The sequence below is a fragment of the Typha angustifolia genome, chromosome 15, assembly GCF_048772165.1.
Source record: "Typha angustifolia cultivar Huaian chromosome 15, ASM4877216v1, whole genome shotgun sequence".
NCBI classification, from domain to species: Eukaryota; Viridiplantae; Streptophyta; class Magnoliopsida; order Poales; family Typhaceae; genus Typha; species Typha angustifolia.
The window spans coordinates 2,722,293-3,651,609 of record NC_133253.1 but is presented as its reverse complement, the minus strand read 5'-3'; the positions used below and the strand labels follow the sequence as shown (position 1 = coordinate 3,651,609).

Below are 929,317 nucleotides of genomic sequence, written 5' to 3'. Positions count from 1 at the left end.
CCACCATCTGCGTGCATCCATCGCACCGGCGTAGACTCGTGCCGTCGTGCGACCTCTCCGGCCGGAGGAACAACGTCATGATGTGGCCGGACAAGGTGGCTTGGGGAGGGGATTCGGCGCAAAGGAAATGTAGATCGAAATCGCAGGAGTGGCAGCGGTAGCGGGCTCCTGTGCCGTGGAGATAGCAGCCGTTGCAGATGTAGTTGCGTCCATCGTCTGTGGGGATTAAGATGTGTCTTTGATCATGAAGGAAGTGGGTTATGTTTTGCCTCGCCATGTTCGTCGATCTCTCTCGAGATTAATTGATTCCCTTCCTTAAGCTTGAATGTGCAAAGAAGAAAGGGGAGATAGTTACGTATATATAGAGAGCCATAACAATGGTAGGAATCTACGGACGTAAGAAAGAGGAGATAGCTACATAGTTGACGTTTACTTTTTCACTCGGTAGTCTTTTGTACATGTATACAAACAAATTCATTACTCTCATTGCAGACCATTCTTCCATTGACCATGTCGTAGATGGATTTATTTATATATGGATTTAAATAAAATCAATATAATTAGTTACAACCAGTAACAGAATTTTGTAAATTAAAAAAAAAAAAACAGTAACGAGATGCGATTAGTTTCCAACCAAATCAAACCGACAACCTCCCAGTAACAAGAATAAGGGGTCACTTCAACAAGTCGCGTGAACAACTTTATTACTTCACTTTTGTATGAAAGATCATCTAGTAATGTCGGAGGTAATTAAGGTGCAACTTGAAGTAGGTGTCGGCCCCACAACTCTGCATTAATTTTAAAAAGAAAAGATTAGCTATATTAATACTCATTAGATGGGTAAGGACACAATATTGAAGTAAATTGAAAGTATAGGTGAAAATTCCCTACCCAACCCTAGTGGAACTGTGGAAGTCTGAGTTGCAATTATATGATATATTATTATTATTGAAAGCTTATTCATATCAAATATCTTTTGAGAACTTTTTTCTTTTTGATATATATCCACCTATTGAACTACGAGAAATATCTCACTTGACCCTTTTGATTAGAATTTTATTATTTATTTATGTTTATAAGTTGTCATGTGATATTCACGTGACAACTAATAACCAAAATTTTCTTATATGGATGTGATAACTTAAAATATATTTTTATAATAACTAAAATACCATTAAATAGTTAATTATAATCTTTTCCCTTTCTCTAATGCTAGCTGATGGATTCTTACCATTTTCTCTCAAAGTTTGCTCACCCTACCCCACCCCACCCTCTTCTCCTATCTTTTTAACCTTCCACCTTCGTAGCATCTTCAAATTATTCTAAAAAAGATGCATCTTCAATCACTCACCTTCGTGGCATCTTCAAATTATTCTAAAAAGGACAACATCTTCAATTACTAATCTTCATGCCATCTCTAATTCCTCGTAATATTCTCATTATCGCACTCCCCCTTCAATGTCACAGAATTAAAGATTCCTATCAAATGTTCTATCACTATCATCTTTCTCACCATCGAATCTATTGTAAGAAAATACTGAAGATTCAATCTAAATATTTGAGAACAAATTTATAACCCTTTTAGAGCAAGCAATAAGAATATAATTCATAGATCAGAGAGGAAGAGATGGTTCATAAATTAGAGAGAAAGAGATGTTGGGTGAAAGCAACTCACAGTGCCTCCTTTCCAAGGTCGAACTCTGGCTTAGAATCCAAAGAATACAAATTAAATATATATATATAATTAGTTAGTTAGTTCATCTCACTTTGATGTTTATTTTTTGTCTGGTTGATTAAATGCCGCACTTTCTGTTATAGGTTTGTCCACATGCTATATAATCATTTAGTAATAATGGAAGATTATTGATGTAACGTGTCTTACATGTATACTATTAACCGGAGAAGGAACTACTTAATTATCTGCTTAAGGTAATGGCGTTTACTTCTTTTTTATTTTTCTCGGTAAGGAAATTCCACGAACTATAATAGTGTGTCACATACTGTCTATTTCTCAGTTGACATTCTCTTTTATATTACATCAGCTTGTCTAACTCTCCTTGTACGTTATAAATAGTCTGTTTATTGTTTTAGTTTACTGCAAAGTAAAGGTTAATTTGGTGTTAGATTGTTCTACCACAGAATTGTTAACTGGAACGAATATTGTGTAACATTAACTCCTAAACTCATCCTTATCATCAAATACTTTCTTTGGTACGATTAGAGATCATCTAATCTTTGGAGTTTGGAGTAAGATGATCAACACTTTGCGACGGACACAAATCTCCATATAGAAATTAAGAGATCATTTTGATGAATCGCTCCTGCTCTCAAACATCAGAATTTCTCTTTACAAATGTAACACCAACCATATCATTTCGAACCATCTATTAATAACATATATATATATATAGGCCTTTTATTAAAAAAACACAACATCCCGTGAACATTGGAACAGGGATCGAACAACATCAATACCCCAATATTATTTTACTGAAACCAAACTTTGGTGCCAAATTAAACGTACGTAGAATATCACACAATCAAACACTGACGGAAGAAACGATCAACTTGAAAGTAGATGCTCTCTGTGTGTTCCACCACGAATTATTTAGAATGCATCTCTGCATTAATTCAAGGAAAAATGATTATAGCTACGTTAATATTAATTTAAACTGTAAGGGCACAATGAATAAGTAAATTAAAAGATTTATTATACAGAAAACGCATAAAATTTTCAGTTAATATTCAAGAGGAAGAAAAAAAAAGCATGAGATGTAGGAAGAAGTACTAACATATGTCGTCGGAGGGGAATCCAAAGATCTTCAATCCATATGTGAACATCTTCTTTAGAAAAGTTCCTAACCCTCTTTCGTTGTAGTCGCCAAAGCCCATCTCTCCATCAACCTGTGCCTGTTTCACCAGTTTAACAAAGCAAGATGGGTGCAGGTCAAAGTTACCAGCTTCCGTGTGGTAGAACATCCCTTCCACCATCTGCATGCATCCATCGCACCGCCGGAGACTCGTGCCGTCGTGCGACCTCTCCGGCTGCGGGATCAACGTCATGCTGAGGTGAGGTTGGCTGTCGGACGTGGGCCCGTCCGTAGAGCTGCGGTCTTGAGATTGGCCATCGGACGAGCGGATTACGGTAGGGCAAACGGCGCAAAGGAGATGGAGATCGAAGTCGCATAACTTGCAGCAGTAGTGATCTCCTTTGCCGGGTAGGTAGCAGCCGTTGCAAGTGTATTCTTTTCCATTGTCAGTGGAGGTTAAGACGTGGTCTGGATGGAGGAAGTGGGTTATGTTTTCCTTGATATCCATCTCTCTCCACGTCTCTCTTTCTCAGTCTATTTGTGTTTGTGTGTGCAATGTGCATGGAAGAGAGGGATTGTACCTACATATATATATAGATAGATAGATAGATTTTGAGAATCTGATAACGTATGCTAGGTACCGTAGCACGTGGATTGGATGAATGAAGTATAAAGAGGTTGTAAATAGTTACATATTTTATTTCTTTTCAAAAAACAATAAGAGATATAAGGTGGATATAAGGTGGAATGGCACGCACTTAGATCCTTCCAAAGTCAAATTATTCCTTTGATTGGCACATTTATGTCGCCCTTAATACAAGATAATAATGTGGATTTTATATAAGCATGTAGTAATACAATAAGGTTGAAGTAGAGTCCGTTATGTCTATACTAATTATTTAAGCTTTGTTAGTTTCAACGATATTCAAAGATTTTTCTCAGAATCTTTGCGTCATTGGAAATTTTTTAGATACCTTGTGCTGACGAAAGTGAAGCCTTATTGTATTAATTCCTTCTAAAGTTTGGTGTTAAGGAATTATAGGTATATCTTTTAGCTACTTCATCCGTGTCCTCTGTTACAGCGAGCATTAGGTTTTACCGTTGGATAATTCATCGAATAGAAGATGGTAATTATCTATAAACAATTAACAACAATCATGGCCAAGCTTTTGTGAATCTCAAATGTGTGTGTGTGTGTGCGCGTGTGTATATATATATATATATTGATTTGGCTATATGTGAATTATTTTCCTCTAGCTATGTTTTGCATGACAATATCTATTACGACCGAGTCAACTACAAAAAATTAATGTTAATTTGATTCATTGAATTAAATTTGTACATAACCCAATAGAACTAGTATTGTGTTGCTATAAAGAAGTTTAGAAGTGGTGGTCCCTGATTTTGAACTATTAACAAGTCACAAGCTGGTTATCCAAATTAATACTATATATGATCATGTAAAGCATATATAACTTGCTCATGGTATCTGAAATTTTTCAGATTTTTTATCATTATATCCGGTAAGAACCTAAAATATTATTACTAAATACTTATATTAAATCGATATATAGTTTTTCATATTAATGAAGTAAAATAATTTAGTATAGACATAATGCCAACTTGAAGTGGATAGTTTATCGATCGATAAAAGAAAAAGTAAATTTCAATATGCCAGTTTGTCGATTTGATCCCATAGTTTGATTTGCTATGAATAACAACACATCACTCCCCATATCTTTGTCACTTATCGTTGACTTAATCATATATAATGAAGAACATTAAAGAAGGTTAATATCTTTGCGCACTTTGGTTTAAGTTACGTGTCTAACCGGCGCTATTTTTTGGCCATGGTTTAGATAGTTAAACTAGGCTTAGGCTAAAAAAAATGTGATGTTTAATTATAATTAGATTAATAAAAGTTAAAAAAAATAATTTTAGAGGAAAATAGGCGATATATAAAATTAATAGACTAAAATGCCCTTTAACTTTAATAATGATACTTATTTTGGATTAAATATTAAAGATAGTACTCCTTGTGGGCTCTATTAGATTTTCGGGCTTACAAGTATTGTCAGCTGGGTTTTTTTTTTTTTTCTTAAGGCTACCAAATATTTATAGGAAAGTATAGAGTGAGGTTTTGCGTGCTTGTAAGTACTTATTTATATTTTCTTTCTCCTTTTTTACCTTTGAACTTTGCTTAAATATATATATATATATATAATCTTTAGTTACTGAATATGATTAGGGATCCCACGAATCAAATTGACTCTCTTAACTCAATCCCAATCTACCTTGATGTCTAACTCACCAAATGTTTATAGTAGATAGACTAATTAACCAAGTCTTCTGCTAGAATATAAATAGTAAAAAGTATTAGCTTTCATCCTATTAAAATTTTAGAGTAATTAGTATATTAATATAGTATGTACCGGTGGAAAAATATGGGTATTTCAATATATTTCCCGACAAACAGAAGACAGTAAAACCTACGAAAACACATATGGGTTCGGGGAAGGGATCCCCCGAATATTAAACCAGGTCGAAAGATGAAGCTGTCGACGGACAAATACTGAAGGATTGTGCTCTTTCATGGCCACTGGGACAGCAAGAATCTCGTCCAGAACCGCAGGAGCAGTGGAGGTGGAACCAGCAGGATCCGGGATTAAGGCACTGGAAGGTTACTCAGATTGGTGGCCTGCTTCCATAATGACATCTCCAGAACTGACAGCCGATTCGTCGCCCCGATCATCGCTAAAAAAAATCTTACCCAAAAAAAACCACTCTTGTATTCGTAAGGTGAGCAATACGGTCCTATTTGATCTCGTCTTCGATCAATACGAAGGAAGAGAGCCGAGATTAACTACTACATTGCTTTCGACGTTTGAGAATATATGTAATCCAATTAATTATATAATGCAATAGAGAGGTGGCGTATGTTGTCGTGTTGATGTGCACTTCTTTCTCGCAAGTAGGGGAATGCACGCACTTAGATCATTTCAAAGTTCAAATTATTCCAATAATTGTTACAGCTATTTCATCCCTAATACAAAATAATAATGTGGATTTTATATAAGCATGTTGTAGTACTATAAGATTGAAGCAGCGTGCTTTATGTATATACTAATTAATTAAGCTTTGTTAGTTTCAAAGATTTTTCTCAGAATCTTTGCGTCATTGGAAAGTTTTTAAATACCTTGTGCTGACGCAAGTTAAGCCTTGTTGTATTAATTCCTTCTGATGTTTGGTGTTAAGGAATTATAGATAAATCTTTAACTACAGCGTGCACAAAGATTTTACCGTTGGAAATTTTTTCTAATAGAAGATGGTAATTATCGATAACAAACTAACAATAATCATGACCAAGCTTTTGTGACATATCTTATATGTGAATAATTTTCCTCTTGACAATATATATTACGATCAGATCAGCTACAGAAATTGGTTTTCATTTAGTTTATTGAGAACCATTATTTTCTAGCTATAAAGATTTTTAGAAGTTGTGGCCGTCGATTTTTTTTGACCAACTCACAGGGTGAGTTTTATTTAATATGAGTTGAGAATGACTTTTGTCCAGTTTTGGCCCTTACAAGGAAAAGAAGAAGAAGTAGAAGAAAATGAAGTGGGCTTTCGACCGGGTTGTTGAATTTCATTCATAGTGATAAGTCTTGCTGGGCCTGATCTACCTTTTTAGTCCCTTTCAGGAGTGCTTTTGATCGCTATTAGTTTGCAACATTTGATTACTATGATGGCTAACCATCAACAAAGTACATGGATTCATAATCTATGTCAATACGAGTTACAATAACCAGCCACTAATTATAAAACAAGCCTTCTTGCCAACGAAAGAAAATAATACATCTTCCTGCAGCAAACGGGCGGTGCCAAACTTAACCGTAGATCACACAACATAACACTGTCGGAAGTACGACCAACCTGAAAGTAGATGCTCTGAGTGTATACCACAACTCCCCTCCCCGCAAACGAATTATTAAAATGATCCTCTGCATTAATTCAACCAAACAAAATGATTAGCAATGTATATGCATGTCTATCTCCAATTATTAACGGTAATTAAGAAAAAAGATATTATATGAAAAAAGTGAATAGATGAAGTAAATATTCTCACAGGAGAGATGATAAGGTGGAGATTACAGAGAAGATATCCAGCGCAGTCATGCTGAATTGACAAAGCTTCCACAATCCACTTCCTATTCCTCTCTCCTGGTACAACAATTCCTTCCCCTCCTGTGCCTCTTTCGCCAGTTTAACAAAGCAAACTGGGTGGAGGTCAAGATTACCATTTTCCAAGTGGTAGAACATCCCTTCCACCATCTCCAAGCATCCATCGCACCGCCGTAGACTCCCGCCGCCTTGCGATCTCTCGGGCCGGGGGATCAGCTTCATGCGGTTGTTGGATGAGGGGGCTGCGGTGAGGCTGCGGTGGTTTGATTGGCCCCCGGACAAGGGGATTTCGTTAGGGCATAGGGCGCAAAGGAAATGGAGATCGAAGTCGCACACGTCGCAGCGGTACCGTACTCCTTTGCCGGGGAGGCAGCATCCATTGCAGGCGTAGTCGTATCCGTTGTTTGTGGATTTTAAGGGATGCTGATGGAGGAAATGAGTAATGTTTTGCTTTACCACGTCCATCTCTCTCTCTCTCTCCGGACTCCGACTCCTGAGCCTGTCTATGTTTGTGTATGCAAAGAAGAAAGGGAGATCTATACATATAGCGGGATAACAATTACTAGGTACGGTAGCATATGGATTGGCGACTTGGTCGTAGTTTTTTTTTAACAACTTGACTTGGTTGGAGTTAATCGAAAAAAGAGTTATGTGGTGGAGTTTATACTCGAGTTAACCTTTAGTTTTTTTCTCGTCCGGAAATGCCACTTGCTCGGTCGCTTCTCCTTTCTCGATCCTTTCTTCAGTGGAATAGGTCATTAAATTTTCAGAAATTTATGCTTGCTTTACGCGTATACAATTAGTCCTTTTTTAGTCTCATTAATATTCATAGATGTTTTCTTTGGAATTCTTACAGAAGTTCAAATAAGAAAACATCTGCACAATTTTAATAACACAGATAACTTAATTTGTAAATATTAGAAATATGAGGTGTAAATTTCAGGTAGGTGAAATGGCAGGGTATTGCACACAAAATTTTCTAAAATATTACATTGATCACATAATAAGCTGCAAGCATGCAAATGAGAAGTCGGTGTTGTTTTTTTAAGAAGACGGAGAAGTCAATTTTGTTTGTTTTAGAAGACTGAGAAGTCATCGTTGTTTGTTTTAGAAGACTGAGAAGTCATCGTTGTTTGTTTTAGAAGACTGAGAAGTCATCGTTGTTTAGGAATGCAACTTGTAGAGAGCAATTAATTGAAATGAATCTACTGACAACCTTTTATGGGAAAAAATGACTTGAAAGGAGTACTTCTTGGAATTTAATGATTTATTTCTTATTCTACCAATATCCAACTTCAATTAGCAATTGGAATCCTAGTCCTATTTTTTACGTCGATTAGAATCGATAGTTAGAGAATAACGAATTAAAAGATAATCATGACCAAACTTTTGTGGATATCAAGTATATGCATGTAAATTAATTATTTTCCTCTAGCTATGTTTGTCTTGACATCATATAATTACGACCAGGTCAACTACAATAATTGGTCTTAATTTGGTTTGTTGAGAACTATTATTTTCTTGCTTTAAGGAATTTTTGAACTACTCACAAGGTGACAAACGAGGGAAGGAATGAGATGAAAGTAGGGGGTGAGAAAGAAATCTCGGATAAAATTCTGCCCCATCAGATTTCATATCTGAGTTCTATTTGATATGATCGAGTTGAGATTTTCTTTTTCATTGGTCTTAGATATCCAAATTTGTGTTGTGCAGCAGAAACTCATCCTCAATCAAATACTAACAATCTCAGTGGAATAGTAATTAACAAATATAATTCAAATTAAAAAAATTTAGAAATTAATTTAACCATAAATAAGTAACTCGAAATACATGTAATCACATAGGAAAAAGAGAGAGACGTAAATTTTTATAAGATTTGGTGATGTGCTTATATTCACGAGCGATATAAAATTTTAATATGCTAATCTAATATAAATATAAAGAATTTTTTCTCTCCAATTTCTCTAAAATATAATAGAGAATAGCTCTCATAAAGTGCTCTCCGCATATAAAAGTTCCATATTTTTTTTCTTACAAAATGCCCACACAAGCTTTAAACCTAATATTTGTATTTATAGAGGTAACTTAGAGGAGAAGAAAATCACGGCCGTTCAAATAGATGCCGTTCAAATAGATAGATGATGCTCGAACGTTCGTGCATTGTCGGTAATCCATTTCGCAAGCTGTTCGAACATGTGGACGACGCTCGAACACCGGTGCATCATTGGAAACTCGTTCAAACACCTTTCGAATATTATGCCATTTTAAATTCTCAATTAATCCAACATTCAAATGGATAAATGTCGTTCGAACGCCAGTATGTAAATCTAGAACGATAGTAATTGTAATGTCGACCCGTTTCGGCTCCTAAAAAACAGAAAAGACAAGAAAGAAGTGGGAGAGCCTTCTTGAACTTGAGCTTTCAAGTGCAGCTAATCTGATTGAGATTCCGGCAAGGGGAGGACTTTTATGGTCTATAATACAAGAAATTCTTATTTTTTCTAAGCTAGATAGTTTTTCAATATCTGACCAGTGGTCCTTTCAATTCCATAATCTGGTAGTAGTTGTCTCTCTCCTCCGCTAAACTTCTATACATATTATTTATTTTCTTACAAAATTGAGATTTCTTTCCAGATCAAATCCCGGTGTCCTTTGAATTTTTATTCTATTAGATTTATGAAAAAAATCTCCATAGATAAGATTTATTCTTTGGATTCCCAGGAAGACCTTACTGATCTCTTCTCTTAGGATTTCTCGGAGTATTGCTCTATTAGGTCTTATTTGGTTTGAGGTTAAGTTTCAAATTTGATTAGTTAATTTTATTTTTTAGTCTTAACTTTTTTAGAAATATAGGCACATAAATGATCGTCTTATTACCCCATTTGAGCAAACTTATGAAACCAAAAAAGAAACAATAAAAGAAATAATGAAAACATAATTAATTAGATCACTTAATTTTGGATTTATGTAAATGATAGTGTAGACATCTTAATTATTACATATATAGTCGAATTATTAAAATCAATATAAATTAATCGAACAAATTAGCCCAACCGAGCATGCTGTTAGAGATGATTATGATAGATTTTCATCATATATTCTAACACATGCAATCTTTCATATATCCCAAAAAATAGTTTTTGTTACCGTTTTGTCAACACAATCAGAACGACTGCACAGCAAGTAAAGCAGGTAACAAGTCCTGTGTTTGTCATTAATCCGTGATATATACCGATACGTGGACAAAATATAAGCATTTAGCAATACCAACGAATTGTTGAATATAATACACTATTTAACTAGTCTGTTGTTCTTTAATTAGATCAATAGATTAATTTTTAGGAATGTTCTCTCAAAATATCCATATACGCACACCCGGTAAGCTACACGAGACAGGCCAGCAAGCTAGCTAACTCCTTAATTCGCAATGAAAAATTTAGCGTATTGGATATCTGGATGTATAGTTAGAAAACAAGTTTTTTATTGATCAAATATAATGAGTTTTACGGATGAAACATGCACCGTACGTGGAGTTGGAAGGATACTATACACTTATCGTATAAAAATTAGCTTGTTTAAGAAAATTTGCAAGAACATTAACTCATAGGATTATGTAGAGATTATGAGCACGCTTTCAACAACTGGTATCATTGTACACAAAATAATTTTGCGGAAATGATTTTATTGCTTCAATTATTAAGTCATGCAAAGCTTATTAACGAGTTAACAAATCACAATTAAGATATGCATGTGTCGATCACTCATGTTGGAAGTAACAAGGTAAAATCCCAGCTTGAAAGTAGATGAGTTGTGTATGCGCGCTCCACGTACGCAAGATCATGCTTCTGCAGGATCTTCTTCTTCTCCTCTGTATTAATTCAACCGACAAATCTTTAACTAGATGAGATATATATATATATATATATAAGACATAGCAACAATTTCACAGTTAATTCCACTCTCGAAATTAAGCGGTACTTTTGTGGCGATATTCAAGTAAGTAATAAAATGAAAAGTGATAGATTAAGTAATCTCACATGAGATCTGCAACGTCGATGTCAATACCAACGGCACTAACAAGTGCCTGCACTCCAAGTGAGAGGGCCATGGTGCCCAATATCCTTCCTATTCCTCCTACCCCACCCCGATTGGGGGCATTTTGTGCAGCCTGAACATTTCGTACCTGTGCCTGTGGCTGTGCTACCTGATTGGCAAGGCAATCAGGATGCAGGTCAAAGTCGCAAACGTTGCAGCGGTAGCGCGCTCCATGGCCGGGGAGGTTGCAACCATCACACCTGTACCTGTATTCATTGTCGTGCAGGACTAAGGGGTGATTTGGATGGAGGGGGTGGGATATCTGATTGAGTTTGCCCATCTCTCCCTCTCTCTCTCTCTCTCTCTCTCTCTCTCTCTCTCTCTCTCTCTCTCTCTCTCTCTCTCTCTCTCTCTCTCTCTCTCTCTCTCTCTCTCTCTCTCTCTCTGGGCCTAGCTAGTTTGATGTTTGTTTGAGTACAGGAGGCAACAAGAGAAGAAGGCGGCTATATATAGACACAGCACTGGCGACCTGGTGTCTGGCGTCTGGCGGTGAATAGCTAGCTCGTGAGTATTAATTTCTTGTAAAGAGTAATTAATAGTAGGATAATTTATATTTTAGAATATAGTGGTTGTGTTATTAACATTACGTCGTGATCGAGTGATTTGTAGTCCGACACTTCTTTTTTATTATAATTTTCATATTACATTGTAGTTTAATTAACTTATCCTAATCAATTTTCATATTGCATTGTATTCGACGAGTTAAATTCGAAAATTATAGGCATTAAAGAGGTTTTAAATTGTAAATAACTTAAATACGTTGTTAATTACAATATTAGAAGTGTGCAGGGTGTTACTGAAAATTTCCATTAATAGTGAGAAGGTTAATTAATAAGACGTGCAAGCCAATGTTGTTTTTCTTTGAGAAGTCAATGAGAAGCCAATGTTGTTTAGGAATGCAACTTGTAAAATGCAAATAATTCAAATGAATCTTCGTTAAGATAATGACGTTGAAATTATTTAATAACACCATTTGACCCTCGTCATGTAACGCAAGATAACCCTCGGGCCATTAATATGATTCTTGAATACTAGCAACAAACTAGCAACAAGCTAGGCCACACAAGTTGGCATGTTCTCCGACAAATTATTTTCAGTAAAACTATTTAAGTGCTGTTTGGTTTCTTATATTTTGGATATGTGAAATGCAACTTATAGATATTAAAATATATTTCTTCACCAGAAAGATAAAAAAGGAAAACTCAGGATTTGTTGTGCCAAATGGAAAATGTTAACGAAAGCGAAAGTAAAACCTTCGACACCGAATATAATAAATGGAATAATGATAACAAAATTCAACTAATTTAGAAAAAACTTAAATATGATGTTAATAGTAGAGGAATAATAATCAACTGCTTCTAATCAAGTATTAGATACCATAATACAAGTAATTTCGAAGAATAGAATTAATAAAGATAATAAAAAAAGAATTATAAGATTTACGTGGTTCAATAATGTGCCTATATTTATAAGCAAAGTAATTTTTAATTTATTATGCAAATCTATAACTATAAAGAGTTTTCTCAATTCTAATATCCTTCGATATAATAGTGGCTAGTTCTTTTGATTTTTCTCTTAAGTATAAAATCATAAAATCTCAACTTTAGTATTTCGAATACTCTTAGGGCCGTTCGAACGCTATTAGTACAGTAAAATAAAATGCTTGATTTAAACTAAATTTCAACATGAATTTCTTAATTATATTATTTTTTATTTAAAATTATTGATGCATCATTTTTAAACACATAAAACCAAACTAGCTCTTAGTTGTTTTTTATTTAAAATGATATATATTTTATTATCATAGAGTTTTTAAATTATATATTATTTGGATAAGCTTTGAAAATTATATAATTTTTTTAACAATTCAAAAAAGATAAAATATATGCTAGCTTTTGTACATCTAGTTGTTACAAAACTATACCCATTGCAATTAATTCATATGAATCTTCGTTAACAAATGCTAGGTACGGTAGCACATGGATTAGTGTCTTGGTCGTATATATATATTTTTTAAAACAACTTGACTTAGTTAGAGCTAATCGAAGAAAGAGTTTATTTTAAAAACTTTTTTTGAAAGAATGGAACAAAGAGTTATGTGGTTGAGTTTATACTCGAGTTGACCTTTTGATTTTGGTCGTCGGGAATGCCACCCACTCAGTCGCTTCTCTTTTCTCCTTTCTTTCAGTGGAAAAAGTCTATAATTTTTTCAGAAATGCTTGATTTACGAATATACAATTAAATCTATTTTAGTCTCATTAAAATTCATAGACATTTTCTTTAGAATTCTTGCACCTACGGAAAGTTCCGATACAAAAACATCCGCACATATTTAATAAGATAAAAAGCTTAATTTGTAAATGTTAAACATATAATAAGGTATAAACTGCAGATGGGTGAAAAGGGAGGGTATTGCATGCAAATTCTTTTTTCTAAATTACTTTGATCACATAAGAAGCTGCAAGCCTGAAAATGAGAAGTCAATGTTGTTGTTTCTATTTTAAGACGAATGAGAAGTCATTGCTGTTTGTCTCAGAAGAATGAGAGGTCATTGTTGTTTAGGAGTCCAACTAGTAAAAGGCAATTAATTGAAATGAATCTTCGTTAAGATAAAGGGGTTGAATTTAATTATTAATAACACCATTTGATCCTGATCATGTGAGTGGGCTATTGGTACAACACTATTTATATGATTTTTGAGTCGAGCTAGCAACAAACTACGAAATACTTTACTAAAAATATTTAGGTGTTCTTTAACGAGTTGCAAGCGACAACGTATATGATTCGATTGGTTTTCTGTTAAATTAAGGCACATAGTTCTACTGAAAAACCTCGTGCAGTTGCACCCTCTATGCGCCACATAGATTAATCGCTGATTAAAAACCGATGCATCTCTGCAATGCTGATTTAAAACTAAAAAGAATTTGAATTAGGACATAATAAAGTAAATAAGGAGAGCATGCATAAGATCAAAAGTATGAGAGGATGCAAGTAATCTCACATGATGCTTGATATATCTATGCCGGAGGAAGCGGTCAACATTTGCGTCCCAAACGACATTAGAAGCTTGGTCAACTCACAGTTATCGTCTCCTCCTCTATTCTGTTTATTGAAACCATTGGCTCCCTTGTGCAATAGTAGCAGTAGTCTGAGCTAGTTGAGCTTGTGCTAGCTGACTATAAAGACATACTGGATGCAAGCTATAACATTACAAGTTCCACAGTGGTAGAACAATCCTTCTACTACAAGAAGGCAGACGTTGTACCCGAGTGCAATGCTCGGGCCGAAGAAGGAGACTTCGCTAGGGGACATTGCGCATTGGTAGTGAATGTCGAAGTCGAAGACGTCGCTCCGACGTCTGGAAGGCAACAGCCATCGCAGACGTAGTTTTGTAGGTTGTTTCTTAGGGCTAAGGGATGGGTCCTATTGAGGTAGTGGGTGATGTTGTGGTTTACACCCATTGCCTATATGTGTTTAATTGTGTGCAACGGGGAAGGGGATAGACTTTTTTTTTTCTCTTTGATTTAAGAAAGAGTAATATATGCAGATATATAGCTTAAGAAATATAAGAAAGAGTTGCTCGGTCCTTTCTTTTCTTTGTTGCATATCATTGTCTATATTTTATACTTATTGCAATATTGCAAAAGACCTTCTCCACCTTACTTTATCAAAAGAAAATTAGTATTTCTGAGAATTTTGCTACTAAATAAAGAGTAGGGTGTGATTTGTCAAAAGGAGGAAGGTTTTACAATATGAACAAGATGTAGGTGGTGATACGCAGAAGGAGCTAGCAAAAAGAGTACGGAGGCATATGAATGTTAGGCACGTACACGATTGGTTGGTGCATAATCTGTTATTCTTTTATAGCTAACTAAATCCTTCGCCATTACGAACCTCTTTTTAGAAGGAAATAGTGTTTATATTCTAAAAAAATGGACTTTAATCACGTACACGGTACGCCCAGAAATCTAGAATCATTCTCTCATAAGTTGGTGAGACCCAAGAAAATTACATACGTACATCACTTTGGAAAATGAAACAACATATCAAATCACAACATATAGCAACTTCCTGTCAAATTAATCGCGAATAAGGCTCCCTAAAACTTATGTAAAGACTTGCAAGCAGGTCTGATGCTTTACTTTAGTTCTTAATTATTTGAAGGTCGGTGCCAAGAGAAATACAGGTCACAGTTTATCTATTCACTCGCAAAGTAGTTGCCGTTTTTGTATGTGCCACACGCGTGATCCACTAATTACATTATATTATATATTTAGTAGGTTGCCTAAAATATCAGCAAATAATTCCGAAGCCACTGACATGGCAAAGAAATTACTAATCTGAGGTTGAGGCTGTGGCCATGGCTGTGGCTGTGGCTGTGGCTGTGGCTGCGGCCATGGCTGTGACCATAGCTGTGGCTGTGGCTGTGGCCACGGCTGTGGCTGTGACCACGGCTGTGGTTGTGGCCATGGCTGTGGCTGTGGCTGTGACCACGGCTGTGGTTGTGGCCATGGTTGTGGCTGTGGCTGTGACCATGGCTGTGGCTGTGGTTGTGGCCATGGGCATGGCCATGGCTGTGGCTGTAGCTGTGGTTGTGGCCATGGGCATGGGCATGACCATGACTGTGGCTGTGGCTGTGCTCCCTGATTGCCAAGGCAACCAGGATGCAGGTTAAAGTCACAATCCCCACAGTGATAGAACATCCCTTCCACCGTTTGCTCTTTAGACCATATCTCTCTCTCTCTCTCTCTCTCTGTCTCCTGTGGGTGCGCGCGCGCGCGCCTAAGAGAAGAGAAAAGAAGAGATATATATAGAAAGATTTTGCCGAAGAACGAAGAAGGAATGTGAATCGGCACTTCGCACATAGATTTCGTCCAAGTTCCGGGTTATATAATTTTATAGAGATTCTCTTCCGTTCAATAGAATTAATTCTTTATCAATCAATTTGATGAAGATCTAACTGTTAAGATCTTTAAGGGTATAATAGGAATGAAAGATATTATCGGTTCGATAGGTAAATTTTTTTAGATATATAATCTTGCACATTATTTTTTAATAATTATATTATTTTAATATTTTATTAAGTAAAAGACATATATATCATTAACTGAGAGTAATGTATATATATCAAAATAAGGATATTGATATCTTTTATAATTAACTTGATAAAAATTTAATTACATTTTATCTTTTTAATTATTTTTTATTATTTACATATATCTCCCATTAGTTTAAAATTGATTTAAATTAAATTTTAATAGATAGAGAATTATATTTAAACTGAAGTTTATCTTCAAATAATCAAATTTAAATTATTTAATATTAAATGATATCTCCTATAATTAAGGTATAATTATATTTAAGAGAGAAATCTTAATGGAAGAAAAAAAAAGTGTAGAGCGCTTCTTCCATACTATAAAGTTAATTGTTTATCAATCACTTTGATAAAGATCTAATTGTTAAGATCTTTAAGGGTATAACAAGAAAATTGGGAAGTTAAGCACACGTAATTATTCTTAACTAATATACTCTTTTTCTTACGTAATGTGGATTTGGAACCGATACTAAAAAATCGGTACTAGATATAAAAACTGGTTATTATAGCCATTGAATTAAGATTATAATTTTTAAAATTACATTAAAGTATTTGCCAATTTAATAAGGTTGAAAATGACGAGGTCTACAAGACCGAAGCTAGTAGAATTTTCATATTTCGTAGGTACGCTGCTTAGCTTAATTAGTTTAATTAGTTTATTCTGGTCTGAATCCTATTCCTTGTCCTATTTTTCACATCGATCACAATGGATAGTTAGAGACTGAATCAACCAACGCATTTATGCAAGATCGAAGCTAGTGGAATTAACCTTATTTGTTCTTTTAGTTAGAATCGTTTGGATTGGATTTATATAGACTCTACCAAGTAAAACTAAGCATGGCATTTAGTAATTTAGCATGTATGACTGAATCAACCAACGCCAAGGCTAAGAACTGTTTCCAAAAGCATTAGAAGATGTTATATGATCACTTTTTAAGGGAATTAAAGGTTTGACATTTATCTCTTTTGTATAATATATATTACTTCCTTAGCCAAACAACCTAATTTATTATGTAGAATTTTTGTTTATAAAAGCCACAGTACTGTTACTTGATCTTACTCTCAATGAGACCCATAGTTTCTTTGGAATATATAAATCTCTAAACGATACTATAACCTTGGGCTCCAACCTCCAAGTCTAAGATTAGCTTCACCATTGATTTCTTCTTCTAATTTTACGGGATAATTGTGTTAAATATTTGGGATTGGCTACATGAATTTTATCTTCCACACACACACACACACACACACACACATATATATATATATATATAAAGAGAGAGAGAGAGAGAGAGAGAGAGAGAGAGAGAGAGAGAGAGAGAGATTAAGGGTCACTATAGAATCAACTATTAAAATGGTTCCTAACTTGGGTCAATTAATAAATTTTAAAAGTAACAAATGCTATACAGAAGTAGAACTAGTTTGTCTCAATAAAATTTTCAGATTATCTTATAGTAGAACGCTAACAACGTCAGTCTCGGTCCGATACGAGATAAGCACGCTAGCTGGATTGCATTTAATTTCAGTCCTTTGATATTAGTTTATTTCTCGGTTACATATTTATTGAACCTATATAATGAATTCAAAAGAAGTTGCACAAAGTAAACCCTACCCTAACAACGTACACTACACGAATTGACCTAGTTTTAGCATTTACTGTGCTATTCATATTAGCAATAAAACCAGATAGCAATGATTTATATATAGAATTACAGGTAAAAATACAACATATGAGCATCTACCAAGCTAACTATTGATAATAGAAAGTAGGGCAAACTAAATTTTAACTCCATATGGTTAGGCCTAAATTTGTTTCATCCTTATAATTTTATTTCTATTATTTTTTAACAGTTATATTTAAATTAAAATTATTTTTATCGTATTTAATCCATCTATGAGTTAAATTTAAAAACATTTACTAGATACCAAATTGTATAGGATTTGATAAGCTTCTCAATACTATTAAGGAAAGGGTAAGATGTGATTTGTTAAAATGAGGAGAGGGTTTTGCAACAGGAATAAAATGTAGGTGTGGTGATAAGACATCGATAAATATATTATATATGTAATCAAGAACTATTGTGGGAAATTGCACCTGGTGAGTTAGAAGTAATCATCATACGTGGACGCGTTATAAACGTTTAGTAATAATAAAGAAGAATAAACTACAAATTACCTCCCGTAGTTATACTTAACATTTAAACTTTCATTTGTAGACTTATATAAAATTGTTAACTTTTTAATACAAGATTTTTTTTTTAAAAGAAACTATTAGAGCAAAGTTTCCATCATATAAAATATTAAAATGTTAGAATTGCTCTTTATCTTTCTATTATATCTACTGACAATATTTTATTCTTTAAATTTAAAATAAATAAACTTTTAATATCTTCTATCCTCTCTGATATAAAATTATAATTCTCAAATCTTAATTAATATCTAACTATTATAATATACATCTTATTAAATATATAATTACGAAAGAAAATTTTTTTTAGTCATCTTAAAAGTATGAGTAAAATTTATATTTACTCAAACAATAGAACTATATTATATATAGGGGTATTATGATAATTCATATTCTTTGTTAGTTTAGATGAAAAATTAATAGTTCAGCATAGTGATACAAATAAAAATTGAAAATAATTCATAATTTACCCATTAAAGAATTATTTGAAACTATTAAGGAATATAGTATGCTATTTAATCTGTTAATCTTGAGAATTTCTTTCGTGCAATAGAGTTAATTCTTTATCAATCAATTTAATAAAGATCTAACGGTTAAAATCTTTAAGGATATAATAAGAACGAAAGATATTACCGGTTTAGTAGGTAATTTTTTTTAGATATATAATTTTGCACATTATTTTTTAACAATTATATTATCTTAATATTTTATTAAGTAAAAAATATATATATCATTAACTGAGAGTAATTTATATATATATATATCAAAATAACGGTATTGATGTCTTTTATAATTAACTTATAAAAATTTAATTACATTTTATCTTTTTTATTAATTTTTTATTTACATATATCTCCCATTAATTTAAGATTGATTTAAATTAAATTTTAATAGATAGAGATATAATTATATTTAAATTAAAGTTTATCTCTAAATAATAAAATTTAAATTATTTAATATTAAATAATATCTTTTATAATTAAGGTATAATTATATTTAAGAGAGAAATTTTAACGGATGAAAAAAATCGTGTAGAACGCTTCTTCGGTACCGTAAAGTTAATTATTTAAAAATCTAATGATTAAGATCTTTAAGGGTATAATAAGAAAATTAAAAAGTTAGGCACATATAATTAAATCTTTTTAACTAATATTCTCTCTCTTTTTTTAAGTAATATGGTATCGGATATGAAAACTGACGATTATAACCGTTAGATTCGTAGGAGGAAATAGTGTTTAAATTCTAGAAATAAAAGAACTTTAATCACACACAAGCTTGGTACACCCAGAAACATTCTCTCACTCATAACTTGGTGAGACCCATGAAAATCACATGGGTTCATCACCTTGGAAAAATGAAAGTACGAAACAACAAACCCCGCGAATAAGGCTCCCTCAAACTAGGAGACAACTTTGCTTTCTCCGTCGTTGTAAAGACTTGCAAGCAGGCCTGATGCTTCGCTTAATTATTTGAAGACAGAAGCCGGCGCCAAGAGAAACACAGATCATACAGTTTATATATCCACTCACTTACCAAGTAGTTGCCGTCTTTGTATGTCCTAGTTGACACACACGATCGAGTTATTCAGGAATTGGGTCCATTAATTTTCTCTGCAATTCAATTGCCAAACGAATATTCAGAGACATATAAGGAAACGAAGAATTAGAAAATGGTATGTTAATTTATCCGATCAGTTGCTAAATAGTTTTCTCTTAAATGAAAAAGGTTTTGTCACCAGGAGCTAAGGAAGGACAAAAAGATTAGAGAAAGGAAAACAAAACTAAGGACTAGATTAATTAAAAAAAGTTCCAAGAAATGAAGCAATTAATTAATTACTCACAGTAAATCAATTATTTCGACACCGATTGCAGTAGCAACTAGTTGCGCACCCACTGAGAAGGCAAAGTTGCCCAATATCTTTCCTACTCCTCTGCTCCTGTTCCGGTCATTAGGGTTATATTGTGCAGCCTGAGAATTTTGTACCACAACCTGTGGCAGTGCTACCTGGTTGCCAATGCAACCAGGATGGAGGTTAAAGTTACAAGGCCCGCAGTTGTAGAACATCCCTTCCACCGCTTGCCCGCAGCCGCCGCAGAACCGTCGTCCCGGGCCCCAAGACAGTCTCGTCGGGCACAGGAGCAACATCATGTAGTGCTGCGGGTGGCGGAAGGAGTAGACTTGCGGGGTGGCCAGAGCACACTGCCGATCAATGTCGAAGTCACATTTACTGCAACGGTACCGCCCTCCGACGCCTGGGAGTATGCACGCATCACAGGTGTACACGTGACTATTGTCGTCCCATACTATTTTGTGATTTGAATGGAGGAAGTGGTTCATCTTATTCTTTAGGCCTCTCTCTGTCTGTCTCTCTCTCTCTCTCTCTAGCTCTTGGCCTATCTCTGCAAGACATGGGAACAGAAGAGGAGAGATACATATATATATAGAGAGAGAGATTTTGCCAAAGAAGGAAGAAGGAATGTGGTTTGGCACGTAGTACATAGAGTTTGATCGAGTTCAGAGTTATATAATTTTATGAAGTAGAAAACGCCGAGGTCGATCTACAAGTACGTACGCTGCTTAATTTAATTTCTTTATTCTGGTTTAATTCCTATCCCTTGTCCTAATTTTTTACATCAATAGTTAGAGACTCGCAAAAATCTTAATATTCGAGGTCCTCGACTTAACTTGATTCGTTCTTTTAGTTAGGATCGTGTGGATTAGATTTATATATATAGTATTAGTCTCTACCAAGTAAAACAACGAATGGGCATTATATAAATTTAGCATGTAGGACTGAATCAACCAATGCCAAGGTTAAAGTTCATTATATATCTTTTGTGTAATATATATTAATTACTTCCTTAACCAAACTAGCCGATTTAAAATGGAGAATTTCTCTTCTTCTATCTTTACGGGATAATTGTGTTAAATATTTGAGATTGGTTATGTATATATATATATATATGACTTAAAGGCCGCTACCGAATCAACTATATATTAAAATGGTTCCAAACTTGGCCTAATTAATAAATTTTAAAAGTAGCAAATACTTTACAGAAAGTAGAACTAGTTTGTCTCAATAAAATTTTCAGAATGTCTAGTAGAGTGCCAGCAACGTCAGTCTCGGTCCGATCGAGATAAGCACGCTAACTAGATCGCATTTAATTCCACTCCTTTGATGTTAGTTTATTTCTCGATTAGAACATAAATAATGAATTAAAAAGAAGTAGTAGCTGTGGCATTGATAAGATATGTAACTTCACAAATTGCACAAAGTAAACCCTAATAACGTATACAACACGAATTGACCTAGTTATAGTATTTATGAATGCTATTATATTAGATTCAACAAGGATAGCAACTGGGATGTCCAAAATCGGTATATTTTCGCTGGATTTTTGTAATATATCAGCAATAAAACCAGATAGCAATGATTTATATATAAGAGCTACCGTATTTATTGATAATAGAAAAACAATTATCTCGGCCCAAACTCATGCATCTTGGGCCTCGCCTCGGATCCTAAAGTTGGACAATGGACCTGGAATTATCTAGGCTTTTGGAGTTGGATCTAACAACCATTTTAGTTATCATATTAAATATGTCTAAAATATAAAAATAAAAATAAGTGAGCATCTATAGAAGTGGCCATATTGTGTCATTACTCATTCGGCATCTTGAAACATGCAGTTAACTAAGAAGAGTGGCGTTTAAGTTGACATAAAATGATAGTATAATATAATTGCTTACGAAATATCTTGTGCATTCAAGTCATGCAATGCAATGTTAATATCAATATTCATCCTATGCTATAAGTAAGGTCTGTTTTACAGAGAAAAGAGCATTCACGTCTCCTTCAAAAGTCCAAGAGGCAGCCCTTAATAAGTGAGGGGGCCACACCCAAATTCACCAAGTTCCAATGCCACAAAAGTAAGAGGAGCTAGAAAGAGAGAGAGAGAGAGAGAGAGAGAGAGAGAGAGAGAGAGAAAAGCAAAGAAAGTGACGCATGTCTTTTGTTGACATTTGACAATATAGAAAGATAGCTTTAAGATGGGCAAGTGGGACATATATAGGTCCTTCACCTTCTCTCCCATGGCAGCCTAAGAGGTGAGGTTTTGGCTATGAGTAGCGCCAGGTTAGAGAAGCCATGGAGGAAAGAAGCATGGGACTGTGTTAATTGGTGGATGTTGGAATAGGAGAGACAAAGGGGGAGGGAATAAAGAAGCGGCATGGATAAAGATTAAAATGTTTTGAGAGATTGGATGTTGATTGAGAGAGAGAGAGTGAGAGAGAGAGAGACGCCAATTAAAGTCTGATAGATAATGTATATGTGCATATCAATACGATGCACATACATGCCTTGGAACTGCTGCTCTTTTGCTCCCTTTTATTGTCCTTAGCAAACTACTCAGAATGCACTGCAGGATTCGATTCTCTTGGTAAACTTTTTCTTTCTTTCCCAGGGGAGAGAGAGAGAATAAAAGAGCTTTCTTTTCCTTTTCTCTAACATACAATGTGCATAAGTTTTGGATTGAGATTTTTATGCAGCCTATATATCTAGATTTTAAAAAGTTATTAAATGATCCAAAAAGAAAAGGTTAGTATGAACTCTGAGAGCAATTAAGAGAGACGTTTTGATTGATAGAAACTGGCAGGGACGTGGACTAGATTGCGTGATCTAATAAGAGGATAGGATCCCATTGACTCGATCTACGTGCTATATCAATGCACCTGCCACGTCCTACGTCGGCAGGATTATAAATCGGTGATGGGAAAGCCATTTACGGCAGCAAACGACGAGGTATTGACTAAACTAACCTTCCTTATAAAATTCTATTTTTCTAAAATAAAATTGCTAATAAGTTTAGCATTTTTCTATCAAATAAAATATTAAACATTTTTATTACAAGGTACTAAAATAATTAACTTGTAACTAAAATATTGAAAAATTAGGGAGGGATAGTTTGGTCAAAATACTCGCAAAATGACTGGTATGGGAATCCCACATCCCGGAAGAGGACAAGAAGTGATCCGTTTTGGGAAGCGGGGAAGAGCTCTTGGGTTTTCCATTTATGGCACGCAAAATGAGGCCATAAACGTCTAAAAATCCATGAGGAGAGCTGCAATGAAAACCACTGTGGTGTTAGGACGCTTCACAAGACGACAACCCTGGGTGGAGGAAGCCCCTCGTTCACTCGGCAGCTTTTCCTTTTCCATTTCCATTTTAGGGTACGCAAGAGTTGACACCAAAGGAACTGCTCTACTAATTGCATCAATCTTCGTGCCCCCATGGAATTCATGTGGAGGAGAAATATTGTGAACATTTTCTTTTAAGATCATCATATAATAGGAGTGACGATGATATTCCGAGGAAAAAAAAAATACGATTAAGAGAGATAAAATAACAACTTAGAACAACTTATATTATTAACTGCGAACCATTACATGTTGGGGCAAAATTGTTAGTGGTGGGTAAACATGTATGTGTTCTCTAGTAACACAGGAACTGAGAAAAAGCCATCACATCCCTCTTCCTCCTCATGGCCTTTTTCTCACTCGTTCCACAGTGCAAACATAGGAATGGGATGAACCAAAGGAATGCCAGTCGTCCGAGCAGCCGCCGCAGCCATCCGATTAATGCCTCCAACCTCATTACCTCTAATGCTACCCTCTCCAACTTCATACTTCATGGGGTAGCAGAATGTCTCATTCTTGCTATCCAAAGAGTTTGGATTACTAGTTATGGATTGTGAAACAAGCGTCGCACCATCAACTAGTGTAGAATCTGGAGCTGGATCACTAGATTTAGAGCTCCAAAGCATCTCGGATAAGTAATCACTACACTCGCCACCACCTGCTTCTCTGACGGCAGGATCGGGTGGCTGGGGGTGGCTACGCTCAGAGGCAGCAGTGGGCGAACGCTTGGCGAGATCACTTGCAATGAGATGGGTGCTCGAGCAAATGCGTTTCACATCGTACCTACTGATGTCGAAGTTGGTCACGGCATTGACGCCTCGGAACTTGATTGCTGCGATGTCATAAGCTTCTGCAGCTTCCTCTTGAGTGCCTGCATGCAGCCACATAAATAATATATTAATATTTTCCTGCTAAGCATTAGTGATGAGAACAAGGGATCCGTGCATTTGTGACGAGAAAGTAGTGAAGAGACGAGCATTGACAATAATAAATAAATGTCGCACCCTTACTTCCCTCGGGAAAGGCAGCATTAATGTTTACTTGTTACCAATACTAATGCAAACATGCGAGGATTACCAGTATTTGACTATGAGGCAAGACATATCTTGCAAGCAGATTTACATTTAAAAGTATTATAGTGACTGCATGATATAGCTAGAGATACTCACTGAACGTGCCGAGGTATAAGTCCTTGTTTCCGGCCACTCTACCTATTCTAGCTTGCCATCTTCCATGTTGGTGATGCCTGTGGACCAAAACAACAAGCAATGTCAGGGTGAGAGAGGGGAAGAAGCAGGTATGGGATGAGCGTTCATGATAAAAGCTGCGTAGGAGTAAATAATGTCCAGGTTCCAATGCTAATGTTAGGGCTACGACAGGACCTCGTCACCCCTCTGTACATAGATGCTCCTCTAGAGAAACCGCTGCTTTTCCTGAAAAGCCAAAACGACAGATGTATGTATGAGCAAATATAAACAAAATAATAATTTTCTTTCTCATAAATCGACAATTGCTACCAAATTCAAGCAACAACTACGAGCAAAATGGTAAGGCCAAACCTTCTCAGGTGGGCTACAAATTCCTGCCTGCTCATATGCTTCATCTCTTCTAACTCTTTCCCATAGTTGGTTAGCTGAGTAAAGAGGTGACATAACAGTGATAAGGAACAAGGAGGGTGTAAGGGAACGGCATGATATTTATTTTTCCTTTTAGTTTAGCTCGAGATAGTACTAATAGACTCAACGTACTGGAAAATTTATGTGAGTTGTTGGACCCCAGTACTTGAGTGCAGCCAAATCATAGGCTCTTGCCGCCTTCTCCTCCTTGTCATAACCACCTTTTTACAGACAAAGCACATGAAAAACGCGTCAGTAGATAATTATAAACACAAAAGCTAAATGACATGCTCTTTAGCTGGAGCAGAAATATATTAGAACAAGATTCTAGAGCCACACAATCAATTACCTAGATAAACTGCTCCAATGAAGTGGTAGGCGATTAACAGTTTCATAACAAAAGGCAACTTACTGTTAGTAAACTTCAAACATAAACAGAATTTATTAAGAAAATACAGCAAACTGATTAATTATAATAAACAGTTCATATTTCCTACATCACCTTGCCTTCCTTTTCTTGTTTGCCCTTCCTTCCTACAACTGTTATCCCACAAATGAGCCTCATATCTTCCAGTCCATCTATGCCTACAATAACCAAATTATATCGGTAACAATTCTGAAGAGATTAATTCATCAACGAAAGAAAGCTCCAACCAATGTATTTATCAACCTTGTGACCCCCCTATACTGGGAAGTCCTTTGACCAAAGGTCTCGATGGATCTCCGAGGGACCGGTTCACGCATAGACGACTTTGCACTCAGTTGCGCGGTACCATCGCCACACACCCGGGACGACACACCCGGTACTACTCCACAGGATCCGGATTGCAAGCCAGGGCTCATTGAAAGGGTTAGAGATTGGATCTCACTTGGCTGGGCCAGTTGCTTCTCCGGCACATACAGGTTTTGCCGGAGCCAAGACTTGATACCAGATATAGAGGTGGAACCATCTATTCCCACATTGTACATGGTATTAGGAGTTGGACTTGGGGTGTGGTTGGGGTTGGTTAAGAAGAATTCAGGCTTCAGGTTGTTGGCATCCTGGAATGAGTGGTTGGGGTGGTGAAAGGACTGCATGAACTGATATGGGTTGTGGACTTCTTCCTCTGCAGGGCTAAAGGAAGGAGGCATGTTAACATTGATTCCAGGACCACCATGGCCCTGGTAGTACATACTATGGAAGTCAGAGATGGTTTGATGCTGGCTTTGGTTGTCTTCATTGCTGCTCCCAGAGTACCCACCCAAGAAATCTTCAAGCTTGGGCCCATTGAGTCCCTGGTTTGAGCTGGTGGGTTCTGTGCCCATGGCACTTCCATACCTCCATTCTACCAAAAAAGCAACGAAATATAATTTACAATCATTAAGGGAGGACCAAGACCGATAGAACTGCTGCACACTATGCAGATACTCATACAAGAACAAGTCAAAAAAGGAAAAAAGGAAAAAAGGAAAAAAGGAAAAAGAGTTGAAGTAGGCATAAGAGAACATCTCCGAGAGAGCTAATGAAAGTATAAAGACCAATTAACTCTTAACATGCTTCAGATTCCAAATTATTAAATTGAGGTCTGCACTATAGTACGCAAAACAAAACAAACAAACAGAAAAAGAAAAATTTTCATGCAAGTTGCATCAGAAGGGTTGTACACAATATAGGTGTGCGAAGAACCTAAAAGAGCAACGAACAATTCATTTCCTTGAAACCCCTTCGAAGAAAGTTATGTAGAAAATTAAAGCTCTTAATCAATACCTCTGAAGAGATACAAATAAATACTGGAGAGCCGTATTATGTGGTTACAAAAAAAGGGATGGATTAGAAACCATTACAACTACCAAATGGGTTGTAAAAAACAAGTAATTTTAGACAAAAATGATTAGAGCATGCACAAAATTACAAAAGAAAAACAAAATCCAGCAAGAAAAAGGAACAAAGGCAACTTCTTTAGTACCTGCATGACCATGAGGAGCATGAGGAGTCCTGAAAGTTGGTTCCATGAGGCAAATAGAGCCATCAGATCGCAAGGGCATAGCATCAAGAGGAGCGGAACCAAATCCCACTTCCCCATCAACCTCTCCTCCAACTCCCAAACCCTCCTCGCTGCAGCAGGAGGAGCTCTCCGCTCTGCTAGAGGACAGGGAGAAGCCAAGCCAGCTATTCATATCCATCTCATATGAAGGTGTGGGGAGGCCTTAAAAGAAACAACCCAAAAACCAAGGAAGAGATGATGAGCAATCTCTATACTGGGATTTTGGGATCTCAAACTCCAAAGCTCCAAGATTTGCTTCCTTCCTTCCCTTGAGAAACCCAAGAACGAGGAGGTGGAGAGGAATTAACCAGGCATCATGGGCTTGGCCTTCTGTGTCCAATTTATATATGGTCGGAAATATAAACAAATGATCTCTCTCTCACTCTCTCTCACTCTCTCTCTCTCTCTCTGCCACAGAGACTTGGGCTAGCTTTTGGTTCCTGCATCTTGGGTTTCGCTCCCATAGCCCATTTCAGATACCGTCTTGTAGGTTGTAGCAGCAGGCAGCAAAGGAAACTGCTCTCGTCCCGCTTTCCAACGTGGTTTACAATTTGAAATATAGAATCTTCTCAGGTGCTTCAAGAGTTCTATGCAAATTATATAGAACTCATTGCTTTAAATCCATAATGTCAGTAAAAATAATGTACTTGTTTTAGCAATTAATCACGTGAAACAATATCTAAGTTAATCAATCATTAGTTTCCTCATGACACAACTAAAGATCAGTAAAAATAATTGCAAGGTTTTTTTGGCCTTTTACATGACATGTCATGCTTGGCCCATTTTTGGTTCCTCACTGTGAAGGGGAGGGTGTAATTTGTGAATAGCCTCCAGTTTCCACCAAGCGGGAAAAAGTGGCCCTCAGGGAAAAGCGGCGACAAGTTTCACATCACACGGTCTCTGATAACTCCTTAACCCTGATAAAGTAATATACTATTCAAGAAAAGTGATACCTGATAAAATATGGTTTACCTATATACAAAAGACATTTGTTTCACTATGCATATTCTTTTTTTCTTTTTGTAACTCGTAAACGGGTGATGCGTAAGTAGATTTGGTTAGTTTTGTTAACTTTTTTTTTTAAAAGAAAAAGAGTAATACTTCAAAATCGAGACTATTTGATTTCTCATGCAAATGACTCATAAATCATATTAAAGGAATGGGAAAAATGACACGTAAAAGAATTCTACCTCCACTCTTCCAGGGAAACAGAGGGGAAATATGCCCTTCTCTTTCAGTAGCAGCTACGTTCAGGAGGATATGCAAAAGAGCCTGCAGCATGAAGACACACCTAGATGCTTAAAAGTTGACTTTCCTCTAGCATCTTCAAAACCATTTAAAAGAAATATGGACTCGTTGTAGTTTATTCGTAACGCATGGTACCAATAATGCATATATGGACAATCAGAAAAGGAGCCATGGTGCAATACCAAAATAGATAGATACTATTGTTTTAGAAATGCAGTAGCAGGAATAACCTGAGTTCAAAGTTCAAACCAGCTTGTACTTCATGCTGCAATTTCAGAATTTCTGTCAATCTGTTTGAACTTTCAATCTTTCTGTCCAAAAATTTGAAACTGTATATGTTCAGCATGGGCATTAGGCTGAAGAGAAATAATCATCATGGCCTCAAACAGCCTTGAAGGTTGTTTTCTAGACATCTGATCCAGCAGAATGTAAAACATGATAAACATCACATTAACAGTTATAGTACATGAGGTGCTAACTGGAACAGCCTGCTATTCGATCTTCAGATTCCATCACATTAAAGCATTTGTATGATGTGCAGATACACTATCAAACATATGAACCAAAAAAAATGCTGACAAGAAAAAGATGATGGCCACATGTACAAAAGTTCTGAAAGGGTTAGCTTCAACATTCACCATCATAATGAAATTGTAAGCTTCCAGTAATACGCATCAACTTATCTTTGTGCTGCTGCAGTGACTAGAATCCTGTAACCATGAGTTCCTTAATATCTTTACAGTACAAAGGCTTACACATTACAATGCATAAAGTTTCAAGCTTCTTCTTTGTCTTTTTATTCAGTCATTCATTTTAACTTTGACCGTACGGTATCTCTTGGACATATCTCAGGCCACATTGTATTTCCATATTCTATTTCCACCAATTCCAACATTTGACATATGTTCAGTTTACTCTGTTTTCCGCAGAGTATGTACTGCACGATCCAAATTCAGAATACAATATATTTTAAATCTTTACTCAGCAGATAATAAGGATAAACTGTTCAACATACACAACAATTCATCATAGGGAAGATATGAAAGTATTGCAGTCGCTTGATGATGCACATCATGATGATATAACATTTAATGATTCTTTTTTGAGAGGGAACATGTAATGGCATTCTTATTGCTATCTATTGGTCGATCAAATGTGCATTCTGTGGCAGGTTTTCTGATCAATTATTACAATTTTTGAATTGTGGGACCAATTTAAATTCTCTCATCTATAAGTCCACTATGTGTTTTGGGAGGGTGTTTCAATCAAATGCGGTGCAGTGGAATAATAACATAAGAAGAGTGTAAATTAGAGCAGATAGGAGCAACATGAGAAAACTGGAACTGAGACAAGAAAAAAAACCAAGGACTAGTTGAAAGTTGAAACCTTGCCCACTGATGCTTTTGGCTAGTAAGGTTCTCGAGATCATAAGATCCCTTCTCACTTCTGATGAAGATGAAAAACACTCTTTTAATCTGCTGTGAGAGTTTCTGAAGCTGAGTCCGGAAGTATAATCTTTGGAAGGAAAGAAGGTAGATGGTAGCGGTGAGTGGACAGTGGCAGCTGAATCTTCAGTAACAGCAGCTTTAGCAACATCTTCAGTTCTTTGAATGAAAAAGGAATGTGTTCCTGGATTACCAGCCTGTAGTTTATTCCTTTAATAAAACACAAAGTTGTTGATACAGATTAATGATGGTTTTCAATCAAGTCAGACATCAGAGGATGAGATGACTAAAAATTTAACATAAATTTTCCCAGTGGAAAGAAAAGTTAAGCATAACTAGATATAAATGCAATATTCTCCCAATCATCTGACTATAAATGAGAATTTTAAAAAAGGATTGCTCACTTTAGTTTTGAAAGACTAAGCGCCACCATGCTTTTTCCATCCAAAATTCACAATTTTAGTGACTTTTATGATGAAGACGCCCCTGTTGAAAGAGCAACTTTTGCAACCACAGGTACGTTTGCTCTTCTAGAGGGTATATACTTGCAACCGAACTTTGAAGTTATCCAGGGGCTTTGTATATGATCACCGTGGTCATTACAGGGCCCCCTCATGCATCTCTTAGTAAATCTTTCACTAAGAGCAAATACTGAAGAATGATAGACATGATATAACCATATCAACTACCAGTTCTATTGAAGCTTTATCTAAAATATGCACATCTGAAAGATCGAATCTTTAACTCATCGCTAACTAGATCTTACTAAGCTTCTTTTCCACATTATATCAATGTAAATACAATAAATTCAAGAAATATCCAATCGAGTGCAAGATGATTATGCCTCTTAACAGCCTAACTCTATGAACAGTCCTCGAAGACCATATTAAGCACTTCATAGACAGCCTCCAAATCTTTTAGGTGATCAAACTATAGGTAGAATCTCTAAATGGACAGAAAAGCAATGCTCGTAGCGTCCTAAATATTCAGATAAAGTTATCGAATACCAATCCATCCACATAGAAAGAAACTTAAAAGGACGACCGAATCAAAATAATATTGAAACAGGTTAGGTTACATTTCTCGATCGGAAAAGATCCAAACATTTAGGCCCCAAACACGAAATTGATACACGCAACCTAGTAATTATCCGAACATATTCACCTGCGAGGAACAGAGGAGGAGGCACGCCGACATTTCTCCGCAACATTTATCGAGTGATCGCCGACGAGAGTGGAAATAGGACGGACGGGCGGACGGACGAACGAACGAGAAATAAAAAAGTATTAAGATTCGAATCTTACGGGTGGATGTTTGTAAGGATTCAACTGCAATTTTAGAGGGTGAAAAAAAGATGAGAGGACTCCACCTGCAAATAACCCAAAATACAGGTAGTGATATGTAAAAAGTCGGAAGGTTGATATTAGGACAATAATAAAGGATTATTGGTTGGTTCGACAAATAACAACGCATATGGTATTAAGTATTAACAAAGAGGGATGAGGTGTCCTGAGTCCTTTAAGTAGAGTAAGTCCTGATATGCAAATATGTTAAAGAGGCAAAAAAAAAGTTGTAGGCGATGACGTGCAAATAAACCCCCCAAAAAATAATAGCTGGTAATGAATGGAGAACAGCATTCTATCCGCGAGGTTAGTGTTGTAACCTCTTCTCCCGCGATCGGATCGTTTGCAGAACTGAATGCAGTAGAATGCTAGTACCCAATCAAAAGATGCCACAGCCTGTCATCTTTGCAAAAAAAAAATACTGCAATCGGAGCTGTATGCGACCAATTCACTCTTTTGATGCCAGTCTGGCATTTTCTCTCTCTCTCATCCACGTATAAAAGCAACGTGTACCATCTCGTCCTCAATGTTTTGGGGGGCATTGAGAAGGGACGAAGACCGAGCTGGAGGAGAGGAAAAGAGAATAAACCAAGGGATAGTTACACCCTATTCCTCCTCTCTCTCGATTCCTCGTATTCCTATTCTTCTCCATCTGAAAGAGATGAGCCTGTTCGGCTTAGGAAACAGGTCTGTGTTCTTCTCCCGCACTCGATTCGTCCACTTTGTCGTACGTACCTTCCTTGCTCCGGCTTTGAGATATATATATATATATTTATTTATATTTGTTTCCTTCCAATTTTTGGTTGTCTTGATCTGGATAGTTGGAGAATTGGATGATGACTAAAGTTGGATCTTTTCTTTAATGACAAGATTATTGAAAAAAGTGATCTTTTTTATTCAACTCCATTGATGCGTTCTTCTCGTTCTATTCAATTGGTTGTTGATTTTGACTTATTCTATAACTTCCATGTGTTTGATGCCATCGTTGGTTGCTGGAATTTGTGAGCAGGAACCAGAAGACGTTTCGTCCCAAGAAGAATGCGCCTTCAGGGAATAAGGTCGCTTGTCCATTCTGAAATTGATTGGTGATACGTAGTTTTCTGTTCCTGTTTACCGTCTTTGTTGTTGACTATGAAAGGATTTGTATTACCTAGAGAATTTATTCTAAACAATGTGAGTTTGGTCAAGGTGCCGTTGTTTCATCTCATAAATAGAATTTAAAGGTCTACTGGTATTAAAATGGTGTTTCACATATAGATGGCCGTGTGTTTATGGGCAAATCTAGTAGGATTTTATGCTCCAGGGAAAGATTAATATTTTTCTTTAATATTTAGCTGGTGAATTTTTTTTACTTCTCATATTTCTTGTTCAGAGTTCTTGGTTGATAGATGATAAATATAATCATGGATTCGTACTTCATGAATTTTCAACTGAGCTAGGCCTATTAGATTCCTTCGCTGCACTCATTCCATAAACTTCCTGGGCCTATTGCTTTCTCCATAGGGTTATTGATACCAGGCCTAGTCAAACAGAGTGATACAATAAGCTTTGAAAATTTAGTTACTATTCAGGTTTCAAACCAAATCATCTGAATTGGGGGGATCAATGCACCATCTAAATTGCGTCTACGCAATTATTTCATATGCTACAACACTACATGATAAAAAGAGGGCATTCTTTCGGAAGGTTCTTAGTCATTTGTCAATGACTAAGATGGATGCTACCGGGGAATGAGCTCTAGCGAACGTCGATTCATGGATCAGTTTTATTTTAACTTCATAGATTGGAAGAAAAATACGTTATCTGATAGCTTAGACAATAGGTTTCTATGTCATATACTTAGTGTCTTGGATTAAAATTTTTTTCTGTTTATCACCAAGCAGGGTGCTCAGCTGAAAAGGCATATTGATGCTACCTTGGGTAGTGGGAACTTAAGGGAGGCTGTTCGGTTGCCTACTGGAGAGGATCTTAATGAATGGTTGGCTGTCAATAGTAATTCTCTGACCCTGATTTGTTATCAGTAGAATAGCGTATTTGCTACTGATAGATAAAATTATAACCATTTGATCATTCTCTGTTCTTGACATTCCCTATTGATAAAATATTCATGTATTGATACCTTTCTGTTTGCAATTTTCTCAGCCGTTGACTTCTTCAATCAAGTGAATATTTTGTATGGTACTCTAATGGAGTTTTGCACTCCAACTACCTGCCCAATGATGTCAGCAGGACCAAAGTATCTTTCTTTCAACCACTACCATAACACCTCTAGTTTGCTCGTTATGGAATTGATAACTGTGTGTTCTCTAACAAGGGGGGGCTTGACAGGTTTGAATATAGATGGGCTGATGGGGTTCAGATAAAAAAACCTATAGAGGTTTCTGCACCAAAGTATGTCGAGTATTTGATGGACTGGATTGAATCTCAGCTTGATGATGAATCTATATTTCCTCAAAAACTTGGTACTCCAAAATAAAATGGTCTTTACATACTAAAATAATCATTTGTCCTCTAATGCATTTCATGTTTTACTTACCGAAGTATACTTCTACAGGTTCACCTTTTCCTCCAAACTTCCGAGAAGTTGTTAAGACAATCTTTAAGCGTCTCTTTCGTGTATATGCTCACATCTACCACTCTCATTTTCAGAAGATTGTGAGCCTCAAAGAAGAAGCCCATCTTAATACCTGTTTCAAGCATTTCACATTCTTTACATGGGTAAAGTCTCAATCTTGTTTGAACTGATGTCTGATGTTTACATACTTCATGTTCAGCAACTTTTTGTTCTTTCCGTGCATTTTATTACTTCATCTATATAAATCTGATCTTTTGTCGGGGATCTTTTTTCTTTTTGGGTATATTATGATCAATCACCCTTCTTAAAATTAGGACACATTTTACCAAGTGTACTGATAGGGTTGTCCGGCACAGAATTACTTGTGTAACCCCCTTTAATTGAGCCATGATGCTCTTAGATTTCCATTTGAAATACCAGTTTATATGATGAACTAACCCAGATAAACTCTTTAACATGATAATTCAAAGAGATTTAATTGCTTGTAAGGCGCTCACAATCATTCAAAGAGATTTTTGCATGATGATTATCCCCTAATCAGTTTCTTTTGTCACTCTGCACCTAATAAGAAGAAAACTAGTTCCAGACATGCTTCTCACTATATTATCTGAACTCTATAACGTGGTAATTTGAAATGTTATCGCTCCTGGACACTCTTTGGTGATAAACATTATCTTGCTGTTATATTATGCCATGTTTATGCTATTCTTTTCATAGAAAAAACAAATCACATATGTAGGAGAAGATTACCCTAATTATAAAAAAGAGAGAAAATGCTAGTGTCCCAAACAGTTGTTTGTTTGATCAATTATATATATATATATACTGCAGTAATAACTGACGTGATTTTAAGAAACTACACTTTTGACAGTAAGTACCTTCTGATATGGGCAAAATATATTACATTGTGTTGGCTCAACCATTTGACTCTTCTTTGCTGGTCCTGCATGCAGGAATTTCGACTGATCGAGAAAGCAGAGCTTGCGCCACTTAATGACCTGATTGAGTCCATTATCCTTGCATACTAAGGACTCATGGCATTGTAGAGAGGATTTTGAAAAAACAATAAAAAAAAATTGGAGAAGGTTTTTGGATATAGAGAGGGCTTTAAAACAAGGGGGTTGTCAAGATAGAATTGATTGTTCCTTTCTTCTAATTTCTTATTTACAGGTCTTGTGGTCCTGAATGATTAGGTGAGATAATTAAACTATTGTCGGTCATTGTGCTGCCTATGCAACTTTATAGGGGTGCTTATCTCGCAATGTTTCTGATTGTGGAACATCTTTTTTTCACAACTTGAATAGTTGTCGCATTTAACATCTCCCTTATTGTACAAATGAATGCCCGAGTGGAAAGAATAATATGAGCACCTTGAACTGCCAGTGGAGAGAATTACAGCAACATTAAAAGACATTTGGCAGCTATAATAATAAAGAACCAACTTGCATCTAGTTTTCTCACCAAAAGGAAGAAAGAAAACGACACATCTAACTCCTATGCAATGACTTACATGATCTCATGTGTGACAACTGACTCCCCTAGATTTCGTCATCACTTTCTTCGGGGGATCAAAATTACAGCTTTATTCTGTGAAGAATGGTATGGAAGTAACAGAACCTACATTCAACAAATTGTTTCAGAAGGAAAGCAGCCTGAATTGTGACAGGGAACCATGAAACCGGATACTGCTTAAAGTGGCTGGCAGATGGATAAAAAAGAATTGTGTTCTTTTGATTAGATCCTGTTTTACTGTAATAGTAACATATGGTAACTTAATGTTTTTTCTGCAGAAAATTCACCAAGGGCCTTTAAGACGGGCATCAAAGAATGGCTTCCAACTGTCTCATGTTTGGGTCCAAGTCTTCAAGCTTATCTTCATTTCCGTAGCTTGGTATCCTGTATGCATCTGCAATTGCCTTTCCTTTATCCAGGACTGCTGATGGCACAGTTTGCAAGAGGCTGCAATAACAGGAAACTATTAGTATTTGGAGCTTATTTGCTTTCGTTAGAAGGATTAAGAGCTAGAGAGTTGGTCTAAAAAGAACTTATGTTGCTCATGCTTCCTATCATTCCAGATAACTTTAAATCTTTAACGATTGAATTCTTTGGCACGGTAAAATTGCAAAGGTTGCAGTTAAGAACATAGTGCCCATAGTTTTAGTTCCAGATTTTCTTTTCTTATTAGAAAAGGATCAGCAAAGAGAAATCTGCGAGTTGACTCTATCAGTACTTATCCAAAGCCCCCATAGCAGTCCTAATCTTGCTCCTCATAGATTCAACTGATGCTGTTGGGTCTTTCCTTGATGCACGAAGCAGCAGTGAATCGAGATCCTCCAAGGCTCTAGAGAAGGGCATAGGATTTTAGTAGTGATAGTCAGCCAAATAAACTGCATCATATCTTGTACAAAGTATGATATGTGTACCTTAGGCATTGATCGACAGCATCCGAAGCAACTTTCCCTTTACCATCATCAGTAGCATACTGTGCCACCTATAATTCCGAAGATAATGTTCAAGAAGGAACTCAGGTCATAAATTACTGCCACAGCAAATGAAACATGAGTAAGAATCATTTCAGCTAGATCCAATTTTGTGCATAAATTACCGTCAAGGAATTTATTTATGTTATATAATGCATTACATTAAGCTCAAAAGAGAAACTAGTTTTCAGTCAACGAACGCATCAACATGAGACACTGGATGTGGTAAATGAAACACTGGTCACACTAGGTAAACCAGAAGCAACGCAAGCTTTGAACTCACATTTTCTGTAAATGTCTTGACCTTGATTTCTATTTGCAATCATTCTCCATCTAACTCCAGTCCCCATACCAATTTATCCTCTAATGGTGGGAAGGGGGACTGGAATCTCCACCCCTATAGTTAGGCTCAGAAAATCCATCAACAATTCATCAAGCAAACATATTTAATGGCTGCTCAATCTGAACTTTTATGAGAAAATAACAGTTCTTCCATACCACATCTAATCTCACTTATTGTGGAATCATCCTATGTTTATGCACCACAGACATGAATCACTTTCCTAACCACATGAAACCTCAGGATCTGTTACTGCATAAATGTTGATTGACAAAGCTAGCCATTGAACATTTAGCCCCCAATTTCTTTAGGATTATCTTTTTCCCTCTTCTACATTAGAATCACTATTCAAATAATTTCACACATAAACCCAACTGCTCAATTATAATTATAATTTTACTCATAATTTCACTCAAGTTAATTAAAAAATCTTTTCTTTTCTCTCCTACCACATTCCACAAACTAAAAGTTTCCCTCAATTTTCTTGCTTATCTCCTCTCTTCCTCTTTTTAAGAAAGAAAAAGAAAATACATTTAAGATTTAAGTGCCTTGGTTACAAAAAGGCCCAAAGAAATGATAATACTTTAATATAGATTTATATCTCAAATTAAAGATATTTGAGTTAATTTTCACTCTTATTTGTATTTTTACCTAAACTTTATATCACATCAAAGGTAATTATTGTATTTGTATCACTATTCTAGATTAAAAACAAATATTGGAATACCTTACTATATATTAGATGTACAATTTTAAGAGTAAAAATCTAGAATAACTACTTTAGATTTTTCCTTTATCTGAAAGCAAACGGGCCTTAAGTTTTAAGGATTGTCAGATCCAAAGGCCTTCATGCCAAAACCTCTCTTCCAACCTAGAGTCGTTTTCAACAATACTGCCTATTTACTCCCATCTTATATATCTTGGCTATAGTAATACATTGTATCTATTATGAAATGTCTGTAAATACTTACTGCTCGAATATTTACACGCAGAGATGCTGCTGGACCAGAACGGAGCAAGGATCTGCTTTCCTCATACTTTGGCAGCTCAAGTTCCAAAGATTTCTCTGTACATAAGTAGGACAAATTATATCTATGCAAAAGATTCAGAATAGAAGTGATTAATGATAAGTAATATTAGAGGTAAACATTCTTAGGTGAACAAATGCTTAGGAAAAATGTATTACTGGACATATACGGCATGCTTGAATGATGGTAATTTAATTTGTCAAACTAATATAAAACCACTCTAGGTCTTTCTAACATATAAAAGTGAACTTATGAGTAATGATCATTTACAAGGATTTTTGTTTTGTGATGCTTAAGGAGGATGTCCACTTAGGAGATCTGAAGCAATCACAGCACTCAATGAGGAAGTCTATATTTTCACATAGCTAATATGCGATGATCCACTCTCTTTCCTTTATAAAGGGGATATAATTAAAATAAGTATTCCAACATAAAAGAAGTATAAGCATAATGACATTCAACAGTTTTTTCTGGTAAATGCTCTATGTCTGAAAACCAGAACTGATATAAGAAAACATGAGAGGAATTCACTGGGATGGATGGCAGAGTGCTCTCTATGCTTAAAACAATAGTTCACTCTTGTCTACAGGGACTTTATGGCATTGACCATCAGAATCCTTTAATATTGTCACTAAAATGATTCTCCTTTTCTTTTTCCTCACTTATTTATCAGAATTGTTAGTGTCCTGGTCCAACCAGTATATAGTAGGCTAACATCCATCCCTTATGACTGCTTCAACAATTGCATTTATTCCTTGTGCAACAACTCCCAGAGCTCAATTCCACTGTCAATCTTGACATGAAATGATACTACCCTTACTAAGAAGGACTGTATGCCAAGGTAATCAGAACATCTAACGGATTGATTAGCCATGTCATGCTAATGAGTTCCACTCCAGTCAAGAGTCTAATAATCGGAAAATTAGTTCAGAGATTCCATATATTAGCCTTGTCTGCTTAGATGGTTAGAAGGTTTTGATGCTCTGAATGATGTTTCCAGCAAAATTTTCAGCTTTAATTCGACGCATGTAGCTCCGTAAAAACTTATTCCAAAAATATTCTAAAAGAAAATTACGGCGAAAGATCATCTGTCATTACCTAGATCTTCGAATTGTGCTTGAGTCAAAAGCACGGGAGGGACATATGCTTCCAGGGGCTCCAGCTTTTTCCTGATAAAAATAATTAATCACAAAAGTAGCCTATACTCATCAACAATAATTAAATAAACAATTTTTTTCCTACACGAGGGATTTAACTGTGACATTGCAAATAAAGGATTTAATATATGGCATCAACATAAACTATACTCTTTAACTCTTAGAGTATAGTTTCCTTCTGAAATAAATAATAATAGCGCTCTCTGTTTCCATTTCTTCTATCCTACGCCAACTTTACCAAATTAGTAGCTTCAGCTTTCGATTCTTTGGGTAATAATTCCATAGTATGGCATCTCATCATTATCTCAGATGTAAACATCTATACTAGAGATGAGGGAGCGAGGTGGTGAGGTTACCGCTTCACATATTTGTCGAAGGGATTGCCCGCATTGGCGCCTGCGCCGAGATGAAGGAAAGATGTGAACCATCGGATTCAGATCTAGCGGCGAGTAAAGAATAAGGGGAGAGAGAGAACGTACGATCGGGGTGTGTGGACGAAGCACCCAGGAGGAGGAGAAGGGCGATGGAAGTCGACCGCCTGGTGCTCTCACCGCGGGGCTCCGGGGGAAGCGAAGGCGACGACCTTACGTGGATTCGGCGGCGGCGATTCGAGGTGGGGAGGTGCGGAAGGGCGCGCCGGTGAGACGAGCCGCGGAGGACGGTGACGCGCGCGGTGAGCAGAGATGACATAGGAAGGGAGAGCTTTCAAGGGAACCGCGGATGGAAAGAGGAGGAAGCCTCATCCTTTTCTACTAAATTAGTGGTCTTCTCGTGAGTGAAATTGTCATTTAACACCTTGTGTTCCGATGAAATTGTTTTCCAAGAAGTAAATGTTGAGATATCCCGAATAGAGGGGCTTTTCTATAAATCCGAGTCCACCCATTGCAATAGTCAATAGTGGCCGAGGATTTCTCCTGGATAGGTTCAGGGCCAACCGCCACAGCTTTGGATAACACGTCGGCGCGAGAGCTTGCTCTGCCCAAAGCCTTCTCTCCCATGGCCCAAGCACTCGTCGCCTCCTCTCCACCTCGGTTTTCCTACTTAGGTCACTCTCTCTCTCTCTCTTTCTACAGTAATCTCACGTTGTGGTACTCGGATGCTAAATGTGCTCTCTATGCTTGCAGAAAGGATCGCGGTGAAGTCTACTCGATCTCGCGCTTTTCCTATAATTCGCCCCTCCTCTGATACCTACGTCCTCGCTTCTTCCTTCAAGCGTGGCTCTCCCCACGGTAACTCTCTTCCGTGATACTCTTTGCTTCTAGTCTCATCTAATCCATGCGATGTTGCGAGTATCTTCCAATTATGCAGTATAATTGTCTATATTGCTTAAGATTGAAGCTTTTTCCCTATAAAGTTTGAATTTTAGCGTATTTATCACTTAGCTGAAGTTGACTTCTATTTTTCCAATAAATTTTGTGTTCTGGGTGCTAACCCTGTATTTGACGAATTGGCTTCGGATATATATATATATATATATATATATATATATATATATATATATATATATATATCACTATCTTCTTGCTTTTGTGTATCGTATCTTCTTCTAAAAAAAAGGAAAAGGATCATCTTTTGATTCCACGAAGATAGTACTTGCCTGTACTCAATGGGGATATACAATTGATGGTACTTCCTGTAGAATTTGTATTCTTATAAATGGAATGTGTGATTAACAATTTAGGACCTTAGGATGACCTTGAGTATTGCACGAATATTTAATTCGGTTTGTGGGAAATGTTCTTTTACTATTGAGAGCAGTGGAAAAATAATTATTTGTCCATTTGATCTTATTATTCATGAATGCTATTGTTTTAGATGATTCCTTCCAAATTTGAGGAGTCCCAAGCTTGGTGGAGATATGTTTGTCCTTTGGGAGTGTTTGCTTCTGTATGATGGTAGTTTCTATGTTATGTGTCAAGGATTACATCCTAATGGTAGTCATGAGCGACTTAAGTGTCATATATGGAATTGGTACATCCAAAATTTTCTTCCAATTATGATTAATACTTGAGTTGATAATTAATGATGCAAATGTAATTTCAGAATAGAATTCAATATTGACTCCTCAGAATAATAACCCAAGTTCCTTTTAGTGTGTTAGCTTTCCATCTGGTTATAGTCTTATCTGTCTGGATGTAAATTTAAGCAACAATGATTGCTTAATCCATAGTGTTCTTCAGTTTTTATGTTGAGGTTCCAGTGCAACAATTTGTTTGTAAGCTGCATAATCACATCCTGAAAGCATTTTACGAGATGGTATTGAGATACATTTTACTAGCCTAAAGTCTATAAATAAGCAACATAGCCTAGGACTAGAATTTCTCTCCAGTGTTTTTCATGGAACTTAATTGCTCCATTTTCCTTGATCTTATCTTAGGTGAACCTAGAATTTCTTTTAATTGTGACATAATGCATAGAATTGACAAATGAACTAATGCATGTATTCAATACATGCTGAAGTATTTTGGTCATTGTGTAGTTGAATTCTAAATTGACTACCTCTATGGTAATCAGAATTTTAATGTCTTTGACGTTAACCTGTTCCTGAAGAAGTCTAGCATCATTACATATATGAAACATATTTTTTGTATTAACAAAATGACAACAACAGCCAAGCCATTTATTGCAGCTATCTGGGTTGGTTATATTTATCATTTTTTCTTTAGTCAGCTATACATGCTGACTTTCTTGTATTTGATGTATTATTTACTGATCTCATTTATGTAGAGCAATAAAGATAAATCCTCTGTTAGCAATAAAGTATGATCTAAGTCAATTTTGACACCTATTTTCTTTGGATGCAGTCTTTTGGATTACTTCCACCAGAAGGGAAATTGAAAGCCCATCAGTATCTGCTTCCATAAGGTGCCAGCAGACTACAAAGGAGAATAATGGACTAGATGTATGGCTAGGCCGCCTTGCAATGGTTGGGTTTGCAACAGCAATAACTGTTGAAATTGCTACTGGGAAAGGACTACTAGAGGTACAGGATTTATGAGATCCTACACTTTCTGTGTCATTGCGAAAGCACAATCTTTAAACTTATATTTTGAAACAGATTTACAGCTCATAATATTGACAAACTTCATGTTGTAACTTTTTTTTTTCTTTAGTATAAGTGGATTCTGCATTCCATAGTATCTTCTTTCTTAATATCTTAGGAACCCAATTTTCTGTTTGTTTGAGCAGAATGTCAGCAATCTCTGCAAAATGATTATTTCATTAACTGTTTCAGTAAGATCACTGTCATTTAACATTTGACTAAAACAAATAAACTCTTCTCTAGAAGATCTGCTGTTCGGATATGTGGAATAAGTGAACTTGGTTATCTCCTGGCAGCACTTCTTAATGAGAACTTATTTTTCTAATCTGTTTCTGCTTAATACTTCATAGTAATATCTGGTATTTAGTTTTACATCCTTTATCTGCTTTGAGTGATATAGTGATCCACTTTAGTTTCTCTAATCTCATAAGAGCATAGTACGATATTTATCTGCTAAGAAACTATAAACAACTTGTTTTGCAGAATTTCGGGTTTGCAACACCGATACCGACACTTGCTTTGATCGTTACAGCATTAGTTGGAGTTCTGACAGCAATTTTTATCTTCCAGTCTGCTTCACGAGATTGATAGTTTCTGAAGTGTATATGCTTTCCTGGTCTCAGTCTATGACAAACAGGTTTTTTCATGTCAATGTGATTATTGATTTATGACAACATAATGGAGCAGTTAGTAATTGTAACATTGACGAAGAGCTCTCTTTCTGGAAAAAAAGAAAAGCATTGATGGAATTTTGGGTCTAATACATTCTGTGCTGTTGTATTTCGCATATTGTGCGTAAACTAGGGCTGTCAAAAAAACTCATTGGCTCATAAGCTCATGAGCTCGATTGCTCGAGATCTAAATGAGCTGAGTTGAGCTATATTTTTTAGCTCGAAATTTAGTCAAATCGAGTCTAGCTAAAGTCAGCTCTATTTGAATATACTTGATATATTAGATTTATATATATATATATATATATATATATATATAATTAGATGTATAATTTTTTAGCAGCACAATTAATTAAAGCTGTTTATTTTTAGCTAGTTGAATATATGGCTCTATAGTCTTATATTGAAAAATTGATAGGGTAAATATGCCCTTATAGGTATTATTCCCGCTAAAATGGCTTTGGTGGATTAGCAGAGTGTGTTTATTTGGTTTTGAATTGAGTTGGTCGAGTGAATTTGAGCTAGCTTGATATCTAAACGAGTCGAGTCAAGCCCAGGCTAAAATTTAATTAGTTTTGAGCTGGGCTGAGCTATGCACAAGCTTGTTCAAGCCTGACTTATTTATACCCTTAGCCTAAACTATATAAGAAATACCAAATAGAAAACAATAGAAGACATAAGATTTATCCGAAAATTTCTAAATAGAGAAAAACAACCATATTGCGGAACTTGCAGAAGATTATTGGACATCCAGTTCTTATTACAGCACAATCAAATCTATGGACATCTCGTTTTCTAGGAATGTACATAGAGAATGGTGGAATAATATCGTTTCCAACCAAAAACTAGATTTTATGTGATAAATAAGTAGCCTTTTCCAATGTGCCAAGAATTCAAGCAATATTTAAATCCTAAACTAAAATAAACTCTTCAAAAGTGAACCAACTCAGGCTCAAACTGCGACGTGCATGCATGCGCGTTGCGACGGAATTAGTTCACGTACGTCGCCGTTTGCAAGCTGTGCAATATATGTCCGAATGAGACTATGGGATTTCTGTATCATTGTAATTAGTTGGGGCAGGTTGCCGGGAGGGAGGCTGTGTTTCCTGGCGATGACCGCGGTGATAGGCACTGAAAAGTTGGACGGCGAGGAGGAGGGTACAAATTAAGAAATATGGTTAATTGTTCCTACTTAATTATTAGGCTATTCATGTATTGGACAATTAAGATTTTAGCAATATAGTAAGATCTAATAAGTGAGAGAGTACAAATTAAGTAAGGAGAATAATGGACCAATTAAGAAATATGGTTCGATTTGATCAGAAGCAATGTGTATATATATATACATGCATCAAAGAATATTAATTATAATACACAATTAATAATGAAAAGAATGAAGAAATCAACAAGAAGTACAATGAATCTCACTATGAGATGTCAATGCTAATGTGGTCGTTTTTAGCTTCTTTATCAGCTACGATAAGATTCCTACAAACTGGGCATGACGCCGAAACCACGCCCAACCACTGGTCGATGCAGTCGTCGTGAAACGTGTGCTTGCATCTCGGCATCACTTTCACCTCTTCTCCTCCTCCCATTTCATCTAAACAAATCGCGCATATCTCCCCCTCCCCCTCCCCCTCGCGGAAATACACCGTCACCGGGATCTTCTCCACGCGCCAGAGATCCCTTTCGGCCAATTCCACCGCGATGAGAATCTCATCCCAGGGAATAGAGTCGAAGATCACGTCGCCGGACGCAAGAAGTCTTCGACGATTCTGGCGACGACGTCGAAGGCGGCGGCAGATTGATACAAGGAGTAGGACCATAGCAAAGATACCGATGCATCCTAAGACGGCGACGATGATGAGGAAGGCGTTGAGCTCCGAGTAGGAGGCGGAATAGTCTGTGGCTGTCGTCGGCGGATGAATGGAAAGGAAAGAACTCCGAGAGAAGTAGCAGCCATGAGTATGAGAAGAGCAACAAAGGAGGAGGACAAACAAAAAAACGAGAGGAAGAGAGCGAAGGAGCAGAGCAACAAGAAACAAACAAAAACAGGGGAGCAACAGAGCGGAGGTCGAGTGTAGTTGTAGGACAAACGCGTTCCTTTTATAGCAGTGGCGACTGGCGACTGTCCGAGTCCTAGTGGGAGTAGTACGTAGGAGTTATATACGGAGTCGTAGATCTTATACGGTTTTTTCTTATATATAAAAAAACACGGTATGAAATTTAAATTTCTTTAAAAAAATAACGGTATGAAGTTTAAATTTAAATGACAAAAGAAGATAAAAATATTTACGTGCAAATTCTTAAATGAAGAAAAGTGACAGGATAGAACACTCTATTCAATTCAAATGCTAGTACAATCACTCATGGAACTCACTACTAATACAAATTTCTAATCCAAAGTTCAAACATTAATTTTTCATTTGAAATTTTGTGTAATTAGCTAGATGGGCGAAGTCTCGAATATAAGTTTCATTTATGCCAACAGAGTAAATCTTAAATTTGAAAATAGATTGCCATTTTAATGCATGTCTCAGTGCTTCGGTAGATATAGTAGTTTGTATATATATATATATATGCAAAGAGAAGTGTCTCCAAAAGTATATCTATGGAAATTAACAAGGAAGAAAAGAGAGTAGTGGAGTAATACAAACTAGAATTTTATATTAAGATAACATTTAATTTTTAATACATAAGTAAAAGCACATAAATTTACTCCTTTCCTAAGTGATCGACATGGGTGTTCAAACGGATAAAAGATCACTTGGATGGAATTCCTAATACATCGTCCGAACGCGTCAACTATGGGATGCTCGTATAGCCATGAGAGGGAACTTTGCAGAAAATAGTGAAGTATAAACTTCCTATGCTGTTGGAATAATGGAGGTAGATGAGTTATGAGATCCTACGCTCCTGGGCCATTGCAATACCACATATTTTTAAACTTCCTATGCTGTTGGAATACCACAATGTGGATGGAAAGAAGAAGATGCCGGGGAGGACACCATCCTAGGAAAGAGAATAGAAAGAAGTGGAGGATGGCAAATATAAAAGGATACAGAAATTCTCCAAAGTGAAACTTATGTATTCCACTACAAATTTTACATGACATATTTATATATAATAATATAATCATAAGATCATTGAATATAAAGAATATATATATTGTATTTTAATTATTTATGAGCCCGAAAGTTAAATATAGGCTGGACAAAGGATCAATCTTTCCTAGATACAAAGACACTTATGCTCCACTGAATTTTTTTAGCTGCTTAATCTAGGCTTCAAATCCATATGCGTCGCTGAACAATTGTTCTGAACTAAACGCCGTCAAAACTTGCATCAATCCGTTGTGTTACTGAGTTGTTCTTTAAGCTAACCGCACTGCTAAGTCATCAACCGAATCGAGCCAAATCACTAAATAATTTCTTCATAATATTTTTTGAGGTTGGAATCAAACCTATGACCTCCTTGGTCATGAGGAAAGTACCTACTAATTCTATTAGAGTTGGTTAGGATCTTACTGTATTATTGAGAGAAGAAAAATATACAGAGGAGTTCTTTCTAAAAAGAACTATACATATGAGTTGGGGTTCAAAGAATGCCTCAAAAGACAATTGGGAGAAGAAAAAGAAGAAAGGGTTTCATTTCTTCCAAATCTCGGAAAGCGAGTCTCATAAGTTGGTGGACATTCGGGCTTGCCTCCTTTTCCACAAGAATCACCAGAATAATTTGAATAGGGTGGTTGGTGGCCTGCTAAAGCCTTGGCCGCAACAATAATGTTGTGTTCGCTGAGAAGACCAGTAATTATAGAGAATGCTGGTGAATAGGGAGGCAATCCCAAAGCAAGAAGAAAGGAGTCCCATATGAGCCTCCGCAAGTTGCACTACAAAAGGAGGTGTTTAGGGATTCCAGTATCTCTCTACAAAGGGTATAAGGAAAAGGGCTCGGCAATCCTTTTCCTAGCTCTACACATCTTCTCACCAGATATAGAAGTAGATCACACTCGTGCACATTTCTAAAGAGAGTCGTATTTAGGTGCTATTTACGGATAAAGAAGAGTTAATTCGTAATTTGTACTAATCAAATGAGGCCTTTATTTAGTCGGGTATGATAAGATGATTATAGATTTATAATCCAATAGAGAATAGCAGTGGCTCTAGGAAATTAAGAGACGAGTTGTTATATAGATACGCAAAGCAAGTGCCGCATCCTAGATGTAGACCTCCCAATCTTTCTCGTAGTCGTCGCAGAGTATTGGGTAACTTCCCGAGTAGAGGGAGTATACGAGTTGAACATTTTCCTTTTCTTTTTTTTATTGGTTCGACAGCTATTAGGATTAGGATGGAAATCTAATCCGACACAATTAATGTATATGCAAAAAGGCAAAAGAAATCCATGGATAAATTGCCACAAATCAGTAGCACTTCAGATGTTAATCTTGTATAAAATACAATAAAGCAAAGGATACAACCAAAATTAAAGATTAACTATATACAATTCTCGAACAGATAAGTTAAAGAATTAACCAAGAACAAGTTACTCTTCTATCTGTCTGTCTGTCTCTGTCTGTCTGTGTCTCTGAAGGAAAAAGAGTACCGTTTGTGGCTATTTTATCTGTTAACATTAGAGTGCTAACTAATATAAACCTCCAAATATGCATAATTAGACACAGTTCTGGCTTTACTACCACTATCTTCTTTGACTGGAATCAGCATCTACAATGCTGTACCTCGTTTGCTCTTGGGAATTCAAGAGAACATTGTCCACAATCCAGCCTGCTGCTCGGAGTTCTTCCTTCAAGTCCTTTATATCTCCATATGCACGAGTTTTACTTTCAGCAACAACATTAAACCAGTCAGCTAAGATTTGGTCTTCATTGACTGTGTCTTCTGAGAAGCACTTCCAGGTGGTCTTGCTCTCATGCAATGACCTCCTGATGAGACATGCCTGTCGCAGAAAATATAACAACGGTCAATGTACTAGTGAAATATAGTCAAGTTAATCACTTGTTATTCTTCTATGCAGATGAGAACTAAGTCAACTAAATTCTGCCTAAACTATGATTACCTGCAACAGGCCAATAATGATATCCGAGGAAACCGCCTTTTCCCGTAAACAAAGAACGATCTCCTAGCAAATCAAGAAAATTTAGCATCTCTTTTCGAAGAAAAAAGAACATTAAGCTTCATGGTGACTAATATTTGTAAAATTCAAATAGGGGGTTTCTGTGTAACAAACTTGTTTTCGTCTTAATCCCTTGTAAGATCTCTCCATGCAAATAAAATAAAGATCTTCAGCACGTAAGGCTTGCAAAGTAAGAAGTGGCACCACAGACGACGAATACTTCAGATCAAGACACCCAATTCTGATTGGCCATAACTTGCTTCCTGATCCAAACCTTATTAATCATCTGTAACTTCCGTCACTGGTTTTCTCTCGATTAATATGTAGCATAGGATGAGGATATAGTACAATATTATGCAGAGAAATCTCACCTTTCCGTCTAAAGATATCGATGCCTTCCCTGCCACTAACCTCTGCAGGTGATGGGACATATCTTGAATGAATCCATGTATCAAGTATTATCTCCAATCTATCCTGATAAAATAGTAGAAACATGAGAAACAGAGTTGAGAGAGAGAGAGAGAAGATTGCAAACAACTATCCTGCAAATGCATTCTAATTATCTGGCAAAGTCAAGTGAGCAAAGGAGTAGACCACAGACCTTGGTTAATGTTTGCAGATGTACAAACTTGAGTCCATTGAAAATAGCAAATAAATCCATAGCTGCAAAAATAGGGTACACAACGAACGGAAGACCTGCTTGAAAACTTAAAGGCAATTACAGAATGTCAATTGCTATCAATAACCGTAAGGTTAAGAGAAAAAGGTAACACAAGCAACAACAACATGAAATGCAGTCATAACAATACTAAGTAGATTAGCAAAAATATATAAGAATATAGGAAAATACAAGATTGGATTCAACTAAATGAATTTCAAACTTAAAAAGGAAATTTCTGTATAATTGTACCACTTAACATCTGTATTTATTCAGCATTCACAAGCAAAGAACATATGAGATTTCCTTCAGATAGAAATTTCCTGATCTTCCTATTCTCTTATTAACAAATTAATCATTTGATAATATACTGCAAAACTACCTCTTGCTGTACCCAACTGGAAAATCCATACAACAAGAGCTATCTTTGTTCCCTTCAGGTAGCAAGTATTTTCACATATAGGAGACCATTCAATAGTTCCACAGGATTGCATAAGCCTGAATTGCAGCAAATAAATTAAACCACTTTATCCACCAATCTGGCCTTACTTAGTATACTCCAATACTCCATATCTCTCACCTACACTGCCTTGGCAGGAATACACCACAAAACATGAAGAAGATGTTGCCAAGATTTGTCTTTAAGAACTCGGGACTAACTTTTACAAGGTTAATGGCAGATGAAAAACTAGCCGATATGTTTCTCTTTTGTATAATTCCAAGAACCCTGAATTCTGAGTTGTGATTCACAGTTCTACCAACCATTTTATTAAAAAAATTGCTTGGTGTAAGAGGTGTTACTCAGATGGTATTTGCCAGATTTACATGTGATTTGCCAGATTAGACTACAGCAAAATTGCAAAACAAAGTTCAAAAAGGAAGTACCTTTGGTTACTCTTGCAGATCAAATTTAACAATGCAGCAAGCAAGAGGCCCAGATTATCAAAACAAACAGTTTGAATCTGTAAGAGAGATATGAAAGGCTTATTAAATAGAACAAAATAAAATACTTAGTAGCACATAAGAATAAGTTGTTGACCTGAGATTTTGCAGAAACTTCACCCAGGTTATCAGCAATAGCAAAGCTCCGATGAACTGCTGACTACAGAAAAATAGATATATTTGGCTTTTAAAAGGGACGTACAGCAAACTAGTGATTTCAATTTTGTAGGTCAAGAGTCTAAAGTTCAATATCTTTTATTTTTTCAGAATTAGGGAAAGAAGGAAGTTGAGGCAATCCTTTGTTTAAAGTTCTTAATACCAGGAATGATGTATGAATAGAGGCAGAGAGCCGAAGCAAATGTAGAATAATAACAGATTTTGCCATAATGTACAAAAATTGTCAACCATAACACCACTAAACTCTAGTTCCAACTATTTGTGTTGACTATAAGGATCCTTTTTCTCCATGTAATGATCAACTTTCCTAGATTTATTGACAACTTCTTATACTAGCTGTATAGCTACCTAATGTGAAACCAATCTCCCCCTCAATTCAATCTAGAACAATCTGTTGAAAGATATAGTGCCACAACCAGAGTTATTCGATGTATGCAAAAGGTTTAGCTATATTAGAAAAATTGAAAGTTCGATCTCTTGTTTTTGGTACTGGTTAACTAATCCAGTGTTAATCAATAAAAAAAAAGGTACAGTAAATACTGCAGATATAAAGTACGTTCCACTTGAATGTCAACATGGTAGGTATGAAAGAAAAGTATAGAGACAACAGAAATAATCTATAAACTCTCAAACACTAAAGAAACAATTTAACAATAAGAAGATTTAATAAGTTTAATTACTTACACCAGTTGCAAGGTAGGCAGCACGACTAATAGATTTGGCAACATTGGCTAGAGATGCAAGAAGCAAAAAGTACTTGGGAAAGACAGGTGTCAACAATTCCACCCCAATACTCAAGCTAAACAGAACAGATGTTGAGAACCTCACTCTCTGCACAAAATGAAATTGCCAATTTAGGTCAACTGACTACTTAACGAACAAAAAAAGAGAAAATCACAAGCAAATCTCAAACAAACAAAGACCTTTAAATTTGTATCAAAGGTGGATCCAAGGCTGGCAGTATATATGCATCTACTAAGACGTCCAAGACCATCTTTTAGTACCCAATTCAATGCAGCTGCAGATGCAAACGAACGAGAGTAGCCAATTCCTATTGCTCGGAACATTGCCTACCGCAAATTGCCCCACTTAGACAATAAAAGAGGGGAAAAGAACATATAAAATACTTAGATAATTTAGAATGAAACAATCTCATGATAATAAGCTTAAAGTAAGGCCACTTGTCAACTACAAGGAGTACGACATCAATTTTTTTGTGAAGAGGGTAAAATGGGATCAGATACTTTTGTGACCCCTGTTACTCAAGGAATGTAATAAAGAGGAGATGACCCAAAAGTTTTCAGGACATTCCGATATCTAGGTACAACCCATAGAATTATAAGTTTGCATTAACAAGCAGATAAATATATTCTTATATATTTTACCACCTTTATGGATCCGACATATGCCCCAACCTAAAAACCTCGGAATATTACGGCCAGGTCAACGTTTACTTTCTTTACATCTAAAAATACAAAATCTTGCAAATGATAAGGTCGAGTACAAACAAAGATACAGCTTTTCCTTAACCTATCAAACTATCTACAAGAAAGGAGAAACCAATCTAAAATATACCTGTGTGGCTAGAACCTGTAGAGAGGAGCTAAAGATTCTATGAATTAGCTTCCACTTCAGATAACACATATAATTTTCCTGAACTTGCCGCGGAACTAACAAATCCCGGACAGCCTTGGACAAAATCTCAAACAGCCGACGAAACTCATTAAAGTCGCCAAATTTATAAATCTCTTCTTGATCGAATACAACAAGGCGGAGCCTGGCGCCATCCCAGAAGTACCGAGAAGCCTTTCCAGACCTGTGGATGACGACGGGGAGCTCGACGGGGCTGAGGGCATCGCATCTATCGATCTCCCCTAGCTTAAATGGGCAGTTAACCTTCAGAGGATTGGAAAGGATTGGATCTTTGGGGAAAGAGGTGGAATTTAGCCTATGGATTTTGGAACGGGAAACTAGGTTTCGCTCTCGATGCTCCCATGGCGATTCAGGAAAGCTAGAGAGGAAACTGAGCCGAGAGGCAAATTGCATGGAAAAAAATTTGCTTAAATCGATCGAGAAAACTTGGCCTCAAAATTATATTCTCGGAGTAGTTTCTTAACCCTAAACCCTAGCCGTGTGCGAGATATTTCGGATGGGGCCGGTGAACGGCGCCCCCATCCACTTTCTCCCGCCTCGATGTCCGAGTTCGGTAAATCGGATAAAGGAAACTCATGGCGATGGATAAGGACTTAAGGAGGGTCTTGCATTTAATTATACTTTCATTTTTAATGTCCAATACTGTAATAAAAATATCCATATTGAGAGGGAAATATTTTTTTTTTTAAAATTGATTTCAATTGGGATTTTGTTCTTGGGCCGGCTCATCACAGAAAAGCCCATAAAGCCCAGTCCAAGAAATAGATAGATAAGAGATTTTATGCTTCTTGCCACTCCACTCCACTCTAAAAGCCCCGAGCTTCCCATCCACCACCGTTGGAGAAACCAAAGAAAGATGGCGTTCCCTCTCTCTTCTACTCCACCCCCTTCTAAAACTCCCACCTTTCCCACTTCTTTCTCCTCTCCCAATCTCCTTCCACTCTCCTCCTCTTCCTCCTCCTCTCTCCTCTCCCCATGGAAGACGAATAAGAACAAGAAGTCTCACCTCACCAGAACCCAACCCCTCTCCTTCCTCTCCCCATTCCAATCCAAATCATCCACCTTCTCCTCTCCACTTTCTCAACCACGCAAAGTCTCTCTCCGAGAACCACTTCCTCAAACCACACCGAATCCATCTCCGGAACCCTCCCAAGACCAAGAGTCCCGACCCACAACCCAGAAGCCCGATGCCACCTTCAAGAATTCCATCTGGGTCAACCCCAATAGCCCGCGAGCCGCGCGCCTCCGCCGGCAGTCCTCCGATACCCGATACGGCCGCCTCGTCAAGCTCGCCGAATCCCTCAACTCCTGCGAGCCGGCTGAGCTCGCGGTTTCGGGCGTCCTCGCCGATTTGGGTGTTGACTCAACTGAGCAAGACGCTGTGATCATCCTCAACAACATGGAGAACTCTGAGAACGCTTTTCTCGCGCTCCGGTGGTTCCAGAAGAATGTTAAGCTCAACAAGGAGGTAATTCTCTTTAATGTGACCTTTAAAGTGTTAAGGAAATGTAGGAACTGGGATGGGGTGGAGTCCCTTTGGAAAGAGATGTTGGAGAAGGGTGTTGGGCCAGATAACGTTACCTTCTCTACCGTAATCAGTTGCGCGCGCCTCTGTAATCTACCGTCTAAGGCGGTGGAGTGGTTCGAGAAGATGCCCGATTTTGGGTGCAGCCCGGATGATGTTTCCTACTCAGCAATGATTGATGCTTATGGGCGGTCGGGCAATTTGGAGATGGCCCTCGGATTGTATGACCGCGCTCGGAAGGAAAAATGGCGACTTGATCATGTTACATTTGCCACTGTCATAAGAGTTTATAGTACTTCAGGAAATTTTGATGGGGCATTGAATGTGTATGAGGAGATGAAGGCTCTAGGTGTGAAGCCAAACTTGGTCATTTACAATACATTGTTGGATGCCATGGGCAGGGCTGGAAGGCCATGGCAAGTGAAAACTATTCATAAGGAGATGATCAATAAGGGGTTGTTGCCCAATAAGTCCACATATGCTGCACTTCTACGGGCATATAGCAAGGTTCGGTATGCTGAAGATGCATTGACCATATACAGGCAGATGAAGGAGAAGGGGATGGTGCTAAATGTTATCTTGTATAATATGCTCCTATCGATGTGTGCTGATATTGGTTCCGTTGATGAGGCTGCAGAGTTATTTGAAGAGATGAAGGGGTTAGAGGATGGTAGTAGACCTGATAGTTGGAGTTACTCGTCCTTGATCACTGCCTACTCTTGTAGCGGTGATGTTTCAGAGGCAGAAAGCTTGTTGAATGAGATGTTAGAAGCTGGTTTCCAACCCAATATCTTTGTGCTTACATCTCTTATTCAGTGCTATGGGAAAGCTAAACGTACTGATGATGTGGTAAGAGCATTCGACAAGCTCCTGGAATTGGGTATTTCACCTGATGACCGATTCTGTGGCTGTCTCCTGAATGTGCTGACTCAGACTTCACCAGAAGAATTAGTGAAGGTGATTGGCTGTATTGAGAGAGCTAATTCTCAGTTGGGTTCTTTTGTCAAGCTACTGATTAATGAGGGTAACAGCAATGAGGCAATGAAAGAAGGAGCGGAAGAGCTCTTCAACAACATCAGTGATGAGGTGAAAAAGGCTTATTGTAATTGTCTGATAGATCTCTGTGTAAACCTCAATCAAATGGAAAGAGCATGTGTGCTCTTGGACCTAGGTTTACGGCTTGAGATATATGCAGCTCTTCAATCGAAATCTTCAACTCAATGGTCTTTACATGTGAGAAGTCTCTCGCTTGGAGCAGCTCTAACTGCTCTGCATGTTTGGGTGAATGATTTGACGAAGGCCTTACAAAATGGGGAGGAATTGCCTCCACTACTTGGAATCCATACAGGGCATGGGAAACATAAATACTCAGACAAAGGGTTAGCATCTACATTTTTGTCTCATCTTAGGGAAATAAATGCACCATTTTATGAGGCTCCTGATAAGGCTGGGTGGTTTCTGACAACAAATGTTGCTGCTAAGTCATGGTTTGAGGCAAAAAGTTCTTCCGAGTTAGTTGCTGCTTAGACTACCTATGGACATCTATGAGGAGAATTTTTTCTCAGTTAGTCAAATATATTTTTCATCATCTTACACATATCAGGGATTCTGTCTCCTTAGTTCAGTTTTGGTGCATAATGCTAGTTGTTGGCTATTTGACTCTTGTTATACTTTCTTATTTGTTATGTTATTCGGTATATTCTTACTTACAGTTGCCTTCTTTGTCATAATGTTCTTTCAATATAACCCTGCTGTAGCCAAATTTTTGTCAATCTTTTCTTGAAGTGTACACATTTCTATAGGACCTTAAATATGCAGGTAGAGTTGAACTACAACTTGTGTTGTGGAAGTTTTGGACCTGTTTATGGCAGCAGATTGCTGCATTAGTCTGTATATATTTTACTTAGATCTAAATGGTTACAAAGATGATTCATAATTTTTACTTTCTAGTGATACCTTCAGCTTAACGACAGGACACAGACTTGCATAATTGCTGTTTTGGCTTGGGAAAACTTTCCACAATTTTTTAGTATTACATTTTATCTGGGATAAGCATAATTATAGGATTTTCTACATACTTCTACTTCTGGTGTGTTGATTGGTGATTTTTCTACCAAGGAGAACATCGTCCAAACGGTATAGCACTACTTGCTCAAATCTTAATTCTTGAATACTATTTCATAGAATCCTTCTCTTTGATTTTATCTCCTCTTAATACATATGTCAGCATCATAATCTGTATGGGCAATACTTGTAGTTCGATTAAGGTCACAGTATCAGATTTTCGGCACACCTGTCAAAACTTGTTGTGCCTCTTAAACATCAAACATAATGAATTTTACTGTGATCAATGAATCATAGACTGCTGGTGCTTTTAAATAAATTTGTGATGCAGTTCATCATTTTCTATAATCATATGCTCTGTTGCTTTGCTTGAAAATCAGGAACAAAGAAGTTTGTCATGAACTCTTCAATTTTCACCTTGATATGTCTGATCCCTTTTTCAGTCAACTTTTCTTCCATAAATTTTCAAAATCCAAACAAATACCAGATTTGTCAATTCCAAAGTCGTCACAATTCTATACATAGAGAATGCACCTCAGGTCCTCAGTTCACAATAATGGCAGGAACATATAGCAAGGGGGATCATTTGTACCCACTGCTAACCACCTGACTCAAGGCACAATTTAAAGCATGCTCCAACATTTGAAATTTCCAAACAGAAGATGCAATATGTTACATAAATCTTGCTATATTTCTAGCAAAACCTTATCAAATTCTCATTTAACAACTCCGGTGTACACTCTCGAGTATACGATAAATGTAGGAAAAAAGATAAATGAATGGCAAATTGGCACCAAAAGGTTCTGCAAAATTAAGGGTTGTGAGAGTCCAATAATTTCCAATTTCTAAACCAGCTAAATGGCAACAGAACTTACAAATCTCCAATAGATAAGAGAATCACAAGTACAATCATGAATTTGCTGTGTCAGCCAAGTCGAGAAACAGAGAATTTTAGGCTCTCTAGATGATCACCATGTGTCTAAGAATAGTAGCCAGCCTTTTAACCACAGAATGAATAACCCGCCATATATCCATCTGCTCAGCAATTTGCTTGCACACTGCAATTCTTCTCTTCTTAGTTTTCACCATTTTCATTTGAAGATATAGAAGACCAAATATAGATGAAGACAGCATGCACATTCGTGCAAGTAGGTTAATCAAACTCTTTTAAGGATTATGGAGGAACTCCAGGCCAGTAGCAGTTGGGGTTAAGCCATGATCAGCCAAATATTGATCATTGAAGAACTTGCTTAGATGCCTCATCCCACTGTCGCACAGGATGGTCGCAATTGTGTGGCCTGGACCCAAAGCCCATGCTAGTCTCACAGCCCCAACACAATTCATGGCTGAAGAACTCCCAACAAATAACCCATCATTTCTCAGAAGGAACCTGAGATTAATTTTGCAAGAAGATAATTAAAATTAGTATGAATTAAACATGACGGTGCAATAAAAAAAGTTCATAGTCGTTATCTCAAAAGGTAACAGTCAACAGGCCAAGGAGTCAGGCGAAGCTCAATGTGAACTTAATAATGTTACATGAAAACTACTTTATTTCTTATAACATTGTAAGACTTAATGAGACCACAGTAAAAGCCATGGGTAATTGCTGTAAGCATTTGAGAAAATCATGATTAGAAATTAAGAATTAATTAACGCCCTCCTTGGCTCATTAATCCATACTAAGATCCCTCAAGTTTGTGGCAAGCTTTTCACTAACTATCACTGATGATACAAAAGTTCAGATTAAGGACCTGGACATTTCAACAGCTTCCTTATCTGTTCCTCGATAAGCTCCATCCAGCTCAGCCATCATAAAGTTCTTTGTCAATCTGTTTATTCCAATTCCTTCAGTTATAGTATCAAAAGGGTTCTTCAGCCTTCGGCCTTCAGCCTCCTCCTTAGTATACATGACACCTCTTGTGACTTTATTGAATAGACCAGACCCGGGTGGGTCAATAAGGAAGCATTTGATGTTTGGATTCTTTTCCTGAAAAATATCTAAAGAAGTTGAGGAATGTCTAGAGGACTACTCTTTTGACAGAAATCTAGATGTAAAAATTACAGTCAGCAAACGCGAGTACCTTGAGAAATCGTGAAACTCCAGCAACAGTCCCACCTGTACCAGCAGCAGCAATAAAGGCATGCAAGGTTCCTTCAGTTTGTTCCCATATCTCAGGACCAGTCCATTCATAGTGGGCACGATAGTTCGCTAGGTTTTCAAACTGATCAGCAAAGAAACCCCCTCTACAGTTGGTAGAGGAGATGGGATGAAATTCTCCTTTCTGTGGCATATCACCATTGATGTGTACTGATCCATTGTCTTCCATTTTATTTGCTTCTCCTTGCGTTGTTGCTAAGTTAGTCATCTCTGATGCCCTCCTCCTTGCAATATTAACATAGTGGTCCTTGTGTGTGATGGCAACTGGCCGAACTCTTTCTACAGTAGCTCCAACAGCCTCGAGTATTTGAGACTGGAAAATATTATTTTAACCTAAGAATACATGTACAGAAATGCAAGATTACAAAAACAAAACTATCTGTAGTCTATATTGATTGTCCAGATAGTCTAGTTAAATTTCTAATAGATTTCTTACAATATTAATGCCATCCTTATGGCTGAATTCCTAGGTCAGCAAGTTTATGGAGGATGCCTTCACAAAATTATAGGTCCAAGATAAACACAGAACAACCAAGTATGCATCAATTGCTAGGCACAAATATTCTTGAAGTGGGAAAACTGAGTATGGAAAAGTATCCTGAATTGACAATATCATAGGCACTAACAATAATAAAGCTGTTATCTAGTGTGTTTACTTGAGAATTTACCAACCTGCTACTCTATTTACAACTAAATTTATGGTTGCTGCCCTTATTCCTTCACTCAGTAAGTAATATACGATAGCTGGCAACCACTCAAAGAAACATGTCAGAAGGCATATAAATTCTAGCAACACCTAAAATTATGAGCCATACTCTAATTATGATGTTTTAACAGCTATTCATCTCTTTGAGGACACAATAATCCCTCAATGAAACAAAAAAACATCACCTTAATTACCAAAAGGTAGGTGGTCTAAGTCAACAAAAGTTGCACTTCTAGAGGAATTAGCTACTGCGTAGATATACGGTGAGGAGATAAGCTTTTGCATCACATGGTAAGCCAGTCTCCGAGAATGCCTAGTTTGAAGAAATGGGATCTTCTAATTTAGTAATTTAGCAGCTGTTACACTGAAACTCTTTGTTCATAAAGAGATCATCTTTGCACCATTGTCAGATATTATAAGAAAATTATTAGGGAACTCAGAATACTACCTTAAGATAACGAAAAAAATTCATTTACCTTCTCAATGGCAGCATCGTCCGGAATAACTACATGGCATTTGCATCCAAATGCTGGAGCAACTGTAGCCAAGCTAATAGCGGTGCTTCCAGCACTTCCCTCCGTCACCACACCACCTTGGACAAGCTCTCCAGATTCTAAAGCCTAAAAAGAACCACATATTTAGCCTGATACGTGTATTTGAAAAGCCAAAGGGGGCTAGAATTTAAATATTAAAACCACAAAATGAGAAACTATACATCCAAAGTTTCCATCAGCTCAGAAATCAAAACATGGCAATACAAATAACAAGCTCGCATCCAATTTTGAGCTGTTTTGTAACCAACATTACCAATTCAAAGCAAATGAAGCAAATCAACAAAAGAAATAGGAGATGGGTCCACCACCTCTTCTATAATTTTAACCGCCACGCGATCTTTCACACTCCCGCCAGGGTTCAAAAACTCAGCTTTCCCAAGAATCTGAAACAAAATAGCAAAAAATGTCACGAATTAAACAAAAAAAAGTTCAGGCGGGTTCGTTTCAAATCTTCTCGTAGATTGTCAAATATCAAGAAAAATCCCCTCTTTTAAGCGGGCAAAAGTAAGAAAAACCATGTTGAGGAAGATATCAACTTTCCGTACCTCGCATCCAGTGGCATCAGAGAGGCTATTGATTCTGATGAGAGGAGTGTTGCCGATGGCCTCGACGAGGCCCTTCCTCTTCCTGCTCTTCTTAGAGACTTTGCGAGCTTTTTTCCACGGAAGCTTCGAGATCTTGTTGTGTAGAAGGTAGTAGGAGAAGGCGATGGAGAGCGCAGCGGTGACGGCGGCAGCGACGGCTCTAGTAGCCGCCTTCGCGCCCCCCATCCCTCCCGATTGCTCTAGTCTGCTTGGATTTCTTTCCTTTTAAGACGGTACTTTTCCTTTTATAACCCTCCCAAAGTTAATTATTTGATATTTGCATGTTACCCCATTCAAGATCCAGAAATTACGAGTACAGTTAGAAATAGCCTTCTTTCATATAGAATGACTCTTTCTCGGATACAATATATCTAATATATTAATCGATTACGCGAGCTCATGCACCCAAAGCAATAATCATATCACATTAATTATTTATCAGACAAAGTCTAAGACATTTAAAAGGATATAGAAACCAAGGAAAAGTTCCATTATAAGATTAATTACAAAGAGAAGCTACATAAATAACACACGCACACATGCAAAAAGGTAATTAAAAGCTCATTAGTTTCTTAAGTACGTATAAACAAACTCATCTTTAGCTCTCTCCCTCCCTCTCTCTCTCTCTCTCTCTCTCTCACAGTTTAGCCTCAGTATAAGCATATTGCCTCTGGATAGAAACCTGCTTACAATTGATCAGGCCACAAGAAGGTTCCCATCGCATAGGCCCTCTTCTCTTCAAGAGATCCATTAAGGACCAATCCATACTCCTTTAGCAGCAAATCCAACCTCCACTCTTCCATCTTTTGGTAGTCTTCCTTCTTGTAACGGGGGTAATGGAGTGGCATTTGGAACCCTTCAAAGCTCAAAGTATGGTCCTTTTTTATCACTGGGCATTCACCTCCTCCTCCTACACAGCTAACCACATTCACCTTTGTGTCAGTTACTATTTGGATACTCGTTGCAGGAAAGAACCATCGAAGAGCCATCTCTCTCTCTCCCTCTCCCCCTCGCTCCCTTCAATTAGTTTACTTAATTAAGATTAGAGTGGAGGTTGTGGGGGCTATTTATAGGCTAAGAGAAGCAAATAAGCATGACTCAACCAGAACATGTACATGGCTTACACGCATGTAACAATAGATATAGCCACGTATATCATCATCATTGCCCATTTATGATGGGTTTGCATAAGTCTTCTGCTTAGTTGCCTTGTGATCAGGGAAACCATCTCGATGGCAACTATCACTATTCTAGCATTAGCTTTGCAATAAAAGTGCGGTAATTTCTGGGTTATTCTTACGTGAGCCAGATGTCTACTGATGGCATTAATTTTGAATGTTGCGTATGAGGTTAACTAGATGTGATGCTCAACTAATTTGTATTTCTTGGCTCAAATTGAATCCAGCAGACATAGAACACTACTATCAAGATAAACCACTAACTAGATTATGCCTATAGAATATGTAGACATCAAACTATATATGGCATCGTCTTATAATATTGTTAAAAAACATAATATAATACTAAGCACATAGGCAGCTTTTTATAGGTTCCGTGACTGGTTTTATGTGCTAATTTGATCATAATCATAATTATTTTGTCGTCAACATTTTTACCAAGGATATATTTAGTTGCTAAAAAGTAAAGTTCACTAAAATAGATCATTTTAATAAGATTATTCTATTTTACAAAAAGAAAGCTAATTTTATTAGATAAGAAAGTCATTTTTTTAATTTATTATTGTAATGAGGCATACAAAATTAGAGAAATTCTTTAAAGTGAACGATTTCTTTCTCTAATTTTTAGCAACTAATCACCTCTTAAAAGTAGAAACAATTAGTTTATGCAGATAATAGAAGAGCTGGCCCTCTATCTAAGTATTTAGATATATATGTTTTGATGAAGCTAAAGCTATTAACCACTTAAAGATACAAAAGAGAACGTATGGAACACTAATAAGCTGATAACCACTTAATATCTTTGTTTGCTGGCTTTTCCTCTCGTGGATTTTTGTCTTTAATTGAATAGAATTTCTTATGGAGTTTGTGCTAGGAGTCAGTCCTCTCATCATCAATAGCAGAGCGATCTACCCAATTTCAGACCAGTTTAGTTTATAAACATGATTAGGTATTGGTTGCCATGTCTCTAGCTACTCGTATCAATTAAACGTACGATTCTTAAGAGTGCATGAGCATGCAGTGTACGTAAATAATATCATACACCGTCTAACGTTGCATGCACTGTTTCTTTGAGTATATTTCCAGCCATTAATTAAACGAATTCATTGCCGTCCATCCATCATTTAAGTAGCAATACTGGCTAGCAATTGGTACTGAAGTAGTAGCACGTACTAAGCACCGAAACTTACACGTTTTGCATCGAAGTAAGCCGTGGCCATCAATCTCAAAGAACCCAAGGTCGATCGAATTTGGCTGAAGTGGAAATTATTAATTTATTTATTTTTAGGTTTTCCTTTTAACATAGCTTCCATCAATATTCCTTGCAATTGTATACTTAAATTCGTTTTCCGAAGTAGTTTCTCCACTTCAATAGATCTAGGATATTGTGCGTATCTAAAGATCAAGTTCCAACCAATCATGGTGGATATATAGAGAACAGTACTATTTCGGACACGAGGCATTATCCACTTTTACGAGTGAGGTAAAGAAAGAAAGAAAAACTACCAATTTACTCGTTCTATCATCCATAAAAAGGGGAAAAGAAAATCATCTATTGGAAAAGTTAAATACTTAAGTTCGAAATAATTCGACTAATTATTGCAGCACGATTGTTAAAGAGTCAAAGTTCGATTCCATGGTCCCCTCGCGGCCTCGCTAGTCGCTACCCCCTTCCTCCCACCAACGTACAATCGTTAGCACGTGCTCGGTATCGACGGCCGAGATGGTCCCACCTTTGTCACACTTATCATTTATTAAACGGTCCGCATCTTTCCACGTTTCACCTTTCGATGCGTTGCGAGTGTCAAGATCCAATGGTCTCGGCTGTTCTCTCTTCCATCTCCTCTCTCTCTCTCTCTCTCTCCCAACTCCTCTCTCTCTTGGTCACAGACTCACTGCTCTCTACTATCTACTCTCTACTCTCAACTATCAACTCTCTACTATCGCTTCGGTTTTCCCTTCTTGGTTTCTTTCTAATTTGCCTTCTATTCACTATCTCGATGGAATAGACGAGTGTTGTCGGAGTTCTTTTGCAGTCCGAGAGGTGTCTCCTTTGTCATAAATCTCATCTTGTTATCTCCCAAACAAGCTCAGGAATCTCGATTTCCCATCTGGGTATCCGTCAAAACTTCGAAATCTGTCGGAAAGGAGCGATCTTGATCGATGGCGGACTCGGATAACGAATCCGGCGGCCCGAACAACAGCAATGCCGGGGGGAATGGCGACTTCTCGTCCCCCCGAGAGCAAGACCGCTTCCTCCCGATCGCGAACGTGAGCAGGATCATGAAGAAGGCCCTCCCGGCCAACGCGAAGATCTCCAAGGACGCGAAGGAGACGGTGCAGGAATGCGTCTCCGAGTTCATAAGCTTCGTCACAGGGGAGGCCTCCGATAAGTGTCAGAGGGAGAAGCGCAAGACCGTCAATGGCGATGACCTCCTCTGGGCCATGGCCACTCTTGGATTCGAGGAGTACGTTGAGCCTCTCAAGGTCTATCTCCAAAAGTTTCGAGAGACGGAGGGGGAGAAGGGGACCTCTTCTTTGCAGTCCAAGGAAAGCGGCGATGGCGGCGGCGGAGGGATGTATGGTGGTGGTATGATGATGGGGCAGCAGATGTACGGGTCTCCGCCATCTTCATCATCACCATATCAACATCAGATAGCAATGGGTGGAAAGAGTAACTCTTCATCTTCTTCTGCAGGGGTTGGAAGGCAAGGTAGAGTATGATGTTAACTCTGTCCATATATTGTCTACTTCCTTTAGCTTTGTATCGAATTTCTCAATGTAATAGTAGATGATGGTTGGATTTAGTAGTCACTTAAGTTGAAATTGCTGTATTTGATTTGGGCTACTGAGAGAAACAACATTTGTTTTGAATCCTAACTTCTTGTTATTATTCATGATTTCAGTTCTTGATGTCAAGATCTTACCTTCAGCTTATCTGAAAGCTCAAAATTAACAAAGCCTGAAGCTTTAATACTTCGTTATCGGATCAGATCGTTTAAGATTCTTTCTTCTTCTTCTTCTTCTTCTTCTTTTTTCTTTTTTTTTTCTTTTGCATGATTGGAGCAGTTAGTGCTAGTGGAAGCTTTTTACCATGATCTTGGAGAGAAACTTCTTGATGGTGCTAGTGAGGAATAAGTGGAGCAATTCCATTGGTTCCAAAGAAATGTGGGGCCGTTTGCAATTCTGTATCTCTTTCTGCCTACAAAAGGTCCACTTGTCCCAATAATACACCACTTGAATAGGATCCAAGGGACAAGTAGTAGATTACCCAACCTAGTAGTGGGAAATTAGATAACTATATTTCTTATTTCATCCTTCCTTCTTCATTATAAATGAATTAAAGCATCTTTTTCACACAATGTTGTTTGTTTATTAAACCATAAGATTAACTCTCTAGATGATTAATAACTTCTTCAAGACTCGTCCTTAATTAGTTACAGGGTGTAAACTAAGCCATCGTTAAAGACAATTGTTATGCTTTAAATTTTTATTCATCGTCGCAACTTCTAATAAAATATAGGTAAATAGTAACATAGCACATGCATCTATGCCAAAAGGAAGCAGCTTCATCATGGAGAGGCTCCATTTGAAGGAATACCCGGTGGAACTGGAAAGCCAGGAAACATAGGATTTGGAGGGAAGGGAAAAGTAGGGAAGGGAAATGCCGGCGGCGACGGTTGAAAAGGCAACGATGGCTGAAATGGATTTGGTGGGAAAAAGGATGGTGGTTGTAAGGGATTTGTTGGAATTGGAGGGAATGACAACGCAGGCTGTTCTCCCTTCTGGTTACAGAGTTCTGGCTGTGTTAATGGCTTAAATGTAAACAACCCAGCAGAGTATACATGGACTCCATTCCTTCTCGCCTTGTGACGGAGTCCGTTAGTCATCGGAGGCGATGCTACCGAGCAGTATGGATCGCTGCTTTTGATCAACTTCACTGAGCAAGTTTTGATGATCACTTCAAGCGGAAGGTGAACTCTGAACTCGCCGCGCCGGTTGGTTAACACTTCCTTTTGGAAGGCATCTCCACATTTGATCCCCACTGCAGCACCTGTGCATGGTGGATCAAAAGTTTTGTATATCTCATGTGTTTGATATATAGATGGTTATAATGTAGAGGAAATGAGAGAGAGCTAGCTGATCAACCTGAGATGAAGCGGCTGGTCTTGGAGAAGTCTTGCAGGAAGCAAGTGTCGCAGTATACAGTTCCTACCACCATTGCAGATGGGCGGTGATTCTTGTCACGGTGATTGTGATGAGCAGCAGAGGAGCAATGGAAGAAGTAACATAGTAAGAGGATTACTAAACAACGGGTCGTCATAGTAGTAGCCATCTTGGACATGGTAATTGAGAGACAGCCTTACTGGTACTTTTATAGTGTTGTGTAAAGAGTAGTTATACTTACATTTACTACTTGTCTTCTTTTATTGTTGGAGGTCATGAGTCATGAGACTCAAAGAAGCACTTATGTCGATCATATGAGTAACAAGTTAACAACGACCAACTGCGAACGAACAAAGAGGAGTGAATGGAGCTGCTTGGGTTTATCCCAAAGGGAGTTAAAAAAGAGGAGTAGAAAGGAGATCTAGGCGAAGGATTGGAAATGCTTCCCTTTGCTTGGCTTTATTAGTTCACGAGAATAAGGACAGAGTTCTTCTCATGGATGTCTGGCTCACTCAAATTATATAACCTTTAAGAAAAATAAAACCAATCCAAAATAGGTACATCCTTTTGATTCATTTAGTTTAATTATCTAAAACTAACCTTATCACGAAGCTATAGCTGAATTTTAATCTGAAAGATTAAGAATTTAGAGCAACACCCGGGAAACAGAGAATTTAATTTTTATACCGTCAGGGTGGGAAATGAAAAAATTTATTTAACCCTCAAGCAAAAACACATAATAGTGAGGCCTATGAGCTATTTAAATGTTTCAGAATGACACTTCTATCCAAAATTGACGTGTGACCAATATTTACTCTAATTGGTGCTGAAATTATTTTTAATCTTCCTTCTTAACTTACATTAATATATCTATACTTCTTTTTTAATCCCAATCTTTGTCAATCTTTTTTTCCTTTCATCTCCTTCTAATATTTTTCCTCCTAATTATGCCCACTATGATAATTTATTACTCTTTTTCCTCACAAACTCTCTAACCAATTGCAAGTTCTTTCTCATATTGCTTTAAATTTCACTTCTTCAATTCAATTTCTCCTAATCTCTATTAAACGCTTCCGTTTATCTAGAGTCTGTGCATAAGGATAGAGGATGATTTCATAAAATAGTAATTTTTATTTGTTATTACTAAAATAAATTATTTATTTTACCGATGACTAGGAATTATGTTGTATTAATATTTTTTTTATTTGAAATAAAATAGATGAGATAGATATTAAGAACAAATTAATAATTGATATGGTACATCATGTAATTTTGATAAATAATATTTATATTTTAAATAAAATTATTATGATATTTAGTTTTTATTTTAAAAATAAAAATATATATATATAATAAGAGAAAAAGTTATTAGGCATAAATAGAGGATTAATTTCGTAAAATTAACGCGTAAACTCCTAGAAATTATAATATCAGAGAATCTAATTAATATCATTTTTTTAACTTAATAAATATAATTGATGGTAGATTATTAGGTCATATGAAGTATAGTTTTGCTCGTTTTTCACAAATGAGCAGGTGAAAGCGTAGCGACGACGCATAGGATCAAAACCGCGACCCTTTGGCCTCCACTTCGACCATCAAATCTCTTAGAAGAGCTTTCTCCATTCCGATTCTTCTCCTCCTTTTCATCTCTATTGGTACTGTTTTCTCGTTTTCGTCGACCGAATTAATCACTCGAAGGATCTATTCGATTCGTTTCTTTGGGCTGTCGGAAGATCTTGTTCCCTTTCGGATGGATTTCCTTTGGATTTCGACAGCAAAGAGTCAAATCTAAAAATAGGAAAAGACACTAAAAAAGGGAGGATAATTTGCCGTTGGGCTTTATCCTCCTCCTTGTCCTTGATCCGTTTTTAGGCTAAAAGTATATTTCTGGTGGGTGTTGCGAGCACTGGAGATTTTTTCTGGGAAAAAGGGATGATCTTTCCTTGTCATCGTCGGTGAATTAAGGTAAGAAGCATTCTTTTGGATGTTTTGGAAGTTTTTTCCATTCGTAATTTTTTAAACAGCAATCAAGTTCTATAGGGAGAAAACGTTGCCGCTTTTAGGCGTGCAAATTTTGGCATATCCTTCCTATCATTTTTACGAAGATATTGTTACATGGCATAAGATAATAAGAGTGTTCTGTATAGTTGGCTTGCTGCATTGGGATTGGATCATTGGACGAGTGTTTTGAGAGCAGTTTTGAATAAAGCTGGGACTATGGGATCTATTTGCTCCTGCTTGCAAGCAGAAGATTTTCAAGAACACGCATATTCCAATGCTTCAATCTATAGCCGCTGTGTCTGCCTCAGATGTCTTATACAACAACTGATTCATGCGGTATGTCTTATGTTCTTTCTTCCTATATAGCATATACTTGTTATGTTGGAAATTAGGAAAATTTCCTATCCTGGTGAAAGGAATATAATCATTTGATTTTTCGGTTTCTTTATTTTATTTTGGTACGGCAGTTATTAATTTGATTTCATGATCTTAATACAATGGCAAAATATGCTTGGCTGCAACTTGACTATTGGAGATGGCATGGACTTTACGCCTTAGCATACATCATGTTTACCTAGCAGTTATAATGAGAACTCCATAAAATATCATGATTCATAATTTTAAAACAGTAAAAGCTGTTAAAACTTGTAGAATTCTGAAATTCACTTTGGTCGGAGTAAGACATATGACAAACATCATCCTCCAGCCATTTTCTGATTAGTATGCAACACCTAGCTGTTTCTTCAATGGCATTATGTTGCAGTGCTGATTCATTACTTTCTGTCTAGTTCTTATTACTGGTTATGATCCCATAAGACCTATCAAATGACCATTCAAAAATTTTCTCTACCCAGTTTCAGTGTGATAATTTATCAATCAAAAACATTTCTACATATCTACATTACACTTTGATGGATGTATAGATATTTCCTATAAGACCATGTAAAGTCTTTTTGCTGAAAAATGATGTGCTGCTTTAGACCCTTCTTGCTATGCTTGGTTTTGGCTGCCTCAAATGTTGTTCGAAATCATCTTGGTGCCATAAAGTCAGACTCAGCTACTATCTAGCATTCTAGATTATTGTGCCTTGCCATCAGATCATGTGGTTAGTGCAAGTGAGTCTTCTTTATAGGTTGATGTTCTCCTATGTTATTATTCTAGATACATTTTGTTTCTAGTACATGGTATTCTTCTTTAAATTATTGACATCTTTGACTTATTTACTTACCTTTTGCGACTTGTATAGTTATATTACTTCATGTTAATTTAGCTTATATGTTTTAGGCATGTTGGATCATATGCTGGTTACTGCATGCCTAGAAATTTAACTTTCCTACTGTAGTCAATCTTGTAAATTCTTGATTTAATAGTGTAAAACTGTCACATATCTATGAAGCCTGCTTTGTCTCAAGGCCACTTGCCATGGTGTCAGAGATCAGCTGACTGCCATAAGCAGATAAGCATTCCTTATTATCCACCAAATACATGCCTAGTCCTTTTGGAAAAATGGGGAAATCTCTGTCTTTAAATCCTTCTTAACAATGTTTTGAATTTTTTTATGTTAGATCTGCCCTAGAAGTATAATGGAAGTTACATCCCTATCATGGATGATGATTAAAATTTCTTGATTTTATTTAATTACGTTATGGTAGGGGCTGGTCTTAACATGCTTGATTCTACTATTTTGTAATCCATTAATCTATAGGAATAAGCCCTTTTCATTCCAGTTCAATTTGCATCTTGGCTTTAACCTTTGCAGTACAATTCTCTATTTCAAAGTGGAGGGGTGCAAGCTGTTTCTCCTTCTGTACAGGAGACAGCTCCTCTTGCTTCAGTTGGAAGTTCTATGTGTGATACATACCGTTCTCCCCCAAGACCTTTGTCTTACGATGATCCTAGATTCTCAAGACTACAACCTGATGGGGTTGTATCAAGGTGCCACAAGTCCTCAGGCCATCTCCATGAGGAATCTCAACCACTTAGAACTAATACTGATATTGAAGTAGAATCAGAGAGTTCAACAAAAAAGTGCATTGGGTATAATTATGATGCAGAAACCAAACTACGCTGCCATGAGTTTCCTTTGAAGCAGGCAACAAAATTCACTAAAGGTGTTACATACTACTTTCCATCATCTGAGGATGAAGATGTGTGCCCGACATGTCTTGAAGGTAGATGTTATGATTTATGAATCTTTCAACTGATTCTATTAGGTAGGTCTTATCCGATATTTGAAAGAGAGCAATTCTTAGTGGATAGCTCTGTTCTAATGGTCAACTATTTCTTTTTTCTATTATGTACGTAGTAGTTTTATGCTTATTGGAGTATACCGATAATGATTTCATTTTGCAGAATATATTCCTGAAAATCCCAGAATAATAATGCAGTGCTCTCACCATTTTCACCTTGGTTGTATATATGAGTGGATGGAAAGAAGTGAAGCCTGTCCAGTTTGTGGGAAGGTGACCGATCTGGCAGTGTTCATGACTGTCCCTCAACTTTTTATTGCATTTAACTATTTGCAGTGATATTGATTATCCTCATGTTTTTCAATATAAGTTGGTGAGTAAAAGCTAGTCTTGTGTAGGGAATGAGTTAACCCAGTTTGAAAGTATCATTTATTAATATTTAATAGTCTTTGACATACAAGTTGGCCAATGACCAAGGGAAAAGTATTTCCATGACTGTCAAAATAATCGACTTGGCTCGAGCTTGTCTTGATAAAGCTCGATCAAGCTTAGCTCGAAAATAGGTTGTGCTGAGCTTGATCTCGAATCGGCTCAATTATGCTCGAATATGTATTGTTGCTTGTAGTTTTTTAAGACAATTATATTTATTGCTTGTAATTTATATTTTAGTAATATTTATATCTTTATAGTTGAATTAGATTTTATTTCAAGCATGATTCAAATTTGATTCAAGCCTAAATCAATTCAAGCTTGCTCAGGCTCAAAATTGGCTTAAACTGATAAAGCTTGAAATTGCTAATTGAGCAGTTTGTTTAAGCTCAAGTTTAAAATAAGCTCAAAATTGGCCTATTTCAATTCAAGCTTGATCACAGAGCCATACTCAAAATTAATTTCAACCAAGCTTGATTAGAGTTGGGCTCGATCAAACTCGGCTTGTTTACACCCCTATTTCCATGTTAGTACCATGTAACTATGGTTGGTGGTCTAAATCACTTAATGTCTTTGAGATATTGCATTTTCATTGAAAGAAATTGTAATTGATAGGTATTTTTAACTGCATACTTTGACTTTAGAAAACATCCTTCATCCTAAGCATAAGACTAATGACACAGAATCTGTTTATCAATTGCATGGTCATATTGATTCATAGTACTGTGTTCTCTGTTGCTAATTTCTGCTAAGTTATGCCCTTAACTTGAAAAGTTTATATCTAACACGAACAAAACATACTGTAGAAGAGATATTTTAGCAATTAGGAGGGCAGGATTTATGCAACTTCTCTCTAATTGCTGGGTGTTTTTGTTTTCTTTGGTTCAAACCCATGATAAAATGTTCGGACTTCAAGATATGTCCTTACATGTACCATATGATACTGTAGAGCACTGTCAGCAGGAAGGATAAATTTGAATCCTGATTGATCTGATAGGCCAACTTGGACCAATTTTTCGATCTGGATTAACATGTTTCTGAAATACCTGAAGGTATTGTGATGGTGGACTGAGATTGTTCTGGTCAATGACGACCTGGGGAGGAAAAGTTTATAGTACATCACTGGAGTATAATATCTAGGAATTAGGTGATGAGGAAAATGGGAAGAAGTCAAATAGTGCATAGAACTAGAGTATGGATGGTATTGTGATGGTGGACTGAGATCTGGATTAACATGATTCTGAAATACCTGAAGGTATTGTGATGGTGGACTGAGATCTGGATTAACATGTTTCTGAAATACCTGAAGGTATTGTGATGGTGGACTGAGATCTGGATTAACATGTTTCTGAAATACCTGAAGGTATTGTGATGATGGACTGAGGTTGATCTGGCCTATGACAACCTGGGGAAGAAAAATTTATAGTACATCACTGGAGTATAATATGTAGGAATTAGGTGATGAGGAAAATGGGAAGAAGTTGAAATAGTGCATAGAACTAGAGTATGGAAGGAGGGATCGAAACCTAGGTTACTCAATTCATCAAGTAGAGTTGATTGGAAAGATCCAAGGCGCTTGTGTATTACATTGATCCTGAACTATATGTACTTGAAATTTGCACACATATTGCATTTATCAAATCCTACAATGACAGGGAGCCCATGCACTTTTGCATCCTAGATAAACTGTTAAGATTCAGCATTTATATAATAGAAAAATACTTCTTAATGGTATTTCATTAACGGAGAAAAGAAAAAGTGACTTTTTTTCTTCTCATAGTAGCTGATTAATTTTGTTTCTCATTTGCAAGGGTTGGTGTTGCTCCTTTAATTATGTACCTTTTAATTTGTCTTAACAGAAGATGGTGTTTAGCGAAACAACTTGATGTGCCGTCTGATATCCGTGTCTTCCTCATGGATACTCTGATAAATTTTAGCTGTAAATTTGTAAATACAGGTAAGTTATCATACTTTGTCTGCTGCTTATGTACATACTGTAAGTATTTCTTGAGAGTTTTTTCTTGTCTGTGTACTCAATTCGAATTGAATGCATATATGCAAGGCATCATGTTGCTATCACTTATTGGAAATGTTCTCGTTCTGCTTCCTTTTGCCTCCGCTACAGGAGGCACACATATTTCTGTGAATCATTGATATTATGGAGTTTCCCAGATGTCCAGATTTTATTGTTATTATTATTGAGAAATTGGTGAAAAATACTAGATACATATTAATACAGGTGTTTTTTTAGAGAAATAAAGAAAAGGCTGATTCTTTATTTTCAACCGATCTGGTGAAATAAATCCAACCAATTTGGGAAGACGTGGTATTGTAGTTGATTATTAGCATCATCCTGGTCACTTGATCGACGGATCATATGGTTCATTGTCATGAAACCCAAGATACAGTGTTCTCTTTGCAAATATTCAAAGATATGATTAACTATAACAAGTAACTTTAATTGTGGGAGATCCCCTTACATGGAAGATAAGATTATGCCTGACTACGTTGGACTGAGTCTAATCTATTAACTTAAAGCTGGAAGAATTGAAATAAGAAAGTAGTTTACAATGCCATGCATATTCCGAAGCTAATAAAACCATGCCAAAGAAATACCACTATTAACAAGAGTACTCATAATGAAATATATTAAAAGTATCCTTATACAACTTTGGGAACCGCGAACAATATTCATTCATACATGATAAGGCTTCGACCCAAGTGGAATACAGTCAGGTGACACAGTATCATTTCCCTGGAACATCCCCTCGAACTCCGAACCCAGTCACGTCATTCCTCGCAGAGAATTGAAGAAAAACGGAACCAATCCAAGTTACGGCAGGGAGATGATGGCAATCTACATATGTTAGATATTTGGATAGTCTTGAGCGACTACTAGAAGAGCTGCAGATATAAAAACCTTTTAGAATAGCTGGGTCTCTCTATGTGGTTAGGAAAAGTTTCGTCTACTCATCTGCAGAAGTATAACGAAACACCCAAGTGGGCAAATTGTTGCTGTTAGTCGGGGCAAGGGGCTGCCCAAATTCTGACTCTTCTAATGACCCTCTTATTTGATAATTTCTGCATACAAGTAAGAAAATTATCAACTTCAATGACACTTCTCTCTCATGATTATTTGTACAGTAGAGAATCGATGATGCTAAAAGAAAACAAAAGACTACAATTTTGAGGCGATGCTGCATTTACCTGCATTGGTTCCTCCTGAACAATTCTATTTTCTATTTCCATACAATTAGCTAACATCTACGACCTCCTTTATATTGGCAGCTGCAGGCTCGAGGATGTATTTCTGCAGCTTATTTTGCACACTAAATGTTTCGTATTCAAATTCCGTTTATATACGAAGCTAGTGGTGAAGATTTCAACAATCACATAGTGCATAACTATATTTAATGTCTTCAGTCGCCTATGCGACCACAACAATTCAACCAATATCGGTGTATTAAGCAGAATTCTACTGAGAAGGTGATCTAGCATGCGTTGGCAGTTCATAACAGAAGAGAGAGTATATGATCAAAACAAAAGCTTTCTAAAATGATAAAATCATTAATTCTGAGGCCTGAATGATGGATTTTTGCCGCAATCCACCTTTGGTCATAATAACCTTTCATTGTGATGAATTTTGACAGGAAACATATCATTATTTGGGATGCTAAACCTCCTCCACTTCTGAATTTGTCTTAGATTGCTTTGCTATTCAGATTAGAATTATTTTCCTTTTCAAATACAGATATCTCCAAATGATTTTACTTTTATTTATTATCTTTTGAATGGACAAGAATATCATATTTTAATCTTGGATCCTTCGAGTAGATAGAATTTATTCGTTTTTCCCTACATCAAAATTCAACTATTAATTAGTCTATTTAGAGTTTCTTATCCACCCTTACTAAAAACAGGACGAAAATCTTTTGTAACAATAACTACAATTTTGTTTCAAATAAAAAAAGAAAATTTAACCCCAAAAAAAGGAAAAAGGAAAAGAAGTTCTCCTTTTCCTTCCTATGCACACAGCGTCGACGGGTGTAACACCAAACTCTATTACGAGTGATCTAAAACTCATGTAAAGGGAAAATTTGCCCATATTCTTTGAGAGCTCTTTGGTCATTCTCCAAAGAGTGTGATAGAGATTTCTAACCATTCCTTCGTGATGTCCAGAGAGGATTTTTTTTTTCTTTTTTAGAACTTGGGTTCTAACAAGAGAGAAAGAGAAAGAAAGGGCATGAGAGCTTGAGTTTCGGTATCCTTAGGTTAAAGAGTGATTATTGATGGTCAAAGTTTTGAGCGTGATCATCTTGCTTGGCAATTGAGAAGAAAGTAGCATTGTCTCATTTGGTGAGGAATCTCTTTTTATTGTTGTAATTTTCAAAAAGGTAACTCAAATACTCTCTTTGTAAACTTTCTCCAATTGATAGCGGATATAAAGTTAGTAGATAGTGGATATAATTGTCTATAGACCGTGGATGTAGCTCGTATTTGGGTGAACCACGTAAATCTTGTGTTGTGGTAGTGTCATGCTTCTCTATTACTATTTTTTTTTCAATTATTATGCATTTAGTGTAAATTTTGGGTGTTTATTTGGAATTAGTTTGTTAATAATATTGTGATAAGCCTAATCTAAGTAGGCTGAAGATAAATAAATCTCTTTTTTTCTTCACAAATTGGTACCAGAGCTCAAATGTTTGCATACTTAATTGTGGAAGATGGTTACTCATAGGTTTGAGATGGAGAAGTTTGATGGCAAGAAAGATTGAGTTATAAAAGTTAAATATGCATGATTTGTTAGTTTATTGAGAGCAACACAAGGCTTTCAATAGCAAGAAAAAAAGCCAAAATCTATGCCGGATAATGATTGGGAAAAGCTTGACTTGAAAAAAATCACTTACAAATTTTATATTTTTTTAAGATAAATTTGTATTCCTTAAAAATGAAGGATGGTACGAAGATCTCAGAGCACTCGAATGAGTTTAACAACATCATTTATCAATTACAGAGCATTGGAGTGAAGATTGATGATGAAGACAAAGGCGGTCACTTTCCTTCATATATTATCGGATTCATATGATAATCTTGTCACTATTTTGAGTTATAATACTTAGTTTGTAGTACTATTCCTATGGATGAGCTTTGGAAGAAGACATCTTTGAGTATTTCAGTTGAAACTAAAGATGAGACACTAATGATAAGAGGAAGATCATTTGGTAAGGGAAACTCGTCAAGAAGTCAATCAAGAGGCTAATCTAAAGCTCAGTCCAAGTCTAGGGGGCCTAATAAAAAATGTGTATGTTGGTTTTTTTTTGGAAAAGTGAGTCATATAAAAAGAGATTATCTAAATAGGAAAGCTTTGGGTTCTTCTAGTTTTGAATAGTGAAACCAAAGATGAAGTTAATCAAGTAGAAGAGTCAACATCGAATTTCATAGAAGAATAGGTTTTAATGGCAGCTTACAACCCTATATACAATCAAAATTAGGTACTCAATAGTGGATCTACACATCATATGTGTCCACATTAATCATAGTTCATCACCTACAAGGCATGTGAAGGTGGAAATGTTTCTATGAGATAAAATTCTACAAGGAAGGTGGCCAATATTGGTTCTATATCTTTGAGAATGTTTGATGCCCTATTAGAAAGATCGAAGATGTTTTGCATGTATCGGAATTGAAGAAAATTTTAATATCTCTCTCATCTCTTGATATAGATGGTTACAAATTTACTGGAAGTGCAAAGCAAATAAGTAAGTTCAACCTTCGTTGGCCTTAAAGTACTAGAAACTCACCAGAGTGGAGTTATTAAAGTTTCTAAAGAAGCTCTAGTAGTAATGAAGGAAGTCAGGGTTGAAAACTTATATAAATTATTGGGAAGCACTATTATTTAATGACGAGGACCCGACATTGAAGGATTTAAACCAAGATTTCCAAATGGATAGGATAGGGTATTAGTATATTGGAGACATAGTTTAAATGTGATAATTTAAATGTGGTAATGCAAAATGAAGAACTTTCTTTCTGATTATGGGGTATTAGTATATCGGAGACATAGTTTAAATGTGATAATTTAAATGTGGTAATGCAAAATGAAGAACTTTCTTTCTGATTATGGTATCAAAGATTAGGTCAGATGAGTGAGAAGAGTATGGATGTCCTGATGAAAAAGAAGTTTGATTTCTATGCTTAAATATGGGGAATCTGAACTATGTGAGCATTGTATTTATGGAAAACATACAAGTAGACGCATACTTGATTATATTCACTAGGAAGTGTGGGGTCCTCCGATGGCTTTTTATGGTGGTGCACTTTATATTGTGAATTTCATTGATGATTTCCCAAGAAAGGTGTGGATCAAAACTCTCAATCTAAGGGTGATTTGTTCTATGCTTTTAGGAACTTTACGATGAAAGTAGGGAATCTATGGGTTGAAGCATCAAGATCCTTCAAAAGAATAATAGTGGAAAGTTTACATCTATGGAATTTGAGAAATTGCAAAGAAGAGGGAATTACAAAACACTGTACCAACGCCTACATTCCTTAAAGAAATGGCGTGATCGAGAGGATGAACCACACTCTTATGGAGCGTGTTCGATGTATGTTAAGCAATGCCAACCTAGAGTAAGAGCTATGACAGAAGTTATATCGATGACTTGTTATCTTGTTAACCATTCTCCTTTGGTTGTGTTAGAGATGAAGTCTCCAAATAAGGTTTGGTATGAAGGTGTATCTTTGTAGGCTAAGCAATGCCAACCTAGAGTAAGAGCTATGACAAAAGTTATATCGATGACTTGTTATCTTGTTAACCATTCTCCTTTGGTTGTGTTAGAGATGAAGTCTCCAAATAAGGTTTGGTATGAAGGTGTATCTTTGTAGGCTAAGCAATGCCAACCTAGAGTAAGAGCTATGGCGGAAGCCGCATCAATGACTTGTTATCATGTTAATCATTCTCCTTTGGTTGCCTTAGAGATGAAGTCTCCAAATGAGATTTGGTATGGAGGTGTATCTTTGTATGCTATAGCAAAGGTGTAAAAGGTTATAGGCTGTGGGATCCAAATACAAAGAAGATAATCACAAGCAGGATTTATATTTTATTAAGTCCTTTGTACTAACAAAAGATGTTAAAGAAAAAGGTAACAATCAAGAAGAATAAAATATATCTTAAGATTTTGATGCTCACCAAGAATTGCATTCTTCAAGTAGCCTTTTGATCACACTTCAATAGATATTACTGAGCATGACGAAGAAAATGAAGATGATCAAGAAAATAATGATGAGAATGAAGGACCTAGCCAATCTACTCCACTCGTACGACGTTCTCTAAGAGAAGCTCATGCTCTCAAGTGGCATCAAGACTATATAGATCCTATTACTTTGCGTGCTTTAGTTATTAGAGATAAAATGCAATATTATGTATTGAAGCTACAAAGAGGGATGATTTTAGTCATTGGAGAAGAGCTATGGAGGAAGATTTGAGACTTGGTTGAGTTATTGAAAGGTAGAAAATAATTGATTGCAAATGGGTGTTTAAGACAAAGAAAAGGTCAGATGGAAAGCTTGAAAGATCTAAAACAAGAATGGTAGCAAAGAGATTTTCTCAAAAGTAAGATATTGATTTTGATGAGATTTTGCACCGATGGTTAAGTTGGTTTCTATTCGTTTGGTTCTTTCATTGGTTGCTATGCATGACCTTTAATTGAAATAAATAGATGTAGAAACGTTATTTTTACATAAGGGGCTCTAAGAAAAAGTATACATACAACCATAAGGTTACAATGAGAAAAGAAATGAATGATTAGTTTGCAAGTTGAAAAGATCATTATATGAACTCAAACAAGCTTCAAGACAATATTACAAAATATTTGATATGTTTATGACGTATCTTGGCTACAAAAGAAATACGTATGATCATTGTATATACTTCAAGTTCTTTCTTTTTTTCTCTTCTAGGGCTTGGGTTTTAACAAAAGAGAAAGAAAGAGGGAAAAGAGCTTGGGTTTGTGTTTCCTTAGATCAAAGAGAGATTATTGGTACTCAAGATCCTGAGGACCAATCATCTTACTTCGCTATTGAGGAGATGGTGGTTTTGTCTCATTTGGTGAAGAATCTCTTCTCATTCTTGTAATCTCTAAGAAGGTAACCTTAAATACCCTATTTATAAATTTTTTTCTTGTTGATAGTGGATATGCTTATCGATAGACCGTGGATGTAGCCCAAATTTGGGTGAACCATGCAAATCTTGTGTTACTATAGTGTCATATTTTTCTATTGCTATTCTCTTCCAATTATTATGCGTTGACTGTAAATTTTAGATGTTTATTTGGAATTGGAATGTTCATGGTATTGTGACAAGCCCAATCTAAATAAGGTTGAATATAAAGAAATCATTTTCTTTCTTAACAAACTCTTTCTATAAAGAGATCTTTTTCTTTCTTAACAAACTCTTTGGTGTGATTCTGATGAACCAGAGTGAGTCAGGTAGTTATCATTTTTCATCTAATTTGTTATTTCCCATTCTTCTTTTGTTATTCTATTTCTTTTCTACCTATCGTTTCCTTTGATATGTTTTCTAGTCTATTTTCTAAGTTTTTTCATTATTAAACTCTATATTTATTTCTCTTATCTTTGATTTTTTATTTCTTGAATCATTTTATTTTGTTATATCCGTCCTACATTAGTGTGGTATCATAACTATCATCCAACACTATTGTGCCAAATGAAACATATCATATCTTTTATTATCGATTTCCTTGTTAAACTAAATCTAAGGTCAAACACTACTTTTTAAGTTTGTTCTATTCACTAAAAAAAATTTGCTATCTAGGAAGGTTAGAGAGAGCTCTGCTAGGGTTTGGTGCTTTCTTCTTCCCTCACCCAATCTCCACCGCCTCCAACAGCCTTTTCCTCCTGTCCCCTCTACCTAAGCGGAAGGGAGAGTGCTTATTTCTCCTCTTGTGGGCTTCTCCTCTCGCCAAGAGGGCTCCTCTATCGTCTTCAACGGTGTATCTCCTCTCCCCTCCGCTTAGCTAAGCGCTAGGCGGAGGGGAGAACGATTCTCTTCTCTTTAATGGGTTTGCTAGCTCCCCTGCCCTCTTTCTCTCTTCTTCCCTCTCCTCTTTCCTCTCTCGTCCTACCCCTTTTCTTCCATGTTACCACCACTCGCAGATGACCTTCTCTCCCCGAATCCCTTGCTACTCTTTTGCATTGCCATTGCCGGAGCCAAGCATCATTGATCTCGCCTCGATCCCCCTTCGGCCCTCCTTGTTGCTTTGAATTGGGCAGAGTATTGTGGATCTCGTCAAAGCCTCTCCCTACCTGCAACAGCTGCTGGGCCGATTTCTACACGTTCACGCCCTGCTCCATGTCTAGTGCGCCTACCCTGCTTCTGACTTGCCTCTTTGCTTCCAATTTCGTTGCATCGCTTCTTGCTCCGTTGCCTCCTGCTCCACTGTTTCCTTCTCCACCGCGCCTCCTCCAACTCCACCGCCCCGTTTCCAGCTCTGCCAGCGGCTTAGATTTGTCATGGATTTGTCGTATTGAGGCTCTTTTCTTTTCTAAAATTAATTGCCCTATGAGGTTGTATTAATGATGTGTTAGGCAGATCGACTACCCTCCTCTACTTCCTTTTTTTCCTTTCTTTGCTTTTAGTTCTGGTTTCTCAAGATTTTTCAAATGGGGTTTTTTAAGTGATTTATTGTTAAAGTCAGTAAACTCTGTCATTGATGAGCCTGAATTTTTGTCTGAGTTTACTCCTTATAAAGTGCTCAGTTTGCTAAGACTCATGCTATTCTTCGTGTAGTGCTGCCGGCTAGCTGAGCGGGAGCCTTACTTCTAGAGTGTTTGTTCTATTTCCTCTGTATTATTATTCTTGAGTGTTTGTTAAGATACATGCTTTAATTATTATTCAGTCTGTAATATAACCAAGTGTGGGGCTTATTCCTAGGACTTTCATCCTATCTTCCTTCTCTCTCTTTGTATCACTTGTAATTGGTTGTCTGAATTGAATGATATGATCAATCTACGGACTTTCTTTTAAAAATAAAAAAAATTTATTCTTTATTTACTCAATTGCATTAATATACCCGGTCTTAAATCTCCTTGTTCCAAATAAATTCTAAGATACATATTCTGGCAAGTTTCAGGACATTCTTTTCTAACAGTGAGGTTTGGAATTTCTTTCCCAATACTGACTCTTGTAATTAAAGCTAAATTCCTATTGGATATATACAAGAATATTTTTTGCTACTCCCTTAATACGGTTCTCCATCTTAGTCCTAGTAGAATTAGCATTATCTTCCACATGCTTTCCATGATCATATACAACAACAGATCGGATGTGAGTTTAACTCCACCTGAGGCTGGTCGCTTCGGTGTCAAAAGCATGTCTAATATCTTTTGGTCATTTATGAATCTGATTTAATCCACCTCTACAGGAATCCAAGTCAATCTCTCTTCTTCAAACAAGTATTTAAGAGAGCAAAATCCAAAATCATGTCCCTTATATCATTCTTTTTTGTTTATATGCAAGGCCTCCATGTACTCTCACATCCTTCACTTTCATATATAACTGTTCAAATCAACTCCTATATAAATTTTCTCACAATCTAGCATTATTCAAATTTCATCTATATCTTCCTAATACTCTTGCTTTATATGGTCGGCTAATCCTACTTGAATGATGCATAGCCACAAATTATTAAAATAAATAAATATTACTTTTCCCAACAGAAATTATTCAATCCTTACGCTATTTACATCTATAGTTTTGGACAAGAATCATCACAAAGGACAAGAACTTGAAAGTAAATCATAGGTCCTCACTGTTCAATAAATTGCAAAACATTGCAGTAAACTGTAAACCACGAAACTTGGTTGAAGAAGTATAACCTGATGTTTAGACTGGGGAGTGAGTCCGCAGTGGTGAAGGTAGGAGGTGAAAAAGTGTATGACTGAGTTTGTCTTTGCTGCTCCCAGTTGGACTGCTGGGCCAGAGCTTTAGTCTTATCATTTCCAATGAGCTATATATATGGAAACCAGAAAAAGTTAATGAGAAACATGGCTTTATCTGACAACCTAAGAGATCTGCGATTCTGTATAAAAGCAGAAACTTTACCTTCTCCAGAATGCTAATTTGCTCCAGCAGAGACCTCTCCTATATAAAGAAAATAATGGTAATATGACAAACTTCAGAAGAGAATAATTCTTGGGGATGGTTCTTAACAATGGTTGGGCAGCATGAATGAACCTCCAATAGTGGGGCCATACACTGCCCGTGCCTATTAGGCAGTGACATATTATGATCCTCATCTGTCTACGTGCTTATTTAGAACATAGCAGTACGCTCAATCATCTAAGATACGTTTCAATGCTGAAGCCAAACATGAAAGCTTATGAATCAATAATTTGTTGATTTTAATGATATATATGCTTGTGTGCGTTTGTCAATCTATACAACGTTTAAGCTAAAAATCTAAATTATTCAATTGAGAAAGTACAAGCCAAGTATTTCAAGATTGTTGAAATATTCTCTAATAGTTGAAACTACTTGAAATTCTGGACCAAAAAAAAGAGTTAAATATGAGGATCTCATGAAGTTCCTATGTGTTATTTTCATGACTAAATAAAAGTAAGCAGACACGGAGGAACTAAAGAAAAGTTCACAAATATGCAACATGAAGTGAAATACTGATTCTCATATACAAAAGCTCATGGCATATTTCATCATTAAGGTGCCCATTGATAAATCATGTAACTCAAAAATGAGACCTGCAGAAACTAAAAGGTTGAAGGTTTTAGTGCCTCCGGTCTAGTTTTGCTCCAGATTGTGCTCCAGTGAGGATCTTTGACATACCAATTACATATCACTGCTATTCTTGAAAATTCCCCACTAACTAAAAAGATGATGTACAGCAGTCAATCCAACAATATAAGATAGGATATTAGACTACCATCTCAAACTATAAGTTTAAAAGTATATATGATACAGATAGAATCACAATCATGCAAAAGATTTTCTTTAGAAAGTGGCTTGCCTTGTTTAGAAGCTCAGCAATTGACTCAAACAAAAGTTGATTCTGCAAGGGAGATTGCATATGATTAGTAATACAGGTGTATCACACAAACTGATCACAAAAGGCAATCTCAAAGTATGTAAAAAATCATCCAAAGCAATAAAATAGCCATTCTTGACTCAGGATCCGATCTACTCAGCAAAATAAAACCGGGAGCAGTATCCAGGTAGGATAATAGTTAAGAATTAAAAGTAGTTGATTCACCTTTCTTGATCTTATACGTCTCAAAGCAGTGTCAAGCCGTAGCTCCAGTTGCTGCACTTCTTTCAGTTTGAAGGAGTCATGTTGTTGTCCCATCGAATGCCTAGAGTTCACACAGAAAAGCAACCAAAAATAGTATACTATCCATCCTTTGGTAACTTTGGGCTGTGAACTATGGTCGACATTTACCTTGGTCTTATTTGTGAAGTATCAACCTTTGGATTCAGTTTGCAATATTTATTGCAACAGATCTGTAGAAGATTCAGCAAGATGGAAATATCTTATTAGTTTAAGTGATGTGGAAACTTGAGACAGTTCAAACATAAAGGTCTCCACCCTCTACTAGAAATGCTATTTTCAACCTGAGATTTAGGATTCTCTTCCGAGATGGCTCTTTCTGCATATGAGCGCTGCTGGTAACATTCCAGAATCTTTTCCATTCTGTGAAAGATATCAAATTAAGATGGCTCTTCCTAAGCTTATCATCCAAATTAAGATGAATTATATTTAACATTCCATGAATAGGATGTTAAAAAGTGGAAATGAGTGAGAAGGAATAAGAATTCTGATATCACGAAATAGCTTTAAATGTTGCTATATTCTTCACATGTTAGCTCTCCTGCTCTCTTCCTAGTATCATGAAATAGCTTTGGGTGTTTGGGCTCATAAAAAAATACTAACGAATCCCGTGATCCATATATTTCTACTTCTCTAGGTCATATGACTCTTCCATGCATGATCAGTGATATGATTTGCTATCTAATTTACCATTATTCATGATGGGATCATACTACACAGCCTTAAACTCATCTTCACTTTTGCTTGTGAAAGCTTTTCTGCTGCAGGTTTACTGTAGAACAAATCTTCTTTACCCATACTAATTCAACTATGATGCAAATTAACAGGAGGAAAAAGAGGGATAAGTTATAAAATTGAGGAGGCGGAGAATGATGTCATGCCTGTTACGGTCCAAGCATTAATAGAAGAGAAGACAAAATATAATAAGAAAAGAAAGAAAAGATGGCAAGAGATGTTTGATGTTATAATACAATAAAGTAATTCTGTGCTCCAATACTCGAGGAGAACGCAGTGGTATACAATAGTAGGAGAAAAGGAAAAAAAGACCACTAATATAAGGAGGCAGCGCAGAGGATCGTCTTTAGAAATGAAAAGATGATTCTCAAGGAAAAGCATATCAGCTAGAAGGATTCAATAAATATGAACATGTTGGCCAACAACCTCCAACTATATCATTCTTCAATCATTTATGTCATCAATTTGTATGATTGAAAGGGATCGGACCACAAGGCCACGAGGCCTTCAAATAGATATAATTTGTAATTGATATTAGAAAACTAAGGGAGCGGAACGCTGAATATAATTGCCCCAAGGCCTAAACTTTCTCATCTATAACCAATGCTGCTTATCACGAATTATATTTTAGATAGACACGATAAGAAGTGTTTACAAAATGTGAAACATGAATTCTTACTGCCAAAGAACTACATATAATCACATTAAAATACGTAAGGTTTCATAATGGTATATAAGTAAAATTTAAACTTGTATTGAACTATAATTTTGAAAGTATCATCTGAACATAAAAATCCTAATATTCTGTAAACCTACTTAGTCAAATCAATGGAAGCTATAAAAATCATAGAAAGTACCAATTGCAAAATCAATGCTTTTAGTTCGATGAAACAAACATGTAGAACAGGAATTGGTGCTTAGCATGCAAACAAACAAATTCTATAATACAACATACAAATGGAGAGAGGGGAAAAGAAAAACAAACAGCGACTGGGAACCTTAATCCAATACTTGCGATAGTGACGCTTAGTCAATCTCAGAAACAAACAAACACGTCAACTATAGTATTATTTCTAATCAATAACAAATTAAAACTGAGAAAAAGATCAAACAATCCGTTTTTTTCTCTATATTATCTTGTAAAATAACTATATTTGATCCTTAAAAGGAGTAAACCCTCGCTAAATCGTTCATTAATGCATCAATACAGTTCGCAAGAATAACTAATGTGTGATTATTTCATATCCTCTACGTTTTAAGACTATTACTTAATTATTATGAGTAATTTAAGTTTCTCATTAATCTATATATGGTCATGTATTTAAATTAAAAAATAAATACATAAAGTTTGGTTTTGACTCTCACCTAAATTATTGCTGAAGTTTATTTCAATCATTGGATAATAATTTAAGTCCCTTACAATGAGAAAAAAAAAAGATTTTGCCGAGGTCATTTATAATTTTGGATAGAATTTATAGAAATAAGTATTATTTTATTATTTATTAATCATGAATATATGTACAACTTAGCTGGTGTTGGTAACCTTTAATGTTTAGCAATTTAAATGCCTTATATGAGGTAAACTTATTCTTTTTTGTTCTTGTAAGCCATTTGATAGCTTTGCGTCGTAAGGAAAAAAAAATCCAGGCTCCGCCCAGACGAGGAGGACCAATTTTTTGGTAAAATCTTAGAAATTTGCGCTTGTTCTTTTCTTACATGGGTCTTCACAATTAGGAGACGCCCAAAACTATAATTTTGAACAAAATAATACTCTAGAAGAACTTGCCCATTAATGCAATGCTTGATCGAGCATGATAGGTTGAAGGAGTAGGTAAGCCGTAAGCAAGCTTAGCTTCATAATTCTGAGTAGCGCGGACGGAAGATTTAGACTATATCAAAAGATCATTCATCATAACCGTGTCCGGCGGTCGGTGGACTCACCGAGAAACAAGGAGAAGTAATTAAAAACACGAAATAATGTACGTATCCCGGAGAAGGTAAGATATTGGCGAGACGTGAGGGCAGGTACGATCAGAAAGGAGGAAGAGCTGCACCGCGGAGAAAAATTCAAGAAAAAATCTAAAAAGGATGGGGAAAATAAAAGATTAAAAAAAAAAAAGTTGGTGGCATCGGTCGTATCGATTTGAAAGCAAGTAAACTTTTTTAAGAGAGAGAAAGAAAGAAAAGAAAACAAGTAAAACTTGCGTATGATGCCATGTGTATACGGATGAGCATGAGGGACAGAGGGGGAAACCCGACAAAGTCGAAGTGACGACGAGGGTACTGTGAGGGTACGATATCGTACTACAGTATTGTTTCAGGAAAGATCTCTACCATTCTTTCACGGCAAAGATTTAAAAAGAAATCCGAGGCGAAATTATCATGAAGCGCGAAAGATTGAGATCAGATGAGTAGGAGAGATGTGCCTGGATCCGGTGGAGTACTCGTAGCGCTTGCCCATGGGGGAGAAGACGATGACGGCCACCTCGGCGTCGCAGAGCACGGAGATCTCGTGCGCCTTCTTGAATAGCCCCGATCGACGCTTCGAGAACGTCACTTGGCGATTGATCTTGTTCTCGATCCGCTTCAGCTGCACCCTTCCCCTCCCCATCTCCCTCCTTCTTCTCCCAACGAAAATCCTAAACCCTAAACACTAAACCCTAAACCCTAAACACTAGTAGCTTCGCGGCAAGAAAGAAAGAAACCATGGAAGGCGATGGTAAGCTTTCGATCTCGAGAGGAAGTGGAGTGAGGCAAGCGGGTTCGGACAAAACCTAATCGGCTGCCCACTTTATGAAGGAAATTAACGGGACTAGGAGGGACAGGTGGCGATAGTTGGATTAGGTTGTCTTTGGCGGTGTTGCCGTTATGCCCCTCTTTGGCTCTTTATTGGTGATCGGGTCATACGAGGTCTCCGCTTTTGCTTTAATTGCGCACATACGTCCACTCCATTTTTATTTTTTTTTCTTCAATTAATTAATTAATTCATTCATTCATTTTTCTTTTCTTTTGTCTTTTAATCAATATTATGAATTCCAATGGATACTACTACACCCTCGAATTCTATTACTTATTATTATTATTTCCTAAAAAACATCACTGACTTTTATAAAAAAAAAAAATATATATATATATATTTCATTTAACACCTCAAAAGATGAAACTTTCCATCTTATTCAAGGTTATATTCTTAAAAATTTATAAGTTAACTCTCAACAATACCCATAATAAGCTCGGTGATCTCTTTGTAAACTCTATGAATTTTCTTCTCGGTATTTTTCTCCTCCTACTTCCCTGTTCTCTCTTTCGATAATATAATCGAGCTTAGACCACTTTTCACAGCAACAAATAAAATAGAAAAAGAAGACATATGTAATGGTTTTACTATAATCGTCATATATATTTTTTTTATTTAAATCCTTTCTTCTTATTTTTTATATTTAAAATTTTATATTATATCTATGTCGATTGATATTGGGTGATTTGCATAAAAAATATAATTGAGTTTTCATTTTTGTCACTTAACCTGTTTTGGTTTTTCTTTTCAAGTTAGTAATTTACTACCACTTAGACTATTTGTACTCATCTTCTACTTCTTTCATCTCTCACTCCTTTCTTTTTTTTTTTATACAGTATTCATATGATAGCTTAGGATAATTCGTATAGTAAATGTAAGAACGAAAAAAAAAAGGTTACTCTACTATTTTTCTTCTATCTCTCACTCCTCATTCTCCAAATTCTATCTTTTTGTTCTTATATTTAAAACAAGTCTATACAAAGCATACCAAACAAATAAAATATTAATGTATATATTCTGTTCAATATATCTCTCCTTAAAGTTATGCATTTGAGATATTTTATATAACTCTGCAATCCACAATCATATATTTTCATTTCATTACTATCATTCTGTCTTTGTAAATAGACAAGACTTTAATTCTAATTTATAATAACTAAATAACTATGTATTACAAAATTATTCAATTAATATGAATTTTGTAAGATAACATCCAATTGTTAAGGTTTCAGAACCATTTATTTGTCTCTACTTTAAAAGTATTCATCTTTCTAATCTCATCTCTAATATTTTTTACACCAGTATTTAGATATCTTTTGGAAGTAAAATTATACTATATGTTAGTAATGATGAAACAAGTATTTAAAATTTTGAATATGGTAGCACCTATCTCATTCCTCCTCCTCCTCCCATTTACAACTGTAATTCATAATATTTTATCTAATTCACAGTTATTTTTATACAATTCGTAATTATATTTACACAATTTATAATTATTTTTATATTAAATATTCTTTTATTGCTAATATTTATATATAATTTAAGTACTAAAATACATAATGTAAGTATAAATATATTGTAATTGAACTAATATTCATATGTTTAATTGGAACGTATTGCATAATTTAAGTAGGAAGTATAGGTAAGAAGATGAGTGCTATTCTTATTCTCTTCTCCACTCACTTCATCATCCATCTTTACGAGAGGAATGTCAATTTTTGAAGCAGGAGAAGATAACGAGGAGGAGGAATGAAAGATAGAAGAAGCCGAAGAAAAATATCGTAATATTTTCTTATGGGAATCCTATAGTATCACATCAGCATTTAAGCGAAGCACTCAAATTATAGAAGGAAAGAAAAAACAAATATATGACTAACAAGTGAAAACTAAAACAGATCTACGTGAGAAAATCACGTAAAAAGTGCAAATCACCGGTGGGCATTCAAATTATTCTCTGGAGAAACGTAATTATTTTGTGATGATCGATAATAGTAGAACGGTATGATGCGAATAGTAGTATGCTAATTTAATATTCTTTTGTAAAAGGCAAGGCCTTTTTATAGAAAGCATGATAAGGTAAGATTGGAATAATAAAAAGCCCATGGTGTAAAGAGTGCGAAAAGAAATTCCCTAATTTGAAGGCATTTGGTCAAAACCTCTGCCACACTACACTGCCTGATACCATCTCCTTTTCTCCTCTGTCGGAAAGCAACTATCCGACTACGGACCCTGAAAAAGTTGTGGCTCCAAAGAAATGGCTACAGTACCTAAGATCTCGAATATATCGTCACGACTTTTTATTAATTTATTAATTTATTTATTAAAAACCCTCAAAAAGTTGCATCCGTTTCGAAATAATCTAATATAAAATTAAATTAATCTGTGTATACTATTTCGCCACCCGTAGCCGGCCGAGATAACGTTCTAATGTCAAATGTGCGATGCGCCAAATTGACCAGTTTTAAGGCATGATAATGAAACGTCGACAACCCAAATATAGCAATGTTTTCCTTTCTTCTTACTGCATTCCCACCCTTTTCAGCGTGTGGTTATCGTGGCTTGCATAACTATTTTTCGTCGAATATGGTACCTTCCACTTTTGATCATGTGATATCGAATATTTCGCAGCTATCTTTACATTGACCAATGAACCTCTGCAGGCCGAGAGCCAGTATAGAGAGGCCAATCTTCTCAGAAAACAGATATCGAAGTGGACTCACAAGGCTTTTACCAAACTTCTACACCGTTGCTAGGAATTTGTTTCATTTAATTTCATGTTTCTCCTTTGACTTTGTGCATGCCCAGCAAGAGTTTTTTTTATCTCTTCTTATTTATTTTATTTTAACTAGGCTGTTGTGTGTAGATATCGCATCTCTGATGTCTAATATGTTTTGGTTCCCATTTTGAAGTAAAAGAGAAATCTCCTAGCTATCGGAAGAATATGAAACATACCGCAACAATTAACCAAGGTAGGCGGCCTCTACCCAAGGCTAAAAGAAAATCTAGCAAACATCTAAAAAGTTGGAAAGCATTCAGATGCTTTTCAAGGAGGGAAAAAGCCTCTTTGAACAAAGCTTTAAGACAAAGGATACCACAAATATTTTGGTGGAACAAAGCTCTTGATATAGAGGTTAAAAAAGTCATGCTCATGCATCTAACAATGTAAGGCCTGTTAAAGCAAACTGAGTAATAAGAAGGTTAAAAAAGAAACAACAATTTCGCACGCTTAAGTTATCAACTTGAGATCAGCCTTTATTAACTGGTCTAACCAATCTGAGGCTGATCGGCATAAACCACTCCGTTAAAAATTTATGATCGCAGAAGCAATGTTTTATCAGGTGAAATAGAACATAGTAGTGCACAGTAAAGCAATTCTGTCATATAACATGTATAAAGAACATGTTTATGTGCTGTTATGTATCCCATAAATAGTTGGCATAGAAGATAACAGTATAGACAAAAAAATTCCCACAATCAGGTCTTCTGTTGATATGCTGTGACGATTAAGGTTCAGTTTCAGCTCATTAAACTTCTTTCCTTTGTTACGGCTCAATGTTTCTCCACCTTTCTATACCTAAGCTAACAAGATATGTGCATGCTGCATCACAACAATAAATTTCAGAGTACGACCAGCTTCCCCATTACTTCAAAGACAACTCTTGTAAACCCCCTGCAGCAACAGCAGCGCTAAGGTTACCTCCAGCAAGAGCACTTTATTTGGAGTCAAAAATGGAAAAGGGGAAACGGAAGAAAGAAAAATCATCTATCATTATATATATATATATATATATATATATATATATATATATATATATATATATATATATAAAATACATTTCTAAAAGAAAAGATGAAGCATTCTTCTTAGCTTGCAAATCAGAACTATGGTTTCAATTCAGTAATCTAACAAAGAAAAGAGTATCCATACATGAGTCACAAACATATGGTTGGGGTCACAATAGTTCCACCTTAACAAATTAAACATTCAGAGAAGTTCTCACAAATTGCAGCAATCTAGCAAAGACAAAATATTGACCTTATCTCAACAACTTTACTTGGGAATCACAGAACAATTACTTTATGCGACTGACCATGATAAACAAGGTTTGATGACATAAAGTGTCCCCAATGAAGGCAAAATATCATAAGTTCAGACAGGATGAGTGCAGCGTTTAACTACACTAGAGGAGAAAGTAGGCAGATTATAAAGGTAGCCTCAGAAGACTATATCGCAACATTATCCAACTTGGTGTGCTAATTTTCTAAAGTAACTGTACAAAATTATTTCTAATAATCTCAATACTGCCCCCACTAGAAAAATAAGGGGGAATATAATCATCTATACTGAAAAATGTCATATCAGCTTTACGTAGTCACTTGGTAATAAACTAATAATCATACTATTAAACCAAGCGGAAAGAACTGAATGATCCAGCAATCATCAATCTGAAATACTATGCTGACATGATCATGATTTCAAGTAGATGCAAAAGAATAGCATGCTGTATTTATACCACTAGTTTGTCATTGCTTTGCATATGCGATCTCATGCTCATTAATGTGAGGATACATTTTTAGTGTCAATAGGCACAAGTTTACAAATTCTTTCTAGAGAGAAGTGAGAAACTGCTCCAGAGCTGCCATGAGCTTAGACAACAAAATCAATAAGGTATCCCTACTGACCTATCAAAAGATCTTCTAATTTTTGTGGCAAGGGCCTCTCATCCCCAATTGAACTTTCCTAATAATTGATTTAACACCACAGGAAACACACCTTAAGCTAAAGTGAAAAGCCTAAAACTAGTTATATAGTATACATCAGGAATTGTTTGTCTTGATGTCATCAGCTGTAGTAGTGGCAGATATACCATCACATCTACAAAATAAAGAGGCTCAGCATCAACGATACACACCAAATGGACGCATTAGATTTCAAGGTTAATCTGATCAATCATCAGGGTGTGGCAAGAAAGAATATTTCACACATACATTAGTTTCGCATGTATGAATTCCAATTTTATGGGCAAGTCCAAGAACCTTTCCTTTTCTCTTTTATGTAAGAGTGACCACAATTAGGTTAAAAAAGAACAATTCTTTCAAGGGGAACTAGAGTGGACCTTAAAGTCGTGCACGCTTTGTACCGTTAAGCAGCCTATGAAAGCTTTGAGCACTCAGGACATGGCATGCGGCCCTTAGATTGACATTTGGCGCACATTATTGATGGTGCAGGCTTGCTTCCCTCCCCAAGTGATTCAAAAAAATCATCTAGCATGCTGAAACCATAAACTCCTTTCTTGATTGATCCCACTCCTTTGCACTGTGAGCAGGCTATCATTCTAAGATCACCACACTTCTTACACATACCAAGGGACCTGGAACAATACTGTCATATATATATATCACTTTCCAGCATCTGAATAAAATCTCAATATGAAGATAATTTCATATGCTGCATATTATGCATCTTAGCCTTTCACAATTGCTATTACCCAAAAAAAACAGAACTCTTATGATCAACTTACACAAAGATATTGTAATTAATAAAGCAAAGATCAAATAATTATAAAGCATGTAATACTTCTTCAGCACAGAGCAGTACACAGATGTAAAAGTTTCTGTTCCAATCACACAAATAATCATCGTGCTGTGTACAATAAACTACCCAATTGAAGTTCTGATGATTCCAACACTTTAATGTTTGTGGGGGGTTAAACTAAGTTTCTAGAAGCATAACACAAGTAATACACCAACAATTTTCCTTGCAATTTATCACAGTAGGGTAGCAATATAGATGATAGAATAAGAATAAATATGTCGATAGAACGAAAGATCTTGACATTGAACAAGAATAATGAAATGAGGAGAAGAGAAAAGAGGTGGGATTGACCTCCTTTGAGAGGCGGAGATGAAGGCGTCCACTTTTGGGGCAGCGATGGTGGCACACAGCAGGAGCGCACCCACTCCAAACCCAGCTAACTCACTGGATGTGATGCTCTCCATCCTCCGATTCCAAACCCTCTCCGACTAAAGCTGCAACGAAGAAGCGACGGATACCTCTGCGTGAGAAGTGAGAGGAGAAGATAAGGAGCGCGCAATTATTTTTTGCACCGCCCAAAGTGACCACAAACTGTGACTACCCCATCCCGGCCCACTAGAACCCACGAATCTTGGACTCGGGCTTTGCGCTGAGCCCAATTACAAGTAATTACCAAATAAATGGTAGGGTGAGTATTGTCTCGCGGAGTCTGCAACGTGTTGCTCTTAGTCGCCGTATTGTTTTGCTATACATATATATAAATATTATATATATGGTCGCACTGCGGCAAATTAAGTCATCAATCGTAGTCGGCAACAGGCGCGATAGCGTTGCCGACTTCCTTCAAAAAGAGGCTTTGCTGTGTCTTGCTACTCTCCAATCAATCAAATATGTGTAAGAAGACGCATGTATTCTTCCCTTCGCCATATCCCATATAGAATAGCCTCCTATAGATCGACGTACTCTCAACTTTCAATAACCATTTGTTCGTGAAGGATTCATGAAAAATGTTTGGGATGATATTTTGCACGTACAATCATCAACCGTGGTCTTGCAAGGCCAGTAACTACAGCGAGTTCCTCTACTATGTGTAGCATGTGATAATGGCATTCTTCATGAATGTGTAGCAACAGCCAACAATCCTTGATAATTGCGAAGACTTACCGACAATCTAACTGATGGTGGAGAACTGGTTGCTGTACTCTTATGTGTTTATATGTTGAAATTAACCTGTTTATAACTCGAATTTGATTACATTAAATCCAAACTTATTTAAATACCGAGTCCCTTCATAGGAACTTGTTTTGTAGAAAGGAAGTTAGGCTTTCTCCCTTGTGACGGTGAGACGTTATAGACTTATAGGTGGCTTGGTACACTTCTGGCCATTATCTTCCCTTGTTTGTTTTCTTCTTAGCTTTCTATACGGTTGATCTTGCTATGTATACTTCTTAAAGATCTATAGTGGTCACGAAGAAACTTTAGGTAACTAGCTATAGGTATTTGTATTTGGGTGATCATTTTTACCTAAATCTTGTACGCCTTCTGGGCTTGCTACTTATTATGGCTTGTGCCATTGTGGGGCAATTACAATTTATCTCCCTTTTTATCTGTGTATTAAGTTAATAGTCCTATTTGGTATCACCATAGAATGGTATGCCTACAGGTGTTTCATATATATATATATATACCTACAATCATCAATCTGCATGCACGCTTGCATTTGTGTAGTAGCAATGTAGCATCTACCTGGAACACCCTTAATTAATAACTTGAAAATACTATTATACAGATATCATAGATTAATTGTTCATATTAGAGGGAGGGAACTTCCCATCAACAAGCAAAATTCACACACTAATTCAAAACGCCTGATATATCTTCCAACCTAGTCCTTGCGCTCCTTTTGCTTGAACACATCAAAACCTTCAACTCTCAGGGAATTACCTCTTTCCTGCACCACCGAATTTAAGTATAAAGCCATTGCCCATATATAATTGTAAATTTGTCTAACGCTATAAATATTCGATCATTTTGAGTACTTACATGTGGAAGGGACAATGATCTTATAGCTGTGTTGTCAGAACTTGAAACAGTCGATGAGCAGCGAGGATCGCACTTAGCCCACTAATATAATTAGTTGACGAACATAAAATATTTAAAGTATAAGGTTACCTCTATGACATAAGTACAAATTAGAACACTGAAGACAAAATTCATATGATATATCTTACATTCTTTGCAGCCATACTGAAAGCCTCTCTATGAGGAATATCAGGTTTAGCGGCTTTGATTCGCTGTATTTCCTCCCTGTCATGCATGTTAAATTCTCAGATTAAGGAGCCATACACAATTTAGATCAACTGTAGTATCTACCTAGTATGGTTCATTTTTTTTGTAAGAATAACCAGAGTTGTAAGTTGCTTTGACCAAGATTATACGTAATGGTTTAAACGAATCAAGCTTAATTGAGTGAAGTGATTATCAATCTTGATTAGAAATCAATTTTGAGTCTGAATTTATAATCAAGCTTGAATTGATTCAATTTCAATTCCAGCCAATTTTTGCCTTGAGACTAAATGAGCCGATCTATTATATTGCAGATTCAAGCCTGAATTGAATTAGATCAAGCTTGATTAAATAATTTGTCTGCAAAAAATTTGAACTAAAAAAACATAGATATTACAAAAAAAAAAAAAAACCTAGCTAATAAGTAACAATATAATTAATTAAATGTACACTAGACCAATATTTTCTATTATAGTTATAACATGGTTAAAAAGTATAGCCCTGGTGTAATTAAAATTATGAACTTTTAGATCTTGAGATCTAAAAGTTCATTTTAATTATATATATAATATTTTTTTTTATTCTTATCGAGGCGAGATCGATTAAGCTCGGATTGAAAGCCTAGTTCAGCTCAATTTTGAGCCATGCTTGATCAAGCCTTAGCAAGCTAAACTCGGGCAAAGCTCGAGCTGACTCGATTATTTTGATAGCCCTTATCATATATTTCTTTCAAGTTTTTAAGCCGTGTCTTAGGTACTTTGCGAAATAGTTAAATGCTTCTTAGATGTACTTGCTGGAATAAAGATTGAAGGAGTACCAATATCATGTAAAACAAATTATATTATAGCTGCACACCTGCTGAATTCATGCATTTAACTAAGCAGAAACTATTGTTCCTTCTCTTCTCTATGTTAGAAAATTATGGAAGCAGGTTAAGTAAGAACTTGCTCAAAGTGACATGCTTCATAAATAGACTTATACTTTCTGATTTAACTAACTTCAGCTGATATTATTTCATTTATGTATATTTTTGGCATGTCCTATATTCAGAAGATAATAGGATGTGGAAATGAAATACAGATATGAACAGAGGAGATTTAAATGGAAAGATCAAAATGCTAGCATATGAGAATTAATATGCATTTGATCACGAATGCTTCACTTATAGGATGCCATGAAAAAATTCATGACATTAACTAGGAGAGCACACTGTTAGGGACTCAAATGCTCATTGTTTGTTGTCTTGGATTCAGATTTTTACGTTGTTAACACCCTTCAACACCTATTTGTGGTTGAGGGTTCAAAACACAATAGAACAACTTGTTCTTCTTCAAAACTAGTGTTTGTTTAACACAACATAGAAGTCGTGTCATGTAATTTTGAGAATGGATTTATCATATTACTCATGATTAGTGTAATGTTATAATATGTTTGTACTTTTTGTGAAGGATGAGCATACTTTATCTGAACCAATTAAGAACTGAAACAAAGTTTCCTTGTCCTGTGTGACATAAAGCTAGCCAAGAACATCATGATTATTTCATTTAGAGGAGAACTGATAGGCATATGGTCGTCAAGGTAAAAGGTAATTTAAATTATTGAATTGATTACCATCTATCTGAAGAATCCGCTTTAATCTCCAAGGGAAAATTACATACTTTTATAAACCTTAGATTTCTTAGATTTATCCTATTTGATTGGTAAATGCACAAGGAGACCCATTCAAGAACAATAAGAATTAAGGTATATATAAGGCAACTGCAAGATATAGGTGCCATTATATCATGTTATATTGGATATATTAATTGGACTGCAATATATACTAATGAAAAGAATACTAATTCCATATGCAAAATGCCAATACTCAAATAAACATAATTTATACCAATTAATATAGCAATTCCGGAAAATGAATTATTTCTATGTTAAGATCTACGAGCTCCAAAGTAAATTAGGAGAAAATAAAGAAAGAAATTATATGCCTAACTAGAACTGGAAATTATATTTTGCATGATAAGGTTGGTAGGAGGGCTACATATACATTTGCCACAGTGCTCTAGGTTTAGTGTATCTCCTCATAGACTGCTAAATTGAGGTTTGCGTGGGCTATCTTACTTAGGTCTGGTTAAAAGTTGAGCTCATTAAATTAAATGCATTTCTCTATAACAGCTTAGAAATCAAATAGTCATTAATTAATGCATAGCTTACTTCATGAAGCGGTTGTAAGCAGAGGGAAGTCGATGTTTCTTTTCTGGAGCTGCCATCAAGGAATAAACCAATATTAATTAGGAGAGGAAAAAGAAATAAAAATAAATGGATGGTGAAGAAGTAGAGACTTAGGCATATATACATATATATAGACACACAAGAACATAAGTTCCATACGTTTCACAACAAAGGGTTGTTTCGGTGTTCCTTCTTCATTCAGACTCACTGAGAATGGTGGAGAAGGTTGGATTCTCCTACAATCGTTGCAGGGACCCTGATTCAAGAAAGAAGGAGATCGCTTAGAAATTAGAAAAGTTCTTGGTCATAGTCTCGCTCACTAATGTAAGATATAAGTTACGCTTTGGAAGAATTTTTGACATTTAACATAGTGTTAAAGAAAGAGATCTTGATTCAAGAAGAAGTTATTGGCAAAGAAATTAGAAATCTCTAGGGACTATGCTTTTCAAGAGCTTCATTTAATGTAGTGTAATGGCAAGAGTATATAAAAGTACAAGTTCAAAAGCATCCACTCATCTCATTCAAACTTCATGTCTTCTTCGAAGTGATTAAATAGAAAAAGATAAAATAAAAGTTGATCACCATCCTTAACAACTTTAATCTTTTGAAGAACATCATTACAAAGCATGGATCTTCCTGGAAAAGTGTTGAAGGATAAATCAAATGTAAAGAAGGGAAAGAATATGGAGGACAACTAGTAGACCTACAAGTCTAGCATACACTAGCGCAATTGCCAATAAAAAATTTATCTTTTGGATTGTTGATAAAATCTATATTCCATGAAGTTCTTGAATCTAACTTTTTTCAAGAAGCTCAACAACAAGCAAATTAGAAGAAGTGCTTTCTAGTGGGGGGGGGGGGGGGGAGAGAGAGAGAGAGAGAGAGAGAGAGAGAGAGAGAGAGAGAGAGAGAGAGAGAGAGAGAGGAACCTGAAACCCCATCTGATCATTCTGATGGTCAGTAGGGCAAAGGGCTTGCAACATTGGTCGAGGGCTCAAAAAGGAGAGATTGTTGCAATGCCCACATTTCACAGTCACAGTGTCCATCAACCTCTTGCATGGAACTCCAACCTGCAGCTACCCAAAGAAACCGTCACTAAACGGCGTTCAAATTAATAATCTAAAACTTGGCAGTCAGTTGCAACTTCACTTATATCATTATATCTCCTCATGAAATTTTCACTAGTTAATCGATCGTTGTACTCCATTGCTTTCACATGGTAAAGAATAGGAGGATATGGAACTGACAACAATCCATCCAACCATTTCTTTTCTATGAGAAGGAGGAAATAGGAAAGATATATACACTTTACATAAGTACTCAATTGATTATTCTCCTATTCAGATAGGTCAACATAGAGTCAAAGGAAAAGAAAGGGGAAGATATATAGGACATAACTCATCCATCAAGCAGAAGTAGGATATGCTACAACTTGCATGGACAAGACACTATGCAAAAAACAACATATATGATCAAGTGCATATATAATCCTCTGAAACAAGTAAGATACATCAAAAGTGTTCTATCTCCAACCATAACAAAGCCCCCTCCTTCTCTATCTTAGACTATATATATATATATATATATATATATATATATCAAACTCTTCGAACTACGTTTACTTGAGGAGATTACCGCAAGAACGGTGTTGCAGTAGGTGCAACGAACATAGCACAAGTGCTCAGAAGGAGAAACTAGATCCATGAGGAGGAGTTTGGAGGATGAGGAGAAGGAGAAGAGAGGAGAAGCGAGAGCTATTCGCTAGTGGTGGCCCTCTTATGTCTAAGGAAGAGATGTCCCAAGAGAAATGGACACCATGGGTAGGGTTTCTATATATCATAGCAATAATGCCCACACATGGGGTCATACGGACGAGCCAACCCTTAGCTGGCTACAAACAACCTAAAGCATACGGCCTAGCTACCACTTTAGTTCCTCGATCACCATATAATTATATTTGTTTGTTTTTTCTTTAAAGACTACAAGGAACGTGTACACATAGGTTAATTAATTTAGATATAGTTTACTAGCTAGCAAAGAGACATGACCACATTGCTCTTGATTAATTTCCAATTTACAAGATCGATCTTTGCATATGGTTGATCGAACAAGTCGTGATGCATGCACATCATGGGGTGGTAGGTCTGTCTGTCCGAATGACTAAAGTTAGGCTGCTTTCGTTGTATGATAGAATGTTTATCCAAAAGAGGCAGGCCAAGCGAACTTTTGTTGTGAAGACTTTTAATTGGAATCAACGATTTGAATGGCTTGGAGTGTGGCATGGAATTAGATCGACGTGGGTAGTAGGGCCTCAAGTGAACAAAAACAATAAATAAATAAATAAAAACAATATTGATCAAGAGGGGTGGACTTTGGTTCCCTTGCTAGTTTATGGGCTTTGTCTTGTCGCCTTTTGACTCATAAACCCAAGCTTGTACCTCATATTGTTAGTAAAAATATTTGAAATTTTTTGTGAAAGTTTATTGAGCTAAAGATTGAGTTACACTCTTTCGTATGTGACAGTACATCCAGCACAAACAGTTTCAATACTTCGACTCTTTGTGGTCCTACATGTAAGGTTAAGCAGCACAACTGTATATACATATTATAATAGATCAAGCTAATTAACTTTGTATAAAATTATTTTCACAACATGGTACCAAAGCTTTGTTTTTGCAAGACATCTTGCATTCAGTTCTTCATTTATGCATGACAAGTCTAATCTTATATACCATCATTTTAAAATATTGTTAATTGGTGCACAAGGTTTTTCTTTTTATTTGCAAATTAACTTTCTCTTATCTGTAAATTATATTCAAATTTTAATAGTGTGGCCAATGTACATAACTTTATTAGACACGTCTTTCTATTTTAGGCGAGGTGTGATTAAATTATCTCCCATCTTTACTTACCAAAATGTACATAAACTTCTTATTCGCATTTAAGACAACCTCCTATGCAAGTAAAAGTTCCACGCAGTCAAGGATGTAGAAACTCTCATCCCTACTGATCAATAACTTCTTTCTTTCTCATGTATAATATATTTCCTTTGAGAACATATGGATGAGAAGGAAAATAGAGGAATAGGCCAATAGGGTTGGGCGGAGTTTTTAATTCACTTTGAAACTTAAATTTGAATCTATGAGAGATTTGCTACATCAATTTCAACTCAGCAAAACTAGTAAATCATGCAACTTCTTTTAAATACAAGTCATTTTTTCATTTCAACGACTTATGTATAAATTTAAATAAATTGTTAAATCGTAAGGAATGCGGCGACTTATATTTAAAAATTGATGTTAGATTCAATGATTTCTTAAGATATAAATCGTGCTAGGAAACTAATTTCAATAAAAAAAATTCATATTTTAGAAGTTACTGTTTATTCAACGGTTTCCTTATCTTTTCTGAATTTGACCTTAGTGATAAAGTGCAGTAACGCTTTTAAAAAAGAAGATATTTTATAAATCGCACTCTACATCTTATCTATTTTGTGATTTTTATCCGATCTTTGACGATTTTGTAAACCGACTCCGCTTTTTTTTTACTATAATTCTCGTTTAATACTCTAATATTATTTTAACTTGCTGATGTCAACCAACTTATCAAAATACTCTCGCTATTATTTTTCCTCATCTTTGCTCTGAAGAAGATATGAGTAATCTAGGTATGTATAAATTATTTTATATATTATAATAAAATATTATACTATTAAAATTAATAACAAAGAGTATTAAATGAAAAGTAAAAGAAAAAAGTAGGGGTGGAATTAGAAAAGTTTTAAAGACAAAATTTAAATTATAAAATAGATAAAATATATGGTTTGATTTATAAATTTTATATCAAAAAAAATTAAATAGGGATAGTTTGGTCAAAAACTGCGGTGTGGGAGTGCTAAAAACTCGGACAACGAGATGTGATCAATAGGAGGGAAGGGATCACAGGTCGCTATCGGAGAGAGAGAGAGGTGTCAATTCTCAATACTCACTAGTGTGATGTGACGATTCCTCGGTTTCCATTAAGAGAAAAAGAACCCCTCCGTACTTTTCCACCCTCCCTCTTCCCCTCTTCGTATAAAAACCTTGCCTTTTACCAACACTATTGCGAGCTACCCCACCCTCCCTATCCATCTATTACTCCTCCACCATTCTTCTTCCTCTTCTTTTCTCTCTCTTTCTCTCTCTTTCTCTCTCTTTCTCTCTCTCTAGACAATTAGGCATGGAGCTAAGGGCTAATAGTGGTAGACCGTAGTGTTTAAAGGATGGGCGGAGTTTGTCACCTTTAACGGATTTGGGCACAATCATTAGAACCAAGGGAGTACTCACTGTCTCCCATTCTGGGAAAGATTTAGTTGATTGGACAAGCCTAGATCAGAGGAGGTGTAAATTTTTGCCCTCAAAGATCCCAACCCGGATCTATCTATCTATCCACTTATATTAGCTTCTTGGGAATGGAGTCCATTGACCAACATGGCCGCTGTTCTCCTACTCTTATAGCCTCTGCTCACTTGCTATATATAATTCCAAATGGTTCGAATCCAATCCGGTCGGTACCTTTGGGGGCTCCAGAGAAGCTAGAGACACTGAAATATTAATTCCACCATGCAGTGGATCCTCCCTCCCTCCCTCCCTCCCTCCCTCTCGCCATGCGTATCGTGATTCGTAATTCCGATACTTCTACTCATTTATTTATCACAGACTTTATCTCATCCAACCACAAGTTCGAATTTCGAATCAAACTTTGTCATTTCAATTTATTTCTTTTGGTGATAGAAAGTACGTAAGTGTAGTTCCTTTTCTTTTCTATGTTTTGTTTGATACGAGTTAATTCAACGGTAATAATAATATCTTCCGCGTCTTCTAAAGTTTGTATTTCATTCGAGACAAAACGAGGCAAGAAACTAGATTTTTTATGCAAGTCTGAAACAAAAGTAGTTGTAATTCTTTTGCTGCATGATGTGGTTTATATCTGGGGACTAAGATTTCCTCGCTTTATAGCTACTTGGCTAAGAGAAGTGGCTCTCAAAAGTGTGATTTCTCTAAATTAACACTACGAAAGTATGGATAGTTTTTTAGTAGATCAAAAGCCTGCATATTAATTATAGGTTAGATTAAAAAAAAAATCTGGCTCTGGTAGATATATAAATAGGATAATGGAGTTAACCTTTCTGAAAAATTAATGGACCCACTGTGAGTCAATATCATAGTTAATCTTTCTTGACTAAAGCTGAGAAAGGCTAACTATTATATTTGTAACAGTGTATTAAAGAGAATAAGTTTAATGGTTGTTGTTGTTGTACTTTCGACATGTGACCCACCATGTAAGGCTGCATTTGTTTGGATGTAGAATTACTGGGAATAAATTATCCTCAGCTTATATGTTTCACTGGTCAAACAGTAAGGATAGTTCTATATATCTTTTGTATGAAACTACTCATCTCAACATAAAAGGATAGAAGATCTTCTTTGTTCTTTCAAAATGCCAAATTTGTCCATATAAGCAAGAGGCGGCCATGGCCTGCTCTAAACTTTTAAAAATAATAGTGATTTTACTATTTGGTCTCTCGTTATAAAACACTATGATCAATTCTTTATGTGGATGAATATCATCGATGCCACTTTGGGCATGTTTCATGTGAATTCCAATTAAAGTACCAACGTAAAATGTACCATGACCTCCATTTTTTTTTTAATTTTATTTTTATTTTTTTTAAAAAAACTTGTTCTCTATCTATCTCACTGTGTGTGTTTTTTTGTGTGTGTGTGTGGTCAAAAACAAGTTCGACAGATGGGATTGGTTCGCAGGAGAAGAGAGATGGAGGAGATGCAAAGGCAAAAGCCCCCAGCCAAGGAAGTACTACCAAAGCCACTTAGATGATAAAAGACCCCACAGCTGATCTCTGACAAACCACCAAGGATCACTTGGGTGGAGGCGACGAACAAGTGGACACTCAGAAAGATCCATGAAGGAGGAGGAGGAGGAGTGTGCAGAATAGTATGGCCCATATCTGAGGACAAATCTTTTTGTTTTGGAAGAGACCACCATTGATGCAGCCTTGACACATGCATGCACCACATTGATTCACTTGTACTACTTTGTTGGAGTTGGATATGAATCTGGATATGTATATATATATATATATATATATATATATCTTAGGCTCAATAAAAGAGGAGGAGATCTATCATTTATTTTATTTTTTATTTATTTTTTATGGGAAAATTTTCAAATAACATTGTACACTGTTGTTATTCTATGAATAACATTTAATTTTCTTGTCAAACAAACAGTACTCCGGAAGCTAAATTATCTTTCAAACAAACAAAAAAAAAAAAGAACATATCTATGTCCTTTTTCCTCTCTTGACAGAGTTAAAATAACGGTAGGTTTAAACACTACAAATAGCTCAAGAATAAAATGCTCATCATATAATCACTAAAAATAAACTTAATTAATTCAAGAAATTTCCCTTTTTTTAAAAAAAAGAAAAAATTCAAAAGAAGTGGAGGAGGTAGGAGTACAATTTGGGTGGAATTCCAAGCTTGATTTGTGATAGGACTCCAGTTGGTTTAATTATTGCAGGCTTCAGTAACTTTACACTTTGGTTTTCTAAGAGGTGTGAGGTTTGATGGTGGCCTAGTCGTAGATTGTGGTTGGACCACTTGATGGTGTGGACCCAAATTAATGGAGATGGATTCATCCAGTGAGTGAGTTGGAGACTCAGACTCAACAAACAGTTGCTCTTGTACAAGTAGGACCTCTAACTGTGCTCCTCCCTGATTAGTAACAGTTGTTGCTTTGTCCACTATCACTAAGGTTTTGCAGTAGTTGAGAGGTTCTTCTAGGAACTCGTTCAAATTAACAACACCATATATAATTGTCTACTTTTTCTTTTTAACCTCATTTCTTCTTCTTCTACATCTCCAGAAAATCAGAATTAACAAACATGAGAGGAAATAGAAAGGAAAAAAAAAAATCTCTTATATTACATCGCCAAGATTAGTGAATTATCTCATTCCTTAGTTTTGAATATATGAGATTAGTGTTTTAGCGATTTAATTTGATTTCTATGTTGTTGTTCAAAAGGTGTTATTTGTAATTTTTTTACAAAAAATAAATAAAAAGAAGAGATGAATGTGGAAATTGTTCAAATAGTGAGCACCAGTAGCATGCATTCATGTTAAACAGTTGGAATTTCGTAACAATTGGATTCAAATTGGATCTTTACTGGAACCAGATCTGGATCCAATAGAGCTATTGGATTCAAATTGGGTCCGACCGAAATGGAAGATGAAATCCGGATCATATTAGTGGGCCGGGTTCGCTGCTAGAATGCATGCCCGGCCCTATATAATGGCTACCTCCCGCTCAGTATAGCAAGAACGTACGCTTGAATCTCCAACGTGCGCCTGCCTTTGGATTAGGGTTTCATTCGTGGCGCCAAAGGGGTGATTCAGTTCGGATTTTTACGTGTAAGGTGATCCTCCGATGCGGTTCGCAATCCGAGCTGCTCCGCCTCTCCATCTATGGCGGAAATCGTCAAGATTGAATCTTTCCGTCTCCATCTCCTTTGTCTCGTCCTCTGCTCAGTTCGATACAGGGGACGTTGGAGAGATGCTTGGAGGCCACAGTATCATCAAGGAAGGGGAAGTGGAGATCCTTATGAACTCCACCAATAGCGTTTTCTACAACAAAGCCCAGGTTTTGGGTCCCCCATTCATGTTCATCGTTTCTTTTTTATGGTTCGTTTTCTGTTATTATGGGTCGTAGGGAGGAAGCCCGTTTTTAGTCTTGGTTTCTCTTTGGTGAATTTTGTTTGCGCATTTTTGTTTTGCCTTTGTTGCTTTGTCGATTGATTATATTGGATATGTTGATAAGCTGTTTCAAATTGCAATTTTACTTTGTTTATGGCGGCACTTGTGTGGTTGGATGATTAAAGATTGGATACATGCATCGCTACGATGAGAAGAACAATGCTCGATAAGTTGGTCTTCCTGTAACGTAGCAGTCGAACCTGAAATTGTGAATTCAATGGGAGAAATAGCGGGGGTTGTTCTGAAATTGAGGTGGCATCTTCGGCTGACATATGTCTAACCGTGCTTTGAGAAATATAGCAATTTCCAGAGATTATTTGGCCATTCTTCACCTCCTGAATTCAGCTTAAGTAGCACAACCTTATTGATCTCCTTCAAACTATTGCGATCACCCGTTTATTCTTAAATGTACTCAACAAATATAATAAAAAGAAAAGGTGCGTTATGTAACAGGACCTATCACAAGAATTTTTTTTTTATTAGGACGATAACTCTGAAAGCTAAGAGTCTTACATGATAATATAAGCTAAATTCATCATTTGTTTTGGTTCTTTTAGATTGACTTAATGCACAATTAAAAAAACTGAATCTTACTATATGTGTTTTTCGATGGGTGATGCAGGGGATTGACCAAAGCCTGAACATATTTTGCAAAAATAGTATTTCTCTTTAAAATTGTTATCCTCATTGCAAAGGCAAGGATAATCAATAAAAATAAGACTCTTGTAGAGAGAGTTTGGGGATATTGCAGCACTCATTACTAGGTCTCCTCCATTTTAAGAAGGCCTTCCAAATCATGGGGATACTTTTTGCGAAGTCCTATTTTGGTTTTTCTCTTTCTTTATTCACTCATGTTACTGTTCTGCTTGTCATTCAACTAACCTATGAGTCTGTTAGGCCATAGTGTTTCTGCAGTACTCATGGAGCATTACCTTTTTAACCTAACCAAGGTGTAATTATGTTCAGGTTAACAACCGAGATTTGTCCATTTCTGTTTTGAGAAATTTTATATCAAAACGCAGTGAAGAACATGCTGCCATGTTAAGAAAAAAAGTTGGTTCAGAACCTAAGGTGTGTGACTGCACTTCTGATGAACCTGTACCACAGGATCTACACAGTATTGAACATGAAAAACCAGATGGAGATTGTGAAATGAAGCTAAATCAATGTCTAGAAGAATCCAGTCCCATGTTGGAAGGATCACATGATGTTTCCTTGAGACCGGAAGGGAAAATCAAGGCACCCAGAGTTCTTGAGGTGCATCCTGAATTCTGTTTCAGTTTCTTTTGTGGCATTTAGCATTTTCTAGTATATGGTATTCGTAGTATTCCTCTTTGGTCTTTTGAGGAAATCATAATTCATTGTATAAGTATCAGCAAGTATTAACTTTACAACTTGGAAATCCTTTTCATGAGTTTGTAGGCTCTGGCTGCTTCGGGATTAAGAGCTCTGAGATATGCTTGTGAAGTAGATGGAATTGGGGAGGTCGTAGCTTTGGACAATGATGAAGGTATACTAATATATTTTATTCATTAGGGCTTTGTATATGAGGGAATATTCAATACTCTAAGGATAAGGATAGCATATTTGATTAGATGCTGAACCACATTACTTGGTTAACTGCAGTTGCTATAGAAGCTTGCAAGAAAAATATACAACTTAATGGCTCTCTTGTTTCTTCAAAGGTGGTAGCACATGTGGCTGATGCTCGAGTTTACATGCTCACCCACCCAAAAGAATTTGATGTGGTACTGTTTCTGTACTCAGACAGGCATCTTAGTTTCTTTTAAGCCGCAACCTGATAGTTGTTAAATCAGGTTGATCTTGATCCCTATGGATCACCTGCTGCATTCTTGGACTCAGCAGTTCAGACAGTAGCAGATGGTGGCTTGTTAATGTGCTCAGCTACTGATATGGCAGTGCTCGCTGGAGGCAATGGAGGCGTTTGCTTTTCCAAGTGAGTTTTGTGATTCATGTGTTAAAACTTATGCAGGTACGGTTCTTACCCATTGAAAGGAAAATATTGCCATGAGATGGCTTTGAGGATACTCCTTGCCTGCATTGAGGTAATTCTTTGCACATCTCATATCTGTTTTTCCCATCTTAATGATATACCTTCTGTCAGTTATAATTTTTTCAATTTATCATAATGCAGAGCCATGCAAATCGTTATAAGCGCTACATTGTTCCCATCCTTTCCATACAAATGGATTTTTATGTCCGAGTTTTTGTGCGCATCTTCACGTTTGTTTCCTGTCGCCTTATGACTTACATGACTGTTCCTTTAAAAGAGAAGGATATATTTTTTTTAGCAGCACATGATGTTCATTTTTTAATATATATATATGTTTTATTTTCATTGTATAACTATATAAGTGGTGCTGGTGGATTCATATGCAGTTCAGCTAGTGCAATGAAAAGGTCTCCTCTTAAACTGTCATATGTGTACCAGTGTGTTGGTTGTGATTCGTTTTATCTGCAAAATGTAGGAAGAACTGTTTCTAAGGTATTCTCCTGGTTTATCTCTTGTTCTTATTGGTAGATAGCCTGTTTCTGTATGTCTTGCTTTCAATTTCTTTCCTTCTTTCATATAAATTCAATCCCATATACCTTTTCTTCCTGATTTATTTAGGGACATAAGAATAACAGCGAGAGATATGCACCTGGTCTCGGTCCTGCTGTACCTCAAGAGTGCAGTGATTGTGGAAAGAAATTTAACATGGGTGGGCCTATATGGTCTGCTCCTATTCATGATCAAGAATGGGTAGCTTCCATCTTATCGAGTGTTGAAGCTATGAAGGACAGGTATCCAGCATATGAGAGAATTTCAGCTGTACTTACAGCAGTATCAGAGGTATTTGATATAATCCTGCTCCTCATCCTACTGCTCAACAGTATGCTATGTGTTGTTGCTGACTTGCATCCCTTTTTTAGTTTGTCAATTCTATTTTTCACTTTTTTGTTTTACAAAAAAATTGTTGTCTATTTTAATTTATCATTCAATTGAGTAAAGACATTTTTACATGCTATAATCATTTGTTATAGTTCTTTGCTGGTCAAATGCGGTTTCTGCTTAACAGTTTAATCACCTTTTCTTCCTATGAAGTATGGTTACCGGTTATCGGAAAATGTTCAATAATTAATGAGCAGTTTTTCGCTTTTCTTCTTCATTAAATCATCCTTGCATCTTATTGTCAACAGATATATCAGGAGAAAGTTTTGATTTTCAAAGGAGAATCATTACTAACCCCAAAGCACAATTCTTTTGTATAATTTCAAAGGAGATAACGAAGCTTAGATCTTTTAGAAATATTTAATATGCACTTTCTATATGCAATGAGATATTAATAAATAATGGTGTGGCAGTTATCTCTCTCATGATCCTGAACTTGATAGTTAAACATTTGTAGGAGTTACCTGATGCCCCTCTGTTTGTCAGTCTTCACAACTTGTGTGCCACACTAAAGTGTGCCTGTCCCACCATTGCTATGTTGCGTTCAGCAGTGATAAATGCTGGCTATCGCATTTCAGGCACCCATGTAAATCCACTAGGGCTCAAATCTGATGCCCCTATGAATGTCATTTGGGACATCATGCGCTGCTGGGTAGTTTATCTTCTCGTCTGCTTCTATTGTTTCCTTTTTTAATGTTTGTGATGCCTAATTATGTCTTGTTGGTGTCGGTGTGTTCTTTTTATAGGTCAAAATTCATCCGGTGAAATCTCGAGAAGCAAATCAATCAGGAAGTGTGATCCTTTCCAAAGAACCGATAGTGCAAGTATGCTTCATATTCTCTAATTGATGGAATTACTCAGATAAAACTAATTATTAGCATAGATGCTGTTCGAACATCCATAATACACTATTCACTGATAAAGCTAGTGAATTGTGGGATTAGTTAATGGAACGATGCAAAAGGATTTTTAACGGATTAGAAGTCGATCAAATTTCCCCTTTTTAATGAGCTTCTTAGATAGAGCGGTGATTTTAGTCTTGGCTCTATCGTAATCTACTAAAATTTCACTGTTTGTTGAGTTTTCGTATTAGAACTTCTATGACAACAACAATAATTTTAGGCCTCGTTTACTTTTGAAATAAAGTCAATTCTAGAAGAGGTATGCATCCGTGTTTGTTATTCTCAAAATGAGATCTTTATTTTAGAAATAATTATTCTCATATTCACTTATATTCTAGAATTAAAGTTTAATAATACCTTTGATGTGATATAAAGTGAAAGTAAAGATAGAAAAAAATATTTTATTTTTTATAAAATTATTATAAATATTTTTTGATTTGATATAAAATAAGTTGATGGGATAAATATCAAGGGTAAATTAGTAATTATGTAAGTGCGTGGTATAAGATAATATTTGATGAATAATGTTTGTATTATAGGCTATTATGATGTTTAGTTGTTATTCTAGAATAAGAAAAAAAAATTATTCCTAAAGTGAACGAGGGCTTAGGCTTTTGTGGTCTATATTCAATTTCCTTTTTCAACCTTGGCTTCAAAATGATAAGTAGAAGCTTTCACTGTCTAAGGTAGTAAAAGGTTGAGCACGTCCGATGAAAAGCTCATTTTGACGCACAGTTGATTCCTACTAGAAAAGTCCATGCAAAAGTTGAGCAGAAAGTTCTGTATTACTGGTGTTTACGTTGCCTGATCAATGCAACATCAAGATTTTATTGTGTCAACTGCTGATTGGATTAGTCTCACATCTCCTAATGATGAAACTGTCTAATTCTTGACTGTTTGGTCTCAATTTGTCTTGCAGGCAAATTTTTCCGAAGCAGTGGAACGTCTCAGAAAAAGACAAGCTAAGAAGGCTCCACGGTTCCTCCCAAATCCTGAAAAGAATTGGGGCCCTAAGAGTAAGGCAGGCAGGCAAGTGAAAAGCAATCACCAGCCCGTGGTTGGGCCTCATAATCTCAATGAGCTAGCTTAGGCATGAACGGAAAAATGGAGCACCTGAAGGTGATCTCATGCGAGTCAAAGTTCGACAAAAGGAAAATGATTATGCTGCCTATTTCGTGATGGCAAGATATAATTATTGTCGATTGGTTTAGAATCGCAGGTGCCTTTTTGATATTTGAAGGCTAATTACAATCATCTGAGTACCGCAAACCGATGGGGCTGTTGGTGTTTAGCATACCAGAGCAGCAAAAGTCCAAGGTTGAGGCAAAGGCGGTTTAACTAATTCAAGCTTTTGACAGCTGAGTTAGACTTCTGCAGAACAAAGAAAAAAGCTGGCATATCTGTAGGTCTTTTGTTATACAAACAAGTGAAGATTTATTCTCACAAACAGTTGAGGATGTTCACCATTACTTTTCCATTTTTAATTTCAAATTTGGAATTACCATCTGTAAATTTGTTTTGCTGTAAGTCTATTTGGCACGTCTTCAGGAAAAAGAAAAAACTTCCTTGATTCAACGTTTAGCATTGAAGTCTTTATTACGATGAAAATGTTCATGATTTTAAGAGTTTCCATGTAACAAAGTCGTTGTAGTATAGTGGTGAGTATTCCCGCCTGTCACGCGGGTGACCCGGGTTCGATCCCCGGCAACGGCGTTTAATCCTTTTTCAAAATTTTGACTTGGTCGTTTTTCTTTTCGAATCATAGTTTTATCTTTTGAAAAGGAAACTATTTGTCCTTTTACCTTTTGAGGAAATATTCATGTTGCTACAGTAGAAATTACTTGCCAATAATAACTACTTCCTCCACAAATGAACGGCTGCCAGCGAACGAGATGAAGCCCATCAGGCCATCTGACGTGATTTGGCACTCTCGCAAGCTTCAAACAAAAGCCTATCCCATGACCCAGAGGAAATCCTAATGCATGTTCGACATTAGGAAGCTACTGCAAAATAGATATTAGTATCAGAACACACAGATGTCTTATTCTAATTCCAAAGTAAGGACATATAGCATTCATCCATATGGAAAAGAAAAATAAAATCTTAATGAAGTGTTCCCAGAAAATAAGTTATCAGTAGTGTTACATAAAATGAAAGCTTATACTATTGAGTGTTCCGAGAAAATAAGTTATCAGTAGTGTTACATAAAATGAAAGCTTATACTATGGATTCAACCGCAACTTAGTCTACTTCGCCTTCACTGGTCCCTTGGCAGGTTCAGCAGCAGCAGCGGCGCCAGAATTTTCAGAAGGGTTGAGCTCATCCCACGCCTCGATCCATGTCACCATGGCATCTGCGAGCTTGTTGAAGTAAGTGTCCACCTTCCCTAGCTCTGATCTCACCTTCTTGGATAGCTCTATGTAGCACTTTTGCACAGTGTCGCACTCCTTTGGGAGCTTCGCAGACTGGAAGAAGGGGATCAGCTCCTCTTGCCAGTAAATCCCATTGTACTCCTTCTTGAGGTTCACAAATGGATTGCTTGCCTTGCTATGCCAGATGTATGGCAGGCCTGTCTTGATGCCCAAACCCAAATGATCGCAAATGACCTACAATACAACCATTTCATCAATTTATTGTATGCTTACAAGTTCAATTTCTGTTGATAATTAGCCCACCAACCATGTAAAGAAAAAATAAGAAGATATTGCTCTATACCATTGGTGAATTTTTCATTGCATATGGTAGCCATCATATATGATGTTTAGGTGTGAACTGAAAGTATGGAGGGCATTATGAATTTTTCATTGCATATAGTAGCCATCATATGATGTTTAGGTGTGAACTGAAAGTATGGAGGGCATTATGAATATTTGGTCCAAACAAAGATGGATGAAACTTATTTTTCTGTGTATGGAGTTACCTCCACTGTTATGACATAAACAAAAGGAAAATGCCATGAAGGCAAAGACATTATGACTGACCTTGGTGCACCAACCAGCCCACATATCATCATAGCGGCCAATAGGCTGACCATCACCCATAAGCCCAAAGTACATTGCAGGACCAATGAGCTCACGGTCAAATGCCAGATTCATCCCGCACATTGGAAACAATGTTCCTTTTGGGATTGTGAGGACTGCATCGACATACCTGATGTCCAAAATTAATGTATTATAAGAGTGAAACAATAGTCCTTGTCAAAAAACCTTCCATGTTGAGATCCTTTACCTGGTATTCCTCTCACGAGGTTTGACGAGTTGCGTGGGTGCATCATAGTCTGGAATGTTAAGCCAAAGGCCATGAGAAACAGCAGTTGAGGCGCCTTCCCGAAGACTGAAAGGATACCCACGAACAAAATCGGCACCTTCGCGGTAAGGATCATATAGAGTGTTGAAGAAAAACGGAGTAGAAGGGCTAAGGAGGTTTTTTATGTGCTGCTCAAGTGCATTGATCTCCTTGCCAGATGGGTCTTTTGCGACCTATTCAAGAAAAAGTATCATTGCTGAACAAACTAATTCAAACACAGCCCAATTGAGAGAACTTGATCAGTAATTCACTAGGCATAAGAGAAGTTTTGAGACAAAAGCAACAAAGTAGGACAGAAGTGTCATGGCTAAACAAGTAACAAGAAAGCATATAAGTTGATGATAAGTCTAACATATTATATGAGACTACCATTCCCTTTGTCAAAAGCTAGGAATTTATTTTATAGATATCCCCGCACATTCATTATAAAACTTAACCCCACAGGAATTTGGTTCCAGATTCACAAAGTTAGGATGTAGTTCCAGCTAAACAGACCTTACATGGCAACAAACAAATGATAGAAAATAATTAAACTTCAAAAAAAGAATTAGAAAGTCGACCCATTGTTTAAGATAAAAAAATGCTGGTAATACAAAAGCAATTGGAACTTATGCAGCAGATTTAACCACATACCACAAAGGCCACAATCTAGATCTGCTAAATAATTAAATAAATACAGCAATTGAATGATTTCATAAATAACATGCAAGGATGACATTCTTCATTGGACCAGAATACACCTAAATCTAGCTTGATTGTGAAAAGGCCACTCACATTAGATAATCTTGGTAGACTAATGAAGCATTAAGTCAGGATTAAAATGCAAGGATCTAAAATTTATAATCAGCACTGCAGGACTTGTAAACCTAACTACAGCACTTAGAACCAAACACAAGAAAATATTAGAGACAACAAAAGCATGAGAATCCAAAAGTCTAAGTCAAAGAAGGCAAAGATTCACACCAACTCTAGTAGCATGCTTGATAATGAATTTCAAAGAAAGCTTTTTGCTACATAAATGACTATAGTATGCGACTCATTGTACCACATAGCAGATCAAAAGCAATGTGAAAAATGACTTCCAGGATATCATCACGATCAAATTACATCTTTCTTGGAAAATTACCAGAAATAAATGGTATTTAAGAACTAGGAAAGCGACATTGCAGGAAAATGAATCAATACTAACGACAGAAGTTGTAGAACAGAAATTCCATGGCACGATTACACCCCCTCAAATGTATCTAATCTAACCGATTGAAATCATTCAAACTTCTTGCAGCAAATCGAAAACCTTCAGCTCTATGAATTCTTTTTTTTTTTTTTTTCCATTTCCTCCATCCCAGAACTCAGAATCCAGAAAATGTAAAAGGATGAACAATACAGTAAACTTTTCCGGGATGAAACCATCGAGTACAAATGCACTTATTCGAGAGAGAAAAGAAAAGAATTCCTCGAACAGAGAAAGCTAAGAAGATCCCTCCTTTTTCTCCACCCCGACTTCTTCAACCAAGGAAAGCCAAAACCCAGATCCAAAATCCCCTAATTCCCAAAATCCAAATCAGAAAGCACAAGTCAAGCCATAAAAATCAAATCTTGGAGACAAGTTGCAGAGGCAGAGATCAATCAACTCACGAAGCAGTCATCGTCGATGGTATAGATGTACTTCTTCTTCGACACCATGTACCCAAAACACCGGCAGGCAGAATCCTTAAAGGAGATGCAGGAGGCCTTGGGCCCAAGGATCCGGTTGATATCGTTGCGATTGTAGAGCTCGTAATCAAACCCCTCGGGCACCTTAATCGTCCTCGTGGGGTCACCATCTTGTACGATGATGAGGTGGTAGGGCTGGAAGAACGGCCTCCACATCTCCAAGAAATCGAGGTTTCTAATGGTCGGGATCACGATGTCCAACTCATCCTTCAGCAACGGAGTGCTCGGGATCGAACTCCCACCCATTGCGGTGGTGGCGTTGGCAGTTGGAGCGAGGTAGGAAGAGAAGCGCGACGAGAGGAGAGATCTGAGATGGGAGAAGAGAGAGACGAGGAAGGACGACGAAGGAGAGAACAGAACGCGACTATAACTGTATAAGTTGAATAGTCAGCGGAGAAGGCAACGGGAAACGGATTCTGTGACAGTTGGGAATCTGGGAGGTGACAGGACCTCTTGGGAATTAAAGGATGAGATCACAGCCGTTGGTTTACCCGCCATCATCGGATCACGTGGCCCGCGTGTGAAGCCGGTTTTGCCGGATAGAAAGCTCGATAAGTTCTCTGTGTTTGTCGCCACCTTAAGCATCCTTCCCTGTATGCTTACCGCATCTAAAGAAGCTGGAACGGGGTTCACTTGGACTGTTGTTCTGTTCATCTGTTCAATTCATGTCCAATTTAAGAAAATTGAGTCTATTTGGGTCCGACTCGATTTGAAAATCTATTTAGACTTAATTTGATTCAGTTTGGTCCGGCCCAGATCTCGTGATCAACTCATACATTTCATAGAAAATAATACAACAGTTTTAATAAAAAAGAAATTTTAATTGGTCCACGATTTCCAAAGCTGATTAATAATAGGATGATGGTGGGAAACTGGGAATGCAACAGCTGAGCTGACGTGGAAGAAGACCTTCACTTTCGAGATCAACGAAGACCGGCATCCTATAATATTTGAACAGAACAACGGATGTCTAACATCGTAACATTTCAGTCCCTCTTGGGTCAAATTGGTCCTTACAGCTATGAGAAGAGAGAGAGAGGTAGAGAGTAAAATTGAAGAGAGAGAGAGAGAGAGAGAGAGGTATGACAAAAGATAATCCCATTGTTTGCTTGATTCCGCTCCAAAACAAAGGTGTCCTGGCATTCTTCACTTGTTACTTGTTAGTGAAACCATCTACGTATTGTGAAGGAGGATATGGCATTAGTTATCCCAGATTCTGATATGTAGACCATTGGGTGCTTCAACTCTTGGAAACTTTAGCAATTTGCCCCGTCCAACTTCTTTCCATCTGCAATAATGAACCATAATTCATTGATTGCAGCAAATTTGTTCAATTGTATCTCTCTTTATTCCATTACTTAGTGTATCTTCCAATCTTAACTTTCCATTTTCTTTTGATGCACACAATGAGTACGTAAGAAAGGTACAGATCAAATAAACTAAAACCCACCTGTATCTAGTCACAAAGTAGTGAAGAAAGACAGCAATTTGCACTGTTCCCAACTCTTTTCCTGGACATAGCCTACCACCTCCGCCAAATGCCATGAAGTACTGGTGGGACTCCAAGTTCTTTTCCTGCATTTTTGTTGCAGAGTAGATGAATCATTTGAACTACAACTCTGACCAATATAAATACGTCTTCAACAGTTTGAAGTTTGAACTTTGAACAAGTTATTGGCTAGTGAATGAGAAGGAGAGGCTTAAACAATTTACAGCAGTAAAGCTCAACTACTCACTCACCATCCATCTGCAAGGATTGAAATTGAGAGGTTCTGGATGCATAAATGCATCATAGTTGATCTCCCTAGTGTAAACATAGATCTTCCACCCTTTAGGTATAACAAATCCTGGTAGAAAAGGATGAAATTACTGAATCTGAAAGGTTTCTCTTGTATAAGATGAAGATGATATTACAACAAAGTATTCCAAATAATTCACTTAGAGTGCTTAAACCAACCGTTCATTTCCATATCTTGAGTTGTTTTCCTCAGTAAGCCATTCACTACAGTGGCCAATCTGAGTGTTTCAAGGATTACCTGTAACAAGATCATGCCCATATACTATGAGTAAATTCATTGCCTACATTGCGGCCTAATTCAAACATGAAACTGAAATCATCAACTCACCGCACGAGTAAAATTCATCGACTTGTAATCCTCCCAGTCTATTGCATCCTCTGGCAACTTCTTCTTTCTAATTCCCATATGCTCATTCTTGAAGTTGAAGCACTCAGTTAGTTAACACCAAGAAAAGAAAAGAAGAGAAAGGCTGAAAATTTACTAGGCTTACAATTGTATTAGACTCACCCTCAGTTCTTTTAGAAAACTTGGATGATCATGGAGATATTTGACAGACATCATTGATGTAATCGAAACAGTTTCGAACCCTGAATAGACAAGAGTGATGATTAGATCAATGATCTGCTCATCAGTAAGTTTTGCATGTGCATTGTCATCCTTTCTCAAGAGGGCATCAAGCATGTCACCGTTGGATCTTTGAGAAGTTCTTCGATCATAAATTATTTTCTTCAATATATTGACAATCTTTCTTCTTGCCTGAAAAACATCCATTAGACACAAATTCAAAAATGCAGGAATAAGACTAGGACAGTTTGCAGGAATAACATTACCTGGATGCCCTGATAATAACTGGTGCCTGGAAAATTTATGGGCAATGAGAGGCTTCCTAATACAAGCTTCATGATCTCTGATTTGAGTGTTCCAGCAAGTGGACTGCTATCAATGTCAACAATTTGCTTAAGAATTGAAAACAGCCACATCTGCAGAAAACTAACACAAGTTCAAAGTCAAATTTTCTAGGTTACAAAATTTTGTTTCTCTAGTTAGTTTCTAAAAGTGGGAACTTCTTTTCTCTTCCTGTCTTGATTATATTAATAACATCTAGTAATAGAGCATTTAACCAAATGTCTTATTCAGTTGGGTGGATCGGAGATTTCATTGACCTCTTTCATCTTTTCTTGGATATCAATCACCTGGCCATCCCAGTTGTTGATGAAAGATCTTGTGAATTCATCAATCTTTGAGAGGAGTTGGTCTCTTATCATGGTGGGACTAATAAGACCGAGCATACAACTCCTCATTGCCTTGTGAAGGGAACCATGTATGGCAGCAATGTTCCATTTTCCCAAAATGTCCAACATGGATTGTGGGTAGCCAGGAATGAGGCCCATGCTTTCGTTCATGATGATGGATCTGTTGAGCTCTGGATCCATGCATATAACTGTAGGACATCCCAGTATATGTGTCTTGAATATATTCCCATATCTGAGACAGCCAAAAATTACAAAGAGAACATTGAAATGAAGTATGATGCAAAGAATCATAAGGAAAATTAGAGAGATGGAATATGAAAGAATTGTAAAAATGGTGCAGAAGTATGATTACTATAATAGCATAAAAGGACTTAGAGAACCATTTAATCCTCCTAAACAAATGCCTAAATATGGATTGATAAGACAGAAAGAAAGTCCTAGATTGGTCTACAAGGATTCACCATTTTCACAAGGATATTGTCCAAGCATAAAAGGACATCGAAAACTATTTCATCTACATAGGCAAGTGCCTTCAATATGACTGACAAAAAAAGGGGTCTAATCACAAATAATGTATCAAAAAAAAAATCACCTTTTACATAAGGATTATGGTTCTATGTATTATAACTTAAATAGAAATATCAAACCACATATCGCCATTTTACAATTAATAGAAACACCATATCACCAATTAACACAAACAAATAAAGTAGCAGGAGGAGAGAGAAGGAAAAATAAGCAGGACGAAAGAAGACACATTCGTTCCATGCTAGTTCTTAAGGAGATATGAACAAAAATGCAGTCAATCTGACATCTCAAAAAAGAACTGCAGTCAATCCTATAAACAACATCCAACAGTAAGTACAACATGAAAACAGTATTTGCACATAGGAACTATTCCTTTTTCACACCCCAAGAGAACTACAACTTCCTCCTCCCAGCAATATTTTCTCATAAGGACAACATAAATGTTAATTCTGAAAGGGAAGCAGGAAAGCCAACATTCATATTAATAATACAAACGCAGTATCTACTGGCACACTGAATCCATGACAAACAGGAACAAGTTCTACAGTGTCTACCAGTAGATTCTCACCTAGCTCTTTGTTTCTTCATAAAGTTTGGACCTTGCTTCAGAAACTCTGTTGTCTCACCAAACAGTGGCCACCCCATAGTTCCTGGAGGCAGTCCCTTCTTCCTGTACTTCACATCATTCCATCTCAAGAAAACACTGCAAACTATCATGAACCCAATGGCCATCCCCAATACTACCCCCAAGTCCACCATTTTATTCACCTAAAAAGGGATCTCAACTCACCTCACAATGCCCAGGAATAAAATGGGTTGTACATGCTTCTCTCTAGTCTGAGATGCATGTCTGCCTAGTATTTATAGCACTCTGTACTCCACAAGTTGTTATTGTGAGGGAGAGTACCTACCCCAAAATCCAAGATATCTACAACTAATAACAGTAAGATTCATGCCCTATTTGGGTCCACCATAAAAATGGTAAGGTTTTAAATTTTTATCAGCAAGCCAGTAGGCTAATATAATACAATGGACACATATCACTCAATATATTATTAGGCGCTGTAAATCGGCACATATGACCGCGCTAAATCTCAGCCTTTTTCAGAAAAGCATCAAGTCTCAGAGAAGTTATTCTAGATGGTGATGCTAGGATTTGAACCTAGAATCCTCAACCTAATTGGCAGTCAATATGATATGTTGAAGAATCTATGTTGCCATATTTGTTTTAGATATCGGTTTGGTGCATCACATGCCACCTTCAGAGATTAGCAATAAAAAGCAAGTCTAGCTACCTTTGCAGATAGATATGCTTAATAAATAGCATATATTTGATGCATGTGCATTTAGAGAGTATCCAAGAGAACCTTGCGTATCTCAGCAAATCTAACACAAAACACACACACACACACACACACACACACACACACACACACACACACACACACACACACACACACACATATGTATATATACTGCAAGAATGCAAGCTTATCTCGAGTGCAGATACCTATATTTTGCAGAAGAAAGATACATTAATTTATTAAATACTAAGATAAAAAAAAGTTACTTGATGATCAAATAGTGCCAAATTCATAAGTGCATCAACTCCAATTGAAGGAAAATAAATTCAGGAGCCATATGGCCACAAAGCATATCCATCATCTTTTGAGAACTAAATTAGGTATACATATAAAAGATCTTATGATATTATACAGCTGGTACAAACTGTCTCAAAGTCTGCATATTTTCAACATATGAGAACTTATGTCTGTAAATTTGAGATAAGAAGTTGACGAGATGAGCAATGAAGTCAGTGGAATAAGATATGGACAACTAAGTGCTACACCAGAAGCTCCATAGAAAAATGCACCCCATACATACATAATCACTAAACAGGCTTTAATCTCATCACATCGATCACAAATCAACAATAGCCATTCCAAGTAGGAGCAAGTCACTAGATCACTTCTATCATTCTACTCTTGCTCTGGGACTGGAAGAGAGAGAGAGAGAGAGAGAGAGATGCCCCCCCAAATAAAAGGAGATGTACTTTATATTTTTATGGACCATATTATTAAACCCTAGAGAGTAGAGAAGAGCACATGGGTGTTGGGCCCCAAATGGAGTAGGCCTACACACCTGAGGTGAGGGTGTGGGTGTTGTCCGAGGCCTGGGCCAAATCGGTCGGCTAAGTGATGCGGTCGGATCCACCTTTACGTCGTTGTCACTCGGCTTTTGACCCGGTTCGACTCTGCAAGTGGGCTCAGGTGGTCCAAACGCAACCCAGATCTGAACATGATCCAGCCCAAGTGGGTGGGTGGGCCCAATTTGACCCAAACCAACTCTGACATGAACCAGACTTAGATCAGGAATCTCAAATCTCCAGTCTCCAGTCTCCAATCTCCAATCCAATCTCTCATCCATCCAACTCCCAGTACAAAAGGGGTCATCTACTTTTCTTGGGTCATATGGACACCTGTCACTGTCTTTTCTTTTCTTTTCTTTTCTTTTTTTCCTTTTTTGCTTGTAATTAAGAATTACATTCATATCACCTTTTATTCATCATCATTCCTACACATACTTCTCCAAGAGAAGAGAAAAGAAAGAAAAAGAAAATAAATTACAAGTGCATTACTACATGAGATAGTATGACAGTGATAAGCTTGTTCAATTATTTATCGCTGCTGCGAGAGAAGAAGCTGTTGATGGAAGGCATGATCTCAGGAGGACGGTGGCCGAGGAACTTGCGAAGCCTATGCTGGCTGTATCTTTGTGCTTCATCTGCATTGTCTAGGATTGCAGTGGTTCGATGAGCCTTCTTGATTCTAAAATTGTACACCAACAGATTATTATTAGTACTATTATTATTGTTATTAAAAGTGACAAGGTTTTAAGAATGAATTGAAGAAATAAAAAAATATATATATATATATAACAGTATATAGAAACTTTCATTGTAGTAATGCACTTTATTTATGATATCTGTATGAAATTTACCAGAAACTAATAAAGCTACACATACTTGCATCCTAAAAGACTTGCCATAGCATCATATTATTGAACCATTATTAAACTGCTTAGGATAATATCAAGCAAGTACTTATAAAGATCCACACAAAAATTCAGCCAGTAGAAATAGATTCAAGGATGTCTAAAAAGAGCTGCAAACCTGACATCAGGATTCAGGAAAGCATTTCTAGTGAGCTGAAACAAGCACATGCTTGTCGCAAAGGTCATGGCAGCCAACAGTGGATATACCTGAAAATTTGGACCACAAAATGATCACACACAACTCCTTTTATATCATCAGAAGGAAGAAGAGATAACCTACATCTGGTTTCAACCAAACACCCATCCTTAGTTTGCACTGAACTTTCTGAAACTTCTCTTTCTGCAGGCCTGCAACTACGTTTGTTATGCATGCGAATTTGTACATATGTTGCATATATATGTATATATATATATAGTGGGACTAACTTGTAAGTAAAATTAAGAAGGCATTGGTTTTCCAGTGGGCTTAAATTTGATACATACAATCTGAGAATAGTCAAAACCAGGAGCTGGCCTGCTGTTTTGGTCCCATTTCTTATAAGGTCAACCAGTTTCTTCCAACTTTGGCCATCTCCCATAAGTGTTGACATTCTATAGTTCAATATAATGTTCCTCAAGAGCTGCTCAGTTATAGATTCCACATGGAAAAGGATAGAATCTATGAAGCTGTATGCTTTAAATAAGTAAACTCTCTTCCTCAATGGGTAGGAGCCACTTAGCATTAAAATTAAGCAGCGAAAATATCATACCGGGTCGCATGATCTCTGTGATTGTTGTGTACACGCTTAAGGAATGCTTAAGTTATCTCCAGGAGTATAGTTATGCATAATATAATTAATTATCTGATGCAAGCTACCATAGTTTTCTTTGGTATTTGTTTAGTACTTTGCTGGCCAATTGCACATGTTTATCAAACTAATCTTAATGGATATAGGCAATTCTCTGGGTGCTCCTTATTAATTTTCTGAATGCTGTACCTTAATATTTGGTGACCCATTTCCAATAAACAGCTATATGTAGCAGCTAGTATACATCATGAAGTTATTATTTGCAGATATAAATTAATGACAGTTCAAAAACAAATGCAAGTAGGGCTTAGAGAAATTGAGAACCTCAACCCTGGCCAGCTTAAGAAGGCAAAGGGCCAGGACTAAGTAATAAGGACTCACAAACAATCTTTTGCATATTTAATAAACACTATGAATTGAACAATGATAAAGGGATTTAGTTCTGGATCTCCTGCATAAAAAAAGAAGTGTAAGAGCTTTCTATCCTGTTCTGACCTGGACAACCCCTTAGCCCTTCATTCTTTTAGGAGAATAAAGTTATATTTCCCCCTTAATGTTTTCCTAACACCTCCAATAATATAGAGAAGAGTCCAAGAATACACTCCACAGCAACAGATTTACAGCAGGCATTCAGATCAGAGCTGCAGAACAACTTACTGAACTACAAATTAAAACATCTTTTCAATCCAAAATGGTTACCCGTAGGTTTTACTACATCTATAAATTGCTGCGGAAATTCGCCATTGCATGTAGAAAAATTCATATCGCTCCGTTAATGCTTCTGTGAAGTTGAGACACAAATGATGGTGCGAGGGCTTAAAAGTTAATCACATCATAGTGGAGAATAGTTGCAGGAACCACATAATGTCAATTACACCGACAAGTACTTAATCACTGTTTCTTGTGCAGCTTTTGTCATATAATGCTAATAGCAAGTGCAGTTAATCTGAAATTGTTGCATCGTGCTACAGAAAACCACAAAAATTATCTAGCACCGATTTCCTCTAAAGTCCAATACATCAAATCCTATTGCATGTGAATTGAAGTCAACAACCAAACAAATCATAAATGGAAACACATAAAGTGAACTATATTGTAATAGTAACTCTCCAGTAAACATCTGAGAAGTGGAGTGAAAACATTACTGTACAACACAATGCAATCTGGTGGAACTGAGTGCAACAGACCTGATTATGTTTTTCTAAATAACTCAATTTTGAAAAAAAAAAAGGTTGCCTTACTTTACTAAACATAAATGAGCAAGAATGTTAAAGCTGTCCAAAAAGCAATAATATGGAGGATTAAGGGGCCCATCAACCGAGGGCTAGCATTTGGTAGCCATGGATATGCATCTGGAGGAGGCATGACACAGTTATCACCGTTGAAGTACACACGCCTTGGGAAGGCCCATCCTTTCTGGAAACTGAAGGTCAATGGGTCCTTCTTGAATAAGAGTTCTGATTGTACATTTCCATATGGTCCAGCTTCCATAAGTAAGTCATTATAGAACTTAGTACCCCAGAGCATTGCAGTATCATCTGCAGCAAAACAAAGGTGCACGAAATTGAGAACCATGTCTTTTTTTCTGTTTAGTAGTTAAAGGAATAGAGATGTTCACTCAAAAGAAAAAGAAGGAAGCAGAAAATGTCATGAGAGAGAGAGAGAGAGATGGTTGAGATAACTCACTTATAGTTCCATAAGGGGTCAACGACTTGTAGTTGAAGCTAAAAATCCGAGTAAGATTGTCAAAATTAGGGTGTTGGACGACTAAGTTCCACTGTGTGTAATTCATCCTGTAGTTAAAATTTGTTATTGTGATTTTCACCCGCCAATACTCTTTGTAATTGAGCTTAACATGCCAATGCACTCTAATTGGGCACATATGAGATGTGCACTGGACTAGAGGTGTGAAGGTGCTCTTGCCAGGACCATTGATAGCAGAAGCTAAATAAGGTGAATCACCCCTGTGATAGTACAGTATACCATAATAAGCCACTAAATAAACAGAAGAAAAAAATCATGACAGAGAGAATTCGATTAGGAATAGAACTCACTCGACACAGCTTCCTGGTTGAGTAATATTATTTTGGCAGCCACAGGTGCATTTTGGGCAATTAACTATTGTGTCATTGTAGAAAGACGAAAGCGAGACACAACATGTAGGACTCTTCTGAGAAAGAAACTGGGAATATGTACATGTAACATTCCATGTCACTGCAGAAACAAAAGAAGTTTTGTCACCGAAAGAGAAAACAGAGTTTGCTGATATGGTGAATCAACATTAATTAATTTGACTACCAGAATCACATTTCATGATAGTACTTCTATGCAGAAATCCCTGTAATTAAATACTAAATATTATCTATGCCTTTCAAACTGCAAAAACACTTTACAAAGTACTTGATCTTGTTTTGTGAAGTAATGGTAAATTTCTTGGATGCAGGGGAAAGGGGCTCTTAGGCTCTAGAATTTGAAAATGAAAAAAGAAAATTCAGTCAGTAACTTACTAAGGGCTTGAGTTGTTCTCCTTCCATCTTGCGAGACAAATTTGCTGGGTTTGACAACCTTCGCAATTCCACATGTATACCCTGGTCCTGGAGCTTTAAGGGTGAAGTTTTTTGGCACACGCACGGTCTTGTTGGTAGTCCCTGCTTGACCCACACTGAGCTGGAATGAACTTGCAGCATTCGCTGGATCTTGAACCCATGAACTAATAACTCCCCCTTTGCAGCAATTCGCTATTTGCATGTTATATGGAGTTCCTGGGAGTAGATCAACAATTGTAGGATCCCTCTTACAGCAGTGTGGGATGTTTCCTTTAAATTTCGAGCAATCGCCTTGCTCTGTAGCCTGTCCTCCAACCATGGACCAGATGACCTCCTTCTTTGCCCATTTCCATCCTAGAATCCACCCTGGCGCTTGGATGTGTCGATATTGTTGGTAATTGTACATTGTCACAACCGCCTGAAAAAGGAAAAATTATTCACCTATCAAACGAGATTTTCCTTGCTGAATCAGAATCAATATAATAGTGATGATCAACTTTGCATAATACTCTATTCAGAAAGAAAAAGAAAGAAAACATAGCAGTCGTGATGGTTTTCAATTGAATCAGATAAACCCAGACATGTCCATAGATTCAATAGTATGAATATCCCATGATTTGGAGATCTAGCATCTCTTTCAAGCGCCAGGATTGAATACTTACCACATAACCATCTGGAGTCCACTGCATAATATCCCATTTGATTGTTATGTTTCCATTTGGATCAAGTGAATCATATGCTTCTGCACAAAGAAAAGATAAAATTTTAACAAGTATAATATACATACATCTAATACCAACACAAGAATACTAAGTCGCATTCTTTCTAAGACATATTACTCCAAATCTTAAATTATTTCAAATCAAAATCCCTTACTTTCCCGTGATCCTGAAATTAGAGATTTAATTTGACCAAAATGTTTTCAACTTGGAAAAGAAAATAGTCTCAGAGTGTTATTTTTAGTGACTCCTCAAATTGACACGTTTTTATCAGATTATGGTGAAAGGTTTCTCTGAATTAATTGATTATCTATTTCAGTCTCCGGAAGCACATCATCTTGAAGAAACTGGACGAAATAATTATGAATGCCCAATGTTCATCTCTTGAAATGTTAATAGAATAAATAAGCAATCGTTCTTTCCCCAATTAATAAAGAAATCTCCAATGATAAACTTAAAAAACATCATTGCAAAGAAATGTTCATTCTGAACTCAACAAACGATGTATCAGCGAAATTCTATTTTGCAAAGGATCTTTTTAAGAAAAAAAAAAACTTTCTGAGTTCTTTCCAAATCATTCGAACTTTTGAAACCCCAGAGATAATGTCCTTCAAAACCCACACTAAAAAAACAAATCCAATCAAACGATACATTCCGCAAAACACCAACTCCTCAAAATCAAAATTTTCATAAGAACAGGAAATAACTCTGACCTGCTGCTGGAGTCAGAGAGCAAAAGACCAGAAATAATCCGAAGGAAATGGCCAAAGGTGCGAGCTTTACGGTCGATCTTCTCATGGCGGAGGATGAGAAGCTTGGCAAAATTCCCAGCATTGATTTCCACTGCAGCAGTAGGAAGAGGAGGAAGAAACACACGACTTATTCTTCTCCTTGCGCGTGAGAGAGAGAGAGAGAGAGAGAGAGAGAAAGGGGTGATCTGGAAATAAGACTTTAGGGAGTTATAGTTATATACGCTGCAATATGAATCCATGGGTGGTTTCTAGAACTAGAGCCTCACACTAAAGGCTCACAAATTTCCTAACTTCTGCTGGAATTTTATTAATCTCTGTGCAATCTATGAGGCCACCTGATAGCTAGAATCCAAGGACAGGACCAAGCCAATAGACAATAGTAATAGTAAAAGTAGAAATACCGCTGTCACTTCTTTATACTATTTTCATAGAGGGAGAATGTCTATTGGCCATGCTTTGCTTTGCAATCTTTGTGCTACTTTAGCAATTAGCACCCAAAAAAAACACAAAGAAAAAAAAGAAATGGGGAGTTTTTGCATTTACGCCCCTCAGAGTTCTTTATTTACATGCACACATACAAATCAAGTTACAAGACAAAATTCTTTTGTTCTTTTCGGTCAGACCACTTAAGATTGCGATTGCAATCTCTCAACTCACAACTGTTCGAAGTACAAATCTTGGGCTGGCAATGGCCTCCCACCAATTCCAGCTTCCCTACCAACCAACGCAATTTTAATTAATTAACCTTAGCCCCCCAAAAAATTATTATATTTATATCATCAACATCATTATTATTTGTTAGGAGTTCTTCTAGGCCTTCTCTTTGTCTCATTCATTTTTAATGATTAGAAAATCATTTATTAAACACAAATAAAAGTTTTCCTCTAATCCATCTCTATCATTTGGTAGGTCCCCAGTTGGGTATCAATTAGATTACTTCCATGATTAAGTCAAACTCTAATAAAGTTATAAAAGGATTTCTTGGTTTTCTTTGGTTTTAATTATTATATACCATCATGGTGACCACTCCTAGTTTTATTCCACATCAATTAAATGCAGCAATTCGAATTTCCTATAAATAAGCTCAAAACTTAGGATGCCAAGTATATAGTTTTGCCCATACGTATGGTGGTGCTTCGTGACTACCAGCAAGGATACAGCTAAGTTGTACAAACGTCGGCCTTCCTTCTTGACTCTGCTAAGGAGGTTACGAGTATATTAAATATTTAGAGGGGTCTTTTTGCGAATAACCACCCTCCGTTTTATATGCGCAAACCTGACTGTTTCTTATAGACGTAGGTGGTTTAGTATTTAATACTTAAATTCCTTTTCTATTGGGTTAGTAATGATATTTTACCTATATTCAAAGATTACAAGTTATGAAATGAACATTATATGGACCTGAACATTTGACATGGAGGAGTTGATAGTAGTACACAGATCCTGATCTGTAGGAAGATATAGGATATGAACCAAGTCAAATTACACATGCCAGATGAATCTGTCACCCTGATGAGCTACTGGTTGTAATAGAGACTGCTGAAGTTCTTGATCCTAATAATACCTCAGTTTATGCCGCGAAAGTGATGAAGATTATCATATTTAGAAATGTATTAGCATATGTCCTGAATTCTCTACACAAAAGAAATAACTCCCTTTGAATCCACTCTTTGACTCTGGACTGCAAAAATGAAGGTCCTGAAGCCTTGCCAAATATGACTGTTACATTCTAGCATTGATTCCCTCTGTCACACAGGGAAAGGCAAAAGAGACATCTCAAATTAAGCCCATCAATCTACATACAACCCTGATTTATCGCAAACGGACGCTTTACAGTAAGTGCTCAGCATGCCCATGGCCATCATCAATGGTCCCAAGAGCCGAGGCAGCTGGGTTATCCAAGAACCACACCAACTTTCCATCGGTCGGCTGTACCATACGAGCAGGTAAAGATGCAGAGGCATCGGCGATTTCACTGCTGTCGGCGATAGCAAGACGGACCGCCATTGCTTTGTCTTCACCTGTTACTGTTATGGCAACATTAGATGCTGAGTTGATCACAGGCAGTGTGAAGGTAATCCTCTCAGGTGGCGGCTTCGGCGAGTCAGTGATGTAGGTAACCCACTCTTCTTTCAACTCCAGAGCTGGATGGTTGGGGAATAGAGATGCCACATGGCCATCAGGGCCCATGCTGAGGAGAATGAGATCAAACTTGGGGCAGTCGTTACTCTCTGAGACACCTACAGTTCGGATCTTCACTAGTTGGCGGATAGCAAATTCATACTCTCCTGCTGCATCCTCCACCGTGACATTATCATTGATGGAGCAAACATGACTATTAAGAATAGATACCTGGAAAAATTAACATCCAGAAATATTCAGGGCTAGTGGTAAAAGTAGATGCCACTAACGATAATCTACTAGATATAGATAGAGTTGCCAGGCTTAGGCACTAGTGTTTCATAAAAGCACCAACTTGTTTGACCTTCTGATTAAACAATGAAATTACGGCACCAGAATATGCTGCCATAAAGGGATAAATAATCATAGTGTTATCCCAGTGGGAATCAACAACTAAATAATCAGTGTTACTTAGCAGTCATTATTACTAAATATAAGTAAATCTCTGGAATATTCTATAACTTTCACTGAATGCTGCCATTTTACAATAACAGGAGAAGTTAGGAGCCTAGGACAAGCTGGAACTCTGTTCATCTGTTGAAAATACTATAGTTATAGCCATTAGAAATTCTTTCCAAAACAATCAGAGAAAACAGAAAAAATAATAAACAACGATGACAAATCTCATGGATCAAAGGGTGCTTCTCCATGGATGTAAAAGAAGAGATATAGGGAGCAAAGCAGGATTCTACATCACTTCAGCTTGAGAGAACTCAAGAATATCTATGTCTAGCTTCATATGAGACGAAAGCATGACAGCAGGCTCAAGAATTCTATAGGGAAAACAACAGAGAAATAAGAAAAGAAATTTCTCTGGATCCAAGTAATTCAGTATAGCAAAATCAAGACTAAGATTAGCAGAATGTTAGTGGTCACAACTACTTGAAACTAGTTGCATGATACATGTATCCTCTAAAATCTTTACATTACATATCCCACTCTTTGTTGGTCTTCCGTCGGTCCTCCCCACTCTTGGAACCTTCAATTTAAAGCACTAGTATCTGTCAGATGTATCTAAGCCATTTAAACAATAATCATGTGATTTATTCCCAGAGAAAACAATAGCAACTACCTTTCACAAGTGTTGGCCTATAAGTGTGAAAGATCTAAGAAGCGGATAATTATAAAGACAGACCAGATTTATAATCTCACTAATTTTTCATTTTCTTTTACTTAATTGGATATCTGAAGTCTCTCACAGAACAATGATCCATAACAATGCAATAGTGATAATAGATATATGCCTAAACTTACATTGCCTACCAAGGAAAGCAAATGTTCTATGCTTATATACCTTGGAAAGAAATCCATCCTTTGTTAGTTTGTAGTTACTTTCCACATGATTCTTTGCCACAGCACGCTCATCAGCCCAGAAGATATACCATTTTGTCCAATCCACTGTCTTGTTGTAAGGAGCTTCACAGAGTTTCCTGGATAGAAAAATAAGTTGAACTTGAAATCCTGATGTATTGGATCATAACAAGAAATTGCAGTCTGAAGAACAGGTTATGAGAATTTATGTATGAGCACATGGAATGTTATAGACGAGTTAATAGATTAAAGTTTACCCCAATAAACTGATAAGTGACCTTCCAGATAAAGCAATAGTAAAACATCCCCTATCCTTTACGGAAATCTCCGAGAGTTGTGAGATGTACTCAGCCAAGTCAGTTGCCAGTTCATCTGAACTTTCGAAAATTCTTAATTCACTTGTTTTCTTAGTCTCAGCAGAAGCAGCCATTCCTTTGCACCCCTGCTTTTGTCCTCAAGTCGTGTTATTGATGTCTAAAATGCTCCTACATATGGAGAAGTAAAATCAATAAAAAAAAGTCTGAAGCTTTCTGCAGTAAAATTCTTCTTTCGAGGCTTCTTTGAAGAAACAACCAGCCATGATCTAAAATTAGAAATGTAGTTCTTTCCAATGGCAATAGTGTACTATATGGGCATCAATCTCTATAGTCTTAGATTCTAACATTACTGCAAAATAGAAAAGATGGTTAAGCATAAGCATACTCCCTTCACTAATTAAACATACAAGCAAGAAAGAAGCAGTTTTAATTAATGCATGATCATGTCCTGAACACTGGAACAACCAGAAAACATGATATTCTTTGTCAAGAAAGAAAAAGAAAAAGGAAATTTATCTGATATCATCTGACAATCTGGAAAGAGAAAATAGTATGGAGAAGAGGAGAGGAGAATTTTTCCAAGAATGCTCAATAAAGATTTCCTTCACAAAGTGCACTTGAAAAATATAGCAAACAAGATGTGCCTCTGGCATTACTAACAAGACAAGAGATGCATAACCATAGACTCTCCCTTGGAAAGAATGAAGAGGGTGATTCAGAATGATTTAACTCATGTTAAAATGACAAGTAAACTCAATCGACGAGAAACAAGTTAAAAGATGCATAATGATATATCTCCCTTGGAAAGAACAAAAAGAGTGATTCAGAATGATCTAACTCATGTTAAAATGACAAGTAAACCAGAAGATGAAGAGAACCTACAGCTATTGCACACACAGCTCAGCTTACTACGATAATCTCGCAACAAAAGATTGCTGGGCTCACATATTTTCAGGACTGATACTGTACAAGGCATATGCTGAATCAGTTATAGGACTAATCAGATTTAGCAAGACTAAGAGAAAGATTACAAACTTAGGTGTCATCTTAATAAATTGTCACATGCACAAATTATAGCACTTCTCATTTTGCAGGAAAAGAAAAACGAACTGCAATAATCACTAACAATCTGCAGATACTGGAGAAGATCAGAATGAGAAATACAGAAAGATTTGCGCTACATGTTATAAGTAAAAAAACAAACCATAATTATCTGATATATCTTTCAGAAGGAAAAGCTAGCAAAGAATCAACTTTAATCTTTAGCATGCAAAACAAATTGCAGATCACAAAGGAAATCTTTTCATCTGTGACTCTCTGCTAAAAAAAGAAAATAAAAGAAACTTGACAAACTTTTTAACAAAAAACCCAAAGCATAAAAGTTTGTATCAGTATGATTCTGCAGGAACATTTCAGAAGATGTTAAAAGAGACAATTCCACAACAGTGGATCAGATAGTCTTCTTTCTATGTAATATCCAATATCTACACGCTTGTTCAAGGATAAAGTATCTTAAATTTACTGCAGAAAAAAAAAATGCAAATCTAGACCATACTGCAGAAAGGAAAAGGCAAAATTAATGTCAGCAACCAAAGCTTAAGATAGTTACAGAACATATCAAAAATCATATTAAATGACTCTAATTCAGAATATTGTGCCAAGAAGAAGATTTAATAGTAGCCTAAGTGAAGCTTACCAAAACAACTGTTCCAGGACAATGAAAAAAGAAGGGGAAAAAAGCTTCTCTTTCTAAGGAGAAATAAAACCATCTTCGAACATACCTCATCACACAAAGCAAGCTAGCTGCCAAATTTATCTGAATCCTTCCTTAAACCTCAAAATATGAGGAATATAATGATTTGGCATGCATGCTATGAAGTTGGACAACTGAAGCAAGAGGAAAATAATAAGCATATTCCTACATCGAAATGGTTTATCATCCAATCTCAAAATCCAGGCAAACAAAAAGAAACCAGACTATCATAGTCCTGGAGCCGCATACCTATTTTTAGGAAGGAAAAAGGATAAAAAAGAACCAATTTGGAACAAAAGGAAAAACAAAGAAACAAAAGGTAACTTGTCAGTAAAAGCTCGACAGCCATCATTTTAGTTGGGACCAATTCAATGATTCCAAACTTTTTATTAAAGAACGCAAAAATTTATGAAAAGTTGAAACCCATAAGTTCCTACATGCATAAAAGAAATGAAGTGCGAAAATGTGAAGAAGGTCACAGAAAGTCATTGATTTACAACAAAAGCTGTTACAATCGGGAGAAGAAGACAAAGATCAAATCCCATCTCATATTACCTTCGAATTCAAGAGAACAAAGCAAACCCAGATCCCAAAACAGTCTCATCTCCTCATAATGCCTTCAAATCCGAGCATACTCCAAAGATTTCCCGTCCACGGCATAAGAAATCAAGAACCAGTTGGCAAAAACTTCAATTCCGGCAAAACAAAGCAGGCCCAGATCCCACTACCATCTGGGCTTGGCACTCCATTATAAAGAACGGAACCCAACAGAGGAAAAGAATAAAACGAAGGGATAAGAAGGAAGATAAAGGCAAAGAAACCCGAATTAAAATAAAGCAAAACTCACGAGGTTAGAGCCGATGGGCAGCAGCGAAGGCCGAGACGAGACCAAAACCGGAGGTGGGTGACATCACGCGAGCTTAATCTAATCCAATCCCGAGCATTAAATTAATCTCCTTTGCGCATGCTCCAGCTGCACACACGTGCGCCTGCGATCCTTACCAGACCCAGAATAGAATAAACCGAAGAATAGAAACAAGAATAACAAACCTCTTATTCTCTCACTATTCCTCCTTCCATCTCTAGTCTCTCTCCAAGACTCCACCTTTCTTTTTCCCGTATACTTCCTCTCCAATGTTTCATATGTAGAGCCGCATCCAGGACTGCAGACACTCTCTCTCCAGGAAGAGGAGAGGAGCGAGAGATTGGAAAACGACAATGACACCTGTACAAATTGGATGGTGACAAGTGGGCTAATCGAACTGTTGTTCCCCAAAGCAATCCAAAAGTCCCACATTTTCCAAAGTGGGGAGTTGCATTGTCTTTAAGCCAAACACCAACCACCTCACCTTTTGCTTCTCTTTTCATATATTTCCTTTATTCTGGTTAAATAATTGCTATGCTTATCTCTTGCTCTTTTTCTGTTAATCAAACTTATCTCTTGCTCAGATAATACCAGTTTACACTAGTGGATAACACTTGCTTGTTTGCTGGATTTTAAAAAAAAAACAGAGATAGTGGATAAAATGTTAATATACTGATTAATTTAGATAGAGTTGGTAAAAGTATTTTAAAACTTTAGGTGATGATTTATCCACTGTAAGATTATCGAATATCATAGTTTATTGTTTGATATAGATTTATTATGCTCTGCCCCTTTTATTCCCCTGTTTCACATGCATAGATTGCAAACTAAAACTTTTATGTGGATATAGTTCGAGTTATTGTATACTTGGCTAAAGTTATGATGATATGAGAGGGAGAAAATTGTCTTCAATGAACTGCTGTCTATCTGGCCTTCATTTTGTCTTCAATGAACTAAAAAGATCTGGGCGTTTGAGAACAAGGCAGAGCACGAGAATAGAAATGTGAAGCTCTCCTTTTAGTGTCTCTTTCTAGATCTATCTGAGTCATCGCTTTCCCTGCTTTTAATCAACAGCGATATGGACGAATATAATAAACACCACAAATTGGAGTTGTGCAATTACGAAATAGATTGAATGTGGTGAAGATCTTAGGCTTGTCTGAAATTATGTTGTTTCCCATCAGTAGTTAATAATAAAAAGAAATTCCTTTTTCTTTCTTTCTTTTTTATGTAAAATAGATACTAAAAAGTGAGAAGAGGAAGATGAGTATAGAATTATTTTTGAATCACTGCAAAGAAAATTGTCATCCATTAAATAGCATTCATCTCATGAAAAGAAACACTTGCATGGCCCATATCCTTAGTACAATGTACATATCTGTCCAGAAGTGATCACCCAAAAGCTCTAAACTTCTTAAAATCAATACTTACTCTCATCATTCTCCAAGCAATATGATTAGAAGCAAATTTAGAGGAAAGAGAATGACAATATATTCGAAAAACATTAGTCCTCCTGCTTATGTATGATTCAACTGTAGAAATTAGGTAGACTCTATCTCAACAATAGGCTAAAGAATGATGAAGAGAGAGAAGGACTAGTGACCATTGATTCAGATAGCAGCAGTGAAACCTCAAGCGAATCTATTAATGTTGATTGGTACACTTGATGCCCTCACAAGGCCCACTTTGCCTGTTCCCTTGTTTTTGGTTGATGACCTGAACAATTCATGCACCACCTTGGCTACTATTATACTTTACTAACTTATAATATATATTCCAAGTATATTTCTCAAGACTAAAATAACTTATAAGATAACAAACTTAGAATAACTATGACACTAACCATCAAGCTATCCATCTATTAATCCAATTGTTGGCTTCTTTATATTCCCTTTCATATCTCCTGCTTAAAATTGCAACCTTTTCATCACATAGCCCACACTCTGTTCCTATGTACCTTTGTGTCTTCATAACCCACTTAATTCCTGGTCAGGAATGTAACTATCTTGGTGTCATGTCACCCATCATTTTCTGGCTTCTCCTGCCTCCACCACTGAAATCGAAATCAGTATCCTATCAAGGGGAAACAAAGGAATCTCATCCTCCAATGCCCACTTTGTATAATTAGGAGAGTAAAAGAGGTTGGTGTGGTGGTAGGCAGGCCAATAAAATCAATGCCCACATCATGCAAACATGAAGAGAGCTCCCATCTTGGGTCTCAACAATCAAATGTTACAAACTCAATAGTGGGTGAGAGGGGGCCCAGTGTCAATCAATTAGTGAGAGGTAGTTTTACTTACCCTCTTTCCCTTTAAAAAGTCTAATGGTCATCACCTTTCATTCTTCATAAGAATGTATTCTTGGTAAGCAACCAAGTGGGTCTAACGAAAAGCCCAAGTGAAGGACATTAAACAACATAATTACTATGGGCAATATCACTTGTGGGTGTAATATGTTATCTTGCAAAATATAGTTGTTATGATTAGGAAACTTTCAATAGTGATAATGCCAAGTCAGAATTAACCAGAGGCATGACTACTAACAAGTTGCTCATTGATTCTGATTCCCATAATTGTGATGTTGATATTAAGAGAATAGCTTTTGTGGTGGATGCCACTGTTGTTAAGTGGAATGGCTATTCTTGGCATATGATACAAAATTTGAGAATTTTCATGTACTTGATAGAATAGAACAGTTTTCACCTTTGTTTTTCATGTGGGAGAAGCTAACTTGCAGTAATCATCTTCACAAAGGAAAAGAAAAAATTACATAGCCTTTGTCACTGAATGCATCAATCCTAAAAAAGAACAAAAAAAGGTTCATATTGATTTCTTCTATGTAAATTATTCTCGTTAGATAAATAGTTCTCCTAATTATTCCTGTTCTCATGCCCTGCCTTTTTCTTCTATACTTTCTTCCATGATTGTTCATCTACATATTCTTTTCAGCAGATTTTTCAACCTCATGAATAATTCATTGTTCACATTTCGCTAATTTCCAGTTGTAGCCAGTTGGTCTCAAGTAATTTCACTGATTAACTGAGGAAAAAAGAAAGATCAGAAAGGAAAGCTATCAAGAGAGTAGAATTCTACGAATAGAAGGCTTCTTGTTTTATAAATCAGAGACTTTTGATTTTGATTACTTGCTTCTGAAAAGGATATGGAGTTTATGGTAGGTAGGTTGTCAATGAACAAAAGTTTGTATGGTCTATGGAATCAACTTAATTCAACTAACTTTGAACAAAAATGACGATGACTTGTTTGTCGGAACCAAGAATTTCCAACATATGTAAAATAAGGTTGAATAGTTGACATCTTAATATATATAATTAGCCCCTATTTCTCAAAGAAGACAATGCACCTAATTAGTCTTAAAATGCTATATAATGAACATTCTCAGAATCATGGCAGAAGTACCATGGAGAAGTAATATCAAATGGATGCCATCTCTCTTTGCAAATCTTTTGATTGATTTCTTATATATAATGAGAAGAGGAAAGTCGGTCGGATTAAGCCCTAAAAAAAAATTAAGGAACACCAATAGTACTCAAAACACATGCATTCTGATGATTTAAATATGAATTATATTATTGATTGTGAGGTTCTGATATGGAATTAGTTGATTAAAATTCCCCTTCCCATGTATTGGGCCATAGAGCTTCAATCATGTTCATACTAGCAAACAACAGATGAATTGGTTGCCTACCAAAGTGAGGGAACCTTATCAGGACCATCTCACTATGATATGTAAAGATTCCAAGTAGTGCAACTTTTTCATCCATTATGCCATTATGTTTTCAGATTAGAATTGGGCTTCAAAGGATATGCTAAGAATATGCTGCAGAATCTGATTAGCCAACAATATATATTAAAACTTCCTAATGCTTTACTTGGTTGAATTTTGTTAAGAATATCAATGAATTGGGTTTAAGCATAAGTGCTACAAGCCTAGAATAAATGATATCAAGCTCGGCTTACGTTCTTTGTGGACATGGTAATAATGGAACTCTAAGCAAATTTCAGAATTTAAAAATGTAATTAAGTTCAGTCAATAAATATATGAAGACAGAACGAACATAGATGACTAAACTTCTGCTATATATGTTAGCCATAGATATATGATGAGAAACAAAGTTTACATATAATTGACATTGGAAGGATGCTGCAAAAGCTAGCAACTCCACACTTCCACCCTCTTTTGGGCCTTGAGCTTCAAATTATGGACCTTGGGCCTTGTTATTTTCACCATTGGAAGCCTTATGTACTATGTAAAAGATAAAAGAGCAATACAATGTCTAGATTACCATAATGACATAAATATATCTTCTAACATGATCATATATTCCTAATATAATTAGTCTTTCTCTGTTTTATGATACATCTTCTCCAGACTACCTCAAATGAATGGCACATGCAGAGAAAGTTCAAAAGGACATCAAAGATTTGACTCTAAATCAATGTGCCAAGTCTCATTAGTTTATTGATCCTAGTCAATTAAGTACTCTTGTCCTGGAAAAGAAAAACTAATGATGGAGACTATATATGATATCAGACAACAGTTCTACCAGTACTTTCTACCAAAATATTCAAACCACAATAGTTGTCTGTTTCTCTCTGTTCTATCTTCCCATTACAGAGGAGAATCTTATTTACTAATAGGTCAATTCTCTAATGATTAGGTTATAAGTAGTCATAGTGGACTTCCCAAAACTTCCTTGAAGTGTCCGGGCACTACCTATCTTGGATTCACTCTACTTTCTTGGAAATCTCTAATTTTACCTAAAAAAGTTCCCTTCTGAAGACCTCAAGTCTTGGAGAAAGCAACCATATGATTAATTTCTCTAAATCACTCAGCAGAGAGTAATCAATCGAGTCACCATCGATGCTTATTATTTTACAACATCATGATGGTGAGGTTATGTCAGTAGAAAGTTAATATTGAAGTAGAAATTTCCAATTCCATGCTCTTTCTTAATTAAATGCACTTAAAATATCTCTGAATGGATTTTTATTCTCAAGATTCTTCATGCATCCAAGAGAACTAGGAAAAGATGAAAGAAAACATCGTTTCTGAACAACGAATGTAATATAGCTATTAAACTATAAACATGAGACGGCGCTAGCTTTTGCATGTCAGCGATCATAATTGAGTAATAGAGAGTAAAAATAATAATTCTGAAGAAAGTATCAAGGATTTGGAATTACTCAGAGATTGACGAGTTTTCTCTTCTATACTTTGTTTGACTTCTTTTTCTCTAACCAAATTGAGCAAAACAACTTCTACAGTAGCCACCATACTAGTAGATTATAGTCTATCTATGAGGGATTGAAAAAATAAAAAAGAATACACCAGATGATTACATTTACACCATACAGAGGCTAAGCAATCAAACAGGATCTGTGCTACAGATTAAGTACATCTTATAAATGTGTCGAAGACGACAATCAAGAACTTGATGTCATATATTAATTATCACCGAATCTTGCAAACTAGGCATGTCCCAGGGTTCCAAAAGTAAGCAAGGACTTGATTCTTGACTCCTTTACAAGTGGATGATTGCCAAAGCTGATTTGTTCACATGCTTTAGAGTTATCATATCTTATGCACTGTTCCTAAAAGTTGGCCATCCTTCTTCCACATCCCCAAGCTTTAAGGGCTAAGTGAAGTAGATAGCAGCCACCATGATTTATGCAAAGGCAAAACTATGTTTATATCCCTATGAGCTTTTCTTCAAGGCCTATTTAATTTTCACCTGCATTACAAGTGGCTATTGCACTATCGAGAAAAAGAGGGTATATATGAGTCAGATGGTTATTAAATAGTAGCATTAACTTCACAATTGTTGACCATTGTAAGGAGCTTGATATGGAAAGTGGTGATCAAATAATGCTGTCCCCCTCCTTAACTGTTCATGTGCACCCAGGAAACAATATAAATTCCTTCAACTTTCTCAGTAATTAGACTGGTCAAAAGCAGCAAGACAGCAAGAGATTCTCTAGGATCTATTCATCTTTTATTTCTACCCACAGGACAAGAGGAATCCAATGGTGATGTAAGAGACCAGGAGCAACTAGGGACAGTTGTTAAAAGAGCAAGTGAAGTGATCAGGAGGAGCCCAAGTTGCACTGGTTCTGAAGAATATCCCCTCACAACCATGTAGATTTATATATCCTTTTCCTCTTTGGAGAGAAAAGGTAGCGAGCTTTATAGAGTCACATATATTCTAGGTGAGAATTGGATCTTAGGAAAAAGAGATCAGCATGACCCTGGAACATATCACTGTGACATTGTGTTCTTATTGGTCAATCATTTGGTGGAGTTGTACTAGAGTGCAGATCATAGGAAACCTAGGGACTAGTTGGACTGCAAGCTTTAGATAAAAGCATGAAGGTGACTAAGAGAGAGGCATGTGAGAGAATAAAGAAGAGCATATCATGATAAGAGTTGATCACGATTGAAGATGTGCATCAGAAAAGGAGCAAAAGCCATTGGACAACTTTTTATGTGCCTTAGCGACATCTCACAACAAACAGAGATGGATGCTCTGTGGAGAGCTTGGAAGACATAAAGTTTGCAGATGACATAGCTATATATCTACTATCTCTTTGTGAAGATATTTCTGACCATCTCTTCCTCTTCAAACTAATTAAAAAGAAAATGAAAAAAAGTAAAGAGAGAATTGCACATAGATTTTTTTTGGTGGTCAGGCAAATTCTCCCAAAGTCCACAAACCAGAGCAGTCCTTTCAGTATTCTTGGAAACAAAATTGAACATTATGCCTGTCATTAGGGTTATATCTTATCTTTATTATTGAGATTCAGACTAGGAGTAATGGAAGATCTCAGATATACCTTTTTATCATAAGTGGTCGGTTCAGTTTATTCTCCTTCTAAAATATTCGTTTCAACTTTTACGAACTTTAATTGAAGGATCGGTTTTGATGCGGAAAAAATTAAACTGAGATGCAATGTTATCATTTGCATATCTAGTGAAGAACTGCAAGGTAGTGAATAATGAATCAGAGTATACAATTTTCAAAGCATGAAGAAAGAAATGGACTGCCAAAAGGTGTCTACAAAATATATACATAATAACTAGCCATTTATAACCAAACCCACGAGAAGAGCAACTCTTACAGAAACAGATAGATAGTATTTAACTTTTCCCTATTTACAAGCACATCTAATCTAGACTTAAAGCACTGATATGAACTTAAAAGCACTAAAACTCTAAGGCAAACTCCTACCTACAAACAAAGTCACAAAATGATGGAGATAGGATGTACATGCAAGAGAGTATCTCCAAACACCAAAAGCTATTATCACATGTTCTTCAGTCTGAGAAGTAGCTAGAACTCGAGTCTTGGCACAGCTTTACAAACCAAAGGGCTCTTCATCTCAAGAGACATCTTTAAACACTCTGAGAGATCCACACCTCTCTCTGAAGGCATCCATTTGAAGCTCTGCAGCAGTTGTGCCAGCCAAAGGTGGACAGTAGCCAATCCCATTGCCTTACCAGGGCAGACCCTCCTCCCGGCCCCGAACGGTGCCAACCGGAGGTCGGAGCCCATGATGCTCACATCCTCTAACATGAACCTCTCTGGCTTGAATTCGGTCGGCTCCGACCAAATAGACTCGTCGTGGGTTATCGCCCACATGTTCACCATCGCCGTGGTCCCTGCGGGGATGAGGTGATTCCCGACGTGCGCGTCGTGGATGGCGAGGCGAGCCCATGAGAGGAGTGGGCCAGGAGGGTGCATTCGGAGAGATTCTTTTACGATTGATTGAATGTAAAGAAGGTTCCAAATATCGGTATCGGATACAGGGCGGCGGTTACCGACAACCGCATCGATCTCGGCCTGCGCTTTCGATTGGATGTCTGGGTGTAGGACCATTCTGGCCATGATCCATTCCAGCAGTATTGCTACTGTATCAGTCCCCCTGAATATCATTTCCTACACAATAGCGATGCAAAGTATATACATATATATATAAGCCAGCTTCTAAATACATATATAGCAAATGTTGTAACAATTGACAAAAGACAGCTACAGACAAGTACTAATGAGTCATAAGAACAAAGAGGATGGTTGCACAGGAAGGCTTAATTATATAGCAGGAAGAAATTATAAATGAGATAGAGAAATATACCCAAAGAACAGCCACCATATCAGCATCGGTGAGCTTCTCCTCCTTCTCCAAATCAAGCAAAACATCCACAAAATCGCCAATCCCATCATTTCCCACAACACCACTTGCCCTCCTGTTCCTGTGCTCCTCGATAATCCTCCCAACAAAGACATTAACCCTTTTAACCAAGTTCTTACACCTTCTTCTCACTCCTTGCAAGTCTAACCACCCAAGAACAGGGAAGTGGTCACTCCAATTGAACACCCCGAGCAGCTCATACCCTTCACTGACCATCCTCTCCAATTCCACTCCTTCCCCACTCCCAAAATCGAATCTTTTTCCAAATACACTCATCATGACATTGTTCAAGGATCCAAAATGAAGCACTTTTTTAATTTCAACCTTCCCATCTCTCCCCATTAAGACTTTAATATCTCCAACCATCTGCTCCCCGATCGCGCGACGCAGCTCGCCGAAGCCGGCAATTCTCCGAGGGCTGAACAAGTGAGTTGCGGATATCCTCCTTAGATTTCTCCAGTATTCTCCAAAAGGAGCAAAACCCATAGCTCTGTGGAAGAGGAGCTCGTAGGCGGATTCCTTGATCGGCCGGTCGGCGAAGGCCGAGCTGTTTAGTATCTCCTTGGCCGTGTCGGGGTGGCTGGCCACGATGAAACGAGTGAATCCAACGGAGAAGGCCATCAAAGGGATTGCTTTCATTGACTTAGCCAAATTGGCCAGAGCACGATGGGCGGCGTTGCCCGAGAGGGCGCAGAGTATGCCGGGTGGGCCGGGGATAGACCTCTGAGACTTGGATAAAGCCCAAGCTATCCCTCCAGGATAGAACACGAAGAGGGATAAGAGAAGAAGGAATAAGGCAAGGATTGGAGAAAGGAAGGTGTTTGGTAGGAAAACGATGAAGAAAGCAGAGTCGAGGGCAGAGGAAGCCATTGGAGATGGATTGGGAAGAGGTTTCGAGGATATGGGTTTGTGTGAAGAGCTTGGCTTCGAGGGATTGGAAGTGGAAAGGAACGATCTTGGTGGAAGATGTGAGGGAGGTCGTAGGTGAGAGGCGAGGGAAGAAGGGCGTGAGAGTAGCTGTTATATAGGAGGAGGTTGGGGAACAGGAAGGGTGATGGGGTTGTTTTTTGAAAATTTAACGTCGCTTCTTTCTTTAATCCCGGTTAAAAAGAATAACTTATTAGTAATGGAAATATAGTTTGAGATATATGCTCCTATTGCATCAAAGCTCATTATAAAAAAAAAAAAAAGAGGGTCTTTTTTGCATATTTCGACCCACGTTAATACGTTTATAGTCTTAAAAGATATAACTTCTTTTATTAGCGGCAAATATAGGTGCTGATGTGCTAAAAAGGCCCTGTGAATATTCCGTCTTCTCGTAGGGTCGAGAGACCTACGAGCCGAGCCAGCTCACGCCGCAGAGCTAATCATTCCACAATCCGTGCGGGTGACCACGTGGCGCCACGGGGGAGGCCGCCGTAGATACGGCACCTGCGAACTCGCAGTCCCCGAGGTCTGCCCGCCGCCCTCTCTCACGCTCCGATCGAGGGGGTAACGGTACAACACGTATCGGACGGCCGAGATCACATCACGTGGTGGGCCTCACAGGCGCCGCTATCTCCGTCACCGTCGCCTCGCCGTTAGGTCGGCCTGTGCGTCCGTATGTAGGGTGGTCCCCTCCCCCGCGGCGAAGGGGGGCTGACGAAGCTCCTAGAAAAGAGGGTCAAATGACCCCACAGCCGTCGGATTTAGATATGGTCCACGCCGTACGAGGCACTAAATAGACGGTGATTAAGGCTGGTATACGGAGACGAGAAAGCAAGGGAAGGGGACCAAAATTAAAATTAAAATTATATTTTATTATTTAGTATATGCGTACAAAAAACTTTGGCTAGCTAATAAAATATCCAGTGGATATGCATGATCGGAAGGAAGAACCACTTACTGCGTGGAAGTGGGATAAGTGTCAGAATAAACTTGTGAGCACTTCCAATTATCTCAACTACTTATCCAGATCGATCCTGCCTTGTTCTGGTGTGACAAAAGGGGTCCTACGTAGTAAAGAGCAAGCTCATGCATGGGGACTCATGCATGTGTGTTAGTAGTAAGTAGAAATAGCAATAGCAATAGTAATGTACCACGAGTTGCACAGTTTAAAACACCATACATAGCTTGCTAGCAAAGTTAAAATTTACCATGGCATGTGCTGCGATCTTATGGAGATCAAAGTGGGATCTCACCATGTTTTTGTTATCCACACACGTGAACTCCATTAACAAACACAAAGCCAAGTACTCTTTTTTAATTATTATAACCCAGTTAAGCTCACAAGTGGTACCCTATTGCACAACCTTGTGCAGTCTTTAGTTTGGACCCATTTGGTGCATGCCTGAGCAAGACTGGAACCCTAACTCTGGAGTGCAGAGAAGTGCAGGCCTAGTAGGGTTACCACTAAGCTAGGTTATGGCCTTATGGGGATGAGGAGGAAGGACTAAGGACCCCATGGATGGATGCATGTAATTAGCTAGCTATGGGTGATGGCATCGAGAAGCGTGCTGGTCCTTTTCTGAGGCAACTCCTATATATTGCAGGTAGTCAGTCTTGTCGCACAAATGATTTGATTGAACGTAGTGACCTTTCAATGCCTCCATAAATTTTCTCCAGACAAACATAGTTCAGACGAGGTACAATTCCGTCGTTTAATGTCTCGTTTGCTTCTTTTGTCGTTCACACACACACACACACACACAGATAGAGAGAGAGAGAGAGGAAGGTGGTATCCATGGAGCTAGCTATCTAACCATGAGTTACATCTTATCGCAATATTGTACGTCGCATGTAACCATGATGATGAGTAGATTTGAAGGGGAGAGAGAGAGAGAGAGAGAGAGAGAGAGAGAGAGAGAGAGAGAGAGAGAGAGAGAGAGAGAGAGAGAGAGAGAGAGAGGGGAGTAGTTCGATTTGGATCATGAATCTGTGATCGATGTGGAGTTAGTTAGCTCACCTTCTCATCTTCTTCTAAAAAGAAGGGTAGAGTCCTGGTGCATCGGCTCAGATCGATCCTCTTCAATATGCCATTCACTAAATTGTCGTTGCTCGATTTAAACTCAAATAATTTTCAGACATGATAATTACTACTAGCCTGTCATAAACTTAGGTTATAGCTTTGATCCCACTTGCTCAGAGTTGTCAAATACTCGGAATGAAGTCGTCTTCCTCCTTTTTCACTCTTGCCGGAAACTTCAGCTATTATGATCACTTCAACCAAACCAAATGGCCCAGCCTAGACTCAATATATTTTATAAGACCAAAGACTACTCTTAATTTGATCTAAAATGGAAGGCTTGGGCCTGTTAAGGAGCTATGGGGATGGACTCGAAAGGCCCTGGCAGAATCCAAATGTGATGGATAATTTACTTCTAATCCAGCAGTACTTTTCTAATTCCTTTTCTTTAATTAATTAAAGTCCTAATTCATGTGGAGTGTTTGACCGTAAAGTGGACCCACATCTAGAAGAGTTGACCCAGACTGGTCTTCGTTTGTCTAACACTTCTAATTTAATCTCTAACCGGGGGATTAAACTATCTATTAGCACGAGGGGTTTCCTTCCAAAGTCATGCAATATAAAACAATTCAACTGAAGACTAATTACCCATCTCCTCCAATCCAGTGAATGTTAGATTAAATGGATTTTTGCACATAACCACCTACATTTCGACCTTTTTAAAAGGAACTCCCCAATGCTTACATATCTATAAATCAGCTCCTTTTATCGGAATATTTGCAAACTACAACCTCCAGTTTAAGAATGTCTATTTCATTTTTCCTTATTTTTAATTTTTCATAAAATAAGTGGTCTTTTTACAAGAAAGAGCTTAAAAAAACAGAGGGAGGAAGGATATTTTGATAATAAAATATACTCTAAAATATTCCTCAGGAGGTGGTTAAGTGGTTTTATGCAATTAGAATAAGATATATGAATAATTAGTTAAGTGGTTTCATTTGCATGTCCTCTATCCTTTTGGATACATATTAATATTTTTTACCCTCCGAAAAAAATATCAAAATAATTATTTTATCATCAATTTTTCTTTTTCTTTTTTTCTCTAAGATAAAATAAAATGCTTCTTGTAGAACCTAAAATTAATTACATAACACTCATATATATATATATATATATTTTGTTTTTAATTAATAAATAATGCATTTTAAATATATCTTTATAGTTAAAAGGTTCATATGAAGATGGGGCAATAATTATGGAGTTTAAATATAATTATTTTTAAAATATAGGTGCTTTCTAATGAGTTGTTGATCAAATTAAACGTCGTTAGAACTTCATTATATACATAGTTTGGTCAAAAACTCGTTCCTTTACGGAGCCCCGAATACCCGCCGCCCCAAATTGAAAATTCGTGGTCGCTCTTGGGAGTCAAACATCGGAAAACATCGAGTCTTCTGGATTAGGGCAGATTGGGCCTTGGGCGAGCAGCCCTTCGGAGTGATTGGATCCTCTCCAGTCTCGGATCGTGTGAAACGAGGGGAGTGCTGGATTAAGTATAGATCCATGTAGCCAGAATCCGAAGTTCTTCTCACTGTCGCCCTCTTCTAGTTCTTGGATTGCTTACACCCCAGTGGAGGAAGTAACCCGATTTTGATCCATTTATTTCAATGTTTTAGCCGATGTTGGTAAGCTGTCAAATCTTGATTCCTAATAAGAAAACTGTGAAGGATTCGATCTTGTTGGATTTTTTATTTTATTTTAAAGATCATAGCTACTATCTTTGTTGATTGTTTCGTATTCGTGTCGATCATGAAAAGATTGTGCGTTTTTATTTTCTAGGTAGGAACAATTAACTTTAGATCCACAATATAACTCATGGTTGGATGTTTATATAAGTCAACTATCCTTTGCTAATTCTTGAGCCATGGTGTTGATTTGTGCACGTTAGAATTGTGTAAGAGATGTCAATTTCGTGCTGTTATTAAGTTAATAGTGAGTTATGTTTCTATGGATATTGCTTGCTGCTTGCTTTCCTATTTGGTAAAATTTCTTATTTTGTTGATGTAGATTTGAAGGGTTTAAAGAGCTGACTTGTTTTTTTTTTTTTAAATTTAATTCTGTTCATTTAGTGACTCTCTTCTCATGGTGCAGCACATCATATAGGCAATGAGGATCTGATACAGCTGCAGCCTGTGTCTCAAGATAGATAGAATCTGAAAGAATCGAAGGATTTAGAGGTATGGTTTGAGATACTAATGCCACTATTTTGATGCTGTTGACTTGATCAAGTGAGTGTAGTCTTGATGTTTCTTTTTCTGTATGTCAAATACCAGATGCGCTTGTGACATTTTCCTACACTGAAGTCACATAAACCTGTATATGCGTGCAGGCTTCTAGAACTTAGGGTTTATAAATTTCTTTAGGAACACCTTTTCTCTTCCTCTTATTTTTCTTCTCTGTTTCAAGAAATTTATATATCTGGAAGATTAAAATGCTCCATTTGTTATCTTTCATGTCCTGCATGCCTACAACTACATCCCTCTTTTTCCTCCCGTCCCTTCATGCATAAAGATCGTCGTCCCATTCCGTCAGATGACAAGTTAAGACTCCTCTAGTCTGTTTCAAGGTATTGATTTGCAAAATTAGTCATATTAGGATCTTTAGGGTGGCTATTCGGTTGCTTCCTTTCCTGTTTCTTTCAAGAAATGTTTATGAATGATTTTCGTGTGTTAGACAATTGAATCAATACCGTGTATCTTTATGTTTGTTACGTTTGGATATACATGAACATAGAGCTTGAAGCAAGAGGTAACAAAATCCATGGACTAGAAAGGTGTCTGCTGGTATCCTGTCCTATTTACTGGAAGCATCTATTTCCATATGTGTGACTGATCTTTCTAAGCTTTCTTTCGAGCTCCTTTCCAATTTTCTTTTTAGTGCTGGCAATTTCATTTCAAGCAGGGTCATTAGAGTAAAACCAGGGGCTAAAAGATTGTTCAAATTAGCATGCACAGGGTTAATCTGCACAATGTTTTGCCCGTCCATGTTCTCGAATTCAACATGCTTCACCATTAAATTAGTGGAGATTCAGTGACACTATCTTCCAAACTCCAACAGATAGAAATAGCTAAGTTAGTTCTTCATATCAATCATAGGTTTATACAACTGGGAGAGTCAATTTTTCCTAAATTTGTTTTTATAAAGAGTTAAAGACGATAATTGGTTGATAGGGTGTATTGCTTTAATCGTGATCTGAAGAGGACCAAATTTTTGGATATTCTGCCTTCTGACTTTGCTTAGGGGTATTTTCGATGATGAAGTTCGCCGTAGATATAATTACCGAGTACTCGGAAAACAAAAGCAATTATTTGCTCTTTCCTAAATTTTTTGGCTCTGGAAATCATGTCTATTCTTAGACATGCTGTTTTGAGGCTTTAATTTAGTCACATAGCTTTCTCTATAGTAACCAAGGATTTGAGTTTCGGCCGATCCCGAGTGGGATCGGCCGAAACGGATCGGGATCGGCTAAGCAGGCAGCAGTCAGCAGCAGTAGAGAGAGAGGGAGAGAGAGAGTGAGGGAGAGAGAGGAAGGGAGAGAAAAGGAGAGAGAGAGGGAAAGAGCAAGAGAGAGAGTGAGAGAGAGAGGAAAGATTAAAAAAAATGGGGCATGAGAGAGAGAAAATGGAAGAGAGAGTGTGGGAGAGGGAAAGATTAAAAAATAAAGGTGAGAAAGAAAGAGAGAAAAAGATAAAAAAAAGAATGTGGGAGAGAATGAATAGAAAAGAAGAGAAGGAGAAAAAGATATTTTTACTTTTTAGGCTTTATATGTGAGTAATTATTATTTCTTATTTTCTTATAATTTTTTCTAAATTTTTAGAAATTTCTCTAACATTTTTAATAATATTTAGAATTTTATTTAATTAAAATAATCCGATCCGATACAGGCAGCCGATACGGCCGATACGACCGATACAGTTGATACGTATCGTTTTTTCGGACGGCCGATCCCGATCCCGATATCGATTTTTGGAACCTTGATAGTAACTAGTTTGGGAATACAGAAGATCCAGGACACAGCTAGTTTTATTAGCTTGTCCCTAGTAGTGTTTGTTTCTTTGCAAATTAAATCATTGTTTGTCTGATATAGATGATTTAAGGGCATGTATTGTCGCATCATGTTTAACTTCTTTATCTGTTCTGTGAGACCGACAAAGATTATAAGAGACTAGAACAAACAAGTTGTACTTTAGAATGACCTCTATCTTGTAATATGGCACTTTCATTGCATTTCCTTTGAAGCCAAGAAATTTCCTTCTCTTTTCTGCAGATGTCTAACATTTCCGAGACCTCCAAAGACAATGCTTCTGCTAACTTAAATGATGTAAATTCCTCATTGAGAACTGGAAGGTCATGGAATCAAATTCTTGAAATCTTAACGCAGCAAGCTTCAGTCTATGGTGTAGCTGCTGGGTACTGCTTATCAGCATCACTGCTATCCATAATCAATAAATGGGCAGTCATGAAATTTCCATACCCAGGTGCCTTGACAGCCTTGCAATATTTCACTAGTGTACTTGGTGTTCTGATATGCGGGTGGCTAAAGCTTGTGGAGCATGACCCTCTAAACCTCAGGACCATGTGGAAGTTCTTACCTGCTGCTGTAATGTTTTACCTTTCGATCTTCACAAACAGCGAACTCCTCCTCCATGCCAACGTGGATACATTCATTGTGTTCCGCTCTGCTGTTCCCATTTTTGTAGCTGTTGGAGAGACATTATATCTTCATCAGCCATGGCCTGCACTTAAAACATGGCTTTCCCTTGCCACTATCTTTGGAGGCAGTGTGATCTATGTTCTTACCGATTACCAGTTTACTGTCACTGCCTACATCTGGGCTGTAGCTTATCTTGCAAGCATGTCAGTAGATTTTGTGTACATTAAGCATGTTGTCATGACCATTGGGCTTAACACATGGGGCCTTGTTCTGTACAACAACCTGGAGGCACTGATGTTGTTCCCACTCGAGCTGTTTATAATGGGAGAGATGAAGAAGATAAAGCACGATAGCTCTAGTGTATCAAACTGGTATTCTTTTGATGTGGTTCTGCCTGTCGGTCTGTCATGCTTGTTCGGTTTGTCCATATCCTTCTTTGGATTCTCTTGTAGACGTGCAATCTCAGCAACAGGCTTCACAGTGCTCGGTATAGTGAACAAGCTCCTAACAGTTGTAATTAATTTGATTATCTGGGACAAACATGCTTCCTTTGTAGGCACCATAGGGCTCTTAATATGTATGTCCGGTGGGGTTCTCTATCAACAGTCTACTGCCAAACCTAAGGCACCCAAGGTTGAAGAGAAGGCTGAAATTGAAGATGAGGAGCAGCAGATGTTACTGCAAATGCAGTCTAGCTCAGATACTCAAGAAAATGTCATGGCTTCAGAAGTGCCAAAATGAGATTTGTCATTTGTAGTTTGCCTTATCATGACATAATGATTGAAAAGTTATTTATTTGGTATTCTTTCAGACATTAAACCCCAGTCTGCAAGTTTAACTGTAGAAGATACTGTTGAAGGTTCGACTATAAAACTTAAAACTTGAAAATTATTCTCTATTAGCACATCACAGGAGAATGTGACATCAATTAATTTGATCTAGTTGTGGCAGAGATGTATACTCCTCTATTTGTTAGGTTGTTTCAGTAGACAATATGATTCTCAAATATATGCATTTTAGATATTTATATACAGGAGTCTGGATACCAGATTGTGAGTCAAAATCTTAATTTCTTTTCCTACATACTAATGTACTTTTTTAAGTAGGAGAACAATAAGCTAAATTTTCATGATGTTTTAGATAATGAATGACTTTCTATCAGTACTTATGTCTCTGGTTCGTATATGTTCTTGAAGTTCATATTTCTCTTGAATTTAGGATATAATCGAGCTCATGCATGTCTTACTAGAGAAAGAGAAGGTCAATTTCGATTTATGTAACAAGCCTGTTGGATGTGTCTACCACACTGCGTGGAAGACATCAGGATATGGATTCAATGAAGTGGTTTTGGATATGCATTTTCTTGTTTAATGGAGAAACAAGGAAGAGAAAGACTAATATTCATGAGATATATTTTAATATATATTAGGCTATTTGCTTTAAAAAAACTCTTAAGTTTTGATAATAGCAAGGCTAAATTGTGAATACATGGCTATAGAAATATATACATCTAGTATAGAGAAAAGATATACTTAGTTTCTAATAACTCAAATTTACTGTTACCAAAATTTAAAGGCTTTTTAATGTAAATGTCCCATTGTATACTATCTTCATAGATACTAAATTTGTAGCAATGAACAACCATTTTCTTGTCAATAGTTCTCATGAGAATAAGGTATCCGAACACCAATACAGATTCAAGAAAGACGGGCAATCCTCAGTTCCTGTTACACAAACTCAGATATGGAAGTTGAATCAGACACATAATATCCTAACTTACTCTACCCATATTATCCAGCATAATGAACACTAGTTAATCTTGGAAATCTTGAGGGAAATAAGAAATTTATCAAAGTCCCAACAAAGACAATATATAATCTGGACCAGAGAACTATTCCACATATTTAAACAGAGTACACGACAAGAACGAATATTACTCGTCTCACTGTCAGTAACTTTTGAGTCACAAGGAACCCCATATAGCCGCTTCCCACAAGAAGCTACACAATGCATAACCAAAGACTTTAACCAACTACATTTGAAACATGCTTTTCCTCCAAAGGGAAAACGGCAAGCCCCTTCTTACATCAATTGTTGCCACCGCCAAAAAGGTAGCCAAGGGAAGAACCACCACCAGGTGCAGCGTGAACCTTGGTGGAAGGTCGATCCTGCAGAACAAGAAACTTTTATTAGCATTCCAAAGTGAGGGCAGGCAATAAGACTTGCTAACAAATATGGCTTATGCTGGTGGGGATATTTGTGCCCGTATAAGGTGAAGGGTTAGGAGATGTGCTAGGCATCAACATTCTCCTCTCTATCTACGGTCAACAATAATAATTACTCCTGTAGTGACAAGAAGGTCTTGCCATGTTTGTGCACACATTTCAATTTTTCTAGGATCGGAGTCACAATAAAAATCCAGCCAATTTGGGTTTTGTCTCAGCATACGGTGATCAATTTAAGCAATTCTTACCATTAAGTTAAAGAGAATTAAACAAAATGTAAGGAAAAAAACCACCACATATCAGCAGGAACTACAGGAGTTACATTTACAGTACATGTGCATAAATGAAGGCACAAGGAACACAACATCTATCTCAATCACAGTCCCAAGTGGTTTATATTCTTCAGATAAATACTGGCCTCATCTGGTACTACAAAAATTAGAAAACTTTGTCGACACAAGGTTTTACATCACTAACATAAATATCAAGAGCTTGCAACTTTAGAAGAGATCCTATCACTATGCTAACATCAACCATTGGGTACGACTAAGGATATGTAAACACTAACAGGCTGGAGTGAAATGCAAAGTCATGCTAGCGGTAGTTCTTTTAGTAATGTATAACAATACAATGTTCATATGCCTATCTTTTGGATAAAGGATCCATCAATCACATGTCAAAGATTTTGTTTGTACTTTGTACTTTCCAATGTTCGAGCCTATATATGAAAAGCAGAAATAGATGGAAGAATATAGTTCAGCAAAAAGCTATTACTCAGAGGATTTAGGATGACATAATGGTCAAATTGTAAAAGAAACTGTACTGAATACTGATGTAGCACTAGAGATGAAGAGCTTGCCTCCTAGATGGAGGTGCATATTGCATGTCGAACAGAAAGCATCTAGGACACACAGGTAGCATGGAGAATTCCCAGCATTGAACAAAAAAAGTTCATACCGTAATAAAATTGCCACTGTTCTGACCATCAACCCGGTGATAGTTGTTTGCCTTGCTGCAAGGTATGCCTGCTGGAATCTGCTTGGCATTATCAACCGGTGGTGGTGGAGCAGGTTTTTGAACTGGTGCAGGATTATCAGCTGATTTGGGAGCTTCACCACTCCCAAAAAGATAGCCCAAAGAACTTTGGCCTCCTCCACTACTCACACCACGACCCATCTTATAAAAGTTCGACTTGAGAAGCTTAAAGCTGAGGAAAACCAAATGTCAGAAGTGAAGGACATTGGTTATGCGGTCCAGTAGATTACTCTAACTAATTAATTTCAGTTTGTGTTGTTTCCAAAGAAGTACAATGAAATTAGACCTAACATAACAGTAACATGTGGATCTAAGAATATGAAAGTTGCTTGTTGAAGCAAGCTTTATCTTTGACGCAATACCCACAACCTGCACCTGCTTCAATGTCCCATAACAGTAACTTGCCTACGACACATCACCTATTACATTGCTTGAACTGGATCTCCACAAAAGCTCACGGAAATTTCTCTTGAAATAGAATTAAAGAGGTTTTTCCATCTTGTCATTTTAAACAAATGTAAATATATTTGCAAACAGTAAATGGCATTTGACTTTGCATTAAGATCAAGACTAGAATTCTCTTTTATTCTTAAAGATTTTACTCCAGCCATTCCATTTTAACCAAACACGCTATAGCGATCACTGGCAAAATAAAACTACTAACAAAATCCAAAATGGTTAATCAGAACACCCGACTCTACGAGGATCTGGCGAGATTTAAACCACATCAGAGATGCACAATGTAGCTAGATCAAATCCACGCGAAATGCCACAACGGATAGCCAGATCGGAGACAAGTAACATCACGAGAACAGCAATCTCGCATCCGCGAGTCGCGATCGCCCAAATTTTTACAAAACAGAAAAAAATAAATTCTAAGAACGCCGTTTCTAGCCCGATTGTAACGAGATCGAACGGGGGAAAAAAAAGAAGCACGAGAGACGCGAAGGAAAACGATGAATGCAAGCATCACAAGCACAGATCTAGGTTTCACAAATAAAAGCATACCTCTGATCGGATCGGGGAGGAGAAGGGAAGAGATCGGACGAGAGAGAAAAGGGCTTCTTATCTCAGTACTTTATGATGAAGCCGAGCACGAAATGGGGAAGGAAAATAAATAAATAAATAAATAAATTTTAAAAAAAGAATATCACATGATGAACGGTGTTAAGAGCGGGGTCCACAACCACCGAACGGTCGGTGATTACGCCAGGATGTGATGTTGGATTGATACGGACCGTCGGATGGACGTTCAAAAGTAGTGGAATCGCATGATTGGTTTCATGTCTGGTCCCCCCCGTGGTCACGTTATTTGTGTGGATAGAATATTAGATTAATTATTTTGGGCTTGACAAGGGTTATTTTACCTCAGTTTATTTATTAACTAAATTTAATAAGTGGAGAGCTTCATCAAAGCTAACTAACTGCTCATGAATAGCGCAATTAATAACGTGATTAAAAGCTTAAGCTAACTACAGCCGTATTTAATGGCATGATTAATGTTCGAATTGATGGTGATGCGACCGGCTACTTAACTAAGAGGGTAGAATCTAAACTTGCTTAGCAAATAGTAATCACCTAAAGACCGGCATATAATTGGGTCAGTTTTTAATAATTTATTTCTCTCCATTTGAATTTTTTTTTCCGATTAAAAAATGTCACTGGTCGTCACTTAATCAAGTTTATATTTTTAGAATTATTCTGCCCTTATTTAATTAAGATAAAAGAAAGAGGGAAAAAGAATCAAGGGTAAGATAGTCCCACAACACCGACACATAAATAAAAGATTTATACGAAATTCAATTGTATAATTAAACTTTTATTTTATAATTTCTCAAGCTGCATCCACCATTTGATCTATTTTTCATGACTAAGACTTCTCAACTATTATTTATTTTATTATCTGTAATAATATTTATATTATTTTTTTAGAGATAATTACAGTAAGGCTCTCTAAATATGGCTCATTTCTAAGTGCACCCTTTTATTTTTCTTTTACTACACATTGATATCTTAACTATGAAAAATCTCACACGTGTTAATAAAAAATATTAAATAACTATTTTATATTTAATTTTTCTTTTTTTCTCTCTCTCTAACATAATGGTAAAATTATTCCCCGAGAGTGTAAAATTAATTGCGCGTTATTTTTTAATAAAAAAATTAATATTCCGGAGGTTTTGTATAGTTTCAAATGTCACTGTGTAGTAGAAAATAAATGAGGGGTCTATATAGAAATTTTCATTAGTTAGAGGGATCTTAGTGTAATTATCGCTTCTTATCACCTCTTCCGCATTCTAAAACCCAACCCTTCCCTCTCTTTTCTTCGCCGGAGAGAGCAACGAATGCGATAGGCGAGGAGGAGCTCTTCTAGGGCTTAGATTATGTCCATTCTTTGAAAACTTAATTCCTTAATACGTCGAGTTCGGAAAACCCTAGACTTTCTCGTTGGAACCCGCTGATACTTTACCAATCGCGGAGGTCTCTGCTGTCTAGGAGGATATTTTCTCAATTCTGTGGATAAAGGTGCATTCTTCCCTATTAGATTTGATACAGTTAGGTTGAGACTTTCAACGGAATTTGTGTTTCTTCCCTCATCTTTTGAATCGCATGCAGTGGGAAAGTTAGGATGCTGTGTTTGGCTTGCTTTGAGCTAACTGATGTTCTTTCTATTGGATTATTTGTGTTGAATTGGCTCTTTGATCTGAAAACAAAGTTTGTTGGCGGCTCCTTTGTTTGGCGGTAGCTGTAGGACGGACAATTTTAGTGCTTTTCTTTTAGAATCTTGATGTTTGTCAAGAGGGCTGCTTGTTTTTGGATTTTCTTGTAGTGGATTCTTTTGCGTTTCTGTCATTTGTGATAGTAGTAGAATTGATAAAATTTAGTGTTTTCCCTTACAATCCTGATAGTCATATATAAGCAGTGGATTTGTAGACTCTTATATATCCTTTCTAACAACTCATTGATTATAGTGTGTAACTCCTGAATTCATATGGTTTGGTAAATCTTGGAAAACCTAACAGCTGAAAATTGGGTGATTATAAACCATATGGGAAGATTGTTAGTATTGTGGATTGAAGAAGATCGCAAGTGAGATGTATGACCGAAGTAAATATGCTTCTCAATATTATGGGCAAGGTAGTCCTCCATGTGGCCCTGCCACCGCACCTCATCCTCCATTTCCACAAGGCCCTTCTGGCCACCTTTCTCAGTTCCAGCAGGGACTTCTTGTGCCGCATCTTTCAGAGATTCTGCGCGGAGCTCCACCACATCCACCAATCCGGCAAGTTCCACTTGACCCACCTCCCTTTCCCTATCAGCATGGCCTACCTGCTCCACCAGCGCTGCTACCTTTGCACCTCCCACCTCAGAGGCCAATGAGCATGGGTCAGCCTTATTCCTTCATTCAGCCTGGACCTTCGTACCCACTATCCATGTCAAGGAACAATGCTAACTATGTAGGACAAGGTCTGCAACCAATGCCGCCACCTCCAAGTGCATTTCCGTTTCAGTCGTTCCCCTTTCACCAAGAATCTCTGTATAGAATTCGTAGCCCTCCCCCTTGTGGGGTTCATCATGTGCATGTCCATCCTGCTCCTTCTCCCCCAAGTTTTGCCTCAATAGCTCCTGACATCTTTATGCCTTTCAGAAATGCTTCTCTTCGAAATACACATCCACCATCCCTTCCTCCTATTCCCCCTCCTCCGTCTCAGCCTCCATTTTCTCCTCCACCCCTCCTGCCATCACCTAATATTTCAGTTGTTGCTCCGAAGACACCATCTGCTGATAACAGGATCAGCAGTGACATTCGTGATACTTTGGTTGACCTTGTCCAGTCAACTAATAATACGCCACTAGGTGCTAGTTCTCATGTTGAAGTGGATGGCACTAAAGCAAAGGTCCCTGTGGCGATTGGAGAAGCATGGGAAGGCCTTCCTTCTCCTCGACCTAAGCCAGTTGAAGAAGTGGTTCAGTTGAAATGCTGTGCCAGTTCATCGCAAAAATTGGACCTGATTTTGATAACTTTGCTCGTGCAAAGGAGGTCAACAATCCCCAGTTCTCTTTCTTGTTTGAAGGTGAACCTGGGAGCGCTGCTGCTATTGCGCATGAGTATTTCCTGTGGGTCAAAAAGAAATGTTGTTTAGAAGATACCAAGAATAATGAATGCATTGCCAGAATCACCAATAACAGTCACTTCACCAAAAGCCCTTAATTGTGAAAATAAGGAAGGAGATACTCCACGCGCTGTCTCAAATATAGGAGGGTGAGTATCATCTTCTATAACTTGGAAACTTTGAGGTTCCTACTAAGCTTTAATGAAACTAGATAGTCAAATATTAGACATCTAATATTCGTCGTAGGCCTGGTTTTCCAGCAATAAACATGTGTGGTTGAATTCTCTGACTATGCTGTACTGGCAAAATGCATGGTTATGAGATTTTGTTTTTTCATTTTCTGTATGTTTTTGTGTAATTTTGAAATATAAAACTTGTAGTTGATTACTTTTAAAGAGTTTAAGTTGTTTGTTCCCTCTGTGCTGTTGTTCACATTAATAGCTACCAATGCATGCAAAAGTTCTGTGTAACCTATAAGTTGGGTGAGCTTGATGAGTTTTTGTTTTTGTATCTATCGATACGTGGCTAAGTCATGGCAAATATGAACATAGAGAGGTATATATACTTTATTTTACTTTGAAAGCCATGCATTATGCTAGTCACCTTCCACATTCTAGTTTCTACAACACTTGATCTATGTAGCACTCAATTGAAGTGTTGCAAATCATGCATACTTGATTTGCCTAGCGATCAATTGAAGTGTTGCAAATGGCTCCAGGATAAGGAAAAAAGCAAGTCATGCACTCTTAGCAAACTCAGTATCCCTCCCTTCCCATTTTTGCATTGGTTTTCAATTATCCTTTGAATTCATATGCTTCGATGAAAATTATTACTTTGTTTTATTTAATTGAACTGCCATTCTTGCAATAATTGAAGTTCAATTGGAGGATTTTAAAGTTCTCATTATCATACCAATTATCTTTGCTACTGTAAATCATTAGGATAGCATACCAAGAAAATATTGACTTGCAGCTGGAGAAGTGTCTGTATGGATTTGCAGTATCACTTTCTTTTAGTTGATTTTAGTTAATTGACTGCAAACTTCTTGAAATAACTGAATCATGTCCGGACTCTGCAAGTTATCAACATTAGTTACACTCGTAGTTTCAAAGCTTATGAATGTTGGAAGTAGTTATTGGTGGAAACTTTCATATAGATATGTATTAATTTGCTTTTTTCTGGGTTGTCTGTGCAATAAGCTGTAATGTACCTAATTCTTATTGATTTTATGATATTTGGATATTATTAGTTTCTAATAATATTCACTTTTCTAGCATGGATAATTTTCTTCTAATAACTTCCAAGTCTTGCTGTATCCTGTCTAGTGTACTTCAGTCTTTTTTAAAGACTCATAGCAGATAGATAGTATCGTTTAAACTTGTTGACCCAACTGTCTAACTTATATAACTAGTTTGCCTACGAGTTCACGAACCATTAGAAAAAGAAAAAAAAAACATTGGATTGCACAAGCTTGGAGTTGGGAATGCTTGGAGCCTTGGAAGCATGAAATTTGTGAAAATTTGTGAAAGGCTAAGGCAAAAGGATGAGGGTCCATGGGCACTACTAGATCACTAAGAAATTAGCTCAAATTTGTCCCTCTACTGAAGGAGTAAACTAATGAAGCAAGAGAATGTCAGTGTTAGATAGAGTAATAGAAAGAAATCGTATACCCAAGTTTGATCGCTAATAAATAGCTCCTTCCTTGGGGCTAATAATTGGGCCGGGCTGGAGCCCAACCACCTTATGGGCCTTTAGGTAAGCTTAGTTTGTGCCTGGGATAATGGAGGAGGCGGGGGGGAGTTAAGAAGAGAGAAATATTCCGTCAATTTTATCCACTGTCAAAAGTATTTTTATTGTCATAATAAATCTAATCCAATCTACAAATATTTTATTTCATTTTATTCCTCCCAACTCCCAAGAGGCATCGACTGTTTGATTCATTTTCGACGGCTAAGATTTCCCCAGCATTAGTTCTAACTTCATATCCGAAACGCTACTCCATATCATTCTCTTTCCGACCACTTCCGCCTTCTAAAAACCATACTCTTCCATTCCTTTCTCTTCGCCGGTGATAGCAACGAGTACGAGAGACGGAGACGAGGACGAGCTCTTCTGGGATTTAGCTTTTATCCATCCTTGGAAACCCTAATTCCTTAACAAATCTAGTGCGAAACCCTCCACTTTCTCCTTGGCATCTGCGGGCTCTTAACCGATTGCGGCGGTCTTTCTGCTGTCGGAGAGGATCTTTCCCAATTTCCGCCGATAAAGGTGCATTCTTCGTTTTAGATTTGATACGGTTAGGTAGGGACCTGCTGTGGAGTTTGTGTTTCTTGCCCTATCTTTTGAATCGGATGCGGTGGGAAAGTTAGGGTTTTGTATTCCCCTTGTTTTGTGCTAAATAATGTTCTTTCTATTGGATCCTTTGTGGTGAATTGGTTCTTTGATCGGAAAACAAGGTTTGTGGGCCTCTCCTTTATTTGGCGGTAGTTGTAGAATGGATAATTTTAGTGCTTCTCTTTTAGAATCTTGATGTTTGTCAGACCTCCTTGTTATTGGATTTCTTGTAGTGGATTCTTTGGCATTTCTTTCATTTGATGATAGTTGTTGAATTGATAAATTTAATTTCTTTCCTTACAATCCTGAAAGTCATTTATAAGTAGTGGATTTTTATAGACTCTTATATTCTTTCTAAGAACTCATTGATTATCGTGTGAAACTCCTGAATTCATATGGTTTGATTAAATCATGGAAAACCTAGCAGCTGAAAATTGGATGATGTAAACTGTGTAGGAAGATTGTCAGTTGTGTGGACTGAGGAAGACTTCAAGTGAGATGTATGAGCAAAGTAACTACGCTTCTCAATATCATGGGCAAAGTAATCCTCCACGTGGCCCTGCTGCCCCACCCCATCCTCCATTTTCACAAGGCCCACCTGGCCACCTTGCTCAGTTTCCACCGGGAGTTCCTGTGCCGCCCCCTTCGGAGATTCAGCACGGAGCTCCACCACATCCACCAATTCAGCAAGCTCCACCACCTCCCTTTCCCTATCAGCGTGGCCTACCTGCTCCACCGGCGCAGCAACCCTTTCACCTCCCTACTCAGGGGCCAATGAGCATGGGTCAGCCTTATTCATTTACTCAGCCTGGCCCTTCGTACCCACCATCCATGTCAGGGAACAACAATGCTAACCATGTAACACAAGGTCTGCAGCCAATGCCACCACCTCCTAGAGTATTTCCATCTCAGTCTTTGCCCCCTCCACCAAGACAATCTCTGTATAGGATTCCACATCCTCCCCCTCCTGCTCCTCCAAGTTTTGCCTCAATAACTCCTGCCCCATTTATGCCTTTGGGAAACACTTCTGTTCGAGATACACACCCACCATCCATTCCTCCTCCTCCCCCTCCCCCTCCTCTACCTCCATCTTCTCCCCCACCCCTCCCGCCATCACCACCTCCACCAGCCTCGCCAGCACCAAATATATCAGTTGTTACTTCAAAGACACCATCTGCTGATAACAGGGTTGGCATTGACATTGTTGTTGCTTCAATTGATCCTCTCCAACCAACTAATAGTATGCCACCTGGTGGTACTTCTCATGTTGAAGTGGATGACACTAAAGCGAAGGTCTCTGTGGGGGTTCGAGAAGCATGCGAAGGGCTTCCGTCTCCTCCACCCAAGCCAGTTGAAGAAGAAGTGGTTAGGAATATTGAAGTGTTGTGCCAGTTCATTGCAAAAGTTGGACCTGATTTTGAGAACTTTGCTCGTACAAAAGAGGTTGGCAATCCCCAATTCTCTTTTTTGTTTGGAGGTAAACCTGGGAGTGCTGCTGCTATTGCACGTGAGTATTTCCAGTGGGTCAAAAGGAAATATTGTTTAGAACCAAATTTGAGTCAAGATCCAAAGGACAGTGCATTGCCAGAACCACCAATAACAGAGTCTTCACCAAAAGCCCTTAAATTTGAAAAGAAGGAAGACGGGACTTCACCCACAGTCTCAGATATGGATATGGAGGGTGAGTATCATGTTTTTCCTTAAAGTTTGAAACTGTGAGGTTCACACTATGCATTAAGGAAGCTAGATAGTCAAATATTAGACATCTAATACTCAATGAAGGCCTGGTTTTCCAGCGATAAACATATGCATTACATTTTTCTGACTAAGCTGTAGTGGTAACATGCAGGGTTATGAGATATTTGTTTTCTATTTTGTGCATGTTTTTTTGTGTAAATTCTGAAATATCAAACTTTTAGTTTATTACTTTTAAAGTTAAAGTTGTTTGTTCAGATTAATAGCTACTTTTTCGTGCAAAAATCCTCTCTGTACTCCTATAAGTTGGATGAGCTGGATAAGTCTTTGTATGCATCAATATGTGGCTAAGTCATGGCAAATATGAACATAGAGAGGTAAATCTACTATGAAAGCCATGCATTTTCCAATTATGCAAATCTCTTTCCATTGTCTAGTTTCGACAGTACTTGATCTGTGTAGCACTGAATTGAATTGTTGCAAATGATTCCAGGATAAGGCAAATTATGCATACTTGATTTGTCTAGCGTCAATTGAAGTTTTGCAAATGATTCCAGGTTAAGGAAAAAACAATCAGTCACTTTTAGCAAACTCACTGTTCCTCCCTTCTTCCTGTTTATGCAGTGGTTTTCTATCATATTTAAATTAATCATCGTTTATTCATATACTTCAATGTATATTATTATTATTATGACGTTGTTTTTATAAACTGTTGAGTGGGATTTCAAAGTTCTTGGTCTCTATAGTGGCAACCATAAAGAGTGTCAATTAAGATGGTTGTGGTTGTAACTTGTAAAGGAAATATGGATGTGGATCTGGACAATGTAGATTAGTGACCTTGGTGATGTGTATCAATAACATATAAATATTTTTAGAGGATACTCAAATGAAAGCAACTTATGCTGTCCTGGATACAGATAAATTATGCAGGTACCCTCTATACCTGTAAATGTGCTAGGACCATAACATCTCTTAGATTAAAATGCTTGCAAGAAGATAAAAGTACCAGAAAAAGCTCTGAACATGATTTCTTCAGCTCACAACATGCTTGGAAGCAAATAAAATAAGAAACTTCTTCTTTTATTCTTTGATTGTTTGGGAAACATGCTTTTTGTAGATGCTAGCAATTCTTGTCTTGTCCTTAATAATGCTGACTTACTTGTGCCTCTTTCTGCCTGTTGTCATGTTGCTAAGAGGACTGGTAAGTGGTAACTTTAGGCAATCCATTTGTGTTGTTTGTGTGGTTTATTTTATGTTTACCTGTTGTCATTTGGGCTTAGATCATTTCATGTTACTAGGTAGTTTGCCTATGCTTAAAGTCCTTGATCCATTTTCCTAACTATCACCACTCATCTCATTTTGACTTGGTCATTATATATTTACTTTTGTGGCATTACATTCAGATGACAATAATTCATCATTCATGGAAGATGTTAGCCCAGAGAGATCCCCACCTGCTACTGCTGAGTTGGATTTAGATGGTAGTGTGCAGCACTCTGTTAGACAACTTCATGATGTTTCAAGCATAGTCAATGTATCACCGGTTGCTGGTTCTGGTAAGGTTACGGAAAGTCCCAAGATGTTTGTGAAAGACAGAAGCCCATTCCGACTTATCCAAGGATATGCTTCAGATGACAGTGGAGAAGACAAGAGAGAATATGCTAGTAATATCCGCAATGTCACAGCTTCGACATTTGCTGTAGAAAGCATATTGGACTCTCATAGAGATAAGGAACCTGAATATTGCTTGAATTTTGGTGCAAAAGCTGTTACAAGTACTGATACTGGAACAGAACTCCAAGGTTGTTCTGGCAAATCTTCAATCAAGCCAAGTGAAGCTTCTCATTGTGGTAATTCTTCCCCAAGAAAATCCACATCGCCAATTGTCGGTTCTACTCGTGATGCATTACATAATGTCAACTTTCCTGGTGCTGATGAGCAAGATAATGAAGGACTACATGATAGGGTAGGATCAAAGATCCTGCTGGACAGTGACACCGTAGAAGGTGGGAGGATGGATGTTAACAGTCAAGTTAAACGACTTCAGCCTGAGGAAGCACAGGGTCCAGCTATACCTATTTTGGATGAGTTCGGCCGATTAGTTAGAGAAGGTTTCAGTGACAGTGAGTCTGACGAGATGCAATATAGCAAAAGACATGTTAAAAAGGGAAAGACTAGGAGTGGCAGTCGATCACCTCAAGAAAGTCGATGGAGGCAGAAGAGCCGCAGTCCTAGGAAGAGGTACAAGCGGAGTCGATCAAGCAGGTTTGACTGTACTGTTTGGTACATCTTTCTTTTGGTTAATTATATAATTCATTCATGGTTCCTTTGGTTCACATGTCATCTGTCAGCTCATATTCATATTAAACTGCAACTTTTGGAATTCTAAGCATGTATTATATGTCAGTTCATCACCTAGGAGGAGCAAGTCACCACCAACTTTTAGGCGGACTAATGCATATGCAAAACGTGAACGAGAACCACCATCAGACTGTTTCAACTTTATTCGAGGCAGGTGCTTCCGTGGAGCATCTTGTCGATTTCTCCATCGTGATGCAGGTCAGCGTAGGGACAGAAAGCAACATTATCGAGACTTTCATCAAAATTCAGTTGACTATGATATGCATGGAGCAACACAGGCCCGTGAAACACGGGATGAAGTCAGCCCCAAGAAAAGTAAGGACATACTTCGTAATCAGAGATTTACAGCTGGCTTTGAAAAAGATGATGCATCAAGCACACAGAACATTTCTAGGGAAGGGAGCTCGAAAGATCAGATATCAAAAGAAATAGTCAGTCAGACAGAAAAAATGCAGCAAGTTGAAAAGTTGAAGGATTCACCTAGTATTAGTTGTAAGAAGGAAGAAAGAACTCTGCTTTTGTTGGACTCTTCCCAGCCTCTACCTTCTGACAATCTGCCGGTTCAGTCTATTCCTGCTCGTAAGTTGGAAACTTTGTTCAATGGAAATGATCTAGGAGAACTTAGCCAAGGTGTCCAGCATTCTCAAGCAGCTTCCACCTCTATATCAGGTCTTCCAAATGTGCAAAATTTGGTTCCTGCAGCTCAACCATCTTCAGATCAAGCCCCACGACCTCAGGCAAATCAAGGAGAAAGCCCTTTCGCAAGGAGTGGCCCCATGGCCCAGCCATCTGATCAACCTATCCATTCCACAGAGGTTCCAGTATCCGGTTCTTTAGTTCCAGTTGTCAGTTCTCAGCCATCTCACCAAGTACTTCATGGGCATCTTCCTCTGTTGCCTTCTGATAATGTAAGTGCTGCACCATTTGCTGCAGAACACCTTAGAGAGAACTTCATACCACCTTCTACTAGTTATCATCCTCATCCTTCTCCCTCTGTCATGCTTCAACCTCAACATCCATCCATAGGTAGTGATTACCATTCTCAGAATGTGCATCCTTTAAGCCAAAATTTACCCAATTTTCCTTCACCACCACAGCAACCACCACCACCCTCACTTCTGACAGGACTATCAGGCAGGCCTTCGCCTTCCTTCCATGTAGAATATCCTCGATCGCAGTTTGAACCCTTGCCATCTGGAAATTTTGCACAGAACATGACGAGGCCATATCATCCAGCGGAGCTTTCTCTTTCGCATCAGTATCCCTCACAAATGGATGACGTTAATCGCACTTTAACTGTTGGAAGTCAGCAGAATCCACCATTCTCTAGGGAAGAGTGGTTCTTACGCCATCCTGTTCCTGAAGGTCCAAGAATCATGTCAGATACTCTGCTGAGCGGATCTCATATTCATCATCAATCTTCTCTTCGCGAAAATGCTCGAATCTCGTTACCTGTCGATGGGCCTAGTTCTTTTTCCCATGGTAACATTTTGCAACCCTCTTTACCTTTCCCAGGGGCTCCTGTCCAAAATGGGTCTCAATCTCTTTTGGGGGACTGTCTGCCATCGAGGTTTCTCCAGAGGGAGGAATTCTCTTCTGTCAGGGGTTTGCCTTATTCACAACAGCAAACTTCCTATGGCCTGCAACGTCCTCCAAGCAGTACTTCTACTTCTGGGCATGGTATTTCTGATCCCTCTTTCCAGGGATTCCCAGCAGGTTTTGGAGAAAGCAATTTGCCACATCATGTGTCTGATATTGGTGTACCTAAATCATCCATCACAACCCGCTACAATCCATTTGCATCTACCTTTGAACAGACTCCTTCAAGCTTAAAGATTACTTCCAGCATTCCTGGACAAGGAAATGTTCTAGAGTACAACATGAAATATGATTTGTCCCTCAGTTCAGGCCATGGTCTAGTTGGTGGTCCTGGTTCAAGAGTAGCAGCCATATCACCCGATCTGGGACAATCCCTAGGGCATTTACTGCCTGCTGTGCAGCAGCAGTTTTCTGTGGAGCCTGCTTCTGGTCTCCCATATGATCCGCTATTTGACAGCATTGAACCATCTACTAGCCTAATTAAGAAGTTGGATGTTTGTCAAGAGCAAAACCTACGCAATAGTGATGCGGGCAACATGTCAAAACTGAGCAGTTTGCCTAGACCTGTAGATATTGAAAACAGCAGTAAGGAGAAAGGTGGGATGCTTGCTGAATCTGAAGCTGATGAACTTGGAGAGGGGGCTACTGATGTTGAAGTTGGTGTGGTGGAGAATGCAAGTCCTCAGCCTGATGCAAATGATTGGAGCCCAGATATCCCAGGTGATGTTGGGAACTTGGCAGCAGGCAACATTGAGATTGATCAAGTTAGATCATCTGGAAAGAGTAAGAAGAGCAAGGACTCGAGATCGGCGAAAATATTCAAGAATGCCATTGCAAGTTTTGTGAAGGAAGTTCTTAAGCCTTCATGGAGACAGGGGAACATGAGCAAAGAGGCTTTCAAGACAATCGTGAAGAAAACAGTTGACAAGGTTTATGATTCAGCACATCACATTCCAAAATCACAAGCCAAGATCACTCAGTATGTTGAGTCAGCTGAGCGAAAAATCACCAAATTAGTGATGGTATGTTTACTTTACCTCTAAACATTGTTATCTAATTTGCACCTAATTCTTCTATCAAAAAAGAAAAAATGCACCTAATTCCTTTTACCTTTTCTTTTGCATATTCTATTTTGACATAATATGTGAGCTTATAATGATGTATCTTTCCAGCATGCATTTCTTTTTCCTAACGTAATGATGTGACATTTTGGTTTCAGCATGTGCTTTTACTCTAACTTTGGAAAGTAACATTCTGCTGCAGGGTGGAAACCTAGACAAATTGAGTTTTTCTTTTATTATAGAACTCGCAATTTAAACCTTTTTTTTTGCATAAATGATTAAATTCTTGAAAAAAATCTTGATTTGCAGATTCAAATGGGGTTTGATCAAGTAATACATCTTGTTAATGATAGTTGTTTAGCTAAATATTTGAGGAGAATTTTTCTTCTATACACCAGCCAAGGCAAACATTTTTCTCTTTTATTCAGGTCCAAGATGTTTCTTTTTTTTTTTTTAAAGGAAACAGGTAGATTTTATAGATTTACCATTGCAATCAGAAAAAGCTCTGTTAGCGTCAGAGACTAAAAGCTTCAAAAGCCCCTTACGTGTTTGAAATTGTTTAGTGAGAGAGTTAACATCGTTAACCATACTATCAATAGTCCAAGATGTTTCCAATATACTAGATTGTATTTTCATTCATTAACCTTTATTTTTTTGTCTCAGGGCTACGTCGATAAGTACGTCAAGATGTAGCTGATCATTTATGTTAGAGTACAATATGGTTCAACCTCATTTCCCCTTGTGTCAGCCATCTTGCTGCTCTCAGGGCATGATCACTCACTATTATTGATGGCTCTCAGGGCATGATCACTCGCCATTATTGATGGCGACAAAACAAGGTGTGAATTTGGACAGCTATTAGGTGATACCACGGATCAGCTGAATTCTTATATCCTCTCCAGCAGTTTTCAAAGCAACATAAATGTGTTAAATATGACAATATCTGTGGATTGTGATTGCTTTTCTTGACTAATAGGCTTATAGCTGTCGCATCACCAATTCTTGGTAAGTGATTGTAAAGTATGGTTAGTTTCTTTACTGTAATTCTATTCGTTGTTTCATTTTCCTTGTGGGAGGTTTATATTACAGAGAAGATGATGTCGGGAAAACATAGAGTAGAATAACTTGGTAACAGGTTATATTATTTGTTTCAGATCTCAGGCTTTTAGCAGGCATGGAGTTATCCTCCTTGAAGCATGATTAGGAATGCCTGTTCTTCACTACTGTTGAAGCCAGATAATCTAAAGCTAATGTCTTCTTTTCATAATAGCATTTCTCTCCAGTAATGAAATATTTGATGTATAACCAAGCTTATATCACATAATTTAACCTGGAGCGATTACAGTGTCGAACAGCAAAGAGTATGGTTACTCGAAACATACCTTATCTAAATTCCCTCTTCTGAATGAATAATTGTGGATTTAATTAATTTAGGATGATGTTCTCATGAGATGTAATGTCCAGGGAAGATAAATGTGGCAATATTACTAGTAGCTAGCTGGTTTTTTTTAGTTAGAAAGATTCTATTGTTCTATAATGAAGTGTTAACCATGTGGTCAAAGCTGTACTTAAATATTAAGGAATAAAGATGTGTAAAAAGACAAATTGAGTTTGAAATAGAACATCTGCAATGTTTTTTCTTTTCTTTTATTTTCCCTATTCCTCTTTTTTTCTCTTTTCTTAGCCTTGTTTTCAATGAGCCTGGCCCTGGCTGGGTGGGTTTTATCCTATTATATGCCTCCGGAGTCCAGAGCCTTCGGCTGGTTCCCATCCGCCCTCGACTAAATTTGTCACTCATTCATTGTGAGCCCCTCGATTTCATGCTAACTTATCAACACTTTGAAGGGTGTGCAACGTTTCCCTACTTGATAATGTGTTTATTCTTTTTTAGTCTTTTTCTATTTTCTATATATTTCCGTGAAGCTGCTCATTTCACTGATTAGCTTCGTCTACTTCATTAGGAAGACGAGAATTGAGTTAAAGTGAATCGGGTCGGTCATGCAAGTTCGATCCGATCCGATACGATCCGACCCGCTTCACTTAAGCAAACTCCGCCCATCGTCCTCCTCCCCGCAGAGATTTTGCAGTCAAAACCCTAAACGACGGCCACTAGGACATAACTTTCATGCTCTCTCCCTTTCCCTGGTACTCGTCTCTTCTCTTCTCTTCTCTTTTCATCTCTCTTGCTAATTGCTTAGATGCTGGTCTTCTACAAATGTGCAAAGTCGAAGATAACTTCGAACATAGATGTATCATTTTACTTCAAGTAAAGATTCAATTTTTTTTTCTTCATAATTGTAGTCTAGCCTAGGTTTTTCATATGGTTAAGTTACGATGGTTTATATCTAGCAGTTTATTGTGGGCAAAGTTAGAATTTTTCAGAAAAAAAGAAAAACCAGTTTACATGTCTTTTTAAGATGACCACAAAATGTAACTGGTTGAATGAATACATATGTCAAATTTTAGTTACTCCCTTCTAATATATGCTGTTTAACTGCTCTCTTTGCAGATGAAATAGTAGTAATTTATTTATGCATATATATATATATATATAAATAGTCAAGGATCTCAACATGGATGAGAGAAGCAAAAGAGAATGTCAGGAGGCTACCTTATAACATATAGACAGTGTGAGGATACGACAGAGAAAAACATGGGGAAAGTAAAGGAGAAAATATTTACTGCAGTGCAGAAAGGAGAAAATCTTGGCAGCTCATTGCATCCTAATGGAACTGTGTCTGGGAAGAATGATAAAGAACGTAATATTGGTCAAAGTATTATTTCTGATATCTCTTCTTCAGTAGTAATTGCTGATCCAGTCTCGGTAGATAGCAATTACTGTGAAGCCTCTAATGAATATGATATTGTACTGGCAAATGAAGGATCTTTGCCCCAGAGCACGGGTCTGCAGAAAAGTAATATGTCCCATGATTCCCTGTCCAACTCAGAGAAGAGTCAAAATTTCGGTTATAAGAAGCGTAGAAGATGTAGGAGAAGAGGAAAAAAGAATTCCTCAATTATCTTCTCGGCAGCTCCAGTAATAAATCAAAGCAACACTTTAGTCGAAAGTTCTTCACCAACAGATGAGATCGAAGAAAATATTTTTGCAGAAGGTGCTTGTGCTAATTCAAATAGAAGTGATATAACTCCTGTGGTAACTTCACTTTCAGGTAGTGTAGAACATTCTTGTTCCAGGAAGCAGAAGAAACTGGATAGGAGGAAATTTGTTGAAAATAATAAGGTTGATTCTAAGCTGATAGATAAGAACTCAAGTTGTTGTGAGTTTAAAGATGAACAAGTCAAAAAAGATTTACCTTGTACTTCACAAATTGTTGCTGAGATTTCTGTAAAAGCAGCAACACCAGAGAAAGTACGGAAAAGGGTGAGAAAAAAGAAAGTGAAACACCTCCAAGAAAGAATTAACCATGATCAAAGTTCGTCAGGAGATCTACAAGTTCGTCCTGCAGAAGAAAGAAGTAAGTTAATTACTACTGATAATAGACAGCAACAAGCAGTTGCAGATTGCTATATGGAGCATGTTTTGTCATCGGAACTGCTCATGAATCAAGAAAAGAAGCTGACATTGCATGTGTCGCCAGAAAGACCATTGATAAGCTATCAGAGGAAGAAGTTGCTTATACTTGATCTTAATGGGGTGCTTGCTGATGTTATCCTAGATTTTCGAAAACTTCTTAAAGCACCTAAATATATTGACAAGAAAGCAGGTGAGCATTCACTATGAATTTTAACATGTATAATAAATTAATTTCTCCTTCAACAAATGTACATAGTCATTGACACAGTTATCTTCTATTCTTCTCTTTTAGTTTTCAAGAGGCCGTTCTGTGATGAATTTCTGAAATTCTGCTTTGAGAAATTTAATATAGGTATCTGGTCTTCAAGGAAAAGGTATCTCTCCAAATTAGTGTTTCACTAATATATTTCCCAACTTATTATCTTTCTTCTCTCTCACAGGTAAGCTTCTTAGCAGCTACCCCATAGTAGTTTTTTAGATACTTCCTCTCATTTGTTGCTCAGTATTTTTTCTCATTTCCCATTAGTGATGCAATACAAAATCTTTTGCAGAAAAAATGTCGATTATCTTGTTGATTATCTGATGGGGGATATGAAGCATCATTTATTATTTTGTTGGGTAAGTGCTTTCCATAACTAATCTTGCAATCAATATCTCATAGGATGAATAATAATATCTGAGGCTCTCTGAATATAATGTTCTAGTCAGTCTTCAGCGCTCCATTTTGATTCTAGCATTTATTCTGCTAGGTAGGTCATTCAGCAATTAGGAAGATGGATCTTAACAGAACAGAATAAGAACAACAGGGAATGGCTTTTATGTTACTTGGTTCTTTGATTTTTTTTTTCTTTATTATACCTTAGTAAATGCTTTGAGCAAATTTTTGATGTGGAGCATATCGTTAATGTGGTTGTATAGAGAGTATCTGTGGAGGGCTTTAAAGTTGCCTGGGTCTACATAGCTGGCAAGTGTCCATTCAGTGAACAATGCTATGCTTATCTTCCTATGGTTGTACAGAGCAGTGAGCAGTATCATGCTAATGGTTTTCCAATAAAATAATTGAGGACTTATATTTATCCATGGTGGAGGGGCTAGCTGAACCACTTGACTTTTGGTAATCTAAGCCACCCTATTAGGTAGGTCACTGTGACTCCCGACTTGTCTTTGGAAATGCTGCTAGTCCCTCTGTTGCGCTGTTGTTTCTACACCAAATGCGCTGTTGTTTCTACTCCAAATGCTTGAACGTTGATTCAAGATTTACAGTCAATTGTAAAATCCTTCAGAAGTTTTGGTGAATGCTTCTCAAGTTTGAGTTGTCTGACTTTTTGTCGGAAAATGGCTTGGATGATGATGATACAAAAAAACATGGCTACTATCTAAAATATCCTCGTCCTGACAATGTGTCATCCCTCTGCCAACTTTAGCCTAGTGCTTTGATATTGTGAGGTTGATGATCAGCTCTTGTTGTTTTTATTTTCTTTTAAGACTTTCTTCTTTTATTCTATTAGAGAGAGTTTCTATTTTTTACTCTGTATGTCTCATATTAGTAATAATGTATTCTGGTTCATACAAATTATTGTCCACAGGATCAATCCAAATGCACTATTACCGGCTTTAACACTGTAGAGAATGTTCATAAGCCATTGGTGCTTAAGGAAATGAGGAAACTTTGGAACAAAGATGAACATGATCTTCCATGGGAAAAAGGAGAATACTCACCATTGAATACACTGCTGGTTGATGATTCTCCTTACAAGGCCCTCCGCAATCCTGTAAATGTCTAATTCTTGCTCTTCTTTTGCTTTAGAAAATGGCTTCATTTTTTGGGATGACATATGTGATACTTCATATTTATCCTTTTCTAAATATTTTTCAGCCACACACGGCTATCTTCCCCTACCCTTTCCATTACAGTGATGAAGATGACCATGCTTTAGGTAAGTTTGACTTCTGTTTTTGATATTTCATTCTAGCTTTAATGAGTAACCTTTTGCAACTTAATTGAATTATGTTTTTCAATTTGGTAATAATGGGCTTTAGTGTGTCCTGCGTATGTAATTTGTGTGCACTCTATTATAACGGAATGCGCATTAGTTATAGAAAGTATATGCACTCAGTTTTCAAAAGTCCAATATTACCAATTAAAAAAAAAATAACTGCAATTAAATTGCAAAAGACTTCATTACGAAATTTAGAGTTTCACACTTTATTTTACAAGCAGGATTAGGAGGAGAATTTCAAGTCTATCTGGAACAACTATCTATGGCTGACGATGTCCAAAAGTATGTCGAAACACACCCATTTGGCCAGCGGTCTATCACAACTGCAAATCCATCATGGAGGTTCTACCAACAGATTATTGAAAAGGTCGATAGTTCTTTTGTATCAACATGTTGATGGAAGTAAGGGTGCATAGCTGAAATAAGTTTTGAAGTTAATGATATTAATTTGACGAGCAAGGGGCTGAGGAATGAATCCACGGATGAAGAAAGTGAATTAATTTGTAAGTACAACTTATCACCATATTACCAATAGGCAGTCCAGTTCTCTTTTATATTTTTGATTATTTGTTTATCTGATAAACTCTTAAGTTTTTACAGCTTCTTTTGATCTTTGTTCCTGTTGCAGGTCTATGGTCGTATCAAGCTTCATAGCTGGTTTTGCAGCTTGACAGTGTTATTGTCGGATAGTTCACCTTGTAAAGGAATGTATTCTATCTTTTGTGCAAGAGGAGAGGATTCATCAATCATCATCAGTAGTTTTTCCGCTGTTATTCACTTCGGCAGTAATCTTAATGCTGAGTGAAAGGAGACGTGTGCTCTGATGTTAAAATCTTTCAAACGAAATGTACAGTACCAGTGGATTCTCTTCATGGTATTTTGCCAAATGAACTGAAACTTGGTTCTGTCTCTTATTGGGTGCCCAATGTCTTCATTAATCAAAATATAATAACGGTATTGCTCGCGATTGATTTCTATGCAGAATTGATGCACATGAGTGACAAATATAATTCAGCTTATAATCAGATATCTTGGATTTGTTGCTGGTGGCTGTAACCTTATCCTGTTAGTTAGATACATGAAATGATTCATTTTCTTAATAGTGATAGGTACACTTTCTTAATGGCTTGGAGGCTGCGGTGTAAACATATTCATCCACACTGAGGACTCACCGAACAGGAACAAGGTCAGTTCGATGTACTATCAGAAGATTAGTGGTTGTTTTATTTCTTCTTCTTGGTTAGCTACCTTGATCAAGTTCAAAGGAGACAGTGACTAGAAGACACGGATACAATTGCCATATTAAATACATGCAGGACTTAAGTAGTAGAAAAGGGACCATAACAACGATGCTGTGCTCCATAGGGAGAAAGATGACCCAAAAAGAAAAGAAAGAAAAAAAAAAACTGAAAAGCCTACTGGACTATATATGCTTTTCCTCCAGTCCTTCATGGTCCTATGCAGTATTCCAACCTTTATATGTGCATGTACACAAATCTACTACATATATAAATAAATGATGGTTGTACACTTGTACATTTTACGTTCTAATCATCATGTCTAGCTGTGTACTAGTAAATTCTGTAACAGCAGCTAACGTTACATTTATTGTCTGTACCAGAAACCCGATCAGTATTATCTCAGTGGAGTGCACGGAATGTACAAAAAAATATCGTACCTGATGACGAAATGAGAGAAAATTATATGTGACATGCAAATATCTTATTTACATATATATATATATATATATATATATATATATATATATATATATATATATCATTTGAAGGGAGGTTCTGGGACACTACACTTCCAATATTGAAGTGGTTATACCATCTTGTGTCTAAGCTTGGCAAAACCTTTCACAATGTCAGACATTGGTTGGGAGAGCATGGATGACATCTGCTTGAGAGAATTCTAGATGGATATAGGTTGAAAATTCTATGTACTTAATATAAATTTTTATTAATTTTAAACTAAATTTTATGTATTTGTTATGAATTTTTATTAACTTTACTATCATATGGCATCTCTCTCGCTGTCTAAACAAAATTATGAAGAAAAGTATATGAGGAAAGCTTGTTTCAATCTTGTAGTGTAGAAAACTAAGAGAGGATTACACCGAATAGAGACGGTGAGAGAGGTGCCATGTTGCTACATTTAAGAAATTCTCAAAATAGAAAATTTTGATCACCTATTCTCTTTAGCGAACGGGTAAGATAAGCATCGCACTACAATAACTTGTATATAGACGCTCTCTTAAGACTCTCATCCACAATATCTAATTTGATCACAAGGAAATGTTAAAATTCAAATTTTTATTGTCTTATGTTCAATATCATTCTCCTTAAAAGATTAGAGGAAAAAAATATATCAAACTCCTTATCGTAGTTGACCATCTTAGAAAATGAAAACATCTATCGCTACTCTCGAATAGTCTGAAAATATTTGGCACTTATACAATATATATTCATGCAAGAAAACAAAATTAATTTCATGTACATCATGAATTAAATGCAAAGATATACATAACAGATTTCCAAAGAGCTACACCTTCTTTGCATCTTAAAATAACAGAGAGTCATCAGATAAGCCTGAACTTACTTGTTTGATATAAAAATTCTTGCCTTCCTGTTAAACTTTAAGCAATATTTTTCCTAATATTTGGATAAAAAGAAGCTGGTAAGCAAGGCAAATATGTGCCTTCATGTATGCTCGAAGTCGATGGGTTGCATACTTGCATAGTCTCGAAGATCAAACTAGACTTACTTCCATACCGGATTTGCACAAACATGAGAAAGGAACTAGGTGTCACTGTTTTGCAGATATGTGGTGCATATTTATGCCTATCAAATTGATATAAGTTGTCAATTTTTTTCTCACTATGAGCAACTTTTTCGCGCAACCACCTTCTTATTGCAAAGGAAAGCTGATCTTTCCTTGACCTAGATACTTTACTTTTGGTGTTGACAGAATAGTCATGAACAGAGCATCAAAACTATATAATTGTAAGGATATCTGTTTTGATGACATCTGAATTAGAAATGCATAATAATTTGCTACTGACAAACTCCAGCAATAAGCAAAGTAGGAAGTGAGCAAGTAAAGATGCTATCAGTTCATATATGCTTGACTTTCTAAATATTTAGGAAGCAATGAATTGTCTCAACCTTTTGCTTTCAGTTGTTGACAGAAGCAATGTTTTGTCTCCCTTCGCTTTCGGTTGTTAACAGACTACTACATTATATGAACTAAATCAGCTACTATGTGCAGTACCAAATTGAGTAAATAACTTGGGAATTAGTATTCACAAAATTGAAAGAATAAACCAAGATCTGGATGGTCCAAACTGTTGTCCTAAAGCTAAAAGTCAAGGAAAAAGAATCGATGCAGATTTATTGAAGATATAGATGTACATATTTACAGGCATGTTCAGCAAACAGTTCAGCACGATTCGATGTCGAATGTGTCACGCATCCTGTTGAGGTACAATATAGCCTAGGGACCAACTCAAGATCTTTAATAGATTCTCCAAATTCTCCAATGGCAGAGGACCACACAACTTGTAGTACTTCTTTGTGTAGGAGACTTTGTATGTAGGAAAAATACTAATGAAATCAGATGCAACTAATACATTGTTGTGATCAGATAAAGGCATAAAGAAGATCTTCTCTGATATGTAATGCATCTTCCATTGAGATGCTCTATCTAGACTGTCTCATTTCCTGATACTTGAAGGCTTCACCATCTAATTCTTCTCACTGAAGAAGGTAAAGAGTTACTTTCATTAAAGCAAAGCCTTCTGAAGCACAAATGGGATGCAATTTTTGGAGGGCCTGTCTGGAGTTGGCATATTGGCCTCAACCTCAAGGTGGTGTCATATTGCAAGATTCGTACGATTGAAGTTAGGTAATTTTAGGAGACTTTCTTCAGGTTCTAACAACTGCTCACTATTCTTCAGCTCTTTGATTAGTGCCTCAAAAGAATAAGCCAACTTGCTGCATGTACTATCATCTATTTCTTATCACTCATCTAGAATGAAAGTCCTTTAGCAACGAAATTTAGTGTACCTTCTATGTCTCTTGCACCACTTGAACTTTTCAGCATAACAACTATCATTATTAGCCTGATGAATAAAAATAACTCAATCTTCAAGTGATATTCGTGTAGGCAAGCTATCAGACCTCATTAGACAACAATATATACTATATTCCTCTTCAATTAAAGCAATCAGTCAAAGTAGTAATAGAAAAGGATAAGGATAGATTCTTAGAGATTGTATAGCTTCTCTCTCTAAGCCTCTTTTTTATTCTCTCTCTCTTTCTTTCTCTCTCTATTTGAGTATGTGGGTGTATTAGGAGAGAGATGAGTAAGAAGAAGTGATATCCAGCTATGCATGGCTATTCCAAGGTGAATAGACCATGAATTAAAAAGAGATGGTAAAGTAGTTTTGTTTGTATATATCATGAGATTGAATGCTTATCATAAGCTAATAAAGATGTTAATATTTTCGATATATAAATTAAACAACTGACTCAACACTACTATTAAGGAACAGACAATGATATCCTTTAATCATGCGTTCAAGATATTAAACTCATGATCTTTGTCATGAACTTAACTACAGTGGAGTTCATTAGTGGATTCATATTTACGAATAATTTTAGTCAATTTTTTTAAATTATTACTATTTTTACATATATATATATATATATATATATATATATATATATATATATATATATATATATATATATATATATATTTACTGTATACATCCTTGTGGCACAGATGTCTATATATATATTTTTAAAATTCAACTAGAATTATCCTACTTCGATCGGTTCATAGAAAAAACATCGAAAGTCCGGCCAGTATTTATATAAAAAGAAGATGGCAATCATTGATTAGATTGGACAACATTCTTATCAAGCAGTGTTCTTATCCATTTGGGCCGCCCACCCAATAGGCAACACGTGGCGGTCGCCTCGTCTCCATCGAGCTGCGACGTAATCGAACAGCGACGTGTCCGGCAAGAGTATCCAGAGCGAGGATCTCCGTGCGACCGCGACAACCCACTGGGACCGCCCCCACCCGTCCATCTCGCCCTGCCCTTTGCCCGACACGTACCCCCCTTCTCCTCGCAAGTTGGCCACCCGGGTGAGCTGTCGTGGGACCCTCCCTCCTACCGTCCGGGCCTTGTCTTCGTGCTTTTTGTTGGATACGTGGAGCCACGGCAGCTCCCCGAGGAGAAAAAGGTCCGCAAGTTGGAGCCACGTGGCTTGGTCGCCCCCCACCCTATCCGGAGTTCCCGACGGTCGCCGTCCTACCCAGTACTCCCACTTTCGCGTTTGGATAGCCGGGCCGAGCCGATGGAAGAACCGTCGACATGGCAAAATCGGCAATACTGGGGTTAGAAGGAATCCGATACATCAAATACCTATTATGACCTTTCGAAAGATCTCCTCCGTTCATTTCTCCTTCTTCTTTCTTTCCCCCCTCAGATATATGGAAGGACGTCACGGGGGCACCTGCAGGAGAGCACCTGAGACCACCTATCGCCAGGAGCTTGTCAATTGGTGCCACGTATACCCACTACGACCGGAGCCAAAGCCGTCTGCTCTGCAGGAAGTTGGCGGCGCGCCAATGGATCCGGGTCCGAAATTGCAATCATGGACACGTGAGGCAACGTGAACACGTGGCGGAAAGGAATCGCTCGCTTTCCACGAAAAGGGTTATTTTGGCAATTAAAAAAAAATAAAAGCGAAATTGATTAAGAAAACACCATGGTGTTTATTATCCTGTATGTATACCTTTAGTATTTTACTTTTTAGTGTCATTTACACTATAACCCCTGCAATTTTCTTTTTATTGTTATTTACACCTTACCTAATGGGTATTTCTTATTCAAACGTCTACATAGGTATCTTGACTTAACTAACATAATAGAAAATATTACGTTAATTTTTTAAAATAATAAATACCTAAATTTATCCCTCATCCCTCCTGTTCACCCCCTCTAGTTGTCATCGAAGGCTCCTCGAGCAAAAACATTATGACGTTGGCGGAGACTCTAATGGCATCGATGGTAATTGGACGACGAGGTGGTGCTGTACCATCATTGAAAACAAGAAGGAGATGGATTCCCTCCTCTAGCAAAGGAAAGAAGATGAAGGAGCAATCACACGACCCTAGTCTCAACGAGGTAAACTTTATTTTCTCTACAGAGGGCGAAGAGCATGCTAGGGACTTCTTTTGTATGGCGCAGTGCGCTAGACCAACAGCAATGCTGGTCTTAAATTAACACTCGAATAGTGCTAACGACAACTATGAGAGATTTGTTCACCTTGCATAAAAACAAGTTAAGAAAGACGACAACATCATGCTCTAGAAATAAAAGGTCAAGATAGGAGTGAAGGTTGATGAATGGGCTGACGGTACCCGATAGTTGTGATGCAGAGGTGGTTTTCCAAATTGTGTTTCTCAAGGAGGCAAAACTCAAGCTCGAGAACCAAATTTCGGATCATTTCATCAAAATACTCTACAGTGATGCAAAAGAGGAGGAGACGATAGAGAAAGCTGATGTTGAACCAACTACGTCGATGCTTTGGGTGGGTGCATCCTCGTGGCACCTAAGTGAATAGGGTCGTTAGGGTCATATTCACACTAAATTGGGCACAATGGGTGATTGTGTTTGATGGAGTAGTACCTCATTTTTCTTTTCATTCAAACTTTGTAGCAATGGCACTTTGGTCATTTTACACATACGGTTAAAGTTAATTTAAAATGAAATACTTTTTACGATTAAATCTAAAATACGGGATCAAACGTTAAAGGTACGGTGTTAACCATAATAAAAGCAGAAAAGGCCGTGTGTTTTGAATCAATTTTTCTATAAAAAAAATAAAGGTACTAAAAAGAGCACCTCTCTTCTTGCCCTGCTCGGCTCTGCTCGGCTCCACAATTAATGTCTTCTTCTCTTTCGATTTGGGCTTGTGGGTTCTCTTCGATAGATGTGATAAGCAAACTGAGAGCAAAATCTTTCAAAAAAATGAGGTTTTTGTTTCTCTTGATCAATTCATCTTAAAGTTCTTCTCCTGTTATGTTTCGCAATTTTTCTTTAAATTTCTTGTCGAATATTGAATTTTGGACGGAAATGGCATCTGGGTTTCTTCGAAATTTAAGAAAAGATGGAGGAATCGGTTGAACTTCCTCTGATTCAGTTCCTAATTCACGTATTTATATGATGGAGGAAGAGACAATGGAGGGAAACAAAAGGTGCTCAAAGGATCTACTGCAGCGGTTTGCTAGTAATAGTTGCTCCGATGTGCGACCTGAGACCACCGACGTCGATTCCGATGAGATCGAGCTTAGCCTTGGTCTTTCTCTTGGTGGGTGCTATGGTGTAGACCCAAATGGGAAGAAGATGGTTAGGTCGTCATCAATCGCTTCCCTCTTACCATTCCGGGGCGGGGGCGGGAGTGAGTTCTCGGGAACCGCCAGCTCACTCGTGAGGACGAGTTCTTTGCCGGCGGAGGCCGAAGAGATGATGATGATGAGGAAGAGGAAGGAGATGCAGAGCTTGAAGAGGTTGGAGGCCAAGAGGAAAAGATCGGAGAGGAGGAATTCTATCAAGTCTGGGTTGGCGAAAGAGAAAACGGACGAGGAGATGGATAGTGAGCAGAATTCCGGATGCCTGCAGCTCCTGGGTGGCAATCGAATTGGAGGACGCATGAATTGTATCCATCCTAATGGACTTCGCCGGTTGGCATCGGCATCGGCATCTACTCTGGTTGTGGATGGCTTGCCACCAATCTCTCAGGGTTCAATTGGCTCGCAGGGGAGTAGCTCGGCCATCGGCGTGCTTGACTTTGGAAACCGAGCGACGAGAGGTATCTGCTCTTATCTTCCTTATTTAATTGGTGACAAGTAATTTCTTGTTAACGTTAAATCAAGATGTGTAGATTAGGCTACGGTATCTCCATGGTAGGAATTAAGTTTGTCTAATAGTTTTGGTGAATTGGATCATGTTGATACTGTTGTTCATATATATTTAATTCTTAGAGGAATGCATCTGAATTAAATGCTGAAGTGAGTCCCTTGCTTCTGAATCTAGAAGACTTTGGAGCTGAATGCCTCTTTTAAATTTATTGAAGGTAGATAGATGTCTTTTTGTACTGAATGCAGTGATTGTAGGATCTAGAGATTAACAACTTCATTCACTGTTGGTTGTCTGCCTTCTAGGAGGCTTTAAGCATCTACCCTGCAATTTACCTAAACTTCCTTACTAATGGCGACCCAATTTCCATTATACTTTGATTAGTTCAGTATATAGAAATCACACAGCTAGTTCATCTTTTAGTGATACGAGAGTTTTGTCGTTTATTCTTTGATACTGTGGGAATGTGGGTGCAAAAAAATTTCCATGTCATACCGGTCCGATCCTGATCTTTATTTTTTAGAACTGCCTAGTGGATTGACTCCAATGCAATGGACTTATCATTTCAACCTTCAACTCTTAATTGTTCTTAATGTTAGGCTTTGACTCGGCAATGACAAATTGACAAGTGCTTCCACGCTAAAATGAGAATTCAGATCAACAGAGTTGAAGCAATTTTGTATTTTTTCTGCGTCATGGTTTGAATGAGCAATGGCATGTCGTTTGACGATGATGTCTTTGAACCACCTCGCATTTAAGTTAGATGGATTATATCAAATGTGTCACTATAATGGTTAGATAATAGTTGCTTATAAAGGAAATAAATATTTCGATAGTCGAAAAAACTAATCTCGAGATTGAGCCTATAGGGGCCGTTCGAACGCCTTAACACTTCTTCTGCTCTCAAGCGTTTGAACACCCTCAAGACCGTTTGAATGCCCGACGGCAAGAAACCCTAGTTTAAGTGTTTTATCTTATATTAAGCAATGAGATTTGAATCTGTTCGATCTTATTACCTAGTCTAGTTGAATCAGAAAGTTACCTATAAATAGATATGGTATGCACCTGATTAGTCATCTTGAATTATTGAATTATTTTCACAAGATTATCTCCTCCTCCTTGTTGGACTACCTCCAAGCCGTGAAAGCCCTAGCTTTTACCTAGGTCGACCACCGCTGCCTACCTCCTTGTCCGGTCGCAATAAGAAACGGCTCTAATTTTTCTTTATCACTTCGCAACTAATTACACCAATTTCCACCATTGTCATCTACACCACTTTGCCATAACCCTAAGCCATTCACCACCACGCTTCTTTGGCCTCCCTTTTCCAAAATCTATCCCGATAGATTTGTTCTCCATTCTGTATCTATCTCACTCACAAACGCACTCGACTATCTAACTATTTGATCTCGAGATATATCTTTAACTTCAAAGATCCACGATAACTCTAACTTTCTTCTCATGAGTCAGAATCCAATTCCATTTTCGAATTTAGACTCGTAATGATCGTGGAGCTAGGAAGGTGATTGTTACGGTCGTTAATGGTTGCTGTGGATTTTTATTGTTTTGTCATTTCACCTGCCAGATATTTAAAAGAAGTCAGAATTAAACCAAAATAAAATGTTTACTTATTCCCTTTCCCAAATCCTAATGATTCAATCTTTTGTATTTCAGGAATTGATACCAGTGGATTTACCAGTTGCGCAGAAGCAAAGATCCCCTACACTGTTCAATCTTTACCTGAACATACCAATCATAGAGTACCGGCATTACCTCCTATAGCACTGAATTGTGATAGAGGGGAGAAAGATCCAATAACAAAGATTGCAGAAAGAGGCAGTAGCACTGGAGAGGTGGAGAAGAACATAATGGAAGAGATGCCTTGTGTCTCCACCAAGGGAGAAGGTCCTAATGGGAGGAGGATTGAAGGATTCCTCTATCAATTCCAGAAAGGGAAAGAGGTGAGAATAGTTTGTGTCTGCCATGGCAAGTTTCTCACTCCGGCCGAGTTTGTGAACCACGCCGGAGGTGGAGATGTGGCCCATCCTCTCAGGCACATTGTTGTCAACCCTTCTCCATCTGCCTTCTTGTAGTCTTGATCTGGAACAATACTAGTCTTATCTTCACTTCTTTTTTCCTTGCCATAGATGAGCTGGCTTTCCTTGTTTTAAGGAGTACAAGGTGCCATTCTTCGTTAGAGAAGATTTGGAGGTCTCGTCTTAGTTCAGTTATATGCCTACTGAGCTTGTTTAAAGTAGAAATATTTGATTGAATGGTTTTGGCAAGCATACCAAACCTCTGAATGGTGTATTAATTTATAGAACTTTGTACAACTAAAGAAATTAAGTTAGAAATACAAACATCATGCAATTATTCAGACAATCCAAGCTACTACACATAAAGAAAAAGCAAAATTATTTCAAAACATTTCAAACCCAAAAATGTTTTTAACTTCTAGAAACTTTGGTGAGTTATCACTTAGACTGAGTGACATTATATATAAAGATTTATCTGATAAATTCTCAGGTAAAGAGGACTGTGCCTACTATATTTCACAAAAATGGCAAAAGCTAATGAAATCCAGATCTGAGTTTTACAATGAAAGCTACTATCTAGAGGTAAAAGTTCTGACTACAGTGAAGGATCAGCGGGTAAGTTTACATTAAGAGGCAGGACTTAAGATTAGGAGACAGATAACTTTGCAATATCTTCCAGCAGATATCTTGCTTCAGCAGAGTAGTCTAATGATGCTTGGCTCCTCACTGTTATCCTTTGTCGCTTCTCATTCATGTACTCATTCTGAGTAACGCTGACTCTAAATAGATGAGGAGCCCAGGTTGCTTCTTTCAATTTGAATTGATATTTCTCATCACCTTCCTGACACATTAAGAAATTTGGTAAGATAAGATCTGAGATTTAGATATTAAAGAAGTTGCTGGATGTGCAAACTAATTAAGACGAGCTAGAATGATTTAATAGTTACACTGCATGATTTATGCTATGTAAGCCTAGAATAATACCACCAAAAAGTTTTGGGATGCCTTACGTCTGTCTTTATTCTATCAAGCTCATCAGCAGTGCAACCAATAATCTTCTCTGCTTGCTCATTGAAAACTGAAAGCCAAGCTTCTCCTGTGGGGTCTGAAACCTTGACAACCATTATGTATCTGCAAGCACCAACACAGAATTTAGTACTGTAATGTTAGAAATTTTTCCTTAGCAATATGATACCCTAAATTTTGCTTTAGTTCATCTTAATTACCTCAGTGAGCATTGATCACAGTTCTTCTGGCATCCTTCACACCAGTATCCAGATCCAACAGCTTCAGTCACCTTCTTGTTGCAGGTATTGCAAGCTCTATACCACATTGTTTGATCGGTTCTAATGAGGCTTATGTACACATTTATACTGAAGAAGACAGGCTGGCCACATAAACTAGCTTAGAGGATTTCCAAGTATATAGAATTATGAAGCAAATATATCAAAGGGCATGGCTTCTAAAAGACATAAAGCAGTACCTTATCCTGACCCAAGGTAGGATTACTAGTAATCTGGGATAGAAATACTCTATCAGAATACATGGACCTTAAACCGGACTTTGAAGAAGGAAGGGCCATATCTGAACCAACAGATGCCATGGAAGTACCTCTGCCTTCAGAATCATACCTGTTAGACAAAATAGAAAGACTAAAATTCAGAATTTTGTTGTGTTCCTTGTGAGGAAGAAAAATTGCAAGACAGGAACTTGAATTTCACCATGATTTAAGCTTCTTTGATTCAGGTAAATCTGGGTTAATCAGAACTGTGCTTTTGCTTAAAGATGATAGTGACACTCCTACGAAACAATTTTTGGATTACAAACTTCACTGAAGATAGTTGGTATGCAATTCAGAATAGTAACAAGTTGATTCTATGTTATGAGGTCAACATACCTTGGAATTCTCCTACTTTTAGGCTCTTGATAGCTACTACAGGAGCAGTGTCAACCATCTCCAACAGCTCCTGGCCAATATTTGTGGCAAGATCATTCCACAGGGAGATTGTAACAGTCTTGTTCCTGACACACAGATTCAATTGCTTCAGAAGATAATTTAATATGATATCAATGAGGTTAAAAGCAAAGTGAAAACCCAACTTACGAATCATCTGCAACAGTAATGTCGCGCTTTGGGATTGTATCATTGTTGCTCTTCCTCCGGACACTTAGAGTTGGGGACACATTTTGAACAACGCCAATGATGTCTGAGGGCAGAAACATATACGATATTTACACTTATAGTAAGCAAAAGGAACAAGTTATGGCACAAGAAAATTAGGTATATAAGCTTTACCTACAAGCTCCCTGCCATTAACATATGAGCCCAGCCGGTCAATCTTCACAAAGTTAAATTTTGTTTCAGGCACAAAAGTTTCTCCATCAGCCTCTTCAATTATAGCATTTTCATTTAATGTCATCTCATAATCATTTGGGACAGTCCTGAACTGTTTATTTGCAACCCTGAGTGATCCTTTTGAAATGTAGTAAACCTTTCCCAATTCAAATTTAGTGTAGAATTTGTTTGCAGCTTCATTAAACATGGTAGCTTGTATCTGGGTACCCTGAGAATAAGAAAGGAAGTTGCTGTAAGTCACAAATACAGCTTAAAGTACATGATATAATCCAATCATATACATCTTGATGATTGGAATACAGCTAATTGAACTCAGATAACAAAGCACTTTAAAAGATGACACGTACATCCTCATCTGTCAATTCTACATTGAAGACATGTCCTTCGCCTCTGGCATTCCTATATGACCTCAGATTACCTTTATTTGTGAGCCGCACCTTTATAGTCCAATTGCCTTGATAGGGATTCAAGGAAACAAGAGGATGAACTCTTCTTGTCATTGCCAATCTTGCAGCAGGAGCAGCACTGAAGGTACAAAAATACAACAATATTAAGAAATGCCTGACAAGCTTTAAACAAAATATGCAAATTAAGAAACATTAAAGAAGTTCCTAGTGCTCCTAATCAACATGATTATCAACACAAATTTCCACTGACAGTACTGTTGTAAAATAAGAATGGAAAACTCCGCTAGTAAATCAACAGATCCTTACTTTCCATGCTGCTCATTGACAATCTGTGCTGCAGACTTTAAAAGTACCTCCTGCTTAGGCTTCAACACAATTCCAGGCTCCTCTTTCTTCACTTCGCTCTTTATCTCAGTCTCAAGTGAAGGTGTAACAATCTCACATTTTGTCACAATTAAAGCCCTGATACATTGTTAAACGATATCATCTTTAGTAAAGGTAGTTCAGGAACTAAATCAAATTACTATGAGAAATTTGAACTTGAACTTGAGCATTACTTTTCAGGTTGATTTGGAATGGCATTGCAGGTGTAGTCAAGGATGCGAATGAGCCCCAGGTTTTGAAGGTTTCCTGAATTGATCTCAGTGGCAAAGTGGGTAGGAAGCATTGCCTTTAGCTTCAACTTCCCATCACTAGCCATGAATCTGCAAATTAAAAAAATAAAAATAAAAAAGTATATTATGCAATTAGCTTCTTGATTTGGTTCCCAAATTAAGTTAGTAAACGAAATGCTAAAATGGGTTGTTCATGTAGCACGGAAGGAGCTGTGCATGTTATAAGTATTTTGATCCATTCCAAAATGTCCATATTGAGGGGAATGTATAGAGAGGAAAATCGATTATGACAAAATAGTAGAATGTCAATAATCATTTAAATTTGAAAACAAAATCTTGAAAGAAGAAGAAAATCATTGTTGGAATAACAGCCTATTTGAGGCTAATAGCAAACAATCACATCATAAACAACACCTTTTACAAACACCTAATATGCATACGTCCGTACCCCTCCTAAACAAGTCTTGACAACCACATTGCCGTTTATTCCCCTCAACTCTCTCAAAAAACTTCTCGCACTTCAGAGAAAAATCGGATTTCGGCCCTACTGCTAATACCAAGGCATGTGCCTAACTTTATTTCGGTCAGAAATAGTTGGATCTTTCATCAAAACAGATACAGATTTAGTTGGTATTCAATGAAATCTAATTGGAGTCACTGAAATAATAGACGCCAAAATCTGATCAGGAGTAAATAAACAGCGAAGGACGAAAAGGCCAGGATAGGAAGAGCTCACGTGAATCGGGTGGTGCTGCTCCCGATAGGCTTCAGATCGACGACCTGGACGACGATCTCCGGGATCTCAGATGACGAGTCGGGCGATGGGTTCGCAAGGATCAAGGAGACAGCTCCGGGCGTCAACGACTTCTCCATCCTTCACGATCAAACAACGGAGGAAATAGATGCGGAAAGGAGATATCGAGAGATAACGAAAGTATGTAGATCTATAATGAGAGGGGAAAGATTAAAAAGAGCTCTCTTTTTTATAGCTCTTGGCAATGGTTTCGGCGGGAGAGACCATTCGAGCTCTTTTACCGCGTGTTTTCTCTTAAAAGGACTTTTTGGTTTCAAATTTTTGGGGGGGATTTCCGTACTATCCAGAAGACGCGGGAGTTTCCAGATTTCGAGACATTTTAGCGCCAAATTTGACGGTTAGCGCTGCGCTAAATGGGCCGTATCTGCCAAGTGGATTGGGCCCAGATGGATGTCTAAATCCATTTATCCCTCAATCTCAGCCGTCCATTAAGAATATACTACTCCAAAGTGTCTAATTAGTTTTTCTGTTCTTCTTCTTTGCAGCCTTTCAGCATTGCTGATTCTTGTGATTATGTCTAATTATCTAGACAATAAAAATTAATCCATTTTTTCAATGCTTACCTTTTTATTGCTCAATTTTTTTAATTTTACAGTTCTGTTTCTTATATTTAGAAATACATATGCATTAAGAAATATATATGTATTTCTAGATGTTATATATAGATAAACAAATAGATTGTTTGGTCGATTGTATTTTATAATGTTGTATTTGTTAAACACATGTCTGATTTATTATATTTTAAAATATATTTGATAAATAAGTATTTAGTTCTATTTCTTAGAATCAAAACACTCCAGCTATATTCTCTAATTAAAAGAAAATCAAATTTCAATTGAAAATAGAGAAGAGAATGAGCGCTAAAAGACTAGATATGAGTCTAACCAATTTTTTAATTTGATACATCAAACTAAACAATGATTTTTTTCGATTAGACATTGTATCTATTAATGCAGTATTTATAAAAACCTCCAACCAAAAAACCCATGAATATTATTAAACAATAAACATAAGCAAAGACTAGGCACAAAGAGCAGTCACAACATTCAAACATCTCAATCTAAACTACAATCACTAGAACCTGCAAATATATTACACCACTCTGTGATCTCAGTCTTCACAAAAACCAAAAACAAGAACAAACAAGACTTTCTACATTAACCACACCTAGATACATGAAGCCACACATCAGACCGAGAGCAAAGCTTAACCTCCAAAAAGGCCCACTTCCTGTGTAAATACCATGTATTAAATCATTAATCCCATGATTAGTACAAGAAGATCTCAAAGAAATACCTCGGACTTGGATGAGCTCTTTGTTTCCGTGGGGAGACTACTTCCATGCCGAGTTCTAGAGCGAAGACTCTTTGAAACAGGGGAAATGATCAGGTCCGTTGGGCTCCTGTACCTATAACCATGCAATTGCATTCATTTGAACAGTGGATAGTACCTGTTATTAATACAAAACACAACCCTTTCTTCCAACTTAAGCTACATATCTAACCTCTCTGGGAATTTAAACAACTTGGGGATCTGAAGGAGAACAGGGGTGACTGCTGTTTTCCCCCCACCATCTCTTCTCAGGCCTGTAGATGGCTTCTCATTAATTGGAATCCTTGGAGGAGTTTGTTCGTTGATGGAAGGAGAGAGCTCCTTATCCATTACAAGCAGTAGAGGAATAAGAAATAAGAAGGGTTAGAGTGCGTGGAAGAGCATAATAGATGAGGAGGTGATTATACCAATATAAAGGATTACTTATCTGACCGTTGGAGTGCGTGCGCAACGGTCGACTTCGTTGCTTTCGAACACTCATACTTGTTTTAAATCAGTCAAAGGATACAGAAAAATAAATAAAAATAAAGTTGAGATGTGGTGTTGATATTGGAAATGATCGGAATAACTATAACGATATCTCATATTGTTGTTATAGTTACAAACAGAGGGATAAGTACTGATGGCTAAAATAAATTAAAAATATCGGATAAGATGGTATTTAATTATCTTACCTAAATTAAGGAGTAAAGATAATTACATTGATTTCATTGCTATTTACCTAAATTAATGTACATAAGTATACTTTTTTTTCTATTTGGAAGAAATATAGGAAATAAATGTATAACTAAGTATTACCTACAATTTTATTTCATAACTATTATATTATCTTCCAATGGTTAATTCTCGACCAATTATTAATTTTTAAACTTAATCATCATAATTTAAATAGTATAAATATTATTATCGCAAGTAGTATAATCTCATGTCAAAGTATTTTTCATTATAAACATATTATAGGCACATTATGTTGTTCGACTTGAATCTAAACAAGAGTATATCATCATAAGTAGCACATAAATAAGTATTCTAATTGAAACCTAGGATAAAGATATCCACAAGAAAATTTTGAAATAACTCACTTATTTTACACAACCAAACCAAACGGCCGACTAAATCTAGAACTTCTAAAATTCTCTCTACTTTAATTGTCATTTTACTTTGATCATTTTTAGCGGCTCTAAAATTTATTTCACTCCTATTTTTCCAGAAGGAAAAGAAAAATTAAGTATAAATTTGTTATTAAGGTGTTAATATACTAAATTTTATTATTTTTAAAACATAGATATTAAGTAGTTAAGAAAGTCAAAACAGTATATAAATATAAATAAATAAAGGAATCTATGCAATATTGAACAATAGTTTTGAGGCTTAATCACACTTACACCTTTTAAACTATAGCTAACATCATAATAAACACATGCAGTTAAAAAAACACTACAACAATACCCGCTAAATTAATCGGACATTGCTCGTGGTTTACATTAGAATTATAACAAATATGTCATTATAATAAATAAATAATAACATATCTCATTAATTCAAAATCTTTATATAGACAGGGAGACAAGAGTAATATATTATTTTTTATTAATACCGTCTGCTTCGTTAGCGTATACCTCGAGGGGTGTTAATGTAATTAAACTTAGTTTTAACTCTCAACAAGTTTGAAGTTTGTCTCGAGTAGTGCCTACCAATTTTGTTCCTGAGGAACAACACAACTCAACCCTTGCAAAAATATCTTCCGCACCGAAAAAAATCCACGCTACCATCCAACGGCCTCCGTGCTTTCTCATAAACGACGGACGGATTAGATTTCATTCGGAGCGCTATAAGTAACCCCCGCCGTCATATCCTAAACCCTCTCTTACCAAATCGCGAGGGTTTTGGCCGACTGGTTATTTGGAAGGGGACGAGAGCTGAGAGGTTTCTTCCACTTTGGTAGTGCTCTAAAACCCTAACCCTAGCTCTAATCGGTTATGCTTTCCGATCTCTATCAACTACTCTTTTTTATTCGTTCGTCTTTCTCCGAGAAATGATTCGTTTTTGCTACGAAAGCCTAGCAGTGTTGCAAGTTGCCTTCTCTGTTTCTTAGGTTGGAATCAAGCTCTCTGATGTTGCTAGTAGTTTATTTTCTGGTTTAGTCTTTGGGTTGTGATTGTTTAAGCTTTTTGTTGCCTGATTTCGTGAGTCATTTTCGTTCTGCGTTGGATCCGCTATTGGCTTTTGTGTGTTGTTCGCGAAGTAATGTGCGGAAGGCATCTTTGATTGGAAGCGATCCGCTTCTCGTTGACCACATTTGTTTTCATATCCACCGGCTGAGATGAAGAAACTAAATGACAACTATATATTATATTTTGGGTTCAGTGTTAATGTACTTATGAAGTTGGTTAGTATTGTTACTTGTCATCGTAGGGTAGGTTGTTAGATGATATTATATCTGATGTTGGTCTGTTTACATTGTTAATTTGTGAATTATTTTAGGTTTGTTTGGATGACACCATTTTCAGATCTTATTGAACGCTAAATCCATACAGAGCAAGATTACTCTGCTTTTTTTTGTCTATCTTCTAATTGAATCTGTATATGAGATTCTCTGCATATCTAAAATAATATCTCCTTGTCATTTATAATGCTATACATGTCTAACTGAGCATGCTTTTTCAGGAAAAAGTATATATGTTTAACTTATTCTGCAGAGAAATTTTTATACATTGGGTTCATGATTTATGAAATTGAATGAGACAGAGATCATTTGGTTGCAGGTTCTGCAATGGCATTCGCCAATAAAATTGGGAACCTTCTTAAGCAAGCTGCAACTTCTAATCCATCGGTATACCAAGCAATAAGATGCATGTCATCGTCAAAGCTCTTTGTTGGAGGTCCGCATTCTCTCTCTTGGCATCTCTATTTTGCTAGTCTTAGCTGCATATTTGATTTAATTCTGACATCCTTGAAACCTCCTTTCTAGGTCTCTCATATGGCACAGATGACCAGAGTCTAAGAGAAGCCTTTACCAACTACGGTGAAGTTGTTGAAGGTGGGGTATCCTTTTTCTTCTTGGGGCCTAAATTTATTTGAATTTATGTTTTAACATATATGTTTATCTATTCAGCTAGAGTTATCCTTGACCGAGAGACTGGAAGGTCAAGGGGGTTTGGTTTTATAACTTACACAACCAGTGAAGAGGCCTCAGCTGCCATTACTGCCATGGATGGAAAGGTATTGACCTCCTTTAGGCTTTAGCTTCCTGGATATTGGTTGATTGTATGATTGGTATGATTTTGCATCAGTAGCTTCAGTGCAATTGTTACCTTGGTGAATAGCTTTGTTACTGGTATTATTTTGTTGCATTTAAGACCAAGGTCTTCAAGAGCTAGTTTTGTTATCTGAAGTGCATGGTCTAGAAGGTATTAGAGTTCGAAGTTATACTCTTGCCAAATTGTCATGCGAGTTTTTAGGTTGATTAGGTGTTTCATCAATCTAGATGTGGCAAGGAAGTTCTAAGTCATGATTTGTTGCAAGACCAGTATGCTTCGCTGACTGTAGTACACTTATATAAGACTTACAAGTTCTAATTTAGGGGATTATTCACTGAATTTACCCTCCATTTGGCTGTGAAATTCAGTGTATTTCACATGATTAAAACAACCGAATTTACCCTCCAATATGGATGGCTTACTGAAAGTTAGTAAGGCTTAAATTTGTTGGTTTCTTGGTGCATTTGTTATACTGATATTGCTACCATATATACGGTTGCGAATGAACCGCTATCAAAATCTCATCATGGTTGAGCACTACTAAGAATTTACACAAGCTTGAAGTATATGTTGGTGATTGCATACGGCAGGGGGACCTCTCTTATCACATGTGTTTCTTAAAAGTGATCATTTGTAGGCTCTTGTTGGGAATTTACCTGAATCTTGATTATTCTTTTGGTGCCATTGGCACCCCATTCATCGTTCTGTGAAAATTTGTTCTTGCTTGCATATTGCATCCTCTTATTTTGTTGTGATATAGTAATGTAATATGACAAACAAAAGCAGGTTTCCGTTCTGGCACATTGTATGTGTGGAGGCATGTGTACTTTTGATGAATTGCGTCATGATGGAAACTTCTTTTCTTGTGCACTTGTTTGGATGTGGCGTTTCATATTTGAATCAGTATATCTATTCATCTTTCGCAATGTATAGGATCTTCATGGCCGGATGGTTAGAGTTAACCACGCCAATGATCGAGCTGGTGGATTTCGTGGTGGTTATGGTGGTGGAGGTGGATATGGTGGTGGCGGTGGTGGTGGATATGGTGGCGGCGGTTATGGTGGAGGTGGCGGGTATGGTGGTGGAGGAGGCTATGGCGGCGGCGGCGGCAGTTATGGTGGCGACAACTACAACAGTGGAGGTGGTGGGAGCGGGAGTTATGGCGGTAGCACTGGTGGGAACTATGGTGTTGCTCCAGGTGGCGGTAGTGATAGCTTTGTCAATAGTGCTCCCGGTGATGGCTTCACTGGCGGTGGCAGCGCATCTGGCTATGCTGGTGGAGCAGCTACAGGCTTTAGCGCAAAGGATGATCAATTTGGCAGCAACATTGACAAAAACCAGGGCAATGCTCAGGATGACCTGTTGGAAGATGACTTCAAGGATGAAGATGATCAACCTGATGGTTACGCCAACAAAAGAGGTTGATGTGCTCCATCAGAGAATCAAATCTCTATTAGTTACTGGCTGCTACTGATAGTGTGCCAGTGTTGTGTGTTACGATTCTGGGCTTGTATGTTGAAGTAAAAACAGAGCTTATTAGAAAACAATCTTAAACTGCTATTTTGCAGGCTATCTTAGCTTTCCATTGGATTAGTGCTGCAAATCATCTGACAGTTATACAATTTTTATGCAAGCTGCAAAGTTTCTTTAGATTATTTGGTCCATGTTATATTGTTGAAAGAAGGTAAGATCCTTGGCCGTGCTATCTCATTGAAGAATTCTTATGCATGATATAAACTCGTTATGACCCATTTTATGGATAGATGAGTAAGTACTAATTATTTTATCCAGTCTCTTCTCTCGTCAATCCTGGTGCCGGCAGGCAATAATTGTTCATTTGTTCTTGGTGCCTTCTTGTTAACTGATAGGTGCATTTCTATGGTCATTAGCTCATTAGTTTTCAGAAAAGGCCAAGTAAGACTCAATTCTAACCCTCCTGACAACTGAGATATCAGAGCAAGTGACTTCCAGCCAAAAGCAGTAATTGGCAGCAGTCTATTCTATTCCAAGTCTTGATTCTTTCTGCGTGAAAACTGCTGCTAAACTAGGAACAATCAGCATCCCGACACGACAGGCGTTTAGTGGATGCTTTCCACATCATTTTAGAATTTAGACCAATGCAAGCAAAGGGGTTAGCTTTGGAGAAAAATACTTGGTCATACATTCAAGGTAGAGTACTATACGTAGTGCGCGTAGAATAATCTCTTGTTGGTCATTGACTGAGTCTTGACAATTCTAGAAGTGTTGTTATAAGTGGATAGTGTGTTGGAGCTCCATTCAGTTTATCCCTAGACGTGCATCATTGAACAGGATTTGCTGCTGTGCTACTACATGATATGTGAAGAAGCAATTCTAGTTTATACTCTTGGGAGATATTAAAATGGTAGACATGTAATGATATGGTAATGGTAATGTTAGTGGTGCTCACAGTTTATGCAAGCAACTCTTGCATGGATGATTACACTATGAGTGGCAGCAGCGATGAGAACTATGACGGTGACGACAAGTATTATATCAGGCAGTGACTCTGGCAATGATAGCAAAGAAGGATCTACGTGCAGGTCTATGTATATGATAGTAAGGAAAAGTAAAACAACTGGACACAAGCTGGAATAGCTCAGTTGGTTAGAGCGTGTGGCTGTTAACCACAAGGTCGGAGGTTCAAGCCCTCCTTCTAGCGTTTGTTTAATTACTAATTTTTTTGGGGGGTCTATTTGGAGGATTTTAAACTCTAGTTAAATCTGCTAATATTGCGAGATGAGTCGTACTAGTTTACTACCAACCATCACACCAGGCGAGACCTCTGTCTAGAAACTATGCATCCTATCCACAAGTCACAGCTAGCGAGTCTGACTGAAACTACGAATATTGATGCACCTCCGAGTAAAAACTTAAACCTTTTCTGGGCAAGAGATCGCCATGTTATGTAGCTTTGCATCTTCTGTACCCACACAGTATCATAGGGCAATGTTTTCGGACAAGAACAAAAGGTCCCTTCAGGACAAGTGCAGAATTTTAACTCATAATTGTGCCGACACAAATGGGTGGAGAACACACAGGAGAAGGAAATAAAATATACCAGAAATTTGTTGCATCAAATGTGCAAGTTTCCATCAACACATTATGTGTACCATTCACTGAAGTCGTTCAACAAACTGGCATAAATTGAACACCGTTGTATCATCGGAATATTTATTATAAGCTCAACAAGAAAAGTTTGTTCAGAAGGGGGAAAGATCTGGCTTGGTGAAAGCAAGATGCGCAATTCAATGTTTATCCGGTGAGGGCAGACGCTCCTGATATGATTTCAGTCAGCTCCGTAGTGATCGATGCTTGACGGGTCCTTCAAAAAAGAAATTGCAAAAGGAACAGATTAGTTATATTATAATTTGCACTACTGGCACATTAGAGATTAAGTTAGTGGTGGTGGTGGTTGGAGGAAGGAGAGAGACAGACCTGTTGTAAGTAAGTGTGAGCCGATCGAGCATTTCACCAGCATTTCTGCTAGAACTGTCCATGGCAGACATTCGTGCTCCCAGCTCGCTACATCCATTTTCAAGTGCAGCATTAAACAGAACCTGCAACCAGAAAAAGTTTCAAGAAAATTATTCAGACAACAAGTGAAAAGCCTCGCATGAAAGAATAAGATCATCTAAATAACCAGAATGACATATAACTGCATAAAATTTAAATAAGAAAAGCTGTTATTGTGTGAAAACAATTGCCTAACGGTATATTGTTGAATACAGAACACATTTATTCCAGTGCAAGGAAATCATATTCCTGTACAGGAAGGATGTGAAATATAAATGCCAAAAACAAAGATAAGAAGCTTACACAAGAAAACTGGAACTCAGCCAGGTTCTGAAGCACTTCTGATTTTGTCTCACCCCCTTCAATTTCATACAAATCTAGATCACCCAGCTTCCCCCCAGCTTCTGACTCTTTCTCCACAACCTGCCCACAAAAAGACAAATTGGAAAAGAAACCTCTAAATATATTAAAAAAGATCTTCCGGGTTGAGGGCATGGGATGCCAATAGCGTGAAGGAACAAATACTCACCTCAGGAGATAATATTGTTGAAACTGTGGGCACAAATGAGACGACAGAATGGAACTTGTTGAAAACAATCCTTATCGCATCAAACTCAACATTTTTCAAAATATCATCTGCCAGTACAGAAATCTGAAACATAGACAGAGAAAGAGCTATAAGTTGAAGGATCATAAAAAGTTTACCAAAAAAGTTGTTGGGATGGCTAGCATAACAAAGTTTAACTGTCCAAGTCAGTATAAATTTTCAATATCGACAACAACCATGATCACATCACTGTATTGTTATAGTGACTATTCTTTGAAAATAATAACTCTTAATTCACCTTATCATTGCAGCTAGAAAAGATACAGTATCTACCTTATAACTCCTTGAAAGTAATAACTCTTAATTCATCTTGCCATTATGCATCTATAAAAGATACAACATCTAACTTCTTAACTCCCAATGTTCTAAAAGGCAACCATGAAATGCTGGAAATCAAGGGGGCGAATAGTGCATATCCATTATGCGGATGCATATGCATTTGACATTTAACAGCAATTAGATACTTAGATTGATAATTGTAAGGCAAAGCAAGACAGAAATCAGAAGGGATAAAAGATCTTGAAAAGTAATATGGAAGATAGACTGACACATCTTTCTATAGGACTTCTCTGTATGTCTTGTAAAAAGTTGTAGTAAAGAAAATTGAGATGCTATAGGACCAGAAAATTATTTTCCGGTTATGTGGGGTCTGGTGCAAACCCCAATGTGGCTGCCTAGGCAGATAAGTGGACCACTACTTGGAACAATGATAACTCAGTTAGACTATTTCTTCTTCAGAAATTCAGCTATCAAGACCTAGAACCATGATTGTAGAATGGCTGAACCTGGAACCTGGAAACATAACTAGGGTCCAAAAACCTGGAAGTCATGTCCCATTACAAGCTGCAAGGAGAGCTTTTCTGTATCTTAATCAAATGAAATTAGTCCTACAAACATGTTAAGCAATAGATAGCAGAAATTATTTTTGTTAAACGAGGTAAGGAAAATTTGTTCTTCAAACAACAAGGTTATCAAAATACGATATACACCAAATTACAATATATAAAGCACTCACTAACAAGCATGTTTTTTAATTACATAAAATCACATGATGATTAAAAAAAGGATCTATCCTTTCAAGTTTCAAATGGCATTATTATTGCCAGAAATGAAACTGACCTGCGTATAGTTAATAGGATTTTTCTGCAACTCGGTTATACTCATCTCAATGCTGTTCTTTGAGTCACGAACCATTTGGACCTTGCCCTTTTCTCCTAATATGACATATTTTGTTTCCTTTTCTGCACCTGATGGCAAGAAATGTGCACAATTTAAGGCTTAAAGCTTCATAATGGTGATGAAGTTTTCCTGTTGTGCATCCATAAACAAGAGAGTACCAGAAGTGAGCTTCCTAAGAGCCTTGCTGACTTTTACTGATGTTGAATTGATGCCCCCGCAAAGCCCCTTGTCAGAGGAAATAGTCACAATAACATTCTTCTTCACATCAATGCCTGACATTTGCATCAGCACATGAAACACACAACACGTAAAATAGTGGAAATGTGGGCATATTCAAATAAACTCCCATGGTCCAAGTGGATCATAATATTACTCCTATTATTGTAGAATACTGAACTCCAGCAAATTGCCTTTTCACCCAACAATATAGACCCTACTATTGTAGAATAGAGAAGTCTAGCAATATAAATCCCATGTTTGGTTGGAAATATCTAGTGGAGAAACCTCCCCAGCACCTCGAACTTCTAAATAGCCTATGGTGAGCTTAGTTCCAGGAGCATGTTGGAACTGAAAAATAATAAATCTAAGTACATACCAGGAGTATCCCCAAGAAGTGCAATGAACGGCTGCCACAAGCCACGCGAATTTTCAGTTCTTACTTGAACTGCACGTAGCTTTGATGCTGCCACCATTTTCATTGCCTTTGTGATCTTTTGGATGTTCTTAACACTCTTCATCCGATTTCTGACTGCATCGTGATAAGCACACAAGGAAAAAATACCAGGTAAATTAGTAATATTAAATTATTGATGTTATTCAGAGTGGAGGATGAAAACCTTTTACCTATTTGAGTTGAAACTGACCGTGCACCAAGCGGAGCCAACTCTCTGTTGATTAAAATAGATCATGTTCGTGTAAGCAAGGGAAAAAATTCCATGCATTAAATAGGGGACCCCATGCTTAAAACAGTATTTTTAACATTGTTCAAGGAAGTCAAAACTAGTTAATATCTTAGATATTTAAAAGAAGGCAATAAAGGAAGAGTATTTCGGACTTGAAACTCTTATGTTTTGCAGAGAAGAGTATCATCTAAAAATGAAAGGAATAGTGGTGTTTTGCATAGAGAATATGTTGGACACTACCCAAGGAAAATCTATATTAGTAATGTTGCATCCCAACCAATATTAACAGGATCCCAATTTAAGAGGTAGCAAATTAACAATGCTAAAATCTCTTGAGGAAACTGTCTCTGTGCATTACACCCTTCCTTGAACATTACATATATTAGCTATACACCCTTCCTTGTCCGTTACATATCCATGATTTGCTTCATTCTGCAGAGGTACATACCAAAAATTTATAACAACAGAAAACCTATGTACCAGTTATTAGGTGGGGTCTGCTAATTGATTCTTGTTTAATCATTTAGCTCCTTGATTGATATGAGAATTTTCATTTAGAATATTTCCAGCTCCTTTTACCATTTCCAAAAGCAGAAGTTCGTGGTCATATGGACTATGTCATCATTACCAAAGAAACCAAACCCATACAAAATGATGTTTATTTACCTATTCATTTGAGTTATGACCTAGCTTGCCAAGGAAAGTAAGGAACTTCACATCCTAACCTTCCATGATGCAGCTTATTTTCACAAAATTCTCATTTTAGCTACAGCCTTATATTGGCCAGCAATTTGTGCCAGAGAGCATAATTGGTATATAGTCCTTCAGCCAGATTTAAGGATAAGGTACTTAAGATGCCGCAATGGATGTATCTATTGAAAGGAGAAACTATTATCACTTGCTCTGACCATTTCACAGTACATAATATTGCACGATGAGTCAATTTTATACACGCATAGAGCAAATAATGACATAACCTAGCATTCCTAATGTTATTCTAGGAAAAGCAAATGAATAAATCGTATATTTCAAAATTTCCATATAAATACGAAAAAAACGTCATCTGATGCCCGAAACAAAAACACCCGATCTTACCACGCTTGAATGCACTGAGACTACTCTAATTCGTGTAACGTTCAAAAGAATCTACATTTGGGGAGAAAAAGAATCGATTGAGTTTTCTAAAAGTTACAAGATCCATTGGTTTCACAAATCTCCTTAAATATTTTAGTTAGATCCGACTCGGAGATCCATTTCTAGGAGTAATCTACTTGGTACGCAATGGATCGACATTAAGACCGAATGACAACCCCTACTTACTCGGGAGAGATCGCGGAGCGCGCGGCGTTCGAAGCAATAGGGGAGAGGAGAAACCTCCTCCCTTCCCTCCTCAGAGCTACCATCGCCATCGCTTCTTCCTCTCGTTCGAAGAGCCCTTCTTCCCACAAACCCTAGATTCCGCCTGCCTTCGGTCCAGTGAGCGTAAGCGAAATAGACTAATTAACGTTGTTCCCTTTTTCTTTCTCCCTCCCTCCACTGTATTGGGATGGGTTTATTACATTTGACCCAGAAATACATAATATTACAATCACCCCCTTCTTTTTATCATTCAAGAGGGCCTGTAAATATGACTAAGCTATACTTCAAGCTAACGGAGTCATCAACCATGACGAATTATTAAATCAAGTCATCAAATTATTAAATAATTATTTTTATAATATATTATTTAAAATTTAAGTGACCGAATTTAATAAATATAATTTAATAATTTTAAATATCTTACTAAATAGATAAAAAAATATTTAGTCACGGTTTAAAAACTATTTTGGTTTGTTCTTAGTTGCTAAGACAAGAATTTGAGATCGAACATATATAAATTTTGACGGGATTTTTTGTAATTCAATTATATTAATAATTTAATGAATTTTGGTGTGCAATAAATTATGTATTTTATTATAATAAAGTATGTATTTTTTTTCTACAAAATAAATACACTTAGTTTAATTTTATATGCTAAATTGAAAGATTAAATACAATTAAAATTGCAAAAGCACCGCCATTAACATTTTTTGTACCGTCTTGTAGCCACTCGTCGAACTGGCCGAGCAAAGAGTGACAACGGAACCCTCTTTCTTGCTGAGCACTCCTTTTCCTCTCCAATCTCCTGTGGGCTGTGGCTACCGAAAGGAGATCCCCGTATAAGCGCATATCCCACCCACCAAAATGGCACTCGTTTCAAAACTCCCAAGCTCACAAACCCTAGTATCCGAAATCTAGGAAGACGAGAGAGAGAGAGAGAGAGAGAGAGAGAGAGAGAGAGAGAGAGAGAGAGAGAGAGAGAATGAAATCAACGTCCATCGCGGTGGTTTCTTCCTCGTCTCCTGACGCGGTAGGAGATCCGAGGACGAATCGATCGTCCAGCCGCTCTCCCGCGAACTTTTTCGGTAAGTAGTACTCTCTTTGCTGTAGTCATCGTGGTCGGTTTTTCTAGTGCTTCAGCGATTTCTTGGAAGTTGGTGATGATCACCGCTCTGCTGTTGTTTAGCCCCGCTCATCTGCAATTAGTTGATACTCAGAATGTTGAAATTTACAATAGGAATGATTTTGCCGCTGAGACCATTGTTATCTGCTATTGTTATAGTCTCAATTTGTTTCTTTTATTAACTGGAAGTTTTGATGCAGTATGGAGGGAGTTCGTATGGGGAGCAATTGCGGGGGCATGTGGAGAAGGAATGATGCACCCAATCGATACTGTGAAAACACGACTCCAGAGCCAGGCCGTGATTACTGGAACTCAGGTGTGTGTGTGTGTGTGTGTGCGCGTGTCTACTTTGTTTTCAATGCACTTATTATTTCTTACATTGGAGGCAATTATTCTTGTTATCATGCTATTCTGTTAATGTCTTAATCAGTAGCGAATACTCTGAGGTCAGATTCCTTGGCTTAAAGTTAATGCAAACACTGAAGTATTACTTCAGACATGATGCATTTTTCTTATGTTTTAACCAGGCTCAGAAGAACATATTGCAGATGGTCAGGACAGTCTGGGCTGCGGATGGTTTAAAAGGTATGCCCTTTACTTAACTGTAATTTTTAGTTCAATCGATAATACACTGTCATAGTATAAATTATTAAATATTATCATATGAAAGTGTATCTTGGGATGTTCAAGTAAAGCTTCTCAGACCACAAAAGATCTTGTATGTAATTCTTCTTTTGCTCCTCTTTCCTTTAAATTCATCTATTTTAGGATTTTATCGAGGGATTGCTCCTGGAGTGACTGGGTCTCTTGCAACTGGGGCAACGTATTTTGGTGTCATTGAGTCGACCAAAAATTGGCTGGAGGAAGTTAATCCCAATCTTAGTGGCCATTGGTCTCATTTCATTGCAGGAGCAATTGGTGAGCAAGAATTTCATGCTATCTGAAGCTTACCTAATCATATTGTCAAATTCTTTCATGCTCTTCTTGTGATTTTGAAATATTTCGTGTAGTCTGTATGTATATATATGTATGTATGTATTTTGGTGGATCAGCTGGAAATATCTTTATCTTTTCTCTATTTTCTTTTCTAGGAGACACACTTGGGTCTATTGTCTATGTGCCATGTGAAGTCATGAAACAGCGGATGCAAGTCCAAGGCACCAGAGACTCTTGGATGTCAGCCATAACAAAAGGAAGCATATCCCAGAAGCCTGGGACGCATATGTATGGATATTATGCTGGCATGTTCCAAGCAGGCCACTCAATTTGGAAGGAACAAGGTCCAAAAGGATTATATGCTGGGTAAGTTCTCTCATACTTTTTTTCACAGTTTTAATGGACATTCTTTACTCTTTAATTTGGTCCTATATTAGTTCCATGGTTTCCTTTGCAGTTGTTCATGTTACAAATGCAGAACCTGCTTGTTTGTCTATATTCAGCAACTCATAAATGTTTACTATTTTAACTTATAGATGTTACACTTGAATAGATTAAGACCCTTTTACAAAGTGCATGGTTTGTGACAAACAATTAATTTTGTTTTTAAAAGGTGCGATTGCTGATCACATTATGCATAAACAAAATACTTCTTTAGTTATTATTTCCAGTCTAAACAAAAAAAGCCCATTTATGAAGTTCATCATGGTGACAGATAGATTTTTGTTTTTGTTTTTAAGGTGTGATTGTTGATCACATTATGCATAAGCACTAAGCCCATTCAATTTTGCCTTTTGGATGAATTAGTTTTCCTACAATAAAGGCCTTCCATTTTCCTAGGGTTACCCACTTCTATGCGGGATAATGGGGGGAAAGGCTATTTCACCTTGGTTATCCTAAAAGTGAGCCTTAGACCATAAGGCATGACCCCAAGCTGGTAATGCCTATGACATCTAAAGTTATTTTTATTTTCATAGGCATGGTTTCTTTTTTAAGAGATTAATTGTATCAATGGATGTCTAATTACTATCTCACTTTTCATGCTGGCTATATTACAGATATTGGTCTACACTAGCTAGGGATGTGCCTTTTGCAGGGCTGATGGTATGTTCTGTTGTGCTTTGTTACTTATCTTTATTTTTGTATCTTTTCCTTCTTGTAATAGAAATTTTGGTTTTCTTTCTGGTGTATCTTTTCCATTACATGGATGCATGAGTTTCCTGATCTATAATGATGAATTTAGCCTTATTAAGGAGGTGCCTGCCACTGGTTTCTCTCTGGGCAGAGCACTTAGACATTTAACTTTGACTAAGAGGAAGTCCACAGGGAGGAATTCCTGCGGCCTTGCCCCAAATATCTGGTCTTATTACCCATCTTAGATTTCTCAGTTACAATTGGCTTTGCTATAATATGATTTTATACAAAGTTCCTAGCCAAAATTGTTGCAGCTAAGAGTTGTATGCTAATGCATTATGCTCACTGTCATTTTTTCTTCTCGACCTTTTTGTTGTATTCCCCATCTGACATTTTTTAACATAACCGTATTCAATTTTTAGATTTATCTATGGCAAGTACTATATTTTAATCAAGGTTCACAATATCAATTTTCACCATCTTTGTATAATTCATCCTTTTGAGTTACTCTTGTTCTTTAACATCTTGAATTGATTCCTTATTTTGCCCCTTTTACTGATGCACGTTATGGTCTTTACAATATCCAAACCATACTTTTGTTGTTTCTCTTATTATAGGCTTATTGCCATATGATACTATACACAACTTGTCACAGCTTCAGCATTTTTTTTGCCTTTTTCCTCCATGGCCATCCCAGCATGCTTAGGGTTTTACTGGTATCGAACATGTATTCATTTAATATGAATCCTAAATCATGTTTCTCAAGTTTAGATTCTGACGTATATCTTTTTGGATTCGTAGGTCACTGTTTATGAAGCACTGAAGGATTTGTCAGAGTATGGAAAGCAAAGATATCGACTGAATAGGGAATTCCACCTGAATAGTTCCATTGAAGGACTGCTTTTAGGAGGATTAGCGGGTGGTAAGTACTGCTCTTGAATATTGAACTAAACTATGTAATGGCAGCTTCTCACTTGTGTTAGAAACGACAAATATATTCCCTCTGCTCTTTGCAGTCTTGCAGATCATTGTCTTATATATTAGTAACTGTTGCAATTGTTCTATAGGTTTTAGTGCATATGTTACAACTCCGTTGGATGTTATCAAGACAAGATTACAAGTACAAGGATCCACCATTAGGTACAATACTTTGTTCTCAAGCTAAGCCTACTAACTAGCCTTTAGATCTTTTCCTCCTATGATTGAAGTCTTTTTTCTTTGATAAACCCTATCTTCTGTTTGTTCCCCATCTTTATCTGGTTGGTTGATGTGTCGGGGAAAGTCATGCAATGATTCTTGAGTATCTTGAACAATCAACAACTCTTGATTGGAAATGGCTTCTGACATAGTATTGCTTTGTCAGATATGATGGCTGGCTTGATGCTCTAAGAAAGATTTGGGCTGCTGAGGGCTTGAATGGTATGTTCAAAGGCAGTGTGCCGAGAATAATATGGTACGTGCCAGCCTCTGCCGTCACTTTTATGGCAGTGGAGTTCCTCAGGGATCATTTCAATGAGAAGTTGAATACTGAAATCCGTGAAGTCACTAGCTTATCGATAGATACAAGCTCTAAAGTGCAAGAAGCATCTTAAGTTCTTTTCGCAGATGGATTCCTCAGAGGGTTCAACCATCATGAACTTCTGATGGTTACATCAATTTTTCCCATTGAGGGTTAAAGCTTGTCACCGAAATTTGATATATGAAATGCAAATTCATCCCAGCATGACTGTGTGATGTAAAGTAGAATATCCTAACTTGATTAGAGGATTTGAGACATTTTGTCATGTTTGATGCAATGAAGAGATGTCTTAAAGAGTATGGCTTCCATGACCAATTGTGGCGGATAAATTTCGAAATGTCGGCTACCGTTTAATTTTACATTTTTGTGAAGGATAGAAATGTGGTTTCTTATTTCACCTGAAGTAAGCTGTCCACATCATCAATCTTAATGAGCCTATTTGATGGGCAGTTTTCTTGATGTCAGATGGCGAAAATATGAATAATGTCTAGTTAATCTGAATTGTTTTTGATATTAAAATGGTTGGGCTAAGTTGCAGGTGGTAATACGTATTTGATAGTCAAATTGCATGCAAATAAACAAAAAGAAATTGCATATAAAATCCGTCATATTACTACCTCGAAACAATTGAATGGAAATTGATCGACTCTAAGAAGTCGGCATCCAACTTGATGTTTGAGAAAGCCTGCGACGATTCTGTTAGAACTTCCGCGTGGAAGCGGAAGGAATTCGGCTTCGTTCGCGAAGTCTACCGTCGTAAGCCTAAACAAGCGCCATCATCACTCGTTAGCGCACCATGGAGCTCGACGAGATAGGAGATGGAGAGCCAAACCCTAATGCTCGCTCGCCTTCTACTCCAACTCCATGGATCACGATCGAGGAATGGAGTGGATCCTCCTCTACGAAGCTCTCGCGCACGGCTGTCCTCACCGCCACCCCCTCCTCGCTGGCTCGACACAGGTCTCTCTCTCTCTCTCTCTCTCTCTCTCTCTCTCTCTCTCTCTCTCTCTCTCTCTCTCTCTCTCTCTCTCTCTCTCTCTCTCTCTCTCTCTCCTTTGTCGGATTTCCTCGTTCCCTGATAGATTTCTAGTCTTCCAGGTATGGGAGCCGATGGAAGCAGATATGGAGCAACATTATTGGGGCCTTCGTCCCGGAGGTAAGACCTAGATGCTCTGTTTTCATGACTCTATCTAGAATTCGAAGTTAAACCGGTTTTTTTTTTTAATCGATTGCCTGTCTTCTTATCTCATGTTTAAGCTACTATGGAGACTTAACTTGATGAAAAAGTTCGTATCTAGTATGCGGTGGTAAATATTAGATAATGAGTTGGGAGTTGGAAAAAAATATGCAGTTTATAGGTTTGTGTCAAAATAAGGTACATAACTTTTCTATTAATCTATTGATAGGGCTTTCCAGGCAGTGTGACTCCGGATTACGTTCCATTCCAAATATGGGATTCCTTGCAGGTAGTGGATTAGCTGGTAATATATGTCTGTTTTTTTGTGCCTGATATGATTCCTTTACTAATAATTGTGTTATTTGTTTTAGGGGCTGTCAACTTACATACGCGCCATGCTGTCTACCCAAGTAAGTCCTAATTTGAGGTCTCTGGCATCATGGTTTCGATTGATCTTGTAAATGATTCGTGGTGTAAGCTGGCACTAGGCTCTTCTGAGTGCAATTGGAGTTGGTGAAAAATCTGCTACTGTCATTGGTGCTACTTTTCAGGTATAATTTCGTTGTCCAGAGATGATCTTGGTGATAACTTTAAAAGCTGTATCTATCTTTTGATTTACTGTTAATGCTTCTGACAATATTTGTATGCTTGACATGAAGTTTGAGCTATCAAACAATCACATGTTAATCCTCCCGATTATGATGTTTATTTTTTTAATGACTTGCTGCCATCATGTTAGTTTTGTGAAAATACGAGGGATAGGTGTTGTAATTGAGTTTAAGGGATGAGTGAATTTGAATATTTGATGAAGCTTAATGCTTGAGAGGATTGTTTTCTTTTTGGGTTAGAAAATATAAAATTTGAGTTGAGTGACTTCTAACTAAATGCTTTTAAATCCAATCAATTTTAGATGACAAAACGAAGTTAGCTCATTCAGGTTAAGAAGACTTGCATTTTGACTGAGAAAGAACAAGACTACTGAAGAAGGCAATTGGGAATCATTTGAAAATAGAGGTAGAAAAATAGAACCTAAATAACCAACCCAAGGTAATTGCATTTTAATCAGGAAGTGCAAACAGTTTATTGATTTTCCCTAATAAAATAAAATCCTAATTGAAGCTCACTAAAGGAGAACCATCCTGAGTTTTAAACAAAGAGAAAGAGGAACGGGACCTAAAGGGCATTCTTATGGTAATTTAGAAGTCCATAGCATATCCCTTTCCTGTGTTTTCTATAACTCTTGTATCCCCTATATATCCGGCACCATAATATCAATGTCAATGGTTGCTGGCTCACTAACACCACATTCACACTTCGAAAAGGTAAATTTGATTAGTGAACTGCATTAATGTATTGGCCTTACAATTTTCTAGCACTGAAATGGAGGTGGTTAAACTAGTTATCAAACAAACTAGGTTTGCTGACCATGATTCTGTAATCTGAATACCTTATAATAGCATATTATCTGCCTTTTCACATTATTCTATCACTCATCTTTTTTGAAGATATCACACCTATTAGTGATGCTACCTTTTGTTTGTCCTAGTTAGTAATTTATTGTTAAATGGAACATTTTAACAGTGGTTCTTGAGGGATTTCACTGGGATGCTTGGGGGCATCTTGTTCACCTTTTACCAGGTACTCTGAGCACTTTGTGCTATTTTGCCCCTTACGTAACATTCTTATTGCATTTGGGAACAATGCTTTACATCATTTAGCATCTTAATAGAAATTTATTCTTGGTTTACATCTTCTTTCTTAATTAAATGTTATTATTTTCTATAGGGGTCTAATCTTGATAGCAATGCAAAGATGTGGCGTCTAGTTGCAGATTTTATGAATGACCTTGGTAATGTTCCTCATGTCATTCCTTTAATCCTCCATTACATATGTACATACTGACTTTTTTATTTCTTAATGTGCATATCTTTAGGATTTAGAAGGTGTTGGCTTTTAAAAGTTATATAGTACTCTTCATCACTGGGTTTTCCAAATCTAATTTGCAACGTCTATTGTTGTTTCTGCAGGAATGCTGATGGACCTTCTATCTCCTTTGTTTCCTTCAGCTTTGATTTTAATAATGTGCTTAGGAAGCTTGTCTAGATCATTCAGTAAGTTCAATGCTATTTTAAAAATGTTGAAGACGCTAATTAGTTAAATAAAGAGTACTTGTAAACTACACTTTGGGGTGTGGAATTTGAAGGATAGCATGCTCTGTTGTGAAATTTGGTGAACTATATAAAGTTATGACCATGATCACTGTTCCAATGCAAGTGCTGAGGAAGGCCTGTATTCTTTCCATATTGCCTCTCGGTAGCAAAGTTATGAGAACATATTGTTGACCTCTGCTAACCTTGGGAGGTTTTTTTACACTGAGGAGCAGTATTTTTTGCACAGTACATCTCACTAACATATGGTTTTTTACACATAGACATTCTGTCAACATATTGGATACTTCCAGCACATCTCACTCTTGAATTATGCAATATGCTTGAAAGATGCGTAGCTTGAAATGAGTTGCGGTAGTGTGGACTCTAAAGACTGTTTTTCTTTTTAGAGAAAATGTTTATCAACTATCATAGTTGTAAATACAAGTGATGGAAAAGAATCGTATATTTTTCATCATTTAAGTAAAGTTCTGAATATTAACCTTACCTTACATGATAATTTTTCCATTTTTCGCTATATATGGCATCGTTAATTAAAATAGATTCTAAAAGATTATGAGGTATATAGTTATATTAATATCTAATTATACATGTCCTTGAAATGTTATTCCTTTTCTTGTTGCCAAATTTGTCATGCACCCCCCTAATTTGACACTAATGTTGTTATCCATGATTCCATTCAATACTGCATTTTATTATCTTTGGCTATAAGACATAATCCCCTGTAGCTTTTATTAAATGTCATAGTTGTGTTCTTTCTTGCACATGTACTTGAATATCTACCTAAAGCCCTACCTAACCAGAAAATTGATCTCTTGTCTAGTCCTCTTAGATATGGGTATAAGTATACTGCTTAAGTCTCACTCAAGGGAAGTCTAGTGACAAGTTTTGCATTTTATTAGATTTGTCTGAGATGAATTCTTTCCTCTAGTATTTCAACTTTCATTGCATGTCTTGCTTAGCTGGTGTTGCTAGTGGAGCAACCAGGGCAGCATTAACTCAACATTTCTCCCTTCAGAGTAATGCAGCAGATATCTCTGCGAAGGTACTGCAGACATTTTCAATACATAGTGATTCTTTATGAATTTTAACTGCAGAAATATGAATTTCCAAAGTTGTGATAGGAGGGCAGCCAAGAGACAGTTGCGACAATGATGGGGATGATACTGGGAATGCTATTAACTCATATTACCAGAGGGCACCCTCTGGCTGTGTGGTTTTCATTTCTTTCTCTTACCATATTCCATATGTATGGTGAGTATGGCTCCTGTATAGTTAAGAAGTCTTAAGTTTCAGTTTATGGTACTTTTGATAATTGAATCCAGCTGTTAAATTTTACCTTTGTCCTGAAGAAAGCATGTTAACAAGCTCCATTCTTGTGCAGCAAAAGAAGTTCTTTAACACCCTCTTATTGTTCTTTTTTCTGTCCCTTTTCAGCAAATTATAAGGCTGTGCTGTGCCTTTCACTGACTACATTAAACCATGAGAGAAGCTCCATTCTATTGCAGTACTTCATGCAGAGTGGCCAAGGTGATCATTGGGTTTCTCCTAGTTTGTATTTGTACTTTGTATGGGAGATAGTGTTATCTCATTTATAAATAGTGGGCAAAATGTATACTTCATATGGATTGGCTTAGATCATTACTCACTATGATCTGTACACCACTGCTTGTTCCATGATTCTTGACTTCTATTGCTATCTTATGATGAAAGTTGCGGTAAAAATGTTTTATGAACTTTGAGTCTGATCTCCAGTTTTATGAAAGTTCCTCCGTACAATCTGATACAGAATTATCAATTTGAAACTCATAGCATAGTGTTTCCCAGTTCTCACACCAGAACAGGTTTCTAGGAGAGAGAGTGTCTTTCCTTTCTGGGCCACCTGGCGAAGATTAATTAAAAGAAAGCTACTGCATGAGCATGTACACTTGGGTGCTAAAGCTTCTGCACTTACGCATACTGATATGTGAGTTCTTTACTTCTCATAGAACTTTGTAGTGATTCTCGATATTTGATGTCAGTGAGATTTGAACCGTCACGATAGCACTAATCTCAAATTGATATTTGACAGAATGGAGCTTTCTGGATCAGCAAGATCGCAATATAAAAATGGTATAATCTGCTTTTCTTTGTATTATGAATTTTATGATTATTTTTAATTTTGTTTTTTACTGCCTGTTCCAGATAATTATCTCTTATTGGAAAAGCGTGGGGGCATTCACATTTTCATCCATAAGCAGGCCACTCCTGATGATATTTTGAAGTCCTTCATTCATGCACTTGTTATTACAAGTCTCATGGATAAGAGCAAATCTTTGCATACAGAGAGCCATATATGGATAGATGAACATTATCCTGTTTTCATTGCAAAGGTATTGTTACATGTTTGACATGCACTCCCACTTCAATGGATAGAACACTAAGCTACAAGAATTAGAATATGAACAAGATGAAATTGTAGTAAAATTCTTTGGTATGGATGCATGAACTTTTTATCTAATTGATCTCTTTTGCCCTGTTTACAGCTGCGGTCTACAGGATGGGGAACTGAACGGCTACTATCACGATCAATTGTTTGCAGGGCACACTGGGTTCATGACACCATGAATGATAAGTTCAAATAAGCCTTAAAGGAAGTACATTAATTTTTATACATACCATAAGATAAATTTTCAAATAAGATGCTTAGTATTTATAGAAGGTCAAGGTACCCAGTATTTTTGTAGAAGGGAGAATAGCGTTATTTATGCCAAAGAGAAATTTTTCAACACTATTCTTGCATGGCTTCAAAGTGGTATGTGTAGAAACTCATGATACAGTTCCAATTGAAGGGGCATCCATGATTGGATTTTCAACAGAATAGCAGAAAATCATAAAATCAACAAATAAAACTTTAGGTTAAGATAAAGCATTTGATAATAGGTGAGTATACTTGTCATAAATTTCATAGGCAAAATGTGATTTCGGCACCGCAATATTTGGAATTAAGCTCATCTATTTATCTGGAGTAATCTGGTAGAGAATTTTACAGAAAGAGCACATTTCTTTTCAATGCTTCGAGAATATATTATCTTCTTGTAACAAAAATGATAGATGTACACCAAAAAGCAGTTTATTGTCTACCTTGTGACTGCATGAGTGTGCTCATCATTGCTTTTAGTTATTCATAGAAAGTTGAAATGCTACTACTTTTGCCAGCAAAGCAGCAATATTTCTGAGTTCCAATCAGTTTCAACGAAATAAAAGTGCAGTCGTTTTGAGAATATTGATGCTATTACTTGATGCATTTATGTTCAGAAATGAGTAGCCCTCGTTACTTATGAAATAAGTTTTATTTAGCTTGTGCATCTATGTTCAGAAATGGGTAACCATCGTTTACTTATGAAATAAGAAGTTTTATTTTAGTATAAATTTTCTTATACTAGTATACTAAGTAAATAGTTACTAATTTCAATACTATATAATTAACCTACTCTTCTTCTCTCCCCTTATCTTTCATCCAATGTTTGTATATTTATCAATTATTCTTAAAAACATCACTTAAATCGGCCATCATTTAATCACCTTTTCTCTCTCTCTCTCTCGCTCTCAACCACTCATCCATCCATTATAAAGTATTAACTTGCTAAATTATTCTTATAACTTTATCACATTAAATATAATTATTATATACTGTACTGGTTTATGGAGAAACGGAAGAATCTCTTATACTAAAAGTAAGCCTTTGTTTACTAGTACTAAAAGTTAGTATAGTTATATTGGTATTGAACTGATTCTGCAAAAGTGAACGTATATACGGGCACATTTTGCTCTTTACAGGGTTGTCTCATCCCACTCCTGAAAGTCTCCACGCAACAAGAAGCACAAGCAAAAAAAGAGGTAGAACACATAATGATGTGCGTGGAGTTGGAAGAGATATACCCAACTTATCCAAGTCAACCAAGAAATTTACAAGCTAGCAAACTGGGTGAAGAGATGATGACAAAGAAGAAAAGAAATTAAAAATGGAAAGATAAGTATTCCCTGTGATGTCCAAATAGTTGAAGCTACTGATTACCGAACAGTGAGGAACGACATACTCCAGTATTCAGTGTTTGCTAACTGAGAGCCAATCCGAGATTAATATTCACACTGGTCTACTTTGTCAAATATATTCAAACTGGTCTACAGATTTCCTAAATAAATCCTAATTTACGGGGCAAATAACCAATCAAATAAGTATTTGAACTGTATTTTAATCAACAAGTATCTCTAATAAGTTGTTCCTCACTCTATTTATAGACAAAATAAATTTCTGCCAGTGCACATCCCCACAATTTCCAAAAGAAATGTACTTGATGAATAATAATAATAATAATAATAATGTTGTCGGTGCCTTCAATCATCAGGTGGCTATAACTTCCTAGTAGTGGCATCCTTTATGTATTCAAAAGCTTCCTCTTCACTTAGTTGCTTCCCTTCCACCAGTCCTCTGACTAGTGTACTTGTATATGATTTCGAGGGAGCAGAAATAGGTATTTCACCAGATTTAAACCGCTCAATATCTGATAAAGGACAGCTGCAAAATGAAAAAGTGATTCAGATCAGATGATATACAGCGAGGCTAAAAGAAACCATAAACATCAACATATCCACTTGCGACAATTATAATATAATCACACAAAGAAAAGAGTTTCTCAATAAACCCTATCTACTTGTTTGCACTTTGCAGATGATCAAATAATTCCCATAATCTCTTTTACCTCGCTTTAGAAGGAGAAATATAACCAGCTACATCATGATAAGGCAGGCAAAAGACAGCAAGAAATGATACTATAGTACTAAGAACTGCTGCGACAGCAGACCACTAAAGTGTAAGAAATGATTCCCATCACTGAACGATTATATAGCACTGGAAAAGTATTTTGAAAGAGGCAAGGATAAATGCTAGAGGAGAAAGGAAAAGGTGTTCACTTTGCAAAGGTAGTAGGCCAGGTCAAGGATGGCTGTGCGTGTTGATCGATATTTGCCATGCCAATAGTGGCACGACACTTGGCACAGTGCGCCAATGGCACAACTCCATGCAGAGCCGTGCCGATTCAACACATGTGGAGCATTTTATTTTTTAATTATTTTTTGCTATTTTCATCAATCATCATTAAATCAACTTTAATTCTAGTACATGTTCAATAATCATATCATATTATAGGAGAATTATAAAACTTTTATTTATATGAAGATTATGTGAAATGTACCAACAAGCAATACTATCAACAGATGAGTTTTAAAAATTATCGATAGTATTTTTTTTTATAAATATTATCGATAGTATTTAGTGCAACATTCTCATGTTATTCTTATGGCGGCAAATGAAGTTTTTAATTCTCCTTATTATGCTACGTTCAACTAAATATTAGTTTTAAACTTTCAATTATTAAAATTTTTTACAAATCACACTCTATATTTTACCTATTTTGTGATTCATACTCCGTCCTTAAGGATTTTGTAAACTGACGCTTTCTTTTCTTCTATAATTCTCATTAGCACCCTAAGTTAACTTTGACGGTATTAGAAAAAAAAATTATGTTTGATCCATCTCATTTTCAAATCTGAATAGGATCTGGCACGAAACTTTAGAAAAAGATTTCGAAAGTTATAACCGTCGAATCAATGTGAAATTTTGATATATTATAGCCCTGGGAAAGAGCTTTCCAACAAATCTAATTTCAGAAAAATCGGACAGTGGGATCTCAAGATATCGTCAGATAAATAGATAAACATCAAGGAGTCCATCTATGGATCCGTGAATGGAGGCACGAGATTTTAGGTATATGATAGAGGTGGTAGACCGACGATAATGGGGTGGTACCGGTGAGTAAGGTGATGATGGTGAAATTATGAATGATGGAAAGGTTAGGATAAGGTAGAGAGATTTGAAAAAGGGGAAGTGAGCCACCCTTAAAGGACTAGGGTGAATGGCCGGTCGAGAGAGGCTAAAAGTGGCGGACCGAAGAATGAGGGAACTAGAGAGAAGAATATTAAGGCAAAACCTAATTCATTCAATAATGACTCCTTGGTTGCTATCCACACCTTTAGAGGCTAACCAAACAATTAAAAAATAACAATTATTAACCCTAAAAACAGTGGATTTTTGTTGACCGCAATCGAACGGAGTCCAACGTGTTCGAACGCACTAAAAGCGTTCTCTGTCGATGCGAACCTGATGCAGGCGTTCGAACGCGCCCGATTGCGTTTGAACGCACATTTCGCGTTCTCTGTTTTTGTGAACCTGATGCAGATGTTCGCAAACGTATTCGAACGCACCCACCCGTATTCGAACGCGACCTACAGAAAACTTATTTTTCTCTAAAATAAAATACTAAAACAACAATAAAAAACACCCTTAAAGTATATCCATGCTCAAGACATCGGTAAAGTCCGAATCATATCAATTACCCTTATCTTCTTCATCATATTTCTCTCTTCCCAAAAAAGAATAAGACAGAGGAGGACAAAAGGGGAAGTTGGGGAAGGAGATAGGTGGGGAAGATGGGGGAGAGATAGAAAATGAAAAAAAACAGGGGTATTTTAGTAATTTAATCAATATTAATTAGTCAAAATAACGTCAGGATGTTAAATACAAATTATATGAAAAAATGAGGAGTCGGGTTACAAAATTCACAAAGATAAAATGCAAATCATACAATAAGTAAAACGTAGGGTGTAATCTATAAAAATTCCTAATTATTAAACTATAATCAATTAATATTATGCGTTAAATGTTATTATATGTTCAATTATATTATGAGTATTTAATCATACTATGAAGTATCCAATAATTAATATGAATTTTAATAAATGTATTCAATCATATTATATGTTGAATAATATTTATATTTAAATATTATTTTATCTTTAATAAAATGTATAAATATAATCTAACGATAAAACACTATAATGTAGGTTTTAATACACATATTTAGATCAAAAACTATAGATTGACATGTTGAACACTAAAAAATATATCTAAGTATCATAAATTTTTTATTAAAAATATTATAAATGCTATTGACATGTAGTGGCGTGCTGACCAGCACGTGCCATGGCCATTGTTGGGCTAGGTACTATGAACAAGTCAGATCTCATGCAGCACTATCAATCCAATACTTATCTACAGCCATTGTATGGGCTGTGCTGCATTTGGAGGGCCACTATGAGCAAGTTGTATTAGTAATCGAGATAATAGAAACAGTTTATATCATCATCATTATCCAACATTATTGTCACCAATAATGGTCAGCTAGAGAGCAACTCAGAAAACAGAAAAGTTTGAGAAAGCTTCTGATGTCAAAGCATAATCTGGCAAGAGATGAACTTACAATTAAAGGTATAAACTAACAACAGTAAAGTACAATCTAAGAGAGGTAAAATTACCTACATATCTAGGGTAAGAGTCAGTCTCATGCAACTAAGATGCAAGGAATTAAAGTCACTGTGAACCACAAATTCAAGGATTCAACTAATGAAGTAAACTATCTTAAAATACAGCTTTAAGCTTTTTGAAGCCAATTGAAGAAATTTCAGACATCACATTAGATTCTTCAATCACCTGCATCTTAACCTACAAATTCAAGCTATTATGTCTTTGATCAATACAAGATGACCCAAAAAGTGCATAGAAGACAGAAGCTTTTATACATTTCATATGAAAAAAGATACATTGAAAATAGATTACATGAGTAATATCCTAGATGTGGTGCATTAGACTTGTGTGCAAACAAATAGGTGGACAAACCAACAATGTGAAACATACCTCATGGTCAAAATGGGAAGGTTATCCTCCTTTCCGAGATAAAGGACATTAGAATACCAGCCACCCTGTAATAAAAGGTTAGATCCAACACAGCTGATGTAATAAAAGGTTAGATCCCTCATGTCTAAACAGTGTTGAAAACAATGCAAATTTATTTGCATGACAAATAATCAAGCTACACACTTAGAGAAAAAATAATAGATAAATGGGAAAAGAAGAAAATGCTAAAACCTAAGCTTCCAAACAAACAGGTACACAGTTCGAAAGCGAAGCAGTAAAGCATGTTTTCCCAGAAAGAGCTATCCTGAATTCAAGAGAGTATAAGGAAGAAAATGCTAAAACCTAAGCTTCCAAACAAACAGGTACACAGTTCGAAACTAAAGCAGTAAAAGCATGTTTTTCCCAGAAATACCTATCCTGAATTCAAGAGAGTATAAGGATGAAATTTAAAAAAGAAGCCCAGAAAAGAACATGGTACATTATCGTATCAGTAGTTAGGGAATGCAATGGCGGGGAAGTTACAATTCACGTCATTGAGGATGCTCTTTATCATGACATTTTTTCAGGTGGAAAACCAAGATGCATTAATTTAAAGTGCCAAATAGATAGCGAAGTACCTTCAGAGCCTGAAGGATCAATGACTTGTTTTCTGAGACATAATTTAGCTCAGATAAGCCCAACAAGGGAGAAAGAATCTGCTGACCTATGATGTCCTTTTCCACCAAGTTATTCTCTTGAAACAATAAATCATTGAACTGCTCAAGCCTGTCAACGAATTGTCAAAGTAATGTAAGCTGTTGAATTTTGCACCCCTTAATCAGCAAGAAGCATTTCGCAACAAAGTAATGTATCAACATAGCATACGTTATCTTATACAAGCACATATGAGCCTTGTCACTGCTGCAACTGTCAGGATGAAGAAAAGCAACACCTCCATTACCCCATGTTCGAGTAGAGGATCTGCCAAAGAACAATCTACGAGGCACAGTTTTCCAGATGACATCTTTTGGTAGACTTGTATCACGTGATCCATAACAAGGTGCACTCATACCTTCAACCTGTTATAAGAATGGAAATGACATTTTATAAGGTTATGCATGAGAACCATCCGAAGACTTTCCAAATTCTGCAATTAAGATTACAGCATATGCCTATAATTGTTCACATACCACGAACATTAACTTTATTCAGATACTGACAAGCACAAAGTATAATCATAACTCTACCCTCCCCCTTGTAAAGTAAAGCAACTTATGTGACAGAATGAAAATTAGAAAATTATAAACTGAAAGATCCGACTTGTTAACCTCATATTAGAGCACAAAGGACCAAGAAGAAAAAGGAAAGCTTAAAGGTTGTTAGCTTTTAGCATAATGACTTAAAAAAGAGGCTCATATGCATACCTTTCCACCTTTAATATAGCAGAGAAATCTTGCTTTCCACATATTTGACCCATAAGTGGCATACCATATGTCAATTTCTGATAAAATCGTCCTCCAAGGAGCACAATCATTGACAATCTCACAAGATGGTGGCTCGGATGCACTATGGCGTGCTTCATTAATGTTCAACTTTGAAAGTGTTAGGCTTAGACTATCCCCAGCAACCTCAGCAATATGAATGGAAGGAGCTGTGCTAGAGGGTTCTTCGTCATTCTCGACATCAGACCCAGAACTGGAGTAATTCAGCTGAAATTTCAAAATGCACAAGCTCTGTAAGGATAAGATTTTTTTTTTAAAAAAAAAATTAGAAATGAAAGCATTTGGTTAAGAAAACGAGTGATCAAAAATCTCGGAGCACAAAACTAGGTTCATACTTCTAAGTCTAAGTGGGACCCTGCTAAAACGAAGTATCTGGATGTCCGCTAATAATCTGTGCAGAATTTAAAGCACTAATTGCTTAAGGTGCCGCTTCCAAGCAAACTTTAAATGTTGAAGCATGACAAAGATCATGATGCAAGATGAAGCCTTTGAGATAATTTCAGTTTCATCGATTTCCTAGAAGGGACACCACAGAAAAAAAAACTCATTTTTTGTTACCAGAAGAACAACTAAGGGACAAGAACCAACTGGAAAACAATTTCATGATGATGAAGGTAAAAAAAAGGGCTGGAAACTGAACTATAATACTGGTTTTATTGAAGAATCTACACGAAATAGAGTCAGTTTCTTGCCCATGGGTAGATACTCGAGCTTGGTGCCACACTATAATGGTGAACAACTGGATAAGAATCAAGGCATATTTCTTAAAACTATTCCCCAAACATTTGGATGACATATACGTGCACATGCCGAATGCAAACCAACATGCACAACATGTATTGAGAAAATTATCTGTTGAAATAAGATTTCAGAAAAACAAAAATAAAAGATAACAATTTTCCATAATTCTCAAACTTATATAAACAACTGCAAACAAAAACTCAAACAAAACCAAAAACATGAAATCTAGGAGGATAGTCACTTCACCTCAAGTGGGCAATAGCTTCTACAACTAGTAAATAACTTTTGGGGCAATTCACCAGTCAGTACAGGCCAATATTGCTTTAATTCATGACGTACCTAGACCAAAGCAGCCAGAGAATAGAAGGCATGATTATCTGTGGATAAATAAAATAGAAGGAACAACCTAAAAGTGAGACTAGCAAGAAATAAAGTACCATTTGTATGACTCGCCATGTGGACTCAAAGGGTTGCAACTCGAATGATCCCTGAGAGGGTTTTTCTCCCAATAGAACTTTTACACAAGCAAGAACAGAATTTGCTATAGATTTGAAATTGTAACCCCCTTCAAGGGCCATTACTATCTTCCCTCGAGCAAATTCTGTCAACTTCACAAGTAAAGAAGACAACGAAGTCATAAGAACCAGAAATGTGAATTCAATTAGCCTCAGAACTTAGATGCTAACTTATCACAGTAAACTATTTGAGAGATGAAATTTTGCAATATTGTATATCTGAAGTCCAGAGATGGCACATTAACTACACAAATAAACCATTTATGTACTTCTACTAATTCTTCTGGTGAAGCATTTCTAACTTAAAATATCTGGTATAGAAGAATACATACTAAAAACTGATTTTGTATTCTTGGAAGATTACATATAACGGAGAAGAACTAGTACAGGAAGTTAAAAACTCCCAACCTTTTTCAACATAATTGCATATCCATATGGTGTAACGCAACAACCACCAAGTGGGTCTCCAATGGCTGTTAAGAAGCAAATGACAAAACTAAGAGAAAATAAATAGATAACCAAGAGATAAAGATCTACATTACTAATAATGCATCTGGAAAAGGGAAAGACAAATTTCCAACTTCAGATTAGCTAGATTGCTAAGTCATTATGCTTATTTCGCCTTTTGCCTCCATAGTTCACATATAAAGTTTAGTGCAATGGCTAAACCAACTGTAAGCCTGACCTTTCAACTTGAAAAATGTAAGATAGCTGAAGTTTACACAGTCACAAGTTAATTAGCAATATAACTAATTCAGAAAAAACAGAAACAGCCTTTCACTGGTAAGAAATCAAAAGCCCAAGTAACTGGAAAGAAACCACCCTAATCAATTCTAAATATAATATCCGCATTCAGAAGTGCATGCATGATGTCAACTCTAGACTAAGGCACTAGTGGAATAATTAATGGTGGAATCAGATATAACAGTTGATAAAATAGGATGCCAGAACAGAAGAAAAGAGTTCATGTTTTTTGTTTTATTTTGTTTGATTTCATGAGAAAACCGCTAATTAACAATATTGAAATTTGAAAGTCAAAAGGGAACCTGAATCAAATCCAGCAGATATCAGAATTATATCAGGACCGTAAGCCTTGACAACAGGAATCAGTACATGGTCCCAGACAGCAATATAATCTACATCACCGTATTGTGCATGTTCCCAAGGAACATTGATGTTATATCCTTGACCTGGTCCTTCCCCAATCATATGGTGAGATCCATCCCCACCAGCTGGATAGAAGCTACCAGAATCAAATCTGCAACATGAAGATTACAAATAACACAAGCTGTCCTTTTTTGGCCCAGCTATTACTTATTATAATGCTACATGTTCACATAATGAGATTCAAGATTTACTCAAATGATAGCTGACTAGCCTAAAAGATAGGTCAATTACTTTTAAACTATCAGCCAGCTTGAACTTTTGAATGCAAACATATACAAAAGGAACACGCCAACCTCAACAAAAGTGGTAACAATTAAATCTAACAATATTCAGAAACATAAAAATGACAAGTAAAAAGCCAGCTAACAGATAGATCAATTAAACCTAACAAGTAAAAAGATAGGTCAATTACTTTTAAACTATCAGCCAGCTTGAACTTTTGAATGCAAACATATACAAAAGGAACACGCCAACCTCAACAAAAGTGGTAACAATTAAACCTAACGATATTCAGAAACATAAAAATGACAAGTAAAAAGCCAGCTAACATTATGAATTAATAAATAAACAAGCTGATGTGTTAGTAGGAAACCAGAAAAATGTAATAAAAGAGTTTGCAGAAACTTCAGAATCAGATGTTTCAAGAATGTGGTTCTTAAAGTGTTGCCTGGATATTCTTCAAACTTGTGGAAATAGAATAAAAAGAAATTGATGGGCAATAAGAACCATTCATGTATACAAAGAGGTAGGGCCTATAAGGTCATCTTGTTCTAGTCTTTTGCTCATGACAACTTTAGTCCTTCGCCACCTTCTAATATACTAATATTATAGTCTTTCACTCATGACAATTATGGTCTATTGGTCTGCCTTCCCTCACACTCCAATACTAATAGGAAAATGAGCAATTAATTTATGCCTCTCCAATATCCAGTAAGTTGTAGTATTGCTCATATGCTTGACACCATGATCCAAAGTAAGAAGAAATAAAAATAACATGCATGATACAAGAAAATGACTAAAATGAAAAAATTAGAAATAAACTACACAATACCTGTGAACAGAAAAGTACAATACACGAGGGTCATTATAAAACATTTTCTGAGTGCCATTGCCATGATGAATATCCCAATCCACAATCAGTATCTTCTTTATACATAATTCTGGCTGTAAAAAGAAGCAAGAAATAAATGTACCTTCAATTTTCAAAAGATAATCTTACAAGAAGAGAAAATATGATTATTGAAGTTATATAATTGTTTTTATTCTTATAAGGTAAACAGTTCTATGTAAAAATAATGACAACTTGTTTTGCTGCAAAATACTTAAACAGAGAACTAGCAGTTTACCCTCTCATTCAGAAGAAAACTAGCGGCAATTGCCACATTGTTAAAGAGGCAAAAACCCATAGCTTTGTTATGTTCTGCATGATGTCCAGGAGGCCTAACTATAGCAACCCCAGAACTCAAATCCCCACTGGCAACCTTCTCAGATATCTAATCAGAGATCGCAAAACATTAAATTTAAAAAACCCTTCATTAACTACCTCAGTTTATAGACTGCTGATTTATTGATCGATTTACCTCAATAACAGAGCCCGCAGCCAGGAAAGAAGATTCAGAAGAGCCCTCGTTAAAGTATATAGAACTGAAACTTGAAGCGATCCTTCTTCTACGTATAGTATCAAACTCTCTTGAGCTGATAGACCTGATCAACTTGATGTGGCTTTGGCTATGAACAGATGCTATATATCTATCTTCAGCTTCCTTAGCCTTCATAACCACGCACCTAAAAAGGAACAACTCATAAAAAAAAGTACCTTTTAATTAAACAAACACTGGTAATTGAGCGCATAGCTAGCAGCGAGAGAAATATAACCCCAGATTTCTCAAACACCTCACGTCCCTCAAGATCGATAATTAGGGTATCTAAGCCATATCACGAAACCTAATTCTTAAAGAGAGAGAGAGAGAGGGAGAGAGAGACCTCTGAGAGATCCCCTCGGACTCGAGCTTCCGCCAAATTGCTCGGATCCTTTCCGGGTTCTCCGGGTGGTCCTCCCCGTTCGGCGTCGCGTGGTTACACATCCTCTCGTCGTACAGGAGGCCGACCGGCGGCAGCCGGGTAGTCTCCGGCGTATCCGCCATTAGCAACGAGGGTTAACCTCCGAAGGAAAGCGAGATAGAAATTAAAAAGAGAGTAAGCAGGAAAGGGTAAATAGAAGTGCGATTGCATGCGATAGTCTAAAAGGAGCAATTTTACTCTTCTTTCTACTTTTCTTTTTCCAGCGCGGTACCGGTACGAATGTTTTTGAAAATTTCGAATTGGGGATTCTTTTCTCCTTTTCTTTTTCGGACATCTAAAATTAAAAAGCTTTTCTATTTTGCATGATATAAATTTTATTTTTATTTTGCACAACAAATTAATGTAATTATGCATCACCGAATTTCTATGGTTGTATATGTGAATCCTATATTTAGTGCTGCAAGTAGAAACATTTCAAAATATAGATGATGTGTATACAAAAGAAAATCTTATTTTAGTTTTCAGTTCAAACAACTCAAACCTACCAAATTATATGTTATCTTAAATTTCAGGTTCATCTATAATTTTATTCATATTTTATTATTTATTTGTAAACTATTTTGATTACCCTAAATAAGTGTACATAAAAATTATGTTTGATTACTAAACTATAAATAAATGTAATAAAATTCTTGCTTAGAAAATATACATAACTTTATTATACTGTCTATTTATAATAAAATTTTGTGTATAATTTATGCAACGTTTAACTAAGAATACAAATAAGTATTTGATTACAAGAAGAATTTAAGAGGAACCTAATGCTAAACATCGCGAATTAAAATGATATTAGAGTGAAGACTCTTTAGTTCAATTAATCAGACGCATTGTCGTTTAAACTATAAAACTTCCATCCAAGTCTAATTCTAGGCTAATTAAGATATAGCTTAGAAACAGAAGTATTAGAATATAAAATATAAAATGCTACTATTTTCATAGTTTAGCATTTTGGAGTAGTGTGAGTTAACAATATCCATCCCATCCCATCTATACCAATTATGCTACGCAAATTGAAGGCAATCAGTTGGATTACACAAGGGAAAACATCTTATAAATTAAGCATTATGCGAATGACTGTTAAGAAAAGGCAAAACTTGAACACATTTTGTTAATAAAAAAGCTGCACATGCTTCTAGTCATTCCACAGTGCCGTACAAAAATAGTGAAATAGCTGCCTTTTAGAGTTCATCAGAAAAATGTCAGCTTCTAAGTTGAAGTTCATTAATGTGTAGTAATCTATTCATAATGATAGAGTCAACAAATTTTTCCTGAGAAGAATGTTTATCTACTCACTGTTGCTTGATGTATGCCGGTGTCAACCAATTGTGTTTAAAAACCTGCCACACCTGGAAGGCATAAAATAATTCTTCTCCGACTCTACGTTTAGGGAGTCGTTGGATGGATGCATTTGCATTTCCTAGATCATAGGCTCTTAACTCAGTGAGGCAAAGTTATATTTCAAAATGCACGAGATAACTGGCAAATATCGGAATACTTGAGATCAAGTTAATTGCCAGCTTTGATGAAATTTATATGCAGCGAAATTGTTAAAACCTACAATTGTGCCACAGAAATTTACAGAGTCAAACTGGAAAGTGCAAAATGCAAATGAGCTGAATGTAACTCACAAGATGGCTGGTTCTACGTAAACCGTTTGATAGCTCCACAGAAGTCCAATCTAATTTGATGGAAGTGTTAATTGACTTGAGATGTTATAGAGCATTATCCTCCACCAAAAGAACTGTACACTGAACAGATTTGCATGCTACTATATCTATAGAGTAAATTTTCTAGGTCAGTATCGTATTTACTTTGAGGGTCATAGTTTTAAATAGAGATCATCCCCACAGCCATCCTGCTCAAGGACGTCCTTTGAAATTGATGAGACCCACGCACTCCCATTCTTCACATATTGTGGTCTCGACAAGCTAAGTTCCGGACAGACATCTTGCCTCTCTGTGCTGATCTTGATTTCATGATCCTTTGCAGCCACCTCAGGAAAAAGGGGGAGTGCCACAGTGCCTGCAGACTGTAGTGCCTGATCAGGATTGCTAAATGGGCTGTCATAACAACAGGACACCAAAGACAGTTGCTCACTCTGCCTTCGCATGTTGCAAATACCTTCATGCTCATTTACATTTGATTCCTTTGAAGTCATTGTCTGGCTTTCTGTTACTGTCTTTGTTCTTTCTTGACTAGTTGATTTATTTGATTGGGATGGCTGTGCAGGGCTTGGCAATGGAGTGTCATAATGTGCTGAGACTAAAGATATTTGTTTATCCATTAAGTTTGGTGTGCTATGGTGCACCGCCTTGTACCTCCCTTCATCTTCTTTGGAGTTTGCTTTATCAGGAACTATTATCTTGCTCACTTGAACTTCATCCATGGTGCCCTGGTTAATCATATGTCCTTCCAGTTTGGTTACCTTGTCAACTAATCTATTAATGCTGCCTGTCGTTCTATTCTCCATCCAGTTAGTCTCATATGACAATTCCGGTTTACCTACATCAGAAATCCTGCTAACTTCCATCTTTCCTCCTTTTGGTGTTGCGTCTGCACAGAGACAGCGAACTACAGTCTCTGTTTTGGGCAGTTCTCTGTAACCTGCATGATTTGTTGCCTTGGAGAATTCACTTTCTTGCCTTTCTTGTGAGAAAAAAAAATGTAATCAGTGATACAGATTCACCAAGTTTACCGTGCTTTTCAGGAAAAAGGTTGTTAGATGAACACTTATTTCCCTTTGCAGATATAGATGGAGTTTTCATACTTATCATGGGTGGATTAGTATCTTGGAGAACTTGTTCATCGGAGGTAATGCCTCTCTTCTTTTTAACTGAGGGACCCAAACCACCCGTGAAGTTCTTCACAGGCTTGTTGAGATGATCTGCTGCCTGCTCATAAGAATGCAGCCCTAAACTCAGAAGAGAACATATATTTTAACTTATCATGCACCAAAGTTTACACATTATGCATGTATCAGTCTCTATTTGGGCAAACACTTTCCTAGCATAATATGCTTATTACACCTGATATCTGTCAGTTAAAAAGATCTTTTTTGTTCTAGACCTTCCCTTCTAATTTACAACAACTGGATACTGCAGGTTCCAGCTAAATTGCAGTTAAGAAAATGTGAAATTTTTCAGCAGATCATGTTATGATAGTCCATTTGTTATATGTTCTATGCATCAGATACTAAAGCAGTTTCTTCTAATATAGGTTGCTTGAGAATGCATGAGTTTGAAATTATAAACAACTGGGTGGTTGTTCCATCTTACCCAAATTCACACTTCATGATTTTGCCTAGATTTTTGTTTTCCTAAAGAATGTAAAATTGATGCTAGCAAGATGTTAAGAAATTAACTTTGTTTGGTTCTGATATACATTGTTGGTCCATTACCTATCAATTTAAACTTTGTGGTCAAGTATAGCCTAGATGTCACGTCACGAGTTCAAAGTTTAACCTTAAGAAATTAACTTTGTTTGGTTCTGATATACATTGTTGGTCCATTACCTATCAATTTAAACTTTGTGGTCAAGTATAGCCTAGATGTCACGTCACGAGTTCAAAGTTTAACCCTCACTAATTCGAATTAATTCATAGTTTCCATTATCTATTCTATTTTGATGTTCATGGACCACACATCCTCTTATTTATCATCCAACTCATGTGCGGTATACACAGGTTACACATGGGCATGTTAGGTATGATATTCATTGTTGGCCCAATACTTATAAGCATAACTTTTGGGGTGAATTGGTTAACTAACAAACTCTAAAGGACCTCAAGGAATTAAACTGTGATCCATAATGTTTATAGGATAAATTGATTGATCATACTAGTGGTTAAAACTAGATAAATAGAAGATACATATGTAGATAGCAAACAGCACTATATACTTGATCATTTCTGTGGTTAAGACTAGAAAAATAGCAGATCTCTATAATCCATGAACAGCACTATGTACTTGAAAACGTTAATATCTACTGCCAATTGATCAAGAAAATAGCAAGGAAATAGAGGCAAGATAGAAAGTATAAAGAAGAGATAAAAATTAACAAGCTGTGTTGATTCTATCAAACCAAAATAGGTTTGCACAAGCAGAAGCTCAATGAGTCCAGTGGTTTTGCACCTGAGGATGCTTTGGTTGCATTTCCCTTGCTTTTGGAGCAGCTCCTACAAAGTACCCTCCACCCTTCACAGATAGTCTGTTGTTTTCTAGTGTAAACAGATGTTGACTGTTAAATTTGACAGACGAGCCACTCACCTGCTTCATAGTTGGGGTTTTAAAAAACCCAGGTGGAACCTCTGTGTCAATTAGCTTTGACAACTTTTTCTTCAAGGAAAACCTGTCCACAGATTGTTTTACGTGATTTACATCACTTGAAATTGGTTTAGAAAAGCCAGGAGGAGCATCTTTAGCAAAGCCAGGTGGACCATCAAGTCTTTGTATTGGTTTATCAACCCTTTGTATCTCTCGGTCCCCTAGCACATCAATTTTCATGTCTACTTCCTCAGACATGCCTTGAAGGAATGCACTTGATTGAAGACAGCTGTTGATTTTCATATTAATAGATGGTTTGCAGGATGGAGATTGCTCCTGTTTATCTTGATTCTTCTTCTTACATCTTTGAAATAGACCCCATAAGTAAATTTGTCCATCTATACCTGTTGCAAACATCAATAATATTAGTCCAACCTCATATTTTAAGTCCTTTTAGACAGAGTCCTACCATCATAGCAAATTTTGAGAGAAATTTTTTTTGAAGAGATAGAGCTTTGAAGTATGAGCATGTTGGGCATAAAATTCAAGTCTATCTGCAGTTAAAGGTTATTGCACAAATTGTAATAGATTTGAACTTGTACTTATCCATCAAATGAAATTCGTGAGCTTGTGATTCTGCGATTCGAACTGTGAAGCACATAAGATTCAGGTCCGTCTGCAGTTAAAGGCTATTGCATGAATAACAAATTGCAAGACTATTTATTAACAACAAAAGACGAGCAGTTCATCATATGCAACTATATGCTAGTGAACAGGACAAAAATGAAAATAAAGCTTAAAGAAAACTTAGAAAATCAACTTCCAATTGGTAACTTGAGAAAATTGAAAATATCTAAACAATTAGGAGAAACTGTAAAAAGAAGAATTTCCTTATTCTTCATAATAAGTATTAACTGCAGAAAAAAGAGAAGCTTAGTTTTGTAAAAAAACTTACATTGAAAATCTGCTGGAAGTACATTAGATGAATATATCAGCAACCTGATATTGCTCATATAAGCCTGCATAGCACAATCACGTGAAGAAATCCTCTCCAGGAAACGGATGTACTTCTCTTTGTACCTATAATGTAAGTATACTTAATATTTTAAGAAAGAAAAAATACTGCATATCAAACGTGAACAAAGATAAATGAAGCACCACATTGTACAGAGTGGCCACTAGAGAGTTAATATAGTGGCTGTTTCTTAGATTTGAGAAGCGGATACTCAAGCCTTACAGCAGAGAGGAACTTATCCAGCAGCAATGGTCTTCAGCTCCCGATAGTAGAATCTAGGATAAAGTTTGGATACAGTATCAGGTGACTATCACATACCTAGCAAGTGCACATGAGAAGTATATCCCAATGTCAGCATAGTCGGGTGGATCTAACTTGAATATCTTTGGCCAGGAATCATGGCGAGGTACAATCTCCAGCTTTAACTTTTGAGGAAGTTGTTTTGAAGCTTCATATACTTTGGGCAAAACTTGTCGAGGGAAATGGGCTTGAATTCCATCGAAAATCTGGTTCACGACATCAACAAATTCAAAGGTCCCCCTACAAACAATAAAACACTAATTGTTGAGAAATGTAACTAACAAGAAATTGTACAAAGGTAAGAAGCATACTGCTCCCATATATTTGCACATGTGAAGTTTAAATGTAAACAAGTAAATCTGTAGGAAATACATAAATGGCTAGATTAAAGGAAATGTTCCGCATATCCTCCCGAGACGTACATTAGCAAAATCAAGCTTGCACTTATTACATGCATGTAGACGTGATCATTGGGCCCGACCCACCCAATTTTACCCAGGCTAAGCTAGCCAAAACTCAATTTGGGCCCGGCCTGACCCAAGCCAGAAATAACAATTGGCAGGACGAGCTAGGCCTTGGCCTGCCTACTCAGCCCATTATGCTCACCCGCGACCCGACCCATCAATGCCTTTGCTATTGTTATTTAGTCCCACATCATAAATTTGTGGCATTGAAGACTAGTATATAATTATTTTCTAAGGACAGTTAGAAAAGACATTTGATAAGCCCTTTATGCTCAGCTCATTAGTAATATTGCTTAAACAGTTTTAATATGCCTTGTTACGCTCAGTTTGTTGCGTCTGGCCCAAGCCTGTTATCTCACGGGCTAGTGGACAGTAATGACTTGGATTTTTACACCCTGGCCTAAACCAGCCAGGCTCAAGTGACTCGCGTGTGAGTTGTTCGAGGTCAGCCTGGTAAACCCGAAGAGTCCAACCCAAATCCAGCCCAACCCTATCTTGGCTTATCCGATGATCACCTCTATATGTATGAAAGATGAACTACATTTAATGCTTTGAGATTAATGTTTCTTCAGTTGATTTCAATCATGTATTAGTGTTGTAATCCCAGTTCAACTGTTCTACAAATTATAATCTTGATCTGTGGAAGTCCTTGAATATATGATCTCTAATGATTCTTCAAGTCTTATAAAAAGTACTAAACTGAATTCCAAAAATATCAACAAGATAACTTCTTTCACCACAATGTACCACAAGCCTAGTCAAGGAATTGAAAGTTAAAATGCCCTAATATGGTTCATGCAAGATGTCTTTAGTAGTACAAACAAGTCCAAAAATGAACTGCAGAATATGGCAGGAACATCAAAGAGACGAGGCAGGTTGCCTAAACTTGGCCTACCTCCATTATCAATAGCACACATTCAGATAGTAATGACTAACGACCACCAGAAGGTTAAAAAACATTACAGATCAGATTTCTCCAGAAATAAGCTATCGTAAACCTGATTTACATGAAATTTTAGGTGAATTGTTTCTTACTTCCAACAGAATTCTGGAGCAGGGCTACTAGAAAGCTTTTCACTTGGATATATTATTAATGTCGCCGGCAAATCCATTTGTTGGCGAACAGGGCCTTTAGATTGAACATAGGAATTAATGATGGTACCTGTCAAAAGCATCCGTGTATACTTCTCGTTATCATAGACGAAGAAAGTATGTTCAACTTCCAAACATCTCTAACAATCTGAACCATTTCATATTTAAACATTGGTAAAGAAGATGGTTTCCGAAGCACCATGGTTTATGGAATTGAAATAAGTTACCAAGTATTAAGGCCTGGTAAAACCGATGACAAAAGTGGAATAAGGCAGTAAATACATTTATGCATTTACTTCAATATCAATTTTTGAAAAGAAATAAATTGTGGTTTATTTGTTAAAGCTGCAAAATATGTAAATAAATTGCATGCTAACATCAATTTATTGAGAGGAAAGTTATTCACCAGAGAGGAATCATAAGTGTTACCGACAATTACAATAGGCTCCAATACAGAAAAGAAACAAAAAGAAAAGCACACAAAAACATCCTCTCTCCAACTGGATGGAAGGAAGCCTATCTTTGATATAAATATTTAACCATTTCAAATAAGTTCGACATCGTTGGCACAAGGGATCATGCTGTGCAGAAGCATGTAAGGGAATGCCAACTCTAATTTTTTGCTTCTCTGCTAATAAAATTAGAGTGAATAGTCCTTAAATGTGTATCTAGTATTTACCAACCCTATACTTGTCAGGATCTGATATAATTGGATAAGCAAGCCAAATATATTGAAGCAGTCTTTGTCCTGGGACAACACAAAGATGAGGCACAGCATTTCATATTGAATCTGTTTGTGAAGAATGTTAGAAAAAGAAAACATGGGGATAACATGTCATATATTAAGTGGCAAGAAACCACGTTGATTTTCCTACTTGAATTTCAACTCTTACTGGAGTGTTGTAAAGTCAAATCACTGTATTAAATAGTCTCTTCAATAGGATCTCCATCAATAGTGAATTAAGGGTTCACTCTACTTAATCTAAAAAATAAATTAGGAAGCAGATGGAAGTAATGGATGTATATGTTTATTAAGGACAAAAGAGCAAGATGCTTTCTTAGCCAATAAAGAACATGCGCATGCCTACAGCTCTAGGAGTGGTTTTGTTCCTTATTCCACAATCATGTGCAAACGTGGTGAATCAAGAAGCTAAGAACCTTTTGGTGTAGATTTTGTTGCATTTCAAGAAAGAAAACCTTTGTTGCTAAAAGGCGATAAAACTACGGTGGTATCTTTTTTGAATGTGAAGAATGGAAAAGATAAAGGAGAAAACTACCAATTAGATGAAAGCATTTCTAATCATACAAGGAAGATTATTTGTCTGAAAATTTTCATACCTGCAGATTTGTTCTTTTGTATCTTTACTTCATTATTTTTGCTAATATGTTCAGTTGATACAATTCTTCTTGGGGAAGGGAGTACTTTAGCATAAAAAGATCCCATATTTGGCTGGGTAAGCAGTGGAGATCTTGAACGAGGTGATGTTGACATAGCAGCTGATGTGTTTTGTGAACAAGAAGGAACTCTGGCAATAGTCCCATCACTTTGATGCCATGATGCACCTAACTTAGTTCTTTTACAAAATGACTTCCCTCGGGTCAAGAAAGAAACTTCTTCAGAAGGAATAAACTTCACTTTCGCATTTTCAACTATCTTTGAAGTCTTACGAGATATTAGCTGCATTGAATGCTTATCAGGAGAGACTGCAAATGGAAATTTTGCCTCCTTGTTAACACTTGAGGAAAACAAAGGATTTGAGGTTCCAATTAGCTGATCTTCACAACCATTAATCAATACAGGACTTCTCCCGTGCTTCACATTAGAGAATTTGTTGGTTCCTTCTGTATTGAATGTATTGTCATCACGAGACATTCTTTTCTTTGACAGATGCTGAATCTTTCCCCCATAAAGTGGGGCATTTAGTAGGCACTCACCACAATGCCATACATCAGGAATTACAAAACTTTGATTCTGCGTGCAATAGCTGAAAATACGAAATAACTTATACTTAGCAGATAACAAGAAATAATGAAATGTTAAAAGTTGCATATAATCAAATCCCAGAGTAAAAGGATGGATGCTTAAATTTTGATCAAATTCCTTTGACTAGTCTGTAACAACCCACAGTCAATACAAAAGGAATGCCTATTTGACCAGTGGTGGTAACTTTTTGTAAATTTTTGTCTGCCAGTGCTAGTCTTGTTCTGTTGCTTCTAGCAGATTACATAATACATAAACGAATTCAGTCAATAAAAAAGGAATGTCAACTTGACCAGTATTGGTAAATGGTAATTTTTTTTTTCTTTTGAAATTTAATTGTCTGCTGGGTTCTAGCCTTGTTCTGTTGGTTCCAGCAGATTACATAACACATGAAAGGAAGGGGCTCTAGAATTAGATGATTTTAGAAAAGAAATAGAATTTACAATCTAGAAAGATTTCTCGTACACCCAAAAAGAAAAAGAATTGCTCATATACTCAATGTGCGCTGATACAGTTTTCAGTTTCAAACTTTCATAATATTTGGAGAAACTTTCATATTAGGATAATACTAGTTTTTTTTTTCTTGTTCAGTTTGGTGAGATACACATTGGTTAGTACATTGTCTTTTGAAATCTTATACAATTTGAAAAGCCTTCTGTTTAGTTTAACATGCCTATAATCTAGACTCCAGACTACGAGAAATAAGGAGATACAGATCACAAGAATGTCACATAAACACAAGGGGGCTTACATATGTTCAGAAGCCTTCTTGCATCGGTAACAAGTTATTATGTCTTCTAGAAAACCAATATTGCCACAAATATCACAAACTTTATCCTGCAACAGTAAAAGATTGTCAGAAGATAACAGGAGCAACTCAAATGAAATATCAGATAAGAGAAGAAGATCAAGGAGCACATTTTAACATAGAATACCAGCACATACAAGTACAAACTTCAGTAAATGTTTGCCTTAGAGAATCATAGAACAATTGACAAAGTGAAATTTTTTCATTACATGCTCTGACAGTTAGAATGGAGAAGCTACAATCGTATGAATCCAATTTTCTTTCAGTAATGGTACAATTTCAACATAGTAAGAAAGTTGTGGTCATCACAGCCTTTTTCAATATTTAAATTTTAAAGAGCATTTCGTACAAGGTGCCAAAGTCAGTCTTTTGTAAAGCTGGTAGGTTTTGAACAACATATATATACAGGATGAATTTCTGCAGTTCAAGTTCAACAAGAGATATTTCACAGTTCAAAATTAGCTCTTTACAGTATCCACACACAACAATCAGTTAACTTCTTATTGGTACACTATCTGGTCTCCAATCAATATCGCAGACCATCTGAAATTCCAAACCAATTTGATTGCATACTTGCACCAACTTTTCTAATAGGTGATATTTCCCATTTGTCAGCACAGTCCTACAATCACTTTTTTCTAGCAAAATTACTTATCCATCTCAATATCAATGTCAACGGTTCTTATATTTTCTGATCTCAAATCCAATCACCTCTTTTATCAAAATGTTGCTTCCTCTGCTCAAAGTTACACAACATAAAGCATTGTTTGCCTTGTTATTTTCTGATAAATACTTCTTTGATTTATCTATACAACTTTAGTTTTTACATATGACATTGTGTATCCTTCTGGTTGAACAATTGATCCAAGGTAATGAAACAATCAATCTGGTGTTGTGACTTGTGTCCATCAAATATAACCTGTCTTTACAATGGTGTCAAGTTTTACTTATGTTTCATTTCATATGATCAACCAAACTTAACTGTCTAAATCTCCGATTCTTATATTTTAACCATTTTTAACATAGAATTCTTATTCTAGTCTTATCAAACTAAAATGATTTTTACCAAATACAACCATTACAGAGCCTGTCTATTACTATGTCTAGCATGCGCAGCAATCATGCAGGCCCTGATATAATCATGTGGCCCATTATATACAAACAAATCTTTCTCCCTGAGTGCAACGCACACAAAGTATACTTCTAGACTAAAGAAAAGGAAAGAAAGAAATAACAAAGGAAAATAGAGTAACAAACGCTCACATACCTTACTAACCATTATCCAATCTCTTCAAATAATAGTAAACATGCAAAAACCAGATTAACAGAAAACCTACTTCGTGCTGCCGAATATGACAAACTAAGTGCAAAGAGAAATATTTTCGGATCATTTATTAGAGGTAAACAGTCACAATCGAAGCTTCTCACATCATTCCAAACTACAAACGCAAAGAGAAATATAAATAGAATCGAAATTAACTCACAATACATCGTTAAAGGTTAAAACCAAAAACTTATATTCAAGTAAGAACACGAAAGAGAGAAGAAAAAAAATCCAAAGGAAAATTTAATCAAAGCTAAGCTCTCTCTCTCTCTCTTTCTCTCACCGTCTTCCTCTTTGCATCGCTCATCTTAAGAGAGGAAACGATATTATGTGGTGAAAAGAGATAGTATTCCAAGGCAAACTCCGCTAGGGTTTCAAGCGGCGGCTCTCGCGTCCGCGACTAATGCAGAGCACTTCAATGGCCACTGGAGACTGAAGAGAGGAAGAAGAGAGAGGAACGCTCTGTTTCCTAATACTAGAGCGGGAGGCCTTCCGCTTTTGGTACACTGATACTTGCCACTATTAAGCTTTGCATATATATCCTTCTAAAACCCTTTATTTATGTTTATACTCTCATAAATTCGATAATGACATAAATGTTTTAGTGAACTTTTACCTAACCCGAGATATAATTTTTCTCGTCCTTAAAAAAAATACAGAATAAAATTAATAAATCCCTTATGCCTTTTCTGTAAATAATATTTTTGTGTTAAATAGCCAATTATATATATATATATATATATATATACACATCCAAGTATCAAACTGAGAAGGGCGTAAACGTGAATAAGGAACTTTGGTAGGGTGCACTCGCAAAAACACCCTTATTTAATCATTTGGGATTTGATCAGGTGGATCTTATTTGATTATTAAACATCCTACGACGAGAAGGCTGAGATTAATCAGAAAAGACACGGCGAAGCAACCTTTTTATAGCTATGAATTCCTGCTGAAGAAATCTTGATTTGGTAAGTGATATCTATTAATGGAGATTGTCGATGCTAATTACAGTTTTAAAATTATAAGTTAAAATGCTTTGGTCCAACTTTCTTAGTGCAAAAAATGGTCATCATTTTGAAGAGCCTATAGAAAATGAAAAAAGAATGAACATGATGAACAGGAGCTTTTATAATTTAATTTGTATATAAAATTATATACATTCTTTGCTATAGAAATATCCGTATAAAATTTTATATACTAAATTTAAAAACTAAATACAATTAAATTACAAAAGCACCACTTGAATGGTGATGATTACGAATACAATGAATGAGGTTTGAAACCAAAAGGGTAAAGTTTAGCAACCATTCACTAGTTTATACACAAGAAATAGCTTTCAAATTCACAATACAATGGCTATCAATGTGTTAGATGATATGATAACTTCTTTTATATTCTATTCCAATGTCTTCCTCTGCCCAGATGAAGCCATGAGGACTATCACAGCAACGATAAACATAAACAGCATGCTCACAAGTAACACATAGGTCTTCCTCGATGATCTCCTATACTCTCCAAAAAGGAGTATGCCCCAGAATGTGCTTATGAGTGGCAATGCCTGACTCACAACAGCAAAAGATTGGAAAAGAATACTATTAGAAACTCTCACTAGATAGTTTCCTCATGTAAAGCCTGAGGTACGAGTGGTGTTTTGCTATCAAAGCATAAGAAAAGATCTTCTTGAAAAGAAAAAACTAATGTCTGTCGATATATAGGAGATCGTCCATGGAGTTATGCTATACTTTCCTTGTGCACAGGAGATGCCATTGCTTGAGAAACTAGTAATATTTTGAAAAGCAAGAACTACTAGTAACAAACCTGGACAGAATCAGCAGCAGCATATCCAGCAGCCTGCCCACCCATGAACTGAAAACCATTTCCGAGTCCACAAACCAGCCCTGCAAAAAGTGCAAATTCTCTGCCATTCCAGTCCTTCAGATAAGCTTTAATGGATGATCTTGGTAACCCAAGAACTGGGTTGTAAAGGAACCAGATATTTAGACCGACTCCGATGATGAAACAGGAGATTGAGAAGTAGAAGAATGCAGTGTAGACCACTAAATGAGGGACCCCTTCTTTCAAGGTGTGCAACTGATCGTTAGTAGCCAAGTTGAATGCTGGGGAGAAGAGCGAGAAGCAAATGCCTGCACAAAACGCTATGGAAAGACCTAAGAATGCGTCACTGCCTAGCACCTGTATGTCGAAACTGTCTCCAGATCAGTTTTACAAGATGTATTCGGTGACACGAGGGGGAATTACTAAGAATTCTAGTCTGAATTTTATATATCCGCTGACCTTAATTGATCGTCTGTTCTCAAGTTGAACTAGGAATTCTGCAGTTCCAGCTTCTTCAGTCTGAACATTGAGACTGTAATCGGTGCCATTAGGAGCTCCATCCTCCAAGAACCCTCCTATCTCTGAATTGGTGAGGAAAGAAGAAAAAGAGCTTTCAGTGGACTCACTAGTAAACTTAACGCATGAAAAAACTATATAGTACCTTCATATAGAACATATTTGCTGCCATCATGATTCCCCTTGGTCCTGCAAATGGTTCCACATCATGACTCACAGTAAAGCTCAGAGAAAATGAAATCAATGTGTAGCTTTTATTGTTAACTATCATAAGTATAGCCTATAGAAGTTCTCTTAATGCAGATGACAAGAGCCATCAGTAAAGCATGAAAGAGACAGATGAGACCAAGTAGCAAATAGTCACAGATTTTGTACTGCTGAAGAGCCTTCTAAGCCCAAAATATCAATCTGAAGAAACAGGTATGGATGCAATAAAGCACAGAGGGAAAGATCAGGCATTGCATCGCAGGAGATAAATTGAGAGGATGTCAGTTAATGATTGGACATGAGCACCATGCCAAAGCAGATTGTTTATCAAAGGAGATAGCAACAATATTTTGGATGACGGACAAACGTTTCTCTAATATCAAAATGAAACTAAAGGAAAAAAAAAACAGTAATACATAGCCAAACCGATATTTGAAACTAAAGATGCTGTCACAGTTGTTCGTTCTTTGTTTTACAATCTTTACTCACAGCTAAGCAATAAAACTGTCTTGTGTTTTTATCTTTAGTTCCAGTATGCAACAGAAGTGGGAATGGGATGGGTAAAAAGGATACCAAAATGTACACTTAGAGTTACTTGAGGAACCACTTAGTTTCTTTTCATTATCAGCAGAAATTGATGAGTGTACAGCAGAGCCAAGACAAACTGCAACTAGAAAGCATCCAACTCCTGGGAAAAGAATCTCAGCTTTATTGATGCGGTTGTCTAGGAAATAGTTCACGGTCGTGCCTGAAAATTTTTAGAGAAGACAGAATTGTAAGATTAAGGCTTTCCTTTAGGATGGTGGCCACCCATTAGACTCCTCAAAGCTAAAAGCAAGGAGGAAGATATGGAAAGCAGGAGATAATTCGACTTGAAAAGAAAGAACACAACATAATTTTATTCATCATTAGAAAATGTCTATTCTAAAATCACGAGAAGACAAATTCTAATGAGATGAGCTGTTATAAATCAAGGAACGTTTATGGCATCCACCCATCAATATACAAATAAAGAGGTTTCCAAGCTAATAAATTGGAAAAACTAATATAATGACATTTTGTTCCTTCTGAGCTGCTATTTTTACTGTCCAACAAGTGGTAGTATCTCTGTAACATACTTGAAGCATAATAGTTAATCATAATCATGTGATGCCCATATCTGAAGAATAAATATTTATTTGTATTTAAGTACATAGCAAGCAAATAGAAGGACCTCAAAGGAATAGATGACCAAAGATTGAAACTTATACCTATAACAACAGTTATACTTGCAGTGATAATCTCTGTTACTGAAAGACCGAGAAATGCCAAAGCATACTGAGTAGCAAGATTCCCGAGGCTGAGAAAAACTCCACCTGCCAATGCAAACAAGACTGAAGGCCAGTTGTCCTTCATTCGGCATCCAAATATAAATTAGTTAGTACAATTAGCGATCAACATGATATGAGGTTCTGCAGGGCCCAAAATCATATGCCTCCCTTTTGCTCAAGCTACTCTCCTCACTTCAAGAATATCTAAAAACCAAATATCATCACCTTAATGAAATGAATCAAGCGCTAAATAGTGAAGAAAAAAAGACTAACCTGAGTAAGCTGAGTGAAGAAATTTGGCATATCAGTTTTGCTGTCTCCAATTTGACCAACTGTCAAAGCAATGAGAACAGCAACCAAGAGATTTGTGATGGAGTAGTCAAGATAAGTATGCTGAGGAAGCCGACCTCTGCGTTCCAAGAGAGTCAGAAATGCAGGCCAAGTGCCCAAGAAGAAAAGTGAAGCAAGCATCAGTGCAATGGCGCCGCCTTTATCTTCTACAACATACATCTTGAGCACTAGTCCAGTATTTAAGGTAAGTCTTCAAACACTTATTGTAGAGAACTCATAGGCTGTTTGTTGTCTCTCAATCTGCATTACAAGCTCAAGTTATCAAAGATACATTCTTTCTAGCAGCAGCTAAAGCAAGTAAGCATAAATTTATTCATGCCAGAAGTTAAAAATCCCTTCTATAGCAACTGAACTACCAACAGAGTACATGAGAATCTTCAAGTTCCATCATTCAAATATTCTTTATCCTCTTTTATTCTTCTGTCTTTCCTGTTTTCCGCTATAAAAAATTCAGCACATTACATAGTTCTTTTCTCTGTTGAAAAGAAGAAGGGATCAACAGAGGATAGGAACCAAGCAATAAAGAGGCCATAACAAGACATCAGGATAGAACTTAGCAATCACTACCTCCAATTGGTAAAAATACGCATAACTTTGAACTTTCCTTTCGAGTTTTTAATCAAAATTTCAACGAATAACTTAGAGCGACCTCATTAACATGAGAAAAAGATCTGAAGAACACTCAACACAGTCATTATATAAAAGACAAAAAAAATTGTGAAGGAATAAGCACCTTATGAAAAGAAAGAAAGTCAACCATGCTGAAGTATAAAAAACACAAAGAAACAAGTAGAGAAGCAACCTTGACTTATATCCTCCGAATTCTCAGGAAAAGAAATATACTAAATTGGTATACTAAATTGTCTCGCTTGAATAATACCCTTCTAGCTCAAAGGTGATTTGGCACATATATCCTTCTTCCTCCATTAGGACAGGCAAATCTGGGAGGGAGAAAGCCTAACTAGCCAAAAGAAAGAAGGCTAACAACTACTTGGCAAGATACAAACTTCACAAAAGAAATTTTTTCATTGAGTAGAATCCTAAAAAGGAACAAAGAGAGTAAATAATTAAGCAGCATAAGTCGCATATACTTGAGCCAAAAGCCTCTCCTTTTGCAATGAAAAGCGACCTCTCGAACTTAAACATGAATCAAATTGAGGGGAAACGTACATAGAAGTTTCAAAATACCAACGAAGAACAGTCCTCGGTATTTTGCCTAATTGCCTGCCACTTGGTTAAAGACCCATCTAAATCTCTGTGGCTTTTGGATCGACTCTCGTGAATTATGAAAGGAAACTACGAGGAATTGCTGAGATTAGAGAACCAAAATACCCAATGGCTTTATTAATATGGGATTGGAGGAGGATTATAAATTTGGGTTCCAAAGGCTCGAGGAGAAATTGGAAGAAGATCTCTGACACGCGAGTATGTGCCGACAAATTACGTGTGAAGAAATCCATCGATAATCCTCAGCCACGGGTTTAGGAATAGAACGCAGCTAGGAGACGTTGAGAATTCTTTTCACCTCTTGGCCACTAGGATCAAGCCACATCGTTTGCTGCAGCGAATACCTACAGCGGGGTTGTAGACGATCTTTAACATTTATATGATATACCAACTGGTACTTTTTGTTGTTATTGCAAATATACCAATTGGTATAAAAAGACCATTTATAATTGAGTCCCATTACTGAAAACTTCCTTCTAATAACGTATTAGCAAATCTACCTTTCATCTCTTAGGTCGTTTTTCGCAAAGAAATCGAACCCATTTCATCTCTCATACATGGTTGCATCTTCCTGTAAGTCGATTCGACTATACTGCTTTACGATTTTGACTATTTCCAATTCTCAACCGTCTTAATTTAATCTAATTCCCCCCTCAACAATGCTGCACAATGCGATAAAAGGAATATATTCCTCTGCAATAAAGCCAAATTTCTATGGTAGCGTGGGTGGGTTGTTAAACCTTGTCATAGACACCACTATCCTGTGAGTTAGAACATGCAAAAGATGCAACACTTTCTCTGGACACGTATTTAAGAAACAATAGAAAATGGGGAGGAAAAAAGATATAAAAAATTCATCACTCCCAAGCAACTTTCTCAAATAAAGAAAAAATAATTTATAGTCCACATGTCCCTGGGGAAATGGGCCTGAAGAACTTGGCAAACAGAGAAGATCATAGCTTGAAGCTTCGTGAAGAAGACTAAAAAAATAATAGATCACAGAAGGAGGCATGGCAACTCAGACGGAACATATGATGTACTAATAAACTAAACCATCGACATCATAAAGAACAGTTCATTAGCCTAAAAGTAAGAATAAGAAAGAAAAATAGAGAGAGAAAAAGAAGGACAAGTGTCCAGTCAAAGAAAGAGACAGCCAGCCGCCCAGCCCAGCCCAGCCCACCCTGCCGATATTACACCACAACCCACCACCACAAGGAATCAAGAACCACTTTTCCCCTCTCCATCTCTCTCACTAAAAAGCACCAAACCTAAGTGGAGAATGGAGAATAGAGAATGGAGAATGGAGAATGTGTCAACCTGTGGAAGTAGAGAACCCCAGTTATGACCACCAAAATGCTTTCCCTTCCTTTAGCCTTTTCTTTTCCCCCCTTAAGATCAAGCCTTGAACAAAGCCAGGAATAGGAAGAAGGTTAGGAAGAGAGAGCTCATCATCCTGGCCTTTGGAGGCAGGCCTCCATGGCTTCCATCATAGCTGGTGGTGCCCGCGGGGCCAAGTCCTAAGACTCCTCCACTCCCTGTGGTGCCGGTTGGGGTGAAGGTGCTGGGTGTCCCTGTGGTTGGGGTGGTGCTGGGGGTCCCTGTGGATGGGGTGGTGCTTGGAGTACTTGATGATGTCCCTGCAGCACTGGAACAGACCAGAGGAAGACGAGAGGAGATAGAAAGACAAGGGTTTAGATCAAAAGTTGGAGAATATAATCAGTTTGCATTTGAAAATTAGAAAAAGTTGAGCAAGATAATAAGGAAAAAAAAAGCAGTGGACTTAGCAACTAAAAAGAGATTCATAAACCTGGGAGTTGCTGGATAGGTGCAACCAGATGAACCTGCAAAGAACAGTAAAAGAGAGTTGAGTTACTACTCCTCAAGTATAGTTTTCCTTGCTACAAAGTGATGGAGAAAAAAAAAATGAGAGAAGAGGGCTACTTGGGTCTGTAGAGGAGAGTGTTGCTGTGCCTGTGAAGTCACAAGCCCCTTGGGTTTGGCCTTTCCTCTGATAATAGCTATTGACAGCATAAGAACAGTGGGCAACCACTGTGTTGGGATTGTAGCAAGCCCCATTTTGAATTATAGGAGTGCAGTCAGCCCCAGCTCCACAAGCATAGTCCAGCGTTTTTTGGAGAGCAGCAGTGTTCTGATCAGGTTTACAAACACACCAGGCAGCATCTTCCAAGAAAAGAAGAAGAAACTTTTCAGTTCATCACCAAAATCAATCCTTAACTTTTCACCTAATCTAAAAGGAAAATATATATCTATATATAGTGATGCAAACCAAAATCATCTACTTTTTTTCTCAACTTCTTTTTTTCTCCCCTTTTAAAGCACCAACATGAAATCCCAGCAAGACCAGCAAATAAAATCCCAAACAGAAAAAGATTGAAGGAGGGCAGCCTTTTGTTTAGACCCACCTCCCGTGAAGGGTGTACAGATTTTTGCACCCATTTACATTTAAGATATGGCTTTACATACAGGCAAAGGGAAAGAAAAATAACTATGTGAACTCAAATGAGGAAAATGATAAAAAGGATCGGTACCCAACTCAGAGTACACCATCAAAAATCATTTATATGAGGCAGAAGCAAGAACTCACCAGAACCACCAATGGTGGCAAACATGAGAACGAAGAGCACCAAAAGACCCATGAGCCAAAACTCAGAGAGAGAGAGAGAGAGAGAGAGAGAGAGAGAGAGAGGAAGGAGATGGGATGCAAAACAAATCTTTCTGGAGAGGTGTATAACCAAAGTTTAGAGAGAGAGAGAGAGAGGCCCAAGGTCGGTTTGAGTACTCTTTTGACACTAATAATATTGAAGTGGTGATGTAGATGTGCATGGGTAGAGATGGCTGTCTCCATCTGCTGCTTCTCTGATCTTTTCCCTTTTTTTTTACACACTATTTTACTATTTCCTCTTTTCCCACCCTCTCTCCCATTGTCGAGAGTTGAGCCCAACTTTGTTTTCTTGGGTTGTGGTGGCATTTACAAATTACAAACGGTCCTAAACCCAGGTATGGGGTTTGGCCAAGGTTAAGTCTTATCCACCTTTGCTATGGTTTGGTTTGGTAGGGCCCAATATATCTCTCCCATTTTACTAATAGTTTTTATAATTAATTACATTTATTTTTTTATTTAACATATAAAATAAGTGTTTATACTTTTCATACAGTCGATATATATATTATTATAATAAAAATTATAAAAATTTATATATACAGTATACACTAAATTTCATTTTTTCTAAATAAACAATTAAATAATAAAAGCTCTCTTTTTACTATAAGATATTTTATTTTTAATATCTTAAAAACACTATATTTTAATTTTCATTCGTAGGATGGGGACAAATATAAAGTATGCTAAATAAATAAGTAAATAATCATACATTTTTAATCTATTTGAGCTTGATATTTTTTGTTACCCATGCAACCCCACAAATATAGTTTTTGACCAAAGCAGCACTCCAAATTTTATGCACATAATAATATAGATTAAATTGGCTAATTATTATTATTTTTTGTTAGAAAAATGCTGAATTTATTAACGACTCATCTTATAATTAAATGCTAATCAATTTAGCATTTAGCATTTCACTTGTCTCACGTTATGAATGCTCAATTGGTAAAAAGTATATCATTTTTTAATTAAGTTTACACACAGTCTAGGAGAGAGCTAGTCTACTCAAAAACTCTGCAATTAGATCTCATCCCAATTTAAAGTAGAAATTAAAAAACACCACAGAATGTTCTCAGTTAATGTACTGTAGTGGGTCCTTGGTGAGCTAATATAAAATAAATTCATGACTAATTTATTTTAAAATTTAAATATAAAATTATATGTGTTTAAAAACTACTGACTATATTAATTATACATATATATAACTCTTTTAAAGTTAGACAATCCTTTAGACAATTTAAAATTTATATATATGTTGTTAATTATTGATTGAATAGCTAATTTAGTCAAAACTTAATTATAAAGAGTAAAATCCAGAAGAAAGGCACATGGCCACGTTAAATTTAGCTCACGAGCTCCAATTTTATAACACATGTTCTTCCCAGGTACCTCCACGAAGAAAAGGTAGAGAAGAATCTACCCAATTATTGGAGTTATTTTTTGTAACTACGTGCCATAGTTATTGATCAATCTGCTGTTGGCGGTAAATAATTATTACCGTCTTATTGTTATTAGAGATTTTTATAAATAACGTCCTATATTTTATTTATTTTATGTTTCATACTTCAATTTTTTATAATTTTATAATTTAATTTATTTGTTTTCTCTTATAATTCTTATTTAACATCTTAATATTATTTTGACTAACTAATGTCAACCAAGTTATAAAAATACCTCCACCATTACACCTCATATTTTATATCACTTCATTATTTTTCTTTTCACCTACTTTTTCCACTATTACTATCACGTCACCACCGTCGCTGTCGTTCCTATCACCTTTCCTCGTCTTCTCTTTAAAATAAAAAAAGACGAGTAATTTTAGATGTTTATAAATTATTTTATATATTATAACGTAATATTTATTTTTTAATACTGTCTAAATTAATTAAGGATGCTAAATAAAAATTATAAGAAAAAAAAGAGTCCGAATATAAAATCCTCAATAATAAAGTTTGAATTATAAAATATATAAAATATAGAGTCTGATTTATAAAAAAAAACATTTATTATTATTTTAAATTATTTACTAAAAAAACTATTAATTTATACTACTTAAATATATATATATATATATCAGTAAATTTAAGTTAGACAAATTACTGACAGGAAGTCTTTCTTAAAGCTAGTAAATAAAAATTAATTTAATATCAGGTTTTATGTCTGTAAATTTAAAAGACATAACTAATGCTGCGTTGGCATAATAATTCGAACTAAAAACTCTTGTTGTTTTTCCGAGCACGTGTCTCATATGAAAACAATAAAAAATTATAACTAATTTAGAAGAAAATATATAGGAAAAAAATACACTAACTGTTATTTTTAAATTGGACTGCTACACCAAACTCATGTTGATTGTTCTTTCTCTATGCATAAAAAGAGAAACTTAAATTTATAAACACTATAAAATTCTAAATATATATATATATATATATATATATTTTATAAAATAGTAATAGAGTTTAGTGAAAATTACCGTAAAATAATAGTAAATCGCTTGACTAGCCAACTTAGCAAAACTTAATCTTCTTTTCTAATGATATTTAACGAATAGTTTAGAAATTATAGTATAACAAAAAATAATTATAGAGATGGTTCTACAAGACAGCAGTATATGCAAAGCTCCAAAGGGTTTTAATAGAGTTCATTTATTGAAAGGTACTACAGAATCTTTTTAATTGCAGACAGTGGCCCCCATGGAACTTTAATAATAGACCTACCCCAAAAGCTAATAAAGGAGGAGGAATAATCTACTTTCCATCCGAGAGATTAGTCTCCATATGTAGGAAAGAGAACTTTATTATAGAGCTCAATGCTTAGCTAGCTCAAAATTATTCCTTTATGCATGGATTTGTCTAAGTGTTACTGGAACTGATCACAGTAGTCAAATAGGGAGGCAGTAATGCAACTCTCCTTTTGTTCTTTCCAAGAGAAAGAAAAAGCAATGAATGGCACCAGAAAAAGCCTGTGATATTGGTAATTTCATAAATAATAATTCTTATATTTTATTTTTAATTGCTATATATATATATATAATTAGATTGTTCAATAGTTTATCTTCTATATAAATCACTGAATAATTTAGTAATTTTTTGGGCAACTTATGACATGAAAGTTAAGCTAGTTAAAAACAAGCTTTTTTTTTTTTTATAATAATTCTGATGGGTAGACTAGAATGATAAATAATTTTTAAGACTAATTTCAGTCAATGCTATGCTTTTGAGGCAAAAATTGGTAGTGCCTGGGCTTATTAAAAGGAAGCTCAAACAATGTCTTTCTATTTTATGGGCCGGCCCGTCGATTCGGCCATCGCGAGGCCCAAAACTCATGTCCGAAGGCTATAAAAGCCACGGTCGACTTCCATTTCCCAGGAACTCCGAACTCCGAACTCCGTAGCTTCGGAGAGGAGCAAATACGAGAATTCCCTTCCCAGTATACTCCCAGGGGAAAGAAAAATTCTAGGGTTTTAGAGCTACACCAAGATAAACCCTGGCTGGATTATAGGGTTTTCACAGGTCGGATTTGCAAAGATGATGACTCCATTGCCTCGCCTGACGAGCTCCCTCAGAGGCCACTACGACATCGATCAGGCGTATCTCCATCGCAAATCCATCTTGCGAGGCCTCAATTCGAGGAGGTTTGCTGGGATCCCCGTCCTTTTCTATTTGCAATGCCTTTAATGTTTTGGTTAACCGGTTTTTGTATTTCGTTAGATCGAGCGATGATTCGGAGCTCGCCCGTAAATTAGTGCCTTCTTGGGATGAAGGTAGAATTTACTTCATTCTTGTAGACTATTGTCTCGTTTTGTTTACCTTTCCGGTATTTATGATTGTTAAATATTGTGTCCTTGAATTTACTTTTGATGCTGAATGTATGAAAGATGCCTAGGATGTTCAAGCCGTTAGGATTGTAGGAACGAGGAGCTCGCTGTTCCAGTTTGATTTAAATCCATTTTTTGGTTACCTTTGCAAATTCAATATTAAATGGCAAGGGTTTGATATATAGAATTATGGATTTCCTTTCCATCTCTTGCTATCAGTCTCGTTGGCTGTACTACTGATTCTGAACAAGCTTGGCCTGCTAATGTCTCCATAGCAGATAATTGAGTCGCGTGGATGTTACGAATCAGATTTGGACTGATTCGGACGTAAAAAAATTATAAAAATTTAGGTGGTAGTAGCTTCGTAAGTTAGGATTCTAATGGTTCTAGTTTTATATAAATTGGAAGTCGGGATGAAAAATTAAAAATAAAACAGTGGAGATAGGTTAGAATAGGATAGAACAATAATTAACCGACGTTGCGACGGTCGTCGGAGGGTGGCGGACGGCTAAGGGTGATGGTGGACAACCGTATAGTAGGGTGGTTGTTAGAGGAAGGTGGTGGCTGGGGTTTGAAAGCGTTGGAAATTCTACGGTTATGATATACTTCTAGAAATATAAAACGATCTAATGACTACAATAAAAGATAAGGGCGAAAATAATAACTTGACTAAACTTGGATTTCTTTAATGATAATTATCAAGACATGTTCACCCCTATTTATAAGACTAAAATATTTAGCGGATTGGATCCACATACAGATTATCTAATATATTTGAAATTTAAAACAATAAGATAAGGCTAAGTAACTAACTTGATTCGACTCGACTTAACCTATATGATCGGATCGTAATAGTAGAACTTTAACAAGTAACATAGTGAATCTGTGTTATTGTACATTGGATGTGATAGTTATACTTTGTTTACTTGATTGTAAGGGGCTGAAACTAAAAGGATAAGTAGATGTGTCTCTTCATGTAACTATTAATGTTTTGACAGTATTTCGTTGACAAAAAGTTGCCGACAGGATACCTAGGGTTCTGTGTTGTTGCCTTTGCTAAGTTGGTAATCATATTTTTATCAACAATATCGTCATCTTAGAAGCTTAAGAAAGACTTCTTTATTTGATTTAAAAATGAATTACAGTTAGTTTGTTCTTTTGTTTTTGGTCCTTGTTCTTGTGGCCTTGAAAGAATAAGCAATTTTCAGCATCCAGTTGCCTTTTTTTTTTCCTGTGAAATTGATCTCATGTGTGGTCTTAGCAGCATGTTCAGTTTGGTTTAACAATGTATAGTATTCAATAGACTTGATTATTTTGAGATGCTTCTATAACTATCATTGTGGCCTTTTTTTTAAAAAAATTTAAGTTTATTCAGACTTGAACCTCCGAATGGCAATTTTCATCTTGTATGTAGTTGGCAATTTAATAGTAACGACATTCTTTTATGCTGTCTCAGTAATAAGTGAAGAGTAACAGATTTGTCTTTTGACAGTTATGACAAGTTTATATTTTACCTGTATGTCTTTTTCTATTACTATTATTACAACTACTACTATTGTTATATTATTATTGTTATTATTATTCATTCATTCAGATCTAATACTAATGTATTTATTTTCTGATGCAGCTACAAGTGAAGTGCGTCAAGCATATAAACAATTTCTCGGTGCTGTAGTGGAGTTAATTAATGATGAGGTAGTCTCAGAAGAATTCTCTGAGGTGGCCAAAACTGTGTATGATCTATTTAATGACCTTGACATGGAAAGTGATGCCACTAAGAGGCTTATTGAGAAAAGGTAATCAAATCTTTAGCAATTGAGATTGAAAACCTCTAGATTCTATTATCTGTTGGCCCTTAGTTAGCTTTATATAAGATGCTGTTTATTAGTAATTTCGATATTTCTGTATTCAAACTTCATTACATTCAGGTATAAAATTCCAACCTTGGCACAATTCTAGGCCTGGTTTTTTGTTCTCCTAGATGCTGAAACTGATTTCTGTTTCAAACTTACAGTTTCTACTGATGCAGTCTATGGAGTGTGGATATTTACTCATTCTACTCTGTTGTGCAGGGGTGAGCTGCAAAGGCTTGTAGGTTACAACGTACCTGACTCTAGTCTACAGAAAGTAGCTTCTTTAGCTCAGAGGCTTTTTTCTTTGCAACACACAGACAATGAGGCCGTATTTATTCAGGAAACTGTTAAAGACAGAAGTCAAGACAGTTCTTGTGAATTTGGTGCCAACTTTACTTTCAAAGCTCCTTCCCGTTTTCTTGTTGATGTGTCATTTAATGATGACATATCCTTAGGCAATGTCAATTCTTCTACTAAATTTCGTGCTGAGCACTATGATGGTTGTATGGTGTCTGTAAGTCACAATTTGGTCAACAACAGTGGCACGGTGAATTTGAGATGGCTGAAGGATGCATGCCATATGATAGTGGAGGGGGGTAGTTCACAGCTTTCAGGAGATGAACTTGCAATGGCCTTGTGCAGGGTGCTTCTTTCCAGTAAAGCTGGCGACGAGGTATTGCTAGTTTGTTATTTCATACTGCATGAAACATACTACTTTTTCTATTTATTAATTCTAATTACTAAAAACTTCCATGATGAAGATTGCTGCTGATTTATTGGACCTGGTTGGTGATGGTGCCTTTGAAATGGTACAAGATATATTGTCGGTAAGTAAAAAGAAGATACTAAATATCTCATAGGCTTTTTACATTTTGTTGAGGAATCCAATGTGTTTAGTATTTGGCTTACTTTGTGTTTGTTTGCAGAAGCTTTTCAAATTGATTTTGTTGGTTGTTAAGATTTGTATCATAAGCTGACATAGTAATTTCTTCTTTCCTTTTTATTTTAAAATTTTTAGGAGAAGTTACATTTCACCCATTTTGATTAGGTCTAAATTTACTTCAACCCCTTATAGTTTCATTTGTGTCATCTTATCCCATTGTAGTCTACACTAAAGTGCAATCGTTATTTTTCTTCATCATATTTGACTAAACCATATATCAAATAAATTTTTTTATTATAGACAAAGTTGTAGAGAATTGAATAAGCTTTTGAAAAACATCTAAAATAATATCGGTTAGATTTTAGATAACAAAGATATGACAAATATTATATATATATATATATTTCAGTATTATTTTAGAGACATTAAAAATCTTATCAAATTTTATACAATTTTGTCTCCAATGAATATAGTGTGACACAATAATTGTATAATTTCCTTTATTTTTAACATCATTTATCATTTATAGTGTATCTTAGATTCTCTTCTTTAATATTTACATTGTGCAATGATTGTGTTCTCCTAGACAAATGCTACTGTTTCAAGTCCACGCTATCTATTTAAACCATTTAAAACAATTCTGATATGTGCCTGGTAAAGTTCGAATTTCATTCTACCGTCTTCTCTAATTAATATCTCATCTGTACATGTTCCAAATCCTTTTAGTTTATTTAAGTTTTAATTTTGACAATCAAGTCCCACCTCAACCTTTTATTTTGGATTTTTCTATATTAATTTCCCTTTGCCTGTAACTGAACGTCTATTCAGTAATCTGCAAGTTTTTGACCTTTTTTTTTTAACTCTTATGTAGCTTGACGTGTGTGTATAGCTGTCTTTTCCTATTTGGTCTAGATCCTAAATACTAATTGAGCAACACTTCTTTCTGGGTCTTAATGGATCTTTTCTTGCAGAGGCCCTTAAGATCTTAGGTGTTTTTTACTTTTTATTTGTTTCTATGCTAGATGCTATTGTACCTCATATATGCCTTATAGTATGCACTCACTTTTACTCTAGCTTCCTTTTTATAGTACACTTTGACCTTTGGTATCCCCTTAAATCTGATCCTTTGCCTTTTATAGCACCGCAAAGATTTAGTTGATGCCATTCAACATGGGTTGCTTATACTGAAATCTGAGAAAATATCTTCAAGCAGTCAACCAAGGATGCCAAGTTATGGCACACAGGTATCCTTTGTGTTTATGTTGCTATAAATACTGCTGGTAATCTTAACCTTAAGTTGCGTCCTCCAGGTTACTGTACAAACAGAAAGTGAAAAGCAAATTGATAAACTTCGGCGGAAAGAGGAAAAACGTAGCAAACGTGGGGCAGAGTATGGCAGCCTGGATGATTTTGCTGCTGACAGTTTTTCATCTCTTCTTCTAGCAAGTGAGAGAAAGCAACCTTTGGATGATTTGATTGGGACAGGGGAAGGGCCAAATTATCTGTTAGTAAATGCTCTTCCTCAAGGAACAATGAGACTGCATAAAAAAGGCTATGAAGAAGTCAGAATTCCGCCAACTCCCACTGCTGCAATGAAACCTGATGAGAGACTGGTACTTCTCTGATATGTACTTAATGTTATAAACCTATATTGATATTGTGTGATTTGGTGACACGATCAACCTAAAATGCGCTTGTAATTACTTTATTGCACTTGTTCCAGAATTGGTTAACTGTTCACCATCTATTGGAACTATGTCAAACTGTCCTAAGAATTTTTTTGATGAAAAATTCTATATAAAGAGCGCTCAAATTTGTTGATTGGCCTCCAGTATGTAAAATGAGCAACTTAATTGCTTTTTGTTGCCATACATCGGGAGTCTGGACTATGAAATCTGATATTTTTGTAAGGTTTCTTCTTGTTGCTTTCTGTTCTTTTGTTTTTAGCTGCAATTTGGTGCATAGTTTTTTTTTTGCAGGCCACTTGTTTGGTGATGCTTTTCTTTCTTTTATGTTTTTACTGAAATTTTACCCAAGGTTTGACTATGGTAGGACTATTTAATTTTTTTTTTTATCTATTAGAAACAAATGTTTTCATGTAGTTATACCCTTTCCTTGTATAAGGAATTTTTGGTATCTTTTCTAGAAAACATGAGCCGACACTGAAATATTTACTTTGCCTGATTACTGCTTGATACTCCATTCATAATGCACCCATTTCCTTAACTTTGCTCTTGCAGGTATCTGCACAAATTTCTGGAGGACTTGCATCAGTCTGACATACACTTAAGAAGAATTTATGAATTCTTCCTTTGTGCCTTCTTAATTTTGATATATGTAAAAAAGACTTGGATGAAGAGGATATTATCTTATTTTTAGAGCATCATTGCTCATAAAAGAGTTCTAATACTGTGAACCATTTTTTTTTTTCTGAAATATCACTTTCCTGAAATACTTAAATTGGATACATCTCGATAAACTTACGTGATTGGGTCACAGTTTACAACATATGATATTGCTTCTATTTTTAAAGCACAAAGGTTAATGTTTTATTTTCTTATATTACATGACATGGACAAAGAGGATATTGTCTTATTTTGGAGCTAAAAGTGTTCTAATGCTGTGAACTATTTTTTTTTCCCTGAAATATCACTTTTCAGAAATACTCAAAATGGATACATCTCGATAATATTACACGATTGGCTCACCGGTTTACAACATATGATATTGCTTCTATTTTTAAAGCACAGAGGTTAATGTTTCTAAGTTTATCTTTGGTTGCTTCTTTTTAGATTGAGATAAGGGAATTAGATGACTTTGCTCAAGCTGCTTTCGAGGGATACAAATCCCTCAACCGCATTCAGAGTCGTATATTTCACTCAACATATTATACAAACGAGAATATTCTGGTAACTATATTTTGAATCCTGTTCTTGCACATAATGTGACGTTAGTCCTATTTTGTTGGATGTGCAAATAGAAGAAACTCATCCTTATATTAATTTTACGAAATTTTTTTGCAGGTTTGTGCACCAACTGGTGCTGGGAAGACAAACATTGCGATGATTGCTGTTCTTCATGAGGTAGAAATTCGCAAGAAAACTTTGATAGTTATAGTGGTGCATTAATTTATTTGTGAGCAAATTCTTGAGTTTCTCTCAAGGCTTCTTGAGAAGTTCCTGTATGTTAGTTTTTCTTATTTTTTAGATTCAGCACTACCACACTCTAGTAATATGGTGCCAATTGCAGATTAAACAACACTTGAGGGATGGCATTTTGCATAAAGAAGAATTCAAAATTGTATATGTTGCTCCAATGAAGGTACTGTTTTTGTTTTTTTTCATCTTATGTTGACACTAATCATTACCTATTTACTATTAGGATGCTCATCATGTTCATGTCATAGGCATTAGCAGCAGAGGTAACATCTGCATTCAGTCGTCGCCTGTCTCCCTTGAATCTGGTTGTCAAAGAACTTACTGGGGACATGCAGCTGTCCAAGAATGAGCTCGAAGAAACCCAGGTCTGTGCATTTCTTTTATTTGGTTATGGTGTTCTGCAGTTTCATTATTATTTTGCCTCATTTCTTCGGTACTCAGATGATAGTGACTACTCCTGAAAAATGGGATGTTATTACTCGCAAAAGCAGTGACATGTCATTGTCAATGCTGGTTAAACTTCTTATTATTGATGAAGTACACCTGTTGAATGATGATAGAGGCCCGGTAATAGAGGCGCTGGTTGCCCGGACTCTCCGACAGGTAAGTGTATCGTTAATTTTGTAGCTATTTTCTCTTTGTTTACTACATGTTATAAGCTTGGTATATCTTGATGAGTAATTGTGGTAATAAATTCTAATACTGCCTTTTGAGAGTCCATTTTCTGATTGCATGACTTTGTTTGTTTGACAATGTTCTATCTTTGATGAAGCACTTTGACTATGTGCATTTAGTTCAAACCAATGCTTGGAAAATTGGGATCGTGATCGGCCTATCGAAAAAACGATACGTATCGGTAGTCCAAATTAGATTGGATTTTTTTAATTACGTAAAATTTTAAATATTATTTTAAAATATAGATTTTTTTTAAAAAAATTAGAAAATATGATAAAAAAAAATTATTATTCACATATGAGCCCTAAAAGTTAAACAAAAGTACTAATTTACTTAAAAGTTAAAACTTCAATGAATACTGAGCTGGCTTTCGTAAATCTTTGTGGTTGTCGTCATCATAATCACCATAAGTTTGTAAATAATGATGTCTAGATTCTAATGCTCTAAAGAGAATTGCATCATATCTTTAAAGTTTCACCTAAACTTTGATCTTTAAGTTTCATATTTTTAATTTGTGTAGATTACTCTACTGCGTATAATCTCATCTTTATATAGCATTATGCTTTCGAATGCTAAAAACTGAGTGGCAAATCTAATGAAACCGAGCCTGATAATCTTTCTACCACCAATTATTTGCCTAAGTACATTAAGAACCAAATAATGATTATATATAAAGTTGTGTCAAACTATGATCTTTATGTTCAGGATCTTTAACAATATCTTCCAACATGAGATCAAGATAATATGCAGCACATGACATCAAATATAAATGTTGTCTTTTATCATAAGCAATTATCCAGTAGTCTTATAATTTGTCCCATTATCAATAACAACTTGGATTTTTTTTTTCACCAATTTATTTTACTACCTTATTTATCAATTGAAAAATATAATTTGCACTTTTAAAATTAGCAGAAGCATTCATAAACTTTAAAAATATTGTCCCCATGCTTGAGTACACTAGGAAATTAATTATATTTCTTCTGTTCTGTGTACAACCAAATTCGCCCCAATACTATTTATAACTCTCAATATAAGTGTGAATCTCATTTACCTCTGAGTCAAAAATATCAAGATATTTAGTAGCAATATCTTTTGAATTTAGGAGGTGGAACACCAGGCCTTACTGATTGTATAGTATCCACCATGGTGTGATAATAAGGGCTATTAACTACCAACGATGGCCGTGCCTGTGGCACGGACTGTGCCGACCATCGGTCGGCACGGCACGGCACGTGCCGCGGCACTTGCTGGCCGTGCTGTAAGAAGAGCAAAAAAAAAAGAGATACTTACCTTCACCGTCGCCGCTGGTCGCTCTTTGATCGTCGTCGCCGCCGCCGTCGGGTGCCCTAGCCTGAAGGAGAAGGAGAGACCAAGAGAGAGAGAGAGATTGGTTAAACTTAGGTTGCGGATCCGGATCCCCGACGGCGACGGTGATCGGCAATGAATAGCTCGACAACGAGCGTCGGAACTATTAGGAGGGGTGCCGTGCGTCACCTCTCGTGCCATGTGCCGGTACGCCACTGGCACGGCCATTCATGTTAGCTACATTGAAAGGAATATGATTGCAGAAATTTTTTTTTAAGATAACCATATCAATATGTTTCTTTGCATTTTTATCCCTTTAAGAGTTGTCTTGATAGTAGTCCGTGTAAGATCTTATCTTTTTCTCTAAAGATATGTATTCATCAGTCTAATATTTTCAAACTTTGCTGTAAAGTCTATAACACCAGGAGTCCTAGAACTACTATCCTCATATTCTTTCTCTATGCATATGAACTGATCTAAATTTTTGAAAGCTACCACTAGATCCACCATTATTTTTTCTCATTTTCTTCTCTCTTTGTATATTTCTGCATTTTTTCATTGTCCTCTTCATCATCCTCCCCATTCTGCTTATTACTATTATCATTAATATTTTTATGGATATACATCAATTTTTAATAAATTATTGACTCTCTTCTTTGTGCAGTTTGTTTATCCTTTTTTTGTTTATTAGATGAGCCAATATTTCTTTTTTGATTTCCAAACTAATTTAAGTGTAAGCCGCTATATTTTTTTGCTTCTAACCAAATGTTCTTTAAGATGACTGACACCGTCACTCATTTTCTTTCCACATCAGTTGTATATGATACACCTTTTGTCTTGGTTAAGAGCGATGCAATGTTGCCAACCGATGTCATTATCTTGTGATTTTTTTTTTTGGAGCCATTTTAATTTTAATGTAAACACTTAAACAGATATCAAATTAAAAACATAAATTGTAATTTAGAAAATTAAAAATACAATTTCAGCAAATTAAATAATTCAGCAAATATTTAATCTCAATTTCAGAAAATTAAATAATTCAGAAGAAAATTGAAATACAAATTTAGCAAATATTTAATCTCAATTTCAGCAAATTAAATAATTCAAAAAGTAATTAAAGGTATAATTTCACAAATTAAATAATTCAGCAAATGCTTAATTAAAAGAAAAATAAAATCTCCTTGACCCAAAAAGAACATATTAGAGAGAGAGAGAGAGTGAGAAAAAAAAAGTGAAAAATTATGGTGCAATGAAAGAGAAGAAGAAAGAGAGAAGAAAAAGAGAGTAAAAGAAATTTAAAAATTGAGAGAAAAAATGTAATAAAATTATATACCAGAGTTCGTTGGAATTCGTCGAAGAAAGATTTGCGCCGCCGGAGTTTGTCGAAGCGAGATCTCTCCGTTAGAATGTGAGAAAGTGATAAAAAAGGAGAAAGGAATGAAAGAGAGAGTGAGAAAAAAAGAGTAAAGAGAAAGAGAAGGAGAGTTGGCTTGTTGATGTCCCCGGGTTGAATCAATGGATCTGACCTGGTTTAATCAAAACCAGCCGATCCGAGCCATTTGACTGGGGCCGATCCGATGAATCGTGGTTCAAACAGTTATAATACATCATTATGGGTTTTGAAACTATGTATGCATGATAGTTGTGCTATTCAGCTGTATATCTGCTTAGGCAGTTAATTTGATGTTTGAGCTTCAAAGCTTTCTCGGGTTGCAAACTAAGTGCATTCCACCAGGAGGCATTTATTTATTGTTGCTTTGTAGTCAGCATTTATCCTGTCTGGTCTTTAAGTGGACAATACCCCAAAAAGGTGGTAAGACATATGATGCAAATCCAATTGTACCATTATTTCTATGTTTTCTGTCTGTGAACATGAATATTGATACTGGTATAGGACGAATATGACACAATATTGATATGTTGCTATCCCAAAATCTTGAAAAACAAAGAGTCTAATCATGTCTCTAATTTCTTGTGATTCTTTATCTAGCTGTTTTTCAATGTTGCCATCTACTATTATCATACTGCTTGTGCTTATCTGGTTCTATAATCCTGCAATTTAAGCCCTGTTTTCTTTGAAAAGCTGCTGCCTTGGCTGTGTTTGATACACCATACAAAACTCTGACAGGTTGAGTCGACCCAATCAATGATACGCATTGTTGGCCTATCTGCTACACTACCCAATTATTTAGAGGTAATTCGCCCAAATAGAGATCACATGTCTAGTTTTATAATTAGTACTTATTATTTATCACTTGTTCCACATCCCGCTGACATTTTCATGATCAGGTTGCACAATTTTTGCGGGTTAATACAGAAAGTGGGCTATTCTTTTTTGACTCAACTTACCGTCCCGTTCCTCTAGCCCAACAATACATTGGGATTAGCGAGAAGGACTATGGTAGAAAACTTGAAATGTTCAACAATATATGCTATGAGAAGGTCTTATCTGGTCACTTAAGGTGATGCTTGCTGATTCCTATATTAATGCCTGAGATGACATTGTTGCATATGGACCCCTTTTCTTTAGGTTGCAGATTCAGTTAAACAAGGACATCAGGCTATGGTTTTTGTTCATTCACGCAAGGACACAGGGAAAACTGCCAGAACACTGGTAATTGTTTTCAATTTCAAAGCAGAAATTTATTACCTAATATCTATATGATCACTTTTTCATTCATTTGCCTGAATTGTGCAACTAAACTACTGTTTTTGTGTTTCTTGAACATGATTTGAAGCTCAAAGCTAGTATTAAGCGCCATTTTTAATACCCAATTCATTGTTTCTCTTTTAAATTTGAATCTTTTGAATTATCTTCAATATCTAATGCTTTTAATTAATATGAAAACTGTTTGCCCTATTAACTGCATAACTCTTTTCATCAGATATTTTCAACTTTTAGATGAACTTTCATTGTTAAATTATTGTTGTGCATAATGGTCTGCAAAGCTAGTATTCTTGCTGAGTAGCCTTAGATCTGTAGAACTTTATGGTCTTTCTTAGATCATTTTGTTTGTTTCCAAAAATTGTTTTTGTATGTTCATCTGCATATGTAATGATGCTATACGTAAATCTATGAACCATACTTGATCTTGTACGAAAATTGCTTGCTAAATCTCTATAAGAGTAGCATATTTATGGAAATTGTCTCAGAAAGCCAAACTATAGTTCTGTATTTCCATTTGCATTGTCCTTCTCAATGAAATTTGACTCGAATTTGTCTCTCTGTATTGTTGATGCAGATTGAGACAGCAGTAAAATCTGGGGAATTGGAATTATTTTTAAATGATAAGCATCCGCAGTATTCTCTAATTAAGGTGTGTTTCATTGCTGCAAGTTTTTTTTTGGAAGAACTTCGATGTGAGGATTTAGGTTATTGACACAATTTTGTTGTTTCAGAAAGAAGTTCATAAGTCCAGAAATCGAGAACTTGTTGATTTCTTTGAATCTGGATTTGGCATTCACCATGCAGGGATGCTACGTTCTGACAGAGGCTTAACTGAGCGCTTATTTTCTGATGGTTTGTTGAAGGTAGGCTTCCTTCCATTCTTATTTACAACGTTTTTTACAAGACTCATATTGGTTTTTCTGTTCTAGGTCCTTGTTTGTACTGCAACATTGGCTTGGGGAGTAAATTTACCTGCTCATACAGTTGTCATCAAGGTCAGTTAAATCTGTGAAGTTGTGGCAACATGAGCATAGCAGTAATTGAAGCAGTTTTTACTTGTTTTCTGGACCATTTGGTCAATGATTTGCCATTTAATTTGCTGATAATGTTTGTCAAGAAACAGTTTGTGCACCTTTCAATTAATTTATACTATCACTATGATTCGAATGTGATAATAATTTGGATTTTCTAGGTGTATATCCTGCTGATGCGAGATATGGTTGTTATTTTTTTTAATGCAAAATGCCAGTACTTATGTTTTCGTTATGCTGTTGAAACCTTAATACCCTCCCAACATATGTTCTTAGGATGTTTTGTAAGTCATTTTTTTATCTGCAACACAGGGTACACAAATATATGATCCTAAGGCTGGTGGATGGCGGGACTTGGGCATGCTTGATGTAATGCAGGTAAATTTTGGAACTTCTGTGCCATCACTTTCAGTGAGTAAATAACTCACAAAGGACAGATCTGTTGCTAACTTTGTAATCCATTCTGTATTAGATATTTGGACGTGCTGGAAGGCCGCAGTTTGACAAAAGTGGTGAAGGCATTATAATCACTACTCACGACAAATTGGCTTATTACTTAAGATTGTTGACAAGCCAACTCCCGATAGAAAGCCAGGTGACAGATTTGTCTTACTGCCAAATGCCAAGAATAATCACTTAAAAACTGTGGTTACTCAAACAATCATGAAGCATAATCAAGGGCCATGGCTTCTAATTACTAAAGGACAAAATGTTTTTTTATTGTCTAACCTTTAACTGAATGCTTCTACCATTTGTCTTCCCGTCTCACTTGTGGAGTATTATATGCTTTTGGTTGAACATGTCTGAAGCATTTTAGTTTATTTTGCCATATCCTTAGTTTGTTCCTCCTTTATTAGCTATCATGTAGTTTCTCTCTTAAAATGCTTCTTATCTTGTCAATATTCTTCGACGAAGCACGGCTGGTTTTATAACTTCATCTATATTTGTAATAACCTAATAGGTTATATAGGATTATGCTATCCAATGAACAATTGTCTACTCAATGTAGGATTGTGCCCTCTAATGAACAACAGTGTACTCTTAATACTTGTTTTGTTTTTTGCACTTTTTTTAACAATAACCTTAGGTGTATTACGCATATTAAATCAAATGCGATTTTGTCTTTCTGCATGTACCGACCAACACCATGATACATATTCACCTTTTCATATAGTTTTGCAAATCAAGTAAAGTCGCATGAACAGACTTAGTTTACCTCATTCAATAACTTTCAGGCTCTAATGTTTCTTTCCTCAATTCAAAGTTGAGGTTTTTCTTTATTTTAGTCCCATTAATCAAAATAAGAGTGGGAGAAGGGGAGAAGAAAATATTGTCTTCATATACTCTTTAGTTTTGACCATGGCTGATGCAAACGGTTAAGAATTTAATTTCACTCTCTAGGGCAATCATATATTCATATCGTAATTGGGGATACTTTTTCACTTGGTTGTAGACATAATGTGCTGTTGCACATCCTAGCGTTGGAGAACAGTGGTCGCAAGTGGCAACTTGTATTGACATGCCATAGTTGCACACTGAAACATTAGTTTGTGGTGGTTGTGGGCCTGTGGCAGGTGGAAGGTGAGGGAATGAGGCAATCAGCTTAGCATAGGAAGGGGACAGGAGAGGAAGAAGGGTTAGTACTGAATAGTAAATAGGTAAAAAGGAGATCAACAATTGGGTGCTATAAGCCTAAATAGATGGGGTTCAACCCAAGGCAAATACTGTCTAAATAAACTCACACCTACATAGTTGACTGGGTCCATTTTCTTCATTAAATGTCTCAGTGGGTGTCCAATTTTTTTATATCAATAGATTTTCCTTTTAATTCCCACTCTGCATTTAAATTTCCTTTGGATGCTAACAGGTACTTGTCCAGTTGTCCTTGTCAGTCTTTTCATCTCCTAGCACACAACTTATAGAAGTGTGAAAGTACCACAGCCTCATGTACCATTAATTACTTTGTCTCCTAAACTCTTAGAGTTCTCACTAAGGCACATACAAGTCTGTCTGTCTTATTGGCATATCTGAGTCTCAGGCTGAAATATAGTCATCTTCTAATACCTGTAAGATGTAGTTTGCAGGACGTTGGGAGTCTAAAGGAGGGAGGATGTACACAAACTCACCCTCATTTTCTTTAATCTTTTAATGCCTGTCACATGTGGTTTGAAGGTGTTTTCTAATAATATCGATGTTGAAATACTCAAATTCCATTTCTGTTTGTGGAGAAAGCTGTAGATTTTGGACTTTTGTCTGTTTGTAACTGTTTTGGCCCTTTTGGGTCTGATTATGGAATTCTGTTTCCATCTTTCTTATAAATAAAGAGTCAAGTTTCTTGAAACTCAAAAGTTCAGACCCCATATGTTGCCCTCCTGATTGATAGAGTTGGCTTGGAGTGGTAGGTTGTGTATATATCACAGTGCACAGTTGAGTGCTATGTTGCAAGTCCGATAAGGGAGATGGACAGAATGAGGGTTTGACTTTGTGAAGAGACACATGGCCAACATTAGGGCCTGAGATGCCAGAATTGGCTCAAACCTGTTGGTATAGACCAAAATTGATCAGCTTTTTGATACTGGTTTAGGAGAGGCACTTACCAAAGCCTTGTTGAAATGGGCCAGGTTAACTGAAACTTGAAACCACGATTGATATATAAATTGCTCATCTATTTCTTGCAGAGTATCTCTATGTTCTCTCAATCCTCATGCATACTTGAAGAGGGCAAACTGCAAGTAATCTGCATACATCAAACAGATGCTTGACAATTCAGATGATTGAATATTCTGCCTTTTTTACTTTGTTCCACATTTGTGTTTTGTGTGGTTTTTCTTGACATCTTTAATAAATTTCCAAATTTTGTTCCAACCTTTTTTGATTTCTTTACTGTTACCTTGCAAATCTTTATTTGACTGCTAGCTAATACATCTGAACAGGAAGACTGAAGGATAATTAATGCATTGTTTAATATCATATTAAAGTTGTCTGAATCATTTTAAACTTGCTAGCTGTTTAGGTTCTTTTGTGCTTAAGTGCTTGTCATTGATTTGTTGATTATTTTCTTTTACAGTTCATTGGCTCATTGAAAGACAATTTGAATGCTGAGGTGGCGTTAGGTACAGTCACAAATGTGAAGGAAGCTTGTGCTTGGCTTGGATATACATACTTATTCATAAGGATGAAGACAAATCCTTTGGTATATGGGATAGCATGGGAGGAGGTATTACAATGTTGCAGCCCTTTTTGAGCCTTTTTATGCATCTAGTTCAATATTAGCTTGCTTTGATTTATAAAAGGCATCCATGTATGTACTATGTATTTTTGTATTTGTGGAAGGAATTCACAAACAAGGAATGCAGCATTATGAATGGTTCTTTTCTTACTAGCCTGGCCAATGAGTGAGTTTATTTGGGCATCTGAAGCTTATTCTCATGTAGTTGGGAAAAGGACCTGTGTTTCTTTCTTGACATTGTGGATGGAGTTTTGATTAGTTAATGTTTTTGAATAAGCTTTTGGAAAATCAGTGCTCAGTGTTCTAAATTATGATAGAGAAAACTGAAGTGTAGCTGTTTTATTGTTGGTAAGCCGTGTATTATCGTGAGTACGTTAAAATTTCTGAGTAGATTATTATGTCCAATATTGATCACTTCTTATTCTGAAGGGAAACAGTTTTAGTATATGTTTCTTCTGTTCCTTTCGTTTTTGTTCTATTCTCTTTCTTGTTGCGACCCTTTGCCATTCTAGCTGAACATGAATTTTCTTAATTAAACTCAATTTAATTTCCTAAAGGTTCCCCTTTGTGATATTTCTTTTCTGATTTCCTGTCTTTTATCCTTTCTATACATCTCTGTAATTCTAATTCCTTTCTCTATTCTCAGAAGCATATTTATATCAATTTCTGGAAGCAATCCCGATCTGCTATTTATTTGATAATCTTGCAAAGCTATCATTTATTTTTCTCACTGTTTTCTTACTGTTGTATTTCTGGATGCCAAGTTTCATTTTTAAATAGCAGAGGTGGTGATTTCATGCTTAATAATTGGGTCATTTTTTTGCATCATTTCAATAGACTACATTGTATCAACTATCAAGTCCTACAGCAGGTTGCAATACCAATACCAATTTTACACGCCAAGGAGACCAATTCATAGATTGTATACATATCCTAATGATTCATATTGTCTTGTTGCACTGTATTACAGTTGTGCTAACTTACTCTGACACTGCAGTCTCTTATGGATTTTCAGGTTATTGGTGATCCTTCCTTGTCTTCCAAGCAAAGATCTCTTATAATTGATGCTGCACGTGCCCTTGACAAGGCAAAAATGATGCGATATGACGAGAAAAGTGGCAACTTTTACTGCACAGAACTTGGTCGGATAGCAAGCCACTTTTACCTCCAGTATTCTAGTGTAGAAACTTACAATGAGATGCTTAGGCGCCACATGAGTGATAGTGAAGTAAACGATACTTTTTCCTGTTTGGTTGTGTGTTTCTACTTTCTAAAATTGCTCCTTAATGTTGCCATATTATGATATTATCTATGTATTCTGGTTCAGGTGATCAACATGGTGGCTCATTCCTCTGAATTTGAAAATATTGTTGTTAGAGAGGAAGAACAAGATGAACTTGAAACTTTATCCAGAATGGCATGTCCACTAGAAGTTAAGGGTGGAACAACTGACAAGCATGGGAAGATTTCAATTCTCATTCAGGTCCTTCCTGTTAAGGGCGTGTTATCCTTTGTTTCTTTCACTTTTCTATAAGATTCTAAGATGTACTTTATTCTCATTTCACAGGTGCGCATTTCACGTGCTTCAATGGAAAGCTTCTCTTTAATTTCTGATGCAGCATATATTAGTGCAAGCTTGGCTCGTATTATGCGTGCATTATTCGAAATTTGCTTGCGTAGAGGGTGGTGTGAAATGTCATCTTTCATGTTGGAATACTGCAAGGCTGTGGACCGCCAAATTTGGCCCCACCAGCATCCTCTTAGGCAATTCGACAGAGACCTTTCACAAGAGGTTTATCAAGAACTTTTATCCTTCTTTTTGTATTTCATAATTCCCCTTTTTGGACTGTTAGTGACTTGGTGATACAAAGAATTTTGTTTTCAGATACTGAGGAAACTTGAGGAAAGAGGTGCTAATTTGGATCGCCTTTTCGAAATGGAGGAGAAAGACATTGGTGCTTTGATTCGTTATGCTCCTGGAGGAAAGGTAGTCTTTCTAGTATAATAATGTTATCAGTACATGCATTTTTCAATCCATAGGTAGTGTTGACTAATGGATTTCATATTTTCTGTCCCTGGAAGTTGGTCAAACAATATCTAGGATACTTCCCACACATCAACTTATCTGCTACTGTAAGCCCAATTACCAGAACTGTTCTTAGAGTAAGTTATGATTCTTGAGTAAGATTCTCAAAGGTTGATGTGATCTCAGTTATTGTGATTCAAGACTTTTCTCCACTTACACCATGCTTTATTATATATTTAGGTGGATCTTCTCATAACGCCTGATTTTGTTTGGAAGGATCGCTTCCATGGGACCTCTGAACGTTGGTGGATTCTTGTTGAGGTGTCATTATGATTTAACCAGTTATATCTTTTCTGCTGTCTGATTTATCTATATCACTGAACTTAATATTATAACTTGTTTTCAGATCATTCCTGTTCCTTGCCAGCTTCATCCTTCAAACATTTGTAGTTATAGTTATTTAAGATTTTCTGTGTCTACATGATTGTGTGCTTGTAATACATTGATGATCTGGTACAGCACTCTGAGTTATGAGGTACAAAAGATTTTGTAGATTATGCATTCATTAGACGTGTTACAATCCAGAATGACACTGGATAACACTTCTGTTACAACTGCAGACACGTTGGTTACTGCTTGGTAATGTTAATGGTTCTCAGATGATTCATCATTGTCAGGTTTTAGTACTCTATATGAATGTGTTCTTGTATATATGAGTACTTAATGGATCCAATCAATGGGCTTATGTTGTAAAAAGTTTTTTAGGTAATATAATCAGCAGGTGAGATGCACTCCATCCTGATGTTGTTTTACACAGATAATTCAGTACTGTTTTTAGTTTTGGTTCCCTTTGGTATAATAAAGAAGAATTGTTTCTAGTTATCTTACAAGTTAATATTCTGAGCTATATTTGTTTATAAAGCTCATATAGAGTTTATGTGGAGCTTATGAGTGAACGTGACTTTTGTCTCAAAGAAAAGGAGCTATGGTGAAAATGTACACAAGTTTGTATCATCCATCGCAAAGGTGTAGAGTCTGTAAACATAGCTTTCTAACAAGAGGTCTCATTCAATGCAAACTACTTTGTCAGTGTACATAGCAACAAAATTTCACATACAGTGGTATTGATATTCTTAAACCAGCAGTACATTACAGAAATAGTTGGGTAGCTGGTCAAGATTGGCTACTACAGCTGTTAGATAAGTCTCCATTGAATCATCAAAATTTTGACACTCAAAATAAATGAGATAAGATTGTAAGAGTTTCACCTTTTTCTTTTCACATTATCATTTGCAATTTGAAAATATAACATCATAATCACTAGAGTAGGTCCAACCATGCAAATATTCATGAAAAAGATGATTACAATCTTTGAACTACCTATTGTGTTGGTAGATTGAGTGAGATCTGTTTGGAGGACAAGGTGATGATGCTCAATTGTCAAGAGTTACCACGACCCACAAGAAGCAATCTAATGCATAGCAGTTGACTGCTTAACTGACCTACAAAGAGGCGGGTGGCAAATCTCATTGTGCAATTAAGTTTACTGAAAGCCATGCAGTTATTCTTTGGCATAACTACTAATTATATATATTACAATTTTACCTTTCATATAAATGTTTATAGTCTGATGTAAAATATATATGGGGTATAATGATGGCCCTTCTATTTGAAAAGTTATTTGATCAGTTTTCTCTTTTTGTGCAGGATTCTGAAAATGACCACATTTACCATTCAGAGCTTTTCACGTTGACAAAGAGAAAGGCAAGAGGAGAATCTCAAAAGATCTCTTTTACTATACCAATATTTGAGCCACATCCACCACAATACTATCTTCGTGCCATTTCGGATTCCTGGTTACAAGCAGAGACACTTTTTACTGTTTCTTTTCATAACCTTATGTTGCCAGAGGTAAATATGAGACATTCATTTTAGTTTCTTATTTTTTTCCGTCATCATCTGCTATCTACTAATTGTTGCAACGTACAGACACAAATATCACATACTGAACTTTTAGATTTGCAACCTCTGCCTGTGAGTTCTCTTGGGAATAAAGCTTTTGAAGATCTGTACAGATTTTCACATTTCAATCCTATCCAAACACAAGTCTGGTGCTCCAACTCCATTTATTCTGAAGTTATTTTTCTATCTATATATTTTTCTGCTTTTTCTTGCACAATGAGTGACGTGTTCTCTTCACCTTCTGCAGACTTTTCATGTCCTGTATCACTCAGGTAATAACGTTCTCCTCGGAGCTCCAACAGGAAGTGGGAAAACTATATCTGCTGAGCTAGCAATGCTTCATCTTTTCAACACACAACCTGACATGAAGGTCACTTGTCTTGTAGTTAAATCTTGAGCTCATAAGGCATAAGGCTCTTTTATTGAGCTATCATGACTTTCAGGTTGTTTACATTGCCCCTCTAAAGTCTATTGTTCGGGAAAGAATGAATGATTGGAGAAAGCGGCTCGTCTCTCTGCTTGGAAAGAAGATGGTACAATTATAACATTCTTGCCTCTGGGTGATATGAGATGTCAAACACATGTTAATAAATCTATAACAATGATTGTCAGGTTGAGATGACTGGTGACTACACTCCAGATCTTATGGCTTTACTGTCAGCTGACATTATAATATCTACTCCTGAAAAATGGGATGGTATTAGTCGTAATTGGCATAGTCGAAGCTATGTGATGAAGGTGAGAAAACCTTTATTCCGTTGTTATCCTCTGTTGAAACGTCAAGTATTTGTCCTCCCGTCATTCTAATGATATTTATAAATTATTATAACTTTCTTGAGCTGCTTAGAACATAATAAGCTTATTCATAGGTTGGACTCATGATATTGGATGAGATACATCTTTTGGGAGCTGATCGTGGACCTATTCTTGAGGTACTATCTTGGGAACCTGATTGCATTTGGATCTCTGTGAACATGCAAGTTCTATAATTATATATCACCCAGTTGAAATTTTGCCTTGTAAATACCTGAGAACCAGTGTACACCTATTTTAGTAGCGTATGTTGGATCTATTCTTGATTTATTCCTGCTGGGATTGAAAATTCTGCACTCACAAGCTTGACAACTGTCAGGCTTAGTTCACCTTAATGAAGTTTCATTGTCCTTGGGATAAATATTGCTGTCCTTTTTTTTCCACCGAACCTACCATCCTGCATTACTGTGCTGGCCAGGACAGGTAGTGTTCATGACACGCTCTTTATGGAACCTTCTATGACAGCCTTTTAGGTGGGTAATAAATGTTGCCTAGATTTTAAGTTGTTTGAATATTGTGTAGATTCACTTAAGCGGATCATATTTGGATCATATCTATGAACTAGATGATCTGCTTAAGTCAATTGCTGATCATCTTCTGTGACTAGGGAGTTGGAATTAATCTACTCCCATAATTTCAAACAGAGATTTTAAGGAGGATTAAATTGATAAAATTATTAACAGCTTGATGTTCTTACGGATGCCATCGGTATGTAGCTTATGACTGTACATTTGCCAAGTGTAGGCACAGCACTGACTAACCACAGCATATAATCTCTTTTGGTAGAGCTCATACATAATACAACTATGTGAAATAAGATAGGAGGAACCCCTTTTCTCATTTTTAGTGTCATGTCTCAAATTTCTGACTTTGCATTTATCCGTTTACATCCTATGTTGTACTCTACCTGCTTGTCACCTTCTGCTTATATAATCCAGCATGTATTTGCAGGTTATTGTATCCAGAATGAGATACATATCCTCACAGACGGAGCGGCCTGTACGATTTGTAGGTCTATCAACAGCATTAGCTAATGCCCGGTACATTTACCATTAGATTTGCTCTTTTTAGAATCTGTACTTGTTAGATGGATCCTTCTTGCTCGTTTCATGTTTTCCTTCTCCTTTTCTGTGCCTGCAAATCCATCATGATGAAGGACAATTCCTAACATAACAGTCCACTGCAAGTGTGGCACCTAGCATGGTCCTTAAATGTTGAAAATGTAAAATCTATGTAATTTCTTCCAAGACTTTGGTTGTCTCTGTTTTTTTTAACAAGAGATCCTGTTAGAGAATAAAAGGCTTATATTGTTTGGTAATTCACAATGGTTGTTGAGTTGTGCTCTTTGCTTAATCATCCTCTAATTCAGACCTGCTGTATGCTTATGAGTAACATTGAATCAATTGCTAAGACAATCATTTAAATATTTAATGCTAATAGATCAATCTAAGAGAACATAAACAAACTTAAAGTGATAAAAACATGAATTAAAATAAATACTAAAGCATGTGATTAGAGAGCAATTGTCTAAGTCTCTTAACAAAAGATCATGATGGCACCTGATAATGAAATATTTTAATAGCCTATACTGTAGATATGTTTAACTACCATCAATGTGAACATCAAAGAGTCTACCACATCTTTCTTGCTATTCTGTCTGCTATCTTTGGTGGTTTGAAAATAAAAAAGGTTCACTTCTTGTTAATAGTCCAGAAGTTTGAGTTGAAACTTAGAAGTCCTTTGGAGTTTGCACATTGCTTGGAGCCTACTGGTTTTTTGAGGGAGCTTATATACAGAATAGCCCTGTTTACAGAAGTACAAAAAATTTAGAGAATGCAGGGAGATTATCCAGCATCCATCCCTTTGAACTCTTTCAGCACATATAAGCGCATTATCTGTAAAGGGAAATAGAATGAAATATATATAGATGGTGAAAGAAGCTTAGGGTTTCTAACTCATAAATTCCTACTTGATTGAATTGAGTGCATAACAGAAGTGCAAATTACCTGACTAACAGAAGTGCACAACTCAATTATAACTTTAGGAGCTTCAATGGATGGTTATGGACTTGAATCTTGAGGAGTTATATCTAACATATCATGTATGACATACTGTATCAACAGTGCTATATCCTTTGTAGTTAGTTTTCTTATACCAGGAATAGAAGGCTATATGTCTTACTGCATCCCTCTCATATTGCTTGTAGCTTTTGTTCTAGATTCAGATAGAACAATTTGTAGCGATATGTTATTGATTTGGATAGCGGTGCCTGAATATTATAAGTTAATAACTTCCTGTCTTCTCTTAAACCCATAAGTGATCCTTCATCATGATGTTTCAGTGATTTGGCTGAATGGTTGGGTGTTGGAGACAGTGGGCTCTTCAATTTCAAGCCTAGTGTGAGGCCTGTACCTCTTGAAGTTCACATTCAGGTATGTGCATATATTCTCCTGTTAATGTTGGCATAGACAATGGCTTGATAAACCTGTAGCTAGTTCACAGAGAAAAATGGATGGCACACTTCTTCTGTTGGCATATTAACCCGTCGAATTATGTGAACGAGCTCTTCTAAGACCTTTTCTCTTCTCTTCTTTCTTTTGTTGTTCTTCTTGATATTACCAGTTTGCTAGTCATCTGAAGTTTTACCCTATTTGTTGCAGGTTAGTAAGTGTAAAAATTTACATTCCTTGTCTGACATCACACAAATAATGGATTTGCATGGTCCATTCACCTGAAATCTTTCTTCTAGTATATATAGAGTAAGAGATTATATATCTTGATATATTGATCAATCATTGATAATGCAGATGGTCTAAACATTGGACATCATACTTCAGCTTTTCTTTTAATACTTGCACTTTCTCCAGTTCTTTGAAATTTTTTGGTGTGGGAGATTTATCTTTTCTTTTTGAAATTTTTTGGTATGGGAGATTTATCTTTTCTTTCTTTATGTTTATGCTTTATTGCATTACATTATGGAGAAGTCCATTCTCGTCAGGATCAATCCATGTCCTACCATAATGCCTGGCGAACCAGGCTTGCTTAGCTTACCAAGCTAAAACTTCAAATGAAATGTGCTTGATACGTCATTATATTTCTAGCAAACTTCTTGAGTTCACATCAACATAATGTTCTGGTTTATGAACAGGGATATCCAGGAAAGTTTTACTGCCCCAGAATGAATAGCATGAACAAGCCTGCATATGCTGCCATATGTACGCATTCACCTGCAAAACCAGTTCTTATTTTTGTTTCATCTCGCCGCCAGACAAGGCTGACCGCACTTGATCTTATTCAGGTATGATATTGCCTGAGGTTTAAGCCACACAATATAGCTTCTAAGTTGGTATTAGCACCTATTAATTTTTACGTCAACTGCAGCTTGCTGCCTCAGATGAAAATCCCAGGCAGTTCTTGAATATGCCAGAGAATTCCCTCGAAATGGTTCTTTCACAAGTTACTGATAATAACCTGAGGCATACTCTGCAGTTCGGAATTGGACTGCACCATGCAGGATTAAATGATAGAGATAGATCCTTGGTTGAGGAACTTTTTTCAAATAACAAGATCCAGGTGCTTGTTCTTCTGTCAAACTAGCCATCACATACTTACTGATCCTAAATTTTTACTGGCAACCTCTGTTGTAAAAATAGTGCGAAAATATATTAACCGAGAACACGCCTAATAATATATTTGCAAATTATTGTGTGTTTAACAGATACTGGTGTGTACTAGTACATTGGCATGGGGGGTAAACCTTCCAGCTCATCTTGTAATCATTAAGGTGAGGTACCAATAAGCCTTGCTGATCGTTGGTGTCCATTTTCCAAACTCTAATTTTTGGATTTGTTTGATGGTTGTAGGGAACTGAATACTACGATGGCAAAGCAAAAAGATATGTTGATTTTCCTATTACAGATATACTGCAAATGATGGGTCGTGCAGGACGACCACAGTATGACCAGCATGGAAAAGCTGTTATTCTTGTTCATGAACCAAAAAAGAGCTTTTACAAGAAGGTGAGTAGGATAAAGTGGTATTGAGGCATTTCTTAATTAAAACTTCAAATGACATTCTATGTTATTGTGAATGGCAGTTTCTTTATGAACCATTTCCTGTTGAAAGTAGCCTAAGGGAGCATCTACATGATCACATAAATGCGGAGATCGTTTCTGGCACAATCCGTCATAAGGAGGACGCAGTTCATTACCTTTCATGGACCTATCTATTTCGTCGTTTGGTATGAATTCTTGCTAATATTTTTTGAGATGTTCTCTTAAGTTTTTAAAACTTTTTAGCTGCTTACACAACTGATAAGTGACGAGGTCTACTAATTCTAGTGTCATCTTTTAACTGATTAACAAGAGAAAGGACATATCAGTTGAAATCTAACTCAGGGTTTTAGGGTGGAGGATGCTGGCACTTCTAGGTTCAAATCAAGTTGGAAGCGGTCATTACTCATAAGGCAATATCTGTTCTAGTGAACGCTGGTTTTGTGAGTGACCTTTTAGATAACATGACAAGCTGATAACTTCTTACTAATTAGTTCCACCTGTCCCATTAAAAACTATGTGTGATATGTGTAACTGCAATAATCTGATACAATTCGGATTTCACCGATATCGTTTCGAGCATGGATACACTTTAGGGGTGTCTTTGTTTTGTGTTTTAGTATTTAATTCTTAAAAAATAAGTTTTCTGTATTTCGCGTTTAAACGCAGGTGGAGTGTATTCAAACGCGCTTGTGAACGTCTGCATTAGGTTCGCACATCCAGAGAGTGCGAAATGTGCGTTCGAACGCGTTTGCGAACGCCTGCATCGTGTTCGCACATACAGAGAATGCAAAATATACGTTCGAACACGATCAGGTGCGTTCGAACGCGGTCGGTAAAATCTACTGTTTTAGGGTTAATAATTATCATTTTTGAATTGTTGGATTAGCCTCTAAAGGTGTAGATGACAACCATGGAATCATTATTGAATGAATTGTCTCCTTCGTCTTCTTCTCTCCCGTTCTCTCGTTCTTCGGTGTCACCACTTCTAGCCTCCCTCGACCGGCCAATCACCCTAGTCCTTTAAGGGCGGCCCATTCCTCCCCCTTCTTTCAATCTATCCATCACTTTGTCCTAACCTTTCCATCACCCATAACCCTTCCACCACCACTTATTCACCGGCGCTACCCCGCTAACGCCGGTCCACCAACCTCCACCATCACCAAGAATTTTATGCCTCCATCCACGGATCCTAAAACAGGCTTCTCAACGTTCGTCCACTAATCAGACAATATTTCGAGATCCCAACATCAGATTTGCCTGAAACTTGATTTGTTGGAAAGCTTTTTTCCGGGACTATAATATATCAAAATTTCACGTCGATCCGACAACGACATCTTTCAGGATCTATTTCCAAAGTTCCGTATCAGATCCTATCCATATCTGAAAATCGGAATAGATCAAGCGTTGGCCAAAAGGGGAGATTGTATCATAATCTATAAGGTTTATTGCTCTTCTCCCACTTACAAAAAAAAATCATTTAGATTGTCCCAGTCAGTGGTTATGATGATCCTGATATCAATCTATTAAATGATTCAAGATATATATTTTTCTTCCTAATAAAATTTTCTTAGATGATTCAAGATATATACAAGAGCAGTATAAGACAACTTGGAGGTTTATAGCATACTAATGAGAAGTTAACATTTGATCATGCACAGTAATAGTCAAGAGCTCTCATCAGATCTAATCTATGGCAGACATGTGTTAGTTGTATTGGCAAAGGCAGTCTTTTGTAAATAAACAAGATAAAGAAACCTTTTTTAATTGATGAGCTTTTCAGATTAACTTTTGTAAAACTTTCCTCCACCAGGTGGATCTTTATCAAGAAATGAGCCACATCATATGATCTTTTATGCTCTTCTACTGCAATTATTTGTGTGATACTGCATTATTTAATGAAATGTAAATGTAATAGAGATTCTATTGTCATTTGATATTTTGATCTAGCCCAATAAAGTTGATGAAAGTTTGAATAAAGGTAGCTCAAATATCTTGACTTGATTCTATGTTGTCTATTACTATAGCTTATATAGTTTTTGGTTCTATTTAGAAGTAGTCCATTTTTAATATATTTTGCTTGATTCGTTTTCCTCACATGAATTGAACTCATCATGTTATGATTAAACTTTATATCCTAAATCATAAAGAAGCTAGTCTTAGGTAAATTCTGTTGAATCAGCTATTGCACACATGAGAGTTATGCTGATCTATCGGATCTGCTCTATAAGTCTATATAACATGTTTGATTCCAAAAAATTTCTCAGTGAGGTTTTAAACCTTTCTATTGAAATTAAAAAATTATACATGCTGTTTTTATATATAATCCATAAAAAATGAAATGTACCATGTAGTGCTTTTAGCCTATTATTTATGTGTTCTGTGAACTTATCAGATTCAAAATTCTGTTATCAGGAAAATTCTACAATTGGGAAACATTCTCTGGTGTCATGCAGGAACATCATGTACCTATAATTTGAGGAAAATTTGACAAAAGGAAGCTCGATTGTTCTATTGAATAATTGATGCTTTATTTTCTAAATCGCTGGGAATTAGAAAGCCATGAAGTGATAAATTAGTGTGGTTACCATGAGAATGTTGAATGTTCAGATGATGACTTGCGTTATTCTAGAGGTTGGAATAACAAGTGAAGAAGTAGCACAATTAGTAGTAGCCAAAAACTATTTGGGGATAATTTACTTTTGACTCTCTGACCTATCACCTTTTTTCACTCTCTGAACTATTATTTGGTGATAAAGATTCCATGAATTATTGAAAATATTTCAAATACCCCTTTTGTTAGGTTTTGATTACTTTGTTCTATCCATAAGGTGTCATGTACTACTCACATAACAACTATATGCCATGTTTACCTCATATATGCATGTACAAGTCACGTGCAAGTTAAAAGAGAATTTTAAGTGGACAAGAATATCCTTACCTTGTTAAATAAAATTCTTCCCTTCAATCCAAGCTGCAGTTTCCCACCCTCTTCTCCAACTAGCTGCATCTCACCCCTCTCGCTTGTGCCTCCTCACTCGAGATCCTCTCGGCCTTCTTCCTGTGAGCTTGACAGCAATGGTGCTGCGTCTGGCCGCACTTCCATCAAAGACCTTGAAGATGGAGGGGTGGCGCTTGAGGAGGGACAAAAAGTTCCATTTTTGAACGAACCCCACCTCCTCGTCACTTCCTCCTTGGTAGAAGCCAACACCTCATAAGCATGGAAGTGGAGGCTCTGTGAGTAAAACTTAGGCAGCGTAACCCTTGCCAAAAGCTCTGCAATCTTTATCTCAACCCAAAGAAGGTAAGAAAACCCATGATCATTAAACTAGCCTCTTTGTTCTAGCCCAAGGCAAAAAGCAATTGAAATGAGAGCATCAAAAGAAGAGCTCTTAAGAGACCACCAGCTTCAAAGGTGACCAACATGAAGAAAGTGAAGGGAGAAGTAGATCTAAGCTGGGCTCCTTGGAAATCACACAAGGTCTGGTCCCCTCTCCCTTCCAAAGGACAGGTTTTAATACTGGAGCATATATAAAGAAGAGATCAGATGCAATCTGGAAGGTTCTTATGAAGAAAACAATAGCTCCTAAGTCACGGAGGAGGATGGAACAATTCTTGTGGGAGGAGATTAGAGAACGGAGGCAGAGGAGGATAGATTTCTTGGAGAGGTCCATGGCCTTGTCGAGCTTTGGCACGCTGTGGTAGATCTTCTCGGGATGCTGGACTCAGCTTGAGGAGAAGGACATGACCATGGATCAGAAGGCTGAGATTTTGGGGAGTGGGGAGAAAGGTTTTACTTAGAACTAATCAAATTTGGCTTAGCAATAATTTCTAATTGTCTACAACATTCTTTTGGCCAGAGCTAATCAAGCTTTGCTTAGAACTAATCTCGAACCAAGCATTAATGCTATGCTTTGGAATAGTACATGATTAAATTTTGTTTTCGGGCTTTGGCTTTATGATATATAGGGTACGAGGGCAATAAAGGAATTTATAAAGAAAATAAAATTTTATTTTAGTAGCTAACCTACTTAACCCTCTATCCATTATAAGCGGAGGGATAATTTGGTCATTTTATCTTTTTTGTCTATTGCATTTGCGTCAGGCAGTGAGACATAATTCAATATTTCAGGAGGTCTTTGTGTATTAAAAAATAGTTTAAATTAGGTATGTGGAGAAGGGTGGGAGGTCAAAAGAGAATTATCCTAATTATTTAAGTATCTTTTAGTAGTTCAATTTTGGTAAAAGGTGCCAGAATGAAAATAAAGCCCAAGAAAGGACTTGGGACAACAAAGGTAAAGAATATGATTCTTTTGTTTACAGAAATTCTTACCACATCAAGCTGATAAAGTGTATATATAGTTCACCTTAAGAAATGGATATCCTACTCTATGGTAAGTGAAGCAATTCCAATTGATGCTTGTTTTATCAATTATTTGTAAAAGATATATGTGCTACTTTAACAGGTTGCCAATCCAGCTTATTACGGGTTAGAGGACACTGAGGATTATGTTTTGAATTCGTACCTATCAAGGTAAATACTTGATAACTTAAATGAATACTGTTTTACTCTGTTATCATATTTTATGCTGCAATAATTGATCTTTTCCAAATAAACAGGTTAGTGGAAACTACATTTGAGGACCTTGAGGACAGTGGATGCATAAAGATGAGTGACAATTCTGTAGAGCCTTTGATGTTAGGTTCAATTGCGTCCCAATATTACCTCAGTTACAGGACAGTGTCGATGTTTGGGTCAAACATTGGACCATATACTTCAATTGAAGTAAGTAAAACCGTTGCATGATGTACCTCTAAAAGTTTTTCCCCTCTTTCTTGAATTGACAAAAAATTATTGAACTAACATTATTAATGTTTCTAGGTTTTCTTGAACATTCTTTCTGCTGCCTCTGAATTTGACGAACTTCCTGTACGGCATAATGAGGTAATTTTTGCTCTTAGGCTTACCCTTTTCTTTGCAACAACTTTTTGTTTCTTATATAGAGAGTTTACTTTGTAATTATGTATGCCTAAGCATAGGATCAATTTTAGTAGCAAATTTCTATCTTCTTTTGCTCTCGCTTTGTGTGGGTATAGAGGATAGACATTTTAATACTTGGTTCATTCATGTTTACCTTGGCAAGCGACCTTAAAATACTGTCCAGACATGATAGTTGTTTCATTCATTAATCCATTCAAAACTTTCTTAAATTCTGACCTACATTACACTTCTGTAGGCTCATGTCAGAGAGAAATAATATAAGAAAATCAGACAAGAATATATTCTATCAACTCACATAAGATTCTAGAACTTGTATATTTGTATCTTATTCTCTTCATGGGTTTGCTGCAACTTCCCTTGGTAATTCATGTTATTTACGCTCTCAGGAAAATATGAATAAAGGATTATCTGAGAAGGTTCCTTTTCTGGTTGATGAGCACCGCCTTGATGATCCACATGTGAAAGCAAATTTACTCTTCCAGGTCATTTCTAGGACCTGTTTTGGTGTTGTTCATCAGCTCTTCAAATACGACACCAATAATTCTTGTTTCTTATAATTCATACCAATAATTCTTGTTTCTTATAATTCATTAAGTACTAACTACTCTTTCAATTGCAGGCACACTTTTCTGGGACAGAATTACCTATCAGTGATTATGTAACTGACTTGAAATCCGTTCTTGATCAAAGTATACGTATCATACAGGCTATGATTGACATATCTGCCAACAGTGGATGGTTTTCTAGCACGATGACTTGTATGCATCTTCTGCAAATGGTCATGCAGGTATAGTTTTTTGTATCTATTTCTTTCTTTGCTGGTGCATTTCTCTCATTGGGATAAGTGAATTTTGAAATATTGCTTGTGAAATCACAACCATGATAAGGTCAGCATCATAAAACCTGAATAAATTAGTTGCTAAGATGTAATATTAATGTTCGGACTCAAAAAGGTGCAACATGGATTATGTGCGTCAAAGTTGATGAAACTCTGATAGTGAATTATCTCATAGTAATCCTACACCAAAAAGGATGATTCCGTGATTATATGAATAGGTGATCTAGGAGTAATCATCTGAAGTTTGATGTTTATGAGTGGCAAGATCTTAGCCTTCCAATGCGCACGCTTCTACACAGCAAAGGCATCTAGAGGAAACCAGACTAGTGTTGTAACAGTGATCTCCATGAAATAAGAGATAGTTTCAGATGGAAAGGTAACTAAGAGACCAGCCAAGATGACTGGTAAAATATGTGATTGCAACATCTCTGATGTAATTGAGCTCAAGTACATATATACCTATTTGCTTGTATTCTAGTATATATTCAAATAAGCGTTAGTGTGAAGATGATAGTGATGGCGCAGGTAATGTAAGATTAGAGAAGCATCTAGGATGCAAGCTGATTTAGGTAGATGAATATGGTACTACATAAAATTATGATAATTCTAGATATGACAAATGTGTTAATTCAGGCTATATGTACAGAACATTGGTGAAGTGGTGGTATACATAAATCAAGCAATTCTGAAGGTTACAGCAAACAGAGAAGGTCAAAAACTTGATATTAGCAAAAAATGCTATGAGATCTGGAATAAAAAAATGTGCAATTAAATGCACAAGTTTGAAGCAACTTGAAGAGGGTTACCAGATCCTCTATCAAAAGAAAGGATACACACATTTGCTGAGTATAAGAGAAGATGGACATAATGAGTGACCAGAAAAAGAAGGATGGTCGACGAGATCTTACAGCATAAATAAGAAATGTCTGAGATTTTTAATTCGGTCTTCAATGAGAGAAGATGGAGACACGGAGTCATATCCAAAGAAACCTAGAAGGTTATTGGTATATCGCAATAGCAAAAGAATAAATGCAACAGGAATGCTCAAACACTTCATGGTGGCATCAATTTAGACATTGTATAGAATTGAACATATCTAAGGACCTGATTTTAAAGAGACAAGTGGGATGTTCATTTTGCATGACCTCTAAGAAGTGGGATCTTTTTCATGAGTCTTCTTTTATTGTACTATTGTAGGTATCAATAGCTAGCTTGCTGTTAGCTCACCAATTATTATATAAGTTTAAGACATTAACAGAATGGTAGTTTTAGTCTTTTGTATTCCAAGATTCCCTCTCACTTTTACCTCAAGGAATGTTAACTTTTTAAGAGGTCCAACAAGTGAATTTGAATTAAATGGCTGGACTTTTTAAATGACAGATAGGCTTGGAGGGATTCGAATTAGGGAGCTCCTACTGTTATATCAGAATAGCTCACTAGTTACTCTACAAGTTTAAGCTATTAAAGAATGGTAGTTTTAATCTTTTATACTCTTAATACTTGTGATTTGCAATGATTGCCTACATGAAGTAATTACATTTGTATACATAGGAGTGGTGGCATTCTGATATTCATTTTTATTTTCCTTGTTTTCAGGGCTTATGGTTTGAGAGAGATTCATCTTTATGGATGTTACCATGCATGAATGATGATCTTCTAAGTCATCTCAACAAAGTAGGCATATTCACAGTGCCCGACTTGTTAGTTCTCCCTTATGCAAATTTGCAAAGGTTGCTCCAACCATTTTCTGCCTCTGAGTTGTACAAGGTACCACTTTGGCTCGTTGCTTCATTAGTTCAATCATTATTCAATTGTTACCATTGACCCTCGTAATATCAGATATAGCTTCCAATTTCATTGATGTGTAGATTTTGTAACATATCTTTATGAAGCTCTCTTGTGCAATAGAACAAACATTTGGTTCAATGACGAAGTGGGACGAGTAAGGCGGAAGCTAGCTACTTGCTTGTTAAAGGTGCTTGCCAAATCCTGGATTTTTTCGGGTTTCGGTACTTCTTCGTTTTCTAAAAAAGGCTCCAGATGAGCTTCATTTCCTTCAAGCGAGTCATCGGTCCGGAGGAAAGAAAAGGTCTTAATCTAGGACAAGAAAAAGAAAGAAAATAGAAAAATTGTTCGATCCTTGAGGCTATTAGGTGGTTGCCACCATTAGAATGGTCCATCTGGAGTTTTCCAATCGCTCCTAGCATATAGTCGAAAATTTATGAGGTTGCTTAATCCAAGCCCGGGCCCATTTTGATAGAACTGCAAACTGAAGTCACTACATGCTTGAGTTTTAACATCTATTTTGTCATAATAATAGGCTAAGTTTCTTTTATCAGATATGTTGCGAACCAATGTCTTGGATGCTTCACAAGCTTTACTGCCTGGTTGTAGAAGAAAAGATTTTCATATGGCACCCGTTCTATTGTTATTCATGACTAGCAACAATAGCCTTGGTCTAAAGAGATATGATGCTCATGTGATGTTCAAGTTGAAATACTCGTCTTCAAATACACGTATCCCTCACATAGTTTTCACATGACCCGTTGATTAGTGTTTCTATGCAATATGTAAGATAAAAATTCAAAATTTTTGTAAATAACTCAGGCAAAAATAAACTCAAAATATCACAAGCCACAACACCTAGAATATATATCAATACACCTCATTTGATACAAATGCCCACACATAGGGCATAATTAATTTAGCTTATTTACGAGAATAAAATAAATAACGGAATTATAAGTAATTCTCATTAGCTCCTCCACAAACATTGGGATTATCTACTAATTTGAAAGCATTTTTATCAAATTGTGATGATAATAAAGCCCACCAAGTATACATCTCAACAGTCTAAAAATAGTATACAGAAGAATACAAAATTATATATATATACTAACCATGAACAAAATGGTGCATCCGTATAACATGTCCATTATGTCCATAACTATAATTCACATTAATAATAGAACATTTGATATGCATCACTATAAATTATCAAATCTTTTATCTCAGACTCACGCAAAGCCACAACTATAAGCAACATCAAAAGACTCACGCAAAGCCTATTTAAGCAACACCCATCGAGGAGAGAAGACATAATAGTAGTATCATCATGCCTATTACCTGGCAAATAGCTGACTGATTGTCTGTCATTGCAGACTAAAGATTTCAATCGTAGACTCCATTATCATCACATGGGTTAACATCACATTATGATGCTATCCACTCAAACCCTTGGCTCAATATCATTGCACCACCTATGCGAAAAGCATGAGCCACCGCTTAACGTCACTCTCATTTTGCATCATTGAGTATTGTTGGATTTATAACCCTTACCTTTCAATAATAGTTTGAAGATCATCTAGTATCTAATCTCTGTACTCGAAAATGTCATGCCTACTCAAACCGGTGTATGCAGTGCTTGATAGTCCCTTTCTAATTTCACAACTTAAAGCATTATCCAATATAAATATAGGTACTATATATAATTTGTCCCTTGACCTTGGCCTGAGTGAGTAAAAGGGCATTGTCGAGATAGGATTTAACTACATGGTGATACGTGTAGGTGATATGTGTAAGTGATACAGTGACCAACATCATCAAGCAGTAAATAAACATAATCATATTGACTAGCAACAAATATCTGCACATCCATAAAATGAATGTGATGAAATCATAAAGTAAAACATTCTCTCATTATTTACACTATTCTTAGACTACGGAGTATTCATGCTTTCTAATTAACTAGTTCTAACTGCACCACAGGATTATCATCATAAGTAATGTATTTACTATGATAATGAATATAATAGAAGTATAAGTGTGAACTTATTTGAAACTAATGATAGCCTCTATAGGTTTGGGTAGGTCCACCTAAGAATTCTTATATTTATTGCTTAGGTAAAATTGATATAGTAATATAACAATTAGATACGTTATTAAGAGTAATTTGTATAAATATCATCATGTTCACTGTTTCACTAATTATTATCAATTTATAGCAAATAAGATATCATTTAAGGGCTCAAGTTGACCTAGTTAAGTAAATAAAAATGACTAAAATAAAATAAATTACAATTAACCCACTTGGGCTAGCTCAAGGCCCAAAGCAATGGGTTGGGTTGCAACGAACCCGAAGTCTAGAATACTACCGCACAAAGTTGGGCCTAAAGTCCAAATCAACTGAGACTATCACTTTGGCTGGGTCGCAACCCAACCTAAGCTAGACTTGGGCTGGGCTACTTGCTGCCCAACCTACCACTTGGGTTGGGCAACACCCAATCCACTTCACTCTCAATAGGAAACTAGTCAAGAAAGGGGTAGGAGGTGGTTGTTGGCGATCACAGCATCCAAGTTAGCCAAGCTAGCAGATTCTCATTGGTCGGGTAAGAAAGCACAAGGCAACAGCCCGATCGAATGTGAAATAGGGGTCTCACGTCAGAGAGAAGAAGCTCAATGATGAGGGAGGGAGGAGTCCAGTGATTTTTGCCGTCGGTGGCCAGCAGACAATATCAAACCCATCCCCACTGCCACAACATCCCTTGGGAGGAGAAGAATGGCTGAGAAAGGTGGTCGATGACGCTCAAAGCCTACTCCATTGCTGGTAGTCATGGAGATAACTCACCATGCAACCCAAGCCACAAGGGCATCACAGAACAACATCAATGCTTTCGTCATATGAAAGGGATGGTCGTCAATCAGACTACGGGACAGTGGGGACAGTTGGATTCACCCTGAAGGTCGACGGCGAGAGGCTATGGGGTGTAGCCTCCATTGAACGTCTCAAGTACCCAAAAAGGGTACCCAAGGAAAGAGGACAATGAGGGGAACTTTCCCGATCCGTCATGGGAAAACACTAGATCATCAACCGGTCAATTTTTTGACAAGAATGAAAAGTAAAGAAGAATGGGAAAAAATGGTGGAGGAGTTGCTCATGTGTATTCAAATTTTAAGTTGTTCCTTTTCTTGCTAAGAGGAGGTTCTGATGCCTGTTTGTCTATATATGGTGGAATACAGATGACAACTAGGCTTTTCATGTGTTCTCCTTAGACTTTTGCAGAAGAGTTGAAGCGGCTAAATTCCCTAGGATGGTCAAACCTAATAAGTTGTTTTCCTACTTTTGATGCTTTCTTCTCCTTATGGCTATTTCTGTAACCTATTTCAAGGGTTGAGTGTCACATCCCAACTTGGGAACACGATGGTCGCAAATCTCTAGGGTAAAACTCAGAGAATTACGAAACTACACGATGATCAAATCGTAAGTGAAGGTTAACACAATAGAAAAGTATGCTCGCTCTTGAGAGTTCTCTTTGGGAACACGATGGTCGCAAATCTCTAGGATAAAACTCAGAGAATTACGAAACTACACGATGATCAAATCGTAAGTGAAGGTTAACACGATAGAAAAGTATGCTCGCTCTTGAGAGTTCTCTTCGGAGCTAGACTCTTACCAAATAATTTACTCTACTAGGATTATATCTATTGACAAAAATCAATACGTGATACATATAGTGGTAGAAAATGAAGCTTAATGATATAATCTATCTTATAAATAAATAATTTTCTTACCTCTTGCTTCATTTCAAAGTTCAATACATGTGAATGATAAAACATTTATAATATCTCAAATTGAATAAATCAGTTTACAAGAATAGATATCTAGCAAAAGTGTATTATTATGAAAACTCGTCAAAAGCAATAAATATGTCATATTCTCATCGATGAATATTTTGACCAGTGGCCACATTGCATTATTAATTACTATATGGTTGGGATTTTTCTAGATTATTGATCCGATTAGGGTCACAGTATGCACCTTTGAAGTTTCTTACTAACTTTTTCGCTAGCCATTGAATAAGATTAGAGTCAACATAGATAAAAAAATCTAGGATCTTTCTTATAATCCCGTGAGAGTCCTTTCATAGCATGCCGTGACATTACATTCTAAGAAACTTCTCCCTAAACTTCTTAAAAATCTGGGTATTGGATGTCACTTTTATTAATATTTTTATGCTGATTCATTTTGAATTTCAGATATGATAATTTCTCTACTATCAAGATTCTCAATTTTTTTAATGCATTTTTTGTATCAATTATCCATAAATCATAGCGTCAAAACTTTCTAAAATATATATATTTCAATTCTTTATAAGTCATGTATAGAGGACATGAATAAACAATAATATAATATTTAGTCCTATAAAATTCTCATCTCATAATTACTATTTCAATATTTTTTTTTTCTGAAAATTTTAAATCTGATTTTTCTATAAAATGCATGTAATATTGACATATGGAATTCTTCAATGAAAACTCTTAAATAAGAAGTTTCTTAATCTCCTATGCATGTGACAGAAATTCTTATGTCACTAACTTGCATATTATAAAATCAATCTAGTCGAATATTCTTTCATAATTTTTATACTTAATGCAATATTATTTAGAATGATAAAAGAAATTTAAGAAAATATGAGTAAGAACTTGCCTTGATTGTTTAATCCCAAAATTTAATTTTTGAATCTTAATCATAGTTTGCACGAGTTTTGAGATGTTCCACTATTTTCTTCTTCTCTCTTCTATTTTTCTTTTGCTTTTCTTTTTTCCTTTTCTCCATTTTCTCACTCTAGTATACTATACTCCTTATTCTCTTTCTTTTTCCTATCTCTCCTCTCTTTTTCTATCTCGGGCATGTCATTATAGCTACAGTGTCAACCTCTTACTCTCTTAAACACTCACTCTAGGGTTTAGTTTAATCTAACCTTTACCCTCCTTTAATAGATAAAAAAAATAAAAATAATCCTAATAAGATGGGATTCTAATCTCTTCCTTTACTTAAATTGATATATCATCGATGATGAATTTTGATCAAATCTAAACTATAAGGACCGTAGGATAGAATTGTATCTTCTAATCCAAATCCTGATAAGTAAATGATAGAATTAAATCTCTCATTATCTAAGCCTTCGTCTACTTCAGGAATAACTTTTTTCTTATTCTAAAATACAACTCTTTATTTTAAAATAACAGCTAAATATCATAATAATCATATTCTAGAATACAAATATTATTTATCAAAATTATATTTTATACCACACACTAATCAGATTACTAATTCACATATGATATCTATCTTATTAACCTACTTTATATTAAATCAAAAGGTATTCCTGGTAATTTCATAAAAACACAAAACACAATTTCTCCATATCTTCTTTCACGTTATATCACATTAAAAATAATTATTGCATTTTTATTCTAAACCACAAGTGAACATAGGAATAGTTATCTTTAGAATGAAGACCTTATTTTGAGAATAACAAAGAGGAATAATTTTTTTAGAATTGATCTTGTCTTTAAAGCAAATAAGGCATAAATGATTATCTCCAATTTTTATCTATTTATTTATGTTATAAATTTTGGGTTTGTCACATTGAGTTTTGGCTTTCTTTGCATGCACTTATGCATATACATCCTATGTAGGTTAAAAGTAGGCTAAGAAAAGGCTACATAGAATGATTTTATGTGCTGTTTGTACTTTATCTAATGTGAAAAAGATACTTAGTTGACCAATATATTGCACTCGTCTGTCTTTTCAAGATTTTGTTTTACTCACTTCGGCAGGTGGAATAACACCGCTGACTGTCCGTTGAATTTACGTTTTAATTAATATGTATGGTGTGATAGTTCTATTTATTTTTCTTTAGTTTCTTAGTGGGAATTATGAGGAAAAATTGAGATTGCATAGGTTTGTTAGAGTAAATCTGAAGATGTGCCCTTCTTTTCTGAGTTCCAACTATGAGAATCTCAATAAACATTCTGATCTTATGTAACTTTTTTTCTTTTGAGAAATCATTTAGCAAATTGAATTATTTATAATGCATATTAAATTTCCTCTTCCTGATATGTGCTTGGTTAATTACGTGTTATTATGAGTCTTGTTACTCTTATGATGATGCTCAACATATTTGCCTTTTTGCACTATGCCTTTATTTTGGCAGGATCTACAATACTTTCCACGTATACAATTGAAGGTGAGACTTCAAAACAAAGATGCCGGAGTATCAAAATCTCCAGTTCTTAGCATTAAATTGGAACAGACTAACTCTAGGCGTTCAACATCAAGAGCATTTGCTCCTAGATTTCCCAAGGTAAAGGCATTTTTTTTATTTCTATTCGCAGACAAAATGTAGTTGCTGTTCAAAGCATTAACCTCTCAAATCCATGATAGAAAGTTTGCTACACAGTTATTAGTCTTACTTTTGGCCAAAGCCTATCTGGAACTGCTCAAGCTTTAGTAATTTCGGTGCTTTCAGCAGTTATCAGTGTTTCCATGGTTTTTCCAGTTCACACTCTCAACCCAGTTGGCTAACTTTTTACTAAAGAAAGATATTGTAATTCATGAAAATGGAAATGAAACTCTAAATTTAACATATTCCAGTTTATAAGTATCTATCAGCTGAAACTACTAAAGAAAAGAAAATGTTACTGCAAAACTGTTGGACTCATCTCCATTCTGGTGAAATATAATATGGGACCAATAATTTAGACACTCGCTATTTAAGGGAAGTTCCTGGAATCAAATGAACACTTTGGTTGGAAGAGTAATATTTTACTAATCTGTTAGTTGGAAACTGGAGAACTGTTAATATAGCGACCTAGTGTAAATGTTCAATAGAAATTAGTTCAACCTAGAGATAGTGCTATGTCCTTCTATCCTGCAAGAAATATTCATGTTCATTGCAACCTTTGAATCGTGGGATGGACTTTAAATGCTTTGCTAAGAAGTAAAAGGAAAATTTATCTATATCCTTTACTTTGGGTCTGGGCATTAGTTGTCTGGAAAAGTAAATATGCAATTCAAATTCTTGTAATTTTGTATTCCTTGCAACTTATATATACTTATTCCAATTTAGCATTTGTGTACTTCTATCTAATAATATATTTGATTTCTGTATCCTCAGGTTAAAGAGGAAGCCTGGTGGCTAGTTTTGGGGAATGTTAACAACTCAGAACTGTATGCTCTGAAAAGAATAAGTTTCTCAGAACGCTTGGTTACTCAAATAGAATTACCACAAACACCGATCAATCTCCAGGTGAGGATTCCCTTGCTTCTTGCAAGCTTTAGGTACTTCTACTTTTCGCTGTAAGTTGAAAGACAATTAAGTATATTTTCTTCCCATTTACTTGGAGATAATTAAGTATAACCCAATTCACTGGGTTTTCCAGTTGGCTTAACCTTAAGCAGGCTTGGAATGGCAAATTCAAGGCAACTTATGAATAAGACAGCACTTCTGTTTTGTCTTGATGGCTACAACCTATCTTCAATTTACATGTAGATAAATTTGATACATCATAATTTTATTAATGGCCTGACATCTATCTTTGATTTTCTGCTTCAGGAAACAAAGTTGATACTAGTATCAGACTGTTATCTTGGATTTGAACAGGAGCGTTCCCTTGGAAAATTCAGTTGAGTTAACATGTGTGCTATAAGACCAGAAGGAATGCAAGAGGTAGGAACCTGAAAAAGAGAGCAATGGTGGGCAAAGTAATTGGTAGTGAGGTGCTTGTTCTCATTTCAGTGTAAAATAGCCGTTTTACAAGAAGCGGATGATCGGTTCAGGCTGTTTCCTCCAAGTTACAGCTGTAGACAGTGATCAGTGGATCACTGCTGCGAATAATGATCTGGTGCATCTTCTTGAGAAATACTATATGGTAGTTTGATAGATACATAAAAAAATTTGTTTGGAAAATGCATTTCAACATCAGCTTATTGGAAGAATTATGTAGCCTGAGAAGTGGTTGATGACATGGATATACCGCATCTGATCCAATGAAAGGTTCTAAGTTATTGGACCCAAAAAAGTGCAGTCGATTTCATGCTACTTTGCTTCAACTTCTGAAAATGTACAAGTACAAGTTGTTCAGCCGCCGATGTTGATGGTCTTTTTTTCTTTTTTGATAAAAACTCAATGTTGATATTCTTAATTATATATTGAAGGAATTTTCTGTGTATCACCTCTTTGTTATGTTCTTAATTTTAGTAAGCCACTGTATTCTCTCAAAAAGTTTTAGTAAGCTACTATAAAGTATAATTGTTTCCTGAATAATTGCACTAAAACTGACTTTCCATAGCTGTAAGAAATTTCCGTCCTGTGATCTCGCTGCTCTTCTAGAGCTCTCCTCTCCTCTCTCTCTCTCTCTCTCTCTCTCTCTCTCTCTCTCTCTCTCTCTCTATTACATTTGTGTGTAATTCATGAATGTAATAAAACTATAAAGAAGACCAAAGATACAATCAAGTTCTGTTACAGAAAAGGAAAAAAAAGCTACAATAAAGTTTCACAAGATGATAAGATATACAGCAGAATAATATAAGCTCACATGAACATCACTCTTTATAGCCATACAGCAACCCAAGGAAGAACTGCATCCTTCCACAGAACTATCACCTCCTCCAATCTTGAGACTAATTGCTAACACACATTTGAGGTTCCGTGAGATTCATGTGAACAAGATTCTAAGTGAAACGATTAAAGATATAGAGCGTATGCACCAAAGACCGAGTTCTGATGCATCAAGAGATGGAATGCCTTCGGTCCTTCGGCGGTTTCGACCGTGTCTTGGTAGGCTTTACGCTGTCTAACCTCAGGAATGGATTAAGGCGTCCGAGCTTTTTAGACACAGAGCTAATGAACGACTTCTTTGGCAATGGAGGCTTATCTGCAGATGTTAAATTTGCTGAAGGATTTCCTAAGTCGGTTACCTGCATTTTCATCCTCAGTAGCTCCACTTTCAGGCCATCGTTCTCTCTTTGCAACCGCGAGAGCTCATCGCTGTCGTGTCTCGTTGCATAAGAATTTCCTCTATAGGACAGTGCAGGTGAGTCGCCGCCGGTGTAGTTGAAGGTGAAGTTTCCGTTCGTCGTGTCTCGAAGGCGCCGCTGCTCGCAATAAAGCACTTGAACTACTGTCTGCACTGGTAGCCTATCATTCTGAGCTGCATGGGCACAAGCTTCTCTAGATAGCCTCTGGCAGTCCATCAAGTTGCACACCCTTTTCCTCTCCATGTCACTCAAAGATGGATGTGCCTGTGAGTGTTAAAAAGCAACAGTATTAACTGACAAACAGTAACTGCCAACTAACTCCTAGAATTAGCACACCTCAACTAATATCCGAACATAAGTGAAGAGCAACTTAGAATTAGAAGAGCCACGTACTAATCAGAAATACAGAGAAAGGAATACAGAAGATTTCAATGAGATGAGGATGAACTGCACCTTCAGGTATATGTCAATTGCTCTGTACATGCCATCTTCAGTAATCCTTGCTTGTTCTGGAATCAATTCGCCGAGGCTGATGAACTTTTCGACGGTCAACTTCTGGTCAGATGCTATCTCTGCTAGGTAGCTCTCCATTAGCCTTCCAACCTGCTCAATATCACTAGGTGGAGGAGAGATGTAGTCGTCGTCGGTATTATAGCCCAACCGACGTCCTTCCAGCTCGTGATCGAGGTAGTTTGTCAAGATCCGCTGAACTGTATCGACATCGAACACCGCTTCAGAGTTCGAGGAGAAGGAAGGGATCAGTAGATCATCTAACACAGCTTGTCCTAGTTGGAAGGCCATTCTTTTCTCCAGATCAAGTCTGCAAGCTACAGTTGTCTCGAGATATAGTGCTGCTCTTAGAAGCATGGATAGGAAGCTAACTGACATTGCGTTCATTTCCCTTGGCAAGAGGCTCACAATGGTCTCAAGGATTATTCTTTTCTCATGCTCTTGCTTTGGCTCAATTTTCTTCCCTCCTCTTCCAAATATGTCCTGCATTAAGGTTACCGGAATCAAACGCAAAGCAAATGTGAAATAAAGCATTGAATTCTCAAGTTGGTCTCTTGTGTCATCATAATCTGTTGATTGTTTAACAAACTGGTCCTGGCTTCTCAAGATCATCTAATTAATTGTCTGCAGCATCCTCAGATAGTCAAATAGTATATTTCATCAATAGAGCACTTCACAGTATTAGTAGACAAAATTTAGAACTTGAAAAGGAGGAGGCCAAGAAATGATTGTGGCTCACCAGACCTCTCAGAGATTTCTGCACATAGAGCATAATTACTGGTCCAAGAGCATACTCTTTACAACCTCTTGCCTTCATAGCAATGATAACTCTTTGAAATGTATCGATTCTTAACACCGTTAGTTCCTCGGCCCACCAATGCACAATTGCTTTTGGCTGCGATGCTGATGAAGAACTCATGCTGTCATGGCTATTTTCAGCCCTCAAGGATAAATAGAACTGGCTCTCACTGCTGGTTATATATGACACTGCATCAATGCACCTATTGACTAATTTTATCTTCTCGGCCATGGGAAGAAGGTTCTCAGACTTGTGTAGAACGGTGACGGCGCCTGAGAGGTTCATCAATGCTACTTCCTCCAGATAGGCTTCAGTTGTACTTATCAAGTTCCCAACTTCATAATCCTCAGTCATTTCGAGGTACTCAGCCGCGCAACGGAGCATAGCGACATTCTCTATATTGATCTCAAAGTTCAAACCATAGCAGAATTTTGCTACAAGCTCAAATGCTTGAGCACCACCAGGAACATCTGGGATTTCGATTAGTGAGATTGTTGAGTCACTGGCTTCAGAGATCAGCTTCTTTATATAGCCACATTTGGAAGCCAAAGGGGACTGCAAGAAAAAGATTACGTTTCATTAGAAGTGCTTTAGAGTCACCCAATTGAATCATGTATATGTGCTTGCATTGTAAGTTGGAAATACTCACTTTCTACCTATTTGAAGTCTATGTGCTTGTTTTGTTTCATAAGAATATTAAAGCTCAAGCAATTCTGCCTTTTTATGTTTGAATTACCTTGTGTAAACTGAAGCTGGATTCTCCAGCTTGAACTTTGATGTCACTGGGAATGTCTTGTGAACAAATCCTACACAAAACAACCAAGAAAAGTAGAAATTACTGTAAAGTCTTACACAATAATACTATGTTTATATCTTTTCTCTATCTCAATATATAAATGGACATCCATCTATTCAAGTAGTGCGTGAATAAATATTTGACACTCAATCCACCTCTTTCTATCTCTTGTTAAGAGAACCTCTCCCTCATGAAGAAGTTAATTCTATCAAATTTTCCAACCAAACAAGCAAACAGCTCAATTGAACTAGTATGTCAGAACCCAAAAGAGAGGGCGTAGGATAAATCCTAGCAACACCCATTTCAGAACCCAAATGATATATGAACCAGGAAAAGAAAAGGAGGAGGAGGAAAAGCTCAAGAGATGAAGAAAAGACCATTCACTGGTTCTCTTCATAGCAGAGGAAAGGAGCTGCTGCTTCTTCTTCAGTATTGGTGAAGTCACCGGATCAACTCCAAACATTCCTGCAGCTAAAGAAGCTCTCTCTCTCTCTCTACCTTCCTCTTCCTCTCTTCTTTATCATGAACATGTCTCCATCACAAGGCAGAGAGCCAGTAGTTTGTGAGAGGAGCAGAGGGAGGAGTTCTGGATTAACATGCCAACTGATGACACTGAAGGATGTGGTGATGGATGGTTCAAAGCAGTAGCATTTGACATTAAAAAAAGTTCAGAATCTCATATTTTTCTTTGTGTATTTTCCAAATATTATATTATTTTTCTAACTGTTAGGTGATGTATAGAAAATGTTAGTAGAAAAGACAAGGTTTCACTTAAATTCTACACTATGAACAGCCAATTCAAATTCTACATATCTATTAGAAATCTAGTATGAATACATGACATATATATGATAGACTTGTTAAAAGAATATGATGTTTTAAAAAGTGTAGGAATAAACATTATAATTGAAAGTGCAGAATAGATTCAACTAAGTCTATCTTAATTTTTTATTTTTTTTAATCACACATAAAATACTAATTAAATCAATGTCTTACATATAAAAAGAGAAGATGCTAAACATATTAGTGTTCTCACTTCTTAAATAAAACATCAATAAATTTATTCAAACAAACCCTATTTAGTATTAATTCAGGAGTTGTCTATTTCAATAAGAAAAGATTTGAAAGAAGCCTGGATTGGTTAAAAACTAGTCTCCTCTCCTCCAAGTTACTTTGCAAATACTCTTAGACATGTATGTCTTTACACCATTACAATAGTAAAATCCAGTGGTAAAAGCATTTACTACTGGTAATAGACAGTGAAAGAAAGTTGCACACATTATTATTCCACAGCCTTTATGATGGAAATTGGAGCACAGGCCATTTCAGCTGATAGCACAATCATTTGGAAACATTGCATCATATGAAAAGCAACTAGTAAATCTGGAAAAAATAAAAAACACTCCATATTTTAATTTCTATTAGCATTCTTATTTAATTATACAGATATTTATTATTCGACCACTATATTTTATTTAAAATATTGCTAAAAGAATACCATGAATTAGTTTTACCTTAACAACTAATTGAATAGAGAATTTCCTATTATTTTCAAAATGAACAATTAAAATACACCTTAGTGGACTTTAAAAACTATTTTCTGTTTGCTTTTACATTAACCTAAAAAGACTTATTTAAGGGCATTAAGATTATTATATATCTATAATTATTTAACCCATCTATACGGTAACTAACTGTTAAGAACAACGCAAAGAAAACTAACGGCCAGACATTTTTGAGACATTTAAATAAAATATAAGTTAAATGATAAATATTCATTAGTACGATGTGAATAATAATAAAAACAAAGATAAGGCATTTTTTTTTATCAAATTTCTTAATAATTAACAGCGGATACTAACGAAGACATCAAATCTAGATTAGGCAGTGGATTATGCCTCTAAATATTAAAAGAGATAATTAAAAGGAAACCCAAAAAAAAAAGAAAAAGGACCACACTAATTAGTTTGGATACATCATTGGATTGGATAAAGGAGCGAAAACACAGCCACACATTTTAAAGAACTCATTGAGCAATTTGTTCTACTCCAAGGCAAGAGTGGACAAGCCCTTGATGGAGTATAAGTTTGTTCTTTTCTTGGAAAAAGATGAAGGGAATTTTGTTGCTTAATTTCCTATTCTTTTCCGCTACGTCGTTTAGTTGAACAAAATCTACGAACAATTCTACTGGGACTTTTGAGCTAAGTAGTGACAATGAAATTGAGCAGAAACTGGGGCCAAAATCCAGATACAAACGTTCAGATTACATGTGGACTAGTAGCTTATTACAATGATCTATCCACTGTTGGTGAATAAATTCTCTACCCAAAACTTTGATACACAAACCATCACTGGTCTCAAAGTAGAATCTGAGGATAATCCAAATCCTGGACCCAGAGCCCATTTATTGGAAGAAAAGAATGTACACCCAGGGGCAGATATCATAAGATTGGTGTCGGTTGAATTGGCCAACGATTTCCTATAAGAAAATAAATTTAATAGGAATCTTTTATCTATTTATTTTTAATTTCGAACCCAAAGTTGGTATGTGTTTATCCCAGTTTACAGCCTCTCTCTTTTAACTATTTTTAATTCAATCTGTACATTTGAATCACTCTTCTAAATATTTAAGAAAAATTGTATTTCAATTTTAAATTTTTTCCATAGTATTTGATAGTATTAATTATTGACTAATTTCTTCCGTCGTAAGATTATATTTATATAATGAAAGTATTCCTTCCACTAAAAAGAAAATACTATTCACCCGTGATGGAGACTAATAGTTACACTTTAATTTAGAATATAGGGAGGGTTTAAATCCTTAAATTGAAAACACATGATGATTTATACAATTGGGTCAATTGACGGGAATTAAGTGTAATATCCCGTAATATTTATCATTGACTTTGGAAAAGAAAACCACCACAACTAAGATGCTTTCTATGAAAAATGCCAATTTAGAAGATGAAATAATCCATGAAAATGTTCGAGTCCTGGGTTCCTCAGTACCAGATTTTACATTCATGAGCAAAGGCAGCCATCCCCACTACTGTAAGCAAGGCTTGGAAGAAAAATAGATGTCACAGTACAACAATATTGGCATGCTGTTTTTCTCCATTGATGCGATTGCTTAGTTACAATCGAGTACACCTCATGCAAAGGCCATCCAATGCAATACAGGACACTGGGACCAGATGCTTCTTGGTATATATCGGAAACCAGCTCCAGACACTGGAATCACGGACGCAATCAAGCAGAATCCGACAAGATAAATATCAGAAACAACTACTTTTGAGCTGTGATTGCCATCTGAAAAAAGCATATATTGAGGATCTGAACATGTTCAGCTTCGCTAAGCTGTTTATAATTTTGTTCCAAAAAAAAGTGAAGCTGAAACTTAAAAATGACCCACCTGAGTTTCTACAGACACTCTCAACAATCAAGTTTCGTGGTCTTAACTTAACAAAATAACAATAATAAATAAATAAACAAACAGTCACTGCCTCTGGGCATGTGACTGACATATTAAGCATATACTCTTCATCCCTAGCAGTATAAGGTACTTCAAAACTGAAATTGCTGTGTGTTTTCAGCTGTTTCCTCAGACGGCCTGTCCCAGATTTCTGTGAAATCAGCAAGAAGCAGAACCAAACATTATCAATCACAATAAATGCCGTAGAATGTACTAGTATAGTTCTGACTTTTCTACAAGTTATGTACTAACCAAGTGATGAATGAAACAAGAGAGGATGAATTTCAGATGACATTTTATATGAGTATGATTGCATGGAATTTACCTCTCTGGAACATCTGACAAAATTAAAAGATAAAAGTCCAGTAATTTGCAAATTGATTTCCTCTAAAATTAGAGGTCAGATGATAAAAGTTAGAAGATATGATTTTAGCATCTTCTAAACCTATGGGAAGTTTCTCTTTTCTTCAGATAATATATAAATCAAAGTATTAGTAAGTGCTTCTTAACGTACCTTAATTTCAAGGTGCATGTTGGTACCTCAAGGAAATGAGAAAATTGCATATATAGAGTGACTATTGTCCCAACTAACGAGTTGGTTGTTATATTTGGTCACACACAATCAGTCGGTTGCTATCTTTTCCACACTTGGTTTCTCTAAGCTTGCCATGTACGTGATATATATTGTCCAAAGAAATGAGAATGAGTTGCTCACCAATGGCTGAAAAGAAAAGAAAAAGGTTGAAAATAGTAGTAACGTAGTAACATTGTTTAATTTGATATAAGCATATACCTAAACAGCAACATGAATATCAGAAGTTACCTGCAGACGAACAGGGATAAATCTGAAAGTTATAAAATCACACATGGGCCAGTAAACAAGCCCACTTTTGAATGTGGGTATCAAATCCCTTTTCAACCTGGCAATGATCTCACTGGTGGTCTCACCTGTGCTTGACTCCACAAGAATCAGAGCATGGAAACATGCTGATAAACAATAACAACAGCAACAACAATAGAAAGAAGGGTGCTTTAAATGAGCACGAAACCTTGACATAAAAAAATTGCAACTACTACCCTGGAAAGACATCAGCATGGGTGCTGTTGTTTTGTTCCTTTCTTTATTTAGTGCTATCTGAAGAATGGAACTAGGTATGGATTATCACATCCATAGACCATATCCTGCAGATACTAACATATATTTATCAACTTCCAGCAACATGAAATTATCAGACATAATCCAGAGAACTTTGATGGAACAATAAACATCTTGTCTTGTTGGCTTATTTTCCTCCATAGTTAAAGGAAGGGGAATAGGAGGCCAACTTTGCATTCATTGTATGATAAAAATATATGGTTATTCATGTATATCTCAAAGAAAAACTCGAAAGGGAAGAAGCCAAACTATCTTATCATCTATACGGTTTAGAATGCCTGTGTAGTATTAGAAGAAGAAGAGAAAAGCTCACTCCCTAAGTAGTAGACTGACATTTACAATAATTTTTTTATTAAAGCATGATGAATACAAATGCTAACAAGAAGCAAGATATTCAACTTCTATATTACAAGGAAATAGATAGATTAGTAAAAGAAAAATCAATAACCACTTGGAGATAATTTATTCGTGTTAAAGCAACAGCCTACCGAGATTCCACTCATAAATTCCAAAACATGACTATCAGCACATGCATACAACCTAATTAAAAAATTATTATTAATCTGAACTATTTTCCTGCTTATGTGACAATGATGAAAAGCAATAGTACCTTGTAATACAGCATTGAAAGAGAAGAAAATTGTTGTCATTATAGGACCATAAATGGTTTGCCCAATAGCCATCTTCTTGAAAGTAGTGTATACATCGCGTTTTGGAAGAACTTTTGACACAAAATTAAACCATAGGTGCAATGAGGGTCCTGAAATCAGCACCCCATAACTAGCCATACGCATTGTTCTCATCCAGTCAAGAGAATAATCGGACTCCCATGAGATAATCTGACAAAAAAAATATACCATTTATTTTGGCAACACAATTAGATAATCCAGTCAGAAAGGAGAATTTAGAATGAGCACTATTACATTCAACACATTGATTCTGAAATAAACAGATTATAGGATGAGGAGAAATTCTAACAATTCAGCAGATATTATATTTCTATCAGAATGTGCATTCATATTCGGTACACCTTAGACTCCTTTTGTATCACGTGCCTAAGCAAAGTGGAATTCAGAAGGACATCTAGCAGATCCAAGCATCATGTGCATTAAGATCTCTCCTCTGCGTTCTCTCCAGCTCCACGTAAGCTAAAAAATGGGAAAAAAAAGAAAAGAAACCTACTACTATGGTTAAAGACAGCCTAAAATTGGTTTTGGCGATCTAGAAAATTGCACAGTTTTGACCATTGAGTTGAGGAATTCCATTAATTTTGAGTTAGCCTGCAATAAGTATGTCCGAATCATAACAACTAAAAATAGAAATTCCATGCACGTAGTGCCTACTTTTCACCAACATCCTCCAATACAATAATATAAGCAGCGAAAATTCCTATAAAAGTTTACTTTTTTCCTGACCTCCTTTCATTCAAATATATATCCACCATTCCATAATCTGATAATCCAATTTACCCGTATCCCCCAGCAAAACTGTGTTATTTCCCGATAACATAAGAATTCGATTTTTACCACACAAAAAAAGTGATATTTAGAGGCTCACGAACCTGGGACGAGACGTCTGCAGCGGTAAAGATAGCCCCAGCGGTGAGGCTCTTCGTGAGAACTGGCCGCGCTTCGATCATGCCGAGGTACCACCCCACGAATCCATTCCTAGTAGCAACCGCGGCCAAAGAGGAAGAAGACGCGGAAGAGGACAAAATGGACGACGACGACGAGGAGGAACTCTTGAACTTGGAAGAGAGGAGGTGGGATTTGACGTAGGATCTCGAGAGCGGCAAAGCCGACGGCGTCGAGATCGAATCGGAGAGGCGAGAGCGGGAATGATGGTGGAGGACAACGAGGAGATCACGAGCTCGCACGCCACCATTGATGAGAAAGTTGCGGCTCATGGCTTCGATTTCTTCTTCTCTGCTTTCCTCCTCCGAGTAGTTCTCTCGCTTTTTGCTTTCGTTTTGGTTCCTAATTTCTTGGGAAGCAGGTGGCCCTCGGACCGACCTAGGATTAGGGATTTGACTTGCGAGTTCTTTTTTTTTTCTTTCTTTCTGTTTTAGGTGCCCGCTCACCGAATATTGTAACAGATAGATGAGTTACAAATTTTATTTATAAAACTAGGTGAGATTTCTAGTCTATTTGATCCATTTTTAATATTATATTATAAAAATTAAAATATAGATATAAAAATTGTTCAATAAATATTATTGTAAATTATACATGTATTCGTCTGTAAAAATTATTGTAGCGTTCATGTGAACCAAAACTTAATAATTAGTGCATAAATAAATTTATAACTCACTTAGTTGGGTAAGTTGTTTAGTATGCACACTTAGAACAGTCAAAAACTCCTTTGACTAACTTGCTGAGTAAGCTAGTACTAGTCAACACGTGTCAGGCGGATGCTAAATTTAAGAAGAACATAACCCCAAATTCAAAATGAAGGTTTCCAAATCAAAGCTTCTAGATTAAGAACACGTTCAACTTTTTTCTTTTTTTTTTCTTTTTCGTGTTTGATATTTCCCAATTCACTTAAATTCAAAACTAATTTAACCATAAGATTGACTTGATTTTAGAAATTTATCGAAAATACCATGTTTTATATTTTATTTATCATAATAATTTACTAGGAATATTCTATTAAAACTTAATTAATAATGGCATTTTTGAATATTTATTTTTAAGATGTTTTTTCTAACATAATATATATGATTAGATAATTCAAGTGGTGCACTTTCCTATTCTATTTTCTTGAAGGGGGTAAAAGTGATACGAAGTAATAATCAAGTGGTTAAAATATAATTTACTTATATTATTAAGAAATTTTGTGAAAATTACCTTGCCTTTTTGCTTTTATTATCATTTGCACACTGTTATATGACTCGTGTATTTTGTCTAAAGGTCTCGGAACACATGTTTTGTATCGAGCTAAGGTAGTTTATTTGTAGAGATTATGGTGGATGATTAGGTAATAGAATCGGAGGAGATGATTGGATATGAAGAATGGAAGCTAAATGAATAATGGAGATGATGATAGCGTAAGATAGATCTAATACATAAAGGAGAAGAAGAGGGAATAAATAATACGATGCTGGAGAGAAAGAGAGTTGATTGATAAAAAGAGATGAGCTAGTTGATGGCTAAGATTTAAGGGAGAAGGGAGATGATTGTAGGCCCTACTATACTAGGGGGATCGACAGTCAATAAGGAAGGAGTTGGCATCAGTTTGACAACATCGGCCTTGGATTGAGAAAAATGAGAAAGAAGATCGAGACGATAGATAAGAATGTTAGAATAGGAAGAAAGTAGAAAATAATAATAGTCTTTAATAATCTTAAAAATGATTGCCTTTCATAATTTTAGATGCCAGCTAAAAGCTCAAAATCATTCAAATTAATCATAAGCAAGATGACTTCAGCTTCGAATGTTTCAAACGCATCCTCTAAACTCTAAGGCCTCATTTAGTTCGTGCTTAAAGAGATAATTTTATGCACCTCTTTTAAATATAAAGTAGATACATGTATAACTTTATTCACATTTTATTATTTTTTAATATAAAAACATAATTATTACCTTAAATAAGTTTATGTAAAAAATTGTGTTTGATTACTAACTATGATAATTATATTAATTGTACTAAATTTTTTATTTATTGTGATAAAATTTTGTTCATATCTTGTCAAACGATTTACCTAATATAATGTTTAACCAAAATATAAAATATATGTCAATAAATATTTGGTTGTATAATATATCTAAGGGATTTATAATTTATAAATAAGTATCCTTATGTACGAATCAAACACTAAATCTGCACTCTTGAGTTTGCGAATGCTACTAGACGACTTTCAAACACTGTTAGACAATGGCTGCTCTCAATTTGGGGCGTTCGGATAGTGTTGGACGAGCGTTTGAATGCTTCGACAAAGATCGTAATCTAAGTAAATGTTTGAACGCCTCAATATTTTGCGTTAAGATAACAAAAGTAAATAAATCATGCGAATGATAAATATCAGTATTTTAAGATATTTATCAATAAATTTTTGTCTCATATAAAATAAGGTATATTTTATTATACTATTGTATTTGTGTATAATATTGGATAGCTTTTAAATTATTTTTAACAATTTATACAAGTAAAAAAAGGATTTTTTTTAATTTAAAATTATGTTTTAACTATGATTAGTTAGGTTTAACTAATGGAATATGATTTTTGAAAGAACATAGCAATTTTGGTAGTAATTATGATATTTTAAAGAATGTAGTATTAATTATAATATTTTAAAAAATTTCGGTGACAAATATATAAATATTATTTATTTATTAATTTTATTTTATTTAGGAAGCGAAAGTAAATACCGAGCTATAGTTAATGACCCAACTGCACCCAAACTCTGGGCTCGAACTCGATACGTCCTCTCACGTGACGCATTTCCCGCACGTGCGAAGCACCATCTATATTTATCAGCGTCCACCTCCCTCCCTCTCTCTCTTCAAGAAAAACCGAGAGGGTCTCACCGTCGAATACCTTCCGGACGCCATGGATCCATCCATCATGAAGCTTCTTGAAGACGATGAGGTCCCCCTATCACTTCTATCGCGTTTTTTTCGTTTCCCCAATGCGATCGGATTCGGATTTGGTCAGTGATGGTTTGCCCTAAGTGTTTGTGATTCTTTGGGTGTAGGACGAGAGCTTGCATTCTGGCGCGGATGTGGAGGCATTCACTGCCGCGCTGAATCGGGACATCGGAGGGGATGCTGCCTCCATCTCCCAGCCGTTTGATGCCGATGGTCAGTAGCCAGCAAGAATTTCTGATCGGGATTCTGATAAACTTGTATTACCTGAGTATGATTTGTTGGTTTGTTCTCGTTTCAGAAAACTTTGAATTATTTTGACATGAACTGTTCGGAGATCTTGTGGTTTCTGGATTTCATGAGAAATTGGTAGAATTTTCATTAGGGCGAAGAAAGTTGTCGTCTTTTCTTTAAAATAAGGAGAAATACTAAATTATATTACTTGAGAGTTGCTTTGAGATGATTCAATGCTACTTATTTGTATGGTGATTATTGCAGAAAGTTGTTTTGCCAGATTTATATGTAGCAAGATTGCTCCATGAGCTTTAAGGGTAAAATCATGAAGTGCTGAGAACACTGGGAAGTGTTGTCTGTGATCTACTTTAGGTTTCCTCTTGTTGAGCTACAGAATTATATGGTAGTTTCACACACTTATTCAACTACTAGCTCACTAAAATTTCTATCTATTTCGTAGAACTCTCCAAGTATTTATGTACAAATTGAGGGTAGGTTCTTCTTGCTCGTGATTCTAGCAGTAATTTTGTTTGCAACCTATCTGAGGAAAGAGAATGCAAGTGAGAAACCATGATTATTTAAGTTTTTCCCAAGTTTTCTATTAAACAAGGGAGACCCAGCCTTCCGCAGCATCTTGCACTCCTTCCTTTTGGGAGGCCAATTCTTGATTCTGTGGTAATTAATGATCTGCTGTTATCTTATTTGTTCCTACCTCCTTTTCAGTTGGAAGTGGATGTCATGAAATATTTGTAGTAGCACACTGTAGGTAGATATTTTTTTTATTTGGTTGTATGTTATCTTTGCTTAATAGGTATTGATTTTTTCCGAACTAAGTGATTGCACTTTTAAATATGAAACCAGTGGTCTTCACTATGATAGATATAACAACAAATAGAGTTCATTCAAAAGCATTTTTTGACATCTTACAAGCTATTGAAAAGTGCCTTTCTGCAAGGGAACTTTGCACCAGAAATTACAGAATTTGCTTTGAAGCATTTTTGTAATATCAAGCTGTGAAAGATTTGCAAAACAAGGTATAAACTAGACATATTAGATATTTAGGATTGTGTTGCCATGAACTGAAGAATAGGGGTGTAAACGAGCCGAGCTTGAGCGAGCCGGCTCAGGCTCAGACTCGGCTTGAAATTACTTTCGAGCTTCATAATTTTACTCAAGGGCTCGAGTTGAGCTGAACCGAGCTTGAGTTAAGCCCAAGCAAAGCCTGAACTTGATTAGATGATGAGATGATGGCGGCGTGGACGATAGCGGCATGGATAGTGGTTTGCCGAAGGAGTCGGAGACGGATGGAGGAAGAGGCGACGATGAGGAGATGGTGAATGAAGGAGGAGGAGGAAGCCGATGGAGTGGACAAGGAGGAGGCCAATGGAGGAGGAGAAGGAGGTCAACGGAGAAGAGGACCTGACGCCATGGTGGTGGCTTGCCGATGGAGGCCGACGGAGAGGGAGGAGGTGGCGGCGTGTGAGGTGAGGCTATGAGTGGTGATTGGGTGGATGAGGGTGAGGGTGAGGGTGAGGGTGAGGGTGAGGGTGATGGCCTAATGGGTGAGGATGGGGAAGGTGACGTGATGGAGGAAGGTGAAGTGATGGGTAAGGGTGGGATAGGTGAGGGTGGGTGAGGGTGATGAATGACTTACAGGTGAGGGTGAGGATGGGTTAGTGAGGGACATGTGGCAATATTTCTTTATGCCACGTGTTCTTAGTTATAGCTAGGCATGCTATTGAGCCTATCAAGTCGAGCCTAAGTGAGTCGGCTCTAGCTTAGGCTCGGCTTGATATTAATTTCGAGCCTGTTACAACGGCTCGGGCTCGGCTCAGCTCTGACCGAGCCGAGTCGGATTCAAGCTTCACTCGAGCTGAGCCCGAGCCACTCGTCAAACCTGATAGCCCTACTGAAGAACAACAATGTACATGTCATAAGTGACCTTCCTTGGCATTTCAGTGCCATAAAATAAGACATCTTTAAAGTCCCTTTTAGTTAGATTTAGAATCTCAATATCATGGCACTCTTCTGATTTAAAGTCTGCTTATGCAAATTTATTATGCACCTTTAGCCTTGAACTTATGCCCAATGTTGGTTTTGTCTCTATTCATAAATGTCTGTAGATAAAATCACTGAAAAGCAAAGAATCTTTTGTTTGACATGTAAATATCTAGTGAAAACAAATGTAACAGTAAATTTTTCTTGGAGTTGTATCTACTGCATGTTTTGCTTCAAGATGTCATCAAGTGTGTTGTCACACAACTCTTAGCACTTTTTCTTGTTATCATGGATCTTCACACGGTTTCAGCAGGTGTTTTATCGCAAGGTAGCAGTTCTGCCTCAAAACAAGCACTAGGACAATGGCAAGCTTCTAGCAAGGAAGGAAATAATGACCAACAAAGCCAACAAAAAGAACAGCAAGATATGCTTTCCATGGAGCAGCGCTTATCCCAAGCACAGCTAATACAGCAAGGCAATTGCCAATCAGATCAATTTCAACAAGGTAACAACCAATCAGAGTATGATCAGCTGCAGTTACAACAAGAGCAGTCTCAGTCTCATCAGCAGCAACAGACAGAAAGAAATTCCGAATTTGTAGACAAAGAAAAGTCTACCATTTCTGAGCAAAGTCCTCTTGGCTCAAAACAGGAAATTAGTCCCTCTTCTGAAGGTCAGCAGCAGCATATGCAGCAGTTGAGTGGTCAAGAAGCAGCTGCTGCTAACCAAGCAAGCAATGCTGTAAAGCGGATGAAAGCTGCACCAACAATACCATTCCACATGCTAATTCCAATCTTGCGCCCTCATCTTGACAAAGATAGATCAATGCAGCTTCAGGCTATATTTACTAAACTAAGGGTGGGAGTTTCAACCTGTGTATTCTTGATTTTTATGCTCAAGTTCTTGGTGGAGGCATAGTTGGTTTTTATTAAAGTTTTGGACTGGAAACTAACTTGGCATATGTGGCTATCATTTGCAGAAATTAGGAATATGTTGACTAAATACATCATTTTGAGATTTTTGTCAATGCAAAAGAAAAAAAGAAAGAAGGAACAGAAAAGAAGAAAATTGTACCGCCTCCATTTAGGCAGAACAAACTATGAAACTAAAGAAGCAGTTTATGAATATCTAAAAAGTTTTAGTGAATTTCATTAGTACTAATACTCTTTTCACCTATTATTGACTTCTGAGATAATCATAATAATGATGTCCATATGTTTGAAGTGAAAGTGTTCGACTGCTTTTGACTATAAAAAATTGAATTGTAATTACTTTTTTCAGAGTAATGAAGTCAGCAAAGAGGACTTTTTAAGGGTCATAAGGAATATTGTTGGGGACCAGATGCTTAGACAGGCAGCTCATAAAGTCCAAATGCAGGCAAGTGGTTGCACATTTTATTGATCATTGTGATTTGTGAGTTGGGAAATATGGTCATTTATTTTCTGTTTCTTTCAACTATCGCCCTTGGTTGGTACACAAGATAAATGCTGTTGCCTGTGATAGATGCAACATGCATGCTTGTTAATTATCACATGCAAATCCTCTTTGTAACGTGCCTATTTTCGAACTTTGTTGGCAGCTTCAAGCTCAGGCTGCACGGAATGCACAGGCAATTCCAAATCAATATCCAACACAAGCCTCCTCTCAGCAGCTTTCATCCAGTGGGTCTAGGCAGTTTACTGAACCACAAATGTTTCCACAACCTGAGTCATCAACTCAGATTCAGAAAGGCCTCAGGTAATCTTCGAGTGAGCTCTGAACCTGCTTCAACATTTCAGAATTCAGATGCACACTGACAAAACTTTTCTTAATTTTATGGAAACACTAGCCAGAAGCCTCAGGAACTTGAGAGTATGTCAGATGGTAAAGGTTTGCATGCTGCGCAAAATTATCCAGTCGGCAGTAATGTAGTCAATCCAGAGAGAGAAATCTCGATGATCTCAACTCAAGCAGTCAACAAACAGCAACAGCACCCACCGCTTCCACAACCATCTCTCTCAATGTATGGAACTGGTAACTTTCATGCCCATATGTATCCTAAGACAGTAGGTCCTTCAACAACTGCTCTTAAACCACACGGTCAAGATTCACATACAAGGCAAATTCCAGATACCCAAGGAGTTGTTTCGACACCAGTTGGGGCAGTTCAGCCATTAAATGCAATGAATGTGCGGAAGTATGAAATGCAAAATGCCTCGAATGATACCAAAAGACTACATGGTGGCTCTTTGCCTAGCCAATCAGCACTGCAACAGAATCCAGTTGCATGGCAGTTACCGGGGTCCAAGGAACAGAAAACTAGTGCTTTCCCACTAACAGCTCACGTGAAACCAGAAGTTGTTGATCAGCCTGCTGAAGCTTCGCATAAATCTCAATTCATGGGTCGAGAGGGCTCTTCATTTGGTTCATTGCACCTAAAACAAATGAATTCCACTCCTGGTTCTATGAAGGATGAAACTTTAGAAAAACAGTCATCTAGAATGGGTTCTACTTCTGCAAGCATGACTGTGGCAAGTCATAATTCTAGTCCTCTAGCAACCCAAGGTGAATCAAGCATGCAGGTTAGCACTTTCAATCTCAACAGTAGGATGTGATTCATCCATTAAATTACAAGAGTAAAGTATCGTGTCTCTATGAGTTAAAATTGTTAGCTACATGAGAGAAAAATAGAAAGAAGAAGGAACAATATTATGGATGTCAACATTCTTGCATTTATTGCTATACACTATTAACTCTAATTCCTACTTCCTTTTCTTGTTATCTACTTGGAATCATGTAGTCAGCTGTACAAAGTTAAAGAGCATGAAAAAAAAAATTAACCAATATTTATTGTTATGGGACCAAAAGCCAAAATTTTAACCAATATTTATTGTTATGGGAACAAATGCAGTTTGTAAGGCCATTGAACAAGTATCCTCAACTAGAACCATTTTTAAGACAGTTTTTTCCATGGCTAGCACCATGAGTAATGTATAGCAAACCAATTCCTTATAGTCCAGGCACTCTCATCATATGAAATGGGATGAACGTCCAATTAGGGAAACTTGGAAGAAGAGCTGGGCTAAATAAACAACAGACTTGTACAAAGCCAAATGAACATTTAGCTGTTGATGTGTATGCTAGTTGATAATAGAATAAAAACAAACAAAAATTCGTGATTCATTTCCATCTAATAATAAATTTCCTTTTTGATTGGAGGGATTTATATGTTTTGTCAGTCGGCAGAAGATATTGTTTTTTCTGTTAACTTGTTTTCTATCCTTTTCTATCTTGGCGTTTCCATGATTAAGACTTTATATATATATATATATCATTCTTTTAGATATTCCTACTTTCTTCGTGAATACATGAAATGATACTAATTCCAGTTTATCAAAACTAGTTGGACATTTTTGCATCCCTGCTTACTGTAATCCTGAAGTGTAAGTATATATAACTATCTATTTATGTGACGAAAGATCTTAGCGGTAATTTTCTATAAGTTCTTCTTTTTGACTTGTCAATGAACCCTCTGCATATATTTTTCTGTTGTTGTGATAAATTATGGAAACTTAAATATCTGTTCTTTATAGAGTGTCTCATATTAATAGTTTAATAGTTGCATAGTTGCAATGGATAAAACAAAGTAAATCTTGTTTCAAGAAGTGCTGATCTTCTCTCTTAATGCAGCATCGCAATATGTGCTAGGAGCCTAGAAGCACACTCATTTTGTTAGACAGTAACCATTGACTTCCATTGGCTACATATAAGTTTATAACTGATACTCTGTTTCCAATGTTAAATCAGATACACACTCAAATTTCATCTACCATGCCAACACCTCTTGCTGGCTCTACTATGAAAACTCCCCAAAAGAAACCATCTGTTGGCCAGAAGAAACCATTTGAAGCACTAGGCACTTCACCACCAGTGTCAAGGTTTTAGCCTCATGCCCTCCGCCTATGGCAGTTTGATTCATATTTGCACAATATTTAATCTTGCTTTTGATCTGTTGTTTACTTCTGCAATTTGGTTACCAGTAACAAAAAACAGAAGACATCTGGAGCTTTTCCTGACCAAAGCATTGAACAACTAAATGATGTTACGGCTGTTAGTGGCGTTAATCTGAGGGTACTATATTTCATTTTTTGAACTCTTGTGTTTGTTTATACATATGTTCTGTTAATTTGTCACTCACCTGGTACCTTGACATGATAGGAAGAAGAAGAGCAACTATTATCTGCCCCCAAGGAAGAGAGCCGAGCTTCAGAAGCTACTCGACGGGTTGTACAAGAAGAAGAAGAAAGGCTGATTCTGCAGAAAGGTCCCCTTCAGAAAAAACTAGCAGAAATCAGTTACTGACCTTTTAACCTCAGTCATCCTCATTTTCCTTTATAATGTAAATCTTTATTAAGCTAATTTTAAAATATAGCATATTTTTAAACTCTAAGTGGTGCTTATGGCAGTGTCGAAATGTCATCTAAAAGGTATAAGCAGTGACGTGGAGCGTTGCCTCTCGATGGTGAGATACTATTAAGGAGATTCCATATTAAAGTTGTTTTTATTACCAGTTTGCTGATCTAACTCAAGTCGATTCTTCAGTGTGTAGAGGAGCGTTTACATGGACTGATCAGTCATCTAATAAGACTGTCAAAACAGGTGAATGTCTTGTCATGATTAATTTGGCTTGTTTTCAATATCGCGTGAGATCTTCTAACTGTGTTCTTTTTTGGGATCGCAGAGGGTTGATATTGAGAAATCAGGGCATCGAATTGTTGTCACGTCAGATATTCGGCGTCAGATTTTGATGATAAATGGAAAAGCAAAGGAAGAGTGGGATAAAAAGCAGGCTGAGGAAGCTGGAAAGCTTCGGAAACAAAATGAAGTGAGTAGTTTTCTAGCTGTTCTATGGTGAAATTTTGACAATTTTTATACGTATAATTCAATCTCTCTTGTTCTTCTACCGAATCGACCTTCACTTTATTCAATAATTTTATATGTTGAATTTCTGAGCCGGTTTGTTAATCTTGTCACTAACTTTCAGACAGTATTAGAATGCTTCTATCTGAACATTACATCTTACAGAACATTAAACTATGTTAAGTAGCTAGACAACAGCACGGTTGAAAGCTTTACTAAACTATTTGAGTTAATGCATGCAGACATGTTGATTAGACAGCATGGGAGATTATGGAGGTGTATGTCCAATGTAATTGACAGCTAACAATACAAAATTGAAATTAGGGAGTAACTTTGAGTAAAATAACTAGTTTTAGTAAATCTCTGTGCAAAATTAAGGCCATCAGTGGACTTGTATACCAGGATGGTGTACTCATAATTTTGTGGTCAACGAAATTTCTCGAGTCTACATGTTTGTGGAATTAGTAGTTGATATTCTAGCAACAGATATGCTAGCTTAACCACAGTGTACTCATCCGAACTTTCCCATTAGCATGTCTGAAGTGAACGCATTGATGTCCCACACAATTTTCACTCTCATTTGGAATCAGATTAAACACAGGAAAATGATATCCTACTTGAAAATTAATGGAAATCAATTCTGGATAGCATTGAGCAGTTGGTGAACCATACTATGTCCTCTTTTAGGCTATATAGGAATCAGTTTCATCATAGGGTTCATAATTTGACATTCTTGTTATGCAAGTGCAAGATGTGTAATTGTGTATGATCTACATGATTAATCAGCTTTGCTATTTGTACCTGCAGGCAGAGGGTAATGGAGGAGGAGATTCAGATAAAGACAAGGATGAAGGTCGCTCCAAGAATGTCAAGGTAACCATGTTTTGAGCACTCTTACATTTATATACTCTTGATGATGATTTTTACAAATACAGGTAAATAAGGAGGAAGACGATAAAATGAGGACGACTGCTGCAAATGTTGCTGCTCGAGCTGCTGTTGGAGGAGATGATATGCTGTCAAAGTGGCAACTCATGGCTGAACAGGCTAGACAGAAACGTGAAGGACTTGATGGGGCTTCTAGTTCCCAATCAGGTAAAGCAACAAATCGCAAGCCTTTACCAAGCTTTGGAAGGAGTTCAAGGGAACACCATGAAGCTGAAAAGAAAGGCCACTCTGCAGCTCATGGATTTGGTAGGCGCAATAAGTCTTGTCCTTTAACTTTCTTTTGTCCTTTTCTTTTTCTCATATGAGGTTTATTGCACTGCTGCTGTCACCAGTAGAGTGTGATCTCAGTAGCTCCGATATTTTCTGTTTGTCTGTTAATCTATATGTGGTTTGTTCTGCATCTTTGCTTGGGAGATCCCGTATGATGGTTCATCTTTGATGATCACAAGGATAGAAAATGATAAAATATATCCTAACTCTACTTTGCTTTGTCTGATGCCAATGTGCTACAGTCAGGCTGTACAGCAATAACCATAAACAATCTGCATATGGACAACTTTACTACTAGGCTGAGCAAGACATATATGATGATTAGCTACTTTAACTACACAGTATGTTTACATCTTTGCAATTCATTTTTGGTTCTTCCAGTAACTTGAAACTAAATGATCGTTGTTAAGTTGCAATTCCATGCTAACTTCCATGCTATATACTTGAATATCTCCAAATGGCACTTTTCCTCACTCCTGAAGAATTTGCATCCTTCTCCTTTGGTACGAGATTCTTTTGCTTGTCCAAATTTCAAATATTTATAAAGATACTTAGCATTAGCTCATATGTGGCAGCATATGTGCCTGCCTCTGTGCTACATTGGCGCCACCATCTTCTACTTATGTTCAATGGGATGCTGCCACAGGTACAGAAAAAATATATTACAGCGGGGATTTTGAAATCCTTTATTCAGAAAATAAAAGGCATTATTCAACATAGATTACCATGTGATGCATTTGATGCTGCTGGGCTGCTTAACTTTGTTTTACATTTCATGAAATCAAGAAGGACAGCACATCGTTGTCCCAAGTTTATGCATCTTGCTATTTATTACAAGTTTATAGGCGGTAATTTACTGACAAGTATTATTTTCAACTTCCATGTGCTAGGGGGCATGAGAAGGTCTGGGAGGAGCACCATGGCAATGCCTCATTTAAAAGTCGCACGCAGCATTTCGGTCAAGGATGTGATTACAGTCCTTGAAAGGGAGCCTCAGATGGCAAAATCACCTCTGATCTACCGCTTATATGAGAGATTACCTGGGGATCCTGCTGCAGAGTAGCTTGGGGAGACACATCTTGAATCTTGCAAGCTAGCATGTCTGTGAGATGATCAGATCAACTCAGTTGTTTCAAGTGAAGAGTATGGTCAATATGGATATCGTCTACCTTGAGTTTGTGAATCCAAATCCTCAACAATTGAAGAGATGAAGGCAGATTTACTTTGTACATCTTGTCGATTCATTTTCCTTTTTTTTTTCTTTTCTTGCACATCATATTCAAGATGTTGTTACCTCTTGTAAACATACTATTTTGTATCTTCATGTATTTGTTGTGGTTAAGGAGTTTCCTTTAATATTGACTGTTAAAATTTTTTCCTTCTGAGTTGAGCCAAGTAGCCAACAAACCTTAAGATGAACTGAGGTTAATCTGAGGTACATGATGTATGATAAGCCTTGTCAGTTCTGTATTTCTTTCTAGGTAAACTCCTAGTGTAATCTTTTGTCAAAACAGAGATGATATTCCAATCCAAAGGACCAAGCAGTTGCCAATCTGTTGACAATTCTCTTGGCCACCATGATTTCTTAGCTCTCTCAGTTCATGCCATGCGTCAGTTATGTCTGTTGGTCACTCATCCCTATTTCAGTTATAGTCAACTTGATTTTGTGATTGGACTTCTCTAACTTCTCTAATTAGAAAGGAATGGATTGAAGACTAGCAAGCAGCCCAAAACCAGGCTTCAGGCTGAATTTATTCTATTAATAATTTACTATATCACAATTGATAATTTTGAGACTGTAGTTAAGCAATCCATTAAACAATAGTCTGATTAAGATCTATGCAAATCAATCTCTCAATTTTGTGCATAATTTATCTAAAAACCCCTTTGTTAGTTTTCATCACAGAAACTAATCCAGAGTGCCTTTTCACATAGTTATTGGAAAAGAAAAGGAGAAAGAAAAAGGGTGGATGGACCAAAACAAATAGTTGGTTCAAACCAGAAATAATAGAAAAAAGTAGGGTGGAAATGAAAAATGTTCAAAGGCCAATATCTGAAGGACAGATAAGAGAAACAAAAAAAATCAAAGGTAAGCGAAGGAATCCGTCTCGCTCTCGATTCCGTGGGCCGCGAAAGCCCACGGCCAACTGATTCTCTTCTCTCTCTTCACTCTTCACTCTTCTCCAATAGCAGTTTCAGCTACAAGCCTATTAGCCGATCCAAAAGTTTCGCGGATAGGAGGGGGATCCTCTCGATCACCAGAGATCACCGTTGCGGCGTCGGCGGTGAGATCTGAGACTATGTCGAAGGCTCGGGTGTATGCCGACATCAACGTGCATCGGCCCAAGGAGTACTGGGACTACGAATCCCTCACCGTCCAGTGGGGGTAAGAATCTACCATCTTCGGATTTTGGAACCCTAGCACTAATCCTAATTCTACTCTTCGATTTTCCTTTTTATTTATGCTCCGGTTCTGGTTTGATCTCTATGGTCGATATGTTTAATCTCTTTTCGGGTTTTAGGATGTATTTGGTGTGAAGCATAGACCTGGTGTTTTCGTTCAAGATGAGTCAAGTTATCTATAGAAGCCCTTGATTCAACCTGTTGATTAACCTAGTGAAGTACTATTGAACTGACTTAGTTTTAGATTTTACATAAATCCATCGGTCCAAGAAAACGTTATGACAGCCTTACTTGAATATTGATCTCCTTTGAGACCCTTCCTGCTTCGGCTATGCTATGTACTTTGACCACCTTATATTTACATACTAGTTCATGACAAGTGCCATTGTAGGACATATCAATTATCGTTCTATTATTTTAGATCATGGCATGTGGCAAATATTGATCTCGTTCTTTCTAAAGCTCTACGAGCCCATAGTTTTGACTCTCTTAGTTGTGTATATTCACTATTGGGTATACAGGAGATCCTGTAAATATCCATGATTACAGTTTTAACTCTCATAGTTGTGTATATTCACTATTGAGTATATAGGAGTACTTGCAAATATCCATTACTACCTTATTAGTTAGACATTCTTGTTTGCTGCATATGTATTTCAGGTCCTTCACGTTGTCTTAAAAGGATATTTTAATAACCTTCTTGGACCTGAAATTGAGAGAATCTATGATTTAAATAGCATCCCTATAGCTATTCAGATTATTCGATTGGTGCAAGTGTCCATATTTTATAAGCTTAAACCATCTGTGGTACCCACTACAATATTGTTGTCATTAGAGGAAGGACACCATTCTGCAGTAACTCTCAAAGTGTCAATTCCTAGTATATGGAGCTTTCTCATTATTGGGAATTAGTGCGAACTTGTTGAGTTTAAAAGATCATATAGAGTGATTTATAGGACCCTTTTAAGATAACATTAGATTGACATGAGTTAAAGGGACATTACCTCTCAAGCATGCACAATGTATTTACGTTTTTATGATCCTCTTGTTGTGTTTTCTGCATAGTCTAGCAACTTACATCATCACTGTATTTCTAATTTCTAGAAATCGGGTTGGATACTTACTTGAATATATCAATACTCTAGCATTCACAAGCTACTAGATCAACCATGCCCAGTATTGAGGCAAGACCAGATTAACATCCTTTAATTGAAGGAATGAAAGTTCTAGCAGTCTCTCATTATCTTGTGGTGTAAAAGTTGATATTATAGTACTGATCTTCGCAACACTATTAATAACAATGTCTTCCTTGCATTATGTGATTTTCTTTTTCACTTTGGAAAAATATTCATATGCTTGTTTCTATGATTCTGCATGCGTGTTAAATAATCTATAGTGGTGGTCCCTGTGAGTTAATTTCTTTTCATTGACCGAGATGAAATTGTCAATTTTCAGTGCTGTAGTTATCGAGCTTCTCAAGATCTTTACCTGTCCCATGCATACTGAGGATTGAGGATCTTTGCTTGCCCCATGCACAATTGAACAATATATTTATATATATTGACAACAAAGTGTTTCATTAGAAACCAAACATGTCACCTCTCATTAGAGAAGGTGATCTAAAATGTTAGAGCTTTGATTGAAACAGCATAGACCATAGTACAATTGCGCAATACTAATCTTGTTCATTTTATACACAGATTTTTTTAATAAGTAAAAAATATATTTTCAATTATAGCTTGTGATCTTATGGTACACTTGTGTTACTTTTACATAGTAATTTCTCTTTTTGAGCAGCTACAGAATTGCATAAATATCTGGATGTTATAGTGAACAGTCACAAATTTCATGAACAAGCTTGCTTGTTAGCTAAAGTTGTCAGTGAGATACTCTACTATATCTTTAGCTATTCTGATTGTTCTCTTGTTTTTTTGGTCTGTTAGATAGAGATTATGCAAATTATGTGAATTAGTTATGAAAACCATGGTATTTTCAGTCACTTGTTTCAATATTCTTTTCTCAGTGAACAGGATGACTATGAGGTCGTACGGAAGGTAGGAAGAGGTAAATACAGTGAAGTCTTTGAAGGCATAAATGTAACAAATAATGAGCGGTGCATCATTAAGATCCTAAAGCCTGTTAAGAAAAAGAAGGTACTTTTCTGTAAAGGATAAAAGAATTGCTTTAGTTCCTTCTCTTTTTCCTTGTTACGTTTACTGATAGCACATACTTGTTTGATGAATTGATGATTATAGATTTCACATACTGAATTACAGGTAGATTGAGGAAGGAGTAGGGTAGATGCTTATTGGTCCAAATATGATGAAATAGTTTCAATATGTCAAACCAGTTAGTCTATCCTTATCTCAACTTCTTAGAACAACATGAAATCCTCAGTTTAAGAATAAATTTTTTTTCCTAGAAAACAATTATAGAATGCCAAATGAAGTGAAAGATATCATAAGTGGCCTTGTCTTTCCAAAAACATGTTTTTTGTCCTATGCATGAAATATGTTCAGCTAAATAGTAAATACACAGTGCAAATTAGAACACATTTAAAGGAAAATTGTTACATTAACTCCTTTGGTTTTCTTTGCAAGTGAGAAAGATGTCTAGCTCAATTTTTCTGACAAGATGTTTGGCCTCTAAAGTATCTTAGGATCATTGAGATGAGATGTGACATGTGAAAGAGGACTAGAAAGCAGAAATCTATTTTCATATTGTAAACCTTCTACCAATAAGTGTGTTTTGCATTCTTTTGTCAGTAAGGACTCTAGTACTGGGAAGCTGAAATATTTTCATCTTTTCAGCAGTATGGCTGAATATATTTCAGAACTTTTGTTCTTATAGTTCCTCATTCAAGGATGATTTTGATATTTGTGAATCCCTTTAACGTCCTAGTTGATGATATATCTTCTACATAACACTAAATGATATGATGTTGTTATATTTTACTCTCAAAATGAAGTTACTGGTACTTCCTAACAGTGTAATCCGTCAACTGTCTCAATGAATAGGAATGAATTCTGGAAACTTTTTGTTTAGCTGATCTTCTTATGTTCTCACCTAGTGATTCATTATTGGGATTTGCAGATAAAGAGGGAGATAAAGATACTTCAGAACCTTTGTGGTGGTCCCAATGTCGTCAAACTTCTTGACATTGTCAGGGATCAGCATTCCAAAACGCCTAGCTTGATATTTGAATATGTAAACAGTACAGATTTTAAAGTTCTGTACCCAACATTGACAGATTATGACATACGCTACTACATTTATGAACTTCTTAAGGTACGGTGCTACTTGCTTTTGATTATTTTTTGTCACCCTAATATACTTTGTTTTTAAGCAATACTATGGCATCCTCACAAATATTATTGCTCTCTATATTTGGGTGGCTTGAAGTTAGGTTTTATAGATTTTCAGGCTGTATTATCACCCAAAACAAAACTATACAGTACTTCTTTCTTGCAAATGAGCTTATATGATCAAAGCATTTGTAAGGAATGGGATTTCGCTGGTGCTTTTTCTCAATTTTAAGCAGTTAAATGAAATCTCATAAGCATAAATTGAGATTCTTTTTTTTTTCCTGAATTTTGGCATTAGACAGTTTGGAATTTTTAACATGCTAATTTACTTCTTCTTTTTGATAGTTTGCCCCTAATATAATTTCAGGCACTAGATTACTGTCATTCACAAGGAATCATGCATCGAGACGTCAAGCCTCATAATGTCATGATTGATCATGAACTAAGAAAACTCCGTTTAATAGATTGGGGACTGGCTGAGTTCTATCATCCTGGCAAAGAATACAATGTTCGTGTTGCTTCAAGGCAAGTTTTGTTTTGGGGTTTTTCTTGTGCTTACATGCTTGTTATTTCATTATTATCAGCACTTTCTAGATTGAAGTGACATATTTTTGAGTTAATGGCATTAATGAATTTGATGGCTTTTATGGTGTTCTCATGAAAGAGAGACTTTAATCTACTTCATTGCTCTTCTGAAAGAGAGACACGACCTAGTTCTATTATCTAGTTTTGTGACAATTCTTCTAAGAATGTTGAAGAGCCGAGCCAGCATGAGCTGATGAGTGGCCACTCAAGATTGGCTTTTAATCCTCAATTTTTCTATAACCTTCTTTCTGAAAAATGCCCTATGTTACTTTATTAAGCAAATGAGTGATTAGATTTTCATCTTATACATAGTTAATTTAAATCGTTGTGTTCCTTTTTCATCTGTTTGTACTTTGTGTTCTTTTAATAGATCAAAGCAGCTTCCTGTTTGAAAAGTCGCCAACTTTTGCTTTCTTCTAGACTGTTTCATGTTTTGGGGTTTTGAAGAGGATTTTTCCTTCCTTGAGGTAGGTACTAGGTGGTCCGACCTGCTGACTTGCCAGAAAGGTCATAACTTGGTGGCTCTTCAATGTAATCTTAGTAGGAATCTAGCATGGATGAATACCAACCTGCTATGAGATTCACAGCTGATGATAAATTTATTTGAATCTTTATGTAGATCCTCCATTTGAATTGCTCTAGAATCTAGATAATTGACATCACATGATGGATCTCTTATTCAATACAAACATTCTCTCCTCTAATTTCATTACTGCGATGCCATCTAATGGCTAACCCAAACTTTTGGAAGTCCCAGTGATGGAATCTGGAACTGGCAATATCAGTCCTTTAATTGAGCAAAGTTCGCATTGAATCTATATTGACGATTTTCTTCTATCCTGCATCTTAGAATGCAAGTAGCACACTCATTCTTATTTTACGTATATAAGTGTTCATTTTCTTTTTGTTTTTGAATCTGGAACTGGCAATATCAGTTCTTTAATTGGGCAAAGTTCACATTGAATCTATATTGACGATTTTCTTCTATCCTGCATCTTAGAATGCAAGTAGCACACTCATTCTTATTTTACGTATATAAGTGTTCATTTTCTTTTTGTTTTTGACTTTTTGTTATCCAGATATTTCAAGGGACCTGAACTCCTGGTTGATCTACAAGATTATGACTACTCCTTGGACATGTGGAGTCTTGGTTGCATGTTTGCTGGAATGGTAACATTCTTCTTCTGCTTTTCAAGGAAAATATTGCTATTTTGATGTGATTTTAGTGAATATTTAACTCAAAATCCTTATGTTGCTCTATTTTGCTTAATGCCTTCAAAATAAAACTGGGTCCACTTCTTTGTTGTTGGTTTGCAGATATTTCGCAAGGAACCCTTTTTCTATGGCCATGACAATCATGACCAGCTTGTTAAAATCGCAAAGGTAAGTAGAAGATTAGCTTTTTGTTTCTGGATGGAGTTAGTGCATTCAGGTCATGATGTGTTTGAAGCTATTTTGGAATTTTTGGAACTTCAATTCTCCTAACTTCTCATATGAGAACTTGGCATGTTAATGGCCCAAACTATATAAGAAATATTTCTGCAACTTGTATTTTGACTGCCTCAAGCTTTGATTGTTGAGCTATGTTTTCACTCCTTTGAAAGTTTTTTGTCAAGTGGTTTGTGTATTAAACTACTACTTGTGTAGCATGGATGATTTAAAATTACATTTGCTTGTCAAGTTTTCGAGGTACTTGTTGCACTGAATTAAATGATTGTCTGAACATTGGTTTTTTAATTCTCTAGGTGCTTGGAACAGATGAACTATATTCTTATTTAAGTAAATATCGGTTAGAGCTTGATCCTCAGCTTGAAGCTCTTGTTGGAAGGTAATATTTAGATCCATTCTGACTGTTCTTTTTACTCCTATGATATCTGAGTCGTATAACACTATAGCCTTGTTTCTGTGAAGTACTTAAGTCAAATGCTTTAAAGATAAGTTTTTAAGTGATTTATTGTTGTGCTTGTTACATGCTGCAGGCACAGCAGGAAACCTTGGTCTAAATTCATTAATGCGGACAATCAGCATCTTGTTTCTCCAGAGGTTCTCTTTCCTTTAAAGCTTTTTTATGAATTTTATTGTTATTAGTTATTCAGGAGGGTCTTGTTGTCTCTGATCAACATCACGAGTGCTTACTATTGTTGTTAACTTGTTATTACTTAATTACTGCATTCAGGCAATAGATTTTCTGGATAAACTTCTTCGCTATGATCACCAGGATAGGCTCACAGCACGAGAAGCGATGGTAACTTTTGAACCTCTACTCAGTATGGTGATATCCTATTCCGTTATATTGTACTTTTTGTGACCGAGACTCAACTAAGCTTAAAGTATCCCTCGATAGATATAGTAAGTAACAACATATTTACATTAAAAATGTTACTTTATGTTGAATAGCGATAACAACATAATCAATTAGTTCAGTGGTATTAGTGTCCTCAATCAGTGTCTCAGGTGCATCAATATCACCAAACCAGCAGGCAGGTCATTTTATTAGCTATTGTGGCTTTGCAGCAACTATGCAGACGAAGTTCCTGGTCCATGTTCTCTTTTGGTTTGGGTTCATACAAGTGAACAGAGAAATTTTGACCTTCATAAAGAGACCTGACAATAGCAAGGGACTCAATATTTTCAGGACTGTTGACAAGTAGTCTTTTACGTTATTAGATTCATATTCTCTCACATTTTCTGAGTGACCAATAGTAGTCGTGCTAAAAGAATTCCAACGTTTTCTAAACCCTTTATCCCATATCGACTTTCTTCCTTTTATGCAGGCACATCCATACTTCCTTCAAGTGAGAGCAGCAGAAAACAGCAGGATGCGTACCTAATAGGGAAGGTGCAGAAAATTGAAGTTGTATTATGCCATAGATGGTGATATTTATTTGGGTACTTAATTTATCTGAGCAATGTTCCTTCAGCAACACCATTGACCTCTGATGATTCGGTTACTCTATAAGCATAAGCACTCTTTTTTCTTTTCTTTTCTTTTCTTTTCTTTTCTTTTTCCCATGTGTTCTTGTTTAAAATTTCTTAATATGAATTCTCCTGTTCTGTTGGCTGCTGGGTGAGAGTCCTGAAATTTAAAGATGTCTTCTTTGTCAGTGTAAAGGGGTCAAAATATAGCTAATGTTTATCGAGAAAGAGTGAAGGTTGTTGAGGTAAGGCTGTTCTCGTATGATTTCATTAGAAATCGAGCAATTGCTTCATGAGATTAAATCTTACTGGAATTGCTATCAGTGGGTTGTTCACTGTAGCCTGGTGATGGAAGATCTCTGTTACTAAGCTTAAGGTGTAAGTGGTGTTGGAGAAACAAAACAGGAGACTAAGAGCAGGATGGCGTCTCATATTAACTTTTGCTTGATACCAGTGGTTGTTCCAACGAGACAGGCAAGGACATAACCCCTTTTCTGCAAAAATGTGTTTCACCTCCCACAGAAACAGTCATTACCCAAATCTTCTGGATTGCAAAAAACTCTACCGAAACTTTACTGATTGTGATTAACACATGAAAGAATACAAAAGATGAACCTTAAGCATCTGATTTTGCAACATGCAGTTTAACAGATATATATATATATATATATATAAGCTCATCAATCTTCTTACATTATATTCAAGTTATGTAGTCCATAAATAGATTGGCTAGTAACATTAAATACCGGTATTTCTTACTGCCAAGATTCTATATCCTCTCAGCAAGTTCTCTACAACCACATTGATAGGATTTCTTATAGATACTACTTCAGTATTAGTAGACGCTCTCAACATCCAAAGTCATAAGGAACTAATCCTTGAAGTTCCGGTCCATTGAGTCTGCTGTTGTTTTCGAAGCTGAAATGCCAGAAAAAGAGAGAAAAAAAAACATGTTCAGATACATTAATCAAATACAACTGGGATTCTTTTTTTTTTTTTCTGAAGTATGAAAATTGTATGGCTAGTAAGAGTAGCAGTAACTATGCCTACTTTATTTCATTTAGATCTTCTCACAGAAAGAAAATTTTGGAAATGAGACAATGTAGGGCACTCTAGACTGTAGCTAAACATGCCCTTCTCAGTCCATGAGGACAATTCTACAAGTCAGTAGACTATGATAAGAACAGGACATCAAAGTCATATGCAATTGAATGGAAACTTGTAAACTAGGCATGTGATGAATAGTATTTGGACATACATCTTCGTTAATTGAATTTTCTCATATCAAGATAAACCAACAGCAGAAAGTTACAGATTTATGACTGATCTTATTTTAACGATTAGCTGACCGAGATCCATTCTTCAGCATAGGATGGAATGAAAGCAATGGGTTCTTAATTAACATTGCATTAAGAGCCATCATTCTTTACAAGTGATAAGAACAGAAATCATGACATTAGCCTACATCAAAGGGATAGATAGTACCCTGGAAATAGGAAGAATGACATCTAACAGAGCACAGCAAATAGTACAAAACAAATTGCTCATGCATAATTATGCCACACCATGAAAAGTGACAATTTCTTTAGCTTCAACTTTCAATTAAGTGAGAGGAAACAATAAATTATAGCTAGCATTTTCTACGACAAGGTGGTTAATGCCCAAGATATGGGTAATAGTATCTACGTATGCCTATACAACAGTAATGATAAGAAATACTAATATTTTAACTCTTTCTTTTTATTGCTCTATCAACAGACAACAGTGATTTGATCCCTCTTACCCTTTCACTAGGCTGAAATATAATCTCTAGGATATGATAGCCTAAAACGAATCTTCAAAATATCTAAAAATTATCATATATAGATGGGTGTCTGCCATTACCTTTGAGGGGGGAAAGTGGAAAATGGGCCATCAATTGGAATGGTTCCGCAAAGATCGTTATTCGAAAGATCACTGAAAAAGTTGAAGACAATCTTTTAGTACCAATGCATACACAATCAAAGGAATAAGAAGGAGATTCAAGTCCAGCATTAACTTACATGACTTTGAGGTTCGAGAGTGAGGCTAGCTCTCTTGGAATGGATCCCTTTAGCTTATTGTTGTTCAGACGCCTTGTGTGAACAAGAAGAAGAAAGCATATAAGCAAACATCTTCAAATCAAATTTGACAGTAAAGTGGGGGGGGGGGAAAAGACTTGTTAGACTTTGATGGCTTACAGGAATCTAAGGGACTTCAATTTAGCAAATGACTTTGGAATCTGCCCTTCAAGATGGTTCCCATACAAGTCCATGCTTATTAAGTTCTTCAAATTACCCAATTCCTCCGGAATTTTCCCTTCAAAGTTGTTCCTGTACAGCTCCCTGCGAATTTTAACCCCTGCCCATAATCAAAATCCCATCTTTTGACCAGGAAAAAGGAAAAAGAAAACATCATAACAACAGAAAGAAAGGAGAAGATATGGATAAATTTTTTTTACAGATATTGGAGGTGCTGCAGTCGACCAAGCTCAGGGCCAAGAGGGCCAGAGATATTAGAATTCCCCAAATCCCTGCGACCAAAACCATAAAAAGTGTTCAACCTTTTACAACTGAAGAAGGCTAAAAAGGAGAACGATCCGAGGGGAGAAATAGGGAAAATTAGGGGTTTACAGGCGAATTACACGGTTGCGATCATCGCAGGTGACATGGAACCAGGTGCAGGGGTTGACGAGGGTGGGGTCCCAGCTCTGGAGCACGTTGGTTGGATCCGAAAGCTTCGTGCGGAGCGCGTGCAAAGCCTCCCCTGCGAATTTGGGTTCGCGACCCGTCAACCAATTGAATCGAAATCGAAAAGCAGAACACATCTCTCTCTCTTTCTCTTCTTTCACAAAGAAAAAGGAAGAGGGCAGTCGAAAGTGATACCTTCGGAGTTGGTGGAGATAACCGGAGACGCCGCGAGGAGGAAGAGGACGAAGGAGAAGGGGAGCAGAGACAAAGACGCCATTAGAATCTTGCAAGAGAAAGAGAGAAACGGAAGAGCTTGTTCTGGGAATGGTGGTGGGATGGCAAGGAGGAGTAGTTAATGGTCAAAAAGGAGAGAGCTTTTTTCTTTAGTGGAAGTCAGCAGTCAAACAGGACGGAAGCGAGGCGAGACAAAGCGAGGCGCCTTCGTCGTTGGCGTGGGGTTTGGTTCGCCCCTGTAGTGTGGGGCCCACTCTACTAGAGAGAGAGAGAGAGAGGAGAGAGAGAGAATTCCGAGACATGGTCAGAGACTCAGGGTGGGGGTGAGTTACGGAGAGGGAAAGAAGGTTCGGTGTGAAAGAGTTGAATTATATCATACGGTTAAAGAGTACATTGGAATGTACTCTAAAATGTTGTTAATCACTAGGACAGTGTACATTGGTTTTAGTACATTAATAATTAAAAGAAATAGAAGTACTATCCTTTCTTAATAATATCTTGTTAATTATTACTATTATTATTATTATTATTATTAAAACCAGTACTAAACTTGCTTTTATTTCACTCATGCTAAATTTGGTCCTGAGAATAGTTTGTGTAATATTGTTCCTTGTCTTATTTAGTCACAGAGCTACGCCAACCAGTACTAAACTTGCCAGCATTTAATAAATTAGAATTTTGCTAGATAAGAGACCGAATCGTCTTCTAAGTTTAATTGTTTTTATGTTTGACGAGTTAATATTTTTGTTCTTATTTTTTTAGGTGTATATTATGATCTATATGAGTTTTTTTTACTGTGAGATTAGATTTTTTTTCTAGAAAACCTTAGATTTCTACTATTAGATTGCAGTTATAATATATGAAAAATAAAATAGTGAGGATTACAAATAAGGGTATAACAGTCAGTCATTTGACACTACTATCACTACCTTGTTTCTGATTGATTCTGAGGTCTCTTAATGTGGGAGAAAACAAAGTCTTCTATCATCATCATGTCACTTTGTATGATTTATTTCTTTGTCCCCCTCTTTCTTTCATCGATTCCTTCTCAATTTGATCATCTTTGAAAAGAGAGAAGATCGCCATAAAGGACTTGGAAAGTTAGATGGGCTAGGATTTTTGGGATGCAAGTGTCTTCACGAGCCAACTTTGTCCACTGATAGTTATTTGCAGGCGTTAATCCATGCAAGTACCTGAAATTTGCAAGCCATGTTTATCCAATAATTAGAACACCAATATTACTATGAATCTAATGATATCTGATTTCTTATCCACTTGCTTGCTACCCATTTCTCTCCTCTTATGAGAGATCGCCTGCCAAAAACAAAGAAAAGATTCAACTTATAATCTATGACATCAATCAACTAGAAAGGAAAAGGTTAGGAAAAAAAAATGAGGATAGAAACTTATAAGGTATCACCTGAACATGTTAGTCAATTAAGCTAAAATTAACGTTCCGCTATTAAGATAAGAACATTAAGTTGTTGTGCAGGCTTATCTAAGAGTAATTCATGCTTGCTTCTTCATTCATCATTTTTCCAACTACAAAAAAAACTACTCAAATCGAGCGTTAAAGAGAAGTAGAAGGTTGTAATATAATTAGAAAAAATAATATGAAAAAGAGTAGATCGTATATAGTTATCATATTAATCTTCAAGTAATCTAACCTTAGATGGTATACGGATTGCCCATGCTTACACTGCGGCATGACAGTTCTTGGTTGGAAGATCATATAGGCAAAGACATGCTGTGATCAAACCAGTAAGTGATTATGACTCACCAATTTCACAAAAGAAAGCTCCACATTTTAACTTTTAAAGAGTGTTGAGTCACTTTCAAAAAAATAAAACTAAATTATCATCATTTTCTTCGTTTAAGACACCGGTTCAGTGTAAAGCTATCATTTTGTAGTAAAGGAAATCATGGTGGCAATTACAAACTATCTGAAATGGAAGACTGCATCTACAGAGGAATAAAAAAGAAAAGAAAAAACAAAACCACAAGTTACTAAAAGAGCTCAAAAGAGAAGGTGCATACTTCGGCAATTGTTCAGTTCACTAACATTGAATAAAATAGAAGACCATCCCCTTGTTTTGGTTTCACCATTAAACCAATACAAATGTGTTAGTCATAGCCAATATCCATATTTAAACCATTCTGCAAGAGATGTTCTGAAGTAGATTTCTATGCTGTCAGCAATTGAAGTTATGTTGCAATAATACACCTTTATGAAATTTGATCAACACGTAATGTTTCTTCGCTCTAGCAACAATATATAAAAATGATAAAATATGTTATATTGAGCAACACTAGATTTATTCCCAAAAAATAGAAGTCTAAGAGATAATGTATTATTGAGCCAAACTGCTTATTGAGCCAAATAGCATATATCAGTATTGACTGGAAACATAAAAATCTCAATACCCCAAACTTTCAATTGATACAGCTCAAGTTCTGCACATCAATAGCTAACTCACTACAGGTAGTCAAGTCAAGCTACAATAATTATCACTATTTTGATAGTACCGTTTGGTGTAAGCTATGTTAAGTTAAATGGTAAGAATCAATATGAAGATAAAACACAACAGAAGGAGATGTTCACTTTAATTAAGTGTGCACCCTGTTGCTCTTCTGTGGAATTTTATGTCAACCAGATGTCTAACGAGAAGCTAAACAAGAGGAAAAATGATCTTATAAATAGCTACAGTATGCCCACTTGTTCAGAAACATCTGTATGGGTCGTGAATTGGGAAGGGTTGAGGTGATTGGAAAATATGAAGTCTAACAAGTAACTATTTCCTTAGAAACAAGAAAATCCTTCAAACTCAACAAGCTGTAAGCAGTATACCTCCCCATGATCTCTTGGAATCATGGTAATCTTTGCAATCTTCTCCTCAACCTGGCCTAGGACTCTAGATAAATCTTCAGATGCCCGGATAAATGTTCCCGAACTGTCGCCAAAGCAGATTTACTAGAGGAGCCCCATGCGGCATTGCTTGTACTCCGAATTCTTCTGGATTCCCCACCATGACCGCCGTCGTTGTAGGATTCCTAAAAGGGGAAAAAAGAGGCGAGAGCAGGGCCGAAGAACCCAACGAGGAAGAAGGTAGAGCAGTAGAGGAGCACGTACAAAATGTCGATCTTTTCCCTCCAGAATGAGATCCAAACAAGTAATCTCTCTCTCTCTAGAGACGGTCAAGAGTTAAGAGACGAAACCGACTCCTCTCATAGAACCAACTCTACTGCTCAAAGTAATTATCACAATGGGTCAGTTTAGAGAACTACTTAGAGGAAGCATTTTCCTTATAAAGATGGTCCTGTTTTGATAATTAATATTCAGATTGGTTGATTTTAAGAGGGAATACATTGAATATCTTGGTCAAGATTTTGCCATGTCTATTCCCAAAATACAAAGGTGCCTAGTTTGACAAACATTATTGTCGACAGCCATTCCATTCCAGATCGAACGAATTGTCTCATCTCATATTAGATTCGGAGATTTAATTTACTGAAACCAATGCATGTGATTAGCCAATGAAAGATATACTATTATAAGAAGATAAGAAATCTCTATCACCTTCAAAAACAAATCAACCTTATTCCAATTTAGACACACTTATTCTTACTAAGGATTAGCTAATGATTCCCCTCCATATCCTTTGTGAGGAGTGCCACTGCCAAAGCCAATGCCGCCGCCGACACCACCACCACCTGAACCATATCCGCCGCCAAACCCCGAGCCGACGCCTGAGCCGAAACCGAACCCGCCGCCGCCGAAACTACCTCCATACCCAAAACTAGCACCACCATTGCCGCCGCCAACACCTCCACCGAAGCTTCCTCCACTGCCAAATCCCAATCCATAGCCATTTGAGAGTAGACTATCTAAAGATTGGTGTTCTTTCTCCACTTTTCCATGGTTCTCATAGGATAGCATTCTTCCTAGCACTCTAGCTTCCACTGGTACGTAGCTAATGAGCCCAATATAAAGGAAGAGGAGAGGCAGAGAAGCAACTCTAAACCCTGACATAATTAGCTAGCGTTATGTAATTAGAAGTACTTTAGATACGATGATCGAGTATTAATGATCTGGGGGAATAATTTATAGCTGAAATTTGAACAGGCTACGTGCATGCATGGGATTGCCTTGGTATTTTGTTTTGTGATCGATCCAAATTGTGTGAAGGGAGACACGAAGAATGCGTTAGTTTGAACGCAGAGTAGTAGTTGTGGAGCGAGAAAGGCGTGGATAAAGAAGAGTTTTTGAGGGGAGAAGAAAGGAAGTGCTTTGATGGGTATTATACACAAATATCAATATTAGAAGGGCGTGAGTGCAAAAAAGGATCACATTCATAAACTTGGAGTGTAGACTATTCAAGAATATTCAAAAGGGCATTTTTGTCCTCTTAGATGTTTCAAATTGCAAGCGCTAGAGGCTTCGACACGAAAAATATTAGAAGAGAATAATGAAATTTTGAGGGGTAAATATGCAAAGTATATCGTACGATATTTCTACACGCGGCGTATTATAACTTTTCATACGCAAACCGACTTATCCAACGCTGGCAGTATTTTTGACCAAAATAATCCGTTTTTAACTTTTTTTTAATCATTTCGGTCCAGTAATAAGTAAATTTATTCAACAGTATCAGTAAAATATTAAGCGTCGTTTGCTCTAAGTTTAGAGATCCTCTTAAATTAATTTTTTTTATATTTAATTAAATTTATTTTAAAAAAAATAAATAAAATTAATTAATTAAGTTCAGAACTTAATCTCAAATTAAATAAGACCTAAAATTATCATTCACTTTTTTATTATTAAGTAAAAGCACTAAATAATTCGATAATTTCTTTTTGAAGGACAGACCAAAATAGTTGGTCAAAAAAGAAAAAAGGAAAAAGAAGACCAAAAATAGATTTTTTTGGTAATAACATTGATAGTTAACCAGAGGCTCTGGTTAAGGATACTACGCCGGTCTTATCCCGAGAATGCCAGTCGTCGCATCGTTCGCCGCTACCCCAAAATCGTTTCTTCCTCCTGTGCCCAAATAGTAGAAGGGAAGAGCGAAGAGGAAGGAGACGGAGACCAAAGGAAAGCATCGATTTGGATGACCAGCGCTTCCGAGCTCTTCTACAACTGGAGGTCTCGCAGGTTATCGGATCCGGATCCGGATCCGAATCCGTTAAGGGTTGGCCAGTTCGTCTCCGATCGCGACCAGGATCTCCGCCGCAACCGGCGCCGTCGCGGCCGCCTTCGTCGCAGAGAGGACGGGACCGCTGCTACCGGTCGATCGCATGTCGGGACGCCGCAGAGTCGCTACGTTTGCCACCACGGGTCCCAAACTGTAAGGATATGGAGATCGAACCTCTGAACCTAGGCAATAGATGTTTTAATGCTTAAAGTTGTCTCCTTTTGTGCGTTTAGGATTAGATTTTTAGTGAACGTGAACTCGCAAAGAAAGATCAAGGCTTTGGTTGTTCGTATTCTAGGGAAATCGGTTGAATTGGATAAAAGATGTTCCTTTATGTACGATCGGTTTTGTATAAACATGCCATACTGTACCATCCGCTAGGATAAGATATTTTCTTCTTGGTTTTTAGGGAATAGATGCTCCTTGTTCCTGTCATTGGGGGGATAAGTTAAGGAAGTCCATGAGGATATCGAGTTCCAGTCATTGGAACTGTTATTGCGGACCAAAAAGAGAACTATTATTAGATTTATGTTCCCTAAAGAAACTGGCCACCCACTTTTCCCCAGCAATCTCAGTCTCAAATAGGTTTATTTGATTGAAGAGTACCATTTTATGAGATTTGTGGAATTCTTTTGCTATAATTTGCAGGAATCAACTCTGGTAATTTGGTATTGGCTCGTTTGCTCTTAATATTCGCATATTAGATTGCTTTAAAGCCATAGATTAGTAATGCAAGACAAATATATACTAACAATAGTGTAAATTGTTCCATTCTGGAAGCACCTTTCACTATTTGGCAATTGCTATTTACTTCGGCATTTTAGATCTCTGTGGTGCTTTATGGACACCTTTAGCTGCATGAACTCGTGGTTGTCATGCCTGGATAATTTAAGAGATGCTCTTTGCTTTTGTTCAGAACTAATTTTAGTTGATTTCCCTGTATCTTCAAGCAAAAAGTTTTTCTAATGGAGTTGTACATACAGAATCTTGTTGAAGTTTTAACATAGTTATATGTTTATTATATTTTTCCCACTAAGGAATTGTTGATTTAGCATTAGCGAGGGTCAAGCATCCTATTCTGTGGAGAAAGTATATGTAGATGTACTAGTGTGGTTGAAATCCTTCAGTTGCTACTTCCGTTCCATGAGCTAAATTTTTTCCTTGCTTTTAGTACAGAATTATCCTCTCTGTTTTGTGCGTTATAAACAAGTGAAGTATTGCATTAGTACTCTCAAATATATAGGTACTATCTGCCATATACATATTTTCTCACAGATCATTTTTTTATAGTGACTGTAGAGAAAGATCAATAATGATTTTAGTCTATATTTCCTGGAGGAGTCAATTTTACTTCAGTTTGGGTATTTTCAGATAAGGGAATCGGCTCCGATAGATATCGATGATGCTAGTGGATCTGGCGCAGGCACTAGCAGCAGCAATGAAATTACAAATGGAGTTGACAGATTGAGGTTATATAGGACTGATAGACTTCCTGGTGCTGTGCAACAGGCAAGGGCACGACTTTTAGAAAGACTAAGAGGCATTTCTCTTGCTGGAAGCAGGTTTGCTTTATTAGCGGCCTAGACATGTATTAATATGCCAAACAATCTTTATCAGTCAATTTCATAATTTTTCCAAAATTCCCAGAACTTGACATTTATTTGGCTTCTATTTTCTACATTTTTGTATTTTTGACAACTGTCATCTGTTGCCAGGCGTACTACTTCAGCTTCGCGCATCTCTTGGGATGATTTTGCAGGCACCGATGTCTTTAGAGTTATTAACATTGGGAACTGGGAAACTGAGAGAAACTGGTATGGATCAAGTTCACCATTTGAGAACCCAATTGACGACTCAGAAGAAGCCTTATTTGTCCGAGATGACAGCAACAAGAGGCCTCCAGGTCTCAGCAAGGAAGCTCTCGAGAGTCTAGAGGTAGAAGTTTTCCAATCTGCAGAAGAGGATGATGAAGTTACAATGGCATCACCTGAGTGTTCCATATGCCTTGAGAAATTCTACAAGGGGGTTGTGCTGATGAGGCTGTGTTGTGGCCATAGATTCCATCCTTCATGCCTAACCCCATGGTTGCGCAGATGTGGAGACTGCCCATACTGTCGTACATGTATATGATCTCCATTCTGTGGTTGAGCTGCTGCTAATTCTGTTCTCATACTTTTGAGTACTAAGCAATTTGTAATTAGCTGCAAATCCATGTTATGTGCAATGGGTGCTGGGAGCCTGTAGTCTGTACTGGTTTGCGTTACATGCAACTTGGTACTTTTGGCATGTTAGATTTATCTTTAGGTTATGATGTTCAATTTAATTCATTAGCTTTTCTATAAATAGTTTGGTGTGTTCTGCCCTTGAATCACATTTGATGGAACAAGAAATTTACCGTGCTATTTCTAGCAAATTTCGGTAGTAGCTATATGATTTGTATGGGTGCTTTGTATGATACTGTGATTCGTTTTTTGCCTTGTGCCAGTTTCTGAATATGTCAGATTCTTGTTCTTGGTTCTGCTACATGTTTCAGTTTTTCACCTCAATTTAAGGTCACATATGGAGCTTTGGTGGTTAGTAACACTGAACAGTTGTTTTATACAAGCTACTTCTTGAAGAGACAAACTGAGAGAACTGAAAGTCTGAAACACACACACACGCACACTCTCGCCCGCTGCTTAAATGTTGCTATGCTGCCATATCTTTCCTTGCTTAAATGTGGACTCCTCTTCCTCCTTTGCACAATATGAGATCTTTCTCATGCAATTATGATCAATCATGGAAAAGATCTTTTTTCATCTGTTAAAAGTTTCTGCACTCAACCTGAATTATTTTTCTTATCTTTTTTTTTGTTGCTGCTATGCTAAGACTTAGCTTCTTAAATAGGGTGATAAAAGAGGCAATGATATATATGAATTTATATATATGAGAGAGAGAGGGAGAGATGGAAAAGACCTGGATCCATCAAAACGGTGATATGTACCCCATAATCCGAGCAGAGAAGGAACAAATAGCTTCATTATATTAAGTGGGTCCTTCATCTTTATAATGGCTTTATTGGCCCAAAGGATAACAAAGGCATCCCCTCTACAACTTACCTTGTCTACTCCTCTGAGTAGGAAGCATCCTCCTCCTCCTCCCTGTGCTTCCACTCACTTACCCATCTAAAAAGTGAACAAAAAGAAGAAGAAGAAGAAGAAAAAAAAAAAACTACAATAGATTTTGTTGCAATTTCTCCACATGGCCCATATATACAAAAATATGATTCCTAATCATATAAGCTCGATGTTCTCTGGGTGTTACCAATGAGATCCGGCTTTCTTCAATGGAGATTTCTCTTCTTTATTTTTCTTTATTGCATACAACTTTGACAGATGTTAGTTCGGGAACCCAACTAAAGCATCCTCGTGCCAGTGGGCAGTGGCCATTGGCTAAGATCATCAGTTTAACTGCTCGAGTACTTGCCCACCAATTTCTCTTGGGCTTCTTTATTAACTACTAAAACGAAGACCTTTTTATGCCAAAATAAATAAAGCCCTTGTTTTGGAGGACCACATCCACAAGCCCTTTTGCTCTCTCAGTCATGCCTTTGGAAATTACCTTTTTGTGAGGTGGAGAAGCACTCTAAAGGAAGGGGAGGAGGGAGGAAGAAGCAATGAGGATGCTTAAGAAACAAAGTCATGGCAGCTAACAAGATTAGCATAATAAACAAGGGAATGTTTAGTATCTAAGCGCCGCAACTTTAGACTAAAACCTCACGCGAATTGCAGGATGAATCATGGCCTCAATTGTTTTGAGTTTGGTTGCACATCTTTATGCAAAAAGAAAATATCTTTTCTCAACTTCTTAGATTATAATTACATTACATAGCTCTACTTAGCTTAGTGGTCCTAATCCTACTCTTAGGGCATTCTTAGCATGCATCTAAAACTAATGTTATGTGATCATGATAAATCTCAACTATCTGAGTCATTCTTTAATATTATGAATTGAGATTCAGTACGAGCCAACCACACACGTGCACGAATCAAACCTATCTTGCCGATTAAATTTGCTTAAAATTCTATTTATTTATATTTATGTTTCTAAGTGCAATAGATGTCATGGAATGTGCTCACTAACTAATTTGTTAGCAATTGTATATTTATTGTAATAATTATTTATATAATATGAGAATTGTTCATGAATTGTTCAACACCCATAATTACCTAGTAACCTTAAACAAACAAAAGTAGCAGCAGTGCAGTACATGCCATTGCCACCCCCATGGAACTCCCCTGTAACCTACGGTAGTAAAAACCTTTTCCATCTCATCCATCAAAAGCCGCATCCTCGCATCTTATTGCATCACCCAAGTTTGAATCCGCTTCGCGTTCTCATGCGCGGCTAGGTGTCAGTATATCATCACCTCTTGTAATATTCTTTCTCTGAGCAAATTAAGGAAGAAGTAGAAATTAATTAAGCTAGTAGCCATGGAAGACTGCACTACCGGAAAGACGAAGAAGAAGGCCACCGTCTCAAAGAAGAGCGCTACCAGCTGCTACTATTGCTGCTTCTTTTGCTCGGCAAAGGAACCAAACGCCCAAATCCGACGCGCCGCCCTCGCAGCCTTCTTCCGTGACATGCCGTGCCGCGACGACGACGAGTCCGGCGTCCTCGTTCTGAGCTCCATCTGGCACGCCGCCATGACCGACCCGGACGATCCCGAGCTCCCGTCCGTCGGCGTCCTCCGCTGCATGTCCCTTCTCCTCTCTAAGTCGCTCGCCGACCCCGGCTTCCTTCGCCGCCGACAGAACGTCTACATTCCCTACTACGCCGCCCACATCCTCGGCTCATACACCATCCGCTGCCCCTCCCTCGCGGCCCTCGCCGTCGAGTCCGGGGCCGTGCAGCCCCTCGTCGGCGTGCTCCGCGCCGGAGCGATGACGTGGGTCGAGCAGCGGGTGGCGGTGCGCGCGTTGGGCCACATCGCGAGCTACGACGAGACGTTCCCCGACGTCGCCCGGCACGCCAAGGAGGTCGTCCCGCTCGCGATGCGCGTCGCGACGAGCTGCATCGGCGTGGTCTACTCCGAGTTCGTGATATTGCCGCCGGCGAGGAGGGAGAGGTACCACAGCGAGTTACTAACCCGAGGACTCGGAGGAGTCGAGATGGAGAACAAGAAGGCGGAGGAGTGGGCGAGCCAGCTCCAATGCTGGTCGCTCTACCTCCTGAGCTGCTTCGCTTGCAGAGACTTCTCTTACCACCAACTAATCTGCCAAGATCTTCACTTCTTGAAAGATTTATGCCACATGTGGGGAGGCCTCGCCAACGGCGATTCTCCGGCGGGGGTCGGACTAATGCGGCTGCTCTGCCGGAGTAGCATCGGCCGCGACGCCGTCGCCGGGTGCCGCGAGGTCGTCCAGAGCCTCTGCAACTTGACAAGATCGTCGGACGATTGGCAATACATGGGCGTCGACTGCCTCTTGTTGCTTCTAGAAGATTCCGGAACTAGGCGGCGGGTGATCGACCTCGCCGCGCCCTGCCTCGTCGACCTCGCCGAGCTCCACCGCCTCGGAAGTCGTGAGAACCTAGGCGAGGCCATCACCAGTGCACTACTCGTTAATCTCGATGATGCTGTAGTCGAATTGGGTCTCGAAGCTAAGAAAGCCATCAAAAGCTTATGGGATCTTAAAGTAGAGAGGAAGCAAAGAGAGGAGACCATGTCAACCGAGGAATCCACCAAGAAGGAATCATTAGCTAGAGCAAAGAAGCAACAAGGGAATAAAAAGTTCTCCTTGGGCGACGTAGAAGGAGCCACGCTATCGTACACAGAAGCATTAGAGATATGTCCTCTGAATCAAAGAAAGCAAAGGGTGGTGCTCTACAGCAACAGAGCCCAATGCCGGCTTCTCCTCCGCCAGCCGGATGCCGCGATCGGGGACGCCACGCGGGCCCTCGCGCTCGCCAGCCCCGCGAACCGGCACGCGAAGAGCTTGTGGAGGAGGTCTCAGGCGTACGACATGAAAGGGATGGCGAAGGAGAGCTTAATGGATTGCCTCGTGTTCGTTAAGCTCAGGTGGTTGAACGAAGGAGAAGAGGAGAGGCAAGAGAAGGTGCCGTACTACGTCGTTAGGATGATTAACAAGCAGATGAGTGCAGTTGGTATTTTCGCTACCGCGACGTTACGTGAACCAAATGTTGAGGAAGAGGAGATGAATATTGGATTAATGCCGACTTCTGTCTCGGGTAAGCCTTTTGCTGTACTAACGTCGTTGCCGACTTTAATAGTACTGTTATTCACTTGTGTTAATCTACGGTGCAGGCGTAGGATTGCCGACTATTGTAGAAGAGCCAACGCTGAGGAGCATTCGAGTAGGAGGAAGGAGGAGACTCACGTGAATATTATTACATTCTTCGTCGTCGTTGTTGTTAATTTTGATGTGTTATAAATTTTGATTAACTTTGCAAACTTAGAGAGGTTGCACGAAAATTAGAGATTCACAAACTTGATGTTAATTAAAGAAGTAAAAGGCGAAATATTTTGTCCCAGAAAAAGTAGAGATCAGAGGAGCCCTTTCCGTGTTCTATTTTGGGAAAGTAGCCACTAACATTTGCTCCTCCCGATCCCACTCAAGGAGTCAATTTAATATGGTAATTGTTCCACTTAAGGCATCCAGCGAATCTTTTATCATCAAAGACTAAAAACTATCCTAGGCTCGAGAGAGGCCTACATAAATCTTAGTTAATTAATTAGTAGATTAGGACGTAGTTAGCCATGATCATATCTTTTAATTGTCCATTAGCGGTGCCTTGCCTTCCAAAGTAGTCTACTTACATCATGCTCTAGTCCGACCGTGAGCTCCTCTCTCTCTCTTGGGCCCTGGGTGAGTTCGTTGTGGGCCGTTTATGAATCTAGGATAAGGGATACTGTTGGACTGGGCTGGATTGTCCCAGGACTTCCTTCCAGATTCATAGTTGGGGCTCTGTTTGGCGTATTCCAATTGGCCGTAAAACTCGGACTACGTCTTTTACAAAGCGGCCAAGAAGCAATGTTAGCTTGTAATCAATTGGTATACAGCTCTTTTGTTTTTGTTTTTGTTTTTATTAAGAAAGAAATCATAATCATCTTGTCTAAAATCTATCTCAGATTATTATTTTTTTGTTTGTTTTTTTTAGGAAAAAAAAAAAACAGCTTCAAAGCGTAGTGCCGTTGGAGGGTGGTAAAATCTTTTGAAGTACTGGAAGTAGATCTAACGCATGGGAATATAAAAGTAGAATGTGTCCGAGTACAAACAAGCCTCTCCTGTCTCACAAGAAAAGAATCCAAAGGGAATGTAATGTGTGATGATGCTACAAAGGATGATGGGAACCGACCACCATGAACAACAAAGCAGACAAACGGAGAAACGAGAGATCTAAGACAGCTGACAGATATCAAATGATTTAATACACGTCACGAGCTTGCTCGGATCTAAGCCACCATGGCAACGGCTAGCAGTAGGCCCCAGCCAACCATCATGCTTCCCGCCATGGCCCCCACCTTCGCTGCACCGTTCTGCCACACCAAAACAAAAAAACGTACAGGATTAGTTAAAGCCCACCGTGACTGTAATTATGATCAATTTATCGAATATGTTTGGAGGAGTGAGTAAACTATCAGAATGTGACAGTGGATAAAAACGAGACGCTTGCAGTTGGGAGGTTTATAACATCGTTCGTTTTTTTTAATCAACAATTCCTATTTACTATTATTTTAGAACAGGATTCTCTTCTAAATGAATGTTTTAAGTCTTTGAAAGCAATTTGATAAAAATCGCTTTGACGAAGCGCCGCTTATTCTAAAAACTATACTAGCGGAATAGAATGTCTTTTAAACCGAAACAATATTTTATTCAATCTAAATTATTTTTTTGAATCAGCCAATTATAAAACTATGATTTATTTTTTTGCTACCCATGGCAGATTGGTCAAAGCCTCGTGTAATAATAAACATGGTAGCATAATTTAGGCTTAATTTTTTCGACTTTAATTAACCCTTGTCGCTTTAGCAAATCCTACTCATGTGACCCCCTCACCCCAGCAGCGAGCATTTCGCCGGAACAGCGCAGGTTAGCGTACATTAGCGAAACGAAACTTAGGCGAGAGAGCGAGAGAGAGAGAGAGTTACAAACCGTTTCGTCAGCGGCGACGCTCGTCGGAGAGGGCGACTCCACGGATGCGGAAGGCACCTCGGCGGCAGGAGCCGGAGGGCTGGCCGGCGCGCTCGCGGTCTTCTTCTTCTTCTTCTTCTTTGCCGGTGCAGACTTCTTCGGCGACGGCGCAGGCACCTCCGCCGGGATCGGAGGAGCGGCGGTGGGCACCGGCGACGCTGGCACCGGAGCAGCCGGGGCCAACAGGGGCGGAGGAAGCGCTGGCGCCTGCGCTGGCGGTGACGTCACTGCGACAGGAGACGCCGGGGGGGATGCCGTCACCGGAGCGGTGGCCGGAGGGCTGGCCTTGGTGCGGGGTGCCGTAACCGGAGCGGTGGCCGGAGGGATGGCCTTGGTGGGGGGTGCCACGACTGGCGCGGGAGAGGCTGGGGTCGTTATCGGGGAGGCGGCGGGCGCGGAGGAGGAGGACGCCGGGGTAGTTGTCGGGGCGGCGGCAGGGGGGGAGGAGGAGGAGGAGACTGGGGTAGTTGTCGGGGAAGCGGCGGGGGACTGGGCGATGGCGTTGGAGAAGACAAAGAAGAGGAGAGCAACGGAGAGGAGAAGAGCTTTGAACTCCATTGTAGAGGGGGCGAATAACCGAGTGGAATTGTGGAGTGGATAGCGGAGAGTGGAGTGGGGATAAATAGAGGAATCGGGATAGGGGGGAGGCGACGATAGGAATAAGAGGCGCCCTCACCCTGCCACAGTCTGGCAAAGTGGGGCCCACGGAGTGTGGGGGTAACTATCACGGATTCCAGTTCACATTTTGAGCCCATTGGGCTGTTAATAGTCTTTGAGGTGGGCCGGAACTTATCACCGCCAATGGATAGGCCCCATCTGTCTCTTGCCGTTGGGAATATTTCCATAGGTACAATCTTATTACCCACTTACCAGTCTTCAAATTTTAAAATTTATACACACGTCCAGTAACACTAAAGTTGTGGGGGACTAAATCTCATAATGCCATCACAAATTACCAGATAGTTTTATTTTTTATTTTTTAATTTTAATAGGAGGTGGTATAAAATTCATTTACATAGAGTAATAATATTGATAGATGACTCACTGTTGCACGTGAAGTTTATGATGAAATGGGCTCCATATACAGCTAATGATGTCTGCCGAGGATTTGCTAAGCTGCAGTCATTATAAATTATACTCTACTATATAAGCACTAATTGTGCGTTAATTTTATCAACTGTCACGTTACTATATAACTTACATATAGTTGGATGAAATTAACTCAGCTTGTTCTTGAGAAATATTAGGTAAAATACACAGAGTCTAACTCTAAAAGTCACTGTGGTTTCAATTGATCTCTCTAAAACATTCACACAAAAGAATAAGACAAACGATCTGTTCATCAATAGGGGTGGGTAATGTATATGTCGAAGAGAGTACAACAAAAGAGTCCTTTTTCTTTCTTTTTTGCAAGAGAAAATTAGTACAACCATCAAAGACGAGACACGGAAATATGCAACTTATTGCTGTCAAGGTGGGTCCACTTCGCACTAAAGCTTTTGCCTCAACGGTCATATTGCCAGCATTCTTCTTCTTCTTCTTACCGTTGGGAAATTTCTTTGCGTGTCCTTCTGTTGCTGCATTGCAAGGGAATAAATGTTACGGATGAGTAAAATATTTAACGTCAACTCTAATTATTAATTATTCCGTTCCGTGCTTAAAATGAATTTTATTATTATTATTATTAATAAATCATAAGATTATATATATAGGTTAGATAAAGAATAATCTTCTCTAAATATAAAGATATTAGTTAAAATTTAATAGAATTAAACTAAATACTCATCGAACCGTTGAATTAGAAGGACTATATATCACTGTAGTTGGTTGGTGCTTGAATGGAAGTTAGTCAGTACGATGTTTCTTTAAGCCTCTCTGCTTTGAAGACTAATAAATATTTAACAACTTTTCTCAAGATTTATATGTATTTATGTGGATGCCCGCCTGCCCATCCAACAATTCTGAAGTGTAAATTTGAGTCCTTGATGATAACTTTTCATCGTCCTCGTGAATTATTTCGAGATCAAGTATTGAGGGGTATGTTATGTCAATAACTATTTGTATGATGAGATGTGTAAAATAATAAAAGTAAAAATAGGGGGTGTTTTGTATAAATGTCTATATATATCTATTTTTTTGTTAAGAAGAGATAGAGGTGGCAAATTAATTATAAAGGTAAAAGTAGGGGGTGTTTTTGATAAACGTCTATTTGATGATAAGGTCGCATGGCCGTCACCAATCACAAATCACAAGACTGCCTTTCTAATAGATCCGACGGTCGAGATCCCGTGTTGTCATTCTGATATACCCTCCTCTCTCCGGATCGTTTCGAGTACTCCAGGCTTCTCTCTCGCTTCCCTCGTCTCAAACTCAAACCCTAACCCGAACCCTAGTCTCTGGCTCTCTGCTTCGGCGCCAGAGGTGTGAACATGGAGGCGTTGAGGTGCTCCGCCGCATTCCTCGCCGTCGATTCGGCGGCTGCCGCGCTTGTCCGACGAGCTCCCTTCTTCTTCCCCAGTGGACTTAGCGCGAGGAGGGCGTCGTCCGGGGTGGCCCTTCGCGTGGCGGCGGCGAGGACCACGGTGGCGGAGGCGGCCGGGAAGAGGCCGCCGAGGGGCATCACAAAGCCTCGACCTATCTCTCCCGAGCTGCAAGCGTTGGTGGGTGTGAAGGAAATACCGAGGACCCAAGCTTTGAAGCTGATATGGGCTTATATCAAGGAGAATAATCTCCAGGTTTTCTTCCTATTTCTCCTCTTTTTATTTCTTTTCGGTTTGACTTTCGAGGTTTTATTGCTCTGGTGTTCGTAGTATCTGTTAATAAATATATCCACCGGAAACAACTGAACTCGTTCATTTACATGCATGCTTGTTGCAAATGACATCATTTGTCTTGCTTACAACAAGAAAAATTACTCTTTTGACTATTCCAAGCCCAAACTATTCCAGACGAACAGAACCAGGGATACAGTAAAAGTCTGGTTTATTGATACGAATAGAATAACTCTCTTATCTAGATCGAAGTTGAGACTTTTGGACTAAAATTTAGGTTAGAAGACGAGGCTTGCATCGTTTATACTTCGATAAACTAGTTGCATTCTTATATGTTGTTGATACATGTTGGATATGGTTTGGAGCTTCCTGAGATACTTCTTTGAAGAGTCAACTTTTCTAGGGCTGTAGGGCGAATATAAGAATAAATAATACAACGTCCACATATCTATCGTATCATATATCTTGGTTTCTCGGGGCAAAAATTCTATGATTTTAAAGGTTGTATTGATTTTGGGAGCTTTGGTTTACAAGACAACCTCAGTGATAGAAGCATCTTTAACATTGATTAAATTAATGAGAGGATTGGGAACTTCTACCATTGGTATTATTATGTATGTGAGGGATTTTACTTTATGATGAAGGATGAAATTTTTAATCCTTTACAAGATGAGTGTTTAATATTGGAACTTGATATTTGGATCTTATTGGTGGTTATTTGTGGATTTTGAAGATGCTAAACATTAAATCTAGTTGTGTCAAACAAAATGCAAGAAATACTCCAACTACTACAAAATAAGCATCATATTACATGTGATTTTGTCTATTCTCTTACCAAATTGTAATTCTTCAAGGTTGTCTTTTTTATATGTTTTGAGGGCATCACCTAGTGTTAGTGCAGTTAGGCTCAGCAATGTCCACATTGCTGTTGTTAGTTCAACTCATAGCTCTTTAAAATAGGGTAAGGCAAGTACATCTTGCCCTCTCATGATTGGCAGGAGCCAAGTGCTCTATGATGTTCTCTTAGACATTGGATATATATGAAACTGTCTCTTCTTACCTGTGTCTTATCATTGAGATCAGTTACCAGAATTCAAGCATGTTCTCACTTACCATGCAATTATTTTACATGCTAAGTCATTCTACAATCTGATTGCAGTTTAATTGAGATGCCCAGTTTTCTCCTAGTAGACTAATTTTGTTTCTGCTTGTTCTAACTATTTCTTTTGCTTTTGGTTGAAACAGGATCCAGAGAACAAAAAGATAATAGTCTGTGATGAAAAGCTGAAGAAAATACTTGGAGGAAGAGATCGTGTTGGGTTTCTTGAAATCTCAGGGTTGCTTAACCCTCATTTTCAAAAATGACAAAATGCTTGTGACTGTTAACTATAAGTAAAACATATGACAGTTGATGCTGCATTATCTAGTGTTATCTTCTTCATGAGCTGCACAAGAATGGCTTGAATTCTTTTGTCATGTATCTGCTGCAGAAGTGAAAGGTCTAATTCAGTCTTACTTTTTGAGCGGTTAGCTTTCTCTAACAATTTCTAGTGTTATTCTATCTTTCTTTCATCTATAAGAGTTCTTAATTATCTATCCGTGTGGCTAGCCCTGTTCACTCAACTTAGAGAATTTTACATTGCATTTGAAATTTGATGACAGAAACAAGCTAAGGCAGCTGTTTTGCTCAAAGTTTCACATTCAAATGATCCAAAGACCTGGCTGTAGACCTGCAGTTATATTCAGAGATGTGGTCTAACTTCTTTGTCCACATTATTCTTTTAGGTCATATTCTCATGGATGTTTTCTTATAGCATCCTTAGTCGTCTGTCTTCATTTGTTGAGCAAGTGTTCTGATATGGAATCTATTTTATCATTATGACCAAGAAAGCTACTCCTATGCTGTATAAATATATGGTCAGACTCACTATTTTGGGCAATGGTCCTACTAATATGGTTGGGTTTATGGAATACTGGAACTAGGCCTTCCTGACATCTACATTGTTTACTGGGCTTCCCCCTGCTGTCTTTCCCATGTACTCTTGTGGGAAACTAATCAATAATCTCGTGAACACTTAAATGGGGAATCATAAATGTATAAATAATTGCATCCAGGAAGACCAGGGAAGAACATAGTCTCATGCTAGGGAAAAGGAGTTATTCCCTAGTACTACTTCAACGAATCTTTATTTTTCTAGGGTTCCAGATTTGCCTAGCTGATCACTTGATATTCTTTTATATGTTGGTAATATGAATTATAATTTGTTGGAAAGTTTTGCTTGTTGACACATCTCTTGGTAAACCTTGTAAGAAAATTTGCAGAGCAAATATGGCATGTAAATGTCCTAATTAGTTTGTGTGTTTCTTTGCTAGTCTCTGGTTTCATTATGAAGGGAATGGGATGGTCCAGCCTTGAACAATTATAAAGACCAATCAGTGGCTAAAATTTGAAGGTCTTATCTAGTAACTCCTACTGTTTGAGTTGATTGTATGCTTTTGCTCTCTTCACATGCCTTGGTGTAATTGTTCTTTGGATACCATTTCTGATTTTTGTCATCAATCAAATGTAGGAAAGATACTTTCTCAGTGAAGTATATGTTTGTCTCTTTAACCAGCAATTGAAGTAGCTACAAAGAACTGAATAATTACTATGCGTGGGGCCATGCTAGTCAGAATAGTTTTGTTGGGTTTTGCAGTAGAATGTCGCAATTCTTTGATCTGGTACTGGCTCAGGGAACAAAACCACTGCTGTTGGTTAAAAAAAGAAGACTGACCAGAAGATGGAATCTTATTACAAGAATAATTCTGCAGCTTTGGTAAAGTAAGATTAGATAATACTCACTCTTCTCAAGTGGATTTTTAGAGACCTGGAATTAATTGGCAATGCAATGCATGTAGAATAGATCAGGCATGAGAGAGATCTCACAAACCAAAACATAGCATCAGGCAGTACAGAACCAATCAAATAGGAAACAATTCACTGCAATGTATGTGATGAAAAACCGCACGATGGCCATCAAACTGTCATTTCTTAGCTGTAGTGATGCTTTAACCTACCCTAACCAAAACAATGCAGTGGTCTTGTGTCCTTGGTAAGTAAAGGAGAATAAACTCTGGAAAAGAGATACCACCATTCCCATCTCTCTACCTAATGAATGAGCTGCATTGAATTTGCTAGCAATCACGTGTGAGGTATTGTCAACAACAAGTTAGAGGAGAGAGTGTTTCAGGATGTAGACTTCAATTAGAACTATGCAGAGAAAAGAAGATAAATGTAAGCATAAAATGTGATGGGGAAATAACCCATTTGTTTCTCATTAGAACTTGCAAGCTAGGGCCTCTGACGTCTGAGAGCTTTAAATAATCATGATTCTATCAACAGAATCCATTGCCAAACACCTACAGACTACTTCAGAATCAATCTCTCCTAACTTGGACCACACATTGAGTCAGATCAAATCAGATGGGAAACTACTACGAAGAAATGAAAGAACTACACTTCAACCCTCCAAATGATCTTATCACAACGATCATCCTGTGCTTTTCCCACTGCTGCAACTTTTGCTCTGTGAATCATTGTGCTGGTCCTTGCTTTTATTCCATGAGGCGTCTTGCAAGATTCGGCAGCTGGCCCATGCCTTACATCAGCTGGAGGAATGAAGCAATCCATGGAGAGGCCAGGAACATTGAAGGCCACCTCTTCAATAGTCCACACCTCCTCCATCCTAGTCTTAGTATGGCTCATGGCCATCTCTCCAAATCTGAAGAGTGTTACAACTGAGTGACCTGAATGAGCTATCATTACACCGTCAATGGGAAGGTAGTTATCAAGGAAGGAGCTAATGGTGGTCTCCCAGTACACTGCGTCGCCACCAGAGTTGGATTGTATTCGGGTTAAGTGTGAGTCCTCTATCTGGACTAGTAGACCTGTCCGCTGATTAAAGTAGCCGAAGAGGACATGTCGGATGATCTCAGCCGGGCCTTCACTTCTAGATTTGAGTGTCTGTGGATCTGCAGAGAGCTTGAGGATGAAGCAATCCTCCCCATTAACCTTCTTCTCTCCAATGCATTTTGAATTGGCAAACATGCTTGCTGTGGTTAGTGGATCAATGCCCTGCTCAAACAGATTATTAGAAGTAAAGAGAGAACCATTGTCTCAGTGTAATCAACTGTTGCAATGTCTACTTCTTTAAAAGTTATACACCCTCTAAAGTTGATATCCGATTGAATGCATAAACAATCTTGCATTTCTGTGTGTTTATACCACAAAATCCTTTTTCTTTGGGTGAATAACTCTGAGGCTGCTTTCTTTTTATAATTAATAATCAAAAGCTATGATTTTCCTAAGAGAAGTATATACCCACAAACGAGAATTTAGAGGGATATAAACACAAAGATCAAGTTGGGTAATTTTGACCAACATAGGCATCATATCTCTTGATATATACCAGAATAGGATTCCAATGATGCTCAAAGTGAAGTCTTTTCACCCTTTCAAAAGCAGTTCTAAGCATATTCTACTTCTGAAGTGCTATCCTGGATGTGTTCAAACTTTTACTGCAGATTGAACTTTTAAAATTGCAAGAGCCTCCCAGTTATTCTCTCACATTTTCTACCTAGTTCAATAAATATTTTGTTGTCATATATCTATTCAGGTAAATTTATTGTAAGGTATACCTGGTACTGTCAAAATACACGGATAAAAGGTTTTAGAGCACACATAAGTAAACAAATATAGTGTCATATAGATGCAAGCAAAGAACTCATTAATAAGCTACACACCTGGAGGGCACGTCGGAGGGGCCGAGAGGGGCCTTTGGCGGCATGGGCACCGAGCCAAGGAGTATGGCGCCACACGAGCTCGCCATTAGAGCCAGCATGGACCTTACTACCACCCACAGCGAGCTCCACGTACCACATATCGGGGTTCATCTGCCAAAGCACAAATCCTCCGGACTCGACATTTCTCGACAAGCTTTTCCGGCTCTTGACCACCTTGGTTGCCGTCTCAAATTCAGAGGCGATCATTGTCACCTTCCCCATGACATAGGCGTTGCGGATGGAGCTCTGCAGTTTTAGACCCCCAGTTGATGCCATGTACTGCTGCAGTATATAGTGCGCAGACGAGGTTTCCTAGAGAAAACGAAGGAATGATCATTAGCTACATCGACTGACGTATGGGTAAGAGAAGGATCCGGAGATATATGGTCAAAATCCCATTTTTGGGACTGAAAGAGTAGCTCTACTGAAACACGGGTAATGAAGAGAACCATTGGAAATGAGCTTTGGATGCATCAAATCTCATCTCGGGGACAGGGGTGGGCGCAATGGCAGTTCCAATTGAAACATGGCTAATGGAGAGAACCATCGGAAAAGAGAGAACAGTGCACCAAAAATTTCTAACTTGGGAAGTAAAGAGGAGGTTTTGCTTACAATGGGGGTGTCTTTGATGCAGAGACGAGCGAGGTGGTCGCCGGAGCTTACGTGAACGGGGGCGAGTGGTGCACCCATGACCCCAAGCAAGAGGCGGAGATCGGATTTGCCGCAGGAGGAAGACACGGACGGCGCACGATAGAGCTGCCCACGGACCCAGTTGCCCCACCCTTCTCTCCGGCGCTCCTCGCCAGCGACGATGTCGTCAGCCACGGCGCAGGTGCCGGGCCCCTCCATGAGCGGCGCCAAGGCCTCCCCAATGGGGCGAAGGCTTCCGGATCTCGTGATGAGTTGCTCCGGGAGATAGCCAAGGGGGTGGTTTCGCAGGTGGGCGCCCCTCATTCCCCGCGGCGGCGGTGGAAGCGGCGTGGCCGCGGCCGCCATCGCCGGAGACGGGCTTCTTGATTGGCTCCTCGCTCTCGACCTCGCGGGAGATAAACCCCTTATTACCTCCTCCTTTAATGTAGAGAAGAACCCTTGCTTCTTCTTCTTCTCCATACCAAACAAAAAGGAAACAGAGGAGGAGATGGAGAAGAAGAGGCAGCTACTTCAAGAAAGTGGAGAAGAAGAAGAAGAAGAAGAAGAAGAGGAAGAAGAAGAAGGAGAGGGGCTAGAGATGCTCATGCCATGGTAAAACTGTTACTAAACAAAATGGGCTTTAATGTAAAGTTCAAGTGTAACGTTAGAGTAGCTATGGAGGGAGACAAGAGAATGTAGTGCGAGAGGGACTAATATGTAAATATCTTTCATTAGAGGGAAGATGAAGGGGAATTGGGAAAGAAAGAGGGAGCAGGAAAGACAGCGCCTTTTTCTCCTGAAAAGAAGAAGATATAATAATTTAGTGCTTTCTTATTGGCTTGGAAAAAAATATCTTCTTTGCTCATACGCCCCTTTCAAAGTTGATATTTAAATATGAGCCCCCTTGTTATTCACATAACCAGCCTCTTAGTTACTCTAAGTTAAATCTGAATATTTAATAGAAAAAAGATAAAAAAATATCCTTAACTAAAAGAAATATTTGGTTACTAGAATAAATATATTTTTATCTTTCTATTGATATATATATATATATAGATATATAATTAAATAAATATCGGTTATATACTTTACTCCCTCATCTTTAATTTATATCTCGTAACCATCCTCTACTTATTATTATAATATTTTCATCAAAATTAAAGGTGCCATGCGCTAAACGTTCAAAACTATTTAAGAAATAAATTGAAACTAAAAAAAAAATAGAGAGAAATTATTGTTTTTTTGTGTAAATTATTGTTTAACAAAAATAATTATTATTTAGTTTTCTATTAGTTATAAGTACGACGGAGTAGGGAGATAAAAGTAATTTAAACAAATTATGCAGAGTAAAATATATTTAACTAAAAAAGTAACAGAGAAACACGACAAGGAGGCGAGAAGGGCGGAGATTTCTGAGTTAATTAATTTCTAATGGTTAATTAACGTACAGCTTAACTAAAAGCAGGAGATCACAACGGCCAAAGCTTGATCAGACGGCTCAGGATGTCAGACAGTAAAAGCCAAGCAGAAAGCATTTCTTGTGACAATGATGTCACAGAGGTTACGTAATTATCAGAGACATTCTTCTTGGATGCTTTCCAACTCCATCACGACCGTCCAATTAGTATCTGATGTTAATCACCGAGTATTTGGTGGCGATCATATGTATATGTTCATAACCACCGTTGATAAACTTTGGGAATAACAATAACCTTATTTTAAAATAACTCTTATTATTTTAGTGTAATAACTTAACTTATTATAGTATAATAATCTATTATTCTCTCTCATTTATTCATATAATTTTTAAAAAATAATTTAATAATAACTTATTATTAAAATTTCTTATCTTTTTTCTTTTGAAAATAGTTATGTTATATAAATATTTGTATTATATTCGTACCGTCATGTATTGTCGACATAAAAAATAATTATAATTTTAATATATGTTTATTATTACTACTATTTTACACGAAATTAATGATGTTTTTATTGTTTAGTATAAAACATCATTAATTTTTTAATATAATAAATTCACTGTTCTATAATAATTTGATATCAACTTTATGCCATATCAAATATAATTATTATATCTTATATCAGTATTTAACTAAATTATGTAATAATTTATACTGGTATTAGTTATCTTCTTTTAGTATTAAAAATTATAACTGTAACAACCCAATCCACCAAAAAAAAAAAAAAAAAATTCATGGGCACGACGCGACCGGCCACACTGTGGCCGGCCTCGTGCCCATGCCAGTTGCTCATGCAGCTTGGTGGGGCGCCACGCGCCTGCGGCCGCTGCCGCAGCCAACTGGCTGCGGCCAGCTGGCCGCGGTGGGCCCCGGCGGGCCCCGACGCCGCCACTACTCCTCCTCCACCGCCTTCCCTCTCTCTCTCTTTAAATCTCTCTCTATCTCTCTCTCTCTCTCGAGGCTCTCTCTCTCTCTCTCTCTCTCTCGCCGAGGCCGGTCGTCGCCGTCGCCACCTCCACGAGCGCCGGTGAGCTCCTCTCTCTCTCTCTCTCTCTCTCTCTCTCTCTCTCTCTCTTCTCTGCCCGCGGGTGGGCTTGTCGGAGCCGAGCCACCGGCGAGAGGCCGGCCGCTGGCTGGCCAGCCGCGGCCGGTGCCCTCCCCGTCGGCCCGGGTCCGCAACCGCCTCCCTCACCTCCCCTCTTTCTTCTCTTTCTCTTCTGTTCTTCTTCTTCTTCTTCTTCTTCCTCTTCTTCTTCTTCTTCTTTCTTTCCTTCTTTCTTTCTTTTTCTCCTTCTTCCTCAGCTCCTCTTTTCTCTTTCTGCACAGTGTTGGGCTCGGCCCAGCACTGTAGCAGACAGTGCTGGGCCGAGCCCAGCACTGATGGCAGTTGTAATTAAATTATTAATTAATTAGTTTATTTATGTTATTTATTTAAGTATTTTGCTTCTTAATTAATGCAAATAGATTATTTAGACATTAACTATTTTAATAATATTATATATCCTTCAATGTAATTTTATTAATGATAATTTTTATAATTAATGATTAATTAGGCATAAATATAGGTAATACTTATATTTATTTATTTACTTACTTATATGTATATTAGATTAATAGATAAATTTGTAAATTATAATTATTAGATTTATATTCTAATATTCTTATGATATACATTTTTTAAGTAATTCTATTAATTTATTATACATTATTATTTTGTAACAAAGAAGATAATGGCTACATAGTCCCTAATTAATCAAGATATAATTTAATTATAATTAGGTTTTTATCTATATTTATATTTTATTTATAATAAAAATCTAGCCAATTATAAAAATAAGTAGAAATTCTAAAATCTAATAAATCATCATATTTTACTCGAACGGATTATAATGGGATAAACAACTAACTTTATGTTACTTAAACATTTTCAGACGATCCTGAACCCTTTATTTGAGACCCCGTGGACCTTGCTAGCGATGAGTGTCACTCGGTTACCTGACGGACGTGAGAGATGCGTGGTTTGTATCTTCTGATCAGACGGTGAGTAGTCTTATCCCCTAGATCCCTTTCTCAAATTAGGATTTATTATATATTATGTACATGCATGTTTTGGCCTCCAGCATGATTATATGACTTTATATAGAGATGATTTCAGTCGAGCATATATTTTATTATGCATTTGATTAGACTGATCTGGGATATGAGTACATTGGTGATATATAGAGATGATTGGAGATGATTATGCTGTTATGATTTTATGTCGAGATGATTTCTAGTATGAGTGTGCATGTGATAGACTAGCGAGAATATGTATGTGTTAGATACATGGTTGGAGACTACATTGCAGCATTTTTCTCTTGATTCCTGTTCCACTTAAATTCCTATTATGCATTGACTCGTTATTGTACTGGATATATGCATATGATCTGTCATTTAAAAAGAAAGCATGAAATATGATTGATAGGATAGTTGATAGAAAGCGTGGGGATACCCGAGTAGGCGCCAGGGTTAGGGGTGCCTGGATTGATGATTATGGTCGCTGATATGCGATATCTCGTGGCCCATGTCCGAGGTCAGTTGAGTCTGTGCGCACAGACAATCGGACACATGCCGTTCGCCAAGGCATATGTGGCGAGTTATCCTCACGAGGTTTCTATCAACTATGTGGGGTGCCCGGTCTGGATGGATGTTGATACCCTTAGCGGATGGCAGGGTATGGTTATATTTGAGATACTCCTTGCGGATGGCAGAGTATGCTCGGAGTCTTTGGGCATGATGTTAAGACCGGGTACCGGGTGTTGACTGTGCACAGTGGTCTAGTATGATGATATTATACCGAGATGTCGGTGATGATCGTGATGTTGAGAAATGCATATGATTTCATTATCATTCGGTTACCTGATTATCGAGTGGTCAATATGCATTATATATGGTTGCATTTGATATCATAGCATAGTCATGATCGGCATGCATCATGTGTCATATTTGAGAGAGAGTTATGATGATAGATGACATGGAGATTTGTTTACTCATGATCGAGGATTATATACTTTTATCAGTTTTGACGTGTTATCTACTTTTCATTTATATATTATTGAGGATACATCCATATACTCATTCATGACATGATATTCTGATTCATATTATCCAGTACATGATTTACTCTCTGTTTGGCATCACTGATTCGGGGTAAGGTCTATTCACTGAGCCTTTTGCTCATGACTCTCTTTATTTCTTTTCTAACCCCCTCAGATATGTGGTACGTGATAGCGACTTGAGAAGATATTTTAGAGTGATGATGAGGTGAGCTATAGATGCGAGATGGCATAGATAATAGTTTATATAGAAATTGAGTTGTACCAGTATTTGATATTTGTACTCTTTTGTATTAGATGATGATTTGTATAATACAGGTCGAATCATAGTGTACTCTTGTATCAGTTGTTTAGTTGTATCTTGATGGTTTGTTGTGGCCTGTGTGGGTCCTGCCAGATTATGTAGCGGTCTAGTGTGTATTATTGTGTATTTTGATATTCATATGTTAACAGGTTTATTTGGTTAAGAGTATGATTTATTTGGTGATGGATTATGTGATCATGGATATGTTAGCAGGTGTTATTTGATGATGTCATGATTGTATGTGCACAGGAGTGTATCTGTGCGTGACGGGCCCCGCCCGACCTGTCGCGTGCGCCGCGCGTGCCGTGTGGGCGCGTGAGCGTGCACGTGCCCGTGCCGGGCGGGGGCGTTACAATAACAAATATTTTAGAATTAACCTTATTTGATGTGTGAACAAGGCCAACATGAATTAGGTTAAATTGCTCCCAAAACACTCCAATTCTAATATTCATAATTGAGGTCTTAATAACATTTATTTATTTTATGTTTTGTTTTAAAACTTTTAACCATATCTTGATCAATTTAGTAGACGGCTAACTAATTACTTTGAAACCCAAAGTTATCAACTCAGGTATTCTTCTAACAAACATCGAGATTCCTAAGAATTTAAGATTATTTAGATCTATTGGAAACAGAAGACAATTCAAGTCTAAACTCTATATATAGATGAGAGAGTTGTTTTCGACTAAACTAGTCATGTTCTAAATTTTATTTAGTAATACCGATTGCTTTTTAAATTTATTATCAAAACGAGCCTATTTCACTCATGTCCTATAAAGAATGTTATCAAAATAAACATTTTTATATAAAAATTTAAGCAGTTGAAATATTAAGTTAAATAGATTCTTATAAATAAAAATGCCGAACTAGTCAACGGTTGAATAAAACGTAATGGGTAATTAAAACTACAGTAAAATAGATATATTTTGATAATAGGATTGAGGGCAAATCTAAAATAAAATCTATGGCCGCGGGAGTCTCTCGAGAGGTAGCCCCCACTCCGCATCAATGGTTATCTTGGTCTTGGTCAAAGATAAAGAGTGATGTCCTAAGCGTTAGTCTTAGCAAGGGAGCGATGGGATGAAGACTAATTACAATATGAAGTATACTTTTCTTAGTAAATCCTAATTATTGACAGTATTTTGATGAGATGTTTATCTGGTGACATGACTCCCAGAGTCCCAGTGTTTCGGATGGTGGTCTAAGATGCGCAAAACGCATCGCTCTCGGTGTGCTTCTCTGGAGCAGTCATTTCCACAAACAGGTGGAGTGTACGAGCAGTGATGTGTCCCTCGCACTTATCCAAACTGCAGCGAAACTTTCGCAACGCGGGCGATACTCTGCATCTATTCCACTTCTCTTCTCTACCCTCCTAATCCCTCTCTGACCGAATCCTTTGCTCAATCGCGAGGGGCAGGAGATGGCTTGCGATCTCTCGGAGCTGGAATCCAGGTAGTTCCGCACATTTTCATCTCTTTCTGATCGATTCGAATGAACCGTGTTCTTGAGTCGTTGGTCTCTATTGTTTTTATCTGATGCCATGTATTTGTCAAACGGGTTCTAGATTAACTCGCATTTGACCGTTTCTTTTCAAGATTGCGCGATTTCATGAGTCGGGCAATCGTGAAATTGTTTCCGCTGCCAGTGTATAAATGTAAGATGAAACTTGAAGTTGGATAATTTTGCATGCGGTTGTGGAGTTTTAAAAGAAGGGAATTTCTGTGAAAAAGAAAAAATGATTAGGTGTTCGATGCATGGAGCAAATTTCTACTGCTTTTCGTACCTCTGAAATATGGATCGTGTTGTACAAATAATGAATTATGTTGTTGAACTTTCACGTGACTATTATAGTATGAAGGGAAAATCTGGATTTGCAAGGAAATCTATGCCGAGATAAATTTGAATATTTCTCTAGTTAGTAAATTTCTAAAAATATGGGTAATTTATGTTTTCAATATGATATGATGATTTACTTGATGCACCTTGTTAATCATGTTGCTCTAACAGTTTGAATACGTTCCTTGGTTGTCATTCAGTGTCTAATGTAGATTTGACATCGTTTATTCTTGGCAATTCATGGTTTTAGGTTTTAACCTGAACTTCAATTAATTTTGAATTTTGTATTACTTTTGAAAAGGTACCTGAATGCATGTATGAAGCAGGAGGTTCTTCCAAACTCATTTATCTTATCCAGCTTGCTGAAGGTAATTTTCAGTCATACCAATCCACAGATATATATTTTGATTGAGCAATTTTATTCTTGCTCTCTCTCTCTTCTATTTATCATGTGGTTGTTCAGTTACAATTATACTCAAGCAGATCAACATTGACAAAAATTGGGAAATTATGCTCATATATTGTCCATGAAACTGTGTCATTACTTAGTTGGTAGCTAGGATGAGATTTTAAGATAATTATTATCATCATCATCTTTTATCCTTTTTGCAATAGTACGTGGTTAGATAGAATATAATTGGTGCGATCCAAGCTGCTTGATACTAAATTGATGTGATCCAACTAGCTTTGGTACCAAATTGATGCCATCTAATTAGCTATAATACCAAATTAATGTGATCCGACTAGAAGCGGTATGGTTGCCAAGGATGAAACTATACGAGAGGTAGAGAAAGCTAAGACAAGGAGAGACAAAGGGAGAGAAGTCAGAGATAAATGGAGAGAAGTCAGAGACAAAAGAGAAGATTAGGGTCAAGAAAAATAGAGAGATAGAGAGCGATTGAAGAAAAGAATAATCTATTCGATAATTTAATGATTGCCTAAGATACAAGTCATAAGACCCTATTTATAGGAAATATATTAAAGAGTCCTAAGATAACTAAAACTAAATAAGAAATAAACTAATAAGCTTATCTAACCCAGTCTCCATATCTCTCTCGGATTAGATTACGGTTTTGCCTCAGATAGAATCCGAATATGAACAAAGTCCAAATATCAAAAATGTATATCATGATATCACTGATCTAGTTTCTCTAGTTTCATATTTTTTTAGACGTCGTATGAATATTTGCTGATAAATTTTCTTGAACTGCGTTGAGTCGTTGACTATAAATTTGTGCAATTTAGGGACTTGGACTAATTCAGACTTGAATCATAGCAATATCATGAAGTTGATAAGGCTTCTTGGAAAAATTAACTCTCCTAGATTTTCTATTATTGTGCCATCGAATGTTTATAAATTTGTGCCTTATTTCTAAACCAAAAGAACAAACCAAGATTGGGGCTTGTCGCCTTGCAGTGAAATTATAATCAAGTTTTCCTGTTTTGGTCGATCCCAATCCTAACCTGTTGACCGGTTTTGGTGGGATATCGTCCAAATCAACCAACCTCAATCAGTGTTAGACCTGTTTCGGCTGGATCGACCAGAACCACTCAATATGGGTTAGTAAAATAGTTAGATGGATCTAATTTGAAACTGAACAGGGACATCAATGGATGATGTCCCCATGTCTTTGTAGCTCCCACGTACTTTCTCTCTCTTTTCCATACTCCACCCTAGCAAAGTCCTCTCTGTAGGTCTTTTGAAGTAGATGAGCTCCCGATGGATTGATGACACCTCACTCTGACGACCTCGAATGAATCTTTTTTAACATCCTCACTCTCTCTATCTAGTGATAATACGGAGTTCCTGTTTTGGGTTTAGAAAAAACAAAACTTTTTGAAATTTTGGTCGGTTTCAAAGCATTGGTTTGTTTCGTTTCAGTCATTTATTTAAAAATGGAAATTCAAAGAGAGGCATACAAAATTCTAAAAAGTAGCAGAGGAAAATATCAAATGTAAATAAGTTTACTGTTAGCGATCAGCATTTAAGAGAAACTAATGTGGATGTTACCAAATTTATTGTCATTACCATTGTTATCATAGTTTAAAATAAATTTAGGCCATATTGTGCATGTTACCAAATGTATCTCATGTGATGCTAGGAGTAATTAATGCAATGCTACACAACATATTTACTTACTGCCATTAGTAGGAAAATAAAGCGATTATAAAGAATGATCTTACGACTAAATAGGAGTAATTACAGCTGCTATTATGTCCGTTTTGATAGAGTACAAAGATTTTGGTGGCATTTATAATTTTTTGAAAGTTTTTAGCGGCAATTATGTAAAAATACCATCCTTTTATTATTTTAATTATTTTAAGGAATTTTCCTTTTAATTTTTTTTTGAAATTTTATATAATTAGAAAATAGTCTGATACCGGTACATTTTTTTTCGGACGGTCGATCTCAATCTCTATTCCGATACTCCAAACTATATTTAGGAAGCCATATTGCCGGTAAATTACTTACCTTAATTGCAATATAAGCTTGTGAAACTTAGAAGCAACCCCACAAAATTTTCTCTCCACGTGTAAGGAGTCTTAGGCAAAGGACAAAGATGACAACTTACAATAGTATGATGTCAGAAGTTGTCTTCATATTTAATGAATAATTAATCTTAAAGGCTACACAAACAGAGAAACCCAATCATCTTGATTTCACAATGAAGGCATATTTTATATTACTTGAAAAAACCCCTAGACACACGTATGTATCTAAATACTAGGCAATGATATCGCTCGTTCGCTTAAGTAAAAGTCCGAAGAAATATTAAGAATGAAAGCAGAGATGAACGCCAAGATTTTAACGTGGAAAAACCCAAAACGGAAAAAAAACCACGGATCTAAACTCGGATCAAAACCAATCACTATGATAGTAGCAGTTACAAGACTGACTCATAAAACAACACGTCGATCCAAACGACTTTGTTCCTCTCAGTCTTGATCGCTAGAATCCACGATTCACTGCTTCTTGTGATTGAAGTCCAATCTCAGTAGCCCTCGAGATTGATCTTTCGTCTAGATAGCCCTTAAGACGAAAGATTAAATTCTTGTAGATGAAAAGAACCTTGTTCGTTGAAGAACCGATGTAGCCTCAAGAAGTCTCCTTTAATAATCTTCTTCAACCACCCTAGAGATAGGGTTTCATAATCCTTATATATGATCTTCAAGATAGAGTCAAATTCGAGTCTTATCCGTACTCATAATCTTTAAGATAGAGCCAAATCCGAGTCTTATCCGTACTCATGATCTTTAAGGTAGAGCCAAATCCGAATCTTATCCATACTCACGAAAGTCCAAGATTTTCAAACTTCGTTGGTATGACTTGATCTCATAAAGTTTGCTTCAATAATTTTGCAATTCTTCAAATCAGAGATTTTCTAGACTTGTGTAAAGCTCATATACATGTAAAAAGTACACTTAGAATATTTTGTACACAGTTGCCAACAATTAAAAACCTAACATTACTCTTTGCGGTAATTCAGCTGTTGGCATACATAGCAGGCTGCATAAACTTATGATTTCAGAACAGGAAGATTGACTAAAGCCTGTAAAGTGGGAAGGTAGGACTTGCAACCAGTTCGTATAAAATTGTATCTACATCTGCAGGACACACCATACTGGGTCTTCTCTTTATTATTATTGCCTTATTTTTTGTTTTCATGATTCTTGGTCTTCTCAATACTAATTAATTCTTATAGCTTTTACTAGGACCAGTATCTGCAATTAGTTATTTCTTATCGAAGAAAGTTAAGCTGTAAGGCACCTAGTGGAGAAGTGATTGAAATTCTTGCATGTGAATCATTCAGTTCTTGACTTAAAATTTGATCCTCTTCCGCTCTGCATTTTTGAAGCTTAAATGGGCTATTTTAGCCTATTATACTTATATCATATCAAATTTTTTGTTAATTTATATGCATACTTTTAACAGATAGGGGAGTTGATTTTCAGAGAGTCTTGGTTTTAACAACTGAAAGAATAGAGATGCACCAAGGGATGATTGTATGAAAGTGAATAAGAGCTAATTATAGCCTGAATATCACAAGCTAGATCAGATTTACCAAGACTCCATGGTAGATATCTTGTTGCCACATGTTGGACTATAGCAATATGTAGGACAACAGTTTGCAAAATTATTCAGAGTCTATTATGTAGCCAGATAGAGAAAATAAATTGCTTGTGTCTTCTATAAATTCACTGCCATTTGTAACTTATGTAAGTATTACTGTTCAGATAGTGGCGCTGAATTTTCAAAGGTGCTATTATTTCACTTGCTGTTCATCTTTTTTATCTTATGCTTGGTAATATATTGATATAACGTCATATTTTCAGGTGAAGCATCAAAAGTTGCAGCTGGGGCATTGCTGTCTGGAAATTTTTATCGATCAATTGATCTGTTCTGATTTGCCTCCACTTATAGATGCTTTATCAGGGAGTAGTTTGTCTGATATTGACGCAGTTGATTTATATCAAAAATCATCTAATATCTCGTTAGATGGAGAATATGTTCTATCCCTGCTCAATGCAATCAACAGGAAACTTAGGATTGTTGATCTCATGGACTGGTCATTCTGGAAAGATATTTTGCGGTATGGTGATTCCCCCTTTTGTGGTTGCAACTATTCTTCTCAAGTTCTCAGTTTATGTTTAGTTCCTTTAAATTATTAGCCAATTCTGATCATAATAATATGTTCCATCTGTGCTTCTAGAAGTTGTCCTGATATCCTTACTTTTATTGTGATAGTTCTCTATGTAATCACTCCCTTGTCATTCACTTTTCTTGTAGTGATATTTGCCAGAACGGTACACCATGCTGCATATTGAACTTGTGCTTCTCTCCCATTCGCAAGCTCAATTTGACTGGAAAGTTCATGCAGTTGCACACCCTTAACCTGGATTTCAGTGTTCATTTGACCAGTTTCCATGTAAGCTGTTTTAACAACATGCCAAATCTAATGCAGCTTTCTATGTGTGAAACCAGAGTGGCCAATCTCTGGACAACAAGTGCATCACTTTCAAAGCTGCATTCATTGGTGGAACTCCGTTTCCAGAGTTGCTTGTGTTGCTATGATACTGGGCCTTGCTCTACAGCACGTGAGAGAGAAATTGCCAATGCATGTGAAAAATGTCGTTCTTGGAAGCTACATCATCAATCGCATGCTGCACTACCATCCGTAACCAATGAGAACTCTTTCCTGCAAAGTATACAACTAAATAGCATTGATGGTGCTTCAGTTGATGAATACTCTAATGATGATTCTTTTAGAAATAATAAATTGCATCGAAGTGTTACTGGATCCTCAGAGGAATATGGCTTAGAACTCTCAAGTGGTGTCCGAAGTACAAGTGGCTGGCCAGAAATTTCAAATGATAATTGTGCTGAATTAGATGGGCATACCAATTCAGGGATTACAGAAATCCAATCTGAAAATACTTTCTCACATACTGGTCCTTCCCCTGAATCTGCAAGCATCCAGCTACTTGAGGAAGTATGTTCTAGAAGAATAAATGTGCTCGAACGTATGGACAGCACTAGCAGGGCTGCTGATGCAACTCTTGGTGAAATCCACAATCATGTCAGCCATACAGGTTGTATTAACAAAGATTCAAATGACATGATAAACTTGGGAAGTGTTACACGAACTTCAGATATTGGTCCAAGAAAGCATGTTTCTCACCATCCTTCACCTATTTGTTTTGAGAAATATTATCGGGAATTTATGATATCTTCATTGCCACATTTGAAAGTATTAGATAATATTCCTATCAAGAATGTGGAGAAGGATAAAGCAGCAATTATTTTCAAGAACTATTACGAGTATAGACCATATAACAGACAGCAGAAAGAGAGTGTTACTAGTATCCTAAAGAGGCGTGAATTGCAAGCTGCTCCTTGGCACTCTTTTCGAACAAAGAAACAATATCATAGAGAAAGTCAACATTCATTCTCCAGGTCCCTTTCTGCTGCTAAAGTAAGTTCTTCTGTACGTCCGCATTTACATCCGCTTTCCAACTTTAGAGGTGGTCTCGGGGGAGACATTAAGAGCTTTCGTCCACGACAATTTGAATACCACCCTACAAACCCTAGCCTCATGGTCTTTGGAACATTGGATGGGGAGCTTGTTGTTATCAATCATGAAAGTGAGAAACTTATTGGTTATCTTCCATCCGTTGAAGCACTTCATAGCATTTTAGGACTTTGTTGGCTTAAAAAGCATCCATCCAAGGTATGTGTCAACTGCAGAAAAGAGTTGGTTCCAACCTCCTTAGTTAATTTAAAGATATGCAAGTTTATTCTGTTCTCTGTATTTTTTTCTCTGCTAAAACACCTTAACCTATTTAATAACTGGCAAATTGTTGATATTCTTACCTATAGTATTTCCCCATTACTTGATTTTTCTGATCACAATTTTGGTTTTTGCTGATGACGACAGCTTATTTCTGGTTCAGATAATGGTTCTCTGAGAATGTATGATGTTAGTCGAATGCCATCAACAGTGACCGATCGTTATGGCAGCACAGATGCTTCTATCCATTCATTCGATGAATTTGAGCAGTTGACGTCCGTTCATGTAAACTCAACTGATGAATATTTCCTTGCTAGTGGATTCTCAAAGCATGTAGCTCTGTACGACATCACCACTGGAAGGCGTCTTCAAATCTTCAAGGATCTTCATAACGAGCATATTAATGTTGTTAAGTTTGCTCACCATTCCCCAACATTATTTGCCACTGCATCCTTTGATAAACGCATTAGGATGTGGGATTTGAGGCAAGGAACATCACGACCTTGTTATACTGCTTGCAACTCAAAAGGAAATGTAATGGTGTGTTTTTCTCCTGATGATCAATATTTACTGTCATCAGCCGTTGATAATGAGGTACCACAGTAACCAGCACTACATAAAGAATGTTTTGCTCATGTAGGCTGATTGTATCTTAACAGGTTTATATTTCAGGTTAAGCAATTGTTAGCTATAGATGGAAGACTTCACATGTCGTTTAACATTGCTTCTGTGGGAAATGCTCAAAATTATACCCGATCATACTACATGAATGGAAGGGACTACATTATCAGTGGAAGTTGCGAAGAGAATGTTGTTCGAATTTGCTGTGCTCAAACTGGTAGGCGTCTAAGAGATGTTATGCTGGAGGTAATTACTAGGAAACTTTAGCTGGGAATCTACTCATTCATAATTTTAGACAACTTCTATAGGTGGCTCTTTTACATTATAATGTGCACAACTTAATAGCCGACTTTCTACAGATTGGTGAATATTTGTCACATCATAAGAAAATCCCAACTGTTAAAAATTTACTATCTATTACAGAAAAATACATTTGTTATTTCAGAACAGTTCACTATTTGCACTTTTAAGCTTCAAAAGGCATGTGCGTAAATATCGAGCATCATACTGTCACACCCCAATTTACTGATATGACTGACAGTGTAGCTGAATGCCTTGCTTGTAATGGAGAAGATAACAATTTTGTTGGTAAAAATATTTGAAGTAAAATTTGTGTACCTAATGTGTATTCTGTGCATCACATGCCTATGCACATTATGCACATTTTTATCTTTTTCTCTTTAAGAAGAGAGAGTGACCTTAACCTCTTATGCCATTGATTTCAACTTCCTGAACTGAACCTTAATTAGAAATTCATTGTTAAAATATATGTGGTGGATTCAACATCTTTACTATGTTTCTGTCTTGTCTACTTCAATGGAAATATGCTTTTTTGTTTGCAGGGCAGAGGCTCGAGAAGCTCTATGTTTGTGCAGTCTTTGAGGGGTGATCCATTCAGGGTGAGAAAGTTTTTTACACTGCATGTTATGTAGATTCACACTCATAGAATATTTACCTCATTCTATTACTTGCAAATTATTGATTTAGTTACTTTTACCATGATTTTGGTTACTTGCAGTTATTTGATTGACTTTACAGCCTTCAGATTTTTACCTTCTTTTAGGAGCTCAGTAGCTAATAAATTTGAATTAAAAATGCGCTGTTGTTGGTAGCTAACAGCTATGTACCTTAAATGTTGGCCATTCACCTGATCGTGTATCAGGTCCTTCTTTCGAATGGTTTTGGGTCTAGGCACATTTGCCAGTTTAGCAGCATTATTGGTACTTATCTTTTTAGGAGCATTATTAGTACTTACGCTGGCTGCTTATGGATGACTGGTTATTTAAAAATGTAGGAAATATATGTCATACCTATTCTTGTTCTTTCTTTTCTGCAGGATTTTCATATGAGTGTGCTAGCAGCATACTGGCACCCATTCACTAAATCTGAGATCATAAAGGTACTCATTTTCCCTTCCAATTTTCTGATATCCAATTTCTATAAGCTTATCTACATATGGTCTTGTTCTATTGAACTGCACATACTTGGAATTACTTATGCAGGTAGATTTATTACAATCCGATGAATGTACTGAAGAAGATTCACATCCACGGCCCCAGCAGACCTCATCTGTTATGGGGGGTTGATCGTTCTCGTCCTACCATCTCTATAAAAAACTTGTCATATATTTAGTTGTAGTATCTCTCATTAACTCATAGGTAGCTGTTATCATGTAAATGCGTTGCTATATATGTTGTTGATACTAGTATGGTGAAGTGTTGCTGTATATCGGCTTCGGTTTGGGTTGGTAGTGTTAGAGGTAGTGCAAGTTCTTAGTGTTGTTAATAGTAGGTAATAAAACTGTTGTTCTTGTAGAGTGAAATGGAGAGCTAAAACTTTGTAGTATGGACTATGGTCTATGGATGATTTTTGTTGCTTCTTGTAGTTCTTATCTTTTCGATTAAGGATGTGTTTGATTGTCAAAAAGTGGAGTTTATGTTTTACTTCAGTAATGTGACTCTCTTTTTGTTAGAAAGTGAAGTAAGTTTTAGTAAGTAGTTAGCAAATCACTTTTTTTAAATTACTTTTCACAACCGAACATAAAAATAAAAATAAAACTAAAAGATTTAAAAACGAGTACTTTCTTTCTCCATCTTTTAGCAACTAAATATTTTTGAATATAGTAATACACTTCAAATTTTTATGTTATCCTTTTTCTCTACTTGGTTTTGTTGCTACCTCTCTCTCCCAGTTGGCTCGAGCTAATTTAACTCTGGAGCAGAAAATCTAATTGAAGTTTACTGACAACTTATAAGTAAATATTAATCCATGCTCTAGTATGTCAGATTAACTCCTGGTGGTATCTGGAGCAGAAACAAAACAATACAAGCCTCGTTAATTTTCCTTGAAGATAATTCAGATAACCTACGACACATATCAAGAGGACCTAAAAATTTCATTTCATTGAAACTTGTATCTGTCTTTTAATAGAGGTATAATATATTGAAACATCCATTTGCAAGCTCTGAATTCATCATATCAAACTACGTTAGGTAACTTAAAACCCTGTTGTATAGCCAGCTCTTGATGTGGTCTTCCTCTTCTTTTTGAGCTTGTGTCAGGGCAGTAATATGCTTCAGGGTGGATGTGAGTTCAGAATAATCTGAATGTCTCCTTGCTTCAACAACTATTGAGTTACAATGGTTGGAGTTCTTGCTCTGCAACAGGAGCATCCACTGGCATGTATGTACCTGGACTTCTGGCTCTTTTTCTCGAGATGTACCATATGAGGAGGGCCGAGAAACTGGATACTGCAGCTACCAAAGTTCCAACAATGATAGCAACTAAATGTTGTTGCAACCATGTCCTGCACAAATATCCATCTTGAATTAATGCGAGATTTTTTTTAAAAAATAAGCATTAACATTAATTCACCTGACAAACAACAACAGATCCGAAGATGGAGAGGATGCTGAGTACCATATAATGAATTCCTCAAAAAAGTTAACAGCGGAAAAGATCAAGTTCATACCATATGCAAATCTTAATAGCATTCTGGAGTTTTAGCTCATAAATAGTAACTGATACTATCAGTCAAAAAAGGGATCCTAAATTCATTATATATCTGTGCCAGAAGACAGATGCTATAGCTTCTGATGCAATTCAATATGATTTGGCAAGAAAGGTTCTCTGTCAAATGGACCTTCAAGCTAACTCAAACCACATAAATAAGAACCAACTGCCAATGAAGAGAATTCTATACAGAAACTTCGATATCAGCAACATAAGAATTGTTCTCAAAAAGGATTAAAGGATCAGTTCTTTATTTAGACCAGTTGCATTCATTTGTCTGCAAATTATGAGTTGCGAGAAAAATATAACTTGTAGTTCTACCAGTTCAGACATCACGATCAGCAACAGTGGAGGTTATAAAAGGGAATTGAAGTTGGGGAAACAATTGAAAAGTAATTTATGATGTCAGGCATAGGAAGTGGTTTGAAATTCTGATGGCTTCTCTACCTTGCTCCAATTAGCATTTTGGTAAAGATGGAACAAAGAAACTTCAACCGTCAACATTAACAGCATTCCAATACCTTCTTGACAGAGGCTCAACATTCCATTCAACCAACTGATAACCCCCAAAATTTTCAGGAAGGCGAACACGGTGTTCAGTTAACCGAGATATGATTCCCTGCATAAAACCAGGCTGCTCATAAATCTTCGACACCAAAAATCAGAAGGTGGTGATTTAAATTTTCAAAAAAAGAAAGAAAGAATGATGCTAAAATTAACATTACCATCACTGTCGTATTTGCAATGACTTTAGATGATTCCTCAGGAAAAATAGCCCATCTTATCAGTGTATGATTTCCTTCACTTGTAATATTCATTGAATGAACCTATAAACTTACATTCCTGTGTCATCTTATACATAAAAGTATAAACAAGTTCCACAACTGACAAAATGAAGTTTGCCTACTTAGAAATATCTTGGAGATATGACATTGTGGGAGGTCCTATCTACCAATTAAATGACATGATCATTTCTTAAAGGAATGCTGCATTATCATGATCAAAGATGTACAATATAGATATAGTAATGGAATCATTTCTGCAGAATTCAATGGAACAAGATTTACTCTACCTGATGTGGATCAATCTCTAGATCATGGGCTATAAGCTTAGCTAGTTCTGTGATGTGGGGCATCAGATTTAAGTATGTAATATTCATCGACATATCAAATGTTATGAGCCCAACTTGGTATTGACCTGCAAAGAAACAAGATAAGCGAAAGCCTTTCCATGGTTAAAGCATACTTCCTGAACATACCTTAACAAACTTATTATATCACATAGAATAAGAAAGGCAGAAAAATATATGACTAACGCTTTCTAAAAGAACTCTGATACAGAATCAAAGTGATAATTTTGTTCTAGAAGGAATCTTTTCCACTTATTCTATCATATGTAAGAACTACAATAACGATCAGACTCCTTGTTTCCCTCATTATGGATCAGGTACATGAGTGAATCTTTCTTATTGTAGGTTTCAGCCTTGACCAATGAGTTTTGGCCTTGGTGAATAAATTTTGGCATGAAGTTCCAATTTTGGCCCAAACTTCAAACCATGTCCCATGCCATGGTTATTTTAACATAACCAACGGGGTAAGTCGAAGATACATCAAGTGTATCAAGAAAAAGGAATCATGTACAAGTGGCAACTGACAAAATCTTAGATCTCTTTGTATGTGACTTGGCTTAAATTTTAACACAGGAAGATGAAATAGACTAAGTTATTTGTAGTTATACATATCATAAACCTGGTAGAACAGACTCCTGTGCTCCATTAGGAGATAAAGCTGGTGACATATCTATGGTTGAATTTGTATCAGAGAAAGATGAAGGTGCTGGTGAAGGTGCTCCACTGATATGCAGTCTCCCCCACAACTCAGAGCAGTTGGTTTTCCAAAATCCAATCCTTTCGTTCTGGCGATCATACATTACCAGAGTATTGCGTACAATAATTCCTGTGAAGCCAAATGTGAATCCGGTAAGTTGCACTTTTAAGCATAACGCATTCAAACAATAACAGGATTGATGAAAACAGAGCAGGATAAATCTGCTGTCACTGGCAACATATAGCAGAGTCGATACTTTGATGATATAGCTATTATTGATCAAGAAAGAGTGCATAGGCAAAACCATACTAGGATATGTTTAACAAGCTACAATATGAGCTCAGCTTCATACCCCCTAAAAGTGTTGTTGGATCTTTTCCGTTTTGAAAGACTCCCAGGCAATAGGCACCTCGAACCTTTGAATGCTTCACAAATGACATCAGTTAAAAAAAAAGGAAGAAAAACATTTTGTCAGAAATGAGGGGGGAAAGATGAACGTTGAGTCAGAAAAATTAGTTGGAGAACAGCAAATAATACAGCAAAATGGAAGACACTGCCAACGACAGAAATCAAAACTTTGGGTGACTGTATATGGATTCTTTTCCTCCCCATATGGTAAGGTAATATCATGATAATACATAGATGAGTCAACTGATGGCATTTGCTATTATGATTACAATAACTATCACACTAACAAATGCTTACTTGGAACAAGTAATTTTCAGGCGAAAGTGACAGCTTTTGTCCATTCCCGAATACCATGTCAACATTTGGAAATGTCTTTGATAGTTGGGAGACATCACTGAAAGCAATTCAATTTAGGACTATGAAGTGAAGGCCTAATAGAGCAAAAGGTATGTCTAGAATCATGGACAAGTTTTCAAAAGGTATTACCTTCCAGCACCAGCAAAGCAGATATCTTTATAATTTGGATCTGGACCACGAATTTTCTTAAGAGAATGCAGCTCACTTGTTATCTGTAAAACAACAAAATGCATCTGTTAACGTGTAGCTGTTATTAGATAATCGACAATACTATAGAATAAATGGACAAAATCTTACAGCATCTCTAAATGCTACAAAAGCATGTTCTGGTAGATATACATATGTGGTTCCACTGTCCAACACGGTTCCATGCTTTCTATCAAAGATCCTCGGATCTAACCGCAATGCCTTTCCAGCCACATGTATTTCCTTTAACTCAATGTTGTAGTAGGGACTGTCGTCATGCCGAGAAAAGGAGTAAATTTCGGGAATGAGTTATATGTACTTCAAAGGAAAACCTTTCTTGCATGATTACCTGCATCATACCTGCGGACTGGGTTTGAGCGAGAAAACACCATGCCAGAAGGTGAAGAGATTCCACCAAGAACCATCGCACCCCCACCAAAATTCATTCCACCATAACATAAAGAGAACGAATCGCTTATTATGCCCTTATCAACAAGCTGATCCATTATACTTAGTTGACCACGGCCCAATCCCATAATTCCATCAGCATGCTGGCTAAACAAATCACCAGTTTCAGAATTCTCACAGCCAAAAACAGCACGCTGAGGCATAAGTGCACTTTCTTTGCCAAATGATACAATGTCCTCTCCTAGCACCCCACTACTTGAGCTCATTTCAGCATATTGCCTCTCATAAATACATTGGTTTTTCTCAGTATCACAAGTACAAGCAACGTGGCACTTTACCGGATTGTATGTGCTTGACAAATCTGGCTGGAATCTTGGGTCCTGTACATCAACCAAACTATGCATTAACATGATATATAGTTCTTTTTGTGCGTTAAAAAATACCAGAAATTATAATATACATAGTTCGTGGTAAAATCACATATAATATTTCTTTATTTTCCAGATATCATGAAAAGCTAACGTTTTTATCAGACAGTTCCTTTCAACTCATCTGGGAACATAACTTACGCTGGATACAGCATAACGTCACATTCACAAAGAACTGCTTAAGTTGGAAGCATGCACCACGAAAATAGGATCATATGCATTAGTAGCCCTGAATTACTAGGTTGAATCTCAAAATACAGTAATTCCAAGACAGGAACTTTAATAAGAAAATTTTCCGCATTTGATTCCACGAAAATTTCCGAGCTAGATCCCTTTTCTTCCTAGTTAATTAAAGACATCAAATTACAAGGCCTTTACCTGGTGATTGCCACACTGGTCGCACGATGAGCACGGGACGTACGTCACGGTGCTTCCGGAATCCACAATTAGCGCGAATTCTTGCGGCGGCGTCCCGATGTAAAGCCTTGTAGTATAATACCTAAAGCAAGAGGAAAAAAACAAAACAAAAACAAACTAAAATTTATATCTTTCCTGAAAAAAATTGTCGATATAAAATCAAAGGGTAATCATACCCGTTGGTGAGGAGATCGTCGTAGAGCCTCATGTGAGCGTTCGGGTGGGACTGGAGATGACGTCGGCGGAGGAGGTGGCTCGCGGCGGCATGTCGCCGCGATGAGTTCACTGATGGGAGGAGGAGCGGGAGCACGAGCGGTGGGTTAACGCCGCCGTCGAGGAGTTGGGGAGATCCATCTATGACACCGGCGAGGAGGAGGACGAGGAAGGCGGCGGCCGTGAGCTGGTCCCTCTCTCGCGCCATGAGAGAGGGAGAAAGGTGCGGGAGGTCGCATAAGGGGGAAGTCCCCGAGAGGTAATTATGGAGTCGTTAACACGATCGAATGTGGGTCCCACTTTCAACCCAACCGATGATGCGGTCATTTTTCCTACACGAACGTGACCACCGGATCCACGAGGAGCTTCGATACTTGGGAAACGCTTTTGGTATTTCCATTTAATTAATTACTCTACCTCGATTAATTAATTATGGGGATCGTTTGCTTCCATTTCATACATAATATTATTTTCCAAATAATAAAAAGTTCAAATTATTTTCCCCCCGAAGTAAAATAAAACCACCAAATCCAAAGCTTCTGCCCTACTTTTCTTTTTCTTTAGATTAAAATTTCTTTTTCGAATTTTAACCAATGGCGGTCTCCTTCCTTCTTCCCTCCTGTCCTCACCCTTTCTCACGCTAAAACCCCAACCCTTCTTCTTCTTCTTCTTCCCTTTAATCGCATAGAGTCAATTCCATTAGCAGCGTAAGAGTAAAGCAACAATGGCGGACAAAGAGAACACCACCGTTCGCCTCACTCGTGCGGCGGCAGCTAAGAAGCGAGCCACCTCCTCTTCTTCCCCTTCCCTTCCCCTTGACCAAATCCCAACCAAGAGGAAGCGCAAAGCCTTAAGCGAGCTGACAAACCTATCAAACCTTGCCCCTGTTCCTAACCGGCCTCCTCCTTCCAAACCCAGAACCAGATCAAAGGCAAAGGAGGAGGAGACGGCAGCGGAAGTTGCCCGAAAGGAGGCTTCTTTGGCTCGCAGCACCTCCGATTTTGCTACTTGTTCTCGTTTGGATGATCCCCAGATGTGCTCCCACTATGCCGCTGATATATACCACTACCTTCGATCCATGGAGGTGAGTATTTGGATTCTGGTTCGCAGAGTTGGCATCTTTTGATCCGATTCCATTTTTTCCCCTCTTGTGTTAATTTAATTGGGCTGCCGTTGTCTATGATGGACTCTTTACTCTTTAGGTGGAGGCAAAGAGGAGGCCGGCGGAAAATTATATTGAGAAAGTTCAGAAGGATATCACAGCTTCCATGAGAGCAACTTTGGTGGATTGGTTGGTGGAGGTGGCGGAGGAGTACAAGCTTCTCGCTGATACGCTTTATCTAACGATCTCATATGTCGATAGGTTTCTCTCGGCGAATGCTCTCGGTCGGCAAAAGCTGCAGCTTCTTGGTGTTTCCTGCATGCTTGTAGCCTCGTAGGTGCCAAAATTCTCGTTCTTTTATTTGGACTTCAGTTTTGTTCTCCTCGCAAGCTTAGCCAAGTCATTGATATGGTTTTTATCCTTTTGAGATGCAGAAAGTATGAAGAAATTATCCCTCCTAATGTGGAAGATTTCTGCTATATAACTGACAATACTTACACCAAGCAAGAGGTACTAGTTCTCGCCCTTTGCTAGTAAATACATTAGCATTTCCTGGTCATGTGAATAAATAAATTTTTTGTCTATGTCTGTGATTTTAGGTGGTGAAGATGGAGTCAGACGTACTAAAATTTCTTCATTTTGAGATGGGTAACCCCACCGTCAAGACTTTTCTTAGGTATAATTTCCATATCAATGTAAGGGTGCATTTCTTTCATATGCCGTGTAGATTAATAAATTGTAGTATAGTAAATTTTCTGAAATAAATTGTATAATAAATTGTTTGTCAATGTATTTGCCTGTAAATAAAACTGCCCCATGATAGTCTATGTATGTCTTATTGTTTACCGCTATCCTTTTGTAGGAGATTCACAAGGGCTGGTCAAGGTTGCAAAGTAAGTTGGCCTACAATTTTGTCTATGCAGAAAGTTGGATACTTAATCATATAATTGAAATATTTCTCCTGGTCTTGGTTTTCAAATGAATCAATGAACTTCTTGCAGTATCCCAATTTACAGTTGGAATTCCTGAGCAATTACCTTGCTGAATTAAGTTTGGTGGACAATGGCTGTGTTCACTTCTTGCCATCAGTAATAGCTGCTTCTGCTGTGTTTATTGCCAGATTCACCATCAGTCCAAAGGCCCATCCTTGGGTAAGAAGGTTTTTGAGTGGTTGAATTCCCATTTTGAATATATCTACTGCTTCATGATTGATGATAGCTTTTCCGTTTTTTTTCCCCTTTTTTCAGAGCTCGTCACTTCAAAGTCAGACAGGCTATAGGGTTACTGAGCTTAGGGACTGCATACATGCATTACATGATTTGCAGTTGAATAAAAAGTGGTCCTCTTTAACCGCCATCAGGGAAAAATACAAGCAGCATAGCGTAAGTAGATATTTCTATGTAGAATATTGTTCCTAACCTCTTTCCTTATTTTTTGTTGCTTTAAATCCATTTTCCTTTGGCTGAAATCCATTTGTTACTATTTTGACAGTTCAAATATGTGTCGAACTTGCTGTCCCCCTCAAAGATACCTGCATCTTTTCTAAAAGACTTCAGAAGATCAAAAGCGTGAGGACTTTTGTGACATTTTGCAGATAATGGCAGGGATGACAGTTAATTAGGGTATAGAAAAGCTGATATTTGGAAATGGAATTACCATGTAACTATCTCCTTCACAATAGAAAGTTTTGAAGGTCTTTGCCTAAATCTGACTTTTCTATCTCATTTTGAAGATGAAATATGGATAAATGGATATGATATTCTGGTGAAGCAGTTAGTAGACAACTAATACCTTTTGTAAGAAAAAGGAAAGTTGATGGAGATATAGAACTAATACCATAAATTCCATTAGGCTTTTGAAGAAATTTATATCTTCGGAAAAACTTCAAAGTTTAAATTTCCCACTGATGAGTGAAAGATCTCTAGGCATGTTACTTGTATATATACATTTCAAATTAAAGAAAAAGTTGTCTACTTAAATTCCGTCTGATTTTATTATACAAGGCAGGCTGAAGTGCTTTTGTTTCAAGGAACAAACTTCTCAGAATTTGCATGCATTTGTGCTGACTTTGAGTAATATTTCCTCAATGCTTCTCTGCTATTTTGATGAGCTTAGTATTGATGATGGCACATGTGGTCCAATATATTTAGAATTTAAGTGATGTTCAATGAGCCAATTTGCCAAGCAATTATGACGTCAAACTAATAGTAATGACTTATCTTCTGTCAAGGTTCTCATTTTCTTGGTAGTATCCAATGTAATTAACTTTATTCCCCAGATAATGACTATAGTCATGTCACGATATGCTCGAGGTGGAAACAACACAGCAAGAGCTGATTGAAGATAAGTATAATGTACTAATTTTTTATCTTTGCAATGCAAACTTAGTAAAGAAAGCATGATCCAATTTCTGCACTCCAAGATGTTGATATATTAAGATGGGCAACAATGTGGAATTTGTGGAAACTTGTAATTATGCAGAAATAGATATAAAAGATATTGCTGCTTGCTGATTGCTTCAGGAGTAAGAGCAGAGGTATGTGGGTAGGGTATCTCTCTTGATTGTTTCTATATGAAATAGGTGGCATTACTTTCTGGTAATATGAAGTAGGCATGGAAGCTCAAATTTCACCTATCATTTTAGTCATTTAATAGGAAAAGAGGGATTATAGTTCTATTCTTTACCAAGTAATAAGAGAAAATATATTCCATAAGAAAAAGAGTAGAAGAACAGGCCCATAGTTTAGATTATAGTTACAGTATTATGAAAGTAACATATGACTGTTTGTTGCATTACAAGATTTTGGCAGTAATTGCTACAGCTCAGTTAAAAAATGGTAAAGTATTGGCTTTGCAATTCAAATCAATTTTCTGTTCATCTGAATCAAAGATACAAGTGTAGAAAGGTATTGGAATGTCAAGCAGTGGATAGGGAAGAAGCATTGTGGAGGCATTAGTGAAGCTATGTAAAAAGATGTCATTTGCCTCTCGACCTACTTAACATCCCTGAACACATACAATTTTGTCCTTGGGTGCTTTTGAATGAAGTGTGTGTATAGATATGCTTGTGCTTCTTTCAGCAAAAGCTTCATGACTGAAACCAGTTGCTGCACCACTGGTGCTCCATTATGGTTGCCGAAGTACTATATTATCTTCAGAACAATGTCAAATGCAGTGAAGATGACATTTTTCTGAAGATAATTTGGTATTCCACCAACCATAATTCAGGTAAGCTTGCAGTGGTTCTCTAAGTTAAAGAGGAGAAATATTTTTAGTTGTGAAGTCTTTCTAGAATGTATTCATGTTTATATATTATGTTTGTTTGAAGGCATTTATGAGACATGGCAGTGCGAAATTGGTCTGGATTAGCAAGTAACAACAACCTACAGACTTCCAATTCGTATTTCACTAAATATTAATTTCCTGCAAGCAGAAATCAGCTTCCATTTGTTGCACTTGAATCCAAAATGGGCTGATGAATGAATCTGAGATAAACAGAGAATGCACCTGCCTGCATGAGGAAATAGCTTATCATGGCTGGAAGATCAACTAAAGCCGAAGATTCAAATCGAGTTCTTGCTGTTCTGCTTGTTTCTCCCACTTCTGAGGATTTATCTGAAAGCTTCCTGGCCATGTTGAATATTCTGCTCGTTCCATCGTGAACGGTGTTGATGCCAATTTCATGTTAGGGGTGATGCTGTTGAATCTTGCCACCATAACTGCACCTCTCTCTGTGTTTGCCTTGTGAACACCTGAATGAGGATGAACTCTTAGAGATTGGAGGAGACTAGCATTAAGAGGACTCATCATCATTGTCTGTGACTGATGAGGCCTCTTTGCTGCACCCCTCTCCCTCTTGTGGGCATTCTGATGCCCCCCGAGAGCCTGCGAGCTGAAGAACTTTCTCATACAGAAGTTGCAGGAGAATGTTTTGTGTGGAGCTGGTTTGGGCTGGTGATTTGATGTGCTCTCTGCAGTTTGCCTACCAAGACTCAGGTTCAACCATGGTCCCGAACCATTTTCATGGACTTCACCACCTTCATAGCCATTGGCATGGTCCCTTGACTTGTGGTTGCTTCCTTCTATCTCTCTCATTTCCTCAGTTTCCATTTACAGCACTCAGATTATGTTACTGGGCGAAGGAAAGGATGTGCAAGAGAATTGGGCTCTCAGAGGAGGTAGACTAAAGGAATTCAGGCTTGCTGCTAGTGTGGTGTCTTGCCTTAAAAAGAAGTAGAAGGAGGTTAAATGTGGGAATAATTGCAAGGAGCAACTAATCAGTAAGAGTTGGAAGAGCCATGGATACTTATCCCCTTCCCCTAGTAATGGCCCACATTGTAGTGGTTGTTATTCCGTGAGCAATTCCTTTGTCATGTTTTACTGCTTGCATATACCATTTCTCAGATTCCTTTTATCTTTTTCCTCAATAAGTCACACCCACTTTTCATGGCTATATTCTATGATCAATAATACAAGGTTGACAATGTAACAGCAAGTTCCATCATTCATCACATCTGTACCTTCCCTTCTCTTTTCATGACAATGGCGTATTACGTTTTGCTTGTGTGCAATATCTAAGTAGGTTCCACTGTTAGTGTAACAAAGGTACTTCTAGTTGCAAGAATATGAATCCTTATCTGAAAGAGAATTTCCTTTTTCTTCTTTCCTTATATCCTACTCCCCCCTTATTCCTCTGTATGAGGCTTGCGCTATCATGATTTTGTTTGATAACTAGGATGCTACTTTTTATCTATGAAAGGAGAGTAGATTAATTACATTAATGAAAAGCCTAACATTAGGTCATCCCACTGTTCTGACTGCTTGACAAGCCCTGATGCAGCCCACTGAGTTGAGTGGAGATGCCATTTCCAAATTGTTATTGCCGGTTTCTCCAGTTCAGGGTCCCAGAAACATACCAATAATGTTGATAAAGCTCAGAGTGAGGTGGGTCTTGCACTAATCTTCACCTAAAGGGTTGCTATTTCAGTGGAATATCTTGCAGGTATTGCCATGGGGCTTTGCAGGATCATACTGCAGTGGAAGATGCCTCAGGAGTCAGGAGCTGTTGGCTTTGGAAACACCCGTACTTTGTATGTAGTTTATGGACAGGACTGTGCAGAAGACAATGAATAGTTCAGTTACCCTGGAAAGCCCAGCAAACTTGTTGCTGCTTTCTGGTGACTGGTGGTGCCAGCTTTGATGTTGATATTTCTAGTGGATTGGTGAGTCAGTCTGATATAGAGAATAGCATTGTTTCTCATCCATATCTTCTCCAAAAGTATGCTGGGGATATTGACATGAATGATGCCGGTACAAAATCTTGTCTGAGTTTAAAACGCAATCCTCTGCATCAGGTCCAATCTCTGCCGCACCCCACCAATCTAATAATGCCTGTTGATGGCATCCAAAGATTGCGTTAGGTTACAGAAGATAATTTTTTTATTAGCAATGTGCTGCAATTGCTTGTCTGATGTGGTGTCTCTTATCTGGCAAGCTTTTTTCTCTACAAGTTCCTTTATTAAATAGACCACTATAGCTGTTTGACTCGACACTTTTACAGTTTCTGGTACTTCTAGTTACACACACAGTTGTAATCATTAGCAAGTAGATGATGGTTATTTAAGCACCATTTAGGAGAAAAAACGGAGAGAACAATATAAGAAATAGTGCTCTGTCTATTCCTTTGAACCTTTCTCATATTTGAGTTGAACTGGAACCAATCTTATGTTGTTGGAATAGGATTATAGGACTTTGGGTGATGATGATGGTAATGATCCTTTTGTTCTGCAACCAAGTGGGGGTGGGGGACATTAATTATGCAATGGGAGATGCCAATTAGCTTTTGACTGAAACTCTGTTCCACTCTAATCAGATATCATTGTAGGATGAATGACATAGAGAGGAAGTAGGACAGAGTGAACTGCTTCCTAGTACTGATTCTAGGAGTTTTTGATGCTGTTGAGAATATTTTGGAACTATGAAATTTATCTTCTAGTTTTCACAAAAGCAATCAACTTGACAGTCCTGTCCCCACCTTTGGAATATTTTCCTCAAAGTGTCCTGGTGACCACAAGGCTCTTTTGTCAATTTGATAGATGCCCATGAGCAGAAACAATCTAGATCCAATCTAATGACCCAGTGTGGTGGAAAAAAAGAGAGCAAAGGGAGGTTCTTGCATAAAGCCATGCTTCAGACTATTGGCAGGGGTTTTAGCATCCAAGGATTGTCATCCTATTAATAGCTCTTGGATCTTTCTCGGGGGAAGAGAGTGGAAAAATATCTCTTCTTTTGGATAGCTTCTCATCTGTTGATGATTTGTACCTGACATACTTGACAACTAGGTGACTGCATAAATTGTGTTCATGACCCCATTCTCATTGCAATTTGACCACCATGTAGTTGTCAGGGTATCCGAATAGTTTCACTAATTTTAGTGTAAGTTGGCCTTACCAGACACAGTATAATTATTCATCAACACTGACAGACTTGTCCTGAGGGCCACCTGAACTGAAATTTTTTCAACTCTTCCAAAAGAAAAGGTTCAAGAAAATTAGGATTTGCAGGAACTTTTTCTGTTCGCCAAAAACAACTGTGAGCAGCACTGAGCAGACAATGAATCTCCACCAAGTGCTACTTGTCCTATCCCTTATATATCTGTGATCTGATGAGCACTACAAGCATGAGGCACCACCAACATCCTCAATTGTAAGCGTAGATCAAGCAAATAAAGATGACAGAAAGATATGGCGAAAGAGAATATCCATGGAATACCCTAGCGAACGAAACATTATCTCAAAGAAAACCTTAGAACTGTGCAATAGTATCAGTCTTTTTTTAAAAAACTTAAGTCTTCATTACTCCTGTATTGTGCCTTTTCTGGCAGAAGAACAATCGCCGAATATCCATAGACTACATTTATGAACGGAGAAATATATCAAAGAAAGAAAAAGTTGAAGCATATAGGAAAGAAAAAGTTAACACCACCTTTAAGTGGCACCTATGGCTCCAGGATAGTGATGCTAGTTATTTGTTCATCTAACGTGACATCTACCTGTCGACAAAAGCTTACTACATGTCAAACAATACAATTAGTACATCTCCAGCAACTTTACCAGAACTTAACTAACAGTAGGAGAAAGAAATACATCTTTCATTTTGGGTATCAATCTGTGGAAGTAACAAGAATGTCTCAAAAATCTCAAACATTTCACAAGCCAGGATATGGCATGACAGATGAATAACAAAAACAAGTTCATATTCGAATCGAGGAGTTTTTCCTTACTATTATATGAGAATATTATAAAATAATCTCCTCTTGCACACTGATATTGAGGGTCTTATTTGGGAGGACAATGCTTTTGACCACCACAACTTCATCTTCAACTGCCACAGATTCACCTGCAGTAAGCAGAGAATGTCAATTTGTTGCAGAGACATGAATCAGATTCTCTTCCAAAGGTGCATTCGTGGGTTTGACCCAACAATAAAAGTAGAATAATAGCAAAGGTGAACTCCTACCAAGGATCGTAATTCCAAGTTTGGCATTGTAGTCTTCCTCCCCCTGAAAAATTGAAATTAAAATTTCAAGGCAACACCAGAACCAATATAATGGATGAACGACCTGCACTTATATGGATATGCTAACTAGACAGTCTATAACTTACTCTAACTTGAAGGGAGTGCTCCAATGAAACAGAGATAAAACATATAGGTTTATGACATAAAACTTTTTAACTCTAGAATTCACGATGTTCTTGTCGCACAGACTGAAAGCCAATCTGGATGAGAAATGAGAAGCTCAGTCAAAGAGATAAACAACCAGCTTATGTTGCGAGACTATAGCATCATAATACCTGGCGTACATCTTGCTTCTTGTGATTGAAAGCTAACAGAATTAAGCAAAAGAATAGCTAGCAAGCCACTAAATTAACTCACTAACGATAGTTTTGCAAATAGACAAACATTAGCACCCAGATAGATCTTTAGACTTCTGAATGATGCTCTTCTGATCCTCAACATGAAATGGAAGAAAAGGGAACAAAAATAAGCTTGCCTGTACACGAGACCACTTCCCTATAGATGATTTCCACCCAATGATAGAATGTACGACAACAGCATTTTCCTGTCACAACAAGAATTATTAATACCATGCCTTGAGAAAAGAGTTCATTACTCCTTATGAATGCTAAAACGTACACACCTTTATTTCAACATCATCTAGAATGATACAGCTGATGAGCCTTGCACCAGCACCAATACGAGCATTTGCTGATATAGAGACATTGGGTCCAATCTGTTCGATGAAACCTCTAAATTAGATATTAAAAATGCAGCCCTTGGAAAATATCAAATGCTTAATAATGGTACCTTTAACGAAAAAGGGGAAAAAGAAATAAGTGAACTGTACCAAAAGCTAGTATGCATTCAGAGATAGGTGAATTGGAACCAACTGACTCAATGACAAACTAAATGGTTTTACAAGCTTGCAGATTTAGGAAGTACTTTTCAGAAAGAAAAAGAGAAGTACCTTCGCACTTGGATGCACTTTTGCTGATGGATGAATGTAGACATCACCGATAATGGTGGGATTTTTTGTGCCACCTCCTGCTGCTAAAAGATGAGGAGAGGTCATGCGAAATTGTGCAAGATACAGGGCGGAGCATTTCAAAGACATCCTGAGGATGGATGCGTCACTGGGTATTAATAATCCGACAGATAGAAGAAAAAAAACAGACCAATACCAAGGAAAATTTTTACCCTGGAGTCTTGATCTGTTCCCAGAAGTCAACTGTCTCATATGTATAAAGTTTTTTCTTTCCTGCAAGAGGAGATAAGATATCCTGATCCAACCTGACATAGTCTACAGGAAGAGGCCTGCCAAAAATTAATATCAGCACAGACGTTTTCAGAAAAGGACCCACTAGTAGAGTTATAAGGTAGTTCATATAGTAAGTTCCCCAGATTACTTAGAACTGCTTTATGCAAAAGATTTAATTCATAGAGAATGATAAGACAAATTAGACAGCAACATCTTTAAGTGCATTTTCAGTTAAAAGAGCCACAATAAGATCAATAGGGGAAGCAACATTTCAATTCACAGCATTATAATCACCCATCAAACAAACATCAGCAAACCAAAAATCACGCTGTCAAATATTAGTTCATGAGTGAAGCCAAAGTCATGCTATGTTGATATGTTCTATGTTTCCCTCTCATGATTATCAAATTGATGACAATCTTGGAAACTTTTTATTTTTACTGTAAATTTAGGACATTTGCCATTCTGACTCGTCAATTTGTGGTGTTCATTCATTTTTCTTTAGCAGAAAGTGGAAATTAGACCCAAGTTAAAAATGCAATATGCAATCCTGTTGTGCATCTAGAAAAAATTATGAGTTACAGAAAAAAATAGACATACTTTGTTGCTGATTGGAGAGCTTGAAAGCTGGTCACACGCTGCAAATTAGCTGAAATATCACCAATGAAAGGGAATTAGATTTGTTTCTTATGAATATATATGATGTTGATAGACAAAGAGGCAGAAGAATAGACAACATAGGAAATTATCCTATTCAATGTGAACATTGTCAAAAACAGAGTCAGAAATATCTAAATCGAATTTGGTTCAGATGTTATCTGTAAGGGAGGAATTTATGATAGAAGCCCATGAAAAAAGTGTGGTGATTAAGATGAACTGTCAAAGAGACACTTAACCAATCCTCTGGAGTACAAAAAAATTAGCTGAAATATCACCAATGAAAGGGAATTAGATTTGTTTCTTATGAATATATATGATGTTGATAGACAAAGAGGCAGAAGAATAGATAACATAGGAAATTATCCTATTCAATGTGAACATTGTCAAAAACAGAGTCAGAAATATCTAAATCGAATTTGGTTCAGATGTTATCTGTAAGGGAGGAATTTATGATAGAAGCCCATGAAAAAAGTGTGGTGATTAAGATGAACTGTCAAAGAGACACTTAACCAATCCTCTGGAGTATAAAAAAATTAGCTGAAATATCACCATTGAAAGAGAATTAGATTTGTTTCTTATGAATATATATGATGTTGATAGACAAAGAGGCAGAAGAATAGACAACATAGGAAACTATCCTATTCAATGTGAACATTGTCAAAAACAGAGTCAGAAATATCAAGCATTAAGCACTGACACCATCAATGATATCTAAATCAAATTTGGTTCAGATGTTATCTGTAAGGGAGGAATTTATGATAGAAGCCCATGAAAAAAGCGTGGTGATTAAGATGAACTGTCAAAGAGACACTTAACCAATCCTCTGGAGTATAAAAAACATGGGATAGCGAAATGGAACTCCAATAATACTTTTCCAGAAAAGGTACTTGATGATTAGCAACACTAGGAGACAAATCAAAATTGATAAAATTATTGTTGAATAAGCTAAAATTGCTACATGGTTTTTATCTACCTCTCTCTTTTCGTTGCTTCACCACATCCTCGATAGCATTAAAGATATCTGGTGTAAACATATAAACACCACAGTTTATGCGATCACTTACCTACATACAAGGAAACCAAGACAGCATTAGTTTATCGGAAAGAAGCCAAATTCAAAGTTAAGATTGGAATATAAATAAAAAGGAAGCTGCGTGATCATGAAGCTGCATACTGACAAAAGTTTCTGGTTTCTCCGTATAGTGCAGTAGTTCATGTGTGACAGGATCAGCCACCAATTCACCGAACTGGCTTGCTAACTCAGCTGATACCTGAGCAAATCATACAGACTGAATATGTCATCCATGCAGCACATGTGGATGTAACTAAGGAGATCGTGCATAAGAACTTATCAAAATATTCTGCAGCAGCGTGTTTCACCTTTATCACTAATATCGTACCCATTCCAGCATATCTTTTATGGGCCTCTGCAACCATGAAGCGTAGAAGAGTATTAATATCAGTACTCACCAAGAAGATACCTAATAGAGGGTCCTGCAACATAACTAATGCTAAAATATAACATAGCCTAATTTTCTGTAAGATATCAAAATCACTTTCATCATGGTTTGCCACAGGTCACTAAAGCTAGTTTTATGCATTAATTCTTGTTCATCAGTATGTATATCATCTCCTTGCCATTTTGCAGATGAGATTGACATAATTCTCCCTTGAAGTTGACAAGGTCAGATCATGCTATTGGCCTTTCACCATCTAAGTGTTCAGTCTTATCCCATAAATAATATGTCTGGATGAGGAAATTATTTCACATAAAAATTTATGGAGGTAAGATACATTGAGACAGATCCCACGGGTGCAAATAAACAGCTGAATTTGATTTAGAAATCTGCACTAAAATACTCACCAAGCATATCCGGAAGGGGGAAGCTACAACAAACATCACAATTCAGCAATACTATATGAGACTGCACAACCAAAAGTAAAGTTCATCTGAGAAGTCCAGATAATTCCTGGATAGTGCAAGTTACAACTCAACATGTAGTAGTTTATCAAATGATGTCCTAACTTTTGTCATCACACTACTTTTGCTTTATAAAATCATTTTCCAAAACCCTTTTTTTTAATAGAGGAGTGACTACAGTGAGGAAAGCAAGATGTCGAACCGGATTATCTTCCATTATGTGATCTCTAAATCTGTAAAGTCCTCCTGCTGAGCCATGCGGCTTGTCTTCCCTCAAGTACCTAATGCAACAATCAAGCACGAAAACAAATATATCAAAGAAGAGAGTTATCTAATCTTACCAAGCCAAAAATAAACACATCAAAAGAATGTACCGAACAGGGACTTTGAGCTCATTGGAGATGGAAGACATATAAAGTGAAAATTCTTTCTCCTCATAGAATCCAACAAGATATATCTGTGCCAAATTCGGGATCTACAGCATTCCAGTCAACAAATAAGCATTCTAATATTAAGAAAGGAAAAAAAATGTTAAAGGAAAGAATCTGATATGATCCCTTAACTGATTCTCTTAGCTGACTATAATTGTGTCAATAGCTATGTTAAAGAAAAGAATACAATATGAACTGATTCTATTAGCCAGCTATGATTGTGTTAATAGACATATGTATATGGTAGGATTTAAATCTTAGGCCATGAATTGTGGATCTAATGCATACACATCCTGTATGAAGCATGTAACCTGACTCATTGAATGATGTCAAGAAAATCTTCTTCACATTCAAATTCTCTTGATGGTATCAGAGCAAAAGCTCTTGGAGGCCTAGAATCCTACACAAACCCAATACCCCATGGCAAGTGACAAAGAGCGAAATCTTGCTAAACATGGCAGACCTCCGTCTTCTTCGAGAGTCCCAGAACCATGGGAGAATCACAACCATCCTTTATTTCTCCATCATTCATATAAACCCGGTGCAGTACTCGTGTCACAACTGTTGATAGAAGACAATTATAAAACATGGACTCAATCTATGAGCATGGCATTGACAATCAAAAACAAGAAAGGGTTTGTAGACATTCATAGGCCAATTATTAGGCTTGAAGAACAACAACAGTGGGATCTCTGCAACACTTTGGTCAAGACATAGCTGTTAGGATCAATGTCGAAGGACATATCTAGTAGCGTGATTCACTGCAAAGATGCAACGGGTACGTGGCTCGAGTTGCAGGAGTGCTTTTCCCATACAAATACTGTTCAACTATTCAACATATAATATAGAATCCATGGTTGTGAGCAAGGCACTGGCTCAGTCACGTCCTTCTTCACCAAACACAAGAGTCTCTGAGATGAGAGAGATGCACATTGTGAGATTTCGCCTTGTAGCTGTGACGTAGCTAAAGAGATCAAGGTGTATATGGAGAACCAGAAGGACATGAAGTTCTTAATAGGCCTCAATGATGATTATGCTGCAATCCGAAGCAACACAGTGGCAATAGATCCATTGCCAAGTGTGAATAAGGCATATGCAATGGCATTGCACCATGAAAAGTAAGCAGAGGCTTTGAATGGAAGGACAATTGCTTAACCGGAGGTGGCAGCTTATCAAACTAGTTGTATCAACACACTACAACAAAATGGTATCGTCGAACGCAAACACAGGCACCTGCTCAACGTTGCTCGAGCGATTCTTTTTCAAACTTACCTAAGCATTTTTAGGAGATGCCATACTTCAGCATACCTCACTAATAGGACTCCCACACCAATTTTTCAAGGCAAAACCCCATTTGATAAGCTTTTTCAAACTTACGAGTCTTCGGTTGCTTGTGTTTCATGTCAACTCACCCTTCCAAATCCACAGAATTTGACCCGCATCCCACTAAATATCTCTTCATAGGTTATCCTCACGGTCAAAAAGGTTATCGAGTTTATGACCCAGCAGAAAAAAAGTCTTTGTTTCTAGAGATGTATTTTTTGAAGACACTTTCCCATTCAGGTCCAACTCTCACTCGACTTCTCTAATTGATGTGCCTATCTTTCAACCCCAAACACAGTAACACTCATATGATATTGAATTCTTAGTCCCACCACTTTCCAACTCTAGAGTCCCACTACTTAAACGTGCACGACTAGATCCATCTTCCACTACTAACTCACCAATTTATCCACTAGTGAGTCCCCTACACCATTGCTTCTGCCATCACAACCACCAATTCAAACAGCAGAACCACCTGCCTTACCTACATACCCTCCCATAGTAGTAACATCATCCTCACCACCATGCAGGTCGACATACCCTACTAAGACACCGGCCTTCTTGCAGGAGTTTCATGTTGAGGCAGCCCTCCCTTCAAGACCTACACCATCACCATCACCAGACATAGGTATAGTTCACTTATTTTCACAAGTCTTATCCTATGATCACCTTTCTCATAATCATAGAGCTTTCACCACTAAACTTTCTATTTAGAAAGAACCTACTTCATACTCACAGGCTGTCCAAGTCCCACAATGGAGAGAAGCCATGCATAAATAGATTGAAGCTCTTCAAGCAAATCGCACTTGGAGTTTGGTTCTTCTACCATCTCATAAACAACCAATTGGTTGCAAGTGGGTGTATAAGCCCAAACTGAATCCAGATGGGTAAATTGATTGTTACAAAGCGAGGTTGGTGGCTAAGAGTTACAATCAAGTTGATGGGGTTGATTATAGAGAAACATTTGCACTAGTTGCCAAGTTAACGATGGTACGAGTGCTTCTTAGCCTTGCAAGGTTGCAAGGCTAAGAAGTATATATGAAGCTCCCACCTGATTTCGGACGAAGGGGGAGACTCGAGTCTGCAAACTTCACAAATCCATTTACGGTTTGAAGCAAGCCTCACGACAGTGGTTTCTTAAACTATCAACAGCCTTCAAATTAGTTGGATTTCACCAATCTTGATCGGACTATTCATTGTTCGTCCGAAATCATTCGAGTAGAGTCACGGGATTACTGGTTTACGTTGATGATGTGATATTGGCAGGAAACAATTTGGAAGACATCATTGATACTAAGCAATTTCTTTCAAGCCAGTTCGAACTAAAGGGCATGGACAACTAAAATACTATGCCTTGGAAATTTCTAAAGACAGTGGTTTACTTAGTGCTAAACCCTCACATTTCCCAATTGATCAAAACTTATCATTAACACAAACGAGTGGTGAATTATTGCATGATCCATCCCAATATCAAAGACTTGTAGGGCGGCTAATATACCTCACAATTACAAGACCAGACCTTGCGTACGTTGTTCACATACTAAGTCAGTTCATGGACAAGCCTAGACAACCTCATCTTGAAGCTGCACACAAGGTCTTGCAGTACATCAAACTCACACCTAGACAAGGGATTCTTTTACCTTCCAAAGGACCACTAAAACTGAAAACATTTTGTGATGCTGATTGGGCTCGCTGTAACGACACAAGAAAATCTCTGACTAGATATTGCATCCTACTTTGACTGTGACAACCAGGCAGCTATACATATAGCTTCGAACCCATTTTTCATGAGTGCCCGAAATATATGGAGATTGATTGTCATGTGGTTCATAACGTAGAAAGGGGTAATTAAGACGGCATACATCCGAACCAGTGATCAACCAGCAGACTTATTCACCAAGCCATTGAGTTCGACACAATTTGAGGCATTGCTCAGCAAGTTGAATGTAATCAATATACATTCGAACTTGAGGGGGAGTGTTAAACAAAAGAATCTGATATGATCCTTTAACTGATTCTGTTAGCTAACTATAATTGTGTCAATAGCTATGTTAAAGGAGAGAATACAATATGATCTCTTAACTGATTCTGTTAGCCAGCTATGATTGTGTTAATAGCTGTTAATAGACATCTGTATATAGTAGGATTTAAATCTTAGGCCATGAATTGTGGATCTAATGCGTACACATCCTGTATAAAGCATGTAACCTGATTCATTGAATGATATCAAGAAAATCTTCTTCACATTCAAATTATCTTGAAAGAAAATATAATCCGACGAAATTCCTCAAGGAATTAGCCGTTCATTTAGCTATAGCTAGATTACATACTCTTCGGCACGCAGATATGGGGTGATGCACCATTGGCTGCCCCGCCAATGGAAACAAGGGCTTTGGAACATTCAAGGACAGGGGACGAAACCGGGTCCCTGCATCAAAAGAAGCAACAATAGCCAAAAAAAACAAGAAAACCCATCAGAAAAATCCCATTTTGAGAAGAAGGCCACGCTTAAATTTGAGGAAAAAAGGAAGAAAATAAAAAATTCCATACCCTTTGTTGGCCCACCGACCATGATCACAGCAACCACCTTTCCTTCCGAGATCCCCATACTTCTTAGCACTTTTTATAGAGCGACTAGGCCGAGAGAAGAAATCTAACAAGGCAAGGAGGAAAAGGGGAAGAGATCCCAATCCAGGATTAGGTCAATGCAGTGGGGATTGGTGAGGGATGAAAGAGGAGTCAACAGAGAGGAACGCAGGGGCAGGAGCATGTCATGTTTTTTCTCTAGGAGAGTGTAGCATTAGCATATATGGACAAGCTTCCAAGCAGACGATGGGTGGTGGGGTCTCTCTCAAACTCTCAATTCACTTCCAAGTTCCAAGCACGTCGTTTTGTGAACCATGGGGACGTGATGTAAACGTGATCCTGCTGAGGTTGTAAGTTGACCGATATTATTAACTTGTTTCTATACATCATCACCACTGCAATACTGGAGCGCACCCAGATACGGGTCTGCCCGCTTTTAACTTCTATATGGGAATGGACTAGCCTTTGTGTTCAATTAATTATTATTAGCTTATCGATTATCTATCGATAATAAAAATTTATTTATATTATATCGTTTGACTTGGGCCATCCGGTGGACTAGCTGATCTGACTATGCCCAACTATTCTTTACAAAACCAAGAAGTATTTATTATTATTAATTTTTATTCATTATAATTTTTTATTTGATATTGGAGTCAATCTCAAGAACTCATATTTCAAATCGCCCCTCCCTCCCCTTCCCTTTCCCCCTCCCTCCCCTAAGTCCTAAGATCTCGTCGTCTATGGCGGAAGACCTCAGAGATTCCTAACCTCAAGGCGGCGGAGAAGACCTCTCCACACCTCAGTCCGCCTCCACCGAAGCCTCCGACCGGCGCCTCCGCCGAGAGCCCGAGCTTCCTCTTCAACATGTGGCCGGCCGACGCCGCGGACGCGCGAGGCCTGATCTGCCGCCTCGTGGAAATCCTAGCATCTGCTTCCCCGTTCACCAAGCGTTAGCCACTTCCTCCGCTGCCATCGTCGGATACGACTCCGTGGATGAGTGGATCGAGATAGTCCAGGTCTACTCCAAGAAAGTACGCCATTGCGTGCTCGAGTTCGCTAAGGCGAGGGCTTCCAAGTCCTTCGGGGGGGATCGGAAGTGGCATCTGAATCGCCGGCTGTTTGATTGATGCTGCCTCAATCGCATATAGTATAAAGAGACTTATACTGAAATAAACTTACCCTTATTTCGCAAGTCCTCCGATGAGATTGCCCTTATCCCCGGGTTAAGAGTAGAATCACCTTCGAGAGTTTTTTTACCTAACTAACCCCTTTTTCTATTTTATTTTTACCAAAACGGTCCTCAAATTTATTATTAAATAGATTTAATTCACTGTAGTCCTAAAAAAATTCTAAATTAATTAGCATTTTTAAATTTTTTTCCTAACCGCTTAAAAATTAAGTTAAAAGACTTTATATACATAAAATGCAGATTAGTTTAGCTTTTAGAACCAGATAAAAACGTTAGACTGATTCGTATTTTTTACTTAAGAATAAAATATTAATTAGTTAAGTATTTTTATTAAAGCTATAATAAATTAAAACCTATTTAATAATAAATTTAAGAAGTAATTTATTTCGGTAAAAAAATAATATAATTTACCAATTTTTACCACCAAAAGAAAAAATTAACACTCTTTTATTTACAATCATATTCTAATGATACGAGTTACATCCATAAAAATCCTTTTTTCCTCATAATAATGGCTTAAGATACCGTAATCCCTTATAATTATTGGCAGACCTTTTTCTCTTGAATTTCATTTAACACTACTTAACACTAGGAAAATAAAAATATATAAAAACTTACATTTTAAAGAAAATAATATTATATTTATTATATTAATTATGGTGGTTTGTATAGAATATACGTCAACTTTTTTTTTTAATTTACTTTTAATTTTATCCTCGTTAAATTAAATGGTGAAGAGAGAAAATTCACAGTAAAACTGTAAATAAGAAAACAAAGTATTCAATAACTGTAAAATTCATAATAAAATTATGAAATATAATTAATTTTTTATTTAAATTTATTAATTACGGACGCTTCGATTGCTTGGCCGGTTCCACGTGGAACTTGAAAGAAAGTAACAAAGAAATATCACTTGAAGGAAAATTAAAACAGGCTAAGTGATAAAAATAAAAATTAAATGTATTTTTGGTGCAAATCACTATTAATTAAATTTGCAAAAAAATTCCATTTCCATTTTCATGAAAAGAGAAAACTATATAAATATTTCGAGCCCCTTAGCCCTTGTCATCCGTCGTCCCCTCCTTGTGAGAATAGTGATCAGTTCAGGCGACAGCCGGCAGCCGCCGGATCCGGTTCCGCAATAAGCCCGTTCGTCTCTCCCTCTCTCTCTCTCTCTATGTGTGTATATATCTTTGTTTGATCCCCTTCTTTTTCCTTTTGCTTCAAATCATCGATGGCTACTTCTTTCGTTCTTTATGTTGTTTTGGTGATCCATATGACCTTCTCGGGAATGGGATTGCGATTTTCTTGTGGAAATCCCGAGTGAATTTTTCTTGCTCTGTTCGGTTAATTTAGTAATCGAAATTATAATAGCAACGGAATACTGATAAGAACTCTTGTTCGTCTCTGTTTCGCGAGGCATAATTAGATCATATTTAAGTAGGGAATTGGAAAACCGCAGCAGTCCTCTGAGCCGGTCTCGCAGCTTGGGCTGTGTTTTAATTTTCTTTTTTTCTGTTTACTTTGTGTGTCCTTTGCGCTTGTTACAATGCTTTTTCGCCGAGTTTTGGGACTTATTCAAATTATCTCCCCCCCTTTTATCATGTATAAAACTTGTAAACATCTATTTGAAGGAATGAAATATCTCACCTATGGGTTTTTCGTAAAAAAAAAAGAACAGTGCAAAATTTGTTCCTCAATTGTAGTGGGTAAATTTAATACTTCGGAAGTAGGTTTTGATGTATGGAGACCAACACATGAGGATGCTAATGCGGCTATTATAAAAAGGCTAGTTGTTTATTAGAATGTCTTCTTTGCATAAAGTCGTAAGTACTTCACATGAGCTCTTTGTCTTGCAGATTGTTATCTTGCCATTGAAAGGCTTCTCCATTTGGGTCTTTATCTTGGCAGAATGGTTTCATTTGAGATGAATGATCGGAAAAGTATGATTTCTATGCCTATTTCATGTCACAGTATATTTTCTGTTAAAGTTGTAGATGATACAGGGTATGCTCCCTTTGAAACATTCCAACTGTTGTTTCGATGCCTGACACTTCTTTTAGTTGAGACTAATGAGTAAAGATTTTGGATTTTTTTCCTTTAAGTTTTTAAATTACTTGCCTTAAATTTGAGTGCTAGTTTACAAGTATTCTTTTTGCAATTTTCCTATTTGTACTGCACTATAATTCTTCAAAATTAATCCAATCCTGCAGGCCATCCCAATTTGAAATTAACATAGTTTTTTGCCTGTTTAGCACTCCTAATTTACCTATATAGCTTAATTATTTGGCATCAACTTCCATCTTCTCTATTTGTAGCAGTAGATCAGGTCAAAACTATTTTATCTTTTAATGACAACAAGAATTGGCATTGTAAAATCTACTTAGAGATCCACTTAGAAATCTCCAAGATGTAATATCGGATCCCTTTTGTCTCCTCATTTCCTGGAGAACTTTGGACTGCGATTTAAAATTTAAAGTTTAGTACTGCCACAGAAAAGCAGATAGATGTTGACTGAACATATATATCCTAAATATGTTTGAAGTTTTGGTTTCGGTTTTGACTCCTAGAAAAGATGAATGTTTTAGTTTGAAATAAAATGTTCTTAGCCTATTGTGGTTGAAAATAAATGTCAAAATACAAAATCTTGATATTTTTTATCTTAATCAATGAGCTTTGACTTTAGTTTTCACTAAGTTTTTTGGCAGTTATTGTTCTGTCTTGATGAAACTTCAAACTATTTCCTAACTCAAGATCTTTAAATTTCATTGACCTAGAGCTATGAAAAGATACTTCGATAACAACCCATTTGCTTATATTGAAGGATTTGATCTTGTTTGTATGAGGTGTGACTCTCTTTAAGCACTCAAAGTATTGTAACGTCTGAGGCATAAGATTTCAGCCACCAAAATGCTACATGTGTTCCTTTAAATCCAAGACAGAAAAGTAGCTATATGTTAATTTCTAAACTGACACCTGTTTTGAAGTTTTCTTTTCTTTTTTTGGTCGGAACTTCTTTTACTCTCTAAGCTGTTCTGGATGTTCCACATTTAAATCTTACATTATCCTTTTTCTTTTCTTTTTTCTCTTGACTTCTCTATGAGGTGGTCTGATTCTGTAGGAGCATTCTTGACAATTACAATGCAAAGGTTCCCAGGTTTTATTATTTTTTACCATTTCCTTGGTTAAGTATAACTAACTATGAGACTTTATCTGGATCAGAAATTGGCCTAGGCCTGACAGGGTTCGGAATATTTTTCTCATTCCTGGGCATCATTTTCTTCTTTGATAAGGGATTTCTAGCCATGGGAAATGTAAGTTTTTCCCCCCTTAATATCATGCATTCTATTTCCATTTGTGACTCGTAGTTTTGTAAAGACAGTGAATGATATTGAAGATTTCTTACTTATGGATTATATCAGATACTCTTTCTCTCAGGTGTGATGTTGACCATCGGACTGAAGTCCACAATGCAATTCTTCATTAAGCCTAAGAATTACAAGGTGCGCTCACCATTAAAGCTCAATCTACCAGTAATTTTATTTTCCTTTCTTCTGCCCTAATGTTTTGCTGGTTTACAGGGTACTATCTCCTTTGGAGCAGGATTCTTTCTGATCCTGATTGGATGGCCTGTTGTTGGCATGATACTGGAGTCATATGGCTTCATTGTGCTCTTCAGGTTAGTGTCCTTTTGTTTTCTTATCCTTTTTTTTTTTCTCAATGATGACTCTGTTGGTTGATTTTGAGTATCGCCATTGCTTCAAAGGTTAAACATGTTCTCCTGTATGTGAATATCTTCACGTCGGTTTCTGATGTTGATTCATGTGTTATACATTACTAATGTTCTTCCTTTGAATCGGCCCCTTGATATACTTCGCAGTGGTTTCTGGCCAACACTTGCAGTTTTCTTGCAAAGGATTCCTGTCCTTGGTTGGATATTCCAGCAGCCATTTGTGACATCGGTATGCCAATTCACCAAAGCTTGTCCATTTGTTGACTTGATATTATATTAACCTAATAGCTCTCATTTTAAGGGTTGCATGATGAAACTCACATATCTGTGAGTTCTTTTGCTAGACTAATTTTCGTTTATTCTCCATTTCCTTTCATGCAGTTCTTAGATCGCTACAGAGGGAAACGAGTGCCAGTCTAGTTGCAGTTCTGTTGCTACAAAGTTGATGCGCATACTATACACAGGGTTGTGATAAGATAGCAATCAACCTTTTGGGTCTCAATCTCTCAGACCGTTGTATCATATTTGATTGTATGTTCACCTATTAACAAGATCATTCTTTCTAAGATGGCCTCTTATTGGGAGTGAATGAGATAAATAAGGTTAAGCTTATCTCTGAGTTTTTAACCAAACTAGAGGCTTTTTTTTTTACAAAAATAGACTGCTCAAATTTATTACCAAACGGGGTCTAATTTATTGTAGTCTTAACAAAAAAGACTAAACTAATCAAAGTTTAGCATTTTTATCGCTGAACAATTTTTTTTTAACCGCTGAAAGATTAAATTAAAAATTTATATATATATAAAATGCTAATCAGTTTAGCATTTTAGAACCAACCATTTTTGTTTAAGGATAAAATGTTGATTAGTTCAATGTTTTTGTTAGGACTACGATAAATTAAACTTTATTTGGTAATAAATTTAAAGAGTAATCTAATTTTGTATGAAAAAAAAATTAGAACAGGGTTAGTTTGGTAAAAAAAACTCCTTTTTATCTCTTTGCCTAGTTGTTTGTTGCCGTCTGGACTGAGTCAGCTTCCAATCAAGAAAAGTTAACCAAGAGTTTAGAAAGGTTTTATTTGTCTCTCTTGCTACACTTGGCTCCTTGTGGAGCAACACTTGAATTGTTACGTGAGCAAAATTTGTTTATTAATTAGTTTACTGAGAGAGAAAGGGAAGTGGGCAGAGTGCAGTTGAAATCACTATTTATGCATCAGTTAGTTTATTGAATTGATGTTTGCTCTGCAGATGCTAAACCCAGTCTTCTCAAATCCACTATCCTCAAATCTCAAGTGGCATAGGCATGACAATGATCTTGATTCGCTAATTTCTTGTGAAGATGGTGGATTTTACTTGAGAATTTCTCATTTCATTCAGGTCCATTATGCACTGTTATAACATTTTAAAAGAAAAACTGACTTTGATCATTCAAAATAAGCATGTTGTTAGATGGAAACCTAATAGTTATGCAACATCGAAGCATTATATATTTTACGATAAGAAATTACAGAGGAAAAGAAGAAGCATATACATGGAGATTTCAGCTTTAAGAACATTCAAGAGGGACCAAGTAGGAACGAAAATTGGCATTATAATATTACACCAACCGATAATAAGTATACCTTATCTTTGGCAAGATGTTCAAAGGAGTTGAACTCATATCAAACAAAAGGTTCTGACTCACCTTCAACTATTCTCTATGAAGTTCCCATTTACATATACATGACAGCACTAGAAAAAGAAAAATAAAAGAACTCATAAGCTGCCTTCACAAAAATAAAATCTCCCTAGTTTGGAACCACTGATAAAACCTTGGGCATGTTGTATGAAGTCATATGACATTAAAATACAGCAGTTCTCTGGGGATTTTGGGAGTAAACAATCAGATGGAAATACAGGGAAACTATAGCTGCGCTGAACGGCCAACGGGATTGCAAAAGAAATCATAACTTCCTGAGAACAGAAACTTGGTGTGGCAACATGGTCTTAATTTCATTTATTAGTGCAATTTGATGCAGCAACTGGCTAATTCTCTGCAGAATATATAAAGATTGAGCAAATATTAATTTCTAACACCAATAAAACTCAAGAAGAGTGCATAATGTAAAGAATCAAAAGCTGGAAACTTCAATTCTATTCAGCGACAGACTGTCTCAAAGAGTTAAAAATGAGAATGGAATAAATATAGATGAACGTGGCCTTTGACTGACACTAGTCAATGGTTGGAACTTCCCCATAAAAAAAAAAAGGCAAAGCATGGAATTGTCGTGCGTAGCATACGTAACAAATGAAATATAGCATGCTAAGATTGATGGGTATAATTTAGTTAAACAGAACCTTACAAGAATAAGCATAAGAAAGATAAAGGTAATTTAGAAGAAGAACCAAATCATCAGCACCCTTCTTCTGTGTTCAGTCAAGTTAGAAATTGCATAGAGATATGTGTAAATAGTAGAATCTCTGCCATTGCATAATCAAAATAAAATGGGACTCAGAGTGCAATGGCAGCTAACAAACAACAACCAGAATGAATAAGAACATTTATGAATGCATCTATCCATCTCCCCACTAATAGAGGATATATATGCCTATAAACAATATATGTTTTCCCTAGCCAAATGAGATATCTCACTATAGTTGCCTTCACCACAAGATTCATGTATATCACCATGTTCGTAGTGCTAGCACAAGTAGCAGCCTCACAGATGTTAGAAGATTTTGAAGCAAAGCCTCAGAAACTAAATGCTCATATATGGATTTGTGACATCAAGATGCAAGAAAACAAAGTAAAGAAAACCACAAACAATCTGAAGAAAACCTGTACTGCTTTGTTAAATCTTGCTCAACTTAAAGGAATGGAGAACATTATAGATAATAAAATCACGACATAACATGTATAACATGTACCCTATTTTCCAAGCATATGCCAATAATCATAGAGATGCAAGCACAAACTAACACAAGCATGTTTACAGACTCAGGATTATGGATTCTAAGTCAGTAATTTACTCTATGCCAAAAGCATAGAATCACATGAATTCGACACTAAAAAGTATGGCCGATATAGATCAAATTATGAAACAATTTCTTTTGTAACTCAGTAAATAACTTGTTATCTACTTGAATTGCCCATAGACAGAACCACAGAGGTAATAATATAAACCTACCTGTTTCTATAAGAAAATTGCAAATTCTATGATAGTTAAATCCCTCCCAAATGATACTCTATGCCAAAATTAACTAGATTTCTCTTTAGCTCCATAATCAACTCCTTATATGCAAACAAACAAAGAGAATAAGCACTTGCTTATATGCAAACAACTGCAAAGCCCAGTTGGCCTAAAAGCCAATTCAATATATACGTGGTAAGGTTCTTAACTTCTTATACCAAGGATGAGTATATTTTCAGACTAGTGGCATAAATTTCATGAATTCTGACATATGTTAGGACACCCATAATAAGATTAATATCAGTAGTCCAGTAGCTTTCCTAAGAATATCACAAGATACAACTACTACTGTTTCTAATTCTCAGATAAAATTTTCATAAGGGACTATCCGACATTATTGCAATAAAGATTAAAAAACTAGATAGAAAGAAGCTCAGTTGAAAAGGCTATAATTCAAGGAACAATTTTCCAAAACCAAACTCTTACTTTTGTGGGTGAAAAGAGAAGGTAGATAAGAGAGAGACTTACTATAGCTTACAAAAGGAGTCTGCAAAAGAACTCAAATTCCCGGGTGCAGGGTTAAGATGTAATACAATTTCTCATTCATCTGAATACTGTATAATGAGAAATTTCAGCAGTAACGTATATTCTAGTCTAATAACCATATCTTATTATGACATGCAAGTATGTAAACTGAAGTCCAATTACTCTTGAGTAACCATTATGCCCTCTACAACATGAAAATTGTCCATTATGCCATTAGAAACACTGGAAAATCATCATAATGATTAGTGAACAAGAATGAAATGTCTAATAATCTTCTAGATACAACGATACCCACCCATCAAGAGAACAAAAGCTCCAATCTACCTTGTCTCTCAAAATTGAAACTTTCAGCATGTTACCATAAAGTCAACTAGCGCAAGGATCTCTAGAGATCGTGAATATTGACGAAGATTGATGCTTCTGGGCGGATGTGAAAGCTTTTAGCCTTTGTGTGCAATTTAGCGACTTGCTGTTATGTAATATGGACTATATTTTGTTGATGTGGTTGGTTCTGGTTGTAGTTTGGTGGTTTATTTTGGTGTCAGGATGTTAATTAGGACCCTAATGGTCCATGAACGGTTATTTTGTCTGTTTAGACAGTTTGTTTTGCTGAGACTTCCTTGTGGAAAGGGGTCTGTTTCAAGTTTCATAAGGGCTGCGGCCTGTTGGTCAAAAAGCATGTTACCAAAAGAAGTTATACAAAAGCAGACATCCTATTCGAATTACAAAACCAAGCAGAAGTAAAATTACGCGAAAAAAAACGATAAATAATGGTTAGCAAGTCGCACCTGATCCTTCTCTTGAAGTAGAAGTAGCAGTAGATCCCTCTCCCGCCGGTCCCTTCGTCTCATATACATCATTATCCCCAACCCAGCCAACACAGACAGCGACCAAATCCCACCTGCTATTACTCCTCCCGCTCCTCCACAAAAAGGCATCTTGGACTGGATAACCTCCATTCCGGAGTCCAAAATTCTCCTCGCCGAATCCGATAACCTCCTCTGCAACCGAAAGGTTCTCTCCACCACTGCCTCCTTCTCCTCCTCCACCACTTCGCTCCACCGAGGGGAATAGGGCTCCCCGTCAGCTTCTTGAAGAGATCGAGGGGTAAGGTCTTGATTCGGATCGGGATGGAGATGGAGCCCCTCGTGTAGACTGGGAGGGAAGATGGCGCAATCGTCGAAGCTCCCGCCCCCACCGACGCCGGCGCTGACGTCGGCCACAACCTCCCATCCCCTCCCGCTCTCCTCCCACACGGGCGGCGTCGCCGGCGGCGCCACCGCCTCCCACCCGTCCCCCGCCACAGAGCTTGTGCCCGCGCCGGCAAATGGAAACGGCGAGGCCTTTCCGTCCTCGCCGCCGTCCATCGCCTGCAAGGATGCTACGGATCGGAGCTTGTAGACGACGTGGGGGTTGGTTGATGTCGGGGGAATTAAGACGAGCGGGTGGAGAAAAGGGTGTGGGGTGGGGATTATTTTTTCCATGGAATTTTGATTGCGTTCTTTTTGGCAACTCAACCGAGGATAATTGGCCTTTTATTTTATTTTATTTTATCTTAATCTACTTTTTTTTTTTATATGAGATGAGTGATACTTCTATTTCTATGTCTTTTTTTTTATGAGGCTGCAAATAAAACGAGATTTTGAGGTCCTTTTTTATGTTCAGATGAGATTAGGATGTTTCTTCCTATTAAAGGAGTTAGAAAATAATATTCATACATATAAGGGGTGAAATGTAAATGTAACAAACATCAATTGGACCTGAATGTAGTCAAGGGGAGGGGTTTTGACTTCAAACTCTTCAATCTGTTCGTAAAACCCTAATCTCAATCCACGAACGCGGGGAAGACAAACAATGGACGACAAACGTCTCCGGCAAGAGAAGATCCAAAAGTTTGAGGATTTTGTCGACCGCCGCCTCAAGCCCGACCTCGTCAAGGCCATCGCCGAGAGGTACTTCTTTAATCCCGCATCGAACCATTCATTGTGACCGGGAGATCTTTTTCCCTTATATTTTGATCCCATCCTCTCTTTCATCAGGGATAAGGTCTTCCAGCAGCAGAAAGTCTTGTATCCTTTTCAGTTGAATTCGCTTCTTCGATTTCGGTATGTAGTGATTTGGATTTGTTTACTTAAACTGTCTTGGTGTTGAGATAATAGCTTGGATCTCAAGAGTAACATCGAGAAGTTGGAGAAGAATGGGGTGACTAGCCTTCGCTCGATGGTTAATCTCGGGTCTGAAGTTTACATGCAAGCCGACGTGTAAAGCTCTGAACTTTATCTCATTCATCTCTAGATGTTGTTGTTCTTCGGAATATGGTGGTATCTATTTCTGATTGCTTTGCATTTATCATGCAACATGAGAATTTCTTATATTGTCTGCGATAAATGGATCTCTTTTCATAAATTTTTTTTTCTTTTGCGGAATCTCTATTCACTCTTTTGCAGAATTATCTGTATAATTTGCTCTGCAAATCGATTACTTTGTTGAATTTGTTCGGCAAAAATATCATTGTTGGATCAGTATAATAGCTCTGTGTACTGCATAAAAATTGTTTAATTTTCTTTCCAGGATTCAATTGTTTGTCTTTTAATTGAATTAAGTATGCCATTTTGAGTTTTCTGCTCTATGGTCATTTATGCAGGCCTGATACACGCCACATATTTGTAGATATCGGTATGGGTTTTCACGTGGAGTTCACTTGGTCGGAGGCACTGGAGTTCATATCAGTGAGGGAAGCAAGGTTGACCAGGTGATGAAACCTTCACAAGTGTACAATATATTGTTTCATAAGTGAGGCATTGTTTATTACCGTATATCTCTCGAGTATGGAGGAGCAAAATATGTGCACAGATGTGTGCATGTGTGTTTGGGCTTGTTGCTTTTAAATATACTGCAATAGCATCTCTGTTTATCTTCTTCTACTTCACAAATTGAGTGTTCGTTTGTGTGTTATGACAGACAAATAGAGGAGTATACACATCTTGTTGCAAACATCAAGGCTCAAATCAAGTTGGTAAGTACTAAAGAAGAGTTCCTTTTCTTTCTTTGTTTGTTTTGCTAAGTGCTCGAGTATTGTGATTCCTCGGTAATGCTAAATGTGGTATTTTCTCAATTCACTATTAACTAGAAACATCGTAAGATTTATCTGTTCTTCTGTTTTAAGCACATCCAGTTATCCACATTGTGCATTTGAACTATCATGTTATTCTTAGGAGTATGGAAATGATTAAATGAGGTGAAGAACCTCACTTTTAATTATTTGTTAACCAAGCATTGTCAAGTATCAACAAGAAATGGAACAAGATAGTAATAATACAGAAAATCCAACTTGACATCATTGCAATCTAGTCTTCAGACTATGTGCATCATAAATTTTATATGATCAGCTTTATTTTGCCATACATTGTCTACATTTGGTGTTAATATTGGTAGTGTTCTGTTTGTTCAGTATGTCATACAATAAACTTTTACCATCATTAGATTTTCTGAGCTCCACACTTAACTACGAACATTGCTTTCAGGTGTGTGAAGGTATCCGCGAATTACTTCAGATACCAGCAGAATGATCATTCCTTTCAATGACTTTGCCTTGCTAGTTCCATAATCTTGGCAAGCAATTGTTAAGACCTTATGGGAATGGAAAAGCTGATGAAGTTGATAAAGTTTTTTTATTAACCTTAAACCTTTATATGGTGGAAATGCGTACCTCAAGTTATTATGATTAGACTCCCAGCACATCTGTAAATTTTGTAGAATTATGTGACATCTACGCCACAAAGAATACTGATGTACCAATATGAGCATATGAATTGAATACGTTTGTTGGTATTTTTCCATTGCTGCTACTCAGTTATTCAACCATTAGTGCTTCTCTTCATTTTGTACAGTTTGTGCTCTTCTTATTCTTTTCTGTAAGCTTGGTAATATTAGGCATAATATATGGTGATGGTAAGGCCTATCAATCTGCAGCCCTGTGGTGCAAAGTTGCATAGACCATAGTATCTGCAGTTACAGTATAAGTTTGAAACATTAAGATAGAAATGAGCAAAATACTGACATAGAGTGGCCTACAGAATTTCTATCAGCAATTCTGAACTTGGCAAAGAACTTTATTGATCTAAGAATGATAATGCATGAGGATAACGAATCCAATTCACATTGTAAAAGACTTGCATTTATGAGCTATTTCACCGAATACTTCAATTGCTAAGACACAATCCTGATTAAGCCACAAATAGGGTACAAATGAAGCAAGAGAGAACAATTAATAGGAGTATGTACATTGCCACCTGGTACATTAAGACAACCATTTACACCAGATGATAGTTGAACAATTTAACCAATATCAGAAACTCCTTTCTTAGATATCCTCTTTGAGAACCACATCCAGCTTCAAACCAGAAATATTCCATGTCACTAGAGAACCAGCAGCCAGACATGGCCATTTGTGAACTTCACTCCAATCTGAAGGAAGCGGAAACTTAAAAATTCTTACACATGATCTAATACTAGAGAAGCCTACCCTTAGTTAAAAAGCCAGAGGATGATGCCTTCAGATCAGCTGCTACCTCACTTTGGTGAGAGTTGAGGACAATGCTCGCCCAGTTGGATGATCTGTGGACAATTCGCGAAGGGATGCGATCACTGTCTTCACCCCCAGATGCCTCATACCCATCACTCGTTGACCTTGAAAGCTGAATCCCTTTTTGTGGAGTGGTTCCTGGGACTGCAAGAGACGTGAGCCCCTGTACTTCTTCAGTTCCAGATGAGATGCGGTATGGATGGAGATCAGGCGAGTCCAAACTACTATCTGGCGAAGAAGCTATGTTCCCAGTGGATGATGCAGTTCTACCTGGTCGAAAAGCACTCCTCGCTTCTAGCTGCAGAGGTGCTAAGTTAGCAGATGTCTCTGGCGCCAGGATACTGCCATTGCTGCGAGTAGCAGCAGCAGTTATTTTTGCAAGGGACTCCCGAGAAAGATCAGCAGTCATCCTTCCTCTTTTGGTAGCTCGCCTCTTATTATCAGGTCTTGAAATAATCCGACCACTAGTACTTCCGTAGCTACTGTCTGTTTCCTGCCCGGGTGGCAGATCTTGTCTTGCGATTGGCTGAAGAACTCTGGATTTCTTTCTTGCCCGTGCAGCAGCTTTTGAAACTTCTTCTGCATTCAGACGAGCCAGTGTCCAAGGGCTTATTTTTACAGTCGCTACACCTTTCCTTCTCATTCCATCATCTTCTCTTGATTTCTTGTCAATAGAATGTAGAGACATTGCAATCTCTGGAGGAACAACATCATACTATACCAAAATGAAAAGCCTTGTTAATGCCCCCAGATAAAGAAAGATAAAATGGACAGGTAATATATGCTTACAATGTTTGAACTTTAACAACTGACTATAGTATTTTCTACCTTCCCTACTCTTTATCTCTTCTACCTAATAGGTCCAACATTGCAATATAGGGCAAATCCTATTTCTCCTACATTAGATTATAATAATCATACATGGCCTCTTCAGCCAAATTTTGTACCAGGTAGGATTTTCAGTGAGTTTGACTTCTTGAAGTGAGCCTTTCTACTTGCAATAATTAGCAAGTCGAAGCGTTTTGTCAAAACTTGGCTTAACTCATAGGTTATTGATTAAATTATCAAAACTAGCTGAGAAAAGGGCTTAAAGATATACAAGATGGTGTTTTAGCGACACTATAGCCTTTTCCCCTTCCCAGATTTAGCCCAGATTTAGTGATGTTAGTAACAAATTGTGTACTGATGGTAAACCATAATTTTCTTCTATATTGTCCAGATTTGTCTCAGCAATTTCCATGGTTTATTTATCTCGGTGAAGTATTATTATTAAGAAATAGAAAAGGCAAGCATACATGTATGCCGGATCCTCAAGGAACAATCGTCAGATGTAGTGATGTTAGTAACAAATTGTGTAGCGATGGTAAACCATAATTTTCTTCTATATCGTCCGGAGTTGTCTTGGCAATTTCCATGGTTTATTTATCTCGATGAAGTATTATTATTAAGAAATAGAAAAGGCAAGCATACATGTATACCTGATCCTCAAGGAACAATCGGGGAGGAGTGCACCACGAACCGCGGCGAAATGCACTGAAAGAACTAGCACTGCTAAGTCCAGTGAGAGAGCTCACTGGAGACATCCTCGGACTTTGCTGGCCGCCGTCTTGTTCCTCTTGCTCTCTCAATGCGATGATGTAATCATATGTACTGATTCCCTATGTGTGCATGCAAGTAATTAGACTTAGGTTCTTAGATCTTGGGTGGAAAAGAAAATGTTGATAGCTTGAAAATGCACATTATCAAACTAGAAATATATCCTATGGTAACTGGAGGTAAATTGCCACGCTTCTATATATTGAATGCTGCTACTCCTAGACAAGTTCACGACTTCATTCACACAATGGCCAAAATGAAAATCACATTGCAGACAAAATTGTTGACTCTTAATACAAACAACAAGGGCAGCAAGAACAATAAAGGCCGTCTTTAGTCCCACCTATTCTGTCACCAGCTAAACAAATCCTTTCTCATTCAGGTTTTATTTAAGGAATATTGACAATTTGATGTATTGAAAAATGACTAATACTTACCTTCTTAATGAGAAGGATGTGAAAGAAGAAAAGTTGAGCAAGTGGTAGTGTCGCAATCATTGCTAGGAAAGTGCAGGATGCCTGCAAATATGAAGTCACAGTATGAAATAAGTGACTGAAATTCTCAGTGAATAACTAATTGAAAATTTTCTTCCAACTTCTAAAATTTAATTTGGTATGTGCAAACTGGTGTAATTGACATTTTGCAGCCAATACAGTTCATGCTGTCCTGAGGCTAGCAACACAAAATGTAACGGCAATTATGCAAGATATTTGCTGCAACCTTCTCCCGTTGCTAGAAAGGCTGCTTCCATGACTTACACCCACGAACACATGATCCGGAAAGTGTTACCATCAGCAATTGATATGCTCTTTTGATTTAGATAAAATACTAGATGAATACAATAAATTTGTATGAGCAAAAGGAACTCACCACCACAATAACAAAAGGCACCAAAGAGAAGCTGCTTCCTAACTTTAAGACGATCTCCACAGAGAATTTCCTTCGCTCCAGGAAACAGCGAATCAGCACAAGCACTCCTATCGACCACTGGAGAATAAGCTGGCCCAAGGTGCACAAACCACGGAGACCTGTCAATGATCAACCAGAATGAAAAGGACCTAGAATAAAAATGCTTCCTACATTTCCTGACTACCAGGTCTACATGGACAATAAAATGTTTAATGGTGGATTTCCAAATGGGGACTGAAAACCAATGTGTAGGCTGATATAAGGACGACAGAGTTTGGCCATCAAGTATTGCATATGCACTAACCTATACATCTTTTAACACTCTAAATTATAGGAGCTGATATGCTTACCAAGACAACTGCAGAAACCATGAGGATGAAAAACCTTCTATAGTTTGTCCTTCCTATACAATTGTTCAGCCACTGTAAAAGTCCAAGGAAGCAGAACATGATAATCGTGATGGACTAAATCATGAAAAGAGAAGGGACAAAATGAACAACATATCTTACTCTGCAATGATGATCAAAGCCATCAACACATTTGTCACAAACTCTGCAATGCTTACTGAACTTCAACACCTACATGTTGTCCAATCATTTATAGTTTAGATTTTACACCCATATCCAACTGGAAGAGCAACAAATATTTCTTATATAATAAGTATGCCACTTATATAGAATGATGCTTGAAGAAGAATATTCCTAAGCTACATATCAGTTAAGATCATCTGGCATGACCAAGGTGGATACCTCCACTTCGCACAGGCTGCAAAAAAACATGCCTTCTTCACTCTTCTGCTCAGAAGACTGGTCATGCGGGCGGCACCAATTACATATCGAAGGGCGGCACCAGAAAAGCAGAGGTGCCAATAAATTACTACTGCAACAAGATGAGTTATTGCCTTTATGTAATTTCTTGCTAGCTGCAACAGTGCTGACACCCTCATGTGCTGGCTTTTCTCTAGTCATTCCATCGTGTAGTTCACTATCTGAAACTTCTTGTCTGGATCCCTCATTATGATTTTGTTTCACGTTTTCATCTACTTTCCCATACTTCTTTGATTTGAAAACCCCTGGGTCCCCAGGATCTGCGGCAGCACACCAGATATACAAAAGGAAGACAAATGTAACCTGACAAAGAAAACCTGTATCAGTACTTGTGTATGTTGCGGATGAAAATTTAAGCAAGGAGACTTCATTCATAGTTTGAACTACTTGCATAGTGAAATTCTATAAAGACTTCATAAGATTTCTCATTACAAGGACAGCAAATATTCAATTTCACAAAGGCAATACGGGTTAATTGTTTAGACTCCCCACATTATCATAAATGAAATGTCAATACTCGATTAATTGATAAATCTTGTAAATATCAAGGATTCCAGATTTTTTTCCCTCGAAGAAGATAAGTTTCAAAAATGTCGATCATTTTCCATCCTACCCAATGTAATTTGTTAGACTTAGTATAAAAATTCATTAAAGAATATTTTATGCATTTAAATGGTAAGAATCTGATGGATAGATTGCAACTTCGTCTTTTTATTTTGGGGTGGGGGGGGGTCTGGGTCTTCACTTGAATTGTTCAGCAATGTACAAGTGAATTATATGAGTCTCAACATCAAGCCATCCATCAAAGTATATAACCTGAAAATTGCATGATGGGAGCACACATACAGGTAAAAATTATAGAAAAATCTGCTGTTCCATCGCATTTTCCATGTGTGAAAAATTTACAAAGAAATCCAGGAAAGCACCAAAAGGACTTGAGATAAACCCACTTCTAAGAACTATCTATCAGATTATGCTCAACTCCAGAAATGCCCACAAGTCCCAACCTATGAACTAAAAGTAAAGGAAGGAAGCAAAATAAGCAGTAACTAATGTCAATAAAATGGCTCACCAGAGGAGTATAGAGACCCATCACCACATACTGAAACAGCTTCGTTCCAACAAAGGGCACAAAGAACACATAGAAAGAAAACCCCAATGCCAGGAAAACAGCTATAGCCACCACCTGTACACATTAATAAAGAAGAAATGAGACTTCCACCAAAATATAAAAGGAAGGCAGAGGCTGCAAAAGGCAAACCTGGAGAGGATGGTAAGGAAGCTGCCATCCATGCTTCCTCATTTCCAACAAATGGCAATGCCCAGAACCGTTGAGACCCAAGATATGGAGAAAGATCAAGAACCAACTAGAGGCCCACCAGGAGTAAGAAGGAAAAAAAAAAATGGATCTTTCTTTCTCTTTTCGCTCTGTTTCTTCTCAGAAAATGGAATCAGAGCTGCAAGCTCAGCAACCACAGCATTTGGCAGAGGGAGGAGATTAGTAAGGTAGGGTTGGAGGAGACAAAAGGATTAGGATTGAGCGACAGGGGGAAAGATGGGAGTAGGGAGATGGTGAGGGACCCCTTTCCCTTTGTTGAAGAGCCATCAATCCAGTGAGGCAAAGATTTATGGGGAAAGGTGGTGAGGTGGTTGGGCTTTCTCTTGTCCTGTGGACATTTTCTTTTACCAAGGGACTAGAAAAGATTTGGTTAGGATCAGTAGACAAGGCTGGTAGCTAGCTTTCTATTATTTCTACCCTTCCATTATAATAATATAATCACCAATTGTCAATTGATCCCCTCCCTGTTCATGCTCACATAAAAAGAAATTTTTGGGCCTTTCATTTTCAGGTGAGGTAGTATCACATGGAGGAGAGATTTGATGGATCTTGAAATTAACAAACCCAAGACCAATAACTTTAAGGTGTTCTTCTTACAGCTGGTAAACTAATCATAAATTAAATAAAAAGACTAGCTATTCTCATTATATAAGTTAGAAAACTAGTATTAGTAGAATCTTACCAATAAACTACAATTGTTGGCCTAATAATTTTTGAGGTGTTGCTAATCAGAGAAAGAATGAATCTAAAGGATATAATTGCCGCTGCCTATCCCTAAATATCATAAGTTCATATTCCTGATCACTACATTTCTTTAGATGTTGTCATCCTGTATTAAAAAACCTCTGCATGTCAAGTAATGGTATGTTGGCATCTCAAATTTTCATAACAAAATTTGGTGTCTTTCTCACATAGCACCTAGTGGACTCCTCTGATTGGTCTCTGCCATATTTTTTGACCTAAAAGAGAGTAGGATGGTAATGGCAAAATGACAAACCCATCACTACAAATTTTCCTTTCTCTAGAAAAGAGATAAGCCTTGGTATGAGAGAGCTGTAGGCTTGAGCAATAGCTAGCTTAAGGGGGGGCTTAATTTGCTTTCCATTGGTCAAACTATAGGGCATAATTAAGTGGGCCTACCTGCTTACCTTTTAATCATGCAGACCCAACAAAATAACCTGTGATTATGGAAATTGATAGCTACTTCTCATAGTCCTTTGCAAATATACTCAAAAAATTATTTATGGGGAGAAGACACTCTTCTCAATGAGCTAGAATTTAACTAATGGAGTTGGGGAAGGGGGGGTATGAGAACCTCTTCTATCTGTTTCTTTGCAGTGAGCTGCATCTTGGTGCTTTAAAAGGTGAGGCCCTGAAATTACTAGAGATGCCCTTGAGAATGACCTCCTAGTCTTTGTTTTGTTTTCTTGGAGGAAATAGAAAGGTGGGCTTAGGAAGGAGCTCACAACAAAAGACTTGACTTGCCAGTGGTGCTCTTATGGTCCATTTTTTTTTTCTTTTCTTATTCTCTGGGAATGCTTGAGATGATCACAAGCAAGTAGGAAGATGAAGTTGGGTAGTTTGGGGAAGTAAGAGCAAGAAAGAAATGCTTGTATCTTGTACTGAGCTCTGGGCCTCTGGCAAGGTCTCTGCACCCACATTTAATGTCATTTGGACACTGCTTGGCTGTCCCTAGTCCCCACAAAGATCTCTCTCCCTCTCTCTCTCTCTCTCTCTCTCTTTCTACACCTACTACTAAATTTTGTTTCTTTTTAAACAATTCCAAGCTTTTCTATGAGAGAGAGAGAGACAGAGAGATTGGTGTTTTACAGAGATGGGCTAGATGCTTACCTTTTATCATGTCACATGCAAGGGACAATTGGAACTGTCTTTAATTAATTTTTACCGGACATTAGTATATGTCTTCTTGTGAGCTCACTTCTCTTATCCATGTAAAAGGGAAAGAGTGACACCAGGCATTCGATCTCTTCTCATTGTCTCATGCTTTGTTCCCTCCTCACTTTCCTTGATCATCACCATCCTATCTCACCAAAACATGGTGAGAGAGAGAGACACCAAGCTAAAGTTATTAATACCTAATGGCACGCCTTCTTGATGTGCAGAAAGCTACTCAAGTGTACAAATAATTATTCTCATGTATCGCTCGCATGCGTTATCTACCTTTCAAGAAGAGGAGAGCCATGTGATGCAGCAACCTAAAGTTTATTCTATTACTTGTGAACTGGATCTTGGATGTCCCTTTGTAATTCTAGGATCATCATTTGAAGATGGTAGAAAGTTGGCACTCGTAATATGTCAAACAACTTATAAGACAGTAATCAACTAATGACCACGACAAGGCATGGTTCAGCTCGACAATTCAAGTGCCAAGTAAAAATGGGTGTTTGGAAATATTATTTTGGATTTATAAGGTATTCCTCTGTTCCATTCATACTATGTTTATTTGAATCCTTTCTTATGGATTAGAGCTCGTCAGTTGAAAGCTTAGAAGACGCCAATGTAAATTGCCAATGCTGAAAATAAGGTGCAGATCATACATAGTAAGGCCAAAACATAGGGTGTGAGAATGAGATTTCCGCTTGTTTCACTTTGTTTGTAGAAAATTAAAAAATAGTCAGCTACTCGCAGACATTCTTTTATCTTCTCTAATGATTATGATAAATATAGACGGGCTAAAGAAGTGAAATTAATAGATATTAGAAAGAAAAAAAAAAACCTGAGAAGGTAGCCGCTATATGCAGTGTTACTTAGAGAGAATAAAATCCTCACGAGAACAAAATCTGTGTGGGCGAAACAACATCTGAGGCAGCATTGATACGAGCAGGAACAATCATTAACAACCTCAGTCGAAACCAGAGAATCCAGAAAGAAGAAAATAATGAGAAGAGAAAGTGCCATTGACTTTGAGAAGCAACATAACAGCAGTTGCTGAAGCAGAGCAGTAATGATCCTGTTCGTTTTTCCAGCATCATTGGGAAATTAAACAACGACAACAAACAGATGCACTAAAGAGCACCTACATCTCAGCTTTACAACTACATTTAATAGATATTGATGTTCGTTCTTGGATTACAAGTTGACATCGATACATGCTTATACAATTCGCCCCTATTGTACATTTTCCAACCTATTCCTCACCATACAAAAATGAATATGAAAAAGAAGATTGAAAATAAAATTAACAGATTTACAAAAAGAATCAAAGGAACCGCTATGTTAGTTCTGTACAGACACTAGAGCAGGGAATCATTGGCCTTAAGCATGGATTGTGGGCCCACAATATCTGTTGATAATAAAAAAAAAAAAAGAGTGAAATAAGCAAAGTAGCAAAAAGACTTCCCTAGAAAGCTTGACAGTTGCCAAAGATATAATAACTGACCATGAAAACATTTCGTGTAGATATCCCGATGTCGTTCTGCAGCACAGTGGGATCCAGCTTTGTCATCCCCGAGTCCTGGTTAAATCTTGGGCTGCTGAACAATTTATGAGTGCACCGACGCTCCAGGCAGACACAGATAAAAAAAATTGTATGCCAAGGTTAGCGAGTTAGAGATCATCTAACATCTTTTGCTCGCAAATTTGTAGATTTGGCCTTCTCTAGCGTTTGCTTCAGCTGTCGACTTGGACTGACTGCCTTTGAATCCTATATAAATTAATGAATGATGGATGAGAAACTGAGAATATTGTGGACTCACAATCAGTAGAAATTACAAGAACATGTCAAAGATAAGAAGTAGTTGTCTAACTTGTTTACTCCCGGGGTTTGAAGCTTTTGCTTTTTCCGCTTCAGCTTCTTTCTGGGCTTTTTTCTTCTCAAGCTCAACCTGCTTACAATTCTCCTGATGCGCCCGCCGAAACATTGATACAAAATTCAGAAGAGTAGAAATAACTGCAATTATTTGTGACAATAATCAGATCCATATATATATGTATATACGCAAAGTAAACTGGTGACAACCAAATGAAAATTTATTCCACAGGCATAATTTGAGGTCTAAGGCATGCAATTTGCAAAGGGAAGTGGGAGCTTAAACAGTAGGACATAATGGGAAACAAATAGTTTTCTTCTGTTCAAGAAACTGTCACAAACCATTACATATTTCAGATCATTAGACAAAAAATTGAAATGCATGTCACAGAGGCATCTTAATTATGCAAATGCTATAAAGAAGATCACTACTACACATCAATCCTTCTGCCTGTGGTACAAAAGAACCAGTTACAACCTCATTCTTGCTATCCTTATCTTAACTTTGATCTCAAATATCAAATTACCAGTTTAACCTCTCTTTTTTAAATGTATAACTATTACCGCTCTCTTTTATTATTTATGTACGTGTATTCTTGAGTTAAATACCAATTTCTCCTTGTATCTTTACATTGAAGGCGTCACTTTGTTCAATGATAAAGCCCTGGCACAGTCGACATGAAACTGGTTCAACTCATAGAAACAACCACCCTATAAGGGTAGCAACAAGGTTGGGTCACACGGGCAGTGTCAGATTGACAATATAGTATTAGACCTATCACACCAACCTGAACCCGACATGATTAATAAAAAAGTTGGGGTACTAGACTGAGAATTGCCAGTTTGCCACCATTACTTTCTAGCAATGGTGTAAAGTTGCTTGACCTTGCCATCTCAGAGCCCATATTAGAAGGCCAGCATGCATTAGAACCCAAAGCCAAATGCTAAAGTTAATTAAAATAGGTTTATTGATCTCAAGCCGACAACATAATTGAACTCTAGCTAAAGAATAATGAGAGGGGAAGCAAATCTACAGTGAAGTATATAATAGAGTACAAAATAACTGACTACATATTTGAGTATAATAAACATGTAAAGGAAACTTTATCAAAGAATAGATTGATAAAATATTATCAAATTCTGCATACTTACCCTGTTCAAAAGGACATCTTGCAGGGTCTTCGCCAAAATATAAGGCAAGTGCATCTGCATTTCTACCCTGTTAGCCACTTAGCAAGTAAGAAACACATAACAAACAACCGAAAAGTATGTGTGATCAATCAGATATGAGCAGAGGACAATTAATAGCATACCACTGCAGTATAAAGTGATGACAGTGATTGTACTTCAGCTCCAGCAACAGCAGTAAACTCCATCAATGTCTGGACATTAAAAAGTTATTCAAATGCTGAAGGACAAGGCCAAACAGACCAAAACGACAGCAAGAAACTACAACAGAAGGCCAAATAACATATGCCAAACAAAGTTCAGGATTAAACTTTTAGAAGAACACACGTGAGTACAATTAAAACTCAATCACCATCATTAACATCAATCATAACTAGCATATACAGAGCTCAATTATTAGTAATGGAGGAACTCTAAGCCTCATTCGTCAGAAAGGAAAACGAAAAAAAAAAAATCAACCCTAATTATAAGTACTGACTAGTGACTACATCCAACTGCATGCCAAGATGGAAAAAAAAAATTCTGTAGAAACATTAACAAAGGAATCAGTCACACTATTTGTTATACATCTTGTATCAACTATGCTAAGATTAATGACAGGACACAAACAGAAAGAGGAAAATAAGATAGATTAAACTTTGGAGAGGTCCGAACTGAAAAGTCATCATCTTCAAAGCCTTTTCCCAAAAGTCTTGCGTTGGCTAGACAAAATTTTGAAGTTGAAAAGGCTCCAAAAGACATGAAAATTTTCTATGGCCAATTGACAATAGAGTATTAGAGTACAGTAATTTTGTGTCTGGCTTCTGACAAAGGATATTTGAAGCAACTGCAATTTAGGCTTACATAAAAGTAATCTTTCATTAACATGGATTTGTAGATGGACAAAACTGATAATTTTTAGTTTTTTTACTCGACAATTGTTTCCAGATCCTGTCTACTGTTTGTCTACCAAAATTGAGATTCTAGTTAAGTTCAAATCCAATCATGTTAAGATCAGTGGATATCATATCATACCTACTTCAGATATAATGCAAGCAGATTTCAAATAAAATCAATAAATAATAAGCATGCTATGATGATAACACAAATCAAAGCTAGAGGCTCTGCCTTGCAAAAAATTTCTGACACTGGGCCATCATTTTCTGAAGCTTTGAGTTCCAGCTCAACCTTTTCCAGCCCTTTCACAATAGCTTGCATTTCTTCTGCCAATAACTTCAGTTGTATCTGCACAAAAGAAACTTTCATGCACCATAAAATTTGCATACTACAAATTCAACAGAAGAAGTGCCTAAAAGATCTCAAACCTTTGATGCAGCTTCTAAGCTACTAAGATCCTCATGAAAGTCCAGAAGATGTGATGACCTTGAAGCAAGGACCTGATTAACAACTCATTTTTAGAAGGATAAAAAGAAAACAACATCTCATAGGTATCCAGAAAGAAGATTTAACTTGGCAAATCGTACAGAGAGGGAGAGATAATCTCCAGTCAGAGGTCCCAGAGCAGCTTCTCCTTAATAGATATTGCTGAAGCATGAAATTCGCTTTTAAATCCATTTATCAACCAATCTAGTACTTAAAAGTTAAAAAGTCCCTTTCTAAGGTGCTTGTTCACTCGCACTAGCATCTAATGTACTTGATCACTTTTGCATCCTTTCTCAAACAGCTATTCAATATTAAATTGCCACTATTTCAACAACCATTTGCTTTCCTATGTCCATCTTACATCACATTCTTCACTTTCTGCTAGAAGAGTCTTCAACCTAAAATTATACTTTGTTGTATGTGCCTCACAGATGAAAAGAACTCCTGAACCAAAATTTATTATCTTCTCCTATGCCATCTTTTCAGGTATATAGAATTTTGGAGAAGCACTCCATGGTAATGTGGACTTAAACAGAACAACAATCAAGAAATAAAACCTTCTAACTAGTGACTACTAAGTTACATTAATATGATCCAACGCAGGCCCCTCTCTTGATTGATTTTTTTCAGTCCAGACATTCCACTCCGATATGTCATCAAGACTTCTCAAGATAACTACTTATGCTAAATATATAAATGACCATAATTGAAAATTGTTCTTTGATATTTCCACAATAAAAAAAAGTTCTAAACAGATTCCCTTAACTAGATTAACAATAAAATTCTAAATGTACAATGTACTGAACCCAAAAAAAAAAGAGCAATCTTATTAGCATGCAGCATCAAAAAAATGTATCTCATGGGAAATTCCAGGCTCGTGTCTTCATATTAACTGGATCAGATATGCCACTTTACAATTATATGAAGCATTAAACAAATACAGACATACACATAAAAAAGAAGAGCTTTTGCATATTTCAACCTACATTACTGGCTTATGGAGGAACACAATAGCAATTCAACTCCTCCCTTTTACAGATAATTTTCTAAAAAACTCATGATTTGCTACCTTAGTTTAGGATTTTTTTTTAAAATATTTCTCTCTTTTAACTTAAATGCTATTCCTTTAAGAAGGAAACTGCAGGTGACAGTTGGGGAACTGAGTGGCTGCCTCTGCCCCAATCTTAGCATTTATGGCTTCAGGACATGTTTGGCACTTGGAACCAGGGCGCATCAGAAAGAATATCAATCAGCATTTGCGAGGCCTTATTAGCAGTCTATTTATTGCACCATGCCACACAATTCCAACGGCAGTTTTGATTTTTGTGTGAGAAATACCAGCATTTCAGATTTAAACATATAGATACTACAGAAGAGATCTACAAATATAAATAAGGAGAAAAATGAGCACAAAAATTACATTATGTGACACAAAACAGATAATAAGGTCTTCAATACATAATATAAAATGTAGAGAATTATATTCTTAAATGTAATATTGTAAAGTTTCTCTATTTATATGGGGAAAAAAAAGTAAATGTTATTTAAACAGTTTTAGATAACAATTTCCATACGTAGTATTACATTTCCTGCAAATTACCTGTTATTTGAATATTTTATATAATGCTCAGTACAAAAAGTAAACAAAAAGGGATTTATAACCTGAACAAGGTGTTTAAGTAAAATGAAACTCAATTTCTCCATGAGAGGATTGGGTGACGTAGCAAAAGCAAACACAACTTCAATGAATCAGCATCACCCAACATAATCTAACCAAACTAAGGACTGAATGATACTGACTAACTAGACAGACATCGATTGATGCATGCATCAGCCAACAGAATTGCATTGATTTATACTGACTTCCAAATGCCCTTAAAAAAAGGGTATTTTAGTCAATATAGAAAAATATTCCCAGGATGTCTGTCCCAAACTAAAGAGTAAAGATGACAAAGGACAGTTGGTATATTGCAAAATATCCTAAACATCAATTAGCAAATGTGCAAAAGAAGGTTCTCTTCAACAGCCAATTGTATAGGCGGTAACATGTAAAAACCCTAAAAAGGACCAAAAAGTAAAAGACAGTTGCATCATACCTTACACAAATAGTGCATTAGTGTCATCTTATTATTGGTACCACGAGTATCTGTAAGTTTTAGAAGGCTGTCCAGGCGGAAGCCGATGGCAGATCCTGCCAATTAAACCATAAACTAACTTAATGGAGAAATATATACAAGAGAAAATCCTCGAGCCTCTAACTAGACAAAAGTAACACCATCACAGTATGTGGAAAATTATTATATGACTAAATTCATTTAAAAAGAGATGCCTAGTTTGCCTTCATGTAAAGTAACATATAAATATATTCAACTTGAAAACAACTGGTTGGGAGTGATCAAAGTTGCTTTGTCTGCAAAGATAATAATAGACAAATATATCAATAAAAATAAAGCCAACTGGCTGGGAGAAGTTGCAATTGAATGTCTTTAAATAGAGAATCCTTAAAATTTTGGAAAAAAAAAAGTCTCCCTGAAAAGCTAATGACCAATGTAGGTGCAAGAAGACTATAATAGGAATGTGGTCAAGTTGCTTGACTTGATATCTAAGACGAGAATGAAAAGTCAGTCAAGCACATAACAGTCACAACATATTAAATGTGCCAAGTATTGAGGAATGAGACCACTCTGCAAAACCTCAGTTCAAATAATCATGTTTGTCAATGCTATGTTCTGCTAGTCAAACATTTCTTAACACTTGGGTCCGTCAACATCTTTTAACTCTCTCATGCAGAATCATGAAAAAGAACATTTATCATTTACAGTCAAGACAATTTGCAAGGTTCCTTCCAACTAAGAATACATATTAAATGTTACCAAAATAAGAAAAATCAGCAAAAATAGTGACTTTCTTAAAAGTTGGTATGAGCCTCTACATTTTGCGGTTTGTGAAATATCCATCTTACCAGTTACCACTACTTCCGGTGTTATATTTTGCCACTGAAAAGTATATATTTAGATGGTTTTTATTTTCACATATAATCCCTCTTTATGCATAAGTTGCAAGATAAGATCCACATCATGTCCAGCATCCTGAAAGGCCCTTAATATAACTTTTAAGTGATTTGCGATTACATAACTAATCATCTTCCATCAATCTTATTCCTTTCTTCCCTTGATTCAAGAAGAGATAAATGCCAATCTAACACTGAATTAGATAGAGAAGAAAAGTAACAGAATTAGCAGCTTAACGCAAATTACTAGGTATGATGTTCTTATTCCTATCATTTCATTCTAACAACACAATAACCTTTTTCATTCCATAGGAAACTGTCACTGAGTTTTATATAGTTCTCAAATAGTAGTACAAAAACTCATAAACCTTCATTCTTATTGTTTCTCCAAAAAGCATTATGTATCACATGTATCAAGTTTTAGCCTCACTACAGTAATTAATGATCAATGCCACTTACCACTTACAAAAGACCATTTTCTCTACTAATGAATAGTCATATAATAGACAATATTCAATCAAGGTGAAAAGAACCATGTATGGATAGTTTTGGGGTAGATGATGCGTCATTACCTCTTGCAGTTCCCTGGTTTAATGTGTTCCCAAGATGCAGAATTTTCTTCAAAATTTCCTTGAGTTTGACAGAATTGCGGATCTGACAAGTCATGCATTAGATGGATAAACAAGAAGAGCAAGAAAAGTGTGATTTGTTTGAAATATACCTGCTCACATGTGGAATCTACAATGTTCAAATTCTTTCTAAGATCTGAAACCTGTAAAATGGGAAGAAAGCATGTCATAAATCTACAAGTACGACTTGTGCAAACATAGGATCACGGAATAAAAGAGCATACAACCTGCGACCCGAATTGAATCTTGAATGAGAATACTCGTAGCTTAGATTCCACCCGAGGAACTTTCATCAATTCTAAGAAAAACTGCATCATTGAAAGCATCAAGATGCACGTGTTAATAGTGTCAAACTTAATCAGAAATAAACCTAGCTACCTAATTTTATCCATGTATATACACTAATGTAGAACATGTCATGTTTACTCATATAACATTATATACTGTTGAAAGTGCAACTTACCTGCTCACATTTACCCAGGTTTTCCTTGTTGCCTGTGTAGTTCTACAACCAAAAATGAAGAATAAGATGACAAGAATTTAAAGTGAAATAAACAAACAAAATAATTAACATAAATATATGAACCTTGAGAAGTTCCATTTCTTCTTTGGTTGGGCAGAACTTTATAAGGTTTTCCACTTGATCAACATCCAAAATAGAATCATCCAATGCAAGAGCAGCACTCTTTAAGGAAAAAATGCAATTACTAGAATCAGTTAAAACTTCAACAAGAGCAAGCATCCAGTGAAAACTTTCAATATTTAATTTGTTTCATGCTAGTATATTAAAGCTGATAATCAATGTGCAAACAAAAATTACCAGAGTCTAGCTTCTAAGAGCAAGCACATACATACATATGCATGCACTGTTGGGAAGGATTTATTTCCTACCATCCACTTCAGGGGAAAGAAGAGAACCATCAGTAGCAACATAGATGGCTTTGGAGTTCCATAATTGCCCCCAAACAGTGCTTCATTTCTAGTACTAATTGAGGGTGTTCCTTACCCTTCAACCTAGCCTTCCAAATTTGGGAGGTCCAGATGAGAACAATAAACTATCAATGACTTATACTTCAGTAATTTTTTAATTTACTCTCACCATCAAGATAATATTATATAAAATCAACCAGCTTATTTGGGGATTGCTTTAAGAAAGATGAATTAGCTGGACCTTATAGAAGTTCTAAGAAACAAGGTTCCTGTACAACCTGATAAAATATTCATGGAGTAGAAGTACAAAAGTATGATATCACTCAAATCTCTCATATTCATGTTTCAAGTCAAAACCTACCTTTCCAAAAAAAAATATATATTATAATTCCACAACAATAAACACCATACATTTCGATACAACACTAAACAGTAAACAAAAAAGGCATCAGTATGTCGTGTTCATCAAAAAGAATGGCATGCAAATGCAATAGACAAAAAGATGAAAATGATTTTTAAAGAGTGATTTAGTATGAAAGACTATCATGATATTTCCTTGTTTTTAGATGGTACTCACAAAAAGACCACTTCAAGGCAAAAGAAGCCAAAGGCTTCATGGCCAGCATCGAGGCCTTAAAAATCTTTGATCTAGCAAGTAGCCCATGCCTTATGTGCCATATTAGCCAAACACCCTAAGCTCATCTAGGACGCCCAGTGCAAGATCCTTGAATCAAATCTCTTAAATTATAGCGATATGGTTCATAAATGTATTCGAATGGATTTAATGCAGTAAAGGACCGTTGAAGTTTGGATTTGCATCTAGAGTTGGGTTGCAGAGAGAGGGGACGTGGGAGACATTGGGCAAAATCTTTATTGGGAATCCATCTACTGCATGCTTCTTCCCCCTGTAGCAGCAGACCTATACCATGGCCCTTGTCGATTGATATACTCCACAATGCAAACCAAAGATAGTGTTTGTTTCTATATTAGTTTTCTTGCTTTCTGTCTAATTCACTTCATCTAGAATCCTATAATGTACAGTTTGTTGACAAAGATAGTGGTGGGGTTGCATGGAAGTTCCAGATCAGCAAGTAAGTGTTCTCAGCCATTGACATGGATTCACCTTTGTGGCACTCTAAGGACATGAATCTCAACAGGAAGATTTGTCATTCATAGCAGGATATTCAAAACTCAAAAGCTTCCTAAGAAATTGATGTTTACTCAAAAGTTAAAAATTGATGTTCCGTGATTATAAATATAGAGGCAATTGCCTCCTTCACTAGCCGATGTCAACCCCAACATGATAAGTGCATAATATGTTCAATTTGTTGAGTCATGTTAAGGTAATTTTTATATAAAGCCATGTATACTATTATGACATATATTACAAACGTACACACTTTAAATCTTTAATAACACCTCTTCACCATCCTTAATGGTGTCAGGGCTACCAATATAACTTTACACTTCACAACAGCTGTAATAACTAATAAGAATCCATTCCTTATAGGTGTTGGATCTTAGAAAACTCATAAGGAATAAGGATAAATGAGAAAGTTCAATCTAGACAATAAGTAGCATTCAAAATTTAGTGAAATTTGGTCATTAAAAGGACATAAAATCTAAAAATGAAAAACCAAAACCAAAATAATTTTACTAACATGCTGAAAAAAACTTCTCCTATGGCTCCTGACTTCACATATCTAGCATATCCACCTCCAACAAGATGTGCAGACTTGCAGTTTTGCAAATGCCACATCACCATCCCCCAAATGGTCACCTCCAAAGATTCCAGAACCACCAGAGTATCATCAGCATAGAGATCCTCATCCTAGTCAATAGGCATTCTCAGGACTATGCTCACCATAGGAACACAACTTAACCTTCACTAAAAACTTCCACAAGTCCTTCTTAATCACCTCACTCCCATTAAAGTACCCAACACTCTCCTCATTACTTCTACATCCACTGCACCCTTCCACTTGACTTATTAATCATTGTCATTCAACCTTCATGGTTTCCGCTTCCCATAATCCCACCTTTACCATCATACTCAACCAACCAAATATCACATCCATGCTCAGTCATCCATTTCACCGTTCTGTGATCCTATCAATCCAGTGATGCATAAAATTAGGACAAATATCAAGTTACAACAACCAGACCAGCTAGGGATGAAAACAAGTCGGATTAACTCCAATCCGACCCGCTATATGACCCGACTCGAATCGAATTCAAATAAAAAATTTCTATTTGATTCAGATACGGATAAAACTTTAAAAAAAAATTCGGATACAGATTCAAATGCGGGTCGAATATATTTTTCGGATTTGGATACAGATATCGGATATCCGTTTACCCGCATATTTTTTTTTAATGATTTACAATTTTTAGTTTGCTTATTAAATAGTAAATATTAATATTGTTACTAATAATGCGTTATATATTATTTATAGAGATTAATATTCTCTAATTTTACATATTTGACATCCAAATATTTTTTTGTTATAAAACTCTTAATATTTTTGTGTTAATTTCATCTAAATAAAATATTATAATTCTTTTAAATTTAATCAATATCCGTTTAAGATCCGATCCTCTATTCGAAAATTATCCGTATCCGTTTAGTTAGGATATAATTTTAAATTTTGTTATCCGTCTAATATCCATATCTGAATCCGTATCCGGACTAAACCTATAAATTCAAATATGGATTGAGCACTATCAAATCTGTATCTGATTCGTTTTCACCCTTAAGGCCTGCTCTACATGCACATAATCTCATAACTCTTGTGCATTTTAAATTGAATTTTGGGTGGGTCAAACTCCAATCTGGCCCACCACCTCTCTTATTAGCCCCTTCCTCAAAACGTCCATAGCAGTATAGCACCAAATCATTTCCATCGCAAGCCCCATGATTATTTGTTGCCATCGCAACCTATCATCTTAACCATGATTGTCACTGGTTGATTTCTAGCATGTTTCTTGTCTTAATCTATCAATTTTTTTGCTTTCTCTAGATCGGGCCAATTATTGTCTACTTTTTCAATGAAAGAAGCACGACAAGTTCACAGGCCATGTTAACTCAATACAATGCTTTGACATTTATACACCAACTCATTTGATGAAAATGAATGTTTTACAACATAATGTTGTGCTATACAAAGTCTAGACATGTAATGGTTACTCCGAGATGTTAAGAAGTAGATCCTATAGCTTATGAAATCATTTAGATGATTAACTGAAATACAAAGATTAAGAGTTCATTTCTATATGAACAGACAAATGTGTAGCAGTTGAGACACAGTGAGACAGTTTTGTTTTATACTCTGGTAAACAAATTCTTAGATCATACCTACAGTTTTGACTTATACTCTAGTAAACAAATTCTTAGTGCATACCTCTATTACTTGTCAAAGAAAGTCATGTATAGCACTTAAATACATTCTAAAGCAGTTGTACAAAGATACATTCCAGCACATATAAAATAAAATGAAGTGTTGCTTTGGGCGCATTAAAAGATGATAATCAGAGCTTACCATCAAATCAGAAAGTGGCATCTTGACCTTTGTCAGCATGATTTCAGTGTTATTGGCCCGCCTTAAGTCAATCTATGTGCAATACAATTGAAAAATAATTAAGATTAGATATTCTTGTTCAAACATTAAACAGAAGATGCAAGAAATAAATTGTAGTTTCAGTTGAAAGTTGAAACTAAATGTTCGCTTGGTTTACAACTTGCATTTATACATTGTATAACTCAATGCTATTTTTTAAAAAAAATAGCATCTATACACCATAAATTATCATCAGAGTGATCAATTCCATAAAAACTAAAAAGAAATCATTTTTAGTCTACTGCATAGCACCATGAACCAATTTCACTTTAAGTATTGTATAATATCAGGAGTGGTTTTTCGAAAGCTAATGGAAATGGAAGTCATAAGCTCCCATTTGTTACTTATCAACCTAACCAGGATTCTAGGACCTCCTTGCCGTCTTCTTTACGTCTAATAATGGCAAAGATTTCAATTTTAAACATCTTCCACAGACCCACAAGCCAAAGACTCACTCTTCCACCATTCAATTTGGCATACCCCAAACCCATTCTGCTTCTTGCCCCATCAAAGTGACTTTCGTGACTCATGAACCCTGGTTAAACACCTCTAATATTTAAAAACTCTTCCCAAATCGTTGAAACTTTTGACTTCAACATATGAGGTACATATTGAACCAAAATTAGCAGGACAATACAAGAAAATAATGAAGGAAGAAAGCAGTTGCTGGATCCATAGAAATCTCACACATATTCAATATTCAAGTACAATTACATCTGATAAACTTTCTTATGTATAGAACTGTAGATGAACAAAAATATCTAAAATATATGTCCCTATGGAGTGCCATGGCCTGCAGTACTTGTCAATGTCCATTCTACATTTCCACTTCATCACCAGGAATCTCTTCATACGTGGAATGATATCAATCAGCAGGTTAGTGTTGATGCTGGAGTATATTGTAACAGATCTTAATTTGCACCCTTTGAAGTTATGACTTAACAACTTCATTTGGAGTTAATAGGAATTTATCATGACTACTAATTTAAGCGGACTTAATGAGATGTCAGGAACAATTACATATATTCAGCTCACCTTCAATGCAGTTAGCATCTAAAGCTATTGAGATATTGTCCATTTGTCCTCACATAATCTCATTGAAGACTCATTCTAACACCATCTCTTACCACTCCTGCAGCCTGCACTAACTACGGCAATATATGATCTCACTTTACTGGATCTACAGGAATGTTTTAATCCTTGGAAGCAAGCTTAGTAAAGCATTGAACCACATTTGTTAAAGAAGATCAGTCTTGCTGAGTTCCAATTGCATAACCTAACAATATCAATCTTGTTCTCTGATTTATACTGCTATTTGCCTCTATAACATTGGCCCAACAACGACAAAGGTTTTAATGCTTCCACCCAATCATCTATGTCCATATAATGGTTGCTGCAGCAACATTTGACCACCTATGACCAAGTTCTCATGGGATGGGCTCACAGATAGTACTGTGGGTCGTTACCCACCAAATGACACAAATGATCACCAACTATCAATATCAAACACAATATCTTGTGGAATCAGGGGATGATGAGAAGAAGATGCAAGAAAACCTCTTTCTTGCTCTCTTATCTATCTTGTTTGCAAAGTTTAGCTCCATGGTTCCCGAAGCTAAGTACCATAAAGTATATTTAAACTACCAGATAAGGCATTCAAAAAGGACCCACATAACATAGAGGCTTTACTTGAAATTATAGTTCCAATAAATGAGGAAGAAAAATTGCATGTCCAGAAGAGTAAACTTTACTAGTCCTAGGTCCTTACCAGGTGAACTTTATCTGATTTGGATCCCAGAGATTTCCGACGCCCATCAGACTTAGAGCCATCATCAGATTTTGGAACAACAGCTGGGAAAAGACTTTCAAGTTCTGACACATCAAATTCTGAAGCACTGCAGGATAATTTGTGCAACAATAATAAGTTTGATGACAATAACTAATTAATAAGCTGACAGCATGAAGCACATGAAAATTAGTCAGATGCATGAATGAACCTTCCAATATGACTGGAAAAATGGACAGTCAGGATAGAAAAGTAGAGGATCCTTGAATGTTCATGTTCATGTTCATGGACTTGTTACACATGTCATGCTGATGTACGCTTAAAAAATATGTTGATGGTACCTGGTGGCATCATCAGATTTTTGTAGTTCTGCCCATAAGCTTCCTTGAACAGCTCTTGTTACTTTTACCCAATGTAATGGCTTCAATGATGATCTACGAGGTGTTGAAGCAGACATACCAGGAGCTCTTATAAGGCCACGCCCTCTTCCACTAGAGTTTGGTGGCAAGCCTCCAGAGACACCTGTTGAGCCTGCTGGAGGAGGCAGAGGAGCACCAGGTGCCCTTGGTGGGGCTGGTGGACCAGGTGCACGACCACCCGGAGGAGGCGGTGGAGGAGGGGCACCAGGACGTCCTCCGGGAGGAGGCGGTGGAGGAGGGGCACCAGGACGTCCTCCGGGAGGAGGCGGTGGAGGAGGGGCACCAGGACGTCCTCCAGGAGGAGGCGGTGGAGGAGGGGCACGTGCTCCAAGGGGAGGTGGCGGAGGAGGGGCACCGAGACGTGCTCCAGGGGGAGGCGGCGGAGGAGGGGCAGCGATGCGTGCTCCTGGAGGAGGCGGCGGAGAAAGGGCACTAGCACGTGCACCGGGAGGTGGTGGCGGAGGAGGGGCACCAGCACGTGCTCCAAGAGATGGTGCTGGTGGCGGAGGAGGGGCATCAACACATGATCCACGAGGAGGTGGTGGTGGTGGTGGAGGAGGAGCACTGACACGTGATCCAAGAGGTGGTGGTGGTGGTGGTGGTGGTGGTGGAGGTGCGCCAACACGTGATGCAAGAGGTGGTGGTGGTGGAGGAGGAGGGGCACCAGTATGTGCTGCCAGAGGTGGTGTTGGTGGAGAAGGGGCACCAAAACATGCTCTAGGAGGTGGGGGAGAGGCACCAACTCGCACGCTAGGGGTAGGCGATGGTGATGGTGGAGGACCTAAATGTGACGCAAGAGGGGGTGGAGGTGGAGGAGGTGGAGGTGGAGGACCAACACGGCCAGAAGGAGGTTGTGGTGGGGGTGGAGGACCGCCATGAATAGGAGGAGGGAAAATATTCCTTTTGGCAAATATTTCTAAGAAAGAAGGTGAGGGAGATGGGCCATTGGTAGTTGCTACTGGGCCTAAATATTCTACTCCTGTCCTTGACATCGGTGGAGGTGGAGGTGGAGGTGGAGGTGGAGGTGGAGGTGGTGATGGTGATGGTGGCGGTGGTGGTGGTGGCGGCGGCGGTCTTGAAGATAGAGGTGGAGGAGGTGGTGGAGGTCGAGATCCAAATGTAGAAGAATTCAATGATATACCAACAGAAGGAGGTGGAGGTGGAGGTGGAGGTGGAGGTGGAGGCGGAGGTGGAGGTGGCAGCTTTGAAGTAGCTTGAATTTGAGAGGGTGGTTTCTGCAACAATGGCCATGTAAATGGTGAATCAGATGGTACTGCTGGTGACAAGGAAGTTTCGGTCCTATCAGTAAGAGTTCCACAAGCCTCTACACTTTCACTGACATCACTACCTTCACGAACTGCAGAAATCGCAAGAGCAGCAGGCGAACTGTTATATCTAGATGGAGGATGAGATGGCCTATGCACAGAAGTAGCATCAGATTCTTTTTTTGGTGAGATCCACCTTGGTATTGTCTTCAAATTTGCTGGTCTTGTCTGATCACCCAAAGATTCCTGATGCTTAATCTTTTGTTTAGGAATGACTGGTTCAGGAAGTATACTTGTTGATAGTTTCTTTGACATAGGCGGCAAAGATCTTTCAGGAGCCTGTTTTCGTGTATCATTTACTGTCTTCTGATTGATAGTTTTGTCTTCTATTTTATTTTGCAGAACAATCCGATCTGTATCACGACGAGAAAAATGAGTGTCTCGCTTGAACTTCGTCTCATATTCTGTATCAGGGATCAGTATCTTTTGACTCCTGTCATTCATGATAGATTTCTTCCTGGAAACGACTTCTGTCGAACTGAGGTTGGAGTCAATTTGTTCGGGTTTGCAATTGTCATCAGCTAAAATGGATTTTTCTAACTTGTGACTCATATCATCAAATGTGTTCATTTTCTGATTAATTATGTGATCCGCATTCTTCTCAAGTTTGCAGGGTTCACAAGTACATTTCTCTTCATGTACAATACCTTTCATCTCCTGCTTGATGTTTCTCACTTCTACTATATTCTTCTCCTCATAGGTGACCATGTTATCCAGAGTGATTGACTTTTCAGTAATTTTGTTATCATCACCATTAGTGGCAGTAGCATGTGATATTCTACTCTCCTTCATACCTGGCATGCATGAAGTACCCAATCTGTTTTCGTGGTAAGGTTTTACTCTTTCTTGACTAGTATCACTTTCTATATAATTGTTGTGATTAAGGGCTTCGAATTTGTGCGTCGCAGCTTCTGCAAAGCTGATAGACCTCAAGTTGGGAGATTTGTTATCCAAGCTAGATCTCTTTGTAAGTACATTGTTGTAAATGTTTGATCTGAAATCATTATTGTCTGCTATGCTTTTCAATTGATCTCGCTGCTTTAGAGCTTCTAACTTGTGACTAGGGTCACCCACAGTATCAACATTTTGCGAAAAAATGCTCACTGCATCATGTAGGTAACTACCACGTTTAAATATTTTTTTCACTTCGTGAATGGGAGTAGCTTGCACCATTATATCCTGCTTAGCAATGCCTTTTTTATCACTGATGTACTGCTCTGTCATTGTCCTCTCTAAAATATTCTTCTCCTCTTCTGCATCACCGTCATCCAAAACAAATGTTTTTTCAGCAACTAAAATTTTATCTTCTTTGGCATTTTCACCATCTAATTTGATCTCCGCTGGATCTTCCATATTTGGACATTTTAAGTTGACCCTTGTAGCATCCATAGAAATTAACTTCTGGGTGATTATACTTTTCAAAACATCTTCAGTGTTAATGGTTTCTAACCTTCTTGTTTCATCAGTCACATGGATATCTAAGATGTCTGTTTTGGGATTCTCATCACCAGGCAAAATCTTGTCTTGAAGAAGATGAGTGTCTGTATCCTTTTTACCATCCTGCCAATCAGGGTTGACAAAAATTTCTTCAGCCTCATAAAATTCTTCTGCTGCATCTGTGGAAGCAACCTCTGTATCGTCCCCGTCATCAGCTAACTCTTCTGTGGTGGTATCAGATTCAAAAGCATCGAAGTCTGAAAAGATTACCTGATTCGGGCATGAATCTCCTTTCAAATTGCAGATATGTGAGAAAAATAAAGTTGAACATAAGAGAAACAACCGCCTACCTCAGCTTTGAAATCCTTCGGAAACTGGTCTTTGGAATTCCAGACAACATCAATTTCATCACGATTTAAAATAAGAACATTAGACTGAATAAACGCCGTGTTGAACATGACTTTAAACATAGTCTCTTCATGTTCAAAATCCTCATCCAAGTGAATACACTCAATGACCACATCCCCTTGAACACGACAACGGGCACTAACTTTCATTAATCTAGTCTCTACCTGCATTAGCTAACCAAGAATTAGATTTATCATTCATATACCTAAAACTTTAGTTCCAAGGGGTAAGTAATACCTGTCTATAGTTTCGAATGTGTTTCTTGTTCTTTGGTGTCTCAAAAAGAACCTTTGAACTTCTATTTGCAGGGTTCAATGGGTCTTGACCATGTATGCGAACCATAGGCCTGCAACCCCCTTCACCACCAAAATTCGGAGTAACTCTCAGAATCACAGACTCTAAAGTGAAGGGTGTATCTCTAGGAGGCCAATCTAACCCACTGCCTCGTTGCAATATGTATTGTAGATATCTTATATGAGATGATTGCGGATTTAGTGGTGACAAAAGATGAAGAAGCTCCTTTGGTGCTTGTCTATACACCATCTCCAGAGTCTTTTGCTCCCCATTGTACTGTTTCCGATATAGGAGCAATCCTGCTAGCATGAATGCGAGCACAGGCCATCCCCCCCTTTCACAATGCATTAGCAACACATTATGTTGCCCTTCCAATGATAGCCAGCTCTCACTTGATTTCAAGAAATGGTGGATCATCTCCAGAGGAAGCAAAGGACACCCTTCATATTGCTGCGGGTAGTCCATAACCGTCATATCATATTCTGATAAAATATCTGAAATCTGGCTCCTCTTACCCCCTTCCCTAAAGTTGAACACCATGAACGAGGCATCTGGATGGTAGTCCTGTAATTGTGTGACAATGCCAGTGAGGTAGTCTCTGTACTCATCCTCTTTCAATACTTCAGTCGAGAAGCAACAGTCAAACACTGCGTTAACAAAGCAAATTATTATGGTATTACAAAAAACAGATATATGTGAACCTTTGCGACATCAAAAGCCAACAAAAATCAACAAATTGCATTCTCCTCCTCACCTCAAATAGTTAGAATGATAAGCAAGAAGATAAAATCACAAACAGCAATAGCAACAGGAAGACAACTCTTTTACTAAATTTAGCTTTCCTTTTATGAAGGGGGAAAAAAGCTACTTTAGACTTGAGAAATCGGCAGAATGCAATGACTCTCGCAACATCATAATATAAAACCAAATTCCACAGCTGGATTCATGGAAATAACACAACCAACATTCCGAGGAAGCTTAAGCAACTTCTTCAGAACACCTCAATTTTCCGAAAAGAAGCAGATAAACGACTAAATACCACAATTTGACTGTGCAGAGTCACCAAATTTACACTGGATTGTCACCGCCAAGGACCTCCAATCACGCTAAAACTCAACAAATCAACCGCGAAACCATCACAATTCTCCCAATTCCACCATTACAGACGATCTAACAGGAAAAAAAAACGAAAGGGATAAATCAAAACCAAATCACTTTACCGTAGACCCGCTCCGAGATCTCCAGCAGCCGATCCGGCGGCTTCCGGTAGAACAGCCTCCTAAAGAGCGCCATCCACCGAAGCCGCCACCGCCGTCGCCTACTCCGATCAGATCGAAACCCCTGTCCTCAAATTGCCACAGATCGTGCTCCGTCGCGACAAGAAGCGACAAGGGATCGTTTTCCCGGACCAAGAACGAATCCACCGATCACGAACTAGGACAAGTAAACCGAGATGCACCGATCTTGATCGCTAGGGTTCGAAGGAGATGGGAGGGGAGAAAGAGGATGGATATGGATCGATAACGTAGTAGCTCGCTCTCTCTCTCTCCTCTTCTCTTCTCTTCTCTTCGCTCTTTTTTCTTCTCTCTCTTCTTTGAGTTGGACTGAGATTAGAAGAGGGGTAGACCTGGAACTCGGCGTTTGCGAGCGGTATCACTTTTTTACTTGGGCGTGACGTTAACATAAAACGAACGGGTAGGATTATATCTCTCCGTTCGAACGGACGGCGGATGGTTATTTACCGCATAGGAAATTCGTACGGGCGGTTTATATGGACGTTGTTAGATACGTGGATGCGAGAGAGAAAGTGACCGCACGTCGGACAGCAGCGAATCCAAATCGGGGGAGCGAAATGGCGGTGACGGGACCCCGAGGAAACCTCCAAAGAATATAGGCGGAGTAGTGGGAGGAATGGTCGGTAACCGCTCTGTCCGCGACTTGGTGCACTCGGGGGTGTGCTTACCTCTTGATACCATCACCTCTCCCTATAGTACCCGACTTGTAGCTCAGGCTAACTAATCATGAATAATACTTATTTTTTAAAATAACAAAACGTAGAAATATTCAAATTATGGAATTTGAATTTGAATTTGAATTGAAGTTGTTGTACTTCATTACGATTTGCCAAACTTAGATTATAACAATAAATTTTAGTATAAAACTCTCAATCGAGCTATTGAGACACCTCAACTCTTGGACTCATAAATTCCTAATTTATTTAGAAAGTAATATTTGTGTATATGGTCGCAATAATCAACTGCAATTCAAAATATATATATTTGTTTTGCTAAGTTTACTATATGCACTATTATATGTTTTGCGAAGAATTTTAAGAGAATATATATATATATATATATATTTAGAATCATGAGGATTGAGCTTAAATTAGACCATTAGAAGACCAACCATACATCCATTAGATCGCCAACGTTATTTAACAGGTCAGATACAGCTTAGATAGGGTGGGGGGGACAACCCAAGTGTACACCAAACCTAGACTTTGTACATGCATGCATGCATGCATGATGCATGTGCCCATCCTTATTAGTAGATGATAGTGATATATAACATCAGCACAAATGTCATCAAACCTGATCATAGAAAGAAAAAAGGTTATTCTTGTGATTAGGCCTAAATTTATTTTACCCTCTAAAATTTTATTGTAATCAAATTTTAAATTATATATATATATTATTTATAATATTTATTTTTGAAAATATAATTGATATTAGTAAATTTATTGAAAAACTTATACGATATTTATTGAAGGCTTGATGTACAGGACCCATGATTAGTTCCTATAGCTAAAATATATCTAGCTATGGAAAATTGGAGACATGCATTTAATGTGATGATGCTGCCTGAGCTAGTAGCTTCATGCATGTGAGGGACAATAAGTTTTATATAGGACACCTCTATGATTTGTATCCTTATATCTCAAAGCTCTGCATCTCAAATCCTTAAGCATGGAGAACGAGTGAGCTAATCGGTCTCAAAGTTAGGATTAATGAAACGGCAAAAATAGAGTTGGGAATTGCAAACTTGCTTTAAGCCCAATTTGATATCGACTCAAATATAATGGTAATATGATAAACTTAAGGGCAAATTATAGTTTATCGTATGTAATCTAGCTTAATTTTAATTTATCTACTTTAAATTTAAACACTTAATTTTTATAAGTTAGGACCATTTATCCATATATTTTTTTAAAAATAAACTATGATTTGTTAAGTCTTTTATCACATAATTACTGGTTAACTAGCCGTTACAAGTTGATATGAACAAAACCACAAAAGAATAAATTATAATTCTCCTAAATTCAATTGAACCATAAGTAGCAGCTCGGAAAATACTTGAACTTATTCCGTAATCAAGCAAATTGATCTGGAACAAAATTATAAGCCAAACAAAGGACGATAATTGATGAAGAACGACAAATTGCGACAGTGGTCTCTTCTGAAAAAGATAAAGGCGGCACAAATTATGGAAAAGGCGAACCAATCGAGCGACAAGAGGGAGGACAAGAGCTTATCCATCCTTACTCATGGCATCATAGCAGGGTCCTATTTTTCTATCTACGGGAGCACGAAAAGGACTGCGTGGTCCACCCCGTTGTAAGAAGAAGGGTAAAGGAGGGCGTGCAGAATTCCCACTGCTGGCTGTCGAAGTATGCTCACGAGATAGGAGGTCAGGGCAATCGAAGTCCATGTCTAAAAGTTGAGAAAAGGGAGCTCCTTTTTGCTATATAATTGCGTATTATACAAAAGGGAGGCATGGCGTTCTCAGTCATCACAGCCATTTCCCCCTTTTGTTTGTCCTCGGGATTGGAATGAAAAGAACATGTATGGATTGCATAAGGCCAGGTAGCAGGACTAGAATCCAAGATAAAACCCCCGAGATGCATTTCACGTATATCGATCATGTTGATGCAATATTCCTTCCTACACTTGGGAATCCAATGAACTTGCACGCATTTTTAAAACAGAGAACATGTGCAGGAAAAAAAAATTCTATGTAACGTAGACGAACATGAAGAGCAACGAATGGAATGAACAGTCTTGAATTCTAGACATCATAAGCCCGATCTTACTAGACGAGTGTTGGGCCCTTTTTGCCCATTTAAACCACTTGACCGTGAACTTTTGGCGCCAACTTGTGAAGGAGGAGGAGGAGGAGTTGGTTTACTATGTGATATTGTTGCAAGATCACTTCTCCGAGCTCTCAAGGGAGAAGTCATCGTTGTGCTGTCGCTACTACCACGTAGTCGAACGACCGGTGATCGCATGGATGCCTCTGTGCGTACTCCAGGAGACGGCGGCGGCGCTGCAGCCCCTCCCCGCACTGGCGTCGCCGCACGACCGGGCTTCGATGCATTTGAAGAGAACTTAGGAGTTGGTGGCAATACGGGAGGAGGGAGTGATCTTCCTTTTATAGTTGGAGTGGAAGACATGGAGGGAGAAACACGTAGCCTCGACGGAGGCGGTGCAAGGACCGGAGGGGCTTTCGTTGATGTTCTTGGAGATATAGGTAGAGGGGTAGGTGGGAGTTTCTTGGTTATCCCGTGTAGCTTGAGAGGAGTGGATGATCTGGGATTGGTGGGTGTTCCTCCAAGTCTAGTTGGGGAAGTAGGAGGTGATGGAGTTGGAGGTTGAGGCACACAAGAGGCATCAGATGATGGCGGTTGCAGCTTGGAAGCTGGAGGTCTTACTCTGTTAGAAGTTAGAGGAGTCTTTTTTGCTTGACCAACTTCACTACCTCTATCATTGGCTCTGTTTGTTTGGACCTTCCCAAGCACTGCCTTCCCTTTTGTTTGTAATTTTGTGTGATCTGTAACAGGTTCATGCTTGCTAATCTTCCTCTTTGATATGACTGGAATTTGGGGCATGAAGGTAGTCTGCTTCTTTGAATGGGGAAAAGGTCTTCTGTGTGTTTGTTCTGCTACCTCAGTTACTGTCTGATGATTGCTTGATTCTTCAACCACATGGATATCTGATTCAAGATTTTGATCATCACCAGGTGGCATTTCGATTGGAACTGTTTGAGTTTCTGGGTCTCTTCTACTATCCAATCCATCTGAGTGATTTGAAAGCTCTTCGGCGTCGAAGAACTCATCTGTTCTTTCTGTGGAGATATGATCCCGCTTCTTGTTTTCAATGTGTTCAGCTAATATTTCTGTAGTGGTGTCTGTGGAAGCATTGTCCTGCTTCTCGTTCACAATGTTTTGATCGGCTAATACTTCTATATTTACTGCAGAAATGTGATCTTCTTTTTTCTCCTCAGTCTGATCAACTAATGCTTCTGCAATTGTGTTGGATTCAACGGCGTCGAACTCCGAAAGGAACACCTGGTTCAAGCATGAATCTCCTCTCAATTCAGTGAGACATTACAAACTATTACTACTTTGTAATGGGAGCAGGTAACTACCTCAGCTTTAAAATCCTCCGGAAACTGGTGTTTGCATCTCCATGCAACGTCAATTTCATCACGGGCAAGCGTCAAGAGGTTAGATCGAACAAACGCAGTGTTGAACATGAATCTGAACATCCTCTCCTCGCCCTCCAGATCATGATCTACATGGAGGCACTCAATGATCACATCTCCTTGAATATGGCAGTAGGTGTCAATTTTCATCACTATACTCCCTGCCTGCATTAACGTCACAAAGAATGACAACCCAGTGCATCAAACAAACAAAAGCTTTTTGAAAACAATGGCAGTAAGCAATACCTGGCTGTAGTGCTTTAGGTTCTTCTTAGTCTTTGGCGTCGCGAAAAGTACCTTCAAAGCTTTGTTACTCGGGGCTAGCGGGTCGCGACCATGTATGCGGATCATCGGCCTACATCCCCCTTCACCATCAAAATTTGGAATAGCTCTCAGTATCAAACAATCCAAGATCAAAGATGCATCTTCTGAAGGCCAATTTGCACCACTGCCTAGCTTAGTAATGTAGTCTAAATATCTCTGCTGAGTAGGTTGTGGATTCAAAGGGTAGAAGAGATGGAGAAGCTCCTTTGATGCATGCTTATACACCATCTCCAACGTCCGTTGCTCCACGGTATGCTGTTTCCTGTAAAGGAGCAGAGCAGCAAGCATGAAGGCAAGCGAAGGCCAACCCCCGGTCTCGCAGTGCATTAGCAACCGACTCCGTTGGCCGTCAAATGACAGCCACCTCTCACACGGCCGCAGGAAGTCATGGATAATCACCTCCAGAGGAAGGATTGGAAAGCGGTGGTATTGCCGCGGATAATCCATGACCGTCACGTTGAACTCGGACAAAATGCCCAAATCTTGGCTTCTCTCATCCCCTTCCATTGTGTTGACCACCATGAAAGAGGCATCTGGAAAGTGGTCTTTTAGCTGGGCGAAGGCTCTGACCATGTAGTCCCTGTGCTCTTCTTCTCCTAAAATTTCCGTAGATAAGCAACAATTGAACACTGCAAGCAAACCAAAATTGGAAACCAATTAGGAAATACTTATAGATGTTGTCCAAAAGAAGAAGACTATCGGCCTGATTCAACTCATTGGAACGAACTAATCAAGAAAGCGGAGGTGATACCTTATCGCCCTACGATCATTCGTATTTACTATCATCAAATTTAGCAATCGATACCGGTTTGAAAGCATTTTAAGAGCCAAAAGAACTTTACCGTGCACCCTATCGGAGAGCTCGAAGAGCCCATCGAGCGGCTTCCGCGAGAAGAGCTTCCGCAACAGAGCCATCGACGCGGGTATAACACCAATTCCAACCGATCAATATGCTTAAAAATCCAACACCATCTCGATCGACATTCGAGAGTCCTTCTGTCTTCCTCTTAGCTTGTAATTTTTGCGGGAAATCGAGGCGCCATCGTCATGCGAGGCATCACCATCACCTCGTAGCTTGGCGCGTGTTTAGATGGAGGGACTGGATTTGCTGTCGCGGATCGAACGAACGGATGGGAGATGTTTGGGTGACGAGGAGGAGGGGGATGACGTGCAGGGATTGAACTTGAACTTGAACTTGAAGGCCAGTTCCATTCGTGGCGGGACCGGGAACGCAAGGCACGAAGGCAAACATAACAGCGATGTTAGGAGGAAAATAAAATTAATAAATAAGATCCAGACATAGCATAGCAAATTTGTAGGATTTTTCTACAGGATGGGTTTACAAATAGGGATTTTTATATAATTGGGACTGGGGTATTTGAAAACTTGTTCAAAATATCGTAATTGGCTTAATTCTTGACGCTCGTTCGAAACTACCATGATAGTTAATTATTAGATAAATTATTATCAAAGTTTAAATAAAAATAATAATAAGTTTAGAGTGCAAAATATTTATTAACAATTTTTATCCCAGATCATATGAAATATATTTCATTTTAGTACAGTACTTGATATAATGTTAGATAACTTTTAAACTGTTCTTAATAATTTATGTAAGTTAAAATAGTCTCTCTTTTTCAGATCTGTTATTTATAAAATTTTGAAAGATGTAGCGACAATTATGATGTTTTAAATATTTTTGATAGTAATTATAAACCATTTTAATATTTTCAAAGGGAATTAGTCAATCTGTTTAGATAGTATCATAAGAAAGGTCCTACCATGACAGCAGAAAAAAAAAGGGGGGGAAGAAAAGAAGAAAACTACTTTAATTATGTTAAAAATTCTCCTCCTCCAAGTTTCTGACTGGCAATTGCCCAGCTGCACTAAATGTATTCAAATTGCTTATTTGGAATATATTAAAGACGAACTTGGCTGCACTATCACCTTTTAATTTTGTTATCTTCTCTCCACTCTGCAGTCAATTACTAATTATGCATTCAAATTATAGCATAAAACACCTGCTGCAAGCCTACAAACCTATACATTTCTGAGAAGAGAACAACCTGATGAGATATTACAAGAGTATATGGAAGCTAAAACAGACAATAAAAGAAAAGATTCCTACGGGGCATGTTAACTAAAGCAACAAAAATTATCATAAACCCACATAGTTTAGCAAGCATCTCGTTTGATCAAGGAAACCATCTTAAATGGATTGTTTCTCTTTAGGCAGGTCACAATAAAATGTGAAAAGCTAGTCGTCCACAGTAGCATTATAGACGAGAGATGAGAGATTACTTGGCACAAGCACCAAATAGTAAAAGGTTGTTCACAGCCATGAGCACAGAAGCTCAAACTTGAGCAATGTAAAATGCCAGTTGAATTTGTTAGCCCAGCATGCAGTCATCACTGTCTTGATCGATGTATTATAGCTATTATCCATAGATCTTCTCAGGAAGTATGAAATGGCTTCAACATCCTCTTACTGTATAAGGATAAAGCTACTTTGGGCCAATGTCTTTCAGTGCATAGATCTGATCTGCAAAACCACCTTTAACGGGTGTTGCATACAAAATTATAGTTAAAAAGATTAACCTAACAGATATATTCATCTAAGGATAAAAGCAATTAACAGATACAATATACTTCTGCTAACTAACCTAAGTCTCATCAGTTGGGAGCCTAAGATCATACTTGGTGTTTCCATTTTCAGCCAGCAAACTTCACCTGCCACATTTGACAAAGAACAAGATATATATCCAAACATATTAATCAGCAATAGGCAATACAAATGAGATGGTACTCTCTAAGCCGACGTCCTACGGTATTACTGAATACAGATACTGACATCTAGCTTTCCGCAATTGGAAGATCTATGCCTTTTCTTGTATCTGTTAGATCAGAAATCCTGAGGACAAACTTGGCAGAGCTTCATAGTTTTTCTGCGCCTGCTCCAGCCACAACAACGAACAATTTGGTTGCATTGTTCCTTGTGTTGCTTTGGAGGTAACAAGAGAACATCGCATTGTGGAATTTTTGGAAGCACATCTGCCAAAATGATTCAATGCAGCAAAAGGATCTCTTCCCGTCGCATAAGATAGAAATATCTGTCTTGCTTCAGAACTACTCAGAGCAATCATGGCATTCTGTGAAGAATACAGTTCTCTCCATTTGCTTCAACATGGAAGTGCCGAATCCTTGCCACCACACTTATCACGACATGTTGACAATACTCAGAATAATATCTGAAAAGACAAACTCTGAGTGCTTTCTTATTCCCTACTGACTGAAACAAGCTCACCAGCATCACTTGGCTAGCCCTTATCTATGATCTCCTCAAATTCTTGTCTATGGTACAACCAAATGACAAAAAACTAGCAAACATTACCACATTTAGACCAACCTTAAGGAAGCTATTAGATTGTTTGCCAGAGTCAACATCCTGATCCCCCAAAAAAACTCTTCCAACTGAATATAATAGCTCATCCATAAAACACAACCAAAGAACTTCCACACAAATGGCCAGCTCTAGGATGCCCAACAACTGTTCAATTTCAAGGACATTTCTGTTAATGATCTTTCAGATATACGCATGGCCAAAGTAACAGGCGATATGCAGGTTGACAATTTTTGTAGGGCTCTATAGCGTCATTTCTGCACAGCTCCCTGGGCTCTGATTTCTCTCCACCATAGAATTCAGATGGTTAACTTGGATAGATTGTAATGGTCATCAAATGCACTTGCCAAAATCCAAATTGCTCACGTATTGAGATATTGGTAACATGGCTTACTAATTCAGAGAACCACATTATAATCTCCCCTTGCTAGTTTAAACAAGAATTGTAGTTGAAATAAGAATTGCACCAAAAGAGCACATTTCACTTGAAAAGTTACCTCCTTCCATTAAAACAACAAATGCGAGGAAATCCACAGAGAGAGAAAGCAAACCCTAATTCTCTCCAATTATTCACCTTCATAAAAACAAACTAATCGAAACGAACAAATCAAAATCCAAACTTTTCGAACCCAACAAGGTCAGAGACCAGAAAGAAAACATCCCGAGTCGAAAGCAGGTAAGAATCACACCGGCGCCTCCTTTCCCCTAGGCTTCTCGAACACCACCACAACGGCGGTCGGGGGAGACGCCGGAAGCCGAGAGGAGAAGCTGCGGTACCGGAGATCTTCAGCCGGTGCGGCGCCGTCACCCTCGTCAAAGTTGAGGGCGTAGCTTAGCGGGTCGTACCCGAACTCAGAGGAGTGACGCCGGCGGTGGTGGCGGCCTCCAGATTTGGAGGTCCGGCACCGCAGCTCCGCCAGATCGTGTGGCTTGCAACGAAGCCACGCGGAGGGTGATCGGATCAGCGAGGTCGCCGACGATGGGGTGCGGTCACCGCCGTCCACGACGTCGGCGGGGGAGCGGAAGCAGGACGAGAAGCAGATGGGGGAGTGCAGGGTTTGGTGCTTTGGTTTCACAGGAGGAGGAGGCGAGGAGGGTAAGCGATGATCGTACTCCATCCTCCCATATATGATAAGGAGGAGCTCCATGGGATTTCAAATCTAATATAATAACAATATCTGAGCACCTGCCAATTTTCAAACTTAGAAATTTTTTTAAAAAATAAATCAAAACTCATATTTTCAAAATAAGAAATGTATTTATCGTCGATCGCTATTTGATATTTGTTTTGTAAATTAAGAGAAAACATGGACTTATTTGTGAAATATATATATAATATATATCAACTAAAGAACTTCTTCGAGATTGTTTATCGCCTTCAGTAGTCCTTAATATAGATTAGATAATGTTTGAAAAACTTACAAAAGGATCATTTTTATTATATGGTATACTGGAAGATTAAAACATACCATGGATTTTTTTTTTGAAAAAATAATAATAAATTGATGGAATCCAACATGAAACAGATGCTCTTTTGTTTTTATGTTGTTCAAAATAGCTCATATATATATAGCAATAGATTAATCGCCGAGGGGTTTTTACTTAATTATATTTAATTTTTTTTATTTGTATAATAAATTCTAGTATGCATCGTAAAATATAAATTATATGCACTTTATTATAATATATCATGGATAGAAAATATACAGACTTAATTTTATATATTAAATTAAAAAAATTAAATATAATTAAATTACAAAAGCTCCTGATCACAGAGGACATGCCCTTTTGTTTGATATATTCAGGATCTGTAAATGGCAATCCTCTTGCCCTGTATGTTTAACTCTGATGATATCCAGAATAAGTGGTTAGAAATAGTTAAACAATTCTCTGAAAATAATAGCTCTGTGGTCGATCTCAAGAAACAGTAAATATCTTTCATTGTGACCTGTAGAAAATTTTAACTCAAAACACATGGTAGAGGGCAAATTAAGCCCAGACAACATTTACAGCACCTTAATTCAACTTGTAATATACTGAGAAAACTGCTATACTTATCAACCTCTTTAAAGTAGTTATCACAGAGTACAGATATCTAACATCTAAATTTGAGTAGCAGAGAAATTACCAGCTTGGTTTCTCTGCCTACTGCATCGCCTAGTTGTCCTTCCCCACAACATGATGCTCCTTTCAGTGATCTCTGTTTCAGTATGAGTAGGCTGTGGTGCTGGTGGACTAACAAGTATTTCGGAAACAGTGACAGCCAAACTTCTTGGTCGCCGCCTCCCCCTTGTTTGGCAACTGGACTTATTTCGCCCCCTCCCCCGCATTGCTGATGCTTTCTGCCAAGACTTGCCTGATTCTCTCATCAGCCCTCCAAGACTTTGAAGATCCTCATTCACTTCATGCCTTGACAGTGTTGCAAGGCCTGGCAGGATATCTTTCTGGAAATCCTTACGCTGCCTTCTTTTCCTCGCTTTGCCCCTCCGAGACATGGTTAGAAGCAATGCAGCACTGTGACTATCTGCATCTTTCCAATTCTCCTGCTCCCTATGTTTGCACATGTATTCATCTGCCTTCATTTCTTCTAGATTCAACGTCATTGCCTCAAAAATATCCAATCCATTGTTGTATAAAGGTTCCAATCCATCACCACCTCCGAATTTTGGTACCCCAATATTCTCTGCATTTGATGTGGCAACCTCAGCGAACCACTGCAAGGAAACGCATGATGATGGGACCAGTGAACTGCAGGTCATATTATCATCTGCTTGGCTGCAAGCATCCAAGGACAAGGAAACAATAGACTCTGCTGCTACTCTAAGAGTTGTATCATGAGAAAATCCAGAGTCTCCTAAGCCATATTTTGTGCTTAAAGATACATCGATGGTTTTATTATGCATTTTCCCTATGATCTCACTCCGCGAGAATATTCTATCTTCTTTCCATCCATCAGCTGGTGCTTCTAGGTCAATGCCATAGACTTCTGGGGTAATACACAGTAGTGAATGTGATGATGGAGAGTTCTCATCTCCACAAATTGGATCATTTTCATCCATTGGCACCATGGAGTTCAAATTTATATCATTCCAAAAAGCTACATTAGTGGCTTTAGCATTTTTTCCTCTTACACTGGACTTTGTATGACCAGCTAAATATTGTTCCTGATATAAAAATGAATGCAAGCCATGATCTCTTTGAAAAGGAAATCCGAGAAATGCTCCATTAGGTTCAACAGATGTTCCACTCCTTTCTACAATGCTGTCCTTGACATGCAATGATGATAGGGAAAGCTGCCGAACAGATAAGGATGAACCTTTTGTCCTATCTTCTTTTCTTGCACACTTAGGAACCAAGTTATCATAGTTTGACATCAACGGTTGATTGTTCTCTGGGAAGCCCACATTCATATGAGAAGCAAGTTCATTTTTGCCAACAGATTCAGTGGATACTGGATTTGTTCTCGGTAAGTGCAATCCTTTTGATGCTTCAGCATATTTCCCCAATTCACCCAGTAGCGTAATGAAGCCATTTCGGGGTTCATTTGAAACATGTTGATTCCAATTAACACCATTCATAGACTGCAAATCAGTGCATTTTGAATTCTTTAAGTGCTTCTGCATGTCAAGATTTCCAGAGTTCTCATTTATCGAAGCATTACATTTCATACTGATTTCTTGCTTCTCAAGGGTGAACGGTGGATATCTTAAATGCATCGAAGAATTGGATTCCAAATTCTGACCATTTGGACAGGACTTGTTTCCAGATTGTCTGTCAAACCTAATATTGTCATTCATCTGTAGCTCTTCACAAGCAGAGCCAGAGTTCTGAATAATTGCTCTTGTCCTCTTGCCTTGTGCCTTTATTAGTGCAGATCTCTCAAAGCATGGAAGTGCCTGAACTGCAATTGGTATGTGACTTATGCTATTCACTCGCTTTCTCTGAGATGAAATCGGTGCCGAAGCAGTAAGGTGATCCGTCAATTTATGATCTGGCACTTCTGAATGTAAAACTGACTTAACAAGTTGTGGACTTCTTCCTGACATTTCAACCAATTTAGTTTCTCTCTCCATAAGACGTGTATCTGTTTTCTCCTGATCATCTAAATGAATTCCATGGGATTTCTTGAGCTTCAGTTGTATTGGTTCAAATGACAATGGAATTTTCTCACTGGAGGGAGCAGAACTTAAGTCACCCACAGCTTGACTTTGGCCTGTAGAGGTAGCAGTGGATAAAGTGTATCAACACTACAAGCATAATCGATTAGCAGACTTCAAATTAAAAATAAGAGCAAGAAAGGGACTAACATAACAGTGTACACTACAACATACTATATTGTGAAAGAGACTGAATAAAGTTGGATATTGGATAATCTAATGCTAAAGTTCTTAATATGCTGTGACAGGTTATATATGAACTGACCTACAGCAGCTCCAAGAAAGCAATCGCATCAAGACATGAGTCCCGCAACTTAAGTTAACCAGCCAAATAGAAGATAATAATTTTAAAAGAGGATTGATTTTTTATATTCTTCTCTCAACAGAACTCATTACTAAATTAAAATGTCCAGGAAAATTTCTGTTCTTAGTACAGTGTAAATAGTTAAATTACTTACATACATACCTTCCATCCAAACCATTCTGCTAAGAATCAAGCACAAATAAGTACTAAGAAAAAGTTTGGTAGAGTGTACTTGTTCCACCATGTTCAGTTAAATAAGACTTACTGGCTTACAACTGCTTCACAGTATTCCTAAGCATCAAAACAACAGCAATAATTTATTCCCAAGCCCTTCGGAAATTCATCTAGTCAATATAATATCAATTTTCCTTCTTTACCCAAACCATCATTTTCTTTTTACCATGGTTGCATGTCAATCCTGAGAAGAAAGTACCCTTTAGAAGCAAATTGTACATAAATAACTGATAAGAAGGGGCAGCCATGGTTAACCGAGTCAAATTATTTACTGATATATAACATATTCCAAAATTTCAATGATAACAAGGCACCAGCACCTGAAATGAAGATCCAGAGAAGGAATATCCGCAGATGAATTCTAGTATCAAGTATTTATAATTTATATGTAGATATAGAGAAGGAAATGGACAGATGGAATTGTTGAGAGAGAAATTATTGGTCCACCAGGAGATAGTTAAAGACAGATATCTGATGTGCTTTCAAAATAGAACTGCTTAGCAACTAAAAGTAAAAAGCATGAACCACGCTCAAAAATTATAATCAACAAGCAATTATGTTACTGGTCAAGAGATTTCCTGATTTCAAATTAAAACACTGGCAAGTTGAACATGATAACGCAACCGACATTAAAAATCAGATCAACTTTGATAAGACAACGAGATCGACTTAAAGATGACTCACAAATATTACCAAAAATGGCAACAGAAATCTTACATGCATCATTATATAAGAGTGACCCTTTCTGTTTTACTTTCTGCTTATCTTGATGTGAAAGTTTTGTGCTAGTTAGTTCATCTCTCTCTCTGGCTGTAAAGAAATCCATGTGCAGTAGACATTTGTTTGGCTTTATTTCTAGCGGCCCTCCAGTTTCGGCACTATGGGTTTGTATTACATCAAAATGAGAAAAATATGATCTTTCTGGTATTTCACCATGCAAATCTTCAGAAGGTTCATTTAGATCTGCCAACCTGTGGATGGACAGATCATGTCTTGGACACTTATCTGATTGTAAACTGCCTTGTCTAGAACTAGAATTCTCACCAGTGGCAAGAGTCAATTGCACGGCTTTTTCAGGCTCACTACAAATAATGTTGAGAGGATCAGGGGACCTACTCAGCGACGTGCTGACAGTACCATTTTCTGTTTTATCTGCATCCTCACATTCAATATATACATCAGCAGGAAGATGAAGGTCAAACATTTTCTTTGGGATCTTATTGCTATTACAATTGAACAATCTGTCATCATTTAGAGATCCCCTAGCTTCATTTCGAACTGAGCTGCATTGTAGGTTCTCTTGCTTTAGAAAGTTTAATGGTGTCCTCTTCTCATCAGTACCTGTCATTGCTGCACCATTGTAAGATGTACTCGCTACAACTAAACGAAGAATATTCTGCTTGTCAAAATTATAAGCTGGCAATTGAGATGAAAACATACTTGTCTGATATGTACAAGCTGGTACAGATCTGCACAGCTGCTTCCCGATAAGCTCATCCATCAGGCCCCTTTGTATTTTGTAAAGACGATGGAGTTCGTACACCTGAATTATAGAACAAGAATATGTTGTTGAAAATCTGGATTAACAACCAGTGACCTTATAATCATTCAGTGGCCCCAAGTTTCTCTAGCGATAGATGCTCCAATTGAATTAATTTATTATCAAAAAATGAAAAGAAATTTCCCTTTACTAAAATTTGTATTACAATATTATCTATTATATGTGATGAAAATCTTAACTGAGAAATGTGTGTTTACCTGTCTCCTGAATATAGCTTCATGCTCAAGCATTGTTTTCCTCAACATTTCCTTATGATAACCTGAATATCCATTTGTTGGCCTTAGTTCACGGTCGTGGTACACCTGTCCATCAAATGTTTTATCCTCATAGTAAAGAGACCAATTATTACTCATGTTCTCATTTAGATCCCTCATTGGATGAAACACTGAGAAGTAGCTTTCACAATCCACTTTGGTTGCCATTCCTGTGATCCAAGACAAAAGAAACATGCAGTAAGTAGTTAGAGAGAGTAAGTATAATAACAGAAATAGTGAGAAGGAAGCAATTGAACAACCCAAGACAGTAATATTACAATGATCAATTATTAATGAGAAGGAGATAAAAGATAATAAAGTAGCTACAGCTAACCCAGAAGCACAAGAACCCCATAGGACAACCTGATAATAAGGGAGTCAATGGCCAGGACCAGCTGCTATATCATTCACTTGGAAATGTCATTAAGTCCATCCCAGGAGCGAATGTCATAAAATCCATCCCAAGAGACCACAGAATTGTGCTTCTCAACTCTTGTATCTCAAAAGAACCTGCCATCAGGAAATGCACGCCAAAAATGCCATCATGCATGGGCATAGAAATTTAGCACAAAAATACTGCAATATTAATAATAGAACAAGTATTAATGCGCATGCCACTGCGTCCAGATATAGATGAGCATAAATCAGTTAAACTACACAGGCTATCGAGACTTTAAGATTTAGTCAGTGTAACTGCAGATGGCCATATGTTTGTTGTCATCAAACCATCTAAAAGTTAAAATCATTAAATCTGAATGTTGTTTACTCATTCTAATAATCAAGTAAGGGTTAAATAAACAATAATGTCAAAGAAAAGTAGACTAGATGTAATTAGTCAAATACTTCATAAGTAGGTTAAAATAACTTTGGAACTTTGAATTGCATAACTGAAATGTAAACCCTGCATTGAATTTCCATGTTAATTGCGTCACTATTAATTACGAATCACACTTTGAACCATAACAACACTGCAAGTCTGGAAGAACAGTCAAAATGGAGTGTCACAATATCAAGTTTGGAACTCATACATTTGGACTAGTATAAAAGGAATTGATTAAACATCCTCAACAGAAAATCCCAAAAGTTGAACTGATTGACAACATAGATCAAACTTGACGAACTTGGAAGCAGGTCAACAGAAAAAGCATAATTAGATTTAGTCTTCGCAAGAATCCAGCGAAGATCTCCTTGCATTTCAAGCAAGAGATGGAGGCATTATTCTAGATATTGAAGAACAGATCAAAATGGGGTTCCGAGATGATAAAAAAGACAAGTTAACTCATTCTTCCCCGTTCAGAAGACTAAGAAGAACTTAGAAGCGGTGAGGAAATAGTAGATGAACAAACACTAAAAGTATCTTCTTGTGTAGGAGAAGAGGAGTTCTGATCATTCGAATCGTAAGATAAAGTTAGATATCAACTCTAAAGTGACATTTCACCCAACACGCGATTCTAATAATAAGTGGTATACTTTGATTTCTTAAACCTTAATCGAGAAGCTGAACAGATCGAATAAAATAACCGTATAATGAAGGGTCAAAGAAAAAGATCTCACGCCTCAAACAACAAAGCAGCAGCAATAAAGTGGACATCAACCCATGAAACTTCAATAGAACAAAGTATATCAATCCACAAAGTAAGAAAGTCTAATAAATTAAACAAGTGAAAAAAGGAAAAAAAATAAAGGAGACACCCCACAACCAAAATCACATCTTTACTCCAAATATTACAGGACAAACACACCCAAATCCATAAACAACATAGACAAGCAAGATGAGCACAAAGAAGAAAATTTACCCCGACCGACCCAACTCCCCTCTCCATCATCCAGAGCTGCTGCATCCAAAACAAAAGGAAACCAGCAAACAAATTGTTCGAGTGCCGGCAGAAGCCAAACTAGTACGGGTTGCAGTGCTCGTAGTAAGCAAAAGTAGAAAAGAGAGAGACGAAAACAGCAATAAATATGAGACTAAGGAGCAGTAATGGAGATGTAATGGGTCATGGGTGCGCATCAAGGGCGTGGAGATCGTCATGAGATTGGGAGATTCGATCTCCGCAGTGACAGGAAAGTTGTCAACATCCAATCTTCTCTCTCCAACTCCATTTGATTTCTTTTTCTCCCTTCCAATACGATATATTCCTTTGTTTGGTACTTGGAAGCTTGTAAGGATTCACAAACGTAGCAGGGATGCAAGAATTTGGTGCGTTTAGCAGGCACTTGGCAGACCTTGATTCGCTACACTACACACCAACTAAAATTAATTTAAAAAAACAAAACAAAAATTTAAAAAAAAAAAAAAACCCCCCTCCTCCTTTTATTCAATCAACAACATTTTGAATGATATCTCTGACCAATCACAGCAACTTTCCACAACAAAGATGCTTCTTTTTTTTCTTCCCCTTTTTTTTTTTTTTTTTTTTCTGTTCCTATAAAAATGAGTTTAAAAAGTTATTATTACTTCTCCCTCATGGTACAAGGTTTTAGGCAAGACAATGGGGCCTACTTGTTCCTTGTAACAACAGTTCTAGGAATGGCATGACCCATGTGCCCTCCCTCTCTCCACTCAAAACCTTGGATTAGAATCTACTATGAAAGTACTTGTTCTAATCCCTCAACATTTCCTATTAATTAATTCAAGTGTCTAAAGATTAGGTCTGCTGCTTAATAAATATTTGTTAGGTGGGTTAGCTTTGTGATTAATTGTAAATTGTGGTCATATAGTAGTAGTCCACACAGTACATTTGCCCATTGATTGCATGGCCCAACATAGGAGCCCTATTTATAATTCCTTTTAGTACATAGAGTCCCATGGAGATCATGACATATATGTCAAGCTCCATTGTTGTGAAAGGAAACTAGGGCTTATAAATAGGCTGGCAATCTACTACTATTGTGCTCTTATTGCATGAAACAGGAGACTTGCAGCTCTTTTCTGACATCACTGCTCACCATTATCATATAAGAGGGTGGTGGTGGTGGGGTGGTCAATTAAAGACACTACCATGGCATTGCATATGATTCAACTCCACTGTGATTCTTAATATATATAATTATATGAAACAAGTAAAATTTTTGATTCATCAGATTATTACTGTAAAAGCTTAAACTGTTATCGATCAAACGATGATGATCGATGGTTTATTATATTCACCACACTTTTTTTCCGCCGACGAGGCCGGAGATCTCCTCCCACAGCTCACCGCGGGCGGAGGCGAGCCCGATTACGCTCGGGCTGCAGGCCGCCATCTTCCATAGCCCGGCCCATATCTCCTCCCTCAGCTGACCCATTTCCCACCCACAGTACCCATCAAAGAATCTAAACTCCCCCACGCCAACCAAATCCCTGTTAACCATCTCAGCAGCACAACCCACGCTCTCTTTAGTCCCATAATACAAACCCTTCATCACCTCCTCAAACACCCCACTCTTCCCAACCTTGTCCTCCTCCTCCCCCTCCTCCTCCTCAACCCCTCGTGGGCCCACTAAGAAAAGGCCCTCCTCCAATGGCCCGCCGAAGAACAACGGACGGCCGGAGAACGTGCCGTCGACGTCGAGATCCGTGGACCGGGCCTCCTTGATGGACATCAACGACGGCCTGTTTAGGATGAGCCCGGTTGGGCCCAATGGGCCTGTGGAGAGGAGGAGGATCACTGTGCGTTCGAATATGTGAACTCCATCAAGCTTCTCTGTTGCTATTAGGAGGCATCCCTTCTCAGGTTCGTATACAGGGTGAGCCCATCTATCCGGCACAGATGGCGGGGCCGGAGTTGAGAGGACCGACGCTTGCTCGCCGGCGACGAGCCTCGCTCGGAAGGATCGCCAGTCCGGTGACTGAGATTGGAGGCTGCAACCTGGTATTTATCGGACGTAGTCACTGGAAAAGATTAGCGCAGAGAGAGAAAAAGAGCGAAATATTACCCATAAAAAAGCTATAGAGGGAGTTTGTGACTTCTAATCACTCACAGGAGATTTGGTTGAGTCTTTTCTTAGCGGGGGAGGTGGAGGGGAAGCTGGGTGAGACTTTGTTGAAGGATTTAGAGGTAGAGAAACAGGAGGCCTCCATTGTTTGATCTCTGCGTCGGCTTTTTAGCTTCGGTGGTTTGCGGAGGAGGATGGTGGGATAGAAAGAGGGAGGAGTTATAAGAGTAGACTCTTTAAAGCTAGACCACAAGAGCGTTATCCAACATGGATGGGATCCTTTTCGTCTTTGTGACATGAGACCAAGTTATGACGTGAAAGGTGGCACCTTTGCAAGGTTCCACGTTGTGAGAGCTGGTGGCCGTGGTTGATCGGTTGTTGACTATGTGTATGTGACTTGTAGTCTGAGAAAATCACCATCAGAAATAAAAATTTAGTACCAGAAGCAAATTAAATGTATGTATAGAAGATGTGAATCAAAAAGTTATTTATATATTATTAATGTTTTTTCTATCTGCACGTACATAAAACTATATAACGATTTTTATATGCGTGTATAAATTATATTAAATCAAAAGGCAATTAATATTATATAATTTGGTCTATTATTTGGTCGCAGTCTTGCAATGGTCAAAACTTAGATCTCAGTGCAAACGATGAGGTGGGATTTCCGTACCCAAGAGATGCGGACGGTTGATCATACGACTGGTGCCTTTTGTGAGTTAATCAGGACCGTCCGAATGATATGCTGACACGAATCTAGCTCATCTCCATTCTGATATGGATAAGCCTTTGTCTGAAGTAGATCCTCTGCTGGTACGGTAGTCGGTTGCAGGAAATATCGTGCAATCTTTTACGTGGAAGCTCTTGATAGGCTCTTCATTGTTTTGAATGACTTGGTAGCCAGTTTCTTGCAATCGGGAGTCCTTGGCATCCCTTTATTGGCTAGGAGATCATAAGAAGATTTGATCGACCAACTTTACATGCAGGCTAAGTATGGGTTGCTGCACCCATGGTTGATCCCGAAGAGCAAAAATCCATCCTGGATGTGGAGGGCGCTAACAAAAACCGCCAAGCAGCTCAGAACGGGCTGCAGAGTACTGATAGGGAACGGGCGACACACGAGTGCCGCCTACGACCCCTGGCTGCACGAGATCCCCTGGTGCAGGCAGCCGAAGGAATGGGCGAATGCAGTCATGGAAGAAAATCTGCGCATGGTGGATATCACCAACGGCAGGCAATGGACCACGGCGAGACTAACTAGGGAGGCCGGAGCTGAGATGGCTTATAAAATAGCAACATTCCCCATGGGTGCCGCCACCAGTGAGGACAGATGGATCTGGTGGCCGCACCCAAGGGGAACCCCAACGGTTAAAGCCATATACTACTCTCTTCTTCCTCAGAGTGACCAACGATGGGAAGGCTGGAGAAACCTCTGGCGGCTTCCGGTCGCCCCGCGGATCAGAGTCTTCTGCTGGAAACTTCTGTGGGGTAGGCTCCCAACGAGTGCTTACCTCCACTATATCCATGTGGGTGCCGAGGAACGATGCGCAATGTGCGGGTTGTTTCCGGAAACGACCGACCATCTCATGTTTACGTGTAGATACAGTCGAGAGGTGTGGGAGCTACTGCGTTCCAGTGAAGGGGTGGAGACAGCGTTGATAGACCAAGACTGGATCACGAGAGAGTGGTGTACAACCAAAGAGAATGATCGCCGGATCAAAGGGAAGATTGCCTGCACGCTGTGGGCTCTATGGAAAAGTAGAAACGAAGTGGTGTTTGGCCGGAAGAGGAGGACGGAGCTAGCAGTGGTCCGATCTGCCGTCGCGATGGCGGAGGAGTATGGGCTCAAGACAAAAGAGAAGCCTGGGAAGACAAGGATGAGGAGGAAGAGATGGGAACCACCGGACCCGGGCTGGACTAAAGCCAACACAGACGGATCGTTCAAGCCAGGCGCATACCAAGGAGGTGCAGCGACAATCCTCCGAAATGCTGAAGGGGAGCTAGTCCAGGCGGCATGGGAGCCGTGCCCGGGCGACTCGGCGTTGCAAACCGAGCTCTGGGCCATCAGAATGGCCCTGCAGGTGGCGAGCAGAGAAAGCAGTTTGGTGATAGAAACGGACTGCTCGGAGGCCATCAGATGCATGCAGCAGGTGGACCACTGTCCATGGCGAGTCCGCAATCTGGCGCAGGAGTGCGCGGAGCTAGCAAAAGAATTCGTGGAAGTCAGGCTTTCCCACGTAGGGAGGGAAGCCAATGCAGTGGCAGACTGGGCAGCAGCGAAGGCGAGGGTGGCCTCTGGCTACTGCTACGCAGAGCGGCTAAGCCAGGTTCCATCTGAGCTGTGTAATCTTCTAACTGTCGACGCGGCAATGCCTCGACCGTCTATTAATATATAGCTGGTCACAGCTCTTTGGCTTTCAAAAAAAAAACTTTACATGGATAGGGATTCTATTCATTGTACACCCTCTTTTATGTGCCAAAGTAAGAATTTTGGACATATCATTGCAATTAATGCACAAGTTCATACACTGGAGGCATGTCATTGGAAAAAAAAACAATTTCAGTTGGTCCAAGGAACTTGGATATTCCAGAAAATAAATATGACTACAATTTCATACTGGACATTCAGACAACAAATATGACTACAATTTCATATTGAGAATCTTCCCTAGAGGTACATAACTGAAATGCTTCCTACCACCAACTGAATCACTTCTTTCTGCATATGGAGTAAGACTAGAACCGCCCGAGTTACTGCCCGGCGGTTGAGATGCTGAAGGCTTGTCATAGATCATATTTTCGGATCTCTTGGCAGAGTGCTCCCTTAGAAGTTCTGAATTAGCTCTTCTTTGCATTTGCTCCTCCTTTCTCCGGTTCCTCAGTTGGTCTTCAATTGCAGCTTTAGCTTTCTCAGCCAATTCAGCTCTCCTCGTTGTTGCTTCTAGATAGATTCTCAACTCACTAATTTCAGCATTAGCAGCTTCTAGCTCTTCCTTTAACTTATCAACCTCCATTTTATTTCCAAGTAACTCGCTTTCATCTTCGAATGGTAAGTATATTACTTCATCACTCTTTTCTGACTTCTGAATTAATGATTCATACTCTTCTCTAGATATTTTGATAACAGAACAGGAACTGGTTGGACCAGAAACCAGGTCTATTCCTTCACCATTTATTATGGGTTCCCCACCATCAATCTCCACCTCAGCCTCAGTATCGTTTCTTAAAAGTTTCAGTCTTTGGGTTTCGTTCTTGGCTATCTCAGCTTCCACCGCTATTTGCTGCACAGCAAGATACAAACCAGCCTGAGAACTCATATATCTTGCTTCTGCTGCCTCAGCAGCTGCAATTCTAGCCCTGCTTTTGTGTAGTTCAGATTTCAGTGTTGCAATTTCGACTTGCAATTCTAGCTCTCTTTTCATGGTCTCAGACACCTCATCACTCACGTCCTGTACTTTACTTGTAAGTACTTCAATTTGGGAATTCAAATCAGTTATTTTCTCTCTTGCGCTTTGTAGTTCTTCCTTCATTCTTTTAACATCATCTTTCAAAGTGACAATGTGTGCCGCTTGCTCACAATTTTCTTTTTCCTTCATTTCAATCTCCAAATGAAGTTGGGCCAAATTATCGATGACATCGGAAGCAATTCTTAAAGATGATACGTAAAATTCTTTCACTTGCTTTAGTTCTGATTGATAATAGTCTACTTGTATCATTTTGTCCAATACCTCATTCTCCAAACCATCCATTATATCCAACTGTCTTTTCATCATATGTAATTTCTCATGGAACTGGATCACTGCCTCAGAGGCAACCTGTAGTTCTGCTTCCATCCCTTGAAAAAAAGCAGACCTCTTTTCTTCTGCTTCAATAGCTTTCAAGCTAGACGAAAGAATGGCTTCATTGAGCTCCGAGATATATATGACAAGCTCCTTGGTTTTCTTCTTTTCCCTTTTCATCGACCCAACTTGTTTCAGTGCAGTATAGTTTGATTCCTTGGCAGCAGCAAGTTCAGTTTTCATAAGAATCAGCTCCTCTTTCAAAGTCTTGCACTCATCCACAATACATAGGTAGTCCTTTTGGTTCTCACTTTCCAATATCTGTCTACCATATTCAAGTTTAGCTTTGTAGTGTTGAGCTTCGAAGTATTCCGCCGCATACTTGTCCCTCTCAGCTGCGGCATTCTTCAGCTGGGTTGACAATTCCTCAATTGTATTACGATAGACTTCAAGCTCTATAATGGCCTGCATTTCTGATGATTCTTTTACTTGGAGCTGCAGTTTGCAATCTGCCAGTTCCTTCAATAAGATGTCTAGCTTCTTCTCCTTCACTTCCTATTAATTGAGGTAAAAAATATCAGGTAAGAAATTCAAATTATACGGTCCATAGGCTCTTCTACTCTAATCTATGCTCCAAAAGATAGATCTCTAACATATTACCGCTTTGCTGGATGAGCTGCATTTGTTCTGATCAGTTTTCTGCTCAAATAAAGATAACGAAGCTTGTACTGATTCAAATGGCTTCGTATCTATCTCAGCCATCCCTTATCTCCAGTTAAATTATCCCTCCTAGCATTATAAAAGGAACCATTAACATGCTTACATCATAAACAAGTATTGATATTGGAGTCACTTTAGTGTTGCTTCAACATGAGATTATACCTGTCAATAGTGCAAAGATAGTCTAAAAGTGTTGGCCCTTCAGTTGAATTAATAAATTGGAGCTCTTATAATTTATAAAGACAGCAGACTATGAACCAAAATTATGTTTAGATAACAATATAAAAATTTAGACACACTTATCATAACTCATCAAACACATAAGAATATCTATGTATAGGCTCCTGGAGAACCCAAACAAGCATGAATGCAGGCATGCATGCCCTTCTCTTAGAATTAACCCATATAAAGACAACAAAACAAATTGAAATAAGTTTATCCTGTTCGAGTGAATCCAAATGCACAAGCAGCTGACATTAGCATGATATACGACTCTTATTGATCATTATATAGTCTTGATATTATAATCCGACATCTCACTTTAGAAACCCACAAAAGAAGATAAATTTACAACAACAAAATAATAACTCTTCTTAGGAAAAACAAGCGCCCTAGTTAGCAAGTAAATTTTGATATTTCGAATCAATAATACAAAACCACCACGCCAAACAGGGGGAGAAGGAAGAAAAACATAAAAGAGGAGCAATCTTTATATCGATTAATCGGCCATAAAAAAAACGAGAATTACACAAGAAACCAATTCTAACCTAGCTTTCCTCGCAAAAAGAGAACTCGACACCCAAATTCGCCGACAACACCGATGGAAGCGAGAGATGAATCAATCGACGGGTTTCCGATCCGTTTCGGGACCTGAAATCGATATAAATATCTAGCAGGAAACTTGAGATAAGAGGCATCATCGTGACAAACGAGAAAAGCCTCGGATTGAAGCATCTTGGAAGGAGTCCTCTTCGTTCTCTTCGTTTCTCGCGAGATCGTCGCGATCGAAGAAGGTTACGAGGTCGGAGCCACCAAAGAGTCGTTTTTGCGCTCTCTCTCTCTATGCCGCGGAAAGCTGTATAGAATTCATCTAACAGTTTGATCACTAAAAGTCGGACAAAAATACAGAAGCAATTTAGGCCCCATCGAGCTTTTTAGCTGTCTAGTCTAGACTTCAAGTCATATGCGTCGCCGAACAATTGCTTCGAATCAAACGCCGCCGAGACCTGCTCCAAGCCATTGCGTTGCCAAGCTGTTCTTCCAAACTAGCCACACTGCCAAGCCATTAATCGAATCGAGCTAAACCACCAACTACCAACCACCAAACAATTTCTCCACCATATTATTTAGAGTTGAAGTTGAACTCATGACCTCCTTGGTCATGAGCAAGATACCTACCAAAGAGGTTATGAGTTGGTTGGTGACATAGTATTGTATTGGATCTTACTCATATAAAAAGAATAATTAGAAGCTCTTACAGCCCAATAAGAGGCCATTTACATTAAAATAAAACATCTACCATAGGTTTTAATAACAGCTTTTGAAAATAATTGACATAAGAAATATGTACACTGAATCATTTTTACTATTTTAAAAGCTATAAGTTATTTGTTTGGGGGAGTAAATGCTCTTCTAATAAGAACCCCATTTTTAAAGAAAAGAGGAAATATATTAACTTCGTTGGTTAGTTGGCGATAAAACATTGAATCAACTTAACTAGAAACTAACCGTCTCACTTACACTTATACTTCAGAGTCTTATCTCAAGTCAATCGGCAACCCAGTGTTTAACTTTACAGTTATAAACATTATATATTTATGTCCTAGTAGAAGTGAATTCAACTCAATCCACACATTATTGAGGCCTATATTTGAGAGACAAAAAAAGAGTTTTCTTCGTTGCTCCAGGTTTCAACCTGCTCATAAACGAGCTGTTGGTATTCATCTTAAACCACTCATGTAGTGGTAGTTCCCAATGAATGAATTGTTGGTTAAAGGAATTGGATTTTATACTTTTTCTAAATCTTCCCCCTCACTCAGAAGCTTATGCCTCTTTCAACTTCCATAACTGCCAAACGATCGCAGTGATAAAAGTTCTTATCCGGGCTTTTGATTTATTCCATAGATCCTCTCTTTCATGTTATCATAATCCATTATCCCATAGTTCCTAAAAGTTAAGACCCATCTAAAGCCTACATAAGAAATAAATCAGACCAGAATAAGAGGTTATTCGAGATAAACCTGACTTTATTCTAAGCAAGTGACAGACTGAAATAAGAAAACACAGTATAAGAGTTTATCTGAATATCTTTATGCCAGGTTTAGCTCAATAACCAATTTGTCCCCTCAAATATTAAATCCTTCCACTTTCTTTTATTTTCTTCTCTATAATATACTTATATTTTAGAAAAAAATTATTATAATATTTAGCTGTTATTTTATAATTAAAAAAATTATATTTTAAAATAAAAATTTTATTCCTAAAATGAACCGAGAATTAAGAGTATATTTATTTAGTGAATAATTTTTTGACATGGCATGATTATTTGTGATGCAATTTGTTAGTATATTATTTATATTATCTAAATTATGATGAAATAATTAATTCACACCTCGTCTTTTAATATTTTATAACTAAAATCATCGTCTTTCTACTATTCTATCATCTTTTTTTGTCTTCATCTCTATCACGTTCTCTCGTCTTCTCTCTCGTTATCTTCTTCGTCTTTTACTTATTCTATGGAAAGACGAGAGAAGATATAAAGATAAAGAAGACATAAATTATTTAAATATTTTATAAAATATTTAATATATTATAATAAAAATATTTTTTGTGGTATAGTTCACGATTAACCCAACATTTTAAAAATAAATTGTAAGAAAAAGAAAGAGTCGGATTGAAATAATCAAAGCCTGACTGAATTAAATTTATTTTTAGTTAAAAATTCTAAAATTAACCACAGAAAGATAATATAATAGTTGTAAAATAAATTACAGTTTGCATTTATTTTCCAACCTAATTTATGTCATTTTAGAAAAATAAAAATACTTATTGACCTTAAAAATAGAAAAATTCCAATAATGTCAACTCGACCATTTTTATTAATTATCTTAACTATCACAATCAAACGCCATCTTATCCTATTTTCTAATCCTTTTTGTCCAATCAAATTCTTAAAACAATTTAATAAAATGTTTTTATTTCGGATTGGAATTAATCAAAAAATTTAAGCAAATTTATTTTGTTTTGCTTAACTCGTCACCAAACAACCCAATTATTTGGGACTATAATCCACGCTAATCTTGCATTGGGAGTATCAGTACATCATTACATGGGAGTGAATAAGAAATATCTCCAGATAGGAGGGGGTAACGGAAAATTTCCATCGAAGGCGTTACGCACCGGCAACTTCCTTAATCCTCTCTCTCTCTATCTCTCTCCCCATCCGTTTCAGTTCCTTTTATTCTTTTCTTAATTCTCTTCGCTGAGTCGTTCTCTTCCTCAATCCTTTCCGAATCCCTAATTGTTTACATCTATCCCTCAATCGCTGATCTCGAGATTCCCATCGAATCCCACGTCGCCCAAAAGCTCGGATTACTCCCCGGCCTCCTAGATAGCCGCTACATTTGGCTAGGGTTTTGCTTTTGTACTCTCCTTCTCCTTAGGGTTTTCGCTCTTGGGGGAGTTTTGGCTTGCGAGAAAGGGGAGAACTTGATATTTGTTGGATTTGGATTGTCTAGGTTACTGATTCAGTTCTTTGTTGTGGTAATTAGTAGAGATTTGAGAATGCCGTAAGCTTGGATCTTTTTGAAGTGGGAAATTTTAATCTTTGTTTCAGGTACTGGGTGGTGTTGAACGCTGGTTTCTTGATGTTGAGGGCTGTAGGAAAAGTTGTTCTTTGCGTTGCTTCTTAGTGGTAGTGCGGGCTTTCTGTTGAAAAAAGAAATGATCTTTGGATTTAACTAAGTGGCAAAGAGACTGAAATTCTGAGAATTTTTGCTCTTTTTTTTTTGTTAGAGAAGTGGGGAAGAGGAGGAGGCACTTGAGACGCCACGGCCACGACACAGTACCTTTGCATGGGCCCGCATGAAGGCTGGACGCTGCCGGGTGGCCCAATTCCCAATGGGCTCTTGCCCAACGAAGTGGGAAGTCTTACCCGTGTTCTTGATGAAGAGAGATGGGAAATGGCGGAAGGGAGGATCGCAGAGCTAATTTCTCGCATTCAGCCAAACCAACCTTCTGAGGAACGCAGGAAAGCTGTTGCTAACTATGTCCAGCGGCTTATACTGAAGTGCTTTTCTTGTGAGGTAGGTTTGCCTCCTTACCCTATGCATGTTATTGTATCCGCATGATAGTTGTTCAAAGGACGAGGAAGTTGTAGTTATACTTTTAATTTTTATATGCTATCTAAAAAAATAGTAATGTATGCGTCATATACTTTGTTTGAAGCAGCTTTATCTTAGTATTTTCCTTTCCTGGAGGAGCTAAATGTTGTTTTCTTTTCTAGGATATTACACCCGAACAAGTTCAATATTTTTTTAAAAAAAAACTAATATTTGATTCATAAGACACATTTGTTTTACTTGTTGGTGAGCATTCATTATATTAAGCTGATTAGCATTCAAATAGTTCATCCATCTTTATGAGGGCATATGGAATCCAAATAAATATTTCCATTGGTATGTGTTAAGCATTATAATATTTGTGAAGTTGTACACCTATCTAGAATTGCTTTTGAGTCACTCACTCGAGAACCTTTTTGATTTGCTGGATGGCTGGATACCTTTCAACTTCATTCAGAAGGGTTTAGTATTAGAACATCTCAAATGTGGTGCTGGCATAAGAAACATAGGTTGAGCATAAAACTTTACACTTTGATGATATTATTCTACAATATGATTAAATGCCAACATTAATTAACAAGCCAATTAGAAGGTCAGTATTGCCTAAGAGTGTATGAATGATATTGATATCTAAAATTGTTTCAACCAGTAATTTTTAACTAAGATGTTATATTTGATTATGATTGATTACAGTCAATAAGCTACAATTAATTATATTAGGAGAATGTATGGTAACATTATTGAAAACAAGGATCCAGATCTCATTTTCGGTCACTGTACTCAGAACTAAAATTTTGCTGTTATTCAGATTGTTTTGATGGGTTTGTTTTACATCTTTATTGTAATAAATGTGTGAATAATGATGTAAATTCAAAATATTATTAAAAGCTTAAAATGAAAAAGATAAAATAGACAAAAAGTATAAATTTTATAACTTTTTAATGGGGTGCCTGTACCACCTAAATCATGATCTGGTTTGCACGGAATACAATTTTGACAAAATACAGCTTTTCCTAATGTGACTATTTCTAAATTTTTTGCAAAAAAAAAAAGAAAACCTGAATAGGATTGAGCATAGTACTTCTGCACTTCACTTAATGCCTCTATAGTAACTCATCAGAAGCTTCCGTTGATAAGATAATTTTGATGCTTCTTCAAAATTATCTAATCTTAATGCTGTGGTTTCAGGTTTTCACATTTGGTTCTGTACCTCTGAAGACATATTTACCTGATGGAGACATTGACTTGACTGCATTTAGTAATAATAATGACTTGAAGGATACATGGGCCAATGAGGTACGGGATGCGCTACAGAATGAAGAGAAGAATGAAAATGCTGAATTTCATGTCAAAGAAGTTCAGTACATTCAGGCAGAGGTATGCGTTATTACACATGTGTCCTGCATTACATTGATGTCACAAAACTGTATATTGTTTAGCTTCATTCATACTTTATCCATGCATAATTGCTTGTATTTTGTGAAGCCAAACCTGCTTAATTGATTCTGCTAAATTTCCTTTTCAGTGTGGTATCTAGTGAGATTTTTGTACATATGCCATTTAATAGTTGTGCATTCTGTTGATATGTTTAGACTAAATTTTTGGACACTCCAGTCTGTATGAGTTGTTATTACTTATTGGTAAAGCTGTGAATGGAATTAAACTGTCAAATGGTGTCTATGCTAAATAATCTTCCGCATGATTATTTCAGCTAACAATTAATTGCCCCTGAACATGATTACAACAATGTTCATCTACTGCTAGCATTAGCTCTGGGTAAACATCAAATTACAAAGAAAACTTAGTAAAGCTTGGTTGAGTTATCTGTTTGGGTGTCTGCTACATGTTGTGTATCATATGATCTGATGAAATTAGAGCTGAATTTTATGGAAAGCCTTTTTGGAAGATAAAAGTTTAAAAAGGACGCCATGCCTTAGTAGAGCATGTAGTCATCCTCTTTGAAAAATAGGAACATAGGTAAAAAAATGTTGTTTTAATTTAACAAGATTACCAACGCTTGATTTTGTTATTAATGACAAGTCCCTGTTCAACAAATGGATGACCTCTTTTGTGTGATGTTTGCCTTTTTAATATATTGAATGTTGCTGAACCACAATCAGGACTGAAATTTTTACACATCTAGGTTAATGGGAAATTTTACTAGAATACTAAATAACATGATTAAAATTCACAACCACAATAAATGACACGAACAAATTATCAATTTCACAACAAGTTCAACTAAACAACAAAAAGAGCCCTCTTATGGCCTTCTTCACAATCTTGCAGGGGAGATTTATCTAACGATAAATTATTATCCGAATTATCATCAAGCCCTAGTTCAACATCATCCTTGTCTTTTATTTCCTCATCGGACCGGATATATTGCTCATCTAGAGAAATAGAAGAAGCGTTGCAAATAGTAGCTTGAGTAGCTTTACTGCTCCTCTTTGATGTTAAATATTTTTCGACGCTTGATACTTATGCCACCATCTCTCAAGTTAACTTTTCACTTGGAAAGATCTCTTGCTTTAAAGGATTATTATCCAACCAATCCATTGCATTATTTGTCTTTTGAAGTAACAAGATTCTTCGCCTTCGCTATTTTTCAATCTTTCATTCTTGTATTAAGTTGCAAATAAACTAGATCATTCGACCTCTTCACTTGTAATCTATTTCCCCTCTTTGAATGAATATGACCAAATGAATATAATTAAAATTCATTAACTAGATTTAACAACTTAATCAATACAATGATATATTATCCATTCAAATTAGCTTTAATTTCTTTCACATTTAGAGAAGTTACATATTAAATTAAGAATCTTAATCGCTATATTTTTCCAAATAGGGGGCATCAGCTTCATATGCACTTTATTAATGAGTTAATAAGTAATTAATATAAGAGTTGAAAGTAACTTAATAATGTACGTAAGAGTAAAAGACATGCTTTACTATATATGTTAATAATTACCTGCGTTGAATTTATCATTATTAACTTCTGACGATCTCCTAAAATTTCTAGTAGTATCCGTATATGCTTTCATCCTCATATTTGTAACGTGGACTTGAATATATTGAAAGTTTCCAAGACAATTAAAAACACCATCAATTACATTTAATTCATTCTCTATTTCATCACAATTTCTATTAAAGTAGTATTGATTTAAGTAATATGCAGCAGTGTGGAGATGTGTATTAAACTTTCTATTAACATGGTAGTCCATTGCATTGAGAAACGGCTTAGAAGAAGTCTTATTATTATTGAAAATATTTTCCATTTCTTTCTCATCTTTCGACTCACTATCTATGAATCCTATTGGTGGCTTTCTTTTATCATTTCCTTCTTGACATTTAAGGAATGCACACTTATACTTAATTGCTAATGAAGTAATAAGACATGACTCTAAAATTGATTGAGGATAGTAGAATAAGCTCTCTTTCGTTTAGTAGTTTTTAACCATCTGCATATTAAATATTCGTCAGAAGTAAACTTACGCCTTAATTCTTTTCTTTCTCCAGAATACTATACAATGTAAGAAAAAAAGGAGCAAATATTGTAATTTTGGGGCTCATGACCTCTGTTTTTTGTGTGTGAATCGACGTATAATTTTTAAATGTCTTGTGATGGCCATAAATGAAGACTGTCATTTCCTTCCCATGTTTAATTGAACTTTTAATTAATCCTTCCTTGGATATCCTCTTCAACATCAAATATATATAATGGGGATCATAAGACGTTCAATATATGTGGGGATATATGTTTTGGCAATCATGCAACAACCAAATTAGCAGCAACATTATTAGTCACAACTTGAATAACATTCTCCTCTTTTATTTCTTTGATACCATCAACAATAATATTATGGATCTATTCATCAGTATGTCGTCTTTAGAGCAATCAACAAAACATAGAAAGCTAACTCTCCCCTAACAACTAACACAAAAGTTTAATGTTCTAGAAAGCACGCGACTAGTGTGTAGTGTCTAAGGGTTCATGGTGTGAGTTTGATGTTTTTAGGTATAGATTGAATTTTAAGTAGCAGACACGATTAATTTCTTCACTATGGTTCGAGAGTACAAATTAAGAAAATGAAGAGAATAATTTAATTATCATTGTTGTGCTCAAAGTGGTAAAATTAGCTGCCATTTTATCTGCTATAGTTGACTGCTACATGTTATAGAGACTGCCTATCCCAAATACCTCTTCAACCCGCTATGGCTATAGCATAGCCTTAGAGGGCAAAACCAAGGTGGCCACCATAACCTTTTTTTAAGAGCACCGCATAAATTTATAATGCTTCTTTTTTTTAATTTGTCCAAGTGTTAGTCAAAATTGAGCAACCATTTTTCTTCCATGCAACTATAATTCTCTAAATCATTATTTATTTTGGCCACTTCCTTTTTTAAAAGTGGCTCTTGCAACTTATACATAGATAATGTTTAATTGCTTCCGTTAATACATAAAATGATTTATCGTTAACGACATTAAACGGATGGCACACTTGTAACCCATTGAGCTAAGTAATTCATTATATTGCTTTCTCTCTCTTTTTTTGTGTACAAAAGTATATTTTATGTTCGTTTGTACCATCTTTACTCGCTCTCTAACTGTAATTTTTAGATTAATAGAGGTGAATTTATTTATAGGACCATTACTCTTTAATCTTTTACTTCCAACATCTTAAATTTCTAGTGCTTGTTTGGTTTGAGGCCAAGCCCCGAACTTGGTTAATTGGTCTCATTTTTAGTCTTGATTTTTTAAGAGTGAATTTAACTTGGTTAGGTATAAAAAAAAATAAAAAATTGTTTAGTTATTGAACTAGGATAGTAGTCCCTGAACCGACTCTCCTCGAACTCAAACCAAACGGGCTTGTTTAGGGACCCTCTATGAACTCAAACCAAACATGCTCTAAATCTTCTCTCTCTCTCTCTCTCCAATTATGTTTACTTCTATCCTTAATTATGTTGTCCCTTTTGATTTCTTTTTCCTTTACTTTTGATTCTCCTTTAGATGTTTCTTTCTTGATATGATCTTCGCACAAAATCTATATTTTAGTGTTGACATCATTCCTATTAGTAAGCTAACCATATTTCCATCCTAGATCAGTGGAGTCAACAAGCATAAAATATTTAAATGAAGTTGATCTAACAACATACGTTGTTTGAGAGAAATTAGTAGCAATATTTGTATATGAAATTCGGCAAAAGCCGCAAAAACACAAATGAATTTATTCACATTTCAAATTCATAACCTCAAAGTAGAATTTTATTTTTATAAGATAAATAATAGAACTCAGTCACTGCTAATTTTATTAAATTCCAACTCGCTGGTAATTAAATCCACAATTTGCAGTCACTTCTAATGTGCTAATTTAATTAAATATTAACTTACAGAGAGTAATGACATACATGTGGACACAAGGTTGGGACACTTATTAGTGATTTTCTTTTTTTGTTCGATAAAAAGAGTTGAGTCAGTGACCATGAGAACCTTTTAGTTTCTATTAGAACCTATCTTCTCTTACATACTAGCAGAGATTTCTAGTGGCCATGAGAGCTTTTATAGTAATAATTACTCTTTAGGTTAGCCATTGCCCCCTAAAGCATCACCCAATTTGAGAAGAAAGTAAAAAACCTATGCCTATTAAACTAGGAAGTGGAAGAAGAAAAGAAACAGAGAGTGAAAGGGAAGAAAGAGGAAGAAATATTGGATTTGAATTTATTGTCGTCTGCTTCCCGCCACTTAGGAGACAATCGAGAGAGGGAGAGCAATGGGTTTCAGTTATGGCTCATTGATTCATACCGAGAGAAGGGAGGAAACAATTGTTGACTTTTTTTTTGTGTAAATTTTTTTATAATTGGTTAGTTGCTCTCATAAGTAAATTCGACCTGTTAAGACACGACTTGGCGGTCCACCAAGAATGTCAAGCCGATGTGCCGCCTCACCAAGGTGGCCTCCTCCATCAAAACCATGATTAGGAGTAGTCAAAACCTAGGTTATGTGGAACTTAGGATAAAGAAGGTGAAAAAGCTAGGAATGATAGAGAGCTTGCACTTCATGCAGCTAAAGAATAGTGTGGGATAGTTGACCCTAGACTTTTTAAGGTTTCTTGATAATGATTAATGTGACTGTTATTGATTATGCAAGTGTGACAAAAAAAATCTAATGCCTAAGTAGGAATTTAGAGGTAGTTTTTAATAGAAAAAATCATAGTTCCCAGTTTCAGCCGATCCCGATCCTGGCCGAAACCAGCCGGTTGGTTGGTTTCAGTGTTGCAGCAGCAGCAAGCAGCTATTAGAGAGAGAGAGAGGGAAAGATAAAAAGAAAGAGAGTGAGGGAGAGAGAGTGTGTGTGAGTATGAGTGAGGGAGAGAGAGGGAAAGATAAAAAGAAAGAGAGAGTGAGGGAGAGAGTGGGATACCTCAGGCTAATAGTTAGAGGAATAGGAAAGAAGAGAGGGAGGAAGAGAGGTTTTTACTTATTAAGCTTTATATGTGAGTAATTATTATTTTTTATTTTCTTATAATTTTTTTTAAACTTTTAAAAATTTCTTAACATTTTTAAATAATATTTAGAATTTTATTTAATAAAAATAGTCCGATCTGATACAGATGGTCGATAATACGGCTGATACGTATCGTTTTTTCGGACAGCTGATTCCGATCTTGATACTGATTTTTGGAACCTTGAAAAAAATTGATGATGTATTGCCTAATGTTATCATCAGTTTAAGGAGGTCTAAGGTTCACATTTCATGGCTTTATTATGACTGAGTTCAGATCTATAGTTCCATCACAAGGAAGTATGTTTATGTGAACAAAATTAATTTTGTTTACAATTTTTTGTGTGGTGTTTCAACAATGGAATGTTTTAGTGAGCAACAAAGAAGGGACTAGTGTTAAGTCAACAAAAAAGTGTTTAAGACCGACATGAAGAAACACAAAGTAGTGCCCCTGGATCATCTTAATAAAAGATACAGTGATAAGATCCTCCTTTTCACCTAAAATATAGTCTATCCTGCCAAGAAGCCTCTAGATGCTGCGACAAGCAATTTTCTCTGTAACTGTTAACTTGGTTGTGGCCACCATATGAGTTAAAAGAGAAGAGGGTGGAAATTTTTGGCAGACCATTAGGATATCTCCTAAAAACATAACTATATGAATTCTCATAATAGAGATTTAAGAATATTAGAAAGTGATATGAAATGAAACCGAACATCAGCAACCCTTAGATGATGGTACGATGGTTTTGCAACAAACCTCATTTTGTGTATTTGTTCTTTTAAGCTTTCAACTCCTATCAGATCAGCAGTTCTCCTCTCATTTTCTTTATTATTTGCGCCTATTCTTTATTTATTTATTTATGTTAAGATCTATTGATTTATCTGGATTTTCAGAACATTTGTTGAACTTGTTGATTCCCAGCCGTTTTATATTTCTTCTTTGCAGGTGAAAATAATAAAGTGTCTTGTAGAAAACATTGTTGTAGACATTTCCTTTAATCAAGTTGGTGGGTTATGTACGCTTTGTTTCCTTGAAGAGGTGGGTGGTGCTTCAGTATATTCTATGAGATTGTTTAGTTAGCTTAGTAGCTATTGTTTTGTTATGCTGCATGAAACATTTATTGATAAGTATGCTTTTCTGTAGATGGACAGTTTAATAAACCAAAATCATTTATTCAAGCGGAGTATTATACTGATCAAGGCCTGGTGTTACTATGAGAGTCGTATACTTGGTGCTCATCATGGACTTATATCTACTTACGCTTTGGAGACTTTGGTTCTTTACATCTTTCATGTTTTTAACAATCAATTATCTGGACCTCTTGAGGTAAGTTTTGCCTTTTGCCTTCTACTCTTATACCATTTGACATTGATAATCAATTTTCATTTGATAACATTGTTGTGCAATGGCAGGTATTATATCGTTTTCTAGAGTTTTTCAGCAACTTTGATTGGGAGAACTTCTGTGTTAGCCTTTGGGGCCCAGTTACTATTAGTTCCCTCCCACATATGATTGGTAACTTTGTCGTCATAGCATAATACTACTATTGGAGCAAATATTATTTATAACTTTTCTTTTCATAACTACACTTTAAACTTCTTGCAGCGGTGCCACCTCGAAGGGATGGTGGTGATGTTTTGCTCAGTAAACCTTTTCTTGATGCATGCAGTTCAGTATATGCTGTTACACCTGGTGCTCTTGAAAACCAGGGCCAACCTTTTGTTTTAAAGCATTTCAATGTCATTGATCCTTTGCGTACAAACAACAATCTTGGACGCAGTGTCAGTAAAGGTATTTTACTTGGTATCCATTTAAAGTGGTTTTTGGGTTGATGTTACAACTTACAAGGGGCAGTTCTCTTGATCTTTTTTCCCTTGGTATTATACTATCATGATTTTCTGATTCGAGGAAACTTTTAGCTTCTACTCTGTTCATTTGCTAATAGCTTGTGAAATTCAGCAGAAACAATCTTTGGTATGAAATGAAACTGAAAATTGAATTTGGTTGTCTGGCCAAGTAGGTGAACGAAATCTTTTTAGTTTTTATTACTTCTGAAAACATCAGTGACTAATTTTCTAGTCTTTAATTTCAATAATTGAATATAGGTAATTTCCTGATTATTCTTGATCTTATTGCTGAGATAACCTGAACTTCTATTGTACTCTTGCAAACCCATTTTGATTGGAAATTCCTTGGATGATGATGATACTAGATATTCAAAGTCTTTTGTCACAGTTATATAATTATTTTCTAATCATTCTCCATGATCTTTTCCTGCTACTTATTTTAGTCGATGCTATTTTTAATTCTCTATCACAGTTCACAATCTATCTTGCAAATGCCCTTTTGCTTGCAAGTAATTCCTGAGATAAGCTTTGTTAGTTTTTTCAATGTTAACAGTTCCTTTATTCGGCTGTTTGGTCAGAGGAAAACCTTATATGAAGCTAAATTTATGAGTTATGTTATGAGCAAATAAATTGTTGTCTCTCTGTTTTGGGCTTGATCGTTTTTCTTATCACATGGATTAATAAATCTTAAATCCACTATTGTCGTTTAAAAATAAGTGTGTCACATAATTGTATTTTCAATAGTAATTCTTTGCATTATTCTTTAGGACAATTTCTAGAAGATAATGCTAATATGAGTTTCTCCACAAGATTTCTTATGATGATGATTCACATTTATGTTGTAACTAGCACTGGTCTCAAAAATTTGTTGCTATAGCATGCATTTGTTTCTGCAGCTGCGGTTTTTGTCACATTGAGTTTCTTTCAATAATTTATGTTAGGAGATTCCCATGTTGTTGATTGTCAGTAGTCAGTACTGTTTATATAAAGTCAATCCTTCTCATGAATGTTTTTGGTGCTTGCACTTTATGTTGGGTTCTTCTGCATGTTACTTTGACTTCTTTGTGCAGCATGTAATTGTGCTTTTCTTTCGTTCCAAATACTTCTCAAATAATAACTATGACACTTTTGATAGCACACATACACATGTGTATTGAGTTTACTTCTATATTTTTGTTAGGTAATTTCTTCAGAATACGCAGTGCTTTTACATTTGGAGCCAAAAGATTGGCTAGGCTACTTGAATGTGCGAAAGAAGACGTAATTGATGAAGTGAATCAATTTTTTATGAACACATGGGAAAGACATGGTAGTGGTAATCGCCCTGATGCTCCTGTACCAAATTTTCTATACGTACAACCTCAAAAGAATGTCCCTGTTGAAGAATTGAAAAATTTTAGAGCCACTGCAAGCATTAAGAAAAAGAATGTAAATCATTTATTGCATGTCGATCATGAAAAGCTGGCTGAGGGAGTTGGTGATTATTGTCACTCCACTTCTCAAGCCCCTGACAAACTTAGCCGACACCCTCAGGATTTATGTAGGGCAAGTAGTCCTTCAGTCAATTGTACTCATAGCCAGAAACTATATGGCATGCAGATAAACTCCAGTGTCTCTGATCAGCTTGAAAGAAGCAACAGCTCTAGTGGATCTGTAAAGAGTGAAAGAGGCCAGAGAACATCAAATTCAAACCACTCTGTGAATGACAGCAATGGGAAGAACAGGTCCCAATTTGTGCGGACACAATCCAGTCCTGAACTGAGAGATTCATCTGGTGATGTGTTGTCTCATATCAGGCGCAATAAAGTGGTAGAAGCAACAAAATATTCAAAGTTTGATTACAGTAGCAAAAGAAAAAACTTGGGTTCAGTGGTCCTTGGTAGTCAAAGTACAAAAGCTTCTTTGGATGATCCAATGTCAACAACTTCCTCCAATCCAAGCCTTAAAGCTGCTTCTGATACTAATAGTGTTTCAAATAGTTATCAGGATGATCTTGGTTTTGCTTCTATGAGAGAAGAGCTTGCTTCTGTTTCTGAGGCATTGGAGATGCAACATGAGATGATTGAGGAGGAGCAGGATTTGGTCAATCTAATGGCATCTGCTAATTTGCATAATTTCAATGGACAGGTAAAATTGCCAATACATATGGCTTCTCATGATCTACCTGTATCTAATTTGATAGGTTCAGTTAGTCATGCCCACAGAAATTTGGCAGGAATTCTTCCCAGTAATATGCCCCTCATTGGACCTCCCTGGGCATCCAGCATTCCGTTCTCACAAGGTTTCCTTTCACCACCTATGATCCATTACTTCCACACAGTTGGTCCTAGTTCAGACCGCGATGGAAAAGTTGAATCTATCGATGAGAATTCTTCTGCAAACGAACCATATCAAGAGGAGGGTGACCACTTCCAAGAACATGATGCTGTATTGGCCAAAGGATATAACTCGGGAGAGGAAAATCATCTGATTCATAATTTTGATGGCAAACAGCAGTCATACTCTAGTGGCCTCAGCTTTGCTTCTTTAACAGGTGACAATAATTCTGGTGCCTTAGGTGAGCCTAAGTTTGGTAGTGAGGATGGAGAATCTGTTAGAGGAGACTATTCTGATATCTTCCAAAATCAAGCGAGTGGAGGGACATATGACAAATGTAACACAACAAGTCCAAATTTGAGGCTTTCCCCTGTAACGCAGGCTAGCTCTTTGAGGAGAAAATCTTCCTACCAAAGTTCCAGGAATGGATCTACTGGAAAAATCTCCAGGTCATCAAGGGAGAAATGGGGGAAAAAACCAGCCAAGTTGTCAGATCCAACTAGTTTATATGGCAAATCAAGGAGGCAGCCTGAATGTACATCTGAACATATTTCTGCAGAAGATGATGATGACACTAGAGACTGTGTTTCTATATCAACCATGGGAAGTGACATGCCGGACAGAGTAGCAGGATCTGCATCTGTTGCTTCTGCACATTTGAGAAGACATCATGTACCTGATTATGAACCAGCACATATAAGTGGATCAGATTCAATGATTCCAATTGCACCGGATCATCTCAATTCCTCTAGGCAGAGGGTAGTGGATAACTCTGGGGTGGCTCCCATAACATTTGTTCCTACAGGACCGCCAGTACCATTCTTTGTGCTTCCATTTGGTAATTTTGCATCTGATACAGGGAATTCCGATGGATCAGCAAGTCAGTTTGACAGAAATGCAAGACTTCATCATCATTCAGTAAATCTTGCAGATCATAATTTTGATTTATTTGATAATCTTGATCATCCTGACATTCGAAGTAGTTCAACAGCATCAAGAACTGGTGCTTCAGAGTCCTCAGATGAATATAAGTCTGACATTTTGAATGGGGACCTTGCTCGCCATCGGCATAGTCTGTTGTATGGGAGATTCTGCCAAAACACACATTATCATGGCCCTTTTACCATTATGGTGCAACCTACATTCTTGCAGGATCAGATTCCATTGGATAGTCCTGGAAGACCGCTTTCAGGCAATGTCAACTTAACCCAAGTGATGGGCCATGGCCAACGGCTTGTTCCTATGATGCCTCTCCAACCTGGTTCTGAAAGAGCTTCTGGTGTTATCCAACAATATGGAGAGGACGCACCAAGATATCGTGTTGGCACTGGAACGTATTTACCAAATCCTGTAAGAGCATATGTGATCACGTTTGCATTTTTTTTTTCTAGAGAAGGTGATTGTAGGTATTCAAATCTTAGTCGTCACCTTCTTTCTGGGTTTTGACACTCTTCTTAAATGTGCCTAGGCTTTCCTCTGCTAGAGCAGTTTAATCTGGTGCATCAGGAGGATAAAATGTGTTTTTGAGCAGTTTTTCCTCGTACTTGGGTGGAGGACATGTGTATTTGATGGTCAAGTGAATTGAAAGTGATTGTCTCCATTATTACTTCAGTATTAAGGAGTCATGTAGATTTTCAGTGATCATCATATATGGTCTAAACTGAAGGAGAAAATTTTGGTTGAGACTTAAGACGCAAAGTTATATTGTGTTCTTTGCTTTGGTTGATAGAGAGTATGTAGGCTAATTATAGGCTAGGCCTTGGGGTTAGCCTCCTCGATACATAAGTTAGATAAATGAACCAACCTTCTTGAATAATTGGCTATAAATGAGCTAAATTATGAGTCATAACGGGCCAAAGCAAGCGCACACAAATGTAATCCATTTTAATTTATTCTATGAAGAAATTTGTGATTATAAGTGCTCAAACTCATGACTTTTTTCCACGGGCGGGTAGTGCAGTGGTGGTCATATGTTATATGGTTTTTACTTTTTAATGTACAGTTCTTTAAGAAAATGTTTTTAATACTGGAGTGTTTGGAAGCATGAACAGGAAAACAACAACTGAAAAAAGAATGTTGAGATGGATCAATGGTGTCATTAAGAAAAGATGGAAAAAATTATCAACTCTATGCGTCAGAATTGGATCTGTCTCAATCCAGAATAAGTGTGAGAAATTGTTTTTATTTGAACATGTCTGTTGGAGATCATATTGCATATCTTTAAGATAACTGGTTTACTTCCTTCAAGTGTAAGATGAGAGATGTATAGAAATAGCAAGAAGGAACTAAATAATCCTGTTGCTCAGAATGGCTTTTTACAACATAAAACTGAAAGAATAGGAATGAATGACAATTCGTTAGGATATACTGTTGTTCTTTCAGTTGTGGTGGCTTTCTACAATTACCATATGTTGCATTACTAGTTTTTATTTATTAATAATGTTATTTTCTCAATATACAATAATGAACCTTTTGATTTTCTTTGAAAGTCAGTACTTCCAATTAATTTAATTCAGGCAGCTGATTCTTTTGGCCGTTATTTTCTGCACAGAAGGTTCAATCAAGTATGAGAAACTACAGAGGGAATTTTAATGGCAACAGGAGCGATCGTGGAGATAAAGAAGGAAACTGGACCAACCCAAAACAGCGAGTTACTGGCCGCAGCCATGGGCGTAATCAGGCTGATAGGCCAAACAACTTGCGGCCTAACAGACTGACTGGAGCTGAAAATCAAGCTGATAAACAATGGCAGTCATATAGAAACGAGCCACACAGGCGTGAGCCACGAGCTTCATACCCAGTTCAGTATAGTTCATTTGGGCCGATAAGCTCAACTCATAGCCCTGTTAACAATTCATATGGCATGTATCCACCTGCTCCCACAAGTTCAAATGGTGTCGGTCCACCTGGGCCTGCAGGTCCTCCTGTTATCATGGTGTACCCATTTGATCAAGGTATCAGCTATTGCTTCACTGCTGAACCTCTTGAATTAGGTTTACTAAGACAAGTTTGTCCATCAGATCTCAAAGATGTACGGCGGCCCGATGGTGAGATTCTGTTTAATGGGGTGTACGAGCAAAGATATGGCTCTTACCAAGGTGGGTCTTCACGCTCTTCGCCTGATCAGCCATCATCACCTCGGATACGAAGGTACTATTAATTTCTCTTGCAATTTCTCTATTTGTTCTATATCCTTCTCTTAGTCAATTTATGTTTGAGGGGTAAATAATTTAAACTGGTACAAATAAGGAACTCCCTTAGCATGAGCTCGACTTTTTAGAAGGTTGTTGCTGATGGTGCATATCGACATGATGTTTATCACATGCTTTGCCAGATATGTGAAAAGACTTAACTGTTACATTTCCATGAGATAATGAATTTTTGGAAGTTGAGAAATTTAGCATTTTCAAATAGTAATTAAGTGATCATGTCATAAGTCATTGTGAATCAACTTTAAAGATAACGTTTGTTTCCGAAGATGTTAGTCCAAAGATAAAGAAACATCGGTAGTTTCAGTTACATACTATAGCCTGATTTTGTAAATTTAGGATTTTATTTAAACATTGAATGCACTATTGTTCAAGTCCTTGAATAAATGATACTGGATTTATTATTTTGGGAAGTGTTCCGCAAACCTTGTTTCTCCCGGAATATTAAGCTATTTGTCAATGTAATGATAAAAGGGCACTTCCAACTTATCTTCTTAAATTGACAGCGTTAACTCCTAAAAGTTGAGGTTTATTTATTAACTTCTGTGTCTATTATTTACCAAAATTATTTTTCATTGGATATTGACGATTCTGCTAATGAAATTACATCAGCTGGCATGTGTGCTGGTGAGACACCAACCTTTATATGGTTGTGTATTCATTTATTTAATGTACTTACATTACATACTTTCTTCGAACGTCCTGCAAATAATTGCCTGAATGTGCTTCTGTTTCCTTACAGAGCATAAAATATGTAGGCACTTGTAAAGCAAATATTGGCAATAAAAAATTAAGTAGCACAGTACCACAATAGGAATTGGGGTGTTTCCAGTTGCCAGATACCCTGTTCAATAGGAGCACGAAACACTGTGTAAATTTTCACATCATTAATCTCAAGGAATTATCATTTGTAACATGATGATTTAACACTTTAAGCATTTTGCTATGAGATGATAATGGTGATGAAAATTATTTGCTGACAAATCTTCTGGCTAATTCTTCTTATTCTTAAAGAAAAACTTGATTTTCTTGCAGCTAACATTACTCCCAATAAATGTTCTGTCCTACCTGTAGCAATATTTAAGCACCTTCGTGTTGCCAGTTTTCTTATTTAATGTCCATATTGATATCTCCTTTGGTAAATTAGGGTTTGCATCTGCCCTTTTTCCTCTTTGCTGTTATTTAATGGATGTGATTATTCTTCTGTAGCAGTACTGTAGATTTTATATAGTGCTGAGTACTGGCTTGCTATTTGTTCACCATCATTTATCAGTTTAACTTTAGTTTGCTTCTATAAAAGATGATAAATGCCTTGATATAAGTAGGGTCTAGAAAAGTAGAAAACTCAGATCTTCTTGACCTTCAGATCTAAGTTAGCAGAATATCGTTGATTATGCATATGATACTAAAGTCTGAAGCAATACTGGTTCAATAGTACATGGTGCTTGGCATCGTTTAATGTGTGATAAAGTTGATTATGTTCCCTAATTTTACTTGTTAGTGCAGGTAGATAAAGACAAGGACCTGTTATGCTCTTGATGTTGCATTGTTGTAGTTCTTGAGCTCTTGAGCTACACCTCTGCACTGGAGCTCATGACTTGGTTATTCCAGTTCGAGTTAGGGCCGGAATGGACCTATCTAATACCCCATGCACTTGAATGAAAAACTTACAAAAAGGAGATTAAGCGGAGGGTCCGAAAAAATCACTTCCTGAAGATCTGAAGCCAAGGGAGCTATGCAATATCATAGTGAGCTAGCCTTTTGCTTTTGCTGATATTACTGGAAGAGTGGGTGAGCTCTGCAAATCCTCGTACAGATTCAGCTGAAAGAGGAGGAAAAATGAGACCATGGTGCAGTCACAGGAATGTGATGCTATCCATTTCCATATATCTGCTTCCAAGACGAAGATCCCGGCTGCATTAGCGGTGAACAAATTTTAGCACAAGATCAAAGGGCAAGTTGCAGGCTGAACCATGCCTTAGATCAATGGTGCTTTGAACTGTGTAAGAAATATGTTGTAGTTGAATAAATATAAGTTGTTATTCCTTTTGTGAGAAATTGAAGAAAGAAAGGATGTTAAGGAGAAAGGTGGGCTTATATGTTGGAGGAACACCAAATCAACCACCTTAAAGTTCTTCCAAGTGCTATTGTTATAAGATTTTTGACTCTTTCAAATCAGTTAGCTAGTGCTGTACTTCTTTAGCCTACTGGTGAATGAATCAGCTAGATTCACTCTTGTGTTGTTGTACTACATCATTAGAATGGCATACTGCAGGTCAAGTTCACCAAGACCCTTGAGTAGAATCTTCGAATTAAATGGTGTTCATCTCCCTAACACCGATTGAAATCGATGTTATACATGGGTAAATTAAATTGGGGTGTCTCATTAGATGTGTATTAATGTATTAATTATATATATCACCATTTGCTTAGGTTAGTTGGGTTCGGATCAGGTCATCGTAATTCTATTTATTAAACGGGTTAGAATATCTAAATATAAATAAGTTATTTAAGTTTTATAGACATCTAAATAGTGTATATTTACAAGATTGTGCATCTGATTACCATTTGCAATTAAGCTTTAAAGATGGCATTCCAAATCTTACCTGGGCCTGGCTCATTTAAATAAACGGATAGGAAGTTTAAGATTGAGACCAATCTTATTGATCGTATCACTCAAACTACTGCAAGAAGATAAATGATCAGATCGCTCAGACTTCCTCTCAATCTGAAATCGAACAAGAACAACCATCTCCACCAAATCCACTCTTCGCCTAAACAAGACATGAGTCAAATCCCCGCCCACTTGGGCACCAACACACCCTTCACAGTCTCTTCATTCCAAAAGCTCGTAGACCTCTCCCTCTCCTCATCTGGGCTCACTTCAATCCCCCTTCTCTTCACCCAATTCAAGCACCTCATCAATCTAGACCTATGCAATTCTTTGATCCGGACTAGTGCCAGCTCAAACAACCATCTACGTTCGATTCTCGTGTATACCCACATGACCAAGATAGCCATTACACCGGATCTCTCCACTTTCCCTTCCCTCCTCAAGTCCGTGGCGCAGTTGATCCTTCCTGGCATTGGAATTCCGGTCCATGGATGCATTGCAAAGATGGGTTTTGGCGCTGATGTTGTCGTGAACACGGCTCTCGTTAGCATGTACTGTAGTTTTGCTAGTGTCAGTGATGGACGGCGGGTGTTTGATGAAATGCCTGAGAGGAACTCGGTTTCTTGGAATGCGATGATTACCGGGTATGTTCATAACAGGGAATTCAAGGAAGCCCACGCTTTGTTTTCTAGGATGTTGGTTTCTGGTTTTGAGTTGGGCGAGGTCACGATGGTCAGTGCCCTTTCGGCATGCGCACATTTAGGAGCTCTGAATCAGGGGGTCTGGATTCATAACTACATCAAGAATAACGGCTTGAGATTTAATGTGTTTGTGGGTACTGCTCTAATCGACATGTATATGAAGTGCGGTGAGGTGGATGAGGCTGTAAATGCTTTTCAGGCTATGAGAGTAAAGAACGTCTTCTCATGGAATGCTTTGATATCCGGTTTTGCGATCAATGGGAGAGGATTATCTGCCATGATGGCTTTCGATGCAATGGCTAGGGTGAAAGTCAAGCCTGATCAGGTGACAATTTTAGCAATTCTAAGTGCTTGTTGTCATCAAGGGTTGGTTGATGAAGGAAGAAGGATTTTCATCAACATGGAGAGGGAATATGGGTTGGTGCCAAGGATTGAGCATTATGGTTGCATGATTGATCTACTTGGCCGAGCGGGTTCTTTGGAAGAAGCTTATGAGCTCGTACAGACAATGCCAAGAGAGCCTGATGCAGTCATTTGGAGGTCATTGCTCACTGCTTGTAGGATCCATCGGAACACCCAGTTGGGGGAGGTTGCAGCAAGGAAGCTTCTAGAACTAGAGCCTGATAACGGAGAGAATTATATTCTGCTATCAAATGTTTTAGCACGGGATAGGAGGTGGGCCGGAGTTGGAAAGGTAAGGAAGATGATGAGCCAACGAGGAATAGAGAAAGTTCCTGGTTGCAGCTCAATTGAGGTTGACAATGTGGTTTATGAATTCACGGTCACTGATCAATTTGAGAAGCAATTTGCTGAGATTTACAAAATGCTGGATCATATGAAGAGAGAACTAAGGTCAGCTGGTTATGTCGTGGATACCGAGATGGCCTCTTATGATTTGGAGGAAGAGGAGACGGAGAATTCTCTGATGCACCATAGCGAGAAACTTGCACTTGCCTTTGGACTGCTAAGAACTCCTCATGGTTCAGTTATAAGGATAGTCAAGAACTTAAGAGTGTGCAATGACTGCCATTCCTTTTTCAAGCTTGTTTCAGAGGTCTATCAGAGAAAACTTGTTGTTCGCGATCGAACCCGGTTTCATCATTTCAGTGATGGCATCTGCTCATGCAGAGATTACTGGTGATTCGCAGTTCGATTTCCTTTCACATGATTTTGTTTGCACCGAAAGATAGAGCGCAAAGCCAGTTAAACCAAACTGAGCGAGTTGCCTAACAATATTCATGCAGATAGGTTTTCCATCCCATACCATGTAAAAGAGCCAATTCATGAGGCAGAGACTATGCAATTTTTGCGAGCCAAGCTGCTGTTTGACAAGGTTGACAAGAAAATGGAGGTTCTTCATCAAGGGTTCCCATAAAAAAATAAAATTAAAGTGTAAGTTGTTCATAAAAACCAATGATTCGTCAACTGTTTAATCCATTAAGGAAGCATCACACTGAAGTTGATTACTATTTTTTTTTTCCCCGGAATTGAATTTTAATAAATTTTATGCAGAACCATCTTAGAATATGCAGATTATATCAAGCACACTTTTCTTTTTCCAACATGTCATGTTCATCTTCTAAGTTCTAACCACATATCTGCAGACTGTCGGTGGCATCCATCTTGAAATCCGTCGTGGAAACCTAAGAATCCATTGAAGAAAATATCAAGGGAGATCTATCGGCATCAAGACAGATGGCATTTAAGGTGCTTCTTGGATCGTTATGTAATTCCACACATGGATATTTTTCATAGCCTTATAAAGAAGCACAAGACACCAACACAAATCCACAACCACCTCTCTTCCTTATCATCATCTCCTTTTGATCCCGAAATCCTTATCCTTCCACCGTACAAATCCCTAAACCCTTTCAAAACTACAAGGCCTCTCTTCCAAGAGTTCAGCTTGATTCCTGTATAAAACCCTTCCAAGTATCCAACAACCTCATAACCACCCCAACTGTTCAATTATGGAATCCAACGCCGACGCGAAGAAGCCTCAATCCTCTGCAACCGACCTCTTCTCCAGTGCCAAGGTGGTGGCAGAGGCTGCCGCGTCAGCCTTCCGCCACGACCCTGGCAACGTTGACAAGGGCAACGCAGCCAACGCCGCCGCCGACCTCCTCCACTCCGCGTCTCACTATGCGAAACTCGAGGAGAAAGGCTTAGGCACGTACGTAGAGAAGGCCGAGGATTTCCTCCGCGGTGATAAGCCTGCCAACTCATCCGCAACTGCCGCTGCTGCCGGCGAGGCAACTCAGTCTGAGAAGAAGGAGAGTGGATTTGGAGACTACATGGGAATGGCTCAAGGTTTGATGAAGAAGCAAAGTGGAGAGCATGGTAGTGGAGAGGAGAAGTCTGAGAAGAAGGAGAGTGGCTTTGGAGGCTACATGGGAATGGCTCAAGGTTTGATGAAGAAGCAAAGTGGAGAGCATGGTAGTGGAGAGGAGAAGTCTGAGAAGAAGGAGAGTGGCTTTGGAGACTACATGGGAATGGCTCAAGGTTTGATGAAGAAGCAAAGTGGAGAGCATGGTAGTGGAGAGGAGAAGTCTGAGAAGAAGGAGAGTGGCTTTGGAGACTACATGGAAATGGCTCAAGGTTTGATCAAGAAGCACAGTGGAGAGCATGGCAGCGGAGAGGAGGAGAAGAAGTCCGAGGGCGGCGCCGGCGGTGTAGGGGACTACATGAAGATGGCTGAAGGGTTCTTGAAGAAGAATTGAGCTACTGAAGTGTTGGGTTCTTTCTCTTCATGCAAGTAGATGGTGTTTTGTTGTGCTTTTGTTAGTATGGTAGGAGATATGATGACAGGATGTGTAATGCTTTGTTATGTCTGATTAAGCTTTGGAATTTTCTTTTCCTCTTTTGTTTGTTTAAAGTCTTGAGTCGTGGCTTGTATGGGTTTGATGTTAATGAATAAATGAGTCAGAACCTTGAAGTCAAGGAAGAACTTTGTTGGGTAAGTTTTGTGGCATATCTTGACTAACTTTATTCTTATTCTTTGATTCTGATAAGGAAATAATAATAATAATAATAATAATAATAATTAAAAGCTCATTCCACAATGTCATGTCATTTTGAGTTCCAAAGGATGTTTAACCGAGTAGATTTCCACTCGCATTTAAGTGATCAAATATGCAACATATGGTGGAATGATAATTGTTCAATAACAGAAAAGAAGTCTTGCCTTCTCGTCCAGTTGAGCTTCATCTGCTGTCTCAAGTTCGAAAACATCGGATCTTAACATCTTTCACAGTTCTTCATCATCTCATACCTTCTCCTCTCATCGCATTTCAGTTCTATTTTTGACGGATTCGGACAAAGAAATTGACATTAGGGCTGGTGATGGAACCAAATTTATTCCTCATGGTAGAAGGAAAATATAATACAGCAGAGAGATCAGCCAGGTATTTTTAGTCATCACTATCAATGGATGATGGCATGAGGTGTTTGGCATTAGATGGACCAAATAATAGCTCCAAGCAAAATTCTGAGCCACATATTGATTTGCCTCTGATCCCAACTTTATCCAAATCACGAAGTGTGAACTGCATGTGAGAAATTACTTCAATCAAATTTGAAGTATTTGAAAAAGTAAATTGCAGTGGCAGAAATTACAGAGAAATCAAATTATACAATCTGCGGAGCAGAAGGCTTCTTATGCATGACATTTTTTATGTAATTTCTATATGGGTGTTTATGAAGCATGGAAAGGACCTGGTCTTACGCTAGACCAAGAGATCTCTAGTTCTATGTACACAAGGATCATACCTGCATCAAACAACTTCTGATGAAAGCCGAATTGAAACATAGATAGAAGAGACGCCCGCCGATCATTTTCTCATAAAAGATAATTCGCAAATCTCCAACCATCTGAAATGAATGAAACAGAACTTTAGTGCAAATTAGGAAGATATGAGTCTGAAAGAGAAGTGAATTGTATTTTAAATGTTTACCTGCAAAGGTTTTTCGAAATAGTAGTCGAGACATTTTTTCTGGTATATGGCTGAACATTCTGTATCCATTTGCACTACGATGCGAGGGCACTCTCCTTCCCCTTTATCCCCGTCAGTGTCATTCTCATTGAAGGAAAAATAATACCTTGGACTGCTTGGCCTAGGATAACCTTGCCTAATCTGCCTGCAACAACCTTTTGCAATTTCTACTGATGCATGACAGAGTTGATGGGGAACCTAAGAAAAAAGGGAACCATACAAACATTGAGTAAAATTGGCAACAGAGAGATTCATAAGCGTGTACAGTTTAATATCATATATTTCTCTGGATACTGATCATAATTGGCCCAAGTTGCAGATACTTTTTCTTGTTTTCCTGTTTGACTCGGGCCATTGGAGAAAAGCAGGACTGAATTGATTTGAATCAAAAGATCACCACAAATTTCTTGTTAATAAATTTAGAAAAATATGATTTTAAGATGTTGCATTTAATTTAGTCACCTCTTGTAATTCGGCAACTACAAAGAATACTGAGGTGATTCCCACAACGTCATAAAGGCGAATTCGTCGCAGTTCTCTCCTGATTGGCTGAGGCATATTAACAACAGGAGGCCCACTGCCTTCTGAGTAACCTAGGATTTTAGACCAATAATGAACATAGCGACGTTGGCTTGGTATTGAGACCTGTCCACCAAACCTCATTAGATACTGGAAAGATAACAAAGAACAGTAAAGTTGACTACAGAAAAGAAAAGGTAGCAATGGTGTCCGAAAGTTAAACCAAATGAAGCCAACTGGAATTTCTTAATATTTCTGCATCCATTTCAGGGGGTCATAAGTATGCTCTCAACATTTCTAGGTATAGTTCTTTTTTCTTTTTCTTTTTTTGAATGGTCAGAAAAAGCATGCTAAAGAATATAAACCTGTGCCTGCAATACCCATGTTATTTCACAGACGCAAGCAAATGCAGAAAATACTGTCCTATAACTGGGATTGTCCTAGAGGATCTCTCTTCATTTACTGATTGTGTGCATGCGTATGTATCTGTGTATCTGTTCTTTGTAAGCAAACTGGTTGTGCGTGTGGTTTTCCTGTCTTCATAAGTAAACAGACACTAGCCAGATCTAAACAGAAGAAATATAAAGATTTATCAACTACATTTATGTGTAGAGACAACTAGTAATTCTAGCATCTGTTGTAGCAAAGCTATACGCGAAGTTGTGGATATGATACATACCCCATGATTGTTAGTAGTCCTTCTAGTTGCATAAAGACGAAGAGCCTCATCTGCTGTCATGCCTCTGTAAACAAGATAAGCGCATACCATCAAGCCTGTTCGTCCTTTGCCAGCCTAAAGGATATGTTCAAAAGGATGAAATCAATATTAAGCAACATATACATGAGGAAACAAAACTTCAAGTTGATTACTTTAATAGTACACACTACTTTGCATCAGTCAGAAGAAAGTGTTGGGACAGAAAAGTTAGAACCAAATAAACGAACAAAGCATGATATAAGGATATACCATACAATGGATAACTGCAACATTTTGTGGATCATGGGAAAGCCATGAATATACACTTTCACAAAAGATCTTGATCAGTGATAATGGTGGAACATGGTTGTCATCAAAAGGGAAAAAATCCACACGTCCATGAAAATTTGACGGGTCATAGGTTTCTTCTGCACATAGGTTGTAGACCTACAAAAGCAACTGTAATATATAGTAAATCGATAAAATTGACGAGATAAAGTGTAGCAATGGATGTCAAGTCTTCAACATGCCAACATAGGGAGATAAATTGTAAGCTTAGAGGTCTTGCTAGGGAGATAAATTGTAAGCTTAGAGGTCTTGCTTGAATTGTTACCTTGTAGCGACCTGGATGTCTCATGTCTAACACATCCTTGACCTGCCACATAGGATTTCGATACATGGCGCGCATGTGCTCTGCAGGGTATGACATAGCCAACAAATGGGGTGTGATATATGACATATCCAGATCATATCCCCCGACCAGCATTCTCCTCCTCCGTTTTGAGACGATGCTTCGAAGATAGAAAAATTTGGCAAGGTAATTAAGAAGCTCATTGTGGCCTTTGGGGGCTGCCACATCTTTTACCTTTCCAGGCCCTTGCTTTGAGAATCTCAACCCCATTATCTTCAGCCGAGTGCAGAAGGAAACTTATTTCTGGGACTCTAGCTATACTTGCAGCTCCAGAATTAAGAAAAAGGAATTACAGTTCAAAGTTCAGCATCTCTTGTGGTCTTTTCTGGAACCAATCCACCAAGAGGATATGTTCACCACCTCATGTCAAATTCCAATGGTTTACTGCGTCATTTTCCCCTTCATTGTGCAAATATCCACTCCTTAGATTCTATTACTGACATGACGAAACTTGCAAATTTTAATTCCTCTATAAGATGGAATCCTCTTCGTTGTTATTGATATTGTTAACAAGATCTCTTGTCACTTATATAACAAGAAAGAAAAAAAAAAATCATCCTCATGGAAGACAAGCATCGCAAAGAACCTCTCAATAAATACATCCTTCATTTTCATTTTAGTTCCAACAAATTAACACCATCTACATTGCCAAAAAGTTGTTCTTCAACTATTCTGACCTTATTCTACCAAAAGATCCGAATTCTTTTTTCAGGCAAGCAGTGGAATTATCGTTTTCTATCTCATCTACCTGACAGGTTTAGTGTGTGACATAGAAAGGAGAGCTTCACTCACCTAGAGATCCCGAGTTCCGAGCTCTGAAAGTTTCAATTTTGAAACTTCTCCAGATGATGCTGAACAAAAAGGAGCCGCATTCAAGGGTACCACCTTTCCCTGAGTGCTCAAACCGAGCACCTAGGGTGTGGAATTGGCCAAATTGCAATCCTAGGGAGCTCAATTCCCACAGAAGAAGAGAGAAACCACGATAAGGTGAGGTAAAAAGGGCTAAAAGTTGTCCTAAAGCTATACTTGGAACGACGATTAGCGCCATTCTCTCCGCCCTATTCGGGAGAGAACAATGGCGAGAATACAGGCGAGGGGAAACACGAAGGCCGCAGAGCCGGGGTTTAAATAGGAAAATAATTAGCATATAACACCCTTCATTTAAGTTTATTTATAGTTATGAAACCTTCACTTTTCATGTTTCACGAATAGAACCCCATATTTTCTTTCTCTTCTCCTTTTCCTTTTAACGAGTTTATGCCGGATAAATTCCAAACAGTTTATCCCGTTTTCTTATCCCATATTTTAGGTGGGATTAAAGAACAAGATTAGGATCAGGTTGGAGTTATGCCATCTTAGAAAAAAGAGTAATTTGCCTAAATATATTATATTTTATAATATATTAAAATTTCTTTATAATGAAACAATTTTAGTATGGAATGTCTCTATGGGATACTATTTGTGATATATTTGTATTATTTTATCGTGAAAATGATAATAAAATTACAGTTTATATTTAATTTCTCAAACTTAATAAGATTTCCTATTTTTCTCAAAAATAAAAAAAATTATAAATATCTTTTTTTAATCAAAACTAAGGAAATGATAAGAAGATCAACTTGATTATTTTTACTCTTTTATCCCTACTGTTATAAACTCTATTCTTATATCTTTTTTTTTTTTCAACCAAATACCGTCTAATTCGTGATAATCTCTATTTTATTTCAATCCCAATTTTTCTTATAGTTCAACCAAACGGGCTCTTATGGTCGGACATATAAATAGTGAAACTGAAAGGCTCGTATCGTAAAATTCCTATAAACATTGGGTGATGGAGAGCAGAGCAAGTTCACTGAGGCAAAACAACAAACATGTTAGCTTCGGTTATTACGCGCTCTATCCCTTCTCCGGACCTCTCGACTCTGCTTCTCAGGGGGAATGGGAGGCAGTTCCAGCGCACACGGGCGAAGAAACTAGAAAATCCGGGAGAGGCCTCTAAAATGGACGGACCCATCTCTTCTTTTAGGGTTTCAAAGACCTTTCTTGCCAAATCCGCAGTTGCTGTCTTTGGCCTGGGATTCCTTGATGCTGGGTAAGGCTTGTGAATTTATCTAATACACAATCTCTAGTCCTTCTTGATCATTGCAGGATGACAGTTTAAGGACTTGATTGAGAAATTCATCTGCGTAATATCATATATGTTGGATGCAAGAAGTTTCTTCCTTTCTTTTAGAGCAAATTGTGGTTAGCTTCATTTGATGTTATATTATTAACTTTCATGGGTTATATGAGGATGAGTAGGTAATGTGTCAAGAATGAAGGGATTCCTAGTGATGCATTCAGCTTACTAGGGCCTCCACTATCCTGATAGACTTAATGATATTATTAAAAAGAACAGGGTACTAGTTGGACATAGTTTCGAAAGTATATAATAAACGGGGCATGGGATACATGAAGTTTTTATAATCTTCCAATTTCAATAGTATTTACTATAAAAATTTGAGATCATTCAGAGGTATATAAACTTACTTTTCAAGGTTCTTACACGGTCATTTGATGGTAAATAGTATCTTCTTTTGTAGCTTTTTTCCTGTTACCGGCACTAAATGGAAAATCTCATTCAATGATCATTTTGTATATCGCTCTGTGGATCATTGAGAGCTATGTAAAAGGAAATATTTGTCTAGTTTCTCTATAGATTGATCCGAGCTCTCTGCATTGCACATACATTTCTCTTAATCATTACATCCTTCTACTAACCATCAACGATATGTACAACCTAGTGTGCTGTAACTCTTCTTACATCTTGGGAGATTGTCTGCTAATACACAATAGATTATATTGACTATAAATTAGCCGGTCTTCTTGTCGCTATCTGTATGTAATATCTTATACAAATCTTTCTCAAATGAAGGGCTATTCCATTTTTTGCAACTTTGGGAGTGCTAATGTTCTCTGCATTGTGCTGTTAGTCTGACGTTCGTCATCTTCCTCATACAATCATAAACCTCCATCTCCTAGCTCTCCTTCAAAAGTGATGTAAGAAAGAAATTTTTGTGGACAGTCTCTTAGTTGTCTTTTCTGGATGCTCATTTCTATTCAATTTATTTTCTGCATTCCCGTCATGACTTATGCAGGCTTTTCACAATAAAGTATTCAATAAGAGGCAGGAAAATATCGGATTTTATTTCATTTCAACCCTTATTTTCTGGACTTTACAGCATATGTTATTTCTCTTAACTTTGGAAATCTAGAAGGTTTAAATTTCTGAGTTTTTCATGTATAGATATAGTGGCGACTGGTCTCGGATAGGCGTCATTTCAAAAGAGAGTGAAGAGCTATTAAAGGTAGCAGCATATTTTGTCATACCTTTCTGTCTATTTATTGCATTTTCACTTTCTGAAGAAGACAAGGTTCCATAGTCGAGAGGTTTCTTCAATGTATGAAAGCCTGTAAAATTTGCGCCATCCTTGTACTAGATCCTACCAATCACTTTGTCAATGTATTCTGAAGCTCTAACAGAACGGTGTTCGGTAAAGATATTTGAACAGACTTCACAGGTTTTAATGATAAAACCTTCACTACGTTGCATATTTAGTTAACAAAGATTGACTCCGCACTTGCATCTTTGCTATGGAAATTGTATTGTATAAGTTGTATTGGAAGCAAACTGAGAAACCAGTACTGTGATGCATCTGCATCTGAAAACTATAACAGGTATGCAAAGATTTGTTGCTGAAAATTCCTTTCTAAGCAATTAGTGGACTGTGGAGCCTGAAGGATATAGAAATTTTTCCTATGTGGGATATGAACTAGTCATGCTGTTCCTTGAAGATTAAGTTGTGACATTCTCTATGTTCACAATACTATCTAAACCTTTAACATTTGGTTTAAGTCCAGACAGAGTCTGATCCAAATTGCAACTCATCTACATGCTTAGTGCAATATGAAGTACTTGAAAAGGCATTTTGGAATTTGGGCCTCATGTTGCATGTGGGCGCTAGGTTAAATTTCTTTCACTATATGAAGAGTATCCAATATGACACGGTTCCTTTCTCCAGGAGAGTACATTAGTCACTCTCCTCGCATCTCAGGACCTTGCCAATCAAACGAGAATAACTAATTCCATTTAAATTGTCATGATTCTCCTCTCATGTTCTTATATCATGTACTTGCATGCATGTTACATGCCATTTGTGATTGCTTGAAAAGTATTCACTAGATTTCTACTTCATTCTTTATGCATGTCAGCTAGCTCAAAGCGAGTGTAATCCAATGTTAGATCTTCTAGATATTTCATTTTCCCACCTTGAGTTGAATTTTTTTTTTCCCCTCCATTCTTTTACTAAAAGATAGATTATTTATATACTCTTTTTCTCAACTGCATATTATTTATTAGAAACCTCAAATTTGAATTTGAAAATTCTATATACAACATAAGCCCTTTTTGGCTTTGTTCATATTTTTGTTACAACAACGTATATAAAGCTTTGGCATAGAAACTGTATCTTTATGTGGGAAATGATTTTAAACGATTTTTGAAAATTACTTGGGATAAAACAGGCATAGATATCCGAAATAACACACAATTATCGCTAGATTTCTTGTAGTGCTTTGTTTGTATAATAGAAGAAAAAAGATTGAGCCTAATTTAAACCAAATAGAGATCAAGTTGAGAATAATTTCTCTCCTACAGCTCAGCTCAAATTCTTAGATGGGGATTTGGGTTAGACCTGATGAATTGCAAATAAAACAATGACATCTTAATTATCTTCATTCCTTCTTGTTTTCGCATCATTGTCGCAGAGCAGAGAGGAATATTAAGTCGAAAACAGATGTGATTTCAAGGAAAGAGCAAGGAGAATGGCTTGGAATTGTTTGGCTTTTAGTAGAACAGTACAATTGCAAGTAGGCAACTCATTCTGTAGGTTGGTCCATTGCAAGGCATAACCAGTGGAGGCCATTCCAGTCTCTATAATCTTGTAGGGCATCAGCAAGGATTTGGCTTTGTATGGTTTTGATGTTTCCAAATATTTGGCATGAGTTGTTATTTTTTTTTTCCTTCTGTTATTCACACCATGATGCTTGTTAATGCAAAGATGTATGGCACTGTCACTACCAGAATCTTCAGCTTCTCCTTATCAGTTATATTCTTCAGATATTGTAGCTTGTGGACATAAAAAAATATGGAAGAATTGAAGTTTTAGATGCTCCTGGTGGCTTAATGATCAAAGTGAAGAAGGATAGGTTTGTAGTGATTCTACAAATCTAATGGATGGATTTAGCATTTAATTGAGTTGCATTCTGATGTGTATCTCAAGATCTATCTCTTTGCCCTGAAAGATCAAAGGGAAAAACATAATAATCCTATCTTACCCACAAAAAAGGAGAAAAAATAGAAGAAGAAAAGGAAGATATATATATATATATATATATATATATATGATGTAGTAGATGGTTTATTGAAGTAGGTGGAATATCTTGTTGTATGAGTCCACATCCACATTAATGGTTGTACAACTTCCCTTACATAATAATTCAAGTATTTTTTTACGTGTGTACCCTGAAAAAATTTCTTATTTGCTTAAATGCCCCTCTAAAGTTTACATTTAAATAGATACCTCTTAAAACATATATTATCTATATAGATACGCTATTAATTACTTTTCAAGGTAAGTCTTAAAAAAGATTTTTAAAAAAAATTGGTAAGAGAATTACTTGATATGTTTATCTTTTTGTATTTAAATTGTTCGAAATTTAGAGGCTAGTAAACTCCAAAGGATATTCCACAAAATGTAAGAGTTTTAAATAGTATAACTATATAAACAATGCATTTTGAGTGTAAATATATATTTTATAGGGGTATATAAGTAAATAATTTAAAAAAAAAAAAGAGATGTAGTCTCATAAGCAGAGGTTTCTGGGCACTGGAATTCTAATTTCAATATGAGTATATAAGTATATTCTCAATTGAGCTATTGCTAAACAGTTCTGAGAGCTTTATGTTACCCAGTGCACAATAATAGATCACGGGGCCAAGCTGTGGCTTTTGGACCATACACAAGCAATAGGACTGGAGAGTGTAAGGAGATAGCATGTGGTGAACTAAAGATATGAAATGTTCAATAGGATCCTATGCAAGAATTGGGGTAAAAGAAGAAGAAGAAGAAGAAGAAGAAGAAGAAGAAGAGTGTTTGTGAATCCTCTCAGCTAAATGTACCCCCATTTAATTCGAGCAATTGACGTCCCAGCAGTGAACGAGGGGCTGAGGTAGGGAGAAAGACGAGATCCCCGTACTCTTTTATTATATTTTAATTCTTATATCGACCTCACCTCACATGTTGAACGTTGTGTTGTTGTTTCGTATTAATTCCTTATTATAATATATATAATACGATGGGTCTTGGACTCTCTAAAATTGTTGCCAATTTACAACCACATTTCTATAAGATTTATATATATAGTTGGTCGGTTATATATGGTGATGGGGAAGAGGTAAGTTATCGGATCGAACAATTTGGTATACAGATCCGACTAGTATCCGAGTTTAAAATTCCACACCTATGGATAGCGGTCAATAAATTCCCCGTCCTTGTCATCCGCTCCTTCCGCTAACCATTGCAGCAAATGGTCCGCAAACCAAGAGAATGCAGGAGTTTGCTGTCTCTTTTACAAATTATACCTATATTAGAAGTACATTAAAATGGAGGGGTGCGTGAAAAATAGATGCATATTGGGTGATTTGTAAAGAATTTGGAAATTTCCTGCATCTGAGGTTGCAGACGATCCGATCGGCCCCTAATCATGTGACGCAGTACACCACCTGAATGTACCTGAATTTTCCTCTCACTGCGAGAGAGGAGTGTGAGGAACCTCTTCGTTGCTTCCCCACATGTCGCTAACGGCCACGTGTCGGGCGATGTGGAGGGAACCCATCTACTGTGCTGGAAACCACACCCTTTTAAGCTCTCCCTTCCGCCTCTCCCTACTACTCCAAGCAGTCGGCCAGAGAGAAGAGCTAGAGAGAGAGAGAGAGAGAGAGAGAGAGAGAAAGAGAGAGACAGAGAGAGAGGGACGACGACGAAGGCGACGATGAGCTCCTCGTCCTCGTCTGATCTCTCCCTCGTCACCGATCAATCCTTCGGCCACGCTCACATGCTCTCCTCCTCGGCCTCCTCCGCCGCTCCCGTCGTCGCATCTTCCACCGCCGTCTCCCCCAGCACACCCCCTCCCCATTCGCCTCAATTAGGGTAAGCAATTGGTAAAACCTAACCGCTCGTCCTTCTTCCGCCTACTTCTGATATGGTAAAACCCTCTCTCCCTCTCCGTCAGATCGAGGTTCTCACGGATCTTGAAGCGATGGGATCGTTGCCTTCGGGGAAGCGGCGGAGGTGATGACAGCGCCGCCGGGGCCATCGAGTGCTACGCGTGCACCCAGCCGGGGGCGCCGGTGTTCCATTCCACGAGCTGCGATCGCGCGCACGCGCCGGCGTGGGAGGCGAACGCCGGCTCCTCCCTAATACCGATCCAGAACACGACGCCGGCCGAAGCCGCGGAAGCGGCGGCGGATCGGACCGGAGGAGGAGGAGGAGGAGGAGGGGGAGGAGGTGCGCGACGGATCAGGGCGGGTTGGGTGTTCGGATCCGTGCTGGACCCGCGGAGCGGCGGTGTGCAGCGGTGGAACCGGGGGCTCCTCCTAGCTCGCGCGGCGGCGCTGGCCGCGGATCCGCTCTTCTTCTACGCGGTAGGGGTGCGGGCTTGCGGATGGGGAGGAGAAGGAGGAGGAGGGGGGGCGATGGGGCTGGGGGTGGACGCGAGGATGGGGGCGGCAGCGGCGGCGGTGAGGACGGCTGCGGACGCCGCACACGTGGTGCACGTGTGGGTGCAGCTCCGACTAGCTTACGTGTCGCGGGAGTCGCTGGTGGTAGGTTGCGGCAAGCTGGTGTGGGACCCACGTGCAATCGCCGCGCACTACCTGCGCTCGCCGAAGGCTTTCTGGTTCGACCTCTTCGTGGTCCTCCCGCTGCCCCAGGTCAGTAGTTCCCGCGCTCATCTCTTTTGCTTTCCCGCTCTCCTAGTCCAAATTATTTCCCGATTAATCACCAACTTCCATGCATCGACGTCATCTAAATTTCAAATATTTTGCTTTTCGTATATATATATATAATATAGTTTTTATTTTTTGAGAATTTTTTGCTTTTCGTATGTCGATTGACGAAGGGAGTAGGTATTTGTGGAAGCATAGTAAGATTCTTTCTTGTAGCCTTGTTGTTTAGCCACCCACATCGAATTAAAAGCATCTCGTATAATGAATGCATCCATTACATTATTACTTATGTACTGGTTGGCCTTCTTTTCTTATCTCCACAAAAGGTTCTTTGAGTTCATTGATTTGACAGTTACTCATGTGCTACCGGCTATTCCCGCATAGCATTCTCCTAAATAGATGGCTAGCCAGATAGATTTATATCATCTTTTTAATCATTATGTTTTCTACGACATATTAGACGTGTATAAGCTCCGTATAACAATAAAGGGCTAGGGCTGTCAAAGTGGCGCTCGAGCTTGGCTGGAGATCGTCTCGAGCTCTATACGACTTGAGCCGAACTCTTTTAGTCTCAAAAATATTATTTGAGCTTAGTTAAATTAGACCCAGCTTACTTAAACTCAGCTCATATTAGATTGATGCATATGCAATATTATATTATATTATATATTTCCTACTATAATATAATTAGATAAAGTATTTTCTGTCTAGCATAAGTTATTAGTATTATTTTTATTTTTTTATATCGAGTTAAGCTTGAGCCCACATTTACTGTCGAGCTTGAGCTAGAGTTCTTTGAATTTGGAGTTAAGCTCAGGTAATTCAAGATCTGCTAGCCAATACCATTGTTGAAATGGTGGCTTCACGTAGAGTCCTATTAGACTAGCTTTTGGGTGTACCGACGAGGTGCATAACCCACAATTATTATCGTTGGGATTCTTTTAGAAATTAAATTTATTGCATGTATAAATGAGTTCTTAATTATACTTAAGAACTAACTTATTTGGTATCTAATGATGAAATCATTATTCTTAGACCTTTTGAATTATTGTCTCTTTTCATAGACGCACAGACACATGTGCGCATGCTCCCGTGCGTGCGCATATATATATATATATATATATATATATATGATATTAACTATTTTAGCTATGTAAAAATTAAAAGATTTCTCTTCGGTTAGTTATTTATGAAAAAAATTTATAGGATAATTTCACATGATTATGATGTGATTAATTTTAGGCTTTTAGATTTTTTTTTTTACTCTTATTTTAGAAGAAAGTTAGAGACAAAAGTTGAGCATATAATTAATATTTTTTGTTAACATCATTATAAGAATAAAATATATTAGATAGTTAAGGAAATCAAATTATCATAAAAAATTAATAAACATCTGTGAAAATAGATTATAATTTAAGGGGTCTAAATGTAATTAACTCTTTAAATCTGGTTTTCTTTTGCCATCAACTATTTATTTTTGGGCGGAATTGGTTGCAGGACATATACTTGAACCTCAACCAAACGCCAGATTAGAGTTCTAAATTGGTTGCAGTACATACACGGAAAAACGCTAACGACGAGAGAGAGAATCGCTTTCAATTAAAGTGATTTATTAGGGCCAAACGATAAGAATCTATTCCTTAATGTAGGTTGAAATTTCACCTACTTCCTCGATAAATTTGAAAAATATCGTTATTGTCGAGCCAAAAATAGTGGGCCTGAAGTACGGTCTTCATGCAAAGTAAACATGGGCCCACCTCACATGGCTTGATGGCCCAAACAGTGTACATCTCAATTTCCAGGCGACCATGTTACCAGCAAATACACGCCTCTACATTATAGAGATAAGGTGACAAAGAATACACGTAAGTTTCACTTCTTCATATTCCTTTTGGCCACTGTACCTATCCATGTTAGGCGAATTCGCTACAACGGTACAAATATGTGTCGGCCCATTCAACCTCTTCCCGGGCAGTTGACGATTCGCTCATCCTTCTCGATTTGTCTCTCGTCTATTCATCAATGAACATAATGATGTGGTTAAAGATATATGGGTGCTTGCTGCGTTCTGTCCTTTTTAGGTGGAGCCACGAAGATTAGTGACATCTTCTGACACAACCCAATCTTAGAGCTATCGAGACGATATGGCGATTAGTATCAAATTATTTGTCTAATTTTTGTGGTAGATTAGAGAGTATCCTAAGTATTATTCGTTGATGATAAAATGGGAATAGGATAATATGAACCATTCTGTAGTGTTGCTAATACGTTAAGATGGATCATTTGGCAGTGTGACACTCCTAAGATTTGACAGGGTCAAATGTGCAAAATTAACAACAGTATCTTGACGAGGTCTGAAAACGTTAAAACAGATCATGAAAAAGCTCCAAAAGATCCGGGGTGTACCAGATCACTACAGGAACAGGACAACGGACGCATACGGCTTCCGTTTTCTTCTTTCAATACCACGTCACGTGGGGCCCACGAGGAAAGCATGGCCGTTGTGTGTGCTCGTTGGCTGGCGCCGGTCGCACAGCCATCAGTTTTTATTTATTTATAAGAGAAGTAGAAAATTTTGATTTATTAGAGAGAGAAGTAGAAATTTCACTGTCCTAGTATACTAGTATACAAGTACTATCCATTAGCCACACAGCCATCACCTTTTTTTTTAACCTCGTGCTGGCTTTCCGACACGTTAGCTACCAACTTTTCGAGCCCCGTACAGCAGATTCGTTCGTACAACCGTTGTCCCATTCACGTGCATCTGACACCGTCATCTCTGACGTCGCTTGCAATGAAGGATCTTGAATCCGCTGCAAGGCTGGTGTGCTTTGCATAATTGCATGGCAGCATGATTGAGTCGTAGCCCGTGGATCTGCTGTTACCTAAAGTACAGTGAGATTCCGCCTCCCAAGCCCCAGTTGCAGGAAACTCCTCCGGTATTATATTTTTCCCCCTACACTAGGAATACTTGACAAGCTTTGGTTTGTCTGAGTTTACTTTCTGTTAAATTTGATTGATATTGAATATCTGTAGTCTCATAAGCAAGCCTTTTTAGGTCTGCATGAGTTTAGATCGATCAATAATTAGAGTTTTGACTAAAGTATCCTTTTTCAAACAAAAATTATTTTAATCAATATAGATTGCTCTTCAAATTTAATACTGAAAGATATTTGTTTCACTATAGTTGTGTCAAATGCTAAATTTTTTAGTATTTTTATCTAAAGAAAAGAAACACTAACAAATTCAGTATATTCTTCTGATATATAAGACGTTATCAAATCAGGACTTTATATGTGGCAATTAAAATAAAAGAACTAAGATGGAAACTTAACTAAATTTATCAGAGTTTTATTTAAAAAAAATTCTAAATAAACTACTGATAAGTTCAATATTATATATATATAAAATGTTGAAACTATTAACATTTTATTTTGTTTAAGTTATAGATTAAAATGCTGAATTTATTGGCGTTTCTATCTAAAAGTAATGTAGCATGTGCAATGGAAAAAACTCCCTTTATTAGTGTTGGTGATAGTAGTTTTCACTCAAAGATTAGTGTTTGAATGGCTGCTTAAACAAAGCAAACACCATTTATCAAAGGATACGATTATCACTGGCTTTAACCCTTTTTCTTTCCCATTGTCTAATTGAATAATTCCTTCTTTACTTATGCAGATTGTCTTCTGGTCGATTCTACCAAAATTAATCATAGAAGAAGAAATCAAGCTTGCGGCGACAATTCTTTTGTCTGTTTTCTTGTTCCAGTATCTTCCCAAGGTTTATCACAGCATTTACATGATGAGAAGCATGCAGAAGGTTACTGGTTACATCTTCGGCACCATCTGGTGGGGATTCGGCCTGAACCTGATTGCGTATTTCATAGCATCCCATGTGAGTATGTTCCCTTCACTGCAATATATAACACTAGCAAATATTATTAGGATATCAGTGGATTAGAATTACAACTCATTTCTTGTAAGAAAATAAAGAAGAATTATATCCAAAATACTTAATCTTTGGTGGTTATCATCTGGGTGCACAGAGTGATGTATTCTTGGTGTCACCCACCAAAGCGTATAAATAAAATACAACAGATATAGAAGGCTAATTTTTGGTGAAGCTACAAACATGAGACTATAGTTTCTGAACTCCAGAAATTCACAAATTCATGATAATATATATAGGAAAAGGATTCTGTTAAGTAATTTTCCGCTTCTAATTAAAGTAATGGAGTTTTATCAGGTCATTATAAGGCACAATTCCTGCACCACTTCCTTCATGTACTGTTTGATGGGTTGATTCCAACCCTGCAATAATTGTCTAGTCCTCTATCTTTTTAAGTATTGTTGCCTAGGTCTTGAAATCTAACTACAACACCTGTGCTTCCTGCATTGACAGCAATTGTCATATGTTTGAGGATGGATACTGTCTTTGGAGGAGCTGATTAATCCTGAAAATTCTAACCTAAGTTGCTTCTAGCAGAAAGCTTAATCTGAATAGTAACAATATATAAACCTCCAAAAATCGAAAAAATATATCACCTTCTGATAAGTTTGAGATTTTGCAACTTTCAGGTAGCTGGAGGGTGCTGGTATATTCTTGCAATCCAACGTGTTGCCTCGTGCCTCCAATACCAATGCCAGAAGAACAACAACTGTGACATTATGTCGATGGTCTGCTCCGAAGAAGTTTGCAACCGCTTTTCCTCAACACCAGGCATGGATCAATCTACATGCATGAAAAATGCTACATGGGCGGCAAATCACAATCTCCAGGCATGTTTAAGTGGGGGTGGCCCATTTCACTTTGGAATATATGATATGGCACTTCCTGTCATTTCTAGCAACTCACTTGCTGTCAAGATTCTTTATCCTATATTTTGGGGCCTTATGACTCTCAGGTACAACGCTTATGGTGTAAAGGCAGCAAGTATTATACAATTTATAGGAGTATATCTGTATAACAAATTGTCCTTTATGCTATAACCTGAACCTGATTATTACTTGCAAGACTTACTAGGACCATGCAATGATGCTACGATAAATTATAACTTTTTTTACTCAAGAGTACAACTATAACTGATGGTAGCTAACTTATTCTGCTACAGCACTTTCGGCAATAATCTTGAACCTACAAGTCAATGGCTAGAAGTGATATTTAGTATCATAACTGTCCTTAGTGGCCTAATGCTCTTCACTCTATTGATTGGTAACATTCAGGTAAAAGTGTAAATTCTTTCCTTCAACTAGTTTTAGTTTAGTTATTCTCAGATATCTGATGACTCCTAGAACTTGATGTATAGGTATTCTTGCATGCTGTCATGGCAAGGAAGAGGAAGATGCAACTACGATGTCGAGACATGGAATGGTGGATGAAAAGGCGACAACTGCCATCCCGCCTGAGGCAGAGAGTTCGACAATATGAACGCCAAAGATGGGCTGCAATGAGAGGTGAGGATGAAATGGAGATCATCAAAGACTTGCCTGAAGGGTTAAGGAGGGATATAAGACGACATCTGTGTCTTGATCTCATCAAACAGGTACTCCTGAAGATTAAACTGTATTAAAGGAATTGTACCTAGTGATTGAGGGATGTGATATTTAAATATGCTTGCTGAACAAATAGTAAACCTAATAATTAGCAAACATAACACTGTACTTCATTTGGTTACGTAAGTAGGTCTCGAAAAGCAGAGACATTAAGCTATTATATTATCTGAACCAGATTTAGCTCATCAACCTATCCAATTTTCAGGTGCCGCTGTTTCAACATTTAGATGACCTTATCCTTGACAATATTTGCGACAGAGTTAAACACCTTGTCTACTCCAAGGACGAAAAGGTATGTACAATATCATGTAATCAATCTAATAGAAATCGCAGTATTTCATTATATATTTCTTTTGTTGTAAACCATATAATAGAAATTGCAATATTGCATTATTCTTGATGACTGCTTCTTTCCCATGCAGTGTTTTCAATAATTTTTTCTTGATATAGCCCCTTGTTATTGAACCCCAGGTCATTAGGGAAGGAGATCCAGTGCAAAAGATGGTGTTTATTGTTCGTGGGCACTTACAAAGCAGTCAGTGCCTTAGCAAAGGTTTGGTGGCAACATGCATGCTGGGCCCTGGAAACTTTCTTGGGGATGAGCTTCTCTCTTGGTGCCTACGCCGTCCATTTATAGATCGCTTACCTGCTTCATCTGCCACCTTTGTGTGCGTCGAGCCTACAGAAGCCTTCGGATTGGATTCTCACCACCTCCGCTACATCACCGAGCACTTCAGGTACAAATTCGCAAATGAAAGGCTGAGAAGGACAGCAAGGTATTATTCCTCAAATTGGCGAACGTGGGCAGCTGTTAACATTCAACTTGCATGGCGTCATTTCAAAGCTAGGACTAGAGGCAGGGTGATTGAGCCATTGGAACTTGGTGACAGTGAGCGCCGCCTTCGGCTATATGCCGCAATGTTCATGTCAATTAGACCTCACGACCACCTGGAGTAGCGGCAATTCAATTTTCAGTTGGCAGACTATTCATCTTTCTAAAAAGCCAAAATATTTGAAATTGGTATCACAACAGACCGAACAGTGTAGAGAAACAGGGAATCAGAAGATATTCAGACAACCGCTCACTTTTAGAAAGGTGAGAATAATGGAAGTAAATTATCCTCTTATGACAGGAATAAAGTTTGTCACAGCATCAATCTTTATGGAACGCAACATTCAAGTGTCTAGTCCGTTGATATGTTGAGAGGAACTAGCAGATCTCTATATCATCTATTAGCTCAGTATTGAAGGGGTTGGGTCAACTCCCCAGAAAGATTCCTAGCTCTTATAGTTAAAAGGAGTGATTTTGGAGCATTGGCTGAGGGGACACAAGTGGATCATATTCCAAGTATGGTGAGCTATTCAAAGTCCATTCAGGAACATTGGTGTCTGCAAGCTCTCTCTATTTGTAGATAAATAAACTGCTCGTGAGTTTATCTTGATCTTAATCTCCAAAATGAAGTTCCAGCCTCCCCCAAGCTATTAAATTGTGCTGTAGAAAATTCATAAAAAGATTCTTTTTTTTTTAATAATGTAGAAGGTGGTGTTTTTCTCATTACCATCTTTTTCTTTACAGATTTCTTACCACCTGAGCCTCTCTGTCTTCTCTGTTGAAGAGGTAAAGCCTCCGGTGTCCTTTTTCTATCCTTGTGCATTTTAGTTACTGTTATCTTCAATCCCAGATGTACACATTTTAGATACTTAATAAGTTTTGTGTAATGCTGGTGTCTAAACTTGTAATAGATATTTCAAAATATATTTGTTTTGCATATCTATTCTGTGGAACAAGAACGTGTACATTGGTTGTAATAAAATTATTCTCTTTTCCTGATGCATCCATAGAATGAGCAATTGAGAAACAAAAAGGTAAAAGGGATCATCTGCAAACAGCAAAGGAAACACTCGAACCATGGAAAGAAAGAAAGAAAGAAAGAACGAATGGGACATTTCGACAAACAGAGGCTTAGTGCACGTCTAAAATGAATGGGTTAGGAAAAGATACGAGACATGTAAAGCAAATCAACAACATTTAATATTCAAATCAATAGTTGCCGGTTAGCAAGTTAGCTTGCTACCTCGTTAGTCAACTTACTTCGAGCTTTGGGCATCCTATGCGAGACAGCGATAGTAAAAAAGAGAATTCCCATTGCTCGCAATCAAAGACCACCTACTTGAAATAATATGTAAACTTTTGTCTATTTTCACAGTCTCTTTATTTATTTTTCTTAACATATTGACTCTCTTAATCATCAAAAATCTTCAAAATATCTATTCAATTTAGTTATCTGTTAAATCTTTTATTAAAAAATAAAGCATCACATAATTTAGGCACGCGTAATTAAATCTTTTTAATTAATATTTTTTTTTACGTAATGTGATTTTAGAATCGGTACCAAAAATTTAGTATCGAGTATGAAAACCGACTATTATAGCCGTTGGATTAAGATTATAAAAAATATTTATCTTATAAATTTATAGACTTTCTAAAAATCATTTTACTATTACCTAAGAGAGTGAGGAACAAAAGAGAAAAAAAAAATTAAGAATAAAATGTTTATTTGATGTTTTCTGTTAATAACAACATAAGGTAAGAGATTATTCATAATATAGACGGCCATTAGGTTAAAATTATAAAAAAAATGATAGGGCGAATATAGAAATGAGCAAATAGTTTCTGGGTCTTGTAATTATCCTAATAACATATAAATATTTTGGCTACTATCACTGACTTAATAAGAAAATTTATTGAGAGTACAAACCGTCCACATCTAAAGGTATTTATTATTACAAAAGCTCTTGTCTTAATTAAACTAATCTTTGTTTACGTTGATGGGTTAGATTTGGGCCCAAATTAATTATATACTGTTTGCATTCTAAAAGCCGTCTCATCCACGGGGTCAAAAATGTCATACAGTAAGATCCAAATACTGCAAACCGTCCGATCTCCATCAAGCGGTTACTTCATCTCTTAATGGACAGGGGTATTCGCGTCCTTTTACGAAATGACAAGTCTCATTCAGTAATTAAAATAGAATCTTGATAGCTTTTGGGGCCCCGAGCGATTGCGATGGAGAGAGGGAGGGGGATCTCGAGGGCTCTCCGTATTTTATCCGCTCCTTGTTACTCCATGATCCGCGTAGTTCATCCTTAATTGGTAAGATCTCCTCTTTACTTCGAGGGCTTTGTATTGTTGTGTTTTGGATTGGGAAAGGAGGGGTCTTTTTGCTCCAGATTAGTGAATTGGGGTCTCGTTTTGTCGATTCCATACTCGCTCGATGAAATTTTATATTTTCGTTGATTGATCTCTCGTTTTAATGGTACTTTAGGTCTGAGTTGCTCGAAAGTTTGTATATTTGTTGTTATTTTTATCGAGTTTGAGTAGTTCCACTAAGGAATGATTGGGGCACATGATTTACGGAGTCTTTCTCTAGGATTTAATTGCTTTCCTCTTTGTTTTAGATTTTGTGTTGAGCTTGAGTGTGTTTGTTAGATGAATCTGTGATGCTTTTTATTTGGTTAGGGTTTGTGATTGTAATCTTTGTTGCTGAGGCATCCAAAATTGCGAAGCGTGCACGGGGAAACTTTAGTTTCAGAAGTGGTATAAGCTGGGAAACATACCTTAAGGGATTAGGATTTAAAAAACTAGAACCAATGTAGTCAAATCTTGTGTGCTGTTGCGTTGAGAATGTTAAGATGGATGAATGGTATTATTAGAAAAGATAGAAGAAGAAATGGAAATATCTAACATAAGAGGAAAATTGGTTGAATATGTCCAATAGAGAATTTTTTGTGCAACGGATTCAAGTAGGAGGTTATTTGAGAGGAAGGAAAGGCCAAAATCTAACGTGGTAGGCATTTTGACAAAAGGATATGATAGTATTATATTTGACTAGGGTTAAAACATTTTGCCCTCTTTTCTTTGGGAAGGGTTTTATTCTCCGATGGAAATGACTTCCTGAGGAGGACTTTGCTGCCTTCTTGCCTCACCATCACCTTGTGAATGACCTTCATGTTACTTGCCTAAGCAAGATTGACACAACTGCGTAGGTCAAAAGGTTGGTGGGAAATGAGCAGGAAAGGCTTTTCTGCAGCGCATACTGTTAAGTAATCTAGTTTCTTTATCTATGCTTATTTCTTCCTTTTCTTGTACTTTATTCCTATTTTGTTTCTTATAGTAATTATGCATGCTTGTCATTGCTTCTCAAGTTCTCCTCGGAGTGGGCTATAGTCTTACTTCGGCTAGGTGATGGAGGTTGAGACATGTTTGTCTACCTTAAAGACCTAGGACTGATTCATGTTTTCTCCTTTGGCACATAGAATAAGGGACACTCAAACTTTATAATATGCAGAAGGCAAACTTCTTAAGTTCAGTGATATGGATATTATGTTGGAAAATCAAACCCGTTTGTCTGTATATTTGTATATGTTATGTACATATGAGGCGAAAAGTGTTTTGCAATTATTTATGTCAGCTATGGTGTCAGTCTCCTTGTATTCTTTCTTGTTACTGTACCTCACTTTCTGCTGAGCATTTTGTTTTCTTCTGTCTATTTATTTCAGTTCTAATTTGCTTGGCTTTTGGATTCATACTTGCATCTCAAACTTGGTAAGGAACAATTGTTGCTCTTATATGGATTTCTTATTTGGTCTAAGTTAAAGATCTAGAATTCCATGGTATATGGAATTTGTGAAGTCGTGGCAACTCATCATGAAATTGACTACTGCATGATGTTTACATTTATAGAATTGTCGGGTTTCTGTTGATTTCAATAGTTTGACAGTATAAGAAGTTGGCATATTGGATATACAGGAGTAATTAGCATCCCAAAACTTCTCCAAGAATCTGTATGTGGTGCTTAATATCATGTTAGGCTTGTCATTTGATCATCCAGTCTGCATTTCCATTTATTTCAGGTTTGCCCTCATGTGATAAACACTGCAATTGAAAGGTGTCATCTTTTCATTTTCCGTCCATGCAATTACAGACAAAGATGCTCCTGTTCTAGTTTTCCACTTCTTCATTCCAATGTGGAATTTCGCATCAAATGCTATAGCTGGAGGCCTAGGAAAAAAGACCAATTCAGCAAAATGTAGCACACCCAATACTGATTGCTCTGATGATGAGGCTTCTTCATGCGCTAGCAAGGAAGAAGGACTGGAATGTCCAATATGCTGGGAATCCTTCAACATTGTTGAGAATGTCCCGTATGTCTTATGGTGTGGCCACACCATGTGCAAGAATTGCATCCTGGGGCTTCAGTGGGCTGTTGTGAAGCTCCCAACTGTCCCTATCCAGTTACCGCTCTTCATTTCCTGCCCGTGGTGCAACTTCTTGTCTCTTCGGCTTGTATACAAAGGTAGCCTCACGTCTCCTAGAAAGAACTATTTCCTGCTCTGGATGGTTGAGAGCTTGAACGGTGAGAGAGAAAAATCTGGCACAATTCACGGAGAGCGTCCCCCCGTGTGGCCCTCTAATAATTGTCTGACCTTGGGAAATAGCAGTCATCACCACCACATCCGAAGAGCACCACATACAAATGCAGAAAGTTCCTATTCTACTGCAGATCATGTGGGCCTTATTGGCAACATCTTCAATGGTGAGAGGATTCATGCATCGCTACGGAAGACACTGGCTTTCTTTGTTCACTTGACTGCCAAGTTCCCACTTGTGTTCATCTTCCTCCTGATAGTACTATATGCAATCCCTGCCAGTGCCGCTGTTTTGGCCCTATATGTCCTTGTCACAGTCTTGTTTGCCTTGCCATCTTTTCTGATCCTCTACTTTGCATATCCGAGTTTGGATTGGCTTGTCAGAGAAATATTCACATAGGCTCTCTTACAAGTAAAGGTGGAGTTAAGGTGGTGAAACTAGCCGACTATGTGCATGAATGATGAATTCATATTTGTGCTTGCCCGTTAAATTGTACAATGTCTAGAGTGGCAGTCATTAAAGTGCTTGATCTTTGGTGGACTTGAAGGACCACAAAAATTTACCAGATGTATGTATGTATGTATTCGCACTGTATGTTTATCATGTTACCGATGCTCACAGATCCTCTGTGGTCAATTATGGGCTATTGTATACTCAGACAACTGAGTCACAATCATTGTCATTTTAGATTATATGTGTAATTCCTGTATTCATGGACAACCTTTTGATTGATAAACCTTCTGGAGGTGAAATATTGGACAGAGTCCTTTTTGCTCTTTCTTGAATTGCTTTGATCAAAATGAATTTTTCTTTTCCTGTTTGTATTGCTGAATTCATTTCAACAAATTGACTTCAATAGTATGTTGAATTGTTGATTGTTCATCTGAAAGTATCATGTTAGGGCCCAATCATAGGCCCAACTAGTGTCCTGGCCCGGTCCAAGATATGCATACCTTTAGAGATGGAATGGAGAAACAATTATTGTTATTAGGGGGCCAGCCAGCATGTAAGCAAAAGTGAAGTATCATTGCAATTGCAAATGCCTTCGTTTGTACGCCATCATTGTTTCCCCTCCTTTTGCCCTTCTGAAAGCGTCTAATTAGGTGAGGTGGGCCTCTCGTTAGATTCACAACTTAACTGAAGACCAAATACTTTGGTCGTGGTAGAGTGTGCAATCTTGCATCTATGTATTGTTTTATAAATTTTAAAGACACTAGTCAGAATTTTTGACCAGACTAGCTTCCCTTTCTAAATCATTCTAACTGAAATAGACCAACCTAAAATGTTAAATTTGTCAGCGTTTTACCTAAGAAGAAGAAGAAGAGGAAGCCTTAATAATTTCAGAGTCCTTAATAATTATTATTATTATCTAATTTTTAAAAATAAATCTCTGATATAATTAATATTTTATTTTGTTAATTTATATGAAACTTGTTGACATTTTTATCTAAAAATTAAAATACTAATCTTATTGACGCTCAACAACAACTGTGGGAAAAAAAAGAGACACAGATCTAGGAAGAGTGCTGCCTCCTCCATTCATGACGGCATGGCCTCGTAATAATTGCAAATGCAATGAATCATGAATGGTATGGAAAAGTATTTGACACATCCAGGGTGAAGTTTGAGAAATTTAGGAAGAGATGTGGGGGGTAGAAACTTAATAAATCAATACTATAAGGTTCAAAATGAGAATTTTCCCGGCATTAATTGTAACATGGCACAAAGATTCTGCTAACGTCCATGTGAGCCTGATGGAAGGTTGACTTGTTGTAAATAATACTATTAGTCTCAGTATCCAAAGACTTTTGTATTCAGTGTACACCTGACACTCTGACAGGATCAACACCATTCCCCAAGTAACCCAGAATTATTTTCTTTGAATATGATAACAACTAGTAGATCTACAAGCCTCTGAGTCAAAACTCACATCTTTTAATAAATAAATTTATGGTAAGTTGTCTGGGAAATTATTGCCTTCTCAGACATGTTTGGAGTTCCAAAAGGAAATTAAGATTAAGAAGAGGGGTTATATTAGAATTAAACTAAAATTAAAGATCGTGTAAGCATAGTGGCTAATCAAATTCGCCGGTCTCGTAACAACCGTTTCCGACCGTTTCATAGATTTGGTGGGTGGTGGTGGTCCGTCCCGTCACGCCCTCCTCGTCCTCGTCGCTTCGCATCTCTCCTTTCCGCTTGCTTCCTTCGTCTCCCTCCTCAACAAACACGCTATCTTTAATCTTATTTGAGTAAAAAGAAGGCCTTTTTTGGTTGCTCGCACGTCCTCTAAAGAGGGAGGGAGGGAGAAGGGGAGGGGAATCCTTCTTCCTTAGTGGGAGCCCTCAAATGGCGAGGGTAGTCGCCTGATAAGGTGCTACGATCTTGATGCGGGTTTTTATAGCTTTCCTCTTCTGGGTTTCTCGCCGTTTTCTCTCTTCCCCTGCTGCGATTGGCGCGGCGCATTGGCCGGGTAAGAGCGATCGTTAGATTTGCGGCGTCTTACTTTATTTGGTATGTTATGCTTTCGTGGAGTGAATCGCCCTTTTTTCAGAGGCATCTTGCTGATTGCTGAATTTGGAATGGTCTCGTCTATTCTGCTCCCCAGTAGGGCAATGATTAGTTCTAACAAAATTTGAAGATGTTTAAAGTCATTGAGTTCTCTGTTGGATTGTTCTAGTGGGGTTCACTGGCTAATATTGAAGAAGAGTTTTAAGTGTTCTTTCTTTCATTTCCTTCTGTGATTGTATTGATTAGAAGTTATGAAGTTGATATCTAATCTAGGGGGTCACATCTCTTTGTTGATCATAGATTGCTGGAATTTTGTTACCGAAAGCAAAAAAGAAAAAAAAAATGTAAGGAAGCCTGATCACTTGGCAATCATTCAGCAGATCAGTTTTGTATTAGTTTTAATTTAGTAGTATCTAAATTATGAAACAGAATTCTCTTGTGTAATTTCCAAAGATGGTGTTCTGCAGCTTCTTTGTGTCTACAAATCTCAGACAAGTAGTTAGGCATCTTCAAGTTGCTTGACAAGTGAATCCTGTGTTATCTGATCTAAACTTCTCAGTTGGTCCAGTGAGATGGGACAATAGCTCGTAAGCGGTCAATCTCACGATATGGTTATTTGATGAAATCAACAAACAGGATCTTTATTTGACTGAAGTTGTGATATTTCCTGTGAAAAATATTGATTATGTTATTCTATTATGTGCTACTTAATGCTTGACAAATGGTACTATTTTGTATATTGAAGCTCTGTTTCTCTTCCTCATATGTTTTCACTGCTTCCTGCTCGGCTTTCGCTCATTTAATTTCTCTATTATTTTCTTGCTTGCAGGGTGTGTACTGCTTTCAAGTTGCACTCACTCCTGACTTCAGCCACACAAGATTCTGGAACTTCATCTGCTGTACCAATGAGCGAGAAGTTGTCAGGGAGGGGTGTTATCTCCATGCCCTCTGAGGTTAATAAGCCTAGAGGAGGGGCGAGGAGAAGTTCGACAGGGAGCACAACCCCCAAGGACTCGGTTTCTCATACAAGCAGTGATGAAAAGAAACTACCCATCTATCTCAGAGCTTCCACAAACTCTTGCCATGATCTATGTAAATATGGAAGAAGACATGCTGTTGAAGAGAAAGGAAAGCATCCAATTCGACACAGGCTGAGCAATAATCGTCTCTTTGATAATGACCATGATCATCATCATCATCAGCCAAAGGTTCTGAATCATGGGGAAAGAAGCAAGAGGCCAGTGATCAAGTTGAAGTCTCCGTCTCTGCGGAAAATTGAAATTTCTAGTAATCCTAATGGCACTAAGAAGAAGGGCTCCTTGCCTGCTGATGGATCTGATTTCGTAGAGGAATCTGTCAGTGTTGAGCTACAGACTTCATCGCCCACCTGGAAAGATATTGTACCATATGAAGTTGCAGTTCGTCCAACATCTCCACAAATTGAACAGCACCCAGTGAATAACATGAATTCATACGACGGAAAGAAAAGACAGGTGATCCGGTTGAAGGCTCCACATCATCCTGAAACATCTAAAGAAAAGCCCAAAGTTGAGCAAATGGATGTGTCATCTAATAACAAAATGCTTGCTTATGAGGGTGGCAAGGAAAAGATGGAGTCACCTGTTAATAAGGCCATCTCATCTGTCAAACCAAAGTCAGCTAGGCAAATATTGATGGAGAAACCCACAGTATCTGTTAAATCCAAAGTGGTCAAAAGAGCACCAAAGGATAAGCCCTCTACATCTACTAAGAACCAAATCATCAAGAAAATGACTTCAGCATCTCGTAAATATGTTGATCTTCCTGCTAAACCTGTGATCGCTTTGAAGAAGACTGCATTAAAGGGAAAGCCTTCCTCTCCCCACATTCTTTCAGGGAGTACTAATGTTCGAAGAAGTCGTGAGAACAAAATAGAGATTAGTGTCAAGAGTGATACAATGGCAAAGATCGGAGAAGAGAGAGCAATAAAACCATCAAGATCTTTGCTGACTGAGTCTTCTGTTGATGGTCCCTTGACCTTGAAGAAGTCAGGGAACACACATGATGGTGACTATAACGAGGAGAAGACACTATATGTTATTGAGCCAGAAACACATTATCTGGAGCAGCAATCTCATGATTACCACTCATCTCAACCATCATCGAGCGATGAAGAATCTGAATCTGCCTTTAGTGAATCAAGTGAATTACTTTCAGAAGATGAAGGAGCAGAAAGCTTCACAAAAGATGAACCTTCAATTGGTGAAAATACTAGACCAAGAAGATCTTCTACTTTTCACCCAGAAGATGAGACTCTCACAACTCGTGAGTTGAAATTTAAGAGAGGCAAGGTAATTGAACTCCCATCTCATAGCGATGGTCCACGGAAACTTAGATTCAGAAGAGGAAGAGTGATTGGTGAACGCCACAGTGATGGTCAATTACGAAGAAGAAGTTTTAGGAGGAGAAGTGGGAGTGCTGCCACCAGTAGCCCTAATCTAGATGGCCAAATTGTGGTGCTGAGACATCAAGATGCAGAGGAGAAGAAAGATATGCAAGGGCTGTTCAATAATGTGATTGAACAAACTGCAAGCAAGCTTGTGGAGACTAGGAAGAGCAAAGTGAAGGCATTGGTGGGTGCTTTTGAAACTGTGATCTCCCTCCAGGATGGCAAACCAGCACTGAAAAGCTAAGCTCATATGATTGCCAAAGAATGTTTATTATGGAATTCAGAGTATACTGTTCTTATGAACTCAAGACAGCTAAGTTTAATCACAACTAGTTTGCTTTTCCAAGTGTGTTGATATTGTTTTTATGAAGAGTATTGTGTCTATATCTTTACATGAAGACATTGAAGAGTCATATGTTTGAGAAGGATGAAATTGTCTGACTGTGACTTGATTGATACTCTATTCATCATTCTCTTGTGTTCTCTTCTAATTCAATGCGGATCTTTTAATTCAAATCTGGTTTCTATTTGTCGAGTTCAAATTCTTTACGGATTTATCGCCTAACCGGCAAATGACCAAAAATTTGTTTTATTTCTGGCTGGTGCTCAAAGTACCTAGTTCTTGACATGGTTTGCAGGATCTATTTCTGGCTGTCATCTATTTCAGAAAGACTCCTTTTCCCCTACCTTCATGATCAAATAACAGCCATTTCTATGTTGTGGATGTCAATTGGACATTTGTTGTTTGTATCCCATAAAATTTTCTTACAGTTCATGTGGCCTCAAATTAATATGGCAGAGATATTAAATTTCCAAACAGTTGAGGGGTCACAATCTCATTTTGAGAAAATGAGCGAGATAGCGTGAGTTTATGGCACCCCCCAAATTAACCAATAAAACTAAAAAAAAAAAAAAGAGTTTTTTAAATAAAATAGAGAAAAAGGGAGATGAAAGAATAATATTATACTCTTTCTTTTCTCTTTCAAACTTCCTTGTGAAAACTTTTTCACCGGTGGTGGCAGTTAATCTATAAAATTTACTTTTTAATTAAACAAATATGTTTCTTAAGAGCAGTTGGGAAATTAATCAAAATGCCATAGTAGGCCAGGACAAAACAAAAAAAAATCTTAAAAGATTTCGAATGAATTGTGTCTCTGGGTAGTTGTTTTAGTTCGTTATAGCTCATAATTTATCCTTATCTATCTAATCTTTTATTAGCTTTATTTGGTTTAAGATTAATTTTTTTAAAAATAAATTTGATTAGATATAAAAAAATATAAAATAATATTTGATTACTGAAGTAGTGGTAGGGGTTGGTGAGTTTAGGAGGGAGTTAATCACGTGTAATTAGTAGAGTCGAAGCAAACGAGGCCGGAGATTCTGATCCTACGTGGAGTTTACTATTAGCCTACGGCTCTGTACCAATAATAATAAATTAATCGTAGTCATGAATTTGGCTCTGTGGGCGAAAATAAGCCCGTGGAGAGACAAAATTACTGTGAATCGGCGACCCGCCGCGTGGTTTGTTGGGCATTTTGCTAATCTCTTCCATTCCCGAGGGGTTCATGTTCACTACCCTTCTGTCGCCATGTGATGCCTCGTCTCGTCTCTTTCCTACTTCGACTCTTCTTCAAGCTGAGTTCCAAAGGAGGTGAAGGGAGATGAAAAGGTTGTTTTCTTTTGTGCTCCTCTATGCGTAGAAGCGAAAAAGGAGGAAACTTGACGCTACCCAGGTGATAAATTTGATTGCCTTTGTTCGATTCTCTTGATAAAAAAGATCTCTTTTTTCAGGTGTTTTTTCTTTTTTGGGTGTGTGTGTTTAGGGGAGTATGAGTAGGATTTGTAGCTTTATTTGGGAGTTTTCGTAACATTTTTGTGGTTCGATGTTCTTTTTACGGTTTTGATTTGGGGAGTTTGATGTTTGTTTTGGGATGGGAGGGGAGGAGGAGGAGACGGCTTCAGATCTTGCACGCATTGTGCAAAATTTGGAAAAATTTACGGAGAATTACCAAGATATTGCAATATTTTAGGTGGGATTTAGTAAAATTAGTGCACCTCGAAGCATAGGATGGATTCTTCTTTCCTTTCTTCTTCTCTAAGCTCGGATAATGTTGTGAATTGCTTTAGATATTCGTCATTCTTTTTGAGTTTTTACAAAATAAAATATTATAGAACTCGCCCTTTGGATAGATTGTGGCTAATTAGGTGGGAAATAGCAATATTCACAGGTTTGTCATTGGAGTGAGATCTTTGGTTCTGAAGGTTTTAGTATACTTACATGCTGAAGTTATGTTACATGCATCCAAATTTACCTGATGACCACATCAAGTAATCTCTCTAGATTTTTGTACAGATTACAATCTTCAGTAGAGTGAAATTAAATAGGCTTTAGAATCAATTCTATGTAAGACCAAATGTGCTAAGTGCTTACTTAGCATCCTCTAATAGTTGTTGGCACACGCAACATGTCTATGGGACATATGCAAGTCAGAAGGCATGTTTTGCATTTGCAGGTATATATATTCACTGATAAAACCAAGTGGGTTACGCAGATAATAATCATTATGCACTGTACATGTGGCAGTCAAACTAATCCACGTTATAATCAATCTAGTGAACTTATTTAACAAATGGCATTAGATAGAATTAGTCAAATCGAAGTCTTCCCTAGATCCAAAATTGGATGTTGAACTGACAGCCTGACCCCCTAGAATCGTCAATTTATTCCAGTTGGTTAATATTTTTATTTTTCTATCTTGTAGTCAGATCTATTTTGCCAAATATCAAGGAACATACGAAGAAGAGGATGCTAATGAGCTGAAGGTTTTCAATTTTTTATTACATTTACAAGGGATGGCTTAAATATACTATTACCAAGACGTTCATTATCACAGGGTTTTAATCCTACTTTCATTAGCTGTTTTGAAACTAAATGCAGCATGATGTTTATGCCTACTTTGCTGAATATGGAGCATGACTCCATTATTTCTTAGTGACAGATTTCTATTTGATGTAATTTTTGCAGTTATTCTGTGAGAGTGAATTTTTGTGATGAGCATGACTCCCTTATTCTGTGCCTGATATGGTTGAAACAATGCTGGTTGCAAAGCAGTACCGCTGCACACACTCCGCAGCATGTATATGCATTAAAGGCCACTTGAGTGAAGATGCAATTTTCCTTATATTCCAGCACCTAAACTGGAATCCGAGACTGATTGCTGTCATGTCCTGTGTCTGCAAATGGTTTGATGAGATCGCCAAGCGAGTATTATGGAAAGAGTTCTGCCGTGCTAGGGCACCAAAAATGATGCTAGATATGCAATCTAGTGGAAGTCACAATGTTGATGGAAGCTGGAAATCACTGGGGAAACTTCTTATATACTGTTCAGGGTGCAGCAAAGGAGGCCTGTTCAATGATGTCCATATCCCAGGTCACTTTGTCTACAGGACTCGCTTTTCTAGGACTTCAGGAAAAATCTTTCTTGTACCGCAATGCAGAACAGATGTGTTGTACATATCAGACCCATGTGAGCATTTAGATCAGGGGGAAGAGGGTGATGTGGGCCTTTTCCGTGGCGTCTTTAAGTCTTTTTCTGTTTCCAGAGTTAAAAAGATTCTGATTGAGAAGCAGATTGAGTTTCATCCCACAGAGGTCTGTCCTTATTGTAAAGCAAAGTTATGGAGTATGCTTCAGGCAATGATGATCCCGAGGTCTGTTTGTGGTAGATTATGCTCTTATGATGATTCTGTGGAGTACTATGTATGTCTTAATGGACATATGGTAGGAATATGCACTTTCAAACCTCTTTCAGAATCAGAAGAGACATCTGAAATTGAGTGATACTTAGAATTTGACTCAGGTTATTATCTTAGTTGTGTTTTATTTCTTTGCTGTGACAATATCTTATTAGGAAATAATCAAAATTGTGCATTTAGTTCTTTTAACTTTGAAATTCTAGTGGAAGATTTAGACAGTTTGAGAATTTCATTCACTTCTTTTCATCTCTCCAATGTTTAACATTTGGTTTACTTTTCTTTTTTGTCCTTGTTGAACAGATTATTAAGAAAGGTTGAAGGCAGATTTTATTTTCAAACTGTTTGTGGATCTTGTTGGCTGTTATTCATGAAAAACTATGTTGAAAGAATGATCCAAGCATGAGCCCGTTGTTACTTGAGATTGTCTGCTCTGCTATACGATTGGAGCTTGTGACAAGAAAAGCTGGTTGGGGGGGGGGGGTACTGTGCTATTCTTATCTGTAACTTGACCCTGAAATTATGACTGTGATATCAGTTGATGTTTCGATGAAAAAAAAAAAATAGTTCGCTTTCATATTCTCATTATTCTTGTTGAATTTATTATTGGTGGCTTGTTGTATATCATAATACAAGCTCAGATATCTGTTCATCAAACACAACTTGTTTCTTGTTGTCACATCAGAGTGATAGTATTTGTAAGTGATTTTGATCCAAATGTTACAGCAGTCAAATTTGGCAGCTATCTTTGTGTTCTTTTCAGAAGCAGGAACATGATTTGGGTGCTTTACCTTGTGATCTCATCTTGTTTGCCTTATCTATAATCCTCGACTGGTCATATCTTTTTCTGTCTTCTGCCGAAGCTTTTGCACCTTCAACAACTTTATCAACTCTTGTCATCTCATTACGATATTCTTGCATTGCTCGTGTTCGTCTTCTTTCCAATTCCCTCTGCAGTTTCAACAGTGTTTCTTAGATACTGAATTAAATTTCTAATCTACTTATCTTCTATACTCACGTTATAGTTGGAAGGGATTGTGTTGTCAGTTTTTCTAGATATGCGCATGAAATGCATGAACTGTGTCCAATATGCTGGGAAATGCAATGAGATTTTTTTATAGGAAAGATCTTGTTTGGGCACTCTAGGACAGGGATAGCTTTTTAGTGCGCATCAGAGGGGTTCTGAATTAATGCATCCTTACTTTGCTTGGCTCTATGATCTATAACTGGTCTAGTTTCTTGTGACATGAAGCTTGAGCAAACTTCTGGGCCACAAAATTCTCTATTTATAGCTCTATAGAGAAGTAAGAAATTATAAAATGATAACTCTGGATTGCAAACTCAGATAAACCTCTTTTCTTTCCAGTCTGCGCTTGGCCTTCACCTTCTTCTCACCCTCCCAATCCCGAATAGTGCTGTTCATCTTGTTATACCTGGAGAAAAGAGAAGAAAAGAAAAGAAATCAAATTCGGAGGAAAACTGAACATACTATACGGCGTGGATCATGAAAAAAAGCTATATATTCACCTCCGTTCTATCTTCGCCATCTTGTCCTTCTCCCAAGCATCTGCTCCTGTTTCCACAATGTTATAGTCAGTTGGTTTAGTGCTTCCAATTCCGTTGGCAGAAGGTGCAGATGTAAGTTTGGGTGAAGCTTTTGCTTGTTGGCTTGTCTTTTCTTGTTCAAGTTCAAATTTCTTGCTTCCTCTGTCATTTCTACTCTTGCTAGAGAAAGTTGGCGACTTCCTACTGATAAAAGAACTATCTGTAGCTTTCTCTGTCGACTTACTTTCAGCTCCCGCATATCTTTTGCCATCGAACGTTGACGACTTCTTCATCGATCCTTCGCCTGAAACTATGCATTTTTATTAGTTCTGAAATAAATTACTGTGATCCTAAACCTCATGGTTTCTTGTCTTTTACCTCATATCTTGGCGGTATTGATACAACATTCAAAAGGAGCATGCAACTGTTTCTAATGTAATAACTCAGGAGAAGAAACCTTGGATGAGAAGCAACAAAAGAAACTGTTAGATTTACCTGGTGATTTCTTGTCTTCTCTGGGCCCTTTACTACTGAACATTCGGCCAAATTTCGTCTGATCTATTGGCTTGTTCATGCTTTCTCCCCTTGTGCTTCTGATGTCAGTCAGAGGGCCTTCTGTCTCTTCGAGAGCTTTCTTTTGCTTCATCAATCTCTCTTCTTCCTGTAAGGTGATAGCATATGCAGCTGCTGCAATTGCGCTTTCTCGTACGCCGTCACCAACTTCGCTGTCGCTCAGTTGGCCTGAGAATTGCCTTGTATTCCACCCCTTTTTATTTTCTGCAGAAAGAAATTTTGCGGTTCTTAAAGACCAGTGTCATAAGAGAAAGGATTTAAATTTTGCATTGCAATTTTGTAGGCTTAATTTTATGCCTCATGGGCAGTATGCATAGGTATCTTGATAGATTAGGACAAGAGGATACACACATACATGGATATGTACAGGAGTGTGTACCTTTATTAAATGAAAAGCTAGAAAAATGTCTCCAAAATGCCAAGTTTCATAGGAAAAGTATAGATTTCTCTCAATCCTATTGTCTTTTTTCTTTTCCAAATGACAAAAATATACTCTCTCTCTCTCTCTATATATATATATATATTTATGATTACTACTGAAAGTGACGCACGTATATGTACAGTTACCTTCTTTAAAGGACACAGTCTTCTTTGATGATGTCCTTTTGTTGTAATCCTCTTTGTCCTCCTCTCCCACATTTGCGAAGCGCACCCTGTAAACAAGATTGCAGCCTGAATCAGCTTATTTATGAGTTGAAACTTGAAAGAACTGCAGGTACTTGTTCTCAAAACTTTGGTACTATGGAAAAAAAAAAAACTTGATTCCTGTGCATGCTAGTTGCCTTTTTTCTTCTGCAACGTGAACAAAAGAAATGCAAGTTTTGCACCTTGATAAAATGATTATTTCATCTATTAGATTCCCATGGACATGAACAGACACAAGAACTGGAAAATTTAAAGCCAAGAACAGTGTGCTTTGATATTTGAAGATAGATAAAGTAGCAGAGACCTTTCAAAGCAAATCAACCAAACTACACGAATTGGAGTACCTCAGTTGTTTGTATAAATTGTCCATCCTTCTGATGTGCAGAAATTTATGTGTGGAACTGTGAAGAATGGTGCAGAAGAAGAGACTCAAGGTGACTTTATCTGAGACCAAGCTTGGGAAGAAAGTAAGTCTTATGATAGTTTATTTGGCTGGAATTGGATATGATGAGCAAGGAGGAGTTGTGGGAGACAAGCAAGGTGAGGTAGATTGCTTTGCCATGCAAGACTTCATTTGTATCTGCAAAGGTGGTGAGGTGAAGAAAAGCATTTCTCGTTTTGCATTCTGCCTAGGTTTCAGCTTATTCCCTTATCCTTGCTTTTGCCTCTGGCTAAAGATAGCTGAATTATTTCATATTTACGTTTGCAAATGATGTGTTGAAAAGCTTGGAGGGAATATGAATATGCTTGCTATCAGCTCTCCTTTTTGTACAAACAATACCCTACATGAGTGGTAATCTCCAAGAATAGAACAATTTGCATCTCTTATTGTAAAATGATACAGTCTTAGCTGCTGGACTGGACAGGTGGTGGAATCCGACAGGTCTTCGCTAATGTTTATATTAGAATAATAAGGCAAAAGAGCACTCTTTTTTTTTTTTTTTTGACTTCCAAAGTTTCTAGTTATGATTCATTTGTATATTAATATTCTGATATCCACCTACAATAATTAGATCTTAGAGGTGTTAAAACATATATGTCATGCATCCAATAAACTCCATCAGATTAAGCTACTACTCATGCTGAGTTCTCTCTTGATCTAGAGAGATCTCAAGTATTCACCTTCTTTCCCCTAGGAAGAAAATGCATCTTGCTGTGATCAAATATTAGGTATTGTATGTGACCATTGAGAAGTTTAATTGTTTACTAATGATGTGTTTCTTAATTCTTATTCACTGACATGATAAGATGATAAGAGGATGAAGTAGCAAAGTGAGAGTCTTCTGATACTGATACTCAGCTTTCTGAAGATTTTTTGCACTTATGTTTTCGGCTTACATCAAAAGATATGGCATAAAAGAGCAAAATGCTTTCCATATGGTGACTATGGAGAGTGATTAAGGTTTCCATTTGGCAAGGCAATATTATTGAGGCAGATGTCATTGTTCATAAATTAAGTTACATTTTTCTTTAGTTGCTGAATATTTTCGCCAAGTTGTCGTCTCTGACAGCAGTGGTTGTTTGTGCTCTCTGTCTCAACTAAGTCCAACATTTTGGTCAAGCAAACATAGAGTCAGTCAGTCAGTCAGTCAGTCTCTTGTTTTAAGAGAGTGAGAAGTTCTTCTGTTTCCAACTGAAGAAATGTTTTCAGTACTTGATTGTTCATGCATAATACAATGCAGTCACCTATTCCTCTCTCTCTATATATAGTTGTTTTAAGACCACACCTATTTAACCAAAAAAAATCCAGACTTAAAAAGACCACGACTAGATTCGAAATATGGTCAGGGCCGTTGAGATGAGCTTTACGATTCGTGTAAGGAGCCCTTTAACTTTAAGTGGAGCGGCTCCCGTTTCCCTCCTCTGCGTTTCGCCTGTTCTTGTGTAGCTGTATCGTGACCTCGTCCCGCCTTCTCTATCTCTCTCTCGTTTCGAAACGATCCGACTCCCCCTTCTAGAGAAACCCTAAAACTCTCCCTCATCATCAAATCCTAGCTGTACTTCCTCTATTTATTCCCTTTTCCGCAATGCGATTTCCCTCTTAGATCCTTCTTATTTTGCACCCCCTCGATGGAGATCACCGAGGAGCAGCGGCGGAGGGCGGAGGCTAACCGCCTTGCGGCCCTCGAGAAGCGGAAGCGCGCGGCGGAGGCGTCAAATGATAATCCTTGGAGGCTTTTCAAGTGCCAGAAGATTCCGGTCATTACACCGCCGGTATCCGGTGCTCCGCAGCCAGTTCCGGCCAAGAATCAGGAAATGCCGCCGCTGCCCCTTTCGCCCCTTCGATTCCGTATCGTTCTTGAGATATGCTCACCTGACGAATTCTCAATCTCTCCGGAGCCGTCGGAGGATTCTTTGTTTCCTGGAGAGAACGAGTGCTTTCGGATCATAGAAGCTGCCCTCTTATCGGTTCGATCTTGGCCTAATTTATTGAAATGTATAATTTCCTTGGTAGATTTATCCTATCCCGACTTCTTTTGAGCCATGGTACTAGGTTGTTTCTTTATTTTGAGTTGAAACTTTCCAGTTAAATCTCTGACCTTTATCTGTTCATCTATAATTAGGTTGTACCTTTTTGGATGTCGGAGAGCCAGACTGGCCGAAAATATTCCATCTATAAGCTCGTGGACTATGAATTGGTCATAAAATGCTTAAAGAAGTTAACTGGAGTTGAACTACAAGATATACCATATACAACACGCGTGGTTGTTGAGAAGTTTTCACAATGTGTGGGCGATAATTGGGTGCCTTTGATGGAGGGTCATTATTCTGACGAGCAAGTTGATGAGCTTTTTGGGAGGTTACCGAAGTCATTACGAGATGCACTCCTCCCCTTTCAGCTTGAAGGGGTAAAGTTTGGCCTTCGAAGGGGTGGCCGTTGCCTTATTGCTGATGAAATGGGTCTTGGAAAGACTCTTCAGGTGAACCTATCACTGCTTTACTGAAGCATTCTAGGAGCTGGTTATGTTGTCAACCTATGTTAATTTGAGTGTGCCTGAGTATGGTTATTGCATAGTGTTAAAATCTGTTATGGATAATGTCATTTGTATGGCTATGCCTATCACTTTTTTTATGGTATTTCAAATCTTGTTGAGGGGAATTCGTGCATCAATTCAGATAATGTATAGAGAAAACTTTGAGAGTACTAGAGAAATTCAATAATCAGAGGCCTCATCAGTCTGTCTCGTTATGTGAACGGTATGTACCGCAGCTTTTCAATATACCCATGAATGTGGGTTTGCAGTGGCAGCCCGTCTGGACTGCGTCTCCTGTCCCATTCAAATATGGCCCTGGCGATATTTTCTATCCCTTTGCCCCCTTACTTATAGCCATCAACTTTAGTAGGTGACACTTGGTGTGTATTATTGCGCTTGCATAGATGTGATCATCAGGCCCGGCCCACCCGAATCCAGTCGATTTTAATCGGGCTAAGCCCAGTCGAGCCCGAATTGGTACCGGGTGGCATTGGCTAGGCTTTTGTTTTTTTGACCCATTACGCCTACTTATTCGTAGGGTTTTTAGTCCCACATCGAAGGTTTGGTTCATTGGATACTAGTATACTATTATATAAGTATATTCTAATGAAAACTAACTAAAATATTTTCGTAGAAGACTTGTTACGCTGGACCTGTTACAATAACATATATTTTTATAATCCGACCCATTACACTCGGCCAAAGCTTAATATCTTATGGATTAGTGGGCGATAACGGGCTATAATATTCTAGACCGACTTGAACCTGGCCTGACCCAAGTGTTTGGTGGGCCAGACTGCAAATAAAGGCTTAAGCACGGTCGGTTTGAAAAAAACCAGGTCGACCCTAGCCCAATCCGCTCGATGATCACTTTTACTCTTACATACATGAAGTTATGAGTTCATGTCTTCAAAAGAACCTTTTTAGGAATGAGGGTATGAGTGCACACCTTTTTCTTGCCTAGATATTGGGTAGGAGGGAGTTTTAACTTTTAAGCTCTAGGATGCCTTTTTTTTAAACTTACAACCTTCAAATGAGTTATAAACTTATAGTATCTTTGGTTATGCATTTTCCCAGATACTTCCATAATTACAAGAATAACAACAGTAATAACCAAGATTTTGTTATCATCTTTTTGTAGTTAGATATATGTAGTTATGTATTTTTTTTCCTCCATTCATCTCGATTAAGTGCAAGGATCTATACGTAATCTAGATCTATCGTGCCTTTTGTACTATGTCTATGTTTGTTAGATCTTCTCCCCATCAGAACACTTTCTACTTTGTGCCAGTGGTGCGCTATGTAGCTCTGTCAGACATGTCCTAACCATCTTACTAGTTAACAATTCTATTCTCACATAACTTGTCCTTTACTAGTTCTATATCTAATCTGCATCAGATACAATCATATGATATCTTCTTCTTGTACTTCCATGATCTTATCTCCAAAGAGTATTCATTTGATGATCAAGTCTAAATGAGTTACTTTCATGATGCCCATTTATTTGTTTGTTTCCAAAGAAGAAGAGAAGCATCTAGACCTATACAGTTGCCCTTAATCTCCAAAGAGTATTCATTTGATGATCAAGTCTAACTGTGTTACTTTCATGATGTCCATTTGGTTGTTTGTTTCCAAAGAAGAAGAGAAGCATCTAGACCTATACGGTTGCCCTTAGTCTCCATTTGATACTAACATATGTAATTCAAAGATTATGAGATTGAAATGGTTCTTGGCATACTTTTAAATGTTAAGTAATTGGTATTGGTGGCTCAAATGTCTGCAATAATGGCGGTTTTAGACCATTCTTGTTATGCTATGTGCTTTGGCCACCTTGTATTTTGCCAAGCTCATGATTGGTGCCATCCTGAGGCAAGCCCTGTTGTTGCTCTATGTTTTGAAAGCTAAATGGTTTGGTGGTTCTTTCTTTTATAGGTTAGTTTTTCTTATTTTATTTCTTTGGATGAGATTGTTTTTTGTACACCCTGTTCGAATATAAACTATTAACATCTTGTGTTGATGTTTATTTCATTTTTTCATTGGAAGCTTCTATTGCTTCCTGTACGGGTCATCTTCTGGATGAAGATAGTGTGTTCTTCATTTTAACTTATTAGTGATTATACATAATTTGGTGCTTCATTTTGTAAATTTTAATTTAAAGGTTGCTGCAGGATAAGGTCATCCACATTCTCTTAGCATTTTGAAAAACTCTATGGCTGCCATGTTCTTGTTGAAAACCTTTTACAACATCGCTTTTCAAATTGATTGTATGTATTTTTTTTTTAACTTGTATACATAAAATGGTGAAATGTGCTTCTTGAACACTTCTCTTAATTTTAAACAGCTATTAGACTTGGAGTATTTGGTGTCACTTGGTCTATGCTAACTACTACTGGAAGATGATTAAATGTGTTAAGAACGTGGAGACATCCAATATGGATACTTTGGGAACGATATAACTAGGGATATCTTTGAGTTTTAAGAGACTAATTATTATATGGAGTATGGACTCATAAGAGTGGTGATTGCACAGTTTACGCTTGATTCAATGTTTACTGTTAACACTCTCGGCATCTTGAAATTGGTGCCTCAGGAATCATATGATCATCTAAGAGTTGGATGAGGGCAATATATTTAACAACCACCTGAAAAAATAGTTTAACCAGTAGCAGGACAATATTGATTTTTAGAAAAGATTAGGTTTGCCAACAAGTTATTATCACTTTCCCTACCCTCTTCATCTTTCGATCTCTCTCCCATCCTCTCACCCTCAACTGAATAGAGAAATCTTGTTACTGCTTATCTTTGTATTTTTTACTTTTTCTATATGCTATAGAGTGATATTACTGTTTGTTTCCAGTAAATTTGAAAACTTTCATCATTATATTGCAGGCAATTGCAATATCATATTGTTTCAAGGATGAAGGTCCTATTTTAATTGTTTGTCCAGCTGTCTTGCGGTATTCCTGGGCGGAGGAGTTAGAACATTGGCTTCCTACCTTTCTACCGAAGGATATCCATCTTGGTACTTTCTAAGAGTCCTTGCTTTTCTTGAATTAATTTTTCCACCGGTGTGTATGAATACTTTTTTCGGAATTTTTTTTATCAGCCATAATAAAAGATGAGCTCCTTTACAATAAAACGACATGCATTTTTTGGAAGAGAGAAGAGAAGGGGGGAGAGAGAGAAGGGAGAGAACATTGACGAGACATGAAAATAATAGATTAAAATTTATTTGAATTCAAATTGGAATTTTTATTTATTTTCTCGCTCTTTATTGGGGAGTGAACTTGGTTAAGAATAAAATGATATTTCATTATTTTGTTATTGAATGTGGTTAGGGTCTTTACTATGGATGGCCGTGCTGACCGCCATGGGGCGTGCTGATCGGCACTTGTTGTGCCGGCGGTGTATTGGCACATGGCACCCCTCATAGGAGCTTTGCCGGTTGTCATCTATTTCGTCGTTGAGTTTGTCGTCGCCGATCGCACTTCGCCGCTCGCCAAGTTGCTGATAACCGAGTTGATCCGGATTTGCAACTTAAATTTTTAATCGACTGACCCTCTCTCTCTCTCTCTCTCTCTCGATCTTTCTTCTTCCTTCCTCGGGCTAGGGCACCTGATGGGGGTGCGAGCTCGGGCGATGGCGAGCCGTGAAGCATGAAGGTCCTTTACATTTTTTTCTCCCTTTCTTATGGCACGTGTCGCGATATTTGCTAGCCAATGGTCGGCACAATCTGTGCTTGTGGCACAGTCATTGTTGGACTTGACCGAGTTCAGGGACCTTCCTGAACTTGAACCGAACATGGGCTGAAAGTTTTGAAATTTTGCAATAGAGAGTATCCTTTATTTTGCAGAAACTGTTATAGTATGACACTATTACTTTTAGTTTCCCATGAATATACACACATTGTAATGTTTATGAACTATTTGAAGTTCATCTAGAGAGAAAAAGGAAAAATGATAAGTACAATGGGAACTTAGATTTTCTAAAAAGATTGTGGTTGATATTGGTCTACATGAATACTTATTCTCCATTCAACTCTATTTTGCATAGCATAAGATATTATCAGTTTTTTTTGCTGAGGATACTTATCACCATATTGTTTTGTCTTTTCAGTATTTGGCCATCAAAATAGTCTCGATCATTTGGAAGCATGTCCAAAAGTAGTAGTTGTTTCATATAAGATGTTGAGTCGCCTTAGTAAGAGTATGTTAGAAAGGGAATGGGCACTTGTGATTATTGATGAATCACACAATATACGCTGCACAAGGAAAAAGTCTGAGAAAGAAGAGGTACTTCTTCACATCGATGGTAGTTAATATTTATTTCCTTCTAAGCATGACATCTTTTACTGAATGATACTCTCTATTACCATTTTATCCATCAGGTCATATTATGTTTGGCTATTTTCTACCTGTTTCATAGATGCAGATCAATTCATTCTTTCTGTCCATTCCTTTTTAATGAATTAGATTTTGCTACCAGATTCTGACTTAATCGATGATAATTTTAGATTATGTTTAGACATTTGTTATAAAATGTCCTCCTTTAGAAGTTTCTAATATATAAATGTTTAACCTTGTGGATCCTCTCATTCAACAAAAATTTCTTATTCAAGTCTGATGATAATAAAGCCCTTTTCTGAATTTTATCATATTTCCATCTAATTTTTCCTTTTTTGTTTGTGACAGACAAGAGTAATACTTCAACTGGCCACAATGGTTAAACGCATTATTCTACTCTCTGGAACACCTTCTTTGTCAAGGTTCTATTGGAGTGAATCTCAATGCTAAAATCCTTGTCACTTATATGAAATTATTTTTGTGTTTTCGTTTTGTGATGTAAATTTGTGCTTTATTATGGAGGACTTAGACCTTCAATTATTTACTATTGGATAGATTACACAATGAGTAGTTTACACAAGTAAGGTGCAGAAAGTTTATTCCTCAAAATAGGATTCGCTGATCTATTGCCTTTTTCGAGTCGTAATTGCTAATAATGAGGATCACGTTAAAGTTTGAAATCCTATTTCATGTTATCAAGCTAGGTGTCTTTACATTTAATATGACAATCTCAGAAAGGTGAGATAAGAGTAAATTATATTTGAAGTCAACTTCTAGCTTAGCCTTTAATATAGCTTGTCATATATCTCTTTTGTCTTATGGTCTTGACTAGTTATGTTCCATAATGTTTATGGATGTAAGCTATATTTTGGTTTGTCTTAGGTGATGATAGGCCCTATGACATTTATCACCAGATAAACCTGTTATGGTGAGTACTATTTATTATTTCCCTTTTCTGTTTTCCAATTTTCTGGAATTGCAGAAAACTTGAGTCTGTCTCTGATATAGTAATTCTTTTTACAATGATTTCCCACTTCAGGCCTCGGTTACTGGGTAATGATAAGTATGAATTTGCTAAGAATTATTGCTTAATGAGGTCTGCTCAAGGCTCTCATGGGAAAACTTATCAGGTTGGTATTAAATCAGTGCATTGACTGTGACAACCTTTTCATCCTCATGTTGCAGTATTCTTTTTCCTGTACTTAAGTACTCTATTTGGTTGCTTGATTTGATTGAATTGATATTTAATTTGTACTTGTAAACCCTCCCCAGCCCCACCCTACAATTTGATACCAAAAATATCTAGGCATATCAAAACATTAAAGGCTAGCTAGTAAATAAATTGTGCGGCATATTAAAGGCTAGTCCTTCCATTTTCACTTTTCTAGTTTAAATTTTGTTGTGAATTAAATCTCATGTTTAATCCTATGCACTCATGCAGGACTTCTCCAAGGGTACTCGGTTGCCAGAATTAAATGTGCTGCTTAGGCAAACCCTTATGGTTTGTTTGTTCTTTTCCCTACTTCTTATTCGGCTTTACGTGCATATATCTATTGTATATACTCTCATATGTCGAATTTGTCTCAATGTTTTAGGAATCTGACAAATGTGTTTTGTTTTTGTTTTTCCTTTATGTCACTTCTTGATTATTATTGGTTTATGTGTCCCAAAATTTGTGGCCCTCATGATTGATTGTAAAAGCCGTTGTCCAACATGATCTTGTGTTGGAAGTATATTTTCAATGTTGGCGGCAGTCAGCATCTTCACATACATGTCTATTGAAAAGAACCTCTCTGGGATAGTCTAAGATCATTATGCCTTTTATACAGGTTTTTGCATATTCTTTCTTTCCCCAGTTGAATCATCCATCACAATCCATCTGAAAGATATTCAGCGTCATTCGTCTAAGAAAAACAGCAAACCTATCAAACTTTGATGAGCAATGTTGTGTTGAAGGAAGTTAGGAACATCTGTGTAATCCCGTATATTTGCAAATCCATAGTCACTTGCGCAAACTTCTAGGGCATGTTTGATTGATAAGAAGTAGAGAGAAGAAAGTGATGAAAGTTTCCAATAAAATCACTTTTAATAAATAATCATCACTTATTAGTGTTTAATAAAAATTGGGAGTGTTTGGTGGAACGAGTAATTATGATATTAATGATGACATGCAATGTATAAAAAGGTGGAAAGTGTCACTCTCTCTTTTTAATAGAGGAAGTGGAATGAGCCAAAATTAGGAAAATTAGGTGGGTTTAGGAAAATGGAGAAAATCATTCACACTAAACTTTCTTCATCTAAACACCACAAAGTGATGAATATTAAGCAAGTTGCACACTTTCTTTTTCTACTTCCTTTAATCAAAGTATCAACACACTCTTAATGGTGCTAAAAGCCTGAAATTGTATCAAAGATTTTCATTTTACGAATTCCTCCTTTCTTTTGCAGTAGTACCTATTCTGTTAATTATGTTAGTTGCTTACTTTTAGAATTGTATGCTAATTAATTCATTTTATAATTATATTAGCAAATTAATTCCATTTCTCACTAATCATCTGCCATTTGCTTGATATAAAATGAAGATACTTGTTGGAGGCATTTAATTTAAAAGTGATCTAGAGCTTGCTGAAATATTGTGATCTGGCATTGGAATTTTTATTTTTGGAAGACTTATAAGAAGTTCACATTGTTACGTCATACATGGGAGTGGGCATTCTGTACTATTTTGACGGATACTACAGATAAATTATATTGGTTTTATGTAACCATTTTCTTGTTTATCTAAGGTTGCATAACTTGATTGACTTCTGAACTAGTTTTCATGCAACAGATAAGACGTTTAAAGGATCATGTGTTGGCACAATTACCTCCCAAGCGTCGGCAGATTATTCGAGTGAAGTTGAAGGTAGCAGATATAGTTCTAGCAACTAAATTATGTAGTCTAACTGGAGGAACGATTATAGAAATGGAACATGCAGAGGAACTTCTGGATGGCTGTTGTACCAATATCAGCGGAAGTGAGAAAATGGAGAAAACTTTTACAAATGGTAACTGTTCTTTAATTGTATCAAGCATTAAAACTGTCTTGAATCTTCTGGCATATATGCTTGTATGTCTGTTTGTTGCAGTGGCTTTATGTTTGCACTCTCTCACTTGGTAATCATATTTGTCTCTTTAGAAGTTACTGTTGTATAATGTCTTAAGGGATGTCTACATGCAATAGGGAGCTGCATAACTATGAGTGAGTACTAAAATAACCTTGGTGAAGATGCTGATGGATCACAGTTGTATTCTATCTCCAAATTAGATGGATATTCCCAGGGAACTTAAATGCTGAATTAAAATGGTATTACCATCCAGATATGCTAATGATCATAGTCAAACTATGCTCCGCTGAGAGCCTGAGATGTCCATTGTTTCAGGCAAAGTCCTAAAAAAATTAAAATCCTCGTAAGAGGATTATACATCTCCGATGTGAAGGCATGAGGCCAAAGCTTGGCAACTGCTTTTGTTCAGTTAGAATTCAACTCTTCAAATGCAAGGGAAAAACCGGTACATGTTACTTTTAGCAAATGCAAAATGTGTCAAACAACAACCTCACAATACAATCAGGCAGTGCACAAAATCAGATTAGTCTATGTCTTCAGAAAGTAATTCCAAGTTTCAACAAATTTATACATATATAACTGATAAACCTACATAATTTTAAAATCTTGAAATGTTCATCAAATTGAGCAAGTTTGCATAATGGACAATTCTGAAATACGTCTCAATCTTCATTCTACAAAATTAAGAACAAACAATGAAATATGGTGTAAATTTAAATCCTTCTCATAGTGAGGCTGTTCTTTTGATTGATGAGCTTGACTTTGTTAGGGGGCTTTCGATGAGAGATATGATCAATCAGCTCGGTTCCAATTTAGGTCGGAACTTTTGAGAACAACTACGGCGATCTAGCTGTCCAAAAGATCTGATATTTTGATGGATTGTTCCTCTTGAAGTAAGAGATCTAAAGCAATTAGAATCACGTCGATCAGAGGTGTAGATCAGAACTTATGAGGAAAATATTGACTGTTGGTCTTTTAGTGCCGGGATGGTCATTGTTAGTGGAAGGTGGAGTAATGATTAGGGTACTGGGAGGTGACAATGACAGCGATGATGTGATAAAGTATTAAGCTAGACGAAGGAATAGAGGGTGGACCAATCCTTGATAGGCGCGGGAGCACGGTTGGATTGAAGGAGGATGAAGATGACGTCCGATGACGGATGCCATGGGAGGAAGGAGATAAGGGATCATTTGGTTTAAGTTCAGGGAGGCGTTTGAACGCGATAGCCATAAATCTTTATTCTTCAAAAGCAAAAATTATTTCTTTTGGGACCGGTTGATAAAGTCCAAGCCGTATCTAGTTGAACCGTAACAACTTTTTAATAATAGTTATTTTGGTACTGGCGACAATTCTCAATTAATAACAGTACTTGCAATACTGGTTTTTTTTAATGACTAGTTGCAATGGAGGAGCTCTAATATTATTGGCTAGTTGGCTATATAGAGGACTTGCTTTTTATTCTTGATAATTTATTGTTCCTTCTGTTCCTCTCAGATTTAGGTTGCAAGAAGTCTTCAAAGCTGCTTTCCCCTCAAGAAATTGGCATTGCAAAATTATCTGAATTTCGTGAGTGGTTTTTCAACCATTCCACAATTGGAATTTCTGATTCTGATAATAGCTTGGACATGGGATTGGATACTCAGAAAATGATAATTTTTGCCCATCATTTGAAGGTTCTAGATGGAATACAGGTCAGATTTCAGTTACGGCTGTAATTCTCTAAACTAGTTTTTCTGCCAGATATGACTGAAATTATTTAGACCATTTCTCTGATGGCCATAACTAATGTTTCTATTAGACCATATCTTACACGATTATCTTTTATCCTCAGCTGGTCGGCCCTTAGCCACCATGCCACCACGTAAAGTTGTGGACAAAGATGTTATACCTTTTTATACTATATAGTTCTCAGTTTTCCTTTGTTTTGTGAAAACTCCATCTTCTAAGGCTATAGTTGGATATATTCTGACTAATTTTTCCAAGTTAAAGCGGTTAATATTGTACTTGTACTAAAATGAAAAAGTACACTGCTTTCAGCAGGTGCTGCTCAATTTATCTCTTGAATATCTTAGTATTTTACAGTTATGCTGATTAAGAGCATGCATATAAATTTAGAAAGCAACTCTTGAAATATCGGATTTCAATTTTTTTCTATAGAATGATCCATAATTTCATGTAAGAAAAATATTTTGATGTTTTGTGTTGCTTTGACAATTGTGCTATATTTTATTTTTCAGGCATTTATTTCTGAGAATGGGATCAAATTTGTTCGAATTGATGGTAGCACACTTGCCAGAGACAGGCAAGAAGCTGTTGAAGCTTTTCGTTTATCTGCGGAGGTTAATATTCTTTCTGCATTCAGTCTAAATTAATGTTAGATGGTTGAGGAGAGATCTTTAGTTTCAATTTTTAGATTTTTTTGTTTGTTTGTGTGAATGGAAAGCATTTAACCTCTTTTTCCCTTTCTTAATAGCACCTTTTTTCAATTTTTTTTCTCTTTCTAATTCCATTATTATTGATTGTTATTCTTTGCAAGAATAAAGATTTTAATCAAGTGTTTAACTATTATAATATGGTCCACAAATGCATCAGGTCAAGATTGCGATAATTGGAATAACTGCTGGGGGTGTTGGTTTAAACTTTTCATCTGCTCAAAATGTTGTTTTCTTGGAGCTGCCTAAATCGGCATCAGAAATGCTTCAGGTTTTTTTTTCTTTAATTTTACTTTTTTCGAATATCTTTATCTGTTTTGTTGCTCCAAAAATATTTTGATATCATTTTTGGAGCTTCATGTTTGTTAAACTTAAAACTTGTGATGTTAATGAAGCCCCTAGATGTTGCAATTTTTCAGAAGGATTTGATAGATCTGTAATGCAATACTTCATTAAAGGTCTGCAGATTGCATTCATTAATAAATAAATCATAATGAAGATATTTTATTGTAGTACCAAGAAGTATGCTTTTTCTATTTTATTAGCATTGGTAATTTGGTCAATTTTCTTATGTTCAATTCCATATACATTTTCCCATTGGTAAAGTATTTAATTTGCTATGTATGAATGGTTGTACAGAGGTTGGAGCATTGGTCCTTTAAATCTACAGGTTGACTGGATGAATGGCTTAAACAATAGCTGAATGGTGATCCTTATCTATTGGTCCCTGAAAAATTGGAACATAAGGCTAAGCTTGTTGCTTTTTTGTGTTGAATGTTTCATTTATGCAATAACTTTTTTCTCTGCCATAAAGAATGAGATAGCATGCCAGCTAACATGTTAACAGGAGACCGCATAGTGTCACTTGAGGGTGTGTGTATTTTGATCTTATTTATTTATTTTTAAGTGATTTATGTTGCAAGTGCTAAGGTTTTTGTGCATGTTTCTTACCTGTTGCAACTTGCAAGATCTTGTAGCTGCTTAATGCTATAAGGTAGCATTACTGATATGCAAACTAAAAGCTTTATATGCATGCTTCTTGCGTTTGGTAGGCTGAGGATAGAGCTCATAGGAGAGGACAAAAGAATGCTGTCAATATATACATTTTCTGTGCAAAGGTATAAAACTTTTCAAAAGATTTGCCTGTCAGGTGATTTTTGTTGCCCTTGGCTTGCTATAAATGGATTTATTATGATCTGACAGGACACATCAGATGAATCGCACTGGCAGCACTTAAACAAAAGTCTTTTCCGTGTTTCATCTATGATGAATGGCAAGGAAGATTCAATAAGAGAGATAGAGGTAAACTATCTTCTGTTCTTAATACATCTTTTGAGATTCTATTATACGACTGTGAAGAAACCTGTTGAATCTTCCTTCACATTGTTGAACTCTTTGATGTAACATGAAATTATGTATGTTCTGCTAATTTATTATCTTTGTTCTTGAAATCATATCAAGTTTGTCATTCTGTAATCCAACTGGATTTTTAGGTTGAGAGAGTTGTTCATCTAGAACACAGTAGCAAAAATGCAAATCAAGCATGCTCAGAGGAGACAGGTACGATCCTGTGAAATGACTGCGACATAATTGATGTGACTAGTTATAGGTTCATCTGAATTGACTTTTCTAAATAATGTTGCCTTCAATTTTGTGAACCACCACAGTTAAGCCGGCGTTGCAGGCTTGTAGAATCTACAGAGAAGCACTGGAAGAATCTGAAAATACTACCATTGAGCACATTGAAGAGGATACATGTTTTTCTATTTGTACGGTTCCTCACCGACTTGAGGTGGACAATTTTCCTCCTAATGTTGCGTCTCACCAACACAAATTTATTGATTTGTGTTGATTTATTTATTTCTTTACAAACAATTTGAAGTTACTAGTTTGCTTAGTAAATTGCAGTTTTGTCTTTTAACTTCAAAAATTGTTTTGGTAGGATGACATTTGTCATGATTTGGATGTGCAAGAATGTCCTACACTATATAGTAATTGGAAATGCAACAATCCTGTAATCTCTCAAGCTGATCAATCTTGTGGTACTTCTAATTGCGACCTAGTAAAGAGAAACTCAGAGTTTGACTTGCTAGGCGTAAGAGCATATAAGGTACTTACTTTTTCCCTTGAATTTTTGTAGATAAGGGCAACTGCTTTAAAGATCCTGCACTAATACCAAGTTAGGATAGACATCGCAGGTTGGCAAGAGATTTTCTTTAGGTGGCAAATGTGATATGAACAATCATATTGAAGCAGAATTTCTGCGGTTTGAGGTAAAATATATTTCTCTAGTGATATTATGTTTAATGTCCATAAGGTCCCAGAACTAATTTTCACATCATAAGTAACTTCCAAAAATGGTTTTGTAGTTATCTTTTCTCTATGAGAAATTTTCCTCGCTACAAAGTAGAAGTTTCAATTGATTGTTGCTATCATGATTAAGGTGCAATCTTAAAGATTGGAAATTATGTTTTGGGTATTAAATGCACAATATAATTCATCAAGTAGAGAACTTGTTACTATTTGTTAGACTGGCCGAGAGAAGATGAATTCTGTTTTATGCTCATTCATTAGATAATGGATATCTGGCATATATACAAGTTTGTGCCCCATTACTATTATTAGATCTTGGTATGATTTAAGAGAAGGCAAATTTTGATTTAGCAGTTCATGTTTTTAATAACACATCTTAATTACGAAAATCCTCATAAGAGATTAGTCATAGTAATAAACTTGTAGGTTTACATCTAGCAAGATATTGAGCTGATATTTATTTTATGCGAGTCAAAAGTTTTAATAGTCTTATTTGCTTCTATTGGTTTTAGCTTCTTTGGTTAAAGATCTAATTGATTTTAATCTCTTTTCTTCTAACTTATATCCTTTTTTAGGTGAGCCAACACACAGGGCGGATTCATTTGTACATTTGCATTCCAGGAAAGGATTCAAGACCAAGACCACTTTTTGAAAATTTTCGTCCGGAAGAACTAGATTCATTAGCATGTAGTTCTGGTCAGGAGAAGAAGGAAGAAACACTGCAAGTCCTAAAGGAAAATCCTAAGTTATGCTGTGTCTTCACGTCATTCATTAAAGAGTGGAGTAGTTTAAGGCCTATTGATCGGAACAAGCTCCTTGGAAAGCCATTAGAACTTCCTCTGAGTCTTGAGTTGTGCTATCTGAAGGGGAATATGAATCACTCCTCTGAAGTATGTTCCTTTTAGAAATTAGTTCAGTTTACAGTTATTGGCATGTGTCAGCATGTTAAAACTTTAAACTTAATGATGCCTTGTTCTTTTGATACACCACCAGACTTTAGTTCAGTTTTCCTTTTTTTTCAGTAACATGGTTCAGATATTAATGGAAATTCCTTTATCATTCAGGGATTGCTGAAAGGTGGGAGTAAGAGACGTGTCACCCCTTTAAGTGATATAAGTTGTCCTCTACCAGAAAACGCTGTGTGGAAGAATGTTATCTTACATGGTGGGACTGCCAAGGAGAAGAAGTACTCTCAGGCTTGGACAGTTGATGATGAACCTCTCTGCAAACTTTGCCAAGGACCTTGCTGGTATGTTCACTTGTAGGTTTAAATGCTAATGTTTCTTTTCTAACTTTTTTGTTCTGTTCTTTTAATATTGTTAAGTTGTTTTCCTAGTGGCAACCTTGCAAAGGCACCTGAATATTTTGAAGATTTATTTTGCAAACTGAGCTGTTACCAAGAATTTCGAATAAGAACCAGTCAGAGAGCCCTTCGTCAGGTCAGTGGGCACTTGCTAATTGTTGAAATCATGTATCACATTGTAGTTATATATATTGGACTTGTGGAGATCTAATCAAGATCAAATATGCTTTACTGCTTCTTCTCGCAAAATTTATTACCAGGCACTTTTTCAATTGGAGCGTGGTATATGTGCTCAATGCAAACTGGATTGTTGTAGACTTGTCAAAGCTGTCAGAGTTCTATCTATTCGAAAGCGAAGAGAATACATTGAGAAGGTTGCTCCAAAATTGGCAAGCAAAAAGAGGCTGTGAGTTACTTAGCTATGTTGTTCTTAGTTCGTACTGAGGAACATACTTTCTAGCAGATGCTAATTGTCCTCCATCAATAGAACAATTATAATTCCTGTCTATAATTTTCTTGGTGGATAAGAGAGTTGGTCTTAGGTATGTTATCTACTAACAAATAGATTGTGCTATCTTTGCAATTACCATTATTACCATTAGCAATGAGCCATTACCATTAGCAATTACCAAATAGAATGAATGAGGAGATCTCTTAGGACCATTACCATTAGCAATTAGCCAATTATTGCTCGTCCTATTTTAGGTTTTCTATTAGACAATCTTTATAAATTAAGGACCTAATATTTGTGAGATAGCAGCATTATTGCTCAAGTGCTTTCTTATAATAGTTGCGTTAGTGTCTTTCCAATGATGAGGCCATAAGTTAAAGTTTTTGCTACTGCATGGATTATCATAGGCTGAATAAACTCATCCATGAACCAAATGAGGGAAATGCATGGCACGCGGACCATATAGTACCAGTCTACAGAGGTGGAGGTATGAAATATTTAAACACTAAAAGCCCAACTCTTGCAGTTGTAAGTCGTAAATAGAAAACTCTAATCGGAGTCAATTTGGTTGCAGGCGAATGTAGACTAGAGAACATGAGAACCCTCTGTGTGGCCTGTCATTATGAGATCACTAATGCTCAGCGTACTGAACTACGCGTAATGAGGATGAGGGCAAAAGAACATCTCAAAATTGCCATGAAGGGATTCCAAGAAGGGAACAGTACCGAACCTATTGTTTCTGTTGAAGTTAGTACTTACATAGTTACATCTGGATTGAACTTGAATATATACCGTCTTGTTGCTTCAGTCTTCTTGTATGTTAATTATCTGATTAGGATCTGTATTTGGCGAAATTATGGAAATGAACTCTATTCTGATGTTACTGCAAACTTAAAAAGATGGTCTATAACCTTGTGCATAATAGTCTTTTCTTTTTTTCTTTCAGTATCGATGTCATTTTATTATACAGTACATATTATAGACATTCTATGATGAGAATACTCTACTAACCCCATTTTATGCTGAACTGTATTTGGCCTTAAATTGATCCGTTTCTCAGCATCTTTTGATATTAGTATGATGATATTCATCATTTTGTAGATTAGTTGAAAGATTCTCCTCTTCTTTTGTTGCCGTTCTACAGAATAAGCTTCATACTTTGAAAACTGTATAGTTCAGAATCTGAATGTAAATGATAATTGTGGACCTGAATAAGCTCCACTTACTGTCTTCTTTTATTCATGTTCAGGGAAATGAAGAAAAGGATTTCGTAGGCTCTGAGGACGAAATTTTGTTCATCAAGGTCCCAGGTAGTGATTATTCATTAGAAAAACCTGAGGACCTAGGTGTCTGATATGAGAAGAATTATCTGAGCAGATAATGTTGGATTGGTAACATCTGTGCCAATTGTATTGATGTATCCAGTATCATTTTTTCTGTTTTATGATTATGTAAAGTATTACACAAATGTATATCGGATCCATTGTTGGTCTTATCCAGATACCACCACTGTGCTTGTAAAGATACTGTTTTGTCTGACAATTTTTGTAATACAGAAAGTAATCAATTCATTGTCTATTATTCAACCAGACTTGCAGAACACTGGATCTATTGATATAAAATACTGTATAATATAATATTTATTTTTTAAACTACTATACATCTAAACATTACAATAGCTTATACCAATATTAAATCTCTTCTAATATAAAAAAATTAGCAGATATCTTTGAGAATTAATCTTATTCATTGCAGTGGGGACTCTTAATGTCACATAAACATAACCTTTTTTCCTTAGCGTTCGTCACAGATGTAACACACGGTTCCATCTTTCTAATTAATTACATGATATGGATGTAGCAGTTAGAGGCATCTCAATTGTGTTAAAAATGCATTCTAATCATCATCCATGTAATAAAAAAATAAAAGTAATAACAACTTACTTCCCTGTTCTTTCAGGAAAAAAACATGAAAGCCATTGTGATCTATAATAAAGAGCTCTGCCAAATAAAAATAAAAACAAAAATAAAGAGCCTTACCTTATAAGTACAATAGACAAGGGCCATTATACCGACTCGGGCTCTCTTCCACTCAGGCTCGAGTCGGGTTTGGATCGGCCGGGTCGAGTTTTAAGCTTATCAGGGATATCTCTTTCTTATAACGATTAACGAAGACGACGGAGCTCAGTATTATCTCTTCCCACTTCCCAGTAGTAGTGGAGGTAAAAAGCTTCTTGGCGAGGTCGTTGGGATAAAAAATCTCTGCTTGCTTTTGGGCTTCGAGCAAAGGAATCCGATTTCCCCTTACGAGCTATCTTCTGCGAATTTTTGGTCTTCTTGTTTCGTTTCAGTTGCACGACTCAGTTTGTTGCGTGCTTGCAACTTGGGAAGATTTTCTGTGTTCTTCCGTTTAATGGCTGATGATTGGTTTTTTGACGGATTGCAACTGCTAAAAGCGATATGGGTTTTTTCACTCGTGATGTCAAAATTTGATCTTTCCTAACATTTGAAGCCCCTAGTTGGTTTTGGCCAGTATCTTGAGGGGAATTTATTACCTCTTCCGTTTTATATAGCAATTTTTCTTGGTTCCTCGATAAGAGCACTTGTACTTCTTGAGCACAGAGATAAATTTGCTGTTATTCGTCTTGACTTGTAAACATGGCTTTACTTCTGAGGGGTTGCAGCACAAACTGTGATGTTTATCATTGTTCTCCTGTTCAGAGCAATTCGATTTGCCGTATACAAGAATCCCGTGTGCCATTTTATCATCTGCGGTTACCTTTGGGTAGACAGAGAGTTCGATGTTTTCCCGTGGTCGATAGTTCGATTTTGGCAACAGTGACGGCAGATTGTTGTAGTTGGAATAGATGCAATAAGGGTTATGCTTTCTTGTCAAGAAGATGGGCTTGTAAGGTGACCTCTTGCCTTATAGAATCTGGCCTTGTTTACAAAGAGGAAGTTGGTATAAGGATTCGGAACGATGATAACAACCAATATGGTGTGAATAACTATGACGAAAAACATCCTCCTATGCTGAATTTGTCAATCTCAGAAGAGCTTGTTATTGAGCCTAGGAGTAGTCCATTGCCCCCAAACTCAAAATGCGGGACCGAAGAGCACGAGATGAAGTTGCATTTCTTGGAGGAAAGGAATGAGGAAATTTTATCGAGAAGACTATTAAACCTCAGCAGATCAAATAAAGTAAGAAGTGCTTTGGAACTGTATTTTTCAATGGAAGCCTCTGACCTTCTTCCCAATGCACATGCTTGTAATTCTCTTCTCTCCTGTCTTGTTCGTAATGGGTCTCTTACGGATGCATTGAGAATATTTGAAATGATGAGAAAGAAAGAAGTGGCAAGTGGACATACGTACAGCTTGATACTCAAGGCTGTCGCCATTGCACAAGGATGCAATGCTGCATTAGAAATGTTCGGCAACTTGGAGGAAGAAGGCAAGTCAAAGAAAGCTTTTGACGTGATTGTTTACAATACAATGATATCAATAGCTGGGAGAGCAAAAAATTGGGTTGAAACAGAGAGATTGTGGAGAAAACTCAAAGATAATACTTCCAGAGGAACCTTGATTACTTATGACTTGTTGGTCAGCACCTTTGTTCAGTGCGGACAGAATGAACTAGCGCTTGATGCTTACCATGAAATGCTTCAGAATGGGCTTGAACCTAGTGTAGATATTATGAAAGCTATTATTGCTTCCTGCACTAAGGAGGGGGAGTGGGAGTTAGCTCTTAGCACTCTTAAGAAAATGTTGAGTAGTGGCATAAAGCCCAGTATTCTTGTTTTCAATTCAGTCATCAACTGCCTAGGGAAGGCTGGTGAAGATGAACTTGCTTTTAGATTATATCATCTCATGAAATCTTCAGGTCTCCTACCTGATGTATATACATGGACTGCATTGTTGTCTTCCTTATACAGGTCTAATCGGTACACTGATGTGCTAGAGCTTTTTCAGAGCATTCAGATACAAGATGGCTCTCAGTTGAATCCTCATCCTTATAACATAGCTCTGATGTCTTGTCAAAGACTTGGATTATGGGAGCGTGCTTTGCAACTTTTGTGGCAGATGGAAATAAGTGGGATACAAATGTCAGCCGTGTCATACAATCATGCTATATGCGCTTGTGAGGTTGCTAGGGAGCCAAAAGTTGCTCTACAAGTCTACCGACATATGATCCACCAAAGGTGTTCCCCAGATACATTCACGTACTTATCCTTAATAAGAGCTTGTGTTTGGGGGTCTCTCTGGAATGAAGTAGATGAGATATTGGAGGTACTTGTTCTCTTTTTTGTATATAAACTCCATTCTTAGGCTCTTTGTGAAGATGCACCATTGAATATCTTAAGGATTAGGATGCCTGGTCTTATAACTCTTTTATGTGCGTAAGTCTTGATATTTATACTTTAAGATGGATAGAGACTGGATACTACATGAATCAAATAATTCTTCATTTAGTTGCTTTCTTGTTGTTAGTAAAAATTTTGATATTCATGATCTTCAATCTTTAGTACTTTACCTTGAAAGTATCACATGAATGCGTCATTGCATGTCTTGTGAAGTTAGAATGCCTGGTCTAGTGGTCTTATAACTCTTCTGTTCACTTAACTCTCGATAGTTAAACTTTAAGATGGGTAGAGTCCACATGAATGAAATGATTTTTCACTCAGTTGCTTTGATGGCACCAAGCTTTACCTAGAAAGTCTTGATAGGTCTTAAGCCTGATTTCTAACATTTAAAAAAAAAAAAATTAGAACTCCAAAAAAATGTAGGCATATGTATGATTTAAAACCATGATACATTTGCTTGTCATTTTCCATGTCCTACTCTCCAAGGTCTTGGCAAGCAAACACTTGAGCCATTTCCTGTTAGTTGGGAATTACATACACTAACACTGCAAGAATACCGACAAAGAGGGTATTGTATACAGTATTTATGTATGTGGTTTTTGTGTCTATGGAATTATTGCTTTCAAAAGAAGTTTCAGATGTTGACAAATGTCTGCATTTACTTTTTGTGCTAACGTCAATTAATTTAGAGCACTGTTAATTGCATAGCCACATAGTTTTCGTCGCACAATATCTTGATCATTTTATTGGAATTCTACAGAGTACTGCTCCAGATTCATCTATCTACAATGCGCTTATTCAGGGGTTATATCTACGAGGCAAGACTACATCAGCTAAGAAGCTATATGCAAGGATGCAGAGCATTGGCCTCAAACCAGATGGCAAAACAAGGGCATTGATGCTTCAGCACTTGGGAAATAAAAGAGTCCCGCGACGCTCACAGGTATAGGTTTCAACCTCAGCTTCAGAGTTTAGAGTTTAGGCCTCAATAAGTTTCATGAATTAAAGTTGAATTTCTTCACTTTTTTCTTCCTTGTATCTTAGTCTTTCATCTTAAAAGCCAAAAGTCTGCAAACATGAAATGTCTGTTAGACATCTAGACCTTAAAATCACATATTTAAGTCCTAACCATAGCTTCATTAGAGAGTTTTGTTCTCTTTTTAATTATTACTGATTTCATCAAGTCCTTCACACAATGTATTAATGTTCCTGAATGTGAAAATATCTAAAGCATAAAAGACAATGTCATGCTTGAATTACATTGTTTATTATATCCTTTTAGAATCCAGAGTAACAATATTTTCTCTGGGAGATGATCTGAAGATTCAGTATCTCATCTACTCATTATTCCTGGATATCTGGAGTTCTGGACCAGAAGGTTCTTATTAATTATTAAACTGATATAAAATAAATGCATCATCCCCTAAAATAAGTGGGCATACTAAATGCTGATTGTGTATAATATTATCTTTTTCAACCATATTTTGAATTTCCATAGCATGATCATAGGATGCACAACAATCAAAGATACATTGGCCACATGGCCCGAGGATGATTTGGATAACAAGATGTGAAAAATCACGGACAGTTTGGCTAATGTGTTTTGGATTATCGAAACATGGTCATAATATGTGCACCAATCAGGAAAACATTCTCCACAGTACTAGCATCTTAACCTTTTGAAGCAAATGGGTGAAAATGAAGGCAAGAGATTTGAGTTATAGCCATTATTATGTCCAAATTGTGTTCAATAATACTGACTACACCTTGCTAAAGCTCATATTGTATCATGCAGGAGATGAAGCGCCGACGCAAGTGACCAACTATACCCCTAGTTTCCATAACTAATACCTGACACAAGAATATGCTTATCAAGAATTAGCAGTGATCCAGAGGCCTACTGTTGGAATCCATTGCTCGCACAGTCACTTGTCTAGATGATTTTCATCAGGTTCTTTGTACTTCCAAAACACTTGACAGTTAACAGTGAAGTCGGTAAAATGGAGAACAGTATTTCATGTGCTTCACATTATCATGCATTTGGAAGGGATTGTCACTGGTTCCAGAATTATTGAGAGTGCTTGATGCAATTATTTGGTTTTAGCAGGGAAAGCAACAATTTGGTTTGAGACCTCATCATATTTGGTCGATGATTGATGAAGCTTCTTTCAGCTCCTCAGTGACTAACACATGCTGCCAGACTCAGGTTTGATCGGCTTCAGGCTTATGCTGAGAGTTCCAGCTGAATTCGAATTTACAGATATATATATGTGAATGTGAAAGACACTTTGCATAGTAACTGAGCTAATCAGGCTATTTACTTACATTTTACATCTAACCGAGTTAGAGAAATATTTGTACACAAATAAGCTTCAAAGAAATGCACGTTTAAACCTTTGAAATGAGTACTACGAGTTTTAGCTTATTGTCTTCATCCCTAACAGTGAAGTTTAAGATGTACTTGTTGCTTGGCTTTTAGGCGATAAGATAGGAAATGATTGTCAAACTGGCTATATTTATAAGGGAAATGTTGTACTGATAGCTTATAACAATACATTACAATACCTGCAAGAATATATTGAGGGAGCTTCAGTAACATGATTCTTTTCGACATTGTGTAGGTAACGACCTTCTTATTTAATGAAGTAAACAGGAAAAACCAAATCAGGGAGTACTATGCTTTCCTTAAATGACTACTATGCCCTCTTTTATCTTCATTTACTATGTGATGAAATTGCTGATTTCTCTTTGTGTGAAAGGTTTTGGTTTGTGTACCATCAGCATCAACCCTTACCAGGAGTCTTCTCTACAGCCCATGGAGTTCATATTGAAAATATCTCTAATGGCTGCAGTTGGGTCAACAAACTAATAGTGATTATCCAAAATAAACAAATAATAGCAAAAAAAAAAAAAAAATCTAAGAAAGAAGTGAGAACTTAATGGGGTTTCCTAATTGCTGGGATCGAGAACGTTTACACAAAATGAGTCCTTTTAACATTCGGACTGCTATCTCATGGGCAGGTGTCAATAGAAGGATTTTAACTTACCTCTGGAATATATTGTGCGACAAAGTAAAAATTTACACCTGAACCATCTGCATCAAGATCAATGTGCAAGGAAAGAAACATATTCCACTTGGAATAGTTATTCCAACACCATAGAAAGAAACAAGTAATTCCCTGTCAATTGCAAGGCTAAGCTATGTGTTGATGTTATCTCTCATTTCCATCTAATGGATGTCACAACGGATAACAGTCTGGTGGGGCCTAAATTATGGTTGAATAGAAAAGGATGCTTCTCATCTTAATATTTTGAAAGACGAGCAATCAGAAAAGCAAAAAATGAAGGAAATGAGACAAAAGTAAGATTCTCTCTAACTGTAAGGTCTGATACACATTTGAATGTACAGAATGCTCACATCAACCTCAGCAAAAATGCCTCGACTAGAAAGATTGAAATTAGTTGTTTCTGAAATCCCCATGAACCCAATTCTGGAGACTTTGAGAAATTCTTTAGTCGATGCAAATACCAGATTCAACAAAGATTATCATAACCAAGAAACAATTGCCACTAGGCACTTATAGCCTCCAGAACTAACAAGAGGCACAAAAAGAAAAAAAAGAAAAAAAAAATTCAAGTTCTAATCCAATTTGCTCATCTGCTGCTTCTTCTAGCATAAACTGGTTATAAAATGACACAACCACATTTGATCTCTTTTGGCTCTTTTGCAGCTCTTTTCTCTGAAATAATCGATAAGAGAATTCAGTTAAGCATAATAGAATGTCCCACTCACAATTTATAATAGCATAACGAATATTGCTTACCAGTTCCTCTCTCTGCAGAAGGGGCGCGGACAACGACATGCATAGTTGTCATCCCAGAGAAATCACATATAGGACTTTTGCACTCCGCCAGAGTTCTATTATTTTCTAATATTTTTCCAGCGTTGATCAACTTAAGATCGTTAATCGTCCTTGGACCATTTTTCTTCTCTGTCATAAAAGGCCAAATTGTTTAATTCTTTACAATTAGCAAGCTGAGAAAATAATAGCATACCAATTGTAGATTACAAGTATGCATAGCACACAGTAGATATATAAGGCAACAACAGTAGTAAGATAGCAATTATTTGACATTAATGCCTATCAAATAGATTCAATTTTGGATACACATAACTAGCTTTTAACTGGCTCTTGCTAAAGTATAGTAAATTGTGACTGATGCACTAATCCATTAGTCAAAAATAGACCTTGTCTCCACCATTTTCTATTGAAAGGATATTGTGATTGAACACTCTCATAACATTTCCTGGTCATATAATTTCCTGGTAAGGGGATCACAAGTTTCTTCAGATATAGAATAAGTATCAAATAATTCTATGGCGACAAGCTACCTAAATTCCTTGTACTTTCACAATCACTTTGCTAAACTCCCTTGGTACGTGACTTGATGTGCACATGCAGAGAGGCAAGATCGTTCAAGCAATATATAATTTTCTTGTGATCCAGAGAAGAATAGTCAGGAATATGAAAGTTTTGTTCTCAGCATGTGCCACATGATAGACCTATAAGTCAAGGTAAGGAAATTTTAAGTGGCTATTTGAACTACTAATCACCTCCCTAAGGAATCAATCATCTTTTCTCATACAACGATTCTCATTATGTCCATACCCACAGGATGCAAAAACTCTAAAGCAAAAATTGACTTTAAGTGGACAGAGTATGCAAACATCTGGCCCAGTTATGAATTCTCTGTTACTTCCTTTCATCTATATTCATTGACTAATCATAGTATGCTTGCTCCTATGAACTGATAAATACTCAAACTTGTCATACCAATATGCCAAATCATAATAGAACTATCACTATTATCATACAATTCTTGCTTTCCCTTTATATTGTTTTGTTGTCTTTGTCTTCAACTGAAGATAGACAAGTGATTAATACCCTCACAAGTCTCATAAATTCCTGTTCTAGCAATCCTGAAATCATCTGAATCACTTTTCACCTAGTATCTTGCCTATTCCCTTTTCAAATGATCTTTTATTTCAGTAAAAGTACTTTCTATAGGATAAAATAAACATTGTAGTTCAACAGCATTTGGGAGTATAAATCTTCTCATCAAGTGAAAGGCCAATGCTTCAGTAAACCAAATTACAGAAGTAATAAAAAACTTGGCAAGTAAGAATGTTGGAATAGAGGTTTAATGAGACGTGCTATAATGTCTGTATTTAATTTCTAGATGTAAGATGCTCCATCCAATAGTTTGATGACTCTGATCATCATTAGGAGGATTAACCATTCAATTAATTTGCATAGGGTGCATTCAAGTTGGAGCAATTACTCGACTGAATTAAATAGTACACAGATTAAGCAATCTATGGATACTAAAATTCAAAATAGTGAAAGAGATAGCAACATAAGCTGAGTTCAAAATAGAGAGAAGAATCAAAATCTAGAACCACCAACAAGATGAATATAGTAAAGAAACAAGAATCTGGCATTGAAATTATTGAGATAACTGACAGTTAGCCAAAAGCAGCTATAGCTGCTGTTCAGCTATAACTACAAGCCAAAAAGAGCATCCAAGGTGTCAAACTTACACCATAGGTTATCGTAGTTCTTATTATGCAGGTTACTGACCAGCATAAAGATATAATGTTTACTTAATTGCAAATGGCTACCTTACTCTTTCGACTGCCAATAAGTATTAACTTTCTACTAGTACTGTCTACCTAATCAGCGTCAACACTGAAAAAACATATCTACTTCAGCAACCATAGTTACAGAAAGTACAAAATTAGCGACGACTAAAATCTGATAAAAAATGTTCCAGCCCCATGAAAATGTTATTCTTGAAAATTTGTCTCAAATACTCAAAGCATATCAAATCATCAAAAGATCAGGCTGGAGTAACATCTATCATACCAATGGACCAACAAGGTGATATCCTAATTTCCTTAATTTTGAAAACAAAATTCTGTAAGTGACATACCACAAAAAACTCATTATCTGAAAGGCCTAAATGAAGACAAAGATGTCTTGGTAGACGATATCAAATTTTCTCACATCAATGCTCCAAGTACATGTGGCACGGAACAGACCATAGAGCAGAATACCACAAGAATACCATTCATATTCGAGAGATACATGGCACAAGATTAACAGTGCCTATATCAGATACAAGAAATAAAAAGAGTAAACAGAACTCTTGCCTATATGTTTATGTTGACCATAATGCATATGCAGCTTTATGGAGGACTTCAAAACAGTCCATATTGGATAAATCCAGGAAAGACTAATTAGAAGATGATCTTGTGATCAGAACAAAAGCATCACACACGAGAAAACTAACCTTTAGGCCACTGAGCAAGTATTCTTTCCTTCAGGGTGGCAATACTAGTCGCGATGGAGTACGTATTGGGACCAATATCTGAACCATCATGCAACCGAAATTTGATTTCTACCAGCTCATGCACTCCAGACATCTCCAAAGATCTAATAGTTTCTGCAAAAAAAATCTCTAATTCCTCAACAAAGATCTATGGCGCAACATTTTCTTTAAAAGAACTTCTATCTGAAAAATAAGTAACAAAATCAAACAAAACAAGAGGATCATAGAAAAGATGACGGTGTTAAAGAAGCAAAAGGCAAAAGAAATGGAAAAAGGAGAAAAACGAGACTTGAAAAGTGTCTTCAAAATTACAAAATATTTATCTAAATCAGTTCCTTATCAGGTGCCAAAATCCAACCAAATCTCGATCTTGGCACCTCCAGAAAACCTCAAACTGATTCGAAGTACCGCAATACCTTACTTGCTACTGCTCACAAGCACCAAATGACAGCAAATAAACCCTCAAGATCTCACCTTTCACACTGAAGCACCCAAATCTCGATCTGGGTCTCCCCCAAAACACCAAAGAAGACTTCAAAACGCCCTTCTCTCCATCGAAACCACCAAACGACGACCTGGGTTACCTTGCAATCTCATCGAAATCGTTAAAAAAGAGAGGGATTATACGATAGCCATCAGACCAAGTGGTCCGTTTCCAAGTATGGCATAAGAATGAGTTCGGAAACCGAAGCGTGTAGCTGAATGAAATGGACAAAATCCAATGAGTGAAAAAAAAAAGAGAGAAAATAAATTATTTGGAAGGAGTCGATAACGGAGGAATCAAAGTCGCCGAAATCTGCGGTCAAACGAATCATCCAATCTAGTTCCGATCCGAAGACCATGTAAAAGATGACGAGAAAACTACAAAGGAAATTAAATTAAGAGACGTTTCCTCCATTACCTTCCTTGGTTGCTCGACCCTATTTTAGAGTAAATATTTCCATTTAAGTTCTGTATCCTATTGGAATACCCTTCCAATCAAAGCGAACTTTCGCTAACTTCCACGCACGAAAGATTATATTACATATATATAATATAATATAATATAATATAAGGGTGTGAAATATTATATTTTTTATTTTATAGAAATAGACCTCATTCGAATTTATTATTAAATATAACCTAATTCACTATAGAGCTGACAAAAACGCTGATCGGTTCAGCATATTTATTGTTAAATATTTTTTATGTTAACTGATAAATAATTAAGTTATATATATATATATATATATATATATAAGTTTGATCAGTTCAATATTTTTGTTATTACTATAATGAATACATTGTTTTTGATAATAACTTTAAGATACAGTCTATTTGAGAGTGTAAAAAAATTTAAAATAGGGATAGTTTGGTCAAAAGCTCTTTTACTTTTATATTAGGTAGGGGTAAAGTTAATGATGTGAAGTTTGTCGTAATTTACAAATAATGATGTCTCTGGTCCTATAACTATTAACTCAAACCTCTTGGAATCCAGATAAATGAAAGCAGGATGTTAACATTTCTTTATGTGAATAGATTTTTCATGTGTTGGCATTTATTATAATAATTGTAAATTTGAGTTAATCTTTTTCGTTCCAATACATTCCCTGAAAAAAAATTTAAAAAAAAAATGAAAAATAAAAGATTATTTTAAAACAAGTAACTTACATTTTGCCGTCTGTGGAAAAGATCATAGCTCTGTTTGCAGATGATGAGACGGCAAAAACAGCAGACGAAGAGAAAGGCTTCTTGTCTCAGGCAACGGAGGGAGGGGCTTCTTTCTGAAGAGTATTGAAATGAGGCCATAAACTTCCTGGATACCATCATTAATCACTTTCTCTATGATTAAGAAGTGGAGATTGACGACGTACCAAACCAACATTTGGGAATTTAAGCAACATCAAATACAATGTACCAAACCAACATTTGGGAATTTAAGCAACATCAAATGCGCAAATAGCATGCAATTCTACCACGCAAGAATCTACATACATAAACAATATAGATAAGAGATGCATCTTTCTGGATCATGATCAAGGAGAAAGAATAATCTGCACATCTTTCAATATCATATGAATTGTAACGAATATCCTATAAATCCCTCACAGTCCACTGGGCTTCCTGTTAAAATAATCCCAGACCTAGGGAATACAGCTACGAAGCTAAGACAAAAAACTTCCTGCAAAAGATTATAAAGGAAAGAATAGGAAAAAGGACGAAATAAGACTTGCATACTCTGGTATAAGAAGAACTGAAAGTCTCTTTTCTTTTCAGAGACTGAGCATTCTGCCTTCCCATCCATTGCTATAGTGTAGGTACTTGATATCTAGCTGCGCTTGCAACTAGAAAGGATAGTATGCATCATTCGGGAAAAACTTCACCGAACTATCCTTTTGGAAGCAAATATAAAAGAATAATACTACAGGTGAAAAGAATTATCTTCGCCACCAGCAATGCTTTCCAGTGAAGGAAGGATGGGAGGGCGTCTTCGATGTGGATGGCTGCATTTGTTGGACCAAACTCTTCGTGTCCTTGAGGTAATCTATGTGTGAACCCACAGGAGCCACAACATTCTTATTTCCCTAATTTCTTCTGTCCTTTGAGCTCTTATTGTGGTTCCAGAATATGACAGTTCCGTATAAAATCATTTGAGTAGTTTACGTGCTTTGTCCAAAATGGTTGGAGGTGCTTATAGCCAATTCCTAGCCATGGTTTGCACTGGCCATTAAAGTGTATCACAGCAGCCTTCCTAACACTGTCAAGGTCAGTCTTCTCTTGATATCCCAATCCAAGCATATGCCAGGATGGGTCAATGGCATGCACATGGCCCCTGAATGCTATCAGGGCTGGAGGTAATGTACCAAACTTCCACAACGTCAGATTAGATTTCAGATTCTGCAACCAAAAAGAGCAATATAATATTTAGTAGTAATTAAGATGCACATTATCCAATTTCTGTATGCCTCTTACTGCACACAATAATGAAGAATGTGAGATTGCAAATCTGGATTAATGAGGGGCAGAACTCAATGATGGTGCGTGATTGCATAGAAAGCTATGATTTTCAGTCCTTTGCTCTAACCTGTTGAGCTACCTGAACCAATACCTTCTACCTCTTGGGATTCAGATTAAGTTTATTTCTTCAAAGAAATGAATACTTATCATAGGTCAGCATACTCTTTATCTTACATGATATCCTACAGGAATTGAACTTCAATCTATGCAGGACAAAACTGGAACCAGCTCAAAAAAAAAAAAAAAAAAAAATCTTGTTGGATTCTAAGACTTAATCTCATAAAATAAATTCCGGTGCTCGATACCTAGACCAATCCCATTTGGCTACTACTACTACTACCCATAGTTCCCCAAAGAATGGAAGAAGTAATGCAAACAAGGAAACTATTTTTCAATAAAAGCTGCTTCACTCTAAAGCAAAAGTCATAAACTAATGAGCTAAATTGGAGTATAATTATACAAAGCGCGCAGAGATCAACCACCCTAACACTGCCCAAAAGAAAAAGAAACAATGAACACAAACAAGAGACAGAAGTCTTAACCAAATAGTCAAATTTTCTTTGATTTATGTCCATCTCAGCTGTTACATTTTTTTCTTTTTATATGTTTGGTAGATTCTGGAACTGAGGCTCTCTACAGTACATGCTTGCATGAAGAATTATACTGATAAATTTTTGAGATAAAAGTAGAAAGATTCTCTCAAGTCGCATAAACTATATTAATTAGTTTATCATGCATATTAGTTTGCAAAATTTACCTCCTTCAGCCAGTAATGATATGTCTCTTTGATGTTTGTCCTCCTCCATGCAGCCAAGTCAAAGATGTTCATCCCATATGCCCATGCACATTCATTTGGGTCCAGATTTTTAGCTATCAAGGGATGCGAGAAATTGAAATATGTCCTGAAACGCTTAGACATCACCCACTTGTCTTTGCCTTTGCAAGTTTCTACAGCCCCGTTTACCTTTCCTGTGAGATTAATCTCCCACAAACGTGACAAGTCATGCTGAACAACAACATCATCATCAAGAAAGACCACCTTCTTGAGGTTTGGGAAGAGCTGCTTCATAAAACACAAAGCATCAGCAGAGAGCACTTTGATGTACATAAGGGAAGAATTCTTACTGTAGGCAGTATTGGGTTACAAATACAACTATTGAATTTGGGACCATAATTTGGATGTGATTTTGAATAATGAGTATATAGATATTTACCAAAGGAAAAAATGAGACATCATACGATGTCAACTAAACATTATCTTTACTAGTGCAGTTATACAGGTACAACGAAGCTTCAAGATAAACTCATAAAAACAAATGTTTCTCTCTTTCATTTTTTCCATTTACTTTCCAGGGATATGTGTAGTCATTATTATCCACATCTAAACCATGCATTTATGTCTCTCCTCACTCCCCATCAAGCATCCTAAAATGGCAGCTCGACTTTTCTTCTTGATAGTCATTTCAGCTTCAACAAAAGGTATTATCAAGAATAAGCATCTAATTCAGCTAATATTCAGGTTTCAACCACGATCATCGATGAATTCTTTCATCTAGTATTTTGTAGGTAGAGATGGTCTTGCCAAAACTAATGCTGATACTTTGTAGTAATCATGGATTCAAACACAGTGGCACATCTAGACTAGATGAAATTGGAAAATGAAGGTTCCACCACTGATAGCCTACTCCAAAATAGTTGGAACTAGTGGCATGCTGTCGTAGAAAACACTCTTAATGGCAAAAGGTATATACCTCTGGCAGGTATATCCGGAGGTGGTTGAGTAGAGATATGTACTTAGGACTCCTAGCCTGCAGTTTTGAAGCAAAAACCCTTGGATTGTCACTTATATTAGTCCCCCTAACATGATAGCCATGGTAGTGGTTTCGGACTCCATGATGGTTTTCTACAGCTTCGAGAACAGGAACATTTTCTCTTGTTAACCAGTCAAACTGGTGAACACCTCTCACTTCAACAATGGCAGGTGAAATAGGATTCAGTGCAAACCATGAATGCATCCCCGGATAAGTCTTCTTGTCGGTGATTACATGAAAGACTATTTTGTCAGGCTTTGATGAACTCCTCACAGCTGAGGTAACCACAACAGATGCTGCGAGAATGTTGTCACTGGCTAAAACAAAATGTTGGTAGGAATTATCAGAGAGCAAAGGTAGCAATTCAGGAGGTGGCAATTGCTTCCTTGCATGAGCATTTGAGGAATACTCATCAGTCAGACGCAAAGAGAAACAATGGATGCCTTTCGGTATTGCACTTGCAGCATAATATTTGTGCAATTGTTCTGCCAGCCTAGCTCTTTTGACCTCCCTGTCCATGTGTTCCATCTGCAGTGTGAAGGAAAAGGGATTATATAGAATATATTTACTAAATGGTTATAGCATATGCAACATGCTGGAATATGGATGGCATGCATAAAGAAGTACCAACATCAAGCACAATTGTTGTGTATAATAAGAAGAGCAGTAGGGAGCAACTACATCACTAACAAAGATGTTTCTTGTCTATTATCTATATTTTAGGCTTAATTACACTTTGTCTTCTTATATTTTGACTCAGTATCACTTTGCTCCTTATACTATAAAAGCGTACAAAACAGTCTCTAGAATTTTAAAAACCTACAACTCCTTAGACACCATTAATATATAATGTGAAATTAAATTTATGGCTCTTCTTATTAGAGCTTGTTTGGTTTGAAGCTAAGGCCCAAACTCGATTAGTTGGTATCATTTTTTAGTCTTGATTTTTTGGAGTGTAAATTTAGTTAAGTATAGAAAAGATAAAATTATGTTTGGTTACTAAACCAGATCAAGAACCCTCCCTGAACTCAAACCAAACAGGCCATTAGGTTTTTGAGTTTTATTAGCTAATAAATTGAAATTACATATCTACCTTTATTAGACATGCACATCACTCCACCCACTACTATCATATCTACCAGTTGAAAGAATGAGAAAGACAAAAGTCCCTCTTCTTCCTCTTTAATTCAGCATTCTCATCCCCCAAAACCATGCAATATAACTTCCCTCTTAATTTTGAAAGATATTGAGGTTAAGCTCATGCATCAAAGATCACAAATTAGAGATGAAAGTTTTTGGATGAAAAAGTTTAAGAGCTTGGAGAAGAAGAAGGCCTCAGAAAGAATAGGGTAAGCCCTTGTTTAGTTTAAGGAAAGAGATGCAAGCAAAATTATTCAAAAGATATTTTTTTAAACCTTTATGAGGATAATTTTTAAAATATAAAAATAACTTATCGTTCACGTACTTGACATGTGACTTTGAACTCATGGAAGGCTAACAAATATTCAAAAGTCTAGAGAGTGATTTATATATTATTATAGTACATGAGGCAAAGTGATATTGTGTCAACGTACAAAAAAACGAAGTGTAATTAAGCCTATGTTTTATTACTACCCCTTATCTTCAATCTCATCTTTAAAAAATTAGTTAACTAAGCTTTACAAATATAACAGAGATATCCACATTGTCAGCTAAAATGCCATACTTCCCAACAAAGTTTGTCTTTTATAAAAGAAGGCATGCCGACACAAGTATCCATTAGCATCTCATTACTTTGTCTCACACAGAAAATTATCATTAAGTTCAGGCTAGAAGTCAGCATCTAGTGCAGATAGTTTGTGACTTTGTTTATCTACTTTGCAACAAAATATAATATGAGTCTGCATTTTCCATTGCATTCAGACTAACAGTTCTGTTCCATTTTCCTACTAATACTAATTTAGTGACATGGACTCATAGCAAGACATTTTGAGGCCATTATATGTGAAGCTATCCAATAAGAAATAGATCGGTAGTCTGGCCTTAATAGCATACCAATGATTCTCTAAGAAAGGCTTCATTACATTCTTGAGGTCACTATGACAACAAGATTCTAAAGATGAGAGTGTGAAGTGGGAGCAAGTAAAGCTGAAATCCTAGCAGTAGAAATTGTTCAGCTTCAAATTCTATTCACTTTAGATTGAATTTCAGTTTCTTTTTCTAGTTTGTATTTTACCGAATGTGGAATCGCGAAAAGGATTCATGTAGGATATAAGGCATTTTGTTGTTGTTGAAATTATTTTGACAAAAGCCAAATATCTATCCTTCCATGATGTAAATCTAGACCACCTTAACTTCCTCCACATTAAGTTACACAGATTTCCTACAACATCTGAGGATAATTCCAAGAATCTCGCTAACAACAAAACATGAATGGTCTGTCTCCCACCATATATTCATCAATGACAACACCATAGATTCCAAAATCGGCCGATTCCGAGTCGAATTGGTCGATCTGGATTGGGATCGGCCATAACTGATCTTGATCAAACCAGTTTTAGTCCGGTTTCGGCCGTATTGGCCGATCCATCTCGGCAGAAACTTTGTTGTATCGGCTGAAAACAACAATATCAACTGAAATTAATTTTTTTTAAGATTCAGGTAGAATCTAAAATATATCTAACCTAGGAGATATTAATAATTAATGTTAGCAACTGTTTTCTTTTCAAAATTTTAATTTTTACTTTCTATCTCTCACACACACTCTTTTCCCATTCTCACGCTTCGCCGAGTTTATTTGGTAATTATTCTGATGAGCCCCTCTTGCTAGTCCACAATTTGGTGAACTTGGATAAGTTTTTTTCTCAATCACCTACTTTTTAACTCCTCTTTTCTTACTGCTATAGAACAACAGTGAAGAGAAATCTCCCTTATGTTATTCTGCAGTAATAATTTATGAGTATAAGAATTTATCTAATTCAAGCCGAGATTTATTTTAGTTTTGAGTAAGTTTTTTCTTTAGCTTTTAAAGTTCATATGTGACTAATTTTATTCCAATTTTTTTTTTTATAAACTTTTAGATATATTCTTGTATTTTAAATCATATTTAGAATTTTAAGAAATTAAAGATAGTCTGATCCGATTAAGAGGACCGATACGACCGATACAGTCAATACGATCGATATAGCCGATACGGCCGATACGCATCATTTTTTTCCAACAACCGATCTTGATTCCAATACCGAGTTTCGAGACCTTCGACAATACTACATCATGTTGATCCTTGAATAATGAGATGGAGGTTAGGATGTTTTCTTTACAAACAGAACAAATCAATTGAAGCATGTGAGATTGCCATGTATTGTAGTTCTCACAGTAGCCTGAAAATAGAAAAAGTATAAGTAATTTCATACCATGGCCTTCAACCTGATAGCAAATGTCTTGGCATCATACTGATTATTCTTCATTTCCGAGAGAAACTCAACGAATGATTCTGGCAACTTCAATCCAACTTGAAGTTCCCCAAAACTGACTTCATTAAGGATGTCGTATAGGTCTTTTACTAACCTCTGCTTAAATTAATCAAAACCGGTAAGCATTATGTAATGAACTTTTGTTTGTACATGAACATAATATACCATCATTTCACAAACTAAAAATGAAAAATTAACATATGTTAGTAATTTACCGTAGAATCATCACCCCTCTTACCAAGGAACCGTGGTCCTAGTCGCCTTCCCAAACAATCTGAAGAGTAAAATAAGAGGTGAGAGTTAATATATGAGTGCAAAGCTAACTGACAGAAGCAGAAACACATGCAAAAGTCTAACACCAAAGTGAAGTACATAAAACATCCCCAAAAATTTGAAAATCCACTGGTGCAAGGCTGCATTGCATTGAAAAAAAACAACTGAAGATCTGTAAACCATACAAACTAAAATGGTAGAGCACTAAACTTTCTCATACTGAATGATAATATCAAGTAATCAAAGACTAAGTATAATGTTAAGCCAGAGACTCCTTACAATACAACATATATGAATCTCAAATTTCAACAGAGTGGATCTTGAGAAATAGCAATATAAGAATTGGTAATGGTAGGTCACACTAAACTTCCAGGTTGTATGACATTTAACATAAAATGCACTCTTCCCCATCTTTAACCTGCTAATTTAAAATATATATGCAAGAAAAAGTACATCCATATTGAAAAGCTTAAAATTTAAAACAAGTAGCTACAACTCATTCATACCAAATTTACTTGTGACGACTCAAATGAAGTTTAATACCAAGGAAAGAAAAAATAAACATTTCCTTATGTTGATTTATCCTGAAAAAGACAGAAAAAAAGAAAATTAATAAAATACATTTTCTTCACATCCTTAGTGCAAGCCAATTGAATCCGAGATTAATATTGGTGATTATAGATTCAGGAACAAGACGAAAGGACCGATCAAGGTCAAGTATTTCATACCATATCCACTTTAAGATTCGAACAAGGCACTTATTTAAATTCAAACAAAGATCAGATCAAACCATAACTTCCCATTCCAACCTCAAAAGCAAATCAAACCCAAACGCAGATCAAACGACCGACTCACCTACCAAAACAGCTCATGCCTCAGAGCTAAAACATTTACACTCACCTAGGGAAGAGCAGTTATTGACGCCCTCGAGGGTGACGACGGCGGTGAGGATGAACACGAAGGGGAGGAAGAAAGCGAGGGCGAGGACGGCGTGGAATAGCGTCCGGTAGGACACGTGGCGTGACGGCGGCGGCGGATGCGTATGCGTATGCGGCGGCGCGACCCGGACTTTCATCGAATCCACGACCCCATTGCTGCTCGATATCGTTATGCTCCTCATGCTCGGCGAGATCCGCAGCTGCATCCTCGTCTCTGCTCCCCTGCGCCACGTGGCAGCGGCGGCGGCGGGAGGAGGAGGTGGTGGCGGTGGCCCCTAGTGGTGGCGGCGGACGTGGCGCATCGGAACCCAAGGGAGGAGATCGAGGCCGGAACAGGAATCGGGGATATCCGATCTGGCATTGGGGATAAGAGAGAGAGGAGGGTGAGAGGGAGGCATGAGATATATGGGTCAATTCTAATTTATTATTCTTATTCCGTCGGTTGAATCAGTGCTGGATAAATAGTGAATCGGGGAAGAGGGATAGTTTGGGAAGAAAATTTCCTTCCGTTCTCCCATTAAACGACAGAGGAAGAGGGGAATTGAGTCATTTTCTCTCGTTCTTCTTTCTTGTGTTTTATTTTCTTCTCTCTTTCATGTTGTTTCCATCTGGAGACAGAATATATACTACAAAGATAATTTTGGACTTTACTTTCTTTGTTTAAGGGAAGAATAAAGAGAAAATGGTCAATGAGATGGTAACATAATTACATGATTTCTTGATTAAATTATTTTAAATCTTTTTTCTCTAGTACAAGGGAGCCTATTTTGAGAAGATGATGAGAAAGTAATAGTAATGAGTTGACTTAGATTGATAAATTCAGACATATAAATGTTGCATGCATGTCAATATACTAATTAGGTACACTGGTCGTAGAATTATATAATCAATACATTGGTGTGGTTAGATACCAGACACATGTCGGGCCGCAGCAAATTTACCACAGCGTCGGGATACAATTATACAGCAAATTTACGACCACGTTCGGGATACAATTATAATGAGATTTGTGAAAAATGTATGAGGATTGTGGGAGGTCCTTTTTTATCCCTAAGAAAAAAAACAACAACAACAGTTACAAAATCTCAAAAAAATACTGTGTTGTTCTACCATAATGAATGCCTCTACAGATTAAAGGCAGAGCTCAGCCAATGGCCAAGAAGATATGTAGCCTTAACTATTTATGTGGGCATTCATTGGTTGAAAAAGCCCAGCTAATGGTCAGAAATAGTTTGAGCAAAATGACGCCAGAATCTTGTCGTAGTTTAACCTAAATCTTCTGAAATCTTTGAATCAGATTTGATTGATTAATTCATTATTTTAGAAAATTCATTAATTGAATTATTGGTATTGACTGGAAGGAGTCAGTCTTACAACCTAAATTTGAATTAATCAATCGCTATATTTTATATCTCAATGAAAATCTAATTGTGTCAATCAGTAAGTTTTATGAACTCTAATCTTCCACATTTTATTAGCATATTAAGTTAGACATATTTATGATACCAAGTACTTGGTATCATAGTTTTCAACATACCTAACCTTCAAATTACTGCAAGTTCTTATACAACTTGCATTACTTTTCTATGCTATGGTTGCAGGCCTCTGGTTCCACTGTCCAGGTGCAGAGTTGTCATTTAATAATGACTTGGTTTCTTCTTCTTCTTTTTTAACAAAAAAACAGATTAATTCTGATAACCACCTAAATATTTTCTGAATGCAAACTTTTCAGGTCTAAACTACATTGATTAACTAAATTTTGCAGTAATATATACATATATATATATATATATATATATATATATATATATATATATAATGCAGGATTGGTTAGGAGCAGAGATCCTGCAGTATAATGGCAGTGTGAATGAATAAAATAACTCATAACTCAGAAGAAGTAATGTCATGTCTTTCAAATTTAATAGGTCAAGTCTTGGAATCTATTTTTGTTTTACTTTCTTAGTATAATCTGTGCTCTGACTGGCTGATTCCAAATAGGATTTTCACCAAGTGGACTGCAAACGCAGAGGCTTCTGAATTCTGATAGGCTATAAAATGTCTACAGCTGCAAAAGGACCAGAATCTTTTATCATATTAATCTATAGCTAGGTGATCATTTAATGTCCTTGAATTTTTTTTTGATTATATGCAGCTCCTTCAAAATTTATTCTACACGAAAACAATATGAAATAGTAAAAAAGGTTTAATAGAAAGTTGACAAATGACTTAAATGAAGCAAAGGGAGAAAATCAGGAAAAAAAAACATAGGAAGCTCAATTTCTTCCTAATATAAGTAGACTATTCTTTTGTTAATCACTTCCAACTGCCAGTTTGAACAAAGGCTAAAGACGAAGCACGTTGGGACAAAGTGACTGCTTTAATGGTTGATTTGTAGTTTTGTACTGATTATTGCTCCTAGGACAAGGTGATCAATGATGCAAAACTTAGGGTCCACTAGAAAAGTAGAGAGTACCTCTGATGATGTCTTTCATGTTGAGTGTGGTATCACTGTATGCAATACATAGTTAGCTGGTCAAGGGACAGTACCCCTGATGATGTCTCTCACGTTACCACTTTTGGGTACTCTTTCCATGATATCTTTTCTTTATCTGTTATGCACATCAAACTTTCCAACCTCAGTAGTCCACCAGATAACAGCATATTGTCAATAAAGGCATTGACTACAAATATCGCATGAAAGTTGCCATGTTTATTGAAATGGGATGAAGGGAAAGCAAACAACATGTAACAGATGAATTCCATTTGAGGAATCTGATATATCAGTATGTGTTAAAATTTCAGCCATTAACAATCAGTTGAGGAAACAGAAAGCAACTCACTATTCCAACATAAACTTTTAAAAAAGAAGCTTGTATGTGAGAGGAATTCGTTGTGTATTGATAGATGATAAGGGAGTAAAGCAAGAAAGCACAGGGAAATATTGCTACCGAGAATGATGTACCTCCCTTCTTATTTCCTGCTATAAATTTCTGTTGCAACTTTCCCTTGAACAAACTTGTTAACATTTGTCTCTGTGATTAGTCGAGTAAACTTAAACATAGATCATGACATTGGAAAAGCTATAGTTCTTTCTGATTTGCTGTGCAGTGCTGATAGAAGTCTACATTTTTCAAAGTATTAATTCTCATTTCAAATGCCTGCTCTGGAATATATGCTACAACGCTGTGTTGCCCTGTGATATGCCAGCAATTGTCATTCATAATGGCAAAACAGTGATGGGACAATTCCGGAATGTACCATCTAATTTAAATGAGAAGGTATATTACAAAGAAAGCTTCGTGTTACTTACCTCAAGCACCCTTTGGCTTTCATCTGGCTTGAATTGCTTGCCTTCAATGTGGCTGCAACGCTGCATCAGATTAATGAGCCATCAATATAACTTCCACACTGTAAATATTCTCATATCAAGAACCAACATTCTGAAGATGATCACAATTCTTCCAACATTGAATATCTATATAATCCCTCAGGAATCCTCCCAATAAACACATTGTGGTCCAAATTTTAAAAAAGCATATAGGTGGGGAAAAAAAGAATGAGCACCCAAAACAAAGGACTTTGTAGGATTCTTATTGTCCAGATAGACTTCAACAGTTATCAGATATTAAGACTCACAAATAGGTTAATCTGCAAATTTGGACAAGCTTTGGAACTACCAGTCCAGCCATTTTGACTGAGAAAGCATCTGTGAAGGATAACATATCGCCAAAAAGAAGGTAATACATGAAACCAGAAGTGACCAGAGAAAATACATATATATGTAATTATGTATATGTGTGCAGTCATCAGTTATGCATCATAAAATAAGCACCAAGGAGACATTCAGTTACAGATTGCAGAGAGAGGGGAAACCATCCCCGCTGCAGATGAAATTTGGTAGTGTTCCAATTAAGTGGTTGTTACCAACATCATTGGAATAGATACATGGTTATCACATTTTTAACATTTTGTCAGCAAAATATTGTCACAATTAGTAGGGAAGGAAACTAATCATCTATACTAACATTTCTATATTTTTAAGTTTTATTTCTTTCTTACCCTCTCAGGAAGTCAGGAAGAATGCGAATGGAGCGATGGTAGGATTCTTCACTGGTGAGCCCACTAGTCATTATTAGAATTAATTTTCATATCAAGTGGGGTCCACCATTATTTTAATCTAACTAATGTAAATATACTATATATATATATATATTATAGAAGATAATTGAAGAAAGAAGAGGAAGTTTCTTTACAATAAATAGATCAAGTAAATAAGTTATCGATGATGGAAAGACAACTTCGATAAATTAATCAAATCATAACCCAATATTCCAAGCATTTAATTGCTGGTAATTATTTCAACTATTTTATGCACATTAAATTTTGTTTAAGACAATTTTATGCACACTAAAGTTTTTAATTACTTACTATGATTAGTTACAAGTTTTTATTACGTTGCTTCAATCTTGTAACTAATATAATATGAATCCTCAAGTGTTTAAGTTAAAGAAAAATATATGAAACATATTTTTTTAATTTTTAATCCTATTATTGTCAGAATTTTTCTTGACTATAAAAATGACCATTATATGTAAATTGGTGATAACAAACGCACATTATAGAAAAATTAACAATTGTTAAGAGGTTGACATATATACTGTTCATAGTTTTTCTATTTCTTTTTGGGAGGATTTTTTATCTTATTTTAACTTGGCCCCTATAGTTATTAAACCCTAGCTATAGATGAGGAGAGAGTACAGGTGTCGCAGGTTTTTGGCATTCTGAACTCTGGAGGAATATTTCCAGGAAAGCAATTCACATGAAGATAGAGATATCGAGTTCTAGTAAATTAGCAAGTTCCACAGGAATTTCACCTTTAAAGTTATTACGATAAGGGAACCAAGAGTCAGAAAATTCAGAAACTCTGCCAGATTAGCAAGTTTGTTGGAATTTTTAGTTCACTAACTTCAGGTGGAAATGATCATGTTGAACTCAAGTAATGCAGACCTTGCAATAACTCCATAATAGTGAACACTAAATCCATTTATTGAAAGCTAAAGTTGCAATTTCCAGAAGTTCCATACAATTAGCAGGCATCTAATTTAATTATATAGTAAGTGTAGAAACTTAAACGAAATAAGGGCAAAAACTTCCATATCAAATCGCACTGAGTAATTCCAATTTCAGAAAATTTCTTAGCAAGAAACATTTAAGAACAGAGCAAATGACTTAGTTATTCTGCAGATGGTGTAATAAATAGGTCAAAGAAAAACTTGTTTATAACATAATGCACACATTCAATCCTAACTCTCAAAAGAAGGAAAAGCTACCATTTTCTTTTTCCAAAGAAAAATTCTACCTTCAAACGTGAAATCGATACGGATGACCAAAATGAATTGGAAACTGATGTAGAGGCAAAAATTACCGTCTCTAGAAGAAGGAAGCAACAAATCGAAGGAATAGTCGAGGTTGAGATCTCCATCGGGATATCAGGACCCGATCAAGTAACGGAAGCGGGGAGATCATCTCTCGCTCCCACTGCCACCGCTACCGCCACCTCTGGGAAGCCGCAACTTCCGATTGGATTAGTAGGGAAGAAAAAGAAGCCGTACATAGAAAATTTTGCATAAACTCCCTGTGGAATTCCTATTTTAACTAAAGTTATGTCATTGCAATTAGCACCTTGAATATAGGGATAATTGCACATAACATCCAGCATTATGCACATTTGCAAATTAGTCCATGGATTATGCATAATATATATGTACAGCCAATTAACTAGCAATATGATCTATTAGGAAGAAGTTACAGCTCTTGATTTCATTGACAACAAAATGACAAATATCCCTATTAGAGTTATTAGATTTATATAATATATTATCTAATAACTCTAATAATCCCTATTTAGTAGCTAAGTTGATATCAGTAAAGATTTGTCCTTGCAACAAAATTCCAAAGAGCTTTTGTCTGTAAGCACTTAATGGATGATGGCACTCATGGCAAGCCACATGGAACAATGCCAGTTTATTTCTCTCTCTCTCTCCCTTCATTTAAACCTCTTAGCTACTTTAATTCCATTAACACATACTTCTGAAGCAACTAAGGTTGGGTAAAGTTGCAGCAACTCACTAAATTTTAGGGGCACAGAGAGAGAGAGAGAGAGAGAGAGAGAGAGAGAGAGAGAGAGAGAGAGAGAGAGAGAGAGAGAGAGAGAGAGAGAGAGAGAGAGAGAGAGAGAGAGAGAGAGAGAGAAAGATGAAGTATAAGGAAATCTTTGACATAGAGTAGCTTCTGAACAACATACATCTTTGGTAGTGGAGAATCTTCACTCTTGAACAGTACTTTTAGCTGAGACAATGTGTTGATTTCATTACAAAATGAAATCAAAGATACCCCTGACATGGAAGTAGCAATTTGTCTGTCAATTTGTATAGTTGTGAGTGTTGCAAGTTTCAAAGAGTTTTGGGCTTGTATCAGTGAAGTCAGATGCTGCCTCTCTTGAAAGTCCAGTTTCTTTTGGATTATAACAAAGATCTAACAAAGTTCCATTACATAAACATGTGAAAAAGTAAAAGTTACTACTTTGTTTAATTAAATTAAACCACCTCATCTCATTAACCATTTGTATGACTTCTTGCAATAATACTGCACTAATTATGAAAGGACATGAACCTAAACGCAGGTAAAAATAGTTAACCTCTCTCGCAAACAGACATGAATTTATAGCAATTCATCTCCTGATGACTGTTTAGAATTGGTGTCTTTTGAGCTTAAATTAATAAAATGAATAGCTTCGATGTCTTGGCAAGAAATTATAATCACATTAAAAGGTAAGCAAGAACATCCACCTAAATCTTTATCTCTATGGAGAAGTACATGCTACAATTAGATGCAAGAGGAAGTACTGGAGATAGGGAAGGAGATAACCCACAACCTTCGCATGAACTCTCAAGCCATTAACAAGAAGACTCGAAGGCAGTACAAAACAAAGGACAAATATTGGTCTGTCAATGAGGCAACATCCTCAATTGCAAGCCTTTCCACACCTCTTTGATAGACATTGGTCACATCAAGAAATTAAAAGGAGATAAAGCCAACAGATTACACATCGGGCCTGAGAGATATGTAAAGTGAAAAGCATATGAATAAAGGTAGTACACTTTCTTTGATTCTTAGGCTCTTCAGTTATGAAGAGGATTGGGTCCGTTGGGGACGAGCCGCTTCTCATTGCCATAACTTGTATCGTTCTCTTCAGACGGTCTTCGTGGATATTTGGGGCACCTAGAGGGATACTGATGGTTGTCGAAGGTGCTATAATGGCTACAATTTTCTGCCAATTGATCTTGATGCAATGGTGCTATTGAGAATGATACCTTCGAGGTTAAAATGAAGAGGAAAGCAGCATAGAAGAGAAACCTACACCAGATAGTAGAGAAAAGAGAGCTCTTCATGCCTATGTTTAAGCTTGGGCAGTGGGTGTCATCTTAAAAGCCTTAAGGCTAGAGAAGGCAGAGGTTATTGTGGAGTAATAGAAAGGAGATCTCCTCATGCCTTAGCTTAGGTGTGAAGAGTGGAAGAAGCATCAAAAGAGAGAAGGCAAAGGAGGGAGAGTACTGGTGGCTTTTGAATAGCAGAAGCAAGCGACCCATGAAGAGATGAGATGAGCAAATTGGTACTGCTCCTCAAATTCTCATGCAGACTGACCAATACTTCTTTGTTGGTCTATTAAATGCACATTAGTGTTGTAACACTGGATCAATCATCATCACACTCAGAGTTCTTTATACACTCCAGAAGGTAGTCCAAGAAGAAGAGACGAAACTTAGCACTTATATAGCAAGGTTTGCCAACTTCACTAAGGTCAGAGGACCATAACAAAAATGCAAGTCTAAATTGCTACTAATATGTTGTCTTTTGGATATCTCTGGAGATCCACAACTTTTTGTGAGGCCTAGGACATGGGGCCCACAGGTAAGGGGCCTATAAATTATTGAGATTTTTGTTTCCGAGGCAGCATATAAATAATATCTCGTGTGTTGCATGTCTTACAATCTGGATATTTCATGACATGAAACCATGGAACTATATATGTAACACAAAGATCATTTTTCACAGCAGTAATACACCGTGATGAACAAGTATAATTCACTGTAAATGAGATCGGGAGAGATCTGTGATAGAGCAAAATCCAAGCCCAAGGGCCGAGAATTTTGGTTTCCACACCTCATTAAAGCATGAAAAAAGAGAGTATGGTTAGCCTATGCCTCAAGTCTGTCATGCAGCTTGTGGTTCTTTCGTTGCTCTTAGTTCTTGCTGCCTTTTAAGCATGGCCGCATGCTTCTGGCCAGCTATGTGAAACTCAAAAACTTTCTGATTGTTCACCACAACATTGCAGATGTTGCAAACTTTTACTTCCTCTGCAGCCGCCCCTCCTTCCAAAACTCTTTGTCTTTTAGCCTTCAAGTCCTCGGGAGTTGCAGCAGCACCCTTCTTATTTGATTGCTCATCCACAGTTTTCCCTTTGTCAGGAAGTAAAATTTTCTGCTTGTTTGTAGTTTCTGTTGGAGGCTTCATTGGCTTTGCAGTAACAAACTCGTGCAATTTCTGCAAGTTTTTCTTGTGCTTCTTTCCCTGTTTGTGTGACTTCAGGACATCTGGGCTGTTGCAATCAACCTTACAGACGTTACAATACGCAGGTTGAACAACCTTAGTGTTCTTCTTGAAGCCCTTCCTCCTGGCACTTTTTAAAGTTGGGTGTGTGGAATGTTGATTCCAGTGTTGGAGAATTTTGTGGGTTGGTAATGTAGACCCGATCTCGTTGGATGGTCTTGTAGCTGCCTGCAGAATGGTCTCATACATTAGACTAATTTCAGAAAATATTCGATAATTTGCATGAATTAGATAAATCATCACGAAAATTGTTATCCTGAAGACACCCAAATACCTAAATTAAGAAAAGGTAGCTAGAGAGGCCGTAGAAATTATACAAAGTAAAGATTTATGCAGATGGAGAAGAAACAAAAGGTATCATACAAAGCATCCAAATAAGGGACAGGAGGACCTTCCATGGCAATATGTCAGGTATTTTGACCTTCTTCTAGAGAATAAAGATAAGGAAGAATAAATAAGATACTTCAATCACTTAACTCATCGTGTCTCAAATGGTAACCATAAATCACTGGAAAAAAAAAAGTTCACCAGGACACTTGTCATCTTACTTTAGTAACAATAACTCAGCAGATAGTGCTTTCTGCTGGAACATGGTCAGTCAGATAATTGATCTATAATATGCTGGAGATAGTTGCGGATGTCTCATGACTTATAAGCCAATGTTACACAATCTCCATCGCAGTTCCTGCCCATTTGGGGTGTAGCAATGTCTAGCTGGGAACATTGCATCAAAGACAGCAAGCACTTCTGTTGTATATCCATTGAAACTAGTGATCAAAACCAATCATGATTAGTCAGAACAAGGATAGACACAGGCAATGATATTGCAGAAGACATCAAGTGAGGCTATCAAGCAACATTTGGTCAGGTCTATAACACAAAAAGTAGACTCCAAATATTCTTTATAGTTCTCTAAGGGCAATCACAAATGTCACAACCTAGTAATCTTACATAAACACTATAAAAATCCATGAGAACCTGCTCATTGCTGGAAACTTAAAAGATAAGGTTATAAAATGGAACTTTACAAGGAAATCATGTATTCCATAGCTGGACGCACAATAGAAAGTTCCTCATTGCTAAAGTTCAAACCTTAAAGCTTCAAACAAGAGAACCTGCTCAATAAATTTGCTTCTTACATGAGAGAATTGAAAAGTGAAATTTCAAAATTAGTGATTGAAGTCATTAAATGATCATCAACATTAAAAGTATTAGGCAATAATTCTTCAACCAACATACAGATGATAATATTATCAAGTGGCATGCCGACATTCTTCCATAATATGGGATTTATAAAACTCACTTAATGATTCTCCTCAAATAGGAGAAAAACATCATGAAATTCACATAAATGAAACATTACTGCTTCAGCTCTCTTGAAGCTTCCCTTAGAAAGAAGGTTATCTATAGGCCATTGGCTCTATCATTCAACACTGAACATAGATTGAAGATTAGCATGGCACATTCGGTTAAAATAGACAAGTTTAATCTACATATAACCAGTTGATGCAAATATACCATTTGTGAATCGTGGCAGTTAAACTTCAATATACAAATATTTAAAAATTTAACATAAAATCCAACTAACTATAGAATTATACTCGCAGTTACTATGATACGTCCTTTCTGAAAGACAAAAAAAGAATAAATCGACAAGTTACACCTCAGAACAGATTATGTGAAATTTAACCGTCACAATGCTACAAGGACTAAAGCTTAAGTTTCCACAACTAAGAATCCAGATACAACTATAATTAACGCACAGATTACACATGCAATTTAATCCATTCAACAAGCATATCATAATTAACCAACAAAATACATGCGACAACTACGAAAGCAAAAGAAAAATCCAAACTTTCTCCAAGAAATCAAATACAACTAAGCATCTGAAAGACGAAGAGAGGCATACTCACCGGCGCATAGGCGAAGGGTTCGACCCCATACTGCCGAATCGCCTCCTTCGCCGCAAGGCTATGCATGTCCCCACCTCCCATGTCATAATAATACGTCAACCCAATTCCCCCTTCCGCCGGCGGCGGAGAGTACGAATACGCAACGGCGCCTAGATTCTCGTACCCGCCGTGAGGCGCATAGGGATTCGTGACGTATGAATCCGCCGCACCGGCGGCTGCGGAGACGTAGGCTTCCTGACTCGGGGATGGATTATGGTTGGGGTTAGCGTTAGTGTAGTAATAGTAGGAGGTGGAGGAACTGGGGAAAGGTAGGGTTTGGGGCAGTGGTTGGGGATAACGGTTAATCACGTTAAGGGTGTTGGGATGATGCGCCGCCGGCGCATTGTAGAGGTGGAGTTCGACAGGTCGGAGCTGGTGCGCCGCCTGGGTCTCGACCCAACCGGTGCCGTCCATCTCAGACTCTCAGTGGCATACACAGGAGAAGAAAAGACGTGTGCGACTACTGCTAGATGGTTAGATGTGCAACTTGAGTTGGGCCAATTTGGATCTTAACCCAACCCAAAATGCCAATTGAATTGGGCCAATTCGGATCTAACCCAAATCTATATACTATTCAGTTTGGCGTTTGGATTAGGACATGAGAACATGAGCTGGGTAATTGTTCACATGTTACTGATCATTCATTTCAATTAGTCGACTACAACTTGATACAAAGATGAAAGATAAAAATATAACGAGAGCCCTAAGAATAAGCTCGACACTTAGCTGCATTACAAATTAAATAACAATTAATGCAAGTATCAAAACAAATACTTAAAGCCTCTCGCTTACCCAACTAGTAGCATTATAGGTAGAACAACATGAGCTTTGAGAAGCTAAGCACTCTCATTGTAGATCCTAGCACCAATGGAACTGAAAGCTAGGCGAGATGAGCCAAGGCGATGAAGATAGCAAAGGTGCGGGCAAGTTGAGGTCGAGACTAGTGATTGGTGCGGACGGGTAAAGAACGAGATTGACGACTAGTGTGAACATGATCAATGAGATCCGTAGCTCTTGACTTAATTCATGGTGACACAAAATGTTGAGGAGGGGAACAGGCGAGTACTACGACACTCGGCCTAGGCAACGACAATGGACGGCGGCAGTGCAAATGAGGAAAAGGAGATGAGGTGGGTGGTAACAAGTCCTAAAAAGGGATTAAAGAGAGAGAAAAGAGGAGAGAGAGGAAGAGGGAAAGGGAGAAAAGAAGCAACACCTAATAAGGGGAGAGGAGAAAAGCCTCCGAAGGCGAGGAGGAAAACCCTCTTAGGGAGAGGGAAAAATGCTGAACTCTTGCAGAGCACTCTCAATTTACAATTTTAGATCTCACATATTTGCATATGGACTCCCTTTTGTTAGATATATTACTTAATGATATGTTCTATTCATGTGTAAAGAACTTTATTATTAAGATTTACATGGATTAATTTTGAAAAGGAATTGCTCTTCAATCTTTCTTTTTACAATTGTGGAGAAAGAGGGGGGAAAGGAAAAAGAGTTTCGACTGAAATCTAGGTGGTGATATATGCAAGAAAGCTATTTCCTTCACTTTCTTCAGCGAAATGGATATCCCAAAAGCTATACTTTGCTTCTCTGCTTGTTGCTCTCAGTAATTTAAGTAACGCTACTTCAGATTGAATACATTCCTATCAACCATATCACATCCTAACATGTCAGACAAATAGTTATGACACAACTAAGAACAAAACAAGTAGAAAGAGGAATGGACGAGTACAAAGATAAATCTTTAGCAGGGGTTAGATCATAGGCAAAGATAGTCTAATGAGGAAGTAAGTCAGTTATTAATCTTTTGCTCAGATAATGAAGCAATCAAACTGCAAACTTCTGCCATCAAATGCATGCCCTATAAGAGTATCAAGCAAGTTCCACACCAGATAAGAATTGGTAGCTAAGTATATCCCAGGTTCCCTCACCAGCACCTTCTCCTCATTTGTCACATCCTGCAGAGTTTATTCACATGAACATGCCAATTGTAGCCAATATTCCTCTGATGCAACTTGACCCACATGGCAGAATCAACCAAGAAGAATTTATAAAAGGTGCATTTTGTATCACTAGGCATTCTGTGCCCATGTCTATCCAAAATGACTCCCCTCATGTGGGCCTTCAATTCTTTGACAGAAACATCCAAGTTCTGAACTCAATTCTGCAAACTTCATTATCGTTCTCCCTTCTAAGTTTTGCTTTCTTCTTGGCCAATTTATCACAAATTCTTTGAGCAAAGACATGTCTTGATGTCTACAGTGGATTATAAAAAGAGGAAAGCAAGAAAGAGAGGGAGAGAGAAAGAGAATCCTCATGAGGAGTTGTGCTTCCCAATGCTAACCACTCCAAGCAAGTAGGGTAAGAAAGAGACATGAACAACACAAGCATAATGGGATGTCTGGACTTCAAATAAAGTGAGCATAAACCTTTCATAACAAATATAAGCAGGTACTAGTCTACTAGAGCATTAAAAGAAAAGAAGACATCAACATGACAACATTGGTGAGTGAGATGGATTGTCATGCGTTGTAGTGGGCAAATTAACAAACCAACTTTGGCATCACATGCCCTCACATTGTCATGCGTTCTTGGCAAAGGCCATTAAGCATGTCTGATAAAGAATTCACAGCTCAATCATTTCAGCCCTGGTTTGCAGCTTCAATGACCCCATGTCAGAAGCACCATAGAATTTATTATGTGGCACAACTTCAAACAAAGAGCAGAGCATAATGTGTCATTATATTACTATCCTAGTAATCAAATACATTTACACAGTCAAACAGTAGGAGTGCTCTGAAGGTCATGAATAGTATTTCTTGTTTCACTAATGAGAAATTTAAACAGAAAAAAAAGGATTACTGACACTAAATGAAATAGTCAGATTAGTGAACAAGTAAAAGAATTTCTTCAATCAGCACATGTGCTCTATTATATTGGCAGAATTTATTACGAATTGAAAGGAAACAGAATTTTTAAGAACTTCAGAGCTCTTATTACCTTAATGTTTGGAAAAAGAGAGAGAAGCCTACAACTTCACCTTCCAGGCTGAGATCAACATACATGTAGCCCTGGCCTTTCTGGTGTATTAAAAAGAATGAATTGAATAAAACTGCATCAATTATATGCGATAAATCTGTACACTCTCTGCACCTTCTTCTCAATTGGGGATCAAACCTACAAGCGACTCATTCTTGCAGTTGCTCGGAGTCCACCAGGACTTGAACTCGGCATTGTCATCGGTGTTACTTAAATCTTCATCAACGGAAGCTGGAAGATTGAGATCAAGCAAATCAGGCAATTTGGGAGATTGCTGCTGGACCTCAGAGGTGTGATGACTTGCACTGACTTCTGCATTATCTGACCTGGACATCAAGTGGGATCTCTTGTGACCACCCAAAGCTTGGCCTGATGAGAAAACCTTATAGCAAATTGGGCACTGATGGCCCTTGGCCTTTCTAGAATTTTCATAGCTTTTCTGATTACTGCGGTTCTTATCGACCATTTCTTTGATCGGTGTTGATTCGAAAGAAGCACCAGTATCCATACTATTATCACGATGATCGGTCTTCGATGCGCAACATCCATTTATCCTCTTCTGACTTGCTCGGTGGCCTCCGAGAGCTTGGTAAGAATGGAATGACTTGTTGCATGTAGCACATTTGTACTTGAAATCACCATTAGCAGCAGATCTCTCTCTTTTTCTTGAGCTAAATTTTCCAACTTCCTGATAGCATTGATAAGTTTCTCTTTTCACCTCAAACTCAGCAACGCAGGAATTCAGATTCTTTTTCTTGAACGGATGCTTCTTTGATGCTTCATTAGAGCCCTCAGCCTCATCTGTACCAAAAGAATTAGTCTTTGGCTGCTTGGAATCATCAACCTCTACTAAGCCATCACCAGAAACATCAGATTCCAACTTACTCGACATGCCAATCTCATTTGGGTCACAATCCAAATCACTTTCTTTCTTACTAGCATCCCCCTTGTCTTCCAGAACCACAGAATTCTTATCGGAGGACTCCTCAACGGCGCCCCAGAACCCGGTGTCTCTTGAGAGCATCACAAGGCTCAGAGCAATATCCTCCTCCTCTTTGTCGAACCCACAATCCGACGAAGAAGAGGCACGGATCGATGCCACGAGCCTCGACCTCTTCCTCTCATGGCCCATTGGCTCTTGCTCTTGCTCTTCTTCTTGGACCTCTTCTTCCTCCCCCAATAGCCTCCGAGTCTTCTTGGGGTTCTCCCTGAGACCATACCCAGGACCCAACCCCATGAAACAGCTTCTACCACTAGTACTACTAGTGCTGCCGGACAAGTGGGACCTCATGTGCCCACCCAAAGATCTACCACAGGGGTAGCTCTTCCCGCAAACCTTGCAGGAATGTTTCATCTCCTGATCTCTCACGCAAACAGAGGACTACAACAAGAACAAGAACCAGAACAGACCAAGATCAGGAGGAGAGAGAGAGAGAGAGAGAGAGAGAGAGAGAGAGAGAGAGAGAGAGAGAGAGAGAGAGAGAGAGAAGGAAAGCCTAAACGGGAATCAAGAACCGAATCAGATCTTACTATAACTGGACCTTTGGATTGACCCGAGAAGAACCCAGACGGGATTTCGTCACTCGTCGAGCTTCAAGCTCTCTGTTGTGATCCATAGAGGAGCAAGAGGGGAGATAAAGGCGAGACCTTTAAGCTTCTTCTCATCTGGGTCGCTTGGTTCCGCTCTCGAGATCGATTGGTTGGGAGGAGAAATCCATGCATCGAAGCAAAGTTAAAACGGAGGAGGAGGAGCACGTGTACCCAACCGAGAATCCTACGCCACGGATCCGGCGGCTGTTGCTCCGCCACGTAGGACGCATCCAGGCAATCTCCTGCTAGTGGGGGACGACACAGAGCAAATGCAACTGCACCACGCGGCGAGTAGCCATTGGCTAATGGCTGCCAGGCCCGGTGATCTCGGACCAGTGGGACCCAAGACGGAGGATAGTTTCGAACCGTCGGATGGGGAGCGGGCCCACCGATCGGAGGGCCGAGGGGTATTTGGATTGGGGGTGGGTGCGTCTCACTTCTCCCGTTCTGGTACTTTATATATATATATATATATATATATATGGAGAATAAGATAACGTGGTTGCATGAATAAAGCTATGTAGGAGACTAAACCTATTCTCATTTCTCACCATCCTAACTCTGAAATTAGCATAATTAATCCCCATTAGTTAAGAAGAAAGATAATGCTAATCACTTTTTCATCTAAACATCAAGTCATAATCACCACGAATATGATACCAACAGTTTTACTCATTGCTACATTACAAACAGTGGAGGTGGTGATAGCAACAGTAACATAAATACTGACACTGTACACTGTATCATTCTCTGTTTCTCAAACAAAAGACTTGAAATTTTTTTTACATTCCTTGCACTGAGGGGGCGGGGGAGGGGAATAGAAAGGAAAACCACAGCAGAGTAGAGAAATTTATTAGGATTCTCATGTAACTTGAGAAGAAGAAAAATTTAAGACCGTAAATATCAAGGTCTGAAAGGTAAATGCAGCACATATCAGATCAGTTACCTCTCCTTAATCTACAGCACAATGTAAATTGGATGCTACTTCATGTCTGGTAGGTAGCCAACATCTTGAGAACAAATGCAATACTCCGCAACAAGCCGGCCATCATTCTATCAGCTAAAATTGTCAATTATTCGTTAGGAACAATCTGGTACAAATTGCGTGTCGATAAACAAATCAGATGAGTTTATGCACACTAATTAATCAACAGCATGCATGCCTGCAACCTCTATTTAGGTTCCTGTCAATCTTACCAGTTCATCGTGATAGTAAAATCAAGTATGGATTTTGTGCTTTGTACAGCCAAGGCTTCTTGATATTGTCCCTAAATCAGAGCAGGGTAGTGCCAATCATTGTAGATTGCAGCAAAGATGTGGATGTAAAGCATTAAGGAACTATGACTCTTGCAAATAACTTTTTAAGAGGATTACTTAAGAATCAAGTCCCCACAAACAAGATACCTCAAGAGACAGCTTGTTGCCTAACCAACAAAATTTGACCTCTCCTTGTCTTTGTCCAGGCCTCTGGAAGTTGTGAAAGCTGCCCACTGATCAATTTATTACTGTCTGCAACTCTGTATATTCCCTTGTAGCCTAAATCTGAAGTCACCCAAGACAACCTATAGAGAGAAAATAAATGAACAGATTTCAAAATCAGATAACAGTAAGAACCAGAGTACCAATATCATGCTTTCGATCTTAATGTTTGTAATATTTTCCTTTTGCTTCCATGTAAAACTAAGCCTTGCCAGCACTTTTTCCAACTTCTAAGGAAGAAGTGTCTACTTTATAAGTTTATATTATGGGTAGATTATGAACTTCCAGTACATTTTGATTCCAGTTCAATTAAGCTCTCATGATTGGCTGCAAGAAAGTCATAAATTCTCCATGAAATTTCTTCTATTTCACAACCACCAAGTAGCGAATCGCGAGTCGCTAATTATCAGTATTCAGTAATACTTTTCTCTTCTATCTTTTTGTGTCATTCTTATCAAAATGTTTAAGTTCACTTCTTTAAGGTCTGAGAAAATCAGAAAATACATATGCCAGAAAAAAAAAATAAGGCTAATTATTATCTGGAAGCATATGTCCCCGATTAAGCAACCAAAAATATTGAAATATAGAAGTTCAGATTCGAAACTTTAAAAGAACAGATATTATTGAGTAATGACCTGGCTCAGTACTAAAGAAATAATGTCGAACTGAGCTTAAGTGACACTCCAGCATGCCAGAACTAAAACAAAATAGAAGTTTGATGAGTGCAGAATGAGCTAATGCAGACAAATAGTGTATGTGGATCCCATATTGATCCCTAAATAAGCTCCCATCTTCATGCAGGCCAAGCTCAACTCAACTGCAGCATTCTCCTACTGCCTAACATGGTTAATCATTTCAAGAAAAGAGGCAAGTGATGCTCTTCACACAGTTTCACTTGGTTCCAGTGGTTTGGTTTGGTACAACAGTAACAAACCACCAACCTCTGTAATTTGAGGATGAAACCAAAAAAAACAGAAGAAAAGGTAGTGTTTTTTTTTATTTTAATTTATTTTTTTTGCACTAGTAATGATAGAGGATTGAATGGGGAGCAAGATCTTACCAGCTATGCTTGGAGAGTACTCTAGGATAAATGCAACTTGGATCACTTACGCTATATGGGATCAATTCCTCAAAACACTCTCTCTTTTTCACTACAGCAAGCCTACTGAGTCTAATTAATCTCTAATATTACCAAGAGACTATGATCAGCCCTCCCGTCACATAGAAAGTTGCTTCCACTTTTATCATTCTTGCAGGATAAATGCAATACTCTGGTTTTGCATAAACTAACATCAACTTGGATGAACCTTACAATCACAGTACCTATTCATAACATAGACTCTGGTTTTGCATAATCTAACATCAATGTGGTGCAGCAATGGATCAAAATCACTCTTCGGTCAAAATAATTTTGCTTATTAAATGGAAGATTAACAGTATAGAAAATAGAACTTACTACTTTGCTCAAAGTTACTAGTTCAGAAGAAAGAAAAAAAAAGTTGATATATGACAAAATTCGCCTGTAAAATGTGCTCATTGTTCTTTTATTTTTTTTGGGGGGGGGGGAGGGATTAAAATGGAGTTCAACACATTTGTTGATCAATATGATGTTCACAATAATGTCATTCTTTTGCAAGTTGCAAAGCACATGCCAACTTGCCAAGTTACCTAAAAAAAGGGTGTAGACTATAAAGGACAAAGCAGAGGGACCATTGCTTATCCCGAAGGTATAGCAGAGTGCATAACCAGCTGGAAAAAAAATGAACATAAGCTCTCCAGACTCCAGGTCATATATAATACTACTCTAGCCCCTCTCTTATGTCCCATAACATTTAACCCCTTCCTTTCACCTCTCTTGAAGAGCTCTCATGACCATACTGTGTCACTATCGATATCTACAGTTGAGCAGTAAACTGAACAATTTCACATACAAATTATTTGCTAGATAAACAGTAAAACGTTGCACCAAATCATATATCTATATGTAGGGGGCAATAAATAGTTAACTAAGCATAAGCAAAGTTAAACAAGTTTGGCGCAATGAAGTTACCACTGAGGTACTGATTGAAAACATCCAAGTAATAGTCCAACTTTTTTTTGGAGCCCAAAGGGACTGCACAATATACAAATAAATAATTTCTTGACAGGATACACTTAAAATAACAAAAGAAAGACCAGAATCATCAGTCCGGAAAAGATGGAGAACAGAGCCATTGATCATTTCACGCTATGGATAAAACTGAGGCAGGTGTACAGTAAGTACAATCATGAAAGCATTGAGCCAAACAAGAGTACTACCTTAAGCAAATACTCCCCCCCCATCAGGAGAAAGAAGAAATAGCACTCTACCAATATAAACTTCATTCGTGATAGCGCTAGGTCTATGACTTACAGTACTCAGATGCAGGTAATAGGAAATACAATCCTTACTAGTACATCATTAACCAAAGTTCTGAGCACCAGTACGGAAATGAAAAGCAAACATTGAACTTGATAGCATAAAAAAAAGAACATATCTGAAAATACAGTAATGAACAATAGATATATTAAAAATCAACCACTTGTAAGGTTCTACATAACATATACCCCCTGGAAAATTTTCTCGACATGAAAGAGAGGGCTTTTTTTTCCTACAAATAAGTAAAGGAATTGTACAGCTTATGATATTTATCTCATCAGGCAATTATGATGACCTTATGAAAGCATGACCCTTTTATCTCAAAACAACTTTACAAGTAAGCAGAACTGCTGATCTTTCCCTAGAATGTATAAAATGTAAGATGATCCCACAAGAACAACTAGAGCAGTAGCTTCATTGCCTTGAACAGGAAGAATAAATACTAGGTGAGGCAAGTATGTGAGAATACTATCCATCGTCCAGCGTACTAAAACTAACAAATGTCATGACCATCCGTAGCATCGTTCTCCTCTCCAAACACTTCTTGAATAACATTACATGTTGATAAAAAATCATCTCTCTCAATTCTTCTAATTAAATTGATGTCCCATGATTTTGTGTCAGAATGGCCATCAAAGAAACCAAAATCTGTAATACCACTTAAGCCATCATTTCTGAATTCCATATGCAATTTTTCATAGTCTTCAGTGATAGCATGTTGCATCTCATCTGCCTGATCAGCAGAGGGATCAGATGCAGTATGCTGGCCCTCAAATGATGTGCATGAATCGTCCTGAACATCTGCATCCATTCCACCATGGTCCAAATTCTTGTCCATAAACTGCATTGCATGAATACATTTTGAGTCATTGATGCAGCCTTCAAAAGCACCACAGGATTCCTCTTCTTTGCCCTCACCAGCAGTTTCATATTCATCACAGTCATCTTCATACTCAGACTCTTCAAGAGTATCCACCTCTAGACCATCTTTATTGTAAATATCATCATCTCGATCAGTGAGGGACTCCACCACAGAATCTTCTTCCTCTGCCATCGCAAACTCGCCATCATCACTTTCTTGCCATTCGTCATTGTCACTGTCCACATTCATTGGGTCTAATCTATTCTGCTCAGCCCTCTTACGTAACATGAAGACATTGAAGTAGTAACTAACTAGCTCCTTGCTGCTTCTACCTGGAAAGACATGCTTGAGCTTGTCCCAGAAATTCTTGCCCAGTGAGAAAGGGTTAGATAGTACAACCTCCTGGAACATCTGTTCCTCCTCTTCTGTCCATTTCCAGGCCACATCTTCCCCCATACCAGAGAGACCCAACTCAAGAAATCTGTCTATCCCCAATGCTTTCTTAAGATTTTCTCTTGCTTCCATCACATGTTGTCTTACACATCTGATGGAACCCTCATCCAGGCAATCACAATCAACCTGACGGTATACTGCTCCAACCTCTGTGAATAATGAATCAGAATCAGGCATTGGCATGACAGGCTTTGTAATCCACTTATCACACTCATCATCATTTATATGATGTGAGACAAATGATGAAGGGAGGGAACAATCTCTTTCAAAAACGGTAGCTTTGGAACCTTGTGGCTTCCACTCAGGAATATCAGCTTGGTGATTCCGTCCAATAGCAACAGGTTTGCGGGGAAGATGCTCAAAATTGCTTGAAAAGATCTCTTCTACTGGATGAAATTTAGCTTCTCTTTGGTGATCTTCAAAACAACTAGGAGATGTAGGTACCCAAAAAGGTGAACCTGAGCTCATATTTTCGCTACTTCTATTGCATGTGAACCATGACGAGTTCAACTCCTTGCCATATGTCCTATAAGAAGGATACTCAAGAACATCATCTGTATCTCTAGTAACGGAATCTTCATCAGCTGCAGCAATTGCAAGCACAAAGCAGTGAGTCATTAGCCTTTTTTATGTTCACCATCTTCAGTGTACCTTAGAGCAAGCATTATATTTAAATGCAGAAAATTAGCTAAAAAAACCTGAAGCAGATGGCCTCTCAAAGGTACTGATGGAGGAAGAGATTTCATTACATGAATCCAAATTTCTATTTTGGTCCACCTGCTTTGGACGCTTGCATGCAACTTGGTTTGGTTTGTCATCATAAAGGGGCCGCTTGCCATGCTCAGACCATACATATGCACCTGCGCTGCTGCTCACACAATGTAAGATGGAGGCATCACCATGAGAACTTGCAGAGTTATCAGTGGGAGGATCAATTGCAGGTCCCAACTCCCCCAGAGATTTGCTATAGATGTCATCCCTTTCACAATCTTTATGATTGAACAAGGTCAATAAAATGCTCAGTAATTTCTCTGTTTCAGTGAGCGAAAAATCTTATTTACCTGTAGTTTGTGATTTCTCAGGAAATTTTCTTGATAAAGAAATTTCAACTAACGATGCAAGTTGGCCATTATCCTCCAATCCTCTAAGGGTTCCGAAGGGAATCTGATCAGCCTGATCATCTGTGAAAGGCTGTTCGCTATGTTGAAACACCATATTTGACCTACAGAACACCAATTGAGGAGATACAAGCAAAATAAGAAAGTAACATACTAAAGAAGTTGACCAGCAAATTGAAAAGAAAGTGAACTGTCAAAGGTAAAACTACTCTCCTAAGGGACAATCAAATTTCAAAAAGTAAATCAGAACATTACAGAACATATCAGTTGAGGCCCTAAAACCTTGCCCACTGAAGTGGGCACCAGGCCTAATTGACCAAAATTTGCTAAAAAGCCTCAATCGAATGAAATAAGATAAATGGGAACTCATTGGATAAATTGGCAGTCGCAGACTCAATGTAGAGACAATAACTTGTCCATGGCTATTGGAATTACACATTACAGCGGAGAGTGAGGGATGTCCACACCAAGTAAAAAATAAAATTAAGTCTAATATTTTCTTTGGAAAGAACTAAGGTCAAATGGCTAAATGACTACATTAAAACAGTGCATAACATGAATTGTCCAATAACTAATTTAGACACACAACAGAGACCTGTAGTTTTGTAAATATAACCAATAATTCAGCTTACATCAACTAGTAACTAAAGGAAACAGGTTTCAACTTTACAATATATTAAATGGTAAAAAAGCATCTGCTCACTACTCATGATAGACCCACTTAATCAGCATATACCTTCCTTACCTGGCTAGTTCTGTTTAGAACATTGTGATTGCTAGAATACATGTGTATTTGTTTAGGCACATGCCGTAGATACACAACCCCTTCACATTAATGGACCCGAGTACTATCTAGTATCTATTGTATACAGCTTATAAATAATTTTGTTGCGAAGAAGGATGGATTTAAGAAAGTGAAGATGTTCAAAAAGTGGATTAACCTAAAATTCCATACTTGCTCTCCCAACATATAGTTCTACTAGTATTCAAAGTCCAACCTTTCAAACCACATGTCCCATTAGAGGACAACATTGCCAATCCAGCCGCACAAACTGGCAGCAGATCCTGGGATGTCCATCAATAATTAACTTCTTATTAAATAATTTACAATCACATATTACTTCAACTATAAACACTATCCTAATTAAAGGAGTTGAGCCCAATCTTCTCTAAAACTAATTTTCCAAATTTTCCATATACTCACAGAGATACCAGTAGAAACCACAGACCATCTTAAAGATAACAAAAGTTAAAGATAGATTTATACCGTTAAGAGAACCCCTTCACTATCTAGTGACGTAAAAAAAAAAGATCATTAATGTATAAGCATGAAATAACAAGTGAGGAAATATTCAACACAAACGACCCAACTTCATCCTCCCGTATGCATTGAGATATGAAGGACAAAACTGTAAATAATCAAGGAAGTAATAAAGGAAAAGCTACTCATGGAAATTATAACCAAGTCAACGAGCAGAATTAACAAAAAGACAAACATGAAATCGAGAGATCTGCTGCTTACCTAGTAAAGAGAAGTCCAGCAAATAGATTGAGTGGGCCCAGGACCCTGATATTAAACCAGAAAAGTTTTAAGGAATATCAACAATTAAATGTTAAGAGACACACTTTGATGAACGATTGATAGAATACAATTCCTATTGAGACCTAACATAGGATGCTCAAATCTCATTAAATATCGAAAGATTTCAAACTAGAAACAAAGTATCCTGCAAAAGAATCAATTTCCCCAAATTTTGCGGATTAATCAAGAGCCCGATCTTAGAAACTCGACTCCCGATCGCGCCCCCTTATAACTACAAGATACAAGCACCGAATTGACGAAGAAAATATAGACCAAAGCAAAACTCCAGATCAGATCTACGAATAACGATAAAAAAATTTAGGGATCCAACGAAACCCTAACCCTAGATCTCAATCTCGACGATCTGATGCAATTAACAGAGGGAAAATAATAAATATGGATCAAAATATCTATATCAAGGACAGATCCATCGATTAAGATCGTATACCAAGGCCAACGATAACTCTCGAAACCCTAACCCTATAATCTGTACGGGGCGACAAGAGAGGCCAAAATCGGTATCAATCGAGAGAGAACGAGGAGTCCGGATCGAATACGACGTCAATTAGGAGATAAAAAGAAGAGATCGAAGAGAAATCCCGATCGGAATCGAACGCTTTGACCAGAAAAGGACCAAAAATGGGGCAAATAAAGCCTGACGACGGCCTCCTTTTTATTATTTTAAATTGTTATTACTTTATAATATGTGGTCGGAAGATACTATTACTCAGAACTAAATTACACAAAAAGCCATCCAAGCTAATAAAGCACGGGTAGAGGTTCTCAAGAACGTGGTTGGTATTATCGTAATTCTAATGGTTATGAGGGGATAAAGTTAATGTATTCTAGTAGAATATACGGCCGTTTGGTCGAGCATCAACGGTTGTGATGCGGTGACTCAATGTCCGAAATATACGGCCGTGATTGGTTGATACAGATGAGAGACATGTGGACATCGATCGAGATTAAATAAAGAGACACCCATCGTAGGATGTGCCCTTTTTTTAATATTTAATTCCATTCGAATAGATTAGACTTGTATTAGAATAATTTAATTTAGATAATAAAGCCCATGGAGTTGGACTACTTGCAGTGGTTTCTGTCTCTCTGAGCTTCAAGCACCAAGATTTTCTTTTTTCTTTTTTACTTTTTAACCAATATTTGTATTGATATCATTGATGAGACTTTATTAAAAAAATATATATATCAAGTTGCAATTGAAGAAATATAGAATATATAATATTGACCAAAATTAATGATGAAGCAGAGATGTTACCTGAAGCAAACTTTTCTATTGGCAATAATTCCTAGTTGAATACTTTAATATTACCTGAAGTAGATTTAATGAGGAAAAATAAAATAAAAATTCTGGTATTTTAAAATTAAAAATAGTGTTACTCCAGGAAAGAAAGAAAGAAAGCAAGCATAGGTTCCATAAACAAATATGCTCTCAGCTCTTCTTTCTGTGATCCTTTTTATTCACAATGAACAGTCTGCGGGCTAGAATTTTGAGTAAATTTAGGATGCTGTGAACCTGTACATGATACTACAAAAGAACTCTGAAAGTAGATGTCCCAGAGAGCACAGACAATGTTCACATGGAATACTATGTAAGCTGTACTGCCTGAGCAAGATTGACCACCTTCTCCTCTTGAATCCAGAAAATATCTGGTCAAATTACTTCAAACTGGCATCAGGAATTTCCCTGCTGAAAAAGTGAAGATGATAATCACAATAACGTCCTCAATTATTGAAAGACACAAGATTATGATAGATAGTAAAGGAAAAGACCATCTGGTCATAGTACCAACTCCATGATACAGCCTTCCGCAAAGAAATTCTATTCTAAATACATCTTTGAAGCCTACTTTTAGGTTGAGAGATTAGGATCCAAGATCAAGAGAAAGAGTAGCCGATTGGAGAGCTTAGGTTAACCAAATAATGTTAAGGAACACTAGCTTTGCCTCTCAAATGATCTTTGACTTTGACAAGTGGATCTAATCAAGCATGTAGAGCGCAATTTACCAAATGATATTAGAGAGGACAATGAGAGAGAAGGCCAACATACTATGAGAAATACTAGCAGAAAATATGAGAATCTATTGTAAATCAACACCCTCGTCTAGCGCAGTGGAGCTCATCATGACATTGGAATCAATTTGCTTGTCAAATTTCTTCTTTCTTCGTGCTTCAAACTCTGGAAATCCTTCCATCTACAAGAAGATGAAAAATAAGGCAAGAGTACGTACTTAGATTCTCATTTATCATATACCAAAAAATCAAGCATGCAATCAATCAATGGTATAGAATCTTCAGGCAGTAATAAAAGATGCAAGACTTACTTGCTGGAACTGGTCCATCGAAATAGGATTATCGTGAAGAGAAATATTCTGCAGAGCTTTGCAATCCTTCAATAAATTCTCCGGAAGCTGCTAAATAAAAAAGTTGAATCAGTATTGTAACGCTAAACAAGATATTAACTACAATATGTAATAAAAAGAGAAAAAAATGTTATTTGCTGGAAAAGAAATCATCTTCTAGTCACAAGATACAAAGCCCACAAACATTTTTTACTGAGCATCAGAGAAATAGTATGCCACTAGGTTCAGTAAGCAATGAACTGTATACCTGATGAATGTTATTATTGTTCAATAAGAGGGACTTCAAGTGAACAAGATTACAAATCGATTTAGGCAATGCTTCGATTGAATTTCCTGCATTACAGTAAATTATCATGAGTTCAGGAAGAAATTTAATGTCAGATGGCATGATTTAAGGAACAAAAAGAAAAGTAGCACATATATAAAGAGAAATATTTTGCAAGATGACAATCTTGTATGAGGAATTGGACTTTATGTATTTTGCATCTCATTATATTTCCTTCTATGGGGACAATATTCTAGCTTAATTCCTCTCACATAGTTTTGATCTTCTCCTTATTAGGGAACCTTCTATTTAAATAAAATCACAAATAATGATGATATGAATAGGTGATGCTAAATCTGAAGTCTGTACCATTTGCTTGCAATTCTTCCAACGAAGTACAACCCCCAATTGATTCTGGAAAAGATTTCAATTTGTTGTCGGACACATTCAATAGCAACAACTGCAATCAGATATAATACATTACATATGGGTGAAAAGGCTAAATAATAATCCTAGATTATTAAGATCACAATAAATCATTCATTCACATACCACTAACACAATATACGACTTAATAGATTGGCCATACATCATTTTTCGTAGCATCAATATAACTAAGCCCATGCATGACAGAGTACCTAGATATGTTTAAGCAAAAGCCACAACAGATATTTTGTCAGCAGGCATTATATATATATATATATGTACACCAAGCTTATTAGATCAAAGACATGGTTCAACAATAGTCATGATATCTCAAGTAGTAGTGCCAGCCTAACATAACAAACCGTGGCATTCATTGTCAATGCAACAATTAAGATCTACTGTGAAACCTTGAATACCAATTGACAAGAAGAAACAGAAGTATAGGTTCGAAACTGAAAACAGCCATTCGTTCACGTATTCATCCAAATTTGGGAAGATTCATACCCAGAATTAATTGAGTGAAGATAAAGAGCACTATAAGCAAAATTGGTTCAGTAAATAAACCCAATAAGATAAAAGTATTAAACAGTTTAAGCCACAGTAACTTATGGACTGAGCATCAAACCTCATATCTTCCAAAATGTAACCAAATTTCCAAAATCCCTCTTGCAACCAAAAATAATTGGAAGGCCTACCAGTATAGTCTAACCAATAGCTACTATTCTCAGGCTTTGGCAAAGGTACTTGTGTCAGATTACATTACCTAGAAGTGAACCTGTAGGTAACTCACCCATGATGCAACATGTGTTCAGGACCTATCTATAAGCCCACGGAGGTGTGGAAATCTCTTCAGATTGGGAAGGTATCATAAAAAGCATGTGAGCACTGAATTGTCCAAGCAGGCTTAAATATAAGCAATTATGCAATTCAGTATATAGTCCACCTATAGAATTTGATTGATGCCGTATATAAAAGAGGAGAGTCCTAACTTCCATCAACAGAAAAGGAGAATAATACAAGTATAGCATGATGGCAGTTTATCTGTCAAACTCAGGATTATTATACTCTATTCAGGACTAAGATACAATGGTGTATTGAAATGCTGACCAGCTTCATCACTTGATTTGTGTAGAGAATTCAATGCTAATGCAATCTAGTAGGTCGTACAAACTCAAAGTCAAATTAGAGAAATGGCCCGATTCACTCAGGGAGTATTCACAAGGTAGGAACAGCTTTCCATGTAGAGATACCATAAAATGTGTCTTTGTCGAGAAGCAGAACTCTTAATGTATGGGTATGATGCACCTAAAATTGTCATCAAGATGAAATGCTCGTCACACCAGAGTTTAGGTAGAGTTTCATTTTAGACTGGTGGCAGTTTCTCACGTATGTTTCACTACCCTGGGAGGGTGGAATCTCATCATGTTTCTTAAAGTGTCTGACATTTCTCATACATATCAAGAGGGCAATAAGCTGAGCTTCATGGTTCCAACACATGGAAACAACATCTCTGGTAATGGAGATAAGAGTGCATATATCTTGTCTCCATAGAACTAGTAATACTTTACATTGTTTACAAGCTAATCAAACACACATTCAGTATCTCAAAAAAGCACTCACATTGTGCAGGTCTCCTATAGTCTTGGGCAGGCAAACTAAGGAATTCCGACAGATAGAAAGTTGCTCAAGCCTAGAAAGAGATCCCACTGGAAAGGAGAAAAAAATATATAATTAGACGAGAAAGTAATTAATTACAATACTTGAATAAAGCTATATAGAAAAAGAAAAAGAGGGATGCAACAACAGCAATAAAAGAACAAGAGGATACAGAATGGCAATAACAGAAGTTTATACTACAAAATGCCAATAGACAGAAGAAAATTACATTCATCAGGCAAGACAGTAATCTGATTTCCATCGAGGATGAGGAACTTCAGGGTCCGGAGGTTTCCAAGGTTAGTTGGAAGGCGCTCAATAAGATTACCAACCAAAATCTGAAAGATTAACGCACTTACAACTGTAAGTATTTTCCTGCCAACTTTAACCTCATGTACAAAGTGCACCGATTTCCACAAAAATAAAGAAGAAAAGAAATGTCACTTTATTAATGTGGACTGCATTTATAAGATATATAGGATATATAAGAATTGGAAATTTAGAGTTCTCACTAGACGCTGCATGTTAATTAATCTGCCGATCTCCTGTGGTATTTCAGCTGCATGGGGGAGACATTGAATTAATTTTGGTTGATCAAGAAAGATAGAAATCAAGAAAAAGCATTTGCATAAGAAAATTTAGCAATTTCAGCCAGCCAGCACACTAGATATCGGATCTATCATCTGTGGTTGAAACAAGATTATGTTACCGAGTCCCACATTTAACACTTAAAATGTGTTTGAAACTTTGAATGCTTTTAAGGCACTTAACAAGTTTAATCACATATTTTGAAGATTGGAGAAGAATATTCTGAATGTTCTGGTCCCTCTGGAAATATTTCATATTAACTCTAAACCTGATAATTGACATAATTAGAAATTACAGAAACGCAGATCGAGTCTTAAGTAAACAAAGTTTCTTGTGTTTGGCCAGACCCAAAAATGGACATTTTAACAGGCAGAAGCATGAGGAAGAATTCTTGCTAAATCTAATGTTGCTTTAAACTTATTCTGGCAACACAAGAACAGAAGCACTTTGAGTGAAATAGAAATGAAATCAATCCTTGTGACCAACACTAGAAGTAACTTCAAAAAGCAAAAATTCAAGATAGAAAGAGAGTTTGATTCTTTTTCAATTTATTCACCCATACTAGCAAGTTCTCAAGTGAAGAAGTGATCATCCTTGACGAAAGTTCATTTTAGTCATTGATCATTCATGGCACTCCAGGCATTTAAAATGTGTGGTGCATTACTCTGAAGCAAGATACTATTGAAGAAAAAAAATATTGTGAATAACCCTACATTGATACATGTACATATACAAGCATACATCTCATATGTGTGATCATACTCATTTGCTGAAAGATCAAATAAAGGTGGAAATCCTGAATGGACGACCTAATAAAGATTCTGAAATTTTGATGTTTCTCCATAGTTGGCAGCCTGCCACCAAGGACAGGCTCTTAAAGAAAAGGGGATCAAATGAACCAGAAGAATGGGAAAAGAATAAGATCAACAATATATACTACATTAGTACATTATATATATGTATATATATATGTCGTTCTTTTAAGGTAATAAACTTCAAGCACTATCTAGTATCTTGTAGGTTAAAAAGAAACTTTAGCAGTTCTGTAGGATATTAGGATGTATGTCAGAATTGGTAAAGAATAATACAACCAAAATGTTATAATAGAACTTTATGAGTGGCACAGAGATTACCTATCTTGTTGTTCGTTAAATCAAGTGTTCTTACAGAACTATCCACCTGAAAAAGTTCATTTGGTAGGGCCTGTAAACAAACTCTTAAGAAAGTCAACATCAAGAACTAACTATTAACTAACAAGAAATACATTGATCATTCATACTATATCCCAATCCTGTCAGGAAGAAGCAATAACAATTTCAATATGAGAAGGGAAATGAGAATTTGATGTCCATAAATCTAAACAATTTGTTCATTTTGTTATAGCCAAACAGTCTGGTTATCTTCATAAGAAGAGTTGAGAAACCTCTTTCCTCATAATTGTTCTCCTTATATGCTCCATAACAATTAACTCCTTGTATAGATGAATCTTAGTTTAAAGAGGTTTCCAATTACACGAGGGGAGAAAAGGAGAACTCAAAATGAGAAATATGCTTCATCCAACATGACAAACGAAAGCATTACTCAAATCCTATTTTCTTTCCATCTTAATACGTAACAACCAGGATAAACACAGAGCTAAAATTCTAAAGATTGAATGGTCTTCATATTACAGTTTGGCTCACCTTATTGACAATTTGGCTCTTCCAAAAAAAAGAAGCATTTTGACAACTCATAGCTATCAAGATGGCATCTTTCCTATTAGTTTTTCCCTTCTCACAGCATTAGTGCATACGAGGAGGACAAAACATACAGAATTCTATTGCCAAAGAGAATTAAATTAATGGCACTGAACGGATAACATGTAAAATACTCATCAGAAAACTAGAAAGCAGAATAAGAAACCAAGCTATTAGCAAAAGATGGCCAACTAATATCCGAAAGGAATTTTAAGAAACCCTAATTATCGCAGAGAAGTCATGGAAAAAAAGAGTCACGTACCTTCAACTTAGCGTCTCTGAGAGCCACGATGCCGGTCGATCTCCATCGGCCGATCCGATTCGCGCTAGAATCGGCGCTCTTGCTGGTATAACACCCCATGTATGCGTTGACTCTTCGATCTAAGAACTACCCAAAAGTTTGATCTTTGGGACGATAGATGACGAGTAAATAAATGAGTAATCTCAATACGTAGAACAAGCTAGAGGATCAAAAGGCTCACCTGACTGGGCCTTCACCCAGCCTTGGTTTATGATGAAACTATCTTAACCTTTTTTTTTCCCTTTTTCTCATCTTTTTCTTTTATTTCCCTTTTCCTTTCCTTTTCCGAGAAAGGGTGCTTAAAAACTATCATTTAGTACGAGTTTCCACAATGAGGTGGACTTATCCCAATATTGACCGAATAATTTATCTAAAATATTGTAAATATATCTTTAATACCAATACCGAGTTTACTATATGTTCATTTTTTTTTTCCTTTTGTCCATATTACCCTGGGGATAAATAACTGAGTTTATGATATATTCATTTATTCTCTATTTTTTCCATAGAATCTCTTAGATGTTTAGTCTCATATTGAAAATTGAGTGATACATATATGCCTTTATAATTACCATTCCTTCTGAATGCAATAAAATTAGCTGTTGTATTAGCCTAATATAATAATTAGATTTTGAAAGCCCATGTAGGCCCATTAAGCCCACGAGACGTCGATGAACTCTAAACAGTATATTTGGTTCCTTTTTATGTCAGCAACAGGCTCAGATGCTTGTGAACAGTTAGAATATTTCAGAAAGAAGGCAAAATGATACTTCCATTGTAATTGCAATGACTTGTCTATGCAATTTGTCTTAAATTAATACAAATCCATCTGCCAGTGTGAGCTAGGATTCAAATTTTATCTTGCCAATAACTTCATTCCCCTTTACATTAGTAATCCAGGCCAGACATCTACCACAGATACAAATCAATAAGTAGGGGATGTCACAGTAAGAGGTACACTTATGACTAACTCAGATAAAAAGAAAGAAGGAAGCATGTAAAAAGAGTAGCACATTGTATTAATTTTATCTCTTACATGCAACAGAAGAAAGTCCATACAAAGTATACTAGGACCAAAAGTGACTTTCAGATAGAAGATGACCTTATTCAGTCTAAAATATAGTCTGAAATATATAGATTATCAATCAAATACTAAAATCTTCAACGATAAAATGACAATATAAAGAATCCCTCTGAGTTAAATCTTGGCATGGTGGTTTATCGGTGATTCCGATATTTCTCTCCTTATGTTCTCTACTAGGATAGCTCTCAATTAAGCCACAGCAGGCATGTCCTTCAGCCATGGATCAAGTGGCTTCCCAATTGAGTAAACAATAAAGCCAATCTTCCTAAGCTTCTCAGTATCCACAACATTGCGGCCGTCAAAAACAAATGCTGGCTTCTGCATGTTATCATAGATCTTCTCATAATCGAGGTTCTTGAACTCATCCCACTCAGTCAGGATGCAGACACCATGTGCTCCCTTGGTAGCTTCGTACGCATCCCATACCACACTAACCTGTTTCACAGCTGTGGGGCTCATTGGCTGGAGATGAATTGGGTGGTCCCAATCAAACTTGTTCATTGCAAGATCACGCTGAATCTGGTCCTCAGTCACCTGTGGGTCATATATGCTAATCTTGGCCCTGTCACCCAAGAGGCCCTTGCAAACATCAATTGCAGGAGTCTCCCTTGTGTCCCCAGTGTCCTTCTTGAATGCAAATCCAAGAACCGCAATCTTCTTTCCAGAAACGGTATTGAACATGGAAGACACCACCCGGTTCACAAACCGGCTCTTCTGGTAGTCATTGATCTTGATGACCTGCTTCCAGTAGTTGGCAACCTCTGGCAGACCATTACACTCACAGATGTAGACCAGGTTAAGAATATCCTTCTGGAAGCAAGAACCTCCAAACCCAACACTAGAATTTAAGAATTTAGGCCCAATCCGTGAATCCTTACCCACAGAGTATGCTACCTCAGCTACATCAGCACCAGTGGCCTCGCAAAGTGCAGATATTGCATTAACTGATGATATCCTCTGAGCCAAAAAGGCATTGGCAGCAAGCTTAGATAGTTCTGCAGACCATAAATTGGTCGTCAGAATCCGATCCTCAGGAACCCAGTTAGCATAGACATTTTTCAGTGCCTCAACAGCTTTCCGGCCCTCTGGAGTCTCCCTCCCACCAATCAGCACTCTATCAGGTTTGAATAGATCCTGAATTGCTGTGCCTTCTGCAAGGAATTCTGGATTCGAGAGAATCTGGAAGTTGATTCCCTTGCTATTGTGAGTCAAAATCTTCTCAATTGCCTCGGCTGTCTTGACAGGGACAGTGGACTTCTCAACCACAATCTTGTCAGACTTTGAAACATCAGCAATCATGCGAGCGGCACTTTCCCAGTAGGTGAGATCGGCAGCCTTGCCTGCTCCAAGACCACGGGTTTTGGTCGGTGTGTTCACTGATACAAAGATGATATCGGCCTCAGACACATGCTTTTCTATGTCTGTGCTGAAGAAGAGGTTCCTGCCTCGGCATTGTTTGACCACATCGTCAAGGCCTGGCTCATAGATTGGAAGCTGATCGCTGTTCCATGCTGCGATACGAGTAACAGATATGTCGACAACAACCACCTCAATGGCTGGGCATTTCAGTGCAATGACAGCCATGGTGGGGCCACCAACATATCCAGCTCCAAGACAGCAGATCTTCACCATATTGTTGTCTAAAATTATCTGAATTTATATCAAAGAAAAGACAGTAAGAAGAAAATGTTAGAGGAGAATTTTAGTCATATCAGCAGAAATTATAAGTTAATCTAATGGTCCAAAGTTTCCAGCTCCATCATTCACTTTTCAGTTTTCAGACATTTGGGCAAAAGTTTGGGCAGGTGAGTCAACTCTTACAAAATTAGCGTACTTGTTATGCATGTTTGTCACTTAGTTCCAAGTTTGACTCCAAGGAAGGAATATACCAAGAAAAATAAATATTCTGATCATCTGATGTACTACTTCTTAAACTCTTGTAACTCATGTTCCATTTTTGTATTTTTATATATCTTCGAAAGATTTGCACAAGAAAAGGCAAAAAGAAAAGAAAAAGGAAACTAAATTATTGATGCTTAGCAATTGGACAGAGAACAGACATCACCATCTAGTGTATCATGATAAATTATGTGATACACCTGGGTCAGCAAAAGTATAGTTTGCAAGACAATGAAACAACGATTAGATTCATAGAACCATAGTGCCGAAATATATGGAAAAATGTTATCAAACAGATGCAGTTCTACAATCGAGATCTCTTAACAGGCATCCTCAAATTGCAATCACAGAAATTTTAGTAGATAGATCTATACAGATAGAGTAAAGATCTACAAAATACTAAGTTGTTGCTCAAAGAGACAGGAAAATGGGCAGATTCTTTTCAAAAATTCAGCAACACATTTCAAAAGGAATGAAACTAAGGGTGTCCACTCAGCCAAATGTTTGTAGCCCACAGTCAAATATCTCTACAACCTAAATGTTATAAAAACTTGCAGATGTATACTTTTCTCAACTCGAGCATTGAATAGGGGAACTTTTAACATTGTGGATGCATTACTCAATCATCAGTTAAGTTTGCAGAAGATAAATAAAGAAAAGAGACATCTTTCGTACTGGGTACCAAAAAATATACTTCAAAGACCAACAACACAAGCAAAAGATCATAGACAAAGAAAAATTAACAGAATACTGATGGCCAGATCAGACATCATACTTGAAGGGGCCAATCAAAGTACAACAAAACAAACATAGCTTCATATCAGATCACAAAATTACCTCCTGAATTACTCGAACTCCTTCCTCTGATGTAGGGAACAATAAATTAACTGAAGGGCACTAGGAATTCAGATCCTTAAAAAGTGAGCCTGCAGCTATGTTTGTGGAGAGAATAATAGGTATAGAGAGAATGGAAGGAGAGGCTTTCTATACAAAAGAAGAGAGGTGACCAAGACCTCCTTAAATACTATAAAAGGCCATCTGAGATCTACCCCCCCTCCTTCCAAAAATTAACCATACCAAAAGTCAAGAGTTAATAGCTTAGCTGGACCACTCAAGAATCTAATGAACTACCAACCAGTTCTATTATTCAAGAAAAAGATGGACATGTGCTTTAACTCAGATTCCAAGAATGCCCAACTTTGTTTTTTTCCCTCAAAATTTTCTCCTATTAACGCATTTCTTGCGGGGGAAAAAACAAAGTTGGGCACAAATTAGTACTTCTAACAATTCAACAGAACTATGCAACAAAGTTAAAGTCATTTAAAAAACCTAATTTCCAGACACATACTTACTTAGCCACGAAATGGACACCGACAAACTTGTCGAGCCATCGGAACCTATTAATAAAATCACATTTCCAGCGGAACCCACATGTCAAAATTCCTTCCTTTTCGGTTCTTGTTAAGAGATTTAGCATTAGCCTTAGTAAAAGAAGCGATAATTACCAATGATAACGATGGGAGGGATCTACAGAAAAAGGAGGCCTTGAGTGAGATTGAAGCGAGTTGGTAGATCAATAGAAAGAATGATTCAATTGGGATACAAGGAAACGGAGACATGGATGGTGAAATGCCACCAACTCAACACGATTAAACAAAAGATGGTGATGATGGAAACGTGAAGGAGACTTCTGCAGAAACTGGGAGATCCAGAGTAAATATTAGATATGAGAATTTAATTTTACCTCTCCGTAGTAGAGTTAGGATCACGCGGTGGAGCTTATAAGAGATCCAACCTCTTCTGCTCCCTCTTTATGAGTTTTAACGTAGTAAAGGCACAGATGGACGGTGAATTCCGACAGGAGTAACATCCAACGGTTGTTGGATCCCGAGTCGTGGAGATTCCCGGGGCACATGGAATTTAGGCTGGATTTCTACCGATTCACAATAAAGATCACCTACTCTGCTTAAACTTAAAAGTACTTATAAGATTTAATGGACAATTACTCATTTTTATATACTCCTTATTGTCTTTGTTTGATATTTTTTTTTAATAAAACTTAGTAAGCGAGATATTATTCATTTCAAATTAAAATCTTACGACATGTAGATTACAAGCTTCACGACCTATTGAAGCACCAACAATATAACGGTAAACATATTGTGTCAAGTTCGATGGGCAAAGAAAATTATAGCAATTACAAGCATGCTAGTACATTATGAAAAAGGCTTTCATTGGCTTCATTGTGACTCCAGCCGATTTGGACTAACATTGAAGTAAACACGACATCCTAACCGAACAAATGAAGCAAGAATAAAAATAGACAAACGAAACTTAAAACTTAGAATGAATGCCGGTGGTTGCTAGAGCAAGGATAATGGCAGGAGAGTGAAGAGGCGAAGGAGAAGGAAACGACGATAAAGGAGGAAAGAGGGTTAAATAGTGGAATGACTAGAGAAGAGGAAAGAAAACAAAAGAGAAGAGAGGAAAAGGAGAAAAAAAGAGTATAGAAAATCTCTTTTAGAGGGAGAAAGATCTCTCCGTTCCTTATGCCACGGGCTAGAAAAAGGGAGTGGAAATATTGTCAATGACAAAGAAGACCTCTCTAAAAGAGATAAAGAAAAGAAGTAGCTGAAATCTCAGAAGAACTAGGGTACAAAAAAATCTTATTTCTAACGTATTAATAAAAAAAAGTCAAATAATTATTTTACTCTCAATTTTACTTCCTCTACAATAAGAGTGAATAATACCTAAAAGACTAAGCATTAATCACATGACGCACTTGCTAATTTTAATAGAAAGATATAACATGATAACTAAGATTTGCTACCGTTAAGATCGAGAGAGAGAGAGAGTTCATATGAAAATGGAAGTTAAAAAAGTCTAGTCGTAATTATCCCTAAAATGATTAAAAAAAGGTATATGCTTTAGATTCAATATTATACTCTCTACTCTAATTTTAACTGAATATTCTTAACTAAATTCATAATCTATGCAAAAATCTTTTAAAAGCAAGAACAAAATCACACTCTTTCCTCTATCTATATTACTTACAACTAATGGAGACATTTGAGGAAGTGGAATTAAAAGAGAGCAAAAGTAAAATAACAATGCCATGTCTAGAATTAGTGATGAAGAGAGAAACTTCAAGGGCAAAACAAACCATTTGACTTGTTCTAAAAGGTTAAAAGGACTTAGAAAACCGTGGTACTAATGGCCTAAATTTGATGACCAAGTCCACAATCTACACATAAGTAGAGAATCTAGTCAAACTCATATGTGAGTTTGCAATCATGCAATGTGTATATAATTCTCTTGGCTCATGAATTTATTATCACTTTGTGTTTGTATTTGAGTCGGCTAAGCTTGCCAACAAAATAGCACCCTCTGTCACCAGTTGGCTCTTTTCTCATGCTAATTTGCAGGAGGAATCTTCTGAAGTCAGACTTGGTATCCAGCCCAGGGCTGCCAAGTTTCCAATTGCACGAAATTCCTGCCTATGGGGTTGCAGAGGATCTTCTGCCGGTTAATTTTTGGCCTGCCTTGACTCTTGATTACGACTGATGAATTAGTATAGGCCGCACGAGATAAATGATAAAAAAAATATTTAAATTAATTATTTTTGATGAATTCAACCCCCATGAATCGGTGAGTATTTTAGTATCTTCCACATTTGCCAAATAAAATAGAAATATAATTTGCTTGGCTGGATTTAGTTAGAGATTATGGGTCAATATTGGCTGGCAGCAGATCAAACGCAGATCCAGATGCAGGAATTTTCTGTGGTCAGGGTACTTGGCTGCCCCTGATTAGCTCTGGCAAAAATACTTTCTTTTTTTGCTTTTAATATCTTAAAAAGAACTTGCTATTAGTTTTCTTAATAGATAATTATTATACAAATGAGTTAAAATTAACTATTAGTAAATAAATTATCTAAGGTTAAGATAAAATAAAAGAGGGGCAATCTTTTAAAGATCAAATTGTGGGTATTTTAATTTACTATTATTAGAAGTAATAGAGTAAAACTAAATTTACTTATTATATTTTTGAGGCGTTAAAGGTCAAATATAGAGTAATTTCGATAGATTTTCCTAAAAACTTTTAGGCAGATATATATAAATGTAATTGTAAACACATTGTAAGCACAAAAAAGAAAAAGAAAAAGTTAAGTAGTATCTTTGGTGTTGTAGCCATTGGAGTAATATATCTTGGAACAATTGGATCACTTCTTGCAGCAGAGAATCCTATGTCTCCTTTTTGTCAACTTCTTTGCCTACTAAGCTCTCAAACTTCACACACCTAACAAGGTTGAGGAGCAAGACTACCAAAACAAAGCCAGGCACTAGTATAACCAGAATTGTGCATCTCTGTTCTCTCCAATGGAGGAACAAGATTTGATACCTTCTATCTCAAAACAATCATTAACTCCACCTAGAAGCTTATGCCCTGACGGTGAGTTTAACGTCCTCGCTGGCCGCCGCGAGGGAGGAAGTAGTTTGTATGACTCGTTTGAGCTCAACGCTGTGGCTAAGCAACTCAACGCAGCACTGCAAAGGACCCAGAAAGGGTCATCACTTTATTCTAATTCAAGATGGCTTGGTCATCTATACAAGAACAAGTGCAAGAAGTTGAAGCAATTGGATGGAGTGGATGAAAGATTCATTCCAAGGATGTGGAGGAAGCTAAGAGACGGACGGATTGTTTAGAAGGCAATGAGCATGAAATCTATTTTTGTAGGTCTTAAAAGATTATGCATCAAATCTATCTGAAAGCTAGTTTTCCTTAGCCGGATTTGAGTTCTTGATAAAGATTATGAAAGAAATATTTCCTTCGTTGTTTGATTTTCTTTTCATTACGATTAGATTTTTATCACTCTGAAGATTATTTTAGAAAGAAAAATATAGAAAAATTTGAAAATAAAATAGTTATTGATGTTTTCTGAATTCGTGGAATAATTATATTAGATAATTAAGGGCCAAAATAAATAATAGAAAATAGTTGAAGGGATGTAATAATCATTTTATTTATTACTTTACAAACCACAGTTTGAGTAGCAGATGCATGAGCCATCTATAAAGAACACCCACAAACTCTAATCTCAAAGCTCAAACCCAAATCCAACGGCTTGCGCTGCTTCAATGTTCAAATTCCTATCTCGAGGACTCCCAAGAAAACTAGCCGTTACGAAGCCCCCAAACCCCAACGTTCCTTTTTCTTCTCTTCTTCAAGAAAACCCCTCATTCTCAAATTCCCATCCTCCACCTCCTCTTCCAACCAATTTCTGACCTCAAGAAACCCTAGAAATGGCAACTCCCACAAAGAACTCACGTCCCTCTCGATCTCAGACCTCCCAAATCCTCCAGCTTTCTGAGAATTCCGATCCGAACATACCCATCTCCCCTCTTCCATCTCAGAAACTCACCAAGTCTCCGGCGGTCAAGTCGGCGCAGGCGAAGAAATCAGCAACCAAAACACCCGGACGAGCGAACTCCAATCCCGCTTCGCCGCCTCGGGAAAGGAAATTTATCGTCGCCAAGAGGAATACCAAGAGAAGAGGTAAGGATTTCGATCTCAACAAGTGCCGGAAAGAAGCTTACGAGACCCTAAGGGCTTCCCAAGAAGAATTCTTTAGGAAAGGCCGCGCCTTTGGAGACGAGATAGCTGAAAACCCAAAACCCCAGGAAGCCACTGGATCGAAAGATGAAGCGAAGAAAGAAGATTTGGAGAAGGATATGGGTGTTCAAGAATTGGAGGGCAGTTCGAAGGTGAGAAAGATGAGGAGCTTGGTGATGGAGAAAGCGCTGAATAGTGTACCGGAGACGGGATCCGGACGAGTGAAGCATTTGGTGAAGGCATTTGAGAGCCTTCTTTCCATTTCGAGTGAGAAAGCAAGCGAAAATGGTGAAAATGGAAATAAGATGGTCCTGAACTGGCCGCTGCCGGGCTTGCAGCCGCCAGTAATACCTGACGGGAGTGAGGTGGATTCGGTGTCGGTTTTCTCTTCGGCAGAATTCTTTCGTTCCGGAGAGTTGGACATGGATTCGAGGCTTCATTCTTCAATGGATTGCAACGGTGACAGGTCAGATATGCTGAATCCCTACAGAAGCATAGAAATTACTCAGCTTTTAGTGGATTATGCTCTAGCTATATTATCTCGCACGTTATATTTTAGCTATAAGTTTGGATCAAGTTAACCATAGATTTTGCCTCAGTGTAATCCATGGTGTTTCTGAAAACATAAAACTCGAATTAGATTTATAAATAGTGAAAACATAGGTTTTATACCATAATTTAGCCAAAACACAAGGTGCTGAGGTGTGAAACTAATCTTCCCAAGCTTATTTGCTCCTACTTTTGGTTTCGTGCAGATTTTTGTCCAATTGATGCTTGTTCTAAATTTCCATCACTTTGTTTTCAGATTCAGCTGGGGCAGCAGGACATCAGGTGGAGGCCAAAGGAGTAGACGTAATGTAAGACTATAAATGGTTTTACATCATTACTAACTTGCTTCCTAACTCTCTTTTGTTTCAATTTATGATTTTTGAGTTGGCTTTTGACATTCGAAGTTGTTTGTTCTATTCAGAGCTCTGAGTCATCTAGAAGAAGCTGGAATAAGATGCTGAAGGTGACGAGCCAGCATCCATTCAAGTTGAGGACTGAGGTATTATGACAAATTTGTACTTTTTATTTTACTATAAACATGTCGTTCCATTCGATGTTTGGTTTGTAAACGAGTAGCGGATGATTACCGATAACATGTCCTTCGCAAGTGAAATAACTCTTCTTATGATGAATTTAGAAAATGCCATCTGTGCAAATTGTTTGATCTTTAATTGATTGGTGAATATAGATCTTTTTTGCGCTTTTAATTGATGCATTAATCTAACTAAGATTAACATGAAATATGTTCAATCTATTGACTATATAAACTAACTAATGACTAGCCATTGCAAATGCACTTCCCATTCAACATATTGATCGATATTTTCTCTCTTGACACAGCAAAGAGGAAGGCTCAAAGAAGAACAGTTCCTCAGAAAAGTGAAAGAGATGCTTGTTGAGGAGGAAAAGAAACGCATACCTATTGCCCAAGGCCTTCCATGGACCACAGATGAACCAGAGGTGCCTTTTCCTTCAGCTTATCTAAAAGTTATCCAGCTACATGGGACTTTAACTGTTTTCCTGCTAAGTTCTCTATTAAAATTTCTTTTGAATACAAAAGGAGTATAATTAATTATTGGTTCTTTCTCCTCAGTCATTTTAGAAACAGGTGTTGCCTTATTATACAAGGCTTTCTTTCCCTTGAATTTCTTGCATTATTTAGGCTTGCATATTTCCCTAACGGGAAATTTTCTGTATGCATGGAAAAAGCTGACTTGTTGTAATAAGCTTGTTTGGCCTCATGGTGCGAGTCATCCACTGAACTAGCTTAAGGGAGAAGAGAGACATGTTATGAAAATTAATCATTCCTAGTATCAAATTATAAAATTCAAGTGTTCTGTGAAGTGTACAGATCTTTTTAGTTGCAGGATTATGTTGTCAGGCTTAGTTCATAAATTTCTGAAACATGAATGAGATTATGTTTTAAAATGAGACCTTGGGTTGCTCTCTTGCTCTTCCCACCTTGGCTTTTTAAAGAATCCCACTACAAGAGATGTTTAAGATTTTCCTGTCTCTTCAAAATATTGCTAAGAAAGTTTTGTTCTACTATTCTGAGATTCATATTTTAGTTTCTGAAATTCACCATCTCATTTTCAGATATTGGTAAAGCCACCTCTGAAAGAGAGGACCGAGCCAATTGATCTTCTACTTCATAGTGACGTGCGGGCAGTAGAGCGGGCTGAGTTCGATAATTATGTAAGCCTTCTGCTAAACTTCTTCATGCATCACTTTTAATTAGTATTAGCGGAGATCTGCACCAATTTATCTTGGAACTTAACATAGAAACTGCTCATATATCTTCTCCAGGTTGCTGAGAGGATTAATTTTGCTGAACAGTTAAGGTTGGAAAGAGAGAGGCAACAGAAGGTATGATATCAATATAGACATAATACGTCCTCTTTACATGGTCCTTAAAAGTTAAAACTTGTGATATATCTTTCACAGTTGGAAGAAGAAGAAGAAATAAAGAGACTAAGAAGAGAGCTCGTGCCGAAAGCTCAACCCATGCCATACTTTGATCGGCCATTCATTCCAAAAAGGTAAGTGCTTTCTATTTCAGGTGTTGATTCTCTTTTCACCAGTACTCTCATCACTTTTATAATCACGAATACAATGCAGTTATTCACGTTAATGTGATCACTAAACTTTTTAGCCACACTTGGCAAAGCTGTATTCCTTGTTCAATTATCTGCACTACTAACCAACTTAAACCTCTTTTGTATGATAAAAAAAAAAAGGTCAACTAGACCCAGGACAGTACCTAAGGAGCCAAGATTTCATCCCCGGGAAATGAAATCATCATGGTAACTCTTCCTTGCTTTACCTTGTTTGAACTTGTTACAGTTTTACATATATTTGTAGTACAAGTGTACAATAACCTATTAAATTGAAGATAACGTTTTTATTAAACTTCGACCCGAAAAGCATTTGTTTTCTTTTTGTCATTTTTCCAGTGCTCAGCTAGTCTTATACACATGAAAGTTTAATGTTTTAAAGAGAAAAAATAAATTTAGCAACAAAAACAATTGGAGTAGGAGACCACTTCCTCTCTTCTATTCTTTTGCAGAAATAGCAGTTGAAGTTTTTGCATATCTGATATGTGCAGTTCATCTGAAGCTCAGTCTGCTCATCAACAATAGATTTTATGGCAACTGACAGTTATTATCGGCTACAGTGTCTCGATGCTGGGAAGGTGATGAAGGGGTCTTGCACAAAATTGAATGAAATTTGTAAAGTTTCAAATGACTCCTGGAGTACCAATTACTAAAGTTTCAAATGTCCATCCTCAAGAATCGGGACTTTGCTTGCAGTTAATTTTCTTTTGTGTTCCGTATTTTTCATTAGTTCATTGGTTTCAATTTTTTTCCCCTACTTTGGGATATGTTAACATGCGGATCAGTCGCTTCAACTTTGTTGTGTTGTGTTCATATCAGAATTGAAGTGAACAAAGTGTTCTCAGGATTTTCAAAGGATGTTCAACAATTTAATAATGGATCAAATAATCTCTGTTTATACACATTAGTAGTGTCTATCGGGAATTGTTTAGCTTATATAGAATAATATGTTGCATATCACTCAGAATCAAAATTTGCAAGTTGAAGAATTCACCACACAAATGGTAGGATGTCAGATTGTGAAAAATAATAAGTGCATCTTTTGGTGCTAGTTGACTCTGTAAGAAAAACTACTATCTTTTATATTTGTTCTTTTGACAGGAGCCAGCATCAACAAAGTTGTGCACATTATAGGGGCAGTGGCATTTCTGGTGTTGCAGAATAAAACGCAGGCAGCTTGACTCTATACACTTCTCCAGTCTACACTAACTCCAAATCTAGTATCATCCCAGCTCTAGCATTAAATAGATATAATCATAATATAGGTACAAGCAAAATTTTAGGCACAAATCACAAAACTGTATGCTGTACGAAAAAGAAGCTCTCCACTAATATTCATTCATAAACTCAAAAGGTTCAAGAAGCATCCATTTAAACCTCATTTCTATCAAAACTAAAATTCAGTGCAAAATTAAAGGAATACAGTAAGTTCTTCGGAAGGTAATCACTTATGTTAACCCCAACAACTAAGAGAAGGATCTATCGAAGACCACCATGGCCAACATAATTTTTTTCAAAGATTAGTGCAACCACAACTCCTGGCACCAACTCAAGACACTACGACAATCCGTCCTGCTACTTGATCCAGATCACGCCGTCCCTGAGAAGTTATCATCCTCCCACTGAAAGAAAACAAAACAAATTGCATTGATCGACAGCATATGATTACAAAGAAAACAAGTCTGGAATGGTTAAATCATGCTGTTATGAAAACATGAGAAGACCTCATTCTTTACACGAAAAAAAACTTGAGCACTCACCCTTTAGTATCAATATCAATAATGTTCATCTTATGCAACTGTTGCAGGATGTGCCGAGCTACCGCACCACTGCTTTTGCAGAAATGTGGTGGACGGGATCCATTCCTCTTACGCCCTCCATAAATTTTCTGGAAACCACCAACACCAATACCATTTCTCAGATAGATCTTTCTCGCCATGGAAGCTGCACATGAAACAAATTGACAAACTTCATGTTTAACAAGTCCAAGGGTGTCTCTAATGGAAGTAAGTGAAGAATTATTACCAGCTCGGATGTAATACCAATCAGGATCATAAGGAGCGAGCTCCTTGAACCGCCCAGTTTTCACAATATCAACCCAGTGAGGAAGTTCCACCTATTAAAACCAGATTAGCACATTAGTCAAGTTTGGCAATTAAAAATGAGATGAAGGTGGTGAACAATGTAAGGTGTAAGTTAATGCTGCTTTATCCAACTACTTCATTTGCTTTTCTTGAATAGATAATAGACTAGGTAAAAATGCCTTTGCAGGAGCAGATGTCACTAGAAGATATAGCTTAACAAAGATTATTTTATCTCATACCAATGAGAGAAATACTTCTAAATTTTTTGACACAACCAGCACTACTCAAGATTATTCTTCTATAAAGAAAAGATACACTTCATTGGTGAGAAGAACCTCACCTCCCAACGAGTACTTGGCATGCATGAATATATGCGCACGTCAAAGGGCTTATATCAGTCATTATAATTAGCTTCCCTTGCAGCTTAAAATAGGTTAACACCAATCTGCATCTTTCAGTGAAAACCAAGCAACTTAGAATGAAGGGATTCTTCATCCCAGGTTGGCCCTTCTTTTTTACTAACCACGGGTCCAAACTTTCTATGCAAAACTAATGGACTAATAATCATTCCTCGACCAGAGCTAAGATAGCAAATAGCACTTCAGATCAAAAGAGAATCAGGAAAATAGAGTGGAGCATCTAATCATACAGATGTCACAGATTCTAACCAACAGTAATCTAAGATCGCGGAAAGCCTACAGAAAAAGATGGATGCTAAATAAAAAAAGATGGCATTTTGAAGGGAAAAACGAAGAAATATCGAGAAAAATAGGAGGAAACGTAGAAGATTGGAAATGTAGGACCGAGGAGAGGGATCGAACCTTGCCGGATCGCTTGAGGTGCGTGGAGTACGCCTTCACGAACTCTTGAGGCGAGACATCTTTCACGGTTCTCGCCGCCTCCATGGCCGATACCTAAAGAAGATGCCAATCTAATCTAGGGTTTCACAGAGAAGTGTCGATAGCCGAAGAAGAGTATTATTTATATATATGAATCCGAATGAGCTGAACTATTAATGGACTTGATTTAACCAAATCCCATCCGATTCGACCCAAACTCAATAATGACAACACCTCATCTACTCCTACGTGGCGCACTGCGCACCCGGCGCATTCCAGGCTTACCTCTCCGTCGACTTAATACCTTTCTCCTTTCTCTTTATCCCGCCTCCCCGTTCGTTCCTCGTCTCTCTTCCTCCAAATCCACCAAACACTAACCCTAACCTTAATTCTCTCCTCTCCACTCCTCAACCCTGCCTCCAATGGCGATCCGCAACCTCCTCACCCTCCTCCGCCGTTCCCGTAACCGCTCTCCCTATCTCCTCCCCTACCGATCGAGCTCCACCTCACCAGCCACTGTCGCTCCCGCCGATTCCGGTGACCTCGCCGGACGTCCACCAGTGCTCATTTATGATCGCCTCGCTGACGCCGTCAAGACGAAGCTCAAGCGCCTCGACGACCCCGACCCCCAGTTCCTCCGATACGCTTCCCCAATCCCAACCCTTGCTGACCACACCGGAATCCTCTCCGCCCCTGAGACCCGCGTTACCACCCTCCCTAACGGCCTCCGCGTCGCCACGGAGTCCACCCTCGCCAGCGCCACCGCCACCGTCGGCGTCTGGATCGACGCGGGAAGCCGATTCGAGACCGAGGAGACGAATGGCACCGCGCATTTCCTGGAGCACATGATCTTTAAGGGGACTGCGAACCGGACCGTGAGGCAATTGGAAGAGGAGATCGAGAACATGGGCGGGCATTTGAATGCTTACACCTCACGGGAGCAGACGACTTACTATGCAAAAGTGATGGAGAAGGATGTGGGGAAGGCGCTTGAGATTCTTGCGGATATACTGCAGAATTCGAGTTTTGATGAGGGGAGGATCGAACGGGAGCGTGGGGTTATCCTAAGGGAGATGGAGGAGGTTATTGCTTCTTCTTTCCCATCACTAATCATTTCCAGCTGTTAGATCTAGGCAAAATTCTTTACCTTATTAACTTGGCTTAAAAATTGTCATCTTTTGGAATGAATTGGTTAGTTGGATTGCTTGTGTTGCTTGCATTGGAATTGGATAAAAGAATTAGGAGATTGACATAAGACAAGAATAATGATCAAGAAGTCCAAGTGGAAAAAGAAGTATTGTTATAGGTATCAAGAAGAGTGTCAGAAATAGTGAAGAGTTTGCCATAATTTCATCAGAAAGAACGGTTGAATTTCCAGATATATATAGCCTGAGCAACCAAAAGACAAAATGAAACAGCGAGAAGAGCAATATGAGGAATTGAAGACCCCTAAATGTAGTAAGTATTCTTCAGTTGAAGTATAGAATACAAGTGATGCGTATGGATTCAAAAGCTTAAATGTGTTACATTTACTTTTGTTATTAAACTGAAAGGTATTTGCTCAATATGTAAATCTGATCCGTCATTAATGCTTTTCCCATTTGCAGTAGTTTATGTCAGCCTATATGTTTTACTTCTTCACTGTGCAGATTCTTTGCTTGGATCTCTTCACAGTTTCTTCCAACCCTATCTTTACTTTTTCTATACTGCAATGTCTTTTATCACAATGAAATATCTGGCAAATAACAAATATATGTGCTTCAGAAAACCGTTTATATTGTCATTTGTTTCCATTGACTTTGGCCCAATACGATTAGGTGTTCTATTCTCTTATTTGTTGAGCTATTACTGGTACATTGATGGATTAGTTGCTCTATCAGGTAACAGTAATTTTTTTTCTTTTGTTATGTAGGTTGAGGGACAAACTGAAGAAGTTATCTTTGACCATTTGCATGCTACTGCATTCCAGTATACTCCATTGGGCAGGACTATCCTGGGACCTGCTCAGAACATCAAAAGAATCACAAAAGAGGATCTTAAGAACTACATTTCAACTCATTATACGGCCCCTAGAATGGTAAGCCTACTCAGTCGGGTAGAGACAATTACGAATTTCATCATCTCTACAATCATTTATGAATTTCTTCCATTCAATTGATAAGGCTAGCTAGTATTTTGATTTTTGAAAATAATTTTGTAGATAGATAGTACTCATTCTGTTTCTACTTGAACACCTGCCATTTCCATTTGTTTCAGGTTATATCTGCTGGGGGTGCTGTCAAGCATGAAGATATAGTTGAACAGGTGAAGAAGTTATTCACTAACCTCTCAGATGATCCTACCACGGCAATTCAGTTAGTTGCAAATGAACCAGCTGCTTTTACTGGTTCTGAGGTGTGGATTGTCTATTTCAATCTATTACAGATATTTATTTCTCTGCCGTAAATATAATATCCTTTTGAGATTATTTGTACATACTGGCTCACTATCAAGTATAACTACAGGTTCGAATTATAGATGATGATATACCACTTGCACAATTTGCTGTTGCTTTCAGTGGAGCATCCTGGACAGATCCTGATTCCATTGCGTTGATGGTTATGCAAACTTTGCTAGGATCATGGAACAAAGGTGCTGGTGGAGGAAAGCACATGGGGTGGGTTTTGACATTCTTCTTTCCATTTTATTATGTCTCTGTGTTTTTTGCTTGTCACCTTTTGTTCTTCTTGTGCCTCATTATGATGTCCTGCTTCCATGTACAGTTCGGAGCTTGTACAAAGGATTGCAATTAATGATATAGCTGAGAGCATGATGGCTTTCAATACTAACTACAAAGATATTGGGCTATTTGGTGTTTATGCAGTGGCTAAGGTTAGTTATACCTGGTTTTGGAGAAAGTCTACTTTGGATTTTTTATTTTCTGTGACTTCCATAGCTTCAAGATGACTGTGTTGTTGATCACATGCTCTTCTATGTTTTGCTGAACCACTAATTGATTGACATGCAAAAATTCATACTACTAATAAACAGTTAAATTAAGGTGAAATATGAAACTAGCACCTGGTAAAGGATCATATTAGTATCAAAAACTTATGGTTGCATCCCATTTTAAAGCAAATATTGATCTAATTGAAAAGTCCTATCTGCAGCATTGTCCTTTCAACCTTGGTGAGGAAATCCAGAATTCTGCTCTTATTTAGTCAATTTGATTATCAAGGAAGAATCCCATTGCATCTTACAAGAAAATCCTACATATGACAAAAACAATTACCAAATGGATGTCATCATCTTCAAGCCTTTCCATAAATGACATTCATAATATCATATTCCTTTTTAATGTGATTGATATGATGAAGGCATAAAATAATGCATTCCCTGTTGGAACATTTTCTTGTAGGTATTTGATATCAGTTTCTAATACAAAATTTGTATTTGATGTCTTAATTAGCACTGAATGAACTAGGTCTGATGCTTTATTTTCAGATCATTATTTATTTGCTTATCTCTGTTATCTGCTATATAAGAGTGTGCTGAGTGGGATGAGCTCCATCTATCCAGTATCCAATACATACTTGTCTATTCCCATGGGCAGTGCTACGTTTTCATGCCCAGATGCCGGTACATGGCTGATTTTGAATGCTAAATAATCTTTAGGTCCTTGATGTCATAAAAGTTTTGAGTTGGCTAAGATTAATGCCTGCTTTTGTTGGTAATTGGTTCTGTGAATACTTTCTGATTTTTCTCTGATATAAAATTTGATTTGACATGACCCACGTAAGTTTAAGCAAGCATGTTTGTTAAATGTTAGGTGCTCCAATTCAATAGTATGTGATTCATTGGTGCATGCTTGAGTCAACAATTTGTTGCATGTTTGGTGTCCCATATCTCCCATTCATCAGCACATTTGCATGTTTCCCTCGGTGGAATTTTTATGTTGTTTGAAGTACTCATATCTTAAATTCATCTACTTGATAATTCTTTTGGGTAGATTTTTTATAATGTCATATCCTCCTTGTATTCATTTACCTGATATTTTCTTTTGGGTAGATTTTTTATAATTTCTAAGTAGTTATGTGCTTTTGTATATATTTTCTAAGATGCATTTTGATGCCATTGACATTCTCTCTTTTTGGTAAACAGCCTGATTGCTTGGATGATTTGGCTTATGCTATTATGTATGAGATAAGCAAGTTGTCCTACCGTGTGACAGAAGATGATGTTACTCGTGCTCGTAATCAGGTACTTCCTTGATTGCTTGTTTTATGCTTATACTGATATCCTTCATGTGCGAATGCCTAATCTTATTTCAGAGGTATTTATGATCTGATCCTGTTTTATGGGCAAATTAAATGCAAGGACAATACTGTCTTTCCTATGTTAGAAATCTGCATTTTGTGGGTATTTTATCCTCTGGAAATTGGATCTCTGATTTCTTGTAGGGTTATATTCTGCAGTCACTTATCATATTGCCATGATTTCAATAAGATATCAGATGTATTACAAAAACAACCAAGATCCTCGTTATTTTCTTTTGCAACTGCACAGAAAGTCAAGAAATATTGTTTATATTCTAATAATTATTACATATTTGCATGGTTTTGCATACATTACAAGTAATATTGTTCATTTTCTGCAAATTAGTATTTGCTGCCAATTTTGCACAAGCTGCTAGCAATTTTGATTTGTCTTATCTGGAGCTGGCAACACAATTTATTGCATGCTTTCTGATCTGCTCACTGTTACTACACCAATTCACTATTGGTTATTTTTATTTTAAATGCTCAATAATCATGTTATTTTATTCCATTCAATAAGGGTACACAAATACCATGAAGAGTGTCATCACTTTTTGCTGCAATCTGTCTTCATTATTCTTCTAGTTTGTTTAATTACGTACTGTTGAACTAAATGTTTTCAGCTGAAATCTTCTCTCCAACTTCACATGGACGGTACCAGTCCTGTTGCTGAGGATATTGGTCGTCAGGTTAGCATTTCATACAAGGATATTTATGTTCATTTAATTGCTTAGGATCTCTATCTAGCTTCAGAGAAATTCAACTCAAATCTTTTCTGAGCTTGCAGCTACTTACCTATGGTCGAAGAATCCCAGTTCCTGAGCTTTTTGCAAGGATTGATGCAGTTGATGCAAGCACTGTAAAGCGTGTTGCAAACCGCTTCATATTTGACCAAGTAAGTTTAACTTTTAACGCTACCATAATGATGTGCTGCAGAAGTAAGTTACCAATTACAAGAATCATCTTAGTCAACTAATATTTCAATCATTCTCTTCCTTACTCTCTTCTCTTTTTCATATCTCATCATATGTAATCATGGCACCACCAAACACTATTTTTTTTTAAACCAGTGTAAGTTACCTTATTTAGGTTTAGAAGATAAATTACATCCGAACGCCACCTTATGTATTTGTTTATTCGCATTGGTAGGCCATCTAATCTTGGTCGTCTAAGCTCCACCTCATTTATTTCTTTCTTCTGTTTTATTCTGCCCCTGTAGGATGTTGCAATTGCTGCAGTGGGCCCAATTCAGAGCCTTCCCGACTACAACTGGTTCAGGCGCCGCACCTACATGCTTCGCTATTAGATCAACAGTTATGTTCTTTTGTTTACTCTCTTTTCTCTCAAAGAATTCTGGATGTGAGTCAGTCCAGTGATGGTCGCACACGCGCACCAACAGTCTCTAGGACTCGAGTAAAGTTTTGGGTTTCACTTTTCTAATATTATTTTGTATGTAAAATTCCAATCTCTGTCAGTAATATGCATCGACGGACTCGGCTACTTATGCATGCCAACTATGTACTTCCTTTGTGGTCACACGATTCATCTGTAGTGATTTTGGATAACAAAGATTAAAATTAAATAACTCTCAGTAAGTCGTCTGGGTGTGGTATAATTCTGGTTCCTCCAAATTTGGTTAATTCTACTTAATTTTTCAAATTTGAAGAAGGTAGGAAATCGAGTTAGAGCAAAAAATATTTAGTTGTAAATCAATTTAGTGGTGTCATAATTACTCTTGACATTAAAAAAAAAGTAATAAATTAAAGAGATTTTATCAAACGATTTAATTATCCAAATGATTAAAACACGGATGGATGGAGAGAGAAGAGAGAGCAAGAAAATGAATTAAAATAATAATTAATTACAGTAATCCATTTTTAAGGATAAAATAGTTATCAAATTAGATGGAAGAGGAGATGAGAGAGAAAATTATGTTTAAATAGGTTTATCCTAAACTAGTTTGTTTTGAGATAAACTATTATTTGCATACTAAATTAATCTGGTGCTGCCTAAACTGATTTAAAGTTACACATCCAGGATAGCTTCCTAATGGCTACGTAGAAATGCCATGTATCAGTTTTGTCAATGATCGGGTCTTGTCTTGTAGAAGTGAATTACCTTTTATTGAACCCAATGATAGTAAATATAATGAGACAAGCTTATGGGAAATTTACAATCTTTAATTTTTCCTATTTCCTCGTGTATGGATACCACAGAGACTGAGTAGAGCTTGTTGGAGGATCTATCTAGCAGCAGTTCAGGCAGAGGTCAAGAGGTTCTTGAACCACTGGACAGAGTTCTTTGGATATCTCTTGAGGTTATCTTTGTAATCTACAAAGTATAACCCAAACCTTGAAGTGTATCCTGCAGCCCATTCCCAGTTATCCAGAAGAGACCACACAAAATATCCCCTCACATCACAACCATCTTCCCTGCATAACAAAAACAAAAAGAAATTCTATTTTAAAAAAAAAAAAAGAACACTGAGCAGTAGAATTTCAGAAATGGATAGATCTATATATACTCCATCCATTTGACCATGATTTTGTTAATTGTCACAAGTTTACTGTGTTCTTTTTCCACACAAAGCAAGGCATGAAGTATATAATCTACATACGAGAATGACCTACTAAATTAAATGATGGAACACATAATTGAATGCATCTTTCCTTCTTTCTTAATTAACCAATTCCAGATTTTGCATAAAGAGGACCTGATAGCGGCAGATAGGCTTGTAAGATAACCATTATGATAAGTGATCCTTTTCTCATCCTTCAAAGCGTGCTTGGTGGAAATGAAAGGGTTGTTTGGATCATCCATTCCTGTAAATGAATAATAAACTTGGTGAGTTCTGACTTAAATACAGCATGTACATAAGCATGTAAATGAGAAAGATACTTGCCATTTTCTGTGATGATAACCAGTGGGTTACCGTACTTCTGTTTGATGTAGTTCATAAGGCTCCTCATTCCTTGAGGGACAATATATAACCAAATTGAAGAAGCCTGCGTTCCAAAAATGATCCTTAGAACTGAAAAAAGAGCACAACGGATAGAATGCTGAAGCATATTATAATCCACTATTCATTTTCACACCAGCTGAGATGAAGATAATATCAGATTGCCCTTAAAAGTAAAGTAGCTACTTATCTAATTAGCATCTTTTGTCTACTAAATCAAGATCAACCTAGCATTTTTGTTTTCTTAGAGTATTGCTGATTGACTATATGTGATAGTAACTATCGCGATGTATATGAATAAAATCCCCTGCGTGTTGAAGAACCAATAACCCTCTAGTAGAACATAAATGTAACAAATGATGTGTTGATCTTTAAAATTCGTAGATCTCATGTGTAGAAGAAACGAATACCACTTCAATTTTCCATTATTGTACCTTATCTCCAATTGCTTTTCCGTCCTTGAAGGCTGAAAAATGAAAATAGAGAGTACTAGTTTAACAGTGAGAACAAGACAGCAAAAGCAAAAAAATAAACTCAACTATAGTAATTAATGAGAAACATATTGTTCTATCTTTTGGAAAGAATAAAATGACAACTGTGTGCTTAGTGTAGAAGTGGTCCTGAAGAGATAGCTTTGTGCTGGAAAGGGACTCTGGACTCGGTGCAAGTTGACACAGACCACATGGGTCAGAAGATTGCCAAGCTAGCATTGATCTTTCAGTTAGTAGACGACAGACTTACGTAGAGTGATGGCACCAGAATCTGCCAATGTATCATTGAATAGGAAGCCAATTATGCCAGTTGAGTTGTTCTTCGCATAATATGTGGTGTAATGATTAATGCCCACAAAATCCAAGGATCCCTTGACAAGAGCAGCCTCATCTGTTGAAAACTTTGGCAGCCTAGCTCCAACTCTTGTCCTCATTGTATCTGGATAATCCCCAAAAAATAAGGGATCCATAAACCTATCACATTCATTAAATATCAGGGCATCAGTAATTCTTACGATCTTTGGCTAAATATTATGCTTTAAAGAAAGCTTTACATGAGGTAACAAATGCGACATAAGGAAATCCTCTCAAGGATGCAAGGTATTTTAGAGGGGCATACTTTTAATTAATCAGATCATGACCAGGAACCGAAAACAATATATATCATATATGTTATGAAAGAAATGAGGGATGTCAATGTAGGGACAATAACAAACTGGAGAACTACGAACAAGTCGAATGATCGTATAGCTAGGCTCACCATCCAAACTGGAAATCTTGTGCTCTTTGTGTTGCAGCAATGTCTTCAGGTTTATTTGACATGGGCTCAAACCACATAACATCAAATGCTATTCCAACTGATCCATGCTGTGTTGGCTGCATTTTACCACCAAGTTTGGGAACAGATTAATGTGTGAAATAGATGGAATTACTATTTAAAGATTCATGGAAACACAAGTCGTATAAGTCAATGAGTGTGTGTGACTTGCATGAACTTTCATTCATTTACTAAAGCATACAATATATATCCTATACGTATAGTTGTTTATAACCACATCTCAAGTTCAGATTAAGATATGACTATGTACTAATCATTACTAGAATAAACAACTAGGAGCAAGTGATAAGCTAAACCTACTTTATAATATCGTCGATATATATCTGCAACAGTAGCATGAGCTAAAAGAACATTGTGTGCAACGATATATGGTTCGGTAGCTGAAGATCCTGCTCTGCAGAACAGGCGGAGGAGGATAGAGCAGCGACCCGGGGCTTGAAGTCCAACATCATACCCTTGGATTGCAAATGTGTGTGGCTCATTGAATGTTATCCAGTTCTTCACTCTGTCTCCAAATGCCTTAAAACATGCCTCGGCATAGTTGGTATAGTCCTTTCTGCAAATGATCAAACATGATTTTTGTTCTCATTATGATATGATATTGAAGGAGAGGTCTAATTAGTGGTGGAGTTAAAATAGGCATTACTAGTCCATTTTGATGATGCCATGATGCTACAAGTTGATAAGTAACATCCCTATTCATAATAATTGTCCTCGTAGCCAATTGTCAGGAAATAAGAATAAGAACAAGGATCAAGAAAAGAAGAGCCTTACATGATTTGCCTATCTATCCATCCTTCGTACTTGTCTTGCAACACTTGGGGAAGATCCCAGTGATAAAGGGTCACATACGGCTCAATCCCTGCAAATTCTCACATGATGCCACTTGGTAAATAAGTCTAAGTTCTTAGTAGCAACTTCATAAAAGGATTGAATTTGCTCACCTTTGGCTAGCAGTGCATTAATTAATCTATTGTAGTGGTCGATTCCAGCCTGATTAACTTCGCCGGTGCCATCTAAACAAAAAGTGAGGAGAAAAAAAGGTAATGAATAAACTAAATCAAGCTTGTAATCTCTTTTGTTCTTGCCTTTTTCTTTCTTTCTTTCTTCTTCCAATCCCTCAATTCTAATATTTCTCTTCATATGTTTATGTTACACAATCATATACATATAACCATATTTTCTATCCATAGGCAAAACATTGACCATTAATGGAGAGAAAGAAAAGTGCGTGTATTCATACTTGGAAAAATCCGGGACCATGCAATTGAGAATCTATATGCATCCATTCCCATGTCTGCCATAAGTTGTATATCTTCCTAAAATATCCATTTCAGTGACCGAAACAAAATCAGAGAAATATAGAACAAATAACAATTTTTCTGAAGGGCAAAAAGGTAAATTCACCTCGAATCGATGGTATTGATCAACAGCAACATCACCATTGCTGAAATCTATCACTTTACCTGCCCAAGAGAAGATGAATTACCACTTAGAAAGTTGATAAATATTTTAGTTGATGCAATTAATCAGAAGCTTATCTTACCAAAGGTATGAGAAAATTTATCCCAAACAGTTGCTCCTCTTCCACCCTCCTTCACAGCTCCCTCATACTGGATTAAAAAATATATGATAATAATGATAAATTAGATATGATCAAGAAAATGATTAATATGATGAAATATTTGTAACTATTTCCTTGTGAATGGGTCTACAAATATCCGAAATTACCGGAATGCCCCTAGCATCGTTGGGAGAAGGATTCTTTGCTTAGTGAAGACAGCACACGTGAACTTTCTCTTCCACCATTTCAGAAGGAATGTGATCAAATGACAGAATGGTTTTGTTCTTTTTTATTCCATTTATCCTTATTTCTCTTAATTCTTTTACTCTCCCCTTCCATCTCCCTGGTATTTAGAACTCCTCTAATTTCATGGGGATTTTATGTGGTACTCTCATTTGTATAAGATAACTCGTTTATAAATCTCCTCACTGCGGAATAACGTTTGTGCTGGATTGGAAGGGCAGGAAGATAAAAAAAAAAAAGGGCTAATAAAATTCCATTAGATTCATCACATTTTGAAGAAGATGGAAAGGAAACAAGAAGAAGATAAAAAGAATTGTTCCAAACTCAAGAAGACCCACCTGGTAAGAGGAAGAGGCTGTTCCAAAGACAAACCCATTTGGGAAACTCCTCCTGCTTAGCCCTGGGCTCTCTGCTATGCATCTCTGTGTCGCAAACACAACCAAGAGTAAAGCAAGGAGACAACTTCTGAACGCCATTACCCTCTAACGAGTTTTCTATGCTTGGGATAAATATTATATATATCAAAGAAAGAAAAGAAGGAAGTTGGGTAAGACTTCACTACTCCTACGAAGCAAGTATATATAGATGGAGAGATGAGCATTAAATTGGTGGAGCCACCATTGGGCACTAAAGCTAAAGTTTGATCCAATAGAAGTGGGAAATGTGATTTGGTTGGAAGAAGACCCAAGTGTGAAGGGATTGCCTAAAAGCGACAACCTTGGTGGACCATTAATTGTTCATTTCCCCATGTATCTCAGCAAAAAAAAAGAGAAAAACATTGAACTTTTAATTCAATTATTTATTGTTTATTCTTGGATTTTGGTGATTAACATACATTAGCATTTCGCCTCACCTGGTCCACATATATCTTGATCTTTTTTATGCCATTAATTGCTTCCAATTTCATTATCAGTTCCTGATCTGGTGACCCACAAACTCACATGGAGATTTAGCATAACCATGACTTGACATCCACCAAATAAAGTTTTATCACGACATTATATCCATACATGGGCTCATCCGCTACTACTACTTACTACTACCACTACTACTAGGCAAAGATAAAGATGGAAGAGTTTTTAGAAGACACAGAGTAATTTCCTCTCGTAAGCCAGGCGAAGGTGTATGCATGCATGTCTATGGTTTCTTATTTATTTACTAATGTGTACCAGAAGATGTGGCTTTGGGATCTGTTTCATGAACTTCGTGAGAATATTAACCTTTTGGGTGAATTTAATGCCCAAGTCTCCTTGCCCAGTGGCCATTTATCTTCGAATGCACAAGTCCCAATGTAGGACAGGGTATGACTTTTAAAAGCCTACGGGTAATAAATAAATAAGTCTATACCCAACTTAATAGGCTGGCTAATACAATAACGTCAAGAAATTAATGACTACAGATGATTTAGTATTAGATGGAAATAAATAAATAAAAAGCCTTATAATAAAGTATTGCAATATCCGCCTAAGAATGCAAGATATTAAACACGCAAAGCAAGTCATCCAAACCAATCTTTCCATGCAGTTGCCAAAAGAAAAAGACCACTAATAGTGATTCGATGTCGACAAATAAGTACCAGGTTAACACTGTAGCTCAATGGAGTTCATAACTGTTGACATTAAAGTGTTAATATTTAGTAAAACTTTTGCTCATTAGGACCTGTTTACTAAGAGTACTGACTCACTGGTCTAACGTCTAAGGCTACCTAGATAGTCTTGTGACGACTAATAGTACCAACATTTCCGATCATTGCAGGAAAGTTCCTAATACTTCCAAAATGAATGGGATGTTAAGAAGAAGTACTTCCAGAGGTAACGTGCCTAATCAACCTTTTAGAAATAACCATCATACTTAACGTGCCTAATCAACCTTTTAGAAATAACCATCATACTTTATAAGAAAAATTAGAGTCTCTCAGATGTCACACTTGACTTGGTGGGCTCTCTGCATTGGTTGATTACTTTCAGCCATGCATAAGTATGGTAGGTAATAATAGTATGGCTAGTTTGGATAACTTCAAATCTATGATTCAAATACAAAATTAATTCTGCCATGATCTGAGGTTGGATTTATTGCCAACTGGCTTATTTTGAAGTGTTTGGACGTCGTATTAACAATATTTTTATATCTTGGGCAAGCTCAGAGGGAGAAGAAATCCAAAGAAGAGCCAAGACTCAAATATATTATATAGGGAAGGACATAATAGTGCTGGTTGATGATTGATTTTGGTGTTGCTGTCGTTGATGCTGAGACTTTTGTTTTCGTTGTCTCAGTTGTGGTTGTATCTCAAACTTTTACTGGGTTGTGGTGGTTAAACAGTTAGATTGTTGGGTCTTTTTTTTTTTTTTTTTCTTTTGGTGGTGTAGATGTTAGTAAGTTGATAGTAAACCTCAATAGGTTTATAGTTTTTGGATGTGTGCTGGGGTTTTTGTAATGCAAATAGTTATTAATTTTTCTCTCCTAATTGAATGGTTAAGATTAAATAATACTAAATAAAATTAATCATAAATACCAGTCATATGAACTAAAAGTACCTGTGTCTAAATTATAAAGATAAATTAGTTACCTATATATTTTTAATAAAAGATAAAAAAAATAATAAATTAATAAAAATTGACACTTATATTATTAAGAAAACGGTTATAAGGATAAGCAATAAGAAAATAGTTAAATTCTAATTTTTTTATCAATTAATCTAGTCACTGATATAAAATGTCTTATATACAGATAAAAATTATTTTAAATAACTAATTGGTTAGTATGGAATCATCGCTCATTTGAAATACTTTGATTACTGCTATACTTTGGTGACTGTAGGCACTAGATATTTAGTAATGAAACAGAGCTTTTCTCAACAAAAGAACAAAAAAAAATTGGCAAACAGGTTTGAAAGTCTACCTGGTAGGAAACTTCCAAAGCTTTTATCGTTAAGCTTATACGCCTGTCTTTCTTCCAAATCTTTCGATTGAAAGTTTTGATCGTTGGAGCCTTGTGGGTCGGCATCATGCAATTGGGACCTTACTTTGGGGTGGGTAGAAAAAGCGTGTGTTAGTGTACAAGGCTCGGGCAATGACATTGGCATAAAGATTAGATGCTAATCACCTCGTTCTGATACACAAAAGGATTATGCTGCTTTCATTAACTAGGAATATCAGAAGAAATCCAATGAACATATCACTTCAATAACAAGCCAATCGAATCTGTACCAATTATTTGTGGATGGACTTGAATTCGAGATCCAACATGATTCAGATACGGATTAGAATCTGGTCGTTTTAAAAACAAGATTGATCCGGAGAACTTGTTGCAACAAATATAGCAAGTACAAATAACAAGTTAACCACAACAATCAAAAGAGAAGCACATTAATGGCGTGTCACTCAGCTAGAGCACCTAAGTTGGAAGATTTTTAAGGAGATTAGCATAGGAGAACATGCCAGAGCCCAATATTTTATGGACGTTTCCAGTAGAGCAATAATTAACAGAAATGATCTTTAACAGAAGTTTAGTAATCCAATTTATGTCAACATATTCACAGGAAACAGACAGCAATGCTCTTAATTCCAATCGAGCATGTCTAAGAGCCACAGGACCTCATTTTCAGAACGTGCCGCATCACAGAAATCTATCTCAAGGGCAAACACTTCGATGGCATTTTCACCTTTAGCCAAAAATAGCAAGGAAGCCCAAGCTCTGATGTCAGATATGAATGGATGGTGGGGTGAGAAGCTGAGATATTCATAAGCCAGTGCCCTGGCTGCAGTACTGTCAACGTAATCAAAGAGGGACCTATTCATGATTTGTGCCATCTTGTTAGTGTCCTTGCGATTCACAATAACCGAGACACTAACTGTCCGCCCTGAGATATTGGTGAGCCTCGGTTCGACTTGCATTATCATCTTGCAATCAGGGCCATCAAGATGGGCCTTGAGGATGTCCGACATGCCAGGTGGTGGGTTCTTCATGCCTGCTCGGAGCACCACACCTGAGACAGCTTCAGAGAAAATCAACTTCTCTTCGGACCACATGTCAATGTAGAAGACCAAATCTTTAAAGGATAACCTTGGTGGGAGAAAGACCTTGGAGCGATGGGGTTTAGAGAATGTCACGAAAAGATTGTGGTAGCTGACGTTTGGAGGGGGTTGTTTGCAAATTGCTGGCCATCTCCTTGAACAGATGCATTTCCAAAAGAAGTCATCCTTCGCGATATCCCTCCACTGATGACATACCAGCATACAAGAAACGAGGTCTTCACCATCCAAAAGAGGAAAGACAGCCTTCAAAATTTCCCCATACAACCATTTAGACATGCTGTCCTGTCAAGAAATAGCTGAGCTTGAAAAGACGGAGCCAATTTAGATGTTTACGAAGCCCTCAGGAGAATGGTGGAAGTGTGGCATAGTTAGTATTTCTGCTGGAAAAAAGACAAGAATTGCAATTAGTTGTACTCCATCTCAAAAGAAACATACAATATGGAAACAATTAGAAGAACAGAATAAAAAAAGTGTGACTGTCTGGTTCCCCATGAAGCACATAAATATATTTCCTCAAAAAATTAAAATATGAAATTTAACTAACAATATTTTTAATGGTCCTGATATGAGGGTCAGGATGTAAAATGTAGAAAATCTTGGCAGTCAATACCTAAACTAGAAGGCAAGATGCTTTTACAGAAAAGTAGAAACATGGTAAATGTCCTAGCCATACAAAAGCAAATGGTAAAACAAAAAATGATTAATATACTAAATTATCATCAGATGCAAGTATTAACTAAGAATACCAGAGATAGAGAGAGCATATGAAGGTAAATTCTTCCGAGGACATCCATTGAAAAACTTCATTTACAAAACCTCAATATCATAATGTGAGTATTAAACCATGGATGATCGTGCCGATGGCATATTAGCACGTGGCACGAGCGGTGCCGCACAATACCCTTCCTAATAGTTTCACTGCTCGCCATTACCCAAGCTCACGTTGGGTGCCCTAGGCCGAGAGAGAGAGAGAGAGAGAGAGAGAGAGAGAGAGAGAGAGAGGGGGGAGGGGGGTTATTGGTTAAAAACTTAACTCTCTCTCGATCTTTCTTTCTCTCTCGGGCTAAGGCACCTGATGCAAGCTCCAACGACGATGACGACGAAGGCGAAGGCAAAGGTGAGTATCCCTTACCTTTTTCTCTTTTTTTCTTACGGCACGTGCCGTGCTGTGCCGGCCGGTAGTCGGCACGATCCATGCCTATGGCATGGCTATCGTTATATTAAACTATTAATTGCTCAAGAGTTAACGAATTTGAACCAAAGCATCAAATACACTTCGAAACACTTTAAAAACTCTCTTTGAAAACCTTAAAAAAAATTACATACTGTAATTGATTATTTTTCCCCGACTTAAGAGAACTCTATTACCACTTCTAGTGTTAGGATATGCTCCTAATCAAGCTGCCCAACATTGACTCAAGCACAGCTCCTTATCAACTTCAATAAAGTTCAGCTTAAATTTAAATGTGCTAAGCTTCTATTATGTTCAAGCCAAACTTGAACAGAGATTGGATCAAGCTTGCCTCAATAGAGTTTACAATGCAAGCATTAGCTGGCTACAAATTTATGTTAAATCATTGGAGAAAGATTTTACACCTTTCTAGCCATTGAATGCACATTGGAAAAGCTGCAACACCTTCCTTAGTTCTCACTTTAACATAATTTGAATCTATCATAATGTTGGGTGTGCATATAAGGCAAATAAACCATTATCAGCATGCCATTTCCCAAATATATATGTCAGTTAGAGCACAGTGAAAAATTGAGAAGGTTTAGATAAGGGTTAATATGGATTTATTGAATTCTTACTTACTACAGTAGAGAGAATCTTGTCGATTTTGCGCCAGTCAAATGGTTCTAGAAAGGTCATGGATAATACCTGCATCTGAAAGGTATTAAAATGCCATCATTGTCATGTCATCACATTGGATCTATTATGAAAAGCAATGGCAAGGAAACGAGAATACAACAGACTCTTTCATGATTCTAAGAGATAATGCAAGCTAGTATCCCTTGAGAACGAAAGGAAAAATTCATAGGACAAAGCTAATCACATTTAAGATAGATGAGTAACCATCTAAAAACAAGGATCATACAGCGGCGAAAATTGGGTGGATCAAACAAATAGTAACAGATAAATAAAAGCAAAATCAGAGAGAAGAAAATAAAATCTAAGGTAGTCCTGATGAGTAACATGATGTTGATTGTTGACAGTAATTAAAAGTTTAAGATAAGTGCAGTTAACCTACACGACAAAGTAATGTTAACAAAATCAATTAACACCAATTAGGCATCCAATTTCATCATCAAATATCAAACAGATCGTACCCGACATAGCTACTGCGAGTAGCTTCAATTAATGATCCAACAGCAAAACAAGGCAACCAAATTCACACAATTAGGGACCGAAAAGATCCAACCCAAATACACATAAATCGCAAGGTAAGTGGGTCCAATCTTATCATCAAACGCATCCCATGATTCTGTAAGGAACATTCATGGATTACTCTAACAAATTACTGACAAGATCACAACTTTCCGATTACCTTTCTTCCGGGTCAACAAATTAATGGAAAATTTAACAGACCGAGATAAAGGACAACGAAAAGGAGAAATTAATCCAAAAGTACAAAATTTACAGAAACTTGCATATATATGGGCATAGATTTCTCTAATACATGGAAATCTTTTGAATGTAACGCATGATTTAGCGAAAATCTCTGCGAAATAGAACAAAAGCAAAAGCAGAATGGATCAAGGAAAGTCCTAGCGGAGCAGCGAAGGACTCACCGAACAAATCGATCGATCGATCGGCACGGCTGGCGAACCCAAATCCAAGAATTTAACCATAAGATGAGAGATCCGAAGCGATCGAAGCAACGACAGGATGCGAGTAGTCAAGTCGTCTGTACCACGGAGGAGAGGAGTGATATATTAAATAAGTAGGGTAAAGCTTCTCCGTGTCATTCGTGTTTGGTGATATAGAATCGATCAGGACTGTTCAAGTGAAGGCACTGACGGCTGGAGCAGTATCAACGGCTACAAATGGGTCGCACCGCGGCTCGGATGTACCATGCTGGTCTGGATCCTACTAAACTAAATTGTTATTCTTTTATTTTATTTTTATACCCGCGATTATTCGTCACGAGTTCAAGCACACGTGAGTTCGAATTTCCTTACGGCAAATTGAGGCCCAGGCGGAGGCCCAGTTAACCCGAACCAGCCCGGCCTACCCGATAGTCACCTCTAATCGATAGAGGGCTAGCTAGCCCTCGTGTCTAACTTATAATTAGTAAAGTGTTTTTTTTGTCGATCCATAAAATTAAAGTCCCTGAGCTTACCAATAAGCCTTGTTTTGAGTTTTAAGTGTCCCTCCTGGAACGACGGTTAAGAGACTCCTCATCTAATTCAGTAATTAATTTTTTTAATATCTAACCAAGTTTACTCTTCAAAAAAATTAAGACTAAGAAATAAGACCAACTAATCAAGTTCGGGATTTAATTTCAAACCAAACAACGCCATAACTATTAAGATTTAAGAAGATGGATAAAGGGGCCAACTCTACTGGATAATGGACCGGTACTACATAAAAATTCTAGATAGGAGTGAAAATAGTTCGGATTAACTTTGACCTTACTCGCTGCTATCTAACCCTATTCGGATAAAAGATTTTTATCCGATTTGGATACGAGTTGGATATAATTTTCAAATTCAGATATCGGATATCCATTTATCCACATATATTTTTGAATGATTTACAATTTTTAGTTTGCTTATTTAAATAGTAAATATTAATATCGTGATACGTTATATATTATTTATATTGATTAAAATCTCTAATTTTATATATATTTGACGTACAAACAATTTATTTTCTTTGTAAAACTTTTAATATTTTTATGTTAATTATGTCTAAATAAAATATTAAATTTTGTTTAAAATTTTATCAACATCTATCGATCCTAAAATTATTCACATCCGTTTAGTTAGTATGTGGCTTTAAATTTTGCTATTCGTATAATATCCATATTTAAATTTATATCCGGACTAAAAATACAAATCTGAATGTGAGTTGAGCGATATCCGATCCGTATCTAATCGGTATTCACAGCTAATACTAAGTGTTAACAACCAATCAAGCTCAAGATCACAGTAGCTCGCTCCTACAAAGTTAACTTCTCTTCTCTTTTTTATTTTATTTTTCTCAAGTAGAATAATACAAAATAACAACAAGATTATATCCAACATTGAAGTCTGGTTCGTTCCACCCTCAAAATATCCTCAAATTGAAATTAAAAAGAAAAAAAATACAAAGATATTCCGGTTTGAAGAAAGCACGAAAAAAAAGAAGAGAAAATAAAAAAACTTTATGTGATCGAAAATAAAAGATCGAGAAGGGCGATCGCCCTACAAGTCCGTTTCTCCAACCCCATAAAATTGGACCAAATGCTTCAAGATCTCGACTTGGGTTCTAAGCCGGAGGATGTAATCCGCGGTGTGCTCGAGGATTCGATCCGCCGCCGTCGCCTCTCCCTTCTCCATCTCCTCTTCCCTCCCTATTGCCATAGACGGAATCAACCGCTTGAGCGCCTCGAGCCTCTCCGCGACAGCCATTGCCTTCCTCCATCTCCTCCGCTTGCTTCTCTCGTCGTCGAGGCAACTCCTCGAAGGCTTCCGATGGCTTCTTCTAGGGGTCTTCGGACGCGTGCGGCGCGATACTGGGCGGTTGAAGGAGAAGGTCATGGTGAGTTAAAAGAGAGGGGGTCTTGGTGTGGAAATGGAGGCGTCGATTTCGAGTTTTTTTTTTTTTTTCGGAAGCGGGGGGAGAGGAACGAGTTGGGGTGAAGCGAGCTTAAGTAATGGCTTCTGTATGGAAAGGGCCTTGGTTTTGTTAGGAATTGCGATAATGCCACAGTTTACAGTTAAGAGAGCGAAGCATAGCATGAGGAGAAGCAGGCGGCTGGCAAAAGCCTGCGGTCCTGCAACCGAGCATGTGCCTCAATTCCCAAATTACCCCTCCATCACTTGTATACTTTTTCTAAAGCCCTGCTGCTACTCTCACACCCAGTTATACACCAACAAGCACTGACTCGTGGACCCCTCCCAGACGCCCACACGTGCTTCTAGCTGTGAGTTTCTCACAATAATACCACCAATTCTTTCAGAATTAATTACATCTTGATTACATCAACTATCACTTTTCTTTTTACCCCTCCAGAAAGAAAAATTAACATATATAGCCCCCTAAGTTATATATTTATTAAGTTACCAAAGGAATTAAATAAATTGACTATTAAAGATCCCCCTTTTTCTAAAAAAAAAATATATTTACTAAGTTAGACAAGATGTTAAGATTATTAATTTTTACTTCAAATATATTGGTATGTGTTTATAAAATTATCAATATAGCAAAAATATTTCCAGGAGGGTAACTGTAATAACTACCGTTCAGGGGCACATGCGATGAGCATGTGGGAGCTATTCCCCAGTAGTGTTCATTTATGTGATAGAGGTTATGCGACAGCTAATAGCATTATAGCAGCACCCCATCAAAATGGTGGCACATGCTGGTGCATGTGAGCAGCCCATGGCCATAACCCCATGTGGCCAAAATATCATTAAACTAAATTATTATCCATCGAAAAAGAGTCGCTCAAAAGGGCAGTGAGGTAATTTTGGGATGGGAGGGAAGGTGGCGGGGCTGATGGGGCACTATAAAGGAAGGCCATGTGAAGGTGTTTCTGAGTAATGGGGGAGAAGCCAGCGAAAGGCGCAATGCATGCAGATGCAGTGAGGAGGAGGCGGAGGAGGAGGAGGAGGGGGAGAGGTGGTAATGGGGGAGATAGATGGGTCACATGGGAGATCACATGGAGATGACAACATGTGGGAGGTGTGGGGACAAAATGGAATGTACTGCATGCATGCATGCATGCAAGCAGTACATGTTCCATCTGCACAATATTCCCTGCACATTCACAGACCTAAATGACATAAGCGTGTGAGCAGCTAGTACTGCTCTAGTGTCTCTGTGTTTTCTGTTCATACTTGCATATGATCATGTTTCTATCATTTATGGTTGTTGTTTGTGACCTGCTAATAGTATGTAGTTCAATTTGATGATATGTATGATTATTTATTTTATATTTGCCCTTTTGTGAGCTTCTAAGATGGTTCCATGTGTTGGATAAATATATAAGTGGGATATATAAGAGAGAGAGAGAGAGAGAGAGAGAGAGAGGTTTTTTTATTTATTTATAATACACCATTTAAATCAAAATATGAGCTTCTAACACTAAATAACTTGGCACTGGCTAGGAACACTCACTCTCAGACGTGCGAGCATGGGAGGAAATATTAATTGCTCCTCTACGATGGGATAAGAGAACAAGAGGAAAACGCTCTGTTAACATTGGGGCCGTGCTCAGGAATCGTCCACCTTCATCTAAAATTTGGCCGACTTCGCCATTTTGTACTCAAACCCCAAATTTTTATCGAAATTTCGCTTTCAGCTCTGGGCACCGAATCCTTCGCACTGTTCAAAAATCTACGAAAACCAGTGGCGGAGCTCCCCTGTACTCTTTTTTTTTTAGTACTTGCCCTGCTTCTTTTGTTACCTCTATTTGGCTCCATCTCGTAGGCTGGTAAATTCTTGATTCATGGTTGAGGGTTTCGATCATTTTATGTTGTTTTAATCGGGAGAAAGGCTAGATTTTGTTTGTTTGAGACTATTGAAGAATATATCAGTTAGTAACCTAAAGAAAACACAGAGATACAAACAGAGATATATCTATATCTATATGTTGATGGATAGAGTTTTGTCGTATCAATTTTTGTTCTTATTATGGTAAAGGTTGCTAATCTTTTGTGTTTCAACTATGCTGTCTCTTCTCCTTGAATTTTTTTTTTATCGTTCCACATAAACTTATTGACATCACCTGTTAGCATTAAGGAGTTCTATGTACCCTTCTCCTAGTCTGGTTGTCGTTTTATCTAAGCATGGCATTTAGCCATTCAATCTGTATCCTTCATTGCAGCATTTCCTAATTTTGATCAAAATTAACTTGGTATCGCAATAAGATTGTAGACCAAGTGTACAGATTATTTAGTCACTGAAATTAAGATCTATGGTGACTCAAGATGTTTAGTAGAAAATCGATTTACATGAAGTATTGGATCGCCAAGTTTATGTAAGTGATTGTTATATTCTCCAGCAGAATCTGGTTCATCTGGCAGAGACTCCTGCTAGATGGAAAGTGTTTGGTAGTATCCTGTGCATTTATCACCACAGCTAGTCTGCTCGACTAATATAAACGTTCTATTATCTACAATTCTCATCATTTATCAGTGTTTGCCAAGTTTATGTTATTCTAGTCTTTTGGCTACTTTTTGTAGCTGATGTATGATATGTCCCTTCGAATAGAGCCCTTGTCACCAGAAATCTAGATACGCAATTCTGTCCATTAGAATTTTGTATGGAGCCAACTGCAGTGAATTGGCACCGATGTATACTTTCTGAAATGTGAAGCTATACATCATGCTTTGACAAAATTAGTTTTTCTTACTTTCTCCTAACATTGAGATCGGGCACACCTTTGTTCATCTGTTTCTATGACATGATTCTCGTTTGCTTTCATGGATTCAATGAAGCTATTTAGATTCTTGTAGGAAGAGCCCCCTCTGTGGACACTCCTATTTGCCAATTCCTTCAGCATATGCGCCCTCGCCCTAATCTCGTCGTCTCCGAGCAACTCTTTCAACTGTGAACTGACATGCTCACCTCTTATTATCCCAGTCTCATCGGGGACCATCTTTAAACCAATCTTCCAAATATCACAAATGTAGGTCTGGTTTATGAACTGGTCTGCAAAGTAAGGCCAGCACAGGAAAGGGACCCCATTTCTGACCCCTTCTAGTGTTGAGTTCCGACCACAGTGGGATATGAAGCAGGCAACAGAAGGATGAGCCAGTACCTTTTGTTGAGGACACCAACCTACCATTCTTGCCACACGATCTTTGTAACCAATCTACCATTCTTGCTCTTCTTACCACACGATCTATAGAAGAAGCGTTCTACACGTTTTTTTTTTTTTTGTTAAAATTTTTCTCTTAAATATAATTATGCCTTAATTATAGGAGATATCATTTAATATTAAATAATTTAAATTTGATTATTTAGAGATAAACTTCAATTTAAATATAATTCTCTATCTCTATTTATTAAAATTTAATTTAAATCAATCTTAAACTAATGGGAGATATATATAAATAATAAAAAATAATCAAAAAGATGAAATGTAATTAAATTTTCATCAAGTTAATTATAAAAGACATTAATACCCTTATTTTTGATATATATATACATTACTCTCAGTTAATGATATATATATCTTTTACTTAATAAAATATTAAAATAATATAATTGTTAAAAAATAATGTGCAAGATTATATATCTAAAAAAAATTACCTGCTGAACCGGTAATATCTTTCATTCCTATTATACCCTTAAAGATTTTAACCGTTAGATCTTCATCAAATTGATTGATAAAAATTAATTCTATTGCACGGAAGAAAGCCTCGTTTATTTAACATAAAGACAGTTAGGTATTATTAAGTTTTAGTTGACATAGTAAACTTTTTGATTTAGATTTTAAGTTATTATGTCGTTGAGCTATCACTCAAGTTGTTATACTATGGAAATGTTCTTCTAACTGAACTATTAAATTATTAAATAATTTTTTCTATAATAATTATTTAAAATTGAAGTTAACTCTGTGACATCCTTAGTTGGTTATCTATCAATATTTTTAAATTAGTTAGTTTTGTAGAATAAAGAGGAAAAGAGTCAATATTTTGTGAGATCCAAATTATTTCTACTTGATTTAAGAGTGAGGTTTAAGAAAAATATAGAATTTTTGATCAAACTAGTAGACATGAACATCGGATGTATTCGGTCAATCGAGCTCGCCAATTGTGTTTGCCAGCCCACCCGTAAGTGGGTCGAGCCGGGCCGGGCTAGAATAGTCTAGCCCGTTACGTCAAGTTGGCCCGTGAGAGAACAAGCTAGACTGGCGCAAATTTTTAGATTTTTTATTTTACCGTTAGCTTATTTTTTAAATATTTTTGTTTCTCTCTTTTTTTTAGAAAAAATAATATCTTAAAAAAATTGTAAACAATATTGAACGAGCAAACTTTCGTGTGGGTTGAATGGTTGGGCATCCGTGCTCGTGTGGGTTGAATGGTTGGGCATCCGTGCTGAGCTAGGCATGAACGGCTGGCCATACCTCAAGCTTAATACCAAAATGGGTCCGTGACATTATAACTCTATATAAACCGCTAATAAATAAAATTAGAAGAGATAATTACATAATTCAAACTTTTCAGAATTGGCATTTTGTTGGTACACATTAACCCCCTGAAATTTTAAAAATCTCTCACCTATCATAGTGTTAATAAAAAAACTATCAAATGATCATTTTACTATCAACTTTATTCTAAATTTTCCTCTTAAATAAAGGATAAATTAATTCGCAGATGACCTAAAAAATCTAACGGATAACTATAGAAGGGACATTGCAGGCATAATTATCACTGGCAAAATTTCCAAGAAAAAGAAGAATTGACTAACATAAGTTTGGCTGTGATCAATTAATCTCCAGGTGCTAAAGTAGCAGTCGTATGCAAAGCCGAAGGCCAAGGCGAAGAAACGAAGACTTGCTGTTGCCGGGCATACTCAACGACCGACGAGTACGGCAAGTCAACAGCCCATCTCCCCTCCCACCTCCACGCGATCAAGCAGCAGGACGAGGATTGCACGGTCAGGATCCTTCGATTGCCTACGACCTCCTATTGCCAGCTTGGATCACGCCCGAATCTCAAAGCTATCAAGCCTTCTTCGGTGGGCGATGGCATTCGCGTGTACGCCACGAAGGAATTAGACCTTCTCGTGGGTGTTCACAGACTCGAGAGAGCAACATAGAAGAAGAAGAAGAAGTTTGGTTCATCGGATCATTGGATCATCGGATCCATCTCTCAATTAAAGATAATTGTGCCATAAAAAGAAAGAAAAGTTGTAAAATGAACTGAAGTGCGTATGGAACCAATTGCAGTGAGTTGGCATGAATGTATACTTTCTGACATTTGAAGCTTCATACTTTCTCCTAACATTGAGATCAGGCATACCTTTGTTGCTCAGTTGTTTTCATGGATTCAATGAAGCTATTTAGATTCTTGTAGGAAGAGCCCCCTTTGTGGACACTCCTATTTGCCAATTCCTTCAGCATTTGCGCCCTCGCCCTAATCTCGTCGTCTCCGAGCAACTCTTTCAACTGTGAACTGACATGCTCACCTCTTATTATCCTAGTCTCATCGGGGACCATCTTTAAACCAACCTTCCAAATATCACAAATGTAAGTCTGGTTTATGAACTGGTCTGCAAAGTAAGGCCAGCACAGGAAAGGGACCCCATTTCTGACCCCTTCTAGTGTTGAGTTCCAACCACAGTGGGATATGAAGCAGGCAACAGAAGGATGAGCCAGTACCTTTTGTTGAGGACACCAACCTACCATTCTTGCTCTTCTTGCCACACGATCTTTGTAACCATCTGGATAGGTATCAGTTGTTCCATCGGTGAGGTCAGGCCTCACGACCCACAAAAACGAGAGGCCCGACATCTCGAGTCCAAGTGCAAGCTCTTGGAATTGTTGGTGTCCGAAGATTGTGAAGCTCCCAAAGGCTACGTAGATGACCGAATTGGCAGGCTGTTCGTCGAGCCAGTCCATGCAGGTTGCATCCTCGGGCCAGAAATGCCCGACGGCCTTACCAAGTCGCTGGCCTGTAGGAAGTGGTCCCAGGGGAAGCAACTTCGGGACATGGTTGAAAGTTGGCAGCTCAATGTCTTGAAATGAGTTGCAGAAAACGTAGTCAGCTATCTCAGTTGCTCGATTGTTGTTCTTCATATAATGGAACACAATTTTTTGTGTCTCGTGGTCACCTATGGCCCATGGAAGATGAATGCTCTCCATGAGTGGCATATCTTGGCTTAGTTGAAAAGTCTCTTCACCCGTTGCAAACCCTGCAGGAAAGACGTGTTTAATCTTTGCTATTCAATTATTTTTAGGGGTTTTATATCCATTTTGTGGATTATTGAACCATGAACCAAGAGTAAAAATAAAAGAAATCAATGATTGAAGTTAATGAAAAAGGGCTAGACTCCAAGAGCTAGGAAATCAGCAGAGTTTCAATTATAAATGTAGAGAACTAATCTGTAGTTCGCAAGATGATGATTAGACTCCAAGAGCTTATATATATATTTTTCAGAAAGAGAGTAGAAGGCATGAAATTTGTAAATCAAACATCAATTATATTGCACGATTCTGTGATCAATCCTTCTATGATCTTTCATGCTAAGTATGCATGTATATAAAATTTTATCTTCCTAGTCAATAGCCAGTAAATTCGTGAATTATATATATACTTATTCATGCTATCTTACCATCTGCATCAATGATACCGTTGTCTATCAACTTTGGAATGCTCAGCAATGTAGCCAGAACTACGGAACTTGCAGGCCAGAGTAAAGCTGACCGAAGAGCCATCTTCTTGGCAATCTCAAGAGCCCATCCCATGTTCAGATCAGCTATCATACAAGTGATCCTACAATCCCTTGTCTCGTTGCTCTTAGTTATCAATTCCTCTAAGAGTAAAGGTACGGTCTGCTGCAAGCCATCTGATAGTCTTCCCAGAGCGTTGCGCTCTTCTTCTGGGGCTAATCCATCTGGGACTGAAACCAGATGTATCCGGTCGAGATGGCCTTCATCCTTGGACAAGGTGGCGACAATACGATCATGGTTGAACTCGGTATTTACAAATGTGATCCTGAAGCCATGATCGACCAACAAGTGCGCGAGTTCCATGAAGGGGATGACATGGCCTTGTGCTGGGAATGGTAGGAGGAGAGCATGAGGCACACCCATTTGCAGCAGTGCACAGATCAATGAAGATTGATGTATGATGAGTTTGCCCACAAATGGATATAGTTGTTGCCTCAGCTGCTACATTAATAGAGCACAGGAGGTACTGTCGTACTAATGACTTAGCAGTCAATGCTTATTTGCTATTCATCTCACTAAAGATGGTCGTGAACGAGATCATTTTTTTCCTGCTCTTTGTTTGGCTAGATTCATTGGAGATCCTTTTCCTGGGCAAGATTAGTCTGCATCTGGAGGTAGAATTTATGAGAAGAAGCCGTTGTCGTCTTTCTCTAGATTGGTTCATACAATAGCTAGCTCCAAATGAACCCGAGGCTACAGGGGATAGGGATATACAAACATCATAATTTATGAGTAATTTCTTTCAACAAAACATACAGCTGTCACTTGTGGGATGGATTAAGATTAAAGTTCTGCATGCCGTACAATAATAGACTGGAGGCAGCTTGTTTTTTAGCCTTTTGACTTGCAATGCATTAGATTAGACTTCCGAAAGGTACGTGAGAGGATGCTGCAAATTTATGCCCCATTCTGGGGGTGTTGGCGAACTGCGACCGGTGATTTTAGGAAGGAGTCCAGATTAAAGCTCTACACCGTATAAAATAATGAAGAGCATTCGACCCAGCTTGTTGCACTTTATTGATTTGGAGGTGACTGCTGGAAGAGATAAGACTTGGTTATTATTGACAGTAAATTGACAGAATGTAATTGACTGCTAAATGAGTTTATTCTTCTTCTTTTTTTTTCCCCTTTTACACTTCTAACTGCTGAATGGTTACGTTGGCAAGTATCATGTTGTTGTCATTGATACATAATTGATCTTAGAATTATATTTGTAATTATCGACAATCATAGATGCTCCATATATGATATAACGTGGCTTCTAGATTCGAAATGTTTTTTATTGATTGTTGTTTTCTTTTAATGTATTTAAGGTAGTCACAAGAGGGAGAGGAGAAGGAGAGAGGAGAGGTTCATTGGAAAAAAAACCAACGGCAAGGGATTCTTTTGATCAATATTCAGGTTTTACATCCTACCGTTATTTACAAAAATTTGTTTATATCAGGTGGAGATCTTTTTTTTAAAGCTGTCAAAATAATTGAGCCGGCTCAAACTTAGTTCGATAAGGCTTGATTTGAAATATAAGCTGAGCCAAGCTTGATTTTGAAGTTAGGCTCGAAATTAAATTCGAGTCAAACTTGATCCCGAGCCAGTTTGATAATGCTCGAATATAATATATATATTGCTTGTAGTTTTCTAACATAATTATTTTTATTGCTTATAATTTATGTTTTAATAATATTTATATTTTTTATAGTTGAGTTAAGTTTTATTTTAAACTTGCTCTGGCTAAAAAATAACTTAATATGATAAGGTTCGAAATTGCTAATTGATCAACTCATTTAAGTTCGAGCTCAGCTCGAGTTCAAAATAAGCTTGAAATTGGCTTGATCATAAGCTTTAGTCAGATTCGATCAATCTCAACTCGTTTACACCCCTATTTATTTTCAATATTTATTTATTTATTTATTATTTAAGATTCCAAAAATCTAATATAAATTAGATAGTGAATCAATTGTTCTTTAATACAAAAATACTTTGCCTGGTTGAGTTTTAGTTAATATAGTAAACCATCTAATTAAAAATTTTGCGCCAAGCAATGGCTCAAGTTTTGGCATCCGAAATACTTTCCCAAGCTATCGCACCATTTAGTTGTCAAACTATCAAATATATATTTTTTATAATAATTAGTTGAGGTGAAGATTTTGTTATAATTTTAGATTAAATCTGTTACTAACCTAAATAATATGTGAATATATGTATTATTGATCGATGATAGTTGACTAGCTGTAATGTGAGAAATAATTCCTTAATCTTATCGGTTTCCTTGCGAGTGGTTAAGAACTCAGAAATTATGTGGTAATTCTTTCTTTGGTGAAGAATATAAGATAATAGTTTAACTAATGTCAAGGCTTTGGCCAAACTGGAGTATGAAATCAATGTTTCTCAAAGCTTCCAGTTTAGATCTCCTATCTACATTGTCTTCTTGCTTTCTGGCATTTTTAAGATAATGTTTTATCTATTGGTAGAAGAATTTCCAGTAACCTAACACATTTTTTGATTTCTCAAGTTCAATCAAGATGGGTAATAGTGAGAAGTTTCTATAAATTTGTGTTCTGGGGAGTTTTAGACTTGATCACATATTGCTAGAGAAACAGGGTTTACTTCCGTTGCCTATTTTCTTTGGTTGGATGAATCAGCTGCACAACTTATGTTGCTAGATGGTGATTTATTGAACATAAGCAGTATTACTGCAGCAAAGTAGTTAAACAGAGACAAATAAACATTCAACTATTAAGATCCAATGTCAAATAGAGATTCTCATAATAAATCTTAAGCCCCAACACTCTGACCAGAGACACTTCTCATGATAAACCTGCATCAGATAAATTCTTCCGACAAGCAATAAGATCAGGCAAACTTTGGTTCCTCATTTTCCACAACAAGGCTTTCAATTTGATTTCATGGCTTCGATGAAGGTATTAAGATTCTTGAAAGAAGCGCCCCCTTTGTCGATACTTCTACTTGCCATTTCCTTCAGCATTTGTGCCCTTGCCCTCATCTCACCATCTGCAAGCAACTCTACCAACCGTGAATTGATATGCTGTCTTGTTATGATCCCATTCTCATCAGAGACCATCTTCAAACCAATCTTCCAAATATCACAAATGTAGGTCTGGTTTATGAACTGATCTGCAAAGTAAGGCCAGCACAGGAAAGGGACCCCATTTCTGACCCCTTCTAGTGTTGAGTTCCAACCACAGTGGGATATGAAGCAGGCAACAGAAGGGTGAGCCAGTACCTTTTGTTGAGGACACCAACCTACCATTCTTGCTCTTCTTGCCACACGATCTTTGTAACCATCTGGATAGATATCAGTTGTTCCATCGGTGAGGTCAGGCCTCACGACCCACAAAAACGAGAGGCCTGACATCTCGAGTCCAAGTGCAAGCTCTGGGAATTGGTTCTTTTCAAAGATGGTGAAGCTTCCAAAGGCTACATAGATCACTGAATTGGCAGGCTGCTCGTCGAGCCAGGCCTTGCAGGTTGCATCCTCAGACCAGAAATGACCGACGAGCTTTCCTGGCCGCTGGCCTGTGAGTAATGGTCCGATAGGAAGCAACTTTGGAGCGTAGGTGAAAGTTGGTAACTCAATCTCTTGAAATGAGTTGCAGAAAATGAAGTCAGCTGTCTCCGTTGCTTGGTTGTTACTCATCATATAATTGAAGATAATTTGCTGTGCCTTGTGATCGCCGATGTAATTCCATGCCAGATGAGTCGTATCCAGAAGTGGCATGTCCTGGCTCAGTTGAAACATCTTTTGGCTCTTTGGGAGACCTACAAGAGAGAATGCTGATACATCATTGGAACAGTAAAAGGTTCATTTAGATTCCTCTGTTCTCCTCTTAATCACATTATCGTTCGTTAGAAATTGATGAGAATATCAATCCTAAATTTGAAGTTAGTCATAATTCTATAGCTGGTGAGTAGGCTGCACCTATGCTGGTAAATAAATTAAAGACATATTAGAAGATGTCATGAAATTAGCCAATCAAACATCACCAAGAAATCGTGATCGTGTGATTTTGATCACTTCCATGTTTTTCTCCCATGTAACCTTTGAAACCATGCAAATGCAACTGTTATAAAATATCAGCTTACTCACCACAGACAATATAATCAGGAATGGAATACTTGTTCATGCTCAAAATTTGTGATGCTGTTTTGTTTTAGTCTTACCGTGTGTATCAATGATACCATCGTCTATTAACTTTGGAATGCTCAGCATTATTGCCAGAAGCGCAGCGGCTGCAGGCCAGAATACAGCTGAATGAAGGCCCATTTTTTTAGCAATATTAAGAGCCCATGCCATGCTCTGATCTACTATTACGCAAGTGATCTTGTTATTCCTTGTCTCATTGCTCTTATTTATCAGTTCTTCCAAGAATATAGGCATAGTCTTCTGCAAACCATCTGTAAGCCTTCCAAGATCATTTCGCGTTTCTTCTGGGGCTAACCCATCTGGGATGGAAACCAGTCGTATCTTGTTCAGATCAACGTCATCGTTGGACATGGCGGCTACAACGCGATCGTGATTGAACTTCGTGTTGACAAAAGTGATGTTGAAGCCATGATCCACTAAGCAGTGCGAGAGTTCCACGAGGGGGATGACATGACCTTGTGCTGGATATGGCAGGACAAGAGCATGAGGCAAACCCATTGCAACAGTGCGTAAACCAATCAAGAGGACCTTATTATCTATCGACTCAAAGATGCATAGCCTTGCTGCTTCATTTGCCACATTTTATAGCAGAGGAGGCACCCCAAGGGCTGAGAAGCCAAGACCACTTATATTTTGCTATTCACAGTCTGAGATGGTTGCCTGTCGAATTTTGCTACTTCTCCTTGGCTGTACCCTCCGTTTGGCTTGCGATTATCACTCTTCTTTGTTTCGGACATAGCAGCTGCATTTCTTCTGCCAAGATTTGTCTGCATGTTGACAGCTTGTGGGCAAAGTAAATGAGAATCTTTTAGGAAATAAAAAGGTCTTTTGTCTTCATACCAATTGGTTTATATATCCAGTAGCTCCGAAGGAACAAGCTACCGAAAAGAAGTTACCAGCAGCAGAAGTTTATGAGGTCATTATGGGATAAGGTTTTGTCTTTATAGAGATTTATTTCATATAGCGAGTGTCTCCGAAGGTACAAGCTTCAGAAAGTTTGCTAGTCTACTAGCAGCAGAAGTGCATCAGAAGTTGTGGTGATGAAAGCCATTTTATCTTTACGCAGGCTGGTACAGAATGTAAAGGAATACAGCTGGTAAAGTTCACTAATTTAAGGTACTCGAACCACCAACTTTTAGGGTACCAGCCTCCCAGACATGCACATGCATGATTCATAACTTTGGCTTAAGTAAAATGAAGAACAAGCATTCTTTGAAACAAGGACAAACTGGAGAGAATCTTTCTAAGAATGCAATTGTAACTTTATGGATGAATTCAAATCAAAGTTGGATTGGTGATGCACCACAATCCGAAGAGAGCATTCAAGCCTGGCTGCTGCAATTTTTTCACATGTAAAATGGGTGCCGAAGGAAATTGCTGCTTCTCTATTGATGCTATACAATTATTTTTCGACTCTTTGTATAATTTGTTGTGCAAATACTCAAATGGGTGAGGGAAGCGGAAGCAAAACCCTTCACCCTCAAACAAATCCAAATGGAATAGCAATAATTTGGAGCAAACCAAAATATTAGCAAAGTTAATATCAATATCTATGTGAGAACTCCAAATGCAAGACGCTAGTTGTAGAGAACTTCAAATATCCAATGTAATCATAAACATGAACACCAAATCAATGCAAACCATAGAGAAAAGAGGGAGAGACACGATTTACGTGGTTCGGCGATGTGCCTACGTCCACGGGCGGAGCAATCTTCAATCCACTATGCAAATCTTCAAATACAAATATATTACAACTCTAATCTCTCTCTAAACAAATGTGGCTCTCCCCTACAAGTTTTTTTTCTCTCTTGCAAAATGCCCACACCAAATCTTAAAACCCAACATTTCTATTTATAGACCCGGTTCAGAATTGGGTTTTTCCGCGTCGTGTTCGAACGCCCTCGGGGCGCGTTCGAACGCGCCCATATCAAAGCAGCAGAAACAAAGGGGCGTTCGAACGCCCTCTGGGCGCGTTCGAACGCGCCTAGTGCAAATGCAGACCGGCGTTCGAACACCAAGGCCCCGTTCGAACGCCTGTAGAAACAGCTGCTCTCGGGTTGGCTCGCGTTCGAACGCGGCTGGGGCCGTTCGAATGCCTGCATCACAGACTGCTCTCTGTCTGGAGCCCGCGTTCGAACACCCCTAGGGCCCGTTCGAACGCGTGGCACAAATATGCTAAAACTTGCTGAATTTTTACTGAAACTGAATTTAAGCCAATTTTTAACATAATTTAAATCAAGAATTGTCATGGCTATGATAGTCATTGGACGGCACGGCACGTGCGGCGGCAAGTCTTAACATCCACGATTTAGCCGGTGTTGAGATTGAGCTTAAACTCCGATCCAATATCTCAAGCTCCGGGTTTACAAAAGATGTAGATCCAACGTGAATGATCCGACCCGTTACCATCCTTGCGGGTTCATGTTCGGGTATCCGGTTTACAGAAAATAGAAACCGAATTAAAACCTAATTCCGTTGCTTATTCATGCGGGATAGCCATGGAGAGTTTCGAATCAACTCCATCTTCTCGAGGAAGTAGGAACCAACTGAACCCTAACCTTAGCTCGCTGTCTCCGTCTCCGTCTCCGTCTCCATCCCCATCCCGGTCTCCGTCGCGGCTATGGAGGCCGGCGGCGCAGAGGAACCTCCGGAACCAGTGGTCGAAGCTCCTCGCGAGCAAAGACCGGTGGCTTTCCGCGGCGTCGGAGGGGAGATCGCACGCCACCGGTCTCGTGAATGCCTATCTCTCTCGGAAGTGAGTTAGAGGAATTCTCTATTGCCTTTTTCCCTTCTTATTTGAGTTTGATATAATTTACACTCGGCGGCAGTAAACGTCTGTAATTTTGAGTTCATGTGATAATTTTGGATCCGTATGGATCAGATACATGCCAGAGATGGATTTGGGCGTTCTTAGGGACATGCCTGAGATTCGACAGAAGGCTTGTGAGAAATTGTCTCACAAACAGGTAATTTTGGTTGTTTCAAGTATCATAAAAGAATGTAAAAGATAAAAGCTTAGAAACTTCTTTTCGGTGGTTGCACTGTATATTTCACTAGTGTGGATATTTCCAGGTTGCCCTTTTTCGTACAACTAGTTTGTCTCGGTGAATCCTAATAGTCGAAGTTGTTGGCAATGGGTTATGAATTACATTTTGGTAATGTAAACCATTCCGTCATGGAATGATAGTATGCTGACACGGCCACATATGGTGCTAGGATTTTGGGGGCAAACTTTTAAATCTAGTCACGAGCAAATCAGCATAGGTTTATTGCATCTATACGTACCTAACTTACAAGCAGTTGGTTCATAAAAAAAGGATATGATTCTAACTTGGTGAGAGTGTGAGACTGGTAGTTCTTTATAACTAAACTATGTTTCCGGATATTCTTGAGAATTGAAATGCATATTGATACTTTAGAATGAAAGCCATCTTTGCTGAAAAGGACTTGTGAATCAAGCATATCAAAGATCATGTCACCATTGTAGTTTTTTTTAAAAACAATTTTGCTTTGAGCTTGCAAAATATCTCCAGGTCAACCCATATGAAGATAGTACGTCTTGTTTAATGCTAATGTCTATGCTTAAGCTATACAACTTTCGTCCTAGATTTTGAACTTTTGCATTCCTCATGTGTGAAATTTATTATATCATAGGGCCAAGGGCTTCAGAAACTTGGTCACTATTACAATAATCTTGTTTTCCCTCTTGAGTCATTATGTAGGAATCTCTTCATAACCTGCTATGTGTAATTTAGCACCAGCAATATTCGCTATGTTACTTCCAGTGGGATATTTTGGGTTCAGCAATCTCTGTTAGACAACACAGTTTTTAGTCTTTTGTACGATACAATTTGTGTTCTTCTGGGAAAATTTATATTAAAGTTTTAAACCTATGGATTATGGAGTTTACTTTGAGGAAATAGGTGAGGACATTGTGATTTTGAAAGAGATGCTTTTCACCTTTTTATCCCCAAGAAGCTGAAGTTTAAGAGTGTTATTATTACTGTCATGTAATGTTTTTCTTGTTTTTTTTTTTTGCATCCAAATCTGTTGATATTATTATTTAAGTTTTATTTATATATGGTCATCTGCAGAAACTTACTTTCTCATATTTGTTCCTGTTTTTATTTTTTTATTTTAAACCCTGATTTTTTGTTTTCTTCTCTCAGGAGCTATGTTGCAATTTGCTTTTATCATCTTACAAGAATATGGTATGCCTGTTTACCCACCCTTTCTATTGGCTTGTTTTATTTAGCATATTTGCATGTGCTTCTGTTTATGCATGATATCTACAAACGATTTGGATGTGCATATCATGAGAGGAATAGGTGGTCTTCTCTGAAATAATTATAGGTACTTGCTGCCTCTCACTTGGTTAAAGCATCTGATTCAATGAGATGTTTTCTCAAAGTATCTGCTGCCAGTCCACTTCTTCAGTTCTCTGATTATCCTGAGGATGAGAATGATATTGGAGATGGTGGAGGAATTCCAGTTTTTTCATCATTTTCCATATCAGATTTTGGTAGGTCTTCATATATTTCTCAAAATATTGAAAATTGAAAACATAAAACTAGCTGATGTGGTATTGACTGGATACTGAGGGCATGTAACAGAGAGTCTTGCACGAGAGCTTGTGGAGATGTTTATTGTGGAGCTAAGTTTAAAGGTGAAGACATCACTACTGTTCTTTTGATTATTAAATCAGTTTATGCATTTTACTTCAGCGTAGGTTTTGGCCTTCTACTCTTTTTATTTGGCTTTCTGGTACCACAAGTTGCCTTGTGTATTCAACCGCATTCTGTTCTAGAACCTAACAGTTGGTCTCTTGTTGCTTTTCTTCTAGTACTTTTGATTCTTTTGCTTTTTCTGTGATTGTTTTTGGTATTGACAGCGGATTCTTGTGTTGGAATTACTCTCCGTTAACTGTAAGGAGGATGTCAAGCAATGTGCTCCACTACAATGGTTGCATGAGCTGTATCATGGGGAGTTTAATGAATTGAGAGCATGTGGGCTTCAGTCTGATGAGAGCTGTCAGCTGCTACCTCCACAAAAGAAAGATTGGCAGTCTATTATTTCCTTCTCCAACCACTCAAGCAATTCTTCAGATCGTGAGGTTTTACAGGTTCTACTTTCTCCTACCAATGACTCTATTTCATCTTCTCCTTTTCCCCAGAAACTTGGTTGTCCACCGCAAACTCAGATTTGGTATGATAAAATTATCTTGTACATGATAAGCGACTGGAGTCATACCCAGTTGCTGTGTCCTAGTTCTACATAGCCAAATATGTCACACCTTGCTGGTTTGCAAGAGGTGACAATATGACAGAATTTTGCCTACTGAATTTTTTCATATACCCTGTTAGCTCTCCAATTGTGCTTGCATTCCTATCTTATGTTTGGGTTGGTTTTGATCCTAAAGTTATTGGTTGTTCAACCCTCAAATTCATATCATGAGTGGATCCAATAGAATCTTATTGTCACCCCTTACAATGACCGAATGCAAAGTGGCTGGGCATTGTGCAGTCTCATGGAACTGTATATTAGCTCCTTTATGTCATTGTTTATGCTAGATCTTGTTAATGTCTTGCCGCCAATAATATTGAAACTTTAAAGTGTTATACCAAAAATGTAAAGGGAAATTATTACCCCCCTATTTGACATCTTTGCTTAGGGAAAAGAAGAAACTTACAATTTGCTTGGTTTGGTTGCAGGTGTACTTAACCACATGGCTTGCTAATGTGAGCATTAATATGAGCAGGTATAGATATTAAAACTGTACCTTTGCCTCCACTCTTTCATGTCCATTTTTTTAAAGAACTTCAAGACCAAAAACATCTACTACTTTATGTGGTTCTTAAATTTAGAAAAGCATTTTGCTGAGACTCAGAAAGGTGGATTTCTGTATTTATTTTATGTACAGAACATCTATTTCATATTTACTTTTTGCACAAAAACTGGCTCAAGTTCTTAAAGCTGCAGTATTTTGTCAGATCTCTAAAGGCGGCTTACCTACAATGTATTTACTTTTTTCAGTTAGGCTCCACTCTCATCTTCTAAGCACTTAGTCACCCTTATCATGCAGCCACTTAGGTTAATATTTGGTACCTGCTGTTTGTTTTGGGAACATGCTATTGAATATGGTCATTTTGTTGAGATTCAGAAAATGGCAATAGATTCTAAAATATGTTGAGGTAGACAAGCACAGACTTGAGATCTAGCTTCTCATTTTCTCAAATACACATTATCCACATCTGTGTTTGTTATGGCTTGGAGTTTGTGACCCTCATATGTTAGACTGTTGAATCTGCCCTTTATAATGGTTTAACTTCACTGCTCTTCAGCATCTTTGTGAATTTGCTAATCAATTTCTTTCATATTTAGGATTGAATATATTTTTTTTTGTATATGAGGCTCTTGCACATTGTCTTTCGTTTGTTGTACTCGAACAAGGCTGTTGCAAGTGGACTATGTTAGTTGCTTCTTGTTAGTCACATGAGTTTCGCCTTTCTTGTGTCAACTTTTGGAGTAGCATGCCCTCTAATCCTCTATTTTCTAGTTACTGATTAGTATCTGATGTCAATCTTTATCCTTTTTATGGGTGTTCAACTTGTATCCATCTTCATACTCGATCAGGTTTACATTTTAGTCTGTTTGATGCCCGAGTCCATAGGCCTATTTAGCCAATGGAAGAGGATATTTATATAAGGATGCCAATATGTGTAAGCCCTCATGTACCTGTCACACGTATTATTGTGATAACTAGATAAGTTGACCACTTCATCCCTTGAGGTTACTAGTGTTTTGGTAGTGGTATTAATGATCTCTTATACTTGTTTCAGGATTAGTGAAATATGTGCAATTGTTGAAGAAGAAATGCAAGTGAAATTATCATGAAGCTTTTCATTAATCTTTTAAATGATGACGGTAAAGAGAATAATTTATTTGCAGTTCTTTATATATTCTTTCCATACTGCATTGTTTTAGATCTCACTAAATGGAGCAAACTGCTGCAGATCTCAGTTATGCTCCTCCAGGTAGAGTATGCACAGAATCCAGTCATCAACTGACCGGATGTCAGGAACATATTGACCATCGCGAAGATATGGCGCCTTTTCACTCACACAAGGTCATGTCCTTATTTGACTAAAAAAGGGGTATGTGTGATGCTTGGGCATGATCATGGAGGAAACACTGGTGGAGCTCCTCCATCTATCGTTCAAGAAAATTTTGTTTACTACTAGTAAGAGTTTTTCTCTGTAATTATGAACGGAAAGAACTTTTTTTCTGAAATTTGGTTCTGCATAAGATAGCTGTGACTAGTATTTGAATAGAAGAATTTAAACAATGTCTTCTAAAATGGTGATAGAAAGTCCTATTTCTTTCCAACTCCTTTTAACTAATTGAATCTTCCGTCTTCTGGCATTCGATTCTTTTGCTTTCTCGATGTTTGTATCAGTTACCCAATGGATAATAAGACAGGGGATCATTTTCGGGTTAAGTATTCCATGTTACAGAATTACAGCCCTTGAGTGGGCTAAATTTGGTTTAAACACTGCTTAAGAGATAATGCGCTATTCTGCACAAAGCATAAATGTACAAAATTAAATTAACAGCAAAGTTTGTTACCTTAGCCCCATGAATATATGAGTTTGATTCTTTTAATATGGGAGTTGATATTTGTTGAGTTTGATTGTCTTAACATGGGGAGTTGATATTTGATAGATTTTTTATTGGAATACAATGCATATGATTTGGGTATGATTTGCACTAGTTTTATTTTGAAAAGATTGATCCAGTTATCTAATTTATACATATGAAAGTCTTCTCTTTTTCTTTTGTCAAACTTATAGTTTACATTAATTAAAAGATTTCGTATATAATTCGTAGATTTAATCCAAATGCTCCCTTTCCACCCATGATTTTGTTCGGAAAAGTCTCATCTAAATTACATAAATACCCCCAACGGGCCACGAGATGGTCAAATCGAAGCCGAATCCGCCATTTTACTCCCTTCTCTCACCCTGCCGCTCTTTCCCCATCTCCCGAGCTAAAACCCTAACCCTATCAAAGGGTGCAAGAACTCGAGCCCGTCCATGGCGGCGAAGGCGGCGATTCTCCTCAGAGCCCACTCCATCCTCCAAAAGCAACTAAAACCTATATCCCTTCGTTCCATCTCCACCTTCCCCTTCCTCTCCCAAGAACCCGAGCTCCAAGAATCCCCTTCCTCCTCCGCGCCTTCTCCTCTCCCTCCAAACCCCTCCACTGGTAGCCCATTCTACCAGGAGAACTGGCGAAACCCTATCCCTAGCACGGGCGGCCAGTCCCTCCTCCCCGTCCCTGGCCAATCCGCTGCCGTCGCAAGGATGATGGCCTTCTCTCAGACGCTTGATGTGGACAGCCTCATGAACGCGTTCGCGGATTGTATGACGTCGCAGAGGTGGTCGGATCTTAAGCAGTTGTTTGAGTTCTGGATCAGGTCGCTGGATGCGTCCGGGAAACCGAACAAGCCAGATGTGAATCTGTATAACCACTATTTGAGGGCCAACTTGATGATGGGGGCGACTGCCGGAGAGCTACTTGATCTGGTGGCGCAGATGCAGGAGTATCAGATCGGGCCCAACACGGCGTCGTATAATTTGGTACTGAAGGCTATGTTTCAGGCCAGGGAGAGCGATGCCGCGGAGAAATTGGTGGATCGGTGAGTGAGGTCCTTTTACTTCCTTGAGTGTTGATTCTTAGGATTGTTCAGTCTGGTTTAAAATTGAATCTGCGAAAGTTGCAGTTTTGGATGTTTAGCATCTGATTAGCATAGAAGTGCACTTTTCGTACTACAAGAAAATATTGTTTGAAAAACTTTTAATTTTGTTTATGATTGGTCTTATCATCTTTATTTGATAGGAACATATTGACTATCATATACTATCAATTGATCTACTGGGTTCGGTAGTTTGGTTGGCTTAGTGGGTTCGGGTCCATGGAAAACCAAATGGTTGGGTTCCAATTGCTAATTTCAACCTGATTATATATGACTATATGAACCCCCTCCAGTCTGGAAGTTTTCCAATCATACCCAGATTTAAAATGTATGGAGCATCCCAAGTGCTGCATTTATTTGCTATTTTTTCTAAGGTGAATCTTTAGTCCCATATCAGAAAATTAGTTGGGTCCAACTGCCTCTATAAGTTTCTTTCCTCTAAATGGTACGGTAAGGGCTGTCAAAGAAGCTCATTGTCTTGTGAGGCTCGCAAGCTTGGCTCGTTAAGAGCTCGGCTCGAGTTCTAAATGAGCCGAGCCAAGCTAAGAAAGCACTAGCTCGTTCAGGCTCGGCTCGATTAGGCTCATATTATATATACACACACACACATAAGGTTTAGAATCGTTGGATCTTAGATCTAACAATTGATATGATTTATATAAATAAAAAACAAACTCTATCCCAGACCTATTACGGTATTACCGTTAACTATTCCAATTGGTGGCGGCGCTACTTGAAACCTTTTCATCTCCACTCTCCACTGAAACCCCATCTTTACTGCCTTATCGTCATTCACCAACTCGACACTCACCACCGTTCATTGACATCTCCATCCATCTTCACCACCAAGGCAATCTCTATCTTTGCAAGCTCTTTACTCTTTAGTCTCCACCAAAAACTCATCTTCACCGGTCACCAACTCACTATTCACCATCGGTCGTCAACAACCATCTCCATCTTCATCACTAAGGCACTAATGGCGACCATATATAGACTCCACCGAAAAACTATCTTCACCATTGAGGGGTCACCAGCAACGACAATCGCTATTCAGCCTATGATTTAGTGAGCCGAGTTCTAGTCTTATTGAGTTAGACCCGAGTCGAGCCGAGTTGAACTTTTTAGCTCGAGTCGAGCTACGCGCAGCTTGCTCAAACTCAGCTCGTTTACACTCCTAGGTACAGTGGAGTAGTAGAAGATAGATAAAATTTTTTGTTTGAGTTGCAACCTAGCCAATCTAAGCCAACTTGATATTTGGACGAGCTGATTTGAGCCAATGCTCGGGTCGATCTTGTCTCGTTTACACCCCAATCCGTAACCTGATCTAATAAAGAAGAAAATCCAAGTAATTGATGTCCATAATCCTGTTGGACATCTGTGTGGAAGCTGAATTTATTGCTTAAATATTGAGTTAATTGCCAAAAGCATACACCCAGTTTCTGGGTTAAATTATTTGATCCTGAGATCATAATCTTGTCTGAAGTTGGGAAGGAATAATGGATAATGAACTTATATGAGAATGTATAAATAGAAGGAAACATGTTATATTACCCAAGGAATGAAGTTCTTAATATACTGTGTTCCCAAAATTACATAGACATTCTTTTTCTTGTTGTGAACTGAAGAATTAGGTTCAAAAGCAGAATGCTGAGATGGTAGATTCCAAATTTCTAGAAACAGAACTTGCATGTTATCTAGATTGATAGGATGAAACTATTAATTTTTTTTTGAGGAGATGTGTTTTCTCTTTGTTCAGATATTGACTTTTATGTTGCAAATAATTATTTATTGGTTTTAACCAGGATGCTGCAGACAGGCACTTTACCGGATGATGAATCATATAATTTGGTTATAGGCCTTCTAATTCTAGTGAATCAGGTTGATTCTGCATTAAAATATTTGGACTTGACGCTGAAATCTGGGTACATGCTATCATCAAGTGTGTTTATGGATTGTGTACGGAGTTGTGTAAATTCTGGGAGACTGGACACCTTATCATCCATCATAGAGAAATGCAAGGTACCAGGCTATTTCGGTTGTTTGAATTTTAAGAGGTTGATTCATGAGAATTCTTCAGGATCTCTGTGATACTTAGCCACTTAGAAGAGTGCATTTGTCATACTATGCTGTGGATTAATATTATTTAGATTTTTTCCAAAACCTGTGACAGTGTTATCAACATTTGAACTTAATGATCAACTTATTACTCACTGGTAATTGTCGTTTATGATATTTGCTCAGACAACAGATCAAAACAAAGTCTTGTGCCCTAGCTGGAATTTATGCAACTACATTGCAGACGTTGCATTGCAAGCAGATCATGGCAAATTAGCCTTCTTTGCCTTGGAGTTTCTGGCTCGATGGATTGCTCGTGGAGAAAATGCTAGACCAGCTGTTCATCTTTCTGTTGATGAAGGTTTAGTTGTATCGGCACTTGGCACTGCTGGCAGAACATATAACTCTACACTTGTGGATGCTGCTTGGTCAATTTTGCGGCGATCCTTGCGTCAGAAAAGGGCAGCAAATGCAGAGACATACCTTGCAAAGATATATGCACACGCATCATTGGGACATCTACAACGAGCATTCAGCACTCTCAATGAATTTGAAAATGCTTATGGGAATTTAGACGAAATTGATCAGGAGCTCTTTTCACCATTTACCTCTTTAAATCCGTTGGTTGTCGCTTGCTGTAAAAACGGCTTCTCGACATTGGATTCGGTATGACTGCACTGGATTATATTTCAACTTCATGCATACCAAAAAAAAAAGGTTTTATGGGGGAGCTATTATTCTCTTGCATTTTTATTTGAATGCTAGCTCTGGACTATATATATATATATATATATATATATTGCTACTGTGGTTTTGTTTTCTCCATGATGAAATGAGCTGAAGATTGTAAGATAAACAGATTATGAGGTTGCCCTGGATGATGTATAAGCATACTATTTGCTCTGATAGGCTAGATTTTGAAGACAAAAGTCACTCTGACCACTTCTTCTTAGATAATTATTCAAGAGCTTCGAGTTTTTCCCTTTTATTAATCTATTCCTGCAGTTTAGTGGATCTTACTTTCTTCGGTCTTATGAATGAATAGTACTGAATCTACTGATCTTTTATAGATGTCTACTGCAATATCTAGTACTGATTCTGTATGTCATTTTAGTTTTGTTTCACTAAATGATGTAAGCATGTGGCTGTGGCCTTGCCTAGACTAATCTGTAAACTGAAGTTGATCATTTTAAAGTCTCCACAACAGTCATGATCTACTATACCCTGCAATGCTAGAGTACATTTTGTTGTGATTAATTTTTTATTAACTTTGTTCAAAAAAAAAATTCAGGTGTATGTACAGTTGGAGAATTTGAGCAGTGCAGATCCTCCTTACAAGTCTGTTGCTGCTCTTAACTGCGTTATATTAGGTTGTGCAAACATATGGGATCTTGAACGGGCCTATGAGACTTTTGAAGCTATAAAGGAAAAGTTTGGAATGACACCAGATATACATTCATACAATGCTTTGATGTCTGCATTTGGAAAGCTAAAAAAGGTTAGCATAACCCAATTTAATTCCATATTTTGCTTTTTTTACATATCAAGAAATAAAATACTTTTTTGAACTATAATTTCAATTTTTTCTATATTTATTTACTATCTCTTTGGAATTTTGGGAACTGCCTTTTCTTTGGCAGACAGCTGAAGCTTCTAACGTGTTTGAGCATTTAGTAAGCATCGGTGTGAAGCCAAATGCTACAACATATTCATTGCTTGTTGATGCTCATCTTGTTAACCGTGATGCAAAAGCAGCTCTTGCTGTAGTTGATGAGATGGTAGCTATTCGTTTGGCTTATCTTTCATTGCTTTGTTCCTATTTTTAAATCAACATAATTCTATAACTTTTGCTATTTATTCTTCAGGTTGAGGTAGGGTTTACACCTTCAAAGGTGATGCTCAAGAAGGTCCGAAGACGCTGCTCTCGAGAGTCAGACTTTGATAATGATGAGCGAGTACAATCTCTAGCTCAAAAGTTGAAGTACCGAATGGGTGGTGAAATTCGTAGGGAGATGCTTTATAACCTTCAGTACAACGTTGATTTTTAGATGAAAGGTAATTTCCTTATTAAGCAGTCAAGCCTGAACTCATTATTTGTTTGAGCACACTTACACCTTGCATAATACTCTAAAGAAACTGCATAATAGACTAGTCACCGACCTGCGCTCTTTGTATTGTTTCTATTGTACATAAATTCTTGAACTCCTTTTGCATATGGGGACTTCAATGCAGTTTCACAATAGTGATGATGTTTCTTTTCTTCTTTTTTTAACTTTACCAGGCTGTTTAGGTCTTTGCTGGTTCTTTGGGAAGCACAATCAACCCAGTTTGTAAATTACTTGCTTGTAATCAATTTTGGCCAATATTGAACGGAAAGTGTTGTAGGATTTTAAGCTACACTACTTTTCTCAGCACTTCAAGGAGGCGCACTGAACTTTCTGTTAGCTATTTAAGTGGGTATCAAACCAGATGGTAGTTTTTCTTTTTTCAGAATAAGGCTCTGAAATGTTTTCACTGCAAGGACACTGTTAACCTAATAGTTGAAATGCATTATTTAGATTCGTGGCTACATTCAGAAGTTATTATAAGATGCCATACACACAAGAGATCGTGAATTATTTTGTCTGATTAAAATCTAGCCTTCAGTTTATCGTGGTTTTGGCTCTTTCTTTTTTTTGAAAATGCTTCTCAATCCTTCTTTGGGAATTAAAGCACGGCACATTTAACTTGTTTTGAATGCTTTGACCAATGCGGAATAGTCCCCGCATTGATAATACCGCGCGGCACTCCAGGAGCTATGTATTGAATGGGCAATTCAATCCTAGTTTTGTGTTCGCAAAAAGAAGCCTTTAGCTGTAATAGCAGTACTTTTATTTCTTCGATCAAATTTATTATCATTTCATAGGCAGTAAGAAATTTTTTTTCTTTCTAAATGGTACAGTTGGATTTGGAGATCAATCGTTAAGTGTTTTGGTAATTTAATAATGTTCTTGACATCAAAAACGAGAGAATAGAGGGGGATATCCTTTTGACTTTTGTGCTCTAGATAGTCTTACTCAACTTGTGGAAGTAAAACACCGCTGGGTATGAGCTAATTTAGGCCTTCTACAGATGGTCTTGAGTCTCGACCTAATTAACGAGCCCAATGGGCCAGGCCAACCTGAGCACAGGAGGAAACCAGTCAGTCAATCTCCGAATCTATATAAAACATTCCTCAGATCAAGACTATGGCAACTATTGGTGCGACTCCTAAACGAATTTTGACCCATCCGTTAATCGATTGACCAGTTGTTGATTGATTAATAGATGGAACAAAGCCTTGGAGCTATTAGAAGATTTTTTGGGAGCCCAGAGTTACTCTTTGTCATCTATCTCATGCTGCTATTGCTTGGATTCGTGTAATCTTATCAGATTTGGAACTCTAGATGGAGTACAACGCAGGGGTCAACATCCCCATGCACTTATAAACATTATATTGGTTATTGCTATCATGGTATATAAACCACCAAGCTTTAGCAAATTCCCATGGTGACTAATATTACATAGATAGCAAAGTTCTCTTGAGAGGAAAGGGAAACTGACAGCCTGCTTCAATTCAGTGCCAATATTGCAGAGATGTACACCATCTCTAATAAGAAACTAAAAAGTGCTTACATAACTTGCAGCGGATATGGTGAATATTAAAACAACGAGTCTGGCAATTGTTATATCTCCCGGGGTGCTCATCCGGCCCACTTCCTGTAAACATTAATTTCTGCAAGCAGTAGCCATACACAATTATTTAATTGACCAAGCAAGTGAGAGCATAGTTAGCACAGGGATAATATTCAACAGAATCAAAAGAATAGTTTTCCCTCCACCCTTATAATATCACACTTTCAACCACTTTAAAAGACCACTTTATACTCTTTATCATATTCACATCTCTCTCCTATCAAAATCAGCTCCCTTTTTTCTGGTCTTATGACTAGGAAGCCAACCTTTTAGAAAGGGATCTGAGTCAACTCTGGTAGATCCTTTCAAGCTAGCTCTCTGACCCCCATAAAAAACACGCACAATGATGTGACCAAAACCAAAAGAAAAAAAAAAAGGTCAGACGCTTGGAAGTTGCAACTGGCCCAGTTGTCATTAATAGTTTAACAAGGCAAGTGTTTTTTGTAGTAATTGCGAAAGGAAAAGGAATGCCACCACTTCCAATATTCTCGGGTGTTTAAGTAAGTACTCGTCCTCAAAGATCTCTCCTCCGGTCCTCAATCCACTGTCCCCGTCCTTCCCACATTATTCTCTCACCTCATTGGCCATGCAGCCTTTTCCCACGCCAGAAGAAGAACAACAAAGAAGAAGAAAGAAGAAAAAAAAAAAGGAGTTTGATAGTGTCAGTGGATAAGAACTGCCACGTAATCTCATTGTTTCCTCCTTTTGGGTCTTAATAGCATCCACCAGAGTGACAAAAAGGATCTTTGTCCTTGTACCCGTAGACCCACGTGGCATCTCCTGGGATGTGTCCGTACGCCTCTTTTAAGGTAGGCCAAGAACATTCCATCATGGCGATTGGGGAACGTGACGTGCTTAAAAATTAAATGTACGCAGCGCATTGAGTTTAGAAGAATTTTGGCCAATATTGTCTGCCTCTTTTAAGTCAGCACACCTCTCTCTCTCTCTCTCTCTCACTCTCACTCTCTCTATATATATATTTATATGACCATTTCAGGACAGTGCAAACTTTGGCGCCGTTATATAAGTTAAAAAAAGAAATATATATATCCAACCACTTGTGGCCTTCATATTTGTAAGTTGATGTGTCACACTATCATTGTATATCTAGGGTGATGCAACCTGTAGCAGTACATGAACTATGTGAGTGAAATTACTTGATAGGTTTTAATTGGTTATGCATAATCTATTGAATCTATATTAGAGTCGCTATGCTTACAGTTTGTATGAGTACGTACCCAATGTCCAGCTATCATCACAATGATGTGAATTTATTCTTATATATATGTAGGGGAACATCTATCTATGTTTGATTGCTGCAAACCTGGCACTTGTTCTCTCCCCCAGCCATGGAATGTTTTCTTTTTTTCTTCGTAGTGAGATAATATTATTTTGCTTTATTTTCATGACATTGTTCATGGGTTTCTCGAATCATCTAGAAATTTCTAAGAAAAATAATAAGATGAAAAATATTTATTCACTTTTTTTTTTCTAAACCTGCTTCATATAATTTTTGAGAAGGAAAACTGAAGAGATTTATTTTTTTACTACAGTAGAAAATCACCAGTAAAATTAACTAATCTATATCATGGAGTAGTAAGAGAAGACCCAAGACTTCCCTCTGCCCGTTTAACTGACCGGCCCGTCTCCCGATGCCGCTTAACGCCGTTATATCGTCCGTTACATGGCGAGCTGACTGACACCAAATGGACGGTGCTGATCACCTCTCAGTGGATCTTTCTACGTCCCTAGTTTGGACCCGAGGCTAAACCGGTCCGGATCCGAGCCGGGGCATCTCCTCTCGGTAATGTTGAAATCTTCGCACTACTACTATATCGCTTTATCTTTGCCCTTCTCCTTGGTCCGAAACCCCCCCTCCCCACCATTGTCGCGGCGAGATTGAGAGCCATTTCGCCCCTACTCCGACGCGGAGAAGCAAACCCTAACCCAAGCTCGAAGTGCGAATCGACTCGATCTCCGTCCTCCTCGAAGTCCTCGCTCGATCGGAGTAAGTCTACCGAAAACCCCCAATTTTGGCCCCTTCTGTTGCACCTGGACGGAGAATCTAGGGTTTTTTCTCTCTTGTTATACTCTTTGGTTTGGTTTCTGCGCGGATTTGGTTTGGTTTGATGAGCTGATCGGGCCGTGTAGATTGGGAATTCGGTGGAGAAGTTTTGGTTTGGGAGGAAGTCCTAGAGGATACTTGGTGAGCTTTGCTTTCTTTTATCCATCCGGAGGTTGGTTTAGATGTAAGGCGTTGTTTTGGGGCGAGTAAAGTTGTTTGCTACTGGAGCTGTAGTTTTAGGGTTTGAGAATATAATTTCCTCGAGTGAGATGGGAGGTGAATTTTATGTTGATTTACGTGGACGGTAGGATGCTGATTGACATAATTTGAGGTTTAGATGTTTGGTCATGGTCTCTTTTACTTGAGGACTGATGAATTGTTTGATTTTGGTGTCTTTTATTTGCTATGGAGGAACTAGGTAGTAGCTAGTTTAAGTTCAAATTTTAGCTGAAAGGCGTACTCTGATGTTGGGCAACATGCCCTTTTGAATTTGCCTACTGGAAATATGTTTGATCGATCAGTGTGAGCTTACATGATGTAATGGATGGTAGAGAATTTGAAATGCTTGGAATGGCACAACTCTGTTCTTAATTAAGTTTTCTCAGTTTCTTTGAACTTACTCACATATATTTTGAATATTATTTCCAAAATCTAATTTGTCAAAACTAAACACATAGATTGTACTGCTCACTTTTGCTCAACTCAACTTCTAGATCGTAGTATTAATGCATATTTTACTACTTTATGACATTATCTTGTTCTCTTTCCCTCTTGAAGGATTTTTATGGTTGATAAAACATTATTTTAGTAACATACTGAGATCTTTGAGTGGTAATGGCCAAACTAGACCCTTCAATTGGAAATTTGAAAGAACTGCATGATTCTATAGAGTTTATATGATCTGCCTGAAAAGAAAGATATTGCTATAACCCTGCATTACCTATTTTTAGGCAAATGTTGCTTCTTTTGTGTTAACTGTCTGATCCTTTATATGTTCTTCTTGGTCATATCCAGGACATCTCCATCATCTTGTTTAGATATAGGAAAAATGAATCTCGTGGAATGCCAATCTGCTCTTATCCTACACTTTTTTATTTATTTGAAATTTATTTTATTCTACTTAGAATCTGTTATCATTTGGCTGTGCAGTCTTTTTATTCTTGTATTAGGTAATTCATTATCATTTTTATGTTGATGTTTTTGAGGATCTACGTGAATTCTTCAACCATTTTATAGTATTTTCTATTTTCTCTGATTGGATTTTGTTATATGCTGGATTCAACTTATACGGTGGGAGATTGGTGCATTTGGGTCTGCTATTCTGGTTTTGGTGAAGTATATTGGTACAAAAGAAACATGCTTTCCCTTTGAATCTTGATCAACATACGCATATAATCTGAGATATACAGTTCTATTGTGTGGGAATTTCCTAACTTCTTTCTTGATTCTCTTGTTTATCTATCATCCCCTGAAAGAAATACAATATCATCCTGTTCTTCCTATTTTCAGATGTCCTTTTCTGTTGTAGGTAGCTAATATTGTATTCACATGATTTCACAGAGTTGATTTGAAGGAACGTGTATGCTACGAGACCATCAGATCGTCATGTAATAAGCTGATAATCTATGGAAAGTTTGAATTACACTTGCCAGTGTGTTTTTCTATTTACGCTGGGGAATAAAGTAGTTGGGAAGGTCTTGATTTTCTTTGACTAACTCAAGCCAAGAGTCATCAACCCAACTTGGTTTCTAATGATGTTTCATATGTTCACACTTCACAAACATGCCTGAATGTATCTTACCAACTTGTGATTTGCAAATTTCAACGTTGATATTTGGATCCACAAAACTTTTTCTCGGATTGTCTTTATGAAATTAGGTAGCACCTTGTTATCAGCTTCAATTCCAAAATTAATTGATTTGCTCACATCAGATACACTTGCGGTTTGCAATTTAATATTTCCTTCTTGGTAAGATAGATTGGAAGGAAGAGGAAGAAGATCTGAATATGATGTCTCTTTAAACTATATTTATCTGTTCAAATGGTTAGCAAGTCCATCCCTTTCACACTCTAATTCCTGAGTTGCTATTTGGTCCAGTTCTCATAGACTCTGAGAAAGGGACTGGCAGGTCGCCTTCATATCTCCCTTTTGGCATGAACTCTTAATCATCTGTGAGGCCAGACAACTGGATGTCGAGAAATAAACAACTAAGTCTGAATGGATCTCTTGATGCACATCGTATCTAACCAAGCTTAGCTAGCCAAAGTTTCTAGAGGATAGCAGTTTACCGATAGACACTTTGCAGAGGCTTTAGTTCATTTCCTGACAAGGAAAATGCTCCGAAAAGTTTTCAGTCTCATGAGAATTCAGGAAACCCAGGATTTGCTGAGGCGAGACACTAGTTAACTTTTGATATTTATAGTCAACAAGCAGCTCATTTAGAGCATCTCTTAGAAATGTCACAGTTTCGGCCTTCGCAGCAACAAGGTGTTAATGACATACAGCTGTTGCAACAACACTTGATGTACAAGCAGCTGCAAGAACTTCAGAGGCAACAGCAATTTCCACAGGTAGATCATGGAGCTAGGCCACAAAATTTACTACTCAATTCACTGCCTGCCACTGCAAGACCGGCACTTCTTGATCAGTTGCCAGCAGTTTGGAATGAAATGCCGACAAATGATTCATCTAATTATATGTGGTCCCATAATTCTCTGGAAGGTGAGGTGAAGACACTCAGTAACTCTCAGTCACTTGTATCTGGTAATGTGAACCGGGCACAATTTGGTGGCCCTCCAGCTATGAACAACTTCGCCAATGGCATTATGTTATCAAATAATCAAATTCAATCTGCAAGATCGGTTGGATTAGTTCCACAACAGCTAGACCAGTCTTTCTATGCCATGCCTGTTAGCAGCAGCAGAAGTTCTCCCAATCAATATTCCCAGACAGAGAAGACACCAATGCAATCAGATCCATTTAATTCTTTTCAAACTGAACACCATTTTCCTGAACATGGCTGCTTACAAGATGGCATTTCTTATTCTACACAGAACATGAAAGGAAAAGGTTTGTTTGGCAATGATTCAATGCAAACTCAAATTACTGGTGTTGCATTAGGGAACTCTCAGCAAGTGAATCATCTGCCTCATGGTGTCCAGTTTCAGGAATTCCATAATATGAAGAATCAAGGTGAATGGTCAGGTAGCTTGCAAGAAAAGTTAATACCACAGATAGGGCCTACTAGTGGTGCAACTAGCCTAGATCCTACCGAAGAGAAGATCTTATTTGGCACTGATGATGATGACAATTGGGGTGCTTCCTTTGGGAGGAGTTCCAATTCTTCCACAGGACCTTATGTTCATGCTAATCCTTTGGATAATGATTATTTTGGTGGATTGCCGTCTCTCCAGAGTGGGAGCTGGAGTGCCCTTATGCAAGAGGCTGTGCAAGCTACAAGCAGTGATAATGGAGTCCAAGAAGAATGGAGTGGCCTGAATTTTCAGAGATCAGAACAATCAATTGTCAACAATTCAACTGTATCTGCTGATAATAGGAAGATGCCAGCTACTTGGGAGGATAACAACCTGCAGAGTGCATCTGCTCTGCCTTCAAGACCTGTTCCGCTATTTAACAGTAATGATGGAAGCATGAACTATCCTAGATTCCATCATCCTTCTACATCTGCATATGACCAGAAGGAAAGAGTATCAAGTGAATCTTTGAGTGCACCTTCACCTAATCAGCAGTCATCTGGAGAAGTCAATAACAAGAAACTGTATACTGGTCTCAAGCAAAAACAATCCGATGAAGGTAGTCTTGAAGTACGGATGAATGTATCTAATGGTAGTTGGGTACAGCAGACGTATGAGCTGCCAGAAAGTAATTCACATCCCTCAAGCAAGCTTTTTAACTCACAGAAGTCACAGGGATTTTGGGCTTCCCCACAAAATATGCCCTTTCACAATGTTACAAATGAGTCTAGTAATAAGTCCAATGTCTGGAGCACTAACAGTTCCCTGGCACCAAATGGAGATGGTACCTCAAATACTCGTAGTAGTGATGGCAGTGTGTGGAATGTAACTGGGAAGAATGTGAACTCAATTAGTGGAATGGAACAGGTTAAACCTGATATCTCCCAAATGCAACATGAAGAATATGTAATGGATAAATATGCTGCTATGGTGAACTCAAACATGGTGGACGTCAATCAAGAAACAAATCAGCAGGTGATTAATAGACATCATGTAGATTATGGGAAACGTGGAATCTTTGATTCTTCTATTCATTCTAAAGCTGCTGAAAATGTGGAAAGAGACCAGAATCAGCCAAATAGGATCCCACAATCTTGGGATTCATCAGGAAATAACACTGACAGAAGATCAGGTGACCGCAAACAAGAACATCTAAATGTGGTATCTAATGACGGCCAGATCTTAAGCTATTCGGATCAGGGAAAACATGTCAGTAGTGGGTTTGCTGCCAAAGGGAATTCCTCAAGTCAGTATGATCAACGAACTATGGGATCTCGCATGTTGCATAATCATCAAATGGGCAGTTTAGGGATGAGTGTTGGTTTTTCTTTTCCTCCAAATACCGTATCGAATTCTCAGGGTTTGCAACACTCTATTGTTGAACAATCAAATAACTTGGAGCAAAGATTTTTGGGATACCCACAAAATGTTAGTAATGTTGCTTTGGACAGAATGATGGATGCAAGAGAGGTAATTAATTCTACTGTTCTCAATCTAGTATTGCAAATTCTATTTCTTCTCCTGTAGGATCATTTTATTTAGCGAGGAAAGGTAATGCTATTTTCTTATTTGCAACATCTCTTTACTTGTCTACAGAGAACGGCTACAGGGGAAGCAGAACTGAAATCGAGAGCTGACATCCCTAGCAGTGGCTCTACTAGGTCTTCCTTTGATGGATCAACCACTCTTTATTCCAATAGTAGGACAGTTCAAACAAGGTAACCTTAGCTTGACATATTGTTATATGCTTTAGGAACTTAGGGTGTTGAGTCTCTTCAAGTATAAATAAGTAAATTGTATGATTGTTCTGATCATTATTTGACTAGTTTGCTCGCTATTCTTACCATTTATTTTGCAGCACGAATTGCTGCTCAGAAAAGTATATTTACAAGTCATCTTGGTTTGACCTGTTCCTATCTTTAAACCTATCCACCTTGTCACTTCAGAAGATTTTCACAAAATTCCTACTTGCCATTTCCATTTTTATGAGAAACTATTTCTTTGTTCCGGCATTAGACATTCTTTTCACGGCATGTCTTTCTAAGAATAAATTTATAACTGTTGCAGTCAAAATATGCTTGAACTTCTTCATAACTCGGACAAGTCAAGGAATAATAAGGATGTTGCTGCATCTCAAGTGCCTGAATCAACTGTTGATGTTTCTGCTACTCATCAACAACATCATCAACCTTCTATGATGCAAGGTTTTGGTTTACGATTGGCCCCACCAACCCAAAGGCAACCCATCTCTAGTCAGTCTTCCTTCCATTTGGTTGACAGTAAGCAATTTGACCGTGAAGCGGGAGATAAAGATCAGACAAGGTTAACTTCTACATCTGCATGCCATTCTCAAGCAACTTTGCGAGGAGAAGAACTAGATGGTACATCAAGCTTGTCTGAACAGAAAGGCGAAGCCTTTTCTTCACACAATCAAGTCAGCACCTCATCAGCTGTTATGCTTGATTCTTCTTATAGTTATCAGCAACAAAATTCTGGTACAAGTGGGCATGAAGTAAATGAGTCGCGAAATTTTACTTTTAGTAGCCAGAACAATGTGAATACATCTCATGCTAAATCGCTACATTGTTCTTATGATGGAGGTTTAAGTGATCAATCTGCTGTCCAGGAAGGAGTACCTGGTTTGGCTGGCAGAGTTCCACCTTCCAGGCATGCTTCCTCGTCTGATACCTATCCATCACAGTTGCACTCAGCAGAGATGAAACATGCCAGGCCATCAAATGCAGGTTTTTCTCAAATTAAAAATTCAGGCCAACAACCCCCTGCAGTTGACACGAGGTCTGGTTCACAGCCTTCTATTCCAGGCATGCATCCGCAAGCTGGTTTATCTACCATGTTTAAGAATGTATGGACAAATATTTCTGCCCAACGTCTATCTGGTGCCCAACCAAATAAGATCACTCCGAATATGCTACACTCCATGATTTTAGCAAACAATTCCAGGGATTCAAGTTTATGGGGCTTGCGGAAGGTGGATGATCAGGGAAAGAAGAGAGAAGATGTTTCATCTGAGGTTGGTACAAGTTCTACTAACTCTCAAAATCATGAAGAAAGACAAGTCTTGAGCAATTCTGCAAAGCAAACATCTTTGGACAATGTTGATGTTGGTTTTAGGAGAGGACTTGCATCCCAAGGTCAAGAGTCTTTTCGGAAGTATTCCTTCGATGGAAGTTCTGCAGTCCCGGTTTCATCCTTGGCTCGGCTGCATCAGCAAGATATCAGCAGGGGGAAGCATGGGCAGGACTCAATTGCTCACTCCCAGACACTAAATACGTCCCTTCCAAATGCTGCTAGTAGCAGTGATGTATTCCACGGGCGTGCGATGAAACCCCCAGATGTTCAGCAGCACAGTTACTCTCTACTTCATCAAATGCAGGCCATGAAGGGTGCCAATATTGATCCAAGTAATAGGTCAGAAAAGAGGATGAAAGGAGCTGACTTTGGTTCTGATTCTTCACAGATGGACTGGAAGACAAGTCAAAGATTTGCATATGGTCAGGATACCGTGTTGAGGGTTCCTGTAGATAATAATGCTGGTGCAACTTCACACGGCTCATGCTCTTCAGATGCTCAGGTAATAAGCTTTAATTCAAAAGAAAATGAAGAGAGAAATACAGCTCTAGCTCCTCAGCCTACTGGTAGGGAAGTATCTCCTCTTAGTGCAAGTCCTGCATCAAATCTAATGGAAGGAAGTGAGCGTCCCAAGATCAGCCCACAGATGGCCCCTTCCTGGTTCGAACAGTATGGGACCTACAGAAATGGTCAGAATCTTGCTACGTGTGATGGCCAGAAAGTTTCCACCCGGCAATATGATTTATCAAGATTTTCTGGGCACATGGATAAAAGTACTGTAATGGAGCGAAGACTTGATAGCAGTCAGGCTGGTAATCTTGGGCAAGGTACAGCATCCACCATGATAATATCAAATCAATTACCCCATTGGCCTTCTGATACCATGGAGAATGCTGTTGTTATGAGATCAAAGAAGCGTAAAGCTGTAGTATCCAAGCCGCTATCCTGGCACAAGGTCATTGAGGGACCTCAAAAGCTGCAAAGCATCAGGTATTTGTTGTCAATGGTAGCAACTTTTATGAATGGTTGCTTGCTGTTCTGTTATTCTTAGTGATTGTTGAGGTTGCTTTGTTGTTCTTTCATTTTCCATGGTAGTCTTTTGATCTTTGTAGAAAAAGTAACATGTAGTTTGCTTTCAGAGTGGGAGAGCTGGACTGGGCTCAGGCTTCTAATAGGTTGATTGAGAAGGTTTGTTTAGTTACAATTTTGAAATGCTAGCTTTTTTCCCTGCCCTCATATTCCTGCCGAAAACATCTAGGGTCACATTATGAACCTTACTTTTGATGCAGTTGGAGGATGAAGCTGAAATGCAAGAAGATGGTCCATCAATTGCTCCGTCCCGAAGACGGTTAATTATCACCACTCAGTTGACACAACAACTTATTCCTGCTGTACCAGCTGCAATTCTTAAAGAAGAAGCTGCTTCTAGTTATGAAAGTCTGACATACAATGTTGCTAAGTTGACATTAGGGGATGCATGCAGCCTCATCTCTTGCTTGGAAAGCAAGTCTTGTCTGCATGCAGATGATGATAATCTGTAAGGATATATCCCTTGCTTATGTTCATGTTTGAAGTATGAAGAATGCGATAAGCTTATAATTTGCATTTATGGGGATCGGTAACTTCCTCAATTGAATATCAGTGTTCTTTATATTCTAAGACATTTTCTCCTTTAATTGTGCAGTGCATCTGAAGGAACTAGGAGTCCGGAGAAGGTCAGTGATCATTTCTTCTCAAAGGCCATGGAAGACTTTGTTGGAAGATCCAAAAATCTGGAAAATGATTTCATAAGGTATGCCCTGTGTTAATTGTGTACTTCCCCCTTCCCCTTCCTCCTTCCCCCTTCCTTTTTTCCTTTTACTTGTCCCAATCTTTTCATATCATCAGAAAATCATGTCAAACTTCAAAGTAGTGCACTGCTAATGCCATAGTCTTTTTTGCTGATAGATCATTTTTTATTATTCTTGTGAGAGCTCGACCTCTAACTTTGTGAAAACTTATTCTCTCTTTCTGGTTAGATTATTTATCTGTTGAATACCATGTTCCTGATAGATAACTTTATTTTCACAGTGGTCATGTCCCTACTATGTCAGGGAATCACTATTAAAAAACCTTTCCATTTACACTCTGTCAATGACTTGCCAATTATTGACATTATGATGATACTAATAGTTTTCATGCTGCACGTGATTCAAGATCATTATACCCGATCTTTCTTCTTATTCCTTTTCTCTATATTTGCTGCGTGAACTCTTTTGCTCGTATCATGTCTGTTGAATTGATATAATTTCTTCGCGATCCTCAGTGAAGTTACAGGAAAATCTTGCTTTTAAGTTGGATAGTTTTGGACTGTTCTTCTCTAAGATTATGAGAGTACACTTATAGTTGATTGCTCTGATCTGAAGTCAAAGTAACCAAATTCTGTTACTGGTTTTTCTTTTTTTATGGTGTTACGTGGGGAGACTTGATATTCAAACTGTTCCTTTCGAGCAACATCAGAGTGATTTTTCCATAGTGGTTTTAGAGGGAGAAGAATAGATGATATAAATGTACTATTATGGGTTTACGTAATTTCTCTGACAAGATAAACCTCATAGAATCTTTATTCTTGAGAGTTGTGTTAAGAAATCTTATATGTTAGTTATAGACTTAAGTACCTGATTGTAGTTTTCTAAGCAATGATTGAGTTTTTAGAGTATGTGTTCCTTTGATTTGTACTTGTGTTCTATGTTATAGTTTGAATTCTTTTTCATACTTTACTTTCTCTACTGTCATGCTCTCAAAATTGGAATTTCTATTGGGAATTGCATAATCTGATGTCCAGTTCTTTCCTATTTGAAGCGCACACAGATGGATAGTTATGTTGTCTTACATTATAACATGGTGGCATTCTAACTTGTTTCTGCCAATAATTCAGGTTGGACAAGAGGACCTCAATGCTAGATGTACGACTGGAGTGCCAGGAGTTGGAGAGATTCTCCATCGTCAACCGGTTAGGGAAATTCCACGGTCGGAATCACACAGAAGGAGTAGAGGGTTCGGCATCTGAAAGTGCCCCTCGGAGAACATTTCCTCAAAGATATGTGACAGCACTTCCCATGGCTGGAAATCTTCCTGAGGGGGTGCTTTGCTTCTCACTCTAGATCGTTATTTTGTTGATTTCTTTTTCTTTCTTTCTTTCTTTTTTTTTTTTTTTTTACTTTTGTGATCTTCATTGTCCCCCCATAATTTTTGGTGCTCACATCCTTCGACATGCATGAGCTTATACAGGGAAAAAAAAGGAAAAGAAAAAGAAGTGATACCAGGGGGAAGGGGGGGGGGGGGGGTGGTGTGTGATTCGCAACATCATATTACTATGAAGAAGTAGTTGGGAATGCTATAGGTGTACCAGCCTGTGAATTTGGCACTGGTTCTTTCCATTTACTTGAAGTATAGAGTTTTGTATATTTGTAGAAACCACGGAGGATTTTGAGTCCATTTTCAGGAGAGAGGAGTTCTAGCTTTATCCATGTTTTATAAGACCTTATTGTATTGTCTAGGTAGATCATCATCACAACATTAAAAACAAACAATCAAATCTTCACAAATCTTTGTATGGGATTCCGATAAATTCCAAGAGAAACTAATTTTTCTAAGGAATCTAAGCCTTACGTCTATCAGGCAGATATGGACAACTTGGTTCGTCTCTTTCCCCCCTTTTCCTGGGAACAAGGGTATTTCCTACTGGATTGTTTATTAAGAACAAAGATAAGATAAAAGGTCACGGAATCTTACTGTCCACCCTTCGACTTTTCAAAACGAAACCAACTCTTCCTTCCATGCTCATGCATGCCTATGCCATCGGGATTCTGTAAGTGTAGGATTCTGTTACATCAGACCACAGGGTAATATGGTTGCAAGCTGGCAAATCTATTAAATGAAATGTACTTTGGACTGTAGCTCTAGGGAGATATATTTCCTTTTATTAATTTACTTCTATTTAAGTCCGAGTTTGTCAGTAGCTTACGACGAGTTTTTGACCCACTAACCTAATTTTTTTTTCTTTTTACCGAAAGACCTACCCTTCAAACTTAATATCAGCTCTAGGGAGATACATATTTTTTATTATAGCTCTTAATAATCGTTAATCATTTTATTCAGACAAAAGTAAAACGTCGATTAGATACACATAAAAGCACCAAACATTTCAGTGATTTAGTAAAACAAGAAGATACACTTAAAACACTAAAAGGTTAGGTATTTTATTATTAAAAATACTAAACGAGAAAACTAAAGAAAAAAATTAATAATGTCGTAACCCTTCTAGATTTTACTATAAAATTTTTCTTCTTTTCTTCTAATAAAAAGATCAACTCTTCAGCGTATTCTAAACATAAAACACGCAAGAAATTTTAAAAATTTTAATCTAAAAGTACTTAGGGTTACAATGCAACATAACTATTTTAATATTAAGTTTAAAGTATAATTTATTTGGTTAAATAAAATATATAAAATAGCTTGTTTGGTCAAGAACTCATTTACTACTCCTTTTCCTAATATATACAAACATATACAACGTGCAAGCTGTCTAAAGATTGTAATTTAATTCTTTCATGTGACGAGGTTGTTGCCCCTACCAGAAGCATTATTGTCGATTTTCTAATTTAAAAGTTTTATTCTCGGATACTATACCCTCACTGTAGTCTAGATTAAAATATAAACTAATTAATTAAAGAGATAAATCTAAAGGTAAAATAGTAATTAAATTTTGTTAAAAAAATATAAAATATTAGATAGCAGAGAATGTAAAAAAAGAAGTAGATATTAATAAACTAGTATTAAGATAAGCTATTATTTAGTTGCTAAAATATGCTTATGCTGGTAAATTTCACAGTCAATTTTAATATATATATTTTTTATAAAAATAAATAGATAAAAGCTAAAAAGAAAAACTTTGAGTAGTTGTCCGAGCTACAAAATACAAATGATTAATTAAAAGTAAATAGAAAGGAATAAAAAGTACAAAAGTAATAAAACCTTAAAAATAATCCCAACTACCATTTTCGGTCCTTGGTAGTTGGGTAATCTGTGGCTCGGGCCATCACGTGAAGGAGAAGAAAACCAAGCTGCCTCCGAGTTCGTGTGATCGAGCCTGGCTCCAGAAAGCCATTTTAACTAGAGAGTGGACAAGTGGGAGTATGGCAAAGATAAAAGACCTGTACGTTGGTAGATGGGAAATCCGTGGCATCTAATGAGCCAAGTTGTCCAATAAAAATAGTTGTAGTAGGTAAGAACGGAAGGTCAAGAACACAATACAACATTATATAATACCATCACTAATAAACCATGCAGAAGAAGAATCAGAAGAAGAAGAAGAAGAAGAAGAAGAAGAAGAAGAAGAAGAACTAAGACATGGCTCTTCTCTTCCTCCTTCTCTCCACCCTTTTCCTCTTCTTCTCCATCTACTACCTCTTCTTCTCATCCTCCAAGAAGAAGAAGCCAAACCACCTCCCTATCCCGCCGGGCCCCAAAGGATGGCCCATACTAGGAAACCTCCCTCAAATGGGACCCAAGCCTCACCACACTCTACAATCCCTGTCTAAAACTTATGGGCCCCTCTTCCGCCTCCGTTTCGGCTCGGTGGAGGTCGTCGTCGCCTCCTCCGCCTCCATCGCGGCCCAATTCCTCAAAGTCCACGACGCCAACTTCAGCAGCCGGCCCAAGAACTCTGGCGCGGAGCACGTCGCCTACAACTACCAGGACCTCGTCTTCGCCCCCTATGGCCCGCGGTGGCGCTGGCTGAGGAAGCTCTGCTCTGTACACCTCTTCTCCGCCAAGGCCCTCGACGACCTCCGGCCGATACGGGAGTCGGAGTTGAGCCGGATGGTCTGGACCTTGGCCCAGCGCGCGGGGCCGGTGAACTTGGGGGAGGCGGCGAACGTATGCGCGACGAACGCGCTGGCGCGGGCGACGGTGGGGCGAAGGGTGTTCGAGGAGGGGGAGGAGGCGAGGGAGTTCAAGGAGATGGTGGTGGAGCTGATGAAGCTGGCCGGGGTGTTGAACGTCGGTGATTTCGTGCCCGGGATCGCGTGGATGGACCTGCAAGGGGTGGTGGGGAAGATGAAGAGGCTGCATAAGAGGTACGACGACTTCTTGGATGGGATCATCGCGGAGAGGAGGAACAACATGGGTGGGAATGATTTGTTGAGCGTGCTGCTCAGGCTCAAGGACGACGACGGCCACAACGTCACAGATATCGACATTAAAGCCTTGTTCCTCGTAAGTTACAAATACTTACTTGATTATTATATACACTTTCTTCCGATAATGCAAAGAGACAAAGAGTTCCCACCCGTAGGATAATATAAAATATATAAAAAAAATTATTCTTTCTCCTGCCTATCCGCTTAAGCTTTATTTAAGAATAATTTATGATTTAACATGCTATTTACACCCTCTTTCCAGAGAACAGGAGAGAAAATAATTTTCTCTTAAATTTTTAAGAGAGAGAGAGAGAGAGAGAGAGAAAAGTCGTTTGACAGAAAGAAAAAATTAGATTATTTTTATACAAATATATCTATTGTACTATACTGTTTACTTAAAATTTTTAGATTCTATTATTTAAAACATTTTAAAAATAATTATATATTATATAGTATAGCTTGTCCGGAATACAAGACTACACGTCATTTTATTTTTATGTTATTTAAAAGTGTAATATAATGAATCATAAAGCTTGTGTTTTTAATTTTGATAATATAAATAATAAATGAAATTTTGTAAATAGTTAAATATGTTGTTTTTCATTTTTATCTTCTTAAACTAAACACGTTAAGCTTAATATATTTCTCTTATATCTAAACAAGGCGAGACAAAAATTAATTTCTCTTTCCTTTTTTTTTCCCCTCTCACTCCTCTCTTTTCTCTCCTCTCATCCAAATAAAGAGTTAGTGTTAGAGCAAAGCTCTGAGTTCACCTCCTATTACTAGAAGTTTTTGTTGAATACTTAACTGAGGCTAACAATATTAGAACACACTGGAAGGTGGCGGGTAGTTTGTAATGGTGGCTCAACAGAAAGTGGTCCCGTTGACACGAAATCTATTGAAAGTATGCCACTTTCTATAGTGGATCACTTGGTCAGTGTCCCTTTCAGTTAACTATACATAGTTAACAAGGTACGAGGGAAGGCAACAAAAAATTACTGAAATCTAGCACTTGATAGTGTAAGTAAGAACAATGACAAGTCCTTGCACCTAACTCTCTTAAACAAAACCGACAAAACCTTTTCAACTAACTTAGGCTTAAATATCCATTCCATCCGAGTAAGTTGTTTAAAAAATTGTTACATAAGCCTAAATCATGCAATAACAAATAAAAATATCTTATTTTGTTATTATTATTATTATTTTAAATTTGGGTGCAGAACTTGTTCACAGCTGGAACTGATACATCATCCAGCACAGTAGAATGGGGCTTAGCCGAACTGATTCGCCACCCGGACCTCCTGAAGAAAGCCCAACTTGAGCTGGACTCGGTCGTGGGCCGTGACCGACTCGTGTCGGAGTCCGACTTACCTAACCTACCCTTCATGCAGGCCATCATCAAAGAGACATTCCGGCTCCACCCGTCGACGCCGCTCTCCCTCCCTCGCACGGCGACGGAATCATGCGAGATCACCGGCTATTACATCCCTAAAGGCGCCACCCTCCTCGTGAACGTATGGGCCATCGCTCGCGACCCAACCTCCTGGCCCGATCCACTAGAATTTAGGCCCGCTCGATTCTTCTCGGGCGGTCCTCAGGAGCGTATGGACGTGAAGGGGAATGACTTTGAGCTCATACCCTTCGGGGCAGGCCGCAGGATTTGTGCCGGCATGAGTTTAGGTTTCAAAATGGTCCAATTTATGACGGCTACTTTGGTGCATGCCTTTGATTGGGCCCTCCCCAAGGGTCAATCTCCGGAAAATTTGGATATGGAGGAAGCCTATGGGCTTACCCTGCAACGGGCTGTTCCGTTGAAGGTGCATGCCATGCCCAGGCTAGCCAGGGAAGCGTACCAGAAGTGCAATTAATATTTTCTTTAGCTCGGGGGAGAGAGAGAGACTTGGTGTTTTAGTGTGAACTCGAAGACTCTCTCTTCTTTTATTAGCATCTTTCGTCTCTATATATGCGGAAGGAAGAATAAGATTAGAATGGCACTGGGCTAGTATTGATTGTATCTGGAAATTGCACGAGTATATTATATTAACACTGTTTTAACGAACAAATGCAAAGCACTAAAAATATGCAAAGAAACAAATAAACTTTGGAAAAGCAAACGGACAACCTTTTGGGCGGGGCCGCGTGGGGTTCCTTTCCATCATAACATTGTCTCGTAAACCATTCCATCTTATAAAGTAATCCCCGTCCGACCTATCGACTTTTTATTGATCCCATCACAATGATTATCTTAGCCTTAGGAGAGCAGTGGATCCATCAAGTTTGCTGCTTTATTCATCTTCCTCTTCCAACAACCTTCGCACAAGCAAGAAAGAACCCAGTAAACTATTCCAGACGAGAAGAACCCAAAGAACCACCCTACGTTATAGATGAACACTAGTATCCCCGGAATAGCGGTCACTATTCCCATCTTATGCAGGAATCCCGGAATAATGGGCCCCAGACTAATCGCCATAGATACGAAAGCCACAAGATTAAACCCCCTCGTGTAATAATATGGGCCCAATGGGCTCGTGGAGTAAAGGGCCTCCACCACCAACTCGGTTCCGCGTATGACGTAGTAATCCACGAGCATCACCCCAGCGATGGGCCCCATCACCGCGGAGTAGCCGACCAGCCACGTATACACGAAGCTATCCGGGGTGGCGTATATCTTCCAGGGCTGGAACGCTATTCCCACGATGGCGATGAATACTGCACCGCTTTTAAAGCTGAACACGCTAGGGGCGAGGTTGACGAGCGCGTTCGCGGGGGCCACCACGTTGGCCGGAATGTTGGTGGTTAGGATGGCGAGGGTGATCCCGCCGACGGCGAGTAATTTGACGAATATGCCCCCGCCGATGAGGGATAGGAGTTGGATCGGGTCGGAGATGGGCCGTCCGAAGATGAGAACAGTGGCGGAGGTGACGGAAAGGCCTACGAAGGCGAAGCAGCCCATGAAGAGAGGGAGGCCCATTTGGCCCAGGACCTGGTCGGCTTGGCTCCGGGCGTAGCGGGTGAAGTCGGCGATGGTGAGGGCGAAGGCAGCCCAGCTGCCCACGTTGGCGGTTAATGAGGGGAAGAAGAGGGCCCAGAACTCAGACGGTGTGAGTCGTGAGGGTAAAGAAAGCATCGGGCCGAACCCGCCGGCTTTGAGGTAGGCCCAGGAGAGGAGGAGGAAGGCGAGGAGGATTAGGACCGGAGCGGAGTACCTTTCAAGGGTCCGGATGGCCTGCATGCCCTTGAAAGCGAGTAGGATTTGGGCGAGTATGAAGAGAGCGAAAGAGGCGAATTGGATGGGGACGGAGACATGGAGGGAGGAGGGGAGGAGGAGGAGGAGGGCCCTGCCGCCGATCCAGGATTCGATCCCGAACCAGCCGCAGGCGACGAGGGCTCGGAGGAGGGCGGGCACGTGGGCGCCGCGGAGTCCGAAGGCGGCGCGTGCGAGGAGGGGGAAGGTGAGGCCGTAGCGAGCGCCAGGGTGGGAGGCGGCGAGGAGGGGGAGGAGGAGAAAGCACTTGGAGGAGACGATGGTGAGGAGAGCTTGGTACCAGGACATGCCGGACTCGACCAAGGAGCCGGCGATGTAATAGGAGGGGACGCCGACTACCAGGCCCACCCAGAGGGATGCAAACTCCGAGGCGGTGGCGGTGCGCTGGGACGGGGTGGTGGGGCGAAGGCTCGGGGCTGAGGAGGCGTTCGTCATGGCGATGGGAGGATATTGAACGAGGGGAAGTGGGGCTGTCGAGGTGGGTGAGACTTCCCTCCTATATGCAGTATGCTCATTCAAAAGCCCTGTGCTAAAGGTACGTTTCGCAGATGGCAATGGCTTGTTTTTCCTCTCATTTTAGTTTCTTTGCAATAGAGTTACCGTACGTAAAATAAGATTGAAAAAAGAAGAAAGAAAGAAAGGAAAAAAAAAACAGTACCTGGCTGAATAGCACCGATTTTTTTATTTAATCCCTGTTTGGAGAGAACGACGTTAACATTAAAAGTCCTTTCTCTAAAAGAGAAAAAGTATACCAAAAGCACATTACACACGAAGGCTCCATTCACTAACTACCAGCTTACGTTTTTATTTTCTTCTTTTTAGTGAAAGTCCGTAGACGCGGCCTACTTAAATATTCATGCAGGCAAGCAGCGTGCTTTGCAGGACAGTGCTTTAATACGGTTGTATCAGAATGGCAGTCAATCAGTACCGTAAAGTCAATGCGGAAGAGATGAAAATGCATGACATATAAATATATAAGTAAGTGACAAGCATAGAGAAGAAAATTACCATTTGTGGCTATGCGTGAGTACATAGTTTTATACCATCTTATGTAAACTTATCATGTCGATTGAGAATTTCTTAATAAAATTAAGATATGTGTTATGATTAGCTAAGAAACACTGATAATCATATTAGTTATAATGTTTTTTAGAAAAATATGTACTTAATATTGTGGTTTACACTCTATATTTTTACTATTTACAAATAGAGTTCTATGATTTAACGAATATTTATAGAAAATACTATGTCGTCTGATTAGTTAGTTAAATTTAACTAAATCTCTAATTTAAGTTAACTATACTAAAAAAATTATAAAAATATACTAAGAGCATGCATTTTAATTATTTTAGAAATAAAAGTATTTTAGTTATTTTATAAATAAAATATATATATACTTAATAGAATATTCTTACAGTGTTAGTTTAAATCTAACATAAGATATTTTTCACATATATTCGTTAAATTATAGTGCTTAATTTGTAAATGGTAAAAATAGAGATGATAAATCATAATTATGTTATAATGCAAGGTGTTATATATATATATATATTTTTTTTTTTAAAAAAATTTATAGTTACATCGGTGATTATGAGTATGCATCATATTATTCATCTTATATCTATAGTTACTTTTAGATTAATTTAGATTATATTTGTTGGAGTATGCTCATTATTCGGTAGAATATTTAAATAATCAAGAGAGGACAATGTTGATATTAAATAATTTGTATTATTTTCAATCTAGTTGATGTTAATATGGAGGGGTAATTTGTATTATTTTCAAACTAGTTGATGTTGACATGGAGGGGTAATTTGTATTATTTTTCAACTAGTTGACTTTGATATCTAGCAGTAATTTGTATTATTTTCAAACTAGTTGGGTCATAGCTAAGGGTGAAAACAGGTAGGATTAATTCCGACTTGACACGCTATTCGATCCGATTCGGATTGGATTTAGATAAAAAATTTCTATTCGATTTGGATACGAATAAAAGTTTAAAAAAAAAAATCGGATACGGGTCGGATATATTTTTCGAATTTGAATTGAGATATTGGATATCCGTTTACTCACATATTTTTTTAAATGATTTACAATTTTTAGTTTGATTATTTAAGAAATAAATATTAATATTGTTACTAATAATAATACATTATATATTATTTATAGAGATTAATTTCTCTAATTTTATATATTTGATATACAAAAAATTATTTGTTGTAAAACTCTTAACAATTTTATATTAATTATATGTAAATAAAATATTATAATTATTTTAAATTCAATCAATATCCGTTTAAAATTCGATACTCTATCCAAACATTATCCGTATCCGTTTGGTTAGGATATGGTTTTAAATTTTACTATCCATTCAATATTCGCATCTTCTAAAAATATAGATCCGGATATAGGTTGAGCACTATCCAATCTGTATCCGATCCGTTTTCACCCCTGGTCGTAGCCTACGTAGGGCTTTGCAATTTTATTTATTATTATTTATAAACTTTATTTTTAAAGATTTGTTGCGACATATAATCTTATTATAGATCTTGGTTTTGTATTTTATTTGGGGCTGTTGTGTTTTGACTTCTTTGGAAATATTACGGAAGCATTAAAAAAAGGTCTCTTGGGTTTTATCCACGTGATGTGATTAGTGAAAGATATTTTTAAGTTTATTTTATTCCTAAATATATAAATATTACATCCGCAGTTTGAAAGTTAGATAACATTATGTGCTCTGTTAAGGCTTAACCCTGATGTCATTAATAGTTCCAGGAATACTGCATGTGGGCTCACAATTTGATGCTCAATTATTTTTGGTCCGCTGCATTGTTGGTCTTTAGATCCAGTGCTCTTGATCTTAATCTCAAAATGGCCAATTCCTTTTCCAGTTCAGCCCTCCGAATGTATAAAACCAGAACCAACACTATATGATAATATTATTTATCATGCCATGTTCAAACTCAAACATTGGTAGAGCCAAGGAGGCTGGTTTAGCCCATCCTTTCTTCTATGCTCATCAGTTCTAAATCCGCTCTTTCTTTCATTTTGAAACCTTACTGCAATGTCGGATTGCTGAAATGATCCCCAATCATTGTTGTTTCCTTTACTCCCAGCAGTCTCAGTTGAAGAGGAAGAAAAGGTTGCTCCAGAATCTGAAGTAAATGGTGGTGTGTTTTGCCTTATTTGGTTTTGGCTTCTTCCAGTTGCCAGTGTTAACTCCAGGTTTGTCTCTTCATCAGCCAACAGCTTATCCCCATCTTCGTCTCCAATGTACTCTTTTGCAGGGAGTTCTAGATCAAATATGCAGCGAGGATTCCTTTGGTCTGAGTAACTATAAGATGGTTGATTTGGACCAGCCTCAGTATCTACATTCCTGCTCTTTCGTAAGGTTTTTGCGCGCTGCCTGGCCTGCTCAGCATTCTTCATATCTGACATTAGTAGCTTCTGAACAGAGTAAAGGCGGTGCAGTTCGTGAACCTAAATCAGGCATGTTAAAAATAATAAGAATCTCTAACCACTCGGAATGATGGATATTAAGTGGACAAAGATGCAAGAGGATTGTCTATTAATCTTGCACTGTCTACCTGTTGTTTGAATGTTTCTTCGTGCTTCAATATAGCCATCTTCATGTACTGTTTGCTACAATGTTTTAAATCTCTCTCCATGTCTTTCTGAATCAAATTCAGAGTTGTCTGTGTCCTCTGCTGCAGTATTAACTTGATTACTAAAAGGCTTTACGCTTTTGTCTGCTTCTACTTCTTCGTTGTATTATGCTGTCTATCAAGTACTTTTTATATGCTGGTCTCACCTGCCCATGTTCAGATTCCATATCAGTGATATATGCCATGAATTTCAAGTCTATGACCAAATGAAAAATAACGAAATTATGGAGTTGTCTCTGGTTTGCGACGACACTGGATTTTCTTTTATCAGGGTTTTCAGGTTGTCTGAGCAATTTTTTATCCCACTATGAGATGAGCAAGATAATGAATATATTGTTCATAGATTCATGCTCATGTTATTTCTCAGCTTTGTTCTTGAACTCCTTAGTTTGCGTTTTTTTTTTCTTCAATTAGGTGATTTATTATCAGTAAATTTGTTTTCCAAACCTTGAATTGTCATATAACACTGTGTAGAATTGTTGATTTTTTTTCTAGAAAGCCAGTTTAGGCATCCATAGTAAACATCATCATCTCTACACGGAGTAAGCAACACTGTTTGTTTCACAAATCAAAGAAAATTTATTCAATAATTTGCATCTTTTTAATGTCTCTGTTTTGGCATTTTGCTAAGTTATCGCACCATATATCCTACAGTGCACAGAAAATAACTGATACTACATTTGTCAGGGATAAATCATAGAACTTGTTCAGCAAGAAGTAGACATGCAATCCCTAAACAAGAAAACAGAAGGGAAAAAAAAAAGACCCAGATGAGACAAGTCCAAAAAGCATAGATTCATTACAGTGTATCTATTGACAGATATAAAGGCGAGTAGGAATGGATTTCCCAAAGAACTTATGATTAGTGCAACATAACCATGGTGGAGAAGTTGGTTCCCTAATCGATGGCCTCTGCCAAACTCCTAATTGGAGAATTTTGATACAAGAGATCAAATTAGATCTGAAAGGAGGGTTGCCTCCGAATCAGCTAAGCCTTCAAGGTCTCATGATAGCCTCTATCTTGCTAAAATTTCCTTGGGGGGATTCCAGTAGCATTTGATAAAGAGTACTTGTGAATGACAGGCAGTAGAGGCTGATCAGATGTTCTATACTTCTAGTATATTAAGTATTAGCTCATAGAACATTTTAAATAAATAGGTGAATGATTGAAAAATTCAATCAGATGTGCCATAGATACCAGGCAAAGTCTCAAGGAAAACTAACTTGTTTTCCATAGAAGAAGTTCACCTAGTCACAGGGACATAATTAATATCCTTCTGTAAAGAATGATACGTTATCTTAATTGCAGTCACAGGAAGTAATGTTACTCTACCAAGAAAACAAAGACTTGAAGGAACTTCTTTTTATAAACTGAGATCTGTATGATGATCTAAATGGCATGACTTGTATGCTCTTCAAATTAGAGAGAAAGAAGAGAATTCTGAACGAAACCCATGAAAGGAACAAGAGAGGCAAATCACAAGCAGATCCTCACCTGAGAAAAACCTCTCATCTGTTCATCTTGCTGTGAGTAAGAGAGAGCAAAGAGGAGCTCCTTCGGAGGGCCTAGGAGTTTTCTCCGGGCAAAACAACAAACTCCTAGTACCCAATATTGTTGAGGCAGATGAGGGATTTAAGAATCTCTCCACAGACTCTCTCACACACCAGAATATATTAGTGGGCTCTCTAAGGTATGCCAAACAAAATCCCAGACACTTAGCCAATCCACTGCAAGGATAAGAGATTAAAAGATGCCCTGGATAGTGCCAAGAAAGGACAGAGATAGGTAAGAAGACTTACTTATTAAACACATATAGTATTCAGAAATTATGAGGGCAGTACACCAAAAGGAATCACCGAAGAGAGACAGCTAAACCTGCAATGGTTGATCACATGTTTGATGGAATGCTTTGATAATTACCACATATAATATTTCCTCCTTGTCTCCATACCTGTTCACATCTAAGCTAACATGTCACGTGATAATTTGAGATAGAGGAGAGAAGCTGTAGAAATTAAAGTCTTCAAATTCCTGTTCCTCATGATCAGTTTAAGATTCTACGCTGTCTATTCTCTTGACATTGGAGGATTCGAATAGATCTTAGACAAATCATGGAACAGAATCCAAAGGTGAGGAGACATGGTATGATCTCTGCCAGAACGTGTATCTCCTGCTGGTCATCATCTGAATAGCATCTATTAGCTGGATTTGTGTGTCCTTCGTCTTCATGTTGGCCAGTAGAGTTGGCACATGGACCAAACAATGATCACCAAATTTCCAGTGGTTACTGTAGACTAACTGTAATAGAACTTTTTATTATCAAATGTTCTGCGATGTATCTCTCACCGGGGAACGAAGACCACCTAATTGGGAAGCAAATGGGTACTCAAATTAAATAATTAATGGATTGTATGATTGTAATGACACAACAGGATAGGCGATGCTGATCCCGATTCAAGCACCGCACATTTAATTTTAAATTTTATTCTTAGCTTCGTCGTTAAAAATATTATAACCAGTGAGGAAGAGGGAGAAAGAAACCAAGGGGGTGGCACATGGGTATGAGTGCATTATTATGGCCTTGATAGTAGTGGTGTATACGATGAAATCTAGTTCCGTTACTTTCGGAGGAGGGAAATGGCTGGGTCTTGTCCTTGCTGTACTAATAATAAATATACCAAGATCTAAAGGTCATCGATCTAGTCCCATGATACATCCAATTGTTTGATTCTGTGTGGGTATGTGTGTGAAATGGCAATAAAATAAGATATCTTTATTTAGAACTCCATTAACATGCACATGTTGGGATCATGCAAGGGATTAGCATTCTAACTATGCTTATAAATATATATATATATACTATTTTCTTTGTATTTTATTTATTTTTATAATTTTTAACACTAAACTTATATATATATATATATATAACTAGCATTAATTTACTTTTTATTTTTTGGGATAGACTGGCAGTGGTGAGAGAAACCAAAGTTCACGTGTTCTTGACGTCACCCGCAATATAAATCGTGGCCTCTAGCAACGTAAACTTCATCAGGATTCTTTTTATGGATTGGGTGGAATCGTGTCGATTTCTTATAAGGAGATGGGCATGTACACATCTGACACTTGTCCTCACTCTAACAGCCTTCTAGTTCATTGGTCGTGGCTTCTCTCTCTAGCATTACGAAGGGGCCCCCACATGTTGCAATTTGGGTGTCTCTTTAATAGAGAAAGAGAGAGACAGAGAGAGGAGGACTTTATACGTTGTACATTTATTTTATATGTACAGGGACATAATATTATCAATCTCCTCGTGATTGATTCATGAGTTATTTTATACGTACAAGGACATAATATAATCGATCTCCTCGTGATATGATTCATGAGTTATTTCATTTAATCAACAATCTCGCAACCATACTTTATTATATATATAATATCATATTTTTTGCATTCTGGAAGAATAAAGTTGGAACGTTAGTACTAGGCTCAATTACCGATGAGGTCCAGCCCAATATACCCAGTAGAATGAGGCCCAGTAAGGCCTTCTTACTTCATTAATGGAGAATAAATTTTGGTACTCACTCAGTTGCTTCCAACTAGCTGACAAGGTGTTAGCGTATATAAAAGACTAGACTCCTCGTAGCCGGCCTGTTAGTTGGCCTATCCACATCTGCTAACTACCTACTTGATCTACCGAATCTTTCTTATCCCGGTTCGTTCGCCTAATCTAATATCACTTATCTCATATATGTCCTAACTGTGACACGTGTCAGTTTATTATCTTTACGTTAGTCTTAGGCAGAGGATGATTAAATAATATAAAATAAAGTAGAGGAGAATAAAATAATATTATGTCAAGGTACTGGAAATAAAATGTATTTAAACTTTTTTTGTTTTCTTTCTCCATTAGAAATTTTGATTCACACCCTTGCTTTGCATATTTGCATTACTAACCTCTAAATTATGAGAGTAATAAGAGAATTAGATGACGGGCGACGTGGACGAATGGGCTTTCTGCACTTGATACGAAATGCTAGCCCCGCACCGCAAAGGAGAGAGAAAAATATCGCAGCGTAGTACGACAGTGGAACCGCCTTGATTGACGTCACGTGAAGAAACGGAGACCAACACGTGTCGGTCTCATGATTTAGCCGGTCACCGGGGGGGGGGGGGATTTATTCTGTAACTCGCTCTGCTCTGAGTTATTTGCGCTCCTGGCGGATCTGTTGGGGGAAAAAAAATGGGGTGGTGGGAACCCATCGTCTTTCCGATGAGGAGGGTCTGGACCGGCGTCGCCACCCGCCTCGGGTTTCGGAAAACCGGTAAGATCTGATCCGATGCTTTGGTTGCTCTTTTCCTGACGGTCCGCAGGGATTTCCTTGTTTCCTGACTCCGATTTTTGTCTGCCCCCCTTTGCGGTGACGGCAGGGCTGAGGCGGCTGAGGCAGGAGGTGAGCACGTGCGAGTACGAGGACGTGCGCGTGATGTGGGAGATGCTGAGCCAGACGGCGGCTGACGGGGAGGTCGGCCGGCATCGGAGTACGGCGAGGAGGCGGCAAGTGTGGGACGTGCCGCGGTGGGCCCCGCGAGGAGCGTCGTTAAGCTTCTGCCGAAGCTTCTAGGCCTCTGTCGCACGTGCAGGGGATGCTTGAGGGCTCCTCCGTTTTACGTTTTACTTTGAGAGTAGTGGAGGCTGAGGCTCGCTCCCATTGTAGATAGTTTTCATGGTTGTGTTAATCTGATTACGTGAGGTGGATGCTCTACTTTGAGGCCATCCCAAAGTTAATCTTGGGTTCCTTCCTTCTTGTTTTTTTTTTTCCCTTATTTCTCAATCAGTAAACTTCTTTTCACAAGTATAATTAAGACTTAAACTCTCTCTCTCTCGATCTGCGAAAGAAAGATTACCCCCATTGAAGTAATGTTGTATTATTTTCCTCTAATCCTATTTTAGTCCGAAGAAATGTGAACTATGGCTATGCCGACATACACTTTAGCCGCATCATCTTTTTTATTTTTTTGGGTGATTGATTGTAGCCATAGGCCACAGCATCGTTCTATTAATTAATTTATTTTTTAAATTCGTGATCATGGGTTCCATAATGAGGCACCACATCCGCATGGCACTACGTGCCAGTGACCCGTCATTCAACTTTCAAAAATTGCTGTTTTGATAATGAAATTTGAAAAGTTAAAGTCAAGCTCACATTTTACACTCATGGGTGGGGGGGGGGGGGGGGGGGGGGGGGGGGTCTACATTGCCAAATGTTCGGTCGGACCATGACGGGGCTCCTGTCAGGGGAAAGCAGCCGCCGATCTCTCTCTTCTTCTTGGATATCCGCAATGGCAAACAAGATCGATCATTTATTAGCAAATCAGGAATCTTGTTCTGACATTTTTTTTTCTGAACTGGCTCTTCAATTTGATACTATTACTCTTTCCTAATTAATTGGGCTATAAAGTTTTCTAAGTTTAATAGTAGGAACATTTTGGTTAGTTTAAGGAAAGATGTCTCTCTGAACGATTTAACTTGCTTGCTTTCGATACATCTAGCATTCTCAGAGTCCATAATTGTAGACAAACTGGCTTTTCAACTCTTTTTTATTTAAATTCAAAAATAAGAAACAGTCAGAGCTCTATTCCAGACAAGTTAAATCACAGCTTGCCTAACTTAGAAGTCATAGACAATTCATCATTATACTAAGTTATCATTGTAATTTTAACTCATGATGAAAGTTGGTTTCTTTTTGTGTGCGTTAGAATTGTTATTCGATGAATTTTTCACCAAGCATTTTATAAGCACGGTTTAAATTTGTTAAATTTATAAGGGTTACGTCAGTCAAACCGTCGAATTTTGTGATGGAGGTTGACTCTGAGGGCCTCACCAATATTCGATATCAACGAGCCCCCTTCTCTTTGATAATGAAGGGCGATATATCTTGATGTTGTTCATCTTTTAAAGATTTTATTTATTATAACTATTATCCACTGTCTTAGGAATGCCAACCAGACTATGCTAACTAGATTGTGCACGGGTTGAGAGTCCTAGGGCGAATTTAAGAATTTGATATGTTTTAATTTAGTTCTTCGTCGATTGAGTTTGCTTAGTGTCTGTATAGAGATTCCGAAGATATCTCTTTGGGATATTTAAGAGAAACTTTTGGCCCCTTGTCAGACAATGAATTGCCTTTTTCTACCGGAAAAAAAGAAGGTGTCGGTCTTTTCGCCTAGCTTATTTTCTACGATATCCTGATCAGCGAAAAAAAATGAAGAAAAAGTAGTAGTTATTATATTGGAGTCGGCCGCTTTCTTGCCTAAACCGCATCTTGTTATCGCCGACTTTTCTTCCAATTCTTCTTCCTTATCCTCTCTATTCGTAACTTTTCGGAGAGATGACGAATAACCCATTCGAGCCTATTCTGAAAACATTCGACTCCTTGTCCAGTTGCCTCCAAACCCATCTCTCCCGCGTTTTCGTTTCTCCCAATGGCGACAAAAGAAGCAGCTCTCCGATTAGTGCCAACGCACTTCGTCCCCTCTTGTCCTTCTCGCCGAAGCCTGTCGCTCCAGAAGAGAACCCAGATGCCGTTTCGCCAATAAAGGTGGTTCCTTGTGCTCCACTCTGCGTTTCCACGAGACATTTGGAGATGTTTTGACGTTGGTAATTTGTTTCAGGAAAAAAATGTGGCGCCTTTGACGAAAGAGGAGCTTGGAAGGGCTACTTGGACTTTGCTTCATACCATTGCAGCACAGGTGTTTGATGTTTTGTCTATGTGATGATTTTCGTCTGTTCTTTTTGTTATTCAAAATACATATCCATTTGACTGGCAATGTTTCTGAAATTTATGTTGGAAAGTTACAATTGGTAGATTGATGTGATATATACAACTTTTGCTATCGATATATCTGCGTAGAACTTTTAGACTTGATATTAAGGTTGGAAATTGTGCCTCCAAGACCTGACTAAAATAAGTACCAACTAGGTCACAACCATTTAGTAAAGAACAAAAACTGTTGTAAAGAACCATGTCTGCTGAATATTTGTTTCTAGCTGTCAATTTAATATTTTGCAAGGGTATATTTCTGTGTCTGATCTTTCTTGACATCTAACCATTTCTTTCATCGATATATTTATTTGATTTTTTTTTTTAGTTTCCGGAGCAGCCAACCAGGCAGCAGAGCCGAGATGCAAAAGAACTGGTATGCAGACAGACATTCAAGTTTGCAGATCTGGACTAATGGTTATCTGTTGATTAGATTATCTTATTTATTTTAGCTTAGTTCATTTTGGACTATTAAACTAGGAACCAATATGCTCCTTTAGAACTATAGATACGATCTTGAAGTCTTTTGGTAAACTTAGTTTGTACATGTTGCCATCAATGAATATTCTAGTTCTATCTGAAGAAAGACAAGCATTATTTCTTTTTGTCAAAGTCCCTTCTCGGAGTAGTTCATCATTCTTTTGGTTGCTGCAGTTAAGTCTTTTTGTTTTATTAATTCATACATAAGAATAACACAGATACTGATTTGTATGTGTAGATGGCCATATTATCTCGACTTTACCCTTGCAGAGATTGTGCTGATCATTTTAAGGAAGTGTTGAAGTAAGTAATACTCCATTCCTGTATTCTTCAAATATAACTTTAATATTCTTTTTGTTAATTCTACCTCATTTGCTGCAAAGGGTCTGATCATCTGAGAGATGACCACTTTATGAGTTCTTAGCTTCAGGTCATGCGGAAAATTTAGTTTGAGATAAATGTGTGGGCAGATCAATCGATTTATACGATATTCCGGATTTTGCTCAATTTCGTGGTTGAAAAGAAAAAAGGAAAAATAAAGAGAGAATCAATATAAAGTAAGCAACCTGGTTGTAGATACTTACTTTAGGTTAGAACTTTGAAAAGATTTTTTTTAACTTTTTACACTTTAGAAGATCTTCAATTTATTCTAAATCTGAAATATATATAGCAAGGCCTCCTGGCTAAAGTTGGGTTGCAGAGAAATCCTAATCTATGAGCAGAGAACAATTTAAAATCTTTTTGCAGCAACAACAATTGCGGTTGTTACTCCTAAAAAGGAATAAGAGAATAGGAAGATGAGGTAAATTTTGGATGCTGATCAAAGAGAACTTGCATACTGATAAAGTGATAATGTGGCCTGCTAGATAGTTGGATGCTTACATAATATAATGATTGTGCTGATCAATCATGGTATCGTTAATAGGATATCCCCTATTTGTTTTAGGTAGCTATTGCTGCAACGAGTTCATGCTACTCATAGCTCTTGTCATTGTAAATTAGTGTCCATATAAATGCTACTTGCGTTTGTTTAAGCAAATTATAAACAGCATGAGTGTTTTTTTTTTTTTTTGGGGGGGGGGGGGGGTGGGGGGTGCGGGGAAGAGAGAATTAAGCATGATTGTCTTTTAAATTATCAATTCATGGACATAGTTATGAAATGACATTAACCTAGCAAATGTTGCTTAAATGTTATATCTATTGTTATTTGTGCATGATTAGTTGTAATTGGCAGGGCAAATCCTGTACAAGCAGGATCACAGGCCGAATTCTCTCAGTGGCTGTGTCATGTGCACAATGTGGTCAACAGAAGGTAACGTAAATGTCCACCTTCTCCAGTAAAATGTCTCCAGCCCTGCCTGCTGGCCACTCCCTTGAATTCAAGGAAGCTCCCTACCTATCTCGAAGGAGAAGATATCAATAAATCTGTTGACAATCGAATCAGATATTGTACTAACAGGAGAATTTTGATGTTTCTCTTTTTACAGCATCGGAAAATTGATATTTCCCTGTCAGCGAGTCAATGCACGGTGGGGTAAGTTGGATTGCAAGGATCGCTCCTGTGATTTGGAAGGCCCCGCTGACATCAAATCTAACTTCAAAGTGTAGGATGAATTACATCTGTGAGTGCTGACTTGAAAAGTGAAATAGATAATATATGTGCGCATGTGGTCATAATACTCCAAAGATGTAAGCAATGTGTGGAACAAGTGGATATATCTGATATGGAAACTGGACTCAAAGCAAGGCTGTGGAATTGTCCTTTTCCTTCTTTATTTTTATTTATTTTATTAAGTGTGGTATTTATATGTTCCAAGATAGGTGGAGTCGTGCTTGTATATTCTTTTTTTTCTTTTTCTTTGTGTTGGAGCACGTTATTATCAAAACTTAGTATCTGCCATGAGTTTGCAGTAACTGCATCAATCAGTCATCAGAAAGTCAGAACAAATGGTTTACAGATTGGTTGCATTTAGTTCAGTTTCCTTATAAGCTGTTGCTGGTTGTATACAGACAGACAATTGAGACTTCTAAGTGAAGTGAAAAATAAAAAATAAAAAAATTCTAACGTTTCTCTGAATTTTCAAGTAATTAACAGCCTGAGAACATTTGACATCTCTCTAGAACAAATGAGAAAATAAAATGTCAAGTATTTAATAACTTAAGAACACAGAAGAAGAAAAGATCGATAGTAAAGAATCTAATTTTGGTTTACTTATTAACTAAAGCATCACAAGTTATAGATAATGTGCGCCGCAAATTACCCACTATTACATCTGGATCGGATTTTATCTGTTCGTGATCCGGACTTTATCTGTTCGTGATCCGGATTTTATCTGGATCGGATTTTATCTGTTAGGGTTTGGCGGTACGCTATAAAAGCTCCTCCTCTACGCGCCGCGGTCTTTCAGCCGGTTTCCTCTGCGATTTGATAGAGAGAGAGAGAGAGAGAGAGAGAGAGAGAGAGAGAGATGGGACACAGTAACGTCTGGAACTCTCACCCCAAGAACAATGGACCTGGATCTCGCTGTTGGTGAGGAATTCCATCCTTGTTATCTCTAAGCTTCTCATATCAAGCCCTTCGCTTTTATCCACTTATATCAGCAATCTGGTTACGAAGACGTTTAAATCTTTACATATCCCTTAGATTTTGATATTTGTATTTTGTTTTTGTTCTGATTTCTTGACTCACCCCTGTCGTACTACAGAAGTATCATGTTTTCTACCGTTCAATTGTTTCGAAGACTACGATAGTCCACAATTGAATGGAATATTAATTTTATCAAGATCGCTAAAAAGTGTGTGTGTGTGCGTGTGTGTATACATATAGGATTTAGAATTAAGAGGTGTATTTATTGATGAATTGCATGGTTGTGTTCTAGAAGTAATAATGGCTGTCCTAAAATTCACTGGAGTTGAACTGATACTCTTCTCTTCTTCTTTCCCAGCCGGGTATGTGGAAACCCTCATGCATTGATCCGGAAGTACGGACTTATGTGCTGCAGACAGTGCTTCCGCAGCATCGCCAAGGAGATTGGTTTTATTAAGGTGCAATTTTATCGTTTTTCATCTTTTTATGATGGTTATTTCTTTTGTTTGCCCGTGGATAGAGGATGACTATGATTTTTTTTTTCCTCATAACACAATTACTTTAAAGAAGAGAATGATGTCTGCATGGCTAGTAGTGACGTTAGTTAAATTAGTTCTAGATTTCAGTAAGTCTATTATTGTTTTTATTTCTGAAATCAGCGCATTGGGTCTAACAAAGTGGATTATTTTGTAAATTTAGGCCTTGTTTATTTTAGAAATAAGATTAATTTTAGAATAAATAGTTTTATTTAATTTTTAAAATAAAATTTTAATTTTAAAAATAATTCTTCTTATATTTACTTATGTTCTGAAATAATGATGTATTAATTATTTTTGATGTGATATAAAGTGAAAGAAAAGATAAAAAAATATATTCTTTTTTTTTATAAAATTATTTTGATTTAATATAAAATAGCTTGATGTGATAGATATCGATGGTAAATTAATAATGAAATTAGTGTGTAGTATAAAATGTAATTTTAATAAATAATATTTATATTTTAGAATATAATTATTATAATATTTAGTTATTATTTTAAAAAAAAAGATATTCCTAAAGTGAACAAGAGGTTAATATGTTTGGTTTGATTTGATGACAAACCATCATGTAGGCGTCCACAATATTAATGTGAATTTAGTGTTTGCTCTGCCAAGTTGTCATTTAATTGATTTGTAAGCATTTTTACCATCGGCTGTGGTCACCATCTGTAGTGTCGCAGTAATGCATTCTAAGCTTGTGTTCTCTTGGGTTCGTAAACTGAACTGAGCAGTCAGGAGGAACATGAACAATGAAGGTTTGGTGAAGATGATTAGTATTTCCAACCAATTAATCTGACTTGAGTGCGCATCCAATGACATGGTTTATGAGAAAACTTTCTGATTTTTTTTTGCCAGGGATATTCTATTACCTTGCAGTCTTTATAAGATGCAGGATGAAAAACTAACTTCTTATATTGATATTTCCTTTCCATCCGTTCTCAATTTTGTACGTACCTTGACCAAGAATCCTTCATTTTCCTCCCTCTTTAGGAGGGAAGGAAACAATAATCTTTTCTTTATCTTCTGCACCATCAATGGACACCATAAGGCAGGTTTGCCCTTGAAATTTTTTATTTGCATGGTCTTTCCTGTGGTCAGATCAGGTACACCGAATTATCTCATTGTGATACAGAAGTGCCCCGTACTCTATTAATCTCTTCACTAACAGGGCCGCATTTCATTACTTTTCTTCTTTCATGACGTACTAATTCTGGTTTTTCCTAGACATGAGAGCCAGAGGTAGAGTGTACTGTTGCATTGTCGTAGGAAGAGACATCATATTTTATTCAATTTATCATAGGGGTCTGGGGCTTGCAATAACCAAGTTAAAAGCTTCCATCCGCTATCCATACACACCACTTCATATTGAGAAACTGCCGTAGAAAATTAGTGATTTAAGTGCATAAGGTGGCTATCACATTTAGATCCAGTTCGGAAGTAGAATAAGCTGATCCTCCTGGGTCAAAACGAGTGATAAAATAGTTACACCTGTCCTTGATATACTAATCCTGTGGTCATATAAATACTATCCCACTTCCAATCTGGCCTTCATAAGTGGAGTTTTAAGTCAGAAGTACTTCATATTAGATAATTGTTGCCTCTGTTTCACTAGTTTCTGTTTTTTTTACCATCAATCTGTGTATTACACTAGTACTAAATGGTGTACTAACTGGTCTTTTTATCTCTCCTTTGTTACAGTATCGCTGAGGAATTCTTGAATGGTACATATTGAGGGCTGGACCGGTGAGGTTAAAGAAAAGTTTCCCTACCACCTGCGGAAAATATTTCATTTCCAATTTTAAGCAATGCTGTATTTAATGTTGACTCGTCATTTTTGTAGTTCAGAAACTATTTCACGAGGTAGACGTGATTATTGAACTTCTGATATCGTTTTGCTGTAAATAATTTTATATAGTCTCGTTCTCTCATCAAATGCATGATATAATTGTAGCGACGTTTGACATATTTTTGATTGCATAGTGTGGTTCTAACTATAGACTAAAATGTGCGTCGTGGAGATGAGTGTTCCTGGTATTTATGCTAAACCCCAGTGCTCGGGGGTGTGCTCTTGTTTGAACTAGTAGTTTTGCACCTGTTTCTGATGTTCTCAGCACAAAGCCTAAGCTTGAGTGCCAGAGAGATGGTTGTTTTTATGTTTGGTATGGTAGCGATGGTTTGGATTTGTATAATACTTTTCATCGTCTGATGCTATGTCAAGAGTTTTATATGTGTTAACAATTTTTTTAATATGATCTTAGTCATACCAAGAGATATTTTGCTCCTTGATGTTAAAAGTTCTTGGCTCAGTTGGTTGCTTGGGATAGTGAGATAAGGAAATGTGAAAACCTATGTTTGTTTATTTTTATCTCAGCCTTTAGGTAAAATAAAATATTTGAGATAACCAAGTGAGCAAGTGAGTTAATCCTGTAGTGACAGATAACAGTTTTGGCCCTTCTTAAATCTATCGCCCTAAATCCTAGGTTAGATTCATATTAAAAATTATATTACTATAAGACTATAGTACACTATACTCAGTAATAATTTTTGATAAATATATAATATTTTGACATAAGATGTTCATATATAATTTTATTCTCAAGTAGACAGCAGCATAATAGTTGTAAAGTAAAATTATAAATATTAATTTATATTAAACTAAGAAAAGGACAATAAGATTGATTTTATTTTATTTTAATTTTTTTATTGTAACTATCTTAATTAAATACCGTTTCTATTTTTAATTTAACACAAAATTACATTTATTTTTATTTTATTTTCCCAACCAAATACTTAAGAAAAATTTGGATAACACCATCACATCACTTATCTCCTGAAAGTCCACATTTTATCCTCTTATCTTAATTTTTTTCTTATCCTGCGACTAAATGGTCCCTTAAGCAGTGAAGCTAGAATTATCTCTGCCCGTTAATTCTAACAGTGCAACAATCTCCTTCAGTACGGATGCGAACTCCAGACACCGTAGCATAATATTCTTAACGACAACAGCCAGCCATAGCGGTGTTATTTATTCATATGACGCATGGTAAACAAAATATGATGGTATTTTTATCTGTCGTTATCTAATAGCAAAGGTTGTGAATAGACTTAACCTTTTTCACGCCAACCAAAAGGCTCCATAGACTCGAAGAAGAAAGAACAAAAAGAGGCCCATAGACAGGTCACATCTCCCTCATTCTCATTCTCATTCTCATTCTCTCAAACTTACCACTACGCTGAAGTGTCTATTCCTTCCTTCAGCGGGCCAAAACGCGTGGTACCAGTTCTGCAAGAATGATCGAAAAAGATAATGTTGATCTCAGATGTTTTGACTCATTTAGCTCTGTTCACTGGGAATTTTCATGTCAAGCTCTCAATTTCCTTAAAAAGAAAAGGTCAGTTTTTTCTGGGTTGTGATTAAACTTGTAATATATACTGGAGGTCTAGCTAGTTATGTTACTGGGTTGCCTGACGGGAGGATCAAAAGAAGATGAGAGAAATAGTAACAATACATTAGAGTCGACATGGAAAAGAAAGAGACCTAAACACTGCAAGACAAAACAATAATTAAGCCGCAGCAGCATAAGGTTCTGCGAATTGCTTACTTACAGTTCACGTCTCAGATAAAATATATCATTATAGGATTATAACCCTCCATTTAAGCAAGCCAACTTCAAGGATCAGAAAGAGTACTAGTTTTACTTCTCAGTGGAAAGGAAAGCTACAAAATGAGCCCTCCATGGGGAGAATAAAAACAAAGTTTTCTTGATTAAACTTCACGAAACCTGACTATAGCTCTCCTCTTTGTAGTTCACGATCTTTAATGCAGAAAGATTTTAGAGAAGAAACGAAGGTGTCTCAAATCCTCACCGTATGCTTTCCCTAAGCAAATTATATACCCATGTGTCTAACACTTCAAGAATATTTTCATGACATGAACGAATTTGAAGATAAGAAATTCATGCATAACATTCAAAGATTAGTCCTTTTATCGTATTAGTCTCCACTGAAGCAATACATGTTCAACATGCTACTCAGTCTGAAGAAGTTGTTCCAAAATACTTCACATCGTCTTCGTTAAGTTGCACCAGTAAGTAGGCTTATATTCTTATTTCACTACTCATTGATCCGTATGACTATCAAATACTACTTCATCCCCACAATGCATCTTTCTATTCTTTTCTTCACTACGAAGAAATATTTATGCTACCAATTAATATTGTGGAGCAAATCCATGTTCGATCTCCTTACTTCCAAGATATTTTAGGAGTAGGAGAAAAGCTGAGATACATCACTTTTAATATAGAAACAATAATGTACTCTTTGAATGGCTTAATCTATTCGATGACAATCTGGATTAACAAAGAACTGAAAGAGAGAAGACGAATATGAGAAATATATAAAGGACCATTTTGTTAATTATATCTTTAAGAGTTACCTGATCAAAAGAGGAACAAAAAAATCTGAAAATATTAGGAAGTAATATCTCTTACTATACTTTTGATCCTTTATTCTTGTACATATGTCGTCAAATTTGAGAACACCATGTTGCACAGAAAGAGAGGGACTAAAACATCTCACACTAATGACTAACCTAATGATATATATGTAACTAATTATTAGTAACAAACCTAAAACCACGAGACAAATGAATCAAGATCGATCCACAGACCAATTAAGATGGTTAAAGCACTTACATAATTATCTCCTTCCATCCATTATTTCATCATATAGATAACTCATGAAGGCACCCAAGCTGAAGCAAACACCACATGATGCCCCTTCCAAGTGAGCACCAATTCCTCCTGATCCCCTTTCCTCACCCCCCACCCCCTCGCGTGCTCGTCGACCAACGTCTTCACCTCTCCGACCGCCTCCTCTCCGAACTCCACCGCCCGAAACCCCGCCCCTCTCATCCTCTGTGCCCACCTCCCTTTGCTCTCAACCCTCTCCACTCTCTGCAATCCTTCATGAGCTATCACGTTTTCTATCCTCCACCCAATTCCAGCCTCGTACCACCGACGCCGCTCGCTCTCCCTCGGTAAAAATGCGTCGATTGCATCGTACGCTATCCATAAATAATTGAACGCCGACCGCAGCCTCACAAGGACGTCATCCGCCGTGAAGTCCGCGTCCTCGTCGACGACGATGACTAAATTCGGTTCCAGGCTTCGTACCGATTTTAGAAACATGGACCGCGTGATCACGCCGGCGGTCTCGTCGGGGATGTAGTGCAGCATCATCTGGCAATTTACAATTAGAGCCTCGCCTTCGGATACTAGTCGTTGCACTCGTAATTGTTCGATAAGAGAGACGAAGGCATCGGTAGGGCTTGAAGGAATCGTTGTAAACTCCATGACGACGTTTCTCGATCGCGCAAAGTTGACTAGCTTTGCGCCCAGTTCTTGGTACGAGAGGTCGAGCATAGGCGGCGGTGATATAGTACTCGTTGTGGTGGCAACGGTGAGCCTTATAAATGGAGGGCCTTCGGGTCGGTTAGCTAACATGTCGATAAGCGTAGGAATCTGCATGCAATGAGTCGTGCTGAGATCTACTATGTGAACGATTTGGAACCCCTCGACGGCGTCGACGATGGCGGCGTTGGCCGCCGTGTAGCCGAAGCGGTGCCACGGGGTGAGGTCGATGAAGCTGGCTAGGTCGACGGCGGAGAAGCGATGCAAGTGGAGGGAAGTGGACGAGGCGAACGTGGGCGTAAGGAGATCGAAGGAGCCGATCTTGGAGGCTCGGACAATTAGGGCGCGGAGGAAGGCGGCGGTGAGGCGCTGGTTGCAGTCGCCGTCGTGGGGGGCGAGGTTGTTGAGGACCCAGAGGAGCTGCTGGGCGAGGGTGTCGTCGTTGGCCTCGATGGCGTCGGCGCAGTGGACGAGGAGCTCCTCCATGCAGCCGGCGGCAGTGAAGCAGCTACCGTGGAATTTGGCGGCGGAGGCAGTCCATGGACGGCTGGCGCGATGGAGGAGTTGGTGATTAGGATTGAGGAGGTCGTTATGGTGGAAGGAAGGTGGTGGTGGTGGTAGTAGTATTGCACTACTATGAGTGAATTGGATCATTTGTGTACTTCTATTGTTGGACAAAAAGTAAACTTTAAGGGTGTGGATGGTTTAATAGGTGGTTGTAAAGTGGATATATATAGAGTAGGAGAAGAGGATCATCACGAAACCCTAAATAGATGCTGGTTAATGCACTCAAGTACAAGACTAGTTCATAAACGTTTTTGTGTATGTGTTAGAGAGAGAGAGAGAGAGAGAGAGAGAGAGAGAGAGAGAGAGAGAAGAAGAAGAAGAAGAAGAAGAAGAAGAAGCAAAGAAGAAGACCATTAAGATGAGAAGGGAGTTGGAATGGAAGAAGAGGGTTGCAGAAAGAGGGCCAGCGGGTGTGATTGAATTGGATCTTGGGAGTCATGTGAGGTAGCTGGCCATGGGATTGTCTTGACATGAGACTAAGGGAGTTGGTTTTGTCATGGCATAAAAGAATGAGGAAAGATGAGAGAGACCTCACGGGCCATATCGCTCTCAATTAATTAACTAATTCATTGATTTACTTAATATGTTACACTACTTAATTGGGTCCAAGATTAGACTGGAGTTGGTATAACTTTTTGTAGTATCCTCTCTCTCTCTCTCTCTCTCTCTCTCTCTCTCTCTCTCTCTCTCTCTCTCTCTCAGCTCAATAACAATAAATAGAGCTCACAATATCTCGTGCTTTTGTCTACTTGCATTTCACTTTATCATGCAGACTTGGATGTGCTCGTGTTCGTGGTCGTGTATACCCCCAATCACGCCATTCTTGTGCAGTTGTGCGCTCGATCCCTACGTATCTCTTTCTCTCTCAATTAATACTACTTCGTAGAACCGCTGAGCTCTTCAATATTCTAAATAGTAGTGCTTTCCTCAACATCATGGAAACTTCGTTGTGCATTTTAATGTTGTCTGATATTTGAATGGGATGGATTTACGATGTTTCTATTGCTAATTTCAGAATTTTAATTAAATTTAAAATTAGTAATTAAAAAAAATTAAAATATAAATATTATAAGAATTTTGAAAGTTTTGTAACGGTCATAACGATTATTTTAAAATAATTAATAGGCTGAATTTATTTCGACACGGGTTACATGTTTTGAAAAAAATTCAAAAAACCTCATATATTTATAAATACCTCATTTATTTATAAGAAAATATAACAACAATATAAAATTTCAAATCAAATGGAAAGCTTTAGCTATTTTTATTTTTCAATTTTTCTCTTCTATATTATTTATTTGAATTAAAGGAGTACGGTTCTCACATAGAAACGTGGAAGGACTATGATATTCGATAATACAGGAACGAGGTTTTAGATTGTTCCTTAGAGAAAAGAGAGATATGTAACTTTGCACATAGGGCGTCACTTTCTTTTAGGGCAGCAACACTTCAGTGTGCCTTACAAGTTAGAGTTTCTTAATTTTTATTATTATTATTTATATTAAATAATATTTATTTTAATTTTTTGAAATACAAAACTAGATTTATTTTGTGCATAAATATTTTATTTAAAAGTTTATAAAATCTAATAGTTTTCGATAAAAAATAAAAATATTGCGAATTTGGAATTTCATTAGATACCTATATTTCAATAATACCTTTTGGAGGATTAATTTTGATGGAAGGGGGAAAAAATATATATATATAATTTTAGTCTACTTAAAATATCCAAGTTTAAAATTCATTTTATTAATAGATGCGATTATAGTCAGGCTCCAAAAATTATGAAGATATATCTATCTAAAAGGTGTTGGAATTCTACTTTGAATAAAAAAGTAACGATGAGTTTGGAATTAAGTGAAATTCGGTATCCCAGGAAATGACGTGTCTTTAGTTAATCAAAATCAAAGATTGTAATTAGCCAAGGTGGATTTTCCATCTTTTTTTGTCTTTAGAAAAGTTTTATTTTACTTATATCTTTCAGCTAGAACTTAAAATTAAATGTCTTCAGTATGAATTAAAATAAGTTATACAACAATATATATATATATATATATATATATATTTTGATCGAATTAGGACTTTTGAGTCATAGCAAAATTGATGATTTTTGATTAGGTAGGTATTCATAGATATTAACTGATTTCTTGAGAGTAGATTGAGATTATCCATTTCATCTCCCGGGCTTCCTTGCATCAGATTTATTGACCAAAAGAATTGCAAACGTGCAAATAATTAACAAATGAGTTGAATAAATAATAATAAGTGAGGAGAGGGCTAATTCTATTTTATATATACAAGTGACTGCTCGGTCGGTCTCCCAATAACTACAAATGTAGCTATAGCTGCAGTAATTCCAATGGCTAATTGATCAGCAAAGAATAAATAAATAACTATTTATGTGCAAATACATTGAATCCTTTATCTGCTGACCTATGAGAAGAGAAGAGGGTAATTATCTAACAATATCTTGGCTGATGTGATCGGCAATCAGAATTGGTTCGATATCTAGCGTGGAATCTTGCCACTGTCGAGCATATCATGAAAAGGGCACACTGGACCCACGCACACACGTAAACATGGAAGATAGCAAGTGAGAAGACTCGCTGGATCTTCCTGTTCCTGACGTTGGTTTGAGCAATAACTTTGTAATGCTCTTATACTTGAAAAAGAGATAATTCTAATCATGGATGGCTGTGCCAGTGCTATAACAACACTTGTCACACTGAGGGGTGCCGATCGCTTATCATCGACCTTTTTGTCGAGCTATTCGTAGTCGATGCCTTAACTCGAGGGAGACGGAAAAAAGATTAAGATAGAAATAGAGTTATCGGTTAAAAACTTAAGTTGTGGATCCGAATCTATCTCTCTTTCTCCTTCCTCTGATTAAAACACTTGATGCGAGTTTGAGTGACGACGAAAACGAGCGGCGATTGGCGATAGTAATAACAAATGCGAAGGCAATGACGAAGACGAAGACAATGACGAAGGTGAAAGCAAGTATCGTTTTTTTTTTTCTTTCCTTCTTTTATAACACATGCTGTGTCGGTCGATGGTTGGCACAATGCTGATTCTAATACTTTTTTTTTTTTTTTTTTTTTCAATATACATTGATCCTATTAAACTGTTAAATCCCTCGTACCCGTTAGATAGAAAAGGCGAAAAGCATCTCTCTACGTTAATATTTTTCTCTACTTATTTTCTAAAAAAGAATAAGAGTATAAATGTCAAAAATTTATAATAGAGAGAGATTTGAAAGGCTTCCAATAGAGTTTAAGGGGTATAAGAAAAGTTTAGTGGCTATATATCGAATCAACGATGGTTTAGAGGTCTAAGTCGAATTATTTTTATAATTTAATATATATAGTTGATATCTGACTTCAAAAATAGGATGCAATAGTAGGGCTTCTTCTATTTGACCGAATTATATATGCCAATTTTACTACAATTAATTTGGCCAAAATCTGATCTCTCTTGAGAAAACGAAGATATTCCAGTCCCATTTCTAGCCAATTAGCCTCCTAGGTAGCTCTTTCTTGCATGGACCTCTTAATGAGAGAGAGAGAGAGAGAGAGAGTTATATTAACAACATTGTTCCACTTGCTTTAATCACATGAAAACAGAAGCTTGTGACCTTGTTTAATTATCAACTTAATGAAAGTTTAAACCAGCTGGGCAGAAAAGTTTATGCCCGTTGGCTTCTACCTTGGTTTAGAGTGAGCAAGGGTACAATAAAGCATCCCTAAAAGCTCGCATATGTAGAAAGCCGACCAACATCCTTCTTCCATCTTTTTGTGGCAAAAGGTGAGAGCATTAGAAGAATCTAACAGAAAGCACATAAGGAGAGCAACATACGTTAAAACATAGCTAGTTATTATAATCTCTCTCAAATTGAGAGCACTCACTGAAATAGGATTCCTAAGCTTGACGTCCAAAGGCTACAAGACAAGCTGCTCAACTAAAATACTTTCAATTTTCTCGAGAAGAATTCTCTTTCTTCGCTGCTCCCCTTTGTTCTCATCCTAAAAGACATCACAACGAACGAGTCTCTAGCCATGAAAGCAAGGAATGTGAGCATGTGCTCCAGTTTCCTCACCCTTAATTTGGGAACTCCTCATAGACAACTAACATCAATGGCACCCCAAAATTTAAAAAAAGAAAGAGAGAAAATTTGTATGTAGGTACTACTGTTTAATGTGGGTAAAGTAGATATACCCCAAACCATGAGGAAGCCAAAAGGATGAGGCCAAATATTTGGGATGTCGAGCTGTTTAAGAAAGGCACTGTCTTTTTAATAAGAATACAATACACAGGAGCTACAAATAGAAGAGAAAACTATTTGAATCTTAGCATTAATGAAGTTTGCCCAATCATTGATGAGATATAGGAATCTCACCATGTGAGTCAGTGAATGTTAAACAGTGTTTTTTTTAATGTTATTTTACCCGTTTATAGTTATATTTAAACTGAATATATATATATATATATATTTATCATTTAAACTTTTAATTGATGTTATTTTAGATGTATTAAAAATTTATCTAATTATTTACAATTTTGTATCAGATAAATATTTTTAAATTTAATTTGAAAATGAAAACGATTTTAGTTTGAATATAGTTGAGATTAAGTGACAATTGGAACTATAGAAGGGCATGGTAAACGTAAGTCTAATAAAGGGTAAAGTATAATTTTCCATTATTTTTAATACAATTTGGACGGTATCTATTTGTACATGGAAGTAAGAGGAGTGTGTGTGGAATTATATATCAATTAATGTTGTTCTTTTCCAAGAATACAAGTAATAACTATCTCTATTTTTGCTTGTTGTGATCGGGTTATCGTATATTATCATATATGTATAATTATATAGAATATTAACTATAAGTTTTTTTCGTAGAGAAAGATGAAGAAAGAGCCACGTGTTTTGAGTTTGATACTGAGATAAATTGAAGACTTTCTACTCTAAAAAAATATAAGGTAAAGATTGCGCAGGTTGAGATGTAGTCAAATCTACGTTGGATAAGGTTCGGTTTTCTTGATGGCCCATGGGCCATGGCAATCGTAAGATCCAGTAAGTCAACGTGCCAGAATATTGGGCCAAAGATAGATATGGCTAAATTGAGCCCATTTTGGTCAAGCCAGTTTAATTATTGGATCATAAACCCATGTTATATATATATATATAAGTATTAAATACTTGAGCAGCGGATGGCGCAGGCCATTACTCAAAAATCTCAGACCTTTGTCTTCACCCCCTCTTCCACAGTAGTTGGCTCGATTTCCACCATCTCTTCGCATTCAATTCGTACGCTGCCTCTCTCTCTCTCTCTCTCTCTCTCTCTCTCTGTATCTAGTAAGGTGTAGGATGGCAAGAGAGGATGGAAATTAAGGAACCCACATTGCACGGATTTCATGGTGGCTCTCCTGCTATCATTATTTCTCATCTCTTAGTTCTAATGGGCTCTTCCATTACTTAAAGGAACCACTTTGTTCGTGCCTTCCTTGTGAGGCCCAGAAGAAGCTGTCTTTCTTGTTGTTTGAGGTGTTCTAAAAGGAGAAATGAGGGGTTTGGGGATTTGGGTTTTTCTCATCTTAGTAGGAGCGGCATTGGTGATCATTTCTTCGAGCAAGAACTGCATATGGAAGTCAGGTATTGTGTTCTTCTGCGAATTGGGTTTAGTTTTTGTGTGTTAAAAATATCATTTTGGAGTTTTGGGTGTAAAGGACTTTGTGGCTTTATCTTATATTATATAGTGAGCACAAGATGTGGAGCATGATCAATTGAACACTGCTCTACTGAAACATGCGGTGGAAATCCATATTTTAGTTCTTATTACATTCGTATGTGCTTGTATTTTTTAATTTAATTTTATTAATTAGCTGTGTTTCATTTTTATTTTCATTTTTCATTTTTGTGCTTGACATGCTCTACTAATCCTTGTGTGATAGCCCACTAACACTCAAGTTGGTTCAATGATTAAAATCTCAGAAACAAAATGGCTGCTATTTTATGCCTTTCTGTTTAGCAACCAACGGGTTATTAGAGTAAGATACTTGCTGATGGAAGTGATTGTAAGATGGAATGAATGTTTATTTCATGGTATAGCAACATTTCTTTCTCAGAGCAAATTGTGTTGGTTAACTTATGGCAAAGCAAGTGCTTCCATGTATCACAGCAAAACTTTGTTTATGTAGTTATTGTAAAGTTTCTTTTGGTTAATCTTATGCTTTCTTATCTATCTCCAATGCAAAGAGCGATCCTGTTTCTTTCTTGCAAGCTAGGTTTAAATTTCTCAAATGATTTGATAGAATTAGCATGAACTGGTTTGTCAGTTTGGTATTCTCATGATGCTTTAGATTTTGCTTGTCCTTTATACTGCAATTCTCTCGATATGTTGAGTCAAAGAAATTACTTTCATCTTGCAGTTGCATTAGATGCAGAATTGATCTATTATAGCCATGGAGTTCATAAGGTTATGCACATCGAAGGCGCTATGGTGCTTATAACCAACAGAAAATTGAAGGTACGTGAATTTGCACAACTCAGGAAAACCAAGGTTGGCTTTAAAATGTTTGAATGGATGATTAAAGATAGTATCTAAATTGAAGCTAAAAGCTAGCACTATCCATGTTTATTTATCGAAATTATCTATCAGTGAATTTAAATAAATGAAGAAAGTTTGTCCACAGAGTTGGAATTTGGCATGCATGGCATGCAATTCCTTTTAAGGTTGAGCAAGCTTTTAACACACTAGGGTCTTTCTATATCGGAGTTTCATAAACATGTCATTTTTCAAGTATATGGTTGTGGTTCCAAGAGTGCTTTTCTAATTAGAGTTTTCTGAGTTCATGCATAAACTACTTACTAGAAAAGAAGTGTGTATTGCATCTCTCTCAGGAAAGGAGTCGCATTACTGGAGCCAGCGGGAGTGCAAGGATTTTGGGAAGTATAAACCTAGAGGACTACCCACGCTTTGACCCAAGTCCAAGTTCAAAAGCAGCCATTAAGGCTGGACCAATTGAGCATGGAACTCCTCTCATGCCATATGTGCCCAAAGCACCACCTCCTGGCCACCCCAATCATGGAATTCCTTGACGAAATTTCTGCTTCTTCTGTCACTTGTCATGCCTATAAACCTACCAAGGAAGCTGTTGGTGGTACCACGATATGTTGAGTTGATAAACCAAAATGTCCTATGCTGGTATTATGGTTTACGCTGGAATACTATGAATTGCTTATTGGATACTACATGCATTACATGACACTTTTTCTCAATAGCAACTCGTAACTACGTGCATAGGTATCTTGTTCTGTGACAAACATAATGTTTAATTAGAAAGAACCTAATTTACTATCTTTTCTTTGAGATCAGGGATAGCATGGGGTCACAGATGCACATATATAATTCCTTGTTCATCAGTTTGTTCTTCCTTTGGTTGTGACGCTTATTAGTTAGTCTAATTCTGTAGAATATGCAACTGTACTTGCAAGATAGTCCTTAGAAACCAATTTCTCCTTTTGAGTCGCATGGGCTTTTGCTGCTAGCATGAAAATCTTGGCAAGCTATAAATTACAAGCCCTTTAGTTGTTAGTACTTTGATCGGAACTTTGCAAGTTTAAGCCCTACATGTTAAAAAGAGGTAATATGATTTGTCCCATATGACCTTTCTATTCTTTAGTGATAATTGAAATCTTGCTAGAGTTCTTAACATAATTTAGTATTATTCATCTTTAGAAATTGCACCGACAAGTTAAAAGGCCGTACATTTGGAAGGATTAGAAAGTGACTGAATATGTTATCTATCAGTAAACCTGAATGAACGAGGCACTATACAATAGATGAATAATTGCTAGTTATTGATTGACATAGAATTGATATATTTGTTCCCAGGACTGATTAAAATAGATCGCAGAGTCCTCTCAGTTATGTGCGAGTAATCTGAATATTTGACTGAAGTTGATAAATTTTTGATAGTCTACTAAGTCCATCTGTGGTTTTTCTCCCCTTGAACAGCAACATTTCTTCTACATAACATCTGTATATGCTTTTGTTTCTTTTGCACAGAAACAAAGAATGCGAAGGTGTACTGAGTTTGATGATAAAAATGTATTTGCATCTATCAATCACGGTTTTTGTTTCCAAGATAGTTTTCTTTTTCATATTGTTATGCAGGGTTAGAATTCCATAGTCATTGATTGTCATAGCTAAACAGTGTCTCAGCAACATGCCTAACATCCCATGTGAAATGAACTTTTATTATGCACTTTAGTGGTTACTCTGTCATTTTCCCTCAGTTGACATGGATTCTTAGTTGCAGAAAGTGAAGTGGGTGTGAAACTTATTGTACCATCATACAGATATTAAATCAAATTGCAAGATGTGGAACTCTCGTGCAGGCAATTTCTTGTAAGCGTAGCTGTAGAGAATTCTTGAAAACTAATCTCAGGAACAAAGCAACTTACTTTCAAGATACTATGCAGAGAAGTTTCATGACTTTGAAATTAGAGGATGTTGACAAAAATAATTATGTTGAGGTGATTAAAGAAGAACACATAATACAAACATCAATCATTTGCGAAAGGTGAATGGTATCTTTATTTCGACTTATCTTTCACTTGTTCAAATTAGATTTCATTATACTTTTACTTGACAAATAGTCTAGTAGCTACTGTTGCATAGTGGCAAGCAGGGAAGTAAGCAATGCTCTGTTACGTAACAGAGTGAAGCTTGTACTTCTAATGTAGTAGTCTCTGCTCTTCTCCATTTGCTGTTGGGCTTTCACTGTCCAAAAGTACGCATTTCGTGCTCATCAACAGCATGGAACAACTAGGATCCGATAAAATGTCGGTTTCAGTCTAATACACAACGAACAGAGTTGTCTCCCACGTGCCTGCATGCCACGTAGGTGCACTTATGCCAAACATATTACTTATATAATAAATGATAATAAAAGGTTTTTTTTTTCATCAATACCCTCTTAGAAGCTCCCTATTAGCTCGTATATCCTTCCAAATTCAAATCAGGCTATTGCTATTGCTATTGTTTTTGAATGGATGCTCTTCTAGCTTATTTGAAAGCAATTAATGGAAAAAGGTAATTTATTTTCTTCTATTATTGAATAAATTAAAATTAAAATTGTTAGTTAATTTTTATAAGGTATTCATAAAAGAATAAATATTAATTGTAGAGGAGTATATACATAAATAAGAAGAAACTTTACTGGTGACCAACAGCGGTTTGATCAGCTGCGCTCATAGTAATTAGGTCAAGCACTTGGTCACCATCTTAGTTTGGATGGTAAGCAAGCAAGCAATCAATCAGCACATTAATTAGGTATATAACGATAATGACTTACTAAGACTTGTCATCAGACATTTCTTATTGATATATATGAAATCCATCCGCTCTCCTAACTTCACGTTCTGTTCGATGGACTATCCTTTTTTTGAAGTGGATAGTTTACACCAAACATTCTCGTCATCACGATGTTTTCACTCTATTTTTTCTTATAAGAATAATACTTGGAGAGGGAGAAGTAGATTTACTAGAATATATCATAGGAATAGGAGTGCTAAAATATCCTATTTTTCTAAAACTACCTTTATATATTGTACGACATATGTACATTAGCTGACCAACAACTTGGCCCACCACAACCAGCAAAAGGTATGAATATATATATATATATATATATATATATATATATATATGTATATGAATGAAATTGAAATGAATACAAGCATCCAAAACGAAAAACAAAAAAGAAGCACATCTCGCCTCTTCTAGATACTCGGTTCACATTTTATTTTTTTTTCCTCTTTGTCTCTTTCCTTCTCATAGTCACTCCACTCTCCTCCTCTTCTATCGGGGAGAGTAGCTGGAGCTGGAGTCCGGTGTCTCTCTCGAGATCTCGACGGAAACCATGGTGGCCGCCACGGCCATCGCCGCTGCCACAAAGAATTCTTCTCCTCTAAGCTCTTCCGAGAAGGACAGAAACTCCAACACCGTCTCGATCCCACGGCGAAGTCACCGGAGCAAAGAAATCACCTCCCGGAACCTTTCCTCCTCCTCTGCCGCCTCCAATTCCCACTCGTCGCCTTCCTCCATCTCGCGTCGATTCCCGTCACCTCTGGTAACACCCCGGACCTCGACGCCACCGGCATTGCCCCAATCTTTAGCCCCTAAGCGGTCCCTCTCCGTGGACCGCACCCGCCCCTCCACCACCACCACCACCACCACTACCCGAAGCCTCTCCGTCTCCTTTCAGGGCGAGTCCTTCTTCTACCAGACCAGCTGCGCCAAAAATTCCCCCCGGAAAGCCACCCCCGAGCGCCGGAGGGCTTCCGATAACCCCATCCCACGGAATGGAGACCAATTATGGCCGGGAGCCAATTCCCCGGCGTCAAATCCACTCTTTAAGAGCTTGGATTGCTCTCTTGGAAAGAAAGATTCGATCTTGGCCACTATCCGCCTAATGCAACAGTCGATGATGCTGGATGATGGGGGAGATCTATTATCATCGGACACAGATAGCATGTCTTCCGGGAGCAATTCGGGTACGCCAGAGCCCATTGTGCCCCCTCGGGCACCCGCTGTTGAGAGAGGGCTTAGTTTGCCCGCGAGGTTCTGGCCAGTGAAGAAATATTTAGTGGACAGCCAGTTGCCCCGGATGGCATCATCGCCAAGTAGAGTTGGAGCTTCGCAATCGAGAGGGTTGGCTAATCCTTTGCGTGGAAGGAGAGGTTTGGCGGTAAGCTCAGAGTCCACTCCAATTGGTAGGCCAGGGAATGCGCCTTCTATTATTAGCTTTGCTGCGGAAGTCAGGAGGGCGAAGAAAGGGGAAAACAGGATAGAAGAAGCGCATATGTTGAGGCTCTTGGATAATCGGCACTTGCAGTGGCGGTGGGTGAATGCAAGAGTGAGTGCTGCGCATTTGGTGCATAGACTGACTGCGAAGGTAATCACAATAATGATAATGTCTGCGTGTTCTTAGCTTTATTCATATGGATTGACCATAGCAGTTGTTGTTTGTTAAAAATTACCAGTTGTTCTTTTCATTTTCTGATTTTTGGCGACATATAATTTTATCGTGAGAATGATTAGGTAATCATTAGTTGTTGAGATATCATGTTCCATCTAACTTCCTCACAGGTCTGTAAAGTATTGCTCTTTCATTTGTCCCTGGTATAATGAGTAGCATAAAATGTTGCACTGTCATAACTCGTCCTTCTCATCTTTTATTAGGACATTCTTCATTTACTTGATAGTAGTTTGAAAGTACTTTACTATATGAGAGCGATTAGCAACTTCAGATAGAATTTGTTGTGCTGGATCTGGAGATCATGTGACATCTGATTGTTACTTTATCAATAAGGGCAGTGACCACCACAATGTTGGATGTGTTTATCTCTTCATTTGCAAGTCTGCTATAGTGATAAATGGATCAATATGGATGAAATGCAACTATTTAATGTTTTTTTTTATCAATGTTAAAGTGCTGATGAAATTTCATAATCTTCAGTTTTCTGTTTTTTGCTATTCACCATGATAGACTTGGATTCAGTTTAATATATTCAGAGACTTATCAGCTAATCTTTTTGTCTGATTTGTATCAGAACAAGCTTTGTAGTGCGTGGACAAGTACTTCAGACTTGTGTGATTCGGTTACCATCAAAAGGAGCAAGCTCCAACTTCTGAGTCAAAGACTTAAACTAACTTCCATTCTTAAGGGACAAGTAAGTCCTGTCATCATGTCTCATTTACAGATACAATTGAAGCTTTAGCCCAATATCTTGTGTTTTCAAGGTCTCTATATTTACATCATACTCAAAACTCATTAGTCATTAGTAATTTTGCTTTCTCACATTTGGTTTATCTGGCAATATGAACTTGGTATGTTAATTTACATCTAATCAAGAGATATTAATCTAGATAGAGTAAGAGAGGGAAATGATAGGAAATTGAAGAGAAAAGTAAAGAGAAATGCCGGAACATACTTATTGACTTATTGCATGCCATATCAATACCATCATTCACCTCATTTCCCAGTCTTTTATTTGCGTGATGGAAACCAAAGCAATATGTGATGTGGCCTCCTTGTGCTGAATTTTGGCACATATTAGTCAGCAATTAGCAGTCTAACTTTTGAGGCTTTCTATGGTTGACTGTCCCCTTTGATAGAACAAGAGTTGACAAAACATGATGGCATAATCTGTTTGCTGAAAGACCATATGGTCTCAAACTCAATTAAGAATAGTCTGATCAATATTGCAGAAAATTGGGATTCACTCTGGGTGATTGAGTATGTTTAAAGATCCAATAAAATACTCAACTACCTGAAGCTTTGTTACTCAACCTGCTATATGGTTTCAAGTTTCAAGTTTCAAGTTTCATCTTTCTCTTCTCTAAGCTTCGCATGTGTTTTCAAACTTTCAATAGAGGCAAGTAAAAAATATATTTTAAGCTCTTATAGATTAAATTCTAGTTGCCTTAAGATGTTTCAGCAATTTTGTTTAGATTCATTAATATGCTCTTGCTTCATCTACTCACTTATGTTATCATAATATTTCGGAAACTGACAGTCACATATGGTCAATTGCAGATGACCTATCTGGAGGAGTGGGCTGTTATTGATAGGGATCATTTGATTTCTTTGTCAGGGGTGGTAGAGGCACTGAAGGGTAGCACTCTCCGTCTTCCGGTTGGTTCTGGTGCAAAGGTTTGGATCTTGCTAACTTTAATAAGCAATTAGTAGAATGATTATGATTCTGCAGAGACTAATAAATCTTCTTTTTTTTCTGTCAACAGGCAGACATCCAAGATGTCAAAGAAGCTGTTGGTTCAGCAGTTGATATAATGCAAGCTATGGGTTCCTCAATATGCTCTTTATTACCAAAGGTGATTCCATTTACCATATTCTCTTGGTAAACTCAATGTACCGAATGTTCAAAATTTTCTTACTTCTTAATGCAATATTTGTAGGATTCCATTTGTATTAGATAAAGAGAAATTATAGTGTTTCTGCAATATGAACTAGTGCCTACAAGCATTCCGAGGAACTCTCAGTTTTATAATATTACAAGTTTCACCGGTTAGTGTACAGAAAGCCACACAATTTGACAATACCCAAAACATGAAAGAGAATGACATACATCATAGTGTCACTGACCTACAACGTGAAAGAGAAGGCATACATCATAGTTTCACTGATAGACATGTCATCGATCCTTTTTAAGGTTCTCCCAATTAGATTTTCTGTCAGTTGTTGAAGAGTGCTTACAAATAACAAGGCCCCATGAATTATTGACAAAATTTTATAACATTTATAGACTTGATATCAAGTTATCAACCCTCTGTAAATTGGTGTCAATTTATAGGGACAAACTTCCATTAAACAGCTGTGGGTAACAGTAGTAAAGTAACACCATTATTTATTTTATCAATGTTGATGGAATCGTTATTATATATTGGGTAGCGACAGAACCTGAGTTCCTCTAGTTTCATTAAATGAAAGATTAGATAATGGTTATTAGTTTGTGATGTAATGGCTGCTATAAAACAGTAACACCATAGACTTACTGTAAAGCGCGTGTCTGTGACTATTAGATCTGGATCTTTCCTCATTCTTCAGAAGACCAAAATATGGTAATTCTTTAACTTGATAGAAGCTTACTAAATAGGATTGCACACGTGACAGCTTGATAGCGGGCTCTACTTAAGCTCTTCCAAAGATATATTTTCATAGCCTCAAGAAATTTAAAAGCAGCCTTTAAATCGGCTTATATTTGAGGGAACGTGATGGAGACGTAGTTGTTATGGTATGGTGCTTCCGTGTAATCTGCAGCATCAAGTAACTATATTACAGACATTCCAATCGTCAGTAGGGAGAGAGTGTTTTTACTGGAAAATATAAGTTTGACAAAATGTCTTTTCCTCAATTGTCAAACAGTAATTTTCCTAAGAAAGTACATATTTAAGTGTGAACTGGATGAGGGGTACATGGTGCAAGACATAGCTGGAAGGGTTATGAAATTAACTATCACTATGCATTGCTGTATCAATGTTATGCCAATACCTTATTTCTTGTAGTATTCCATGGATTGATATATTTACCTCAGAGCAATGAGGAGATTATTATATTATAGTTTCCTTAGGCAATTATTCTGTTGAAAAAAAGAGCAAACTAAATGAAAATAAACTGGGTATGATTGTAATTCTTTTAGTAAAACTGTATAGATATATTGTTGCTTGCTTAGTCAATTGATAATTTGACAGGCATCATCCTATATCCTATGCAAAATACCCATCTCTCCCTGTCTCTCATATTTGATCTAAACATCCCTAGGTTGAAGGGACAAACTACCTGGTGTCTGAAGTAGCTAAATTGGCAGCACAAGAACGAATACTACTGGATCAATCTAGAGATCTCCTATCCACAGTGGTAGCCATGCATGTAAGCGCAACTACCAGTTTTTTTGTTTCATTTCCTCTATATCTTGAGATGCTTTCTGTTAATACGAGCTTGCAAAAATCAGGTTAAGCAGTGTAGCCTTCAAGGGCACATATTACAACTAAAACACAGACAGTGCGGGATGCAATTGTAGAGCAGATTCTGACAGCCTTTCTGATCATTAACATTTTAACTTCTCTTACTAACTGCAAATTGTTCCAAAAGGTAATTAAACATTACTGTTTGTTGGGTTTGCCTGAGTTTCTTTTTCTTCCTTTTCTTCTTGTTAATTTCAATGAGTTTCTTGTATTTTTGTATGCATATTACTATGAGAATGGCGTTTTTACCTGCAGTAACTGCGGTAGCTGTATACAGATACTCTTAATTGTAAAGGCAAATCTTTTGTACTTGAGAAACTCGATTTTTTTTACCGTTGTTGTTATGAAGAAACTAACAGAAGTAAATGCTAAACAATCCGATAACTTGCGGCACAGTGAATTTACTTTTTCATTGGTGGCATCAATTCCTCTAATTTATGTGCAGTACAATTGCATCTCAGAGATTGGTATACAACCATGCTAGTACTTGGATTCATATTCGGCTTTTAACTCTCTTATTCCCCAAATGACTCGCCAACTTTTTCTAAGGGAAAGCTCGGTAGGCGGCTAAGTGACGACTTTTGACATAAACGTTATATTAAGTAAAATAAAAAATAAAGCTAAGAGCACTAAGAAATATTGATAAAGAAGGGCCCTAACAAATTCATATACATAGAATCTTGAGTTAGCTTGTGGCTATATTAGTGATCCAGTAGTCCAGGGCGTGATCTTGTGAAAAGTTTGGAGAATTAAAAATCACCAACCTGCAATAATGAAATAAATAGAAAGGAAAGAAAAGGCAAACGTGATGCATCCACCACCACCACCACCACCACCATCACCAACGATCACTAGATAAGGGGAGAAGAAACACCTCCTTTCCTTAGGAATAGGTTCATGGCCACATAAAATCTCTCCCACTTCTCACCGTACAACTCATTACTGCACACGAAGAAAGGCTTTTTGGTTGAGCCAACGATCATTGTAGGGAGAAGCTTTGTGTCTCCTAACTTCGACCTTCCACAAGGAAAGACGAGATTCTAGACCTTGCGCCCACCATAAACCAGAGGGTGCTCTCTTGTGACAATATTAGAGAATAACATAGAGAAGGCTCCCCCAAAACCGAAGAGGAGACTATACAACCCGAGGGAGAGAAAAAGGAAAGGAAACCCTAGCCATCTACTAATGTTCAAGAAGGCTCTCTTATCCTAAATGAATCACCTACTTAATTAGCCATTAATCACATGAACTTCGATCACTCTAGTTGACTTTTTATATTTAAATCTTACATAACTATGCATGTGAATTGTGAAGAAAATTCCAAAGATAATATCATGCGATATTTATGAACAAAAGAACGAAGAAGATATTCCCAACATGATCCAAATATTATTGTGTGCTTCCAAACTCCTAAGTTAAATCATTAATTGCCAAAGTACACATCTGGAATGGAAAAACTGGTGCACGAATGTATATATGGTTATACGAAAATATCCATTGGCAAAAGAAGAAAAAGAGATCCATTGCCCAACTTGGCCGCCCCGTGATAAGATGCAAAGGACACAAAGTTAGCATTCTGTCGAGCGTCGTGGAATCCTCGTCACGCATTACAGTAGAAACACAAGCATACCGTTTATAATATACTACTGCACACTGCACTCTATTAAGCCAATCACAATTTAGCCTCCTTCACCTTCGTAGTAACTAAACTACTGCTCACTTTATTTAGTATACTAATTTAATATTTTTTTCTATACAGCTTTTAAAAATTAATTTATTAATAACTTAATGTTACCATTTTGTTCTTTTAATAATAGCATGTAGTACACTTTTTGAATTATTTTTCTCTCTCCTCTCCAAAGTCAACCATGACTTCCTTCAACAAGTCCAGCATTGAGCTCTCTCATCCTCTCCACATGTTTTCTCCTACGAAGCATTATGAGTACCCTCGCATATACTCTCCTTGTAAAAGGACACCTTTCCCATCTCTCCAAGCAAGCAACAAGAGGCAACTAAGGTGATCTTTGCCGATCAACTCGCAACTAGCGAGGAGCGAAGCATCGAAGGTAGACAATCCCACCTTTTGCACCATCCATAATATTTATCTATTTCAGTAGTAAATCTGCTACTATGATCTCCCACCGGCACACTGCTTTTCATTATTTTCTATTTTTTTTTCCTTATGTTTTCACGTAAGAGAGTAACTTTTTCCTAAGATATATATATTTTTTTGTAGATGGGGATTTATACTAAGTAGGACAAATTTATAACTATGCTCTTATGAATTTTTAGGTAGTTCGTGTGGACTTATTTTATGTGATATAGATTTATAACTATACTCGTATAAATTTTTAGGTAGTTAGTGCGAACTTATTTTATGTAGTGCAAATTTATAACTATGCTCGCATAAAATTTTAGGTAATTAGTGTAAGCTTATAGTATACGGTGCAGACTTATTTTATGTAATGTAGATTTAACACATGAATTTTTGAATAGTTAGTGCAGTCTTATAGTTGGTAGCGCAGACTTACTTATGTAGTGCGGATTTATAACTATGTTCACATAAATTTTTGGATAATTAGTGTGGGCTTACACTATAAAATGTGGACATATTATTATTATCTTTTTATGTAGTGCATATTTATACTATGCAATGTGGATTTATAAGTATGCAAACATGAGTTCACACTAGTGGTCAGTGCAGACTTAGAGTATAATAAGGGAAAAAGAGAAATACAAGGAAATATACTTTAATACAGTATAATGTGGTTTATAGAAATTCACTAAGCCCATAGTAGAATAAAATATTATCTAGCACTACTACTTTAATATATATTCAAGGGTATTTTCATCATTTAATTTAAAACATCACAAATTCTCAATACAATTTTATTATTCTTTAAATATTTTAATATTAATTTTATGACATTAATTATAATTATTACTCTTTATACTAGTTTTAAACTAAATATTAGAATAGTTTATACCAATATTAACTCTTTTCTTCTAATATTAAAAATTAGAATAGTTATAAATAATCCGAGACATCTTTTATTTCATACCCTACCATTATGTGTTTACTAGGGTTTACACTATCTTTTCGTTATTTTCCGTTCGACGCCTGGATTTTTAATAAAATACTAGAAATCAACCTGAACTTGTCATTAATTTTTATTTTCTATGATCCAACGAAACAAGCAAAGAAGGAATAATTCCTGCACTACCTCTCTCTCTCTCTCTCTCTCTCATATTTTATTTCCTCCTTTCTCTTTATCTCGATCCTCTTTTGGTTTCTTATGGGTCAGTAGGGCGTGGCGCCTCGTCAAGTTCATGTCTCACTAGAGACTTAGAGAGAGAGAGGAGGGCAACTTTTAGGTGCTCTCTTATGTCCTTCCCAAAGTAATCGCTTAGTGAAAGAAGACGATATGTATATTATATGCATCATATGAATTGTTTCTGTGTGCGTATTGGGTGATACCACGCTCACTATTCAAACTTTCCAGCCAAGTTAGCTCTTCAATATTAGCAACTGGACTTAAAATAATTACTATTCACCACTTTTTTAGATGATGCGATTCGCTACTTGCATTTTAATGAGTTAGTTTCCTTAAAGTGCTTTGCTAATTCTATAAAGAGTCATGCCTCCATTAATGTACTAATACTAATCAAATATATATCCTTTAATTATGGGAGAGAGAGAGAGAGAGAGAGACATGTAACAACACCCTGTCTCTAATGGATACGGGATACACAGACCAAGTTGTGACGTAGTGCTTATAACGCACCTGAAGGCAACTTATCGATTGACCGTAGTGGACGTCAATCGCTAGTTGAGATGTTGTCATCTATAAATATACGATGGGGTCCAAGTCCAACCCAGCAAAAGCTAATGGATAGTTCTCCTCTGTACAGTCTAGATATTGTCATCACTCATCAACCAACCAACCAACTTGACTTGAATTAATGAGAGACCCATAGTTTTCGATTTTAAAAAGCCATCGATCGCACTAGCAGCAGGCAGAAGTTGTTGGAAGCTAAAGAGAATCTACACTTCCCTACTAATGGACTCCTTAAAGGTAATTAAGGTAATGGGTCAGTAGGAATAATGGCGGGAGTCCCATGGGAAGGGAGAAGGGAGGCCGAGACGCGGCGGCGAACAACTGCATCTCTGCTCAATACTAATGACAATAAAAAGTGCCAAATTGGTAAAGTGGTAGAAAGGAATAGAGTGGGCGAAACTAACAGAAGAGGAGATATCTACTGATAAAAAGACAAAAGAGGAGGAGGGGTGAGGGGTGAGGGGTGAGGGGAGAGGTGGTGGGTGGGGTCCGCCGCCAAAGTTTGCCGTCATCCCCCACGAACGAGGAGCGAGGGCGGAGAGGCACGTCGCCGAGTTCGACGCTGACATGCGCCGCAACTTGCCCTTCGTCCATCGCCCACTTGCTACGTTTTCGAACTCAACCCCACTCGCCGACTCCAAACCTCCCCCCACTTTTGTCACTATTCCTTTTGCCTGCTCCTTACCGCAACCCACTTAATTACCCCCCACTTTATATTTATAAATGGACAAGAAACTATTATTTTATAATAATAATAATTATTATTATTATTTAGAGTTATAAGAATAGAGGAAGAAATAGTAATTTACGTGAGATTATTCACTAATGCATTTCATAATTAGAAGAAGAGTTCACTGGAAATCCAGTCCGGAATTTAACATAAAAAAGGGGAAAAATAAATAAATCTCGCCAGCTACAGTGGGAACTCAAAACTCTGTCGCGGTGATCCATCAGACGTTCACGATAGCGCCGCGGAAGGCTTTTAATTCTAAATGAAGAGTTTTAAGAGACGCGTCTCTCCGCCGCTCTCGTCGCTCGTCGTGACCGATCCTTCGTCCGACTCCGCCGACGGCGTCGCCGCCCTTTTACGCAGCCGCTTCTCCCCACTCTCCTCCGCCGGACTCAACCGCATCTCCAGATCGCACGGGGTCGACGCCCTGCCTTCCGCCTCTCCTGCGTCAATATCCGTCACCGGCAGCGGGGCGCCGCCGCGGAGCACGGTGTCCACCGCCGCCTGGCACAGGTCCCATTTTCCGGTCCACAGAAGCCCCACGGCGCCGTCCACGGGGTTGATCGTCCTCCCGCACGCCTCGAACAACAAGGATCGGAACAGAGCTGCAAAAGTTTTTTTTTAATTATTATTATTTTAATTTTCCAAGAAAAGGCTTAAGAAATCTCGAAAATCCGAGCCGGTCGCGAGCTAGGGGTTTCAGTGGATGGTGGGCTCGTCCGTACCTGGGCGTTGGTGCTCGGGGACAGCGGAGACGAAGGCCAGTAGGCCTGCGCGGCCGAAGAACTTGGCGACGAAGACGGTGGCGTGGCCCTGCGCCTCGGGGGACTCGATCCACTGGAGGCACGTGCGCAGCACGCACGTCTCGCTGCACCCCTTCCGGAGAATTCTGCAACCGTTGCAACTCATCACCGACCAAACCTTAACCCCAGATCAGATCCTTCTCCCTCGAGAATTCCCCTCTATTTTCCCCCCTTGTGTCCTCTCGAAATTTCTATTAGTAGTTGGAAAGCTTGGAAGAGAAGTTACTCGAATGGAGGCGGAGAAGAGTGGAGGTAGGGGTTGTAGTATATATAGTAGTCACCGGGGGGGTTTGGATACGGTAAGGTTTGGTGTCGGATAAGGATCGGGTTACCCCTTTTAGTGGTTAAAAGATAAAACCGGTAAATAGAGGGGGGGGGGGGGGGGGGGGGGGGGAAATGGGATTAACTTCTTTTTCTTTTTCTTTTTTATCTCAAGTTCCCGAGTTGTAGGGCGGGGGTGGAACGGAGCGGAGCAGCGGGCGGCTTCGTATCTCCGCAGCTCGTTCGATCCTTACGACCATGTGCTTCGCCTTCTTCGCGCGCTTTAATCCGATTCTTCTTCGCCTTTTTCCTAGCGTGTGGTCTATTACACAAAGCCCCTTCGCCTAACCTATAAATTATGAAGAACCCCCTAGCCTTTACCCTCCTAGAAATATATGAATATAAATTACTCAGACCCCCACGAGTTAAGGTTTAGATCATTGGCTCAAAACTCAAGTCGCATCACAATATTTAGAGGAAAAATCATACCTCTAGTGCTTTGGGCCTACAATGCATGGCTCATATGCCCATGTACTACTGCATGACCATTGCGTACAGGGTAAAAGTTTGTACTACCTTCACCTGTATAAAAAGGCATGAATGTGAGCCGGATGCCTTTTTTTTTTCTCCTAGCGGACGAGAATGGCCGATGGAGTCCATGGTTGGAAGACGATAGCGATATTATTCTCTCGGGCAAGTTAGTGGGAGAGGTGGCCTCAATAATTGGAATCGTGCAAGCTGATACATACAGTTTATTCGCGGATGGGGATGGATAATTCCAGGTGCAGATCCTTCCATGTTGCAATTTCTTACTTACCTTTTCAACAAATGACCATTGACCACTGGTTCCCTGTTAGTCCATATTTGTAAGAGGGGTCTACGCACAAAGCAACGATGAATATAATCCATAGTAGATGTTTTTCGATTTGTTTTAAGATTAATAGTACGTACACAGGGCCCAGGCATATATGGCCCAACAAAACCACTGCTTGTTCACTCAGTGGGCTAGAAATTTCGGCCCATGGATAGAGAGCAGACGAGAATAGGTAAGCCCAAAAAGCTCTTAACCGAGGTCGTAGACGGCCCAAGACTGATCACATTCTTCACCGTCAGACTAGTGTGGAAAGTCTAGGAAGAAATCATCAAAGACAATCACCATCAGTAACATTGGCTAAAGTTAAGATTTGTGTTACTCTGAAACAAAATTTTCAACGTCAAGAGGCTGTTACTTAATTATGAAAACGATCCATGACAAGCAGTTAACACTAGAAAAAACAAAATAGAATATGGTGTATTAAATAGCTAGCTCTTTTATTCAAAGAAGAACAAGGGATCAAAAGAGTAGCTGCTCAACTGTACAATTTAATATTCCCGGGTCCCTACGGAAAATCATATATTTTTCCTGCGAATGTTGAGACCACGAAAAATAAAATAAAAATAAAATAAAATAAAGAAAATAGGAGGGGAATGCTGAGGAGTGCATGGATGATCCTCGACATCCCTGGCCCAATTCCAATGAGTCGATCAATCCTAGCTCAAAAGCAAATTATTGTTGCATGCGGATCAGGTCACCGCGTGCTTGTATGTAGTTGTAGTAGTTGGTCCCCAGCAGTAGATATAGATATAGATATATAAATCTTTTTATATCACTCGTGCTAGCCTAGCCCATGTATGTCGCATGCATACACAAATACATTCAGAACCCCATACACAAGTGTCACCCCCCAATCCTCCATTCCTCCTCTGGATGCAGACCTAAGGAGGGACCATAAGCCATGGCCACCAAAAGAATGTCACCTCCTCTGTTGCTTCATGCCATGGATGGGTGCGACATCAGGCAAATGGATGTAGACATGACATGGATGATGAGTTGGGACCTCGGTTTTGTACTCTCTTATCCCATCCGACCTCCATGGGCTTTCAGAAACCTTTTGTTCTGCACTCATGCTCTTGGTGTATAAGTATTTTGATGGCGTTACACCAACGCATGCAGTGCATGCAGGTCACCGTGCTACATCGTCAAACCCTAGTCAATGAACATATATAAATATATAAATAAACATATAACATGCACAGACAATTTAACATTGAGGAGAAGGGTGTGGGTCCAGCCCCAGCAGTACTTGGTCGATGGGTCGCACGTGGCATGATTCGGTGAGGAGGACAAGCACTGTGGCTGGACAGTGCTTTCGTACTCCTTTTTGTACGTTTTCACACGTACGGTGTGTCTCTCCTAATTAGAATTGCACTTCTTGTCCTCCGGGTAATGAGGTGTGAAATAAATGGATTGGTCTCACGATGGCTCCTGATACTATTCTAGAACAGTCCTTTGTACTGCTCTCTTCTGTTGCACACACCCCTCCCTACCTATCTATATATATATATTTTTTTACTTTTATTTCCCCTAACAATTAATATAAAATAAATTAATTAGACAGATTTCATTTTCTTATTTTATTTTTTTTTAAAAAAAAGAATTAAGGGAAAGTCCATAGACAAATTTTTATGGGAGAAATGCGAAGTACCAAACAAACAAAAGAGTGATGAGGAGGGGCAGAGATTGCTGAGGCAGTTGGTGGCAACTGCGTACACATCCTGGCCAGGATTTGATCATTCGAGCTCAGACCCAAATAACACACAACAAAAGTTGCGATGTGACATCTCCTTTGATCGCCTTTTTTCCTTGTATTATATATTTCGTCCCAATCACGACTTGGCGCCACAAATCTCTTCTTTTGTCCATCCCTACCTACGTTCTCTCTCCGTCCATCTCCCCCAATTATCTATAACGACGTTATCAATGCCCCATATTTTTAACATCATTTTTGTTTTTCTTTAGCTCACTATTTTTACACTGAACAAATAAGACCTAGCTTAAGTCTTTCTTTTCTTGTCAACTACTTATTTATCTAGGACGTGAGCTTAAACTTTAATAGGCTTGTTTACTATTGTGGTATAATAGACCGATCCGACTTTGACTGCAAAAATTCTGGATAGTATCTAGATGAACTATTCCTACTTATGAAGATTAAATAACTACCGTAAATTAAATCACGTAAGGGTTGACCCAAAACGAGATTAACAAGTGCACATGAATTGGTAAAATTTCTCTATTGATACAAATGGCGATGCCTTGTGGGATGGATTTTAATAAAAATATTTCTTAGCTTTGAAGGGCAAACGAGTTGCTTCGTTAGACGTCTATGACAGCCGAGTGAGTAATAATCTAAAAGTTAAGAGATGACTCTTGAAGAAGCTGAGAAGTTAGTTGTAGAGTAATTAATCTAAAACAAGTGGGAAAACTTTTGATTTCTCTGCACTCTCTATGACCAAAAAGACAAGGAAAAAAAAATTAAAATAAATAATATTTCATTATGCGGGTTTGACGATTCCAGGTAGGTAAGTATCTTTTCTTTTTGTTGGAGACCCATACATGTTAACATGACATAATTTTTTTCTATTCGAATAAAATATAGCTTATTCTTATATGGTTTGACCCAGTTTTAACTTATCCAAATATATTTCAAATATAAGCAGTTAACCATCTTAATCTCTTATACTCCTCCACACCTAATTGCAGTTGATATTTAGCCATTAACAAGAACGCGCAAAAACAGCTTAATTAGCACCATAAACACTCACTCTAATTTAAGAACAGTAGGGGTAGTTTGGTTATTGAGTGATTTGTTTACAATATATATATATATATATATATATATATAGCAGTAATGAGCCACAGCGTTTGCTTAGTTGGTTTTGGATAACTCCCACATTTTAGCCTGTAGGTTATCATCTTCTCCATGCGTCCCTTCAACCACAATAATCTAAGCATAAACAAATGGAACTAGGACCCACTGCCACGTCATATGCATGTGGGGCCCCTACCCGTGTTAAGATATACTACAGCCCGATTTGCAATATCGATGCTGACTCTCTTTCAATTTACTAAAAAGAAACCTCGCGAGGTGTGTAATCTCTTTGACCATCTTAACACAAACACAATAGCCAACGATAGTCTTTGGTTGGAAGGTCGTCGTCGTCATGTTGGTGTAAACTATACCCTCTCCTGCATGGAAACTTCTCAATACAAAACAAATATACAAACTTAAACAAACCCCCCCCAAAATAAAAAAAAACGATGAGACAAAGATAGATGGAGAGAAATAGCCATTTGATTCAAGCTATAAACTAGTATTAATTTGAAGTCCTCCTCCTAGGACAAATGAGGCAAGAGCCCAGTCAATTGAAGGTCTCGATGCTTGGAAGTTCCATAGGAAAGGCTGAGGCTTATACTAATCCACAGCTAGTGGTTAAGATGTCCAACTCATGTACAAAGAAAACTATAATATACTTGGGTAGTAGCACACCATTTCGTTGGCAAAACAAATAATTAATCCTTAATCCTTTCCCTCGAGCCACACCCTTGGTTTATTCAATGTGACATATATGAAGCAACTCTTTGTCTATTTTGGAGACCTACTTGTCTTTATGTAGGTTAAGTGTGAGCAAGCTTGGCCCATTATAAGGCGAGATTATGGAGAGCACTATTTGTTTTTGTAAGCTTTGTACATATATTAATCTATTTGGGGGTCTTCAGACAGTGATATCATATATCTTAGATGTTATGAATTGGACACGTTACAATGCCTAGATCTATATCCTTGTGGCCTTAATTTGTTTTGATACTAAACATGGGTTATTTCGGATGATTACTTGTTGAGCGTTACAAAGTTTGCATGCTTTCGAATAATTTATTGTTGCCGACTTGAACGAATGATGCATGAGTTTAGATGATTAATGATGCAAGAGATAGCTTAATAAACCACACTGCGGTCTGTGGTCCCTCCTATTACTTATTGTTGTTTATTTGTTCACCTTTATTTTCCACCAAGTGATGCATGCATTTGAGAGTAATTAAGCTTATTGTGTATTTTGACGTTAGATGTCTCTGTCATCGTAATTAATTTGTGACAACAAATTAATCCCAACTTCCGTTGCTCTTGCCCTTCCGAGATTGCCTACGTATATTAATGCCAAGTAATCAAACCGTATTAGTCTACATTGCTTTTATCCATTTTTGTTTTTGTTTTTGTTTTCCATTTCGACTTCAGGAATCAGTCGAGATGATACGTTATGGTGGTAGAAAGAAAAGAATTCGAGTCACACAAATAGCATCTGTCACATTCTAAAGAATCTACAGTGCATCTTATCCTGATGAGCTTATCCGGTGCCGTCCAATCTCGCCATCAAAGATTTGGACGGCCCTGATCGACGGTGGCCCGAAACGGTTCGTAGCCGCAATTAAAAAAACCCCCGCCCCTCCTTCCCTTTTCCCCCGCGATGGCGTCACTCGCTTTGGCCTAAACTGTCCGGTCCGCTGCGCCACGGATTAGCGTGCGGCTTATCCTACGCCGCCACGATCCTACCCGAAATCCATAAGCCGGAGGAGGTGGTATTTGGGGGCGAAACCGCTCGGCAATGATGCCAGTGCAGGCGACCGCCGCCTCAGGCTCCACGTGACGCGTAACGGATGGCACGCAGACGGCGCTTCGTGCAGCTACGACCCCCCCTCGAGCCGGTGGCGGCCGTTCTGCCACGTGGCACCCGAGAAGGCGGCGCGTCGTTTGCTCGTTTCTTTTGGGTGGGTGGGGGGAGGCTCGGGTATTATTTTTTCAGATAGGCCCAGAAAGAATGTGTACTATTTTACATTCTTATCGTGTTCTACTATTCATGTAGGGTTACGTCGTAGTGGTATGAGTAGAAAACAAAAGATAATAATAATAATAAGAGAAGTCCATATACATCATCACATACATCCAAATCAAGTGGCTGCAATGAGTAGTAGCTTGATGTGATGTGATGTGTGTTTGTGTGTATGTATAGTATTATGGCATGTATCAAAACTGATCATGGAACAAAGAGGGACATACATAGTAAAAGCGTCACATGCATGCCGGGTCAACATGCATATGTATTCATATCATATAGTAGGTGGTGTGGGCACGCGCCAAACGGGGTGCCCAATAAATAAAAATTACGGGGGGTTGTTATTTGTAATTTTCACGCAGGTATAGTGGGCATAATACCCTTTCCCATCCGTATAAAAAGAAATATAACAGAAATGATTAAGAAATCCCTAAACTCCGGGCAGTCACAGCCGCCAATTTCCTCTCCCTATCTTTTATCCACCTCTCCTCTTTCCTCTCCTCTCTCTACGTCGTCTGCTACCTTCTAAATCTGTCTATGGGCTGCTTCATTGCCCACCAAACTATTACCCTAAATCAAAAAAATGACGATATTAATTTAATAAATGGGAAGTGGGGCCCACCAGGGGGGAGGGGGGGCACGGGAAAATGGGTATTTATACTCCCCCCCCCCCTCCTCTCACACTAAAGACCCAATCATCAACTACTCACTAGCCCAAAGAGAGCCCCAACCAAAACTTCCATACAAGGATCAAGAATAGGAGGGAAGCCAAAAAAAGGAAGAGCACTAGTATCTGGATGATCATACTTATCTATCTATCTATCTATCCATCCATGATGAGCACTTGTTATCCCTCACTCCCTTCCCTTGTCTATTCTCCCTTCATGCTTTCCTGCCTGTCCAAGATTGCCTCCTCCTTGCTCCACACGTGATTCAGGAGGTGGGAGATAAACAAATATAGCTCCTAACGAAAAAGCTGTGAACCCTCTCCCTCCTCCTCACACCCCTCTCCCTTACCCTTCTAAATATCACTCTTTATCCATGATTGCTTTTGCCTTTACTTTTATCCCGCTTATCTATCTGCTATCCCTCTAATTATCCTAACAAATTACGTTAGAAGGTTAAGAAGAGAAGGGATATATACAAGGAAGAGATGGAGGAGGAGGAGGAGGAGGGGATAGTGGTGAGGGAGTACCACCCGGAGAAGGACCGGGCCGGGGCCGACTCAGTGGACCGGGTCTGCGAAGTGGGCACCAGCGGTAAGGTTACTCTCTACACTGACCTCCTCGGTGACCCCATCGCGCGAATACGCCATTCTCCGGCCTATCTCATGCTGGTATTTTTAACTTCCTAACCCTCAATTTTGTTCTTAATATAATTCCTCTCCTCTTTTTGTTCTTTTCTTTTTGGTCCATTAGTTAAATATATATATTTGCGTGGTTATTAAAATATTGAAGGTTGCTGAAACGAGTGGGCCGGCGAGAGAGATCGTGGGCCTCATCCGGGGCTGTGTGAAGACGGTCACCTGCGGTAAGAAGACTCACCGCAGTACCAACACCATCTCTCCTGTCTACACCAAGGTCGGATACATCCTCGGCCTCCGGGTTTCTCCTTCCCACCGGTATTTTCACCTCACTCCTTTTCGTTTATCCTCCATTCGCTTACAATTCGTATTTTTTTTAAAATAAAAAAAATAAAAAAATAGGTGAAATAGTTTTGATTTTGCAAAATACAAGCGAGAGGTTGAGGGTCCCAATTTTTCTTTTTTTAATTTTTCTTTTTTAAAGAAGGTTATAATTATTGGTTTTTATAATTACGTATGAATAGGAGGAAAGGTATCGGGCTACGGCTGGTGAGGAAAATGGAGGAGTGGTTCCGAGACAAAGGGGCGGAGTACGCCTACATGGCGACGGACAAGGACAACGAAGCATCGCTCCGCCTCTTCACCGGGCGGTGCGGGTACTCCAAATTCCGATCACCCTCCATCCTTGTCCACCCCGTGTTCGCTCACCGCCTCCGGATCTCTCGCCACGTGTCCATCGTCGTCCTCCCCACCTCCGACGCCGAGCTCCTCTATCGCCGCCGCTTCTCCACCGTCGAGTTCTTCCCCCGCGACATCGACGCCGTGCTCTCCAACCCCTTCTCCCTCTTCACCATCCTCGCGGTGACCGGGACCGACGGTGAGCCCTACCGGTGGCCGGGCGTCGACGCCTTCCTGGCGTCGCCGCCGGGGTCGTGGGCGGTGGCGAGCGTGTGGGACACCGGGGCCGTGTTCCAGCTTGAGTTGCGAGGGGTGAGCCGGATCCGGCGCGCCATAGCGGCGGCGAGCCGCGCTGTCGATCGATCAGCCCCCTGGCTTCGGATCCCGGCGTTTCCGGATCTGTTCCGGCCGTTCTCGGCGTGGTTCCTGTACGGGGTCGGCGGCGAGGGGCCCGATGCTGCGGAGGCAGCGTCGGCTATCTGCCGGCACGTGCACAATCTGGCGCGCGGGAGGGCGGCGGCGGTGGCGACGGAGGTGGCGGAGTACGAGCCACTGAGGAAGGGGATACCACACTGGAGGAAGCTATCGTGCGACGACGACCTATGGTGCGCGAAACGGCTGGCGGAGGAGTACAGCGACGGGGAGGTCGGTGATTGGACCAAGTCGGTGCCGGGGAAGTCGATTTTTGTGGACCCCAGGGAGGTGTGAGTTCTAAAAAGGTGGGGTCAGTTTCTTTTTGGGGTTTAGTTAGGAGGTGGGGATCGTTCAGGTGATCGTCCCTCCTCTCCTTTAATTTTCCTTTTTCTCCTTTTTGAATTTAAAATTTTTTATTTTCCTTTCCTGTTTTTGTTGTTTAGTGGATAAGGGAGATAGATACCTATCACCAAGGTTGTTATTTTTGGAACTACTTCATAGTTATAAATAGACATTACCCCCCCCCCCCCCCTATTCCCCACCCCCACCCCCCCCAATAAAAACTTTGTGCATCATCACTGGAGAGTGGAGAGTGGAATAGTGGAGAGTGGAGAGTGGAGAGGTGCGGTGTCTCATCCATGTTTGGCCGGTAAATGAATGAGACTGGACCTCTCCGTGTCTTATTATAATATCATCCATGTATTTCATTTGTAGGGTCGAAGAAGGACAGGAGATGTAATTTACGTGAAAAGTCATACCAACAATTGCGGTACTGATGCATCAACCAATGTCAATCTGACGTTAATTTGTCCCGAAATCTAACCATTTCTCCAAATTATGATGTTGTATAATATAATATATATATATATATATATATATATAGCTTGATCCCAAACACTCGGGCGTTACGATTTATCATTACTTTTCTTTGTCGGTTATATATATATATTTATTATTTTGCTTAAAACTCAATGGTGGCCTTTTCCTTATTAAGCTCTTGTGCACCTACCTAATACATACTGTACAAAGATCTCAATATTTTCTACTAGATATTTCTCCTCAGACACTTTTAATGACACTGGCCATATATTGTCCCTCTATCATATCTTTCAGCAAATTAATGCTTTCATACATATCACATCCTAGTTATAGAAACTTGCTTGGGACTAGTATATATATGTATATATATTTTCACAAATTAATAGTTGTCCTACTGATACAACAACTTGTAATTAACCACATGCACCCTTTTTAAAATTAAAAAAAAAGAAAGAAAAAAAGAAGAATTATCTCATCTCATCCTTCTAGTTGCACTTCTCACATATATATAATACGACAAGTAATAATATGACTAGCAACTTCCCTAACTCATTAATCGCTAGTGCAAACTGTTTAACCCTACCGTTCACCTTACATTCAATGTAGCTACCTCACACTAAATACCATATCTACTGGAGTAATATATGCAACCTTCTTAATCTATTACCATGGTCAGAGTCAAAAAGAAGAAGAAGAAGTTTTCTTTAGCTTTAGCTTATAATATCGGAAGACTTTTGTGGGAAGCACCTAAGACTCAGAAGTCTATGATCATACTGCGTAACCAAACATAATCATTCATCTTTTTGACTGTTTTATTAAACAAAGTAGTCGAAGAAAGTACTAGTACTTGCTAATGTGATTCATGTGGGCTCATTAAAGTATACTGATTAGAGTCAATAAAGGAAAACAAGAAGAACATCGAGTAAAAATTTTACGACTCTGGGCTGGTCAAAACTGCCTTCCTTTGACTTGACTCTAAGATCCAATATGCAGTAATGTGATCTTTAACTTAAATATAATGAACTGCGTATGCCTAATTCTGCCAAACCGACAAGTTTGTTATACCTAAACTTTGTTTATTCTTTATTCCTCTCTTTTAAGTATCTAGTAAACCTCTCTCTCTCTCTCTCTCTCTCTCTCTCTCTCTCTCTCTCTCTCTCTCTCTCTCTCTCTCTCTCTCTCTCTCTCTCTCTCTGTAAGTGTGTGTGAGTGAGGGGAAAAGGAAAGAATTTTAAGCAATAATTGTTTGACCCAAGTCTTGGTCGTAGTAAGAAAGAGTGAGAATTGGGTAGGTTGGAAACCACGAAATGGATCCGAAAACCAATCGACGTACGCCACATAGGAAGGATGCTTTGCCTCAAAGCAAGCATCATCTATCTCATTCTCTTATTTAAATCATATTGGATACTATTTAAACAACCAAGTTCATTCCTAATTCCTAAAGCAAAACTACACTCGTTTCATGATGCATGCATTAGAGATCATGATTAACTGCCTCCTCTTCTTTTTTTTCATATCACTATCTACATTGTTCTTCCTTTCTTAGATATGTCCGCAGAAATTAATATATATATTAGATATTTCTTCATAGAGAATATTCTTATCGGATATTTTTTATTTTTCTTTATTTATATTTCTGCTCCTCTGATAAAAAAAGAAGATACTAAGAATATCTTTTAACAAACAGATTATATCCACCATCCATCATCCACTAATATAGTTTTTTATTTCTTCCAATATTATTGTTCACTCCACATTCCCACGTAGTAGCTTAAGTGTTTCTTTTTTGGACTTATGTGGCATGATATTATCCTCTTCAAACCAACTTTAATTTTATCCACTTCTCTTTCACTCTCACTCTTCTCCTCTCTTATTCACACAAAAAAGAATGAAAAAAAAAGAAGAAATAGAGAGAGAGAGAGAGAGAGAGAGAGAGACCCCACAACCTCCCAAACTCCCATTATCTATCTCATCATGTATGCAGGAGTCCGGAAGCCAGACTCCACCTCCCTCTACCACTCACTCGCATGTTAAAACTTTTATAAGTAGTAGCTTTCTAGTACTTAGCCGCAGGGCCCCATCGAACAAACAAAGATAGCCAAGTTTGTGACTGTGAGCCAAACCCTACTCTAAAAATCTTTCCAAGAAGACAGACAGACAGACAGACAGACAGACAGACAGACCATGTCAGATCACTGATGGTCAAAGCCTTTCTTAGTTTGAGGGAAGAAAAATATGAGGAAAAAAATAACAATAATCCCATGATGGGTCTAATCGTCCTATAATTTTTTTGCAGAATTGTACGGTGTGATACTGCCTTTGTCCATTTCATCAAATATAGTTTAATAGTGATTTGTATAGTACCATACCCTTCATGCTTAGTATGGTATGCTAAATTAGGCCCTACTTGCAGAATTTTCTTTCTTTCTTTTAATTATTAATAATAATAATCTATAAGTTCTTACACTAACTAACCTATTATAATTATTTTTATAGGTTACACAACCCAGCTAATTCTTTAAAGAAAATAAATTATAAACTTAAATCATTCTCATATATAACATTCAGTCTTTGTATTAAAAGAATCTATAATAGCTACTGAAACTAGTGAGCTCAGTGCGCATATACATCAGAGCTATCTTCTTTTTCCTGCTATATTCCTTAAACTTTGAATGGAAAATCTCTCCTAATGGAACTTCTCCACCACCTGCATAGTGTTCCTACAATTCTGCCTTTCTGGAAAGTAAATATCTACTGCATAGCTTCATAAAATATTGAAACAGAGCAGTCATTAATATTAATTACATAAATCATACATCAAAGGTTTTACAATTTCCAGTTCATTGCCCCCATCCTTCTAGTTCCATTAGCCCCAGTTAACTTATAATATATGTATTATATTTTTTAAAATAAGTCTTCTTATTCTGATATAATAACTAAATAATAATTTAGCTTATTCTGATAAACTAATTTATCATTTTCTTTCATCTTATTCAATATAACTTTTTAAAATATTATATATAATTATTTTTTATCTTAAAAATAGATTCATTCTCTCTCTTTTCTCTTTTCTTAAAAGATAGTTATGTCACAGAAATAAAAAATATATTTGTACTGCACTACAATTCAAAAATATAAGTTCACATAATAACTGCATAAGTTCGAATTGTCACATATTACAATACAGTGCTATATATATATCTGCACTATAAAGACATGTGGAGATGTTTGTGATAGTAATTATGAACTTACTGCACTAGTGCAAAATAAAAATAAAAATTATTTATTTTTGCCCACAATGAAAAAAATTCTGATTATATACAATATAATTTTAAATTTACAATTATAAAAAATAGATTATATTTTTAAATAAATAAATAAATTATTATTATTATTATTATTATTTTACATCTAATCTAAAGTATTTTCACTATTTTGACATAGAACAATCATCCATTTTTCATACAAATTCACAATTCTTCAATATTATAATATCAACTTTACATCAAATCTAATAGAATTATTATTTTTATACTAATATTAAACTAAAATATTAGAATAACTTAGGTTAATATAAAGTAAGCCACTTATTGATCGGGCCCTTAGTTAACAAACCAAGTTGGCATGATCCCCCCCACCCCCCACATTGGTCCTGTAGCTGTGGTTAAACATTCCTAATCAAAAAAGATTTAAGGAAGTTGATAGAACTCATATATGATTTTACTCAAATTTCATTGCAGGAATATAACATATTAATGACGATGCTAATTACCGATCACAATCCTCTCATAATAATCTTTTACAAAAACCATGCCATCCCCTTTCTTCTTCTTCTATGATACATGCAAAAAGGCGCTCTAGCTTAATCCCAATGTCTCAAGCACATGATCAAGAAACTGAGTACCTAATGATTCTTGATGGTGTGGATTTGGGTTCCTCCTGGTTGTTAGAGCCAGGGCTGCCAGATGTATCTGAGCTGCTGTTCTCTGTAACCTGTCCTTTGCTTGACAAGATCTTGCCTAGTATCTTCTTCGGTGTCATGATACCTTTCGGTTTACCGTTGCCGATCTTGCTGTCATTGTTGCCGCTGCTCCTTTCACTCCCTCCGCTTATGCCGGCGAGCTTCATAGACTTGAGTAACTTGAGGTCTTCGACAGTTGGTACTCCATCCCAATCATCCTCTGTGTTGGTTGTTGCTGCTGATCTTGAGCTCCCATAGGAGCCAATGCCGCTGCTGTCTGCTCGGATGTTGGCTGCAGCAGAAGCCCTTGCCTGCTCATAGAAGAGGACCTGAACCACCAGCCGTAACGGTAGGCGTTCATTCTGCACAGCGTGTGTGCAGGCGTCTGCTGACAATTTCCTGCAGTCCATCAGTCCACATAATTTCTTCCTTTCACTCTTGCTCAGGCTTGGATGCTCCTATATACCCAGATGAAGATAATGAAACTATTCATTAGGTATTCAAATGATTGTTGTAAACGTTGTACAAAACAAAATCTTATAGTTCACGAAAAGGGAATATAAGTGATTGATATTTGTCACAATACCTTAAGATACATATCAACAGCACGATAAAGCCCATCTTGCACAGGTCTGGAATCACTTGGTACCATTTCAGCAAGATCAACAAACTTCAAAAGAGGCAAGCAAGGATCTTTTGCAATCTCAACAAGATACTCATCGACCAACTTTGCCACAGCTACCATTGAAGTACCTATAGCTTGGCTCTTCATCTCCTGAAGCTCTCCAGTAACCTCAGGGCAAGGTTGCGCAGTTTTGTTGTCCTGCATCATGAACTCTTCTAATATATTAAGAACCATGTCTATGTCATAAGTGGTGCTCTCTCCGGCTGTGGCAGGGATCAGAAGATCAGTCACAGAAGCTTCGTCCAACTGGCAGCCTATTCGTTTGATGAGTTCTTTCTTACCTGTTTCACTACATTCCAACAAACTCGCAACTCTTAATAACTTCAAAAGAAAACTGCATGAAGCTGAACCTTTTTCTGATGGCAACAACCATATAATGTTCTCTACCAAAGATCGGACTTTTACATCTCCATGTATCATCAACGAGGCCTTGCCAAGAGATGGGAACCTCTTGTATATGTAAGCTTTTAATGCTTCTCCAATAACTCTTGTGGAGACTCTTCCCTTGGTTTTGATGGCCATTATAACCAGCTTGTATTGATCCATTTCAAGCTCAGTTAGGTCTTCAACCCACCAGTCCTTTGGCACCATTTGCTGTTTCTTGACACCATTCCAGTGTGAATCGAGACCATTTTCAGATGGAAGCTTCTTTCGATTGTAGGTATATGACCATTCAACTTTAGAAGCATCTATTGAAGCCTTGTTAGCTATGGAGTCTATGCAGTGATTAACCAATTTCAGCTCCTCAGACCAGGGCAGCAGAGACTTGGTAGTCTGAAGAACAATAATTAAATCTTTCCAGGTTCGGAATATGCTACTGTTGAGGAAGACTTCAATTTTGTAAATGAGATTTCCTTTATCAACAGACTCATGCATTTCTAAGTACTCTGCTGCACATCGAGCTGCAATAACATTGTAAGCATTGAGGGTGACAGTCATACCATAACAAAACTTTGCACAAATTTCAAATGCTGCAGGGCCACCCGGGATGTCTGGAATGTAGATCTCATCATTACATTCATCACTGGTAGTAGCCACCAACTTCTGCAAGCGAGAACTCTTGGACAGAAGTGGAAACTGCATAGAGTGATTGGTGCAGAAAGGGTAAGCATGACAAACAGATCAAAGATGCAATGCGTATGGGAGTAGAGAACAGACAAGAAGATCAGTGAAGCAGAAACCTCCATGAATGGTGCTTCATTATACATCGGTATAATACCATGAACTGATATATTGGCATGCAATTGCACAAATTCAATTTTGTCAAAATCAAGACCAAAGCAAGAGGGATGGTAGCAGAATCTTTATCACGTTACTACTTGGAAGAAAATAAGGATTGTTTACTTGTACTATCAATTTATACCAACATAACAAGAAAGTATTCAGGCATATCTGTAACCTTTATGATCTGCCACCCAACTTTAAAAAACATAGTTCGTCACTGGATCCCTGTTGTCTAGCATAGTCTTGTCTGGACGTAGTCCGTTTATTTTTATGGGTGCAACATCTTTTTATGAATTTAAGAGCAACAACTACAATGGTAATTAACCAAGCTGTAAAATATATAAAACATAAAACCACCATTCTCATAACTTAAACTTTTAGAGTAATTAGAAAATTAACATGGTATATAAGCAAAAGCTCTGAGAATGATAACATGGTATATAAGCAAAAGTTCTGAGATTGAATCTTATCAGACTCATCTGTTATTTAAAATATAATAACTTCGCCAATTTATGTTAAGTACACTCTTTGAGCCTCTCAAAATATCTCAAGCCCCAAATAAGGAAAAGCATTGAAAAAATAAAAAATAAAAACTACCATTCTCTAATAGCTTAAAATTTTAGAGTAATTGAAAAGTTAACAAGCAACAAATTTCTAGACTTATTAGCCATCATAAGAAAGGGAATAAAGGAGAAAAGTCAATACCTTGTGTAGGTAGAACTTTACATTCCCTACATGAACTATGATGTCAGATGCCAATTCTGTAGCCACAATCCTGCAAAGATGAATATTTCCTTCAAGAACCAAATGAACAAGAGACCATATCATACTTTCTACATATGTGCTCTAAATCTTAGGTAGCTTTACAGAACAATGGTATAAATTCATTTGAGACATCACACCACAACTAAAGTGACAATCAGGTGAACGTACACAAGCCCATGTGGTATCTATCATCCACTTGGTAGGTCCTGAAGATTATTCTCCGATCACTTGCGAAGAACCGCAAAGATGAAATGACTCAGATATACTTCTCAGAGGAAAATACTTTTAAGAGGGTCCTTCAATGGACTCCCTATCCCTCATAAGTGGAAGGAAAGAGAACTTATTCCTAAATCAATTTATATCTAGCAGCAAACCAGTACAAAATGTTACTCCATATTAATTACTTCACCAGAAGTAACCAAAATACTTGATTCAAAATCCTAAGAATCAATCTTTTGTTTATGCTAATGCTACTCAATGCAACCTAATGTAAAACCATATGGATCAATATGTTGCTGTACTAATGTCGCTCATAATGCAATGGTTGACCCTAAAAATAAGGGGAAATCATCTTTACTAGTACAGGAATAGACATAACTCGCACCAGGCAAATTACTGCAGCTGTCATCACTTTAATGAATAAGAAGAGTAAAGAAAGACACATGTATGGCTATACTCTAAATCAACCTCATGGAATGATTAAAAGATTTGCATAGATTACAGCGGCGCTAAACTCCTGGTATATTGAAAGCATACCCTCCCTTCAATTAGTTTCAGTATCTTAAATGGTTCAACTAAGAAGTTATTATAAACCTACTCCTACAGATCCCAGATCTAATACCAAGGAAGGTAGAGGAACTGAAAACATCTACACAAACAAATGCCACACAATGACACACACACACGCACAGAGAAAAAAATAGAAAAGGAAAAAATCTGAAGCATTTAGATTCTCGCATGTAAGCTAACACATTAGAACAAAGAAGAGAGGAAAGTTAATAATATAAATAATTTCAAAAAATACAGATAAACTAGAACTTCGATGAAGAATAAGCACTTATTGATATTAAACGAAGTTCCAATCACCTAACATCATTCCCATCTGTCTGAAAAGAATCAGGCTTTGATCCAAGCTTCATAAACTTCATTGTGCAAAGAAAAAAGATATGCACCTCCTATTCCTCACTTCCTCGACACAGACCCTTCGAGCCGATCTTGATGAGTCACAAGAATAAATTACTGCACAAAAGCAGTGATAAGCCGATGACAATACCAAGGTATGCTTATAGGAGATGGGTAGTTGGACTTTCTTTTTGCAGGACGAAGACCGAATATTCCAACGGTTTCAAGATGGAGATAGTGGTAAGTAAAGAAATAGATTGCTTCCAGCTAAAGAAGATGAGTCTAGATTCTGAGGGCCATTTCGATTTACTGCCCCAACATGAGATGGGCAGGAGACCAAGAGATGCGGTCCAAATGAAAGGTTTTGTTGTTTCCTGGATCAGTAGCAGAGGCCAAGGAATCCGGTCACAAATAGGCCAGGACACAGGGGACAGCACCAAGCTCTCCTGACTAGTAAGCGATGGAGAACAGAGACACCCACCGAACACTAAGCTGACACCACCACTTCCCTTCTCAATTTTTTAATAGTTTTCACCCTGACCTCAGTTGTTTACTTCTTTTTTTCGTTTCTTGTTCTTGCTCCACTCTGGAATCTACTAGATCTAGTGCTTCATGCCACACAGAGCATTAATCCACATTCCTCAAAACCCACCTCCCAAGCAGTTGTGATCGGACTCCTGCAACAGCAAACATTAAACTGAGGTGAGAGTATGTGCGAATTGAAACTCCAGACAGTGAGCATCTTTTTAAAGGAGAGGAAGGGGGTTTAAACCACTGGTCTGCTCAAGGAATCTTATCTAGTTGTTAAAAAACCCACAGAGGAAGGAATACAAGAGAAAAAACAATACGAGAGCCACGAAACCATGTGAGACTGCATGCAAATGGTCAGCATTTAACTTGGGGTGTAGCAGTATGAGAGAAAAATAAAATCAAACATAAATGAAATAACACCATGAGACTATAAAACACATGGTGGTAGAGACCAACCAACAAAGAACTGCAGAAAGGGCAGAAATAAAAGCAAATAAGAGCAAATACATTAAACCAGACATAGATCAGGAAATAATGCAGTATTTTTAGAAAGAAAACCCCAACAAGGACCACAAGCACACATGAATGAAGACCCACCTGAGGACAGCATACGTAGGTAACCCAGTACCGGAGAACCAAAGCATTACCCATATGAACAACGAAGGCAGAAGAAAGAACCCACCTCAAGAGTGCAGAACCAAGAAATCAAGACCCGAGAGAGCGAATGGATGGGGCCAACCAAGACTGGTTAAGAAGGATACAAAGAAAAAAAAAAGTTTTAAAAAAAAAGGAAAAAAGAGAGATATAGAGATGATTTTGGAAGAAGGAAAAAAGGTAAAAAAGCAAATCACCTTAATAGGCCACCACAAACACCACCAAAGACCCTGCAGATGTCCACCAAAGAATCACTACTCCATGGCAGCAGCAGCAATGAGAGACAGCATGCCCCCTCTCTTGCACACACCACCTCTCTGTAACTTGTCAGTCCTCCTCACCCACTTTCCAAGCCCACGCCCACCAAAGACATAAACAACAGCATAAAGCTAAAGGAATAGCAGCTATCTCAGAACCAATGGCCACAACAGTCCAACAACATACTCTGTATATGTTCCCCCCTCTTCTCTTCCTCCTCTACCAACTCCCCCCTCCCCCCTCCCCCCTCCCTCTTCTCCCTCTTTCTTAAAAGAGAGAGCAGAGTATTACACAAAAAGCTCTCCTTCTCTTTCTCCTTTCACTGCTTTTTATTGCTATTTACTGTTTCTTTATCATAGCTTCATCTTCCCACCCACATATTCCTCTTTTACCCTGCGCACAGAGACACACAGAGAGAGAGAGAGAGAGAGAGAGAGAGAGAGAGAGAGAGAGAGAGTTTAAACAACTATAAAGTAACTTTAATGGCCACTGTAGCAATGTAGCTACAAGAAAAAAGACTGCTCTCTTCCTTGGATACCTGCATGGGTGATCATTATACATTGTTATTTGCTCCCATTTGTTTATCTGAAGAATTCAATCCATCAGTTAGTTAGTGGTCAATAAAGAATGTCAACAGCTCCTCTTCTTTTTCTTCTCGTCCCAAGTCCCAATCTTGAGACAATCTTTTTTTTTTTAGAGGTTAACCTCGAAAGTAATGGACTACTACTTGATGCCCATGCAGCAGTAGGCTTCGAGCCTTTTGCTTATTTTACTTTGCCTAAATCAAATTTTATTTATATAATATATATATATATATATATACTATACACATATCAACTTCTTCATTCTTAGTGTATGATGGTAAACGAGTATGACACAGTTTAGCTGATAAAATCTAACACAAACTCAGGAGGACACCTTCTCACGAACCTTTCAAAGATCTTCTAAGTATCGTTTGATTTGTAGAACCTTTCAACTCAGAAAGACCGTACGTAAACATTGATGATCGTCTCAGTTGTCATCAATCACATTTTGCTTTAAATGCCTATAAGGCCTATGATTTTTTTATTTATGAAATAGCATCAACAGTCTGTATTCCTGCTGTAAAGTTATACGCAGGCATATTTATATCACTTTCTTCCGAGCCCTGTTTGCTTTCGGAACTACAACAAGTAAGCGGCGGATACATTTATGATGCAATCTTATTTTCTCTCCTCTCTCACTTTTTAAAAAGTTTATTATGTAGTTATTTTAGCAAAAGAATTCTAGCTCATCACTTCAATTTGAAGCCGATAGAAATGGATTTTTAACGATATCACTTCTTAGCATCAGTCAGAAATTATTCTGATAAAGTGTTAACATTGTGTTAATGAAAATTAAAATAGCATCGTCAGCTGCTTTACACTATCAAATGTATCAAAGATGACAGAATCTTGGGAGAGGTTGAGATTGCCTATTGATATGTATAATTTGGACAAAATGATCTATGTACCAAGAAATTTCTAGCTCTCCTTTCAAAATGGAAGCCAAGTTCTGATGTCAGGAATTCATTAATCACAAAACACTATAACCTCATAATGTGTAGATCATTGTATACAATATAAACAAAAGTTATTAAGAAATAAGCTGAAGTATCCTCGAGGTTAGATGGCAGAGATGCTTACCTTTCTTTGAGGCAGTTCAGGGTTTTAATGCAGATCAAAGATCATGTGGCTTGGAAGAATGTTATCTCTATACCAACTTGGATCTTTCTGCCGTAACATCAACACCCCTTGTTTAATACCAAACAAAAAACACACTCTAATTGAGTGGAACTTATATAAAGGGAGACAATCTTTGACCCCATCCCGACACCACCAAACTGAGGCCTTTTAAACGAGTTTAGTTTAAATAACTACAATCTTCTCATAAAAAAACAAGATAAACCATCTAATCCGACTTAATAGTCAATGTCATATTTAGGCCAACATATTTGAACCAAGCATCCCTTTAGTGGTGCCTTGCCAATTTGAGAGAACCAAAAAGAGTGAGCTCAACCTAACAATCTTCTCCCTTGTATACATAGCATGCAAAAATTTAGACTAAATGATTTCCGAACAAAATTAAACTTAATGGCTTTGATAACATCCATTACTATGCTCTTAAATCCACTGAGATGATGCCACATCACCATGGTTGTAGAAGGTGATAAAAAAAAGGATCGTTGGGTATCGGTCACCTCTCTCATGCTAGCCACACTTTATCACCATTAGCAATTTATTTATATAACACCTGCTACCTTCCATTTCACCACTGTAGTGATGCAGTTCCTCTAATTTCCTACTGGAATCTTTCTTATTCACATGCTATATAAATGTAGCCTCCAAAGCACAAACTGTACAAGAATGTGCAGCTTTTTCTCATCTATCAGAAGCTGAACTTAACTTGGAACTGGGATGCTTCAAGTGTTTCAGTTATAGGATCAAGGATAAGATTTATAGTTTAATGCCACACCATAAGTCCATGCAAGGGCTGTTCTTTATTAGATTGGAAGGTTTTAAAAGAGGATCTTTAATTAGCCTAAGCTATAATAGGTTCTAATTTTCCCCAGCAACCCATGATGACCAACTATATTTAAAAACTATTAAGTTGTGCCTATCGACATGCTTATTGTCTCCTTCTCCTTTTCGCATGGATTAGACTTGTTTAAAAGATTAAACTGGGTGATTAGGCTTGGACCTACTTGTTTAAAAAAAACTAAAAAAAAAGTACTTCTCTTAGGTCTACTTTGTTGAATCAAGCATGTCATGCTGAAATTAGGGCAAGTTTACTTCTTTCATCTGCGATCGATTAAGACTCGTACATAAACCTTGCCTTAGATTTGGCGCAAATCGCGTGTTGTTGTGTTAAATAACAAGTTAGTCTATGAAATGAAGCATACGAATTGACCATGTTGAGCCTACTGAGCATCAATCAATAACCAGAAGAGAACTGAGAATGCATCTAGTATCATAGTCTACCAGTTCTAGCTACTTCAAATAAATAAACCTATGAGATATTGACCACCCAAAGCAGTATTCATGAGGCTATAAAAAACCAAAACTCCCCATTAATTATCTATCTCAGAGATTAAGGCGAAATCCCTCAAAATAGGGAGAGGATCCCCTTGTTATTTTTGTTGCTTAGCTTTTGCTAATGAGCCTAAGAAGACGTACACATCAGCTTAAGGTGGTAATGGGGAACATGACACAGTGGGGACAGTGGAACTAGATCTCTCGACTCAAAGAGATCTCCTGGTAAAGCTATCAAAATTGTTCCAAGGACCCACTCTTGCATAATGCTTCTGCCAGTAGAATCCTCACATGCAAATTTTTGCATTCTTGGTTCTCTCTCTCTCTCTCTCTCTCTCTCTCTCTCTCTCTCTCTCTCTCTCTCTCTCTCTCTCTCTCTCTCTCTCTCTCATCTCTGATCAGTTAAGTGTCCTCATGCAACTCACAAGAATCTTAGGCAAGGAGGGGAGACACTAGAGAGACACACAAAGGGTGTTCCAAAGCACAAGGGTTGGTGCTTGGTGCAATCCAACACAATCTGTTAATTTGTCAGTGCATCTCAACAAGGGCCAGCTAATGCAAAGAAAAATGCACGGAAAGAGAGGAGCAACAGTGGATGCTTTTCTTTTTTGATCATTCTTCAACAGTGGATGCTTATGTCCACATATATAGTGAGAGAGGGAAGTTTTGCAAAGCACAGGCGGGGAGATCCTATGCAACCCCAACTGCAGGAATATTTCCTGCAGTCAGTCAGTAAGTAATTTTTTTTTTCTAGACTTTTATAATCAGACTGCTAGATAATTTAATAACAAATCTAAGAGATTTTATAGTTCTCTACTAGCTTAAGCTTAAAAAGAAGGTAACGTAAAATTGGTGCAACTTATTAGAGTTTGCCTTCCTTCTAGGCAGAGCTCTGTACCTTTTAATCCTCCTGGGTCAAAGCCATTAGCCATGGAACTAAGAAAGGATTAACTTTAGGAAGAAAAAAAAAAAAAGATCGTTGACAAAAAGAGCATTAAATTTTCATATCTGCTCTACGCTCAATTTAGTCTAAAAGATGTATTTAATCAAATGTGCATCATTCATTAGGTCATCTTCCTTGTCTTCCACATTCCATCACATGTCTCCCATTTGCATTAGAATATTGACTTTATTGTATCATCCAGATGGTACGCTTCCCGATTAATAAAGTAAACCCAACTTCGATTGGCTTTATAACACCAAGAAAATTTGTGATTGGTGATTAATACGTGAGGTTTAAAATTCTCAACTTGACATGCAGTTGACACCGAATAATCTCTTACTAATTCTCCCTTAAATGGAATCAGGGACCCAACAAGATCGTACCAAGTGCCTCGCGCCACGTGGTCGGCGAGCGCCCACTTGTTAGCAACGAGAGAATATATATCAAGTTGCTGGTGAGATCTTCCATAGGTGTGATGGCGTGCATTGGTCTTTGACCGTAGTGACACAAGAGATCTTAGTCACGTTGCATGCGTACTTGGAATCAATGAGAGGAGGAGGAGATGTGGGCTCGAATCAATTGCAACCCGGGCTGTGGGAACTTCCTGCAGCCGGGTTACGTGGCGCCTGCATTACCTTATTCCCTTCCACATAATGGTGTGCGAGTTTCTCTCTCTATCTCAAAATAAAAATAAAAATAAAAAATAGAAAAAGGAGTGTGAGTAATCTAAACATCCTGGTCCTAGTTGGCGTAAATATCTAGAGACACATTTTGCCATTCATTTTTCTCGGTCTGTCATAGATTTCTGGGCGACCTTTTAAGGGGGCCCTTAGATTTATCCTAGAATATATAAAATAACGGCAAGTGAAATAGAAGAAACTTGAGCTTGGAAATAGTTGGATCCAGATAAGTGTTAAAACCTGATTCACCTGGATTGACTCCACTTACTATCAGCATGCCGCAAGAGGTGCTTCTACCTGCTGTTTGCAGTGTACGTTCCTGATAAAGGTTGAATGTGATGTTAGCTTCTGCAAAATACTACCTGTGCATGACGTTGCAAGTATTTAATCTGTCACTCAGGCAAAATTCTCTCAAAGAATGAAAACTTTGTCACATGCAAGAAATTTGGAAGTATATTCTTGAATGAGGAAATTCACAATCCTTGCTACAAATATATGTTGAGTCATTCTTGAAAACAAAAATAAGATTGAACACGTCTGAAGTCCCAACGATAGAAGACTGGCCATTATCAATTTTGAGCACACAACTTGCTCCATTTTTCTTTAAATAGTCCTGTTTTCATAAGAAAATTGCAACGCGAAAATAAGAAAAGAGTTTATCAGCAGCGGGCCTAAAGGAGGCTTTTAGGCATTGAGTGCACAGATGGATGTCGATTAATGTTGCAAGCAACAGACAAAGAAGGTAAAAGGGTCGTACTCTACAAATTTTATACATTTAGGAACCTACATTCTACTAGTTCTCTCGTTCTCCAACAAATGTGATCATGGAGGTGCAGGCATTGCTTTAGGCTTTGGCTTGACTTCAACTTCATTTACATTCCGCAGGAAAATAGCATCAGGTTCATGACTGCAAGATGTAGTGGACATGTTAGTTACCACATTATGATAGCAACCTCTTGGAAGAACACTTATTAGGAAAATATTAGTGTATGATGCTTACGATATATCTCCCTCTTCAAAAGTGTAACTCGATGCCACAGCAAGCAAACAACCATCTCTGCTGAACGATAATGCTGCAATGCTTGTTGGGTATCTTGAGTACTATAAAAGATCAGATGGATATTGTAAGCATGAACAGCTTCCAGATAGTGATATTACAGTATTTTCACTGAATAAAAACTAGTACCTGATATAATCTTTTCTTATTGTTGCCATCCCACACATTTACAAATCCATCACATCCTCCAGTTGCAAATGTCCCATAGCTGCACCCAAAAAAAAAATCTCGAATGTAAAAAGCATGCATAGAGAAATACATGGTGTACATTAGAGCCAGAGAGAAGAGGGAGTTCACATTGGATGGAAGGCAATTGCATTTACGGGATAAACAGTGTCCCTCCCAGCCTCAGATTTTCGGTGGCATTTGAATGCATACCTGGATGAAGAATCATTTGATGAAGCAAATGAATTATAGCAGTAATTCTATCTGGTATCATGTGTTATAAAGATTTACTTTGCAAAAATACAAAATTTTGTATGTCTTTGTCCTTTGATTTTGTTTCATATCAACTGATGGAAGCTTAAGAAATTCACTCGATGACTATAGAAGCAACACATGCTTTAGAAGCTTCTATAACATAGGATATAATGAAAAACTCTGGAAAGGAATATTTTACCTATACTGATATATAAGTTCTATATACGAACACTTGCAACCATCACGGCATTGCTAGCCAATGTCGAACTAACGGCTAGACAACTACTAAAATGTTCATCCAGGTTGACTCCAGTAGTCTATGGGTTACAATATGTTTATTGGAATGTGCATCCACATATACATAATGTACATGTGGATATAAGTATATAATGTGATTTTATTACATGCCTATAATGTGATTTTATTACATGCCTAACCTATGTCAACGATACATTCTTTTAATATGCTAGATATATATATACATTTATGTAGCTTTACGAACCATATATGGTTATGTAAATTTTTTGTTTCTATCTATGTATGATTCAGAGTTTTGGAATCTACAGTTGCATTCAGGAAAGATAAGTGGTTATGTATTGGGATTTAAAACTATCGAATAAATAGTCTCAGTTTTCTTTTTCAAGCAGATGTGCTAATATTTCTAGCACCATATTGGAAATTATAGTAAAAGAAACAACATACTTCTTAGCTTGACCAGCCTCAGATAAATCAAAGAACTCCATAGCAACTCGTCCCTCCACAGAACTAAGAGCAAAACCTGAATCAAATAGCAATCTGTGTCACCAAATATCTTGCGATTAGAGCTACAGATCGATAGGATGCCGCACTAATAAACTTCTCAAAGGACAAAGGCAAGTTATGCGTGAAATGCAAGTACTGTATTAAAATTTATAATGGTAGTGAAAATGTGTTACAAGGTTACTTAATTGAAAATATTGTATCTTATGTCACATATGAGGCTTGTAGTTGTTTCTACTTTCAAGACTTCTCTTACCAAGAATATATGAATTGTCGTCAAACTTGTTGTCCTCATAGAAAGCACAGTTTCACAAAATTGCATAATTAACTTGTGAATCTAACAGAAGAAAGACATAGGCACTAGACACTCAATTGATCCCCCATAATGATCAAGATTGTCTTTCTAACTCCCTGTTGTCTCCTATTTCCCTCCTCTCTTTCATTCTGTTAGTTAATTTCTAATTAACATAAAATATATGAGGAGGAAAATCCCTCAGTTTGAGCCTTTGCAGAATTACTTCACGAAAGCAGAGGTAAGCTAGCAGCCGTCCTTTTATAATCTAGCATAGATTCTCAGATCATTTAGGATATGGTCTGAAGGTGCAGGCGTGCAGTCATCACCCACCGTATCATATCCATACTCCCCCCACCCACAAGGCATATCACCATTCTTGAAGAAGAGAAAAGGAAATAATACGAAAATTTTTATCTGCTAAAGCAATAAGATTAACATATTCCATCTCTGCCAACTTATAACACATGCTGAAATTCTTTTATGGAAAGGATAGAGTTTCTTTATTGCTTCAACTTCATACAAGTACTTACCAATCCCATTAGGATAACAACGAACACTTCTTGTTTGATACTTCAAAGAAGACTCTCTTCGTTGTTCAGGTTGTGACATATTTCGCAAATCATAGACATTCACATGCCTTCCCGCTGTTGCAACTACTAAGCGATGGCCAACAAGAGAAATGCAATAAACACGCTCAGGTTGTGGGTATGTCCCAATAAGTGTATGATCTGGCCCACTTGCACCTCTAGGGTCCCAGCATTTTAATGTCTTATCCCAACTGCCTGTGATTACTTGGCCTGACATGACATATGAAAAAAAGAGCACCAGCATTCATCTTATGAGTACAAAACTTCATTTTAAATAAAGAAATACAATTTACATAAATATCCTAATGAGCACAAAATTTGGCACCTGCTAAAGAACAGTATTTATCCTTTGGAATAACATAGTTTAGTAGAACCTAAGCTGGTAAGCAGTTTTAGTTCATCAACTTAACTATACTAGCATAATCATCACGGCCACAGACACAGTCTACACTATCAGAACAGTAGTGCACAAGAAAAAAAAAAACATATAAGTTTGAGTACTTCAAAATCCTCTTAACTATAGCACCTCCCTGTTAAACTGCTTTATAGGCCAATGGCACCCCCGTAGTACTTGAGTCTAGAGATATGTTTGTATGCATAAGTTTAGCATGTTGAGCTCATCAGCATCACCGTGTTGAAGTCTTTCATGAACCAATTCACGAACCTACTCAAAAGAAAAGGAAAAGAAGAAAAGAAAAATTGTGCCTCAAGTAACCTCTTACATTTAGTGCTACCTATACTTAAAAAAAGCAGAAAAACATGAGCACTTAAACAAGGAAATACCTTAGCATCTATCATTAGCATAAGCCAATGTCAGAGACCTTTTGTGACACTAAATTCCTAATCCAATCACTTAGCTACTATACTGCTTTTCAGAGGAGCCTAACTGAATGAGAATGACCATCAAATAAATGGCCCTACTGCAGTGCAAATTTAGTGATCATCTACACAAAAGCATTATGTTCTCATAGATACCTTTGATTTAAACATCCATAGTGCTTTGAGGATATTCAGAGTAAATTAGGAAATATTGTAAAAGATCTAGACTTTATTTATTAATCCCAATAAGTAAAATCAAACCGAGAAGCCTTCACAGGTACCTTGTATGTAACTGAAATATTTCAAAAGATAAGACCAAGTTAAAAAGTGTTGCATCTGTAGTCCCTGGTCAACTAGAGGAGCATAGTTTGTGGATCTCAAAATGGTCATTCGGTCATGCCAATTTTAGGGTGTAGGTGGTTGTTTCCCTATCATATTCCTGTGCTTCATACTTAACCACTCTTCTTTAAACCTTCTTTGTGAGAATGTACTCAAAATCAACTCAAGATTGGACCAACACACTATCTATCAAAAGCCTTAAAGCTCCTCCACACTGTGTTTTCTCGTTCCCATGTATAAACCCTAAATCTCTGAGACCACCAAACAATGTATTAATTCTTCTCTAATAGCTTACTTATTCACTTCTTCCACTCTTAAGTACGAAAATGATGGCCAGGTCAATACATGATGACGTAATCCCAGGGGGGGCATCCATACATTAAGGTGTAACCTTCTGTGGTCATAGCATCTCCATGACAGATAGGTTCCTGAACAAGGCACTGTAGTCAAACTGAAGATTCAAAATATCAATGTTTATCTTTCATGCTGCAATTTTGCTAAAATAATAAAAAACAACCTACAATTAGGAAATTTCTAGCAAATAATAAGTTCAGTTTGTACATGTACACAACCAAACAAGAAAAGGGAAAAGAGGCAGAACAATCTGAATAGAGACCACTAGATAAGAGCTTAAGAAGATTTGTGTGTAGAATGCTTGGGACATGCATTCTCTATTGCTTGCGTTAAGTTTGTCCATGCAAACTCATCATAGCCCCTATCTGCAGAGAACTCTTTAGAAATCTGACTGAAAGTTTGGTTATCTACTAGCATTTAAAAGTGCTGAAGCAAGCAACCTAAGAGCAACATCTTCTTTTAAGTTTTGATAATAGATGAACAAGTTCCAGATAAGAGATCTAACTGGGGTCCTCAGCATATAATGAACATTAGATAATATCATTTCCTTTCACCAATAATTGAGGTACTTTACAGAAGAAACTGGACCTTATAAATGTTAATCAGAAACCAAATATCAGTACTCACCTTTCAGTTAAAGTTGTAGCATATGGAAACAATAAAACAGTAGATTTGATTGTTATTAGTCAAACTGAAATGCATTCTTCACATTGAAAATACATTTGTAAATAAAGGTACCTGCAGCATAAGAGTACTCAACACAACGGACAGGAGCACTATGACGCCCCAAAATATCCTCCTTGCTAGAACTAAATAGAAACCTGCAAACCAAAGATTAGACTTCCACCATTTGCCAACAAGATACAACCAACACAAAGATGGTAGTATAGCTACAGATCAACATGTTGGGATTGATAAATTTAGTCTAGCCGAAGCTCTATTCTGAAGTTTTTGCGGAAAAGGCATTGCAAAGGCAACTTTATCATGAATATTGATGCAAAGGAACAAGTGTGCATGAATTAGTGAAAGTCTAGCAGCGATATAATCAAACTAAAGTTTCAGAAATAATTTTTAGACATAGATTAACTAGCAGCCACAAACTCCCCATATATCACACTCTTATATCTTCCCATGTAGAACATCCTAGACAGAGATGACATTGTGAACTTCGTTCTGAAGGACGGTACCCCACTGCTCTTCTTAGATTCGCCAATTATCAGTGCCACCCAAAGTAACTACCGTCAAGCATCAAGAAAACACTTATGCATCATCTCCGCAGTCTTGCCCTGCCAAAATTAACTCAAAACTGGAACAAAAATATAAAGCACGGATCTATGCATCTAAGTCCCAAGAGCATCAGTTTCCCAATTAAACCTAACAAAATCAACAGCAATAGAACAAAAAGAAATATGTACTTAGACAAGATCCCAAGATATCGAAACGCTCTACTTATACCTTCGAACCGTGTGATCGGCGTTCGCACTAAACCCAGACGAATCATCGTGGAAACAGCAATCCAAAACTGGCCCTCCATGGAGGAACTCCCCTTTAAGAACATTAGCACTCGCATCGTAGAGCCGAACCGTCTGGATCAAGCAAAGATCGAGCCGATTAAGATTCCGGGCATTAGAGGAGAGCAAACGATTTGGCGGGGTACCTTATCCCAAGAGGAGACGAGGAGGTGATCACTGTGGTTGGAGAAGCGGAGGTTGGAGATGCCATCAGAAGGGGGGTTGGTGAGCTCCCTCCCGCCGCCGGGAGGCACGGCGGCGCTCATGGCCGCTCCAGATCAGATACAAGAGGGCTAGGGTTTTGAAGTAGATGAAGAGGAGGAGATGGAAGAAGCCGAGTTCCAGGGATAGCGAGGAGTCGAGGAGAATAGAGAATAAAAGAGATGTTTATTATATTTCGCAAGAGATTTGAGAGAGAGAGAGAGAGAGAGAGAGAGAGAGAGAGAGAGAGAGAGAGAGCAGAGCGGGCGGAGGTGGGAGGTTCAAATTTTGTAATTAAGAAATGCATCATCGAATTAGAGATTATTTCATTTCACACCCTACATTATCTATATATTTCAATCGACACCATAATCTTTTCACTATTTTTTAACTCGCCCCTTGTCTTTCCACTAAATCATATCGAAGGCTCAGCTCCAGCATCTACAAACTAAGCCCGGTCCATCACCTTATTCGAGTAGGGCTTTGTGGGCTAGACGAGCCAGTTAAAGTTTATAAGCCCATTATATATATATATACATGGAATATTTATAAAAAAACCTTATATATTTTTTTTCATCAGTATTCACATCCAACCTTGGGAATAGTTATCATATGACACACTGTATTTTACGTAAAATGCCTCAGAAATATGATGTCATTTGTGTATAGTTGCAGAGATGAAGGATAAATATATATATATATATATATATATATATATATATGTGTGTGTGTGTGTATTAATAAAAGTATGGCTTTCTCACGTATTGAGGGATGGAAATAATATGGTTTTCCAGTACCTTAGTACTGTACTCCTAATGATAATTATTAAGTAATAACAGCAGTTCCAAGAATTTATAACTCAATCATATGTACATAAAATTTATTATCTTGCAGCACTATTTGTTTCTCTAGTGTATACTAATCTAATTTGCATCTACTCCACGAGCTTACACGCATCAAGATATGATGGGTCGATATAATTAGTTTAGTACCCCACGCATCCATGATTACAACTATAAAAAACTATCATTTGAGAACTTGTCCTTAAGAATTTTGGAAGGACAAATTGAAGATAATATTTTCCTTTCTCTGCACGATCTCTCTGGCTGACTAATCTCAATTGCTTGTATATTTTTGATGGCAGTGGGAATATTTCTGTTACAATTTTATTTTATTTTCTTGGCATTCGCAGTCTCTAAATTTGTGAGTCCATAGGCTATGTAACACGGTGATGACTAAGATTAATGTATTCTAATGGCTTCAATAAGAATAAAGTTCTGATGAAGGATTTGCCCGATTGGAGAAAACTGTTAGAATAACTCATGAATTGATCTGGAGGGCCACGCATGAGATCCTCCTGTTCTTTGCCAACATTAGATAATTAATGACTCTATAAAAATAACTTTTGATAATTAACTAGTCTATTAAATTTTGAGAGTCCAGACAAGATTAACAAGCTATAACTTGTAAGTAGACCCAATACAAGTTCCCTTATGAGGAGCACAGACATTTTTTTTTTAAAAATTTAAATAAGAATTAGGAGAATAATTTGCAACCTAGCATTGATGCACTTAGAATTTTGTTTATTCTAAATCTGCAACGTCCTTTGTTTTAGGCCAAGAAACGATGGCTAATTCTGCAGTCTCCAAAGGGAACAAGGTTGTGTTCATTCTTTCCTCTTCTTCATTAAGAATGTTAAGAACTCCTCCCCACGATCATGCCAACCTCTTTATTTCCTCTCTCTTTGTTTATTTCCTCTTCCAGGTTCAAGGAATGCTTGCAGAAAAATTCCCACGTTCTGCACAATAGTCAGATCCATCTCTCACTCTTATACTCCCATCACTCTTTTAATCCTTAACTAGTTCTAGATCAATCATGAGCTTATGCTCTTAGACTTGCTTATGTTGCGTTCTTGATTGCCTCGTGGGCGAAATCTTGGATAAATATATCATTATCTCACATGAAGAAAATGCAGGTTTTAATTCCATTATCTGACTTCTGCTGAGTTGTATTGGCCCCACAATGATTAGGCAGATGCATCTTCGTCGAGAATTAATAATTTGCAGTTGTCTGTTGGAGAGTTCAGGTCAAATTTATATGCGAAACATTATTCGCAACCATCTGTATAAGTACTACATTCTGCATTGCTTACCAAATCATTCTAGTTCTTTCCTATCTAAATTCAAGTGTTTCAGAACAAGATGGAGCAAGGAGGATATGAAGCAGCAGTCTCAGCTGAGGAGTCTGACATGATGGTGCTGTTGCTCGGGGATCAATACATTGCGAATGAAAAAGAACAAGAAGCAACCACAGCAATGACACCCATGTTTTGGCCTTATGATGCTGATTTCAATCTCTGTTTTACTGATATTAACTGCAACGCATACTCTTGGCCACAAGCAAATTCTGGTCCTAGTCCTAGTACCAGTGGTAGTAGTTTCCTTCTCTGCGCTTCGAGCTACCAAGGCAATTATTTAGGCGATAACAATGTAGTTCCACCAATCGACATTAGCTCCATGATGTTCGATTTTTCCATTACAGAAGAGCAATTTGACAATCCCATTCCCATGAATGAGGAGACTGGCAGTGACAAACCAGGAGAGCCTTTGGAGCATGCCATTTTTTCTGATCACACCTCACTAACCAAGAGAAATTTTCATGTCAGCGACGATGACATTTCTGCAAAGATTCCTACAAAGAAGGCCCGGGCCTCAATGCCGGTAAGTATAAATCTTGTTTTGAGCTAGAAATTGAGCCCTATAGAATTTGCAGGCCATTCTAAGTAATTTGATTGTTCTTAGGCACCAAGGAGAGCTAAGAATTCAAAGTCTAAGAAGTCCCAGAAGTGTGTCAGCACAGACAATGATGAAGAAACCAATGCTGAATTTAATGGGCAGAGTTGCAGCTCCTACATATCAGATGAAGATTCAAATGCTTCTCAGGAGATGAATGGAGAAGAAAACACAAGCTACAATTCAAGTGCAACTCAGGATCTGAATGCCAATACAACAGCTGGTAGGGGGTCAGCAACTAATCCTCAAAGCCTTTATGCCAGGGTAACCAATTCTCACAAACAGAACTGAAGAAATTAATACCCATGAATTGATTACTGATTCATTGCTTTTTTGAATTGTTTTCATCAGAAGAGGAGAGAAAGGATCAATGAGAGATTGAGAATACTACAGAACCTGGTTCCTAATGGAAATAAAGTAAGTTTCAACATTATAGCATGTTCTTATGTTACTGCATTGATCTGCTCGTCGTGCTGAAGCAAAAAGAGTTGATGGCTAACAAGTTTAATGGATGTAACTGGACAGGTTGACATTAGCACAATGCTTGAGGAAGCAGTACAGTATGTGAAATTCTTGCAACTCCAGATTAAGGTTGGTATTCAGATCATCTCCTTTAACAATCAAATTTATGTATCCTAAGAACAAGTGATAAAATTAAACAAAGATGAAGAAGACCTTGTCTCAATTGACACAATAATTCAATTTGAGAGATTCTTATTTTTCCTCTTTAATTTGGTGCAGCTTTTGAGCTCTGATGAGCTGTGGATGTATGCTCCCATCGCTTATAATGGGATTAACATTGGGCTTGATCTAAAGATGTCTCCACCACAACAATGAGATCCAAATAGAAACATGGTGCTGAAAATATGTTGTCCGTAGACTTTCATTTAGTACCCATTGTTTGTATTTTATTTGATTCACTCTGCACAGGGACGACTTTTTCCTAATAAGTTATTCTGTGAGGAACTAATCACAATGTTCACCATTGAGTCAGGTTGTAAGAACATATATGTTATTTTCATACTCCGATAGAGAGTTGACTTCGAACTCATCCAGCCTCTGCTCATAGATTGTAAAAGAGGTGATTTAACTTCCAATTCTCGCTTGAGCAACTGTAAAGTTCATATTTGAAATATAGTTCATGATGGAGTAAAATAACATAGTTCCTAAAGGAGGAGAGATTGTAACCTTCAACAAGGTAAGTATAGAGATATTACAATTGAATTCACAACCTAGTAGCATTGATCAGATACAGACAAGCTTCAATGTAAACTTATATTGTTGAGAGTGCACAGCTTGAGCTCAGTCAGGGATTTCAGTAAGAATATAGCCATAAAAAGATAATTCCAACCAACGTTCAACTCGACGCAATTTCAAACATAATTCAATCTAAATACTTATGTTGTTAAATTTCTTCAAAGAAAAAACCCCTTAACTCTATTAAGATCTAGCACATATTAGACTCAATAATCTTACCATTCATATTATTATATATAAACCCCATATCAATATACTCTCCTTGAATCTTATCCATCTTTCTCAACTAATATTTCTTGCTCTACCGTGTATAATTAAATCAGCCACAATACTGCAATATCGTGTTTCAAATGTGGCGTTCTGCTAACTGTACAGCGGGCTATGCCATATGACTCTGTCGATCAATATGTTCTTTCCGCAAAATTCATACCTTAATAGGGTGGCATGTTTAAATAAAATCTCAAAGATTACAATTGCAGCTCTCCAGTTCACTAGAAATAAAATGATAAACAACTAACAAAATATCATCTAATTGGTTTCTGAGCACATTAAAATCCTACTTTTGATACATGCACACTTGAATTGTGTAATTGGACTACATATGTTGATTTCTGACAAAAAATTCTATACATGTAGTTTACATAAATCACTGCTGGTAAGAATTAGATATCCATATAACCCTCACTCAGTTGGCATACAAACAACTTTCCTCAGCCCTTATGCTGAGATTTTTCGGCTCACATCCCCCATGATTTCCTTATTGGTTCATGAAATAATAGTGAGAGAAAAGGGAGACCATACTCCACTGTTCATGCATGGTCTTCGTGTGAATGATTGGGGACTTCTCCTTGACTATCCAAGGGCATGTACTGAGCCATAATAGCTCTGATCTCGGAGTCCATATATGACTGAAAGAAAAACCACAGAATTAGGATATGCAGCAGAAAGATAACCAGAAAGTAAAGCGTTTGTAGGAACTACTTGGTGAAAGAGTATAACAATCATAAAACATATGATGAGAGTTTAGTTGCAAAAGTGAGACTTTGGTACTAGTATCTATATTTACTCTAGGGAAGTAGATAGAAAAGTTAGAGCAATCCATTTCCCATCCACTTCCTCCCAACCCATGAAGAGTACGCTTTACCACCATTTCTCTTTTATCATTGTCTTCCAATTCTGAACTGCCCTTCCAGTTCCTATTTTCTAAAAAAACAAAGTTTTATGAAGTAAAAAGAAGTAGGATATCTGAATATGTTACCACCCTGAAGTCCAACTTCCCGCAACTAAAAAGTACCTTGGTAAGATAGGCTTTGGTAGTTATATACCATGATTGGAATTCAGGATGAAATCATGTATAGAAGAATAATCAAGCAAAAGTTATTCTAGTAGGTATCATGAATAATTGAAAAACTAAATTAATTATCAAGTGTTGCAGAAATTCAGAGAATATATCTTTAGAAGACAGAAGAGCATAATGTGCACAAAAGTAGTTTGACATGCTAGCAAACTTACCCTTAATCTATACTTGTACATAACATATGCTCCCAATGCAGCAACAAGCAAGATAATCAAGATAACCCAAACAGCAACCCAAGTTGCCTTAGCTTCGCTTGCACTTTTACCTGCAAACTCACCATTGAAACAATATCAAGAAATATATTGAAAAGCTGAAGCAAACCTAGGTCACCTTAACTTGCAACTCACTTATGCAAGTATCATGTTCCTTGATGTATAATAGGTCTCCACTGCAGGTGCATTCATAGCTTCCCCAGGTATTTTTGCAGCTGCATTCGGGGCATTGACAAGCTTTCTTCTCCTTGCATTCATCGATATCTGTGGTGGTGAAGAAAGTAGTTATCTTTTTTAGCTGGGTAGCCTATCTTATATGGTGGAACAATTCTGTTCATATTTAAAATGCCACTATGCTTAACCACAAGAAGCAACAAAATCCACTTTCTCTGCATTAATAATCATAAACCTTTTTCCCAAGAGAACCTACAATAAGAGGAAACAAACTCATACTAATTCCAATAGTATTAATTCAACTAGAACGCTACCTTCACATGTTTTAACACCATCCCCTTTGAATCCAGATGGACACTGGCACTTGTCATTTCCACTTTCCTAGAAGAAGCAAATACATAAATCAAGAAAAATGTGATCACTTGAAAGGATATTGCACCACTTGTCCAGATCAGACACAACGGCATTTTGCAAACGTAAGAGGGCTGAACCAACCTGACATGCAGAAAATGTGCTGCCATCACGACTGCCCAGCCAGCAACCACCATTTTTGATCCTGCACCTTCCAGGCCCAGCAGCTGCAGAAAAAGAGAATTGATAGGAACAATACCACATGAGGGTATGACAACTCAAGGAAAAGTACATATTGCTAACACTTAGCAGAAGTGGTCAAAGGTGCATGACTTCATGGAAGCAAAATGAAAAAGTTACTATTATGAAATTTGGTGCTGAGCTAAGTATCAAATGTGTATGGCTGACAATAATATTGTGGATGAATTTATGATGAATGTTTCAGATGTTTACTTGCAGTTATTTTTTATATCATCATTCATCTGCATAACAAAGATATCTGATTATGAAATTTTACATTAAAATATCACAATGAACGGGAAGCAATCCCACAGTCTGCAATCAAATGAATAATCATATCTAATATGATGCATTCTATGGTTTATGGTCCAAATGCTATTTTGACGACAATGAACTTACGAACAAAGGAATGCAGCAATAACTGGATACGTTTTGACATAGCATTACTCCTAGGCAAATTACAGGGTTTTGCCAGCTAGAGTAATAGTTCTGAAGAAGCAAAGGAACATTACCTTCACAGCTACTATAACCATCACCCTTAAACTGAACACCCTCAAACATAGGACATTCGCAAACTCTGCCACGAAAAGTGTCCTGAAAAGAATACAATTAATATAGATAGAAAAAGTTGGTTAGGATATATTTCTCTACTTCATACCTTGCAGGCTGTAATATTAGAAGCTTTATCATGCCAGCAACCACCGTTATCATTCAGACATTCATTTGTTTCTATATCTGTATTAAAGTTTATAAATCAGCACTTTGTCCTCCAATTCAAATGTAATAACAAGTGGAACATGCACAAGAATATGTTTATCATCACTGATCCTTACCATCACTCAAACAAACAGCTGGCTCTGTAGTTTCCTCAAAACCAGCACATATAGCTTTCAGGACTGCTTTCTTTTCTAACTTTCCTGTAATTCAAACCATTAACACTTAAATCCCCAGAGAAAAGAAAAAGGAACCTGAAAGTAGCTACAGCATATACAACACTAACCGCGGTACTGTCGGTTGTTAACAATGAGGGTAGGCAGTATGGTAACATCTCCCCTTGAACCTTTCCCAATCTTAACAGAGATTAAAATTGGAAATTAGGAATAAGAGATCAGATGAATAGGCTGTGTGTGTGTGTGTATATATATAGGCATTATATGAAAGCACTTCATAACAACATATCAGACAGGTCAATAAATTAATACAAGAAAGGGAGAAACTCTTTACCTGGGCGTCCTGCTCCATTTTCAATATTGGATTGTCAGAATCTGCATCTGGATCTCCCATGCACTTATCAATCTTCTTGGTGTCCAGCCCTGTCAAACCAAATAATATTAAAATCTTGTCAGAATGCCAAACTCCCAATATTATACATTCATGAACAAAAATTCAGCTTAGATACAACATGGAATGCACAGTATATTTCAAAAGATATAGGACTAGCATTTTATATACTTTATCAAAGCTTACTAATATCAATACCAAATTTGTTTCATTTCTGAAAGTAGACCTACCTAGAGATTTAATGACAGTGTCAGCACACTCTTTATTATATTTTTTATCCTTCATAGGGCACCTGATGTGAAAATCTGTTGCGTAATCCCACCAGATCCAAGGTTTTTTACTTTCATTAGCAACTCGAAACACACAAAGTTGTCTCAGGTTCTCCACAACCACATCCTTCCCTTCATAACCAGTGCTAAAATCTTGCTCAGGATCAGGTGCACAGTATCTTCCATGGTTAATGCATTGGGACTTGCATTGCTTACTGACAATGAATGCTTGAGGGCAGTACCATGTTATATAATGGGGTGTAAATTGACTATAACCGCCTTGCTCAAGTAGTTGAGCCGCACCCTTAAATTCCTTTAAAAAATTCATCATCATATCACACTTAGCCCCACACTCATCATTGCTGTTAGTCCATAACTCATATTCCACACGGTCATCTGGATGTGGAACTGCCTCCCTCCAGTCGAGGTTCACATTGACCATTTCACCACTTCGGACTGCCTTTTTTAACTGTTCACCAAATTTTCTGTCAATAAGGGCTGATGGAATTGTTATGTTCTGTATGTACTTGGCAGCTTCATCATCCTCTCGAGGCAAATCCATGGTAATCAATGGCTCATCCTTGTCATCTATAACAAGAACTGCTGAGGCACCAGCCTTTTGAGCATTCCAAACCTTTTTAGCAAAAAGGCAATCTGTGGAAATACAGGATACAATTAGATTAGATAATTCAAATGGTTTCTTCAATGGACAAAAAGCTGGCATTCAGAAGAACTGTATAAAAAACCTTTATTTGTTACAGGTTTAGGCTTAGGCTGTAGCAACACTTCTACATATGTTTCTTTTTACACTTTTCCAAGTAAAGGTTAATGTAGTTGCACAGTACATTTCAAAGATAAACTTGTGACAGCAAGGTTTTATAAGGACAAATTCGTTGCACAGGATTCTCAATCTATAAAGAAAATGCATTTTTACATCAAAGAATCTTAAAGAATGTGATCCAAGATATGTAAATGCTTGGAAACCTCTTTAAAAGTTAAAACGTGATCAGAACTCCATAATGAGATAGGTTCTTTCTTCATGACTATAACATAAACAGTGGTTAGATATTTCATTTATCATATAAGTGTCTGTATGTCGGTATCATCATAAGATAACAGATTCCTTAATTTGCATGAAATTATAGTATACAAGTAAAATATGATTTTTCACTTTTTTCTCACTTTATCTCTGGAGTCCAGCAACATTAATTTCATCTACAACACTAAATAAAAACTTAAGTCGCCGGATTCGCAACTTAAGTTTTTAATCTCTCTCTATCTCCCTCTCTTGACCTTTCTTCCTCTCTCCCTCGGGCTAGGGCACCCGACGGGAGTGCGAGCTAAGGCGACCGGTGAATCGACAAGCGGCGACGACGACGGCAAGCTCAACGACAAGGTCAATGGTGAGCGGCGAAGGTACTAGGAGGGGTGCTATGTAGCACCCCTTGTACCACACGTTGGTATGCCATTGGCATGACCATCCATGACCTAAATTGCACTAAACTATCCTTCAATGCTTACTTATCAATAAAATTAGAACTAAGACAGGCCTTGAATCTTCAAAACAAAACATTCGATTTATTGATTCATTATCTTTCTTCGTTCACAAAAATCACGCAAGTGCCATTTGCCAACTGGCTGATCCCTAATCCTTCATTCTTCCAGCATGCGGATCGGTGATCCCACATCATAAGGTACCTACCACTTTTCACTTTATTATTTACAAATTCCAACAAGTTCTTCATTTAACAACAAAAAATTAATTAAATTTTTTTTTTAAAAAAAAAGGAGAGAGAAAAGAAAAGGACTTATCTCGCTAACCAAATTATATTAAAACGACAATCCATCCTACTACCGATTTAGATACCAAGTAAGACAGGATGACGAGATTACCTCCGCGATCGATGAGAAGAAAGTTAGGGAGCGCCCCGACCTTTGCCCTAAACGAATCGGAGAACTCATCACAAGCAAAGGCATTGTCCTTGGGATACACCACCGTTCCCGCCATGCTCCCGCCGTACTGCGGGATCCCGAAGTTTCCGATGGCGCTGTCATGCTTCCCCCGGAGCTCCTGCGGCGAGGTCACCATCAAGCTATTCTTCTCCACCACGAACCTCGCCGCCGCCACAAAACTCCAAGAAACCAAGAGAAGCCCTAGGAGAAGCCCCTTCGATTTCGTCATCTTCTCCTCCCAAGACCTAATGGAGAAAAAGCGCAAGAGATTGATGTGGATTCCGGAGGAGTGGAAGTTTCGATCTCCTTCGAGTGGAGAAAAGATCTCGAGCTAGTTGTTTTTTAATGAGACGGGAGATTAAGAAATGGATTAATATGTTTGACCGGTGACGTTGGGGAAGGTCCGGAAGAGAAAAACCGAATGCAAATAATTATATTTCAACATGATTGCCAAGGACGTTTTATTCTTTTTAATTTCAAGGTATTTGAATGAAAGCTAGAATATGCATATTGTTATATGTTTAAGAAAACTTTTTTTCAGATTAAATATATTTTACCATAGTGTACGATAACGATCTAAAATATGCTTTAAATTTTTTTAAACTAATTCCTATAGACAGTTAGTTTTTTTCTATCTAAATTAAAGTGCCCAATTTTTTTTAAAAATTAATTTACCCTATTTTTAACTTTTATTATCGACAAAAATAATCTTCTCCTCTTATATAAGTATTTTTTTTAAATATTCACATTATATTTTTTTTATTAAACCTAATTTTTTTATAGAGTTTAATAATTATATTGCAACTATGAATAAGATAAATATAGAGTTTTAAAAAAATATATATAAAATTTATCTATTTTACCTAATAAATATGAGGAGATTATTTTGGTTATTCGAGTCCGTCCTATTAATTTTGATAAAAAATTTACTGTTTCAATTTAGTCGTAAGAGTAAGAATTATAAGTTAGTACGGATTTTTTTAAAATACAGAGAATAAATCAATTTTGAGTATATATATTTAATATATTTAATCTAATTTTTTAATTTGTTATTTAAGAGGCCGGGGAAATTGATCAGATGATACCAGAGTTTGGGGTGGTCACGTTGTGTGCGTGTTGAAGGTGAAAGGACTGGGATTCTTATGTACAACGATCGGCATCTTATGTAATTACCTATACCTTTTTCCAAATTTTAAATAAATTTTTTTATACAATTACAACCGCTTTCTTCAAAATATTGTAATTGTTATCGTTCCGTTAGTTAAATTTATCTAATTATAGTTAAAACATAACATTATTTTTCTGTTGCAGACATTATTTAAAATAATTTAAAACTATTTAATATTAAAATCAGTATCTTATAGATGTGATAAAATTTGATCCAACGGGTTTGAATTTGATTTAATCTTATTTGAAAAAAATATCAATCCAGTTAACTTAATTAATAATTATTTTATATTTAGATTTATTTTACCAGCTTATTTTGTTTTGTCTAAATATACGGACCGGATCGGATCAACTTAATAACTTTTCATCTCACCATGTATATACTAAATTTCTAGCTCTAACCCTAACTCCTTACTGTAGAGGTGAAAACTGATTGGGTTAATTCAGACTCGACCTGAATTGAATCAAATAAGAATAAAACAACTACATCCGATCCGAATACGTCAGAATATAAATAATTAAATTAACTACCAGCCTACCATCTCTTTCCCGCAGCTCTTGACTCTTAACAGGGCAGATTCTGTCAATATTTATTAAAAGCATCTCCTCCAAATAATGGCTTAGTGTGTTATTCAGGTAAAAGAATTTGTTGGGGTTTGAAAGAGCGGAGACGTCAGACGTGCCTAATCCGCCGCCACCGTTTTCTACTCCTCCTTCGGCAAGCCTCCGCCGCCGCCTCCTCCTCCTTCAGCCTACTCCTCCTCCATCGACCTCCTCATCCTCTTTCGGCAAACCGCCGTCGCCGCCTCCTCCAATCAGGCTCGGGCTCGGCTCGATTTTAACTAAGCCGAGCCTGAGCTAGAGCCGGCTCGTTTACACCCCTACTTAATCCGCCGCCTCCAAAACCCTTCTACGCTCGGCTAGTGGCTACTCCTCCTCCGGCGAAAGCGCTGTAGTTTCAACTCCTTGTCTCCTATTCCATTTATGCTCGAAATCCCAAAATCGCTACCCTACCGTTGTCGTCTTCAACTCCTCCTCCGTGGCCATCACCTCTCTGGCTCTCCGCTGCCATCGCTTCTCCGCCGTGACCAAGCTCCGCCGCCATCACTACTCCGTCGCTTCACCAAGCTCCGCCTCCTCCCTCCTTGAGCTCGCCATCACCAAGATCCGCCGCCATCGCCATTCTGTTGCTTCACCAATTTATAGGTAATTTGAGTTAAATTATCTATTTATAGGTAATTTGATGGATCAGATGTGCATGTCCTCTTAGCCTCTTACAATATCCTCTTCTTATGATCTTCTACGGTGGTCTAGCGGAGGAATGCTTTCTATTGTTTTTTAAGCAACATTGGTCCTTGTTTTGATCTAGTTTCTTCTGAGATGCTAGCTCGGAGTAGATGCTTCAGAAACCTGTTTATCTAAGGTTTATTAGATATGGGCCTTTATGCTGGTGAATTAACAATCAGTTTGTTTTAATGTCTTCTTTTTTACTTCCTTAATGGTCATTCTCTTCTTTCTTTTTTAAATTTCTGCAATAGAAATATAAAAATAACTACATACTATAAGTTATTTCTCACCAAAAAAAAAAAATGTAGATCTTTGGGCCTTGTAACCAATAGAACGATAAAATCCATTTGCTAGTCATTCAGGGTATCTTAGACTTGCAATTGACATAGCATATGTATCACTGATTATTGGATAAGTTTGTACAAGTATTTCATGTATAATAAGTTTGTGACATTATTTGCACAAGTGTTATATTTGAAGTTGTTAGACCTGAAGTATTTCTAGGTCATGAGATACATCATTTGTCTAAATCTAAATATAAGCATTATTTTCTTCTCAAATAAGGTGTTTCATGTATAATTTGTTTGTCCAGACCCCTTTTTTAATAAGAGATATATATTTGTAAATTCTTAATGATCTTCAGCATACTTTAATACGGTCCATGTATAATTCTTGACTCTGTATTTGAGTTTGTGTAAATTTGATTTTCTTGAAGTTAATGTGAATGAAGTGATTGTATGTTGAAGTTAATTGTAGTTTGTGAAATTAGAAGTAGAATCTGTTTGTATGTTAATATCAGTTAAAGTGATTTATTATTTCTTGTGCGGTGTTATTTTTTTAATAATCTTGTATTACGTAGAATGCGTTATTTTCTTCTGATTGTTAATGATGTGTTCTATATTTTTTATAGAGATTGATTTTGCCAACTTTATGTATTTGACATGTAAGAAATTATTTTTGTGAAACTTTTAGTTTTTTTTGTGTTAATTGTATTATTTCTGGTATTATGAAGTGGTTTCTGATCAAGCAACTGCTTTTGCACTGAAATTTTAGTTCAATCATTCAAAACCCAACTCCAATGGTTGGAGATGCTCTAACAGTTGTGGTTTTAAAAGAAAATTTCAGTGCAAAAGCAGTTGCTTGATCAGAAACCACTTCATAATACCACAAATAAATTCCTTTTGCCAGTTATTAGAATTGCAGAACCACTCTGCCGACTATTTACTTTCAAACGAGTTCGTGTGAGGAGCATGCATATATGCAAAACAGAGCACAGCATCTGTACTAGAATTTTAAGATTCATCAAATTTACATATTTTTTATTGCTACAACACTGTGGAGAAGTAGATAGCTAAATCAAGATGATCAAATCTCTATAGGAAAAGCAATGCACAAGAATTCGCGGAGAAAAGAATTAGGTTTTCTTCCTCCGAAGACCAAAAACTAAAACATCTCCATGTGCCGCATATTGCCTATTGATGAACATCTGGAGGGCAACTCATGTTTGCAGATTTAGTATCGAGATAGAGAAAGAGAAACGGGCTGATTTATTAATAATTTTTCCTCACATAAAATTTTTTTTTTTAGTTGTCTATGCTATTTTGGAGTCCCACTATAGTGAGTTGCAAATTTGAAGCCCTAAATAGAGCCCCATTGGAGCTCTAGTAGGCTCAAATGTCAATATTTGGAGTCCGGTTAGAGATGCTCTTAGGCGGTCAAGTCATTTTTTAGAGAACACATATTTTAAAGCAGTTACATTTAATAAATGGCACCTTTGAAAGTTCTTTGCTACTATATCTAGGATGTGTTATAGGATATCCATTGTCATGCATTTAAAAAAAATCTTGTTCTCTTCATGTCAGTGGCATCATCTAATACTTGCAAAAGTCTATACTTCATAACTTGCTTTTTCTCTCAAAAAACGACTTTTAGATTGTCCACACTTCACAGTGTCTGTCAGATCCAGGTAAAAAACGTTGTCATATTTGTGTGTTGATCAAGGGAGAAGAGAGCGGGAGCATGTGGTAGAAAATAATTATATGACAATCTCAAGGTTAAAGCTAATAAATAGACTATTGAGTAAAGAAATTACAACTTTGAAGATTTCTTCCTATTGTTCGTTAGTTTTGGACTTTTATTGACGATATTGTGACCCAAATTTTCTATTTCTGTCTTTCCCCTATTTTTTCTATCATGTCAACAAAGAAGTAACAGATCCATGTTTTTAGGGACCAAAACTGCTAATTATATATTTTTAATCTTTGCCAACATATTTAATAATGATAATGTTTCAGGATTAGGAATCTCTATTGGAAATGGAAGCAAGACATTCAGCTGAAATGTTCAAGTAATAATTATCGGTGCAACTCTCTTGATATACACTACTACCAACTTCAATGATCTTATCATCTGACCTAGCTTGATGTTGTATAGGCACTTGGAAAAGCAAAATGAAGTCCTTATGGAATCATATCGAGCAATGTCCCATGAGCTACACAGACTTCAGGTTGGAACTTGTCCTCTACAAACTTATGGAAAAACTGGTAATCACATATCTGCTGACTAGCTCATTGCTCCTCTTTATGTGAAGGTGGAAGAAGAAATGCTCATGCACAAATTGTATGATCTGATGTCTGCTGAAGGCCTGCTTAAAAAGGTATAAAATGCCTTCCTCTTTATGTCAATATATGTATGCAAAGTGCTATTTTCTCGTTGCAGCATGAAGCATGTCAGAATCAGTATTGTTGAATAGTTGAATTGATTTCATGCTTTCAGGTTTGATAAAAATAAAGTTGATATACTTTAGTGTCCATTGAAACTTCCGTTGTATGCTTCTATTTTTCGAGCAATTGAGTCATATTATATGAAATAAATTCCTGGATACTGTAGAGAAGTTGGAGGTCCTTCAGGGTTGTGGAAAACCTTATTTAAATGGTTTTCTTGGTCTTTAATTATCTGTTAAAAGGATTAGAAGGTACTACTATTCTGTGGCAGCTTTGAAAGTTTGAATTCTAGAATACAATACTAGGTGCTCTACATGGTTATTTGTAATATAGTTGCAGTAGGGAAAATTGAGAAAAATGGAAGGAAGATCTCTTAAGGGCGAGTGTGTGCCTGTGAGTGTGCGTTCATGCACAAGAATGTGCATCAATCTCCACTATTTTATGGCAAGTTGGCAACAAAATTCCCCTTATATTTTAATTGTATATATGGTGAATGATCATCAACCTTTTCTAAGCTAAAACTTGATTCTTAGATTATAACATGTCAAGGACATTCTATATTGATCTTCAAAAGGAGAAAGGTTTATCAAGACTGGAACCAGTACATTGGATGATTTTGTTATTATTTTTAATGGTACCAGTGAGCCTGAACTTAACCTTAGGGGAGTTAACACAATTGACCCCTGTAATTCCATGACACATCAGTTTCCAACACAATTTGACCTCATATAATGAATATGTTATATTGTGTATTTATTTCTGATTGATTTTTTATGTCCTTGATACTTAATGCTGTTGTCTTTTGTCTCTAGTAATTGGTTAATAGGTTCCAGATCATTCTTGCAGGAAAAGAAAAACAAGCAGTCAGATAAGAGTGCAAGTGAATCAGCAAAGGAATCTTGATTTATCAAGTAATCGTGACATTGCCACTTCAACAGAAGGGCTTCCATTTGTGCTAGCCTTGAAGCAAGGCTTCTATTACCTGATAGTTGTCTTCATGATGATAGGCTAATTAAAAAATTTCATGCCATGGGGCCCAGTGGATAGAATTGCCGGCTGAGCAAGAGAAGAGACGGTTTATGTGGCTAGTCACTAGGAATTGACTTTCTTTTGACTTTTATTCTTTAATTTAATGTGTGTCTAGACATGACGTTGGCCCTGTAAATCAGATATTTCAGGCAACTGCCAGAGCTTCCTTATGCATATCTCCATGCATGCAAAACTGACAATTTTAGTGCTCAAACTTTATGTGGTTTTGCATCTGGGCTTTTAGTAAAACAGAAAGTTAAGATGAATAGCAGCTAATGAGCTTTGTTATTCTACACTTATTATAATCAAGATGGTTGTTTGAACTAGATGGCATTTTCTTGCTCACTGTAGTCAAACTGGACAGTGGTTCCGTTTCTATGACTGGTCCCGAGCTTTCTAGAATACTGCTCAAAATTGTGTAGTTTTATTTCTCTCTGTGATTATAGGTTAGTATGTAGATAAGGCAAAGTTTTCATCTGCAACACAGACAATGGACAATGCACACAGTACTAGAACATGCTAAACAATATCAGCAGATGGCTTCATTATGATCGCAATTTAGATAATGAGTGCCATCAAATGATTCATGAATCCTCAGAAACCAGACCACAGATTTATGATGAATGATCATATTATATCTCCCAATATGTAATTTTGAAAATACAGTATATACCATAGAGGAGAAAATTAGGAAGATAGGGTCTTAATCTAGAATTAAATGCCAAAGATATAGAATCAAAATCAATCTGTTGGTGATTACAATTTTCTTTCAATCATTTGCACTGATGTTGGTTGAACAGTGTCTTGACATAACACCTTATGCTCAAGGGCAGTTGCATCAGTGCAAAAAGCCCCAGACCATATTAACTGATTAACCAATACTTGAAAGAGGTCCCTATGGTAAAAATGGTGTGATCCAGTGTCCTGATGTAACTGCCTTTCAACTCTGTTATAAGGATGATTCCCAGCTCCGCAAGATTAAGTTCATGTCTACCCACGAAATCACTACATGTGAATGCTGGTAAGCACCCATGCAAGTGCAATATTTGTCACATTCTCTGATTGTGATTGTAGTGATGCCCTCTAAGGAACCATTGATCAATGTTGAGAGAATCAAATTGAAATCAGCTGCCTTCCAGCAAGACGGCTTGTAGCAACTGCTCCATCAACAAGTTCTGCAAGGATGGAGTTTGCAAAAGGATGAGCAGGAAGAAGTGAATTATATATACTTGCTGAAATTGCCAAATGAAAGGATGTCAACACTTCTTCCCTCAAATGGTTTTGGTAATGATTCTGCATTTGTTTCCAAGTGCTATGCTATGTGCCTTACAAAGCAACTTTAGAAAGAAAATATGCAAAATTCTATCAATATAAAATGCATGCGGATAATGACCTGACTTATCCCACCCAGAAAGCATTTTAAGGAAATTAAGACTATGAATGATTTCGAAAAAAAAAATCTATCAACTTTTCTAAGAGCTACTACTAACTCATTATAAGGACAACTGTCATATGAACTTGTTTGAGCAGATATTTCATATCCATTGTATCACAACTCCAAAGTGTCCTCTAAATCCGTGGATCCTTGACTAGACCATAGTGTAAGGCTATTCAAACTGCTAATGCTGCCGGGTAATATTTAATACAGCTATCATTTTTTTCCAGAGCCAGGTTTTATAGTAATTTTTATGGGGTCGAAATCAACTATCCTTTCAATGCATAGAACAATTTCTAGATTCTTACAGAAAAAAGGGCTTTGATCAACTTGACATACTTGTTCTTGATTATAGAAGAACGACAACAATGTGAAATGAAAATGACAGAAGGAAACAGGGAAAAAAGGAAGTAGCAGTGACTCACAGGGAACATTGTAATTTATCACTTCCAACCAGATCAGAGACCTGCTGATAATAACATTTCTTTTATGACAAATTGGAGACATCTAAAATGGGTCTCCCCCGTCTTTTGCTATTGTGAAACTGATGAACCTGCAATTACACTTCCATGTCAAAATCTCTGTGACTGATTTGAAGGTGAAAGTGTATGAAATATCTATTCAAGTTGTACCAAATATTAACCTTTAGTCATCAGAATGCATATGCCCAATAAGTTAACATTATATCTGAGGTTCAGATAACTCTAGTTTGTAAGGTCTCTTTAAATCAAATACTACTGCAGTCGATTCAGGGGAAGTTGGCATTCTTCAAGCCACCTATCATCCAGCACGCATGCAAAACTAGGATGACCGGAAAAGGATAAGTCATCAACTGCCACTAGCCCTAGGTTTGAACTCATAATCCAGATGGTACGCCATACCACAACTAAAAGTAGTATCACCAATAATTGCCACACGAACACTCCCCGTCCTTGAAATGATGAAACCGCTTAACATCTCTGACAACTATCTCTCTGCCAACAGCCTTTGACATAAACATGATTGCGCTGTGGCAATCTCCACATATTCTCAAATTCTTAAGAACTCTGATAGTAGCTCCAGGAGGCAACTTTATTAGTCCAAAACCAACAGCCAGCTTCTCACTGTGAGTAGATAATGCATGTTCCTTTTGCTGGGGCTCCAAATCATGCAACACAAACTTGGTCACAGGAACATATCCCAGCTTTCTCATCTTAGCTCCAAGTGCTTCAAGGAACTGGTGTACTTCACACACTTCAGGGTGCATTGCATCATTGACAAGAAACACATGAACCTTATTTGCAACCTCAATCCAGCTGCATCCAGGTTCCTTTTTCACTCCACGATCCCTCATCAATTTTCTTACCAGTGCAGCATCCTCCCACCGTCCAACAGCTGAATAAATGTTGGACAAGAGGATATATGTTCCATCATGCTGAGGTATCATCTTAAGAAGCTTCTCAGCAGCATGAATTCCGAGATCCATGTCAGCATGAATTCGACAACCAGCAAGAACTGCTTCCCAAATGGATGAAGTAGGCTCAAAAGGCATTGAGTTTATCACATCCTTAGCTTCCCTTATTCGCCCAGATCGGCCTAACAAATCAATCAACCGGACATAATGGTCTTCCCCTGGCTTGATACCAAAATCACGCTCCATGGATTTGAAATACTGAAAGCCTTCATCTACCAAACCTGCATGGTTGCAGGCTGATAGGACTGTGAGGAAAGTGATCCGATCTGGATATATACCTTCCTCTATCATCTGGTCAAACAGGTCAATTGCTTCTATGCCATGTCCATGCTGTCCAAATGCTGCAATCATGGCATTCCAAGATACTGAGTCCACATTGGGCATCACAAGGAATACAAGGTGAGCTGCCTCAACAGCTCCACATTTAGCATACATCGTCAAAAGAGCATTTCCTGCCGAGTTGCTAGACTCATAACCTAAGCGGACAACCTGAGCATGGAGCTGTCCACCATGCCATAATGCCCCAAGCTCACCACATGCGGCAATTGCTCCTGCACATGTATAATCGCACGGCTTAAGACCCTGGGCCCTCATCCGATTAAATAGTTTCAAAGCTTCCTCTGCATGCCCATTATGCACAAATCCAGAGATCATCACCATCCATGCCAACTGATTCTTCTGGGGCATCTCCTTAAAAATCTCAAAAGCAACATCAATGTGCCCAGAATTTACATACCCCGATAATATGGCATTCCAAGAAACAGAATCCCTCAGCATAATTTCATCAAAAATCTTCTGTGCAACATCAACCTTTCCACATTTAGAGTACAGGGTGACCAACACATTCTTGACAGGCAGTGCCGACTCAGCACCAAATTTAGGCCCAGCTCGAATGATGTGTGCATGAACTGCCTTCCCATGAACGAACAACCCTGCGTTGGCGCAAGCACTGAGCACACTGGTGTACGTGAACTCATCAAGTGGGATACCTTGCAGAACCATTTTCCTAAACAATTCAAATGCTTGCAAGAACAGCCCGGCATGTACATACCCTGAAATCATCGCATTCCAAACAACATCAAATGAACCCCCCATCGACTCAAACACCAAGCGTGCTTCATTGATATGCCCCCTCCTAACATACCCAACAACCATTGTGGTCCACGTAAGCTCATCCCTCTCCTGCATTCCGTTAAACACCTCCCTAGCAGAGACTTCTGCCTCAGAGGACTCACATTTCATATAAACAGTGATAAGGGCATTCAAGACAGACACTGCATTCTCCACCCCTGACTTTGTCACGGCACAATGGAGCTGCTGGCATAGCATAATATTAAGTTCTACCATGGCTGCTGCAGCACTAAGGACAGCAGTGAAAGTGTAATTATCGGGACGGAAGCCATCGCTAAGCATGTTGCTAAAGAGGGAAACAGCGTCGGGCCCATCACAGGCGCGGGAGTAAGCTGAGATCATGGCGTTGTAGAAAACAGTGTCACGGAACGAGTTAGGAGTTTCGTCGAACAGGTGACGGGCGAGATCGAGGCGGCCGGCGGCAGAGTAAGCGGAGACGAGGGAGGTGCGGGCGAAGGCATCGGGAGGAACGGGGAAGGAGCTGAAGAGGTGGCGAGCGGAGAGGAGGTCGCCGGAGTTGGCATAGAGGTGGATGAGGCGGTTGAGGAGGTGGGAGCGGGGACGGAAGCCGGAGGCGAGGATTTGGGCGTGTACGGCGCGGAGAGAGCGGAGGAGGAGGGGGCAGGAGGGGTTGAAATGGGAGGCGAGGTTGTGGAGAAGGGTGGCGAAGTGGTTGGCGATCTTGGAGACGTTGGTTGGGTGGAGGGAGAGGGAGAGGGAGGAGGCATTACGCATTCCCGCCCGATTTCAAAAATCTAGTAGCTTACTATCCCTTTAGGTACGTTTGGTAACAATTTTAGATGAAATTTAATTTTTCTTTTCTTTTTCAAAAATGGAACGGAATTCATCTAATCATATTGTTTATTTTTTCTTAATTTACCTATGAGCTTCAATAAATATGTAATATATTTTAAGGATTAAGCAGCAAATAAATCCTAACATCATTATGGGATTTCATTGCGCACAACGTTGAAATTAATTGAAATCTCATTATCAGCAAATTCGATAGATCATAATTTTACATCAATTGAGGTGCAAGTTTTGGGGTAGTCTAATGTGGTGTTTAATTGGGAATAATTTCAACTAAGAAATGTTGAGAATCAACTTTCATTAACATATCAGAGTGGCGCAGCGGAAGCGTGGTGGGCCCATAACCCACAGGTCCCAGGATCGAAACCTGGCTCTGATATTAACGAGTAGCTTCCGCCTCCGCCTAAGCTTTTTTCTTTTAGACATTTGAGACAATAAATGTTAACATTTACTACGGCTTACTTCTGTCTGATACTATTAGCAGCATAATGCTTAAACTAATATAATACATAAACAAGCAGTTCCTAACAGAACATCTCATTCAACCAAACACAGAAAGCTACCACTACAAAGACAAAAGTAGAAGTAAGACAAGACAGGAAAAAAAAAAAGGACCAGCAAATCTTTCATCATCCCATGTAACTCCTCCTATCCAGCATCACTGCATCATCGTTCACCCTCCAAAAAGCATAGTTGAAGACCGTTAGTTGTGGGCAGAAGCAAATAGAACTCACTTTGATAGAGTTATAATTTGTCATATAATCCATGTTTACATGCATCACAGATCAACTGAATGTTTGGTTGCAAATAAAGCAACAGAGAGACCTTGCCGTATTCATTCTTTTTTCCATCAGATATTATCAGTAAAGATGCAAGGAGTAGAGTTTCTCACCTGCAGCATTAAGTGGACTTGTGAGATACCCACGTGAACTAGCCTCAAAGCTCAATTATCACCTTATCAACTAAGTAGAAAGTGACACTGGAGAAAGCCTGCACAAATATCACAGGCCATTTTAGTGATTCATCTGTCAACATAGCTGCCAAGAACGTCAAATGATTCTGTATAGATTATACAAGTGGAAATATAAAGTATGATAGAAAGTCTGCTACTAGTATCACATGAAGCATGAGTAATGGTGTTCTGGAACCACAGTTACCAATACTTTGGTACAGATTCTATAGCAATATAATGTGGTGATGAACTGATCACAAGGTAGAGAAAGCTCAAGATTCATACTTGGATCAGAATTGATGAGCACTGCGGTGCCGTCGAAGCTGCAGCTGCCTCCACTCTGCTTAGTCTTCTGCCAGTAGCTATTGAAAGCATAGGAAGAATGAGCCACAACATTATCAGGGTAATAGCAGCTCCCATTAGGCCTAATCTCCTCGCAATCTGCCCCTCCCTCGCCACAAGCGAAGTCCATTGCCTCTTGCAGATTCTCCTCTGGAACGGTTGGTTTTGCCACACACCACAACCCACCTCTCTGCTCCTCCCCTCGTCCTGGCGGAAGTGCCGGCGAGGCCGGCGGTGAGACCTGGCACGGCGGGGACATGGCGTTGAACGCATCGGGAGGGGAATCGGGTGCAAAAGAGAGGGTAGCATCAGGGGGTGGTGAGTCTAGTAAAGGAGGGGCCTTTGGTTGTCCAGATAAATGAGAAGGGAGTTGAAAACCTCGTGGCCTTGGGCTGGAGCTCAAGGAAGATAGCTTTCTGCTTATTGGTTTTGCTTCTTTCATCACTCTGATGTCCCTAAGCTTGGAAAAACCCAACCTTTGTAGAAATGTTATGTGTAAATCTGAGGAATGGGGATGTTGGTCTATTATAAATGCTGAGCTAGTCTCCTCTAGGAAGCTAACCAGAGGTTTGAGAGTGTCTTGAGGTAGTGTTGTCCTGGATTTGTGGAAGCACTCGGAGAAGGCAGCTGAGACTTTGATCTCCTCCACTAGACCCCACCTTACAAGAGAGTAGTACAGATTCCTAACACATGGCAGGACCAAGACCCATGAGAGTTCATGATCCGTGTTGCAGAGGATGCCTCTTCCTACTATAATGGTGGTGATTCTTTTGGATGGGAAGTGAGCTAAGACATGGGTTCTTAGCCAACCTTCTGCTGCTAATACATTGGAAGAGACCAAAGGTAGGTCTGCTTCACTCACCAAGACACCAATAGATGGTGAGCTCAGAGTAAGTGGTTTTGGTTCTTGGAGATGTACTAGCTCAAATGCTTCTTCTTGACCTGAAACTGAAACAGAGACATAAATAAAAAAAATGGAGTCAAAAAAAGGAACGAGTAGAAAGTTTTGTTGAGGAGAGAGATTACCAGCAAGACCCAGTAGAGGTAGAAGGGAGAGGAGGTAGAACCCCACCATCTTCTCTTACTCCTTGTAAGATGAAGGTGAAGGAGAAGTAAAACCCTGCCTTAAACCCTGGGAGGGAAGGGGGTACGAGGGGGTTGTGTGTATATAAGTGGAAGAGGAGGGACCTTTTTGTCAAATATGAGCTACGTTCTCATGGGGATAATGGGCTTTTATGTCTCTCTTTAGGTGAGATATTGGGAGATGTGCTTCTGAAACAAAGGACATGGCAGAGACAGAGGTGTGGGAAGTGTGCTCTGATGGCGACCAGATCAGAGAGCTCTGTGCCAGTATGAGGTGACTTTATTATCTCGTCTTAATAAATAAAAAAAGTTAATAAGACACTTATAAATCATCTATACTTTTCTCTATAACTTTGAACTTAATATCAAATTCAAATAAATAAATTTTGAATCTATATTTCGTTTATAAATTGGACATGAGGTTCGGATGCATTATAAGACATTTGTAGGCTCATATCATTCACTTCGAATGCTTGACTCTTGAGTAGTCTTTCCATTTGAAGACCTCTAGGGCTCTAAAACTGTCTATAACATTGGGCTAGCTTAAAAATCTTCTGAGGGATAGGATAGGGGCTGATATGTAAAACAGAAATTTTCTTACTTTTTCTATTTAAATTTTACTGTCCTTTTAAGCAGGGCAGGTTTGAATGTATTGAAAGCTACTGGCTGCGTTACTCGATGGTCAAGTAGCAGTCCTATTGCGTGACATCGACATGGCTGACCGGTCTAACAGTCCCAACTACTACATTTCCCCTTTGATCTTCTGTAGAAAAAGAAAAGGGTTGACGTGCTCTGTTTTCTTATGGTCGTCTCAATCTTCATCATGCAGTTCAAATAAAGCTTCGTGCAGTTCTTTCTCTATTCAGTCACTGATCCTGAGAGTTACGTGCAAGGGAAGCTATAGCCCCCGTAAAATTAAATGACATTTATAGTATGGACAGTAGTTGAACGTAATCCAACGCAAGAATATAATAACAGAACTTTATATAGTTACAAGAAAGACACAAAGATCCAATCATCTCTCAGGCTCTCCAGCGTATGAATGCAGAAATCCCACGCAAGTTATATTACTATGACCATTTTTTCTTTTTCTGTAAAGACTATGATCAAATTTGAGTACAAAGAATCGATATAAACTGTTATCTGCTTTGAGAATTTTATCTCTTGAATTGAAAATTTTCAGCCATTCCTTTTTTTCTTCCTTTAGAATTAGTTTCGTACATATCTGAGTAAAAAGAATTACATGGAGTGAGGAAAAAAATATAACTATCAAATAATGCTATCACAGACAACTCGACAAGAAACTCAAGCTTCCTATTCTCTCATGGAGCATGAGAATTCTTACTTCTATACGTCAAGTATAAATTCGACAGTGCCGCTTATTCTTTGTACAAAATATGGACCATCCAAAGAACTCAAATTTGTCCCAAATTTGGATCTTTCTAAATCATCTGCTTCACAGGGCACACTACTGCTCTGCAGCGGATAAGATCAGCTAAGCAACTGATTATATGTCGTAGAAGTAAATATTTGTATGCTCTATGATGATGAACTATCATCATCGGAATTATCCTCATTCCGATGTTGATACCTTTGGAGTACCGGCATAGAGGCGCTGGCGGAGATGCGGAATGATCTAGCAGACCCTATAAAAGTTCTCTCTTGCATTCTGCCCACATCCTTGCACACATGATCAAGTACTGATAAGAAGTCCCTCACAACCATGAATATCCTCAAAGGGTGGGCTTCCTCCTTTGCTGCATTCCCATGGAAATACTCTGTGATGTCTTTTACTAGCCCCAACGCCCTTTTCTCCTGTTCTCTAACGCGTTCAATCTCCCTTTCGGCCTCCTTGAGAAAATCCTTCATTGCCTCGAAGAACTTAGTACCTTGAGAGCATGACTTCTCGAGCTGCAAAATTGATTTGATTTTATCGAGCCCCATTGCTAGCTTGGAGACATAACTACTCAGGACATCAGAGTCCATTCCAGCTGCTTTCTTCACGTTGCCCAGCTCATTGCTCAGCCCCGCTACCATTTTTAAGCCTTGTTTCTTGAATTGCTCTTCCCCATTGTTGTTAGCAGAGTTTTCTATTGTTTGTTCAGAACCTGACCCTTCTGATCGGATGATTTCTTGGACGACGAAATGGAGCAGTGTCGTCTTACCATCGGTCCCTTTGACATCGGCAAGCTTTAGGAGGGTATCAAGCTTGAAGGCTTTCGCCTCACCCCTATTGGTTCCGACATTCATCCGGTTTCCTGTCCTCAGGACTGCTTCCAAGAGTTTTAGGAACAGTCTACTGCTTCTTAGATCCTCACAAGCTGCCTGAGTAACATGTTAGGAATATTAACTATGAGAACATTCTGAAGGAATCTAGCGATACAACAATTATATACAGGCATACACCACAGCATTTAGAGAGATATTAGGAAATTATTTTTTACCTCTAGAGTTTCAAAAGATTTTCTGAGATAATTGACTTCTGTCTCAAAATTGGCTCTGTATAGCATAGCGTCAACTCTCTTAAAGGCGAAAGGTATATCCAGCACAGCTTTTAGAAATCGCTCCGCTGAACCAAGCTTTGATAAATCTCCAGAATAGTCTCGAAGTTTTAGCTCCTCCTCTTTGGTAGGAGCCATCTTGACCAAAGTTTCCAAAAGCTCAGCCCCTAAACATTCAGGGTTGCCTGTTGCAGGAGAGCCAGAGATCAATACGACAGACTAATTCATAGAGTTTCATGCCAAATCTAGATGAATATAACTGCTACCAGCTAGACATTGGTTTCATAAAACCACGAGAAATAGATAACACTGTTTACCTGATAATTGCACAGAAGTGATTATCTATAATTCAAATCAATCTTTGCAGGCATAGAAGTGTCAATTGCAAACTGAACTTCTAAAACAGTCTAAACAACCAGAAATTCTGATGTTTCCTGTCACATATCGAATCTTGGTACCAACATTTAAGCCACACAAATAACTTGCCGTTCTATGACATGCCAAGCAAGTTCTTGATCTGCTGCGCAGTGGCAACAGTGTAAGCAGGATGTACAAAAATGACTGTAGAATCTGATAAATTAGGTCCTAGTGATCCTTGTCATAGAACTAATTCACTTATAATTATGAGTTGCAGATCACATTCAAAGTTTCGAACAATATTTTGAGCTAATTACATCATTATTTGAATGTAGCCAGTGAAAAACCAGATAGACAAGTTCTAGCATGATTTAGTGAATCAAAGATTCTGCTACATTGCAGAAGAAACTTCCAAAGATATGCATATTCTTGGTAGGCAGCATTTCTAATCTGGCTTTTGATTCCTTCCCTTTTCACCTTTGTGCTTTTCCTCCTTGTGAAGTTACATTTCTTGAAATGTCCTTTTAATTTCAGAAGCATCACAAAAAAGCAACATGCAACTTGTCCGATAAGTCATGTGATTTTCAATATTTGCATGTTATCATAACTCAAAAACTCTTTACGATGGAGTCATCCAACATCAGGAATCAAATGAGTAGAGGCTTAGGTTTTCATATGTTAGTACTTCTATACATTGCTTGCATTATGAATTGCAGTGGTGCCAGTTCAAGTTGGGCGAATATTTATAACGGAGATAAGAAGTTGCACATCTTGCCCTCCCTAGATGATCGCAATTCAGAGGAACATCATTCATTTGAATGCTGTTTATAAATCAATAAACAGTCAATCACCTAGGATGATGTTCAAAGTTCAAGACGATATCTCTAATTAAAAAGAGGACTAGAATAGAAACCAATATCTCAAGTTGGAAAGAGATATATAGTTGGTTGCAGTTTGAGTTCACACAATAAAGGAACAACTATACTTAATTCCATGGAAATTGGAGAGTCTTTAACACAAGCAAAAGATAGTTACTGTAAATATATGTACTAAAGACAGATAAAAAGCTAGATCGAAAGTAAAATTCTAATTTCGCAAGAAATAATTTGACAAAGGAATCATATCACAAAAACATATTTAATGTTGCATTAATGTGAAGGCAACTACTTACTTCTAAATTTTACCTCAATTAATCTCAAAGGAGGATTTTTATGGATGCTAATCCAAATAGGAAGTTTTAATGCCAAACTACATTAGGATGAAGAATAACAAGCAAGCCATTCAGAAAATAGAAATACTCACCATCTAAAAGTGCTTCAGCTACCTCCTCCCGAGTCACATTCAAAGCCCTCAGAAGAATTGCAATGTTCTGCGACTTCTTCGGGTCCAAAACTCTGTTCTCCTGCTTGAATGATGGAAGAACGGTTCTTCTGCTTGTTTCTCTAGGAAGAGAGGCTGTGTTGTTATTAACAAACAAAGTCTCAAACATATCCTCATTCAATCTGCCAAAAATAAGCCACTCGTTAAACAAACAAAAACAAGAATAGTATTTTTCATGATAGTTGCAATTTTTGTAATCTTACTGGAAAGAGCTAGACTTCATTTGGTCCCACACCATCGCCCGATCCGAACTCGCTCTGACCTTGTCCCAGTGCAGTGGCTTCAACCTGGGCTTCACGTCGCCATCCAAATTGTCATCTTTTGCATCAACTGGTTGCAAAGAAGAGCTGCCATCTTCATTTCTTGGCTTGGCATCAGCAACCGGCATATTGATCACTGGGAGAGGCTTCAGCAATCTCCGCCTTGAGGAAGAGGCTTCTAAAGGCGGCTCTTTTCTACCTTGATCAGCTAAGGGGGCCGGTGGTGGCAGCGGAGGCGGCGGTGGCAATTTGGTGAATCTACCCATTTTGGGAGGCAGCGGCGGGGGAGGGGGAGGAGGTGGTGGAGGCGGAGGTGGAGGTGGAGGCGGAGGCGGTGGGATCATTTGTTTGACATCAACCGAAAACCTTGTCCTTGGAGAAGTCCTTCGCGATCGAGGAGGAGGAGGAGGAGGTGGTGGAAGGGAACACGATTCTACGGCGGAAATGATCACCTCCTTCTCCGCGCTGCTCCGCCGCGAAACAGGACTACTCGGACTCCCACTCCACACAGACTCAACCGACCTCTGCGGCGTGTAAAACGTCTCCTCATCCGACGACGCCACCGGAGCCGCCGCCCGACGTGGCGGCGCCACTTCCGTCGTTGCCGCAAGCGGCGGCAGCGGCCTCAGCTCCGGACTCGGCTGGTGCATCTCCACCACCCGCTCCGTTCCCAGCTTCCGATATGGCGACCCATTGGCCGGCTCCATCGTACCGAGGTAGAGCAAATCGGCGCCGCGGCGCGACGCGCCGCCGCCTCCCCCAGCGAGCTTGCGCGGATCGGGTGGGCCACGTGTCCTCCGTCGGCGGCGATGGAGGAGGAAGCAGGACACGGAGAGCAGAAGCAATGCGGCGACAGCAGCTGAGGCACCGATGGCGGCTGCGGCGGCCGAATGATGGTTGGTGTTATGCCGCAATGAGGTGGAGACGGAGACATCCGCTTCGTTGGTTGGATTGTTTTGAGTTGGGGGAGCCTGGGGGAAGAAATTGTCCGGGGAAGCGGGAGGAGGAGGGTTGGAGAAGTCGTCTACTAGAGACGGGGGCGGAGTCCATTGGATCGGATACAGCGGCTCGTGCAGAATTCTGCGGCTCCTCTCTCCGCCGCCGTCCGATGGAGAACCGACAGCAGTGAACCAGAGAAGACACACCAATAGCAATTGGATCAGGGCTCTCATAACTTTGGTTAAATTTGGTGGCATTTGGGGTTTGTTTTGTCTCCCAGTAGATAGAGAGAAGAAGAAGAAGAAGAAGAAGAAGAAGAAGTCAAGAGAAGCTTCTCTGTCTTGGAGCAACGCAGGAGATCTGGAGATGAGGGGGGAGCTTGCACCGGCAAGCTGACGTCAGAAACATCGCTATCCTAACAAGAGGACACGTGGCAGGAATCTGCTTTCATCCCCGCTTTTACTTTTCCTTTGCTCTCCACTTCCTGTCATTCCTCTGATCGGATCTTGGGAATACTTTATCTGGGCCTCGTCCTACATCGCCATCACAAGGATCGGACGGTGCAGATCTCGTCCTATGTGCAGTTTACGGTGGGGGCCGGATAATATCTCGTTTTATTTACCTATTTGGTTCTTCTTTGCTTCACTTCGGGTCTTCTCTTTTGGCCGCTTTCGAGTTTTCTATTTCGCACGACAAGCATCTCTTTAGGCATCATCACGTGTACTAAAGTAGAACGTATAGCAAATGCACATTACATCGATGTGCCAAATGCACATTACATCAAGAGCGCTGCCATATGTGTATGATATTGGACTACTACAACGGTGGCATAAAAGTTGACGTTTATAAGGATCTCGCTGATATTGGCGAACGGGACGAAGAAAAAATAAAATAAAATAAAATAAAAGAGGAGCAGCGAAAGACTGTCGGTGTGCATTGCGTCCTTTTCTATTTATTTCTTCCCTTTCCTTGCAGTAAAAGACGTACGGCCTGACATAGCATGGCCCGCGCCGTGGTAGCGACGCTGATTCTACTACGTGCGTTGGTGACTGGACGCGGGCAGGACGGATGGAAGAATTAAAACTGTCCTTCGTTACATTAAGAATAGCGTCACTATTAGGCCACACATTGTGCATTCAATCTTTGGATTCTACCAATTTATTATCAATTTATAACATGGATTCGAACAAAAATTACTGTGTGTATCATCTTTCTTTTTTCTTTTTCTTTTTTTCAATTAGTATCACTGATTTAATATATTTTTTTTCTCTATTTTCTATTTTTGTTTATTTGAGAACTAAAGAAGAGGAGGGATAAATAACGCTCTTGTTTCAGGATTACAACCAAATCTTGCGGCCATCCCGACGGGCTAGCCAATATCACAGAGGCTGGTAGATCCTAGCAGAAATTATCAGAGGCTGATAGACATAGTTAAAGCCTCAGCTTTTATATCTCCTTTCATTTTGGCTTGATTAAAAGAAGGATCATCCAGCGGTATGTAGAGAAACCTCACAAGGGGTTCCAAGAAAATAAATGCCAACACTAAAAATAAAGACAAAATAAAGGTGGAAACAAATGGCCTTCAGAATGTAATCTTCCTTTCAATGTCCTGCCTGAGGGAAGAATGAAGTTGTTCTTTAAGCATCCTGCACAACCAGGATACTCTTTTTTCTCTCCTGCAGCAAATATCACAATTATTAACATTAAGCAAAAAGTAACCTCAGCAACATTGAAGATTATATCTACAGACCAAAAAGATATAGAGCCACCTAGCAGTAACCCTACTAAATTACAGAGGCAGCTGTTAATAGGTTTCTTAATTGGTCCACTAGGTCTTGTCATGACAGCCAGAAATACTCCAACAACAAAAAAGAAAGGCAAAACTTGCAAGGTAGATATTTTGGTCAAGTGCATTCTAATTACTTCCATCTGAACATGTCTGAGAGTGGATGAAGGAAAATTCTGTGCGTACAAAGATAATGAATCATGAAGGAAAGCAAGATAAATTATCTCCCACTGGTTTCAGTTCAGATTACCTGAGCAAGCTTGCGGTCCTTATTTAACTTCTGAGACCGTCCTTTCTCATCTTCTGACCTAGAAATCCTCTGCATAAAAAAATTTAACGAGTTAGCAAAACACATACAGAATCGAAGGACATTAATGTCCTTCGTTTCAAAGAAAAAGAACACAAATTAAGTATTCATCGAGCAGCATATTTTATGTATATATAAGCATAGAATAAAAAAAAATTGCATATAATACCCTGGCTTTAAATGAAATTATAGTACCCTACATTTTTACTATTTATAAATCAAGCTTTATGATTTAGTAAATATATGCAAAAAAAACATCCTGCCGTTAAATCAGTTAGTTAAGCTTAATTAAATCTCTGAATTAAATTAACTATACTAGAAAATTATCAAAATACCCTCAACCAAGTTATACTAAAAATATTTTAGTCATTTTAAAAATAAAATATCTCTACTTAACAAAATTTTCACGGTGTTAATTTAAATGTAACCTAGAGTATTTTCAGCACATATTCGCTAAATCAAATGACTCGATTTATAAATAGTAAAAATGTAGAGTGTAAATCATAATTACGTTATAAAGCAGAGAATTATATATAAATTTTCCTAGAATAAAAGCACAGCTCCAGCAACTCACCTTCTCTTTGTTGGACAGACCTTCTGTTTTATCCAGAGCAAAGTCAAAAATATCATGCAGTAATTCGTTCTCCTGTAAAAACAAATTACTTTGGGTCAGTACTGTTCATCTTATCATGGAATTCAAATAATCATCATCTCTAATGGGAACGAAATAATCTATGGACTGATCAAAAGATCCATTCAATTGACTAAAATTCATTACTTGAACAAAAATAGATCTTAGAGAAAACAGTAATATCAGATAATATATTAGATATGTGACCTGTGCATGCTTGAGAAATCCTTTTCTAAGGAAGCGCCTCAAAAAGTTCAACTGGTGAAATAACCAAATAAGATAGTTAGAAAATGCTCTGTGAGCAGCATCCTTGAATGGTACAAAAAGTAGACTTAAAAGAAACTCATGCATTACCCTTATCAAGTCCGTCCATGATGAGACCTTCAACATGGCATGCTTGCTTGATACCTTAACTGATGCTTCTGGGCACTCACCGAACTGGAAAAGAAACCAGCTAAAATAAGAAAAAGGAAGTCCAGAACAAACAATGAGAAATATGATACATATATCGTCCGGAAAAAAAAATAGCAAACCTTGATAAAGTCCCAAATTTTTTGAAACAAGTCTCTCTGGTCGTTAAGATTTTTCTTGTCAGCCCCCTTGCCACCAGCCTCCACAGAAAGACTATTCACTTGACCAGATATTTTTGCCTTCAATGACTGCATATACAAGAAAACTTGGCGCTTAGAACCCTTGTCCAAGTTATCACTGTCACTCTCTTCACCACAGGATACATCCAGTATCCCTAACTCAAAGCATAGAGCTATTGCTTCACCAGCAGCAATACGAACTGCACGATCATTGGATTCTAGCAGGGTGGAGAGAAATGAGACCGATCTGAACAATATTGAGATGATTATAAAGTTATAAATTTTCCAGGATGGCAACAGTAGCAAGAAAAATAATAGCAACGATTAGAAAAATGACAAAATGGTCCACTATCAAGTAACTATATAATGATAAAACAGAGATTTTCCACTTACTCCTTCCAAGTATCAGGATTAATTCTCCAAGTACCAATAGTTGTTAAAAGAAATGACCACGCAGATACTGCAACTGCCAATACAGCAGGTGAAGGTCTTTTCGCAGATGCAACCTGAATGTAAAACAAAGGCAAATTTTAGACAAGTACGAGATGAAATAGTCTTAAGTTGAAAAGCGGAAGTGTTGGCAAAGTGGAATATACATATACATATATATACGTAAATAATTTCTAGATATATCTGATAACTGATTTCTCAATGATTGTGAATGACTCATACAAAAAAGATAGCATATGTTACGTACATTAGAACCTGATTTGGGATGAATCACCTCCCACATGGCCTTCAAGGATACCTCTGTTTCAGCTTGATCATTTGCCCCAATGAAAGTAATGGTAGCTAAGCAATCCAAGACCTGCAGTCGATTGGATGACTCTAAATTTCTAATATCAGCAGGAAAATAATTACAAAGAAAACAAGTAAGAAAACTATAACATACACATGATACTTTAGATGCATCAGATCCAGATAGAAGCACCCGAGAAAGGTGCGGAACGGAGTCTTCCATTATTTCCCGTGCACTGCTTCCAGTGCCAACAGTAATGGCCAATAACCCTTCAAATGAGACAGTCACAAAATAAGGACAAGACAGAAATTGAGGAACACGAAATGGGACAAGATAGAAGGTATACCAATAGCACGAGAAGCTAAGCAGGCCTCCTTTGTAGATCCTCGCTTCATCGAGTTGATGCATTGATGCAATAATGTAGCACATCTGTCCATAGAGAAACCGAAGTATAAGAAACATATGAAGACATCCATTATTAATATAATGCAAAACGATCGGATAGGTTGCATCCCACAGAAGAACATACTGATCTTTATTTATATAGACTGAGGACATAACAAATAGAAATCTGACGAAATAAAGAATGCCTGCCAAAGTGGGATTTAGGAAAGGCAACATGAATTCCTCCCTATAGATTTCCACCAGCCAAATAAATTGCAGAACCACACAATTATAAAACCTTGTAGTAAGTAGAGAATGAATCTGGCACTAATTGTAAGCATGAACCACAATTGTGCATGAGTGGACAATTAACAAAAGGTAGCCAAACTACTATATCGGCTGATTGTATGGAAGCACAAGAATGAATATTGACCTCTTGCATCAATTAAGACAAAATCCTATTTGGGCAACTGGATAAGTCCTTTACTACATGCAGTTTCTCAATTTTTGAACTAGAACTATCCCTTTAAACACATAAAAAGATATTGATTACAGGAAATCTACTATTATGATAGCTGTCTGGCAGGCCTTCTAAATGCCTTTCATGTACTTAATAAGTCAATCACGATGCAGCTAGATAATTTAATAAGACATCTTTGTCATGAACGAATTATGGGAGCTAGTTGTGTAAGACTAACTTACTTGTTCTCCACAAATGAAAGAAGGACAGTATTCTCAAATGCATCAACAAGGCCAGCCAAAGCTGTTTCTCTTGTGGATCCTCTGTGTCAAAGAAGGAACAAGATGTTGTAATTTAGTAGCGCAAAATCAGTGAATTTGAATTTATGATCAAACCATATTCAAAAATATCCTCAAAATACATCAAAAAAAGATGTAATAAGTACAAGAAAATTCTAAGAAAGATAATCACAGCAATTAATTGTGAAAGAGGACAATGATGATAAAATCAAAAGTCTCTTCGCCATATCTTAGAAACAGATTTTTCTATCTTTGGCTCTTTAGATTTGCAACAAGATCAGAGCTTTATATCCTATCATGCAAAATAAAGAAAGAAGCAAATAGGGAACATAGGATTTCAAATAACTAACGAACAATATTCTGAATCTGCAAGAGACTTTGGCAAGTTATATACTTGCCAAAAACTCCAGGATCATAGACAAAGGATAATCTATTATTGATCACAATTATCATTAAACAGCTAATACAGTTTTAAACTCTTACAATAAGATGTACATACTAACAAATGCAAACGACTCAAACTGAAAGCTAAGAGATGAGAATTTTCTACATGGATGTTATGAACTTCAAATTATCAGTACTTGATCTAAACAAGCACAGTTTTGGTAAGCAAGTGGAACCAAGAAACTTTTGATAGATTCAAAACTCTAAGGACGCAAATTCTGAAGAAACTACAGATTCACCGCAATCTATTTTATGACAAGAATGAGTTCTCATCTCTCACCCCAGGAACTGACCCTTTCAAAGGGGACACCATTGATTTATAGATTACATAAGCTTTCCTGACCAAAGCAGCCACACATGTAGTGGCAGATGAAACAAAGGAATAATAAAATCTAAGAAAAAAACACAGATGCATTGAAGAAGCATTAAGTGCTGGACGGGATTATTCAACAATCCAAGGATATCATGATAACTCATAACCTCAATAAGTATCAGGAATAACCTCTGCAACATTCTCCTGCAACTTCTACGTTTTCTGTTTTGTCTTTCTCCATGGCATGTAGTGCAGATTACACACCCTTCTTCTTCATACAAAAGGCCAAGGGATTATCCATTTCATATATGTCCTTCATCACTAATTAAATGCATAATTTTATAATTTGCACTAGTAGGAATTATGCACTTTCTCGTAGTGCCAACGTCCTAACTCACATACTGCTTGATCCAAGTCCCTAACTGTTCCTAGCTCTTTCAACATGAGATCCTATGTAAGATCACGAATCACATTCCGAAGTCGACGTAACTGACCTCATCAAAACTATCATTCATTGGGAGGACAAAGAAAAGAATTTCCGAAACAATTTAAACTATCTCAACAAACTTCGTATATAGAATATGCTTTATGCATTCGCCGAACACCCAAGGAATGGTTTTTATGCAATATAAACCAAAAAAAATTGACAGCTCCAACAAATCAAAGAAGGAACAATAAGATACCTCTTCTCATAGAGAGCATCGATGTACTTCTCTAGTACAAACTCCTGGGAGTTGACGATCTCCGTATCGTGCGCCAGCGTTAGGTCAGACAAATTAGTCGAAACAGAGCTCACGCTATCAGCATCACTGCTATCAAGCTGTTCCACAGCAGCCTTGCGACGGCTGCCTGCGTCATAAATATCCCCAGATAAAACAAAACGTCATGTTTCTTATCTTTTTCTAATGAAAAGATCCTAGAACTCCGAAACTCAAGCAATTTCACCAAAGCCAGATCAAGAAAAACAATTTTACCCAAAAAAAAAAAATCCGACGATAGAGATCCCTTTTTAGCAACATCTCAATTCTAACAAGAAAATAACCAACAAAAAGATTGAATCTCTCGGCTAGAACACCATCAACCCAAATCCAACCGATCCAAAGAAAAGAAAAAAGCAAATCCACTTACTCCTTCCCATCGCGAGAGCTGTCAAAAACGCCCAAACTCAAGATCTGGGGCGATGAATCCGAAACGAAACGTTACAAAAACGAGAGCTACAAAGGGAGACGGCGGCGGCTGAGAGATCAGGAATCGAGGAAGAGCTCACGGCGAAGAATCGATCGGAGCAGCGCAGACCCATGTGGGGTTGGAGAGGGATCGAGAAGAGGAGGTGGAAGCCGAGTTGGAGAATGAGACGGAGAGAGATGAAAAACGAACGAGAGGCAGAGGTTTGAGACGGCGTACAGCCTTTGAAACGGTGCGGCTCGGAAAAAAGAACGAATAAAATTAATTGCAAATAAAACCCTAAGCCGACTCAAAATACGATATCAGGACGGCTTTTTACTCAACCGCGTAAGAGGTCATCATCCGTTCGATATGGCTGATGGATCACGATTCACAAAATAATTGATGAGAGATAACGATATATATGACGTATTTCTGAGACAAGAGAAAGCATGGCAAAAAAGAAAAGGTATATTCGCAAATTACCCCCGCACTAAGTTTGAATACCACGAATTAGTCCTTCATTAAGGGATTTGAGTTTTTAATCCAAGTTTTATATTAAAAATGTCAAATTCTTCACGTACTTAGCATATCTTAAATTCAACACTCATAACCCGTATCTATTTCGTTTTCGATTAATTATCCCCGTTTTGTTTTTATGTATAATATACCTAAAGCAACCGGAAAACAAGAAAATATATTTGTGAATCTAAAAAGGTGGTTTAGAAGGAAGGAAAGAAAAAAATATATATGTCACGTGTGATGATAGTGATCTATTTTGACTTGGCATTATGATGCATATTAAGTTTTCTGACAGCCTATTAGCTGGAAGAATTATCTCATGAACTTGAATAATTTAAAAGAGGGCAAAAATGCATTAGATGTATGTAAATTAATCTAATACTAAGCATCCCAGGCTAACTCAACAAGAAAGTTATTAAGTCCATAGATGAAGTTAAATGGGTTAATCTTGCAAGTGGAAGTGGCCAATCGAGGCCAAATCCGAGGAAGAAAATGTCCATTGAGTACTATTTAACTTATGTGTAAGGACTCATTTCTAATATATAAACTTTCATAGAGGTTTATTGAAACAGAGTTTAAAGTTACTGAGGTAAGTTGTGGATTTACGTGAAGCGCGTCGTTCCTTCTTCGGCATCCTCGAGGAACCATTTACAGAATATTCCATTTCAAGACTGTGTGCTGAATGTTCTTGAAAACCGTGGGACCCTAGGGTTTTGGACGAATCCTGGTCCTGGTCCATTTTAATTGACTAAAAAGTTAGGTCGAACCAGAGTCGGATCTTTACCCGTATTCGACTCCGAATTAAACTTAGCAAACTCAAACACAAAGTGACGATGCAAAAGTAAGTTGAATACAAGCTGAGTGAAATTAGGCATCATTTATTCCTCTTTATTATTCTAAAAATAGTGTTTACTTCTATTTTAAAATAAGAGTGTTATTATTATCTTTAATGTAATATAAATTTAAAGAAAAATAAAAGGATTATAAAATTATTAAAAATATTCTTTAATTTGATGGAATAAATATTATGAGTAAATTAATAATTAATCAGTGTGTTGGTATAAGATATAATTTTGATAATAAGAAAAAAATTACTCCTGAACTAGGACTTAAGCCAAACAACGAGATAGATTAACAGACCTAACTTACAAGCTACAGAGTTAAACATAGCTTGCTTAGTCCAATTGCCCAACATAATACTCCCAAGAAAACGTTTTCATTAAAAGTATTTTCAACATTTAATAGGAAAAATAATTATAGACGACCAAACTTTTAGCAAGATGGGCTTAGCTACTGTACGGCGGGCCTAAAACTAAGCCTTAACTAATTCTGGCCTGGCCCGGCCCAATTCGTTGACTTTGAAGTAAATTGCATCATCTCTGGAGAAAGATGTTGGGAAAAATAGTGAAAAAATAGAAGAGAAAAAAGAAGAGAAAAGAAGGGAAAAGCAAGGATGCCTATTAAATCTCAACATTATTATTTGACAGAATTATTCATATAAAATGAACTAATTATGTTGTAGTCTCTTTTATCCTGTCCGTATGACTATAATGGCACTGAGTATAGGCCTAATTTTTTGAAGTTGCTTTTAAGAGGATTTGAAATTTCCTATAAGTTGCCGACCTGTCAGCATCTTATTTTTTGAAGTTGCTGACCAATTTCGTATTTAAGTTTAAAAATAAATTGAATGTATAAAAATATAAAGAACAGAGTAAAATAATCAAAAATTCAAATTCTGTAATTGAAAAAAGAGTTGTACTACATGCATCTTGCTATATCCCAATGTTAAAAATAAGATAAAGGATCCAATGACAAGACAACCCTTGACTCTACCCCGATGGAAAGTCTTTGATGGAGTGTAACGAAGCATGGAAGTTTTGAGGCCTGAGTACTTGGGTCTTACCCATTGCATCGCGTCCTTCATTAATTTATGTTTGAAGAGGGTCGTCAGTGGAAGGTTATGAAAACTCTAGAGTTGTGAGGATTTGGGTCTGACATCTTCCACATGGTTTCAGCCATTGGCACCAACTAAGTCTTTGCAGAGCTAAAAATATAATAGCAATGCTTGGTTCGTGTATAGAGTTCATTTGTTGGGGTCCCCCTCAATTGAGTCAATTCCTCTCTCTCTCTCTCTCTCTCTCTCTCTCTCTCTCTCTTCCCCCCTTTTGGCGTTCTGGTTCCAAAGTTGACAAGGACGGGTGGTTGCTAAGCCATTAACCTTTAGCCCAGCTTGCAAAAAAGATCCAAGACTTTGACCAAGAACTGAAGATAAGCACTGGGAAAGTCTATCTCTCTCTCTCTTTCTTTCTTTCTGCAAATGTTTACTGGTCTGATCAACTGGTCTCTCCTCTACTTCGAGATGGTTGCAGTTTTGTTTAGCCGCTGTTAGAACGCATGGTATATACTGTTGGTGTTTAATGTTATGGTATCAAAAGCTAGTTTTTTTCTTATCTGATATGGTGTCAGAGTTAAATTTTTCTAGAGGTTATGATTCATTTGTTTAACAATATTAACCCCAATTAATTAACTACGTTCTGCACCCAAAAATAGTAAATCAGAACAAGTTCTTCTACTTCCAATGACCAACAAGTATCAAATGTTAACCTAATGTACTTCTGAATGGGTTGACATTAAGCCAGAGTGGGGACCATTTAACTCAAAAATGATTAAACTTGGAACTGCACCAATAAATCAAGGTCTTGATAAGAGTCCAGTACTATAATCCACACACACACACACACACAAATAAGAAGAAAAAAAAGGGGGGGGGCACAAATTGGGTGTCACTGCTCAGTGCTCACTAGGGCTTGCATTAATGCACCCAATAATTACAATAGACAAAGGGCAGCCTATGAGAGTGGTGACAAGTTGGATTAGGTTTTGGATCCTGTGTCACTTTTCTCAATTACCAACACAACAAATGGGTCAAAGCCCAACTTAGATTCTCATTGATGCACTCATCCAAGGCTGGATGACATAGACATGGTGACAACGTAGCAAAGCCTATGTAAAGCTCTATTGCTTTCCAACTCTACGAGGGGGAAGGGGATGCCATCACAGCCAAAAATAGACTTGAAAGGTCATACTATATAGAGTAAACTAAGGTTCACGAGATTACTGGGCTGCAATGCAATTATAGAATGGAGAGTTGTGGTACCAACAGGGCAACCAAATCGCCTGAACTACCGGGCGGGATCCTCTGCAGGAAAATAGAATTATTTCAAATATAAATGCAAAGACATAGTTTGGCCGTTTTGGATTATCTAATGTTTGTATTCGTTATCTTGGATAAATGGTTTTGGGGGTAAAAAAAATAAAGATTTATTATTGTTATTATCGTTATTATCAAGTAAAATAAATTTGGTAAGTGGCCGAAATGTACGAGATTCATACGGTTGGGCTTGTAGGGAAACCATCGCTGGGTCTACTAAATCTTGGTCTTTGTTGCACTTCCCCCTCTTACTTAAATATAAACACTCGTAACAACATCGTCTCGGTCGCTAATGGGGGATGCCCATTGCTCCGTTCCCTTCTCCCATCTCATCTGCCAGGAAGATGGAAGACATCTCGACCAAGACGACGACGAGGAGGAAAAGGAGAGGGAGGGAGGATGCCTCGCCATGATGTTGCTTCCGAATGGTTCCTTTCTCCCGGAATCGGATGAAGACTTCATCAAGTTGCTACTTTCCAAAGAATCCACCTTTGAGATCAAAAACCACGACCTCTCCGCTCGCTCCGATGCCGTTCGGTGGATTCTCCGAGTGGGTTTCTCTCCGTACCATCGAGTTCGATCTTTTTTCTTATCTAATTCTTACATCCAAAGGTGGGACCTTTTTATCTTGAAGCAGAGCAATGCGAGCTTCGGATTTGGCTTTAAGACGGCGTACGTCGCGGTGGCTTATTTCGATCGGTTCTTCGCCCATAGGGTGATCGACGTAATGCCAAGTGATGCGTTCTCCTTGTTTTCTTGTAATGGCTTCGTGTTTAGTCTCTTTTTATTCATTTATTTGGTTTCTTATGGATTAGAGAGGGAAATCGTGGGCTATCCACTTGCTTACCATTGCTTGCCTATCGATTGCCACGAAGATGGAGGAATGCCATGTTCCGGTGCTTTCGGAGTTCTGGCACGAAGAGTACGAGTTCCATTGCGAGGACATACGAAGGATGGAGCTGCTCGTTCTTAGTACATTGGAATGGCGGATGAGTATGGTGACTCCATTTTCCTATTTGAGTTACTTTGCGTCCAAGTTTGGATACACGGACTTGGTCTCCAAGGCCGCCGGTTTCATATTTGCCACTATTAAAGGTTGGTTAATGCATTTCAATAGGATTGTGTTAAGGTTTAAGGACTAAGTGTTCGAATGTTGAATGAATGCAGTGATGAATTTAGTCGAACACAGGCCCTCAACTGTCGCAGCCGCCGCGGTTTTAGCTGCGATTGATGAAAGATTGACACAGGTTACAGTGGAATCTAAGCTGTTTGTAATCTCCTTGTCTGGGCCATTAGACACTGTAAGTTTTAAGCTTTCTGTTGAAATATTTCTTGGTTTTCTTGTTACTCCAATCTTTACGGAAAGTTATGAGTAAAAGGAAAGGTGATGAGTAATTCAGTGCTCTTGTTCTGTGTGTCAGGAGCATGTGTTCTCCTGCTATACTGTGATGGTTCAGGAAGCACAAAAGGAGAAGCTTAAATCATCCAAGGAGTTGGCTTCCTCCAGTCGACCAGCAGCCAATAATGCAAGCATTGGTAACTCCATTGATGCTGCCGGTGTTACCTCTTTCACAGCTATAACAGCTATAGGCAGTAAGAGGAGAAGGCTGCAGTCTCCCAATGCTTAATAGTAGTTGAATGGATTTTTAGACGGGATTCCACGAAACCCAGGCACTGTTCTTTTTTCTTTCTTTCTTTCTTTCTTTCTTTCTTTCTTTCTTTGTGTGTGTGTGTGTGTGTGTGTGTCTTTAGCTGTCAATGGAGCGTGATTTGATTCTCTAATTCAGTTTGGAATGGTACTTTTTATATGCTTCCTTGACTTCTTGATGTAAACAGTAAGGGAAAGGGAAAGGAAAAGGAAGGCAAAAGCTATAGCTCGAAAGTGAAAAGGGCTGAGTGTAATGAAAAAGCTTGGAGGTCATTACACAAAGGCAACAGAGGAGTAGTTCGTGTGAATAGGATTGGAAGTAGTCCTTGTGATTCATAGTTCACGTCATGATTCATAAGTAGTTACCCCATATTTATTGTAATTCCTTCTCTTATATATTTTTTTTCTTCTTCTTGTGTGTGGTGCTGATTGCTCACTGAAGGAGATTGGTGTACTTGCCTGTATCCTTGCTGGTTGTGATCAGATGAGTTCTGGACCTTCTGGTGCATTCTGGGCTAGCTGAAATCCTGTATGGTTGGTTTTAATGTGATTTGATTTGCTTCTTGGGAATGAAATTATTTTTGCCTTTATGTTGTGTCATCAAATCAGAGCCAAACTTTGTTGTTGGAATATTTAGTGACATTTCATGGAGAAGATAGACGCTGCTTATTTGTCTCTATTCAGTGCATTGACTTTACCTCTTGAAGGCTCTTTCAAAGAAAAAGAAGTAAAAAAAAAAGACTGCCTCTTGAAGTTTTCCAAACTTAAGTTTGGATACAGAAATCAATAGTTGGTGCTTTTGTGCTATCACAGAAGTGAAAAAGTAAGAGCAGTGCTCCCAGAATCTTATGGCAAAGCCATCTACTTCACCAGCATCAGAAAAGAATGTCATTGGACTAGTAAAGGTAGGCTAAAGGACTTCCTTCAGTTTCTCCCTCCAGGTGCTAAGTTTCTTTTGTGAGGAATGCTTACTGGTGCAGCATGTGGGTGGTTCTGTTCATTTCACTTGCTTCAAGAAGAGAGCCTTGTGTGTCTTTCCATGCCTAAGTATTGGTGTAATTTTTTTTTAAAATTATCTTGTGCCCAGCTAGTGTTTGATCTTTGATCAGATGGCTGTGGATGAGGTGCTTCTTTAATCTGTGTAAAGATCTCTCTTCTCCATGCAGTCAAAAGCAGACCTGAAACATGATTTGCTTAAATAGTTAGGTTAATGGAGTACCTACCACCTTGCAAGTGAGTGGTAGCTCTCTTGCACTGGACATGGCAGGAGAGCAGAACAGAAACATATTATAATACAAGGGTTACTTGGCCTGTGCAGTTGGAATGTATACATGAAACCTGTGGCTCCAAACAAAAGGGCTGCTTCAAATCTGCCAGCTCAAGAAAAGAAAAAAAAAATAACAATACCATGCTTCATGCTGACTGGTCAATAGAATACAGACATGTAGTGCCATGCAATAAGTCAGTGTAGGATGAAGTACACTGTACAAGCTTTGGTGTATCATATGATGCTGGCCTTTGGATTTCAAGAAAAACAAAGAAACTGCTAGTCAGAATAATTATTCCTCTTGGATGTGCAGCTAAAATCAATAACTTTGTCATTCATCAATTTGAGAAAGATATATGATCAATTCAAGTGAAAAGAAGAAGAAGAAGAAAACATCCATTGTGGAACTCCCTAATTAAAATTCCAACATTACAATGAGCAACACTAAAATATCTGTAGGGAAATATTGCCCTTCTAAAAAATATAGCTGATTTCTGAGTCAGGACGGTTAGCTCACTCAGCCTTGGATGAAGTACAAACGACAAAATACAAGGTAAATGCAAAAAGAAAATAGTTCCCACATTTTGATGAATATCCCAAGCATTTCATGGTCTTCTCCCTGACGAACTGTTGCAGAACAACATCAGGAGGCGGGCAAGCAGAATAACCATGAAAATTTGCTAAACAAAATAAATCTTCAAAGTCACTAACTTCATATCAGATAATTACTTAGATCGGGATCAATTTGACAGCAGCAGCGATAGGCATGCCAAGGAACCCAATGAAGATACTCGCAAACCACTGCATTAATGTAAGTGGTGTTGTGTTTGCAAAATCTCCAAGGTATTGAACAATTATGACTTGAAAGATGACAGTGGTAGCGATGACACCCACGAATACATAGTTATCCAAAATGCCCTTGAAGACGTCAATCTTCTCCATCTCTCTTGAGCTGATCTCATTGAACACCTGTACAATAATCGTAGACTCAGATGGTTAATGTTTGGGATTTTGGCACTTGCTATTCTGTACTCTATCAAAATAATGTTAACTATTTGAGAATTATCTGTTGTAGCTTTAGAGATGTAATAATTGGCCAAATCATATTAGCATGTCAAGAAATAAGTCAATCGCACATTTCCATGTCACTCAAAAAAATGCAGATCTTGAATGGTTAACAAGGTAAGATCTGTGATTTTCTTTTAAACCACTAGAATCTAGCTTAAGAAAATGATGGCAAGAATCTAGATGTCATGCAGTAAATAATAAGATACTTTTGGTTTCATCTAAGTCCAATTTAATTGAGATAAGATACAGGAATTCAGGAAAAGAGAATTTATTCTCAAATTCCATATTTGGGCAGTATAGCTTTAAACATCTGCACTAAGAGAGAGAAAGCAACCAAGATACCAATAGAAAAGGCACTAATGACATGCATTTACCTGACAAAACACAAAAGTGTTGAAAATAAGTGTATTCAGTGTAGCATCAGAATAGGGATCCTCTAGTCGGAATAGTCCTTTCCCTTCCGTCTGGAGATACCATATCACAATAAACTGATAGAAGGATTGTCCCAAAATATTCCTCCACATTACATTGCTGATAAAATTCCCTTTCCTTCCTACTGGAGCTCTTTTCATCAAGTCATTATTAGGTGGCTCAGTGGCTAATGCAAGTGCTCCAAGTGTATCCATGATCATGTTGACCCAAAGCAGCTGAACAGCAGTGAGAGGTGCGTTCCCTATGATAAAGGCATGCAAAAGAAAAATAACAATAAGAAATAGCTTTTGGAAAGTGGCTCTTCCGAAAACACTAGAAAGATACAGCTATGTACCTGTTAAACAAGCTGAGGAGAAATTCACAATAAGAGCAACCACATTGACAGTCAGCTGAAACTGCACAAACTTCTGAATATTTATGTATACAGATCGTCCCCATCTTGCAACAGTAACAATAGTTGAAAAATTATCATCAAGAATAATCACATCAGCACTCTCTTTGGCCACCTACACAAAAGAATTAAACAAAAGACGTATTACTGATAAGGCCTGATAAAACTGTTAGAGCAGATAGACAAATCAGATGAGGGAACTTATGCTATTCGATAGTCTTTTAACAGAACTATAACAACTAGCAAGTGAATTTTCATGACTAATGCCAGGACACGAGAATTAAAAATGTCTATTTTCTATGAAAAAGACGACAAAACCTGTCTATAGGAGAATCAGGATACTGATTAAACTCCCGTACTTTATAGTTGTTGATCAGAAACAAACTTTGCATGAAGATAATCAAATATAAATATAATGTAAAATAACAATAACATAAAGAAAACAGTGACATTCTGCTACACTAAAATAAATAGTATGTTTGATATACTGAGACAATCTTTTGGAATAAAGAGGGAACAATTCATTTACTTATATAACCATGTCCTATAGATTATGAGATGTTTTCAATAAATTAGTGCCAAAAGAGTATAGAAAGAAATATGTTGATAAATGACAGTCTAGCAGTTCAAATGCCATATGTATTAGATCAAATTGATGTATTCTTGCTAGCTTCCCTCTGTAATATAAAATAGTGATAACATAAAGAAAACAGTGACAGTCTGCTACATCAAAATAAATAATATATTCGATATACTAAGACAGTTTGATAGAATAAAGAGGGGAAAATGCATTTACTTATATAACCATGTCCCATAGATTGTGAGACGTTTTCAATAAGTTAGTGCCAAAAGAGTATAGAAAGAAACATGTTGATAAATGACAGTCTAGGAGCTTCAATGATATATGTACTTAGATAAAATCATAAAATTGAAAGTAATCTAGCTAGCTTCCCTCTGTAAGGAGCTTGACAAAAAAAGGTACATACTCCGTAATGCTTTCTTTAATCTTAATTCCCTTATTCAGCAAAAGGCATATGCTCAGTGGCAAGCATAGATATATTACCTCAGTTCCTGCAATACCCATTGCAAGTCCAATATCGGCCTCATGAAGCGCTGGAGCATCATTTGTACCATCACCAGTCACAGCAACAACTTCATTAAATGTGGTGCGCAGATGTTTTACCAAGGTATGTTTATCTAACGGTGAAGATCTAGCCATCACCTGACAAATAAAACTTATCGAGTTAGTGAGAATATTCACAGAAAAAGTGTATATTATAAGGAAACTTTACTGTTTTAAGTAATACTGTAATAGACCTGAATTCTTGGAATTAAATCATTCAATTCTTCTAGACTCTTTTCTCTGAATTCTGGACCTTCAATAGCCACCCCATCATCTGTGAGGATCCCACATTCCCGAGCAATTGCCTTTGCTGTATTTATGTTGTCTCCTGTAACCATTCTCACAGTAATACCAGCAGACCTACAGATTGCAACCGACTCCTTCACACCTGGCCGGACAGGATCTTTGATACCCACAATTCCAATACAAGTATATCCATCAACTGGAATTGGTTGGTCAGCTGAGAAACCATTTTCAAGTTCCATATAGGCCAGGCAAAGAGTACGAAGTGCTTCATTAGCAAAGCTTTCAATTGTACTCTTGAGATGGCTGATAGATGCTTCATCAAGAGGAACGATGTTACCTGCAGTATCTAGAAATTTATCACAAGCAGCCAATATAATTTCAGAAGCACCTTTGCAATGTGCACGGTATCCTCCGCCTGGAAGTTGGATCACCACCCCCATTCTCTTCTTCAGAGAGTTGAAAGGTTCGACTTTGACAAGGCTGCTTTCCTGGCGCACAGCCTGAAAATTTCCACCTAGCGACAAGCCAAATTCTAATAGAGCAGTCTCAGTTGGTGTACCAAGAATTTCAAGTTTCCCATCTTGATTTATAACAACTTCACCACCGGTGTTATTAAATATTGACTGCAATAGAGTTTCAACTACAACATCTGGAAGTGAAGAGCACATACTAACAGCCTTCTCAGAGTTTCCTACTTCCTTGATATTTCCACATATGCAAGCCTTAACAACTGTCATGTGATTCGTTGTTAGTGTCCCTGTCTTATCACTGCAAATTGTGGTAGATGATCCCATAGTCTCACAAGCAGCAAGATGGCGGACAAGTGCTTTGTCGTTCATCATCTTTTTCATGGCAAAAGCAAGGCTCAAGGTTACAGCCAATGGAAGCCCTTCAGGAACTGCGACCACAACTATAGTAACTGCAATAGCAAAATATTCCAACAATTCTAGTGCATCATCTCCAGACCAACTCAAGTATGAGCCATCTTGATATTTACCTCTCAGTAAGCCTTCAGCTAGCACAGCAAATGTCACAACAGCGAAAAACAGGCCAATTTTACCTATAATACTTGCAACTCCATTCAACTTTACCTGCAATGGAGTCTCATCATCTCCGCCTTCATTAAGCGTCGCCATCAGCTTACCCCACTGGGTTCTCATTCCAACAGTCGTCACCAACATTTTACAAGATCCATCTTGAACCTTAGTTCCTGATAGAAGAAAAGGATACTCTGTGTTTACCACAACAGGCTCACTCTCTCCTGTTAGACTGGATTCATTGATTAATACAGAAAATCCAGAAACAAATAACCCATCTGCAGGGACTTGATCTCCAATAGACAGATGCACAAGATCACCAGGGAGAAGATCATATATTGAAATCTTCTGTCTGAACCCATTACGTGTTACTTGTATAGATATTTTCTTTTTCTCCTTATCCAAATCCTTAAATTGCAAAGATTGCCGGTAATCACTTATTGCAGTGACAAAGACAACTAAAAGGATGCTTGCAACAATACCAAGGCCATCATGGGCACCTCTTGGCCAACCTTCTGTAGCAATGCCAACAATCAAGGACACAAAGGCACACACAGCAAGAATGATAAGAGTCGTATCTTGAAGTGCTTCCCACACAAAAACCCAAAAGCTCCGGAGTTGAGTTTCAGCAAATTTATTTACACCATAAACCTCCTGCCTGCGCTTCAAGCTATCCTCTGTAGCTACAAGTCCATCAGATACTGATGTTGACAACTTGTTTGCCAAACCAGCTACACCACCATGTGCTTTCATCTTCTTCAGATCATGGCCTTCAACAATTGAACCCAATTCATCGGCACAAATTTGAAAGCCCGCAGCCTGGACTTCAGCAGGTACAGTGTACTCGCTAGGCGTGATACCTGGGCAAATTTACTCTTAAGGTAAAATTAAGAACTCACAATAGGAAAAATTATTCATTCTCTAATTCCAACTTGCAGGATAGAGCTTGACGAAAATTACCATGTATAAACTGAAGTGCAGCTTTTGAAACCAAAACAGCAACCCGCAACTTCTCCTGCAGGGAAAAAAATAAGAGACTTTGTTAAATAAGAATGAGCCACTCAAATTGGAATATCATAGATTAAGAAAGTCTAAACAGGAAAGATGTCACTTACGTCAGATTAATCAAATATAAAATCATGGATTCTACATATCTATTAATGAATTTAAGAAAGAGTATTAATTGCCGACATGCATAATATAATTCATACTTGATGAAGAATTGAAGACATTTAGGTTGAACTTCATTTTGTGCTTTACTTAACAGTGCATGCAACGACTCTTACTGTTGATAAAACAATTACTGAATGTATCGCATGGAGCAATCTGATGCATTAACATGAGATGATGAGAACATATTGTAAGTTTAAAAGTCATTTTCCATAAGTATGAAGATCTGAAACAATCCGTTTGAGTCTGTTGGGGGATTCCACTAAATATCTCCTTTCTGATCCCTCACCATTTTGCTATTATCTTTTTCCCTCAATTGCAACCTCCTTCATTCTCCTAGAAGTTGAAAGTTCAATCTAGTCACACAAGTAGGGAAGCAAGGATATACTTTAGGCAGACAGAGGAGCAATAGTGAAAGTGTTGATCTTACTTACATTCTGTACACAGATAAAGTTAACTCCATCAACATCCTCCCCATAAGGAGGACAGGATTTAAAAAAGACAAACAAACACTGCAACAACCAAATTGCCTTTGGTGATATTTATTATGCCAATTACCAAGACAGAGGAAATGAGGAAAATAGAAGACAATTATCAAGCTGAGGAAAACAACAGAAATAATAGCCATCAAAGAGGTGCAAAAGGTGAAAATATAGGATCAATCTCTTATACATCTGACAAATCGTAGTTTGTAACTTTCCGCTGTTAAGTGTTCTGTCGTTACCCTCTTTTGTGTCATCTCTACAACTTTGGCAAGGTAAAAGAGAAACCATGGTGAAGTCTGTCACATGACATATCAATCATCCTTCAGCTGATATTAGTTTTTGCATAATTTTATATATGCATGGCATATTTCTTTACCTTCTAGCACTGTTATGCGGCTTGAGTTCCATCTAATTCCATTTTTCTCACTATTTCTTTCACTGATTTGCGTCTTGTTATTACAATTTGATCCAATTTGGCCCAGGGGAAAAAGAATACCAAGACAATTTACTATCAAAAAGTAGATTCATATGAAGATATTTTGGAAGATCCTTCCAACTATAGATTACTATTTAAAGCCTCGAAGATATTCATTTGATATAACAGTTAAACCGTGAAATCTAATATTTCCTTATAATCCTGAATCAGGTATGGTTCCACCATAAAAACCCCTTGAATGCTTTCAAACAAAGAAAAGTACCTGCTTTAAAACCCGAAATACATGAAATCAAAGGAACCAAAGGAAAAGCATCAACCTGGTTGGTCCTCTTCATGGCGGCGGCCTCCGAGCGCTTCGAGAGGTTGGCGGTGAAGCGGAACCGTCGCTTCGGGTTCTTGACGACGCCGACCAGATTCCGCCATCGCTGCAACGCCTCTTCCGAGGAGTGCTTCGACTTCACCCCACCAAAGTTCTGGTTCAGATAGCTCTCCATCCTCCCCCCAAATCCAATCTTTAGTCCGTTCCTGCTCCTCTCAGGGCCAAATTAGACGTCTTTCTCAGATGGGCACCCTTCCACTCCAACCCAAAGAACCTATAAAGAGAATGGAATGGCTAGAGAAAGGGATTTGCAGCAGCAAATTCCATGTGGGAGGCTTCCAAAGTGAAGCCCCCGCTGTCTGTTTCCTTTTGTAGATCCCTCGAAGTTACTGGGGTATTAGTGGGAGTTGCGCGCACGCGGTAATCGGTCTCTCGTGGTAAGAGAGAGAGAATGATCTTTGAAGAGAGAGAGAGAGAGAGAGAGAGATGGATCCGAAATAAGCTGAGAGAGAAGGGATGGGAGCCCGGTTAGTGGCAGCTTCTCCTTTAGCTTTGGGGAATTGACCGGAAAGTGAGGGGTTCAAAACGCAAGAAACAAACATGTGAAGTAAAGATCGTCCGCAGACACGGTTGCAGGAACTCTTTTACTTCGCGCATTGATTGGGCTTGGCAAATGGCAATGGCATTATGGCAACTCTTGCTTGGCTGAAAAGATTTTAGCAGCAAGATTGTCTGCAGCTTAAGCTGGATTAATTTACCTGCCCTCGACACTTGGCAGGCCTTAGTTGGCTTTCAGAAAGGATTAATTGTTTGACGATCCGATAGCGAATCAAATGCTGGCAGAGTACCAGGACTGCGATATTTGCCTTTCGTTTGGAATATGTTCCGTCTCTATTGATGATCAAGGAGAAACCCGTGTGACAGAAACTATTTAAATCATTAAACTTATCGCGGGAATTATTGTGTTACTTTAAAAATATTAATGAATTAAATTTAATTAATTATAATAATAATTAAACTAATTAAAATTTTAGTAGATTTTATAGGTGCTCTTTCTTACCGCGAAACGGTTTATAGAATTAACTACAATATTAATAGTTAATATGTAAAAAATTATTTAGTAATTTAGTAGTTTGGCTCAACAGCTCGATCATACTGTTCTATAGAGTGATAGTATTTTTTTATTTTTAAATTTCTTACTAATTAATTAATTATTATTTTTGGAAAATATTAAATTAATATTCAAAATATATGTTAGCCTTGCATAAATTATTTTTAAATTAATTTAAGAGATATCATTATCGTACAAAAATATCTTCAATCATGTAACAAGATCGTTGATTAATATTTCACACTTTAAATTTCAGAAAATATATCTTTAATTTTAATAATAAGATATTAAGAATATTTTGTTAGATATTAATCATAACTATAATTTGAAAAGACTGAACAGATTTTAGTAATAGTTATAATGTTTAGAAAAATATAATGTTTATTATAATATTTTAAAAGTTTTTAATAGCAATTATATATATATATATATGATACGATTAGGTCGGATTGGATCCATTTGTGGCATTGGGTTTATTATGATGAGCCTATTTATTTAGTTTATGTTTGCTTGAGAGAATAAAGACTTTTGCTAAAGAGACATTTGAACACATTGTGGCAAAAATTGTTAGTTTGTTAAGGTTGTTTAACTTAGTTGATGAGTCCTATGGTGGGTGAGCCTTATAAATATATGGAGAAAACCAAGGGAATTTGATAATTGAAATCGATATTGTAACTTTATCTTTTTCTCAACTATTTATAACCATTGGCATCTTCTCCCATCTCCTTCCTTCTACCAACCAAGTTTTGGGTCAACTTTTTCTAACTCTTAATTTCCTTCTTTTATAACAACTTTTCACCTTTCACATCAAGGAATTAATCTAACACTTAGCTAGCCAAGGGCTAACAAGCTAGGGTTTATTTGATCTTTGACCACTATTTGTTCAATATTTCAATATCTAACTGTCCAAACATTGCGATCTTAGATTCGTTGAAAATCTCTTTCCAAGAATAACAATATATCCAAAAATTCGTAAGATACATCGATTAGATTATTCGTAGATTCCTTCAAAAGTTACGAGCCTAATTAAATTCAGAATTATTTCTGATCGGATCAAACCGGTTCACAACATATATATAATCTAAAACTATAACCAACCCTATAATTTCGAGGACCGACTCATTTTCCAACACTTCACGTTCTAATCAATTAAAAATAAAAACGTTACGTAAATAATTTCATTATCTTTTAGATTTTTAATTAAACTTGCTTGAGACTATCGAGCTTGATCTCATTACTTGGTCTAAGTTTATTTATTTATTTATTTATTAATTTTGGTGTGCCGGACAAAAACGACCATCATACCTAAATATCTAAGTCCATATGCTATCAAGCTGCTCCTTAAACCATTAAACTAAGCTACTAAACAGTGGGGTGGGGGATTTTACAAAAGTTGGTTGGTGGCTTAAGAATGGAATATGGTCTGCAAATCGATGGCACGTTGTCGGAAATTGACTGCACGAAGATCGAAGTCAACGAAACAAGACATCAGCCCTTTTGAATCTCGAATCTTTTAATATTAATCACAATCTAATACTTCTTCTTTTTTTCCCTTTTAAAAAAGCATTCTAATACGTGCGATGATCCACGGCTGCTTCCTTTGTAGTTGATGTCTACACGACGAAATAATTAATTAAGACTAGCTAAAATAAGAATCCAACAATTGATTCTCACTAATTTCCTCGATAAATTATTTGTTGACCTTATCGTTTTGGTTAAACTTGTGATGATAACAAGAGAAGGAAAACATCTTAACGGTGCATAATCAAAGTTGCAGGAAAAATTATATCGTTTAATATTTCATCTCCTATTCTTCTATCACTCCGTGGACTCGGCAAAGCAACTAGTTGTGGTTTATGCGGGCTGAAGTTGGATGCACGTTTAGGCCCAATAGCAATAGCACCTTTTAATAAATCACTGAGAGGATATTGAAGTGGGTTGGGCTTTGCCTATATTTAAAACATTCCACTTCTTTGCCTTCTTTCCATCCACTATAATTATTACCAAGAGAGTCGAATTGAGTGTATAAAAGGAAAAGACGAAATCCACCGTTTTTATTTATTATGGATTTGGAGTTCAAGATTTGTTTTACATATGGTTGCAACACGTGTCTACATATTAACATAGGTCCTCTTTAATCATTACAGAGAATCCGACACACAAGAGGAGAAAGAAGAAAAAAAATATATGCACTAGAATACTTGTACACCACCACCACCACCACCACCACCACCACCACCATGGCAGCATACCTTCTTCCTCCTTACAAAATAACATAATAACATGGTGGTCCTCCCAAGTGACAGTACCCACAGTGGTTGGCACCACCTTGATCTACTCGTTGCGTCTCCTCTCTCGGGAAGAAGATCTCCCACATTAGATCGATCGATTGACAATTTCAAGATGCCACTTCCCCAACTCGCAAGCATTTGACCTGGACTTTGAGTACAAAAGTAGCTCCATTTCCTCCCATGTACATGCTCGTGTACACGTGCTAGAAGACGAGAGGGTCAGAACTTGAAATCTAATCATGATGTCAGTGAGTGAAAGCATAGACTGTGGAGGTCCCTACTCCCCCCTCAGGGTGACTAAGACTCCATTAACAGGTGTGTAAAACTGGCAGGGATCCCCTGCAAGCCAGGATACGTGCAGCCGCGGCAATTGTGTTAGCTGGAAACTGATTTGGTACAACCGTGGCTCTTGAGAGGATCCGCGATCAGAGGGCGCGCGGGGTGAAATATTAATTTCACACTTCAAAAGGAAGTTCTTCTTTTACACAGTTTGTTTCTATTTCAACGTAGAAACACTCGAATCTGTAGATGCTTAGTGTTGTTGTAAAGGAAATGGTGTCCATGTGGAAGATAAGGCCAATGACTCATCCCACCATAACCAACCAATAACTTGTGCACATTACATAAAGGTGTCCCTCTCTCTCCCTCTCTCTATATATCTATTTATATCGATTTATCTATCTATCTATCTATCTTATGCAAAGAGGTCCTTTTCTGTATATAAAAAGAAATGGAGGTGTTAAGGTGGGACCAAGATGGGAATGGTTATCTGCAATTCTCCCATTACTCTATTGAGGCAGCTGTCGATTTCCCAACGTTATCTCGATGAGCACCAAAGAATTCAAATGTTTACAAGAGAATATGAACCACGTATTTATCCTTTTCCAACGTCAGTGTTTTTGAACTATTGGTAAGCTGATATGCACGGTTTAAATGGTAGCCCTTTATTTCCAGTACTTTGCTATATCCACCAAGAGACTAAAAGAGAATGAGACTGCAAACTCCTAGCTATCAATCACCCACAAGCCAGTGAGCAAATGTACTCGCGTAGCACGTACAAAGTGCCTTTTGCTTGCCAGTGATCACTAGCAGAAGGGAGAGGTGGTATGTGGATAAAACAAGGTCGTGGCCCTTTCCACGACATGCTCCACGTGACGGCAGACAAAGATCTAATGGAAGTTAGAACTCCTGGAAGGGTGAGATGAAAGCACTACCAGTAGATAAAAGTTTAGGATGTGAGGTAGAACTAAAAGGATAGGAGGCGGCCTATGTGGGGTTTGGGGAATTAGGTGGATGCGGCAACAAGATGGGGAGGGACCAAAAGAAGTTAGCCACTATATTTGACAAAGGTTAAAGGCACTGAATCGGATTCTGACAGATGTTATCCATGTCCTGTGAACAAAACCTATCTCTTTTTTCTTCTCTCGCTCCCTCTCCCTCCCTCCTCTCTCTCTCTCTCTCTCTCTCTCTCTCTGTGCGTGGAAATATTATGAACTAAATCTATATTCATGCTGCTGTTCTCTCTTTGCATGCATCCCTTCTTCTTAGGTTCACATAGTTTCGTTCATTGAACCCACAAATGTCTTCTTCGAGGTCGCGGTCACTGTATATCCTTGGCAAAGTTCGGGTGACAGAAATAGCTTCTTTACTCGCGATCTCTATTATTTGAGATAAATCTGTGTACATCTCGCTCTCTATAAAGTCAAACTTGATGCAGGAGTCCTACGCACTACGAATTATTCTAAGGATTGATATTTTCTTGCATTTTGTTTGGTTTCGTTACGAAATTAGTACATCAGCAAATTTCAAAATCCTTAGTAAGAATTTAAGAAAGACAAGCAATGGAGATGGATAGACTGATCAACCCCATCCCAAGAGATCGTGCCGCTCGATTCTTGAAGAAGGTAGAGAGATCGATAGAGAAACTATTTCTGGACCACCACAATAAGGTCAAGGTTATTTAGTGGCTGCTACTTTGGCCATTACACAATCTCCTACTTGGACAAGCCACCTTCTCTCTTTCCCTTTCGTTTTTCCTTAAAAAAATTCTTGTCAACAAGATATTTATATTTTTCATTAAAAAAAACACCACCATATGCAGTGTCCCTGTAGCTAGTCCTCTTCTACCCATTAACTTCAAGAGTTGTGCTGGTAGAAGCCATTATCATGCAAGATTAGGAGCCTTCTCTTCCCATTGGTTGAACACGACAACAACTTGGAGGGATAAAGAATGGACTAAATGGTTGATGTAATGCTCAACCAACAGACAGGGATATATGGTATATAAAACTTGGCCTTATCCTTCAAATTTTCCTTTCTCGTGTGGTTTTCTTTGAAATTTATTTCAGATCGAACCTTCTCATTAATTATTATATTTATATTTTTTTTCTTTCCAATTTTATTTTAAGCAGATGAACATGTTCGACCCACCTCGATATGACGGCATAAAGCACATCGAGAATGTCCCAAAACTGATCACGTCGCGTTAAGATGAGTGGTGAAATTCCCATAGTGTAGAATAGTGAGAAAGGAGGGCACGGATATGATCACTATGTTAGAAAGATATTATCAATACTCCTCTTCGATATAGAAGAGAAGGCATTAATTTTCGATCACCTAGAAAATCCTTTTATTGTCATAACATCCTTTGTCTGGAGTTTCGAACGCATAGTTAACCACATGAAAATATTCACCTTAATTCATAAAAGAATAGAATGGCTTTTGTATAGAACAAGTTGTTTGAAGACCATCTCCAAATAATATTATCTTTCCAAATTTGCCACCAAATTAAGAACTTTATTTATTTATTTTTTTGGCACAGAGTTCTCCTTGAAATTTTAATTTTACCCTTCTAGAAGAGAGACAATCTTAGGGCGTCAATTCTTTTTTAAGACTTTTTCCGGGATTCTGAAAACATAGAGGGAGTATTGAGGTAATTAAGGCAGATAATACCGAGTTAACAATGATTAATCTTCCTCCAGTAGATAAATGCTTGGTTATCCATCGATCTAGAAAGTTATGGATGGTTTTATTCCAATCAGATATTAAAAGTTTTCCACACTTTAAAGGCATCCCTTCCCAAGATAAGAAATTGGAAAGTAGCAGTAGAACAACCTAATTTTGACGCCCAATATTCATTCAATGATTGAGGCGAGCACACTAAAGATAGAGTAGGGTTTGGAGTAATTAACTTTGAGTCCATGTATGATTTCAATGAGACATAAAAAGCATTTGAGAATCAAAATATAATCTTCACTGGCAGCAGATAATAAGATAACATCGCCTCCATACCGAAAATTAACTACGGATGAATAAAATTTATACCCATGCCTTGAAACAGTGGTTGTGTGATTGAGCAAGAGTTATCATTCAAGATAAAAAGGCAGTGGAGACAATGAATCACCTTGTCAAATGCCTCTAAGCAAAGAGAAGTAATGATTGCATCAGTGCTCCGGCCCCCATGAAAGAATATTATAAAAGCCACTCAATCCAAGGTTTAGGAAGACTCCTGTGCTCCATAGTTTGAGTTATCAAAAACTTTAGTGAAATTCAGTTTGATGCATGATACGACCGTCCTGTAGAATGATTATTTCTCAAATAATAAATACTATAATAAAGAACACATATAAGATATTTTTAAAACTTCTTGGAGTGGAAAAATCACCCTCTTAGGAACCTAATTTTTCAGATACGACCCCACCATAATAAGCATGCACCACTTACAGTATTGAAAAAATTACCATGCACTTGTTGGCTTTTTTCACACATTTCTTGGTCATATAGTAGCCACGCAGTTCATGTTTGTCCTCATGCACTACCCTTCAACGCCTTGGCAGGCCATTTCATTTACTCAAGTCTGGAGGTTTGCAGTTGATATTCCTAAGTGATAAGAACACAGAGACAACGCCATAAGCAAACTTTTCAACACTGGACGACGTCGTGCCACATACTCATTCGAAGCCTTCCAATGAATACTAGAGCACGTCACGAGTAAGTAAAATACAACCATTTTGTCGGGGTGTTTTTGCTTATTGCCACCAAGAATATTTGAGCAGCGGTGACCAGATTCGATGGGACCTTTGATTTTGAGAGACAAGCAGACTCGCATTCGGTGCAGACGACGACTCGGGCCCAATTCGTCCGAATCCACGGAGCTGGAGCATCTCGTCACCGCCGTGAGCTTCATGTGAAACGAAAATGGCCACTCTGAGTCTACGCTCATACTAATGGTGCTTAGGGATGATTTAAAAAAAAAAAGCTGCAACTTGATGTACTACCGGCACCTAACCCACTTTGAGTAGCACGAAATCAGTTAATAAATATTGGACATATATATAGGGGCTAATGGTGACAAGTCACTGACCACAATGAGAGCTAGCTTAACTAATCAAGCCACGTAGGTGAGCAAATCTACACATGACATGTGTTATGTAATTAAGAATCAAATCGAGTTTGACTTAGCCACTTTTACAACGAGCAAATTCTGGACACACATCGGAGTAAGAAACAACCAAAGCTCCCAACTTGGTAGGTGGGGACGCACACCTACGGTCACCACATCTTTACGTGTCCATTATTTTCATTATTCTTTTAGAAAAGAAAAGTCTTTTAATTTGATTTAGTATATATATGAGCAGAGAGAGGGTCAGGACAAAAGAAAAAGAAAAAAAAGGGAAAAAACAAAAGATAATGTGGTTTGGATAATTGGACATCCCCCCAAAAAGGCAGAAGAGAGTCTCTCAGCAACAGCAGAGGTGGGGAATAAAGCAAGGCAAAGAAAAAGAAAATCCAAAGAGGGGGGAGAGAGAGAGAGAGAGAGAGAGAGAGAGAGAGAGAGAGAGAGAGAGAGAGAGAGAGAGAGAGAGAGAGAGAAGGAAACATAAACCCTCTGCCATCAAGCCCCTCTCTTTCTCCCCCCCCACCCCCCAACTAACTGTATATATAAATCCTGGCCATCTCTTCCCAATGCCCATATGAGAAGGCAAAGCCCAGATCAAACCCCACATATCAATAGATCACATACCTCCAAAAGGGGAGAACATAGAAGCCCACCTCTATTATTGAGGCCGTAATTGAGGTCGCGGAGATGGGCGGAGGGAGCAACAACGGCGTCGCCGCCGGCAATAGCAGCAGCAGCAGCAAGCTGCTCGAGATCCTGAACGTGAGGGTGGTGGGGTCCGGTGATCGGGTGCTGGTGCTCTCGCACGGATTCGGTACGGACCAATCGGCTTGGAACCGCGTGCTGCCTTACTTCCAGCGCGACTTCCGCATCGTCCTGTACGACCTCGTCTGCGCCGGGAGCGTCAACCCTGACCACTTCGACTTCCGCCGCTACACCACTCTCGATGCCTACGTCGACGACTTGCTCGCGATTCTCGACGCCCTCCGGGTCGACCGCTGCTTCTTTGTCGGACACTCTGTGTCGGCCATGATTGGAATCCTCGCCGCCATCCGACGCCCCGAACTGTTCCTCAAGCTAGTACTCGTCGGCGCCTCTCCAAGGTTTAAATTTCACTTTTTGTGATTTGTAATTGGATCGATTTCTTTTTCTCTTATCCGCTTCTTCCTCTCTTCTTTCCAGGTTCCTGAACGACAGGGAGTACCATGGGGGATTCGAGAGGGATGAGATCGAGACGGTGTTCGCGGCGATGGAGGCCAACTACAAGGCGTGGGTGACGGGGTACGCGCCGCTGGCCGTGGGGGCCGACGTGCCGGCGGCGGTGCGGGAGTTCAGTCGGACGCTGTTCAACATGCGGCCGGACATCTCCCTCTTCGTCTGCCGCACCGTCTTCAACAGCGACCTCCGCGGCGTGCTCGGCCTCGTGCGAGCCCCGTGCGTCGTCGTGCAGACGGCCAAGGACGTCTCCGTCCCCATCTCCGTCGCCGCCTACCTCAAGGCCCACCTCGGCGGCCGCACCACCGTCGAGCTCCTCCACACCGAGGGCCACCTCCCCCACCTCAGCGCCCCCGCCGCCCTCGCCCACGTCCTCCGCCGCTCCATCGCGCGGTGACCTACTAGTGGCTCGTCTAGCTGTTCGCTGTTCTCTGTTCGTTCCCAGAAGAGAGTGAGAGAGATTACTATCACCACCCACGTGAAGGTCACGTGGTAAAAGCCGCTTCCTTCCTGTATCGATTTCCTTTTTTTTTTTTTTTTCCTCCTCTTTTTCCCGGCCCTCTCTTTTGTATGTTTTTTTTTTTAATTTTAAATTTTGGATAAAGATAAGGTGGCCTTCGTAGAGATTACTTTCTCCTAATCTCTATCTCTATCTCTACATCTACCGTTAGAGATATACTCGTGAAGCTGTCACTCTATGCCTTCCTTTACCTTTTATGTAAGATTTTGCTTTTTTCTTTTTCGCCGCACAAGTCTTACAACTGTTATCCCCGGTTAAAGATTGCAGCAACTAATACTCATCATCAACTCTCTTAGTGAGAGTTAACCCGCCGCCACTGGCTTGATTAATAAAAAAAGTGGTTACTATTTCTATTACCAGTTTGTTATTCTTGGATAGACTATTCGATCACTACTAGTAGAACAAAGTTGCTTCCCTCCTTTTTGGCTCTCGGTGCCTGTGATCTGATTCGCAGATTAGAGAGGGGTGGGTGTGTTTTTTTACACGAAATGATGCTTTAAGATTTGGGAAGGTTCTGATGGTAGAAGGCATCAAATAAGGAATCTAATTTTGAGATAAGATGGGCCCTCGAGAGAACAATAGTGGATCATAAACCTTATCCTTTTGACAGCCCCCAATCCCAATAGTCCAGTTTTGATCACTATGTACATGTTCCTCTCCAGTAAGTTTGGTTGTCCCGTACACAGTACAGGGAGGGTCATACATTAGAGTTTTTGTTCCATATTACGAATATAATAATTATCTATGCACGTCAGAGACCCCATTTATTGTCGCATATTGAAGGTTTCCATAAGAGGGGCAAAAGTTAAATCGATAATCCATATAAATTTGAATCATTGATGTTTATTATCTCGACTCATCAAACTTATCTGCAACCCACATAAATTATTTAATAAATAAGTTATAAAATAGATTGTCTTCATGCTTGCGTTATCTTAATCTAACTCAAACTAATCGGATTGCCATCAACCACAGAGGTTTATATTTTCATCAATTAAAATTATTTAATGTTTTTGTAAACAATAAAAATGCTAAACAGCTTGATAATTTTATTGTTCATGAAAATGATATATTAAATATTTAACTCTGGATTGACTGTGAGTGTGATGGGAATGTGAGATTCTTTTTTATTTTTTCAAAGACAGTGGAGACTAAAAATGAAACGCAGGACGATTCAACTATTTTAGCTCAGCTGGCTAGAACAAATTACTTTGATAATAAATTTGGTTAGAGAACTAAATTGATAAATAGGTTTATGATGGGGAGTACCAATTTGTTTAAGAACTCGGCAAATTCTTATAACTGCGCACGTAGCATCACGTATCACGTGCCATGCACTCGTGCGTGGAGGTCGGGTGGCTCGGATCTACTGGAGACTAATAAGTAGATCGGGAACACATCGAACGAAGCCCTAGCAATTCCTTCCGGCTTGTGAAAGAATTGCTTCCGGGAGGAAGGAAGTGATCGATGGCTCGACGTGAGGAGCGCGATTCTCGAGGCGAGCGCTTCCACTCCAGGTCGGGGAGAGAGCCCAGGTGGGTTCAGTCTGTGTGTATTTGCCTCGAGTTTTTCCCATTGTGTTGATCAATTTTCATGAGAATTTTCTAGTTTCGAAGTTAGTGTCATCGTAATTATAATCGTGCATCTAGTCAGGAAGGAGAAGCTATGATCTTATCACAGTAAGGCAATATTGATTTCTATGAATAGATTGGAGAAAAGTTGTTTTATAAGAGAGCAAAGCAATTCATTTAGCATATGCAAAGCATTTGATTTGACTAATCCGTGACAGACCTTAAGGGTTGTGAACTATCGCATTGATCCTTTGTGCAGCTGCGTTAGATTGCCAGAGTGGTGGTATTAGAGTAATATTGTTAGAGAAGAGGAACAGAAATGAAAAGAGAACAAATGATGGGTCCTTTAGCTACGTGGATCAAGTAGAGGAAGAAGAGGAGAGGGAGAACTGTGCTGGCTTAAATTTCAGATAGTGATTGGGGAGCTATATGTATGAGAGGAAGCGCGAAAGTGGGAACTATATGGCTCAATGAGAGTTCATCCAGGCCGATAGAAAGCAGAAGAGGGGGAGAGATTAGAAGTGCTCTTCTTAAGAATAGATGAAAAATTTAGGAGAATTAAAACTAAGCTGCTGCTCTTTTGAATATTTTCCATATGTCATATGCTACACTAGTATGATTCTCAATGTAGTGGCTGGAATATTAATCTGTATGTATTTAGACTGGAATTCTGAGTGTTGTGCATTATAAGTACATCATGTGTTTAAACTACTGATACCATATTTCTGCTTAAGGATTTGTTCTTACAGATGTAGTGGGTCGCCTAATAAGCAATAGACAGTTTGTAAGTTTTCTAAAGGAAATTCTGCCTCTTCAAGTCCTAACTGTGTTTGTACTAGCACATAAGTTTTTCGGATCAATTACCTTTCTGTTGGACAACAAAACATGTATGCATTACTTTCCCCCCATTTGTAGTCCAAAGAAAGCAAGAAGAGATGGGAAACCTGCAACTGAGAGAACTTACCACAGTCGTAATTTTCATGGCGATAAAACATCTGATCGTGATGAAAAAGGAGGAAGACGTTGGCAAGATGCTGGCCCACTGGATAAGCCTATATCTACTGAAACAAAGCTGCTGACTGATGTTGAAAACAGAGGGTCTGAAGCAAAGGAAGATGGATTTTATGATAGGACCAGGCATTCTGCAGACTTTAGAGAAGTACCACGACCAAAATCTTACTCTCAGGTCCCACTTTTTTTCTATTAACTTGTGGGTATTTCTTACCAGTAACTAGCGTTATTTCTTTGCTAATTCAAGCAATTCCTTTACTTTCTATATTCTATGAGAAATGACTACATTTTTTGTTCTTTGTTTATATAATGCCTTCCAAGTTTATCATTCTTAGGTATTTTGACATGCTTTTGAAATTTTTAGGTGTTTATTACTTATGAGTGGAAATATGACTTTTGTAGCTGCAACTACAAAAGTAAATATTTAGATCATCTACTGCAGTCTTAATAGGGACGACAATACGGAAAAGTTCCTCAGCTGCATGTCACTAGAACTTTCTTTTTTCTACAACACCTGCTGAATTTTGTCTTTAGGTACACTATTCTGATTTTTTTTACTTTTAAGTGTTGGTAGATCTTAGTTCAGAAAGATATCACAACGCAGAGATCATGGTAATTTGCAACAACAAGGTTTTCTAATGCTGTATCCCAGTTATAATATTTTATTAAATGTTTTCCAACTTGGTTAGTTCTATATAGTTGAGGTTTTCTTTTGGTCATTGTTTACCTTCATTTCTTCAGATTGCGGGACAAATATGCAAGTGGCTAAACTAAAAGAAGTCAGCAAATAAAAATAATTTCAAATAAACATATGAAACTATGTTATAGTATATGATCACAAGCAAGATGCTTCGTTTCCAAGAGAATGACTTAGATCATTGGAAGTATGAAAATTTTCTTTGATTAAAGTCATTCACTCAGAATTGAAATCAAATCATCAAGTAAGATGGTAGACTAAGGCTAACAAATAGACAACAAATTCCAGCATGATTGGAAGCCTGTGCTGGAATTTGATCTAAAGATGAATTCTGAAATCTAATCTGAAAGATTAGATTTGGAAGCCAACGAATGTCAGAATCAAAATATCCGAAAAGTCGGATTCTTAAGAGAGTTTTAGAAGTCCCATGATGTATTGGAAATGTCGAAGAATGCAGGAGGAATGAAAGAAAGTATCAAATTTGTGGAAAGAGACCCTAGGCTTTGCGCTTTGAGTAGGGGTGGCAATTGTGTCAGGTTAGTCGAGCTCGAGGGGGGTTCTATCCGGTCCAGTCATGATAATGTAAACATGAACATGACCTGTTTACTGATCAAAATTTCTAAAAACGAACATGACCTATTTATTCAAGGGGTTATATAGGTCATAAACAAATTGTTGGGTAACACAAGTAATTTGAAATTATATAAGTTATTCAAATTATAAATTAATTTTTTTGTGCTATAAATAGGTTATTCAGGTCATAATCAAATTATGTGTCATAAGCATGTTTGTAGAATGAGCATAAATGTGTTAAATGAGTTGAGGTAACAAACATAATGATACAAAACATGGTAGAGAGAGGGAGATGGAAGAGAAATGGAAGAGACACAAGAGGAAGGAAGTTTCACATATCTATCCTTAACAATGGTTTAACACCTTTTTTTTACTAAAGAGAGCAATTAAAAAAAATTTCATATACCTCAAAAGAAAGCACCTTAGACAAATTACAATAAAAATAAGTAAAAGACACCTTAGACAAATGAAAAATATAAAAATAATCATAAATGTCGCATAATAAATAAACTCCACCAGAACCAGATCACTATATGGGGGATCATCAAATGTCGGTGTCTTTTGCGCTAATATATATATCATCGTGTTCTGTCAGTGATGTTTGCATCACACAAATGTAACTTTATTTTCATGATCCGGTCAAGCGGGTCAACTTGCTTATAATCTGAACCCTACTATATTAAACTCAAACTCATTTAAAACCTTCGGGTTTGTGTCAAGTCAAAAGTTGCCATCCCTAGCTTCGAGGCTTCCGATTTCACATCGGAAGGAATCTTCACAAAATCCTTGGCGAAAGGTTCAAGCCGTTTTTATTTCATCAAAGACCGTCTAAATACAATGTTTTTTAAAACTATTTTTAGTGCTAACATAAAATCCGAAGTGAATAATGACCCAACTAGACCAAAATAAGTCAAAACAAACCAACTTATGAGCTGGAAATTAGCCCGAAAATACTAGAAAATAGATAAAGATATATAACAACTAACCAAAATCGAACTAGATCCAATGACACAAATAAGTAAGCCAAAGTTGGGTCCAATGTCCTCATCACCAACTATACGCTGTTGTTTCTGTTTAGCAGAGTGCTAGCTTGACATGATTCTTTGTTTACTATCTTTTGTGCACGAATCATATAAGTTTACTGCTATAGTGGATCTTCTTCAGACGTGCACTCTCAAGTGTTCCCTTGTGTATGACAATCTTAGGCTACCTATGGTTTTATGTACAGCTTGGTGAGCAAAGCAGTGCTGGGCAAGGTGGTCGAAAGTATGTTCGGCGAGCTACTGGTAGTGATTCTCTCTCATCTCTACTGGTGCTTTATTGTGCACACTTTAATCCGCTCTTAATTTCTTTATCCGTTTTATATACTCTTACACAGATCATGGACGGTGGAGTGATCAAAAGGAGCAATCTGGACACAGAGTCAAAGACAAAACTGAGGAACAGGATTTGCAGAGGAAGGATGAGAGACCTCAATATCATGCAGATGATAATACGGTAGGGAGACCTGATGGAGAAGTTGAGGCACCCCCTGTTAGAAGAAGACCAGCATTTAGGGAGAAGAAAATGCCAATAGAACCAGAGTCTGATTTGAAAGCATCAAGTTGTGATCAACATGTATTTGGTGCTGCAAGAAAAGAAGAAAGAGGGGACTATAATTCTTGTCGAGTAGATAAACCTGAGAGACCATTTAAGAACACAGACGAGAGAAACAATAAGAGAGAAGAAGGTTTTGCTCGAAGATCTGAAGTACGGAAGACAGACCACCAATCAAGGGACAGGTTCCCTCGCAGGGGCATGTGGGGTAGGGACAGCTTTGATGGCCGGTACAGTGAGAGGAACAATTATCGCCAGGCTGGCGTTCAACTTGATAAATGGAAGCATGATCTATTTGATGAAGCCAATAGAAGCCCAACTTCGAAGAATGAAGAAGAGCAGATTGCAAAAGTTGAAGCCCTGTTGTCAGGCTAATGAATTCTCTTTTCGTGTGGGCTTCATAGCAGTTTCCTAGTTCTGATGAATTCTCTTCTTCTGTGTGCTTCATATCTGTTTCCCAGTTCAGCTTTCCTAGTCGTATGCATTTTCCACCGTTTGCAAGCATACCTGCACTAGTGATCATCTTTAATGAAACCGAGGCAAAATTGCTGTCTTAATGTGGAATCCTTACAACTTTTCCTAATTTGGCTCTACCATTTTGGTTCATAGATTTATATTTGCATAGACTGTAGTGAGCAGGGGTTTTAATGAATTCTTCCAGTGCCTTGATGTTTCAAACTTTGAATGCAAGAGTAATCGCAGTATTTTCCCAGTGAGCTATCTGCACTTCTCGTACTTAATATTTAATGTCAAAGAAATATGGCCTATTAGCTCAGTTGGTTAGAGCGTCGTGCTAATAACGCGAAGGTCGCAGGTTCGAGACCTGCATGGGCCAGCTAAAATTATTTTTTTCATACCTAACTACCTAAGGCCTCAAATTTATCTTCATTGCAATTTCCACTGGCGATATATTTCGGTCCCTCTCCAACTGAGAGCAAGTAGACCTTGCTTCGTCCTTCTTGCTGCCTTCCATTTCCTCTCTCTATGGCGCGCTCCGTCTTCGACCGCGGAGCACTCAGAACCGAGTTCGATAACGCCGGAATAAGCCCTCGGTTTATCCCCATTATCTGGAAGTAAGTACTATTCCTCTCTCTCTCTCTCTCTCTCTCTCTCTCTCTCTCTCTCTCGACCTAGGGTCTCTTATTGCAATAATGGCGGTCTCAGGCATATGCTCCAAAATCCTGGCTGCGACCTCGACGACGTCCCTTCTCTGCCTTCATCCGCCTACACCCTCCTCCGCTCCAAGTTCCGATCCATGACCTCCTCCCTCATCTCGTCTATCGAGTCCAAGGATCGGGTCACTACCAAGCTTCTCATACGCCTTCAGGTACTCCCTAGGGTTTCTCTTTCGTTCTTTGGGATGTTCTGATGTGGTTCTGCTGCCTGTATTAGATCTATTTTACACGAATGCTCCATTCTGTTACTCTTCGTTCTTGTTTGTTTGAGATTGCAGTGAAATACTAATGGGGAACTGTTCTTTTTGGTGAATCTAAGTATATTCCTTAGTCTCCAGGCTGATTTTAAAGTTTACTTGCATAGTTCGTTGAGTTTCCTGCCTTTTGGTTGGCTATGTTGATTGAATGGCCACGGTATTGCTAGGTATTATGAATTAAGGAATTGCGTCTACAATCCGTGTCAATAGTGACTAACATGTTGATTGGGAACGTGCTAATTGAAATGTAGATACCAACAAATTATGTTTGCAGGAATGCTGTATTAACTGATAAGATTTTAAGTACATAACGACACTTGTTAAATAACCTCTGTATTACTGATTATTGTTCTGTTATAATCCAATCTTTGGCAATAGATTTTAATGTTACTTAAAAAGCACACTTTTCACTGTTGTGGACGATCTGCGACTCCTGAAGTTGTACTATTGAACTACTCTGCTCCTTCAATAGATTGCTTGATGGGAGCAAGTTAAATTTAGTGCCCTATAGTTTACCAGTACAAAGCCCTTGCTTTTTGAATGCATAAGCCAAAAATACACTTTGAATGTCAGGTCATTTCTGCTAAGCTTGCATGTACCCAGATGGTCAATGTAAATTGTTGGGATGAGCCTTGAGTTCTATATACTGATAACAAATCTGACTTGATATGGTTCCTTGTTCGTATTTAGTTGCATAATGAGTCACAGCTTATCGATAAGTTTTCTTGGATCTACTCTTCCTTTGTTTGAACATTTCAATTATTGTGCTGTCTTGACTGTTACATGAATGAAATTTTTATGTTTTATGATTCTATGTATCCAGAATGGCACTTCTGTAGAAGCTGTAATCATGAGATATGACACACGACTAGGGAAGTATAATGGGAAACCTCGTTCGGGGGGTGTAAGATCAACTCTATGTGTCTCATCACAGGTATAATAATTTTCTTTGTTCTTTAGAGTAACTATTTTAATAGGTGGGAGAATTTTCCCCATGTTTGAACTTTGAATTTTCTACTGCTTCTACTTATGGTTTAGAGATGTGATTTGCCCTTTCCACTTTATAATTAAACTTTAAAATATTATTCAGGTCGGTTGCAAGATGGGTTGTAAATTCTGCGCTACTGGGAGCATGGGATTTAAGAGCAATTTGTCATCTGGAGAAATTGTCGAACAGCTAGTTTATGCAAATCAATTTTCACATATCAGGAATGTCGTTTTCATGGTAATTTTCTTAAGGATGACTTCTTTTTCTATTGTATGTCATCCTAGCTTACTGACTCTTTAAGATCTTATAAGAAAAAGAAAGAGTTGTGCTATCATCCAATATATCTCAGTAATTAGACTTAGATACTATGTTCTCTTTTCTTTTCATATCTTGGAGTTGTTCCTCGAGGAGCTTGTGCTTTGGTATGCCCTTTTTTAGCTTAGAGGCCTTATTTATAAGAATGACACATCCTTGTGAGACTGTAATTGTTGTCCTCCAACAATTTTTTTTCTCTTCAGCGAACACCTGCAAGGCTGTAATTAACAAATTTTGCTGATAAACACTTTTGAGAATTACACGGATGTAGGATGACAGATGCATTTAATGTGATGATATTCCCACTAATCAATGCCTTCTCATCATGCCTGATAAGTTAAGTTTTTTGTAATGAACATGCAGGGAATGGGAGAGCCATTGAACAATTATTCTGCTTTAGTGGAAGCCATCCAAATCATGACTGAATTCCCATTTCAGCTGTCACCTAAGAGAATTACTGTATCAACTGTAGGTATCATAAACTGAGTTTGTGGCAATTAGCTCTTCTGTATTTTCAAGAATACTTTTGGAAGACTACTTTTTCTTGTTAATTATATTTTAGCTGCTATATTTTTGTTTCTTTTGTGGATGCAAATATGTTGATACACCAATTATGTATACAATGATGAATGTAGACTATTTATTTGGATTTTTTTTCCTCTTCCAACTGCAAGTATGTCACGGGATAGGCAGATTAGTTGAACATCTGAACATGCTAAGAAAAAGCTATTTTTCCTTCTTTCTAGTTGGTAATCCGTAATCCTTAATTGTATTAAAATGAAGTGTGTATCTCATCATTTTTTATTTTGACATCATGGATTCACTTTGGTTTTATGCCAATTTTTTCTTCGGATTTTACTTGTTAACAATCATCTTGTGACCTCTGTTCTTTTGTTTTCTTCACAATAAATCAGTGATTTTATTCTTTTTACCTTCAGAACTTCCTCTAGTCTTTGTCAAGCTTGATTGTATTATTTCAAGTTTTCAATGTTTCTCTCTATTAATTTCTGGTGAGAACTGAATCTTCCTTGGGTCTACATATGAAATCATAAAAGTCGATATATGCCTATATTATCAGCCAGAGTATGGCCCTAAGCACTCCATTATTCATCTGTCCTTAAGCCTCTCTGCTGCCTTATGGTCCAGACAACCTATGCTGACCGTAGCTAGTTCCATTAGAAGTTTCCTTACCACACTTGCTGTCTTGCAGATTGGATAAGCTTTATAGACATAATCTGACTCTCTAAACAAATAATATGCTCTATTCAACATTTATGCTTTCATCCCTTAAAATCTGGTATTTTATGAGTTCAACTCAAAACAAAGCTGTTCCATTTTTTCTTATGACTTCCATTACACATGTGAAGCATGGACTAAAATAAATTTTTTGATGGGCATCCTCATCAGCATGATTATTTCTGACAATAGTGGAAACTGGAAAAGAGTCAGTATTATTTCTTTCTCCTATCCTGTCGGGTCTCATCCTTTCAAGTTTGATCTAAACAATTTCTCTCCAGATACATGAAAGAAAGAAGTCATTCTAAATTTGTTGGGAGAACTCTTTCTTTATGCATTATTTTGCCCATTAACCGTTTCTATTTATCGACATACAACCACTTGTATTTGAAGATAAACTTGAAAAATTGATGCAATTTTTTGACAAAAAAATTGATGAAATTTAGAAAGTATTGGTGCTGGCCACACTAGGTGGTACTTTGGTAGCAAAAGAGATGCCAAGCAGTGACAATTGAAAATGCCATTGAGCATTTCGTCTCACATAAATGGCAAGGTATTGATGAATGACTAGTGCTCCAGCTGTTGCGTTACACACATCTGTTTTCATGCTTGTCTTTATTAAAGGATTTAACTGTACCTAGCTGGTGAGTATTACTTGCAATAGCAAAATACATGAAATGTGCTATCGCAGTTTTCTTCAATCAAAAGGTAATATTTTCTGAGATTTTCCGTAGGTTGGTATCATACATGCAATCAACAAGCTCCATGATGACCTTCCAAATGTAAATCTAGCTGTGTCACTGCATGCTCCTGATCAGGATATACGCTGTCAGATAATGCCTGCGGCTCGAGCTTTTCCTCTAGGAAAACTCATGGAAGCATTACAAGGCTATCAAAACAAGAGGTGAGAGCTAGAACAAATGGCCTTAACGATCCAGTGAGTTTGTGAGTTCTGTAATGTGGTGGAACATTATTAAACTTTATTGCAGTGACCAAAATATTTTCATCGAATATATCATGCTTGATGGAGTCAATGACCAGGAACAGCACGCTCACCAGCTTGGCAGACTTCTAGAAATGCTTAAAGTGGTAAGCATTTATTTTACAATTGCTTTCTTTCTACAGTTTACTTGCAGAATTTGATCTAATTTTATGGTGATAGTAAGTATTCTCATCATTTTTGTTGTGTAATGTAGGCTCTTTGGATAATAAGTAAACTAAAAAAAGAAGGAACGACTGGGCAAATTCTGACATGATTAAGATATTTATTTTGTAAGTTGAACTTAAACAAAACTTGTTATGATGGATCCAATTTTCAGGTAAAGGCACTGCAGGGCAGTAATCTGTTACTTTCTGCATAAATTAATTTTGAAATTTTAAGAGTTAGGGTCTTTCAGACTTGCTTCTGCCAAATAGCGAATATTAATGTCAAAGAACTGGTTTAAGAGATCTTTTTCATTATTTAGGGTTTACTTCTACATGGATAATAGTGCCTTCGTTAGAACACTTTTCTGATTAAACTCAAACAGTCAAACTTTGTCCATGTCACTTAGGTGCTATGCTTCAGTGAAGTTAGGCGGCCTTTGGCTCGAGAGGATCTTGATTCTGATTGCATAAAATATTGACACTTGTTAGGATACAAGAAAATATAATCCAAAGTTTGCCAAACTTCTGCTTCAATATCCTATACAAGGATCACAAGCATTTCTTTCCCAGTCATGGGAATGAAAGACTTTACAACTTTGTTCTACCCTTAGTATTGACCTTGGCCTTACTGTTTTCATACATTCGTATGTTAACACACTTAAGCCTGCACATATGAATCTGATATTATCTTGTCCAAGTATTCAGCGCTGTAATTATTCTCTGGATTCTAGGTTGTGTAAATATTGTCTAAATTCCAGTGCATATTATTTCACAAAATTGTCTATATTGTTCACTCCAGTTCTGACTCTGATGAAAGCAGGTCGTGAACTTGATACCCTTCAACCCAATTGGTACTTCTAGTTGTTTCAAAAGTAGCACTGATCAGAACGTGGCAAGGTTCCAAAAAGTCTTGAGAGGTATCTATAATATCAGAACAACAGTTCGCCAGCAGATGGGTCAAGATATAAGTGGTGCTTGTGGCCAGTTAGTCGTCAACCTTTCTGAACAAAGATCGGCTGGTGGAGCAAGCCTGTTAACTGACATAGAAGATCTTCGTATCTGATGCTTGGTACCCCTAATCTTCCATGCACCTCGGCCCTTTTCTGCAGCTGACATAGGCATGCTTGTGAGTTTCTCCTTACAAACGAGTACATCATCTTTCATTGACACTGATTTCTCTTCTACTCGTGATGGTGCCAAATTTTTGCTTGTTCATATAGATGTTGTAAATGCTAGAACAATATTGTCAACGGTCTAACTGCCCAAATTTGTTTGCATTACTGAATGTGGTATATAGTAGAGGGAAAGAAACAATTCTCTTATTTCATTACTAGTGGCTCCATCGTACTTTTGCAACTTTCATATGATTGGTCTTCTTGCTTGCATGTGCGTATTAAATGGATGCCTTCTGATTTTGCCCTAAGTTTCCAATCCGTCGGAACTCCTGCTTCAGTTCATTTCTCTCTTGCATAATTTGTGCGAACGTGCCTGCGTTATGCACTAGCCTAGAGAGCAGACCATATTTTCTATTCAGACATTAAACTTCCAAAATAACTTTGTAAATAGTATGATCCACTTCACAATTCACAGCGTAGTCTTGTTTGTCAGTTTACGAGTCGGATACGCTGAAAAGTTGCAGGTCTGTAAGAAAGAGCCAGTGTCGATTGGGCACTTTGATGGGAACGCTAGGATCCCTCCTGCTTGACTCTCCAAGGATAGAAAGAACCCTTCAGGTCTTCAACGTCTTAAAAGAACATGTGAGAAAATTTCTCTCCTTAATTAAATAGCAATAAAGTAAGGCAGCCTAATGTTCAAAATGTTCAAAAGGCAATACAATCACTAGACAACGTCTGAGCACCTATTAGTAAATATCTGAATCAAACTATAATGCATGTACACCTGTACTCATGGTAAACACAACGCGACCCGCTACTTCCACCAACACACTTTAGTACTTCACCAATTGTCAAATAGGGGCGAGCCATAGATGATCTACCACTCAAACTTGCAGGACCAAAGCGCACAGGCCAAAATAGAGCAAAAGCTCTTGATGCCACTTTTAGTACTTTACCAATTGTCAAATAGGAGCGAGATGATCTGACACTCAAAAGTTGCATGACCAAATCACACTGGCCAACGTAGAACAAAAGCCCTCGATTCCGGTTGCAGCTTCCATCTTGTTTGCCTGAAGTATTTCAGATAAAACGGAGTGTAAGGCAGCAAACCCGTAAACAGCTGGTTGAACAGGGATATCATAGTTTGACAACCAATTGATAGATAGGATGATGTGCTCTTCAGCAAATTGGTATAGTTAAAAAGGTAAACATGGTTTACAGCAGATAGGAGATGCATCTTTGCTTCAACTACAAGGATTCCAGCAATATAGCCATTTTGCAGAGTCATCAACTTGCTTCGGCTTGAGTCTATTCATAAATTAGAGAGACATTAGTTTGACGGTCTCCACAGCTGTCTCCAAACTAGAGGGAACCTAAAGAAAACACAATAGTGATAGCCAGAATGGAATAAGGATATGTACAACTAGCTTAGAGAAACTTAACGACAAAGTTAATGGAATGCTAGACAGCAGACTTACAATCTATCATTTTCAAAAGATAAATGGGTACAGTGCAGCATCAGGTACTGTCCTCCAATTTAAACCTTTAAATGAGCAAAAAAATTAGTTTCTGAATATATGGTATCTGATAGAATTCTATATAAAATTGACAAAAGAAAATTGGTGATGGGAGAAAACGGCGAAAGAAATATTCTCTTGACAAATTTCGCAAAACCTCTCACGACAAGGTCAGAAAAGATGGTGAAAGTTACCGTGGTGCTTGTTTATCTCCAACTGCACTATAAACAACCCTCCGATACTGTGTAGCAAGTTCCTGGAAGAATTGGAGATCTGATGGTTGTACTCTCTTGATTGCAATGTTAAAATGTCTCATAGATACTTGAGATATTTGTAAGCTCTCCTGTAAGTTTTAGTCATCCATGAACAAATTTATATAATAAGAATCATAATGATTGCATATATTTTCTTAAGCATTTGTTCTTAGCATAATTAATGCCAGATTTTAAGCGGGAAAGGAGAAGTGTACATACACTCAGATCTGATTGAAAGAAATAAGAATCTATAAGAGAACAAGGCAATAAAAGATGCCCAGAGATGTAAAACTAGAATGACACCCTGAAATCAGAAGGAATGGCAAACAACAAAAGATTGCAAAGATGGAAAAATTGCAGCATATTTTGAGTGTTCAAAGAAAGATAAATCATGTTAAAAAAACAGTGATTGGAGAAATTCAGGCAACAGTAGAACATAACAAATAAGAAGGTACCATATGCAAACTCAAAATAATACGGAAAAGCCCAAGTAAAGTAATTAAAGACAATCTTGTACAAGATTTTTATACGACAGATGTAAATAAGAACCTAGCCTGGAACCAAAAGAAAGCAAGATAGTATCCATAGGTAACTTTATATGCAGCTAAAAGTTTAACATGTATATCCTTTTATTCACTCTTTTCTCAAGTCTTTTGAAATCCTTGAAGGCTGGAACCAAATCCATGATAAAAAATAAGAAACTAGCCTTGAGCCAAAAGAAAGCAAGATAGCATCCATAGGTAACTTTATATGCAGCTAAAAGTTTAACATGTATATCCTTTTATTCACTCTTTTCTTAAATCTTTTGAAGTCCTTGAAGGCTGGAACTGATTCCATGATGAATATTTTCTATGATAAATATATTATGATGGTTCTAGGCAACATTCACATGAATAATAAACAAATGTGAATTATGTGACGTACTTCTAAAGCTGCGATAGCTGCTTCCCTGCATACTAATTTTATATCTGCGCCAGTATAGCCTTTAGTAAGAATAGCAAGGTCCTTCTCATTGACATCAGAGTTGCAGGGCATGCCTCGCATATGAATACAGAATATCTGTTTACGATCATTTTCATCCGGTGGTTGGACATCTATCAACCTGTCAAACCGACCTGACAAAACAAGTACACATTTATCAATCTACAAGCAAGGTATTCTCGGTTGCAGAATGAAGATAGACGGATGTCATGGATTCTACAGCAGCAAGTATGCTTATTACAAACAAGACAAACCTGGTCTTAGAAGAGCATGATCAATTTTATCAGGACGATTTGTGGCAGCAATAACTGTGACACCAGCTCCTTGGTCCAAACCTGTACCAACCATATTCAGCTGAGGATATCCCCAAAATTGAACCACATAAATAAGTCCAATCAAAATAAAGATTTAATAGAATCCCCATATGAGTTTTGGTAACACGTCCTACTTCTGTAAGTAAGATAACTATGTCATTGATCATCTAATTCTCTGCATGGCCATTTAATTCAGCTTGCAGATAGAACATAAAAAGTTTTGTAACAGCAATGCAGATTTAATTTCATTTCTTAGCTAATATGAGTTCACTTCTTATTTTGCAGATACTATTTATTTGTTCCTTGGAATAAAATTGAATATATATATTAGCACAAGTTTCCAGAGACATGACAGTGTAAATGTTCTTCCTTGAATGACTGCTCAAACTAATTTCAGAGCCTTCATGTACTAATAATTCTTCATGAAGCAACACTACACTTACCATCCATTTCTACTAGCAACTGAGCAAGGACTCTGTCACCAACAGACGTGCCATCTTTTTCATGTCCGCGAACGACTGCTAGTCCATCTATTTCATCAAAGAATATAATTGATGGAGAATTAGCTCGGGCCTTTGCAAACAACGATTTCAGTGCCTTTTCAGATTCCCCAACCCATTTGCTGAAAAGTTCAGGGCCTTTCACTGCTAGGAAGTTCAGTCTTGCTTCAGAAGCCACTGCACGGGCCATCAAGGTCTTACTACAACCTGGAGGGCCAATCAGCAGTGCTGTTCTTGGAGGGCTAACCCCTACACGCTCAAAGGCTTCAGGGCATTCCTGTGGCAACTGAACTATTTCCTTCAGCTGCTCCTTGACCTTCTCTTGACCACCTACATCTTCCCAATGAACCTTTGGAAGCTCAAGCATTACCTGATGATGATGGAAAAAGTTCTCCTATTAAGTTTATCTTTAACAATCTCAGGTGTAAGCATACATGAAGTGAATTATCATAAATATACTTAAAAGTTAAAACAATAGAAACACCTAATGCTGGAGAAATAAATCTCTGCAAAAACATCAATGGCAGAAGGATTCAAGCAAAAATACTGTAGATTGTAAGTCAGAACAATCCAAAAGGGTAATGATCATGTTAGTTTCTCATGATCTGGTTCATGTGCATGAAACTTGATCTGTAGCTTGTTCATCAGGCAGCACTCAAATTAATGGCCTAATGATGTCTCCAAGCAAGTTCCTCCAGTGGAAAAGCATTGCCAATGTCCATTAATCAAATATTAGGTAAGAAAGATTATTGGATTCTCATGGAAAATCATGAAGAAACTAGAAAGTGCAGCATAAGGTCTCTGACAAAGGAACAAAAAACAACTAAGAGAAGTTTAAATCTAATAACAGGCAGCACCAATACAAATGCCAAATTAAGAGACTAACTAGCATCAGAGACACACAATATGGAAAGAAAAACATAGACCATTATAGCTAAAAATGATGAGAAGAGAAAGTACCTCACGCATGGCACTGGGCCTCACTTTCATTTTGGCCTTCTCAAAATCTTCAATGGTCACTTTGAGCTGCATTTCTTTTTTTATTTCATGAGATTTATGGGGCATAATTTCTAGGGATCTTTGAAAATTACCAGAGGGAAGATTCATTGATGACATGGTCAGTTTTGCGAGTGATGATGACAAAGAACCTATTTGGTCCACAGATGTCCCATCCTCCATGTTGTGAACATCAACTGGATGCATATGAACTCCACATCCATCAGGTTTTGAAGTTGGTTCTCCATAATTTTCTCCTGCTTTTGCCTTTATGTGACGGCGAAGAGTAGTCATTGCAGCTTCATTGCAAAGTGCAGCTAGATCAGCACCTACAAATCCATGAGTTGCAGAAGCCAGAGATTGAAGCTCAGTCATCTTGAGTGAGTGATCCATTGCACTTAAAAGGATGAAAAGTATTTCCAACCTCTGAGCAGGGGATGGTACACCTGCAAATCAGCAAAGTAGTATAGTGGTGAGCAATCATTCATCAACTTGAATATCCCAATCTATATACATATGTTGCAGAAAACTGTAACAATTTAATAGAATACACAACAAACCACACATGGTACTTAGTACAATCTTGAAGTCAATTGCAAATTACAACATATAAATAGCACGCAAAATTAATCAGTTAGATGATTATCAATAGGAGAAAAGACACCAATCTTTTAGTCTATTATATCTAATTACTATTACCAATAAAACAAAGTAAATATGATGTCTGGATATGTCATGACTATAAGATCTTATTACAACATACAAATAAGATCTTTTACACTATTGCTTAGATGATATATAACAGGAGATGCACATAAAAGACAACATATTTGTTTTAAATTTTCAAGAATAGGTTTTCTGAAAAATGTACTATTGTCATCTTTAGAACAGCTTCAAATTCTACATCCTCCAACAGTTTCTCAATGGCACTAATGGTTAAGTGTTATTTAACCAAATAAATCCAAAAGCTTCCATCACCATGTGAATATTAAAGAATTTAAACATCATAAAGTGAAGATGAAGTTTCATTACAAACCAATATGCAGATTTGCAACAACATATAAGCAACTAGAAAGTTCATTTACAAATATATGCATATGCCATATGTTGAGTCCCAATTGCATCAAAACACAGAGAACCAGAAAAACTGTGCAAAAAGGATCTCAAGTCTAAATAAAGAGATGAAACAAATCACTTGATATCTCAAAAATGTAGACAAAAAATGCATTATTTCTTGTTTTTCTACCAACATAGTCATGATTCTCTATGTTTTATTGTCAGATATGACTGGGACATGACAATCCAACAAATCTTATCAAAATAAATTCTGAGTGAAGTGATCTTTTATCCACATGGATACCACTCTACAAGCCTAGTTAGATGACAATTTCAAGAAAGAAGCAACATAGATGCATGAAAGTACCTATTTCCATTTCTTGATCAAATCTTCCAGGACGTCTTAAGGCAGGATCAATGCTGTCAGGTCGATTTGTAGCAGCTAGTACAAGTATGTGATCAGTTCTACTTATCTCATCCATCAACTTCAGTAGAGTTGCAACCATTCTATAAGATAACTCTTCACCCCCATCTTTTCTTGATGGAGCAATGGCATCCAACTCATCAATAAATATCTTGAAAACAACAAAGCTATCAATGTTGCATGTTCATAAAACTGTTTTGCCAACTCATTGTACTGCTTTGAAGAAGGAAGAAATCTATAAATATCTTAATTATCCATTCTAAATCCTTAGGACAAGCAAATAACCCAGAGGTCAAAAGAGTAGAGCATAATTTTAGTAGCCTGTAAATAAAAAATTTCCAAACAAGAAAGTATACAGGCCAGAATGAGAATTACACTTTTCAGTCATTCAAATGATCTTTATTCTGAATTTATGATACACTATTTAAAAAAGAACAAGGTAGTCAAACAATGTATCTTCAAAAGAGAGGTCCTATAAAAAAAGAAATCTATGTAGTAACTTTAAAGGCATAACAAGTCAAACAACACCTTTTCAAATTATTCTATGTTCTATGTTCAACAAAATAACTAAACGAATTGTTGTTATCATCATAACTGAAGCGTTTGCTCGAATAGAATGTAAGACAGATATAAAAGGTATAACGCAAAATTCCATATGATTAACTCTTACTACTGGTGGATCTTTTTGTAGACTACAGTTTAAAGAGAAAAGGTCAGCTTTGACCGACATGATTACATGCATTAGATTCATCTTCCAGGTTTAACTTTTCCGAAAAGAATTATCAGAAGAATGTTTATTGTCCCAGAAAACTTGTTGGCTATGGCTACCAATCAATCATATATGCCTTATGCAAATTAAAAGACATTCTTCACAATTGCTAGAGCACTTCAAACAATGACAAAGGCATGCAACAATATCCAACTGAAAAGGAACTTCTAAGACAGCATTATCATTAAGCATGTTGCTAATATGAAAAAAAACACAAAAAGGGCAGCGTAGAAGAAAAAAAAAATCTTACCACAGCAGGTGCACTTTTCCTCGCGGAATCAAAAAAATCATGCAAGGCTTGCTCACTTTCTCCATAGTACTGACTAATGGTTTCAGGTCCACTGATGGAAAAAAATCTGGCTCCAGCATCATGAGCACATAAAGATGCCAATGATGTCTTTCCTGTGCCAGGTGGACCATGAAGAAGCACTCCTTTGTACCTGACATATTTCTAAGATGATCAATGTAAAACAGTGCACAATCAAGAGAATTATTCTTTTATGTAATAACGATCAAATTGCAGAATGATAACGGCCATGTGGCCTCTTGGTAAATCATGCAATCAAAATATTTAATGACTTGAGATGCATTACATTACTTGACAGGCTAGGAATTTAAAACTGATCAGAGATGCTGCCTCCCAATAAATCAGAATTTGCTTCTTTCAAAAATATAGGCAACTTGAAAGACTTTGGCCTCGTGAGCAAAGGAAGATGCAGGAAGTGGACTCAGAGATGAGATACTCCAAACATTAGCAGATATCAATGATGTCATAATGATCTTTAGTTAGTCAAATTCATGAAAGGATGATGTAAACGATATGCTTTTCCAATTTATAAATGCAAGAGACTCAGCATAAGTACTAGATTGCCAACAATTTTATTTTATATCCAAGAGGCTGAAAAGAGTACGAGACATAGATTATAGATTAATAATACCAAGTTTCTATATGCAACCCATTGAAATAGTAATCATTCATCAAGCTTAAATTTGTTTCACTGGTCTATTGTCAAACATGGTTTCTCAATAAATTGATGAAAATGCTATTGGTACGTTGTGTCATTGATTTTCATGTAACGCCTACAGAAATACATACAAACTAAAAAAGTGAAAAAAAAAAGATTATGGTACTGGGTTTTTTTTTTCATACTTACATGATAGGCCATATAATAATTTATGACACGAAGATATGAAGTGTCTTACTTTTAGAACACAAAAAATTCCTCATGAAGGAATCGACATCTTTAGTGTATCAAAGGAAAAATTATAACATAAAGAGTATAAAATAATAGTCTACCAATGGATCTCATCAAAGCGGATGAGATCATTTTCTGCCAAGACAGATCTTTTCTGAGCGGAACTTCAATGAACAACATGAGATTGTGAAAGCATTTGGCAGATGTACTCTAGTTGATGCAAAATATCTACCCACTATATGTAGACACATATATCCTCATCTTAATGGCATTCTCCTAGACTGAAAAGCTTAGCAGGAATAATGAATGTATCTAAATAAACCTATCATACTGAGATGAAAAGTTGGCACGCTATTCAACAACAATCCAAAAATGCAAAACTAATGGACCAATAAAAACATATGCAACATTTCGACCTACATTCAGCTAGACATGGATGCCAGATAATAACAGTTGGAAGAGCAGCAAATTAGTTAAAGCAAATTCAAGTCCAAAAGGTGATGAGACATGTCTCACACTCTCACTAAGATGAAGAAATCTTCAGGAAGGAAGCCAAACAACTCTTTCCAATATACCTTCAGGTAATACTTGTAAAGAATACTTGCACAGATCATAACAAGCAACTAAACTAATCATCAATGAAACTTGTAGTTCTTTAACTGGAAGTTCATATATGTTGCAATCACAACTGAAAGAATCTTCTTTGGAAAAAATTGATCCGATTATCTTAAGCAACATAACTAAAAATTGCAACGTGAGGACCTGAGATACTATTGAAACTAGACATGCCTGCCAGCATTATGCGCCTCCCAAGTCCCAACATATTTTCCTGTACTCTTGTGGATACATTTGAATGATGACAATGATAAGTCTTACGCTACAAAGATCCACAAAATAACCTTCAAGGAATTACTACTCAGATTTTTCATGTAAGGGAAACCACAACCTAACTCATGAACAACCAAGATCACATTTGCTTCATCATAATGTATATAATTAGGTAATAACACTAACAAAAAGCTACAAAAGTACGACAGTGGTGAAAGAAGGAAATAAGCAGCAAGCAACAACTTCAATAATTTTAAGGAATTTGTTATATAGGTGTTGGGAGTGCAAACCATAAAAAAGGATCGTTGCTGGACAAAGAAAATGAAATAATTTCCTTCAATGCCTCAAATTCCTTGGCTAAGCCACCCAAGATTGGTGTTGAGAATGAAACCCTTGGCAAAGCTTCGGCAGTATCCAATGATGAAATTATTTGCTTCAGTGCTACATATTCTTTAGATACACCACCAGCGATTGTAACATCATTAGCTTCCTTCTCCACTATATCGTTGTTTGATGCAACTGACGCCTTAGATGACATCCCTCCTGCCAAGAGGTCGGAACTCAAGAGATGCACTTTAGTCTTAATGTCCACTAGGAAAGCAGCACCCTCTTGGTCAAGACTACCAGAAACCTGAATCTCATGCAACAAAGGATCACGTTTCTCTGATATCAGATCTTGAGCAAAGCAGTCCCCTGAGATGATTTCTGCACCCTCTACAAGAAAAACACACATCTGTCCACATATAGGGAGACTCACAAAGTTCCCTTTCAGCAGTTGTCTTCCAGAGAGCCACCGTGAAGCATATATCTGGAGTAATTCCTTTATTTTATCATCTGCCAGCACCAATCTAACAGCAGAGTCATCCAAGCTGGTAGAGGAATCCACGCATGGCACAACATCTCCAGACTCCCTCGAATTCCAGGGAGTGGCAGCAGGAGTCTTTGGTGACGCAACCTTTCCGCTTCCAACTTCAGCACAGATTAAATCCGATGAATCATTAAGAACACATCCACCCTTTGGCGGAACCAGACTAAGGTAAAGATCCTTGCACTTGAACAAGCGCAACAAGCTATCATCATCAACCTCTGTCGGTTGATCGGATACAGATAGAGGGCATATGAACAATGCTGTACCAATCGCCGGGAACCCCATAGCACACGAAACGGCCCACGATATCCTTACGCTATTCTTAATAACCTAATAGAGATCAATCCAGTTATAGTTATATGAACTCAATATATTCTCTCAAAAATTCTCGATAATTACCTTGCGAGAGGGGAAAACAGTCGCGATTGCGAAGTAACTCCCTGATTCCGTAATATCGTCAGCATCGAAACCGAGACGAGTAGCGAGGGATACCTATCGAAAGCGGCAGAATAAGAGAAGTGAAAGCGGATAGATTCCAGAAAAAGAAACGAAATTCCTGAGTAGATAAATGACTACCGAGACGAGGGAACCGGGGCGGAGGGAGGAGGAGACCATGGCAGAATCGGAAAGCCAAACCATGGCGTGGTTGCCATTGAAGGGCGATGAGTCCGCCTCGGAGATCGCGCCGTAGAAGGCGGCGGCGGAGATGAGAGCGGGATACTTGGCAGGGGCGGAGGAAAGGAGGCGGCGGTGGAAGGATTCGACGGCTGCGGAGTTCTCCGACGGCTCTCGGGTAGGAGTCGAAGGGGTTCGAGGGGTAAGGGAGCGGTCGATCGAAGCGGCTCTCCCGGCCTTCTTTGCTTTCGAAGGCATTTTTGCCGCCGCCTCTAGCTTTCTCACTCACTCACTCTCTCTCTCTCTCTCTTTCCCGGTAGCATTTTTGGACGACTTATCGATGGAAATCGGCACTATGTCTAGTTTCTTTTCATCCAAACACCAAAACTAATGGAAAGAAGTCGGCAACAGAAAGAAGGAAGAGAGATGTAGTCAGAATATTGTTTTCGATTTTGACACATTTTGGTTTTATTGTTCAAATCTCATCAGGTTTTGTTCCTAATACCCGGATATCATTCAAATTCTTCTTCTTCTTTTTATGATTTTAAATACAGAAACGAAACAGGCCCTAAATATTTTTCAATCCTTTCACTTTTTGTATATATAACTGAAAATATAAGAGCCAAATTGCAAATAGTTGATAAGGTTTTTCATATATAATATCCTCATAATCCAGGTAAGTTATTTATTTGTAGGATTAAGGACTCAAATAAGCAAACAACAGCCCAAATTCATCCCTTATTTGCTTCACCCACCGAGTACCGACAACTGAGTCAAACCTTTGAGCGGCGACCATTGACTAAACCTGGATTAACCAAGATCACGACAAGAACCAAGTTTCTGATCCATGAATACAATTAAACACATTCCAAACTTTAAACAAACAAACACATACTCTTGGACTAACTACTGTTGCTGCTGCATGACAGAGACATCCAACTCCGCGTAGTCTTTTGGAATTGCATCCAAATTTAGAAACGCCAAACAAATACCTACTTAACGAAAACAAACTTACAGCATATAATTTGTGTGAATCCATTACAAACAAATTTAAATTAAACAAACACAAACTCTTGGATCAGCTATATCTTTACAAGATAAATACGTCCACTCCAAGATCACACCGGTGGTTGGCATTAAACCAAGTCTTTCCGAGAACGTAACCCCTGGCCATGGTAAACAAGCCAGTGCCTCCTACCACTGCTTACGTAGTCCCTCACCGGTAAATCGATCTCTTCCATGCCTACCACCGCAAACGTGCTCCTGTTGTAAGAACGATGTTCCTCGTCACCCAGCAATGCCGTCTCTCTACACCAGCGAGGACATACCTCCCCTGAACCCGGCCCATGAGATTAAGCATGGGAGTCGCCTTTCGGTCAACGGCTCGTCCAGACGTACATGTTGCCGAAGCCAGAAGGCTTTGCGGGGCCGCCGATCACCTTGACGGCGGTAGGGTTGGGCCCGGAAATAGTGTCATGTATGTAGAAGTGAAGTGTATGGCAGATGTCGTGGTTACATTTCAGAGTACTCTAGTGCTTGAGGGGATTTGATACAGACCCGGAGACAGAAATTCGTGGAACTGCTTAGCTGATGTTTAATCGAATTAAGGACTGACAAGTATTATGCCTGCAGTAATTTCCGGCAACCATGTTTCTGACATCAAACGACTGGAGAGGATCAAACCGAGGTAGCGACAGCTATATATCTACCATGTATAATACTGTGGTAATGGCAAAGCCGTACCCTATTTGACTTAACATATAGGATATTACCAAAACTAATAAAGAACTAGATTCAAACAGTGATAAGAACTCGTTTCCAATCGAATCCTTCCAAAATATTAAGCTGCACAGAGTTTACCTTAAAACTTTCAGAAAAACATTCGACAACTGATTAGCTATTTTATCTTGTGTCTCGAGTCCTTGTTCGCTTGGACTAGAACTTCCATATATATATATATATATATAACAAATGTCAGAGAGTTCAAATATGCTAGACTAATTTATGAAACCACCCTTAACAAATCAATTTGGAATAGCTGATCAACTTGTGCAAACCACTGAACTGAGGTTAGAATCTTTTTGCCATTACTATCATAAAGAGGCCACAACTGATTATCTGCACAATTTTAACTGCAAATCCAAGTGTCCAAATGATCTGAAAATGTTTGGTTAGAATGATTTAAACAACATGCACTTTGATCACTTTGGCAGCGCTTATACTCTTGCCAAACTATGGCTTTGTGTATCTGCAGAAGGCGGTGAAAAGCAAATAGTATGTTTTGATTTGTATGCAGCAGTATTGCATGTCTATATGTATGCATATATCCAGTAGCTTTGTCAATCTAGCTGAAAGCAAATATCAGCAAAAAAGTGTAAACATCTTCAGACAGATGATAGTTAAATGTACAAAGTACAAACATGACAATGACATTTTTGATATGTAAATTTTTACAGAAAAAAAATATATAATAAGAATATAGAGAATTTTACCTCAAAGAGGAAGATATGATTGCTGTTTGGCATCATTTGGTTGCAAGAACAGTAAAACTCACTTTGGCAGACCATATTAGCCTTGAGGTTTAAACCTTTTGCCCCACTTAAGGAGTAGCTCCTCAATGTCAGCTTCCATTCTAGTACCTCTTCCTCCCCATACCAACATGTGAGCCAGGTCGCCCATTGATCCTCCCTCCACTTCATGCACAACCCTGAAACCCATTCTTGTGTAGAACCTAACAAGCTAGAATCCAAAAACAATACATAGCAGGTTAAATATCATAACACATATATTACACACCACATGTGTGTGCAAGGGGAGATTTCAATGAAACTCTCTAGATTCTATGTATTGAGCCCATTAAGAACTTGGTAAAATGAGTAACTTTCGGTCTAGGTTAAGCAGATAAGTTTTTTGCCAACTCTAATGTAGTCAAGTTCGTAATAAAAATAATTTATAGCTTCTCCCGTGTGTCAGATAAATGATATATTTTACATGTTACAAAAATGATAACCTTTATACGCATTCTTTTAATATTAAAACTATTTTAATTGTTCACTAGGAGCTTTCACAGGCTGTAACTTGTGTTATTTTCTTTGAAACTTCATGAATAATTAGCATCAGTTGATTTATGGCTGATAAGCTTCAAGGCCCTAGTTCATCCTTCTCCTTGTCTCCAAATTGATCTTCTTTTTTTCGGTTCACATTTCCTTGATATTTCTGATTTCCTATAGATAACAGTTTCTTTGGCCCATTGTTATCATCTCACATAGGAGTACTATGGCTTATGCTAAGGACTGTTTCTGGTGGTTTTGGCATTTTTTTTGTTGAAAAGGGTTGAGACAAGCCACTTCCTAGGGCTGAAGTTCAGCTAAAGCTCTGAACCTCACTAGCAAGATAAAACATTAACAAAATATTTGTATTCTAAATCAAGCATGTGCTCTATCAATCAGAACTGGCAGATTTGCACAATTAATTCATTGAATAACAAAAATATGCACATTCTTTGACCATTTATTTTATATCTATTCATATATTGCATCTTGTTTAGTGCAAACAACTCTCCCTTTGGCAAAGCAGCTGCAGTATCACCTTTCCCTATGAAATATGCAAATTGCAAAGTGTCATGGGTGATATTGCTATGTAGTGAGTAGTGACCCTGAAGCCTGAGCATGCATGGTTCTTCTATTCTTGGATTACCTTGAGCAAGACACTAAACGAGCTCAATACTAGTTGCTTTAATGCTAAGTTTATGAATAGGAACTACGCCACTCCTAAACTATCAAGTACTGGTCCTGAAAGAGTGAGAATGTATTCCCACAAAACCAGCTCCAATCCTAGAGTACATTCACAAGTAAGTTTGACTCGTAAAAGTAGAGGGCCATAATTTGTTTTCTCCATGCTGATTGATTCCTGTGGACACATCTTCAAAGATATCTTTCCTACCAAAGCATCAAATCCTATTAAAAGAAAAGAGACCTTCTCTTGTATTTCCTTAAGAATAACCTGCAGCACCTCAATATATTCCCTAACCTTCTTGAGAAGTATCTCTATCTTTTCCTCCACATTTGCTAGAAATTGGCACTATTATAGACATCATCACAGCTAGAACTTTTGCTTTGCCACGCATAGCTACTCCACCCTTCTCTATGAGCTTCTTAAACTTTTATAGAAGATGGTGAATTAAAATAGTATTAGCAAGTCCTAAGTTTGAATCTACCAGACCTATCTTTTATTAAAGTATGAAAGTTTCACTATTTAATTCAACACCTTGGGCCTGTTAAAATGTCTCCAGGTTAGAACTGAGAGAGCGTTAGAATTTGAAAGATTAAAACTGCTGTTTCTCGACAGCTAAAGATCTTAGGGAAGTTAGTGAACTAACGACTGATGACTGAATCTGAAAGACTTACTCCTTTTGTCACTTCTGCAAAGTGCTATGCCACATCTTATGTAAGTTCCTATATTACGGCTATTTAACATGAACATGAATTGAGCAATTAGGTGCAAGCACCAAAAGCCAAGCATTCCACCCTAAATTCTTTCGAAATTGTATGCACAACTGATCCATTTTACCACCAAGTTAATTTTTTTCTAAAATCCCATAACAGACAATTGCAACAAATCTCTGGAAGGGAAAACAAAAGACATTTCATCAAACAACTGATTAGCAACAACTACTACACCGACATTTTGAAGAAAAATGATACCTTGGAGTGATAAAGAGGCGAGTCATTAATAGCAAGTAGTTCGGCTCGGACGCAACCCGAATCGAATCCATGTCGAACAGCAACAGCCCCGAGGAAGAGCCCCAACCCGAAGATGGACCGGTCCATTCCCAACGTCGCCCGGCTCATCCGGATGGAGTCGAGGTGCAGAAGTTTGCCCCCCAACCACGGCCTAATTACTCCCTCGGCCTTCCCCAGCTCCGGCACCGGCGACGACGGCTCGCCGGAGGGCTCGGCACGCACTTGGAAGAAGGGCCCCACCGTGCGGAGTCGGATGCGAATGCCTTGCGAGCGCGACGAGTCCATGATCTCGGACATGGTGGGAATTAGGGAAGGGTTTGGGGGGTACTTTGGGGAATCTTCTTGCCTTGGGTTCGAAGGGAGGAGATGGGAACGAGGTAGGAAGCGGGAACTGGACGCCATGAAGGAAGATGAGAGTTTTTTTTTTTTTTTTGCTGTGAGAGGAACTAAGATTAGCTAGGATCAGCTCGGCCAATTGTGGCTAACAAGTGTCCAAAATGATAAGGCTTAACAAGTCTTCCGGCGCGCCATTGCCCCTGCCTGCCACTGTGTGCCGCCTAATCGTCGAACACGATTTTTCTCTCTAAACACGTGGGAGTTCTTTACCTTTTCAAAAGAACTCAAAATAGAAAGACATACGGTTATTAAATTTCTAATTTTCCACGAGCTAACTCCAGCCACATCCAAGAATTTGAAGCCTCAAATGCTATTCAAATTTTTGAAATTTTAATTTCGCCTTATAAAAATTTAATCTAAAAATTAAAATTGTGTCTATATTTTTATTAAATAACTTAGTTAATTAATTAGATATATAATTAGTTTTACTAAATAATTTATTTTCTAAAGCTATTAGTCTTATTTTAAAGATGTTGTTGAGAATTTGTACCATATTTTTTATTAAAAATAATAATATTAAGAAGAGCTATCAAGTAATTTAAAATGCAATACATAAATACGTATTTAAAGAGTCCAATTCCACCATAAGCTCCGCTGTTTGGTGGGATTAGCCTCAAATCCATTCTGAGAATATTCCGGACTCCGGAGACCCACTGAACAACACCAACACCATCATCCCTGCACAAAGCTGCCCCGGCCCCATCCATCTTGATAACAATGATAAGCCGCAGATGAATAGGCACCGCAGAAGTGGCCTACTTGGACTGTGTCACCGCCTCACCGGCTTAGCATTTGCCCACGTGCTTCGCGTGAGCCTAGAGAAATTAATATCACCACCAAAATCCACCCTGTTGCACCGCTTATACAACAACCACCATACTGTCGGCCTAATACGGGCCTTCACTTGCATATTCCTGTCAGGTTTAAGACCCCACTCCTCCATAATCAGTTAAGACTAACCGTCAACAGATACTATTTTTTTTCAAATAATTTAAGACCTCAGAGGTTATACTATGTACAGATGCACTTTAGTCTTACTAAGCTCTAGCTAAAATATTAGATCATTTAGTTTAGACTTTAAGTTATATGTATCGTCGAGCTATTATTTTAAATTAAATATCGTTAAGATATTGCTCCTAGCAGTTATGCTATCGAGTTACTCTTCTAAGTTATCGCACCGCTGTTAAGCCACTAGTATTTTTATATTCAGAAAGGGTTGAAAAATTATCCAACTCATATATAACCTTCCGGCTTTTTAAAAAAAAAAGATTAAACTAAATCACTAAATAATTTTATTCATAATAATTATTGATATTAGTGTCTAAAGGGATGTATTCTTTTATGGGTTGAGGAGGTAAAATTAGATGGCTGATTAGGGCGAAGAATGTAGGAATCTCCTGCGTTGAACTACTTGATAGCGCTTAATGGGCTGTTAAGTATGTTAAATATTGGAGGGCTTTACTGCCGATGTATGGAAATGGTGGAGCAATAAATATAACTAGTGCACTACACGTGCACTAAGCATAAAATAGACCAAATCGTTTGCTAACTAACTTGTTCAAATGAAACCCATCTATCTGTGCTTTTGTGGTCAACTGAGCCGAAGGTAATAAGGCCAAACTAGTACTTCACTTGGCCCAATCACTCGGATCGCTCTAGAACTTTTTTATTTATTTTAATGACACCAAGTGGATGCCTCCATAATTGGATTGATTGTAAATCACATCAACTACATGCTGACTCATATATTAATTTACTAAATATCATCTTTAATACGACAGGGTTCGTACAGATAACATTTATGGTGGAACTCGACCGCTTTACTGCACTGATCAACCATAGTTATATAATACAATATAATATAATATAATATTTTTTTCCCGATCATGATCGAGATGCCCAAGAGAAAGTGCCCCCACCGCAACGTACGCATAAGTCATTATTGTGCACTTGGTTGAGTGGTCTAAATGCGAGTTAATAGAGATGTTTCTAGCTTCGCTCAAGAATTCTAACAGATGAGTTGGTACTTCAATCATCTCCACTGAACTCACCGAGTGATCATGGTAGTGAGTTATTTTAAGCAAGCTCGAATGCTCCATGATTGGATATCCAAGATACAGTGGCTGAGACACATCACTGAAAATTATATAGTCTGATATTGCTTTCAGTTTTTTAAAATACAGGGTGGCGGTGGTGCTGCCGACGGTGCGCCGGTGGGATTGGCGTGAGAGATTGGAGAGGAGACGAGAGAGATAGAGAGAGGTGAATTAAATATTTAAGAGGAGATGAGGAGTAATATAAAATTTGAGGTGGTGGGTTTTAGCTATTGTGTTTTTGGGAGGAAAGTGAGATGTGAATAGATTATAGGGGGGTGATGGATAAACGTTGGCTCGGGAGAAAAATGATTATAAATTAGGTATTTTACTATTGTGCAATCATATTCTATTATTTTATCTATTCTTTATTTTAAGATTTTTTTTAACTTGATCTCTATTTTTTTCTAATAATACTTATTTAACACTATTTATTAATTTAAACGGTATAAATAAAAAAATATTTTATTATAATACATGAAATAATATCTAAATTACCTATGAAAGAGGGGGTAGAGAGGAGAAAAATTAGTGTTTTTGATCGGTATTAGTTAGTTAAAATAATATTAAAGTGTTAAACGAAAAATATAGAAAAAAAATAAAAAGTCGAGTTACAAAATCGTGAAAGACGAAGTGTGAATTATTGAATAGGTAAAATACAAAGAGTAATTTATAAAGTATCTTTATTAAATTTTATTTTGACTCTTGCAAAATTACTACTATGATTTGTTTTTAACATAATATTCCAAAAAAATTACTAATAAAGTTAACAACTACATATAAATAACTATTTTTCTTTAATTTAGAATGTAAAACATTTAGTAATAATTTTTATCTTACATAGAAGAAAATATCTTTTGCTACTATAATACTGCATATAATATTAGATAGCGTTTAAATTATTTATACAAGGGCAAAATAAATTTTTTTCTAAGTTGTATTTTAATTATGATTAACTAGGTTTATCTAATAGAATGATATTTTTTGAAAATCACAATAATTCCAGTTGCAATTATAATATTTTAAAGAATACAGCGACAATTATAATATGTTTAAAAAAATTCATTAAACTTATAAATTATATATATTCGTGCCAACTTCCAGCTGCTTTGTTTATCTTGACATGACTACTTAATAATATACATATACTCGGATATAGAAAACAATAATTTCCCTTCTCGCTATATGATACACACCTCATAATCCATTAAGCTACCTCATCGATCATTTTCTTAATGGTAGTGGACTTTATACACGCGCAGTAACACGTGGAAGTCACACTCCCCGATGTGAGATTGGTTGCATCCTCCTCTGAACCCAAATCCCAAATTGGTGCATCCTCCATTAGTAAGTGGGGAAATTTTAATTTCCCCTCCATATTGTGGTCAAGTTTTTTGTTAAATATTTTAAACCAATTTGCGCCATTTTTTTTTTAATCAACTATAATAATCTAAATCATACGTACGAATGTCTAGGAGATTTTAATCCGTGATTCTTATCACAAGCCATTTACTCTAAGAAGCCTTTTAAGTTCTTTTTTTTTGGGCACAAATAATCGATTTGCATAAAATTAGGTACTTATATAAAAAAGGCTCTTCAATTTTTATAATAATTTGTATATAATATGGAAATTAAATACACTTAATTTTAAGCTCTTGTTTGCATTGAGTTTAAAGGAGTCATTTAATTTGGTAACCAAAATCTATTCCGAATAAGTAAATGAAAATAAATATTTATTTATTTTTCTTCGAAATCTAATATATTTTTTTTACTTTTTTACGTCACATCAAAAGTTGTTGTACGGAGGAGATTTTTATATAATATTTAATTTTAAGAGTGCTATTTGCCATACTTTTGGGCTTCCATGGTAATTGTTCCCGAGAGATGGATCTAAATCAAAGGGAGGGCATTAAACTCGGCCAAGGATCTAATCTCACCGATTCCTCCTCTTCCTATAAATAGCCGATTTGATCGATCGGATGCTTCGGCTCTCCTGGCGGGGAAATGTTCGCGCTTTCCGCACAATCCCTTCACCGGCCGCTGCCGTCAGCGGTGATGGCGGTGAAGGAGAAGAAGAAGAGCAGGAATCTAGGATTCGGTGTGGGGAGATCAAGGGTTGGGTACCGGATTGCGGCGGCATTGCCCGAGGAGGACGAGAAGAGGACCGGGTTAGCGAGTCGGAGGAATGAGAGCCGTTGTGAGTCGGCGCGTCCAGGTATCTTAATCACTTAGTTTCATAGTGGATTTCTTCTTGATTCGACGAATCTGATGGTTAATTTATGCAAGAATCTCCTTGATGTCTGTGGTGATATTTGAATATTGATGATGGGATATTCTGTTTGCTGGTGTTTGGTTTGGACTTTAGTTCAAACAAACTCATCTTTGTGCTGCTCTTATTTTGTTCAAGGAAACAGGGCAGATGCTGCCTTTTGTCAACCAAAAAAAAAAAAAAGATGCAAGAATCTTGCAACTTGAACTTAATTCGTTCGAAAGTTGCTTGATTGTTGGAATCGAATCCGGAAAGCCTTTTAATTTGATACCTAGGGAAGCTTTTCATCTTTTTTTTTTTAATTTTTTTTTGAGAGAGAAAAATGTAATTAGTTTCCAAATGCTTCGGGACACTAATATAAATTGGTGGGCCCTTTGACGTCGACGGTGATACTGATATATGTATGCAAGACGTGAAGAACAGTGGGTCCATACAAGTCTGTACTGTGATCAGCAAACGAAATATTAGGATAGACGGGATAGGAAGCACAGAAGAAGTTGGGCAGGCTAGGGAGACAACTTTGGGCCTATTCTTCTTCTTTAATTTTTTTTTTCTGACAAAAGGCAAAACCCTGTTTCATTGAAACATACAAACACATCCAAACCTTACAAAATTGGGCCATACAAACTGATCATTGCATATTTCACCCCCGGAAAACCGCATAGACCCCAACATTACAACAGAAACTATCAACAAAACCACTAGGGGTTATTGACAGAACATATAAAACTGAACAAGCAAACACAATAGTATACTAAACAGTACTTTAACCAGAATTCAGAGAGATAACATTCCCAGCTAAAACAAGTAAGTATCAGAATTTAAACTCCAATCGGTCCAGAATCTCCACATCCACCCGCTGAACCAACTTCCTCACTGTTTTAGCCACCTCCTCTGGACCTATTATTCTTGATGGAAGTTTTTGTGAATACATGCAGGAAGACAAGTTTTTGGTGGCATGTCATAGATCAGAAATGAAATACTGGGAAAGGGGAAGATCTAGTTTAAGCTGGTTGGACCTTACCAATGAGGATCATAGATAATCATGTATTCAAAAGTACATAAGAGGCAGGTGTGTGCCCATGCTGCTGGCTGTTGGATGGACACAACATACTTTGATTGGATAGAAAGAGTAAATGAGATTCTTGCCATTTGCTGTATAATTAATGGTAAGTATATGGAGATTTTGAAAGGGTAGATATCCATTTAATGGCTTGATTTCTCTATTTCATTATAAAGCAAAGCAGAGATCAGATGCTGAAAACTGGTACCTAGGATGCTAATAGGATTTGAAATATGTAAGTGGCATCTCAACATTAAGCAGTTAAATTCCTTAAAAGTCAACAATACTACTTGTTATGTCGATCTTGTTCTCTGGGTTATACAGAAAATTTAAGTGATCCTCGCAATGTAGAGGCTAATATTTGCTTGGTCATATTTTTTGCTAGACATGATCAAAAAGGTTTTGATCTGCTATGATGCGACTCCCAGTTGGCCATTCAAAACAGAAGTGGTACAGATGGTTTCAGTTGAGAGGATGTGAAATACATAAATTTGTAAAGGATATATTAAGCAGTTTAGTACTAAAAGAATTAAAACTGAGACATTTATATTTTATACTGTGAAACAGTTGATAATTATGATACCAAGGGGAAAATGAAGCATACTGGACAGTGTGTTAATTATGGTGATTTAGGAAAGTTTTTGATAGTGCAATTCAGGTAACTCTTGCATTCATTTTGTAAAGCCAATACTGAATTACTGCTGTTAATACCTTGATTAACGGCTGAATCACTAAATTGCACATTTCAGTGTTATATTGTTTTTTTTTATCATGTCCCTTACCATGTTTTGTCTTCCACAATAGGGATAGATAACCTTGTGACATCAAATGTTGGAATGTCGACAAACATTTTATGGCATGATTGTCCAATTGGGAAACTTGAGAGGCAAAAGTTACTGGCGCAAAAAGGATGTGTCATATGGATTACTGGACTAAGCGGTTCAGGTCAGTCGGTTTGTTTTTGTTGTCTTTATCGTTTATATTTTTTGTGCAAAATGATATTTGTATACCTTTATATGTGGTTAAGATGAACTATGATGCCCATTTAAACATCCTAGTTGATGCGTTATTCTTGTGTAGACACATCACTTAATACTTTTTTAACTTTTTCTTGAGTATACTACTTGAATTATCCATCTTGTTGTCTGAGATCCCATCTGAGATTTATTGAGAGCTTTTCCTGCATCTGATTTGGAGAACTAGATATAGTTCATTCATCATATTTTATCTATTCTTCTATTATGAGTAGTTAAATTTTCAGCCAGTACAGATTTGTTCACTATTGACTTCTCAGGTTGAACTATGGGTTGCACTCTTGTAATTGGTGTTAAATGTTGTATCCACAAGAGAAAATTACATACCATTATAAACTCACAATAGAAACCAAGTACTCCTACTCATCTATTTCTAGCTTCAATGGTAAAGCATAATTTATTATATTGGTATACATTTGTGTCCGGTATGTGGCAACGTGACATAATAGAAAGATGTTCCACTTGTAAAGTACAAACAATTGAACAATTACAATGCAATGATGTATCTCCATCTGTGATAACAATGAGCATTCTGCCGCTCATCAGCTTGTGTAAGAGTAATAATATCCTCTTGCAAGCTAATTATCAAAATTCTGTGCTATACAAAAATTAAAAATTATGTCCATATCAAAAGGAAAGAGCATGCATAGTGACATACACAAGTTAATTTCTAGATGTTTTTTCTTCTTCTTTTTTTCTTCCTGTTACCAGTTGTTTTAGCAAGCTGAGTACCTTTTACTGCCAATTGGAATCCAAAGAAGAGGAGAGGCATGCCCGAGGAAATGAAGAGGAAAGAATGAACAGGACTTTTCTATTCTAAGGTTGACCAGCAAAAAAAAAAAAGAATAGGGAGGAGAAAATTACTGGATTGCCTAGATGACAGAAAAAAGGAAGCGAAGAGAAACTTTGGAGCAAATAAGAAGAAGAAACTCACATAATCTCCAAATTTTAATCCTGGAAACAATAAAATTGTCCTGTACAAGCCAAACTTTATATCCGTAAAGAAAATCTCCCTAATTCCGGGACTAAACAAAGGTAACTTCAGCGGCCTGATTTATCGTCTGTATGGTTAACATGGAAACCTTATTGCCTCCATAAAGGATTCCAGCCCATCTTCTATTCCCCTCTTTTAGCATGTGTTGGACTCCATTTACCCTGAAAATGAACAAAACCAGGTGACAAATGCCACATCAGAGTAGCTCATTAAAGAGAAATTTCATTGGCTAGGTTTTGATTTGTATAAACTGACAAAACATCAATGGAAAACAAAAACAACTCTTAAATTATGGTTCAGTCCCTGATCAGCCTTCTGTTAGTGATATGTTAATTTTGTCTTGATCCCGAGTGTGTTCTCAACAATAGAGCTATTATCGAGGGAAATCTATCTCTTCTCTTACATGTGAGCACTTTTCTTATTACAGGGAAAAGCACGCTTGCATGTGCGCTGAGTCGAGAGCTGCACTGCAGAGGATATCTTACATATGTTCTTGATGGTGACAATCTCAGACATGGCCTAAACCGAGATCTTAGTTTCAAAGCAGAGGATCGTGCAGAAAATATACGCAGAGTTGGTAAGTGAACTTTTGTCATTTGTCATTTGTCCTTTTTCCTGCCATTAACAGACAGAATGCAACTAACTTACATATGTAAGCAGAAATTTCCATCATAGTTTATCGTAAGCTTGTCTCTCTGATCAATTGGCTTTTTATGGTTGGTTTTAGAAGTTCTCTGACATATCTGTGTCCAATACTCAGTATGCTTGATAAGTGGGATTTTAAAGATAATATCTGAAAGGACAATATTTAAGGTTTTTTTTCTTTTCTTTTTCAAATCTTTCTGCAGGGGAAGTATCAAAGCTCTTTGCAGATGCTGGGGTTATATGCATAGCTTGTCTGATATCTCCATACAGAAAAGACCGAGATGCCTGTCGTGCTCTACTTCCAGATTCTACTTTTATTGAAGTAATTGCTTAATTATATGTACTAAAATCCAGATGCTAAAGGAAGTTTTCTTTCTTGAGTGATTTAATAAGACAAGTTTTTTAGGTTTTCATGAATGTCCCACTGGAAGTTTGTGAACTAAGAGATCCCAAAGGCTTGTACAAGCTAGCACGCTCGGGAAAGATCAAAGGTATGCTGCCGTTACTTATCAAACTTTACTTTAGGTGCATGGATATCTATTTATTAAGATTTACAAATAATAATTTTGTTGAAATAGAACTAAATACAGTTATCTTCTTCCTTTATTTTGCATATGGAAGTTAAATTTGGTTGACCTGCAGGTTTTACTGGAATAGATGATCCATATGAGCCACCCTTGGATTGTGAGGTGAGTTCATCATTGCAAAGAAAAGGGGTACTGTGATTGTCATGGGCCTGACCAATCTAAGACTAAGATCTTTTATAGTTTTACATTCTGACTAGATCCCATTATTGGATGAGCAATAAATTGGCATCAAAAGTTAGTAATACATCATCATCTATATTGGTTTACTGTTTCTAAAAGCAGTATCCTTCTTTCCTACTATAAAAAATGTTCAGTTAGGTCATTCAAATGTTCCAGGAAGTCATTATTTCTGTAGATTGGATATATCAAAACAGTGAGCATGTGGTTTGCTGAATCAAACAAATCAAGGTGAGAATTAATGAAGGTATATGTCATATAACTTGAACTATGAGAATACTTATCGAGCCAAGAAAGGTGACAACTGTACGATGAACCAGTTATTGTCCAATATCTGTAAATTATTTTTTAGTTTTGTTCTTTTTCTTAGTTTATTACACTGAACCATGGATATTTTTCTCAATCAAAGTGTAATAGAAGGTGGCCTTTTGAATCAATGTTGAAAATTGTTGTTAGTATATATAGAAAGTTTACCTTGTGGCACATAACTTGTACAGTTGAATATTTGACAAGATGAATCTGTTAAGAACTTGCATCTCTGAATATATTAGCAAGCATCGAGGTCATCTGTTCCTAATATAAGTGAATCATCATACCTATGCTATGCTTTTCCTTTCCTTTATGCTTCCAATATTCACTGGTCCAGCTCTTCCTGTTTCTCTTTTAAACATCTCTGCTCATTTTTAAAATTTTGAAAGAAATAAAATGGAAGTTATACTTTTCTTTCTAGATTTATAAAGAAAACATTTCAGTTAGTTGACTTGTTGGTTGCATATTGTGTCGGGGAGTCATGTTTGATGCCATACTTCTTTTGATCTTCATGTGCGTGCAGCAAATCAATGTTCATTACTGTTGATGAAGTTGAAATTTTTTGCTTTGCTTTTGCAGATAGTAATTCAAATGAAAGATGGGGGGTGCCCTTCACCTAATGCTATGGCCGAGCAAGTAATATCATACCTCGGAAAGAATCGATTTTTGCAAGCATAGATTGATATACATGTGTTCACAACTTGTGAACCCATTTGACACTCTTCAGTGCTGCAAACGACAATAAACAGGAAGCATTTGCAGCAAAAGTTGCACATTGGTCACTAAACCATGACAAAACATGGGAAAATGGTGTCTCTTCAGATGTATCTGCATAGTGTTCTCTTCCAATAGTCTCATTTTTTTGTTTCTTTTATGCATTTCAGTGAGCCTGTCATTTCTATTCATTTAATTTGGTACAAAACGAGTGTATCAGAATTTGTTTTATTGTCCTATTATGAGGATGGGGGTATTAGACAATTATATGATGGAAAAGGAGGCGACTTGTATTGCTTACCTTTTGAAATGTGTCACTTGCGAGTGTGTTTGTTTTATATTAAGATAGCAGTATTGTTCACCGTCTCGGTTTAATTAGAAAAGAAGTTTTAATTTATATTAGAACGGCTTCTTGTTGTCACATCATTAATATTAGTTTGGAATTTATAATAATATATGACCATTACAGGTTACAACTGCACTGTCTTGTTTAATAACCTTCAACAGCTGTTACATTGCCTTAATACGGATGTAAATATAACCCTTATATCTTGAAAACAGAGGAGAAAATCCATTAGCCTATAAAGTTGTTCTTAGCATGTTCCAAAATCTCTAGAAAACGGAAAATCAATGTAATCAGACAGCAGTAGCCACTCAGAAAAATGGGGTAGTGAAAGTAATGAGATGCCTTATATATTGAGGTTTAAGGTCCTTTATAGTTGCAGGCATAATATTTCTAGATCCATAATCAATAGGAATAAGTTATTCATTCAATGGAGTGTCAAAGAAGAAGAGAAAATATGAAGCATATGGTCACAAAGTAGGCATGTATGAGAGACTATATATATATATGGAATGATTCATATTTTCTTCTCTACTTCAAAAGGTTTTTCTTTTTTTTCTTTTTTGGATGTTCTTTCAGTTTCCTTCTTGTTCTGTGATCCTAACCCAGGTATCAACCACATAATTATGTTCTGTTTCCTAGTTAATGTCGGGCAGCTAATCTCTCGCCCACTTAGCTGCTCATGTATATAACAGCTCCTTGCTAGAAAAAGCATATGATAAACTCAGGGCGGTTACAACTTTCACTGCCTTGAAATGTTGAAGCTGAGTATATAGCTGCTTCAATTTGGCTTTCAGCTTCACGTGGAGCTTTTCTTTGTTGTTCAGCTAGCCAGAAGCATTGACTGTGAAGCACTGATCATGGCTACAGTCTTAGAATTCTTAACTAGAAAAGTAGTTCAGCTACTCCAGAAGCCTTGACAGTAAAACAGCCTGAATTGGCCTCAATGACACCGGCGTGGATGAAATCATAGGCAGTCTTGAAGATGGCTCAGACATCTGTGCTTCCTTTGCTGACCTGCAGCCAAGCTGGGAAACATGGTAAGTATGATTATTTAGCAGTTTTGAAGCTAAAATACTTGAGCCACAGTTGATGGACTATGAGACTAGAGTGAACATTTGGTTGTAAGATATTACCAGAGAAGGCGTAGAGCTTCCCTTTGTGCAGGTAGATCTTGTGTGACACTTTGATGGGATTGTCTTCAACGAACTTTCCGGTAGCTGAATGATGACCATCCTCTTAGACTGCTGTTGAACTCATACTTTCACCTAGATGAGCGTCTCCTTACAACCATTCCCCAAAGAACAGTGGAGACCTCATCAAGGTGAAAGTATCAGTAAGGTAATCCAGATTAACCATTTCACAACATTATCAAAATACAAAGAAAGAAAATGAACAGATGAACATGAACAAATCATGCAGGTGCGCAAGAAGACTGAGATTTCAAGCTGTAGATAACCACGGTAAGTCCCTCCCAGGTGCAAGGGTCTCCCTCCAGCAAATCAGACCAGGGTTCCCATTTGGCTCTGCTATTGAAGAGCAAATCATCAATAACATTGCTTATCAGAGCTGGTTCGCTTCTCGTTTTACAGTGACTACCTTCGACAATGAGATGAAATGGTGCAGTATTGAGTATGCCAAACGCAGATATGACTACTCCTAACTTCCTAAGCTGATGCAATGCTTGCCTTCGCAAAGAATAACAAAATTGCTGTCAGAGGGCACAATGTTTTCTGGAATGAGCCCATATACCAGATCGAATGGGTATGGTGGCTCAACAACCAACAACTTCAGAATGCAACAATGAGGCAGATAAAATCCTTATGTCAGTATAGGGAGGTCAGATCATGCTTGGGGCGTTATCAATGAAAACCTCAATTTCTCTTTCTTTGAGAGCAAGCTAGGTGGAGATGCATCTTCAATCTTCTACAAGGAGGCTCACCAGCTAGACGCCAACAAACTGATGTTTCTGAATGATTACAATACATTGGAAAAGCCTGGGATGCCAAGGCAACACCAGCTAAGTACCTTCAGAAGTTAAAAGCAGATTGTATTCTATTGTGGCAATGGTGCGAAGATGGCTATAAGGCTGGAAGGTCACTTTGGCACACCAAACATTCCTTACATGCAATCAGCTCTGGATACTCTTGCAGGAGCAAAGGTGCCCATTTGGCTTACAGAAGTGGATCTTGCTGAAGACCCAAACAAGGTACTTTCATAACTAGTTCCTAATGGACTCTGATGTCAATACTCTCTCGATGGTAGGCATCTAATAAATAATAAAAATTATAGCTTATGAGTTCCTGCAATTGTGCTTCCAAATTTCTAATATAAAATTGGTAGTAGGCAAACTATTTGGAAGAAATCTTGAGAGAAGCTTATGCTCACCCAGCTGTTCAAGGGATTGTGATGTGGGCAGCTGGCATCCAGAAGGGTGTAACATAATGTGTTTGACAGAATGAATTCCAGAACCTTCCAACCAGAAATGTGGTGGACAAGCTGATAGCCGAGCGGAAGAAAAGACCAGTAGTAGGCACTACTAAAAGTGCTGGTTACTTTGAAACCATCTCTTCCATGAGATTACTTTAAGCCACACTTCAGAAGATTTCTCCTCGGTACAAAGCCTGAAAGTAGACTCAGGATCTCAGTTTGATTATATTATTCCGTTCAAAGCAAAAGCATTTGAGATTAACAAATCCAAAACTGGCTAACTACATTTTCTTAAATCCTAATATTCTCAACTCTCTCATCATTTTGATTGTGTGATTGTTATAGAAAGAACAAGAAAATTACCAAAAACAAACATAGATTGGTGTTTGGTTCATTTTTTGTACACTTCTGTCAAACCATGATTAATAAACTCTGTAAACAAATGCCAACAGGTGAGACCAATGGTATGCTATTACGGGGGAAGAACTGTTGAAGAAGCTAAAGAACTGCAAAATGAACTCCCAAATGATGATCAAACAGAATTATTGCTAAACCTTATCATTAGACACCGGAATAGCTATTCATAGATTAGCATGGATTCAAGGAGGATGAACTTCCAATTATCATGGCAAGAGTTCTTGATACCATCATAATTAAATCTTTCTATCCTTATGTTACTCTTGTAGTACCAAATTATGAGTTTTTACATAGTTATTCAATTATACTTTTATCAAGCAAGATAACATTCTCATGACGAAACCAGAATATTCCAAAAACTTTGCATTCTTATACCGGCACTTTAAACACGCTCTTTGCACAGACTTAAGGGGGTTTCAACATTTTCAATATTTATAACAATGATATGACCAAATTCAATAGTAGCAGGAATACTATGAATATGAAAAAAAAAACCAGCTACTGGAAAGCAACTTCATGTTTGTTCTCTATTTTTTTTATGCTCTAAATTTGAATATAATCCATCCTTTCATTTGCTCTTGTTCTGCATCTTTAAAGACAGACATATGCAAGTATATAAATCTCATTTACCTTGCAATTGGTTTTCCAACTAACATTATAGAGATGAACAGGACCACTCTAGATTTTCATTACTTAAAATAACTAGTAATTCGACTATACTTCAGTGGAAATGGATAGAAGAGTCAGCAATATCTTCAATAAAGACTCAGAAGAAAATTTTGTAAATGAAAAGGGCATTGCACAGAGCCGCAAACAAAGAGCAGTTAAAAAGTCTTTGTGATAAAATCCTACCAGTACCACTAAAATTATTATTTCTAACTAACCCCAATAAATACTCAGAATGACATGAGCAGAAACAAGCAGAACAGACATTTCCAGGAACTTCTTTCACAACATAACATTAAGAAATGAAATAAGCAACACTTCTTTTTATAACTTTGGCAGAGTACTTAATTTGATTAAAGAAATATGATGTAAGATGTGAAAAAAGTTACCATAAGATATCCATCTTGCTGATGGTGGATTACTCAAAAAGCTTATTATTCCAGATCACTTTTGAGTACATTGGGATAAGCACTGCAAAATCTTAATGCATCTCTATTATTGCTTCACCACAGATGACAACCATCTGAAAGTGTTATCCAGACCAACACGTGCAGATTAACTTCTGTCATATTAGGTGGTCAAAAATTTAAATCAGACTTTAATCCCAATATCTGCATCAGCAGTTCATTGAAGACTACCATGGTTCTAAATTCACTCCATGATTAAGTGGTCCACCCACAATAGTAGGACATATAACTTTTCAATCATTTAACACCTGAAAGTGGAAAGACAGAGCCATGAACAAATGGAGAGAAAAAAAAACCAAACTTAAAGATAGACAGATCAATAGCAAGGAAAATAAGCAAGTTGACAATGTAAGGCATTAAATTTAATACTACAAAAGTGACTCCACATGGAATATGCTACTGTATTTCTGTCAGGAGCGAGATTATAGTTGGAAAGCCATCATTTGCAAGTCCACAAGAGCATAAGATTTTGGTAAGGTTCAAATGTTATGAGAAGTCCAACTAAGTAAAGTAGAGAGTGGAGCATCCTGGACATAGATACCTAGACAAGGTTCTTCACTTCTTTGGATGTAATAATGTAAACTGTCCATTATTTAAATACTAGGGAGAAAACATGGCAATTATCAATTGTCTATTACACCCTTATTCTTGTTAAAACTCCTCAAAAGCCCACCCTTTAAACTTTATCAGTGATAAAGGAGGGATGTTGAAAGGTCTATTTCAACAATTAAATCATAAGAACCAAAACTCCCCCCCTCAATTGAACAAGCCATTCTCCTTTAATTTTAATCGTACTGCTTTCTTTCTCAATCTACTGTGAGAGAAACAGGATTTTATGGACAATCTGTCTCACTTTGCCAATGCAAAAAGTTGCATCCTCAACTTGTGTTCTCATCATCTTCCAAGAAACTGGCTATAATCCTAGTTAAGATAATCTGATAAATTTCTTGTTTGCCCACAAATTCTGCTTCAAATAATCCTTGAAAACTAGGTACTCAAAATCTTGCCTGAATACCATCAGAATGAGAAAGAAATAACAAAGGCAATCAAGCAGTACGTCGCATAGAGAAGTTATTAAAGCATTTATACAAAGGGATTCAGTCCAGCATCAGTCCACAAATAGTTTCCTGAAGCATGACACAATCACAGTATATTCACCTCTGATCACCAAATGATAATATCACGGCTTGCAAGTTTTCATAACAATTTAAGTTATTTCTCCATTGTAACAATAATGTGTAGATTATTCAATATTTGCATAACAAAGTTTTTGTGTTTATGTATAAAATTCTCTAAATGTTTCATGATATTTCAAGCAATACAAAGATTCCATTTCAGGGAGTAAGTATTGGACCAAGGGAAATTGAACCCCCATATAATATTTCATGTTGTTCACAAGTTTTTATATGTTTCTTTTTGAATAACCAAAAGAACATAAGAAAAAGATACAGGCTACAGCCACAAAAATCAGAAATGCTGAAGTGAAGTTAACATCCCTTCACTGTGTTGTTACTTCCTCTTCTCTTGCCACTCTGTAGTACCTAGATCAGACTTCTATGTTTCTCCTAAAAAAATGCAAATGTAATAACAAAGATCTAAAAGAAGATATCTGGTGAATAATAGGTTGCTAGAAGTGTTGCCTATAGGTCCAGCCCACCAGTGAAAAATAATCAAATAATAATAATAGAAAAAAAATGAAAATTGCAATACAAGGATAAAGACTACAATGGATTTATGGATGTAAATTTGACTACTTACCAAAATTGTACTTAAATTCAGTTTATCTCAGCTCTTACCACAATCAAAGGAGGTCTGATCAGTTTAATGATCAAACATCAAGATGTTGTTTCCCTTAGGAGCATGAGATACATCACGGAAGCAAGTTGGCATGATAATCAGTTTTATCCAGGCCCTTTTGTCATCCTTTTCTGCCTCTTGATAAACCCATCCATCATAGTAAGATATGTAGAGCTATTAATAGGAATGCCCTTCTGCATCATTTCTTCCAGAACAAGCTTAGCTTCTTTGAACTGCCCACTACTGCACAACTCATTAATGCGATCTGAGTAGGATCCAGAGACAGTAACCTCTGAATATTCCTCTGCATTTGCATCTGGCTTCTCTTCGTGCCCCTTCTCTGTTCCTACTGCAGAAGAAGCCTCTCCTGATAAAAGAAAGTTGAACTTCTCAGGCAATGTACCACTCTCAACCAACTTAGAAAGCATGTCCTGTGCTTCTTCCAATCTTCCTGACTCCGAAAGAGTACACAAGACCACATTGTAAGTACAAGCATCGGGATGCAATCCCTTCTCATCCATGTCAGCAAACATTCGTAAAGCAGCATCTATGTCCCCCTCTTTGCATAGGCCTTTAATCAGAGTGTTGTAGGTGATCACATCCACTTTCTTCCCTTTAGACACCCATGAATCAAAGAGCTTCACTGCCTTGTCGACTTTGCCACCATTACAAAGCCCATTCATAAGAATATTGCAGGTGATAACATTAGGCTTGAATGAATTCTCCACCATCTTATTATGAAACTGGAAAGCTTTCTCTAAGTCTCCTTCCCTACAGTACCCATGAATAATGGTGTTATATGTAGTCTCATCTGGCACCAACCCCACCTCCATAAGCTCATTCAACTTCCTAATAGCCTCATCAGTCTTGCCCATCTTGCAGAGCCCACTGATCACCGAATTGTAGGTGGTGATGCTCGGCATTATCTTCCTCTGATTCATGTCATCCCACAGCTTCATTGCTGCCTCTGGATTCTCATCCTTGAAGTATGCAGAGATCACCGTCCCATAGCTGACCTCATCTGGCACGAATCCTCGCTTGGGTGGGCTTCGGAGCATCTCACACGCCTCGTCAAACCTTTTCTCCTTGCAGAGGTTGTAGAGCAAAGAGTTGAGAGTGAAAGTGTCCATCTTGAGGCCTCTTCCCACCATCTTATCCATCAAGATGAAAGCTTTCCCAAACTCCCCCGTTTTGCAGTAAGCACTGATCAAAGTGTTGTATGTAATGACATCAGGGGACAGCCCCTCCTCTTCCATCTTCCTCAAAGTACTCAAAGCCTCATCTAACTTCCCCTCCTTGCACAGTCCTTTTACCATAATGTTATGGGTTACCAAGCTAGGCCGCACCCCCCTCTCCCGCATCTCGTCGAGCACCTTGAATGCATCTGACCCGCTCCGCCACTGGAAACAGGCATCAACCAGCGTGTTATACGTGACAATATCCGGCATCGCAGTGGGGAGCCTCTCCATCTCTCCCTTAAGCCGGAATGCCTCATCGACCCGCCCCTCGCGGCAGAGACCCGCAACAAGCACATTGTAAGTCCAGAGGTCAGGAAGAAACCCCGACGCCGTCATCAGCTCAACAGCCCTAGTGGCCTCCTTAATCCACCCTAGGCGCGAATAAGCAGCAACAAGAGTATTATAAGTAGAGCGGTTCGGCGCGATCCCCCGGTCCTTCATGTCGGCGAGGAGGCCGCGCGCCTCACGGAGCATGCCGCGCCGGCAATACGCGTCGAGGAGGGTGTTGAAGGTGATCGTGTCGGGGGAGCAGCCGAAGCCGGACATGGAATTAACGAATTTAACTGCGTCGGGGATGCAGTTACGATCGCAGTGGATCTTGACGAGGATATTGAAAGTACTGACATTCGGGGTCACGCCAAGGGCGAGCATGTCGCGGAAGACGGCGAGCGGGGAGGATAGGGCTGTCGTCGTGGACCGCGCTAGGGCGGAGAGGAGGATGTTGGAAGTGAGGAGGGACGGGCGGAGCCGGCGGCGGCGCATGGAGTGGAAGACTTGGGCTGCAAGGTGGGGGTGGTTGAACTGGGAGTAGGCGGAGACGGCGAGGTCGAGGAGAGGGCGTGAAAGGGGCGGGAGGTGGGGGGACGCGGAGGGGTGGAGGAGGTGGCGGTGGAGAAGGCGAGATGGGTCGAAGGGGATGAAGGAGAGGATGAGGGATTTGGCGTCGGAGAAGCGGCGGAGGCGGAGGAGGGAGGGGAGGAGGAAGAGGAGAGAAGGGAGGGAGACGGAGACGGGGTGAGAGGGGAGGATGTGGTGGCGGAAGAAGGACAGGAGAGGAGAAGGGTGGGAGAGAGAAGGGGAGGAGGCGGCGGCGGAGACGATGGAGGGGAGGAGGGAGGGGGAGAGGTGGGGGAGAAAGGGGGAGAGGAGGCGGGAGAGTGGTGGGGCAGAAGGGGATTGCGCGGCGAGAAGGGCAGAGGAGACGGCGGCGATGAGGTCGGAGTCTTCCGGCGAGAGGGGTGGTGGCGGTGAGAGTGGCTCCATTAGGTTTCTGGGGAGGGAGGGTGTAGCCGACATTAGTGCTCTTATATATATATATATGGCATTTCGAATTCTAAACACGTCGGAATTCAAAGTTACAGCACTCTCTCACAAGTGCTAATTTCGAGCTGAATAACTCCTAAATTTGTTTTCAATTTCTTTTAATTGCATCGATGTAACAGAAAATATATTTGCATGTAAAGGACGTAAAGTTTTAGCCTTCATTTCAAACGTTCGTGTAGGGCAATAGACTGAAAAAAATGAAAGGAAAAAATAAATCGTGTAGTTGGAATTTAGAAATCAATTGGTGACTTTGGAGATAATTTTTAAATTCTAAAACTACCTTACAATCAATATGTATGCCAAAACAATTATCATTAGCGTTGCTGTGAACATAATTTGAACAATTAAAAGAGACAAGAATTTGATGAGAATGACAAATCTTCAAATGAGAGGCTATCATCTCATCATTCGATTCATAAATTATGATTTGTCTGAGACTATAGCAAATACAAGCATTTTAAATAAAAACTCCAATGATTCAATCTCAGACAGTACAAGAAGATGGCCTGCATTTCCAGTAGGCTGGATGCCAAATGAGGTTGAAGTTCTAAAAGTGCTTTCTTTAAACCATTAATGCTATCACCAGACCGACTCGATCCACATGAGAATATGGGAAGTATTTATATGAGAACAGTAGCCAACTCCAAGGAATTAGAGATGATGTCAATCTTCCCATTCAGCATCTTCAATGTGTCCGAGTTCTCTCCTGCAAAGCAACACTTTCATACTCCCGTTATAATCGTCTGATCATATACATATTGCTACAATTAAATAACTGTCTAACACCATTCTCAGAGGATTCATTGGAGAAATTGGTGGCCCTTGCCTTCCAGTAAAATAAAAATGTAAACGAGGAAGTACCAAATGACTCCAAGACTAACCTGCATTTCTCTAGCAATTGAAGGAAGCCATTTCTCTCCCCTAGTCTTTTTCAGTTCCAGAACTCTTTCTTCCTCTCTCTTAGCTGCAGCCTTCGCTGCAGCTTCCTTTGTTTCAAATCGAGCCAAAGATCTCCGGCTTGCTTCTCTTGCGGAAGCAATGACATCATTGCCATCTACCGCAACTGACCGGAATTGGCGTTTAAACTACAATTAGGATGGAGATGAACATGATCAATGAAATTACATCAATTTTCGGGACAAAACTCTTAATGGATAGGCTTGAGCCTTGAAGAATGTGAAAAAGAATACCGGACCTTCTTTGATTTCTCATCAATTTCTTCCCCAGGTATAATTCTCGGCTTCTTTTGGGGCAGAGAATATTTATCTGGTAATATAGTCAAGCTTGAATCAATTGAGCGAGTCAGAAATAAGTTTGCTTTACAGGCAATGATGGATAAGATAATTGCATTTGGATAACATACCTACAATTTCAATTGTTATGCCAGGAGGTGCTCTGCTAAATAATTTAATCCCACCTCCATTAGATTCAGTAGTGTCACTCAAGTGCAGACTGGGGTCTCTAACTATTTCAATACTCTGGTCCAAGAGATCATCCAAAAGCCTTTGTGCCTGAGAAAAGTCACTAGTGGTTACACATAATGAAGCAAAGGACATTAAAAGGGCACAATATATTGTACAGTGTTAGCACCAGAACATTCAAGTCAGTACGCAACTAGAATGAAGAATTGTCAAGCTTGGTGGAGGTAAGCTTTTAGCTTGAAATAAGGGTAGCAATAACACGAGAAGATAGATACATATCTGACATGTAAATGAAGGGAAAACTCGTAATAGAACTCTTTTCAAAGGTTATCTATCTTTTCAGTCCACATGTATTGCTAAACACATAATAAAAATGAATATGAACAAATCAATATTTATATAGTAAGCTCACAGATTACGAGAGGACAGAAATAAGTCAATAGCTACAAACCTATTGACTGGTTCATTGTTGCTAAGCCCCTCAATCATTACTTGCTAGAGCAGATGTTAGAACTAGAACACGAAGTAACGCCAACAACTAAAATAGAAGAATGAAAGTTTGTATTCTTCAAATAAACGAACCATGAATCTGAGTAAAAGCATTGGTAGAAAACATTGTCAATGACACTTGAAGAGTTATTACAGACATGTGTGCCTAAGTGAGATAACACTTGCCACAATTCCATTCCTATACACAAAGAAAACAAATAATCGGATAGCTTCCTCCTTCCCAAAAGGACACCCTAGATAATAGAAAGCAATGACACGAATCGACCCATAATATAAAAAATAATGAAAAAACCACCTTTCCAAGGTTATAGCTATCTACAGTACCTTGATCTGGTAGAGTTTGAGTCCAGGGGTTTGCGGCTTATTCTTCCGCTCCTCGTCGTGGAAGTCTTCCAGATTCGACTTCCCCATCTTGGGCCGGGTATTGGTGGTGCCATTCGAGTTTGGGAGGACGGAGTCGATGGCGGCGACGGATTCAATGGCCGATCTCCAGTTTTCGTCGCCGTCTTCCTCTCCGCTGCTGCTCGATGGACTGCCGAGCCCCATTGCGAAATAAATCTCTCCTGTTGCGCCTCTTCACTCTTGCCGTCTTGCGCCTTCGCTTACTATTGCGTTGGTCCTAACGGATTCGGTTCTGAAACGATCCGAACCAGATAGGACCCGCAGGTCAAGGCCCGACAAGAGCCTGACCCGTAAATATCGAATCCTGACCTGATCCGCAATTAAGCTTGATAGCGGATTCGGGCCGAGCAATCCTAAGAAGGTGCAACCCATAGAAGCGAATTTAATAACTTTTTTCTTTTGATTTACTATGATTTAAACATCTATCATTTGTCCATAACATTTAGATTACATCCTAGGTTAATTTTAAGCTAGTCGCATTTAATAATAATAATCACTACAAAGTAAAATTCTAAGAGGTTGTTTAGTTATGAGTTTTTCCAAATGCTACATTAATAGATACAATATTTATTTTATAAATTATTATTTAATTTGGTTCATCAAACTTGAAAAATAATGCATTGAAAAACTCATTAGACTCAAATATAGTCTTTTGGTATCCAATTTGATAAAATAGATGTGAAGAGATTGCGTCTAGCCATCACAACTTGACTCATATTTATTCTCTCATTTTAATTTCAACATACATTTCTCTTATCCTTTTATTTATACTCCTAACTCATCCTTCCTCGCATGTCTTCTCTTTTATTATCCACTAATATTATAAAATACAATTAATAAAATAAATAATTTTTATTTATCTGAATACAATATCTAAAGAAACATATATAATAACCTCGAGTGTTTCTGTTTCCTCTAAAATATAAATACCTTTTGAAATTAATTTTAAAATAAATAAAATGACGACGGAGGCAGAAATTTTGTAGGGCAATATCTCTAATCATGTATAAATACTCATAAAATATTATCCGTTATAATAACTTGATGAAAGTTATTTAAAAATTAAGAAAGAGAAAATATATCTAAAAATTCGGCAATGAAATAAATTTAAATGGTATATTACATGGTTTAACTTTCAATACTAAAATGTATTTATTTGCAAATAAAAGAGTATATGGAACTTTTTTTTTTCAATTTAGAGGGAGCCAACTTGGGGTAAAAATAGGAATTTATTAAGAAAAATTATTTTACTAGACTTTTAATTTTATTTACAAAGGTTTATGCCCCTTTCTTATTCGTAGCTCAGCCAATGAATAAAATTTTAATAAGCGGGTTTTGTGCTAAGATAACAACTCTTATTATGCAAAGGATAACTCCTTATTTATTAAATTTTTTTTGTTTTGTTCTGCAATAAAATATAAAATTATCAAGTGGAAAAACCGGTTATTAACCACCTTAGTCACAGAAGAACATCAGCTGGGTCTACATAGAACAGAGAACATCCAGTCACGGGATGAGAAGTTGACACGTAACGTGTTGAATGCTTCGAACAAAACCTCGACTACGCGGCGAATGCCATCGACATCGTTGCCGCCCACCTTATTACCCAGTTCGTGTCCCGTACGGCAACGCCCCCAATTTAACCTCACCGCAGTCTCGATTCGCCTCCGTCCCTCCTCTTTTCTTGCCCAATCGGAGAAGAAAGCTCCAAGAAACTTGTCAACGCGTGGGGTGATCGCATCAGAGATTTCGATCTCTCTAGGTTTCCCGATAGGTAACAATCTTCATTTGCATTGTCGTTTCCTCATTCCTTTCCCCTTTTCCTCGGATTAGGTCTCGTGAGAAAAGAATTCTATTCCCGCAAACGTACGAAAGTAATTTTCAATTGGATTTATTTTTCTATGTATGTTTTAGCTTTTGATGAATGGAAAGATTTCTAGGTCTCTGCTTAATGTAGTTTCTAGCACCGACACCCTTACTTTTAGTTCTTGATTTGATCAAAATCATGACAATGAGTTGTTTTCTTCCTCTTTCAACGAGATTCTTTTGGGGTTGAAATTGATATTGGTTGCCAGTAGGAGCTTTTTTATGTGTGTAGCCCGAAATGCTTTGGTCTTGATGCTAGACTAATGCCATTAAGTTGAATTCTCTGGATTTCTTAAAGGTTTTGGGGGATTCCGCGGCAGAAGTTTTGGATTTGCACCTATAGAAAGTTTCAGCTATTTCTGGAGATTCTTGAAAGAGGATGAATCCTGGCTAACTAGATTGCTTTCTTTACCTATAAGTTTGCTGCAGAATGGCTGTCGGAGCATCTTTGCAGATGTTCCCTGAAGTGGGTGTTGTCAGAAAGTTGGGGCAGACTAACCAATTTAAGGTATTATAACTTTCAGAAGATGTCTTTTGTTCGTATAAAATTGCCTCTTTTTTTTTTCTTTTCTTTTGATCACATTTGTTTTGACTTTACCAGAGCTCAAAAATGAGGCATTGCCACCACTTGCCGTCTATTTCCCTTTCTTCATGTGCTTCAGTAAGCTTGTCTTTTATTCATCCCGATGGAAGAATAGTATCACATCTATCTTTGAAGTATATGATGTAATCTTATTACTGTTTTTCCATGCTTCAGTAACTTATTTCTTCTTTTGTTTTAATATGGGCTTAGTTCTTTCAATTTGGGCCCTATGTCTGATTGACATATTTCTCACCTAATTCAGCTATTTGTGGTTTCTCGGTATATTTCCATTGCAAATTTAATCATGTAGCTGTCCATGTATAGGTGGTATATAGTTGATAGTGTGCACAAATTTTGCCCCTTTCAGTGCCCTATCAAGCAATTATTCTAATTTTTTTTTAATATGTTGCTCAAAATGTAATATTTTTGCAGAGACAAGATATTTGGAGTCTCCATGTTGCAGACAAGATTTGCACACCAATGCTCTATGTGCCTTATAGATACAATACTTCTATGTGCCGATCTTTTTCTTTCCCATGCTCTTCGAATGAGATACCTCTTATAAAGAAGACTACCTTGGGTTTAACCAGGTAATCATCATCATCATCACTTATTCACAATTCTTCACAATATTGCAAACAATTATGCAGTATCAATTAGTTTTTCTGTTTCTTGATAATTATATGTTATTGGGTTTGTTAAGACTTAGACGATGACAATGATGCTGATCAAATATTAGCTCTAAGTCTTCCATAAATGGAGAGAATACATATATTGTAGAATTTTACAAGAGTCCTAATTAGGATTGGGAGAGAGAAATTTTCTTGTATGATGATTGCAATCACATCTAGCAGGATATTTTTTGATTTAAATGATTCTCTGAAAATCAATCTTTATGTGGTGGTCCAATCCTTACATCTTCAGAGAAGGTTAGCAACTCCTTAGAGCTTGAAGATTTGTATGTTTTTTAGTCAGTTAGATAGAGTGATTTTCTAAATAGATAGATAGAGTGACTTGACCCAGCCGCATTTTAATCAGGTATTGACTACTACTGATTATCTACAATTCGAAATTTCTTCGTTAGTTCCCTTTTGGGTGATTCATAATTTCATACTTCTCTAGAATCTCATTCTTTCCATCCTGCCTCAATTGAGGATTTGAGGGAGTTGCTTGTTCCTATTCTCGAAGTTATTGACAAGCAGTCGATATCTTTTTTTATTTAAATTTTAAACCTCTGTCTGTTAAGCAGCTCCTCTTGAAATTACAATTTGGTGGAAGGAAGAAAATCGTTGTTTGTTTACTTCTCATATATTGGATTAGTGAAGGCCGTGCCATTTTGATAGTGTTTTGCTAGTGTCAAAGTAGGTTCCTATTTGTATCCCTTAACAAGTTATAATATCCTGTGATTACTAGTTGAATGGTAGCTTAGATCATACTCTTGATTCTAATGGTGATAGCTGCTCTGGATTGTATTATTGCTTCTTGTAGCTTGTTACGTAGTAAGCTGATGCATATAAATTCATTTCTTCTTAGATATGCACAATGTACTCGATATTTGCCTGCAATCATGGATGTTGTTACTGCTCCTGGATTAATGCTAATGAGTCTAGGTTCTTAATTATGTATTTATGTTTGAGATTGCTCACTGTCTGCCATGCTGTGTTATGAACGTATTATTCTATAACATATGCTTCCTCCGTTCTTTTTAAGCAGTAAACCCAGTTGTCACATCTAATTAATTAGTTTATCTTGCAGGTCATGTAATGCTTTGCTTGCAAGTCCTGCTGTTCTCCCGTTAATACCCGCTGTTGGAATCATTGTTTTTGCTGTATGGGGTCTTCCGCATTTCATGCGTAACATCAGAAGACTGTTTCATGTATGTTTTATACACTGATTCACTCAACGATATAATAGAGCATAACTTATTTCTTTTGTTGTTTAACAGAATGATAGTAACTGGAAAAAGAGTAAAACATATTATGTTTCCACCTCTTGTCTTCGACCCTTGCTTCTCTGGACTGGAACAATGCTAATATGCAGGTACTGTGGAATTAGCTAACGTTTAGTTATGTACTTTTAATTGGAATTGTTATGTATCTTATATTATTCTATTTATTTGTAGGGCATTTGATCCAGTTGTCCTGCCTTCAGAAGCCAGCCAAGTAGTTAAGCTACGCCTTCTGAATTTCGTAAAATCTCTATCAACCGTTCTGGCCTTTGCTTATTGTCTGTCAAGGTAAGTTTTCATTTCTTCAACAGTCATTCCGTACTTCAGATGTTCATTATTGACTCGATGTCGCATATATCCTGTGATAGTCTTTTGTTATGTCACATATATGCTGATGTCATTCTAAGGTGTTGCAATATGGAGTTCGCACCATGGAGGAATATTGCTTATTTGCTTTACTGCAAATTCCATTATTTTCAATGCTTTGAATGATATGGAGTTGTCACCAAGTCGGAATTATTGCGTTATTCTAAAGTTCTAGTATTTTCTGTGTTTTGATTTTCTTGTTTTGGACCTATAGGAGCTTAAAATTTTGCCACTTCTCACACTTAGGTAGAGTGCTGTGTAATTGGGTGCTTTCTTCTAATTAATGTAGAGAGTTCCTTGTTAGTCAATTACCGAGCTTCTTTCTGGATGTTTCCCCAAGTTTGGGACATTGTTCTTTTGTAAGGTGATACCTAGTATTACCTACTAGGCTACTACAACTAATTTAGTTAATGTTGGAGGTGTCTGATTTAGGTATGCTTGTGAAAGCCTTCTGGGTGTTTTATGGAGTCATAGTACATTTTCATAAGCATGGCTTTATTTTGGGCAATTAGAAAGAAACTTAGCTTGTGATAAGCTGCATATGGGGTCTTATTGCTTATTGAGGAGTTGAAATCATTTGGCAGTCTGTAAGAATATAGCCCTTATATATGCGGTTGGACATTAATTATCTTTTTGATACAGATAAATTTTACGAAGTTATGTTATTTGAATTCTACTTGTTTGAAGGTCTCTTAAGTTTGCAAATGCTCCATTCTGACTCTTCTTTTTCCCTTTTAATAGCCTTTTGTTTTTCTTATTAATAGCCTCTTGTTTTTCTTTCTTACCTGAAAGGTTTATAAACCATTGTGGCAAATGCTTATAATTGTATTCGGCAACTTTGTTCTTTGGTTGCAGCTTGATTCAGAAAACTCAGAACTTCTTTATGGAATCAGATGCTTCCAATGACACAAGAAAGGTATGTCCTGCTATGATTTTACTAGTTATTGAGTTAACCGTGTCATCTAGTGATGTCATTTCGCTGCACTTGGACAATCTGGTTAGCTGCTGTAGGTGCCATGCTAGATTGAAACAGAAGGAAATGGTTGACTGAAAGTAGTTGCTTTCCTACTGTAACTTTATCGAAAAAGTACCTTAATTCTTAACTTGAAACTTATACTGCAATACAACATGTCTAACATTTATTTTGCTGTCTCTAAAGTTTACAGGATTTGATTAAGAGAACTTCTATTTCAAATAATTCCTTTCTTGAATTTTCTTTTCTTCGAGTAGATTAATTATATTTGACTATTAATAAGTTAACAGTAAAAATGATAGCAAGTTCTAATAGTTCCATTTAGATTAGGCTTAAATTTTCTAATTAAAAATAAAGTTGCCACATCTTGGTCTAGCAGGGAAATAGATTTCGTTTTAGGAACTTATCTGTTATGTTTATAGTATTTGATCATAGAAGTATTCATTTGAATTATGTCAAGAAAGATAAAGACAGTTTATTTCACGTGTCTCATATTCCCAAAAGTTTATATGCTCTGGTTAATCACCTTTATAGTATAATTTATGAGTGATACAACTTACCGCTAATGGGGGGGTATGGTGTTGGTCTTCCACAGATGAGTTTCCAGTTTGCTGGAAAAGCTTTGTATACTGTTGTTTGGATTGCTGCAATCTCCTTGTTCATGGAGTTGCTGGGGTTCTCTACACAGAAATGGATCACTGCTGGAGGTCTTGGAACAGTCCTACTGACTCTCGCGGGTCGCGAGGTACTGCATGAAATTAATTTTGTTATTACCAGGCATCGACTTTCCTTCATCCTTTCTTAGATTGCTGTACCTTATACTTTCATCTTTCCACTGAGAAGCAAATTTCTAAACCTCTTTATTGAGTAGCTCGGTGAATTCTGATACAGATCTTCACGAATTTCCTCTCAAGTGTTATGATTCATGCAACACGTCCTTTTGTTATGAATCAATGGATTCAAACTAAGATTGAGGGCTACGAGGTTTCTGGTACTGTTGAGGTTGGTTCTTGCAAGCCACAGATAGAATAGCCTTTTCAATCCTGAATAATAGGTTAAATATTGATGGTCATACTTTCTTTATTTGCTGACAAGCTTTTAGCTGTGGAAGTATATCCTGTGTTCTTTTAGTTTACAGATAACTGTTTGTCTTTTTGCATTTCAGCATGTTGGGTGGTGGTCGCCAACTATTATAAGAGGAGAAGATCGTGAAGCAGTCCATATTCCTAACCACAAATTTACTGTTAATGTTGTGAGGAATCTCAGTCAGAAGACTCATTGGCGTATTAAGACCCATCTTGCCATTAGCCACTTGGATGTTAATAAAATTAATGTGAGGAATAATCTACAAGATGATGTCCTTACATTACTCATTTTTTTGTTTACTATTTTTCTTCATAGTATCTTTGTTTGGTCCTGTTCTCTCTCACTTAGCTTCAAAATAACTTTTTCCTTTTGGTGGGCAGAACATTGTAGCAGATATGAGAAAAGTCTTGGCAAAAAATCCTCAGATAGAGCAACAAAGGTTACACAGAAGAGTATTTCTGGACAACATCACTCTGGAAAATCAAGCTCTTTTGGTATTACATGCTTTGTCATTCACGGAATGTTTTTTTAATTTTATTTTCTATGGCAAACTCTGCCTCCTTTGAATTTACTACATTAAGAAGTGCTTCATTGGTTTAAGTTTGTTTGTTATTTATTTGAAAAATTCTACATGTTTGGTGATTATAGTTCTTAATAAATTGTAAGAAATACTTTGGCATACAAGTCATGTGGATATGTAATCGGTAGAATTATGGCTGTTTTTTTCGTAATATATGAAATTTATTTGTATAAAGTGTGATCATACATGGTCTTCTTAAATTATTTCTTATATAGGCAGTAGTGTAAGTTTTTTTACGTAGTACTTGTTCATACTTTTAGGTCTGAAAATATCTAGTGAACTTTTTATTTTGTGATTTGGGGGGTAAGAATCCTGTTTTAGTCCAACTCTATGGAATTTGCACATTGATGGTAGTCTAGTATCCTCTTTTAGTCATCAACTCTATGAAATTTGCACATTGATGGTAGTCTTGTTTTTGGGAGTTCGTGCAATCCTAAATGAGCTACAATTTTCAAACAATGTGATTTGGTGTTAGGTTGATGTAATTATATATATATATATCTAATCTGTTAGCACATCCAAGATAACACAACTGTCACTTAGGGGTGTATGCAGCCATCAATATCAACTTGTACCATGAGTTTGTTTTGATTTGATTCCAATATACTTGAATTATCAGAATGTGGAGCAACTAGGAAATATCATAAGCAGAAGTTGAGTGCAGCTGAGATGAGAATTTTAAGATGGACAAATATGTTGATTATAAAACACACAATATAAAACGAGTGTATTCAAGGGTTTGCACCTATGGAGGACATGGATGGCATTGTTGGTCCCCATGCCCTATGTTGACTAGCATCCAGTTTTGCATGGGTTTCCTTGGAGGGAAAGACCAAAAACTGAATTCCAAGCAGTTGGTAAAAGAAGACACGATAGCACTCAATTCAATAAAGAACCTTATATTAAATAGATTTGAGGTAAAGAAAAGAATCCATATAGCCAACTCCAAATAGTTGGAACTAGCAGCTTGATGTCAGTATTATTTTTGCATTCAGTCTATCTGATCTATTTGATCCTGTTCCTGTTAGTACAGCACATTGCTAGAGTGCTCATGCAAGTAGCAGGAGCCAATAAGACATGCTCGTTAGGCTCTTGTACATTGTTCATTGACATTTTCTTGAATAACTTCTCTCTTAATCATCTTTTCTGTTACGTTATTTTACAGATTCTTGTGTCTTGCTTTGTGAAGACCTCACATTTTGAGGAGTACCTCTGTGTCAAGGTAAGATGTCACATATGTATATAGTTTCTACATAGTATGTAATGAGTAACTCTTATTATTATTTTTTCTAATTATGATGTGATTGACCATATGCATATAACTTGTGCTAGATCTCTAGCTGCATCCAACATAGTAGTCTTATGTTTGAAAAAAAGTACTCTCGTGTGAATGTTATGCTACGTTTTCTTCAGTTGCTTGGACATGGAATTTAGTCATGGAGACTTGCTAATAACATTAGTAGCCTAATGATCGCCTTGTGGGCCGGATGGCAAACAAAAGTTTGGCTCAGTACAGCATGATCCAGCTCGACATGTTGGATGATCACCTGTACTCCACATGATGGGAAGGGCTATGTACCTTCATTAGCTTGAACTTGTCCAGTCAACCTATAGTATATACCTTCACAAGCCAACTTGCCAAACAATTTAAGATCATTTACAGTTGTCACCACAGATAACGAGCATTACTGAGGTTTAGTTCTCTTGCCTTGAACCTGTGGTATCATGTAGTGGAAAACTCTTCCTGGATGCATCTTGGATCAGAATTTTCAATTTTCATTCTTTTGGGTTTCTTTAAATCATAGATGCACCTGCATCTTACTATAGGTAGGATGCAGCCATAAAAAAGAGGAAATACTCTGGTGCATGACACATGCTAGTGGGATTTTACTTCTAGTACATATAGCTTGTTAAATTTAGTTCTGCATTATGCAAAAATGCTTTTCCATGCTCATGAATCATGTTTATACTGACAACCTGATGCCTTTTGATTTTTAATTTACCTAAAACAGGAAGCTATCATGTTAGATCTCCTCAGAGTAATCAGCCACCACGGAGCAAGGCTTGCCACTCCTATTCGCACAATCCAGAAAACACACGGTGACACCTACATGAACATGCCCTATGCAGAGACAACGTTCACACGTGCTAATGCTGCCACTGACCGTCCTTTTTACTTGATTGAGGCCCCAGCACGAATAAAGGGGGATGACAAAGCTAAACCACGCAACACATCACGTGGAGCCGAAGTGCAGACAACAAAATCTGCTGTGCCATCAGATGCCAAGGTTACTTCATCTGATGGGACATCTTCAAAGAACTCTGCCAAGGAGCAACAGAACAATGAGAGTTCAAGAGATGGTCGGTCCAAGAGCAGTAAGCATGATCCTGCAATTGCACCATCTTCAGATTCTCCGTCAGTATCCAAGGTGGAAAACTCAGATTTAACGGGATCAATCTCCAGAGCTGGTGATGACAAGCCTTCAGCATCAGAAGCTGTTAATGAAGAAGTGGATGATACAATTCCTCCAGTTCATGCAAAGAATGGAGCTGATAAGGTGACACAGCCTCCAGTCACTAAGCCTGCCTTTGAAGATAACATAGTCCTTGGTGTAGCTCTTGAGGGCTCGAAGAGGACACTCCCTATAGTAGGGATGAGTCCTGGACCTCATCCATCAGATGCAAGTGAACAAGATAAGAAAGGGCCTTCTCCATCTAAGGACACCAAAGGGTCAAGTCTCAGCAGTTCTAGTCAGCTGAGGCTGGATTAAAGGGATCAACAGTGGTGACCATGCCACATTAAATCAAATTGTTCAACAACTACGACGTAATGGTTGCCTTTGTTCCCATACAAAGTTCTCCTTGCTAGCTGCTTTTTGAAGGCTGGTCAAGTACATCTGTATATGTTCTGATGTGCGTTTGCTTCTCTTACCATTCATTTCAACAGGATAATGTATATTGCCGCATGGATATTTTCTCCCTATATTGGGGAGCCTTCAGTTTGTTGTTTGTTTTAGCATCATATTCTGTTATAGAAATGTGTTTCTCGAGTTCCATGTAATTCATTTTTTCTTATGCAAATTATGGTGTTAGAATTTGTTCCTGTAGCAACATCTGAGATAATATGCATATTTCTCTTTGCGATTTTTCTCATTCAGTTTTCTTTCGGTTTATGTTTAGAATTCTAGCAGTATCCAAAAATGTGAGTGTTATTTTACATCTCTTGATTGATATCCCAATAGTTTACACAAGATTCCACATTGGTATCATGGTCGTTCAGACGTCCATTTACCTTGGAATGTCATGTTACTAGATTGGTGTCATATCCACGCTGGAATATTGGGACAATTTGTTACTAGATTGATGTCATTGTGGTTGAGACTAGTGTTGGATTTCTGCTAAAAGGTTATGAGTTCGAGACTTCGGGTCCCTTGTTAGCGGATTATGGTTCCCTTTTAGACTCATTTCAGATCCGACCCGATTTGTTCCAAAACTTTGAACCGGATGACCACCCACTAACTCTGGACCGCCATACGACCACCGGCCCAAAGGAGGCCTCCATTTTTGCCGACTAGCCTAATTATATTCTTCTCCGCGAGACACCATAAACAGAGATTTCCCAATTGGAGAAGACGAAGAAACCCTAGGGTAGATCCAGGAAAGAGTCGAAGAAGAGAAAAGCTCTCTCGTTTTCTTGTGGTGTTGAGAACAAGTCAGAGATGGGGAAGAAGCAGCACAGCAAGGATCGTATGTTCATCACGAAGACGGAGTGGGCGACCGAGTGGGGTGGCGCCAAACCCAAGGACAACTCCACGCCCTTCAAGCGCTTGCCTTTCTACTGCTGCTCGTAAATAATCTTCTTCCAAAACCCGAAAAACGCCTAAATTCTTGCTTTGATTCGTAATCCCATGAGTTTTCCTTACTTGGGTCTGTTCGTTTGTTTGTAGGCTTACTTTTACGCCGTTTGAGGATGCAGTGTGCACGGTCGATGGCTGTGTGTTCGATGTGATGTAAGTATTAGCACAAAGGTTTGCTTCTTTGTGTTTCTTTAGTTTTTCTTTGAATAAGAGAGAAATTACTAAATTTTTTGCTTTGTTTTTTAGGAATATTTTCCCTTACATAAGGAAATTTGGGAAGCATCCCGTAACTGGAGCTCCTCTTAAGCAGGAAGATTTAATTCCCCTCACCTTCCATAAGAATGCTGATGGTAAGTAGATCAGCTTATATTTTATCTGCATTAATTATTTTTTGTTCTGTCCTTTTCAATTGCTGAAACTGTTTACTAGATGGACTTCTGTCTAAAGCTGAACATCTCTGACCAAGTTCTTGGTGGAATTATCTGGTGTTAAGGTAGTTTCAGATACTTCTGATCTAGTTGCCTTCAAATCTTGTTTTGGATGAGACCCAAAACCATGGGCTAAACCTTATACTCTACGATGCCTTAGAAATTGTAAACTTGAATACTGAGATCCACTGAAGTTCTCCTTGGAGCTTCATTTTAGTAATCCGCAGCATCCATACTTTGCTCCTTTTTATCTGACATTGTTTGTTTGGCATACTATGCTGTCGTCTGGATTATGCTGACAATCTTTTATGATCTTGTTTTGTGTACCTTGCACTTGCAGGGGAGTACCATTGTCCTGTTTTGAACAAAGTATTTACTGAGTTTACACATATAGTTGCTGTGAAAACTACAGGGAATGTGTTCTCTTATGAGGTATATTTCAATGAGAAACAAAATCTTACAACTAGGTAGCTGTCATGTTAATTGACATCAAAATTATGATCTCTACTGTCTTCTTTATTGGTGCAGGCAATTAAAGAACTAAATCTCAAAACAAAGAATTGGAAGGAGCTGCTCACAGATGAGCCCTTCACCCGAGATGACTTGATAACAATTCAAGTAATTGATTTAGAAGGTTTTCTTTCTTCTTGCTATTATTCTTGTTGATGGATCAGTAATTAGTGTTTCATGTTCTTGTATGCTTGCAGAATCCAAATGCACTTGATAGCAAGGTTCTTCTGGAATTTGATCATGTTAAAAATAGTCTGAAACTCGAAGATGAAGGTTAAGCTTTTTTTATTGTAAATGTTCATGATTTTGGAGTTGTTATCAAAAGAAATGAGTTATATTATCGCGCATCTTTTTCTCTCTTCCTCACTCTCTCTTTACATCTTCTCTAGATTTAATGAAAATGAAGGAAGACCCATCATATAACATAAATGTATCTGGTGATATTAAGCAAATGCTAAAAGAGCTTGGAACTGAGAAGGGCAAGATAACTGCATTACATGGTGGAGGTGGAAGCAAAGCACAAAATGAAAGGGCTGCTGCACTTGCTGCTATTTTAGAATCAAGATCTCGTGTGAAGGAGGACCCTAAATCGAGTGCAAGTGGGGAGTCTAAATCTACTCAATCTTTCAGTATTGTAGATGCTGCATCTGCTTCTGTTCATGGAAGAAGTGCTGAAGCAGCAAAAGCAGCTTCTAGTGACAAGACTGCTGCTCGGATCGCTATGCACATGGCAGGGGAACGAATGCCTGTAAATGCAAAACTTGTATGTCTGCATCTTATTCCTTGTCTTTTTTTTGGGTTGCAAAAGTGACATGTTAAAACCTATATCATATCCTTCATATAATTTCGGTCATAATCTCATGTGGAAATGCTGGAATTTGTTTAGGTAAAGAGCCGTTTTACGTCTGGTGCAGCTTCGCGTTCTTTCACGTCTACTGCTTATGATCCTGTGACCAAAAATGAATTTGAGTATATCAAAGTTGAAAAGAATCCGAAAAAGAAAGGATATGTTCAACTGCATACAACTCATGGTGACTTGAATATAGAGCTTCATTGTGATATAACTCCGCGGACCTGTGAAAACTTCATCACACATTGTGAAAATGGTTATTATAATGGGATTCCTTTCCATCGGAGTATTAGGTAATTTTATATCTTGATGCAGCTCTTTTCTCTTCTTCTCGTCGTAACAAATTCATGAAATCATAAGGTTGATATTTGTAGGAATTTCATGATTCAAGGTGGCGACCCCACTGGTACTGGAAAAGGAGGGCAGTCCATTTGGGGTCAGCCTTTCAAGGATGAGCTAAACTCTAAGTTGCTCCACTCAGGAAGAGGTGTTGTCAGCATGGCAAACAGTGGCCCTCATAGCAATGGATCCCAGTTTTTCATTCTGTACAAATCAGCAACTCATTTGAATTTCAAGCATACAGTATTTGGGAATGTTGTTGGTGGTTTGACAACCCTTGCAGCTATGGAAAAGGTTCCTGTTGATGATGATGACAGGCCATTGGTAAGTGTACCTCCACTTGTTGTCTATTCTGTTATTTAATAGTTTACTCTTCATTAACTTTGAGTTATGGAGTTGTCTCAGCTTTTAGGCTTTTACCATCTGTAATTTGTCGCATGACTCTTATTATAAACTGCATACTAGATTCCAACTTGGTATGCTCTTTTTAACTTGTAGAGTATACTTGAAGTTGGACTGTGTTTCATTCTAGGTTTAGTACTCCTATGTTCTGTTGTAAAAATAGAAAAAGAAAAATTAATGTTTCTGATTGGGGTTTCAGATCATATCTATATCTTTGATTATCAGAGAGAACTGTATAGGAATAGTGACTGAAATGGGATCTGAGCCTGTTCTTTTTGACTCAGTAGAAGAATGCCAGTATACTCTTATTGTAACCTTCTTGTTTTGGCTCATTCTTATTTTATTTAACTACTTCATGCTATGATTTAGTATCTAATTCGTTACATATATTGTATTTTGACTATTTTCTCTCCATATGCTTTTATTTTTAAAATTCTCATGCATGCTGTCAACACATTTAAGTAGTCATCATATTAAGTTTACTTACTGTGCTCTGTTGCATCTTAAAGGCCACTTTTAAAGTGTTCAAACTATGGAAGAGTTAAAATCCTTAGCTGTTTACACGATTAATTTACCGGATGATTGAGCAATATGAATTACTGTCCACCTTGTTACCATTTTAAAGTAATTATCATTTCTTCTAAGTAGTTCACTCTATGTGCTCCCTTTGCTGGCTCCTACTATGGTGTATGATCTATTTGAGGTGCAACTTCAGCTATATTTTTTCCATTGACATTATAGCAACGCTCTTTTAGCTTTTTTAACAAGTGACCTTAGTTTACTCACTTTCTATGTTACCAAATAGTCTATATGGACAGAAGGCAAAGTTGTAGTTCTTATTTTATTCTCAGATCATTCTTTATGCAATCCTGTACCATATATCCTCTCACGTTGCAATGTGAGCAAGTTTTCCTGATGACTGTATTTTTAACTCCTGCCTTGTTTTTCTCCAGGAGGAAATAAAGATAATAAAAATTACCATATTTGTGAATCCATACACAGAACCGGATGAAGAAGAAGAGAAGGCAGTTGAGGAGAAGAAAGCTGCTGCTGATGACGTAACTTCATTTACGTCAATGCACTCTATGTCATTTTCTTTCTCTACCTGAGTTGTTTTGACTGTTTAATTTGTAACTTTCAGGATAAGGTGGGCTCATGGTATAGCAACCCAGGCACGGGTCTTGCTGGTTCAGCAAATGTGAGCGGTGGAGTGGGTAAATATCTGAAAACTCGGACTACAGGAACTGATGGCATGACTGGAAATGATATTACGTCAAATGACTCCAGCAAAAAGAGGAAAGTGGATGTTTCAGGTGTGGAGTACAAAAACTTTTCTGGCTGGTAAAGAGAACTCATGTGCTGAGTGTCATTCTTCTTCCAAAATGACGTCAAGCTTTGAGAACCAAGCTGGCCTTTGGGATGTGCTTCTCATCCCTTCAGTGAAGTTGCCCAAATGCCCGAATAATCTGAGGCTTCAGGTGGCAATGATTAACTTCTGCAAATTGAGTTGGAGCCATTTGACATGAATTGCTGGAGGAAGTAATCTTTATTAACGAGCTCATGTGATTTGTTGTCAGACAAGGTACTAGTATATGTTTTTCTGTTGAATATTTGGAGTGTCATGAAGCTGAACTTATTTGCCTGTTATGTATGATATCTTCAGGTTGACTAAGCTAATTCAGAGATGCGTGGGATAGTAATCTACTTAAAACTATCTCCCTGGATAGTGTTGGCATATGTTTTCTGTTTAATCTCAATTGGGGGTGGCCGGGTGGAGATATTTGTACAGCTTAACGGTTGGTGTTCTATTTTCTGCCATCTGAGAGGACAAAAAGGAAAAGTTTGTTAAACTTTTACCTTGATGACTGATCTTTCCAGTCACTTGCCCACTTTGTGCTGAAAAGCTAGCGTTTGAAATATATATTAGCTCTTAATTTTTCTGCTATTGTCCGAAGATAAAGTACAAGAAAGTTGTGAGTAGCATTTAGAAGTTCATTCCTTCAATTATAACATTCAGTTTCTGCCTATGTTTCCAGAACATGATTCCTTCGCAAAATATGTAGCACGTATTTCGTTTTCGAGACACGGTTCATTTCAGATGGTCCATACATGGCATCTGTTGATAGGCATCTGCTAAATGGAAAGAGTTTTTTGTTTTGTTTTTTAAGCTATTGCAACTACTCTGTAACTCTTATTTTCATATTTCTAGTGCAATTTTAATTGTGTATACAAGAAAAAAGTAGTGCCGTTACAACCCATATTAAATTCAACTTTCTATATTTTTACACTTACAAATCTGGCACTTCTGCATAAAATTCCTGCAATTACATGGAAAACTCTCTTGTATATGTGATTTTTCTTCTTCAGATGCTACTGCATGTTCTTCCTTTTGGTCCATGTTTCTAAACCAATCGAAGATCGATCAAATTGCAAAATGTACAATTTCATCCTACAATCACCTAAAGTTTGTCAGAGAGGAATTGCCATACAGTGGCCATCTCCTCCCATATTGGCATGCTTTGGCTATCCAAGCAACCTCCAAAGCCATCGTACTAACAGAAAGAGAGATCATTGCAGACCACAGCAAGAAGATTGAATCCTTCAAAGGCATGCAGTGATACAAAAGCACGTCATCAAAGGCATCCTTCAGGAACGTGCAGTGCACCAGCCTCTCTATATCCGGTATTGCTTTTAAGAAGCTTTTGATTGAACCAGTGTAGGATGATATTATAGCATAGGAGCCCAATGGAAGAAGATGCTTGTTGCATTCAAGTACCTGAAAATTTTCCATATTCAACGCTCTGTGCATCAAAGTATTGTTAAGAGTTTCAAATTGAATGTACTTACTGTTGGCACGTCATGGAGAGGAATGCTATTGTTAGAACACATTGTTGGATCGTAGCTATAGTTTGGTGCATTAGAGAAGGGATCACATATCATTTGGAAATGTTTTGATCCCTGCTGCTGCTCTTTTGATCCAATGGTTTTCATCGAGTTTGAAATAATTGAGTTCAACTGCGAAAGAAAAAGAAATTGCAGTTGTTATTACATATATATATATATATATATATATATATATACACTGTCTACCTAAAAAGTTATAAAGTTCTTTATCATTTGAATTAGTTGATTACCTCGGTTATGACATTGTGGATGTTAAATCCAATTCTTTCCATGACTGGATTTGGCACTGTACTCTGGAGACAAGGTAACATGGAACTAAGAATGCTAATGCTTGGATTCCTTTTGTATTCTTCCAAAATTAAACAGGAATCTTCAATGTACCTGCGATTAATAGTAACTTCTCAACTTACTAATCTCAAAGAAAATAAAGGTCAAATCCATTCTACTTGTTTTAACAAATGAATTATTAATTACGTGTGGAGAAAGAAATGGAAGCCACTAAGGACCCAACAAACGCTAGTTAGAAGCCAACATATTATGATCATCCTGCAAAGAAAGAAAAAATAATAGTAATTACCTGATAACACGACTTAGAAGAAAGTTCTGATTTGAAGAAATTAAAAACAGAAAACAAAATTCTAACGAGTATCGATATCAAATAATCTTTTGTTACGTGATTAGTCCGAGACGCCAGCGCATCGTCATCACAACTGCATCAAGGCGAAAAGTGTTCTTCTTAAATGGCATATAAAGATATAGCATTTAATTAGACGAATGTAAGCCTAATAAAATATACAGCAGAAATTATAGCTTTAATCATTCAATAGAATTAACGTTCTCGTCTTGCATATTTATGACTACAAAAACTCCAAAATAAATATTGATAGCATTACTTGCCTGCATTGGCAATGGAAAGCACTACGATGAAACACACAACCGCCAAAGTTGCACCATACCTACGAAAATAATCAAAGTCAAGCAAAAGAATTTAGATACAAATTAAGAAAAAAATATAACCGTATATGGAAATTATCATAATTATAATTACGTGAGTCTGATAACGGCGTCAGCTAAGACACCGTCCTCATGCATGGCTTCGCGAATGGCGATCAGCTGTGCTCTAAGCATAAACGATGCCGAGCCCAGGAGATCACAGATGCTTTCATCATAAGAGCATAAGAGAAACTTGACCTCTTTTACGGCATTTAGTACTCTACGAATGGCATGGCAAGATGCTGCAGCAGCTCCCAGTAATGTCTTCTCGAGCTTTCTTGCTCTCTTATGGAAGTTGTGAGTTGCAACAATGGCAATGCTTGATGCCACCCTTACAAAAAAAAGATCCAAATTATGTGACATATATAATTGTCGGCTTTGTAGTAGACAATGGATGTCTTGATGCATCAAATGCTTGTGTTTTGATTAGATTCTATGGTGGGCAAGATTCCTTACTCCCAATGGATGATCGAGGAATAAATTTTTTTTTTATGACCCAAAAGTGTTCTCCTCCATCTTTTGGCAATAAGGTTAAATACAGGTGGTAATATGCAAACAACCATGCAACAAAAGAGAAAACTTACAAAGTGAGCAACGTGAAGAGAAGGATGGCTAACAATGGCATGAGATGCCGACAACTACGAGAGCTCTCAACATCGACAGTTGAAGAGTTCATGACATGCTTCTTCCAAGCTGGCAAACTGCCCAGAATAACTAAACCTCCCAACGTCCAAACTACCGCCATCGCGAATCCATGCACGCCGGTGAACGCCGCAGACTAAAAGTTTAATTTAATTTATCCAAGAAAAAGAAAGTTAAGATATCAACATCAAATGCAAGCCAAATGCGACAAACTACACAACGAATAACACAAGGATATATAAGTGCGTACCCCCCAGTAATGTTTACTTGCGATGTCATAGCTTCCATTGTAGAACTTGAAGCCACTGAGAGGATCAATCCTACGGAAGTGATCACTTTGTTCATGGATGCTTAACATGGAAGAGGAAAGAGTCGAAGGCAATGGAGAAGAGGAGAGCAAGAGAAGTATAAGGAATGATGGATAAGGGAGCAATTTGACCATGTTTTCTCTTGTCCTAGACTATATTAGACATCAGACATGCACAATTCAAGAACCATAATATAGAGACAAGGATAAGAGTAGTGAGTAATTAAGGGGAGAGAGAGAGAGAGAGAGAGTTTTAAGGCGTTGTTGTCTAACTTCCATAGTAAGGCAAGGATAGCTTGTGGCTCCCCATTATCCTTTCTGACCAGTTTTATGCTTCTTTGTAACGAAACGAGAGGGAACTTGATCTTGGGCTGAGCTTAGTTTGACCCCATCCCTATTGACCAGGATCTCAAGACTATTAATCTATTCAAGTTATATTATGCTGTGAGATTAATTACTGAAAGATTTTCAATTGATGTAGCATAAGTTGAATAGGTAACTACTACAAAATTATATCCTTTTTGACTCTTTATCTTATCTTTTTTTTTTCTTTAATTTATTTATTTAATTTTGGAGTTTGCCAACAATCTTATTTCACTCTCGTACATGCAAAAAGTAAAGCACTACTGCACAAAGATCTACCTCTCTCACCTATTTATTACCTTTTAGATTTTACCCATCAATCATTTTCTTTTTACATAATAAATTTTTTTTCCTGTTTTAAGAATAGTGATAATAATATTCCAGCTCTAGTGATTTGGTGAATAAGGAAAGGCCAGATTTGGAATCCGATTTAAATTTGGACATCTTTTTCCGCGACGACCTTTAATTACGGTTGCCATTGCGGGCAAAAAAGCGAAGCTTTGAGTAGTCAGTCGATGGTCAAAACCCCTATAGATATTTTTTTTTTCCTCTCCCTCTCGGCTCCCGGTTGCGTGGACCAACCCTAATCTTTTCCTCTTCGATCGCTTCCCTTGCGATCGATCTCTTCTTCTTCCACCGCCATGGGATTGTGGGAAGCTTTTCTTAACTGGCTCCGAAGGTAAATGAATTCTTTCTCTTGCTCTGACGGCGTTTATGTCCATCTGGTTCGATATACGCTGCTCGCACTCGGGATCTTGTCGAATTTTGTGCTAATTGGTTGCTTTTGTCTTGTGAATTGGCGTCGTTGGAATGCGTTTGATGCGGGGAATTATGTATTAGAGGGGAAGCGAAGTCTAGGGTTTGGATTTGGGATTATAAGGATTTAATGTGCTTGTGCTGCTGTTATTGGTTTGAATTCATATAATACGATCTGGATGAAGTCATCTATGATTACATTGAGCTGTTGGGATATATGGGACTAGCTCTGTAGGGAAAAAAAAGGATTTAGGTGAAAAGGTTTTGCATTTCCAAGCTATGCTATAAAAGGAGAGTGTCTTGATTGTTGAGTTCATATTCAATTGTTTTAGGTGGTTTCATTTTCTTATAAAGTTTAGTGCTTACTGTAAAATAAAGCAGTGTGCTTGTATTTATCTTGCAAATGCAGCCTCTTTTTCAAGCAAGAAATGGAGCTGTCTTTAATCGGACTTCAAAATGCTGGGAAAACTTCACTTGTGAATGTTATTGCAGTATGTACCTCTTAAATGCATGCTCAATAATTTATAAGTGAAATTGTGGTCTATTTAGTTGCTTAATCATGTGTTACTCTTTTTCATTGCAGACTGGTGGATATAGTGAGGACATGATTCCTACTGTGAGAAGTGCCCATTTCACTTGGACGAGCATTTTCTCTTGTTTGCCAGCAAAACTAGCTGTTTGGTTGTAATGTTATCCTTATGTATTATTGTAGGTAGGATTCAACATGAGGAAGGTGACCAAGGGAAATGTTACAATTAAATTGTGGGATCTTGGCGGCCAGCCTAGGTTTCGCAGTATGTGGGAAAGATACTGCCGTGCAGTTTCAGCCATTGTGTATGTATCTTACCTAGTTGATTTATATATTTATCTAGTTTTAATTATAGTTGCTCTTCTTGTGTTATGACTTCAAATTACTTTCCTTGCACGGTTAGATTTGGTGTGCATAAATCATAAAGAGAATGTCAGCAATCAGAAATGACAGGAAAATCAAGTATTGATGTAAAACAGGAATACAGACTTCTCTTTGCTCTGCAGTGTGAGCATTGGTGATGTGATGGCCCTGGTTTTCTCCTCCTGATTATCGGCTTTCTCCTTTATCTAGTACTTTCCATATCTAAAGGGAAGCTAGAGAGAGTCATTTGTTGATTTGATAAACCAGAACTTTAATAATATATGGCTCTTCCTGCTCACCAGCCTTATATATTTTATGGCAAACCTTTCTTGCCAGATTTTGCTTTTGGATAGGTTTAATTACCATTGGTTTAACGTTTGGTTGGTAATTGATAGTGAAATTCTGTCAGTTCTTGTACTAGTATCCTTACACATTGGTTCAGTTTAGCCAACCGCATCTTGGTGTCATATTTAACTTAATTTTTATACTTCTGTTATGAGGATCGAACTCATGTCATTTAGCTGTTGTCTCAAATTGAAAAAGTGTTTGGGTAAGATATACAGGCTTTTCATGCCATTCAGTTTTACATATTCACATCTTTAAGAGAGTACTGAATACTGATGGTTCCAAAGGTTGATACTCCAATCTGGATGGCTGCCTAGATATGTCAAAACTTATGTCTTAACATCATGGTGAACTTTCGACATGACAGTTATGCTTTTATTGAAAGCACATACTGGTGGAAGTAATGTTTTTTGAAGGTTATAATTATAAATATGAAGACAACCAGAACAGCCTGTTACACCTTAAATTAACATTGTTATTTCTGCCTTAACAATCATTAATTTGCAGGTACGTTGTTGATGCAGCTGATCGTGATAACTTGTCAGTCTCAAAAAGTGAACTTCATGACCTTCTAAGCAAGCCATCTCTGAGCGGCATCCCACTACTGGTCCTTGGAAATAAAATTGACAAGCCTGAAGCTTTGCCAATGCAAGGTTTGACTGACGAAATGTAAGTAGTCTGATTCTGCTATACCCTACAGTTAAATGAAAGAAGTTAAATTGTTACTCACTCTCCTTAGTTACTGATTAATATTTGCCTTATTGCAGGGGTCTGAAATCTATCACAGACAGAGAAGTTTGTTGTTTCATGATCTCATGCAAGAATTCGACCAACATCGACTCTGTCATAGATTGGCTTGTGAAGCACTCAAAAACCAAAAACTGATATATTGGCCATTTACTCGGATTTGGCGGTTGTTCATATGTGATGCATTGAGTTTGTATTTGGAATTGACTGTGAGTCTGCTGTTGGCTTGATGGGCTTCCGTCCATGTTTCCAGACACTCTTTCGGCACTGAATTGTTTCCCAGAGCACTGTATTCTATCTGGGCGTAATATGCAAAAAGGGCTTTATGGTATCAAAAATTAACGTCTGTGTTTTGTGTGAGAAATTTCTTTGCAAGTACAATTAGTGTGTAAAATTTCCCTGATATGAACCATTGGCTTATGCAAATTAACATTTGGATGCATTGTGTTTCTAGGATTTAAAAACATGATGGGATGTTTGCTGGTGCAGACATAAATGAGCATGTTTTTCACCTACCATAACCATGACTATATAACTTTGTCTCTATTGTGCCAAGCTCACCAGCCTACTATAGATTTTTAACAGTTGATCTGAGTTAGATAGGAAAGTGTGGGAGGAGAGTAGAAGAGAAATTAGTAGAGAAGAGAGATGTAAGAGGAGGGCAGAACCGTCAAAGTCATTCTCGTCATCCACACCTGCAAGGCTGCATAGGAGTTGACCTACGAATTGGATTTAGCAATTAGCACCCATTAGTTATCGGATTCGGACTTAGATCAGAACCCTAAAAATGGAAAAAAAGAACAGCGAGTTAACTCCTGGCTTTGAGTCAAAACGCCCATGGAAGTAGCGACAACTGCCCAAGAGCAAACATAGAGCACTGCTCATTCCGGAAGCTCCAAATGGCTGCCTTGCTCTCCAAATCCCTCAAACTCCACCGCCTTCTCCTCCCTTGTCCTCGCCAATCCCAACTCTACCCCCCTCTCTTTTCCTTCTCCACCTCTCTTCCATCACCTCCACCACCACCAACAGCAACCGCCGCCGCAGCATCCCAATCTCAAGGTTCCCTTCTGTCTTTATAAATATATTTTGCTCGATTCAATTTGTCCTCCAACTCTTTCAAATGCTTCTCTTGTTCAATTCCCAGAGAGTGGAAGAGGAATCTTCTCCAAGTTTCTGCTCTTTCTTCCCGGCGCCATCACTTTTGGTCTCGGAACATGGCAGCTCTTCAGGAGGCAGGAGAAGGTAACACCACTTTAAAGGAGCATGCTTTCCCGGATTTAGACGCGTGATCTCTGTTCTGATTTAAAGAGGTCTTGGTTGGTTTTTGTTCTTTAGATTGAAATGTTGGATTATAGGAAGAAGCGACTGGAAATGGAACCCATTAGGTGGAATGAGTTGTCTTCTCTTGGTCATGATTTGGGTTCATTGGAGTTCCGGAAGGTTGTCTGCGAGGGTGATTTTGATGAGAGCAAATCAATTTATGTCGGTCCGCGGTCTAGAAGCATTTCCGGTGTGACGGAGAATGGGTATTATGTGATTACGCCGTTGATTCCAAGAGGATCTGACTCTGAAAGGTAAATTCTGGGATGAAACAGTGGCTTTTTTTATTATTAAATGATTAGAATCATTATTGAAATATCTTACTTGTTCTTCTGTATTATTGGGATATATTTGATAGATAAGAGGATGATGTAGCTTAATGTTTCTAGATCGATAAATTGCGTGGCAGATGAGACATTAACAGGGAAGTATACATGATCCGCCTATGCCTGAGATGTTCCCTGATCTATTATAGGTGGATTTTTGAGCCAAGTCAGATGTCTGTCTTTCACCATCTTGTTGGTGATATCATTTTTCCATGTACTTGATTTATGATGACTTCATTTTCTGAGTACATTTTACTAGCCAGAGTCTGTTTGGAGTTGGCTTTTTTAACAATAGGCACTTGACATCAAGCTCTAACTTGGTTCATTTTCTCAAGTAGTATCATTTTGTGAGCTCATTCCTTAAGATGAGTGTTAATTGTTGCATGTGATGATCTAAACGAGAAGCAGAATGTGTATAAAATTTAATAGCTTACCTAACACATAATTCTGCCAACAAAAGAAAACATATTTTTTACTTGTATGATGTATCATAACAGTATATCTGTAGACTATAGACATTGCATATAACTGTACTCATTGGCCTTTAATGATCGATTTTTCTTGATTCAGTTTCATGATTTCATTTAATAAGCCTTTTATTCTAAAAATGAATAGTTTGAATTTGATTAAGTAGCACAAACAGAGTTGGACATCCTTAACCTTCAATTAGTCAGATCTAAGTTTTGACTGTGGCTTTGGTAGTTTGGTGTCTATCTCACTTATAACTTTGTAAGCCATCTTTGACAGTGTGCAGCTGCCCATCCTTGTTAACAGAGGATGGGTTCCTCGGGACTGGCGTAACAAGAATATAAAAGAAACGGAGAAACTTGAAAAAGATCTACAGTCAAAAGCAGCTGATACTGGAGCAAATGGGAGAAGTGCTTGGTGGAAATTTTGGTCCAGGAAGTCCACAATTTCTGAGGTGATACACAACCACAAGTTGATTTTTCCTATAGTGCATACGTTTTGTGCAGCTAGAAGGCTAGTGGTTATGTATAACTGTTGCCAGTCCTTGGCTAGTGGTCTGTGCTGTTACATGTTTCATTTAAACAAGTATATGACCGCGCCGTTTCTTCAAAAAAACAATATGATTGTCTCGTTTGGGTAACTTGTATCATCATTTGGTATATATGCGCAAATTTCTTCTAGATATGATAGATGCATGCAATTTGTATGTAACAAACCCCTTGTATGCTTATCTAGCTTTTCTTGATACCTAGCTACCTAAGCATTTATGTTCCTCTAATTTTGAAATTGTCAAGGACATTGTGCTTGCATATGGTTTTCTATAGTGCATCCTTTAGCTACTAATTTTCTTTCTATCAAATTATACTTTCAAATTTGCAGGCTGAAGAGCATATGGTGGCTCCCGTAGGAGTTATTGGAGTTATCCGAGGAAGTGAGAAGCCAAGCATATTCGTTCCAGCAAATGATCCCAATAGTGGCCAGTGGTTTTATGTTGATATTCCCATGATTGCCCGTACTTCTGGTCTTCCAGATAATGCTATTTATATTGAAGATATAAATGCAGATGCCAATGCAACAAATCCTTATCCTGTTCCAAAAGATGTCAACAGCTTAATTCGATACTCAGTCATGCCACAGGACCATCTCAATTATACCATAACATGGTACGGCCTATGCATAATGGTTCTAACTATACTTTGATTTCTCCTAGTCATTCATATTTTTTGTGCTTTTATTTCATCATTTCAGGCAATTGATAGAACACTTTTACTCTACCACGAACAGAAAATTCTTTTCAACAATAGATGGGTTATCTGCAGAGAGATGAGTTGGCTGAATATTTTGATGGTTGCCTTAGACTAGCATAACAGCTACCAATAGCTTATACACAACCATATCCACTTTCTGGTGGCACAGTATTCATTAATCTGTTCCATTCCAAACCCCTTGGTTGAAGTTGAAATGTTGAGCAATTTTCACATCCCTGAACATTTCCCTTCTCCCTATGACATTAGACATGCAAATATTAATAATCAGTACCTAGATCTTTGGTTAAAAATGAATTTTGGAGCATATCCTAAATCAGCTGGAAATGTTGATATGTTGCAAACATCCCTTTCCATATCCTCGGATACAACCCATAAAGGGTTGCCCGTTCTTTGTACATAAACCTTTGTGAGGGTTTCGCGAAGTTTCAGTAATTCTTCCGCTTCCAGGATAAATTCCCCTGCTTGTGCTTCATAAAAAGAACTAGCAGGTTGGTGAATCATAACCCTGATGATATTGATATAACATCATGAACGGTTCTTCTATTTCGTATGATTGAGCTAAACTCAAGCAAGGGATAAAAAAAAATAACAAGAAGAAAAATAAAATAGAATTGAACAACCGTAGAGGCATCTTTTGTTCATTGCATACGGCTCCGCAATGGAATTCTATTTCTTTCTTCTATTCTATCGAAGAAAGAAATAGAATTCATCCGATACAGATCGTTGAATGATCCATATACCACCCTTCCTTTTGTAGAAGTAAAAAAAAAAACTATGATGGTTCTATTACTTTATATATTTATTTTGTCTGTGATTTAGTAATCCCAAAGTTTCTTTCTTATATGATCAAATAAGGAAAAAATGATCTTTTTTTTCATTTTCGTACATTAGGAAAATAGTCGGTGTTTTCTCTTTTTTTTCTTGTTTTTCTAAATCTGGTCTGTCTGTGGTGGAAGTGATATTTAACTGATGCTACAAGAGCATGGAGCAACTTGATCAGGGAAAGACTGCTTATTTCAACTAGTCATTGGTACTCTAGCATCATCTTTAATAAAATCAAACTTTTGCCCTGCTATAAAAAACCGGAGATAACTTATTGACTATGATGAAAGATAGCTTGCACATCTAGTGAATTCCGTAGGTTGTACCACTAGAAGCTTTGTAAATCTGCTTGCAAGAGCTTTCATACTGAAATGGTCTTTTTAAAATTCCAAACTGCAAAATGGGTGACTGTGGTCCACAAGGCTAAACATGTTTTCCTTGGGTAGGTTGGTCCATCTTTTCTCTTTCTAAGGTCCCATAATTTTCTCAGCTCTTCCACGAAGCAAAATTGAAGCAAAAGAACTTCACTGAAGAAATAAAGAAGATATATGGTTGTTGTACAGTCTTTCACTCTAATAATTCTGTCATACATTTTCATTCTAAATATTTTTGACAATGTGCCGGAGCATTTGCAATTTAATTACAGTTGTTTTATTTTTATTTTTTTTGAGTGACAAGATTGAGTTTTTGATAATTGAGTGCATACATTTTTAATATAATGGAATGCATATAATTTTTATGGATAGTACATACTAGAGCTTATTATTATCAGTCCAAAACAAAATGCAATTAAGTTGCAAAAGACCCACAATGTGCCACTTCTTTTTATTTTTATTTTTTGTTTTGCAAGCGTAATCTGGTTGGTGATCTCAAAGTTCATTTGGAATGCTGAATTTGTAGAAGCTCTTACAAATATTATTTTTACCATGAACAATAGCTTATTCTCTGTAGGAAAATGTTATAGCATTTTGTGTGAGAACAAATTAGTTTTGCCTTATCAGGAACGTATGCAGATGTAGTTGCTAAAAGAAGAGCTTTCATATTGATGTAGTCATATTCCTGCTGTGTCCATAATAACTGTTGTTGATATACATTCATTGTGCTTGTTGAACCATAAATACTTTATACAGGTAAGCATTAAAATCTTTTCATACAAAAGAAAGACAATTTAGTGATGTAGATCACTTCTTCAGATGACCTATACTAGTAAGAAAGAACTAATTTTCTGAATTCTTGTTGATTTAGTAAATGTAAGAAAGGCTTCTTTGTTGCATCTGATTCTCATATGCTAGTTGATTTGTTCCGTAAAAGTTTAAGTTCTTCTTACCATTTGTGATCTTTAGGTACTCTCTGTCAGCTGCTGTAACTTTTATGGCCGTCAAGCGAATAAAGGCGAAGAATATCCGCTTGTAGCAGGTATTATTATTAATACTATGATATGTTTCCTCTATGAAGTTCAAGCTGCTCCCAGAAAGGACGTGCGAGTATCTTAACTATGGGAGAATAAAGAAAAGATCACAACATTTTGTTGATTTCGTTCCTTTAGGCGTGATTTTTTTTTTTAATGTGAGATCCGGTTGGGTTCTCAATCAGCTGACACCACCCCTTGTTTTTCTTCTCACGAAAAAAGTGAGTTCTTATATGTCAATATGCTGAAAGTCATTGAATTAACATTGCTCAATTATAGTTGATTATCTTTGCACTTTTAATAAGGCAAGATACTCAACTTCCGAAGGTGATATCATCTTTGGCCATACTCGTCAGTGCCTCAGGCCCTCAGTTATTAGTTTTCTTCAAGTACATCATTTTGTCTTATAAGATCAGTAAACTTACCAGAACGTCATGTTAAATTGCTTATATATTAGCTGTTAGTAAATTATTTGTTAACAACTTTTTTCCTAGTTAATAGTTAATATGATTATACAACCCAACAACCTGAAAAGAGTACCACGGGCCACTCACTAAAGACGTACTTCACTTCAAATTTCGCTACCACAGCTGGTTATTTGATGTTTTATACTTCGATTGAATGAATGATTGAGTCCAACAATATAGATGAGAAATATATAGCAGGGCCAAGTATCTGGTAGGCAGATTATCATAAATAGCAATTATCCAGCAGTTTGAGAAAAAAAATTATCCAGACTATGATGACAAAATTTGCTTAACAAGTGATAGAACTAAAGATTACTGATAGAGATGAAGGAAACAAAGCAGCATTCATGATTGTACTCGAAACTGGTTGACAATGAAACTCCAAAAAACAATACTCTACTCAAAACTGCTGGAAATTTGAGGCCCACAATAAATTGATGGCATAATCTTCTAAATGGAAAGATCCATCTCTTGATAAATTATTGCCATTTTTCTTTTAGGCTCCAACAACTTCTTGTTCACCTTCCATAGGAAGGTCTTCCGGCCTATCAAGTTTAACACCAACATCCTCCTTATAGTCGCCATGAACCTGAAGATACAAGCAACTTGAAATAAATGTCTAATGTATGTGAGTAGCACTATATTTAAGGGTAGGAGTTGAAAGAAAAGGAAGATTTTATGATTAGTTGGAGATGGTGTTGACAGCATTACCTCCATGAGCTTTCCCAAATCAAATTTTGGTGCCTTCAGGATCTTGACCTTTCGGATGAACACATTTTGAAGAGGGTAAATGCTTGTTGTTGCTTTCTCAATCTCCTTTCCAATGACCTCAGGTATGAATTTCTGTACCAGGTCCTTCAGGTCACAGGAAGTAGCTTGGTTTACCATAATCTCCCTCATCTTGCGGCGTATCTAGATAGCAGATAAGATGCAACAAACTTATAATAACCCATAGATATTTAACACACCATTATTGTAAATCATAATGAAAGTCATTTACCTGTCTAATCTGGCTGGATTGTGCATAGCAAGTGCGCTTGACCTGATTTGGTCGTCTCTTAGTAAAGGCAATGCAGAACATCCGCAGAGTGTAATTGTCGGTGGTTTTCACATCAACATGTGCCTCGATCAGAGTCTGCCACTTCCTAACCAATGATCTAAGCTTGTCGGTCGTAAAATCCATGCCCTGGGAAGGGAAGTAGAGTGAGCAGACAAACAATATTAATGATGAAGAAAAATAAGGGATCATTGAAAACTGAAAAACAATACCCAGAAGTTAGTGAGGACATTTTTTCCTTGCACATCCTCTGCACGAAGTCGGATCTTTCTGTAAGCCTGGTCCTCGTCAGTTTGAAGATCAGCTAAGGAAATCTCAAAAACTCTGTGCTTGAGACCCTCGGATGCAATCTGAGATCAAGGATTGGGAAACATATCAGATTTGAGGCCCATTATTAGAGTATGAGTTTTCGATAAAAGGTACTATACAGCTGCAACACTTGTCTCTGGTAATTAAATTTTCACCAAATCTAAACAGTCAGACACATGCACAGATTAAAAAGTAATCCCTGATCACTACAATAGAAACTGATTAGTCATAGTCAGTCACAGAAGTGCAAGATTCACAAACACAGAAGGAAAAAAAGAAAGTCATAACTAACTTGCTAGTATTAAGAGGAATCTCCCTGATGGGTTATTAGCAGTGCAGGTCATTAGAACCCTAAGATAGAATCACAAATTTCAGAGTCGAGGAAGATTTAGTCGATCTACAATGAACTGAAAACGTATCAGCCTAAAGATGAATAATAAGGTAATCAAATTTTTGGGAGGAAAAAAGAACATCGATATGGTCTTTATGCTATCCTAGAATAATACAGCAACCCTCTTCATCAAAACACCTGTTCTATTAAAATAATAGAAATAAAAGAAATAGGGAAGCATATATACATACATGTTTGTTAGTATACATATAAAACTAAATAGACATTTATCTGGGTACATGGTGCTTAGCATTGGAGTAAGAAGGGCAGCTACAGATATAATCCTAGCAACAAAGCTACAGATGCAAAAAGATGTTATACTACCCTAAAGCAAGACAGAATAATATGAAAAGGTAAGAAGAGGGATTGCAAAGAGATCCTACAAACTTTAAGTCGTTAGAGGAAGTAGAAAAAATAAATCCACAAAGGGGAAAATTGAAGAAGAAAGATCCAACCTTGGTACCCTGGGTCCTTGAAACTAGAGTCTTCCCCACGTTCCTCACATTAAAGACCGAAGGCGCCTTAATATCATACCAATCCTTCTTTGAGAAGGGATCCACACTATAATGAGATCAAAACGGATCAAAAACTAGGAAAACTAACAAAATAGAAAAAGAAAAGGTAAAACTTTTAGCCGCTAATTGCATACGTCTTCTTCTTTCCTCCTTTCTTTCCCTTGGAGATCCTCTTGTTCTTCCTGAAACGTATCAGATACGAGGAGAGAAAAGGATGAGTGAAACAGCACAGAGAGTTAGAAGAATGATATGAGAAATGCGGTGAGATGCTAACCCGACCGCCATGGCTGCTGTTTGCAACTGCTCCGCCGCCGCGAGGGTTTTTGCAAAAGAGAGGACGAGGGAGAGGGAGTAAAGCTTGCCCTAGGAAACGAGCCTTTATATGGCTCGGCTTAACGCTTATTATGATCCCATCGGACGGTTAGGTTTGATTTGATGCAATGGACATTAAACTGACGGTTGATCTTGCCTGGATAATCCCAGTCCATTTTGATTGGGCCCAGTGGTGTGCTCTTGAGCACCCGGCACGTGAGGTGCACGTGTTAGAGTTTATCTCGTTTTAGTCTCAATTAATTTTAAATGTAATAAACTCGTCCTCTTGTCTCCCTCACCGATACTAAACTCGAAGCTCTCAACTTTACCGATGACCTCCGCCCGTCGATCCCTCCGCTCTCTCCCGCCCAACGAAACCTTAGACCTCGGCGGCGGCCTCTCCCTCTCCCCTCGCCTAAAGCTCCTCCTCACCTTCTTCCGCGCTGACCTCTCCATCAAACCGCTCGACGAGTGGCAACTCAAGCATTCCCTCCTCTCCTTCCTCCGCTCCAGTTCCTCTATCCCCGTCTCCGACGACGGCGACCTCCTCCTCCACCGCTTCCCCGACCTCCACAAGCGCAAGCGCGACGAGCCGGTCGCCTCTGGCACCCTCTTCATCCGCGATTTCTCCTTCCTCAAAACCCCAAAACGAGACAACAGCGACGAGGAGGAAGACGACGAAGCACTTAGTAAGAAGTTCTCGGAATGGAGGAGCTCCGTCCTGGAGAAGTTGAGTGGGATCGAGTTGAATCTGGAGGGGGTTAAGTTTCGGATGACGGTGGAGATCCCGATGTCGGATGATTTTGGAAGGATGAAGAAATCTTGGGAGGATTCCTATGCCTCCCAGTTTCTCGATGGACGGAGTGAGAACTTGCACCTGTTTTTTTTTCGCAATAAAGTTGGAATTTTTAGTCTTTAATTGCACTGTTTTACTTGGCAGGGAGTTCTGTGAGGGGTGGGGTTCGGTGGCCTGACACGATTATTGTGCAAGGTGTGCCTTCCCGGTGGCTCGCAGAGCCGCGAGTGTCCTCGAAGGCGTCGATGCTGGTTACACATACCATTTTTTCAGCATTAGGGAAAATAAGGTGCATCTCGTGAACTGTACATGTGTTTCTCCTAAATGTCTTTTTTCTTCTCTTTGTCATGTAATTGGTTTTAAATTCGATAGCATATTTTTATCCTAAATTAGAAATGGCAAATTTTGCTACTTATATGTATACTTCTTTAATCACCCTGTGTGTTTGAAAGATGTTAAAAAGCAGGAAATGCCTACTAAGAATAAGTATTGCCTATGATTATAAGTAAGTCTCTATCTGGAATTGGATGAATCCTGGATATCTGGAATAAGCATTTGTTGTCTTTTATTATAAACCTTCCACCAATGTTGTGAACTGGAGATATCCTATTTGATGGGTTGGGCCTTTTGAGTATGGTCAATTTGGCTTCTGAATTTGATTCTTAAGCTAAAATTGGTGGGAATTGGTTTGTTGGAGTTACAGCTAAACTTGTAGCCTTATCCTCAATGGAATATTCATTTAATTGACTTTCTTGATAGTTTTGTTCTTCTACTTCTAGGAGTATCCTCGAATTATGTTCATAAGCTCAGTATATGTAGTTTTCCCCTTGAAGTTGTTATATCTTTCTGCTGTTTTGGAAATTAAAATCTATATAACTTTGTAGGAAGGAAACCATCATAATCTAGACGAGCTGTTTTGGAGGACAAGTTGATGACATTTCTCAGTTACTGCATCAGACACATAAATGTTTTATGATTCACGCTAGATTAATAGTGGCTGTTCGTGATAGTTGATAGTCTTAAATATATGTTATCCTCAACCTATGCTATGCATTTGCTAGATAATAGGTGTCAAACTGTAGACACAATTTTGTGATATTCTTACTTGCATCTAATAGGAATCTTAACATCACCGGAGACGATGATCCGAGTAAGAAGGAAGATGAAGCTAAAGGGGGAATTGTATCTGGACTTAATTGCAAAGTTTTGGTGCAGTTTGAGAACTACGATGATTTCTATAATGCAATCAAAGTGTTATGTGGACGTTCAATGCAGAAGGTGAATAATTAAGTGACCTTTTATATGGGATTATGATGTTTTATAATGGTCATATAGCAAGTATATTGATGTTCTTGTCCTTGGCTCCATAAGCTCTGCTATTAAAATACCATATTCTAGAATGCCACAGTTAGTTTTCTTTCTCCTGTTCTTTTGCTCGTGTAGGAATATTCAACAGAATTAATTATACTAATAACCTACCCCTGATCTCTGAAGAGTCATCCATTTGTTATCTTTGCGGATAGCTGCAATTGCTCGAGTAGCTAAGATGCTAACGGCTAGAAATGGTTATTTAACTAGAACACATTATTCCACATAGAGACAACCAACAGTTCTGTTACAAGTTCTTGATTGCTTATTGTACGTCTTCAACAATTCCACTTTGAAATTTTGGTAGTTGTCATTTAAACCTTTTTGTCTGGCAGTATTGGATGAGGGTTGAATACTACAGAAAATGAGAAGGGTCTTGCAAAAATGACCAGATCATTATAACCTGTTTAAACTTAACATCTATAGTCTGACACTTACAATTATGTGATGCTTACATCTAATGTAATGAGTGCTAGTTAGAAGAAGATAGATGAGAAAGGGGTTTTGGAAGAGAAGATAGCTAATTGCTAAACCGTCCACATAAGAAAGCAAGATGCAACTTATACTAATTTATTGAGCTCCTAAGATCACTACGTCAGTCGCATTTTATCAGTATTTTATAACTAGTTTTGCATTAGACTCCTGTTGAATGTTTCCAGGTAACCTGAAATAATTTTACCAAAGAAATACTGGAATTAATGTGATCACATGATGAATCATCTTTAGTTTTCTGAATATATGATTTTTTTTTTCCTTTGGTGCATAAGCATTTTGTAGCTTGTAGGTCATACCCAATTATCCAAAATTTAAAGAACTGAGAACTCATGATCTGCATCCTTTATTGTCAACCAGAGTATAAGTTCTACAAACTGCACCTTGTGTATTAAAAGAACCATTGATATTTATATCTATGCAAGTCCATAAAATATTAGTAACTATTGCTATTATTTTGGGGGCTTTCTACATAATTACGACAGTTTTATTTTTTTGTAAATATCCAAATTGATCCCATAATAGCAATGATATCATAGGACTCTTTCAAATCAGAAGTGTTCTGCTTTGCAGCAAGGTTCACGACTAAAGGTAGACTATGAAGTCAATTGGGACCGAAATGGCTATTTCCGGAGTGTGCAGCAAAAGCCCGCTACAAGCCATAGGCAAGAAAGAGGTGGCTCGGATCAGATGCTAACAGGACGAATTAGAAATGAAGCCATTGCCCATCAGGCACAGTTTACAGAGTTTGACTCAGATGGTTCACGACGGAAAAGATTCAGAGTGAGTTTTTCTCTCCAATTCCAATATTTTAACAATAATTGTCCTCCAATGTAGATTATTTGGACAAAAATGGTTTCCATGAAAATGATTGGTTGATAGTTGCAATCTTTTGCATGTATGACTTATCATGATCTTGAGCTTAGTAGCATTTTGCAATCCAGCTGCTTGATTTAATGATGTCAGCCAGTTACCTGTCCAACAGTGGGCCTGCACTAACATCATGGGATTACCTTCGGTTTGTTTGATACTTGATAGCATTACATAGACTGTTTTCTCTTCCTTTTGTATCTAGTTCAGTTGCATCTTCTCTCAATTTTCTCTCCCATTGCATTTCCTTCATTATTATCAAGTTAACTTCTGAGTAACAATATTCTTTTCCTTCTATGGTTAATGATGACATACAGGATTGAGGAGCATCTCTCAAAGCTGAACCTGGACGGCGAGTTGACAATACCAACTGTGGAAACACTGACCTGCCGTCTTTACTTGCAGTCCATGATAGAGGAGCATTTACAACACAGCAATGGCTCAGGAAGAATATATTGTGCACTTTCCAAGAATGATCGATAATTGTTATGTTGGTGACATTTCTAATTATGCTGACAATATGTATCTGCTCGTTACCTTTCAAACTGGAATTCTTAGTGAAGTTAGATAAGGAGTGTGGTTTGATCTTTTCCCTGGATCAAGGTATAGATAGTAGATGCTTTATGGAAGTATGAAACCCTTCATTTATAGTATGTTTCGGTATAGATGAGTTAGTAGCAAATGCAACTGAAATTCTATCCAACTGTTATGTGTCACGTTTTACCCAAAGAAAAAATTCGCCCTCTTTTTACGTATCATATCTTAGCCCTGTCCTACTTATATAGATAATATTTTACTTGTTACGCAGCAAACCAGTAAGAGAAGTGGTGATTGTGATAGGCTATTTGCATCAAAAAGTTTTTGATTTTTTTTTTAATATTTTTAGTGATAATAAAATTAAACTCTTATGAAGATCTCTTATATAAATGTATGTGCATTAATTATAAAAAAAAATATGCATTTAATCTAGAAAATGGACGTACTCTGTTCGTAAGAGTCTAAATCTTTCTGTTAAAAATAAATAAATAACTTCAGAAAAATTTTCTAAGAAATTCACGGGTAGTCTATTTAATTATCGTCTTTGTCGATTCCTCCATCCAGAGCACGGGATAGATGCAGCTAACTGCACGGGATATTTCGTGAAGCCAAAGTGGAGAGATTGCAGGGTCTTCTACTCCATTAAATGTTGAAGTTGGAGGAACTCCATGGAGATCATGTTACAGAGAAGAAAAGAAAAAAAAAAGTTCATATGATTTGTTAGTCGTTCTAAGATCTACCAGCCTCTTGTAGAACTTTCTCATCTCTTTTTGAGATCTGAAATGATCGATCCTTTTGGTTGACCAACGAAAAGAGCTGCAAATGTTTGAGAACCACATCTTGAACTGTGTACAAAAGCTGGGCAAAAATCAACAGCTAAGGGCGTTGAGGATTGATCCTCAATCAAACCCAACATAGACAACATACATAATTTACACAAAAGAAAACATACTAAATAAGAATATCTAACAAAAGTTACAAAAAAGAAGACAAAAAATAAAAGAACAACAAAGAGGGGCATCATTAAACTTAACTATTTCCCTTTCTTCCCATTAACATGGGCTTTAGGTGATGATGATTCAAGCACTCCTCCCATCTTCTTTGCACTTAGCCTCTTCCCATACTCCTCCTTCCTCGTAGACTTCCTCATATTTCCATCCCAATCCTTCATCACAGGCACCAAATACCACCATATAGAAGTGCAACAAATGGCAAACACCCTTCCAAACAACACCAAGCATACCAATATTAAAATCATCACCAGAGGCCAATGATACCCAAAAGTCCACCTCCTCCAAGACCAAGCTACCTCCTCCTTCTCCTCCTTGATCTCCGACGTCGGCTTCGCCTCTTTCGCCACTTCCTTCGCCTCCTTATCGGCCTCCTCCTCGGGTTTGGTCGGACAAGATAAAGCCTTGGTATTCTTATTCCTCTTATCCAAGTTGTTGACATCCTCCTGATCATGAGTTTTAGGATCCCTTAGCTTGACAATTATCGGAACCCAATCGTGAGAGCTCGAGAACATGAACCTCACCATGGCTATACCATCCGAGTCAGCCTTAGCCAAAATCTTCTCCCTCCTAGAGTTGAGCTCGGATAGCACCGTGGAATACTTATCCAACCCTCTTGAGGAATAAGGATTCTTGTCGGGTTTCTTCTTCTTGGTTCTCCTCGGCGACGCCGAAGCAGTGCGTGGATCCTCGTCGACGTGCTTGAAGCTGCCGGTGCCACAGAACATAGTCTTTAGTATAGCATGCCAAATTGCCAATTAATTTGAAGGAGTTCTTGGGGTAATCCTCTCGGTTTCTGAAGGAGTTCACAATATATAAAACAGAGAGAGACTTGGGGAATAAGAAGCGTAACAAGTCGTTGCCTCGTTAGTCAAATCGGGATATGGACGCAGTCCAAAGAAGCTTTCTGTTAATGCAGTTGACTTGGTAAGGTTTTGGGCTGCGGAAATTACTAGATTTGGGAGCAGGGAATCGACAAGTTGGATGTCGGAGACTCTGAATTGGTCTTATGATGTCTGACGCTAATAGATGGACCTTCCAATTGGCCTTTGTATTTTATTTATATGTAATAACGCTTGTTTACCTCTAAATGCACCATAAACAATTGCTAATTTTGTTACAAGAATCATAGATAAATTAGGAGGTAGAAACGATTTATTATTATATATCCAGAGATTAAAAGTCTTAACCTTAGTTTGTATATATATATGTACCAGTGATTAACTTGAATTTATTCAGGTCAAAGAGGTGGGGCTAATTCTGTGAGATGCAAATTCGAGTCCTTGGCTTTGTCTAACTTAGTCTTGACATGGTATAATAGTTCAAAAAATTCAGGTGCAAGTTCAAAAGCAAACGATCAAATTTGATGTGTTTAAATAGTAGGAGTTCAAATGTGCTGTCAGTTACTCTTTCTACGTCTTTTTCTTCTCCATTTGTGCGATTTCTCTCCCTCCATCTCTCAAGTGAGTTTGTTCCTCATTAATTTTTTCTCTTTTCATTTCTCACCCCTCTTCTTGTTATCGCCGTTATTATTGTCGCCACCGTCACCTTCTCCTCAGCCAAATAATTATGAATCCTAGACATGATCTCCCATTCACTCTTTTTATTGATCTTCAACCGAAACCCTTTCCATCTCCATCCTCTCTAGCCTATCTAATTCAACTAACTCCTCATTGCTTTTTATGGGCAAGAGGTATTTTTATCGCTTGCTTGGAAGCGAGAGTAGGTGTCGGTGCTAGGGTGCCAACATGCTCTTCTCTTGAGACAATAGTGCTGATGCTGACCGCGAGGTCATTCACAATAGCTTTTACTTGTCGATGAGTCCTCGAGTCTTACTCTTTTTTTCCCATTTCTTTAGTTATTTTTCATACGTTGAGGATTCTTTTCTAGCATTTTAGTATTATATAGGTCTATGAACCTTCAATTGCTGGATCGCGATAAAATCGTAAGCTAAGCTTAAATACTTTACATTTATGTATTTGCCTCTAGATGTATTTTTTTTCCTTAGACCCTTGCGTTTGTAGCCAAGTAAGAAGCAAAGTCAAAACGCCATCACCCCTCTCCCCGCTCTAAATTTATATTAGACCAACTTCTAGGAAAGAATGAAATATAGCTTTCTCTTTGAAAAGAATGTGTTCAAACTAAAGAGCAGTAAAAAGGATTTTGAAATATGTATTCTGTCTTCCTATGACGAACCTCACTATACTTGATTTGGATTGATAAGGACAATGACACCGATTTTTAGGGAGTTGCTCTCTGGTCCAGGATCCATCATAAATACGTATACTTTGTTATTATGGACTGATGAATAATAATTGTGCGTCTTTTACGATGACAGACGGTGTGAGGGACGACGACTTTTACGATGATATACTGTGATCAAATGCTGGAATGGGGAATAAATTAAATCAGATAGATTGGGATTTATCAATTTGTAAATAGTAAAAATAAAGAGTATTAATCACCTATATATTAATTTTTTATTATTAGTTTATCTCACTATCATTTCTTGTCACTAATAATAACCAGAACTCATCAACTTCTTAAACATGCTATACTTACAAACCTCATTTGCTAGTTAAAAGTATTGTTTTGCTTTAATTTAAACGCTTGACTTAATTTGTATGGATTTGCGTATTATTCAAAATCTAAACGTTTTCATTTGACGTACATCATGTTTAAAGTTTGGTTAGGCCGGCGATGGCATTAATCAGGACTGCTGCACTGCATCAACGAGGTAGTTGGAAGAGTTCTTTCACCAACTTATGGCCATAATTTGTCTATATACTTACATCACTGCAAGAAGGGGGACTGATTTGGCTTCCTGTTTTAATTTCAACCTCCCAGAAATAATCTCATTATGTTATATGGTTGGAAACCATGGAATAGCTAGTAATGATCATCATAAAGAAAAAAGGAAAATAAAAACAGAAGAAATTTTCAGACAATAAACTGCGTCTCATCTGATTAGTGCTAATATTTTTTGCTGAAAAAGAAAGTAATATTTTCTGCAAATGAGCCAGATGATGAGAAGAGAATGTTTCAATTAATAGTCACGTGATAATTAACGATTCTCAACTTTCTTATATATATATTTTGGTAAAGTTAATCTTCGTTTACTAACCAATGAAAATCCACAGATCCACCAAAGCTCATGGTTGGATTTCTGGTATTTTGATGATCCCACCTCCAGTAATCAAATTAATATTTTGCCGGGGATAATGACTTCTAAATAGTAGTTCTATCAGAGGTGGAAAAATATTAAGATACAAACGCCAGCCCTAACTCTGCTAGGATTTGACATTTGCTTCTTTCCTCCTCCTCTAAGAGGGGATTCCTTTAGCCGCCGACGTGTTTTCTTCTCTTCCTAGTGTTTATAATTTGGGAGGTGTCTTATTTAGATCTTATTTGCTATTTGAACTTGCTTGTATTTTCATGTTATACGATAGTATATATATATATATATATGTGTGTGTGTGTTTCTCTGTATATAGTTTGTAAAACTCGTTTTGATTTAATAGAATTTTCAGCCAAACAGGTGAGAAGTTGTAGAAAATTGCACTCACGATATTGGTCCCACCTAGAGGTACCGTGGTTATCACTCCAAGCTAAGAATAGAATAAAGAAATTGGTAACTTGTTGACATCTCTCATTACCCAATCGCTGCCAAAATCTAGAAACATATAGAGAGGGGCAAATAACTTCACTACCCATCAGCAAAATATTATATATATATATATATATATATATATATATATATATATATATATATTCATACATTTTCTTTGCAATAGAACTTACCATTTTATGTACCATCTGGGTCAATAATACTTGCAATCTGACGAATTCCTTGCTCTTTTTGTTCGTCTATACATCTTTTCCGATAAAGGGTATTATAATGCAATATATGAACTTCACACAAGAATCATATCTCAGTTTCAGTCATTAGCTTTGCATTTCAGATAAAATCAAAGAGTTGCTTGCTAAGTAAGCAGTCACTAGAGGTTATGCCCCTATAAAGCAAATGGAAAAGGCTCATGATTTTTACAACTTAAAACCTAGTTGAAACTATCACAAGATGAAACTCTCTTAAAAAATCACATGATGAAATTATAATAACTACTTACCATTATGTCATGTTCAAGCTCGATTACAATCTGTACAATTTAGGTGTCTCACTCTCATACCAATGGTTTTTATTATATCAACTTCAATCATAAAAGTTTCGTGTTCCAATTTTCTCTAACTAGGCGGCTACATGTGGAACTGCTGCCGCTTATTATTTTCCACACGAGACCCATGTTTTTAAGAGCAGCATTAATGCATTATTGAGGAGAGGTGTACACATAAATCATAAAGGAAACTTCTGTTCATGCTAGTACTTACTACGTCTATGAACTATGAGTTGCATAAATCATAACTTTAACAGATCTCTCTGGTTGAAACCAACTACATGTGATTTATATTCTGCCGCCATGTAAAACATGGTACAATAAAAGGTTTCTTTTTATAAACTGCTATATATGACGCAAAAAAGAAGCAACTAATACTAATAAACCAAACAGTGGCTTTCCGTTGTGCATAAAATACCTTCCCTTCTGTATGTAATGAGTTTGTCAAGAACAAATTATCTCAAGTCTTAGATAGGATAGAGTAAATGGTAAGGATGAAAAGAGAGAACCTAAGAATAAAAATTAGCAAGAAGAGATCCACGTATAGAAAGAAGAAAGCAATCCTAACAATGCTGCAATCCAATACCATAATATGATGAAACTTCTTTAGAGGTGAACAGATGTCCTTTAATTCAGTAGCACAGTGAAAAGAAAAAAGAACTGAGAGAGAACTACCAAATATGTCAAGCAAGAAGTCATAAAAAATGATGGGTTCGGAAAATGATATAAAATTGCTTATTTCATCAAATTTGATGATAACAGTTCTCATTATGATTGACTTGAAGAGTTCTCAAATCTTTTGGCAAAGGGCACTAAAGAAGGCTAATAATGATGTATAATTATCTGTCCTAACAGGGCAATATGTCCAACTTATGGCTTATTTTCATTGAACTGGTCTCTTTGGTTGAGTGCCGCGTCCACATGTTCATCCACTATTCTTTTTCTTTTTATTTCACCTACTATTGTCATACTGCTTTTCATATTCTTCTTTGCTGTTGTCATTCTATCTCTCCTTACCATATCAACCCTTGAAAATACATATATAGCCCATAATCTCATCAAACAGCACCCTCAAATTAAAACTGATTTTACAACAAATGATTCTAGTATGACTATATGTTCCCAACTAATTTGTCTCAAACTTCTGTCATGATATTTAATCTTTTTCATTAGTCCTTTTTTTACCTAACTAATCTCATTGCACATTTCTGCATGGTAACACCATCAATTGCTACAAAATTTACTAGAGATTTATAGCTTTTCACCATTGTTTAAAAACAATTTCACCTTACCACCAACACACCCGCTTCAGGTTTGCTTAGGTCCTGCCCATATAAACCACTTTAGTATCTTGTATGATGTTTAGTACGTATGAACTTAATATTCAAATTGTTATAAGTGTTGGGAAATTTGTGGATTTTTAACGATGTAGTGTTGTGCTTAACAACAAGGCATTAATTCTTGATAGACTGTAGGTAACAATTTAAACTATTTTTTTTATTTGTTTATCTTTTAGACCTTCTTGAATTGTAGGCCCTATCTACCTAGCGACTAGATGTTACATAACCTATTTTCCGCCGTACCACCTAAAGCCTTTTAAAACCTTCGCTTTCACTTACCCAAAATGAAACTGCTGAAATTCTGAACCTGCTGATAATAGACTGAGTTTTCCCTTCTTTTTTCTTTTGAACCTAATCAGACATGAACGCTGATGATACTATACTATACGATTGACTCGGAAATACTGAACTTACTAGTTCTCAAAGCTTTGTTTGGTTTGAGTCTAAACCCCAAACTCAATTAGTTAATTTTATTTTTTAATCTTGATTTTTTGAAGAGTAAATTTGATTAAATATAAAAAAGATAAAAAGATGTTTGATTATTGAACAAGTTTAAAAGTCCCTAAATCAGTTCACAAGGAGTTTTTAAACTCAAAACAAACAAGGCCCAAGCTTTTTTCCTGTTTACATATTAGAAATCTCAATGGCTACATGCCTCATGTTGAATTCTGCAAACTTTCGGTGTTTCCTGATTTTTTACTTGCAGAGAACATTTCTACACCTCTAGACCTGGAAAAGTGTGTTTTAAGAATTACTTGAAGTTTTCTTAATTGGGTATGGAAATTTCGGTTGAAAACCAATTGCCTGACTTCCAATCTACCTGTGTAGGATGTCTAAACCTTCATTCTGCATTATTGATTTTCATAAGCTTAACTGCAGCACAGTTTTACTAAAATAAAATTTAAAAACAAAAAAAACTGCAGCACAGTTCATCTTATTAACATCTGAACCCTTGAAGTTACTTTATAATATTCCTAAATCAGACTATCTAAGACATCATGAAACAAAGTAACCAGACATATTATGTGCAAAGTACCAATAGCTGTATAGCACCTTAAAAAAATGCACTATCAAAGTAAAGAACTGAGCAGGATGTTGTGAGCAACTTTCTGGTTCAAAATATAAACAATTACATTATGTTCTCGACATAATATCGATTCAACATGTACAGTAAGCACTAACAAGTTTAAGTTATCCATAAAAAACATCATGGAATTTGCAATATCGAATGAACTAACAACTTTTTTAGATAATTTTAATACATATTTATAATGAGCATAGCTTATTATAGGATTATTCACAAGCTAAATGATTGCAGAAATACTCCACAGTATCAAGAACACATCCTTCTAAGGCCATATGCTTCAAATCAATGATGAAATTGTTCCGAAGGAACCCGAACCCAAAACTTCCATCCTCATACTCCCAAATTCTACCCTCCACATTTCTTAAATCACTCGAGGAGCCAGATAGGTCTGGGATCACCAGGTCATAACTAGAATTGATACATAAGACCCGTGAGACAATCTCCCTCTCTGATCCACACCGATTCGGAGTAATCTGTCGGATATGTTCACGGCTACTATAGAGATCCTGTTCCTCCTTAGAAAATGGGGGTTCAATAAATGTCATATTTGAAGTCCAGAAGACAGGGGAGCAAACAGAGAAACGCACCCCTGCCTCGCTGATGCATCTACAAGATATTCCACCAATATCATCGTATCTGACGAGGAAAAATTCCAGGACCATGTCCTCAGAAATCCCCTATTCGAAGCAAATGCCATCTGAGATCCTCACTTTGTATGAAGAATAAAATCACAAAGAAAATGGCGATACGCAAGCAAACTAGCACTAACAGAGATATAAAATTACTTTAAAACAAGCAACTTTCTAAGCAAAAAAAAAAATCAAGAGGGAAACAGAAGAAAACAATGCACACATACTACAGATGGCAAATTTCTGATAAAGAAAAACAATAGGGAAAGAGAAGAAATCACCTTCCATAAGCCCTGCAGAGGCCGCGAGGATGTGGGAAGATAATTTGTCACCTTGAGGAAATGTTCAGCTTCCAATCCTCTTCGCTTCCCGAGTCGTTCCCTCTCCTTCTTCCTCTGTCTCCTGGAAGCCTTATCACTTCCCGGGCTCGTTCGATTCGCAACATACTGATAGATCTCCGACATCATGCGATCCGGTGGTGACGTGCTCTCAATTGCACTCACCTCATCCAATGTCCCTTCAGAAGCATCAGCGTAGAAGCTGCAATTCTCCTCCAGAACAAAATGATTATTACCCATGAAACTAACGTTCGCCGGCAGCAAATCCGACGAATCTGATACCGATCTGAAGCTCACAGGCTCGCCCAGTGGGGAGAAACCAAGCCAGAGGAACGGAACCTTGAGGACACCATAACTTCCGGAATCGGGCGAGGGGGAGACTCGGTAGCCGATAATGGAGGAAGCGCCCCATTCGAAGTAGACGAGGGGGGAATCGCTAACCGAGTCTCCCCGTCCGACGCGGCGCCAGAAGCCGATGAGGTGCTCCCATCGGTCGAGGTCGCGGTAGAGGCGGGTGAATTGGACGGCGGAGATGGAGGAGGGGAGGAGGATCTTCGAACCCCAGCGGCGGCGGCACATGGCCAGATAGAGAGGGGCGGAGGAGGAGGAGGAGGCGGAGCAGAGCGCGGCGAAACGGCGGGAGGTGCAGGCGAAGGCGGAGAGCTCGGAAGGAGAGAGGTATGAGAGGATCGTGAGCTGCAGGTCGTCGGGGAAATCGGAGAAGGAAGGCGACGACGACGACGACATTGCAATGGTTAGGGTTAGGATTGGAGGAATTGGGAATGAGGAGGAGAAAAGGAGTTGTTCTGTTTAATCGTCGTTTCTCGCCGCTGTTCAAAGTGACTCAGATGGAATATTCGAGGCGGTGGAGGAACTCCCGGCTACACCAATCGGGCCGGGTTGGACATCACATTCGATTCACATCGATTAGATTTGCCTATCCATTCTGTAGCCATACCTGTATATGGATATCCGTGGAAAGCAAATTATATTCCTAAGATCTTCACAATATTATATTGTAAATGTCCTTATTCTAATTTTCTTGTATTATTGATATACTTAAAATGGAGAATAATGTTCACTTTATATCGACCAATTATTGTGCCATCGTAAGACATTTTGCGTACAGAAAAAATAAAAATAATAAAAAAAAAAAGCAAAAAGTTCAATTGATTTCTCATTCGAATGTACAGACAAACCTCTAAAGAAAAAGTTTATTCACCTCATCATAAGTTATTGGACCCACTTATGCTTTACTTTTGCCTCATTGGCGTTTTGAGCTCGGATAGGCGGCGGATAACAACCAAATTACAAAATTGGATAAGACGACTTAATCGTGCAACCGCTTGGGGCTGCTAACTCCGAAACTTTCCCCTTCTTTGCGAGGCACCGAGGTGGAGATGGCCGCTCCGCTCCAACGAAGGGCGCTATCGAGATCGATCTCTTCGGATGCCCTCGTCTCTGGGATCCCTCTTGAACACGTCCGGCGAAAGGTATATGCAAAGACTCCGAGGCTATTACTTGTTTCTCTCGTGCACTCAATTTTTTGCCCGTGAAGAATTTAGAAGACATTAAGTCTGGGACTTGTGCTAACTGTAAGATGGTTATTAATAATGATCGAAAGCATTACTGTATGGAAATTAGCTGCTTTTATTGAACTCATACGTTATTTTGCAAAGTACCCGTATAAAATTTTAGTAGAAATTATTGTCGAATGAAATATAATCTCTCACTTGTCTGATCTTGTTGTTCTCTTGATTTAATTTTCTATAAACTCCATTGGTGCAAGCCTCAGTGTCTAATCGCTCTTATATGTCAGCTATCTTGTTATTATCACCCTACTGCATTCGTAATGCTTATAATAGTCGTTCTTCCTTCAACTCCTTGGATTGGTATAGTATTTGTGCCTCACACTTCATATTGATTAAATAATAGTTTTTAATTAATTTTATCAGTTGCACTGATTTTTTTTCCTTCTAGTATTTGTTTGATAAACTTGTATTTTAATTTCCTTCATGCAGACCACAATACTTTTGCTCTACAAAGTCATCAAAACATTGATGCAACACCAAACTTTCCCTTTGGTGGTCTGTTTAGATTATTGCCATTCCTCTTAGGAAATTGTTGAATCTAGTTAAGTAAATATACATATTTAACTTCCAAAATATGTCTAGAATCCATTGTTGCTTCCAAAAGTTCAATTTAGCTGATACCGCATATTTAAGTGTAGTTGAAGGGATGCATCACTTTCATCCTGCATGCACACTTACATGTTATATTTTGCCGATAAAGCTGATCTTTCTAGTTTCTGCTCTCCTGACTGAATTCAGGTCATGATTTTTTCCCCAGCTAGGACTGCAACTTAGCAAGTTTCTGGAAAAGTTGGAAGGTGGAAAATCAATTTTATGTCAACCCAAAAGTTATGACCCCAGTTCTGCTTAATATCGATCGCCTTACTAACAAATTATAAGATGACCTTATTAGCAGTTAATTCATATACCCTGTCTCTTATGTATGCCAATTTAGCTTGACCATAAGTCACCAATTGCAATCGTAGCTTATGGCAACTGCCGCTTTCTACTTATGCATCTTTACTCTCATCAACTGACATTTTTAGGGAATCAATTATTATCTTTTGGAATTTGCACTCAGCTACTGGATAATTCTAGAGATTACAAGTTGCAGAGACTGATAGAATACATCAAACATTAGTGTTGATGGATAATGTGAGCGGAATTTTATCATTAATCCAATTGTACATTTTCTTTGTCTTCATAGTTGAAGCTGACCCCAGAACCACAGAGACAGTATAGTTCATCTCTCATCTCATTGGTTTAGATTTGGTAATTTATGTAATGCGTATTTTCCTTGTTTTCTTTGATGCACTAAATTGACGAAATGGCATGAGGACTGATCTTTATAATTATTATTTTTATTGACACCGTATTAAAATATAGGTGGGAGAATCCATTGATGGGTTGGACATCCACAGGGGACTCATATGGCAATCGCAGGACTTAGTTTTGGTAGTGAAGAAGCTGCAAAACTGTTTGCTGATAAACATGGATGGGATTATGTGGTGTGTATTTTTCATTTTTAACCATTTTATTGTCACATTACCTTACTACATACTGATTTACATTTTGCGCCTTTAAATTGCGGATGACCCTAGTCAAAGAAGGGAAGGAATATGGGGTGATCTGTACTTAGACTGAATCTAAGTTGCAGTATCTTGTCATATTATGATAGCTGAATCACCTGAAATTGTGAATAGGCTCTTTGAACTAATTCACTTTGTTTCTTTTGCAAGACGTGCAATGAAACTCCCAAAGGTCTTTTAGGTCAAACTTGATGCATGTTCTAATTCTGCATTTAAACTTTAAAGAATATCATATTCTGATCCTATTTAATCTAACATTTTGCTCATGTTGTATTTATAATCTCCTTTTGTATCTAGGGATATGATATGTCCTGAGGCCATTATTTCTATATGAAGAGTTGTAGTAATACTAGAAGATATCTTATGTTTGCATAAGAACTGTTCGATGAGGAAAGCTGAAACCTCTTCCTGGTAATCTGTGAGTGATAGATAGTGGTGAAAGGGTTGATTCTCTATGATTTTTAGCAAAAAAATTAGGATAGAGGGATAGAAAAGGCATATATTTATGCCCCAGGCAGGAGGCGAGCAAAGGCCATTTGGAAATTTTTTTAAAATTCTCAGACACTGATGGCTGAATTTATCTATTACATCTATATGGATTGGAAAACCCTGCTGGCACACTAGCTTTTAGAAAAGATGTACCTTTTACTTTGAGGCATGAAAAAAATAGGCCAACATTGTTAGAAACCTGATGATTTTTCCTCTCTTTTGGTTTATATTAGGTTCTTGTTCTTTCCTATGTTGTTTGCTTAGTTGCTTGCCCATACATTTTATTAAATGCAAGCTATTTATGGATTTGTATGATTGCAGTATCCTTTTTCTTTTCCTTCTTAGCAGCACTTGCATATAATTTTATTCCTAAAAAATCAGTACTAAAGCGTTAGAGAGCCAAATGCATTTTGTATATTCTTGAATGAAGAACATATCACGTCACTCTAGACATTATATTGTTGGGAACAAACAAAGAGAGAATTCCTGTTTCTTCATACTGTCATTAGAACTTGGCTATGGACCAAGTAATTATCATTCCAGTTTCGCATCAGTCCTTGTAAAATTAGTAGTTAAGCTTGCTGTCACTGTATGCAGGTGAGGAAGTGGTATACTCTTCTGAAGGTTTATCACCCTTCTCCTCAAGAATATGCTTCTGTTTTCAATTAAGCGGGTGTTTTTATGATTATATTTTAAAATGGAATTTGATTTGTTATTGCACTGGGAAAGACTTATTTTGAGTTTATGATTATTGTACCTAGCTATAGTAAATATTTGTTCAAGGTAGACAATTCAGTAGACACAAGTACCTAGCCATCTTATTTAACAGCATACAATATATCTTAAGGAGCACCTGTACATATAAGCCAAAATGACTGGTAAGGGTTACTGTATGCTTATAATTTTGATTCCCCTTTACTCAAAATTATCCGACAGAGCACTAGAGTTGACTCATGATTGTTGTGGACGACTTAGTGGAGATTCCGGAAGAGTTACCTTTGTTTTCACTTTTCATATACCCTTGTCATGAACCTTATCTCACTGTAGGTGAAGGCCAAGTCTTTTGTCTAGTTCTTCATTAGTATCTCTGCCGCAATTGTCCTGGTAAAGGATTTCGAATTAATTATATGCAACTGCTAGTTATATAGTTTAGCGGATCTTGAGGAACAATACCATTTGACTTTGGGTTGGGTCTTTAGGATTTAGGGCAGTAGCCTTTGCATTAATATGAGTCTAAACTGCATGATGGACACTGCTTTTGGACCAACATGGTCATTGATTCTAAAATCGTCTTTGAAGAACGAATCAACCTGACTCTGGCCGTATAAAGCCTGTCTCCTGCAGTTCTGTCGTTGAACTTGGACTTGCTATTCAGTCAGGTAATATGTAATAGGACTTTAACGCTATTATTGGTCAAGGAGTGCAATAAGGGAGGAAGACCATAGTACTGAGATATATCTTTCCACTTTATAAGATAATTGAATCTGAGTCACAAATAATTAGGAAATGTGTCTGATGATGATCTTTATGAAATCATTCTTTGTTATGAAGCCTTTGAAGAACGATCCAGCCTGACTTCGGACGTATAAAGCCTATCTCCTGCAGTTCATGCCGGTGAACTTGGACTTGCTGTTTAGTCAAGCAATAGGACTTCAAAGCTGTTAGGAAGCCTTTGAAGAATGATCCAGCCTGACTTCGGACGTATAAAGCCTATCTCCTGCAGTTCATGCTGGTGAACTTGGACTTGCTGTTTAGTCAAGCAATAGGACTTTATTAAACGCTGTTATTGGTCCAGGAGTGCGACAGGGGAGGAAAACTATAGCACTGAGATATCTTCTCACTTTATTAAGACAATTGAGTCCAATTCTTACCTCGAACTTATCTACCATCCTTATCTTATCTTATCGGGGACATATATTTGGCTGGTAGCAGATGGATGAAGACAAAAAGATTGTTTACTGATTTGGATGGTTTCTTCATGCGTTCCACATTAATCGAACTCAAGTCCAAGGTGACAAAAAGATTGTTTACTGATTTGGATGGTTTCTTCATGCGTTCCACATTAATCGAACTCAAGTCCAAGGTGTGGTAGATTTTCTACCAGGTATTTATTACTGCACTTCCCCTCAGTTTGTACTCTCTTTTAAATTACCTGGTAGATGATTGGTTTAATGCTTAGGCCAACTGAAAAGTGATAAGAAATCATGGATACATTTTCACATTACTTTTTATTTTATGCTTTAATCTTAGAGATAATTCATCTTATTCACCTCTGAATTGTAAAAGAACCAGAAAATATAGATTATCACTTCTCAGTATTTCCGCAAGCACACTGATGGATTTAAGTAATGCCATAGTTCAATTTCGTCAAGATAATATCTATTTATTATTAATTTATTAACTATTTTGAATTTTAAATTGTTAGACAATAATAATTTTTATATTTTATACTTTAATACGTTCTTATATTATATACTCTTAACACTTTCTTTGACATATGAGCTAAACTTCTTCTAACACCCCTCATTTTGATACTTAATTTAAACGGATATTTTTTTTATATATAATTTAAGTGGATTTGAATTCAATACTGTTGCTCTTCTAATTCACAACGACTCTTAAATGATTTGCTCTTCTAATTTACAACGACTCTTAAATGATTAAAATTTGAAACCGGTGGCTTTTATATTTTATATTTCTAATATTTATATGTGCAGTTGATTGAGTTGTAGTAGTTTCATTCTTGAGTGGATTTCACTGCGATTTACGTATTCCTCTCACTTCTATACTGAAGATTTTCTAGCACTAGAGGTCAAGGCTTATGCAGACATGAACCCCATGTGAAGACGGGAAATTTAAACCATTCCCGTCGGTTCGTACTCTGGATTGCGAGGATGCCATGTCACGAAATGAACCTCATTTTTTTTTTCCTTTTTATTGAGACTTTTCCATCTTTGTATGCGTGCGTGCATGCAATCAGCCATTCTTGTGTTTGACAAAATATAATTGAACTGATTTTTTTTAGTATACTATATACTAACATCATTTCTAACACTACATCTTGCTCATATTATCTACACCAGGGGGTAGGGGAAAACACAAAAGATGCAAGTACAGAAGGAAGAGGAGGAAGAAGAAGGAGAAGAGCTGTTTCATGCTTTGCAGTAGGTAACAGAAGCCTCATTGGTGTGAAACCTCCAGGTGAAGAGGTAGTCCTTGGCTTCACAGTAGAGTCTACTCACTTGGCATGGTGCAGTGATGATGGCCCTCCTCCCGTTGCATGCCCACTCTATCTTCACCCTGCATGAGAACCCATTGGAAGATGCCGGAACCGACGACTCCGGCACGTCCAGCATCACCTCGCCGCCAATTCTCCTCGTCGCCGCCTTCGTGCCAACCATGTAGTCGAGCCACATGCATTCGGGCTGCCCCACCATCTCCTTGTAGGCGGAATTGGCCATCCGGACGCGGTTTCGGGAGTCGGAGACAACTGCGGGGAGGGTGTCGGATTCAATCTCCTCCTCGACCTCCTCCGGCCTCTTGGAGACTAGCATCAGAGGTGCGGAGCCGGTGTTAGTGGCGATGCTGCCGACGCTAATGCTTGAGCCGACGGGCCGAAGGGGCTGAGGCACGATGATTTTGGGCTCCTGCAGCTTCTGAAGGAGGTTCTTCTCGACGGGGACATCTCTTTCCTCGGCGGCGGGGAGGAGCGAGAGGGTCAGTAAGTCCTTGGAGCACCCACCTGTTGTGGGCTTCTCCCGGATTGGTCCTAAATTGGAGCCCAAGGGAGGCAAGCCACGCGTCAAGAGGCCTGGATGGGCGGTGGCCGCGGTGGATACGGCGTCGGTGGAGGTGGAAGCAATAAATGGCAAGAAAGACTTCTGCCGCTTAGCCAACGGCATGGTGGCCAAGCTTGGCCGGCCACGCTTGCGTGCCCGGCACGGGCGGCTCCGCAAGTGGAGCCCCATGCCGCATGGCTTGTTGACTGGGCCGTCGGGGACAGGAGTCATGGGCAGGGCCGGCTTGGGAGCGATGGGCCGGAACCTGGCCATGATCTCGTGGGTCTTAGCCACGTCCACAGATTGATGAAACATGGCTTGCCCTAAAGCCAATATAGCTTCCCCTTCCCTCCTATGATGGTGAGAGGAGAGAGGACTATGAGGACAATGAGAGGACTATATATAAAAAAAAGGAGTCTTTTGCTGTGTTGTTGAAAGGGAAGGGAAGGGAATTGGGTGGGGTTTTAAACATGGATGGAAACCAATGGGAGCAAGGCAAGATGAGGAGACGAAGTGGGAGAGGCACTGACACGTGGGAGCAAGGTTGGGTACGTGGAGAGGTGGTTTAGTGGGGGAAGACACGTTGGCTGAGAGGGTATGACGGGATAGGAGAATAGGAGGCTCTTGGGTTTTTTTTTTTCTTTTTTCTTTTTTCACTTTTCGTTTTTCCTTTGTTTTTTCCCTTTGGTTCTGGTTATGATGGTGGCGTGGAGGAGGAGTGCGGTTACTGGTTCAGGGAGTGCATGACATCTAACTTGGGAATCCGGGGCTTTAGGTGGGAAGAGCTAATAAGAGTTGGACAGGTGGCGGTTGGGAGTGACATGCGGGCCTACACATGCATGCCTTATCGTAAGAGAGAGAGGGGTTGAATGTTTTCTTTTTTCCCTTCCCCCTTTTTCTTTTTGAGAAAGAAATGAATGTTATGTGAGATGTGGCGATGTGAACGAGGGAGAGAGGGAGGAGACGACGAGTGGTGTGTGGAGGAAGAGGAGGGCATGGAGATCTCGTTGGCGGGTGGCGATTCTTTGTTGCCAAGCGATGGGTGTCGGGAAGCGAGCAGGGAAGTGCAGTGTGATTTGTGATACAGCTAATGTATTTTAAACCCCTCTCGAGTTCGTGTCACTTCCCTTTTATTATTGCCCTTTGGAGTTCTATTCGCATGTCGTCACCGAGGCCATTAGGGTAAGCCACCTGTCTTACGAATATTTGCAAATTACTTCCTGCCTTTTGTCAAATAGGCTATCTCTCGTTCCTTCACGTCATGTCTGTTCTTTGGAGTTATGTACTAAATTACATAGGTAAAAGGTTTGATATAGCTGAGGTTTAGGCTTATTAGAGATACTAATACGTATAAATATTGTATGCGTGTGTATGGTGTTAAATGAAAACTTATTAGGGGTACACTTGGACTGTATGAACTATTATTATCTTTTATATAAAACTCAAATTTATTTTTATGGCATATTAATTTTCAATTATTCAAAACTTCTTAAATGTTAAAGTCCATTTAATTTTAAGAGCTCGAACAAACCGTCTTATCTTTTATTTCAGAGAAGGAAAGAGTAGTTAAAAGTTAGATTATTATTTAACAATTGGTGCTGCTAGGAGGGCGACAGATATAAAATAGTTAAACTGAGTCAAAGTACTACAAAAGATAGATTGTAAAAATGGCGTAACATCTAAATTTATCAACTCAGTTTACTAATTAGAAATTTAATCACGTCCTCAGGAAAAAGAAGGGAAAAAAATAAGTATCCATGATATGTAAAACTGAAAAACACTATTCAGACATTTTATGTCTCAAGATTTTGTGTTGGATATAAATTGTTTAACAATTACGCCAATGCTATTTTACTTGGCTACTTCACTCCCAACAACTCATCAGAAAACTATGCGAAGACAACATGCTCTTTAAAGCCAAGCAATAAGTACTTCCCCTAGTGCATGCTCCGATCAAGTATCAACCATGTCGACAACTAAGAAAAAGACATACATAAATTCCCAGCTTACCTAAACAACTTTTGTCCATCTAAGCACTTCAATATATAAGGTGACAACCCAACTGCTGCGAAAACTAGCATCAAAGCTGCAGTACTGTGCTGTAGCCAGCCCTTTTGGATCTACCTTTGGGTAGCAACCAATTTCCTAAACGAAAGGCTAAGGAACAAGGCTAAAGCAAGATTCTTGACAGCAAATTAATCAGTAAACCTTGTTACTTTTGCGAATGAAGAAAAAGGCCAGATTCCACCCCTTTGTCTTTGGGCATCTCAGAATAATAAAAAGTCACAAATATTTTACAACAATTAAATAAAATTCGCTGCAGAAGAAATAACTACGAAATTCTATATTGGATTTAGAATGAACTCTGCATCATGTGACTGCAGACTTATATAGTCACAATGACTAAATTTTGGTCAGATGAATGCCAACAATTGTCAAACAAATACTTCTACATGGGAATTTATTTTAATAATAGGCAACAACTAATGCACTATCCTAGACAAACCAGAATAATGGATATTAATTTATAACCACAAACCAACCTGTTTATTTATCGTAAACAGCTCAACATCCATGCGTCCCCAATCACAAGCAATTAAGAAATACAAGCCATATGGCTTTCTCTTAACTACCGAGATAATGGCAACATCAAACTAGAGAAATCTAATTAAAAAGAAATCTTTGGAAGGAAATTCGGCTACATTTTTTATATTTATCATCTCGTATGAAGAAACCCAACTTGGTATGATGCTATCACCTTCATCCTCCTCTCGACTCCATGCATTATGAGCTCGAACTTAAAAGCAGGCATCCAATAGGCAACAGCAGCAAAGCGCGGCCAGGCTGAATTTAAATAATAGAAAGAAAGCAAATGAGTGAGCCTTCGATGGTGGTGCGACTAATTATACTTTGGACGATGGTCAAGATAAGTTAATCTTAACAATAATTAATTAACGATATTTCTCAAAAAAAAAATTAATTAACGAGACGAGAACGTAATATCGCGCTAAAGATAGGGGCATTTTGGGAACTACAGGAGCAGTTTCCAAAGATTGGCAAACACACGTCGCATCAACCGCCTCAGAAGGTGCCAAGTTGCTCGACCCGCGCGCACGATAGCAGGGAAAGCACTACCACGAGCCAATCCGAACGACAGGCACACGGCACCCGGACACGCTATCGTGCGCCGCCGGAGATCGGGTCGAGAGAGGCACCTTAGGGACGTCGAGGAGCGAGACGGTGTTCCGCCATCATGAGCTGGCGTCCGCCAGGTCGCCGTGGAGGACATCTCCAACCTCCGATCTCGCGCGATCGATTTGGGGGGTGAGAGAGAGAGAGAGAGAGAGGGAGAGAGAGAACATACCATCCCTCCATGAAGGAAGGCCCGGAGCTCTGCTGCCGCGGCGGCTGCTGGGCGTACGGCGGAGGGTACCCCTGCGGCGGGTAGGCCTGCGGTTGCGGATATCCCTGCGCATATCCCTGGGGTGGATAACCGGGAGGCGGATAAGCGTCCTTCCCGTATCCCTCCGACGGATAACCTATCCATCCAAGAACAAACACCACGAGACTATTACAACAAACCCTAGAATCCACCCCCAAAATTGAAAAACACAACCCCTAGATTAGGATAGATAACAGTAAGATCCGGTACCTTGGGGCGGCGGGACGCCGACGGGGGGCTGCTGCTGGTTGTAGTAGCTCATGGTGTCCTCCTCGGCAAGAGATCTCCAGGCGACGAGGAATAGAATTAGAATAGGGGTGGTTGGGGGAGGATATGAAGTCTTATTATTAGAGAGGAATAAACTATTCTTGGTAGCGGAAAACGCGTGAATACCGTATACATGGCTTGGTATTGTATCGTAGTGGGGTGGAATAAAATAATAGTATGCATCAACGCATGTAATACTTCTGGGCTAAGGAAGGAATAGGACTTCTTATCTTCCAAATCTTATTCTTCGGAAATTAAACGTTCAACTATGTATCATATAATTATATGCTAGTCAATATATATATATATATATGTTATTTGTAATAACTATAAAGTTTTCTCGTGCATCGTTTGCTTTGTTGAGGGCGACTGGGGAACTATCTGCACCTTAATGGATGGGCCAACTTTATTTGCATCTTTCTCTTCCCCATCCATGTGGGCACCACTTATTAGTCATCTGGTGATAGAAGCAGGTTAACAACCACTAACATTTTTTTACTGCTAATGGATATCATTTTCTTTCTTTCTTTAAGTTTATAGTAAAGTAGAAAGACAAGAAAAATAAAACACCATAAAAGTAAAAAAAATAAGTTCTTTACTTTTCTAAAATTATACTCTTATTAATTAGAATAATTACTCACTTTCATCGAATACTTCTAAAATCTTACCTATTAGAAATATATATATATATATATATCAATTTTTATCAACCAAACACAGCCTGACTTTCGTAGCTTCTCCAGAATTATGGGTACAAACTTGAAATACAAGTCGTGTGACTTGGGTTACAGAGTGTTAACTTGGCTTAGACTCTTGGCGTTGGAAAATTAAAAGTGTGTGATACTATGCTTCATGTAGATATGATGCATCTTTTGTTATGACAACATGGCACATGTTTTCTGGGAAGTCCACATGCATACAGTCACGTAATTATCAGTTGGAGGGGAACAAGGAAATAGTATTTAAAATAAAAGCTAAAGGAGCTACAATCACATGGGCAGCTGCAAAAGATCTTTATTTGTAGTATTTTCCACACACAAAAATAAAGAAAAAAATATTCTCTGGATTTAAGAGAGTAATACTCGTATAGTAGTAGTACCTAAACACGAACTTGCTAAGAAAAATAATAACTGGACGACATTATTGAAGGTAGGTGGGAGTTATGCACCATTCAATGTATACATATTAATGAATGAATATAAAATAGGGATTGAAGTTAGGGAAGGTGCTTGGTTTATTTCGGTGGCTAAGTTTAATTGTCTTATTAGGAGGCATTTGGGGGGGTGTTGATCCCGGGAGTTCAGCGAATCAAACTAAAAGCAAATTTTCAAACATTCGAGAAGCTCAGATGGGATATTATTATCGGAGATTGTCTTTGACCGAACTACTACTACTTTTTATTCGTATTTGATCAGCTAAGGAAACTCTATTATTAGATCCCCGGATGACTGAACTTTTGTTTGTCAACTTATTTTATCGGAAAGCTTGTAGTCTAAGACAATTCATCAATACACCGTAGTCTTGATTCACAGAAGAATAAGGAAAAAGATATAGTGCTTTTCTAGGCCTACAATAGATATTACTATAAATGAATGGAAGCAATACGTTTATAGGTGAAAATATAAAAATCAATTTATAAAAGCAAAGAGTCTCAAAGCAACTAGTAGTCTAAGGCGTGACTTGATGAATCTTGAAAGTAGGAAGATTGACATATTACCAATCTAAGATGGATAGAAAAGTAAAGAGAAATTTATACAATCCTAAACCTACAAGAAGGAAAGCAAATAAAGAAAAAGCAAGATTCGACAAAAGGCATTATGCCTAAATCTGATTGTTACTCGAGAGAATCATCGAATCAAGGCAACAGTAAGGCAGGGGGATAAGGGCGGCATGGCAAAGGTAATCAAACAAAATCGGGCATGATAATAAGAGGGAGATGATGATGATGTCTCAAGTCACAATGAGAGCACTCCATTGCCCCCAAAAAAGCAGTGAAGTGATGCAGAGGGACATCAATGCCACAAGAGATAGCAGGAGGCTGAAGTGGCACAAGATGGTGATAAAAATGAGGCAACAGAGCAATATAGCAGAGGTAGTAAAGCAGTGAGATTAGGAGCAAAGGCAATGGAGCAATAAGGATGTATCCTTTAGTGTAGCAAGTTGGGCAGACAAGTAAGAGGGGACGAGTTGCATGTGGCTCGAAGCCCTTGATGCTTCAAAATGGCCAGATGAGCTAAACAAAAAGGGGGTGACGTAGGTTAGAGTCCTTGGTATATTGAGTCAAATAGACGACGAGAAGAAGTTCAGGTCCACCAGTGAAGTTGGATTAAGGAGAGAATGATGGAAAAGGAGAACAAAGAGGAGATAAGAGAAAAAGGAAAAAAAGAGGAAGGAAAGAAGAGGTGAGAGAATAAAAGAGAAAACCCATGAGGGAGACTAGGTTCAAGGAGGGATGTGAAACAAGGGCCAAGAGACCAAGTTACCTCGAATCTCTAGCGGTGTGCACCCAGGCTTGATAGGCCTGCATAGCTAGAGCAAGGAAGAAAGTTGTGCGAGAAAAATGGATGACTAGGGTTGAGAGGGATGTGGAGAGAGGAGTTCGAGATGAGAGAGATAACGAGAAGATCAAAATACTAGCCTAACTCAATTCATCATTCCATACATTTTTCCTAAATATAAGTCATAAGATTCTATTTATAAAAAATAAACTAAAATTTTCTTAAGTAACTAGAATAAGAAACAAATTAAGAATTATAGTCAGCTTCAATCACTCACTTAGGCTAAATTATAACTTTATCGCAAATAGAATTTGAATATGAACGAACATATTCCCAACAACTTATCGTGATGTCATCGATCCAATCGCTCTAGTTTCATCTTTTTCAAATATCATATAAATATTTATGAATTATTCTTCCACAATTGTATAAGCTGTAAATTCATATAATTTAAGTACTCAGACTAACGACAATATGACCCTTTAATATGAGGGAAAATTATGACAATCAATCCCTAGCAAAGCTAGGACCAACACAAGGAACAAAATAACAAGCACATTTTTTGTAACTTGATAACCAACTTCTTCCTCTTTTGAATTCTTCTCTATTTAATTTCCAACAATTAACACTAGAATATCACCGCTTGGGTTGTAACCGAATTGAATTCGGTTAAATATGTATAAATATTGGATTCAAATCTATTTAATTTTGTCGGATTTAAACTTGAATTAATTTTTAAATGGATAGATAATGCAATATCCATCTCCCCAATTCATGTATCACTGGATCATGTCAAACTCAAATCAAAATAAAGTTTAATCGAATTTATATAACTCTCGAATAACCACTGTACTATGAAATATGAAAATCTATAATAATCTTATTCGAAAGCAAGGATTCACAAATTTGGCACTCAATTATGATAGTTCAATAACAAAAATTAGAGCACAATACATTAATCATCTCACCTAAAATGACACAAGCTAACATAAGAACTAGAATAATCCAAGGCTTCTATGTATTAGGTTGCATATAAATTGCCTACTGACATAAAACGCACACACATCCTATATATCTATCTGAGCTCCAACGAATATTCACTCCAAATCAGATTCAAATCTAGTTAGATCGAACATTCTGAATCCGACCCATTTGTTATATAGATCAAAATTTTAAAATCCATATTTGAATTAGTCAGCCCCCACCCCAGGTAACATTTTTTGCCTGACTGTTTGAATTTTACTATAACTAGGTTCAAATCATAAACTGATTCTAAACCAATTATTAAATGATTACTGCTGTTCTGCATTACCTCAGCCGGCCTAATTCGTATTTATAACTGATTTTATAATCCAAATAATTAAAACACATCTTTATGACCTGTATAACCTGTGGAATAAATAGAATATATTTGTACGTAATATCCCAACCGATTTAATAAATTGATCAAGTTCTTGTGGTGGTTTGGAATTGATCCGATAAGAACCAGACCGACATAACCCAATCTCCAATAGTAAGTCAACTGTGGGCCTATCATTTGGGCCCAAATTGAGCAACGGTAGGTCCAAGAAACATACCATCAAATGGTCGCCTTTCCTAATTGCAATAATGCGAGGGCTACGTGCCTATTTTGCCTATATATATATATATATATAATATCCACGTCAGCGAAGCCTAGGCATTGACCACTAAAAAGTTGAAAAAAAAAAAAAAAAAGAGAGAAGTGGCAGTAACCCTCCAAAAGCACGTTACGAGTCATCATCAAATCAAGCCATCACTCACACGAGTCATCCATCGTCTTGATACTTTTTCCACATCCTCCAACGCAATCCCGACTCCTTTATCTCCAAGGCCAGGAGATTCCCCCATGTGGACCTAATCGTACGCTCCTCATTCCCCCCCGACTAATAATTCCCACCCAGTAAACGACAATGAGCCTCCAAATCCATCACCTTTAATTGCCGTGCTGCAGTCACCAACATGTCACAAGTTCGAACCCCCTTTCTTTTTCCCCCCCTTCCTCCTTTATACACATCTATTTGCGCTATAATAAAAACATGCTAACACATCTGGAAAAAGAAATTAGACCCCTCTACATGTCGAAGTAGATGTTTGAGTAATATAGAGGGGGCCTTCTCCTTTTTTTTTGGTTGGCGTTGGGTTGGGGCTTTTATATTAACTCCCAATGCCTTCGGCAATGCTCTGCAAGGCTGGCTTCCACTGACCGGGGCGTGGCGGTGCTCTGCTGCACGGGTTGTTGTCGTTGCTCCCCACTTCTTTCTCACGCTCTTCCATTGCTTCACCCTATTAATTAATGACGCTATTAACCAATATAGCCCCTAAAGAAGGAAGTAAATTACAAGTACGGTTCATAGTTTTTTATACCGTCCCACGAGACCTCTCTGCTTGCAGAATCCGATCTCTCTCGCTCACCTTGTGCTTGACGACCAAACGGTTCACCTTGACGTGCTTCTTTGATGCGAACTCTTTCAGCACCTCTGATGATATCTCAGCCGTACAATTTATATATATATGTATATATTTTTATTTTAGCAAAACGCGAGAGAATAAGATGTGAAAGAAGGGAAGGGAAGAGAGGAACTAAACGGACCTTCGAAGCTGACGAGGCGATAGACGTGGCCGATGAGGAGGGTGTCGTCCGGGCGGAGAAGCTTAAGATGCTTCACCGGGGCGTTGCTAGTAGGAGCATTGCTTCTGTTGTTGTTGTTGTTGTTGTTGTTGTTGCTGCTGCCGGAGGAGGAGGGGGCGGTGATGATAACAGCGACGTAGTGGCCGGGGTTGGCGGCCATGACGTGGCGGGCGCTTAGTGACCAGTATACCCTCTCGATCTTGCCTCCGGGGTGTTGGATCACCACCGTTGCTGCCTCCGCCGCTTGGCAATTCCCCATCTCTGTAGATTAAATGGATGATGGCTCAGATGATTGGTGAGGGAACTGCGACAGAGAGAAAGAGATCTCAGAAGGAAAGGAAACAGGAGATGTGGAGTGGTCTTATAATGGAGTTCGAAGGAATATTGTTTTAATTTTTAATTTTTTTTATTTTTAGTAGTTTGGTACTACATTTCGATTACATGATGGATGATGGCTCACCAAAAGTCACTTTCAAGGTGCGCTATACAGAAAAGTCACTTTCAAGGGACCCATTTCGGGATACAAAATAAGGGCCAATGAAGCTAAAATGGGCTGCCCCAATATGGCCCAGTCTGCGCATTAAGGCCTGACTAATCCTACTACTTCCTCTTGCAATAGTGAGTAGTGGCTCCGCTGCGTGATAGTAAAAAGTGGATAAGGTTGGGCCCTTTTGTCAACTCTGGATAAGTTAGCACCTTTTATCGTTGGCTGTTCATTATACGGGGACTTATCCACTAGACCACTATGCCTGTTTTGATTGGTTTTAACCCAATTCCTTATTCCATCACCTGGGTTCGTGAAAAATGTGGGGGTCTTATTCGAATATATGGATGGGCCGAATTGGGGCCCAACGTGGTTCCTGGATGAAAGTAAGGCCCATAAAGCCCACAATAAGGTAAATAAAGAAAGGCCTATAAAGCCCACAATAGGATTAAAAAAAGAAAGGCCCATTAAGACTTGAAGGCAGGGGTAGCGTTCCTTTTGACCAATCTACTTTCACTTCCCAAAATTTATTACTGTAGCCTGAAAACTATTTACTAAGCTATTATAATTAACAGTCATGTAAACTTTTATTAATGTAAATTGCTCTATTACAATAAATTTTTTGCCTAAGATATATTATTATATAGATTATTGCCTCAAAGCAATTTATTGTACTTACGTAATAACAATTATAGTAGTTTGGTAAATAATTGGGAGGAGACTACAGCAGGAAAGACAAAAATTAATCGAGAATATATAGTAGATAAGTTAGAACCTCCACTTTTTTTCTTAATTTTTTACTCCACTATGAATTGCAGCAGTTACTCTAACAAGTGTCACATGATTGGATTCTGAATGGCTGCAGATAACTGTTCAGAGGTTTGAATAGTTGGATCGATTCTGTCTCTCTTATTCAATCTACAGGGAAGCCAGGTACTATTTTACTGCATCAAGTGATCCCATGTTACTCATCATCCATTTATCTATATATGGATGAAGTATAGCTAGTATAATAATAATTGGGTTGGGCGATGGTGCCAATGAATTCGATGCATGGAGTAGCAGATCTCGGATAGTGAGATAATTGAATGGGGTTCACGAGAGTGATGGGGGAGGTGGGGGAGTCTAATGCTGAGTGCCAACCACTCTTGTCTGTGACCAATTTCTTGAATAGCTACTGTGGTTGAGGTGATCTGATGATAGTGGATACAGTACGTGTGTTTTGTATCAGAAGAACTGTGAGTCTTGATGGTTGATGATGATCCCCAAATCATTCTATGGTCATTGTACCTTGGAGGGCAGCTCCAAACTGCACAGCCAACTGTCCCTGTACCATCTTGTACCCAGACCCCAGTCCCAAGTTCATGACTCTTGCTAGAAATTAGTAGAAGACTACAAACAATCTACATTACAGCCTTTGAGAAGATACTGAATTCTCATGGTATCAGAGTAAAAGTTCTGAGAATAGCTTGAACTCATAGATCTTCTATCGAGTTATCTGGTGTCTTAACCACTGTGAAATCCTATCAAATCACTACAATTTGTATACATTATTAATGAGTGTCAAAAGAAGAAGAAAAAAAAAGCCACGTCGAGATAAAAGCGTACGCCGGAGCAGAGACAAGGAAGGGTGGTGGTGGGCATGTCTGGTTGTAATGCTATAATAGACAGAGGGTCTCCCAATGCTCAGCAGTAGAGGGTGAGGAGGTCCGAAGAGGTGGGGGTAGAAGGGCACAGAGATTTGTTAATAACGTTTTGTCTCATCCTTGGGCTCTTTCCTATAAACCCCCAAAGCCCTTTAACTACTACTTGCCAGGCCTCACATGCTCCATCTGAAATATAAGGACCCACTTCACTCTCATACAGCCTGGGCTCTGGCTTTCTTGTCAAGTCTACTACTACTTATATGCCCATCTCCTCTATACAAATGGGAAGGTTCTAATTATTGCCGATGATGCACTGTTACCTTGACCTCGCATCTCTCTCTCTCTCTCTCTCTCTCTCTCCCCTTCTCTTGCACTTGGGAGTCTCTCTTTGGCATTAGGTTCTCTGAAAGGGACGTAAAAGCTAGCTACCCTTTTCTTTTTAGAGGTATCAGAGGCAGGCAAAGATGAGCATTTCTACATAGTAGGGTTATTGTGTCTCGGTGAAAAGAAGTACTATTGGACCTTGGACGCTTGCCTCGTGAGTTGGAAAATTGAGAACTTTGTCTCCTATATATGATGCACTCTGGTTGGTGGCGAATGAATCATAGGGTTGTCCACTTGGTTGATTTCCAAAATATCTCGGGCAATTTCAATTGTATTTAAGATTGGATGTTGATTTTATTAACTTATTTTAATAAAGTCAGTAGGAGCCATTTTACCCCTAGGTGGCTCTTTTAATGAGTCGGAACGAGAGAGACAGACTAACAAGCTAATTAAGCTTGCTTCTTTCCTAGCAGGAGTTAGATGTGGCATCTTCAATTTGACCGTTTGCTGATGCGGTGGCAACGTGTGAGATCCTTCTTTGTCTACGAACTGAAGACATCTCAAAACATTTTGGTTGAATGAGATTCCTGTATGCTGGTCAATGTTATGAATAAAATCAATCATGCTTCTTTGGTGGCGTATTAACATTGACTTACTCTAACTTAAATTTTAAAATTACAAATAGATTAGCGAGCCAGTATTTGCAAACTACGATAGGATCATAAATTATGGGTGTTGGGTAATCTCTTTTCTCTCTCTCTTTTTTTAAATTTTTTTTTTTAAATTATTTACATGAACAATTTGGGGGAGAAACAAAACATGAGAGACCTTTGACTTTGTGCTAATCTTCTCTCGTAATAATGTCCAAGAGAAGTGTACGCTCTAAAAATAGTAAGCGGACTATGCTCAATCTACATCTCTCTCTTCTCGTTGCTATAAATGCAAATAATCCGCTGGACCACGACCCTAATGATTACAACGCCGTGGAGTCCAACTCAGAACTACGGCGTTTGATGTGATTGGACTTGAGAGGGGCAGCTTCGTAATTGCGCACAGAAAATGACGGGGGACTTTTTGAACGGAACGGCACGCCCCCCCCCCCCCGCCGTCTGGTCACGTGCTTGGATGGCGGGAGATTTTGCAAGCACGACGAACGGCGACTTTCCCGGCCAGAATCGCGCGGCCAGTCGTACCATCCTCGTGATCTAAACGGCGACTACGGGAATTAGAAACCGTCCGATCTTTGAGAACGAAGGATCAAAGATCAGATCGGAGTTATTCCTACGCTATATTTGCGAGGCAAGGCACTCCTCTAATAACCCCGCCTTCCCAGGCGTATATCCAGAGAAAGATCGCGTAACGATATCGAACAGCTGGGAGCACAATGGTATGTATATAAGCGCTTCGTGCAGCACGAAGACACACAGACACATCACCAAGCGGACGCGGCCGGCCGCGAGCAGAGGCGAGAAGTGGGCCCCGCCTGAAACGACTCTTTTTGGTCCACGAGTCGCAGTACGATTGGCTCATATTTAAAGCACGTCCACCTCCTGGGTGCGTTGCACTACTGGGAATAAGGAAGCAAAAGATTTGAGGGTCACAAAATCCCCATCTTACCCCTTGGGAAGACTTTTGGTCTCCAGGGCCACCACATATGTATATGATTACGGCATATTACGAGTAATTACTGCCCAATGATAATAATAATAATAATAATACAACTCATCCTGATATAAGATTTATTATTATAAATAGAGACATGGTAACAAAAAGAGAACCAAAAGAACGGCCCATAGTTCGGAAGGCCCAGAGTCTATTCTTTCGTCCAAAAGCTATATTTAATTCTTTAGAATTACTACTAAGGTGCGAGTGAGTTAAGACACCCATGCGCTACTCTCTCTGGATCTTTACCATCGTCGCCTGTGTAATATATACTTGCTGTACAAGGGCTCTCGGCGAGCCGACGGCGTTTGATCGGCGGGGTCTCGGCGCGGATCGGCGGTACAGACGACTTCTGGGAGTCGCAGCTCACGCAAGCCGCCGCATCCAGGACGCCGACTGGGCTCTGCGGCGTCGGCGGTTCATGGCCGGGCTTTTGCACTCCAGCCGATCGCGAAGGACACATGTCTATCAGAAACTGCTCCATTAGCTGGCGACACCCACTTACCACCTCCTGCCCTCCAAAATAAAAATAAAAAATAGAGTAAAATAACGTATTTACTGCAAACCACCGCAGGAAAAAAAATGAACATTTTACTGTCAGAATGGGCCAACCAAAAGTTGAAGTGCGTCCCGTCACCGCTGGTGTGTGAACCAACTTCCTCCAGTTTCACAATATTTATACCTTCCTTAGTATTATTAAATTTTCTCGTACTATATGTTTACAAGATGTTGCCTTTCCTCCGCGCACACACGCAAAAAAGAAAGGTTACAAGTTGTTGTAGTAGCATTTATTACAAAGGGGAGGGCATTTTTCGGTGTACGGTAAAGCTACCGGAGATGACAGAGGACGAGAGGAGTAAAAATTACCATGTTGACCCACTTGTCAAAGCAGTGCATTAAATCGCCGTTATCGACGGCCGAGGAATCGGCGATCTCATCCGCGGCGCATAGAACCGCCGCGGCCGCAATCTCCGATGGCCGATACCCCAAGAAATCCACAACTGCCGTATGTGCCGTATGTGTTTAAAAAGAAAGGAAAGGAAAAAAAAAAAAACCAAAGTAAATCCATAATTCTCTTTCAACAAAACTGCCCTTTTCCCCCACCAAAAAAAAGTAACGGAGAAAAAGAAAAAATCGATACCACGGCGGGTGCTGAGTGCGAGGTCGGAGGCACGTGCGAGGAGTTCTGGGGCACGAGAGAAGTGGGGGAGGAAGTCGAAGGGGGAGGCGGCCCGCATGCGCCAGCGCAGCGCCGCCATGAGGAGCAGCTCCATGCGACGAACCGTGCGCGGCTCGAACACATGGCGCGGCTCCAGGATCTGGAGGTCGACGAGCATCGGCACGTTCGTCTCCTCCATCTTCGCCGCCACCGACACGCACGCCACCGACAGCAGCTGCATCGGCCATCCCTTCTCCGCCGCCTTCACCGAAAAAATATTAAATAAATGAATAGATGACGGAGCAAACGATCGCCGTCGAGATGTGGAGAAATTGGTTTTACCGGAAGGGAGTGGAAGGAGAGGAAGCGGTCGAGGTAGCTGACGGAGAGGTACGCCGTGACGGGGCGGAAGCGGTAAAACTCGTTCACCTGGGTTTATCAATTAATCTATTAAACTGTCCAGTAAATAAACAAAATAAGAGGGGGTTAACAGCAAAAAAGAGGGTACCTTGAGGATCCACTTGACGGCGTCATGGCGGGAGGCGGCGTCGCGGAAGCGGGCGAGGTAGTCGGAGCGGGGCATGGCGTCGGACTCGGCGGCGAGGAGATCGGACACGTGTCGGCCGGCTTCGGCGTCGCCCGTTTCGGGGAGGGAGAAGGTCCACCCGTCGTCGCCGTCGGCGGCGGAGGAGATGGAGTCGTGTGCCCAGGATGCCACGTCAGCGGCGTCCTCGGAGCAGAGGAAGAGGTCGGGGGTGAGGGCCATTGGAGGGAGAGGAAGAGGGGAAGGGTAATGGGATGGGTTTGGGCATGGAAAGATAGGTGGGAAGAGGAGAGAGAATATCACTCTCTCTCTCTCTCTCTAGAGTCTCTCTCCCTCTATGTGCCTGTGTGCGCTTTAGGAACAGTGTGGGCTTTTTGACGACTGGGGCAGGAGAAAAAGAGAGGTTTTGCGTGGACCAAAGAGGAGAGAAGGCGTTTCTCGAGAGGGGAAACTTATTATTAATACTATTCTTTTCATTTTTTTTATGTTTTTAATGAGCTAATTGGGCATGTGGGTTTAATTAGAGGACTGCCAGATGACTAGCTTCATATGCCTGCCTCCACACTCGACAGTCGACACCCATTCGACGCCCTGAGAAAAAGCTCATCAATATGAACATTTTCTTTTAAGGAAAAAAAAAAAAAAAAGGTCCTGGGCGTGAAGTGAACTGTAAAACTATTGAATCTAGGGGCGTTAAATGCAAGAGTGACGCTTGCTTGCGATTCGATTGAACAGACTCCTTTCTATATCTTTTGCTTGATCTCTCACTTAATTTGTCACTGCTCGATACTTGGATATTCCACTCACGATAGAACTCGATGCAATTGCAATATAGTGGACAAATTAATGTGTCATTTCTCAGTCATCGGCATCCAAATAAATGATAAGCTGCGATGTAACTGATATAAGTGAGTCAGATTATTTGATGCAGTGTCACGAGGAGCTCGCTTTCTCAATCAACATATTAGGCCGTTTCCCAAATTAAATCTTACTTTGTCTTTACTATATAAAGGTTACTAATGTGAGCATGGCAGGAATTGGATATAGACAGATAATCTCATTATTTTGCTATTCTTAATACGCCGGTGGAGAATATTTATCGAAGAGTTTTGCTTACGACTCGTTGATTTACCGTGGATATTCGACTACAGATATGTGCAGGTTTGACTAGACCACTAGAAATGGAAGCTTAAGTAGTTGTTCTTAGTACGAATATTGAATATAATTAAATATCGATGATGCTTTGAATCACAGATATATACTGAAGTGAGAAAATTACACGTGAATAAATTAAGAATTTATAGGTAACAGAGAAAAGGAGGGGTCACTCATAGAATGCACGATGGTGCTCGGTGGAGGAAGGTAAACTTTAGTACTCTTCTACTTCCCGAGTCAAGTAAATTCTAGAATAATTTCTTTTTTTATTATTTTTAAAATTAGGTTATTATTTTAGAGTGGCTATTTTTATATTCGTTTGTATTTTTAAATAAGAGAATAATAATTATATTTAATATGATATAATGTAAAGAAACAGATGAAAAAATATATATTATTTTTTTTTAAATTTGCTATAGAGTAGATTGATGCGATATATATTAAAGATAAATTAATAATTCTTAATCAATTATAATATATTAATTATTATTATGGAATAAGAAGTTGTATTCTAAAATTTTAAAAAATTATTTCTAAATGAGCGAGAAATTAATTGAACTAGCAAAGCTTCCCTATTAGGGTTTTGGAGAATTTTTTACTCTTTCAAGATTCTCTACAGAGTCGCCGTCGAATTCTTCCCTCCTTCCTCTCCTAGTATCCTTGGTTAAAAATGGGGAGAGAAATATTTCCTCCTCCTTTGAAAGGATTTTCCCTTCTCCTCCTCCCTCGTCTTTCTCCTTCTCACCTTCTTTCTTTTCTCTTTTTCCCATCTTTCTCTATTCCACTTCTCTTCCTATCATTCTCCTTTTTTTACATTGTCGATTGCTCCCTTCTCAGTAAGGTCGAAGTTTCATGCTGTCGGCGCTCCATCCTCTACCTTGCCACCACTATTCTCCTATTTGTTATTGTCACATTAACTGGCCTAAGAAGATATATAAAGTGTGATTTGGGCTTGGAGCGAGTTCTTTTCTCACTATCTACATGTAGACAACGAAATCTTAAGTGGACTCGAGGTTACTTGCTTTTGTGAATCTTTGAGGTCATGATTTACTACTCTATTATATTTTTTTATGAAACCTTGGTATTGATGCTTTATTCTATCTACAGTTCTCGCTTGTGTTTAATAGTACTTATTCTATCGCTCCTTGTTTTATGTATTAGGCGGGACATTAATGAATTATTATAGCATGTTTTCAACGCACCCAAAAAAAAAAGTGCATGGCTATGTGCAACTGTCACCCAAAATTGCACCCAGAGGAGGCCACGGAGAGGTACATATTAGGTGGGACCTGTGCATATCTCACAGGCAGCCATTATGTTTCACGAGACTTGGAATTTTCCATCAGTCACCACTGGTGGAAACCATAGAGTGCGTTTGAGAAAGGCCAAGATTTAGGAACATACATCTACGGGGTATTTGGTGGCCATTAATCGTCTCTCAGCGAGTGATCAATCCATCCATGAGTTGAGGGTTAATAAGTTTAAAATTATATTAACTGAGCTGCAAAAGTACCTCAACTGTGGATAATTTGTACATTCACAATGGCAAAGAATCTGTTAAAATTCACTGCACTCTTCCTTTGATATCATATATTGTGCACAGCATAACACTCTCTAGCTGTCGAAGGTATTCTCGCTCATATTTTGTACGTACAATAATAAAATCATAGCAGACAACTATACATACTTATATAGATGTATTTTAATGTCCGCCCTATGATTCATTAGAGTGATTGAATCCATAGTGATATAATCTAGTAAGTACCAATAGATGGGCGTGCATTAAATCTTGGCAGATGCTGGAAGCGAAGTAATAATGTATCGGAGTCAATGGTTCATTAGATTCTTAACTACGATTTGGTACGACCAAATTTTATTATTAGTGATATGGGCAAGTGGACTTTAGCGAATGAATCCTGGTAACACATTGGTCATGATATGGTGCAACCAAGGGAGGTAAGTTTTGAAATTTGGGTAATGATGTCAAAACCCCACACGGATTATGGCACAGATGAACTATGCATGCAAACAACAAGAGAAGCAGCACCCTTCGATTCAACCAACTCTTGTTGTTGTTGTTGTTGTTGTTGTTGTTGTTGTTGTTTGTGCTCCTTAGCTTTACAATGGGACACTTGATTCATTCACATGGTTGGCATTAAACAGACGTATTACTTAGTTAAATGCATGGGGCCATGGCAAAGAGAGAGCGCCATCAATGGGATCAATCATCTCCCTATTGCTCCCTTAGTCCTAACCACCCTTGCTTACTGGTTTTGGATGGCATTATGGGTATCAATGGAGAAATGGATTCTCTCGATCAGCAGATATCATCTCCAGTGTCTTCAATTCGAATCTTACAGCAGGAACAGGCCAGATCTTTTGGTGCATGTAGTGGGCCTTGGTCAAAGTGATCAAAGTGATGTAGATTATTTATGATAACAGTGGCAAAAGCATGATCATATATACGAGTGCTAAAGCTAGGGTACAATTTAGAGCAGCGTAACGGCGCGCATCGGTACCAAACGGGCCCAAGTGATCGGGCCATTTTGAAACTAATTAATACTCACTATATATATATATATATATATGAAGAACTTAGCATTACTCATCCGACACATAGCATATGGTCTCACCTAATTAATCAAGCCTTTAATTAGGACAAAAGCCCTACAATAAATTAAAGGGCCAGGACTTAAAATTACTGAAAGACAAACAACAAAGTTGCATTAATTTATTGAAATGGTCAAACTTGAAAGCCATCCACGTGAAGATCGATCTACAAAAAAATTTAAAAAAAAAATAGACTACATAGGACACTTTTATTTACTTCGAATTTGTTCAGCATCAAATACAACTCCAAATTGCTCAGAATTAATTTCTTTTATTAAACAACATAATTAATAATAATTCACCTCTCGTATTAGCTAGGACTTATTTTGACAGTTGACTCCCTGTAGATCGAACATCAAATTTTGACTGAACGAGTTAGTACGTACACATACTGACATTATACATTTGTTAAAAATAATGATCACCTTCTCTAGTTGCCAAATTCTCTTGCACCATCCTTGACCATGCCTGGACTGCACCAGATCCGAAACACTAGCTAGCACCCTTCCAAGTCTCTCCACCTTAGGTAGACTAATCCGGCGAGGTAGTGCGTATAAGCCCCTGCTATGACCAACACATGAAACAGCTGGTGGCTATGCCCAGCCAAGTCAAATTTCCCCGGCATCCACCTCTCCGGCACCCTCGTGGCGTAGATGATCACGCCGAGCCCGTAGAATAACCCCATCACCATCTCATACCCCGTCGTTAAGATCGCCTCCGGCCGATCCCCGAACACTATGACTTTGTGAATTATAGGCACTAACCCTGACAGTCCCATGCACACGAATAGCCCGGCCCGGACCAACCGGAACTCGGGCGTCTCAAACACTGGGACGAGCGATACGAAGACGGCGGCTACGCCGAATACTGTGATGAAGCTTATGTAGAGATTGCGGTAGAAGGGATCACACATGAAGGAGTAGTAGACGAGAGGGTAGAAGGAGGTGACGATGAGGCCGGTGATGCCGCCGTAATCGAGCCGGAGCATGACGTAGGAGGTGTGCTCGGAGTGGCAGGAGAGGAGATGGCATGCGCTGCTCATTAGTAAACAGAACATAGCTCCACAAAGGTAGGCATAGAATGGCCACCTCGTAGTAGTAGTTGTTATCGATCGTGCCATGTCCAATTCAACGTTGCTAGTAGTAGTTGCATTGATGACTAGTGTTTGCAGTGCTTGTATTGCTATGTTTGGATTTGATACGTTCAATATATGCCATGGTGTCATAGATGGGGTATCACTCAAGTGCATGGGAACCATCATGGCAGTGCAAAGGGTCAAGGAGAGGAAGGCGAGGAATCCAATCAAATGGCTGCAATTGTAAATGAGCTATTAAATTATTTTCTTAAAAATAAACCGATAATTATTGAGATAGATATAAGGTATAATGGAAATAAATAAGCTTACGTCCAAATGTTGAGTGTCTCGTTATGGATTGAGAAGATGCTAAGGATGGATTGCTTCAAAGGCCACTCGGATCGATAGTAGTCGAGAATAAACTCGTTGTGCTTCAAGAAGTTGGGTAGCGAATCATATCCAACCAGCTCGTATTTCTTTTCATGGCATGAGCAGCACTTATTGTTGCTGCTGCTGTTGTTCGTCTTCTTCTTCTGCTGCTCCTCTCCATCCTTTATTAACGGAGTTAGCAAGAACTGGGCGTGGCTCTTTAAGCTGGTAATAGATGCCATTCTGTTTAACAAAAATGATCAAGTAGATGGAAAGATGGTGATGAGGAAAAGGTGGGATAAATTGGTGAGTATTTATAATGAAGTGAAGTGGGAAATAGTCTCTTTGGGACGACAGAAGGAAGAGTAGGAAGAGGTCTTGGGTCAGAATTTACGTTCTCTTGTTTTCTTTCTATATATCCGGCTGGGCAAATGAGGAGAAGAATAGACTTATAGACTGTTCAACATTATAATATAGTTTCTCGCATTGCACAAAGACTACTACATGATAATTGCCTAAGCCCAAATATATGTGGGCCACCACTTGTTGTTGATTGTTACCGGTTTAGATGAAGTCAAACACGTTTATTTGATAAACAGAAACACTTTTATATTTTCAATACATTTATATAGCTAAAAATTATATCATGAGCTGGACTATATTTATACTCTTTAAGAAAAGTTTGATTAATTTCGACCCTAGCTTTTGCTTTTGTCCTTTAAAACAATCTAGTAATTGAGTATTACTAACTTATAGGAATTGAGGAATTAGATATAGATATTTCTCAACCCCAATCTAAGTGCGGTCAAACTTGGATTACGGGTGGACAATTTTGATGGCCGGCATAAAATTAATTTGAAACTAAATATATATATTTTTTTGTTTAGTATGCAATATTTAGTGTTGTTCATTTACGAGTCAAGTCAACTCGATGGTCAGGCCCTTCATCTACGCCTACATTTACTTGGTTTTTTTAGCCTAATTAGGAGAGCACTAGTAAGCATGAGGCCATTTCTATCGGATTTTACTCGTAGATTTAGGCTCGTTAGGGTGTCTAAATTCCATTTGATTAACGCCACGAAGCATCTACTGAGCTATTGTACGAAACACACACAAGTGTGAATTGTCTTCAAATTGTTACATATATTACAGTATCCCTTCTTGACTACCCACAAGAATTTATTCTCGTAAATACCATTCGATGACGCCAAATTTGACAAAACCATTCAACTCCATGAGTTTAAGAAGTTTCTTAATAGTTCTGACGAACTGATACTAGTTTAACATTTGGGCTTGTCAAAGTATGTGGATCCTCTTGACCTTGAAACACGTAAAGTTGTAATCAATTGAGAGCAGCCAACCATTGTGGATTCTGGATTCCTTCAGGTTTTCCACAGCCCAAAACATCTATTCTGGATTTGACTTGTTACAAAATTGTAGTGTTATTTTATGCTGTCAAGGATTGATTTGTATATTTTTTTTTCTTTATGGCAAAAGCTCTGTAGACAAATATTTCATTCATCCATTCAAAACGGTCTAGTACATAAATTGATAGGGAAAACAGAGTGATGAACTACTGAGACAAGCCCCCACTTAGCTACATTAATAAGCATTAGAATATAATAAAATACACCAAGAATCACAGTTCTAGTAGATGAACAGACACGAAAGACTTACGATTAACTTACAACTACTTCGTTGAAGGTATACAAGCTTGTGATTCTCATGCTATATATCTCTAAAAGATTGGAGAAAAATCTTCAACCAATAATAAAAACCTACTAAAAAGAAAGGAAAAAAGGAACACAAACATGCCAAAGAACAATAATGGGCTAAATATCCACGTATACAACAGGGAGAAGTAAAACTGTGGCATGTGGCAGGATAGATGAGACAATTAGAGTTGAGACTCGAAAGGAAGTGACTGAAGACTAGGTAGGAAGATATGAGTTGGATTGAGGGTAATGAGGTAGAAGCAATGACAAACGATGACAATAGTGAAAAATATGACAGAGTGAGGGAGTGGACAACGACAAGCGAGGGAACAGACAACTTAGTGGATAGAGAGGGATATTAAAAAAATGACAAGGATGAAGAAGGTGGAGCGATGGGTTTACACCGACGAAAGGAGGAGTAAGAGGGAAGAGAAGAGAAAGAGGGATGGAGCCAAGTCAATTTTGATTCTGGGCCATTTAGATGTAACAACACAGATAATAGAATTTCTTTTAATGAGATACATAACCTTTTAATGCATACTCATGGTTAAAAATTACATCATCAATAAATATAGAGTGCCACAATGAAATGAATCACATGGAAGGGACACCAAATCTATTGCAATAATCAACTTGGAATTAACTTAATTATTCAACCTATATAACCTACCACCACGTAACCTCATAATCTATTAAAAATAATTTCAATCATAGGAGAAAATTTATACTGCTCCATTTTATATCTTAGGTGAATATATATACATATTATTTATGAGTTCGAAAACTATATATGAGTTAGACAAATGACTAATTCTTTTTAGATACAGAAGAACTTAAGTTTTACTAAGCTTTTAACTGTCTAGTCTAGGCTTTTAAGTCATTTACGTCGTCGAATAATTGTTTCGAACTAAATGCTACCGAGTTGCTCTTTCAAGCTAATCGTACTATCGAGCTATAAACCAAATCAAGCCAACCTACTAAAAATTTATAATCTCTTTAATCATAGAGAAGGTAACTATCAACTCTACTAGAGTTTGTTGGTACATTTATATCATTATAAGTAAGTAGTAAGTAATAGCACCCCTGCTTTAGGAGTGGATGGGACGCGGAGTCTTCAATCATGTGCACATAGCATTCAGAGAAAGGGGGAAAAGAGAAGAGCATGCAGTCTGCTGCCATCCTGATCCATTCTGTTTCCCTGGTGATCAATATAGGCTCACAGGAAAGAAAATCCTCTCGATGATATCGGCACATGGCTTCAGCTACCCCAAGACTTATATTTGGTAACAGATTCTTAACTACTCTTTAAAGGGATTACAGACACTTCTCCTTTCCTCCCCCTCTCTCCTTCATCTTGGGGCTATCAAACAAAAGGCTCCTGCATAAATATCTGACTCTACCTAATCATCTCTGTAGAAATTTTCTCTCTTTTATTATTATTTTTTCACCATGAATTTCGTAACGTAGATATATGTTAAATGTTCTCAATCACTAATAACAAACGGCTACAAAATATACATATACATACATACATACATGCACACATGGAAAATGGTCCTGAATTAATGCTTCGGTTTGCGGGTAATATCACCATAGCCAGTGGCCATTGGATGATGAAATAGTGGTGATGGATTAGTAGGCTAGTTTGGATTACCTAAATTTATAAGGGCGAGACGTTTGAGACAAAAGCTTTGGCGCTTGAGAGAAGAGCTATTCATATGGGTGGAGGCATGTGCACGAGCACATGTTTTTTTTAATTTTATATTCTTGTTTCCTTCAAATATTTCTCCGTTGAGGGGGAGGGGGAGGGGGAGATATTTTCTGCCGTTGGCCGCAATATTGGTTTGAGTACATTGCTTTGAGTGTGTGAAAAAGAGACATCCTTTGCAATAGGGAAAAGGTACATCTATATGGAATTGGTAGCATGTGGTGACATTAATACTCAGTCAATGCCCCCCCCCCCCCTCTCTCTCTCTCTCTTTCTCTCTCTAGATCTCTCTTCAAGCTTGCGTTGCACACTGTCTAAAGCTATCAACCTATCAACTTTGACATAATTCAACTCAAAAGCTGAAGCAGGTAAGAACTAATTCATATAAGAAATATCGGTCCTATTTTGTCCCTAATTCCCTTGACCAAGAATTCATGGAGAAAAAGGCAATGTTCCAAAGCTCGGACTGGGCATTGGGCAATCAATCCATGGGTGATTTACTGGAGCAGTACGAGGGGCCCAAAGCCAACAATTTACTCCACCTGAATCTATGGTGGAAGGCGAATCCAGTGCACAAAAGTAATGGAAACTAGTAATGGAAGAGGTGCAAAAGTGTGCAAGGACTGGGTGATAAAACATTGGTATCAGAGAAGTACAGGGTGCTCTTGGGGGGAGAAATAGAACGAGTGACAAGATCAAGCTGTGATCATCAAACCTTTTGAATGGAGAGAGTACAGGATACACCCTGGAATCAACCAGATCTAGAGTCATTTCATCTGTAAAAATCTTACACATATTGTGAGCAGCAGCAGAGAAGCTCTTATGGCTGCAGCTCTCTTTTAATGCCATGAGGGCTGTGGTTTTTACAACATGATAGTATCTCTATACGGGGACTACAGATGGAAATGGCAACTGCAACGAGGGATTCTTTCCTTCTTCTGAAGTTTGAACCCAACTGCAGCGTGAATCATGATGCACACAGAGCAATCCAATTGATGCCCGCAAAAATTTACTCCAATATTGATGATCTAATGTGAATCTGTCTGAGTGAAGCATAATCAGATCGAGTCAGTAATGGGGACAATTGAATTGTGTTTCTGTGTTATTTAAAAATTGCTTCAATCTTTGTTTCACCCTTACACCTTTTCTCCTAGGTTGTCTACCTCGGCGTTACTCCCTTCCCTTCTCTACCTTTCTCTCATGTTATTGGGTTGTCTTCTCCTCACTTTCATTCTTTCAACGTTAAACAGTAGATTCAACATTACCGCGAGCTTCTCTCCCCTCTCCATGGATGCTCCTCGGCTGGTCATTGGTAAGTATATCTTACCATTCTTGACTAGGCACGAGGAGTACCTTCCCCTCGGTTGCCCCTTCTCTATAGCGGGATTGGGGTGAAGTCGGTGTTCCTCCCACGAGTGTTTTACCGACTTGGGAGGTACAGTGTTCGTGAGCATTGCTAATAGAAATATAGAATTTTTGTAGCTACTCTCCCCACTGCGAGGCATGAGCATGTTGTTCTGTAGGAGGGCTTTCCTTGCTCTCATTTTGTGGTTAAACGTTGGAGGTAGTTTAGTGGGTTGTTGGACTGTTCTGTTCTTTTTCTGTATGTCCTTCTTCTCTTTAGTTTTATACACAGACCAAAATCATTATAGTGATTTAAGATCCATGACGGTCATAAGGAAGCTACAATGAGTAAGCCGTTTGTGCTCTGTGTGCTTTGGGTTATTAGTACAGCCTTTTTGAGCTTGATGCTTATTTCTTGTGTCGATAATGGAGTTGTTCAAAACTTTTTTTTTTCAAACTTTTTATTTATAAAAGAAAATTGATATAATGTGTCATATGTAATCTCAAATAAATTAGAGAGACTCGAGACTTTGTAGTTAGACAGCCTAACTGTACTCCTATTTATACAGGAATTGGATGTGATCGGTACAAATCAATTCTGATTGTGAAGACAACAACGGTAAGAGAGGATCGTCTTCTTTTAAAAGACAAAGGTTTTGATTCCCTTATCCTTATCGATTGTTTGAAGAGAATTTCTAAACGAGTTTTTGATCTATTGGAGGTTTAGTCAACAAAGAAAAAAAATTTCACTTGTAATTTTAAAAATTATAAAGTTAATCTATCAAATTTTTTTTTAAAATACAAATAATTTTTTTTTAAAAAGAAAAATCTAAAACCAATAATTTTGGAAGGGAATATTGTGATGCACTAGAAAATAGAGAGGTCATAAATGTGACAGAGATAAAAGTCCAAAGAGAGAAAAATAAGAAACGTAGGGGGAGTGAGGGGGTCCCCTTCAACACCCCGTTTCATCCATCCGTTCACGGGATTTTGGAGGAGATAACGATGAATTGAACGGGGAGAGTACCGGGTACACACCGCCTCGCTGTATTGCATGTGATGCCGTTGTGGCTCCATCTCTCTCTCTCTCACTCTCAGTCTCTCTCGTCTATTTTTAGAGAGAGAAACTAATAAAGCTCAGTCAGTAGCTCACTCTTTTATCTTTCTCTCTCTGTATACACTAACACCAATACCAATACCAACAAAGAGAGAGAAATTAGAGAGAGAGAGGGAGAGAGAGAGAGCCCAAGTGCCCAACTGGCAGTTTTAATATCATCTGCACCGAGGAAACTAAAAAGCAAGGAGGTGGGAAGGATGGCATGGGCATAAGGACAAAACCAATCTCAGATTCGGGTGTGATTCTATTCATTTCTTTCCCCTTCTTCGCTTCCTTCCTTCCCTCCCCACTCGCTCCTCTTCTTTACACCAAGTTTACTAGAGAGACAAGTGAGAGCATTGTCTCTAAAAACACCCCACCCACAAACCCATTGATCAAAATGATGCTTGGGATGGAGGAAGTCGAGAGCTCTGAGTGCAGCAGTGGGTGCCAATCTGGCTGGACCATGTACTTAGAACAATCCTATGAGCCCCTTACCTCTCTCCACTTGAAGAAAGGTGGATCCTTTGAAGAGGAGGGAGAGGAGGAGGAGGAGGACCTTTCCATGGTCTCTGATGCATCATCTGGGCCACCCCATTTGCATGAAGAGGAGCAATTCTTTTGCTATTGCAATGGCTGTCGCAATGCCAATGCCGATGGTTGTCTCTGCTCTTTTTATGCTCCCTCTGCTTCTGCCTCATTGGCTAAGAGTGGAGGCAAGAAGAGGAGAGTAGAATCAGAGAAAGAGAAGGAGCTCTCCTCTCTCCTAGATGACACTGCTAGCTCTCCCCTCTTCAATTATTCCAAGGCATTCCCTTTACTTCTCCTTTCCTCCCTTACCTGAGTTTCTCCCCTTGTTTGCTATCTCTTTTCTCATTTGGGCTGGTGGGTTCTTTGCAGGAGAGGCAGAGCTTCCATACTTCTGCAAGTACCATTAAACCAACTATGGAGAATGCTGTGGAGTTCTCTTGCGGTTTCTCTGCTACCCATTTCAAGGTACATTCTTCGCTGCTTTCCTTCTCATTAATCATTCTATTATAATGGCTAATCTAATGTGAAAAATTGCAGAAGCATTTGGGCTACATGCAATCCTCTGCTCCTGCTAAGCCAACACCAGCGAGACCAGTTGAGTCATTGCTTTCATTTTCTTTAGCTTCTCTTTCATCCATTATTTGTTATTAATGAGTGATACAAGAAGATATATATATATTCCTTGTTTAACTCTTTCACTTCTGTCAACATATGTATGCAGAGAGGGAGGTAAGAAGAGTTTCTGGTGCTAATCTCCAGCCCCCTGATCTCAAGAGGAAGCAAATGGAGGAAGAATTTGTATAGATCTCCAAGAGATCTTTGGCCTTTTTTCCCTCTCTTCTCCACTGCTAATTTTCTTTTCTCTGTTTTTTTGTTTTTTTTTTTGTTTTTTGTTTTTGGGCCTTTTGGCTGTCAATGCAGTGGGAAACAACATGAGCAACAGAGAAGAGAAATAAAATTGCCTTTGATTAATCAATTCTTTTGTCATGAATGGTGGTAACAAAATGGACCTTGTGTTTTATGCTTTTGTTTTATGTCCAGACTATGCCCATGGTCTTGGAAGGGCTCACCATCCTCTCCTCTCCTCTCCTCTCCTCCTACCTACCCACTATTCTTGCTACAAATGTAACATACGTATTCAAATGGAGGACCCGTGGCCCCATGGGCCCTGGAGGAGCCACCGCTAGAATCATCGTCATCACATCATCTGTGCTTCAGAGATATATAAATACTGTTCCTCAGAGCAGACACCTGATCAATTCTTTTAGTTCCAAGTAACATGTAAATAAATGTATCCATGTTTGCAAGCAACTTCTATTAATTTACATTCACTTCACTAATATAGAATAAATATGCACAGTAAGTAATTGGTGCAACATGCCATGTAATAGGGTACTAATATTTAGATGGAGTTATGTTGATGAAGAAAGGATGTGATGAACCAATAAATGGGTTTTATTTCTCTCTCTCTCTCTTCGTTTTTTAAGCTTTGAATAGATGGTCACTTTCAATAGGAGGGTGGCCTAAGACACTCACTATTGATATGCAAGGTACAGGGCATATCACATTGGTGTCAGTGAGTGATTTGAAATCACTCTTTGGAAAGACCAAGCTGGAGGTCTTTCTACTATTGGTTATGCCAGCGCTAGTGAATCAAAAGGGGGCAATGCATATAGAAGTTCCACACATCGTGTATGATGCAACAGCTAAGGGCATGATGCGAGACAATCATGGGCTTAGCTTTACTGCATTGCGAATTCTCTCTCTGGGTCTGTTTCACTCTCTCATCCCCCCCTTCAAAGATAGAGAGAGAGAGAGAGAGAGGAAAAAAAAAACAAGATAAATTGAAATTTACAGGAAGAAAGTAAAAGGCTATGTATGGTTCTCCAATAGATGTTATCACCAAAGAGGAGTCTAATCACAAAGTGGCCATTGTACTGCGTCGAGTTGTGTCTGCGATTTTGAGGACAAAGGTCATAGGTGCTGCACTTTAATTAGACTATATAACCCATAGACTTAGTTGGTTATTTGGAGGAAATGGAGAGCATTCTTAGTAGAAGATAAGATCCTTAATTCAGATCCTCCATGCCCAAAGCCATGTTGGCAATTTAATAAGCTCTGTGATCCCTGAGCTCCGTTGAATACATCCATCTACTTGTCGCCTCCTTTTAATAATGTTTTATACCTCCAAGGCTGTCTCCTTTGAAACCATCCTTGGGTCATGTGGCATGCATATATAAACTAAAGTATTTCCCTAGTCAATCTCTTGTCTCCTGCAGCATTGTTTTGCCATTGAATCAGATAAAGAATTGCACAAAAGAAGGGAGCATCTGTGTTTAGTTTGGAATGTTCACCCATCACTGCTTTGTTTCTCTCCCCCCCATCCATTTATTCGAATCATCCACAAGATCTTATGAGCAGAGAGCATTATTAACATCTGCGAAGCTGGCACTGAACACATAATAACAGTTCTTGCCTCACTGCAGTCCATCATATGCTGGATGAGAATCTCAGAGGTATGGAATCAGCACCCCTGTGTTTCCAAATACCCCAACCCAGCTTTAATTCCTTGTGAAAAGAAAAGAGGGACTCCGAATGCTGAAGCATTCCTTTCCCATGTGTCAATTTTTATGGCATTCACCATGTGCCCTACTACCCACTCCACTCCTCATGAGTATTCTCTGCTCACCAAATCAGATGCCTAAGACGAGCCTCCACTTTGCTTCTTGTCTTCCTTCCCCTGCCAATCTGCCATTCCTTTGACCAGGATCTTGGGTGTACTCAGCCATGTGCATCCAACCAGCACATGCCCACATGCGCGCACACGTGCGTCGTCATGCATGCACACACATACATGCATACACACATGCGCACACGTGCACGTGTGCCGTCTCGGGCGTTTCGATGCTGGTTTAATCTCAAAACATGAGCTTCAAATGCACCTGTGCTATAGGCTCTTAAACCAAGAGACAAAACATGGACTCACCTCAAGTGGACCATATGGAAGCCAACTAAGTCTGAATCACACTTGCATTAGACATTGGCTATCCCAAGTAATGGCACATGCCCTGCATCGCATACTGTGATTTCAGAACATGTGTGTTGTATGATCATGGAAAGTACAACATAGATCTTGGAGAGTTCTCTGAAATAGAGCCAAAGAAGCAAATAAAAAGAAACTACTCAGCTTTAAAGTTTACTTAAAAATACTAAAACAGGTTACAGCTCTCTGCAAAGGAAAAGCTTATAATAGTATCATCTTATAGTTAAGACATTCATCTCACCTAATTAGCAATCAGGGAAAAAAAAGTAATGTACCATCATGTATTCTTACAGTAAGATTACGAGGCTTACATCCAGATTGACCCTAGTCCAGCTTAAGATTGCATGGTTTCATCGTCGTCTCCCTCTTTTGGCACTTCGCTAAACATGTACTGGCTCTGATACTCCATTAAATACTGTGTCGACCTCTTGACATCAAGAAACAGCTGGTACACACGGCTTACATCCTCCATCTCAACCATCTTACCTTTTCGCTTCTGGCAAGCCAATGCAGCAGCTGTGATCAAGTGGATTGCATACCTCAAAGAGGTTTCCACGCCAATCTTTGTTAGCAAAACCTTAGCATCCTTGGACATCTCCACATCTTCCTCTTCACACCTGATGTCTAGAATCTTGCCAATCTCCTCCTCTGTATATGGCTGAGTTGATATTATTAACAAGCGATCTAGGAAGTCAGGCGGGATTCCGTGGGGTGATCTATAATTTGTGCCACGGATGGTTGTGATTCCTCTATTTGTTGCAATGACCAAGATAGGAGCCATCTCATTCTCCAATGCACGGTTCAGGAACGAGAAGCATTCGATGTCAAGCATGTGAACCTCATCAATGAAGAGGACACCTGGGATTATATCAGCTTTCCCCTCCTCCCTCCACTCTGCTACCTTTGTATCTATCTGTTCTCTAACTTCAGCACGAATTTCGCCAGTATCACCAGTGAAAAGAGCAAGAAAGCCCTGTGTTCTGAAGGCAAGCAGAATTAAAACAAGATAAATAGCCCTATCTTAAAGAAAATAAGAAGCATATCTTCTTATATAACTTGTGTTTCCTTATGAAATTGCATATAGTTGTCCACTGATAATGTCATGAGATAACTGAAATTTGAGAGTGCAGAAGAGCTAAGTAGAGTCCTTTGCGATCCATCAAGTGCTAATCCTTGCTGAAAAATCTATTGCTCCACAGTTTCTAATGTATCCTCAAGAATTCCCATTGTTTATACAGAAGGTGATCTCAGACAGTCCTACTTATTGCTGATCACTCCCAGACACCGTACCAAATCAGTAAATCAATATCATCAAATATATCCAACCTAAAGAACCTTTATCAGATCCAAATATATGATGCTCAACTAAATTTGTCAAGAAAAAGGTGAATCTTATTTTCTTCCATACTTGGCTTGAAATTAGTTGTTATAGTTGATCGTAATGATCAATGATCAATTGTGATTGACTCTAACGATCAATCTGGTTGTAACTTGCCATTTCATTTTACATGCATACTAGCATGGCATATTTCAAGCTTTTGTGGGCCAAACTTAGTTGCAGTGATGCTTGAAGCTTTATTAAGCACTGACCCTTTTGAGTAGCGAGGTTTTCTTCTCCTGCATCAGATAGAAGATGAAGAGAAAGGAGAAGGGGTGGTTGGGTGGGGGTGGTGGGGAGAAGTGTATGTGGAATCCTCCAAGAAGAAAAAAAAAATAGATATTTTCTTCAGATTTCATAATCAGAAGATTCCCAACTTCTTATTAGCCCTCCTATATAAAGAGAGCCAGATAATATCAAACCACAACTCAAACTAATTTAAAATGTCCTCAATCCATTTAGAACCTTCAACATAATTTTAAAATAAGAATCAAAACAACTAAAATATCCACTTTCTCAGTTTCTTTTGTCCTAATCAACTGAAGTTCAAAACTCCTAAATTTAAGCAATGACTCGAATCAGAAAGGGAGCAAATATTCTCTTAGGTACAGTCCAATCTTGAATTCCTTTGTTGCTAGATAGATGACATTTCAATGGATAGGGTTGAATAAGTCAGCTTAACACAGGACCTTGGACAACCAAAACTCAATAAAACCATAGATTCCTTTCATGATTGGCTTTCAAATTACAAATATCTCACGGAATTCTAGACATTATATCTGGCTAATTTGGAGACCAATGATCCTATGCCAATCTCAGAACAATGCTGGACAATCAGAAAGGTACTTGAGCAGCAATTGAAAAATAAGATAAAAGAAATTCTTGTGCCAATTTCATCCTAGTCAGGTTACAAGAAATTATTGAAATTTTCAAACCAGATATCATACAGATGCAATTTCTTCTAGAGTAATGAGTACTACAGTTACACTAGGAAAGATGATGTCAGTCTTTCAACTTTTAATTATTAATAATATCTTTGTTAAGAAGGAAAAGTATTTAGATGCTTTTTATAAGTCAACCAAATAACAGTTAAACAAGCTTTTACCTAAATAAAAGAAACTTTTCATTGTTAAATTTACTGAAAGAATCGAAAAATTAACTCACAGAAATATTATGCTTACACAGGGTAAGATGTTAATTGCACAATATAGGTCAATGGTGCCACATACATGCTAAAGAAAATGGATGAAAAAGATTAAACTAACAAGGTGTCCCAGAGTTCTAATGGGATTCGAGAAGAGAAAAAGTAAAAGAATTTAAAACAAAGACAACAAAAGAAAAGAACTGAAATCTAAAATAAGATGATGCTAATAAAAATTTGGACTAAGATGGTTATTGTATGTATATAATATGCCTGTTATTGAGAGGGCCTAAACAGATGCATAAGAATTGTTTCTCATACTTTTGTATTTATGGTCCAACAATTTCATGGAAAAAGGAAAACCTAGGACATTTCATTATATAAGATATATAGTGCAACAACTAAAATAGTTGAGGGCATCAAGCTAAGAATTAGAACATAATGGTTGAACGGAGTAATATCTCTACTATCTAGTGTGATCCATCACAATATGCCTTAAGATAGCATATAATTTTATAGAACTAGTCAGCAACAAGATCAACAATGTTTATGGATGATAATTGAACAACTAGGAAACAACATAAGCAAAATTAGACTGTTGGAGAGATAAGGATATTAAAGCAGATGAATCGCATATGTACAAATGTAGCAAAACACAAGTTAGGACACCACCCATAGAGGATAGATTATGGGAGAATAGAATTAAATTGACATGAACAAGCTGATAAAGACCACCTAATTTCACCAATACAGAAGACTGAATTTTTTTTTCAGGTTGTGCATGGTGAGTGAGGGAAGACCGAAACTGATATGAGAAATCTAAAAGGATACAGTAATTGATTTGGGATATAACATCTCAAGTAAGCATTTAGCTAAAGGAATTACTAGCCTGTTTATAATGGAATATTTTGTGTTGTTGTCCACGGTGAAATAAACAGAAATGTGATTTAAGCAAGACGCAAAACTACCTCTATACATTTATCATCTTACGGTTTTGGATTTATTCAAATAAGACAAGCTAAAGGATAAAACCAAAGTTCATACTAACACAGTATCTTGGTAATTATCCTACTCATACATACAACCAAAATCTAGAACATGATGTTTACAGGGCCAAAGAGAGAACAGGGGCAAAACACATATACTCAAATAAAATAGCAACTACAAGAAGAAGGTAAAAAAAAAAGGTTTCTCAAGATCACCATACCTGCTATTGATGACATCGATCTCATGTAGAGTAACACAATGCACGACCTCCTTCCGCTTCTGCAGCTCTCCCTCAGGGCATCTCACGAACTTTGTATGCGGCCCCACGGCATCGTAATCCCTAGACCTTCCAATAGACCTTCCAAGCTTGGTAACCTTTCCAGCAGCCTTATCAAGAGCGATAACGTCACCGCTTTGCACCTTCTCCTTTGCCAAGGCTTCAATCATCTTCCCGCCCAAATCATACACCGTCTCCATATCTGTGGTCTTTAGCGTCAATCTCCCTGTCTTCGTCGCCGCCGACGAGGAAGAGTTCCCCGCTCCAGAGGCGGGGCGATCGATGGAGATCTCGACGACCTCGCCCTCGATGATCTCGGCTTCTTCCTTGATTCGTACGCCGATGGCTTTGCGGAAGGCCTGAGTCAAAGCTTCCGTCTTGGAGACTTCTAGGGAGAAGAGCTCGGAAGCGGAGACCGAGGCGAAAGGGGTCTCTTGGCCGAGGGACTTGGCGAGGCCCATAGCGATAGCGGTCTTGCCGGTGCCTGGCTGGCCGGCAAGGAGGATGGCGCGTCCTGCGATCTTTCCGCCCCGGATGAGCTGGAGGATGAGTCCGGCAGCCTTGCGGGCGGGGAGCTGGCCGACCATGCCATCGGAGACGGCGCGGGGCTCAAGGGAAGAGTCAAGTCCGAGGCCACGGATGTGCGAGTGGGCCCCGATGCGTTCGATTCGCGTCAGGTCCCGGCTCTCCGATAGGCGCTTGAGCTCTGCCATGGATAAGCAGAGGAGAGGAGAGGAGAGGAGAGGCGAGATTTAGAGCTCGAGGAGGAGGAAAGAGGAGGGTTTCGAGTTTTTTAGGAGGGGTTGGGGTTTGGGTTTTAGGAATCAGAGGGCTGGAGCCAAGAGTCATTCGTGTGACTTTACCATTACACCCTTGCGACGGGAGTGGTGGATCCGATAACCCGATTTGCTGTTTTCGGATTCTAGCATCGACCACATAGTGCATGATAAAAACTTTTCTTTCATTACTTATGGATACTGTAAATCACTCTCTCATCCTATAATTCTTTGACACAAGAAGATCATGATAATTAAGTATAACTGTAAACAATGACTGATCAATGCTACTATTCACATTCTTTTGGCAATCATACACCCTGGATAACAAGTCAGAATCATGAGAGATTGGTACTAACTCTACCCTTTTCTTGGTAATTGGCCTATGATAACGATAGCATAACTACAGTAAAAGGCCAAAATATTCACTATATTTTGGTGTTCATTTGGCTACATGAAACTCAATTGCAGATAATGTAACATGAAAATTACAGTATTCGCACATAATACGATCGAATATATTATTAGCAAAGTGATGATTGCACGAAAAGGTGGCACTGAACAGATTCAATCTTAAAGAGAAAATAGTCTTGAGGAGAAAAATGAGAATAAATAGGAAAGGAAAGAAATACTTTCAAGCCACGCAGAACATTTAACAGAGTTCAAAAGAATAAAACAGTCATAGGTTCATTCATGACGGTGTGGGATGGGCTTCCCTAGCTTCTCTCTTCGCTTTGAAAGTTTTGGGACCTTTAAACCCTGAAGCCCAAATCGCCACTATTCCACAAGCAGCATGAATCTTATTCTCAGATGTAGTCAGTGTTCAAGCGACAGGCAGTATACAGGTAAACCAGCAAAGTTTTTTCAATATCTGCAACGCATGAAGTAAGACAGTTAGAACCAAAATAAACTTTTATCCCATAAAGCCAGAATAACTTTTAAGAAAGCTTCCATTTCTACCAAACCAGGACATATATTTGGTTTTCAATGCCAGTAAAATTGATGCTATTCAATATAGATGCATTACGGTAAAGCATACAAGCTTACCGCTATTGAGGAATGCATCTAGACCAGCTTCTCTAATCACATAAGTAATCAAAAGGTCTACTATTCATTAGTGTATACTTGTCTTTCCCACAGGTTTATTCTGTGATTTGATGTCATTGTGTGTCAGCACTACTAAAGGCAGAACAAACCACTTCTTTGTAGACAAGAACTATGGGTGGTGTGGCACATTGTCTCTGATGGAATTGTTTCACTGTTGGAGATAAAACTGTCATTATAATCTGTCATACAAAAATAGTTTAGCTGAAAGACTTTCTTCCATATTAGATATTTCTTCTGAGATGGACATTAGTTAGCTTGCTGAATGGAAGTTGGAGCCAATAAATGAAATCTTCTGCACCACTATATTATCTTCTGCAAGAAGGAATTAAAGAAACTTCATGGGGTAAACAGCTACAAGGAGAGAGAGTTTAAGAGAAGAAGAACATACTGGAGTACCTCTAGTGTGGCGATCATAAACTGACAGGGATGAATCAGATACAATTGCACAAAGGTTGATAGATCCAAGAATTTGGCCATGAAATCACTTAACCTGATACTTCTTACACTAAAAAGTGAAGTGGCCTACTTATATAAGACAACTGCTTGGTATGGCTTTACAAGATACTCCAGTAAAGAACACTTCTGAACAGTCAAGTGTTAGACTATTTTAATCTAAAATCCTATGTACTTTAAATTAAGAATCAACCAGTGTCTTTTACTTAAATGTAGCATGTTATATTTTAACACGCACTTCTTGGCTGCTTAAGAGGTTGAACTATAGGACCATGTAAGGTATGTAAACACTTGGCACAAGTACTAAGTTTTTCAACATAGTGCAACCTCAAAACTGGGGTGAATCTTTCACAACATTTTCCGACTTTGACACTGAACATTGCCTGTATATTGCACTAGCAAGACTACAAAGTATTAATGCCTGGATGCAGTAATATAAGCAAAAAAGGTATTTGAAAAAAAGTTGAGCAAGAAATAGTCAAAAAGGGAAAGTGGAGTTTCAACTGTCAAACAACCCTGTGGTTATTCTAGAGATTGCTGAAGAAGTCTTTTGTTTATATCAATAGTTAAAAAGAGCTATGATGGGCCATAACTTGCAAGAATGACTTCATATCAAGATAAATCTAATATACACTTAACTCAATGCAACATCTTGGATGAAAAATTTGTCCAATGTAACTTTCTATTTTATCTTAAAACATATGTTAGGTATTTTAGTCTTTAGATATTTAGTCTCTTTCATGAATTGTGGTGCCAATCAGCATGGTTGGCACAGATCAATGTGTTGTGCCAATAAATTATCGGCATCCACACATAGAGAAGAGTATCTCGATACTCCCTCATGGTCACCCATGCCAATGCATCGTTAGGAATTGATAATGTTTTATTTTAAACAAACCTAATTTGGAGTCTCTTTTGTCCCTTTGTGATTCCTCTTTGCATTGTAGTGCTTGATCCATATAGATTATACTTCAAATTTTAGAAATCAAATGGAAATTTTTATTTTCCCAAAGTTATTTGCTCCAACTTAGAAGATCTTAGAAACTGTGAGAACAATGATGAGATTAGAAGTTAATTGCATATGTTGTACTACTATCTAGTATTGAAAGATTTTATTATAGCCCTAAGACCCATTTTCAGGTTCAATAAAGGTTTAAGGATTATTTTCTTTCTTGCTATGTCAATACCGTGTGCCAATGACACACCGGCTTGGTATTATACGTCCCAGTAATACGTACTGAGCCAAGGTCTTCACCCTGTGTCTTTGGTACAACAATTCTTTGGTCTCTTCTGTCTATTATGCCAATTCTAGAGTAGCTAAAGTAAAAGCCCCTTAAACTAGCTTTTAGGAAGAGGGGTCCATATGTTGTGCGGCGCATTAAGATCAACTAATTAAGAAATAGAGAAGCCTAAAGGATATAGAAACTACTATTCTGTTAGTAATCCATAAAATGGTGAGGGAAAACCATTTATAACTAGTGCAGTTTATGTACTTGTACCAGTGCATTAGAATAAAAAGTAAGTAACCCATTTCAACAATTTCCACAAGAACATACCTTTAAGTTCATCCAGTCAGTTCAATTTGGGTGCCTGATGATCCTCTGCAGCACAACAGTCCTTGCCTTCCTGATGTCCCTGCTACACCGATCTGCCTGATCCCCCAAATCCTCTATACTTTTCATAAACACCTCCAGCTTCTTCCTAATCTCCTCGATCCCAAACTTCACCGCCTCCTCGTCCCTCAGTGCAAAATCAGCATTATCCAACAGCGAGCTGATTTGGACCTCCAATCGATCAAGAAGAATACGAATACTCTCCAAGTCCTTGACCGCGATGTAGGTTCCGACTTGAATTGAGCTAAGCACCTCCTTTTGTCCTTTCAGTGCTTCTTGGTAGTCCTTAAACAGTGAGTCGATCCACTTGCCCATAGAACCAACCGGGATGGATGACGCAGCAGCCAGAGCAGCGGCAATTGGAGGTGCAGCTATAGCAGCCGCCACCACCGAGCAGATTATAATTGCGGCAAAAGTGGCCACGAAGATTATGCTTGAAACCTTCCTCCATGCCTTTATGGACTTGATCTTCTTGTCGAGTTTCGTCTTGCGCTGTTGCAACTTCTCAAGCATCGAAAGCTGCTGCCTGTATACGGATTGAAATACCTGGAAAAATTCCTCGGTGAACGGATCGCCGGCCGCCTTGAAATGCCTCAATTCCTCCAATGTCCTTGAATACTTCTTCCTACCATCTTCTTCTTCTTCCAGCTCCTCCTCTTCTTCGAATCGCTGGAGCGCAACATGGACGATCAATTGGGAGTCGCGGGCCTTCTTAAGGCACTTCTCGAGGGCGGTGCAAAAGTCGAGAGTTTGGAGGCTGTTCTCGAAGTAGTCCTCGACGAGGTCGAAGAGCTGAGGGTTGTTCCATATGTCCTTCTTGCATTCCAGGATGACCTTGACGACTTCTTGGTTCATCTCCAGGAGGCAGCCGGTGACCTCGCGGAGGGAGTCAAAGGAGAGGGACCGGACCTCGACACCCATGGCGAGGGTAGAGATGACGCGGCTCGTGCGCTGCTGCAGCGTCGTGTCGAAGGACCGGAGATCCGGGTCGAGGCGGCACGCCGCCTCGTAGGAGCTCAGCTCGGTCAAGTACTCCATGGTGTTGTGGCCACCGGCGGCGACTTGAAGTGCCGGTGTCCCAGGCCTTCTGCTAAGCTGACCACCCATCTAGGAAGCGAAAAGGGAAGATTTTTGCGGATCAACGAGCTTGTTCAAGTATACCAAAGAAATACGGATGGCCCAGATGGGAAAAGTAGGTTTTTTGCGGGATTATGATGAAAAGATTGAAGCTTTAGGTGGTTTGGAGTGGATTTGGGGAAAGGGAAGAAGCGAAATAGAGTATTGGGGATGGAAGAAATAAGGACGACTCTAGATGGGAATAATCGGGGTTTTATGGGATTATAATGAAAAGATTGAGGAAAGGGAAGAGGAATGTGGGATAGGGAGATGTTCTACGGAAGAAATAAGGACGACCAAGACGGGCAAACGGAAAAATGAGAGCTTTGGATGCTTTTTGGAAGTATTGGAGGAGAAGAAAGAGGAGGAACAGAGGAATGTGGGATGTGGAGAGATTTTTAGAGGGGGGGAGGGAAGGTTAAAAGGGAAAGAGAAGGGAAGAGGAAGAGTGCGGGATTTAAGAATGTCTTGCACGCATGATAAACAAGGGTAAGGAAGGGAAGAGGAAGGGGTTGATCAGGTGGGCAATGGCGATAACGGGAAGCAACGTCTCTCTCTCTCTCTCTCTCTCTCTCTCTCTCTCTCTCTCTCTCGCTCGCTCGCTCGTTGCAGTTTAGAAGCGGGAAGCAAGGTAAAGATAGGTTGGCATTGACGAGAGAGAGAGAGAGAGAGAGAGAGAGAGACTGGAGAAGGGAGAGGCAATAAAGGAAAGAAAAAAAGAAATCAAAAGAGCGGAGTAGAGCAAGTATGAACCAGAGAGAGAGAGAGAGAGAGAGAGAGAGAGAGAGAGAGAGAGAGAGATTCTTATAGCAATATGACATCAGCTAAAGAAACTACTCTCAAACTGAAATGTCCACATTGCACTTGCTTCCTTTTTTTGGCTCTGTGTTTAGTCGGAACACACAGGTCCTTTCTCTGCATACCCAGACGTTAGCATTGCAATAATCTAACCATTAACTACACCAATTCATCCTTCAATTTTTCTAATACAAACCCAAAACTATCATTAAGTGATTAAACCATCAAAACTCTCTCATTAGCATTTAAAAAAACAAGAAGTCTCATTAGCAATTTCATATGAAAAACGTGTACATTGCATGCTCAACGATTTATGAAGGCGTCAAACCAACTCAATAATTATTGCTTGAAAAGATAAACTTGTATTATAATGCCACTTACGTATGCTGTTCTCCACTAATTGCATCCTCTCATGCATTCCATCTTTTATCCACTACAGTGATCTCAAGCTTGCCTTAGCTGGGCCACGGACTTTGGCCAAAAAATAAAAAGTGAGATGTTTTTCTTCTCCTTTTCAATTATCTTCTCGTTGAAGTAAACTTGTCCCTAAAGCAAGGAGATGTAGATGACATTTGTGGGTGGTTGTTGCTACTAGAGAACGAACAAAAGGTCAATTAATTGACATCGATTAAATGCTTACCTGTTTCAGATTTTATGCCGTCTAATTTAATTCCGTATATTAGATATATATACTTTTAATAAAAGTCTCCTACTTTGCCCTCTTTTAGCCCTCGGCGCCCCGCCGGGGGTAATTAGGTAATTTTCAGTTGAGCGCGAGATTCTAGGCGGTCGCTTTCTTCGACCGTCCCGCCAGCAAACAGCTAGGCGCGGTCGGCAGCTTACGGTGCAAGTTTGGGCGGTCTCCGTTGCGACGGGGATCCACCTTCGCAGACACGTGGCGCTACGTGGTACGTTACGGGCGCTGTAGGATAGACGAGTCGCCACGTCAAAGATAACCAAACCCCAGATTGAAACATAGGTCCGAGGATTCAGCACGACAATTAAAGCAAGAACGGGAGAATATTCTAAGTATGTTTAAATGTTATTAAAAATAACGGTGGTGAGTAGGAACTGGATAAGCTTTGGTGGAGATGCACGTGCTAATAGTGGAACGTCCATCTTTGTTTTATAAAGAACTAAATAGAACGTTAATTAATACATCGCGATCGACCATAGTAGAACTTTAGCCATAGCGGCGAGGGTCATTAAGTTCGGTAGAGATTTCAATAGGAAGTTCCTGTACCCTCTTTGATTCTTCGCCATAGCACAGTTGGATTTGGTAGGTTCTCTTCTGAATTCAAAGATTCTTCGATCACAAGAGCACTGTTGACTTGGTGGGCGGCTCGTTTAAATTCAAAAGATTATTTATCCACTTTTAATGAGAGTGGGAGCTTTTCAACTCCTCATGAGGCAGTGTTGTACAAGTATTCAGTTTACAAGTCACATCTGCATGGATTTGGCAAAAGAATTGGGTGAGCCCTTCTTACCACGAACAATCGCACGGAGTCAAACAAGCCAATAAGTGTAGTTCCTTTAGTTGTTGTTTATAGTAATCATCGCTGAAGATAACGAGGTCTCAAAAGTCAAAAGACCAAATACAAATTTTGGTTAAGGATAGCTGTGGATATACTGAGAAGGAGAGACGACTTTTATAGCGTGAAGCAAATATGTGGGATTGTGATCCATCAATAAGATAGGACTAATTTGTGAAAAAAATGCTCCTTTTTATGCTGCAAACAAACGCAATCTTAGCAAGAGTATTAAATTAGAAGAGAGGTAGTTATCCAAGGATAGCTTAGCTACACGCAAAGCTTATGTATCTGCTTCTCACAACTGACTTGTCGAAGGGTTTTTTTTTTTTTTTATAATTACAAATCTACCGTCGATCTCATTCACTTGAGTACCATAACATTTTATCTAGCTTGACCGAATGAATAAACGAGAAGCCAATAGTTTTTTTTTTTTTTTTTTGATACAGGGAGCTCCACACCCGGCCTCAGCATCACCTGCCTAGACGATGTGTTATCCTGGTTTGCTACCCAATCAGCAACTATGTTTCCCTCTCTCCTCATATGGGAGATTTTATACCTCTCAAGATGGTCAAGGATGGCCCAACACTCATCTACTAAGGTCTTGATCCTCCACGGAGTCTACCTCCACCTCAAGTCAATGGACACCTTCTTCCCGCGCCAGCCTGAGGCCCAACCGGAGTCCCCAAGCCTCCGTCATTTGGGCGGATGATGCCGGACAAGGCTCTCATACTAGCACGACAAGCATCCCTACATTTGTCCGGAGCACTGCCCCTGCCCGACCCTGGTAGTTCAGCTGCGAGAATGCACCATCCGTATTGAGCTTGTACCAACCTTGCTCCAGCAGTTTCCATTGCACTTGCCCACGGACCTGCTCCGTTGATATCGGGCTGGCTGATTTGGCGTACTCTTCAGCTAGGAGAAGTGCGCGTTAAGGTCCTGTAAATCACCAAATGTTCGCAGGAATTGACAGAATGCCATCGTAGGGCTAGCAGATGATTTAATAGCTAATAAATGGCTTAAGTCTGGATTGACTATTACCGTAACTTGATCGAGAATAACTGCAATTTGAACCCCTAAACAGGTCTCGACAGACATGCAGAGCTAGCAGATCTCAATGCTGCAAGTAATTAGACATAATATTCGCATGATAAAACCTGAACACTTGCATAAAAAGTTGTCCAACGACAAAAATTAATGGACAAGCATTTACACTCGCATACACATGAACAAAAAGGATAAGAACAGCAAGTATGAATAGTAGAGCCAATGGAAAAGATGCAATTGACTGGAAGTATATATACATATAAATCGCATATGGTAACAGAAGCCTGCTGCGTCTTGGGTCAGACAACTGTTTGCCAGGAGTTTTCAGCAGCTTGACATATGTACAATCGCTCAGGTCTAACATATCCACTACCTATCCTACATCAGGATCAGACGAATCAAACAAGCTTGATATCAGTGTAACAATACTATTACACATATATTCTCAAAACAATACAACTACATATCTACGAGACTAGGACACCAGTGACAAAAATGAAACTATTTTACAGTAAGTCTATGGTCCATATCTAAACATAACACTTCCTGCAAACGAACTTGTCGGAGATAAATGGCTGGGTTTTGATTAATGCCCAGAAGAAAATCTAACAGTAGTAATTCTTCTAGTTATGCCAAGTTGATGGTGCTTTATCATTAATGTGTAACCATTCTTCGTTGCAGCTTGTAGATCAGTATAAAGTAAATTTCGATACACAGCTGTTGATATTCTTTAGATTCTTCCAACCTCTTTAGCTTGGCAGCTGCTTCTAAGTGTAGAACCACGGGGCAACGATGCTCTCTACATAGTAAAATTAGAAGAATCTACAGTTTTACTATTCTATTCTTTTTTCCCCTTTTCTTTTTCTTTTATGGCGAGAAAACTTGGCGAATGCAGTATGTCAGGGACAAAATGATACAAAGCAGCAGTACTTCCCCAACTTTGCAATTTTACTAACAGACCTTGTTCCCTGTCCTGGGGGGGACTTGCTATCCTGTGAGCTTTCAGAAAATGTGCGGTTCACCCTGCTGTTCTCCGAACTTGAAGAGGGGGAAGCACCCTCATTGTGCTGCAGTCCAATAGTAGGCAAGGGGGACTTCCTATCCTGTGAGCTTTCAGAAAGTGTGCGGTTTACCCGGCTGTTCTGCAACCTTGCAGAGGGGGAAGCTCCCTCATTGTGCTGCAGTCCAGTAGTAAGCAAGGGTGACTTCCTATACTGTGAGCTTTCAGAAACTATGCGGTTCACCCATATGTTTTGCGACCTTGTAGACAGAGCTCCATCATTGTGCTGCAGTCCAGTAGTAGGCAAGGGGAACTTGCTACCTTGTGAGCTTTCAGTAACTGTGTGGTTCACCTGACTGTCCTGCGGACTTGCAGAGGGGGAAGCCCCCTCTTCGTTATGTTCAGTAGTAGGCAAGGAAACAGTTTGGTGTGAATCTTGGCCATCATCAGGCACTGAATTGCCAGGCATGCTCTCTGCAACCATAATGTCACTGCTACGGTCACGAACTAAACCTGTCAACAAACAGATGCCCGTGAAGCGTTATGCAACATCGACATTACAAACAACAGATCGAAATCAAAAGCCAAATCTGTATGACATAGTAGTAGATAAATTCAGAAAAAAAAAAAGCCTACATAGAGCTTTAGAACAATTAAAAAGGCACAAGAATAACAAAAATTGTGAAATCCAAACTGTAATCAAGAGCTTCACTTCGAGAGGTTTTCTGTTTTCAGCTTCAGCATTTTAAATATTTGTTTATTTTTTAATTTCAATGTGGCAAAGAAAATTAAAATTATAAATGAGAGAAACATAATGAAATTCGAATTTAAGATCACTGAGATGATAAAGTAATGACAGTAGTAAATACCTTCTAACCAAGAAGAGTTAATTGTAGAAGATTAAGACTTAAAGGCTTGAAGGGACACAAGTTGGCTAGAACATTACTGTTACAAGAATATTGAAGTATATGTGTGATACAAGGATAGTGTACAGCTTCAGAGAAATATAATTTGAGGAAGTATAAGAACCACATCAAGAACAAAGAGAAATTGTTCTGAGACAGATATATGCACAATAACAGTCTAAGACTTGTAATGGGCTCAAATATAGGGTGTCCATTCTCTACAGCCAGTTGTTGCGATTTCCAACAACCTAGGTATATTGCATGACCTATTGTTTATCTAAAACATTTAAGTTTTTAGTTCTAAGTTCTAACTTTTAAGTAGTTGAAATCATGTGAGAGAATGCATCTAAGATAGACAGGCAGATATGGAAATGATATATTGACAAGTTTATAGCTTATATACTTGGCACATTTGCCAACTGGAATGTAGTAATGAGTAACATTAGTAGAAGATGTGATTCGGCAAACTTAGAAAGAAAATAACTACAGAGTGCAATAATTCATTAAAAAGCATGGCATGCAATCAAGAACATGATTTAGATAAAGTAAATAAAGTACTCAAGGCTAGTATACCTGGTTCAGGTGGAGACACAATCACCCGATTTGATTGTACAGATGCAGATATACTAAATCTGCAATCTGCATGCTCTACCTCCATGCTCAGGTTATTTTCATTCTGAAGATCTCTCAATAAGGCATCAGCATCGAAATATTCATCAGAATTTATTGACATGTTACTTGAATTGTCTGAACTTGTTGAAGATGAATCCAGACTTAATAGATCATTCATTTCCAAGAAGTCCTCTCTAGAGAAATCATACAAAGCATGCATCTCCTCAGCAGAATTTTCAGTTGTTCGCTCGTCTGCTAGTCTGTTAGAGTCGGTCACCTTCCATTGATCCCCCAACACCATCTGATCAAAATTTATTAAAAATCAAAATGAAAATCTCAAAATTTCCAGGCATTCAATCTATAACGATTGATAGAACATAAGCTCCCGCCTTTAACACTTCCTATGAGCTTGAAAAATTCAGAACTCAGTGACAAGATCAAACATCAATAAAGCAATAGAAAAAAATAATACGTATAAGATAAATAAGATTTTATGTTTACTATACAAGTAAACCAAAATAACATAAAGTGAAATCCATTTCAACTGGCCATTGTCAAAATTTTAATTTAACCATTTCAAATCAACAACCCATTTAACTAGTTAATCACAGCACCTTCTTGCAATCATCTAATAGAGATTCACAAAGCACTATATCTTCCATGATGCAAAAGTAAAGAAAGGCTCCTACTAGTTGCCCAGGATTTTTCTTTTGAAAATGACATCTTCATAGAGAGACAAGGTTTTACCTGGGATTTGTCTATTGTCTCCTGTGACAAGAAATTATTTTCTTCTTGTTCTGCAAGGCATAGCAGATAAGATTCTAACTGGCCACAATGAAGATCAGCATTTTTCAAATGTCTATCCAGTTCCTCACTATTTGAACTCTGCCCAGATTGCAAGACTCTAGACAAATAACAGTAGTTCTGCAAGTGATATAACTGCATCAATAATCAAATAAAAAGTACCCAGAGGTATTCATATTAGCTAACAACTATGTTGCAAAAGTACCTGTGCTGTATTAAATCCTTGAGCCTTTTGTTCAACCTGATATTCATGCATCATCCACCCAGTTTTTTTTCCACATGGTGCTTGACCTTCATAAAATTCCAGAATAGTTTTGTTCCCGATAGTCGATATTCTGTGAGCATCCATTATTTTCCAATATCCAAATTTTGTCACTCTTACATCATTTTCCCCATTTTCTCCTTGGTCCTCTAAGTTGTAGAGGTACCAGCTGTTTTCTGCAAAACAATATTTGCTACTCAGCTGTTTTGCAATGTGAATATAATCTGACCGCATTTTTTTTTGAAAAAAAGAGGAAGTCTGATGCAAGAAGCAACTTAGGTACCATCATGGGGATTAAACACTCAACAAAAAAGAAAGTGACTCTTTGAAAAAAAAAAAATTTAAGTGGCTCCTTAGACCTGCAACAGCAACAAGGATCCAATAATTGTATACTAATTATTGAACAGCAACAGCAACAAGCATAATGCTAACAATATGCTGAATCTCATTGAATTCCTGTTTACTATATGGAACAAACAATATTTACTGAATTTCATTAGTTTCTTGTTCGCATAAATCAAAGCACCAAAAACTCAGGATCGATCACCCAAAAAACCAATACGTATTGGTAATGTCAACCATATTGGCCGCCTGTATAGGATCAGATTAATTTATAATTACATAAAATTTTAAATGTTATTTAAAAATACAAAGAAATTTCAAAAATTTAGAAAAAGTGTCAAAAAAATAAGAAAATAAAAATCACTCATATATGAAGCCTAAAAATTAAAAAAGTATTCAATTAAAACTATAATGAATTTTGAGCTAGATCTAATTAATTTATATGCTCATGAATTACTATTGCAAAAATGAGATGAAGAGAGAGATTTCTTCTTTTTTTCAGTATTGTTCTACAATCATAAGAACGAGAGAGTTAAAGAGTGGAAGAGAGAGAGTGAGAGAGAACATAAATTTAAAAAAAAAGGAGAAAAAAGCTCACCCGAGTTCAACGAAGTCTAGAATAGCCGGAAGAGCTCGCCAAATTAGCAGTCTGATGAGCTCGGTGAAGTGTGAGAGGTGGGAGGAGAGAATGAGAGAGATATAGAGTAAAACCTAAAAACCTAAAAAAGAGGCAGTCAAGGACATCAATTACTGATGTCTCTCAGGTTAGATCCATTTTAGAGCCAACCTAAATCTTAAAAAAAAAAAAAGTTTTGACCAATACAACCGATACAACTGAGATGGATCAGTCGATATGACCGAAACGGATTAGGATCGGCTATGATACTACATTTAAATCAGTCATCGAAAAGTTCTGAATCAGGATCGGGATCAGTTATGTCTTTGCCAATCTGTTTCATGATTGGTTGAAACTAAGATCTGTGGCATAAATGTTTATTAACAAATATTTCTTAATTTCCTTAGTTTTTTCAAAATTTGCAAACTTGTTTCCTTCTAGTTAATGGATTTGATTTCAATATCTCAATTTTAGCTCTTGCTTGAATTTCAACCAATAAAGATAGAAAGAACTTCAGACCGGTACAGTAGGGTGTCGACATAAATAACCTTTTGTCCATCAAAGAGGTAAGTAGAGATGAAATATGGAAGTCATGGAACACTAGAGTTGAGGATTCAAGATAGTTGTGGTACTTCCCAAAATATTGATGGTGATATGACATATATGACTCATTAGAGCTTTCAACTAGATAGATATAATTATATGATCTATGGAATGTTTGAAATGGTATATTTGATATTTTAGTATCCTAGGGAATTAAGTGATAGATCTGTAATCAAAATTGTGACTCAAATATTAAGGAAGCTATAGAGGATGGCTTTCCATGATGGTATTTGACACCAGAATGGCAAGAGCTTTCTTTTAGGGACCCATACTTCCTAGAAAAAGATTAGAGCAGGTGTAAAACCATGAAAGTTTTAATCATTAACCTACATATAGTAAGTAGTGTGCCTATGATTTTATATTGGTGGTTTTTTAACAGCACGATATTGTCTCAATTAGATTTATGAATTAGACCATCCACATACACTAAATTGTAATATGAAACTGTCTTTACATATCTAGGTCAAATAATGTTATCTCATAACAAAATTGCCCTAGAAATTGCCCAATTAGCATTTTCATTCTGTTTCCACTTGTCATAAATAAAAGGATTCAAAGTGAACCTTTTTGCTTCTACCAATTTGTTACAGATTATCTCTTATAATGTGATTTAAACTTCACTTTTCCTTATAAGTAGTATCACCTCCAATATGTAACAGCAAATCTCATAACAATTTTCATTGACTGCTTAGCAGACAATTGTCCTATGCAGGGAAGAACCTTAAATGTGAGATAGTAACACAAAGAAACATCAAACAAAAGAGGCTTTTCTAAATTCCTTTACAAAGTAAAACAATTAATTGACAAACAATATCACCCTAATAATTCAACTAGACCGTCAAGAACTAGAAAATGTGTGACAATTTGCAACAACTAAAATTACTATTCTCTAGATAAGAGTTCTCAAGATATGGTCAATAACCAATATATATAACAATGCACATGCACCAGTGTAAATTCAGTTTCACTACATTTGCTACTAGTATAAAGTAGGACAAACAATTAAAGGAGAGCAGTTATCAGTATGAAAATGCTAACCAGGAGAACTCCACGGTTCAACCATGAAAGGGTTCACATCTATGATCATATTTTCTGGTATTGGGTCTCCAACTTCGATTGCTCCCAGAAATAGTATATATTCTTCATCAGTAGAACACGCCTTGAAATCTAGCAACTCAGATATAGGGGCTGAAGGACACATGATCGACCTTAATTTGGCAACCATAGGAACTTATCAGAAAAGCTTCAATAAACAAATCAGTCCAAAAAACAAGTACTCTTAAGGTCCCTTCCATTTTCTTTCACTTTTGAATAAGTTCATAATTGGAAATCTTGCTAGATTCTATTTCTTTTTGTTTAAAGAGCTGTACAAGAATTGGCAGTTTTGTGACTGGTACCTTTTCTTCACCAACATATTTAACCTTCTAGAAAAGAACAATAAAAAGCTTTCCAGTGGACTGCTTTGATTGTCCAAAATAAGTAAAGCATAAAAACACAACCTAAGAAGATTCTGGCAATTAAGGAATATGGCCAATTTAGGAAATTTATCCATTGTAAAGCCCACCTCTTTCAAAATCCTTGAAAAATAAAAGAAGAAAACGGAATCAAACCACCAGAGAAAAAGATTAGAGAAGTCGGGGTAAGGCTCCAATTAAGAAAAAATTCCTCGAATACAAAACGGATCCCAATCATTTTCCGTGTTTCAAATCCCAGAAAGTTAGATTCATCGAATCTTTTACCTAAAACACATGCTACCGACGAAGAATTCGAATCAAATATCGACGTCAACATAAGCCAGATCTCCATCATTCAGAAGCACATCAAACGTATTCTAACAAAGATCTCAGGATACGGCAACATCCAAGTTAATCAAAGGATAAACAACGAATCCAAAGAAGAAGATTCGAGCATAATCCGGTACCTATACCTCGAGCTCGGGATTCCCACTCACCAGCTCATTTCATCAAGAATTACAATCAAGAAATTGCAATCTAACCTTGCAACCGATCCGCAAGGAGCTCCCTCCCCCTCCTCTCCTCTCTCCTCTATTCTCCTCTTCACTACCCTTCGCTCGCAATTGAGGAGAGAGCGGGTAGAATAACGAAAAGGCGGAGTGGACTGGGTTTTATTATCCCTAACTACACTTAGAGAACCATAGTCGGGATTAAACCGCGCCCACAGTTATTAGATTGAATACCACTTCCCCCCCTCGTAGTTGAACCTATTTACCGCCGCCCACCACTATAGCATGACATCATCTTCGCCGTCGATAACGGCCGTTGTCCTCGTCATGGGTTGTCGGCATCGTTTCTTTGCTCGCCTTGCAGTGGAGATATAGCACGTGCCATGCACGTTTGAATTTTCACAATTTTCTTTTTTGATAATTAATTTGCTATAAGCTTGACATTATTCTATCGTGTAATTACATTAGCAAGTAAGATCTACTTTGGTTACAACCCCGAGTTCACTGTGTAACGGTAGATAGTTGTAAGGTACTTTCTTAAATTATATATATTAAATATGCATACAAAATTATTTTTGTTTAAAAAATAGTATTCGAATGCCCTTCATAGAAATAATTATTTTATTAGAAAAACGTCTCTTTTTAGTCCCAAAAAATTATCAATTCGAATAGATGTGTTTTATTATAAAAAAAAAATACATATATTTTTCTTAATTTTTGGATTGGTGATTAACCATCACCTTCCTCGGAAGTTCAATCCTTACAAAACATTAATAGTGCATTATAGTATAAAGATAAAAATAATTTAAGAGTTCATCTATACATTAGTTAAAAAAAAAGTATTAACTTAAACAAAGCTACAAGTATCTTATCTTAGCAACCCAAATTTCTAATTTGATTCCACCCAATTTCACAAATTTCATCAAAAAATAAATAAAAAATCCAGAGATATGTGATGACGCAATGGCTTTGATTCTTCGAAAGTTTGGGATGGACGGATAGTGACAAAAGGCGGAGTTCTTAGTCGCCATGAACTTGCCCATAGACTGATTTTAATCTAATAAAAGTTTATAGAATTTTTATCACACCTATCCGTATTAAAGTACTCATTAATAAATATACTTCTCGAATTAACTATATATGTTGCCTCCAGAAGTCTCAACATCCGCGTATTGGCGTATATGCACGTAACGGGCGATGGTCAGCAAGGGAAGTAATGGCGTTATTGTAGAGTCCATAGAACAGCAGATAAGGTCGTAAATCCAATATATATATATATATCTATAAAGATGGTATATCCAATCCCGGCTCTCTGGATTTAAGGTGGTGATCATTTGTCTCGATTGACACGTGGCATGAGTCGGAAGTGTGAACGCAACTCTCGTGAGGTCTTCTGGTCAATATGTGGGTCCCGTTCCTCCTGACCGCGTTGCCCCTGTGGTGATGGTGGGACATTGGTGGTTAAAGGCTTAAAGCTTCTCTCTCGAACCTTCTGGGATTGGACGGCCGAGATCGTCTGATCAGTCCGTTGACTAAGTCTCCGGCGACGGTGGGGGAATGAATAGGAGGAGTATTCCAGCCTAGATGCCTTGCGACGTAAATCCCTATGGATACGAGGAGAGAGATGCAAAAGTTTGCCATGATCATGACTCATTTGTCGACTACTCGACTGCTGCTAAAAGTCAAGTCTTTCGACATTTTGAGCTGTAAAATCTACGAACTCCATTGACCAACTCATCAAGTTGAGCTCAATTAACTTCATACTCAACGCGTTGAATTGAAATGGAACTATTGGAAGATACAGTGAAGAGTAATAAGCATCTTTCACTTTTACCGAACGAAAACAGAGTAAAGTATTAGAAATAAATATTTCCTATGAACAAATCGAATCCAACCAACCAGAGGTTTCCCTTTCCGTGCATAGTTTTTCTACAAGGCAGATACCCTCGTCCAGAAAGTTTAGTCCTCTCACTCAGGACAACTAGATTATGATCCACCTTGTAGATTTAAAGAAGCACCTTCTAAAAATTTATTTCATACACTCTGTTTATAATGTAGTATGAGAATTTGATTAATTTCTGGCCTCCTCCATCAACTAGGATAAAATAGGGTAGAAAGGATAGCTATTAATGTCTGACCAGTGGACAGAGGTCAATAGTTTGTAGTGAGACAGGGTAGAATAGAAAAGAAGATTCCAAATTTGACCTAAATTCTGCACCAAAGATGCTTCTGTGCACATAAGTCTTATTCCATCTGAGTGTGGAATTACCCTGATTAGCTCAAATTCCTGATGCACTTCGAACTAACAAATCTGATACTACGACAGCAGCTCCAACGTATGAGTATTTAAAGATGGCAAAGACAGAACAATATTACATGAAAGAGTTATCCTCAATAAACTTAAAGGAAAGTTAGTAACAAAATTGCCATGATTTACAATAAATAGCAACCCTGAGCTACTTGAGGAACTCAAGGCCACATTTTAGATTTACAAAATGAAGAAAAATGAATATCGTGACTGATAATTCCAAGTTCTGACTGTGCACAAGTAAAATCAGATCCTTTTATGAGAAGAAATCAGTGACCTCTGTTTATTTGGCATGGCTTTATTTCTCAAAAAACCTTCCATCTTAGCCCAGCTAATCAAAGTATGCCATTTCCTTGATTATGGAGGAGCAGCAGCAAGCTGAGTCCATATATAAGCAAAGTCGCTGGTTCCCATCCCCATTGGAATTGAATCAAAGAAGATTTAGGAACCAGAGCTTGTACCTCAGGCAGCCATGTGACAATAAGGTTAATCTATTTTGAGCTCCTTTGCTGATTTAGGAAGGTTGTATAGTATCAAACCAAGCACCAAAATTGCAGCACCAACGACGAAAGATGTGCTTAAGCTTGAGCCTTCAGGAATATAAGGTAACGGAAGCGAAAGAACATAGATGGCAATTGGCACTACATCAAAAGTAGACCATTATCAGGCCCCCTCACCAAAATAAAATAAATAATAATAATGTATAAGTGACATCTTTTGCATTCTAAGTAGTCTGAGGCATAGTTTCTTTCCCCACTTTCTTCTTTTGTTGCGACTTACTCTTTACTTGTTCATATAAAAATGTATAAATACACAGACAAACAGAGGGGTAGAATAATAGAACCTGCTAAGGTTGCTGCAAGTGAAGCGACTAATGCAGATGACATCTTCACCAGATTAAGCAATGATATGTTGAAGGCCATATTCATCATTATAAAAAGTAGAGGTAGTAATGGAGCTCCTTCACAACCTGGAAAATGGTATAACTTAAAGTATTATAGATCTGTTATGGAAGCAACATACACTGATACAAGGACAATCATCTACACATCCACAGACAATTTGTCTCAGTAGTACTGAGTAAGCAGATGCAACAAGGCCTAGGTGGCAGAAAAAACAGGATATTGTATACAACTACTTATACTGCACATTTCCTAACTCTCTCAAAGCTTTTCTTAGTTAATTTTAAAAGTCACATTCAGCGTGAAAATGTATAGAAACTCATTATAAAACGATAACGGTGTTAAAGGTTGATATGGTGTTTAGTGCCATGGGCAGAATTATGCTCATATCCTATCAATGGAGATAAGCTATTTAAGTTTCCCGCTCTTCTTCCACTTATTTATTCTCATATATCTTGCTCTCAGTAGCCCTTCAGGAATCATACAGGTGAAAAAGCAATTATTCTTTTCCATATATTGAAGATTGACTTAGAAATACTAGCCATATCAGGATTAAGCATGATGTGACGGTTCTCTCTCTGAACTAACAGAGCCAAGCTGTACAATGTAACACAAACAACACTACTTATCTATATTTATAAATACTTATTTATGGGTTATGACACATATGCAGCATATCAAGAGAGGGAGAGAACGAACTAGAGGAAAGTGCCAGCCATCGTATAAGGAGGAGAAAAAGTTACTATGACAATATTAGAACAACCTAAAGTAACATCAAATGCCTACTTATTTGGAGCCCGGAGTCTATGATAACAACAGTCATAAGAATATAATGATTGTTAAGTTTTCCTGTCTTATATTACAGGAAAACAATTCAAAGATACTACTAGGAGTAAAAAGACTTGCCTATCTGATTGCCTCCGATATTCAGAAAACATGCAGCACCACTTTTCAGGTATGCAGGGAGCTCAGCAAAAGGAATTCCTCTCATGTTAGAAAGGAAAGGAAGGAAAAGAAACACAAAAAGAGCCTGCATGTTCAGAGTTGAGAAAACTGAAATTGACATTTTGAAGATGCCCTTATCTATTTCAATTTCAAAAGCAATAGGCAGATGAATACCATAAGGGAAACCTTACAGTGTGGGGAAAGTACTTATCACATTTAGATTACAAATGTTCTATTTTCTAGCCTCTTCAAATTAAGGAAGGAATACAAATGGGATAAGAATAACTTGATGAGTAGAGTTCACCTGAAAGCCAGATCCAAAAGAATTAACCACAAATATGTCAAGTGGTTTTCCCTGCAGAAATATTAGAACAAGTATTAAAGATAAAGAAAAATTTCTTGCGAGAAAAGTTGAAATATTTATGAACAACAAGAAAGATAGATGGAAATTAAGCACTATTATCTCTCTCTCTCTCTCTCTCTCTCTCAAAAGAATGAACTACATACTAATATAGTTTTTCACCAAACAAGTAACAACCTGAAGACGCCTTGCACCATCAATGAACACAAACTCCTGCAATAGAAACATGTAATGTACAATTGCTAAAATCAAGGATAGTAATATAAGCTTAATAACCTCCAGTGGCCTAAACCTTGAGAATGGATGCTCCAGCTTGAAATGCAGACGAAGCTACCATTAGTGCTGGCCATATAAATTCAATATCAGAAAGAATTTGACCCTTGTTTGCTCCACTGCAGTCATATAAAACAAAGAAATTAGAGTCTGAAAAGTTTCATTGTTCAGAAACAGGAAACAGCTGCCAACATGCAACAGCAGGCTTAATATGAAATTACAAGTTCATTTTAAGGACAATATACATCACTATGTGCTTACGCAGAAAAAGATAGTTTTGGCATGCTTATCTGGGATTGTCTTCTATTTGGCGAGTTTACTTATCTGCTCCTTTGAGTTGAAGACCCAATTGATTCATAGATATCATAAAAAGTGATTGGATATGCTTGAGAAATTTACTTAAAGACTTTATGTCTCAAGTTTATTCAGAAGTCTCATAACTCAACAACAAATTTTAAACTTTGTTTCTTATTAGGAGATAAAAGTTTAGTTGTTTTTACTTTTTAGAATGTTTTATCGACAATTTATAAGTGATTCATGGACAAATTGGTGGGTGCAAATAACTAATTAATTTATTTCTCCTCTAATTTGCCCTAACTCCATTTTCTAACTTCTCTCCTCCTCTACTCTCTTCTCTCTGGTGCAATTCAAACTTCAGCGATGAATTTCTCCTCTCTTCAACAGGATAGATCTTAACCAGTCTTACTATAGCTCACCAATATATTGAAGTTAAACTAATTACTTCTACTAGTAACTACTACACCCTGAGTTTTCAACTCATGCATACAAAATATGTTTAGATTCATTGGATGGCATCACAGAGGTACTGACATTTTTTAAAAGTAAATCACAGAAGTATGTATACTGGAAGTCACGAGCATGATCCTGCAAGTTGATACGTGAAGAACATTGATTCCAGGCCTGGAAACGACCAACAACTTACATTTGGCTAATATTGCAATACTTATCTTTCTCTGAGACACGCAAACAAAGATACAGAAGCTGATGCAATTTTGATTTTCTGCATGCAATATCAAGACATACCACGATTTTCTTTCTAAAGGAACACGAATGATGAACATGATAACATTTGAACATTATTATAGCAAATTGGCAATTATTTTTATCACATTGAAATACCAGTGGAAAAACAAAGAGCACAGAAAAATACAGCTAGCAAGTAAGAGAAAAAAAGAAACTAGTATAAATTGGTATAGCTAATAGACTTTGTATGAAAGACCCCAATTACCTACCTCATCACTGCTAGAACAACACCAGCAGTCACAAGGAAGCAACCAAGGATTTGGTTGAGTGAGTACTTCCTTCCCAAAATCAGGACAGAGAAGATAAGCTGCCATACCAAGAAAGACTGCAAAAGACCCAGCAGATGCAAACACAATGATATACTTAACCAAAGAACTTATCAAAAGTTGACTGCATACTCTGAATATGCGGCGCCATTCACTAAATAGGTGTTTGGAGAACACAAGAAATACTAATCTTGCGAGATAATATATCAGTAAAATGTTATGATCAAATGATCAGGTGTGTTACAATGGATATACTGCAATGAAATTGAAATACAAGAAGTACTACAGGAAAAACTTAAAATATAACTGGACTAAAATGCAGTACCTGAGACAGTATTGGAATGGCTGGTCCAGGTAGCATTGCTGTAAATATCAGAAAGAAACAAATCATTTGAACCAAGCTATATCTAGTGGAGACGTTTGCTTATTTTTCTTGTGAACATGTAGAAGCAGATCACTCTAAAGAAGGCAAAGAACAAAGAAAGAAGATAGACTCAGTCTAAAATAAAGGAAATACCAAAATAATCATTTACTTCATCCTACCTTAATTTTAAAAAGCAAAAGGTCTATAAGAAGTACTTTTCATAGATTCACTAGTCACTTTAAGGAGTTAAACATTTGCGAATGAAATGAAAGAGCATTACAGTTTAACCTTCATCTAGTGAAAGCACCGTGGCGAAATACACCACCTGTAAAGCATCTTAAAGAGATTCGTCATAAAAGAAATATTCTGGAATTACCTGCAGCAGACATTCCTGAAGCAACACCAAGGGCTTCTAGAATACCAATTGCTACAAAACGAGTTTTTGGAAGTGCCAGCATTTCTCTAGTTACAATCCCAGCACGAAACCTGACGTAGAGAATGGAGAAGTATACTGCAACATACCTGTCGTAGATCATGTTACATTTCTTGTACTTTACATGCATGAAAGAAATATAATGTGGTTTCTGAATAAATAGAGAATATAATTTATAACCGATCAAGCAAAACATGTGCATAACAATTTACAGTTCCCATACAAACCTATGTGCAATTAAAAATAAATAAATAAATCTCAACTTGCGAAAGAAACTTACCCAAAGGTGGTGACTTGGGCTAGGAAAAAGGGGTAACTTTTCATGGGCACGAGCGCGAGCTTATAAAGAACCCGATTCATGACGGCCAAAAGAACCGTCGCGGCCGACCCCACCGCGATCCCCCCATGGAAGCCATCTCGAATCCCTGCGTCGCTCTTCAAAGCTCGAACCGGAGCAAGAACCAGGGGATTCCTCAAAGGGTCTGTCCTAACCCAACCACCGCCACTATAATTACCGGAACGGCGCCGACCCAAGTGATTCATAGAGGCGGCCACAAGAGGAAATCTAGGGTTTCGAATTGGGTTTCTCGAGATTGGGCGGTGGATAATAGGAAAGCGAGGATGGCGAGGAGCGAGAGGTAAGGAGAAGAGCTCCATGGATTTGGAAATCTATGGGAATTTGTTCGAGCGGCGGACATGGACGTGCCGTGTTTGTTTGGGCTATGCTCCTGAAGATCGGAGGATTTAATTTCGCGGGTAGTAAGGTGAAGTTTTTGTTTGGTTTAGTAGTCGGCAACCGATGCGAATTCAGAGCCGACTCCTCTGTTCGCTACTTACCCCTTTAGATAAGGGTGAAAATTGTATATAAAAACTTGGGGATGTGAGTCAAAATTTTCAATTAGATAATTTCTTATCTCCCTACCATATCAAACTAAATACTTTTCATATTATTATCTTTGTCCTCTGTTACCATATCACTCAAGAAGCATTTATCAATAGTCCAAAAAGCCATTTATGACTGTGCAAATCTAACTGTACTATGCTGGATCCATAAAAATAAAGTAATAAACTTTGCCAGCTATTTTATTTACTACTCCAGTGAAACTAAACGTAGAAACAATAACATAAAGATAAAACCACTAAAAGTTCATATCCAACTATATATACTCTATTAGATAAGAGAACATGCTTGGATACCATATGGGTCCAAGTTATTTTTGGCACAGTACAATGTTCCAACTCCTTTACATCCAGAAGTGGGTCACGGATCATGATCCATCCCCAAAAGTTTCGGTGATTGCCAACAGTTTACCCACATATATTATCATCTGGAATCCAAGTATTTCTTTTATTTTCTTTTAAGATACGTTAGATAATATAGTAGACGTGTACATTTAACCTTTACGATAAGAGTTTGATTAAATATTAAACAATATTATTCGAAGAAATTATATTTGAAGAGTCTGTGAGGCGCAAAATTACTTAAATACATAGTGTTTATTGTTATAATGCAATTATCTTTTTCTAATTAGTTTGTCCTCTCTCTCGCCATCGACTCCTTCGTCCCTCTTTTATCGCTTTCGTGTTCTTTTTCTTTATTCAGTTCCTCCCCGTTGACGATAACGGACGATTTCTGCCCTTCTCCTTCGACGGCAACGCCAAATCTCTTGAAAGATCCAGTCAACTCCTCTCCGTCAATATAATTTATATATATATATATATATATATATATATATATATATATATATATATATATGCTTCTCAGAATAAACAATCTCTCAACTTTTCTTCGATTTGGTGATCTTCGAGTCGCCGTCTCCTCCTCTAGGGTTTTGTGTATATTAAGGGGGAGATAGAGAGAGGAGGAGGTAGAGAAGAGAGAAGAGAGCAATGGATCTGGAGAAGAAGCCCATGGTCTCGAATGTGGGGGCGTGGGCAATGAACGTGGTCAGCTCCGTCGGGATCATAATGGCGAACAAGCAGCTTATGTCTCCCAATGGCTACGCTTTTAGCTTTGGTAACCTCTTCGATCTATCTCTTTCTTTGTCGCATTCCATTTTGGTACGATTTATCCAACCTACTTGTTATGTTCTGAGGTGTTAGGATCTCAGATCTGTGCGTAGCTGCGTTTAGATGAAGCGATTCTGTACTTCTTTTTCTTTTTTTTGGGTGAAATTATGCAAGTATTAAGGCTTTAGATGTCGTTTGAGTATGGGGGTCAACTTGGACTGTGCCAAGATTCCACTTTTTAACAGTAGGAAGTATCAGATCTAAGCTTCTGCTGAGTATTGTTATTTCGGATTGTCATAATTTTCTAATGATAGTTGGAATTCTGCAGCGACGACCCTAACTGGGTTTCATTTTACCGTCACGGCGCTTGTTGGTTTTGTTTCGAATGCAACTGGCTACTCAATGTCTAAGCATGTTCCTCTGTGGGAGCTTTTATGGTTCTCTATTGTTGCGAATATGTCAATCACCGGGATGAACCTTAGTCTCATGTTGAATTCAGTGGGATTTTATCAGGTCTCTTCTTTCGTGCCTTGTTAATAAAATTTTTGGAGCTTATGTTGGTATATGCCTGAACTTGAGTTGTCTTGTGAAATTTGCAGATCGCAAAGTTGAGCATGATACCGGTGGTTTGTTTGATGGAGTGGATACTCCACAGCAAGAACTACACAATGAAAATAATAATGGCTGTGGTTGTTGTAGCATTTGGTGTTGGTATTTGCACGGTCACTGATGTGGAGGTCAACTTAAAGGGTTTTACTTGTGCATGCGTGGCCGTGTTCTGCACATCTTTGCAACAAATTGTAAGCATATCTATTTTTCCTCTTTCTCAATATATATTGTTTGACCTTGTCTACGGATTGCAAGAGTTTAAGCTCTCAAAGTCTACATACATATAGAATGTATGTATGTATGTATATGTATGAAATACGTACATCCATTAGTGGTCCTAGAGGAAATGAATATTAAAGGGTTTTACTTGTGCATGCGTGGCCGTGTGCTGCACATCTTCTATATGTCTATGGATTGCAAGAGTTCAAGCTCTCAAAGTCTACATACATATAGAATGTATGTATGTATGTATATGTATGAAATACATACATCCATTAGTGGTCCTAGAAGAAACGAATATTAAGGCTCATGCCTTTTTCTTTTTCTTTTTTGTACTGCATATAATGTCAAGGAGGTGTCTCTCTTTATATCTGGTTATTCACGTATTTGGTGTTGAATTGTTTGATTGTGAATAATGTTGCACCCATAACAAAATGTACTGAAGCTGCTGTCTGATTGGTGAGAAACTCAGTATCAATTTTAGGCAACACAGAGTGACGTCTATTATAATATAGTATTTAGATGAAATTTACTGCCCTAATGATTCACATTTATAACATCATTCTAAAAATCGAGGTCCTTGTAGTTAGAAGATCATTTGATTTCTAGGATTGTGTCACACATCTATCTGAACGAAAAGGCTTTAACAGATGCTTAATAGCTGATGGAATAATATGTTCCTTTTCCAGACAATTGGGTCATTTCAGAAAAAATACAACATTGGTTCTTTTGAGCTCCTGAGCAAAACTGCACCTATCCAAGCGGCTTCTCTTCTTCTGTTTGGCCCTTTTGCAGACTACTACCTTAATGGGCGCTCCCTGCTGAAGTACCACTTTTCTGCTGGAGCAACTGTAAGTATTCCATTCATGATTAGCTCTGCTTGCATATAGAAAGTAGATAGTTTAATCTGGTAGTTGAAAACTTTAAAATATGCAATTTCTACATGTGCATTGTGTATGCTTAAACAATAAAAATTGTATTCTTGACGAGTTTGCTGCATTTCTATCATTCCAGTTGCAAGAGACCTGTAGTTTGGTTATTGGAGCTAATTAGGCTTGATAGTTGATATCCAGTATAGTTAGCAAGCGACATGCACGTGCATTTAGCTATAGACAAGAAATTCACATTCTCCTTTTTCTATCACCATCATAAGGCATTCTGGGCTGATTCTGATACCAAGTATTTGCTGTCTATTGATTGTGCAGTTCTTCATTCTCCTTTCGTGTTCCCTGGCAGTCTTTTGCAACATGAGTCAATATCTCTGCATCGGTCGATTCTCTGCAACATCCTTCCAAGTCCTGGGTCACATGAAGACCGTATGTGTGCTAATCCTAGGGTGGATACTATTCGACTCTGCCCTCACTGTGAAGAACATACTCGGAATGCTGCTTGCAGTTCTGGGGATGATAGTCTACAGTTGGGCAGTGGAGTCTGAGAAGCAGCAGGCTAAGCTGGCTTCTTACATCAGGGATGATAACAAGTCGGATGGCGAAGATGTAAAGCTCCTAAAGGAGAAAGTAAACGGTGCCACTTCGCCGGATCTCGAGTTCGGCCAGTTGAAGAGCTGATTCGTTTTCACTGATTCTATTTTCGATTTTCTTTTTCTTTTGATTGCTTGTTGTCGATTATTCTTCTCTATGAAATTGTTTCCAGTTTCTAGTCGTTGTTCATCAGATTTCCTTAGCCTCCGGTTTATCATAGTTTTCTATGAGATTTTTTTTCTCTAGAGAAATGATATTTTACCGCGTCTTAGTTTAAAGCATTAGGCCCCATATGGGTACTATTTTCATCAGACTAATATTCCCAACAGAAGGAATCTAAATCGAGAGATGCTACGAAAATCTTGAGGGGAAATCAAAAGTTTACCAGACTTAAATTTCTTTTAGTAAAGTAACTTCTCGTAAGTAACTGTATAACATACAATATATAAAAAAGTAAAAGCGTAACTCTTTTAGGCACTTACTTCCCACTCTATTTTCTTAATTTAAACACTATAAAATAATGGACTTTCATACCATTGTTGCTTTCTTTCTTTACTTTTACTCAACCAAATACACTCTAAATGCTGGATAGATCCTGTTTCTTCATTGCAATTGTGCTGTGTACTTGGTCTTCATGATGTAGTGTACTGAAAGAGTATTACGTGGGCTGAAAATTGATAGCCCATTGGGCCCAATAATTGCAGTCGATGGGCCATATCATAATTAATCTAGTGTAGACTGTTCTCAAATAAATAAATAAAAAGAAAAAAAAACCCTAAAACCGTAATTAATCGGCCGAACTTTTTAAGTACCAGTTCAGGACGCCCGGCCTCTTCTTATATTGTGTAGACGATGGGAAGAGTCGGGATTGCGGCGTTAGGGTTTTTACTTCTCACGCTTCATTCCCGAATCTATCTTCTATCTCCTCCTCCACATCTTCTTCTTCGTCTTCTCCATCTATCTAGATATCTATATCTCGAGCCTTCATAATCCCAGATGAACTATGGCAAATGTTCATCTGATTCATGGGAGGCCAAAACCAACGATGGAAGCTTCGCTGATAGCGTCTTCTTTCCCTTGGAGGCGTTTCATTAGTAGCTCACCACACAATCTCCTAAAATTCTTCTCTCTTGACATGATATTTCATATTTACCTTTTCTATTTTCACAAAAGTTTCAGTTTTGATGCTTTGTTGCATACAGCCTTCTTGAATCTGGATCTAGACACATTTTTTAGGTTTTTTTCTTTTTTAATATGAATTACTGATTCCTTTTCTTCTGTACTTTTTCTCGGTTATACGTTTGAGCATTAGTGTGTTTAAACATGGGATTGCTACCTGATGTCTAATTCATATCTATCAAACTCTAGCTATACAAAGATTGTGAAGCTAGACTGATTATTTTAGCATACTCAGTTGAAGATCATAACGAGTTATCAAGATGGACTTCAACATAGCCATTTTGGATTACAGTATATGAACATATATATATATATATGCAACCTAAAAAACGAGTAATGAAAGATTATCTTTTTTTCCCCAACCATCCATGAGAAGAAAGAATCATTTTGCAAACATGAAATTAATTTGCCGGATGAATTTAATTTGAATTACTTGGGTGTCCACAATGAGCTCATGAGAGTGTAATCTTTGCTAAGTGAAATTAATTTGAATTACAAGTTGTGAGCAGATATGTTAGTGCAAATTTTAGTTGATATTTCTCTTACAAATATATTTTTTAATCCAAAAACTCGAACACTATCGATTAAAAAGCTCTCAAATTTGCGGTGGAAACAATTGAACACAAACTCCCTAATATCGTCATCATCAGGCGCTCGGCAATTCTTTAACTTAGATGGTATTTTCTTTATATATAGAGAAAAAAGTTTGACATTTTCAGTTCTTTGCTCACCCGCTCTAGTTTTGCTAGGATTTTATAGCAGCAATAATCTCCCCTTTAGAGGGTTTTTTTTACCAGAGTAGTCAGAGGAGGAGAGAGGCTGGTCTCTTATCCAGTCAGAGTGTTTTTTTGTCAAAAAATAAAGTATAAAGGGAATTATGATTTTTTTTAAATCATTTACAAGCTTAAAGATTAGATACGAATTAGAAAAAGAGTCAATTATTTTTACATACAGAAGAGACACTTAGGTTTCATTGAGTTTTTTATTATCTAATTTAATATTTAAGTTATATGCTCCAAGTCATTGTGTTGTCAAGTTATTCTTTCAAGGTAATTATATCGTCGATCTCAATCATTAGAAGGGAGAAGAGATCTTCTGCTTTATTGGTTGTTTTTTTCTTTTCTCCTTCTTTCTCCCTGATATTCATCTTCTTTTATCTATCTCAACTTTACTTAAGCCGTTTGCATCCTCCTCATCACTTTACTTGCTTGCCCATTTTTATCTCCGGGCTATAAAATCTGATTGAAATTATTAGATTTGTTGGCTTTTTCATAAAAAATAATATATATTATATATAGGGACATATCAGGTCACTCTCTGACGTGGTTTGGTGCTAATAAATTTAGGTATTTCAGGTAATGTGATTTACCATATTACTTTAGTATTAGAATCAAAACAGAGAATAGGGTGTAAAGCGTAATAAGACTAACGTACAGGGTGATAAGTGCAAATATCATATAATACATAGTTACCCCACACAGCTTCGAGCAGGGTCGAAATGGAGCATAGCTTCTTCGACGAGCTCAAATCCTTCATGGAATCCGGTATCTACCCTTTGCTCGGGTCTACTGTCGTCTTCCTCGATCCCGTGCGACTCCTTAATGAATCCTACTCCCGCTTTACCATCTCTCCTTCGGCTTACTACTCCCGTCGCTTCGACTCCAACCCTAACGGAGATCTCGTAAGAGAAGGCGAAGCTGAGAACCTCTCAGAATCCAAGAAGCGGAAGCGGAAGCGCAAACCCAAGCTTAGCGATCTAAACGAGCGGGAAAGAGAGGCGGAGAAGCGCCATCAGGTGATCCTTGTTTAAATTTCATCTCTTGTTTCGCTTAAAAAGAAAATTCGAAAAATGGAATTCTTTTGTAATGTAATTGATAGGATGCGAGGCCTTTGTTGTTGAGAGCGCATAGAGCACTTCTTGAAGCTTCCGATCTCTTGGGGATGCTTTCCAAGATAATTGACAATGGGAGCTCATCACATTGCAGGAGAAGAGCTGACGAAGTTAATTTTGTTGAACTGGGGAAGCTTTGGCAAGCGCCTCTCTTTGAGATGTCTTTGTGTTCCCGAGCTCCGAATAATGTTGACGAAGGTAATGGTTGTTGATAGTTATAGTGCTCATATGCAAGAAACACGGTGTAACACAATAACGAAAAATGATCCAAATATTGTAGATTAGGTAAATGTAACAGATGTATCCTATATCCTCTGAGATAACTTTTAAATCGTTTGCCTGTGCATGTTGATGAAGTACTATACCAGTAGATAGTTGCACTAATATCTGATCCCAAATTTCACCATTTGAGCATCATTTTATGATTATGGCGTACCAGGTGTGGAGTTTGACCATTGTGTTGAAAGGACAGTAATTCCTTTATTTAATAACCTAATCAGCAATGAAGCAAATGATGATGCCGAGGCTAAATTTCAAAGCAGTCGCTATATTTTACCCAGCAGAAGCTGCTTCCAGATGGTGTGAATTTTATCAATTACATTATGCTAATGTGGATTAGTTATTTTACAATCAAACTTCTTCATAGGGCTTGCAGGAGACATCCTGTCAAATAGATGGCTTAAGATTTGCTTATAATTTGCTATTACTGACATTCCTCTTTCTTTTGCATTTATATGTGGAATATGGTGATACAATAATATGGAAAGTCTGACCTGAGGCAAGTTCGTGATCTCATTCCTGGTAATTTTCCTGATTTTATACTAACTCATGTATAATAATTCGTTACCTATTTTTAGGCAATTCATGTTCTGATATATCTATTCCTTGATAAAATGGCATATGGCTCTTCTTCTTCTTCTTCTTCTTCTTCTTCTTCTTCTTCTTCTTCTAATGAGACAATGCCAATTTGTTTCCAGATAAGTCTAATGAAGGATTTAATCTTATAGTCATTGATCCACCATGGGAGAATGGAAGTGTTCATCAGAAAGCAGCGTGGGTTCCTTATTCACTGATTAGAAACTTCATATTTGGCGTCTAGAGCAATTGTTTCCAAATTTTTGTTGTGTTTTGTGCTATATCCTTGGTAGAAGAAATACAATATGGCATAGTTCATCATTAGCTGACATGATTGAATTCCAAGAGGAATTTTCTGACTTTTAATCTTGTATAAATCTGGCATTAACCAAATATATTAAAATTTCCATTAACATAACTGGTGAAGCTATTTTATTTTGTTTTGTCTGTGATTTGATTTGTTCTTTTTATAGATGTTCTTTGTCCAAATAGAAAATTGGCTGTACAAAAAAGATTCAGATCATTGTAGCTAAGCTTAGGAAAAAGCTTGCCAGTAGGATTACAACCTCCTCTTGTGTCCTATATAGATATACATGCTCTTGGAGAAGGATGGGAGAACAAACCACTTTTCATTGTCTAGCAGCAGGACTGCAGGAGAAGTTTAGGCTGTGTGACAGTATACATTACTTCATCTAATGGTACCAGGTTCTTTTTCTTTGAAAATATACTGGTGGAAAAAAGTTATGCATATCGCTTATTGTGGGTATAATGTGTATGACCATATTTTTCATTGATCTATGAAAACATGTGATCTAATGGAGTATCTTTTGGGATACCTTTTATGAAAGTTATACTCTGATCATTTGTACGCAGTTTGTTCAAAGGTGAATGCTTAAAATTTGTTTTTTTGGTTTTAAGATATGTCATCTATGACATCTTACCTATAGTATGATTTCATATTTCAGGCAAACAATATTTTGAGGTGTCACTGTTGTAGAAATTTCCTTGTAGGTACCCAACATTGCCTAACAAATACTTTTTGTATCTGCCTGTGAAAGAACTTGCTCATACAGAAGGAGCCCTTGTGGCTTTATGGATGACAAATCGAGAGAAATTGCGCATCTTTGTTGAGAAAGAACTATTTCCTGCTTGGGGAGTGACTGATGCTGCAATCTTTTACTGGATGAAGGTGAGATGAGAGTACCAAATTTTCTCCTATTTGACCATTTCTTAGCCTATTCCTCAACACAGTAAAGTATGTTCTTTTACTGTATGTTGTAGAAACTGCCAGATAATTAAATCACAGTTTCAGCTGTGATTGAATTTTTTGTCTGAAACATTCTATAGGTGAAACCAGATGGCTCCTTGATTTGTGATTTGGACTCATTTCATCACAGACCATATGAGTGCCTTCTTCTTGGATACGTTAATGTGGTGATTTTCTCTATCAATGGCTTACATAATCTCTAGTGGTCTGCATAGATTTTCTTTTCATAAGCAGATATTTTCTTCTCTTTTTAGTCCTTCTCCTTTCTCGCAGAATGTTGATTCTGAATGCCTAGCAACACACAAGTGTTTGAGAAGCATTCAAGTCATTGTAAGCGTTCCTGGTGCTCATTCAAGGAAGCCTCCACTGGGAAGTATCCTAACCAGAAGCTTATTTCATCCTCTGAATCTTGTTTATAATTGAGTAACCTTAAAATCTACTGGATTATAGTTCGAAGTTCATCATCTAAATGCCATGTCTGAAGATCCTTTGTTATTTCCAATTTAATGTCCATTTTGGCCATGTAGGAACCAAGGCCATTGAGTAATTGAATATAGACACATCAACGGTTCCCTGTTCTCTCCTTGGCCCGTTTGTTTGTTTGTTTGTTTTTGTTTTTGTTTTGTTTTGTTTTTTGTTTGTTTGTTTTTGTTTGTTTTTGTTTGCCTAGGAATTTCTCTTGGTTCACTATTTTATCTAAACTTTTTACAATGTTTGCCCTGTGTTTTAATAATAATATTATTATTGCCCTAAATTTGAAATATTTACAAGTTGGACCAGCGTTTTTGAACTTTGCCCAGGAGACCCTGGGTTAGATGGATCCTGGCATAGTTTGTGACAGGAAATTTTTTTTTTTTTCCAACTCACTTTCTCTAAGAAAGAATCTCTTCCTCTTTGTGACCCGATCTGCCAGTCTGCATTACTGCCCAGACCAAAAACCTGCTGCTACTGGCTCTATCGCTTAGCCTCATGATCCACCTCTGCTACTACTCGTTCTTCCAAAACCCGCAATCACTGATCTGATATTCTTCTTTATATCAGTTTAAGTTGATGGTATCTTGGTACTGTTATTAACTTATCGTTCAAGTCTATCCATTACATTAAACTGTAGAGTAGTTATTGGACAAAAATTAAAGCCCTGGTGCTCGATTTGTAATACTGCAAATGAAGGGTATGAGGTGCTTTATCAGAAGGCAAGCTGTAAATGGTCATTTTTCGTGAATTACATAGTAGATGATGTGCACAATATGATTTTGAATTGCTTGACATATTTGAATTACCAGATAGGTGCTTCTGGTTTCTATGGAATAGCTCATTTTCTGACCTTCACAAACTCTTTATTTTATTTTGTACCTCTGTAGCATCCGAAACTTCTTTTGGTTATTTAACTGTTAACGATTATTTAATTAATCTATGTAGTAAAGCTGTGCATGAGTTCTTCTCGAAACGTGGGAAAGAGATGTGCACGTATATCTTTTGATAGACATTTTTTTAGGTAGCTGCTGGCTTGTGGTTTTTATGGAAAAAACTCATTTCTAAATTTTCTTCTGGCGAACTCTTATCCAAAATTTATCCTCATCTCTTCTGTACTTTATCCTTTTAACTTGTTTGAAACAGCACTTCTATTTGGCAAATATTACATAACATAATCTAATCATAAGAGTTACTTAGTTCAACCCTTAACCATCTTGAGAATTGTTGTTGGAACATATACCAGGCCCCAAGCCTGCAAAATGTATAGAACTTTTTGCTAGAGAGATGGTGGCTGGATGGACCTCCTGGGGAAATGAACCGCTTCACTTTCAAGATTCAACGTACTTTCTGGAAAAAGAAGGAAATATTGCGCCCCCTGGAGGGATTAATTCCCTTGGCAACAATTAGTTTGTCTGGGATGCAGCTGAAAACCAGGTTGGGTCCTTTCTATTATCTGTACACACAGTTACATCCTCCAATCTCTTAAGCTTTTTGTTTAAGTAATGATTTGCATCATGTAAAGAAGATATGAGTCTTCACTACTAGGTTCAATGAGAAACTTGGTTTTGAAACACTTGTTGCAATGTTGCTTATGGAGCTCCTAGTCTACTCCTTTCCTGTCTGGAATTTTGGATGATTTACAGAAGTTGGATTTTCTTATACTTTCGTAGATAATATCCTTCAGATTAGAACTTATGGAACAAGATCCTTCTCTAATTAATCTCTCGGGTAATACACGACCCTTTAGTCCCTGAATAAAGATTCTACAATACGAATAATGGAAAGATGACCGTCACTTGTTTGTTATTAGTCACTTCCATCGGGGCTAAGAACTGACTAGTATTGTTTGTTTGTGCTTAGCAATCCATGCAGTTCTTCTCTTCCATGATGAGGACTCCTGATGAAGAAAGCATTTAATCATCTCGACTACTGTAGAAGTTGCTTATCAAATTGTGATTAGGAAGCTGCTCTTGCTGGAGACTTGAAGAAAGCCTATCCAAGCCATCATTATTGCGATTCAAGCTGTCTTTGTTGACACCTATATAAAAGGCCATACAAGTGAAGATCTGTTGCTTTTCATGCATGTTTTTCATTTTTTTTCAAGAATTCTGAGGACTGGATTAAGCATAAGAGACTGGCTCTTCTGCAGACAAATCGTGATTAATGTTTGATACTTCCTCTTTGTGGTTACCAGGTCTGCTTCAGCATCATTCATCAAAGGCTATTCATTAAATTACCTGTTGTCCATCCTCTGCAAACAAATGGATGTAGACTGTGAAGGGATCTTTGCCGTCTTGTTGTAGAAAACTTCCAGTAATTCAAATGAATGAGATACTGCTAAGACATTTGAAAAGCTATATTCTATCTCTAGATCACTGTATAACCTGATGCAAAGTGTTCGGAAAAATATAAAAGCTCTTCATCCATACCCTTCATATTTATCTTTTAGGGACAAACAGAGACACAAGATTTCATGTAAGGGTATAATATGAACATTAAGAACTTAAGTGCTATAACCGTTTTAAAAGATAATTATCTATTTCTTAATTATAATTTCAGTTAAAAAAAATAGTATTTTTAAGGGATTGGTACGTCCCCTTTTTATCATCAGATTAGGATTCTTAATAATTTAGAGAGGTATTAAAGTATTTGCCAAAATATAATCTTCATTTCATTTCAGATTGTCTCTCTGCTTTACTTACTGGATTTATCGAATAAAATGATATCTCGTTGGTCATACAATCTTTATCAATTGCTTGCAATTTAATCCTTTTGTCCTCTAAACTGACTGCGAAGTTTC

At 37.6% G+C, this 929,317-nt stretch overlaps 139 protein-coding genes, 3 long non-coding RNA genes and 5 other non-coding genes across 244 annotated transcripts; 66 read left to right on the top strand and 81 right to left on the bottom strand.

Moving 5' to 3' along the window:
• Nucleotides 1-6,520: 6,520 nt before the first annotated feature.
• LOC140779088 (uncharacterized) lies at nucleotides 6,521-7,605 on the bottom strand. The gene is made up of 2 exons (XR_012107282.1): nucleotides 6,940-7,605; nucleotides 6,521-6,814 (listed from the first exon to the last, which is right to left on the bottom strand). It is a non-coding gene; the product is annotated as an uncharacterized lncRNA (long non-coding RNA).
• Nucleotides 7,606-23,792: 16,187 nt separating this feature from the next.
• Nucleotides 23,793-28,740, bottom strand: LOC140779052 (AP2-like ethylene-responsive transcription factor AIL1). Of its 3 annotated transcripts, XM_073124004.1 has the most exons (10): nucleotides 28,688-28,740; nucleotides 28,400-28,481; nucleotides 27,132-27,796; nucleotides 25,856-26,510; nucleotides 25,535-25,770; nucleotides 25,318-25,406; nucleotides 25,129-25,202; nucleotides 24,952-25,002; nucleotides 24,739-24,815; nucleotides 23,793-24,440 (listed from the first exon to the last, which is right to left on the bottom strand). In XM_073124004.1, exons 5-10 carry the CDS (start codon nucleotides 25,578-25,580, stop codon nucleotides 23,926-23,928), a joined length of 852 nt encoding a protein of 283 aa, XP_072980105.1. In that variant the 5' UTR covers nucleotides 25,581-25,770; nucleotides 25,856-26,510; nucleotides 27,132-27,796; nucleotides 28,400-28,481; nucleotides 28,688-28,740; the 3' UTR covers nucleotides 23,793-23,925. The 3 variants fall into 3 exon arrangements, with proteins under 3 accessions (XP_072980105.1, XP_072980102.1, XP_072980104.1); XM_073124001.1 differs by lacking the exons at nucleotides 23,793-24,440; nucleotides 24,739-24,815; nucleotides 24,952-25,002; nucleotides 25,129-25,202; nucleotides 25,318-25,406 and having other exon boundaries at nucleotides 25,615-25,770; XM_073124003.1 differs by lacking the exons at nucleotides 23,793-24,440; nucleotides 24,739-24,815; nucleotides 24,952-25,002; ... (2 more) ...; nucleotides 28,400-28,481; nucleotides 28,688-28,740 and having other exon boundaries at nucleotides 25,615-25,770; nucleotides 27,132-27,810.
• A 3,046-nt stretch (nucleotides 28,741-31,786) lies between these two features.
• On the top strand, nucleotides 31,787-35,100 carry LOC140777988 (MOB kinase activator-like 1A). Its single transcript, XM_073122465.1, has 7 exons — nucleotides 31,787-31,932; nucleotides 32,255-32,303; nucleotides 33,129-33,237; nucleotides 33,388-33,481; nucleotides 33,574-33,707; nucleotides 33,800-33,963; nucleotides 34,774-35,100. Exons 1-7 carry the CDS (start codon nucleotides 31,907-31,909, stop codon nucleotides 34,846-34,848), a joined length of 651 nt encoding a protein of 216 aa, XP_072978566.1. The 5' UTR covers nucleotides 31,787-31,906; the 3' UTR covers nucleotides 34,849-35,100.
• Nucleotides 35,101-35,528: 428 nt separating this feature from the next.
• Nucleotides 35,529-39,584, bottom strand: LOC140777987 (uncharacterized). The gene is made up of 7 exons (XM_073122464.1): nucleotides 39,305-39,584; nucleotides 39,182-39,221; nucleotides 38,767-38,837; nucleotides 37,612-37,706; nucleotides 36,244-36,311; nucleotides 36,051-36,161; nucleotides 35,529-35,779 (listed from the first exon to the last, which is right to left on the bottom strand). The coding sequence occupies exons 1-7, from the start codon at nucleotides 39,513-39,515 to the stop codon at nucleotides 35,641-35,643; spliced, it is 735 nt and encodes a 244-aa protein (XP_072978565.1). The 5' UTR covers nucleotides 39,516-39,584; the 3' UTR covers nucleotides 35,529-35,640.
• Nucleotides 39,585-39,709: 125 nt separating this feature from the next.
• LOC140777989 (stress enhanced protein 1, chloroplastic-like) lies at nucleotides 39,710-42,617 on the top strand. The gene is made up of 4 exons (XM_073122466.1): nucleotides 39,710-39,870; nucleotides 39,950-40,054; nucleotides 41,630-41,808; nucleotides 42,352-42,617. Exons 1-4 carry the CDS (start codon nucleotides 39,822-39,824, stop codon nucleotides 42,454-42,456), a joined length of 438 nt encoding a protein of 145 aa, XP_072978567.1. The 5' UTR covers nucleotides 39,710-39,821; the 3' UTR covers nucleotides 42,457-42,617.
• Nucleotides 42,618-46,944: 4,327 nt separating this feature from the next.
• LOC140778117 (protein root UVB sensitive 4) lies at nucleotides 46,945-51,696 on the bottom strand. 2 transcript variants are annotated; one of them, XM_073122680.1, is made up of 10 exons: nucleotides 51,025-51,696; nucleotides 50,373-50,519; nucleotides 50,134-50,280; nucleotides 49,370-49,432; nucleotides 49,216-49,292; nucleotides 48,274-48,379; nucleotides 48,044-48,146; nucleotides 47,787-47,935; nucleotides 47,616-47,678; nucleotides 46,945-47,495 (listed from the first exon to the last, which is right to left on the bottom strand). In XM_073122680.1, exons 1-10 carry the CDS (start codon nucleotides 51,493-51,495, stop codon nucleotides 47,238-47,240), a joined length of 1,584 nt encoding a protein of 527 aa, XP_072978781.1. In that variant the 5' UTR covers nucleotides 51,496-51,696; the 3' UTR covers nucleotides 46,945-47,237. The 2 variants fall into 2 exon arrangements, with proteins under 2 accessions (XP_072978781.1, XP_072978782.1); XM_073122681.1 differs by having other exon boundaries at nucleotides 50,373-50,537; nucleotides 51,025-51,166.
• Nucleotides 51,697-51,915: 219 nt separating this feature from the next.
• LOC140779011 (pentatricopeptide repeat-containing protein At4g16390, chloroplastic) lies at nucleotides 51,916-54,338 on the top strand. The gene has a single exon (XM_073123947.1). It carries the CDS (start codon nucleotides 51,959-51,961, stop codon nucleotides 54,152-54,154), a length of 2,196 nt encoding a protein of 731 aa, XP_072980048.1. The 5' UTR covers nucleotides 51,916-51,958; the 3' UTR covers nucleotides 54,155-54,338.
• Nucleotides 54,339-55,739: 1,401 nt separating this feature from the next.
• On the bottom strand, nucleotides 55,740-58,899 carry LOC140779950 (cysteine synthase 2). The gene is made up of 6 exons (XM_073125298.1): nucleotides 58,658-58,899; nucleotides 58,421-58,495; nucleotides 58,035-58,178; nucleotides 56,776-57,165; nucleotides 56,446-56,681; nucleotides 55,740-56,081 (listed from the first exon to the last, which is right to left on the bottom strand). Exons 1-6 carry the CDS (start codon nucleotides 58,880-58,882, stop codon nucleotides 55,859-55,861), a joined length of 1,293 nt encoding a protein of 430 aa, XP_072981399.1. The 5' UTR covers nucleotides 58,883-58,899; the 3' UTR covers nucleotides 55,740-55,858.
• A 264-nt stretch (nucleotides 58,900-59,163) lies between these two features.
• LOC140779004 (uncharacterized) lies at nucleotides 59,164-59,736 on the bottom strand. Its single transcript, XM_073123938.1, has one exon. The coding sequence runs from the start codon at nucleotides 59,683-59,685 to the stop codon at nucleotides 59,383-59,385; it is 303 nt and encodes a 100-aa protein (XP_072980039.1). The 5' UTR covers nucleotides 59,686-59,736; the 3' UTR covers nucleotides 59,164-59,382.
• Nucleotides 59,737-61,675: 1,939 nt separating this feature from the next.
• Nucleotides 61,676-63,450, top strand: LOC140777226 (nuclear transcription factor Y subunit B-3-like). Its single transcript, XM_073121186.1, has one exon. The coding sequence runs from the start codon at nucleotides 62,038-62,040 to the stop codon at nucleotides 62,596-62,598; it is 561 nt and encodes a 186-aa protein (XP_072977287.1). The 5' UTR covers nucleotides 61,676-62,037; the 3' UTR covers nucleotides 62,599-63,450.
• A 2,105-nt stretch (nucleotides 63,451-65,555) lies between these two features.
• On the top strand, nucleotides 65,556-70,787 carry LOC140779510 (E3 ubiquitin-protein ligase At3g02290-like). The gene is made up of 5 exons (XM_073124595.1): nucleotides 65,556-66,009; nucleotides 66,192-66,381; nucleotides 67,805-68,216; nucleotides 68,398-68,507; nucleotides 70,523-70,787. The coding sequence occupies exons 2-5, from the start codon at nucleotides 66,262-66,264 to the stop codon at nucleotides 70,547-70,549; spliced, it is 669 nt and encodes a 222-aa protein (XP_072980696.1). The 5' UTR covers nucleotides 65,556-66,009; nucleotides 66,192-66,261; the 3' UTR covers nucleotides 70,550-70,787.
• Nucleotides 70,788-71,276: 489 nt separating this feature from the next.
• On the bottom strand, nucleotides 71,277-84,558 carry LOC140778944 (agamous-like MADS-box protein AP1). The gene is made up of 8 exons (XM_073123856.1): nucleotides 84,184-84,558; nucleotides 81,307-81,385; nucleotides 81,134-81,195; nucleotides 80,948-81,047; nucleotides 80,705-80,746; nucleotides 79,786-79,824; nucleotides 79,560-79,690; nucleotides 71,277-71,744 (listed from the first exon to the last, which is right to left on the bottom strand). The coding sequence occupies exons 1-8, from the start codon at nucleotides 84,366-84,368 to the stop codon at nucleotides 71,630-71,632; spliced, it is 753 nt and encodes a 250-aa protein (XP_072979957.1). The 5' UTR covers nucleotides 84,369-84,558; the 3' UTR covers nucleotides 71,277-71,629.
• A 3,347-nt stretch (nucleotides 84,559-87,905) lies between these two features.
• LOC140778363 (uncharacterized) lies at nucleotides 87,906-90,627 on the bottom strand. Its single transcript, XM_073123035.1, has 3 exons — nucleotides 90,442-90,627; nucleotides 89,672-89,926; nucleotides 87,906-88,224 (listed from the first exon to the last, which is right to left on the bottom strand). Exons 1-2 carry the CDS (start codon nucleotides 90,552-90,554, stop codon nucleotides 89,707-89,709), a joined length of 333 nt encoding a protein of 110 aa, XP_072979136.1. The 5' UTR covers nucleotides 90,555-90,627; the 3' UTR covers nucleotides 87,906-88,224; nucleotides 89,672-89,706.
• Nucleotides 90,628-91,785: 1,158 nt separating this feature from the next.
• Nucleotides 91,786-96,396, bottom strand: LOC140779043 (protein DROOPING LEAF). 2 transcript variants are annotated; one of them, XM_073123987.1, is made up of 7 exons: nucleotides 96,238-96,396; nucleotides 95,532-95,678; nucleotides 94,762-94,858; nucleotides 94,585-94,633; nucleotides 92,322-92,397; nucleotides 92,134-92,214; nucleotides 91,786-92,041 (listed from the first exon to the last, which is right to left on the bottom strand). In XM_073123987.1, exons 1-7 carry the CDS (start codon nucleotides 96,304-96,306, stop codon nucleotides 91,976-91,978), a joined length of 585 nt encoding a protein of 194 aa, XP_072980088.1. In that variant the 5' UTR covers nucleotides 96,307-96,396; the 3' UTR covers nucleotides 91,786-91,975. The 2 variants fall into 2 exon arrangements, with proteins under 2 accessions (XP_072980088.1, XP_072980089.1); XM_073123988.1 differs by having other exon boundaries at nucleotides 91,788-92,041; nucleotides 95,532-95,672.
• A 5,601-nt stretch (nucleotides 96,397-101,997) lies between these two features.
• Nucleotides 101,998-107,783, top strand: LOC140778984 (tRNA (guanine(26)-N(2))-dimethyltransferase 2-like). Of its 8 annotated transcripts, none has more exons than XM_073123914.1 (12): nucleotides 101,998-102,303; nucleotides 103,383-103,673; nucleotides 103,839-103,926; nucleotides 104,043-104,164; nucleotides 104,234-104,373; nucleotides 104,410-104,482; nucleotides 104,572-104,660; nucleotides 104,817-104,922; nucleotides 105,049-105,270; nucleotides 105,827-106,021; nucleotides 106,116-106,193; nucleotides 107,191-107,783. In XM_073123914.1, exons 1-12 carry the CDS (start codon nucleotides 102,091-102,093, stop codon nucleotides 107,359-107,361), a joined length of 1,788 nt encoding a protein of 595 aa, XP_072980015.1. In that variant the 5' UTR covers nucleotides 101,998-102,090; the 3' UTR covers nucleotides 107,362-107,783. The 8 variants fall into 8 exon arrangements, 7 of the variants coding, with proteins under 7 accessions (XP_072980015.1, XP_072980012.1, XP_072980013.1 ...); XM_073123911.1 differs by having other exon boundaries at nucleotides 104,572-104,922; nucleotides 107,191-107,390; nucleotides 107,491-107,783; XM_073123912.1 differs by having other exon boundaries at nucleotides 104,572-104,922; nucleotides 107,191-107,390; nucleotides 107,483-107,783.
• Nucleotides 107,784-107,912: 129 nt separating this feature from the next.
• Nucleotides 107,913-107,984, top strand: TRNAD-GUC (transfer RNA aspartic acid (anticodon GUC)). The gene has a single exon. It is a non-coding gene; the product is annotated as a tRNA-Asp (tRNA).
• A 390-nt stretch (nucleotides 107,985-108,374) lies between these two features.
• LOC140777194 (UDP-arabinopyranose mutase 1-like) lies at nucleotides 108,375-111,668 on the bottom strand. Its single transcript, XM_073121138.1, has 4 exons — nucleotides 111,213-111,668; nucleotides 109,500-109,750; nucleotides 109,253-109,421; nucleotides 108,375-108,877 (listed from the first exon to the last, which is right to left on the bottom strand). Exons 1-4 carry the CDS (start codon nucleotides 111,534-111,536, stop codon nucleotides 108,518-108,520), a joined length of 1,104 nt encoding a protein of 367 aa, XP_072977239.1. The 5' UTR covers nucleotides 111,537-111,668; the 3' UTR covers nucleotides 108,375-108,517.
• A 379-nt stretch (nucleotides 111,669-112,047) lies between these two features.
• Nucleotides 112,048-116,917, bottom strand: LOC140779778 (cytochrome P450 85A1-like). 2 transcript variants are annotated; one of them, XM_073125033.1, is made up of 10 exons: nucleotides 115,439-116,917; nucleotides 114,253-114,574; nucleotides 113,920-114,069; nucleotides 113,776-113,845; nucleotides 113,597-113,676; nucleotides 113,417-113,503; nucleotides 113,248-113,326; nucleotides 113,031-113,137; nucleotides 112,741-112,865; nucleotides 112,048-112,578 (listed from the first exon to the last, which is right to left on the bottom strand). In XM_073125033.1, exons 1-10 carry the CDS (start codon nucleotides 115,627-115,629, stop codon nucleotides 112,491-112,493), a joined length of 1,299 nt encoding a protein of 432 aa, XP_072981134.1. In that variant the 5' UTR covers nucleotides 115,630-116,917; the 3' UTR covers nucleotides 112,048-112,490. The 2 variants fall into 2 exon arrangements, with proteins under 2 accessions (XP_072981134.1, XP_072981133.1); XM_073125032.1 differs by having other exon boundaries at nucleotides 113,597-113,845; nucleotides 115,439-116,916.
• Nucleotides 116,918-116,937: 20 nt separating this feature from the next.
• On the bottom strand, nucleotides 116,938-118,281 carry LOC140779781 (uncharacterized). The gene is made up of 3 exons (XM_073125035.1): nucleotides 118,205-118,281; nucleotides 118,043-118,131; nucleotides 116,938-117,698 (listed from the first exon to the last, which is right to left on the bottom strand). Exons 1-3 carry the CDS (start codon nucleotides 118,226-118,228, stop codon nucleotides 117,545-117,547), a joined length of 267 nt encoding a protein of 88 aa, XP_072981136.1. The 5' UTR covers nucleotides 118,229-118,281; the 3' UTR covers nucleotides 116,938-117,544.
• Nucleotides 118,282-119,686: 1,405 nt separating this feature from the next.
• On the bottom strand, nucleotides 119,687-122,952 carry LOC140779780 (COBRA-like protein 1). The gene is made up of 6 exons (XM_073125034.1): nucleotides 122,691-122,952; nucleotides 121,921-122,000; nucleotides 121,220-121,676; nucleotides 120,767-120,926; nucleotides 120,399-120,676; nucleotides 119,687-120,250 (listed from the first exon to the last, which is right to left on the bottom strand). Exons 1-6 carry the CDS (start codon nucleotides 122,809-122,811, stop codon nucleotides 119,958-119,960), a joined length of 1,389 nt encoding a protein of 462 aa, XP_072981135.1. The 5' UTR covers nucleotides 122,812-122,952; the 3' UTR covers nucleotides 119,687-119,957.
• A 1,359-nt stretch (nucleotides 122,953-124,311) lies between these two features.
• On the bottom strand, nucleotides 124,312-129,487 carry LOC140778976 (probable 6-phosphogluconolactonase 2). 6 transcript variants are annotated; one of them, XM_073123896.1, is made up of 7 exons: nucleotides 129,342-129,487; nucleotides 129,139-129,264; nucleotides 128,847-129,022; nucleotides 128,320-128,425; nucleotides 126,479-126,706; nucleotides 126,205-126,340; nucleotides 124,312-125,081 (listed from the first exon to the last, which is right to left on the bottom strand). In XM_073123896.1, the coding sequence occupies exons 5-7, from the start codon at nucleotides 126,649-126,651 to the stop codon at nucleotides 124,560-124,562; spliced, it is 831 nt and encodes a 276-aa protein (XP_072979997.1). In that variant the 5' UTR covers nucleotides 126,652-126,706; nucleotides 128,320-128,425; nucleotides 128,847-129,022; nucleotides 129,139-129,264; nucleotides 129,342-129,487; the 3' UTR covers nucleotides 124,312-124,559. The 6 variants fall into 6 exon arrangements, with proteins under 6 accessions (XP_072979997.1, XP_072979999.1, XP_072979996.1 ...); XM_073123898.1 differs by lacking the exon at nucleotides 128,320-128,425 and adding an exon at nucleotides 127,421-127,501; XM_073123895.1 differs by lacking the exon at nucleotides 128,320-128,425 and having other exon boundaries at nucleotides 128,847-129,034.
• A 6,729-nt stretch (nucleotides 129,488-136,216) lies between these two features.
• LOC140778465 (cytochrome P450 78A5-like) lies at nucleotides 136,217-138,373 on the bottom strand. Its single transcript, XM_073123193.1, has 2 exons — nucleotides 137,307-138,373; nucleotides 136,217-137,110 (listed from the first exon to the last, which is right to left on the bottom strand). The coding sequence occupies exons 1-2, from the start codon at nucleotides 138,231-138,233 to the stop codon at nucleotides 136,505-136,507; spliced, it is 1,533 nt and encodes a 510-aa protein (XP_072979294.1). The 5' UTR covers nucleotides 138,234-138,373; the 3' UTR covers nucleotides 136,217-136,504.
• A 3,291-nt stretch (nucleotides 138,374-141,664) lies between these two features.
• On the top strand, nucleotides 141,665-145,912 carry LOC140778639 (GDP-mannose transporter GONST3-like). Its single transcript, XM_073123447.1, has 3 exons — nucleotides 141,665-141,992; nucleotides 142,459-142,544; nucleotides 144,635-145,912. Exon 3 carries the CDS (start codon nucleotides 144,635-144,637, stop codon nucleotides 145,760-145,762), a length of 1,128 nt encoding a protein of 375 aa, XP_072979548.1. The 5' UTR covers nucleotides 141,665-141,992; nucleotides 142,459-142,544; the 3' UTR covers nucleotides 145,763-145,912.
• Nucleotides 145,913-146,866: 954 nt separating this feature from the next.
• Nucleotides 146,867-149,390, bottom strand: LOC140779886 (protein SPIRAL1-like 3). Its single transcript, XM_073125205.1, has 3 exons — nucleotides 149,290-149,390; nucleotides 148,204-148,453; nucleotides 146,867-147,189 (listed from the first exon to the last, which is right to left on the bottom strand). Exons 2-3 carry the CDS (start codon nucleotides 148,420-148,422, stop codon nucleotides 147,109-147,111), a joined length of 300 nt encoding a protein of 99 aa, XP_072981306.1. The 5' UTR covers nucleotides 148,423-148,453; nucleotides 149,290-149,390; the 3' UTR covers nucleotides 146,867-147,108.
• Nucleotides 149,391-154,407: 5,017 nt separating this feature from the next.
• On the top strand, nucleotides 154,408-163,082 carry LOC140777888 (uncharacterized). 3 transcript variants are annotated; one of them, XR_012107110.1, is made up of 6 exons: nucleotides 154,408-154,664; nucleotides 155,187-156,411; nucleotides 157,829-158,690; nucleotides 158,833-161,407; nucleotides 162,110-162,451; nucleotides 162,601-163,081. XR_012107110.1 is itself a non-coding variant. In XM_073122291.1 (5 exons), exons 2-5 carry the CDS (start codon nucleotides 155,229-155,231, stop codon nucleotides 162,137-162,139), a joined length of 4,650 nt encoding a protein of 1,549 aa, XP_072978392.1. In that variant the 5' UTR covers nucleotides 154,408-154,664; nucleotides 155,187-155,228; the 3' UTR covers nucleotides 162,140-162,490. The 3 variants fall into 3 exon arrangements, 1 of the variants encoding a protein (XP_072978392.1); XM_073122291.1 differs by lacking the exon at nucleotides 162,601-163,081 and having other exon boundaries at nucleotides 162,110-162,490; XR_012107111.1 differs by lacking the exon at nucleotides 154,408-154,664 and having other exon boundaries at nucleotides 155,191-156,411; nucleotides 162,601-163,082.
• A 325-nt stretch (nucleotides 163,083-163,407) lies between these two features.
• On the top strand, nucleotides 163,408-167,893 carry LOC140777890 (uncharacterized). Of its 2 annotated transcripts, none has more exons than XM_073122292.1 (8): nucleotides 163,408-163,591; nucleotides 163,956-165,171; nucleotides 165,274-165,355; nucleotides 165,533-165,599; nucleotides 166,568-166,753; nucleotides 166,858-166,918; nucleotides 167,203-167,484; nucleotides 167,610-167,893. In XM_073122292.1, the coding sequence occupies exons 2-7, from the start codon at nucleotides 164,043-164,045 to the stop codon at nucleotides 167,376-167,378; spliced, it is 1,701 nt and encodes a 566-aa protein (XP_072978393.1). In that variant the 5' UTR covers nucleotides 163,408-163,591; nucleotides 163,956-164,042; the 3' UTR covers nucleotides 167,379-167,484; nucleotides 167,610-167,893. The 2 variants fall into 2 exon arrangements, with proteins under 2 accessions (XP_072978393.1, XP_072978394.1); XM_073122293.1 differs by lacking the exon at nucleotides 163,408-163,591 and adding an exon at nucleotides 163,696-163,712.
• Nucleotides 167,894-173,876: 5,983 nt separating this feature from the next.
• LOC140779379 (ninja-family protein AFP3-like) lies at nucleotides 173,877-177,193 on the top strand. Its single transcript, XM_073124406.1, has 2 exons — nucleotides 173,877-174,873; nucleotides 176,595-177,193. The coding sequence occupies exons 1-2, from the start codon at nucleotides 174,225-174,227 to the stop codon at nucleotides 177,011-177,013; spliced, it is 1,068 nt and encodes a 355-aa protein (XP_072980507.1). The 5' UTR covers nucleotides 173,877-174,224; the 3' UTR covers nucleotides 177,014-177,193.
• Nucleotides 177,194-177,447: 254 nt separating this feature from the next.
• On the bottom strand, nucleotides 177,448-181,322 carry LOC140779377 (replication protein A 70 kDa DNA-binding subunit B-like). The gene is made up of 12 exons (XM_073124405.1): nucleotides 181,070-181,322; nucleotides 180,277-180,423; nucleotides 180,026-180,181; nucleotides 179,660-179,837; nucleotides 179,253-179,520; nucleotides 179,061-179,163; nucleotides 178,854-178,978; nucleotides 178,678-178,756; nucleotides 178,440-178,587; nucleotides 178,183-178,343; nucleotides 177,967-178,087; nucleotides 177,448-177,797 (listed from the first exon to the last, which is right to left on the bottom strand). Exons 1-12 carry the CDS (start codon nucleotides 181,204-181,206, stop codon nucleotides 177,603-177,605), a joined length of 1,818 nt encoding a protein of 605 aa, XP_072980506.1. The 5' UTR covers nucleotides 181,207-181,322; the 3' UTR covers nucleotides 177,448-177,602.
• A 799-nt stretch (nucleotides 181,323-182,121) lies between these two features.
• On the bottom strand, nucleotides 182,122-182,846 carry LOC140779291 (uncharacterized). The gene is made up of 3 exons (XM_073124307.1): nucleotides 182,652-182,846; nucleotides 182,444-182,555; nucleotides 182,122-182,377 (listed from the first exon to the last, which is right to left on the bottom strand). The coding sequence occupies exons 1-3, from the start codon at nucleotides 182,807-182,809 to the stop codon at nucleotides 182,354-182,356; spliced, it is 294 nt and encodes a 97-aa protein (XP_072980408.1). The 5' UTR covers nucleotides 182,810-182,846; the 3' UTR covers nucleotides 182,122-182,353.
• Nucleotides 182,847-184,314: 1,468 nt separating this feature from the next.
• On the top strand, nucleotides 184,315-187,389 carry LOC140779397 (uncharacterized). Its single transcript, XM_073124430.1, has 5 exons — nucleotides 184,315-184,420; nucleotides 185,245-185,361; nucleotides 185,451-185,519; nucleotides 185,595-185,701; nucleotides 186,673-187,389. The coding sequence occupies exons 2-5, from the start codon at nucleotides 185,253-185,255 to the stop codon at nucleotides 187,162-187,164; spliced, it is 777 nt and encodes a 258-aa protein (XP_072980531.1). The 5' UTR covers nucleotides 184,315-184,420; nucleotides 185,245-185,252; the 3' UTR covers nucleotides 187,165-187,389.
• Nucleotides 187,390-188,345: 956 nt separating this feature from the next.
• On the top strand, nucleotides 188,346-188,419 carry TRNAN-GUU (transfer RNA asparagine (anticodon GUU)). Its single transcript has one exon. It is a non-coding gene; the product is annotated as a tRNA-Asn (tRNA).
• Nucleotides 188,420-188,784: 365 nt separating this feature from the next.
• Nucleotides 188,785-193,491, bottom strand: LOC140779759 (ATP synthase subunit gamma, mitochondrial-like). The gene is made up of 9 exons (XM_073125001.1): nucleotides 193,282-193,491; nucleotides 191,903-191,946; nucleotides 191,655-191,807; nucleotides 191,218-191,331; nucleotides 191,000-191,127; nucleotides 189,803-189,925; nucleotides 189,577-189,696; nucleotides 189,196-189,317; nucleotides 188,785-189,082 (listed from the first exon to the last, which is right to left on the bottom strand). Exons 1-9 carry the CDS (start codon nucleotides 193,368-193,370, stop codon nucleotides 189,013-189,015), a joined length of 963 nt encoding a protein of 320 aa, XP_072981102.1. The 5' UTR covers nucleotides 193,371-193,491; the 3' UTR covers nucleotides 188,785-189,012.
• A 561-nt stretch (nucleotides 193,492-194,052) lies between these two features.
• Nucleotides 194,053-198,487, top strand: LOC140778131 (uncharacterized). The gene is made up of 9 exons (XM_073122697.1): nucleotides 194,053-194,405; nucleotides 194,644-194,759; nucleotides 194,971-195,028; nucleotides 195,212-195,361; nucleotides 195,535-195,745; nucleotides 196,438-196,483; nucleotides 197,315-197,435; nucleotides 197,581-197,653; nucleotides 197,877-198,487. The coding sequence occupies exons 1-9, from the start codon at nucleotides 194,303-194,305 to the stop codon at nucleotides 198,103-198,105; spliced, it is 1,107 nt and encodes a 368-aa protein (XP_072978798.1). The 5' UTR covers nucleotides 194,053-194,302; the 3' UTR covers nucleotides 198,106-198,487.
• Nucleotides 198,488-198,705: 218 nt separating this feature from the next.
• LOC140779885 (protein root UVB sensitive 3) lies at nucleotides 198,706-204,145 on the top strand. 2 transcript variants are annotated; one of them, XM_073125203.1, is made up of 15 exons: nucleotides 198,706-198,992; nucleotides 199,131-199,188; nucleotides 199,439-199,498; nucleotides 199,581-199,619; nucleotides 199,698-199,760; nucleotides 200,791-200,847; nucleotides 200,995-201,058; nucleotides 201,237-201,320; nucleotides 202,340-202,422; nucleotides 202,502-202,631; nucleotides 202,815-202,907; nucleotides 203,205-203,343; nucleotides 203,449-203,489; nucleotides 203,562-203,749; nucleotides 203,903-204,145. In XM_073125203.1, the coding sequence occupies exons 1-15, from the start codon at nucleotides 198,829-198,831 to the stop codon at nucleotides 203,999-204,001; spliced, it is 1,362 nt and encodes a 453-aa protein (XP_072981304.1). In that variant the 5' UTR covers nucleotides 198,706-198,828; the 3' UTR covers nucleotides 204,002-204,145. The 2 variants fall into 2 exon arrangements, with proteins under 2 accessions (XP_072981304.1, XP_072981305.1); XM_073125204.1 differs by having other exon boundaries at nucleotides 198,922-198,992; nucleotides 199,449-199,498.
• Nucleotides 204,146-205,567: 1,422 nt separating this feature from the next.
• Nucleotides 205,568-215,322, bottom strand: LOC140778787 (histone deacetylase 5-like). The gene is made up of 13 exons (XM_073123654.1): nucleotides 215,057-215,322; nucleotides 214,654-214,858; nucleotides 214,420-214,566; nucleotides 214,125-214,237; nucleotides 212,953-213,164; nucleotides 212,315-212,379; nucleotides 211,829-211,999; nucleotides 211,638-211,730; nucleotides 210,573-210,857; nucleotides 210,034-210,227; nucleotides 209,787-209,934; nucleotides 209,170-209,234; nucleotides 205,568-205,935 (listed from the first exon to the last, which is right to left on the bottom strand). Exons 1-13 carry the CDS (start codon nucleotides 215,215-215,217, stop codon nucleotides 205,770-205,772), a joined length of 2,025 nt encoding a protein of 674 aa, XP_072979755.1. The 5' UTR covers nucleotides 215,218-215,322; the 3' UTR covers nucleotides 205,568-205,769.
• Nucleotides 215,323-216,347: 1,025 nt separating this feature from the next.
• Nucleotides 216,348-226,851, bottom strand: LOC140779092 (uncharacterized). The gene is made up of 9 exons (XM_073124054.1): nucleotides 226,685-226,851; nucleotides 225,021-225,106; nucleotides 223,627-224,273; nucleotides 222,232-222,358; nucleotides 220,751-220,972; nucleotides 220,373-220,497; nucleotides 219,286-219,821; nucleotides 217,851-218,046; nucleotides 216,348-217,759 (listed from the first exon to the last, which is right to left on the bottom strand). Exons 1-9 carry the CDS (start codon nucleotides 226,706-226,708, stop codon nucleotides 216,975-216,977), a joined length of 2,748 nt encoding a protein of 915 aa, XP_072980155.1. The 5' UTR covers nucleotides 226,709-226,851; the 3' UTR covers nucleotides 216,348-216,974.
• Nucleotides 226,852-227,731: 880 nt separating this feature from the next.
• LOC140777947 (ureide permease 1-like) lies at nucleotides 227,732-232,044 on the bottom strand. Of its 2 annotated transcripts, none has more exons than XM_073122395.1 (8): nucleotides 231,792-232,044; nucleotides 230,544-230,861; nucleotides 230,211-230,349; nucleotides 229,534-229,708; nucleotides 228,899-228,942; nucleotides 228,697-228,818; nucleotides 228,220-228,594; nucleotides 227,732-227,959 (listed from the first exon to the last, which is right to left on the bottom strand). In XM_073122395.1, the coding sequence occupies exons 2-8, from the start codon at nucleotides 230,778-230,780 to the stop codon at nucleotides 227,798-227,800; spliced, it is 1,254 nt and encodes a 417-aa protein (XP_072978496.1). In that variant the 5' UTR covers nucleotides 230,781-230,861; nucleotides 231,792-232,044; the 3' UTR covers nucleotides 227,732-227,797. The 2 variants fall into 2 exon arrangements, with proteins under 2 accessions (XP_072978496.1, XP_072978497.1); XM_073122396.1 differs by lacking the exon at nucleotides 231,792-232,044 and adding an exon at nucleotides 231,424-231,702.
• Nucleotides 232,045-232,694: 650 nt separating this feature from the next.
• On the bottom strand, nucleotides 232,695-234,712 carry LOC140777949 (PLASMODESMATA CALLOSE-BINDING PROTEIN 2-like). Its single transcript, XM_073122398.1, has 4 exons — nucleotides 234,457-234,712; nucleotides 233,793-234,032; nucleotides 233,659-233,692; nucleotides 232,695-233,496 (listed from the first exon to the last, which is right to left on the bottom strand). The coding sequence occupies exons 1-4, from the start codon at nucleotides 234,506-234,508 to the stop codon at nucleotides 233,247-233,249; spliced, it is 576 nt and encodes a 191-aa protein (XP_072978499.1). The 5' UTR covers nucleotides 234,509-234,712; the 3' UTR covers nucleotides 232,695-233,246.
• A 3,210-nt stretch (nucleotides 234,713-237,922) lies between these two features.
• On the top strand, nucleotides 237,923-277,869 carry LOC140777945 (DExH-box ATP-dependent RNA helicase DExH14). Of its 3 annotated transcripts, XM_073122390.1 has the most exons (49): nucleotides 237,923-238,171; nucleotides 238,248-238,300; nucleotides 239,982-240,150; nucleotides 240,427-240,880; nucleotides 240,969-241,034; nucleotides 242,230-242,334; nucleotides 242,401-242,703; nucleotides 243,883-243,999; nucleotides 244,114-244,173; nucleotides 244,340-244,411; nucleotides 244,497-244,613; nucleotides 244,690-244,851; nucleotides 248,360-248,425; nucleotides 248,521-248,673; nucleotides 248,762-248,845; nucleotides 249,474-249,548; nucleotides 249,631-249,762; nucleotides 249,829-249,894; nucleotides 250,243-250,308; nucleotides 250,403-250,525; nucleotides 252,998-253,147; nucleotides 254,175-254,387; nucleotides 254,487-254,642; nucleotides 254,727-254,951; nucleotides 255,045-255,146; nucleotides 255,242-255,322; nucleotides 255,426-255,506; nucleotides 256,893-257,096; nucleotides 257,175-257,291; nucleotides 257,395-257,517; nucleotides 257,591-257,680; nucleotides 257,760-257,885; nucleotides 258,017-258,079; nucleotides 258,912-259,000; nucleotides 260,302-260,392; nucleotides 261,109-261,258; nucleotides 261,342-261,533; nucleotides 261,679-261,744; nucleotides 261,824-261,979; nucleotides 262,057-262,200; nucleotides 266,479-266,546; nucleotides 266,633-266,798; nucleotides 266,895-266,957; nucleotides 267,401-267,496; nucleotides 267,634-267,801; nucleotides 269,449-269,619; nucleotides 275,853-276,002; nucleotides 276,816-276,947; nucleotides 277,254-277,869. In XM_073122390.1, exons 1-49 carry the CDS (start codon nucleotides 238,065-238,067, stop codon nucleotides 277,326-277,328), a joined length of 6,258 nt encoding a protein of 2,085 aa, XP_072978491.1. In that variant the 5' UTR covers nucleotides 237,923-238,064; the 3' UTR covers nucleotides 277,329-277,869. The 3 variants fall into 3 exon arrangements, with proteins under 3 accessions (XP_072978491.1, XP_072978492.1, XP_072978493.1); XM_073122391.1 differs by lacking the exons at nucleotides 276,816-276,947; nucleotides 277,254-277,869 and adding an exon at nucleotides 269,761-269,827 and having other exon boundaries at nucleotides 275,853-275,989; XM_073122392.1 differs by lacking the exons at nucleotides 266,479-266,546; nucleotides 266,633-266,798; nucleotides 266,895-266,957; ... (4 more) ...; nucleotides 276,816-276,947; nucleotides 277,254-277,869 and adding an exon at nucleotides 264,428-266,464.
• A 235-nt stretch (nucleotides 277,870-278,104) lies between these two features.
• Nucleotides 278,105-281,411, bottom strand: LOC140777946 (BTB/POZ domain-containing protein SR1IP1). The gene is made up of 5 exons (XM_073122394.1): nucleotides 281,160-281,411; nucleotides 280,723-280,792; nucleotides 279,927-280,541; nucleotides 279,131-279,670; nucleotides 278,105-278,941 (listed from the first exon to the last, which is right to left on the bottom strand). The coding sequence occupies exons 1-5, from the start codon at nucleotides 281,243-281,245 to the stop codon at nucleotides 278,429-278,431; spliced, it is 1,824 nt and encodes a 607-aa protein (XP_072978495.1). The 5' UTR covers nucleotides 281,246-281,411; the 3' UTR covers nucleotides 278,105-278,428.
• A 2,660-nt stretch (nucleotides 281,412-284,071) lies between these two features.
• Nucleotides 284,072-287,436, bottom strand: LOC140777948 (uncharacterized). The gene is made up of 5 exons (XM_073122397.1): nucleotides 286,972-287,436; nucleotides 286,021-286,249; nucleotides 285,078-285,202; nucleotides 284,769-284,975; nucleotides 284,072-284,405 (listed from the first exon to the last, which is right to left on the bottom strand). The coding sequence occupies exons 1-4, from the start codon at nucleotides 287,314-287,316 to the stop codon at nucleotides 284,877-284,879; spliced, it is 798 nt and encodes a 265-aa protein (XP_072978498.1). The 5' UTR covers nucleotides 287,317-287,436; the 3' UTR covers nucleotides 284,072-284,405; nucleotides 284,769-284,876.
• A 2,461-nt stretch (nucleotides 287,437-289,897) lies between these two features.
• LOC140778120 (transcription initiation factor TFIID subunit 4b) lies at nucleotides 289,898-299,880 on the top strand. Of its 3 annotated transcripts, XM_073122686.1 has the most exons (16): nucleotides 289,898-289,997; nucleotides 290,104-290,209; nucleotides 292,536-293,083; nucleotides 293,507-293,602; nucleotides 293,805-293,962; nucleotides 294,054-294,238; nucleotides 294,335-294,786; nucleotides 296,012-296,142; nucleotides 296,245-296,335; nucleotides 296,423-296,558; nucleotides 296,671-296,726; nucleotides 296,807-296,863; nucleotides 296,946-297,089; nucleotides 297,932-297,997; nucleotides 298,060-298,318; nucleotides 299,233-299,880. In XM_073122686.1, the coding sequence occupies exons 1-16, from the start codon at nucleotides 289,959-289,961 to the stop codon at nucleotides 299,403-299,405; spliced, it is 2,697 nt and encodes an 898-aa protein (XP_072978787.1). In that variant the 5' UTR covers nucleotides 289,898-289,958; the 3' UTR covers nucleotides 299,406-299,880. The 3 variants fall into 3 exon arrangements, with proteins under 3 accessions (XP_072978787.1, XP_072978786.1, XP_072978785.1); XM_073122685.1 differs by having other exon boundaries at nucleotides 292,539-293,083; nucleotides 294,054-294,786; nucleotides 299,233-299,879; XM_073122684.1 differs by having other exon boundaries at nucleotides 294,054-294,786; nucleotides 299,233-299,879.
• Nucleotides 299,881-300,442: 562 nt separating this feature from the next.
• LOC140778122 (casein kinase II subunit alpha-2) lies at nucleotides 300,443-307,699 on the top strand. The gene is made up of 10 exons (XM_073122688.1): nucleotides 300,443-300,728; nucleotides 302,769-302,898; nucleotides 303,839-304,033; nucleotides 304,418-304,575; nucleotides 305,715-305,805; nucleotides 305,953-306,018; nucleotides 306,381-306,463; nucleotides 306,615-306,678; nucleotides 306,812-306,880; nucleotides 307,410-307,699. The coding sequence occupies exons 1-10, from the start codon at nucleotides 300,643-300,645 to the stop codon at nucleotides 307,464-307,466; spliced, it is 999 nt and encodes a 332-aa protein (XP_072978789.1). The 5' UTR covers nucleotides 300,443-300,642; the 3' UTR covers nucleotides 307,467-307,699.
• Nucleotides 307,700-308,167: 468 nt separating this feature from the next.
• On the bottom strand, nucleotides 308,168-310,616 carry LOC140778121 (leucine-rich repeat protein 2-like). Its single transcript, XM_073122687.1, has 7 exons — nucleotides 310,455-310,616; nucleotides 310,203-310,335; nucleotides 310,031-310,102; nucleotides 309,771-309,914; nucleotides 309,594-309,665; nucleotides 309,436-309,507; nucleotides 308,168-308,469 (listed from the first exon to the last, which is right to left on the bottom strand). The coding sequence occupies exons 1-7, from the start codon at nucleotides 310,534-310,536 to the stop codon at nucleotides 308,400-308,402; spliced, it is 645 nt and encodes a 214-aa protein (XP_072978788.1). The 5' UTR covers nucleotides 310,537-310,616; the 3' UTR covers nucleotides 308,168-308,399.
• A 4,831-nt stretch (nucleotides 310,617-315,447) lies between these two features.
• On the top strand, nucleotides 315,448-318,132 carry LOC140779506 (probable E3 ubiquitin-protein ligase RHY1A). The gene is made up of 3 exons (XM_073124591.1): nucleotides 315,448-315,838; nucleotides 317,057-317,247; nucleotides 317,401-318,132. Exons 1-3 carry the CDS (start codon nucleotides 315,602-315,604, stop codon nucleotides 317,813-317,815), a joined length of 843 nt encoding a protein of 280 aa, XP_072980692.1. The 5' UTR covers nucleotides 315,448-315,601; the 3' UTR covers nucleotides 317,816-318,132.
• A 1,837-nt stretch (nucleotides 318,133-319,969) lies between these two features.
• LOC140777232 (uncharacterized) lies at nucleotides 319,970-322,151 on the top strand. Its single transcript, XM_073121194.1, has 2 exons — nucleotides 319,970-321,913; nucleotides 321,990-322,151. Exons 1-2 carry the CDS (start codon nucleotides 320,158-320,160, stop codon nucleotides 322,064-322,066), a joined length of 1,833 nt encoding a protein of 610 aa, XP_072977295.1. The 5' UTR covers nucleotides 319,970-320,157; the 3' UTR covers nucleotides 322,067-322,151.
• An 824-nt stretch (nucleotides 322,152-322,975) lies between these two features.
• Nucleotides 322,976-324,502, bottom strand: LOC140777234 (uncharacterized). The gene is made up of 2 exons (XM_073121195.1): nucleotides 323,839-324,502; nucleotides 322,976-323,222 (listed from the first exon to the last, which is right to left on the bottom strand). The coding sequence occupies exons 1-2, from the start codon at nucleotides 324,433-324,435 to the stop codon at nucleotides 323,139-323,141; spliced, it is 681 nt and encodes a 226-aa protein (XP_072977296.1). The 5' UTR covers nucleotides 324,436-324,502; the 3' UTR covers nucleotides 322,976-323,138.
• Nucleotides 324,503-326,188: 1,686 nt separating this feature from the next.
• On the top strand, nucleotides 326,189-328,246 carry LOC140779309 (uncharacterized). Its single transcript, XM_073124328.1, has 2 exons — nucleotides 326,189-326,612; nucleotides 327,894-328,246. The coding sequence occupies exons 1-2, from the start codon at nucleotides 326,307-326,309 to the stop codon at nucleotides 328,011-328,013; spliced, it is 426 nt and encodes a 141-aa protein (XP_072980429.1). The 5' UTR covers nucleotides 326,189-326,306; the 3' UTR covers nucleotides 328,014-328,246.
• A 781-nt stretch (nucleotides 328,247-329,027) lies between these two features.
• LOC140779308 (uncharacterized) lies at nucleotides 329,028-332,789 on the bottom strand. Its single transcript, XM_073124327.1, has 3 exons — nucleotides 332,082-332,789; nucleotides 331,431-331,781; nucleotides 329,028-330,762 (listed from the first exon to the last, which is right to left on the bottom strand). The coding sequence occupies exons 1-3, from the start codon at nucleotides 332,577-332,579 to the stop codon at nucleotides 330,142-330,144; spliced, it is 1,470 nt and encodes a 489-aa protein (XP_072980428.1). The 5' UTR covers nucleotides 332,580-332,789; the 3' UTR covers nucleotides 329,028-330,141.
• Nucleotides 332,790-338,169: 5,380 nt separating this feature from the next.
• On the top strand, nucleotides 338,170-347,607 carry LOC140777871 (protein DWD HYPERSENSITIVE TO UV-B 1). 2 transcript variants are annotated; one of them, XM_073122273.1, is made up of 10 exons: nucleotides 338,171-338,428; nucleotides 339,114-339,180; nucleotides 342,301-342,378; nucleotides 343,148-343,404; nucleotides 343,602-345,042; nucleotides 345,250-345,696; nucleotides 345,775-345,969; nucleotides 346,566-346,622; nucleotides 347,060-347,122; nucleotides 347,226-347,607. In XM_073122273.1, exons 4-10 carry the CDS (start codon nucleotides 343,373-343,375, stop codon nucleotides 347,307-347,309), a joined length of 2,319 nt encoding a protein of 772 aa, XP_072978374.1. In that variant the 5' UTR covers nucleotides 338,171-338,428; nucleotides 339,114-339,180; nucleotides 342,301-342,378; nucleotides 343,148-343,372; the 3' UTR covers nucleotides 347,310-347,607. The 2 variants fall into 2 exon arrangements, with proteins under 2 accessions (XP_072978373.1, XP_072978374.1); XM_073122272.1 differs by lacking the exon at nucleotides 342,301-342,378 and having other exon boundaries at nucleotides 338,170-338,428.
• A 497-nt stretch (nucleotides 347,608-348,104) lies between these two features.
• On the bottom strand, nucleotides 348,105-353,230 carry LOC140777150 (aspartic proteinase 36-like). 2 transcript variants are annotated; one of them, XM_073121076.1, is made up of 12 exons: nucleotides 352,942-353,230; nucleotides 352,727-352,847; nucleotides 351,873-352,300; nucleotides 351,624-351,780; nucleotides 351,456-351,538; nucleotides 351,267-351,363; nucleotides 350,914-350,986; nucleotides 350,484-350,690; nucleotides 349,808-349,932; nucleotides 349,461-349,562; nucleotides 349,257-349,354; nucleotides 348,105-348,529 (listed from the first exon to the last, which is right to left on the bottom strand). In XM_073121076.1, the coding sequence occupies exons 1-12, from the start codon at nucleotides 353,184-353,186 to the stop codon at nucleotides 348,358-348,360; spliced, it is 1,908 nt and encodes a 635-aa protein (XP_072977177.1). In that variant the 5' UTR covers nucleotides 353,187-353,230; the 3' UTR covers nucleotides 348,105-348,357. The 2 variants fall into 2 exon arrangements, with proteins under 2 accessions (XP_072977177.1, XP_072977178.1); XM_073121077.1 differs by having other exon boundaries at nucleotides 350,914-350,977.
• Nucleotides 353,231-353,554: 324 nt separating this feature from the next.
• On the top strand, nucleotides 353,555-357,634 carry LOC140777152 (cyclin-A3-1-like). The gene is made up of 8 exons (XM_073121079.1): nucleotides 353,555-354,062; nucleotides 354,181-354,413; nucleotides 354,515-354,590; nucleotides 354,680-354,756; nucleotides 354,943-354,973; nucleotides 355,082-355,231; nucleotides 355,328-355,462; nucleotides 355,572-357,634. Exons 1-8 carry the CDS (start codon nucleotides 353,703-353,705, stop codon nucleotides 355,650-355,652), a joined length of 1,143 nt encoding a protein of 380 aa, XP_072977180.1. The 5' UTR covers nucleotides 353,555-353,702; the 3' UTR covers nucleotides 355,653-357,634.
• Nucleotides 357,630-358,190, bottom strand: LOC140778648 (zinc finger protein 3-like). Its single transcript, XM_073123456.1, has one exon. It carries the CDS (start codon nucleotides 358,188-358,190, stop codon nucleotides 357,630-357,632), a length of 561 nt encoding a protein of 186 aa, XP_072979557.1.
• A 3,013-nt stretch (nucleotides 358,191-361,203) lies between these two features.
• Nucleotides 361,204-370,197, bottom strand: LOC140777151 (uncharacterized). Of its 2 annotated transcripts, XR_012106974.1 has the most exons (16): nucleotides 369,784-370,140; nucleotides 369,564-369,661; nucleotides 365,854-365,954; nucleotides 365,682-365,760; nucleotides 365,423-365,483; nucleotides 364,939-364,985; nucleotides 364,737-364,829; nucleotides 364,532-364,622; nucleotides 363,499-363,547; nucleotides 362,838-362,954; nucleotides 362,608-362,755; nucleotides 362,281-362,373; nucleotides 362,134-362,202; nucleotides 361,745-361,858; nucleotides 361,599-361,641; nucleotides 361,383-361,478 (listed from the first exon to the last, which is right to left on the bottom strand). XR_012106974.1 is itself a non-coding variant. In XM_073121078.1 (15 exons), exons 1-15 carry the CDS (start codon nucleotides 369,839-369,841, stop codon nucleotides 361,378-361,380), a joined length of 1,248 nt encoding a protein of 415 aa, XP_072977179.1. In that variant the 5' UTR covers nucleotides 369,842-370,197; the 3' UTR covers nucleotides 361,204-361,377. The 2 variants fall into 2 exon arrangements, 1 of the variants encoding a protein (XP_072977179.1); XM_073121078.1 differs by lacking the exon at nucleotides 361,745-361,858 and having other exon boundaries at nucleotides 361,204-361,478; nucleotides 369,784-370,197.
• Nucleotides 370,198-372,055: 1,858 nt separating this feature from the next.
• LOC140778414 (vesicle transport protein GOT1-like) lies at nucleotides 372,056-375,356 on the top strand. Its single transcript, XM_073123113.1, has 7 exons — nucleotides 372,056-372,160; nucleotides 372,871-372,954; nucleotides 374,234-374,325; nucleotides 374,434-374,514; nucleotides 374,593-374,690; nucleotides 374,892-374,973; nucleotides 375,126-375,356. Exons 2-7 carry the CDS (start codon nucleotides 372,924-372,926, stop codon nucleotides 375,162-375,164), a joined length of 423 nt encoding a protein of 140 aa, XP_072979214.1. The 5' UTR covers nucleotides 372,056-372,160; nucleotides 372,871-372,923; the 3' UTR covers nucleotides 375,165-375,356.
• Nucleotides 375,357-376,393: 1,037 nt separating this feature from the next.
• On the bottom strand, nucleotides 376,394-379,966 carry LOC140778171 (uncharacterized). Its single transcript, XM_073122756.1, has 2 exons — nucleotides 379,248-379,966; nucleotides 376,394-376,776 (listed from the first exon to the last, which is right to left on the bottom strand). The coding sequence occupies exons 1-2, from the start codon at nucleotides 379,941-379,943 to the stop codon at nucleotides 376,687-376,689; spliced, it is 786 nt and encodes a 261-aa protein (XP_072978857.1). The 5' UTR covers nucleotides 379,944-379,966; the 3' UTR covers nucleotides 376,394-376,686.
• A 266-nt stretch (nucleotides 379,967-380,232) lies between these two features.
• LOC140778172 (uncharacterized) lies at nucleotides 380,233-382,339 on the top strand. Its single transcript, XM_073122757.1, has 6 exons — nucleotides 380,233-380,411; nucleotides 380,499-380,528; nucleotides 380,619-380,720; nucleotides 381,104-381,211; nucleotides 381,421-381,475; nucleotides 381,984-382,339. Exons 1-6 carry the CDS (start codon nucleotides 380,314-380,316, stop codon nucleotides 382,026-382,028), a joined length of 438 nt encoding a protein of 145 aa, XP_072978858.1. The 5' UTR covers nucleotides 380,233-380,313; the 3' UTR covers nucleotides 382,029-382,339.
• A 267-nt stretch (nucleotides 382,340-382,606) lies between these two features.
• LOC140779949 (probable protein S-acyltransferase 22) lies at nucleotides 382,607-388,071 on the bottom strand. The gene is made up of 9 exons (XM_073125297.1): nucleotides 387,638-388,071; nucleotides 387,449-387,562; nucleotides 386,299-386,679; nucleotides 386,059-386,127; nucleotides 385,900-385,971; nucleotides 385,511-385,639; nucleotides 385,078-385,158; nucleotides 384,523-384,702; nucleotides 382,607-383,759 (listed from the first exon to the last, which is right to left on the bottom strand). Exons 1-9 carry the CDS (start codon nucleotides 387,677-387,679, stop codon nucleotides 382,971-382,973), a joined length of 1,857 nt encoding a protein of 618 aa, XP_072981398.1. The 5' UTR covers nucleotides 387,680-388,071; the 3' UTR covers nucleotides 382,607-382,970.
• A 2,688-nt stretch (nucleotides 388,072-390,759) lies between these two features.
• LOC140778025 (formin-like protein 5) lies at nucleotides 390,760-409,517 on the bottom strand. Of its 2 annotated transcripts, none has more exons than XM_073122537.1 (19): nucleotides 409,110-409,517; nucleotides 407,833-408,536; nucleotides 407,538-407,768; nucleotides 404,348-407,457; nucleotides 403,989-404,115; nucleotides 402,143-402,214; nucleotides 398,260-398,358; nucleotides 398,137-398,178; nucleotides 397,901-397,981; nucleotides 397,766-397,816; nucleotides 397,617-397,698; nucleotides 396,131-396,225; nucleotides 393,977-394,048; nucleotides 393,780-393,896; nucleotides 392,798-392,866; nucleotides 392,637-392,703; nucleotides 391,483-391,625; nucleotides 391,116-391,379; nucleotides 390,760-391,019 (listed from the first exon to the last, which is right to left on the bottom strand). In XM_073122537.1, the coding sequence occupies exons 1-18, from the start codon at nucleotides 409,180-409,182 to the stop codon at nucleotides 391,290-391,292; spliced, it is 5,325 nt and encodes a 1,774-aa protein (XP_072978638.1). In that variant the 5' UTR covers nucleotides 409,183-409,517; the 3' UTR covers nucleotides 390,760-391,019; nucleotides 391,116-391,289. The 2 variants fall into 2 exon arrangements, with proteins under 2 accessions (XP_072978638.1, XP_072978639.1); XM_073122538.1 differs by having other exon boundaries at nucleotides 407,538-407,759.
• Nucleotides 409,518-411,764: 2,247 nt separating this feature from the next.
• On the bottom strand, nucleotides 411,765-415,136 carry LOC140778929 (uncharacterized). The gene is made up of 4 exons (XM_073123833.1): nucleotides 414,537-415,136; nucleotides 413,617-414,323; nucleotides 413,314-413,535; nucleotides 411,765-413,233 (listed from the first exon to the last, which is right to left on the bottom strand). Exons 1-4 carry the CDS (start codon nucleotides 414,607-414,609, stop codon nucleotides 411,962-411,964), a joined length of 2,274 nt encoding a protein of 757 aa, XP_072979934.1. The 5' UTR covers nucleotides 414,610-415,136; the 3' UTR covers nucleotides 411,765-411,961.
• A 3,866-nt stretch (nucleotides 415,137-419,002) lies between these two features.
• On the bottom strand, nucleotides 419,003-425,868 carry LOC140778044 (uncharacterized). 3 transcript variants are annotated; one of them, XM_073122565.1, is made up of 6 exons: nucleotides 425,401-425,868; nucleotides 423,968-424,114; nucleotides 423,548-423,774; nucleotides 423,230-423,332; nucleotides 422,834-423,139; nucleotides 419,003-421,307 (listed from the first exon to the last, which is right to left on the bottom strand). In XM_073122565.1, exons 3-6 carry the CDS (start codon nucleotides 423,770-423,772, stop codon nucleotides 419,197-419,199), a joined length of 2,745 nt encoding a protein of 914 aa, XP_072978666.1. In that variant the 5' UTR covers nucleotides 423,773-423,774; nucleotides 423,968-424,114; nucleotides 425,401-425,868; the 3' UTR covers nucleotides 419,003-419,196. The 3 variants fall into 3 exon arrangements, with proteins under 3 accessions (XP_072978666.1, XP_072978664.1, XP_072978665.1); XM_073122563.1 differs by having other exon boundaries at nucleotides 422,507-423,139; nucleotides 425,401-425,867; XM_073122564.1 differs by having other exon boundaries at nucleotides 422,507-423,130; nucleotides 425,401-425,866.
• Nucleotides 425,869-426,619: 751 nt separating this feature from the next.
• On the bottom strand, nucleotides 426,620-427,733 carry LOC140778045 (uncharacterized). Its single transcript, XM_073122567.1, has 2 exons — nucleotides 427,568-427,733; nucleotides 426,620-427,455 (listed from the first exon to the last, which is right to left on the bottom strand). The coding sequence occupies exons 1-2, from the start codon at nucleotides 427,665-427,667 to the stop codon at nucleotides 426,752-426,754; spliced, it is 804 nt and encodes a 267-aa protein (XP_072978668.1). The 5' UTR covers nucleotides 427,668-427,733; the 3' UTR covers nucleotides 426,620-426,751.
• Nucleotides 427,734-428,505: 772 nt separating this feature from the next.
• LOC140778634 (uncharacterized) lies at nucleotides 428,506-429,921 on the top strand. Its single transcript, XM_073123440.1, has one exon. It carries the CDS (start codon nucleotides 428,506-428,508, stop codon nucleotides 429,919-429,921), a length of 1,416 nt encoding a protein of 471 aa, XP_072979541.1.
• Nucleotides 429,922-429,997: 76 nt separating this feature from the next.
• LOC140779916 (uncharacterized) lies at nucleotides 429,998-433,398 on the bottom strand. Its single transcript, XM_073125253.1, has 3 exons — nucleotides 432,792-433,398; nucleotides 431,965-432,093; nucleotides 429,998-431,859 (listed from the first exon to the last, which is right to left on the bottom strand). The coding sequence occupies exons 2-3, from the start codon at nucleotides 432,064-432,066 to the stop codon at nucleotides 430,168-430,170; spliced, it is 1,794 nt and encodes a 597-aa protein (XP_072981354.1). The 5' UTR covers nucleotides 432,067-432,093; nucleotides 432,792-433,398; the 3' UTR covers nucleotides 429,998-430,167.
• A 1,979-nt stretch (nucleotides 433,399-435,377) lies between these two features.
• LOC140777177 (uncharacterized) lies at nucleotides 435,378-452,450 on the top strand. Of its 6 annotated transcripts, XM_073121113.1 has the most exons (12): nucleotides 435,380-435,764; nucleotides 435,863-435,940; nucleotides 436,042-436,331; nucleotides 437,556-437,744; nucleotides 443,819-443,911; nucleotides 444,017-444,199; nucleotides 444,286-444,388; nucleotides 444,479-444,664; nucleotides 445,901-448,386; nucleotides 449,588-449,990; nucleotides 450,057-450,186; nucleotides 451,752-452,450. In XM_073121113.1, exons 3-12 carry the CDS (start codon nucleotides 436,101-436,103, stop codon nucleotides 451,753-451,755), a joined length of 4,008 nt encoding a protein of 1,335 aa, XP_072977214.1. In that variant the 5' UTR covers nucleotides 435,380-435,764; nucleotides 435,863-435,940; nucleotides 436,042-436,100; the 3' UTR covers nucleotides 451,756-452,450. The 6 variants fall into 6 exon arrangements, with proteins under 6 accessions (XP_072977212.1, XP_072977209.1, XP_072977211.1 ...); XM_073121111.1 differs by lacking the exon at nucleotides 451,752-452,450 and having other exon boundaries at nucleotides 435,378-435,764; nucleotides 449,591-449,990; nucleotides 450,057-450,196; XM_073121108.1 differs by lacking the exon at nucleotides 451,752-452,450 and having other exon boundaries at nucleotides 435,379-435,764; nucleotides 436,047-436,331; nucleotides 450,057-450,196.
• Nucleotides 452,451-452,867: 417 nt separating this feature from the next.
• Nucleotides 452,868-455,307, top strand: LOC140777773 (pentatricopeptide repeat-containing protein At1g08070, chloroplastic-like). Its single transcript, XM_073122115.1, has 2 exons — nucleotides 452,868-454,952; nucleotides 455,165-455,307. The coding sequence occupies exon 1, from the start codon at nucleotides 452,944-452,946 to the stop codon at nucleotides 454,699-454,701; it is 1,758 nt and encodes a 585-aa protein (XP_072978216.1). The 5' UTR covers nucleotides 452,868-452,943; the 3' UTR covers nucleotides 454,702-454,952; nucleotides 455,165-455,307.
• Nucleotides 455,308-456,019: 712 nt separating this feature from the next.
• LOC140777774 (phosphatidylinositol 3,4,5-trisphosphate 3-phosphatase and protein-tyrosine-phosphatase PTEN1) lies at nucleotides 456,020-459,755 on the bottom strand. The gene is made up of 7 exons (XM_073122116.1): nucleotides 459,382-459,755; nucleotides 459,039-459,215; nucleotides 458,751-458,864; nucleotides 458,015-458,197; nucleotides 457,514-457,750; nucleotides 457,329-457,430; nucleotides 456,020-457,105 (listed from the first exon to the last, which is right to left on the bottom strand). Exons 1-7 carry the CDS (start codon nucleotides 459,667-459,669, stop codon nucleotides 456,971-456,973), a joined length of 1,236 nt encoding a protein of 411 aa, XP_072978217.1. The 5' UTR covers nucleotides 459,670-459,755; the 3' UTR covers nucleotides 456,020-456,970.
• Nucleotides 459,756-461,287: 1,532 nt separating this feature from the next.
• LOC140778732 (uncharacterized) lies at nucleotides 461,288-464,658 on the top strand. 2 transcript variants are annotated; one of them, XR_012107239.1, is made up of 3 exons: nucleotides 461,288-461,551; nucleotides 462,746-462,806; nucleotides 464,271-464,658. XR_012107239.1 is itself a non-coding variant. In XM_073123581.1 (3 exons), exons 1-3 carry the CDS (start codon nucleotides 461,331-461,333, stop codon nucleotides 464,281-464,283), a joined length of 300 nt encoding a protein of 99 aa, XP_072979682.1. In that variant the 5' UTR covers nucleotides 461,288-461,330; the 3' UTR covers nucleotides 464,284-464,652. The 2 variants fall into 2 exon arrangements, 1 of the variants encoding a protein (XP_072979682.1); XM_073123581.1 differs by having other exon boundaries at nucleotides 464,266-464,652.
• A 1,782-nt stretch (nucleotides 464,659-466,440) lies between these two features.
• Nucleotides 466,441-474,893, top strand: LOC140778158 (cyclic nucleotide-gated ion channel 2). Of its 2 annotated transcripts, XR_012107157.1 has the most exons (9): nucleotides 466,441-466,709; nucleotides 466,792-467,491; nucleotides 471,185-471,400; nucleotides 472,084-472,409; nucleotides 472,617-472,728; nucleotides 472,812-473,048; nucleotides 473,264-473,350; nucleotides 473,530-474,485; nucleotides 474,635-474,893. XR_012107157.1 is itself a non-coding variant. In XM_073122736.1 (8 exons), the coding sequence occupies exons 1-8, from the start codon at nucleotides 466,552-466,554 to the stop codon at nucleotides 474,013-474,015; spliced, it is 2,322 nt and encodes a 773-aa protein (XP_072978837.1). In that variant the 5' UTR covers nucleotides 466,441-466,551; the 3' UTR covers nucleotides 474,016-474,893. The 2 variants fall into 2 exon arrangements, 1 of the variants encoding a protein (XP_072978837.1); XM_073122736.1 differs by having other exon boundaries at nucleotides 473,530-474,893.
• Nucleotides 474,894-476,118: 1,225 nt separating this feature from the next.
• Nucleotides 476,119-479,274, top strand: LOC140778387 (uncharacterized). Its single transcript, XM_073123072.1, has 2 exons — nucleotides 476,119-476,212; nucleotides 477,973-479,274. The coding sequence occupies exon 2, from the start codon at nucleotides 478,085-478,087 to the stop codon at nucleotides 478,886-478,888; it is 804 nt and encodes a 267-aa protein (XP_072979173.1). The 5' UTR covers nucleotides 476,119-476,212; nucleotides 477,973-478,084; the 3' UTR covers nucleotides 478,889-479,274.
• A 1,480-nt stretch (nucleotides 479,275-480,754) lies between these two features.
• On the top strand, nucleotides 480,755-483,850 carry LOC140777161 (uncharacterized). Its single transcript, XM_073121090.1, has 2 exons — nucleotides 480,755-480,959; nucleotides 481,827-483,850. The coding sequence occupies exon 2, from the start codon at nucleotides 481,903-481,905 to the stop codon at nucleotides 483,667-483,669; it is 1,767 nt and encodes a 588-aa protein (XP_072977191.1). The 5' UTR covers nucleotides 480,755-480,959; nucleotides 481,827-481,902; the 3' UTR covers nucleotides 483,670-483,850.
• Nucleotides 483,851-484,882: 1,032 nt separating this feature from the next.
• LOC140779524 (EID1-like F-box protein 2) lies at nucleotides 484,883-487,755 on the top strand. The gene is made up of 3 exons (XM_073124624.1): nucleotides 484,883-485,158; nucleotides 486,451-487,285; nucleotides 487,482-487,755. The coding sequence occupies exon 2, from the start codon at nucleotides 486,508-486,510 to the stop codon at nucleotides 487,264-487,266; it is 759 nt and encodes a 252-aa protein (XP_072980725.1). The 5' UTR covers nucleotides 484,883-485,158; nucleotides 486,451-486,507; the 3' UTR covers nucleotides 487,267-487,285; nucleotides 487,482-487,755.
• A 71-nt stretch (nucleotides 487,756-487,826) lies between these two features.
• LOC140779523 (uncharacterized) lies at nucleotides 487,827-490,390 on the bottom strand. Of its 2 annotated transcripts, none has more exons than XM_073124621.1 (6): nucleotides 490,286-490,390; nucleotides 489,864-489,949; nucleotides 489,219-489,500; nucleotides 488,706-489,033; nucleotides 488,530-488,611; nucleotides 487,827-488,129 (listed from the first exon to the last, which is right to left on the bottom strand). In XM_073124621.1, the coding sequence occupies exons 1-6, from the start codon at nucleotides 490,309-490,311 to the stop codon at nucleotides 487,938-487,940; spliced, it is 996 nt and encodes a 331-aa protein (XP_072980722.1). In that variant the 5' UTR covers nucleotides 490,312-490,390; the 3' UTR covers nucleotides 487,827-487,937. The 2 variants fall into 2 exon arrangements, with proteins under 2 accessions (XP_072980722.1, XP_072980724.1); XM_073124623.1 differs by having other exon boundaries at nucleotides 488,706-489,027.
• A 1,430-nt stretch (nucleotides 490,391-491,820) lies between these two features.
• LOC140779963 (uncharacterized) lies at nucleotides 491,821-508,451 on the top strand. Of its 3 annotated transcripts, XM_073125322.1 has the most exons (25): nucleotides 491,821-492,350; nucleotides 492,506-492,862; nucleotides 495,806-495,938; nucleotides 497,033-497,208; nucleotides 497,608-497,681; nucleotides 498,152-498,187; nucleotides 498,299-498,389; nucleotides 498,701-498,760; nucleotides 500,090-500,306; nucleotides 501,861-502,057; nucleotides 502,604-502,705; nucleotides 502,959-503,069; nucleotides 503,851-503,916; nucleotides 504,002-504,100; nucleotides 504,292-504,358; nucleotides 504,466-504,590; nucleotides 504,741-504,908; nucleotides 504,988-505,071; nucleotides 505,687-506,001; nucleotides 506,176-506,360; nucleotides 506,448-506,550; nucleotides 506,675-506,820; nucleotides 507,273-507,352; nucleotides 507,440-507,612; nucleotides 508,115-508,451. In XM_073125322.1, the coding sequence occupies exons 1-25, from the start codon at nucleotides 492,012-492,014 to the stop codon at nucleotides 508,217-508,219; spliced, it is 3,609 nt and encodes a 1,202-aa protein (XP_072981423.1). In that variant the 5' UTR covers nucleotides 491,821-492,011; the 3' UTR covers nucleotides 508,220-508,451. The 3 variants fall into 3 exon arrangements, with proteins under 3 accessions (XP_072981423.1, XP_072981422.1, XP_072981421.1); XM_073125321.1 differs by lacking the exon at nucleotides 508,115-508,451 and having other exon boundaries at nucleotides 504,997-505,071; nucleotides 507,440-508,094; XM_073125320.1 differs by lacking the exon at nucleotides 508,115-508,451 and having other exon boundaries at nucleotides 507,440-508,093.
• A 589-nt stretch (nucleotides 508,452-509,040) lies between these two features.
• LOC140779394 (pentatricopeptide repeat-containing protein At3g29290) lies at nucleotides 509,041-513,650 on the top strand. 2 transcript variants are annotated; one of them, XM_073124427.1, is made up of 4 exons: nucleotides 509,041-511,151; nucleotides 511,986-512,168; nucleotides 512,735-512,929; nucleotides 513,021-513,650. In XM_073124427.1, exons 1-3 carry the CDS (start codon nucleotides 509,523-509,525, stop codon nucleotides 512,906-512,908), a joined length of 1,986 nt encoding a protein of 661 aa, XP_072980528.1. In that variant the 5' UTR covers nucleotides 509,041-509,522; the 3' UTR covers nucleotides 512,909-512,929; nucleotides 513,021-513,650. The 2 variants fall into 2 exon arrangements, with proteins under 2 accessions (XP_072980528.1, XP_072980529.1); XM_073124428.1 differs by lacking the exon at nucleotides 512,735-512,929.
• A 3,929-nt stretch (nucleotides 513,651-517,579) lies between these two features.
• Nucleotides 517,580-532,690, bottom strand: LOC140777440 (probable galacturonosyltransferase 14). Of its 3 annotated transcripts, XM_073121552.1 has the most exons (12): nucleotides 532,515-532,690; nucleotides 530,400-530,459; nucleotides 530,052-530,282; nucleotides 529,563-529,698; nucleotides 527,052-527,443; nucleotides 526,094-526,152; nucleotides 525,819-525,974; nucleotides 522,367-522,954; nucleotides 521,373-521,675; nucleotides 519,472-520,495; nucleotides 518,093-519,381; nucleotides 517,580-517,732 (listed from the first exon to the last, which is right to left on the bottom strand). In XM_073121552.1, exons 5-10 carry the CDS (start codon nucleotides 527,293-527,295, stop codon nucleotides 520,208-520,210), a joined length of 1,638 nt encoding a protein of 545 aa, XP_072977653.1. In that variant the 5' UTR covers nucleotides 527,296-527,443; nucleotides 529,563-529,698; nucleotides 530,052-530,282; nucleotides 530,400-530,459; nucleotides 532,515-532,690; the 3' UTR covers nucleotides 517,580-517,732; nucleotides 518,093-519,381; nucleotides 519,472-520,207. The 3 variants fall into 3 exon arrangements, with proteins under 3 accessions (XP_072977653.1, XP_072977652.1, XP_072977654.1); XM_073121551.1 differs by having other exon boundaries at nucleotides 518,093-520,495; XM_073121553.1 differs by lacking the exon at nucleotides 530,052-530,282 and having other exon boundaries at nucleotides 518,093-520,495.
• Nucleotides 532,691-535,148: 2,458 nt separating this feature from the next.
• On the bottom strand, nucleotides 535,149-538,163 carry LOC140778297 (uncharacterized). Of its 2 annotated transcripts, XR_012107176.1 has the most exons (3): nucleotides 537,676-537,815; nucleotides 536,308-536,526; nucleotides 535,787-535,927 (listed from the first exon to the last, which is right to left on the bottom strand). XR_012107176.1 is itself a non-coding variant. In XM_073122939.1 (2 exons), the coding sequence occupies exons 1-2, from the start codon at nucleotides 538,126-538,128 to the stop codon at nucleotides 535,364-535,366; spliced, it is 1,017 nt and encodes a 338-aa protein (XP_072979040.1). In that variant the 5' UTR covers nucleotides 538,129-538,163; the 3' UTR covers nucleotides 535,149-535,363. The 2 variants fall into 2 exon arrangements, 1 of the variants encoding a protein (XP_072979040.1); XM_073122939.1 differs by lacking the exon at nucleotides 536,308-536,526 and having other exon boundaries at nucleotides 535,149-535,927; nucleotides 537,676-538,163.
• Nucleotides 538,164-540,628: 2,465 nt separating this feature from the next.
• On the bottom strand, nucleotides 540,629-542,439 carry LOC140778945 (zinc finger protein ZAT9-like). 2 transcript variants are annotated; one of them, XM_073123858.1, is made up of 3 exons: nucleotides 542,287-542,439; nucleotides 541,642-542,137; nucleotides 540,629-541,557 (listed from the first exon to the last, which is right to left on the bottom strand). In XM_073123858.1, exons 2-3 carry the CDS (start codon nucleotides 542,108-542,110, stop codon nucleotides 540,878-540,880), a joined length of 1,149 nt encoding a protein of 382 aa, XP_072979959.1. In that variant the 5' UTR covers nucleotides 542,111-542,137; nucleotides 542,287-542,439; the 3' UTR covers nucleotides 540,629-540,877. The 2 variants fall into 2 exon arrangements, with proteins under 2 accessions (XP_072979959.1, XP_072979958.1); XM_073123857.1 differs by having other exon boundaries at nucleotides 540,630-542,137.
• Nucleotides 542,440-546,348: 3,909 nt separating this feature from the next.
• On the bottom strand, nucleotides 546,349-550,914 carry LOC140777708 (uncharacterized). Of its 2 annotated transcripts, none has more exons than XM_073122010.1 (4): nucleotides 550,179-550,914; nucleotides 548,600-548,760; nucleotides 548,288-548,527; nucleotides 546,349-548,122 (listed from the first exon to the last, which is right to left on the bottom strand). In XM_073122010.1, exons 2-4 carry the CDS (start codon nucleotides 548,751-548,753, stop codon nucleotides 546,717-546,719), a joined length of 1,800 nt encoding a protein of 599 aa, XP_072978111.1. In that variant the 5' UTR covers nucleotides 548,754-548,760; nucleotides 550,179-550,914; the 3' UTR covers nucleotides 546,349-546,716. The 2 variants fall into 2 exon arrangements, with proteins under 2 accessions (XP_072978111.1, XP_072978110.1); XM_073122009.1 differs by having other exon boundaries at nucleotides 548,237-548,527; nucleotides 550,179-550,913.
• Nucleotides 550,915-551,668: 754 nt separating this feature from the next.
• On the bottom strand, nucleotides 551,669-557,902 carry LOC140779556 (plant intracellular Ras-group-related LRR protein 7). 4 transcript variants are annotated; one of them, XM_073124674.1, is made up of 11 exons: nucleotides 557,773-557,902; nucleotides 557,553-557,695; nucleotides 556,688-556,757; nucleotides 555,479-555,525; nucleotides 555,196-555,304; nucleotides 554,931-555,016; nucleotides 553,254-553,344; nucleotides 552,867-552,952; nucleotides 552,581-552,670; nucleotides 552,307-552,451; nucleotides 551,669-551,946 (listed from the first exon to the last, which is right to left on the bottom strand). In XM_073124674.1, the coding sequence occupies exons 2-10, from the start codon at nucleotides 557,649-557,651 to the stop codon at nucleotides 552,338-552,340; spliced, it is 792 nt and encodes a 263-aa protein (XP_072980775.1). In that variant the 5' UTR covers nucleotides 557,652-557,695; nucleotides 557,773-557,902; the 3' UTR covers nucleotides 551,669-551,946; nucleotides 552,307-552,337. The 4 variants fall into 4 exon arrangements, with proteins under 4 accessions (XP_072980775.1, XP_072980776.1, XP_072980777.1 ...); XM_073124675.1 differs by having other exon boundaries at nucleotides 551,669-551,943; XM_073124676.1 differs by having other exon boundaries at nucleotides 552,581-552,667.
• Nucleotides 557,903-558,587: 685 nt separating this feature from the next.
• On the bottom strand, nucleotides 558,588-561,570 carry LOC140778109 (UDP-glucose 6-dehydrogenase 4). The gene is made up of 2 exons (XM_073122669.1): nucleotides 561,412-561,570; nucleotides 558,588-560,325 (listed from the first exon to the last, which is right to left on the bottom strand). Exon 2 carries the CDS (start codon nucleotides 560,305-560,307, stop codon nucleotides 558,865-558,867), a length of 1,443 nt encoding a protein of 480 aa, XP_072978770.1. The 5' UTR covers nucleotides 560,308-560,325; nucleotides 561,412-561,570; the 3' UTR covers nucleotides 558,588-558,864.
• Nucleotides 561,571-565,796: 4,226 nt separating this feature from the next.
• On the top strand, nucleotides 565,797-569,728 carry LOC140778856 (microtubule-destabilizing protein 60). Of its 3 annotated transcripts, none has more exons than XM_073123748.1 (9): nucleotides 565,797-566,653; nucleotides 566,993-567,044; nucleotides 567,158-567,235; nucleotides 567,577-567,696; nucleotides 568,333-568,431; nucleotides 568,543-568,602; nucleotides 568,681-568,775; nucleotides 568,974-569,039; nucleotides 569,411-569,728. In XM_073123748.1, the coding sequence occupies exons 1-9, from the start codon at nucleotides 565,878-565,880 to the stop codon at nucleotides 569,430-569,432; spliced, it is 1,368 nt and encodes a 455-aa protein (XP_072979849.1). In that variant the 5' UTR covers nucleotides 565,797-565,877; the 3' UTR covers nucleotides 569,433-569,728. The 3 variants fall into 3 exon arrangements, with proteins under 3 accessions (XP_072979849.1, XP_072979848.1, XP_072979850.1); XM_073123747.1 differs by having other exon boundaries at nucleotides 569,342-569,728; XM_073123749.1 differs by having other exon boundaries at nucleotides 569,303-569,728.
• A 428-nt stretch (nucleotides 569,729-570,156) lies between these two features.
• On the bottom strand, nucleotides 570,157-571,913 carry LOC140778061 (small ribosomal subunit protein eS19-like). Its single transcript, XM_073122592.1, has 4 exons — nucleotides 571,756-571,913; nucleotides 570,876-570,966; nucleotides 570,611-570,794; nucleotides 570,157-570,472 (listed from the first exon to the last, which is right to left on the bottom strand). Exons 1-4 carry the CDS (start codon nucleotides 571,837-571,839, stop codon nucleotides 570,400-570,402), a joined length of 432 nt encoding a protein of 143 aa, XP_072978693.1. The 5' UTR covers nucleotides 571,840-571,913; the 3' UTR covers nucleotides 570,157-570,399.
• Nucleotides 571,914-572,045: 132 nt separating this feature from the next.
• On the top strand, nucleotides 572,046-577,570 carry LOC140778060 (probable mitochondrial-processing peptidase subunit beta, mitochondrial). The gene is made up of 9 exons (XM_073122591.1): nucleotides 572,046-572,855; nucleotides 573,686-573,850; nucleotides 574,030-574,167; nucleotides 574,278-574,429; nucleotides 574,536-574,644; nucleotides 575,914-576,012; nucleotides 576,692-576,757; nucleotides 576,856-576,963; nucleotides 577,288-577,570. Exons 1-9 carry the CDS (start codon nucleotides 572,196-572,198, stop codon nucleotides 577,372-577,374), a joined length of 1,584 nt encoding a protein of 527 aa, XP_072978692.1. The 5' UTR covers nucleotides 572,046-572,195; the 3' UTR covers nucleotides 577,375-577,570.
• Nucleotides 577,571-578,157: 587 nt separating this feature from the next.
• LOC140779930 (beta-glucosidase 6) lies at nucleotides 578,158-582,716 on the bottom strand. Its single transcript, XM_073125275.1, has 13 exons — nucleotides 582,502-582,716; nucleotides 581,903-581,969; nucleotides 581,764-581,822; nucleotides 581,600-581,675; nucleotides 581,301-581,372; nucleotides 581,131-581,218; nucleotides 580,657-580,912; nucleotides 580,279-580,394; nucleotides 579,769-579,992; nucleotides 579,462-579,493; nucleotides 578,971-579,073; nucleotides 578,782-578,890; nucleotides 578,158-578,500 (listed from the first exon to the last, which is right to left on the bottom strand). The coding sequence occupies exons 1-13, from the start codon at nucleotides 582,637-582,639 to the stop codon at nucleotides 578,326-578,328; spliced, it is 1,515 nt and encodes a 504-aa protein (XP_072981376.1). The 5' UTR covers nucleotides 582,640-582,716; the 3' UTR covers nucleotides 578,158-578,325.
• Nucleotides 582,717-585,602: 2,886 nt separating this feature from the next.
• LOC140779550 (F-box protein At5g39250) lies at nucleotides 585,603-589,125 on the bottom strand. Of its 10 annotated transcripts, none has more exons than XM_073124656.1 (3): nucleotides 588,988-589,125; nucleotides 588,007-588,082; nucleotides 585,603-586,577 (listed from the first exon to the last, which is right to left on the bottom strand). In XM_073124656.1, exon 3 carries the CDS (start codon nucleotides 586,471-586,473, stop codon nucleotides 585,721-585,723), a length of 753 nt encoding a protein of 250 aa, XP_072980757.1. In that variant the 5' UTR covers nucleotides 586,474-586,577; nucleotides 588,007-588,082; nucleotides 588,988-589,125; the 3' UTR covers nucleotides 585,603-585,720. The 10 variants fall into 10 exon arrangements, with proteins under 10 accessions (XP_072980757.1, XP_072980758.1, XP_072980761.1 ...); XM_073124657.1 differs by having other exon boundaries at nucleotides 585,603-586,574; XM_073124660.1 differs by having other exon boundaries at nucleotides 588,011-588,082.
• A 4,229-nt stretch (nucleotides 589,126-593,354) lies between these two features.
• LOC140778610 (UDP-glycosyltransferase 83A1-like) lies at nucleotides 593,355-594,194 on the bottom strand. The gene is made up of 2 exons (XM_073123408.1): nucleotides 593,788-594,194; nucleotides 593,355-593,436 (listed from the first exon to the last, which is right to left on the bottom strand). The coding sequence occupies exons 1-2, from the start codon at nucleotides 594,192-594,194 to the stop codon at nucleotides 593,355-593,357; spliced, it is 489 nt and encodes a 162-aa protein (XP_072979509.1).
• A 1,439-nt stretch (nucleotides 594,195-595,633) lies between these two features.
• LOC140777255 (UDP-glycosyltransferase 83A1-like) lies at nucleotides 595,634-598,491 on the bottom strand. The gene is made up of 2 exons (XM_073121242.1): nucleotides 597,689-598,491; nucleotides 595,634-597,268 (listed from the first exon to the last, which is right to left on the bottom strand). The coding sequence occupies exons 1-2, from the start codon at nucleotides 598,167-598,169 to the stop codon at nucleotides 596,367-596,369; spliced, it is 1,383 nt and encodes a 460-aa protein (XP_072977343.1). The 5' UTR covers nucleotides 598,170-598,491; the 3' UTR covers nucleotides 595,634-596,366.
• Nucleotides 598,492-600,507: 2,016 nt separating this feature from the next.
• On the bottom strand, nucleotides 600,508-602,654 carry LOC140777227 (UDP-glycosyltransferase 83A1-like). The gene is made up of 2 exons (XM_073121188.1): nucleotides 601,986-602,654; nucleotides 600,508-601,583 (listed from the first exon to the last, which is right to left on the bottom strand). Exons 1-2 carry the CDS (start codon nucleotides 602,464-602,466, stop codon nucleotides 600,697-600,699), a joined length of 1,368 nt encoding a protein of 455 aa, XP_072977289.1. The 5' UTR covers nucleotides 602,467-602,654; the 3' UTR covers nucleotides 600,508-600,696.
• A 1,779-nt stretch (nucleotides 602,655-604,433) lies between these two features.
• LOC140777384 (uncharacterized) lies at nucleotides 604,434-609,258 on the top strand. 4 transcript variants are annotated; one of them, XM_073121445.1, is made up of 9 exons: nucleotides 604,434-604,723; nucleotides 604,850-604,934; nucleotides 606,138-606,179; nucleotides 606,322-606,490; nucleotides 606,570-606,634; nucleotides 606,860-607,090; nucleotides 607,680-607,726; nucleotides 608,808-608,892; nucleotides 608,982-609,258. In XM_073121445.1, exons 1-8 carry the CDS (start codon nucleotides 604,467-604,469, stop codon nucleotides 608,860-608,862), a joined length of 951 nt encoding a protein of 316 aa, XP_072977546.1. In that variant the 5' UTR covers nucleotides 604,434-604,466; the 3' UTR covers nucleotides 608,863-608,892; nucleotides 608,982-609,258. The 4 variants fall into 4 exon arrangements, with proteins under 4 accessions (XP_072977546.1, XP_072977547.1, XP_072977548.1 ...); XM_073121446.1 differs by having other exon boundaries at nucleotides 604,436-604,723; nucleotides 606,582-606,634; XM_073121448.1 differs by having other exon boundaries at nucleotides 604,565-604,723; nucleotides 604,861-604,934.
• Nucleotides 609,259-609,946: 688 nt separating this feature from the next.
• LOC140777383 (pentatricopeptide repeat-containing protein At1g26460, mitochondrial) lies at nucleotides 609,947-615,349 on the top strand. The gene is made up of 7 exons (XM_073121444.1): nucleotides 609,947-610,666; nucleotides 612,526-612,742; nucleotides 612,965-613,444; nucleotides 614,070-614,276; nucleotides 614,419-614,556; nucleotides 614,644-614,833; nucleotides 615,060-615,349. The coding sequence occupies exons 1-6, from the start codon at nucleotides 610,062-610,064 to the stop codon at nucleotides 614,824-614,826; spliced, it is 1,830 nt and encodes a 609-aa protein (XP_072977545.1). The 5' UTR covers nucleotides 609,947-610,061; the 3' UTR covers nucleotides 614,827-614,833; nucleotides 615,060-615,349.
• A 2,969-nt stretch (nucleotides 615,350-618,318) lies between these two features.
• Nucleotides 618,319-628,227, top strand: LOC140776968 (uncharacterized). Of its 2 annotated transcripts, XM_073120847.1 has the most exons (9): nucleotides 618,319-618,500; nucleotides 620,118-620,164; nucleotides 620,656-623,282; nucleotides 623,409-623,530; nucleotides 623,880-625,892; nucleotides 626,042-626,090; nucleotides 626,192-626,439; nucleotides 626,587-626,694; nucleotides 627,820-628,227. In XM_073120847.1, the coding sequence occupies exons 3-9, from the start codon at nucleotides 621,015-621,017 to the stop codon at nucleotides 628,043-628,045; spliced, it is 5,034 nt and encodes a 1,677-aa protein (XP_072976948.1). In that variant the 5' UTR covers nucleotides 618,319-618,500; nucleotides 620,118-620,164; nucleotides 620,656-621,014; the 3' UTR covers nucleotides 628,046-628,227. The 2 variants fall into 2 exon arrangements, with proteins under 2 accessions (XP_072976948.1, XP_072976947.1); XM_073120846.1 differs by lacking the exon at nucleotides 620,118-620,164.
• Nucleotides 628,228-630,229: 2,002 nt separating this feature from the next.
• LOC140778186 (flavonoid 3'-monooxygenase CYP75B137) lies at nucleotides 630,230-633,147 on the top strand. The gene is made up of 2 exons (XM_073122773.1): nucleotides 630,230-631,160; nucleotides 632,305-633,147. The coding sequence occupies exons 1-2, from the start codon at nucleotides 630,294-630,296 to the stop codon at nucleotides 632,950-632,952; spliced, it is 1,515 nt and encodes a 504-aa protein (XP_072978874.1). The 5' UTR covers nucleotides 630,230-630,293; the 3' UTR covers nucleotides 632,953-633,147.
• Nucleotides 633,094-635,148, bottom strand: LOC140778187 (purine-uracil permease NCS1-like). Its single transcript, XM_073122775.1, has one exon. It carries the CDS (start codon nucleotides 634,782-634,784, stop codon nucleotides 633,336-633,338), a length of 1,449 nt encoding a protein of 482 aa, XP_072978876.1. The 5' UTR covers nucleotides 634,785-635,148; the 3' UTR covers nucleotides 633,094-633,335.
• A 2,110-nt stretch (nucleotides 635,149-637,258) lies between these two features.
• Nucleotides 637,259-639,739, bottom strand: LOC140778240 (uncharacterized). Its single transcript, XM_073122860.1, has 3 exons — nucleotides 639,510-639,739; nucleotides 637,937-638,160; nucleotides 637,259-637,829 (listed from the first exon to the last, which is right to left on the bottom strand). Exons 2-3 carry the CDS (start codon nucleotides 638,015-638,017, stop codon nucleotides 637,296-637,298), a joined length of 615 nt encoding a protein of 204 aa, XP_072978961.1. The 5' UTR covers nucleotides 638,018-638,160; nucleotides 639,510-639,739; the 3' UTR covers nucleotides 637,259-637,295.
• A 4,269-nt stretch (nucleotides 639,740-644,008) lies between these two features.
• On the top strand, nucleotides 644,009-647,226 carry LOC140778142 (FAD-linked sulfhydryl oxidase ERV1). Its single transcript, XM_073122710.1, has 6 exons — nucleotides 644,009-644,614; nucleotides 644,688-644,765; nucleotides 645,165-645,212; nucleotides 645,555-645,619; nucleotides 646,551-646,628; nucleotides 646,804-647,226. The coding sequence occupies exons 1-6, from the start codon at nucleotides 644,405-644,407 to the stop codon at nucleotides 646,922-646,924; spliced, it is 600 nt and encodes a 199-aa protein (XP_072978811.1). The 5' UTR covers nucleotides 644,009-644,404; the 3' UTR covers nucleotides 646,925-647,226.
• Nucleotides 647,227-647,719: 493 nt separating this feature from the next.
• Nucleotides 647,720-650,440, top strand: LOC140779143 (small ribosomal subunit protein uS14-like). Its single transcript, XM_073124126.1, has 3 exons — nucleotides 647,720-647,846; nucleotides 648,262-648,361; nucleotides 650,141-650,440. The coding sequence occupies exons 1-3, from the start codon at nucleotides 647,785-647,787 to the stop codon at nucleotides 650,147-650,149; spliced, it is 171 nt and encodes a 56-aa protein (XP_072980227.1). The 5' UTR covers nucleotides 647,720-647,784; the 3' UTR covers nucleotides 650,150-650,440.
• Nucleotides 650,441-652,876: 2,436 nt separating this feature from the next.
• LOC140778611 (scarecrow-like protein 32) lies at nucleotides 652,877-654,889 on the bottom strand. The gene has a single exon (XM_073123409.1). The coding sequence runs from the start codon at nucleotides 654,505-654,507 to the stop codon at nucleotides 653,179-653,181; it is 1,329 nt and encodes a 442-aa protein (XP_072979510.1). The 5' UTR covers nucleotides 654,508-654,889; the 3' UTR covers nucleotides 652,877-653,178.
• A 4,762-nt stretch (nucleotides 654,890-659,651) lies between these two features.
• LOC140779261 (uncharacterized) lies at nucleotides 659,652-661,895 on the top strand. Its single transcript, XM_073124269.1, has 4 exons — nucleotides 659,652-659,728; nucleotides 659,903-660,073; nucleotides 660,850-660,947; nucleotides 661,322-661,895. Exons 2-4 carry the CDS (start codon nucleotides 659,983-659,985, stop codon nucleotides 661,517-661,519), a joined length of 387 nt encoding a protein of 128 aa, XP_072980370.1. The 5' UTR covers nucleotides 659,652-659,728; nucleotides 659,903-659,982; the 3' UTR covers nucleotides 661,520-661,895.
• A 2,272-nt stretch (nucleotides 661,896-664,167) lies between these two features.
• LOC140778570 (QWRF motif-containing protein 2-like) lies at nucleotides 664,168-669,351 on the top strand. Its single transcript, XM_073123361.1, has 6 exons — nucleotides 664,168-665,382; nucleotides 666,041-666,160; nucleotides 667,027-667,143; nucleotides 667,233-667,322; nucleotides 668,770-668,877; nucleotides 668,960-669,351. The coding sequence occupies exons 1-6, from the start codon at nucleotides 664,348-664,350 to the stop codon at nucleotides 669,026-669,028; spliced, it is 1,539 nt and encodes a 512-aa protein (XP_072979462.1). The 5' UTR covers nucleotides 664,168-664,347; the 3' UTR covers nucleotides 669,029-669,351.
• Nucleotides 669,352-673,618: 4,267 nt separating this feature from the next.
• Nucleotides 673,619-674,692, bottom strand: LOC140778816 (LOB domain-containing protein 38-like). Its single transcript, XM_073123685.1, has 2 exons — nucleotides 674,267-674,692; nucleotides 673,619-674,146 (listed from the first exon to the last, which is right to left on the bottom strand). Exons 1-2 carry the CDS (start codon nucleotides 674,448-674,450, stop codon nucleotides 673,800-673,802), a joined length of 531 nt encoding a protein of 176 aa, XP_072979786.1. The 5' UTR covers nucleotides 674,451-674,692; the 3' UTR covers nucleotides 673,619-673,799.
• A 6,313-nt stretch (nucleotides 674,693-681,005) lies between these two features.
• LOC140779908 (probable N-acetyltransferase HLS1) lies at nucleotides 681,006-683,229 on the top strand. The gene is made up of 3 exons (XM_073125236.1): nucleotides 681,006-681,647; nucleotides 681,769-681,932; nucleotides 682,139-683,229. Exons 1-3 carry the CDS (start codon nucleotides 681,465-681,467, stop codon nucleotides 682,998-683,000), a joined length of 1,209 nt encoding a protein of 402 aa, XP_072981337.1. The 5' UTR covers nucleotides 681,006-681,464; the 3' UTR covers nucleotides 683,001-683,229.
• Nucleotides 683,230-687,229: 4,000 nt separating this feature from the next.
• Nucleotides 687,230-692,938, bottom strand: LOC140779684 (phototropic-responsive NPH3 family protein NPY4-like). 3 transcript variants are annotated; one of them, XM_073124892.1, is made up of 6 exons: nucleotides 692,665-692,938; nucleotides 692,411-692,557; nucleotides 691,247-691,959; nucleotides 690,101-690,170; nucleotides 688,073-689,248; nucleotides 687,230-687,944 (listed from the first exon to the last, which is right to left on the bottom strand). In XM_073124892.1, exons 3-6 carry the CDS (start codon nucleotides 691,306-691,308, stop codon nucleotides 687,414-687,416), a joined length of 1,839 nt encoding a protein of 612 aa, XP_072980993.1. In that variant the 5' UTR covers nucleotides 691,309-691,959; nucleotides 692,411-692,557; nucleotides 692,665-692,938; the 3' UTR covers nucleotides 687,230-687,413. The 3 variants fall into 3 exon arrangements, with proteins under 3 accessions (XP_072980993.1, XP_072980992.1, XP_072980994.1); XM_073124891.1 differs by having other exon boundaries at nucleotides 692,496-692,557; XM_073124893.1 differs by lacking the exon at nucleotides 692,411-692,557.
• A 4,924-nt stretch (nucleotides 692,939-697,862) lies between these two features.
• LOC140778699 (mitotic checkpoint protein BUB3.1-like) lies at nucleotides 697,863-703,955 on the bottom strand. Of its 2 annotated transcripts, XM_073123534.1 has the most exons (10): nucleotides 703,686-703,955; nucleotides 703,484-703,614; nucleotides 702,767-702,849; nucleotides 700,460-700,726; nucleotides 699,578-699,653; nucleotides 698,753-698,833; nucleotides 698,585-698,663; nucleotides 698,399-698,499; nucleotides 698,186-698,305; nucleotides 697,888-698,011 (listed from the first exon to the last, which is right to left on the bottom strand). In XM_073123534.1, exons 1-9 carry the CDS (start codon nucleotides 703,803-703,805, stop codon nucleotides 698,221-698,223), a joined length of 1,023 nt encoding a protein of 340 aa, XP_072979635.1. In that variant the 5' UTR covers nucleotides 703,806-703,955; the 3' UTR covers nucleotides 697,888-698,011; nucleotides 698,186-698,220. The 2 variants fall into 2 exon arrangements, with proteins under 2 accessions (XP_072979634.1, XP_072979635.1); XM_073123533.1 differs by having other exon boundaries at nucleotides 697,863-698,305.
• A 1,986-nt stretch (nucleotides 703,956-705,941) lies between these two features.
• LOC140778588 (uncharacterized) lies at nucleotides 705,942-707,418 on the top strand. The gene is made up of 5 exons (XM_073123380.1): nucleotides 705,942-706,460; nucleotides 706,542-706,796; nucleotides 706,884-706,949; nucleotides 707,058-707,123; nucleotides 707,274-707,418. The coding sequence occupies exons 1-5, from the start codon at nucleotides 705,942-705,944 to the stop codon at nucleotides 707,367-707,369; spliced, it is 1,002 nt and encodes a 333-aa protein (XP_072979481.1). The 3' UTR covers nucleotides 707,370-707,418.
• An 874-nt stretch (nucleotides 707,419-708,292) lies between these two features.
• Nucleotides 708,293-714,030, bottom strand: LOC140778582 (vacuolar-sorting receptor 3-like). Its single transcript, XM_073123373.1, has 12 exons — nucleotides 713,567-714,030; nucleotides 711,635-712,327; nucleotides 711,348-711,436; nucleotides 711,124-711,193; nucleotides 710,957-711,040; nucleotides 710,782-710,858; nucleotides 710,636-710,717; nucleotides 710,028-710,110; nucleotides 709,847-709,913; nucleotides 709,494-709,622; nucleotides 709,302-709,411; nucleotides 708,293-708,697 (listed from the first exon to the last, which is right to left on the bottom strand). Exons 1-12 carry the CDS (start codon nucleotides 713,853-713,855, stop codon nucleotides 708,599-708,601), a joined length of 1,872 nt encoding a protein of 623 aa, XP_072979474.1. The 5' UTR covers nucleotides 713,856-714,030; the 3' UTR covers nucleotides 708,293-708,598.
• A 1,327-nt stretch (nucleotides 714,031-715,357) lies between these two features.
• On the top strand, nucleotides 715,358-720,087 carry LOC140777098 (uncharacterized). The gene is made up of 5 exons (XM_073121001.1): nucleotides 715,358-715,999; nucleotides 718,375-718,427; nucleotides 718,514-718,586; nucleotides 718,671-718,736; nucleotides 719,650-720,087. Exons 2-5 carry the CDS (start codon nucleotides 718,396-718,398, stop codon nucleotides 719,704-719,706), a joined length of 228 nt encoding a protein of 75 aa, XP_072977102.1. The 5' UTR covers nucleotides 715,358-715,999; nucleotides 718,375-718,395; the 3' UTR covers nucleotides 719,707-720,087.
• A 391-nt stretch (nucleotides 720,088-720,478) lies between these two features.
• On the bottom strand, nucleotides 720,479-724,629 carry LOC140778578 (pentatricopeptide repeat-containing protein At1g25360). Its single transcript, XM_073123370.1, has 3 exons — nucleotides 721,911-724,629; nucleotides 721,693-721,820; nucleotides 720,479-721,007 (listed from the first exon to the last, which is right to left on the bottom strand). The coding sequence occupies exon 1, from the start codon at nucleotides 724,584-724,586 to the stop codon at nucleotides 722,166-722,168; it is 2,421 nt and encodes an 806-aa protein (XP_072979471.1). The 5' UTR covers nucleotides 724,587-724,629; the 3' UTR covers nucleotides 720,479-721,007; nucleotides 721,693-721,820; nucleotides 721,911-722,165.
• Nucleotides 724,630-724,968: 339 nt separating this feature from the next.
• TRNAM-CAU (transfer RNA methionine (anticodon CAU)) lies at nucleotides 724,969-725,040 on the top strand. The gene has a single exon. It is a non-coding gene; the product is annotated as a tRNA-Met (tRNA).
• Nucleotides 725,041-725,114: 74 nt separating this feature from the next.
• Nucleotides 725,115-727,219, bottom strand: LOC140779794 (glucan endo-1,3-beta-glucosidase 12). 2 transcript variants are annotated; one of them, XM_073125062.1, is made up of 4 exons: nucleotides 726,982-727,219; nucleotides 725,899-726,897; nucleotides 725,554-725,651; nucleotides 725,115-725,339 (listed from the first exon to the last, which is right to left on the bottom strand). In XM_073125062.1, exons 1-3 carry the CDS (start codon nucleotides 727,028-727,030, stop codon nucleotides 725,620-725,622), a joined length of 1,080 nt encoding a protein of 359 aa, XP_072981163.1. In that variant the 5' UTR covers nucleotides 727,031-727,219; the 3' UTR covers nucleotides 725,115-725,339; nucleotides 725,554-725,619. The 2 variants fall into 2 exon arrangements, with proteins under 2 accessions (XP_072981163.1, XP_072981162.1); XM_073125061.1 differs by having other exon boundaries at nucleotides 725,899-726,903; nucleotides 726,982-727,215.
• A 988-nt stretch (nucleotides 727,220-728,207) lies between these two features.
• LOC140779793 (formin-like protein 8) lies at nucleotides 728,208-733,420 on the bottom strand. The gene is made up of 4 exons (XM_073125060.1): nucleotides 731,480-733,420; nucleotides 731,199-731,398; nucleotides 729,483-729,724; nucleotides 728,208-729,363 (listed from the first exon to the last, which is right to left on the bottom strand). The coding sequence occupies exons 1-4, from the start codon at nucleotides 732,730-732,732 to the stop codon at nucleotides 728,578-728,580; spliced, it is 2,481 nt and encodes an 826-aa protein (XP_072981161.1). The 5' UTR covers nucleotides 732,733-733,420; the 3' UTR covers nucleotides 728,208-728,577.
• A 483-nt stretch (nucleotides 733,421-733,903) lies between these two features.
• Nucleotides 733,904-739,862, bottom strand: LOC140779459 (uncharacterized). Its single transcript, XM_073124525.1, has 13 exons — nucleotides 739,557-739,862; nucleotides 739,112-739,277; nucleotides 737,615-737,695; nucleotides 736,875-736,957; nucleotides 736,682-736,797; nucleotides 736,487-736,597; nucleotides 736,183-736,295; nucleotides 735,733-736,036; nucleotides 735,554-735,637; nucleotides 735,407-735,457; nucleotides 735,143-735,214; nucleotides 734,512-734,580; nucleotides 733,904-734,151 (listed from the first exon to the last, which is right to left on the bottom strand). The coding sequence occupies exons 1-13, from the start codon at nucleotides 739,564-739,566 to the stop codon at nucleotides 734,113-734,115; spliced, it is 1,299 nt and encodes a 432-aa protein (XP_072980626.1). The 5' UTR covers nucleotides 739,567-739,862; the 3' UTR covers nucleotides 733,904-734,112.
• Nucleotides 739,863-743,617: 3,755 nt separating this feature from the next.
• LOC140778577 (cyclin-D5-1-like) lies at nucleotides 743,618-745,548 on the top strand. Its single transcript, XM_073123369.1, has 5 exons — nucleotides 743,618-743,875; nucleotides 743,963-744,049; nucleotides 744,141-744,420; nucleotides 744,493-744,626; nucleotides 744,747-745,548. Exons 1-5 carry the CDS (start codon nucleotides 743,618-743,620, stop codon nucleotides 744,951-744,953), a joined length of 966 nt encoding a protein of 321 aa, XP_072979470.1. The 3' UTR covers nucleotides 744,954-745,548.
• A 1,068-nt stretch (nucleotides 745,549-746,616) lies between these two features.
• Nucleotides 746,617-753,490, bottom strand: LOC140777321 (calcium-transporting ATPase 10, plasma membrane-type-like). Its single transcript, XM_073121355.1, has 7 exons — nucleotides 752,946-753,490; nucleotides 751,498-751,552; nucleotides 749,449-751,397; nucleotides 749,195-749,353; nucleotides 748,075-748,246; nucleotides 747,683-747,981; nucleotides 746,617-747,209 (listed from the first exon to the last, which is right to left on the bottom strand). The coding sequence occupies exons 1-7, from the start codon at nucleotides 753,120-753,122 to the stop codon at nucleotides 746,970-746,972; spliced, it is 3,051 nt and encodes a 1,016-aa protein (XP_072977456.1). The 5' UTR covers nucleotides 753,123-753,490; the 3' UTR covers nucleotides 746,617-746,969.
• Nucleotides 753,491-761,279: 7,789 nt separating this feature from the next.
• On the top strand, nucleotides 761,280-762,839 carry LOC140778500 (strigolactone esterase D14). Its single transcript, XM_073123245.1, has 2 exons — nucleotides 761,280-761,851; nucleotides 761,931-762,839. Exons 1-2 carry the CDS (start codon nucleotides 761,436-761,438, stop codon nucleotides 762,358-762,360), a joined length of 846 nt encoding a protein of 281 aa, XP_072979346.1. The 5' UTR covers nucleotides 761,280-761,435; the 3' UTR covers nucleotides 762,361-762,839.
• Nucleotides 762,840-763,828: 989 nt separating this feature from the next.
• Nucleotides 763,829-768,537, top strand: LOC140778408 (uncharacterized). The gene is made up of 4 exons (XM_073123106.1): nucleotides 763,829-764,018; nucleotides 764,970-765,240; nucleotides 767,564-767,621; nucleotides 767,714-768,537. Exons 1-4 carry the CDS (start codon nucleotides 763,951-763,953, stop codon nucleotides 768,304-768,306), a joined length of 990 nt encoding a protein of 329 aa, XP_072979207.1. The 5' UTR covers nucleotides 763,829-763,950; the 3' UTR covers nucleotides 768,307-768,537.
• A 155-nt stretch (nucleotides 768,538-768,692) lies between these two features.
• Nucleotides 768,693-768,766, top strand: TRNAI-AAU (transfer RNA isoleucine (anticodon AAU)). The gene has a single exon. It is a non-coding gene; the product is annotated as a tRNA-Ile (tRNA).
• Nucleotides 768,767-768,820: 54 nt separating this feature from the next.
• LOC140777191 (uncharacterized) lies at nucleotides 768,821-774,378 on the top strand. Of its 2 annotated transcripts, none has more exons than XM_073121135.1 (8): nucleotides 768,821-769,004; nucleotides 769,096-769,258; nucleotides 770,187-770,297; nucleotides 770,454-770,588; nucleotides 771,030-771,134; nucleotides 772,637-772,806; nucleotides 772,892-772,991; nucleotides 773,099-773,862. In XM_073121135.1, exons 1-8 carry the CDS (start codon nucleotides 768,916-768,918, stop codon nucleotides 773,156-773,158), a joined length of 933 nt encoding a protein of 310 aa, XP_072977236.1. In that variant the 5' UTR covers nucleotides 768,821-768,915; the 3' UTR covers nucleotides 773,159-773,862. The 2 variants fall into 2 exon arrangements, with proteins under 2 accessions (XP_072977236.1, XP_072977235.1); XM_073121134.1 differs by lacking the exon at nucleotides 773,099-773,862 and adding an exon at nucleotides 773,869-774,378 and having other exon boundaries at nucleotides 768,823-769,004.
• A 428-nt stretch (nucleotides 774,379-774,806) lies between these two features.
• Nucleotides 774,807-784,854, bottom strand: LOC140777189 (calmodulin-interacting protein 111). Of its 4 annotated transcripts, none has more exons than XR_012106976.1 (13): nucleotides 784,443-784,854; nucleotides 784,266-784,358; nucleotides 783,289-784,196; nucleotides 781,225-781,414; nucleotides 780,149-780,356; nucleotides 778,690-779,171; nucleotides 777,673-778,099; nucleotides 777,170-777,250; nucleotides 776,859-777,049; nucleotides 775,875-776,023; nucleotides 775,642-775,706; nucleotides 775,383-775,536; nucleotides 774,807-775,233 (listed from the first exon to the last, which is right to left on the bottom strand). XR_012106976.1 is itself a non-coding variant. In XM_073121132.1 (12 exons), the coding sequence occupies exons 1-11, from the start codon at nucleotides 784,737-784,739 to the stop codon at nucleotides 775,682-775,684; spliced, it is 3,051 nt and encodes a 1,016-aa protein (XP_072977233.1). In that variant the 5' UTR covers nucleotides 784,740-784,854; the 3' UTR covers nucleotides 774,807-775,536; nucleotides 775,642-775,681. The 4 variants fall into 4 exon arrangements, 2 of the variants coding, with proteins under 2 accessions (XP_072977233.1, XP_072977234.1); XR_012106977.1 differs by having other exon boundaries at nucleotides 775,383-775,471; XM_073121132.1 differs by having other exon boundaries at nucleotides 774,807-775,536.
• Nucleotides 784,855-786,074: 1,220 nt separating this feature from the next.
• On the bottom strand, nucleotides 786,075-789,792 carry LOC140779657 (uncharacterized). Of its 4 annotated transcripts, none has more exons than XR_012107381.1 (3): nucleotides 789,185-789,792; nucleotides 786,974-787,220; nucleotides 786,075-786,829 (listed from the first exon to the last, which is right to left on the bottom strand). XR_012107381.1 is itself a non-coding variant. In XM_073124845.1 (2 exons), exons 1-2 carry the CDS (start codon nucleotides 789,623-789,625, stop codon nucleotides 787,050-787,052), a joined length of 612 nt encoding a protein of 203 aa, XP_072980946.1. In that variant the 5' UTR covers nucleotides 789,626-789,792; the 3' UTR covers nucleotides 786,075-787,049. The 4 variants fall into 4 exon arrangements, 1 of the variants encoding a protein (XP_072980946.1); XR_012107382.1 differs by having other exon boundaries at nucleotides 786,075-786,825; XR_012107383.1 differs by having other exon boundaries at nucleotides 786,075-786,107.
• Nucleotides 789,793-793,584: 3,792 nt separating this feature from the next.
• LOC140779642 (adenylyl-sulfate kinase 3-like) lies at nucleotides 793,585-799,814 on the top strand. 3 transcript variants are annotated; one of them, XM_073124816.1, is made up of 8 exons: nucleotides 793,585-793,927; nucleotides 795,849-795,989; nucleotides 797,500-797,649; nucleotides 797,921-798,039; nucleotides 798,124-798,208; nucleotides 798,360-798,406; nucleotides 798,641-798,712; nucleotides 799,370-799,814. In XM_073124816.1, exons 1-7 carry the CDS (start codon nucleotides 793,717-793,719, stop codon nucleotides 798,695-798,697), a joined length of 810 nt encoding a protein of 269 aa, XP_072980917.1. In that variant the 5' UTR covers nucleotides 793,585-793,716; the 3' UTR covers nucleotides 798,698-798,712; nucleotides 799,370-799,814. The 3 variants fall into 3 exon arrangements, with proteins under 3 accessions (XP_072980917.1, XP_072980916.1, XP_072980918.1); XM_073124815.1 differs by lacking the exon at nucleotides 798,641-798,712; XM_073124817.1 differs by lacking the exons at nucleotides 798,360-798,406; nucleotides 798,641-798,712.
• Nucleotides 799,815-800,333: 519 nt separating this feature from the next.
• LOC140777358 (uncharacterized) lies at nucleotides 800,334-808,150 on the bottom strand. Of its 4 annotated transcripts, none has more exons than XM_073121408.1 (5): nucleotides 805,586-808,150; nucleotides 803,750-804,075; nucleotides 802,236-802,471; nucleotides 800,984-801,376; nucleotides 800,334-800,875 (listed from the first exon to the last, which is right to left on the bottom strand). In XM_073121408.1, the coding sequence occupies exon 1, from the start codon at nucleotides 808,123-808,125 to the stop codon at nucleotides 805,729-805,731; it is 2,397 nt and encodes a 798-aa protein (XP_072977509.1). In that variant the 5' UTR covers nucleotides 808,126-808,150; the 3' UTR covers nucleotides 800,334-800,875; nucleotides 800,984-801,376; nucleotides 802,236-802,471; nucleotides 803,750-804,075; nucleotides 805,586-805,728. The 4 variants fall into 4 exon arrangements, with proteins under 4 accessions (XP_072977509.1, XP_072977507.1, XP_072977508.1 ...); XM_073121406.1 differs by having other exon boundaries at nucleotides 800,984-801,373; XM_073121407.1 differs by having other exon boundaries at nucleotides 800,334-800,864; nucleotides 800,984-801,373.
• Nucleotides 801,247-802,558, top strand: LOC140778564 (endo-1,4-beta-xylanase 5-like). The gene is given in 7 exon segments (XM_073123355.1): nucleotides 801,247-801,519; nucleotides 801,522-801,694; nucleotides 801,696-802,056; nucleotides 802,194-802,263; nucleotides 802,266-802,302; nucleotides 802,304-802,407; nucleotides 802,410-802,558. Coding segments are annotated over 7 exon segments (1,167 nt in total).
• Nucleotides 808,151-808,514: 364 nt separating the features above from the next.
• On the bottom strand, nucleotides 808,515-810,682 carry LOC140778783 (uncharacterized). Its single transcript, XM_073123646.1, has 5 exons — nucleotides 810,441-810,682; nucleotides 809,549-809,696; nucleotides 809,381-809,451; nucleotides 809,067-809,270; nucleotides 808,515-808,891 (listed from the first exon to the last, which is right to left on the bottom strand). The coding sequence occupies exons 1-5, from the start codon at nucleotides 810,660-810,662 to the stop codon at nucleotides 808,871-808,873; spliced, it is 666 nt and encodes a 221-aa protein (XP_072979747.1). The 5' UTR covers nucleotides 810,663-810,682; the 3' UTR covers nucleotides 808,515-808,870.
• A 1,393-nt stretch (nucleotides 810,683-812,075) lies between these two features.
• On the top strand, nucleotides 812,076-820,981 carry LOC140778916 (mechanosensitive ion channel protein 2, chloroplastic-like). Of its 3 annotated transcripts, none has more exons than XM_073123819.1 (14): nucleotides 812,076-812,292; nucleotides 812,804-812,892; nucleotides 812,986-813,045; nucleotides 813,400-813,557; nucleotides 814,723-814,843; nucleotides 814,913-815,007; nucleotides 815,090-815,203; nucleotides 816,137-816,197; nucleotides 816,850-816,999; nucleotides 817,146-817,256; nucleotides 817,420-817,587; nucleotides 817,721-817,834; nucleotides 819,086-819,142; nucleotides 819,933-820,981. In XM_073123819.1, exons 1-14 carry the CDS (start codon nucleotides 812,091-812,093, stop codon nucleotides 820,689-820,691), a joined length of 2,259 nt encoding a protein of 752 aa, XP_072979920.1. In that variant the 5' UTR covers nucleotides 812,076-812,090; the 3' UTR covers nucleotides 820,692-820,981. The 3 variants fall into 3 exon arrangements, with proteins under 3 accessions (XP_072979920.1, XP_072979922.1, XP_072979921.1); XM_073123821.1 differs by having other exon boundaries at nucleotides 812,152-812,292; nucleotides 812,814-812,892; XM_073123820.1 differs by having other exon boundaries at nucleotides 812,154-812,292; nucleotides 812,683-812,892.
• A 489-nt stretch (nucleotides 820,982-821,470) lies between these two features.
• Nucleotides 821,471-826,473, top strand: LOC140778881 (peptidyl-prolyl cis-trans isomerase CYP65). The gene is made up of 12 exons (XM_073123777.1): nucleotides 821,471-821,767; nucleotides 821,868-821,930; nucleotides 822,024-822,127; nucleotides 822,546-822,637; nucleotides 822,734-822,823; nucleotides 822,913-822,988; nucleotides 823,105-823,478; nucleotides 823,602-823,858; nucleotides 823,940-824,228; nucleotides 825,260-825,364; nucleotides 825,448-825,888; nucleotides 825,970-826,473. The coding sequence occupies exons 1-11, from the start codon at nucleotides 821,640-821,642 to the stop codon at nucleotides 825,649-825,651; spliced, it is 1,782 nt and encodes a 593-aa protein (XP_072979878.1). The 5' UTR covers nucleotides 821,471-821,639; the 3' UTR covers nucleotides 825,652-825,888; nucleotides 825,970-826,473.
• Nucleotides 826,474-828,403: 1,930 nt separating this feature from the next.
• On the bottom strand, nucleotides 828,404-829,289 carry LOC140779782 (uncharacterized). The gene is made up of 3 exons (XR_012107397.1): nucleotides 829,096-829,289; nucleotides 828,788-828,981; nucleotides 828,404-828,534 (listed from the first exon to the last, which is right to left on the bottom strand). It is a non-coding gene; the product is annotated as an uncharacterized lncRNA (long non-coding RNA).
• Nucleotides 829,290-830,007: 718 nt separating this feature from the next.
• On the top strand, nucleotides 830,008-832,697 carry LOC140779858 (ADP-ribosylation factor-like protein 8a). Its single transcript, XM_073125154.1, has 6 exons — nucleotides 830,008-830,194; nucleotides 830,681-830,762; nucleotides 830,855-830,887; nucleotides 830,984-831,105; nucleotides 832,016-832,177; nucleotides 832,276-832,697. Exons 1-6 carry the CDS (start codon nucleotides 830,157-830,159, stop codon nucleotides 832,391-832,393), a joined length of 555 nt encoding a protein of 184 aa, XP_072981255.1. The 5' UTR covers nucleotides 830,008-830,156; the 3' UTR covers nucleotides 832,394-832,697.
• A 146-nt stretch (nucleotides 832,698-832,843) lies between these two features.
• LOC140779856 (surfeit locus protein 1-like) lies at nucleotides 832,844-838,291 on the top strand. Its single transcript, XM_073125151.1, has 6 exons — nucleotides 832,844-833,314; nucleotides 833,400-833,497; nucleotides 833,591-833,829; nucleotides 834,649-834,823; nucleotides 835,249-835,532; nucleotides 837,803-838,291. The coding sequence occupies exons 1-6, from the start codon at nucleotides 833,155-833,157 to the stop codon at nucleotides 837,870-837,872; spliced, it is 1,026 nt and encodes a 341-aa protein (XP_072981252.1). The 5' UTR covers nucleotides 832,844-833,154; the 3' UTR covers nucleotides 837,873-838,291.
• A 327-nt stretch (nucleotides 838,292-838,618) lies between these two features.
• Nucleotides 838,619-840,987, bottom strand: LOC140779857 (small ribosomal subunit protein eS1y). Its single transcript, XM_073125153.1, has 7 exons — nucleotides 840,881-840,987; nucleotides 840,741-840,788; nucleotides 840,547-840,652; nucleotides 839,604-839,741; nucleotides 839,335-839,520; nucleotides 839,046-839,246; nucleotides 838,619-838,923 (listed from the first exon to the last, which is right to left on the bottom strand). Exons 1-7 carry the CDS (start codon nucleotides 840,889-840,891, stop codon nucleotides 838,831-838,833), a joined length of 783 nt encoding a protein of 260 aa, XP_072981254.1. The 5' UTR covers nucleotides 840,892-840,987; the 3' UTR covers nucleotides 838,619-838,830.
• Nucleotides 840,988-841,183: 196 nt separating this feature from the next.
• Nucleotides 841,184-845,147, top strand: LOC140779855 (uncharacterized). The gene is made up of 5 exons (XM_073125150.1): nucleotides 841,184-841,781; nucleotides 841,859-842,003; nucleotides 842,833-842,992; nucleotides 844,148-844,357; nucleotides 844,762-845,147. The coding sequence occupies exons 1-5, from the start codon at nucleotides 841,250-841,252 to the stop codon at nucleotides 844,765-844,767; spliced, it is 1,053 nt and encodes a 350-aa protein (XP_072981251.1). The 5' UTR covers nucleotides 841,184-841,249; the 3' UTR covers nucleotides 844,768-845,147.
• A 544-nt stretch (nucleotides 845,148-845,691) lies between these two features.
• Nucleotides 845,692-846,815, bottom strand: LOC140778902 (uncharacterized). Its single transcript, XM_073123799.1, has 2 exons — nucleotides 846,516-846,815; nucleotides 845,692-846,437 (listed from the first exon to the last, which is right to left on the bottom strand). The coding sequence occupies exons 1-2, from the start codon at nucleotides 846,717-846,719 to the stop codon at nucleotides 846,015-846,017; spliced, it is 627 nt and encodes a 208-aa protein (XP_072979900.1). The 5' UTR covers nucleotides 846,720-846,815; the 3' UTR covers nucleotides 845,692-846,014.
• Nucleotides 846,816-850,191: 3,376 nt separating this feature from the next.
• On the bottom strand, nucleotides 850,192-854,474 carry LOC140779738 (F-box protein At3g12350). The gene is made up of 2 exons (XM_073124976.1): nucleotides 853,501-854,474; nucleotides 850,192-853,267 (listed from the first exon to the last, which is right to left on the bottom strand). Exons 1-2 carry the CDS (start codon nucleotides 854,302-854,304, stop codon nucleotides 852,797-852,799), a joined length of 1,275 nt encoding a protein of 424 aa, XP_072981077.1. The 5' UTR covers nucleotides 854,305-854,474; the 3' UTR covers nucleotides 850,192-852,796.
• Nucleotides 854,475-854,869: 395 nt separating this feature from the next.
• Nucleotides 854,870-858,751, top strand: LOC140778539 (uncharacterized). The gene is made up of 3 exons (XR_012107200.1): nucleotides 854,870-855,050; nucleotides 856,515-856,636; nucleotides 857,804-858,751. It is a non-coding gene; the product is annotated as an uncharacterized lncRNA (long non-coding RNA).
• A 1,533-nt stretch (nucleotides 858,752-860,284) lies between these two features.
• LOC140778538 (uncharacterized) lies at nucleotides 860,285-862,435 on the bottom strand. The gene has a single exon (XM_073123319.1). The coding sequence runs from the start codon at nucleotides 861,298-861,300 to the stop codon at nucleotides 860,359-860,361; it is 942 nt and encodes a 313-aa protein (XP_072979420.1). The 5' UTR covers nucleotides 861,301-862,435; the 3' UTR covers nucleotides 860,285-860,358.
• A 1,074-nt stretch (nucleotides 862,436-863,509) lies between these two features.
• Nucleotides 863,510-864,796, bottom strand: LOC140779539 (protein CYSTEINE-RICH TRANSMEMBRANE MODULE 13-like). Its single transcript, XM_073124647.1, has 3 exons — nucleotides 864,638-864,796; nucleotides 864,350-864,524; nucleotides 863,510-863,829 (listed from the first exon to the last, which is right to left on the bottom strand). Exons 1-3 carry the CDS (start codon nucleotides 864,687-864,689, stop codon nucleotides 863,784-863,786), a joined length of 273 nt encoding a protein of 90 aa, XP_072980748.1. The 5' UTR covers nucleotides 864,690-864,796; the 3' UTR covers nucleotides 863,510-863,783.
• A 3,292-nt stretch (nucleotides 864,797-868,088) lies between these two features.
• On the bottom strand, nucleotides 868,089-870,222 carry LOC140779538 (uncharacterized). The gene is made up of 3 exons (XM_073124646.1): nucleotides 869,804-870,222; nucleotides 869,578-869,690; nucleotides 868,089-869,496 (listed from the first exon to the last, which is right to left on the bottom strand). The coding sequence occupies exons 1-3, from the start codon at nucleotides 870,099-870,101 to the stop codon at nucleotides 869,368-869,370; spliced, it is 540 nt and encodes a 179-aa protein (XP_072980747.1). The 5' UTR covers nucleotides 870,102-870,222; the 3' UTR covers nucleotides 868,089-869,367.
• A 3,803-nt stretch (nucleotides 870,223-874,025) lies between these two features.
• Nucleotides 874,026-876,092, bottom strand: LOC140778765 (cyclin-D2-1-like). The gene is made up of 5 exons (XM_073123626.1): nucleotides 875,626-876,092; nucleotides 875,460-875,546; nucleotides 875,100-875,379; nucleotides 874,826-874,959; nucleotides 874,026-874,469 (listed from the first exon to the last, which is right to left on the bottom strand). The coding sequence occupies exons 1-5, from the start codon at nucleotides 875,881-875,883 to the stop codon at nucleotides 874,155-874,157; spliced, it is 1,074 nt and encodes a 357-aa protein (XP_072979727.1). The 5' UTR covers nucleotides 875,884-876,092; the 3' UTR covers nucleotides 874,026-874,154.
• Nucleotides 876,093-879,523: 3,431 nt separating this feature from the next.
• On the bottom strand, nucleotides 879,524-881,123 carry LOC140779121 (heptahelical transmembrane protein 4-like). The gene is made up of 2 exons (XM_073124100.1): nucleotides 880,832-881,123; nucleotides 879,524-880,736 (listed from the first exon to the last, which is right to left on the bottom strand). The coding sequence occupies exons 1-2, from the start codon at nucleotides 881,110-881,112 to the stop codon at nucleotides 879,923-879,925; spliced, it is 1,095 nt and encodes a 364-aa protein (XP_072980201.1). The 5' UTR covers nucleotides 881,113-881,123; the 3' UTR covers nucleotides 879,524-879,922.
• Nucleotides 881,124-883,695: 2,572 nt separating this feature from the next.
• LOC140778704 (protein SOB FIVE-LIKE 5-like) lies at nucleotides 883,696-888,240 on the top strand. 2 transcript variants are annotated; one of them, XM_073123541.1, is made up of 5 exons: nucleotides 883,696-883,868; nucleotides 886,207-887,541; nucleotides 887,634-887,729; nucleotides 887,802-887,858; nucleotides 887,986-888,240. In XM_073123541.1, exons 2-5 carry the CDS (start codon nucleotides 886,957-886,959, stop codon nucleotides 887,995-887,997), a joined length of 750 nt encoding a protein of 249 aa, XP_072979642.1. In that variant the 5' UTR covers nucleotides 883,696-883,868; nucleotides 886,207-886,956; the 3' UTR covers nucleotides 887,998-888,240. The 2 variants fall into 2 exon arrangements, with proteins under 2 accessions (XP_072979642.1, XP_072979641.1); XM_073123540.1 differs by having other exon boundaries at nucleotides 883,696-887,541.
• A 757-nt stretch (nucleotides 888,241-888,997) lies between these two features.
• LOC140778619 (uncharacterized) lies at nucleotides 888,998-894,905 on the bottom strand. 4 transcript variants are annotated; one of them, XR_012107215.1, is made up of 4 exons: nucleotides 894,034-894,905; nucleotides 890,619-891,287; nucleotides 890,251-890,332; nucleotides 888,999-890,171 (listed from the first exon to the last, which is right to left on the bottom strand). XR_012107215.1 is itself a non-coding variant. In XM_073123421.1 (3 exons), exons 1-2 carry the CDS (start codon nucleotides 894,801-894,803, stop codon nucleotides 890,642-890,644), a joined length of 1,416 nt encoding a protein of 471 aa, XP_072979522.1. In that variant the 5' UTR covers nucleotides 894,804-894,905; the 3' UTR covers nucleotides 888,998-890,409; nucleotides 890,619-890,641. The 4 variants fall into 4 exon arrangements, 3 of the variants coding, with proteins under 3 accessions (XP_072979522.1, XP_072979523.1, XP_072979521.1); XM_073123421.1 differs by having other exon boundaries at nucleotides 888,998-890,409; XM_073123422.1 differs by having other exon boundaries at nucleotides 888,999-890,332.
• A 457-nt stretch (nucleotides 894,906-895,362) lies between these two features.
• Nucleotides 895,363-899,925, bottom strand: LOC140779227 (UPF0496 protein 1-like). The gene is made up of 2 exons (XM_073124222.1): nucleotides 897,983-899,925; nucleotides 895,363-895,737 (listed from the first exon to the last, which is right to left on the bottom strand). Exon 1 carries the CDS (start codon nucleotides 899,144-899,146, stop codon nucleotides 898,004-898,006), a length of 1,143 nt encoding a protein of 380 aa, XP_072980323.1. The 5' UTR covers nucleotides 899,147-899,925; the 3' UTR covers nucleotides 895,363-895,737; nucleotides 897,983-898,003.
• A 2,811-nt stretch (nucleotides 899,926-902,736) lies between these two features.
• Nucleotides 902,737-909,767, bottom strand: LOC140777403 (uncharacterized). Of its 4 annotated transcripts, none has more exons than XM_073121486.1 (6): nucleotides 909,413-909,767; nucleotides 908,712-908,881; nucleotides 906,056-906,288; nucleotides 905,794-905,970; nucleotides 905,008-905,347; nucleotides 902,737-904,042 (listed from the first exon to the last, which is right to left on the bottom strand). In XM_073121486.1, exons 1-6 carry the CDS (start codon nucleotides 909,421-909,423, stop codon nucleotides 903,429-903,431), a joined length of 1,545 nt encoding a protein of 514 aa, XP_072977587.1. In that variant the 5' UTR covers nucleotides 909,424-909,767; the 3' UTR covers nucleotides 902,737-903,428. The 4 variants fall into 4 exon arrangements, with proteins under 4 accessions (XP_072977587.1, XP_072977588.1, XP_072977589.1 ...); XM_073121487.1 differs by having other exon boundaries at nucleotides 909,595-909,767; XM_073121488.1 differs by having other exon boundaries at nucleotides 909,601-909,767.
• A 2,202-nt stretch (nucleotides 909,768-911,969) lies between these two features.
• On the bottom strand, nucleotides 911,970-917,317 carry LOC140779400 (protein CLT2, chloroplastic). 5 transcript variants are annotated; one of them, XM_073124438.1, is made up of 10 exons: nucleotides 916,813-916,950; nucleotides 916,476-916,610; nucleotides 916,061-916,098; nucleotides 915,679-915,794; nucleotides 914,445-914,544; nucleotides 914,330-914,365; nucleotides 914,096-914,146; nucleotides 913,753-913,876; nucleotides 912,789-912,914; nucleotides 911,971-912,585 (listed from the first exon to the last, which is right to left on the bottom strand). In XM_073124438.1, exons 2-10 carry the CDS (start codon nucleotides 916,555-916,557, stop codon nucleotides 912,431-912,433), a joined length of 828 nt encoding a protein of 275 aa, XP_072980539.1. In that variant the 5' UTR covers nucleotides 916,558-916,610; nucleotides 916,813-916,950; the 3' UTR covers nucleotides 911,971-912,430. The 5 variants fall into 5 exon arrangements, with proteins under 5 accessions (XP_072980537.1, XP_072980540.1, XP_072980539.1 ...); XM_073124435.1 differs by having other exon boundaries at nucleotides 911,972-912,585; nucleotides 916,476-916,621; nucleotides 916,813-917,311; XM_073124436.1 differs by lacking the exon at nucleotides 916,813-916,950 and having other exon boundaries at nucleotides 911,970-912,585; nucleotides 916,476-916,635.
• A 739-nt stretch (nucleotides 917,318-918,056) lies between these two features.
• LOC140778420 (UDP-rhamnose/UDP-galactose transporter 3-like) lies at nucleotides 918,057-921,029 on the top strand. The gene is made up of 5 exons (XM_073123119.1): nucleotides 918,057-918,549; nucleotides 918,871-919,055; nucleotides 919,142-919,342; nucleotides 920,060-920,221; nucleotides 920,576-921,029. The coding sequence occupies exons 1-5, from the start codon at nucleotides 918,423-918,425 to the stop codon at nucleotides 920,936-920,938; spliced, it is 1,038 nt and encodes a 345-aa protein (XP_072979220.1). The 5' UTR covers nucleotides 918,057-918,422; the 3' UTR covers nucleotides 920,939-921,029.
• A 651-nt stretch (nucleotides 921,030-921,680) lies between these two features.
• On the top strand, nucleotides 921,681-928,910 carry LOC140778303 (methyltransferase-like protein 2). Of its 3 annotated transcripts, XR_012107177.1 has the most exons (11): nucleotides 921,681-923,825; nucleotides 923,909-924,119; nucleotides 924,361-924,500; nucleotides 924,689-924,722; nucleotides 924,899-924,974; nucleotides 925,788-925,965; nucleotides 926,124-926,210; nucleotides 926,317-926,416; nucleotides 927,737-927,951; nucleotides 928,378-928,575; nucleotides 928,712-928,910. XR_012107177.1 is itself a non-coding variant. In XM_073122945.1 (10 exons), exons 1-9 carry the CDS (start codon nucleotides 923,529-923,531, stop codon nucleotides 927,922-927,924), a joined length of 1,311 nt encoding a protein of 436 aa, XP_072979046.1. In that variant the 5' UTR covers nucleotides 921,681-923,528; the 3' UTR covers nucleotides 927,925-927,951; nucleotides 928,378-928,707. The 3 variants fall into 3 exon arrangements, 2 of the variants coding, with proteins under 2 accessions (XP_072979046.1, XP_072979047.1); XM_073122945.1 differs by lacking the exon at nucleotides 928,712-928,910 and having other exon boundaries at nucleotides 928,378-928,707; XM_073122946.1 differs by lacking the exons at nucleotides 924,899-924,974; nucleotides 928,712-928,910 and having other exon boundaries at nucleotides 925,835-925,965; nucleotides 928,378-928,707.
• On the top strand, nucleotides 921,841-921,963 carry LOC140779995 (small nucleolar RNA snoR83). The gene has a single exon (XR_012107440.1). It is a non-coding gene; the product is annotated as a small nucleolar RNA snoR83 (small nucleolar RNA).
• Nucleotides 928,911-929,317: the final 407 nt, after the last annotated feature.

Bases quoted from the DNA above. Each gene is read 5' to 3' on its own strand.
- LOC140778704 (XM_073123541.1), top strand. From the start codon at position 886,957: ATGGGCATAAGGACAAAACCAATCTCAGATTCGGGTGTGATTCTATTC. The intron at 887,542-887,633 runs GCATTCCCTTTA...GGTTCTTTGCAG, and splicing joins CCCTCTTCAATTATTCCAAG to GAGAGGCAGAGCTTCCATAC. The intron at 887,730-887,801 runs GTACATTCTTCG...GAAAAATTGCAG, and splicing joins TCTCTGCTACCCATTTCAAG to AAGCATTTGGGCTACATGCA.
- LOC140777177 (XM_073121108.1), top strand. From the start codon at position 436,101: ATGGGCCCGCATGAAGGCTGGACGCTGCCGGGTGGCCCAATTCCCAAT. The intron at 443,912-444,016 runs GTGGGTGGTGCT...GCTTTTCTGTAG, and splicing joins CGCTTTGTTTCCTTGAAGAG to ATGGACAGTTTAATAAACCA. The intron at 449,991-450,056 runs GTATCAGCTATT...TTTGTCCATCAG, and splicing joins GGTGTACCCATTTGATCAAG to ATCTCAAAGATGTACGGCGG.
- LOC140777384 (XM_073121445.1), top strand. From the start codon at position 604,467: ATGGAGAGTTTCGAATCAACTCCATCTTCTCGAGGAAGTAGGAACCAA. The intron at 604,724-604,849 runs GTGAGTTAGAGG...CGTATGGATCAG, and splicing joins AATGCCTATCTCTCTCGGAA to ATACATGCCAGAGATGGATT. The intron at 607,727-608,807 runs GTATAGATATTA...TACTTGTTTCAG, and splicing joins GTGAGCATTAATATGAGCAG to GATTAGTGAAATATGTGCAA.
- LOC140779857 (XM_073125153.1), bottom strand. The intron at 839,521-839,603 runs GTATTGTTTTTC...TTCCCTTCCCAG, and splicing joins ATGTCCTCACTAACTTCTGG to GGCATGGATTTTACGACCGA. The intron at 838,924-839,045 runs GTAATGCTGTCA...TTGTATCTTCAG, and splicing joins ATTTGGGAAAGCTCATGGAG to GTTCATGGCGACTATAAGGA.
- LOC140778172 (XM_073122757.1), top strand. From the start codon at position 380,314: ATGGACGACAAACGTCTCCGGCAAGAGAAGATCCAAAAGTTTGAGGAT. The intron at 380,529-380,618 runs GTATCCTTTTCA...TTGAGATAATAG, and splicing joins TTCCAGCAGCAGAAAGTCTT to CTTGGATCTCAAGAGTAACA. The intron at 381,476-381,983 runs GTAAGTACTAAA...CATTGCTTTCAG, and splicing joins TCAAGGCTCAAATCAAGTTG to GTGTGTGAAGGTATCCGCGA.
- LOC140778611 (XM_073123409.1), bottom strand. From the start codon at position 654,507: ATGATCCAATTCACTCATAGTAGTGCAATACTACTACCACCACCACCA.
- LOC140778061 (XM_073122592.1), bottom strand. From the start codon at position 571,839: ATGGAGGCGGCGAGAACCGTGAAAGATGTCTCGCCTCAAGAGTTCGTG. The intron at 570,795-570,875 runs GTAATAATTCTT...TTTCATGTGCAG, and splicing joins TTGGTATTACATCCGAGCTG to CTTCCATGGCGAGAAAGATC. The intron at 570,473-570,610 runs GTGAGTGCTCAA...GTTTTCTTTCAG, and splicing joins ATTGATATTGATACTAAAGG to TGGGAGGATGATAACTTCTC.
- LOC140779261 (XM_073124269.1), top strand. From the start codon at position 659,983: ATGAGGGGTTTGGGGATTTGGGTTTTTCTCATCTTAGTAGGAGCGGCA. The intron at 660,074-660,849 runs GTATTGTGTTCT...TTCATCTTGCAG, and splicing joins GAACTGCATATGGAAGTCAG to TTGCATTAGATGCAGAATTG. The intron at 660,948-661,321 runs GTACGTGAATTT...CATCTCTCTCAG, and splicing joins TAACCAACAGAAAATTGAAG to GAAAGGAGTCGCATTACTGG.
- LOC140779227 (XM_073124222.1), bottom strand. From the start codon at position 899,146: ATGGGTGGTCAGCTTAGCAGAAGGCCTGGGACACCGGCACTTCAAGTC.
- LOC140778186 (XM_073122773.1), top strand. From the start codon at position 630,294: ATGGCTCTTCTCTTCCTCCTTCTCTCCACCCTTTTCCTCTTCTTCTCC. The intron at 631,161-632,304 runs GTAAGTTACAAA...ATTTGGGTGCAG, and splicing joins ACATTAAAGCCTTGTTCCTC to AACTTGTTCACAGCTGGAAC.
- LOC140778578 (XM_073123370.1), bottom strand. From the start codon at position 724,586: ATGCGTAATGCCTCCTCCCTCTCCCTCTCCCTCCACCCAACCAACGTC.
- LOC140778171 (XM_073122756.1), bottom strand. From the start codon at position 379,943: ATGGAAAAAATAATCCCCACCCCACACCCTTTTCTCCACCCGCTCGTC. The intron at 376,777-379,247 runs GTGCGACTTGCT...TATATTCTGCAG, and splicing joins TACTTCAAGAGAAGGATCAG to AGAATTAGCCAGTTGCTGCA.
- LOC140777255 (XM_073121242.1), bottom strand. From the start codon at position 598,169: ATGGGTGTGCCTCATGCTCTCCTCCTACCATTCCCAGCACAAGGCCAT. The intron at 597,269-597,688 runs GTAAGATAGCAT...TCTTTCCTGCAG, and splicing joins CGGTATCATTGATGCAGATG to GGTTTGCAACGGGTGAAGAG.
- LOC140779121 (XM_073124100.1), bottom strand. From the start codon at position 881,112: ATGGCATCTATTACCAGCTTAAAGAGCCACGCCCAGTTCTTGCTAACT. The intron at 880,737-880,831 runs GTAAGCTTATTT...TTACAATTGCAG, and splicing joins GAGACACTCAACATTTGGAC to CCATTTGATTGGATTCCTCG.
- LOC140779004 (XM_073123938.1), bottom strand. From the start codon at position 59,685: ATGGCTCTTCGATGGTTCTTTCCTGCAACGAGTATCCAAATAGTAACT.
- LOC140778945 (XM_073123857.1), bottom strand. From the start codon at position 542,110: ATGAAACATTCCTGCAAGGTTTGCGGGAAGAGCTACCCCTGTGGTAGA.
- LOC140777232 (XM_073121194.1), top strand. From the start codon at position 320,158: ATGGAAGACTGCACTACCGGAAAGACGAAGAAGAAGGCCACCGTCTCA. The intron at 321,914-321,989 runs GTAAGCCTTTTG...TCTACGGTGCAG, and splicing joins AATGCCGACTTCTGTCTCGG to GCGTAGGATTGCCGACTATT.
- LOC140778060 (XM_073122591.1), top strand. From the start codon at position 572,196: ATGGCGATCCGCAACCTCCTCACCCTCCTCCGCCGTTCCCGTAACCGC. The intron at 572,856-573,685 runs GTTATTGCTTCT...TTTGTTATGTAG, and splicing joins TCCTAAGGGAGATGGAGGAG to GTTGAGGGACAAACTGAAGA. The intron at 576,758-576,855 runs GTTAGCATTTCA...CTGAGCTTGCAG, and splicing joins CTGAGGATATTGGTCGTCAG to CTACTTACCTATGGTCGAAG.
- LOC140778408 (XM_073123106.1), top strand. From the start codon at position 763,951: ATGGCTCGACGTGAGGAGCGCGATTCTCGAGGCGAGCGCTTCCACTCC. The intron at 764,019-764,969 runs GTGGGTTCAGTC...CCCCATTTGTAG, and splicing joins AGGTCGGGGAGAGAGCCCAG to TCCAAAGAAAGCAAGAAGAG. The intron at 765,241-767,563 runs GTCCCACTTTTT...TTTTATGTACAG, and splicing joins GACCAAAATCTTACTCTCAG to CTTGGTGAGCAAAGCAGTGC.
- LOC140777945 (XM_073122390.1), top strand. From the start codon at position 238,065: ATGATGACTCCATTGCCTCGCCTGACGAGCTCCCTCAGAGGCCACTAC. The intron at 250,309-250,402 runs GTAAATTTTGGA...ATTCTGTATTAG, and splicing joins GCATGCTTGATGTAATGCAG to ATATTTGGACGTGCTGGAAG. The intron at 269,620-275,852 runs GTACCACTTTGG...TTATTTTGGCAG, and splicing joins CTGCCTCTGAGTTGTACAAG to GATCTACAATACTTTCCACG.
- LOC140778582 (XM_073123373.1), bottom strand. From the start codon at position 713,855: ATGACGAAATCGAAGGGGCTTCTCCTAGGGCTTCTCTTGGTTTCTTGG. The intron at 711,041-711,123 runs GTTAGTGTTGTA...TTTGAATTACAG, and splicing joins TAACAACCGACAGTACCGCG to GAAAGTTAGAAAAGAAAGCA. The intron at 710,859-710,956 runs GTAAGGATCAGT...ACTTTAATACAG, and splicing joins AGCTGTTTGTTTGAGTGATG to ATATAGAAACAAATGAATGT.
- LOC140778816 (XM_073123685.1), bottom strand. From the start codon at position 674,450: ATGAGTTGCAACGGTTGCAGAATTCTCCGGAAGGGGTGCAGCGAGACG. The intron at 674,147-674,266 runs GTACGGACGAGC...AAACTTTTGCAG, and splicing joins CCCCGAGCACCAACGCCCAG to CTCTGTTCCGATCCTTGTTG.
- LOC140777191 (XM_073121134.1), top strand. From the start codon at position 768,916: ATGGCGCGCTCCGTCTTCGACCGCGGAGCACTCAGAACCGAGTTCGAT. The intron at 769,005-769,095 runs GTAAGTACTATT...TGGCGGTCTCAG, and splicing joins TTTATCCCCATTATCTGGAA to GCATATGCTCCAAAATCCTG. The intron at 770,589-771,029 runs GTAATTTTCTTA...ATGAACATGCAG, and splicing joins TCAGGAATGTCGTTTTCATG to GGAATGGGAGAGCCATTGAA.
- LOC140776968 (XM_073120846.1), top strand. From the start codon at position 621,015: ATGTCACAGTTTCGGCCTTCGCAGCAACAAGGTGTTAATGACATACAG. The intron at 623,531-623,879 runs GTAACCTTAGCT...TAACTGTTGCAG, and splicing joins AGTAGGACAGTTCAAACAAG to TCAAAATATGCTTGAACTTC. The intron at 626,091-626,191 runs GTTTGTTTAGTT...CTTTTGATGCAG, and splicing joins CTAATAGGTTGATTGAGAAG to TTGGAGGATGAAGCTGAAAT.
- LOC140778648 (XM_073123456.1), bottom strand. From the start codon at position 358,190: ATGGAAACTGAGGAAATGAGAGAGATAGAAGGAAGCAACCACAAGTCA.
- LOC140778929 (XM_073123833.1), bottom strand. From the start codon at position 414,609: ATGGCTCTGTTGCGGAAGCTCTTCTCGCGGAAGCCGCTCGATGGGCTC. The intron at 414,324-414,536 runs GTAAAGTTCTTT...GTTTGCTTGCAG, and splicing joins GCTCTCCGATAGGGTGCACG to TGTTCAATTGTTGCTTATCT. The intron at 413,536-413,616 runs GTATTGCTTACT...ACGTTAATGCAG, and splicing joins ACCTAAAGCACTACAGCCAG to GCAGGGAGTATAGTGATGAA.
- LOC140779684 (XM_073124892.1), bottom strand. From the start codon at position 691,308: ATGAAGTTTATGAAGCTTGGATCAAAGCCTGATTCTTTTCAGACAGAT. The intron at 690,171-691,246 runs GTGATTGGAACT...TCATCTTTGCAG, and splicing joins ACAGATGGGAATGATGTTAG to GATTGTGGCTACAGAATTGG. The intron at 689,249-690,100 runs GTATTGACTTTT...CACTCTATGCAG, and splicing joins TAAAGTTCTACCTACACAAG to TTTCCACTTCTGTCCAAGAG.
- LOC140777321 (XM_073121355.1), bottom strand. From the start codon at position 753,122: ATGGAGAGCTATCTGAACCAGAACTTTGGTGGGGTGAAGTCGAAGCAC. The intron at 748,247-749,194 runs GTAATATATCTA...TCTTTTGTGTAG, and splicing joins TGGGTATTGCAGGAACTGAG to GTGGCCAAAGAGAGTGCTGA. The intron at 747,982-748,074 runs GTACATAGCTGT...CCTTTATCATAG, and splicing joins CTCCTCAGCTTGTTTAACAG to GGAACGCACCTCTCACTGCT.
- LOC140779885 (XM_073125203.1), top strand. From the start codon at position 198,829: ATGGAGCTCGACGAGATAGGAGATGGAGAGCCAAACCCTAATGCTCGC. The intron at 198,993-199,130 runs GTCTCTCTCTCT...CTAGTCTTCCAG, and splicing joins TCCTCGCTGGCTCGACACAG to GTATGGGAGCCGATGGAAGC. The intron at 201,321-202,339 runs GTAAGTTCAATG...TGTCTTGCTTAG, and splicing joins AAGCTTGTCTAGATCATTCA to CTGGTGTTGCTAGTGGAGCA.
- LOC140779510 (XM_073124595.1), top strand. From the start codon at position 66,262: ATGGGATCTATTTGCTCCTGCTTGCAAGCAGAAGATTTTCAAGAACAC. The intron at 66,382-67,804 runs GTATGTCTTATG...TAACCTTTGCAG, and splicing joins TACAACAACTGATTCATGCG to TACAATTCTCTATTTCAAAG. The intron at 68,508-70,522 runs GTGACCGATCTG...TTGTCTTAACAG, and splicing joins CCTGTCCAGTTTGTGGGAAG to AAGATGGTGTTTAGCGAAAC.
- LOC140778783 (XM_073123646.1), bottom strand. From the start codon at position 810,662: ATGGGGCTCGGCAGTCCATCGAGCAGCAGCGGAGAGGAAGACGGCGAC. The intron at 809,271-809,380 runs GTCCGGTATTCT...TCCTAATTGTAG, and splicing joins TTGATGAGAAATCAAAGAAG to TTTAAACGCCAATTCCGGTC. The intron at 808,892-809,066 runs GTTAGTCTTGGA...GTTGCTTTGCAG, and splicing joins CAATTGCTAGAGAAATGCAG to GAGAGAACTCGGACACATTG.
- LOC140777871 (XM_073122272.1), top strand. From the start codon at position 338,397: ATGGCTTGCGATCTCTCGGAGCTGGAATCCAG. The intron at 338,429-339,113 runs GTAGTTCCGCAC...ACTTTTGAAAAG, and splicing joins CTCTCGGAGCTGGAATCCAG to GTACCTGAATGCATGTATGA. The intron at 343,405-343,601 runs GTATGGTGATTC...CTTTTCTTGTAG, and splicing joins TTCTGGAAAGATATTTTGCG to TGATATTTGCCAGAACGGTA.
- LOC140778044 (XM_073122563.1), bottom strand. From the start codon at position 423,772: ATGGCAACCAAAGTGGATTGTGAAAGCTACTTCTCAGTGTTTCATCCA. The intron at 423,140-423,229 runs GTATGTTTTCAT...ACAATGGTGCAG, and splicing joins AGCTTGTACATATCAGACAA to CAATGACAGGTACTGATGAG. The intron at 421,308-422,506 runs GTAAGATTTCTG...CTACCTCTACAG, and splicing joins ACTCTTATATAATGATGCAT to GCCAAAGTCAAGCTGTGGGT.
- LOC140778303 (XM_073122945.1), top strand. From the start codon at position 923,529: ATGGAGCATAGCTTCTTCGACGAGCTCAAATCCTTCATGGAATCCGGT. The intron at 923,826-923,908 runs GTGATCCTTGTT...TGTAATTGATAG, and splicing joins AGGCGGAGAAGCGCCATCAG to GATGCGAGGCCTTTGTTGTT. The intron at 924,501-924,688 runs GTGTGAATTTTA...TAATATGGAAAG, and splicing joins GCAGAAGCTGCTTCCAGATG to TCTGACCTGAGGCAAGTTCG.
- LOC140779916 (XM_073125253.1), bottom strand. From the start codon at position 432,066: ATGGCTGAGATAGATACGAAGCCATTTGAATCAGTACAAGCTTCGTTA. The intron at 431,860-431,964 runs GTAATATGTTAG...CTCAATTAATAG, and splicing joins GCAGCTCATCCAGCAAAGCG to GAAGTGAAGGAGAAGAAGCT.
- LOC140778976 (XM_073123895.1), bottom strand. From the start codon at position 126,651: ATGGCTGCTTCTGCTGAGACTAAGAAAACAAGTGAATTAAGAATTTTC. The intron at 126,341-126,478 runs GTAAACTTTAAT...TTTTCTATCCAG, and splicing joins TCACTTATCAGTTTATTGGG to GAAACTCTGTGAAGCTCCTT. The intron at 125,082-126,204 runs GTATATAAGCAT...TAATTTTTCCAG, and splicing joins AGGATGGATTTCTTTCCAAG to GTATCTATTCTTAATAGTCA.
- LOC140777189 (XM_073121132.1), bottom strand. From the start codon at position 784,739: ATGCCTTCGAAAGCAAAGAAGGCCGGGAGAGCCGCTTCGATCGACCGC. The intron at 780,357-781,224 runs GTAAGATTTTTT...GTTGTTTTCAAG, and splicing joins GGAAAAGTGCACCTGCTGTG to ATATTTATTGATGAGTTGGA. The intron at 779,172-780,148 runs GTACTTTCATGC...GCTGATTTGCAG, and splicing joins TGATCAAGAAATGGAAATAG to GTGTACCATCCCCTGCTCAG.
- LOC140778577 (XM_073123369.1), top strand. From the start codon at position 743,618: ATGGGGGATGCCCATTGCTCCGTTCCCTTCTCCCATCTCATCTGCCAG. The intron at 744,050-744,140 runs GTAATGCCAAGT...CTTATGGATTAG, and splicing joins TCGCCCATAGGGTGATCGAC to AGAGGGAAATCGTGGGCTAT. The intron at 744,421-744,492 runs GTTGGTTAATGC...GAATGAATGCAG, and splicing joins CATATTTGCCACTATTAAAG to TGATGAATTTAGTCGAACAC.
- LOC140778570 (XM_073123361.1), top strand. From the start codon at position 664,348: ATGGTGGCCGCCACGGCCATCGCCGCTGCCACAAAGAATTCTTCTCCT. The intron at 665,383-666,040 runs GTAATCACAATA...GATTTGTATCAG, and splicing joins TGCATAGACTGACTGCGAAG to AACAAGCTTTGTAGTGCGTG. The intron at 668,878-668,959 runs GTAAGCGCAACT...TGCAAAAATCAG, and splicing joins CCACAGTGGTAGCCATGCAT to GTTAAGCAGTGTAGCCTTCA.
- LOC140778699 (XM_073123533.1), bottom strand. From the start codon at position 703,805: ATGAGCGCCGCCGTGCCTCCCGGCGGCGGGAGGGAGCTCACCAACCCC. The intron at 702,850-703,483 runs GTATAAGTAGAG...TTTGGTTTGCAG, and splicing joins GCCGATCACACGGTTCGAAG to GTTTCTATTTAGTTCTAGCA. The intron at 698,664-698,752 runs GTGAACTCCCTC...TTTTGGGTGCAG, and splicing joins GCAATTGCCTTCCATCCAAT to CTATGGGACATTTGCAACTG.
- LOC140779523 (XM_073124621.1), bottom strand. From the start codon at position 490,311: ATGGACAATTTATACAAACAACTGAG. The intron at 489,034-489,218 runs GTAAATCTAACA...AAAAATGCATAG, and splicing joins AGAAGACAAGAAATCACCAG to TTTCAGGCGAAGGATCGATG. The intron at 488,612-488,705 runs GTGAATATATAG...TCTTTTCTCCAG, and splicing joins ATGGCGAAGATAGAACGGAG to GTATAACAAGATGAACAGCA.
- LOC140779949 (XM_073125297.1), bottom strand. From the start codon at position 387,679: ATGAGGAAGCATGGATGGCAGCTTCCTTACCATCCTCTCCAG. The intron at 386,680-387,448 runs GTGAGCCATTTT...TTTCTTTGTCAG, and splicing joins TGGGTCTCTATACTCCTCTG to GTTACATTTGTCTTCCTTTT. The intron at 385,972-386,058 runs GTAAGATATGTT...GGACTTTTACAG, and splicing joins GCTTTGATCATCATTGCAGA to TGGCTGAACAATTGTATAGG.
- LOC140779394 (XM_073124427.1), top strand. From the start codon at position 509,523: ATGGCTTTACTTCTGAGGGGTTGCAGCACAAACTGTGATGTTTATCAT. The intron at 511,152-511,985 runs GTACTTGTTCTC...GGAATTCTACAG, and splicing joins AAGTAGATGAGATATTGGAG to AGTACTGCTCCAGATTCATC. The intron at 512,169-512,734 runs GTATAGGTTTCA...GCATGATCATAG, and splicing joins GAGTCCCGCGACGCTCACAG to GATGCACAACAATCAAAGAT.
- LOC140777226 (XM_073121186.1), top strand. From the start codon at position 62,038: ATGGCGGACTCGGATAACGAATCCGGCGGCCCGAACAACAGCAATGCC.
- LOC140779550 (XM_073124656.1), bottom strand. From the start codon at position 586,473: ATGTCTAAATGGTTGTATGGGGAAATTTTGAAGGCTGTCTTTCCTCTT.
- LOC140779858 (XM_073125154.1), top strand. From the start codon at position 830,157: ATGGGATTGTGGGAAGCTTTTCTTAACTGGCTCCGAAG. The intron at 830,888-830,983 runs GTGAGAAGTGCC...GTATTATTGTAG, and splicing joins GTGAGGACATGATTCCTACT to GTAGGATTCAACATGAGGAA. The intron at 831,106-832,015 runs GTATGTATCTTA...ATTAATTTGCAG, and splicing joins CGTGCAGTTTCAGCCATTGT to GTACGTTGTTGATGCAGCTG.
- LOC140778297 (XM_073122939.1), bottom strand. From the start codon at position 538,128: ATGGACGGCACCGGTTGGGTCGAGACCCAGGCGGCGCACCAGCTCCGA. The intron at 535,928-537,675 runs GTGAGTATGCCT...ACCATTCTGCAG, and splicing joins AACCCTTCGCCTATGCGCCG to GCAGCTACAAGACCATCCAA.
- LOC140777358 (XM_073121408.1), bottom strand. From the start codon at position 808,125: ATGGAGCCACTCTCACCGCCACCACCCCTCTCGCCGGAAGACTCCGAC.
- LOC140779556 (XM_073124674.1), bottom strand. From the start codon at position 557,651: ATGGGGTGTTATACCAGCAAGAGCGCCGATTCTAGCGCGAATCGGATC. The intron at 555,526-556,687 runs GTAATCTCTGTG...TCCCCCATGCAG, and splicing joins TTTAACGAACAACAAGATAG to CTGAAATACCACAGGAGATC. The intron at 552,953-553,253 runs GTACAGACTTCA...ACTGTAATGCAG, and splicing joins GGAAGAATTGCAAGCAAATG to GAAATTCAATCGAAGCATTG.
- LOC140778117 (XM_073122680.1), bottom strand. From the start codon at position 51,495: ATGCAATTTGCCTCTCGGCTCAGTTTCCTCTCTAGCTTTCCTGAATCG. The intron at 49,293-49,369 runs GTCAACAACTTA...TCTCTCTTACAG, and splicing joins AAGTTTCTGCAAAATCTCAG to ATTCAAACTGTTTGTTTTGA. The intron at 48,147-48,273 runs GTCTGTGGTCTA...CTATTTTATCAG, and splicing joins ATCTGCAAACATTAACCAAG to GATAGATTGGAGATAATACT.
- LOC140778984 (XM_073123911.1), top strand. From the start codon at position 102,091: ATGCGGTTCGCAATCCGAGCTGCTCCGCCTCTCCATCTATGGCGGAAA. The intron at 103,674-103,838 runs GTGCATCCTGAA...ATGAGTTTGTAG, and splicing joins AGGCACCCAGAGTTCTTGAG to GCTCTGGCTGCTTCGGGATT. The intron at 104,374-104,409 runs GTGAGTTTTGTG...AAACTTATGCAG, and splicing joins GGAGGCGTTTGCTTTTCCAA to GTACGGTTCTTACCCATTGA.
- LOC140779908 (XM_073125236.1), top strand. From the start codon at position 681,465: ATGGAGGAGGAGGAGGAGGAGGGGATAGTGGTGAGGGAGTACCACCCG. The intron at 681,648-681,768 runs GTATTTTTAACT...AAAATATTGAAG, and splicing joins CTCCGGCCTATCTCATGCTG to GTTGCTGAAACGAGTGGGCC. The intron at 681,933-682,138 runs GTATTTTCACCT...ACGTATGAATAG, and splicing joins CGGGTTTCTCCTTCCCACCG to GAGGAAAGGTATCGGGCTAC.
- LOC140779780 (XM_073125034.1), bottom strand. From the start codon at position 122,811: ATGCTGGGAATTTTGCCAAGCTTCTCATCCTCCGCCATGAGAAGATCG. The intron at 120,677-120,766 runs GTGAGTTCTATT...GTACTATCACAG, and splicing joins CAACCAGGAAGCTGTGTCGA to GGGTGATTCACCTTATTTAG. The intron at 120,251-120,398 runs GTGAGTTATCTC...GTTTTGCTGCAG, and splicing joins GACCCCTTATGGAACTATAA to ATGATACTGCAATGCTCTGG.
- LOC140777948 (XM_073122397.1), bottom strand. From the start codon at position 287,316: ATGAGCCGCAACTTTCTCATCAATGGTGGCGTGCGAGCTCGTGATCTC. The intron at 285,203-286,020 runs GTACTATTGCTT...AGTCAAGCACAG, and splicing joins TTTCAATGCTGTATTACAAG to GTGAGACCACCAGTGAGATC. The intron at 284,976-285,077 runs GTAACTTCTGAT...TTTTCTTTTCAG, and splicing joins TTATCCCTGTTCGTCTGCAG to CCATTGGTGAGCAACTCATT.
- LOC140778363 (XM_073123035.1), bottom strand. From the start codon at position 90,554: ATGGAGAGCATCACATCCAGTGAGTTAGCTGGGTTTGGAGTGGGTGCG. The intron at 89,927-90,441 runs GTCAATCCCACC...GTATTGTTCCAG, and splicing joins ATCTCCGCCTCTCAAAGGAG to GTCCCTTGGTATGTGTAAGA.
- LOC140778131 (XM_073122697.1), top strand. From the start codon at position 194,303: ATGAAATCAACGTCCATCGCGGTGGTTTCTTCCTCGTCTCCTGACGCG. The intron at 196,484-197,314 runs GTATGTTCTGTT...TTGGATTCGTAG, and splicing joins TGCCTTTTGCAGGGCTGATG to GTCACTGTTTATGAAGCACT. The intron at 197,436-197,580 runs GTAAGTACTGCT...ATTGTTCTATAG, and splicing joins TTTAGGAGGATTAGCGGGTG to GTTTTAGTGCATATGTTACA.
- LOC140777947 (XM_073122395.1), bottom strand. From the start codon at position 230,780: ATGTATGTTGTAGAAGATAAAGGCGGCGCCATTGCACTGATGCTTGCT. The intron at 229,709-230,210 runs GTATAAGTTTCA...AAAAATTTTCAG, and splicing joins AAGTATAACTGTTGTTATAG to GCACGACCGTGAACTATTTC. The intron at 227,960-228,219 runs GTTTGTTACTAG...GTTGTGAGTCAG, and splicing joins CTGCTGCTGATTCTGTCCAG to GCATTGCCACTCATAAGCAC.
- LOC140779459 (XM_073124525.1), bottom strand. The intron at 734,581-735,142 runs GTGAGTTGCTGG...TTTTTTATGCAG, and splicing joins GTCTGTCCAACAAAGAGAAG to AGGATTTCTAGGTCAGAAGA. The intron at 734,152-734,511 runs GTAATCTGAACT...TATTTGCTGCAG, and splicing joins AGGACCGCAAGCTTGCTCAG to GAGAGAAAAAAGAGTATCCT.
- LOC140779538 (XM_073124646.1), bottom strand. From the start codon at position 870,101: ATGGGGAATTGCCAAGCGGCGGAGGCAGCAACGGTGGTGATCCAACAC. The intron at 869,691-869,803 runs GTCCGTTTAGTT...AGATATCATCAG, and splicing joins TCGCCTCGTCAGCTTCGAAG to AGGTGCTGAAAGAGTTCGCA. The intron at 869,497-869,577 runs GTATAAAAAACT...ATTAATTAATAG, and splicing joins CAGAGAGGTCTCGTGGGACG to GGTGAAGCAATGGAAGAGCG.
- LOC140777890 (XM_073122292.1), top strand. From the start codon at position 164,043: ATGTCAGGAGGCTACCTTATAACATATAGACAGTGTGAGGATACGACA. The intron at 165,600-166,567 runs GTAAGTGCTTTC...TATTGTCCACAG, and splicing joins ATCATTTATTATTTTGTTGG to GATCAATCCAAATGCACTAT. The intron at 166,919-167,202 runs GTAAGTTTGACT...TTTTACAAGCAG, and splicing joins TGAAGATGACCATGCTTTAG to GATTAGGAGGAGAATTTCAA.
- LOC140777987 (XM_073122464.1), bottom strand. From the start codon at position 39,515: ATGTCATCTCTGCTCACCGCGCGCGTCACCGTCCTCCGCGGCTCGTCT. The intron at 39,222-39,304 runs GTACGTTCTCTC...ATCTCGGCGCAG, and splicing joins TTCGTCCACACACCCCGATC to GCGCCAATGCGGGCAATCCC. The intron at 38,838-39,181 runs GTAACCTCACCA...TATTTTTATCAG, and splicing joins TTCGACAAATATGTGAAGCG to GAAAAAGCTGGAGCCCCTGG.
- LOC140779856 (XM_073125151.1), top strand. From the start codon at position 833,155: ATGGCTGCCTTGCTCTCCAAATCCCTCAAACTCCACCGCCTTCTCCTC. The intron at 833,830-834,648 runs GTAAATTCTGGG...CATCTTTGACAG, and splicing joins AGAGGATCTGACTCTGAAAG to TGTGCAGCTGCCCATCCTTG. The intron at 835,533-837,802 runs GTACGGCCTATG...TGTGATCTTTAG, and splicing joins CTCAATTATACCATAACATG to GTACTCTCTGTCAGCTGCTG.
- LOC140778916 (XM_073123819.1), top strand. From the start codon at position 812,091: ATGCCATCGACATCGTTGCCGCCCACCTTATTACCCAGTTCGTGTCCC. The intron at 817,257-817,419 runs GTTGGTTCTTGC...TTTGCATTTCAG, and splicing joins AGGTTTCTGGTACTGTTGAG to CATGTTGGGTGGTGGTCGCC. The intron at 819,143-819,932 runs GTAAGATGTCAC...TACCTAAAACAG, and splicing joins AGGAGTACCTCTGTGTCAAG to GAAGCTATCATGTTAGATCT.
- LOC140779506 (XM_073124591.1), top strand. From the start codon at position 315,602: ATGACCAGCGCTTCCGAGCTCTTCTACAACTGGAGGTCTCGCAGGTTA. The intron at 315,839-317,056 runs GTAAGGATATGG...GGGTATTTTCAG, and splicing joins GCCACCACGGGTCCCAAACT to ATAAGGGAATCGGCTCCGAT. The intron at 317,248-317,400 runs GTTTGCTTTATT...ATCTGTTGCCAG, and splicing joins ATTTCTCTTGCTGGAAGCAG to GCGTACTACTTCAGCTTCGC.
- LOC140779855 (XM_073125150.1), top strand. From the start codon at position 841,250: ATGACCTCCGCCCGTCGATCCCTCCGCTCTCTCCCGCCCAACGAAACC. The intron at 841,782-841,858 runs GTGAGAACTTGC...TTTACTTGGCAG, and splicing joins CCAGTTTCTCGATGGACGGA to GGAGTTCTGTGAGGGGTGGG. The intron at 842,004-842,832 runs GTGCATCTCGTG...TGCATCTAATAG, and splicing joins TCAGCATTAGGGAAAATAAG to GAATCTTAACATCACCGGAG.
- LOC140778634 (XM_073123440.1), top strand. From the start codon at position 428,506: ATGCAGGCTAAGTATGGGTTGCTGCACCCATGGTTGATCCCGAAGAGC.
- LOC140777150 (XM_073121076.1), bottom strand. From the start codon at position 353,186: ATGGCGCGAGAGAGGGACCAGCTCACGGCCGCCGCCTTCCTCGTCCTC. The intron at 351,364-351,455 runs GTAATACCTTTT...AATTGCTTTCAG, and splicing joins TGCTTTGCTGGTGCTGGAAG to TGATGTCTCCCAACTATCAA. The intron at 349,355-349,460 runs GTAATGTTAATT...GGTTTTATGCAG, and splicing joins TTGCAAATACGACAGTGATG to GGAATCATATCTCGGTTAAC.
- LOC140779778 (XM_073125032.1), bottom strand. From the start codon at position 115,629: ATGGTGGACTTGGGGGTAGTATTGGGGATGGCCATTGGGTTCATGATA. The intron at 114,575-115,438 runs GTGAGAATCTAC...TGGCTGTCTCAG, and splicing joins ATGAAGAAACAAAGAGCTAG to ATATGGGAATATATTCAAGA. The intron at 113,327-113,416 runs GTGAGTTGATGA...ATCTTGTTACAG, and splicing joins CGATGAATTTTACTCGTGCG to GTAATCCTTGAAACACTCAG.
- LOC140779886 (XM_073125205.1), bottom strand. From the start codon at position 148,422: ATGGGTCGTGGTGTGAGTAGTGGAGGAGGCCAAAGTTCTTTGGGCTAT. The intron at 147,190-148,203 runs GTATGAACTTTT...CTTGTTCTGCAG, and splicing joins ACAGTGGCAATTTTATTACG to GATCGACCTTCCACCAAGGT.
- LOC140778187 (XM_073122775.1), bottom strand. From the start codon at position 634,784: ATGACGAACGCCTCCTCAGCCCCGAGCCTTCGCCCCACCACCCCGTCC.
- LOC140779308 (XM_073124327.1), bottom strand. From the start codon at position 332,579: ATGGAGAAGAAGAAGAAGCAAGGGTTCTTCTCTACATTAAAGGAGGAG. The intron at 331,782-332,081 runs GTAAGCAAAACC...CGTTTTCTCTAG, and splicing joins GCATCAAAGACACCCCCATT to GAAACCTCGTCTGCGCACTA. The intron at 330,763-331,430 runs GTGTGTAGCTTA...CTGTTTGAGCAG, and splicing joins CCCTCCGACGTGCCCTCCAG to GGCATTGATCCACTAACCAC.
- LOC140777888 (XM_073122291.1), top strand. From the start codon at position 155,229: ATGTATGAGCAAAGTAACTACGCTTCTCAATATCATGGGCAAAGTAAT. The intron at 156,412-157,828 runs GTGAGTATCATG...CATTACATTCAG, and splicing joins CTCAGATATGGATATGGAGG to ATGACAATAATTCATCATTC. The intron at 161,408-162,109 runs GTATGTTTACTT...TTTTTGTCTCAG, and splicing joins AAATCACCAAATTAGTGATG to GGCTACGTCGATAAGTACGT.
- LOC140778902 (XM_073123799.1), bottom strand. From the start codon at position 846,719: ATGTTCTGTGGCACCGGCAGCTTCAAGCACGTCGACGAGGATCCACGC. The intron at 846,438-846,515 runs GTGAGGTTCATG...ACTCATGATCAG, and splicing joins ACTCGGATGGTATAGCCATG to GAGGATGTCAACAACTTGGA.
- LOC140778121 (XM_073122687.1), bottom strand. From the start codon at position 310,536: ATGGCGTCTTTGTCTCTGCTCCCCTTCTCCTTCGTCCTCTTCCTCCTC. The intron at 309,915-310,030 runs GTAAAAAAAATT...TAAAATTCGCAG, and splicing joins CTGCAGCACCTCCAATATCT to GGAGCTGTACAGGAACAACT. The intron at 309,666-309,770 runs GTAAGCCATCAA...TGTTCACACAAG, and splicing joins TTGAAGTCCCTTAGATTCCT to GCGTCTGAACAACAATAAGC.
- LOC140777234 (XM_073121195.1), bottom strand. From the start codon at position 324,435: ATGGAGTTCAAAGCTCTTCTCCTCTCCGTTGCTCTCCTCTTCTTTGTC. The intron at 323,223-323,838 runs GTTTGTAACTCT...TTGGTGTGGCAG, and splicing joins GCGTCGCCGCTGACGAAACG to AACGGTGCAGCGAAGGTGGG.
- LOC140779379 (XM_073124406.1), top strand. From the start codon at position 174,225: ATGATGGAGGAAGAGACAATGGAGGGAAACAAAAGGTGCTCAAAGGAT. The intron at 174,874-176,594 runs GTATCTGCTCTT...TTTGTATTTCAG, and splicing joins TGGAAACCGAGCGACGAGAG to GAATTGATACCAGTGGATTT.
- LOC140778387 (XM_073123072.1), top strand. From the start codon at position 478,085: ATGTGGAATTTCGCATCAAATGCTATAGCTGGAGGCCTAGGAAAAAAG.
- LOC140778109 (XM_073122669.1), bottom strand. From the start codon at position 560,307: ATGGTGAAGATCTGCTGTCTTGGAGCTGGATATGTTGGTGGCCCCACC.
- LOC140779524 (XM_073124624.1), top strand. From the start codon at position 486,508: ATGGTTGAAACAATGCTGGTTGCAAAGCAGTACCGCTGCACACACTCC.
- LOC140779052 (XM_073124001.1), bottom strand. From the start codon at position 27,348: ATGGATATGAATAGCTGGCTTGGCTTCTCCCTGTCCTCTAGCAGAGCG. The intron at 26,511-27,131 runs GTACTAAAGAAG...CTTTTTTGGTAG, and splicing joins TGCTCCTCATGGTCATGCAG to AATGGAGGTATGGAAGTGCC. The intron at 25,771-25,855 runs GTTGATAAATAC...TGGTTATTGTAG, and splicing joins CAGTATAGGGGGGTCACAAG to GCATAGATGGACTGGAAGAT.
- LOC140778732 (XM_073123581.1), top strand. From the start codon at position 461,331: ATGTTAGCTTCGGTTATTACGCGCTCTATCCCTTCTCCGGACCTCTCG. The intron at 461,552-462,745 runs GTAAGGCTTGTG...TTTCATGTATAG, and splicing joins CTGGGATTCCTTGATGCTGG to ATATAGTGGCGACTGGTCTC.
- LOC140779309 (XM_073124328.1), top strand. From the start codon at position 326,307: ATGGAGGCGTTGAGGTGCTCCGCCGCATTCCTCGCCGTCGATTCGGCG. The intron at 326,613-327,893 runs GTTTTCTTCCTA...TGGTTGAAACAG, and splicing joins TCAAGGAGAATAATCTCCAG to GATCCAGAGAACAAAAAGAT.
- LOC140777440 (XM_073121551.1), bottom strand. From the start codon at position 527,295: ATGCAGCTGCGGATCTCGCCGAGCATGAGGAGCATAACGATATCGAGC. The intron at 526,153-527,051 runs GTGAGTGTAAAT...TTTACTCTTCAG, and splicing joins CAATAACTGCTCTTCCCTAG to ATTGTTTGGGAAGGCGACTA. The intron at 525,975-526,093 runs GTAAATTACTAA...TAATTTAAGCAG, and splicing joins AGAGGGGTGATGATTCTACG to AGGTTAGTAAAAGACCTATA.
- LOC140779539 (XM_073124647.1), bottom strand. From the start codon at position 864,689: ATGAGCTACTACAACCAGCAGCAGCCCCCCGTCGGCGTCCCGCCGCCC. The intron at 864,525-864,637 runs GTACCGGATCTT...TTGGATGGATAG, and splicing joins CGGCGTCCCGCCGCCCCAAG to GTTATCCGTCGGAGGGATAC. The intron at 863,830-864,349 runs GTATGTTCTCTC...ATTTAAATTCAG, and splicing joins CCTTCCTTCATGGAGGGATG to CCTGGCCGCGCTTTGCTGCT.
- LOC140779963 (XM_073125320.1), top strand. From the start codon at position 492,012: ATGGAGATCACCGAGGAGCAGCGGCGGAGGGCGGAGGCTAACCGCCTT. The intron at 505,072-505,686 runs GTAAAATATATT...ATCCTTTTTTAG, and splicing joins CAGAATTTCTGCGGTTTGAG to GTGAGCCAACACACAGGGCG. The intron at 506,551-506,674 runs GTCAGTGGGCAC...ATTTATTACCAG, and splicing joins GTCAGAGAGCCCTTCGTCAG to GCACTTTTTCAATTGGAGCG.
- LOC140779738 (XM_073124976.1), bottom strand. From the start codon at position 854,304: ATGTCGTCGTCGTCGTCGCCTTCCTTCTCCGATTTCCCCGACGACCTG. The intron at 853,268-853,500 runs GTGATTTCTTCT...TGCTTCGAATAG, and splicing joins CTCTGCAGGGCTTATGGAAG to GGGATTTCTGAGGACATGGT.
- LOC140778240 (XM_073122860.1), bottom strand. From the start codon at position 638,017: ATGGAGAGAGATTTAAAACATTGTAGCAAACAGTACATGAAGATGGCT. The intron at 637,830-637,936 runs GTAGACAGTGCA...TGCCTGATTTAG, and splicing joins AAGAAACATTCAAACAACAG to GTTCACGAACTGCACCGCCT.
- LOC140778420 (XM_073123119.1), top strand. From the start codon at position 918,423: ATGGATCTGGAGAAGAAGCCCATGGTCTCGAATGTGGGGGCGTGGGCA. The intron at 919,343-920,059 runs GTAAGCATATCT...TTCCTTTTCCAG, and splicing joins GCACATCTTTGCAACAAATT to ACAATTGGGTCATTTCAGAA. The intron at 920,222-920,575 runs GTAAGTATTCCA...TTGATTGTGCAG, and splicing joins ACTTTTCTGCTGGAGCAACT to TTCTTCATTCTCCTTTCGTG.
- LOC140777949 (XM_073122398.1), bottom strand. From the start codon at position 234,508: ATGGGTCTTTTGGTGCTCTTCGTTCTCATGTTTGCCACCATTGGTGGT. The intron at 233,693-233,792 runs GTAGCCCTCTTC...TGTTCTTTGCAG, and splicing joins ACTCTCCTCTACAGACCCAA to GTTCATCTGGTTGCACCTAT. The intron at 233,497-233,658 runs GTTTATGAATCT...GGTCTGTTCCAG, and splicing joins ACCTATCCAGCAACTCCCAG to TGCTGCAGGGACATCATCAA.
- LOC140779291 (XM_073124307.1), bottom strand. From the start codon at position 182,809: ATGGATAAGGAGCTCTCTCCTTCCATCAACGAACAAACTCCTCCAAGG. The intron at 182,556-182,651 runs GTTAGATATGTA...GCATGGTTATAG, and splicing joins TTGTTTAAATTCCCAGAGAG to GTACAGGAGCCCAACGGACC. The intron at 182,378-182,443 runs GTATTTCTTTGA...GTATTTACACAG, and splicing joins AGAGCTCATCCAAGTCCGAG to GAAGTGGGCCTTTTTGGAGG.
- LOC140779377 (XM_073124405.1), bottom strand. From the start codon at position 181,206: ATGGAGAAGTCGTTGACGCCCGGAGCTGTCTCCTTGATCCTTGCGAAC. The intron at 178,344-178,439 runs GTACTGCTTTAT...TTATGTGGCCAG, and splicing joins CTACCTTGGGTCAGGATAAG to CCTGTCTTCTTCAGTATAAA. The intron at 178,088-178,182 runs GTAATTAAGATG...TGGTGCTTGCAG, and splicing joins TGTGATCAATGCTCACTGAG to ATACATAATGGTTGTCAAGG.
- LOC140778414 (XM_073123113.1), top strand. From the start codon at position 372,924: ATGGTTTCATTTGAGATGAATGATCGGAAAA. The intron at 374,515-374,592 runs GTGCGCTCACCA...GCTGGTTTACAG, and splicing joins TTAAGCCTAAGAATTACAAG to GGTACTATCTCCTTTGGAGC. The intron at 374,691-374,891 runs GTTAGTGTCCTT...TATACTTCGCAG, and splicing joins GGCTTCATTGTGCTCTTCAG to TGGTTTCTGGCCAACACTTG.
- LOC140779143 (XM_073124126.1), top strand. From the start codon at position 647,785: ATGGGACACAGTAACGTCTGGAACTCTCACCCCAAGAACAATGGACCT. The intron at 647,847-648,261 runs GTGAGGAATTCC...CTTCTTTCCCAG, and splicing joins GGACCTGGATCTCGCTGTTG to CCGGGTATGTGGAAACCCTC.
- LOC140778142 (XM_073122710.1), top strand. From the start codon at position 644,405: ATGACGAATAACCCATTCGAGCCTATTCTGAAAACATTCGACTCCTTG. The intron at 644,766-645,164 runs GTGTTTGATGTT...TTTTTTTTTTAG, and splicing joins TTCATACCATTGCAGCACAG to TTTCCGGAGCAGCCAACCAG. The intron at 645,620-646,550 runs GTAAGTAATACT...TGTAATTGGCAG, and splicing joins CATTTTAAGGAAGTGTTGAA to GGCAAATCCTGTACAAGCAG.
- LOC140779400 (XM_073124435.1), bottom strand. From the start codon at position 917,189: ATGGAGCTCTTCTCCTTACCTCTCGCTCCTCGCCATCCTCGCTTTCCT. The intron at 916,099-916,475 runs GTAATTCCAGAA...TGATATTTACAG, and splicing joins TTCAGGAATGTCTGCTGCAG to CAATGCTACCTGGACCAGCC. The intron at 914,545-915,678 runs GTAGGTAATTGG...ATATGACTGCAG, and splicing joins GTTGTTCTAGCAGTGATGAG to TGGAGCAAACAAGGGTCAAA.
- LOC140777227 (XM_073121188.1), bottom strand. From the start codon at position 602,466: ATGGGTTTGCCTCATGCTCTTGTCCTGCCATATCCAGCACAAGGTCAT. The intron at 601,584-601,985 runs GTAAGACTAAAA...TCTCTCTTGTAG, and splicing joins TGGTATCATTGATACACACG to GTCTCCCAAAGAGCCAAAAG.
- LOC140778465 (XM_073123193.1), bottom strand. From the start codon at position 138,233: ATGGCTTCCTCTGCCCTCGACTCTGCTTTCTTCATCGTTTTCCTACCA. The intron at 137,111-137,306 runs GTATATTTCTCT...GCTATTGTGTAG, and splicing joins ATATGGTGGCTGTTCTTTGG to GAAATGATATTCAGGGGGAC.
- LOC140778881 (XM_073123777.1), top strand. From the start codon at position 821,640: ATGGGGAAGAAGCAGCACAGCAAGGATCGTATGTTCATCACGAAGACG. The intron at 821,931-822,023 runs GTAAGTATTAGC...TTTGTTTTTTAG, and splicing joins GGCTGTGTGTTCGATGTGAT to GAATATTTTCCCTTACATAA. The intron at 822,638-822,733 runs GTATATTTCAAT...TTATTGGTGCAG, and splicing joins GGAATGTGTTCTCTTATGAG to GCAATTAAAGAACTAAATCT.
- LOC140777152 (XM_073121079.1), top strand. From the start codon at position 353,703: ATGGCGGACAAAGAGAACACCACCGTTCGCCTCACTCGTGCGGCGGCA. The intron at 355,232-355,327 runs GTAAGAAGGTTT...CCCTTTTTTCAG, and splicing joins GTCCAAAGGCCCATCCTTGG to AGCTCGTCACTTCAAAGTCA. The intron at 355,463-355,571 runs GTAAGTAGATAT...CTATTTTGACAG, and splicing joins AAAAATACAAGCAGCATAGC to TTCAAATATGTGTCGAACTT.
- LOC140777194 (XM_073121138.1), bottom strand. From the start codon at position 111,536: ATGGGTGGGAGTTCGATCCCGAGCACTCCGTTGCTGAAGGATGAGTTG. The intron at 109,751-111,212 runs GTGAGTTGATTG...TTTCTTGAATAG, and splicing joins CCATCGACGATGACTGCTTC to GTCGCAAAAGACCCATCTGG. The intron at 108,878-109,252 runs GTCAGTCATAAT...GTTGTATTGTAG, and splicing joins GGGCTGGTTGGTGCACCAAG to GTCATTTGCGATCATTTGGG.
- LOC140778045 (XM_073122567.1), bottom strand. From the start codon at position 427,667: ATGGAGGCCTCCTGTTTCTCTACCTCTAAATCCTTCAACAAAGTCTCA. The intron at 427,456-427,567 runs GTGAGTGATTAG...GATAAATACCAG, and splicing joins AAGACTCAACCAAATCTCCT to GTTGCAGCCTCCAATCTCAG.
- LOC140779657 (XM_073124845.1), bottom strand. From the start codon at position 789,625: ATGGCGTCCAGTTCCCGCTTCCTACCTCGTTCCCATCTCCTCCCTTCG. The intron at 787,221-789,184 runs GTATCATTTTTC...TTTGGATTCTAG, and splicing joins CGCCTCTTTATCACTCCAAG to CTTGTTAGGTTCTACACAAG.
- LOC140777773 (XM_073122115.1), top strand. From the start codon at position 452,944: ATGATCAGATCGCTCAGACTTCCTCTCAATCTGAAATCGAACAAGAAC.
- LOC140777946 (XM_073122394.1), bottom strand. From the start codon at position 281,245: ATGTTTGGAGTTGATCCGGTGACTTCACCAATACTGAAGAAGAAGCAG. The intron at 280,793-281,159 runs GTCTTTTCTTCA...TGTTTTGTGTAG, and splicing joins ATGAAGAGAACCAGTGAATG to GATTTGTTCACAAGACATTC. The intron at 278,942-279,130 runs GTGCAGTTCATC...TAACACTCACAG, and splicing joins CAATTGACATATACCTGAAG to GCACATCCATCTTTGAGTGA.
- LOC140779950 (XM_073125298.1), bottom strand. From the start codon at position 58,882: ATGGGGGGCGCGAAGGCGGCTACTAGAGCCGTCGCTGCCGCCGTCACC. The intron at 58,496-58,657 runs GTACGGAAAGTT...ATTTTGTTTCAG, and splicing joins CTGATGCCACTGGATGCGAG to ATTCTTGGGAAAGCTGAGTT. The intron at 57,166-58,034 runs GTAAATGAATTT...AATATTTTCCAG, and splicing joins ACGATGCTGCCATTGAGAAG to TCTCAAATACTCGAGGCTGT.
- LOC140777988 (XM_073122465.1), top strand. From the start codon at position 31,907: ATGAGCCTGTTCGGCTTAGGAAACAG. The intron at 33,708-33,799 runs GTACTCCAAAAT...ATACTTCTACAG, and splicing joins TATATTTCCTCAAAAACTTG to GTTCACCTTTTCCTCCAAAC. The intron at 33,964-34,773 runs GTAAAGTCTCAA...TCCTGCATGCAG, and splicing joins ATTTCACATTCTTTACATGG to GAATTTCGACTGATCGAGAA.
- LOC140779642 (XM_073124815.1), top strand. From the start codon at position 793,717: ATGTTCGCGCTTTCCGCACAATCCCTTCACCGGCCGCTGCCGTCAGCG. The intron at 797,650-797,920 runs GTAAGTGAACTT...ATCTTTCTGCAG, and splicing joins AGAAAATATACGCAGAGTTG to GGGAAGTATCAAAGCTCTTT. The intron at 798,040-798,123 runs GTAATTGCTTAA...CAAGTTTTTTAG, and splicing joins CAGATTCTACTTTTATTGAA to GTTTTCATGAATGTCCCACT.
- LOC140778158 (XM_073122736.1), top strand. From the start codon at position 466,552: ATGAGCTCCTCGTCCTCGTCTGATCTCTCCCTCGTCACCGATCAATCC. The intron at 472,410-472,616 runs GTACAACGCTTA...ATTCTGCTACAG, and splicing joins TGGGGCCTTATGACTCTCAG to CACTTTCGGCAATAATCTTG. The intron at 473,049-473,263 runs GTACTCCTGAAG...TCCAATTTTCAG, and splicing joins GTCTTGATCTCATCAAACAG to GTGCCGCTGTTTCAACATTT.
- LOC140777151 (XM_073121078.1), bottom strand. From the start codon at position 369,841: ATGGGGATCTCGGAAGGAAAGGTGGTTGCTGTGATCATGGTCGGTGGG. The intron at 365,761-365,853 runs GTACATTCTTTT...TTGTTGCATTAG, and splicing joins GAGCTCAAAGTCCCTGTTCG to GTACTTGAGGGAAGACAAGC. The intron at 363,548-364,531 runs GTAGATAAAAAC...GTGATATTTCAG, and splicing joins GAAGCAACGAAAAGAGAGAG to CTAATTTGCAGCGTGTGACC.
- LOC140777403 (XM_073121486.1), bottom strand. The intron at 906,289-908,711 runs GTTAGCATTTTC...ATTGTTTTGCAG, and splicing joins TGAACCGTGGAGTTCTCCTG to AAAACAGCTGGTACCTCTAC. The intron at 905,348-905,793 runs GTAAAACCTTGT...AATTTTGATCAG, and splicing joins AGACAATAGACAAATCCCAG to ATGGTGTTGGGGGATCAATG.
- LOC140777098 (XM_073121001.1), top strand. From the start codon at position 718,396: ATGGAAGCAAGACATTCAGCTGAAATGTTCAA. The intron at 718,428-718,513 runs GTAATAATTATC...GATGTTGTATAG, and splicing joins CATTCAGCTGAAATGTTCAA to GCACTTGGAAAAGCAAAATG. The intron at 718,587-718,670 runs GTTGGAACTTGT...CTTTATGTGAAG, and splicing joins ATGAGCTACACAGACTTCAG to GTGGAAGAAGAAATGCTCAT.
- LOC140779759 (XM_073125001.1), bottom strand. From the start codon at position 193,370: ATGGCGATGGTAGCTCTGAGGAGGGAAGGGAGGAGGTTTCTCCTCTCC. The intron at 189,697-189,802 runs GTGAGTATTTGT...TTTTGTGGGCAG, and splicing joins CAACAATATTATCTCCTGAG to GTTGTGGAGAAAGAGTCAGA. The intron at 189,318-189,576 runs GTAAGCTTCTTA...TTCTGGTTGCAG, and splicing joins CTGAGTTCCAGTTTTCTTGT to GTTCTGTTTAATGCTGCACT.
- LOC140779043 (XM_073123987.1), bottom strand. From the start codon at position 96,306: ATGGATCTAGTTTCTCCTTCTGAGCACTTGTGCTATGTTCGTTGCACC. The intron at 95,679-96,237 runs GTAATCTCCTCA...TTCTTTGGGTAG, and splicing joins ACTGCAACACCGTTCTTGCG to CTGCAGGTTGGAGTTCCATG. The intron at 92,215-92,321 runs GTAAGATATATC...TAATTATATTAG, and splicing joins TCAGTATGGCTGCAAAGAAT to TGGGCTAAGTGCGATCCTCG.
- LOC140779794 (XM_073125061.1), bottom strand. From the start codon at position 727,030: ATGGTGGGGTTCTACCTCCTCTCCCTTCTACCTCTACTGGGTCTTGCT. The intron at 726,904-726,981 runs GTAATCTCTCTC...TCTCTGTTTCAG, and splicing joins ACCTCTACTGGGTCTTGCTG to TTTCAGGTCAAGAAGAAGCA. The intron at 725,652-725,898 runs GTATGAATCTTG...ATATTTGTGCAG, and splicing joins GCTCATCAATTCTGATCCAA to GCTTTCTCCAGTGTCACTTT.
- LOC140779092 (XM_073124054.1), bottom strand. From the start codon at position 226,708: ATGAGCGATGCAAAGAGGAAGACG. The intron at 225,107-226,684 runs GTGAGAGAAAGA...TTACTGTTGCAG, and splicing joins GCGATGCAAAGAGGAAGACG to GATAAAGTTTGTGATATTTG. The intron at 220,973-222,231 runs GTAAGAAACAAT...TATTGTTTGTAG, and splicing joins GCTCCAGAATTCTGTTGGAA to GGGGACCTTTGAATTTGTTG.
- LOC140777774 (XM_073122116.1), bottom strand. From the start codon at position 459,669: ATGGGGTTGAGATTCTCAAAGCAAGGGCCTGGAAAGGTAAAAGATGTG. The intron at 459,216-459,381 runs GTAACAATTCAA...TTGCTTTTGTAG, and splicing joins GACATCCAGGTCGCTACAAG to GTCTACAACCTATGTGCAGA. The intron at 458,198-458,750 runs GTATGTATCATA...TTTGGTGGACAG, and splicing joins GGACTACTAACAATCATGGG to GTCTCAATACCAAGCCAACG.
- LOC140779397 (XM_073124430.1), top strand. From the start codon at position 185,253: ATGGCATTCGCCAATAAAATTGGGAACCTTCTTAAGCAAGCTGCAACT. The intron at 185,520-185,594 runs GTGGGGTATCCT...TTATCTATTCAG, and splicing joins CTACGGTGAAGTTGTTGAAG to CTAGAGTTATCCTTGACCGA. The intron at 185,702-186,672 runs GTATTGACCTCC...CGCAATGTATAG, and splicing joins TTACTGCCATGGATGGAAAG to GATCTTCATGGCCGGATGGT.
- LOC140777383 (XM_073121444.1), top strand. From the start codon at position 610,062: ATGGCGGCGAAGGCGGCGATTCTCCTCAGAGCCCACTCCATCCTCCAA. The intron at 610,667-612,525 runs GTGAGTGAGGTC...GGTTTTAACCAG, and splicing joins GCGGAGAAATTGGTGGATCG to GATGCTGCAGACAGGCACTT. The intron at 614,557-614,643 runs GTAGCTATTCGT...TTTATTCTTCAG, and splicing joins TTGCTGTAGTTGATGAGATG to GTTGAGGTAGGGTTTACACC.
- LOC140778787 (XM_073123654.1), bottom strand. From the start codon at position 215,217: ATGGCGGATACGCCGGAGACTACCCGGCTGCCGCCGGTCGGCCTCCTG. The intron at 213,165-214,124 runs GTATTGTGTAGT...TTCATGTTGCAG, and splicing joins TTGTACTTTTCTGTTCACAG to ATTTGATTCTGGTAGCTTCT. The intron at 212,380-212,952 runs GTTCCCTTTTGA...GCTTCTTAACAG, and splicing joins ATCTGCTGGATTTGATTCAG to CCATTGGAGACCCACTTGGT.
- LOC140778610 (XM_073123408.1), bottom strand. From the start codon at position 594,194: ATGGTAGGTTGGTGTCCTCAACAAAAGGTACTGGCTCATCCTTCTGTT. The intron at 593,437-593,787 runs GTGTGCCCGATC...TCCATCTAGCAG, and splicing joins ATAGAAACAGATGAACAAAG to GAGTCTCTGCCAGATGAACC.
- LOC140779793 (XM_073125060.1), bottom strand. From the start codon at position 732,732: ATGCCACCAAATTTAACCAAAGTTATGAGAGCCCTGATCCAATTGCTA. The intron at 731,399-731,479 runs GTAAGATTACAA...TATTTTTGGCAG, and splicing joins ATGAAGTCTAGCTCTTTCCA to ATTGAATGAGGATATGTTTG. The intron at 729,725-731,198 runs GTGAGTATTTCT...CTCCTGCAACAG, and splicing joins AGCTGAAGCACTTTTAGATG to GCAACCCTGAATGTTTAGGG.
- LOC140779930 (XM_073125275.1), bottom strand. From the start codon at position 582,639: ATGGCGTTCAGAAGTTGTCTCCTTGCTTTACTCTTGGTTGTGTTTGCG. The intron at 581,823-581,902 runs GTAAGATAAGCT...TCTCTTGGGCAG, and splicing joins TAAATTTTCTCATACCTTTG to GTAAAGTGATAGATTTCAGC. The intron at 579,074-579,461 runs GTACAATAATGG...TTTGGAACGCAG, and splicing joins GAAAAGCAATTGGAGATAAG to GCTTCTTCAATTTGGTTATA.
- LOC140778588 (XM_073123380.1), top strand. From the start codon at position 705,942: ATGGAGCAAGGAGGATATGAAGCAGCAGTCTCAGCTGAGGAGTCTGAC. The intron at 706,461-706,541 runs GTAAGTATAAAT...GATTGTTCTTAG, and splicing joins AGGCCCGGGCCTCAATGCCG to GCACCAAGGAGAGCTAAGAA. The intron at 706,950-707,057 runs GTAAGTTTCAAC...GTAACTGGACAG, and splicing joins TGGTTCCTAATGGAAATAAA to GTTGACATTAGCACAATGCT.
- LOC140778765 (XM_073123626.1), bottom strand. From the start codon at position 875,883: ATGGCCCTCACCCCCGACCTCTTCCTCTGCTCCGAGGACGCCGCTGAC. The intron at 875,380-875,459 runs GTAAAACCAATT...TTTTCGGTGAAG, and splicing joins TCTCCTTCCACTCCCTTCCG to GCGGCGGAGAAGGGATGGCC. The intron at 874,960-875,099 runs GTATCGATTTTT...CACATACGGCAG, and splicing joins CGCACTCAGCACCCGCCGTG to TTGTGGATTTCTTGGGGTAT.
- LOC140778856 (XM_073123747.1), top strand. From the start codon at position 565,878: ATGGCAACTCCCACAAAGAACTCACGTCCCTCTCGATCTCAGACCTCC. The intron at 567,697-568,332 runs GTGCCTTTTCCT...TCTCATTTTCAG, and splicing joins GGACCACAGATGAACCAGAG to ATATTGGTAAAGCCACCTCT. The intron at 568,432-568,542 runs GTAAGCCTTCTG...TATCTTCTCCAG, and splicing joins GGGCTGAGTTCGATAATTAT to GTTGCTGAGAGGATTAATTT.
- LOC140778944 (XM_073123856.1), bottom strand. From the start codon at position 84,368: ATGGGGAGGGGAAGGGTGCAGCTGAAGCGGATCGAGAACAAGATCAAT. The intron at 81,386-84,183 runs GCACATCTCTCC...TATCTTTCACAG, and splicing joins GAGTACTCCACCGGATCCAG to AATGGAAAAGATTCTGGAAT. The intron at 80,747-80,947 runs GTGAATCAACTA...TCTCCCTTGCAG, and splicing joins GACGTATAAGATCAAGAAAG to AATCAACTTTTGTTTGAGTC.
- LOC140777989 (XM_073122466.1), top strand. From the start codon at position 39,822: ATGGCCCAAGCACTCGTCGCCTCCTCTCCACCTCGGTTTTCCTACTTA. The intron at 40,055-41,629 runs GTAACTCTCTTC...CTTTGGATGCAG, and splicing joins CAAGCGTGGCTCTCCCCACG to TCTTTTGGATTACTTCCACC. The intron at 41,809-42,351 runs GTACAGGATTTA...CTTGTTTTGCAG, and splicing joins CTGGGAAAGGACTACTAGAG to AATTTCGGGTTTGCAACACC.
- LOC140778639 (XM_073123447.1), top strand. From the start codon at position 144,635: ATGTCTAACATTTCCGAGACCTCCAAAGACAATGCTTCTGCTAACTTA.
- LOC140778025 (XM_073122537.1), bottom strand. From the start codon at position 409,182: ATGGCGCTCTTTAGGAGGCTGTTCTACCGGAAGCCGCCGGATCGGCTG. The intron at 397,817-397,900 runs GTTGTATGCTCT...CCCATTTTACAG, and splicing joins AGATTCAATTCGGGTCGCAG to GTTTCAGATCTTAGAAAGAA. The intron at 392,704-392,797 runs GTATGCTATTAA...AGTGGCTAACAG, and splicing joins CATCACTTTATACTGCAGTG to GGTAGAAATGCAGATGCACT.
- LOC140778500 (XM_073123245.1), top strand. From the start codon at position 761,436: ATGGGCGGAGGGAGCAACAACGGCGTCGCCGCCGGCAATAGCAGCAGC. The intron at 761,852-761,930 runs GTTTAAATTTCA...TCTTCTTTCCAG, and splicing joins CTCGTCGGCGCCTCTCCAAG to GTTCCTGAACGACAGGGAGT.
- LOC140778538 (XM_073123319.1), bottom strand. From the start codon at position 861,300: ATGTTTCATCAATCTGTGGACGTGGCTAAGACCCACGAGATCATGGCC.
- LOC140779781 (XM_073125035.1), bottom strand. From the start codon at position 118,228: ATGGGTGTTTGGTTGAAACCAGAT. The intron at 118,132-118,204 runs GTAGGTTATCTC...CCAAATTTTCAG, and splicing joins GTGTTTGGTTGAAACCAGAT to GTATATCCACTGTTGGCTGC. The intron at 117,699-118,042 runs GTTTGCAGCTCT...GTACAATTTTAG, and splicing joins TTCCTGAATCCTGATGTCAG to AATCAAGAAGGCTCATCGAA.
- LOC140777708 (XM_073122009.1), bottom strand. From the start codon at position 548,753: ATGGTGTTTCAACATAGCGAACAGCCTTTCACAGATGATCAGGCTGAT. The intron at 548,528-548,599 runs GTAAATAAGATT...TCAATCATAAAG, and splicing joins TGAGAAATCACAAACTACAG to ATTGTGAAAGGGATGACATC. The intron at 548,123-548,236 runs GTTTTTTTAGCT...CAATTGCTGCAG, and splicing joins TGAGAGGCCATCTGCTTCAG to CTGATGAAGATTCCGTTACT.
- LOC140778619 (XM_073123421.1), bottom strand. From the start codon at position 894,803: ATGGCAGAGCTCAAGCGCCTATCGGAGAGCCGGGACCTGACGCGAATC. The intron at 891,288-894,033 runs GTATGGTGATCT...GCTTGCCTTCAG, and splicing joins ATCGATGTCATCAATAGCAG to AACACAGGGCTTTCTTGCTC.
- LOC140778120 (XM_073122684.1), top strand. From the start codon at position 289,959: ATGGATCCATCCATCATGAAGCTTCTTGAAGACGATGAG. The intron at 296,143-296,244 runs GTTTTAGCCTCA...TTTGGTTACCAG, and splicing joins ACTTCACCACCAGTGTCAAG to TAACAAAAAACAGAAGACAT. The intron at 297,090-297,931 runs GTGAGTAGTTTT...TTGTACCTGCAG, and splicing joins AGCTTCGGAAACAAAATGAA to GCAGAGGGTAATGGAGGAGG.
- LOC140778122 (XM_073122688.1), top strand. From the start codon at position 300,643: ATGTCGAAGGCTCGGGTGTATGCCGACATCAACGTGCATCGGCCCAAG. The intron at 302,899-303,838 runs GTACTTTTCTGT...TGGGATTTGCAG, and splicing joins AGCCTGTTAAGAAAAAGAAG to ATAAAGAGGGAGATAAAGAT. The intron at 304,034-304,417 runs GTACGGTGCTAC...ATATAATTTCAG, and splicing joins ACATTTATGAACTTCTTAAG to GCACTAGATTACTGTCATTC.
- LOC140777161 (XM_073121090.1), top strand. From the start codon at position 481,903: ATGAGCGAGAAGTTGTCAGGGAGGGGTGTTATCTCCATGCCCTCTGAG.
- LOC140779011 (XM_073123947.1), top strand. From the start codon at position 51,959: ATGGCGTTCCCTCTCTCTTCTACTCCACCCCCTTCTAAAACTCCCACC.